At 41.4% G+C, this 1,153,433-nt stretch overlaps 12 protein-coding genes, 1 long non-coding RNA gene, 5 other non-coding genes and 5 pseudogenes across 91 annotated transcripts; 14 read left to right on the top strand and 9 right to left on the bottom strand.

Annotated features, from left to right (window-relative positions):
* Positions 1 to 52,475: 52,475 nt before the first annotated feature.
* Positions 52,476 to 84,618, bottom strand: BTF3L4 (basic transcription factor 3 like 4). Of its 5 annotated transcripts, XM_016952793.4 has the most exons (7): positions 84,488 to 84,593; positions 80,959 to 81,025; positions 75,914 to 76,027; positions 73,373 to 73,423; positions 57,326 to 57,527; positions 54,725 to 54,784; positions 52,476 to 54,184 (listed from the first exon to the last, which is right to left on the bottom strand). In XM_016952793.4, the coding sequence occupies exons 2-7, from the start codon at positions 81,010 to 81,012 to the stop codon at positions 54,138 to 54,140; spliced, it is 528 nt and encodes a 175-aa protein (XP_016808282.1). In that variant the 5' UTR covers positions 81,013 to 81,025; positions 84,488 to 84,593; the 3' UTR covers positions 52,476 to 54,137.
* A 47-nt stretch (positions 84,619 to 84,665) lies between these two features.
* On the top strand, positions 84,666 to 120,717 carry TXNDC12 (thioredoxin domain containing 12). Its single transcript, XM_009457745.3, has 7 exons — positions 84,666 to 85,868; positions 99,295 to 99,355; positions 112,253 to 112,305; positions 113,527 to 113,600; positions 116,290 to 116,359; positions 117,296 to 117,379; positions 119,839 to 120,717. The coding sequence occupies exons 1-7, from the start codon at positions 85,772 to 85,774 to the stop codon at positions 119,916 to 119,918; spliced, it is 519 nt and encodes a 172-aa protein (XP_009456020.1). The 5' UTR covers positions 84,666 to 85,771; the 3' UTR covers positions 119,919 to 120,717.
* Positions 106,960 to 108,787, top strand: KTI12 (KTI12 chromatin associated homolog). The gene has a single exon (XM_063780370.1). It carries the CDS (start codon positions 107,131 to 107,133, stop codon positions 108,193 to 108,195), a length of 1,065 nt encoding a protein of 354 aa, XP_063636440.1. The 5' UTR covers positions 106,960 to 107,130; the 3' UTR covers positions 108,196 to 108,787.
* Positions 120,718 to 149,086: 28,369 nt separating the features above from the next.
* RAB3B (RAB3B, member RAS oncogene family) lies at positions 149,087 to 223,225 on the top strand. The gene is made up of 5 exons (XM_016918204.4): positions 149,087 to 149,271; positions 162,666 to 162,893; positions 202,351 to 202,469; positions 206,330 to 206,454; positions 219,712 to 223,225. The coding sequence occupies exons 2-5, from the start codon at positions 162,666 to 162,668 to the stop codon at positions 219,897 to 219,899; spliced, it is 660 nt and encodes a 219-aa protein (XP_016773693.1). The 5' UTR covers positions 149,087 to 149,271; the 3' UTR covers positions 219,900 to 223,225.
* LOC107966685 (small ribosomal subunit protein eS26-like) lies at positions 158,970 to 159,317 on the bottom strand (annotated as a pseudogene).
* Positions 223,226 to 260,907: 37,682 nt separating the features above from the next.
* On the top strand, positions 260,908 to 351,611 carry NRDC (nardilysin convertase). Of its 6 annotated transcripts, XM_063780396.1 has the most exons (34): positions 261,077 to 261,579; positions 284,451 to 284,613; positions 299,583 to 299,868; positions 302,484 to 302,617; positions 303,660 to 303,729; positions 303,886 to 303,967; positions 305,912 to 306,065; positions 312,218 to 312,291; positions 314,706 to 314,801; positions 316,298 to 316,420; positions 318,530 to 318,587; positions 320,212 to 320,285; positions 321,942 to 322,011; positions 323,684 to 323,761; positions 325,255 to 325,375; positions 325,459 to 325,517; positions 325,980 to 326,034; positions 327,963 to 328,067; positions 329,656 to 329,779; positions 330,662 to 330,748; positions 333,145 to 333,264; positions 334,493 to 334,544; positions 336,868 to 337,018; positions 340,160 to 340,287; positions 342,421 to 342,583; positions 345,963 to 345,994; positions 346,207 to 346,345; positions 348,395 to 348,442; positions 348,721 to 348,773; positions 349,158 to 349,241; positions 349,844 to 349,934; positions 350,185 to 350,301; positions 351,176 to 351,265; positions 351,392 to 351,611. In XM_063780396.1, the coding sequence occupies exons 2-34, from the start codon at positions 284,603 to 284,605 to the stop codon at positions 351,587 to 351,589; spliced, it is 3,327 nt and encodes a 1,108-aa protein (XP_063636466.1). In that variant the 5' UTR covers positions 261,077 to 261,579; positions 284,451 to 284,602; the 3' UTR covers positions 351,590 to 351,611. The 6 variants fall into 6 exon arrangements, 5 of the variants coding, with proteins under 5 accessions (XP_054522816.1, XP_054522819.1, XP_001140946.2 ...); XM_054666841.2 differs by lacking the exon at positions 284,451 to 284,613 and having other exon boundaries at positions 260,908 to 261,579; XR_010146567.1 differs by lacking the exons at positions 284,451 to 284,613; positions 348,721 to 348,773 and having other exon boundaries at positions 260,908 to 261,579.
* Positions 303,688 to 303,757, top strand: MIR761 (microRNA mir-761). Its single transcript, NR_036040.1, has one exon. It is a non-coding gene; the product is annotated as a microRNA mir-761 (primary transcript).
* A 782-nt stretch (positions 351,612 to 352,393) lies between the features above and the next one.
* Positions 352,394 to 628,004, bottom strand: OSBPL9 (oxysterol binding protein like 9). Of its 30 annotated transcripts, XM_063795465.1 has the most exons (28): positions 627,758 to 628,004; positions 571,748 to 571,887; positions 525,322 to 525,436; positions 522,530 to 522,877; positions 487,682 to 487,732; positions 470,164 to 470,242; positions 426,960 to 427,036; positions 400,789 to 400,857; positions 395,369 to 395,464; positions 394,246 to 394,293; positions 392,607 to 392,636; positions 390,811 to 390,861; positions 384,659 to 384,697; positions 380,224 to 380,314; positions 379,030 to 379,134; positions 375,025 to 375,184; positions 368,604 to 368,716; positions 368,063 to 368,181; positions 363,863 to 363,948; positions 359,457 to 359,628; positions 358,159 to 358,243; positions 356,802 to 356,912; positions 356,500 to 356,563; positions 356,245 to 356,385; positions 354,942 to 355,020; positions 354,214 to 354,305; positions 353,341 to 353,476; positions 352,738 to 353,114 (listed from the first exon to the last, which is right to left on the bottom strand). In XM_063795465.1, the coding sequence occupies exons 4-28, from the start codon at positions 522,692 to 522,694 to the stop codon at positions 353,040 to 353,042; spliced, it is 2,334 nt and encodes a 777-aa protein (XP_063651535.1). In that variant the 5' UTR covers positions 522,695 to 522,877; positions 525,322 to 525,436; positions 571,748 to 571,887; positions 627,758 to 628,004; the 3' UTR covers positions 352,738 to 353,039.
* On the top strand, positions 416,125 to 416,246 carry LOC112207365 (small nucleolar RNA SNORA26). The gene has a single exon (XR_002941798.1). It is a non-coding gene; the product is annotated as a small nucleolar RNA SNORA26 (small nucleolar RNA).
* LOC107966677 (glyceraldehyde-3-phosphate dehydrogenase-like) lies at positions 431,382 to 432,529 on the top strand (annotated as a pseudogene).
* On the top strand, positions 576,218 to 579,694 carry LOC134807056 (calreticulin-like; annotated as a pseudogene).
* On the top strand, positions 607,526 to 607,632 carry LOC112207088 (U6 spliceosomal RNA). Its single transcript, XR_002941561.1, has one exon. It is a non-coding gene; the product is annotated as a U6 spliceosomal RNA (small nuclear RNA).
* On the top strand, positions 626,786 to 794,538 carry EPS15 (epidermal growth factor receptor pathway substrate 15). Of its 18 annotated transcripts, none has more exons than XM_009457667.5 (26): positions 626,800 to 627,021; positions 664,593 to 664,634; positions 677,161 to 677,250; positions 678,377 to 678,424; positions 681,542 to 681,637; positions 684,780 to 684,845; positions 686,549 to 686,674; positions 689,173 to 689,232; positions 702,221 to 702,421; positions 703,246 to 703,391; positions 705,302 to 705,458; positions 709,904 to 709,989; positions 727,814 to 727,886; positions 739,966 to 740,127; positions 741,334 to 741,531; positions 743,561 to 743,764; positions 746,143 to 746,256; positions 747,151 to 747,241; positions 748,750 to 748,785; positions 750,541 to 750,674; positions 755,251 to 755,317; positions 755,986 to 756,036; positions 783,726 to 783,802; positions 785,727 to 785,889; positions 788,398 to 788,582; positions 792,918 to 794,538. In XM_009457667.5, exons 1-26 carry the CDS (start codon positions 626,989 to 626,991, stop codon positions 793,062 to 793,064), a joined length of 2,853 nt encoding a protein of 950 aa, XP_009455942.1. In that variant the 5' UTR covers positions 626,800 to 626,988; the 3' UTR covers positions 793,065 to 794,538. The 18 variants fall into 18 exon arrangements, with proteins under 18 accessions (XP_009455961.1, XP_009455967.1, XP_009455942.1 ...); XM_009457679.5 differs by having other exon boundaries at positions 702,221 to 702,310; XM_063780479.1 differs by lacking the exon at positions 755,986 to 756,036 and adding an exon at positions 637,449 to 637,531 and having other exon boundaries at positions 626,910 to 627,021.
* LOC112207007 (U6 spliceosomal RNA) lies at positions 767,263 to 767,369 on the bottom strand. The gene has a single exon (XR_002941485.2). It is a non-coding gene; the product is annotated as a U6 spliceosomal RNA (small nuclear RNA).
* LOC129137131 (26S proteasome non-ATPase regulatory subunit 7-like) lies at positions 776,555 to 777,477 on the bottom strand (annotated as a pseudogene).
* Positions 794,539 to 804,644: 10,106 nt separating the features above from the next.
* On the top strand, positions 804,645 to 862,464 carry TTC39A (tetratricopeptide repeat domain 39A). 17 transcript variants are annotated; one of them, XM_063780520.1, is made up of 19 exons: positions 819,700 to 819,752; positions 827,941 to 828,045; positions 831,099 to 831,232; positions 836,818 to 836,949; positions 837,566 to 837,642; positions 838,440 to 838,507; positions 840,437 to 840,501; positions 843,688 to 843,787; positions 844,618 to 844,683; positions 846,572 to 846,680; positions 847,192 to 847,259; positions 847,349 to 847,408; positions 848,031 to 848,192; positions 853,592 to 853,683; positions 855,251 to 855,371; positions 859,154 to 859,265; positions 859,660 to 859,774; positions 860,824 to 860,940; positions 861,499 to 862,464. In XM_063780520.1, exons 3-19 carry the CDS (start codon positions 831,207 to 831,209, stop codon positions 861,620 to 861,622), a joined length of 1,614 nt encoding a protein of 537 aa, XP_063636590.1. In that variant the 5' UTR covers positions 819,700 to 819,752; positions 827,941 to 828,045; positions 831,099 to 831,206; the 3' UTR covers positions 861,623 to 862,464. The 17 variants fall into 17 exon arrangements, with proteins under 17 accessions (XP_063636574.1, XP_063636565.1, XP_016818529.1 ...); XM_063780514.1 differs by lacking the exon at positions 819,700 to 819,752 and adding an exon at positions 827,478 to 827,648; XM_063780510.1 differs by lacking the exon at positions 819,700 to 819,752 and adding an exon at positions 827,498 to 827,648 and having other exon boundaries at positions 840,332 to 840,501.
* A 13,995-nt stretch (positions 862,465 to 876,459) lies between these two features.
* RNF11 (ring finger protein 11) lies at positions 876,460 to 912,765 on the bottom strand. Of its 2 annotated transcripts, XM_063796184.1 has the most exons (5): positions 882,112 to 883,617; positions 880,655 to 880,684; positions 880,529 to 880,569; positions 879,591 to 879,760; positions 876,460 to 878,565 (listed from the first exon to the last, which is right to left on the bottom strand). In XM_063796184.1, exons 1-5 carry the CDS (start codon positions 882,158 to 882,160, stop codon positions 878,394 to 878,396), a joined length of 462 nt encoding a protein of 153 aa, XP_063652254.1. In that variant the 5' UTR covers positions 882,161 to 883,617; the 3' UTR covers positions 876,460 to 878,393.
* LOC107976959 (small ribosomal subunit protein uS5-like) lies at positions 897,516 to 899,020 on the top strand. Its single transcript, XM_054666910.2, has one exon. It carries the CDS (start codon positions 898,121 to 898,123, stop codon positions 899,000 to 899,002), a length of 882 nt encoding a protein of 293 aa, XP_054522885.1. The 5' UTR covers positions 897,516 to 898,120; the 3' UTR covers positions 899,003 to 899,020.
* A 5,355-nt stretch (positions 912,766 to 918,120) lies between the features above and the next one.
* LOC112207450 (small nucleolar RNA U13) lies at positions 918,121 to 918,224 on the top strand. Its single transcript, XR_002941888.1, has one exon. It is a non-coding gene; the product is annotated as a small nucleolar RNA U13 (small nucleolar RNA).
* Positions 918,225 to 954,095: 35,871 nt separating this feature from the next.
* Positions 954,096 to 954,343, bottom strand: LOC107973912 (mitochondrial import receptor subunit TOM5 homolog; annotated as a pseudogene).
* A 37,135-nt stretch (positions 954,344 to 991,478) lies between these two features.
* On the top strand, positions 991,479 to 994,276 carry LOC134807057 (cofilin-1-like). The gene has a single exon (XM_063780615.1). It carries the CDS (start codon positions 993,361 to 993,363, stop codon positions 993,694 to 993,696), a length of 336 nt encoding a protein of 111 aa, XP_063636685.1. The 5' UTR covers positions 991,479 to 993,360; the 3' UTR covers positions 993,697 to 994,276.
* A 9,710-nt stretch (positions 994,277 to 1,003,986) lies between these two features.
* On the bottom strand, positions 1,003,987 to 1,049,632 carry C1H1orf185 (chromosome 1 C1orf185 homolog). Of its 2 annotated transcripts, none has more exons than XM_513398.6 (5): positions 1,049,564 to 1,049,632; positions 1,039,252 to 1,039,357; positions 1,033,041 to 1,033,176; positions 1,006,073 to 1,006,109; positions 1,003,987 to 1,004,369 (listed from the first exon to the last, which is right to left on the bottom strand). In XM_513398.6, the coding sequence occupies exons 1-5, from the start codon at positions 1,049,622 to 1,049,624 to the stop codon at positions 1,004,065 to 1,004,067; spliced, it is 645 nt and encodes a 214-aa protein (XP_513398.3). In that variant the 5' UTR covers positions 1,049,625 to 1,049,632; the 3' UTR covers positions 1,003,987 to 1,004,064. The 2 variants fall into 2 exon arrangements, with proteins under 2 accessions (XP_513398.3, XP_063636649.1); XM_063780579.1 differs by having other exon boundaries at positions 1,049,431 to 1,049,571.
* A 40,407-nt stretch (positions 1,049,633 to 1,090,039) lies between these two features.
* On the bottom strand, positions 1,090,040 to 1,094,582 carry LOC134807058 (uncharacterized). The gene is made up of 3 exons (XR_010146608.1): positions 1,094,482 to 1,094,582; positions 1,090,775 to 1,092,974; positions 1,090,040 to 1,090,480 (listed from the first exon to the last, which is right to left on the bottom strand). It is a non-coding gene; the product is annotated as an uncharacterized LOC134807058 (long non-coding RNA).
* Between the last annotated feature and the right edge of the window lie 58,851 nt (positions 1,094,583 to 1,153,433).

Below are 1,153,433 nucleotides of genomic sequence, written 5' to 3' on the forward strand. Positions count from 1 at the left end.
CTACCAAATTGTAAGCCCCTGTTTGACAGGTTCAGTGTTTGATTCATATCTGTGTCCCTAGAACCAGTCTCAGCACAAAGTACACCCCAGAGGATGTTAAGCTGAACTGAACTTCCCTCATCAGACTGTAGGTAGCCTGCATCCCACATGCTCAGTGACTTTTTAGAACTTTTCCTTTAAATTTCAGGGCCCACAAAAAATAAGACTCCCGGCCGGGCACGGTGGCTCACACCTGTAATCCTAGCACTTTGGGAGGCCGAGGTGGGCAGCCCACGAGGTCAGGAGATCAAGACCATCCTGGCCAACATGGTGAAACCCTGTCTCTACTAAAAATACAAAAATTAGCCAGGCATGGTGGTGTGTGTCCGTGATCCCAGCTACTCAGGAGGCTGAGGCAGGAGAATCACTTGAACCCAGGAGGCGGAGGTTGCAGTGAGCTGAGACCGTGCCACTGCACTCCAGACTGGGCGACAGAGCGAAACTCCGTCTCAAAAAGAAAAAAAAAATTACCAGGCATGGTGGCAAGAGCCTGTAGTCCTGGCTACTTGGGAGGCTGAAGCAGGAGGATCGCTTGAGCCCAGGAATTTGAGGTTACAGTAATCTATGATTGCCCAACTGCACTCCAGCCTCAGAGACAGAGTGAGACCCTGCCTCTAAAAATAAAATAAAATTATTTTTAAAAAATTAGCAAAGCAGTTCTCATTCTAGGAGATGATATGTAACTAATCAAATATAAATATATGGACAAAGATAGATGCAAAAAGATGTTAATTGTAGGTTTTACTGTAAGTTTATAACATAATGTGAGGAAAACCCTAAATAAAATAAATTAAAATACCTCCACATGCCAGGCACTGTGGCCCAAGCCTGTAATCCCAGCACTTTGGGAGGCCGAAGCGAGTGGATCATCTGAGGTCAGGAGTTTGAGACCAGCCTGGCCAACATGGCAAAACCCCATCTCTACTAAAAATACAAAAATTGGCCGGGCATGGTGGTGCATGCCTGTAATCCCAGCTACTCAGGAGGCTGAGGCAGGAGAATTGCTTGAACCTGGGAGGCAGAGGTTGCAGTGAGCCGAGATCATGCCACTGCACTCCAGCCTAGGCAACAAGAAGGAAACTCTATCAAAAAAAAAACAAAAAAAAACCTCTACACAAAGAACTATTATGCATCCATTAACAATTGTTTTTAAATAATTTTAAATGACATTGAAAACTGCTTATGATTCAATACCAAGTTAATAAAAAACAGTGTTAAGTACAAAAGACTATTATCCCAATTATGTGCTTTATATACTTACAAAATATATAAATATGATACTTAGAAGGAAATAGTTCAAAATGTTATATGTTTGTGGAATTTTTCAATTTTTTTATTTTGGAATAATAGCAGATTTAAAGAAAAGTTGCAAAAATAGTACCCCAAAATCCCACATACTTTTCACCCATATCTAACCACATTTGCTTCATCATTCTCTGTCTCTCTTGCTCTATGTTTCTTCTATCTCTATAGAGAGATATAGATATTGTATTAGTCTGTTCTCATGCTGTTATGAAGAAATTTCTGAGACTGGGTAATTTATAATGAAGAGGTTTAATTGACTCACAGTTCTGCATGGCTGGGGAGGCCTCAGGAAACTTACAATCATGGCAGAAGGCACCTCTTCACAGGGCAGCAGGAGAGAGAATGAGTGCCAAGGAAAGGAGAAAGTCCCTTATAAAATCATCAGATCTCATGAGAACTCACTATCATGAGAACAGTATGGGGTCAACTGCCCCCATGATTCAATTATCTCCACCTGGTCCCACCCTTGACACGGGATTTTTTTTTTTTTTGAGACGGAGTCTCACTCTGTTGCCCAGGCTAGAGTGCAGTGGCACGATCTTGGCTCACTGCAACCTCCGCCTCCCGGGTTCAAGCGATTCTCCTGCCTCAGCCTTCCGAGTACCTGGGATTACAGGCGCCCGCCACCATGCCCGGCTAATTTTTGTATTTTTAGTAGAGACGGGGTTTCACCATCTTGGCCAGGCTTGTCTTGAACTCCTGACCTGGTGATCCACCCACCTCGACCTCCCAAAGTGCTGGGATTATAGGTGTGAGCCACCGTGCCTGGGCCCGACACAGGATTATTACAATTCAAGACAAGATTTCAGTGGGGACACAGCCAAACCATATCAGATGTATAAAGAGGCTACTGTAATTTTTTTTTTTTTGAGACGGAGTCTCAGCCGCCCAGGCTAGAGTGCAGTAGTGCGATCTCGGCTCACTGCAACCTCTGCCCCCTGGGTTCAAGTGATTCTGCCTCAGCCTCCCGAGTAGCTGGGACTACAGGCACACACCACCATGCCCAGCTAATTTTTGTATTTTTATTAGAGAAGGGGTTTCACCATGTTGGCCAGGATGGTCTTGATCTCTTGACCTCGTGATCTGCCTGCCTTGGCCTCCCAAAGTGCTGGGATTACAGGCATGAGCCACTGTGCCCAGCCTAATTATTATTATTATTATTTTTTTTTTTTGAGATGGAGTGTTGCTCTGTCGCCCAGGCTGGAGTGCAGTGGCCGATCTTGGCTCACTGCAAGCTCCACCTCCCGAGTTCATGCCATTCTCCTGCCTCAGCCTCCCAAGTAGCTGGGACTATAGGTGCCCACCACCACGCCCGGCTAATTTTTTGTATTTTTAGTAGAGACGGGGTTTCACCATGTTAGCTAGGATGGTCTCGATCTTCTGACCTGGTGGTCCACCCGCCTCAGCCTCCCAAAGTGCTGGGATTACAGGCGTGAGCCACCGTGCCCGGCCTATTATTATTATTTTTAAGAGACACTCTTGCTCTGTTGCCCAGGCTGGAGTGCAGTGGTGCAGTCACAACTCACTGCAGCCTTGAACTCCTGGGCTCAAAGAATCCTTTTGCCTCAGCCTCCTGAGTAGCTGGGACTGCAGGTGTGCACCACCATACCTGGCTAATTTATTTATTTTTTGGTAGAGGTGAGGTCTCACTGTGTTGCTTGGGCTAGTCCCAAACTCCTGGCCTCAAGCAATCCTCCTGCCTCAGCCTCCCAAAGTACTGAGATTATAGGCCTGAGCCACCGTGCCTGGCCCATCGTAATCTTCTAATCTATCCCTAAATATTTTTCTGTGTATTTAATCAAAACAAAGACAGAGTACATGTATCACATTATAATTATCAAAATTAAAAACTTAACATTGATACAGTACTGTGATCTAATCTGTGACCTTGGATGGGCATGATGGCTCACACCTGTAATCCCAGCACTTTGGGAGGCCAAGGTGGGAGGATCACTTTAGCTCACAAGTGTGAGACCAGCCTGGGCAATATAGCAAGACCCCTATCTCTACAAAAAAATTTTTTTTGGCCAGGCACAGTGGCTCACACCGGTAATCCCAGAACTTTAAGAGGCTGAGGCGGGTGGATCACCTGAGGTCAGGAGTTTGAGACCAGCCTGACCAACATGGTGAAACCCCATCTATACTAAAAATACAAAATTAGTCAGGTGTGGTGGCACATGCCTGTAATCCCAGCTACGTGGGAGGCTGAGGCAGGAGAATCACTTGAACCCGGGAAGCAGAGGTTACGGTGAGCCAAGGTTGTGCCATTGCACTCCAGTCTGGGCAACAAGAGCGAAACTCTGTCTCCAAAAAAAAAAAAAAAAAAATTCTCCTGCTTTTTTTTTTTTTTTGGCCAGGCACAGTGGCTCATGCCCATAATCTCAGCACTTTGAGAGGCCAAGGTGGGCAGATCACCTGAGGTCCGGAGTTCCAGACCAGCCTGGCCAACATGGTGAAACCCCATTTCTACTAAAAATACAAAAATTAGCTGGGCCTGGTGGCTCACACCTGTAGTCCCAGCTACTCGGGCGGCTGAGGCACAAGAATTGTTTGAACCTCAGAGGCAGAGATTGCAGTGAGCTGAGATCACACCACTGGACTCCAGCCAGGGCAACAGAGTGAGACTCCACCTCCTGCCTCGGCCTCCCAAGTAGCTGGGACTACAGGCATGTGCCACCACACCCGGCTAATTTTTGTATTTTTAGTAGAGACAGGTTTTCACCATGTTGGCCAGGCCAGTCTCGAACTCGTGACCTCAGGAGATCCACCCTCCTGGGCCTCCCAAAGTGCTGGAAATACAGGCGTGAGCCACCATGCCTCGCCTAATATTCTTTATAGAAAAAGAAAATAAGTTTTTGGTTCTGGTCCAGGATCCAGTGCAGGATCACACATTATAATTAATTTCAAGTTTCTTTTATTTTCTTTAATCTGGAACTGTTTCTCAGTATTTTTTCTTTTACAGTCTTTACATTTTTGAAGAATACAGGCCATTTATTTTGTAAAATATCCCTCAATTTGAGTTTTTCTGGTTTTTCTTCATTATTAAATTCAGGTTATGCATTTTGGGCAGTAATACTACACAAATGAAGTTGTGTCCCTCTCAGTGTGTCTTATCCAGAGTCATGTGATACTTGTATGTCTCATCACTGATGAGAGTGACTTTGTTCACTTAAGAAGGTATAGGCAGCTGGGCGCGGTGGCTCACGCCTGTAATCCTAGCACTTTGGGAGGCCGAGGTGGGCGGATCACAAGGTCAGGAAATCGAGACCATCCTGGCTAACATGGTGAAACCCCGTCTCTACTAAAAATACAAAAAAATTAGCCAGGCATGGTGGCGGACGCCTGTAGTCCCACCTACTCGGGAGGATGAGGCAGGAGAATGGCGTGAACCCGGGAGGTAGAAATTTCAGTGAGCTGAGATTGCACCACTGCACTCCAGCCTGGGTGACAGAGCGGGAATCTGTCTCAAAAAAAAAAAAAGGAAAAAAAAATTGTATCAGCCAGATTTCTCCACTGTAAAGTAACAATTTTTATCTTTGTAATTAATAAATATCTTGTGGGAGATAATTTGAGACTACCCACTTTTAACATTCATTGGTGATTCTTGCTTGAGACAATTATTACTATAATGGTTGCCGAATGATAATTTTCTAATTCCATCATTATCATTCCTTATATATTTTAAATTTGTCTTTCTGCTGTATGGGAGAGCTTTTTTATTCTCCTTCATTTATTCATTTATTACTTTGTTTATATCAGATAAACTCATTGATTTTTATTCTATGAATTATGTAATGATTATTATTACAAATAGATGCACAAATTGTTTCAGATTCAGCTGGTTTCTGTGTTCTTTTAACATTTCTTCATCATTTTTTAAGATTTCCCTTACTTTCTGCATTGTGTCCCAGGCACACCTTGTACTTTCCCAGCTCCATCCCTGGAATCACCCATTTCCCTAAAAGCCCAAGTTCCATTTAGTAGAGAATGGTCTTTAGAAATAAAGACCTATGTGCTAGTTGTGCTCATTGCTACTATAATGTCATTGCTTCTAGGTGCTTTCACTGAGCAGAGCTAGAAAATACACACACACACACACACACACACACACACACACACACCCCAGTTTTTATTTGAACATCATTTTTACCTTAAAGAACAACAGACAAGCTATGGTTATCCAGAGTTGGAAATTTGGCAGACATTTTCTAGAAAATGGACAAAGTAAGACTGTCACTTCCAGGAAAACAACTAACAGTGTTTGTTGCCAATGATAAAATTCAAGTTTTCAAATGAATATTAGCATTTTGAGGCCAGGTGCAGCGACACAAGCCTGTAATCCCAGCACTTTGGGAAGCCAAGGTGGGTGGATCAGCTGATGTCAGGAGTCCAAGACCAGCCTGACCAACATGGCAAAACCCCGTCTCTACTGAAAATACGAAAATTAGCTGGGAGTGGTGGTGGGCGCCCGTAGTCCCAGCTACTCTGGAGGCTGAGGCAAGAGAATCATTTGAATCCGGGAGGTGGAGGTTGCAGGGAGGCAGAGGTTGCAGTGAGCCGAGATTGCACCACTGCACTCCAGCCTGGGCAACAAAGTGAGACTCTATCTTAAAAATAAATAAATAAATAAATTGGAATTTTGAAAAATTCGTATTCACCGCTATGAACTTGAGAGCTTTCTAAACTTTTCTGAAGAGATGGGCGGAGATATTAACTGTTGGAACTGTTGTGGGGTGTTTTTTTTAAATATTGTATAATGAAATGTGTCAACATGTGGAAGATCTGCATAACTTAGTGAACCAGTATTTTTTCTTTTTTTTTTTTCTTGAGACGGAGTCTCACTCTGTCGCCCAGGCTGGAGTGCAGTGGCACAGATCTCAGCTCACCGCAACCTCTCCCTCCCAGGTTCAAGTGATTCTCCTGCCTCAGCCTCCCAAGTAGCTGGGATTACAGGCACATGCCACCACACCCGGCTAATTTTTGTATTTTTAGTAGAGGCAGGGTTTCACCATGTTGGCCAGGCTGGTCTTGAACTCCTGACCTCAGGTGATCCATCCGCCTGCCTTGGCTTCCCAAAGTGCTGGGATTACAGGCATGAGCCACCACACCCGGCAATGAACCAGTATTGTTTCAAATAATGAATGCATGATATTACAAAAGTACATATAGGCCAGGCCCAGTGGCTCACGCCTGTAATCCCAGCACTTTGGAGGCTGAAGTGGGTGGATCACCTGAGGTCAGAAGTTTGAGACTAGCCTGGCCAACATGGCGAAACCCCGTCTCTACAAAAAATATTAAAATTAGCTGGGCGTGGTGGTGGGCGCCTGTAATCCCAGCTACTTGGGAGGCTGAGGCAGGAGAATCGCTTGAACCCAGGAGGCAGAGGTTGTGGTGAGCCGAGATTGCACCACTGGACTCCAGCCTGGGCGACTGAGTGAGACTGTCTGAAAAAAAAGAAGAAAAAAAAAAGAAGTACATATAGATAAACTATCTATTTAAAATGTAATATAGACCAATGGATTTAATGTAACAGTATGAAAAGTTCACTGATTTGGTTGCAGAGTCCACATTGCAACTCACCTTTAATAAATTACCACCTGTGGCCAGACATAGTGGCTCACACCTGTAATCCCAGCACTATGGCAGGCTGAGGCAGGAGGATTGCTTGAGGCCAGGAGTTCATTAGAATGATTTAAATCCTATTACCCAGTAATGGGATTGCTGTGTCAAATGGTATTTCTGGTTCTAGATCCTTGAGGAATCACCACACTGTCTTCCACAATGGTTGAACTAATTTACACTCCCAGCAACAGTGTAAAAGTGTTCCTGTTTCTCCACATCCTCTCCAGCATCTGTTGTTTCCTGACTTTTTAATAATCACCATTCTAAGTGGCATGGGATGGTATCTCATTGTGGTTTTGATTTGCATCTCTTTAATGACTAGTGATGATGAGCTTTTTTTCATATGTTTGTTGTCCACATAAATGTCTTATTTTGAGAAGTGTCTGTTCATATCCTTCACCCACTTTTTGATGGGGTTGTTTGTAAATTTGTTCAAGTTCCTTGTATATTCTGGATATTAGCCCTTTGTCAGGTGGATAATTGCAAAAATTTTCTCCCATTCTGTAGATTTCCTGTTCACTCTGATGATAGTTTCTTTTGCTATGCAGAAGCTCTTTAGTTTAATTAGATCCCTTTTGTCAATTCTGGCTTTTGTTGCCATTCCTTTTGGTGTTTTAGTCATGAAGTCTTTGCCTATGCCTATGTCTTGAATGGTATTGGCTAGGTTTTCTTCTAGGATTTTTATGTTTTAGGTCTTACGTTTAAGCCTTTAATCCATCTTGAGTTAATTTTTATATAAGGTTTAAGGAAGGGGTCCAGTTTCAGTTTTCTGCATGTGGCTAGCGAGTTTTTCCAACACCATTTATTAAATAGGGAATCCTTTCCCCATTGCTTGTTTTTATCAGGTTTGTCAAAGATCAGATGGTTGTAGATGTGTGGCGTTATTTCTGAGGCCTCTGTTCTGTTCCGTTGGTCTATGTATCTGTTTTGGTACCAATACCTTGCAGTTTTAGTTACTGTAGCCTTGTAGTATAGTTTGACCTCAGGTAGCATGATGCCTCCAGCTTTGTTCTTTTTGCTTAGGATTGTCTTGGCTATACAGGCTCTTTTTTGGTTCCATATGAAATTTCAAGTAGTTTTTTTCTAATTCTGTGAAGAAAGTCAATGGTAGTTTGATGGGGATAGCACTGAATCTATAAATTACTTTGGGCAGTATGGCCATTTTCATGATATTGATTCTTCCTATCCATGAGCCTGGAATGCTTTTCCATTTGTTTGTGTCCTGTCTTATTTTCTTGAGCAGTGGTTTGTAGTTCTCCTTGAAGAGGTCCTTCACATTCCTTGTAAGTTGTATTCCTAGGTATTTTGTTCTCTTTGTAGCAATTGTGAATGGGAGTTCACTCATGATTTGGATCTCTGTCTGTTATTGGTGTATAGGAATGCTGTGATTTTCACATATTGATTTTGTATCCTGAGACTTTGCTGAAGTTGCTTGTCAGCTTAAGGAGATTTTGGGCTGAGACGATGGGGTTTTCTAAATATACAATCATGTCATCTGCAAACAGAGAGGATTTGACTTCATCTCTTCCTATTTGAATGCCCTTTATTTCTTTCTCTTGCCTGATTGCCCTGGGCAGAACTTCCAATACTATGTTGAATAGGAGTGGTGAGAGAGGGCATCCTTGTCTTGTGCCAGTTTTCAAAGGGAATGCTTCCAGCTTTTGCCCATTCAGTATGATGTTGGCTGTGGGTTTGTCATAAATAGCTCTTATTATTTTGAGATATGTTCCATCGATACTTTTTTTTTTTGAGACGAAGTCTGGCTCTGTCGCCCAGGCTGGAGTCCAGTGGTGCAATCTCGGCTCGCTGCAACCTCTGCTTCCTGGGTTCAAGAGATTATCCTGCCTCGGCTTCCCAAGTAGCTGGGAGTACAGATGCGTGCTACCACGCCCGGCTAATTTTTGTGATTTTACTAGAGATGGGGTTTCACTATTTTGGCCAGGCTGATGTTGAACTCCTGACCTCAAGTGATCCGCCCACCTCGGCCTCCCAAAGTGCTGGGATTAGGGGCATGAGCCACCATGCCCAGCCAACTATTGTTATTTTAAATAAATGTTTAAAATGTCTTAGTTTTAATTTCTAAAATGATACCTATCCATATATATAATCTATAGAAACGAAAGATCTTTTGGGTCCCTTATAATTTATGAGTGTATAGGGGACCTGAGACCAAAATGTTTGAGAACTGCTGCTGTAATTTATTCAACCATTCTCTTATAATTAGGCATTTAAATTGTTTCCAGTATTTTGCAATTGCAATGTTGCAGTCAATAATTTTGGGCATATGTGTTTTTCTGTTGTTGTAGTTGTATCTTTAGGGCAAATTCTTAGTTTTGCCTGATCAAATAATGCATATGTAGTTTTGTTAGATATTACCAAATTCCCTTTCCAAAAGGTTGTACCTCAGTGCTACCACTGTCCATCTCTCCTACCAACACCCATACTTTCTGTCAAACCTGATACAATAAGATATAATAACATTTTCAAGACTGTGTAATGGGAAAAGCTTTGGAACAGACAGACATGAGTTCAGTCCTGAGTAACTACTGGATATGAAGAGAAAGACTTGTTTTCCCATCAATAAAATGAGGTTAATGTCTGCTACATATACAAAGGAATTGGCACATAGTAGGTGTTCATTAAATGGTAGCTGATGTTATTTATTATCTGAATCACTCTGGGCAAGTGGAAGTAGTGGTCAAGGTTGACCAGCACTGATATCCTGGATTCCTTGGGGGTAAAGAGTGGACTATGCAAACTGGAACTGTAGATGATGCTGACCATAAGAAAGCATATAGAGTTGAGAATCTTGGAAGTTATCTAGGGTGCAAAAAGAGAATAGATCAATCTAACCAGAAAAGAGGCCAGAAGCAGATGCTGAAAGCTATGGTATAGAGCCAGAAGTTAGAAGATGCAGGCAATGAAATCACCAAATAGTTCATTAATTCAGCCAGTTAGTCAAATATTTATTGAATGCTACCATGTACCAAACACAGTGTTCTGTGGCAAGCAAGGTACTATTCCTTACAGATGTTAGACTCTACTGATGGAAGCAGATGAGGAAATAGGCAATTACAATCTTAAGGGGTAAGTGCAGTGTGTTCTAGGAACACAAATCAGGGGTATCTAACCTGAACTTAGGGATCAGGAAAAACTTCTTAGAGGAAGTGTCACCTAAGTTGAGACCCGAAAAATGTCCAGGACTTTGCTAGGTGAATTGGGTAGAGGGGAGGGAAGACAGTAGATAGGAAAAGAGTTTTTTTGGCAGCATAAATAGAATGTTCAACAACCTAGAAGCAGGAGAACACATAGTATGGTATGCCTGAAGAACTGAGAGGACAATTTTGGCTGAAGCAGAGAGTACAAAGTTGGGAAGCAATGACAGCCAAGACAGAGGCCAAATAAGAAAGGTCTTCTAATTCTTGTCAAGGACTTTGGATTCTATCAGCAGTGAGAAGCTGTTAGAGCTTTTAATCTGGTCAATGATGTTAACAGATTTGATTTTAGAAGAGATCACAATGGTGTTAACAGATTTGATTTCAGAAAAGATCACAATGGTGTTAACAGATTTGATTTTAGAAAAGATCACTAACTGCTATGTAGGAAATAGATTAGAGGACACAGACTTGGAGGCAGGGAAGCCACTTATAAGTGTTTATTGCAGTCATCCAGGCAAAAGTGATGGTGACCTGAATTAGGTAGAGGAGGGAAAATACAGATTTCAGGAAGTAAAATCATCAAACTCATGATTGGATTGGCATGTGAAAAAGAGGGAGAGGTCAAGGATGACACTTGGGTTTCTGGGTTGGGTAACTTAGTAGTCAGTGCTGTCAAGCAGGGCGACAGCAGAGAAGGAGAAGGCTTGAGGGAGAAGATGATGAATGCTATTTCAACACGTTGCCAGATTAGGAAACAGGTTCAGAGAGGTGAAGTTGCCTGTCCAAAGTGACTGTAAGTGGCAGAGCTAAGATTCCAACCCAGGTGTGACTACAGATTTTCTTACTGCTTGAGCATTGCCACACCTTCTCCCACGCTCAGGGTGGGAATATGCACCAAGCACCAGGGAGAGGCAAACCGCTGAGACCACTTCTAATGTGGGTGAAGTGCTTTCCTGTCAGTTAGATTTGACTGGAGAATAATGGAAGAGGGTATTCCCACAAGCATAATTATTGCTATTAACATTCTGTCCATGATGACCCACACTGCCATCTTCTGGTGCCAGTAAGGAAGCATTAGGATACACTTGACAGTGGGGAATGTTTATGTTTTTTCATAAGAATTCTGTATGAGGCAGTATGGCATGTATGGTACAACAGAAAGACCCTGGGCTACAGTGTGAAAACCTGGGTTCTAATGATGTAAACATGGACTGGACTGAGGAGGAAAGTTGTGTAGGCATTTGAATCTCTGGGCTTTTCCTCAGGGTATCCAGTTCAGTCAGAGCTCCTTTAGCCTACCAACCTATTTGAGACTGCCCACAAGTACAGAGATAGTGTAGTGGAAAGAGCTTGTGTTTTGCAGTAAGCAGATCTGAATTCGAATTACAGCTCCACTAATTTCAGGTTGACTGGAGAAAGTCACTTATTCTGAGCATTGTTTTTCTGATTTGTATGGTACATAGTTGTAAGGGCTAGCAAGAAAGTGCCAGGTGCATGGTAGGCACTCAATTAAAGTTAATTATCTTCCCTTGCCTTCTCTTATCTTTTAAACCTAAAACACTGTTTCCCATCACTATCTCTGGCAGCTCCAGAAAAGAGTTAACAACTACTTCATACCCTTTCCTGTTCTTTCCAATGTACATGTATTCTCTCATAATCAGAAAACCAAATAAAAAACATTTTGTTGTACAGAATAGACCAGCCAAATAGTGAGCATCCATTGTGGCCAACATTTATTTTATTTTATTTCAAATAAAATAAAATTTTTATTTTATTTTATTTGAATGTTGTGCTGCATCTCGGTTGTGCACATGAACAAATGATGTGGACTCGTGTGTGTTCTCGTGTGAATGTGAATTCACTTTAATTCTGCAAACACTGAGCTCTACCTATGATCCAGACACTATAGGAATAAAGAGTTGGGTGAAAATAGTGTTTTTGCTTGGTTTTGAATGTATGAGCATATGTGCTTTGGCTGAAGGAAGGGAGGATTCATAAAATTGAGGGATGTATGAGGTGAAAGCAGTGAAGGGCTGGCACTAGCTCCAGTTGGCTCATGAGAGGCAATTGTTAGATTTTCAAAACTTTGTGAGCCAATTGTTAAACATTGCCATAATAGTTAGAAGATTTGAAATGTTCCCAACTCAAAGAAATGATAAATCTGTAAGGTGATGGATACCATAAGTACCCTAATCTGATCAGTATATACTGTATGGAGGTATCTAAATATCATATATACCCACAAATATGTAAAATTATGTATCAATTAAAATGTTTAGTTAAAATTTAAATTATATAAACTTACAGTTAAATTATGTTGAAAACCAAAGTAATAAATACAGGCAGCCCTTGCTTTGCACTGTTCTGAAATGCATGAATTTTAGTTACCATAGTTAACAACACAATTCAAATTTCATTTATCACAATATAGTAACTATAAGTAATTGCACACATTACAAACTTTGCTGCTGGCTCTTCAGTCCATGCATCACTGTGTAAATAACAGATGCACATTATGATCAGTCATCAATCACACCGCTTCTTTCAAAGTCAATCAGTGATAGACTTTGGTCTATCACTGCATATTTGTTATTCAGTTCTTTAACAAACAGCAAAGGATATATTGTGTTGCCTCCTTTTCTACCAGTAATAAAACTCACATGACATTTTAGAAAAATGAATAATCAAAAAGGGGAATTAGAAAAAAAAGATCAAGTGAAGTAAAGAAATGAAAAGTGATAAGGCTGGAAGTGAAACTTGAAGTAGTTGAGCATGGAAATTTTGACGCTGTTCCCATTTGAAAGACTTTAGATATGTAACCAGAGGAACTTAGTGAAGGCAAACTTTTGAAAAAAATGAAGAAAATGGTTATAACCAAAAGGATGAAGATATCTTAGAGACAGTAAGACCAGCAAAAAACTTCACATTAAAGGAAGTCTTTGGCCAGGTGCAGTGGCTCACACCTGTGATCCCAACACTTTGGGAGGCTGAGGCGGGTGGATCATTTGAGGTCAGGAGTTCAAGACCAGCCTGGCCAACATGGCGAAACCCCATCTCTACAAAAAATACAAAAATTAGCTGGGCATGGTGGCAGACACCTGTAATCCCAGCTACTTGGGAGGCTGAGGCAGGAGAATCACTTGAATCGGGGAGGCAGAGGTTGAAGTGAGCCAAGATCATGCCACTGCACTCCAGCCTGGGCAACAGAGCGAGACTCCATCTCAAAATAATAATAATAATAATAAATAAGTAAATAAGAGAACTCTTAGAGATACTTCAAGACATTGAGAGTACCAAAAAATTTTTGTTTTAAACAGGTTTTTCAAAATATATATTGAAAGTACAAAGAATAAGATGTTCGGAGTGGACCAGGCACGGTGGCTTAGACTTGTAATTCCAGCACTTTGGGAAGCCGAGGCAAAAGGATTGCTTGAGGCCAGGAGTGTGCAAGACCAGCTTGGGCAATATGCAAGACCCTGTGTCTACAAAAATCATAAAATTTTTAATTAGTCGGGCATGGTGGCTCATGCTACATAGTCCCCACTACTCAGGAGGCTGAGGCGGGTGAGGACTGCTTGAGCTCAGGAGTTCAAGCCTGCACTGAGCTACAACAGGGTCACTGCACTCCAGCCTGGATGACAGAGCAAGACCCTGTCTCTAAAAAAGTAAAAATAAAATGTTGGAAGTGGATCCAAACTTAGAACTAGGACCATGTTCCAAGCATGGAAACGTTGGTCACTCATAAATTATACAAAAACAAAGCAAGCACTATTCAAATTACTATTGATACTTTTTTTTTACAAAGAAATACTTATTAATGTTTCAAATTTATTGTTTTTAATTAGCATACCATATCATTCAATGGGGAAAAAATAGTTTTCTCAACAAATGGTGCTGGGGGCCAGGCACGGTGGCTCACATCTATAATCCCAGCACTTTGGGAGACCAAAGTGGAAAGATCACTTGAGGCCAGAAGTTCAAGACCAGCCTGGGCAACACAGTGAGACCCCTGTCTCTAAAAAATATTTGAAAATTATCTGGGCATGGTGGTGCATACCTGTGAGTCCCATCTACTCAGGAAGCTGAGGTGAGAGGATTGCTTGAGCCCAGGAGTTTGAGGCTGCACTGACCTATGATTGCACCACTGCACTCAAGCCTGGGTGACAGAGCGAGACCTGTTTCTAAAAAAATAATGAAATGATATTATTGGCTGGGCACAGTGGCTCACACCTGTAATCCCAGCACTTTGGGGGGCCAAGGCAGGTGGATTACCTGAGATCAGGAGTTCAAGACCAGCCTGACCAACATGGTGAAACCCTGTCTCTACTAAAAATACAAAAAATTAGCCAGGCATGGTGGTAGGTGCCTGTAATCTCAGCCACTTGGGAGGCTGAGGCAGGAGAATTACTTGAACCTAGGAGGTGGAGGTTGCAGTGAGCTGAGATTGGGCCATTACACTTCCAGCCTGGGCAACAAAAGCAAAACTCCATCTCAAAAAAAAAAATTAAAAGAGGGCCGGGCGTGGTGGCTCACGCCTGTAATCTCAGCACTTTGGGAGGCCCAGGCGGGCAGATCACGAGGTCAAGAGATCGAGACCATCCTGGCCAATATGGTGAAACCCTGTCTCTACTAAAAATAAAAAAATTAGCTGGGTGTGGTGGCATGTGCCTGTAGTCTCAGCTACTCGAGAGGCTGAGGCAGGAGAATAACTTGAACCTGGGAGGCGGAGGTTGCATTGAGCCAGAGATCATGCCACTGCACCTCCAGCCGGGCAACAGAGCGAGACTCCATCTTAAAAAAAAAAAAGAAATTATTAGAAGAAAACATAGATGTAAATCTAACCAGGGATTATGCAGTGATTTATTTATTTATTTATTTATTTATTTCTCTCTCTCTCTTTCTCTCTTTCTTGACAGAGTCTTGTTCTATCACCCACCCAGGATGGAGTCCAATCTCGGCTCACTTATGCAGTGGTTGCTTAGATATGACACCAAAAGTATAAGCAACCAAAGAAAAAAATAAATTGGACTTCGTCAAAACTTAACACTTTTGTGAAGTTGGCTATGGTGGGAATATTTATACCAGAGAAATTGGCAAATGGTGTATATCAGGGCTTGTTTTGTTAAGTGTCTAGACTTAAGAAAGTGATAGAGCAACTGTGAATAATGCAAATGAAACTTAAAATTGTGTTGTGTCTGTAGCCGTTACACTGGGAAAAACATGAAAAAAATTAAGAGCTAATCTTTCAGTATTTGAAAACCATTACTTGATTCAGCAAAGAAATCACCGATATCATTCATAAATGAGTGAAGTTCCAATAGATGTCTTTGTTTCATTTTCGTCTTATTTGTTAAACCAACATTCATGTGAGAACTACACTTAGCCAGCAGTTAAAACATTCACCAGCACGCCACTGGCTAGAAAGGACAGCACAGATCCTAGAATCCAGCATCTCTTACCATTTTACATGTTGGGCACTGGAGCCCAGGACCTGTCCAGGGTCACAAGCAAGTGAATGAATGAATGGTCAACATTTGAATTGTGCTATTCTTTTACATTTTAACACCACCTCCCTGAGTATCCAGGAAAATGTGTTTTCCTTGACATGCCACAGTGAGGATGGGCAGTGAAGATGTATGAAACAGTTGTCATCAGTTTAGCTAATAAAAAGCCCTTCTCAGGATCACCTGAGCCCGGGGAGGTCAAGGCTGCAGTGAGCTGTGATAGCGCCACTGCACTCCACCCTGGGCGCCTGCGCGGCAGAGATGCTGTTTCAACAAAAAATAAAATAAAATTTAAAAAGCCTTCCCTCGCAGGTTCTAACAAGGACACATACCTGCCCTGAGGGTAGGAGGAGCCAAGAAAATTAGGACACAAGAAGAGATCTGCTAGGTCCCCCTCCCTGTCTGGGCAGACAGCAGTAGGGCAAGCAAACAAGCCATGTCTTATTTTGAACTTTTCCCTCATTTACACTCTCCCCACTGAGGCACTGAAGAGATACTCAGGCTTCTCTCCAATCAGGAACTAAACAATGGCCTGGCCCCGTGAGAGAGAGTCAGGCTTGAACTTGGCCTCCAGTCCAAAGCCCTCACCTTGGCCTTAATCACTTGGAATATTACTTCAACCTTATCTTATTTACCCAGAGTCTCCTTGGGAGGTGAGCCAGGAATTAATAACAATACACCTTTACTTTTACTTACAGCCCTTTACAATTTAGAGGACCTTTGTACATGCACTATCCTTTGTGAGCCCCATAATGGTCCCGTGTGGTGAACAGGAATGGGTTTAGTGAAACTATTTTATAGATGAAGAAAATGTGGCTTGAGGAGAGTACGCAAATTCATGGAGCCAATTTCAGGACTGGAACCCAGGTATGCTGATACAAAATTTAGTTGTCTTCCATGGCACAAAAGTACTGTAACACATACCTAGGGGTATTCAGAGAATTATTCTTAGTGATAGTTATTAATAACAAAAATAGCTATTATTTATAAGCACTTATGTGTCATACTGCAATAAGTGCTTCATATACCTCCTCATTTAATCTTCACAGCAATCTTTTGAGGTTGATGCTAAATTCTCCATTTAACAAGTAATAAACTAAAGCTCAAAAAGTTTAAGGAAATGATCTTGGGTCACACAGCAGAAGTGTCAGAGCAAGGATTTGAACCCAGATCTGTTTTCAAAGATTATACCCTTAGCTCTTAAGATAGATGAATGGCCCCCTAACACATGAAACAAAATTTTTGTTAGCAGCAAAGTATTTCATTAGGTGTATCTGGTAATAATATAAAAAGTGAAGAAAGGGCCTGGCACGGTGGCTTCACGCCTGTAATCCCAGCATTTTGGGAGGCCGAGGCAGGCAGATCACTTAAGTTCAGGAGTTCAAGACCAGCCTGGCCAACATGGCGAAACCCTGTCTCTACTAAAAATACAAAAATTAGCCAGGTGTGGTGGCGGGTGCCAGTAGTCCCAGCTACTTGGGAAGCTGAGGCAGGAGAATCGCTTGAACCTGCGAGGCGGAGGGCGGAGGTTGCAGTGAGCTGAGATGGCACCATTGCACTCCAACCTGGGTGACAGAGTGAAACTCTGTCTCAAAAAAAAAAAGAAGAAGAAGAAGAAAGGTCAGGCGTGGTGGCTTACGCCTGTAATCCTAGGACTTTGGGAGGCCGAGGCAGGCAAATCACTTGAGGTCAGGAATTCAAGACCAGCCTGGCCAACATGGCAAAGCCCTGTCTGTGCTAAAAATACAAAAGCTAGCTGGGCTTGGTGGTGGGCGCCTGTAATCCCAGCTACTCGGGAGGCTGAGGCAGGAGAATCACTTGAACCTGGGAGGCGGAGATTGCAGTGAGCTGTGATTGTACCACTGCACTCCAGCCTGGGTGAGTGAGTGAGACTCCATGTCAAAAAAAAAAAAAGTGAAGAAAGGAGAAAGAGAAGAAAGGAAACTAATTGAGCATCCACTCTTCATTCACTTAGTAAATATTCCCGAATAACTGCATCTTCAGGACTGTGCTAGGTACTAGGGATAGAGGGGGTATAAAAGCAGACTTGGTCCTTACATTTAAAGTGCTTATTTCTGGGAAGGTATATAAAGCATTAAGTAAACACAAATGAATATATAATTGTAAATGGTATAAGTCCTGTAATATTATGGATTACTGGGAGAGAGAATAATGGGGGCAGGGAAATCTTTGAGAGACAATAATTCAGGAGGGTCCAGGAAAGTCTTTTTGAGGAAGGGACCTGTCAATTGAGACCTAGAAGGCAAGTTGTAGTTAGTCAGTGGGGCAGCAGGTGCAGTGGCTTGGTGTGAGAAAGAACCTGAGCATGAGTGGCAAGAGATGAGGCCAGGTAGAGACAGGCAAAAGTCAGATGGAAGTCAGATCAAAGGATTTGTGGCCCAAGGTAAGGATTTGGGATTTTATCTCAAGGACAATGAGGTGTCTTGGAGGGTTTTCAATCAGAGAAAGGATACGATCTAATTTATGTTTAGAATATCATTCCAGCTACGGAAAGGTAATGGAATTGTAGAGGCAAAATTTGAAACAGGGTAACAGGAAGCTCTTTCAGAAATCCAGGCAAGGGCTGGGCACGGTGGCTCACACCTATAATCCCAGCACTTTGGGAGGCTGAGGCAGGTGGATTGCTTGAGGCCAGGAGGTCGAGATCAGCCTGGCCAACATGGCAAAACTCTGTCTCTACTAAAAATACAAAAATTAACCAGGCGTGGTGGCACATGCCTGTAATCCCAGCTGCTTGGGAGGCTGAGGTACAAGAAAGAATTCCTTGAACCCAGGAGACAGAGGTTGCAGTGAGCCGAAATTGTGCTACTGCACTCCAGCCTGGTGTCTCAGAAAAAAAAAAAAAATTCCAAGCAAGAGGGTGATTTGGATTAGGTCATAGTATTGACAGTGGAGAAGGACAACTATAAATGGATGAATTTGAAATTGGTGCCAGATATTATCCTAGATATTGTAAAATATACTTTCTTATTTCAGCCTCACAGCAACTCAATGATAAGGGTATTTTACCGATTTTACAGATGAGGAGGCTGAGGCTCAGAGAGGTTTAGCCTCGGACTGATACTTTCTCTGTACAGCAGTGATCTGCCAGATAAACTGATATTCACAACCCAGGGTAGGTGTCAGGGTGATCTGCATGATAAAGGCTTGTCTGAAATGCTTCAGTCTTCTCCAGATAAAAGAGGTCAATCTAGTTTGGGAACTTCTGGGGGGCGGGACGGGGAGGAGGGAGAAGATAATGTCAACTAGAGAACGATGTGTGACATAGAACATGGTCAGGTCATCAGGACCCCTGGATTCTAGTCTGCATGGCGCTTCCTATAGCTAGGCATCATGAAAAACTTAGCCTCTAGTGTAACAGGCCAATGGATTCGCTTTGCCTGCTGCCTATACAGAACTGATTTATTAAGACAGGGGAATTGCAATGGAGAAAGAGAATTCACACATAGCTGGCTGTGCAGGAGACCGGAGTTTTATTATTGCTCAAATCAGTCTCCCTGAGCATTTGGGGATTGGAGTTTTTAAAGATAATTTGGCGGGTAGGGGCTCCGGAAGTGGGGAATGCCGACTGGTTAGGTTGGAAATAGAATCATAGGGGGCGAAGTGAGGTTTTCTTGCTGTCTTCTGTTCCTGGGTGGGATCGCAGAACTGGTTGAGCCAGATTACTAATCTTGTCTGGGTGGTGTCAGCTGATCCATTTAGGGCATGGTCTGCAAAATATCTCAGGCACTGATCTTAGGTTTTACAATAGTAATATTATCCCCAGGAGCAATCTGGGGAGGCTCAGACACTTGCAGCCAGAGGCTGCATGACCTATGAACTGTAATTTCTAACCTTGTAGCTAATTTGTTAGTCCTGTAAAGGCAGACTGGTCCCTAGGCAAGAAGGGGGTCTTTTCAGGAAACAGCTATGATTAATTTTGTTTCAGAGTAAAACGTCAAACCATCAAGTGAATTCCTTCCCAAGGTTAGTTCGGCCTACGCCCAGGAATGAACTAGGACAGCTTAAAAGTTAGAAGCAAGATGGAGTTGGTTAGGTCTGGTTTCTTTTACTGTCATAATTTCCTCAGTTATAATTTTTGCAAAGGTGGTTTCACTAGAGAGATGTAACTGTAGATTGAGCTGGAAAAACTCCTTACAGATGGTTGGATATAAACACCCCACTTAACAGATGAGAAAACTAAAGTTCAGAGAAGGGGAAAGGCTTGCCAGAATCACCTAGAATGACAGTGGCAGACTTGGGGCTAGAACCAGGTCTTCTGACTTCCAGCCCACAGGTCCCACAGGACTGAGCTGTGCCATCTCTTAGATGGGCCCAAATATCCTTTCACACTGGAATATTCTGTATCAAACAAATTCTAGATCAGGAAACTGCTTTTGAGTAGAAGCAGAGAGGCAAATCTCATTTCTGCTCCTAGAAGACAGAAACATGAGTCTCTGTCTTCCCACATAAACATCTCTTAAATCCCCAAATGTAGCCTGTTCCTGAGAAAACTGGGTCATAAGTCTGGGTTATCCCCAGGATTCTAGACTTATATTCCTTCCTCTCTCCTTTGCGCAGCAGGTGCTCTCTTTCTCTTTTCTCTTTTTCTTTTTTTTTTTTTTCCTTTTTTGGAGACAGAGTCTCACTCTGTTGCCCAGCCTGGAGTGCAGTGGCTCCATCTTGGCTCACTGCAACCTCCGCCTCCCGGATTCAAGCAATTCTCCTGCCTCAGCCTCCTGAGTAGCTGGGATTACAGGCATCCGCCACCACACCCGATTAATTTTTGTATTTTTAATAGAGACAGGGTTTCACCATGTTGGCCAGGCTGCTCTTGAACTCCTGCCTCAGCCTCCCAAAGTGCTAGAAGTACAGGTGTGAGCCACTGTGCCCAGCTGCTCTCTTTTCTCTTAAAGCATGCTTTTGGGAAAGGATCTTCTGACAATCACTTTTACCATGGCATGAATTACAGAGAAGCAAATCCCAATAAGGCAGAGGCTCTAAATTCTGTCTCTCACTGCTGTGTGACCCTCACACAGAAGAGATCGCTGTTCTTCTGTGGGCCTGTTTCCTTGCCTTTACAATAAGAAAGCAATATAATTTCTGAGGGGTTTGCTATCTCTGACCTTATGGGTTTGGAATTTATTAGTTCCACAATTCCAGTTCCCTGGCACAGAGCAGGTTCACCAAAACTCTTGGCTACCTGATGAGGTAAGGCTCATCAGGTGGAATGTCATCAATTGCCGAGTTCCCCCTCCACCAACCTGTGCCCACCCTCCGGCTCCTAGTTCTACTGCTCCTCCAGAGTCTCAGCTAGTCAGAAGCTCCCAGATGCAGATTCTTTTCCTTCATTTCATTCAAAAGAGGAGCTTGGCCCCACCCTTCCCCTTTACACTTGTACTGTTTGAGTATAATTTGAGAGAGGCACCTTCCTGCCTTAAAATATCTCTTTCACCCACTGGGAGTAAATGAGATGTTGATGACAGAGCAAGAGCTTTGGAGTAAACAGGCTTGGGTTTGGATCTTGACCCTTTCACCTTACCAGCTTTTGTGACCTTGTGCATGTCGCCCCTACTACCAGATCCTGAGGCCCTCCGTTGTTAGGTGTAACGCCCACTGCATGCTATGAAGATTAGAGATGTCTGTAAAGTACCTGTGCAAAAAAAGTATATAAGCTTAAGAAAGCCATCCCTCTGGTTTTTTCCCTGAGGTTCTAAAAACCAAAATGCAATGCATTTTTTGCCTTCTACATGCTTAATACATGGTAAATGCTCAGTGCATTTTTTATCTTTTTTTTTTTCAGAGACAAAGTCTTGCTCTGTCCCCTAGGCTGGGGTACAGTGGTGCAATCATGGCTCACTGCAGCCTTGAATTCCTGGGCTCAAGGGATCCTCCCCCTTTGGCCTCCCAAAGCACTGGAATTATTTATTAGAGGAATGAGCCACTGTTGTAGTCCCTTATTATCATTATAATTACAATAGTGGCCGGGCGCGGTGGCTCACGCCTGTAATCCCAGCAATTTGGGAGGCCGAGGCAGGCGGATCACGAGGTCAGGAGATCAAGACCATCCTGGCTAACATGGTGAAACCCCGTCTCTACTAAAAAATATGAAAAATTAGCTGGGTGTGGTGGCAGGTGTCTGTAGTCCCAGCTACTTGGGAGGCTGAGGCAGGAGAATGGCATGAACCCGGGAAGCCGAGATTGCAGTGAGCTGAGATTGCACCACTGCACTCCAGCCTGGGCCACCGAGCAAGACTCCGTCTCAAATAAATAAATAAAAAATAATTACAATTGCTGATTGTAAGTTACTACTCAGAACATTCTAAATTCTCTCTAAAATAGAAATCTGATTCAAAATTCTTTCCTGTTTAAAAAATCTTTAGCGGCTTCCCATAGCCTACACAGTATAAAGCCCAAACTTTATACTGCCACTGAGTTCCTTCCTTCCTTCCTTCCCTCACTCCCTCCCTCTTTCCTTCCTTCCTCTCTCTTTTCTTTTCTCTCTCTTTTTTTTTTTTTTTGAGACGGAGTCTCACTCTGTCTCCCAGGCTGGAGCGCAGTGGCACGATCTTGGGTCACTGCAACCTCTGCCTCCCAGGTTCAAGTGATTCTCCTGCCTCAGCCTCCTGAGTAGCTACAATTACAGGCGCGCACCACCTTGCCCGGCTAATTTTTGTATTTTTAGTAGAGACAGGGCTTCGCCATGTTGGCCAGGCTGGTCTCGAACTCCTGACCTCAAGTGATCTGCCTGCCTTGGCCTTCCAATTTGCTGGGATCACAGGCATGAGCCACTGCATCTGGCCTCTCTTTCTCTCTTTCTTTCTTTCCTTTCTTTCTGACAGTGTCTTGCTCTATTGCCCTGCCTAGAGTGCAGTAGCTCAATCTCAGCCCCTGCAGCCCTGACCTCCTGGGTGCAAGGGATCCCTCCACCTCAGCCCCCTGAGTAGCCAGGACCACAGGCGTGCACCACCACAAATGGTGAATTTCTTGTATTTTTTGTACAGAGTTTCACCATGTTGCCCAGACTGATCTTGAACTCCTGGGCTCAAGCAATCCACCCACCTCGGCTCCCAAAAGTGCTGGAATTACAGGCATGAGCCACCGCACCTGGCCATGTTTTATTTTCTTTTCTGTCACCCAGACTGGAGTGTAGTGGCACTATCTTGGCTCACTACAACCTCCACCTCCCGGGTTCAAGTGATTCTCCCACCTCAGCTTCCCAAGTAGCTGGGACTATAGGCACCCGCCACCACACCTGGCTAATTTTTGTATTTCTAGTAGAGACAGGGTTTTGCCATGTTGGCCAGGCTGGTCTCCAACTCTTGACCTCAGGTGATCCACCCACCTTGGCCTCCTGAAGTGCTGGGATTAAATAGGCGTGAGCCACTGAGTCTGGTCGGCCATGTTTTCTTAATACTCTGGTTCCAACCTGCGTTTGCAGTCTTAAGTCTTTGGTGCAGTTTTTTGTTGTTGTTTGTTTTTTTGTGGTTTTTTTTTGAGACGGAGTTTTGCTCTCCTTGCCCCGGCTGGAGTGCAATGGCACAATCTCGGCTCACTGCAACCTCCACCTCCTGGGTTCAAGCGATTCTTCTGCCTCAGCCTCTTGAATAGCTGGGATTACAGGCGCCCGCCACCATGCCCAGCTAATTTTTGTATTTTTAGTAGAGACGGGGTTTCGCCATGTTGGCCAGGCTGGTCTCGAACTCCTGACCTCAGGTGATCCACCTGCCTCGGCCTCCCAAAGTGCTGGGATTACAGGCATGAGCCACTGCATCTGGCCTGGTGTAGTTTTAAAAAAGGATAGGATATGGTATCCCACGTTAGCCACTTAACCTGCTTCCTCCTCTGTAATACTGGAATAGTAATTTCGACCTCACAGATTAAATAATAGTAGCTTATGGTAGCTACTAATTATTGCAGTTATTAAGTGCTGGCTAGTGCATAAGAACTCGACAAACATTATCTCACTTAATCCTGACAAGAGCTCAATTTTTATTTTTGTATGAGAAAATTTAAACTTATACAAGTTAATTAACTATCAAATATAACAGTTTTCAAATATAGCACAGTTAAACACAGGGGTAGCTGCCATCACAGTATATGGTGTCAATCATTGTGCCTTAAAGCCTTCCTTGAAAGCACATGTGTGAAAGGACTTTGCATACAGTAAAAGGGCTGTGAAAATTGGCTATTAATCACCATCATCACCTTCTCCTTCCTTGAATCCAATGCTCTGATTACACAGAGCAATTCAGCATTTTTATAGCTCTGTGCCTTTGCCCATGTTGTTCTCTCTGCCTGAAGTGGTCTCGTTTCCCTCTCAAAATGATACTTAGGCCGGGCGCGGTGGCTCACACCTGTAATCCCAGCACTTTGGGAGGCCAAGGCTGGTGGATCACAAGGTCAGGAGATTGAGACCATCCTGGCTAACACGGTGAAACCCCCTCTCTACTAAAAATACAAAAAATTAGCTGGGCGTGGTGGTGGGCGCCTGTAATCCCAGCTACTCAGGAGGCTGAGGCAGGAGAATCACTTGAACCCAGGAGGCGGAGGTTGCAGTGAGCAGAGATCACGCCACTGCACTCCAGCCAGGGCAACAGAGCAAGACTCCATCTCAAATAAAATAAAATAAAATAAAAAATAAAATAAAATAAAAAATAAAATAAAATAAACAAAATGATACTTCTTTCACAAAAGCCAGATAGGAGGGCCGGGCGCGGTGGCTCACAACTGTAATCCCAGCACTTTGGGAGGCCGAGGCGGGCGGATCATGAGGTCAGGAGATCGAGACCATCCTGGCTAACATGGTGAAACCCCGCCTCTACTAAAAATACAAAAAAATTAGCCGGGTGTGGTGGCGGGCGCCTGTAGTCCCAGCTACTCGGGAGGCTGAGGCATGAGAATGGCATGAACCCGGGGGGCGGAGCTTGCAGTGAGCGGAGATTGCGCCACTGCACTCCCAGCCTGGGCGACAGAGTGAGACTCAGTCTCAAAAAATAAATAAATAAATAAATAAATAAATAAATAAATTGCACTTAAGTGTAAAAAAGTTTCAAATATATTCTTGAGAGTCACTTGACCTAAGTAGGCTGGATGGCCACAGGGAAAGTGCATAGTAGCACTGGGGACCTGAAAGAGAGCCACAAAGATGAGATGGTGAGTGGAGAAAGGAAAGGGGAACGGTAGGCAGTTTCATTAACATAACACATTTTCCATGGGCCAGCATGGTTCTCTGTCGCTGTAGCTATTGCCAAAGGACTCCATTCAAGGGATCTGTTATCACAGGAATTTGAGAGCACAATTCAGGACAGTTAATAATCAAGTAGTAATGCCTGGGAAATTCTCAAGAAATCCTTCTCAGCATCCTCTGGTCAGAAGCTAGAAATCAGAGAGTCACATCTCGGTTTATAAGAATGAAACCAGGCTGAGGCAGGTGGATAGAAACCAGGCTGGGGAGGGTGGATCACCTGAGGTCAGGAGTTCGAGACCAGCCTGGCCAATATGGCGAAATTCCATCTCTACTAAAAATACAAAAATTAGCCAGGCATGGTGGCGGGTGCCTGTAATCTCAGCTACTTGGGAGGCTGAGACAGGAGAATCGCTTGAACCTGGGAGGCAGAGGTTGCAGTGAGCTGAGATCACTCCCGCCTGGGTGACAGAGTGAGACTCTGTCTCAAAAAAAAAAAAAAAAAAAAAAAAGGAAAAAAGGAATGAAACCTGGAGTAAAATAGTAAAATCTGCAATTCCAAATTTGGCACCTGGAGTTCAGTATTAGAATCTCAGACTTTGACAGAACTTGGATGTCACAAATACAATCTGGAGGTTACAGATTAGAATTTTGTAGTCCAAATATATAATATTTGATTGCCATTATTGAAATTCCTTAAGTATTGTGGAATCTAACTGTAGGATTCAAGTTCAGAGAATAGATCCTATCCTTTCAATATTAGAATTCTAAGGTCCCAAGTAGCAGCTGAGTTCTAATGGTAAAATGCTTAGACTCAGAGAACAAAACCAGAAGTTGCAATAGTAGATTTCTGGACTTTAGTATTAGAATCTCAGACTCTGAATCTGGAAACTGGAGTTCTAATAGTAGGATCTTGTTATGAAAGTAAAATCTAGAGGTTCAACAGTGGAATTTCAGTTTCAGAGAAAGAACCTAGAGTTCCTCAACTAGAATCTTGATTTATAAGAATAGAACTGGGAATTATATTCTTAGAATCTTGCATTTTGATACTGAAACTTTAGTTCCAAGAATGCAATACAGGTATTGAAGTTTAAAATATGAGGTTCAGAGAGCACAATCTTGAGTTCCAAAGAGGTACCTTGAGTTTATATAGTAGAACCTTGAGGTACAATAGTAAATTATGAAATTCTAATATTGGATTCTAGCATATTAGATTAGATTCTAGCATATTAGCATATTAGATTAGGATTAGGATTAGCCTCCAACAGTAATAATGCAATGGCTAACATTTATTAAGTGCTTACTATGTGCCTGGCATTGTTGTAAGTGTTTTACATGTATTACTGTTGTTATTATTGCATTTAGTGCTCCAAAAAAAAAAAAAAAAAAAAAACTGGCAGGTGAATACTATTGTTACCATCCCTGTTTCACAGATGAGGAAACTGAGGCATGGAGAGGTTAACTTTCCAAAGGTCACACACCTGAGAAGTACAGAAATGGTATCTAACCATAAGTAGTCTTGCTCCAGAACTCATGTTTTTAACCTCTGTGATAAGTGCCTCTAGATTCTAGAGTCTAAGAGAACCTTGAATTCCACTACTATAACAACATTTGGGGTTTAATCAATAGAACCTAGAGTTACTATAATAGAACTATAATTCCAATAACAGCATCTTGGGTTTTGATCATGTAATTTGTATGTCCAATGGTAGAATATATGGCTCACACAATACAATCTGGAGTTTCCAACAAATTCAGTTCTAAAATTAGGGTTCCCATGGCCAGACACGGTGGCTTATGCCTGTAATCCTAGCACTTTGGGAGGCCGAGACAGGCAGATCACCGGAGGTCAGGCGTTCGAGACCAGCCTGGCCAACATGGTGAAACTCCATCTCCACTAAAAATACAACAATTAGTCAGGTGTGGTGGCACGCACCTGTAATATCCCAGCTACCCAGGAGGCTGAGGCAAGAGAATTGCTAGAACCCGGGAGGTGGAGGCTGCAGTGAGCCAAGATCTTGCCATTGTACTCCAGCCTGGGCAACAAGAGTGAAACTCTGTCTCAAATTAATTAATTAATTAATTAAAATTAGAGTTCCCAATGAAGAATTTCAATTTAATCCCAATAATTGAAGTCCAAGATTCTACTACCAAAACTTTTGTCTCAACTCTGAACCTTCAGGTCTAATTCCAATAACGGAATCTGTGTTTCTGAGAGTAAAGCCTAAGTTCTTATAGTAGAATTTTAGTTTCTAAGAGTAGAACCTTGAGTTTTAATAGTAGAATCTTCTGGGAAGACTAAGACACAGAAATAGTAGAATCTAGAATTATTAAAGTAGATCAAGTTCCAGGATTGGAAATTGAGTTTCCAATAATGGAATCTTAAGTTTCAGTAGAAGAATGTGAACTCCGATAATAGGATCAGAGAACGGGTTCAGAGAATACAATGTGATGTTCCAAAAGTGGGATATGTGATTCCAAGAACAGACCAGGAGTTCTAATGTTAGAATCTTAGGCCTTGATAGTAGAAACTGTGTTACTAGAATATTAGAATCTGGGGGTTAGGGAATAGAATCTGGAGTTGCCAAAATAGAAGCTATAGTTCTAAAAGCAGTGTCTTGGGCTTTAATAGCAGAATCTGATTGCCCAATAGGAGGATATGGGATTCACAGAATATAACCTGGAGTTCCAAACATAAATTACTGGATTTGTAAAGTTGAGTCTATAGCTTACTAGACCAATTTCAATAGAATGATAGTCAAATATGGACTAACACTGGTAGAATCAGGTTAGAATCTGGGGTTCACAGAATAGAACCTGGGAATTAATTCTAGGACTGAAAGTAGAACTTGGAGTTGTGATGATGGACTCTTGATCTAGTTGGTTTTCATCTCAGTTTTCAATCCTTATCCTGTGTTAGTACTGGATTTATTGTGCCTCCTTATTAAAAATCACTGTTTCATTGGCTGGGTGCAGTAGCTCACACCTGAAATACCAGCACTTTTGGAGGCCGAGGCAGGCGGATCACCAGAGGTCGGGAGTTCGAGACCAGCCTGACCAACATGGAGAAACCCCGTCTCTACTAAAAATACAAAAAATTAGCCAGGCGTGGTAGCACATGCCTGTAATCCCAGCTACTCAGGAGGCTGAGGCAGGAGAATCACTTAAACCTGGGAGGCGGAGGTTGCAGTGAGCCAAGATCGCGACATTACACTCCAGCCTGGGCAACAAGAGCAAAACTCCATCTCAAAAAAAAAAAAAAAAAAAAAAAATTACTGTTTTTTTTCTAGCCTGGGCAACATAACAAGACCCTGTATCTAAAAAAAAAAAAAAAAAAAAAATTAGCTAGGCATGGTGGCACTTGCCTGTAGCCTCAGGAGGCTGAGGCAGGAGATTCGCTTGAGCCCAGGAGTTCAAGATTACAGTGAGCTATGATCATGCCACTGTACTCCAGCCTGGATGAGAGAACAAGACACTGTCTCAAAAAAAAAAAAAAAAAATTACTGTTTTTTTGTTCAAAGAGGGAAGATTCTTAATCACAGGGTAAGAGTTAGACTGCCGCTCTTAGAAGTGTGTAGAACTGAAATGTAACTTTCTAATGTTACTGAAGGCTATTTGGCTCTGGATGAAAAGTCTTCCAATCAATGAGCTATGTGATTAGGCCTCTGCTATGCGCTCTGGAGCATTCCAAAGTGAAGACCTTGTCCTTGATCTGAAAAGCTAACCATGAATAAAGCAATACAAGTCCAACATAGGGAAGAATGTAATCCAGGGCTAAAGTGTGTAGGCTGGCATTATTCTGACACAGGAGAAAGAATGGTGTGGGTTGTAAGCCAGGCACGGTGGGCCCATGCCTGTAGTGCCAGCTACTCAGGAGGCTGAGGCAGGAGGATGCTTGAGCCCAGGAGTTCAAGTCCAGCCCAGGCAACATAGTAACACCCTGTCTAAAATTTTTAAAAAAAGAGAGAGTTGCAACTGAAGAGAGAGAGAGAGAGAAGTGTATATCGCCATAGCTAAGGAGGCTGTACAGAGGAGGCATTCCAAAGGATGGGTAGAATTTAAACAGAGAAGAGGCAGTGCATTTGTGCACTTCAGGTGGGAAAATTCTCAAATAAAAACATGGAAGTAGAATCTAGCGTGATGTACACTAGAAATTTTTTCAGCAAAGAAATATTTATGGAGTGCCTACTTATTCACCAGGCACAATGTAGGTCTGGGGGAAACACAAGAGAAAGCACAAGAGATTTCTGTCCCTGAGGATATCATGTAGAAAAACAATTACAGTGACTTTGGAGTTAGACAGAACTGGGTTTGAAAAGCAGGCACATTAACTTATTAGCTATGCAACTAGGTTAGCCTCTTTATATCTCTGAATTAGTCTGTCTATAAAGAGGATAATGATATCTTCCTTGAAGAGTGGTTGTGAGGATTCATGATTGTGTGTGTGTGTATAAAGAGGCATATGGGGGAGGCTAGGTATTATTATTATTATTATTAGTTGTTCAAACAGAGTTATATACAAAGTATAATGAGACTACAAAGGAGGTAACACTTGAACTGAATCCTGAATAATGGTAGGGTGCACTTGACAATCAGAAAAGAGGAAGGGCATTTCAGGCAGAGGAAACAGAAGTTCTAAAAGTACTGGGCATGAAAGGGAACAAATAGTGCAGAGGACCTGGTCAGAGGCTGGGGAGCTGGGTTGCAGCCAGACAGTAAAAGGCTTTAGTGCCAGAGTAATGGCCTTTAGGTGATGGCAACCATTGAAATATTGTTAATGGGGGACTCACTCAACAAAAATATATTGAACTGGTTCAGAGCCTCATTGAATAATAGACCACTATAGGAGAGATGGTCTTTCTTACATGTATACCTTACACAAATTTATCAAGAGAGATAGTACAGATACCCAAGATAAATAACAATATTGGCATAGACAGAAAAGAATGAGCTTTAGGCCTGGTGCAGTGGTTCACACCTATAATCCCAGTACTTTGGGAGGCCAAGGCAGGCAGATCACTTGAGCCTAAGAGTTCGAGACCAGCCTGGGCAACATAGTGAGACCTTGTCTCTATAAAAAATAAAATAATAATAATTTTAAAAAAAGGAATGAGCTTTAAAGTTAGAAATCCCTACCATGTTTCACCTATCAAATTTACCTTGTTTCTACCTTTATTTCACCCCACTTGTAATAATACATTTTGAGGGACTTAGATTAGCATTATGTTGAAGGAAACATTGGTATAATGAAAAGGCAAGGGCTCTGGACTAGGTACAACACAATGTGGTTTTTTGCAAGTGAATTCACCTCTCAGAGCTTCAGTTTCCAAAGCTATAAAATGAGGATACTCATCCCTACCTTTCAGTGAGAAGTCATCAACTGAGTTGCATGTGTTGTTTTAATCAAGCTTTTGGAGGTTTAGGAAACTCACTTTGATTATCATAAATAATAGGAGTTTCTTGTAAGGATCCATGTGGAAATGAAGAAACATGTCTGACAGGGACCTTACAGCCAAGCCCATGTAGAGCGGGAACTTCTGTGCAGTGCAGCGGCTTCAAGCATCCAGTAATGTAGTGTGGAAACAAGATGGATGCTGTGGTACACCTCTCAGATACCCAATTCAGCATTAAGGCAATCCTATCCCCAGCTACTGAGTCATTTTCTGGGAACTGCCATGGCAAAGGAACTGCCCATCCAAGTGTATGACCCCATCCAGGGTGCTGTCTGTATCTAATGAGGGGTTGATGGTGGGATAAGTGGGAGGCTTAAGGGTCTCACCCCTGTGCCTCATTTCCAGATGACTCTAGAAGGTCATTTTGGCTCCTGTGCTCTCTGAAGGGTCAGTGGAGTTTGTTTATAACTGCATCACAGCCCAACTTCTTCCTCCTCTGCCCAGTTACATGCCCTTCACTTCCTCTCAGGTGCTGATCTGAAGAGCATGCCCCAATAAGGCCTCTGCCCACTAATGTCTGATGCAGAGTGTTTGTGGGAGAACCTGACCTAAGACAGGGAACTAGGAGGCAGGTCGAGATCCAAGCAGGAGGCTGTCTCATTAACCCTTCAGCTGCAGGCATTCTTTCCACTGTGGTGGAAAGACTACCTATTGTCTACTTTTCCTGCTTTTGCAGCTATCAACAAACTTCTCTTTTAATTATCCCTTTCTTTGTTTCATGGCTTTTGTTTTCTGCCTCCTGTCTTTCAACTTTGCCCCCGAACCAAATGCTGATTCCTTCATTTAGTCAAGTTTTCACTGTTTGCCTGTTAGGGGCCCAGCAATGTCCTAGACACTAAGAAGGATGCCTAGTGAGGAGGGTGGCGAAGAGGATGGCCCTTCCCTGATAATGATAACTTTATAGGAAATAAATGAGATTAAGTGTGTAAAATCAGTTAGTAAATGGGAAGTCTCTATACAAACGTGAATTCTTTGTACCATAGGAATTCATATCAGGGAAAGGATAATTAGCTGTGGCAAACTGGGAAAGCCAGAGCAGATGAGATATTCCAGGGTCAGCCTGGCCAATATGGTGAAACCATGTTACCACTAAAAATACAAAAATTAGCCAGGTGGGGTGGTGTGCACCTGTTGTCCCAGCTACTCAGGTTGTGGTGGCGTGCACCTGTAGTCCCAGCTGCTCAGGAGGCTGAGGCAGAAGAATTGCTTGAACCAGGGAGGTAGAGGTTGCAGTGAGCTGAGATCATGCCACTGCACTGCAGCCTGGATGAAAGCGATACTCTATCTCAGAAACAAACAGGCTGGGTGTGTTGGCTCCTGTAATCCTAGCACTTTGGGAGGCCAAGGCAGGTGGATCACGAGGTCAGGAGTTCGAGACCAGCCTGGCCAACATGGTGAAACCCTGTCTCTACTAAAAATACAAAAATTAGCTGGGTGTGGTGGCGGGCACCTGTAATCCCAGCTACTTGGAAGGCTGAGGCAGGAGAATCACTTGAACCCGGGAGGCAAGGATTGCAGTGAGCCGAGACTGTGCCACTGCACTCCAGCCTGGGAGACAGAGTAAGACTCCATCTCAAAAACAAACAACAACAACAACAACAACAAAAAAAACAGATAAAATCAGCGTTGGCAAGGACAAAAAACCAAACACCGCATGTTCTCACTCATAGGTGGGAATTGAACAATGAGAACACATGGACAGGGGAACAGGAAGGGGAACATCACACACCGGGGACTGTTGTGGGGTGGGGGGAGGGGGAGGGATAGCATTAGGAGATATTCCTAATGCTAAATGACGAGTTAATGGGTGCAGCACACCAACATGGCACATGTATACATATATAACAAACCTGCACGTTGTGCACATGTACCCTAAAACTTAAAGTATAATAATAAAAAAAAAATCAGCGTTGGAAAGTTTTTCCATGGCCTGGATTCTGGCTAACTGGATTCACCCATGCTCAGCATAACCTGACACTGGTGGTCATTCATTCCACAAAGTATATACAAGATATAAATGGGCCGGGCGCGCTGGCTCACACCTGTAATTCCAGCACTTTGGGAGGCTGAGGCGGGTGGATCACCTGAGGTTAGGAGTTTGGGACCAGCCTAGCCAACATGCTGAAACCCCGTCTCTACTAAAAATACAAAAATTAGCCGGGCATGGCGGCAGGCGTCTGTAATCCCAGCTATCCAGGAGGCTGAGGTAGGAGAACAGCTTGAACCCGGGAGGTGGAGGTTGCAGTGAGACGAGACTGTGCCACTGCACTCCTGCCTGGGCAACAGAATGAGAAAAGATACAAATGTTCTCTGGGTCAGGCATGGTGGCTCACACCTGTAATCCCAGCACTTTGGGAGGCCAAGGTAGGTGGATCACTTGAGGTCAGGAGTTTGAGACCAGCCTGGCCAACATGGTGAAACCCCGTCACTATTAAAAATATGAAAATTAGTTAGGCATGGTCATGGGAGTCTGTAATCCCAGCTTCTTGGGAGGCTGAGGCAGGAGGATCACTTGAACCTGGGAGGCGGAGGTTGCAGTGAGCAGAGATTGCGGACTGCTCTCCAGCCTGGGTGACAGAGCGAGACATCGTCTCAGAAAAAAAAAAAAAAAGATATAAATGTTCTCAAGCTCAAGCTCATTTTTACTAAAGGAAAAAGTCACACTTTCACAATCATTTTTTAGTTATCTAGAGAAAAAAACCTTGATTTATTTTATTTCTTGGTTATATTTTGCAAAAATTGCCAGGTGTGATGGGTGTGCACCTGTGTCCCCATGTAGCCCCCATTACTCGGGAGGCTGAGGCAGGAGAATTGCTTGGGCCCAGCAGTTCTGGGCTGTAGTGTGCTATGGTAGCACCTGTGAATAGCCCCTGCACTCCAGCTTGGGCAGCACAGGGACATCTGTCTCTAAAAAAAAAAAAAAAAAAAAAAAAAGGAGGAGGGAGGAGGGAGAATGGGAAAGGGAAGGAGAAGGTGAGGTGAGGGGAAGGATGGAGAAGAAGACATATTAAATCTAATATAAGGTATTCAGTCTGGAGAAATAGGAGCCTGATATCTAGAGACCAACGTTCCTTCCAGCTCCACCACCATATCCTGCAGTGACATAATCTCATTATATTATTGAATGAATGATATGGCAAAAACTGGATTTGAATTTAGGTATAACTCTTTTTTTTTTTTGGAGACAGGGTCTTGCTCTGACACCCAGGCTGGAGTGCAGTGGTGTGATCTTGGTCACTGGTCACTGCAACTACTGCCTCCTGGGTTCAGGTGATCCTTCTACCTCAGCCTCCTGAGTAGCTGGGACTACAGGCATGTGCCACCAAGCATGGCTAATTTATTTATTTCAATAGTAGAGATAGAGTTTTACCATGTTGGCCAGGCTGGTCTCGACTCTTGGCCTCAGGTGATCCGCCCTCGTTGGCCTCCCAAAGTACTGGGATTACAGACATAAGCCACTGTGCCTGGCCTCAGCCCATTTCTTTTTCACTTGATCTTCATGTTCTCATAAGCATTCCTTTCCCAATCCCATGAAAATTACTTTCTGAGAGGAATAAATGCTAGTAAGTAAAATAGAAAGTTCTCATTTTTGTGCAAAGCTGAAGCACAGGTCCTCTGTAAATGTTAAATAACAATGGTGACAATCTATCAGTGGCAGTGTGCTTAGAATTTATAGAATCAGGCCTGGCGTGGTGGCTCACACCTGGAATCCCAGCACTTTGGGAGGCCAAGGCGGGCAGATCACCTGAGGTCAGGAGTTCGAGACCAGCCTCAACATAGGGAAATCCCACCTCTACTGAAAATATAAAATTAGCCAGCCGTGGTGGTGCATGCCTGTAATCCCAGCTACTCGGGAGGCTGAGGCAGGAGAATTGCTTGAACCTGGGAGGCAAAGTTTGCGGTAAGCCAAGATCACGCCATTGCACTCCAGCCTGGGCAATAAGAGCAAAACTCCATCTCAAAAAAAAAAAAACAAAGAATTTACAGAATCATACAGAATCCTAGGGGGTGGAAACCACCATTAAAGTCATGAGGTCCAGGGATTTTCAAACATGTTTAGGTAGTAGAGCTTCTAGAAGTCACAGTGCTCTTCCCAAAACATCACAGATTACTGACAGCGAGAATCGTTATATGAACTAGCAATGATTTCACCAGCAGACACAGCATGATGTAATGGGAAAGATCAGGTTTTGAAGTCTCACGGACCTGACTTTTCCATTCACTAACTTGACTACTTGAGTAAGTTAATTAACCTTTCTGTGCCTCTGATCCTTCATCTGAAAAATGGGGAAAGCAAATCCCTCTTGCAGGGTTGAGTTACTTTTGATACATGTATATGTACATATATGTAATATTTGAACCTTAAAAATGGTAGCAACAGGTCCATAATTCCTTATCCAAACTTTCTGGAGCCAGCTTTGTTTCAAAATTAGGAATCTTTTTTACTTAAAAAATGTAATATCGGACGTATGTCATCCAAATGATACCCCTAGCTGAGTTTGTGGCAGTATCCCATAATCTAACACTTTACATTTCTGTAGAGTTTGCACCAAATTTATGAAAAATATTCTTTGTTTTAAAATCATTTTGAATTTAGTTGGCATTTTTGATTTGCGGACAAAGGATTGTAAACATGTGTTATTATTTGAAGGTAATACAACTGCTATGTTTCAGGTCTACACAGCTTAAGAAAATACAAGCCAAATGCAGTGGCTCACACCTAGAATCCTAGCACTTTGGGAGGCAAAGGCAGGAGAATCACTTGAGGCCAGGAGTTTGAGAACTGCCTGGGCAACACAGCAAGGGCCCCAACTCTACGAAAAAAAAAACAATTTTTCTTTTTTTTGAGACGGAGTCTTGCTCTGTCGCCAGGCTGGAGTGCAGTGGCGCCATCTCGGCTCACTGCAATCTCTGCCTCCTGGGTTCAAGTGACTCTCCTGCCTCAGCCTCCTAAGTATCTGGGATTACAGGTGTGCACCACCACACTCAGCTAATTTTTTGTTTTTTTGAGATGGAGTCTCACTCTGTCACCAGGGCTGGAGTGCAATGGCGTGATCTCAGCTTACTGCAACCTCTGCCTCCCAGGTTCAAGCGATTCGCCTGCCTCAGCCTCCCAAATAGCTGGGATTACAGGTGCCCACCACCACACCTGGCTAATTTTTTGTATTTTTAGTACAGACGGGGTTTCACCTATGTTGGCCAGGCTGGTCTTGAACTCCTGACCTCATGATCCACCCCCACCTTCGGCCTCCCAAAGTGCTGGGATTACAGGCCTGAGCCACCGCGCTGGGCCATTTTTTTTTTGTATTTTTAGTAGAGATGGGGTTTCACATGCTGGCCAGGATGGAAAAAAATTTTTTAATTGGCTGGCTGTGGTCACACGCTTGTAGTCCCAGCTACTTGAGAGGATCGCTTGAGCCCAAAAGCTCAAGGCTGCAATGAGCTATTATCACACCACTGCACTCCAGCCTGAGCAACAGAGTGAGACCCTGTCTCAGCTGATACAACTCACAGCTGTCCCCTTCTTGGAGACTTGCCCTCAACCAAATGGGAGCTATCTCTCTTGGTGGTGAGGGAACCAGGGAGAAGACTTGTCAACGACTGTCTGACACAGTCCCTTGTTTCAAGGGACTAATTTTGGGGTACAGTTCTTGTTTCAGTTTCCCTGTGGGGTTAGACTGGAGCGGGAATTCACACTCTTCCTTACCTTTACTCCACTGCTTCAACAAGTTACTTCAATAAGTTACTTGAACCAGAATCCCTATCTCAGGCTCTGCTTCTGGGGAACTTAAGGTAAAACACTTGGTACCACGAATGGTCCTTGAAAGCAGACCTAAGGATGGGATTCTGGAGTTGGATCACACATGGACTGGATGGTAATGCGGTAGGTGGAATGAGTCTCTGGCATGCCATATATGTAACTGCAAGACTTTCACCTATAGTGAATTGGGGTGGAATATAGGTGGAAGGAAGGGGATATTCAGTCTAGCTGGTGCAATGTCTCAGGCATTTGAGAGATATATGGGAAATACCAATTATAAGGATAGTGGAAGTGGGAGTCGGTTGCTAAATGCCATTGATTGATTGATGAAAGAAAATGAGCCAGGTGTGGTGGCTCACGCCTATAATTCCAGCACTTGGGAGGCTGAGGCAGGAGGATCACTTGAGCCCATGGAGTTCAAAACCAGCCTGGGAAACATAGTGGGAACCTGTCTCTACAAAAAAAAATTTTTTTAAATTAGCTGGCTGCGGTGGCTCATGCCTGTAATCCCAGCTACTCAGGAGGCTAAGGTGGGAAGATTCCTTGAGCCCAGGAGTTCAAGGCTGCAGTGAGCCATGATCACACCACTGCACTCTGGCCTGGGCAACAGAGCAAGACTCTGTCTCTAAAGGAAAAAAGAAAAAAGAAGAATAGAAAAAGAAAGAAGTCCAGGCGCGGTGGCTCATGCCTGTAATCCCAGCACTTTGGGAGGCTGAGGCAGGCGGATCATGAGGTCAGGAGATCAAGACCATCCTGACTAATGCAGTGAAACTCCGTCTCTACTAAAAAATACAAAAAATTAGTTGGGCGTGGTGGTGGGCGCCTGTAGTTCCAACTACTCAGGAGGCTGAGGCAGGAGAATGGCGTGAACCCAGAAGGCGGAGCTTGCAGTGAGCTGAGATCACACCAATGCACTCCAGCCTAGGCCACAGAGCAAGATTCCTCTGCTCTGTGGAGTCTCAAAAAAATAATCTCAAATAAATAAATAAATAAATAAATAGAAAAGAAAAGAAAGAAAGGAAATGACAGGCTCAGATATATTAATCAACAATTTAAAGCAAAGGACCTCACTGGTAGCATTTAAAGAGACTTTCACCCCTTGCAGCCAGTAAGCAAAGGTAGTTAATTATCAGGCAGAATTGTGAGAGTGGGAGCTTCGATAAAAGGCTGAATTCTCAGCATAGGCAAGTCTCTTCACAAAAGTTGGGCCCTAATATGGAAGAAGTAGGACCCTGCGATTTGAAGTGAGGATATGTAGGTAGATACATTTGAGAAACTTGAATCTCAATATTCCTTTAAACTCCCAGGCCTATTGAAGTGACTCACTGTCTCAAGTAGGAAGATAAAGGCCTGTTCCCTACTCCCTTTGTAGGTAATTTATAAGACAATGCAGGACCTCCTTAGAATCTGTCCTGATCGTTTCTCCTGGCCACCAGTCCCATAAGTAAAATCAAATAGCACAACTAGGTAAATGCAGGGTATGCTAAGGGAAAAGGGAGATATATGCCAAAGTGGCTGTAGGATCTGGCTTACATGTGCTGGCGAGTACCAGAAGAATATGCCTGAGGGGTGGATAAATGGTGAAATTTAAAGTTGGATAGGAAGAGTTCATCAATATCAGGGCACTCTCCTGTGACACAGGATTTAAAACCCTACAAGGGCCCCAGGAGATGATTCTGTACACTGCTGGAATGGATCTTTGAAGCCTGAGAAAAGGGACAGCCTACATTCACATTAAAGTAGAGATGCCAGAACTGCCACAGCAAACTATGGTAAAGGGAATCAAAAGACTCAGAGAGGCCAGGCGCCATGGCTCACGCCTGTAATCCACCAGTTGATTTCCAAGGCCCACCCTTGGAAGGGCCTTGAGGACATGCCATTTACCAAGGAAATAAGGAATGCACTAGTTAGGGGAGGCACCAGCATCATGAAGATTACAGCAACTATCCTCTAAGTCAGGACTAACGGTGGGAGATGGGCTCCCAAGTAGCAATGGGGATAGATCTCAGAATAGCAGAGGTCAAGTGGCAGCACTTAACCATTGAAAAAAGGGTGGACTTAATGTCAGAATGGGTAGCCAGGAGGGCATGATCAAGAGAGATTTTGCAGATGACTTAAAAAACATGATGTTCTCAGGGACAAGACAGATGGATGCCCATTGTATAAGTAAAAGATTTCAAGAATGTATGAGAAGAAAAAAAGACAAATACTGTATGATTTCCCTTATTTGAGATATCTAAAGTGGTCAAATTCATAGAAACAGAAAGTAGAATGGTGGTTTCCAGGGCCTCGGGGAGGGGAAAATGGTGAGTTGTTTAATGGGTATAGAGTTTCAGTTTTGCAAAATGAAAAAGTTCTGGGGATCTGTTGCACAACAGTGTGAATATACTTAACACCATGAACTGTATGTACTCTTAAAGATGGTCGAGATTGTAAATTTTATGTTGTATGCTTATCACAATTAAATTTTTTTTTAAATTTTAATTATTGCAGGGGGTGGGCGTGATGGCTCACTCCTGTAATCCAGCACTTTGGGAAGGTGGGAGAATTGTTTGAGCACAGGACCTGGGCAATAAAAAGTCAGACTTCGTCTCTACAAAAAATAAAAAACGTAGCCAGGTTTGGTGGCACATGCCTGTGGTCTCAGCTACATAGAGGGCTGAGGCAGGAGGATCGCTTGAGCCCAGGAGGTTGAGGCTATGGTGAGCCGTGTTCATGCCATTGCACTCCAGCCTGGGCAACAGAGTGAACCCTGCCTCAAAAAAAAAAATTTGTGGGTACATAGTAGATGTATATACATTTGTGGGGTACATGAGATATTTTGATACAGGCTTACAATGTGTGATAATCACATCAGGGTAAGTGGGGTATCCATCACCTCAAGCATTTATCCTTTCATTGTGTTACAAACAATCCAATTATACTCTTTTAGTTTTTCTGTTTGTTTGAATGTTTGAGACACAGGCTCACTCTGTTGCCCAGGCACTGGAGTGCAGTGGCACGATCTCGGCTCACTGAAGCCTCCACCTCCCGGGTTCAAGTGATTCTCCTGCCTCAGTCTCCCAAGTAGCTGGGACTATGGGCGTGCACCACGATACCTGGCTAGTATGTTTTTGTATTTTTAGTGGAGAGGGGGTTTTGCCATGTTGGCCAGGCTGGTCTCGAACTCCTGACCTCAGGTGATCCATCCACCTCGGCCTCCCAAAGTGCTGGGACTACAGGCGTGAGCCAAGCCCAGCCTTCCTTTAGTTATTTTTAAATGTACAATAAATTATTGTTGACTGCAGCCACTTTATTGTGCTATCAAATACTATATAATATTCATTCTACCTAACTATATTTTTGTACTGATTAACCATCCTCACTTCCCCCTACCCTCCCAGCATCTGGTAACCATCATTCCACTCTCTGTCTCCATGAGTTTAATTTTTAGCTCCCACAAATAAGTGAGAATATGTGGTTTGTCTTTCAGTGCCTGGGGCTTATTTCATTTAACATAATGACCTCCAGTTCCATCCATGTCATTGCAAAACAGGACCTCATTCTTCTTCATGGTTGAATAGTGGTCCATTGAGTGTATGTGCCACATTTTCTTCATCTATTCATCTGTTGATGGAAACAGGTTTCTTCCAAATCTTGGCTCTTGTAAATAGTGCTGCAATAAACATGGGAGTACAGATATCTTTTAAACATACTGATACAATTTTAGAAATTACAATTTTTTTAAAAAAAAAGAATGAGGAGAAAGCTGAAATCAGCTGCACTGGAAAGTCAAAAATCTTTGCCTGTTTTCAGACCTAGAAGCCATCAACTGAAGGAGGGAAGAGGCCTCCATAAGGAGGGACCCTGCTAAACCACAGCAAGTATATATAGTAGTGATTCCTCCAGTTCTTCCCCAAAGGGACCTATGGTCATTTATTCAGATAACCTTACACTAAAGAGTTAGGAAAATATCCAGATCTTTCAAGGGTTGCTGGATACTAGATCTAAGTTAACACTGATATCTGGGGACCTAAAGCATCAGCATGGTCCACCTATTGGAATAAGAGTACCATGTGGGTGAGGAAATAGAGTCCTGACCCAAGTCTGTCGTACAATGGTTCCACTAGGTACATGGACCTACCCAGTTGTCTCTCCTGTTCATGAGTGTATACTTGAAATAGGCATACATAGAAATTGCAGAACCCTCACTGTAGATGAAGAACTACTGTAGTAATAAGAAAGGCCAAGTGGAAGCTCCTGAAACTGCTCCCTTATAATGGCCAATATAATAAATCAAAAACCTATGACATTCTAGTGAAATGACAGAGTTTAGTGCCTCCCTCAAACTTTAAAGAATGCAAGAATGGGCCAGGCGCGGTGGCTCATGCCTGTAATCCTAGCACTTTGGGAGGCCGAGGCAGGCGGATTGCCTGAGCTCAGGAAGTTTGAGACCAGCCTGGGCAACATGATAAAACTCCGTCTCTACTAAAAAATACAAAAAATTAGCCAGGTGTGGCAGCGTGTGCCTGTAGTCCCAGCTATTAGGGAGGCTGAGGCAGGAGAATGGCTTGAACCTGGGAGGCGGAAGCTGCAGTGAATCGCGGTCACACCATTACACTCTAGCCTGGGTAACAGAGAGAGACTCTGTCTCCAAAAAAAAAAAAAAAAAAGAATGCCAGAATGATGGTCCCTGTGATATTTCCATTTAACAGTTTTAATTTTTTTTCTTAATTTTTCTTAACCTCTGCCTCCTGAGTTTAAGTGATTCTCATGCCTCAGCCTCCAGAGTAGCTGGAATTATAGGCGCATGCCACCACGCCTGGCTAATTTTTGTATTTTTAGTAGAGACAGGGTTTCACCATGTTGGCCAGGCTGGTCTCAAACTCCTGCCATCAAGTGATCTGCCCACCTCGGCCTCCCAAAGTGCTGGGATTACAGGTGTGAGCCATCATGCCCGGCTTCAAATGCCCTTGCTCTAAGATCATTTGGTGGCAAGGAACAGTCTCTCAAGCTGGCTTAAACGGAATGATGGTGGCAGAGGGAGGTGTTTTTAAGAACACAAAAATCTCACTGACAAGTTAGCAACCCAGGGACAGAAAAAGGACAGCCAGGCATCATGGGACAGAAATTGTGAAATCATTTTCTGAGACTGTTCTCTTTTTAGGGTTGTCTATTATTTCGGCTTCATTCTTATAGCTTCCACTGCTTGTACCTGGCCCATTGTGAGTGTTCTAGCTCCATCCTACAGGATCGTTCAGTTCAAGGGTCCATTAGCATCTGATTCAGTCTTAGTACAGAATCCTTAGAAATAAATGGATTGGCTCAGCTGTTAGTCTATGGATTGGTTCTTGGGTCACTGTTTTGCCCTCGGTCTGAGCATCTATTACTGGTGTGGAGTCACGCTCCGTAAACATGGCTGTCTAGGCTTCTTAAGGATATGTGGATGTAAAACAGTATTAGAATGGGTGTGAGTTGGGCTAAATACACTGTGATAACAAGCTTGCTCTAGCAAACATAAAGATGGGATGAAGATCCTTTTCTTCTGTGACACTTAAAAAGGGTCTGTAGCACTGACCTGGTCCTTGGTATGACCTTTTATTTTTTGAGTGTATGCTATTTTCTAACAACTGTAATACTGTGGAGGTAGGGATTAGTGCCAACTCACCTCTGACTCCTCAGAGTACCAACTCAAAGTTTCTCAGCACTGTGGTCTTGGGAATGACTTATTGCTGAGGTAAACTGTATCCATAATGTTTTTGATCGGTTATACTTACCTACAGTTGGCTGAACTCTTCCACATGGGGTTCCTAGAGGCATTTCACAGGTTTTTTTTGTTGTTATAGTAAAATATTCATAAAGTTGACCCAGTATAGTGGCTCATGCCTATAATGCCAACACTTTGGGTGACCAAGGCAGGCAGATTTCTTGAGTCCAGGAGTTCAAGACCAACCTGGGCAACATGGCGAAACCCTGTCTCTACCAAAAAAAAAGTACAAAAATTAGCTGGGCATGGTGGTACACACCTGTAGTCCTAGCTACTTGGAAGGCTGTAGCAGGAGGATCGCTTGAGTTCAGGAAGCGGAGGTTGCAGCAAGCCAAGAACAAACCACTGCACTCCAGCCTGGGTGATAGAACAAGACCCTGTCTAGAAAACACACACACACACACACACACATACACATACACACACACACACGATATACATAGTTTGTCATTTTAACCAATTTTGAGTACACAATTCAGTAGCATTAAATACATTCATATTGTTGTGCAAACATCATGACTATCCATCTCCACAACTTTTTCATCCATTCCAAACTCAAACTCTGTACTCACTACACAATAACTCTCCATTCTGCACTCCCTTTCTATCCCATAGTAATTCTTTCTGTCTCTATGAATTTGATCATGCTAAGGCAGGAGTCGCCAACCCCCAGGCCATGACCCATATTGATCAGTGACCTGTTTGGAACCAGACTGCACAGGAGGAGGTGAATAGAGAGTGAGTGAACAAAGCTTCGTCGTTATTTACAGCTGCTCCCCATTGTTTGCATTACTGCCTGAGCTCCGCCTCCTGTCAGATCAGTAGCAGCATTAGATTCTCATAGAAGCGTGAACCCTGTTGCGAACTGCACATGCGAGGAATCTAGGTTGTGGGCTCCTTATGCAAATCGAATGCCTGATAACGTGTCACTGTCTCATATGACCCCCAGATGGGGCAGTCTAGTTGCAGGAAAACAAGCTCAGGGCTCCCACTGATTATACATCATGGTGAGTTGTGTAATTATTTCATTACATATTACAATGTAATAATAATAAAGTACACAATAAATGTAATGCACTTGAACCTTCCCAAAACCATCCCCCAGTATGCCCCCAACTGGTTTGTGGAAAAAACTGTCTTCCATGAAACCAGTTCCTGGTGCCAAAAACGTTGAGGACCACTATTCTAAGGTACCTCATATAAGTGGAATCATATAACATTTGTTCTTTTATGTCTCGCTTATTTCACTTAGCATAATGTTTTAAAGGTTCATCCCTGTTGTAGCATGTGTCAAAATTTCCTTCCTTTTAAAGGCTGAAAAATATTCTGTTGCATGTACATACCATATTTTGTTTATCCATCCATCCATCAATGGGCACTTGAGTTACTGTTGTGAATAATGCTGCTATGAACATTGGTGTACAAATATGTTTGAGTCCCTGCTTTCAATTCCTTTGGATATATACCTAGAGGAGAATTGTTGGATCATATGGTAATTCTACATTTAATTTTTTGAGGACCTTCCACATTGTCTTCCACAGTGGTTGTACCATTTTACATTCCCACCAGCAATGTACAAGGATCCCAATTTCTCCACATCCTGACACTTATTTTTTATAATAACCATCCTAATAGGTTCACACCTATTAGGTGTGCTAGCTCATTGTGGTTTTCATTTGCATTTCCCTAATGATTAGTGATGCTGAGTATCTTTTCATGTGCCTGCTATCTGTATATCTTTGGAGAAATGTCTATTTAAGTCTTTTGCCCACTTTTTTTTGTATTTTGTTTTTACTCCTTTTTTGAGACAGGGTTTTGCTCTGTTACCTAGGCTGCAGTACAGTGGTCTGACCATGGCTCACTGCAACCTCTGTCACCTGGTATCAAGCAATCCTCCCATCTCAACCCTCCAAGTAGCTGAGACCACAGGTGTGTGCCACCACACCTGGCTAATTTTTAATTTTTTTGTAGAGACGAGGTTTCACTATATTGCCCAGGCTGGTCTTGAACTCCTCAGCTCAAGGGATCCTCCTACTTCAGCCTCCCAAAGTTGCTGGGATAATAGGCCTGAGCCATGATGCCCTGCCTTTTTGACCACTTTTTAATTGGGTTCTTTTTATATTGAGTTGTAGACATTCTTTATATGTTCTGAATATTAATCCCTTATCAGATACTTGATTTGTAAATATGGGGTGCTTTTCTAATTTTTTTTTTTTTTTAGAGAGAGGGTCTTATTCTGCCACCCGGGCTGTAGTGCAGTGGCCTGATCATAGCTCACTGCAGCCTCAAATTCCTTGGCTCAAGAGATCTTCCCACCTCAGCCTTTGGAATAGCTGGGACCACAGGTACATATCACCATGCCTGCCTTTTCTTTTTTTCTTTTCTTTCTTTCTTTTTTTTTTTTTTTTTTTTTTTTTTTTTACTTTTTTTGTAGAGACAGGATCTCACTATGTTGCCCAGGCTGGTTTCCAACTCTTGGTCTCCTGCCTCAGCTTCCCAAAGTGGTGGGGTGATTACAAGTATGCGCCACCATGCCCAGCTGCTTTTCTTTCTAGTGTCCTTTGTACATTTTGAATTTTGATGTAATGCAATTTATCTTTTTTGATTTCATTGCCTGTGCCTTTTGCTGTCACATTGAGGCAATCATTGCCAAACTTAGTTTCATGAAACTTCCCTTTCTTCTGAAATTTTTGCTTTTGTTTTTGTTTTGAGATAGAGTTTCACTCTTGTCGCCCAGGCTGGAGTGTAATGGCGCGATCTTGGCTCACTGTAACCTCCACTTACCCGGTTCAAGAGATTCTCCTGCCTCACCCTCCCGAGTAGCTGGGATTGCAGGCATGTGCCACCACACCCAGGTAATTTTTTATATTTTTAGTAGAGACGGGGTTTCACCCTGTTGGCCGGGCTGGTCTTGAACTCCTGACCTCAGGTGATCGCCCACCTCAGCCCCCCAAAGTGCTAGGATTACAGGTGTGAGCCACTGCACCCGGCTTGTATTTTTTTCTAGACAGTCTTGCTCTGTCTCCCAGGGTAGAGTGCAGTGGCGCCATCTCTGCTCACTGCAACCTCCTCCTCCCAGGTTTAAGCCATTCTCCTGCCTCAGCCTCCTGAGTAGCTGGGATTACAGGCGCACGCCACCATGCCCGGCTAATTTTTGTATATATATTTTTTGAGACTTGAGTTTTGCTCTGTTGCCCAGGCTGGAGTGCAGCGGCGCGATCTCGACTCACTGCAACCCGGGTTCAAGTGATTCTCCAGCCTCAGCCTTCTGAGTAGCTGGGATTACAGGCACGTGCCACCACCCCCAGCTAATTTTTTGTACTTTTATTTATTTATTTATTTATTTATTTGACGGAGTCCCGCTCTGTCACCCAGGCTGGAGTGCAGTGGCACAGTCCCGGCTCACTGCAAGCTCCGCCTCCCGGGTTCACGCCATTCTCCTGCTTCAGCCTCCCGAGTAGCTGGGACTACAGGCGCCCGCCACTACGCCCGGCTAATTTTTTGTATTTTTAGTAGAGACGGGGTTTCATCGTGTTAGCCAGGATGGTCTCGATTTCCTGACCTCGTGATCCGCCCGCCTCGGCCTCCCAAAGTGCTGGGATTACAGGCGTGAGCCACCGTGCGCGGCCATTTTTTTGTACTTTTAGTACGGACGGGGATACATCATGTTAGCCAGGATTGTCTTAATCTCCTGACCTCGTGATCCGCCCGCCTCGGCCTCCCAAAGTGTTGGGATTACAGGTGTAAGCCAGTGGGTTCAGTTAGGAATTCTCTTTATCTATGCTGTAGGTAATGTGAACTGGCATATTCTTTCTGAAAAGGAACTTGACAAAATGCATGAAGAGTTCTAAAAATGTTCATGGCTGTTTCAGCCAGTAACTACACTTTCAAGAATCAATAGAGGACGTGTGGAGTGGCTCACACCTGTAATCCCTGCACTTTCGGAGGCTGAGGCGGGTGGATCACCTGAGGTCAGGAGTTCGAGGCCAGCCTGGCCAACATGGTGAACCCCCCCCGTCTCTACTAAAAATACAAAACATTAGCTGGGAGTGGTGGTGCACGCCTGTAATCCCAGCTACTCAGGAGGCTGAGGCAGGATAATCACTTGAACCCAGGAGGCGGAGGTTGCAGTGAGCCGAGATCGTGCCACTGCACTTCAGCCTGGGCAACAAGAGCAAAACTCCGTCTAAAAAAAAAAAGAAACTATTGAAGGAACTCAGAACTCAGATTATCTGTCTATGTATCTATCTATAGATCTCTCTCTCTCTATATATATATATGTTTTTGTTTTTGTTTTTGTTTTTGAGACATAGTCTCACCCTGTCGCCCAGCAGGCTGTAGTGTAGTGGCACAATCTCGGCTCACTGCAACCTCTGCTCTCGGGTTCAAGCGATTCTCCTGCCTCAGCCTCCTGAGTAGCTGGGACTACAGGTACACGCCACCATGCCCAGCTAATTTTTGTATTTTTGTAGAGATGGGGTTTCATCATGTTGGTCAGGCTGGTCATGACCTCCTGACCTTGAGATCCGCCCGCCTTGGCCTCCCAAATGCTGGGATTACAGGTGTGAGCCACCGCGCCTGGCCGTGCTGTTTGTGTTTCGAGACAGGGTCTCACTCTATTGCCCAGGCTGGAGTGCAGTGGCACAATCACAGCTCACTGCAGCCTTGACCTCCCCGGGCTCAGGTGATCCTCCCACCTCTGCCTCCTGAGTAGCTGAGACTCTGGGACTACAGGCAGCCGTCACCATGCTTAGCTATTTTTTGTAAAGATGAAGTTTTGCCATGTTGCCCAGGAGTCTTGAGCTCCTGGGCAATATATTACAGGCTCAAGGGATCTTCCTTCCTCAGCCTCCCAAAGTGCTCGGATTACAAGCGTCAGCCACCTTGCCCGGCCCTCTTTCAAGTTTTGTATCTTAGGTTTTTGTCTTTGATGATTTTGAGGTTTTTTGAGACGGAATCTCATTCTGTCGCCCAGGATGGAGTGCAGTGGCGCAATCTAGGCTCACTGCAACCTCCAACTCCAGGGTTCAAGTGATTCTCCTGCCTCAGCCTCCCAGGTAGCTGGGATTACGGGTGCCCACCACCACATCAGGGTAATTTTTGTATTTTTAGTAGAGATGGGGTTTCACCATGTTGGCCAGGCTGCTCTGGAACTCCTGACCTCAAGTGATCTGCCCAACTCAGCCTCCCAAAGTGCTGGGATTACAGGCATCAGCCACCACACCTGGCCGCATTTTGAGTTAACTTTTGTATATGGTGTAAAGGATCTGTCGTTCTTTTGCATGTGGATATCATTTTCCCAGTGCCATTTGTTGAAGATTTTTTTCCATGGAATGGTCTTGGCACCCTTCTTGAAAAATCACTTGGCCATACATGTGAGGACTCATTTCTGGACTCTATTTTATTCCATTGGTCTATATATGTCTTTATGCCCAGTACCACATTGTTTTGATTCCTGTAGCTTTTTTTTTTTTTTTTTTTTTTGGAGATGGAGTCTCACTCTGTTGCCAGGCTGGAGTACAGTGTTGCGATCTTCTCGGCTCACTGCAACCTCCGAATCCCTGGTTCAAGTGATTCCCCTGCCTCAGCCTCCCGAGTAGCCGGGTCTACAGGCACGCGCCACCATGCCCAGCTAATTTTTGTATTTTTAGTAGGCATGCGGTTTCACCATGTTGGCCAGGATAGTCTCGATCTCCCAACCTCATGATCCGCCCGCCTCAGCCTCCCAAAGTGACCTCGTGATCCACCCGCCTCAGCCTCCCAAAGTGCTGGGATTACAGGCGTGAGCCACCACGCCTGGCCCATATTGCTGTAGCTTTTAAGTAAATAAGCTTTCAAATCAGGAAGTGTTAGTCTTCCAACTTTGTTGTTCTTTTTTGAACTCTTTTGGCTATTTTGGGTCTCGAGATTCCGTATGAATTCCCAGATGAGTTTTTCTATTTCTTCAAAAAACATCATTGGGATTTTGACAGGGATTGCACTGAATTTGTAGATCACCTTTAGTATTGACAGCTTAAGAGCCTTCCAATGTATTAACACAGGATGTCTAATTTGTCTTAATTTATGTTAGTGATGTTTTGTAGCTTTCAGTGTACATACTGTCACTGTACATCACTGGTTAAGTTTATTTCTAAATATTTTATTCATATTGATGCTACTGTAAATGGAATTGTTTCCTTAATTTCCTTTTTTGGATTATTCCTTGTAAGTGTGTAGAAATGCAATTGAGGCTGGGTGTGGTGGCTCACACCTGTAATCCCAGCACTTTGGGAGGCCAGGGTGGGCAGATCATGAAGTTAGGAGTTCAAGACCAGCCTGGCCAACATGGTGAAACCTCTACTAAAAATACAAAAAAATTAGCTGGGTGTGGTGGTGCACGCCTATAATCCCAGCTACTCAAGAGGCTGAGGCAGGAGAACTGCCTGAACCCCGGATGCAGAGGTTGCAGTGGGCTGAGAATGCGCCACTGCACCCCAGCCTGGGGCAACAGAGTGAGATTGTCTCAGGAAAAAAATGATTTTTGTGTGTTGATTTTGCATCCTGCAACTTGGCTGAATTCGTTTACTAGCTTTTTTTTTTTTTTTTTTTTATTGAGACGGAGTCTTGCTCTGCCACCCAGGCTGGAGAGCAGTGGTGCGATCTCGGCTCACTGCAAGCTCCGCCTCTCAGGTTCCCGCCATTCTCCTGCCTCAGCCTCCTAAGTAGCTGGGAATACAGGTGCCCGCCACCACACCCATATAATTTTTTGTATATATATATTTTTTAGTAGAGATGGGGTTTCACCGTGTTAGCCAGGATGGTCTAGATCTCCTGACCTCGTGATCTGCCCGCATCGGCCTCCCAAAGTGCTGGGATTACAGGCATGAGCCACCACACCTGGCCTTTTTTTTTTTTTTTTCTTTCTGAGACAGAGTTTTGCTCTCGTTGCCCAGGCTGGAGTGCAATGGCGCGATCTTGACTCACTGCAACCTCCGCCTTCCGGGTTCAAGTGATTCTCCTGCCTCAGCCTCCTGAGTAGCTGGGATTACAGGGGCCTGCCACCACACCTGGCTAATTTTTTGTACTTTTGGTAGAGATGGGGTTTCACCATGTTGGCCAGGGTGGTCTCGAATTCCTGACCTCAGGTGATCCACCCACCTCAGCCTCCCAAAGTGCTGGGATTACAGGTGTGAGCCACCATGACTGGCTATTATTATTATTTTTTTCTGAGAAACAGCCTCACTCTGTCACCCAGGGTGGAGTGCAGTGGTGTGATCTCAGCTCACTGCAACCTCTGCACCCCAGGTTCAAGTGATTCTCATGCCTCAGCCTCCCAAGTAGCTGGGATTACAGGTGTGTGCTACCACATCTCGCTAATTTTTTGTATTTTTGGTAGAAATGAGGTTTCTCCATGTTGGCCTCAAACTCCTGACCTCCTCAAGTGATCTGCACGCCTCGGCCTCCCAAAGTGCTGGGATTACAGGTGTGAGCCATCACAACTAGCCTCCTTTATTAGTTCTAACAGGTTTTGTGTTGAATAGTTTGATTTTAAACACAGAAAAAATACGGCTGCAAGACAAATTCACTACCTTGTTCAAGTTTATAGAATTGTTTTTCTTTAACAAGGTATGCCTAAAAGGTGGCAAAATTTTAAGAAACACCAGTGTCAAGATCAACATACATAACCCAAGAATTTTTGCCTAAATGCTGCTATGAAACATCCTGAAGTATGCAAAATATTCAATTATTAACTTTATAAAAGTCAACTCCTGAATACATGCAAAAATTACAAATCCTACTTATTTAAAAAAGAAAATCCTTAGACCCTGAACAATCCTTATGACATGTTTGATTTTCAGGTTAATATTGAGTGATATTAATTGGTGAGAATATCTAACTGCAGAGGCTATGTAAACATAATTTGTAATTATGTAAACATAATTTTCACTTCAATAAATATTTGTTGAGTGGTATGCAGTGATGAGTTTAGACCCTGGGATTTGATAGCTTTTGATTAGAATCTTGGTTCCCCACCAATTAGTTGTTTGGCCTTTTACCAATTTCCCTAAACGATTTTTTGTTCTTCTTTAAGACAGGGTATAGACTGGGCACGGTGGCTCATGTCTGTAATCCCAGCACTTTGGGAGGCTGAGGTGGGCAGATCATTTTGAGGTCAGGAGCTCAAGACCAGCCTGGCCAACATGGTGAAACCCCGTGTCAATTAAAAATAAAAAAAAACAGCGAGGTGTGGTGGTGGGCACCTGTAATCCCAGCTACTTGGGAGGCTGAGGCAGGAGAATCGCTTCAAGAGGTTGCAGTGAGCCAAGATTGTGCCACTGCACTCCAGCCTGGGTGATAGAGACTCCGTCTCAAAAAAAAAAAAAAAAAAAAGAAAGATAGAGATTATAATATCTGCCGCATCAGACTGAGAATTAAATGAGATAACTTTGTATTCAACAGTAAGTAGTTGAAAAACATTACATATTATGATGTTGAGTAAACTACACATTGGGCACTACGAGAAAGTAAAAAGAAAATCAAATAATCTTAATGCTCTACTATGGCAAATGAATAGTATGCTGGAAGTAAATGTAAGGACATGCTCAGATAGGAAATTTAGGTAGCTGGCTCCTGTGTAATGGGCTGGAGAGAGTGGATCATAAACAAAACTATTAAGAAAGCTATAATAATTCAGGCAAACTCTATGTAGCATAGCAATACAGGCTGAACTGGAGTGTTGTTCAACACAGGTTGAAATGCAGTGTAGAATGGAGACTTTCTGTGCCTAGAACCATGAGCTTCGGAAAATCTAAGCCATAGCTTAGGAGATAACACACTTTAATCATCTTCTACCTTCACCTTAATAATTTAGGGGATTCTAAGAAATCATGACTCTTCTAGGTACCATTTTATAGATAAAACTGAGGCTCAGAGAGCAAGGCCATCATTGCATTATTAATGGAGGACACTATTCACACTGTAGTCTATGAAAATGACACCTTCTGGAACACAACAAAAATAAGTGATGGCTCCCGAAGTTGTGCACTGCAGCAGCCCTGTCAGAAAGGTTACAATATAAGGGTAGATAGCAGAATTGATCTCTATCTAAAAACTTGTGCTTTTCCCACTATAACATACTATCTCTTACCATGGTATCTTATTTATGGGTATGTAGCATACCTAGGGTTAAACACTGAATTAAAACAAAGAAACAAATCAAACACATCCCAGATATGGGTTTTTCATAAGAACTTCATAGGCTTATTAAAGTGAATTTAATGGAATCCTGTAAGCACTAGCTACTTAACAACAAATTAAGGTGCTTGATATATTCTTAAACCATTACTTAATGGGAAAAATAAGGGTAAAACAGATATAAGAGCCCAACCATTTACTTTGGACTTGTCCAAAACAGATAAGGCGCTTTACAAAAAAAAAAAAAAAAAAAAAAAAACCTCAAAGGACTAACACAAAAATTAAGATCATAAATCAATTTTATGCAGACATTTCTTGAATTATCCCAAAATTTTAAGGTCAATTTCCCCCCCAAAATGTTTTTATCATTGTTATCTTGGCAAAAAATACCTAATCTTAGTAAGAAGCACATATTTAACTAGTTATTTAAATATAAAAAAAGATTTAATTCATATTTATGCCAAGAACACTACAATTTACAAAAGTTTCATCCAAACTCTTACCCTGTGTCTACCCACACCAGAGGGAGGAACATGTCTTTGTGGAGAGGATTTCTTTGAGACTCTAAATATGCTTTGTTCAGGAAAGGGGAAGATACAAAAATATAGAACAAAAAAGAATATTGGCTCCTTGTACACAAGAGAGGCCAGCCATTAAGAATTGTTATCAATACAATAAAAGGGAATACTTGGCCAGAGATCCTCTAGATAAGTAGCTAAAATGTGATTAAAAGGAGAAAGAGGAAGAAGCAAATACACAAACATTTTATGGGTATTAATAAAAATAAAGACATCTCTGAACAAATGATAAAATCCCTTCCCTGAAAAATTTCAAATGAGATTCACAGAAATGCAGAAGCAGAAGAAACTTTAGATTTAGAAACATCTCATTTGGGCTGGGTGCAGTGGCTCACGCCTGTAATCCTAGCACTTTGGGAGGCCGAGGCAAATGAATCACCTGAGGACAGGAGTTCAAGACCGGCCTGGGCAACATGGTAAAACCCCATCTCTACTAAAAATACAAAAAAAAAAAAAAAATCCCAGCTACTGTGGAGGCTGAGACAGGAGAATCGCTTGAATCTGGGAGGTGGAGGTTGCAGTCAGCCGAGACCACAACATTGCAGTTCAGCCTGGACAACAAGAGCAAATCCCCATCTCAAACAAAACAGAATAAAATCTTATTTGACTGATGATAAATTTCAGAGTAGTTAGATGACCTGTCCAAGGTCACATAATGCCAGAATTTTGACTAGGACACAAGTCTCCTGGCTTCCAAGTGTGTGTTTTCTTTCATGTGCTATACTGCCTATTATTTATCTGTCCCTAACCACTTGAAGTGGTTCCCCCTAACTCTGCCTCCACAATGTCCCCCTTTGGGACAATTAGAGAAAGAATTCTGGACTGTGTAGACTGTGGAGCTACTGACCTAACACTGGATGAGGCATTATTTCAAACAATTACTGCACTAACATTCATTTACAGGTGGAGGGTAGAGGAATAATATAAAAGGAAATTCTGTACACAACATCAAGAAAAGCACAAGAGGAAATATTCTCCTCTTTTGCACTGTTATTTTATTTTGTTTAGTCCATATATTATATAAAACATAACAGGAAAAATGAACGAATTTATAAAATAAATTGAGGTGTTTGGATGAAAAAAAATACAAGAGCTTTGCCTTCATGTCTACAGATCTCTTAATATATTGTTGGTCTTGCACCTTAGATATCAAATAAAGATATCTAGCTTGACACAAAAGTTGGTAGCTGCAAGGTTAAGCTGTATTAGTTTGATGATGGGCCAGGAAATGATATATTTTCTAAATTTTGTCCTTAAATACTGGCTGTAACAAATGCTGATATAGCAAAAAGTAAGCTTCTATTAGACAGCAAGAGGGAAACTTGAGTGAATGAATGCAACTTACCTCCAAGTCCTCTTAAAGGAGGTAAAAAAATAAATACTGTGTTTTACCAGTGCTCCCCTCAAAGCATTATTCTAAGCATGCAGGAGGGTATAGTGAGCAGCTACAATAGTAAGATCCAACCCAGAGGTAGGTTCAAGGCCAAGAGTAGGAGAGTGGTTGAGGAAATCCTCCTAGGGCCAGTACCATTTCATAGAATGCCCATTTGTGCTGGGAGATGAGTCTATGGCCTATTTTCTTCTGATTCAAAAGGACATTCCCAATTTCAACCTTGCTGAAAAACAGGCATTTTTGTACCTGCTATTAAGAACAGCTAGGATACAGGATAAGGCTGGCATAAAATTATTTAGCAAGCACATGCTAGCTATTCCAGTTTGAAATCTACCAAACTGTAACATCAGGGAGAAATAAAAAGTTGAAGATGAAGTTGTTCCTCAAGCTGAGGGAACAAAATCTTACAAAAGGAGGGATTAGGCACTCGCTTAACTCTATATGGAGAACATCCTTCTCAAGCTAGGTGGAAGATGAGGAAGAATATTACCAAAAGCTGACCAGGCCATTTGGAGACCAAAAGGAGAGGAAAAAAAGGCATTTAGGAAGCAAGCTAGTAAAAGAGGTTCTTCTGGGTCTGACTAGGTAAGTTAATCTAAGGCAACCATACCAAAGATATGTTACCCATTACTCCAGCATGAAGCCAGTGGCAAAATACCTCAAGATATTTTAAATCCAGAGAAGTGTATGAAAAATATGATAGTTAACCAAGCAAATTAAAATCAAACCACTAATGGTAAAAATCTCTTCAGATTTGAAATCCAAGATACTCCCTTTCCATTAATTCTGTGTCTTACGGGGGGAAAAGAAAAGTAACAAATGTAAAGATTTTTTTTATTTCTACTGGGGAGGGAGGAGGATAAATAGAACTGTTTTCCAATTTGCTCTCCACTGTATACACACATACCCACACACATACATAAACATACATACACCAAAAATACCCCAAACAAAAAACAAAAAAACCAGGAATCAAAAACCAAAACACCCTCAAACTGCACCAATACTTCATATTTTGACCAAAAAAATATCCTGGGAGGAAGTGCAAAATGCAAAATCAAATGACCGAAAAATGCTGAACAAACAGCATTATTAATATACAAAATATTTATATTACTGAACTAGTAACAGGTGATGTTCTCCGTGTCTGTAAAACTTTGGAACCACATAGCTGATTTGTTAAATCTAGTCCATGCCAGCTTCCAAAAACCAAACTTTTAGTTAGCTTCATTCTTTGATGCCTCATCAAAATTTTCTACAAGATCTGAAAAAGAAAAACAAAGTATATGAATCAAAGAATACAAAAAAGGAAAAAGAGGTAAATGGAACTCCTAACTTCTAACCCCCCAAAAAATAAAATGAGTACAACCAGAATTAGCCTGAAAATATAAGGAGGCAGAAATGAACTGGTGGCATTTTACTAACAATGATTTAATTATTTGCTTAGGACAGTAATCCTAAGGAAATGTTCATCTTTTGTCTATGCAAATTACTGAGGTGAATAGCATTTTCATATGTCAATTATAATTCATACAGAAATGTTATAACGATAGCTATGCAAATTTATAATCACAGTGATTTCAATTTAATAAATCCAGGCAGCAGAGCTTTGTGTGACAATTTCTGATTCTAGGTTCTAAGGTGGGGGCTTACGTTGTTTTTCATTAGATCCTATCCACATTATTGTGAATCAATTTAAATTCATGAGCTTACAATCAACACAAACCTAAAAGTCATCTATGCAATGACTGAAAGGAGATAAACAGGATGCTTAAAATCTTAAGTCTAAGGAAATGTCACTTACCTGGAACATCATCATCTTCCTCATCAATGTCTTCTGGTTTTGGTGCTTTACTGTCCAAGACTACAAAAAGTTTATTTTAATATTAGTCATTGAGAACAAAGACCTTAAAGAAAACTTATAATGTTTATCCCTTTTTTCCTGTATAAATCACACAGAGTTGCTCAGAAATAGCTAAATATTGTCAATCTAAAATGCCATTCATATTTTTTTGCTTGAGTAACATTAAAAATAAAACTTTAATCAGTTAATACACTGATAACACAGCTGGCAATTTCCATGTGTGACAAAGATGAAATTTATTTTATTTATTTTTATTTATTCATTTTTTGAGACAGGGTCTCACTCTGTTGACCAGGCTGGAGTGTAGTGATGCGATCTTGGCTCACTACAGTCTCCACCTCCCAAGTTCAAGCAATTCTCCCTGCCTCCCAAGTAGCTGAGATTACAGGCAAACACCACCATACCCAGCTAATTTTTGTATTTTTAGTAGAGATGGGGTTTCACCATGTTGGCCAGGCTGGTCTCGAACTCCTGACCTCAAGGGATCCACCTGCCTTGGCCTCCCAAAGTGCTGGGATTACCAACATAAGCCACCACACACGGCCTACAAAGATAAAATTTATATGCAAAGTGGAATAACTGATCACTGAGTAAAAAGACTTTACAGTGGCCATATTCTCCAAATAAAAAATTAATATTAAGGTTTTTTTCAGCCAGGTATGGTGGCTCACACCTGTAATCCACCGCACTCCATCCTGGGCGACAGAGTCAGATTCTGTCTCAAAAAAAAAAAAAAAAAAAAACCAAGCAACAACAAGAACCAACAACAACAAAGCTGGGCACAGTGGCTCATGCTTGTAATCCCAGCACTTTGGGAGGCTGAGGCAGGTGGATCACGAGGTCAGGAGTTTAAGACCAGCCGGGCCAAGACGGTGAAACCCTGTCTCTACTAAAAATATAAAAATTAGCCAGGCGCGGTGGCAGACGCCTGTAATCCCAGCTAACTTGGGAGGCTGAGGCAGATAATTGCTTGAACCCGGGAGGTGGAGGTTGCAGTGAGCCAAGATCACGCCACTGCACTCCAACCTGGGCAACAGAGCAAGACTCTGTCTCAAAAAAACAAACAAACAAAAAAAAAGATTTTTTTCATTTCTTTTGGTGTAAGAAAATATCTAGCTAGGTAGTATGGGCACTACAATACTAGATATTTTCATTTTTAGGGGCAACATGACACATTTGAAACCAGGACTATCTTGGAAATTCAGAACTTACGGTTGCCACATTTATAGGGCAATCAATATTTAACAAAAACATAGATGTCTGACAACATTATTTTCTTTCTTCTTTTTTTTTTTTTAGAGACAGGGTCTCCCTCTGTCACCCAGGTTGAAGTACAGTGGCATTCCATAGCTCACTGCAGCCTTGAAGTCCTGGGCTCAAGTGATCCTCTGGCATCAGCCTCCTGAGTAGCTATGACTACAGGCACGCGCTATCACACCTGGCTAATTTTTGTATTTTTTGTACAGATAGGGTCTCACCATGTTGCCCAGGCTGGTCTTGAGCTCCTGGCCTCAAGAAATACTCCCTCCTCAGCATCACAAAGTGCTGGTATTACAGGAGTGAGCCACTGCGCCCAGCCATACAACAGTATTTTCTGATTGTCATTAATTAGCAGTGAATATCAAATTAACTATTTAAAATGATGGGCCAAGCATGGTAGCTCACGCCTGTAATCCTAGCACATTGGGAGGCGGTAGGTAGGTGGATCACTTGAGGCCAGGAGCTCAAGACCAGCCTGGCCACCATGGCGAAACCCTGTGTATACTAAAAATACAAAAATTAACTGGGTGCAGTGGTGCACACCACCTGTAGTCCCTGCTACTCGGGAGGCTGAGGCATGAAAATTGCTTGAATCCACAAGGTGGAGGTTGTTGTGACCTGAGATCACACCACTGCACTTCAGCCTGGGAGACAGAGCAAGACTTTATGTCTCAAAAATAAATAAAATGAAATAAAATAAAATAAAATTATGGCCTGAAGATCTGGGCACTACCCTTTTAGGTAATTACTTCTCAACTTACTATTATTACTACCAAAATGTTTCCGAATATTCTTTTTTTTTTTTTGAGACGGAGTTTCCCTCTTGTTGCCCAGGCTAGAGTGCAATGGCATGATCTCAGCTCACTGCAACCTCTGCCTCCCGGGTTCAAGCAATTCTCCTGCCTCAGCCTCCCGAGTAGCTGGGATTATAGGCGCCTGCTACCATGCCTGGCTAATTTTTGTATTTTTAGTACAGACGAGGTTTCACCATGTCGGTCAGGCTGGTCTCGAACTCCTGACCTCAGGCAATCCGCCTGTCTCGGCCTCCCAAAGTGCTGAGAATACAGGCATGAGCCACCACGCCCAGCCATGTTTCTGAATATTCTATGTGTCACACTACATAATCATTAAACTCAAAATTTTATGAAGCATAGAAATAACTTTATAGAAAGTAAAATAATTACATACAGGCAAATCCAAATTAAGATGGGACACCTTTTAAATGATTAGGTTCTTTAAGTAAGGTGGGGAGAGAAAGATTTACTAAATTGAAATACCTACCTTGCCGTGGGAACTGTTCAGCTAACTTCCTAAGGCTTGTTAAACTGTCAGCACCAAGCTGACTTAATATTCCAGGAAGCATTTCTGTGATTGGTTTGGCTTCTGCATGACCAGTAATTGCAAAGGTATTAGCAGAAAGGGAAGCTTGGACTTTGGGATTGTTGAAATGAATAACTGTCCCATCATCTTTAATCATGTTCACCTGTATGATCACAGAAGAAAAATGTACTTCACATGCTAGGTACACTAAAACAATATATTTTTTAAAAGCAATTCAGCCAATTATGGTTCTTTACTTGGTAGTTATGTAATCCCAAGGTAGTAACTGGCCAAGCAACGGACATTCGTGGAAAAAGATCATAGTAATAAAGTAAAATGGTGTAGATGGCACAAATTACTAGGATGGACAAGAAATATTCAATTCATTATAGAATCTAGATTTTAAATTCAAAGACTTCTAAGAGAAAGAAGTACATGACCATGTCTTTTTTAAAAATGGAAGTATCAGCCAAAAACCAGCTTCTTAATGAAATTACTCATTATCTTACTCAATTTATACTGTCAAACAAAATCAGTGCAATTTCCACTTGGTAGGGTAGCATCTTACTTAGGGGACTGGTTACAAAGGGGAAATAGTATATGGTAAAAACCACCACTGAAAATCCATAAAGAACACTCAGAAATGTAACCAGGTGTTTCATTCCTTCAAGCACTTAGTACATTTATAAAAATTTCAACTTGTTCTAATCATGCCATTCTTTGTAAGGGATTTTGCTAGTTCTTCTAATTTTTTTTTTTTTTTTTTTTTTTTTTTTGAGACAGAATCTCGCTGTGTCATCCAGGCTAGAGTGCAGTGGCATGACCTCGGTTCACTGCAGCCTCTGCCTCCCAGGTTCTAACCATTCTCCTCCCTCAGCCTCCCACCTGGTAGCTGAGATGAGAGGCACGTGCCACTATGCCCAGCTAATTTTTGTATTTTTAGTACAGATGGGGTTTCACCATGTTGGCCAGGCTGGTCTCGAACTCCTGACCTCAGGTGATCTGCCCACCTCAGCCTCCCATGGTGCTAGGATTACAGGCATGAGCCACCACACCCAGCCAGTTCCTCTAATTCTTAAGGGTAGCTTCTCAACAATCTTTAATAACCCCTGTAAAGGTCAAAGAAATTGTCCCACCCACTCGCCTAGTGACCTGAACATGCTTTATCAACTAGGAAACCTTTAAAAATCATCCTCACATTCTTTCCATAACTTTCACCAATATGAACTATTTCAGATTTGATTTCATCCATTGCCTGGGACTTACTGAAATGGAAGGTTTAACATGTGCTACTTAAGATTGTTATTTTTCTCTCTCACTCATGTACTTCATGTTTTTTTCAGTAGAGTTGAATTTGTGTAAGTTAAATGTGTGAATAACGTGATTCCACTATGTAGTTGATTCCTCTGGGTAAGTTACCTTGGGGGGTAACATGCTTACTATATAAAAAGGTTAGGAAGAGTTAACTCTTGGCTACTTTAGAAGCATTTCATGACTCATCCAAAATCTGCCCTGTCAAAATCAAGCATAGATGCTGAGTGTTCTCCATGGACAGTGGGAAGAGGGCTTTTCTTCCTCAGAGGTGATTACCACCATTGACAGCACCAGAAAGGAAGGGCAAGAAAGGGGCTTCTAAATTTCAGGCAAGACCTGGAACACAGAGAAAATAAAGGCAAATCCCTGGAAAATTGTAACTAAACCCACAAATAATTTCCCCAGGTTTTTCTGACAAAAATCACTATTTAAATTCTATACCCTTCCCTCTCTCACTATTACACTTAGGGTTCTATTAATTATGTCACACACAAGCATTCAACCCAGCTGTTCTAAAAACACAGCACTGTGAGTTATGTTAACTTTAGAAAAGATAAATTATATAGTTTTGAAGATAATTACAGTTTTGGTAAAAAGTTAAATGTTAAAGTGGGTGAAATCCGGGCTCGAGAAGGATGACAGTGGATGTGAAATGGGATGTTGCTCTGCATTTAGCCTAGAATCACATAATTTTAGAATGGGAAAAGAACAAAAGATATGGTAGGACTATATTTTTCAAATCAAGACCAAATCACGTGGTTTAAAAAAGGATTTCAGGCCAGGTGCGGTGGCTCACACTTGTAATCCTAGCACTTTGGGAGGCCAAGGTGGGCAGATCAAGAGTTCAGAATCAGCCTGGCCAACATGGTGAAACCCCATCTCTACTAAAAATACAAAAATAGCCAGGCATGGTGGTGGGTGCCTGTAATCCCAGCTGCTCAAAGGCTGAGGCAGAAGTGGCTTGAACCCAGGAGTTGGAGGTTGCAGTAAGGTGAGATCGCACCACTTCACTCCAGCCTGGGCGACAAGAGTGAAGCTCTTTCTCAAAAAAATAAAAGAATAGGGCAGGCACGGTGGCTCAGGCCTGTAATCCCAACACTTTGGGAGGCTGAGGCGGGTGGATCACGAGGTCAGGAAATAGAGACCATCCTGGCCAACATGGTGAAACCCTTTCTCTACTAAAAATACAAAAATTAGCTGGGTGTGGTGGCATGTGCCTGTAATCCCAGCTACTTGGGAGGCTGAGACAGGAGAATCACTTGAACCAGGGAGTCAGAGGTTGCAATGAGCTGAGATTGTGCCACTGCATTCCAGCCTGGCTACCGAGTGAGACTTTCTCAAAAAAAAAAAAAAAAAAAAAAAAAAAAAGGCCGAGCGCAGTGGCTCACGCCTGTAATCCCAGCACTCTGGGAGGCCGAGGCTGGTGGACTGCCTGAGATCAGGAGTTCGAGACCAGTCTGGCCAGCATGGTGAAACACTGTCTCTACTAAAAATACAAAAATTAGACAGACATGGTGGCAGGCACCTATAACTCCAGCTACTCAGGAGGCTGAGGCAGGAGAATTGCTTGAACCTGGGAGACATAGGTTGCAGTAAGCCGAAATCGCACCATTGCACTCTGGCCTGGACAACAGAGTCAGACTCCGTCTCAAAAAAAAAAAAAAAAAAAAAAAACCCAAAAAACCAAAGATTTCTAAAATGCTTCTGGGTGCAGAGTCTCAAATATTGGAATCTGAGACTTTTTTTTTATTTACATACATTAAAGTCACAAGAAATCTGAAATCAATATTGTTCAAAAAATTCAGGCTATATATTTGTTGAACTTAGAAGTCTTCCAGTTCAAATCCTTTATGTTAAAGAAATAAACACTGAAGACAAAAGCTCTTTGTTAGCAACATACCCAAGGACAAATAGCTTGTTAAGTGCAAACTGAGGACTTTAACCTGGGTTTCCCAACTTGTTCTTGTTTCCTTCCTACTAAATCATTCTCATACTTAAAACACTTATTTGCCTACAAAAATTCAGTTCAGCTGGGTGCTCATGCCTGTAATTCCAGCACTTTGGGAGGCTGAGGCGGGTGGATCACCTGAGATCAGGAGTTCACAACCAGTCTGGCTAACATAGTGAAACCCCATCTCTACTAAAAATACAAAAATCATCTGGGTGTGGTGGTGGGTGCCTGTAATCCCAGCTACTTGGGAGGCTGAGGCAGGAGAATCGCTTGAACCCGGGAGGAAGAGGTTGCAGTGAGCTCAGATCATGCCATTGCACTCTAGCCTGGGCAACAGAGCGAGACCCTGTCTCAAAAAAAAAAAAAAAAAGAAAAGAAAAAGAAAATTCCAGGGCCTCATGAGAGCTTGTCAGAGAATGATTTATTTCAGGATATAGGCCAAATTGAGAACACAAAAGAAAAACAACACAGGTATATAGATAAAATGTATCTTATTGGCTACAAAACAAGAGGCTAACATGGAGCCAAAAACAATAAACAAACTCATGGAGTTTTTCCTTATGTTCAAGTTTCTCTTCTGAAGGCTAAATGTTGTTATATTTTACACCCTGATATATAGGTCTTTCTAGTTTGAAATATGCTTGAGTTTAGTGTGAAAAGCAAGATGAATTCCACCTCAGATTGTGAAACATAAATAAATTTATTCATGGCTGTTTTAAATGGAGTGGTCTAAAAGATGCAGCTTCAGGAATAGAAAGGTCCAGAAAGGGATGGAGAGTTTAGTTAATTTTAGAATATAGAGAAATACTAGAAGGTAAAACAGCTAGAATATTTTCTTTCTTTCTTTCTTTCTTTTTTTTTTTTGAGATGGAGTCTCACTTTGTTGCCCAGGCTGGAGTGCAGTGATGTGACCTCTGCTCACTGCAACCTCCTCCTCTCGGATTCAAGCGATTCTCCTGCCTCAGCCTCCCAAGTAGCTGGGATTACAGGTGTGTGCCACCATGCCCGACTAATTCAAATTATTTTATTTCTATCTAACATTCCTTCCTTCTGAGCAAATGACATGGTTATATAAGGCTTCTGGGCACGAGCTATTATAAACTATCAAACGATGAATTGTTTGGCTGAACAAGACCAGTTAGACACCTCTCCTACCATTTTGGGTAAAAGAAGGGATAAGGAACTTGTTAAAGTCATAAAGCAAATTATATGCATTTAATATCGAGACTTCACTTCTTTCAGTGATTTTATACTGTGTGGTTTGAGTAAGCCATATAATATATGTACAATATAAGAACAAGGAGCAGCCAAATAAAAAGGACTATTAAATTAGCAACTATACCAGCACTGAGGTCTCTTTTTCAACCAAACATCACCTTTAGGTCAAAATTTGTTTTTTTTCCCTAAAGATAGCTGAAGGTAAAGGATGCCACTTGAGCTAAGGAGAAAGAGGCATTTTGAGACCCCAGTCCAAACCACAGAATGCCCTTGCTCTCACTTTTTGCTTTAATACTGATGTGTATAGTAGTTAGCAGTAAACTTTGTCCTCTCATTCCTAGTGTATTTATATATGCTGTTTTCACTGTTTAGAAGAACCATTTCCTACTTCTCCATCTTGCACATTCCCATTTATCCAAGATTGAGGTAAGATGCTTCTTTCTCTGTGAAAACTTAAGGTGGTTTATGCACTTACTGCTATTATACACAATTGTCTTGTAGTATAATTGCATTTGTAAATCATTGACCATACTAGAAGGTTAATTTCTTAAGATCAGAGACCATGCCTTATTCGACATAGTATTTCCCCCAATATCTAGTACATAATAATCACTCAAATCTGCTGAAGGAATGAATGGATACCTCCTATACAATTTATTCTAAAATCATGGCTGGGCATGGTGGCTCATGTCTGTAATCCCAGCACTTAGGGAAACTGAGGCAGGAGGCTCGCTTAAATCCAGGAGTTCAAGATGCCTGGACAACACAGCGAGAACCCCATCACTACCAAAAAAAAAAAAAAAGCAAAAGCAATCCAGGTGGCATGGTGGTACATGTCTATAGTCTTAGCTACTCAGGAGGCTGAGGTGGGAGGATTGCTGAGCCTAGGAGGTCGAGGCTGTGATCATACCACTGCATTCCAACCTGGGTGACAGAGCGAGACCCTGTCTCAAAAAAGGAAAAAAAAGGATATTGTCAGACCAACTCCCCAAATGCTAGATGATGGGTCACATTAAGGTTTAAATATAGCACCAGCAGTGCCTCCAATGAAGATGCCCAGAATCTCCTGGGCTGTATCTTTAGCCTGACTTTTCCTATAGTTTTGACCTTTCAGAATCAGCCCAACCTACCCTCCAGAATTAGGGGCATTTTAAGTCACTCTTTGGCAACTGCTGGGTGGCCCTTTTATGCTGCTATCAAACACCTTAACAATCCCTACCTTTGCTGGGCTCTGCATAGGGTATGTAAGTTAGTCATAGTAGCCTCCTACCTGGTAAATTTGATGCTCACTTTGTTCCTATACTGCAGTACATTTTTGTGGCTAGAAGAGGCTCACAAAGTTATATTTGACTCCATAGCTCTTGCTAATAACTGCCCTCTCAGTTCATGGAGGCTTGAATTCTTCTTTGTGACTTTTTTGAATCCAACTGAGAATGATAAAAGAGAATTAGCAGTTGTCTCTTTTTTTTCTTTTTGAGATGGAGTCTTGCTCTGTCACCCAAGTTAGAGTGCAATGGCGCAATCTTGGCTCACTTCAACCTCTGCTCACTGCAACATCTGCTTCCTGAGTTCAAGTGATTCCACTGCCTCATCCTCCCAAGTAGCTGGGATTACAGGCATGTGACACCACGCCCAGCTAATTTTTATATTTTTAGTACAGATGGGGTTTCGCCATGTTGGCCAGGCTGGTCTCAAACTCCTGACCTCAGGTGACCCACCCACCTCGGACTCCCAAAGTGTTGGGATTACAGGTAGGAGCTACCGCGCCCAGCCAGCAGTTGCCTACTCCATCCTACATGTAATGGCACTTAAATGTTTACCAGAAAATTCATCTTTTACTGACTTCTTCCTATATCTTTTAAGAGACAGGGTCTCATTCTGTCTCCCAGGCTGGAGTGCAGTGGCTTGATAATAGCAGCTCACTGCAGCCTCAAACTCCTAGGCTCAAAGGATCCTTCTGCCTCAGCCTCCTAGGTTGGTAGGACTACAGGCATGTGCCACCATGCCTGGCTAATTTTTTATTTTCTTTAGAGACACGGTGTCATTTTACTCAAGCTGGTCTTGAACTCTCGGCCCTAAGTGATCCTCCTGCCTTGGCTTCCCAAAGTGCTGGGATTACAAACACAAGTCACCACACCTAGCCTCTTCTTACAGCTTAATAGGGTGAAACAACAGACTTCTTAAGAATAAGGCACATAAGCGTCTGGGGTGTTGCGAGATTGAAGAATGTGAGATTTTGAGGATTATGGGCTTTGCACACGCTCTTATAAATCAGTCAGTATCCTTCACATTCAATTCTAGCTCAGCATCTGCTTATTTCTAATGGCTATTATTAAGCTAAAGCTTACGCTATCATTAGTCTGTAACATATGCTGGGATCACTTTGTCTTATTCTCTGGTGACAAGTCTGACAAGACAGGAATTTTTTTTTTTTTTTTTTGAGACAGAATCTCGCTCTGTCACCCAGGCTGGAGTGCAGTGGTGCGATCTCGGCTCACTGCAACCTCCGGCTCACTGCAACCTCCGCCTCACGGGTTCAAGCGATTCTCCTGCCTCAGCCTCCTGAGTATCTGGGATTAGAGTCACGTGCCACCACCACGCCCAGCTAATTTTTGTATTTTTAGTAGAGATGGGGTTTCACCATATTGGTCAGGCTAGTCTCGAACTCCTGACATCGTGATCTGCCCGCCTCAGCCTCCCAAAGTGCTCGGATTACAGGTGTGAGCCACTGCGCCCAGCCTTTTTCTTTCTTTTTTTTGAGACTGAGTCTCGCTCTGTCACCCAGGCTGGAATGCAGTGGTGCTATCTCTGCTCAATGCAACCTGCACCTCCTGGGTTCAAGCAATTCTCCCACCTCAGCCTCCCAAGTAGTTGGGATTACAGGCATACGCCACCACTAAAAGTACAAAAAAGAATTCCCGTGCCCAGCTAGGAATTCTCTTTATATATGCTGTAGGTAGTGTGAACTGGCATATTCTTTCTGAAAAGCAATTTGACAAAATGCATGAAGAGTTCTAAAAATGTTCATGGCTCTTTCAGCCAGTAACTACACTTTCAAGAATCTACAGAGGCTGAGCGCAGTGGCTCACTCCTGTAATCCCTACGCTTCGGGAGGCTGAGGCGGGTGGATCACCTGAGGTCAGGAGTTCAAGGCCAGCCTGGCCAACATGATAAAACCCCGTCTCTACTAAAAATACAAAAAATTAGCTGGGTGTGGTGGCGCCTGCCTGTAATCCCAGCTACTCAGGAGGCTGAGGCAGGATAATCACTTGAACCCAGGAGGTGGGGGTTGCAGTTAGCCAAGATCGCGCCACCGCACTTCAGCCTGGGCAACAAGAGAGTTGAAAGAACTCAGATTTATATATATATAAATATACATATATTTTATTATATACAAATATATAAAATATTTATTTACATATAATATATAATTACTATAATTTATATATAATATATATTTTAACATATATATTTTATTATTTTATATATATGGTTTTTTTTTTAGACGTAGTCTCACTCTGTTGCCCAGCAGGCTGTAGTGTAGTGGTGCGATCTCGGCTCACTGCAACCTCTGCCTCTTGGGTTCAAGCAATTCTCTTGCCTCAGCCTCCTGAGAGTAGCTGGGGCTACAGGAGCGTGCCACCACGCCCGGCTAATTTTTGTATTTTTGTAGAGGTGGGGTTTCACCATGTTGGCCAGGCTGGTCATGAACTCCTGACCTCGTGATCCTCCCAAAGTGCTGGGATTACAGGCGTGAGCCACCGCGCCCGGCCCAGAGAGATATATTTATATATAGAAAAGTTCATCACATGATTATTTTATTATCAAAACATTATAATGTATAATAAATAATAAAAAAGTGTTAAATTACAGTACAGTATATCCATATACTGGAATGTATGTAGATACCTACACATGATTAAAAGGAGTTTTTTTAATGACATAAAACAATTTTTATAATATAATGCTATTTTAAAAAATGATTATTGGCCGGGAGTGGTGGCTCATGCCCGTAATCCTAGCACCTTGGGAGGCAGAGGTGGGAGGACTGCTTGAGGCCAAGAGTTCAAGACCAGCCTGGGCAACATAGGGAGACCTCATCTCTACAAATAATTCTAAAAAGTAGCCAGGCATGGTGATGGAATCTCTCAGCCTGGGTGACAGAGGGAGACCCTGTTTCAAAATAAAAAATTAAAAAAGTAAAAATGATTCTTTTAAAACAAAAACAAGCCGGACGCAGTGGCTCATGCCTGTAATCTCAGCACTTTGGGAAGCTGAGGCAGGTGGATCACCTGAGGTCAGGAGTTCAAGACCAGCCTGGCCAAAACAGTGAAACCCCATCTCTACTAAAAATACAAAAATTAGCTGGGTGTGGGGCTGGGTGTGGTGGCTTACACCTGTAATCCCAGCACTTTGGGAGGCCGAGGCAGGTGGATCACCTGAGGTCAGGAGTTCAAGACCAGCCTGACCAACATGGAGAAACCCGTCTCTACTAAAAATACAAAATTAGCCGGGCATGGTGGTGCATGCCTGTAGTCCCAGCTACTCGGGAGGCTGAGGCAGGAGAATCGCTTGAACCTGGGAGGCCGAGGTTGTGTTGAGCCGAGATTGCCCCACTGCACTCCAGCCTAGGCAATAAGAGTGAAACTCCGCCTCAAAAAAAAAATTAGCTGGTTGTGGTGGCACACACCTGTAATCCCGGCTACTACTTGGGAGTTTGAGGCACGAGAATCGCTTGAACCTGGGAAGCAGAGGTTGCAGTGAGCCAAGACTGTGCCACTGCACTCCAGCCTGGGCATAGAGTGAGACTCTATCTCAAAAAACAAAAAACGAACAAAAAAAACCAAACCAAACAAAACAAACAAAAAAAACAAGGTCTTGCTCTGTCACCCAGGCTGGAAGTGCAGTGGTGAGATCACAGCTCACTGCAGCCTAGAACTCCTGGGCTCAAAGTATCCTCCTGCCTCACCCTCTGAGTAGCTGGGATCACAGGCATGCACCATCATGCCCAGCGAATTACATTTTTTTCTTTTTTTGAGATGGAGTCTTGCTTTGTTGCCCAGGCTGCAGTGCAGTGGCACGATCTCAGTTCACTGCAACCTCCGCCTCCCGGGTTCAAGCAATTCTCTGCCTCAGCCCCCTGAGTAGCTGGGATTACAGACGCCCACCACCACGCCCGGCTAATTTTTGTATTTTTAGTAGAGACGGGGTTTCACCATCTCGGCCAAGCTGGTCTTGAACTCCTGACCTCATGATCCACCTGCCTTGGCCTCGCAAAGTACTGGGATTACAGGCTTGAGCCACCCAGCCTGGCCTTTTTTTTTTTTTTTTTTTTTTGTAGAGACAGCATCTCACGATGTTACCTAGGCTGGTCTCAAACTCCTGGCCTCAAGCAATCCTTCCACCTCAGCCTCTCAAAGTGTTGGAATTACAGGCATGAGTCATTGCACCTGCCAAAAAAAAGAATTCTAAATTGTACATCTAGCTGTAATCATATGTGTGTGTGTGTGTGTGTGTGTATGTAGCATATATATAGTGCATATATATAGTGCATATATATAGTGTACATAAAGATGGGAAAGATTAAATACAAGACTAATAGTAGCTCTCTCTGGGTGGTAGGGATTATGGTTGGATATTGTCTTCTTGACATTTTCTCTATATTCCTGATTTCCTACAGTGGCAATATCTATTATCTATATAGATATACAGATACATATTTTTTTTTGAGATGGAGTTTCACTCTTGTTGCCGAGGTTGGAGTGCAATGGCATGGCCTCAGCTCACTGCAACCTCTGCCTCCCAGGTTCAGGCAATTCTCCTGCCTCAGCCTTCTGAGTAGCTAGGATTATAGGCGTGCACCACCACGCCCAGCCAATTCTCCTGCCTCAGCCTCCTGAGTAGCTGGGATTACAGGCGTGCACCACCACGCCCAGCCAATTTTTTTCTTTTTTTGAGACAGAGTCTTGCTCTGTTGCTCAGGCTGGAGTGCAATGGCACGATCTTGGCTCACTGCAACCTCCGCCTCCCAGGTTCAAATGATTCTTCCGCCTTAGCCTCCTGAGTAGCTGGGATTACAGGCGCACGCCACCACACGTGGCTAATTTTTGTATTTTTGCAGAGATGGGGTTTCACCATGTTGGCCAGGCTGGTTATGAACTCCTGACCTCGTGATGCGACCACCTCAGCCTCCCAAAGTGCTAGGATTACAAGTGTGAACCACTGCACTCATCCGGCAATATATTTTTATGTTGAGGGGAAGAAAGCTCTTTAAATACAAAACATGCCAATAAGGATGGATAAAATGTGGTATACGCATACAATGGATATTATTCAGCTATAAATCCGTGAAGTTCTGATACACTATGACCTAGATGAACCCTGAAAACACTAAGCTAAGTGAGTGTTTTCAGGCCTCCAGGCACAAAAGGACAAATACTGCATGATTCTATTCATATGAAACATCTAGAATAGGCAATCCATAAAAAAGAAAGTAGATTGGCGGTTACCAAGGGCTGGGGTAGAGGGGAATAAGGAGTTATTGTCTAATGGGTATCAAGTTTCAGTTGAGGGAAATGAAAAAAGTTCTAGAGATGAACAGTAGTGATGTTTGGCCAACATTGTGATGTATGCCAATGAATTGTATAGTTAAAAACAGCTGGCCAGGCGCGGTGGCTCATGCCTGTAATCCAGCACTTGGGAGGCCAAGGCAGGCGGATCACGAGGTCAGCAGATCAAGACCATCCTGGCTAACATGGTGAAACCCCATCTCTACTAAAAATACAAAAAATTAGCCAGGCGTGGTGGCAGGCGCCTGTAGTCCCAGCTACTTGGGAGGCTGAGGCAGGAGAATGGCGTGAACACAGGAGGCGGAGCTTGCAGTGAGCCGAGATCGCACCACTGCACTCCAGCCTGGGCAAAAGAGCGAGACTGCACCTCAAAACAACAACAAAAAACAAACAAAAAACCAAAAAAAAAAACCTGGCTAAAATGGCAAATTTTGTGATATATATATAGATATATCTACACACACACACACACACACACACATACACACACACAGAGTAAAAAACAAAACAAAAAGCCAAAAGAACAGGACCCTAAGAGAGAAAGAAGGATGCTATGGAATGGTAAAGTGAATAGGACATGGTGCTTCCCTTTCACTCTCGTGTACTCAGAGCTGTCTATCTATGGGCACCTGAGGCTCTAGCTGGAGGAAGAAGGAACTGCAGGAAGAGCCCGCCATTAACTTTAGATCCTCTTTCTGTACAACTGGTTCAGAAAAAACAAGAACCAGGAAGAGGAAAATGTAAAAAGTAAAACTTATGTGTCCAATTACAAAATTTATATTCCCAGCCTTAAGCTTTCTCTAAGCCCTAGCTCCCTATAGCTAACTTACTGCAGGACAATCCCACCTGGAATAATCAGTACCTCTTTAATTTAATAGGCTCTAAGCAAACTCATCACAGAGAATCAGCATGCTATAGACTAGAAACAACGAATAAACATGTTCCCAGCCGTCAAGACTCTTTATAAGCTACTGAAAACAGACTACTGGATTAATAAGTTACCATTATACACCATGATATGAGATAGCGAAACAGATATTATAGAAGAGCAACTTAGGCTAACAGCAGTAAAAGTACAGAGAAAGGGTTGACTATACCTGGAAAGACAGGAAGGGTTTCATGGAGGCTGAATTATACCCTAATTAAGACAGAAGCTGTCCTCTGAATATTATTATAAAACTCTATGAAGCAACTTGGAACAATTAGGGCATCTGAATCGGAAAGTGCTTTTTGGTTACACTTCTTACCAAATAAACTGGAAAAAATCTGTTGTTTCTGAGAAATAAAACAGATCCTTTTGTCAATGGATTCATGCAATTAGGGGAAGAAAAGGTGACAGCACAGTCACTACATTCAACTAGATTACCAAATAACAAGCACATTCAAATATTTTCAAATGTTACAGAACATAAAACATTTTCAGAAATTTGGTTCTGGATGATACTCTGTAAGTCTGCCTAAGAATTCCTTTCAAAAAGCTGGTTATTGGCCAGGCGCAGTGGCTCACACCTGTAATCCTCCCAGGACTTTGGGAGGCCAAGGCAGGTGGAACTTCTGAGGTCAGGAGTTTGAGACCAGCCTGGCCAATGTGGTGAAACCCCATCTCTATTAAAAATATAAAAATTAGCCAGATGTGGTGGTGTGCCTATAATCCCAGCCACTCAGGAGGCTGAGGCATGAGAATTGCTTGAACCCAGGAGGCAGTAGGTTGCAGTGAGCCAAGATTGTGCCACTGCACTCCAGCCTGAGTAACACAGTGAGACCATCCCCCCCCCAAAAAAAAGCTGGTTATTTATTTGACCTTTGTATGAAACTGTCTCTGAAACCCCTCATCCCTTAGTTTTTTTTTTTTTTTTTTTTTTTTGAGATGGAGTCTTGCTCTGTCACCAGGCTGGAGTGCAGTGGCATGATCTGGGCTCACTGAAACCTCTGCCTCCAGGGTTCAAGCGATTCCCCTGCCTCAGCCTCCTGAAGTCCTATCCTTTAGTTTCTGACAGCCTTGGATTTTTCTTTGTTTGGTAACATTAAAAACAAACAAACAAACCTATATATAATTTATTATACCAAATCAATGAACTATTATACCAAATGAACTATTATACCAATGAACTATTATACCAAATGAACTATTATACCAATGAACTATTATACCAAATCAATGAACCAAAGAAGGTCAGAGAAGCTTGTCTTATTCCAAATAGTCTTTTAGTTTTTTTTTTTTTTAGACAGAGTCTTGCTCTGTCGCCCAGGCTAGAGTGCAATGGCACGATTTCAGCTCACTGCAACCTCTGCTTCCCAGGTTCAAGTGATTCTCCTACCTCAGCCTCCTGAGTAGCTAGGATTACAGGCATGCACCACCACACTCAGCTAATTTCTGTATTTTTAGTAGAGACAGTGTTGTACCATGTTGGCCAGGCTGGTCTTGAACTCCTGACCTCAGGTGATCCACCTGCCTTGGCCTCCCAAAGTGCTACGATTACAGGAGTGAGCCACCGCACCCAACCTTAGTTTTTAAAGTTTCTGAAGAGGACACCAATTAAGCTCTGGAAGGGGGAAAAAAAATCACAAATACTGATAGCTTGGATAGTACTAATGTTAGTGACATTCAGTACTGACAGTAGAAAATTAGGGGTATGGAGAAACACTTTACTTGGCCTAAGTGCATTCAATGAATTTTGAGATCCACTACTGCTCTCCCTGTTCCTCACTCCCTAAACTGAGCACTTTCTACTTTTTCATGTTTTGAAGGTCTAATCACAGAAAGTACTACCATATTGTTTCACAATAATGGCAAAAAGTGTCTTTTCTTCTCAAAAGTTTTTATCTGCTTTAAACTGCCAAAACTCAAAAAGGCAGCATATTCCTGAGTTCACACTTCGTAACAAGTTTTAAACATCCCAAAGTAAAAATAACAAAATTTTAATTAATGTGTTCCCTACTCTAAGACATATATATATGTTCATATCTGAGTGTTTCTGAAAATCATATCTATATTTTCATGTATACATTTAATGCAATAGCTTCTTTTTTCCTTCTCAAGAAGCTGTTTTTAACCCAAGTGTATGAGCAAGCCAGGTTAAATATAGTATACTAGATGTTCCCAAAGAGGAATATTTCAGATTTGTTAAGGGTTATATAAAGTAACAAATATCTTGGTTCTCAAAAAATCAATTTTAGAAAGAGGGAAAGAAGAACAAAAAGTAAAACTCCTCTCCATCTTCGGTTCAAATATTCAGAAATTTTATGGTTGCCACCTTGTATTATTACTTTGTACGTTTTCCCTGTACAACTATCCTGTGAGGGTTAGAAGACACCACCAGGATGGGGGGAGGGCAGAGAAGCTGCTATAGTGTACACACATGCCACATATCTATTATGTGGCATTAATTCTCTGCGTGATGTTGTGAGGTGTATTAACTCCTCAAAAAAACTGCAGTGGCAATATTAACAAAAAAGAATTCACAATATAATTTAATAAGTGCTATAATAAAAAGCAGATACAGGGCATTGTGGAGGCATACACGAAAGGCACCTAACCCTTCTCTGCACAAATGCTGTACAGGTGCTACCAGGAAGGCTTCTGGGAGGAAATAATGCCTATATTAAGACCTGAAAAAGGAGAAACAGCAATGTCCTTGGAAATACTGATGGGGATTTCTTTTCTATAATGGTTTAAGGAATGAATTCTGCATGGTAGGTGCTCAGTACCTATATAAGGCAGGTAAATCTCTTACTTTCCCTTTTTTTTGGTGGGGGAGGAGGGACAGGAGGAAATTAAAAGGCCAAGAATGAGTATAATCAAGTATAAATGAAAACAGCAAAAGCAGGATAAATTAATGAATAGTATGAACTCTGGTTTTGACACACCTTAGTTCAAACCTGGAATTCTAGCACTTACTAGGCTACGTGATCTTAGGTAGGCACCTAACTCTCTAAGCCTCAGCTCTCTCATCTGTAACCAACAACAACCAACTCAAAGGGATATTGTGAAGCTGAAATGGTATGATATAATACATATTGATTTGCCTAGTTGTCTAATTAGTCTCCTCACCAGATCGTAAGCTACAAAAGACAGAGGCCATGCAAAATATCTTGTACCACTGTCCAGTAAGTCCTTGGCAAAATGCTTAGCACGCAGATGTTTAATAAACGTTGACTATCATTAAGTACTTTGTTATGATGATTTCAATTACAGCAACACCATGAGCTCGGCACAGTATTATAGGTTTGATTATACTCTGAAGAGATCAAAAATTACTAACTGGTTCCTTATTTCAATGTAAAACACTTATAAAATCAATGCTGCCCCTACACTAAAAGTTTTACTAATTACGAGAGGCATAAAGTCTTCCAAATCTGAACAAAAACTTTAGAAAAACATGTCCTTGGAGATATTACACAGTTAAATCTATACTGCAAGGAAGGTATAATTTTTTTTCCTCTCTAAAGAAGTGTTTCTCAACTAAGGGTGCCTGCCCTTTGCCTGCAAGGTACATATACATGGCAATCTCTAGAGATATTTTTGATTGCCACAACTAGGAGTATAGGTGTGTTACTAGCACCTAGTGGGTGAAGGCCAGGGATGCTGCTAAATATCCTCTAATGCACAGGACAGCTCTCACAGCAAAGAATTATCTAGTTCAAAATGTCAACAGTGCTGAGGTTGGGGGGCAGAGGAGTTGAAGGGTAGAAAAGTAGGCAAAGATATAAAATTGCATAAACATTTACAAGTAGGTTAGGTTTAATATTATCAGAATTCATGTGTATTATTGCAACTTATTCATTTTTACCAAGTTTTAGATTTTTAAAAAGAGGTTTGAAAGGACTTAGATTTGTTTTTTCTAATATGTATCTAAGATTGAGAACGGTCTCTAAAATATTTGAGGTCCATGAAAATACATAAAAGCTTTCAATAACTCAGAAAAAATAATGTCTAAATATAATTTCAGGTCTTACAAATGAAGCTCTAATCTGTATCTCAGCGTAACAAGGCACAGTCACATCAAGCTGAAAGGAAAAAGATGCATGTGGCTTACATTTTCTACTATTTTATCAGTACACTGATTTTCAATGTACAAAGCAGATCTAAATGATGTGTTAATTTTATTCATTTATATATGCAAGGTGGAAGGAACATGTGGCACTTTGCCATTCCACTACCTTTTCTTTGCCATTTAACTCTGCTATTTCTTTATTAATGATCTCTATCCACATTATTATTTTTTTTTTTAGACAGAGTCTCACATGATCTCTGCTCACTGCAAACCTCTGCCTCCTGGGTTCAAGCCATTCTCCTGCCTCAGCCTCCCAAATAGCTGGGATTACAGGCACGCACTACCATGCCTGGCTAATTTTTTGTATATTTAGTAGAGACGGGTCTCACCATGTTGGCCAGGCTGGTCTCAAACTCCTGACCTCAGAAGATCTGCCCGCCTTGGCCTCCCAAAGTGCTGGGATTACAAGTGTGAGCCACTGCGCCCAGCCCCTACCTCCACATTATTTCTGATTCTTGTTTTATAGCACATGTACACTAGTCACCTATTTAAAATTGTGAGGTGATACCAAACACAGTAATGATTAAATTTTTTTTTTGAGACTGAGTCTCGCTCTGTTGCCCAGACTGGAGTACAGTGGCGTGGTCTCGGCTCACTGCAAGCTCCCCATCCTGGGTTCACTCCATTCTCCTGCCTCAGCCTCCCGAGTAGCTGGGACTACAGGTGCCCGCCACCACGCCCGGCTAATTTTTTTTTTAATTTTTAGTAGAGACGGGGTTTCACCGTGTTAGCCAGGATGGTCTCGATCTCCTGACCTCGTGATCCACCCGCCTCGGCCTCCCAAAGTGCTGGGATTACAGGTGTGAGCCACCGCACCCGGCCGGTTAAATTTAACTTATGGCAGTGAAAGCGTAAACTTTGGTTACCATCACAGATGGAATTGGCTGGGTGCAGTGGCTCACGCCTGTAATCCCAGCACTTTGGGAGGCCAAGGTGGGCAGATTATTTGAGGTCAGGAGTTTGAAACCAGCCTGGCCAACATAGCAAAACACTGTCTCTACTAAAAATACAAAAAAAAAAAAAAATTATCCGGGTGTGGTGGTGGGCGCCTGTAATCCCAGCTACTCTGGAGACTGAGGCAGAAATTTCTTGAGCCCAGAAGGCAGAGGTTGCAGTGAGCAGAGATCACACCACTGCACTCTAGCCTGGGTGACAGAGTGAGATTCTGTCTTAAAAAACAAAAAAACAAATGGAATCATCAGGCAGAGGTGCATCTAGGTGGTAACATCACAAGTAGTTGTTGTTATTTATTAAGTATCTTCTGGAATAACATTAATCTTTGGTCTCATATTTGAGAAAAATAGTGTCATCAAAATACAATAAACTGACATACAATTTTTTTTTTTTGAGACGGATGCTCACTCTGTCAACCCAGGCTGGAGTGCAATGGCACAATCTTGGCTCACCGTAACCTCCGTCTCCTGGGTTCAAGTGATTCTTTTGCCTTAGCCTCCCGAGTAGCTGGGATTACAGGCATGTGCCACCACAGCTAGCTAATTTTTGTATTTTTAGTAGAGATAGGGTTTCACCATGTTGGCCAGGCTGCTCTTGAACTCCTGACCTCAGATGATCCGCCTGCCTAGGCCTCTCAAAGTGCTGAGATTACAGGCGTGAGCCACTGCACCCGGCTGACTAATACATTTTAAACAATTTTTGAACCAGTTTTAATAAGAAATCTAACCCATGTAAAGCTACTGCTAAAGCCTTTTGGCTGAGGTAGTAACTAATGAGGCTCTGTAAAATATACAGGTGCATTAGGGTAAAAAAGTCTACCTCTATTGAGCCATGAGTCCAAAATCTTAAATAATAAAAAAAAGTCTGGCCAGGCGCGGTGGTTCACACCTGTAATCCCAGCACTTTGGGAGGCCGAGGCAGGCGGATCACGAGGTCAGGAGTTTGGGACCAGCCTGGCCAGCATGGTGAAACCCCGTCTCTACTAAAAACACAAAAATCAGCTGGGCGTGGTGGCACGCACCTGTAGTCCCAGCTACTTGGGAGGCTGAGGCAGGAGAACCGTCTGAACCCGGGAGGCAGAGGTTGCAGTGAGCCAAAATCGTGCCATTGCATTCCAGTTAGGGTGACAGAGCGAGACTCCATCTCAAAAAAAAAAAAAAAGTCTATCTCATCTGAAGAAATGTTGGGGTTTATTTCTACATTATTAGAGACATATTTTATATTAATATTCAAGAACACTTACATAATTTTGTCATATACGCAAATATCTTGAGCTTGAAAAGTATGATGAAAATCCTTAACTGTCTACTAAAATTATTTTTTTGACCATCATTTAATTTCATACAAAAATCAAAGTGCCACAGTCCTTCAAAGACATCAGAGTGACAATATCAAAGATTTTTCTAAGCTGATATTTTACATCTGAAAGGTCCAGACAATTATTTGTGCATGTACCCACACAATTTAACAACTTGCAAAGTGATCATACCTCTTCAATACCAGCTATATTATTCACAGCCAGTTTTTTTAGAGAACTCTGAAGCTTTTTGTCATCAGCTGTGGCTGTTCTATGTACTACCTTCTTCTTTCTGCGAGCTGTACCCTGAAAAATAACCAAACAGAAGCAGAAGTGTTAGCATGCCTGGCATCTGGCAACTGCAATCACATCTTACGTATCACAATAATCTAAAACCCACATTAAAAAATGGACAAAATAATAATGATTAATGTTATAAGACTTCTCAGAGGTTGTGATTGTCAGCCTAACGCAGATTTTTAAAGGTTGGTTCTAGCCAGTTCCTTTTTTTTCCTTACCAGCTTTCTCAGGTTGAATTATTCTTATCTAATATCCAGCCTTTGTCATTTCAACACAAGATACTGTTTGCTAATAAAACATAATTTATAACTTCAAGACAATTTAAATACTTTATAACAATTTTAAAACATTATCTTTTCTTATAGTAACTATCACCCCCTGCCAGTAGTCTAAAGATATTCTGAAATTTGGGGAATTAGGACATAACTGAAAATTAATGTCTACATTACAGTAGGAGGAAAAAAATCAATAAATACATAAACAAATCAGATAATTTCAAATGGGATTAAGTACTATTAAGAAAAAAGCAAAACTAGAGCACAGCAAGAATGACTAAGTAGGGGCAAAGCACTACTTTATTAGAAGGTCCAGGAAAGCCCCCTCTGAAGAGGTAACATATGAGTTGAGACCCACAACTAGGGCAAGAATCATCAAAGCAGAATGAAACAAGGTTGAACTTGTCCTTTCTAGAAGAGAGAAAATGGGCCAGTATGGCTAGAGCAGAGTGAATAATGGGAACGGAAGAGGAATATGAAATCAGAAAGATAGGCAAGGACCAGATTATGTAGCCTAGAATGCCATGGGCAGGAGCTAGATTTTATTCTGATTGCAATGGGAAGCCATTGAAAGGTTTTAAGCATGGGAGTGACTTGATCTGATTACTTATGACTGAAGTTGCTATGTAGAAAATGGATTATAAAGAGACCAGTCAGGAGGCTCCTGTAGCCGTCCTGGCCAGAGATGAGGGATATGGCAGTGAAGATGGTGAGGGGTCAGATTCTCACAAGAGACCACATGACTTTGCTGATGGATTACACGTGGGATATGAGAAAAAGAGGACATTTGGATGACGCTTAGAATCTTGGCCTGAGCAAACAGGTTGAAAATTATACTAGTTACTGAGAAAGAAAAAGTTCATTTCTAAATTGATACTGTGAAACTCTAAATACATTTTTCCATTGAAATACTATTTAAAATAATGGATTCCTGGATCAGTTTATTAAGTCTTGAGGGTTAAATCTTTCTAAAACTGGTAGGAGTAAGGAGAAAGGAATAGTGGTTTCAATCTCTGGGTAGCTCCTATAGTAGTACTCAGGGAATCAGCCTTATAGAGGGAAGGTAGGGGCTTCAGTCTCAGCAATTCCGGTGGGAGTGGAGGAGAGATCTGACAGCAGAGGATGCCTTGAAATCTAGTTGCTGAAGGACTGACTATTTACATAGGCACTCACTTGTGAAGCATTCCTGACTCAGGGATAGCTCAACTGCTTGGTGCTTGTTCAACTCGAATGATCCTCAGGCACCTCAAATTCAGTATGTCTTAAAGCTTATCAGTCCACCAATCTATTCTTATTTCCTAACTTTTGTAGCTGGTGGTACCACCATATACTCAAGTCTCTAAAATCATGAATCTGAGGGTTATCCTAGATTCTTCTGCATGCCCTTTACCCCCCATATCCCATCAGTCACTAAATCGTGTCAATTCCAACTCCTAAATTTGTATCCCATATAATAGAGGTCCCCAACCCCCAGGCCACTGACCAGTACCAGTCTGTGACCTGTTAGGAACATGGCAGCACAGCAGAAGGTGGGGTAGGGGGCATGAGTGAGCATTACTGCTTGGGCTCCACAGCCAGTCACATCAGCGGCAGCATTAGATTCTCATAGGAGGGCGAACCCTGTTGTGAACTGCGTATGCAAGGAAACTAGGTTGCGCACTCCTTATGAGAATCTAACTAATGCCTGATGATCTAAGGTGGAACAGTTTTATCCCAAAACCATCATCCTCCCATCTGTGGAAAAACTGTCTTCCATGAAACCAGTCCCTGGTGCCAAAAAGATTGCGGACTGCTGCCTTAGACTATAGCAATAGCGTCTCAATTGTTCGCCTATAGGCCAAACTTCCATTTTGTTCCATTTTCCACAACGCCAGCAGCTACCTTTCTAAAATGGCAGTCATTTCCTTCTTAAAATCCTTTAATAGTTGCCCACTGCCTATAGGATAAAACTCCAAGCTCCTTAGTATGGCATATAAAAGTATAATGGAATCCCAAACTACCTGGTCATTTCATTTCCTGCCATTCTCTATCCATTACGTACACTAAAGAACAGCGGTACCGGCCGAGCGCGGTGGCTCACGCCTGTAATCCTAACACTTTGGGAGGCTGAGGCGGGCAGATCATGAGGTCAGGAGTTTGAGACCAGCCTGACAAACATGGTGAAACCAAGTCTCTACTAAAAATACAAAAATTAGCCAGGCGTGGTGGCGCGTGCCTGTAATCCCAGCTACTCAGGAGGCTGAGGCAGGAGAATCGCTTGAACCCAGGAGGTGGAGGTTGCAGTGAGCCGAGATCACGCCACTGCACTCCAGCCTGGGTGACAGAGTGAGACTCCGTCTCAAAAAAAAAAAAAAAAAAAAAAAAAAGGCCGAGGCAGGCGATCACGAGGTCAGGAGATCAAGCAAGATCATCCTGGCTAACATGGTGAAACTCTGTGTCTACTGAAAAAAATACAAAAAATTAGCCGGGCGTGCTGGTGGGTGCCTATAGTCCCAGATACTCGGGAGGCTGAGGCAGAATGACATGAACCTGGGAGGCGGAGCTTGCAGTGAGCTGAGATTGCGCCACTGCACTACAGCCTGGGCGACAGAGAGAGACTCCATCTCAAAAAAAAAAAAAAAGAGGCCGGGCACGGTGGCTCACGCCTGTAATCCCAGCACTTCGGGAGGCCGAGATGGGCAGATCACCTGAGGTCTGGAGTTCAAGAGCATCCTGACCAACATGAAGAAACTCCATCTCTACTAAAAATACAAAAATTCAGCTGGGCATGGTGGCATATGCCTGTAATCCCAGCTACTCAGGAGACTGAGGCAGGAGAATTGCCTGAATCCAGGAGGCGGAGGTTGCAGTGAGCTGAGATCGTGCCATTGAACTCCAGCCTGGGCAACAAGACCGAAACTCCGTCTCAAAAAAAAAAAAAAAAAAGAATAGCTGTACCAAATTAAAGCAAGCCATTCCATTAAGTACTGTGTTATCTTAGCACCATATGTGCCTTTGCAAGTATGGAAATGACAACCCTTTTTACTCTATCTCATGAACCCTCTTACCTATTTCTTTTTTTTTTTTTTTTTTTTTGAGACGGAGTCTTGCTCTGTTGCCCAGGCTGGAGTGCAGTGGTGCGATCTTGGCTCACCGCAACTTCCACCTCCCGGGTTCAAGTGATTCTCCTGCCTCAGCCTCCCAGGTAGCTGGGACTACAGGTATGCACCACCACACCAGGCTAATTTTTGTACTTTTAGTGGAGACAGGGTTTCACCATGTTGGCTAGGCTGGTCTTGAACTCCTGACCTCAACTGATCCACCCACCTCAGCCTCCCGAAGTGCTGGGATTACAGGCGTGAGCCACCACCCATTACCTTTCTGCCAGCCATTACCTTTTCGCCTAGTGATAAATTGTTTATCCTTTAAACAAGAGCTCAGTGATAACTTCCTTGTCTCCACTAGGCAAGAGCACCTTGTACTTCATTATAACACTCACTATTCTGCGTTATAATTGTGAGCATCTCTCTCCCAAGCAGAGCTGTGATCTTGTTTATCTTCTATGTGCTGGCACACAGTAGGTGCTCAATATACAACAGCTAAATAGAATGTACCAACCACAGTTTTAAAATACACAATGGCGATGTGGTACATCAAGCTCTTCTAGGTATATTCTATGGTTCTTGAATATCCCTAGTTTCTGCATTGGCACATCACATCACACTTGATGCTACAATGTGACTACTGTGGTTACATGAGTGTGTTAATCTAACTCCAGACTCATATAACTGTATCACTGTGGGAGAAGGAGAAAGTACTGGCTCTTCTTCCCTTCCCTTCCCTTGTGCTCATCCCCAGGAACTGTGGTTATCATCAGTGTAAATGACATAGTGGGACCCACTACAAAAAGTAGTGTCCTACCTACCACTTCAGGTCTGAGGTAAGTACTATTCTTTCTTTCGCTTTTGCAAAGATTGTGTTGGGCAGAGATATGGGTAGAATATTCTCCTTGAGCCTGGTGCCACAGCTAAAGAGAATCAAAGACTTCAGTTGCTCACAACTAGTTCTTCCTTAGGCTTTAAAAAGTACAGGGAATAAGAAAGCTGATATTCATATTCACCAACATGGAAGAACAGGTAAGAATTTGTGAGGAAAACCTGGCAATGAATAAAATATATAATCAACTCAAGCATCTCCAGCTAAACCTCTGTACAAGTAGGTAACATCCAGTCAAGACAAAGTAACCCTAACATCTGGTATGCCCTGCAAGTGAGTCTAACCATAATAATAGCTATCATTTATTAAGCATCTACTCTGTGCTAGACATCACATTAGGTGTTTTATAAATATTACCCTAATCTTTAAACACCTTATGTAGGATTATTTCTATTTTGCAGATAAGAAAGTGGAAGCTTAACAAGGTTGGATAACTTGTTCACATCATATAACTAGCAGATGGTAAGAGTTAGGATTCAAACAAATGTGGCTATTTCCATTGCATCATCAGAGAGAAAAGTGTTCTAGTTACCTATTTTAGATCTAGACAAGTTATTTTCAAATTGGAATGTGGTTTGATCTTGATTATTGAAAAGATTTTAGATTTTCAATGACCACAAATCCGAAATAATAACACTATCTGGTAATCATACATTCTCCTATCAATTTTTCTTATGCCACACTCACCTTGCCCCCTATCCGGACCTGAGCCTGAAGTTTGGCTAACTTTTCTTGATTCATGCTGTTGGTAAATCTAGGGGGGGAAAAATAGATTTGTTAAAGTCACTCTTTTGCCGAAATTAACAAACTGTTTATCCAACAGTACCTTCTGGTTCACTGAGCTTGTAGTATGCATCAACACCATGACCATATTAATACTGTCTATATTCTTAATAAACATTAATAACTTGTTCTAGCTTCATAAACCAGATATTTTTAAAAATCAAAATTAAATTACCATGAGGGAATCAAATATACAAACAGAAAATAGAATGGGATTCAAAGTCACCTATTCAAAGATCCCTCCTTAAAACATGATTCAATCCTTTGGCATTCAGTTAAGCCTAACCAATTATGAAATCTCTGTAGGCAAGCCAGCTTTTTTCCCCCAAAGATTTTTACAGCAGAGAGCTGTTACCAAATGTTATTAGCAAAATCTTCAAGTAGATTTTTTTCCTCCCAAATCACATTCTGTATTTCTTATAAACCATAAAGATGACAAAAGGAAAAAAAAGCTGAACAAAGAAGAAATTCAACAAAAGGCTGTCTAGCTGTCAAGATATCAAGTAGTCATGTCCTCTATTCAAGGTCAGATGGTATGTTAATAATGGGGAAAGAGAACCAGGTTTTCAGACATTTGGTGCTTCTGCAGCACTCTCCAGAGTTCATTCAATACCCTGCACTGATATAGTATGTTATACTTGTCAAGACATTCTTGCATACAGGGTAAAATGCTTCATTGCACAATTTAACAAAAACATATCTTTGCTACAGTAATAAATGTGGGGCGGGGGGGGGGGCGGAGAGGAGACTCCTAAAACAAGCTTTTTAAAGTTAATCTTGATTTTGAAGATTCTAAAATTATAGTCATGAATCTAGTCTGGTCAGTGATAATCCCACTAAGAAAAAAACATTCTTAAGTTTATAATGGGTCATCACATTCCACATTACATAAACAAAGAAAAGCCAAATTCAGGCCCGGCACGGTGGCTCACGCCTGTAATCCCAGCACTTTGGGAGGCCGAGGCGGGTGGATCACCTGAGGTCGGGAGTTCGAGGCCAGCCTGACCAACATGGAGAAACCTGTCTTTACTAAAAATACAAAATTAGCCGGGTGTGGTGGCACATGCCTGTAATCCCAGCTACTCAGAAGGCTGAGGCAGGAGAATCGCCCGAACCCGGGAGGCGGAGGTTGCAGTGAGCCGAGATCATGCCATTGCACTCCAGCCTGAGCAACAAGAGCGAAACTCAGTCTCAAAAAAAAAAAAAAAAGCCAAATTAAAAGTCTTGTTTTACTTGTTCTGCAGATCAACAAATCATTACTGAGATGTGAGGAAGGGAATAAGGGACTAGGTTGTTATCAAACCTTCTTTGGCCAATTCTCTAAACCCTGTATAGTCATCATTCACATGAAAAAAATACTGTTTGCTTCATTTGAGAGATTAAAAAAAGCAGCATCAAAGACTATATAATTACTAACCATTTTGTACTTTGACACTGTCCTTAGGCAATAACCTATATATCTATCTCTTCTTTAAGGCTAATGTCCAGATCCCAAATAATATTTAGAATTTATGATTCTTCACTCTGCTCAGCGCTGTATCACAATGCTGAAGCAGCTAAAAACACTTTTATAGGAGGAAGTGTGTTTAGAGTCCAAAACAAGAAGCCTTAAATGTGTGCCAATCTTAGCTCTGCCATAGACTTGAATTTGATGACTTAAATCCCAATTCCTATGCTCAAATATCCACAGAAAAGGACCAACATTCACTTTTCTCAAAGGAATGTGGCCATGAGAGTGTAGTGAACTAACAAAGAGCCAAAGGAATTTATTGCAAAAAAAAGGGGCTAAGGAAAAACATTAGACCTAGATACTTGGTAAACCCTTTGGGATTCTTCTGCATTTTGAAGTAACAATTCCCAAGAGAACAGACAGAGGTTGGGATGCCAAGACAAAGTCTTGACTTGTTTGAAATAAAAGCAAGAACAAAATTAACTCTTCAAATCAAGGTATAGATGAAAGAACAGATTCCATTCCAGGTGGTCAGGACAACAGAATTGAGAAATTTTGTTCCTAAGGAGTATCTCAGAGAAAAATGATTTTAGGGAGACTGAGAGCTGAACGCAGTAGGGGAGGAACAAGAGTAGTCTTTTGTTTCTTGGCAAGTTGTGGTGTGTGGAATTCAAGTAGGAAAGAGGACTGGACTCAGTCTATGCGATGTCAAGCTCAGAATCTGGAGTAGACCTCCAAGATCACCTGGTTTAATTCTCTATTCTCAATCAACCTCTACTTTATTGCACCCATCATTCCTATCTGTGATGTCATCTCAACATCTGCTAGCACCAGCAAAGTATAAATTACAAACGAAACAGTTCCCTCCCTCCCATCTTAATAGATTAGGAAATAAGGGCCCAGAAGGGAGAAGTCCCTTCCTAAGCCCAAAAGGGAGAAGTAACTTCCTAAAGCCACATGATTAATGAGTTCTTCCTTGGGGATCCCAGGATCTTTTAGCACTGTTCTCAAGGACTCAAGAAAGGGTGTAAACAGGTTTATATTTATTAAGTGCCTAAGTTAGAAGCATTGTGGTAGGCACTTTCACATACATCATGTTTACACAGAGATAAAAATAATTGCAACCTTGAGTCCTGACTTTTTATTATGTAGGGTTTCTCTAAGACAAGCACAGGCTTTGGAATCAGAAAGACCAAGGTTCTACCAGTTGGGAAAGGTATTTTTCTTCTCTGAACTTGTATTCCTCCTGCATTTGGAAAGGTATAACACCACGTACTTCACAGGGTTGTTTTGAGGGTTAAAACATTATCAACCACAGGGAATGGTTCACAGAAGATACACAGTTACTGGTAACTATTGTTACCACTCCCGAGGGGACAACTATGGTAAACTGCAAGAATGTGGGAACGGAAGTTGAAACCGCCATTCACTAGCTGTGCAACACTGAGCCTGTCGGTCAGCAGGCAGTGGGAGGGGGGTTATAAAGATGGGCAAGGGACGCCGACTTGTAAACAAACATTGCCATTACAAGGTGAAGAGCGCTGCAACTGAGTTCGGTTCCCTGGACTCAAGGGCGGGAAGTGGTAACCTCAGCTTCCTTATCTGTAGACTGGGAGCATCAAATGAGAGGACAACAGAGAGCCTGTATAAAGCTCAAAGCACACAACACTGCTGTTGTGAGCGAGGAGTAATGGAACAGAGGAGGGGCGTCCACCCGCCTCCTGGGACAGGGTCTGGGCGGCAACAGCGCGGGCCCGCTCGCTCCCACAGGGGGCGGTGGTGCTGGGGACCTTCCCACAGGTGCCGACCCCCAGCTGCGCCGCCGGTAACCGACAGGCCAAGCCAGCCGCCTCCGCCCCCGCTCGCCGCACCACGGCGGAAGTGGCAGCCTGAGCGGTTGGCGGGTGTCGGAAGGAGAGGGCGGGGGGAGACCGTGCGCAGCGGCCTATGGCCGTGAAGTGGCGGGACCGCCGGGGGTCTCACCTGAAGCAGGGAGGGTCCTCCAACACCAGCACGCGGCAAGAGAAAGATGGCTGCCTCAGCCGAGACAGAGAAAGACGACGGCGGCGGCGGCGGCGGCGGGAGCAGATCCACGTGATACAGCCGACCCCGCCTCTCCCTCTCCGGGGCAGCCTATCCCGGGAGCGAACATCTGAACTCCAACGCCCCGCCTGCTTTGCGCATCCCTCTTAGTGCTAGTGGCGGCAGGTGCAGGTGGCCGCGCGGCATCCTGGGGCTTGCAGTCTCCCGAGCGTTCTATTGTGTCCCTGCCTACAATTTTAGGGAACCTAATAAAAGGGTGGTCGGTATGTTTTTATTTGGGTGTGTACTTTTGTTAGGTCGCTTTTTCGCTATGCATTAAGTACGGACTTTAGGACTCAACTAGTACCAGGAAGAAAAAGACCGGACATTTTCACCTGTTTGTTATACAGAGAAGGGGAAAAATTGGGAAGAAATCCTCAAGCTACAAGAAAAATAACCAGAAGCTTTACACTTTAGCCTGCAGTGACTTATATCCTGGTGTCCTAAGTCCACCTAAGTCAGTTTTGCAATAAGAGGTCCCAAGTTTGGTTTTCTTGGAGCTTGCATCAGTTGGTTGCATCATCCCTGAGTAGAAGATTTGCGGTTGCAAGGAAAAATAAGGTACAGAGCTTCTCCAGCGGGAAAGTGCATGTCTGCACGGCACGAGCCCACGCACCGCAGAACAGGCTTGCCAGGTCTCCTCAGAGACCCTCGCAGGAACCTAACAATGAAATCCAGTTGTCCAGTCTTGATTTGTGGAGGGGTAAGGAGAATCCGAGGCCAGTGGGCAATCCGCCCACTGTTGGGAGCGACTGACCTCACGAATCAATAATTTGCTTTTGACTAGGAAGTGCAGCGGTTCTTAGGGGGAGGGGCTGGACTGGGTGGCGGACGCGAGGAGCAACGGTTCTCCCGAACCTCTCCGCCGCCCCTACTATCTTGGCCTACATTTTCCCGCTCCGTCCCGGGACCTGGACACCCAGAATCCACAGAAAGCAACTCGCGCTCGAGAACAGCTCTCGTACCCTTCTACGTGATCTGCACCTTTAAACTCACTCCATCCCAAACCGGACCCCGGAGGCACCACCCACATCCGTCTAACATCACTTCCTTCAGAGTTTGAAAAAAAAAAAATCTGGGAAGTAGAGGGGTTGTGCTGAGCGGCGCTCGGCGAACTGTGTGGACCGTCTGCTGGGACTCCGGCCCTGCGTCCGCTCAGCCCCGTGGCCCCGCGCACCTACTGCCATGGAGACGCGGCCTCGTCTCGGGGCCACCTGTTTGCTGGGCTTCAGTTTCCTGCTCCTCGTCATCTCTTCTGATGGACATAATGGGCTTGGAAAGGGTCAGACCGCGTTCTTATCTTCTCTTTACTGATCTTTACTATACTGATCCCAGTATAATCTCTTCTTGCCCTAGCACCGTTCCCCTCCCATTCTAACTCTTAGGCCACTCCAGATTTCTTTTTATCTTCCCCAACCGCTCCTGGAGTTTGAAGATTTCTTGGGGTAGAGAGTAGCGGGTCTGGGGAATGGAGAAGTTGTACCTGAGGCCTCTCTAAATTATTGGGTTGGAGGGAAGGAATGGCCCGTAAATTAAGGAAAGCATGTTAAGAGCCCAGCATAGTGCCTAGCACTTGGGAGGTCCTGAGGAACGGTCACCTTCCCACCTGGGAGAAATAGAGCCGTTGGGGACCTGCATATGCAGAGAACCCTGTTCTGGGTCTGAAGATTTCTCTCCTTACTTCTTCCGCGAAGAGCTAGGTTACTGCCACTTGCTTGCCTTTGGGAAACAGCACCTGCATCCCAGGTAGCTGTATCTAGTGCATAGGAAGAGCCAAGCGAAGGGTAGAAGGTCTGCTGTTTAAGGCTCCCCAACAATTGTCCTTGCTGTGGTTCAGCGAAGTTTTTTTGTAAGTGAGCGATCAGTGGTTATGAATGGAGGTTAGGAGGTGTGGCCCCCTACTCCATCCATTACCTACATCTCCATTCTAAGTTTTAACACCTCTCTCCTCATCAGCCCTTACTTAGTTGAAAGTTGGACTGACAGTCTGTGAACTCAGAGTTTATGCTTTTCTAAGTAGATGAATTGTAGCATGGATCCCAACCCCTCTTCCTTTTTTTTTTTTTTTCACTGACCTTACTGTATGGAATGATTCTGCTGCAATCCTTCTGTTTTTGTTTTCTCTTATCCTCTCTATTTTCACATCTATTGGTGAGTAATAAGATTGGGTGGGCATTCATTTTGCCTGAATGCAATCATTCCTTCATTCCGTAAATAATTTTTGATCACCTCCTATATTTCAGGCACTGTCCTAGGCACTAGGGGTATAGCTGTAAACAGGACAGACAAGGTTCCTACTCTGGTGGAGCTTATATTCATGTCAGAGAGACAGAGTAGACTCATGAACAAATTAATAGGACAGTTTCAACTAGGAACAAGTGCTGGGAAAACAACAAGACTGTGATGGAATAGGAAGTAGAAAGGCTGGGGAGGTTGGTGGAGCTGGCATCACTTGAATTATGAAGGTCAGGAGAAGCTTTTTGGAGAAGGTGATATGTGGGTTTCCATCTCAGTGATGAAACTGCATGACAAATCCTGTTAGGCCAGAATGTTTTAAATACTGACAATCCCATTTTAAAACAGACTACTGTTTTTTTTGTTGTTTTGTTTTGTTTTTTAGACAGAGTCTCGCACTGTTGCTCGGGCTGGAGTCCAGTGGCATGATCTTGGCTCACTGCAACCTCCGCCTCCTGGGTTCAAGCGATTCTCCTGCCTTAGCCTCCTGAGTAGCTGGGATTACAGGTGCCTGCCACCACGTCTGGCTAATTTTTTGTATTTTTAGTAGAGACGGGGTTTCACTATGTTGGCAAGGCTGGTCTCGAACTCCTGACCTCATGATCTGCCCACCTTGGCCTCCCAAAGTGCTGGGATTACAGGCATGAGCCACTGCGCCCAGCCAGCTACTGTATATTTAAAGTAAAGTTGTAAGTACTGAGAGTAACAGAAGAGTAGAGTGTTGGGTACGTGGGTTTAGATCTGAGTTTTTTCTTTGCTGTTTTTTCTGTTTGTTTGTTTGCTTTTGTTTTTGAGACGGAGTCTCACTCTGCCAGGCTGGAGTGGAGTGGTGCAATCTCGGCTCACTGCAACTTCTGCCTCCCGGGTTCAAATGATTCTCCTGCCTCAGCCTCCCGAGTAGCTGGGACTACAGGCATGTGCCACTATGCCCAGCTAATTTTTTTTTTTTTTTTTGTATTTTTTTGTATTTTTAGTAGAGATGGAGTTTCACCATGTTGGCCAGGCTGATCTCAAACTCCTGACCTCAGGTGATCCTCCCTCCTTGGCCTCCCAAAGTATTGGGATTATAGGCGCGAGCCACTGCGCCAGGCCTAGATCTGAGTTTTAATTTGTTCTGCCACTCACTAGCTGAGTAGCCTTGGGCAAGTTTCTTAACTCTCAAAGCCTCAGTTCCTCATCTGCAAAATGGGCATCATAACTACCTCAGACACTCAACAAATAATTTGCTCTGTTCAAGTTACTGTGTTAGGTGTAGGTAATACCTTGGAATCAGGTATTTTGTATTTTTATTCCTTGTTAGATATTAAGCTTTGTGTGGTTGTTCCAGTTACCGTTGTTGTGTAATAAATCACTCCAAAATTTAGTGGGCATGAAGAAATCATTTTATTATGCTCACAATTGTGTGAGTAAGGAATTCAAACAAGGCACACTGGGAAAGGCTTGTCCCTGTTCAACGATGACTGGGGCCTTGGCTAAGCTGGTTACCTCTCCATGTGATCTTTCTGCATGGGCTCCTATGGGTTTCCTCACAGTAGCTTTATGGGAGGCTGGATTCCAAGAGTGCGTGCCATAAGAGAACAAGGTGGAAATGCATGGCATTTTTGTCACCTAGCCTTACAAGGCACATAGCATCACTTCCACTGTACCCTGTAGGGGCAGACTCAAGGGAATGGAATATTAGGACCCCCACCCTCACCCCCAGTGGGAGGTATGTTGAGGTCACATTGTAAGAGGGGCGTATCTGCCACAGTGAACCAGGACTATTTCTGTCTTGTTCATGCTCAGGAATATTTGTTGAAAGAGGAAATGAATGATAAACATGATAATTGTGATTCCTGTCCTTTTTCAGCTTGCAGTCTGGTAAGATACCAAGACAAGTAAGCAGACAGTTACATGGCAGCATGATATGTGCTTTAAGCAGGGAAATACCAGGTAGCTGCAGGAGCACATAGAAGGGCAGCTTAGGGCAGTGGGGCTGGGTTGGGAGGATTCAATCCAAAAACAAAAGGCACTTAATATTGTGTTGGACACTTAGAAAATATTTAATAAATATTAACCAGTATTATTTCCTCCCATGGAAATAATAATAATAATCCCTAAAAGGAATTAATACTATTTCAAACTTTTGTTTTATGTATCTCTTGGGTATGGATTCTTGGGAAGTAGATTATACCCCACTTACCCTACCTTCCAAAAAAGTGCTACCTGAGGCAATGTTTGCTGAAAGTCTTAATGAGATGGATTTCTTCCCAGATGTTTAGCTCTAGCTCTTTCCGGACGATGGCCTGGTGGTTTGCAGAGAGGAAAGACTGAATGATCTCTACTGTTTTCATTAAGAAGAAGCAGCACAGTGATGTGGACCTAGCACTAAATAGAAATTAGAAGGCCCAGGCTGGGCACGGTGGCTCATGCCTGTTATCCCAGCACTTTGGGAGGCTGAGGCAGGTCAATCACCTGAGGTCAGGAGTTCAAGACCAGCCTGGCCAACATGGCGAAACCCCATCTCTACTAAAAAAAATACAAAAATTAGCCAGGCGTGGTGGCACACGCCTGTAATCCTAGCTACTCGGGAGGCTGAGGCAGGAGAATTGCTTGAACCTGGGAGGTGGAGGTTGCAGTGAGCCGAGATAGTGCCACTGCACTCCAGCCTGGGCAACAGAGTGATACTCTGTATCAAAAAAAAAATAAAGAAATTGGGAGGCCTGGATTGTAATTCTGATCAGGCCATTTAGTTCTGGTCCTACGTGACAACCAATTAATCAATGAGAGAGTTGGACTAGAAGTACTTCCTAAGATCTCTTCCAGCTCTAACGTTCTATAGAGTTCCAAAATAATTACATTGTTCTCCATGGACTAAAAATTTGGAATACATCACCCATGGGGAGAAGTAGTGACCAATATTTACTGTACATTTACTATCCTCCAGGTGCTGTTGTGTGCATTTTTCATGTATTGACTAAGCCTCATAATAACCCTATGAGATGGACAATGTTTTTATCATTATTCCCACTTCACAGATGAAAAAACCTCAAATGAGGCAAAGGAGTCCAGTGGACTAGCTGGAATACAAATCCCAGAGCCAGTGCCCTTAACCAGCATACCATTCCAGTCTCTCAGTGCAGAAACTCCTCTAAAGTTTAAAGGAGAAACTAGAAAGCTGTCATTGGGAGTGGTTCTTGTGCTCTTCTGCCTGAAACAAAAATGGATAACTTTGTCAAGTCTCTGGAATAAAAATTTGGCACTAACACATATGAAGTGTGTTTACCTCCCACACAGTGTTCTACTCACATTCACAACAGCCTATGGGATACATGTTTTTGTTAGCCATATTTTGCATTTATGAAAATGGTAAGTGGCTGAACAAGAATTCTAATGCAGGTCTGTTTGACTGAGACAATCAGTATTTAGCCACTATGTTCTATGTCTCAGGTACAGTGTTCCCTGTTTGAGAGGCTTGGCTGCCAGCTCTGATGCTTGACCTTTTGTTATTTAGGTTTCATCAGCTAGGAGGGGGTGGATAATACTTTTCAGATGTCTTTAGCTTACATTCATTAAAACAATTTTTGGATGAAGGGATTGAAAATTCTGATTGAATGCTGTGTTTAGAAATGGTTGCTTTTCTTTTTTAAAAAATTAATGTTATAGGGTAAGTTGCTGATGTGGGAGACTTGACTTTGCAGATAACTGGCATAAATTAAGTGGCTATACAGGTGACACTTTAGGAAATTGGACTGCCTTCAGATGTTCCATGTTGGCACAGGTGGGAGTGTTAGTGGTGCTGGGGAATGGATGTTTTTAGTAACAAGGTAAACATTGTACCTTTTAAACATCTTTTTGAGAGGGAAACAAAAGGCCCAAGTTTTCCAGATCTGAAGTTGGTGTTCCCATTCTGCTTTGGTGAAGCTGCATTCGTTTGTTCATTTAATATTTGCTAGAGAGACAGTAAAGTGTAGTGAATGGTTGTTAACTACAGACCCTGGAACCCAACCACCTAGATTCTAGTCCCAGCTCTGCCACTTACTGGCAACATAACCTTGGGCAAGCTGTTTCAGTTCAGCTTCCTTATTTATAAAGGGATAATTAGAGTTTCTACCTCATAAAGTTGTTGTGAAGATTAAATAAGTTAACACATATAAAAGCATTTAAGTACCTGGCACATAATAAATTTCATGTGTTATTCATTAATATTGTTACTATAATATAATTATTACATAAAATAAGCACTTAGGCTGGGTGCAGTGGCTCATGCCTATAATCCTAGCAGTTTGGGAGGCCAAGGCGGGCGGATTGCTTGAGGTCAGGAGTTCAAAACCAGCATGGGCAACATAGCAAGATCCTATCTCTACCAAAAAAAAAAAAAAATGCAATTGCTTAATAAGTGGTGGTGGTGATTATTACTATTATAAAAAATTCCAATGTAAATTTTAATATGAATTCTCAAGGAAATTTTGTACATGCAGTAGACTATTTTGTTGTTGTTGTTGAGACAGTCTTGCTCTGTTGCCTAGGCTGGAGTGCAGTGACGCAATCTCAGCTCACTGCAACCTTCCCCTCCTGGGTTCAAGCAATTCTCTTGCCTCAGCCTCCCAAGTAGTTGGGATTACAGGCACCTGCCACCATGCCTGGCTAATTTTTGTAGAGTAGAGACGGGGTTTCACTGTGTTGACCAGGCTGGTCTCAAACTCCTGACCTTGTGATCCACCCGCCTCAGCCTCCCAAAGGCTTGAGCCACCGCGCCCAGCCACAGTGGACTATTTTCACGTTACACCTCTAGACTTACTCTAGGGATATTGCAGCAGAACAGCTTGGGAAGTACTGGGGTATTAGAAAAGAATGCTAATTAGGAGTCAGGAGACTTAAATTTTGGTTGTGGTCTACCTTGGAGTGTTGGATAACTTCTTTTCTAGGCCTCAGTAAAATAAGAGGGTTAGACTAAATCTCTAGTGTTGTGACTCTTTAAATTTATTAAAGTTAAATAAAAGTAAAAGTTGAGCTCAGCTGGATTGTCTACATTTCCATTGTTCTGTAGCCACATGTGGCTAGTGACTACCATATTGAACAGCTCATTGCAGTAAGTTCTACTTTACAGTGCTGTTCTAGGTCTCTATTAGTAATAACCTTACGTGATTGTAAGGTTTGACACCTAGCTTCTGAGTGGCCTAGGTACATGGAGAATTTATTTTAATTAATTAATTAATTATTATTATTTTTTTGAGACACTGTCTCACTCTGTCACTCAGGCTGGAGTGCAGTGGCCCGATCTTGGCTCACTGCAACCCCTGCCTCCTGGGTTTAAGCGATTCTCCCACCTCAGCCTCCCAGATAGCTGGGATTATAGGTATGCGCCACCACACCCAGCTAATTTTTAAATTTTTGGTAGAGATGGGGTTGGCCAGGCTGGTCTTGAGCTCCTGAACTCAAGTGATCTGCCTGCCTCAGCCTCCCAAAGTAATGGGATTACAGGCATGAGCCACTGTGCCTGGCTGAGAAATTTTATTTAACCTTATATTAATCTAGCTTCCTTGACTCTATTTTGTTTGGCATTGGACTTCTGTAAGTCCTTCTGTTTTAGGCATGCTTTTTTTTTTTTTTTAAAGAAAAGAAACAGGGTCACCCTCTGTTGCCTGAGCTAGAGTGCAGTGGTGCCATCATAGCTCACTGTATCCTCGAACTCCTGGCCTCAAGCAATCCTCTGACATCAGCCTCCTGAGTAGCTGGGACTATAGGCTCATGCCACTGCATCCAGCTAATTTTTAAATTTTTTTGTAGAGGTGAGGTTTCTCTATGTTGCCCAGACTGGCCTCGAACTTCTAGCCTCAAGTGATCCTCCTGCCTTGGCCTCCCAAAATGCTGGGATTATAGGTGTGAGCCACCACAACTGGCTAGGTATGCTTTTATAAGCATCGTAGAGGTACTTTTTTCTTAAACCAAGTCTGACAATTTTTGTCTTTTCACTTTAATTGGCAAGTTTAGTCCACTTATATTTGTTGTGATTATTGACAGAACAGCTCTTGTTTCTGTTATCCAGTTTCTACTGTTTTTTTCTGTGCTTTTTTTTCTTTTTGCCCTTTCTTTGGGGGTTGAATATTTGCTTGTTCTTATTTTATCTCCTTTATTAGTTTGGAAGTTGGCATTCTAGTTCTTTTCTTTTAGTAGCAACTCTTGAAATTTTACTTGCATACTTAACAAAATCTAACACTATTATACCCCCAGTGGTAAGAGGGACTTTAGAACATTTAATTTCAATCACCCACTCTTCACTTATAAGGAGTTGTCTCATATTTAGTTCTAATTTTAATTTTTTTTTTGAAACTTAGTTATTTATTTTTTAGAGATAGAGTCTCATCCTGTTGCCCAGACTGGCCTCAAACTCCAGGGCTCAAGCAATCCTCCTGACTCAACCTCCAGAGTAGCTGGGACTACAGGTGCACATTGTGCCTGGCTTAGTTCTCTCTCTCTTTCTTTTTTAACTCTACAAATTGGGCATTATAAATTGCTATACAGACAATATTTACATATTTATCTACATGTTTGCTGGTTTATTTGCTCACTATTCTTTGTATCTAGGCCTTCCTCTGGGATCATTTCCTACCTGAAATATGTCCTTCAGCTATCCTTTTTATTTTCTCTGATTCTCTCCTAGGGGACTATTTCATACTTCTTCCTGTCTTTTCAAATCTCCAATACTTCTTCCACAGTCCTTGCTCTCAGTTAGTAATTATGGTCCCTCTTTACCAGAAGACAGAAGGAATCGGAAGAGGCCTTTCAAAAATTTTCACTACTGCATTTACCCACTAGTGTTCATACATGCTCCCTTTCCTGTTGTTACCTGATAAACCATCATTATTCCTAGCAAAGGCTAATCCCTCTACTTGAGTGCTAAATCCCGTCTCCTCTCACCAACTCACCAATATTTTACCAGTGACTCTCCCTTCTAATGTTGTATTACCCCTTTTTCCTATCTTTATTGTATCATTTCTATCAGCTTTCAGTTGTCCCTGGTACAACAAAATTCTTTTCTTTTAGAGACAGAGTCTCACTCTGTTACCCAGGCTGGAGTGCAGTGGCATGATCTTGGCTTACTGCAACCTTCGCCTCCCAAGTTCAAGCAATTCTCATGCTTCAGCTTCCTGAGTAGCTGGAATTACAGGTGCGTGCCACCATACCCGGCTAATATATATATATATATATATATATATTTTTTTTTTTTAGTAGAGATGGGGTTTCACCATGTTGGCCAGGATGGTCTTGATCTCTTGACCTCGTGATCCACCTGCCTTGGCCTCCCAAAGTGCTGGGATTACAGGCATGAGCCACCGCGCCCGGCCTAATTTTTGTATTTTTAGTAGAGATGGGGTTTTACCATGTTAGGTTAGACCAGGCTGGTCTCGAACTCCTGACCTCAAGTGATCTGCATGCCTTGGCCTCCAAAAGTGCTGGGATTACAGGTGTGAGCCACCACACCCAGTCAAAAATTTTTTGAAAGAGTTGTATGTATTTGATCTAATTTTTCTCCTTGGACTGTCTTGGTCATGCTCTAATCATGCTTTCATCCTCACTGTAAATGGCAGCTCCATCCTTCTACTTGTCCAGGCCAAAAACCTTAGAGTGATCCTTGACTTCTCTTTTTGCTCTCATATCCCATATCCATAGCAAAATCCTGCTAACTTTGCCTTTGAAATATATCCAGAACCTATTGGTATCTTACCCTTCTACCACCCCAGCTGGTCCAGTCCACTATCATCTCTTGCCTGGATTATTGTAGTAGCCCCTTTATTAGTCTCCTTGCTTTTGCCTTGCTCCCCTGTATTAGTTTGCTAAGGCTACAGTAAGAAAGTACCACAAACTGTGTCTTTTTTTTTTTTTTTTCGAGACAGAATCTTGCTCTGTCACCCAGGCTGGAGTGCAGTGGGGCAATCACAGCTCACTACAGGCTCAATCGATCCTCCTGCCCCTGCCTCCCAAGTAGCTAGGACTATAGGCATGCACCACCACACCTGGCTAATTTTTCTATTTTTTATAGAGATGGGGTCTCACTATGTTGCCCAGGCTAGTCTCAAACTCCTGGGCTCAAATGATCCTCTCACCTCGGCCTCCCAGAGTGCTGGGATTACAGGCATGAGCCACCATCCACAGCCCAAACTGTGTCTTAACAGAAATTTATTGTCTCACAGTTCTGGAGGCTAGGAGTCCAAAATCACAGTGTCAGCAGGATTGTTTTTTCTGAGGGCTGTGAGGGAAGGATGGAAAAATCACTCAGCTTATCTAAAAATGTCTATTTTGCTCTTACTTTTGAAAGATAGTTTGTTACAATTGACGAACCAATATTGATACATTATTATTAACCAAAGTCCCTAGTTTACATTCGGGTTCATTCTTGGTGTTGTACATTCTATGTGTTTTGACAAATGTATAATAACATACGTATTCGTTTGCTAGGACTGCCATAACAAATACACAGACTAACCGGCTTAAACAACAGAAGTTTATTTTCTTACAGTTCTGGAGGCTAGAAGTCCAATACGAAGGCCTTGGTAGGGTTGGTTTCTTCTTGTGGATGGCTGTCTTCTATGTCTTCACATGATCTTCCCTTTAAGTTTGTCTGTGTCCTAATCTCCTCTTCTCATAAGGATAAGGGCCCACCCCAATGACCTCATTTTACCTCAGCTACCTCTTTAAAGACTTTAAGATATGAACTTTGGAGTGGGGTGGGGGACACAATTGAGGCCATAACAGTATGTATCCACCATTACAGTTTCATATAGAATAGTTTCACTGTTACAAAAATATCCTGAGCTCCACTTATTCATCTCTCTCCCCCAGAATCCCTGTTAACCACTGATCTGTTACTATCTCCATAATTTTGCTTTTTCCAATGTCATGTAATTGGAATTATGTAGTATATAGCCTTTTCAAATTGCTCTTTCCACTTAGTATATGTTTAAGGTTCTTCAATGTCTTCTCGTGGCTTGATTACTCCTTTCCTTTTATCACTGCATATTCATTCACTTTGTATTTCAACAAAACTGTATTTTTAATTTCTAGAAGTTCTGTTTGATGACTTCACAGATTTGACTTTTTTTTTTTTTTTTTTTGAGACAGAGTCTTGCTCTGTCACCCAGGCTGGAGTGTGGTGGTGTGATCTCAACTCACTGTAAACTCTGCCTGCCAGGTTCAAGCAATTCTCCTACTTCAGCCTCCCAAGTAGCTGGGACTATTGGCTTGCACCATGGCACCTGGCTAACTTTTTTGTATTGTAGTAGAGACAGGGTTTCACCATGTTGCCCAGGATGGTCTCGAACTCCTGAGCTCGGGCAATCCATCCACGTCGGCCTCCCAAAGTGCTAGGATTACAGACATGAGCCACCACACCTGGCCAGATTTGACTATTTATTTTGCATGCTGCATGCCTGTTTTTGTGATTCCATGTGTTATTTCTTTAAACATTTCATGCATAGCTATTACTGTATTTTGTGGCTGATAATTCTAATATCTGAATTCCTCAGGGATCAAAATCTGTTTGTTGCTTGTGTTCTTGTGGCGACTTCTTTTCTCACATTTTTGGTGATCCATGATTGTGAGCTCATAATGGTTGTTCTTCTTCATTGGCTATCCTGGAAGCCTAAAGTGGAGAATCTTTTCCTCCAGAAAGTTTTGGCATTTGATTCATCTGAAAACCAGGGGGTACCACTCACGTGGAATCACTTTAGTCTCTTTTGAGGGTTGTGTTAATGTGGGAGTTTCAGATTCATCTCCATTTTGCCACATCATAATGGACGCTTGCATTCAGGGCAGCCTCACTTGCTTGTTGCTCATAGGTTTTAGCTTGCTTTGTGTTTATGGAGGGTTCTGTCATTACTGAGTCTAGTGAGCACATACTGAAAGTCCATTTTATCTAGGATTTCATTGTTTTGTAGGTGTATATCCCTTCAGACTGTCTAGTTGGGCATCTTGCCAAAGCAGGATTCAGTTGCCTGAGTTTAGATATTGACCAATAGAGTGATGGTAATCATGTTAGACACCTTCCAGTTCTCCTGGGCATCCTCTCAATTTCATTCTCAATCACTCACTCTTCAGAGTCAAATCTTGAGCCTTAGGCAAGTGACAGCATCCCATGCTGTTGGGAATGAAAAGTGAGGATGGTTAGTTTCGATACTGCCTGCATGTGCTCATCTGGATGACCTTTTGTTTCCCTGTGGTAGCACTGATGAAAATTAGATTTGAATTTATTTCTGAGAAAGAAAAATCTGAAAGATGAGTGTAGTAAACCAGAATGGCACACGATTGCAATTTAAATCTCAGCTTGGCCATTTAGCAGTTATGTGACCAGTACAGATGATGTAACTTCTCTGAGCCTCAGAAGTCTCAATCGTATAGAATAACAAAAGCTACTACTTACTGATCATTTATAATATGCTAAGCACTATGCTAAGTTTTTTGCATATATTTCTTATTTAATATTCAGTAACCTTATGAGATATAATTATTTTATGCCTCTTTTAAAGATGAGAAAACAAGCATACAGAGATTAAGTAAAACTGGGTTATTAATAAGGCCAAATTTAAATGAGATAACACATGTGGTATGTCAGGCACATATAAGGTGGTCAGTAAATAGCAGCTAGCATTATGATCACTAATAATTTTTGGATATAAAATTCTTTTTGTGATATGATCTAAATACGATTCATTTGCTCAACAAATATTTTATGGAGCACTTACTGTGGCCATGTGTACTGCTAAATGCTAAGGAAACAGAGAGGAATAAGAAAGATATGGTCCAGAGATGGACACAGAAACATTTACAAGTCAGCCTGGGGAGTGCTGTGATGGGGTAAGAATAGGGTGCTTTGGGAGTCAGGGAAGATATACCAGAAGAAATGCCCTCTAGGCTTATACCTGAACAATGAGTTGGAGGTGAGGGACGGAAGGAATTGCACAGGTAGTAGTGATTGTGAAAGCCTGGAGGGGAGAGAGTGTGTGTTACTCTCATTTAAAGAAGTGAAAGGGCCAGGTGCGGTGGCTCATGCCTGTAATCCCAGCACTTTGGAAGGCTGAGGAGGCTGGCAGATCACCTGAGCTCAGGAGTTCGAGACCAGCCTGGCCAACATGGCGAAACCCTGTCTCTACTAAAAATACAAAAATTACAGTCCGGGCACAGTGGCTCACGCCTGTAATCCCAGCAGCTTGGGAGGCTGAGGCGGGCAGATCACCTGAGGTCAGGAGTTCAAGACCAGCCTGACCAATATGGAGAAACCCTGTCTTTACAAAAAATACAGAATTAGCCAGGCTTGGTGGCACATGCCTGTAATCCCAGCTACTTGGGAGACTGAGGCAGGAGAATCGCTTGAACCCAGGAGGTGGAGGTTGCGGTGAGCCGAGATCATGCCATTGCACTCCAGCCTGGGCAACAAGAGCAAAACTCCATCTCCAAAAAAAAAAAATTAGCCAGTCATGGTGGCAGGCGCCTGTAATTCAAGCTACTCAGGAGGCTGAGGCACAAGAATCGCTTGAACCTGGGAGGTGGAGGTTGCAGTGAGCCGAGATCATACCACTGCATTCTAGCCTGGGTGACAGAGAGACTCTATCTCCAAAAAAAAAAAAAAAAAAAAGTGAAAGTATAGGGTGTATATATAAGATTTTAGGAAAAATGTGGAAAGTGAGGCTGGAGAGGTGGGCAGGTGCCATATTCTGAAAGGCTTTGTAAACCCTACTGCAAGAGTTGGACCTTTATCTTTAGGGCGTTGGAAAGCCTTTGAAAGTTTTTTTGTTTTTGTTTTTTGTTTTTTTCCTGGAGTAACATGATTTAGAAAGACCATTCTGTGCTATTCTACAAAACATGTTCAAGAGTTTCAAAAAATAAAATAGGAAGATTACTCTGGGTGAATTGTGGGAATAATAATAACAATAGCTTTAAATACTTACTTCATTTAATCCTTATACTAACACTTGGAGGTAGGTCTTATTGTCTTGCTTTTACAGATGAAGGAGGAAAATAAGAAAGAAATTGGGACTTGGAGAGCTTACTTCACTCACAAAACTTCACACACATAATAGGAAGTGGAGTCATGGACCTAGGTCTTTCTGAATCTAAAGCTGTATTGCTGAATCACCTTCAATTGGTTATGATTTGTTATGACCTGCTTTATGTTTACTCTGTGGGAAATTCTCATTCATTCTTACAGTATTATTAGCATATTCCGTGATAGTTTACAAAGCATTTAACATCATTTTTAAATTTAGCCTCCTTTGAAACTGTGAATTAGGTGGTGGTGTCTCTATTTTGCAGGTATGAAAACTGAGGCTTGAGGTATGGTCCCATACACCTAGAAGGTGGTGGAGCTGGGACTTGAACACCAAGCTCTTGACAGAAGAAAACCTTCTTAGTGGGTATCTTGTGAACATGCACGCTTCCTTCTTGGGACTGTGCCCTTTGTTCATTGTGTGAATGCTTATAAAGTTCTTTCCTTCTAGGTTTTGGAGATCATATTCATTGGAGGACACTGGAAGATGGGAAGAAAGAAGCAGCTGCCAGGTACAAGACATGGTTTTAGGTCATTTATGGTGGTAAAACACTTTTCAGCTATCAACTTAACGTTAATTTCAGGTGAAGGGCTATACCAAGGCAGAGCAAGAACTGAATAGTTGCCTAATTACAATAACAGCAATAATATTGGCTAACATTTATAGTTGAGCCTTGAACAACATGGGTTTTTTTTCTTTTTGAGATGGAGTCTCGCTCTCTCGCCCAGGCTGGAGTGCAGTGGCACGATCTCGGCTCACTGCAAGCTCCACCTCCTGGGTTCACGCCATTCTCCTGCCTCAGCCTCCCGAGTAGCTGGGACTACAGGCACCCGCCACCACGCCTGGCTAATTTTTTTGTATTTTTAGTAGAGACGGGGTTTCACCGTGTTAGCCAGGATGGTCTCGATCTCCTGATCTCATGATCCGCCCGCCTCGGCCTCCCAAAGTGCTGGGATTACAGGCGTGAGCCACCGCGCCCGGCCTTTTTTTTCTTTTTTGAGACAGAGTCTTGCTCTGTCACCCAGGCTGGAGTGCAGTGGTGCGATCTTCATTCACTGCAACCTCCACCTCCCAGGTTCAAGCAATTCTTGTCAAGCCTCAGCCTCCCACGTAGCTGAGATTACAGGCATATGCCACCATTGCCGGCTAATTTTTGTAGTTTTTAGTAGAGACTGGGTTTCACCATGTTGGCCAGGCTGGTCTTGAGCTCCCAACCTCAGGCGATCCGCCTGCCTTGGCCTCCCAAAGTGCTGGGATTACAGATGTGAGCCACCACGCCCGGCCAAACAACATGGGTTTGAACTGCACAGGTCCACTTATATGTGGATTTTTTTCAGTAATAAATGTATTGGAAACTGTTTTGGATATTTCAAGCAGTTTGAAAAAACTTGCAGATGAACAGCATAGCCTAGAAATATCAAAAAACTTAAAAAAATGGTATGTTACAAGTGTAAAAATATGTGTAGGTATTAGTCTATATTATCATTTACTACCATAAAACATATAGAAATCTACAAGTTAAAATTTATCAAAACTTCTGCACACTGGCTGGGTGCGGTGGCTCATGCCTGTAATCCCAGCACTTTGGTAGGTTGAGGCGGGCAGATCACTTGAGCCCAGGAGTTTGAGACCAATCTGGGCAACATGGTGAAACCCCTTCTCTACAAAAAATACCAGTTACTTGAGGGGGCTGAGGTGGGAGGATCAATTGAGCCTGGGAGTTTGAGGCTGCAGTGAGCTAAGACCATGCCACCGTACTGCAGCCCGGAAACAGAGTGAGACCCTGTCTAAAAAGCTTCTGGCCAGGCATGGTGGCTCACGCTTGTAATCTCAGCACTTTGGGAGGCTGAGGCGGGCGGATTACCTGAGGTCGGGAGTTCAAGACCACCCTGGCCAACATGGTAAAACCCCGTCTCTACTAAAAATACAAAAATTACCTGGGCATGGTGGTGCGCACCTGTAGTCTCAGCTACTAGGGGAGGCTGAGGCAAGAGAATCGCTTGAACCCGGGAGGTGGAGGTTGCAGTGAGCTAAGATTGCACCACTGTACTCCAGCCTGGGAGACAAAGCGAGACTCTGTCTTAAAAAACAAAAATTAAAAATAAAAATAAAAATAAAAATAAAAAAAAAAACTTCTGCACACAAACACCTATAGACCACACATGCTGCCATTTGCAGAAGGGAGAAATGTAAACAAATGTAAAGATGCCATATTAAATCATAACTGCATAAAAATTAACTGTAGTATATAACATGACTAATAATTTTGTGGCCACCTCCTGTTGCTATGGAGGTGAACTCAGGTATTGTGAGTATCCACTTAAAATGCCGTGCAACATTAATCATCTTCAGTGAGCAGTACGTCTCTCCAGTGTATTGCGTATCGCAGTATAACGTAGTTTCTCAGCTGGGCGCGGTGGCTCACACCTGTAATCCCAGCACTTTAGGAGGCCGAGGTGGGTGGATCACTTGAGGTCAGGAGTTCGAGACCAGCCTAGCCAACATAGTGAAACCCTGTCTCTACTAAAAATACAAAAAACTTAGCTGGGCATGGTGGGCGCATGCCTGTAATCCCAGCTACTTGGGAGGCTGAGGCAGGAGAAGCGCTTGAACCTGGGAGACGGAGTTGCAGTAAGCCAAGATCACGCCACTGCACTCCAGCCTGGGAGACAGAGCGAGACTTGGTCTCAAAAAAAAAAAAAATTAATCTCTTACAACTCTTGCATATTTTTCCTGGTATTTAGTGCAATATCATAAACCTAGAATAACACCATGAAACCCATACAAGGTGCCATTGGTGATGCTGGAAGTGTTCCCAAGAAGCAGAGAATGCTCATGACATTACAAGAAAAAATTGAATTGCTTGATATGTACTGTAGACTGAGGTCTATAGAGGTAGTTGCTTGTCGTTTCAAGATAAATGAACCCTTTTTTTTTTTTTTTTTTTTTTTTTTTTTTTTGAGACGGTGTCTTGCTCTGGCCTGGCCAGATGAATCCATTTTGAGAGTCTGAGGCAGGAGGACTGATTGAGCCCAGTAGATTGAGACCAGCCTGGGCAACAAAGTAAGACCCTGTCTCTACAAAAAAAATTTTTTTAAAAGATAAATCCAGCGTAAGGACCAATTGCGTAAAAAAAAAAAAAAGAAAAAGAAAAAGAAAAAAAAAGAAAATTCATGAAGTTGCCACTGTAGCTATGCCAACAGGTGCAAAAACCTTGCACTTTTTGCCAAATGCCTTTTTATGTGCATAATATGTAGCTCTTACGTGGGTACTATAAAAAGGCATACCTATTGACTCTAATATGATTTGAGAAAAAGCAAAGTCATTATATGGCAACTTAAAGCAAAAAGAAGGTGAAGGATCTAAAACTGGAGTATTTAATGACAACAAATGATGGTTTGCTGATTTTAGAAAGAGGTTTGGCTTAAAAAATGTCAAGATAGGCTGGGCGCAGTGTTGCCCGTAATCCCAGCACTTTGGCAGTCCAAGGCGGGTGGATCATTTGAGGTCAAGAGTTTATGACCAGCCTGGCCAACATGGTGAAACCCCGTCTCTACAAAAAATACAAAAACTAGCTAGGTGGTAGTGGCCCATGCCTATAATCCCAGCTACTTGGGAGGCTGAGGCAGGAGAATCACTTGAGCCTGGGAGGCGGAGGTTGCATGAGCCGAGATCCCCCCACTGCACTCCAGCCTGGGTGACAGAGTGAGACCCTGTCTCAGAAAAAAAAAAAAAACAAGATACAGGAGAAGCAGCTTATGCTGACCAAGAGGCAGCAGATGAATTCTCAGACACCGTTAAGAAAATCATTGAAGAGAAAGGATATCTACCTGAACAGGTGTTTAATGCAGATTAAGGTACCCTACTCTGGGAAAAAAAAGCCACAAAGGACATTAATAGTAAGGAAGACCAACCTGGGCAACATGGGAAACTCTGTCTCTACAAAAAATACAAAAATTAGCTGGGTGTGGTGGCACACACCTGTTGTTCCTGCTACTCAGGAGTCTGAGGTGGGAGGATTGCTTGAGCCTGGAAGATTGAGGCTGCAGTTAGCCATGACTCCACCACTGAACTGTAGCCTGGGCAACAGAATAAGACCCTATTTCAGTTTTTAAAAAGGAAAAAAAAAAAAATAGGAAGAGAAGCAAGTACCAACATTGAAGGCAAGAAGAGACAGGCTAACTCTACTGTTTTGTGCAGAAAAACCCAGCACTTTGGGAGGCAGAGGTGGGACGATTACCAGAGCCCAGGAGTTTGAGTCAGGTTTGTCATCAGAACTGCCCTTGTCTATAAAGCTGTTAACCTCCAGCCTCGAAGAGCAAAGATAAACACCAGCTGCCAGTGTTTAGGTTGTGCAATAAGAAGGCTTAGACAACAAGAACCCTTTTTCTGGATTGGTTCCATCAATGCTTTGTCCCTGAAGTCAGGAAGTACCTTGCCAGTAAGAGACTACGTTTTAAAGTTCTTTTCATGTTGGACAATACTCTGGCCACCCAGAGCCCCATGAGTTCAGCACCAAAGGCAAATAAAAAAGTCTATTTGCGGCTGGGCCCAGTGGCTCATGCCTGTAATCCCAGCACTTGGGAGGCCGAGGTGGGGGGATCACCTGAAGTTGGGAGTTCCAGACCAGCCTGACCAACACGGAGAAACCCCGCCTCTACTAAAAATACAAAATTCGCCGGGCGTGGTGGCGCATGCCTGTAATCCCAGCTAATCGGGAGGCTGAGGCAGGAGAATTGCTTGAACCTGGGAGGTGGAGGTTGCAGTGAGCTGAGATCGTGCCATTGCATTCCAGCCTGGGCAACAAGAGTGAAACTCTGTCTCAAAAAAAAAAAAAAAAAAAAAAAGGTGGTCTATTTGCCTCCAAACACAATATTTAAATCAGCTACTACATCGGGGGTGATAAGGACCTTTAAGGTTCATTACACACAGTACTCTCTAGAAAACAGATTGTCAAAGCTATGGAAGAGAACTGCAATAAAGAGAACATCATGAAAGTTTAGGAGGATTATACCGTTGAAGATGCCATTGTTGTTATAGAAATAGCTGTGAAGACCATCAAGCCTGAAACAATAAATTCCTGCTGGATAAAACTGTGTCCAGATGTACACAAGACTTCACAGGGTTTATGACAGATAATCAAAATCATGAAAGAGATTGTGGATATGGCAAAAAAAGGTGAGGGGTAAAGGGTTTTAAGATATGATCTTGGATAAATTCAAGAGCTAATAGACACCAAACCAGAGGAATGAACAGAAGATAACTTGATGGAGATGAGTGCCAGATGATGAGGAAAAACACGTAGAAGAGGCAGTGCCAGAAAACAGATCTGGCAGAAGGTTCTAATTATTTAGAGCTGCTTTTGACTTATTTTACAACATGGACCCTTCTAAGATATGTGCCCTGAAACTAAAGCAAAGAAAAAAGATTGGTATTGTATAGAAACATTTTTAGAGAAATGAAAAAGCAACAAAATCAGACAGAAATTATATTTCCATAAAGTTACACCAAGTGTGCCTGCCTGTTCTGCCTCCCCTTCCACCCTCTTCTGCCTCTGCCATCCTGAGACAGCAAGACCAACCTCTCCTCTTCCTCCTCCTCCTCCTCCTCAGCCTACTCAGTGTGAAGACAAGGATGAAGACCTTTATGAGTATCCATTTCCACTTAATGAATACTAAATATATATTTGCTTCTTTATGATTTTCTTTTTCTTCTTTTTTGCCCCCCTGCTTCCTGGAAAGATTTTCTTAATAACATTTTCTTTTCTCTAGTTTACTTTATTGTAAGAATACAATATATAATATTACATTCAAAATATGTGTTAACTGAATATATTATTAGTAAGGCTTCCAGTCAACAGTAGGCTATTAATAGTTAAGTTTTAGGAAGTCAAAAGTTATATGCTGATTTTTGATGGTGTCAGGGGTCAGTGCCCCTCATCCTGGGGTTGTTCAAGGGTCAGCTGTACTAAGTTCTACTGTGCATTAGGCATTAAATTATGCAAATCAACTCATTTAACTCTCACAACAACTTTTTGAGATTGGTGTTATTGTTATCTTAATTTTAGAGATGAAAAAAGTAAGGCACCGTTTTTTCTAAGTTTACTAAAATAACTTGCCCAAGAGCACACAGCTAGCAAGTGGCAGACCCAAGCACTCTGGCTTCAGAGCCTGCTCTTTAAACCTGTATACCATACTGCCTGCTAGAGTCAAGTTGAATAGTCTGTAAAGTCTCAAGTAGGTTTACTTTATGCACAGACAATTCAGTGCATAAGGAGGAGGAAAAGGCAGGGCAGGGGAGGGAAAGCTAAGCACTGGTCTGTGTTTACTTTTTTTTGTTTGAGACAGAGTTTCGCTCTTATTGCCCAGGCTGGAGTGCAGTGGTGCGATCTAGGCTCACTGCAACCTCCGCATCCCGGGTTCAAGCAATTCTCCTGCCTCAGCCTCCTCAGTAATGGGATTACAGGCACACGCCACCCCACCCGACTAATTTTTTTAAAAGTATTTTTAGTAGAGACAGGGTTTCACCATGTTGGCCAGGCTGGTCTCGAGCTCCTGACCTCAGGTGATCTACCCTCTGCCTCCCAAAGTGCTGGGATTACAGGCGCGAGCCACCATGCCGGGCCTGTGTTTACATTTATTTAACCCTCACAACAACCTACTAGATTGGTAAACCTGTGAAATAGCGGTTGTTATTTTATAGAAGGGGAAATTGAAGTACAGAAAAGTTACATAATTTGCCAGTAGTTACAACACTAGTAAGTGGAGGAGCCAAGACTTGAATGTTTTTTACTATACTGTACAAGAGAGATACAAAGACCCCAGTATATGTGCATCTACAATATACACACATGCACAGGCACACTCACATTTCTGCACCTACCATCCTATAGTGCTTGCTGTTTATACAAGAGATCCAACAGTTTCATGGCTCTGGGTCTCAAACCTGCAACAATAGAGTTGCCAGATTGAGCAAATAAAAATAAAGGATGGCCAGGCACGGTGGCTCATGCCTTTAACCCCAGCACTTTGGGAAGCCAAGGCCGGTGGATCACCTGGGGTCAGGAGTTTGAGACCAGCCTGGCCAACATAGTGAAACCCCGTCTCTACTAAAAATACAAAAATTAGCCAGATATGGTGGCACACACCCATAGTCCCAGCTACTTGGGAGGCTGAGACAGGAGAATCGCTTGAACCCAGGAGGTGGAGGTTGCAGGGAGCTGAGATCATACCACTGCGGTCCAGGCTGGGTGACAGAGCGAGACTCCATCTCAAAAAATAATAATAATAAAATAAAGGATGCAGGCCAGGCACCTTGGCTCACACACCTGTATTCCCAGTACTTTGGGAGGCAGAAGTGGCACAATTACTTGAGCCCAGGAGTTTGAGACCAGCCTTAGCAACATACACCTCATCTCTAAAAAAGAAAAAATAAATAATAATAAAAAATTAAGGATGCCCAGTTAAATTTGAAGTTTAGATAAGCACCAAATAATTTTAAATATATCTATGCAATATTTGGGACACACTTAAGCTTAAAAATGTTTTTGGTGTTTATCTGAAATTCAAATGTAACTGGGCATCCTGTATTTTATCTGGCAACCCTACTAAGGAGAAAAATTCCTATTTGTCTTTCAAGTTCTAAGTCAAATGACTATTTCTACATAAAGTCTTCAGTGATTTCTCTGGGTAGTTTGTTTTTCCCTTCTGTTCTTTTATAACCTCACCTGCATCTATCCATTGTAGTATTTATTACTCTGATTGTAGGCGCCTGATCCTTCCCATTCAGACCTTTTATCTTTTGTGGGGAAAGCGTTTTATGTTCATCTCTGAATTCCCAACCTTGGAGATGTTGAATGATTGAAATGGTAATTGAATAAACATTTACTGAGAGCCAGTAGGTTTAAGAGGAGGAATGAAGGAGAACCAGCATTTATTAATTGCCTTCTATATGCTAAATATAGTGCCGATTGCTTACAATATTTAATGCCCCTTAGGCCTTATTAATAAAATGGACGGGCAGTCTTTCGCCGCAGGAAGATCACATTCTCCTGAGGCCTATAATATTTGGCATAAATAACTGATGCCATTATAGTCTCTGTATCTCCTTTCTGAGAAAGCTGAACCTGGGCCTAGTTGGCGTAGAACTCCTGTTTCCATAGAAACAAGAAGGTCTGTAAAAGTCAAGGGACACAGGAAGAGCAGTTTGCACTTCCGGCTTACGTCGGAGACGCGTACAACCCGGAAGTTGGCGCAGCGCGGTTGCCTATGGTCGCTCCCAGAGAGGATGCCGCTCGTGGTGTTTTGCGGGCTGCCGTACAGCGGCAAGAGCCGGCGTGCTGAAGAGTTGCGCGTGGCGCTGGCTGCCGAGGGCCGCGCGGTGTACGTGGTGGACGACGCAGCTGTCCTGGGCGCAGAGGACCCAGCGGTGTACGGCGATTCTGCCCGTGAGAAGGCATTGCGTGGAGCTCTGCGAGCCTCCGTGGAACGGCGCCTGAGTCGCCACGACGTGGTCATCCTGGACTCGCTTAACTACATCAAAGGTTTCCGTTACGAGCTCTACTGCCTGGCACGGGCGGCACGCACCCCGCTCTGCCTGGTCTACTGCGTACGGCCCGGCGGCCCGATCGCGGGACCTCAGGTGGCGGGCGCGAACGAGAACCCTGGCCGGAACGTCAGTGTGAGTTGGCGGCCACGCGCTGAGGAGGACGGGAGAGCGCAGGCGGCGGGCAGCAGCGTTCTCAGGGAACTGCATACTGCGGACTCTGTAGTAAATGGAAGTTCCCAGGCCGACGTACCCAAGGAACTGGAGCGAGAAGAATCCGGGGCTGCAGAGTCTCCAGCTCTTGTGACTCCGGAATCAGAGAAATCTGCAAAGCATGGGTCCGGTGCCTTTTACTCTCCCGAACTCCTGGAGGCCCTAACGCTGCGCTTTGAGGCTCCCGATTCTCGGAATCGCTGGGACCGGCCTTTATTCACTTTGGTGGGCCTAGAGGAGCCGTTGCCCCTGGCGGAGATCCGCTCTGCCCTGTTTGAGAACCGGGCCCCACCACCCCATCAGTCTACGCAGTCCCAGCCCCTCGCCTCCGGCAGCTTTCTGCACCAGTTGGACCAGGTCACGAGTCAAGTACTGGCCGGATTGATGGAAGCGCAGAAGAGCGCTGTCCCGGGGGACTTGCTCACGCTTCCTGGTACCACAGAGCACTTGCGGTTTACCCGGCCCTTGACCATGGCAGAACTGAGTCGCCTTCGTCGCCAGTTTATTTCGTACACTAAAATGCATCCCAACAATGAGAACTTGCCGCAACTGGCCAACATGTTTCTTCAGTATTTGAGCCAGAGCCTGCACTAACCAGAGGAGGTAGGGGGGAAGCCATGGCTTCTGATCTCCACTCCACTTTATTTCTCTGGGAAAAATAGGCTGCAGGTCTCCAGAGCATATTGATGCAGTACTGTACTAGAGCTGTTGTGACTGATTCACTCAAACTTTCCTGCATACCCCTGTGCCAGGCCTTGGGTTTACAGCATAAGTTCAGACTAAAGAGAATGGAGAACTATTGTGGTGCAACCTGGCAAATCCCTTCAGAGGACAGAGCTAAGGTGGACAGGGATTACCTAGATTGGATCCTACTTGGGCTATCACAGAGCATTGACCATTGGCTTCCCTCATCTGAGGCGTGGGAGAGCAGACTGGATAGATGAGAATTGTTTTAAAACAATTGTGAACAGAAACTGAAGATGGCACAGTTCTACACTGCACCTGCCCTTTTTTCATACCACAAAAGTATTTTTTGAGTACTGTACTGACTTTTTGCTAGTTTCTATTCTGGGACCGAGTTCACAGATAAATCCATTGGTTTGTATCCTTGAGAAACTTTGTTCTTGTGGAAGTAAGAAAGTTATCTACTAGATTATTTCCTCTAATAAAATCTTTTAAAATAGTCTACTGGAATCTCTTTCACTTAATGTTCCCTGTGTAACTTAATGTAACATTTTAGGTATACTTGTCATTGTTCTGCCTTTAAGTGAAGTACTATTTTGATAGTTCTGAGAGAGTAGATGTTTTGAGCTACTCTACAGTAATTATATTATGACAATTTCCATAACTGTTTTGCTTCATTCTGCATTTCAAGGCAAATGTCATTGTAAGCTTGTCTTTCATTCTTCATTGATTTCATTGAACAAATGGTAGGTACCTACTTTAACAGTGGCTGTGATTTTCAAAGACCAATTAGATACAGTGTTTTTGCTCTTGAGATATGTGGTGAGAAGCCGGGTGTGGTGGCTCATACTTGTAATCCCAGCACTTTGGGAGTCCAAAATCGAGGTCAGGAGTTCGAGACCAGCCTGGCCAACGTGGCAAAACCTCGTCTCTATTAACAGTACAAAAATTAGTTGGGCGTGATGGTGTGCCTGTAATCCCAGCTACTCTGGAGGCTGAGGCACGAGAATCGCTTGAACCTGGGAGGTGGAGGTTGCAGTGAGCTGAGATCGCACCACTGCACTCCAGCCTGGGCAGCAGTGAAGCTGGGTCTTGAAAAACAAACAAAAAGAGATATGTGGTGAGAAATACAAGTAAAAGATAGACTTAGGCTGGGTGCAGTGGCTCATGCCTGTAACCCCAGCACTTCGGGAGCCCAAGGCGGGTGGATCACAAGGTCAGGTGTTCAAGACCAGCCTGACCAACATGGTGAAACCCCATCTCTACTAAAAATACAAAAATTAGCCGGGCGTGGTGGCACGTGCCTGTAATCCCAGCTACTCAGGAGGCTGAGGCAAGAGAATCGCTTGAACCTGGGAGGCGGAGGTTGCAGTGAGCCGAGATCGCGCCACTGCACTCCAGCCTAGGTGACAGAAGGAGACTCCGTCTCAAAAAAAAAAAAAAAAAAATAGGATGAAATGGGCTGGTGGTCAGAGGATGATGACAAAAGACAAAATGCTTTGGAAACCTGGTGAAGAGGACTAACTAGCTGTTGGGGGAGGTGGTTTTGGAAAGGTTTTATAGAGGAGTTAACATTTGAACCATCACTGTAGAATAGTCAGTAAAGGGCCAAATGGTAAATGTTTTAGGCTTTGTGGACCATCAAATGCTGTTGCTACTTATAGATGGTAAGTAAACAAATAAGCATGAATGTATTTTAATAAAACTACACTGAAATGTGAATTACAATTAATTTTAACATATCACAAAGGAGTCTTTAGATTTGCTTTGCAAACATTGAAAAATGTAAAAATATACAACAAAATATTTGCATATCATGGGCCCTACGGAAGCAGACGGTGGGCTGGATTTGGCCTGCAGACCCTAGTTTGCCAACCCCTGCTCTAGAAGGATAAACAGATGTTTGCCAGGGAGAAAAGAGAAAGCAAGACATTCTAAAACATGCATGCTCTGAAACTATGGAGCTGTTAAAAGATAGGGTAGATGGGCTGCCTTGGTTGATGGTATATTCCTTGCTCATCAGGTAATCTATACTACCTTTTGTTTCCGATAAACAGGATTCATGTGTGAAATGGAAGTTTGGATGAGGCAAATTCAAAAGGCTTTTTCCAACCTTCATTAAGTTGGTTATTGATTGAATTGGTTTTAACCATGGATTCTGGATTACCATTCTAAATTGAAGTAGACTGTAACCGTCAGAAAGAACATTGGTTTTGGAGTCGGACTTCTGAGTTAGCTAGTAAGTGGCAGAACCTAGGTTTTTGTTTTGGATTTTTATTTTTATTTATTTATTTTTGAGACAAGGTCTGGCTGTCTCCCAGGCTGGAGTGCAGTGCTGTGAGTAGTTGGGACTACAGGCATGCACCCCACGACCGGCTAAGTTTTGTATTTTTTTGTAGAGACAGGTTTTCACCATGTTGCCCTGGCTGGTCTTGGACTTGTGAGCTCAAGTGATCCTCCGGCCTCGGCCTCCCAAAGTGCTGAGATTACAGGTGTGAGCCACTGTGCCCGGCCTAGAACCTAGATTTTATGGGGCCAAATATTTACTCTATTGAGCATCTCAATTTTCTCATTTCTATTGTGAGACCATTAATAGTATCTACCCTAGGGTTATTTTGAGGATTTAAATGAGATAATGCATATACAGCACAATGTCATGTAATAAACGTTGAGCACATTTTGGCTATTATGGTTACCTATATCCTACTACCCACCTAAACTTGCCCTGCTCATTTGGTTTACAAGCTTTTACAAGTATTGCAGGCAGAAGTCCATCCAGATGTGAAGTAGGCCTAAGGTGAGGTGACTGAATGATTCGACACTTATTAAATGAGTTAATTTATGTATATTTACAGTAGTGCCTGGCACATGGCAAATGGTATATAAGTGTTTGCTATCAATAATATATGTGTCAGATGTAAAGGATATAGAGACAGCTAAGAGTTCCTTGTCTTAGGAATCTCCAAGTCCAATGGAGGGAGATGGGTAAATAATAGGTACAGATCAATATGTTAAGTGCATGGTAGCTATTATACAGTGTATGTTGTTATGGTGACATGGGGTTGTGTGATGGAGAAAGCTAATGGCTACCTACTTACATGGGGTCTTCCTACTGTCATTTGAGCCTTGAGAGCTTAAGAGCTTCCTCTAGCCAGTCTGGTTCGGGTGGATTGCATTGCTCATTGTGAACAGTTTCCTCCCTGATTATGAAAATTATATTGTAGAAAAATCATGAAATACAGATGTAGTGTAAGGAAAACATCCACAGTCCCATCATCCACAAAAAACTGCTATTATTATGTTTTGGTACATTTTCTTTTAGGCTCTTTTCTCTGTACATATTTTATAATTAAAACCAGACTATAGATACATTTGTATCCTAGTTTTTTATATAAGCTACCAATGAAAAATTATTTTCAATGATTATATAACAATAATCATTTAGAAATATTGTAACATTTTGTTTGCTTTGAGACAGAGTCTGTTCTGTCGGCCAGGCTGGAGTGTAGTGGTGCAGTCTCAGCTCACTGCAACCTCTGCCTCCCAGGCTTAAACAATTCTTATATTTCAGCCACCGCAGTAGCTGGGACTACAGGCACGTGCCACCACGCCCAGCTAATTTTTGTATTTTTAGTGGAGACAGGGTTTTGTTATGTTGGCCAGGCTGGTCTTGAATCCGTGGCCTCAAGTGATCTGCCCACTTCAGCCTCCCAAAGTGCTGGGATTACAGACATGAGCCACCGTGCCCAGCCCTCCCTAACTTTAAAGCCCAAGTTTGCAGAATTTACAGAAGTGTTAGAACTTAACAATAATTTTGTTACAGCAATTATCTATTATTATTGAACATTTGTCTAAAGATTTTCCCAATTGAAATAATACTACAGAAATGTCTTCACATATTAATCTTTATCATAAAATTTCAAGAAGTAGAATTACTAGATTATAATTTCTTTGTTTTGCTTTTAAGTGGACTGCCCCTGATGGTGATTATTCATAAATCCTGGTGTGGAGCTTGCAAAGGTAAGTGCAAATGCTCAATCTAAATTCAAAACTCAGATGTGTTGTTAAATATTAACATTTAACAAATAATTGGCACTGACTCTGGCCCAGCACTACTGACTGTTTAAGGAATACTAAAGAAATATATGACATAGATTTCCTGCCTTCATGAAATTTGCAATTATATTTGGAGGGGATTTTAGGGAAGTTAAGGTCATTAAGATACAGTTATGTCATGTATGGGATTAAGTGCTAAAATGTCAAATGAACAATACATGTTAGAGGAAGCTGAAATGTATGGACAGAGACATGAGAAGGAAGTAGGACCCAAATTAGAACCCAAGTTATCTGACTCTGTGGCATGTGTTCTTTCTGCTATACCACCTTGCCACTTCCCCAGACAGGCTTTTTCTTTTATTTAGTATGCTGCACTTAAAATCCTAGATGGAAAAGGAGTGTAAAAAATAGTGGAAAAGACCAGGCGCAGTGGCTCATGCCTGTAATCTCAGCACTCTGGGAGGCTGGACTGGGCAGATCACTTGAGGCCATGAGTTGACCAGCCTGCCCAACATAGTGAAACCCCGCCTCTACTAAAAATACAAAAAAAGTAGCTGGATTTGGTGGCATGCGCCTGTAATCCTAGCTACTCGGGAGGCTGAGAATCGCTTGAGCCCGAGAGGCGGAGGTTGCAGTGAGCTGAGATCGTACCATTGTACTCCAGCCTGGGTGACAGAGGGAGACTCTGTCTCAAAAATAATAATAATAATAGGAATGTATGTGTGTATATAACATATATACACATATATACATAACATATATAACATAATATGTACATATATATGTATATATAACATATATACACACATACATATATGTATACACACACATATACATGTGTGGCAGACTGTCACTCTCTTGTCTTTCACGTCAATGGTTTTTGAAATGTAACTATAAAAAGCAAATAATGCTTTTCCCCCCTATTCGTATGCCATTATCCTTATTTTATAAATGAGGTAACAGCTTCAGAGAAATGAAGTAAGTCACTCAAGGTCACATAGCTGTGCAGGTTCAGAATCCAGGTAGCCTAATTCTTGTTTTTTAGAGTGTAAAAAAAAGTTTGTTATATGAATCAACTAAACAAATGCCTAAACTACCAAAGAGAAATAGTGATGCTTATGTTTGTTAAGGTTTAGTTGTGACAATGATGTTTTTTCTTCTATTCCAAAATCTTTTTCCCCCCAGCTCTAAAGCCCAAATTTGCAGAATCTACGGAAATTTCAGAACTCTCCCATAATTTTGTTATGGTAAATCTTGAGGTAAGACTTTGAGAGTTTCTCCTTTCTGCTATGATTTTAAGACTTTTAAAGTTAGTATCATTCGTGCATATTCATTACAGCTTCATTAGTGGTATAAAGTCAAATTTATGTATGTGTTTTTCTCTTGACCTCTAATACTAAGGCTTGCATCAGATATGTTAGAAAGCCATCTAACATCTATTTCTGGGAGGAACTAGGAGAGGAGAGATTGAATAAGATGACTAAATTTTTTTTTTTTTTTGATATGGAGTCTGGCTCTGTTGCCCAGGCTGGAGTGCAGTGGTGCGATCCTGGCTCGCTGCAACCTCCTCCTCCCGGGTTAACTCAATTCTCCTGCCTCAGCCTCCCGAGTGGTTGGGACTACAGGCATGCACCACCACACCAGGCTAATTTTTATATTTTTAATAGAGATGGGTTTTTGCCATGTTGGCCAGGTTGGTCTCAAACTCCTGACCTCTGGTGATCTATCCACCTTAGCCTCGCAAAGTGCTAGGATTACAGACGTGAGCCACCGCGTTTGGCCAATTTTTGTATTTTTAGTAGATATGAGGGTCTCACAATGTTGGCCAGGCTAGTCTCAAACTCCTGACCTTAAGTGATCTGCCTGCCTCGGCCTCCCAAAGTGCTGGGATTACAGGCATGAGCCAGCATGCCCAGCCTTAAGATGACTAGATTTTAAGGTCCTTTTATCCTTAGTTTATGATTATGACATGTTTTATGTCTTTGTAAAGCTAGACTAAAGGTATACATGCAGACCACAACTTTCTGCAAAATGTGATTCAACTGAGCACCTAATCTGTGCTGGGCTTATATGTGCAACCTGCTTGTTTCCTTATGAAAATAGCTTTTACATACCTCATATAGGCTGCAGGTCTTGGAATCCTGAGTCATAGAATGTCAGATCTTAGAGTTGGAAGGGATTTTTAGGCTATTGGTACTATCCTCATTTTACAGAAAGAACCATCTTAGGCCTGAAGCAGGTATGTGATTTGGTCAAGGTCATAGAGGCTAATAAGTGATAAGAATAGGTACTCTCACCTAGCTGTGCTCTCTTTTAGGCCATACTTTTCACATGTGAGATACTCAGATGCTCTATGATGATACCGCTAGCCATACGTTTCTGTAAAAATAATGTTTACTTGGGCCAGACGTGGTGGCTCATGCCTGTAATCTCAGCACTTTGGGAGGCTGAGGTGGGTAGATCACGAGGTCAGGAGTTCAAGACCAGCCTGGCCAATATGGCGAAACCCTGTCTCTACTAAAAATACAAAAAAATTAGCTGGGTGTGGTGGTGCGTGCCTGTAGTCCCAGCTACTAGGCAGCCTGAGGCAGGAGAATCGCTTGACCCAGGAGGCGGAGGTTGCAGTGAGCTGAGATCGCGCCACTGCACTCCAGCCTGGGTGAGAGAGTGAAACTCCATCTCAAAAAAGAGAGAAAAAAAAAAAAGATAATGTTTACTTAAACATAGGTCTGGGACTCTTGTGAACACATTAACAGTTAACAGTGAGGCAGCTAAGGGATTGCTTATATAGCTAGTGGATAGCCTGAATGCTGATACACCTCACCATAGCGAAGTATTTAACCCCTGAAATGGGAACCACATCATAAATTGTGAAAGTATTGATTGCCTTTGCACATGAATTCCTCACCACTTTCTGTGGTGAATTAGGATTCCTACTCAAAGGAAATAGTAAAAACGTCTTCATAGAGGATTCTCCAACTTTGGAAATTTCTTAAAAAGAAAACTGATTAGGCCGGGCGTGGTGGTTCATGCCTGTGATCCCAGCACTTTGGGAGGCCAAGGCAGGTGGATCACAAGGTCAGGAGATTGAGACCATCCTGGCTAACATGGTGAAACCCCATCTCTACTAAAAATATAAAAAAATTAGCTGGGCATGGTGGCGGGCGCCTGTAGTCCCAGCTACTCAGGCGGCTGAGGCAGAAGAATGGCGTGAACCCAGGAGGCGGAGCTTGCAGTGGGCCGAGATCGCACCACTGCACTCCAGCCTGGGCAACAGAGCGAGACTCCGTCTCAAAAAAAAAAAAAAGAAAACTGATTGTGTAGGTTTTTAATCTCCTGGGAGGACTATGAGTCCACAACTTTGACTAAAATGCCAGTCTTATTGATTCATGCACTAAAGAAATACTACGTGCAAGTCAATGATGTAGGTACTAGGAATATAGCAGTGAACAAAACAGACAAAATTTCCTCGTTGAAATAACATTCTAGTGTGGGAAGACAGAAAATAAGTATTTTAGAATATGTCAGATGGTGGTAAATGCTAGGGCTAAAAAAGAAAGGTGGAAGGGATGACTGCGGTTTTAAATAGATGGTTTGAAAATAAAGAGATATTTGAGCAAAGGTCTGAAACAGAAAAGGGAGTCAACCATGTGGATAATAATGGGGAAAGTGTGTTCAGCAGAGAGTAAGAGCAAGTCCAAAAGCCTGTGTTAGGATTATCCCTGGCTTGTTTAATGACAGCAACAGCAAGAGGTCAGTGTAGCTGAAGAGGACTTAACAAGGGGTAGGACATTAAGTTAGAGAAGTGCCTAGGTGATAGATCATGTAGGGCCTTATAGGCCACTGCAAGGACTTGGGGTTTTGCCCTGACAAGTGGGGAAGCCACTGAATGGTTTTGAGGAGAGAGAGGACGTTATCTGACTTAAGGTTTACATTTAATCTTAATAGGATGAAGAGGAACCCAAAGATGAAGATTTCAGCCCTGATGGGGGTTATATTCCACGAATCCTTTTTCTGGGTAAGGCACATGATCTTAACCTGGGAATCCATGATGTGGATGGAGAGAGAAATGAATCAAGGCACTGACTTCACCTAGTGAAACTATACCAGGATGACCACAAACAAATAAAAACCAGTTTCAAGAGAGAGTGGGGGAGTTCTGAATGCTAGAACTACAAGTCTGAAGGAAAACTTTTCCCATTAACTAACTGCTTTTGTAAGCAATGACAAAAGTTTGGCCGGGCACAGTGGCTCATGCCTGTAGTCTCAGCACTTTGGGAGGCTGAGATGGGTGAATTGCTTGAGTCCAATTTGAGACCAGCATGGGCAACACGGTGAAAGCCCGTCTCTACAAAAAGTACAAAAATTAGCCGGGTGTGGTGGCACGCACCTGTAGTCCCAGCTATTTAGGAGGCTGAGGCGGGAGGATCAATTGAGCCTGGGAGGTCAAGGCTGCAGTGAGCCATAATCAAGCCACTGCCCTTGAGCCTGAATGACAGAAGGAAACTGAATGACCCTGTCTCAAAAAAAAAAAAAAAGAGTCTGATCATTTATTCACTTCAATAGCCATTTGCGCATCAGCCATATGTCAAGCACTGTATTAGACACTACAGAGACAGATATAAACCAGAATTCTCACCCTTGAACCTATAGTGCAGCTAAGGCAATGGAATAATATAACCAGATAAATGTCTTTCCACAAACAATTTTATAAGAGATATTTAATGACCACCTAATCTTTGTTCAGCATAAATTCTGCTAGGTTTTATGGGGGATAGAAGTCAAAATCATCAAGCAGAAAAGGAAGCAGAAATGTAGGAGGTATTATGGTGAGGTAATGGGCTGCAAATATGGGCAGATCTTATTTCCCAGAGGGCCTGATGTACCATGTAGTGTTTGAAGTACCTGTCTATTGTAATTACTGCAAAACCCTGTGTCATTTTGTCTATAACAGATCCCAGTGGCAAGGTGCATCCTGAAATCATCAATGAGAATGGAAACCCCAGCTACAAGTATTTTTATGTCAGTGCCGAGCAAGGTATAGTTATGCTGAAGGGAGGGAGGATTATTGCTAGATTGAACTAGGATGAACCACATGCAAGGTCTGTGATAGGAAAGTAAATTCAGCATGTTAGCTGAGCATCTCCTGCATGTCTATAGCTTTTGGGCAGATCCTGTGTAGGATATAGGAGGAAGATGAGACTGAGCCCCTTCCCTTGGAAGAGCTGACTGACCCACAGGCAGCTGTGAACTGAGGCACACAAGTGACTGAGGTAGTCACTTGCCCATAGTTTCATAGTTAATAAGTAGCAGAGCCAGAATTTGAGTCCAGAACTTAGTTTTTTTCCTACTGAGCTAATACTGTTTTTCCTATGAAAATTCAGTGGAAGAGGAATAGTGTTAGGTGAACAAGTCTAAGAGGTTTTATAGATATTAAACTTAAATAGGCCGAGCACAGTGGCTCATACCTGTAATCTCAGCACTTTGGGAGGCCGAGGCAGGCAGATCACTTGAGGTCAGGAGTTCAAGACCAGCCTGGCCAACATGGCAAAGCCCCATCTCTACTAAAAATACAAAAAATAGCTGAGCGGGCTGGGCGTGGTGGCTCACGCCTGTAATCCCAGCACTTTGGGAGGCCGAGGCGGGAGGATCATGAGGTCAGGAGATTGAGACCATCCTGGCTAACATGGTGAAACCCTGTCTCTACTAAAAATACAAAAAATTAGCTGGCGTGGTGGCAGGTGCCTGTAGTCCCAGCTACTCGGGAGGCTGAGGCAGGAGAATGGCGTGAACCCGAGAGGCAGAGGTTGCAGTGAGCCAAGATCGTGCGCCATTGCACTCTAGCCTGGGTGACAGAGCGAGACTCTGTCTCAAAAAAAAAAAAAAAAAAAAAACCAAAAAAACCCCAAAATGTAAATGGACCTAGAAGGATAAAAATTTCATCTCTGGACATTTCAAGCTATGGAAGTGAAGTGGCGGGGGAATGTAGCTCAACATAGAGTTTGTAAGGCTTGCTAGAAGAAATATTGACTGGATTAAGCCTTAGAGAATGAGACCTTGTCAGTAGCAGAATGGGAAAAGCATGTTCCAGGAGAGAGAAGAGCATCAGCACAAACAAGTGAAGGAAGTTTGCAATCGTCAGCCAGTCATGCTTTTTTGTTCTCTAATCTTTGAGCACAGTCATTCTGGAGGCAGGGGTTGGAATTCATGCCATGTATTGTTGCTGCTTTCCTTCCTTTTCCCCTCATCTATGAAAGGGAGTTGTGTGCTAAGTTGCCATGTGTCCCTATTTGCCATGCTGCCAGGCTGTTGATCACTTTATGATTTGAGTCCTTGATACTCTTATTCTCAGACTAGGGACGGAGAGGAGATCTGTAGAAGCTATTACCTTCTTCCCCTGAGTAAGGAGAATGTCATGTTCCTTAACCAAATGCAGATCACTGGAGATTGGTATCAAAGGGAAATTTTCCACGTGGAGAAGGGCAGCTGGGCTTTAGGTCTCCAATTCTTATATCTTGAGATTCACCTTCCCTTTAGAATTTCATCCAAGTTACCACTGCTGTCTCCACACTGACATAGTCCAGATGTGAACATGAGACCCTTCCCTGAATCCTCCATCTCTCAGCTGACATGAAACTGGAACATTCAAACCCAGCTTTACTAAAGGCATAGGCAAAACAAAACAGAAATAACAAACTATATTATCTGCCTCTTATGAGCTTATGGTTTGGCTTTGCAAGATTCATAGACTCTGGCTCAACCCAGCTTCTGGCCTGCCATTATATAGGGGTGCTTTGTAGAACCACCATTCAGGAGCCTATACTGAAATAGCTGTCCCCCTTGAGTCTAAATCCATAAGCAGGATGCCCCAAGACAGACAAGAAGTTTCATCTCGAGTCTACTTAAGGCCCTCCTTCCAGGTTTCTCTCTCTCTCTTTTTTTTTTTTTTTTTTGGCCTGAGAACTTGGCTTCATCCATGTATAGTTGATACTGGAAATGACGACCCCCTTCAGTAGAGACACCCCCGCCCCAGCACACACACCCCTCAGTGTAATCTGTAACTTCCACAGGAAGTAAAATAAGTGCAACATTCATCCAAAAGATACAATGGGGACGGTAGGAAGGTGTTTCCTCTTCCCTGGGGGTGAAGTGAACATCTACAGTCTAGGACAGGGGATCAGCTCTAATCCTAGAGGGTAAGCCAAAATAACTGCTAAGATTTTGGTATGACTTCATAGTTGATAAAGCACTTTTATTATCCATGCTCCCATTTAACTTTTATAATACTGTGTGAAGTGAGTTATATTATTTCATTTTATAAATGAGGAAACAAATTCAAAGAGATAAATGACTTGCCAGGGCCAAAATCCAGAGCTAGATCTTGAGACCAGACCTTGTACTCCTCTCATATTTCTTCTGAAACATTTAAAAGTGTACATTGGTTGTCAAATGTCAAATATTACTTCATACTTTTTTCCTCCAATCTTTATTTCACAGTTGTTCAGGGGATGAAGGAAGCTCAGGAAAGGCTGACGGGTGATGCCTTCAGAAAGAAACATCTTGAAGATGAATTGTAACATGAATGTGCCCCTTCTTTCATCAGAGTTAGTGTTCTGGAAGGAAAGCAGCAGGGAAGGGAATATTGAGGAATCATCCAGAACAATTAAGCCGACCAGGAAACCTCATTCCTACCTACACTGGAAGGAGCGCTCTCACTGTGGAAGAGTTCTGCTAACAGAAGCTGGTCTGCATGTTTGTGGATCCAGCGGAGAGTGGCAGACTTTCTTCTCCTTTTCCCTCTCACCTAAATGTCAATTTGTCATTGAATGTAAAGAATGAAACCTTCTGACACAAAACTTGAGCCACTTGGATGTTTACTCCTCGCACTTAAGTATTTGAGTCTTTTCCCATTTCCTCCCACTTTACTCACCTTAGTGGTGAAAGGAGACTAGTAGCATCTTTTCTACAATGTTAAAATTGCAGAAATAGCTTATCATTAAAAAACAACAACAACAATAACAATAAATCCTAAGTGTAAATTAGTAATTCTACCCCCTACCAAGGAGATCAGCCTGTTTTTTCCCTTTTTTCTCCTGGGAATAACTGTGGGCTTCTTCCCAAATTTCTACAGCCTCTTTCCTCTTCTCATGCTTGAGCTTCCCTGTTTGCACGCATGCGTGTGCAGGACTGGCTGTGTGCTTGGACTCGGCTCCAGGTGGAAGCATGCTTTCCCTTGTTACTGTTGGAGAAACTCAAACCTTCAAGCCCTAGGTGTAGCCATTTTGTCAAGTCATCAACTGTATTTTTGTACTGGCATTAACAAAAAAAGAGATAAAATATTGTACCATTAAACTTTAATAAAACTTTAAAAGGAAATGTGCTGTGATGGCCTTTTTGTTATTGGAAAAGGAGGAAGGGATGGAGATCACTTCAGGAAGAAAACTAACCTAGAGGACCTAATCTAGGAGTCCTAACCTAGGACTTCTGCTCCTTCACCTCCCACATTCAAATGAGCACAATGGCTCCTCTCTTTTACTTTTTAAATACCCGAATTTCCTCTGTCCACACTATCACTGTTTTAGCACAGGGCAGGCTTTTTCTCTCCTCGACTATTTATTGCTATAGCCCCTTAACTTGCCTATTGGCTCTAATATTCCCTCCTCCTGCAATCGATCCATATCACTCCCCTGTTTAAAACCTTTCCTGGATGGGCACAGTGGCTCACGCCTGTAATCCCAGCACTTTGGGAGGCCAAGGTGGGCGAATCACCTGAGGTAGGGAGTTTGAGACCAGCCTGGCCAACATGGTGAAACCCCGGCTCTACTAAAAATACAAAATTAGGCCGGGCGCGGTGACTCACGCCTGTAATCCCGGCATTTTGGGAGGCCGAGGCGGGCGGATCACGAGGTCAGAAGATCGAGACCACGGTGAAACCCCGTCTCTACTAAAAATAAAAAAAATAAAATAAATAAAAAAAAAATTAGCCAGGCGCGGTGGCGGGCGCCTGTAGTCCCAGCTACTCGGGAGGCTGAAGCAGGAGAATGGCGTGAACCCGGGAGGCGGAGCTTGCAGGGAACCGAGATCGCGCCACTGCACTCCAGCCTGGGCGACAGAGCGAGACTCCGTCTCAAAAAAACAAAACAAAACAAAAACAAAAAACAAAATTAGCCGGATGTGGTGGCACATGCCTGTAATCCCAGCTACTCAGGAGGCTGAGGCAGGAGAATCGCTTGAACCCGGGAGGCGGAGGTTGTGGTGAACTGAGATTGTGACATTGCACTCCAGCCTGGGCAACAAGAGTGAAACTCCATCTCAAAAAAACAAACAAACAAAAAAACCCTTTCCAGCCATCTTTAAGATAATAGTATTAATGGTAGGAGATATTTGAACCTCAGTCTGTGCCAAGTACTCTTCTAAGTGCTTTATATATGTTATCCCATTTAGTTTCACTTTAGTACTCCTAACAGCCCTGTGATAAAGGTACTACTGTACTCCCAGAGTACAGAGGAAGAATTTGAAACATGAGGAAGCCAAGACACAGGATAAAGTCAAGATCTTTACCATGGCCTTTAAGAAGCTGCCTACTTCTTCAACCTCATTTATTCCCATTTATGTCTTTGCATTATGTGTTCTTGTGACACCAAATTGCTTTGAGTTCTCCTGACAACATGCTGTTTTATGCTTTTCTATCTTCGTTCATCTTGTTTCCTCAGCCTAAAATATGTTCTTTCTGTTCTTCCTTCATACCCATTTTGAGCCACTTCTTCCAGAGAGTCTTCCCTGATCTTTCTCATGAGGATAAAATATCCTTTCCCCAATACATCTATCATAGCCCTGGACCACTTTACATTGAAGTAACCCAATTGCACATCTGGGGCTGTCATCAGGTGGCCATTCTCCTTGAGGGCAGAAGCTAGTCCTCTGTCCTGTGTATCTAAAACTTTCAGGTGACTTGCCAAGGTCTATGTTAGGTTCTTTTCATCCATTCTCTAAACACCATCAGTGGTCCTGTGGGATAGGTATTAGTAACCTCATTTTAGGGGGAACTTTAGAGAAGGCAAAGACTAGCCAGGTTCTGTTGTTGTTGTTGTTGTTGTTGTTGTTGTTGTTGTTTGAGACGGAGTTTCGCTCTTGTTGCCCAGGCTGGAGTGCAATGGCGAGGTCTTGGCTCACCGCAACATTGAACGCCTCCCGGGTTCAAGCGATTCTCCTGCCTCTGCCTCCCAAGCAGCAGGGATTACAGGCACCCATCACCATGCTCATCTAATTTGTTTTTTTTTTTTTTTTTTGGGGGGGGACGGAGTCTCGCTCTTGTCACCCAGGCTGGAGTCCAGTGGTGTGATCTCGGCTCACTGTAACCTCTGCCTCCTGGGTTCAAGCTATTCTCCTGCTTCAGCCTCCTGAGTAGCAGGGATTACAGGAGTCCCCCCACCACGCCCAGCTAATTTTTGTACTTTTAGTAGGGACAGGATTTCGCCATGTTGGCCAGACTGGTCTCGAACTCCTGACCTCAGGTGATCCACCCGCCTCGGCCTCCCAAAGTGCTGGGATTATAGGCATGAGCCATTGTGCCCAGCCTAATTTTTGTATTTTTAGTAAAGATGGGGTTTTAGTAAAGACCATGGTGGCCAGGCTGGTGTCAAACTCCTGACCTTTAGGTGATCCACCTCCATCAGCCTCCCAAAATGCTGGGATTATAGGTGTGAGCCACCAAGCTCATCAGACTTCAGGTTCTAAACTAAGTAAATACTGGATTCTAACCAGCATTGTCTGATTCCATATTCATGGTTTTCCAACCACATTACTTCCTTTATGTCCTGAGGTGTCTCATTGGAACGAGTTTTATTTTTTCTTTCTTTTTGAGATGAAGTCTCGCTCTTGTCCCCCAGTCTGGAGTGCAATGGTGCGATCTCGGCTCACTGCAACCTCCACCTCCCGGGTTCAAGCGATTCTCCTGCCTCAGCCTCCCGAGTACCTGGGATTACAGGTGCATACCACCACACCCAGCTAATTTTTTGTATTTTAAGTAGAGACGGGGTTTCACCATGTTGGCCAGGCTGGTCTCAAACTCCTGACCTCAGGTGATCCGCCTGTCTCGGCCTCCCAAAGTGCTGGGATTGCAGGCGTGAGCCACCGTGCCCAGCCTTGCTTTGCTTTGTTTTGCTTTTCCTTCCTTCCTTCCTTCCTTCCTTCCTTCCTTCCCTCTTTCCTTCCCTTCTTTCTTTTTCTTTCTTTCTGCTTTCTTTTTTTCTTTTTTTTTTTTGAGACAGAGTATCGCTCTGTCGCCCAGGATGGAGTGCGTGCAGTGGTGCGATCTCGCCTCGCTGCAACCTCCACCTCCTGGGTTCAAGCAATTCTTGTTCCTCAGCCTCCCCATTACCTGGGATTATAGGTGTGTGCCACCACACCCGGCTAATTTTTGTATTTTTTGTAGGGATGGGGTTTCACCATGTTGTCCAGGCTGATCTTGAACTCCTGACCTCAAGTGATCCACCCGCTTCGGCCTCCCGAAGTGCTGGGATTACAGGTGTGTGCCACTGCGCCTGGATTTTTTTATTTTTTATTTTTTTTAGATGGGATCTTGCCCTGTCACCCAGGCTGGAGGGCAGGGGTGCAATCTTGGCTTACTGCAACCTCCACCTCCCAAGCTCAAGCAATCCTCCCATCTCAGCCTCCTAAATAGCTAGGCCCACAGGTACCAGCCACCATGCCCAGCTAATTTTTTAATTTTTTGTAGAGATGGGGTTTCACCATGTTGCCCAGGCCGGGGTATAGGAGTTTTCTTTTTCTTTTTTCTTTTCTTTTTTTTTTTTTCAGACGAAGTCTTACACTGTCACCCAGGCTGGAGTGCACTGGTGTGATCTCAGCTCACTGCAACCTCCGCCTCCTGGGTTCAGGCAGTTCTCTTGCCTCAGCCTCCTGAGTAGCTGGGATTATAGGCATGTGCCACTACACCTGGATAATTTTTGTATTTTTAGTAGAGACAGGGTTTCACCATGTTGGCCAGGCTGGTCTTGCTCCTGACCTCAGGTGATCCACCCACCTTGGCCTCCTAAAGTGCTGGAATTACTGGTGTGAGCCACCGCACTCAGCCCAGGAGTTTTCAATCTGGGGTACATAAAGACTTCACATGGAATACATGGACATAGAAACTTTAGTGAATTTTTTTCTAGATCTTCATCTTCCTAAAAGTGATTTCCTAGGATTCCTCAAAAAATTAAAATTATCATGTGATTCAGCAATTCCCCCTCTAGGTATATACCCGGAAGAACTGAAAACAGAATCTTGAACAGATTATTTGTAAAACCTGTGTTCATAGCAGCATTATTCGCATCAGCCAAAAAGTGGAAGTAAACCAAGTGGCCACTGACAAATGAATTGGTAAACAAAAGGTGTTATGTACAGACTGGGCAAGGTGGCTCACGCCTGTAATCCCAGCGCTTTGGGAGGCTGAAGAGAGGATCGCTTGAGCCCAGGAGTTCCAGATCAGCCTGGGCAACATAGTGAAACCCCGTCTCAATAAAAAATCAATAAAAATAAAAATGTGGTTTGTACATGCAATGAAATATTATTAGCCTTAAAAAGAAAGGAAATTCTGACATGTGCTACAACATGGATGAACCTTAAAGATGTTCCAAGTGAAATAAGTCAAGCACAAAAGAACAAATATTATATGATTCCACTGACATGAGCTACCTAAAATAGTCAAATTCCTAGAGACAGAAAGTAGAATGGTGGTTGCTAGGGGTTGCTGGGAGGGTGAATGGGGAGTTAGTGTTTAATGGATACAGAGTTTCAGTTTTGGAAAATGAAAAATTTCTGGAAAGGGATGGTGGTGATGGTCGCCAAATAATGTGAATGTACTTAACACCACTGAACTGTACATTTAGAAATGGTTACAACAGTAAATTTTATGTATATTTCACCATAATAAAGGTGATTTCCCAGGAAATGTCAGCAAGATCAAGGGTCCCCAGACCCCGGGCTGCATGCTGGTACCTGTCCATGGCCTGTTAGGAACTGGGCCACACAGCAGGAGGTGAGTGGTGGGCAAGCAAGCATTACTGCCCAAGCTCTGCCTTCTGTCAGATCAGCGGCGGCATTAGATTCTCATAGGAAAGCGAATCCTACTGTCAACTGTGCCTGCAAGGGATCTAGGTTGTGTGCTCCTTATGAGAATCTAACTAATGCTTGATGATCTGAGGTGGAGCAGTTTCATCCCAAAACCAACCCCGCTGCCTCAGTCCATGGAAAAACTGTCTTTCACAAAACTGGTCCCTGGTGCCCAAAAGGTTGGGGATCACTGATCAAGATAGTTCATTCCCACCTTCTTTGTCACTATTCACCTTTCCCCATCCTATGGGGAAAAAAAGGCATACCTCTTACTCACCCTGAATTTTAATATGTTACATTGTCCTATTTTGTAAAAGCCAAACAAAGGAAACCTAAAATGGGACTAAGCGGCCCAGTGAGGTGGCTCATGCCTGTAATCCCAGCACTTTGGGAGGTCAAGGTGGGAGGAGCACCTGAGGTAAGGAATTAGAGACCAGCCTGGCCAACATGGTGAAACCCCACCTCTACTAAAAATTCAAAAATTAGCTAGGCATGGTGGCGTGTGCCTGTAATCCCAGCTACTTGGGAGGCTGACAGGAGAATCGCTTGAACCTGGGAAGCAGAGTTGCAGTGAGCCAAGATTGCGCCACTGCACTCCAGCCTGGACAACAGAGTGAGACCCTGTCTCAAAATAAAATAAAATAAAATAAAATAAAATGTGACTAAACTTTCTTGATTAGAGGCTTTTTGTCTTGTACATAGTTCTGTCCAAACATGGTTCTGTGAAGAGCAAAACCTGACATGAGCAATGGGACAGTTTGCACAGTTTGATGATATTTTGAATTTAGACATAATAAACTGGCAGTGATGAAATTTTGCTTCCTCCAATCCTCAAGTATTATTAAAGAAGGTACTTCTCCTGAGGAAGAGTTCTGAGGAGCATTGGTAAAGTTTTGAAGTCATCCAGGTGGGAAATTCATGACAAGCCTTCACCTCTTAGAACTGGAATTTGGAATATCTTGAATTAGAATTTGGAATATTTTAGGATTAAAATTTGGAACATTTTAGGATTAGAATTTGGAACTAAGATAGTTTTCATAGGGAGTTATGTTAACGTATTTATTTGCATTGGAAAATGAAGAATAGAGTTACAATGTTGCTTCTGGGCAAAGACTTGAACAGACATTTCCCAAAAGAAGACATATGAATGGCCAAAAAGCACATGAAAATGTGTGACACTATTAGGTATCAGAGAAATTCAGATTAAAACTATGATGAGATACCATTTCCCAACTGCCAGAATTGCTAAAATTAAGAAAAAAACTGATGATATTAAGTGTCAGAGAGGATGTGGGACAACTGGAACTCTTATATATTGCTACTAAGAGTGTAAAATGGTACTACTTTGGAAACAGTTTGCAATATTTAATAAAGCTAAATATACACTTACTATGTAACCCACAAATCCCAGAATTATATGACTATATGGATTATATGAAACATAGGAACACAACACACACACATACACACACCCACACACAAGCTTATCAAAAATATTCATGGGCAGGTGTGGTGGTTCATGCCTGTAATCTTAGCACTTTGGGAGGCCGAGGTGGGAGGATCACTTGAGGCCAGGAGTTGAAACCCTTTCCCTACAAAAAATTGCCAGGCATAGGGTCGTGCACTTACAGTCCCTGGTACTTGGGAGGTTGGGACAGGAGAATCACTTGAGCCCAGAAGTTTGAGGCTGTAATGAGCTGTGATCATGCCACTGCAGCCCAGCTTGGGTGACAGTGGGACCCATCTTAACAAATAAAATGTGAAAAAGTATGTTTATGGCAACTTTATTCATAATATCCAAAAAACTGGATTCATCCTCAATGCCTATCAACAAATAAATGGATAACATTTGGTATATTCATACAAAAGGGTACCACTCACAATGAAACAGAACAAACTGGCCAGGCATGGTGACTCACGCCTGTAATCCCAGCACTTTGGGAGCCCAAGGCGGGTGGATCACAAGGTCAGGACATCGAGACCATCCTGGCTAACACGGTGAAACCCCATCTCACTAAAAAATACAAAAAAAATTAGCCGGGCGTTGTGGGAGGCACCTGTAGTCCCAGGTACTCGGGAGGCTGAGGCAGGAGAATGGCATGAACCCAGGAGGCAGAGCTTGCAGTGAGCCAAGATCGCGCCACTGTGCTCCAGCCTGGGCGACACAGCGAGACTCCATCTCAAAAAAAATAAAAATAAAAATAACTGGGTGTGGTGGTGTGCACCTGTAGTCCCAGCTACTTGGGAGGTTGAGGCAGAAGAATCACTGGAACTCGAAGGTGGAGGGCAGACGTTGCAGTGAGCTGAGATTGCATCACTGCACTCCAGCCTGGGTGACAGAGCAAGACTCCATCTGGAAAAAAAAAAAGAAAAGAAAAGAAACAGAACACACTACTGATAACATGCAACAACATGGATGAATTTCAGAAACATACTGAGTGAAAAGACAGGCCAAAAAAATGGTATATTTATATAAAGTTTTGGAACAGGCAAAGCTTAACTATAGCAGGAGAAAGCAGATCAGTGGTTACATGGCATTGGGGATGGGGGTGAGAAGGGTTTGACTGCAAAGGCACCAGAAAGAACATTCTGTGGTGATGGAAATGTTGATTGTGGTGGTTACACAGTTGTTTATATTTGTCAAAATACATTGAATCATAAACTAGACATGTGAATTTTTTTTTTTTTTTGAGATTGAGTCTTGCTCTGTTGCCCAGGCTGGAGTGCAGTGGCACCATCTGGGCTCACTGCAACCTCTGCCTCCTGGGTTCAAGCTATCCTCCTGCCTCAGCCTCCTGAGTAGCTGGGATTACAGGCATGCGCCACCACGCCTGGCTAATTTTTGTAGTTTTAGTAGAGATGGGGTTTCGCCATGTTGGCCAGGCTTGTCTCGAACTCCTGACCTCAGGTGATCCACCTGCCTCTGCCTCCCAAAGTGCTGGAATTACAGGCGTGAACCACCGCGTCTGGCCGACATGTGAATATTTATTGTGTGTAATTTATACTCAATATATTTGATTTTTTTGTTTGTTTGTTTGTTTGATTTAAGACAGAGTCTCACTCTGTCGCCAGGCTGGAGGCATGATCTCAGCTCACTGCAATCTCTGCCTCCCGGGTTCAAGTGATTCCCCTGCCTCAGCCTCCCGAGTAGCTGGGACTATAGGCATGCACCACCATGCCTGGCTTATTTTTTTGTATTTTAGTAAAGACAGGGTTTCACCATGTTGGCCAGAATGGTCTCTATCTCCTGACCTTGTGATCTGCCTGCCTTGGCTTCCCAAAGTGCTGGGATTACAGGTGTGAACTACCGTGGCCGGCCTGGAGTAGGTGAATTTTTAAAATATTTAAGAGAAAAAATAAACAATAACTGATGATTAAGGAGAGAGGTTAGAAGAAGTCAAAGACAGGTCTCAGGTTTCTGGCATGTAAAACAGCAGAGGGTGGTGCTATTTACTTATTCGATAAGGAACACTGCAAGAGAAAGAGAAAGATCACTGTTAGGACTACCAGAATCTATTTCTTTTTTTTTTTTTTTTTTTTTTTTTTTTGGTCCTTTAGGGGTTCTAAAACAATGTACAAAAATACATTAGTTTGCCCAGCTGCCTATCAGGATATTTATTGGAACATGTACCCAATAGGTCTGGGGAGTCGAATCAAAGATTATCCATGCAACTATAAATTAGAAAGACAAATTTCAAAAACGATTTTATCAACCAAACTTCCCTCTCTCACTTCCAAATCCTATATCTCCTCCTATTAAGAGGATTTATCTAAGAGGAGCCATTTGGGTGGAATTGTGAAAGCAGAAGCTGGAGTGGAGCGGTAGAGGCTGAAAAAAGAATACGAGCATTCGAGACCAGCCTGGGCAACATGGCAAAACCCCGTCTCTACAAAACAGAGTGGGGTGTGGCGGAGCCACCTGTGGTCCCCTCTACTCAAGGGACTGAGGTGGGTGGATCACTTGAGCCCAGGAGCCGGAGGTTGCAGTGAGCTGAGATGGTGCCACCGCAGTCTAGCCTGGCTGACAGAGTGAGACCTGGTCTAACAATAATAATAAGAGTTCTCTAGCAAGCAGATTCAGAATAAATAAATAAATAGGAAGAATAAGAGGTGAGGAAAGGCTAACAGCATGGAGTCAGGCTGGAGAGACACATAAGGCCAATAAGTACAAGTACTCTCACCATGATGCCCGGGCTGGTCTCGAGCTCCTGGACTCAGGCAATCCTCCAGCCCCAGCCTCCTGAAGTGCTGGGATTACAAGCATAAACCACTATGCCCAGCTTTACATTTGATTTTAAAACACATATTCCAATTTTCTCCAAAATGAATTATTTCTGAAATAAAGTCTGATTTAGAAACTGATCCATTTGGCTGGGCAGGGTGGCTCACACCTGTAATCCCAGCACTTTGGGAGGCCAAGGTGGGTGGATCACTTCAGGACAGGAGTTCGAGACCAGCCTGACCAACATGGTGAAACCCCGTCTCTTATAAAAATACAAATATTAGCCAGGCGTGGTGGCACATGCCTGTTGTCCCAGCTACTCTGGAGGCTGAGAATCGCTTGAACCCAGAGGTGGAGGTTGTAGTGAGCCGAGATTGTGCCACTGCTCTACAGCCGGGAAGACAAAGTGAGGCCTTGTCTCAAAGTTTTTTTGATATTAGATTGCTGTGATTTTGGGGCATATAACTCAGAGTTCAAAGAATTTAATGCCATTGCAATGAAGAAACACCTTCTATTCCCATATAATTATTTTTAGATACAGAATCTCACTTTGTTGCCTAGGCTGAAGTACAGTTGATACAGGAGTTAAGAATAAATTACTTAGGCAGCTAGTAAGGGAATGGGAGTCCTCAGTAAGGCTTTTCTTTTCTTTTCTTTTTTTTTTTTTTTGAGACGGAGTCTCGCTCTGTCCCCCAGGCTGGAGTGCAGTGACGCAATCTCGGCTCACTGCAAGCTCCGCCTCATGGGTTCACGCCATTCTCCTGCCTCAGCCTCCCGTGTACCTGGGACTACAGGCGTCCACCACCACACCTGGCTAATTTTTTGTATTTTTAGTAGAGACGGGGTTTTACTGTGTTAGCCAGGATGGTCTCGATCTCCTGACCTTGTGATCTGCCTGCCTCAGCCTCCCAAAGTGTTGGGATTACAGGCGTGAGCCACCGCTCCCAGCCTCTTTTTTATTTTTTGGAGACAGAGTCTCACTCTGTCACCCAGGCTGGAGTGCAGTGGCACGACCTCAGCTCACTGCAACCTCCGCCTCCCAGGTTCAAGCAGTCAGGATTTTCTTTTTAATAAAAAGCAGCCCCAAATCATTTTCTAACAAAGAGCAGCCTGTAAAATCCAGCCGCAGACATAGACAAGCAAGCTGGGAGCTTGCACAGGGGAACGCTGGCAGGAACTAGGAACTAGACATGTTCAAGATGGCGGCTCCATCTCCCCTTTTCTGCCAGCCACAGTACAGTAAGAAGCAGACAAGATGGCGCGGATCAACTGGAAAGTCTATTTGCATAATAAGATTAGGGTTAGGCAACCAGCCTTCCCTGCCATCATACCTGATGGAACCAATCTGTGAGGCCTATGTAAATCGGACACCACTTCCTCAAATCGAACTATTACATTTGGGGCATCTGGCAGGGTTTGGTGGCTCACGCCTGAAATCCCAGCACTTTGGGAGGCCGAGGCAGGTGGATCATCTGAGGTCAGGAGTTCAAGACCAGCATTACCAATATGGTGAAACCCTGTCTCTACTAAAAATAAAAAAAATTAGCCGGATGTGATGGTGGGCACCTGTAGTCCCAGCTACTCGGGAGGCTGAGACAGGATAATTGCTTGAACCCAGTAGCTGGAGGTCGCAGTGGGTCGAGATGGAGCCACTGCACTCCAGCCTGGGCCACAGAGCGAGATTCCTCTCAAAAAAGAAAAAAAAAAAAAAAAAATTGGTGCATTCACCACCCCTGGGTCTTTGCCACTTGGAGACTCCTTCCTCTGTAGAGGAAGCTGTTTCTCTTTCTTTTCTTCCTTTTAAACCTCTGCTCTTAAACTCCTTGTGTCTGTGTCCTAAATTTTCCTGGCACACGACAATGAACCCCAGGGTATATACCCCAGACAAAACGTAGCCGATTCACAGTGACCTGATCATAGCTCACTGTAACGCTGAAATCCTGGTCTCAAGCAATCCTATCACCTCAACCTCCTGAGTAGCTAGGACTACAGGCATGTGCCACCATACCTGGCTACTTTTTTTTTTGATAGAGGCAGTGTCTCTATATTGCCCAGGCTGGTATTGAACACTTGGCCTCAAGCAATGCTCTTGCCTCCCAAAGTGCTGGGATTACAGGTGGGAGCCACTACGCCCAGCCTCTCAGGTACTTTTTATGTGAAGATTGTTTCTCAGCACTAATATCTCTAGAAGTAATTACTGTTAAGAAAAAGCATTCAAAACTTTGTTGTTGTTGTTTTGTTTTGTTTTGTTGAGACAGGGTCTCACTCTCTTGCCCAGGCTTGAATGCAGTGGCTTGATCACAGCTCACTGTAGCCTGTGATCGACCTCATGGGCTTATGCTATCCTCCCACCTCAGCCTCCCAAGTAGCTGGGACTGCAGGTGCATGCCACTAGCCCAGCTAATTTTTGTATTTTTTTTGTGGAGATGGGGTTTCACCATGTTGGCCAGGCTGGTCTTGAACTCCTGACCTCATGATCCACTCGCCTCGGCCTCCCAAAGTGCTGAGATTACAGGTGTGAGCCACCACGTCCTGCCTGTCATTTATTTCTTTAGTATTTCATCATGTTGCCCAGAACGGTCTTGAACTCCTGAGCTCAAGCAACCCACCAGCTTCGGCCTCCCAAAGTGCTGGGATTATAGGTGTGAACCACCTTGTATAGGAGTTCAAAACTTTTAATGTAATTGTAGAGCATTTTTGTAACAAGCCTGTCTAAAGTTACCTGACACCAAGAGGTTTTCTTTTTTTATTGTTAATTAGGATCCAGACATTTTACAACTTTATAGAGTTGAATTTTAATTTATAGGACACTAATTAGATGTGAATGATTTCTTTCCTAAGGGGAAGATAATCTCAAATGTTATGACTTTATTGACTGTAAGTCATTAACCAGTTTTATATCTGATATAGCAATCTTACTTTAGTATTCCTTTTTGTCACTGACAATATGTATGTATGCAAGTTTTTGTATCCTTTGAATTGGTTTGTCTTCTTGCTGGTCTTTGTTAATGAATTAATTAAAATGTTGGTGTGTGTTCAGAATCTGTTTGAGAGTTATGTTTTTAATTTTTTTTTTTTTTTTTTTTTTGAGACAGAGTTTCTGTCTTGTTACCCAGGCTGGAGTGCAATGGCATGATCTTGGCTCACTCCTGACCTCAGGTGATCCACCCGCCTTGGCTTCCCAAAGTACTGGGATTATATGTATGAGCCACGTGCCTGGCCAAGTTTTTAACATTTTTGAAACTGCCATTGCAGAATTGTAACTGAGACAGTGAAAGGAATCTGACCTAGCCAACTCCCTCTTGCCTCTAACTTCCAAGCTGTCCTTGTTCATTCCTGGGTGTATGCCCGAACTAACTTTGGAGGAACTTAGTTTATAGTTTAACTTTAAAACAAAGACGATTACAGCCCTTTTCCAAAACAAACCCCCTCTTCCCTGGGGACTAGACTGCCTTTGTAGGACTAACAAAGTAGTCAAAGGATTAGAAATTATGGTTTAGGTGGAGTCATGCAGCTGGAGGCTATAAGATTCTGACCCTCCCCAAATTGCCCCTGGGGATAACATCATTATTATAAAACCTCACATCAGTGCTTGAGATATTTTGCAGACCCTGCACTTGATGGATCAGCCGGCACTACCCAGATCGATAAAATGGCTAATCTGGTCTTGAGGTCCCCACCCAGGAACTGACTCAGCAAAAGAAGACAGCTTTGACCACCTATGATTTCATCTCCAACCAAGCCAATCAGCAGTCCCAACTCACTGGCCTCCCCCACCTTCCAAATTATCCTTAAAAATTCTGATCCCAGAATGCTTGGGGAGACTGATTTGAGTAATAATAAAACTCCAGTCTCCTGTACAGATGGCTGTACATGAATTATTCTTTCTCTGTTGCAATTCCCCTTTCTTGATGGCAGCGGGCAAGGTCAACCCATTGGGTGGTTACAAAGTGGGCACAGGAAGATTGTGGATTATGTGAGTTATCTGCACAGGAGGGCTATGTGTCCTGGACCATGAAGAAAGGCAGACTTAGAGTTTATCTGCCTTGTCTTTTTGCTTTTCCCTGCTCCGCCAGCCTAACGCCTTTTCCCTAATTAGGACTCCACAATTAGGTTAAGATTCTGTGGGTGTGTTGCGGTAAACTGAGGAACAGAGAGACTGATATGGGAAACCAGGAGGATATTTATTTTAAGGTACACACCAGCTCAGTGGATTCACATCCAAAAACCTGAGCCTTGAACAAAGACAGAGCAGGGTTTTTATAAGCAGGCTTACAAAAGCAAAACAAAGGCAGTTAATCATATAGTGCATAACTTGTGGCCTTGCATAGCTGGTGGCCTTGAAGCTGTGTCGAAAGAAAAACAAGAACTGGCTAAATACAGACATTTGTAAAACATAGTCATGCTTAAGAAGCCAGGGAAAGGAGTAACAGTAAAGGAATTTGTCTTCCTCTCTTTTTTTTCCGTCAACCTTGCTCTGGAGGGAGGGGGTGGTGTCTGGAGCCCATTCCTTTGGCCTTGGTTTTTCTGATAGTGTTATCTTATAACTGTCCTTGAAGTGAGCTGCTAAGCAGAGGAAAACTTGTTCTTCTTTTCTTTTTCTTTTTTTTGAGACAGAATCTTGCTCTGTCACCAGGCTGGAGTGCAATGGCATGATCTCGGCTCACTGCAACCTCTGACTCCTTGGTTCAAGGGATTCTCCCACCTCAGCCTCTGGAGTAGCTGGGATTACAGGCACGCACCACCACACCCAGCTAAGTTTTTGTATTTTTAGTAGAGACAGGGTTTCACCATGTTGGCCAGAATGGTCCTGATCTCCTGACCTCATGATCCACCCACCTTGGCCTTCCAAAGTGCTGGGATTACAGGGGTGAGCTACCTTGCCCTGCCTTCTTTTCTTTTTTAACCCTTGCCTTGCCACATTCTGGGCCTTAGCTTTTACTTTTCTTGGAGTGAATAATGCAGCACTTATTATTTTTTAATTTCTGGCTCAGGTGGAGTGAAAGAAATACAAGTTCAAAGGGAAACGAAATGATGTAAAATTTCCAGCTATTAACAAGGACTTGTGCATGTATTAGTTTTAAGTGGATAATCTGGGTATCAAATTTCTGTGGTATTTAAAGTGTAGTGTATACATATTGAAAAGCGAGGCCGGGCGCGGTGGCTCACGCCTGTAATCCCAGCACTTTGGGAGGCCGAGGTGGGCGGATCATGAGGTCAGGAGATCGAGACTATCCTGGCTAACACGGTGAAACCCCGTCTCTACTAAAAATACAAAAAATTAGCCGGGCGTGGTGGCGGGCGCCTGTAGTCCCAGCTACTCGGGAGGCTGAGGCAGCAGAATGGCGTGAACCTGGGAGGCGGAGCTTGCAGTGTGCCAAGATAGCGCCATTGCACTCTGGCCTAGGTGACAGAGCAAAATTCTGTCTCAAAAAAAAAAGAAAATCACTCCTTGTTATACATGAAGTGTCCATTCCCCATTCATATTTTATTATTATTATTTTTTGAGACAGAGTCTCGCTCTGTTGGCCAGGCTGGAGTGCAGTGGCACAATCTTGGCTCACTGCAACCTCCGCCTCCCGGGTTCAAGCAATTCTCATGCCTCAGCCTCCTGAGTAGCTGGGAGTACAGGTGCATGCCACCACGCCCAGCTAATTTTTGTATTTTTATTAGAAATGGGGTTTCACCATGTTGGCCAGGCTGGTCTTGAACTTCTGATCTCAGATGATCCACCCACCTCAGCCTCCCAAAATGCTAGGATTACAGGCATAGCCACCATGCCCAGCCACCCCATTCATATTTTAAAGTCCTAATCCAAGTACTTCAGAATGTGACTGCATTTGGAGATGAGGTCTTTAAAGAGGTAATGACGTTAAAATGAAGTCATATAGGTGGGCCCTAATGCAATAGCACCAGCATCCTTATTAGAAGAGGAGATTGGGACATAGTTGAACACGGAGGGAAGACCACTGGAAGACACAGGGAGAAGTAGGCCATCTACAAGCCAAGGAGAGAGGCCTCAGAAGAAACCAATCATGTTCTCAGACTTCTAGCCTCCAGACTTAGAAAATAAATTTTTGTTGTTTAAGCTACCCTGTCTGTGTTACTTAGTTATGGCAGCCCTAGCAAATGAATTCACTCCTCTTCACCCCCATCATTACCACCATGGTCTAAACCATCAGCATTTGTTGCCTAGACACTTTCAGTATAAGATCCACCATCAGGATGGGGCTTTTATCTGTCTTCTTGTTCACTGATATGCCTTCAAAACCTAGTATATTGAATGTCATGAAGATATTGTGAAAGAGGCCAGGCTCAGTGGTTCACACCTGTAATCCCAGCACTTTGGGAAGCTGAGGCGGGTCGATCACCTGAGGTCAGGAGTTCGATACCAGCCTGGCCAACATGGTGAAACCCCGTCTCTACTAAAAATACAAAAATTAGCTCGGCATGGCGGTGTGCACCTATAACCCCAGCTACTTGGGAGGCTGAGGCAGGAGAATCACTTGAACGCTGGAGGCAGAGGGGTTGCAGTGAGCCAAGTTTTTTTTTTTTTTTTTTTTTTTTTTTGAGACAGAGTCTTGTTCAGTCACCCAGGCTGGAGTGCAGTGGCGCGATCTCAGCTCACTGCAAGATCCACCTCCCAGGTTCACGCCATTCTCCTGCCTCAGCTTCCTGAGTAGCTGGGACTACAGGCACCCGCCACCACGCCTGGCTAACTTTTTTTGTATTTTTAGTAGAGATGGGGTTTCACCATGTTAGCCAGGATGGTCTGGATCTCCTGGCCGCATGATCCACCCGCCTCAGCCTCCCAAAGTGCTGGGATTACAGGCATGAGCCACCATGCCCGGCTGCCAAGGTCTTGCCACTGCGCTCCAGCCTGGGTGACAAAGCAAAACTCTGTCTTAAAAAAAAAAAAAGGATATTGTAAAAGAAAGAAAGAAAAAACAAAACCTAGTGTATAGGACCTGGTGTGTGTGTGTGTGTGTATTATATACATGTGGTGTATATATATATATATATATAGCCATCCCACAAGTATTTATTGAATATATATGTATATATATAATGTCTGAGGTCCAAAAGTAGTACAAAGGAAGGGGTGATTAAATTATCTCCAAGTAAGTTGGATGGGATGACAGGATGTGTAGGAAGGAATTTTCTAGATCAGGGAGGGGTATTGAGGAAGTCACCTAAGAAAGAGACAAAGGCTTGGGCAAAAATGCTGAGATTTAAAGCAATTTCTGAGAACTCTAAGTCATTCCGTGTGGCCAGAGCACAAGGACCAAGGGGGTTAGTTGGTTGAAAATAAAGTTGAAGATAAAAGAATTTAATCATATTTGCTAAGGAGGTTGGATTTTATCCTGTAGTACAATCAATATCACTGACTTTTTTCCAGTTTTTCCATTTAGATCTGTTTTGTACTTTATTATCCACGAATACCTGGAGAAGTCATTTAACCTTGCTGAGTTTCAGTTTTCTCTTCTGTTGAATGGTTGATGAGACATGAGATAATATATGGAAGTTACCTCAGAAGGTTCCCGGAATATAGCAGGTGCTTAACAAACACTAGTTCCCTGCCATTCAGCCCATATACCCAGGTTGATTTCAGCACCATGGCTACTGGTCAGTCCAGAGAGAGTACAGTTCCAATTTCGGACACAAGAGGGAGTATGAGACTTACCTTTGCCGAAGGTCACAGGCTTGCCTAATAGCCTCCCTTACTTAGCAAGCCCTCCAGGAAAGACAAATAGGAGACATTCTTCCAAAATTAGAAAGGCATCTGTCTTATTTTTGTTTTTCTGAGAAACAGAGTGTTTTTTGAGAAACAGAGGGTCTCACTCTGTCACCCAGGCTGGAGTGCAATGGTGCAATCACTCCTCAACCTCCCTGGGCTCAGGTGATCCTCCCACCTCAGCCTTCTAAACAGCTGGGACTACAGGTGCACCTGTAGGTCACCACACCCAGCTGACTTTTGTATTTTGTAGAGATGGGGTTTCGCTATGTTGCCCAGGATGGTCTCAAACTCCTGGGTTCAAGCAATCCCCCTGCCTTGGCCTCCCAAAGCACAGAGATTACAGGCATGAGCCACCGCACCCGGCCTACTCTGACTCGTTTTATAGATACTAAGCCATTGGTAACTGTTCTTCATTCCCTGGACACATATTTGAAGGTGGACTCATTGGCAAGCATAATGTACTTAGTTATCATGCTGAAAGTAGCTGATGTTATTCAATAGTCTAGTATGCACCACCTATTTTACATACATTATCATCTTTAATTTAACTCTCTCAATGAGCCAGTGAAATAATCCTTATCCTCATTTTACAGATAAGCAACCTATGGTCTAGAGAAATTCAATCACATAATTAGTGAATGGTAAGAGTTGGATTTGAACCCAGAACTGCCTGTTTCCAAAACTTAAATTTATTATATTATATTAATTAATTTATTTAATGTATTTATGTATTTCAGATAGGGTCTCACTCTGTTGCCCAGGCTGCAGTGAAGTGGCACAATCAGGGCTCACTGCAGGCTCGACCTCCTGGGCTCAAGTTAACCTCCCACCTCAGCCTCCCGAGTAGTTGGGACTCTAGGTACGTGCCACCAAGCCTGGCTAATTTTTTTCATTTTTAGTCGACATGGGGTTTTGTCATGTTGCCCAGACTGGTCTTGAACTCCTGGATTCAAGCAATCTGCCCACCTTGACCTCCCAAAGTGCTGGGATTACAGATACTTATTTTAATTCAATTCCCTCATTTAACAGAGGTCATCCAGAAAGGGGTCTGGTCAGTGGTGGATGATGTGAGACCAAGGAAGAACTTTGTGCCTAGGGTGAGCACAATTTTTTTTTTTTTTAGATGGAGTCTAGCTCTGTCACCCAGGCTGGAGTGCAGTGGCACAATCTAGGCTCACTGCAACCTCTGTCTCTTGGGTTCAAGTGATTCTCGTGCCTCAGCCTCCCACGTAGCTGGGACTACAGATGCACGCCACCATGCCAGGTTAATTTTTGTATTTTTAGTAGAGATGAGGTTTCACCATGTTGTTCTGGCTGGTCTCGAACTCGTGAGCTCAAGAGATCCTCCCACCTCGGCCTCCCAAAATGCTGGGATTACAGGCATGAGCCACTGTGCCCAGCCAAGGGGGGAAGGTTCTAGTTAGTTGTTTACCCGTTGTCTTGCCCCGGGAAAACCACTTGTTCTCTCTGCATCTTAATTTCCTAAATCATCTCTAAAATGGATTGATTCTTTTTCATCCATCAGGTCTCAACTAAAATGTCACTTCCTCAGAGAGGCTGTCCCTGTTTAATCATCCTAAGATAATCATCTCTTTGGCATATTTCCTTAAATATGGTTATCACCATCTGAAATTATCATAGATAATTTGTGTACTTATTGTTTGTCTCTTCTCTGCGGATTCCTAATTTCTGTCTGAGCAGAGGTTCTGCCTGTTTAGTTCACGTTTGTGTACTCTGTGCTTAGTACAATGCTTGGCACATACTAAGTGATCAACACATCTTTGTGCAATGAATGAACGAATAATATAATGATGAAGAACTAGGACCAGAGGGTGGAAGCTACAAACAGGCAGATTTTAGCAGAGGACTTTACTAACAATAAGGGTTATCCCAAGGCAAGGTGGTCTGCCCTAGAGAAGGTGGTCTCCCCATCCTTGGAAGTGAGCAGATTAGGGCTATAGAGGGGGCCCCATGTTGGTTTGGTGGGGGTTGATTTGAGGTTCATCTGGCTCCTCATTAAAACCTTGATTAAGTTTTAAACTAATACTCCGATAACAGGATGCTATCCAGTCATTGTGTTAAATTATGGAATGGGTATTCTCTCTGTTTAATAACTGGAATAAAAGAGGCCCAAAGGGCCAGGGAAGCAGACACAGGGGACGGATAGTGCTAGATTCTGCTTCTGGGCTCTGTGGGAGAGGCCTGACTGAGACAGTAATGGCCTCTATTAAATTTAAATACAATAAATAAAGTATAATAATTATTTCCAGAGCAGTTGCTGCTTTTACCACCATTCCCCTTCTTCTGGCCCCTCTGTCCCCATGACTGTCTCTTTTGTTCTCTTTCACACAGCAAATGACACTACCCAAGTTAGAAAGCTCTCCTGGTTGCCTCAATTTTCTTTTGCCTCATCTACATCCAATCAGTCACCAAATCTTGTTTCTTTCATGTCCCAGTGCATTTCCCAGCTCAGGTCTTATAATCTCTCTTTCTTTTGTTGTTGTCGAGGTGGGGTCTCGCTTTGTTGCCCAGGCTGGTCTCAAACTCATGGATTCAAGCTGTCCTCTGGCCTCAGCCTCCTAAATAGCTGCGACTGTAGGCACATGTCACTGCTCCTAGCTATTTTGTTTTGTTTTGTTTTTTGGAGGCAGAGTCTTGCTCTGTCGCCCAGGCTGAAGTGCATGATCCTGGCTCACTGCAACCTCTGCCTCCTGGATTCAAGTGATTCTCTTGCCTCAGCCTCCCAAGCAGCTGGGACTACAGGCTTGTGCTACTACGCCCGGCTAATTTTTTGTATTTTCAGTAGAGACGGGTTCTCACCATGTTGCCCAGGCTGGTCTTGAACTCCTGAGCTCAGGAAATCTGCCCACCTTGGCCTCCCAAAGTGCTGGGATCACAGACATGAGCCACTGCACCCAGCCAGCTGAGCTATTTTGAAGTCACTCCACCAGCATTTTCTCTGGTGTCCCTGCTCCCAGTATCTTGGAACCTCCAATCCAATCCCTATTGTGCAGGCTATAAGATCTTTTTAAAACACAACTTTTGCCAAGTCTTCCCCTCGGATAAAGGCCTGTAACAGCCCTGCACTGCCCTGATCATGGAATCCATTTTCCTTAGCATGGCCACTGAGGCCTTGCCTGACCTCTGGCTCCGACTTAGCTCTTCTGCCTCACTCACCATTTGCTGCTCTGCCCATTATGCCTATGCTTCTAGAGACTCCAAGTTCTCTGAAGACTTCACATTATTTCACACCCTTTGGGCCTTTGTTCATGCTGGCCCATCTGCCTAGGTGGCTTCTCCATGCATTTAACTCCTACTTTTCCTTGGGGCTCAGTTTAATTAATTCTTAAGTCTACATCCCAGGACCTAGCACGGGGCCAGGTCTAACATCTCAGGTTCCTCTCTGCTGATCTGTCCCACTGTGAGAAAATAGTCATGTCTCACCAAATCTCTTATTGTGGCTAATTTGAGTCCTGGTTTTCCTTGCTTTCAGTAGCTAAGAAACCATAGGCCAGTTACTACTTGCTCACATCTAAGATGGCATGAATCAGTCCCAACTTCACAGGTTCATTGTGAAAGTTAAATGAGATGGCAGATATGAGAAGAAATCCTTTGTTAATACTTATATACTTATTTATTCAGCATCAGTATAAGTATTTAATATTTATATACTTATCCCTGAGCTCTTCTAAGAATGGTTTAGGAGGCCCCGTGTTGGGTACTAGTATGGCCTTTCCTCTTGTGGAGTACAGATTAGTGGATCTTATAGTCTACTGTCCTGCACCAGACACTGAGTTCCTTGGGTCAGGGACCATATGTTATTCATCTCTGCACAGCAGGTGTTCAGGAGATATTTGCTAGTTGGGTGAGTGAACCAGCGATTTATTGAATAAATGACTGAATGGCATTCTAGGTAGAGAGAAAAAAACAGATGCAAATTCACAAAGATGTTATGGAGCAGGCCACATTCAAAGAACTGCAAGTAGTTTAATGTCGTGGGAGCTCAGGGTGTGAAGGGGGTGTGACCAGCAGTGAGGCTGGAGGGTAGATGAGACCAGATCACCAGGGGCCATTAGGCTTATTAAACAGATAAGCTTCTGAGTAGGGCAATGGGAGGTTTCAAGCTGGCTTTAGGAAGCATCCTATGTTGCAGTGTGGAGTGCGGACTAACGGCAGATTGGAGGCTATTGCAGGAGCAGGATAGTGAGGAGACTGTGGCTATGGAATGAAGAGTTCCTGGGAAGTAGAATGGGCTAGGCTTGGTGAAGCATTGGCAGGGTTGGGGTGGGGAGGGAGGGGTGGTGGGTGGTACCGGGGTTCTGACCATTCACATGTTGAATGTTTCCCATGTGTGTGTCTCAGATTCCACCCCTGCTGACAGTGTGTGCCCTGGCGATGGAGCAGTGTTCTTGTTGCAGATTTGAACCACTTTCACCTCGTAAACAGCAGCTGGTGAGAGGAATGGACTTGCACATTCATTCGTTTTACAAATGAAGAAACTGAAGCACAGAGAAGGAAGGAATGATTTGTGCAGGAGGTGGTATTTGAGATACTCATCATTTTCTCTCATTACCCACATTTGTTTCTACTCCTGTAGTAGTTTGGTTAAAGGCAATAGACTCCTTGTTCCTTATATTGTGCCTTTTTGTGATGTGACTTCGCTCTTCTTCCCAATCAAAAGTGGAATTTATTTCTTCCACCCCTTAAATCTGGACTGGGCTTGTGACTTGATTTGGTTAATATAATGCAGCATATGTGAGGTCGTGCGATTTCTAAGGCTTGGTCTTTAGAGATTGTGTCTTCTGCCTTTATACTCTTGGAATGCTGCCTTGAGACCACCATGTAAGCTGGTCTAGCCTACTAGTGGATGAGAGGTCACATGCAGAAAAACTGGGGTGCCAGTCCTCAGCTGTCACTGATTGCCAGACCTATGAATAAGGACATCTTAGACCTTCCAGGCCAGCAGCCCTTCCAACTGAATGCAGCTCCTGAATGATCTCAGGTGAAACCAGCAAAGGAGGCAGTTAGCCACTCACAGAATTATGAGAAATAGTGAATTATTGCTGTTTTAAGCCACTAAACTTTTGGGAGTGTTTTTTAAATGCAGCAATAGATAACAGAAACAACTTCTTTGCTTCCTGTTTCAGTAAATGGTTTTACTATCTACCTGGTTGTTTAGGCTGGTGCCCTTTTCTTTATATCTCACATTTAATCTGTCACCAAGTCCAGGGAACTTTACCTCCTAAATATATATCAAATCCCTCTGCTTTCTACCTTTCCCATTGCTATGACATTAGCTCAGGTCCTAGTCATCTCTTATCTAGATTATTACAGCAATCTCTATTGTTTTCTCTGTCTCCTATCTCTCTGCTCCCTATCCTTCCCATCCAATCTGTTGTATTCCCCTGCCACAGGCAGAGCTATCTTTCTCACAAGAATATGTAACCATGTTACTCCATTGCTTAAAACCTTTTTGTTTGCAAGGTAAGATCCCAAATCCCTAATATGATGTACAAGGCCTTGGACCATCTGGCCTCTTCTTCTCTTTCCTCCCCGATCTTCCATCACTCCTCTCATTGAATCCTACATTTCTAAGCTGTTTCACAGGTACCTGCTTCAGCTACCCTATTGCATGGAGCAATCTATTGAGTGGGTTGGATGGAAATGTCTGACCTGTCAACACATCTGAGTTCCTAAGCTGGCCATGAGGGACTCACACTAGGGTAAATATTCACCTTGTGAAAATTTGAACATTCCAAATGACATCCGCTTGTGCCATTTTCTAAGCCACTGATTATCATTCAATAAAAAGCTGACACCTGTGATCTTAGCTTCTTGGAAGGCTGAGGTGGGAGGATTGCTTGAGACCAGGAGTTCAAGACCAGACTGGGCAATATAGGAAGACCCCCCCCCCCAACCCTAATAACAACAACAAAAGAGCATCAATTCTATACTTCTTATAAAACTAGGAGTTGGAGAAGGCTGATTACTCTGGCAACTACAAAAGGAAATTTTGTTGTAGGACTCTATTATTTATTTATTTATTTTTGAGACAGGGTCTCTCTCTGTCACCCAGGCTGGTATGCAGTGGCATGCTCTTGGCTCACTGCAACCTCTGCCTCCCAGGTTCAAATGATTCTCTTGCTTCAGCCTCCCGAGTAGCTGGGACTACAGGCGTGCACCACCATGCCCAGCTAATTTTTTGTATTTTTAGTAGAGACGGGGTTTCACTATGTTGGCCAGGCTGGTCTCGAACTCCTGACCTCAGGTGATTTGCCCGCCTCGGCCTCCCAAAGTGCTGGGATTACAGGCATGAGCTACCTACCGTGCCTGGCCTATTTATTTATTTTTTAAATATAGAGACAGGGTCTCTCCATGTTGCCCCAGCTGGAGTACAGTGGTTATTCACAGGCATGATCCCACTACTGATCAGCACAGAAGTTCTGACCTGCTGTTTCTGACCTTGGCTGGTTCACTCCTCCTTGGGCAACCTGGTAGCCCCACACTCCTGGGAATTCACCATATTGATGCTGAACTTAGTGAGAACACCTGTTCTGCATAACACACATAACAGCCCAGAACTCCTGAGCTGAAATCATCCACCTGCCTCAGCCTCCCGAGTAGCTGGGACTACAGGCAGGTGCCATCTTGCCCTTGCAGGACTCTTAATCACAATGATGTTCACTGGGCAATCAAAATATAATTTTAGAGTCTAATAGAAAACGCCCTGTCCTTGGAGTCAGACAGACCTGCTGCTATCTGGCTCTGCCACTTACCAGTTGTATGACCTTGGGCAAGTCACTTAAACTTTCTCAATTCTCTTTCCTTGTCTATAAAAAAGGGATGATAATCTATAACTTGCATAATTATATTGAGGATTAAATGAGATAAAAGATGTGAATAATCTTAGTGTAATTTAAAGATTCAATGAATATAATTGTTAACTAATCTGAGCCAAGACAAAAGGTAGAATTTTGTCTTCATTCAGGGGCCAGGTTCAGTGGCTCATGCCTGTAATTCCAGCACTTTGGGAGGCTGAGGCGGGGCAGATCACCTGAGGTCAGGAGTTTGAGACCAGCCTGATCAACATGGAGAAACCCCGTCTCTACTAAAAATACAAAATTAGCTGGGCGTGGTGGTACATGCCTGTAATCCCAGCAACTCAGGAGGCTGAGGCAGCCGAATCATTTGAACCCGGGAGGCGCAGGTTGCAGTGAGCCAAGATCACGCCATTGCACTCCAGCCTGGGCAACAAAAGCAAAACTCCATCTCAAAAAAAAAAAAAAAAAGAATTTTGTTTTCCTTCCCATTCTTCCTTGGGCATTTGGATCTGGAAGTGAAGACAGTCCAGTATAATTTGATTTGTGTTGTTCTTCCCTCAGGTGGTTACCTTAGTCAATAAGAAGGTAGCTTATGAGGGCATAAATGATGCAACCCAAATGTCAGATGTGGCCTCTCTGCCTCCTTTTTTTTTTTTTTTTGAGATGGAGTCTCGCTCTGTCGCCGAGGCTGGAGTGCAGTGGCGTGATCTCAACTCACTGCAAGCTCCGCCTCCAGGGTTCACGCCATTCTCCTGCCTCAGCCTCCCGAGTACCTGGGACTAAAGGCGCCCACCACGACGCCTGGCTAATTTTTTTGTGTTTTTAGTAGAGACAGGGTTTCACTGCGTTAGCCAGGATGGTCTTGATCTCCTGACCTCGTGATCCGCCCGCCTCGGCCTCCCAAAGTGCTGGGATTACAGGCATGAGCCACCGCCCCTGGCTTTTTTTTTTTTTTTTTTTGAGACCAAGTCTGACTCTGTCACCCAGGCGAGAGTGCAGTGGTGCGATCTTGGTTCACTGCAACCTCCGCCTCCCGGGTTCAAGTGATTCTCCTGCCTCAGTCTCCCAAGTAGCTGGGATTACAGGCACCTGCCACCATGCCGGCTAATTTTTTTGTATTTTTAGTAGAGATGGGGTTTCACAATGTTGGCCAGGCTGGTCTTGAACTCCTCACCTCAGGTGATCTGCCGACCTTGGCCTCCCAAAGTGCCGGGATTACAGGTGTGAGCCACTGTCTGGCTGCCTCTTTGCCTCTTCAAGATCCAAATGCAATGGGCTTGAACCTCAATATTCACATTTCCCAACTCATGTAAGTGCAAAGTCCTACACAAGTTTTTGCAAGTTCCACAAGGGCTTGTGGTCTCACAGTTACCTCTGCTTCCAGTCTCCTTTTTCAACTGAGACCTAACAAAGCACATTGCTCAACTCCCTACTCATGTACTCTCACAATTCCCCTCTCTCAAAAAGCGTTCCTGGGTGTAATAGCCCTTCCTGAAGTCTTGAGAGTCACATAGGGTGATCACGTCCTAGTGTAACAAACAACTTATCCCATTTTAGGTATCCCACTGCTGAAACACTCTTGTCAACTACCATGGGAGAGTTTCTTCTGACTCTTTACCTATGTAGCACCTATCCTTACATTGATTTTCTTACTCATCTTTTTCCTTTTCCCCTCCGATCTCTATTAACTTGCCCTCCCATTTTGTCAAGTGAATTCCAAATTTGCCTTCCCCCAACCCTCCCACCCCCACCTTTTTTTTTTTTTTTTTTTTTTTTTGAGATGGAGTTTCACTCTTGTTGCCCAGGCTGGAGTGCAATGGCGCAATCTCGGCTCATCGCAACCTCTGCCTCCTGCTACCCCTAATTTTGTTTAGATGGAGTCTCACTCTGTTGCCCATGCTGGAGTGCAGTAGCACAATCTCGGCTCACTGCAACCTCCGCCTCCCAGGTTCAAGTGATTCTCCCGCCTCAGCCTCCCGAGTAGGTGGGAGTACAGGCACCCACCACCACGCCCGGCTAATTTTTGTATTTTTAGTGGAGACAGAGTTTTACCATGTTGGCCAGGCTGGTCTCGAACTCCTGGCCTCAGGTGGTCCCAAAGTGCTGGGATTGCAGACGTAGGCCATCATGCACCACCTACCCCTACTCCCTTTTTAAACATAGAGAGCAATTTCTTCTCCCAAAGTTACATATTCACTCTCATCAATTGAGGCCCCAAGCAGGGCAAAAGGACTTTCTGTGCATTGGGATCTGTCATTCCTGGAAGGCAGTTGTGGTTTAAAAATAGCACTTTTTTTTTTTTCTGTTATACGAAGCACAGTGTTTCCTATTTGTTGAATGCTTACTGTGTGTCTACCACTCTATGAAGTCCTCTCCAGTAGCTTGTGTTCTCATTTGATCTTCCCAACAACTCTGAGAAGCAGCTCTTATTATTGCTCTTTCTACAAATGAGGAAGGGGTGTGCGTGCGAGAGAAATGAGGTAATTGGCATAAGATCACACAGCAAGCAAGGACTGAAGACCAGGTCTGCCTGGCCCCAAGCCTGTGTGTGCCCTTTCTAATTTACTATACCGCCTTTCAGGGGAGGGAGAAGGAGAAAGCAACCAGAAGAACTGAGGCTACATAAAAGCAATACCATCTGTTCTCATATTGTCTCACAACTTTAAAAGGATGGCTCTATATGCTGTCTCATTATTCCTGGGAAGAAAGAATAATCATTATCATCTCGTCTATTTTGAAATGAGGAAAGTAGGGCCTTGTGAGAGAAAGAGAGTGAGGGAGCAGTTCAGCGTAGCATGTTTGATTTTGCTATTACAGAGGTACCAGCAGTGGGTGATCAAGAGCTCAAGAGTGACCATGGGAGCTGGTGGCCAAGGTGATGTGGAGGACAAGGACTGAGGGACCAGGAAATCCCATAGCTACTGAAGTCACCAGGAGGATGGCAGGACAGGGGCTAGTGAGGATGACCATGAGCCAGGGGCTGCAATCTTTAATGCATAAGGAGCAATTGGGGGGTCAGTGATGAGGAGGGGTTGAGGGGGGTATGGCTGGAGAGCACAGGAGAAAGAATTTTTGTACAAGGGTGGAAATGGCCATGCCATCCCCACATCCTGGTTTTATAGTATATGGGGAGTGAAAAAATGAGAAGCCTTCTAGCAGAGGGCAGCAAAGGAGGCAGTACCTGGAGGAGGCTCAGGCAAAGAAGTCACCTGAGTACTCTGAAGAAGCAGAGGGTATAGGAGAGTTTGTTGACGAAAGAACAGGATTCTAGAAGGCACAGAGGAAAGAGCTGCCAGTGTGGTGGGCAGTGTGAGTGAAAGGGCTGGGCAAGAAGCTCAGAAAAGTAAGCGTCTGAGGCAGAGGCCAGACAAGCAGAGGAGCTGTCAGCTTGGGTGGTTCCTAGGCTGGAGATGTACACTGTAGACAGGGTCATAATGGAACTTGGGGGGAAAATGGTTTTGGTATTTGACTCAGACCTCTAAGATCTGAGATGGGGGAGAAGTGTGGGGAAAGACAATGATTCTAGACCAAGCCTTCAGCTGGCTCCTGTGACCTCAGGAAGACTGGAAGTCCACATCAGGATTTGAGGGTGGGGTATTTATTGCCTCCTGTATCTGCCTCCTCTAGTGGAAGTTGGACTTCCTAGGGCCAGGCCAGGCAAGAACATTTTTCTACTCCTGTTGACAGCCTCCTGGTAATGGGAAACCATTGAGAGGTTTTTGTTTGTTTGTTTGTTTGGTTGGTTTTTGATGGAGTCTGGCTTTGTTGCCCAGGCTGGAGTGCACTGCTGGAGTGCAGTGATCTCGGCTCACTGCAATCTCTGCCTCCTGGGTGAAAGCAATTCTGCCTCAGCCTCCCAAGTAGCTGGGACTACAGGCATGCACCACCATGCCCGGCTAATTTTTGTATTTTTAGTAGAGACAGGGTTTCACCATGTTGGCCAGGTTGGTCTCGAACTCCTGACCTCAAGTGATCTGCCCACTTTGGCCTTCCAAAGTGCTGGGATTACAGGCGTCAGCCACTGTGCCTGGCCGAGAGTTTTCTTAAACAAGGTTGATGGTAACATGGTGACATTTTTTAAAGGGTTGCTCGGGCTTGTGTCAAAATGATTTTGGTATCTGACTCAGAATGAATGGGACCAGGAAGTCTCACAGCTACCGAAGTCACAAGGAGTATGGCAGAACAGGGGCTAGTGAGGAGGACCATGGGCCAGGGGCTGCAATCTTTAATGCATAAGGAGCAATTGGGTGTCAGTGATGAGGAGGGGTGGGGGGTGGTATGACTGGAGACCACCGGAGAAAGAATTTTTGTACAAGGGTGGAAATGGCCATGCTGACACCACGTCCTGGTTTTATAGGGTGAATTGGAGAGTGAAGGCAGGAATTAGGAAGCTGTTGCATTAGTCCAAGCAAGAAGTGATGATGCTGGAGTCAGAACAAGGGCAATGGAGACACAGAGGAAGGGCAGGGATATGTTAAGGCGGTGGGATGTGGGGTGTGAAGGAAACACAGATAGGGTAGAGGACAGCGTCCAGGTTTCTGGCTTGGTTTCCGCTTGTAGTCAGCCTCCCTCTCTGGGCTTTTGTGAAGATGGAGCCATAGAACGGACCAGAAAGCAGTTTGGAAATGGCAAAACTGCTACCCATCATCAGCTACATTATCATCAAAGCTCTCTAATTACCCTAGTAAGTTCAGTCAATGGAACGAGGCATGACAATTAAGATAAATCACGAGAGTCACCCAGACATGGGGGACCTGGAGGTCCTGAGTCACCTCGGATTCCTTACACCTGCTAGGAGTTGAGGGCCGGGGCGGGGCGAACACAGACTCCGCCCTTGGGCGGGGCCTGGATGCAGCCGGAGCGGAGCAGCGTTGGAGCTGGAGCCTCAGCCCTCAGGCGCCACTGTGAGGACCTGACCGGACTAGACCATCCCGCAGCGCCCCGCCCCGGCCCCCTCCGCGCCCTCCCGACGCCAGGTCCTGCCGTCCCGCCGACCGTCCGGGAGCGAACCCGTCGTCCCGCACTCGGAGTCCGCGGTAAGGGGCGCGGCCTCGGCAGCCCGCCCGCGGAGGATCAGGGACCGATCCCCGGCGCGGGGCGCTGGGCACCGAGAGCGGGAGCCGAGAAGGAGCGCGGGGCAGCGGAGGGAAGCCGGGGGAGGAGCGAGGGAGGGGGCTCCGCGGCGGCAGAGGTGGGGCTCACCTAGGGAGGGGGCGCCGAGGGGGTCTCCCGGACCTTGGGGGCAGCCGGGGGAGCTCCAAGGGCGGGAGGGGAGCAAGAAAGACGGCGCTGGGGCTGGGAGGGGAGATGGGGGGCAACTGGAGGGCAGTGAGGGATCGCTGGGGGAAACGGGGGCGTGGGGGGCGGGGGAGCTGCGAGGAGGGCGGAGTGGGGCTGTGCGGAAAGGTGGTACCGGGCAGCCGAGGGGCAGCGAAGGGGGCGGTGAAGGGAGCGGACTGAGGGGAGCTAGAGCGGGGGTGCGGGGGGAGTCATGGAGGTGAGGAGCTGAGGGGAGGGGACTGGCTGGGCGGGGGTCGTTTGGAGCTGGAGGGGACTGAGGTGCCGAGGGCAAGGGGCGCTGGGCAGCTGGGGAGTGTCTGGTTGGGAGAGGGTCAGGGGGTGGGGATGTGGGTATGGATAGCTGGGAAGGAGAAAGGCAGCAGGGCAGTGTCTGGTCGAAAGAGGGTCATTTATGGGGGATGTGGGTATGGATAGCTGGGGTCGGAGGTTAAGCCCGGCTGGGGACCGGCGTGGGGGTAACTGTAGATGGAAGGCGAGGGGTGGGGCTTGGGGGCGGGAAGCTTGGGAGAATGGAAGGGTGAGAGGCCAGGTTGGGTCTACCCTGCTGCAGAGGAAGGGGGCAGGGAGCCGGTGGAGACACAGGGAAGTGGCCTTGGAAATGGACACAGGGGCCTACATTCTGGTCAGGAGTGGAGAGGAGGCTCTGGAATAGAGTAGGGTCTGGCGGCTGCAAGTGGAGGAATCGTGAGAGAACTTGGAGTGTATAGATAGGGTGGTGGGGCGCTGGGTCAGCCTGGGGAGGAGGCCAGGTGTGGGTCGTGGTGTAAGGGTGGAAAGGTAATGGGGGCTGGAGTGGTGTCCACGCACTAGCGGTGTCTCGGCCACTCAGGAGTCCAAGGAGGGGACCCAGGCACTGGACCTTGTTACACGGGCACCGGGGATCACAGAAAATAAGAGAATCGTGGACAGAAAAAGTCATCCAACTCTGTTCTGTAGTCCAAGCATGGAAGCAACTTTGGGGAGGGCAGGGCAGCAGTCTTTGGAAGCTAAGAGAGATGTGGAGGAGGTGGGAGAAAGATGGGCCCTCAAAACACACACACACACACACACACACACACCAAGAGGGGCCCTCTTCCCCCGGCTTCCTGGAATCCAGATGGAAAGGGGTGGGAGACAGTAAAAGGAGAGGATGTGTGTGTGTGTGTGTGTGTGTGTGTGTGTGCACAGGTGGGTGTCCACCTGTTCTGTGCCTATAAACAGAGGAAGACAATGGAAGCCGTGAAAGGCCCTATCTATAGAAGTGGAAAGCCCTGGTGCCCTGTGGGAGCCAGAGAAGAAGCATTTTGGGGGAGGTGGGTGGGTTGGGGAAGCCTTCCTGGTCATGAAGGATTTAGCTAGCAGTGGAGGAAAGTGTGTTCCTATCAGAGGAAACCGTATGGGAAAAGGCAAAAATCTAAAAGCATCTCCAGTCCAAGAAATAGATCTTCAGTTTCTTAAAGATTATGACATGAAGGGAGGCATCAGTAACCTATACAAAATATTTAAATAGATTTCCCCTCTAAGCTTGAAGCTCCTAGGGTTTCTCTCCATCTCCCTAAAGTATAGCACAGGTCCTGGTGCATAGTAGGTGCTTGGTGAATGTTGATTGAATGAATAATTGGTGCTCCTGCCTCAATTTCTTCATCCATTCCCAAGAATTGTTGTGAGAATCAAATAGGATAATGTGGGTGAAAAGAACTTTGTAAACTGTAAAACAATGTACAAAGAGAGAGGCCACTGATGTTATTCTGCAGGTGTTCCTGTTTTGTCAGTGGACACACCCATGGCTATCTCTTTCCAATCTGGAAGAGGAAGGAAATGAATATCAAGCATCTGTTGGTGCAAGATGGAATGCTTTGAAAGCATCTTGTAGAATGCTAGACATTTAGTAGGTGCTCAATAAATGGTAGCTATTGTGATATTGTTTCTGTGGCTCTAGGAGACCTGGGAAAACAATGAGAAGGTGGTGATGGGTCAGCAGTGGGGAATGGTCTAAAGACAGATTGAATTAGAAAAGTAGAGTATGGCTTAAAGGAGGAGGATGAGGTCCACATTTGCCCAACTCCCTTCTTATTCTCACTGAAATGCTCCAAGTAGGAAGACAGGGAATTACATTTATTGAGCCCCTGCTATATTGCATATACAGTTGACCTTTGAACAGCATGGGTTTGAACTGTGTAGGTTCACTTATACCCGAATTTTTTTTTTCAACCAAACACTGATTAAAAAAAAATACCATGGTGGGTCAAGCGCAGTGGCTCAAACCTGGAATCCCAGCTATTTGGGAGGCTGAGGTAGGAGGATCGCTTGAGCCCAGGAACTTGAAGCTACAGTGAGTTATGATCAGGCCACTGTACTCCATCCTGGGAAACAGAGTGACACCCATCTCTTAAAAAAGAAGAAAAAGAGAAGAAAATACAGTAGTGAAGGGAGGTGAAGTCTGTATATTCAGAGGACCAACTTTTAGTCTAGGTGGGTTCCACTGGGCCAACTGTGGTTCTTGAGTAGGCGTGGATTTCGGTATATATGGGGGTCCTGGAGCCAATCCCTTGCCTATACCAAGAAATTACTGTACTATTCTAGACGTGTAACCCACATTACCTATAATTTTCCCAACAACACTTGTTTTATGAATGAGGAAACTGTCTTAATCATGTAAAATTTCTTGCCAAGGTCTCATAGGTAATAAATGACAGACCTGGAAACTGAATCTAGTTTGTTTGATTTGGAGCTCCAAACTATTTCCACTACTCAGGATGACTTGCTAGAAGAAACCATGAAGCACAGAGACAAACAAACAAACAAACAAAATAAGGGGTTAATAAAACACCCTCCCATATACAGGTTTTAATTCTTGCAACAGTTTTGCCAGGAAGCCATTTTATGAGCTCCTTTTATAGATAAGGAAACTGAGGCCAGGGGTATGATTTGCCTAAGTTTACAGGACCACTGAAAGACCAGGGCTTATCTTTCAAATGCCAGGTCTCTTGGACTCAGTCTCATGTTCTTTCCAACAAAAGGTAAGTTCCTTCATTCACTTCTTCACTCCATTTATTGAGCTGATCTCTTCTCGCTGGATTTTAGGGCTCTCTCCTCCTCTTCTCCGCTTTTTCCTGGCTGAAGTTGGCTTCTTCCTTAGGTGCTTATTTCTGCCGCCTATCAGACTGAAAGAGTTGTTTTTCACAGCCACCCTTTGAGGAGTCATTTCTTTCCCCCAGCCTGGGACAGGGACGACTTCCCAGATGGTCCCTGGGCCTTCATCTGTATTGCTTGTCACGGAGATAGCTCTATCATTTTATGTGACTGTCACAAAATAGAGGAAAGATTTGATTGATGCTTATCTTACAAATGCAATTCTGCACGCACCACTGTGCAGTGACCTGTCTGCTTAGATCTGCCTCAGGCAGCTGCCTGCTGGGATGCTTTTTGCCTGTCTTCCAAATGTCTGAGTAGCCCCTGGCCGCCCCCTCCTAAGAAGATCCCCTTGGGGGCTTCCATCTGAATGAGCCTTCCAACTGAACTCAGCTCTCTGCCTCTCCCCGTTCTCACACCACCTACTGGGAAAGCCATGCTGCGTGTGCATAAGCAGATGTTAACAGTGTGGTATGGCAAGTACAGTACGGTAGCAAGACACTCAGGATGTTGGGGATGCTTCTTTTTTTTAATTTTTATTTTTAGAGATAGGGTCTCACTCTGTCACCCAGGTTGGGATACAGTGGTGCAATCATAGCTCACTCTAACCTCGAACCTCTGGACTCAAGTGATTTTCCAGCCTCAGCCTCCCAAGTACCGAGGACTACAGGTGCACACCACCACATCCGACTAATTTAAACTTTTTTTGGCTGGGCGCGGTGGCTCACGCCTGTAATCCCAGCACTTTGGGAGGCCGAGGCAGGCGGATCACAAGGTCAGGAGATCGAGACCATCCTGGCTAACACGGTGAAACCCCGTCTCTAGTAAAAATACAAAAAATTAGCTGGGCGTGGTGGCGGGCATCTGTAGTCCCAGCTACTCGGGAGGCTGAGGCAGGAGAATGGCGTGAACCCGGGAGGCGGAGTTTGCAGTGAGCTGAGATCGCGCCACTGCACTCCAGCCTGGGCGACAGAGTGAGACTCTGTCTCAAAAAAAAAAAAAAAAAAAAAAAAAAAAAATTTCGTAGAAATGGAATCTCACTATGTTTCCCAGGCTGATTTTGAACTCCTGGCCTCAAGTGATTTTCCCATTTTGGCCTCCCAAAGTGTTGGGATTACAGGCATGAGCCACCATGCCCAGCCAGGATGCTTCTTTATTCACCCTAAAATTGTTGTGGTTTTCATTTTCCTTAATCCCGTCAAACCTGGAAGCCATTAGGTAACAGAAGTTCCATTCATGTCCCTCCAACTGACTTGCTGTGTGAGCTTGGACAAATCACTTGTCTTTGCAGAGCCTCAATTTTTTTTTTTTTTACCTGTAAGATAAACGGAGGTAGATCAGGAACTGAAACAATTTTTTACTCTTGCCATCACTTCCTAGTCTCATATCTGTGGCAGTCACCGCTAATAAAGGCAGGCAAATTTCTCACTGATTCTACACGAGGCTACATGTATTTTTCTCAGCACAGTGTATGAAACATACTTATATACGTTCTCTTATTTAAAATTCACAGTACCTTGTGAAGTAAGTATTATTGTCGGATGAGGACACTGAGGCATAGAATTTAAGTAACTAGGCCAAGTTTACACACTGAGTTACTGGGAAAGCTGGGCCCAGTAGCCAGGCTTTTTGTTACAATAAAAAGCTGCTACTCCAAAGTCCCCTCTAATTCTAGCAGTTTAAGAGTGTGAAGCTGGGCTACATCAGAAAAGTGAAGACCAGTAATCTGACATTTACACTGATAGTCTGGCGCTTGAAAAATGCTCTATATGTGTTTCTTGAAAGACATTACACCCTCTAAGGATTTACTGTAGGTCTAGCGTTGACCAGATGTAAGGATGGATAAAGCCCCCTTGAATCCAGAAGAGAGAGCAAACAGTTAATTGTAAAACAGGCCCAAATAATGGAGCCACAATCAGGGAGAGGGCAGTTGAACAAGATTTGCCTGCAGAAGTGAATTAAAGGGGCCAGTGAAATAATATGTATTCAGTACCTCCATGGGCCGAGAAACTGTGTCAGATTGTTTACATATAGTACTACTCTTTCTATTTGTACCAAGCTCTGTGGAGTAGGTGGTATTTTCTCTATTTTAAGGTAAAAGTGCTGTGGCTTAGAGAGGCAATATGACTTACCTAAGAATTCATCTGAGGGGTAGAGCATTGATTTTAAACTTTTTCATAACACTGCAGGGTACTAAGTCTAGTCTCGGCTGTTAGCTATGAGATTTGGGCAAATCCTTTTAATTTCTCATTTTCAGTTTCCTTCTTGATCAAATGGAAATAATAATCCCTGTCTTTCCAGCTTTATTTCCCAGGTTTATTTAGAGATAAAAGAAGCTAAAGGATATGAAATTGTGGTAAAGATCACATTTATGTTTTAGTAGTGACTCTTTGACCAGCAATTCCACTTCAAGGAATCTCTCTCAAGGAAGTAATTAGGAAAATGTACAAAAATTTATGTAAAGAAATGTTCACTGCAGTTTCATGTATAATAATTAAGAGTAGAAAAACAACTTAAAAACAACTTCCTAAAGAGAGTGACAACATTAAATAATTGATCTGGCTGGGCCAACATGGTGAAACCCCGTCTCTATTAAAAATACAAAAATTAGCCGGTGTGATGGTGAGCACCTGTAGTCCCAGCTACTTGGGAGGCTGAGGCAGGAGAATCGCTTGAACCCAGGAGTTGGAGGTTGCAGTGAGCCAAGATTGCGCCATTGCACTCCAGCCAGGGTGACAGAGCAAGACTCCGTCTCATAAAAAAAAAAAAAAAAAGAATTGGTCTTATCACACATCTATAGGATGGAATATAATGTAGTCAACTGAAATGATGTCTTTTTAGAGTTTTCAAAGTCTCATTCATGCTTTTTTTTTTTTTTTTTTTTTTTTAATTAGAGAGTCTCCACTGTTGCCTGGGCTGGAGTGCAGTGGCACAATCTCTGCTCACTGTAACCTCCGCCTGCCAGGTTCAAGTGATTCTCCTGCCTCAGGCTCCAGAGTAGCTGGGATTACAGGCGGCCACCACCACGCCCAGCGAATTTTTTGTATTTTTAGTAGAGATGGGGTTTCACCATGTTGGCCAGGCTGGTCTCGAACTCCTGACCTCGTGATTCACCCGCCTCAGCCTCCCAAAGTGCTGGGATTACAGGCATGAGCCACCGCGCCCAGCCCTTACTTTCTTTTCTTTTTTTTTTGAGACAGTGTCTTGCTCTGTCACCCAGACTGGAGTGTAGTTGTGCAATCTTGACTCACTGCAGCCTCCGCCTCCTGGGTTCAAGCAATTCTTGTGCTTCAGCCTCCTGACTAGCTGGAATTACAGGTGTGTGCCACCACACCTGGCTAATTTTTGTATTTTTAGTAGAGACTGGATTTCACCATGTTGGCCAGGCTGATCTTAAACTCCTGAGCTCAAATGATCCGCCTGCCTCGGCCTCACAAAGTCCTGGGATTATGGGCCTGAGCCACGGCACCTGGCCTCAAAATCTCATATTTTTGTAGTACTTTCGGAATTATTTAAGTACAGTCTTGCATTGCTAATGACAAGGATATGTTCTGAGGAATGTGTCATTAGCCGATTTCATAGTTGTATGAACATCATAGAGTATACTTACACAAACCTATATGGTATATGGTATAGCTTACTATACACATAGTCTATATGGAATAGATAGCCTATTGCTCCTAGGCTACAAACCTGTACAGCATGTTACTGTATTGAATATAGCAGGCAATTGTAACACTGTGGTAAGTATTTGTGTAGCTAAACACATCTAAACATAGAAAAGGTACAGTAAAAATATGATGGTTTTTTTTTTTTTTTTTGAGACCAAGTCTGGCTCTATCACCCAAGCTGGAGTGCAGTGGTGCAATCTCAGCTCACTGCAACCTCAGCCTCCCGAGTAGCTGGGATTACAGGTATCTGCCACCATGCCTGGCTAATTTTTTGTATTTTAATAGGGATGGAGTTTCATCATGTTGGCCAGGCTGGTCTCTATCTCCTGACCTCAAGTGATCCACCCACCTTGGCCTCCCAAAGTGCTGGGATTACAGGTGTGAGCCACTGCACCCAGGCATAATATGGTATAAGAGATTAAAAATGGTACACCTATATATGACACTTAACCATGAATGGAGCTTGCAGGGCCGGCAGTTGCTCTGGGGGAGTCAGTGAGTGAGTGGTGAGTGAATGTGAAGGCCTAGGACATTACCATACACTATAGGAGACTTTATAAACACTCTACACTTAGGCTACACTAAATTTATTTAAAAATATGTTTCTCCAATAATAAATTAACTTTGGCTTACTATAACTTTTAAACCTTATAAACTTAAAAAATTTTTTAAACTTCTTAGACTCTTTTATTTTTTATTTATTAATTTTTTTTTTTTTTTTTGAGATTGAGTCTTGCTCTGTCACCCAGGCTGGAGTGCAGTGGATCTCTGCTCACTGCAACCTCCACCTCCCGAGTTCAAGCAATTCTTGTGCCTCAGCCTCCTGAGTAGCTGGGATTACAGGTGCGCACCACCACGCCTGGCTAATTTTTGTATTTTTAGAAGAGATGAGGTTTCACCATGTTGGCTAGGCTGGTCTCGAACTCCTGACCTTAAGTGATCTGCCTGCCTCAGCCTCCCAAAGTCTGGGATTACAGGTCTGAGCCACCGTGCCCAGCCATAGACTCTTTTATAATAACACTTAGCTTAAAGCACAAATACACCGTATGGCCTTTTTTGAGATGAAGGCTCAGTGTTTCACCTGGATTGGAATGCAGTGGTGCAATCTTGGGTCACTGCAGCCTCAAACTCCTTGGCTTGAGCGATCCTCCCACCTTGGCCTCCCAAAGTGTTGGGATTATAGGTATGAGCCACCGAACCTGGCCTTTTCTTTCTTTCTTTTCTTCCTTAGTTTTTAAATTTATGTTTAAAATTATTTTGTTAAAAAGGAAGACACAAATACACACCTGAGCTTAGGCCTACACAGGGTCCAGAAGCATCAATATCACTGCCTTCCATTTCCACGTCTTGTCCCACTGGAAGGTCTTCAGGGGCAATAATAGGCATGGAGCTGTCATCTCTTATGGCAATATCTTCTTCTGGAATACCTCCTGAAGGACCTGCCTGAGGCTGTTTTACTGTTAACTTTTTAAAAAATATTAAATACAAATAGAAAAAGTACACTCTAAAATAACAATAAAAAGTGTAGTAAGTAAATACAGAAGCCAGTAACATAGTCATTTATTATCAATATCAAGTATTATGTATAGCACATAATCATATGTGCTATACTTTTATACAACTGGCAATGCAGTAGGTTTGTTTACACCAGCATCAACACAAATATGTGAGTAATGTGTTGTGCTACAATGTTACCATGGCTACTATGTCACTAGGCAATAGGAATTTTTCAGCTCCATTATAATCTTATGGGACCGCCATTGTACATGTGGTCTGTCATTGACTGAAATGTTGTTATGCAGTTCATGATCGTACTTTTAAAATTTAAGTGATTTGCTAAATGATAACATACCATATATTCTAGCCTATACCTTGTGCATATGATGTCAGCTATTACAATATGCATAGAAGGTATAGACTAGAATGCATGGTATGTTATTTATATAGAAATAAAAAGTATAAATAGGTCTCTTTGCTTATATATGCAAGGGCTATCTGTGAAGGATATATAAATTGATAACATGTATGCCTCTGGGGAGGGGAACTGGATCAGGAATCAGAGATGGAAGCAAGACTTACTTTTCAGTGTAAACCTTTAGGTTTCATATTACTTGTATTTTATGCTAGGAATTAAGAAAATAATGCAGCTGGGTGCGGTGGCTCTCGCCTGTAATTCTAGCACTTTGGGAGGCCACGGAGGGCAGATCACTTGATCCCGGTTTAAGACCAGCCTGGACAACATGGTGAAACCCCATCTCTACAAAAAGTACAAAAATTAGCTGGCATGGTGGCACATGCCTGTAGTCCCAGCTACTCGGGAGGCTGAGGTAAGAGGATTGCTTGAGCCCAGGAGATCAAGACTGTAGTGAGCCAAGATAGCGCCATTGCACTCCAGCCTGGGCGACAGAGTGAGACCCTATCTCAAAATAAAATAAAATAAAATAAAAATAATAATAATTGAGCTACAGCTGGTAAAAAAGGTAATACTTGCAAATAGGATATGCTTGAATTATTTTCCGTAAGTATGTATTACCTTTTAAATTAACAAATAAAACATAGTATTAAAATAGATGGCTTTTTTTTAAAGTACAATTTCCATTTTATTTTTCTTCAGAGAATAGTCTATCTTCAGTCTTTAAGGACTCAGCTCCTTACATGGGCTTTGGTGGGGGTCGTGGGGTAGCACCCACAGGTCTAAATCAGGGTGGGGGTGTTTGGTCCTTGCGGGCTTCATGAGATCGATTCCTGACTACTTTGCTGTGAATTGCACAACTCGCATAGTAATGTAGCTTCACATACTGCTTGGGAAGCACATAGGCATCGAAGATGCTCACTTCAGAAATGTCCCTGACTGCTGTGGCCTCCACTATGTTTCAAATGATGAATTTCTTAATGGCCTTGTCCTTGGGCACACATTGGGCACAGTTCATCCAGTGAATAGGCTGCACGTGGCTGCAGGCCTTTTTGGCACGACCATTGTTCCTTCTTTTCTTTGTCATCTTGGAGGCATGGACTGGAGAGAGGAGGTTTTTTTTTTTTTTTGGTAGAGACAGTCTTGCTCTATTGCCTAAGCTGGAGTGCAGTGGCACAATCATGGCTTACTGCAGCTTCAAATTTCTGGGCTCAAATAATACTCCTGCTTCAGCCTCCCAAGCAGCTGGGATTATAGATGTGTGCCACCACGCCTGGCTAATTTTTTACTTTTTGTAGAAATGGGGTCTCCCTATGTTGCCCAGGCTGGTCTTGAACTCCTGGTCTGAAGCCATCCTCCCACTTTGGCCTCCCAAAGTTCTGGGATTACAGGTGTGAGCCACTGCACCTGGCCTTAGGTGGCACTCTTTTGTATGAAAAAATATTGGAGGAAATACAGTAAAATGTTAACAGCCATAGTTTCTGAGTGGGTGGGATGTCAGTTAATTTTTTTTTTTTGGGGGGTGGAGTCTCTGTCGCGCAGGCTGAAGTGCAGTGGCCTGGATCTCAGCTCACTACAAGCTCTGCCTCCCTGGTTCATGCCATTTTCCTGCCTCAGCCTCCTGTAGCTGGGACTACAGGCACCCGCCACCATCCCTGGCCAATTTTTTGTATTTTTAGTAGAGATGGGGTTTCACTGTGTTAGCCAGGATGGTCTCGATCTCCTGACCTCGTGATCTGCCTGCCTCAGCCTCCCAAAGTGCTGGGATTACAGGCGTGAGCCACCGCGCCCAGCTGTCAGTTAATTTTAAATTCTCTTTTTTACACTTTTGCATAATATAATTTTCAAATTTTTTATAATGAATATATTCATAGTAGAAATTTTCTCTTGTGAATAAAGAAAGATGACTTGCAGGCAGCAGAGCGGAGGATGGTGTGAGGTTGTTGTGGTTGCTTCCCTTGTTTTAATGTAGAAAAAGCATAATGTGGCCAGGTGTGGTGGCTCACGCCTGTAATCCTAGCGCTTTGGGAGGCTGAAGCAGGTGGATCACCTGAGGTCAGGAGTTCGAGACCAGCCTGGCCAACATGGCAAAACCCCGTCTCTACTAAAAATACAGAAATTAACTAGGCATGGTGGCAGATGCCTGTAATCCCAGCTACTTGGGAGGCTAAGGCAGGAGAATCGCTTGAACTCAGGGGGCAGAGATTGCAGTGAGCCAAGGTTGTGCCACTGCACTACAGCCTGGGCGAAAGAGCAAGACTCCATCTCAAAAAAAAAAAAAAAAGCATAATGCCTTTACATGGCAAGTTCTTGCAACAGCCTTTGCACCTAGTACCATGAAAAGCTGAAAAGTTAAGGCTGTGAGACAGTTTAAGCAGCCAATGGCACCCTCCTTTCCAACCTCACTTTCTTCCTCCATGTAAGTGCTATGCCTCAGTCTCCAAGTGTCCTGGGCATGTTCCACACTTGCCTAGTGAGTCTTGTCATGGGACAGATTGATACAGGGATGGAACTTACAGTCTCAGATAAGGATTGAGAGCTGGGAACAAAGAGAAGGAAGAACAGAGACCACAGGAGTCCAGTGGTGACATATGCAAGGAACTTTTATTAAAAGGCTGCTAACAATCTTACATATTTGTCTAACTTTTCTTCAAGAGAGCTTTAAACCTACATTAATCAGCTCCTTATCCTTACAGCTCACCTGAGAGGCCCAAAGAGCCACACCCACCAGCCTCATGCCCTTTCTTTGCCCTTTGGGAAAAAAGCAGGAATTCCTAAAAAGAATGAAAACCCAGACACCATCACACTTAAATGCTGTCCTCCCACCCTCCTCTGACCACTCATCCAGCCATCTGGGTACCCTTGTGCTGAGAAGAAGGGGAGATTTCAGGTGGAGAAGCAGGGTACCTGAGGCTTCCAAGACATAGGAGAAGCAATTAAAGACTTAAATAAGACCATGTGACCAAGTGCTGAATTATGGAGTTCAGATTCGGGTGTTCTAGGAAAGCAGATGGTGACAGAACTGAGAAGGCTGGGGTCTCAGGAAAGGCCTGGCATGTATTAAATATTTGCTGAATGAATGAGTGAACAAATAAAGGACCTAGGCTTTGAAGGCTTTGGAATAATAAGGACATATGTTCACATCTGTGTGGAATTTACCAGTTGATAATGGTTTCATCCATTGTTATCTCATTTGAGTCCTGTGATAGCCCTGTGAGAAGAACAGGGTGGAAATTGTTCTCCCCATTTTCCAGATGAGGAGATTGAGCCCCAGAGTGATGAAGTGACTGTGATGAATTCAGCACACATTTCCTGAGTGCTTATTATGTGCTAGGATTCATGCTGGAAGCCAGACATGTAGGAATGAAGTCCATTAAGGCCCAGTTGCTCATTCCAACAGTGCTGAAGTGATACAAGGGCTGTTACAGTGTTCTGGGAGCACAGGGAAGCTGGCACTTGACCTGGATCTCCAAGGATGGGTAGGAGTCTTTTAGGAGGAAAAGAGAATTCTAGGCAGAAGGAATACATGTAAGGGACAAAGGCAAGGAATAATGTGGCTTATTTGGCATAAAGTGTGTAATTAGATCTAAGGGAAGCACAGGTTGGTGAAGAGAAGGGGTATGGGAAGATAAAGTTTAGAGAATTGGCTCTTTGGTTAGTTGGTTATTTGTCAAATTGAACAGTTTGGACTTGATCTTTAGAGCTGTGGAAAGCCATGAAAGTTTCTATGTTTTATTTATTTTATTTTTTAGAGATGAGGTCTTGCTCTGCTACCCAGGCTGGCATTCAGTGGCATGATCATGGCTCCCTGCAGCGTCAAGCTCCTGGGCTCAAGTGATCCTCCCACCTCAGCCTCCTGAGTCATAATAGTTTTTGAAGCAAGAGAATGATAGCCCTTTACTGAGTCTTTCCTTGGATGTGCATGTGTTTGCTGTTCTTGGCTTTTTTTTTCTTTCCCCAAAATAGCTCAGGAGCTGCTTCCTCCAGGAGCCTCTCCTTGATCACCGGGCCTCCAGGCTGAATAAGATGCTTCTCATGGACTTCCTCAGCCAGGACTCCTCTGTCTTATCACTTAACTACTGCTTTGTTACTCTGTGTTGACCCACCTTTTATTCTAGTTTTTGTCCACCTAGAGGTCAGGCACCATGTCTGACTCATGTTTGTAAGCCCCATGCCCAGCACAGGGCTTGCCCCAGATCAATGTGCTCAGTAAATATTTGCTGAAGGAATGAATGGGAGGAGCTGGGTTCCACCTCAGTGCTGAGACAACATTTAGGGCAGGTGTAGTGATGGGGTGATTCTGAGTAGTGTGCATTTCCTCAGTGGTGCTGGAGTAAGGAGTGAGTGTGTGAATGGTGGGGTGACCATTAGAAGGATGGTGACTCAGGGTGACACCGAAGGTCTGTTCCTGAGTGACTCTAGGTCTCTCTTGCAGATGGCTTCAGTGACAGATGGTAAAACTGGAGTCAAAGATGCCTCTGACCAGAATTTTGACTACATGTTTAAACTGCTTATCATTGGCAACAGCAGTGTTGGCAAGACCTCCTTCCTCTTCCGCTATGCTGATGACACGTTCACCCCAGCCTTCGTTAGCACCGTGGGCATCGACTTCAAGGTGAAGACAGTCTACCGTCACGAGAAGCGGGTGAAACTGCAGATCTGGGTGAGTCCCGGGAATCTTGGGCAGGATTTTCCTGAGAAGCGGCTGGCCTGCCAGTACAAGGGCTTAGAGGTGGGGCCAGCTTGGAACTTCTGGGCCTTACAGCATCAGGCCTTACAGCATCAGGTGGCCCCTGGGCTACCCTCTGCTAGTTTTATACAAGTTTGCTCTCCTCCAGGGGTTCAGTTGCTTCTGCTGTTTAACTATCCAGGAGGTTTTATGTTGTCTTGTCTAAATGAGTGACCAAGAAACTGGGGCTTGGAGTTAGAGACTTGAGTTCAAATTCTGCTTCTACCACTCACTAGTCATGGAACTTGACTGAATTGCTTAACTTCTCTGGGGCACCCTTTCTCCTTTGGGGATTGTAATAGCATCTACATCATAAGGCTGTTGGGTCCTTAGGTCCTTGGCTTAGTTCCTGGAACATAGTAAATGCACACTAAATGTTAGCTAAGGTATCAGTTATCTACTATCGTATAACAAATCACTTCATAAGTTCATAGTGCCAGACTGGGCAACATTGTGAGACCTCATCTCTACAAAAAAATAAAACAAATTAGCTGGGCATGGTGGTGGGTTCCTGTAGTCCCAGTTACTTGGGAGGCTGAGGTGGAAGGATTGCTTGAGCCCAGGAGGTCGAGGCTGCAGTGAGCCATGATCATGCCACTGCACTCCAGCCTGTGCAACGGAGCGAGACCCCATCTCAAATAAATAAATAAATAAATAAATAAATAAATAAATAAATTGGTAGTGTCAAACAACAATAATAATTCATTATCTCATAGTTTCTGTGGATCAAACATTTGGGAGTGGTTGGGGCCTCTCATGAGGTGTAGCCAGATGTTGGCTTGGGTTGCAGTCATCTGAAACATACACTGGAGCTGGAGGATCTTTTTTTTTTTTAAGACGGAGTCTTGCTCTGTTGCCCAGGTTGGAGTGCAGTGACATGATCTCAGTTCACTGCAACTTCCGCCTCCCGGGTTCAAGCGATTCTCCTGCCTCAGCCTCCCGAGTAGCTGGGACTACAGGTGCCCGCCACCATGCCCAGTTAATTTTTGTATTTTTAGTAGAGATGGTGTTTCACCATGTTGGCCAGGCTGGTCTCGAACTCCTGACCTTGTGATCCGCCCACCTCGGCCTCCCAAAGTGCTGGGATTACAGGTGTGAGCCACCGCGCTTAGCCTGGGGCTGGAGGATCTTAAGACTGCACACTCACATGTCTGGTGCTAGCTGTTGGCAGAAGGCCTTACCTCTTTCCCATTTGGCCTCTTAGAGTGTCTTCACAGAGCTGCTTAAGTGTCTTTATTTGCATAGCAGCTGGCTTTTCCCAGAGTGAGAGATGTAAAAGGCCAGAGGAAGTGGCAATGTCTCTTATGAGTTAGCCTTAGCCTTACAGCGTTCTGTTGGTCACTGATTCAGCATGGGAGGAAACTACACAAAAGTGTGGATATTGGGAGGAAAGCATCACTGGGGACCATCTTGGAAGCTGGCTGCCACAGCTACTATTATTATTAGTATCTGCCAATAGTACTAATAAATTATGCACATATTTTAGATGATATAGCAACATGTAGATCATATAGTTTTCAAAAATGAATTAGTACCTGGATTGGAAATTTTGAAAATTTGTGATTTAAAGTATTTAAAACATGTATTATTATTATTTTATTTTTTTTTTCGAGACAGAGTCTCACTCTGTCACCTGAGCTGGAGTGCAGTGGCACTATCTTGGCTCACTGCAATTTCCACCTCTTGGGTTCAATCGATTCTGTTGCTTCAGCCCCCCAAGTAGCTTCAATTATAGGCGTGTGCCACCACGCCTGGCTAATTTTTGTATTTTTAGTAAAGATGGGTTTTCACCATGTTCACCAGGCTGATCTTGAACTCCTGACCTCAGGTGATCCACCCGTGTTGGTCTCCCAAAGTGCTGGGATTACAGGCGTGAGCCACCACGCCCAGCCAAAACGTATGTTATTTATTATCTTTCTATTCTGCGTGTTAAATGTACATTAATACATTATGCATATATCTTATTGGGGCAGTCTGTATGTAGTACTTTTCTTTTTACAAATTATTTCCCATATATGATCTCACAATTAACACTATGAAGTAGGTACTACTTTAATACGCTCCTGTTTTGCAGGATAAGAAACTCAGAGATTAGTTAACTTGCCTTAGGTCAACGACACTGCTATAAAGTGGGATTTCAACAAGATCTTCTGATTCAAAAGTATGTGCTCTTTTCTCTACACTGTGCATCTGAGGTATTATAGAGTTCATATTTCACTTCATGATAATGTCAAATATTATATAGGGATAAAAGTTCATTTTGTTCATTTGCTCTCTATTAAAGGCATTGAGGAGTCAGAGATCATTAGAAATAGAAGAAGCTATACGGGTCGTCTAGTTCACTGATTCCCAGACCCATGGCATCAGCATCACCTTGGAATTTGTTAGAAATGCAAATTTTCAGGCCCACCTCAGAACTATTGAGTCAGAAACTCTGGTGGGTGAGTGACAACCATCTGTGCTATAACAAATTTTCCAGGTGGTTTTGTGGCTGGCTAACATTGTAGAACCACTTAGTTTAACTAGCTTGAGGTGAAAGTCAACATGCATTTACTAAAAGCACCTATTAGGTGCCAGGTGCTTTCACTTGTGTTATTTGATATCATCCTTGCAGTTCATGCACAGGGGGATGTGAGAGCACAGAATATTTGGGGCATGGTGAGCAATACAGTAAAACTGGATCAAGGTTGTGAAAGAGCAGAGAGTGGGTGCTGAGAGAAATTTGCTGGAGAGGCTATAGGTGGCAGATTGGGGGTCAAAGAGATCTTCCACAGCAAACAGAAAGTTCTTGTCATCGGTCAGAGGATTCATGCTTGATGATTCCTTAGGGAACTGAAGAAATTATTAGAGCTTACTTTTAATCTTTGAACATAAGATATTTTTTACTGATATTTACTATGTGGATTGACAGAAGTGTCTTTGTTTGACCCCCGTATCAGATGGTCAGATAGCCTACACTCAAAAAATCTTGAGATAGGAGGAGGCATTCTGCCCTTCTGAGGGGTTGACAGTGGACTGACTCACTTCTTTGTTTATGTTCAGCCAATTGTGAGCTTTTGTGGTTTTCTTGTGCCTGGTTAAGTGGATTTATTGATTACATGGTCTAGTTTTAACTAAATGAAACCTCATAATGGATATGTGGCTTTTAAAGAGTCCTATAAAGAAACCTCTGATTGAAGACTATGCTAGAAGATTATAGTGAATCCAAGTGAGCATAAAGAAAATGGCTGAACTGGTGTTTTTCCAACTCCCAACACAAGTTCATTGTCAGCCACGTTTCGAGGTAAAATCAATGATAATCTAATTAGATCTGATATAGTCAATCTCCCATCCAAGTACTAACCAGGCCCAACCCCTCTTAGCTTCGGAGATCAGATGAGATCGGGCGCGTTCAGGGTGGTATAGCCATAGATGACATGGTCAATCTCATTGCTTTTGCTGAAGGAAAATTAGCAAAGGGTTTTTTTATGTGTGTGTATGTGCTTTTATGCAGCAAAAATAAAGTTTTCTGGACTATTCATGAATACATTAGATTTTAAACATTTAAATATTGTTTATTTTAATTTTATATATTTTAATATCTTTTGTGTATAGAAGTAGACATATAGATATATAATCTAAAGAATACACATATACTGTGTGTGCTGTACCTACATTTTTCTTACTTAAAGGGATGTAAGTTGGAGACCACCACCATAGGCACTGGGGAGCCATAGAAGGGTTTAAACAAGTTAGATTTGCATTTTAGAAAAATTCCTGGCTTCAGTTTGAAGGGTGGATGGAAATGAGGCAAAGAAACCAGGGTTTTGGATCCAAACTCATCAAATTGTATACATTAAATAAGTGTATTTTTTTGTGTATCAATTATACCTCATAAAGGCTATCTAAAAATTAATAAACAAATATAGTAGTGACCAGTTATAAAAGAAAGGAAGTAAGCAAGCAAGCAAGGACTTGGGTAAATTATATGGGGCTGAACTAAGTGTATTATTCTGCTCTGGCTGCCATAACAAAATACAATTGAAATTAATTTTCTCACAGTCTGGAGACTGGAAGTCTAAGATCAAGGTGCCAGTAGGGTTGATGTCTGATGAGAGCTCTCCCCTCGGGCTGCCTTCCCACTCTGTGTTCTTGTGGCCTTTCCTTGGTGCATGGGCATGGGGGAGAGATAGTGCAAACTCTTTGGTGTCTCTTCTTATAATGATATGAATTCTGTTGGATCAGGAACTCACTCTTATGACATCATTTAACTTCGATTACTTCTTTTGAGGCCTCATCTCCAAATACAAGCACACTGAGGGATGAGCGACACTCCATCTCAAAAAAAGAAAAGAAAAAAGAAAAAGCATAGTGTATACTGTATAGGATTAGGTACTATCTAGGGCTTCAACATACACATTTTGGGAGGACATAGACATTCATTCCATAACGCTAAGAGTGACAAAATGACATAAGGGATGGAAATGAAGAGAAAGATTTGGAACTAGAATTTACAGAATTTGATGATCAATTGCTGTCCCCTCTTATCCTTGGTTTCACTTTCCAAGATTTCAGTTACCTGGGGTCCTCTACATCTGAACATACTAAACAGAAAATTCTAGAAATAAGCTAATAAATTTTCAATTGCACACTGCTTTTTTTTCTTGGAGATAGAGTCTCGCTCGGTTGCCCAGGCTGGAGTGCAATGGCATGAGCTCAGCTCACTGCAACCTCCACCTCCCTGGTTCAAGCAATTCTCCTGCTTCCGGAGCAGCTGAGATTACAGGCGTACACCACCACGCCTGGCTAATTTTTGTATTTTTAGTAGAGATGGGGTTTCACCATGTTGGCCAGGCTTGTCTTGAACTTCTGACCTCAAGTGATCCGCCTACCTCGGCCTCCCGAAGCTCTGGGATTACAGGCGTGACCCACCGTGCCTGGCCTAAATTGCACACTGTTTTGAGTAGCATGATGAAATATTGCACTGTCTTGCTCTGTCCTGCCCAGGGCGTGAATGATCCCTTTATCCAGCATATCCGTGCTGTATTTGCTAACTGCCCATTAGCCACTCAGTAGCCATCGTGGTTATGAAATTGAAAAAACGTAGTGTGGTCTGGGTGCAGTGGCCCACGCCTGTAATCCGAGCACTTTGGGAGGCTGAGGCGGGTGGATCATGAGGTCAGGAGTTCAAGACTAGCCTGGCCAACATAGTGAAACCCCACCTTTACTAAAAATACAAAAAATTAGCTGGGCGTGGTGGCAGGCGCCTGTAATCCCAGATACTCAGGAAGGTGATGCAGGAGAATTGCTTGAACCTGGGAGGCAGAGGTTTCAGTGAGCCAAGATTGCGCCATTGCACTCCAGCCTAGGCGACAGAGTGAGACTCCATCTCAAAAAAAAAAAAAAAAGAAAAGAAAAAAGAAAAAGCATAGTGTATACTGTATAGGATTAGGTACTATTTGAGGTTTCAGGCATCCACTGAGGGTCTTGGAACTTATCCCCCAAGGATAGGGGGAGACTGCTTTCATTGCAAAGGGAAAGGGGGAACATTTATGTGTGTTTATACATATCACTTCTGTACACAAAAGTTTTGTGATTTTTTTTTTTTTTGGTTTTTTGAGCTTTGATAAATCACTTCATTTTTATGACTAGTTAATGTCTTCAACTATAAAAGCCTCATAGGTTTGCTGGTGGTGAGGGGGCCTAAATGTGATAACATAATATTGTGTCTGGGGAATGCAATAAATATTAGGTTCCTTCCTTTCTCTACCTTTGGGTCCACATGGAAGGGGTCACTGGGTTGCTTTCTTTCTTTTTTTTTTTTGAGACGGAGTCTCGCTCTGTCACCCAGGCTGGAGTGCAGTGGCATGATCTCAGCTCACTGGAAGCTCTGCCTCCTGGGTTCACGCCATTCTCCTGCCTCAGTCTCCCAAGTAGCTGGGACTACAGGTCCCAGCCACCAAGCCCAGCTAATTTTTTTTTTTTTTTTTGTATTTTTAGTAGAGATGGGGTTTCACCGTGTTAGCCAGGGTGGTCTCATTCTCCTGACCTCATGATCTGCCCGCCTTGGCCTCCCAAAGTGCTGGGATTTTAGGTGTGAGCCACCGTGCCCGGCCACTGGGTTGCTTTCTGAAGTTTTCCATCTGTGGTTCCAGTGTAAGAACAGCATTTAGTGACTCACTAGCACAGTATGAAGTGTTCAGTTAAATTCCTCCAGCCCATTTGATCTCTCTTAGGGGATTCCAGACACAAGAAGAGGAGGTTATGAGCATTGCTGAGCAGGGCCACCCACAATAAGAATTTCTGTCATCTCTGGGGGATGAGGGTCTTGGGAGTGCCTTATTGCCTGGAGCCCCTCACCACAAAGGTGCCTGAGAGCTCCCTTTGTTTCCTGAGAAGTTAATGATTGTGGATCAGAGAAGAAAGTCTTACTGGGGAGATAGGGCTAGGAGAGAAACCTCATTATTAGGGAGCGAGAGCATGCACAGGTGTGAGAGGAGACTTGGTAACTCCACAGCAACGGATCCAACTAGAGGCCACTTATTGCTGGGTGCTGGTTGCCAAGCAACCCCTGGAGGCCTGTGGGAATAGAAGAGCGGAGGGGGCTTCCACCACCTCTATGTGGGGCCCATTGCAGAGGCTGTCCGGTGCTGATCAAGAGAGCAATCCAGAGGACTGAGCTCACCTAGGACTCTGGGTCCTGGATTCTAGTTTTTGTTTGTTTGTTTGTTTGTTTTTTGGTTTTTGGTTTTTGTTTTTTGAGATAGGGTCTAACTCTGTTTCCCAGGCTGGAGTACAGTGGTGCGATCCAGGTCACTGGAACCTCTGCCTCCTGGCTTCAGGTGATCCTCCCACCTCAGCCTCCCTAGTAGCTGGAACTACAGGTGTGCCTGGCTATGCCATGCCTGAATAAATTTTGTATTTCTTGTAGAGACTGAGTGCAACCAGCACCCAGCAGTAAGTGGCCTCTAGTTGGATCTGTTGCTGTGTTGGTGATGATTTAAAAGCTCTTAGTGTAACTAAAGACATACATAGATAATGTGCATAAAGCACTAACATAGTGCATGGCACAGAGTAAACACTCAACAAATCGTAGTTTTTATTAAGGTTCTAGGGAGATTGATAAATAGCATTCCTTTTCTTCCCCACCTAAACCCATTGAGAAATAGATGCAGGAGTCAGAGAGATGGGGAGTAATGGAAAAAAAAAAAGCCTTATTACTCATTAAAGCGAGGATGAAGCCATGGCTAAAGTCTTCCGGCAAGTGCAGCTTGCTAATACTTTACTCTGGAGTCAGAAAGACACACAAACCCAGTCATAGGCCAACGTGGGCCGCTGGCTATAATTAGCCCGTACACCGTTCACTCAAAGTCAAAGTCCATGTGGCCCAGATTTACTAATATTTAAGGCCTAAAGCATTCCACTCAGGTGTAGGAGAAGCTAATGTCTCCATGGACAGCCTTCCTCATAGACAGAGAAAGGAGGGTCCCTCCTCCAACAGCTCTTTTTTAATTATCATTTTATTCATGTATTTAATGTTGAGACAGGGTGGCCGAGGCTGGAGTGCAGTGGTATGCTCATGGCTTACTGCAGCCTCGACCTCCTGGGCTTAAGCAATCCTCCCACCTTAGCCTCACCAGTAGCTGGGACTATAGGTGTGTGCCACCATGCCTGACTAAGTTTTGTATTTTTTGTAGAGACAGGGTTTTGTCATGTTCCCCAGGCTGGTCTCAAACTCCTGAGCTCAAATGATCTGCCCGCCTAGGCCTTTCAAAAGTGCTGGGATTACAGGTGTGAGCCACTGCTCCTGCCCAATAGCTCTTACTATAATTAAAGACATAGATAAGAGTGACCATGGGTTCCAAAGGGGGGTTAGACAGAATGACAAACACTGGGACAAACAGGAGGAGTCTTAAGAGATTTCCTGGTAATCTGAATTCCACAGTGATGTGAGTAACTCCTCATATAAACAGGAACTGAGAACAAGGTCAAGGTGAGATGGGGTGCTGGGCAGTCAGCAAGGTTCACTTATCAGTCATCTGCCTTATGTCCACACAGCAGCCTCCATGAAATGTTAGGTCACAACATGGCTTTGGAGTCACTTATAAATATTAAAGCTAGTGAGTATTAAATCTGAGAATGTCAAGGATCCTATCTTAGGGCCAGTAATATAAGAATAGGTGAAATGTAAGGGAGTGTAGGAATGTGGGAAAGGTAATCATACCAGAAACTTGGAAGAAGGAGGATTGTGGCTCTTCAGCAGCCATTTAACAAATATTTACTGTGCCAGATTCTGGGGATAGAGATATTAATATAAATGTGACATTCCCTGCTCTCCAGGAATTAATGAGACTGAAATTATGAGCCCAATAAATGAATACCATAGCTCTCTTGTTCTGATTAGAGGAAGAAGAATAGGATATCAAGAGACTTTTCCCTAGAATTTAAGAATGTACAGTAATGGATTATTATATGAGATTGGGTAGCTGTCTAATGGGCTTCTCTATTAGTTTCCTGTTGCTGCACTAAAATTACTACAAACTTAGTGGCTTAAGACAACACAAACTTACTATCTCACAGTTCTGGAGGTTGGAAGTCTAAGGTGGGTCTCACTGGGTTAAAATCAATTTGTTGGCTGGTTTCAGTCTGTGTTCTCTCTGGAGGGCCTCATCTGGGGGGGCATCTTTAATTTGCCTTTTCCAGCTTCCAGAGGCTGCCTACATCCCTTTGCTTGGGGCCCCTTCTTCCATCCATCTTCAAAGCTGCAGTGGAACATCTTCCAACCTCTCTGAACCTCCTCCTTGTCTCTTATAAAAACACTTGTGATTATAATGGGCCCACCTAGGCATTCCAGGTCAATCCTGCATTTTCAAGATCCTTAATTTAATCCCATTTGCAAAAATCCCTTTTGCCATGTAAGGTAACATATTCACAGATTTTAGGGATTATATATTTGGGAGACTATTATTCTGACTACTACAGCATCTGTTAGTAACATATAAAAGACCTGGTTGGGCGTGGTGGCTCATGCCTATAATCCTAGCACTTTGGGAGGCCAAGGCAGGAGGATCACTTGAGCTCAGGAGTGAGACCAGCAACATACTGAGACCTTGTCTCTACAAAAAATTTAAAAATTAGCTGTGCATGTGGTGGCATGTGCCTGTAGTCCCAGCTACTCATGAGGCTGAGGCCAGAGGATCACTTGAGCCTGGGAGGTCAAGGCTGCCTTGAGCTATAACCACACCACTGCACTCCAGCCTGGGTGACAGAGCAAGATCCTATCTCAAAAAAAAAAAAAAAAAAAAAAGAAAAGGAAAGAAAAGAAAAAGGAAAATACCTGATATAAATTCCCTCATCCTTTAAGACTCTGAAGCAGGTAATGTCCATGTTTTAAGTTCACACAGCTGATTAAGATTTCCTGTTACCTTGTTAGGTGTCAACAAGCCTGTGAATTTAGAGCACATCACATCTCAGTCTCTCATTTTATTTAATTTAATTAATTTATTTATTTTTTGAGGTGGAGTTTTGCTCTTGTTGCCCAGGCTGGAGTGCCATGGCGCAGTCTTGGCTCACTGCAACCTCCACTTCCTGGGTTCAAGCGATTCTCCTGCCTCAGCCTCCCGAATAGCTGGGATTACAGGCATGTACCACCATGCCTGGCTGATTTTTCTACTTTTAGTAGAGACAGGTTTTCACCACGTTGGCCAGGCTGGTTTCAAACTCCTGACCTCAGTTGATCCTCCTGCCTCGGCCTCCCAAAGTGCTGGGATTACGGGCGTAAGCCACTGTGCCCAGCCTCAGTCTTTCATTTTAGACAGGAGGAGGCTGAGGCTCAGAGTGAGATAGGGACTTTACTGAGGGCTCATGGTGATGTCCCTTGACCCATTCCAGTGCTCTTCCTGCCACCTTCAGGAAGGTGCAATCTCGTCTTGAATGTAAGCTGGAGACCTGTGGAGAGATCAGCGGGCAGCACAGAAGAGTCTGGAGGCTGAACAGGGAAACTGGGGCTCTGACAAGTCTCTGTGGCTCCAGGAATGTGAAGACAGTTCCTGAGTACACCATCCTGTGCTCAGCTCTTATGATAATCAGAATTGATTTTTCTAGGCAGCAAGTTTCCTGGTGTGGCTGCAGAAACATGCTGACACTTTTATCTCCCCAAAGCCTGTAGGAACCAGCTGCTGAGGAGGTTTAATCTGATTTTAAAAATCACAACAAAGACCATGGGGAGTCAAATCAGGCTTAGTTGGCCTGTGCAATTTTCAAATGAATTAACAAGCCATCCTGATTGACTATTCAAGGGGTCTCCAAGACACACTATTTAGGGCCACAAGCCCCTTTCCTTCCATCCAAACTGGCATGGGAGAAAAAGAAATAATCTACAAGCCATTTGTGTATTCATTAGTCCATTCAATAAACATGTGTCATGTACATATTATATGCCAGGCACTGTCATGAGAGGGCAAAGAAACAGCTACAATGTGATATAAGCGATGTAGTAAAGGGATGAAGAAAGTGTTGTAAGAACAGCTACCTCTGCCTGGGAAAATCATTGCAGGCCTCATAAAGGAGGGGATATTTGAGCAGGGTCTTGACAAATGAGTCTGAGTTTTTTCAGGTTAATGTAGAGTAAGAGCTTTACAGGTGGAAGAAATGACATTTGCAAGAGCATAATTGCTTTCAAGGACCCTTTGTGTGCCTAGCTGTGCTAGGCTCTGCAGCGATTGGTGAGACAACATCCCTGCCTCTTAGGGGCACTCAGTGAAGCAGAGGAGAAGGGGGATATACAACAGGCACGCACACATTGAAATGCATTGCAGACATTGAGCAGTGGAATGACATGCTCTGTCTTACATTGTTTTAATAAATTTTTAAATCTTTGGGTAAGTTTAGGTTTATAGAAAAGTTGCAGTGATAGTGTAGAGTTCCCATGTGTCCTTTGCCCAGTTGCCCTAATGTTAACATTTTATATAACCATGATACATTTGTCAAAACTAAGAAATTGACATTGGTACAATACGATTAAACTACCGTCTTTATTTGAATTTCACTAGTTTTTTTCCCACAAATATTCTATTACCATTGCAGGATCCAATCCAAGATACCGTATTGCATTTAATAATATCTTTTCAATTGACGTATAACTTATATACCATAAAATTCACCTTTTTTTTTCTTTTGAGATGGAGCCTTGCTCTGTTGCCCAGGCTGGAGTGCAGTGGAACATTCTCGGCTCACTGCAACCTCCGCTTCCTGGGTTCAAGCGATTCTCCTGCCTCAGCCTCCCGAGTAGCTGGGATTACACGTGCCCCCCACTGCACCCGGCTAATTTTTGTACTTTTAGTAGAGACGGGGTTTTGCCATGTTGGCCAGGCTGGTCTCGAACTCCTGACCTCGTGATCCACCCACCTCAGCCTCCTAAAGTGCTTGGATTACAGGCGTAAGCCACCAGGCCAGCCAAAATTCACCCTTTTAAACAGTATAGTTCAGTGATTTTTAGTATATTTACAGACTTGTGCAACTATCATCACTAATTCCAGAACATTTTAACATTTTAATGACTTACATCTTTCTTTCTTTCTTTTTTTCGTTTCTTTTTTTTTTTTTGAGACAGAATTTCACTCTGTCACCCAGGTTGGAAGTGCAGTGGCGCAATCTCGGCTCACTGCAACCTCTGCCTCCCAGGTTCAAGTAATTCTCGTTCCTCAGCCACCTGAGTGGCTGGGATTACAAGTGTGTGCCACCATGCTAATTTTTGTATTTTTAGTAGAGACCATGTTGGCCAGGCTGGTCTTGAACTCCTGGTCTTAAGTAATCCACCCGCCTTGGCCTTCCAAAGTGTTGGGATTACAGGCGTGAGCCACTGCACCTGGCCAGGTGACTTACATCTTAACACTTAACAGGATTTCTCTGAGGCAGAGTTATGCCTGTTTCAAGAATAAATTATGAAGAGCAAAGTGCAGAAGCAGGGAGAACCAGTTAGGATTTGTAACAGTTGAGGCTGGGAATGATGGTGGCTTGAACTAGGGAGGTAGTAGCGGTAGTAGTGAGAGTAGTCAGATTTTGCATGTATGTTGAAAATACTGAATATTGAATTAGATGTGGAGAGAGAAAGAAGGAGAGAAGTCAAGGATGTTGCTGAGGGTTTGGGCTGAGCAACTAGAAGTTTGGAGATTCCTCTAACTGAGATGGGGAAGACTGCAGGAAGAACAGGGTTTAGAGAGAGAGAGTTGGGGATTCAGTTTGATTATGCTAAGTTGGAGATACCCGTTAGATAACCAAGTAGAGATATGGAATAAGCAGTTGGATAAATGAGTCTGCATGTATATGTTAGCAAGTAGTATTTTAAATGATGAGACCAAATAAGATTAACAAGCGAAAGAGTGAAGGCAGGAAGAAGAAAAGGTTCACAGACTGAGCCCGGAGACATTCCAACACCAAGGTGTTGGGAAGATGAGGGAGAATCGGGAAAGGAGACTGAAAAAGAGCAACTGAAATGAGAATGTATGGTGTCCTGGCAGCCAAGTGAAGATAGTTTTTCAGAGGAAGGAGAGATCAACTGTGTCAAATATGGCTGCTAGGTTATGAATATGGGAACTGAGGATTGACTGCTGTATTTAGCAACATAGAGTACATTGATAACCTTGATACAAGTTGTTTTGGTGGAGTAGGAGGGGTGAAAGCCTGGTAAAAATGGCAGAAGAGAAATTGGAGACACCAAGTATGACACAGCACTTTCAAGGATGTTTGCTCTAAAGAAAAGGAGACAATTGGGGTGGTAGCCGAAGGTGAATGGGGAAGTGAATCAGAAGAGGTTTTTGTTTTTTTAAGATTTGAGAAGTAGCAGCACGTTCGTATGCTGGTAGAACAATTGAATAGAGATCAACAAAGCAAGCCAACAAAGAAACAAAAATACAAAGCTGATGATTTGGAAACAAAGGAGAACTGCTGGGACAATATCCTTGAACTAGGGAGAGGGGATAGGATTACATGCAGAGGGTGAGTCCTTGGTAGGAGCACAGACTGTGCACCTACACAGGTGCAGCTTGGGGTTCCATGTGCTGGTTTGAGTTCTCTTAAGTACAATTTTCTGATGAAGCAAGGTCATCAGTGGAGAGTGAAGATGAGGGAGGAAGTTTGGAGAGTCGAAGAGAGAGGAGAATGTCATTTAGGAAGGTGGGAGAGTGAATAGACTGTGGAAATGTAATTTGATTGCTGATTAGCATTAAGACTTCATTTGAAATTAGTGATCATAAATTTAAATTCATCAGCTCATGAATTTGAAGCATGGTTGTGTGTTTTTCTCCAGCCATGTTTTGCTCTGAGGATAAAGGCATAGAATAGGCAAAGAGTTGACTTTAAGTAAAGTGTGGTTTTGCTGAGTATAACAAAGCAAGAGGGCCTGGGGAGTCAGGGGCATGTGAAGGGAGGCTGTTGTCATGATTGACCTTAGAATTCAAATTGGGCCAAGAGGGAGGTAACAACACAAGGGATGAAGGACAGTGAAAAGGTGGTAGGGAAAGAAGACTGTTGATGCTGGGAATCTACAAGGAGTGAGCTGGAAAGAGCATAGTGGTCTGAGTATGAGAGGCTTGAAGTTACTATTGGTAATGATAAGGTCCAGGATATGACTGTGATAGTGAGTTACTGAGGTGGGATCAGAGATCAATATCACTGGAGGAGAAGCATTCAAGGAAATGAGAGTCCAAGGTGATGGAAGCCTCATCTATGTGGATATTGAAATCACCAAGAATTATGGAGAGAGTAACAGTGAAGCAGAAGCTGTTCACTGGCCAGTAGAGGGATAAGTGGGTGGTATAATCTCATGATATTGAAAGCTGGAGGTGTTTTGTTTTGTTTTTTTGAAGGAGGGAAAGAGAGTGATATGAAAGCAGGGGTGAGAAGCAACAACATCTATCCCACCTCCAGCCCGCTGATTCAAGGGTGATGAGAGAGGAAGTGAGCAACAATTTAGACGCTTTAGGAGAAGCCATGTCCTCAGGGAGAGCCGGGTTTTGATTACAGCAAGGAGGTAAAAGAAACGTTCGGATGAGAGGCTGAGCAAAAATAGATTTTTCTGATGACTGACTGAATTTCAGAAGACTCAGAGAAAGGTTTCAGTGGGGAGGGGAGGAGACAGTGTTAGAAAAGATGATGATGTACTGAGCTATATGGCAATTAGAGTCCAGTGATCAGGGATGGCTTTGGAGACATGGGCTTCTTGCCATAATTGACATGAACAGAGGGATAAAGAGAATACAAAACAAATTATAAAGCAGACAGGTGGTCCCAGGACAGACAGTGGTTTTGTGGCATGTGTGGGAGGATCCCTGCTTCGTTTTGATCCCTGCATTTAGACGCCCAGAGTCTGGCAAAAGTGCCATTCTTATTCTGAATGCCTGGCATCCCTCTTGACTTCACACATCAATAATTGTGGCAATGAACAGCAGCTTTCATTTAGACCTTCACCTGTAAATGGGACTAATACTATCTCCCACAAAGCTGATGTGAGCTGACAGTGGCACGGGCTTTCATGCCAGCACTGTGCTCAGTGCTTTTATGAACTGATTTCATCCTGACACTAACCCTGTGAACTAGGTGCTGTTATTATCCCCATTTTACAGAGAAGTAAACTGAGGTCCAGAGGAGTTAGATGGCTGTCTCAAGTTCACACAAATAGTAAGTGGCAGAGTCCAGATTTGAATCAGGGTCTATCTGGCTTCAGTCTGGGTGCAGTGGTTCATGCCTGTAATCCCAGCACTTTGGGAGGCCAAGGCAAGTGGATCATTTGAGGTCAGGGGTTCGAGACCGGCCTTGCCAACATGGTGAAACCCTGTCTCTACTAAAAATACAAAAAAATTAGCGGGGCTTGGTGGCTGACACCTGTAGTCCCAGCCACTTGGGAGGCTGAGGCAGGAGAATCACTTAAGTTCAGGAGGCGGAGGTTGCAGTGAGCCGAGATCACCCCACTTCACTCCAGCCTGGGTGACAGAGTGAGACTGTCTCAAAAAAATAAAAAATAAAAATAAAGGTCTGTCTGTCTTCAAAACCCATGTATGGAGTTTTGAACCCCTTGTTATATCTTCACATAGGTAAAGCACTCTGTAAATGGTGAAATTGTTAATAATTACAATTTTTGGGCAGCAATTACATACTTTACAGGTGCTTTACTTGCAGTTTTTTCCTTATAATTATCACAGTGATGGTGCCCAGAACAGATGAGGAAACTGAGACTCAGAGAAGTTAAGGGACTTGACCAAATCTTACCAAGCCTGGAAAATAGCACATCTGGGACTCAAAATTAGGGATGTTTGCCACCAGAGTGTTCTTTTCACACCAAACTGCCTTCCCCAGTCTTTCCACTGCCCTGTGGTACCCCAGGGACCTCACAGGTGGTTGAGAGTCAACGTCACAGCTAAAAATCCGAACCTCCAAGCAAACACTCTCAGAAAGGGAGGTGTTATCTGTTGCAGACTATCACCTTTTAGTTACCAGCTCCCCTCCTTTTCTACCAGCCCACCTCTCTCTCTGTCCCACTACAACTTCACAGGGGAGTCTAATGGGCATCCAAGGTTGAGCAACACCAGTGTATAGGCATGTAATTAAGTGACTTGGCACTGAATGTAGTGGTCTCTGAAGAAGCTGCTGCATGTTCTGGGCATAGGGTGAAAGGAGTGGTTGGGGGCTTAATTACTTCAGCTGGTGTAGGTGGAATGAACACATGGTACCAGCAGAGTGATAAGTAATTCTCTGAACCTCTGTTTCCTCAGCTGTAAAATAGAAGAATATTAATGCCTACTTCTTAGTGTTGTAGTAAAGATTGAATGAGATCATATAGGGAAAGGATCTAGCATGGAGCCTGTAACATATTAGGTGCTAAATAAACTTACCCAAAGTCATACAGTGAAGGGGAGAGCCAGGATTAGCTCATGAGGTTTCTATTATGCTGTACTACTGTGACTGATCTTAGGGTTACCACCACTTTAAGATTGCGAGCCACAGGACTTACAAGGCGGAGTCATCAACAGAGAAATTAGTTGTGAGTTGTGGCCCTTTTACTCCCATTTTCAGTGGATGGAGAGAGCAGCAGTGCTCTGCCCCTGAAGACGTCCAGTTGCCATCTAAGGCTGGAGATTCTCCTAGCCTGCTTAGAACCTGCCTGATGTGTTGCTAAGGACAGGGGTGGGATGGGGGAGGCCATTCAACTGAGGATTTATAATCCCTTCCTTCTGCAGAATCCTCCTTCCCCCACACCGTTGCCCAACACCATTGCCCCACACCTTGGGTTGCCAGGCGACAGCTGGAAACTCTTATCCTGTCTGTGCTCCTGTGCTTCTCACCTTCCTCTGTGAAGTCTGTCAGCTCTGTGCTAATGACGCAGGGGCTCTGCGCTCAGGCCCAGATGGCTGGGAGGGCAGGTCCCAGGGGATACAGTGCCCCCTCTCTTGAGTGCCCCACTACTGCCCCCAGCTCAAAACTAAGGGTCATCCTTTACTCCTCTCTGCTCTTGTCGTATTCATCTGATTGTTCATGAGAAATATCCATTCTATTTCCCAAATTTCTCTTGAATGCATCCCCTGGTCAGTTCTGTTCCATAAACATTTATTGAGAGCAGACTGTGAGCCTGGCTCTCTCCTTTGCCCTTTCCTACCTTAGATTCCTGTTCTCCCCCTTGGACTGCAGCTGCCCGGGTGGCACTCCCTGCCCTCAGGCTTGCCCTCCATAATCGCTGTCACTCCAGTGCCTAAAATCCAGGGGGGCTCTCCTGCATCCCCCTCAACACATTCTTGGCCCTTTCTGCCTCCCCAACCCCATCTTCACCCTTCAGGCAGTCCATGCACCACCCACATGTACTCTAAACCCCCAACCCAACCACAGGATGCAGTTTTAAAAAAACAAAACCTTTATTTTTTAGAACAGTTTCAGATTTACAGAATTGCAAAGATAGTACAGAGAGTTCCCATTTACCCGACACCTGGTTTTCCCTGTTATTACCATCGTACATTAGTATGGTACATTTGTTATAATTAACCAATATCGATATACTATTATTAGCTAACATCCCTAGTTTATTCCACTTTCCTTAGATTTTACCTACTACTCCTTTTCTGTCCCAGGATCCCATCTAGAACACAACTGATCTGAATTGTCGTGTCTCCTTAGGCTCTTCTGGGCTGGGAGTCGGGATGCACTTTTTCACTGCTTGCCTTGCCCAGGTTGTTTCCTCCTCTCTAGAGATTCCCCCTCTACCCACATTTCCTTTTTGTTTCTCTTCCTTTTTTTTGGAATAGGGTCTTGCTTTGTCAGCCTGGCTGGAGTGCAGTGGTGTGAACATGGCTCACTGCAGCCTCGACCTCCTGGGCTCAAGCCGTCCTCGCACCACAGCCTCCAGAGTGGATGGGACCATAGGTATGTGCCACCACACCTGGCTAATTTTTTTATAGAGACGGGATCTCAGTTTTTTGCACAGGCTGTCTTGAACTCCTGGGCTCAAGTGATCCTCCTGCCGAGGCCTCCTAAAGTGCTGAGATTACAGGCATGAGCCACTGCACCTGGCCTCCTCCCCCATTTTCTATCAGCAAACTCCCATTTGACTTTAAAGATTCAGTTCAAGTATCATCTCTTCTGGGAAACCTTTGATGACCCACCTCCCCGCAACTCAGTGGCAGTTAAGGACCCTCCTTAACTTTCCATACTAACCAGCTGTATTGCATGTGTCTGGAACTCACCTGTCTTCCTCCCAGACTGCATGCTCCCTGAGGGCAGGGGCCGGGTCTGACTCATGTCTACAGCTCCAGCACCAGGCACAGGGCCTTGCCAATAGTAAGGGTTTAACAAAGACTGGCAAAATGAAAGTGAGTGCTCAAGCTAAGGCTGTATACCTCTCAAAGTTGAGGCTATCTCTTCTCTCTGCACTTGCAGTGCCTGATCTCTCTCTTGGCCTCAGATCAAGTTTTGTGCCACCCCCACCCCTATCAGTTCTGCCCCTCAGTGGCTGGGAGGTCTGAGGCTCCTCTTGGGTTAGCCTCTCTAGAATGAGTAGGCCACTTTCTTTTCTTTTTGAGACGGAGTTTTTGCTCTTGTCACCCAGGCTGGAGTGCAATGGCGCGATCTCGGCTCACTGCAACCTCCGCCTCCCGGGTTCAAGTGATTCTCCTGCCTCAGCCTCCCGAGTAACTGGGATTACAGGCATGCGCCTCCACGCCCGGCTAATTTTGTATTTTTAGTAGAGACAGGGTTTCTCCATGTTGGTCAGGCTGGTCTCGAACTCCTGACCTCAGGTGATCTGCCCACCTCGGCCTCCCAAAGTGCTAGGATTACAGGCATGAGCCACCGTGCCCGGCCGAGTATGCCACTTTCTTACTGGCTTTCCTCTCAGCACCACTGTGGACACCAGTCCAGTCTGATCATCTGATACATATGAGATCTCATTTGATCACAAGAGGAGGTCTTGTCATCCTCATTATACACTTGAGGAAACTGAGGCCCAGAGGGTAAAGGGTTGTACTTTATTAAAGTTGATAAAAGGGGTAAGTGGGCCCTGAATGCAGGCTTTTGGGACTCATTCCCTTGCCTGGGCTCTTCCTACTGGACCCTACTTCTGCATAGAAAAAGTGACACCTAACCTCAGTCAACAATTAAATGCTGTACTAGAGCCATCCCAGGACATCCCAGCCTCCTCTGTGCCTGGCTGAACCCTTCAGGTTCTTCAGCTAGAACATGGGGAGGAAGAGATAAGGAAGGTAAGAGAGAAGAGAAAGGGAAGATAGAGAAAATTGGTGGCAATTCTGAGGTTGGACCCTGTGTTCAGGCTGCCACGAGGTGCCATTTTGTGAGGAGAGAATAAGTCCTCTCAGGATACCGGCCTCCCCCACCGGTGTGTTGCCGTGTCAACTGATTGAGCCCAAAGGCTGGCTTGGAAATTTACCACCAACGGAGGCTTAATTAGCCCTTTAATTTCCTTCCAGCGGAAGTTTGCTCAGGTGGTTCCTAGCCCTGCTTTCTTGAGCTCCTCCCTCCTCTCACTTTCCTACAGCTCTAGCTCACCAGGAATCTGAGGCCCATTCTGGGTGTTGACACCAGGGGGAAGAGCAGCAGATTACTGAGGGCAAACAGTAAATTAAATGAACACGACTGTTTATACAGAACTTTACCAACACACTGTCACAACACTTATCTTACTTTATCCTCCCAACAATACCAAGAAAAGGATATTATTATGAAACCTGTTTTGCAGTTAACAGATCTGCAGCTCAGAAAGTCAAAGACAGCAACTGGTCCAAGGTCACATGCCAAGAAGTGGCAAAGCTAGAATTTGCTTGACCCCAAAATCCATACTCTTTCTGCTGCCCTTCACACTGTCTGTTCATTAAGTGCTTACAGTGTTTAATGAAATGACACATAAGTGCTGAAGGGACACTAAAATTAAGGGGAGGATGAGAATGAGGGTAATTTTAAGAGGCTTCTTGGAGGATGTGATAAGGACAGAAGTGGGTGCCAAGGTGCAGGGAATATTGTTAAAATATATTTTTGTCTTGTTCCCATAGGGATTTAAAGTGGCAGGAAAAGATCGACAGAGTGAGGGCCTGCACCATTTTTTTCTTCCTCCTGGTTTGGTCCTGACTCTAGCCTAAGTTTTCCACCAGTTGTGCTGCTACAGATTATCTCCCAGCAGTTCATTTGATCACTCAAAAACAAACAGACAAAACCATGAAAAGAGTTTATATAGACTTTACATAAAAACCACTAGAAGATTTTATAGTCTGGTGGAAAGACAAGCACCTTGGCAATTCATATACACAGTTTCACTGGAGAGAGGATAGAAGAGAAGTTAGGAAGGCTGTGAAGTTTGACTTTCTGGCTCGGGTCTTTTACCAGCTGTATGGCTTCAGGCAAGGTGTTTAATCTCTGAATCTCATTACTTTATCTGTAAAATAAGTATGAAAATGGGACCTCGCTCAGAAAGTTGTAAGAATTAGCACAGTGCCTGGCACAGCCCATCTAAACAAATGGCAGCCAGTCATTATTTCTGCCAGTGGGTATGGGAGGAAATGCGAGTCATACAGGAGGAAGCATTTGAGCTGAATTGGAATGGTAATTAGCGACTGCTTTGGCAGGGAAGGGGAAAAGGCTGATCCAGGCAGAGGGTGCAGCATGAGCAAAGCACCGAGACTTAGAGGAACACAATGTTTGGGGCCTATGGAGTTGTCCAGGTTGGTCAGAACCTGAGGAGAAAAGAATGGAGAGGGGTGGCAAGAGCTGAAGACAGTGAAATTGTTAGGTTAGAAAACCAGGGATAAGTTTAGCATCCTAGCAGGCAGTATAACATAGGCCTTAAACTCCCAGCTCTGACATTTGCTAACTTGGGCAAGTACTTAACCTCCCTGTGCCTCTCAGTTTATTTGTCTTACTCCAAAGAGCTGGTTATGAAGACTGATGAAGTAGTGCATGAAAAGTGCTTGTCACAGTGCTTGACACTTAGTAAGTACTCAATTCGTGTTAACAATTATTATTATTTGATTATAACAATTATTACTATTTATCCTGACTCCTTAGAGCTAGAAGGGGCCTTAAAAAAGTAATCTAGTCTAATATCCCTATTTAAAGAGGAGAATCCAAGGCCCAGGGTGCACAGTATTCATAAGCCCACAAAGCAAGTTAGTGGTAGGATTAAACCATACCCAGGCCTCCTGCCTCCCAGCCTCCCAGCTGTGTGGCTCCCTTGCCATTCATTGTCAGGCTGCCTCTGACAGGCTCTTCCTCGCTCCTCAGATGTTTGTCCCCTGTCCCTTGTAAATAAATTTCAAGGCATTTGCTTTGTGGAGATGAGTGTTGATCCTATTTTTAGAACACTCTGCCACCTGTATGCAAATGATCCTCAGGGGACTCGTCTGCTATGGTGACTTGGGCCAACTCCTGAAAGAAAGCAGCTATGAGACCAGAGGGAAAACAGCCCAGGGTAGGATGGGGATCCTGGACTCCTGATTTCTCTATCTAGTTAAGTCTCTGAACTCCTCGTGCCTGCTCTGTATATGTTAACTCCTTGTGTCTCCATTTGGAAATGAGTTCAGAAATAGGTCCCTGGGGCCAGGCGCAGTGGCTTACGCCTATAATTCTAGCACTTTGGGAGGCTGAGGCTGGCAGATCACTTGAGGTCGGGAGTTTGAGACCAGCTTGGCCAACATGGTAAAACCCTGTCTCTACTAAAAACATAAACATTAGCTGGGTAGCTGGGTAGCTGGGTGTGGTGACACATACCTGTAATCCCAGCTACTCAGGAGGCTCAGGCAGGAGAATCGCTTCAACCCGGGAGGCAGAGATTGCAGTGAGCCAAGATTGCGCCACTGCACTCCAGCCTGGGAGACAGAGGGAGACTCTGTCTAAAAAAAAAAAAAAAAAAAAAGAGTAAGTAAGAGTAAGTCCCTGGGCCAGGTGCCAAGCCGAGGTTTTGGCTTTGGAATGTCATGTCAGAGGGTGCTGTAGAACCCAGGGCTGTGGACATTCACATCAGCTATGGTGTTGGCTCAGCTTCTGGGGAAATATTTATTGCTTTCAGGAAAATAGAAGTAATTGGGGGATTAGAGGGAGAAAAATCACCTTAATATACCACCCAATGATTCTTCCCTGCAAAATGGGAGAGAACTGGAACTCATGAGATGACAAGAAGGAGAGGGAGGGCAAGGCCTCAAACTTCGCTCATAAAGGTCTACGCCCCCTGGCCTTTGGCAGAAGCAGCAGTGACCTGATCCTCAGTGGCCTTACTATTTAGCACACACTAACTGAATGTCTTCCAGGTGATAGGCCCTATGTTGGACACACTAAACCCTTCAGTGGCTTTCTGTTCTCATCAGGACGACATCCAAGCACCTTGACCTGGCATTCAAGACCTCCATGATCTAGCTACAGCCTCACTTCCTACTTCCTCTCCTGTCTACTATTTTAAGTACTATGTTTCCAGGAATCTAAGATGCTATCAATTCTAAGATACATCCTTTTTTAAAGATATTAAAATGTGAAAAAGTGGACATCTGAGAATCTATGAAATATGGTATTTTACAAACCATTGAAAATGGAACTGCTTGCTTTCTCCCCAGATGCTGTGCTGTTTCAGGCTTCTCTATTTTTTTAAGCTATTTTATTATGGAAAATTTCAAACACACACTCAAGTAGGGAGAATAAGTAGTACATGAACTCTGTCCTCCAGCTACAACAGTGATCCACTCATGGTTGGTTCACATGCTTTTCCTATACTTCCTTCTCCCTGGACTGGTAATAATAATAAGAATAGCAACTGCCAGTGCTTACTAAGGATTTAGTTTTTTTCTTAAATGTATAAGTTAATATATGCTTATTTAAAACATGTTTTGAAATCACAGTCAAGCATAAAGAAGAAAATGTTACTGACATTTGGGTTGGTGGTTGGTTCCTTTCCAGTTTCTTCTCTATGAATTTTTAACATAGTTGAGGTCAGATTATATATTCAATTTTATTAAACATAACATTATAACATAAGCTTAGCTAACATTGTTAGAAAATCTTTATATGTTTTTGATGAGTTCATTGTACTTTATACAAAAGACGAACCACATCCATTCATTCATTCATCCAGCAATATTTGTTGCACTTACCATGTGTCAGGCACTCTCAACAGTGGTAAAAGAGTGAGGCCCATTCTCTGGCCTCTCAAAGCTCAGTTTCCCCCCATTGTTTGACATTCAACTACTTTCCAATTTGGAGCTGTTATCAATAATGTTGCAGTGATTATCCCTGTGTGTAAAACTTTTCCTAGGTTTCAGATGATTTCCTTTAGACAGATTCTCGGTAGTGAAATTCCTATTTTACTTTACCTTTGTGAACACTGAATGTTATCTTAATTTTAGTTTAGCTAATTCAATAGGTTAAAAAAAGTATCTCATAATTTCAATTGCATTTCTTTGATTATTTATCGAATAAGTCATCTGTATATTTATTAACCATTAGGTATTTTTTAGTTTTTTGTTTTTAAGATGGAGTCTTGCTGTGTCATCCAGGCTGGAGTGCAGTGGCATGACCTTGGCTCACTGCAACCTCCACCTCCCAGCTTCAAGTGATTCTCCTACCTCAGCCTCCCAAGAAGCTGGGACTACAGGCGTGCGCCACTGCGCTCAGCTAATTTTTGTATTTTTAGTAGAGATGTGTTAGTATGTTGGTCAGGCTGGTCTTGAACTCCTGAACTCAGATGATCTGCCCGCCTTGGCCTCCCAAAGTGCTGGGATTACAGGAGCGAGCCACTGTGCCTGGCCTACCATTAGTTTTTGTGAATTGTCTTTTGACAAGAGTCTTACTTTTATCACCTGCAATTTCTCAGCACAAGGCCTGACTCTGTTCATTTCCTTTTGCTTGCTGTGATCTGGGGATGTATTAAGTATAATCATGTTTCATGCTTCTTTTTTTCCTCCTGGCTCTCTTCCACCTCACTTCTCTCCCTACATTTTCCTGTCTCGAAGGGGAGTTGGGTGAGTCACATAAAGGGTACAGCAGGTGGCATGTGAAGTAAATTCCCCAGAGAGACTTCTCAGAATGCTGTGAATGGTGCTGATGTCAATTTGGAGGCAAAAAGAGTGATGAGGAAATGGATTGGCAACTCTGATGCTAAATTTGTCCATGCCAAAGCACTGGGATATTATGAATGATGGTTCATTCTGCAGGCATCTTTAGAATACTGCTATATGCCCAGATGCGTGTGGGGTACTCATAAGGGCTTAATAGCTGGAGAAGACACAAATGAAATAGGTCATAATTAATAGTCAACCATGTACATGTTGGATGGTTTCAGGCTAAGTGGAGATGCCCAGCAGACAGTTGGAAATTTCCATCTGAAACTTGAAAGTGAGGGCCCAGGGGAGGATAAGGAGCCAGTGTAGGAGACACAGCAGGAACTGGCAGAACTGAAGGGAGAGAACAGGGGAAGAGAAACTTCACAGAAGCTGAGGAAAGAGGGAGTTTCCAGAAAAGGGGTGTGTTTGGGGGTGATGTCATGTTTTTAATTTAGGGCAACAAAGAGGTTATATTATCCATCCTTCTTTTATTTTCATTTTTCTTCATTTTTATCTTCTTTTTTCTTCATTTATTCATTCCTTTGTTCATTCCTTTATTCATTTATTCATTCCTTTGTTCATTCAGTATTTATGGAGTACCTTCCAGGTGCCAAGTATTGCATTAGACACTGAGGGTACAGAAACAACAAGGCACAGCCCCTCCTCCACAGTCTAAATGAGAGATATAGGTGAGAGTGGAAGCAAATTCCTGATATAGGTGCTATGATCTATTCATTAAAAAATATTTATTGAATACCTAAAATATGCCACATACATTGAGGAACAATGCAAGGAAGCCCTATGACCTTCAGCTAATCCACTTGAAGTAAAAAGTAGTGCCTTTATCTTGGTGGAAATCATGGAAATCAATAGCTATATCCATGAGTGTTTTTGAGTTTAGAGTATTTGAGGGCTTTGTGTGAGAGACCAATGCCGAAAATAAGAATACAGGGCATTCATCTCTCTGGGGTCCTGTTTCCCATCTGTGAAATGGGTATGTACACCTCTCATAGGATTCACATGTGTCTAACTTTCCCACTAGACTGTGAGTGTTCTGAGGATAGGGATCACACATGGCACAGGCTAAGATCAGTGAATATATGTGGGATTAATTACTCTCATAAGGGCTTTCTGTCTTTAATGGTCTGTGCTCTGCTGTCACTAAAATAAAGGTCCAAGTACATTCTGTGGAAGGCCAGAAGCAATGGTGATGAATTTAGACACGGTCCTGAAGGACTTCCCAAAAAAGGTGCACTTTGACCTGGACCTCAAAGGTTAGATAGGATTACAGAGGGCAGGGAGGCGCTTTAGAATCCTTAATCCTGGATTCCAGTGACTTCTTTTCTACCCTCTGCCCTCAAGGACCTAACCAGTTGCTACCTATGTGTTCTTGGACTCCAATTTACTTATTTATTTTTTTGAGACATTGTCTTGCTCTGTCACCCAGGCTGGAGTGCAGTGGCATGTCCATGGCTCACTGCAGCCCCCATCTCCTAGGCTCAAGTGATTCTTCCATCTCAGGCTCCTGAGTAGCTGAGGGACCACAGGTGTAGGCCACCATGCCCAGCTAATTTTTTGATTTTTTGTAGAAACACAGTCTCACTTTGTTGCCCAGGCTGGTCTCCAACTCCAGGGCTCAAGCAATTCTCCCACCTCAGCTGGGATTACAGGCATGAGTGACTGCACCTGGCTGACTCCATTTTTATTACCTGTAAATCAGTAGTGACAATGACACATGGTGGGCTAGAAAGAGCACTGGATGTAGAGTCAGAATATTTGAATTTGAGTCCTAGTTGAGCCTAAAAATAAGGAGCTATGTGGCCTTGGGAACGTCACTGAGTGTCTAAGTCTCAGTTTTTCTATCTGTAAAAGAAAGGAGTCAGACTGGATGAACTTTAAGATTGATTTCTTCTGGTTCTAAAATGTCTGCACTGGGGACAAGGGCTGCAAAACTGCCCATTGGGTACTATGCTCATTACCTGGGTAATGGGATCAGTCATACCCCAAACCTCAGCATCATGCAGTATACCCATGTAACAAACCTATACATTTACCTCCTGAACCTAAAACAAAAGTTGAAATTGTTAAAAAAAAAAAAAAAAAGTCTGCATCACAGAATCATTGTCAGGCTCCTGTAAGATGATGTAATAAAAGTACTTGTAAACTGTAGGGTGCTCTATAATGTGGTCTATATGGCTGAGGACAGATAGGTATAATATTAAGCTAGCTCCAAAGGACCATTTTTACCACTTTCAGTCCTCTGTGTCTCCCAAGCTCTATTGAACTGCTCTTTCCTTCCTAAAGAGCTCTCCCCTTCCAGTTTCCTTCCATTCCCATGGGACATAATGTCTCAGCTCTCAGCTGCTGCAGAAAAACAAAGCACTTGGAGCTGAGCAGCTGTGGGTCGGAGGGTAGCGCATGGGGGAAAGCTAGCTTGAAAGTTCTCATTACCTGCCTCCCTGGTGCTCATCATCCCCATCCACTAATGTTGCCTGGATTGAAGACGGGAAGAGAGAGGAGTCTGGCTGGAGGAATGCACAGGCAACAGGGCACGACCCAGGGATGAAGACCCCAGAGATAACCTCTCACTTTTTGTGTGACCTCTCAAGTTGTCACTGCTCTGGGCCTCCCTTTCTTTGTCTATGACATGGAAAGTGCCCAGAAAAAGGAGGTGATATGTATGAGCTCACAGACCCTATTCCAACCAATCCTGAAGTTCTAAATGAGCTTTCCCTTTTCAGCACAGTCAGCCCTTGAGTTTCTTTTGCTATCATTCTTTTAAGTTCCTAGTATGTGGCAGGTGCTATAGTTGAGGGCCTGACAGTTAGCTAAATATGACTTGATTTTACGGTGCTCATAGCCTGAAAGAGGAGACAGAAAAACAAACCGGTAACTATAACAAATGTGATGTGTACAGTGATATTGATAGCAGCAGGAGGCAGACAAATGCCTAGGCAGATAGGGACAGGTCCCTGATGAAACCCCACCTTCAAGCCAAAAACAGCCTGGACTGCTGCTGGTTCTGGATGAAACCCATGACCCAGAGTGAGAACTTCTGTTCCTGTTTGCCCACCCTTTCCTGGTTGGTTCTTTTTGAATAATGCTTTTTAACCAATTAAATATTGCCTTTTCCAGTAGTACCCATGGCCCACCCCTCACCTGTCCTGTGCCTAAAAATACTCCAGACTCAGCCACACTGGGAGAGATGACTTGACTTTGGGTGAGAGACCCCACATTCCTGATCCCTCTCTACTGAGAGCTGTTTCGTCGCTCAATAAAATTCTCCACCCTCATCACCCTACAGTTGTCAATGTGACCTCATTCTTCTTGGATGTGGGACAAGAGCTTAGGACCCACTGAATGCAAGTACCCAAAAGGCTGTGGCACTGTGGCCCTCTGCCCTCCACCGGTGGAAGGCAGCCACCCCATGTGACAGAAGCAGTGGTGGGGCCAAGCCAGTCCCAGAGCTGTGGGCTAGAGTGGAGCAAGGAGCTGACTGAGCTGTTAGCATGCCACTGTCTGTTGGGCTGCTGATGATGGGGCTGCAAGAGCTAATTAGCACACTGTAACACCCCTCTGGGGCTTTGGGGTTGCAGGCACCCCTGCCTGGGCACTGCCACCTTCCCCTTGGGGTGACATGCCTGGTCAAGCCACAAGCCCCTTACAAAGCCTGCTCTCATGTCAGCACTCGGAATGGCTGGCTGGACCCTGCACTTGCTCACTCACACATCCCCTCCCGCCAGGGGCCGAAGGTGCAGTTGCAGTGGCCACGGGATTTGTGCTGGAGGCTTGCCCTCAGTTGCAGCCCTGAGGGCCAGAGTTGATGGGGTGTCTCCTTCTGTGAGCCTGGCAAAGTGACTGAGAAAAATCCTGTGCCAGTGTAATGGCAAACATTTAAAGGGCAGGGGAGGAATTAGTGGGGAAAAAAAGTTAGGGAAAACTTCAGAGGATGTGACCTTTGAATATGTTTGTGAATTATAGAAGGCAAGGGCATTCCAGGCAAAGATCAGCATATGCAAAGGCCCAGGGGTGCGAAGGAGCTGCGTGTTTGGGAAACCACAAGTAGTTAAGGCAAAACTGGAGCTCACTGTTTCAGTTAAGGAATGATAGGAAAGGAACTAGCAGGGAAGCCTGAGCTAGATCCTGAAGGGTCTGTATCTACTGAGAAGTTTGGACTCCATCTTGCAGGCTTTGGGAGGCCAGCAGACGGAGATGGGAAGGTTTGGATTTTTCCAAAGGACCATCTGACATTCTGTGTGCTCTATCCAAATTGTTACAGACACCCCCATACATTTATCCTTTCAACAAATATTTATTGGAACACTCTGGCCCTGTGTTCCAGGTGCTGTGGCATGCACTGGAGATGCAATAGTAAGCAAAACCAGACATCCTGTTCTTGTGGCACTGGTAGTTTGGCAAGGGAGACAGACCTTAATCAAATAATTACACAAATAAATACAAAATTACAGTGGGAGTGAGTGGTACAAAGGAGAAGCTCATGGTGCCAGGAAAGCATATAATTGGAGCATGTGACTTTTCCAGGATGGTCAGCTTCTTTGCTGAGCTGAGCTCTGAAGAGAGAGCATTACCTCAGGGAAGGGCACTAGGAAGGCTCTCTGGGAATGGGCCTCTTCCGCTTCAGAACCCCCACCCAATACATGTTTACCTCCTATGGTAACAGACACTGTAGACTTTAAGCAAGTACCGGCTTGTATTCATCTGTTTGTCTTCAGGACCTAACCAATGCTTGGCACAGAATCAGTACCAAGTGAAGATTTGAAAGAAAGGAAAAGAGAAGTGCCTTTAGGCGCTTTAAATAGTTGAAGATAGCAGTGCTATCCCCTCAATGGCTAAACATCTTCCTTCCCCTGGTTTCAAGTTCCCTTCACTCTTCTCTGGCTGTTCTGCTAATAGTCAAGGCCCCTGTGACAAGAGATTTAAATCAGTGAAGTAGCCTTGTGAAAGAGGATGGTCTGTTGGGAGATAGAAGACCTGGTTTTATTTAAGCCCGTTTTCATGATTTCCTGTCATTCACCTCTTCAAGCCTAAGTTGCCGTTTTTATAGAATAGAGATATTGGTCCATCTCTCACAGGGTTTCTCAGGGAATAAACTGAGATAATAAGAAAAAAACATTGTAAACTCTTAAGAGTTAAGGAAGTGTAAGGATTTGAATATTTGGAGGGCTGCCACATGAGTAAAGAATTAGATTTATTCTTTGTGTCTCCAGAGAACAGTATTAAATCAGTGGGTAGAAATTACTGTATGTAGATTTCAGCTCAACGAAAGGAAGAAATGTTCTAATAATCAGAACTGTCCATCAGTGGAATGGCTGCTTTGTGAGGGGGTGGGTGTCCAAGTTGGAAGCACTCAATACAAGGATGTTGTGGAAGGAATTCCTATTTTAAGTGAGAGGATGGATTGAATGACTTCTAAGGTTTCCTTTTAACCCTAAAATCCAAAAATCTGATGGTCAAGACAAGCAGAGAAGCTGGGAGAGGGTGTATTGTGGCAGAGAGTAGCATGAACAGAGATATAGAGCAGAAATGAATGTGGCATGTGTGACGACCGTGTGGAAAACTTTACGAAGAAATGAAGAGTGTGTGTTGGATCACATGTGATTTCATTTAAGCTTTCTAGGTGATTTCCAATCTTATGCTCTGGTGGAGGGGAGAGTGTTGGTCCCTGGAAGCCTTAGACATGGTTAGAGGACTTCCTGTATTGGGAGGCTGCAGAGGATCTTGGGGGCTAAAGAGAATCAAGAATACAAATCAGGTTGGACTTTAGGCTGTGTTGAAAATGCACAGGCTTTGGTCAAGACAGAATTTGAATTTTTTTTTTTTTTTTTTTTTTTTTTTGAGGCAAGGTCCCACTCTGTCACCCAGGCTGATGTGCAGTGTGCAATCTCAGCTCACTGCAACCTCCACCTCCTGGGCTCAAGTGATCCTCCCACATTAGCCTCCCAACTAGCTGGGACTACAGGAGCATGCCACCATGCCCAGCTAATTTTTGTATTTTTTGAAGAGACAAGGTTTCACCATATTGCCCAGGCTGGTCTTGAATTCCTGAGCTCAAATGATCCGTCTGCCTCGGCCTCCCAAAGTGCTGGGATTACTGGCATGAGCCACCGTGCCTGGCCAGAATTTGGATTCTGTCTACCTCCTTATTGTTTGTGACCCTAGCAATTTACTTAACTTCCATGAGCCTCAGTTAATTCATATATCAACTGGGGACTCAAACTTGTCCTCCTTCAAGCTGATATAACAATTAAGAGAAATGACGTAAACGGCATCCTGGAAACAGCACAGGCTTTGGAATCAGACAGACCAGGTTTGAATCTCAGTCTGAAATGAACTGACTGCAAGATCTTAGGCAAGTTATTTAAAACTTTACCTCATCTGTAAATAGAGATAGTAGTATTTCAGAAGGGTTTTTTGAAAATAAAATAAAATAAGAAAGGTGCCTACTAACATGTGCCTGGCATGTAGTAATGCTCAACTAACAGTGTTATTTTGTTACCACAAATGGGTCTCATATATAAAGCACTTACCAAAGTGCTCAGAACATAGTGGGTGTTCAGTTAACATTAGTCCCCTTCTGTCTTGCCCACATGTCTGTCTGCCACACTGACCAGGCTATGGGAGACTAGAGAAGTGGTGCTCACTCTCGTGTCTGTTCTCTGGCATAATCCTCTGCCCATATGAAGAGCTCAATGAATGTCTGTTGTGTAGAAGTGAACTGATTTCTCTTGGTGACATGGTCTCCTTCCTCAGGTAGCCAGTGAGTCACTCCTGTTTCTTTCTCCTCCTTCCCATCTCCTCTGTGATTCTATTTCTGACTCTCATCAGTAGGAGGAGAATCAATGTTCCTCAGTGTGATTTTTAAAAATAAAAGGGAGAGATTCAGGAGTGATTCTCTGGGCTGCTTTCCATAGAGCACAGGATAGTGAGAGCTGGAGTGTTGTGTTTCCAACCTCGCTTTTCTTTAAGTGAAATGAAAATGTCAACAATATCAACAGTAATAGCAGCACTTACTATGAGCTTTATTGAGCACCTACCATGTGGCCAGTGCTCTGCTAGGCTCTACCCCTACATTATCTGTCATTCTCACACAGTCACTTCAAAGTATAATATTATTATCACCACCTCACAGTTGAGGAAACTAAGGCTCAATTACTTAAAAAAATTAATTTAAAAGTTAAATAATAAATACTTCTATATTTGGATACCTATTATAAGCCAGACACTTAAAAAATATCGTATTATGAAAACCCTACCAAGTAGGCATTTTTATTTCCATTCCAGATGTGAGGAAACTGAACCTCAGAGAGAAAAAATAACCAACTAGTCCAAAATCACATTGCTGATGAATGGCAGAGCTGGGAGTTAGGCCAAGGCCTGCTCAACTCTTAAGTTCGCCCATTCTCTTTCTAACAGGTCATGTTGCTACTCTTTAAGGGAAACATTATATTGACACTCTGGCTGGAGGCAGCCCTGGGCAGGTTTGAATGGAATGGGAAATGACACATATAGCATGAGACCCATCCACTCTAGCAGGGCAGACCCTGGGAAGCTGGCCCTGCTCCTGGAACTGCCTTTGGAAGTGCAAAAACAATAACTGATGCCTATGTGGTATTTACTACACAGCAGGAACTGTTCTAAGCATTTCGCATATAATAACATTATTAATCCTCACAAAACTCTGAGGTAGGTACAGGCATACCTCGGATATGTTGCAGGTTCAGTTCCAGATCACCATAATAAAGTAAATATTGCAATAAAGCAAGTAACATGATTTTTTTGGTTTCCCAGTGCATATAAAAGCCATGTTTATACTGTAGTAGTCTATTAAATGTGTAGTAATATTATGCCTAAAACAATTTACATACATTAATTAAAAAATACTTTAGGCCAGATATGGTGGCTCAGGCCTGTAATCCTAGCACTTTGGGAGGCTGAGGTGGGAGGATCACTGGAGCCTAGGAGGTTGAGGCTGCAGTGAGCTATGATCTCGCCACTGTACTCCAGCCTGGGCAACAGAGTGAGACCCTGTTTCAAACAAACCAATAAAATACTTTATTGCTAAAAAATGCTAACAATCATCTGAGCCTTCAGTGAGTGTTAATCTTTTTGCCAGTGGAGGGTCTTGCCTTGATGTTCATGGGTGCTGACTGATCAGGTTGGTGGTTGCTGAAGACTGGGGTGGCTGTGGCAATTTCTGAAAATAGGGCAACAGTGAAGTTTGCTGCATCGATTGATTCTTCTTTTCATGAAAGATTTCTCTGTTGCATGGTGATGCTGTTTGATAGCATTTTACCCATAGTAGAACTTCTTTAAAAATTTGAGTCAGTCCTCTCAAACCTTGCTACTGCTTTATCCAACTATGTTTATGTCATATTCTAAATCCTTTGTTGTCATTTCAAGGATGTTCACAGCATCTTCACCAGAGTAGACTCCATCTCAAGAAACCATTTTCTTCGCTCATCTGTAAGAAGCAACTGCATCCATTCAAGTTTTATCATGAGATTGCCACAATTCAGTCACATCTTCAGGTCTCACTTCTAATCCTAGTTCTCCTGCTATTTCCACAAGATCTTAGATCTGCAGTTACTTCATCCACTGACGTCTTGAACCCCATAAAGTCATCCATAATTCCAAAGTTTGGAATCAATTTATTTCAAACTGCTATTAATGTTCATATTTTTATCTCCTCCCATGAATCACGAATATTCTTAATGGTAGAATGGTGAATTCCTTCCAGAAAGTTTTCAATTTACTTTGCCCAGGTCCAAATAAGCCTTGAAAGTCAAAATTACTCCTTGATCCATGGGCTGCAGAATGGATGTTGTGTTAGCAGGCATGAAGACATTAATCTCCTTGTATATCTCCATCAGATATCTTGGGTGACCAGGCACATTGTCAATAAGCAGGAATATTATGAAAGGAATATTTTTTCCTGAGAGTAGGTTTCAACAATGGGCTTAAATTATTCAGCAAACCATATTGTAAACAGATGTGCTGTCATCCAGGCTTAGTTGTTTGATTTCTAGAGCACAGGCAGGGTAGATTTAGCATAATTTTGAAGGGCCCTTGGATTTTCAGAATGGTCAGTTAGCATTGACTTCAAATTAAAGTCACCAGCTGCATTAACCCCTAATGAGAAAGTCAGCCTGTTCTTTAAGCTTTGAAGTCAGGCATTGACTTCTCTCTAGCTATGAAAGTCCTAGATGGCATATTCTTCCAGTGCTGTTTTGTCTACATTGAAAATCACTTATTTAATGTAGTCACCCTGATCAATGATCTTAGCAGGTCTTCTGGATAACCTTGCTGCAGCTTCTACATCAGCATTTGCTGCTTCACCTTGCACTTTTAGGTTATGAAAATAGCTTATTTCCTTAAACTTCATGAACCAACCTCCGCTAGCTTCAGACTTTTCTTCTGCAGTTCCTTCACCTCTCTCAGCCTTCATAGAATTGAAGAGAGTTAAGGCCTTGCTCTGAATTAGGCTTTGGCTTAAGGAAAGATTGTGGCTAGTTTGATCTTCTATCCAGAAACCACTAAAACTTTCTACATATTGCCAATAAGGTTGTTTTGCTTTCTTATCACTTATGTGTTCGCAAGAGTAGCACTCTTAATTTCCTTCAATAAATTTACATTTGCATTTACAATTTGGCTAATGTTTGGTACAAGAGGCCTAGCTTTCGGCCTATCTCAGTTCTTGGCATGCCTTCCTCACTAAGCTTAATTATTTCTAGCTTTTGATTTAAAGCAAGAGATGTGTATCTCATCCTTTCACTTGAACACTTAGAGGCCATTGTGTTGTTGTTGTTGTTGTTGTTGTTGTTACTATTATTATTATTTTGAGATGGAGTCTTGCTCTGTCACCCAGGCTGGAGTGCAGTGGTGTGATCTTGACTCACTGCAGCCTCCGCCTCCTGGGTTCAAGTGATTCTCCTGCCTCAGCCTCCTGAGTAACTGGGATTATAGGCATCTGCCTCCATGCCTGGCTAATTTTTGTATTTTTAGTAGAGACAGGATTTCGCCATGTTGACCAGGCTGGTCTCAACCTCCTGACCTCAAGTGGTCCACCTGCCTCGGCCTCCCAAAGTGCTATGATTACAGGCATGAGCCACCATGCCGGGCCCATTGTAGGGTTATTAATTGGCCTAATTTTAATACTGTTGTGTCTTAAGGCATAGGGAGTCCTGAAGAGAGGGAGAGTTGGGGGAATGGCTGGTTGGTGGAGCATTCAGAACACACACAACATTAAGTTCACTGCCTTAATATGGGTGAGGTTCATGGCACCCCAAAGCAATTACAATGGTAACATCAAAGTTCACTGATCACAGATAAACTTGACAGATATAATAATAATGAAAAGACTTGAAATATTGTGAAAATACCAAAATGTGACACAGAGACATGAAGTGAGCACATACTATTCGAAAAATAGCTCTGATAGACCTGCTTGAGATAGGGTCGCCACAAACATTCAATCTGTAAAAAATGCAATATCTGCAAAGTGTAATAAGTTGAAGTGCAATAAAATGAAGTATTATTATTATTCCCACTTCATAGATAAAGAAACTAAGGCTCCAATAGGTAAGTTGCCCAAAGAGAGGATTACACAAAAGCATGAATATCAGGAGACATTTTAGAAGCCATTTTAGAGGCTGTGTACTATAGTCACTTGGTGAGTAAGTGGTAGAATAGGGATTCACACCCAGAAGCCTAACTCCAAAGATCACAGTCTTAACCTCAAGACTATATGGCCTTTTTGTTTAACAAACAGTGGTTAAATTGCTACTGTGTGCACAGCCCTGTGCTACATACTGGTAGTACTGAGATAAAACTGACTCCATGTCCAAACTCATTTATGGGGTATATACCAGAATTTCTAATTAGTTGGGATTCAGTTGGGTGACAAGACTCTTCTGTTGGAGAGCTTGGGCACAGGGCTAGGCTCCAGGCAGAGATGGAAGACTCGACACTCTCACAGAATAACAGGGCATAGTTTAGGGAGACTGAGGAGAGCTGAGGCCTGATGGCAGTGCAGGCGCTCAGAAATCCTGCCTGGGCTTCTAGACCAGGAAGAGTGGCTTAATTCCAAATCCTGCAGGACAGGATTTAGGGACTGAACCTACAGATCAGTGGGAGGTCTATTCTTTGGAGTTGGCTCTGAGGAGCTCAGGAAGCAGAGGCAAGGGCATAGGAGGAGTGGATCAAATACTGCTTCAATGTTTCTTAGTCACAAACACACAGAGCTTTGATGTGGATATGGCAGATTTCTCTCAATAATGTCTAAGATTTCCAGTGTTAAATGTTCAGAACCTCATTTATTCATTCACTCATTTATCCATTCATCTATTCATTTATCCTCCCACTCACTCATGAGCTGAAGAAAGTATCTTCCAGAACTCATAGGGAGAACTGCTGTATGTGGTCAGAAGGAATACTTTGATAAGCTGATTGAGGTGGAGAGTAAGATGCTCAAAGACCTTGCTCAATGAAAAGAAGATGGTGATTCATATGCTCTCCAAGCAGTGTGAGTATGTTAGATGCAGATTTTGTTTTATGGAGTAAGGTTATGCAAATCTGAGCCAGAGCTGAATTGCTGAGGACATGGAGAAGCCAAGCCCTGACAGAAACAACTGCTATCTTTGTTTTTCTTCTCTTCACATCTAATCTATCACCATTCCCTATAATTTTACCTCTTAAATACCTCAATGAATCTGTTCTTACTCTATGCCTGTTGTTACCACTCTAGCTCAGATTCTTATTTAGTCTGACCTGTACTACTGCAAAGATCTTCTAACCAGCCTTCCTGCCTCCTATCTCTTCTCCTTCCAGTCCATTCTCTACACCATTGTTAGAGTGATCTTTCTAAATCTCAGATCTAATTACATTAATCCCTTGGCTCAAAATCTTTGATCTTAAAAAATAAAGTCCATACCCCATAGCATAGTATTCAGAGCTCTTTCTAGCTTCATCACCTACCTATGTCCCATCCCCTACCGTTCCTGAAGTTCTTCAGGAGTACTCACTGTCAAAAACTCTCCCTTCTGCCAAAATACCACTCCTTTACTTTTCTGCTTGGAAAGGGAAAACTCTTCTTTAGAAAATTGTTCTCCTTATATTGCCAAATAAGCACACTTTCATGTGATGCTCCTGGGCTCGGTGCAGATTCCACCCATGGGAATCATTATGCCTTCTACCATATAGTCCCAGTTTTCCTCCTGAGTATATGATAGTATTGCACTTTCTTACCCCTTGAAAGTTGGGTGTGGGTTTGTGACTTGCTTTGGCCAGTGAAATGGGAAAAGTGGAAGTTTTAAGAGCCAATACGTGACTCACATACTTTTTCCCCCTCTGGTAGTTGCTCTGTCAGTCTTTATCCTGGAATAAAGATGACAAAAAGCAGAGCACCCAGCCAGTCCTTAATGGATATGTAATAATAATAAAAAATAAAACCTTGTTGTTTAAGCTACTGACATTTGGGATTGCTTGTTCCTGAAGAACCCAGCCTATCCTAAAGGATATATTATCTCCACTTTGACATCTTCCATAACTACCCCAAACCACCATGTTTCTACTTTACCTGAACTTGTGTGACTCTTTTTTTTTTTCCTTTTGAGACAGTCTCGCTCTTTCACCCAGGCTGGAATGCGATGATGCCATCTCAGCTCCCTGCGACCTCTGCCTCCTGGGTTCAAGTGATTCTAGTGCCTCAGCCTCCCAAGTAGCTGGGATTACAGGTGTACACCACTACACCTGGCTAACTTTTGTATTTTTAATACAGACAGGATTTCACCATATTGGCCAGGCTGGCCTCAAACTCCTGACTTCAAATGATCTACCTACCTCGGCCTCCCAGAGTGCTGGGATTACAGGCATGAGCCACCATGCCCAGCCAACTCATTTTTTTTTTATACCACTTATCTGGTGCTGATGACATATTACCTCATATTGCTAATTATCAATTTGCTGTTATATCTTAGCCACCTTCACAACTCTATTGAGGTTTCCTGAGGGCAGGGGTGGTGGTTGTTCTATGTTATTATCACACTAAGTATAGTTCATGGCTAAGGCAATATGCTGTAATGGGTGCAGGAGAGAGACAGATTAGTTCTGAATGAATCTTAGTTTCCTCACCTGTAAGATGAGAGTAACAACATATATTCTCCAGGGTTTTCTAGTATTTGTGGATAACAGGTGCAACCTATATAAAAATAGTGGCATACTGAAATTATTTTTCTCCTTATTTATTTTTATTATAACTATAGATGGTGTTCAGTAGATGCTTGTGAATAAATCAATCTTTCATTGATGGAGTTGTGGTGGTACCTGCATTAGACATGGAATCAGAAGTCCTGGATTTGGCTGGGCTTTACAGGCTCATGCCTGTAATCCCAGCACTTTGGGAGGCTGAGGCAGGAGGATCACTTGAGTTCAGGTGTTCCAGACCAGCCATGGCTACATAGTAAGACCTTGTCTCTACAAAAGTAAAAAAAATTAGCCAGGCATGGTGGCACATGCCTGTGGTCCCAGTTACTTGAGAGGCTGAGGTGGGAGGATCACTTGAGCCTGGGAATTTGAGGCTGCAGTGAGCTGTGATCATGCACTCAGGACTGGATGACAGCATGACATCCTGTCTCAAAACAAAAAAAGCTGGGTACACTGGCGAGCGCCTGTAGTCCTAGCTATTCGGCAGGCTGAGGTGGGAGGATCACTTGAGCCTAGGAGTTCAAGGCTGCAGTGAGCTATGATGATTGTGCCACTGCTCTCTAGCTTGAGTGACAGAGTGAGACCCTGTCTCTTTAAAAAAAAAAAAAAAGTCCCAGATTTAAGGCCTACCTTTTTGTCACCAGCTTTATGACCTTGACCTTGGGAAAGTCACTTGCCCTTTCTGCAATTTTTGCATTCTCAACTATAAAGTGTAAATAATAATGACACCTACCTCACTGGAATCTCATAGAATTTAAATGAGATAATATATGAGGACATGTTTTATACATGCTTAAGCATCACACATTCTGAGACTGTAATGATACAGAGAAGATTGGCTGGTCCCTCACACGAGGACTGTATGGAAAATTTGGAAGCATCCCAATGTGCCCCGATAACCCTTTGCTGTTGGTCTTGTCTTTGTTGCTTGCTTACGTGTTTGTCTTTCCAACTAGACTATGAGCTACTTGTGATTAAGAATTGTCTTAAAGTCATTTTTTGAAAAAATGTTTATTTCTCCTTACATAAGAGTAATATGTGTTCATTGTAGAGATAATAAAAATACATGAAGAAGTCTGGGCACAGTGGTTCACACCTGTAATCCTAGCACTTTGGGAGGCTAAGGTGGGTGGATTGCTTGAGCTCTGGAGTTTGAGACCAGCCTGGGCAACATGGTAAAACGTCATCTGTATTAAAAATACAAAAAATAGCCGGGTGTGGTGGTGTGCTACTCAGGAGGCTGAGGTGGGAGGATCACTTGAGCCCAGGGGGTGGAGATTGCAGTGAGCCAAGATTGCTCCACTGCACTCCAGCCTGGGCCACAGAGTGAGACCCTGTCTCAAAAAAAAAAAAAAAATTACATGAAGAAAATCAAAATCTCAGTAATTCTTGTCTCTTATTCAGAGAAAATCTCTATTAACCTTTTGATGTGTTTCTTCTATTTTTTTCTGTGCACATATAGTTATAAAACTAATAGATCACACATACAAGTATTGTCTCATATCGTTAAATATTCTTACATACATGAACTTACATAAAAATTCTTACATTTTAACCATTCTCCTATTGTTGAATATATAAGTTGATGATATGTTTTCACTGTCTAGATAAAGTTTTAACAAATGTGTTTTTGTACATACATATTTGTCTGATTTTCTATTTTTATAGGGAAAATTTTTCTAATTTTGTGGGAAAAATTCCCAGAAGGAATATTTCTGGGTCAAAGAGTATGAACATTTTTAATGCTCTTAAGACTTCCAAATTGATTCCCAGAAAGGCTAAACCAAGTTCCACTCCCACAAGCAAGATGTGAATTTGTATATTTCACTGCATGCTTATCAATCATGGGAATTATTATTAAAAATAAGGGGCTGGGCACAGTGGCACAAAACCTTAGTCCCAGCTACTCGGAGACTGAGGTGGGAGCATTGCTTCAGCCCAGAAATTCAAAATTGCAGTGAGCTATGATTGTGCCAGGGCTCTCAGCCTGGGCAACAGAGTAAGGCTTTGTCTTAAAAAAAAAAAAAAAAGAAAGAAACAAAAATAAGGTTAAAACTTTTTATGTAATAATTACCCACTCAACATTTCTTCTGTGCTTGTTCATGCCTCTTGTTCACTTTTCCTTTAGGATTTTAATTATTCTTATTAAATTCTATGAGATTTAAAAAATCATTTTAATCTAGTCAGCAAGCACAATACAAGACACATAATAGATGCTCCTTAAATATGCCTTGGGTTGGGCGCGGTGGCTCACTCCTGTAATCCCAGCACTTTGGGAGGCCGAGGCGGGTGGATCACCTGAGGTCAGGAGTTCGAGACCTGCCTGACCAACATGGAGAAACCCTGTCTCTACTAAAAATACAAAATTAGCTGGGCATGGTGGTGCATGCCGTAATCCCAGCCACTCGGGAGGCTGAGGCAGGAGAATCACTTGAACCTAGGAGGCAGAGGTTGCAGTGAGCTGAGATCGCGCCATGGCACTCCAGCCTGGGCAACAAGAGCAAAACTCCATCTCAAAAAAAAAAAAATGTCTTGGGTTATTAGTTAATTGTCCTGGGGACTTTTTAGGAACCAAAGCAGACTTTCTAAGAGATTGTTTCTTTTCTTTTCCTGCCCAGGACACAGCTGGGCAGGAGCGGTACCGGACCATCACAACAGCCTATTACCGTGGGGCCATGGGCTTCATTCTGATGTATGACATCACCAATGAAGAGTCCTTCAATGCTGTCCAAGACTGGTATGAGACTCATATTCATTCATTCATTTAGCAAACTGTTCATTAAAACCTAACATGTGCTAGGTCCTGTATTGTGTGCTAGGGAAGCCCAGATGAATCAGACATGGTTCCTGGCCTCAGGAGTTTACAGACGAGAGCAGAAGACAGATCCATAAGCAGGAATGAAAATATCATGTGATAGGCTGGGTGCAGTGGCTCACGCCTGTAATCCCAGCACTTTGGGAGGCCGAGGCAGCCAGATCACCCGAGGTCAGGAGTTCGAGACCAGCCTGGCCAACATGGTGAAACCCCGTCTCTACTAAAAATACAAAAATTAGCCAGGCGTGGTGGCACGTGCCTGTAATCCCAGCTACTCAGGAGGCTAAGGCAGGAGAATTGCTTGAACCTGGGAGGTGGAGGTTGCAGTGAGCTGAGATCACACTACTGCACTCCAGCCTGGGCAACAGAGTGAGACTCTATCTTAAAAAAAAAAAAAAGAAAAGAAAGAAAAGAAAAGAAAATGTGTGCTAGGTGCAGTGATGAAGCGAGGCATCAGGGCTGTGGGAACCCAGCAGAGGGCTCTCTGACCCAGTTTAGGGAGTCAGAGAAGGTGCCCTGGAGTTGCTGACACATATGCTGCATTTTGTAAAATGAACAGGAGTTAGCCCGAGGGACAAATGAATAAGGATGTTCCAGAAAATGAGTACAGATGTGCAAAGGTGAGAAGGTAGGTGTGAGTGTTGAAGGGCATAGGTCATGAAGGGTTTTGTGTGCTGCTATAAGGAGTTTGGATTCTGTCCCAAAGGTGATGACGTATGAATTAGAAACCAACAGGTTCACATTTGTGTTTCAGGAAGATTACTGTAGCTCCAGTGGAGAGTGAATCCACATAGCACTTAAAGTTTATCCCTGGGCTGAGCCAGGTGTCCAGGAGCACATACAGTCCAAGTTCATCAAGGCTCAATATGCAATGGAAATCAGTACAGCACCCTAGAGTTGCAACCTCTGAGCAACTTATAGCTTTCCTCCTGGGGCACGATTCCCAGGAGAAGGGAGCCTGAGGGAAAGGACACGTGAGAGGGAGGGCCAGGACCCAGTGTCCCTGCTCAGATGGGGATGGGGGAAGGTGGGACATCTGTGTGGTGGCTGTCCTTCAGAATCGGAGAGGCTGAGCAGACCAGGCACACAGCAGCAGTGCTGGCCAGTGCTGGGCTTGTCTCCTTCTCCCTTTTGCCTAATGGTGACCTTCGAGGACTTCGCTTCTCCCAGGGAGCAGTTGTCATAATTGTGTGAAGCTGTGTTGGCTTCACATACACAGCTTGAGCTGAGAGTGACCTTGTGGGCTGCCTGCTGCACTCCCCTGTTCTGACCAGCAGTTCAGGGTGTCATCAGCATGTCTGTCATTCTTGGAGGTCTGTGTTCTCCTTTTCTGCCTCCTGGTTATCCTCTTCTTCCTCCTTTCTGTCCCTTCCTTTTAAATAACTCTTTCTTCCCTCTACCTTGGGTCTTTCTCCTCTCCTTCCTCTGTTCTCTTCCCCTTCCCTTTACTCTCTCCACTCATCATTTTCCTCCCTTCCTCCCCTCTCCCTGCTCCTCCTCTTCTCTCTCATCACATCTCCCCTGAAGTGTCTCCACACTGCCCATTTCCCTGTTGGCCTTGACCCCCTTCCCTTCCTCCCTCAGTCTCTGTTCATTCTGCCTCAGGAACACAGTGACTTTAACACCTGGTGACGATTCCTCCAAGAATAACCTGAGTTTGTTGCTAACCTGGGAGCTGAGAGGAAATGGGGTGGGAGAAGGGAGGAAGATGAAAGAAAGAGTAGCATGGGAGATAAGGAGAGCTGGCCCCAGTTACCTGCCTTGAGTCTGAAGACTGAGGGTCTATCTCTCCCAAGCCCTGGCCTTTGAGTTTTGTCTGTGGGTAACTTGGTCTCAGTCTCACCCCTACCTGCCATCCAAGCCCCAGTGCCCAGAATGGGGCCTGGTTTCCTGTGGGCCCACAAGAAGTGGTGGTTGAGTGAATTCCATCCTTTGAGGGAATGGCTTCTCACCATAAATGAGAAGGTTGGTGGTAAGATCAGCTTTAAGAGCAGGGTCAGTAGTAGGTTCAGGTTGCAGTTAGGGTTGAGTTAGGTTGTCAGTGTCAGGGTAGAGTCAGATTCAAGATCTGCTTCAGGACTAACCATTCACTGGCTCGTTCATTTATCAGCATTCACTGACACCTTCTTTGCTGTGTGTTCTGTGCTGGGTATTGGCATCCCAAAGATGAATAAGCCTGTCCTTGCCCTCAGGGAGAGAGAGAAATTCAGCCAAGTGTAATAGGTGTCATGGTGAACGTGCAGGAGACAAAAAGAGGAAGTAATCATTTCTACCTGATGGGGTCTTTGGGGAATGTTAGGCCCATCTCCACAAAAAGATGTCTTCATAATATAAGAGAGTCCTTTCTTATTTCCTCTTAAAATTTTGTTTTTAATTATAGAAGTAATACATGCTCACTTTTAAAAATGTGAAAAGTACAGAAATTTGAAAAGGTTTTTTTTTTTTTTTTGATGGAATCTCTCTCTGTCACCCAGGCTGGAGTGTAGTGATGTGATCCTGGCTCACTGCAAGCTCCGCCTCCCGGGTTCATGCCATTCTCCTGCCTCAGCTTCCTGAGTAGCTGGGACTACAGACGCCTGCCACCACGCCCAGCTAATTTTTTTTTTTTTATTTTTAGTGGAGACGGGGTTTCACCATGTTAGTCAGGATAGTCTCAATCTCCTGACCTTGTGATCTGCCCACCTCGGCCTCACAAAGTGCTGGGATTACAGGCGTGGGCCAGCGCACCCGGCCGAAAAGTATTTTTTAAAAGTCTTATAATCATCTTATATGAAGGTAACCATTGCTGACATTTTGGTTCCTGCAAATAATCATAATCCGAGGCTTCAGGGAAGGTTTATTAATCACATAGGAGGAGGTGGAGGCTAAGTGGATCTAGGAGAAGCTTGAAGAGGCTCCCCTCAAGGTGTTGTGGGATCAGCACTGGGCCCTGGAGGATGAGTTAGTTGTGGGGAAGGACTTCCCAGTGTAGGCAAAAGCACAAGCCATGGAAGAGCTTTTGGGGAATGAGTAAAAAGGTTAGGGAGGCAGGAGAATGGGTAATGAGGCTGGAGAGACACAGCATGAGTGATCTTGAACTGAGGAATCTGGACTTGATCACATAGCTAGCTGGGGGCCAAAGAAGGCTTTTAAGAAAAGATTCATTGTGATCAAATACCTGCTTTAGAAAGACCTCTCTGCCCAGTGAGGAGAGGGATGGTCAGATATGGTAGAGGTGGACTTCAAAAAGATGGATGAGGTTTGCAGCTAGGGCTTAGGAGTCAGCATCTGTGACAGCCAGCAGGGACAGGTATCTGTCTGTCCTCAGCTGAATTAATTGGCAATAACTTGGATGTTGCTAGTCCTGTGGAAGAGAAGCCATTTCTTCACACTTCGCAGTTTTCTTTTTGTCATAGGGGAGGGTATGTGTCTTGGTCAGTTTGGGCTGCTATAACAAGAATACCATAGACTTGGTAGCTTAAATAATGGACATTTCTTTCTCACAGTTCTGGAGCTAGGAAGTCCAAGATCAAGGTGCCAGCAGCTCCAGTATCTGGAGACAGCCAGCTTCTTGTTGTATCCTCCCACGGCCAAGAGAGAAAGAGGGCTCTAGCCTCTTTCTCTTCTTATATGGACACATTTATTAGGACTCTAGCCTCATTGACATAATTACATCCCAAAGACTCCACCTCCAAATACCATTACATTGGGGATTAGGCTTCAACATGTAAATTTGGAGGTGGGGACACAGACATTCAGTCTATAGGAATATGATTAACATATCTCTTTCTATCTCATTTTAGGGCTACTCAGATCAAGACCTACTCCTGGGACAATGCACAAGTTATTCTGGTGGGGAACAAGTGTGACATGGAGGAAGAGAGGGTTGTTCCCACTGAGAAGGGCCGGCTCCTTGCAGAGCAGCTTGGTATGTACATGACACATGTATGTGCATGTGTGCATTTGTACACATGCTCATGAGAGTGGGGTAAACAGGGCATGAGTGTGTTTGTATTTATGACATTAGTGTTGTGATTGTGAATTATGTACCTATGTGATCTGTGTGTATTGTTTTATATTTGTATGATGTACATATGGGCTTTGTGCTGTGAGTTTTAGATAATTCATCATTTTTGATATGTATATATTTTGTTATATTGAATATGTAAATAAAATTTAAATTTATAAACTCTTTTTTTTACCAGTTCCTTCCACAAAGGACTTGAGATATCTTATAAAAATGGTCACAATACAACAATAAAAATAAATAAATAAGTGAGAAAATTGGAGCAAAGGGAAAGCAAGGGTGAGGGAAAAATAAGAGGAAGCTAGGGTAAGTATTAAGTTCTTGGACACCTGCAAGAGTTGGGGCCAAAATGTTGTCTTTGAGCTTCCTAGCAACCTTTGCCAAGAGGGAAACATAATCAGCTACATGGTTTAGAGTGTCCTAGTATAAAAACAAACCCATTATTCCAGAGAAGCACTACTCTTCATCATCAACTGTAGAGCAGACTCTGTATGCTGAATGTGACCATGTCTTGAATATCAAACATCCTTCCAGCACTGAGTATTTATATGCTGTTCTTACAGTTTATCTCAATGCAAATTCATGCTTCTCACCAAAACACAATTCACAACAAAAGTAATAGTATGAAGGAACAAAACTATGTGGTTTGAGTATGTAGCTCATCGATGTCCTGACTTTTTCCAAGCTTAACATATTTTGATCCTTGTGCTCCTTTGAGGCCTAGGTGCCCAGGCATGTCTCAGTGGCCCCAAAGCAGAACTCTACCTACCTTTGCTTAAAAGAAGAGCTTTTATTTTATGTATTGGGGTCCAGGGTAAGGTTGCCTTACAAAAAGAGTTCCATGCCTGTAGGTTTGAAAGTTTGAAATCTTCCTCTAGAATAGATGTACTGCTTAGCTTTTAGCCAGTCTCCCTAAGTATATCTCACATCCTTAGTGTTGTAAGTACTGAGGAGTGGAGAGTTTAAAGTCTCTGACAGTTTCTGAAGAACAGATATTTGGGCTTATAGGTGGGTAATCTGTATAAAATACAAGTGTGAATTGTGTGTTTTATATATTTGTATTATGAGTGTGTGGGTATGTGTGTGTTGTGTACTTTTTTCTCCCCAAGGTGGCCTGTAAACTGTAGCAAACTATAAGTGCTTAATAAACAGGGAGGTTGGGTCATCTTGGGCCTTGCTGTCTCTACACTATCACAGAGGTTCTCAGAGTCCAGAAAGTGCCTCCATGTGGTCCATTGACCAATAAGCAAGTGATGAAGCCCACACCTGGTGAACTTTAGACGGTCCCTTTAGGCTTTCAACCTGTAGTCTTCCTGGAGGCTCCCAGCACTCTCCCTGGACTGACTATATTTCATCTGCTTGGAATGCTCTCTTCTACTCCCCATCTTCTACCCTCATCCAGCTGGTGAGACCCCACTCAGCTTTCAAAACAGCTCACACTTCACATCTTCTATGAAACCTTTCCCAGCCCCCTGCCAGAGCTCTTTATTTGTTCTCTCAATGCACCCCACACGTAAAAGAGTCACAGTATCCATCGCAGTTGGATGCACTCATTTACTTGTCTGTCTCCCGAAAGTTCCCTGCAGACAGGAAATGAATCTTGTTTGTCTTTGTGCCTACGGTGCCTAGCATATGGCCGGGCACAGAGGATGCAAAAATATGTTTTGATTAATTTTATGATGTTAAGTATTTGGGTACTTCATTTTATTGTCCAGTGAAGACTTCCTGAGTGCCTACTCTGTTCTAGGCCCTGAGCTGTGAAATAGGTTACATTTCCTGGTCTGAATAAGCTCGATCCAGTGAGAGAGCCTACAGTAACAGTCATAGTCCAATTGGTCAGGGCTGTGACAGAGGGATGTTGGGGGAGCATAGAGGAGGAACGTGATTCTCCTGGGATCAGAGAACATGATGCCCAAGTGGAGTCTTGAAGATAAGTAGGACCAGTCAAGTAAAGAAGAGAGTTAGGGGCATTCCAGGCAGGGGCATAACCCTGGCAGAGGCAAGAAGCTGCCTTGTGGGTCAGGGAACCATAAATCACTGGATGGTGTGAGTCTGGAGTAGTGTTGCCCAAAGAGGGGACTCACGCCACTGGAATTGTGCAGGATGATTTTCTGTATTTATTTTCTAATACATATTTGGATATGTATTAGAAAAAAATATACCAGCATGCCAAGCTCTTCTCACTAAGATTTTTTTTTTTTTTTTTTTTTGAGATGGAGTTTCACTCTTGTCACCCAGGCTGGAGTGCAGTGGGGCGATCTTGGCTTACTGCAACCTCTGCCTCCCGGGTTCAAGTGATTCTCCCGCCTCAGCTTCCTGAGTAGCTGGGATTATAGGCACCCACCACCATGCCCGGCTAATTTTTTGTATTTTCAGTAGAGACGGGGTTTCATCGTGTTGGCCAGGCCGGTCTCGAACTCCTGACCTCAGGTGATCTGCCCACCTCAGCCTCCCAAAGTGCTGGGATTATAGGCATGAGCCACCTTGTATGGCCATTCTAAGATTTTTTAAAGGTGAATTGGTTAAACATTTATTAGGTGCTTACCATGTGTCAGGCACTATTTCTAAGTGTTTCAAAGTATTATGCATCTAATTTAATCCCTCTAAAACCCTCCAAGATATGTTCTTTCCTTATCTCCACATTTTGTGTGTGTGTGTGTGTTTTAACAGATGAGAAAAGTGAGGCACAGAGAAGTTGAGTAACTTGCCATAGTCACACAGCTAGTAAGAGGGTAGAACCAGTATTTCAACTCAGGTGGTAGTCTGGCTCCCAGAGCCTGAGCTCCTAACCACTTAACTTTACTACACAGCAAATGTGGTAATCATAGCTGATATATATTGAACAAGGCACTATGTGAAATGTTTAGCATTAATTATCTCATTTAAGTCTCTTTATAAACCTTCAAGCTAGGTACTGTAGAGCATGTCCAATACTCTCAAAAACGAGGTTCAGAGAGGTTAAATAACTTGCTCGAGGTATACCATTAGCAAGTGGTGGACTCAGTATAAACCTATCAAATTTATTTAGGAACACAGATAGAACACCTGAGATTAAATCTTAGTGCTATGTTTTTAGGAAGGCACTTGAAGAAGACCTTAATGAATTGGTTAGGTTTGGGCAGGTCAAGGTAACCCATCTCTGCCTAACTCGACTCCCTGAGCTTTCTGCTATTGATCACCAGAACTTGCCTATTTACATGTTTACCTCTCCTCCTAGGTTTCTACTGCATGGATTGTGTCTGATTTGTTTCATTATCCTAAGGACCCAGCATAGGGTAGATATTCATTAATACATTTTACTTATTCAGTGAAAAACATTTATTGAGCACGCTGAGCCAAGTTCTGCCCTGGCACTTAGGATATAATGAATGATGAACAAACAGCTGCAATCCTTACTGTCATGGAACTAATGGGGAAAGAGACATTAAATAAATACTTACACAAATATTAATTAAAAATTGTGCAAATAAATGGGTGAATTGTATGGTATGTGAATTATGGCTCAATACAGCTGTTAAAATTGCAATAAGTTCTACTTGAGTTAGGACTCTTGTTATTGCAAGTGATAAAATTGCAAATCAAACTAGCTTTAATAAAAAAAAATAGAATTGGCTGGGCGCAGTGGCTAACGCTTGTAATCCCAGCACTTTGGGAGGCTGAGGTGGGTGGATCACTTGAGGTCAGCCTGGTTTGATATCAACCTGGTCAACATGGTGAAACCTCATCTCTACTAAAAATACAAAAATTAGCCGAGCATGTAGTCCCAGCTACTCGGGAGGCTGAAGCAGGAGAATCCTTTGAATCCAAGAGGCAGAGGTTACAGTGAGCTGAGATTGCCCCACTGCACTCCAGCCTGGGTGACAGAGCAAGACTCCATCTCAAAAAAGAAAAAAAAAAAAAGAGAGAGAGAGAGAATGTATTAGCTCCTGTAACTGGGAAGTCCACAAGACCCAGGGCTCAATTGCACTCTCCATTTCTCAGCTTTACTTATCCCCTCAGCCTCTTTCTATAGCCAGACTCTCTGCATGGGGAGTTAGAGGGATGATGGCAGATTCATGGCTTCCCAATTCCTGCAAAAAGAGACCTTCTCTCTCCCAACCACTATGAATCAATCCCAGGGAATACTATGATTGGTCACCTGTGAGTCATGTGCCCATCCCAGTGGCTGGGGGAGGCAAGTATGGCAGCATAGTCCCAATATAACTGTTTAAAATGGTGGTTTCCTAAAGGAGGGAATGAAGGGGGCAGATAGAAGTTAACATAAGTCCACCACAAGTGCTATGAAGAAGTGCAAGAGAGAAACCTAATTTTAGGCTGGAGAGTTAAGGTTTTCTGAGAAAGTAACACTTAAGGTGAGAACAAAAGGATGAGAAAAGACTAGCCAGGCAAAGAGTAGAGTGTAGGGAGGGGCACGTTCCACATCCAGAATAGTCCCAATGTGGGTTAAAGCATGAAATATTCATGAAATTGAAAGAAGGCCATGGCACAGGGACTAAATAATCAAGGGAGAGTAGCATGAGATGAGGATGGACAGATGGGGAGAGATCAGATGATGCAGGATCTTGTAGACCACGTTAAGAATTTTGCAAGGATATGATCAGATCTGGGAACAGTGAAGGGGGATGTTCAGCCTTCCTCACCCTCACCCAGTGACTACCCCTCTGCTGTCTCAGGTATTAAGTCAGTTTCAGTGGTATCTTTGCCAGTGCAGTAATGCCATTCTCTGCTTTATGGGATCCCTCCTCAGGATTCCCTTTCTTGTAGCTTTTCTCAGCTCTCTCAGTCAAGACTATTGATATGGCCAACAATTCGTGTTTATTAAAGCTGTGAGGCTGGGCTTGGTGGCTCACGCCTGTAATCCCAGCACTTTGGGAGGCTGAGGCAGGTGGATCACCTGAGGTCGGGAGTTTGAGACCAGCCTGACCAACATGGAGAAACCTCATCTCTACTAAAAATACAAAAATTAGCCAGGCGTGGTGGTGCATGCCTGTAATCCCAGCTACTCGAGAGGCTGAGGCAGGAGAATCGCTTGAACCAGGGAGGCGGAGGTTGCGGTGAGCAGAGATTGCGCCGTTGCACTCCAGCCTGGGCAACAAGACCAAAACTCTGTCTAAAAAAAGAAAAAAAAAAGCTGTGTGTTGTGATTGGCCTTCCATATCCTCAAAGTTCCTGGGACTTGGTTGAGATCATATAGATGCTGAGGCAGGTGGGTGTTTGGAACAGTAGAGGAGTTTTAGGGACTTTTATTTCAGGAAGCGTGACCTTTTAGGGTTCTGCCTCCATGTGCTCCTCGGAAAGGGGCTTCTTGTCCCTTTCCTGGATCTGACTGGAGATCTGACCAGAACCCAGGGAGGCTAGTAAAAGGGAAATATGCTTCTGCCTACAAAGGAAGGAGAGACCATCCACAATGTAGTTTTTTGTTTTATTTTGTTTTGAGACAAGATCTTGCTCTGTCATCCAGGCTGGAGTGCAGTGACACAATCTTGGCTCACTGCAACCTTCACCTACTGGACTCAAGCAATCTTCCTGCCTCAGTCTCCTGATCCCAAATAGCTGGGATTACAGGCATGCACCACCATGCCCAGCTAACTTTTATGTTTTTTGTTTGTTTGCTTGCTTTTTTGGTAGAGACGGGGTTTCACTGTGTGGCCCAGGCTGGTCTCAAACTCCTGGGCTCAAGTGATCTGCCAGCTTTGGTCTCCCAAAGTTCTGGGATTACAGGCTTGAGCCACCATGCCCAGCCCAAAATGTAGTTTTGAAACACACACATACCAGCATAGTGTAGTGGGAAAAGCACGCCCAGACTAGGAATTAGGAGATTCAGAGTTTTATCCTGCTTCTGCTACTACTTTACTATGTGACTTTGAGCATTGCATTTGCTGTCTCTGGGTCTCTGCATTTACCTATCTGTAAAACATGCAGTTTGGATTAGTTGAGTAGGAAGATCTGTTTGGCCCTATCCCACTTTGATTCTGTGATTTCAATTTACCCAATTCCGCATTCATGACTCAGACCCCACAGACTCTCATGAACTGCCTTGCTTATTTTAGGTGCTCAATAAATCTGTGTGTGTGTGTGTGTGTGTGTGTGTGTTTTCTAGATTGAGATGAACCAAGGAACCTTGTGTCATTGAGTCTGGTTGCAGAGAAAGAAAGGCCTAGTTGGCATTGATAATAACTGACAGTGACTTAAAATTCACAATATGCTTTCACGAAAATCCTCTTGTGACCTTTGTTGCCACTTCTAGCACAGAAGGCTGCATTATCATCAGCTATTGTAATACAGTATCTGTATCGCTGTATAGTACATAGTATATTATCACCAGTACAGTAAACCAGTGATTTTCTTGATGAAGAAGCTGAGTCCAGACCACTTGCATTTTCTTGCACACAATGAGCTGTGCCACACTTCTGTGTCTTTATTTTCCCACTCTAAGATTATGTAACTTTTCTAAGCCATGTAAGTAGTAGATGGCAGGCCCCGTACTCAAACTCAGACTTTGACTCAAAATCCTAATGTTCTCATATCATCCAATGGTGTTTTCCCAAAAGCCTGTCATAGTTTCTCTTCACATTTCCACCCTCAGCCACAATGTTGGTGAGATTTCTTTAGATTATGCTGTGGTAACACACAACCTGAGTCAGGAGAATAAGGGTTTCTTTCTCACTCATTACATACCAGCTACAAGTCAGCTGCAACTCTGTTCCATGCATTTTCTTACTCTGGGGTCCATTTGGAATGGCTAAACCACACAAGGCCTCTTAAAGCTTCCTTGGGACTTGGATCACATCACTTCTGCCCACATCCATTGGCCAAAGCAAGTCACATAATCAAACTCGATGTCAATGGAGTGGGGAGACGTATTCTTCCCACAAGGAGGCACTGCAAGCTAGTGGTAATGTGGAGGTATAAAATCTCTTGCAGGCAGGGCAGTTCACAGTCACTGAACACATCATGGACTCTGGGGACGCAGAGGTGAATGGGTTCCCCTCCCTCAAGATGCACACTGACTAGGGAAACAAAATTGTAAACAGATAATTATAACCTTCTTTGGGTCGATGGCTATGCCAGTCCTCATCCTACTTGCTATTATTTTTCACCCTCTCCTGTTGTTTTTCCTGCAACCCCTTCTGAGGGTTTGACCTTTGCAGGCTATGTTTCCCAGCCTCCTGTGATAGTAGCTTCTGGCTGGGACTAGCCAAAGGAAGATATTGGCAGGTGACTGGAGATGCAGCAAAGGGAGAAATCCAGGTATTTTCCCCCTGCCTCAGCTGGCCCCCCAGCAGGGGCTGCTCCTCTACTGTGACTCCAGCTCTCATGGTTCCAGCTTCTTTTAGCTCTAATACTAGTATTTTTTGCTTTTGATAATCTCTGGGTTTCCTCAATATTCTGTTTAGCTTCTTAGTTCTTCCATCACCTATATAAGCAATTCCTTCTGGTTTAAAGAATAGTTCCCATTTTTCTGGTTGGAATCTGACTGAAACAATCACACAAAGTGCCATGAGAGTACAGGGGAGAGAGACATTATATGTTCTGAGTGGTAGAGGTGTTGTGGGGAAGAAAAAGTGAAGCTTCTCTGGGATCAGTAATTCCACAGATGAATAATGAAGATGATTAGGAGTAGTAGCTAGAGATTAATAACATGAGCAATGGCACAAAATGAGGAAGCACTGATGTTTCTGGAGCATAGTGCGAGCCAGGAAGATGAAGCTGGGGGAGTAGAGACCAGGCCATGCCAGGTCGTGGGTGTTCAGCCAGTGAGGCTGGATATTGAATTGATCAGACCTCTTTCAATTCCAGTGACACAAATCCAAGTCAAAATAGCTCAAGTTATAGGGACAGGTGAATAGCTGAAGCAAAATGGAAGAGAAGGTCCATCCAAGGTGCCGGATGGATTGTCCACATGACACTCAAAGTTCCAGAGAATGAAAACAAGCCTTGAGTAGAAAGGAAGACAGTGAGTCCTACTGAGCCCAAATCATCAGCGACCAGAGGATGTGAGTTGAAGGTTGATAAATGACAGAGATGAGGTGGTGTCAGAGCAGGATGGAGAAGGGATCTGAACCGTGGAGGACACATGTTCTGGAGCAGTGTTGGGATGAGGAGAGGTGAGTTTAGCTGGTTGCAAGTTTCTGAATAGAATTCTGAGGTCGTATTCAGAAGCAGGCAGTGTGGATGCAGTCTATGGGTCTGTGACAGCTGCCTTTGGACAGAGTAGATAAACGTGATCATTTTTGGGGGGTGGAGGAACATCTCAGATTCAGTTAAGAATTGAGCCCCATTAAAAACAGCAGAAATGTCATTGTTCTGAAGCCAATTAGGAGAAGAAAAGGACTGGGGGCTAGTCTGGTTAATTGGTTGTCATCTTCCTGGCCTCACTAGATTCTCAGCTCCTAAAAGTCCTGATTAATGAACCTGAAGAAAAGGTTACCATATGGACCTACTAATGAATAATATTTCAGCAATCTGACAGTAATTGGGTGGGGTGCATTTGGGGTTATTCTGCTAAGCAAAAGAGGCCCTTGAGCTGGCTAGACCCATGAGTTGGTAACTTGAGTCACAGTTCTCACATTCCGGGTACCTTTGAGATGACAGTAAAGACATCTCTTTGGCATGACACAAGAGCTCCCCCTGTTTGGCCCCCTGCTGACTCAACTCTCACCACTTAGGATTTTCTGCTCTAAGGATAACAAACTGCTATGGCCCTTTTGGCATAGACCAAGGCTGATTTTGCCCCCTTATCTGTGCTCTATTCATGCTGTCTCCCCTGCCTGTTGTGCTATGCTAGACATGCCTGTGCTCACACATACACTCACAGTGACATGCCTTTGTCTAGCTGATATCTGCTTAAGCATCAGCTTCTCCAAGAAACCTTCCCTGGTCTCCAGGCTTGGTTAGATGCTTTCTCTGTGCCCTGACAATCCCCTGGCTTCCCTCCGTTCCAACACTTATTGCCCTGTAATATTGTCAATATGTCTATCTTCCATAACACACTAGGGGCTCCTCAAAGGTAAGGGCTGTGTCTGATTCACCTTGCTGTCCCCAATGCCCAGCACAGGGTCTACCGTGCTCATTGAGCTGAGCTTTCATGACCCACACTATCTGTATCCCCTCAACCACACCCTCCTTGCTCATTCCGACCTCCTTAATTCAACTATTCATTCCACCAACATTCACTAAGCACCTACTCTTCCAGGTGGTGCTGGGGCTCAGAATGACATAGTTCCTGTTTGGGGAGCTCCCTGTCTATATGGACTTCTGCCATGCAGGGTAAAAAGTGCTATGGCAGGAGGAAGCACAGAGGAGAATGAAGATACCATATGTAAGCTGAGTCCTGAAGAATGAGAAGAAGTTAGGTGAAGAGTTTTGTTTAATTATTTTTAATGTAATTTATTTGTGTATTCATTTATTTATTTATGGTCTCGAACACCTGGCCTTAAGCAACCTTCCTGCCTTGGCACCCCAAAAGCACTGGGATTCCAGGCTTGAGCCACTGGCACCTAGCCAGTTTTGCTCAGTTCTGACTTTTTTTTTTTTTTTTTTTTTGAGACAGAGTCTCACTCTGTCGCCCACGCAGGAGTGCAGTGGCGCAATCTCAGCTCACTGCAACATCCGCCTCCCAGGTTCAAGCAATTCTTCTGCCTCAGCCTCCCAAGTAGCTGGGATTACAGGCAGTGCCACCACACCCGGTTAATTTTTGTATTTTTAGTAGAGACAGGGTTTCACCATGTTGGCCAGGCTGGTCTCTACTCCTGACCTCAGGTGATCCACCTACCTCGGCCTCCCAAACTGCAGGGATTACAGGCGTGAGCCACTGCACCCAGCCTGAGTTCTGACTTCAAAGGCTCACATCCTCACTAACTTCAAGAAGCTTCCTCCTCCTCTCCTTCCCTGCCAGCCTCTCCCTCTCCTGCATCCCTGCATGGCCTCTGGTTTCCTCTACCTGGGTTAGAATGTTACAGCTTGTTCTGTTGCTGTTCCAACTGAGAGTGAGACAAGGAGGCATAAGGGATAGACTCCTGGCCCATCTCTGAGTCTCAGTTTTCCTGTCTGCAAATTACAAGTGCTAACCCTTGCCTTGCCCCACCCCACTCACACGGTTGTTTTCGTATTTGTGAACTGTTAATGTGAACTGCAGATGGGAGAGACTGATGCCTTTATTAGCATGTCTTTTCTACAACTATAATTGATCTCCCTGTATCTGTATCTCTAACACTCAACACAAGACATGGCACAAGGTCAATGCTCAATAAAGACTTGGTTGGCCAGTCACTGTGGCTCATGCCTGTAATCCCAGCACTTTGGGAGACCGAGGCGGGCAGATCACCTGAGGTTGGGAGTTCCAGACTAGCCTGGCCAACATGGTGGAACCCTGTCTCTACTACAAATACAAAAATTAGCCGGGTGTGGTGGTGGGTACCTGTAATCCCAGCTACTCGGGAGGCTGAGGCAGGAAAATCGCTTGAACCTGGGAGGCAGAGGTTGCAGTGAGCCGAGATTGTGCCACTGCACTCCAGCCTGGGCGACAGAGCAAGACTCTGTCTCTCAAAAAATAAATAAATAAAAATGAAATTTAAAAAAAAAAAGACCTGGCTTATTGATTGACCCTAAGTGATGAAGACAAAGAGATTTCCCCAAAGAGATTTCCCCAAAGGCCCTGGAGACAGTAGAGGTGCAAGGAAGCTGGGAGTAAGGTGGGCCAGGAACATATAGGAAAGAGAATTGCCATGTATTCACATGCCAGTCACGTCATATACTTTCATGGATTTAATTTTCATTACTATCCTATGGGGTAGGTAGTATTCGCCTCATTCTATAGATGAGGAAACAGAGACTGGGAGCAATTAAGCAACTTGTCCAAGATCACACAGCTAGTAGCTGCCCTCTGTACAATGTGGCATGTCCTCCCCTCAGTGCCACTTCCTCACAAGGGATTTGTGCCCCTGGCCTTGAACTGTGTCCTCATCTTCATCTGAGCTGAAAACCTATTTATTTACTTACTGGTCTGCCTCTTTCCTAAATAAGCAATACACTCCCCGCGCCTCCCCAAACACTGCCACTTGTGATAAGGCAGTCAAAGACTGGGGAGTCCATTTTTGTGATGTTCATTAAGGAAAAACGATATGCTGGAGGGTCTCTGAAGCTGACTGGGTTTCTATGGCCTGAGGATAATGAGCCAGCAGCTGCCTCCTTCTTCATCACATGTCCACAATTAGCAGGCACTTCTGCTGCTTGTCTTTCTCAGGTCAGGAAATGGGCCACAGGAGAGGCTGTCAGCTGGAGGTGGGCTGGCAGGAATGGCATGTGCCTTCCAGCCAAAAGGCTAGGAAAAGAGAGGCCTTGTTTATACCTGGGGGGCTTCAGCCCTCTCTATGGACGGTGGAATAATAGGGAGAAAGAGGGAGGGGGGAAAGAGATCCCTCCTTTGTTAGAGAAGATGATAAAAGAGGGAGAAAGATGGAGAGGAGGTGGGAGGAACAAGTTGAAAGAACAGAAGGAAACTGTCTTTATAACAGGCCACTTTTTTACAGCAATGTATTCATCATCTCACACACTCCTCCCACCTGTTCTTGGTAGGAAGACACTGTTGTTTGTCTTATTTGACAACAGGGAGTCTGAGAATTGGAGAGGTTAAGTGAGCAGAGAGGTGAAGTGACTTGCCCAGACTCAGATACTGTTAGTCGGATTAAAGCAGAGGAGGCCAAAGAGACTTGTAAAGGAAGAAAAAGGTATGATCAGGAAAAAAAAAAAATGCAAAGTGAAAGAGAAAAGGGGGAAGAAATGAGAGGCAGAGCTGTGTGTGGACTTTGGAGACAGCCAAACTCAGGTCTAAACCCAGTTTCCGCTAATACAGCCACATGACTTTGTGTGAGTTATGCAGTCTCTCATATTCTCATTTATAAATTGGAGATGATGTTATTTACCCAACTGGTTATTGTGAGGATTAAAGAAGATGATATCAGTAAAGCTCCTAGCATAGTGTCTGGCATGTAGTAGTTGCCCCAAAGATATTGGGAATCCCAAGGAGAAAATGCAAGGGACACAGAGGAAAGGCTCCAAAAGAAGGGAAAGAGGAAGGCAGACAGACAAGAGAAGTGGGAGAGGGCTGGGGACTGATGGAGAGGGCCACTTTTGCTTCTAAGGGCTGCCACCAAGCTGACCAAGATTCCTTGGGTGGAAAGCAGCCTTTTGGAATCAGGAGGGCCTTTGCTGTGTCTCTTGGGACAACCAAGTTCTTTTCATCACAGAAAGTGACGCTAAGGGTCTCAAGATACAAAATAGACAAGAATGTTGCATACCTCAGATGTAGTTTTCCCTGGGCCTTTGTTGGGTTTGTGGAGGGAGGGTGAGATCTATTGGATCGTTTTAGTGGAATTCAGGGAGGAGGAACCCCACTGAGTGGAAATAAACCAGTGTGGCTATGGGTGGAAAGAGCAAAGAAGACTTATTCAGTGTGAATCTTGAGGTGCCTCCTAGAGCCCAGACTAGAGCTGGCCAGCCTAGGGGGAATGAGAGGCAGGGGAAAGAGGAGGAAAATCCCTGCGAAAAAGTCCAAAACCTGGGCTTCTCATACTGGTGCTTTTCCTTATCTTGGGCAAGCTAGCTTACTTCTGTAAGCCGGTGTTTGTATTAGTGAAGTGGAGAGGATCTGACTGAGACTCCTTCCTCAGGGGCAACATGAAGATCAAATAAAATAATCTATGTGATAAGTGCTTTGGAAACTGTAAAGTGCTGTGGACACACATTTATGCATTTGCTCTGTCAGCAAACACTAATGACCCCCTCTGTGTCAGGCACAGGGTTATACATTTCACATACATTGTCTTGCCTGATCCTTGAAATAACTCTATGAAGTAGGTAAAATTATCCCTTTTTACAAACCAGGAAATTGATTTGTAAAGAGAATAAATGACTCAGCCCAGAATTAAACAGCTGGGCGGTGGTAGAGCTAGGATCAGTCTGACTGAAAGACCAGTGCAGGAAACTCCTGCCCTGTACCGTCTCCTTGAAGCAGAATCCCATGTCCGTGGAATTTAGCCTCTTTGCTTCACTGCTGAGCACTGGACATATTAATCCAGAGTGCTTGGGCTGAGGGCACAGAAGGGTTCCAGCAGAAGGGATGGGAAAAGTCCTTATCTGTATTTCTCCTCTTTCCAGGGTTTGATTTCTTTGAAGCCAGTGCAAAGGAGAACATCAGTGTAAGGCAGGCCTTTGAGCGCCTGGTGGATGCCATTTGCGACAAGATGTCTGATTCGCTGGACACAGACCCGTCGATGCTGGGCTCCTCCAAGAACACGCGTCTCTCGGACACTCCACCGCTGCTGCAGCAGAACTGCTCATGCTAGGCAAGGCCCACCTTCCTGACCTCCCCTCATTGTGGCCCCACACCCAGTCTGCTTCTCCCTGTTACACACTGTCCACTCTCAGCCCACTCTCCCTGTTACACACTGCCCACACTCAGAGCAAGATGAGTTGCTGCTATTCTTTGCCTGCCCCTGGGGTTCTCTGCAGATGGTCCCAGTAATAGATACTCAGCACTAGACTAACAGAACAGGTCACTACACGGGTGCAGAATCACTTTACAAAAGAAGACTCTGTTTTACGAAGGGGATTCACTACAGGGACTTAGAAAACAGTCTCTTTTCTGCCTTTAAAATGAGAGTTCCTCCATTTACCAAAATTTGACACGCACACATTCTTCAGGGGCATGCCAATTGCGTAAAGTGAGGCTCGCCTGCATAGCTAATCCTATTAAAGACAACTTCTCAAAGCACAACGTGCTTGTTTCCTATCGGGCTCCCTGCGGGGCTTTCTCTCACTACAAGTCAAGCTTGGGCTCTCAAAGCCCTGCGCCTGTTACCACGGATGCCCACAGGGCCTGGGCAGTTGCTGTGGCGACAGGAAGAGCTAATCTTCAGAGAGCTCAGACTCTCTAATGATGCTGAAGGAGCAAAGGCTGAGTCAGAAACACACTTAAGAGAAAAGGATTATCCCCTACAAAATGTCAGAGGTTCCTGCTATATGAAAGAGCAAGTAGGTATGCTCAAGAAAGACAAACAGAAAAAGAGAAACAGGCAAGATCAAGAAACAGATCACGAGTTTCTGATTTTGCTGCTTTCCAGTTGGTTCTTAACTGTGGGAACTTAGTGAAATTGGTTATTGGTTCTTAGACTCCTAGAACCTGAGGATTTTAGATTTGACGGGATTCCCAAATTTACCTAGTCTGACTAGTCAGTTCTAACCTTCCTTTTTCTGACAAGTGACTGTCAAGCCTAACAATCAAATCTCTTTCTTTTAAAGCACACCTTCTAGGCAGGGAAGGAGCTCATTTTCCACACCATCTTTGTCAACTCTCATAGAAAGTTTTCCTTGCATCAAGCTCAAATCTGCCTCCTGGAAATTCTTCTTCTTCTTCCCTCCCTGTTGGTACCCGCTCTGCTGTCAGAGACTTCACAGTCTGTGCTCCCTCTGCCCTGTGACATCTTCAGACTATTTGAGAACAGGAATCATGACTCCTGGGACTTGCCTTTTCTCTAGGTCAAATACCTCTATAATTCCATCTGCTGTTCTTCATAGGGTCTTCTCCCTATCCTGCCCTTTTCCTCCAATCCATCTTTTAACTGCTCTTGAGCAGTCTAACTGAGAAGTATGATTCAAAGCAAAATAAATCTTAAGGTGGCATGACTCTGAAAAAATTGAGAAAATTGAACTCAGAGATCCTGATCCCAACCCCTTTCTCCTGGGAGTGAAACCTTAGTTTCTACCAGAGAGTGTGGGAAACCACTTCTGGTGGAAGCCCCTTAATTAAATACCTGAGGAAAAAAATAAAAGAAACTCAGAGACCAGAATAAATTAGCTCATTATTCTAGCTTGCTTGGCCACAGGGACATATTTGGTTTTGGCTGAAATAATGACATGGAACTGGCAATGATTCCAGAAAACCTTTCTTCTCTATCATGGCCTGAATCCTCAGCCACCTCAAAAGTCAGCGGGCAGGAGGAGTCTCTCCCCAGTTTTCTTTTCATTTCAAATGAGGCTCATTGTCCTAGAAAAGTACATTAACTAGCAACCAGTCCAATGACTAAATAAAAGGACCATCCAGCTGTGGCTCACACCTGTAATCCCAGCACTTTGGAAAGCCAAGGCAGGAGGAACACTTGAGGCCAGGAGTTTGAGACCGGCCTGGGCAATGTGGTCAAATTCTATCCCTACAAAAAAAAAATTAGCCAGATGTGATGGTGCATGCCTGTAGTCCCAGCTACTTGGGAGGCTGAGGCAGGAGGATTGCTTGAGCCCAGGAATTTGAGGTTGCAGTGAGCTGTAATTATGCCACTGCATTCCAGTCTGGGTGACAGAGTAAGACCCTGTCTCTCTCTCTCTCTTTCTCTCTCTCTCTTTTTTTTTTTTTTTAAAGAAGTCAGCTCTACAAGGATGTTCCTTTCTTTGATGCAATGCAGAGAGCAGAGCTTTGGACTTGGAATCAGGAGACCTGGACTCTGTCATTAAATCAACTGTGACTCTGGGCCAGTTACTTTCCATTTTTGAGTCTTGATTTCCTACTTATAAAATGAGGGAGCTTATTTGGATGATCTTTAAGGTCTCTTTTGGCACTAATAACTCGGTGTCTCTTTTTTTTCACCTTCACCATTTCAGTTGATCCACCAAACAAACCTGAGAGATCAGGATTGGCATCCAAGAGTTGTCTCGGCCAACTCTGATGTCATGCTTACTCTGTACTAGACATTGTTCCAAGCATTTTACGTGCATTAATTCATTTATCTTCCCAACATCTTGTGAGGGAGGCACTATAGTGAACCTCATTTGAAGATGAGGAAACAAAGGTACAAAGAGGTTCTAGCTGGACCTCTAAAGTCACATAATAAGTAAGTGATAGAGCTGGAGTTCACATCCAGGCAGTAGGCTCCAAGGTCTGTGCTTTTAACCACATTTTGGGCTGCATCTTTTATAGACAAACTATGATCCAGAGAGATTACGAGACTTGGATCACATACCAAGAGAGTGTTAAAGCCACATTAGAATTCAATTCCAGGGCCATCAGATTCCAAGTCCACTGGAGAAAAGATGTATATCTCTAATCTGTTAACAAATTGCTCAACTACTCAGACTAATCCCAGGTGATGGATGTCTAATGCTCAGGAAAGGCGAGTCAGTCTCTGAGGCAACAGATCCCATGGGCCTGGGTAGAAAATGCCCAGTGCTTCCCAGTCCCAAGTGCTGGCTTTCCCTGTATCTGCCTCTGCCAGGCAACACTTATCAGGCTCCCAATCAGCAGGAGCCTCCATGCTCCACTTTGAACAGCCTCTATGCTCCAGCAATGGGGCATTTGTGAAGAGTGACTTGATTAACTTTTCTTACCATGGGTATAATACAGTTGCTTCAGAGGGCAGTGGTTCTGGGTGTGATTTTTACACTGTAACGTTGTATACAGTGTCATGGATAATTACTATTTTTTTCTGGTCATTAACACTCACCTACTCTAGTACTAGGATTTCAGACCAAGGTCCTCATGACGCCTGGATATTTTAGTATCTATATCCAATAATCTTTTCTCGCCTACTGAATATCCAGGCAAAGATGAAATCATTTTCTTTAAAACTGTCAAATTCTGTAAAGCTCAGGAGCCAGTTCAAGGGAACAAGCATCTTCACAATAGATGGAATCAAGAGTTAAATGTTATAGTGGCAAGCTTGTCTACTGGGCAACAGACAACCAGACCTGCTTGTGAGATGGCAGCTCCCCAGCCCTGCTCTGTGACCTCATTTCTGTCAAATGAAAGGCAGCAGCTTCCAGCTGATTGCAGCATAGTGTTCATCAATCACAGTAATAGCACAATTAGCCACCAAGGTTCAAGCTGTGTAATACGTGTTAGTGGCAACTTGTCCTGGATTTAATCTTCCTCAACAATCCAAATAAAATATTTAAAAACTCTTGACTTCTGGCTGGGCGCAGCAGCTCATGCCTGTAATCCCAGCACTTTGGGAGGCCGAGGTGGGCGGATCACCTGAGGTCAGGAGTTCAAGACCAGCCTGGGCAACATGGTGAAACCCCATCTCTACTAAAGATATAAAAATTAGCCAGGTGTGGTGGTGGGCACCTGAAATCCCTACTCAGGAGGCTGAGGCAGAGAATCGCTTGAACCTGGGAGGCAGAGGTTGCAGTGAGCCGAGATCGTGCCACTGCACTTCAGCCTGGGTGACAGAGCGAGACTCTATCTCAAAACAAAACAAGCAAACAAACAACAACAACAAAAAAAACCTCTTGACTTCTAAAGAGGCAAAAGTGGCCAAAAGTGCGATACAGTATTGTGTTTATTTACATCTATTTTAAATGCATGTGTATCTGTAAATACAAAGTGATTCGTGACTCATTGTCTCCTCAGTCTATAGCATTATTAACTTCTAGGAGCAGCAGTGGAGTAGAGTGTACTGAATGGTCACAGACTCATCGATTATCAGATCTGGAAAGGAGCTTAGAGAAGATCTGTTCCAGGCTCCTATTTTATAGAAGGGAAGGTTGACATCCAAAGAATGGAAGGAAATCTCCTAATTATTCTGAGAGTATCGCAGTGATGGAGCCAGGACTAGGTCCTGGATCACCTCTAAGAAGACACTTAGCTATTTGACTATCGACTAGGGCCTAGCATTATTAAGCAGTAGATCAATACAGATGAAAAAAAAATGATCCCTGCCTGCAAGGTCCTATGATCTAATGGAGATGCTGTTTCTAAAATATTATTATCCCAATTTGGCAGTCAAGGAAACAGCCCTGGAAAAGTTAACACGCTCAAGTCACCCACTAGCATCATTTGAACCCTCCTCTGTCTGACTCATGCTCTTTCAAATTTTTTTCTTCAGATTGTCTTAGAAGAAGGGTAGATGGGATATACCCTCTGGTAGTACCAGGCTCCCAAGGATTCTTAGAGTTAAATAACCTCAGTTAATTAAATAACCACAATTGCTTGGTGACCGAAGCCTTATAACATCCACAGAATAAGACCATTCTCCAGACCTGACTCCCCAACTCATATCACCTGCTCCTGCCGGCCACTAAGCTCCTTGCTTGGATATTGAGTTTTCTGGAGTATCCTGAGGAATGTTTGTTTGACTTTGTTTGCCAACAGTTTGGGGGAAGGGGAAAGAACTACAATAATCAGTGTCCTGGGATTTCATTGATTTCAGATTCCCTGCCCCAAGCCTACACCCAATTACCTGCCATAGTTGGGGAATCAAGTAGCATCCTGTGGCTGGAAGTAAATGCAAAACACTAGTCCGTAAGATATAAATACTGTTAAATGATGGTTTTTTAAGGTCCTGATCCATTATATGAAGTAGACAAAATTCAAATTTATTTATTCATTTATTTTCTCAACAAATGAATATATATTATGTGCCAGGATACAAGTAGTGGCAAATTAGACACAGTTCTTGCTTTCATGAAACGTATAGCTTCATGATTTAGTCTAGACATTGTCAAATCATCACCCAAATATAATTACAAAGTACTCTAAAGGAAAGGCACATGATGCTGTGAGAACACTCAACTGGGAAACCGGAATCACCTTTGAGAAACTGTTTCCGGTGCTCTTGGAAGAGTCTACTGCTCCCAAATATCTCTGCTACCCACTGGCCATTGCTTTACATTCCTCAACTAAGCTTTCACCTTTTAGTACTAACCTTTGATGACTGATCAAATACAAATGCCCCAAGAAGAGTGAGGATAGGAGAAAGAATATCTCTACCTGTGAAACATTGTTAGACTGCCTGGCTAGGAGTTCATTGTTGTTTTCTGAAGGACGTAACCAACCACTCCAAAATTTACAGGCTTAAAACAACAAACATGTATCATTTCTTATGATTCTGTGGGTTGGCTGGGTGGTTCTTCTGGCTGAGGCAGGATGGTCTAGGATAGCTACATCCACATGTCTGGGGTCCCAGCTGAGATGACTGGGGCTGTTGAGGCCTTTCTCCCTGTGGTGTCATCCTCCAGAAGGCCGCCCAGATTTGTCCATATGGTAGCAGGAGTTTCCTCGAAGCAAGAGAGGGCAAGATCCAACACAGAAGCACTTTTCAAGCTCTGTGTCCATCACATTTGCCAATGTCTCACTGATGAACACAAGTTCCATGGCCAAGTCCAGTTTTAAGAAATGGAGAAATAGGGCTTGGCTCAGTGGCTCATGCCTGTAATCCCAGCACTTTGGGAGGCCAAGGCATGCGGATCATTTGAGGTCAGGAGTTCCAGACCAGCCTGGCCAACATGGTGAAAACCCATCTCTACTAAAAATACAAAAATTAGCTGGGTGTGGTGGCGGGCATCTGTAATCCCAGCTATTTGGGAGGCTGAAGCACAAGAATTGCTTGAACCCAGGAGGAGGAGGTTGCAATGAGCCTAAATCGCACCACTGCACTTCAGCCTGGGCGATAGAGCCAGACTCAGTCTCAAAAAAAAAAAAGGGAGGGGGAAATAGGTGGCATCTCTTTATGGGAGGAGCTTCAAAATATGGTGACCAATTTTTCAATCTACCACAGGAAGCACCCTCAGTCCTCTGAAACTAAGTCTGGTAGATGTCCTGGGGTCTTAAAACATGGCTCCAATGATATCACCAAAGACAAGTGGCAAAACTGTATAGGGCAGGGCAGTCTTATCATTTGTTTAATAGTGATCCAAAGGATTTACTTAGGAGGAATCAAGACACTCTAGATGAAGAAGTTTTGATGCTTGTTAAACAGTCCATTTGGATACCTCTTAGCTATCCCCGAGGGATGAATCTGACTTCTCATTTCACAGGATTCACTGTAGATAATGGTTGTAATTCCTACCTGAAGTTCCTGGCCAGAAGCCCAGCAGAAAGATTCAGTATATATAGAAAAGATGGCTCCAAGAACAGTTGGGCCTTCTGTTCTAACTGTACTTCCTTCTTTGATGTACTCGTCTAGTCCCGAGGCTTTAGATGCCAAGTCTTTGATAATAACATGTGTATCTAAGTGCCTACTGGACATTTTCATGTCTCAAACTTAACATGTCCAAATTGAAACTCTTGATTCTGCCCCCAAACTTGTTTGAACCCTAGTCTTCACAGAAAACTCATCCTTAATTATTTGATTTTTCTCTTTTTCTCAGCCTCCTTGTCTAATCTAGCAGCAGATCCTAGGGTTTTACTTCTAAATATATCTCAAATCTGATCATTTTTCTCCATTTTCATTGGCATGACCTTGGTCCAGGCCACCATTGTTTTCTGCCCTAGAGAGCTACCACAGAGTTCCTAACATTTCCCTACTTACATAATTACTCCACTCTAGTCCATTCTGTCTCACAGGAGTAACATTTTATATATATATATATATATATATATATATATATATATTTTTTTTTTTTTTTTTTAATAGAGACAGGGTCTTGCTATGTTGCCCAAGCTGGTTTCAAATTCTGGCCTCAAGCGATCCTCTTGCCTTGGCCTCCTGAGTCACTAGGATTGTACGTATGAGCCACCGCATCCAGCCTCAATGGCAATCTCTTAAAAATCTAAATAAATGAACGGCTCAGTAACACTGAGGTTTACTTCACACAAAAACGATCCAAACCTTGGCAAGACGGTGAAACCCTGTCTCTACAAAAAATACAAAAAATTAACTGGGCAAGGTAGCCTGCACCTATAGTCCCAGCTACTTGGGAGGCTGAGGTGGGAGGATCGATTGAGCCCTGGAGGTCAAGAATACAGTGAGCCATAGCCATGATTGTACACTGTGCCACTCCAGCCTGGGTGACAGAGCAAGACCCTGTCCCCCTCTCAAAAAAAAAAAGAAAGAAAAAAAAGAAGAAAAAGAAAGAAATGAAGAGAATTCATAGACTTCCATTATTATTAATACCTATTTTATTGATTCTGTTTCTAGCCCTGAGTCTGCTCCTAACTTGCTATAGGATCTCTGGTAAATCATTTCCTGTAATAAGCAGCTGTCACCTCTCTCCTTGTTTCTTCCAGAAATAGTAATCTCTTCTTTAGTAGTACTACTACTCCCTAACCCAAACCAGGTGATTCTAGTGAAGACTGTCAATAAACGGAGCATGTGATCAAGCAGGGCCCATCAGAATCCTTCCCTAAGATTTTTATAAAAAGCTGGACCTATTCTTTTTCCATTTGAGTGGCAAATATTTGAAGATATGAGGTCTAAAGCTGTGATGGCTTATTCTCCATCCCTGTGTAAATTCTGGTCTATAGTAAGCGAAAACAAGGCCATTAGGCAGAGGGCAGCAGAGACATAAGGTAAGAAAGAGTGTGGTCTCTGGTTTTCTAGACCCTGATTCTGGTTTGGAGGCTTGGCTGATCACCTCTTCCTTTGATTCTGATAGAAAGCTCAATGTATCTTTCTAAGAAAACCCCCCTTTGCTTTGCTTGTTGGAGTTAGGTTCTTATCCCTTGCAACCAAAAATATATTGTCTCTTCTTTTGTTCTCAGTTTTCTCATTTATATATCCTTCTAGCTCCAAAGCACAGAAATTCTAAAACAAACAAACAAACAAAAACAAACAAAAAAAAAACTGGGTCTTTCAGAAAATCCCACTGATATAGACTTTCTGATCCAGAATGTGTAATCTGGAAAAGAAGCCTACCCTCGTCTCCATCCTCTCTTCTTGTACCTGAAGGAACCAAGAAGAGGGATTTCTCAAGGTGAGAAGCAGTTCTCCGTGGACACTGATGACAGCACAGGCAAAGTTTCCTATGACTAGGGATCACTGTCCACACAGAGTCTGGCTTCCCAGGTATCCAGCAGGTAGACAAGACAGCTAACTCCACTGCCACTCCTTTCTCCACATCCGTTCCTATTTCTCAGCCATCTCAGTGACATCCGCCATCTTGAGAGTCAACTACTGACTGGACTGAGTTGTGTGGTATATGCTTCTGTTTACTTCTCTTCTGTCTTTTTTAAGTGGCCAAATAGCAAACGCTTAAATAGGAAATCTCTGGGAGACTTGAATAAAAGACTTTGCTTGGTAGAAAATCATGCCACAGAAAGGCTAATAGACAGCAAAGTAAATCAGCAAGTCCCTGAGCAGTAGGATTAGGATTCCTGTCTCCTTTCAGATTCAAATGCATCTCTTTCTGGGGTTAACAGTGGACTGTTAAGAGGCTGTGCAGCTTGGGTTAAGTCATTCTTAACTCTGGGCTTCAGGAGCTTAGACCAGATAGTTTCTACAGGCTCTCTTGGTGCTGATGCCTTGGGATTCTGTGGCTGTTTTCTGTAAGATCTGCAAGGGGGAAAGAGGATTTTGGCAGCAATCCTTTCATTACTAAAGCTTCCTTTCTTTTCGGGTACAGTGAAAAGAGCCAAGGCTGTGTGACCCCCTCATCACTTAGCCAGGCGTATGGTCCTGGTTTCTGAGGCTGCCAGAAAGCATCTTAGCAATTTGTGTTTGGATGGTCCATGCCTGACTATTCTAGGCTGGAGGTTCCTAAAGAGTAACAAGAGGAAGAGAAACAAGAATCTCTGACACTTGTTGAGAATAGAGCACAGTCCCATTTGTTTGAAAAGAGACACCAGGCAGCCATGTTTATGTGCCAGAAATGCATTCCACCTCAAGGAGGACTTAATTTATGGACCCGTGTGTGCCAGGCTGAGCTGGGCAAGATCTTTCTCAGGACAAACTCTGCCATGCAGCTAAAAGCCTGGAAACTAAAGGATTTCATGTAGTAAACTATCTTCCAACCCCTGTAAGCATCAGACCACAGGATGAGGTTTCAGAAGGTCATAAGGCAGAATAGTTAAGCCTACAGGGCTTACAGTCTGACAGACCTGGGTTCGATTCTTGGGTCTTCATCACTAACTAGTTTTGTGACTTTGGGAAGATGACTCCCGGAGCCTCAGTGAGCCTCAGTTACTTCATATGTAAATGAAGTAATACTATCTACTTCACGAGGCTGTTGAAAGGATTAAATGGAGAATGGGTGTAAAACCCTTAGTGCAGTGCCGTGCACACACCGTAGATGCCGAACGTGTGATGTTGGCACTACACAATGTGTAATCCCAATCAGGCAGAGCTAGGCAGGCAAATCTAATCCAGGATCTTTGTAAGGGGACTGAGAACCAGAGACTGGAGAAAGCCAGTGTAAACACCATGAGCAAAGGAGCAAGAGAAGGGGCATTGTGTAAGTAGGAGATGGAGCCTGGACTTACTAAGTGGATCAGGGTAGAAGAATCCAGTCAGGACCAAGGGAGGAGAGTCCAGGAAAATGCCATGAGCAGCTCTGTAGCATGACCTTGTTGGGCTGGGTTAAAGTAGGGTCTGCCACCAGTCATCTGACAGAAAGGTACCTCATGCACTTCCTCCTTCCCCCAGAAATCAGCCTCCAGGAGTGAGGAATGAGCCCAGAATGAGAGTTTAGAGTGCTCCAGAGCCTTTGTTAGAGGTGCCCTCCGACATTCAGAAAACCAGGATTCCAGAGACCTGGGTTTGAGTCCTGACTTTGCAGCATACTAACTGTGTGATCTTGAACCAACATATTTTCACCTAATGAGGCTGACAATCTTCCCTACTTCACAAAATAGTTATGAGAGTCAAATAAAAGTACATTTTAGAAAGTGAAATGCTGTGGACATTTAAGGTGGAGCCACTGTGAGAGTCTAGGGGGGTAGATGGTATTGGTCTCAGAATGAAACTGAATACACCCCTCTCAGAGCCCTTTCCAAGGATCCCCTCCTTCTTTCAGCTCCTTCCCTCCACCTCAATACACATTCCTGTCCCAGGAACCTAACCTCATCTAGAAATACCAGGGCCAGCATGCCTTACACCTAGAGGTTTGGTTGGCTTCAGAGAAACTTCTGGAGGCTAAAAGCAGCCAAGAAGAATCAGCCACTACATGCTGGGCCTGGATGAACAGAGCAGTGAGCTGTGATGGGGCTGGGGCTGGGGCCCAGGAGGAGCAGCAGGAGAGTTTGTATGCACCGTGATTCAAATATTATAACAAAAATCATCGATCATGTGTTAGGCACTTTACAGTTCCCAAAGCACTTTCCCATCCATGCCCTGATGATCTTTGACACAACACTGTGATGTGGGTTTTATTATTTCCAGTACAGATGAGGAAGACTGAGGCCTGCGTCAGTGAAGCAACCTATCCAAGACTACATAGAGAAGGCAGTAAATGGCAGGGTTAGTCTCAGAACAGGGGAGGGTCTGTACCCCCCGCAGTGGGCAGTCCTAATTCTGAACTTCACCTATCTGGGGGTGATAGAGGGGAACAAGAGGAAGCCTGCTGAAGAGAAAACCTAAACATCTGTCTTGTCTACGTATGACTTCCTCTGCTTGTGGGAGAGAAGGAAGGAAAGGAACACATTGTTGTCAGCCTCACAACCCCAACAGAATTAAACCCTGGAGCAGGTTGAACAGCAGAGGCTTCCCTCAGATAAGGAGCCAGGAGCAGATGATCTATCTCTGTGGCCACACAGAGAGATGTCACCTTATGCAATTTGCATATCATATTCAATTCCCCCAACTGCTCTTTCTAATTTATTCAACTGGGGACCAGGCTGGTCTCATGTCAGCCTAGGAGATGTACCATAGCAGTATGAGCAGAATTCCTCAGGAGGAACAATTAGCAAAAACTGGAGTTGCCTCTCGATAGGCCTGAGCAGAGAGAGGAACAATAGCTCTCACGTCTCTCCTCATCAGATTCTAACTAAGCAGATGTTCTCATGCTTTTTTCTTCTTCCTATGTTCTGTATACTGACACCTCTTCTCAGTGGCATGTGAAATATGAAATGTCATGTGTTGCGAGTTTGTATAAATATAAAGGAATATATATACACAGTAACAAAAGAGAAGATCTCATTTACAAATATCTATGGTGTTTCCTTGTTCTGTGTTGATCTGTTTTATTGATACAAACTGAATTTTCTTAATGTATCTTCTATCTCTATTATAGTGGCAATGATGGTATATGCATTAAAGTTCTTCTGAATTGTGTATCATTTGTAGAGTGACTCTTTCCTGAGTTTGTGCTAAGAACTTTGGGCAGAGGAGGCTGGGCACAGTGGCTCATGCCTGTAATCCCAGCACTTTGGGAGGCCAAGGCAAGTGGATCACTTGAAGTCAGTGATCCTGACTTCAAGTCAGGGCACCTGTAAATCCCAGCTACTGGGGAGGCAGAGGCAGGAGAATTGCTTGAACCCAGGAGGCAGAGGTTGCAGTGAGCCGAGATCGCTCCACTGCACTCCAGCCTGGGTGACAGAGTGATACTCTGTCTCAAAAAAAAAAAAAAAAGAACTTTGGATAGAGATTCTTGCATTCAGAAATCTTTAAGAGGAACTGGGAAACAGGTCCAGCACCAGTGCAACAAAAGACACAATATGATGCAATAGCTCATGATGGACTCAGGAAAGGGGGAGATCAGGATGGACTACAACAGTCAGGGAAGGCTTCATGGTGAAGGAAGGACTGACATTGCAAGAGGTCAGGGAATGCCTATTAGTGTGCACTTCTGGAGACCTGCTGGGCTGTGGCTCTGTGCTAGGTGGTGTAGAGGTTGCAGAGAATAACAAGGGGCAATGTGTGCCTCCCAGCAGCTTAGCTCAGTGTTAGCTCATAGCAGAGATTTAAGATACGCTGCTGGATGGCACGTGGGAACAAAGCTGCTGAGCTGGAAAGTAGAGAGCCCACAGGAAAATGAAACCAAATGTAGACAGAACTGGCGGCCCCAGGAAGGGGCAGAACCTGCTCCCTACCCCCACCTCTCCTCAAAAAGTTTAATAAGTCTAAGTAGGCGGGATATTCAGTCCAATTTTACACCTATCTCCACCATGATGTGCTAGGAAACCTTTCCCCTTTCTTAGCCTAGTTAACTCCTACTCATCTGCCAGGACTCAGGCATGGAGACCCTGGTGGGCCAGGGAGGACACAGAGCTTTGGAAGCACAGAGCAGAGATAATGGAGGTGTCAGAGATGCATTCAGAGATTGGAATTCCTTCCTTCCTTCCCTTCCCTCCTTCCTTCCTTCATCTTTCCTTCTTTCCCTTCCTTCCTTCCTCTTTCCTTCCTTCCTCCTTCCTCCTTCCTCCCTCCTTCTTTCCTTCCTTCCTTCCTCCCTCCCTTCCTTCCTTCCTCCCTCCCTTCCTTCCTTCCTCCTTCCTCCTTCCTCCCTCCTCCTTTCCTTCCTCCCTTCCTCCCTCCCTTCCTTCCTTCCTTCCTCCCTTCCTCCCTTCCTTCCTCCCTCCCTTCCTTCCTTCCTCCCTTCCTTCCTCCCTCCCTTCCTTCCTTCCCTTCCCTCCTTCCTCCCTTCCTTCCTTCCTCCCTCCCTTCCTTCCTCCCTTCCTCCCTTCCTTCCTTCCTCCTTCCTCTCTCCTTCCTCCTCCCCTTCCTTCCTTCCTTCCTCCCTCCCTCCTTCCTCCTTCCTCCCTCCTCCCTCCTCCCTCCTTCCTTCCTTCCCTTCCTTCCTTTCCTTCCCCTTCTTCCTTTTCTTTCCTTTCTTTCTTTTTTGGCATTTTAAAGAGTCCCTATATAGGATTCTTTCAGTTACAAGGGACATAGACCCACTTTTAGTAGTCACACAGTAAAAGAGGGGATCATGGTGGGAGGGAAATTTGTTAGCTCATGTTACTTATAAAGTCCAGGGCTATATCTAGCTTTAGGCTTAGATAGAAGCAGGTGACTAAATTATATTATCAGGATTCTCTCTCTTAGCATCAGTTTTCTCTGGGTCAGCTTTATTCTCAGGCCACTCCTGGCTTATCCTATTCATATAGCCATCTGGACAGAGAGAATGGCTCTCCTTCAGTAGTTTTGGCAAAAGTCCCGGTCATGTTTAGAATAGTCTAGGATTAATCATTATGCCAGGGGATGGGGTGTTCTGGTTGGCCAACACTAGATTTTATGCCAATCTCAAGTTGGAATGTGGGGTCAGTCCCACCCAAACCAGATGAACTGCAAGTGGGAGAGGGATGGTTGCCCCAAAGGAAAATTAGGGTGCTGTTTCCACAAGAGAAGAGAAGAGATGTTGTCCAGGCAAACATACCAGCTAGTCACAGGAGCTACAGAATCAGATCATTCCACAAAAGACATCCAAAAACTGGACTGAGAATGAGAATGGGTTATACCCTCAGGATATGGGGATGGAAGGAATAGGATGGGTAGGAATGTGGGGAGGGGCAGAGTGGAAGCAGCCAGCTGAGGGCAGAGTAGTCAAAGGTCAGTACATATGATTGAACAGGCTGTGTCCTGCTGAGTGGGCCAGAGGGAGGCTAAATCGGGGTTGAAATCAGCCTAGATTCCAAGTGCAAAGCCTTGGGTCCTGGTGTGGAGCTGCACTAGGAGAAAGGGCTCTTTGCTGTAATTCACACAAGGGTGCTGTCTCCTCACTAAGCCATGAGCACAGGGGCAGCATCCATCCAGAGCGGGCACAAATGTCTCCATTCTGTACAAAGATGCAGTCATGGGTTGAATTGTATCCTCCCAAAAGATATGTTGAAGCCCTAACCTCTGGTACCTGTGCGTGTGACCTTATTTGGAAATAGCATCTTGGCAGATGTAATCAAGTTAAGATGAGGCCATACTGCATTTGGGTAGACCCTAAATCCAACGACTGATGTCTTTAGAAAAGGGATGAGAGGGAGATTCAGACAGAGGGACAAAGGGAAGAAGGCTTTCCAGGGATGGAGTCAGGGATTGGAGCACTGCAGCCATGAGCTAAGGAATGCAAAGGATTGCTGGCAGCCACCACGGCAAAGAGATGGGCATGGAGCAGATGCTCCCTCAGAGCCTCCAGATGCATCCAGCCCTGTTGACACCTTGATTTTGGACTTCCAGCTCCAGAACTGTTAAGAGAATCTGTTTCTGTTTTTTGAAGCCACCTAGTTTTGTGGTACTTTGTGACAGCAGCCCTAGGAAAGGAATCCAGGTGCTATATGAGCTAGCAGCAGCCTGAGAGTAAAGCTGCCCCCCGCCCTGCCCCCTCAGTGTTCTGGTGGAAGATAGAAACACTTGAGGTACCCAAGAGATCCCAGCAGAAGTATGAGGGCCTCCTCATGGGCACTACTGCCTGCAATATCCTGGAAGTGCCTGTTTCCTCCACCTTCACACACAAAGTAAACAGTATTTTGAAACTATAGGGCTACCAGAAAAATGAGAGTCAAGCTTTCATTGGTTTGAGAAGATGACTAGGGCATACTTTATTTATTTATTTATTTATTGTTTATTTTTGGGGGCACACTGTAGATGAGAGCCTCTGCATATACTATTCTTTGTACTCCTCTGTCCACCAAGCTCAGTTAGGTACCTCCTCTGGGAAGACACAGCCCCTTTTCCTTTCCTTTGCCATAGAACTTCCTGTGCCATATTGTAATTTTCTGGTTATCTGTGGAGTAGATTGTCCAATGATGCAGAATACATTTTCCTGTGAAGTGAAACAAATAAGCAGTAGGCAAATAGCCATTAAGGGGTCTGGGGACCTCCTTAAACAAAGGAAATGAGACTCCAGTAGCTTCACCAAGATGCAGAATTATTGAAGTGTGTTGAGGTAAACCACAGTGGCTCTGAACACAGGCCAGTAGCAGGAAAGGGCAACAAGTCCCTGGAATGTCACTTCCTTAGAGAAGTGACCCTATCACATACCTTCATCTTTCTGTTTTGTTTCGTTTTTTGAGATGGAGTCTTGCTCTGTTGCCCAGGCTGGAGTGCAATGGCATGATCTCGGCTCACTGCAACCTCTGCCTCCCGTATTTAAGCGATTCTCCCACCTCAGCCTCCAGAGTAGCTGGGATTACAGGCATGTGCCACCATGCCTGGCTAATTTTTGTATTTTTAGTAGATACAGGATTTCGCCACGTTGGCCAGGTTGGTCTCGAACTTCTGACCTCAGGTGATCTGCCCGCCTCGGCCTCGCAAAGTGCTGGGATTGATTACAGGTGTAAGCCACCACGCCCGGCCTACCTTCATCTTATTTTGTTTTCTTCATTGCATTTATCATCATGAAATTATTTTATTTGTTTAATGAAATTTCCGTGATAACAGAGATCTTGCCTGTTTTGTTCACGCAGTACTGTCAGAGGCCTGGGCAAGTTACTTAGCCTCTGTTTTACTTAAAACCTCTGTTACAAAATCTCTCATTGATAAATGTACCAACCCCTTAGGGTGATTCTGAGGATGAAATGAGTTAATATTAGAACTTAGATCAATTCTAGCTAACATTTATATTGCTCTTACTAGGTTCCAAGCACTATTCTAAGCCCTTTATATATTCATCAATTTAATCCTCACAACAACCTTATTAGACAGGTTCTATTATTATCTTTATAGTAATATTATTATCCCCAATTTATGATGAAGAAACAAAGAGGACAGTTAATCAGCCTAAGGTGATACAGTTAGTAAACACACAGCTGGGATTGAACTCCCAGAGTTTCCACCCTTAACCTCTACATTGTACTTCTGCCTAGTATAAATCCTTCTTGAATGAATACAGTTACCAAGAAAATGGAAATAGATGGAAGCAATGAACTAACTTAGGAATCAGGACAGGTATTGAAGGGGAACAGTGGCTTGGGATGTGTCAGTGATACTGGAATTTGCATCTATTCTAACTAAGCAGGCTTGGGTCTGGGAAAATGGCTATGAGGGTCAATTTACAATGCAGTAAGGAGGAAGGAGCAAGGTAATTCTTGGCTGAGTGTAGCACTGGAGTAGGGTATTGTCTTCCTTCACATCCTGAAGAGCCTCTGAAACCTGGGCAGGGATTCACACTGATAGCAAGAATACGGACTGGTGCTGGAAACACAGCCCCCATCACATCTCATGGGACACATTCAAAGGAACCCACTCCAGCACTGGCAGTAAGAGAAGCAAAGAAGAGGGCCTCTCTCAACTATCCACGTTTCAACCTCCTCTGGCCTTGGCAGCTGCACCCAGTGTTTTATGGGATACTACTGGGAGATCCTTTAAGATACAGAGTGTTAGGTGACCCAGCTAGTTATGTGAGTCTTTGCCACCACTAGTAGTGAGCTTCTGGAGGTTGAGGAAGAACGTTTTGTTTCCTTTTCAATCCCTGGGTCCTACACAGGTTCTGGCACATTGAGGGTATCCAATACCCATTTTTTGAATGAAGAGAACCGAATGCTTATTCTGAACAGATGGGATGATACCTAGACAAGGAAGTTGCTGATAACTTAGATGTTTTAGCTGAAGGGTAGTGGTAATGATGGTGTTTTGGAAGGACATTGAAAGAATGGAGAAATCATAGTCTAGCTAGTTCTAGAGAGGTGTGTGAAGAAAACTGTTTAATCCATCACAAATTTAAAGTCCTTCTTGGCCCAAGGTCTTATTTAAATCCTTTCCTAAAATCTCTGCAGTCTGCTTAAGTTGGAGAATTCTTTTCCCTATTTTTATTCAAGAATGAGTTGGTAACAGTAAACAGAGTCCACTATTGCACACCTATTGGAACTGTTTTTCTTTTCTTTTTGGGGGTGAGGGGCAGTGTCAGGGTCTCACTGTGTCACCCAGGTTGGAATGCAGTGGTGCAATCATAGCTTACTGTAAACTTGAACTACTGGGCTTAAGCAATCCTCCCACCTCAGCCTCCCAAGTAGTTAGAACTCCGGCACATGCCACCGTGCCTGGCTAATTCAAAAACAATTTTTTTGAGAGATGGGATCTCGCTATGTTGCCCAGGCTGGTCCTGAACTCCTGGCCTCAAGTGATCCTTTCACGTCAATCTCTCAAATTACAGCCATGAGCCACAATCCCCAGCCAGGGAGCCGTTTTTCCAACTCCCAGCTTTTGCAAGAGCTGCCTGAATAAAAATTGTGCCTATAGAAAGGGAGGCCTCTAGCCTCTCCTTAATGGTGTGCTTCTGCTTTGCACAGTGGATATATAGGATGTCTTTGAATCAGCTATTAATTGTCTACATTAAATACTTGGGTTGTCTCTGTATGACTCAATAAACCAACTCTTTAAAAGAACAGTAGCTAAAAATAAGTAGCTATTTTCAACATAGGGGTGTGTGTGTGTGTGTGTACAGTATGCATATGTATATATATATTTTACCCATCACATGAGCAGATTTCTTTACATTATATTAAAAATATGATTCTAGAAATACTTCTGTTCCATAAGACTGCTCAACCTCAGCAAGTTAGATCTGCATAAATATCTCTTGACTACTAGGATCAGGGTCACCCCTTTCCCTTCCTTCACTTGTTCCCTCTTCCAAAGGACTCCACTTATCTTTGTTTGTGCTGCTATAACAAAATACTCAAGACTGGGAAATTTATAAATGGTACAAATTTATTTCCTCACCGTTCTGGAGGCTGGAAAGGCTCCATCACAACTGGTGTCTGGTGAGGGCTATTGTCTGCTTCCAAGATGACACCTTGTTGCCGCATCCTCTGGAGGGGAGGAATGCTGCATCCCCGCAAGGTGGAAAAAACAGAAGGGGCAAAAAGGGCAAACCCCCTCCAGGAAGCAAGCCCCCCCCTTTTTTTTGAGACGAAGTCTTGCTCTGTCGCCCAGGCTGGAGTGCAGTGGTACAATCTTGGCTCACTGCAACCTCTGCCTCCTGGGTTCAAGCAATTCTCTTGCCTCAGCCTCCCAAGTAGCTGGAACTACAGGCGCCCGCCACCACACCTGGCTAATTTTTGTGTTTTTGGTAGAGATGGGGTTTCACCATGTTGGCCAGGCTGGTCTCGAACTCCTGACCTCAGGTGATCCGCCCACCTTGGCCCCCAAAAGTGCTGGGATTACAGGCATGGGCCACTGCGCCCGGTCCCAGCAAGCCCCTTTTTTTTTTTTTTTTGAGATGGAATCTCACTCTGTTGCCAGGCTGGAGTGCAGTGGCAGTCAGGGAATAATTTCCTAGGAGTACTGAGTCATTCATTCATTCAACAAATATTATAGAGTACTTACTATGTGCTTCATATGATGAGAGTAACTAAGGATAAGAGTATGAATCAGGACTAGTGGAGCTTGGCGGGGAGAGACATATAAACCAATAAATGTGATATCAGAGTTAAAGACAGTCATAAAAACAACAAAAGTACTGTGGGCATCCAAAGGAAAGGAAGGGCTGGTTTGATCTCAGGGTTGTCCTCAGCCACAGAGGATGGCACTTTAGAGCTAATATTTCTAAATTCCAACAGGCGCCCCCCTGTTTCTCTGGAATGATTTATTAATAAAGATTTATTAAGAACCAAGTGTGGTGGCTCACGTCTATAATCCCAGCACTTTATTTGGGAGGCCGAGGCAGGTGGATCACCTGAGGTCAGGAGTTCGAGACCAGCTTGGCCAACATGGTGAAACCCTGTCTCTACTAAAAAAGAAAAAAAAAAAAAAAAAATTAGCCAGGCATGGTGGTGGGCGCCTGTAATCCCAGCTACTTGGGAGGCTGAGGCCTCATCCAGCCCGGGTGACAAGAGCAGGACTTCATCTCAAAAAAAAAAAACAAAAAAAAACCTGGCACGGTGGCTCATGCCTGCCATCCCAGCACTTTGGGAGGCCAAGGCAGGCGGATCACCTGATGTCAGGAGTTTGAGAACAGCCTGACCAACGTGGTGAAACCCCGTCTCTACTAAAAAAGTACAAAAGTAGCCGAGCATGGTGGCAAGTGCCTGTAATCTCAGCTACTGGGGAGGCTGAGGCAGGAGAATCACTTGAACCCAGGAGGCGGAGGTTGCAGTGAGCCAAGATCGTGCCATTGCACTCCAGCCTGGGCAACAGAGCAAGACTCAGTTTCAAAAAAAAAAAAATCTATATTCATAACCAATGCATCTCATTGCTTCTTGCCCTCAATTGATCCTCCTGGGATTAGCAACAATCTGTCTTAAATTTCTTCATTTTCCCCCATTCCATTGATATTGCTGCAATTTTTTTTTTTTTTTTTTTGAGACGGAGTCTCGCTCAGTCGCCCAGGCTGGAGTGCAGTGGCACAGCTCACTGCAAGCTCCGCCTCCCAGGTTCACACCATTCTCCTGCCTCAGCCTCCCGAGTAGCTGGGACTACAGGTGTCTGCTACCACGCATGGCTAATTTTTTGCATTTTTAGTAGAGACGGGGTTTCACCGTGTTAGCCAGGATGGTCTCCATCTTCTGAGCTTGTGATCCGCCTGCCTCGGCCTCCCAAAGTGCTGGGATTATAGGTATGAGCCACCGTGCCCGGCCTATTGCTGCAATTTACACCATCAACTTACCTCACCAGAAGAGCCTAGTAGTTAAGAACACAGGTTCTGGAAACAGACTATGTAGATTTGAATTCTGGCTCACTAGCTGTGCATTTTTGGGAAAATTACTTAATCGCCTTAATCTCTCTATATCTCAGATTCCACATCTGTAAAGGAGGGATACTTCTTAGGGTTGCTGTGAGAATTAAATGAGTTAATATATATAAACTGCTTAGAAGAATGCCTGGGAGGCAATAAATGCTAGCTACCATACTATTCCTGGTTTCTTTCTGTATCAGAGTCCTGCAGGAATCAGATGGCACACTCAAACTAGATAATTTGAGGAGTGCTTAATAAAGGAATCATTTACAAAATGAGTGCAGGGTTTAGGGAGACCAAAAAGGGATACAAAATTTCCCCAGTGCTAGCTAGCAACAGCTAGCTAATCATCACTACCCAAAGGTAGTAACAAGGGATGGGGTGGGAGTGATTTGATTACCAGAATCTGAAGAGGGCAGTTGTGTGGCAGATGCTGTCTGCTAAGAGTAGTGACCTTTGGTGGAGAGAAATGTCCTCACACAAAGACTCGCTAGGGAGGGAGGTGGGGGATAAATTCTTGGACCTGTCTTTCCCCATGACCTCTGATCTCCTACTGCTATCTCCCAATGCCGGACTCAACCAAAAGCCAGAGGGCAAAGGAGTCCAGCAGGAGCCCACATAGGTCAAACTTCTGGGATACGCAGCAGGTAAGTAGAGGGAGTACAGCAGGTCTTCGAATAATGTCATTATGTTCAACGACGTTTCATTATAACGTTGATGAAAAAAACAGATTCCTGGCAGAGGCCACCGTGTGTGAAGTCTGCACATTCTCCCCATGACTGCGTGGGTTTTCTCTGGGTACTCCAGTTTCCTCACACATCCCCAAAATGTGCACATTAGGTGAACTGGTGTGTCTAAATGGTCCCAGTCTGAGTGAGTGTGGCGTGTGGGAGAGTGTGCCCTGTGAGGGAATGTCGTCCTGTCCAGGACTGGTTCCCGCTTTGTGCTCTGCTTCTGGGATAGGCTCTGGCGACCTGTAACACTGACCTGGAATAATTGGGAAAATAATTATCTTATACATGTTTTTATTAATCTTTCTTAAATGTATGTATAGCTCACATTTATTATATTTCAAGGTTTAATATTAGAAGTGTTTTGGGTCTTTATTTAGATGTTTGATGATGTTTCGTGACCAGAAATATGCCATAGGAACTTAATTATTTATATCAATTAGCCTACAGCTAAATTGATTTCTTTATATATTGTTTCCCTTAGTCACGGTTTCCAAGAATCTATTGATGACATTGAGGACTTACTGTATCTGGAGATGCAAACAGAAAGTATCTAGCACACCTTCCCCCTAGCCTTGCCCTCCTCCATTCTTTGTCTTGCAGTCAGAATGATCTTTCTAAAGCAGGAAATGATATTGTTCTGCCTCATCTGATGCATGTTGGTAGCTCCCCCTCTCTCAGGATAAAGTCTATACTCCTTAACATAAAATGCAGGGCTTAATAATTATCTCCAGTTCACCCCTCCAGTTTTAACTCTCGCCATTTTCCTCTCAACCTTTCCGGTTGAGCCATATGCAATTACTTTCAAACCTACAAGAGCATTCCTTTCTTTGACCTTTCTCATGTCCTGGAACTCTGCCTGGAATCATCCTTCTCCCGTTTCATTCTTCTTCACTTAACTAATTCTTACTCATCCTTTATTTATACATAGAAGGGGTTTCTCTTACCCAGCTAGATTTTGGGGGAATCTAAGCTCTGTTTCTGTGGCAATGCTTTTTTTTTTTAGATGGATTCTCGCTCTTGTCACCAGGCTGGAGTGCAGTGGTGCAATCTCTGCTCATTGCAACCTCCGCCTCCCAGGTTCAAGTGATTCTCCTGCCTCAGCCTCCTGAGTAGCTGGGATTACAGGCATGAGCCATCGCACCTGGCCAGTAGCAATGATTTTCCAAGTTCTGAAAGTAGTGGCATGTTAAGGCTGATATTTGGTAGTATTTTCATCTTTTATGCGGATTTTTTTTTATTCTCATGAGGTTCTAATTATATATGATAGGTACTTAGCCTACAAGATGGTACTGAAAGTAATGAGTTGAGTTTTTAACGAGCTTATCAATATATAACTTCAAAGGGCTCATTTGAAAACCACTGAAACCTAATCTATATTCCTGGAATCTTGGGATGCTAAGATAGACTTCTAGGAGTCTTATTTACATTGAGAAATATGGGAGCTATTTTCCATATTTCCCAATGAGAAATATGGGAGCTATGATAAGTATTCCTTTTGGAAAGATGACTGGGCTCTGACAGACAGGAAATCAGTCACATGAGTGGAATGTAGACAAAACCTGCTTTTGGCCTGTGGGCTGAAGGATGAGAAGAAAATAAAATGTAATAAAGGTTTGTTTTTTCAAAACTATATAGTCATCTTCTATGTACCAGATAACATATTTTCTCCAAGTAGAAGTGAATTCACAATATTAAAGAACTTCTAGGCTGGGCGCAGTGGCTCATGCCTGTAATCCTAGCACTTTGAGAAGCCGAGGCGGGAAGATTGCTTGAGCCTGGCCAACATGGTGAAACCACCCACCTCCCCCAAACTCCGACCCCTACAGAACCTCCCCACTTCCCCCACTCCGTCTCTACAAAAAATATAAGAATTAGCTGGGCGTGGTAGCACATGCCTGTGGTCCTAGCTACTTGGGGGGCTTAGGCAGAAGGATGGCTTGAATCCCAGAGGTAGAGGCTGCAGTGAGCTGAGGTCGTGCCACTGCACTCCAGCATGGGCGACAAAGTGAGACCCTGTCTCAAAACAAAACAAAACCAAAACCAGAACAACATCTATTGAATGCTCCTTTGTCTGACTCTTTTTTTGACAACAAAACCCAAAACAAACAAACAAACAAAAAACCCCAAAGGCTCTCATAATGGAGGAACATGGGTGGTGGTTTAAAGGGAGATAGGATGTGTCCTGGTAAAATCAAGATGGAAAGTCTGCTTCTTCTTCCCCCTTAAGGCCAAACATTCTTGTTGAAGAGACACCCACTTCTGTGTCTCTAGCTCCACCTTGAGGTTTATCAAGAAATCACCTATTCCGGCCACAACGGGTGAATTAGGTTAAAAAGAGCCGAGATCTTTATGCTGTGCCAACAGCTCTTGAACGTGTACTTTGGGCCAGGCTCTGTAATAAGTGCTCTTTGAACATAATGACATTTAATCCTCACAATAATCTTATAACAAATGTATTTTATAATGAGGAAAATTAAGATTAAGAGAGTTTCAAGAATTCAGGACTGGTATAAGATCACACAAGTGGCAGAGTCAGGATTTGAACCCAGCATCTTCTAGGCCTTTGTTTTCGTTCACAAGTGTCTGTGTATACACTCATGTGCACATCTATCATACATGTTTTTCTTTTCCTTTACAACACACCTGTATATCAATCATTTTATTTAATTCTCACAACAACTCTATTAAGTGGGAATTAATATCCCTTTTTGGAAGAAGGTGAGGCTTAGAGAAATAACCTAATTTTCCCTAGGTCATATGGCTCTTAAGCAGTGAGTTTAACCCAGGGCTCCTTTCTCAACTATATGAATAACATGCAACTTCTCAAGCTGACTTGTGATGACTCCTCACAACTTCTTGTCAATAGCTCCTTGATATTACCAAAGAATTCATCTGAAGACTTGCAAAACCCCCTACTTTAGGAGTGACACTGTAGAACATAATGTCCAAACAAGACACATGTACAATGAGAAGAGTACAGTAAAGCAACATTAAGACGTGGATGAGGTGGGGCACAGTGGCGCACGCCTGTAATCCCAGCACCTTGGCAGGCTGAGGTGGGTGGATCACTTGAGCTCAGGAACTCAAGACCAGTCTGAGAAACATGTTGAAACCCCGACATTACAAAAAATACTAAAATTAGCCAAGCATGGTGGTACACATCTATAGTCCCAGCTACTCGGGAGGCTGATGTGGGAGGATTGCTTGAGCTGGGGAGGCAGAGGGACTTGAATGCTATAGGAGATTGACTAGGCTGATTTACTTTTCCCACATTTTCCCACAGACCAGCATCATGGTGCATGATCTAAACTGGCCCTGTAATGTTAAAAATTATTCCAGGTCAGGGACCACTGGGGTTCATCACTTTTGATTAATGGAAATGAATATTAATATTAAATCCATTAAATTCAAAATATATTTAGTGATGGTATGCTCCTACTGCTTGAATTTGCATTTTCTTTCTTTTTTTGTGTGATGTCCTCCTTTTGCCTGCAAACACTTTCTGTCCTTCTGCCAATGAAACAGAAAATTTGAGAGTTGTGAGATAAATGGTAACACCAAGTGCTGGAGGAAAGGAGACAGGTATCTGTCTGTACCTGGAGAGCAGGAGAAAGTTTAGAAACAGGGCTAAAGGACTAGGAAGTATTCTCTAGGTATAAATGTGTGGGTGTTAGGGATGGGAGAGAGTTGAGAGGACCTTCCAGGAAGAGGGAAAAGAAAGGGCGGATACAAGGAAGTCCGCACACAGAGTGGTGTGAGTAGGTTGTGTGGCTCCTGATGAAGTTTAAAATCAGAAGGGAGATTTGAATAGATGCTTACTTCTCAACAGGCTGCTCTGTTTTCTAAATATACCAGAGCAACAGTAAATAAGCATTTAATGCAAAACTTGCCCTCTTAAAACAGTGACTTTGGGATCATCAAAATTGCATTGTAACTGAAGACAACAGAAGCACAGGGGAGTGAATAGATGACCTCAGGACAGCTTATTCTGGGCTGAGATAGAATACAACATTCTCTCTCACTGCCTTTTTTTTTTTTTTTTTTAAGTTCTGGGATACATGTGCTGAACGTGCAGGTTTGTTACATAGGGATACATATGCCATGGTGGTTCGCTGCACTTATCTAACCATCATCTAGGTTTTAAGCCCCACATGCATTCGGTATTTGTCCTAATGCTGTCCCTCCCCTTGCTCCCCACCCCCTGACAGGCCCCAGTGTGTGGTGTTCCCCTCCCTGTGTCCATGTGTTCTCATTGTTCAACTCCCACAAACGAGTGAAAACATGCGGTATTTGGTTTTCTGTTCCTGTGTTAGTTTGCTGAGAATGATGGCTTCCAACTTCATGCATGTCCCTGCAAAGGACATGAACTCATCCTTTTTTATGGCTGCATAGTATTCTATGGTGTATATGTGCCAATTTTTTTTATCTAGTCTATCTTTGATGGGCATTTGGATTGGTTCCAAGTCTTTGCTATTGTAAATAGTGCTGCAATAAACATAAGTGTGCACATATCTTTATAGTAGAATGATTTATAATCCCTTGGGTACATACCCAGTAATGGGATTGCTGGGTCAAATGGTATTTCTGGTTCTAGATCCTTGAGGAATCACCACACGGTCTTCCACAATGGTTGGACTAATTTACACTCCCACCAACAGTGTAAAAGTGTTCCTGTTTCTCTACATCCTCTCCATCTGTTGTTTCCTGACTTTTTAATGAACGCCATTCTAATTGGCATGAGATGGTATCTCATTGTGGTTTTGATTTGCATTTCTCTAATGAACAGTGATGATGAGCTTATTTTCATACGTTTGTTGGCCACATAAATGTCTTCTTTTGCAAAGTGTCTGTTCATATCCTTTGCCCACTTTTTGATGGGGTTGTTTGTTTTTTTCTTGTAAATTTGTTTAAGTTCCTTATAGATTCTGGATATTAGACTTTTGTCAGATGGATAGATTGGCAAAATTTTCTCCCATTCTGTAGGCTGCCTGTTTAGCCTGATGATAGTTTCTTTTGCTGTGCAGAAGCTCTTTAGTTTAATTAGATCCCATTTGTCAATTTTGGCTTTTGTTGCAATTGCTTTTGGTGTTTTAGTCATGAAGTCTTTGCTATGCCTATGTCCTGAATGGTGTTGCCTAGGTTTTCTTCTAGAGTTTTTATGGTTTTAGGTTTTAAGTTTAAGTCTTTAATCCATCTTGAGTTAATTTTTGTATAAGGTGTAAGGAAGGGGCCCAGTTTCTGTTTTCTGCATATGGCTAGCCAGTTTTCCCAGTACCATTTATTAAATAGGGAATCCTTTCCCCATTGCTTGCTTTTGTCATGTTCGTTGAAGATCAGGTAGTTGTAGATGTGTGGCGTTATTTCTGAGGCCTCTGTTCTGTTCCATTGGTCTACATATCTGTTTTGGTACCAGTACCATGCTGTTTTGGTTACTGTAGCCTTGTAGTATAGTTTGAAATCAGGCAGCGTGATGCCTCCAGCTTTATTCTTTTTGCTTAGGATTGTCTTGGCTATACAGGCTTTTTTTTGGTTCTATATGAAATTTAAAGTAGTTTTTTTCTAGTTCTGTGAAGAAAGTCAATGGTGCTTGATGGAAATAGCATTGAATCTATAAATTACTTTGGGCAGTATGTTCATTTCCACGATATCAATTCTTCCTATCCATGAGGATAAAATGTTTTTCCGTTTGTGTCCTCTCTTATTTCCTTGAGCAGTGGTTTGTAGTTCTCCTTGAAAGGGGTCCTTCGCGTCCCTTGTAAGTTGTATTCCTAGGTATTTTATTCTCTTTATAGCAATTGTGAATGGGAGTTGACTCATGATTTGGCTCTCTGCTTGTCCATTATTGGTGTATAGGAATACTTGTGATTTTTGCACATTGATTTTGTATCCTGAGACTTTGCTGAAGTTGCTTATCAGCTTAAGGAGTTTTTGGGCTGAGACTACGGGGTTTTCTAAATATACCATCATGTTATCTGCAAACAGAGGCAATTTGACTTCCTCTCTTCCTTGAATTTGCATTTTCAAGGCAGTCCATAAAGAAGTGGATAATCCAAATGAATGAATTAACGTTTAAACCACAGGCATTTGATGTAGGCCCTAGGAGTAGCTATTATTGGTGACAAAAATTATTGGTGTAATGGAAAAGCTATGAGCTTTGTAGTAGGACCTAAGACTGAATTCCTGCTCTGCCACTTGCTAGCTCTGTGTCCTTGGGCAAGTTATTAATGTTTCTGGCCTCAATTTCCTTACTGTTGAATGAGGAGTCAGTGGACTCAGAGGATATTAACTTTTGTAAATCTGTCTTATTTTTCACAGAAAGTAATTGCTAAAGTTGGTATACCAGTAAACGAATTGTCCTGTTGGAATCTAATGACTGATTTTCAATAGATGGAAGAAGTGGTCACACCATGAGTTAAGGTGCAAAAGCACTCAGTAGACCTTTGGGAAGTGAAATTTTAAAGAACATATACACAATAGGCAGAATAATGGCCTCCCAAAGACGTCTACGTCCTAATTCCTGGAATCTGTGAATATGTTAAGATATATGGCAAAGGAGAATGAAAATTGCTGAAGAAATTAAGGTTACTAATGAGCTGAATAGGGAGATTATCTTGGATTATTGGAGTTGGCCCAACGTAATCTCAAGCATCCTTAAAAGTAAAATAGGCCAGGCATAGTGGCTCACGCCTGTAATCCTAGCACTTTGGGAGGCCGAGGTGGGCGGATCACGAGATCAGGAGATCGAGACCATCCTGACTAACACAGTGAGACCTGTCTCTACTAAAAATACAAAAAATTAGCGGGGCATGGTGGCGGGCGCCTGTAGTCCCAGCTACTCGGGAGGCCGGGGCAGGAGAATCGCTTGAACCCGGGAGATGGAGGTTGCAGTGAGCCGAGATCGTGCCACTGCACACCAGCCTGGGCAACAGAGCGAGACGCTGTCAAAAAAAAAAAAAAAAAGTAAAATAGAGAGTCAGAGGAAGATACACTATGGAAGAAAGACAGAGAGATGCAGTGTTGCTTTGAAGATGGAGGAAGAAGAACACACGCTAAAGAATGTGAGCAACATCTGGAAGCTGGAAATAGCAAGGAAACAGACAATCTTCTAGAGCCTTTAGAAAAGAATGCAACTCTGCCGACCCCTTAATTTTAGGCCAGTGAGAACTGTGTCGGACTTCTACAGAACTGTGAAATAATACATTTGTATTGTTTAAGCCACCACATTTGCGGTAATTTGTTACAGCAGTAATAGAAAACTAATACAACCCACATAAGTCCATCACTGTGTCCAGACTTGTTACCTGTTTCCTATAGTGGAGTGGAAAAACCACTGGTCTTGGAAGTTGTGGGGTTTTTTTGTTTTGTTTTTTGTTTTTGAGATGGAGTCTTGCTCTGTTGCCCAGGCTGGAGTGCAGTGGCACGATCTTGGCTCATTGTAACCTCCACCTCCCGGGTTCAAGCAATTCTCTGCCTCAGCCTCCCGAGTAGCTGGGATTACAGGTGCCCTCTGCCACGCCTGGCTAATTTTTATATTTCTAGTAGAGATAGGGTTTCACCATCTTGGCCAGGCTGGTCTTGAACTCCTGACCTCGTGATCCACCCACCTCTGCCTCCCAAAGTGCTGGGATTACAGGCATAAGCCCCTGCGCCCAGCCAATGCATCCTATGCATGTAGGAAATTATTATTTACAGTGCCTGATACATAGTTGGTATGCAAAAAGCATTTGCTAAGTGAGACTAATTATTACTTGACAGTCCTTGGGATGTGGAAATGTGATTGCAAAACATGTGTTAGGTACTTTGGGAAGGAAAAGAGATCATATATGGCATCTACTCCTAAATTAATTACAATATAATTAGGAAGACAATATTCATGAGAAGATTTAAACAGGAGTTCAAAATTTATATAAGACAATAGTACAAGAGAAGTCACAGGTTATATATGATTTACTGCCAAGGAAATTATACCAACAACATGTATCCCAAGTTCAGGTATGGAATGGATATGGGCTGTAATAGCCAAAGTTCAGGTATGGAATGAGTGTGGGCTGTAATAGTCAAAGAAGGCTTCTATGAGGAGGTAGGTCAACCAGACTGGAGCACAGTGTGGGTAGAGGAAGAATAATCACTACTGTTACCCCCACAAACACCATTTTTCTGCCCCCAATTTCAGGAATTTACATTGTTCATTTAAGACACTGATAGTTCCAGTGTTTCAAATGGTACCCTTTTTGTCTCCCTTCTGTAACATTTTTCCTTTTTATTTTGAAATAATCTCCAACTTACAGGAAAGTAACAAGAACAGTACAAAGAAGTCATTTTTTCCCCTCTGAACCTTTCGAGAGTAGGTTACCCCTATGATGTTCCATCATTCACAAATTCTCAAAATCAGGAAATCAACATTGATGTATTACTATCATCTAATCCACAGAACCCATTCAAGTTTAAGCAGTTATCCCAATAATGTCATTGAAAGTGATGCATTTAGTTATGTCTCATTAATCTTTAATCAGAACAATTCTTTAGTCTTTCTTCGACTTTCATGACCTTGCTACTTGTAAAGATTATAGGTGAGTTATTTTATAGAATATCCCTCAATTTGATTTGTCTGGTGTTTCTTCTTGATTAGATTCAAGTTACGCATTTTGGGCAGGAATAGCACAGAAGGCATGCTGGGTTTTTCCTTGTGACATACTGTCAGGCTATAGCAATTTCAATTTGTCTCCTTACTAATAATATTAGTTTACAGATTAAGTGGTGTTTGCCAGGTTTTTCCACTGTTAAGTTATTCTTTGTCCCTTCTTAATTAATAAGTATTTTGTGAAGAGGTACTTTGAGACTATGTAAATATTCCATTCCTCATCAGATGTGCACCAAGAAGTTTAGCATACATAGATGTTTCTTGGTTGATTTATTACTGTTATGGTTGCCAAATGGGGATTTTCTAATTCCATCATTGCTTGTACATTTATTGTTGGTATTATACTGTAACAAAAAGCTTTCTTCTTTCATTCATTCATTCATTCAGCAGTTTAGACACATTAATTCCCATTAATACTATTGTTATTTATTTTGAGGCTCAAATTGTCCACATTCTGGCCCTGGGAGTGAGAGTCCCTCCAAGCTGGACTCTGTGTCTTTTTGATATGTTCTCATTATTCTATGAATACTTCTTTACTTTGTGGCTTAGCAAGATGTTCCAGGTTCATCTTGTACCTTCTCTGCCCTAGCCTTGGAATCAGTCATTTCTCCAGGAAGCTTTGGTTCTTTTTATTGGAAAATGGCCTTTTAGTGCAAAATGCATTTGGAAACCAAAATGGAGGTGTTAGGTATGCTCATTGATGTTGGGGTGTCACTGCTCCTAGGTCCTCTTAGTGAACATAGCTAGAAAATATATGTATGTATACACATACTCACATACACATACACACACACATTTTATTATTATTTTTGAGACAGAGTCTTGCATTGTCACCCAGGCTGGAGTGCAGTGGTGCAATCTCAGCTCACTGCAACCTCCACCTCCTGGGTTCAAGCAATTCTCCTGCCTCAGCCTCCCAAGTAGCTGAGACTATAGGCGGGTGCCACCATGCCAGGCTAGTTTTTGTATTTTTAGTAGAGATGGAGTTTTGCCATGTTGGCCAGGCTGGTCTCAAACTCCTGACCTCAGGTTATCCACCCACCTTGGTCTCCCAAAGTGCTGGGATTACAGGCATGAGCCACTGCGCCTGGCCACACACACACATCTATGTTTTATTCTATGTCCACCTATTGCAAATCATGAGTTTACACAAATACCTACAATTCCAATCCAACACCACAGAGTTCATTCTAATTTTCTGCTTTTCCATATTTGTAACTCCTTACACCTACAGTGAGAAGCCTGGCTCCCATCTCCCATTATCCTCAATATATTTATTTATTTGGTAAATCACCCGTTTGTAACCAATCTCCCATTGTTACTGCGGCCCTCACCTCTCCCCTCCTCACTCTGCTTGGATTCGGACACTTTGCACTATCAGCCTACGTGGTCACCCTCTTTAACCGTGCATGCTCTAACAAATATCATCATGCTGTTACCACACATGCTGGACACAGGTGCCAGGCTTGCTTAGCTCTACCTAAGTAAATGATTTTTAGACACAATTATTTAGAAGGTAGGCAGGCTGTTGGAAAGCCAGATGCTTTCTTAATGAGAGTTATCAACTGTCATTTTCGTGTATATGTTATAACATTTGTTACTGTGCATATTACATTTAAAGCTTAGACTGGGGGGTTGGCTGGGCACAGTAGCTCACACTCTATAATCTCAGCACTTTGGGAGACCAAGGTGGGCAGATTGCTTGAGCCCAGGAGCGCAAGACCAGCCTGGGCAACATGTGAAAACCTGTCTCTATAAAATAAAATTAAATAAAATAAAGCTTAGACTTGGGGTTAACTACAGCAGGGAATATCAATGATCAAATTAACACATCATAAGTCTATTTATTCTAGGTATGTGACAGGCAACATGTAAGAGATGAAAAAATATAATCTTTGGAATCAGACACTCATGGTTTGCAATTTCAGTAGTCCAACTTTCCTATTGTTGATTTTGTGCAAGTTATCTAACTTCTCTCGACCTCAGTTTCTTCATCTATAAACTGGTGAATAACATATTTAGGTTGCTGTGAGGATTAAGTGAGTTAATGAAAGTAACAGTCTTAGAGGCCAGGTGTGGTGGCTCATGCCTGTAATCCCAGCACTTCGGGAGGCTGAGGCGGGCAGATCACCTGAGGTCAGGAGTTCGAGACCAGCCTGACCAACGTGGTGAAACCCCGTCTCTACTAAAAATGCAAAAATTAGCTGGGCATGGTGGCAGGTGCCTGTAATCCCAGCTATTCAGGAGGCTGAGGTAGGAGAACTGCTTGAACCCAGGAGACGTAGGTTGCAGTGAGCTGAGATTGCACCACTGCACTCCAGCCTGGGCAACCGAGCAAGACTTCTTCCCCTCAACCCCACATCCCCCCAAAAAAGAAAGTAACAGTCTTGGCACAAAGTATTACAGTTACTCAAGAAACAGAAACTACCAGCTGGGCTTGGCTTCAAGACATGTGAAATTTAAACAAGCAAAAAAAAAAAAAAAAAAAAAAAAGACAAATATCGCATTTACCAGTTCCCATGAAAGCAGAACATTCTATACTACTACCTATCCTTTCAGTCCCAACATTGACTTTCTATCATGTTTCAAAACAAAACAAAACAAAACAAAAAAGGAGGCTGGGGACTATTAGAAGGGAACTCTTTTAAATTCCTGCTGCTTCTTTCTGCTTCTTTCTTCCTAAAACTATTTAAAATTTTTGCTGCATTTGCACCTATCTGCGTGTCTTTCCTTCTGGGCCAAATGATAACGGTGTTCCTCTACAATTTAAGGCTAATCCCACTCTTCTGTCTCTCCAGGGATCTTGAAACTTCAATTTCCTGTATCATTCATTCATCAATTTGACAAGTATTTGTTGAATACCTACCACATGCCAGGCCCCATTTTTGACTCTAGGGATGTAGTGGGGAACAAGACAAATGAGGTACCAACTTTCTCATGGGCCTATAACATAGAGAGGGTATGTATAGACAGTAAGCTTTTTTTTTTTTTTTTTTGAGATGGAGTCTCGCTCTGTCACCCTGGCTAGAGTGCAGTGGCACGATCTCGGCTCACGGCAACCTCCGCCACCCAGGTTCAAGGAATTCTTCTGCCTCAGCCTCCCGAGTAGCTGGGACTACAAACGCCTGCCACCAGGCCTGGCTAATTTTTTATTTTTAGTAGAGACGGGGTTTCACCATCTTGGCCAGGCTGGTTTCGCACTCCTGACCTTGTGATCCACCCACCTCCGCCTCCCAAAGTGCTGGGATCACAGGCGTGAGTCACCGCGCCCGGCCTAAACAGTAAGCTAATAGACAAATAATATAATTTCAGATGATGAGTATTATTTTAATTAATTATTTTGAGACAGGGTATTGCTCTGTCATCCAGACTGGAGCACAGTGGCATGATCATGGCTCACTGCAGCCTCACCCTCCTGGGCTGAAGCAACCCTCCCACCTCAGCCTCCCAAGTATCTGGCATGTACCACCACACCTGGCTAATTTGTGTGTGTGTGTGTGTGTGTGTGTGTGTATTTTTTGTAGAGACAGGGTTTCACCATGTTGCCCAGGTTGTTCTCAAACTCCTGGCTTGAGCAACCCACCCGCCTCGGCCTCCCAAAGTGCTGGGATTATAGGTGTGAGCCACCATGCCTGACCATGAGTACTATTTTAGATAGAATAAGAAAAGGCCTCTCTTAAGAGTGACATGTTTTCTGACATATGACTGGTGTGAAGAACTCAGCTATGCAAAATTTAGAGTAAGAACACTCCAGGCAGAGAGGCAGAGGTAATGGCCCTAAAGCAGGAACTACTCTAGTGTGTTGAAGGACATTAAAAAGCCAGTGTGACTGGAGCAAAAAGCTGAATGGTAGATGAGATGGTAGACTTAGAGGAAGGACAGAAATAATTAATAAGCAAGCCATATAAGTGATAGCAAGAGGCTGGATTTTATTCAAAGAGCAAAGGAATGCCATGATGGGTTTCTTAAAAGCGAATAATATAATTAGATTTTTAAATATTATTTTGTGTCTTTACATTCTTCTTTCCAGGCAGAGTTTCAAAAAATATGTATCTTTAGTCCAGAGATGAGGAGCAACTTAGCTTGATTTGTGATAAAATAATATTTCATTTGTCACATTTTTTAGAGTCACTCCTAATTTATCAAGAAGTTTTGAACATCAAATTCTTCTAGAACTATGTTTATAGTATAGGAGAAAACATTTTTTTTTTTTTTTGAGACAGAGTCTCGCTCTGTTGCCCAGGCTGGAATGCAGTGGTGCAATCTCAGCTCACTGCAACTTTTGCTTCCTGCGTTAAAGTGATTTTTTTGCCGCAGCCTCCCAAGTAGCTGGCATTACAGGCATGAGCCACCATGCCCGGCTAATTTTGCTATTTTTAGTAGAGATGGGGTTTCACCATGTTGGCCAGGCTGGTCTCAAACTCCTGACCTCAGGTGATCCATCTGCCTTGTCTTCCCAAAGTGCTGGGATTACAGGCATGAGCCACCGTGCCTGGCTGAGAAAACTATTTCTATGGTCACACAAATTGCTTGGTATATTGTGCACACATTCAGTTTCGGGGGAGAAGACTCCATAAGAACATGCCTACTTCTTGACCTAGATACAAAGCTGCCAAATGTGGATAGCAATCAGTGGGTGGGACAATTAATAACCAGAGCTCCAAAGGTATAATTTCTTAGCGCGTGGGCCCTGGACAAAATGTTGAAGTGGGTAATATTTCTCTTGTTACCTACCTCTTCTTTCTGTGTCTTTCCCCCTAGATTTAGCAATCTCTTCACCTACCCCAGATTCATAGTGATCTGAAGTTGCCTAGAGTGTGCTTCGAACTAGAGGAAATAAAACATATCCATTCACAAAATGGGTTAGTTTTTCAATCCTTTCGAGGGTGTTATTGGCATTTAACAAGAGTTATAAAAAGGGACATAAATCACTAATGGAGGAATTTTAGACATTAAAGCAAGGGGGAGATAATTTGGGGTTTGAGACGTTAATGGGCTCATACTATTCCAATCTACTCAATGTAGAGTCAACATTCCACATTTCTGCCTTATCCTGACTTTCAATTATAAAGATGGATAATTAAGTTAAGAATAATTTATCTTTTAATTTTTAAAAGTAAGGCTGAGGCTGGGCACGGTGACTCACACCTGTAACCCTAGAACTTTGGGAGGCTGAGGCGGGTGGATAACCTGAGGTCAGCAGTTCGAGACCAGCCTGGCCAACATGGCAAAACCCCGTCTCTACTAAAAATACAAAAAATTAGCCAGGTGTGGTGGTGCATGTCTGTAATCCCAGCTACTTGGGAGGCTGAGGCAGGAGAATTGCTTGAACCTGGGAGGCACAGGTTGCAGTAAGCCGAGATCACGCCATTGCACTCCAGCCTGGGCAACAGAGTGAGACTCCATCTACAAAAAAAAAAAAAATTAAGGCTCAGATCTGTCCCTTTTGCATTGACTAAATTAACTTTCAGAGGCAGGGATCGAACACAGAAATGAGCTGTTTTTAATTTTCATGATTTCTAAACTTTCACCAGAATAATAGGGAGACAAGGCTCACCAAATCTGATGGGAGGGAAATCCTTGAGGTAAAAATGGAAAGGAGTTTAAGGTGGCTGAAGACGAAGTGGAAATGTAAAAAAGCCTTTAAATACTGTACTCTAAGAAAGTCTGTCAGGGTCTGAAACCGAAGAAATATTAAAAAATTTAAAAATAAACTTAAAGAAAAAGTCTGGGTTGAGCCCAGTGGTACACACCTGTAATCCCAGCACTTTGAGAAGCCAAGGTGGGAGGATTGCTTGAGGCCAGGAATTCAAGACCAGCCTGGGCAACATAGTGAGACCCCCATCTCTTAAAAATAAATTAGCCAGGCATGGTGGTGCATGCCTGTAGTCCCAATTACTTGGGAGGCTGAGGTGGGAAGATTGCTTGAGTCTAGGAGTTTGAGATTGCAGTGAGCTATGAATGCACCACTGCACTCTAGGCTGGGTGACACAGAAAGACCCTGTCTCAAAAAAGAAAAGAGAAGGTCTCGGAAAATGAGGTTAAAAATTACAGTCTTGTACTCTTTAACTTTATTGGGGATATCAAGTTCTTTTTAACTTCCTGATGCCTCAGTTTCCTTTTTTTTGGAGACAGAGTCTCACTCTGTTGCCCAGGCTGGAGTGAAGTAGCACAATCTCAGTTCATTGCAACCTCGGCCCTCAGTTTCCTATATAATAGTTATACTTTCGCTGGGCACAGTGGCTCATGCCTGTAATCCCAGGATTTTGGGAGGCCGAGGCGGGCAAATCTCTTGAGCCCTGGAGTTGAAGACCAGCCCGCACAACATGGAGAAACCCTGCCTCTACAAAAAGTACAAAAAATTAGCTGGGCATGGTGGTGCATGCCTGTGATTGTGGTTCCAGCTACTCGGGAGGCTGAGGCAGGAGAATCACTTGAGCCTGGGAGGCAGAGATTGTAGTCAGCCGAGATCATGCCACTGAATTCCAGCTTGGGTGAGAGAGCTAGACCCTGTTTCCAAAAAGGAAAACAACAACAACAACAACAACAACAAAGTAATAGCTTAATTTACCTGTTTCCTCTGAGGAATATTCTTTATAATACAAATGAAAGATGGTAACTTTCCAAATTATTTTAAATAGGAAAACAATACTTCTGGTTTGGAAGTCCTGGCTATGCCTATTGGTCATTTTTGAGTTTCACCTGAATAGGTATTTATCTTTATATCTGAAGACACCAGACTAAAATAATTCAGAGATCCCTTGCCAATTCTTATATTTTATATATCTAATCTGACACTTCTTTTTCTTTGAGACAGAGTTCAATTCTCCTGCCTCAGCCTCCCAAGTAGCTGGGATTACAGGCATGTGCCACCCAAGTAGCTGGGATTACAGGGGTGTACCACCACAGCTGGCTAATTTTTGTATTTTTAGTAGAGACAGGGTTTTGCCCTGTTGACCAGGCTGGTCTTGAACTCCTGGCCTCAACTGATCCTCCTGCCTTGGCCTCCCAAAGTGCTGGGATTACAGGCATAAGCCGCTGCACCGGGCCTCTGATCTGACACTTCTAACATGTGCTGTGGGTCAGAATTGTATTGGGCTCAGCATCAGAGGTATTTTTCCTGTGATCACACAGGTTTTCTTCTTAACACCCTGGTAGTTCCTTCTCAGTCTCTTTTGTGAGTTCTTCCTCTTCTGTGAGTTCCTCAAAGCTTTCTCCTTGGGCCCTTTTTTCACTTCACAATCTCAGTGTAGGTGATCTCATTCAATAAGCTTTGGTTACCACCTAGAAACCAATAAACCTCAAATTTTTATCTCCAATTTAGGTCTCTTTTCTGAGCTTCAGACCTGATCTTCATCTGTGTGTCTCACAAATAACTCAAACTTAACATGTCCAAAACTGAGCTAGTATACTCTTCTCCTACCAAAACTGCTCCTTTTTCAGAATTTCCTGTTTACTGAGTTACTGGCACCATCATCGATCCATCCAGAAAACCAGACAGCAGGGAGTTATACCTAACACTTCTCTCTTTATTCTCCCACATCAAATCAATCACTACCTAATACTGGGCAATTCTACTTCCTGAATACATATTATTTATCTACATCTTTCCATCGCCACTATCACTCCTCAAATCCAAGGTATCATCTTCTATTGCCTATATGACTTCAGCAGCCTTCTAACTGCTCTCTTTTCTTCCAGTCTTGCCTTTGCCCCCACCATCCAATGTTTTTCATACATGAGCCAGAGTGGTCTACTTGGAAAACACTTGTGATCATACTCTCTCTTTTCTTTTGTTCAACCATTATTTACTGAGTATCACAGTGTGCCAGAAACTATTCTAGAAGCTGGGGATCCAGTGATATATAAAATAGATAAGGCAATGACCTCTTACTCATAGGAAGGTTCTGTATGATCTCGACCACGGACTCCTTTCCCCTTTGCTTCCAGATTAGTACACTACAATTTAGCCATACTGACTTGCTTTCTCAGGGCTTTTGAACAAGTATGTATATTCCTACACCCAATTCCTATACATTTTTCAAATGTTAATTTACATTTCCCTTATTTACCTTTTTTTTTTTTTTTGAGTTGGAGTCTCGCTGTTACCCAGGCTGGAGTGCAGTGGCACGATCTTGGCTCACTACAACCTCCGCCACCCAGGTTTAAGTGATTCTCCTGCCTCAGTCTCCCGAGTAGCTGGGATTACAGATGCATGCCACCATGCTCAGCTAATTTTTTTTTTTTTTTTTTGTATTTTTAGCAGAGACGGGTTTTCGACATGTTGGCCAGGCTGGTCTCGAACTCCTGACCTCATGATCTGCCCGCCTCTGCCTCCCCAAGTGCTGGGATTACAGGGGTTAGCCACCATTCCTGGCCCATTTCCCTTCTTTAGAGAAACTCTCTGACCAGTCTAGGTCCCTTTGTATATATCTTTCCAGAACTACTCACAATTATAAATTTAAAATTTGTGTGTTTGTTTAATGTTTGTCTCTCCCACTAGTTCTCTTTTATGTTCCAAGAGAACAGGAAAATTTCTTGTTCATCACTGTATTCCCAGTTTCTGGCACATACCACGAGCTCAATTTGTTGGTTGAATGAAGAATGGACTGCCTCACATGTGCTACGGAGTTAGAACTGTATTGGGCTCAGCATCAGAGGTATTTTTCCTGTGCGTGTTACCATATTTCTACAGTCTGGTAACCTGTAAGATTCAGAGACTTTTATTTTTATTTATTTTGTGGGGACGGAGTCTCACTCTGTCGCCCAGCCTGGAGTGCAGTGGCACAATTTCGGCTCACTGCAACCTCCACCTCCTGGGTTCAAGCAATTCTCTGGCTCAGCCTCCTGAGTAGCTGGGATTACAGGTGTCTGCCACCACATAGAGACTTTTTTTTTTGAGACAGAGTCTCGCTCTGTCACCCAGGCTGGAGTGCCGTGGTGCAATCTTGGCTCACTGCAACCTCCGCCAGAGACCTCTTTTTAAAGCAGCTCACACTTCCGGATGCAATCTTTGTCTCTTTTTTTTTTTTTTTTTTTTTTTGGAGACAGGGTCTCACTCTATCACCCAGGCTGGAGTGCAGTGGCATGATCATGGCTTGCTGCAGCCTTGACCTCCTGGGCTCAGGTGATCCTCCCACCTCAGCCTTTCAAGTAGCTGGGACTACAAGCATGCACCACTACACCCAGCTAATTCTTTGTATTTTTTGTGGAGACAGGTTTTCTCTATATTCAGTTTGGTCTCAAACTCCTGGGCTCAAGTGATCCACCTTCCTCAGCCTCCCAAAGTGCTGGGACTACAGACACATGCCATTAGATCCAGCCCACCTTTGTATCTAGTTAGAAAAATTTAATTAAAAACCACTGCTGTGAGCTAGGTGCAGTAGTTTATGCCTATAGTAATCCCAGTGATTTGGGAGGCTGAGGTGGGAGGATGGCTTAAGGCCAGGAGTTTGAGACCAGCCTGGATAGACATAGTGAGAACTCATCTCTAAACAAACAAACAAATAAAACCAACAACAACCCACTGCTCTGAAGAAGAGAAGTCTAGTGGAGTTGCTTAAAGTGGTAAGTTCTTGAAAAGATGTATGGAAACAAACTGGGATATTTAAACAGTATTTTTCAATTTACCTCATCTACTGCTCCAGTTCAGGTTCCATCATTTTCTACCTGAATCATTGTACCCTTCCTCCCTAACTCCTTATCTTCCTATCCCATACAATTTGTCTTCATTGCATTTATTGTTTTTTGTATATGTGAGACAAAGTAGCAAACATAAGAAGCCATGTCTGCTCATTCTGTTTACCAGCAGAATTTCACAAACTCTCTTGCCAGCAGAATTTCACAGCCTCAGTGACTGCGCACAGCCCTCCAGAATACCCTGAAAATATGCAGGATAGAGCACAAGTTCCCATGTCTCTTGCCTGAATCACTGCATTTTTAGAAAAGATAAATCCAATGATGCTCGACCTTGCCTCTTCCTGTACATTTCTGACAGGATTAATGACTATGCCTCCATAATCTATAAACGTGTACTCTTCCACCTAAACCTTCATGAGATTTTGCTCTAGTGTAACTCCTGAGTACATTTTTTTCTTTTTTATTAGAGACAAGGTCTTGCTCTGTCACCAGGCTAGAGTGCAGAGGCACAATCATAGCTCACTGTAACCTCAAACTCAGGAGTTCCAGCAATCCTTTTAACTCTGCCTCTCCTGTAGCTAGGACTACAGGGATGTTCTACCACGCCTTGCTTTTTTATGTGTGTGTGGAGACAGAGTCTTGATATGTTACATAGGCTGGTTGTAAATGCCTGGCCTCAAGCAATCCTTCTGCCTCAGCCTCCTTAATCACTGGGATTACAGGCCCAGCCTTTCTGAGCACATTTGATTTAACTTCCAAGCACATGCAGAGCGGCCACCACCTGTGTAGAAGCTGCGGGCTGAAACACTGCTTTGGAGCAGTCTTAAAAAAAAAACTCTCTGACTCTCCCAGGTGGCAGTCCTCAATAAGACTTCTGAAGAAAGCTAACTTGAATTATTTAAAAGCCTGATTTACTTTAGTTTACATATTTTACAGTTCCTTCCCATTAGAATGCAAACTCCCCCAAGGCAAGGCTTTAAATTTTTGTTGTCGTTGTTTAGACAGGGTCTCACTGTGTCAACCAGGCTGGAGTGCAGTGTTGCAATCACGGCTCACTGCAGCCTCGACCTCCTGGACTCAAGCGTTCCACCTGCCTCAGCCTCCTGAGTAGCTGGGACCACATGCACGCATCACCAAGCCTGGCTAATTTTAAAATAGAATTTTGTACAGACGGGGGTCTCACCATGTTGCCCAGGCTGGTACCAAATTCCCGGGCTCAAGCAATCCTCCCGCTTCGGCCTCCCAAAGTACTAGGATTATAGGTGTGAGCTATCACTATCACGCCCAGCCTAAGGCAAGTTTTGTTTTGTTCATGGTTGTATTCCTTGCATTTGGAACTCAGAAGAGGCCTCGAAAACCTTGAAGATACAGTAACTATCAACACATCTCCCTGCTTCACGTCTTTCCCCGCTCATTCATATGTATGAGCTATGATCTCTTACCCCATGGTGTCAGTATAGTGCATCTTACTAATTTCAGCTGCTTTTTAGCTTTCATTTATGTTTGTATTTCCGTCACATTTTACATTGCTAACCAAAGACCATTGCTAGCGGGAAAAACTGGGAAAGGAGACTTGAAGGCAGCAGACGCTGCAGCTGCTCGATAAAAATTGGCCGAATTTAACAGGAGGCTGGAGGACCTAAAAAACGTTTTCACACAGAAGAGTTAGCACATCCAGACTGGTCTTTTTAGCACTTTCTTAGGGCTTGAGGATGAAACCCCACCACTGTCGGGCCGACTGTAGGGTAGAGAAGAGCCAATTAGTATTTGCGGCGCTCGGGAGCAGCGTCCATCCGGCGGGTGTAGGAAAATACTTCCGGCGTTCTGGTTTTTTATGTGCTGAGTCACAGCCGAAGGCCCGCCCCGGGTCTGAGGAGTAGGGTACCCAAACTATGACACGAATGGGAAAATTTAAAACTTTGGAATTAATTCTCTGCACTCGTTTCTCACTTTTCTCATTAGGGGAATATTTTTCTTTGACACGCGGAGCACTACTCAGTGGTTGCCACAAAACACACTCGTACGTCATAAACGCGCCGGGTGCCCTTCTCCCGTCGTCCTCCGCGCCACTCTCTCCGCCTCTTCTCCCTCGCCCCGCCCACTTTGGGTTTCGAAATGTTCGCTGGCTGTTCCGAGAATCAGTCCGGGTCACGTTGGTGCCTCTCCTTTCCTGTTCTGATTGGTTGCTTACGTGAGCGTGACTACTTTCTTGCCTCATGATTGGCTGAAATCAGTAGCGTCATCGGCGGCCGGGAGGGCGGAGGGACGAGGGAAGTCGGCGAGAGGGAGACTGGGTTGGGGGAGGGGTTCCGGCCTGTTCCCCGCGGCTGCGGCAGCACCAGCGCCGGCCGCCACCGCCTCTAGAACGCGGAGGAGGTGGGTCCTGGGAAGCGGGATGTCCATCGCTCCAGCTTGGTGGTGAATGCTGAGGAGAGTCACTGTTGCTGCAGTCTGTGCCACCCGGAGGAAGTTGTGTGAGGCCGGGCGGGAGCTCGCGGCGCTCTGGTGAATCGAAACGCGGGGTCGGTGCGAAGACTCTGCTGCTGCCAGACCCTTTCCTATTCTGGCCATGCCTGGAAGGAACAAGGCGAAGTCTACCTGCAGCTGCCCTGACCTGCAGCCCAATGGACAGGATCTGGGCGAGAACAGCCGAGTTGCCCGTCTAGGAGCGGATGAATCTGAGGAAGAGGGACGAAGGGGGTCTCTCAGTAATGCCGGGGACCCTGAGATCGTCAAGTCTCCCAGCGACCCCAAGCAATACCGGTGAGGGAGGAGGCTTGCAATGGGGAGGCGAACAGTGTGCCGGCTTCTCTGTCGGTGCCGCCGTCACTTGTTGTCTCCATGTCTCCCAATGGAGCAACAGGGCACACTTTCCACCCCAAATGCTTCCTTGGGTGGAGGTGGCAAGCGTGATTAGAGGCTTCCCTGTGGTGTCAGCTGGGCAAGTGGGAGATCTTGGGTTGTAAGATGTCAGAATGGGAGAAGCTTTTCGAATCATTTGAATACAGTCGCTAAAGCAAGAATGAAGGTTTCTTTGAGGAACGCAGCCTGAATGGTGAGGGAGTCTTGGTATTATGTTACCAGGAAAGGTTGACGGAGTTGGATACTTTAATTTTGGAGGACAGGATATTTAAGGGGCATATTATCACTATCCAAAATATTTGAGGGACACTTAAGTGATAGGTGAAACTAGTGGACGAAAGTTACCAGAGGATGGTGTGGCTTCAGTAAAGTAACTTTGCATCATATTTGGCCTAAGTTGAAGTGGCTTGTTTCCATGGGTAGTTCTCCATTACCAAAATGGTTGGGCGACCTCGTCCAGGAATATATTAGAGAGGGCTTAGGTCTCAGTGGGGTGAGTTGTAAGGTTTCTTCTAACCTTGAAATTCTCTACTTTTGGTTTGTACAGGAGTCCTCTAAACATTTCTAATAATTGGTGATTCAGTCCCCACCTGAGTATTTTCCTTCAGAGGTAGCTTATTTCATGGAGTATCATGACTATGATGTATCTTGCGTGTGTGTGTGCGTGTGTGTTTTAATAAGAGTCTGGGTCTTGCGATGTTGCCCAGGCTAATTTCAAACTCCTGGGCTTAGGGAATCCTCCTGTCTTGGCCTCCCAAAGTACTGGGATTACAGGCGTGAGCCACTGTGCCAGGCCTGGACTTTGATGTATTTTAAATAGAGTTCATATTGTCCAATAACTTCGTTGGACAGGTTGAGGAAATTGAGACCCAAAAAGTTTGCTTCTTGCTCTGAATCACACAGCTAAATAATAACAGAGCTGGTATGATGACCCCTACTATCTGACACCAAATTCAGTGTATCATTTGCTGATTTCCTTTTTTTTTTTTGAAACGGAGTCTTGCTGTGTCACCAGGCTGGAGTGCAGTGGCGCGATCTTGGCTCACTGCAACCTCCGCCTCCCGGGTTCAAGCGATTCTCCTGCCTCAGCCTCCCCAGTAGCTGGGACTACAGGTGCTCGCCACCACGCCCGGCTAATTTTTTGTATTTTTAGTGGAGACGGGGTTTCACCATATTGGCCAGGATGGTTTCGATCTCTTGACCTTGTGATCCGCCCGCCTCTTCTCCCAAAGTGCTGGGGTTACAGGCGTGAGCCACCGCGCCCAGCCCATTTGCCGATTTTTTACAAATTTCTTGCTTATGTGAATTGAAAGCTGAAGGATTCTAGTTCTAAATTTGTTATAAGCCCCTACAGCGTTAGCGCAAGAAAGAACCTTATAGATAATCTTTTCCACTTCCCACCACACCTCTTTGACAGATGACACTTAGCTCCAAGTTCAGGACCAGCCTAATTTCTCCTTTCACTTCAAGTCTAGATATATTTTCTCCAGGCTGCCAGAGTCAAGAGATCTTTATAAACGAGCTAAATTTTCTTTCTCATCAAAGATGTGATTGTACAGGTTGAGTATCCCTAATCCAAAAATCCAGAATGCTCGGAAATCCAAAACTTTATGAGCGCCAACATGACACCACAAGTGAAAAATTCCACACCTGGCACCTTTGCTTTTTGATGGTTGGTTCATGTACACAAACTTTGTTTCATGCACAAAATTATTAAAAATATTGTATAAAATTATCTTCAGGTTATGTGTATAAGGTATATATGAAACATAAATGAATTTTGTATTTATACTGCATCCCATCCCCAAGATACCTCATTATGTATACGCAAATATTCCAAAATCCAAAAAAATCCAAAATTTGAAATACTTTTGGTCCCGAGTGTTTCGGATAAAGGATACTCAACCTGTATTGGCAATGTATAAATGAGCAAGTTGAAAACTTGATAAAAGGTGCTTAGTTTTTGCCTTCCAGATCAAATGTTCAATAATGGTTTCAGGGTTTTTTCCAGCCTATATAAAGTTATATAATAACTAATATTTATGGAATCTACACTGTGTTTCAGCTACTGTTGTAACTGTTTTAGATGTGTTATTTCATTTACTGACCTCATTTTTGGTAAATTTGTTTGATAAATACCTGTTAAGTCCTACTGTGTGCTAGGCACCAAGCTAGATTAAATATTTTCTGAAACTTGGTCAAATATAATGTAATAAATAACATGTTAGTCTGGGTGAATATACAAAAATGATTGAGCCAGTACCTGCCTTTAGGGAGCTTACAATAGTAGAGAGGGACACAGACACATAAAAAAAAAAAATTAGAGACTGTTGTGGTGGCTCATGCCTGTAATCCCAGCACTTGGGGGGCCGTGTTGGGAGGATCACTTGAGCGCAGGATTTCGAGACCAGCCTGGGCAACATAGTGAGCCCCTGTCTCTACACACAAAAAATTAGCCGGGTGTGGTGGTGTGTGCCTGTAGTCCCAGCTACTTGGGAAGCTGAGGTAGGAAGATTCCTTAGCCTGAGAGGTTGAGGCTGCAGTGAGCCATGATCGTGCCACTGCACTCCAGCCTGGGTGGCAGTGAGACACTGTCTCAAAAAACAAATAAAACTAGGGCACTAAAGTTTTATAGAAGCCATAACGGAGGTATGTCCTAGATATATTGAGGAATGAAATACATTGATAAATTCCACGGGGGGAGAAAGGAAAGACTTCAAAGAGTAGATAATGCTTAAGAGTTGTTCTTTGAAAATTGTTGCGTTTTTGTCTTTATATGGCTTTTGCCAAGTCATTGTCCTTCTTAGTGTCTCAGCTTATTTTAAAAACGAAGGGGGTTGGTTAGAACAGCAGTGTTTTTCAATAACCCTCCCCTTTCAGAAGAGCAGTTCTTCCATATTACCTGTTTTATATACTGGAGTTTCAATTAGACTTTTGAAGAAAAGATGTTATTAGTTTAAAATAAAGGTGGAAAACCTCAGGACTAGGTGATCTTTAAAGACTTATCCAAATTCAATTCTATGAATTTTTGTAACCAGAAACACACTTAGACGCATCTGCAGCCCACAGAGCTGAATTATCCTTCCAGATTCTGCTGAGATATTCCCTCTGTGAAGTCTTTCTAGGCAGAACTAATTCCTCCTTCCATTGTATTTCAGTAGGATTTTGTACATGATCCATTACAGTACATAGCATCATATTATATATCTTTTGAATAAGTACCAGAGGAGGACCCATTTAGAGGAATATTGTGGTGAAATAATACCTTGAAAGATTTACCAGTCTGCATTTATTAATAGCCTGCGGAATTTTACTTCAGCATATGTGTAATTTGTATTCAGCTTTTTTGAAATGTTGGGCATATTTCCAGGACACCTATTATGCTTTTTTAGGAATCTGTATTAAATGCTTACCAAGTATTGATTCCCTTCCCTTCTGGAAGGGTTCAGGGACTTCAGGTTGGGAATTGATATTCAAATTTTTATTGGTGTTGAGTGGAAATTCTGGTTGGGCAGGATTAGTAGTGGTGTATTCTATTTATTTTTTATTTTTATTTTTATTTTTGAGACAGGGTCTCACTTTGTAACCCAGGCTGGAGTGCAGTGGCGCCATCACGGCTCACTGCAGCCTCGACCTCCCAGGCCTAGGTGATCCTTCCACCTCAGGCTCTCCAGTAGCTGGGACTATAGGCACGTGCCATCATGCCCAGCTAAGCTTTTGTAGAGATGAGGTTTCGCCATTTTGTCTAGGCTGGTCTCAAACTCCTGACCTCAGATGTTCTGCCCTCCTTGGCCTCCCATAGTGCTGGGATTACAGGCACAGGTGAGCCACTGCACCTGGCCTGGCTGTGGTGCATTCTGAATAGTAAATTTTAACAATGAAGAACACTTAACGTTAGGTATTTTGGATTGACTAAAACAAGTACAGAGCACTTTCCATGTTTAACCTGCTCGTAAAAAGACCTGTATTTCTATGGAGAAGGAAAGAACAAATGAAAAGGTATGCAAACTTCTTTTTTTTTTTTTTTTAATGATTAAAAAAAATTTTGAGACAGGATTTCAATTCATCGCCCAGGCTGGAGTACAGAGGCACCATCACAACCTGCCCCACCATGTCCGGCTAATTTTTTGTAGAAATGGAGGTGGTGGGGGGGGGTGTCTCACCAAGTTGCCCAGGCTGGTCTCGAACTCCTGACCTCAAGAGATCTGCCTGCCTCTGCCTCTCAAAGTGCTGGGATTACAGGTGTGAGCTACCACGCCCTGTCGAAAAGGCATATAAACTTCTGAAGGGCAAGTCTTTCTAATTTAAATTTTGGTCAGACTGTTACAAGTGAGGAGATGGTTATCTTAATAAATTTTCAGGCTGGGCGTGGGGGCTCACGCCTGTAATCCCAGCACTTTGGGAGGCGGAGGTGGGTGGATCATCTGAGGTCAGGAGTTCAAGACCAGCCTGGCCAACATGGTGAAACCCTGTCGCTACTAAAAATAAAAAAATTAGCCAGTTGTAGTGGCAGGTGCTTGTAATCCCAACTACTTGGGAGGCAGAGGCAGGGGAATCGCTTGAACTTGGGAGGCAGAGGTTGCAGTGAGCTGAAATTGTGCTACTGCATTCCAGCCTGGGCAACAGAGCAAGACTCTGTCTCAAACATAAATAAATAAATAAATAAATAAATAAATAAAATTTCCATATATTATAGAAAATAATGGGTGGGTGTGTGCTGAATAAGGTACAGGCTATTTCTGAATATTATGTTGTTTACTATTATATGCTGTTGAACAGGAGGAGGATCACAATTCCAGTGAGTGGAACAGTTGCATTGAGAACACTAACATTTGTTGGCTTCCTGAATAGTTTGCTAGTGAAGTGGCTCACTTCTGAGCAGAAGCCTTTTGCTCACTTTGGCAGCACGTATACTGAGCAGAAGCCTTATACAAATCTGAGGTATCAGAAGAAAACTATACACCAGAAAGCAAGAGAACTTTTTTTTTTGTATTGGATGGGAAGAACATAGGTTTATTTGTTGATATTTACAATGAAAACTCCTGGAACCATAATGCTTCATTCAATACATGAGCCAGTAATTTCATTTGTGTGTGTTTCATTTCACATACACACAGACACACAAATATTGCTAAAATGATCACAAAATCTCACAGCTACAAAAGAAATCATTATGACTTCCATGTGTGTAAATTCCATGAGATTGACAATTCCTTAGTCTGATAACAAATGAACAAATGAATCCAAATTTCTTTTTGTTTTGCACTCTCACTTGTCTTGTAAAGTAAAGGTAACCTAGGTATTACTTCACGAGATTCAAACTCATTTAACAAAGTAAGTGCTTGTAAGATTGAAATATGTTAAATCTTATGAATACTAGTATAACTTTAATAAACATATCTTTTGTCTCTTACTATTCCTTAGACTGATTTCCTTATTTTGTTTTGTTTTGTGTTTGAGACAGTCTGGCTCTGTCACCCAGGCTGGAGTGCAGTGGTGTGATCTCAACTCACTGCAGCCTCCACCTCCCAGGTTCAAGCCATCCTCCCCACCTTGGCCTCCTAAGTAGCTGGGACTACATACGCACACCATCATGCCCAGCTAATTTTTGTCCTTTTTTGTAGAGTTGGGTTTTGCTCTGTTGCCCAGGCTAGTCTCAAACTCCTGAGCTCAATCAGCCCACCTTGGCCTCCCAAAGTGCTGGGAGTACTGGCATGAGCCACTGCACCGGGCCTGACTGATTTCTTTAAAGTGGGCTGATGGGCTAGTAAGAATAGAAAGAGTGTATATTGTTTCTAACTGAAGTTGTGTGTGTGTGTGTGTGTGTGTGTATGTCTGTGTGTTTTAGGAAAATAAGATTTAGCATTAAAAAGCTCTCTGTTGGCCAGGTGCTGTAGCTCACACCTGTAATCCTAGCACTTTGGGCGGCCAAGGCAGGAAGATCACCTGCCTCTGTCTCAAAAAAACAAAAACAAAACAAAAAACTCTATGTTTTTCTGACTGGGCACCGTGGCTCACGCCTGTAATCCCAGCACTTTGGGAGGCTGAGGCTGGTGGATCACCTGAGGTCAGGAGTTGGAGACCTACTTGGCCAACATGGTGAAACCCTGTCTCTACTAAAATATAAAAATTAGCTGGGTGTGGTGGCGGATGCCTGTAATCCCAGATACTGGGGAGGCTGAGGCAGGAGAATCGCTTGAACCCGGGAGGCAGAGGTTGCAGTGAGTCAAGATCGCGCCCACTGCACTCTAGGCTGGGCAACAGAAGCAGACTCTGTCTCAAAAAGAAAACCAAAAAACAAACAAAAACGCCCTGTTTTTAAAGAACTGAATGATGGTAAAAGCTCTTTTGCTTTTAAGAAGCTTATGATCTGCTGTAGGAGAGTCAGGGAGCAGATACTGAAACTGAAATGCATTAAATATAATAGGTGCTAGAATAGGGATATGTAAAGTATGACTTTTTGTTTTGTCATTTGTGTTTCTAGCTTGCTGTCTACTGGTTATGTGACCTTTAGCAAGTTAACTAATGTCTCTAAGGCTAAGGATCTTCATAAGGACACAGAAGAAGAGCAACCTATAAACAATTGAAATTGAAAAGGAGCAGTTGGGAAGCAGGTGATAGTGGCTTTTTTTTTTTTTTTTTTAATGAACCAGTGGAGGAGAATTCTTGAAGCAAGGAGTGATGATAGATAAAACTGAGAGGTCAAGCAGTACTAGGACTGAATCCCTTTTGGAGACTCGAGAAATTATTACTGGTGAAAGCAGTTTCAAAGGAATGGTATGGAGGCAGAAACCAGGTTGTAGTGAGTTAAGGATGAATGGAGAGTGAGAAATTGATTGATTGAGATGGAGTCTTGCTCTGTCACCCAGGCTGGAGTGCAGTGGTGTGATCTCGGCTCACTGCAACTTCCACCTCCCGAGTTCAAGCAATTCTCGTGCCTCAGCCTCCCAAGCAGCTGGGGTTACAGGCATGTGCCGCCATGCCCAGCTAATTTTTGTATTTTTAGTAGAGAGGGGATTTCATCATCTTGGCCAGGCTGGTTTTGAACTCCTGACCTCAGGTGATCCACCTGTCTCAGCCTCCCAAAGTGCTGGGATTGCAGGCCTGAGGCATCACGCCCGGCCAAGAGTGAGAAATTTTGAATGATGAGGTACACATTGTTTGGTTTTAAAGGGGAAGGGATGAGAGGAGATTTTAGGATAAAAACAGTACATTGTAGCAAGAGAGAGTTTTTTTCAAGATGAATAAGAGGTGAGCATGTCTTGCTTGAGAAAAAAAGAATCAGAAGAGAAGTTGAAGATACAGACAGTAATAGATTACTGTCTGTATTAGTAATAATACTGTCAGTATTAGTAATTATTAATTAATTACTAATTAATTATTAATAATACTGTCTGTATTCATAATAATAATAGATTCTTAGATAGTTGTGAGGTGACGGGATTAATCTTAAGAACATATCCAGAGAGGCTCATTTTAGAGAGACGAGAAAATATCTTCACTTAAAGTGAAGGAAGTAACGAGTATGGATGCAGGCAGTGAAAACTTGAAAGGGTGACTTTCCCCTCTTATTGGTAAAGTAGTCATTGAAATGTACTTAGGTGGTCCTCTGGGGAACTCTAAGGGAAATAGTGGGATGCATAGGGGAAGCCTTGAGTGTGAAGGTTTGAAATAGCTAATGTAGAAAATGGGTGAAGTGTATACGTGGTAAATACTAAGAAAATTTGTGGGTTCTTGAGCATGAAAATGATAAAAGTAAAGCAGTATTTTAAGAATAAAGCAGTAGTTTAAATCTATAGGATGTGGAAGACTGGCTTAAGAGTCAGTTATAATTGTGTCAGTTGTGTTGACACAAATGGTACTAGTCTTTCTGTAGCTGATGTGTCCCCCTCTTCACTTTTCTTTTTGCTTTCCACTTAATTCACTTTAAATGTTTGCTAGGCTAAATGCCCATGAGTACGGAGATCATGTCTGTTTTATTCACTCAAGGTCCAGTACATCTTAGGTTCTCAAATAATATTTGTAGAATGTATGAATGTATGAGTGCTTACATGCCAGGCATTTTCACAGAACTCATGGGGATATTTTGCCAGAAATTTCTTAGATTAAAATTGTATTCTGAAGCTGGGCACAGTGGCACATACTTGTAATCCCAGCTACTTGGGAGGCTGAGATGGGAGGATGGCTTGAGCCCAGTAGTTCAAGACCAGCCTGGGCAACAAAATGAGATCCCTCCATCTCTTAAAAAAATTTTTTTAAGTGTATTTTGGCCAGTTTTAAAGCAATTGATTTTCAGAGAAAATGAATATGGACAGGTTACAGAAGTGCAAATAATACAAATACTACAAATGCGTATGCTGATATTGTATATTTTGTGTGGAAGCTTGTGCTTGGCATAGTAAGCACTCAAATGTTAGCTATTACTGTTTATATATTGGATAAGGCCATGAATAAAGCTTGCTTTGTAGCTTTTTTTGTAGTAGTAAAAAGTTGGTACAACTTTATTTTCCATTGGTTGAATAAAGATTAAATTATGTTACAGTTTTACAATGAAAATAATACATAGCTATAAAAAAGGATAGGTGATTTTATATATTGAAATAGATCTCCTCTGATTTATTGTTGAATGAAAACTAGTGGCAAAACAAAATGTATAATTCCATTTTTAAAATGAAAAAACATTACTGTTATATGTTTACTTAAATTATAGTTTTTAACGTATTCATGTATATGTACAGAAATGATTAGGGATGGTATTCAGCAAGCTCATTTCTCTGGGGAAAGGAAGGAGAGATTTGACTTTTGTTTTATTTATTTTTTAGTAATTACAAGAAGATAAGTGTTAACAATAAAGAAGTATTATGTGGTCATCATAGGGAAGGAACTTTAGATAAAAAGAAAATTTAAGAATTCCTGGCTGGGCGCGCTGGTTCATGCCTGTAATCCCAGCATCTTAAGTCAAGGCAGGAGGATTGTTTGAGATCATGAGTTTGAGGCCAGCCTGGGTAACAAAACAAGACCCTACCTCTACAAAAAATTAAAAAATTAGCTGGGCTTGGTGGTGTGCACCACCAAGCTGGTGTGGTCCCAGCTACTTGGAAGGCTGAGGTAGGAGGATGGCTTGAGCACAAGAGTTTGAGGTTGTAGTGAGCCATGATCACACCGGTACACTCCAGTGTGGGCAACAGAGTGAGACCCTATCTCAAAAAGAGAGAATTCTCCATAATTATTCTACCCTGCGTTAACCACTGGTAACATTTTAAATAATTTCTATGCCTTATTTTATTTTTTGAGGTGGTGGCTCACTCCGTCTCAGGATGCAGTGCAGTGGTGTGATCTCAGGTCACTGCAACCTCCACCTCCCAGGCTCAAGTGATCCTCCCACTTCAGCCTCCTGAGTAGCTGGGACGACAGGCACGCACTACCACACCTGGCTAATTTTTGTAGAGATGGGGTTTCCTCATGCTACCCAGCCTGGTCTCGAATTCCTGGATCCTAGAGTCAAGTGATCCTCCTGCCTTCATCTCCCAAAGTGCTGGAATTACGGGCATGAACCACTGTGCCCAGCCAGACAGTACTGTTACTACATGATAGATTTAAGTGCTATTCTATGAAAATACATTACTGAGGAGGTACTAAGCAGTAATTAGAGTATAAATGGATTGTATTCTCTCATTTTATTCCTTCTAACAAACTTCTCATAATGGCAGGTAATGTCCAAGGCCTTCTATTTTGTTCTTAACGTTCTATCTTCATCTTCATCTTCTGTTGTGCTATTTTGTGCTCCTTTTCTTGGCACGTGTTTTCTTTGGTCATATTTGCCTTTTGAATTCATGCATGAGTATCTCCTCTCTTTTCTGTTTTCTTTCAATCGTCCCTTCCCACATGTAGTTAGTGACTCTTGTGTGGCCCTCTAGCAATGTTTTTTTTCCAAGCGATTTCATATTTTTGTAGTTATTACTTGTCTTTCCACGCTATTATGTTGAAATTTTTGAAGGGAGAGAATTTGTTTCTTTGAGTCTTTGCATACCTTCTCTTCTGTTAGTAATAAATGAATAGTCTGTACTCCTAAGACCTTATCTCTACTCTCCAGTTGTGTACTGGATCCCATCTCCTTACACCTTTTATGTTCCACTAATTATTCCAGCAATTGTTCTCCTTCCATCCTGCATCATCAGTTTGTCTTTTACTGGATCATCCCCAGGAGCATACAAATATGCTGTAATTGTTTCCATCTTCAGGAGAGAAAATTTCTTTATTCTTTATCCCCTTGGAGCTATGTCCTTCTAGCTATTCAGTTTCTCTGGTAACTGTAGCAAAACTTGTTGAGTTATCTGTACTTGAAGTTTGTAATTCATCTGTTTCCATTATTCTGTAAGCTCACTCAGAGTAGACTTCTGCCACTATTGTTACACTGAAATAGCTAGTTCAAGGTCACCAATATCTTTACATTAGTCAATTCTCAAGTTATCTTACTCACCCTATCAGCATCATATTGCATAGTTCACCATTCTTTCCTTCTTGAAATGCTTTGATCAGTTGACTTTCAGGTCACCACTGTTCATAGTTCTCTTCCTGCTTATTCACAGATCTCTTCTTATTTCCCTGACTTCTAAATTTTGGATTATCTAGCGCTCAATTTTCAGACTTCTCATCTACCCTTACTCTGTATGTTGTCCGGTCTCATGACTTTAAATATCAGCCTGTATAAAATAAATTTTGTTTTCCTACCTCCATGTTTTTTCTTACTCTTTTTTTTTTATAGCACTTATTGTCATTTGACATAAATTTACTTGTGCATTGTCTTTCTCTTGCACTGGAATGTTTCATCACAAGGGCAAGGAATTAGTTTTGTTTACTGCTTATATCCCCAGTGCCTAGAATAGTGCCTGTTTTAAAGTCTTGCTTCCATTTCTGTCTTCTTCCTTTTCTCCTTTGGCTTGTTACATAAGGATATACTTTTCAGTCTTTTTTTTTGGTTACTTTATGTCTTGCTTTTTGTCTGGATCAAAACATAATGTTTAGGCTGGGCACAGTGGCTCATGATGCCTGTAATCCCAGTGCTTTGGTAGGCTGAGGCAGAAGTATTGCAGGAGCCCAGGAGTTTGAGGTTACAGTAAGCTATGATCGCATCATTGTGCTGCAGCCTGAGCGACAGACTGAGACTCTGTCTTTGAATATATATATGGCATATATGTATATATAAAACATACATATATATAGAAACAAAACCTTACAGATACAGCTGAAGCCCTGTTTATATTGCCTCTTCCCATTACCTTCTCTGCCTTCTTTTTTCAGTGTTAACCATTATCTAAATTTCATGTATATACCGTACTAGTTCTATCTATAGTTGTATACTTTTTATTAAACATACTTTTTAAACAGTATATATCATTGTTTTTGCATGTTTTAAAGCATTATAGAAATAGAAAGGTATCACATTAGATGTCTCATAATCTTTTTTTTTTTGGTTTAACATTGCTTTTGAGATTTATCCATGTCAATAAGTGTAATACTAGTTATTTGTGTTAACCAATGTTTAATATTTTGTTGATGAATACATCGTTATTATCTATTTTCCTATTGTCATTTGGTTACAGTTTTCTGTTATATTTTGTTTTATGACTATGCCACAATTTAGCTTTTTTCTTTTTGTTTTTCATTTAAGTTGTTTCTAGCATTTCAGAGGACTGTATATGGTTCCTTGTGCACACGTTTGAGAATTTATCTAGGGCACATACCTATGAGTGAAATGATACCTATAAGTGAAATGACTGGGCATACTCATTTTTAACCTCACTAGATATTGCCATTAGTACTCTTCTAATGGGTTGTGCTCTTTTACATTGACACCAATAGAACATGAGAGTTCCTGCTTCTTTACGTTCTTACATTTTTAGCAGTTATTGATACTGTTAGTTTTTTTCTTTTTTTTTTTTTTAAAGATAAGGTCTCACTCTGTTGCCCAGGCTGGAGTGCAGTGGTGAAATCATAGCTTACTGTAACCTAGAAGTCCTGGGCTCAAGGGGCCCTCCTGCCTCAGCCTCTGGAGTGTCTGGGACTGCCACCACGCCCAGCTAATTTTAAGAAATTTTTCTTTTTTTTTTTGAGACAGAGTCTTGCTCTGTCGTCCAGGCTGTGCAGTGGCAAAATCTTGGCTCACTGCAACCTCTGCCTCCTGGGTTCAAGTAATTCTTCTGCCTCAGCCTCCTGAGTAGCTGGAACTACAGGCGCCTGCCACCATGCCCAGCTAATTTTTTTGTTGTTGTTGTATATTTAGTAGAGATGGGGTTTCACCATGTTGGCCAGGATGGTCTCGTTCTCCTGACCTCCTGATCCGCCCTCTTGGCCTCCCAAAGTGCTGGGAATACAGGCGTGAGCTATCATGCTTGGTCGATATTGTTAGGTTTTAAAAAAATTACTATCTGTGGAAAATTGTATTTCTCATTTTTTTTTAAAGGCTAGTCAAGTGAAGCAGTGGGAGTGGAGAAGGCATCATTTAGTTGTGAATACCACTGAATTCAGATCAGCCTATATTTTTCTTTCTTAAAAAATCTTTTTAGGCTGGGTGCAGTGGCACATGCCTGTAATTCCAGCACTTTAGGAAGCCAAGGTGGGCGAATCACCTGAGGTCAGGAGTGCAAGACCAGCCTGGCCAACATGGTGAAACCCCATCTCTACAAAAATACTAAATTAGCCAGGCGTGATCATGGGTGCCTGTAATCCTGGCTACTCGGGAGGCTGAGGTGGGAGTATCGCTTGAACCCAGGGAGGCGGAGGTTGCATGAGCCATGATCATGCCATTGCACTCTAACCTGGGTGACAGAGCGAGACTCCGTCTCAAAAAAAAAAAAACCGAAAAACTTAAAAAATTTGTATTTCCCCTTATTACTAATAAGATCAGACATTATTTCATACTTTGTAGACATCAGGATTTCTCCTTTTATAAATTGCCTGCTTTTCTATTGGGTTGTTTTTTCTTTTTATAAATTTGACTTGTAAAAATTCATTTTATTTTGAATGCTAATTTTTTGTCGATTATATGAGTTGCAAATGTATTCTCTAAGTCCATAGCTTATGTTTGCTCCTTGTTTATAAAGTCAAACATTGAATCAGTTATTGATCTTTTATGGTTTGCACTTTTTGTATCTTATTCTAAAAGTTTTATTATAGTTTTTACATTAAGAAATCTAATTTTTTTTTTTTTTTTAAGACCAGGTCTCATTCCATCACCCAGGGTGGGGTGCAGTGGCATGATCTCAGCTCACTGCAACCTCTGCCTCCCGGGTTCAAGCGACTCCCACCTCAGCCTCCCGAGTAGCTGGAACTACAGGCATGCACCACCACGCCTGGCTAATTTTTGTATTTTTAATAGAGACAGGGTTTTACCATGTTGGCCAGGCTGTTCTCGAAGTCCTGGCCTCAAGTGATCTGCCCTCCTTGGCCTCCCAAAGTGCTGGGATTATAGGTGTGAGCCACCATGCCTGGCAAAAATCTAATTTTATTACCATTTAAAAAAAAATATGGATAACCAGTTGTCCAGTCATACTTTTAAAAAAGTATAAATCCCAGAGATCACCAAATATTTTCTGTAAAAGTTCTAGCTAATAAATACTTTGGGCTTTGTCAGTCAGGAGGCAAAATTGAGGATATTAAGTAAGTACTTGTATATCAAAAAAGAAAACAAATTTCTGCAAATTTTTGGTGAAAATTTTTATGAAGTTCAAAATATAGTATGTTTTTTGGTAATACAGTTCTACTAGTAAGAATGATGGAATTGTTTTTATTGGGATAACATTTTGCTTTATTGGGATCAAAATTAAGGGTTCATCAGTCAGTTGCCAATGTTCATCTGTTAAATCTGATTTGTAATGAGATTTTACATACCTTATCTTTGAAAATGTCTTTCCACATAGCTAGGTACTGCCAATATATTAATATTGAAATACTAATAGCAATCTATGAGTACAGATGGTCCCTAATTTATGTTGGTTCAACTTAGGGTTTTTCCACTTTCCGTGGTGCAAAAAAGTGATATGCATTCAGTAGAAACCGATCTTTGAGTACCCATAGGATCTTTCTGTTTTTCACTTCAGTGTTGTATCAGTAAATTACATGAGATATTCAACACTTCATTATAAAATAGACTTTGTGTTGGATGATTTTCCCCAACTGTAGGCTATGTAAGCATTCTGAGCATGTTTGAGGTAGGCTAGGTTAAGCTATTGATGTTCAGTAGGTTAGGTTAAATGCATTTTCGATTTACGGTATTTTCAACTTAAGATGGGTTTTTCAGGACCTAACCCTGTTGTAAGTCGAGGAGCATCTGTATATGACTTTAATTGAGCATATTCATTGCTTGGAAAACATTTATATAATTCTATTAGATTCTTCTCATATTTTTTCCTTTTAACATTATTATAGATTAAATAGATCAAACACTATAGATCAGTCACTTCCAATTAAATTAGGTGGGATCTCCTCAATTGCACAGTTAATTGGACTTTGAAATATGGAAGTTTCTTTGTGGTTGCAACAAGGTCTGGAAGGCACTTCTGAAACTATAGTTTGTGGGGGAATGGAGGTATTGCTTCTTGTTTTAACTTTTTATAGCACAGGAAGTATATGACGTAGCTTGCCATTACTTGTGATTCAAACATCATTCTTGATTGAAATGACTTAAATGCTGTTTTGTCTTGTAATTTTAGGTTGAGTTCATTAAAGAAACATTATTAAATCTGCACCAAAAGCTAATTTTTTTTTTTTCTTGAGACAGAGTCGTGCTCTGTCACCCAGGCTGGAGTACAGCAGTGCAATCTTGGCCCACTGCAGCCTCCGCCTCCCGGGTTCAAGTGATCCTTCTGCTTCAGTCTCCCAAGTAGTTGGGACTACAGACGTACGCCACCATGCCCAGCTAATTTTTGTATTTTTAGCAGAGACAAGGTTTTGCTGTGTTGTCTAGGCTGGTCTTGAACACCTGATCTCAAGTGATCCGCCTGCCTTGGCCTCCCAAAGTGCTAGGATTACAGGTGTGAGCCACCATGCCTGGCCTCATTTTGAACTTCTCTGAAGAAATTCTACAGTGATGTGATACTTTGTTTTAAATTTTCTACTTTTTCTGGTTATTGCTTGTTTTTTTTTTTTTCTCCACACAGAGTCTCACTCTGTCATCCAGGCTAGTGTGCAGTGGCCTGATTTCAGCTCGCTGCAAACTCTGCCTCCCAGGTTCAAGTGATTCTCCTGCCTCAGCCTCCCGAGTAGCTGGGATTATAGGCACGTGCCACCACACCTGGCTAATTTTTGTATATTTAGTAGAGACAGGGTTTTGTTGTCCAGCTGGTCTCAAACTCCTGGCCTCATGTGATCTGCTTGCCTTGGCCTCCCAAAGTGCTGGGATAACAGGCATGAGCCACTGCTCCTGGCCTTTTTTTTAAGACAGGGCCTCCTCAGTCTGTTCCCTAGGCTGGAGTGCAGTGTCATGATCATGGCTCACTGCAGCCTTAACCTCCTGGCTCAGGCGATCCTCCCACCTCAGCCTCCTGAGTAGCTGGCACCACAAGTGTGTGTTACCACCTCGGGCTAATTTTAAAAATTATTTGCAGAGATGAGGTCTCCCTTTGTTGCCCAAGCTGATCTTGAACTCCTGGGCTCAAGCAATCCTCCCACCTCAGCCTCCCAAAATTCTGGGATTACAAGCATGAGCCACCACACTCAGCCTCTTTTTTTTTTTTCTTTTTTAGAGAGATGATCTCACTATGTCACCCAGGCTGTACTGCAGTGGTGCCATCATAGCTCACTGCAGCATCGAACTCCTAGGCTCAAGTGATCCTCCTGCCTGTGCCGCCCAAAGTGTTGGAATTACAGGCATGAGCCACTGCTTCTAGATGGATGTTTTTCATTGGGGGGGGGAAAAGCCCTATATACGTATATATGTATTTTTTACTAATTCTAAAAGTGCTAACCCAAGCAGGACAAAATTTAATTGAATACCAAGAAAATAACCATGCCAGATTTTCATGCTAAATCAGCTAATACTAACATTGTTTAGATACGCAATTTGAATGAACTCCATGGTCCAAAGTCAAATTACCTATGATAACTCATTCTAATAAACAGTTCTATGCATCTAAATTGGAGAGACAAAATTGGCATTTAGGAGGATATTAAGTCCAGTGTTATCCATGGACTCATGGAGAGCTTGGACCCACCTGGCCCTTCCTGAGTCATCGAAGTTTCCATTACTAAAAGCTCTGCAGTCAGTGACTCATCATAGATGAGACTAAGTAATCCCAATTGAATATAAATGTGTGCGTGTGTCTGGCGAATGTTCTAAATGCGAAAATGGTTTATGACCAATGTTTGGTTTGTCAAACCCATAATCAATCCTGAGAAGATAATAAAAACTTCAGGTATATTTCTGCCCTGGTGGGCCATTTAAACATTTATAGAGGTATTTTCTTCACCTGTCATTTTCAGTGTATGTTTTCTGGTGGTACAGAATCTTTCTCATGTAGCCAGGCACAGTGGCTCACCACTTGTAATCCTAGCACTTTGGGAAGCCAAGGGGGGCGGATTGCCTGGGCTCAGGAGTTCAGGACCAGCCTGGGCAACATGGTGAAACCCCGTCTCTACTAAAATAATAAAAAAATAATAATAATAATAAAAAGCCAGGCCTCATGGCATGCACCTGTAGTCCCAGCTACTTGGGAAGCTGAGGCACAAGAATTGCTTGAACCTGGGGGGCAGAGGTTGCAGTGAGCCAAGATTGTGCCACTGCACTCCAGCCTGGGCAACAGAGCAAGACTTTGTCTCAAAGAAAAAAAAAAAGAAGAGATTTGATTATCTCTGTGGCAGAGTGAGACCCCGTCTCAAAAAAAAAAAAAATATATACCACTTGGGCAGCCGGGTGCAGTGGCTCACGCCTGTAATCCTCATACTTTGGAAGGCCAAGGTGGGTGGATCACCTGAGGTCAGGAGTTTGAGACCAGCCTGGCCAACGTGGTGAAACCCCATCTCTGCTAAAAATATAAAAATTAACTGGGCATGGTGATGCCCGCCTGTAATCCCAGCTACTCAGGAGGCTGAGGCAGGAGAATCACTTCAACATGGGAGGCGGAGGTTGCAGTGAGCCAAGCTCGTGCCACTGTATTCCAGCTTGGGCGACAGATCGAGACTCTCTCTCAAAAAAAAAAAAAAAAAGTAATACCACTTGGAACATCTTTGTGCATATAATTTTTCATACTCTGGACAACTTAATTGGGAAATATTAACAAAAGTAAAATAGGTCTAATTAATAAAGATGTTTTTAAGGCTGATAGTGTCCCACACTATCTCTCTTGTAATATTCTAGCTACTATATTATAAAGGTGGTGGTAAGAAGAGAAAGGAAGGTTCTTGTAGGTAGCACTTCTCTGTTCCTTATTATTCTAGACACGTAAGTTTATACTGTGAATAAACATATTTTTGGTTTTGATTTAAAGTCACCCCCAGAAAAGTAATAGTAATTGCAACAGGAAGACCAATTGGAAGAAAGCTTTTACTTTCTACTGGGGATGAAAAAGTAGATAGAAGTAAACTCTCCCGGTGACCAAGGTGTATGTGAAATGCCATTTTAAGCTAGCTGTAGTGGCCAGAAGGCACTGGGAGAGTCGAGTAAGAGAAAGAGGTGGCAGTCTCTATAATGAGCTAGCTGCGGCAGCAATGAACACAGAGGCAGCTATGAGTGTGAATGATAGACATAAGTCTGTATACAACTGTAGTTAAACTGTCTCCAGATAAGAAAGTTCTAGAGCAACTATCCTATATTTTTGAAGAAAAAACAATTCTATCTGGGGAAGTTTTATTCTTCAGAAAGAAAAACTTATGGAATGGGAAAATCAACCCTATCTAAATCAACCCTGACTAGTCAACCCAAGTCAACTCTGAGTATCTCTGAGGTGAAAGATGAAGCATGCTGATGGGTGTCAAATCCAATCTTGTATGAATAAGATAAGCATCGGGGAAGCATAGATGTCATCTTCTAAGGCAAACATTCTGAGGATCTGGCAGCATAAATCCATCAATTAATTTATAATATAATTGGACACCACTATGGCCAAAGTAAAAGACACGGCCAAATCTGGATCACCTTACACTTTTCAAGATGCTTTCAAGATCCCCCTTGTCCTGTTATGGCTGAGGGAAGCAGTGATGGGAGTAGGCACCATAGTCTGTAACCCCTCCCCTTCTGTCTCGGTACAGACAAAGCAGATGAGCTGGGGCTCTGGTAATCTCACACAGTTTACTTCATGCCAATTTTTATGCTCCATGAGATCCAGGTAAACTGAGAATGCTATGCATCTCCTACATCTAACTACATCATTTTTAAATACTTAGAAATATTTTAAGTTTTAATACTTAGAAGTATTTTAAGTTACCGTAAAGACTTTGAAACTGTGACACAGGTACCCTCCCCTCTGATGTTTTTCCTAGTCATCCTGGGTCTCAAGTAGCCACATGGCACCCAAGATGGGTATGAAGGGCAGGTCCTGTCTGAGTCCTGAATTTACGCACAGCTGTAGACCTCATGACAGAAGACAGAAATGGGAAGACAATGCCTGGAGGACGGAACCCTCCCAAAATAGCCAGGAGGCAAAGCTAGGGCAGGGGAAAAGGGGATATATTGGGCTTGATTCTGCCTTGCAGCTGGTGGCCTAGGCATTGAGAATGTGTCCTCATGCCTCACTGTGGGCATACATTCAGACCTCTGACTCCAGAGGCTCAAAACCAAAAACCATCAAATCAAGCAAGTATCAAATTATATTTAACTGATAATTTTGAAGCCATTTCTATTTTAGTAACAATTTACAACTACCTTTATTTACTAAATATTACATACACGTAACACATATAGACACAGACACAAAGACAGAAGCAGATATTATAGCTTACATAAAGGATTGTCATTTGCTGGCTTTTGAATAGTTTTTCTTTTCCCCATTCAGACTATCATTCTTCCATTACCTGTTTCATTGCCTTAAGCAGTTGTTAGCTAGGCAACCTTAAATTTGCATTTCTAATGGAACAACTCTTAGGTGAAATAAGGTAGAAAATTTATATCTCAAAAGCACAACCTAAGGCTTTAGGCGTACATATTGTACCCTCATTTGCTCAAACCAAGGAAAAAATGGTGTGAGTAAAATTTCAGTTAAGATGTCCAGAAAAGCACCTTAAACAAAGGTTTGACTTGTTACATAAATTTAAAACTATGGTAAAAGTTTCTAATATACACAGGCAGACACCCTTACAAATGGAGATTTCCTTTATAGATGTAAATTTCTTTTACAGAAGAGTTTCAGGATAGCCAGTTAAATGCCAGAAAGGTATATTTTAGTTGGGTAGGTGGTTTATTTGACTTAACTACTGTTTCTTAGCTAAAATTACTGAGTTCAGGGTAGATGGAGCCCATTGAGGAATAGGGCAAAGAAAACATTACTCTGTGCTTGGACTCAGACTGGATAGATCTAAAAAAGAAGCAAGTCTGCTTTACCCACTGGTTTACATTTTATAAACATTTTATCCAGGATATCTTTATTTTCACTCTTGAGGCAGGATAGTATTTATGCCAAAAGTTTAGCAGATTTAATTTTTCTTGTCAATTATTCACCTGAGCTTTTTATTTGCCTTTTTTTTTTTTTTTTTTAAAGACAGGGTTTCCCTCTGTGTAATCACAAAGGCACAATCACAGCTGATTTGCAGCCTTTACCTCCTGGGCTCAAGTGAATTTCCCACCTCAGCCTCCTGAGTAGCTGGAACTACAGGTGTACACCACCACATCCAGCTGATTTTTAATTTTTTGTAGAGAGGAGATCTCACTATGTTGCATAGGCTTGTCTTGAACTGCTGTGCTCAAGCGATCTTCCTGCTTTGATCTCCCAACGTGCTGGGATTACAGGCATGAGCCACCACACCTGGCCCTATTTGCCTTTTATGAAGAGTCTTTTAATAAAGCAATAAAAATATTGAAATGTTTTTAGAAGCTTCTGCACATCAATAGGCATCCTTGAAGACTAATTCAGGAGCCCTCATTTTTAAGTGCTGTGTTGTTCATTAGGAACAGTCCATTGTAATTTTAAGTTACAAAGATTTTGCCATTTCTGTAAGTAGTTACTTCTTCTGAGGCCTAATTTATACATTCTACCTTATAGCTAGAAGGTAGAATACGGTGTTCTTCAGATATTAAGGATCCAATATTTCCCTTGAATCCTGGATTTGGTCCTCAGATCCCCTTCATCAATTTAGTTAATGATTTTTCCCTACCTAAGGGTACAAGAAAAAGAATGTAGAACACAAAAATCTCTGCAAATTTCTGAAGTCTGCACCCACTGTAATATTACCATTTCTGCTAGTTTCTGCCTGATCCTGGACATCTGCAGCCTCTTAACTGAATCCAAGTCAGTTAATTATCAGATCCAATCCAATCATGGATCCAGTCCAGTTTCTGTTGTGACTTCCAAACCCAGTTTGGATCAGAAGTTTGCTCAAACTCAGTTCCAAACACAAATCTGTCGAGCTTCAGAATCTCAGCGAGAACTTACCACGATATCAGTTGCTTCCAGAAAGCAATGGACAACGTGAGTCTGAGGGGTACCTTGCTTGGTCACTCCATGCTCCTGGGCATGACATCTGTTGAAAACCTTAGATATATTAAATTTAACAGAGTTTAACTGAGCAAAGAATGATTCACAAATTGGGTAGCCCAGGAACCAGAATAGGTTCAGAGAAGCTCTGGTGCAGTCCCATGATTGAAGATTTATGGACACAAAAAGGAAAGTGATGTACAGAAAACAGAGATGAAGTACAGAAACAGCCAGATTTGTTACAGTTCGGGCATTTGGAGTATTTGAACATAGTTTGAACAGTTGGCTGCCTTTAATTGACTGAAACTCGGTAATTAGCACAAAAGTAGGTTACGATCTGTTTATACATCTAGTTAAGTTTCAGTTCACTGTGTACAGAGAAACCTTTAGGCCAAACTTAAAATATGTAAGGAGGTGGCTTTAGGTTAGACTTAATTTAACAAATGTTATATATATTGGTTTTCATCCACTGTTCCTGTCTTTTAACTCCCATAGCCCTTGTTAAAGTCTTTTTGTTACAATGTTGGGTGTGTCAGGTCTCATGTGTCTAGACTTAATTTAACAAATGTTATATATATTGGTTTTCATCCATTGTTCCTGGCTTGTAACTCCCATAGCCCTTGTTAAAGTCTTTTTGTTACAATGTTGGGTGTGTCAGGTCTCATGGGCAGGCCTCAGGAAACAGAATTTCTGAGACCTTCTCCTATCCATCTCTCATCTGCCCCAAGACAAGACCCTATAATCTTCCCTGCCTTTCTGATTGGGAGTTATAAGACCCTCCTCAGAGGGCGTCCCACCCTATCCTTGGAGGAAGGAATGCTGATATTTTGAAATTTCCATAAAAACCCAGGAGGACTAGGTTCCAGAAGCTTCAGGATGGCTCAACATGTGGAGGTTCTTGGAGGGTGGCCTGCACAGGAAGGGCATAGAAGCCCTGTGCCCCTTCCCCCATACCTCACTCTGTGCATCTCTTTATCTGTAATATCCTTTACAATAAACCAGTAAATGTAAGTGTTTCCCAAAGTTCTGTGAGCCCTCCAGCAAATTAATCAAACCCAAAGAGGGGGTTGTGGGAACCCCAACTTGAAAGCCGGTAAGTCAGAAGTTCCAGAGGTCTGGACTTGAAACTGGTATGTTTGTTTGTTGGCAGGGCAGTCTTGGGGACTGAGCCCTCATCCTGGGGGATCTGATGCTATTTCCAGGTAGTGTTGGAGCTGATTTGGAGGACACCCAGTTGGTGTCCACTGAAGAATTAATTGCACGGATTTGGTCACAGAAGACTTTGGTTGATGACCATTGTAGTAGTATGAGAGAAAAAGAAAAACCGTTTGAGAGTTTTTCCTAGAAATGAAATACCTAGAAATGAAATTACTGGATTAAAAGTATTCAGAGTTTACATTAAAAATAAAAATGGCTGTATTTCTCTACAAGAATGTGATACCATTTGAGATTCATCAGAAATGTGTGAGAATAATCTGTCCACTTATCAGCACTGGATAGCAATTGTTTTTATTTTTTGTTTAGTTAATTTGTTGGATGAAAAATATTTCATTGATTTAAGTTGATTATCTTTTATTTCTAGTGAGATTGTGCATCATTTTATTTGACATCTTGTGTTCTTGTAATGTGTGTAGTATATATTATTATTATCATTATTATTTTTTTTTTGACACAGTCTCCATCTGTCACCCATGCTGGAGTGCCATGGCGCAATCTTGGCTCACTGCAACCTCTTCCTCCCTGGCTCAAGTGATCCTCCAGCCTCAGACACCTGAGTAGCTGGGATTACAGGGGTGCGTCAGCATACCTAGCTACTTTTTTTTGTATTTTTTGTAGAGACAGGGTTTTGCCATGTTGGCCAGGCTGTATAGCGCATATTTTTAAGCTTATTTTTTAATAGGGTTTTTTTTCTCTTAATGATTTGAAGGAACTCTTACATGTTATTAGTTTTTCCTCCCAGTATGCAATTTGCTGTTTGATTTTGTTTATGATATTGTTTTATAAAAGCTTAAAATTAGTATACAGTGAAATATTTTCTTTTTTTTTTTCTTTATAAGGGCCTGGATTTTTTATCTTGTTTGGTACAATTTTTCTTCACCCAAATATTATACCAATTTTTTTTTCTTAAATAAAAACATTCTTTCCTTTTAGCTCTGTTATAGAACTGAACTTGGGTCTGCTCGCCTGGCACAATAAGGACATAACCACACTGAGGTTTTGCAGCAGTAGAAAGGAAGGCATTTATTTTCAGGATGCTACGCAAAGAGGACCAGGTAGCTAATGCTTAAATCCTGACCTCCCCGATGATTTGCAGGTAAGGGTTTTTAAAGGCAGGGGTAAATTTCTGGATAGCAGAAATTACAGACAAAATCAAACCATACGTGGAGGGTTACACATTGATTTTGGCCTAAAAGGTTGGGATATCTTGAAGCAGTGGTGTATAGGTCATAGGTACAGTAGAAGATTTTCTGATTTGCAGTTGGTTAAGGAGGCAAAGCTTTTTCTAAAAATTTGAGATCAGCAGAAAAGAATGTTAGCACTGGCTCATGGGTATAACCTTCTCCAGGCCCCTCAGAAAGAAATTTAGAACAAAGAAGGGGAGTCAGAGTTCAGTCCCCAGTTCCTCTATATATGAGGTTGCTGTGCTGGCAGATCCTTTTGGTGTGGGCACAGGTTTCTGAAAAACAACTGGAGACATGTTAAGGTATTATCTTTAGTTTTTATAGGGAAGTAAACATTCTTGTGACTCTTAACTTCCTTGGCTATTTTTGTTGTTGTTAGAGATGGGGTCTCGCTATGTTGCCCAGACTGGTCTTGAACTCCTGGCCTCAAGTGATCCTCCCACCTTGGCCTCCCAAAGAGTTGGGATTACAGGTGTCAGCCACCATGCTGGGCCAGCTTGGCTGTTGTTACTGTTACCTGCTTGTTTATCAAGTTGCACATTTATTTTTCAGGGCTAGCTAGGTGCCTGAAGTTTCCTTTGAAATAACTCAAGATTTTCCTTTTTTCTATGCTTGGGGTCCCTGCGTCATCTCAATTCCCCATCTTTTGTCACCCATCAGTCTTGTGGGGTACTGGGGTGCAGACTGCTCTGCCTACTTCCTGTTGAATTGGGGCAAAGATTGAGGGCTAGGATATGAGGATATTAAGTTTCTTTTCTTTATTTATTTTTTTGAGATGGCATCTTGCTCTGTCGCCCAGGCTGGAGTGCAGTGGCATGATCTCAGCTCACTGTAACCTCTGCCTCCTGGGTTCAAGCGATTCTTCTGCCTCAGCCTCCCGAGTAGCTGGGACTACAGGTGTGCGCCACTACGCCCAGCTATTTTTTGTATTTTTAGTAGAGACAGAGTTTCCTCGTATTGGCCAGACTGGTCTCAAACTCCTGACCTCGTGATCCACCCGCCTCAGCCTCCCAAAGTGCTGGGATTACAGGTGTGAGCCACCGCCCCCGGCCGAGGATAGTAAGTTTCTAGCACGGAATTCAAGGTATCCATGAGTCCCAGGCATGGCACCATGGTGCTGAACTGTCATTATTTGTATTAGTCACTGCTTTATTACATTTTAACACACATTTGGTTATGATATAAAGCACAAGAAAAATTAGCAAGATTGATATACATAACTTTAGCAATCCAGAAAACATGGTTTTTATTCCATGAGGAATCCAAGAAAAGAAAGAAGAAAACCAGTCCTTAGGGACAGTCAGGGAGATCTGTTGTAACCAAGTGACTTGTTCTCTAATTTATTTTAGATGAGTTTCTACCTCAGCAGATTCATTTATATAAGTATTGCATGTGGGATTTGCAACCATACACACTCCTCCCTGCTTGGCTAAGATGTAATCTAAGGCTATCCTATTATCTAAGACACCTGAGCCAATGAATTAATTCTTTGCTGCTAGACAGCTATTGCTGCTGAAGTTTCCTTAGCAAGAATTCCTAAAGAGAGAGATTTCTAATCATGTGCTCATAAGATGCCACTCCCCACCAAGGTAACAAAGTCCATCCAAAGAAATAACCCGCATCCATCTTTTTAGTACCTGGGCAAGAATAGATTTGTGGATCCCAAAGTGAGTATGTGGACTTGTTTACTTTTAATGAGTTAATTTACTTGCAGCTAAGATATGGGATTTCTGACATGTTTAGAGAGCAGACTTCTAAGGAGGGAGCAGGGCTCTTGCTCCTCTCAAGAGGCAAAATCAAGTAAGCCTTTTATATAGAGGCAGAGTCTCATTATTTCTGGCAAATTTGTTTGAGATAGCTTCAAGTGAAGGGACTTCCAAAATAAAGGAATTCTTTTATATAATATTCTTTTTTTTTTTTTTTTTTTCTGGAGACAGTCTCCCTCTGTCACCCAGGCTGGAGTGCCATGTCTTGGCTCACTGCAACCTCCGCCTCCCAGGTTCAAGTGATTCTCCTGCCTCAGCCTTCCGAGTAGCTGAGATTACAGGCACACGCCACCACATCTGGCTGATTTTTTTGTATTTTTAGTAGAGACAGGGTTTCATCATGTTGGTCAGGCTGGTCTCGAACTCCTGACACCATGATCTACCCGCCTCGGCCTCCCAAAGTGCTGGGATTATAGGCATGAGCCACCGCGCCTGGCCAGGGATTCTTTTATGTAATATTCTGAAAGGGGCCCTCAGATTATGACGATTGAAGGAACTTGAGTAGTATTGTTCTATTAGCTGGGTCAGATGATATATCTGTAGGTTACCTGTCTTTGTCAACGTCTCAGAAATTCTAATTATAAAATTGCCCTTTTAATTTGGGAGGATGAAAGTCCACAAGGAAGCATAACAAAAAGGCAATTATATTTATAGTTCAGTGTGATCACCTGAAGTAATTAAGACTCCAGGGCAGCACACAGAATTTGCTAAGCCAGTAGTAGACAGAGAAAATAAGAAAAGTGGCCGGGCATGGAGGCTCACATAAAAAACTATAAACTATATAAAACTATTAAAAAAACTATAAATATATAAAACTATTAAAAACTATATAGTTTAAACTATATATATAAAAAACTATATAAACTATATAGTTAAAACTACATAAACTATATAGTTTTAAACTATAGTTTATACAAACTATATATATAAACTATATAGTTTAAAACTATATATATAAACTATATAGTTTAAAACTAAACTATAGTTTAAAACTATATAAACTATATAGTTTTAAGGCCTCATATACATGTTATATATATAATGTATATATAGTAATAGTTATATAATTTTATATATATAGTTATATATACATACACAAATATGGCCTAAATATTAGTTTTAATTAGACTTTTGAGTATAGAGTTTTTAAAAAAAAATCCTTTCAAATCTCTTACTATCAGATTTTTAGCTGGGACAAACAGTTGATATTTCTGGCTTTTGAACTCTTTTCACCCCAAAGATATTCTCCCCCATGAAACTAAGAAGCGTTAGCCAGGGTTATGACTTCAACAAGGACACATGAGGTCTCGAAAGAGGTGGAAAGCAGTTTTCACAAGATTCAGAGCTGCCCCAAAGACAGCTTGAAGAAAGGAAAATTTCGTCAGCCATAAATGGAGTACAGACCACATTTCTGTTTGGCCATATTCTCTAGAGCCTCAGTTTCTCAGCTGACCATTCACACACAAAACCTGTACCAAAAAGCATACCAAAAAACCTGTAGGCTGCCCCCCGCACAGATGTAGGACAGGAAATCAAAAGCTGCCCATAGAAGGAAAAAGGAACGATAAATGGCAAAAGTCACACAAATATTAAACCAAAAAATGATGTGTTCCTTAGCTGGGAATTCAACCCAGGCAGCCTCAGTGCTTTACCACTGCTGTTCCTGGAGGGGATCTAAAGCAGGCAGTTTTGAGCTTGCAAAGGATTTTAACCTTGTTTTAGGTGAGATATTTGTTCTTTAATTTAGTCAAGTGAATTCTCAAGGCTAGTCACGACACTATTAAGTGTCCTTTGTAAAATTTGTTTAGAAAATAATTTTTTTTTTTTTGTAAAAGCAATTGTTTAGAGAGATGCCTGAGATTATTTTAAAATTTAGGGGTCCAGTTTAAAGGTTCCCCTTTTCAGGCTTTTTTCTGGAGTCTTAAAAAATACTGTGGCCAAGCACTACTGCAATAAAAAAAAAAATCTTTTTTTTTTTTCCCTTGGGCCCAAATCTAAAAATGGCCCAATTCTGCAGAATACACCCTAATGGGCTACAAAGGAAATAGAACTTGTGTTTCTCAAATGAAACAAAACTCTGGCCAAGGCATTAAAGGTTTGTCACAAAACCTAGGTGACAAACCTTTAATGCCTTGGCCAGGTGTTAAGTATTAAATAGATTTTCAAGCAAGCAAATCACAATCAAATTGTGATTTTTCAAGGTTTCAGTCTTCAGCTCTGGGATATCTCCCACCAAGTGCATTCTGATGAAGTAGAGCCCAATACCTTGCTGAAGCAAGGCTGGATTTCCTGCTGAAAGGAAAAATACTATGGGGCTATCACACATCAACCCCCCACTTACCAAAAGACATCTTCTCAGGTGATTTGTTTCTAATGCTGTTAAAGTAGAAGCACCACAGACCAACGGTGTCTGATTGCCTGCCAAATACACGGATCTGTCCCTGAATAAAATAATTCAGGCAGCTGCTGGATTGGGCCCAAGGGTGGCTGCGGCCAGGGACATATGTGGTACAGATGAGGCACTCACTCCAGACTTTTGTCCCATTTTGTTTGCCGGTGTTTAGAGAACCAAACCGGAGTCGGCTCACCCAGTCCAATAAGGCCGGATATCCACACCAAGATTTTGCAGTGGTAGAAAGGAAGGCATGGTGTTTATTTATAGGGTGTCAGGCAAGGAGGACCAGGTGACTAACCCTTAAATTCTGACCTCCCCTATGATTTGCAAGTAACAGTTTTTAAAGGCAGGGGTAAATTTCAGGATAGCAGACGAGTTCAGTCCCCAGTTCCTCCTTATCTGAGGTGTGTGTGCCCGCAGATCCTTTTGCTGGGAGTTCAGGTTTCTGAAAAACAACTGAAGTGACAGATGTTGAGATGTTATCTTTAGTTTCTGTAGGGAAGCAAACGTTATCATGACTCTAACTTCCTTGGCTATTTTAAAGTTACTATTACTTGCTTATTAAGTTGCATGTTTACTTTCCAAGGCTAGCTAGGTGCCAGAAATTTACCTTGAAAGAACTCAATATTTTCTTGTATTTCTATGCTTAGGGGCCCACAGGCCCTTAAGAGGTGTCCCTGTTCTGTTTCAGCTCTAAGTAATCTGGAATTTATATATGTTGAAGGTAAGGTAGACATGGCTATTTTTTCCTCACTAAATGAATAGCCTATTGTTTGAGCATCATTTGTTGAGTTGTGGTAGTAAACGGCATTGTAACAGTATTATATACACTGCTCTGTTTTTAGAACCTCTTCGCTTTCATTATCTGTTGGTGTTCCTGTTAGTACTTCAGCTTCATTTCAGTCACCTTAAAAGTCTGTATTTTTATTTATTTATTTATTTATTATTATTTTTTGAGATAGAGTCTCACTGTGTTGCCCAGGCTGGAGTGCAGTGGTGTAATCTCGGCTCACTGCAACCTCCGCCTCCTGGGTTCAAGTGGTTCTTGTGCCTCAGCCTCCAGAGTAGCTGGGACTACAGGCACGCACCACCAACCTGGCTAATTTTTGTATTTTTAGTAGCGAAGGGTTTCGCCATGTTGGGCAGGCTGATCATGAACTCCTGGGCTCAAGTGATCTGCCTGCCTCGGCCTCCCAAAGTGCTGGGATTAGAGGTGTGGGCCACTACACCCAGCCTAAAGTCTGTATTTTTATACCTGGTAAGGCAGTTCCTTCCCCTTGTTCTTCCTTTCCTTTTCTTTCTTTTTTTCTTTTTTTTTGAGACAGAGTCTCGCTCTGTCGTCCCGGCTGGAGTGCAATGGTGCGATCTCGGCTCACTGCAAGCTCCGCCTTCCTGGTTCACACCATTCTCCTGCCTCAGCCTCCCGAGTAGCTGGGACTACAGGCGCCAGCCACCACGCCCGGCTAATTTTTTGTATTTTTAGTAGAGACGGGGTTTCACCGTGTTAGCCAGGATGGTCTTGATTTCCTGACCTCGTGATCCATCCACCTCCACCTTCCAAAGTGCTGGGATTACAGGCGTGAGCCACCGTGCTCGGCCATCTTTTTCAAAATGTTCTTGGCATTTTTGTGTGTTTTGGTCCACATGAATTTTAGAATCAGTGTGTCAAGTTCCACAAAAAAATCTTGTTGGTTTTTTTTTGTTTTGTTTTGTTTTTTTGAGAAGGAGTCTTGCCCTGTCGCCCAAGTTGTAGTGCAGTGGCGGGATCTCGGCGCACTGCAAGCTCCGCCTCCTGAGTTCACGCCATTCTCCTGTCTCAGCCTCCCGCATAGCTGGGACTACAGGCGCTCACCACCATGCCTGGCTATATATATAATATATATATATTATATATATATAATATATATATATATATAATATATATATATAATATATATATATAATATATATATATTATATAATATATATATATATATTTTTTGTATTTTTAGTAGAGACGGGGTTTCACTGTGTTAGCCAGGATGGTCTGGATCTCCAGACCTTGTGATCCGCCCGTCTCGGCCTCCCAAAGTGCTGGGATTACAGGCGTGGGCCACTGCGTCCGGCCCTTGTTGGGGTTTTTTATGGGAATTGCCTTGAATTTATAGACTAATTTGGGGGAAGAATTGGTATCTTTATAATATTGGATGTTCCCACCCAGTAATATAGTATGACTGTTTAGTGAGGTCTTTTATTTCACCTGTAAAGTTTTCTAGTTTTCCTAATGTTGGCTGTTTAGTAGTATTGAAAAGAATGTGTTCTAGTGTCATGCTACTTAGAGTCAGTCCCTGCTAAGCCACAATAAGGTTGGGCAAATAACAGACCTTTTTTGTGCTTCAGTTTCCTCATCCATAAAATGGGAATAACTCATTAGGATTATTGTGAAGATTAACTGGGTTAAGACATGTAAGTCAATACATTAAAAATGTGAGCTATTGTTATTAGGTATATTTATGCATGTTATAGTTTATATTGCTTTGGCCAAAGGGATTTTTAAAAAATCTTACTTTGATGTATAGGAAAGCTACTGATTTTTGTTTATAGTTCTTTGATTTTGGCTACTTTGCTGAATTCTATTTATTAGTAATAGTTTTTGGGTTTTGTTTTTGGTAATTCTCTTGTTCTAGGTAATAATATGTTTTGCAGTGATTTGTTTTAGCTTTCAATATTTGTACCTTATTATTATTATTATTATTTTTTGAGACGGAGTCTCGCTCTGTCACTCAGGCTAGAGTGCGGTGGCGCTATCTCGGCTCACTGCAAGCTCCGCCTCCCGGGTTCACGCCATTCTCCTGCCCCAGCCTCCTGAGTAGCTGGGACTACAGGCGCCTGCCACCACGCCTGTCTAATTTTCTTTTTTTGTATTTTTAGTAGAGATGGGGTTTCACTGTGTTAGCCAGGATGGTCTTGATATTCTGACCTTGTGATCTGCCTGCCTTGGCCTCTCAAAGTGCTGGGATTACAGGCGTGGGCCACCGCGCCCCACCATAATTATTTTTTATTTATGTACATTTTGCATCTTTTTTCATTTATTAGGACCTCCAATATAATATTGAATAGTAGTGACGATAAAGGACATTTTGTTCATGACTGTCTTTAAAATGGATTTGATGTTGATTTATAGACGTGATCCTCCATAAAGCTAAGGGCTTTGTGTGTACTTAATTTGCTAAGGAGTGAGTTGTGTATTTTTACAAAATCATTTTTATTGTACAAATCATAAATGAATATTTTTTATTACAAAATGAGAGGTGACAGCGTGCTGGCAGCCCTCACAGCCCTCGCTTGCTCTTGGCGCCTCCTCGGCCTCGGCGCCCACTCTGGCTGTGCTTGAGGGGCCCTTCAGCCCGCCCCCGCACTGTGGGATCCTGTTCCTGGGATGGCGGAGGCCGGAGCCGGCTCCCTCAGCCTGCGGGGAGGTGTGGAGGGAGAGGCACGGGCGGGAACCGGGGTTGCGCGAGGGGCTTGCGAGCCAGCTAGAGTTCCGGGTGGGCGTGGGCTTGGTGGGCCCGCACTCAGAGCGGCCGGCGGCCCCTGGCAGTGAGGGGCCTAGCACTCAGGCCAGCAGCTGCGGAGGGTGCATCAGGTCCCCCAGCAGTGCTGGCCCACTGGCGCTGCGCTCGATTTCTCGCCGGGCCTTAGCTGACTCCCCGCGGGGCAGTGCTTGGGACCTGCAGCCCGCCGTGCCTGAGCCTCCCACTCCTCCGTGGTCTCCTGCACTCCCCGAGCCTCCCCAACGAGTGCCGCCCGCTGCTCCACGGTGCCCGGTCCCATCCACCGCCCAAGGGTTGAGGAGTGCAGGCGCAAGGCAGGGGAGTGGCAGGCAGCTCCACCTGCTGGCCTGGTGCTGGATCCACTGGGTGAAGCCAGCTGGGATCCTGAGTCTAGTGGGGACTTGGAGAACCTTTATGTCTAGCTGGGGGATTGTGGATACACCAGTCAGCACTCTGTACCTAGCTCGAGGTTAGTGAACACACCAATCAGCACCCTGTGTCTAGCTCAGGGTTTGTGAATGCACCAATCAGCACTCTGTGTCTAGCTCAAGGTTTGTAAATGCACCAATCTGTGCTCTGTGTCTAGCTGATCTGGGGGGGACTTGGAGAACCTTTATGTCTAGCTAAAGGATTGTGAATGCACCAATCGGCACTCTGTGTCTATCTCAAGGTTTGTGAATGCACCAATCAGCACTCTGTGTCTAGCTCAGGGTTTGTAAATGCACCAATCAGCACTCTGTATCTAGCTAATCTAGTGGGGAGGTGGAGAACTTTTGTGTCTAGCTCAGGGATTGTAAACACACCAATCAGCATCCTGTCAAAACGGACCAATCAGCTCTCTGTAGAACAGACCAATCGGCTCTCTGTAAAATGGACCAATCAGCAGGATATGGGTGGGGCCAGATAAGAATAAAAGCAGGCTGCCGGAGCCTGCAGTGATAACCCACTTGGGTACTTTTCCAGCGCTCTTGGCGGTAAATCTTGCTGGTGTTCACTTTTTGGGTCCTCACTGCCTTTATGAGCTATAACACTTATTCTGAAGGTCTGCAGCTTCACTCTTGAAGCTAGCGAGAGCACGAACCCACAAGCAGGAAGAAACTCTGAACACATCCGAACATCGGAAGGGACAAACTCCAGACAAGCCGCTTTTAAGAACTGTAACACTCACCGCGGGGCTCCGCGGCTTCATTCTTGAAGTCAGTGAGACCAAGAACCCACCAATTCCAGACACAAAAAGAGTGAAAAAGTTTTAAGAATTATAAAGTGTCGGCTGTGTACGGTGGCTCATGTCTGTAATTCCTGCACTTTGGGAGACCGAGGCGGGTGGATCACTTGAGGTCAGGAATTTGAGACCAGCCTGGCCAACATGGTGAAAACCCCGTCTCTATTAAAATTAAAAAAAATTAACCGGGTGTGGTGGTGCACGCCTGTGGTCCCAGCTACTCGGGAGCTTAAGGCAGGAGAATCACTTTGAACCTGGGAAGTGGAGGTTGCAGTGAGCCGAGACGGCACCACTGCACTCCAACCTGGGCGACAGAGTGAGGGTTGGTCTCAAAAAAAAAAAAAAAAAAAGAATTATGAAGTGTAAAATATCTTTGTACCTCTAGTTTTTCTCCTTTCCCCAGATATACGTTACCGTTACATTTGATTTGTGTACTTTTAGTTCTATTGTTGTAACTTTATATGCATTTAATGGATACATGTTGTACACATAGCTTTCATTTTTTTTTTAAATTAGGTGTTAGATTTTGTCTCATATCTTGTTTCATTAAGTAGATATTAAGTACCTACTATGTATCAGATCCCCTCCAGGCATTAACATTCTTTTGTTTATTCAACATCTGTTTCTTGAATGTTTGGTATATATATGCCTGGTGTTGTCCCAGGATATAGCTGTGAAGGAAAGAAAAGCTCTGTCCTCAGAGATAACATTCTAATAGTGCAGGCAGAAAATAAAATCAAATAATGATAAATGGTGCGAAGAAGGTTAAAGTAGGATAAAAGAGAATAGAAATGGGCGAAAGAGCTATTTTAGGTAGTGTGGTCAGAGAAGGCATTTCTGAAAACGGGACATTTCTTTTCTTTTTTTTGTGACGGAGTCTCGCTCTGTCGCCCAGGCTGGAGTGCAGTGGTGCAATCCTGGCTCACTGCAACCTCCGCCTCCCGGGTTCGAGTGATTCTCCTGCTTCAGCTTCCTGAGTAGCTGGGACTACAGGCGTGTGCCACCACACAAGCTAATATTTGTATTCTTAGTAGAGTCAGGTTTTCGCCATTGTTGGCCAGGCTGGTCTTTAACTCCTGACCTCAAGTGATCTGCCCGCCTTGGCCTTCCAAAGTGCTGGGATTACGGGTGTGAGCCACTGCGGCCGGGCCAAAAGGAGACATTCATGAAAGACTTGAAAGAGGTAGAGCAGTTGGGCAAATACTTTATCTGGGTCAAGGGCCGCTAAGGCCAACAGAACAGCAAGCACAAAGGCCCTGGACTGAGAGTCTGTTGGCAGTGTTTAGGAAACAACAATAAAGTCATTTGTTCAGAGCAAACAGAATGAAGGAAGAGTAGTGGGAAAGAAGGTTGGAGAGGTAAACGAGAACGAGATTATGTTGAGCATTGTATAGGCCATGGTAAGGATTTTGGATTTTAAGTATGATGGGAAGCCAATGATGAATTTTGAAAAGGGAAATGGCCTTGTATTAATTTGCTAAGGCTGCCATAACAAAATATCAGACAGAGTAGGTTAAATAACAGCTCTGGGGTCTAGAAGTTCAAGATCAAGCTGTCAGCCTATTTGGTTTCCTTCCTTCCTTCCTTCCTCCCTCCCTCCCTCCCTCCCTCCCCCCTCCTCCCTCCCCCCTCCTCCCTCCTCCCTCCTCCCCTTCCCCCCTCCCCCTCCCTCCATCCCTCCCTTCCTTCCTTTCTTCCTGAGTCTTGCTCTGTCACCTAGGCTGGAGTGCAGTGGCGCCATCTCGGCTCACTGCAGCCTTTGCCTCCCGGGTTCAAGCAATTCTCCTGCCTCAGCCTCCCGAGTAGCTGAGACTACAGGCACACGCCGCCATGCCTGGCTAATTTTTTTGTATTTTTAGTAGAGACGGGGTTTCACCATGTTGGCCAGGATGGTCTTGATATCCCGACCTCATGATCCGTCCGCTTCGGCCCTATTCGGTTTCTTCTGAGGCCTTTCTGGCTTGCGGTTGGCCTTCTCCTTGGTATCTCCTCACATGGTCTTTTCTCTGTGTGCACACATATCTGGTGTACCATTGTGTTTCCAAATTTCTTCATTTTATAAGGATACCATTCAGATTGGATTCAGACCTACTTTAGAGGCCTGATGTTTAGCTTAATTACCTCTTTAAAGGCCCTGTCTCTAAATACAATCACATCCTGAGGTAGTAGGGTTTAGGGATTCAACATAGGATTTTGGGGGGAACACATTTCAGCCCATAGCAGGGCTCATTTGCTTTACTTAGCCTGCTGAGAATTGACTTGAGGTGTGTTGGGGCGTCGGGGGATGGTGGTGGTGGAGGCAAGTATAGCCAGGGTATTGAGGTTAGAATGGAAACAGAGAGTTAGGAGGAGATTAGACACGATGACAGCATGCTCTAAGGAAATAGCTGTGGAGTTGATGAGAAGTTATCAGAATTGTGATTTATTTTGAAAGTAGAATGCATAGGATTATTTTGATAGTAGATTTTTAGATTTTTTCTGTTCTGTTTATGAAAAATTTAAGCTGGAAAAAAAAATGCACCTTACAAAGACCAAGTAAAGTTCCCCTTCCCTGGCTTTTTTTTTTTTTCCCCCCAACCTGAGTTGATATCTGATATAAATATTGGGACTACCTCAAACTGCTTCTCTATGATTCTGCATCTCTGAGATTCATCTTAGAATTTATTTCTGGACTGATTGTTCATATTCTTGGAAAATAGCTCTTGGATTTTAACTTGTCCTGCTGTTGGGTTGTGTAAGGGAGGAAAATAATTTTTTTCAACCCTCATAAGTTATTATTTGGAATGGTCTCCTGTAACAAAAGAAAAACAAATATAAGTTTGTTAACATATATAATTCATAAATACATGGGAGATACTCAGAGAATGAGTTGGCTTTTAATTCCAGCTTATATAGTATCTTCAACAAATGTTTAGCAAAGTGTCAAGACAAAGAAAAAGGACTTTGAGTCTGTAGGGGAAGCAACTTGTAGAAAGGCAAATAATGGCAGGCAAAGCATAATTAGTAAACTTGTTAATGTGGATTCCTTTGGTGTCGTATCCAGACCAATACAGGTGTAAAGTTGTATTTGGTGGTTAACTTGTGTTCTTCCACGGTAAACAGGGGTTGGGGTTTTTTTTTTTTTTTTTTTAACCTTTTTTGTCTTTGGAGTAAATTTATGTCCTGCTTTTAGGCAAGTGGAGAGCAGAGAGCTTTCCTGCATCTGCTTTTTAATTGCCTTCAGTTCAACAATCCTTATGCCAAGGAGGCATATTTAGAGGTGGCATATTGCTGTCTACTTCTGGTGGTCTTGAACATTTTAATCCCTCTGTATCCTTACATGTTGCCCTGCCCTCCCACCCCAACAAGTAGTTAGCTTTTTTTTTTTTTTTTTTTTTTTTTTGAGACAGGTTTTTGCTCTGTTGCCCAGGCTGGAGTGCAGTGGCATGAACGTGGCTCACGGCAACTTCCATCTCCCGGGCTTAAGCCATCCTCCCACCTCAGCCTCTGGAGTAGCTGGGACCATAGATACACCATGCCTAGCTAATTTTTGTATTTTTTTTTTGTAGAGATGGGGTTTTGCCATGTTACCCAGGCTGATCTTGAACTCCTGGACTCCAGCAATCTACCTGCCTCGGCTTCCCAAAGTGCGGGGATTATAGGCGCAAGCCACTGTGCCCTGCTCTGTTTTGCATTTTGTGTTTATCATTCTTTTGCTTAAAAAAAGTTGGATCACATATATATGTATTCCTAAATAATATACTGTTTACTTTTGCTTGTTTTTTGGCATTATATGAATGGTACTCATATAGTATTTTTTCGTGATTTGCTTTTTTCACTCATGTTTTTAAGATTAACCACTGTCGTAGTTTGTTGCTGAATTCTGTATTTCCCTGTGTTACAATATTCCACTGTGAAGAAAATTTTCATTATATGAATATACCACAGTTTTTTTATTCTGCTGTCAGTAGACTTGGATTGCTTCCAGTTTAAATAATTGAGCTTATTGCCCTGAGGCTCTCTTTGCTCTTAGTTATTGATCTGAAGCTTAGACTTTTTCTAGGGTTTCCTGGGAAGAACCAATATCTTACTACATGTTTATAGGTCTGTGGTTTTCTCTGCTGTTTTCTCCATTAATCTGATCAAATTTGCATGTCTTCTAATGATTTCTAAAAATTTGTAATCTGCTAACAGTGTCCTTTCCTGTTTTCTGTCATGATTTTATTTTCAAAAACCAAAAAAAAAAAAAAACAAAAAACATTCTTTCTATCACTTAAATGTGATTATTTTTTATTATTTATTTATTATTTTTTGAGACAGGGTCTCATTTTTCACCCAGACTGGAGTAAAGTGGCCCGATCTGGGCTCACTGCAGCCTGGACCTCCTGGGCTCAAATCATCCTCCCAACCTCAGCCTCCTAAGTAGATGGGACTACAGGCGCATGCCACCATGCCTGGCTAATTTTTTGTATTTTTTGTAGAAATGAGGTTTCGCTACGTTGCCTGCTGGTCTTGAACTCCTGAGCTCCAAATGTGATTATTTTATATGGAAAGTAGATAAATCCCAGTGTTCAGTCTTCCATCTTAGGCCAAAGGTTCTCTTCCTTGTCTTTCTTTGCATGTTATTCTTAGTTTTTGCTTGACTTTTTATCTTCAAGGGTTTACTTAAGTGTGCTTTGTCTTAGACGCCTTCCCTGACTGCTTGTTTCTTACATTCTGTATTTATCTCTGTCATTCTGTATTATACTGGCTCATCTCATTATTAGACAGTGAATGCCTGATGGTGAGGAATTCTGTTTTACCCTTTTTATCCTTAATGCAGCATGGTATCTGATATGTAAAGGGTGCTAAATAAATGTTTATTGAATAAATACATGAAAAAATTAGTATAAATGGGGCTGAATGCGATGGCTCATGCCTGTAGTCCCAGCACTTTGTGGGGCCAAGGTGGGTGGATTGCTTGAGCCCAGGAGTTCAAGACTAGCTTGGGTAACATGGCAAAACCCTGTCTCTAAAAAAATACAAAAATTAGCCAGGTATGGTGGCCTGTGCCTGTGATCCCAGCTACTCTGGAGACTGAGGTGGGAGGATTGCCTGAGCCCAGGTGGTCGAGGCTGCAGTGAGCTGAGATCGTGCCACTGCACTCTAGCCTACACAACAGAGTGAGACCTTGTCTCAAAGAAAAAGGAAAAAAAGAATTAGTGTAAATGGGAGTGGTCTGTAATAGATACCTAGTCATCAAACTGGCACAGTAGTTTTGCAGATAAGAATCAGGAGCTTGAGATGGTGTCACATGCCTGTAATCCCAGCCACTCAGGAGGCTGAGGTGAGCTGCTTGAGCCCAAGAGTTTAAAATCATCCTGGGCAGTAAAGCAAACTCTGTCTCAAAAAAAGCAGAATAATCTTCCTGCGGGGCTACCAGTCTCTGGGAGATTTCATTTTCATAGAGATGTAACCGCTTTTTAGTTCATAAGGGCAGCTTTGGAGACTGATATGTCAAACATTTTATAGAAAAGAAAATCAGCAGTTTAATTTTGTGTGATTTTGCTTTAATATTAAGCTGACATGACTGCTCTGTGTATTGAGGGATACAATTTATCTTAGCCTAAGTCTTCTGGTATGATAGAATGTTTAAATACTTACAAACTGAGAAATAGGGGAGGCCGAGTGGTGAGTTGCATATCTTTAACTACTAAAATGTGTTTTTTAAATAGGTAAATATATTTATGTAGTTCAAAATTTAAAAATACAAACAGCGTATATTATGAAGTGTTCTTACCTTCATTTCCCTCCAGCTGTTCAAAAACTGATTAGCTTTTGGGGTTCCCTCTCCAGAGCAACCAATTTTATTAGTTTACACATAGTTGTGTGTGTGTGTGTTTGTACTTTTACTTGGATTCTTTTTTTAAAATTCTGCTAAGCTGATTACTTGTATTGGTGTAAAGAACAGCTGAATCAAAATGTGTGATTTTTTTTCTCCCCCCAGATACATCAAATTACAGAATGGCTTGCAGGCACTTCTGATTTCAGACCTAAGTAATATGGAGGGTAAAACAGGAAATACAACAGATGATGAAGAAGAAGAGGAGGTGGAGGAAGAAGAAGAAGATGATGATGAAGATTCTGGAGCTGAAATAGAAGATGATGAAGAGGGTTTTGATGATGAAGATGAGTTTGATGATGAACATGATGATGATCTTGATACTGAGGATAATGAATTGGAAGAATTAGAAGAGAGGGCAGAAGCTAGAAAAAAAACTACTGAAAAACAGGTGCGAGTCATGTCTGTTTTCTTCTAATTTGGGAATTCTTTGGGTAACTTCTAAACTCAAGCTTTATTTTTTAATGGCAAAAAGGAAGTATATAGTTATCTTTTGGTCTTCAGTAAAGGTCTATTCTGTATCAGGATTACATTTTGAAAACATTTTCCTCCAATTATAAAAGTAGTAAATGCTCATTATATAAACTAATGGAATATAAAGAAAACAAAAATATAAAAATCACCCATAGCTATATCTCTCAGAGGTAATCAACACTCAGAGGTATTTGAATTTATGTGTATTTGTATACATTATATGTTTTAAAAACAAATACTGGTAGATGAGGAGCTGCAGAATTCTTAGCCTGGATTAGAGAAATAAGAGTATGTTATCCTTGTTGAGACTGGAAAAAGAAGAAGAAAAGAATGAGGCTAGTGTGAAATCTTTACATGGGCCTAGGGCTCTAAGAGTTATTGTATGTATGGGTGGCTTCTATATAGATAATTAGATAATTGAGTTTGATTTAGCTCTTTATATGGGAACGCAAAGGTCTGGACAAATAAGTACTTTGGAAGAGTTGAAATAGAAACTGGGCAGTTAAGCTTATTTAATATGTAACAACCATCAGTGGATAGATAAATAAGTCTTGATAGGGAGAATTTCTTAATATCTTTTGAAGAATACCTCCATTTTCATAGTAGGGAGTACCCAGAGGTTAATTTTCGGAGCCAGTACAGTGGAATTGACCAGCAAAAGTTAGTTAAAGCTAGTTTCTTGAATATTGATAATATATTCAACATGGTACAGTCTACATACAAAGAGGCCGAGATGGGCAGATCACTTGAGTCCAGGAGTTCTGAGACTAGCCTAGGTAATGTGGTGAAACCCTGTCTCTCTAAAACATTAAAAAAAATTAGCTGGGTGTGGTGGCACATGCCTGTGGTTCCAGCTACTTGACAGGCTGAAGATGGGAGGATCACCTGAGCCCAGGGAGGTTGAGGTTGCAGTGAGCTTTGATTACACCACTGCACTCCACCCTGGCCAACAGAGTGAGACTTTGTCTCAAACAAAAACAAAAAAAAAAAAAAGAAAAAGAAAAGAAGTGGTCACCCTTAAAGATGGGAAGAGTTGAGGTATAAGTAGTAGATATGATTTAATAGTTATTCTTCTTGGAAAAAATTATTTTTTTAAAAGAAAGATTATACCAGTTTTTTACTAAGTTGTTGGATTGAGTAATATTTTTAAGAAGCTTTTTCCTGTTTACTACTCAGATTATTAGTGATCCTGTTTTTGGGTAGCATGATAGACCAAGTATTAAATAGTTTTAACTTGGAAGGCTGTAGAGATGAACATCAAAACACTGGGGGAAAAAAAGGTATATATATGTCACTTGATAGTCTGTATGCTAAGGTCTCTATGAACAGATTGGAAATTAATAGATTCACTTTTAACTTAAAATAGATCTCATAATTCCAAATAGAGCATTAATAGGAAGAAATTATAAAAGTCACAAAAAAAAAAAACACTGACAGTCAGGAAACCTGGGTTCTACTTCTGGCTCTGTTCCTTTCTTTCTGCGTGATTTTAGGTGTTTTCATTTTCTTTCTTTTTTTTCTCAGTTTTAAAACAAGAATATAAAATTCTGAGGCCTATTTTAGCTCTAAGCCAGACCATGTTATAACTTAACTGAATACTTCTTATCTATACTTTTTTCTATATCTTTCCATCTATCTGTAAGTAGCTTTTCCCATGATCTGACTTGTTTATATTTCCTATTAACTGACAAAGCATTTAAAAACAGTTAAAAATTGTCTCGACAGGCATTTTAAATGTCAAGACATTATAAAATACTTTAGATTTATACAGCAATTGTGAACACCTTTGACAAATGAACATGTCTGTTCAGCCTTTTTGGTACCCCTTTTTATTTTGCTTAGGTAGATCAAATTCTAAGTTGATCTTTTCTAGCAGCAGGGTCAGAGTCTAGTGATCGTTTTTAAAATGGCTTAGATGCTACCTTTCTTTTCTGAGAACTCAGTGTGATATAATCCTTATAAGATATTGACAGCTAATTTTATGGATTATCCCACCGGGACAGTGGAACCTAAGTAGTTTGAAGACGAGATCAAATTGTTTTGATTCAGAAGCAATGGGTTCACTAGTGAAAGGAAAGATCCCACGATCGTAAGTGGTAAATGTTTATATTTGTTGAATAACTTTCTGAAAAAAGGAAATAAAGTAGATTAGCCTTGGTAAGAGGTGGCTTAAGAGTGGTTTTATGATCTAAGTTTTATTTGAAAAATGTGTGAAACTTGTTTAAGGTAAATGTGAGAATTAATAAAGGAATTGAGAAGAAAGATATTTGATCGTTTTTTGGATAACATTTACCTAATTAAGAAGTTAACTACTTTTCTGAGGCATCTTTTTTATCCCTCTCCGTTTTCCTCCTCCCAAAAGAAGTTGTTCTTGATTTTAAAAGTTTGATAAATTAACAAGGTTGAAATTTGAATATGATATACATTGAATTAAGATTTGTTCAGGGCTTTCTTAATTCAATTCTCAAGTATGAATTTCTCAGGTCTGAATTTTTTAGGTAGAAAATTCTCAAGTATGAATTTCTTTTCTAGCAATTGCAGAGCCTGTTTTTGCTGTGGTCAAAGCTGACTGATAGACTGTGGTTTAAGTCAACTTATTCAAAAATGTCTTCAACCCTGCTGGTCGAGACAAGAAATCTTTATGGGGTAGTTGGAGCTGAAAGCAGGTTAGGCACCTATTAAAACATCACAGAACAGGTTAGATTGTGGTTTGAAGAACTGGATGTTCCCCAGTGTTTTAACTGAGTTTATGTGCCTAAGTCTTCAAAATGGGGTTTATAGTATCAAGTGAGGCTGTTTGGTTCTTCTGAAAACACACTCATTTTCTGACACATGGCTAGACTTTATGCCAGGTACATGCTATTTTTGAAAAGCTCTTTTTTAAGAGGTAACTGTTTATTAAAACAATCTGTTTCACCAAATATGTTAGCCCTGTAAAATTGACATTTACAAAGTTTGAAGAAAACAAATTTGGGAAAGTTAATAATTCGCCTTTCTATCTTCAAGGATTCAAATTGACCGTTTTTTCTCCTTTTTTTGTCTTTTAACTTAATGTAATTATGCCCCAATAGTTCGGGTGCAGTGGCTCACGCCTATAATCCCAGCACTTTGAGAGGCTGAGGTGGGAGGATTGTTTGAGTCCAGGAGTTTGAGACCAGCCTGGGCCTCATAGCAAGACCCCTGTCTTAAAAAAAAAAAAAAAGTCCCAATCATTTTAAGTGCAGTTTGGTGTACCTCTTGGCCATCAATTTTTTTAAAAACTCTGATTTTCCCAAAGTATTGGGAGAATATATACTGATAAGTAATATATGCTGTATATCTTCAATTAGAAGTGAAGAACTAAAAAGCCTCTTTAAAATTTAGTTATACTTTTTAATAACTACCGATTTTATCTTTTTTTATCACTTACTATTTTTGTTAGATGTTTTCCTAAAATGTTATCTTATTCTATCTTAACAAAATTTTCTAAGTTACATGTTGACAGGTTTCACATCTAGTAACTGAGTCACTCAACACAAAGCTTTTAATTGCTTAGAGATCTTCAGAGATATCTATCTAGATATGTTACTTCCGCAGATTTCCAAAATCTAGTAATTCAGGGAAAAAACTTGGTTCAGAATTATGAAATGCTGACATGAAATGATATTTGGGTGGGCTGTCCAGTCCCTCTTCCCTTTTTTTCTGTCTGTTTCTGCTTTTTTTCCTTAGGTCTGCACCTGTTCAGCATTTGGCAGGATGGCAAGCGGAGGAGCAGCAGGGTGAAACTGACACAGTTCTGGTGAGTTTCACTTTGCTGCTCCTCCTGATTCTCAGGGAAAGAATTTTGTTACTCCTATTGGAAAACATCCATCTCCAAATGAATCCTTAAGATAAGATGCGAATATTATTCCTTTAGGGTTGACTCAACTATTTGTATGTGTTCTAATTACTCCAGTCTGCAGCGGCTCTTTGTGTTGGAGTTGGGAGTTTCGCTGATCCAGATGACCTGCCGGGGCTGGCACACTTTTTGGAGCACAGTAAGAATTTGTAAAATATCATTCCTGGTGTGTTTTTTTTCCCCCCTCCAAACTTATATGAATTGATATCAAAGATTAGCAATTGATTTGACAGAAGTATGATATATTTAGCAAGAGAAAAGGCTAAGAAAAAATCCTTGATTTATGAATATCGTGGGGGAAACAATCTGAGTGTACTTATATTGAGAGTTAGAATGAAACCACACAGAAAACTTTTAAACTGTAGATGTCACTATTGTTGAGTTATGTTAAGGCCAACGGATCAGGAGATGATTGCCATTTTCTAGGAAATGACCAATCCTGGGGAAGGCAGTCCCTTCCAGGGTTAGCAAGGCCCCCAGCCAAACATCAGAAATACAGGAATTCCCTGGGTGAGGTGGCTCACGCCTGTAATCCCAGCACTCTGGGAGGCTGAAGTGGGTGGATCACTTGAAGTCAGGAGTTCGAGACCAGCCTGGCCAACATGGTGAAACCCCATCTCTACTAAAAATACAAAAATTAGTTGGGCGTGGTGGCATACACCTGTAGTCCCAGCTACTTGGGAATCTGAGGCAAGAGAATCATTTGAACCTGGGAGGTAGAGGTTGCAGTGAGCTGAGGCTGTGCCACTGTACTCCAGCTTGGGTGATAGAGCGAGACTCTGTCTCAAAAAAAAAAAAAACAAGAAACAAAAAAAAAACTAGAAATTCAAAAGGCATGATTAATATAAAAACAAAACAATAGAAGCTTTTCATTTAATTTGGAATGTACCTAAATAAAACTTACGTGGGGCCGGGCGCGGTGGCTCACTCCTGTAATCCCAGCACTTTGGGAAGCCAAGGCAGGTGGATCACCTGAGGTCAGGAGTTCGAGACCAGCCTGGCCAACATGGTGAAACTCCATCTCTACAAAAACACAAAAATTAGCCGGGCATGATGGCGCACGCCTAGAGTTCCAGCTGCTCTGGAGGCTGAGGCAGGAGAATCACTTGAATCCGAGAGGCAGAGGTTGCAGTGAGCCGAGATCACGCCATTGCACTCCAACCTGGGTGACAGAGCGAGACTCCAGCTCAAAAACAAACAAACAAACAAACAAAAAAACTCTATGTGGATGTTATATAGTTAAAAATATTTATTTTTATTTTACAAATATTTATTTTAAATTACTCTTTTTTTAATGGTCTGGTTTTCTAAAGTATTTGAGGGTATACTTCTTACTTTGTGAATTTTTATAGTAGCCATTAATCTGCATATGTTTGTACTTAAATTTTAATCTCCTTAAATTTAATTGAAGAGATTAAGTTGTAAAAGCAGTAGCAGTTAATCTGCATATATGTTTGAATTTGTTTGAATTTTAATCTAATTAATAAAAGGTGAATTTTAATCTATTTAGACTTAAATATATTTTTGATCTCTTTATAAGTTATATGTTCGTCTTATCTTTCTTTAAAGATGAAATTTTTTTTTTTTAGTATAAAAGTAACATGAGCATAATAGAAAGTTACAAAAACAAATGTAATGAAGAAAGTATTATTTAGGGTCAGGTGTGGTGGCTCACGCCTGTAATCCCAGCACTTTGGGAGGCCGAGGTGGGCGGATCACTTGAGGTCAGGAGTTGGAGACCAGCCTGGGCAACCTGGTGAAACCCCATCTCTACTAAAAATACAAAAATTAGCCAGGCATGGTGGCACGTGCCTGTAATCCAGCTACTTGGGAGGCTGAGACACAAGAATCACTTGAACCCAGGAGGCAGAGTTTGCAGTGAGCCAAGATTGCACCACTGTGCTCCATCCTGGGCAACAGAGTGAGACTCTGTCTCAAAGAAAAAAAAAAAGAATTCAGACATAACCATTTGATGTGTTGGTCTATTTTCTTTCAGTTTTTCTATGCATATAAGAAAGTTCATATGTGATAAAAATATTTTCTATATCTTTGTGTTGTGTGACTTTGTGTTCTTTCCATTTAGTGGTATTCATGGGTAGTTTGAAATATCCAGATGAGAATGGATTTGATGCCTTCCTGAAGAAGCATGGGGGTAGTGATAATGCCTCAACTGATTGTGAACGCACTGTCTTTCAGTTTGATGTCCAGAGGAAGTACTTCAAGGAAGCCCTTGATAGGTAACTAACTCTAAATATACTTTAATTTTAATGATCTAATGGCACTTTGCAAATGTAAATAGAGTGTTCTTGTACAGTAGAATTGTCACAATACTTTACTTGGACCAGTCATGGTGACTCATGCCTGTAACTCAAGTACTTTGGGAGGCTGAGGTAGAAGGCTCGCTTAAAGCCAGGAGTTTGAGACCAGCTTGGGCAAAATAGTAAGAACCTGTCTCTACAAAAATAAGTAAATAAAAAATTAGCCAAGCATGATGGTGAGTGCCTGTAGTCCTTGGTACTCAGGAGGCTGAGGTGGAAGGATTGCTTGGGTCCAGGAATTCGAGGCTGTAGTGAGCTAGTCACACCACTGCACTCCAGCCTGGGTGACAGAGTTTGTTTGAGACCCTGTCTCAAACAAAACTTTATTTGGAGAAAAAAGCTGTTAAACTGTTAAATACACTTTGACTCTTGTTCTATTATATATAGTCTTTGTATTAAAGATTAAAATAAAAGTCAACACCTTTTGGGTTTTATTAATTTTATTAATAATGTATTCTCTGTTGACTCATTATGACTTTTTTTTTTTTTTTTTAAAGAGATATGGTCTTGCCATGGTGCCTAGGCTGGAGTGCTGTGGTGCAGTTGGCCATCAATTGCATGAATGCATGGCTCAGTGCAACCTCAGCCTCCCAGGCTGAATGTGCCACCGCTCCCAGCTAATTTTTAAATTTTTTTGTAGAATTGGGAGTCTCTCTGTATTGCCCAGGCTGGTTTCAAACTCCTGGCCTCAAGTGATCCTCCTGCCTCAGCCTCTCAAAGTGCTGGGATTATAGGTGTTAGCCACTTTGCCCAGCCACTTAAAAAACAGAATTTAGTAGAAAAGATGGAGAAACAGAGAAGCAAAAAAGGGATAAGATTGCCTCCAATTTTATAATCTAGAGATAACCACCATTAATGTTTTGGTATAGACCCATCTATATTTTTTAAAGTATACTGATCATATTGTTCATACCCTTTTATAATTGTTAATTTTAAGCAAGATATATCATTTTAACTTACATAATTTATAAAACATGATTTTTAGTGATTGTATGTTATTTACATTGTATAGAAGTACCATAAGGTGTTTAATCAGTTACATATGATTGGACAGTTGAGTTGTTTCCAGTTTTCTAATACTGTGATGATTATCCTGATCTCTGTGAATATCCTTAATTATTTCTATTAAGTTCTAAGAAGTGAAATTGCTGAGTATATTTGCAAATATATTTTTAAGACTTTTTTTTTCTTTAAGCTTTTGAAATTCATTGCAAAATTGTTTTCCAGAAAGTTTGTCAGTACAATAGTAGAAGTTTGAGATTACAGGGTTGCAGACCAAAGTCTACCCCGGAAGAAAGTAGAAAAGTAGAAAAAAGTTATACCTAATTCTAGATAATATGCAAGATTGAAATGTAAAAGAAAAAAGAAACCTCACATTTGTCTAGTATAATGTAAGCTCCTTCAGAGCAGGAATTTTTATCTATTTTTTGTTGATACATCTGCAAATCAATAATTTGGTAGATACTCAGATTTGTTAAGTGAATTAATGCAGTTCCTTTATAGCAAAAATTACCATAAAATCAAAAGATAAATGACCAAAAAAAATTTTTTTAAAACATGACAGAGATCTAATATTTTTTTTAAAAATTGGCCTGGTGTGGTGGCTCACACCTGTAATCCCAGCACTTTGGGGGGCCGAGGCGGGCGGATAACTTGAGGCCAGGAGTTCAAGACCAGCCTGGCCAACACGGTGAAACCCTGTCTCTACTAAAAACACAAAAATTAGCTGGGCTCGGTAGCATGTGCGTGTAATCTCAGCTACTTGGGAGGCTGAGACAGGAGAATTGCTTGAACCCAGGAGGCGGAGGTTGCAGTGAGCTGAGATCATGCCATAGCACTCCAGCCTGAGTGACAGAGTGAGACTCTGTCTCAAAAACAAAATAAAATAAAAAAGATAAAATAAAAAGAAATTATCTCTTTTCTTAAGAGATTAATTTGATCTGGAAAAATCCTTTGGACATATTCCTATAAATTGGAAGCATATGCCACTATTTATTTATTTTTTTTGGAGACAGTCTCACTCTGTTGCCCAGGCTGGCGTGCAGTGGTGTGATCTCGGCTGACTGCAGCCTCATGCCTATAATTCCAGCACTTTGGGAGGCCAAGGTGTGTGGATCACTTGAGCCCAGGAATTCGAGACCAGCCTGGCCAACATGGTGAAACCCCATCTCTACTAAAAATACAAAAATTAGCTGGGTGTGGTGGCGCAGGCCTGTAATCCCAGCTGCTTGGGAGGCTGAGGCACGAGAATTGCTTGAACCTGGGAGACGGAGGTTGCAGTGAGCTGAGATCGCACCACTGTACTCCAGCCTGGGTGATGGACCGAGACCCTGTCTCAAAAAAAAAAAAGAAAGATAAATCAATGAAGGCAATGCAAATGATGCCTGAGATGATCTTTCCTATAAATTTAGACAGGATCAGCAATACCTTCAGAGGAGACTTTAACCATACAACTTTGAAGAAAACTGCATCTTTACTCTTGTTACAGAGTTCTCAGCTCTTAAGTTTTACAAAATCCAAACAGGTCTTTGTATGTGTGAAGAAATCTTAAGCAGAAGACAAGTTGAATTTTTACAACTTTATATTTAGCTTTGTCCATATACAAAGAAGGAAAAATAACTGATTTTATTGGGAAAAAGGATAGGCAAATGGTATGTATGATATGAATACATTCTGGCCATCTCAGAGATGATGAAATTTGGTATAAAATGTAGTTAAGAAATTTGTTTTGTTTCCTTTTAAAGAGTTGTTCTAAATATGTTTTGTACAAGGACTGCTTCAGCATCTAAGAATATCACCTTACACATTTATTTTTATTTAAAAAGAAAGCCACCCAATAAGAAAGCCACTGCATTAATAGGATAAATTAATGAGAATATCAAATCATAAATTTATGCCATAAGTAGAGCATTATAGGATGCAAATACTATAATAAATGCTATAATATTATACTTCTACAATGTATAAGGAAAAGCCTTTATACATGTGTAATATGCTCTTATATAACATGGATTAAGTACCTGTTTTTAATAGGTTAGCAAAATCTGATTCCCTCACACAGGCCACATTGTTTATAAGTATCTTGGATCGTTTAAATAAACAGCTGAGGAAATGACTAAATTTTTACTCCAGTTAAGTAAGTGAGCATGGAAGCCGTCTTTACCATGGTGGCGTCTTCTATTTTCAGTAAATTTGAACTTTAGTTTATCAGTATTTCATGGTAAGAGTGACAAATATCAAAGCTTAGGATATCCACTTCTAACAGGAGACCCTCCCCATTATAAGCGGGAATACAAAATCTTCACTTTCAGGTTGTGAAAAAGGATGAGGCGTCCTGAGTAGTTATAGCCTAGATTCCAAGTGCCTGAGTATTCTGGGGAACCCCAAGTCTTGATTGTAGCTTCATGGGCAGAACTGGTAGTGTTCCCAGGAGCCTGGGAGAAGCAAACATAAGGCATCTCAAAAGGAAGATGCCTTCCTTCTAGGCCCTAAATTGTTACAAATATTTTTTCAAGTAAAATAACCAACATTCAGTCAAAAATAAGCAGGTACTCAGGAAAATAATACAACATGATTGAGAACAGATAACACAAACAGATTCTGAGACATCTCAAGTACTGGCATAGTTACACACAATTTCTAAAATAATTATACTTTCTATTTTTTAAGAAATAAAGGCCAGACGCAGTGGCTCATGCCTGTAATCTCAGCACTTTGGGAGGCCGAGGCGGGTGGATCACGAGGTCAGGAGTTTGAAACCAGCCTGGCTAATATGGTGAAACCCCATATCTACTAAAAATACAAAAATTAGCCGGGTCCGGTGGCGGGTGCCTGTAGCCCCAGCTACTTGGGAGGCTGAGGCAGGAGAATCGCTTGAACATGGGAGGCAGAGCTTGCAGTGAGCCGAGATAGTGCCACTGCACTCTAGCCTGGGTGACAGAGCGAGACTCTGTCACAAAAAAAAAAAAAAAGAAAGAAATAAAAGACAAATTTGAATATACTTGCAAGGAATAAGAAACTGTCAAATATGACCTAGGAAATTTGTAAAATGAAAAGATACATCTTGAACTGAACTATGATAAAAAAAAAATTGAAAACGTCATGGACAAGTTTAAGAGTAAATAGAGTTGAAGATAGAATTAGTAAGCCAGAAGATAAGACAGAAGGAATTAACCCAAGTATAGCATAAAGAACATATATAACCCAAATATAGCATATAGCACAAAATTAAAAATACAAAGAATATGAAGCATAGAGGATAGAATGAAAACATCCCATGTATTTTACTTGTAGTTGCAGAAGGAGGAGAGAGAAAATTGAAGTAGAGACAACAGTTGAAGGGTTGATCACTGGAAAATTTTCAGAACCTGTTGTAAGACATCAAATCAGAGGTTAAAGTCTAATAACTTCCAAAAGGATACATTAGAAGAAATATGGAAAATTTTTGCCAGATAAATGAGAAAATTTTCTTCAAAGGAAGATGAGTTACACTTACAGATGACTACTCAACTTCGTGCTCTGAAGGAAAATAACTACCAACTAATAACTAGAATCATAAATTGTACACTAAATAAAAATATCTTTTAAGAATGTTAGTAGGCTGGGCATGGTGACTCATGCCTATAATCCCAGCACTTTGGAAGGCCAAGGCAGGTGGATCACTTGAGCCCAGCAGCTGGAGACCAGCCTGGGTAACATGGTGAGGGAAAAAAATTAGCAGGGCATGATGGTACATGCCTGTAGCCTCAGCTACTTGGGATGCTGAGGTGGGAGGATCACCTGAGCCTGGGGAGTTCAAGGCTCCAGTGAGCCGTGATGTGCCACTACACACTCCAGTCTGGGTGACAGAATTAAATAAAATTAGTTTCATTATTTAAGTCAACAGAAATTATCCAACCCATCATTAATCATACCAAGTACTGAAAAGAAAAAAAATGCCCCAATATATCTAGCAGGTAGTTAAGTTAAAAGTTACCTTATTGCAAGCAAAAGTTAAAAGTTTTTTAAAGAAGCCTGAGCAATATAGGGAGACCCTGTCTCTATAAAAAATTTAAAGATTTAAAAAAAAATGGTAGTGCACATCTCTAGTCTCAGCTACTTCGGAGGTTGAGGCAGGAGGATTGCTTGAACCCGGCAGTTTGAGGCCGCAGTGAGCAGTGATTGTGCCACTGCATTCTAGCCTGAGTGATAGAGTGAGACACTATATCCAAAAAAAAAAAAAAGTTTACTAAACATTTTAGGAAATTAATTTTTTAAATCATTCTATTTTGCTGGAAAAACACCAATACACCAATCTTTGAATAATTTTTAACAATTTAATTGCATTGCTATTATGTATTTATATAAGTGGTAATTTGTATATGTAATTTGATACATGACAGTTTATATAATTAAAAATTAATTTAAAAAGCAGATAAAATTATAAGATTAACTTAAATACCAAGTCTTTAAAATTCTAATTTAACTTTTAACTGAAACGTTTTTAGTCATCTGTAACCTTGCATTGAACTAAAAAAGTAAGCTTTATATAGTCTATAAAAACATGGATATACATAACATTACATAAATAGACTATCTGTGATATTACAATTTTACAAAGGAATGAATAGGAGAACATTTCCGAAAAGGCTCCTAAGGGTTGATAATGGAAATAAAAAGGGTTGATAAACATTGGGTTAGAAATAGGTATATAGGTAATAAAACTATAAAGAAAAGGAGAGAAATTACTACTATACATTCAGGATATTTCTTGAGGTAAGGGTAGGAGCTGGGTGCTTCTAGAGTGTTGACTATGGTCTGTTTCTTCACCTGGGTGGGCCACTCAGGTGTAGTTTATATGTTCATGTTTTGTTAACTTTTCTGTATGATTGTTATTAAATATATTTCAAAATGAAAAAGTTAAAGTAACATGTAGATATTAGTTTAATATATAGAAATGCAGATTATTTAGATTTTATATACTTAGGATTGTGAATTAAATCTCCAACTTAGTAAGTTTCTTAATTAAAATAATAGATGTTGATTGATGAAAGTGAACAAAAATGGAAATGCCAGTTTTGTTTTTTGTTCAGATGGGCCCAGTTCTTCATCCACCCACTAATGATCAGAGATGCAATTGACCGTGAAGTTGAAGCTGTTGATAGTGGTAAGAGGAGTACTTTATGTGTAACTACAGTTTTTTCCTTCATGAAACCAGTTACTTATTACATTTATCCTTCTTTATCTCTAGACCATTTTATCTTTATATTTTAAAGGACTAAATTGAAATATGTGTTATGTTTGTTCCTGAAGTCATTAAACATCTAATTCAGTGTAGATTTGAAGTAAATGAAAAGGATGGTGGATTTTAGTTTTTTCATCCTTTGTTTTTCGAAGGTTTTACCATAGGGGCTAATCTTTTGAGATTCAAAGATTGAAGACTATAAAGGAAAAGAATGTGCTTATACAGGGTGAGGCTTCATTATAGCTCTGTGCTATAAATATTCCTTAATTACATAGTACCAATAAATATCACCATTGTATATTATCCCTGCTTGATTTATTTAAGTATTAGAAGCATTTAATACTAGACTTGAGGGGACTTCCAGTTCATATAGGTTAGGCTTGGCTTATAGCACTGCAAGTCTCTGTATTTGTTCCACTTTTTGTAGTATTTTCCTCCTTGGTTTGATGCAGTGTCTAGTTCTAATAATGATGTAAAGCGTTTACTAGGCTGAGTAAACTACAGATGGCTAGAGTGATCTATCTGGAAGTCAGCAGACCCCTGTTTAACTTACAGAAGTGTCTAGCTGTGGCATTCAGTTTATTTGTAAAAAAGGATGGAATGGTTAAGCTCCTCCTAGCTGTAGTAGCTCCTTGGAAATCAAGGATTTATTTTCTTTATTTTTTTACTTGCCTACCACAGTGTCTGTTTTACCTTAAACCCAGTTAAATACCTGTTGAATGGATGAAAAAACAAAACAACTAAGGATAACTGTAAAAGCACTTTCCATATTTTGAGACTCAAGAACTGTTATCTGTGTCTTAAATGCTTTCTAGTATGTTTTTCTTTATACAGTTTCTAGAGTGGGTTGACACCAGTGTTTAAACAAGCAGACCTTCAATTAGATTTTACAATTTTAAGCCAGAATATATTTTATTGTGCTTTGAAAAATTATGCTGAAAGAAATATATATGTATATACACACACAGTATGGAGTTTTGGTTTATGCTGAACTAAAGTAAAAATTCTGTTGTGCTTTTGTTCATGATCTGCCTGCCTCGGCCTCCCAGAGTGCTGGGATTACAGGTGTGAGCCACTGCGCCCGGCCGAGAAATTATTTTTAATAATTGACTTTTTATTTTAGTGATGGTTTATACTCACATAAACATATATAATTGCCTGCATAGTATGTCTTAGTGATTGAGATGAAAGGCATGTCCAATGCCTTTTTAAATCTTAATTATGTGTCAAAGTGCAGTCTCTATTTTTATTTACTTACTTCTTTATTTTTAATGTTTGTTTCCTTTCCAAATATGGTCTCTAAGTGTTCAGATATTTATACTCTATTTTTATCAGTTGCAAGGGGTCTTAAATCACTTTTCGTAGATATGTTTACATGTCTGCTATATTACCTGTTATTGCAGAAACATGGTGGCTTAAAATAAAACATTTATTTTCTTACAGTTTTGGAGGAATGGAATCAGGTACGTTAGATAACTTCCTCAAGGTTGTTGAGCTTAGTGTCAGAACTGCAGTTCTAGCGGTTTTTAGTCCATTTGGGCTGCCATAACAGAATCCCACAGACCGGGTGGCTTATAAACCACAGAATTGTTTCTTACATTTTTGGAGGCTGAGAAGTCCAAGATCAAAGAACTGGCAGATTTGGTGTCTGGTGACAGCCTGCTCTCTGGTTCATAGAAAACTGCCTTCACTCTTTGTCCTCATACAGCAGAAGGGGCAAGGGAGCACTCTGAGGTCTCTTTTACAAGGGACTAATCCATTCATGAGGGCTCTGCCCTCATTACCTAATCATTTCTCATTGGCGCCTACCTCCAAATACCATCACATTGGGGATTAAGTTTCAACATAGAAATTTTGGGTGGGGGGACACAAACATTCAGTCTTCAGCGGTAGCTAAAGGTATTTCTGACTTCAAAGTGGATTGTTCTTAGCCATCATACTTTATTACCAACATAGTTGGTTTTGGAAGAAATTTAAACAATATATATGACCAAATTCCCAGATAAAAGGATTAATATTTTATTAGCATTTTCATCAGTAAAATCTTGTACATAGCATCCTAGAGCTGAAACTTTCAGATTATTAACTACCTTGTGTTTCATTTGAAAAATAAGAGTAAGACTCTGGTAAGCTGAATTGATTTACCCAAAATTACAGGTCATATTAAGTCATAGAGCTAGGCCTGGATCATTGAGTTTCCCACTTCAGTCTTATAACACGTGATTCATGAAGTTAATTTTGTTAATTCCTTGCTTTCTGTTCTGTAAGTTTGAATTTCCATATAATAAAGGAGATACTGAATTTTGTTTTATTATGTGTTTATTTAAAATTGACAGAATATCAACTTGCAAGGCCTTCTGATGCAAACAGAAAGGAAATGTTGTTTGGAAGCCTTGCTAGACCTGGACATCCTATGGGAAAATTTTTTTGGGGTAAGATACTAAATACATCATCTTATTTCATATTTTCTAGTTAAGATTTGGAATAAGAAAAGTTGATAAAGAATTGAAAATTATAAAGCTAGAGTCCCTAGGTACCTTTTACCTTTTAGGATAGCTAGTTAGCCTTTCAAACACAAAGTTGTTAAATATGCCTCTATTTCGTTCTCTAACAGTGAATATAGCAAGAGTAACACCTAACATTTTGTGAATGCTTTTTAAGTGCCAGATACTGTGCTAACACTACATGAATTATTTCATTTGATCATTATCACAATGTTCAGAGATAGGTACCATTATCATCTCCATTTAAAGATAAACAGGTTTAGGCCAGGCGTGGTGGTTCACACCTGTAATCCCAATGCTTTGGGAGGCTGAGGTGGGAGAATCACTTGAGACCAGTTCAAAACCAGCCTTGGCAACATAGTGAGACCCCATCTCTATTTTAAATTTCAGTCAAGTTATCTCATTTGTTTAAATCACACAGATAGTAAGTGGTGGATGTGAGATTTGAACATCTATTTATCTGATTATAAAGTCTGTGCTCTACCTCAGCCTGACATTTCCATTTGTCAACAGAGTTAGCAATAGTTTCTGTAAGAGTTTTTGAACTGCGACTTAATTTTGTTCATCTAGTAAACTGTTTAACTGGTGTCTGTTTTTCATAATGACATTTTCTTAGTGGGAGGATTTAGTTACAGCCTCATATTAATACTATTGACTATAGAGTAAAATTTAGGATGAGATGATCTGAATTATTCTTTAAAGGGTGTTTTGTTTCCCTGTATATTTCTGTACAGTTATATACATTTTATAGGGCATTCTTGCTTCATGTGTTTTATTTTTAAGAATTAAATAGCTGGGCGCGATGGCTCACGCCTGTAATCCCAGCACTTTGGGAGGCCGAGGCGGATCATGAGGTCAGGAGTTCGAGACCAGCCTGGCCAAGATGGTGAAACCCCGTCTCTACTGAAAATACAAAAATTAGCTGGGTGTGGTGGCTCATGCCTGTAGTCCCAGCTACTTGGGATGCTGAGGCAGGAGAATTGCTTGAACCCAGGAGGTGGAGGTTGCTGTGAGCTAAGATCGTGCTATTGCACTCCAGCCTGGGCGACAAGAGCAAAACTCCGTCTTTAAAAAAAAAAAAAAAAAAAGAATTAGGCAAAAATATTATTAAAATAATTAGAAAGAACCTGGATTGAATACTGCTAGACTAATTATTAAGCAAGGAAGCTTAGGGAGTTATTGTCTGTTTTTTTAAGGTTTTCCCAGAGATTAATTCCTTGGATATTAAAATATACTTCAGAATTGTTTCTTATGCATTTTTGTCTTATTAATATTAATACATTATTGCACACTGGTTCAATATTCTTGAGTCCCTTGGGTTATTTCATTAATCATGTATGGTAGCAAAATATGCATTGATGATGTAGAAGACTTTTAACACAGTTAACTTAGTTATATCTATAATTTTTTTCATTCTTTTATAGGAAATGCTGAGACGCTCAAGCATGAGCCAAAAAAGAATAATATTGATACACATGCTAGATTGAGAGAATTCTGGATGCGTTACTACTCTTCTCATTACATGACTTTAGTGGTTCAATCCAAAGGTAACTATTTATTATGGCTCTTAGAGTTACCTTGAAGTAGTGCTTTCTTAGGATTTGTTTGCCTGTATCAGTGTTGTAGTGTACTATTAATTACTTCAGTGCTTGACCTTAATACAAAGTAAAGGAAATCAGAACTTGGAGATGTCATGTAGCTAGTGGCAAAGCTCAGGGAAACACAAGATGATGAGATTCTCAGGCAAATTTTTTTCTGTTACAGAAATAGGTCTTATCTGTAAGATAAGATATGTAGGCTGGTCTGTGAATGTACTAATATTCTAATAGGTCATGAATTGATCTTTTAAGCCACCTTCAGCTGCAATTGTATCTGTGGTTTTACATTTACTCTATATTGATTACAAACTCTTACAGGGCAAAGTGTTGGTTTGTTCATTCTTACATAAGGTCCTGTAAAAATGGCATGATTAATTGAGATTGACATGGTGACAATTTAAGAATTATCTTAAATATAAAATACTGATGAATACCTCTATGGCAGAACTATCTTAAATGTAAAGACTGATGAATATCTCTATTTTCCTTCTTTTATCATTGGCTTCAGTAACTCACATTCACTTTTTCTCATTAAGGAAATCATGGAAGCTTTCTTTTGTTTTCTTTACATTTCAACCTACTTGTTTTTCAAAGTTAGTAAATTGCTAAATTATTCCTTTTAACATACCTTATAGTTTGCACATTTCTATTTGAAATGCTAATCCTCTCACCCTAATGTGATTCCCCTTTTTATAAAGTTTTGCTTTTTACATTGTCAAAATTAAGATCAAATCTGACTTGGCTCTTAGATGTAAAACATTTTCGCATTTATGATCAAAATGAGTTCACTAAAGTTGACTTGAAGGTAAAGTTTCGTGGTATGGTAGATTCTTTTGTTTAAATTGCTTCTAGGTTCCTTTTACATTTGCTAAATTAGGCAATTCCATATTTGGTATTCCCCAAGTTAATTCAGAATTTTTGATTATTGTGTTTGCAAATAATTCCATGTGTTTTTCTTGAACTAGTTATTCTGTTTCTTTTGTATTCTCTTCCTCTGTGATGGCAGATATAAGAGCTTATTAATGCTTATTTCAAAATTTTAAAACAAGTCCTAGAGTTTTTGTTTTTTAGCAAGACAGGGTTTTGCTCTGTCATTCAGGCTACAGTGCAGTGGCACAATCATAGCTCATTGTAACCTCAAATGCCTGGGCTCAGGTGATCCTCCTGCCTCTGCCTCTGAGATAGCTGGGATTACAGGCCCCAGCCACTGTGCCTAGGCTAGAGTTTTGATGAAAACTATGTACAATGTAGATTTCATAGGATTTAGATTTTTAGCATTAATTATACCATTTAAGAGTCAAACATCTATATAAATAATATAAATTCAGAAATTGATTAGTCTGAATCCCATGTTTTATATAATGGGGTTCTCTATTGAGAATTAGTGAAATTCATGTGCCTGGTAGAACTAACAAATACTCTTCAATGATGGTCACTCAGATAAAGCAAAAAGTTTCCTTTTTCATTTAGATCTGTTTTTTACTATAAATTTCAAAAGAATTTCTTACTAAATATAAGAAGTGAATCAAAGGAAAACATAAATCATATATATGTATGATTTATATATATATAAAGCCTAAAAAGAAGACCTATGAGTTAAAACCTCAGCAAGTGTACATTAATGTAAAACAAGTGGAATATAAAAGTACTGATGAGATGGCAAAAAGGAGAGGTTAATGTAATATGGGTTAGTATGGAAAACCCTTCCAAGAGGATGTAAGTTTTAGAATGGGCGTAGGATGGTTGGCATAATCTTATCTCTTGGTCCTTCACACTAGCCTAATGCTAAAGATATATTTTTTTGTTAAACTTGTGTGCCTTTTCTGACTTTACCAGGGAGAAATAAAGGAGTCTCACAAAATTCTGTGTGTCGTAAGGTTTTCTTTTCTACTGTTATTTTTCCTGTTCATCCATTACTGGTTCAGGAGTGGCAAGTAATGGCCAAATTAAAATATCCCTTTGTTTTTTAGCTAAAGATCTCTGAGAAATCTAATTGCATTTCTACCTTGAATAATGTCATTGCATTTTCCTGTCTCTTCCCTGCCCTCCCCTCTCAAGAAACACTGGATACTTTGGAAAAGTGGGTGACTGAAATCTTCTCTCAGATACCAAACAAGTAAGATATTTATTTTCATACATCATACACCTTCAGAGTTAAAGAGACCATTATCTTGTATGAGTCCCAAAGGTTTTTTGCTTTTTTATTTTTACACAGGTGATAGAATTAAGACCTAAACAAACTTAATGACTGTCAAGATCACACAGCTTTTGAGTGGGTAAACTAAGATGACAAGCCAAGTTTCCATAGTTCAAAATTTACAGGCTTGTAAATGTATATAGTAAGCAATAATTCTGAAAAATTTATGCCTCCTTTTACATTTATTTAGAGCTTTTCTGTGATACGAAAGAAAATACTATATGAGAGGCAGAAGAATATGCACACTTACATCCCCCGTATTGGGACAAATTGTGTTCTGAAAATTTGTTTTTTTTAAGTCAGTTGTTTGGATATTGCACTGGTTTTCCCCATAAAAGAAGTAATCTTTTAGATGATGGCTGACTTTCCATACTGCCTGAAAAACTTACTTCATATAGTCAAACCAGATGTTCTTTTATAAGAAATTGTATGTAGAGTTTCAGTTCAGGATGATTTAAACATTTTTTCTCCACCTCAAATTCATCAAAATAGTACAAATATTTAAAAGATACATTACTGCTACCTTTTTGTTACAAAGTTTACAAAAAATTTAATTCTGAAGCAATGAAATCTTTCTTCCTGTACTTAGTAGTTTGCATTTTAACAAAATTAATGAAAACAGATATTTTTTCTTGCATCAGATGGGTAACCTGTGGATTTTCCCAATTAGTCTTCTAATACATAATTAGAAACCAGCATAAAATGTTAGAATAACTTATAATGACAACTGATTGGTTATTATTAATTTGGCTTTATATGAATTTCCATTGATAATTAGCAGTGCTTTTTGGTATGTAAAGGTAATCAAGAGCATGACAAATTTGTGGGGCTGTTTTTTCTGATTAGAAGTCTTGAGTGTGAACTATGGAAATGTCAAATGTGAAACTTTAATAAAATCAGAGGTGTGTTTAATAGAGGAATTCATTAGGTTCTGTCAATCCCTGATGAGCATTAAAAAAAATCTCATATATTATTCACTAATAACTTTGGTTCCTTAATTAGACAGGTTAAAAATTCTTTGAGGCATTTAATACTAATTTGCATCAACTGTGTTTTGGAAGAAATATTAAAGTTACAATATCTTCAACCAGAGTAGAAGCCCCTAGGAGGGACCAAGTCTTCTAAATACCACAGTGCCTAATATAGTGCTTTATACCTAATATTCACTTCATGTATAATCGTTGATTTTAAAAAAGTATTATCTCTAGTTTGTTTCTTTCTGGAATGGCTTTGTCTAGGAGGAGAACTGAAATTAAATGAGGCTGATAGAGTCAGTAAATATTGGGGTGAGAGGGGATCCTTTAAATTCATTCTCTATCTCTTGAGTTGTAAAGACTTTTGAGTTATTGGGCTGAGGCTAAGAACAGATTGTGTAACTGAAGATTTTGTGGCTGTGTTGCCATCTATTTGTTCATGCCTGGGATGCTTTCCAAGAAGGAGTATGTAGAATAGATTATAAATATCTCTCAGTTAGATATCCCTAAAGATATTGCTTATAAAGGCTTTTGCCAGTTAAATTTGTATGTATTTGTTTTATTTTCAGTGGGTTACCCAGACCAAACTTTGGCCATTTAACGGATCCATTTGACACACCAGCATTTAACAAACTTTATAGAGGTTTGTGAACCAAAAGTTTAAAACTGTTTGAAATAATGTTAGCACATTCTCTATAACCTAATTGAAGCTGCCAATTTTCATTGAAAATGAGAACACAACAGAAAATACAGCTGGGTTGGAAAGGAAGTAGATGGGCAATGGAGATCTAATTAATAATAGATAGCAGACCACTGACTAGCTGCAGATCGATTGATTCTGGTGCCCTGCTGCTACTTCAGTCTATTTCATGCTTTCTCCTTGTTTTACCTTTCTTCCCTTTTGTTCTCTGTTTTGTTAAATTTTCATTCATGTTCTCTGCTCTTTTGCCTTTAAATGAATAAAAATAGACGAGAGGGAAAACACTTTGGAAATCGTTTCCTTTTAAATTCATTGTGAAAGTAATATTTGCTAAATAAAAATATAAAATGTCAAGAAATGGGAGAGAAATCACCCTTAAATCTTACCATGAAGAGAAGTCGTTTGTATCGGATTTCTTTTTTTTTTTTTTTTGGAGACAGAGTCTCGCTCTGTTGCCCAGGCTGGAGTACAACGGCATGGTCTCAGCTCACTGCTTCGCCTCCCAGGTTCAAGCGATTCTCCTGCCTCAGCCTGCTGAGTGGCAGTGATTACAGGCACTCACCACTATGCCCAGCTAATTTTTGTATTTTTAGTAGAGACAGGGTTTCACCATGTTGGCCAGGCTGGTCTCGAACTCCTGGCCTCAAGTGATCCGCCTGCCTTCGCCTCCCACAGTGTTGGTATTACAGGCATGAGCCACCACGCCCAGCCTCCAGATTTCTTTCTGATTTTCTAATAGGTATATTTTCTTAACAAAGTCAAGATTATAAAGTATATATATAATTCTGTCTCCTGCTTTGTTTCATTTAATAGTATACCTGTAATAACTACATAATGAGTTGTGTGATTACATTATAATTTACTTAACAATTTGCCTACAGTGAATATTGCAGAAACATTCTTAATTCACCATCTCTCTTTATTCTATCACGGCAGATTTTTTTTTCTGTTTTTACTAATTGCCTTAGGTATTCCCTCCTTCTTCACCCCATTACCAGTCTCTTTCTTTTGCTTTCCCCTAATCAATGACTGTTTTGTTACACGCTTCTGCTGCTGGCTCCATTCTGTTAATATTAAGCCAACTCTTTCCAGAGACAACTTACTTTTTATTGTATTCTTTCTGGTTTTAGGTTTCCTGTTCATAGAATAATAGCATTGGGAAGAATCCTAGAGATACTTTAACCCAACTCACTCATTTTACTATGAGTAAACAGATTCAAAAAGATTTAAATGCAAGTGATTTTCTCAGGTCATGTAAGCACATATAGCAAGATAGTGGTAGGACTGAATTTCAGCCATGGGTCTCCTGACTCCTAGTTTTGTATCCTCTCTTGCAAGAAGAGATCCATACACAGCAGCATTTCATATCCTCATAGTTCTTTTATCCCTGCTTTCTCTACCTCTGAAACCAAATAAAAAAGAAATGTACAAAAATTGCATTATTCGAGTTGGAAAATTGGCAAGTTGAAACAATAACTGCATTGTACTTAACCTTCCCTTGTTTATTGGAGGATAAATATATTGAATTTTAAACATTCTTGTAGTAAAAGTCATAGAGAAACACTTACATCTGTTCTTCTGGAAAATATTTTTGTTTAGTTGTTCCAATCAGAAAAATTCATGCTCTGACCATCACATGGGCACTTCCTCCTCAACAGCAACATTACAGGTAAGAGTTTAAGGGAAAATTTACTTCATTAGAACCAAGTGAGAATAATTTTTAAAGCATGCTAAATGGTTTAAGTTTGGGGGTTCTGAATTTATAAACATAGCAATACAGTAACCTGGAACTTGATTACTCCGGGAGCTTTCAAGCCTTGCTATGTATTTTACTATTTTTTGGATATAAAAACTAGAGCTTTCTCAGTTATAGTGGCCTTTCTTAAGTCTTTGAAATTAAGTGTTTAGTGTGAATGCTAACTTTTGTAATTTGTTTCGATCTTGTCAAAAATAAAGTTAAATAATTTGGGCCTGGCAGACTGGCCAACATAGCAAAACCCTGTCTCGACTAAAAATATCAAAAAACTAGCCAAGGCGTGGTGGCACACACCTGTAATCCCAGCTACTCAGGTGGCTGAGGCACGAGAATTGTTTGAAGCTGAGAGGTGGAGGTTGCAGTGAGTTCATATTGCGCCACTGCACTCCAGCCTGGGCGACAAAGCAAGACTCTTGTCTCAAAATAATAATAATTTGGATTGGTAATGTGACTAGGGTACATAAATCCCAAGGATTTACTTCTCTGAATTAGGGCAGGTTTATGCAAATTGGGAAAGGAGTTCTACTTGTCTGTATAGTTATCTTATATGAGCAGTGTAGCATGGGCCAGAGAATTATTTAAGTTAAGGATCAGTCAATGCCTACAAATGCTTTTCCAATTAGAAATAAATGCTAATCAACTGATAAAAATTTAACTTTTTTGGGAGGGGGGGTGGGGCTCAAGCAGTCCACTCACCCTGGCCTCCCAAAGTGCTGTGATTACAGACATGAGCCACTGTGCCCAGCCAAATTCATATTTTAAACAAGGTTGTATGGGCTTTAAGGATTGCTTAACATAGTTGAAAATCATATCTTGACTTTCAAGAATTTACTGAATTTAACTGTGTAACCTAATTAAATTTTCTCATATATACAGAAATATACAGAAAACTCAATTTTTTTCTGTATGTCTTTGTGGTAGGAATACTTTAACAAAATTACAGTAGAGGCCAGGGGGAAAGACAATTTGAACAGCATGTGCACAATTACTCGGACTATTACATTATTAGTATGTGATAAAGCATTTTTATACTTGTTATTGCATTTTCATGAAAACTCAGTAAGTAGTTGGGCAAGTGAAGAGAAAAAGAAGAATACGGTTAAGTATCTTGCTCAAGGTCATGATTTACTTAAAGGAAAAACTAAAACTAGAATCAAGATTTTCTGACCCTCTGAACAACACATTTCACTTTACCACAGAACCCAATGTGGTACCAAAAGCTTTTACAGACAGTAATTCATACCTATATTAGGTTCTAGACTGATAAGGAATCTACATTTCATATTGGGTGAAGCAAAAAGATTTATCATGAGAGCAGATAAGTTTGGTGTCCAAGAGAAAAAGTAGTGCCCTTAAATTTTGGGATGATTGTACTCTTCAGTAATCTCAAATGAAAGAGTTAATTTTACTATATTTTCTGTTTTTATCTTCCTGCTACTAAATTAATTACAATTTCATGTTTAGTGGACATATGTGAGAATAAGTTTGTGATTATATTTTCAATTATTGTAGCTTTAGAGGTAATATTTTCTGGTGTATTTATACCTTTTATTTTTTTCTTCTGACCATTAAATTTTTTTAAAAGGGTGAAGCCACTTCATTATATATCCTGGCTGGTTGGACATGAAGGCAAAGGCAGCATTCTTTCTTTCCTTAGGAAAAAGCAAGTATTCAATTAATAAGTATTTTCAGTATAGCAATCTCTGAAAAATAATAGACAATAAGTATTATATAATGCATTCTTTTACTTTAGCTGCCAGGAAGCCTAGAATAAAATTTAATGCTTAATTATAGTCATTTTAATAACTTACATTATTTTAATGGCCATATTATATTTGTGTATTTCCTTGTAAGCCACCTTTTAGCCCATTGTTGGAAGTTATTTGTACACAAAATTTTAAAAAATCATAAATGAAATTAATAGATTCCAGAATTACATAAAAGAATTAGCTCTAATCAAGAATTTATATTTGACTGAATGGTAAAGAAATCAATTATTTAAATGCTATGGATCTCCAGGCTTTCCTAACCCCCAAGGCTAGACTTTAATGAAAACTTCATTGGGTAGGTAAATCATAATTAATAGGTGAGACTGCAAATGGTATATGCAGCCATGTTAGCAGAATGTTTCCTAAGCATTAAAGCACCTGTTTAAGTCACCTATAGCCAAATAATAGAAATACAATTTTAGAATCAAGACTAATATATTAAAGTAATTCCTTGTTTGATTTTTCTATAAATGAATAGTATGAGAATGGAAGGATAGATGAGACATTTAAATAAGTATTTTTAAGACACTTTCGTGTACTAGAACATTCAAAGAAAACTAAGAGGGGAGAGTTAACTATAAAATAATAAACTAATGATATTGGGTTCATATGTACCTTACACAATATATGTTATATGCTTTGAGCTGTGCACAACCTTTCTACCTTACTGAGCTTTATTAGAATTTCAGACTCTATTCTGGTGTCCTCTCTTTTTAATTTTTCAGAATTAATCTAGTCAGGGAAAGGTATAGTCTCATTATTTCTTTCTTAGACAACCTATGTAGGTTAGCTGACAGCCTCAAAGAACTCACTTGACATTCAGTTTAAGTATGTTTTAGAAGTGTCTTAAGGCTTCTCCTAGGAGACAGGTTCAAAAATGGTGAGGCCAGGCGCGGTGGCTCACACCTGTAATTCCAGCACTTGGGAGGCCGAGGTGGAGGATTGCTTGAGCCCAGGAGTTCGAGACCAGCCTGGGCAACATTGTAAGACCCTGTCTTTATTTAAAAAAAAAAAAAAGAAAAAAAAAGGTAAGCAAAATGCTTTCCAGCAGCCATCATTTGAATATTTTGTGCTGTTCTCTTCAAAAGGAATGGTTTTGGCTTAATAAAACTGTTAATGTTTTACTATGTTGCCATATCTGTCCGTATTTGCATTAAACAAAGACTGTTATTTCCTTCTGGTGATTCCTAAATGTACCACAATTCCTTGGGAGGCCTTGTGCTTTTAAAATTCGCACTTTTAGATTTACTGTTGGAAAGTATATGTTTACATCAAAGGCTCAGGTTTCCACATTTTATATAGAAAGCCTCTATATTTTGTTAATTTGAATGTCTGTAGACTGTCAATCCAGGAACATTGATTGGGTTAATTTTTTCCCCACCTGTAGATGCTGGGCTCTTGCACTGTTTGGTGGAAATGGTGAGACAGGATTTGAGCAAAATTCTACTTATTCAGTGTTCAGCATTTCTATTACATTGACTGATGAGGGTTATGAACATTTTTATGAGGTAAATAATTCAAATTCAGTTGTTTTTTCCTTTTACATAGATATCATTTTATGCAAAAGACTAATTGGATGTTTTGTTTTCAGGTTGCTTACGCTGTCTTTCAGTATTTAAAAATGCTGCAGAAGCTAGGCCCAGAAAAAAGGTAATAAACACTTCCTGGAATGAGGCCAGGAGCCAGTCCTGGTACATTTGAGGCTTCAGGCTGCCGGTAGACATGCTTTAGTCTTGCCTTGATGGTTTTTCAGGCATTTTCTGCTCTGTTTCCTTTATTGACTCCATATCCTTATCCCTCTACATGTGATTGTATACTAAGGCTTTACACATATGTGGGCAGTCCCTTTATTTTCACGCTTCTCTTTTATTGTTGATGCTTCTATTGAGGATTTTTTAAACTTTTATTCTAGGTTCAGGGGTATATGTGCAGGTTTGTTATGTAGGTAAACTTGTGTCACGGTGGTTTGTTGTACAGATTATTTTGTCACCCAGGTACTAAGCCTACTACCCAATAGTTAACCTTGTCTGATCATCTCCCTCCTCCCGCCCTTCTCCCTCAAGTAGGCAGAAATTTTAATGTATCTTCTAATTATAGTTTTCTCCTTCACAGAATTTTTGAAGAGATTCGGAAAATTGAGGATAATGAATTTCATTACCAAGAACAGGTACTGGAAGTCAAATTCTTTTTGCATGTTATCTGCGACTGAGTTGAAACTGGTGTCGACATTGTTCTTCTATTTGAAAGTGTCGGTGAAGTTTTAATTCTGTCATTCTGTGTCATGTGAGTCTCCAGGTGGCCTTGAAGCTATCTGAAAATTAACTATTGGGTTTTTGAGTATTTATATTGAGTAAGATAAGGCAGTGAGAGGATTAAGCAGATGACACAGATGATGTTGTGTGGTAATCATTTATCTACATAGTCATCCATCTATCCCTTCAATAAACATTCATGGAGACTTGTTATGGTATTTAATATTTTGGGAATTCAAATATTGTGAAGACATTCTATAAGGTAATTTATATTTACCATGTATAATGTTAGAAACACTGTGCTTTGGAATTCAGGGGAAGGAGAGCATTTTCCTTGATTGAAATAGGCTCACAGGCTGGGCACTGTGGCTCATGCCTGTAATCCAAGCATTTTGGGAGGTCGAGCAGGCAGGTTGCTTGAGCCCAGGCGTCTAGTAAAGGACTGGGCAGTGTGGTGTTTTGGGAAGCATATGGGATATGTTATGAGGTCAGAGTTCTGATGTCCGCTCTGCCTGTCATTTACTCACTGTGTGACCTTAGGCAAGCCATCTAGCCATCTAGTCAGGAAAAATCCGACTATGTTTCCTCATTGTAAAACACGGGACTGGAACCACTTGGTATCTGAAGGACCTGTCAGTTTTAAGAGTCTGTGTACCTGGGTGCTCGGTAAATACTTGAATTGACTACGTTCCTCTGGAAAAATATTTCCATTTCATGTATCAGTGAACCAGTGGTCATTCTTTCAGTTTTAAATTAAAATAATATTTTTATTAATATAACTTCTTATCGCAAGACTTTTATCTGACACTCACATTTTAATTTTTTTAAAATTTTAATTAGAGACAGGGTCTTGCTATGTTGCCCAGGCTTACCTCAAACTGGGCTCAAGTTATCCTCCCGCATTGGCCTCCCAAAGTTGTAGGATCACAGGCATGAGCCACCATGCCCAGTCAACACATTTTGATTTTTTTTTTTTTTTTTTGAGACAGAGTCTTGCTCTGTCATCTGGGCAGGAGTGCGGTGGCATGATCTTGGCTCACTGCAACCTCCGCCTCCCAGGTTCAAGCTATTCTCCTGCCTCAGCCTCCCAAATAGCTGGAACTACAGGCATGAGCCACTGTGCCCGGCCCAACACATTTTGATTTCTACATTGATTTGATTCATGCTTACAAATAGTTTTTAGACGATAGTGCTGTAGTGATAGGTTGCCTGTCTTTATTGCTCACATAATCATGTGGGGCACTTGACTGGTAAACAGGCATTCATAGTCCAGTGTGGTAATTGCTCTCATGAAGAGGCTGTGATATGACTAGAACCTAATGGGTTATAGGGCTCAGAGTGATGCATGAGGGGTATGAGTTTAAGCTCCCTAAGGGAGTAGCTATGGCTATATTTTCTTAGAATTTTTTTTTTGGAGATAGGGTCTTGCTTTGTTGCCCATGCTGGAGTATGGTGGCACGATCTCAGCTCACTGCAGCTTCAACCTCCTGGGCTCAAGCATCCCTCCCACCTCAGCTCCCCAAGGAGCCGACACTACAGGCGTGTACTGCCACACCTGGCTTATTTTTGCATTTTTTGTAAAGACAGGGTTTCGCCATGTTGCCCAGGCTGGTCTCAAGTAATCTAACCACCTCTGCCTCCCAAATGCTGGGATTACAGGCGTGAGCCACTATGTCCAGCCTACTGAGCATCAGATTCTTAAGCTGCAATTATATCTCGTTGTATCTGTTCAGAAGCTTTTGGTTTTATTGTTAATAAGGAAGGGAGAAAGTATTTGTATGTTGTGGTAAATCAAATATAATAATGGAGAAGTTCTGGTGTGAAATAATTTACCTCTTTACAGACAGATCCAGTTGAGTATGTGGAAAACATGTGTGAGAACATGCAGCTGTACCCATTGCAGGACATTCTCACTGGAGATCAGCTTCTTTTTGAATACAAGCCAGAAGTAAGGAGGTTTATACGTCTAAAACTTACTTTTAGGGGAAGAGGAGGGTGAGAAAGTACGAAGATGTATTTAAGAACCATGGGAACGAAGAAAACTTAGTTATATTTAGTCAGGATTTTTGTTTGTTTAAACAGAAGTATCAACAGTTTTGTGAATAATTTCTCATGGTTCTTTTACATAATTAAGTTTTAATATAAGGAGAAAATCAAAATCAGTACTTGTTAGGTCCTATTTTAATAATTTTCAAATGTTGAAACATCTACTGAAATAGATGAAGTGATTCCTAAGAATTATGTGGTTTCCCTGTGAAAAATACGTAGTTGTTTAGCTTACCTTTTAATTCAGTTGGAGAGTCAGGACAATTAAATTTTTAATCATTTTGAAAATATTTATTAAAAAAATGTAAGGTTCCCGAATTAGAAACATTTGACTTAGGGATAATGTTACATGCCAATACATTGTTGGTCAGGGTCATTCCTTCACTAGTGGAGAATAAGTCATTTTGTTTCATACAGGATAGCACGCGTCAACCAGAGGTGACTTTTGACTTCCAGGGGATATTTATCACTGTCTGGAGACATTTTGGTTGTCACAACTCAGGGTGGGGCGTGGGGTGCTCCTGGGATCCAGTGGGTAGAAGCCAGGGATGCTGCTAAATGTCCTATAATGCAGAAGACAGGATCCTACCATAGTTATTTGACACAAGATGTTAATAGTGCTGAGATTAAGAAATTATAGGGCATTCCTTGAGATATTTTAGCATAGACGTTCCTAAACTATTAATTTTAAAGAGGACAGGAAAGGTAAAGGAGGAAGGAACAACCACACATTCTTGCCATGTCACTAGGATGGTTGTGCCTGGTAGTGGCTGGTTGTGTTTTTTTCTGAACCACCATTTGTTGTTTTAGACTTAAATAAATGGTGTTTAAGTAGTAGTTAGGGCTCCAAACCAAGCCACAAAATTCTGTTTAGTCCTTATTGTAGCTGGAGGATTACTGAAGGAGGCCCTACCTTGGCAGTGTTTTACTGATTGCTGGATATGAAGTGATACAAAACATAGCTGTTAGGAGCATAGTCCTTGGTAGCATGTACAAATTTAGTTAGAACTCCACTTTTGCCACTTCTAGCTGTATTATTCTGTACAAGTTACATAATCTTTAACCTGAGCAAATTACTTAACCATCACCCAAAGCTGACTGTTATTTTGTGTAAATAAGTGTATCTTAGGATTGTTTTTAGGAATAAATGAAATAATGTATGTTAAATACTTCCTGGCTCACAGTAGAAGCTTAGTAGTAAAGGATAGCTATTTTTACTGCTAATGCAGTTAATATGTAGGATTTAAGATAAACACTGTTTAAAGCATTATCAAGAATATACTTGATATTTGTCAACTATACCTCAATAAAGTAGGAAAAAAGTTTTCGAAACACTGTTGAGACTTTGTAAATTAGGGTGTTCATGAACTGTAGGTATTTTTATGAGCATAGATCTTGGAGGTGCCTAACAATGTGATTTTTGCCTTTTTAACAGAGATGTATTAGGTTAAAATTGTGTGTATCTCTTTCCCCTCTTCCCACTTTACTAGGTCATTGGTGAAGCCTTGAATCAGCTAGTTCCTCAAAAAGCAAATCTTGTTTTACTGTCTGGTGCTAATGAGGGAAAATGTGACCTCAAGGAGAAATGGTTTGGAACTCAATATAGTATAGAAGGTAAAATATTTTAACAATTGTCTTACATTTAGGTATATTTAACTTACCTGGAAATGTTTATTCTTTAATAATTTAATGGTTCTAGAGGGGGAAAAAGTATAATTTTTTAAAAAGTTCACTTTGAAATGAAAATTACTTATAGTACTGCACAGGAAGTTATTTTCTGCTATGTTTATATTTACTAACTAGTGAAAAAATTCTGTTATCTTGGTATTTTGGGGGCAGAGTTTTGACTTAGTTTTAGAAGAATGCTTCTCAAATGTAGTGTGCATTTTTGTCACTTGGAGATCTTACTAAAATGCAGATTCTGAGTCAGAGGGTCTGGGTAGGGCCTGAGATTCTGCATTTCTCTTTTTTCTTTTCTTTTTTTTTTTTTTTGAGACGGAGTTTTGCTCTTGTTGCTCAGGCTGGAGTGCAGTGGTGCGATCTTGGCTCACTGCAACTTCTTTTGCCCCCTGGGTTCAAGCAATTCTCCTGTCCCTGCTTCCCAAGTAGCTGGGATTACAGGCATATGCCACCACGCCTGGCTAATTTTGTATTTTTAGTAGAAATCTGTCTGGGGTTTCACCATGTTGGTCAGTCTGGTCTTGAACTCCTGATCTTAGGTGATCCACCCACCTCAGCCTCCCAACGTGTTGAGCTTACAGGTGTGAGCCACCGTGCCCGGCCAGATTCTGCATTTCTGACGATCTCCCAGGTGATGCCAGTGCTGCTAGGACCACACTTTGAGTAGCACGATTCTAGAATGCTTGGATATGTGTCAGTCACAGTTTTCCTGAGAAAGGATAATTGATTTGTAGGCCAGTTGATAACTAGTTTATTATTAAGAGAATGTTGAACATTGCATTGTTTATTGGGTCAGTTTATTTTTATCCTTTACAGATATTGAAAACTCTTGGGCTGAACTGTGGAATAGTAATTTCGAATTAAATCCAGATCTTCATCTTCCAGCTGAAAACAAGTACATAGGTCAGTAAAATAGCAATTTTTATACATAATCCATCCATGTGCTAACAGGCACCTGTATAGCACATTGTATTTTATAAAGTATCATAGGAATTTATATTTGAGATTCCCAGTAACATTCTGAGGTTGGCATTAGTATTTTCTTACTTTTCCAAATGAGAAAACTGGGGGTCAAAAAAGCAAAGTGACTGGTACAAGACTATTCAGTTGGTGAATGAGAAACCAGGATTTAAACACAGATCTTGGGACTCTGAAGTTTATGCTTTATCTTGTATAGAGTAGCTGATCCTTTCATACCAGTCTCCTTAGGGATTGCCATTATCTTGCCAGATTTTTCTATTGCTTTTCAAACTGCAGGTGGCAGCCCATTAGAAGGTTGTGAAGTCAATGTAATAGATTGTAAGGTCAGTGTAATGAGCCATGAAAGCATTAAAAAATCAGTTAGAATAGAAAATAGCAAAGTGTTTCATTGCATGTAGAAAGAATGTTATTTTAAGAACTTTTGTTTCAGATATCTGCCTGTCTACTAGCTTGCAGTGGAAAACATATTTCTAAGTGAGTTGCAGAAAAAACTCATTGAAAGCTACCAATCCTAGGTCCAAGGTTTTAGAGTTGCTTATAACTGTAATTTACTCAGAACACTGTATTTCCAAGCCATTCATTACATGTCTAAGTATATACCCAAAATAATTGAAAACAGGTACTCAAACAAATACATGGACCTTCATGTTCACAGAGCACTGTTCACAATACTCAAAAGATGGAAACAGCCCAAATGTCCATCAGTGGATGAATGTATAAACAAATTGTGATGTATACATACTTTACAATATTACTCATAAAAAGTGTAGTACTGATACATACTATAATGGGGAAGAACCTTGCAAACATCATGCTAAGTGAAAGAAGCTAGACACAAAAGGTCACAGATAAGTCCATGTATACGAAATATTCAGAATAGATAAATCCAGAGACAGAACATAGATTGATGATTGCTAGGGGCTGAGGTGAGTGGGTAATGAGGAGCAGTCTCTTAAGGAGTAGGGGGTTTCCTTTTGGGTTGATGAAAACGATTTGGAACTAGCTAGAAGTGGTAGTTGCACAACATCGTGAATGTATTAATGCTTCTGAATTGTTCACTTTAAAATAGCTAAGTTTATGTTATGTGAATCTCCCTTTCATTAGGGAAAAAAAGCCTTTTAAAAAAGTATTGGCCAGGTGCCATGGCTCATACCTGTAATCCCAGCACTTTGGGAGGCCAAGGCAGGCACATCACCTGAGGTCAGGAGTTTGAGACCAGCCTGAGGAACATGGAGAAACCCCATCTCTCCAAAAAAATACAAAATTAGCCAGGCGTGGTGGCGCATGCCTGTAATCCCAGCTATTTGGGAGGCTAAGGCAGGAGAATCACTTGAACCCAGGAGGCCGAGGTTGCGGTGAGCTGAGATCGCACCATTGCACTCCAGCCTGGGCAACAAGAGTGAAACTCCATCACACACGCCAAAAAAAAAAAAAAGTATTAATTATCTATATTAGACACTTCAGTTTCATATCTTGAACTGTAAATAATCTAAACAACCCAGTTAGCTTATTATTTTGGTTTTCTGAGTTAGGGTTTTACTCTGTTGCCCAGGTTGGAGTGCAGTGGCATGATCATGGCTCACTGCAGCCTTGACCTGCTGAACTCAAGCAGTCCTCCTGTGTCAGCCTCTTGAGTAGCTGGGATTACAGGTGCGCACCACAATGCCCAGCTAATTTTTAATTTGTTTCTAGAGATGTGGTCTCTCTATGTTGCCCAGGCTGGTCTCAAACTCCTGGCTTCAAGTGATCCTCCTGCTTCAGCCTTCTAAAGTGTTGGGATTACAGGCATGAGCCACCATGCCTACCAAATCCAGCTCTTTTACCTAAATATAGCAAGTACTCAAATTTTAAAAATTAGCTATTTTTCATCTATGTGATAATGAAACTGTTGTTTTCATTAACCAAAAGGACAAGTTTGACTTTGAGCAGAACTATTTTGTAACTTTTCAAATGTATAGCATAAGGTTGGTAAAAGGCATTCTCATGAATTAATGGATTGTTTAATAAATTGGTTTATGAAACTATCCTGACTAAAGGCTCCTCTCTCAGTTAAAATTGTCTGTAAGAAAGGGAATGAAGCAGAATGTGTAGCAACCAGAATCAGTTCTTGGGAAATTCCAGATCTTTAGAATTTATTTACTTTAAGACCAACATAGTTTTCCCTTCGGTATTGGTCTACTAATTTAATGTATTCCAACATTTGAATTTGGCTTATTTTTGCCACAGAGAAAAGTTACTTAGACTTCTGAAGCCAATAACAGATTACTGGGGCTCCTGCTGAAATACTTGAGTGAATTATTATTATCTTCTTTTATTAGCCACGGACTTTACGTTGAAGGCTTTCGATTGCCCGGAAACAGAATACCCAGTTAAAATTGTGAATACTCCACAAGGTTGCCTGTGGTATAAGAAAGACAACAAATTCAAAATCCCCAAAGGTAAAATGTTGCCCTCCTGTTACTTCCCTGCTGAATTCCAGTGTTCTCTTTAGATGCTCTGTTTCACATGTGATTATCTACTTGCTATTTTGATCTTCCTTTGTGGAGGAGGCTGGGGCTGGGTGCCTCTGTCAGCCACCTTGATGCCCTCTCACCCTCCCTAAAAGGAGTAAAATAAGTAAAACAAATATTTCTTCACTTTGCTGTAACTTGCTTCCCCTGTGTATATCACCTACTTCTCTTTCCTTTTCCCCTTCCGTTTGAAGACTTTTTCTAGGCTTATCTACCAGATTTATACTGTCCTCCTATGCTGTCACAGAAATCCTTATGGACACTCCAGTGTCCGGGAAATGAAAATTTAAGGCTAGAATGAAATTGTTTTTAGATTTTTTTCTTTCAGTTAAATGAAAGCAGAGCCAGGTATTTGGCCATCTTAAGGAACTCGTGTTATTTGAACATTGTTGTTTTTAAAAAGAGATAAGAATACACAAAGGAATTATTCATAGACAGCCTAGTCCAGCATTACAAATGTGAAAGCCCCACTGCCTCCTTCTACCATTTTGTTTTCAGCATAAAGGAAGCATAGTATAGAGTTAAGTAGACTCTAAAGTCCTTATCTTTAATGTTGTGGCCCTAACTGTGCTGCTTTTTACCATTCTGTTCTTCAACATGGCATAAGGAACTTATTGAAGGCACATGGAATCATAGGCTGGGTGCTCTTCTATGTCATTTAACCCATATCCCCAACCTCAAAACACAACTATATTGTAGCTCTGTGGGATTATTGAGTTTATTGGGAAGTTATTTTCATAATTTTTTTTGAATAGCTTATGAGTTTCTAAAAATCTCCTCAAATTCAGTTTCCTTGGAAAGCCTCTGCTGTAAATTTGTGTGAATGCTGGGGTTGTTCTCTTAATGTTCTTAGCATCTGTCCTTTAAAAATTTTTCCTGACTGAAGCTATTAATAAATAAGAGTATTTATAGGCCTCTCTAAGTATCTGCCCTTATGTCTGGTCTTCCCATAGATTAAAGAGTGCCTTTTGGAACTCTTTATTTGGAATGGTAAATACTACTTTTTAAAGACCCTTAAGAATAAAGATGTAATGAGGATTTAAGGATTAGTAGTTTACTTCAGAATTAAAAAAATATATATATTAGGGGAAAATAACAGATGTATAAAATATCTGAGGCCCCTAACCTTTTTTATCTATGGTCTTTTTTCTTTTAGCATATATACGTTTCCATCTAATTTCACCCTTGATACAGAAATCTGCAGCAAAGTAAGCAATTGTCTTTTTTTCTGGAAAATACATTTTTTAGTTATTGAAAAACTTTTGTTTCATTCTAAATCATTCTGTCATTTTCTCTATCCATATTTGAGCTATGTTGCTGATTTATGTATTTTTTTCTGTACTCCAAACAAGTTATTTGTATTATTACCAAACATTAAAATGGAACTGTGGCTGCTCCATTACCAGCACCCATTGGTAAAACATGCTGATAGTGTAGACTAGAGCAATTAGTTCCCAGTTACTGGATGGGGAAAAGTCCTTAAAGATCAGTTTGGGTGAGTGCCCAGTCTATAATGAGACTGATGGATCTGTTGATTCTGTATTTATAGACTACCAAGGAATGTGATTGTTCCTGTTCTTAGCAAATCCCTTATATATTTATGTAGATAGCTTTCATTGTGGGTGGTCGGAGACCCTAAAGTGTATCTGAACATAGGAGATATTTGGGAAATGTGTCTGAATATAGGAGATACTTGGGAAATGTGTCTGAACGTAGTTGATACTTCGGAAATGTGTCTGAACCTAGGAGATACTTGGGAAATGTGTCTGAACATAGGAGATACTTGGGAAATGTGTCTGAACGTAGGAGATACTTGGGAAATGTGTCTGAACCTAGGAGATACTTGGGAAATGTGTCTGAACCTAGGAGATACTTGGGAAATGTGTCTGAACCTAGGAGATACTTGGGAAATGTGTCTGAATGTAGCAGATACTTGGGAAATGTATCTGAACTTAGGAGATACTTGGGAAATGTGTCTGAACCTAGGAGATACTTGGGAAATGTGTCTGAACGTAGGAGATACTTGGGAAATGTGTCTGAACGTAGGAGATACTTGGGAAATGTATCTGAACGTAGGAGATATTTGGGAAATGTATCTGAACATAGGAGATACTTGGGAAATGTGTCTGAACGTAGCAGATACTTGGGAAATGTGTCTGAACCTAGGAGATACTTGGGAAATGTGTCTGAACGTAGGAGATATTTGGGAAATGTGTCTGAACGTAAGAGATACTTGGGAAATGTGTCTGAACCTAGGAGATACTTGGGAAATGTATCTGAACGTAGGAGATACTTGGGAAATGTGTCTGAACCTAGGAGATACTTGGGAAATGTGTCTGAACGTAGGAGATATTTGGGAAATGTGTCTGAACGTAGGAGATACTTGGGAAATGTGTCTGAACCTAGGAGATACTTGGGAAATGTGTCTGAACGTAGGAGATACTTGGGAAATGTGTCTGAACGTAGGAGATACTTGGGAAGTGTGTCTGAATATAGGAGATACTTGGGAAATGTGTCTGAACGTAGCAGATACTTGGGAAATGTATCTGAACGTAGGAGATACTTGGGAAATGTGTCTGAACCTAGGAGATACTTGGGAAATGTGTCTGAATATAGGAGATACTTGGGAAATGTGTGTGAACGTAGGAGATACTTGGGAAATGTGTCTGAACCTAGGAGATACTTGGGAAATGTGTCTGAACGTAGGAGATACTTCGGAAATGTGTCTGAACATAGGAGATACTTGGGAAATGTGTCTGAACCTAGGAGATACTTGGGAAATGTGTCTGAACCTAGGAGATACTTGGGAAATGTGTCTGAACCTAGGAGATACTTGGGAAATGTGTCTGAACCTAGGAGATACTTGGGAAATGTGTCTGAACCTAGGAGATACTTGGGAAATGTATCTGAACGTAGGAGATACTTGGGAAATGTGTCTGAACGTAGCGGATACTTGGGAAATGTGTCTGAACCTAGGAGATACTTGGGAAATGTGTCTGAACGTAACAGATACTTGGGAAATGTGTCTGAACCTAGGAGATACTTGGGAAATGTGTCTGAACCTAGGAGATACTTGGGAAATGTTGGTGCGGTTCTTCTTTCTTTTCCTACTTAACTGTAAAATCCAAACTTAAAATGACAAGCAGCACTAGAATTTGTTAATATTCACTCTAAAAAATGCATTCCCAAACTCATATTTTTAATTAGTCAGAATGCCTAGACTTGGAGGGTAGACAGAGCCTTCAGGCCAGTGCTGCTGATGCCTATTCCATTTACCTCATTGTACAATATAAATATTATCATTTTGCATGTGTACATGACATGAAAAAGATTGGGAAACACTGCTGAAGGTAGGAATTCTGTAATACACCTCTGAAACTGAATCCTGAGTAAGCTGTATTACCTTTTACATTCTGGAGTAGAGAATTTATACTTTCTAAAAATGAAGCTGCTTACTCTAAATTGAAGCAAATCTATTTCATGTGTCTTTCTTACCAATTAAAGATGCCATTTGCATTTTGTACTTCTTAGTGTGGTCCTCTTTGATATCTTTGTCAATATCCTTACGCATAACCTTGCGGAACCAGCTTATGAAGCAGATGTGGCACAGCTGGAGTATAAACTGGTAGCTGGAGAACATGGTTTAATTATTCGAGTGAAAGGATTTAACCACAAACTACCTGTAAGTACAAGTACTCTGTTTTCCTTATAGAGAGCATTAAAATACCATATTTATTTAGAGGTTTGTGCATGGGATGCTGTATAGAGAAATAAATGTTTATTAATGTGGATTATCTTGAATATTCTTGGCTGATGACAGCTATTCTAACTGTGACTGACTATACATAAGAACAACATATGTTTCATTAATTACTGGCAGTGCATGGGATTATAGCCCATGCTTTAGGATTGATTTCATTTCCCTTTGCTGTCAGTTTCTCCACAACCAACACTGGCATTTAGGATTGGTTCTAGCTAAATTTTTTACCATACAGGAATAACCTTTTTTTTTTTTTTTTTTGAGACAGATACTCACTCCATCACCCAGACTGGAATGCAGTGGTGTGATCTTGGTTCACTGCAACCTCCGCCTCCCGGGTTCAATCAGTTCTCATGCCTCAGCCTGCTGAGTAGCTGGGACTACAGGCACGCACCACCACACCCAGCTAATTTTTGTATTTTTAGTAGAGATGGGGTTTCTCCATGTTGGCCAGGCTGATCTCGAACTCCTGACCTCAAGTGATCTGCCTGCCTCAGCCTCTGAAAGTGCTGGGATTATAGGCGTGAGCCACCATGCCGGCTGTGGAATAACAAATTTGACTGGTGTTTTGCCTGAAATAGAGTAGAACTCAAATGCTTGTGCCCTTACTTCCTCATCTTATGCTCCTCATTGTTTCAAGTATGTGTGTCTTGTTTCCCTTCTAAGTTTATGAACCTTTCCGAAACAGGGTCTGTATCATGTCAGTTATTAATCTCTTAGTGAGAAATATGTTCCAGTATTGCTTCATCAAAAACTTCATAAGAGGAGGAAAAAATAATGGGTTGTTAGCTAAGAGAGTTAGATTACTGAATACCAGGTAAAGCAATATAATATACTCAATAATAAATTTTATATCTAGGTTTCTTGGGTAGAATATATATTATATTAAGATTTAGAGAAATAGGGTTATACAAGAAAAATTTTAGAGGAAAGGACCTGCCAGAAAGACCTGTGCTAGGTGTTAATAGCCTTCATCTGGGCAAAAACCCAAGAGAAGAGTATAGCTCTCACCTTTTTATGCCTTTTCCCTTCTCCATCTCCCCACGGAACAAAGATTGGTCTCAGAAGGAGACGCCATCAGTAAAGAACTATCAGCAGACATTACATTAACTGATAAAATGATGAACACTGACATCAGCAACAAGCCAAGAATAATTTTACTTTGTCAGCCTCTGAGGCCTAAATATAATGTAGCTTAAGTTTCAAGCAGATTAAAGCCTAATTCAGTGGTTGTCATTTGGAAAATATGTTTTAGAATTACCTGGAGAGCTCATTAAAAATACAAACCATGGAAAAGTATTTGATATTCTTGAATTTGTGAGACTTAGTTAGCCTTAATATTAAAACCTAATATAGAACATATATATATGTATGTATGTATGTATGTATGTATGTATAGAAAACTAGAGATCAATTTTATCTGTAGAATATAGATGTAAACTTTCTAAAAATTAAATCCAGTTTAGCAAAAAGAATAATTCAAGTACCAGGAATGCTAGGGTTGTGGAATATTAGGAAATTGATGATCATAAGTCACCACAAGTCAAAGGAGAGCCACTGTATGAATATAGTGATAAATGCTGATAAATCATTTGATAAATTTGAGTTGGCATTCCTAATACATAGGAATGGAAGGAAATTAATTAAGTATAAAAACCTCAGCCTGGCATGGTGGCTCACGCCTGTAATCCCAGTGCTTTGAGAGGCTGAGGTGGGCGGATCACGAGGTCAGGAGATCGAGATCATCCTGGCTAACACAGTGAAACCCCGTCTCTACTAAAGATACAAAAAATTTGCCAGGCGTGGTGGCAGGCGCCTGTAGTCTCAGCTACTCGGGAGGCTGAGGCAGGAGAATGGTGTGACCCTGGGAGGCGGAGCTTGAAGTGAGCCGAGATCGCACCACTGCATTCCAGCCTGGGCAATAGAGCAAGACTCCATCTCAAAAAAAAAAAAATCAAAAAGCCTCAAGTAAAGAACTATCAGTGGACATTACATTAACTGATAAAACGATGAACACTGACATCAGCAACAAGCCAAGAATAATCCACAATCATCTCTATTATTCTGTTATTGTTTTAGAGGTTCTGGCTATTAGAGTAAGATGAAAAAATAAAAACTTTTTTGGAAAAAATATTTTTCCTTGCAGATGATATGATTGTATTCTTAGAAAACCTCATATACCACTAAAATTAAAAAAAAAATTAGGTGTGATATGGCTGGTCAAAAGACTAGTATATCAGAATCAATGGCTTTTTCTCCCCCATAGTACCAGTAACCACTTAGAAATGGAAGCCAGGCACAGTGGGATGTGCCGGTGGTCCCAACTCCTCTGGAGTTTGAGGCAGGAGAAATACTTGAGTTTGAGGATACTTAGCTATGATCGTGTCATTAGCCTGTGCGATATAGCAAGGCTCTGTCTCTTAAAAAAAGAAAGAAACAAATGGATGGAAACAATCTTACATTTATTTACAATATTGAGAAAAAAAGCCAATAAAATGGCTAAGAATAAACAGGAAAAGTATAGGATCTATCTAAAGACAAACTACAAATCTTATTGAGAACACCCATGAAATGATAAAAAAAGGAAGAATTGTTCCAAATTTGACAATTATTTAGAATTTTGGACCCTTAAGATTCTTTGAGGCTAGGAGGCTGAGGCAGGAGGATCACTTGAGGCCACGAGTTTGAGACCAGCCTGGCAACATAAGAAGACCTTGTCTGTACAAAAGCAAAAAATTAGCCAGGCATGGTGGCCCCTGTCTGTAGTCCCAGCTACTCAGGAGGCTGAGGCGGGAGTATGGCTAGAGCCCAGGCATTCGAGGTTACAATGAATTACGGTTGATAGTACCACACTCCAGCCTGGGTGACCAGAGTGATATCCTGTCTCCAGGTAACACCCAAACAAACAAACGAACAAATTGAGTTGTTAGTAATTTTCTTATGTCCCCCCACAATGCCTAGTTCCATGCTGGGTACCTGGTAAAAACCAAAGAGAAACATTTCCCTCCCTAATGCCTAGTGGATTTCCATGCTTCTTAAAGTGCTTCCTTCTTTTTCTTTTAGCTACTGTTTCAGCTCATTATTGACTACTTAGCTGAGTTCAATTCCACACCAGCTGTCTTTACAATGATAACTGAGCAGTTGAAGAAGACCTACTTTAACATCCTCATCAAGCCCGAGACTTTGGCCAAGTGGGTATAAATGAGATGAGCTTATATTTTGAGGACCTGAAAGTATTAGTCTCCCTAGTGGGTAGGTGTGGGGGTTAAGGCTGTAGTTTCAGTGCTAATTTTCATCCATGTTTGAATTGTGCTCTAGTTTAGGAGACCCGTCCATAGTGTTATGGTATTTCTAAACCCAGCTTATGTAGCTAGCTGTGAATGGGACTGAAAGCAGCTTACTGTAGAGACTAAAAGTAAAAAAGGGTGTTTTCACCAATCATTATACCTAAATGTTAAAGAAGTGCTAGTTTTGGGCCGGGCATGGTAGCTTATATCTGTAATCCCAGCACTTTGAGAAGCTGAGGTGGGAGGATCACAAGCCTAGAAGTTCAAGACTAGCCTGGGCAATATAGCAAGACTTCATCTCTACAAAAAATTAAAAAATTAGCTGGGTATGGTGGCACATGCCTGTAGTCCCAGCTACTTGGCAGACTGAGGTGGGAGGATTGCTTGAGCCCAGGAGGTTGAGGCTGCAGTGAACCATGATCATGCCACCACACACCAACCTGCATGACAGAGATAGACCCTGTCTCATAAAAAAACAAACAAAAAACAAACCAGAAGAAGTATTTACTGGTGATTTTAGTATGTTGGTGATTAGTAGCTGAGTTAAATTGCTAAACATGTCACTTATCTAGCAATCTTAACTATCCAGAATTCAGCCAAGCTTCCAGAAGAGAGCAGAAAGGCAGCTACACAGTCTGTATGCTAATACTTAAACCCTCTGCTCACAGGCAACCCCCTTGGGCCTGTTCTTACTACTTTAGTCCAGGGCTAATTGTAGCCTGTAGGATACTTTTGCGTGAATCAGAAAAAAGTATCCCTCTGGGGTACCCTCTATTAGCAGGTAGAGCCTTTGTGGGAGGGAGAGAAAAGTCCTCTGAACAGACCTACCCCTTTGTGCACATGACTGGCTAGCCCCTACTTGACAGTTTTGCCCTGGGCATCTATAAATAGTGAACAGCGTAAAGGTTCTGCTTTTGACACAGCTGTAATGAACCCATCAGTTTCCAGAATTAGAAAGAAGGGGTTAGGAGTCAGTCATGTAATAACTGATATTCTGATCACAGAAAGTTACAAAAACTATTAACTAGATATATGTTAGAAAGGACATGGACACAGGGAGGGAACATCACACACCAGGGCCTGTTGGGGGGTGGGGGGGCTGGGGGAGGGATAGTGTTAGGAGAAATACCTAATGTAAATGACGAGTTGATGGGTGCAGCAAAACTAACATGGTACATGTATACCTATGTAACAAACCTGCACATTGTGCACAGGTACCCTAGAATTTAAAGTATAATAATAAAAAAAGGAGAGTTATCTGCAACCATTAATACAGTGAATAGCCCTGCCAATAACTCATGAATACTACTTTATTTATTTATAAAAATACATTATTAAACACAACCTTCTATTTTATTAAAATTCAACTCCTGAAATTTACTTTATAAAATAATAATAATAAACCTGTTTGTTGAAGATTTTTGTGCTAGATCTAAGAACTTTTATATAAATTCATTAATTCAATTCTATCCAAAACGGTTACCTCTCACGAATACTTCCCCTATTTTACAAATGAAGAAATTGAATCATAGATGTTAGTAGATTTGTCAAATTCAAACAGCTTATTTGGGGTGGGGTTGTGGAAATGGGGGATGAAGTTAATCTGATTCTGGACCAGAGCCGTTACCTGTATTATATTGTCACTGCAGTAATAGATATCCCAAATGGTGGCTTCTAGTAATTAATGAAATATTAGTGAGATTTCAAACCAAAATAGTAATAATTTTAAATCAGTGTACAACTAAGTAAACTTGACTCATCTGGCAGCTTTACTTTTATGTGAAATATTTCACCCTGCAACTGAGACAGGTAAGTGCATTTTTGTACTGCTAAGTAAATTTGTTTAAAAGTTTGTGTATGTGATTTTCAGTACTTTTTTGGTTGATCTGATACTGTTTTCCCATCTTACATTGTGATAAAAATGGTCTCTCTTTAGAAACACATCCTTTATAGAACTTTGACCAAACATTTCTTTATTCTGAAGATTCATTTCTGATAACAAAACTTTGAGTGTTTTTTTTTCTGCCCTCTGTACAGAGATGTACGGCTTTTAATCCTGGAATATGCCCGTTGGTCTATGATTGACAAGTACCAGGCTTTGATGGACGGCCTTTCCCTTGAGTCTCTGCTGAGCTTCGTCAAAGAATTCAAATCCCAGCTCTTTGTGGAGGGCCTGGTACAAGGGAATGTCACAAGCACAGTGAGTGTGAGATGCTCTGTAGGCCAGGTCTGAATGCAGTTGTGAACTCTGGAATTGCAATAGTTCTTCCCTAAAGGGGAAGCTGTAGTTTTGGCAGGCCAGCATTATCATATTCTGTTTAGAAGGGAACCTGACCCCTCTGATGCTGGGCAGCTTTCTTCTTAAGATGAAGACTGCTGGGCTGGGAATGATGGCTCACGCCTGTAATTTCAGCATTTTGGGAGGCCAAGGCAGAAGCATTACTTAAGGTCAGGATTTCGAGACCAGTCCAGGCAACACAGTGAGAATTCATCCCTACAAAAAATAAAAAATTAGCCAGGCATGGTGGCACATGCCTATAGTCTCTGCTACTTGGGAGGCTGAGATGGAAGGATCATTTGAGCCCAGGAGTTTGGGGCTACAGCACGCTATGATTGCACCACAGTATTCCAGCCTGGGCAACAGAGTAAGACCCTGTCTCAAAAGAAAAGAAATAAAGAAAGAGAGAAAAATAGATTGCTGGTAATAGACTAGGATTTTGAGTGAAATGGGTTTGGCGTATCTATACTGTTAGTTACCTTTGTTGAAGATTGTATGTGGAAACCATGAACAGTTTAGTATAGAGGCTAAAATGGGAGAAAGGAAATGGTGAGGGATGTGTGTGCATACATACGGATACATACATAGATACATACATACATAGCCAGAACTAGTATGTCAAGCCTCTTTGTGAAGCTAAGGTGCTGGGCTTTATCCTGTAGAAATGGAGAACCATTAAAGGATTTAAGAAGATTTGTGGTTAAGAAATATCCAGAGAGACAAGTTGTGAAGCTGTTTTAAAGTATAGATATGATTTCACTCATAGGAGTTACCTAAAGTAGTCAAATTCATAGAAGCAGAAAATATAATGGTGGTTTCCAGTAGTTGGGGAGAAGAGGGAAGAGACAAGTTATTTTATGGGGACAGAATTTTGGTTTTGCAAGATGAAAAAGTTCTGAAAATCTAATCTACTGCACAACAGTGTGAATATAGTTAACATTATTGAACTGTACCCCTTTTTTTTCTGAGACAGAGTCTCGCTCTGTCACCCAGGCTGGAGTCCAGTGGCGTGATCTTGGCCCAACTGCAACCTCCGCCTCGCCAGTTCACGCCATTCTCCTGCCTCAGCCACCCAAGTAGCTGGGACTACAGGCACCTGCCACCTCACACAGCTAATTTTTTGTAGTTTTAGCAGAGACTGGATTTCACTGTGTTGGCCAGGATGGTCTCGATCTCCTGACCTCGTGATCTGCCCGCCTTGGCCTCCCAAAGTGCTGGGATTACAGGTGTGAGCCACCGTGCCTGGCCCTGAACTGCACACTTTTAAAAATGGTTGAGATTGGCCGGGCGTGGTGGCTCACGCCTGTAATCCCAGCACTTTGGGAGGCCGAGGTGGGCGGATCACAAGGTCAAGAGATCGAGACCAACCTGGCCAACATGGTGAAACCCCGTCTCTACTAAAAATACAAAAATTAGCCGGGCTTGGTGGCACGTGCCTGTAGTTCCAGCTACTTGGGAGGCTGAGGCAGGAGAATTGCTTGAATCCGGGAGGCGGAGGTTGCACTAAACTGAGATTGTGCCACTGCACTCCAGCCTGGGCGACAGAGTGAGATTCCTCGTCTAAAAAAAAAAAAAGTTGAGATTATAAACTTTATATTATCAAAATAAAAAGCTGGAGTGAAGGCTGTGCAAGGCGGCCCACGCCTGTAATCCCAGCACTTTGGGAGGCTGAGGCAGGCGGATTGCTTGAGGCCAGGGATTCAAGACCAGCCTGGCCAACATGGTGAAAACCTGTCTCTATTAAAAATGCAAAACTTAGCCAGGTGTGGTGGTGGGCGTCTGTAATCCCAGCTTCTTGGGAGGCTGAGGCAGAAGAATCACTTGAGCCTGGGAGGCAGAGGTTGCAGTGAGCCGAGATCACGCCACTGCACTCCAGCCTGGGTGACAGAGTGAGAGTCTGTCTCAAAAAAAAAAAAGAGTTGGGAGTGAAAAATATTGAAGCCTGATGTTAGGCCAAATAAATGAAAAATAATTGCTTAAGGCTGGACATGGTGGCTTATGCCTGTCATCCCAGTACTTTGGGAGGCTAAGGTGGCAGAATCGCTTCAGCTCAGTAGTTTGAGACCCGCTTGGGCAACATAGTGAGACACCACTTCCAAAAAAATTTAGAAAAATTAGCTGGGTGTAGCAATGCACACCTGTAATCTCAGCTACTTGGGGGCTGAGGTGGGAGGATTGCTTGACCCCAGGAAGTGGAGGCTGCAGTGAGCTGAGATCATGCCACTGCCCTCCAGCCTGGGCAATAAAGCAAGACCCTGGTTTTTTTTTTGTTTGTTTAAAGAAGTGCTTAAGAAATAGAAGATGATGGAAATTCACTCAGTGGGAGTGAGAGAGAAGGCAGTCTAGAATGATGCCCAGATTTCTTTCTTGAAGCAGTGGGTTGGTGGAACAGGAACAGTAGTAAGAGTGGGAGCATATGAGGAGTTTGTTCTGATACATATTGAGTTGGAAATGTCTGTGGGGCCTTGTACCTGACTAAGGCCTTTTCCTCAGTCAGATGCTTGTTCAAGATTCTCTCCCTGAACTGTTTTGTTATTAACCATCCTCCTCCATGCCTTCCCAGTTTCTCAGGGCTGGCCCTTTGATTGGAATATATAAATGGCCACTCTTGAAATTGTGGCTGCTATCCTCCCCTTTCTATCTTCATTCTGCAACCCCAAAACCAGCCTTAGTTTCTGTCTTGGCCAGCAAAAGAATTTTAAGTCTCAGTCCACAAAGGGAAGAGAAGAAATAGGCTGCCTGTTTTTCCGAGCACCGTTGAAGTACCAGGCAAGGGCTTTTGGTACAGAGTCCTTAGTACCATGAATTTCCTCCAGTAGAAATCACTTTAGAGAAGAGCTAATCCCTCCACTTATCCCTTATTTTATAGATAAGAAAACAGAATTCTTAAGAAGGGAAGAGGATGTATTCACTCAGTATTAAATGTTATTTTCTTTGCTTTATCCAGGTTCTATGTCAATGGGCCCAGGATTCTGAAACATAGTCCATGTTGTCATAAAGGCCACAGCCTAGTTGGGTAAACCAACACTGAACAATTAAGTTTGATCCAGTTGGGAAACTGTATTATGGGTAAACAGATTGCCAGGAGAGCCAGAACAGTTAAGAGCTGCTTAGTGTTCCACAAACACAATCAATCTTGAATCAGTCAATGAATAACTTGCCAGCATTTAGGTCACCAACTATATCTGCTTTCCTAAAGCTATGCAGGGCTCCCCAAGCAATTGGAACATTGATATTAGCTGATTCTGGGTGAAATGAATGTCTAGAGAGCTTAATGTAGTTATTCTCTTTTGCCTCTTAGGAATCTATGGATTTCCTGAAATATGTTGTTGAGTAAGTATTTGAATTTTCTCTTTGGGGTTATGTGTTCTTACCAGCGAGAGGGCATGGAGCCACAATTCAGTTAATTGTTACTAAAAACCCAATTGAAATACTACTTGTAGTAGATTTTTTTGAGGCTGGTGTACAAGGCAATTGAAAAGTTAGAAGGCCTAGCTTCTTATAGTTTTTGGGTGCCTCAGTGACCCATACTGATTCTCTTGCAGCAAACTAAACTTCAAGCCTCTAGAGCAGGAGATGCCTGTGCAGTTCCAGGTGGTAGAGCTGCCCAGTGGCCACCATCTATGCAAAGTGAAAGCTCTGAACAAGGGTGATGCCAACTCTGAAGTCACTGTGTACTACCAGGTCAGTTGGGTGTACTAAAGACTGGCGGAAGGCCCAGTGCCTGGGGATCAGGGACCCCGTGACCTTCAAGGCCCTTTTATAGTTACTTCTGTAGTTTCATGCTTGGGGCCATTTGTCCTCTTGAAGCAACTACATTTAAAAATTGCTCCTGTTGGTAAAATGGATCCTTTTTCAATCACAGTGAGGTATTGCTTCATTAATCACCTAAGTACTAATCTAGAGGGCCAGAAACCGAGGTGTGGGTGGAAATCCCTACATGTGCCCCTGATAGAACTCCCAAGTAGCAGAAGGACATTTGTTAAGGGGCAGTTTTGAAAAGAAGACAGAAGTAAACATAGCCAAACAATTAAGACACAGCAAAGAGAACGACTACTAGAGTCATAAATGTTTAAAGCACCTGAGAGGAAGGATTTATCACCTCTGTTTTAGGGTGACAACTCCATGATCCAGAGCCCCTTACTTCTTGAGGTCATACCAGCTGGGTCTCAAATTTATTCCTTTTGTCTTCAGATTCTGTGTTCTTTCCACACCATTCTACTGGGGTGTGTGGTGCTTAAAGTAAGGAAGCACTTGGCAGTAATCACAGTTAGCTCTAGCCTATAGCCTGCTTTAACCTGTGGTTGGTCCCACTCGCTTCTAGAACCATGGGGATCTTCCTTAAACCTTGCCTGTCTAGTCTGATTACTGACTCCCCAAATTCTGGGGCTCCTGTAGCCGCTGCTGTTATCTTGGGTTCCCTGCATCAGGAATTCACTTCTTTGTCAGGTCTTGTGAAGATCCCTGACTGGGCTTTGGGTGGGATGGACTGATTATCATTTCTTTGTCTTGTATCTCTGCCCCTGGGCCTCAGCCTTATTCTGACATTATCCTGGTCTGGCTGTCAGGAGCAAATTCACTTGCCCGATGTCACGGTCATCTCTTGTTAGTGAAGTTGTGTCTTGTCCTAGTCTTCTTAATGAGTACTTTGATTCAGGAGCAACAGCACTTTTGGAGCTAGGTTGATAATATTTTTGTCCTTCCGTAGAGGCCCTGCTTCTCTCTGGAGCCTCTGTGGCTGTAGCATTCCAACCTGCAGCCTCTTCTAGGTTATGACTACCAGGTCCCAAACTCCACAAATGGTACAGCCTAGCCTTTCTTAACCTAGTCTACATTTTCAGTGCCTCTTGACTGCTTACAACCCTGGTACAGGAGTACTCATTTTCGGCAGGATTTCACATTGTAAGACTATGTTTATAGAAATGCTTTCCATCAGTCACCTCTTAGCACTAGCTTCTAATACAAACTGTTCCCTTTTGGAAACCATATCCTTTCTCAGAGAGCATTGGTTTTGTTGTGGTCTGTTTAGAGGGAAACAGAAAATCTCAATGCTGACTAATCAGGTCTTGCAAGGGCACATAGGCATTAGCCTCTTCCTCTGGTGAGTGGGAAGCAAATGAGTCTGTGTGAGAGGAACCTGCAAGATCCTGACTCTGGGAGGCACTAGCAACATCCTTGTTTATTGGCCTCCTGTCCTTTCATTCTGAATGCATTATTTTGCCAGTCTTGGGCAGCTAGCATGTGGTCCCAAAGCGTGGCTTCTTTCTCTGAAGTATTTTTCTTATCAACTGGTTTTGGTCCTTGTATGTGGCGCCCGTTCTTGTTGTGTGGCACTATTCATTTTCTCTCCTCTTGAGGAATAGATCCAGATACATTTCAGGATCCCCAAACATTTCCTGCTGTCTTCCTTAGGGCTTTGAGTTGCAAGTACTTAATTTTAGAATGTGTCCTTTGACAGGATCTGGCAGGTCAGGGATTATTAATCTCACCTTTGTTTGCACCTGCAATTCTGTGCTAGTGCCGGGAGTACAAATGGTCAAGCATGACTCCTGTCCTCATAGACCTTCAGTCTGGTGGGAAGGCAGATATGTAAACAACATCAAAGTATGATTAACTCTCTTGGGGGAGAGGGATTGGTGGTGATACCTAAGTGGTTGCCTAGAATAGCTGGATTATTTAAAAGCCCTATAAACCACTGGATATTCAGTTGGCCTGACAACCTTCTCTTTTCAGTCAGGTACCAGGAGTCTAAGAGAATATACGCTTATGGAGCTGCTTGTGGTAAGTGCATAAAGGAGATGCTGAGGTTTTCAGCAGCCCCTGTCCCAATATGAGGCCCGGCCTTTTCTGCCTGGGTTAGGGACATGGGGTAGTCAGAGATCTGTGATTTGAAGGTGAGATGGTCATTTACTGTTCTCACCCAGTATAAGCCTGGGCCAATTAGGAAAAAGGCACTAAGGGAGGCTGGACTTGGGAGGTATGTGAAACACTCTGGGGAGAGAAATGGAGGTTTCTCTGCTGGGAGGAGTTGGGCTGATGGGCAGTATGTTGAATTACAGATGCACATGGAAGAACCTTGTTTTGACTTTCTTCGAACCAAGCAGACCCTTGGGTAAGTCTGCTGGCAGGGCCACTGAGCTCAAATAAGGGCCTAGGGCTTACTTTGCAGGCTGTTCATCAGATATCCTTACTGAGCAGCCTGTTAGAGCTTCCTTCCATCTCATAGGGTGATACTTACTCATCCAAACTTTTGGAATTTGTATCTTTGACTGTAATCAGGTTTTCAGTTTGGTCAAGTTTCAAGATAAGAAAAAAGGCTAGTTTGTGGTCCCCAATTCAGGAGAGGTATGGACACCTTAACATTTTTGGGTCCTGTTTCAGGACTTCCAGTTCCAATAAGGATGGGCAGAAACTTTTCCCACTCCTATCTAGTGCCTCCAAGGCCAGGGCCCAGATGATCACCTGAGCTCATATAACTTTTCTCTCTGGCTTGTAGGTACCATGTCTACCCTACCTGTAGGAACACATCCGGGATTCTAGGATTTTCTGTCACTGTGGGGACTCAGGCAACCAAATACAAGTGAGTGAGTGAGTGAGTGAGTGAGTGAGTGAATAGATGAGTGTAACCTATTATGGGCATGGAGAGTAGGGGCTCCATGTGTTTCCTTAAACCTTGGGCAGCGCTGACCAAGCAGGTTTGCTCTATTTAGTCAGTGGAAGCTGGGAAGATGGGGGTGGTTATAGATGGTCTGTTCCAGGACTGATCAATAGTTCCAGTGGCCCTTTCGGACTTGATTCAAGTCCTGTGGTCATTGTGTGGGGCTTGCCAGTGTTTCTTCTCTTCAGGCAGACCTGAGGACAAGAAGGGAAAGGATGCCTCATCTGACAGGCATGCTGAAACCTGTTAGTTTTCAGCTTTGGAATGGTCATACATGGTTGTGACTGCTTCATTATGAGGATACCAGGAAACTGGGCTGGAGGTGGGGTGAGGGGGAGGGTTCTTTCTCTTTCTGTCCTCAAAGTCAGGTGGAATACTGAGGCCTGGGAAAACACTTTAGCTTTTTTTCCTGGAAATATGTCTTAGTCTTAATTCCTTCTTTTACCTTCTGCCTGAGATCGGGTTTCTGATGACTTAATTGAAGATGTTTTGTTTTAGTTCTGATTGAAGATGTTTTGTTTCAGTTCTGAAGTTGTTGATAAGAAGATAGAAGAGTTTCTTTCTAGCTTTGAGGAGAAGATTGAGAACCTCACTGAAGAGGCATTCAACACCCAGGTGACTGTGACAGCCTGGTCTTTTGGCCTTTGGCCCACACAAGCCCCCAGATACAAATCTTAACAGGGCTTCGCCGGCCAGTTTTTGAGCTTTGCAGCCCCACCTTCCTCTTACAATAGTGTCTCCCTAGCTTCATCCGTGCCTCTTGTACTGGCATGTCCATCACAAGCCAGGCTGGACAGGGCCCAGTGTGTTCTGTGGGAAGTGGTATGTTGCCTCACCTAAGCGTCTTTCTTTTTGGTGGGAACAGGTCACAGCTCTCATCAAGCTGAAGGAGTGTGAGGATACCCACCTTGGGGAGGAGGTGGATAGGAACTGGAATGAAGTGGTGACACAGCAGTACCTCTTTGACCGCCTTGCCCACGAGGTAAAATGGTTTTCAGAGTAAGACAGCTCAAACTGGTCAAGGTTCCTGATTCTACAGGAATCACAGGTCTGTGCACACCAGCATTGTGTGGAAGAGAAACTCGAAACACTAGTCTTGGCCTGATTACTCGCTCACTTCCTGAGTTTTCAGACTGGCCTCTCTAGCACTTAGGTGGCCACGTGAGCTGGGTGCTAATCCTTACCACACCACCACCAATTTCAATCAGAGCAGCTCTATTTTTGTGCTATATATTGAGGTCTACAAGATTTTGTGGAGAAAAAGAGTTTTGCCATTTAAAGAAAATTGAGGACTCTTTGTCTTTATGGAGTTCATTATTCCAAGTGCATGTCTTTTGACAACTTCTATTCCAAAGTAGTAAAACCTATGAAAAAGATCTGGATCTTGTACTCCAGTGTGACTTTGGTTAATACATAGCCCCTATATGGTGAATTACCATAGGACATCATTGCTCTGTGATGTAAAGAGGTTATTTAGTAAGAGGCTTCATCTTAACACATTTTAGTTTTCTTAATAGAAGCAAGGTAGATTTCCTCAAGCCGTGGTATGCAGCTACCATGTAATTGGGAGGTGACACTAAGGAGATGTGGGTGTTGGGCTCAGTGTATGGTATTTAGCTCTAATTATAGCATCTGCTAACCTCTCTTGCCATTGTAGATGATTGGTATAAAATGTGAAGGCATGCCAGAGAGCTTCATCATCGTTTTGGTCTGGAAGGTTAGGGGTAACCTGAGAATAGGAAGAATAAAATGAGGTCTTCAGATGCTAAGCAGGTCCAGGGACATCTGCCTAGGGGTTAGGTTTAAGAGCTATCTTTCTTCTTGAATTTCTTTCCTATCTTCCCTTCCCTTGTAAGATTGAAGCACTGAAGTCATTCTCAAAATCAGACCTGGTCAACTGGTTCAAGGCCCATAGAGGGCCAGGAAGTAAAATGCTCAGCGTTCATGTGAGTATGTTTAACTCCATCCATTCTAGGGTTGTCATTTACTGAGTTTGGGTGGTTATCATCAGAACTCTTAAACCCCTAAATCTGGTCAGCATATTTTTCACTTTTGTCTTTGTCCTCTTTCAGGTTGTTGGATATGGGAAGTATGAACTGGAAGAGGATGGTACCCCTTCTAGTGAGGATTCAAATTCTTCTTGTGAAGTGATGCAGCTGACCTACCTGCCAACCTCTCCTCTGCTGGCAGATTGTATCATCCCCATTACTGATATCAGGGCTTTCACAACAACACTCAACCTTCTCCCCTACCATAAAATAGTCAAATAAACTGCAGTCGCGTTGGCCTGAAGCAATGTGTATTTTAAAATGTGTTTGTTTGTATTTTATGGAGTTATACTACTGCCTTAGGGCTTCCATTGAAGTTTTGCACTGGCATCATAGCATTTGATTTACTTCTTTTTATCCTTTGTTGAGACTAATAAACCCAGGGTTACTGTAGGAGCTGGCAAAGGAAAATTAGCAGAATGGGCCAAGCGAGACCAGAAAGCCTGCAGCAGCACTTTGAGAAGCCCTGGCCTGTGTCCTCTCAGACTGAGAATCTACTTCTTGAAAGGCCTTATGTAACCAGTATATTGAATAACTAAATGCTAGGTACTAATACCTGTTTTTTTTTTTTTTTAATGTATTTTTAAATAAAGATAGTTCTGTATTTCCCTTCAGAATGAGCCATCTGCTGCTGTGGCATTCATTTTATTCTATATCTATTTTTGTTCACTGTGGGGTGGGGATCTATAAATACATACTCTTCCCAAACCCTCTAAGGCAATAAAACATTTTTGGATAAAATGTTGGTAGGCAGCCCTACATGTGCAATATGAGTTAAGTGAAGATTCTGGGGAATTGCCTGGCAGGGGCTAAAGACAGAACATACAATCTGACAGAGGAAAAGAATGGATCCTCCATTATTTCAAGTGTCTTTTTGAAAAGCTAGCTCTTGTATTGAAGGTTGCCAAATAATTGGCTTCCAAGTTTAACCATAAAAGATAATAAAAGATGCACATTTTTTAAAAAAAGGTTGGAAAAATTACTTTATGAAGCCTTAAGCACTAAGGATAATTAATTAAACTGTACTCCAGGATTAGATACAATTTAATAATAGTTCAATTCCAAAATAAAAGTTATTGTAGGTAAGACCATGAAATTTCCTAACACTTGATTTTAATACATTGCGCTAATTTTCTAAAACAACTCAGAGGAACCCATATTTACAGTAGGCAGAATATTTATGAAAAAAATCTGGCATCAGGTATATTTATATATATGTATGTGTGTGTATATGTATGTGTGTATATGTATGTGTGTGTATATATGTGTGTGTGTGTGCGTATATGTGTGTGTGTGTGTGTGTGTATGTATCCCGAGATTATATGAACTAAGAAACAAGTTGTATATCTTAATAGCAGTACTAGAGCACAGAGTTTCAGACTTGGATTTATAAATGCTTTCAACGTGTGGTGTTTGGAAAAGGAGAAGACATCATCTGATTTTCAAAACCTGAAGTTTTTCTCAGGACTGAAGTCAAAATCGTAACTGCCACAGAGGGAAAAGGGAAGCTTTTCCCCTTAATTGTTGATCTGCGTCAGAAAGTCCAGTATCCCTGAGATAGGAACCACTGTAATTAGAAGGGAATGAACAGGTTTCTCCCAAAGGAAGATTGTTTGTTGCTGAATTATGCCTACTGCCCTGATCATCAGGTATAAACTTTGCATCTTCCAACCTAATGCTTGGCAGCACCAAGACGTTTCAGTAATGGTTCATCATAAACCCAGCATTCTCCATCTTCATGAAATAACTGTAAGACAAAGAGGAAGAATTTAGTTACATATTTGCTTTGTACTTCTGTAATATACTTACTATTTCATATCTGCTCCCCACCCTGCCATTAGACTGAAATGAGTTTCAAGTAGGGACCAGCGATCATCTTGTTTATAAACAGTGTTTGGCACATCACTTCTTCAACATTCACTGAAATAAATTAGGAGGAACAGCACTTAGGAGGGTGGGGCAGGCAAGCTTACCCTTGTCTCCCACTGAATTTCCTTCTCCTTCCTTTCTCGGGCTTCTGCTCTTTGTCTTTCTTCAAGCCTGTGCTTTGCTTCAGTTGCTGCATCAATGTCTCTGATTTTTAAGTTGAAAGTGACATCCTTCCAAAGGCTAAAACAAAGAGGTAAGAGGAGCTGCCAATGTTGAGAATGAAAGCCTGCAGCCATCCTGAATATAGTATAATACAAGTCAAATGGCTTTAAGTGCTGTAGGTCACAGACTAAATCTCCTTATGCTGGCACCAGGGCACTGGAGTAAGGAACAGAGATATGGGCTCAGAAGACTCCACTACTAGTTGTCAAAGAAGGAAATAAGGGCTGCCTGATAGTATGATAAGGTCAACAGAAGAAAAAGAATAGTGGAAACTGAGACCTGGGATTCTACTTCTGGCTCTATGTCTAACTTACTGTGCAACTCTGGGTCAATCAGTTTACCTCTGTAGGGCTTGAGTGTCCCTTAATATATACCTGTAAGTGTTAGAGGAACTGAGAAGTTCCATTTCAGAAAAACTCCCTTGGATTTAACAATATGATGGAGAAAATAGTATGAATGGAGAGAATAAGGGTCAAGAAGTAAATTACAGAGGCTTTAAAGTTAGTTAAGATGTGGCTTCCTCTCAAGGCCTTTATTCTCATTTCAGGAAAGAAGGTAAAGAGAAGTTAGCTGACTGAGCCATCCATGGTCACAAAGGTAGTAAAAGTGGTGGTTCTGACATACGAACCCAGGAATTCAAACTTGGTCTATACTATTATGCTCTGCCCTACTGTCTCTCAAACCCAGCCCTGTGCCTACGCCTAGGCAAGGTTTAAGCACTGCAGCAATAGTTCGACTTAACAATGTCGGCTTACCTGCGGGATTCATACTCGTTCTGATCTTCCAACTTCCTCACTTTCTTCTTGATTATAGGCAACTTCTTGGTATCTACAAAGACTGTATTTTCCTAGAAAACAATAGAGGTGGATGGGAACTAGACCCATAAACCCCTAACCTAATGTTAGATGCATTGTAGTGCTTTTGACGCTTCAAATTCTCTAGGTCCAAAATGCAGTTCACTGGCTCCTCCTGTTAATTTCATAACGTCTTTCCTCTGTTTAAGAACACTGAGTGGGCAGTAGTACAGAGTGCAAGTTCCTTGAAGGAAAGGTCTATCTTAACTCATTTTGGTATCTCTGGTGCCAGGCAGTCAGTAAATTTTATTATACAAAATCTTCAACTGTGTGTGTATGGAAACACACAGTTTAGTGCTTCATTTTATAAACATACCCCACATACCTAACATTTACTGGGTTCTTACTATGTGCCAGGCATTGTTTTACATATATTATTCTCAAGTGTTTTGAGAGCAGAGAGAAAAGTAAAAATGACTATAATTACCTATATTGCTGGGAGAAGGGGGAAGGAAAGAAAAAGCTTGCCCTGAAGAGATGACATACATTGGAGCTGTCCTAAAGTTCCAGCTCTAATATACTGTAGAAGGAAGTGCATTATGAAGGAAGTACTAATGAAGGAAGCCAGAAAAAGGGATAGAGTACAATCTAATGTAGCCTAAAACAAGTGGCAAAATAGAGGATCTTACCCCTGTTGCATATTTTGCATACATCACACCATTCCATTCCCCTTCAATTGAGCAAAAAGACTTCTTGTCATTTGGAGAACTGAACAGAAAAGGAAATACTTGTGTTAGTCTCAAGTTGAAAATTCTACCAAACAATCTGTTCAGTGTGGCCCAACTACAGAGCAGAGCACAGAAGAGCAACTGTGAAGTTTTTGATGAAAGCATCTTAACAGAACTGGACTCCCCAGGGCTAACTATAAGAACGAGGGCCTTCAACAGGACACTTACGAACTTGAGATCCCAAGAATGGTGGGTTTGGGCAAGAACGTCCTATTCTGGGTGCAAGGACCATAACAGAGTTGGCAAATTCCCTATCCTCAAGCTGTTCACAGCCTAGTGGAGAGAGACATAACCACCATTGAGATTCTAGGTGGTAAGTGCTGTGGTGAGCTTACATGGGCACTGGGGGTCAGGGAAGGCTTTGCTTAAGAATATAATGCAGGCTTTCATCCTCAGGTTGAAAGGGACCTCTGTGCCAGATGGTGTGAATACTTTCCCTGAGCAAGGATCCATTCTGCAAAAGCCGTAACAGACCTCTACTTGGACACATAACTATGGAATGTGAGAAGATAAGCAACACAGCAAAGGCCTGGTTAGGAAGGGCAAGGCATAAACAGGATTGAAAGAGGCCAGAAAAGGGAGAAATGACCAGGGCAGAGGGAGGAGAGCTGCTATCAACGCCTGAAACTTTCTTTCCCACTGTCCCCTTCCCCCCAGTTAAGGGTTCCAGAGGCAGAGAAAGTCATGGTGCCATCACTGTAGACTTTCCACTGACTGGCACAGTCATCTGCATGTGACCCAAGAGTGTCAAGTGGAAGCAAGCCAGATGCGTGCAAAATGTGATGGTTACTGTTTTTCCCCAGCAAAGGCACAGAAAAAGGGATAGCTGTGAGGACCAGGAGGCAGTGCTGCAGGGGTCACAAAGTCTGCTGTAAGGACCAGCTCATCATTCAATCTGGCAAGAATAAATTAGGGATCCGTAATCTGGTTTAGCTAGGCAACCTAGGAAGGCCTCTTTTAGTTCAACATTGCAAGTCAGGTTTTTAGGAAGGAAACCTATCAATGACCTCTGACTGCTCTGAATATATGTTTTAGGTCTTCTTCTGATATGGGACTTCAGCAAAAGACATGACACATAAAATGTGAAACACGCTTACAAAGACAGAACCATTCTTTCACACTCCTAATCCAGAAGCTGTAGTTCAAGACAAAAGGCAGTTATTTCAGAAAAGCATAAGAGCTCTAAGGCAGAAAAAATACCTACAAAATCTCGGCAGTAATTCTGTGCTTCTTGCCCCCATAAAAGGGTTTAGTGTGGAAGATGATATTTGCACTATAGCCTGTTTTGGAACAATTAATATTGCATTCTCCTCCTAATTCCACCCAGGGCACTGTGAGGATAGACCTGCAAAATCAAAAGTTTTTGGGTAAGGTTGACAGTTAAGAGGAAGAGGGGGAAGGGGCATGTCTCAAGGAACAGCAGAGTCTACTGCTGATCAGAGGAAATGGACACACTTGCCTTCCATAGCCATTGGGGAATGTGAGAATATAATGTTCATCATAGTCTAGACATGAGACACAGCCTGTGGAGAGAAGGGACAGAATCTCTGATGAGTAGTGCCAAGTGGCCACAAGGCTTTCTTGTCAAGCTGATGGTTACTCCAGGATACTCCATTCAATTTAGGGATAACCTATCTAGTTCCCCACCCTTTGCTCTCACCCCCAATACCAATGCTTAGTTGCTAACAATGACATCTAGTCTAGCCATTTTCATAAAATTCTCCTATAACATTGTAGTCCACCCAATGCCAACACACTTACCCTGCCCTATGTTGTGCACCCCAATTGACATCCCAAGGAATTTTGATTTGGTCCAGATATGAGCATTGAATTGTATCTTCTTGTTAAAACACTCAGCATAAAAGGCTGAAACTGAATAGAAATTTTCAATTAGTAGATTTTATATACCTACAGCCACCTCTCCAAAATCACATAACCTGGGGAAATAATTGGCTTCATGGGGAAATCCTTTACCCTTCAAACAGCCTCCAATTACGCCAGGAGGTACCTACCTGCCTTTTATACCCTTTTCCCCAATGCAAGCATTCATTCAGAGCCACGTGGGCAGGATCATCCCTGAAATGATGCTGTGGCCAACCCAGGAAGCTTAAAACCAAAAGGGCTATCTGTTCTGGTCTGCAAGTACACCTAGGCCCAGCCAGTGTTTCCAGTTTTAATACTGCACTAAACAAACAGGATGTTGAGGGTATGTACAGTTGACCCTCCATATCCATGGGTTTTGTACCCACAGATTCAGCCAACTGTGGATCTAAAATATACAGAGGCTGGGCTCAGTGGCTAACGCCTGCAATCCCAGTACTTTGGGAGGCCAAGACGGGAGGATCACTTGGGGCCAGGAATTTGAGACCAGCCTGGGCAACATAGTGATACACTGACTCTAAAAAAAAAAAATAAGAAAATGAGTTGGGTGTGGTGGCACATGTCCATAGTCCCAGCTAACTGGGAGGCTGAGGTGGGAGGATCATGTGAGCCCAGGAGGCTGCAGTGAGCTATGATTGTGCCACTGCACTCCACCTTGGGGGACAGAGCAAGACCCTGTCTCAAAAGAAAAAATTAAAAAATACAAAATAAAAATAATACAAATAAATAGTGAAACAACTATTTACATAGCATTTACATTGTATTAGGTATTATAAGTAATCTAGAGATGACTCAAGTATACAGGAGGGTGTGCATAGGTTATATGAATATAAAAGACACCATTTTATGTAAGAGACTTCAGCATCCTCGGTTTTGGTATCTGCAGTATGCCAGGAATATACTGTGTAGAAACTACGTATCACTTATATAAACTGTCTCACAGTTGCTGAGGTCTCTACAGCACAAATTACTATATATAAGATGACTCTGGAAGCATTAAAAGTTGGTTTCCTAAATCCCTTCTTTTTATACGCACTTAATTTGTGAAGCTAAGAGTCTGGAGCTTACAAAAGGAAAAGATATGAGGAACCAATCAACTTGAGTTTCCACTTCAGGGAATAAGAAACACACAGCTAGTCACACAACTGACAGTAACCTCAGCTATGGCGCTTTTAATGACCCTCTTTAGACAGGATAGTTTTGAGAGCAGAGGTTGCAGAGGAGCTCTGTAACTTACTGGGTGGATGATGGGAAACCTGCTCAGCCACAAATGTTACACTGTTTTTGGAAACCCAGGGAACTGGTCCTTCTGAAACTAGTTCCTGCAAGCAAATATAACATAATTTTCTTTTGATGAGAAAACACAAATGACATTTCAGAGAATCTGGTAATTGGGGTCTCTGCTCGCTCTACACACACCAAGCACCCTATATATATATTTCTATTGTAGAACTACAATATTTTAATTGCTTTGTGTCAGTCTCCCTGACTAGACTAAGACATTCTTAAAGGCAAGGATTGTGTGCCTCACTCAGGGCTGACAAGAGTAGGCACTTATCAATGTCTGCCAAATGAATAAGAACAGACACATACTTGTCTGTCTTCAGTATGGACTATACGTAATGCATCACTTGGAGAGGGAAATATATGGAGAATCATGTTTACTGACAGATTATTATGTGTCAGGTGCTGTGGGCTATGGTTTTGTTTTTTTCACTTCTTAAAGCCTTTTTACATGCATTTGAGTCTCCCCTGCTGGTCATTTTCTTCAACCACTAAATTTGTTGGCGCCTCAGAGCCAGTTCTGGGTTACCTACTCTTCTGTAGCTATGCTGTCTTCCTAAATAATTTTATCCAATCCTAGAGCTTTAAAATGTCATCTAAATACACTATAATCTTTGAAAGCCCCATCCCCATCTCAGACCTCTCCCTAAACTCCACACTCTTAAATTCCATCTCCCTACTTGACAGCTTCACAGACCTCTAAAACTTTATATTTTATATTAGCTTTTGATTTTTCCCTCCCCAAATCCAATCTTTTCCTTATCAGTAAATGACACTGCCACTGCTTACGTCCACATGCAAGGATTCATCTCTGATGTCTCCTTTCCCTTACCTCCCCCAATCCATCAATCAGTTCTACCTCCAAAATAAAGCTTGAATCACCATGTCTCTCTTGGAATAATGTCAAAACCTCCACAATGGTCTCCATGCTTCTATATTTGCCCCTTCTCAATTTATTTTTCACAAAATCATTCTATTGATCTTCTCAAAACAAAAATGAGATCCTGAAAAGCCATAAAATTATGGTCTACAAGACCTTGCAAGATCTGATTTCTACATCCCCATCCTCATCTCATCCTACTCTTTTTCCTCCTTCTCACTACATTCAAACTATGCTGCTCTAACAACAATTTCTTCTATGGGTGGTGACCATCTTTTGATCATTGCTTTCATCATTATTATTTGCCCCTAAATAAAATCTTGAATCAGTATACAATTAAGATAATTTTAAAATGTCAATGCAGAACTCACTGTGTTCTCTTCAGTATCATTTGGTAATGTCCAATGACACTGAAAAATCTCGCCCAAAATGGGATTGTATGGCTTTTTGGCAACTGATCCTTTCCTTCCCGCATGGAAGGCTGAGAGGTACCATTTCACAACCTGAACCATTCGATCCTTGGGATCCTTCTGGTCACTAATGCTGCAAGGGAGAAAGACAAAATTTAACGTCCTGCTTTCTGGTACAAGACAAGATGATGCAACAACCCCCAGCATGGTCCACCTAAGTCAGGCTGAGAGGACTGAGGACCTAGGACCAGGAGTTAGCTTACAGTTTCATTTTAAAATTGAGTATAATATATATAATTAAATGCATTGGTCTTAGTGGTTTTTTCTTTTTTTTAAATTTCAACAGGTTTTTGGGGAACAGGTGGTGTGTTTGGTTACATGGATAACTTCTTCAGTGGTGATTTCTGAGATTTTGGTGCACCCATCACCCAAGCAGTGTACACTATATCCAATGTGTAGTCTTTTATCCTTCACAGCCCTCCCACCCTTCCCCTTGAAGCCCCAAAGTCCACTGTATCATTCTTTTTTTTTGAGACGGAGTCTCGCTCTGTCACCCAGGCTGGAGTGCAGTGGCGTGATCTCGGCTCACTGTAACCTCACCTCCCAGGTTCAAGCAATTCTCTGCCTCAGCCTCCCGAGTAGCTGGGATTACAGGTGCTCGCCACCAGCTTGGTTTCTCATTCCTGAGTCTCTTCACTTAGAATAATGGTTTCCAACTCCATCTAGATTGCTGTGAATGCCATTATTTCGTTCCTTTTTATGGCTGAGTAGCATTCCACAGTATATATATGCCACATTTTCTTTATTTGCTTGTTGATTGATGGGCATTTGGGCTAGTTCCATTTTTGCAATTGCAAATTGTGCTGCTATAAACATGTGTGTGCATGTGTCTTTTTCATATAATGACTTCTTTTCCTCTGAGTAAATACCCAGGAGTGGGACTGCTGAATCAAATGGTGGATCTACTTTCAGTTCTTTAAGGCATCTCTATTCTGTTTTCCATAGTGGTTGTACTAGTTTACATTCCCACCAGCAGTGTAAAAGTATTCCCTTTTCACCATATCCACATCAACATCTATTTTTTTTTTTTGAATATGGCCATTCTTGCAGGAGTAAGGTGGTATTATTGCATTGTGGTTTTGATTTGCATTTCCCTGATAATTAGTGATGTTGAGCATTTTTTCATGTTTGTTGGCCTTTTTTTTTTTTTTTCTTTTTGAGATGGAGTCTCGCTCTGTTGCCCAGGCTGGAGTGCAGTGGCGCGATCTTGGCTCACTGCAAGCTCCACCTGCCGGGTTCACGCCATTCTCCTGCCTCAGCCTCCCCAGTAGCTGGGACTACAGGCACCTGCCACCACGCCCAGCTAATTTTTTTGTATTTTTAGTAGAGACGGGGTTTCACTGTGTTAGCCAGGATGGTCTCACTCTCCTGACCTCGTGATCCACCTGCCTTGGCCTCCCAAAGTGCTGGGATTACAGGTGTGAGCCACCGCGCCCGGCCAACCATTTATTTTATTATCATTATCTTCTTTTGATAATTGTCTATTCATGTCCTTAGCCCACTTTTTGATGGGATTATTTGTTTTTTGTTTTCTTCCTGATCTGTTTGAGTTCCTTGTAGATTCTGGATATTAGTCCTTTGCCAGATGCATAGTTTGCGAATATTTTCTCCTACTCTCTAGGTTGTCTGTTTACTCTGTTATTTCTTTTGCTGTGCAGAAACTTTTTAATTTGACTAAGTTCCATCTATTTATCTTTGTTGCATTCACTTTTGGATTATTGGTCATAAAGTCTTTGCCTAGGCCAATGTCCAGAAGTTTTTCCAATGTTATCTTCTAGAATTTTTATGGTTTTAGGTCTTAGATTTAAGTCTCCGATATATGTTGAGTTGATTTTTGTATAAGGTGAGTGATGTGGATCCAATTTCATTCTTCTACATGTGGCTTGTTAGTTATCCCAGCACCATTTGTTGAGAAGGGTGTCCTTTTCCCACTTTATGTTTTTGTTTGCTTTGTCAAAGATCAGTTGGCTGTATTTGGCTTTATTTCTGGGTTCTCTATTCTATTCCATTGGTCTATGTGCCTTGGTCTTAGTGTTTTGCTTGAGGATTTGACAAACGCATATATCTATTTAATTAATCATCACTTAATCAAAAAACAGAATATTTCCATTAATCCAGAAAGTTTTCATATCTCCCTTTCCAAACAATCGCCACATCTTACTTACTCTGAGGCAAACACTGCTTCTGGTTTCTAGTATCATAGATTAAGTCCATGTAAGTGCATTGCTTAATTGCCAAATAATTGGAGATTTTCTGTATGTTATCAATTACTAATTTAATTCATGGGTGTAGAATATACACCCTGTATGATTCCAATTATTTTAAATTTATTAAGACTTCCCTATATATGTTCTATCTTGATAAACATTTCACATGCACCTGGAAAAGACTCTGTGTTATACAATTGTTGGGTAGTGTTTAGAAAGGCCAATTGGGTCAAGTTGATTTGATAATGCTGTTTAAATCTTCTATAGCCTTCCTGATTTTTTGGGGGGGGCGGGGAGGTGGTGAAGGCAGAGGCTACTTGCTTCATGAGACCCTGACGGATGAATTTGTGGACTTGGCTATTTCTCTTTTTAGTCAATTTTTGTTGCTGCATGTATTTTGAAGCTGTGTTATTAGGTACATACATATTTAGGAGTATTATTTATTCTTGATAAATAGATGCTTTTATCATTACAAAATATTCCTATTTGTCTCTAATAATATTTCTTGTCTTAAAAGTCTCCTTTGATACTTATACAGATACACCAGTTTTTGCTATGCTTAGTGTTTTGCATAGTATATCATTTTCCATCCTTTTACTTTTAACCAGTGTCTTTAAAGTTTCTCTCTTGAAAATATCATATAGATAAATCCTGCTTTTTTAATCCAGTCTGACATTAAATGGAGTGGTAACTGTTGATATAGTTGGGATTAACTCTACCATCTTAATAGGTTTTCTATATGCCCCCTTTGTTCCTTGTTCATGCCATTATTTCTCCTTTTCTCCTTTCTTAGAATTAATGGAGTATTTGTATGATTCCGTTTAATCTTATCTACTGGCTTTTGAACTGTACTTTTTTTTTTTTAAGACAGGGTCTTGCTCTGTCACCCAAGCTGCAGTGGTGTGATTATAGCTCACAGTCCCAGCCTCAAATTGCTGGGACTGCATGACCCTCCTGCCTTAGCCTCCCAAGTAGCTGGAACTACAGGTGCACACCACCAAGCCTGGCTTATTATTTAAAAAATTTTTTTGTAGGGACAGGGTTGTGCTATGTTGCCCTGGCTGGTCTCAAACTCCTGGCTTCAAGCAATCCTTCTACTTTGGCCTCCCAAAGTGCTGGGATTACAGGCATGAGCCACTGTAACTGGCCTGTAAATAGTTCTGGGGGCCTCAAAGTTTAAATTCTCACACATAAAAACTACCCTTAAATCTCAAATCTATACCCAATGAACAACTGGTACGTTCCATTTTTGCTTACACGTTACTAATAAATGCTTAAATTTTACTTCTTAAATTATCTGTTAAACACTGCCATATTTATTTAAATTTCTGCCTTTGGGGAATTGGTTATTCTTTTAAATCTTCATCAAGAAAAAAATATATATATATACTTATCAATGTCAGCCAGTGTATTCACCCAGCAAGAAACTTCAGTGATATGTATCTAGCTTCAGTAAATCACAGTCTGAGACTAAGGAATGCAAAGAAGACAAACTAACAACATTCCCCATTACAAAAAAATTTCCTGCTACCAGCGAAAGGCAATGTGAACTCACCTCCTTGTAAATCAATTTCACCTTTACATTACTTCTATCTCATACATATACACATATATAATATTGCAAGCTTTATATTTAAAATTTATAAATCATCTATAATTTGGATACTATATTGTAAGCTCAAGGGCAGACATGACTTTTCCTTTCTCCAACTTGTAAGAAAGTGCCTAGCAAACAACAGGTGCTTTGGAAAGGTTTGCTGAACTCAGAAAATTAAGCTTCATTAGGATATAGTACAAATAATTTGACAGTGATTGCCAGTGCCTGGATTAAATAAACTTATACCATTGGCCTTGTGAATATTAGCTACCTATTAACGGGCTCTTGAGAATTTTTTAAAGTATTAAACTTGGTTGCCTAACATCACCACCATATAACTTTAAGCAAACAGGCAACCAGTGTAAACACATTATTCAATACCACAGAATACCCAGAAATGTTTGAAAGGTGACAAGGAATCCATCTATCCTGCAAAAAAAAAAGGCAGAAAGCTGCTGAGTAACATCTGTAAACGTTGGAAACTACCATGTTCAGTCAAATACCTCACAAACAGGTCCGGATGTGCAAAAAAGTCTGCATACATTTCTAAAAGAGATCTTCTTTCAAGAATAAACGTTGGAAGAACTACCTGAAAAACATACACATTTGACCCTTGAAGATCAAATTTCTCTTCAGATAAACAGACTAAAAAAAAAAAAGAAAACAAAACAAAACACCACCTCATTCAAATCATGGTAACATCCACCACATATTGCCCAGGCATGCTCCAAAAACCAATTCTCAACCTGTCAGATTCAGAAATGACCATTAACCTGCCTAGCAGATCAAAAACAGAGAAAGAGTTTTGAATGTTCAAATGTCACTTCCTCTGTGAAACTTCCTTTTTCTCCCTAAGTATAGTAACAACAACAAACTACTCAACAAACTCACTCAGAGGAATCCTTTGATGCCTCCTATCTGCTGGACATTACATATACATTATTTTATTATTTGTATATTACATACATATTATCTTACAATAGCCCTATGATGAAGAAATTATTACAGTGAAGAAATATGAAGCTCAGCGTCCCACTATTAATTGTCCCATTATTAATGTGGAATTCAAACTGGATCTGAGTTTGGGGCGTGTGTGCACTTTCCTCTCTACTGCTGTTGCTCTATCATCATTAGACAAGTGTATAGGAAATACATGATGAGCACCTACAATCCAAGAATTAAGTTTTATTCACACTCGCGCTCTCACTACTATTTACACAGTAAGAAACTTTTAAATGAGCAATTAAAGGAATAAACAAAAAGAAGAAAACAGACTGGGAACCAACAAACTGTAATACGGGAAGACATGAGAAAGATGATTAACCAATTTAAAAAAGAGAAGAATTTCATTAGAGAATGGGAATGGAAGAAGAGTTTTTGAAATGAGTATCAGATTATCAATTATTCATTACGAAGTAGAACACCCCAGAGTAAGCAAAAATTTCTTAACATTTAGTAATAACTACATATCCACTATATTCAAGGTCCTGTGTTAAAAGCTATGGTGGAGGCTGGGCAGACTGGCTTGTGCCTATAATCCCTGCACTTTGGGAGGCTGAGGTGGGTGGATCACCCGAGGTCAGGAGTTCGAGACCAGCCTGGCCAACACAGTGAAACCCCGTCTCTACTAAAAATACAAAAATTACCTGAGTGTGGTGGCGCACACCCGTAGTCCCAGCTACTCGAGAGGCTGAGGCAGGAGAATCACTTGAACCCAGGAGGCAGAGGTTGCCGTGAGCCAAGATTGCACCACTATACTCCAGCCTGGGTGACAGAGCAAGACCCCATCTCTAAATAAATAAATAAATAAATAAATGCAAGCAATGGTGGAGACAAAGGTAAGTATGAGAGAATAACAAGAGCATTTAAATTGTAGGTGGAATGTGACAAGCATCATACAAGAATGCTCTAAGCACCTTGGAAGTTCAGTTCAAGGAAAGATCATGCTCTGTTTGGGGGAACAGAATGAGGGCAGAGCTGGGAAACAATTTATTGAGGTGGCACTAGAGAAAAGCCTTAAAGAAGAGTAAGGCTGTGATAAAAGAACAAGACATGGAGACGGGAGAAAAAAAAAAGACAAGGAAAGGATAGGAAGAGGGGTGTGACAGGGATTAATCAGTGAACCAGTGTGGCTGGACATATAATGAAAATATAAAGTGGGCTGATGAACACAAGCTTGGAAAGGGACACTAAGACTGTAACACTTAGAATCTCTATTATCAGACTCTCAGCATTTAAATTTTAGGTAAACATTTTTCTTCCACAGAACATGTAAATTCATAATCCAAATAGGGTTAGATTAGCAGGGAAGCTTATATACTGCCTTGGTACAACTTCTTACCACTTTAGATAACGCAGAATTATAAACCACAGAGTAAAAATGCTGAAGAAGAAAACACGGATAAATACCTTTAATGTATAAACAGCTCTTACAACTCAAGATGAAGATCACTACTCCAGTAGATAAATGGACAAAGGAACTGAACAGTCAAAAAACATTTTTAAAAAGTTTAATTTCACACGTAATTAAAAAAATAAATATTTTTTTCTTCTACTTAGGATTTTTCTAAGAACTCTTATTTAACAGATTTTCTGCAACGTTTGTAGTGCTATACTGATACATGCTATTAAGTCAAACTGCTGTAACAGTGATGAAGAGAGCTGGGTTTAGCTGTCTTCAACCTGGGTTCAAGAGCTTGTTTAGCCTCTTCTTAGCTGTGAGGAGGCCCTGAAAAATTAACTCAATTTCTCTAAGTACCTGAAAAGGAAGATAATTACATGCCCTGCTTATATGTTAGGGTTGTTTTATTTTAAAGACTGAGTGAGGTTAAATGGGATGTGACTGTGTAGTATTTTTAAAAACTACAAAGTATTTGGAAAACAAACTCTTTTTGGAAAGTATCTGAAGTGAGAAAACATTCTTATAAAAGACACAAATTTAAGGCATTATTGTAACAATACTTTGGAATGCATAAAAGGAACCAAGATTTCAGAATCTGTTGGCAATCACAGCCATTTGTGCCAATAAAAATTTCAAAAATGACTTATTTTAAACACATTCAGTAAAAAATAATTATGATAATATCATTTATAATATAACAAGCTTTTAGCAGCTATGGACTCAAATATGGTTTATTTGGCAGAGAAAATTATGTGAGGCAAGAATTACAAACTTGATTGTGGCAAATACATCTGGTTGCCTCTCCCCATCCATGCTTCACCCCCAAGAACTCTGATTCAGTTCAGGTTCAGCTGTGGGCTGCCATGGCCTTCTCTTCCACGTCTCAAGGGGTGAATGTGGATTCATTTAAACCAATCATTTAGCCTCCCCCTTGCCAGTGGCAGGTTTAGGCACGAGCATATGCCTGATACTGGCCAATGAGATTCAACAGGAAGCCTAATGAGCCACTCCTGGAAAACAACGTCCTTCCTAACAACAACAACAACAACAACAACAACAACAACAACAACAACAACAACAAAGCCAGCAGCTGTACAATCTAATGATTACTGAAGCAATTCCGGGGACAAACTCCTGCAAATGTTCTCCTACCTAGAACATTCCTAGTAAGTGTGTTGGGCTCCACAAATAAAAGTTGTCCTTGTGTTTCTGTTCTCACTTAGATTAGGGGTAAAAGGTTTTATTACAGACACTTACTTGAAGGTATTATGAATTAGTCTTTTTCTTAATGGCCCTCTAAATCCAAAACAAAAAGGAGTTCACTACTGACAAAGACTATAACACTGGAATTGATTTTGCCCTAACAAAAGTGAGAACTCTAAATTTAATCAACTCCCCAAAGCTCGGCAGAACAATAATCAATATGAAAGTTAATACAGTTCAAGCCTTCAAGACAAAGGCAGTAGTGGAAAGATTACAGGTTTTAAAATCATGGAGCAGATTAGAATCTCAGTCTGCCACTTAATATGACTTAACACGACTCAGCCACATTACTTAACTTCTGAGTTTTAGTTTCCTGATGAAATGAAGTTAATAACACCTACTCTGTGGTACTGTGGTGAGAATTAAGTGAAAGGAGGGGGTTTCTAGCACAGTGGCAGGAATATACAAAGGCACCCATACACCAGTCTCCTAATTCAAGCATGCATTCTGTTGAGAGCTCCAAGTTTAAATTCAAATTCAAATCCAGACTATGGTAATTTTGCATGACTCAATATGTGTCATTTTGCGTGCCTGTAGTCCCAGCTACCAAGGAGGCTGAGGCAGGAGAATAGCTTGAACCTGGGAGACAGAGGTCACAAATATGTCACAATTTTACATTTACTACCTCTTCCAATCCATACAATAACCCTCTGAAACAGGTTACTATGTGTCCAATTTGCATAGAGAACCCTGAAGTCCACAGAGGAAGAAACAGAAGAAGAAACTCACTGAAGACCGTGCGTAGTTTGCTAATATTAGAGGTAGGACGAAAACACAGATCCTCTGACCCTAAGATTAGAACTCTACCAAATCTTAATCCATACAACTCATACACACTGTTCTCTATGAAATTATCCTAGCTTGACTTATTTCATCATTTATAAAATTTTGTTTACTTATCTACATCTATATTAAATCACAAGACGACACAGGTATAAAAAGAAATTATGTCATTTTACTACATTTGCAGGCACACTCACCACGCAATCACTGAGAATCCATACATACCCATACAGACTTACAGCAAATTTGGTCTTACCTTAGTAAGATCCATTCCAAGTCTAACCTGTGACAAGAGATGCATGATAACGCTCTTGTGCTCCTCTACAGACCCTGCCTCCGCATCATCATCTCTGTCATCATGTGAATCAAAAAGGTCTAAAATAAAGCAGATCTTATTAGAATGGTGCTAAATTGGGCCAATCTGTCCTGATACTAGAATTACAATTTTGTTTGTTTGTTTGTTTGAGATGGAGTCTCATTCTTTCGCCCAGGCTGGAGTGCAATGGCACGATCTTGGCTCACTGTAAACCTCCATCTCCCAGGTTCAAGCGATTCTGCTGACTCAGCCTCCTTGGCAGCTGGGATTACAGGCACGCACCACCATGCCCAGCTAATTTTTTGTATTTTTTTAGTAGAGATGGGGTTTCACCATGTTGGTCAGGCTGGTCTTGAACTCCGGACCTCAAGTGATCTGCCCACCTCGGTCTCCCAAAGTGCTGGGATTACGGCATGAGCCACCACATCTGGCCACAAATATTTTTAAAGAAAAAAAAGTTAAATTATCAAAGGTCACTTACCAGCATCACTTGTTCCATTGGACAAGGAAGAATTAAGTGATTCTGTGGTATCTGGGCGTTTTAGACTATTTCCCGAGCTGCTGTGTGTCAGGACTGAGGCAGATCCAGAAGAACTATAAAAACATTAATTACCTTATTTAAGCTAAAGAAAGCAATTTAGAATCATAGTAAGCTAGACTCGTACAGTTAGCTGGTTACATGCATGCATATATATGCTTTAGAATTCTCTTGATGACAAGGTCTCTTGTCTTATCCTTTATGCACAGGATGTGCTCAACAAAGCCATGTTGATAGTCAAGACCTAGAAGTCATCAAAAATTAGTGAGATCTTTGCCTCTGCATTTAAGTTTAAAACTAGAGTTCCTTTTATGATTTTGTTACTGGGTATAAATCTAAATATGTCACAATTCTTGGCAACAATTCCAGAAACGGCAAGTCTCAGAAACATGTCCTGTCTTTATGTTTGAGATCCTTTAATAAAAGCCCACATTGGTATTATCACTCTTCCTAATCATTAAAAAACTGTACTTGAAATTATAAAATAAAAAAACATCTTATTTATGCAAGTAAATTTATGCTAACTGGCTTTTATGAGCCAGTTAACAGGTCTAAAGAAAGATTATTCTATTATTAATAGATTATCATACCTGTGATCATAATTTACCCATGGAAGTGTGTGTGTGTGTGCACGCACACATGTATATTTATATTTTTCTTAAGAGACAAGGTCTCCTTATGTTGCCCAGCATGGACTCGAACTCCTGGCCTCAAGTGATCCTCCCACCTCAGCCACCCAAGTCACTGGGTTTACAGGTGTGAGCCACCACACCCAGTTGGTATTTGTATATAAATAAACGAAAAATAAAAAAGGCACACAATTTACTTATTAAATGTAAAAATTGAAATCAAATTTCTTACACTTTAGATATTTATAAAACAGTACACGAGTCTTATTACAACTCTACACTTGCGAAAACATATTATGTATTCTAATCTAATCATAATTTGCCCTTGTTACTTCTTTTAATTTTTTTAAATTAATAAACTTTATTTTTAGAGCAGTTTTAGGTTCATGGCAAAACTGAACAGAAAATATAGACAGCACGCATACATTCCCTGTCTCCACACCTGCAAACCTCCCTCATGATCAACATCCCATACCAGAGAGGTATATTTCTTACAACCAATGAGCCTACATTGACACATCATTATCACTCAAAGTCTACAGTTTATATTAGGGTTCACTCTTGGAGTTGCCTGTTCTATCGGTTTTGATAAATATATGACAACATGTATCCACCATTGTATCATACAGAATAGTTTCACTGCTGTAAAAATCCTCTGGGCTCTGCCTGTATTAGAACACTAGAATATTAGGATATTCTAAAATTAGAATATATTATGTTATTCTAGTTTGCCCTGGTTACTTACCTATTTTTCAAAATTTCTTGAGTAACTAAGTATTACTTCTTTGATTATTTAGTAGTATATATCACAAGGTATTATAACTAATGTCCACCTCACCAGTTTTGAGAGGCAATGGAAAATATGTCTAAAAGATACAGGTAAGAAAAACCAAATGATCATTAAATGACAGAACTGGGGCCAGGCATGATGGCTCACGCCTGTAATTCCAACACTTTGGGAGGCCAAGGCAAGAGGATCACTTGAGCCCAGGAGTTTGAGTCTAGCCTGGGTAACATGGTGAGACCCCATCTCTACAAAAAATAAAAAATTAGGCTGGGCATGGTGGCTCAGGCTTGTAATCCCAGCACTTTGTAAAGCCAAGGTGGGCAGATCACTTGAGGTGAGGAGTTCAAGACCAGCCTGGTTAACATGGTGAAGCCCCATCTCTACTAAAAATACAAAAAGTTAGCCGAGCGTGGTGGCATGCGCCTGTAGTCCCAGCTACTTTGGAGACTGAGACATGAGAATCGTTTGAACCTGGGAGGTGGAGGTTGCAATAAGCCGACATCGCACCTCTGCACTCCAGCTCCAGTTTGGGCGACAGAGTGAGATTCTGTCTCAAAAAAAAAAAAAAAAAAAATTAGCTGGGCATGGTGGTGTGTGTCTGTGGTTCCAGCTACCGGGGCGGCTGAGGTGGGAGGATCACTTGAGCCCATGAGGTTGAGGCTATAGTGAGCTGTGTTCGTGCCACTGCACTCTAGCCTGAGTGATAGAGTGAGACCCTCTGTCTCAAAAAAAAAGCATGAAAGTTACCTTTAAAATGCTTTGTGCCTCTGTGATGTATCTCAAAATAGAGTCAATCTTTTAAATCAATTGACCTAAAAACCCCAAATCCTATAACATATGAATCTTATTTTAGATGTAATTTCAAAGGTCCTATTTATGCTGTTTTTTCTCCTTACCCATGATTAGAAACCATGTCTGAGCCAAGTGAAATACTTAGTAAGACTGTAAATTGAAAAAAAATGGGATAAATTTTCAGCCATTTCATAATTTACCTTGTTCAGAACAAATGATATAAAGAAAACAGTTAAAAACAACACCTATGTATACAGGAAAGTTTTATCTGCAATGGGCTAAGTTGTCTAGAATTTAGGCATAAAATCATAAAGTATGCAAAAACAATTTAAAGCTATGAATTATAATAACAATTTATCGAGTACCTTGTATGCACCATACACGGTATGTCTACATCTACATTACAACCCTAAGGAAAACACAATGACGCTCATAATACACAGACGCTCGGAGGTTCAATGACTGGTCTGAAGTCATACAGCTGGTGAGTAGTGGAGCCATTTCAAATACGTCTGGCTCCAAAGTACAAGTTCTTTCCAACATGTACTTTTATCTAATTTATAAATGTGTGAACTACAGTGCTCAGTGCCATAGTTACACAGAAGCTATCATTAGTATAGGTCTTTAGAAAAACAACAGTGAAAGGACTTAAGCTTTCAAGTTCTCTTCCTTCAGAAAGAGAAAAACAAAAAATAGTAAAAAGAAATTTGACCTCAGAGTTAGAAAATCAGCAGTAGCAGCTGATGACCAGCAGGTGTCACAAGCTCAAATAGCTACAGATGCCAGGCAGAGAATATGTGGATAGGACCAAGACATAAGATATATATGGAACTGGGGAGTCAGCATACCCAACCTGAAAGAATCTAAAGCCTTGTTAAAACAAAACAAAAAACAAGTCAACAGAACACTGTGCTGCCCAAATAAAACATCTGCAGTCCTTACTGGTTTGGGCTTCTAGATTAGAATATACAAACAAGGAAGAGTGAAATTGAGGGAGAAAAGGAACACAGAGTGGGTTAGTTGGACATAAAAACTTAACTCTGGACCCTTTCAAAGAGATGTTCATGAACTGTGTGTTTATTATGGGACAGGGTACTGGGAGAGCATAGAAGGAACCTTAACAGCAGGAATAGAAGAAGCCCATGAGCCTGTGCATGACTTTGCAGACCTGCCTATTACAGGTACAACAGGTGTTTTAAATGTTTCGATTTCATAGAAATTTTGGGAGAATCCCTTAAACTGGAGCCAGAGAGTGTCTATCAGTGATGTTACCAAGAGCTAACCACATATTATCAAGCTTTTACTGAATACAGTCATATGCTTTTAAAGGATGGATACATGAGTGATTTACTAGCAAGTGACATTCAGTTGCACTTTTTTAGAACAACAGCTAATGTATTGTCTTTAGGCCAGGTGCAGTGGCTCATGCCTGTGATCCCAGCACTTTGGGAGGCCGAGGCAGGCGGACAGCCTGAGGTCAGGAGTTCGACACCAGCCTGGCCAACATGGCAAAACCCCTCCTCTACTAAAAGTACAAAAATTAGCTGGGCATGGTGGTGGGCACCTGTAATCCCAGCTATTCAGGAGGCTGAGGCAGGAGAATTGCTTGAACCCAGGAGGTCGAGATTGCGCCACTGCACTCCAGCCTGGGCAACAAGAGCAAAACTCCGTCTCAAAAAAGGCTGGGCGCGGTGGCTCATGCCTGTAATCCCAGCACTTTGGGAGGCCGAGGCGGGCTGATCATGAGGTCAGGAGATCGAGACCATCCTGGCTAACACGGTGAAACCCTGTCTCTACTAAAAATACAAAAAACTAGCCAGGCGTGGTGGCGGGCACCTGTAGTCCCAGCTACTCGGGAGGCTGAGGCAGGAAAATGGCGTGAACCCGGGAGGCGGAGCTTGCAGTGAGCCAACATGGCGCCACTGCACTCCAGCCTGGGCGACAAAGACTGTGTCTCAAAAAAAAAAAAAAAAAAAAAAAAAGATGGTCTTTAATTCTCTTTTAAATAAAATAATGATTGAACCCTTCAAAAATTAATAATAATCTTTCATTTTCGAATTTTCTTCCAAATGCTTATTTTCTTTTAACCCCATTATTATAAAAACTTTTTTTCCAAAATTAAATTTCTATTGGCAAACTGCTAACAATGGTTTCTCAATAGTTTATGTTTTAACATTCAAAATAAAAAAAAGAAACCAATATGCTAAACTAAGCCCTTTCTGCTACACTGGCCTTCTTTAGTTGTAGATTTAAACCTCCCTTCCACGTCTTAACTATATATATTCACCTAGACCATATATATTTCACTTTTTCCCACATTCAACAGCTGAATTCGTCGTAAGACAAAAAACTTGATGAAGCAATACAGTCATTTTCCATATACATGCTAACATTTTGAGCAGTTATGATACAGTCATAATACAAATGCTGTATTTCTCAATTCGTGTGCATACTTAAGAGAGCTAGAGTCTTAACGCAACATTTCTTATTTAAAGAAAACAGCATTCAAGGTCTAAGGACTGGCTGAAGGTAATTGGCTTGCAAATTTACATTTAATTATTTCCAAATTTGTACTGTCTTAAAAAGCAAAAACCCTAGCTATAGTAACAGTACAAACCCCTGAGAAAGCAGAATTAGAAGTAATTCCCAACAAAAACTAAGCTATTAATACATCTACAACAAACACAAGTAAAATGAAAGTAAATCAGTAATTCTACTTCTTTTTTTTTTTTTTTTTTAAGACAGAGTCTCACTCTTGTCACCCAGGCTGGAGTGCAGCAGCCCAATCTCGGCTCACTGCAACCTACACCTCCTGTGTTCAAGAGATTCTCCCATCTTAGCCTCCCGAGTAGCTAGGACGACAGGCGTGTGCCACCACACTCGGCTAATTTTTGTATTTTTTTAGAGACAGGGTTTTACCATGTTGCCCAAGCTGGTCTCAAACTCTTGGGCTCAACTGATCCTCCCGCCTCAGCCTCCCAGATTGCTGAGATTAGGGGCATAAGCCACCACACCTGGCTCCCTAAACTGTTTTTGTTGTTGTTGTTTGTTTGGAAACAGAGTCTTGCTCTGTTGCCCAGGCTAGAGTGCAGTGGTGTGATCTCAGCTCACTGCAACCTCCGCCTCCCAGGTTCAAGTGATTCTCCTGCCTCAGCCTCCTGAGTAGCTGGAATTTATAGGCATGCACCACCATGCCTGGCTAATTTTTTTTTTTTTTTTTTTTTTGTATTTTTAGTAGAGATGGTTTCACCATGTTGGTCAGGCTGGTCTCGAACTCCTGACCTCGTGATCTGCCAGCCTCGGCCTCCCAAAGTGCTGGGATTACAGGCGTGAGCCACCACACTTGGCCTCCCTAAACGTTTTTAAATAAAATTAGTGCCTTAAAGCCAGTGCAGACAGACAGATTTGAGGTGGACTTCCATTTCCCTGTAAGTAGACTTGCAATAAAAAGCTTTTCTTTCCTCAAAAACCTGGGACTTAGTAATGGCTTCTAGCACATTGGGCAGCAAGCCCCTTTTGCTCCGTAACACTGTAGGAAATAAATTTCTGTTGTTTATAAGCTACCTAGATTACTGTATTTTGTTATGGCAGCTTAAAGGGACTAAGATACCATACCACGTATTCCATTAGATTATAAATGTCTGCCTATTCCCCCAAAAATTCCCTGTGGGCAGGGCCTGGATCTTTGTAACCTTGATATCAACCTAGCACAGTGCCTGGCTGATAGGTGTTGAATATTTCCACTCTAATTAAAAAAAGAAAAAAGTAATAGAAACCTCTTATTTGTATAATGCTTCATAGCTTATTCACTCTCATTGGACCCTCTCCTAATGTTGGTACTGTAGAAACGGCCAGGGTTCAACTAATAACACTGGCACATTACTATAGGTGATGCTATTTATTCCATTTGGATTAACTTAGGACTAAAATCAAAACTCTCACAGAACTGGCTTTGCTCAATAAGCCAACCAAAAACAAGTTGTCCATACAACTATTATACATCAATAAAAAAAATTCTATTAAAAAGGTTGCCCTTTTAATTTTCCCAAATAATAACTGATGAGGCAAGTCTGTCATTAACACTAGTCTCAAAATCAAATTAGATTTTTAAAAATCAGGAGAATCATTTAAATACATATTCTGTTCATCTACTCACTCTATTAAGCGCTTTGGGGATGAGCCACTTTGATGGAATTCATCAGCATCATAAAATTCATCTTCACTGCTGGAGTAAGAGAACTCTGGGACTGTATTTGGAGACAAGTTCACGTGGCTTGGAGAAGTGAGACTGCTACTCGGTGGTGAATGGCCACTGCCTAGGAAGTTAAAAGGGTTTTAGAGAAAAATATTGGTGAAAGAGAAGAAATTAGGGAGATGGAGTCAAAGCAGACTTTTCTAAAATCAAAAAAGAGTTTGGTTAAGTTTGTAAAAGTCGCTACACTATTTATAAAGAAAATCAACATTTAAACTCCACACAGAAAATGGCAAATCATGATATAAAATGAGGACACAGCCTTTTAAATAAATGAAACAAAAAGCTATGTCCTCATTCTATAATTAAAGATTATCATTAATACTAGGAAGGGGGCCCTTTTGATTATATGAGTTGTGGAGTTGCAAGTCCAACAACAGATATGATTACCAATGGGATGCCGGGACTCTTATTTTACACTGCAGATCCAGATATCTAAAAATGCAGCAGTGAGCCACTGGGAATGCAAAATGGAAAGAATATTAAGACCACATAAACATTAAAATATTGCAGGATATCACATTCCTATCATTCAATATTTTTTGGCAATCACATGGAAAATACACACACCATCCAAATTCCTCTCCTCTTTTCCACCTAAGTCAGGGGCTCAGAGGTGGAGATAAAAATAGAGGACTACGATGAGAAGAATGCAGAAAATGAAAAGATTCAGAAGAACATTTTTCTATTCCTAAACAGTCTAACTAAAGAAATGGAAATTAATGAAGACCCAGAGAAAGAAGCCTGCCATCTAATCTCTGAGATGATCATCTGGTACCTTATCTAGTAGTAAAGCAAGAACAAAAAAGTATCAAACCAATAGACAAATGGAGTATTAAGATCAATTTAACTTACTGAGCATTTAAGGGCTGTCAGTCAGGCAATTTATACTAATCTACAGATGTCTGGTGAAGACTAAAGTTTATTAAGACACTGATGGCAATCTGAAAGCCAGGGCCACAGTTCTGGAAGAAATTGAAGACAGCAATAAAAGTGAATCCAGGCTAGGCACAATGGCTCATGCCTATAATTCCAGCACTTTGGGAGGACCAGTTGGGAGGACTGCTTGAGGCCAGGAGTTCAAGACCAGCCTGTGCAACAAAGTGAGAGCCCCATCTCTTAAAAAAATAGATAAATAAATTAGCTGGGCATGGTGGCATGTGCCTGTGGTCTCAGCTACACGACAGGCTGGGGCAGGATCACTTGATCTGAGGAGGTCGAGGCTGCAGTGAGTTGTGTTTGTGCCACTGCATTCCAGCCTGAGTAAACAGAGTGAGAACTTGTCTCAAAAAAAGAATCCAGAGTCACTTACGGATTTTTTGCCCATTCCTACATGTATGGTTCAATAGTTGTGAAAAAAAGCACATCAGTTTGCCACATTTAGTCATCATATTCACAAAGGTATTTTAAAAAGATAACACAAAAAGTTTAACCCCTAAAAGGTAATGCTTATTTTGGAAATTCCAAAGGTAGCTCACCTTATTAGTAAATAACTTCATATTCTTTTTATTACCCAACAGAAAAAGTAAGAGAGAAAAGCAGCTTTTTCTTACTGGAATCAAAAAAAATTGATCAAGAATTGCAAATGATTAAGTAGCATGCAAATATTCCAGGTGATCACACAAGTGAAACTGTATCTTGCAAACAAAAGATCTGAGATTTACTTAGGAGAGCAAACATTTTCTCTTATTCCTTTATTTCTTTTTTGTATTAACAAGAGAAGTAAGGGAAAGAAAAGTGGAGAAAATGAAGTTAGGATGAAAAATCAAATAAGATATAAATCACAGGAATTTAATTTTAAATTTTTCTTTAAATCTACTCTAAAGTGTTAGATTTTTGAAATACCTTCAACTGAAATAGTTTTCAGAAGATTATCTTCTGGAAGTAATTTTTACAAAAATTAATATACATAAGAAGAGCTTCTCACTTTCTCAAAGTCTGTTGCTAGTTTTACGTATTTCCAAACAGAAAAATTTTGGAATTTTGGTTGTTTCAAAATTCCAACATAAAAATACGAACAACAACAAACAGGTACTATTTTTTAAATGAAGAAGAGGTGACACAGCTCAGGAAATACAGAAGTCAGCCAAAATATTTCAATTTCATTATTCAAATTGCTTATCAGCCTTTTCCCAAGAGCTTCAAGTAAGAGAGCTATTTTTTTTCTTTCAAAATTCAAAGGCAACTGCCCATGCTGTTAAATAGTAAAGATCAAAGTACTAGCATCAGTACTTTTACTAATTCGAATTTTTTAAATCACAGGGTAATTATTCATCATTACACAGGAAAAATCCTACCCGGGAAAAAAATCTGAGGATGAACAAAAGGGGCTGATCTCCCACTTCTTCAAGAGTGGTTTTGGTTTTGGTTTCCAGGTTTAACAGTGTGAAAAGTGCTAGATGCTTCCTTGAGTTTGGTTCTACAAGTTATTCAACATATATTTAATTAATTTTAAAACAAGATAAATCTAGTATCTAACACTGATAGTATCCCTGTAAAACAGAGAAAAAATAAAGACCCTAAGCCTAAACGAATTAAGAAAATGCAGGCTGGGCGCGGTGGCTCACACCTGTAATCCCAGCACTTTGGGAGGTGGAGGTGGACAGATCACCTGAGGTCAGAAGCTCGAGACCAGCCTGGCCAACATAGTGAAATGCCGTCTCTACTAAAAATACAAAAATTAGTGGGGCGTGGTGGCGCACATCTTTAATCCCAGCTACTCAGGAGGCTGAGGCAGGAGAATCACCTCAACCCAGGAAGTGGAGGGTGCAGTGAGTCGAGACAGTGCCACTGGACTCCAGCCTGGGCAACAGAGTGAGACTCCATCTCAAAAACAAAAAACAAAACGTTTAAACAAACAAAAAGAAAATGCAAATTAAAATGAAGTATCTTTTTTCTAACTATAAAACTGGCAAAAAGGTGAAAGATTGATAAATGTTTTCTAAAAAAATATACATATGCCAAAGGTGCTGTACAAGGATATCACTGAAGTATTGCTTATAGCGGAAGAACACTGGAAAAAACTTAAATGTCCATCAGTGGAAAAAACAAGCAATACCTGCCCAGGCAGCTGTAAAAAGAATGCTGTCGACCTAATTTTACAAACATGGAAAGTGCTCTAAGTGTTCTCTGTTAAAGGAAAAACGCAAGTCACAGAAACACATAACCTAAGTTAGGTTTAAACAAAAACAATAAAAATACACGACATAAGTGTATATGCACATGTATGCAAATTACTGGGGGGAGAGTAAAGAGGACTTGTAGTTTTTATTCTGTGCACTTCTGTGTCAGCTTCATAATAAGAAAGTATGCAAGTCTAGCTGGAGTCAATTTTTCAAAAAGTCAACATAGATCACCAAATAAATGTTAAGGTAACAAACAAACAAAACTCTGTAATATTTTATTTTATTTAAATTATTCCAGGCATGGTGCCTCATGCCTGTATAATCCCAGCACACTGGGAGGCTGAGGCAGGAAGACTGCTTGAGCCCAAGAGTTTGAGACCAGCCTGAGCAACATAGGGAGACTCCTCTCTACAAAAATTAAAAATCAGCCAAGTGTGGTGTGTGTGCCTGTGGTCCCAGCTACCTGGGAGCCTGAGGCCTGGGAGGTCAAAACTACAGTGAGCCCTGATCGTACCACTGCACTCCAGCCTGAATGACAGAGTGAGACCCTGTCTCAAAAATAAAAATTTTAAAAATTTAAAAATAAATAATACTTACTAAAGCTTCTCTTTCAAACACAAAGCTAACCACTTCATGTATGGAACTATAATGTTAAAACTAACATATCTCCAACAGAAAATATACAACATATTTCTTCAACTTTCCCCCTCCTCATCAGAGGTCACAAACAAACCTCAAATGTTAATAGAGTTATGAGACATAAAGAAATTATGCAAATCTGTACCTGTACTATTTGGTGTAGGAGTCTGATGATGTCCCAAGGTAGCCAACACAGGTCCAACTGGTAGGGAAGATGGACGCTGCTCTGACTTACACAACTGAACAGGTTCTAGGAGATTTGAACGTATAAAATAAGGTACAGAAACAGCCAAACACACATTCTATTGACTGTAATTGTCTGGGATTCAAAATCCTAAAGGCCAGTAATTTTTGAAACTTTATTTCATTAAGTCTAGTTCCATGCTACTCCTTCCTTTTGACTTCCTAGCCTCTTAAACTCAATGATGATAGGCTACAGAGTACTAAGATACCAGGCAGGATATCAAAAAACCAGCCACAGTAGGCCAATACTGCAGTATAACTATGCTGTAAAACCAACAAATGCTTCTGATGATAATGTGTTTCTAAGCCTCAAACCACAAAAAATCTGAAGTGGAGTACAGTACCTGTTCCTCTTTAGCCCCAAGAGGTAGTTTAAGCTAATTCACTTAAGAAGTAAAAACTCACAAAAGGATTTCACATACTTACTAGTACTTTTAAAAAGAGTTTTCCCTTTTACAGTACAATTTCTGACTTCACTATGTCATCGAGAACATAGAAATGTTGGATATAACAAAAGGGCAAAAGGAATCAGGCAGTGTAGCTAGGTATTGGCCCTGAGCCCTTCTTTGCCAGTTTTTTAAAAATTGCATGTATTGCTTTTTACAAAAAAAAAAAAAAAAAAAAAAAACCCAGATGTCATGTGATCAGTAGGCATCATAAATTTCCCTCTTCACTTTCTCATTATCTTAAAATCTACCATGAACATACCATTTGTATTGTTCAGAGCTACACAGAATACCCCAAAACAGAACATCCCTGGATTATCCAGAATAAGGTATAGTAATTTTTCCTCGCTAGCCATGAATTCTGAGTCATAGAATCCTGTTCTACCAGTGAATCCAAATCGTAGTAACCAAGTTTGTTTCTATCTCACTTTGAATAACAAAACCACTTTCATCACACTTCAGTAAAGCCCCAATATCAAAACATTATCATCTTTTTTCAGTTCACTTTCGGCTGTATTATTTTTTGAGTCCTTTTATTTGTTAAAAACAAGGAAAACCAAAAATAAACAGTAATAGCTAAGACTGCTATGACAGCCACACAAATTATTTTTTTCTCATCAATGAATCTAAGAAACATTTTCCCAAATTACCTGGAGGTAACACAGTCTGGGAAGGCATTGTGCTGATCACAGGTTCCAAAGGACTAGGTTGATATATTGCATCTACGGGATTAATAGTACTCTAAAATAAAGAAACACAATATAGCTATTTTTAATTAAATGCTCTTCTCATGTTACCCTCCCAAATGCCCACATTTATGACTGCAAAATCCTGAGGGTAGCTATATAGATATGTTGATCAAAATGAAAAAAGGAAATGAAACACCTTTTCTATACAGAAGTGTAAGAGTTGCTTAAAACATAGTAAGGAAAGAAAATGAATGAATCTCTGTCACAGAGGAAGGTAAAGCTAAATGGAAAAACTGAGGAGTTATAAAATGGTGTGGGGAGATTTCAGGAAGTCAAAACCACCTCTCAATTCAATTCGGTGCTTCTCAATTTCTTAATTCACCACAAATATTGTTTCCCTGTTTTTTTCACTTTTGGTGAGTTACACCAAATGTCCAACTAATGTACCTGCACCACTAGGATCTCATCTTTCCATCCCATACTGCTGCTATCACACAGTACAGTCACTCCTCAGGTATCCAGGGGGACTGGTTCCAAGCACCCCCCGAGGATGCCAAAATCCACAGACACTCAAGTCCCTGATAAAATATCATGTAGTATTTGCATACAACCTACACATACGCTCCCATATAAGTTAAATCATCTCTAAATTACTTATGACACCTAATATTATGTAAACATTATATAAATCACCATTATACTGTATTGTTTAGGAAATCATGACAAGGAAAACAGTATATACATATTCAGTAAAGAGGTACTTTTTTTTTCCTCAAATATTTTTAATCCATGGTTGGTTGAATCCACAGATGCAGAAGGCTGACTGTGTGTCTAGTTTTATGGTCACTAAAGAGAAAGAGATGCATCTTCTAATTGGGGTGTGTAGAGAAGAGGGCTTGCTTTCTGAGGATTCAGAAGAGAGGGAGAAAAATTCAGACATGTAGTTAATTTTAGAGGGGAGAAAAGTCTAGGATTCTCTGATTCTAAGTCAAGAAATTATTCTGACAGCATAAAGGCATTTTAAAAAGAAAACTCCATAGGGCAGCAGGGGGGTGCGAGTGTGTACATGTTAAACCAAAGTCTTTGCCACAGCAAAGTTTACATTTACCATTTAGAAGACTAAACTGGGCAAACCCAAGAAATAAAAATGTAAGTTCTTTACCTTTAATTGATCTGGAAAACTGAACTTCACATATATATTAAGTAGTGCTTATAACAGAAGATACTAAAACAGAAATATAAGGGAAATACTTTGCCAATAAATAAGCCCAAAAAAGCAGTTGTAAAAACTTAAAATCACCTAATAATAGAAACTGAGGTAATGGTAAAGTTTTTGTAGCATTCTCACGTAATATCTAAGTTAAAAATTTTTTTCCAGGCCATGTGAAAAACAAACAAACATACACTGTGTTCAGGACTGTTAAAGAAAATTTAAAACCAAAAAAACCCAGCCCTCTTTCTGCATGAATATCTAAAACTCATTAAATAAGGTCTTTTCAATCAAGTGACTTGAACACAGGAATTCTGATTCTTGTCACTAAAATAGTTTATCTGCCATAAATACTTTAACTGAAAAATGAAGGACACTTAGAGAAAACACCCCCAAAACAATCAGTAATAATTAAAAAAAAAAAACAACTAAGAAACTGAAGTGGGGAATGTTTTGAAGCACTGAGAAAAGCAAAGAAACAGAGACTTGGAGTTTTTAATAGCTTAGAATCTTTAAGTCTCTTATCCTCTATGGGCCTCAGTTTCCTGGTCTGCAAAATAAAAAGTCTGTATTTACATGGGTGCTAAGGGTTTTCTGGTTATTACTTTGATTCTATTTTCAGATACTAGACCAAGCCATAATAACTAAACAAGTATCTCAACAAACATGGAGTTGTTCTTAAAATAAATTCCTTGTTTACACAGCGCTTTTCTCGAAAATAACTCCAAATGCTTTACAAAGACAAAATTCCACCATTAACGCTTTGATATATAGCAGTGAGAATATGTCACACCTCCTTACCCCTCCCACTGAAGGGAATAAGAAATAAAATAACTTTGGAACAAGGGACCAGAATTCTCTTTTGGATGTAATCTTTTATTTTCCAGATGAAACGTTCTTACAATTAGGCTGGTCAACCAAAGAAAACACTTAAAAACTTTGTGCACTGTTAAACAGAAATTATGAGAGGCCACTGTTTTGGATTGAGCTCTTGTACTAGGGCCCAACAGATTAGACCAAACCAAAATGGAGTCACTCTTGTTAAATGTCGTATCATTAAACTCTAAGGAAGCAAGTGGATCCCAAAATAGACCAGGTTTTTTTTTTTTTTCCTGAAAATAGGAGATTCCAGTCTACCCGAATCAGTGTAATACGGAAATGCTCGCTGTTTTAACCCTTAAAAGAAAAGTAATCTGATGTTAACCAATCAGCATTTTTTCCTGTTACAGTTCTCACCTTACAAAACCCACTGCTTTGCCACTGCCCAGTGAGACCTCTCATTCTATTTTGTAGAATGGAGGCTGATCCGATTCATGCATCTTGAATAAAAGCCAATTAGATCTATGATTAAATTTGTTGTAATTTTGTCTTTTGACAACATGTATATTAAAAGTACTCAATCTTTTTGTTATTGTTGTTGTTTTTGATAGAAAAAATAACTATGCTACACTTATCCACAGTCCTTGGTCAGCCAACTTCAGGCTAAAATATGTCACATTACATTCTACAACTTGCTTTAAAAATAAATGCGCAGAACTTGAGAAGCAAAAATACTACTACTCAGCCCTAATCTGTTTTGACATTAATGAAACCCACGTAATACAATGTATTGCACATACACATACATGTACATATAGCTAACATTTATTGAATACTATGTGCTTGTTCTGTACCTTACAACAAACTTCTAAGATAGAACATTTCAGCTTTCTTTACAGGAAAAGAAATTAAGACTCAGAAAGGTTAAGTAATTTGCCAAGGTCACAGGTAGTGAGTGGCAGGGCTATTTTATTTGAACCCAAGCAACCTGCCTCTAAGGCCTATTCCATGAATAGTTCCTCTATTTTTTCAAAATAAAAATTCTTAAGGAAAATATGCTCTAGTCCCTGGGCAAATGATTCAAAGATATTTTTCTATTAGGTTAAATTTTCTATGAGTATAAACTTTCTAGATGTTTTTCATTGCAAATGATCAAGTGTTTTTGGTATGTTTTATAAAATCCTGCCTGTTTTATTTAACATAATATAACTAATCTGGCTTTGAGGGAAAAGAGATAAAAATAACAGCCAACATGGTTTTCCTTTGGAGTCTTTGGAGACCATAAAATGCTAGACAATACATACAGTCCTTTCCTATGAGGCTAACAATCTTCGATAGTATCTCATGAAGAGATATTATTTCAGTTTGTATTACATTTATATCATACAATTGTATTATATCACCATGGATCATACTTTGAACTGACAAAAATTCTGATATATTTAATTCAAATTCCAAACATGCTTATTTTACTTCTTTCTTAAGAAATACGCAAACACAGATTTAACTTAAAAAAATTTTTTAAACCAAATATAAAGATAACATGCTCATCCTTTCAAGTACAATCAGGAGATGTTTTTGAAAATTTACAGAATGTTTTTCCAGATCTCAGACAAGCTGGCATTTGTAAAGTCTAGGACAAACAAAAAAGCTGCCTCCTGCTTCAGGAATACAGACTAAGGTCACTCAGTTACCATAAAACTAGGGTAAGCACAAACCACAAACCTTCAAACTCTTTTATTTCCATCTGGGAAATACTAACAATACAATTTTCTTCTTTCTTTTTGGAGGGGAAGTTGAATATAAAGGAAAGGTAAAAAGATAAGAGAGAGGAAAGAGTGAGAAGATGGTTATAAGAGAAAGAATTCATGTTGTAAATTGTTCCAACAAAAATGCAGTACATACCACATTAACAATGATGGTTAACACATACACAAAAACTAAAAATAAAAGATAAAATAATAGGAACCTATAAATATATTCAAATAGATTAAGGTGTGTTTCAATATTGTACTCCCCCACCCCCACTTTCATCTGAGAAAAATAGAAATTAGACAAGAAATGTGGCACTGAGTTATGCATTATTTAATTGTAAAAGCTGAGTATTCACACCATGATTAACCCTTCAAGTTAATACATGCAAAGTGATTCAATCTGAACTCACACTTGGAAAAATTTTAAGATTGTCACTTCCCCTGCAAATGATTGCTGAAAGAAGGGAGCTTAAAGGAAACTGCAAGAGTCAACAACAAAAAGCAGTGAATAGTTGGCATTGAAAAATGAGTAGTAATTCAGGCTTCTCCTGATATGACTGGTTATAATGCTCTGCAGAAGTAAAGGGAAACAAAAACATTACATTAAACTTACTATCATTCCATCTGCGTGCTTCTCCGCATTACTCTGGTCCTTAAGGAAAAATGTTAAAAATGTTAACTTCATTCTTACATGTAAGTAACTCCTTGTGTATTTCTCCTACAAGAAAGCTTATTTACTAGGTAAGTAATAATGTTAGAACATGATTTATCTGCCTCCACTAAGATTTTAATTCCATGTGTACATTCTTAGCCAAACACAATTCTAACTCTGGCTACACAACAATCAACACCAACAGCATGGCAATTATTTTTCTATATAGGGATTTAACTAAGTTCATCGTGGAAATATCCTGTAGAACTGTAGTCACGTTCAAAATTCCAGGCAAAAGTGATCTCTACATGGATGAACCTTTGAAAACATGATGTTAAGTGAAAGAAGCTAGTCACAAAAGACCACATATTGTAAGATTCAACTTACATGAAGAGTCAAGAATAGACAAATCTAGAGAGAGAAAGTAGATTAATAGTTGCCAAGGGCTGGATGGGGTGAAGGGTAGGAGGCTGTTGGAAGAGAAAGGGAGGCACTGACGCTCCTCAACTTACAATGGAGTTTACCTCCCAATAAACCCATCTTAAGTTGAAAATATTGTTAAGTCAAAGATGCATTTAATTCATCTAACCTACCAAACAGCATAGCTTATCCTAACCTACCTTAAACGTGTTGTAGAACACTTACATTAGCCTACAGTTGGGCAAAAACCATCTCGCAACACAGTACACAGTGCAGAGTTTCAGCTGGCTACCCTTGTGATCGCGTGGCAAACTGGCAGCTGTGGCTTGCTGCCACTGCCCAGTATAGTGAGAGAAGATCATATAGCATTACCAGTAGCCTGGGAAAAAACCAAAACTCAAAATTCAAAGTACAGTTTCTATTGAATGCATATTACTTTTCTGCCATCATGAAGTCAAAGAATCCTAAGTAAAACCATTGTTAAGTCAGGGACCATCTATATAGAAAATCTATATAGAAAATGTTTGCTTAATAGGTATAGGGTTTCTTTTTGCGGTGATAAAAGTATGCTAAAATTAGATTATGGTGATGGCTGTACAATTTTGTAAATATAACAAAAACCATTGAAATAAACCATTTGTTTATTTATCTCTTTATTGGCCGTCTACCCTAGAGTACAATCTTGGTGAGGACTTTGCTCATCTTAGCACTTGTATTAATCTGCTTGGGCTGCCATAACAAAATACCATAGACTAGGTGGCTTAAAGAACATCCATGACTTTGAAGACTTGGTGCAAAAAGAGAAAGAGTCATGCCTGTAATGCCAGCATTTTGGAAGGCCGAGGATGGAGAATCACTTGAAGCCAAGAGTTTGAGACCAGTCTGAGCAACAAAGCGAGACCCTGTCTCTACAAAAAATTTAAAAATTAGTCAGGCACAGTGGTGAGTACCTGTAGTCCCAGCTACTCAGGTGGCTGAGGCAGGAGGATTGCTTGAACCCAGGAGTTTGAGGTTGCAGTGAGTTATTTATGACTGTGACACTGCACTCCAGTCTGAGTGACAGAGCAAGACACTATCTCTTAAAAAATGAGAGAGAGAGTAAGAAAGAAGAGAGAGGGAGAATATGAACTATCTCATTAGTAAATTTTTATACTGATTACATGTTGAAATAATATTTTTGGTACACTGGGTTACTAACATACATTATTAAAATTAATCTCACTTGTTTCTTTTTACCTTTCGAAATGTTATAAGAAAATTTTAAAATACATTTATAGCTCTCATATTTTTATTGTATAGCACTGGTCTAGACTTAGGATAGTCAACAGGAACTGACAAAATTAAAGCCTCAAATTCCAAGTAATCAACAGTATTTATTTGCATCTATTTTATGCAAGACTATAAAAACTACATAAATCAAATTGATCTGTGTCTACCTTGAAAAATGTTAACAGTCTCTATCTTTGCCTGTAAGAATAACCATTTAAAGTGCCTGATTTTAATTGTATTGAAATACTGTTTTACCGCATGATTTAACTGGTGAAAATCAACCAGAGTTTAAGTTTGTAGCAACTATACCTCAAAACCAAAGCATGTCTAGCATAGCCTTTTTCCCAATTTCAGTGATAATTAAACAATGCAAAAATAGTGTTCTAGTAAATCACAGTCAACCCCCTGGCACATGCCATTCTGACAGGCATTCTGAGTTGTGGTATGTGGTCACATCACCTGACTGTGATACTGGTTAAGTCTCCACCTGCAGGGGCCTCCTAGCTTATCTTCACTCTGTCCTGCCCTAATCCCCTTCTCTCCCCTTACTCCCCAGCTCCACTGCAGTCTCCCAGGAGAAGAACATCAGCTGTCTCCACCAAGGGTAAGGGGAAGGATGTCTTCTGAGATAACAAAGCCCACTTGAAAATTCCACTAACCGGGTGGTCTCAAAACTTTGTTGCACATTAAAACCACCCAGGGGGTTTAAAATAATCCCAATACCCAGGTGATACCCCACACAACAGAATTATAACACAATGGCTAGGGATGGGAGCCAGGAATCAGAACTGATTTCCAAATGACTCCAATATGCAGTAAAGTTTAGGAACCAATACACTAATCATTTAGGCAGGAGAGAATCTACTGGGAATAGGAATTCAAATCAAAGAATCAAAACTGGAAGGAGCTTAAAATTAAAATTTTTACTTACAGCATGCCGCCTCTAAGAAGCTGATACTAATCAGCCCCAAACAAGAAAGGTATCAAATTAGCTATCTTCTCATATCACTGTGGGGTCTCAAATGGCATTATCTCCCTCAAAGTAGTTGATTCTGGTATTTTATTAACCTGCCAGTGAATAAGAGTCTGCCAAAGTGGATATAACAATTTATATTTCCATCAGTACTCAATGGAAGTTCTCCAACTTTTACCAGATGTGTTACTGTCACTTTAAAATTTGCATCTTTTTTTAAAATTTAATAAACACTTATTTAGAGCTTATTACATGCCAGCTACCAAGAGCATCACAAATAATCATTTAGTCTCACAGCATCAGTAAGAGACAGACATTACTATTATCCCTCTTGTATATGGAATATAAACCAAAGCACAGAAAGGATAAATAAACTTGCTCCAGTGGTGGGGCTTGGATTCAAACTCAGTCTGGGGGCCATAATCCATGCTCTTTAAGACTATGCAAAGTTGACTGTTATTATTTTAAAATCTTTTATCTTAATCATAGATTAACTGATTAAATTTACCTAAAGATTAGTTTATAGGGATGGTCATCACAGCACATCAGAGAGGTGGCTAAGTAAAAAAAATCATACATATAGTGAAAATACTAAACCATGCAACCATTAAAAGTAATGCATTAGAAAAATCACTCAGTAATTCAGTTATTTATCAGGCACCTCCTATATGGTAAGCAACTGTAGGCACTGAGGATACAATGGGGTTATGGACTGAATGTTTGTGTCCCTCCCCAAATTCCTGTGTTGAAGCCCTAACCCCAAAGTGGCTATATTTGGAGATGAGACCTCTACAGAAGTAACTAAGGTTAAATGGGATCATAAGGGTGGGGCCCTGATTCAATAAGATTAGTGTCCTTGTAAGAAGAGAAACCAAACAGCTTGCTATCTCACACGTGCACGCTCCCTCTCTCTGTGCATACTCACCAAGGAAAGACTATGTGAAGACATGGCTATCTACAGGCCAAGAGAAGGACCCTCATCAGAAACTGAACAGGCCAGAATGTTGATCTTGGACTTCTGGCTTCCAGAACAGTGAGAAAATAAACTTCTGTTCTTTAAGCCACCCAGTCTATGGTATTTTGTTATGGCAGCCCATGCAGACTAATACAAGTGGTAAGACGAGCAAATTCCTCACCAAGATTGTACTCTAGGGTAGACAGTCAATAAAGAGATAAACAAACAAATATATCGTGTAAACTTGACTAGTGATACAAGGCCACGAAGAAAAAGAAACCAGTGGGAGGTATAGGCTATTTTAGATACAGGAGTCAGGAAAAGTCTTTCCAAAGATGTTCCTTATGGCAGAAATATGAATAAAGTGAGAGAGTGAGCCTAGTGGAAATCTGTGGTAAATGCCCTCCACGTGGAGGGAACAGCAAGTAAAAATCCCTAAAGCCGGGGGCGGGGGTGGAGGGGGGAAGCTTGTCTTGCCTGAGAAAAAGAAATGAGCCAATGTTACTGGAATGGTGTGACCAAGCAAGGGTAGGAGACAGGTAAGAGGGCAGTGAACGTAAGTAATTTCTATTTCATTCCAAATGAGATGGAAAACATCAGGGGTATTTGAGCAGGCAAGTGACACGGTCTCATTTACATTTAAATTAAGTTTAAAGATACAGAGTCCATATACAGTACAAATATAATTGAGGATTGTATTTGTACATAAGAAGACTTAACAACAATAAAACTTCCTTCTGGAATAAATAAAAGGCCAAATTTCATTTACGTGATCCAAGTTATCCATTGCGAAGAACCCTAAAACGTAGTTTTATTAAGCTGGGCTAACACAGACAGGTAGCAAGTACAAATTACACTAAAAATGTTCTCGATGAGTGGCTAAACAGTGAGCTACTGAAATAGGCCAGGCTGACCTACTGTACAACTATCTAAAGTCCTGAATGATTTTCAGAGATCACCCAAACTGGCTTAAACACTGTATCAGCTCCTCTGCTTCCCTAATCTTCAATAGAAGGCAGTATGTATTCCCTAAAATACCTAGTCACTCAAACAGGGCATGGTGTAGTTTACTGGTTATCTGTAGGTAAGCTTTTGGATAACTATAGGTGCTTCTACTCACCTATGTAATTCCAGAGCCAAGAAAAACTAAAATAAAAACTTTATCTCTTTTGTGCCTCCAATCCTATCTTTCCTTCTGCTTGGCTTTGGAATATACTATGATCTACAACAGGAAATGAAAAATTTAGACACATACATAGGAAATCTAGATATCACTAACATCTAGAAACAGAACATAAGCCCTAAGTTCTGACACTTTAAGTATAATATATTGGGCTGGGTTTGGTAGCTCACGCCTGTAATCCCAGCACTTTGGGAGGCCAGGAGTTCAGACCAGCCTGGGTAACATGGTGAAACCCCCATCTCTACTAAAAATATAAGAATTAGCCAGGCGTGATGGTGCATGCCTGTAACCTCGCTATTTAGGAGGCTGAGGCACGAGAATCAGTTGCACCCAGGAGGCAGAGGTTGCAGTGAGCTGAGATTGTGCCACTGCACTCCAGCCTGGGCAACAGAGCGAGACTGTCTCAAAAAATAAAAAATATATTTTAAATTAGGCCTCAAAAGAAAATGACATTGCCCCATTTAATTTATAAGCTAAATATCCCTACTATCCAAATGCAAATGGATTGTCCTATGCTATTGTGTCATTAACAACAGTAGGTTAAAAGTCTCTATGATTTGGCAAACAAACATATGCAACTGAAGAAGTAAAAGAGATGAGTAATTATAAACTCATTCAAACAACATTTCTCAACTGGGCTGTGGAGCTGGTCACCCACCCCTTGCTAGCCACTTGCTGGAAATAAAGGGGTGTAGTGAGGTAGAAATAGTTTTAAAAATTCCTATTCTCAAACAATAATATTCTTATTTCAGAAACTCTCAGGCAATAAAATATATATTTAGGTTGAATACACCAAAATTTTTCAGAAAAAGAGACAACATATATGAAATTTTTAACCCACAATAATTCAAAATATATTTTGTTTCATGAATAAGGAAGAATAAAATCCACTAACGTAGTTCACTACCAGAAAAAAATCCGTAAAAATTTAAAAAATATATCTCCATTATATTCTTCATTATGGACAATAACTGTCAGAACTTACTTCTCTATTTTCTAAGAAAAACTTTTTTTGTGGAAGGTTTTGTAAAATATGTCCCTGTTCTAAGCAGTGATAATGGATAAAATGGAAGGAAGGGATGAGTCATTCAAACATGCTCCCCTCCTTCCCAGCTACCAGAAATGACATTACCAGAAACAGTAGCTAAGATAATATCCAAACACAACAGTTGTTCCATAGAATAAGCTCACAATACAGTTTAATGTAGAAAGGTACTATGTTTCAGATCTGAGTTTTTTTTGCTATTAAAGAAAAACGCATTATAATTTTTGAACTCCATACACAAAGGTAATTGAAAGTAAAATTTACTTACTTTGGCAATCTGCAGCAACACAATGCAGTGTTTAATTGATTCTACCATGCTCTATAAAAACAAAACACTGATTTTAGGATCTTGGCTCAAATAAATGGATATATAATGTTAAAGCTTAAAATATAAAAATCAGTTCAGATGTATAGAGTTTAAGTCTATACTACACAAGAAATATCCTCTTTGGATCTAGTGGGTTCTAGTATGCTGATAATGCCAAATGAAGTTATTCATTAGCAGTTCTATGAATTTTAATGAATGCCACAAATTGTTAATTTATACTAAATAATATCTATTTTTTTTCTTTTTTTTTTTTTTAAGAGACAAGGTCTCACTATGCTGATCACGCTGGATTGCAGTGGCTATTCACAGGCACAATTATAGCACACTGCAGCCTCAAACTCAGAGGCTCAAGCGATCCCCCTGTCTCAGCCTCCCGAGTAGCTGGCACTACATGCACATGCCATCGTGCCTGGCTCTAAATGGTTTTTCAACACTTCAAACAGAAAGACATACGAATCTGATTAACTTACGAATTCTTACATCAACAGCAAGCAACCCTAAGAAATCTACCTAAGACACTGATAGGCTGGGTATGGTGATTCACACCTGTAATCCCACTGCTTTGGTAGGCCAAGGAAGGAGGATCGCTTGAGGCTAGGAGACCAGCCTAGGCAACATAGCAGAATCCCATCTCGATAAAAAATTAAAATAAAAATTAGCTGTGTGTGGTAGCGTGTGCCTATAGCCCTAGCTACTCAAATGGCTGAAGCAGGAGGATTGTCTGAGCCCAGGAGTTCGAAGCTGCAGTGAGCTATGACTGCACCATTGTACTCCAGCCTGGATGACACAGCAAGACCCTGTTTCTTAAAAAAAAATAAAAAGACTTTGATGGAAGTATGGAGAATAAAGGATCCTGTCAAAACACTGGTGAATCAAATTATTATTTTACCTGTTTTAAAATTTTGAGCAAGGTACACATCTCATAAGTAGCCCATTATATAATGTCAGAAGTCCACTATATCAGAAAACTTGAATTATAATATATTTTAATAAGAAAGAAGCCAGCTGCAGTGGCTCATGCCTATAATCCCATCACTTTTTTTTTTTTTTGAGACACAGTTTCGCTCTTGTTGCCCAGGCTGGAGTGCAATGGTATGATCTCAACTCACTGCAACTTCTGCCTCCCCAGTTCAAGCGATTCTCCTGTCTCAGCCTCCAGAGTAGCTAGGATTACAGGCATAAGCCACCACGCCCAGATAATTTTGTATTTTTAGTAGAGATGGGGTTTCTCCATGTTGGTCAGTCTGGTCTGGAACTCCCAACCTCAGGTGATCCGCCCACCTCGGCCTCCCATAGTGCTGGGATTACAGGTGTGAGCCACCGCGCCCGGCCAATCCCACCACTTTTGAAGGCTGAGACAGGAGGATCGCTTGAGCCCAGGAGTTGAGACCTGGACAACATAGTAAGACCCTGCCTTAAGAATCAAAGAAATTAATTAATTTTTAAAAAATATGAAATAACATATCCACTGTGCGTGGAAGACACCTTTTATCAAGATTTCAGACGAGACCAGAAACAGGTAAATGGTACATGAAGTCAATTTCAATTAAGGGGCTTATTCTATTAGTATTATTTTAAATTCCTTTTAAAAAGATACAATGCTTAAGCACCCCTGTATAATATTCATAAAAACTAACATCTCAATTGCTGTCATCAATAGTGGCAGCTTAAAACAGAAATAACTTTTTAAAACATTTTCTAATGCAAAGTCAGAATGTATCAAACATATAACTTACATTTGTTGTCTCTTTGAGAGTTTCAATTTTCTGTGAAAAATAATAAGTTTAAACAGAAATAATCAGAAGCACAAAGAAGCATAGTTATTTTTTACTGGCTAGTCATTTAAAGAATTTTACCAAAATGTACTCATTCTAAGTGAGTACAAGCAAGTTGGGAAGGGAGTACTTTTTGTTGTATTTTGTTTTTTATCTAAATCAATTATTTGTATAAAAATTCCAGACTTTTATCAATTATATGCTCTCTTTAATAAAATTCACGTGATTCAATTTAAGGTTTGTAAGAATAATATAAAACATTCTTATTCCTGGCTGGGCACGGTGGCTTGAGCCAGTAATCCCAGCACTTTGGGAGGCCGAGGTGGGCGGATCATGAGGTCAGGAGATCGAGACCATCCTGGCTAACATGGTGAAACCCCACCTCTACTAAAAATACAAAAAATTAGCTGGGCGTGGTGGCAGGCACCTGTAGTCCCACCTACTTGGGAGGCTGAGGCAGGAGAATGGCGTGAACCTGGGAGGCAGAGCTTGCAGTGAGCCGAGATCACGCCACTGCACTCCAGCCTGGGCGACAGAGCAAGACTCCATCTCAAAACAAAACAAAAAACAACAACAAAAAATTCTTATTCCTTACCTGAAAGCAAGTTTTGGCTTTTCTACGAATTTCACTTATTTTAAAATCACATTTATCTTTCCTAAGTTGTTTTAAAACGACATGGGACTAAATCCCAAAACTAAAAATGAAAGGTGAGTTATAACATGAGTTACTATTAACAGGTATAAAAGAGCCAAACGCAAGGCTATACAGTCAACAGAAGAGCAAAAAAAAAAAAAAAAAAAAAAGCCAAGGAGAGGAAAAATGTTAATTAGAAAAAAGACAATATGCAAACTACAAAGTAGCTGTCAGAAATGCAAGTGGGGGACAATAGCAGAACCATAATTAAAGCAGTATTTGATTTGTTTCTTCATATATGGCTTTTTATTTATTCTGAACATTCTTGCTGGTTGGTTTATTGGTATCTGAAGTGACCATATGTAACCAACTTTCTACCTTCAACATATGACACATGAAAAGGAAATAACTTACTCCTAGGAATATGATACAGAAAAGGTATTATATTAAAACTCTGGGCTGGGTGTGGTGGCTCACACCTGTAATCCCAGCACTTTGGGAGGTCGAGGTGGGTGGATCACCTGAGGTCAGGAGTTCGAAACCAGCCTGGCCAACATGGTGAAACCCTGTCTCTACTAAAAATACAAAAATTGGCCAGGTGTGGCACATGCCTGTAATCCCAGCTACTTGGGAGGCTGAGACAGGAGAATCATTTTAACCCAGAGGGTGGAGGTTGCAGTGAGCTGAGATCGTGCCAATGCACTCCAGCCTGGGCAACAGAGCAAGACTATCTCAAAACAAAACAAAACCAAAAAAACTCCACAACTCTGTATATTATCCTTTTGTTTAATTATGAAACCATAACAGAAATTTATCAGAAAAGTACCCTTGAGGTCCATATGGCAGTAATATTATACTAGGTCAATAATATTATTATAGTAAGTAAAAACACACTAAGATACTTAGTGTTCTCCAAAAGGCTGAATTTAAAATTTTTAACGTCAAAAGCACGGTTATGGAAGTTACCTTTCTCTGTTCATCTTCTTTGCAGTTTTGAAGCTTGTCATCAAAAAGCTACAAGATTTTTAAAAATGGTTATAGTATCAAGCCACTTTACTATACGATGTACATTCACTAAACACAGAAAAACAAACATTTGTTCTTAAACACATTTTGTCCAGGGATGATTTATATGTTATTTTCAAGACAACATGTATTTTTTTTCGAGCACTCAATCAAAGTCAAATTCTATTGTATGAAATCATTTTAACTGGTCAAGATCAATCACTCTGGAAGAATTATAAGCAAAAGAAAACAGATGACTTTTAAAAAATTAAACTATGAATTCAAACTTGAAGTTTTTTTTCTGCTTTGTTTTCCAAGTTTATCAACAGTCCTTTTCCCAGCACCTCTGCTTTTAATTAATTTTAAGTAGGAACTGAAGGAGACAATTCATTTCAGTAATGATAAAAGAGGTAGAGAAATCACCTCCCCATATTCCATCTCCCTCAAATTAAAAAAGTGTTAGAAATTGAGCCACTAGGCAGGGCACGGTGACTCACACCTGTAATCCCAGCATTTTGGGAGGCCGAGACAGGCGGATCACAAGGTCAGGAGTTCGAGACCAGCCTGGCCAATATGGTGAAACCCCGTCTCTACTAAAAATACGGGCACCTCTGTAATCCCAGCTACTTAGGAGGCTGAGGCAGAAGAACAATTGCTTGAACCCGGGAGGCGGAGGTTGCAGTGAGCTGAGATCGTGCCACTGCACTCCAGCCTGGGTGACAGAGTGAGACTCTGTCTCAAAAAACAAACAAACAAAAAAAGAAATTGAGCCACTAAAACACAGTTTCCTGGAAATTTTAAACAGAATATGAACCAAATCTTGCCTTATTTTTTTCTAATTATGCCTACATATTTACCTTTTTCTTTATGACCAAAAAAGCATTATGTAAATATGCTATTTACCAATATAATTAGAGATAAAGACCTTTGAATAAGTCAGCTAGATCTTTTAAGTCTGCTTTAAAAACTGCTGAAGAACCACATGAGGGCTGTAAATTAACATCAAGTAACTGTTTTTACTCAAAAATCAAGCTCAGTAACATTTTCTATTTATATAAATTTAATATACAAACTAATGCCATACCTTTAATTGTTCAATCAAGATTTGTAGGTAAGCATCAGCTTCTGTAAGTTTCTTATCAAAATCTTGGACACTAGGAACAAATCCTGAATCCAAACCCTAGAGAAAGAGAATTTGCAATAAATCTACCAGAACCCAAGCAATGTTTAATAGTACAAAAAATACTTTTTCCTTCATACATGAAGACATTTCAATTTTTAAAATACAGTTCTATTTTGACACAAATAATAGGTCTATTTAACAGTTAGGTCTATTTAAACAGTGGTACATCAATCTTCCTCATTAACTTGGAGCACTGCTTCCCTTCTCAGCAGTTACACATGCTGCTGCTCAAATTGGATTTACTCTTCTCTCCAGAATCACTTTCTTATCTCCCCCAAACCCTGTAATTGGCTCCCAGTCACCACTAGAACAACAGTAATTTAACAAAGGAACATAAACAAAACCCACCTAGGTTACCTCTATTTTCCCCTTTTTCATTCAGTTCATTCCTCCCTTCCCTTAATGTTAACTTCATATTCTCACTGTTTAGTTCTCCCATTCCTCAACCCACCCCATGATCTCTGAAGTTTTCCTCCCTCCTCCCCTACTAAAGAAAGAACCTCTAAATTTTCTCCTCTTCTAAGAGGTGGCCCCTCTCTAAGTGAAAGTAACAACACCTGTCCTAATCAAGTTTCCTACTCACTTTCACCCTTGGCATGAACATTACACTTAGACGTGGTATAGATGTTTATTTATTTAGAAGGCCTACTTATTTCTCGGTCTAAAAGTGCAGCATTTGCATGTCCTACTTTTTGCATACGTAAAGAGTTTAAGCTCCAAGAGCATGGGATTCTTATGTTTTAACTTTAGCCAAAAGAAACTTTTGAGTTCTTAATCTTCTCTGACTGCCACATTTTCATGCCCAGTCATCATACTGTTAAGCAGGGGACTGAGGGTTAGGAACTGCTACTGTAAAAATCCCAACCCAACCACAAAATTCTGCACTAAATGGGTAAAATATACTTGATCAACATACCCATCTCACACTTGACTTTCACTTGTCATCTCCTCCCTGCCTTCGCCCAAAGCATGCTGATTATTTTCACATTCTCATTTTAGTAAACTGAAGCCAAAGTTTATTTTATATTACAGCAACACCTGATCTTTGTATACTTTATCATTAAAGCACTTTTACAACCATTATCTCAAAACATCAAATTAAGATGGTATGGTATTATGGAAACAGTAATGGGCTGGCAAATCTGGTTTCTAATTCTAGTGCATTCACTAACACAATATTGTGGCTGTCCAAATCTGGGTTTTCTTGCCAGCCAAATACGGGCATCCTCCACCTCCTATTATTAGTACAGCAGCTACTACCTCTACTAAAGACAACAACTAATGACACTATCAATTACTACTATTATAGTACTTTTGTTGCTCTTCCCAAACTAAAATTCAAAAATTTGGAACCAAAGAAAAAATAGAATTTTATTAAAAATCTAAGTCCTATTAAGACCATGGGAAAAATCAACTTATCTCATAATTTGTTTTCTTTTTCAAATTCAAAGGCGATAAATGTCTATTTTACATACATGTCAAGAAACTGTTTGACAATGAGTATTACAAAGCCCCTTCCCAATGAGATGACATGTACAAAAACAAAAGTTGAAAAAAAAAAATCTTAATAAACAATGTATACAAAATCCAGATATATTTATAAAACTGTGTTTAAACTTCTTCATTTTTAAAGATAACCCAAAGAAGTTCCTGTTAGAGACATTTAAAATATACAGTTTGGTGACAAAAGACATAGAAATGGATAAATACATCATATTTCATAGATACTGTACTATGAAAGAAATGAGCAACTTATTTCCATGTTACTGTGCCACAGAAAAATCAGGACTGTTTGGCTTGTTTTTTGGTTTTATTTTGTTTCACACAGCAATGTAACATGATTATCAATAATTAACTATCAAGACCCAGTTAAAATCAGCTAAATACATTGTTTTTAGTAAATATTTTAAAAGGTTAATGGCATATTCATAAATGAATAAAAAAAGCATCTAAATGAGAGGGGAAAAGTGATCTTTAAGTATTTTCACTCTTCTGAATCCATTTAGAATTAACATTGTAAAAATCTAACTAAAACATCCTTTTTAAACAAATTACTGATTAGATTAAAAATTGTTCAGTGACTGAATGGAAACAGATTTAAATTATTGCTATCTAAACCTTACCTAAATCAATTCTTCAGAAACAACTTTTTGATGTTTGTAGAATCATATAAACCTCACCTTGACTCTCTTCTTACATTTGCCTCTAGATAGTCTTCCATAACCTTCTTTTAACTCTAGAATAAACTTCACACTTCACAAGGTCCAAGCCAAAGATCTACTCATCAATCCATTTTTCTTTAGGTAATGTGTAACAGGAGGTTTATAATGACAGCCCCAGAACTGGCCCAATCACCCTTGCATAGTAATGCAAAAATTTTTCATGTACTTAAAAGGAAAATTTATGTATATAGTTGCCCCATCTGCAACCAATAAAATATCATGTAAAATTCATTGATAACATGAACAAGTAGTTAACAAGTGTTTTCTCAAATCTAGTAAAACTAATACTCTAGAAGAAAGCACAAGTATGACTTTATATTGTGACTTACAGCAGTCACCTAATTCAACCTCCCATTCACAGAAGTTCTTTTCATAACATCTTTGAAAGTCATCTAGTCTTTTCTTAAGTATCTCATGAGATGAGAAACCCACTACTTCCTAATGTAGAATATTTCATTAAAATTCTCCTGAAGTGTTAACTGTTTCTCTTTCCATTCGACATTTAGAACACTAAGCCACAACACTTATTCATATTAATCCTTTTTAATGGAGATTTACTTTTATTTATTTTTTGAGACAGGGTCTTGCTCTGTCACCCAGGCTGGAGTGCAGTGGTACAATCAGGGCTCACTGCAGCCTCAACCTCCTGAGCTCAGGGAATCCTCCCACCTCAGCCTCCCAAGTAGCTGGGACTATAGGCATGTGCCACCAAGCCCAGATAATTTTTTATTTTACTTTTTTTGCGGAGACAGGGTCTTGCTATGTTGCAAGACCCTGTCTCCGCAATAAAATAAAAACTCCTGAGCTCAAGCAATCCTCCCAACTCAGCGTCCCCAAAAGTGCTGAGATTACAAGGTGTGGGCCAATGCGCCCGGCCGAGTTTTAAACAGGACTAAGAATATAGTCCTTTACCATATTGAGGGCGGTCTGTCTTTGAAAAGAACTGAGAATAGGGCAAATTCTTTCAGACAGTGTGACTTCATACTTCTTACAGTAGCTTTTGAGAACAAGTAAGCTGGGAGTCAAGTAGATACACATTCTAGTATTCTGTACTTGCTCTATCTAACATTTATCACATTTTGTCATAATTGAATATTTGAGTGACTTCTCTGAAGGATTAAAACTCCGCAAGGGCAGGAACTATGCCATTCACTCATCACTACACCCATCAGGGCCAGCTCAGTGTTAAATGAACACACATGGCGCTGGCTACAGTGACTGGAAATTGTTGATGCCACAACATCGGTCTTCCCCCGACCTCCTCTCCCGAGATTTCTCTTACCTTTCTGTTCTCTTTCTCCTATTCTCTACTCCCTCAAGCCTTTTCTCCATGTTGTCTTTCTTTCTCTTTTGTCCACGTCCTTCAGTAGTAACTGAAGGGATTATGTCGCATTATTGGCACTCAGGACCAAAGAGGTTGCTGCTCTTTGGTTTATTACACTGATGTGAGCCACAGCTCTAATTAGATGATTCCTATATGAATTCATTTAAAGTTTAAATTATACACAACAATTATAGAGAAATAAAGACAAAATGGTCTGTGATGTAACAAGAAATTAAATTAGAAGAATCTCAATAGAAATTAAACTTCAATCTAACCATAAAATTTAGAAATCTATGTAAAGAAAAACCACTTCTGTGGTGAATATGCTAAAAAAAAAATAGTCTCTGTTTTTCAAAAACACTTTATTAATAAAGCTACTCTAGCCTGGGCACAGGGTAAGACCCTCAAAAAAAAAAAAAAGAAAGAGAGAGAAAGAGAGGTTGGGGGGAGGGAGTGGGGAGAGAGGGAAGGGAAGGGCAAGGGGAAGAGGAAGTAAAGAAAAAAGGGAAGGAAAGGAAAGGAGGAAGGAAGGAAAGAAGAAAGGGAGAGAGAGGGAGAAGGAAGGATGGAAGGAAGGGAGGGAGGGAAGGAGGGAAGGAGAGAGGGAAAGAGAGAAAGAAAAGAAGCAAAATCTAAAGTAGATACATAAAGTCAAGAAGAATAACACATACTTCTATATCATCCAGAATCTATGTATCCAGTTTAATAGAGAGAGAAAGAGAAACATATACATCTGGGCCAATTTAAGGGGAATTTCTAAAATAATATAACTAGACTTGTAGAAGAATATCAAACTGCCTCAAAACTGTATGTCGGTACTTCCTACTACCTATACTTAAGTTAAATAACACTACTTTTTTCAGAAGGAACTTAAAAGCTAACAAATGTCAGCAAAATCAATTCTTAATGATTTCAGTTGGGACATTAAACACTATTTATACTTTACACATACACATAACTGAATGTTTTACCCCCATTAAAAGGAGTACTGCAAGAGAAGTCCTTAAAACTGTCTGAAGTACATATAAATTATAGTTGCTTTGGAGAGACACTTCCTTAGTAAAACAATACAAGAGTCAATTCCTGAGGCAGAGTAGGAGCTTTTAAAGTAATTCCTGCTGACAGAGGAAGAGTAATGAACAGTGGAGATAAAGGTGAAGTTCTTGAGTCCAGAATCCGGAAATTAAGAAACCTAGGGGCGACCTGAGGAACCGAGAATAAGGTAGAACAGGAAGGCTGAGTAATAACATTGTAAAAAGAAATTCACAAATGAGTAATTGTTTTCATATCTAATTTTATTTCATAGTGAAAACTTAAAGGATTAAGTGTCCTATATGCAGTACTTTCTTATAGGGCAAAATCATATATAATAAAAATATGGTGTAAAAAGAGAAAAAGAAAATATATTAGAAGTAAGTTATTCTTTGTCTCATAGAAAAAATCAGAATAACAAGAAAAACAGGTAAGTTATCAGTAGTAGAACTGTAAATTAAACAACAGCTTAAAAACTTAACAAAGGAAAAACACACAACAAGGCTCCTAATGAAAAATAAATGGCATGAATCTGGACAAAAGTAGACATTTTTTTTTAAATTAGTAAAACACATACCCTATAATAAAACTAATGAAAACTTAGCAGGAATGTAATTTTGATTAAAATATGAGAATATTGGAAAGTTTATGTTCACAATTAGCAATTTGAGATGACATGCATCACAGATAAGCTTTCATCCAATGAAAGAAGTATAGAGCATACTTACAATTCAATCACTTACAATTATTTTTGAAAATTCAAGAACTGGAGAGATACCAGAAGACTGGAAAAAAGCAAGTGTGGTACTGATCTTCCATAAAAGTAAGGAAAAGAGAGAATAGAAAGTTACCATGCTGTGAGTCTAACATCAATAATCAAGTAAAGGAATAGTAAGAGAAAAATCTGTAACTACACAGAGGAAAAGTAGGTACATGAGCAGCAAGTGGCAAGTTAAAAAAAAAAAAAGATTATGCCAAACATAATGGCCTTTCTTAGAAATTTAAGTTAGCAAATTAAGTTTTTAGAGAAATGACATCTTGTCTCCCTACCAAAAGTGGTTTGACGATGAAAAAAACTATATTAAAGAGACCAGAAATATTAATTATACCATGATTTTATGTGAGGCACACTAATCTGTGATTTCCTTGGATTACTGAAACTTTGGAAACATTTACAATCCCTACTGTCCCCGTGGTTTATCCATTTCTGCTAAGGGAAGAACAGGACTTAGAAGAACAGGGAAGTTCTGGGGTTAAGATTTTCACCTATTTTAATCCTAAGGAATAGTCAACTATCAATTCATTTGGAGTGAAGATCATCAATTAAAAAATATCCATAAAATTGAGCCTAGTATTAAACCTTTCCTTTCACTATACCTTAGAGAAGTTATTTTCCATTTACCAATGTCTTGATAATCTAAGGCTTCAAATTAGGTTCTTTATTGTCAACATGGTAGCTGTAGTTACCTTACCAACTGCTAGGTACCCCAAGAATGCCCTGAAAAGTAAGGTCTTTTTCTGTAATGCTAAGTAAGCAGCTCTAACATCATGGATGCACAATGTATATTAAATTTTTTTCAGAGTATTAGGTACTCTACTAGACACTTTACAAGCTTTCTCATTTGAGCATTATAATACAGTAAGGTAGACAGATATTAAACCTGTTTTATAAGTGCTTACCCAAATCATCCAGCTGAATTTTTTTTCAATTGGGATATCAACCTAGTCCTTTGACCAAATCCATTATACTTTTCTATTAAATCACAATGATGTTTAAAAGGAATTAATGACAGAAGGGCACTAAAATGTAATCTAAAAACTGCCTGAAGGCCCTTGACAGTGGAAATGAGCACAGCTTTAAGGACTCATCTAGTTTTAAATCCTGAATCTGCAACTTTCTAATGAATTACCTGTGTGATCTAGCCAAATTACTTTTTTCACCTACATTTTCTCATCCATGAGTATAATAATAAACTACTCAAGGTTACTGGAGAGATTAAATGAGTAATACATGTAAAGTAACACAGTGGTAGGTGTTCTACTTCCCCTTCATAATTTGGAGCCTTAGATAACCAGGATTCACCACTTTATCTCCAGGCCCTTATGCATAGAAGGCACTCAATGAGTACGGATGGATAAAAACAAAACGAATCAAGAACTAGATAATACTATAACCACAGGCAATTTTCATACAGATCTACAATCAAGTAAAGGCTATAAGCATAAGTTAAATTGTATTTAACATCTGTTTTAAAAACAAGCTATAAGTTGATGAACTCCCAAGAAGATAATAGAGAATGGTAATAAAAAAGAAATGAATAACAGACAAAACAAGTGGTAAAACACAGTATGGAAAACAGAGCAGGAAAAATATTCCAATATGAGATGTTCAGGAAAGCACTGGGTATTATGACTGAACCACAAAAGGTAAACTGTACTTAATTATTACCTTGGTAACAAAGAATCAAACAATAAAAAGAAAGTTTTTTTCATAAAAGAATCTAATTTTTGAACATATGTTAGTGCTTTGAAAAACCAGAATTGCATTTATCTTTAAATTTACAAAGAAAGGTTTATGTGTAATGTTCAGTTTCTGCTAAAAAAATAAATCTGGTACAGCTAAAATCTGGTACAGGAATCGGGTACAGCTAAAATGCAAGAACTTCAATCATAACCCTTAGCACAATTCCTTACTCTTCATGATACCCTCATCTGATACTAATACACCCTTTGACTTATAGAACAAAACACAAATACTAACTCCATAAAGTGATTTGGTTACTTATACAACTAAACAATAAAGGTTTGGAATTCGTACCATTTTCCTCTATTTAAATCACTGACAGCTTGTCTTTCCCAGACACTCTCAATTTATTCAACAAACCCATATAAGAAGTTACTAAACTAACCAAAACAAACAAAAAACTTAAGTCTGTAAATAGGATGACTGTATATTTTAGTTTGCCTGGATGGTCAGTTTATGCCTGGTTGTCTCAGCAAAGTTATTATTAGCAGCCTCCTTCACTCTCAAGTATCCCAGTTTAGGCAATAAATTATATGGTCACCCTCTCTATATAGGATATAGCTAGGATTTTTAAGACACAAATGTTATGAAAGGCATATAAAATTGCCTCAGATGATTCAGAATCCAGCAAACTGCCTTTTTAAAAAACTACAAAACCTAAAATGAAATGAGTTTACAGGTTCTGAATGCAGAAAGCAAGCTACAGAAAAAAAAACACTGGAATTCAATGCAGTTAATATTAACTGAGTGCTTACCTTATGCTAGATAAGTACACGCATGAATAATATTCAAGTTGCAGTTTTATGTAATTTTACTTACGCACTAGAAGTTTCATTTTAAAAAATGTACACACACACACACACACACACACACACACACACACCTGAAATATAACACATGAAACAAAAGAAACAAAACACCTGCAGTTACCCCTAGGGAATGGGACTGAGGAATGGGGGCATTTGAGACAGTGACTCTGAGTTTTTATTTTACACATTCATGTTGTTTAATTTTTTAAAATAAATATACATTTATTTTATAATTTACATTCAAAAGCTTTAGGTAAAAATGTTCAGAAACTACAGGTTATGAACATTTTTAGAAAATTTTATAACCATTTTAGCATGCAAGGTCATAAGCATTATTCTTTTAAAATTATCTATAAAATTCTAAAATGTTTTCCAGGAGTAAATCTGGCAAATGCTAAAGCTGCTCAGATACACCTTTCCAAGCAAAAAAGTAGGATAGCAAATTTATAATATCATTGAAAGGTAAAGCACGCACTAGCAAAAAGCACTTAAAACTTCGTAATCACTATACTGGAATAAATAAAATAATGAAAAGTGGCCAATATAACCAAGCAAAATGTCAAAGTTTTTTTTTCCACATCCTTCCTGCCAACAACATGATCATGACTCAACATCCAAGAAAGCAATCTCTTAAAGAAGAAAACACCTACGACAGCACACCACCTAACAAAAGCACTGTTGGACTATGTAGTGCTGGCAATCAGCCAACACTTTTCTTCTGAGATACTTTAGTTGGTTAGGCTACTTGCAGTATCTTTCTTAAAAGTCATGGAGTAAATCATTCCAGGATCTAAATAAACTCTGAGAGGTTTACTAGTACAGGATGAAAGAAAAATATTCTTCCATTCCCCAACCTCAGATTAAGAGCATTTTGGAAAGCCTATCTGGAGTCTACTTTTAAGGATCCATCAAAAATGAGTAAATTTCCTGGAAATGTGTTCTACAAATAACTAGGAAAAATTAACATTAAATACGTGAATCCTTAAACTGAGTACTTTAGTAGTTAGTTCAGGTTCTGAAATAACTGCAAAATTCTTATAGCCTAATACTTCTTGAAAATTTGATTATGAAATGTTTTCAAAAACAAAACCTGATATATTAATCTAACAAGACTGAATCTCTACAGCAGAATATAACAAATTGACAAATTAACACTCAAGGTGACAGCTAGTCAGGACTAACAGATGATCAGTCACAGGCAAACAAAATAAAACAACGACCCTGACTTGAATAGACTCAACAATTGTTCTGACATTTATCTCTTAGAAATTATATATGCCAAAGCTGTCTTCATATATCTGATTTTAGCTGCCAATGAGTACCAGAAGAAAACAGATTCGGTTTTCGCTAAAGTTGTTAAAAAGTGCATACAAAATTACTGATTCAGTTTAATTGTCAGAATCTATCAAGATGATATAAAATACAAGCCAATGAAGACAGGACTTCGTTTTATTCTCTACTATCTCCACCGGGCTAGTGTTTGGTTTGTAGCAAGTCCTCAATAAAAATTTTGTAAATGAATTAAGGAATTCTGCAATGTGCCCACCTGTTAACATTTAAACACAAAAAGTAATCAAGGAACTAGTTCTTGCAGATTATAAATCAGAATATTCATGGAAAAATCATAAATAACTCATAGAGTTATTTTAAGGGATTTATTATATTAGTTGGTTGCTGTAATGTATGGCTGCTGAATTTTTCCAAGGCTAAACGTTTTTAAGAAGAAAGAGAAACTGACTAGGAGAAAAACACATTGAAATAAATGGTAGTAAAACAAGAAACAAGATGAGGCAATGACAATCTTCTTGTCTCTCTAAAAACTCATTCTCTCACACTAAATCTTATCCTGGGCACATTTTTACACATACTATGCTGGGCCTTAGAATTCAGTGTTACAATAATTACTTATTCACTGAGCATCTCTTATGACTATGGCCCTGTGCCGGATCCTTTGGGGATGCCAAGATGAAGCAGACACAGATCTAAAAGAGTTTCATTCTATTAGAGGGAATATATATCTGTCTACAAATAATTGATTCAAGCATGGTAAAATGTTATCAGAAAAGCACGAAGAAATTCAAAGGAGAAAGTTATAAGGACGAGAAAGCTTTCACAGAGGATGCAATTTAGAGTGTAGGATTTGGACAGAAATCGGAGGGGTAAAGCATTACTCCACCGGGCTAGTGGGCCCTGGCAGGAAACAGCATAATCAGATACAATGTTTGAACTTTTCTTTAATCAAGTGACTACAGTACCCATAGAAGTGAGAGTAGGGCTAAGAAAACTAACAAGAGATGCTGAGGTACTCAGGAATTAAGAGCTGCAAGTAGCCTGAAGGGGCAAGGAAACAAACAAGGTTCCCACCGGCCAGAGGAGGAGCTACTCAGTGGACATGGACGGCTGTAAAACAGTCACTGCCAGAATTGCCTCAAAGCACGGAAGGAGCAGAAGGAACAAATACTCCAAAGGCCTTTTTTCCCTTCGATTTTCTGTCACTGCTTCCCATTTGCTAAACCCCAACCAGAAGCCAAGGGATAAAGGATCCCAGATGCTGCAAGCTGTAAAAGTCAGCCTCCTAGAGCACGGAAGAGAGAAGGCCAGAGAACAAATCTGCAAGAAAATGGAGAATAACCAGAAAAGGCATATTCCCAAACTGAGGAGCTGAGAAGCACAAGGAGGCCAACTGAGGAACAATATTCTGTTACAGAAGAATGTATGTTTTTTGGATCTGGATGCTGAATCTCAAGGAAACCAAAATTAGTGGCTAAAAATGGGAATAAGTACTAGGGTTTGGGGGGGAAAGGCGACCAAGGGGTGGAGACTACCAGGGCAGCACCCTGAGTCTCTCTGGAGAAAATAAAAGAGCAAGAGTCATCTAGGCTCTGGCCCTAGTCATTTACTCTCTAGCTATGTGGCCATGGGCAAGTCGTTTAGCTGCTTTGAGACTGATTTCTCCACAATAATAAAAATTTTTAAAAAGGTAGAAATGGAATTAGAATTTGAAAATTCTCTCCAGCTCTAGGATTCTGTGATGCCAATACTTCCAGGTAAACAACTAGGTTCACCAGGAGGATAAATTCCTAACCATATTGGAAAACCTGGGGCCCGTGTATTCACCTTAATAAAAATTAATTTCATTTAAATAAACACAGTAAGAATTTACAGGTTCCAACTGCAGCCAAGTCCTCCACGGTATGACAAAATATGTCAAAACACAAGCAAACTCTGTCATTTAGTGTAACCTTGAAACTGAGTGAGAAAGACTAACACAACCAGATTTTAAAACATGCTCTGGAATGCAGAGAATGCAAAGAAACAACGGAGTAAGCAGAATAACTTAATTGAAGTGGCACATTTTGGAAAAAACGAGTTGTTCAGTCAATACAGCAAAGAAGCCAAGTTCCTAAAGGTGTCTCCAGAAATAAATGAACTCCAATATGGCAGGAACTACAGTTCTCTCTCTCCTGCGTGCGCACATGTATACACACACATACAGAGCAACCAAACCATTCATTCATGACACATATATTTATTTAATGTCTATTATGGCCAGGTACTATCATCATCTTCAAAGGATGTCTTTAAGGACAATAGAGATAATATTAATAGCAAATATAATTAAGCATTACCTAATCATCTGGAATGAGCTCAAATTTCACCTTTAAAGCAGTTTCCCTGACATTCTAGCTAGCCTACATGCTTTTTCCTATGATACTAACAATACTCCAGAACCAATTAGTACTCGTACTACTATTAGTATTATTTGAATCATGTTAGAGGTCCTATAGATTGGGTAGGGGAAGGTGGGGAGTCCTGGAAGTCTGCCCACTTTTTTTTTTTTTTTGAGACAGAGTCTCGCTCTGTCACCCAGGCTGGGGTGCAATGGTGTGACCTCGGCTCACTGCAACCTCCTCCTCCCAGGTTCAAGCAATTCTCCTGCCTCAGCCCCCCAAGTGGCTGGGCTTACAGATGCCCACCACCACGCCCAGCTAATTTTTGTACGTTTATTAGAGATGAGGTTTTACCATGTTGGCCAGGCTGCTCTCCAACTCCTGACCTCAGGTGATCTGCCAGCCTGGGCCTCCCAAAGTGCTGGGATTACAGCGTGAGCCACCGCACCCGGCCCTGCTCACCATTTTTAGCACTGTTTCTAAACATTTTTCCAATCCCCCGTTTCTCATGTCTGGTAGCAACCAGGGAGCTTGGTGACCTAGGAAGCATTTTTAACTCACAGGGAAAAACCTAACTCCAGTAAAACTGAGTCAAAGGTTTACACACTTAAGCTATTATCGTCACATATTTTGATCACTTAAGCACTTACTGAACACCTACTATGTGCCATGCACTAAACTAGGGACAAAGGCCCCGGGGATACAAAGATGAGTGAGAACCCCAGATCTCTAGGAAATCAGGGTTTAATGCAAGAATCACATATGTTTAAAAATTTACAATACAACTTAGTGAAGGCTGTGATATGGAGATATGAGCAAAGTGCTGTAGTAGCACACACAAGAGTAACAAACTCACCCTGCCTGAAGGAAGGCATCATAGAAAAGGTTAACACAGGAGCTGTATGCTAAGGAAGAACTGGAGGCTTACCACTTGAGATACAGTGGGGTAATCTAAGCAAGAAGGAAAGGCTGTGAAAAGACAAATAACTGTGAGAGGCTATGGCATGTTCTCAATGAGAAACAGTTCACAGCGGATGCCATGGGTAAAGCACCTGGAGCTGAGTCTGGACTCAGAGATAAATCAGGACCAGAATATGAAGAAGGGCCTCCAGGACATGCTGGGCAGCTGGACTCTGGCAAGGAGGAGCCAAAACACATTCTTAACTATAAGAGCGGCAACCCATTCCAAATTTGTTTTTGGATAAAAAGGATGGGTAAGGGGAGTCCAGTGACAGACTAGTCAGAAAGCCTTGCAAAAGTCTAGGTGAGAGACCATGAGGGCCTGAATTAAAGCATTATCATCTAGAAAAAAGTGACGAATCTGAAAAATATTACTAAGGCAAACATAACAGGACCTGGTGACTGGAGATGGAAAATAAGGGAGATGGAAAATAAGGAAGATGGAAAGTAGCTTTAAATGCCTGTGTGTGGTAGAACTTCATTAAAATATTCAAGGAGGAATACTTGACTTAATTACATTGTCAGTATAAGAACTATTCTTTCAAGCTTAACAATCTTTGTTTAAACCTTTACTGAAAAGCTTCCTAAATATAATTTTCTAAGTATACTACAGTAATCACAGTCTTTTTCTATATAAGAATCATCATAAATATCTGTTTTCACTCTACAGTATAAAGTTTAGCTACAGATAGAACTCAACATACCCCAGGGGACATCCTAGAATTTGCTTCTCTGAACAAAAGCCTGATTATCAGATTTTCTTGTCATCGTCCCCTTTCTTAATCAACAGCGTGCAAACCATGTGAGTGCCTGACTTTCCAATCAGCAGAACACGGTGCTATCAAAATAATGCTCTTTCCTGGCTGAACCAAACTTACAGTTAAATTCCCTACTAATCTTAATATCAACAGAGATTGAAGTGGGGATGGCTGAGCGTACAAAATATAATAATCTTTTCACATTAAAAAACATTTGAAAAATTTCACATTAAAAATATCATAGAACTTTAGAAATACCAAAATGAACGTGACCAGTAGACAGCCTTTGCATCCTCGTATTTACTGAAGGGCACTTCCAAATTCATCGTCATCTCTGTCAAAGCCAAACTCAGGGCACTTTGGAAACAGATGAAACTTGTCTGTTGTCTTTCTTGTTTCTCATTTAAGCTCTCAAATCAGACTACAAATCTGTTTTTTTCTTTAAGAGATTTTTTTTTTTTTTTTTTTTGGAGACAGACTCTTGCTCTGTCGCCAGGCTGGAGTGCAGTGGCACGATCTCGGCTCACTGTAAGCTCCCCCTCCCGGGTTTATGCGATTCTCCTGCTTCAGCCTCCCGAGTAGCTGGGACTACAGGCGCCCGCCACCACGCCCGGCTAATTTTTGTGTTTTTAGTAGAGACGGGGTTTCACCATGTTGGCCAGTCTGGTCTCGAACCCCTGACCTCAAGAGATCCGGCCGCCTCGGCCTCCCAAAGTGCTGGGATTATAGGCAGCACTGTAATTACAGGCGTGAGCTACTGCGCCCGCCTTTTTGTTTTGTTTTGTTTTGTTTTGCTTTGAGACAGAGTCTTGCTCTCTGTCATCCAGGCTAGAGTGCAGCGGTGCAATCATAGCTCACCGCAACCTCAAACTCCTGGGCTCAAGGGATCCTTCCGCCTCAGCTTCCCAAGCAGGTGGGACCACAGGTGCACATCACCACCATGCTCAGCTCATTTTTAAATTTTTATTGGGGCAGGGGCGGGGGGAAGGTTCTGGCTTTGTTGCCCAGGCTGGTCTCCAGCTCCTGGACTCAAACAATTCTCCCGCCTCAGCCTCCCAAAGTGTTGGGATTGCAGTCTGAGCCACCACGACTGGCCCAAATCTGACTTTTAATCATACACCTTCCCTGAACTAGAAAAGGTAATACGGTATTTTTATTTAGGTTGTCTCTTGTCGGGCTGCACCAAAAAAAAAAAGGTGGGGGGGAGTAAAGCAATATATTTAAAGTATAAATAAATGACAGGTGCTAACAGTATCCATTAAAGGGTTTCATCACCTACTTAGTTCAATACAGGCAGTGTTCAAGAGAGATTATTCATAATTAACTACGTGAGAATTTCCAGTTTTAAAGTTCACTGTAAAAACTTTTAAAACTACAACTACTATTCTAAGATGCTTCCAGCTTCTCCACTGAGAAACTAGGAATTACTTGATTTTAACTTCCTTAATACAGCTAAAAGTAAACAGTTTAATCAAAAAGCAAAACAAAGTATTACTTCAAATTAGCAAAACTGGTTTTCTTGTTCAATACATCTCTCAACCTTTCATAACAAATACTTATAATACAGTATGAATGTCAGCAAAAAGTGCATTACTCAAATATGCTTCCTAGTCCATTAATTATACTCAACTTTCCATAACTCGGCTGGGCTAAGAACCCCATAAAACTATACCAAAGTTTTCAGTATTTTTGCACAAGCTACCCAAAAAGCGTAAAATCACCTCCTTCCCGACACACATACTCAAAAACAATAGCATCCGTAATTACTTTATACACAAAAAATACAGGGCCAGGCACGAACACAGTGCCAAAAATAAACCACCACCAAAAAACACTTGGCCTGCAACTGGAGATTCTATTAATGGGCAACTGGTCAAAATCAAGCTTTCACATAAGAGAAAGCTTAACTTTTCTGCTTAAAATCATATTCTGAGACAGCTTTCAAAAGGAAAATAGAGTTCCACAAAAATGAATAGAAAAAAAGAGACCTCCTCCAAAGTCTCATTTGGGGGCGAATGCCCTCTCGGTGGAACTGGAGGCCCTGACCTCAGCCTCCACCCCATCTAGGCTGAGGAACTGAGAACTCCCAAGGAAGAGGGGCCCGGGCAGCCACGTCGTCCTACTCACCCCAGGGGGCGGCGGGAAGGAGGCAGGGTGAGCACGACATTCGCGCTCCGGCCTGGAGGCCGGGACCCCGGGGACTCAGGGGTAGGGGCCGGCCCCTCTCCCAGACCCTCGGGGTCTACTCACTCCGCAAGTGGCCAGCAAGAAAGCCATTCGCCAAGGCCCCCGCCCTCTGTGCCTCCAGGGGAGGTAGCCGGGGGCTGCTCCCGAGCACCCCTTTTTCTTCTCCCCTCGACCGGATCCCCGGACTGCGGCGCAGGCGGTCCTGACTGAGGTTCAGCCCGTCCCCCGGGACACCCCCTTCACCCCCCCTACCCCTTTCCCGTCCCCTCCCCGGCGGAGGGGCCGCCCCGATTGGCTGGCCCAGGCGGCTCCTGGCAAAGAGACCCCTGGCGATTGGCCATGGGTCACCTGCTGTAGGAGGTGAGAGGCCGACGATTGGCGGTTGGGCCAGTTTTGGGTGGAGAGGCCGAGGGAGCCGGCAGCTCGCGGGAGGGGTGCGCACCGGCGGGAGGGCGTCCGGAGCGCCCCGCCCAGACCCGCGACCCAGCCGCCTCCGCGGGGGGCGGGGGTTCACCTTGGGGGAGTGCGCCTGGGGACACGCGGCTTCTGCGGCGCCGGCGCTGCTGGGGGAAAGGGAGGTTGCGCTCTGGGACGCTCAGCCTGGTTTCGGGGCTTCAGCCCCGCGGATTCCCACTGGGTAGCGGCTGGAGAAGGGCCCGCGGGCGCCAGCGTGCCTCACCTACACCCACCGGCTTCTAACGTGCCATCTAGTTTATGGCAGCTGTGGAGCCTGGTCCCCGGAGTTTCATCTTGATAACGGATTTTGCTTACTTCCGGAAAGTTGTGTCGCGTGGGGGTTGATGGAGTGAGGGGAGGAGGAGATACTATATCGGTAAACAAAAGCGTGAGCGCCTATATTTTTATTAATCCGGTGAGACATCGTGGGCTTGCTGTTGTGCCACAGCTCCATAAGGAATGTAGGTGGCTTGTAAAGATGCTTCAGGAATCCAAATGGCGCAAACTGCAGATTATATCAAAAGTCTGGACTTAAGAGGACCTCGACAGAGAATCACCCAAAATGCAGGGAATCACAGACATAAGTAATTAACTTATTGATCTGGAGGACTAGCTCCTTTTCCGCTCTTGCTGGTTTTTCTTATGGTTAGGTATCTTCCTATCCCGCCCCCTTTCAGGACTCTACTAAACGTCCAATTATCTTTTGTACTTTTATGGCTCTACTGGTACCCACTGCAAGACCTAGCACAGGGCACACTGCACAAACAGCGCGATGCTGGCCAGGCGCGGTGGCTCACTCCTGAAATCCCAGCACTTTGGGAGGCGGAAGCTGGGAGAGGCGGGGGAAGGAGGGGGGATTCGAGGCCAGGAGTTGAAGACCCCAAAAACAACAAAAAAAGGTGCAATGCTTGCTGAATAAATATGCTAACCTGCTGGACTCAGTGTTAAAGATACCTTCAGTTTGTTGTATGTAAATCACTTCAAAATGCTCAACACCAGATGCACTCTCCCCTTCCCCCTACCCACTCTAAAAGCTGGGTACTCTGCCAGGGCTCCCTGTCTCAGTAAATGAAACTGCTATCATCCACCCTAATACGCAAACCATAAACCTAGTAGTCCTCCTAGACACCTTCCCCATTTCACATTCAGTGCATCACCAAGTTCTGTCATTTTTACCTCCTAAATACACTCTCCATTCTGTCCATCTCTCTCCATTGCCACCACCCTATAACAGGTCCTGGCCTGTTGGAATAATCTTACTAAAGTCTTCTTGAAGCTACTCTGGCTACTCCAATTCATTCTCAACACTAGAGCCAGAGCAGTATTTCTATAACCAATTTTATTACCCCTTCATTGCCTCCCCCAATTAAAGAACTTTAACTGCTTTCCACTGAGTTGTGCTTAGGATACAATTCAATATTTAACAATGGCTGACAAGGTTTAGCCTTACCTACCGCTTAGCTCCATCTTTTACCTTGTAGTACCTATTTTCTGCTTTGCACACAATGGCCTTTTTCAAACTCCTTTAATTTGCCAAGGACTTTCCAATTTTAGGGCCTTGGCGCATGCTGTTATTTCTTTTATACTGTCCCCTTGACATCAATCCCCACACTTCACTTATTTACTTCTCATCATCATTTCCTCCCTGCCAATGTCAGTTCTTGCTATCTTACATCGTCATAGCCCATGTAACTCTCCTTTGTGGAACTTACTACAGCTGTAATTTTACATTTATCTTAGTTATTTATTTAAATTTTTTTAGAGACAAAGTCTCACAGGTCTCATGTTGCCCATGCTGAACTCAAACTCCTGGGCTCAAGTGATCTTCCTGCCTCAGGAATAGCTGGGACTACAGGCGCACACACCACCTTACCTGAGTTATTCTTTTTAATTAACTTTATAGAGTCATAATTTACATGTGATAAAATGTATCCACTTTAAATGTACAATATATTTTCATAAACATATGCACACATGTAACCACCACGATTAAGAAATAAAGTATTTTCCATCACCTGGGAACTTCCCTCATGCTTCTCTACAGTCAATCCCATGAACCACTGCTCTGCTTTCTATTTGTGTTATTCTTTGATTAATGTTGATCTATACCACTAGACTGTAAGCTTAACGAAGTGAGGATCCTATCTAATTCTGTTCAGCATTATATCATTATTTAGTAGAATTCCTGGCACATACGAAGTCCTCAAACAGATTTCTTATGGTAATAGATTCTGAAAATAAACATTAATTCTCTGATAAATAACAATAAACTATAAACAATGGTGGAGGGGAAAAAAACATCAATTTTGCCAGATGTCCATGGTCAGTATTTAACCTTCACTAATACTCTTTTAAATTTTCCTTTAATAGCTGCTTTTCTAGCAGTTAATGTTGTGCCTGGGCAGCCCTAGGGACTTAATTCCATATTAGCTGATCAAACGGTTCTCTAAGCCAGTAAAAAAAAAAAAAAAAAAAAAGCCTACATCTCTAATTCTGCCCATGCACTGTACTGTTTGACCCTACAAGGGACAAAATACTTATTTACTCTATGTTACAATTACATATTAAGAGATCCCAGCTCCAATCCAAAGTCTACATTTTCACAATTTAATACTACAGATAGCTATTTGTTGCAGACATGCAATTCTCATTTTCCTAATCTTAGTGTAAAGTTAGTGTTCATAAAAGAGGTAGCATTTAAAATAAAAAGTAATTACACAACACAAAGCAAATTTACCCATCTTGTACCAAGAAGCTATAACCAAATTTGACAACTCATGCTGTTAAAAAAACAGAAACAAAACTAAAAGCTGTTAAAGCCTATTATGAGTTGAAAAAGGAAAAAACCCCAAAGCTGTTTCAAAACAAAGTGACCAGTGCCTAAAACTCATATGTGACAGGTGATTTCCAACCCATGAATCAGATTTTCAACTCTTCTTTCAACTATATAACTAAGGCTATTAGGTGATTAAATTACTATTTTAGACTGTTGAGCAAAAAAAAAAATAGGCCGTGCCTATTACCTATACCTATTAAGATGAAAAGAAAATTTTAATTATACAGAATTCATGTACTACTTTCAAAAATTTTTCTGCTAGGGAGCCCAATAATGTTTACCTAGAAATCACATTCTGCTCTAATGTCACCCCAGACACAGATGAAAAATGCTTTGGTAGCAATGGAAGAAAAAAAAGAAGAAAAAATATAAAAAGCCAAATTAGGTGAGACTTCAGGTTTCTGATCTAGCATGTTAAGAAACTTGGAAGTACCACTGTGTTCTAACAACATGTAAAACACTGAACAAACTGAAAAACCAACAACTCTTCTTAAATCTGTAAGAGAAGTGAGGTCACAGGGAAAACTGATGACTCCCAAATTAGGAGACCAACAGGCAAATATAGAGAATCACAACTTCCCTGAGCAAAAACTCACAAGGGGCAACCTCCATGGGAACCAGCACCCATGGGAACCACTTAATGAACAGTAAATATATTTTATCTTCCTTATGATTTTCTTAATAACATCTTCTTTTCTCTTTATGGTAAGAATACAATATATAATACAGAAAACATATAAAATATGTATTAATCAACTGTTTATGTTATTGGCAAGGCTTCCAGTCAATAGCAGGCTATGAGTAGTTAAGCTCTGGAGGAGTCAAAAGTTGTATGTGGGTTTTCAACTGCACGGGTGGTAGGGAAACCTGATCTGTATTTGACAAATTGGTGGAAGCTCAGTGCAGACAAGTCTGAAAGATATAAACTCCAGGGACATGTAGTAATATGGGCAGGGGGGAGAACCATAGTTTTGTGAGTTTTACCTCCAGGAGCTCAATAAGGGTCATCACAGTGAATACTGGGGGAAAAAAAATCCCCTAATGCGTCCCCTCTAGGCTTCTTTGTAGGAGAAAGTATTTAATATATACCCAACTTCAGTCCTCTCTAGCCCTACTCTCCCACTTACAGGATGGACTTGAGAAGCACATGTGAAGTTGACAAAAGTTCACTAACAGACTGAAAATGTTTCCCCTCCATGCACACCTTACCACCACATTACTAAAGGTCCACTCACAGCAGTTCCTGTTACCTAATGCATCATGTATGGCTATCAAGAAAAAATTATAAGACATATTAAATCGGAAAAAACACAGCTGGAAGAGACACAGTAAGCATCGAAACTAGACTTGGATGTTGCAGGGATGTTGGAATTGTTACACCAGAAATTTGAAATAATTATGATAAATATCCTAAGAACTCTAATGGACAAAGTAGAAACCATGCAAGAACAGACGGGCAATGTAAGCAGAAAGACAGAAATTTTAAGAAAGAATCAAAAAGAAATGCTACTGATCAAAAAGACTGTAACAGAAATGAAGACTGCCTTTAATGGGCTTATTAGTAAACTAGACAAAGCTGAGGAAAGAATATCTGCACTTGAGAGTATCTCAACAGACACCTACAAAACCGAGAAGCAAAGGGAAAAAAAGACTGGAAAAAAAAAAAGCCTGGAACAAAATATCCAATAACTGTACGACAACCACAAAAGCATAATGGGAACACCAGAAGAAGAAACAGAGAAAAGAACTGAAGAAAAATTTGAAACAATGACAGAGAATTTCTACAAATTAATGTGAGACATCAAACCGCAGATGAAGAAAGCTCAGAAAACACCAAGCAGGATAAATGGCATAAAAATGGCATAGACACCCTTTCCTGTGCCCTTTTAAGGTTGACGCAGTGCTTTAAGGGGCTAACACAGAAGGGTAAAGGAAGTCTCCATAAACCCCAGAGAAGAGATTGTAAAGCTCCTCTTTAGATCCTTTCTGGAGTCACACCTGAGAAAACAAAAACAAACAAGCAAAAAAACCCTGACAGCTAGGCATATAATTTTCAAACTACTGAAAATCAAAGATAAAGAAAAAAATCCTGAGAGAAGCTAGAGGGGGAAAAAACTTGCCTACAGAAGAGCAAAAACAAAAATTACATCTGACATCTCCTCAGAAACTATGTAAGCAAGAAGAGTGGGCCAGGCGCGGTAGCTCACACCTGTAATCCCAGCAATTTGGGAGGCCGAGATGTGCGAATCACGAGGTCAGGAGTTCGAGACCAGCCTGGCCAACATGGTGGAACCCCCGTCTCTACTAAAAATGCAAAAAATTAGCTGGGCATGGTGGTGGGCGCCTGTAATCTCAGCTATTCAGGAGGCTGAGGCAGGAGAATCACTTGAACCCAGGAGGCGGAGGTGGCAGTGAGCTGAGATCGCACCACTGCACTCCAGCCCAGGCGACAGAGTGAGACTCCATCTCAAAAAGAAGAAAAAAAAGAAAAGTGGAATGAAATATTTCTTTAAAGTACTGAGAGAGATCAGGCACGGTAGCTCAGGCCTGTAATCCCAGGATTTTGGGAGGTTGAGGTGGGTGAATCACTTAAGGTCAGGAGTTTGAGACCAGCCTGGGCAACATGGCAAAACCCTGTCTCTACTAAAAATACAAAAATTAGCAGGCGTGGTGGCGCACTCCTGTAATCCCAGCTACTTGGGAGGCCAAGGCACAAGAATCGCTTGAATCTGGGAGGTGGAGGTTTCAGTGAGCCCAGGTGGCACCACTGTATGGCAGCCTGGGCGACATAGCGAGACTGTCTCCAAATAAAATAAAGGACTGAGAGAGAAAAAAATACCAACCTAGAATTCTGTACAAAACTAAAGATATATTTACCATATGATCCAACAATGGCACTCCTTGGTATCTGCCCAAGGGAGATGACAACATACATCCACATAAAACTTGTATACAATGTTTATAGTAACTTCACTCATATTTGCCAAAACTTAGAAGCAACCAAGATATTCTTCAGTAGGTGAATGAATAGGCGGTACATCCAGATAATGAAATATTATTCAGCACTAAAATGACTGGAGCCTGTGATCCCAGCTACTCAGGAGGCTAAGGCAGGAGGATCACTTGAGCCCAGGAATTCGAGGCTGCAATGAGCTATGATTGGGCCACTGCACTCCAGCCTGGGCAACAGAGTGAGACACCTTGTCTCTTAAAAAAGGAAGAAGAAAGAGGAAACAGGAAAGAAGAGGAAGGAAGGAAGACAGGGAAGAAAAGAGGGAGGGAAAGAAATGAGCTATCAAGCCATGAAAAGATGAGGATGAAACTTAAATGCCTATTACTAACGGAAAGAAGCCCATTTGAAAAGGCTGCATACTGTGTGATTCCAATGATATGACATTCTGGAAAAGGCAAAACTATGGAGATGTTAAAAAGTTCCGTGGTTGCCAGGGATGAGGGAGGAGGGAAGGAGGAACAGGTGGAGCACACTGGATTTTTAGGGTAGCAAAATTACTATGTATGGCACTATAATGGTGGATAAATGTCATTATAAAATCGACCAAACCCATACACAACAGCAAGAGTGGACTCTAATGTAAACTACGGACCTTGAGTGATAATGATGTGTCAATGTAGGTTCATTAATTGTAACAAACCACTCTGGTGGGGGATGTTGATAGTAGGGGAGGCCGCACATGTGTAGGGGAAGGGGGTATAGGGAAAATCTCTGTACATTCTGCTCAATTTTGCTGTGAACCTCAAACTGCTCTAAAAAATAAAGTTGTTGTTGTTGCTGTTGTTGCTATAGTTAATCAAATCATATTTACCCTAGGCATTTGCCTAGCAAGTCAGGCCAAATGAATGAAGCAGATAACCTTAAAAGACAACTCTTGGAAACAGGATACACAGTTTCACTATTTTGCCTGACTGGTTCCCAGAAGTCTCAAAACTAAAGTCAGCCAATTTCCATGTAGAAACTTTAGCCAGATATCACAAATACACCACCAAGCATGTATACGGTAGAAGCAGTCCCTACTTTATGATCAAGGCCACCATTGCTCCAAAAGTTTGTAAACTGTTTGCAATTTTTAATGCATTATCCAACAGAAAGAAATATTTGGTTCAAGGTTAGGAATGAATACCCTCTATACAACCCCACAACGCCTTGTTCACCACTGTATCCTTAGCATCCCTTCAAACAAGGAATGGCATGTATTAGGTACTTAAGAAATGTCTGTTGAATAAATAAAATGTCAGGTACTATGCTATAAAATGGCAAAATAAACTACTAAAAAATGTTGAAAATGGTGAGTCTGGGGAGTAGGAAAGTACAATGACAGGAGGCCATATTTTTGCTATATGAGCCTTTCAGTACCACTTAATTTTCAAAATTATTTTAGATAGCAATTATTGCTCTGATTTTTACAGGTAACATTCTGTGTTGGTCACTTTATTCTGAAAAAACATGTAGATTTTGTTGAAAATGCTTGAGTTGCCAAATTTGATTAGAAATACATAACTCCTTGCCACAAGATGAGTGAAACTGCTTTGTGTTGTCTAACTACATCTATCTATCTATCTATCTATCTATCTATCTATCTATCTATCTATCTATCTATCTTAGAGATGGAGTCTCATTATGTTGACCAAGCTACTCTTAAACTTCTGGCCTCAAGCAATCCTGCCTTGGCCTCTCAAAGTGCTGGGATTAGTGGCGTGAGCCACCATGCCAGGCAATCTTAAATCTTTATACTAGACTAGTTCCATAAAGTCAAGGGCTACGTGTAGTTGTATTCAATTATATCCTCTACAACTAGTACAATGCATGAAACATAGTAAATGCTTAAAAAATATTTACCAAATAAATAACTTTCCTGTATGCTCTAAATGTTCCAAATTGAGCATGCACTATTTAACTGGCTACTTCTCCATTCCACTTTACCTGTGGAAGAGGTGACACATCTGTATTGCAACCATTTCCTTTGGGAGACAAAGGACTTCAAGGGAGAACGAATACACCTATTTTTCTACACGATATGAAAATATAATCTAACAAGGCCAGGGAAAACAATACAGTTGTGATAAACCGATCCTTATATACTGAGAAATTAAAATGGATGCTCAAAAAGCTAATCTTCAGTGAAGTAGTTCAAGAAAAATGCTCAAAAGATTTTTATTAATCTACTCAGACACATAATCCATTATAGCTATTGAGGGTAGAATCAAGACATCCCAATACTAAAGATTCATTTTTCAGCAACTCTCCTAAATTGTACCTTAAATACAATTAAGTTATGTTAATCTATAACGAAAGTTGGGCAGACATGTAATTATCATACCTGATACTTCTTTTGGGAAAAAAAAAGGTTTCACAATGTCTGTATTGATAATGACTTGTAATTTTATTAGGCTGGTGCAAAAGTAATTGGACCACCCTAAAACCACATCTCCTTTTCATATAATGATGTTTTACTCACAGACTCAATGGTATTTCTAATGAGGCTTGTACCAGCCCACCCTGTTCCCTTCAGCCCTCCCTTTCCCTTGTATACTCTTATACCCTTGTATACAAGGTATCATGGCCTTTCTCTCTAGGGGCTTTAGATAAAAGCTAGTGACAACAACAACAACAACAAAAATTAACATAAAATTACAGGCAGTACCAATGAAATTCCAATTTCAGCCAGGTGTGGTGGCTCATGCCTCTAATCCCAGCACTTTGGGAGGCTGAGGCAGGTGGATCACTTGAGGCCAGGAGTTCAAGACCAGCCTGGCCAACAGGGTAAAACCCCATCTCTACTAAAAACACAAAAAACTAGCCAGGTGTGGTGGTGCGTGCCTGTAGTCCCAGCTACTTAGAAGGCTGAGGTGAGAGGACTGCTTGAGCCTGGGAGGTCGAGGCTGCAGTGAGCTGAGATTGCACCACTGTACTCCAGCCTGGGAAAGAGAATGAGACTCCGTCTCAAAAAAAAAAAAAAAAAAAAAAAAAAAATTCCAATTTGATAACCACCAAAAATAAAATCTACATGAAGTAGCCACAAAAACCATACATATGAGGACAATTAATGCCCAATTTCTTAGCCCAAAGAATAATCATAGAAACCATTTAAATTTTTGAAATATCAACTGATGTATAGCATAACGTTAAGAAACATAAAGGTCAGTCAGGCGCGGTGGCTCACGCCTGTAATCACAGCACTTTGGGAGGCAGAGGTGGGTGGATCACAAGGTCAGGAGATTGAGACCATCTTGACAACATGGTGAAACCCCGCCTCTACTAAAATACAAAAAATTAGCTGGGCGTCGTGGTGCACATCTGTAATCCCAGCTACTTGGGAGGCTGAGGCAGGAGAATTGCTTGAACCTGGGAGGCGGAGGTTGCAGTAAGCCGAGATCACACCATTGCACTCCAGCTTGGGTGACAGAGCAAGACTCTGTCTCAAAAAAAAAAAAAAAAGAGAAAAAGAAAGAAACATAAAGGTCTATACAACTCAGTTAAACATCTGCATGAGCATCTTCAAACTTGAATCTAAAATACTTGAATCTACAACAATCTCCTGTGTTTTCATTCCTGATAGCCTATAAAAATTTGTATAGCCACACACTGTTACTCAGCTTAGTAACAACCTTAAAACCAAGTTACTTCATTGCCCATATTTGTACTTATAATCAAACTGGCACAACATACTACTTGTCATAGAAGTGACACTGACCAAGTAAATGGCATATCTATATGAAGTCAAAGCCAACTGACCCCATGGCATGTGCTATGCCAAGGAAGGCTTCCCAGTAGTTAGAACAGAGAACACATCATCACGTTCCACATGGTAGTGTATGTATGTCATAGTTTAAAAGAATCTATACCCTAACGATGAGTACCATTTGCACATTGTAAGTAGTGACCCACTTTTAGCAAGGCAGTATCATTCATCACATTAAATTAATGTTAATTTAGATTGTATTGCTTTGTATTATGTTTAACTTGAAATTTTCTTTTGGATGTATAGTTCTATAAGATTTTAAACCTAAGAAATTTACACCTGGCTTTATGTTTGCCCACATTAAATAACATTATACTTAATACTTTACTTATATATTGGCATTCACAGCCTGCAAGAGTTTTTTCTAAAATGGGCCCCAATTTACTCAAGTTTATAAAACTGATTTTTATACCTGTATGACATCCAGACAAGCTGCTATAACTCATATTTTTTACAATATAGGAAACTATAAAACCTACAGGATGTAACATCCTGAGTCTTCTTGTGATGATCAATCCCTTACTTGATAATCTCTCAGCATTTAGTTTGTACTAAAGCTTACTAGGGTTAAAAAAAAAAAAAAAAGAATCTGAAAAGTTCCCCTCTATTAATCAGTATCATCAGATATCTACTGAATGCCTCTTACTGGTTAAGAAAGAGGGGATTAAGAAGCACAGCACGCCCTCTGGTCTCCCCTTCAAGGAACTTCCTCTTTGGCTGAATGTAAAGACATGAAAAGATACCATAAGCTGACATACAACAAATTTAGAATGACTACTGGAATTCAGCTTCCATAAGAGCCGAAAGGATGAAGAAGATCTTAGTTATCTTCTGTCACCTTCAGTCTATCCTAATTACAATTTGCTTTGGGGAGGAAAGAGAAGACAAGCTTAGTCTTAGCCACGCTGAAGTGGAATTCCAGGGAGACATCTAACTGGCAAAATCCAAAAGGAAAAAAAGTGAGACTAAAGCTACATATCAAAAGAGATATAAAGATTAGGGGGAAAAAGAGTCATCTTACAGAAGGTTTAGCTGAATCCATGAAAACGGTGGGGGCTGCTGAAGGGTGATGGAATTAGGTCACAATCTGCAAGAAAACATCCTGTGGTCAAGGTAATGTATGTAGTGTTAACCTTGGGAAAGAGCAAGAATATGTTTTCTTCGAAATATTCAAAGCAGAGAAATAAAGTACAGGTGAAGTCACTAAGAACTGTTGAAGAAGAAAGCCTTCATTTATGAAGAAGGGAACAGGCTGTAATTCGATACTGATTACAATGAAAAAAGTCTACTGTGAGGATTCAATTGGAAACCAACAAGAAGTCAGTAAGATGACTACTAAATCGTAACAGATACCCAGTTAAAGTCAGACAAAAATTGTGATAGATACAACCATCTTGCTTTTGTGACCTCTAACAGTTCTAGAAGCAGAAAAATCAAACAACGGGGGCCCTGGGGAATGAAGACCAGAATGGTATACAGACGAACTATCCAATGACAAGAAATTCTAAAGGTGATAGCAAAAACAATATATAAATTTTTAAATTTTTGTGGGTACATAGTAGGTATATATATTTTTGGAGTATAAATATTTTGATATAGGCATGAAATAAGTAATAATCACATCAGGGTAAATAGGTATCCATCACCTCAAGCATTTATCTTTTGTGTTACAATCTAATTATACTCTTCTAGTTATTTTTAAATGTATAATTACTGTTGACTATAGTCACCCTGTTGTGTTATCAAGTAGATCTTATTCGTTCTATTTTTTTTGTACCCATTAACCATCCCCACTCCCCCTACACTTATACGCCCAACCACCCTTCCAGCCTCTGGTAACCATAATTCTATTCTCTAGCTCCATGAGTTCGATTGTTTTAATTTTTAGCTCCCACAAATAAGTGAGAACATGTGAAGTTTGTGCCTGTCTTATTTCACTTAACATCATGACCTCCAGTTCTATTCAAGACAGGATTGCAAATGACAGGATTTCATTCTTTTTCACAGCTGAATAGTACTCCATTGTGTTTATATACCATGTTTTCTTTATCCATTCATCTGTTGGACACCTGGGTTGCTTCCAAATCTTGGCTATTGTGAATAGTGCTGCAATAAACCTGGGTGTGCAGGTATCTCTTCCGTATATTGATTGCCTTTCTTTTGGATATATACCTAGCAGTGGGATTGCTGGATTATATGGTAGCTCTATTTTTAGTTTTTTGAGGAACCTTCAAACTGTTCTCCACAGTGGCTGTACTAATTTACATTCCTACTAATAGTGTATGTGGGTTCCCTTTACTCCACATCCTCACCAGTATTTTGTTATTGCCTGTCTTTTGGAAAAAAAAAAAAGCCATTTTAACTGGGGTGAAATGATATCTCATTGTAGTTTTGGTCTGCATTTCTCTGATGATCAATGATGTTAGGCACCTTTTCATATACCTCCTTGCCATTTGTATGTCTTCTAACAAAACCAATGATAAAGCAGCAGACCAGAAGGTCTCCACTGGGAAATGGGATGAGCAAAACAAGAAAGTACTAAATGGCCAGGAAAAACAGAGAAGTAGGGGTCAGATCAAAATGAGAGAATAAAAGTTCAGAAGTAAAGTGATAGAGGAAGATGAAGAAAAGAAAACTGTTGTCAAAGAAAACACTTTTTAACTTAATATTTTGCAGGTGGTTCAGCTCTTAGTAATAACAAGACCAATGGAGTGGAGTTTAATGGCTAAAGTAGATAAAGTTCAATGAAAAAGGAAAACATGGCTGGGAATGGTGGCTCATGCCTATAATCTCAGCACTCTCAGAGGCCAAGGTGGGCAGATGGCTTGAGCCCAGGAGTTCGAGACCAGCCTGGCCAACATGGCAAAACCCCATCTCTACAAAAAAATACAAAAATTAGCCAGGCATGGTGGTGCACGCCTGTAGTCCCAGCTACTCAGGAGGTTGAGGTGGGAGGATCACTTGAGCAGGGGAGGCAGAGGTTGCAGTGAGCTGTGATTGTGCCACTGCAATGAGTGAGACTCTGTTAAAAAAAAAAAAAAGGACATATAAATACAATGAGGTCAAGAATTAGACTGGGAAGCACTATTATGTAGTAGGAGCTTCCTCATCTATAAACTGAAGTGGGTGGGGGGAGTTTTGTGAGAATTTTTTTTTTAAAAAAAGCAAAAGAGGAGAACCTAACATGGCAGTAGATACTAGGATATGTTTTAAAGGTAGGTTGCTGAGATCACTGTGTCTCCTCTCCTATACCCCTTTGGAAGACAGCTCCGTGAGTGCCCATCCCACAGTGCCTAACAGACAGTATGTTATACATCTCAAAATATTCAATAAACAACAATGGAAAAGCAATCTCTACATCAACCATTTGTTCATTCATTCCTTCAGTTGTTTCTTCATTTAACTAACATTTACTGAGTGCTACTGAATACCAGGCACTGGCAGAGGGAATGGTAGGAACAGTAGTTGCATTGTAATGGCAACTAACATTTACCAAGTTTTTACTATAGCCAGGCATTATTTCAACCAGTTCTCATCCAATATTAGTTTATCAAGTTCTAGCAAGTTTACGTTAGTTTATTTAACCACTAAAACAACTCTATGAAGTAGGTACTCTTATCATCCTCATTTTATAGATGAGGCCACTGAAACTCAGAGACAGTAAGTTGAATGTTAATGGTTAAATGTAAGTGGTGGGCTCTGGGATACAAACACAGACATTCTGGCTCTAGAGCGAAGTTCTTTACCACACTTCACTACATCTGAGAAAATAATCTTTTGCCAGTCAAATGAACATTAATTCCATATTTCTAAATGTCCTATCTTCTCCATGCATTAAATGTAGGAAAAAAACCTCTTGTATTACATGTACTTTTAAATATCAAAGCTATTAGAAGTCTAAGACTTCTCAAAGTTATCTTTTTCTGCCCATTATTCCCAAAGACATACAAGCTCTCTTCTTAGCAAAAGCTGAAAAATTCCAATATTGGATCTAGTTAGGAACCTGAACTTATGATGTCAACATCAGCTGATAACAAATAAACAAGAAGAATATGATAAGGAGATAGTGAATTGTGCAAATACTATAGTATTCAAAGGAAAGAGATCATTTTGAACTTGGGGGACTGGGGAAGGAAAGGCCAGTTGGCAGAGGGTTCATAGAAGAGGTCAGTTCTAAACTAGGCTTTGAAAAAAAGGGTAGAAGACATTTCACAAAGAAAGGACATCACACACAAGAATGTGGAGGCCACAAATGAAAAAATGTATTTGAAGGAAAGCAAGTAAGCAATAGCACTCTAGGTTTACATAGGGGTATAGTGGCAGAAATGCCTACAAGGGCAGGTGGCTCTTGTTGAATGTTGAATGTCAGTCTAACCAACAATGGGGGGGGGGGGGGGGCGGGAAATCTCATCTGCCACATTCAGTCTAATATGATCACTAAAACACTTATCCTCCCCTCTTAGGCCAGGTGTGGTGGCTGAGGCAGGAGAATTGCTTGAACCCACGGGGTGGAGGTTGCAGTGAGCCGAGACAAACCACATCTAACTAGATTTACTTTCTGGGGTACAAAGTGAGACTCTGTCTCAAAAAAACAAAAAACAAACAAACAACACTTATCCTCCTCTTACAGGATCACAAATTTGCTAAAATGATGCTATAGTCATTTATAAAACTGCCTAAATTTAAAAGAAATCTACAGGAATTACAAATTGCTTTTAAAAGGCATAACTCACAGAGTAGCTTAAAGATTTCCTACTTCAATTTCATATTCATTTCTTAAAGTCCCCTAACAACCACATCCTTTAATAATGTTTTTTAAGCCTCTACTGAACACTTTCAAGTGATGGGGGGTTTACTATCTTGTAGGGCCTAAGATACCCTATGTCACCTTATCTAATCAAGTCAATTCCTGATATAGAACAAAGTACAGAGAAAGGGTTATAAAACATGTTTTCTACAATTAAATTTTCTAAATTAAAACAAAATCCCCTATGTACCACAAATATAAGCTCTTTCACTGGAGAATAAACATAGAAAAATATCTTCAGTGTAGTACGGCAGACATTAGTTGCATGTCACCCAACATCTGTTTTTCCCTATTCTGACTTTGGTGCAGGTCGGGTTGGGTAGGATGAACACACCTTCTACCCTATCAGCAATGTGTTTCTAGTGAGGCCAGTAACATCCCAGCTCCAGGGTAGAATCTATGACTGTGAAATTGTGACTGGTCAGGATTTGACACATGGCCAAAGCTAAGGTGATGAGCAATAATTGTGTTACTCCTATTAAGGTCTAGAAAGAATAGCCTCCTATGGACTCGGTTCCAAAAATGGGAGGCTGACATTGCTACAACCACCTTACCACCACCAAGGGAGAACCTAACCGAAAATGAAGCCAATGCAAAAGAAGTGGAACGTAGAAATAGAGATGGGAGATCTGAGTCCTCATGACATGAATTACCTAATTCAAACCACATCTAACCAGATTTACTTTCTTCTTCATGAATCAGTTTGGGTTGAGTTTTCTTTCACTACCATACAAAAGAGTACTAACTGACACATACGGTAATAGCCAAATCCTTTAACAAGAAAATGAGGTGAACTTCTCAGTATTTACCTATTATCATGCATAATTATGTAATTTGGTTGTATTGATAACTGACTACAGATATTAAATTTTTAAAATGAATCTGGCATATTTTAACATAGAATTTCACTTTCAACATTGTCTTGCACTGTCTTGTTTCTAGACAAAAATCAGTATTTTACTCTGCAGAAAGCAGGAGAAAATAAATGAGTATAACTTTACTATAACTGTAAAGGAAAAATAAGCAACTCAGAAATTATAAGTTCCTATTACATCATACCACAGTTATTTAAAAAAAAAAACAGAAAACAGACAAAAAAAGAAAGCAACAACTAATGAACTATCTGGAAACCATGTAAAGACCCTTACTTGAAGCTGGAGAGTATGTCGAAGAATTGTTTCTTCTAAGGCATGGATCCACTTCTCTCGCTCATCAGCATCACGGGCTGGAATAAAAGATTATACATTAAAATTAAAAGTTTAATTCTATAATATATCTCCATATTTGAAAATATCATTTTAAAACTATGATGGCTAACAGAAAAGGTTTTTAGTTGTACCATTTCCTTAATAGGTTCAGCTTGATCTATTAATATTTTTTACAGATATGCAATCTACTTGCAACAATTTATAAGAAAGGGAATAATTGTGTTCAATAATAGCAGGCTACATAGTTCAGACCAACCTTCCCACTGAGAACAACTAGAAAAGTTAGACTGATTTTTAAAAAACAACTGGTTGAAGGCATCACAAACCAACAAGGTAATAAAGAATTACCAAGCCAAGATCTGGGAGAAGACAAAAAATTTAGAAGATAAACCTTGTATTTAGGGACACTTCTCATGGAGGCACTGCAAATTCCAGGAGAGGAATTGCAGACTGGACAATGCACTTAAAAGCTTGTCAGTGTGTGGCGGAAGCTGGTATATGAGAACTCTACTTTCTGTTCAATTTTGCTGTGAACCTAAAACTTCTTTAATTTAAGAACAAAAAAAAACTGGCTGGGTGCAGTGGCTCATGACTGTAATCCCGGCATTTTGGGAGGCTGAGGCGGGTGGATCACCCTGAGGTCAAGAGTTCAAGACCAGCCTGGCCAACATGGTAAAACCCCATCTCTACTAAAAATACAAAAATTAGCCAGGCATGGTGGCGGGTCCCTGTAATCCCAGTAACTCAGGAGGCTGAGGCAGGAGAATCACTTGAACCCGGGAGGCGGAGGTTGCAGCGAGCCAAGATCGTGCCACTGCACTCCAGCCTGGGCAACAGAGGGCGACTCTGTCTCAAAATAAATAAATAAATAAAATAAAATAAAATAAAAAAACAACAAAAAAAAACAACCACACAAGCCTTTTCAGGCCAGAAGCTGGAAGCCAGGGCCCACCAACAATGGGAGCTCTGGTAAACAGTCCATGTTCTAGTTGGGACCCCAAACAGCTTCTCTGTGGGAGTAGTGATAAACTAGAATTAAAACAATTGCTTGGTCATATGGGTGGCCCAGAAAAATCTTGATGCCTGAAATTGATTTAAATGATCACAGATTTTTAGTGACGCCAGGCATCTACTAGCAAAAGCAAATGAAAATCTTTTCTGTAGGAAGATAACATCATCTTAGCTGCTAAATTAAATTTACATAAACAATTTTTAAAATACAATGTCTAGCACATAAGCAAAGATAACCAAGTACACATAAATGGAGACACTTTTGGAGACAAAACCACACATAAATGAGAACCAAAAGACAACAGAAACAGATCAACAGGAGCTCCAGATTATTGCATAAATGACACAATTTTTTCCTTTTTTATTTTTAGGGCTTTTTTCCACTTCGATTTATAAAATAATCAAATCAAATATAAATTCCAAAAGTGACAAATAATCAAAATTAAGAATTTAATAGATGAGTTCAACAGCAGATTAAGTACAACCAAAGAGACAATTACAGAACTGGGAGCAGTTAGAAGAAACCCATGAGAACAAAAGACAGTAAGTCAAAGAGATAGAAAATATAGAAGTAAGGGTAAGCAATACAGCGTATGAGAAAATGTAACACACATGTGATTGGAACCCCAGAAGAAGACAAAAGAGAGCATGGCACGGAAGCACTGTCCGGCTGAGAATTTTCCAAAACTGATTAAAGACATTCAGAAGTCCTAGGAATCCCAAGCAAGATAAATCAAAGAAATCCACAAGTTGGGCACATCTCAGTAAAAATACTGCAAACCAAAGATATAGGAAATATCTTTAAAACAGCCAGGGAGAAAAAAGGACAGGTTACTTTCAAAGAAACAACAATTAAATTCAGGTAGGCTCTCAAAAGAAACAATGAGAGCCAGGAGACAATAGAGTACGACATTTAATGGCTAAAAGAGAGTAACTGTCAATTTAGAATTCACTGAAATATATCCTTTATGAATTAAGATGAAATAAACTCATTTTCAGACTGACAAAACCAGAATCTGCTATCGGCAGATGCTCATTAAATAAAATTCTAAAAAGTATTCTTTTCTAGGCATAAACAATGGCTGATGGAAGGTGGTAGGAGCTGCACAGAATGAAGAGCAACAGAAATTATAAGTATGTGGCTAAAACTAAATATTCTCTACATACAATCATAATATTTAATAATATCTTGTGGGGTTTTTTTCTGGCTCTCAGTGTCCTGTTTTTATTGTTTTGCAGCAGCACACCTAACACAGAACATAATTACAAATACTCACTGTGCAAAAGAAGAGCTAGTGCTTAAGTACAAATGGGAAATACAATTCCTTTTATTTAAATAAATACTTAAACACAACTCAGGTCCTATAAGCATCTGGACTCTAGGTCTGAGCTGGAGTTGCCTCGCCTGTGTGCTCACAATGACGTCATGATTTTCCCACCCCCCAGTAATCAATACATGGAATCAGGTGCCAAAGGGGAATGTGATCACAATGAGCCCCTTTTCTAGAGCCTACCTCAGCCCTCTACAGACATGATCTCTGGCCAGGACAAAGATGACCAGAATTTCTTGAAGGTCCATAATCTACAATAGTTAAGTATTCTACATGATTCTCTGGGTTGCCATTTCTATGGAGGAGACATATGCACTTAGGTGACTTTCTTCAGCTCATAATACAGGACCAGACTTGGCCCCATGCCTGTGAAGATGTTGGACCATGCATCCTTGAAGGAGGCTTCTCCCCTTCATTTTAGGAGAGCTTCTGCCAACAATCAAGGGCACCTGTGTTCGTAATATCACCTCCTTTGCACCTGGACTGCATCACCATCCGCCCACACTGTGAGGAGTAGGTAGGAGGCCACATGGGCCACTGTCATGGCCTGGGCAATCATCCAGCTCACCATGTGGTGGGTGTTCTTGGGGTCAGGGAGCATGCCCTTGGCTGTATCATACACGCTGAGGTAGGTTGCCCAGTACATATGGATGCCCTGCACCGAGATGCTGAAGCCCTGGGACAGGCCTCGGATCCCATCAGCCTTGATCTTCTCCAGGCAGTCTGCCAGGCCTTTGAGCTCCCACTATATGCCCAATTTCCCAACGTTGGCTGCCAGGCGGGTTCTGGCAAATTCCAGGGAGTAGAAGAAGCACAGGGAGATGGCCCCAGCCGCCCCTCAGGAAGCCAGGTTGCCTGCAAAATATCTCCAGAACTGTGCATGCTTATGCACGCCTCCCAGAAAGACCTGCTTGTACTTAACCCTAAAGGCAAAGTTGAGGGCTTGCATGGGGAAGCAGTGGATGGTGCTGGCCAGGTGCCCCTCCAGAAGGACAAGTGCCCTGCTCCTTGGGGATGTGGACCTTGCAGCCCACCACACCACGCCTTTGTACAGTGTCGCCACAATCTGCTTACTGGCATGTTGCACCTGCAGCAGTGCCTTGACTGGCTCAACTCGGGTCGCTGCCCTCTTGGAAATAGCGAGGGCAATGCCTCCGGCCAGTAAGTCCTTGACAAAGGAGTGTGGCCTGTTCCATCCTGCTGGCCAGCGGGCAGCGGAGGGAGGGAGGGAGCTGCTTGCTCAGCTCTGCTGCTGCTGGGACCAAAAGGCTCTCATGGGATTTTAAATAAATATATGCAAAATTAAACTGCATATAGATTGGAAAAGGGAAAATGGAATAAAAAGTTTTAAGTTTCTTACATTGTTTGGGAAGAAGATAAAATTATCAATGATTTTGATAACTGAAGGATTCATGTTATAATATCTAAAATAATCACTAAAAGAAAAGCTTTTTAAGTGTTTAACTTCTAAAATTAAGAAATCCAATAAAGATAATCCAAAAATTGACAAGAAAGGAGAAAAAAGAAATCGAATATACGAGACTGAAAGAAAGCATACAGTAAGATGGCAAATGTTTAAGCCTAAAAAATCAATAATTAAATGTGAGTGAAGTAAACGTGCTAATTAAAATACAAAGGCTTTAAGATTTGTAAAAGTATATGATGCTTACAAGTGACACATTACATCACTCGCATTAATCAATAAAGCAAGCAGATGAAACATTAATAAGGACATAGAAGATTTAAACAGTCTGATGAATAAACTTGATTCAATGAACATATACAGAATGCTGAATACAACAAATGTAAAACAGATATTCTTTTTAAGCAGAACACAGAATATTTCTAAAAACTGACCAAATACTGGACCCTAAAACAAGTCTCAACAAGTATCAAAGGACTGAAATCATATATTCTCTAACCATAGTGGAAATTTAAGCTAGAAACCAGTAAAAAAAAAAAAAAAAAGAAAGAAAAAAAGGATAAATTAGAAAATACTAGGGTTTTTGATGCTCTCTGCTCCTCTCATTTGACAGACAGCCGCCCCTTCTCATGCACCACCAGCCGTGTCCCTGAGACACCATGGTGAAAATGAAGGCTGGAATAAACAGATTTGGCTGTATTGGGCACCTGGTCACCAGGGCTTCTTTTAACTCTGGCAAAGCAGGTATTGTTGTCATCAGTGACCCCTTCTTTGACCTCAACTACATGGTCTACATGTTCCAGTATGACTCCACCCATGGCAAGTTCCATGGCAGCATCAAGGCTGAGAATGGGAAGCTTGTCATCAAGGGAAATCCCATCACCATCTTCCAGGAGTGAGATCCCACCAAAATCAAATGGGGGTGACACTGGTGCTGACTATGTTGTTGGGTCCATCAACATCTTCACTACCATGGAGAAGGCTGGGACTCATTTACAGGGGAGAGCCAAAAGGGTCTTCATCTCTGTCCTTTCTGCTGACACCCCCATGTTTGTGATGGACATGAACCATGAGAAGTAAGAAAATAGCCTCGACATCCTCAGTAACGCCTCCTGCACCACCAATTGATTACCGCACCCCCATCCAAGGTCATCCATGACAACTCTGGCATTGTGGAGGGACTCATAACCACACTCCATGCCATCACTGCCACCCAGAAGATGTGGGTAGATGGTACCTCTGGGAAACTGTGGCATGACGACCATGAGGCTCTCAAGAACATCATCCCTGCATCTACCGGTGCTGCCAAGGTTGTAGGCAAGGTCATCCCCAAACTGAATGGGAAGATCACTGGCATGGTCTTCCAAGTCCCCACCACCTACGTGTCAGATCTGATCTGCCATCCAGAAAACCCTGCCAAATACGATGACATTAAGAAGGTATTGAAGCAGGCACCAGAGGGCCCCCTAAAGGGCATCCTGAGCTATACTGAACACCTGGGTGTCTCCTCCGACTTTAAGTGAGAACCACTCTTCCACCTTCCATGATGGGGCCAGCACTGCCCTCAATGACCACTTTGTCAGGCTCAATTCCTGGTATGACAATGAAAATGAATCTGGCTACATCAACAGGGTGGTGGACCTCATGGTCCACATGGCCTCCAAGGAGTAAGTGCCCAGGACCACCAGCTCCAGCAAGAGCACTAACTAAAGGACAAGAGAGGACCTCAGCTGCTGGGGAATACCTGCTGCACTCAAATCTAACAGAATAAACAGACATGCAAAAATCTCTTCTTGACACAGTTTCCATGCCAGACCCCCTGAAGAGGGAGGGGCCTGGAAGGCCCCACCTTGTCATGTACCATCAATAAAGTCCCCTGTATGCAGCCAAAAAGAGAATGAAAGAAAGAAAAATAAAACAAAATACTGAGATGTTTTGGAATTTTTAAAAATAAATACTTCTAAATAATCCATAGGTCCGGAAAAAATATCTGCACTAGAAATTAGAAAACATGTAGAACTGAATAAATGAAAATATGACATATGGATTCATTGGATACAGTTAAAGTAGTGCATAAAGGGAAATTTGTAGCCTTAAATGCATATATATATATAAATTCATATATATATTAAATGCATATATATATAAAAGCAAAAAGGCTGAAAACAACAAGAAGTTCAAAATGAGTAGAAAAGGAATTGATAAAGAACATAAATTAATGAGATAGAGGGCAAACATTCAATAGATAGGTCACTAAAGCCTAAGTTGGTTACCTAAAAATAACTAATGAAATTGATCAACCTCTAACAAAAATGACAGGAGGAGGAAGGGACGAAGACAACACAAACATGATGGCACAGATCATTAATGTCATGAATAAGAAAGAGGACATCACAACTGATGCACATACTCATAACTCCCTGACTATAAAACTGAAAATTTTAATTAAGTGGAAAATATTATTTAAGGAAATACAATTTACCAAAACTACCACAATAACAACTTTAAAAACCTAGATAGTGCTATAACTATTAGGTTGGGCCACAGGAAAGTACCCTTTTGGTAGGTCAAAAACATTCTAATATTAAAATAATTGAAAATCATCCCACAAAGAAAAATCCAAGCCTAGAAGCCTTCACCAGAGAATTCTTAAGGAAAAAAATAATGCCAATCTCTAATACAAAATCTTCCAGATAATGGAAAAAGAGTGAACACTCCACAACTCTTTTTTAAGGCCAGCATAACTTTGACACCAATCTAACAAGACTGTTATTAGAGAAAAATTATAGGCAAATCTAACAGAATAAACAGACATGCAAAAATCCTATATAAAAACAGTACAACAGAATAGCACAATCTATATACTGACGCATGACTCTTTCCTCTCCCAGTGGAATGTACTAAGAATAAAATGTGAAATGAATGAATGACCATGACCTTAAAAAATTAATAGATCATGTCCAAGTTGGGTTTATTCTAGAAATACAAAGTTGGTTGAATATGTGAAAAAAAATCGATCAACATCTAACAATACAAAAATATATATGGAACAAGGTTATTTACTATAGCATTTTTTGTAACTTTAAAATATTGGGGCCAGGCGTGGTGGCTCACGCCTGTAATCCCAGCACTTTGGGAGGCTGAGGCCAGCGGATCACCTGAGGTCGGGAGTTCCAGATGAGCCTGACCAACATGGAGAAACCCCAACTCTACTAAAAATACAAAATTAGCTGGGTGTGGTGGCATATGCCTGTAATCCCAGCTACTCTCGGGAGGCTGAGGCAGGAGAATCGCTTGAACCAGGGAGGCAGAGGTTGTGGTGAACTGAGATCACGCCATTGCACTCCAGCCTGGGCAACAAGAGCGAAACTCCGTCTCAAAAAATAAATAAATAAATATATATATATATATATATATATATATATATATATATATATGAAACACCCTAAATACTCATACAGAGGAGAATGGTTGAATAAATCAAGGAATACTATGCAGGTATCAAAAAGAATAAAAGCCAGTTGCAGCAGCACATGCCTGCAGCCCCAGGAGGTGGGAGGCTCACTTGAGCCCAAGAGTTCGAAACCAACCTGGACAATACAGTGAGACCCCATCTCTTAAAAAAACAGGAATGAGGAAGATTTCTTTAGTGATTTGGAGTAATTTTCAGATATACCATCAAATAAAAGATTTTTAAAAAGTGAAGTGTGTCTTTACTATAAGAAAAAAGGAATATCAGAAAACATACAAGTATTTTCTTATTTGTGCAAAAGAAATATAAAGCTTCTAAAGAAAACTAAATAAATTGGTTACCTTACAAGCCGCAGGTGAGAAAGGATGGGAAGCCAGGAAGAATAGGAACAAATTAGTAAGAATTAAGGAGGTAGCAACACTCTGAATATATCTTTTTGCATATATTCAGCCTCTCAGAACCATAATATTTCACATAATTGAACCTCAGTGCCATGGAGTGAATGTTTGTGTTGCCCCAAAATTCCTATGTTGAAATCCTAACCTTCAATGTCATAGTATTAGGAGGTGAGACCTGCGAGAGATAATTAGGTCATGGAGGTAGAACCCTCTTTAATGTGACGAGGCACCTCAGAGCTGTCTCACTCTCCTTCCAACACGTGAGGATATAAGGACAAGAAGTTGACTGTGCAACCTGGAAGAAAGCTTTCACCAGAACCTGACCATGCTGGCATCCTGATCTAAACTTCCAGCCTCCAGAACTGTGAGGAAATAAATGTTTGCTGTTTAAGCTACGTAATCTATGGTAATTTGTTATAGCAGCCCAAACTAACTAAAACATGAAGTAACTTTGAAAAATCACCACCGATCCCACAGAAATACAAACTACCATCAGAGAATACTATAAACACCTCTATGCAAATAAACTAGAAAATCTAGAAGAAATGGATAAATTCCTCGACACATATACCCTCCCAGGACTAAACCAGGAAGAAGTTGAATCTCTGAATAGACCAATAACAGGCTCTGAAATTGAGGCAATAATTAATAGCTTACCAACCAAAAAAAGCCCAGGATCAGATGGATTCACAGCCGAATTCTACCAGAGGTACAAGGAGGAGCTGGTACCATTCCTTCTGAAACTATTCCAATCAATAGAAAAAGAGGGAATCCTCCCTAACTCATTTTATGAGGCCAGCATCATCCTGATAGCAAAGCCTGGCAGAGACACAACAAAAAGAGAGAATTTTAGACCAATATCCCTGATGAACATCCATGCAAAAATCCTCAATAAAATACTGGCAAACTGAATCCAGCAGCACATCAGAAAGCTTATCTACCATGATCAAGTGGGCTTCATCCCTGGGATGCAAGGCTGGTTCAACATATGCAAATCAATAAACGTAATCCAGCATATAAACAGAACCAACGACAAAAACCACATGATTATCTCAATAGATGCAGAAAAGGCCTTTGACAAAATTCAACAACCCTTCATGCTAAAAACTCTCAATAAATTAGGTGTTGATGGGAAGTATCTCAAAATAGTAAGATCTATGACAAACCCACAGCCAATATCATACTGAATGGGCAAAAACTGGAAGCATTCCCTTTGAAAACTGGCACAAGACAGGGATGCCCTCTCTCACCACTCCTATTCAACATAGTGTTGGAAGTTCTGGCCAGGGCAATCAGGCAGGAGAAGGAAATAAAGGTCTTCAATTAGGAAGAGAAGAAGTCAAATTGTCCCTTGACTTGATACATGATTGTGTATCTAGAAGACCCCATCGTCTCAGCCCAAAATCTCCTTAAGCTCATAAGCAACTTCAGCAAAGTCTCAGGATACAAAATCAATGTGCAAAAATCACAAGCATTCTTATACACCAATAACAGACAAACAGAGAGCCAAATCATGTGTGAACTCCCATTCACAACTGCTTCAAAGAGAATAAAATACCTAGGAATCCAACTTACAAGGGACATGAAGGACCTCTTCAAGGAGAACTACAAACCACTGCTCAATGAAATGAAAGAGGATACAAAGAAATGGAAGAACATTCTATGCTCATGGGTAGGAAGAATCAATATCGTGAAAATGGCCATACTGCCCAAGGTAATTTATAGATTCAATGCCATCTCCATCAAGCTACCAATGACTTTCTTCATAGAATTGGAAAAAACTACTTTAAAGTTCAAAAAAGTACCAAAAAAGAGCCCACATTGCCAAGTCAATCCTAAGCAAAAAGAACAAACCTAGAGGCATCACGCTACCTGACTTCAAACTATACTACAAGGCTACAGTAACCAAAACAGCATGGTACTGGTACCAAAACAGAGATAGACCAATGGAACAGAACAGAGCCCTCAGAAATAATGCCACACATCTACAACTATCTGATCTTTGACAAAGCTGACAAAAACAAGAAATGGGGAAAGCATTCCCTATTTAATAAATGGTGCTGGGAAAACTAGCTAGCCATATGTAGAAAGCTGAAACTGGATCCCTTCCTTACACCTTATACAAAAATTAATTCAAGATGGATTAAAGACTTAAATGTTAGACCTAAAACCATAAAAACCCTAGAAGAAAACCTAGGCAATACCATTCAGGCCACAGGCATGGGCAAGGACTTCATGTCTAAAACACCAAAAGCAATGGCAACAAAAGCCAAAATTGACAAATGGGATCTAATTAAATTAAAGAGCTTCAGCACAGCAAAAGAAACTACCATCAGACTGAACAGGCAACCTACAGAATGGGAGAAAAATTTTGCAATCTACTCATCTGACAAAGGGCTAATACCCAGAATCTACAATGAACTCAAACAAATTTACAAGAAAAAAACAACCCCATCAACAAGTGGGCAAAGGATATGAACAGACACTTCTCAAAAGAAGACATTTATGCAGCCAAAAGACACGTGAAAAAATGCTCATCATCACTGGCCATCAGAGAAATGCAAATCAAAACCACAATGAGATACCATCTCACACCAGTTAGAATGGCGATCATTAAAAAGTCAGGAAACAACAGGTGCTGGAGAGGATGTGGAGAAATAGAAACACTTTTACACTGTTGGTGGGACTGTAAACTAGTTCAACCATTGTGGAAGTCAGTGTGGCGATTCCTCAGGGATCTAGAACTAGAAATACCATTTGACCCAGCCATCCCATTACTGGGTATATACCCTAAGGATTATAAATCATGCTGCTATAAAGACACATGCACATGTATGTTTACTGCGGCACTATTCACAATAGCAAAGACTTGGAACCAACCCAAATGTCCAACAACGATAGACTGGATTAAGAAAATGTGGCACATATACACCATGGAATACTATGCAGCCATAAAAAATGATGAGTTCATGTCCTTTGTAGGGACATGGATCAAGCTGGAAACCATCATTCTCAGCAAACTATCGCAAGGACAAAAAACGAAACACCGCATGTTCTCACTCATAGGTGGGAATTGAACAACGAGAACACATGGACACAGGAAGGGGAACATCACACACTGGGGCCTGTTGTGGGGTGGGCAGAGCGGGGAGGGATAGCATTAGGATATATACCTAATGTTAAATGATGAGTTAATGGGTGCAGTACACCAACATGGCACATGTATACATATGTAACAAACCTGCACGTTGTGCACATGTACCCTAAAACTTAAAAGTATAAAAACAAACAAACAAACAAAAAACAGTATTTTGACTATATAGTGAAAGGATAGGCCAAAAAAAAAAAAAAGAACCATATACAAATACAATACTCTAGTTAGTAAATTTGATTTTCATAGGAGTACATGTTAGCAATTCTGTAACTACAGACAAGTGAGTATGTTATAGATAATGAGAACCAGGTTTCTTACTATCAGAAAAAAATTAGAAATACAGAAAGGGAGAAGGTTAGAATAAACCTTGTGATGTTGAACTACAATTGGAGGTTTCAGTATGAACTCATGATTTTAGGTAAATAAACTCACAGAGTACTGGACCATAACCCATAGAATATAATAAATATCCACAAGTCCAATATTAATATAAAATAATTGAATAAGTAAATAAATAGGGGAGATGAGACATCTCTTCCTTTAGAAGAATTACAATGGGCCGGGCGCGGTGGCTCACGCCTGTAATCCCAGCACTTTAGGTGGCCGAGGCGGGTGGATCACCTGAGGTCAGGAGTTTGAGACCAGCCTGGCCAATATGGTGAAACCTCGTCTCTACTAAAAATACAAAAATTAGTCAGGCGTGGTGGTGGGTGCCTGTAATCTCAGCTACTTGGGAGGCTGAGGCAGAAGAATTGCTGGAACTGGGGAGGCAGAGGTTGCAGTGAGCCGAGATTGTGCCATTGCACTCCAGTCCAGGTGACAACAGGGAGACTCCATCTCAAAAAAAAAAAAAAATTACAATGAATAAGTGTAGAAGGACTGACAAAAGTTAAAAATCACCATTAGACCAACACCACAGCAATAATTACATCAGGCAAGATCCACTAATGGCTAAAATCAATGGGCAAAAGTGAGAAGAAACAGGAAATTGGCATAGATTCAAAGTATCTCCCACAAGAGAATAAAGTATCTCCCCCAAATGAATAAAGAATAATTTTACAATGGAAAAATCTGGTACACTATCTTAATCAAGTGATCAAGGTTAACATCACCAGTAATAAGATTAATTGACATCCTATACCTCCGAATACAATCCACTGAGACAAGGAAACAACAGCATCATGTTTGTGGTATTCTTGCCAAAAATACATAATTGCAATCGAATCATGAGAACATATCAGATAAATCCAAAATGAGAGACATTCTACAAAATAACTGACCAATACTCATAAAAAATGTCAAGGTCATGAAAGATAAAAAACAAATAAAGAACTATTACAACTAAAAGCAATGTGGCATCCTGGATTGAATCCTGGAACAGAAAAGGAGCATTAGAGGGAAAATTCAAATGAGCTCTGTAGTTTAGTTAAAAGTACTGTACCAAATGGGCGGGAGATCTGGCTCAGGACATTAGAGCCTGAGTAGGGTGAAGAGGGCATGCATCATGTAAAGGCACAACCTAGCATAGGGCATGAGAGCCCAAAGCAAGAGGAAGAGGGAAGCTATACAATGGGAAAGTCCAATATGAGGAGTCAGAACCCAAGAAAAAGAAGGAAGGTGTCCACATTGCAGTGAACAGGCTCCGCATGGCACAAGGTTTCCAAGGCTGAATGGAGTGATGGTGACATTTACAAAAGGACATGGATGATTGGAAAATAATTACATACAGAAGGATTGATCAAATAAGTAAATACAACAAAGATAAAGTTTTTCTCACTTTTGGAAAACGGAGTTAAATATGGTAAGGGAAAAAACAGAATTATTTCTGTTGTGATAGACTGTAACTGGAGGTATCAGCATGACCTCATCATGGTTTTCGATATACATGTAGATAAATACATATGGAAATAAATATGAACATGGATGTACACATGTGTACACACAAGCACACCCCTATGTATGTAACATTCATGTTTCTTAGCTCTATGTACATAACATTCATATGTTTCTTAGCTCTCTAGAGGGCCTGGGAGCCATAACACTTTATAAGCAGTAACTACACCTAGCACTGGGTGTTGATTTCTAAATATCATTTCCATTAGAAGAAATCAGCACTCCCTGGAAAAATGGCTGATTCCAGAACTAGGACAGAGAAGGTATAAAATGAGCCTGGAATGTCTTTTTGTGCCAGAAAGTAAGGAAATACTTAAAGAATGACAGGGGCATGTTAAAAGGACACAGAGGTCAGCTTAAATAGGATTCCTCTGGTCAAATTGAGGACAATTTGAGCATCAAAATAAATAAAGACATTTGTGTTTGTAAAGGCGAACTCAGGGAAAGCTTCTGAGGCAAGGAAATTAAAGCTGAGTTTTAAAACTGAGTAGAAATTAGAGGCAAAGGTATGTGAGTGTATACGTGTGTGTCTGGGTGAGAGGGAGAGAGAGAGAAAGAAAAAAGTGGGGGTATGTGGAGAAGGAGAGGGGCACTGACAGGGAAGACATTCCAGGTAAAAAAGACAGACTAAGCAAACGAGGGCAAATTAGTATACTATACAAAAAAAGAGGGAAAATTACTATACAGGAGCAGGAGCAGGACTAATGTATACATGTAGCTTTGCTACTTCTTTCTAGTGTTGACTTTAATAAGCCACTTGCATTGTCGAATATGTATTTTTGTGCTGTTTTATGATAGTCTCAAAAAAATGAATATTCATTTTGCACCTTAAAATTGGAAGTTGAACTGAATTCTCCCTTCCAGCTGAAAATTCAAGAGTCAATGTTATTCTGACCAATCTAATCCACCTTCTCCCATTCTCCTAGCATGTCAGTAAACAAACCTCTACTCTAATGGATCTAATAGAAAAAAGGGCGTTGTGTCTATGAAGCACCAGAGATGTCTGGATATTATTCAATCACAATAAATTGTTCATATGAGAAATAAAAATACAGTAATGATATACACAATTCAAAACCACCTGCAGAGCCAACTCTCTAGAAGTAAAATTAAAGCTATACTAATTCTGAGTGAATCCCTACCAAAAAGGGTCTAACTTAATGAGCTAGTTAAAACAACTTTGAGTACCACAGTATTTTATCAAATATATAAAGTTAACTCCTCTTCCCTTTTTTTAATAATGTTATTTGTACATTCAGCTTATCTCTAGACTTTCTTCTCTAGCAGCTACCACTGCTATTCATTATATTTTCCAGCTTGCTTTCCATCCTCTAAGCCAGTGGGCTCCAAATTTTGTTTGACTGTGACCCACAATAAGAAGTACATTTGATAACTTCAGCCAGTTCATACATACATATGCACACATATGTGTACATATGTGTACATACACATATACATATAAACTGGAACATTCGTTTCATAAAAGAGTGCTTGCTCTTATTATATGCCATACACATTGATATTTTTCTGTCTGTTGTAATTCATTTTTTTAAAATGCTGATTTGGGCCCACTAAATAGACCTTTATAATCCATTAATGGACTGCAATCCAGTTCGGAAAACACTACTCTAAGCCACCTCAATGACCCACAAAGCTGTTGCTTTTTAGTATCTCTTAAGCTGCACAGTGTAAAGGCCATGAGGGCTGACTCTTGGGTCCAAATCCTCGTCTGATACCTAGCTTTGACCTTATTCATTCTGACCTTGGGCAAGATACTTAAATTCTCTAAGCTTTACTTTTCTCATCTATAATCTAAGGATGATAATATTACCTATGGGGATGGTAACAGTACCTCGGCCTTATAAGGTTGTGAGATTTAAACGAGATAATCTGTACAATATTTACCACGATGCCTGACATATATGAAAATACCAATATGTTATTATTATCACATGTTCTATCAATCCAATAGAGAAAACTAGTTCTACTAATCCAGAGAACAATTTGCCAGAGAAAATTAGTAGAGAGGAGATTACTGGTAACTCCTAATTCCCAATAATGCCTGGTTTATATGGAAACAATATAAGGTGCACAGAGGAAAACAGTATTTATCTAGTATGTAGAATACATTTTCAGGATTTTATCATCTTTGCTCATTTATTACATATCTAATCACATTTTCTATATTATACACATTTGAATAAGAATATGAAGTTATTCAAAAGATTTCACTCTTCCAGTGTAACTCACACAACCTAAACTACAAGAAGTAGCTTTTAGGACAACTTTCTAAAACTCCTATACCTTACCATTCCTGATCCACTGCTTAGGAATCTGTCCTCCTAAAGTCATATCTTCTCCTTTAAGACACAAACAACTGTGAATATATTACTGCCTGTATACAAAATAAAGTGGTTATTTGCCTGTTCTGCAATTTAAGTAAAAAAAAAAAAAAAAAAAAAAAGGAACCCCTATAATCAGGAAGGCCTCCTTTTCTCTGAAAGTTATTGTGAAATAAAAACATTACACAAAAACCACATTTACAAGATTAACTGCTGAGACACTGCTCAGGTAGCTACTGAGCCCCAATATGCACGGGGTACTATGTTTGGGATATGAGCAAGGATAAAACAATTCATGATCTCAAGTAATTAAGTCTCCTGAAAAGTACAATAACTTGGGTGGGTAGTATATCGTTTAGTGAGGTATTATCTTCACGCTTTTTTTTCTTTTTTTCTTTTTTTTTTTTTGAGAAATACGGTCTCACTCTGTTGCCCAGGCTGGAGAGCAGTGGCATGATCATAGCTTATTACAACCTCAAATTCCTCAGCTCAAGCGATCCTCCTGCTTCAATCTCCCAAGCAGTTAGGACCACAGGCACAAGCCACTACGCCCAGCTAATTTTTTATTCTTTTAGAGATGGGTGTGGGGCTGGGTCTTGCTATGTTGCTCAGCTGGTCTTGAACTCCTGGCCTCAAGGGATCCTCCTGCCTAAGCCTCCCAAGCAGCTGGGATTATAGGCATGAGCCTATATCCCAACTATCTTCACCCATTCTATCAGCCTCTGTCAACTAAGCAAAAATGATTAAAATAAAAAAATAAAAAATAAAAAAAAAACGGGACAGGGGAGCTTTTAAAGAATTAAAGTTAGTTTTATTTAGAAGTCTTACTGAGGACTGTTACCTAGGAGAGTCTTTTAGAGAATTTTTGTTAGACTGTTTCAAAGTAGGGTTTTAGACACAGTTTATAAATTGGTGGTGGCAGTTTTGTATGTGCTTATAAGTTATAGTAGAGCAAAATCTCATTAAAGTTTGGGTGTAAGGGCATATCTGGTTATATATTACGGAGGCATAATCACTAATCTTGTTGGACATTATCTTATGTGCAGAAAGAGGCAATGACTAGAATCACTGAACTTGCCTTTTCTAAAAATGCAGTGATTTAAGCTGGAGATGTGGGAAACTGTGTTCTATCTTGTTTATTGTCTTTAGGGCTTTTTGTTGTTGTTGTTGTTGTTGTTGTTGTTGTTGTTGTTGTTTTTAGAGGACTGTGCTCAGTCACTGAGTCAGGGCCTTTGTGAAATTTTGTTGGCAAGGGATTTTGTGAAATTCTGGCAAGTAGAACGAGCAAACATCAAACATTCTCATTTTCTTAAATTTGCTGCTTTGTCTCATACCTCTAATATCTTTGCTTACTAGAATTCTATTCACTCTTCTGGGCTACGCTACAATGTCACTTTCTCCACCTATGTTGCTCATGGTGAGAGCACCTGCTCTCTCCTTCCTTAAATTTATTCAAATATTCCAATGCTCAGGCAATATATAAATACATACACCATGTACCAGTCATTGTCTTAGGCATTAGGGACACAAATTGGATCAACAGTTTAGAGCTCTAGTCCAGCAATAATCAGCGTCCAAATCCACCTTCCCGGTTTTACTTTCCCACATACTCTTCCATGAACCACTACGTTCTGTTAGATTGTATTTACTGTTCACATGACATGATTCTCTGCTTTTGCTCAAGTTGTTCCCTCAGCTGGAATGCCTGAGCCCCATCTCTAACTGTAAATAATAAAAGCTAAACCTATTGAGCATTTAATTTGTGTCAGCACGGTTCTAAGCATATAACATGTATTAACTAAATTTTCACAACAACTACATGAGATAGGTATTATTATTATCCTTATTTTCTAGAATAAGGAAACAGAAAAGTTTAGTATTTCACAACGACATAGCACCTAAAAAGCAGCAATGAGAATGGAATCTCTAGGCTTCAGACACCCCTAGTTCTGTTAAATAAACTCACCCCATCCCATTCTGTTTTCGCTGAACAAAGTTCTTCTTAAGGAATAACAATATAAACTTTTCCACAGTTTGGAGATATTGTAGCAAACAGAAAGAATGAACGACAGAAACTCTGGTCAGAAAACTTGGGTCCAAAAGGGGTTAATATCACCAATTACCTCATGCATGGTTCCACTGTGAAAATCAGGGGAAATAAGGTAAGTAATAACACTGGGAATCCAACGAGATTGGGGTCCTCAGTGCAAAACTATTTTCGTACTAATACTGAAACATAATCTGCGTTTGTCATGTTTGCAATGATGCTGTAAGAACAATGGTGGTAAAACTGCTGGCACACGAGCACAAATCAAGGCAATGGCACCAAACAGAACTGGTAGTCACTAAATTCTTTACCACTACATGCTTGCAGGGAAAAATAAAACATTACTATTTCTTTTAAGAATGCCCTTGAAGAAAAGCAGTAAACATCATCAAATTTTGACCCTCGAGTAAATATTTAATACATAGTCTCTGTGACAAATGGGAAGCACACATAAAGTACTTCTGCTACACACTAAAGCATAACGGTTATCTCAAGGAAAAGCATTTGTGCAAATGTCTGAGTTGGGAACTAATGGGCACTTTGTTAACAGAATATCATTTTTACTACAAAGAACAAATGACAAACTAAATTATTCACTCTCGGGTGTTTGGCAAACATTTCCCCGAAAATGAATGAAGTGAGTTTGTCATTTCAGGAAAAATTGACAGCATTTATTGCCAATTATAAAATTCAAGCTTGTAGGCAAACATTAGAATTTTGGAAAACATGTATTCACCAGCCACCACGACCTTGACAGATTCTGAAAACTTAAAGCCTTTTCTGATTAGTTTGGAGCAATATCAACAAATGTAATTTTTTTATGTCATAAAATGAAATGTGTCAATATTTGGAAGATCCATATAATTCAGTAAACCAATTTGATTTTCAAATAACCAACGCATGATGTTACAAACTCATACAAAGCATAAAAGATCTATTCAAAGTGCCACACAAACCAATGGATTTTAATGTAATAAAAATATTTTCATATAACGTCATTAATACAATTTCAGATTTCACATTGCAACTAAACTTTAAGTAACTATCACTTAAATTTTGGTGAAGTATCAAAGAATATTCGCAGTTATCTAAAAAGGCTATTAAAATATTCCTCCCTTTTCTAACCACGTATCTGTTGAGGCTACATTTTCATATACTTCAATCCGAACAACTCATCATAATAGATTGAATGCATAAGCAGATATGAGAATCCAGCTGTCTTCTATTAAGTCAGACGTTAAAGAGAATTGCAAAAATCTAACATGATGTCATTCTTCTCACTGTTTGGGAAAATTATTATTTTCTCATTAATGTTAGTATAATGGGCTTCTTGTGGCTATTTTTAAATAAATAAGTACATGTTTTCAAAATCCCTCAGTTTTAATTTCTAAACTGGCAAATTAATAAATATAACCCACATAAAGAAAAGCTGTTTAAAGTCCTTAAATAACATTAAAAAGTGTACAAGGATCCTCAGACCAAAAAGTCTGGGAACTGCTGGTATATAATACATGTGATATCTTACTTGATTGTTTCCTCCAACAGAATGTAAGCTCCTAGAAAGCAGAAGCTTGTCAGCCTTATTCATGGCTGTATCTCTGGCATTTTCCAAAATGCCTTGCACATTTTAGTGTCTTGCTCATTATGTATCTGTGGGTAGTTACACTACGAATAGCAGCATGGATGCTGAATACAAATATTCCACTTAGATAATTAGATGGTTCAAAATGCAACTGACTATAGTTTGGAACAAGTTGGGACATGCTGAGTAGTCAGATGGTATATATATTTTTTAGAATTAAAATCAGCTCACATTAATTCAACCTAAGATGGTATTTTTTTAAAAGGTAAAAAGAGGTGAGGAGAGAGAATGACCAATTCACATGACTGAGACTAAAGTAATCTAAGCCTATGCTTTGATATCCACGAAGTCTGAGTCATTATTTAAATAAACTGCTATCATATTAAGAACAGAGGTGAGATCACATTAGAAAGATCTGTGTGCCTTACTACGCCTCGTATATGCTTCTGTCAAAGCATCTACAACACTATAATGCTCTAATTTGTTTACATTTTTTTCCCTTCCCTCGCTCAGCTATCCCTGAGGTTTGGGATAAAATCTGATCTATATTTTCTTCTTTTCTTTTCTCTCTCTCTCTCTTTTTTTTTTTTTTAAAGACAGTCTTAAAAAAGATTCTGTTGCCCAGGCTGGAATGCAGTGATACTAACATGGCTCGCAGCAGCCTTGACCTCCTGGGCTCAAGCGACCCTCCTGCTTCAGCCTCCTAAGTGGCTGAGACCACAGCTAAGTGCCATGCCAGGCTAATTTTTTTTATTTTTTGTAGAAACAGGGTCTCGGTATGTTGCCCAGGCTGGTCTTGACATCCTGGGCTCAACCTATCCTCCTACCTCCCAAAGTGTTGGAATTACAGGGGTGAGCCATCACACTCAGGCTGATCCATATTTTCTTAATTTTCAGAGCCTGACATTTTCTTAGCAACTAATTGGTAGTCATAATTATAGGACAAGTGATAATTTGTCACCTTTTCAGATGCTATCTTCTCAATGAACTCTTCTAAACAGCATAGACTAAAACCTGGCCCCCTAACCGAGCATTCCCAATTCCCATTATCCTGCACTATCTTTTTCTTTTCTCTATTGTACTTATCCCTTCTAACATATACAGTCATGGACTGCAATAATGACATTTAGTCAAAGACAGACTGCAGGCGGGGTGCAGTGGCTCACTCCTGTAATCCCATCACTTTGGGAGGGTAAGGTAGGAGGATCGCTAAGCCCAGGAGATCAAGGCTGCAGTGAGCCATGATCATGCCACTGTACTCCAGCCTGAGTGACATAGCAAGAACCTGGAAAAAAAAAAAAAAAGAAGAAAGAAAGGAAGAAAGGAAGGAAGGAAGGGAGGGAGGGAGGGCAAGGAAGGAAGGAAGGAGAGAGAGAAAGGAAAAGGAAGAAAAGGAGGGAGGGAGGGATTGCATATATGACAGTGGTCCTGTAAGATTGTAATTCCTATCACCTAGTGACATAGCCACCCTGATGCTGTCCTAACTTTGCAGGGCAATGCACTATGTGTTTGTGGCAATGCTGGTGTAAACAAATCTACTGCTCTGCCAGTCATATAAAAGAATAGCATGTACAGACATGTATGGTTATAATGCTTGATAATGATAATAAATGACAATGTGACTGGTTTATGTATTTACTATACTATACTTTTTAACATTATTTTACTTTATACTTATTTATTTCAGACGAGGTCTTACTCTGTTGCCCAGGTTAGAATGCAGTGGCACACTCAGAGCTCACTGCAGCAGCCCTGACCTCCCAGGCTCAAGCGATTCTCTCACCTCAGCCTTCTTAGTAGCTGAGAATACAAGGTGCATGCTACCACGCCTGGCTAATATTTAAAAATTATTTGTAGACACAGGGTCTCGCTATGTTGCCCAGGCTGATCTCAAACTCGTGGACTCAAGCAATCCTTCTGCCTGGCCTCCCAAAGTGCTGGGATTGTAAGTGTGAGCCACTGCACTCAGCCTTTTTATCTTTATTTTAGAGTGTATGCCTTCTATTTATTTATTTTTTAAAGCTGTAAAACAGCCTCAGGCAGGTCCTTCAGGAGGTATTCCAGAAGAAGGTATTGTTATCATAGGAGATGATAGCTCTATGCCTGTTATTGCCCCTGAAAACCTTCCAGCGGGACAAGATGTGGAGGCAGAAGACAGTGATGTTAAAGTTCCTGACCCTGTGTAGGCCTAGGATCATGTGTGTGTTTGTATCTTCATTTAAAAAAAAAAAAACTTTAAAACATAAAAAAAAATCTTAAATAGAAAAAAGCTTAGAGAATAAGGATATAAAGAAAATATTTTTATAACTATACAATATGTTTGTGTTTTAAGTTAAGTATTATTACAAAAGAGACATGAAGTTAAAAAAATTAAAAAGCTTATCCAGTAAAAAAAGTTACAGCAAACTAATGGCTGGGTGCGGTGGCTCAAGCCTGTAATCCCAGCACTTTGGGAGGCCGAGGCAGGTGGATCACACGGTCAGGCATTCGAGACCAGCCTTAGGTGTACATTAGGCTAGTGAAACCCTGTGTCTACTAAAAATACAAAAACTAGCCGGGCATGGTGGCGCTTGCCTGTAATCCCAGTTACTCAAAAGGCTGAGGCAGGAGAATCGCTTGAACCCAGGAGTCAGAGGTTGCAGTGAGCCGAGATCATGCCACTACACTCCAGCCTGGGTGACAGAGTGAGACTCCATCTCAAAAAAAAAAAAAAAAAAAGTTACAGCAAGCTAAGGTTAGTTTATTATTGAAGAAAGAAAAAATTTTTAAATAAATCTAGTGTAACCTAAGTGTACAGTGTTTATAAAATCTACAGTGGTACACAGTAATGTCCAAGGCCTTTACATTCACTCACCACTCACTTACTGACTCACCCAGAGCAACTTCCAATCCTGCAAGCTCCGTTCATGGTAAGTGCCCTATACAGGCATACCATTTTTTATCTTTTATGCTATATTTTTACTGTATCTTTTCTATGTTTAAATACACAGATACTTATCATTGTGTTACAACTATCTACAGTATTTACTTCAGTAATACTCTACAGGCTTGTAGCCTAGGAACAATAGGCTATCTCATGTAGCTTAGGTGTACATTAGGCTATCCCATCTAGGTTTGTGTAAGTACAGACTGTGATGTTGGCACAGTGATGAAACTGTCTAATGACGCATTTCCCAGAACCGATCACCATCATTAAGCAACACATGATTGTATACTTATTCATGTTTATTTCTCCCTCCTGCTTCTGAAATATAAGCTCTACAAAGGCAGGGATCTTTATCTGTTTTATATATTGATGTATCCCAAGCCCCTAGAATAATGCCACGCATATAGGTGCTCAATAAACATTTGCTGAATGAGGAATGATGATCCACTAATTTATTATTCAGTGCAGGGTTCCATTATTATATTAAGAGACTAAAATTAGATTTCCTAAGAAATCTTTATTTTTGCTTAATGATCCTTTTAAAGCTGCCACAATTGGATCTTTCAACAATTTATGAATAGTTTTAGCTGAAGTCTCCAAAACTGTCAGATAAAAGGCAGGCAAATATTTACACAAGTGTTCCTCCCCCACAACTTCCACTTCGACAATATGAGGCAATGCTGTGAGTCTCTGGAACAAAGTCAGCACTGTAGTGGGCAACCAGATATCAGTGATTCACTCAAAGCAGACAATGAAAACCAAGTGTAGATTAATGGGTTCTTTTCAGTTCATTCTAAAATTACATGCTTCTTAGTTAAATTATTACTAGTCAATGGAAAGCCTCACCAAATTTATCTGTAAATATATCCTAAAAAATGTAGCTCCTACAGTAAATATTTCCTATTTTAACTCTAGGCTTCAGAGAAGGCCTAATCTTAGGTCATTATTTCTTAATTTTGAAATCTAGAAAAATCAGGATTTGAGTTTTTAATCTTTAAGATACATTAATATAATACCGAAAGGACTACAAAAATGTTAGAAATAGGATGGTTTTAGAGAATTCACTCAAATGTCAATAAGGAGGTTGCTTTGGCAGAAAAGAATCCAGAAAAAGGGAGAACAGGAAGCTTAAAAAGCTATAGAAAGAATGAACCTGGGTCATGTCATTGACAGGAGATAAAGAAAAGATGGAATCCAATGGACATGGTAACTCATCAGATACAGGGAGGAATGTAGGGAATGTAGACTTAGGGAAACAGAAGGCTTCAAATTTGGCTAATTGGGTAAATGAAGTGCTGTTTTATAACATAGAGAAAACAGGAAGAAAATCAGATTAGGAGGTGGTAGGTTACCAAAATTTTATTTGGGGCTGGAAGAGTCTCAGACTCAACTAATCCTGAAATTTGGTAAACTTGACCTCTGCAAGAATCTTATTAAAAGAGGTTTTATTGAATATTAACCTTCCTTCTCCAGGGAAAGCCAAAATGTAAAATATATCTTTAACATATTCTGGGGAAGACAAGAGAAAGAAGAATGAAAGGAGGTAATTAGAAGAAGCTAAAGCTAAATCTCAATTCATGAGGAAAAATATAGAACTTCAAAAATACCTGCCCATTGATTACCAAGGCTAAGAGTTTCAGAAAGGAAGAATATTACACATCATTCAACTTTTGAGTAAGTCAATGAAAGGAAAGAAAGAAAAAAAAAATGCCTGTTAGAAAATTCAGGAAAGAAACTAAAGCAAGGCCAAAAATATAAATCTATAGGAAAAAAGAATTTGCTACTGAATTCTTTTGTTGGCTTCCAAGGCAAGCAAAGCCAAAACAGATGTGGCCTAACAGAGTAACAGAACCACATTATAAGAAATTACCATGACTGATTTATGTTACTATAAATAAAATGTTTAGAGAATTTTCTGAAAACAGATGTTATTCCTTACACATTGCAGGTAAGGAAGCCCTTTAGACTTAAAAAGAATATGCAAATATTTCTTCAGGGTATAAGGTAGAGTGAAGGTATTTCTGCATTATAATCTTATAATATTCCTGGTAAACAACCTTCCTAAAGGCTTCACTCTTTGCCCTCAGTAGCTTTCCAAGGACTTCTGCTCAGGGCAAAGAACTAGCAGTAAGCTACTTCCTCCCTAAGCTGTTAATATAATATCTTCACCTTTCTTTCAGAGAGCATATAGTCCTAGACCAAGGCTGCAATATAAACTCAGACATAATCCAAGTACACTCCACAAGCTTTAACTCCATCTCATAAAACACAATCTATATATAGTAAAATGTCACTGATTCAGCCCTCCCTACATTTAGGACTTACAATGATTTATACCAAATCACTATGCTTAAATCAAATTCATTAAGTACAAAATGTAAAAACATTTTTTTAAATTCTTTCAAAAAATTTTTTTAGTTTATTTTTATTTTTTAGAGACAGGATCTTGCTCTGTTGCCCAGGCTGGTGTGCACTGACACAATCATAGCTCACAGCAGCCTCGAACTCCTAGATTCAAGTGATCCTCCCACCTCAGCCTCCCAAGTAGCTAGGATTATAGACGCATAACACCATGCCCTGGTAATTTCAAAAAGGATCTCGCTTCTTTGCTTAGGCTGGTCTTGAACTCCTGGGCTTGAGCAATCCTCCTGCCTCAAACTCCCATAGTATTGAGATTACAGGCATAAGCTACCATGCCTGGCCCAAGAAATTCTTGATGACATGCCAAAAAATATATATTAGACAACAATGTTAAACTTAGTTCTAGTTTCTATATATAAAGCTAGAAAAGGTATTTCTTTTCGGATAGGCTATGGCTCAGATTCACTTCTCTCTACCATGAACCAACCTGTCCACATTGCTAAAATTCAACTGCACGTTGCATTTATGGCATTACCCTGATTTATCTCAGTAGTTGAAAATGTAAATTCCTCAAAAGTTTTGTAAGCTACCTAAAAACTCCCACAGAGAGAACATGGTCAAGTGTCAATTTTTATACTTCGAATAGTCATATTCCATTCATAGTCTATCCATTGACAATCAGGATGTACCCTGTGTAAGTAAAAGCAACCACCGTTACTGCCTTGGTTCAAACCTTCACCATCTCTCACCAGAGCCTCTGCAGTAAGCTCCACACTAGGCTCCTTGTCTCCAATCTCACTTCTCTTCACTCTGGTTCCTAGTGTTCCCTCTGAGCCACAAATGTGATGAGGAGGCTTCCCTGACTAAAATTGCCTTTTCCTAATTTACAGAAAAGGTGTTTTAACCTATCATTCTGGTGTATGAGATCTTTGATGATCTATCTAGTTCCAGCTCAACTCAAGCCTCCTTCTCCTCACCTCCCGTGTATTCTAAAATATAGGACACTTCTTACATTTCTGAAACAGGTCATCCTTTTCCACACTTCCAAGCTTGTGCATACACGGTTCCCTTTGCTTAGAATGTGCTGCCCCTTTCTCTGCAGGTTGCTAAGTGATCCTTCTTTCCACTTCCAGCCTTGCCAATCTCCACCTCTATTTCATCCTTCAAAACCCACATCAAACATTATCTCTTCTGTGAAGCTTTTCCTTGCCTCTACTAGTTTTCTCTTCAACATTTCCATAGGTCTCTATGGCACTTATGTTGTACTGTAATTATTTGTTCCAAATTACATACTATGCATAAGTTATTTTGCATCCTGTGCTTAAGTTTCCTTATAGTTATCTTTTGGGTTGTTAAAAGAATTAAATGAGAAGATGTACTTAAGCCTTTGGTACAGTTCCTGCTGTACCAGCTGCTATGCTCATCAGTCACTCCTCCTATCAAACTGAGACCCCCTGAATAGCATTCCATCAGTTCTGTATCCCTTGTGCCATCCTCAGTGTGTGGGATTTTCAAGAACCTATTCTGGGTTATCACTAAGCCAAACCCTAGACTAGAAAAAGGAGAAATGGGGAATCCCAGAAACAGCAGCAGCATTATCACAAGTAAATTCATACAGAGTAACAGCAGCAGCTAAAGTGTTTCGAGCCCTGCTATTTGCCAGGCACCATGTTGAGTATTTATATGCATTTTTCTAATCTCACAACACTTATAGAGTCAGCATTGGCATCCTTATTTTACTGGTAACCTCATGCTCTACATTCAGTCTTCTTTGGAAAGCAGGACTTCTGCAAAGAAGGAGTAAATATGAAGAAACATATTGGTTTGTTTCCTTCAACAATCTGGGAATACTCCCTCGGTTGACATAGTAAGAGAACTGTGTGTTAGAACAGGATTAAAATTAAATTGGGTACAGGTTAATGTTTGACTCCCTGACCCTTAAATCCATACGGGGAACATCCATAGGCCTTTCTCTGGCCAGGTTTCCAAACCTCCCACACACCTGGTAACAGACTTGCTCATCTTATGCCTCATGCCATGACTCAAGCCCATCTTTTCCAACCAATGCCCCAGTTCCTTTGCCTCAGCTGGGTCCCTGCCCAGTGACAAGCATCAACATGGATATACACTAAGCACAGGAGAAACGTGACAACCAAAACCACCTGACAGCATGAAAACATTGCTAATACAGTCAGTGTAGGAAGGATGCTATGCTGTTTAGGAGAGAGAACAGCAGTGAAGCTAGAGCTGCAAAGAGGTTAAAGGCATGGTAAAAGAGACAGACATGAGTATAGCCAAGAGTAACAAGGAAGGTAAGGCATGAACAAGCAGCACCATGTGATGAAAAGAGCATGGGTTTGAATCCAGGCTCTGCCACTTCCTACATGTGTGACATGGAATAAAAACTTACACAAGCCTCAGTTTCCTTATCTATAAAATGAGAATAAAAATACCTACTTTTTAAGTATGTGTGAGGTACCTAGGAGAATTATACTCCCTGCACGTTAACTGAACCCGAAGTAAGCATTTGCATCCTCTGCACCCCATTTTTATGCACCAGAGGCTCACTTCTATATCATAATAATCTTCTCCAGAAAAAATTTACAATCATCCCCTCCAAGAAAAATTCCCACTGACACCCATCTCCACTTGATTTAAATCATCCATATTCAAGGACCAGTTCAATTTTCTTTTATTTGATCCCCTGATTCCTCCCACTGGGCAGTTACCTAAAGCAGATGTCCCCTGGCAAAGATAGAGACTTTCTTATATTTATTTGAACTCGATTTCTTTTTTCCTGGGTATTCAAACTGTCTTATGGTCCCAAATTTAATATTAAGAAAATCTAATGATAAAACTTAACTTTAATCCATACGCTGTATCAGTGTTACATGTGGAATACATTAATGAAAGCACCATGATCCTAAGAATGAATGCCTTGTAGAGGTCTTTTGTAAGAGGTTAATGGAGGAGGTTCAAAAGACAAAGATAATCATAGTAGGGGCCGGGTGCAGTGAATCACACCTGTAATCCCGGCACTTTGGGAGGCCAAGGCGGGCAGATAACTTGAGGTCAGGAGTTCGAGACCAGCCTGGCCAACATGGTGAAACCTCGTCTCTACAAAAAAATTAGACGGTGTGGTGGCGCGCCTATAATCCCAGCTACTTGGGAGGCTAAGGCAGGAGAATCGCTTGAACCCTAGAGGCGGAGGTTGCAGTGAGCCAAGATCATGCCACTATACTCCAGCCTGAGTGACAGAGTGAGATGCCATCTCAAAAAAAAAAAGATTATCATGGTAGAAGTAAGCATTTTCTTGGAGAATTTACCAGTTGGCAGTCTAAAAGTAAAAACAAGGGTGAGTGAGTGCAGTCTACGCATTACCAGAATTACTATAGCTTTAACTTAGAGATATTTAACCTGGGTCTGAGAACTGCCTGAAATTGTGTGCAACCAGGAAGCCTCTTCTAGGATGGTTTTCAAAATGCAAAAACCTTGGTATTAGGCATGTTGCTTTGCTCACCCTTTATACTCAGAAACTAACTTAGTGCCTGGGATACAATAAACACTCAAATATTTCTTTAGAAAAAAAATGAATGTATGAAAAGAAGGGAATAAATTGAGTACTGGTATTTTCTAGAAGTGAAGGACTGCCTAGGGAAGGGCTGTAGGGCTGAAGTAGGAGGATCACTTGAGCCAGGAGTTCAAGGCCACAGTGAGCTATGATCCTGCCACTGCATTCCAGCCTGGGTGACAGAGCTAGATTCTCTTGCAAAAAAAAAAAAAAAAGAAGAGCAGTGTTCAGGCAACTATTTGAATATATTTTGTATCCTATTCAAACATTCTTTTTAAAAACTGTTTTCTTGGCCAGGCGCAGTGGCTCATGCCTATAATCCCAACACTTTGGGAGGCCGAGGTGGGCAGATCATTTGAGGTCAGGAGTTCGAGACCAGCCTGGTCAACATGGTAAAACCCTGTCTCTACTAAAAATTAAATAAAAATTAGCCAGGTGTGCTGGTGAGCACCTGTAATCCAGCTACTGGGGAGGCTAAGGCAGGAGAATCACTTGAACCCGGAAGGCAGAGGTTGCAGTGAGCCAAGATCATGCCACGGCACTCCAGCCTGGGCGACAGAGCAAGACTCCACCTCAAAAACAAATAAATAAATAAACTTTTTTTCTTAATTGACAAATACAAATTTTATATATTTATCATGTATAACATGTTATCTTGAAATACGTACATTGTGGAATGGCTCCATCAAGCCAGTTAACACAAATATTACCTCACATACTTATTTTTTCATGATGAGAACACTTAAAATCTACTTTCTTAGCAATTTGCAAGAATATAGTACATTGTTATTAATTATTGTCACCATGTGGTATAATAGATCTCTTCATGGCTTGGACTTGTATTCCCAGCACTTTGGGAGGCCAAAGTAGGAGAATCACTTGAGGCCAGGAGTTCGAGACCAGCCTAGGCAACACAGTGAGACCCTGTCTCTACCAAATAAAAAATAAATAAATTAGTTGGGCATGGGAGTGAGTGCCTGCAGTCCTAGCTACTCAGGACTCTGAGGTGGAAAGATCACTTGAGGCCAGGTGTTCGGGGTTACAGTGAGGTATGATTGTGCCACTGCACTCTAGCCTCGGTGACACAGCAAGACCCTGTCTCAAAAAATAAATAAATAAATAAGACTTCTTGAACTGATTCCTCCTGTCTAACTGAAACTTTGTACCCTTTGACCAACATCTCCCCAACATTCACTGCCTCCAGCTCCTGGTAACCACCATTCTACTCTCTGCTACTATAAGTTCAATTTTTAAAGTTTATACATTTAAATGAATAATGTCCTTCAGGTTCATCCATTTTATCACAAATAACAAAATTTCCTTTTTTTTTTTGAGACAGAGTCTTGCTCTGTCGCCCAGGTTGGAGAGCAGGGGCACGATCTTGGCTCACTGCAACCTCCACCTCCCAGGTTCAAGGGATTCTCCTGCCTCAGCCTCCTGAGTAGCTGCGATTACAGGCATGTGTCACAATGCCTGGCTAAGTTTTGTATTTTTGGTAGAGACAGGGTTTTATCATGTTGGCCAGGCTGGTCTCGAACTGCTGGACTCAGGTGATCTGCCCACCTCAGCTTCCCAAGGTACTGGAATTACAGGCATGAGCCACCAAGCCCAGCGAAGATTTCCTTCTTTTTGAAAACTTGGTCTCGGCTGGGCACAGTGGCTCATGCCTGTAATGCCAGCACTTTGGGAGGCTGAGGTGGGTGGATCACCTAAGGTCAGCAGTTCGAGACCAGCCTGACCAACAAGGAGAAACCTTGTCTCTACCAAAAATACAAAGTTAGCTGGGCATAGTGGTGCATGTCTGTAATCGCAGCTACTCTGGAGGCTGAGGCAGGAGAATCGCTTGAACTCGGGAGATGGAGGTTGCGGTGAGCCGAGATCGCACCATTGCACTCCAGCCTGGGCAACAAGAGCGAAACTCCATCTCAAAAAAAAGAAAAATCTGGTCTCAACTGGGCATGGTGGTTCACGCCTGTAGTCCCAGCACTTTGGGAGGCAGAGGCGGGCGGATCATGAGGTCAGGAGTTCAAGACCAGCCTGGCCAACGTGGCAAAACCCCATCTCTACTAAAAATACAAAAATAAGCCAGGCATGGTGGCAGACGCCTGTAATCCTAGCTACTCGGGAGGCTAAGGCAGGAGAATTGCTTGAACCTGGGAGGCGGAGGTTGCAGTGAACCAAGATCATGCCATTGCACTCTAGCCTGGGCAACAGGAGCAAGACTCTGTCTCAAAAAAACAAACAAAAAACTGGTCTCAACACACTGCTCCTAGCCAAAAAAAAAAAAAAAAATTAGAAAGGAAAATAAAGTTGAAGAGTATTCCATTATGTATATATACACATTTTCTTTTCTTTTTCTTTTTTTGAGATGGAGTCTCGCTCTGTTGCCCAGGCTGGAGTGCAATGGTGTGATCTCGGCTCACTACAACTTCCCCCTCCTGGGTTCGAGCGATCTCCTGCCTCAGCCTCCTGAGTAGCTGGGATTATAGGCGCGCGCCACCAGGCCCGGCTAATTTTTGTATTTTTAGTAGAGATGGGGTTTCACCATGTTGGTCTGGCTGGTCTCAAACTCCTGACCTCGTGATCTGCCCGCCTCGGCCTCCCAAAGTGCTGGGATTACAGGTGTGAGACACCGCACCCGGCCACACATTTTCTTTATCTGTTCATCTATTGATGGACAATTAGGGTGACTCCATATCTTGGCAACTGTGAATAATGCTACAGTGAATGAGTGAATGTGGGGAGTGCGTTACATATCTCCTCAACATACTGATTTCATTCCCTTTGGATGTATGTTGGCCCTCTGTATCTGCAGGTTCTGCATCCGTGGATTCAACCAATTAAAGATTAAAAATATTTTTAAAAAGAAACAATTAAAAATAATAATACAACAGTAAAAATAATGTAATTTTTTGTTTTTTGAGACGGAGTCTTGCTCTGTCGCCCAGGCTGGAATGCAGTGGCGTGATCTTGGCTCACTGCAACCTCTGCCTCCCCGGTTCAAGCAATTCTGCTTCAGCCTCCCGAGTAGCTGGAATTACAGATGCTCACCACCATGCCTGGCTAATTTTTGTATTTTTGGTAGAGACAGGGTTTTGCCATGTTGGCCAGGCTGGTTTCGAACTCCTGACCTCAGGTGATCTGCCCACATCAGCCTCCCAAAGTGCTGGGATTACAGGCGTGAGTCACCACGCCCAGCCAAAATAATACAAATTTTAAAAGTATAGTATGATAACTATTTATATAGCATTTGTGCTCTATTAGGTACTGTAAGTAATCTAGAAATCTATTGATGGTTTAAAGTATATAGGAGAATAGGCACAGGTTTATGCAAATACTGTGCCATTTTATATAAGGGGTGTGGGCATCTGCGATTTTGGTACTGGGGGTGGGGAGTGGGGGTCCTGGAACCAATTCCCCACAGATACTGAGGGGCAACCTTATACTCAGTAGTGGAATTGCTGGATCATATGGCAGTTCAATTTTTAGTTTTTTGAGAAACCTGCATCCTGTTTTCCATAAATGGCTGTACTATCATTATTTTAATTAGTAGAAAAACAGAAAAATTAAAATGGCAATGGGAATAATAATAAACATAAGTTTAATAAACATAATACAACCGAGAAATCATTAAGAATGCTGAAAACAGTAAATATTTATCAATGGGACAATCCATAGAATTTGGCCCATCAGACTCTGGTCCGTTGCCTATATGTTCATTTTTGAAGGAAAGGAATAAAATGTGTAAATAAATCTTATGAATAAATATTTTCTCTAAAAGGCAAAATGTCATGAAGGACTTCATAGTATGTGGTAAGAATATACCCTCCTATACCATGCAAGTCTTTGTTCAACTCACACAGCCTACTTCCATGCATTTTTTTCAGGTACATTATATACAAAGGTAGGGAAATGCTTTTGTCTATATATCTTAATCTACTCCTCACACTAATACCTACCAAGCAATGTATTCCAAACTGAAAAAACATTATTAAATATATCAGCAATTTCTGAAATAATAAATAGCGTTAATGAATAAGCCTGTTTCCTTTTACTTTCAAAAAAGGAGGATATAAAAAAAGATGAACAACAACAAAAAAATGGTCAAAGGAGTAAACAAGTCACCCAACAAGAAATAAACAAACACATCAAAATATATTTTTGCAGTGACATTGAGTTGGCATGCCTTTAAAATTATAATACTAAGTGCTGATGAGGGTTGTGATGAAAACAGAGAAGAGTAAACGCAATTGGGCAAGACTGTTTCAGAAATATTAAAAATATTTATGCTTTTAGTTCTGACAAATTCTTTTATGAATCTAAGTATCCTTAGTTAACCAGAGATTTGGTTAAAGATTAACCAAATGGAGAAAATGGAGAAAAATGTGTACAATACAGATGAGTGGCTAAATATATTATTTATAAAATGAAATATTATGCAACTTTTACAAATCATGGTTTTTTGTTTGTTTGTTTGTTTTGAGACAGGGTCTCACTCTGTCACCCAGGCTGGAGTGCAGCAGTGCAATCTCAGCTCACTGCAACCTCCGCCCCCCGAGTTCAAGTGATTCTCCCACCTCAACCTCCCTAGTAGCTGGGACTACAGGCACGTACCACCACGTCAGCTAAATTTTTTTTTTCTTTTTTTTTAGTAGAGACAGGGTTTCACCATGTTGGCTAGGCTGGTCTCAAACTCCTGGGATCAAGTGATCTACCCTGCCTTGGCCTCACAAAGTGCTGGGATTACAGGCGTGAGTTATCACGCCTAGCCAAAAATCATGTTTTCTTAGAACATTCAGTGTCATGGGGAAAGGATCATGACATAATACTTAGAACTGAAAATCTGGATAACCTATTTATACAGAATGACTCAAAAAAAAATTTTTTTTAAGATGGTCTCTCACTCTGTTGCCCAGGCTGGAGTGCAGTGACAAGATCTTGGCTCACTGCAACCTCTGCCTCCCGGGTTCAAGTGGTTCTACCAGCCTCAGCCTCCCGAGGAGGTGGTACTACAGTCGCAAGCCACGACACATGGCTAATTTTTGTATTTTTAGTGGAGGGGGGGTTTCGCCATGTTGGCCAGGCTGGTAGAATGACTCAATTTTATAACACACACACATTCATACACATACAGAATAGTCCCCCTTTATCATAGGAAGACCCCCAGTGGATGCCTGAAACTGTGGATAGTATTGAACCCTATATATACTATATATTTTTTCCTATTACATACTTGCCTATAATAAAGTTTAACTTATAAATAAGGCACAGTAAGATTAACAACTAATAATAAAATAAACAATTATAACAATATGCCAGCATCACTACTCTAGAGCTCTGGCACCATTATTAAATAAAATAAGGGCTACTTGAACACAAACATTGCAGTACACTGCAACAGTAGATCTGATACCCAGAAGCCTACTTAGTAAGTGACTAATGGGCAGGTACCATCATCACCATAGATACATGGGACAAAAGGATGATTCACACCCAAGTGGGATGGAGCAGAAGAGTGTGCAATTTAAAACTTATCAATTGTTTATTTCTGGAGTTTTCTATTGAATATGTTCAGACCACAGCTGACCACAGGTAACTGAAACTGTGTAAAGTGAAACCTCAGGTAAGAGGGGATTACTGTAAACAACTGAAGGATCAGAAGGAAATACACAACCATGTTACTAACAATTATCTTCAAGTGGTAGGATTATGAATGATTATTAGTATCATCTTTATACTACTTTATACTTTCCCCAAATTTCTAAAGTGAGCAAGTATTAATTTTACTACTTAGAAATTATGGAAAACAGGATGTTGGAATAAAATTATTAACAAAAAATAAAACTATCCTCTCTAACCTTGCTAGCTATTAAGCCAAACAGTCCATAATTAGTTAAACCTGGAAAGATTATAATTTCAAATATTTAGGGAGGATCTTGTAGAGAAAGCAAATAAAGAAGAAGAAAAGTACATCAGTGAAGTCCGACCCTCCTCAATAATACAACAAACTCCCAATACATGAATTCAGTAGATTTCCCTACTAACACCTATTGAAATGATAAAATCTAATTAGAAAATTAGTTATAACTGATTTATTTCCCTTACATAAAGTGTGGAAATATCTTATTATTTGGTTTCGTTTTGGAGAATAATTATCACATGAAAATCAAAAATATGAAACAACAGAGGGAAATTTTTTAAAGTCAACAGTCCTACTGATAATGGCCTCTGTTTACTAGTGATAGTGTTGAGATAGCAGAAGACCTTTAAGCCTGCAACCATGGTTTAGTCTTATAATTTACTAAATGATTAATGATGCAGATATGCCTTGCTAAATTGATTGATGTTAATGCAGTAGCACTGATGTTGCCATAATATACTTGATCAATATAACTTCTCTGAATTAAACACTTTCCTTCACCATAACATCAACAACTGGTTTATTTGTAGTAATTCTGCATTTATTTATTTATTTATTTTTGGAGACAGAATCTTGCTCTGTCGCCCAGGCTGGAGTGCAGTGGCATGATCTTGGCTCACTGCAACCTCTGCCTCCCAGGTTCAAACGATTCTCCCGCCTCAGCCTACCGAGTAGCTGGGATTATAGGCATGCGTCACCATGCCCGGCCTATTTTTGCATTTTTAGTAGAGACGGGGTTTCCCCATGTTGGCCAGGCTGGTCTCAAACTCCTGACCTCAGATGATCCGCCCGCCTTGGCCTCCCAAAGTGCTGAAATTACAGGCGTGAGCCGGCCACTGCATTTTAATAAATAAGCAAGCTCTAATGAACTGAGGTGAAACCAACCATAGATAACTTCTACTAAGACTTACATTTTTTAATGCTTAAAAATTATGTCTTTTGTCTTAGGCAACTTGTATTGCTTTGAAAGTATATTCAAATAAATTTGTAAACCAATTTCATACTAAAAAGTATTTTTATTTTTTTGAGGCAGGGTCTCACTCTGTCACCCAGGCTGAAGTGCAGTGGTGTGATCCTAGCTCACTGCAGCCTTAAACTCCCAAACTCAAGGGACTCACCTGCCTCAGCTTTCAGAGTAGCTGGGACTACAGGCACACACGCCACCATGCTCAGGGGAGTTTTTTTATTTTTATTTTTTGTAGAGACAGGACCTCGCTATATTGCCTAGGCTGGTCTCTAAGTCTTGGCCTCAAGCCATCCTCCCACCTCAGCCTCCCAAAGAGCTGGGATTACGGGTGTGAGCCGCTGTGCCCAGCTGAAATTATTTTTGAGAACACACTGCTTAAAAAATGTTCTCTGTAGCCAGGCACAGTGGCTCACATCTGTAATCCCAGCACTTTGGGAGGCCCAGGCGGGTGGATCACAAGGTCCAGAGTTCAAGACCAGCCTGGACAATATGGTGAAACCCCGTCTCTACTAAAAATACAAAAATTAGCCGAGAGTGGTGGTGGATGCCTGTAATCCCAGCTACTTGGGAGGCTGAGGCAGGGAACTGCTTGAACCCGGTAGGCGGAGGTTACAGTGAGCTGTTGTTGTGCCACTGCACTCCCGCCTGGGCGACAAGCCTGGGCGAGACTCCGTCTCAAAAAAAAAAAAAAGTTTTCCGTAAAGTCCTTTGAAAATGAAGGATTATTTTATGGAAAACTAATCACATACACACCCTTAATTTTTATCTTTAAAATTTTATTTGATTTTTCACACATCAGATTTGCTTATGCCTAATATATAGGTTAGGACATACAGACAATCCAAAATCAAGGGCAAGTCACTTAACTCTGTGTCTCACTTCTCTTTATCTACAAATTGAGGACAATTCCTTCTTATGTGTAAATGGTTGTTATGAGAGTAAATTGGAATAACATGTTTAACCATTGGATCCAGACCCATGGTTCTCAAACTTAAGAGTGCATCAGAATCACTAGAGTGGGCCCATTCCCAAAGTTTCTGATTCAGCAAGTGAGGGGCAGAGCACAAGAATCTGCATTTCTAACAAGTTCCCAGGTGATGCTGACCCTCTGGTCGGGAACCACACTTTGAGAATCCCTGATGTAGACCAACATGTGCACGAATCTTGGCTCTGCCACTTAGCTTCTCTGAAACTCAGTTACTCTAACTCTAAAACTAGACATAAAGCTATCTCACAGGCTGTGGAATTTAGGAATTATGTAAGTAATGTACAGTGCCTGTTGTACAGTGCCTGTTATACCGTGCCTGGTTCATAACAGATATTTAGTAGTAGCAATAGTAGTTTTTACCACTACCACAAACACCAACACTGCCACTAATATTTCTACGAAGTAATGGAACATGTAGAACATTAACAATGCCAAATTGGGTTTTTTTTTGTCATTTTTTAAAATTGTATTTATCATGTACAACATATTTTGAAGTATACATACATTGTGGAATGGTTTGAACTAGCCAATTAACAAATGTGTCACTTTACATAATTATCATTTTTGCAGTCATTGTCAATTTTTTTTTTTTTTTTTTTTTAGATGGAGTCTTGCTCTGTCGGCCAGGCTGGAGTGCAGTGGCGTGATCTCGGCTCACTGAAATCTTTGCCTCCTGAGTTCAAGTCATCCTCCCACCTCAGCCTCCCAAGTAGCTGGGATTACAGGCACATCACCACCACTCCCGGCTAATTAGCGTCAAATTTTTTAATTGCATTAAACTGCACTGTAATTTAAAGTTCCTTATTTTATATTAATTCCGTTTTTTTTTGAGAAGGCATCTCACTGTGTTGTCCAGGCGGGGGTGCAATGGTGGGATCTCGGCTCACTACAACTTCCGACTCCCGAGTTCAAGCAATTCTCCAGCCTTAGCCTCCTGAGTAGCTGCGACTACAGAGCGCACCACCATCCCTGGCTAATTTTTTGTATTTGTAGTAGAGACGGGGTTTCACCATATTGGCCAGGCTGGTCTCAAACTCCTGGTCTGAAGTGATCCACCCACCACCTCGGTCTCCCAAAGTGCCCGGCCTCTTAATTCCTTTTCTGATAAATGTTAATTATAAACTAGTTGACAAATCTCTACAATATATTTTATAACAGTGAAGAGGAAAATGGCTCTAGGGTACAATTGTTTGTGTTCACATTTCAGTTCTGTCTTATATTAGCTATGTGTCTGTGGCTCCCAGTTTTCTAATCAATAAAATAAAAACACTAATAGTATAACAGTACCTACTTCATAAGGTTGTGAAAACTGCATGAGTTAAAATGTTTATTTTATGGTAGGCACTATTCAGTTAAAACTCATAAAATAAACATTCAATAAATGTTAACCATTATTATTATTACCCCAATATATTGTCAGTAACATTATGAATGATATATATTAAATCATTAAACAGATACAATTTTATTTGAAGGTAAAATTCAAATAATTAGTTTTTTTCGAATTATTAGTAAGAACTAGTCTTCTATTAGATTGAGCCATATGAACAGCTGATGTGCAACTACTTTTCACCTATAAAAAACAGTAATTTCATGTGGTTGAAGCTAACAGCTTTCATCCTAACCTCTCTGATCATTCCTCTGAGCCTGTTAGCAGTTCCACCCTAGTATGATCCAAGGTTTAATCATCAGCTCTCTTCTCACTCTGATCTTCCAGAAGGATAACACTCAAGACTACCATGGCTTTAATCAAAGACTAAAAATCCAAAGGTTTTATCTAGCCCATAGATGCATTTTATTCGGTCTACATAAAAAATTGTTCCTAAAACTGGAGAGTTCACACACACACACACACTCAACCCCATTCACAAAAAATAAATAAATAAATAAATAAATAAATAAATTTCTGGCTTCTCTTGAAAAAAAAAAGGATGATCTGACAACAATGGGCAAACATTCCAAGCCTACAACTGTCTGGAACTAAGTGGCAGCTATCCCTTTACACAGGGTGTGACCTCTCCAACTTGCTAGTCTTTACACAGCCATACTCTTCACTCATTTACAGTTATGCACTGCTTAATGACTGGAATCTGTTCTGAGAAATGTGTCCTGAGAAATGCATCATTAGGCAATTTCATCACTGTGCCAACATCAGTACATGAACCTAGATGGTAAAGCCTACTACACACCTAGGCTATAGGGTTTGGCTATCATTCCTAGGCTATAAACCTGCAAGCTTGTCCAATCTGCTGCCCACAGGCTGCATGTAGCACAGGATGGCTTTGAATGCAGCCCAATACAAATACATAAACTTTCTTAAAACATTATGAGGTTTTTTTGTAATTTTCTTTTTTAGCTCATCAGCTATCGTTAGTGTATTTTATGTGTGACCCAAGACAATTCTTCTTCCAATGTGGCCCAGGGAAGGCAAAAGATTTGATGCCCTGCTATAGAGTATGTTACTGGACTCAATACTGAGGGCAACTACAACACAATGGTAAGTATTTGTGTATCTAAACATAGAAAAAGTACAGTAAAAATATGGTATTATAATCTTATAGAACCACCATCATATATGTGGTCCATCGTTGACCTAAATGTCCTTATCAGCACTTGACTGTACTTATCTGCCTAGCCGTTAGGCATTCATATTTTCAACTTCCAGTTCTACCTACCAGCAGTATGCTGACGATCACAAATCTCCATTTCCAGCCCAGACTCAGATCCAATTACCATCATCTATGTGTCCCACAGACACCTTAAACATAAGAGGTCCCTCACCACTACCTCTGCTCTCCTATATTCTCTATTTCAGATGCTGACAGTGAGGCACAATGGCTAACACCTGAAATCCCAGTAATTTGGGAGGCTAAGGCAGGAGGATTGCTTGGGCCCAGGAATTCAAGACCAGCCCTGGCAACATAGTGAGTTATATATACCTCAATAAAGTTGATTAAACATACACACATATAAATTTTAACTCAAAAAATAACTATTACAATAAAAATTTTTAATTAATAAAAAAAATTAGTCAGCCATGGTGGTGCAGGCTAATTTTTTTAGTAGTTCCAGCTACCTGGGAGGCTAAGGTGGGAGGATCACTTGAGCCCAGCAAGTCGAGGCTGCAGTGAGCCATGATCATGCCACTACACTCCAGCCTGGGTGACAGAGCAAGGCCCTGAAAAAAAAAAAAAAGAAGAAGAAAACAAAGGAAAGAAAGAGAGAGGGAGAGGAAGGAAGGAAGGAAGGAAGGAAGGAAGGAAGGAAGGAAGGAGTTGACAACATCCAACAGTAAGCCAAGCCAAGAGCATCACCCTTAGTACCCAAATTCTCTCACCTCTCATTTCTGAGCAATTACCAGTTCCTACAGATTAAAAAAAAAAAAAAAAACTTTTTTAGAGACAGGGCATCACTATATTGCCCAGGCTGGAGTGCAGTGGCTATGCACAGGTGTGATCATAGAACACTACAGTCTTAAACTCCTGGGCTCAAGTGGTCCTCTGGCCTCAGCCTCCTGAATAGCTAGGACTACAGGTGCATACCACTGTGCCCCAGTTCCTATAGATTTTTTAAAATCTCAAATCTAGTCCATTTTCCTCCCTATTATCACTGCTTTAATCTATTTAAGGTCTCATCAACAACCACAGCTATGTTATAACACTATGAATAAACTGCCCATGCTCCAAGCCAAAGACACTGCTCCCACCTGTGTGTTAGATCCCATTCTCTCTTGCTTTCTCCAGGACACTGATCCAGCAACTATCTCCTTTCTCTCTTGCATCATCAATTCTTCCCTCTTTACTGAATCACTGCCAACAACATAGAAATGCTATCATTTCTCTTATCCTACAAAAACAAAACAAAAGCTCCCTTGCTCCCATTTCCCCTTCCGGTTACTGCTATATTTCTCATCTCTCCTTTACATCAAAACTTGAATGCACTGTCTCCACTCCTATCTGAAAATCACTCTTCTCAAGGTTACCAATAAACTTCTCAGTATTAAATCCTGTAATCATTTCTCAATCCTCATCTTATTTGATCTGTCAGTAGCATTTGACATAGTTGCTGATCCTTCTCTCCTCCTAGAAACACCTTTTCTTGTGGCTTCCAGAGTACCACATTCATTTGGTTTTCCTCCTCCTTTTTGGTTGCTTCTTCTCAATCTCTTTTGCTGGTTTTACCTCATCTTGCGCCCTCTCAATAAATGTTTGAGTGCCCCAGGGCTCTGTAGTTGGACCTCTTTTCTCTCAACATTTATTCCCAAATTCTTGTGGCTTTCAATACCATCTATGTGCCAATGACTCCCAACTCTATTTCTGCAGCCCAAACTTTTCCACTGAACTCCAACTGCCTACTTGACATCTCCATTTGCCTATTTGGTGGACATTTAAAACTTGTTTAGTAAACATGTCCAAAGCTAAGCTCTGATGCCCACATTTCCCTCACCCTCCCAAAACTAGTTCCTCCTGCAATCTTCCACTTCAGTTAATGGCAACTCCATTCTTGTTACTCGACCTAGACTTGTCTTTCTGTCATATGTTGCAGCTCAACCTTCAGAATAAATATACTGTCATACAATGAAGTATTACTTAGCAATATAAAAGGAACTATTAATATATACAACAACATAGATGAATCTTAAAAACATTATGCTGAGCTAAAATAAAGCCAGAGAAGAGAGTACATATGGTATGATTCCATTTATGTGAAATTCTCCTAACAAAACATCTATTCTACAATGATAGAAAGCAGAAAAGTAGTTGCCTGGGGCCGGGGGCTGGAGCTGGGGACTGGCTGACAGGAGCATAAAGGAATCTTTTGGAGTGATGGAATCTGTATCTTGATTGTGGTGGTAGTCATGAGTAAATAAACTGATTAAAACGCATAACTGTATATTGTGTACATTTTATTGTATGTTAATTACACCTCAATAAAGGTGATTAAACATGCACACAATTCGACCACTTCTCACTATCTCCCCATCTCTACTGCTACCATGTGGGAGCCACTACCACCTCTCTTCTGGTTTACAACAGCCTCTTACTGCAGAAATAGTTTCCCTACTTCTGTCCTTGCCCCTCTGAATTTTACTCCCAACACAGTGGCCAGAGTCATCCTGTTAAAACATAAATCACACCATGTCACTCCTCTGCTCAAAACCTTCTAATGGCCTTTTATCTCAGTCAAATTCAATGCCCTTATAAAGGCCTCATATGGTTGGACTTCCTGTGTCCTCTCAGATTTCATTCCCCATTACTCTCCCCCCATGGTTATCTGCACTCCAGCCAGAGCTGACCTCTAGCTGTTCTTCAAATATATGAGTATAAACTACAAAAAGAAAAACAAAACAAAGTATATGACTGTGTTGGGGAGGGAGGCAGGGTGGGTACGTAGAGAAATGACGTATTCACCCCACCTCCCCCACCAACATAGCCATATACTTTGTTCCCTGACTTTCTTCAGCTCTTCACTAAAAAGGCACCATCTCAGTGAGTCTTTCCCTAGCTACCCTATTTAAAATTTCAACACTTCCCCTCTCCCTGCAACCTCACCTCTATTTCATTTTCTCCTTTCCTATTTTATTTTTTTCTCCCCAGGACTTATCACTCTCATTTACTTATATTTTACTAACTTATCATGTTGATCGTGTTGATTACCTTTCTCCTTTCCTGGAATGGATGACTCAAAGGGCAAGGAATTTTATCTGTTTTGTATACCACTGTATCCCCAGAATAATGTCTAAAATAGATGTTGAATGAATAAATGAATGTATCTGAACAAACTCTAGCTTTCCCTTTAATAGTTGACAGTAGAATTTGTTTTATAATGCATCAACTGATATTTCATTTGCTTAAAAAAAACTGGTGTATTCAATAAAAACTTCAGCACATTTAAACATATGTTCACATATATAGCTAAAATTTGCTTTCAATTCTAATCAAGAATTTAAGATCTCTCAGACACTGATAACTTTTTATCAAATTTGCAGGGATTTTATGATCAAGGACCTATGAATGTGAAATAGCTCTCATTAACAAAAAAAAAAATACAGTCTTACCAAGTTCTTTGCAAAATCCAGATCTCATGCTAAAACTCCCATAACTACTACAATAGAAAATAAACTAATTATTCTGACAGTTTCAGAACTATGAATCCATTTTTAAAATGTGCATAACTCTTATCATTTAAATCCTTCCTGAGGAATATTTCTTGTTTTATAAGCCAAATAAGTATGAGAGTGCCAAAGGGGACATAAATAATTTAAAAGTAAATCAGAAGGTAGAGGTACAGCTTCTGAGGGTCCAAAGGAGGTGTCTCCTTCTTAGTAACTGCAGAGAAGAGAATTCCATACTGCAGCCTTACCTGCACCCAGCAGCTCTTTCTTGAAATGCATTAAAATATTCAACTTCATTCAAGTAAAGAGTTCCAGAGTGTAGGAATTATCTGCTTTGATTTATAGGCAGCATTACATATTTAACTTAAAAATAAAAACTCTGGGCTTTCATAATAGGATTTAAAATGTTTTATGAAGTTAAATATAGTAGAAAATTTCAGGACAGCATCGTTATTAAAGCAGCTCTGAATAAATTATATCATCAAACACAGTAAATATTTTAAGGATATGTGGAAGAAAGCATTAGAGATATCACTATTGAGTACACTGGTTTAGGTTTGTTGAATATAACCTGCATCTTTCATTACTATCTGTCAATTTCTGAAACAAGACAATGAAGAAAAATAACTGCAATTCACTATCCTAGCACAAAAAGACAACAGCTGCCTAAACACCTCATATAACATATCTGGCCTCTGTTAGACTTCATAACCAAAACATTTTTAAGCAATAAATGTATTTAATATTTATTTATCTTGGCTTACCTAGCATCTCTAACAGCGCACTGTTACTTGTAGTTGAGAGAAAGTGCTAACCTCTCCAAATCTTTTCATTTCTAAGTTTCCTGGACTGCTCTAAACATAAAAGAGAGATTACTCTGGAAAGGCAAAATAACAAAACCATTAATACTAAAACTAACAGTCACTCCTAATAGACAAGAGGTACTTTAGGACAAGATCATTAAAATTGACTTTTATTTGCTGGTTTAGAGTTTTCAAAGCAAGATGAAATGAGAATGATCATACAGTACCTTACCCTTTCTACCCGTGAACCACAGCATGCAATGCCGAAACATAGCAGTGGCAGATGGCATTTAACTATAAAAAGGATAATAGCAGAGAAATGATGGCTGGCAGACAAAACACAGAAATACAGATGAAATGAATGCAAACTTGTAGTTCTTGAAGCAGAGCAAAACCTTTAAGCCAAAGGTTGCCACTAAGCTTCAATTTAATTTATATTTTGAGTTTTACACAGACAAACACTGCAACCTTCACAATCAGTCTTTAGACTCTTCATGCAGAAGCAGAACCATACTCCTTGATAAAGAAGATCAGCAACCTTCTGTAAACACAAGCCAGCAGCAGCAGCAGCCCATTACTCTCTCCCTTCACTGATTTTTATCCTTTAAAATTTTCATCTCCAACTGCAGCCAGATCCACAGTCGTTTCAAATCGATCTACATCCATTGCAGATACAAATCCCTGCCTAACCTGCAGTACCACTTCATCCAGAATGTTCCTATGCACTCGTTCATGCAGGATCAGTTGCAAAACCATTCAAGTCATCCAGCAAACAACCCAAAAGAGAAGAAAAGAAGCAGATGGGACTATGAAGAGAAAGAATCTCTTCTTTCAGCTCACCCTGGAAATGGAAGGTTTTCTGATCAACAGTTATTGTGAAGGTGCTGTCGTCCTCATCGTCTATACCAATCACAGCTCCCTGTGAAACAAAGAGCAAAATCCCAATAAGGCAAACAATGACATCAGCAATATTCACTACTGCTATAGCCCTGGAATACTCAATGCACCAACGACACTGGAAGCAGGCTAGACACAGAAAAGAGGAATCTGAGACTCTAGCTTTGCTTAAGGAGAAAGAACTAAAGGAGAGGAGCTGGCAGGACACTCTAGTACCATGTACAGGTACATTCTATGCCTTCCTTAAGGGCATAGATGTGCTGGGAGGCGGAAGGGACAAACACAGAAGCTGAATCTAGGATCTGTGTTTTAAGAGCCAGCCACTGAGCCTTTCTGAACTTCAGAATGCTCTCTAAAATGGGAGTCAAAAACCTACACCTCACCAGGTTGTTGTAAGGCTGAAAGAAGGCAGGTGCTCTTCATCAGGCTGCTTCTGTGATAGTATATACTTGTTAGTGTAGAAATGCCAGGTGACATTTGCTTCAAAACACTGTCCCAACCCCCTCTTCCAAGTGCTCCCATAACCACTTGTACATTGCCCTCCAAGAGCACTTTTCACAGTATACTGTGATTATCTGTTCATATGTCAGCCTCTTCCTACAGAACCACTATGAAATCTTAGAAATCAAGGACTATTTTATTTGATACATGGCACTTAAGTACATACTTAGTATATGTTTCTAAATAAGAGCACAAACAACTCTCCAAACTGGGGGGTGGCAGGCACACACAATGGGGAACTGAATTTACAAGTTGTTTTGGGAAGGCGGACTGGGTAGGGTTCAACCCTTTTAAAAAATATTTTTTTATTACTATTTTTTGAGACAGAGCCTCACCCTGTTGCCTAGGCTGTCACCCAGGCTGGAGTGCAGTGGCACGATCTTGGCTCACTGCAACCTCCACCTCCCAGGTTCAAGCGATTCTCCTGCCTCAGCCTCCCAAGTAGCTGGGATTACAAGTCTGTGCCACCACACCCGGCTAACTTTTGTATTTTTAGTACAGACAGGGTTTCACCTTGGTGGCCAGGCTGGTCTCGAACTTCTGACCTCAAGTGATCTGCCTGCCTCAGTCTCCCAAAGTGCTGGGATTACAGGAGTGCGCCACCACACCTGGCCCCCTTTTCTTAATATTCAACTACATGCATTCTGTGAAGACAATAGGAATTAAGATAAGAGACAGGAAACTAAGCAAAATAGGGAATCTATTGTTCAATGTCCTTAAGAAAAAAGTATCTTAAGTATTCCAGAGAGAAAGACTACAGAACACAGAATAGGTCAAATGCCTCAGGTGATAAGAGAAGCCGTGTGCCCTTGATAAAACCAGAGACCTTGACAAGGGAGTTGAAATGACTCAAGGGGACAAAATACCTAATCCCATGAAAAAAGGCTACATAGGGGGACTACTCCTATACCAGGAATATTAGGGAATAGGATCAAACATTTATTCATTTCTTCCCCAGAGGCTATCTGGATGAACCCCAACTCTATCCAAATTCCACCTACTTGAATTACTTTACTTATTCCTCAGTGTCAGATGGGGTAGGAAATTTTATCTCCATTTTCAAATAGGGAAAGTGTCTCCAGAGAGTATAATGACTTGCCCAAGCTCACACAAAGAGTTAACAGCAGAACCAGTACCAGATCACCATTGGCATGGAACCTAGCTATTCCACGACAGCAAATACAGACACACTTCAGTGGGTAAGCACGTGCAGAAACAGCTCATTCTGGTTAATGTAATTTGTGATTAACTGAGTTAACCTTCTAACTTGTGATGTATCAAATATTTCCTGAGTCATAACTAAATACCAAAATATATGCTATATACAGCTCTGGAATATATGCCCTGCCTTCAAGGCACTTATATCCAGTACAGGAGATAAAACATGCAAAGAGGTGACTATAATACAGGGAGAAAAGTTATCTCTCTCTGGATGAACCTTGAAAACAGTATGCTAAGTGAAAGAAGCTAGTCACTAAGGATCACATGTTACATGATTCTACTTACAAAAAATGTCCAGAATAGGCAAATTCATAGACTGACAGTAGATCAGTGGTTGTCTAGTGCTGGGAGGGTTGAGGTGAAATGGGGAATGGCTGCTAATGGGTATACTAGATTTCTTTACAAGGTGATGAAAACATTCTAAAATTGACTATGATGATGGTTGAACAACTCTGTGAATATACTAAAAACATAAATTGGATACTCCAAGTTGATAAATTGCATAGTATATGTATTATATCTCAACAAAGCTATTGCAACTCACTCCACTCTCAAATGCCTGCTCTTTCTCTTGAGTTCCTTAATTAAGAACCCAAATGTAAGCTCAACAAGTCACCTAGTCAACTCTGGTAGAAACCTCCAGGTCTGTACAACTTCCCCTTGTTCCATTACCACAGGCTGTGCTCATTCTACCTCTCAACTATTAAGTTCACCAACTTGTCTCCATCCTCTCTGCTACTTCTGTAATTCAGGCTTTCATCATTTCTTGTTTGGTAACAATCTGCCTGCCTTCAGTCTGGACACTTTACAGTTAGTTCACAGTCCTTGCTATTGCCGGAGTAATATTTCTGAAGCACAGACTCTTATTAGAGACTCACATGTTTAAAACCTTCCTTGGCTCTCTATGAACTAACAGATAAAGTCAGCATTACTTCATAATGTCATTCAAGGCTGTTCAAAATCTGACCCAACCAACATTTCCACTATCGTCACCCAGCTTCCTTCTGCCCCACCTCACAGAGACCCCATATGAATTCAGCTTCCACATTTCTTCCACATACCTCACTCATGAAAATGAGTTCAGTGCAATAGCTGGCAGCATTAACCAGTCACTGTGGTTTAGTGCTCTGTGATGACAAGACTGACGGCAGTGTTATCCAACAGAACTTTCTGCAGTGATTAAAATGTTCTGTATTTGTGCTGTTCAGTTTAATAGTCACTAGCAACAAGTGGCTACTGAACATTTCAAATATGACTAGTATGACTGAGGATCTTATTTAAATTTTTAAAATAATTATTTTAATATTTTAAATTTTTAAAAACACCAAGCAATTTCACTTTTTAAGGTCATTCTTCAAGCTCTATTTCTCACCATTTGTTAAACAAAAGCAAAATCCTACATCTCCCTCTAGCTACCACATCTCCTCACATTGCTTTCAGAGAGGAGCTTTTTGAAAATTGGCTGTACCTTAACCTTCCATCCACTCTTGCAAGCTGGCTTCCTTCCTCTCACGGCACCAAACTTCTCTCTCACAGATCTCCAATGACCACATTACTATTCTAGTTTTGTTGTACAGAACTTCTCCGGAGGCCGGGTGCGGCGGCTCACACCTGTAATCCTAGCCCTTTGGGAGGCTGAGGCGGGCGGATCACCTGAGGTCAGGGGTTTGAGACCAGCCTGGTCAACATGTTGAAACCCTGTCTCTACTAAAAATACAAAAATTAGCCAGGCATGGTGGAGCATGCCTGTAATCCCAGCTACTCAGGAGGCCGAGGCAGGAGAATCACTTCAAGGCAGAGATTGCTGTGAGCCAAGATCGCACCACTGCACTCCAGCCTGGGTGACAGAGCGAGACTCTAAAAAAAATATATATATATATATATATACACAAAACATTTCTCTGGAGTACCTGTTGCTGCTGCAGAAACATTTCTCGCTGCATACTTTAGATAGTCTATATGGAAAAAAACATTACTTTCTGGACCTTTGCACTTTCCCCTCTCTAACCGAAGGCTTCTTTGAAGACTCGAACCTAGCTAACAGTCTCCTACTCCAATCAGGTCTTGTCATGATCCTGAGCATTCTTCAGTGTATATATGCACAATTGATCTGATGCTCTGGTCTCTCAGTGTCTTGATTTGTTGAATTACTCAAATGAACTTCATTGCTATTCTCCTTCAGTCATTTATTTCCTATGACAAAAACCCTACACCCACACTGTCCAATACAATAGCCATTAGCCACATATTGGGTATTTAAGTTCTAATTAAAGTTAAGTAAAAATTTAAAATAAGTCCCTCAGGCCGGGCGCGGTGGCTCATGCCTGTAATCCCACCACTTTGGGAGGCCAAGGCTGGCAGATCACCTGAGGTCGGGAGTTCAAGACCAGTCTGACCAACATGGAGAAACTCCGTCTCTACTAAAAATACAAAATTAGCCAGGCATGGTGGTGCAAGCCTGTAATCCCAGCTACTCGGGAGGCTGAGGCAGGAGAATCACTTGAACCCGGGAGCTGGAGGTTGCCGTGAACCAAGACTGCCCCATTGCACTCCAGCCTGGGAAACAAGAGCGAAACTCTGTCTCAAAAACTAAATAAATAAATAAAGTAAGTCCCTTAGTCACACTAGTCATATTTCAAATGTTCAACAGCCACTTGTGGCTAATGACTATGAAACTGAACAGCACAAATACAGAACATTTTAATCACTGCAGAAAGGTCTGTTGGATAACACTGCCGTGAATCTTATCATCACAGAGCACTAAACCACAGTAAATAGTTAATGCTGCCAGCTATTGAACTGAACTCATTTTCATGAGTGAGGCATTATGCTAAGCATTTTACATATACTATCTCATCTGAAAATAACACTACATTGAAATGTAACATATATACAAATCACAAGTGTACAGCTCAATGAACAGAAAAGCTCCCCTTGTAACACTCCTAATCATTAACCCAACCCTCCATTCCAAAGATAAATACTATCCTTAGTTCTAATATAACAATTAGTTTAGTCTGTCTTTGAACTTATTTATTTATTTATTTATTTATTTATTTATTTATTTATTTATTTTTGAAACAGAGTCTTACTCTGTTGCCAAGGTTGGACTGCAGTGGCGTGATCTCAGCTCACTGCAACCTCTGCCTCTGAGGCTCAAGTGATATTTGTGCCTCAGCCTCTTGAGTAACTGGGATTACAGGCATGCATCACCACACGCCCGGCTAATTTTTATATTTTTTGTAGAGACAGGGTTCACCATGTTGGCCAAGCTGGTCTCAAACTCCTGGCCTCAAGTGATCCACCCATCCCAGCCTCTCAAAGTGCTGGGATTACAGGCAGGAGTCATCATGCCTGGCCCTGTCTTTGAATTTTATACAAATGGACTCACACCACTTATTTTCCTTTGTGTCTGGCTTCTTTCATGCACCATGTTTGTAAGATTCATCCATATTGTTGCATGAAGCAGTAGTTTGTTCACTTTTATTGCTATATATATGTCATTCCTCTGTATAGACCCACAATTATCAATTCCATTGTGCATGGACATTTATGTTGTTTTCAGTTTTACGTTATTAGAATAAAGCTCCTATGAATATTCTTATTCATATCTTTTGTTATACATGTATTTATATTAAATACAAATCTAGGAAAGTAAATTTGCTAGGTCACAGGATACGCATATATCAGGTTTAGGAGATACTATCAAATCGTCCTCAAAAGTGGTTGTGTCAGCTATACTCCCATCAGTGGTATACGACAGTTTCAACTGTTCCAATAACTTCACTAACAGTTTTTCACCTTAGTTATTCTTGGCAGGTAAGTAGTGACATCTCATAATGGTTTTAACTTCCACTTCCCTAATAACTGACAAGGTTAAGTATGTTTTCATGGTTTTTGACCATTTGAAGATCCTCTTTTGTGAAATAGTTTAAGTTTCTTCTCCATTGACAAGACTGGACTATCTTTTTCTAATGACTTGTAGGAGTTCTTTCTATATCATGGGTATGAGCCCTTCAATGGTTATAAATTAAGCAAGTATCTACTTCTACTCTGTTGCCTGCTTTTGCACTCACATAATGATATCTTTTGATGAAGAATTCTTAACTTTAATGTAGGACAGTGTATTGACTTTACATTTTATAGTTCTGCTTTCTATGTCTCCTTTAAGAAGTCTTTCCCAGTCCCAAGGCCATGAAAATATTCTCCTACATTATCTTCTGGAAGGCTTTACATTTGGATATCAGGTGGAGTAAATCCTCCAATTTAAAAAAAGTTTTTTAATAAATAAACATCTTCAACATAGTCATAGCCAGCCATCCCCAAAGGGGCAGAGGAAAGCAAATCACCATTTCTACTGGGTTCTGTATGTTGGCTGAGAAGGCAGGAATCAGGAATGGATACTCTTGACTCTTCATAAATTTTTAGTCAGCTACACACGTTTTACACACACACACACACACACACTTGCCAGCATAATGACTCAAATGACTAGAAATAAACTGGGATTTGCCAGTCTAAATAAATAGACTGTCATTTATTTAGGTCTTTTTAAATTTCAATAATGTTTTATCATTTCCTGAGTAGAGGTCTCACTCATCTTTTGTTAATATTTATTCCTAAAAATTTGATGCTTTTTGATGCTATTATAAATGTTCTCCATTTTAAAAAATTCATATTCTGATTGCCAGTTGTTAGTATACAGAAATATCACTGATTGGCCGGGTGCGGTGGCTCACGTCTGTAATCCTAGTACTTTGGGAGGCCAAGGCGGGCAGATCATGAGGTCAGGTGATCAAGACCATCCTGGCTAACACGGTGAAACCCCATCTCTACTAAAAATACAAAAAATTAGCCAGGCCTGGTGGTGGGCGCCTGTAGTCCTAGTTACTCAGGAGGCTGAGGCAGGAGAATGGCGTGAACCTGGGAGGTGGAGCTTACAGTGAGCCGAGATCGCGCCACTGCACTCCACCCTGGGCGACAGAGCGAGACTCTGTCTCAAAAAAAAAAAAAAAAAAAAAAAAAATTTGTTGATTTTTATATAATGACTTTGTATCTGGTTATCTTGCTAGATTCAATTCTCAATTCTAATAGTTATATCTATAGATTCTTTTGGATTTTCCATATGCTCGATTAAGTTGCTGTGAATAATAGTCTTATTACTTCTACTCCAAGCCTTACACCTTATATGTCTTTTATTGCTTTATGCATTGGCTAGGACTCCCAACAACAAAAGCAGTCATCGGGTAGAAATTCTAAACCTTCCTGATATGCCCTCCCACCTGAAGACTCACTTGCATCTAAACCCAGCGTGCTTCCTTTCCACTTATCATAATGGAAAAGGTGTCCATTCTTCTATCGAAAACCCAGTCCTTCTACACTCATGCTCCATATCCCTGCCAATTTTCAATTTCTGTCTCTCTCTTCCTGGTCTCTATTTCTCTTCTCTGTCTCTCTCTCTCTTTTTCCCAACTGCATTTACACATACTCAAGACTCAAGTCTTTACACTCTTTAACAACAGCCCTTTTCAATTCCATGTCCTAACCAAGCAATTGGCCAGCCTCTCTCATTCCCTTTTAGTCAAGATTATTCAGCTGTCCAATCCTCTAGTTTATAATTTATTTTAACCTTCCATTCCTTGGAGGATATGTTACCACACCAATGGTTCTTCTTCACCTTCACACAAGGTGACCATACGACCTGGTTTGCCAGGAACAATCCTGGATTATTCCTGTTGTCCTGGCTCAATAATGAATAGATCCCCCTTTCATTCTCAAGCAGTTCTGGTTTAAGGGATGTGGTCACTCTCCGCCACAGCCTAGCCTACAAGGCCCTTAGTGATTTGCTCTATGCCTACCTCTCTATTCTACACTTAAATAGCTTAAGGTTTACCAATTGCCCCAATTTCTCTCCTACCACCATTTTTTGCACATGTTCCCTCTGCCTGAGACATCCTTCCTCTCCCTTTATCTGGGTTTAGAGTATTTTTTTGATTATATCTGGTAAAGCAAAACTCCCTTTGATAATCTATATATGAAATGGTGTTCTGTTAAGAAAAGTTATTTGTTATACTAACCCACAAAAATATCAATGTTTTTCTTTCAACTCCACTTTTATGACCCCCATTGTGCCAACATAATAAACATATACATCTTTCAGTGACCTCTCATGATTTTTTTCTGAAGGTTTCAGATGGTCAACTTCTTAAAGTTCTATCAGTACTTGAGGTCACCAAGGTGCCTGTTGCTCCAGGGTCACACTATCAAGGCACCAAAAAGAAACTAGAGCTACACAGTCTTGTCCCACTGGATGAATTTCCTGACTTTCTCTCTTTTCCTTTTTTTTCTATACACACAGACATACTTCAGACATGAATCATCATTCTGATGCCAAAGACAGAAAGATAGTTTTGCTCTCACGGCTTGGGGTAAAAAAAGAGAAAGAAACAAAATTCTGGCTATTTTGGGGCCAATCTCCCTTTGCGAAAAGTAGGCTGGTGAACTGGTTCCAAAGATAATAAAAAAGAATGATGACTCCTCTGAGACATAGATTGCTCACAGGCTCCTAAAAGGAATGTAGACAGTGCTAAGAATACACAGCATAGCTACTCCCATTATAACTCTACAACCACATACTTTTCATCACTGCTTAAATGACATTGGAAGTCTATTTACATTCACATAGTGCATTTAAATGTGGTCCCTGAGATTTAGGCAGAACAGGTCACTACTCTTCTTTAGAGATTCAGAAACTGAGACTCAGATTTAAAAAAAAATTTTTTTAAGTTTGCCAAAAGTCCAACAACTAAAAGGGAGAAGAATACTAGGTCTTGCAAACCCTGATCCAAAGCCTGTTCTTAACAGGACATGGTGACAGTAAACAATATTCACTAATTACTTCAACAAACTTATTAAATACCTATTCTGGGCCAAGAACAGTAACAGCCAGGGGATACAAAACATGTCTATGCCCTGGAGGAACATACAGTCTAGAGAGGAGTGACAGAATCAATAATATAGAAGGGAGCAGAATGGCTTGCGGTTCAACCTGCTCACTAAAGAAGACACTGCATGGAGGACCTACTTTAGCATCATTCATTCATTGATTCAACAAGTATTTATTGAATTTCTAGGCACTGGCCTAGATGCCAGTAAGAGAGTGGTAAACAATTTGCTTTGCTTTTGCATTCAATATTTTACCTTCTTATTCCCCCTTATATGAATTGAAAGTATGTAACTTTTCTACATTTTGAGAATTCTTTTGCCTTTTTTACTGATTTGTGTGCATTTCGGGGGATTTTCTTTTTGTCTTCTTTATTAATATGCAGGAGTTATTTACATATACACAGAATATTAATCCTTTGCCAATTGATGTATTTTAAGTATTTTCTCTTCTATCCATGAGTTGTCTTTTCCCTTTGACTGTGGTATCTTTTTTTGTTCAAAGGTTTTAAATTTTGAATGTTGTCAAATCCACAAATATTTGCCATTGTGGTTTATGCTTTCTGCTCTATCTTGACATCATAAAGATATCACCTATGCTTTTTTTCTAAGTTTAAAATTTCATTTTATACCTCTTATACATCTGAAATTTGTTTTTGTGTATCACATGGGGTAAAGAGTAATATTCTTTTTTTCATATGGACACCCAATTGATCCAGTTTCATTTACTAAGTGATAATGTCTGATTTGTAACGCTCTATCATATACCAAATTTCCAGCTTTTTCCAAGACCCAAATCCAAATGGTTCTGTTTTTCAGCTTTCTCTTCCATTCCGCTAATCTATTTCTGTCTCTTATAACACCACCATACCATTTTAATTACCATAGTTTCAGTTAAAAACTTAATATCTGGAGTGGCAAGTCCACCAACTCCTTATTCTTTAAAAATATCTCTCCCCTTTCCCAAATTTTAAATGACTTTTAGAATCACCTTGTCAAGTTCTTTGACAGCCTAATTTTGTTGATTTATGCTTTTTTGAGAAATTATCCATTTTCATATAAGCTTTCAAATTTATTGGCAAAATGTATTTGTAGTAGCTTCCTGCCAATTTTTCATCTCTACTATTACGTACTTTTCTTTTTTTCATTCTTAATATTATTTATTTGTGCCTTTGTTTTTTTCCTCCCAATCTAACCAGGGTTTATTTTATTACTTTTTTCACAGAATCACAGTTCAGTTGGTTTATGCTCTCTAGTGTTTATTTCCCATTTCATTAGTGTATTCTTTTTGTTATTTTCTTCTTTCTATTTCCTTTGCTATTTCTTTTCTTTCCCTAATTTTAAAATTTTAATGTTTAGATCATTAATTCTCAATCTGTCTTGTAATATATTCATTTAAGATTATAAATCAGACTTCCATAGATGCAGTTTTAACATGTGGTTTTCTCATTATCGTTCAGACTTAAATATTTCACAATTTCTATTATCATTTCTACTTTCACCAATGAATTATTCAGAAGTATGTGTGTGAGGTGGGTGGCTACTGTTTCATCAAGGGATTTCTAATTTTTTCCATTGTTGTCAAAGAATGTTATCTATGTGATACTGCGTCTTTGGTATTCTCTTTTTCCATAACAATTTAATTTCTTTTCTTAGTATTCTATGTCTGATATTAATTCTGTTTCCCAGCTTTCTTATGGTTAGCACTTGCCTGGAATATATTCTTCCATCACTTTCTTTTTCATTTAATTTTTAATTTGTAATTATGAAATAGTATAAACATTCATAAAATAGAGCACTAATGACATCTATGTACCAATCACAGAGATTAAATAGATGTTTACATCTTGCCCAAGGGAGGATATTTTCAATATTAAATTCATAGAGAAGAGAAAGAGCTTACAAAAAGGCTACTGAATTAACGAGAAAAGCCACAATGAATAGAGTGACTTTTCACTGTGAAATAACAAGACAATTGATAAAAGTTCTTACAGGATACAGATCCAAGGGAAAAAGGAAGACATTCTTACAGTTATACATTAACCTAAAAATAACACCTTATTGCATTGTGAAAAAAAAAAGTGATGGTATCAATGAAATAGGGCACTAACAGAAGTCATTACTGAAAATATTAATATTCTATCATGGTGCACCACCGACCTCTCTTGTGGTAGACTAAAAGAAAAGAGAATAGATAATGCATCTCTCAGGAAATCACATTCAATTCTGATACCTAGCACAACAGGTAAATGGAATACTTAGTTTCACTGGATGGAGTAAAAGAGGGTTACTCTAAATCACATGTGGATTAATAGTTTTCAAAGATGTATAATAAATTTACCATTAAAACTTTGTTTAATATAATTCATTTTTCTTTGGTGATTCCTAAGGCCCTTTAGAATTCTTCAGAATCTGAGATTCATCTGTATTAATAGAAATTATGAATTACAAAAAAAAACTACCATTCATTTAGATCCTATTAAGCTCCAAACACCGTGTTTGAGTACTTTTCAAAATGTATTAACTAATTTGGTACTCACAACACTATGAGTAAATGGCATGATGTCTATTCCAGAGATATGGGAAATAGGGCTCAGAGCTGAAAAGTTGCCTCAAGTCACAACGCCAGAATGTGGCAGAATCCAAGTCTGAATTTCATTACATACATGCCCTGTATTTGTTTTTGCCACTACACCCTACTTTTTTTTTTTTTTCCCTTTGAGACAGGGTCTTGCTCTGTTACCCAGGCTGGAGTGCAGTAGTATGATCTCAGCTCACTGCAGCCTCGACCTCCTGCACTCAAGTGATGCTCCCACCTCAGCCTCCCAAGTAGCTGGGATAGAGGTGTAAGCCACCACACCCAGCCAATTTTGTTCTTTTTTTTTTTTTTTTTTTTTTTGTAGAGAAGAGGTCTCATTATGTTGCCCAGGCTGGTCTCAAACTCCTGGACTCAAGTGATCCTCCTGAATCAGCCTCCCAAAGTGCTGGGATTACAGGCATGAGCCACCAAGCCCGGGCCACACTGCCTCTTTAATGTTGTCAATGTCTCCATTTTCCAGATATTATCTGAAAATGCCAATGTTTTGTTTTTGACTAGTATGAGAGAGGATCAGACCACAGGACTCAAGCAACATTTTACTTCTTCATCAAGGAAAGGGCACCATCTAGTGGCACACACTTCATAACCAACACAAAGAAGGTTTTTCACTTTTCTGCTTTCCTCCACTGGTTTTACACTACCTTATAATGACTTACAGTATCTGAATTCACTCTTCTAGTCCAGAGGAATGGGAGCCTAGTAACATTAAGAATTGAACAGGGCTTTGAAATAAGACCCAAGTCCAATCTCAGATTCACCATTTCTATATGACCTTGATAAGTTACTAAGAGTAGTTTGTGTCTCAGTCTCCTCATCTGCAAAATGAAATATGAGCATTTACCTGACAGGGTTATGATAGGAATGTGTATGAAAATCATCCAGCACAGCACCTGATCTGGGTTTCCTCTATGGTCCCTTTCTCCATTCTCCTTTTATGTACCCTATGTTCACGTGGGTGTTTTGCTTTGTTTTTTTAGAAAATACATCATACCACTGGCTCACATTATGTTTAAGATAAATAACTCCCACAGTTCTTTTGTATGCAAACCATAGTAAAGGCAAATTTCCCAACATTTACTGATTATTTTTATAAATACATAAAATTAACACTAAGCATTTTTGAGTATTTATTATGTGCCAGGCAACTGTGAAACTGAATAGGAACTTATTATCCAAGTGGAGACAACAGAAAAATTAACATGTAATACAATGTAACAAGTAATTTCATGGCTCTAAATTACAAATGTAAAAAAATAGGCCAGGCATGGTCGCTGGTGCCTGTAATTTCCAATGCTTTGGGAGACTGGGTTAGGAGGACTGCCTGAGGTCGGGAGTTAGGAGACTGAGTTAGCAAGACTGCCTGGGCAACACAGTGAGACCTCGTCTCTAAAAAAAAAAAATTTTAATTAGCTAGGTGTGGTGGTGCACACCTGTAGTCCTAGCTACTCAGCAGGTTGAGGCAGGAGGATTGCTTGAGGCCAGGAATTTGGGGATGTAGTGAGCTATAATCGCACCATTGCACTCCAGCCTGGGTGAAAGAGCAAGATCCTGTCAAAAGTTGGGGGGAGAGCGAGGAGGGGGAGGAGAAGCAGGAGTGGGGGAAGAAGGAAAAAAAAATGTAGAGGATGGGGAGAATTAAACCTGTTAGAAGTATGCGGATTAGAAAGGCTTCACATATGAGGTAACATTTGAAAAGTCTCTTAAGCGATGAGCTCATCAGATAGGGGGTGCAGAACTTCCATGATATAAGAAAAAGAAAAAGTCAGAAGCAATGAGGAATGAAGAAGCACAGTGAGGGAACAGGAAGAAACATAGTGTGATTCAAATATAGGATGGGATGGATGGGGCAAGGGCAAGATCAGTAGTGCAGTCAATGATAGCTCATTAAGCTCATTTGGAATCTAGATGCAGTATCACTACCATATTCATCATCGTCATCATCGTTGTCATCCATAGCAGTTACTGTTTCCTATACATACATAATTGCTAAGCCTCACAACAACCATACCAGTTATATCACAGTATCCTCATAAAAGTTAAGAAATGTGCCCAATGTCAGAGTCAGTAAGGGAAGAGCTGAGTAAAATTCAGCCCCAGGTCTCTCTGATTGTTTCTACACCAGTGGTCCCTCTTGGTTACACAACATAATTACCTGGATAATCTGTTTAAAAATAAAGGTTCCAGAACACTACACTAAAGCAGCCTATCTAGAAGGTGGACTTGGTAACTGTATTGTAAACAAACCCTCCAGATATTTCTTGACTAAAAGCCTCGGCAGTTTAATTTTTGGAAAATACTACAAAGCCTAGTAAAATGCACGTGTGTGCACACAGACGGACAAACACACACATACATGTTTCTAATTATTAAGTTCCATCTATGTGCCAGGACCTAATCGTCACAAAATTCTGCAAGAAGAGTATTATCTCCACCTTAAGAAGAGGAAACTAAAGCTCAGGAAGCTTATGATAGCTTCCCTTTTCCACTCAACAAAGGAATGGGTAAAAATGGGAATCAAACACAGGTATATTTGGTTCTTCTCTGTCATGCTGTGTAGTAGGCAGAATTTTAAGAATGACTCTCACAGACCCTTGCCCCTGTATAATCTCCTCCCCTTTGAGTATGGATGAAAACCATGAATATGATATCGCAGGAGTAATTATGTTACATTACATGGCAAAAGGGAGATTATTTGGTGGACCTAATCCGATGTCATCACATGAGGTCTTTTAAAAGCAGAGCATTTTCTGCAGCTGATAGCCAAATGGGAAGTCAGAAAGATTCAGAGCACCAGAAGGATTCAATGCACATCGCTGACATGAAAATGGAGGGGTCTAGGCCACGTGACCAAGAATACGTGCAGCCTCTAGAAGCTGAAAGCAGAACACAACTGACAGCCAACAACAACAAAAAACAAAAAACAAACAGGGCTTCAGTTCTACAATCACAAGGAATTGAATTCTGCAAATGCCCTGAATGAGCCTGGAAGAGGACTCTTCTTCAGAGCCTCCAGATAAGGGCCCAGTCCAGCCAATTCCTTGATTTCAGTCATACGAGACCTTAAGCACAAAACCCAACAGAGATGTCTGACCTATAAAACTGTGAAATATATGGGTGTTTTTGTGTGTATGGTAAAACATACTAACATGAAATTTATTATTTTAACCATTTCTAAGTGTATAGTTCAGTGGCATAAAGGACATTCACATTGTTCATGATGTGATGATCACCATCATCACCATCCATCTCCAGAGCTTTTTCATCTTTCCAAACTGAAAACTCCATACTCATTAAACACTAAGTCCCCATCTCCCGTACTCCCAACCCCTGGAAACCACCATTCTACTTTCTGTCTCTGATTTTGGCTACTCTAGGAATCCCACATAAGTGGAATCATACCCTTTTTGTCTTTTTGTAACTGGCTTATTTCACTTAGTCTAGTGTCCTCAAGGTTCATCTATGTTGCAGCATGTGTCAGAATCTCCTTCCTTTGTAAGACTGAATAATAATAATAATAATAATAGACTGTATTTATATACCACATTTTTTATCCATTCATCAGTGGATGGCCACTTGGATCCTTTCCACCTCTTGGCTACTGTGAATATTGCAAATAATGCTATGAATATTGCAAATAATGCTATATATCCATGTTATATATCCTATGAACATGGATATATAAGCATCTGTTTCAGTCCCTGTTTCCAATTCTTTTGGAAATATACATATAAACACATATATAAGTGGTTGTTTTTGAAGCCAATTCATTACCTTTAAAATTTGGTAAATAATAGGAAATAATCAAGCAGTCATCTTGCCTATTTTAACTGCACCACTGGGTAACCAAATAATAGATGAAATGTCTCCTTATAAAATTATTTCTGATAAAAATTAAAACAAAATGATAGCCTGTCATTATTTTGCAACCCTCAATGAGTTAATGGGTGTAGGTACTGAACATCAATAGCTGCTAATATCAACAAAGGGCAAAAACTAGACACTATGTTCTTGCTGCTAAAAGAACACACCACCACCTACAGTCTTGCCAAAGGGATCAAACCTAAGTCTGATCCAGTCTCTGGATCCAGCTGCCAATTTGCAGCAAAAACAATGGACAGAGGAATGTAGTGAACTGCACCACCGTGCAATCAGTAAAATCTATACTATGGAAAATTCTTATAGGTCAAAGGGTCTGGATTCCTTTTTTTTTTTTTTTCTTTTTTTTCAGACAGGGTCTCAGGGTCTCACTCTGTCACCCAGGCTGGAAGGCAGTGGCACAATTATGGCTCACTACAGCCTTGACTTCCTGGGCTCAAGTGATCCTCCTGCCTCAGTCTCTCAAGTAGCTGGGACTATAGGCATGTGTCACCACATCCAGCTAATTTTTTTAATTTTTTGTAGAGATGGGGATCTCACTATGTTTCCCAGGCTGGTCTCGAACTACTGGGCTCAAATGATCCTCTGCCTCGCTCAGTCTCCCAGTGTTGGGATTAAAGGTGTGAGCTCCAGCACCCAGCCAGTCCAGATTCTTCAACAGACAAATTGTAAACAAAAGACATCAAGTTAAACAAATAGGTAAGAAAACTATAGGACTTAGGGATGCACATTTGGGTAAAAAAGTTATAACCAAATGTAAGAAGTGATTACTTTAGGAGACATATAAGGGATGTAATTTATTTAATTGGGGCATGTGGAGAGGCTTCAGGTGCAGCTGACAAAATTCTATTTCTTAAGGTGGTAGTTAGAAGGGTTAATAATTAATTAAGCTACATTTAAAAGCAAAAACAAAAAAATAAAGACAGACAAAACCAGTGGATTAACTGTAACAATGAGACAGTGGCCTAAATCCAGATGGAATTCAACTGCAGTGCTCTATCAAGACAGTTCTGCTAAAGTCTCACTACTGAACTTATCTCAAGCCAAAAGAGCAGTTAATACCAGACTGACTGGTGACTGAGGTCAACAGCAAGTGCTTAGAAAAGTAATTACACCAAATAGACAAAAGAGAAACCAAAGGAAAATTTTAGGAAAAAAAAATCCAAAAACTAGAAGTTGAATTTTTAAAAATCTTTGTGCTATCACATATATACCATCTGCTTGAAACAGGCCTGTCTCATTTCCATCCTGCAAATCTCCCATACCTACTCCTATCTCAGTGCCAGGATTTTTCTATTATAATTTGGTGTCTTTCTCAGCGGTATTTCCCAGTTCTATCAAGGACTGTTAACAAGGGCAATAATATGTTTACCAAATATATTCACATCTTCAAAAGTAAGGATGCAGAAAAAAAGGTGGAAGAAAGAAGTCAACAGGGTCCTGAAGAAAAGGTTCCTAGAAGCTGATTAACCTAGTTATGATAGAGGCCACTTTTCTTCATATACAATGGGATACTAGAAACTGCATCCCTAGCCATGCATTCTTTCTTGCCTTTACCTATTTGAACAATGGTGGAAACTGAAAGCAGCATGAAGCTATAGGTCCGCACCATAAGGCAGCCACTAGTCACATGTGGCTATTGATCCCCTTCTCTGAAGTAAAGCTAGTCCTAATTGAGATGTACCCTTTGTGTAAAAAACACACTGGATTTTGAATAGTTAGTATGGAAAGAAAGATTGTAAAATATCTTAATTTTTTTTTATTAATCACATGTTAAAATAACAATATTTCAGATATACTGACCTAGATAAAATATTAATTTTGCCTGTTTCTTTTTATTTTTGAAATGTGGCTTACCAGAAAATCTTAAATTATAGATGTGGCTAACATTGTATTTCTACTGGATAGCACTGCTATATATACCATGATTAAATAGTGCTGAACAGGAAAAACAAAGCAGCGGCAGCTAACAGTTGGGATTTTTCCATTTTTTCTACTGTTGATATACCACCAACACTATAACTCACTTAATTTCCAGCCCTTGTCTCTTGTCTGTAAAGTAGAGGTTTAAGAAAATCAGAACATGCATTAAGTCATAAATACAACATTGAATCATGGGCCAAAATAACTGAGTTCTAGTCCTGGTTCTGATACTGACTAACAGTTACTTGGAGAAATCACATTTTCTCTCTGAGACTTAGATACCTGCCCCAACAATTATGTAAGGAAGCTAAACTAAATTTAGACTTCCATAATTCTATCAGAATACAATTTTCTTCTTTCTGTCAAAATTGATTTTCATAAAAATGAATAAATACTCACTCTGAGTCTAACACATCCTCTGCGAGAGCCTCTCATCATTTTGTCCTTGGACTAAAAGAAAAACAAAGCATTCAATGAATAAAACATTAACAGACTGGTAAATTGTTTTTAGAATCATCTGGGGATAAAAGGACAAGATTTACAGTAATACCCATCCCTTCTGCCAATTCCCCTTCCAAAAAGAAACTACTTATGGATAGGAAAATAAACAGATTTTAAATGAAAATGTCATACAGTCTATATAAATTAACCTAATCATAGAACTTTACACTTACCTTTAATGTAACATGTATTACATCATTATTTTCATTCCTTCTTCATTCCCTTAAGTACGAATGTTTCTCATACTTTAGAGAGTCAGAGAACCACCTAGAAGGCTAAGAATCACCTGGAGGTTTAAGAATCACTCCCAGATAATTATTTTGTTTTGTTTTGTTTTGAGATGGAGTCCCGCTTTGTCGCCCAGGCTGGAGTGCAATGTCTCAATCTTGGCTCACTGCAACCTCTGCCTCCTGGGTTCAAGCGATTCTCCTGCCTCAGCCTCCAGAGTAGCTGGGATTACAGGCACCCGCCACCATGCTCAGCTAATTTTTGTGTTTTTGATAGAGACGGGGTTTCACCATGTTGGCCAGGCTGGTCTCGAACTCCTGACCTCAGGTGATCCACCCACCTCGGCCTCCCAAAGTGCTGTGATTACAGGCGTGAGTCACCGCACCCGGCTGCCCCCAGATAATTATGACAAAGGCAAACAGAAGACCATACCTCAAGAAGTATTGCTTTAGCTTTACCTCTGCAATTCCCCAAATGGGTAACATTTTTTGCTTCTGTGACTTCTCATCCAATGTCCCTCAGTTTGGAATTTTCTTGACCCAAATGTTCTGCCTCGTTGTCATTCCAAGCACCTTAGCTCTGTCTGATTTAGATTTCCACCCTGGGCTCCCAGAGTCTTCTGTGTGTTCCCCTATTGTGGCATGCATCACCCTGTGTTATAATTGCTGGTTTACTTCACCCACAAGACTACACATACCTTAGGGGGTAGGAATTGTATCTGACTTATGCCTCAGAACAGTGTCTGGTACACATCAGGTGCTCAAAAAACATTTACTGATGAAATGTAACTTAGCCTTTCTGTGTCTCTTACTAAACTGAGCCAAGCAAAGCCTATGTTATGCAAAAGTGCTATGTTTACATTCAGTAAATATTCCTAAGAGTAAATTAGTCATGTGCAATACAACAAAGTAACATCTCAAATAATGGAAGTTGAACAAATACTTAATACTTGAACAACTGGTATTTTCCTGTACTCCACCTGTGTGAGAAAGCAGCAAAACAAGCCAATATTGAATGATTATGTTTTAAAGATGATTATCCCACATGAAACTATAGATGCCCTACATCCAAAGTCTTGAGCCGTAAGAATTCATGTTCAGAAGTGATTACCGAGATACTAAACAGAGTATTCTTTTTGTTCTAACTATAAATATCAGGACTCATATATTTTAGGAAAAAAATTTCTCAATACCAAGCAGAGTTGAAAAGAGTTCTTTACTAATAACACAGTGAAAGAAAACAGTTGATGAAAACATTCCTTAAGCATTTAGTCACCCTTTTACTGTACCCTATACTTATCTTCCCTTCAAAAGTGTAAAGGAAATACACAAAAATAATAATTAGATTTGAAAATCCCTGATGAGGTTAGAATGCAAAATTAACCCAAACAAGGTAAGAATATATTCATCCTTGATCCTCTTCTACTATAACACAATTTTTTAAATAAAATTACAGTAAACAGAAAAAAGGCAAGACAGGTCCCAGTGGTAATACAACTATTAGGGTTACAAATTAAACAACATTAAGAGGGCCAATTATAATCCTAGTCGTTTCCTAATTTCCTAATCCAGCACTTTGGGAGTCCAAGGCAAGAGGGTCACTTGGGCCCAGGAGTTCGAGGTCGGCCTGGGCAACATGGCGAAACTCTATCTCTACAAAAAATACAAAATATTAGCTAGGTGTGGTGGTACACACCTATAGTCCCAGCTCTCAGGAGGCTGAGAGGTGGGAGGACTGCTTGAGCCAAGGAGGTCAAGGCTGCAGTGAGCCATGACCACACCCCTGCACTCTAGCCTGGGTGACAGAGCAAAACCCTTTTCTCAACAACAACAAAAAAGAAAAAACTAAGAGAGATAACTGAAAATAATTAAAACGAATACAACTAGGAAATAATCACGCAAATCCAGAATGTGTGACATTCTACAAAACAACTGGCTTAGATTCTTGCAAAATGTAAAAAAAAAAAAAAAAAAAAAAAAAAAGACTAACACGTAAACAATCGTAATAGAGCAAAAATAAGTGCTGTGGACTCCAGAAGGCTCCTCCCAGTCAAGGAAAAAGATCAGGGAAGGAAGCAAAACTGAAATGATCAGGTTTCAAGTTTCAACCTGGGGCTTTAAAAAAGAAAGAAAAAAGAAATCTGATAAAAAGAAAAGGAAGGTAGTGGGGGAAAGGCCATTCCAAGACAAGGAAACAACATCAGCGAAGGCACAGATGTAGAAAACTTTACTTTCCTATTCATAGGAGAGTAGATGTACAGACAAGAGCACAGGGTGCAGACAGGAACTTACAGATAAGACTGAAGGCCAGGAACAGTGGCTCACGCTTGTAATCCCAACACTTTGGGAGACTGAGGTGGGCAGATCACTTGACTGAGGCCAGGAGTTCAAGGCCAGCCTGGCTAACGTGGTGAAACCCTATCTCTACTAAAAATACAAAAATTAGCTGGGCATGGTGGTGCACACCTGTAATCCCAGCTACTCGGGAGGCTGAAGTAGGAGAATCCCTTGAACCTGGGAGGCGGAGGTTGCAGTGAGCCGAGATGGCGCTGCTGCACTCCATCCTGGGAAACAGTGTGACTGTTTCAAAAAAATTAAAATTAAACATTTTTAAAAATGAGGCTGAAAAGAAGATTACAGGGACCAGATCCTGAAGGGTCTGAAAAAAAACATGGAGTAGTTAAGGAAATTTAACTTTATTCAATAGTTAATGGGGAGCTACTAAAGGTTTACAAAGAGGGCAATAGCATTCTTAAAGGTGTGTTTTAGCAAAATAACACCGTTAAATAAGAGGACTTGGAGAAAGGGATAATAGCAACATTAATAATAACAATAGCAGAAGCAGCAGATGCTCACTCATTGCTGCCCCTTATGTAACAGGCACTTTATATACAGTAAACCTTACAAGCCTTTGCATGGTAAGAATTATTCCTATATTAAAAATGAAAATGACACTAGGGATATCAAGTAAGTTACCCAGTGTTACATATGTAAAATGTGGCTGAGTTGCACAGTTGGAGATGCCTGTCCGGCAAATCATTCTCCCAGACCTTATCTGAGCTGTAATAGCATCAAATTATCCTCTTTCACAATAGCACAGGGCCCTCTCCCTCCCTCTCTCCACTCAGCTTTAATGCGGGGCTATAGGGAAGCTGGTGTGACTGCTTCCACCAGACATAGCCTTTTCTGATAAAGGAAGCTGACCAATCACAGGACCCACTACCCCACAGGGAAGGACAGAGTCATCTCCCAGGAAGTTTTTCAACCGGGGCAAAGGGAAGAGCTCCCTCCTATCTGCTCTTGAAGCTGTGAGGTACAGAGGCCACTGGTCCTGTGCCTTCTATGCGAAGAAAGCAAGCCTACACAGCAAGAGAAGCACAGAGATAAGGAGGAAAGTCCCAGCTGCCAGTGATCTTCAGCTACCTCCTGGTCTGAAGCAAATCTGTCTAAGCCAATGCCATTCACCAAATATTAGGTTATTTCTGATGAATCCTAGTAGCTTCCGGTAATGAAAGAAAGGTAGCTGACATAACGCCAGCAATCTTCCTACTGAGTGTTATCTTACCAATGTTCTGAAACCTGCTAACAAATGTCCTTTTTTAAGCAAATTGGCACAAATAGATATGTGGTCTACAGCCCAGTAACTGTCACTCTCTCTGCCTCCAGCTACAAGGCCCGGTACCTTAAAAAAGGACCACTCTGAAATGAATGCTACTGTCTTTTCGGCTGGATGACAAAACAGGATTACCCCCATGAAGTGGGAATATCGAACTGATATGTTCTACTCGGAAGGGGTTCTCGGGCTACTCCTGAGCTCAAGCAATCCACCTGCCTCGGCCTCCCAAGGTGCTGGGATTACAGGTGCAAGCCACTGTGCCTAGCCAAAAGTTGGTTCTTTAAAAAATCAACAAAATTGATAAATCATTAGCTAGACTGACCAAGGAAAAAAAAGGGGATTCAAAGTACTAAAATCAGGAACGAAAGAAAAAAAACATTATTACCAATCTTACAAAAACAAAAAAATTCTAAGGAAATACAATGAACAACAAATTAGATGAAACCAATAAATTCCAAGAAAGATATAAACTGCCAAAACGGACTAAAGAAAAAATAGAAAATCTGAATAGACGTAAAATAAGTATAAAGACTGAATTAGTAATCAAAAAACTTCTCACAAAGAAAAGCGCAGGCCCAGATGGTGAGTTCTATAAAATGTTTAAAGAATTAACGACATACCTTCACAAACTCTTCCAAAATATAGAAGAGCGAACACTTTCCAATTTTTCTATAAAGCTAGTATTATTCTAATACCAAAACCAGAAAAAAAATCGTACGTAAAAAACAGTATCTGTTTCTAATATAGATGGACAAATTCTCAACAAAATACTAGCAAACAAAATCCAGCAAGATATAAAAAGGATTATATACTATGACCAAGTGGGATTTATCCCAAGAATACAAGGTTGAGTCAACGTATAAGAAACAATCAATATAATATACCATATTAATAAAATAAAGAACAAAAATCACATGATCATCTCAAAAGACACAGAAAAGGTACTTTTAAAAAAATCTAACACCATTTCATGATAAAAACCACTCAACAAACTACAAACAGAAGGGAACTTCTTTGACTTAATAAGGGGCATCTATGAAAAGCCCAAGGTAACCGCATATGTAATGATGAAAGATTAAAAGCTTTATACCTAAGAACAAGACAAAAATGTCTTATCTTGCTACTCCTGCTCAACACTGTACTGGAGGTACTAGCCAGAGAAATCAGGCAAGAAAAGGAAATAAAGGCATCTAGATTAGAAAGGAAGAGTTTAAAGTATTTCTGTTTGAAGAAGACATAACCTTACATATAGAAAATCCTAGGGGGCTGGGTGCAATGGATCACACCTGTAATCCCAGCACTTTGGGAGGCTGCGACAGGTGGATCACTTGAGGTCAGAAGTTCAAGACCAGCCTGGCCAACATGGTGAAACCCCATGTCTACTAAAAATACAAAAATTAGCTGGGAGTGGTGGGCGCCTGTAGTCCCAGCTACTCAGGAGGCTGAGGCTAGAGAATCGCTTGAACCCAGGAGGTTGTAGTGAGCCGAGATTGTGCCACTGCACTCCAGCCTGGGCAATAGAGCAAAACTCCGTCTCAAAAACAAAAAACAACAACAACAAAGAAAATCCTAAGGAATCCACACCAAAAACAAACTATTAGAGCTAATAAATGAGCTCACCAAAGTTTCAAACAGAAATTCAATAACAAAAATTAATTGTATTTTTATACTTTTAGATTTAAAAAATTTGGAGATATAACTAAGAAAACAATTCCATTTATAATAGCATCAAAAGGTAAAATACTTAGTAGTAAATTTAATAAAAGAAGCATAAGACTTGTACACTGAAAACTACAAAACAACACAAGGAAATTAAAGAAGACCTAAATAAATAGAAAGATACCTCATGCTCTTAGATTGAAAGACTTAATGTTGTTAAGATGGCAGTACTCCCTAAATTGATTTACAGATTCAATATAATACCTATCAAAATCCTAACTCCCCTTTTCTGTTGTAGAAATTGATAAGGTGATGCTAAAATTCAGTGGTTTTGCAAGGGACCCAGAATAGCCAGAACAAACTTCAAAAAAAGAACATTGGAGGACTCACACTTCTCAATTCCAAAATGCAACACAAAACCACAGTAATAATAGACAGTGTGGTACTGACATTAGGATATGCATAGGATCAATGGAATAGAATTGCAAGTATAGAAATAAACCCATACATACATAATCAAGTGATTTTTTTTTACAAGAGTGCCAAGACTATCCAATAGGGAATAGTCTTTCCAACAAATGATGATTAAACCATATGTAAAAGAATGAAGCTGGATACCTACCCTATGCCATAAAAAAAAGTTAACTCAAAATGGATCCAAGACCTAAATTTAAAGGGTAAAACTAATAAGTTCTTAGATAAAAATGTAGGTATAAATCTTTGTGACCTTGGAATCAGCAATGGTTACATGATACCAAAAGCACAAGCAATAAAAGAAATATTAATAAACTGGGCATCATCAAAATTAAAAACATTTGTCCTTAAAGAACACTATCACACTAAGGAAGGAGGATCCCTTGAGCCCAGGAGTTTGAGGTTATGATGAGCTATAATCATGCCACTGCACCATAGCCTGGGCAACAGAATGAGACCATGTCTTTAAAAAAAAACCAACCAAACAAACAAAAAACACTACCAAGAAAGTGAAAAGACAAACCAAAGAATGAGAGAAAATATTTGCAAATCATATATATCTGGGTAGGGGTATAGTATCGAGAATATATACAGAACTCGTACAACTCAACAATAAAAAGACAACCCAATTTAAAAATGGGCAAAGGATGTGAGTAGATATTTTGCCTAAGAAAATCAAGTTAAGAAGATAGTTTCAGCTGGTGATAAGTGTTAAGAAAATAAAGGAAGGTGATTGTCTTAGTGCATCTTGTGCTACTATAACAGAATACCAGAGACTGCATAATTTATAACAGAAATTTATTTTCTCAAGTTTTAAGGGGCTGGGAATTCCAAGATCCAAGCACCAGCATCTGGTGAGAGCCCTCTTATTTATCGCAGAGCAGAGGGTGGAAAGGCAAAGAGTACAAGTGAGCGAGCCCTTTTTGTGATGGCGTTGATCTGTTTACAAGGGGACTGCCTAAACACTTTCCATTAGCCCCCACTTCCCAACACTGTTGCAGTGTTGCAGTTAAGTTTCCAACACATGAATGCTGGGGGACACATTTAAATTAGAGCAGTGATGATCAGAAAGTTATTGTTGGGAAAGGAGGTTCTATTTTAACTTAAGTAGCTTGAAAAAGCTCTTCAAGGAGTTGATACAAGAACTGAGATTTGAATTAGAGGACCGAGTAAAGTGAAGAATCTGCGGGCAAAGTCCCAGGCAGAGGGAAGAGCAGGAAATGATTCATCAGTAGACTTGCTCTCCCATTCTCGGCAAGGGCTATTTCACATTTTCTCCACTCTCTCCCTCAGCACATCTCCACCTGGCTTTCTCAAAGGCATTTAAAACTCAACATGGGCTGGGCGCGGTGGCTCACGTCTATAATCCCAGCACTTTGGGAGGCCGAGGCGGACGGATCACATGAGGTCAAGACCAGCCTGGCCAACATGGTGAAACCCTGTCTCTACTAAAAGTACAAAAATTAGCCGGATGTGGTGGCACACGCCTGTAATCCCAGCTACTAGGGAGGCTGAGGCAGCTAGAATTGCTTGAACCTGGGAGACAGAGGTTGCAGTGAGCCGAGATTGCGCCACTACACTCCAGCCTGGGCAACAGCGCAAGACTCCGTCTCAAAAACAAAACAAAACAAAACTCAACATGTATAAAACTAACTCGTGATCCTGTCTCTCTTCCATCCAATCAATCAAAGTCCCCTCATTTCTGTCTCATAAAAGCTCTCAAATCTTCTTTCATGAGGTCATAAGGGAAAAAGAAAAACAAACTCTCAAAACCTTTCATTTAACCTCATCTCTACCATCAACCACCCCAATCCAGCCCTCTACAATACATCCCAATATTGTATCACCTGCTTTTTTTTTTTTTTTTAGACAAGGTCTCACTCTGTTGCCCAGGCTGGAGTACAGTGGCACAATTTTGGCTCACTGTAACCTCTGCCTCCTAGGCTCAAGTGATCCTCCCACCTCAGCCTCCAGAGTAGCTGGGACTACAGGCACGTGCCACCACACCCAGCTAATTTTTTTTTTCCTTGTAGAGAAGGGGTTTTGCCTTGTTGCCCAAGCTGCCTCAAACGCCTGGGCTCAAGCGATCTACCCACCTCAGCCTCCCAAAGTGCTGAGACTACAGGAGTGAGCCACCGTACCCAGCCTGTATCACCTTCTAATTCTTCTCTATCTCTTCTTCCTCTCCTCCAATCCTTTCTCCACACAGGAGCCAGGAGTCTTTTCAAAACATGAATCTGATCAGGTTACTTCATCGATTAAAAAACAAAACAAGCAAGCAAGCAAAAAAAAGTACTTCATGGCTCTACATTGCACTTAAAATATAATGCACATTTATCAATTTGCTCTCTCTAGAGACCCTGCTTGGCCTGGCTCCAGCCTACCTCAAAATACCCCATCATCCCTGGGCCCCACCCACACTCATCTTTCAGTTCCCTGAACCAGCCAATCACTTTCTTGCCTAAGGACTTTTACATGGATTGTTCTCATTGCCTGAAGTGCCTTTACTCATCTACCCTCACTCTTTTTACTGGCTAATTCCTACTTACCCTCAGTTCCCTGAGGAGGGAAGCTTTACCTGAACCTCTAGAGCAGATAGCCAACCCTTCACTTCTAACAAGGATATAATAAAACCCTTTTTTTCCCATAATACTGTGGGAAAATAAAATCCTATGGGCTTGAGTGTATCCCCCAAAAGTTCATGTGTTAGAAACCTAATCCCTCCATCCTCATGAATAGATTAATGAGGACTCTGTCCTCCTTGATGGATTAATGTCACTATTACAGGAGTGTGCTCTTTATTGATGGAGTGACTTTGTCGTAAAAGCAATTTCCCTCACCTCTCTTGCTCTACCTCTCTCACCATGTGATGCCCTCCACCATGTTATGAAGCAGCAAGAAGACACTATGCTCTTCCAGTTGCTAAAACCATGAGCCAAAATAAACTTTTTTCCTTTATAAATTATCTAGTCTGTGGTATTCTGTTATAGCAACAGAAAACAGACTAAGACATAAAATGTCCATGGATTTCTCAATGTTCTTCTAAAAAGCTCTAGGGTCCTAGCAACATTTCTGCAAGCCATAAGGATTAGATCTTTTGTTTTCAACTGGTCTGGAAGGATAATAAAACCCTCTCTCATTTCCCAGAGAAGTTTAAAAGGTTACAGCCTGGAGCAGTTCCCTAGGCCAAGCTTCCAAGGTGCTAAGAAAAGGGGTACAGCTATCTCCCTAGATATTTGTATGTAAAAAGAGATAAAACTCCAGATATGCCAAAGGGTTGGAGTTAGGATTTAGGCTTATTACCTTTCCTAAGTGACCGTTTCATGAGGGGAGGGGGACAGTTGCCTATTTCCCCTTCATAGGAGAGAAAAATAATTTTTCCTTGTCCCCCACCTACAGAGTGTCTGGCTACTCACGCAGGACAATTGACCTGGCTTTTATAGCATCATCCTAGGGGTAAGGACTAGGGCAAAAGCAGGCCAATACATTTATTATTATGAAATGTCTCTGATCCAGAATACCTTGTGTGCATTCATGATAAAATTAACAAAGATAAATAATTAAGAGCCTGCCAAGTACTTTATAAATCTGTAATTAAACAATTCTGAAATTACTTAATTTCATCATCCCTATTAGCCTTAAATTCTAGGAGAATATTGACCTATTACACAGAGGAAACTCAAAAAATATTGAATAAATGATAGGACGGAGACACATAAGTACAGCTAGCCATTTAAATTTTCATTAACGTAACCCTCAATTTTATGTACTATGCCTCAACAGCCAGTAATTTGAAGCTTCTATTATTATTCTGATTATGTTGGTCAGAAAATTAAAATCGGCTGCCCAAAGACAAATTAAACTTCACAGATTTTAGTGTGTTACTAAGTCTGTTAAACCTGCCTCAAATGAAAAAAAAACATTTGGCCTTTACGCTAGCTACCATCTTTATAACCACTTGACACTTACCTTTTTTAAAAGTCAGTACTTTTTCTGTAAAGAAACATCTAAGGAATGCTGATTCCAAACATTCTAATCAATACTGTGTGCCTAGCTCTAGGCAGCAAACACCTTAGGATATCTAGATTCTCTTCGATATACTGTCAGTGTGAAAATCAATTTATTCTGTAGATCTAAACAGATATTTATCTCGGCATTGACCCGGTGCTCCCAGGAAGCTGAGAAACAGATCCTAACCTCCAACTGTTACATTATCAAAATAGTTGGTGATATAATCAACACATTTGTAAGGCCCTGCTAGAAGTAATCTAGGATGGGGTTAAGCAACCAAAAGCAGCTTTTTGCTGGCTATAAATAAAGAACCTTCTGGAAATCAGTAAATTAATAAAATCAGAAACAATTTTTATTTTCCCAGGGTAAGAAATTTCTGAAAGAGTCACATAAGTCTATCAGAAAGTAGAACTTATCTTGCCAAAATTAATTTCACAAACTATTCTAGAAAATATCCTTCTATGGCTTACTTAATGTGAGAAACATGTATTTATAGGAATACATACTGTAGTGGACTGAATGTTTACATCCCCCCAAAGTTCATATGTTGAAATCCCAACCCCTAAGGTGATGGTATTAGGAGGTGCGCCTTTGGGAAGTGATTAGGTCACAAGGGCAGAGCCCTCATGAATGGGATTAATTCCCTTATAAAAGAGGCCCCAGTCAGAGCAAGGTAATGACCAACAATGAGATGACCTGCATTCTCAAGAGAATAGCTCATAATAATCTCAAATCACACAGCGGTCTGCCTGCTTGGTCCATTTCTTAAATCCTTAGGAAAAAGTAATTGTAAGAACATACTAAGAACTATTTAGCTAAATGTCAGTCTTAAATCTGCTTTAATATGGCAACGCACAGTGGCTCACACCTGTAATTTCAGCATTTTGGAGGCTGAGGCAGGGGGATCACTTCAGGCCAGGAGTTGGAGACCAGCCTGGGCAACATAGTGAGAACCCATCTCTAAAAAAAAAAAAAATTTTTTTAATTAGCCAGGTGTGGTGGCACACACCTGTAATCCTAGGTACTCAGGGGGCTGCAGTGGAAGGATCCTGTTAGCCCAGGAGTTAGAGGTTACAATGCACTGCACTCCAGTCTGGGCATCAGAGTGAGAGCCTGTTTCAAAAAAAAAAAAAATTATCTTTACATTACTATTATTCCCACCCTATCTTTCAGAACCTAATTAATGCCTGGGACCTGGAAGGTATTATTAATAGATAAATGTCTGCTCAATGAATGGTCCCAGACCACTTTCCCAGTTATCTTACTCATCCAACAAACATAATTCACTCAAAATATGCCCATTCAGTCCCAATTCAAGCTATTCAACACTCCCAAGTAACACAGGGGAAACCTTTTCCCCGGTTCTGTTAACTTTCAGTCCTCTTCAATCAAATTTTTACAACTGTATTTTAAATTATTACAATAAAACAATTAGAGATTAATAATATCTAATAAAAAGCACTAAATCAAAAGCACAAAAGTAACTACTTGATTATATCTTGATTGTAACTACTTAATTATATCTCCAACAGGACTGCAAGCTTTTAGAAGATTAATTCAGTTTATTCCTAGCACATACTGAGTACTAAAAACATCTTATTAAGTTTAAAAGTTAACTCATAAAATCTAGCTTGGTGCCAGTATATACTGCAATCAATAAAAACCTGTTTAATTGGAAATATAAATATGAATTTACAAAGTAAATGTGTCTGAAAAAGTTTTGTGCAAACATATTTAAAATTCAGTAAGGAAGATTTCCTTGCCATTTACATTAATTCTACAATCCTTTTATAAAGCAAAGAATGGCCGAGTATGGTGGCTCATGCCATAATCCCAGCACTTTGGGAGGCTGAAGTGGGAGGATTGCTTGAGCTCAGGAATTTGAGACCAGCCTGGGCAACATAGTGAGACTTCCTCTTTACTAAAATTTTAAAAAAATAAAAATTAGCCAGACATGGTGGTGTGTGCCTATAGTCCCAGCTACTGGAGGGCTGAGGCAGGAGGATTGCCTGAGCCCAGGAGGTCAAGGCTGCAATGACCCCTGACTGCGCCACTGCACTCCAGCCTGGACCACAGAGCGAGACCCTATCTCAAAAAAAAAAAAAAAAAAAAAAAAAAAAAAAAAAAAAACTAGGAATGCCTCCCCGAATCTGTTACATGAGGACACTTAAATTTATTTGAATGTTAATTTTACTTTGCTTAAAGTACACTGTGTTGAAGATCAAGCAATAAACTCACTGACTTGCTATGAATCTCTCACAGCTAAAAGTGAGGTCTCCTTCTGAACTTATTAATACACAGCATGCCATATTACTTTTCTTAAGGCACTTATTATTTCTGTCTTACATGATAATAACGTATGTGCATGTCTCATCACTTCTCCCAAAGGTAGTTTCTGACTCATCCTTGTCCCCACCGCCCCAACTCAATATGCTACCCTTGCTACACTGTACTTTGCAAAGAACATTTAATATGTTGATGGTAGAAGACCTGGGGACAATGAATGTGGACAAATGTCACAACAGTTCCTCTCCTTTACGCATAAATGTAAACACTGTTTCCACATTGAGAGACATGTTAGTTCATTTCCAAGTGCATATGAGGTTGCACACATAGCCAGTGTTGTACCTTGGACCATCTACTACTGGCACACAGGAGGAAAACTTGACAGGCAAACTAACCCATGAAGACAGGAATCACAAGATGCTGGTTCTAGGGCATGGGACAGACAGGAAAGGGACAGGAGGGAATTTTGCAGGAAGATAACAATGCTTCATATTTTGATTGGGATATTAGTGACAAGGCTGTAAATAAATGCAAAGACTCATCTAATTATACGCTTAAAATATGTGTTTTTTACTGGAAGAAAATTATACGTCAATAAAAGTAAATTAATAAATAGTACTTGACAAAATTCTACAAAGATACACTAATTACAACAATTACAAAATAGGAAATGATAGCAGCAACTCTCACTCACTCCTGTAGTTTTTTTTTTTTAAGGCATTCTTGCTATGTTGGCCAGTCTGGTCTTGAACTCCTGACCTCAAGCAATCCTCTGGACTTGGCCTCCCAAAGTGCTAAGATTACAGGTGTGAGCCACTGCATCTGTTCAGATTTTTATTTTTATTTTTATGAGACAGGGTCTTACTCTGTCACCTAGGCTGGAGTGCAGTGGTGCAATCATAGCTCACTACAGGAGCACATCACCACACCCAGCTAATATTTTTGTATTTTTTGTAGTGACAGGGTTTCATCATGTTGCCCAGGCTGGTCTCTAACTCCTGAACTCAAGGGATCTGCCTGCCTCAGCCTCTCAAAGTGATAGGATTACAGGTATGAGCCACCGTGCCCTGCCTTTCTTTTCTTTAAAAAAAATTTTTTTTATACAGGCAGGGTCTCGCTATGTTGTTCAGGCTGGTCTCAAATTCCTGGCCTCGAGCAGTACTGGGATTACAGGTGTGAGCCACCACACCCAGAATGTAGTCTCCTTTCTATTTAAGAGAGCACGGACTCCTAAAGCCATCCTGATAGCATTTAATGTACTAGAGACCCTTCCCCAGTTACTGCCTTGGGACAGTCAATAGCCCCAAATGTCATTATGCTTCCAGAAAGCTACACCAACAAAAACTCTTGAGTAGTCACAGACTCACAATAATGGAGAAATTTTCCCCATCACTCATCCTTCAAGTTATCATAGATAACTATCTCATCCTTCCCTCCTTTCCCTGTCAGTTACAGATGGTCTCATTTTGAGCATCAGATTTAATGTCTATTGATTCAATATACAAAAATATATCAGTAAACAAGGTAACGGTGATTTTGGGGGTCTCTCCAAGATCCTGGGAACAAGGCTGCCTTCCCTTAAAGAAAAGAGACATATATCAAAACAGAGATATATACAAGATCATCTTTAAGAGATGGAACAGCCTGGAGATCATTATACTAAGTATTTTAGAACTAGAGAAAGAAGGCCAGAACTAATATCAGAAGGCAAGGATAGAAGTTTTTTTGACCCAAAGATTAAACCTGTTACATTCTGGTAATAGGTATGTCTCTAACATGGAGATACTGCATCTTGATGTCAATATCTAATGCCACTAAATACCTATAACATATAACTTTGGTCTGATGCTGCTTATAATTTGGCATCCCAAAGAGTTTGCATTCAGAGAATAAATGTATCAGTTAGATAGCCTAAATGTAGAGTCTTCTTAAGTTATATTTCTTGTTGTGAATTAATAAATTGGAATACTGATTCATATAATGGTGACCACTGTGTACATTTAGTGAATATTACTATGTCAAACACCTCCATAAACTTTAGCTTTTTGTTATCATTTACTGAGCACTTATGTGCCAGACACTGTGCTAGTGCTTTAAATACTATTTTATTTAATTCTCACAATGATCTTACGATATTGGTTCTTTTATCATACCCATTTTATTTATTTTTATTTATTTATTTTTTTGAGACAGAGTTTCACTCTTGTTGCCCAGGCTGGAGTGCAGTGGTGTGATCTCGGCTCACTGTAGCCTCTGATTCTCCTGCCTCAGCCTCCTGAGTAGCTGGGATTAAAGGCATGCACCACCAAGCCCGGCTAATTTTGTATTTTTAGTAGAGACGGTGATTCACCATGTTAGTCAGGCTGTTCTTGAACTCCTGACCTCATGTGATCCACCCACCTCAGCCTCCCAAAGTGGTGGATTATAGGCGTGAGCCAACATGCCTGGCATGTTATGCTCATTTTATAACTGAGGAATCAGTGACAGAAAGGTTGGAGTAACTTGTCCACAGACTCACAGATAGCAAGTGAGAGAAACAGGATTTGAACCTAGGTATGGATCCAAAGGTACATTTGTACCACAGTCACTATAAACCTGGTTAATTTAAGTCTTCCTTAAAGGTTTTTCTCAACCACAAAGGCTGGGTGTAAAATCAGTGATCTTTCTGAATTCAGAGGAGTATGTCACCCTGTAAAGCCTCTCAGCAGTGCCTCAGAGGGCGGTAATGCTGACTTCTGAACCATCTCTAGCATGTAAATTCCTAGGTCACTAGATTACAAATACATGTCCACATCCCTTATCCCAAGACCTTTGGATCAGATGTGTTTTGGAAATGACAATTTTATTTATTTATTTATTTATTTTTAAAGTAGAGATAGAGTGTTACTCTGTTGCCCAGGCTGGCCTTGAACTCCTGGCCTCAAGTGATCCTCTCACCTTGGCCTCCCAAAATGCTAAGATGACAGGCATGAGCCACTGTGCCCAGCCTTCACAATTTTAGAAAGGTAAGACAATTTGGGCTGGGTGTGGTGGGTCATACCTGCAATCCCAGCATTTTGGGAGGCCGAGCCAGGAGGATTACTTGGGCTCACAAGTTCAAGACCAACCTGGACAACATGGTGAAACCCCATCTCTACAAAAAATACAAAAATGAGCCTGGTGTGGCAGTGTGCACCTGTAGTCCCAGCTACTTGGGAGGCTGAGGTGGGAGGATGGTTTCAGCCTAGGAGGCAGAGGATGCAGTGAGCTGAATCATGCCATTGCACTCCAGCCTGGGTGATAGGGCCAGACTTTGTCTCAAAGGGGAAAAAAAAAAAAAAAAAAAAAGAATGAAGTGGCATCCAGGAGAGGTGGCAAATGCCTATATTCCTAGTTACTGGGGAGGCTGAGGTGGAAGGATTACTTGAGCCTAGGAGTTTGAGGCTACAGTGAACTATGATCATGCCACTAAACTCCAGCCTGGATAACGAAGCAAGACCCTGTCTCAAAAAAAAAAAAACAAGAGAGAGAGAGGAAGGAAGGAAGGAAGAAAGGAAGGAAGGATTGATTTTAGAAAGGATACACACACACACACACACACACACACACACATATACATACATACAGTACATAAATTGTGTCACCTGCAGTGAGGTCTAGGGTAGCCAAGGATATTAATTCCACAACCAAGCATATTAATATATCTATAGTACAACAAACAAATATTTACACTAAGCATGATAAAGATTATAAATAGCCACACATCAGTTCAAGATAGGCTTTACTTCCAAATGAGCGTATCATAAATTTAGGGGGAAAAATCTTTTTAATTCAGGGCTGTAGAGATTTCAAAATTGCAGGCAGAGGATTGTGGACATATGGACTTTGATCTAGTGGCCTATAACATTGTCAGGTCTCAGGTTTTTCACTGTTTTTAAAAAAGGATAATTTTATCTTCAAGTCAGAATTTCAGGACAACAGGTGAGTGGAGAGAACCACTTTCACGGAGCTCAATTAAGCACAGCCATGATGACTTAGGGTTTTTGCATCCCTTATAAAGTTAAATATTAAAAACTAAATAGTAGCCCAAGTTCTGCAAACTACTGATAGCATGTTAGTAATATATGCTGCACCTTGAAGGAAATCAAAATATACCACCGCAAAATATACTTCTTTGGCATATTTTGAGATAGCTATTCTCAGAGGGGCTGCAGACACGAGAATAACTCTGAAAAGCTGTACTTTGGTAGGGGAGACTTGTATCTGCAGAGGTAATCTACATTAGTGGAGTAACAGCGAGGTGCAAACACCTTTTTCTGAGACCTCCTTATCTGCCTTATCTAATCTAGGAAGATTACCTCACAGGAAAAGGAGACCAAAGTTCTGACATTTTTTTTTTTAATAGAGATGGGGTCTATCTATGTTGCCCAGGCTGAACTCAAACTTCCGGGCTCAAGGGATCTTCCTAACTCAGCCTCTCCAGTGGCTGGGACTATAGGTATGACCCATCACACTCTGCTCTTGACACACTTTTCGAAGTCTGACAGAGAAACTTTTCCCACAGGTAAAATGATCTACTGAGAGATTTCTCCTGCATAACAAGACGGCCCAGCCCTTGCTGGCCATGGGATATGTTTGCCTGTGTCTCCACCCAAATCTCATCTTGAATTGTAGCTCCCGTAATTCCCACATGTTGTAGGAGGGACCTGGTGAGAGATAATTGAATCATAGGGCCAGTTTCCCCCATACTGTTTCTTGTGGTAGTGAAAAAGTCTCATGAGATCTGATGGTTTTCAGCGGTTTCCCTCTTCCCTTGGTTCTTATTCTCTCTTTGCCTGCCCCAGTGTAAGACATGCTTTTCGCCTTCTACCACGATTGTGAGGCCACCCCAGCCACGTGGAACTGAGAGTCCATTAAACCTCTTTTTCTTTATAGATTACCCAGTCTCAGGTATGGCTCTGTCAGCAGCGTGAGAACAGACTAATACACCATGTTTCCTCCTCTCACTCTCTCATACACTGCAGCAACCCCTTCCCCACAACCCCAGGATACCCTTAACCCTCTATTCCTTTCTGTATGGTATAAAACTTCAGTTGGCCTTTCTTTGAGTATCATATTTTGTATGGCTCCCATGCTTATGCACGTGAATAAATTTGTATACCTTTTCTCCTGTTAATCTGGTGACTGTCAACTCACTTCAGCCGACTTGGATTCAAACCTTCAGAGGGAAAGTTTCAACTTCCCTACAACCTCGACACAGATTTTCTATTTTTGTTTTGTTTTTCACATACCACCCAAAATACTAAATATTGACTTGTGTTTATTCACAGAGTTGATTAAAGGAAATAATGAGGGAGTGTTAAACTCTGTTTTATGCTCCTCCACCATCAGTACTTCTCCCACCAAACTGTGAAATGACAATCCAGTATTAACATTCAAGTTCACTCCTCTACCAAAAATTGCCCAAGGACCTTTTTCCCTATTTAGCAAAGACTAATAGAGGGCCCAGAATAACAAGATTATAAAAAGGGAACAAGAAGAACACTACAAAAATGTATAGAAGATAGAAAAATTTGTGCAACACACAAAAATGTGGTTAGCAAGAACAACAGCTAGACCCATGAAATTTCAGATGCTTAGTCCTAATTCCAAGTCTCATCCTATAGACTCCAATTTAGAATGGGGCTATGCTCCAAAAGCTCCTTGTTCAAATCTGGAGCTTGGGGCTCAGGAAAAATGTTTGCAATGAAAAACTGTTAATAATTATTTCCAAGCCAGGTAAGGCGGCTTACACCTGTAATCCCAGCACTTTGGGAGGCTGAGGTGGAAAGATCACTTGAGCCCTGAAGTTTGAGACCAACCTGGGCAACATAGTGAGGCCCCATTTCTACAAAATGTTTTTTTTAAAATTAGCTGGTGTGGTGGTTCACACCTGTGGTCCCAGGTACTCTGAAGGCTTAAGTAAGAAGACTGCTTGAGCCCAGGAGGTTGTGGCTGCAGTGAACCATGATGATGCCCCTGCACTCTAGCCCCCGTGACAGAGTGCAAGACCCTGTTTTCCTTTTATTTTATTTTATTTTATTTACTTTATTTTTTGAGACAGGGTCTTGCTCTGTTGCCCGGGCTGGAGTGGACTGGCAGGAACACAGCTCACTGCAGCCTCTACCTCCCAGGCTCATTGATCCTTCTACCTCGCACCCATTCCCCCATCCCCACCCAGTAGCTGGAACCACAGGCATACATCACCACACCTGGATAATTTTTATTTTTTATTTTTTTGTAGAGACAGGGGTCTCCCTACATTGCCCAGGCTGGTCTTGAACACCTGGGCTCAAGCAATCCTCCCGTCTTGGCCTCCAAAGTGCTAGGGTTACAGGTGTTAGCTACCTCACCTGGCCTTATTTTCCTTTTATAATAAAGATAAAAGTGGCCAGGTGAGATGGCTGACACCTGTAATCCCAGCACTTTGGGAGGCCAAGGCGGGTGGATCACCTGAGGTCAGGAGTTCAAGACCAGCCTGGCCAACATGGCGAAACCACGTCTCTACTAAAAATATAAAAAAATTAGCCAGGCATGGTGGCGAACACCTGTAATTCCAGCTACTTGGGAGGCTGAGGCAGGAGAATCGCTTGAACCCAGGAGGCAGAGGTTGCAGTGAGCCAAGATCCAGCCTGGAGGACAGAGTAAGACTCGGTCTCAAAAAAAAGAGAAAAGTATTTTTTAAAAGGCAATTTAAAAACTCTCATTTTTTTTTTAATCAAGTCTAACTTTACTTCAAAATACATGGGTTTCCAAAAAGAAACGAAGGCAGAAGAGTTAAAATGACTTTCATTTTAACTAGTCACAGAGGATGTTGCCTGTCAGAAATTTAAACTTACTCCTCTTTCAGGTGATAAAATTCCAAGGTAGACCCTATCTTCTTTGATAATTTGCCACTGCCTTTCTATACTTATGCCATGTAAACATAAAAAACCCATCACTCACAAATTCTGAGACTTTAGTATCTGGTCCCCGCCACTTCTCCCCCCATGGCAGGCTTTCCATTGAGATAAGAGGAAGAGTCTTTGCTTAACCTAGCATTACAATAGATCACTGTAATTTACAAAGGCCTCTGCAGAAAGTTTATTTAATTGTGATAATGATGTAAATTATTTATCATCTGACAGCAAACTAGTGATAACAGGTTTATCATCATTCTAATCACTACTAATCTAGTGTATCCCAGAAAGAACATTCTATTTGAAGTTAGACCTTGATCACCCACATAGAAACTACTATGGGATCCTCTTAAATTTCAATGTCTTCATTGTCCAAAGGAAATAATACCAATTACTTCACAGAACTGTTTGTAAGATTATAATGGAGCTGAAAATTTCTTATTGCCTAATGATGCTGTACTCATGTTTGTGGCAATGCTGTTATAAACAAACCTGCTGTGCTGCCAGACGTATAAAATATAGCACGTACAATTATGTACAGTACATAATACTTGATAATAAGTACATTACCTTATATATTTACTATACTGTATTTTATTGTTATTTTAGAGTGTATGCCTTCTATTTATATATACGTTTATATATAGATATATTTAAAAGTTAACTGTAAAACAGCCTCAGGTAGGTCCTTCAGTAGGGATTCCAGAAGAAAGCATTGTTATCATAGGAGATGACAGCTCCATGTGAGTTATTGCCCTAAAGACCTTCCAGTGGGACAAGATGTACAGGTGGAAGACAGTGATACTGATGATACTGAGCCTATGTAGACCTCTACTAATGTCTTTGTATCTTACTTTTTGAAGCCACCTTTGCAAAAATTCTATCAGTGAGAAAATTATGGCAGTTGGGGAGACCTGATCTAGCCAATGCCCCCTTGCCTTTAGCTTTCAAGCTGCAATTATTTCTAGGCTTAAGCCAAGCTAACTTTGGGAGACATTTATAGTTTAAATGATAATAATCCTTCCCCAAAACTCAACTGCCTTTGTAAATCTAATGAGAGAGACCACCAGGCTAGGAGATTAGAGGAGCCTGAATCCTGCTAAGGCATAGACATAAATGATTGTCAGCCATTATTCTGGAGGTCACAATTACTTCTGCAGATAACATCACTATTGAAGAACCTAAGGTTGGTCTTTTTTTTTGCTTTTTGAGACAGGGTCTTGCTCTGTTGCCTAAGCTGGAATGCAGTGGCATGATCATAGCTCACTGTACCCTCGACCTGTTGGGCTCAAGCGATCTTCCTGCCTCAGCCTCCAAGTAGCTGGGGCCACAGGTACACTCCACCATGCTTGGCTAATTTTTTTAGTTTTTTGTAGAGATGGGGTCTCACTATGTTGCCCAGGATGGTCTCAAACTCCTGGGCTCAATGATCCTCCTGCTGCTACTTCCCAAAGCGCTGAGATTATAGGCATGCACCACCGTGCCCAGCCAGATTGGCCTTTTTGAGATATCTTTTCAAGTTTTTTGCATGTCTGACAACTGATGGCTCCCACATGGACATGCCAGCTGCTCCTGTGGCCTCACCTAGAAGCAACTCAGCACACGAGGACAGCTCCAACCCAACCAATCAGCACTCCCCATACCGTAGGCCCCAGCACACCAAACTATCTTTGAAAAATCCCTAACCTCAGAGTGAGGCCAGCCTCGTGTCAAACTTTCTTTACTGTAATGCCATGGTCTCCACAAACTGATTTTGTTTGCGCAGTGGGCAGAAAGAACCCATTGGGCAGTTGTATTTTTAACAAGAAAAAGCTTAAAATAAAAAACATAAAATAAGAAAACTTATAAATAGAAAAGAGCTTATAGAATAAGCATATAAAGAAAGAAAATACTTTTGTACAGCTGTACAATGTGCTTGTGTTTTAAACCCAAGTGTCAATACAAAGGAGTCAAAAAGTTAAAACAATAATTAAAGGTGTTTTAAAAAAATTAAAAGTTTATCAAGTAAAGCACTACAGTAAGCTAAGGTTAATTTATTGAAGAAAGAAATTTTTTTGTAAGTTTAGCATTACCTAAATGTACAGTGTTTATAAAGTCTATGGTAGTGTATGGTAATGTCCCCGGCCTTCACATTCACTCACCACTCACTCTTCGACTCATCAGAACAACTTCCAGTCCTGCAAGCTTCATTCATGGTAAGTGCCCTATACAGGTGTACCATTTTTTATCTTTTATACCTATTTTTATTGTATCTTTTCTATGCTTAGATACATTTAGATACACAAATATTTACCATTATATTACAATTGCCTACAGCATTCAGTACAGTAATGTTGTAGTGCAGAAAACAACTAACCCAGAAAATATGGCACTTGGGCATGGTGCTTTTGAAAATTGAAAGGCCTTAGAAATAAACCTTAGGATCAAGGTCCCTCTAACCTTGTCTTGTTTCTCCCTGACCCAGCGCTGGGAGAGACTCTCTGGCATTTCCTTATCTGACCAAAAAAGCATCTTACCAAAAAAACCACAATTGTCTTCTATCCCCTTTCTGAAATCCCATTATCTATCACAGAAAAGAAGACTGAGAAATGCAACTACACCTGGATGGACTTTTCTGTCTCCTTGATTCATTCATTCCCCCCAGTAATCATTTAGTACCCTTTAAAAGAATTGTCTACACTCCCCATCTCCTCCGTCCCCTGTGAAAAAGGGTATATAAATTACTGTACTCCATTAGGGGGTTGGGGTAATCACTCCATAACTTCCCCTCCCCCATGCACATTAATAAGTTTTTTTTTTTGAGACGGAATATGGCTCTGTCACCCAGGCTGGAGTGCAGTGGCACAGTCTTGACTCACTGCAATCTCCAACTCCCAATTTCAAGCAATTCTCCTGCCTCAGCCACCCAAGTAGCTGGGACTACAGGCGCACACCACCACACCCAGCTAATTTTTGTATTTTTAGTAGAGACAGGGTTTCACCACGTTGGCCAGGCTGGTCTCAAACTCCTGATCTCAGGTGATCCACCCACCTCAGCCTCTCAAAGCACTGGGATTACAGGCATGAGCCACTGCACCGAGCCACATTAGTGAATTTGTATGCCTTTTCTCCTATGAATCTGCCTTTTGTCAGTTGCATTTCAGCGAACCTCCAAAGGCCAATAAGTTTTCCCTTTGGCCTGCCCATACAGTTTCACACTGTACAGGGTGGCAGCCTACCACATGGACTAGGTATGTAGTAAACTATATGATCTAAGTTTGTGTAAGCCCACTTTATGACATCCACACAATGATAAAATCACCTAACAAATTTCTCAGAAGATATCTCCCCACACTCCTGCCCCATTGTTAAGCGACCCATGACTATATTTACTGAAAAGCCACTAAGTGCCAGGCACTGCTCTAGATGCTGGAGATAAAATGATGAAGATAAATAAAGTCTCTGTTCTAATGGAACTTACATTCTATTCATACAAGACAGAAACAGACAATAAGCAAGAGAAACAAAATAAAGCAATAACAATATATGCCATGAAAAATCAAACGAGATGATTATGATAGCAACTGAGGGTGAGAGGCCTACTTTAGAGGGTTTGTTATAGAAAGGCTTCTCTGAGCAGTGACATATGAATGAAAACCTGTATAAGAAGTAATCAACCATGCTAGACCTGTCCAAGACAGAAAACATTCAGAGGCCCTGAGGCAAGAACAAGTTTGAAGAACTTCAAAGGAACAGAAGAAAAGCTCAAGTGGATAGAGAGTGTTAAGCTAAGGCCAGGCATGGTAGCTCACGCCTGTAATCCCAGCACTTTGGGAGGCCGAGGAGGGTGGATCACCTGAGGTCAGGAGACCAGCCTGGCCAACATGGTGAAACCACGTCTGTACTAAAAATACAAAAATTAGCTGGACATGGTGGCACGCACCTGTAATCCCAGCTACCCAGGAGCCTGAGGCAGGAGAACTGCTGGAACCCAGGAGGCGGAGGCTGCAGTGGGCCGAGATCACGCCACTGCACTCCAGTCTGGGCAACAGAGCAAGGCTCCATCTCAAAAAAAAAAAAAAAAGAAAAAAAGAAAGATAAATTGAAGCAGATCACAAAGTCATAGTAAAGTCATAATAAAAAATTTAGATATTTTTCTTTTTCTCTTCTTTTTTTTTTTTTTTTTTGAGATGGAGTCTTGCTCTGTCGCCCAGGCTGGGGTGCAGTGGTGCAATCTCAGCTCCCTGCAACCTTCACCTCCCAGGTTCAAGCAATTCTCCCACCTCAGCCTCCCCAACGTATTGAAATTACACGCACGAGCCACTGCACCAGGCCAGCTTAGGAATTTTAACTTCCCAAAGCCAGATGACTGAGATCTTATTAAATAAAGATGAAGAAAAAATGTTATCTTTTGTTCATTTGCCTCTTGAAGAAATACAATACAAAATAGTACAATAACTTACACAGAAAAATCTTAAAATGCTTTTAGGTTGTAGAATATCATGTATAAAATGATTCCATTTATATAAAGTACACAGATATGTATTTGTGCATAAAGAGTTGTTAGGAAAGCTATTCTCCAAAACACAGATAAGTAGGATTTCAGGTGTGACTTTTCTTCCTTCTACTGTATAGACCTTTCACTATAGTTTGACTCTTCTTTTAAAAATTTAGAGTAATACTGCAATAGTCCTTTCCTAAAAAAAAAAAAAATTGAGAGTAGGCCTTCATTAGTACAGTGGTAGAAAAATAATTAAGAGTACAATGTCATCTCTTCAAGAACAGTAAAACAATTTTTAAAGCTGTAAAAGAGTAACCAGTGTCATCAAATGCTATGGAGACAGTGCTAAGATTGAGCGAAAAAAGCACCCATTGGGTTTAGCAACAAAGCTATCACTGGGGACCTCTGCTGGAATTTTCAGTGAAATGTGGAGGTAAAAAAGAGTGCTGTCGAGTAAATGCAAGATGGACTAACAGAGACAGGGATTTCAATACACAAATGTATATTGAGGAAGACAGGTTAGGATGATATTTTCAAAAAAAAAAAACAGAATTAGGAGAGACATTTTTCAAAGTAGGAGAGATGAACATGTTAATACATTAATGAAAAAGTCAGTCCATCCTAAAATTCACATGTAAATTCAAAGGATCCAGAATAGCCAAAACTATCTTGAAAAAGAACAAAGAAAGTTAGAAGATTTACATTTCCCAATTTCAGAACTTACTACAAAGCTACAGTAATTGAGACAGTATAGTACTGGCGTAAGTACAGACAAATAAGTCAATGGAATAGAACTGACAGTCCAAATACAAATCTTCACATTTATGGTTAGTTAACTGCCAACAAGAATGCCAAAACAATTCAATGGAGAAAGAAGTCTTTCCAACAGATGATGCTCGGATAACTGGATATCCACATGCAAAAGAATAAAGGTGGACCCTTACCTCATTCCATATTTAAAAAAAAAACTAGCCAGGTGCAGTGGCTCACACATATAATCCCAGTACTTTGGGAGGCTGAGACAGAAGGATCATTTCAGCCCAGGAGCTGGAGAACAGTGTGAGCAACATGGCAAGACCCCATCCTCTACAAATAAAAAAAGTAGCCCACATGGTGGCACAAGCCTGTAGTCCCAGCTACTCAGGAGGCTGAGGTGGTAGGATCACTTGGCCTGGGAGTTTGAGGCTGCTATAAGCTATGATTGTGCCACTGCACTCCAGGATGGACAACAGAGAAAGACCTTGTCTCAAAATAAACAAACAAAAAAACCATGACCAACAACAAAAATGGATCAGACCTACCCATTATAGCTAAAATAAACAACTCTTAGAAGTAAACATAGATATGAAACTTTGTGACTTTAGATTAAGCAATGATTTCTCAGATACGACACCAAAAGCATAAGCAGCAAGCAGAAGAACAAATAAACTGGACATCATCAAAATTAAAGATGGCCAGGTGTCATGGCTCACACTTGTAATCCCAGCACTTTGGAAGGCCAAAGCGGGAGTATCACTTGAGTCCAGGAGTTCAAGACTAGCCTGGGCAACACAGTGGGACCCTAACTCTACCAAAAAAAAAAAAAAAAAAAAAATTAGCTCGTGTGGTGGCACATGCCTGCAATCCCAACTACTCAGAAGACTGAGGCAGGAGGATTGCTTAAGCCTGGGAGGTTGAGGCTGCAGTGAGCTGTGATAGCACACTGTACTCCAGCCTGGGTGACAGAGTGAGATCTGGTTGTAGGGGGGAGAAAAAAGAATAAAAAGCAACAGGCTATCTAAAAATGTCTGTATAAAATGATTACAACTGTTTGTTATACTGCATAATAATAATAATATTCTTAAATAAGAAAAATCTGTAGTGAGGAAGAAGTTAAATAGAGAGAGGAGAGAAAGCAGATAGAGGAGAAAATCTATAGACTGAGATCCCCGAAAAGTTTGTGAGCAAATTGAATCCAGAACACAGGATTACCTCTTCTATGATAGGGAAAGGTAAAAGCAAGTATAAAGAGGAAAATAGATATATTAAAATAGGTGGGAGAACAAGGAGTTGAGAGTGTTCCCACCAAATGGACCATTGTCTCTGGTAAGCATGGCATCTCCTATGAGTGATGGAGGAAAGAAGAGGATTGAGAGACAAAAGATAGCTGCCAGAACGACAGATCACATTTTTATCCAGTGTATTTTCACCCAGCTGTGCCATAACAATACTAAGATAAAATACAAGAAATAAGTAGACAATCTTATCATGGGGCCTCAATGGAACAAAACTCCAAGAAATAGACAATCAACTTTTATAATAATTTTAACATTGTCATGTGAATAGAAAAAAATTAATTATGAATACCTGGAAATACTTTCCTTGAATATAATTCCATTCATATGATCCCATGTAACATGTAAACTTAACTTCTGCAAGTAAATTCCGTTTTTAAAATAATCCTGGGCTGAATGCAGTGGCTCACAGTTATAATCACAGCACTTTGGGAGGCCGAGGAGGGTGGATTGCTTAAGCTCAGGAGTTTGAGACCAGCCTGGCCAACATGGTGAAACCCCATCTCTACCAAAAATACAAAAAGTTAGCCAGTGTGGTGGCGCATGCCTATGGTCCCAGCTACTCAGGAGGCTGAGGTGAGGTGGGAGGATTTTGAGTCTTGGAGCTGGATGTTGCAGTGAGCCAAAATCATGCCACTGCACTCCAGCCTGGATGACAGAGCAGTACCCCATTAAAAAAAAAAAAAAGAAGAAGAAGATAATCCTTTACAATTAAATAAATGAGAAGGAAACAATTGATTGGGGTGGCCATTTCTTTGTCTGTATTTCTCTATAAACAGTAAAAGAAATTCAATCCTTAATGTAAATCACTTGTACACTGTTCTAGTTTTGATCGGGATTACCTATTTGAAAATCTAATCATTCCAACTGGCATGGTCTAGATTAGTTTAAAATAAATTAAATTACATTTTAAAAAAAGAAAATCTAATCATACAATTGCCACTTTTGGAGTGGCATATTTAAGAACAACTCTACATCTTTCTACAAATTATCACCATCAAGAAAACTGCTTGCAACGGAAGCAAGAATTGACTGCTTGTCTGCTACAACACAGGAAGCAAAGATGGCACACAGTTCCACAGGCTCTGGATGACTAAACAAAAAACCTCTGTTGTTAATATAAACCCAATCAGGTTTTACATAAACTGTGGAAACATACATATTTGCTATTAGTATATTCTGTAAAACTTACAAGGCTGTGTAAACAAGAATTCCAAACAGCCTTCTGCCTCACTCACCTATAATTCGAATTAGAAGGGCCATTCATATTCTATTCACAAGGAGAATAATATGCCTCATTGTCAGGCTTGAAGATTATTATAATGTTCAGTACTGCCATCAAGGAGTTTACAAGCTTGCTGTACAGATAAAGAATGTACTAGAGATACATTTAGTTAATTGTAGCAGATGTAAAATGATTAATGCCCAAAAGAAGTATATGAGCTAGGCTCAGGAGTTTTAGAAAAGGGAAAAATCAAGACTGTCTAAAGTATTCAAGGAAAGTAAAAGATAAAAAATTTCCAAATAATTCTTCCCACTGATACTACTCACTATCTTAGAGAGTTTCTTTATGTCTTTTCAGGGTGTTTGGATTTATTTTTATTTTTATTTATTTATTTATTTATTTTTTGAGACAAAGTCTCACTCTGTCACCCAGGCTAGAGTGCAGTGGCGTGATCTCAGCTCACGGGTTCTGCCTTCCGGGTTCAAGCGATTCTCCTGCCTCAGCCTCCCAAGTAGCTGGGATTACAGAGGTGCACCACCATGCCCGGCTAATTTTTGTATTTTTAGTACAGACGGGGTTTCACCATGTTGGTCAGGCTTGTCTTGAACTCCTGACCTCAAGTGACCCACCTGCCTCGACCTCCCAAAGTGCTGGGGGATTACAGGCATGAGCCACTGCACCCAGCCCATTTAGATTTAGATACAATTTTTCTTTTGTTCCTTTTATAATTCTAAAGCTACTCTATTAGATTTGGACTACTAAAATGTACCATATAGCCAGGCAAGGTGGCTCACACCTGTAATCTCAGCACTTTGGGAGGCTGAGGCAGGTGGATGATCTGAGGTCAGGAGTTCAAGATCAGCCTGGTCAACATGGTGAAACCTCATCTCTACTAAAAATACAAAAATTAGCCAGGCCTGGTGGTGGGTGCCTTAATCCCAGCTACTCGGGTGGCTGAGACAGGAGAATTGCTTCTACCCAGGAGGTGGAGGTGGTAGTGAGTGGAGATCGTGCCACTGCACTCCAACCTGGGTGACAGAGCGAGACTCTGACAAAAAAAAAAAAAAAAGTACCATATATAAGCTCAATAAAAATCATATTTGATATATTCAAGAATGGTTTACTTAGAAAAGAATAAATTTGCTTTTAAATGTTTGATGGGAGTGGTGCTGACACCTTTCCAGGAGAATCTGAGACTACTTTTACATGTTTGCAAGAGAAATATATACATTTAAGCTATTCAAAAATCTAAAATCCAATAATTAGATGGTAGATTTTTTTTATCATCTACTAAACATTGCTAAAGACTGCCAAATAACACTTAAATGTGTTTTGACTAGCAGTGGTTTTAAAATGCAAAGTCATTACAAGTCTCTTCCAGACAGTGTGTAACAGCAAAGAACATATGATTTCTCTAACGACTCCTTTTACAAGGAATATCTTGAGTAGCCCAGGTAACTTACTAATTCAGTTTCTAACCCTCTCTCCAAAAGCAATACAAATCAAGAAAGAGGGTTAAACATTTGTGGGTAATGACTAAACAAATCATATTTAGCTATTCCTTAGCTATTCCTTTTTCCAGTTCCCATTGTCATTGTCCTAAATCTTTACTATACTCCTTGCGTCCTGACTGTATCCTCATTTTTAACATCGACCTTGCTTCCCATCCCTACACCATTTAAGCATATTCCTATTTTAGAAACTGTTCCCCTCCATTCCACATTCCATGTCCTCTTTGCCCTTTCTACAATGAAACATCTTGAATAACCTCCATTCGCTTCATATATTTCCTGCCTCCTCTTTACTCTTCAAGCCACTCCAACCTGCATTCCATACCTACCACTCCATGGAAACTGCTCTGCCTAGGAACATCAATGATGTTCATCAATCCAATGGATATGCTTTAGATCTCATCTATTTAATCCTTTCAGCAGTATTCAAGCCAATTTACTACTTCCACCTTGCCATCCATGACTGCCACATTCTTCTAGTTTTTCTCTTACATCTCTGGCATCCCTTTTCACTCTCCTGTGCAAGCTTTTTTCCTCTGCCAATCCCTTAAATTGTGATTGTGGTGGTTTAAAATTTGTCCACAAATTCTTTTCAAAAGATAAAGCCTAATTTTCCTCCTCATGTCTGAAATTCCCATCCCCAGGAGCATGAGTGGAATTTAATGGCTTGTCTCTAATGAACAGAATAAGGCAGAAGTGGTGGTCTCTGACTAGGTCATAAAAGGGATTGAGGCTTCCTCTTTGCTCTCACTTGGATCACAGCCAGCTGCTCTGTCATGATGACACTTAAGCAGCTCAATGGAGAGGCTACCTGGTGAGGAATGAGGCCACCTTCCAACAGCCAGCAAGGAACTGCCGCTTTCTGACAACAGCCATGTGAGTCATCGTGGAAGCTGATCTTCCTGCTCCAGTCAAGCCTTTCAGATGACTGCAGCACTGGCTAATATATTGACTACAACTTCATAAGAGACCCTGACCCAGAACTCAAAGTTCTGACCCACGGAAACTATGAGGTAACAAACTGTTGTTTTAAATTGCTACGTTTTGGAGTAATCTGTGATAACGCAATAGATAACTAAATCCAGCGGTATTTTCCAGAGTCCTATCCAAAGATCTCTATTCTACTCACTCTCTCAACTCTCCATATATGAAAAACTAATATTTATCTGCAGCCCAGATTTATTTTATGTTTTACTGACTGATAAGAGGATATGCAGCCCAGATTTTTGTCCCAAGCTCCAGACTGTAACACATCTTTATGTCAATTTCAACATGCCCCAAAGCAACCACTTCTCTCCCCCAACCTGTTCTTCCTATCTTCCTTTTTATCATTCAACCAGCTCAAGCTGAAAACCTGGATGTCTTCAGACTCTTCCCCTTTCACTCACATCCAATCACTAAATCCCATCAAAAGCAACCTCCTGATTACTTCTCTGCAACCATATTCTTTAAAATTAAAAAAAAAAACACATTTCACCTGAACCTACTGATCAATTTTAACATCATAGAGAGACAAGCTAACATCATATGCCTCTTGATTTGATCGGTTCCACCTATATTCTTGCCCAAAAGAAAAAAAATAAATTTGATTAAGCTTTCAGCTCAAATTATCAATTTATATAGGAAATACAGAGGACGAAGGAACCTGTTTAAACATACCAAAATGATGCTTCCAACAAAATCCAAAATGCAGAAAATTCTACAGAGTAAATGACCTGGTGTCTTAGACAAATAAATGGCCAAGAAAAAGAGAGGGAGAACTAGAGATTAAAAGAGACTCTATAATTTTATATGCAGATCTTGTTTGGAATTCTGACTCAAACCAACTGGTAAGGAAGAAATGTTTGCGACATTCTAGGAAATTGAACAGACTGGATATTTGATATTAATAAATACTACTATTTAGCTGTAATAAAAGTGTTTTGATAACATTCTTTTGAAAACAGAGGGACCTTAACTTTCTTTTTTTTTTTTTTTTTTTTTGAGACGGAGTCTTGCTTTGTCGCCCAGGCTGCAGTGCAGTGGGACCATCTCGGCTCACTGCAAACTCCACTTCCTGGTTCAAGTGATTCTCCTTGAAGGGAGAGGCTGAATTCTTGGCCTCCCAAGTAGCTGGGATTACTGGCGCTGGCCACTGCCCCCGGCAAATTTTTGTATTTTTAGCAGAGATAGTGTTGGCCAGGCTAGTCTTGAATTCCTGACCTCAGGTGATCTCCCCGCCTCGGCCTCCCAAGGTGCTGGGATTACAGGCGTGAGCCACCATGCCTGGCCACATACTGAAATATTCACAAGAAATAATAATCTGGGATCTGCTCTAAAAATAATTCAATAGAGGAGGAAGGAGTTAATGGGAGTACTAATAAAACAAGACTGGCCATATGTTGATACTTGTATAAGCTGGATGAAATGAATTCATTTTACCGTCCTCTTTAGTTTTTATGAATGTTAAAAATTTTCTATAATAGGCTGGGCACAGGGGCTCACGCCTGTAATCCCAACATTCTGGGAGGCCGAGGCAAGTGAATGCTTGAGCCCTGAAGTTCGAGGCCAGCCTCAGCAACATGGTGAAACCCCATCTCTACCAAAAATACAAAATTAACCAGTCTTATCAAAATAAATGAATAAATAAAATAGATTTATTTTTTAAAATTTCTATAATAAAAGATTTTTCAATAATAATAAAAAGTGCTTACAACACTGAAATAGCTCTCCACTGCCCTGGGGATAAAGTTCAAATTCCTTAACATGGTTTGCCAAGAAAGCCTTTCATTATCTGTCCTCTTGCTTAGCTCCCCAGTTCATCTCTCACTACTACCTACCTCACAGCCCAACCTCCAGAACTGACAAGCTGCTTACTCTTCTCTCCTCCAAAAAACTTTTATTCCCTTTGTCTCAAGCACTTTTCCCTCTCTGCTCATACGGCTAATCTCTCCTCATCATTCAAGTCAAAACAAACCTGCTTCTCCAAGGAAACCTTTCCTAACCCTTCAAGACTGAGTCAAGTAGCCCACCTATGTATCCCCCTGTGCTTCCTCTATCACGGCTCTTATCTGGTATGTCCCCCAACATATTCTAGGTACCATGAGAGGATGAACAATCTCCATCTTAGTTGCCACTTTAACCCCACTTCCTAACAAAGTGCCAGGCACACAATAGGTACTCAGTAACCTTTCATAAATTAACAAAAGGCACAAACTCCTCTTTCTAAACTTCCAATTCCTCATAGATCTATACCTCCCCCAATTTCCTTCCTTCCATATCTTCTTTTGTGATCATAAGCCACATAAACAATTGGTTGCTCACATAGTGTTCCTAAATTTATATCCTTAGTTCTCCCTGGCCATTTCATCTAATAAAAATTCAACTAAGGTGAGGCTTGTGTAAATCTATTCAGTTCACAACTATCGCAATGATCCTAACCCAATCCTGAGATTACCTCAAGAACAATTCTCAGTAAAGCCAACTCTAAAGCAAGGTCACTCTAGTTTAGTTCAGGGTTTTCAGAACCACCCTAGAATATATTAACAACCACAGAGACAGACTACAGGCCAAGTGATTTTGGAAACAAGAAATAAAGTTATGCTATTCACTGCCTTGCTTGGAAGGCTGCACAACTAATTCAGATATTCTTCCTGGAAGATGTAGCTCCAAGTTATTAGCCACATGCAAATCATTAATATGTACCTTCAAATCCTTCAGAATCCGAATGGACTGAAATAATGTCATGTGTGTAGAATTCATTGCCAATATCCAATGTGTCTCCTACCTTCCCTTGTAAGTAAATATCTATCCTTTTCCCCTCTTCACTAGACCTCCTCTAATTTGAGATTGGGTATCATTTTATTTTCACAAGATGGTACAACAATTGTCTGTTGTTTCTCTGTAAGCAAATACTTTAATATCAAGGAACTAGAAAAGAAAAAAAAAGCTTCTAAACAGCTGTTAGTGAGAAATACGATACTTCCTTCCTCTGGCAAGGATAATATTTTAGGGAATCTAGTCTCAAAAAGAAGGATAAGCATTGAGGGGGAAAAAAGTATTTTTTTAAACCCTATATTTAGCCAGCAAGAAAAGAGATATTTGTCCAAGTATTCAAAAACCGAAAGGGCAACAAAGCAGAAAAAGGATACATGAAAGGAAGAAAAAGAGGAAAAAGGAAGATTCTTTCTGGGCTAGGCATTCCCAAGAACCTCAGCTGGGGGCCTCTCCAGTATGGTCCTAGATTCAGATCCACACAAATCTGGGATTTGTAAAGTAACTTAACTGCATAGTGTCACTCACTGAAATCACTCTATCTTGAATAGAGTTTACGGGATTTTCTGATTATCACATCTACTTAAACCCAATATTACTTTTCCTTTATCTAAGCCATGGCTTTCATAATTCCAGAGTTTTCAGGACATAATATTCAGTTGCCTCTCTTTCATGCCCACCTAAAGACAGTCTTGAACAATGTGTTTAAGACTCATTAAGGTTTAGTCTTTTTCCCTTTAAAAACTATGTAGAGAAAGAAAGCTGATAGTTGAAGGATGATGAAAGTAATACTTTTACTCTTGCAAGCTTGCCTTTAGTAACTCACAACTTACACTTTTCTCCTTCCTGTAGTGAAAGCGAAGTTTAGTAGAAAAAGTCAATAATTTGGCATCCTGATTCCATCACTTAGTGCTATGTGATGTTGAGCAAATTGCTTTAAAAGCCTGGAGCCTCAGATTTCAAAACTGTAACTGGGGATATTAAATGGAGATAATGAATAACTACCTTGCAGAGTTATTAGGAGTGAAATGAATTAAAGGACTCACCAAGCTAGTACATAAGCTCCAGAGAAGAGGAACAGTGAATGTCTTTTTTACTGTCTATTCTTGCTGGCATGAAAACACACATAGCAGCTCAATGATATTTTTTAAATGAACAAATAAATTCAGTGTCCCCTTTCTCTCATCAACCTTAATCCTTCTTCCATAATCATGTTTTTCTTTCTGTCTTCTATTATTTTCTAAAGCTTTCTGGGCATTCTATTTTGTCCTCTTATGTATTTTCTTCCCTCATATCGGCTATCGTCAACAATACACCATTCAGAAAAAGTACCTTTCTAAGTAAATTATCTCCCTAATACCACCTACTCTCCATATCGAATGCGATGAGGGTGGAGGGGATAGTCAAAACATAAGATTCAAGGCCGGACGCGGTGGCTCACGTCTGTAATCCCAGTACTTTGGGAGGCCGAGGCGGGTGGATCACCTGAGGTCAGGAGTTCAAGACCAGCCTGGCCAACATGGTGAAACCCCGTCTCTACTAAAAATACAAGAATTAGCAGGGTGTGGTGGCGCATGCCTGTGATCCCAGCTACTAGGGAGGCCAGAGGCAGGAGAATCGCTTGAACCCGAGAGGCGGAAGTTGCAGTGAGCCGAGATGATGCCACTGCACGCCAGCCTGGACGACAGGGCGAGACTCCGTCTCAAAAAAAAAACCACACACACACACACCACACACACACACACACACACACACACAACCACGTAAGATTCACAGCAATTCATCTACTTTTCCACAGCCACCAACTCATGTTAACAACAGTGAAGCCCTGAACCCAGAATATAACTGTAAGGGGACACTGCACTATCACTTGTCTCTCTTCGCTGACAAGAGTCTCGCGTGTAGGAAATCCTTGGCTCTCAAAAGTTAAGGCGTCGTTTGAGCTCGCCTCCCGCTAAATAGAGGGGTGCGTCCCTTGAATGAGACACACAACCTGAACCGACTGGAGGGATTTCGGACCCCCTGGTGTTGCCCGAGGGCTGGTCACTTTTGGACCTGTCCCGGCTCCTCTGGCCACTCCTCCGAGGAAGCAGAGCTCTTCAATCCCTGGAGGGAAGCTAAGGGGTGCGGCCGGCTACAGGGCCTTGGTGGGACAGTGTAAAGTCCATGACAACATATGAAGACAGCATGAACCGCAAGACTAGACCTTTTAAGCCATGACTACGATCACCCTTACCCGCTCACAACCATGCTGGACCCCACTACCGCTTAACAGCGGACCCTAAGAAAGAAACTTGGCTCACCCCCAACCCATAAATCAGACAGCTAGTTTCTACTTATTGGCTGCGCCCCTCTCTCCCTCACCCTCATTGGCTATCCGAGACGTAAAACCCTCCCCAACAAGGGAACCCTCGCGTACGGCGGCACCCCCAGACTAGCAACCTCAACTCAGCCACCTAAAACCCCGGTCCCCCACCTCCACCCAGGAAACGCGGCCCCGAGGCGCCTGGAGCTGTGCCCTCCAAAGACTCACCGTGTAGTAGGAGAGCAGTCCTGCATTGTAGTCCAGCACGAACCAACGGTACTGCCAGCCCTTCATCACGTTAGTCCATTTGCTCAGCGGCCCTTCCATGATGGACGCCATCTTGGGAGCCGCCAATGACAACAAACGGCCTGACGTCACTCGCCTATATGGCATTCAGCATGCGGGGGGCGGGGCCGCAGGGGGCGGGGCGGGTCCTGGGCGGGTCCTGGGCGGTGCCGGCAGATGCTCCGGCGATCAAGTCAAACACGCTTTCTTAGGGCGCCTATTGTGTGTAGGACTCCATGCCAGGGATGCGAGAATGCAAACGTGAATACTGCTATTAAGATTATTTATAATCTGTCATGGGATTAGAGTAAAGAAAAAAGATTATGAACATATTAATAAATAATTTTACTGGCCATGATACCTTCCACTTCCAAAAGATTTCATATCTGATATTCATTTATGCATTCATTCCACAAATCCATTCATTTAATAAATATTCGCTGTTTTGTGCTAGGCATTCTTCTAGGCATTGGGGATACAACAGAGCCTTCATGACAGGTGAGGGGAATGGTAAAATAAATAGTAAATTATATCGTACATTAAAAAATCATAAATGCTATGGAGAAAAACATAAGCAAGGAAGGAGAGAGCGCTGGGACTGCTATTTTAAATTCCCAAACAGGGAAGGCCTGAGTGAAAAGGTAACTTTTAAGCAAAGACCTGAAGAAAGTGAAGGAGGGAGCCTGGTGGAAGAGCCTTCCAAGACGAAGGAATAGCAAATGCAAAGACCAAATGTTAGGAGTGAGCGTGGCATCTTGAGGGATCAACAAGGAGGTCAGTGTGCGTGGAGCAGTGAGCCAGGGAGAAAATGGTGGGAGATAAGGTCAAAGAAGTAGAGATAGATCACTAACAGCCTACAGGGGCAATTTAAGCATTTATTGGCTGGGCGCGGTGGCTCGCACCTGTTATCCCAGCACTTTGGGTGGCCGAGGCAGGCAGATCACTTGAGGTCAGGCGTTTGAGACCAGCCTGGCCAACATGGTAAAACCCCATCTCTACTAAACATACAAAAATTATCCGGGCGTGGTGGCGCACCCTGTAGTCCTAGCTGAGGCACAAGAATCACTTGAACCTCGGAGCCGAGATTGCATCACTGCACTCCAGCCTGGGTGACAGAGCCAAATTCTCTCTCTCTCACACACACACACACACACACACACACACAAAAGGATTTATTGACCACCTACTATATCTAGGCACTGTTGGAGGTCCTGGGAATACAGCAGTGAATAAGCTCTCTCAGAGCTTAAATTCTGTGGTGAAAGCAAACACTAAACAAGTAAACAAGAAAAATATCCAATACTGATTAACACTGCAAATAATTTAATAAATTATTTTAATAGGAAGTCAGTGGGTAGCTAATTTATACTGGGTGGTTAGGGCAGGCCTCTTAGGAAGTGGCTTAAAACTTAGATATGGAGGATAAGAAAAGGCCAGCCGTGCAAATATCAAGAGAAAGAGCTAAAAAGGAAACTAAAAGATGAGGCACTAGCTGGAAACGGAGGTGTGGTCAAGGGAAGGGCTTTCTTTGTCCTTTTTTAAAATTATTATTTAGATCGAAGACACTAGAGAATATTATTTTGCTGATTTTCAAGAGAGGGAAAAACTGGGGACATCCTAGAGAAAAGAAAGAATAGCAGCAGTGAAGCCCTTCATAAGATTGAGACCTCTTTTTGTGTTGGCAAAACACTGGAATAAAATACAAAAAAAGAAAGAAAGGAAAAGACTGAGACCCCAAGCCCAAGTGCAAAGGTTGACTTTTGATACTAGCAGAGATACTTTATCCAAAGTAACAAGAAAGAAGAGCAGAGAGTATGGGTTCAGATGCCAGTGGATCAGTAGTTAGATGGTATAGAAATGAATGAGTTTGTTTTTTTTGTTTGTTTGTTTTGTTTTGTTTTGTTTTGTTTTTTTGAGACGGAGTTTCACTCTTATCGCCCAGGCTGGAGAGCAGTGGCACGATCTCGGCTCACTGCAACCTCCACCTCCCAAGTTCAAGTGATTCTCTTGCCTCAGCCTCCCAAGTAGCTGGGATTACAGGCACTCACCTGGCTAACTTTTGTATTTTTAGTAGAGACGAGGTTTCACCATGTTGGCCAGGCTGGTCTCAAACTCCTGACCTCAGGTGATCCACCCACTTCGGCCTCCCAAAGTGTTGGGATTACAGGTGTGAGCCATTGCGCTGGGCGGAGTTTCTACTTCTAGTTGAGGAGAGGCTCAAAGCTTAGTAGTTAAGAATGTGGATCCTGGTGCCATAGTACCAGGGTTTTAATATCCAGATTCATCACTTAGTAGCTATATGGCCTTAGGCAAGTTTGCTAACTTCTCTGTGCCTCGGTGTCCCCTTCTTTAAAATGTGAGTAACAATAGTAGCTGTCTACAAAGGTTGTTTCAAGGATTAAGTGAGCTCCTATGGGTAAAGAGCTTAGAACAGAGCCTGGTAGATAGTAAGCACTCAATTAATATTAGCTCTTATTCTGCAATTATACAGGCAACAGGAGAAATAAATAAATATTAGTTCTTAGAATTTTCCCAAAGAAATGTGGTGTGGGCCGGGCTTGGTGGCTGACACCTGTAATCCCAGTGTTTTGGGAAGTTGAGGTGGGAGAATCGCTTCAGGCCAGGAGTTTGGGACCAGCCTGGGCAACATAGCGGGACCCCATCTCTACAAAAAAAATAAAATTTAAAATTAAAAAAAATTTGTTGGTTATGGTGGCACACATCTGTAGTCCTACCTACTCAGGAAGCTGAGGCAGGAGGATTGCTTGAGCCCAGGAGGTCAAGACTGCAGTGAGCCAAGATCATGTCACTGCACTCCAGCCTGAGTTGGATGCCAGACTGAGACACCGTCTGTAAAAGAAATTTGAAAAAGAAGTAAATAAGAATATATCTCTACGAGAAATTTGAAAAAGAAGTAAATAGGAATATATCTGAAAGGGATAGCAGCCAAAAAAAATGAGCATCCTGTTTCTCCTTTCCTTTCTTTTCCTTGGGATCGCCTCTTTTCTATAGATTACAATTTAATAAAGGTTTCTGGGAATAAGGTAGACGTTTGGCATCTTCAAGAAAGCCAGGCCAGGCTCAGTGGCTCATGCCTGTAATCCCAGCACTTTGGGAATCCAAGGTGGGAGGACAGCTCGAGCCCAGGAGTTACAGACCAGCCTGGGCAACAAAGTGAAACTCCTGAGCAACAAAGAACAGCCTGGACAACAAAGTGAGAGCCTGTCTCTACAAAAAATTTAAAAATTAGCGAGGTTGTGGTGGCTCATGCCTGTAGTACTAGCTACTTAGGGGGCTGAGGCAGGGGGATTGCTTGAGCCCAGGAGGTCAAGGATACAGTAAGCAGAGATCGTGCCACTGCACTCCAGCCTAGGCAAGGCAACAGATCAAGACCCTGTCTCAAAAAAAAAAAAAAAAGAAAAGAAAGAAAAGGCAAGGCTTGGTTTAAGAGACATGGTTCCTATTCAGGAGCTAACCAGGACATGAAACATGCATGCAACTGAGTGTGGTACAAAGCCATTTCTCTTTCTTTTTGGATATATTTTTTTCTTATTAATTCCACCATTTATTATCTACCCTATGCCAGGGATTGTGCCAGGAATGTTATATACCTTATCACTTTTAACCATCACAATAACTCTGTGAGTATTTTAATCTCCACATTTTACAAATAAGGAAACTGAGATTCAAAGAAATGAACAAACTTACCCAGGTACCTGAGAGTATTAATTAGTGAATTAACGAGTATCTGAGTCCATATAAACACATACCTGTCTTTTCATCATGCTACATGGCCTCCTCAAAACACACTATACACTTCCTATAGAAACTTGATGTTCCAGACTAATCAGCAGAATAGCTCATGTTGCGGATGTCTTTTGGGATAAGCAAACTGTGGGGATCTTGAAACATCATGACTCAGATTGAGTTAAAAAATTTACATAGTGTTCATTAGTATCCCTCCATTAGTTTCTTAACAGCAGGAACCAGGCCTTATCTTTGTAGCCCTAGAAACTAGCCCAGTTCTTGGCACACAGAAGGTGCTTAATAATTATTGTTTGATCTGTTCCATTGAAACTGACCAAAAAGTTTCAAGGATTGTGCTAAACTCCATCAGTTACATTGTTTCCTTTATTCCCCTCAACAATCCTTCAAGATTTGTACTATCACACCCGTTTTAAATATGAGGACACTAGAACACACAGTTATTTAGTGGCTTGCCAAAAGTCACACAACTAGTAAACAGCAGAACCAGAATTAGAATCTAGGTCTTTGCATGCCAGATCCATTTCACCCCAGCAGCAAGCTATATCTGCATTGTTTATGTATAAATGTCTTGATCACTTCTCAGTTATTTGGCTAAGATTAAGTGTAGTAAATAAATGTCTTGGACATGACACAGGCAACATCATCAACTTCTAAATCAGTTTTAACTTTCATCAGGGTCACCAGGCATCAGCAGGCTCTACTTAGCTTCAAATGTCAAAACACAGGTCATCAGGGAAAGCCAGGATCAAGTGCAGTTCTTGACTCATAAAACCATGTCCATTTCCACAGCACTTTTTCTACATTCTACACAAAGTGTCAAACTACATTCTTTAAATAATTAGCTAAAGTTACACATGGTGGAGACACATCGGCTGTAGTTCCTACATTCCTCAGTGACTGGCATCTTGTGGAACTGATGCGGCAGCTGATGCATAGCAGAAAAAAAGGACTAGACTCAGAACTGAAAGGTAGAGTCAATGTTAACCGTAAAACATCAAAAACTCGTCAAGGACAGGAGCTGGGACAGATTCATCCTGCCATTCAGAATATCAATAAATATAAAAGACATGATTTTTGAAAGACCATTCTGGCAGCAAAACTGAGGACAAAATGGAGAGGAGCAAGATGAGATAAGAAGACAGAGTTTTAAAAAGCTAATCAAGCAATAGAGAGTTTCAGTTTGGACAATGACAGCATGGATGAAGAATAGGAAAGATACTATTCTGTATATTTATTGAGAAACATTTTGGAGATAAGATTTTAAAACTCACTAAGCAATGGAATTAAATGAGGAGGGAGTAAGGAGAATCAGAGATAATACCAAGGTTTCTAACTTTTGTAACTGAATAATCATTTAGCCAAGTTTTGTTTTGTATGTATGTATTTATTCATTTATTTATTTAGAGACAGAGTCTCACTCTGTCACCCAGGCTAGAGTGCAGTAGTGCCATCTCAGCTCACTGCAACCTCCTGCTCACAGGTCTAAGCGATTCTCCTGCCTCAGCCTCCTGAGTAGCTGGGACTACAGGCGCCCGCCACCACGCCCGGCTAATTTTTGTATTTTTAGTAGAGACAGGGTTTCACCATGTTGGCCAGGCTGGTCTCAAACTCCTACCTCAGGTGATCCACCCCCCACCCCTTGACCTTCCAGAGTGTGGGATTACAGGCGTAAGCTACTGTGCCTGGCCTGTTTTGTTTTTAAAAAGGAAGAACAAGAATGGCTTGTGTTTCTCAATAGGAAGTTTCCTTCCTTTACACAGCTGTTTAGACCATTAATTTTTTCCCTTACTTTCTAGCAAAAATTATTTCCAACTTTTCACAGCCAAGAGTGTAGGTACAAATTACTTCATAATGCATTCTGTTGTTGTTGGTTTGCTGTCTTCTCTTCCTAAACTTCACACCAACTGCTTTTTGTTATTGCTGTTATTGTTGTCATGTTTCTTAATTGGTATTTGTCGAGCATCAAATAAAACAACATTCCTAGAGTGTTGTTTTATTAAGGAAAAACACAGAAACCTACAAGACATTGACTGTCCTTTGCTGGGTGTAGAGGAAACAAGATCATGCTCATATTTGGTAGAAGCAAAATAAGGCATAGCCTGTTTTGTTCACAGTCCTGGTTTTTTTTTTCACCCTTTCCACTAGCTACAGAGCAAGAAAGTGAAACATCAAGTTTAGGAAAAGCTATGATTTTCAGGCAAAAGAGAGTTGAGAAAGGGAGAGAAAATATTTTAGGAGATTTAGGTTCTGTAAGTGTTCTAAGGAAAGAAAAGAGGAATGAACTGATCTTTTGTCTTCTCCTTCCAGTGTCCCCTTGGAGACCCACATCTCAGCTACCTCGGGCTTTAAACATTTTACAAACACCCTCCTTCACAGATGGAAGTGACCTTTCGTTCTTTACAGCCCCATCTACACCCTGAACAAACATGTAACAGTGTCTGGGACAACCTATTGCATCTACTCATTGAGTGCCTGGTTCTCCTATCTCTTGGGTTCTTTGAGGACTCAGTCATATGTGCATCCACAAGCTTAGCACAGTGCCTCACGTAGACAACATGGAACAGAAAGCTGCAGGCAATCTGCTTAGCAGCAGCAGGCAATCTGAATAAAAGGGTCAGGGAAGGCTAGGGAAGCTGGATTGCCAGAAACCGTTTTTACTTACGCTTTGTACTTATTTGGGTTGGCTGAGAGGAGCTCATAGAGATTAGGGAGCTAATTCTCCCAAGCCACTTTCTTGAATAAATGATAGTCAAGGAAAAAGTAGCTTCTCCACCTAAAATCTCATTGAGGTCAGTGACTTATTCACCTCTCTATCTCCAATATAACAATACTGCCTGGGGCATAGCAGCCCATGTTGAATGTTTGTGAAGATGATCTGAATTAAGGTTAGGAGTTCAAAACCAGCCTGGCCAACAAGGTGAAACCCCATCTCTACCAAAAATACAAAATTAGCTGGGCATGGTGGTGCACGCCTATAATCCCAGCTACTCAGGAGGCTGAGGCAGGAGAATTGTTGAACCTGGGAGGCGGAGGTTGCAGTGAGCAGAGATTGCGCCACCGCAGTCCAGCCGGGGCAACAGAGCAAGACTCCATCTCAAAAACAACAACAACAACAAATATCAGTTCCTTTTTGAGAGTTTCTTTGGACACCCACACCTGTGCCCACCCCCAGATAGAGCTAATCTTACCTTTACTATGTTCCACAGTGAATTACACATTCTAATTCAGGTAGCAATTATCTCACAGCGTCCTTAATGAGTTCATCCACAGTGTATTGTGACAAGAATATTCTACATTGTAAGATATATGTGTGTGGCCGGGAGTGGTGACTCACGCCTGTAATCCCAGCACTTTGGGAGGCCGAGACGGGCAGATCACGAGGTCAGGAGTTCAAGACCAGCCTGGCCAACATGGTGAAACCCCATCTCTACTAAAGACACAAAAAATTAGCCGGGCGTGGTGGCACATGCCTGTAATCCCAGCTACTCAGGAGACTGAGGCAGGAGAATCGCTTGAACCCAGGAGGTGGAGGTCGTGGTGAGCCGAGATCACGCCACTGCACTCCAGCCTGGGCAACAAGAGCAAAACTCCGTCTCAAAAAAAAAAAAAAAAAATAGACATTCAGCCGGCAAGTGGATATCCTAATTTGGAGCTCAAGAAATAAACCAGTGCTGGAATTACACATTTGAGTTTTAATCCATAGGCGGTAGCTGGCCAGGAGTGGTGGTTCATGCCTATAATTCCAGCACTTTGGGAGGCTGAGGCATGAGGCAGGAGGATCACTTCAAGCCAGGAGTTTGAGACCAGCCTGGGCAACATAGCCAGACCCTGTCTCTACCAAAAAAAAAAAAAAAAAAAAAGCCAGGCATGGTGGCACATACCTGTAGTTCCAACTACTCAGGAAGCTGAAATTGGAGGAGCTCTTGAGCCCAGGTGGTTGAGGCTGCAGTGAGCCTTGATGGTGCCACTGCACTCCAACCTGGCGACAGAGTGACACCCTATCTCTAAAAAAAAAAAAAAAAAAAAGGAGAGAGAAGGTAGCTGAAGGCATAGGAAGCATTGAGATCAGGGAATGTGGATAGAGTGTATGGTTCAGGATGGAACCCTAGAGGACAGCAAAATTTAAAGAAGAGGAAAAAGAAGAGAAAGCAGGAAAAAAGATTAAGAATCAATAATTAGAATGGGGAAAAATGAGAGAGGCTTGAGAAAGCTAAGGCCTAGGGAAAATACTTCAAGATCAAATGCAGGAAATTAAGAGGCATTCTCCTTGGTGAACTCTATTTCTATATGAATTAGGTCATTAACAGATAGGAAGGGGGAAGGGGAGGTCACAGAATTAGATAGTGAACTTTAAGAAGGTGATGAAGTGTAAAAGGCAAGAGGGAAGGGCTCTGTGAAGTGAAAAAAAAAAGGGATGGAAGTAGCAATAAGGGTCCCTCTGAGTTTAAACATACAAACTATTGGTAGCACTGGCTTATCTTGTTTTGAATGGTTGAGGGATTTTTTTCCCCCCAGCAATTCTCAGCAGCCTGTGTCTAGGAACACAGGAGGTACATCACTGGAATTACCCAAGGTGAGAGAGATTTATAAGGTAGGTGGAGGAAGGAAGGAGTTGAGAGTAACTGGTTAGCCTATATGTTAGAGTAGGTAGTTAGGCGGACAAGAGCAGGGCAGGAAAGCCCCCCTCAACCCAGGAATGTCAGGTGACCATCAGGTGATGGTCAGGAGATTGTTAAACTATCTCTCTAAGATAATCATTGAAGGCCAGGTGTGGTGGCTCATGCCTGTAATCCTAGCACTTTGGGAGGCTGAGGTGGGTGGATCACTCCTTGAGGTCAGGAGTTTCAAACCAGCCAGGCCAACATGGTGAAACCCTTTCTCTACTAAAAATACAAAAAAAAAAAAAAAAAAAAAAAATTAGCTGGGCATGGTGGCACATTCCTGTAATCCCAGCTACTGGGGAGGCTGAGGCAAGAGAATCACTTGAACCCAGGAGTCAGAGCTTGCAGTGAGCTGAGATTGCACCACTGCACTCTAGTCTGGGTGACAGAGTGAGACTCCGTCTCAAAAAATAATTAATTAAATAAAATAATAATTGGTCACAGCTGGTGCCAGGGAAAGGCAGTCTCCCAACAGACAGAAGACACTTGAAGCTGATGATCAGCAGCTTCCTGAGAAGATCTCAGGAGTTGGATGAGTGGGCTCAAGCATGCGCACTAAGAGGCAAAATGGTGGAGTTTAACTTGTATATGACCTTCCTCTAGGAACACTAGACTGGTAAGGGAAAAACGCCTTAAATGAGCATATGCACAACTTCAGTAAATACAGTGTATGCGGCCCGCCCAAGTGCTGGCAGGCCAGTGTGCATGAGGACAGCCTGCCCCAAGGAAAATCAAGAGAGGAGAGATGCAAGTCCTGGAACCATGCCAATGTATAAAACCCCAAGTCAGGGGTCAGATGGGGCACTTGGATTTCTCAAGTCATCCACTTGGCCCTCTTCCAAGTGTACTTCCTTTCGTTCCTCCTCTAAAATTTTTTAATAAACTTTCATTCCTGCTCTAAAACTTCAGTCAGTCTCTCACTGTGCCATATGCCCCTTGGCCAAATTCTTTCCTCCAAGGAGGTGAGAATTGAGCTTGCTGCAAACCCATATGGATTCACTGCTGCTAACAGATAGACATAGCTGATGAGAGCTAGGCTGATTATGGCAGGAAAGGAGAATAGATTAGGAGGAAGAAGCCAAGAGATTGAATTGGATCTCCTTTGAGGTTAAAGAGAGACTTAGTGGGAATAAGAGAGCTGGGAGGATGGAAAGTTGTGTGCATATATACACACACAGTATGATTCCAATTTTATAAAAAATATACCTATCTACCCAGAAGATTACATAGATATACTACAGAAAAACATCTGTAGGCCAAGTGTGGTGGCGCACGCCTGTAATCCTAGCTCTTTGGGAGGCTGAGCCGGGCAGATCACTTGAGGTCAGACGTTTGAGACCAGCCTGGCCAACATGGTGAAACCCCATCTCTACTAAAAGTACAAAAATTAGCTGGGTGTGGTGGTGCACACCTGTAATCCCAGCTACTCAGGAGGATGAGGCAGGAGAATCACTTGAATCCAGGAGAGGGAGGTTGCAGTGCTGAGATCGTGCCACTGCACTCCAGCCTCACTGACAGAGCATGACTCTGTCTCAAAAAAAAAAGAAAAGAAAAGAAAAGAAAAACATCTGTAGTCAGTTTGTGGGATTATGGTTGGTTTTATGTTTTTTCTTTATACTTTTGTGTTTTCCAAATTTTCTTTTCTTTTTTTTTTTTCTTTTTTTTTTTTTGAGATGGAGTCTCACTCTGTCGCCCAGGCTGGAGTGCAGTGGCGCGATCTCGGCTCACTGCAAGCTCCGCCTCCCGGGTTCACGCCGTTCTCCTGCCTCAGCCTCCCGAGTAGCTGGGACTACAGGTGCCCGCCACCATGCCCGGCTAATTTTTTTTTGTATTTTTAGGAGAGACCGGGTTTCACCATGTTGGCCAGGATGGTCTTGATCTCCTGACCTTGTGATCTGCCCGCCTCGCCTCCCAAAGTGCTGAGATTACAGGCGTGAGCCACCGCGCCCGGCATGTTTTCCAAATTTTCTACAAGTAACAGACATTGTACTTGTAACTACTTAAAAAGCCATTTTGTAAAGGATAAAAAATATATTTTAAAAAAGTACCACCAGGTAATTATGTCAGCTCTGAATTTGCCAGGCATTTGCCATTTATAATCATATGCCTGCCTCCTTAAGGAGCTGAAATAAGCAGCATTATTGTTCAAACAGGGACATCCTGTCAGATTGCAACAGCCTTCTGTGCCAACCAGAAGTCTTGCAGAATTCTCATGCCCTCTTCCTCATTCTATATCCACCTAGGTCCCCATAACTTAAAGACAAATCATCACAGCCATAAATTTGCAGTATATTAATTCACTACATTTTTCCAAGCAAGTAGCCTTCAGTGAACAGCAATTCTATGCTGAATCCTGAAGTGCTAAAGATAGTGCTGAAGATACAGAGATCAGTCTTACATAGTTCCTGTCCTCAAGGATCTCAGAGTCTGTGTTGCCACACAGGGCAACACATGCCAAGCCAGGGGTAAACATGCTCTGGGCAAAGAGGGGCGCCTAAACCAGCCTGCACTGGAATCACACAGCCTTTCCTTTCCATGTCCACTGCTACTAACTGGTCTCAAACCTGCACCATTTAATGCTTGGATTGCTACAGTAGCTTGGCGTTATCCACTCCACTATTGCTACCTTAAACCTAGCCTCCACACTGACTGTGAGAGCCGGTCATATTTCTTTCTTTCTTTCTTTCTTTTCTTTCTTTCCTTCCTTTTCTTTCTTTCTCTCTCTCTCTCGCTCTCTTTCTTTCTTTGTTTCTTTCTTTTGAGACGGAGTCTAGCTCTGTACAGTGGCGTGATCTTGGCTCACTGCAACCTCCACCTCCCAGGTTCAAGCAATTCTCCTGTCTACCCTCCCGAGTAGCTGGGATTACAGGCGCCTGCCACCACGCCCAGCTAATTTTTGTATTTTTAGTGGAGACAGCGTTTCACTATGTTGGCCAGGCTGGTCTCGAACTCCTGACCTTGTGATCCGTCCACCTCAGCCTCCCAAAGTGCTGGGATTACAAGCGTGAGTCACTGTGCCCGGCTGAGAGCCAGTCATATTTCTAAGGAAAAGATAAAATTTAATTCCTTACTTCCAGACTTATTTTTTGTGTCATTTATCTTCCCACCTCCAAATATGATACCAGTTCCCTAAATTCATGCCATTATTGATCCTTGGGACACTTCTGCTATTTCTGTCTTCTCTGTGTTGAATGTCTTTACTCCTCTATGTCTGGAAAATACCTACTCATCTTTCAGGACTCTATTAAAGTGTCTGTCATCTATTCTATGAAGATTTTCTTTTTTATCTTCTTGTTTTTTGGAATGGGGTCTCACTATGTTGCCCAGGCTGGTCTCAAATTCCTGGACTCAAGCTATCCTCCTGCCTCTGCCTCCCTAAGTGCTGGGATTGCAGGTGTGAGCCACTGCTCCTGGCTGATTTTCTTGATTTATCTCTTCAGCTAGTTAGAAATCCCAGTTCCCTTATTTAAATGGCTCTTGTAGCACTTGTAATAATTTCCTGCCTTTATTGGCTTGCACATTTGTCTTGTTCATTAGATTGTAAACGCTTTAAGGACAGGGGAATAATCTTATTCATCTCAGTATCCCAAATACCTAACTCAGGGGTTGGCAAACATTTTCTATAAAATGTCAGATAGTAAAATATTTTAGGCTTTGAGGGCCAGATGTTCTTTATCAGAAACACCCAACTCTGCCATGTAGTAGGGCAAAAGCATAAGTGAATGGGCATGGCTGTGTTCCAATAAAACTTTATTTACAAAAACATGAAGCTAGGCCAGGTGCGGTGGCTCACACCTGTAATCCCAGCACTTTGGGAGGCTGAGGCGGGTGGATCACCTGAGGTCAGGAGTTCAAGATTAGCCTGACCAACATGTGAAACCCCGTGTCTACTAAAAACAAAAAATCAGCCAGGTGTGGTGGCAGGCGCCTGTAATCCCAGCTACTTGGGAGGCTGAGGCAGGAGAATCACTTGAACCCAGGAGGCCGAGGTTGCAGTGAGCCAAGATCGCACCATTGTACTCCTGCCTGGGAGACAGAGCGAGACTCCATCTCAAAAACAAACAAAGAAACCATGAAGCTAGCCATATTTGGTCTTCAAAACCAGTTTGCTAATCCCTTTAGTGTATGATGGACTTACAATAAATACCTAATGAATTTTTTTTTTTCTTTGAGACAGAGTCTCTGTCACCCAGGCGGGAGTATAATGGTGGGATCTTGGCTTCCTGCAACCTCTGCCTCCCGGGTTCAAGTGATTCTCCTGCCTCAGCCTCCCGAGCAGCTGGGATTACAGGTGCCCACCACCACGCCTGGCTATTTTTTGTATTTTTAGTAGAGACGGGGTTTCATCATGTTGGTCAGGCTGGCCTTGCACTCCTGACCTCAGGTGATCCACCCACCTCAGTCTCCCAAAGTGCTGGGATTACAGGTGTGAGCCACCGCACCCAGCCCTAATGAATTTTTTTAAATGTAAAATGAAGTGGTAGAGGCAGTATTTGCATCCCATTACATTCTGTAGCAGATGCTATTGGTTTCCTGTCCATATTTTCCTGGCATTCACTTCTAGACACTGAAGGCTATTATAGGGAACACACACAGCTCACTGCCTGAAGATTTTGGTTTTCTTTCTTTCTTTCTGACCAGGGAACATGCTTGGCCTGTGCACAGAGCAAGCTGGGAGTTTCGGAGACTTAATGTTATCAGAACCAATGATGTATAGGGAGTTGAATAATACCCCAATTTTCTCACCCCTCCATTGGGATACCTTGAATGTGCCCTGCACTGTCTCCCAGAGTTCCGCAGCATAACTGAGGTCCAATTGCCCACTATGGTAACTAGCTTAATAATGTATACATTATAGACAATCTTCACTTCTGTCTTACTACCCAACTCCTACCCAGGTTTACTGATATCATATCCTAAATAATTTGCCTGCACTCCAACCCAAACCAAGACACATACTTTTTCTACTACATACACCACAGGGCTTAGCCAGAAGACCCCGGCTGAAATGTTTTTATTGCCTATAAAGAGAAATATATTAACTACTAGTATCTCCTAAAATATTGGTGCAGAATAATACAACTACAATAAAAAAAGAAGAGGACTCTTAGAGACTAGAACATAGAATAGGCTCTGCCATAACCCAGCTGTGTGACTTAGGGCAAATCACTTAAACCTATCTAAGATTTTGTCCACTTTCTAGGAAAGAGAGGCAGTATCATGAACCTCACTGGGTTTTTGTGAGGATGAAATAACATAAGGTACTTAAAATGTCCCATCCAGTTCCCTAAATAGAGCTGTAAGATCGTTTTCTCTCCAAATCTAAAAATCTTGTTCTCAGTTCTCATTCTCTTTGGCCTCAGTAAATTTACTTTATCTGTATACAATACTGTTATTCCTGATACTGTTTTGTGCATTTTTGTTTCACCAGAACATAACTTGTTTTCTTGATTATATTGCTAGTTAACAAAAGCAGGAACTTTATCTTATGCTTATTCATACTTAAGTGAAATCATATATTTGAAAATGGTTTGCAAACTGCAAAGTGTTTTTTTGTTTTTGTTTTGAGACAGGGTCTCACTGTGTTGCCCAGGCTGGAGTACAGTGGCACGATCATGGCTCACTGCAGCCTCAACCTCCTGAGCTTAAGTGATTCTCCCACTTCAACCTCCCTGTAACTGGGACTACAGGTGCATGCCATCATGCCCGGCTAATTTTTGTATTTTTTGCCAAGAAAGAGTTTCACCATGTTTCTCAGGCTGACATTGAACTCCTAAGCTCAAGTGATCCTCCTGCCTTGGCCTCCCAAAGTGCTGGGATTGCAGGTGTGAGCCACCACCCCAGGCCTAGTGTTTTGTTATTATTTACCTTATTCCATCAACATATTTTGAGCACCCACTGCATGCTAGTCCTTGTGCCAGGCATTAAGGATACAGAAAGAAGTAAGATTTGCTCTCTGATTCAAGAGTTTAGTTGGCTGGGTACAGTAGCTCATGCCTGTAATCCCACCAGTTTGGGAGGCAAAGGCGGGAGAATCCCTTGAGCCCAGGAGTTTGAGACCAACTAGGGCAACATAGTGAGACATCTCCCCGCCCCCCTCCTCGTCTCTACAAAAAAAAATTTTTTTTTAATCAGCTGGGTGTGGTGACTTGTGTCTGTAGTCTCAGCTACAAGGGAGGCTGAGGTGGGAGGATCCCTTGAGCCCAGGAGGTCAGGGTTCCAAAGGGCTGTGATCGTGCCACAGCACTCCAGCCTGGGCAACAAAGTAAGACCCAGTCTCAAAAAAAAAAAAAAAAATTAAAAAAAAAGTTTCATGAACGAGACAGATTATGAAAGTATACGAATAAATTACCATACAGTGAGACATGTGTTAGGGTAGAGGCAGGATGGAAGAATTTTAAGAGCCCCGGCTGGGCGCGGTGGCTCACGCCTGTAATCCCAGCACTTTGGGAGGCCGAGGCGGGCGGATCACGAGGTCAGGAGATCGAGACCACGGTGAAACCCCATCTCTACTAAAAATACAAAACATTAGCTGGGCGCAGTGGCGGGCGCCTATAGTCCCAGCTACTCGGGAGGCTGAGGCAGGAGAATGGCGTGAACCCAGAAGGCGGAGCTTGCAGTGAGCCGAGATCGCACCACTGCAGTCCTACCTGGGTGAAAGAGTCAGACTCCGTCTCAAAAAAAAAAAAAAAAAAAAAGAACCCCAAGAATGGAACAATTGACTGGCCTGAGGGAGACAGCCAGGCAGACGGGATTCCATTTCCACCTCTGCTGTTGACTAGCAGAGAGATTTTGGCCAAGTTACTTAACCATTTAGACAGCAAGTTCTTGACCTAGGTACTAAGGATAAGAATACCTTCTGCACAAAATTGCCCTGAGAATTAAACAAGATGATAAATGCAAAGGACCCAGCAAAGTGCTTGTACTTAATTGGTGTCCAATACAGGTGCATTTCTTTTCTTTTCTTCTTCCTAGGAAGGTAGGAAGGGCTTTCACAAGGAAAGGTATTTGAGCTGAGCTTACTGACATGAAACCTTTGCCTTCTTACTCAGGGAGAAGAAACTAATGCTTGTAGAGTAGCTACTAGAAACAGGCACTCTCTTTGGGGTTTCCCAGAATGAAGAGGGGAAGAATATTCCATCAAAGAGAACAGTATAGGTAAAGGCAAAAGGCTTGATAATATTTATTGTGCATCTTCCAGATGTGATGGGACAAGTGAACCCATGGGGGAGATGAAGCTGAAGAGGAAGACCTGAGCAGGATTGGATAACTGCAAAGCTCTTTGCCTCCCAATAGCTAGTGTTTGGAGTTTAAATGTCCAGCTAGCCCTGCAGAACCACAGACAAACTGTCCTTAGACCAAAGTTCTCACTGATCTGCAGGGTTTCAACCCTTAAGCGGAAGTATATCAATTACAAAGATCTAACCTCCTATCTAATTCCCAGGACTACACAGTAATTTCCCAAACATGGGCCTTAGTGCATAATTTATGCACTCACTTTGTAGCTTTGTAATTAAATCTGTAGAGGATTTGGAGCTACAGGGCAATGCTGTACAACTCCCTGCATATGTAAATATACCAGGTTGGAGTATAGAATTGATGGTTTTGAACACATCCTTTTCCTACCTACACTGCTAATGACAGTGTTACGGCTGCAGTTAAGTGGGATGGATGCACTGAACAAATAAAAAATTAAAAGGCACGCTAACCAACCGATCCACACAATCCTTCCTGATCTGAATTCCTGTGACATTCAGGGTCTGTACCATCCACAACAGCTTCCTGATATCTATTATGTATGTCCTGAACTGTTTCCTGGGAGGTCTGGTGAATTAAATCTGATATTTATCAAGTGTTTACTATACCCTGACACTATGTTAGTAATTTCACATTCATCTTATTGAGTGCTTATTCTGTGCCAAGTGCTCTAGTTACACTGTGGAAAACAAATCGGACTTGGTTTCTGATCTTATGCAACTTCTAAGTACCTCAAGTAATCCTTATAATAACCCTTCAAGACCAAAATTTTACAGAGAGGGAAATGAGAACTAGATGAGGTTAATACTTGGCCCCAAAGCCGACTTACCCATTAGGCACAGTAGGCACAGTGCTTAGGGCGCATAATACTTACAGGAGCCTAAGAAAACATGTTTTAATTTTAATTTCTTTTAAAACCAGAAGAAAAAAAGAACATAATAATAATGAATATATAATAATGAATCCAGCCTGTTTTGTGTTTGTCTTTATGCTGATGCAGTCATAAATATATCTTTAAATGCTTTTTTATGGAAGAAGGGGTCCATAAGGGCAAAAGTGCCTAGAGCCCAGCAAAATCATGATATGGCCTCAATGAACTCAGGATCATGCAGTTGGTAAGAGACAGAACAAGGAGGCATACCCTCTAAGCCTGACATCTCTTTCATTAGACATATCTAGAGGATAACTACTGTGCTTTTATATCTCTCCTAGTGCTAGGTTCATAGGGGTAGCTCCATAGTTATTGAATTAAATCACATTGAGTTAACCCAAAGTGCTTTATATAGTGGTGCTATGGTTTGAATGCATGTGTCCCTCCAAAATTCACATGTTGGAACTTAAACCCCAAGGTGATGGTTTTGAGATGAAATGGGGCCTTTGGGAGGTGATTAAGCCATAAGGGCCCTGCTCTAATAGGCAGGAATAATGCCCTTATAAAAGAAGCTTCAGAGAGCAGCCTGGTCCTTCCATCTATTCTGCCATGTGAAGACACAATGTTCATCCCTTTTTGCCTCCTTCTTCCAGGTGAGGACACAGCAAGAGGCACCACCTTGGAAGCAGACAGCTTTCAGAGAGCAGCTGACACCTTGATCTTGGACGTCCCAGCCTCCAGAACTGTGAGAAATAAATTTCTGTTCTTTATAAATTTCCCAGTCTTAGGTACTTTGTTATAGTAGCACAAATGGACTAAGACAAGTGAATAATTAATAATATATTCTTACAGATTGAATAAAACCCTGTGGATGCTGCAAATATCACATGGATTTTTTTCATCTGAAAAATAAAACTGAAAATAAAGTCTACACATTTTATCAGCTTGTAGAATTTTTGGATCAAAAGATTAAAAGATTGTTGCTTACAAATAAAGATGCTTATTTTTTACTACATATTAGACTTATGACAAATCTCTGATCTAAGCATGATATTCTAAAAAGTAATATAAATATGTATATAATAATTTTTTTTAAATTCATCTATTCATTTAACATTCACTGTGCTAGGAACTTAGAATATAAAAACAAAGAAGCCACTGTGCTCACTGCCCTTGAGGAGCACATGGTAAACTCAATCTATCCTTTCACAGAAAATGAACAGACTCCATGGGAATGTAACCAAAGTAGTACAAGTGATTCCAGCTTACCAGAATTGAAACATAATACAATTTCTCACAAGGGCTAACACATTATGAACATAACAGTGCTTGTTATAACAGAAGTCATTGGTGTTTTGTTTTTTGTTTTAGAGATGAGGTCTCAGTCTGTCACTGAGCCTGGAGTGCAGTGGTGTAATCATAGCTCACTGCAGCCTCGACCTCCTGGGCTGAAGTGATCTTCCAACCTCATCCTCTTGAGCAGCTAGGACTACAGTCATGCAGCACCATGCTGAGCTAAGTTGCTAGTATTAAAAGAGCATTCCTAATGTTCTAATGTTCATCATGTCACACTTCTTTTTTTTTTTTTTTTTTTTTTCGAGACAGAGTCTCACCTGTTGCCCAGGCTGGAGTGCAATGGCACGATCTTGGCTCACTGCAACCTCTGTCTCCCGGGTTCAAGTGATTCTCCTGCCTCAGCCTCCTGAGTAACTGGGATTACAGGGGTGCACCACTATGCCCGGCTAATTTTTGTATTCTTAATAGAGACTGGGTTTCGCCATGTTGGCCAGGCTGGTCTCGAACTCCTGACCTCAGGTGATCTGCCCGCCTCAGCCTCCCAAAGTGCTAGGATTACAGGCGTGAGCCACCGTGCCCAGCCCATGTCACACTCCTTTTAAAACTGCACCCAACTAGTGCCTAGAGCAGCCATTCCCAACTAGTGGTCGAATTAGCATATGTGTGTGCGCGGGCACACACACACACACACCAGGAGAGATTTGGTAATGTCTGGAGACATTTTTAGTTGTCACAACTGTCAGGGGTTGGGGAGTGCTACTTACATCTAATGAGTCAAAGCCAGAGACACTATTAAGCATCCTACAATACAGCGGACAGCCCTCTACCCCCACCCCACTACCACCACACACAGAATTATCTGGCCCCAAATGTCAATAGTGCTGATATTCAAAAACTCTGGCCCAGAGGAACTAAATCCAAACTCCTCCAGTTGGCATTCAAGGCCTGGGCCAATTCGGCCCTGTTCCCCCTTTTCTCTTTATCTCCTTCTGCCTTGTTCTCTGGATGCTCCATCTTCCCAGGAACCTTATGTTCCAGCTCTATCAGACCATCACAAAATGAAAGAGTGATTAAGCACTTGGTCTCTGAAGTCAGACAGACCTGGCTGTGTATCTTGACTTTACTACTTGTCAGTTGTATATCCTCCATCTTAGAGACTCAGTTCCTTCTTCTGTAAAATGAGGAAAACAATAGTTGTTTATATTGAGAGAACTATATGAGGTGATACAAGTAAAGTCATTTCACAATATCTGGTACATTCTCTCTGCCTCTGTGCTTTTGCTGTTCTTGCATTTATTAGGGCACCAAAACCAGGCTTCCTTGATCCTAAATTAGTTGCCTAAAGGTCCATGTCCCTAACTGGCCTGAGAATTCCTGGAGAGCAAGGATTGGGTCCTATCTGTTTTTGTTTCCCCAGAACTTGGCATAGCACCCTGCACATAGTAGCTGATTAGTAAATATTAGTTGAATTGCAATTTTGACACTCCCTGTAAGAGAAGACCACCCTGCCAAAGGGCAAACAACCTAGAATTCTAAAGGAGGCTCTTATTTTTAGAGCCAGTCATTGTTTTCCTTGCTGCTTCCATTTTCTCTGCCCAACTCTCAGGGCTCGGGTTCTCTTCATCAGTTCTGGGTACTTGGCATGGTTCTTGGCCAATTGCTCCTCTCTCGTAAAGATCTCATCTAGCTATGTGGCTTAAAATACCACTTACATACCTCCAAATTTATATTTGTAGCCAAGACCTCTTCTGTGGGATTATATGTGTGTGTGTATATATATGTGTGTGTGTGTGTGTGTATATACATATACAATCTATCCTTTGTGTGTGTGTGTATATATACATATATACATATCCTTTGTATTATATACATATACAAAGGATAGATTGTATATGTATATAATATGTATGTGTATATATATACACACACACATACACACACACACACACACACATATATATATACATATATTCCATAGGACTCTGATTGATGCAGGTTAATATATTTTAACTATGTACTTGACATCCCGATTGATTATACACCGACATCCCAACTTAGCACACAGCAGCTAAAGTGACCTTTTAAAAATATAATTCTGATTATGTCACTCCCTTTAAAGGCTTCCCACTACACCAGTTATAAATCCTTCCCATGGCTTATATCATGAGAAGTCTTGACTCCATCCTTTCTCCAGCCTCACCTCCTTCCTCACTGTGCTTAAGCCACATTGGCTTTCTTTCTGATGCTCAAATGTGACAAACTCATCCTCCTTCTCAGAGCCTTTGCACTTGTTGCCTCTTCTTGGAACACTTGCCCCAGATGAATACATGGCAACCAAAGTGTCACCTCAAGGAGGACTTCCCTGACCCCCTTTCCTCTCCCAGCATGAAAGCTTTCTCCATCTCTCTCTAAGTCATTGCCTTGTTTTATTGCTTCCTTTATGAGACTCTGTGTCCCCTACTGGAAAGGTAGCTCCATGGGAGCAGGAGACTTGCCAGTCTTGTTCTCCACTGTATCTTCAGTCCTAGCCCAGTGCCTGGCATATAGGAGGACCTTAATAAATAGATATTGGATTTTTTTTTCTTTTTTGAGATGGAGTCTCGCTCTGTCACCCAGGATGGAGTGCAGTGGCACGATCTTAGCTCACTGCAACCTCCGCCTCCCGGGTTCAAGCAATTCTCCTGCCTCAGCCTCCTGAATAGCTGGGATTACAGGCACATGCCACCATGCCCGGCTAATTTTTGCATTTTTAGTAGGGATGGGGTTTCACCATGTTGGTCAGGCTGGTCTTTTTTTTTTTTTTTTTTTTTGCGACAGAGTTTCACTCTTCTCGCCTAGGCTGGAGTGCAGTGGCGTGATCTCGGCTCGCTGCAACCTCCACCTCCTGGGTTCAAGTGATTCTCCTGCCTCAGCCTCTCAAGTAGCTAGTATTACAGGTGTGAGCCACCACACCTGGCTTATTTTGTATTTTTAGTAGAGACAGGGTTTCACCATGTTGGTCAGGCTGGTGTTGTACTCTTCAGGTGGTGATCCATTCACCTCAGCTTCCCAAAGTGCTGGGATTACAGGCATGAGCCACCGTGCCTGGCCTTTTTTTTTTTTTTTTTGAGACAGCCTCTCACTCTGTCACCCAGACTGGAGTGCAGTGGCAGAATCTTGGCTTACTGCAACATTTACCTCCCAGGCTCAAGAAATTCTCCTGCTTCAGCCTCCCCAAGTAGCTGGGATTATAGTCGCCCGCCACCATGCCCGGCTAATTTTTGTATTTCTTAGTAGAGATGGGGTTTCACCATGTTGGCCAGGCTGATCTCAAACTCCTGGCCTCAGGTGATCCACCCACTTCGGCCTCCCAAAGTGCTGGAGTTACAGGCGTGAGGCACCATGCCTGGCCTGATAAATAGATATTGAATAGATGAATGAAGTTAAACGAAAGTGTAGTGAAGGCACTGGAATGAGAAGTCCTGGTTTCTAGCCCCTATTCCATCTCTGTGTGATCTTGGGAAGCTACTTTGTCTCTTAGAATCTCAGTTTGTTCATCTGTAAGGCAAGCATGATAACACCCTCCTCACACTAGTGTGAGGATTAAATGATATGCCTCTTAAGAGCCTGGTGCAGTGCTTAGCACATAATACAATAATCAACAAATGCTGGTGCTTTTTTCCCTCTTTGAGCCTCATTTTCCTCACAATAGGGTAAATAACATTGATTGTACAGTATGGAGTTGTTGTAGAAATGATATGAATTTACAAGTCTTTCCCTTCTCTGGCCTTTGCCCATGGTCTTCTCTTTGCTCCTCCTCCTCCCTCCCCCATTTCTTCCTCCCTGGTTCACCTCAGTTGTCACTTTCTTCAGGAAGCCTTCCCTGAGACCCCATGCTGGATCAAAGCCTCTTCTGGGCCCCCTCAGGCCCTGCATTTCTGTTAAAATAAACAGATATCATCGTGGTTTCTTCATAGGCCCAGTGGATGGATGGATGAATGGAAGGATGGATGGATGGAAGGATAGAAGGATAGAGGGAAGGAAGGATGGAAGGACAGAGAGATGACGAACGGAATCAAGTGAGAGCGACTTCAACCAGCTTCACAAAGTCGAGCACCCCAGAGGCAAGCCTCAGCTGCCCATTCCACTCCCTAACTCCTATAGACCCTCCCCTGCCGCTCCCTTAACACCTGGTTGGCCCCCATTAGCTCCTTGGTCCTCCAGCGCTCTCAGCGGTGGTGCCCCGGGATTTGTCCTCATTATTCTCACTACCCCCAGGCCTCGAATGGAGGGCAGCCAGGTGTGAGGATGCAGGTGATCTCAGCTCCCGCCCCTGGGTCAAGGTAGAAGTGGCAGCAGTGGGGCCGAACTCCTGGCGAGGGTAGCAATGTTCCAAGGCTGGGACTCGAGGTTCCGCAGGATGAAGGGGCTGCAGCTGCTGCCACTGCTGCTGGTGACCTGCACCCTGGGAACGTGCGCCCAGCGCTGGGTCTACCTGCGCGAGGAGTTCAAAGACGGGGGTAAGCGGTTCGGTGCCTGGCAGGCAGCGACTATAGAACAGACTCCACGCCCTTGCCTGTCACCTGTCCCAGCAGTCAGGCAGGCCGACTTTCCCGGTTTGGAGCCCGTTTAGAGAGAGAAAGACTACAGCTGAAATCCCTACTCGCTACCTCCTAGCTGTGTGACACTGGGCAGGTAGCTTACTAAGTCTGCATTTCAATTTCTTTCTCTATTAAATGACGACAATACGGATCTTGCAAGATTGTTCAGAGTGTTAAATTAGGTAAGGTGAGTAAAGCATTGTCCCTAGCATATAGTTGGAGCACACAGTTGGCATGCAGTAAACGTTTGTTCCTTCTCCTTCATCTCAAAAACACAAATGGGTGAACCCTGGAGGAAAAAGGGTCATTGATTGTGATTGTGAAATTTTTTTTTTAATTAATTAATTAATTAATTTATTTATTTATTTTTCTTTCTTTTTTTTTAATTATACTTTAAGTTTTAGGGTACATGTGCACATTGTGCAGGTTAGTTACATATGTATACATGTGCCATGCTGGTGCGCTGCACCCACTAACTCGTCATCTAGCATTAGGTATATCTCCCAATGCTATCCCTCCCCCCTCCCCCCTCCCCACCACAGTCCCCAGAGTGTGATATTCCCCTTCCTGTGTCCATGTGATCTCATTGTTCAATTCCCACCTATGAGTGAGAATATGCGGTGTTTGGTTTTTTGTTCTTGCGATAGTTTACTGAGAATGATGGTTTCCAATTTCACCCATGTCCCTACAAAGGATATGAACTCATCATTTTTTATGGCTGCATAGTATTCCATGGTGTATATGTGCCACATTTTCTTAATCCAGTCTATCATTGTTGGACATTTGGGTTGGTTCCAAGTCTTTGCTATTGTGAATAATGCCGCAATAAACATACGTGTGCATGTGTCTTTATAGCAGCATGATTTATAGTCATTTGGGTATATACCCAGTAATGGGATGGCTGGGTCAAATGGTATTTCTAGTTCTAGATCCCTGAGGAATCGCCACACTGACTTCCACAATGGTTGAACTAGTTTACAGTCCCACCAACAGTGTAAAAGTGTTCCTATTTCTCCACATCCTCTCCAGCACCTGTTGTTTCCTGACTTTTTAATGATTGCCATTCTAACTGGTGTGAGATGATATCTCATAGTGGTTTTGATTTGCATTTCTCTGATGGCCAGTGATGATGAGCATTTTTTCATGTGTTTTTTGGCTGCATAAATGTCTTCTTTTGAGAAGTGTCTGTTCATGTCCTTCGCCCACTTTTTGATGGGGTTGTTTGTTTTTTTCTTGTAAATTTGTTTGAGTTCACTGTAGATTCTGGATATTAGTCCTTTGTCAGATGAGTAGGTTGCGAAAATTTTCTCCCATGTTGTAGGTTGCCTATTCACTCTGATGGTAGTTTCTTTTGCTGTGCAGAAGCTCTTTAGTTTAATTAGATCCCATTTGTCAATTTTGGCTTTTGTTGCCATTGCTTTTGGTGTTTTGGACATGAAGTCCTTGCCCACGCCTATGTCCTGAATGGTAATGCCTAGGTTTTCTTCTAGGGTTTTTATGGTTTTAAGTCTAACGTTTAAATCTTTAATCCGTCTTGAATTGATTTTTGTATAAGGTGTAAGGAAGGGATCCAGTTTCAGCTTTCTACATATGGCTAGCCAGTTTTCCCAGCACCATTTATTAAATAGGGAATCCTTTCCCCATTGCTTGTTTTTCTCAGGTTTGTCAAAGATCAGATAGTTGTAGGTAAACGGCGTTATTTCTGAGGGCTCTGTTCTGTTCCATTGATCTATATTTCTGCTTTGGTACCAGTACCATGCTGTTTTGGTTACTGTAGCCTTGTAGTATAGTTTGAAGTCAGGTAGTGTGATGCCTCCAGCTTTGTTCTTTTGGCTTAGGATTGACTTGGCGATGCAGGCTCTCTTTTGGTTCCATATGAACTTTAAAGTAGTTTTTTCCAATTCTGTGAAGAAAGTCATTGGTAGCTTGATGGGGATGGCATTGAATCTGTAAATTACCTTGGGCAGTATGGCCATTTTCACGATATTGATTCTTCCTACCCATGAGCATGGAATGTTCTTCCATTTGTTTGTATCCTCTTTTATTTCCTTGAGCAGTGGTTTGTAGTTCTCCTTGAAGAGGTGCTTCACATCCCTTGTAAGTTGGATTCCTAGGTATTTTATTCTCTTTGAAGCAATTGTGAATGGGAGTTCACTCATGATTTGGCTCTCTGTTTGTCTGTTGTTGGTGTATAAGAATGCTTGTGATTTTTGTACATTGATTTTGTATCCTGAGACTTTGCTGAAGTTGCTTATCAGCTTAAGGAGATTTTGGGCTGAGATGATGGGGTTTTCTAGATAAACAATCATGTCGTCTGCAAACAGGGACAATTTGACTTCCTCTTTTCCTAATTGAATACCCTTTATTTCCTTCTCCTGCCTGATTGCCCTGGCCAGAACTTCCAACACTATGTTGAATAGGAGCGGTGAGAGAGGGCATCCCTGTCTTGTGCCAGTTTTCAAAGGGAATGCTTCCAGTTTTTGCCCATTCAGTATGATATTGGCTGTGGGTTTGTCATAGATAGCTCTTATTATTTTGAAATATGTCCCATCAATACCTAATTTATTGAGAGTTTTTAGCATGAAGGGTTGTTGAATTTTTTCAAAGTCTTTTTCTGCATCTATTGAGATAATCATGTGGTTTTTGTCTTTGGCTCTGTTTATATGCTGGATTACATTTATTGATTTGCATATATTGAACCAGCCTTGCATCCCAGGGATGAAGCCCATTTGATCATGGTGGATAAGCTTTTTGATGTGCTGCTGGATTCGGTTTGCCAGTATTTTATTGAGGATTTTTGCATCAATGTTCATCAAGGATATTGGTCTAAAATTCTCTTTTTTGGTTGTGTCTCTGCCAGGCTTTGGTATCAGAATGATGCTGGCCTCATAAAATGAGTTAGGGAGGATTCCCTCTTTTTCTATTGATTGGAATAGTTTCAGAAGGAATGGTACCAGTTCCTCCTTGTACCTCTGGTAGAATTCGGCTGTGAATCCATCTGGTCCTGGACTCTTTTTGGTTGGTAAACTATTGATTATTGCCACAATTTCAGCTCCTGTTATTGGTCTATTCAGAGATTCAACTTCTTCCTGGTTTAGTCTTGGGAGAGTGTATGTGTCGAGGAATTTATCCATTTCTTCTAGATTTTCTAGTTTATTTGCGTAGAGGTGTTTGTAGTATTCTCTGATGGTAGTTTGTATTTCTGTGGGATCGGTGGTGATATCCCCTTTATCATTTTTTATTGCGTCTATTTGATTCTTCTCTCTTTTTTTCTTTATTAGTCTTGCTAGCGGTCTATCAATTTTGTTGATCCTTTCAAAAAAACAGCTCCTGGATTCATTGATTTTTTGAAGGGTTTTTTGTGTCTCTATTTCCTTCAGTTCTGCTCTGATTTTAGTTATTTCTTGCCTTCTGCTAGCTTTTGAATGTGTTTGCTCTTGCTTTTCTAGTTCTTTTAATTGTGATGTTAGGGTGTCAATTTTGGATCTTTCCTGCTTTCTCTTGTGGGTATTTAGTGCTATAAATTTCCCTCTACACACTGCTTTGAATGTGTCCCAGAGATTCTGGTATGTTGTGTCTTTGTTCTCGTTGGTTTCAAAGAAGATCTTTATTTCTGCCTTCATTTCGTTATGTACCCAGTAGTCATTCAGGAGCAGGTTGTTCAGTTTCCATGTAGTTGAGCGGCTTTGAGTGAGATTCTTAATCCTGAGTTCTAGTTTGATTGCACTGTGGTCTGAGAGATAGTTTGTTATAATTTCTGTTCTTTTACATTTGCTGAGGAGAGCTTTACTTCCCAGTATGTGGTCAATTTTGGAATAGGTGTGGTGTGGTGCTGAAAAAAATGTATATTCTGTTGATTTGGGGTGGAGAGTTCTGTAGATGTCTATTAGGTCCGCTTGGTGCAGAGCTGAGTTCAATTCCTGGGTATACTTGTTGACTTTCTGTCTCGTTGATCTGTCTAATGTTGACAGTGGGGTGTTAAAGTCTCCCATTATTAATGTGTGGGAGTCTAAGTCTCTTTGTAGGTCACTCAGGACTTGCTTTATGAATCTGGGTGCTCCTGTATTGGGTGCATAAATATTTAGGATAGTTAGCTCCTCTTGTTGAATTGATCCCTTTACCATTATGTAATGGCCTTCTTTGTCTCTTTTGATCTTTGTTGGTTTAAAGTCTGTTTTATCAGAGACTAGGATTGCAACCCCTGCCTTTTTTTGTTTTCCATTTGCTTGGTAGATCTTCCTCCATCCTTTTATTTTGAGCCTATGTGTGTCTCTGCACGTGAGATGGGTTTCCTGAATACAGCACACTGATGGGTCTTGACTCTTTATCCAACTTGCCAGTCTGTGTCTTTTAATTGGAGAATTTAGTCCATTTACATTTAAAGTTAATATTGTTATGTGTGAATTTGATCCTGTCATTATTATGTTAGCTGGTGATTTTGCTCGTTAGTTGATGCAGTTTCTTCCTAGTCTTGATGGTCTTTACATTTTGGCATGATTTTGCAGCGGCTGGTACCGGTTGTTCCTTTCCATGTTTAGCGCTTCCTTCAGGAGCTCTTTTAGGGCAGGCCAGGTGGTGACAAAATCGGTCAGCATTTGCTTGTCTGTAAAGTATTTTATTTCTCCTTCACTTATGAAGCTTAGTTTGGCTGGATATGAAATTCTGGGTTGAAAATTCTTTTCTTTAAGAATGTTGAATATTGGCCCCCACTCTCTTCTGGCTTGTAGGGTTTCTGCCGAGAGATCTGCTGTTAGTCTGATGGGCTTCCCTTTGAGGGTAACCCGACCTTTCTGTCTGGCTGCCCTTAACATTTTTTCCTTCATTTCAACTTTGGTGAATCTGACAATTATGTGTCTTGGAGTTGCTCTTCTCAAGGAGTATCTTTGTGGCGTTCTCTGTTTTTCCTGAATCTGAACGTTGGCCTGCCTTGCTAGATTGGGGAAGTTCTCCTGGATAATATCCTGCAGAGTGTTTTCCAACTTGGTTTCATTCTCCGCATCACTTTCAGGTACACCAATCAGACGTAGATTTGGTCTTTTCACATAGTCCCATATTTCTTGGAGGCTTTGCTCATTTCTTTTTATTCTTTTTTCTCTAGACTTCCCTTCTCGCTTCATTTCATTCATTTCATCTTCCATTGCTGATACCCTTTCTTCCAGTTGATCGCATCGGCTCCTGAGGCTTCTGCATTCTTCACGTAGTTCTCGAGCCTTGGTTTTCAGCTCCATCAGCTCCTTTAAGCACTTCTCTGTATTGGTTATTCTAGTTATACATTCTTCTAAATTTTTTTCAAAGTTTTCAACTTCTTTGCCTTTGGTTTGAATGTCCTCCCGTAGCTCAGAGTAATTTGATCGTCTGAAGCCTTCTTCTCTCAGCTCGTCAAAATCATTCTCCATCCAGCTTTGTTCCGTTGCTGGTGAGGAACTGCGTTCCTTTGGAGGAGGAGAGGCGCTCTGCATTTTAGAGTTTCCTGTTTTTCTGTTCTGTTTTTTCCCCATCTTTGTGGTTTTATCTACTTGTGGTCTTTGATGATGGTGATGTACAGATGGGTTTTCGGTGTGGATGTCCTTTCTGTTTGTTAGTTTTCCTTCTAACAGACAGGACCCTCAGCTGCAGGTCTGTTGGAATACCCTGCCGTGTGAGGTGTCAGTGTGCCCCTGCTGGGGGGTGCCTCCCAGTTAGGCTGCTCGGGGGTCAGGGGTCAGGGACCCACTTGAGGAGGCAGTCTGCCCGTTCTCAGATCTCCAGCTGCGTGCTGGGAGAACCACTGCTCTCTTCAAAGCTGTCAGACAGGGACATTTAAGTCTGCAGAGGTTACTGCTGTCTTTTTGTTTGTCTGTGCCCTGCCCCCAGAGGTGGAGCCTACAGAGGCAGGCAGGCCTCCTTGAGCTGTGGTGGGCTCCACCCAGTTCGAGCTTCCCGGCTGCTTTGTTTACCTAAGCAAGCCTGGGCAATGGCAGGCGCCCCTCCCCCAGCCTCGCTGCCGCCTTGCAGTTTGATCTCAGACTGCTGTGCTAGCAATCAGCGAGATTCCGTGGGCGTAGGACCCTCCGAGCCAGGTGTGGGTTATAGTCTCGTGGTGCGCCGTTTTTTAAGCCGGTCTGAAAAGCGCAATATTCGGGTGGGAGTGACCCGATTTTCCAGGTGCGTCCGTCACCCGTTTCTTTGACTCGGAAAGGGAACTCCCTGACCCCTTGCACTTCCCAGGTGAGGCAATGCCTCGCCCTGCTTCGGCTCGCGCACGGTGCGCGCACCCACTGGCCTGCGCCCACTGTCTGGCACTCCCTAGTGAGATGAACCCGGTACCTCAGATGGAAATGCAGAAATCACCGTCTTCTGCGTCGCTCACGCTGGGAGCTGTAGACCGGAGCTGTTCCTATTCGGCCATCTTGGCTCCTCCCCGATTGTGAAATTTTCTGTGTTTCTTTTTTTTCTTTTTTCTTTTCTTTCTGTTTCTTTTTTTTTTTTTTTTTTTTTTTTTTGAGATGGAGTCTCACTCCGTCACCTAGGCTGGAGTGCAATGGCATGATCTCGGCTCACTGCAACCTCTGCCTCCCAGGTTCAAGTGATTATCCTGCCTCAGCCTCTTGAGTAGCTGGTGCCCGCCACGACGCCCGGCTATTTATTTATTTATTTATTTATTTTTTATTTTTAGTAGAGACAGGGTTTCACCATGTTGGTCAGGTTTGTCTCGAACTCCTGACCTCAGGTGATCCACACACCTCGGCCTTCCAAAGTGCTGGGGTTACAGGCGTGAGCCACTGCGCCCAGCCAAATTTTCTGTGTTTCATAAAATATCAGAGTTCAGAGGATCTTGGGGGTCATCTTGTCCGGTCTCCTCCCTAGAATGCCTCATGAACTTCAGAGAATTATGGAAGGGCTTACTTACCTAAGGACAAATGTTCAATAGTACTGTTTCAGCCCACAAACAAATGATGCTCTTCGTGTGTGTGTGTGTGTGTGTGTGTGTGTGAAATCTGATTAATTATTTGAGGGTGCAGTAGATAGGGCACTTGCTGGGGAACTGGGATGTTTTGGATTTGAGTCCACATTCCACCATGGATCCCTGGATAAGCCTTTTCCCATTTCTGAGACTCAAATTCCCAATCTTACTTACCTAAAGACAAATGTTCAATGGTACAGATACTGGTGATACAAGTAATACTGTTTTGAGGGTAGCAAGGTATAGAGGTGCTACAGAGGAAGGTGGGAATAAGCCCAGGCAAAAGGCCTGGACAGGAAAGCTTCAGGGAGAAGGCGAAACTTAAGCAATGTTTCGAAGGATAAGTCAGTTTATCAGATGGGCAGAGAAGGGGAGAAGGGTATTCCAGGTAAGAAGAACAGCATGTACAATGATACAGCCAGCAGTGGCATCTTCAGGCAACAGGAAAGTGTGAAGGGGAGGGGAGTTAGGGTGAGGCTGGAGAGCAGGTGGGGCATATACCAAGGGGGTTAGGGAGCCTGACCTTTTGCTGAAGGCAGTGGGAAGCTAGTGAAGGTGATAAGTGGGGAGAAATAAGATCTGACCTGGGTATTAGAAAGAGTGCTTCAGAAAGTAAGTGGACCTGGATTGTGAGGCTGACTGAAGTTGAGTTTGGAGACAGAAAAACCATCCAGGAGGCTATTGTAATCTTTTTTCCCCACTATTTATTTATTTCCATTTATTTCTCTCTCCCTCTCTCTCTCATTTTCCCCCTCTTCATGGTGAAAAGTAGAGAGGCTGTACCAGAGTGGTAGTGATAGGAATACAGGGGAGGGGGCAGACAGGAAAAATGTTCAGGAGTTGGCTGAAAAGTGGGATGCAAAAAGCCCCTCAGCTTCACTGTAACAAAGCACAATCCTTTTCCAAGGATAGGTTCAAGGTCCCCTACTTCCTGATGGATTTCAGCCATCCTTTGTAATGAGCCCTTTGAGGCTAATCTTGTGACTGCTAGCTTGAGGGCCCATTTCCCTGCCCCAGCTGGCTTTTACTCACACCATAATCCCTCCTGGTAGAAGGCAGGGAGAACATGCACAGACCTGCCATCACTCCCTCAAGGACTGAACTCCACTTGTCCAATGGGGGAGTAAATGCTCAAATGCCCAAGGGTATTATCAATAAATATTTATGAAATGCTCTGGAATCAGGAAAAGAGAGGCTTCAAGCCCCAGGCAGTTGATGAAGCCAAAATCATGAACACAATCCAGCACTATGTCCAGGAAGGTTTGGTCTGCACGACCTCACCTCTTCCAGGAAGACTTGCCTAGGCTTCCCCTAGTTCTCTTAGCCCCTGTGCTTCTTGTGTGTCAGCCCTGCTCACACTATGACTGTCTATTTACCTTATTTTCTTTTGTTTCCAGCCCAGTAAACAATTATTGGATGACTGAATTATTGGACTGAATCTTGACACATACACCAAAAAGTAACACCCCAAGAAGAGAATTGTTATTACAAGAAATCTTCCTACATTAAGACTTAGCAACGGCCGGGCACAGTGGCTCACGCCTGTAATCCCAGCACTTTGGGAGGCCGAGATGGGCAGATCACGAGGTCAGGAGATCAAGACCATCCTGGCTAACACGGTGAAACCCTGTCTCTACTAAAAAATACAAAAAATTAGCCGGGCGTGGTGGCGGGCGCCTGTAGTCCCAGCTACTCGGGACGCTGGGGCAGGAGAATCGCTTGAACCTGTGAGGCGGAGCTTGCAGTGAGCCGAGATCGCACCACTGCACTCCAGCCTGGGCGACAGAGCGAGACTCCGTCTCAAAAAAAAAAAAAAAAAAAAAAGCCTTAGCAACATGTAATCGTTGAGGTCAGGTGCCTACTTTGAAGAAATCAACCCAAAATGCAATTATTATGTTGAGTGAAGAAAGGTCAGAGAGATGTGCTGAAGGGCTGATTCTGCTCACTGATTGAGGAGGGTTGGCTACGGGGGTCCAGGGTTCTGAGGCTTATCCTCAGCTTAGAGGACCGAGAAGTCCAGTGTTAGGGTACTCAGAACTGGGAAGGTTTAGGCACTGACTTGTTCTATCCAAACTCATAAGAGGCATACATATTAGTGAGATACCAATATTTCTCTTTTTTCTCTCTCTCTCTCTCTGTCTCTTTCTTTCTTTCAGTCTTGCTCTGTTGCCCAGGCTGGAGTGCAGTGGCATGATCTCAGCTCACTGCAACCTCCACCTCCAGGATTCAAGCAATTCTTCTGCCTCAGCTCCCGAGTAGCTGGGATTACAGGTGTGCACCACCTCACTTAATTTGGTAGAGATGGGGTTTCACCATGTTGGCCACGCTGCTTTTGAACTCCTGATCTCAAGTGATCTGCCCGCCTTGGCTTCCCAAAGAGTTGGGATTACAGGCGTGAGCCACTGTGCCCAGCAAGATACCAATATTTATCAAGCATCTTAGACTTAACATGTCTAAGACAAAACTTTTATGTGCTCCTCCAGACTTATTCTATTTCCCCCGGTGTTCTCTGTCTTAGTAAATGGCTTAACCATTCATCTGGTTGTTTAGGTCAAAAATTAAAGAGTGGGCAGGGGTGGTGGCTCACGCCTGTAATCCTAGTGTTTTGGGAGGCTGAAGTGGCAGGATTGCCTGAAGCCAGGGGTTCGAGACCAGCCTGAGCAACATAGTGAGACCTCGTCTCTATTAAAAATTAATTAATTAAAAAATTAGCCAGGCATGGGCCCGGCACGGTGGCTCACGCCTGTAATCCCAGCACTTTGGGAGGCCGAGGCGGGCGGATCACGAGGTCAGGAGATTGAGATCATCCTGGCTAACATGGTGAAACCCCATCTCTACTAAAAATACAAAAAATTAGCTGGGCTTGGTGGCAGGCGCCTGTATTCCCAGCTACTCGGGAGGCTGAGGCAGGAGAATGGCGTGAACCTGGGAGGCAGAACTTGCACTGAGCCGAGATCGCGCCACTGCACTCCAGCCTGGGCGACAGAGCGAGACTCCGTCTCAAAAAAAAAAAAAAAAAAAAAATTAGCCAGGCATGGTGGCATGTGCCTGTGGTCCCAGCTACCTGGGAGGCTGAGACGAGAGGATTGTGTGAACCCAGAAGTTTGAGGTTATAGTGACCTATGATCGTGCCACTGCACTTCAGCCTGGGCAACACAGAGAGACCCTGTCTCGGAAAAAAAAAAATTAAGAATCATCTTTGATTCTTTTATTTCCCTCATCTTCTTTATTTAATCCATCAGCAAGTTTAATTGAGTGTACCTTCAAAACATAATCCTAAACGTGATTTTTTTTTCTTTTTTTTCTTTTTTTTTTTTTTGAGATGGAGTCTCGCTCTGTCGCCCAGGCTGGAGTGCAATGGCGCGATCTCGGCTCAATGCAAGCTCCGCCCCCTGGGTTCACGCCATTCTCCTGCCTCAGCCTCCCGAGTAGCTGGGAATACAGGTGCCCGCCACTACGCCCGGCTAATTTTTTGTATATTTAGTAGAGACGGGGTTTCACCGTGTTAGCCAGGATGGTCTCGATCTCCTGACCTCGTGATCCACCCGCCTTGGCCTCCCAAAGTGCTGGGATTACAGGCTTGAGCCACCGTGCCCGGCCACGTGATTTTTTTTTTTTTACCTCCTGTATTGCTACCGACCTAGCCCAAGCCACTATCATCTCTCAGGTGGACTACTGCAGTAATTTGAATGGCCTCTGCTTCTGTTTCTGCTTTCCCTTTGTCTTTTCTCATATAAATTTCAGAATGACTTTTTTGAAATGTAAATCAGATTGTATCATTCTGGAACTTTAAAAACCTCCACTGCCTATTAGATTTAAAATAAAACCCAATCTTCTTACCATGACCCACAAGAGCTTCCATGATCTAGTCCCTGCCTACCTCTCTCTCTTTTTTTTTTTTTTTTTTTTGAGACGGAGTCTCACACTGTTCCCTGGGCTGGAGTGCAGGGGCGCAACCTCAGCTCACTGCAACCTCCGCCTCCCAGGTTCAAGCAATTCTCCCGCCTCAGCCTCCCAAGTAGGTGGGATTACAGGCACCTGCCACCACGCCCAGCTAATTATTTTTATTTTTATTTTTAGTAGAGATGGGGTTTCACTATGTTGGCCAGGCTGGTCTTGAATGCCTGACCTCGCGATCCACCTGCCTCGGCCTCCCAAAGTGCTGGGATTACAGGCATAAGCCACCATGCCCGGCCCCTGCCTACCTCTCTTATCTCCTGCTTGTTCATTATGTTCCAGCCACATTGGCTTTCTTGTAGTTTCTCAGACTTCAACCCCATCTCAGGGCCTTTGCACTTGCTGTGATTTCTGCCTGGAATATTCTTCTCTTAGATATTCATATGGTTTGCTCCTTCTCATCATTCAGGTTTCTGCTTAAATGTTTTCTTCTTAAAGGGGATTTTCTTGTTTGCCCTATCAAATATTATTCCCCTGCATACGGTTATACTCTATCCCTCTATGTAACTTAATTTTAAAAAATGAACTTTTTAAGATATAATGTACATGTAACAAAATGCACTCAATTAATGTTCATTATTCATTGAATTTTGAAAAATGTAGGCTAGGCGTGGTGGCTCACGCCTGTAATCCCAGCATTTTGGGAAACTGAGGCAGGCAGATCGCCTGATCTCAGCAGTTCAAGATCAGCCTGGGCAACATGGCAAAACCCTGCTTCTACAAAAAATACAAAAATTAGCTGGGCATGGTGGCGTGCACCTGTGGTCCCAGCTACTTGGGAGGCTGAAGTGAGAGAATCACTTGAGCCCGGGAGTTCAAGGCTGCAGTGAGTTGAGATCGTGCCACTGCACTCCAGCCTGGGTGACAGAGGGAGACCCTGTCTTAAAAAAAAAAGAAAAGAAAAAAAGAAAAATGTATACACCTGTGTGACCACTGCCACAATCAATATATAGAACACTTCCATCACCCCAGAAAGTTCCCATGTAAGCCTTTGCATGCTTACTATCTCTCTCTGTCTCTCCATTTTTCTCTCTCCTCACTGTTAGATTCACTTCCTGAGAGCACGGTGCTTCTCTGCTGTCTTCACTGCTATAGATTCAGAAACTAGAAAAGTGCCTGGATCAGGCACATAGTAGGTGCTCAATAATTTTTTGTTGACAAAGAATGAATTGCCCTGGGAAATTATCCTTTTCAGAGATCCAAATGCTCATATGAGCCAAGGCAAACCCTTCCTGGTTATCAGAGACCCAGGAAACCAAGTTCAATGAGTCTGAATTTTATCTTATTGAATGCTTATGGTGTACCAGTGAGTCTTTTTCTTTTTTCTTTTGTTTTTGAGACAGGATTTCACTCTGTCACCCAGGCTGGAGTGCAGTGGTGCTGTCATGGCTCACTGCAGCCTCTACCTCCTGAGCTCAAGTGACCATCCCACTTCAGCCCCTGAGTAGTTAAAATCACAGGTGCACACCCAGCTAATTTTTTAATTTTTAGTAGAGACAGGGGTCTTGCTATGTGGCCCAGACTGGTCTTGAACTCCTGGGCTCAAGCAATTCTCCTGCTTTGGCTTCCCAATGTGCTGAGATTGTTGTTATTATTATTTTTTTGAGACAGAGTTTTGCTCTTGTTGCCCAGGCTGGAGTGCAATGGCATGATCTCCGCTCACTGCAACTTCAGCCTCCGAGGTTCAAGCAATTCTCCTGCCTCAGCCTCCCGAGTAGCTGGGATTACAGGCATGCGCCGCCATGCCTGGCTAATTTTGTATTTTTAGTAGAGATGGGGTTTCTCCATGTTGGTCAGGCTGGTCTCGAACTCCTGACCTCAGGTGACCTGCCCACCTCGGCCTCCCAAAGTGCTGGGATTACAGGCATGAGCCACCGTGCTTGGCCGAATTTTTTTCTGTATACATAATTTTACTGAATTTCTCACCAGTTCTATAAGGAAGATCCTATTATTCACTCTTTCAGTGATGAGGAAACAGGTTCAGAGAGGTTGAGTGATTTTCCCAAGGTTGTACAGCTAATGTCAAACGCAGTTGGGAAGCCAAGGAGGGGAACATCTGGAAAGCATTCATTGCATTTGACAGTTAGGAAGACCATTTGACAACTCAGTGGAGTGATGAGGCGGAAGCCTCACTACCTTAGGTTGAAGGGTAGAGGGGAGCTGAGGAAATGAATACAGCAGGGTTGGGTTACATTTTGGAGAATTCTGGCTGAGAGGGAAGTAGAGAAGAGCGCAAGTAAGTAATTTGGAATACAAAGTGCACATGCAAGGTTTGGATAACACAAGGTGGGGGTTTTGCAGAAAGGCAAACGGGCAAGGGGGTTGAGAAGAGCGAGCAAGTTGATGGATCTCCACCTCTTTTCACTTTACAACCCCTGTACCTGGTAAAGTACCTGGCACACAGGAAGTGTTACAAGTTTGAAGGAAGAAGGAAGGAAGGACTGTGAGAGTTAGGCAGAAAGAAGCCAAGTGACTAAAAAGAAATGGGATGGGAAGTGTCAAAGAACAGATGCAGTTCAAGTAACACAGTGTGAGAATTGGAGGATAGGAGGCCATGGTCATGGAGGTGGGTGGAAATGGGTGTTCGAGTTTCAGATTTCTTCTTCTTCTTTTTATTTTGAGACGGAGTCTGGCTCTGTCACCCAGGCTGGAGTGCAGTGGCACGATCTCAGCTCACTGTAACCTCCGCCTTCTGTGTTCAAACAATTCTCCCACCTCAGCCTCCTGAGGAGCTGGAACCACAGGCACATGCCACCACGCCTAGCTAATTTTTCTATTTTTAGTAGAGATGGGGTTTCTCATGTTGGCCAGGCCAGTCTCGAACTCCTGACCTCAAGTGATCTGTCCGCCTCGGCCTCCCAAAATGCTGGGATTACAGGCGTGAGGCACTTTGGAGTTTGAAATTTCAAAGCAGTTTCTGCTGATGACAAGGCCTAGGGTGTGAATGTAGTGACAAATGGCTAACCTGGAGTAGAAGTAGAGATGAGGAAACTGAGAGGCTAGGATGGGCTGTCCTATAGACATCACCTGGATGATGATGGACCTGAGTAGAGAGGAAAACTGTGACCAGGGTGCCAGTTTGCAGTAAGTGATGGGAGGGACTTGGAGTGGTGACTGATCAGGGCAAGAAAGCAATAACATGAGTGACAGCATGGAAGATTCCACCAGTAGTCCCTTACCTGCAATCTGTAAGAGCTTCCCACCACAGCCCTGGGACCAGCCACCCCAAGGGGCCTCAGCCTCGTGGACTGGGGCAAAACATTAGCCTCTGCTGCTTCCATTGTGACCCAGCACCTGGGGCCTGGCTGGTAGGATTGTGAGTATAGCCTTTCTAAGCCACAGTATGCAATTCTGGCCAAAGCCTTAAAATTGTACATATCCTTTTCCTAGGTAATTCCCTTCCTAGGATTTCTTTTTCCTCTCAAGAAATAATCAGAAATGTGAGCAATACTTTATGCATATGTAACATATAAATCATGTGAGCATTATTTGTAATTGGAAACATTTGGAGACAAACCTAAATGCCCAACAGTAAGGGCTCAATTTAGTAAAGTATGATATATCCATAGAATGTTTGGGAAGTTTTTAATGTCATGGGGAAATGTTTATGACCTAATGTCTTGAAAAATTTACAAAATTATATATATAGTCACTGTAAAATATATTTGTGCATAAAAAAAGAATAGAAGAAAATGTACCAAAATGGTAAATAATGGAATTTCAGATTAGTTTAATTATTTCATTATTTTCTACAATGAACTTGTGTTACCCTTTTAATTTATTATTATTATTATTAATTTATTTTTTTGAGACACAGTCTCACTCTGTTGCCCAGGCTGGAGTGCAGTGGCACGATCTCGGCTCACTGCAACCTCTGCCTCCTGGGTTTAAGTGATTCTCATGCCTCAGCCTCCTGAGTAGCTGTGATTACAGGTGTGTGCCACCTATGCCCGGCTAATTTTTGTATCATTAGTAGACACTGGGTTTTGCTACGTTGGCCAGGCTGGCCTTAAATTCCTGACCTCAAGTGATTCACCTGCCTCAGCCTCCCAAAGTGCTGGGATTACAAGTGCGAGTCACCGCTCCTGGCCATTACCCTTTTAATTAAAAAAAAAAAAAACTATTAAAAATTAAGAGAACTGTTCGCTCTTTCCAGTTCTTGGAGTTAAATTTTCTGCTTTTGAACTTTATTTATTTATTTTTTTTTTGAGATGGAGTCTCGCTCTGTTGCCTAGGCTGGAGCGCAGTGGCACAATCTCAGCTCACTGCAACCTCCACTTCCCAGGTTCAAGCAATTCTCCTGCCTCAGCCTCCTGAGTAGCTGGGATTACAGGTGCGCGCCACCATGCAGGGCCAATTTTTGTATTTTTAGTAGAGACAGGGTTTCACCATGTTGGTCAGGCAGGTCTCGAACTCCTGACCTTGTGATCTGCCCGCCTTGGCCTCCCAAAATGCTGAGATTACATGCATGAGCCACTGCGCCTGGCTGAACTTTATTTTTGATATCTAACCTGTACCTGATGCCTTAAGTAACCTTTATTAAGCATAGTCTTAGCCACTAAGCATGATGCTTTACACACTCCAATCCTCATCTCAGCTCTGCAAAGTAATTATTATTTTCCTAATCTACAGATGGTAAAACTGAAGCCCAGAGAAGTCAACTAATTTGAGGTCACATAGCTGCTGAGTGGTAAAGCCAGGGTTTGAATCAGGTCTGAATTTTTTTTTCTTGCATTATTCCTGCTACCCACCCCACTGCCTTCCACAAGTCCAATAAGTTGAGGGCCTTCTGACTCTTTTTTTTTTTTTTTTAAGAGATGGGGCCTCACTCTGTCACCCAGGCTTGGAGTGCAGTGGCATGATGATAGCTTATGGCAGCCTCGAACTCCTGGGCTGAAGTGATCCTCCCACCTCAGCCTCTTGAGTAGCTGAGACTATTAGGTGTGCACCACTGCACATGGCTAGCTCACATTATAAGTAGTGCTTAGCACCCTCCAGAAAGGTAAATCTTAGATTCTTCGAATGGCAGAACTGAAAGGCTCCTGAGAGCTCATCTAACCCCAAATGCCACCTTTTCCCCATTTACAGGTGAGAAATCTGAGATCCAGAAGGGAACATGACATGCTAGGGGCATTTAAGGGATTTGTAACAGAGATTGATTCAGGGCCCTTTCTTTCTGCTGTTTTCCCAGACTACAGAGCAACACAGCAACCAGAGGATGTGCAAGGGCTTTATTTTTTAATTTTAATTTAATTTTATTTTATTTTATTTTGAGACGGAGTCTTGCTCTTATCGCCCAGGCTGGAGTGCAATGGCGCGATCTCGGCTCACTGCAACCTCTGCCTCACAGGTTCAAGCGGTTCTCCTGCTTCAGCCTCCTGAGTAGCTGGGATTACAGGCACCCACCACAACGCCTGGCTAATTTTTTGTATTTTTAGTAGAGATGGTGTTTCACCATGTTGGTCAATGCTGGTCTCAAACTCCTGACCTCAGGCGATCCATCTGCCTCAGCCTTGGCCTCCCAAAGTGTTGGGATTACAGCGTGAGCCACCACACCCGGCCATGCAAGGCCTTTAGAATCCAACCTTTTCATTGTACAGATGGGGAAAATGAGACCCAGAGAGAAAAGATGGTTTTCCTAAAGTCACATGGTGAGTCTGTGCAGAAATTTTGTTGAATCCAGGTCTCATCCTTCATAAAAGATTCTCTAGCCACTGCTACAAGCTGCCAAGTGTCAGGTGGCCAGCAGATGATAATATCAGCGGCCTCAAGGACAACATGACGTTTTGGAATCCCAGACCTTGCATAGGGACTGGCATATTAAAATATGCAGAAACCGGGCACAGTGGCTTGCACCTGTAATCCCATCTACTTGCGGGGCTAAGGTGGGAGGATCACTGAAGTCTAGGAGTTCAAGACCAGCCTGAGTGATACAGCAAGACCCTGTCTCTAAAAAAAGTAAATAAATAAATAAATGTTGGTAGATTGAATTGTGGGATCATCAGTTCAGGTATGGGGGAGGGCTAATGGTGACAGCAGTGACTGTTGAAAAAGTCCAAAATCAGGCAGAAACTGGAATTCAAACGAGGGACTGAATGATATAGGAGTCACAAGGGGTGTGTGTGCTTGTGTGTGTGTGTGTGAATGTTAATTCTGTCAACACTCAGACTTGAATATGAAAACCTGGCCAAAGAGACGTTCTGAGACAAAGGGCCTCTGTTCGCAGCTGGCTCAGACCCACCGAGGACAGCTCAGCAGGGCTGAGGAACACTCTGCTGCTCAGGCCCCCGACTGATAAGTGATTGAGACTGTCTGTGAATCATGGATACTTGGACATGCTGAGCCTGGGGAAGAATCACCCTGGACTGATGCCCGAACCGAATAGGCCTGATCCAGCTGGCCTTTCCAGGTCTCAAGTACAAACCGATGGCACGGATCTCTCTGGACACCACAGGGATGTGGAGGCGAGAGTGAAGTCTTGGAGCACACAGATGATACTTCAAGTCCTGATTCTGCCACTTGCTCAGTGGGTGACCTTGGGTAATTTACTAACTTATCCAAGTTTCCATAAAATGGAAGTGATTATTCTAACTTCGTTGTTGAGCACTGTGAGGACTGAATAAGGTGAAGTATGGAAGCCATTTTGCACAGTGTCTGGTACATAGTAAGGACTCAGTAAGCACTAGCTCCCTTTCCTACACCCTTCTCCATGGCATTCTACCTGTGTAGCTCACCTGGGATGTGGCTGACTCCCTGTCCTTGTCAATCTCTATTCAAATCTTATCTCGGCATAGAGGCTAGCCACCATATGTTAAATAATACCCTACTACTTTTAATTTTCCCCACATAATTATTATTGCCTGATGTTATATTATATATTTATATATTTTTTTCTTTTTTTGAAACAGAGTCTCACTTTGTCACCCAGGCTGGAGTGCAGTGGCGCGATCTCAGCTCACTGCAGCCTCAACCTCCTGGGCTCAAACGATCCTCCCACCCCAGTCCCCAAAGTAGCTGGGACTACAGCACCTGCCACCACACCTGGCTACTACTTTTGTATTTCTTGTAGAGATGGAATTTCACCATGTTGCCCGGGCTTGTCTCGAACTCCTGAGCTCAAGTGATCTGCCTGCCCGCCTCAGCCTCCCAAAGTGCTAGGATTACAGGTATGAGCCACTGCACCCAGCCCTTTGATATGTTATTTTCTTTAAAGTTTGTCATCTTACCTGCCAATTGGGATATAAATTCCATGCAGGAAGGGATTGATTTTGTTCACTGCCTGACACATAATAAACCCTTAATAAACAAGTGAGTATATAGAAGGAGAGAGGCAGGAAGGAAATCTATTGAAAAGACTGTTGGCCAGGTGTGGTTGCTCACACCTGTAATCCTAGCACTTTGGGAGGCCGAAGTGAGTGGATCACTTGAGGTCAGGAGTTTGAAACCAGCCTGGCCAACATGGTGAAACCCCGTCTCTACTAAAAATACAAAAAAATTAGCCATGCATGGTGGTGCGTGCCTGTAATCCCAGCTAATCGGGAGGCTGAGGCAGGAGAATTGCTTGAACCCAGGAGGTGGAGGTTGCAGTTAGCCAGGATCGCACCACTGCACTCCAGCCTGGGTAACAGAGCAAGACTTTGTCTCAAAAGAAAAGAAAAGAAAAGAAAAGAAAAGAAAAGACTGTTGAAGCTGCTCCTTCTTCTCTTGTCAGATGTGACCACTTCGTTTTGGTAATTTTGTTTTGAAGGTATGGAAGGGGATGCATGAGTTGGATGCAGTGAGACTTTGGAATTAATACATCAGTTAACAATTATAATTCCAGGTACCTGGAAAATTTGCCTTAAATTTCTCTTCTTAAAATTTCGTTAAACTATACACTTATGGTTTGAATAAATGTTATCTGAATAAATCTGAATAAATGTTACACCCCAATTAAAACATTTACTTTTAAAAAGTAAATGACACCAGAGCCCATATCATGGTTTATAATACCATTGTCCAATAAAAGGAACTAGGTCTCCTTAGAGACCTAGGGCTGAAGAGAATATACAAGATGAGCCTTGAGCGTCGTATAGTTCTAGAAAGTAAGGAAGTGTTCAAAAATCACAATGATGGGGGTGTGTCAAAGGGACATAGGAGACAACTGAAAGAGCTCCCAATGGCTAACGACATTTGAGCAACAAAGAGCCAGTTGTGGTGGCACATGCCCAGCTACTCAGGAAGCTGAGGTGGGAGGATCCCTTGAACCTAGGAGTTCAAGGCTATACTGAACTATGATTGTGCCACTGCACTCCAGCCTGGGTGACAGGGTGAGACCCTATCTCTAAAAAAAAAAAAAAATAAGGTATAAAATAAATATCCATGAGTCCATATGGGTATAAAGAAATGACTGAGTAAATAAACAGGGACAAATAGACAAATCTCCTGTACAGAAGAATTCCAAATAATTTATGTAAATACTCTGCCCTCAAAGAGGTGGAGCATATCTCCCCACTGCTTAAGTGTGGACTGTACATATTGACTTTCTTTTAAAGAGTGCAGAATGGAAAGAAGGGGGAAAAAAGAGTAACTTTGTAATGGAGAAACCTGATACATACCGCCTCAGTCAGGTGATTGGTGTTAACACCATCAGTGATAAGTCATGTTAATAGCATGCACCATTAATATGATGGGATGAGAATGGCCGTTTACCTCTGTGGTCTTCTTCCCCAAAACCTATAACCTCTATCTAACCAAGAGAAAAACATCAGACCAATTCCAGTAGAAAGACATTCTGGCCAGGAGCAGTGGCTCACCTTGTAATCCCAGCACTTTGGGAGGCCAAGGCAGGCAGATTGCTCAAGCCCAGGAGTTTGAGGCCAACCTGGGCAACATGGTGAAACCCCATCTCTACAAAAAAAAAAAAAAATACAAAAATTAGCCAGTATGGTGGCGCTTGCCTGAGGTGGGAAGATCACCTGAACCTGACAGACAAGGTTGCAGTGAGTAAAGGTCATGCCACTGCACTCCAGCCTGTGCAACAGAGCAAGACTCTGTCTCAAAAAAGTATATACATATATATAATGGCTAGAAGGAAATACAGTATATCAAAATGTTAACAATGGCCATCTCTGAGCGGTAGGTATCATGGATGTTTTTACTGCCTATTTGCTTCTTTTAGACTTTCTAGATTTTCTACAATAAATTATTTTACATTGAAAAATGAAGAAATATAAAATAAGAAAAGCAGATAATTTATTTGCCTGCCTCTCCCATTAGATTGTGAATTCCTTGAGGACTTAAGGGCTTGAGGAATTGTCTTGCTCACTTTAGCACCCTGGCATCTAGCACTCAGACTGGCATAGGTTCTCTGTAAATATTTAAGTGAAAAGCCTATATTCTTTTCTGCTTTGAGCATAGAGGCTCTTATTTAATGCACACTTTTTTTTAGCAAATTTGGCCTGCTTTCTAGGGTATAGTTGATTAGAAATGACAGCCTCCAAGATAAATAGAGGACCTGCTAAAGGCTCTCATTCAATGACAGCAGCAATAGTTATATTATTGTCTTAATTAATTTGGCCCTCATGCCAATCTGTTATTCCACAAACATTTATTGAGCACCTACTATCTGCACAGGATTCCTTTCTTTAAAGAGTTTAAATATAATCCTTATTTATAAATGAGGACACAGATTCAGAAAAGTGATTCACTCAGGTTATATACAGAAATCAGTGGAAAGGCTGAGATTCTTATCTCATGCTGTTCACCACCCCACAAGGCTTTTTAACAGTTGATAAATATTTGAATTATTATGGTCTGTGTGGCAGACATACAGGTAGACTGGCAGGCAGAAAGAAAGAAAAGGCAGTAGGCAGGTAAATTGGCAGTCAGGTAAGCAGGGATGTAGGTCTACTGGTCTCATGAGAATCAGTTGGATTGCTAGAGGCAAACATGGATCTCAGAGAGAAGTGAGTGCTCACAGCAGAACAAGGACGGTGGAGACAGAAACACTACAAACCAGACCCAAACCTCTGCTGTACATTACAGCCTAAAACAGGCCTTGAGTCTTCAAGAACGTTTAAATTATTATTATTATTATTATTATTATTATTATTATTTTGAGACAGAGTCTCACTCTGTCGCCCAGGCTGGAGTGCAGTGGCACAATCATGGCTCACTGCAGCCTTGACCTCTCTGGGCTCAGGTGACCCTCCCACCTCAAGGTAGCTGGGACTGCAGGCATGCACCACCATGCCTGGCTAATTTTTCTATTTTTTGTAGAGACGAGGTTTTGCCATATTGCCCAGGCTGGTCTCAAACTTCTGGGAAAGTACAAATTTTGTTTAGGATTCTATATATTAGAGGTCAGGGTCTTTTATTATGTCTAGAAAAATTTCTCATTGAAAATGTAGACAACATGTTGGCACCTGAAGAGATAAGCTTTAACGTATCTAGCAAATTCTCTTTTGCAGAATACAATCTGATTATGTGGAATAAAGGCAGCAAATACATATTTTTATCTAAATAAGCATTTCTAATGGATCTAATCTGTCTGAGGCTAAGGACTAGGTGCCCAGAAAGCACAACTTTTACCTTCAAATCTAAAAATATTTACATCTCTTTACCTATGTATATCTTTGTATGCATATACACATATGCACAGATTACATATGCACACAAATACTCAAGTAGTATTTATTGATCACTTCTAGTGTGCCTAACATGGTGTTGCATGCAGTTTCACTTAATTCTCCCAGAAGAAACTCTGTACCTTAGGTCCCCATTTCTACAGATGAAAAAACTGAATCTCAGAGAGGGTCAAGATTCTGCTGAAGAGGCTGCAGTGAGCTGAAATTGGACCACTGCACTCCAGCCTGGGCAACAGAGTGAGAATCCATCTTAAAAAAAAAAAAAAAAAAAAAAAAAAAAAATTCTGCTGAAGGTGGTGGCAGAAACGAGTCCCTAGCCAGGTCTTTTGATTTGAGCTACATCACAAGCCAGACACTCTGGGAAGTACAGATACAGAGATAAGTTCATGTGACATTCAGGCATGCCTTCTCTGAAGTCTGCCTTGACCCTGAGGAGCAGTCAGTGTTTTTCTGAATTTTATTGCCCTGTGCTTTCTATCACTACCCTTACCACACTGTTGTTTGACTTGTCTGTTTACTTGTTTACTGTTTGTTTACTTATCCGTCTCTTTCACCAGATTATGAACTCCCTAAAGCTCACAGGTCCCTGAAAGGACTTTGTCAGATTCTCATTTCTGTGCACCTGATACCTGGCACAGAGTGAATGCTCAATAAGCATTTCTTGAAGAAAGGAATTAATGAGCCCAAAACGAGGGTGCAGAAGAACTGGGTTCTAGTCTCAGATCTGTAACTGACAAGTCTGTGTGCATGGGCAAGTCACTTCCTTCTCTGGGTTTCAGTTTCCCTACCTCTAATATGAGGAAGTCAGATTAAATGACCACTAAAGGGTCATTCTGGCTTGAGCCTTTCATGATGTTATGATGTTAAGAGAAAAAATGTGAAAAGTTAAAGGGACTTCATTAATCATATGATATTATTCTCCTAACAAAAAGAGAGCCTCCTTGTTTTGAGACACCCTAAATTGTGTCAGGTTTGATTTGTATTGATACTGTTCACCCAGAAAAATAATTAGCACTGAGAAGTTTTGAGTTCTATTCTAACCTCTTCTACCATAAAGTTCAAGGCCAAAGTTATACAACTATTTCTACAAGCTTTTTAGAATCAATTAACATTTGTCAAATGGAGAATAAAAGAGTCAATCCATTAGTAAGGCTAAGAATCTTACGGCTTAGGCAAAAGACATGATCATGCATCCATTCAGTTATTCACAAATATTTTTGGTTATTACTCTGTGCTAAATACTGGCACACAACGGTCAGCAGAATAGTTATAGATTTTACTAGTCTGGTAGGGAAGACAGACATTACTCAAATTATACACAAACTATTAATTACAGACCGTGAAGTGCTATGATTGACTCTTACATTTGTGGCACACTTTTCGGGTTATAAAGGGCTTTTCTCACACGTGATTTCATGGGAAGTCATATAAAGAAGTTAAAAGTACAGATTTTGGTGTTACCTAGAACCGGGTCTGAGCCTGGCTTACCCACTTACTTACAACTGGGCTTTTGGGCAAGATTCTGAGCTTCTGTTTCTCTATCTTTTGAATGAGGAAAAAATAGGACATTCATTACAGGGCTGTTAAGAGAATGCAATGAGATGATGCATTAAAGTACTCAGCACAATGCCTGACATACAGTTCTAAACAGTAGCTATGGTTATTACACACATTTTTTCTACATAGCACTTTTTCTTTCTTCTTTCAGAGAAAAGACAATGTATTACGCCATTCTTGCATTGCTATAAAGAAATGCCTGAGACTAGGGCCGGGAGTGGTGGCTCACGCCTGTAATCCCAGCACTTTGGGAGGCCTAGGTGGGTGGATCACGAGGTCAGGAGACGGAGACCATCCTGGCTAACACGATGAAACCCTGTCTCTACTAAAAATACAAAGAATTAGCCGGGCGTGGTGGCACGCTTGAACCAGAGGCGTTGGTTGCAGTGAGCCGAGATCATGCCACTGCATTCCAGCCTGGGCCAGAGCAAGACTTCGTCAAAAAAAAAAAAAAAAAGAAAAGAAAAAGAGAAATGCCTGAGACTGGGTAATTTATAAAGAAACGAGGCTTAATTGGCTCACGATTCTGCAGGATTTACAGGAAGCACGGTTCTGCCATCTGCTCAGCTTCTAGGGAGGCCTCAGAAAGCTTATAATCATGGCGGAAAGTGAAGGGGGAGCAGGTACGTCACATGGTGAAAACAGGAAGGAGACAGAGAGAGTAGGAAGGGGAGGTGCCACACACTTTTAAACCACCAAATCTCAGAGCAAACTCAGAGCAAGAGCTCACTGATCACCAAGAGGATACCCCAAGCTATTCATGAAGGATTCTCCCCATGATCCAAACACCTCCCACCATGCCCCACCTCCAACATTGGAAATTACAATTCAACATGAGGTTTGGTGGGGACATACATTCAAACTATATCAGACAGTTTTGAAATCAGATTTGGGTTCAAATCTCAGGTCTACCACTTACAAGATGCAAAATGGAATTTAAAAATGCCTATCTAACCAGGCCTGGTGGCTTATGCCTGTAATCCCAGTACTTTGGGAGGCCAAGGAAGTAGGATCGCTTGAGCCCAGGAGTTTGAGACCAGCCTGGCTAACATAGTGAGATCCTAATTTCAACAAAGAATCAAAAAATTAGCCAGGTGTAGTGGCATGCTTGTGGTCCCAGCTGCTTAGGAGGCTGAGTTGGGAGGATTGCTTGAGCCCAGGAGATTGAGGCTGCAGTGAGCCATGATCATGCCACTGCACTGCAACCTGGGCGACAGAGCAAGACCCTGTCCCAAAACAAACAAACAAAAAAACCCAAAAAAACCCTAAAAACAAAAAGCAAAAACAACCAACAAAAAACCTATCTCACAGCATTGTCCATGAGCATGAATAAGGTGAAGTTTTTAGGGAGCCCCATGAGGGCCTAATACATAACACATCTTTTTGCCTTGGCATCTACCCTTATCCTTCACTGGGTCGATGATGGTCAGAGAAGCAGGATCCACTTCATTCAAGCCACAGCAAGTTAAGGCACAAAGAAGCTCTGAGGCCCCTCCCTCAGGAGGGAGTGACAGAGGTGGTCACCAAGACCTGTCTAATTACCATGACCTTGAAAGAGACAGGGGGAGACCACAGAAAGTGTTGAGGAGGTAAAACCTCTTCCCTTTTAGAATTTTTTCAGCTGGGCCTGAAAATTAAATTGACATCAGACAGATTAACAGGAGAAAAGCATAGAAATGTATTTAATGTAAGTTTTATGTGACATGGGAGCCCTCCTAAGGAAATGAAGACCTATAGAAGCAGTTAGAGTCAATTACTTATGTGGTGAATGGGCAAAGAATAGTAAGTTGTGAAATGTGGTAAGGGAAAGGGGCTTGGGCCGGGATAATTAGGTAGAGAAGTGATGAGGGAGATAAGGGTTAGTTTAACAAAGTTTGTTTATATAGATTTCCTTTGGCTTCAACTTCCTGTCTTTGATAATAAAAATGTTACTTTCCTTTTGGTATAGGGAAGACATCTTTCATGTGGGGATTTTATCCCCTGCTTTTCAGAAACAGAATGAAGGTCAGAGTGATCTTCTTGCACTTGCTGTTTTATAAGTGCCTTTAATTCAAAATAGTCGATATGAAAGAGCAGCATATTTTGGAGTGCCATGTTCTTAACTCTTTCAAAAGCAAGCTCAGTCCCCTGGGTCTCATAAGGGGAAACAGTTGAGTCATCAGACGTGAGTAATAGGAGCTGACAGAGCCAGCTCAGGGTGGTCTTACTGGATGTGTGTTGATGTGGGATATTCATAGGTAGAGATAAGGTAATAAACCTAGATATTGGGGGCTGGGCACGGTGGCTCACGCCTGTAATCCTAGCACTTTGGGAGGCCGAGGCAGGCGGATCACTTGAGGTCAGGAATTCGAAACCAGACCGGCCAACATGGTGAAACCGCATCTCTACTAAAAATACAAAAAAAAAAATTAGCCGGGTGAGGTGGCGGGCACCTGTAATCCCAGCTACTCAGGAGTCTAAGGCAGGAGAATCCCTTGAACCTGGGAGGCTGAGGTTGCAGTGAGTTGAGATCAGGCCACTGCACTCCAGCCTGGGAGACAGAGCAAGACTCCGTCTCAAAAAAATGAAACAAACAAACAAAACCTAGATATTGGGGAGTGGGAGTAGAGAACTATCCATTGAACTACAAGGAGAAGATCTTATAAAGTTTACCCTGAAGGCCTCTTCCAGCTCAAGCTGCCAAATTGCCCTGTGACTCTGGGACCCATAGTGGGCCCAGGAAATGGGAGTCAGCAACTCTGAAGCATAAAATCAGAAAGGCACTGAACATTTGGTTGGAGTGCCAAGACCCAAGAAGAATGCCTCTTTGTCTATATGCCATCCATGCCAAAGCAAAACAGATTTATCGGCATCTCCTTGAAACTACAAGAAAGAGATTAAAAAGTTTAAGAAACAGAACAGGGTAAATGGAAATTGATTGCTCATTGTCATCATTACTAATTCAAGAAGGTATAAAATGTTGTTGCTAATCTCTTCACTTGGTGAGCTGATTTTATTATTTTACTAAACATAAATATGTATAAGGGATGAGTCCCTCTAAGCACATTTTTCCATCTACTTTTATGAGAATAAATGTTTCATGCCTTTCTTTTGTTTTTGTTTTTGTCTATGATCACCCAACCACCAAATTCATTTCCTTTATTATTATTTTTTTTTTGATACAGAGTCTCGCTCTGTTGCACAGGCTGGAGTGCAATGGTGCATTCTCGGCTCACTGCAACCTCCGCCTCCCGGGTTCAAGCGATTCTTCTGCCTCAGCCTCCTGAGTAGCTGGGACTACAGGCATCCACCACCGCGCCTGGCTAATTTTTTATATTTTTAGTAGAGACAGGGTTTCACCATATTGGCCAGGCTGGTCTCGAACACCTGACCTTGTGATCTGCCCACCTTGGCCTCCTAAAGTGTTGGGATTACAGGCATGAGCCACCGCGCCCGGCCTGTTTCATGCCTTTCAACCATACATTCCCATGGTGATTTTCAGCTCTTAATTGTCATGGAGGAGGGTGAAGTAGGATATTAAAGTAGAAGTGCCTCAACTACTTGGTATTCAAGCCACTCCACATGATAATACACAAATAGTGGGATTCAGACAATTGGACAATGAAAGGAATTTCAGGACTATCGGAGTCATCCCTTGACATACCTTTACCGTTCCTGTAAGCCTTGGTCAGTATTAGCTGCATTTTGTCTTTACGTTCTTTTTTTCTCCTTTACTCATAGATGAATGGAAAAAACGATGGGTGCAGTCTAAACATCAGCCAGATTATGGTAAATTTCAGCTCGCTGCAGGAAAATTTTATGGAGACAAAGAAAAAGATAAAGATAAATACTGGAACTCAGTATTAGCACATATAATTATTGTATATTAATATACTAATTGATTGGGAAAATTCTGACTTTTATACAACTGTTTTTGTCTGTGATATCACCCAATCACCAAATTCATTTCCTTTTTTTTTTTTTTTTTTGAGATGGAGTCTCGCTCTGTTGCTCAGACTGGAGTGCAATGGTGCAATCTCGGCTCACTGCAACCTCCGCCTCCCGGGTTCAAGCGATTCTCCTGCCTCAGCCTCCTGAGGAGTTGGGACTAAAGGCTCATGCCACCCTGCTCAGCTAATGTTTATATTTTTAGTAGAGACGGGGTCTCACCATGTTGGCCAGGATGGTCTCCATCTCTTGACCTTGTGATCTGCCCGCCTTAGCCTCCCAAAGTGCTGGGATTACAGGTGTGAACCACCGTGCCTGGCCTTTTTTTTTTTTTTTTTTTTGAGATGGAGTTTCATGCTTGTTTCCCAGGCTGAAGTGCAATGGTACAATCTCGGCTCACCACAACCTTGGCCTCCCAGGTTCAAGTGATTCTCCTGCCTTAGCCTCCCAAGTAGCTGGGATTACAGGCATGCACTACCATGCCCGGCTAATTTTGTATTTTTAGTAGAGACAGGGTTTCACTGTGTTGGTCAGGCTCATCTCAAATTCCCAACCTCAGGTGATCTGTCCGCCTCTGCCTCCCAAAATGTTGGGATTATAGGTGTGAGCCACTGCACCCGACCTTTTTTTTTTTTTTTGGAGATGGAGTCTCACTCTGTCACCCAGGCTGTAGTGTAGTGGCACGATCTTGGCTCACTGCAACCTCTGCCTCCCTGGTTCAAGCGATTCTCTGGCCTCAGCCTCCCAAGTAGCTGGGACTACAGGCATGTGCCATCACACCCAGCTAATTTTTGTATTTTTAGTAGAGACAGGATTTCACCATGTTAGTCAGACTGGTCTCAAACTCCTCATCTCAGGTGATCCGCTCACCTCGGCCTCCCACATTGCTGGGATTACAGGCGTGAGTGCCACTGTGCCTGGCCCACCCAATTCATTTCTCTTTCCTAAAATAAAAAATTAGTAGATGGAGTGCTCACTTTGGCAGCACATATACTAAAAAAATTAGCAGATGGAAAAGAATGAACTCTCCACAAATATAATATGTCCATTCATTGAATAACAGGAGTTCAAAACTAAGCCCTTCCACAAATCCCCGTTAGTCTTCCTAACAACTTTAATATGTGATTACTATTATTTTCCCAGTTTTTCAGAGGAGCCTCAGAGAGGTTATTTGCCCAAGGCTATATACACAGCTGGCAAGAGGTAGAATCTGATTCTGGATCTGACTGTAGGGACTATATTCATTACTGCTGGACTATGCTGCTGTCCCCAACCCCCTAGGATTTTAAAAATAGCACGCTGCACTTGAAACAGGGGAAGGCACTGTATAACATCCAAATGTTCTTCTTCCCTAGAGGAGCTTAGTGTGACGGAGAGAGGAGCAGACAGACCTAGGGCTAACTCCCATGACTTACTAGCCGCATAATTTCGGCAATTCTTATTTCTCTGAGCTTCAATACTAGATGGAGATAATAACCATTGCCTGCCATGCTCATTAGACAGGGCTTTTGTTAAGAGCCAAATAACATTGTGGAGGAAGGGTGAGCTCTGAGCACAAGTTCTGCAGGATTGGGTTTTTTGTCTGAGAAAGCTTTTGTCCTCTAAGTAGAATGCATTGATCTTTCCCTGAAGTGATTTCCTATCTTCTTCCTCCTGGCTACTGTTATGAATCTCATTCTCATATTGATTAAAGGAGAGAATTATGAACTGGCTTGAGAATCTTAAATTTTAAATCCACTCTGGAAAACTGTTCCCAGAGTATTAAACGGTATTAAAGGGAAAACCATTTCCAGAGTAGAGAGAAATTGGAGACGGCGTGACCCACGGGAAGCTGTGCCTTGGTGATGCCAGTGAGGGTAGTCTGCTCAGCCACTCATCTCCTCTCAGTGTGGTTTCTTGGTTGTTGTCCCTCACATTGTATCCCACTCAGGTTCATTGGATTCCTCCTAGTTCTTTAGAAGAGTCCTGGGTTACAAAAGAGGCTCAGAGAGAAGGCAGGTGGAATTGAGCTACAAAGTAGGGTTTGGCAGAATAGAGACTCAAAACTTGGTCTGGCCTGCAGGTTCGGTGCTCTTTGTCTTATGCACACGCCCTCCTCCGTGAAGTCTTCCCTGGTTACTCTAGCTGTTCTTGGGGTCTTTGGGGAAGTAAGCATACTTTGTTCAATTTTGTTTTGTTTTGATTAAGACAGGGTCTTGCTCTGTCACCCAGGCTGGAGTGCAATGGTGTGATCGAAGCTCACTGCAGCCTCAAACTCCTGGGCCCAAATGCTTCTCCCACCTCAGCCTCTGGAGTAGCTGGGACTACAGGCATGTACCACCATCCCCAACTAATTTTTAATTTTTTTTGCAAAGACAAGGTCTCATTATGTTGCCCATGCTGGTCTTAAACTCCTGGCCTCAAGCAGTCCTCCTGTCCTGACATACTAAAGTACTGGAATTAGAGGCATGAACCACCATGCCAGGCCAAGCATATTATTTAAAATGTAGGCAACTCCTAACATAATGTCAGACATGAAAGTGTTTACCACAGAGCCTGGTGTACAATAAGTGCTCTTGAGATGTCTGAATCAGGACCTGTGATTCTTCTGTGTAATTTAACACATACTTATTGAGTCTTTCTTCTATGTCAGGTCCTGTTCCGGATTCAGGGAATATAAAGATGCCCCTGTTCTTCAGAAGCTAAAAATTATTCAAAGAGACTGAAATAAACCTAGTTTCAACATAGTGTGACCCAGGAAAGTACAGAGAGCTGTGGGATCATAAGGAAGGACCCAGCCGGGTGTGGTGACTCACGCCTGTCAGGAGTTCGAGACCAGCCTGGCCAACATGGTGAAACCCCATCTCTACTAAAAATACAAAATTAGCCGGGCGTGGTGGCGGGCACCTATAATCCCAGCCACTTGGGAGGCTGAGGCAGGAGAATCATTTGAACCTGGGAGGTGGAGGTTGCAGTGAGCCGAGATTATGCCACTGCACTCCAGCCTGGCGACAGAGCAAGACTCTGTCTCCAAAAAAAAAGGAACCTCACCAAGTACGAATAATGATAGCCCCTTACATTTTATGTTGACAGTTTACAAAGTACTTCTCAGATCTCTTACTCACTTGACCTTCACCCGGAATCCTATGAGATAGGAATAATTCTCCACGTTTTGCTGATATGGAACTGAGACTCAGAGAGTTAACAGAGCCCTAACCAGTAAGCTGGGCAGCAGCATGGAATAATAGAAAGACCACTAGCCTGGAGGCCAGGAGACTTGGCTTGTATGGCATGATTTCATTTGTGACTCTGTCATCTTGAGTAAGTAACCTTTCCTCCCTGGGGCTTGGTCTGCTCATCTATAAAGTAATGTGGTTAGACTAGAAAGGCTCTGAGATCTATTATTACCCTGATACTCTCTGGAGGAAGAAGTAAAGTCTTATAGTTGAAGATGGGGGCTCTAGAATTAAATGAACTGGTTGAGTGATCCTGCACAAGTGAAATAGCCTCAATGGCTTCATGATAAAGCAGAGAAATTAGGAGAACCCACTTCATGGGGTTATTATGAAGATTAAGTACAGTAGTAATATATGTGAATGAAACACATTGGTAACGAGTAATTGTTCAGTGAATGTTAGCAGTGATTACTATTTGATCTACGAGGCTATGGTAGAAAGATGTCCGGAAAGTGCAGGGGCTCTTTCTACCACAGCATTTTTGTATGGTAGAATCTCATTCTGGTCACCCAGGGGAGCCTCGGAAAAACAGGCCTTTGTTTTGTAAAGTTGTAGAACAGTCTTCAAGTATCTCTTGAAAATCAGAGGTAGCGTGGTATGCAGAAAGAATCAGACAAACATGGCTTAAAATTCCAGCTTGGCTCCTTACTAGCTATGTGGCCCTAGGCAGGTGACTCACCTCCTTATGACTCAGCCTCCTGATCGTAAAGTGGAGATAATACTCATTTTGCAGGGTTGCTCTGAGGCTTGAATAAAAGTATGTGTGCAAAGCTTTCAGCACAGGTATGGAAGAAAATACCAGAGATTGGTGAGGTCAAGTGCTGGATTTCTCTGGCTGCTTTTTGGGTATTTAAGCCTGAAGACTCTGTGCTTTCTGCTTCTAGGTCTCCAAACCAGTGAACATGCCAAGTTTTATGCCTTCTCAACCAGGTTGAAGCATTCAGCAATGAGAATGAGACCTTGGTGTTTCAGTTTTCAGTAAAACACAAGCAAAGGAAGTATTGTGGTGGCGGATATGTAAAACTCTTTCCTGCCACCCTGAACCAGGAGGATATGCACTCAGGACCCAAGTATTACATCATGTTTGGTAAGCTCTCTGATAGCAGTCACTGTCAGCTCCATTAGGTCCTAATGACAGCCACTGTCGTTGTTGAAAACGCTCAGATTCACTTGGAACAGAAAATGTCTAATATGATAACTCCACCCCTGCCTCCATGTGGTAGGACTCTTCAAAGACCTGAAAAAAGCAACTCTAAACCTGAATGTTAATATAAGTAAACCACAGAGGTGGGGAGGCACATGGTACCATATTAAGAAATCTATAGCACAGGGAGACATTTTCCAGTTCTCAGAAGAGGAGAAGGAGGTCATCAGCTACGTAGACCCTCTCACAGGTACACTACAATAAGGCATTTACTCTGCCTCAGTGAGAGAAAGGCACAGGAGGTCAAGGAAGTGACCTTTTTTTAGCATCTGAAATGTGTCCAGAGTGTTGTATCTGTAACCTAAATATGTAACTAGGCCTCCTTGGGGCAGTCCAGATCTTACTTAAGCACGTGTGTGTTTTGGATAGTCAGAGAGTGGTAACATGGGAGGTAAGGTTGAAAATTAAGTTAAGGCTGGGTGCAGTGGCACACACCTGTAATTCCAGCACTGTGGGTGGCGGGGGGCTGAGGCGGGTAGATCACTTGAGGTCAGGAGTTCGAGAGCATCCTGGCCAACATGGTGAAACCCCATCTCTACTGAAAATACAAACATTAGCCGGGCATGGTGACTAGCACCTGTAATACCAGGCAGGATAATTGCTTGAACCTGGGAGATGGAGGTTGTAGTGAGCCGAGATTGCACCACTGCACTCTAGCCTGGCTGATAGAGCAAGACTCCGTCTCGAGAAAAAGAAAAATTAGCCAGGTGTGGTGGCGGGAGCCTGTAATTCCAGCTACTCAGGAGGCTGAGGCAGCAGAATTGCTTGAACCTGGGAAGCAGAGGTTGCAGTGAGCTGAGGTTGCACCACCACACTCCAGCCTGGGCGACAGCCTGGGTGACAGAGTGAGACTCTGAGACTCCGTCTCAAAAAAAAGAAAAGAAAAGAAAATTATGTTAAATCTATTCCCAACTGTTGGCAGATAAGGCTTTCTGGGCTCAGAGACACTGATGATCTCTAGAGTTCCTTCTAGAGTTTTTACAAAGCATAAAGGGCCCCAGGCTCTGTTTCTAGGTAGCCTTGGGTTTGAATACCAACAATGCTACTTACTAGCTGTTTGTCTTTGAGCTACCTGCTTAACTGTTCTGAGCCACAATTTTCCCAGCTAAAAGTGGGGGATAGTAACACCTACTTGTTGTAAGAATTAAATGACATGGTATAAAATGCCTGACACAGAAGGGGTTTCTGGTTGGGTTTGGTCAATGGGAGCCCTGGGAGATCAGAGATGGAAAAGAGAGTTGTGTTCCTCAACTGAAAGTCAGCTTCTCTCTTGCCTGTCTTTTCCACAGGATTCTTTCTTCCAGGCTCTGGCAAGCACTCCTTCTAGCCCCTTTAGGCCTAGGGGTAGAACCCCATTGTTGCTAGCCCTGAGCATAGCACTATACTTTATGTTTTCACAATGTCCTGCCCCAACCTTTGTAAATAGTCCTTTTATTAAATCCTTCTCAAATAATCCCAAATTTGATTGTGCCATCTATATCCTGCTGGGACTCTGATTAATACACATGCTGTGTTTGTCTTGGGTCTTGGCCTTAGACCAGGCAAACTGCCTTAAAGCTATGTGAAATTATGCTTTGGGGTTTAATTTCCAGGCCCTGACGTTTGTGGCTTTGGCAACAACAAAGTACAGGTCATCCCTCATTACCGAGAGAAATACCATGAGAACAAGACCATCAAGTGCAGGGTGAGTGTGTGCTGGTCCTCAGCCAAGGGGGAAGGAGATGCATTTTATATGTGTTATCTCATTTAATTCTTACAAAATCCTATAAATTAAATACTGTCATCTCCATTTTACAGGTTAAAAAGTAGATCTAGAGAAATGCTGTAAATTGCAGGATTTCATAAAGGAGCAGTTGATCCAAAAGCCTAAGAAGTTATATGAGGTCCTCCTGTGGAACAATGCTTGGCATAGCCCAGTTCCCCACTGCTAGACATGGGAGAGGATGGGGGAGGGAGGGAGTGTTGGACTTAGAAATGGGGATGGGGAGTCAGTTTATCATAGTAACATCAAGTTAGAGACACCTAGGTTGGCTAGAGGATAGTAGGTGGATTTCATCAGCAACTCAACAGGGATTCAAATACTAACTCTGTGTTGGGCCTTAGGCTGGGGACAGAGTGGGCCAGACATGGCCTTTGACTTCACAGAACTCACAGTCAATGAAGGTAAGAGTCAAGCAAAGTGACTACCTAGTATGCTGGGCATCTGTGGGAGCACAGAAGAGGACCCCTACCCAACCTGGAGGCTAAGGAAATACTTCTTAGATAAGAGTTCTCCTGAGCTGCACTTCAGAAGATGAACATGACTTGATCTTGTGAAGTGATAAGACAATTTTAGGGAGAATTGAATTCTTAGAAAAGATAATCACAGGAGGAAAGTCACAGCGACTTGAGAAAGAGTAGCACTGCAAGTGGAAGCATGGAGAGAGGCAGGAACCGAGCCTAGAAAAGCCCACAGGAGTCATTGGCAAATGAGTGTTTCACACCCAAGGCCTTCTTTAGCAAGACTGTATAAAGGCTGTACCATGCAGGAGCTCTCTGAGATCCTCCTCTGGGGCAGACCTCATGCTGGAAGCTGCAGACACAACAGACAAATCATATATGACACCTGCTCACAGTCTAGTGGGACAGGCAGAAAGACAGGTAAGATCAGAGAATGATGGGAGCTGCAGTGCAGGGAAGGATGAAGGCTAGGGAGACCAGAGGAGTGTGTACTAGGAGAAGAGGCCCACAATCCATATAGGGTTAACCAGAAAAATGGGTTAAAGAGTGTGGTAAGGTTTGTTTGTGACTATGTGGGTGGTGGCATTCAGGGAACTGAGGGTCTGGTGCATTTAATGCTTGGGATCTAAAGATGTTCAAAATGGAACTGAAATATTCCCCCATTCCCTTTATAGATCAATAAAGACCCTCACCTGTACACTCTGATTATTCGCCCCAATGCTACTTATGAGGTTAAAATTGACAACCAGCAGGTGGCAGCTGGGGCTCTGGAGGAGGACTGGGACTTCTTGCCTCCCAGGAAAATAAAAGACCCTATGCCCAGAAACCAAAGAAATGGGATGAACGCCTGCACATAGAGGATCTGGAAGACAAGAAACCTGAGATCAGAGGGCATTTGGCTGGGAAGCAGGTGGGATCTCAGCTGTGGAGATAGGAGAAGGAGGCTGGGAATGATGGAGCAGAGACTGGGGACATCAATCCCTCAAGGTGGTGTTCAGCTAGATATTGTTTTCCAAAGAGGCATGGAGGGAAGAGGGCAGCCATTCACCTTTGTTGGGGATCCAGCAGCCTCTGTGAACAATGTGTTATGATCCCTCTTTTGTGGATAAGGAAACTGATGCTTAGAAAATGAAGTAACTTGCCCAAGCAAATATGTGTTAGAACCAAGATTTGAACCTACATCTTTTTGACTCTTAAGTTATCAATATGGGGAATGTGTGGAGTATACTCATTGGCTCATTATTATACTCATTGGCTCATTATTATTATTCTGGGAAGCTGTACTGGATATAGCTATGAATAGAACAACCCTTGCCCTCTAGGGATTCTGAATATAGTAAGGGAGGCAGATAAGAAAACAAAGATCAAAATATGTGATCAGTGCTGAGAGCCAGGGAGGCAAGCCAGTGAGAGCCCAAAAGCGGATCCCAGCCCAGCCTGAGTTGAGGTGTAGGCAGTGGTCTGAGAAAGAGAAGGAAATGCTTGAGTGAGTGAGTTACCCTAAGAGTTGGAAACATAAACTCTGGGGTCAGGCTGATATGGGTTTGAGCACCACCTTTTTCTAACTATGGGACCCCATCCTACTAGCAGTTAACTCTGCACAAGGAATATAACTGCTGTGAAAGTCAACTTCACAAACAGGGATTATTTTAATACTTACCTGTGAAGGTTACTGTGAAGATTAAATGAGCTAATAAAAAATACATAATGTAGTGTCTGGTATATAGGAAGTCCTTAATGTATGGCCTTTATATGTTAATAATATGCTGAATTTCAAATAATAGATTTATTAGAGAAAAGTAAGAGGGAAACTGGGGTGGAGGGAAGACATTCCAGACCCAGGGAACAGCAGGAGCAAAGGCACAGTGGTTAGTTAGGAAATAACATGGTGTGTAAAAAACTGAAAGCAGTAGTTCAGCATTTGGGGAACATAAGGTTCAAGGTGGGGCATGGTAGGAGATAAGGTTGGAAAGGTCTGTTGGAGCCAGGCCAGGAAGGGCCTCACCCACCACATTGCTACTCTGCAGGTCAGAGCAGAGTCAGTGTCATGCAGAAGAGATGCTTGAGGTCAGGCAGGGGTCAGCATGGGACCAGGTAACTGGAGTCCAGCCCCTAAAGAGAGGCCTGCAGAGAGATGGGCAGTTGCCTAGCCATGTGTAGGGAGATTTAGCAAAGGGCCCCAATCCTTGGTGGAGGGAGGTGTAGTAAGGGAATTAAGGCAGATGATCAGGCAAAGTGTCTGGGCCTTCAGCACCATGGAAAAATAAGGGGCTGGGTTGCTGCCATGCCCAGAAGGCAGGCTTAGGGTAGGAAGACTAAACATGGACCCTCCCCTCCTGGTGAGGACCATGCACCTGATGTAGTCAGGGTTGGCTTGGCTCAAAGACTTGCGGAGAGTAGAGAGGCTGCAGGCCTCTATGCTCCCTGTTGAGTGGAACAAGGGAAGATGGAAACTGATTAAATCAACAGGGCACTGTCACAACTATAGCCCCCAGGATAGGATGCTGTCTGTCTTAGGAATCATAAAACAGCTGGAACAGGCTAGGAACCAGAGAACTTTCCCAATCACAATTGTGTTGAATGACTGTGAGTTTGGTGGGCTGGCATAGAAGCCTTCAGTCATTCTGGACAAATGGTCACAACCAAAGCAAACTGCCAGGCAGGCAGAGCAAAGCCTTGGAGGCTCCACAGCATAGAAATATAAAAGTTGGGGTAGGCTGTTTTTGATCTTGTAGATCTCTGTCTTAGGAAATCAGAGGGTCCTGGGGTACAAGGAAGGACTGACACAGGCCTGGGAGCACACTGGGATACAAAGCAGGTCACCAAGAGGCCTTCAAGAAGAGGGACCTAGGCTAAAATACCTATTATAACAATAAGGGCCCATGATTGTGGGGGAGGGTGTGGCCAGAGACAAGGGAAATTCCCATCTTACTTAAGCTTAAAGAACTCAAGGTCAAAATGATAGTGAACCCAGAGGAGGGATTGGAAGTGCTTAAAGCCTCTTTCTTTTCTGCCCTGCATTTGTTTACAGGTCCTGAGCTGGACCTTCATATAGATGATGATGGGAGGGGGCAGAGGGAAGGAGCCAGGTCCAGCCTGACAGCACTCTGGACCCCCGTTTTCTTTTCTTTTCTTTTCTTTTCCTTTCTTTTTTCTTTCTTTCTTTCTTTCTTTTTTTTTTTTTTGAGATGATTTCGCTCTGTCACCCAGGCTAGAGTGCAATGGCATGATCATGGCTCACTGTGACCTCTGCCTCCTGGGCTCAGATCCTCCCACCAGGTGCATGCCACCTAATTTTTAAAGTTCTTTGGGGTAGGGATGGGGTCTCACTATATTGCCCAGGCTGGTCTTGAACTCCTGGGCTCAAGCAGTCCTCCCACGTTGGCCTCCAAAGTGCTGGGATTACAGATGTGAGCCACCACGCCCAGCCTGGACCCCAGTTTTTTCTCAGCCTACGCATCTATCTTCATGAAGGAACATTTCATTTTAGGACTGGGAAGACTTTGAATACATCCTGGATCCAGAAGCCAAGAAGCCAGATAACTGGAATGAGGCTATGGATGGGGAGTGGGAAAGGCCTCTGATACCAAATCCGAAGTATAAGGTGAGGGGGGTCTCTCTTTACAATGGGTGTGAGAAATGAGACAAAAGACATGTAAACGCTAATTGATGAAACAGAAATTCTGAGATCCTGTGGTCATCTTCCCTTCCCCTAAACCCCGCAAATAAGACTGTACCCTCATCTGAGCCCTGCTCACAGGGCTATGCCTACGTAGGACAGGGTGGGCTGGTAAAGGCCAACTTTGACAGGTATAGGGCCAGGCAGCCCTGGGCCTGGAGTTTGTCCAGAGTGGTGGAAAGCAGCCAGTCACAGGAATGTGGTCAAAATAGGACATGGGTTTGGGGTCAGGAACTGGAAGTCTTAGAAATAGGCCAGAAGGAGAAAGGGTGTACATGAATGAGCCAAAAATGCAAGGGGTAGGGACACTTTTTATTTTATTTATTTATTCATTTATTTTGAGACAGAGCGTTGCTCTGTCACCCAGGCTGCAGTGCAGTGACGTGATCTCGGCTTACTGCAACCTCCACCTCCTGGGCTCAAGAGATTCTCATGCCTCAGCCTCCCGAGTAGCTGGGACTACAGGCACTTGCCACCACGCCTGGCTAATTTTTTGTATTTGCAGTAGAGACGTGGTTTCACTCTATTGGCCAGGCTGGTTTTGAATTCCTGACCTCAAGCGATCTGCCTGCCTTTGCCTCCCAAAGTGCTAGGATTACAGGAGTGAACCACTGCACCCAGCCAAGGGACACTTATTTTTAAGAGCTAACTCCTGACCTCATGTTAGAAGCAAGAAGAACGAAAGGAATCAGTGTCAAATTGTCCAGAGGTAAAACTGACTGAAGCAAGCATGATTTTATTTGGCCACAGTTTCCTACACTACACACCAGGAAGAGAATGGCCTCAACTGCCAGGATACTCAGATGATATTCTCTGAGAAGCTACATTTTCTTTATTTCATGAATGAGCTGGTGCAGACATGGGGCCAAGCTCAGAATGGGTCCCTGCCACCTCGCTTGGCTTCCTCTGAGTAGCAAGGGGAATTTGAAAGAATCTTGTGCATTAACTCAAAGAAAGGGAAAGAAGCTCCTGGAATCCTTCTCTGAATCCTTATGTCTAATACACAACTGCCTTATAAATCAATTGGTGTATTAGTCCATTCTTGCATTGCTATAAAGAAATACCTGAGACTGGGTAATTTATAAAGAAAAGAGGCTTAATTGGCTCATGGGTCTGCAGGCTATAGCTATACAGAAAGCATGGCAGCATCAGCTTCTGGGGAGGCCTCAGGTGTCCACTGTGATGGCGGAAAGTGATGGCAGGGTGTCTCACACAGTGGGAGCAGGAGCAAGAGAGAAAGGGGGGAGGTGCTACACAATTTAAAAGTAACCAGATCTCATGATAACTCACTCACTATGCAGTACCAAGGGGGGATCGTGCTAAACCATTTATGAGAACTCTGCCCCCATGATCCAATCACCTCCCACCAGGCCTCACCTCCAACACTGGGGATTACAATTTAACATGAGATTTGGGTGGGGACACGGATCCAAACCATATCAATTGGCCTTTCTGATTGCATGAGATCAGAAGAATGACAAAATACTAGTGCCTTGTTCACTGTTTGGTTCTTTGCTTAGGGAGAACGGAAACCTTGGATCATTGAAAATCCCAATTACCAGGGGGAGTAGATTCATCCCAAAATAGACAACCCTAAATATAAGCCTGACGCCACCATTTGTCACTATTATAACATTAGTGTTCTCAGCCTGGACCTTTGGCAGGTAAAGCCCTCTGGGCTCAGAGCCACTGAGCCACAGTCTCTCAGTTTTCACAAAGTAGAAAGAGCCTCAGGCTGGAAATCACAAGACTTGAATAAGTCTTGGTCTTTATAAGCCTCAGACTGCTGATCTTTTAAATGAGGGCAGTCATATTCTTCCTAATAATTATAAGTTACTAAAATTTACTGAGTCCCTCTCATGTACCAAATGCTGTATTAAAGACTTTGCATATGCCATTTAATTTTCACTAGCAAGTCTCCTACTTGTTTTTTTTATTTTGGAAAAATTTAATATATTCTCTATTGTTAAGTACACCAGATGCTGGACTTCTGAAACAACAATTGTACTTCAGCATAATTGCATTTTCTACATTTTTTCTGTTCATGTTGCTTGTTCCTCTGATTTACCTAGAATCAGTGAATCTGAAAAACAAAAAGATTCTTTAAGCACCTGGTAAATTTCAGGTCCCACATTAGAAAATGAGCAAGCATCAATAATATTGATGGGGGTGAAAATATGACACTGTGAAAGTCTCCTACTTCTAAATGTGAAAAGGAGACTCAGAAAAGTTAAATAATTTGCCTGAAGACATACATCTGTTAAGGTAAGTAGAAAAGCTAGAATTTAAGCACAGTTCTTTTTGTGTTTGTTTGAGACAGAGTCTCACTTACTCTGTCACCCATGCTGGAGTGCAGTGATGCAATTTCAGCTCACTGCAACCTTTGCCTCCTGGGTTCAAGTGATTCTCCTGGCTCAGCCTCCCGAGTAGCTGGGACTACAGGCATGCACCACTACGCCTGCCTAATTTTTCTATTTTTAGTAGAGACAGGGTTTCACCATGTTGGCTAGGCTGGTCTCCAACTCCTGACCTCAAGTGATCCACTGCCTCGGCCTGGGATTACAATCGTGAGCCACCGTGCCCGGCTGAGTGCAGGTCTTTCTGATGTCAGATTCAAAGTTCAAATACTTTACGCTGCTTCTGCTGGTCCTACGTGATCCTTGGAGGTGCTTCTAGGGATAAAGGGAAATCAGAGATGTGGTAAAACTCTGAAACATTAAAATTCCCGGACAGATGTTAGGGGTGATTGCCCCAGCCATGATGATAAGTCCTGACCCAGCTTCCCTCTCTCTGCCAGTCTTCTTTCCTTTAATTGGAAGGTAAAGAGGAGGGGACCAATACTCCAGCCTTTAAAAAGTTGTTGTCCTCTCCATCTCTTTCTTCTCTGAGACTTATTACGAAAGATGGGGAGGACTCCTCCCCAAATCAGGAGAAAAGAGAGTGCCTCAAGGCCCCAGAGTAAAGGCCTTGGCCATGATTCCTCCCAGGAGTCTGTTAGAAACTATAATCTACAAAGTCCTGGATGAAGAATTCCCCTGGAGAGGAAGGGAACTCACTTTTGTTAAACACTGGCCTGGGGTGAGTGCTTTACCTACATTACCTCCTCAAATTCTCACAACTCTATAAGGTAAGTACTATTATCTCTTATTATTTCCTCATTTTATGTTTGAGAGAATTGAGACTCAGAAACACCAAGCGACATGTCCAAGAGCACACAGCTAACACATGGTAGAGACACGATTCAAATATAGGTCTGTCAGCCTCTAAAGCCTTTGCTGTAATGATTACACCCACTGTACAACAGAGCCTCTGGAAGCCACAGCCACCTGTCCTTGGGTATATCCTGCAAAGTCCCATGGCAACGTGTCTCGGTGTCTCTGATCAGTGATTTCTACAGTTCAGAGCCACCGAAGGTTTCTGACAGACGCCCTCTATTTGAAGCTTTCTTGGTGTGTTTATTTATTTTCTACTTTATTTATTTATACTTTCTTGCTTCTCTGGCTTATGAAGACCAACATAGGAGTACAAGGAGGTCATGTATGTAAATAACCAGGAGCATGTGCTGGGGAGTGGGGAAGGGTTCAGAAGAAAAGGAAGGAAGGGAGAAAGGGACACATTGTATCTTTCTTTTCTTTTCTTCCTATCTAATTTGAAGAATGTGGATACGCTTTGCATTGTTATTATTTTTTTTACAGTTGTCTCTTTTTAATACATAAGGAGAACTTTCTACATCTTGTAAACATATGTGATCATATTAATATGCCTAATCTGATTATTTCATTAAAATGCTTATCCCCCCACTGAAAACATTAAGGTACACATTTTAAACTGTATCTTTGTTCATATACAAAATTAAAAGTATTTGACACTAATTGCTCTGGGTTCTATCAACCTCTGTAAGCAGGCAAACCTTAGTATTTGAAGAATTTAAACCATGCCAGAGGAGTGCTTCTCAAACTTTAACATGCATATGAATAAAATGGGGGGTCTTATTAAAATACAGATACTGATCCAGTAGGTCTGCAGTGAAGCCCAAGAGACTACATTTCTAAAACTCCAGCATTGTCTCTTAATTTTGCGAGGAGTGTGTGTGTGTGTGTGTGTGTGTGTATGTGTGTGTGTGTCTGTATTTTAAAGAGACAGAGAGAGAGAGAATTCTGCACAATGCTGACATTACCCTTGCGAGCATGTTTTCTTCTAACTTCTAATCGGGTCTGACACTCACAGGTCCTACTCCACCATCCCCCCGCAACCCCCGCCCCCACACTCAGCCAGCCCAGAACATCCAGGTTACCACGGGGTCCCTGCCCTTTATTGGAAATCCAAGTGACTCTCAGTATGGAGATGGGTGGGAATTCCCTCACCTTCCCCTGCCCCAATTTCCAGCCTTCAGATGCTCTGGCAGCCCAGATCCCCTCCCCATCCCTCCTTGGTCCCAGCCTAGTAAGATGGTCAACTTTCCTGCCTAATCCCTGACCCCTCCTGTTCCCTGTTCTGACACCTCCAAACACAACCCCTTTACCTTTTTTTCTTTGGTGGAAGTGACTGCATTGTTTTTAGTTGTTGTTGTTTGTTTTGTTTTTTAAATCAGCACAGAGGCTGGGAGGAGATGGTAGAGAACGAAGAAAATTTTCCTCTTACCATTGGAACTCCTTATGATCTTTGAAGGAATGAGTATAGTCTAGCCACAATGAGTATAACCTAGTCATAATGTCATCACCCAATGGGTTCATCTAACCCACTGCCCAGAAAAGCCGGGGCACTGAGAACAGCAAGTTTTCACAACAGAGAGTTTAATAAATGCAGAGCTCACTAAGCGGAAGGATAGGAATTTATTATTACTCATATTAGCCTCTCTGAAAATTTGGAGGCTAGGATTTTTTTAAGGATAGCTTGGCAGGCGGGGGGCTAGGGAATGGGGAATGCCAATTGGTTGGGTGGAGGGTGAAATCAGAGAGTCAAAGCTGTCCCCTTGAGCTGAGTCAGTTCCTGGGTGGGGGTCACAAGACCAGATGAGCCAGTTTATCAATTTGGGTAGTGCCAGCTGCACTCTGCATCAGAATGCAGAGTCGGAAAAATACCTCAAATACCAATCTTAGGTTTTACAATAGTGATGTTATCTATAGGAGAATTGGGGAGATGGCCTCTGGCTGCATGACTCCTGAGTCATAATTTCTATTTTGTTAGTTTACAAAGGCAGTGTGGTCCCCAAGCAAGGAAGGAGGGGGTTTGTTTCGGGAAGGGGCTGTTATTGTCTTTTTTTTTTTTTTTTTTTTGAGACGGAGTCTGGCTCTGTCACCCAGGCTGGAGTGCAGTGGCACAATCTCGGCTCACTGCAAGCTCCGCCTCCCGGGTTCACACCATTCTCCTGCCTCAGCCTCCCAAGTAGTTGGGACTACAGGCGCCCTCCACTACGCCTGGCTAATTTTTTGTATTTTTAGTAGAGAGGGGGTTTCACCATGTTAGCCAGGATGGTCTTGATCTCCTGACCTCGTGATCTGCCCGCCTTGGCCTCCCAAAGTGCTAGGATTACAGGAGTGATTTTTTTTTTAAATTAGATTATAAACTAAATTTCTCCTGTAGTTAGTTTGGCCTATGGCCAGGAATGAACAAGGGCAGTTTGGAGGTTAGAAGCAAGATAGAGTTGGTTAGGTCAGATTTCTTTCACTGTCACAATTTTCCTATGTCAGATTTTTCTCACTGTCATAATTTTTGCAAAGGTGGTTTCAATAATACAAAGCACATTGATATCCCTTACATCATATGGTCTGTGCCATAGCCCTGTGAGGCCAAGAGGGTAGGACTTACCGTTGCCATTTTACTAATGAGAACACTGAGGACTCAGAGAGGAGACTTGATGTGTCAGGGCCCATCTCTAACAAGTGCCCAAACCTATACTCTTTACATGTTATTACTCAAGTGGGATAGCACAGGTAACTTTCAATGAATTCCTTAGGGCCTTAGGCTTTAGTCGAACACAGTTCACAGTTCTTTTACAGAGAAGATACAAGTAGACCATGATTACCAGTTAGGATGCAGAACTGGCACTCTCATAGCCCATGAGTTTAATGTAAGGGCAATGGGGGCAAAGGGGCACTAAAAAGACCAGAGAGATTAGGAGTAGTTCTCGTGAAAGTAGGGAAAATGGAAAAGTCAACAAATAGGCAGTTCTCCTAGCAAGACTGCTGACAACTCAAAAAAATCCCAAAGGTAAGAAAATATCTTAAAGATGCAGAAGGAATTTTAAAAACCAATTGTTAAAAAATGGCTCCTAGCAAAATAGTTACCTCTATTCAAAGTGGCTATTTTATCACTTGTCTTTCTCTTGGAGGCAAGGTTGGTTGGGTAACGTAAGCCAAATAAAAGCCTTTCTTATTAAAAACAAGAAAACTTTTTTGGCCATGAAACAGTAAGGCAGGGTTTTTTGTTTTTGTTTTCAATTTTTAGTTTTTGTGGGTACACAGTAGGTATATATACTTATGGGGTACATGAGATATTTTGATACAGGCATGCAACTTGTAATAATCACATCAGGGTAAATGGGGTATCCATCACCTCAAGCATTTACCCTGTCTTTGTGTTACAAACAGTCCCATTACACTCTTTTAGTTGTTTTTAAATGTATAATAAATTACTGTTGTCTATAGCCATCTTTTGTGCTATCAAATACTAGATCTTATTCATTCTTAGTTTGAGATATATATATACATATATGTATATATACACATATATGTGTATATACACACACATATGTGTGTATATACATACATACACACATATGTGTATATACATACATACACATATATGTATACATATACACGCATGTATACATATATACACACATATGTATACATACATACACACATATGTATACATACGTACACACATATATGTATATATACACATATATACACATATATGTATATATACACATATATACACATATATGTATATATACACATATATACATATATATGTATATATACACATATATACACATATATGTATATATATACACATATATGCATATATATACACATATATGTATGTGTATATATATACTTTTTTTTTTTCTTTGAGACAGAGTCTCACTCTGTCATCCAAACTGGAGTGCAGTGGTGAGATCTCTGCTCACTGCAACCTCTGCCTCCCAGGTTCAAGCATTTCTCCTGCCTCAGCCTCCCAAGTAGCTGGGATTACAGGCATCTGCCACCATGCCCAGCTAATTTTTTGTATTTTTAGCAGAGACAGGGTTTCACCAGGTTGGCCAAGCTGGTCTCAAAGTCCTGACCTCGGCCTCCCAAAGTTCTGAAATTACCTAATTATGTTTTTGTACCCATTAACCATCTCCACTACTCATAGCACCCTACCCCCAGCTCCACTCTCACCCTTCCCAGTCTCTGGTAACTATCATTCTGCTCTCTATCTCCATGAGTTCAAGGCAGGGGTTTTTTCAAAGCCTAGGGAGGGACATGGGATTACTCATGCTACAGACTTTCCAGTTGGTTATACAAATACTCCCATGAAATTGACTTCATGATTTATTTAACTTACTGCAAAAGTAAAAAATTATAAAATGACCATCATTTTGCCCTTTTTGAAACATACTCAGGTACTGAAAAGTTATGATAATAACCACTAGTGTCTATTGGGTGACAATTAACTGCTAGACCGTGTGCTTTACATATATTATCGCTAATTCTCATGAAACTACTGTCAGGGAGTTATTATTTTCCCTACTTTACTTATAGGGACTAGGCTTACAGGGTTGAGCAAACTTGCCCGAGATCACACAGCTAGTATGTGGTTGAGCTGGTCTGACTCCATGACTTGTGTTCTTTGTATTCTGTTCCTTTCTCATTCAATAAACAAACATGGAAAATATTACATATGATGGATTTCATTAATCTTTTCCTTCCATTGTAAATATTAAAAATGTTATTTTAAAAAAATAGAGAACTATAGTACATGATCTACATCGTGTAGAATCTGGCTGGGCACAGTGGCTTACACCTGTAATCCCAGCACTTTGGGAGGCCAAGGCGGGCGGATCATTTGAGGTCAGGAGTTCAAAACCAGCCTGACCAACATGGTGAAACCCTGTCTCTACTAAAATACAAAAAAAAATTAGCTGGGCATGGTGGCACATGCCTGTAATCTCAGATACTCAGGAGGCTGAGGCAGGAGAATCACTTGAACCAAGGAGGTGGAGGTTGCAGTGAGCCAAGATCATGCCACCGCACTCCAGCCTGGGCGACAGAGCAAGACTCCCTCTCAAAAAATAAAAATAAAATAAAAAAAGAATCTTAAATTCTGCTTGCATTTCTTGTTGAACCTTTTCCTTTTACTATGGTCTTTTAGTTTTTCTGATTAAGGAGAGAACCTTTTTTTTTGCCCAGGCTGGAGTGCAATGGCGCTATCTCAGCTCACTGCAACCTCCAACTCCCTAGTTCAAGGGATTTTCCTGCCTCAGCCTCCCGAGTAGCTGGGATTACAGGCACGTGCCACCATGCCCAGCTAATTTTTGTATTTTTAGTAGAGACAGGGTTTCGCCATGTTGGTCAGGCTGGTCTCGAACTCCTGACCTCATGATCCGCCCGCCTCGGCCTCCCAAAGTTCTGGGATTACAGGGGTGAGCCAATGCGCCCAGCCACCTTTTTAAAGGCATCTATATGTAAGTATCATCAGAAGTAGGCACTATCAATCTGAGCTGGGGCAAGAGCCCGTGGGCACCAATTTGGAGGCTAGCAGAGTGATAAAAGTTACTTCACAACCTTCTAAAATAGTGTTCAGAGACATAAGGAGCATAGATTCTTGGGAAACTAAATTAACTTTGTTCTAGAGCAGATCAGCTAGGGCAGTACAGGATTTTGGACCCTCTGTGTTATTAATAACCCTTGTATTTCCTTGTCTAACCCAAATTATTGATTACAACCTCTGGGCCAGTAGCCTGGGAATATGCATTTAGCAAGGGTCTCCAGGTGCTTTTTAAGCCCTTCGACATTTAGGCACCTAGTTTTAATAATCCTGTTGTTTTCACTTCAACAGGTAAAATCTGGCAGCATCTTTGACAATTTCCTTCTTACAAATGATGAAGAGTTTGCTCAAAAAGTTAGAAATAAGACCTGGGGAATGTCTGACTCCTCAGTTGTTCACTATTCTTTGCATTTCAAAAATCAGCCGCATAGTCTTTGTCTCGTTTTTGGTCACTCGGCCCTGAGAGGTGGGAGAAAGAACTCATGTTCACTAGACATCTATAATTGTGTACTTGTGACTCTGTCAGCACTTTCCAAACGCTATCCCACTTAGTCCTAAAACAACCCAGCAAGACAGACATTATTACTTCCATTTTTCAGGTGTAGAAACTGAAATTCAGAGTATAAAGTACCCAAAGTCATCCGCAGCCTTTGACTTGTTGAAGTTTTGCCTTCCATTTTGAGTCACAAACTATGAGTCTCTTATATTTTTCTTTATAGTTTTACTCTTCATGTTTATTAAATTTTTAACCATCTAGAGTCTACTCTTGTATAGGATGTAGAATTGTTGAAATATGTTAATTATACTATCCAAGCCTTGCTGTCTCAGTTTCTGAGAGGAGGATGTTCAAGTCTTCAGCTACAGTTATGCATCTGTTTTTCCCTGCAGTTTCTCTCTCTCTCTCCCTCTGTGTGTGTATGTATATGTATTTATATTTATACCTGTATCTGTAAGAGACAGAGTCTTCCTGTGTCTGCACAGAGTGCAGTGGTGTGATTGTGACTCACTGCTGCTTCGAACTCCTGGGCTCAAGCAATCCTCCCACGTTAGCCTCTCGAGTAGCTAGGACTACAGAAGTGCAGAAGTGTGCCACCACATCCAGCTAACTTAAAAACAAATTTTTTTTGGCCAGGTGCGGTGGCTTACGCCTGTAATCCCAACAGTTTGGGAGGCTGAGGCGGGTGGATCACCTGAGGTCAGGAGTTTGAGACCAGCCTGAACAACATGGAGAAACCCCTGTCTCTATTAAAAACACAAAATTAGCCAGGTGTGGTGGTGGATGTCTGTAATCCCAGGTACTCGGGAGGCTGAGGCAGGAGAATCGCTTGAACACGGGAGGCGGAGGTTGCAGTGAGCCGAGATGCGCCATTGCACTCCAGCCTGGCAACAAGAGTGAAACTCTGTCTCAAAAAAAAAAAATTTTTTTTTAGAGATGGGATCTTGCTATGTTGCCCAGGCTGGTTTCAAACTCCTGGCCTCTCATGCTCCTTTTGTGTGTCAGACTATCTGCTCTAGTGCATTGATCTAGAAGGGAGCTACTGAGCTCATTTTCTTTTTTTTTGTTTGTTTTGGTTTGGTTTTTGTTGTCGTTGAGACAGGGTCTTGCTTCTTGGCCCAGGCTGGGGTGTGGTGGTGAGAATACAGCTCACTACAGACTCACCTCCCCAGGCTCAAGTGATTCTCCTGCCTCAGCCTCCCAAGTAGCTGAGACTACAAATGCATGCCACCATGCCAGGTTAATTTTTTTTAACGTTTTTGTAGAGATGGGGTCTTGCCGTGTTGTCCAGGCTGGTCTGTAACTCCTGGGTTCAAGCAATCCACCTGCCTCAGCCTCCCAAAGTGTTGGGATTACAGAAAATAGGCTCAGGCTCAGGATGGCTACGAGAAAGAAGGAAGGTAATGAGTGCTGTTTGTTTACCAGCTTCCCCGGCCTCCTAGAACTATTTTGTGGGTGGAGTGATACTTGGGGCAATGGCCTCATGACCCTGACAAGCTCTATCCAGATGTTCTGGTTCTGCAGGAAGGTCCATTCAAAAGCAGGTTTGTGGCCAATACTTGATTACCCAATAGGCAGATTAAGCTTATGCTTAAAGCACCTGCAAAAACACAGGCACAAAAAAAAGTTTGTTTGTTTTTTTAAAGAACTTTGATACTTAGTATTTCCTTTAAAAAAAAAATGGAAAGACCAGGTATGGTGGCCCACGACTATAATCCCAGCACTTTGGGAGGCTGAGGCGGGTGGATCACTAGGTCAGGAGTTCAAGACAAGCCTGGCCAAGATGGTGAAACCCCACCTCTACTAAAAATAAAAAAATTAGCCGGGCATGGTGGTGGGTGCCTGTAATCCCAGCTACTAGGGAGGCTGAGACAGGAGAATCACTTGAACCTGGGAGGCGGAGGTTGCAGTGAGCTGAGATTGGACCACTGCACTCCAATCTGGGCAACAGCATGAGCCACCGTCTAAAAAAAAAATTGAAGTAGTCATTCTGGGAAAAATTATTAGACCTTGTAATACTTTTTAGTCTGGTTTTGTCTTGTTTTACTTTGGGATTATATCTAAAATTGTTTTGTGAAGGTACTTTTTCATATTGGTTAAGAGTTTGAATTTTGGAGCTAGACTGCTTGAGTTCAAATCCAGGCTCCATTATGTATTAGCTGTATGAACTTAGGCAAGTTATTTAACTGCTCTTCATCTATAAGTGGAGAATAATGATAGCCTCTATCTTATAAGTTCCTGGTATATAGTAAGCGCTCAATACATGGTAGCTATTATTATTAAACCATACATTCACTTGACAAGTACTTGAGTACCTGTTCAAAGCACTGTTGTAAGTGCTGGGGTTATAGTAGTGAAATAAAACAGAGAAGTTTCTACCTTCATGGGGCTTACCTTCAGTTTGAGGAGACCAACAAGAAAAGTATAAGGAAGTCTGAACCTCAGATCGCTCATCTAGAAAGTAGAACAAGTAACAAACCTCATAATTTGCTGTGAGGAATATACATAACGTGTGTAGATTGCCTATTATAGCACTGTGGTTAGCAATGCAGTAGGCATTCAACAAATATTTGCTAAATTGGAACCAATTTTATTTACGAACAAACTACACACACACACACACACACACACACATATTTCTATTCACCCTACACATGCTGAAACTTTGTATGTAAATAAACACTATCCTGGAAATCTGAAGACTGTTGGAAGGCTGGACACGGTGTCTCACACCTGTAATCCCAGCACTCTGGAAGGCTGAGGTAGGTGGATCTCCTGAGCTTAGGAGTTCAAGACCAGCCTAAGCAACATAGTGAACCCCCATCCCTATGAAAAATACAAAAAAAAAAAAATTAGCCCGGTGTAGTGGCATGTGCCTGTAGTCCCAGCTACTCAGGAGGCTGAGGTGGGAGGACCCCTTGAGCCCAGGAGGCGGAGGTTGCATTGAGCCAAGATGACACCATTGCACTCCAGCTTGGATGACAGAGTAAGACCCTGTCTCAAAAAATAAATAAGTAAGTAAATAAATAAATAAATAAATAAATAAATAAATAAATGACTGTTGGAAGATGCCAGATATTTCTAAAGTTGGTTAACTTTGTTTATACTATCTGTAAATTATTTTGAAATTCTACATTCTAAACGGGACCTAAGAGAAGCAATGGAGAGAACTTTATGAAGAAATTGAAAAAAGAAAGCAGGCAGAAGAGGCCAAGAAGTAAAAGGAAACGGATGAAGAAAAGGAAGGTGGCATTTGGGGAATTGAAGAAGAGGGAAATGAATTGGATCCCACTACAGAGCCAGGAAATGACAGGCAGATGCAGGAACATGATGCTGACAGAGCGTTTCTGGGTAAAAATGAGGAAGTCCTTGTTGACCAGAAGGGTGAACTGTAACTGGGATTGTGGAGGCAAATGTTAGAAGGAGAAATATTCATGAGGTTGGTACAATTTGGGGAGCAAAATAACTTACTTTTTTGAAATAAACTTTGGATTTGTATTTCCATCCCGCTCCCTTTGCTCTGTGTGACCTGGGGAAAGTCACACTGCCTCTTGGGGCTTCTGTTTCCTTATTAATGGAAAGGGAGTGATCATTTCTCTTTTATGAGGTTGTAGGGATTAAATGAACTAATGTATGTAAAGTGCCTGATACAAATAGGTGGTCAAAAAATGGTTGCTATCACTACTATCATTATTATGGTGTTTATGAAATTAGTTATCAGTAAATAAACTTCTGTATAAACTTAATCCTCACTTTCAATTTATCCCAGGACACCCAAGGATTTTATTTTGTTTAAATGTATGGGGCCAGGCACAGTGGCTCATGCCTGTAAGCCCAGCACTTTGGGAGGCTAAGGTGGGTCGATCACCTGAGGTCAGGAGTTTAAGACCAGCCTGGCTAATGTGGTGAAACCCTGTCTCTACTAAAAATACAAAAAATTAGCTGGGCTTGGTGGCGGGCACCTGTAATTCCAGCTACTTGGGAGGCTGAGGCAGGAGCACTGCTTGAACCTGGGAGGTGAATGTTGCAGTGAGCCGAGATCGCACAACTGCACTCCAACCTGGGCAACAGAGCGAGACTCCGTCTCAAAAAATAAATAAAATAAAATAAAATAAAAACGTATGTATTGGTATTTACTAAGCAGTGCTGATGGTTATACTTGTGGACAGATGATGTTTTCCTCTTGCAGATGTATCAAGCACTTAACAACTAGATTTCCCCCTAACATAAGAAAAAATACTTTGTGAAAATCTATTTGCTTTTCTGCCGTTTTGTGCCCTAACTTTTAAATAATTGTCACTTGTTTGCAAGTTTGCTAGTCTCATATTTATTTTTTTCTGTACTACCTGCTCACGTGTCATCATGCACATTCTTGTAGCTCTTTATAGATTAGAAAGCACTTTGCCATAAATTTGTGGAGCTTCTACAATGTGCTCATCTAATCCTCATAGCAGCCATTGTAGAGGATACCATTCTCATCTTCATTTTACAGATGGGGAAACTGCTCAGAGTGGGTAAGTCACTTGCTCAAGGTTAAACAGCTAGTAAGGGACAGGACCAGTGTCTTGAGCTTGTCTGGTTTTGAAGTTTATACTTCCATAAAACAATAACTCTATAAATAACTCTAACAAAGCACTATAAAAGAAAACAGTTTATCCTTCCACTGCACCAGGCTGTGGAATGAGTGAGTGAATATCTATTACTATTGAATACATAAAGTAGGCAACCAACATTCCACATGGAAAAAAATGCCTTTTTAAGTGCTTTTTGTTTTGTTTTGTTTTGAGACAGTCTTGCTCTGTTGCCCAGGCTGGAGTGCAGTGGCACAATCTCAGCTTACTGTAACCTCCACCTCCAGGGTTTAAGCCATCCTCCTGCCTCAGCCTCCCGAGTAGCTTGGGAGTACAGGCATATGCCACCATATCTGGCTAATTTTTGTATTTTTAGTAGAGACAGTGTTTTGTCATGTTGGCCAGGCTGGTCCCTAACTCCTGACCTCAAGTGATCTGCCCATCTCAGCCTCCCAAACTGCTGGGATTACAGGCTTAGGCCAGTGTACCTGGCCTTCAAATGTATTTTTAAATGACTATATCCAACAGCCACGGAGTCAGACCCACAGACATGGCTGTCATACAGTTCAGTAAATGATAAGCCAGGGCTCTGGAACATAGCAGGTGCAGGATCTGGAACATAGTAGGTGCTCAGTAAAAATTAGTTGAATAAATGAACAATTTTCTGCCTGGTAGTTTTGGTGGTTTGAGAAAAGACTTCATGAAGGAAGTGAGTTTTGAGGCGGCTCTTAAAGAATGCATGAGTGTGCATCTTTGGGGGAAGGTTAAAAACAAAAAAGAATGCACGAGTCTGCCCAAAGGAGAAGGGGATGTGTGGACCAGATTTCAGAGTCAAAGAGCAGAGCACCAGATGACAGGAAGTAGGGTGGTGAGGTCAGGGAGCAGCAGTAAGAACTTCTTCCTTCCTCCCTGTAAACTGGTGCCTGATGTGGTTTCTAGACCTTACAATCTTTGGAATATTCTGGTTTGGAAAACTTGACTTTATACCTATTTCTACAGCCTGAGAGTCTTCCTGTTGTGAAAAAGAGCTAAGCTTCAGGGGCTGAGGCTAAATATTTTGTTTTGGGGCTGGAGGACTGGTGTGGATGGTGATTTATATTTTAGGGATGCCAGTCTGATATGAGCATTGTTTACTATAAATGTCTGCTCTGATTGCTCAGATGTATGCTCTACCAATTGTTACATATTTTCAGTATCACCAGATGAAGATATTTTCAGGCAGGATTTTGTAATCCTTGTTTACAGTAAGGATTCATTTGAATATTTTTTAAAGCTGCTGCTCTCACCTTTGATAAATTTTCTTTTGCCTTTTATTTTGATTGACTGTGCATACACTGTTTCAGAAATTATGGTATGCCAGGCATGGTGGCCCACACCTGTAATCCCAGGACTGAGGGAGATCGAGGCAGGAGGATCACTTGAGCCCAGGAGTTCTAGACCAGCCTGGGCAACATAGTGGAACTCCATCTCCACGAAAAAATTAAAAATCAGCTGGGCATCGTGGAGCATGTTTGTAGTCCCAGCTACCCTGAGGTTAGAGGATCGCTTGAGCCCAGGAGATAGAGGCTTCAGTGAGCTGAGATGATGCCACTGCATTCCAGCCTATGCAACAGAGCAAGACCTTGTCTCAAAAAAAAATAAAATAAAATAAAAACCAGGCTGGGTGTGGTGGCTCACACATGTAATCTCAGCACTTAGGAGGCCAAGGCAGGAGGATCACTTGAGCCCAGGAGTTCAAGACCAACCGGGGCAACACAGCAAGACTCTGTCTCTATAAAAAATCAAAATAAAAAAACCCAAAACAAACAAAAAGAAATTGTAATTTTAACAAGAAAAAAATGCATGCATAATTCTACCCATTCTGCACATAGATCGAAATTTTTTGTGTTTCTTTCCAGGACACATCTTTTGAACACCACCATACTGCGACTGAACCATACTCCTCCAGATGATTTTTTTTAATTATGATTGTAAATTTAATTTTGAAAATTAATAGGTATTCAGTGTAGAAATCTGGAGTCAACATATGTATTAGGAAGAAAGTTAGTATTATTATTGTATAATATACAATATTATTGTATTTCCTTCCAGTTTTGAGGATTTAATTAATCATATTACTTAGTACATGGTACTTTATCATCTTTGGTTAGTGACAATGTCACTTCTAAATTTTATTTTATTTTATATATATATATATATATATATATATATATATATATATATATATATATATTTGAGATAGGATCTCACTCTGTCATCCAGGCTGGAGTGTAGTAGTGCAATCTTGGCTCCCTGCAGCTTCGACCTCCTGGGTTCAAGGCAATCCTCCTACCTCAGCCTCCCAAGTAGCTGGGACTATAGCTACAGCTGCACACCACCATGCCCAGCTAATTTTTGTATTTTTAGTAGAGATGGGGTTTCGCCATGTTGCTCAGGCTGGTTTCAAACTCCTCGGCTCAAGTGATCCACCTGCCTTGGCCTCCCAAAGTGCTGGGATTCACAGGTGAACCACCGTGCCCTACCTATTTGTCCATTTTTTTTCTCTTTTATTCCTTTTCTGTTTCCCACTTAGATAATTAAGTTTTATTTAAAGCGTCTGTTATTTTTATTTGTCTCTGTTCTTATAAAAAGTGAATTTTTGTTTTATATTAATACATTTTTAATTTCTGCAAATAGCATAATGTTTTAATCGCATTTTTTCTTCATATTTTTCACTGAGCACTGTTTTAAAATGCCTTCATCTTGCTGTGTATGCATCTAATCCATTGCTTTTGATTGTTGCATAATATTTTACAATACAACATCTACCACATTTTAGCTATCTCCTCTCCATATGATAACTAGGTTGCCTTTGAATCCCTATGACCGTAAATAGCACACAATAAATATTTTAATGCAGAACCCCTATGTGCCTGCATAAGAATTTCTTTGGGATATATCCCAGGAGTCTAACTGCAAGCTCATAGAGTGTATGAGTTCTGAATTTGCATACTTCATGTCAGATTGTGATCCACAATGGCTGTACCAGTCCATACGCCCACCAGAGTTCCAGCATCCCCACAACTCCACCAGCTGGCATTATCAAGCATTCTAATTTCTGTAGCTAGTAGAGGTAAAAGGATAGTACGTTGCTGATTTAATTAGCATTTCTGTGGTACTTTGGGCATCTCTTCATATGCCTTTTGATTTTTGGAATTCCTCTCTGTTTATATCTTTTTCTCTCTTTTTTTGGTGATAATGTTCATGCCAACTATTTGTATGTTTTGCTTTTATTTTTTCCTAAGGGTTGCTGCCCTCTTATTTATTTACCAGTTTTGTGTGTTGCATATTTTGAACATATTCTCCCATTCTCTTATCTAGTTATGTTGTGTTTTTTTTTTTTTTTTTTTTTTTGAGACAGAGTCTGGCTCTGTCGCCCAGGCTGGAGTGCAGTGGCACGATCTTGGCTCACTGCAAGCTCTGCCTCCCGGGTTCATGCCATTCTCCTGCCTCAGCTTCCTGAGTAGCTGGGACTATAGGTGCCCTTCACCACGCCTAGCTAATTTTTTGTATTTTTAGTAGAGACAGGGTTTCACCGTGTTAGCCAGGATGGTCTCGATCTCCTGACCTCGTGATCCACCCGCCTCGGCATCCCAAAGTGCTGGGATTACAGGCGTGAGCCACCGCACCCAGCCATGTTGTCTTTTATCTAGTTATTTTGTTCAACAATCTTCTTTGTTGAACAGAAATTCTTAATTTTAATGTCATTATATTCATCAATATTTTTGTCTTATAGTCCTGGTGTGGTGGCTCACACCTGTAATCCTAGCACTTTGGGAGGCCAAGGCAGGCAGATCACTTGCGCTCAGGAATTCGAGACCAGCCTGGGCAACATGGTGAAACCCCATCTCTACAATAAACACAACAAATTAGCCAAGCATGGTGGCTGATACCTGTAGTCCCAGCTACTTGGGGGCTGAGGTGAGACGATCGCTTGAGCCCAGGAGGTTGAGGCTGCAGTGAGCTGAGATTGCGCCACTGCACTCCAGTCTGGGTGACAAAGTGAGACCCTGTCTCAAAAAAAATTGTCTTACAGTTTGTGCATTTGAAGTTCTGCCTTTCCTTTTCAGTCACAAACTATAATTATCTCATATTTTTCTTTGTTAGCTTTTCACATTTATTATGTTTTTAACCCTCCTAGAGTCTACTCTTATACGATGTAGAATTGTTGACATATGGTAATTATACTATTCAAGCCTTGATACATCAGTTTCTGAGAGAGGGATGTTAAAGTCTTCAGCTATAATTAAGCATCTCTTGATTTTTCTCTGCAGTTGTTTTGTGTGTGTGTTTGTTTGTGTGTAGCTGGAATACAGTGGCATGATCATGGCTCACTCTGGCCTCAAACTCCTGTGCTCAGGCGATCCTCTCACCTCAGCCTCCTGAGTAGCTGGGACTACAGAATTGTTCCACCATGCTGGTAAATTTTTATTTTATTTTTTATAGAGATGTGGTCTTGCTATGGTGCTTGTCTTGAACTCCTGGCCTTAAGTTATCCTCTCACCTCAGCCTCCCAAAGCACTGGGATTATAGGTGTGAGCCACTGCACCTGGCTCAGTTATGTTTATTTTTTGAAACAGGTGGGACTGTAGCTGGGACTACAGGTGTATGCCACCACGCCTGGATAATTTTTTTATTTTTTATTTTTAGTAGTGACAGAGTTTTGCCATGTTTGTCCAGGTTGAGTTCTGTATATTTTAAGACTGTATGATTAGGTGCATCTGTGTGTTTTGCCTGTTGTATCTATGTATTTGTCTATTGTTCCTTTTAAGAAAAAATAATGACTTTCCATCTCATCTTCTGAAACTAAAATTCCTCTTTGACAGATAATAAGATCGCAACCCAGTTCACATTTGCCTGGTTTATCTTTCTTTTTATTTTTAATCTATCTCTTTAAGTATGTCTCTGGGTCGGATGTGGTGGCTCACGCCTGTAATCCCAGCACATTGGGAGGCCAAGGCAGGCAGATCACTTGAGGTCAAGAGTTTGAGACAAGCCTGGCCAACATGGTGAAACCCTGTCTCTACTAAAAATACAAAAATTAGCCAGGAGTGGTGGTGGGCACCTGTAATCCCAGCTACTTGGGAGGCTGAGGCAGGAGAATTGCTTGAGTCTGGGAGGTGGATGTTGCAGTGAGCCGAGATCAAGCCACTGCACTCCAGCCTGGGTGACAGAGTGAAACTCCATCTCAAAAAAAAAAAAAAAAAAGCATGTCTCTTAAAGTTAGTTTACTGTTGGATGTAATTTTTAAAAATCCAATTGGTGAGATTCACTTTTTTACATTTAATGTTATTATTATATATTAAGATTTAGTTCTATCCTCCATTTACTCTACATTCTTTTTTTATTTTTAATCTCCATTTCTGCTTTCCATTGAATAGGCTGAATTATCTTCTGCTGGTTTAAAATTTATACATATTTTTTTTTCCTTATGGTGGTAGTCCTTAACTTCAGACTCACACCCATGGGCTTAAGAGAGCTTCTCCCTCTCAACAGTTTGAACAAAAGCCTACACAAAAGTTCCAAGCTTGATTCTCAAAAAGTCAAGTGTTATGTGTTCACGCTGATCAAATCAATGTTGCTGAAGCAAGGGGTATTTGATCTTCAAAGGAAACACAGAGTACCAGTCCCAAAAGAAGGGGAAATGGAGGCTAAGAGATCGTAAAATGGTATATGTCCACATCTTTCTTTTTTTTTCCTTCAGAGATTCAGTCTTACTATGTTGCCCAGGCTGGACTCAAACTTTTGAACTGTCAAGCTCCTGGTTCAAGTAATCCTTCTGCCTCAACCTCCCAAGTAGCTGGGGTTACAGGTGTGTGCCACCACAGCTAGCTTCACATCTTCTCTCATATGAAATAAACTCCTTTGAGCCTCAGTTTCTTCATCTGTGAAATGGCAATGATAATACCTATCTCCAAGAGGTGATATGAACAGCAAATTGGGTAACAGATATGAATGTTCCTTGTGAATCATCAAGTGCTACGCAAAGTTTAGTCATTATTGTCACTCTTGCATTCATCACATGGTATTATTGACATTTGTTTAGGTGTTGGTATTTATCTATAATGCTGCAAGGGAAGTATTGTCCTAGCCAGCATTCTCCCTAAAGTGTGCTGATGGACGTAGAATTGATTTTCATTTCTTGAGAATAATGAGTGGGCATGATGTCAGCACTATGTTTGACCTAGGAGTCAGTTTCCATCCAAAGAGGTCTTCAGTGCTGAGGCAGCTAACTTACTAGCAGACTGGCCAGACTGCACACAGCTGAAAGCTTGGCTCCAGTTTCTTCTCTGCTTTGAGTTAGATGTGTGACTTTTGCCAGGTCACTGAAACTCTCTGAGCCTCAAAGTTGAGGCGGGGCGCAGTGGCTCACGCTTGTAATCCCAGCACTTTAGGAGGCTGAGGCGGGTGGATCACGAGGTCAGGAGATCAAGACCACCCTGGCTAACACGGTGAAATCCCGTCTCTACTAAAAATACAAAAAATTAGCCAGGCATGGTGGCACGTGCCTGTAGTCCCAGCTACCCAGGAGGCTGAGGCAGGAGAATCGATTGAACCCAGGAGGTGAAGGTTGCAGTGAGCTGAGATCGCGCCACTGCACTCCAGTCCGGGGGCCAGAGTGAGACTCCGTCTCAAAAAAACCAAAAAAACCTCTCTGAGTCTCAAAGTACTTGCCTGAAAAATGGAGGTTGTAAGAAGACCTGCCTCTTAGAGTTGTGGTAGGATTAAGAAGATTATATGCAAAAGGCCTTGGCCTAGGAGAAGATCTCAAGTTTATCAGACACAAATTCAAATCTCTTTATTGGGCATTTACTAATTTCCATCCTGATGCATTAAGACTAGTTTAAGTGCACGTTCTTTCTCATCTCTGAGATACAATAAATTGATCTGTTTCCTTGGAGAAACGGTTATTTCTCTCCAGGCCTTATGTTTTCAGAATTTGGACCAGGAATCCTTGCCCCAGGATTACAGTCTCACAAGAAAAATCCTGTTTCTTACAGGCACCTGGAGTTGATAATTCTGCTTCTTTTCACACATGAAGGATTTAGTTTCAGACTGTACTGAAAGATAGTGTATATCTGCTCTGTTTACTGAAATAGGTTTGCCCTCTATGTGATTGTTCATAAACCTACAATAATCCCATGAATTAGGCCCTGATATCCCCATTTTACCAATAAGGAAGTGGAAGTTCACATAAATCAAGTGACAAAATCAAGCTGATCATGAAAAGGGAGGTGGGCTTTGGAGTCAGACAGACCTGAGTTAGGATTCCAGCACTGCATTTACTAGATTTTGAACTTTGGTCCAGTGACCTAGTTTCTTAAGTTTCAGTGTCCTCATCTGTAAAGTTGGGATTATAATAACATATACCTTACATGCATGTTGTGAGGTTGAATTGAGAGAGTATGTATAAAGTAGAGTGCCTGGCACATGGTAATTATTCCATAAATTCTTAGACACTTGATAATTATACTGGGAGCCCAGAGCCCATAGAACCTACCTATCGAGTGCTGACTTATAGGAAACTTCAATTATCATCAAGCTGTTTTAGAACTTTTCACTGGCCATTCAAATGGTTGCCCTTAAAAATCCCTTGAGCTGTGATTCAAGATTAAAGTCCCAGGTAGGAAATGAGGGCAACAAGATATGTATAGTGAAAGGAGACCTTGCGTGGGAGTCTAGAGATCTGGGATGTAATGATGACTCTTACTCAGTGTGTGTGGGACCTTAGGCATAGCACTCTATCTTCCCAGCCTCAGTTTTATTATTTGTTAAATGGAAACTACTCTTTACCTCACTGGAGGTATAAATGCAGATGGATAAAAATGCTCTTTTTGCAATTTTAGAAAGGCTGTATATGCCAGGTGCAGTGGTTTAAGCCTGCAATCCCAGCACTTTGGGAGGCCAAGGTGGATGGACTGCTTTGAGCTCAGCAGTTTGAGACCAGCCTGGGCAACGTGGTGAAACCCCATCTCTACTAAAAATTCAAAAACTAGCTGGGCATGGTGACACACGCCTGTAGTCCTAGATACACAAGAGGCTGAGGTGGGAGGATGGCTTGAGCCTGGGAGGTGGAGGTTGCAGTGACCTAAGATCGTGCCACTGCACTTCAGCCTGGGTGACAGAGCCAGACCCTGTCTCAAAAAATAAAAAAAAAAAAGGCTGGGTAAATGTGAGTGCTTTCAATTTGTGTTTACTATTCTCCCCAGAGGGAGAGTAAACTGGACTCGACCATAACCTGAGACCTTCCTCCCAGAGAGCAACTACTGGGAAGCCCAGCCCTTAAGTGAGGCCTGGTTAACTATTTGTTGCTTCTGCTGCAACAACTTTTGCTCAAATATCAGTCACCAAGCCTGCTACATCCTCATCCTTGCAGAAAGGCAGCATTATGCTGACCATCCCCACCCACAGCCTTCTCTAACACAGCTTCTGGACTAAGACTGGGAATATGACCCAAAGGCAAGCAACCCATGGGCTTGCCAATGACCTACAAATGTGTCTTGGCTCCTAAAATATGAGTTGGACAAATCAATATTTCTCTGTCAGGAATTTGAATCAGGCAGCATGAGGTGATTGAGGCAATTAGCAGCAATAAAAACTATGACTAACAGGATGTAAAGAGAGAGGCCATGAGTTTGAGTAGGGGTATGTGTGGGAGGAGATGGAGTGTAGATGATGACAAACCAAAGTAATAAAGAAGCAGAAATTATGAATGAACAGATCTATGAAGTAGAAAAGATAATATATGGATAGACAACAGATATTTCTAGAGTTCCTTCTATGAGCTGGAAACTGTGTTTGGCTCTGAACATAATGAAAGTGACTAAGACTCAGCCTCTGCCTTCACAACACTTAATTTTAGTGGGGAAGAGAGACAAACAAGCAAACAAACAAATAAATAATTACAATTTTTTTTGAGACAGAGTCTCACTCTGTTGCCTAGGCTGGAGTGCAATAGCATGATCTTGGCTCACTGCAACCTCTGCCTCTCAGGTTCAAGCGATTCTCCTGCCTCAGCCTCCTGAATAGCTGGGATTGCAGGTGCACGCCACCATGCCTGGGTAATTTTTTTTTGTTTTTTTTTTGAGATGGAGTCTCATTCTGTTGCCTAGGCTGGAGTGCAGTGGCGCTATCTTGGCTGACTGCAGCCTCTACCTCCCAGGTTCAAGCAATTCTCCTGCCTCAGCCTCCCAAGTAGCTGGGATTACAGACGCCCACCACCCCACCTGGCTAATTTTTGTATTTTTAGTAGAGACGGGGTTTCACCATGTTGGCCAGGCTGGTCTGGAATTCCTGACCTCAAGTGATTTGCCCACCTTGACCTCCCAAAGTGCTGGATTACAGGTGTGAGCCACCACACCTGGCCAAAAAAAAAATTTTTTTTTTTTGAGACACAGTCTTGCTCTGCGGCCAGGCTGGAGTGCAGTGGTGCTATCTTGGCCCACTGCAACCTCCACCTCCCAGGTTCAAGTGATTCTCCTGCCTCAGCCTCCTGAGTAGCTGGGACTGTAGGCGTGCGCCACCACGCCCAGCTAATTTTTTTTTTTTTAGTAGAGACGGGGTTTCACAATGTTGGCCAGGATGGTCTTGCTCTCTTGACCTCGTGATCTGCCCACCTCGGCCTCCTAAAGTGCTGGGATTACAGGCATGAGCCACCGCGCCCGGCTAACAAATTGTTTTAAAGGCTAAGAAGAAAACAAATATGGGGCCAAGATGGAACATATCAGGGAGGGTCACTGATGATCTTGGCAGGAGTAGGGAGGGACCTACTTAAGAAATAGCATGATTCTAATTAATGGTGTCCAGCTTTAAAAAAAAATTTTAAAATAATAATTTTAAAAAGCAATGGGAGGGAGAGTCTCTCTGGACAGAAAATTAAAATGAGACCTGAAGAATGAGAAGGATCCAGCTGTGTGAAGATCAGAGAAAACAATATTTGACATTTCTCAGAATAGGGGATTTAAAAGAAAAAAAGAAGAATACTTGAGATAGAGGATGTTTAAGGCCGGCTGGCAGGAAAGAGCTTATCATGTTCAAGGAAGATGATGGGGGTTGTGGTGTGAAAGCCATGTGGATGGAGCAAAGGAAAAGAAAAGGAAGCATGAGATGAGTTTGGAGATACAGGCAGACGACAGATCACACAGGCCTCTCTAGGCCTTGGTAAGGAGTTGGGAATTTAGTTCCAGTGTAGTGAGAAGCCATCAAATATTTGATGCTAGGTAGTGACATGATCTAGCATAGTGTGGCAGATAAGCTTGAAGGCTAAGAAGTCAACCTGGGTTCAAACCTAAGTTCTACCATTTACTGGCTGTGTGCCCAAGACTGTGTGACCTTGGGCAAATTTCTCAATCTCTCTCTGCCCTAGTTTCCTTATCTGTAAAATTGAGGTAGATTTGGGTTTTACTTCATGGAGTTGTTGTATAGATTAGATACATGTAAAACAGTTCCTGGCACATAATAGACACTAATAAATGTAAGTTCGTATTATTATTTTGTTTTTAGAAAGGTCATTGTAGCTGGTGTATGGAGAATGAATGTGGGGGCATAAAAGGAAGAGGGTAAAGAATAGGTGAGGGGAGGCCAGTTATGAGGCTTATGAGTAGCCTGGGTAAGAGATGACGAGTGAAGTGATGGTGGTAGACACAGAGAAAATGGACTAATTTGACATAATTTTGGAGGCAAAATTTTCATATTTTGCAGATGGACTGGACATGGGGGTTGAGGAAAATGGAAGAATCAAGAATAACTTCTAAGTTTCTGGCTAGAGTAACCAGGGGGATGGAAGTGACATTTACAGAGATTAGGACTCGCGGCGAAGTAGGTTTGGCAGGGAAATTAGGAGTTCTATTTTAGATATGTTAAACCTGAGATGTCTTAAGATATCCAAGTGGATGTCTATTAGACAGTTGGTTACACATTTTGGAGACCAGAAGAGAGGTCTGGGATAAAGATGTAAATTTGGAAGTCATTAGCATGATCAGCATTTGAAGACAAAGAAATAGTTGAGATCATCTAGGAAGAGAGTCTGCAGAGAGAAGTGAAGAGAGCCAAGAAGAGTCCAGAGGATTTTAGGGTGGTGGAATAGACAAAGAGAGTGAGGACAGACCTGCGAAGAGAGAGTAAATCAGAAGAACGTGGTATCACAAAAACTAAGAGACGAGAGGGTTTCAAGAAAATTGGAGAGGTCAGCTGAGTGGAAAGGTCAAATAAGACTAAGGAAAATATTGGTCACTGATGATCTTGGCAGGAGTAGGGTCAGTGAAGTGGGTGGTCTAAGTAAGAATTAAATAAGTTGAAGAATGAATTAGAGTTGTGCTTGCTTTGACAGCATATTTACAAAAAAAAAAAGGAACAATACAGAGAAAATTGGCTTGACTCCTACACAAGGATGACACATCTGTGAAGCATTCCATATGCCTTTTGTATAGATTTTAATTTTGTGACAATGTTTACCTTTACATATTTAAAAACGGAATTAAATAAACAAGAATGGAAGGGATCCTAAAACTGAATATAAACAGAAACAAGTGAACCAAACTATATTTAAATAAGTAATATAATCACTCTGAAGGAAAAAAAATGAATCTAAATACTTTTGCACATAGTACTTGAATATACAGCTTTTGTCTAAAAACAAAACAAAACCGCAAACAAATCTTGAACCCTGTTTAGTAGATTGTTTTTGTTAGCAGAATGGATGTAACGATTCTATTTTGTATCTATCTTGTTTATTTATTTATTTATTTATTTATTTATTTTTGAGATGGAGTCGTGCTCTGTTGCCCAGGCTGGAGTGCAGTGGCGTGATCTTGGCTCACTGCAACCTCTGCCTTCAAGGTTCAAGCGATTCTCCTGCCTCAGTCTCCCTAGTAGCTGGGATTACAGGCATGCACCACCATGCCCGGCTAAATTTTGTATTTTTTAGTAGAGATGGGGTTTCGCCATGTTGGCCAGGCTGGCCTCGAACTCCTGACCTCAAGTGATTTGCCTGTCTTGGCCTCCCAAAGTGCTGAGATTACAGGCATGAGCCACCATGCCCAGCCTATATCATAATTTTAAACAAATGAATAAAGACATTGATGTTGTTGAGAACCAGAGTTCTTACTGTGGGAAAAGGGAGATGCAAATAAGGAATAGGAGAAAGAACCCTGTGGTGTTAAATTGGAATTAAAGTATCAGTAACGAATTCTTAATTTAAAATGGTTGACCAGAGCTGGGTGCAGTGGCTCATGCTTGTAATCCCAGCACTTTGGGAGGCCAAAATAGGAGGTTCACTTGAGGCCAGGAGATTGAGACCAGCCTGGGCAACATAGTGAGACCCCATCTCTATAAAGAATTTAAAAATATTAGCTGAGTGTAGTGGCGTGTAGTCCTAGCCTATTCCAGGGGCTGAGGTGATCTCAGGAGTTCATATCTGCAGTGAGCTATGATAGCATCACTGCACTCCAGTCTGGGCAACAGAGTGAGACCCTGTCTCTGTTAAAAATAATTATTATAATAATTAAACAAAATTAGGTTACTATTTTTCCCCTTTGGCTCTGTTTACTAAAATGGCCTAGAAGCAATTACACTCCAATAGGAATGAGCACATCTGATGCCCAAATCTTGGTTTCTAAATACCATTCCCCACTAAAGAGTAGCTCTTTGGAGAAATGGCTGATTTTCAGGACTAGGCAGTGAAAGTACAAGATAAGCCTGGAACATCTTATTATGCCAGAAAGCAAGGAGGTGTTAAAAAAAAGTGATGAAGACATGTCAAAAGGACACAGGAGCTAGTTTGAAGAGGCTCTCATTGGCCAAACCTGGGACAAGTTGAACATTTAAAAAATAATAAGGGTAATGGTTTATAACTCATTAAATAAATTAAGAATACATTAGTTTATACTCATCATAATAATTAGAGAGAAGGAAACCTTCTTGCTTATAGTAGAATGCCAACTAAAAAATGTAGATGGAATGATAGAAGTAGAAAATCACCAGTTTGCAACTATCACAGTAATTGATTCAGACAAGAATTATCAATGAGTGTTGAAACCATTGGGCAAAAGTTTGAAGAGGAACAGGATATTTACATAGTTTCAAAGTCCCTCTCTACAGATTACCATTACTTACACAGGAAAAAATACTCTACAGTGAAGAAATCTGGTAGATACCACCTTAATCCACTGATCAAAGTGAACACCATCAATAATGGGACCAAGTGACACCATGTTTCTCCCCATATGATGCACTGAGAAGGACACAACATCATATAACTAGTATTTCTGCCTGGAAAAATATGTAAATCCCTTCATGAGAAAACATGAGACAAAGCCAAACAGGGGGAGACACTACAGAACACCTGGCCAGTACTCTTTAAAAATGTGAATATCGTGAATAATAGTGAAAGACTGGGGAACTATTCTAGATTAAAGGACACTAAAGAGTTATAACAGGCTAGGTGTGGTGGCTCACACCTGAAATTCCAGCACTTTGGGAAGCAGAGACAGGAAGATCACTTTGAGGCTAGGAATTACAGGCCAGTCTGGGCAACATAACGAGACCCCACCTCTACAAAAATAATTTTTAAAAAAATTAGCCAGGCATAGTGGTGCGTGCCTGCGGTACTAGCTAGCTAGTCTGGAAGCAGGGGTGGGAGGATCGCTTGAGCCCAGGAATTCAAGGTTGTAAGTGAGCTGTAATTGAACCACTGCCCTCCAGCCTGGGTGACAGAGCGCGATCCTCTTTCTAAAAAATAATAATTGAAAGAAAAAAAACCTTTTAAAAAGTCATGACAGTTAAGTATAATGCATTACCTGGATCAGGCACTGGATCAGAACCTGATGGGGGAAAATACTGCTATATAGGACATTATCAGGCCAATTAGTGAAATTTGAGTATGGACTGTATATAAGCACTATGTCAATTTAAAATTTCTGGATTTGATTGTCATACTGAGTGGGTATGTAGGTATATAAGAGAATGTCCTTTTCTCAGAAAATACACACTGAAATATTTAAGGTATTAGGGGTAACTACTGCAATTCAAATGGCTCAGGAAAAAATATACATATCCATGTATACGCATGTAGGCATATGCCCACACATGAGAACTTCTGGGGCATCTGGGAATTCTTCGTAATATTTCTGCAGCTCTTCTGCAAGTTTGAGATTATTTCAAAGTAAAAAGTTAAAAAATAAAGTGTAAGGGTGGGCACGGTGGTTCATGCCTGTAATCCCAGCACTTTGGTAGACAAGGGCGGCGGGGCGGGGGGTTAACATTTGAGGTCAAGAGTTCGAGACCAGCCTGGCCAACATGGTGAAACTCTGTCTCTACTAAAAATATAAAAATTAGCCAGGTGTGGTGGCATCCTCCTATAGTCCCAGCTACTTGGGAGGCTGAGGCAGGAGAATCACTTGAACCCATAGGCAGAGGCTGAAATGAGCCAACATCAGCCCAATGCACTCCAGCCTGGGCGACAGAGTGAGATTATTATTTTGTTTTTTTAAAAAAATAAAAAGTAATAATAATAATAAAGCATAGATGAAGAAATAGAAACAGTATGGAGATAACTCTTTAGAAAATTTCACTGTGAATGGGAGCAGAGAAATGGAGCCAGAAATAGAGTCAGGGTCATAAAATAGCTCTTTAAAGATAGAAGAAACTAGGTTTGTTCACTGATCAGAGAACCAAGGTGGACTTCAGTCTCTCCCTTTCAAGACGAGGGGCTTAGATCAGACATCCTGTAAGGGCCTTTCCACCTCAGGCCCTTTGTGACTCTATGACTCTCCTACCCTCTCCTAGATGCCTAGAGCTCTTCTGAAAACATGTTTTATTCCTTAAACTGCAACCAGGAAAAGACATTTGGGCCACCACCACTTGAGGGCAGTAGAAAATGATGCTGCACGCAATTTGGTGGTTTTATTGTTTTGGCTGCTGGAAGAAAACAAAGACCTTCACATGATTTACCCTCAAATGTCTTAGGGCAAATAAAGGTCCCGTGAACACACCACTTTTTCCAAATGTTTTAAACAAGAACAGCCCAAGATAAGTTATAACAGGGGGTTGAGGAGAGGAGTAAGAGGGTGAGAGGGTCTCACATCTTGAAAAAAGCTGGCACATACTGTAAGTTTAATAAAGAATAACTGATAACAGAAAAACTAGAGCCTGTCAGAATTGAAAGGGATCCTAGAGGAGGATGAATAGAGCCCCTTCGTTTTATAGGCAGGACCCTGGGTCCAGAGGAGAGAAGGGGCTTGCCCAAAGACACAGTGACATGGTAGAGAAATTAATGGTTTCAATACTCATCTGGCTAGCCTGTGAAGAGAGAGATTCTGATATTTTCAAATGACATAATAAACGTCACTTGCAAAAAGCGTGGCCTCATCACTGGTATTGGTACTGAGTTCTGAAAACACTGTGACAACACAGTTGTGAGGCTGTGTCTCTTGTAGCTTCCTCTCCCTGGGAGGATCTGACTGTTCACCTTTAATTCTTATCCACTTCAACGGGTCTGAATGCCCTGGACAGCATAGTTCTGATCCTATCCAACCCACTCCTCGCCCCTTTCTGAGAGGAGCTTCAGACTGCTGAGGGATCTTAGACTTTCCTACCAACATCAGGGGATGAAGTTGAAGGCCATTTGGAAAAAAAAAGTGAATGAGCATGTGACAGAACATTATTTGGAAAGAAACAACATTATCATTGCCATAGAGGGGAGATGATCTTAAAAAGACAATCAGAAAATCCAAAGCATAAAACTTCCCTAATATGACTTAAGGACATGATGGAGAATAAAATTACTAGACTGTTCAAAACAAAAAAACCAGTATGACTTCATAACATGATAAACAGCCGGGAGCATTTTTTTTTTTTGAGATGTAGTCTCACTCTATCGCCCAGGCTGGAGTGCAGTGGCACGATCTCAGCTCACTGCAAACTCCTCCTCCCGGGTTCAAGTGATTCTTGTGCCTCAGCCTCCTGAGTAGCTGGGACTACAGCATGTGCCACCACTCCCCGCTAGTTTTTATATTTTTAGTAGAGATGGGGTTTCACCATGTTGGTCAGGCTAGTCTCGAACTCCTGACCTCATGATCCACCTGCCTCGGCCTCCCAAAGTGCTGGGATTACACGTGTGAGCCACTGCGCCCAGTCAGCATCAATTATTTAGAATAATAACCTCTAACCCCTAACCTCAGTATTATCAATTCCTCTGCAAAAAAAAAAAAAAAAAAAAAAGAAAGAAAGAAAAAAGAAAAAACAAAAGAAAAAAAAATGCCCAGGCATTAGCCTGGCATTCAAAAATCCCTTGCCTGTTCCAGATAATTTTCTAGTCTCATGTCCTGCCATAGCTCCCACCCTGCACTCCAACCTCTGTTTTCTGAGCACTCATTGCAATGGTGTAACTGTGAACATTTATTCAGGCCATGTGCTGCATTCGCTCCATTTTGAGGCTCGATTCAAATGCCACCTGCTTTGGAGGCTTTCCTTGATCTGACCCTTACGTTTACTCGCAGATTCCTTTTGACTCCCACAGCCATTTCATCTACTTCCCTCTTTTTTTTTTCTTTTCTTTTTCTTTCTTTTTTTTTTTTTTTTGAGACAGAGTCTTGCTCTGTTGCCCAGGCTGGAGTGCAGTGGTGCAATTTCCACTCACCAAAACCTCCGCCTCCTGGATTCAAGTGATTCTCCTGCCTCAGCCTCCAGAGTAGCTGGGACTACAGGCATGCACCACCACGACCAGCTAATTTTTTGTATTTTTTTTAGTAGAGATGGGGTTTCACCATGTTGCCCAGGCTGGTCTCGAACTCCTGAGCTCAGCCAATCCACCCACCTCAGCCTTCCAAAGTACAAGGATTACAGGCGTGAGCCACTACACCCAGCAGCATGTACTTCTCTTTAATATTTATTTCATCCTGTCTTGTCTTTCCCATCACAGAGTGAGCACTTAGAGGGCATGAACTGGGTCTTAATACTATGATTTTTTTAGAGGTTGCTTCCAGTTATTAATAAATATCTACCATTTATTAATTACCAATTAATAATTACCAATTATTACCAATTACCAATTAATTACCAATTACCATTTAATAATTACCAATTATTAATAATAATCTAACAATAATTTTACTTATCTTTCTAAATCTCCTGTTTCTCAGCTCACTCCTTCCAACACCCTGACTCCAACACTTCTCTGATCCCTTCCTGGGCCTTATAATCCAGTGATCCTAATATCTCTTCACCATTCCTCAACTATCTTGTGTCCTCACTTCCCTTTTTACCCACCTAAATTCCAAGGTCCAGTGTTAAAATCACTCCCTTGATAGGTCCTCTTCTCTCTTGCCTCCTCTTGCATTCTCATTTTGCTTCACAAGATCCCTACCCTGCACAATCTAACTCTACCTACTCTCTGCCTTTGGGAAAGTGGATGAAGAAAAACCCACAACTGTGTCAACTGGACTCTTAAAATTCATCGCCACTGACCTCAAGTGGGCTTTTAGTGCTACCTGGGAATCATACTACATTTTCAAGTCCATCCACTTTTCCTAAATGCTTATTTCGTAACTTTTTTCAAACTTTTCATATCCTCTCCTTTTTCCTCCCTCTCAGCCGATAACCCATCCACCTGCATCCATGCCCACATACTCAGCCCTCTTCGGTATTCTCGAAGCCAATTCTTTCCCCTGCACTCCAGCAATTCCCTCTCTTGCTTGTATCATCAGTGATTCCTCTTCTACCAGATCATTCCGTTCACTTTCTAAAAAATGCTGCATTATTGCTCACCTTAAGAAAAGAAACCTCTCTTGACTCTGTATCCCTTACTAGGTATCACACCATTTCTCTGCTCTTCATTTCAGCTAGACATTTCTAGAGAATTATCTGTTTTTCTTGACTCCAAGTCCTCTCTTTTCATTCTCTCTCGAGCCTCCTCTAATTATACTTTTCTTTCACCTTCCCCTGAAACGATTACCAAGGTCACCAAAGACTTCCACATTGCTAACTCTGGATATTAATTGCAATCCTCATCTAACTAGCTCTTTGATAAGATTTGACATGCTTTCTCACTCCTTCCTTCCTTGCTCCTTCCTGAAACACGTTGCTCATTTGGCTCAAGGACAGACATCATACTCTCCTGGTTTTCCTCTAAGCTCAGCTGCTCTTTCTTTGGTCTCCTTTACTAGTTCCTCTTAATTTCCCTGAGTCCTAACATTGGAGTGGCCCAGGGCTTGGTAGTTGGACTTCTTGGGTTTTATTATAGACACTTGGACAGTCTCACCCAATCTCATGGCTTTAAATGCCTCCATATGCTAATGACACCCAAATTTATATCACCAACCCAGGCCTCTCCCCTGAACTCCAGACTCTTATTCCAACCGCATCCTTGACATTTCAACTTGGATATCTAAAAGTGTATCAAATTTAGTCAAAGGCCAAATTCCCGATATTCTCTTTAAATTGGCTTCTTCCATAGTCTTACTCATCTCAGTAAAAAACAATTTCATCAATCCAGTTGCTCAGGCAAAATCCCTGGCATCATCCGTGATCCTTTTCTTCCTCTCATACCTCATCCTTAATCCTTTAGCAAATCTGGTGTGCTCTACCTTCAATATGTACAGAATCTGACCACTTCTTACCACCTCTCACCACCAAGCCATCATCATATCTGGATTATTGCAATAATCTTATATTTGTTTTACCAGTTTCTGCCCTTGTTGATCTACAGTTTATTTCCCCATAATAGTCCAAATAATATTTTTCTTTAAATGTTTTTATTTATTTATTTATTTTTAGACAGAGTCTTGCTCAGTCACCAGGCTGGAGTGCAGTGGCACGATCTTGGCTCACTGCAACCTCTGCCTCGCAGGTTCCAGTGATTCTCCTGCCTCAGCCTCCCGAGTAGCTGGGATTACAGGCACATGCACCACCACACTCAGCTAGTTATTTTGTATTTATAGTAGAGGCAGGTTTTCATCATGTTGGCCAGGCTGGTCTCTAACTCCTGACCTCAGGTGATCTGCCTGTCTCGGCCTCCCAAAGTGCTGGGATTACAGGCATGAGCCACCGCACCTGGCCCTATTTTTTTCTTTTTTTGCAACAAAGTCTCGCTCTGTCACCCAGGCTGGAGTACGGTGGCCTGATCTCGGCTCACTGCAGCCTCGGCCTCCCGGGTTCAAGCGATTCTCCTGCCTCAGCCTCCCGAGTAGCTGGGATTCCAGGCATTTTGATATTTTTAGTAGAGGCAGGGTTTCACCCTTTAGTAGAGGCTGGTCTCAAACTGACCTCAAGTGATCTGCCTGCCTCGGCCTCCCAAAGTACTGGGACTACAGGTGTGAGCCACTGTGCCAGGCCATAATTTTAATTTTTTTTACAGACAGGGTCTCAGTCTGTCACCCAGGCTGGAGTGCAGTGACACAATCATAGCTCACTACAGCCTCAAACTCTTGGGCTCACTATGCCTGGCTAATTTTTTTTTGTTTAAGAGACGGTCTTGATATGTTGTCCAGGCTGGTCTTGAACTCCTTGGCTTCAAGGTATTCTCCAGCCTCAGCCTCCCGAAGTGCTGGGATTACAGGTGTGAGCCACCATGCCTGGTTTATTTGTCTTTTTCTTGTTGAGTTGTAAGGGTTCTTTATATATTCTGGTTAGAATTCACTTGTCAGATATATGATTTGCAAATATTTTCTCCCATTCCTTGGATTGTCTTTTCACTTTCTGGATGGTGTCCTTCGAAGTACAGAAGTTTTGATGACATCCAGTTTATCTAATTTTTCTTTTGTTGCTCTGCTTTGGTGTTATATCTAAGAAATCATCGCCTCATCTAATAAAGATGGTTTGCATCTATGTTTTCTTCTTAGAGGTTTTTTGTTTTGTTTTTTTTTTTTGAGACAGAGTCTCACTCTGTCACCCAGGCTGGAGTGCAGTGGCACGATCTCAGCTCACTGCAAGCTCCGCCTCCCAGGTTCATGCCATTCTCCTGCCTCAGCCTCCCAAGTAGCTGGGACTACAGGCACCCGCCACCACACCTGGCTAATTTTTCTGTATTTTTAGTAGACACGGGTTTCACCATGTTAGCCAGGATGGTCTCGATCTCCTGACCTAGGGATTCACCCACCTCCACCTCCCAAAGTGCTGGGTTTACAGGCGTGAGCCACCGCACCCAGCCTCTTCTCAGAGTTTTATACTTAAGCAACTCTTAGATTCTTCTAAGAATTTTATAGTTTTACATTTAGGTCAAGGATCCATTCTGAGCTAGTTTTGGCATCTGGTATGACGTAGGGTTCAACTTCATCCTTTTGCATGTGAATATGTAGTTGCGTGTGAATATGGTAGTTCAACAGTACCATCTGTTGAAAAGACTATTCTTTCTGCCATTGAATTATCTTCATACCCTTGCTGAAAATCAATTGACTATTAATGTATAGAGTTAGTTTGAACTCTCAATTACATTCCATTGGTTTATATGTCTCTCTTTATACTAGTACCATGCTATCTTGACTACTATACCTTTGTAGTAAGTTTAAAATCAGGAGCCTGTAATCCCAGCACTTCGGGAGGCCAAGGCAGGTGGATCATGAGGTCAGGAGATCAAGACCATCCTGGCTAACACGGTGAAACCCTGTCTCTACTAAAAATACAAAAACAAAAAATTAGCCAGCCATGGTGGCGGGCATCTGTAGTCCCAGCTACTCGGGAGGCTGAGGCAGGAGAATGGCAAACCTGGGAGGCAGAGCTTGCAGTGAACCGAGATCGCGCCATTGCACTCCAGCCTGGGCAACAGAGCAAGACTCTTGTCTCAAAAAAAAAAAAAAATCAGGAAGCATGAGTCTTCCAACTTTGTTCTTCATTTTTAAGATTATTTGGCTATTCTGAGTTACTGGAAATTCCATATGAATTTTAGAATCAGCTTGTCAATTTATACAAAGAAGCTAACTGGTATTCTAATAAGGATTGCACTGAATCAGTAGATCAATTTGGGGAGTATTACCATATTAACAATCTTAAGTCTTCCAATTCATGAACATAAGAAGTCTTTCCATTTGTTTAGGTCTTCTTTACTTTCTTTCAATGATATTTTGTAGTTTTTATTTGCAAATCTTGTACTTCTATTAAATTTATTCTTAACTATTTTTTCTTTTTGATGTTATTGTAAATGGAATTGATATTTTTTATTCTTTATTTTTGAGACAGTCTCGTTCTGTCACCCAGGCTGGAGTGCAGTGGCGGAATCTGGGGTCACTGTAACCTCTGCCCTGGAGGGCTGAAGTGATTTCCCCACGTTAGCCCCCTGAGGAGCTGGGACTATGGGTGTACTCCACCATGCCTGGCTAATTTTTGCATTTTTTTGCAGAGACAGGGTTTCACCATGTTGCCCAGGCTGGTCTCAAACTCCTGACCTCAAGCGATCAACCCAACTTGACCTCCCAAAGTGCTAGGGTTACAGAGGTGAGCCACTGCGCTGGGCTGGAATTGATTTTTTAATTTCATTTTCAGTTTTTTTTTTTTTCCCCGAGACAGAGTCTCACTCTGTCACCCAGGCTGAAGTGCAGTGGCAGGATCTTGGCTCACTGCAACCAACGCCTCCTGGGCTCAAGCAATTCTCCTGCCTCAGCCTCCCAGGCAGCTGGGACTTACAGGCATGAGCCACCATACCTGGCTATCATTTTCAGATTATTCATTGCTACTGTATAGAAATACAATTGATTTTTGTATATTAATGTTGTATCTTGCAACTTTGCTGAACTCATTTATTCCAATAGATTTTTGTTTGTTTCTTTAGGATTTTCTATATATACAAGATCATCTCATCTGCAAATATAGTTTTACTTCTTTTTCAATATGGATGTTTTTTATTTTTTTCTTGCCTAATTGCTCTGGCTGGAAACTCCAGTATAATGCTGAATAGAGTTACCTTTCTTGGTTTTTTTTGGGACAGAGTCTTGCTCTGTCACCCCCAGGCTAGAGTTCAGTGGTGTGATCTTGGCTTACTGCAGCCTCTGCCTCCTAGGTTCAAGAGATTCTTGTGCCTCAGCCTCCCAAGTAGCTGGGCCTACAGGTGTGTGCCACAGCCCTTGGCTAATTTTTTTTTTTTTTTTGTATTTTTAGTAGAGATGGGGTTTTGCCATGTTGGCCAGGCTGGTCTCGAACTCCTGACCTCAAGTGCTCTGCTTGCCTCGGCCTCCCAAAGTGCTGGGACTACAGGCATGAGCCACGGTGCCCGGCTGAGTTACCTTTCTATAACACGATTTTGGATTTTTATTTTCCTTCCTGGGAACCTTTCAATGACTCCACATTGCCCTCAGAATAGACTTCACTTTTTATTAGCTTACAAGGCCAATTTAAATCTCACCCCAGGCAGGCACCCAGCCACAGTGACTCACATCTGTAATCCCAGCACTTTGGGAGGCTGAGACAGGAGGATTGCTTGAGTCCAGGAGTTCAAGACCAGCCTGGGCAACATAGTGAGACGCAGTCTCTATAAAAAATAAAAACATTATCTAGGTATGGGGACATGTGTCTGTAGTCCCAGCTGCTCAGGAGGCTGAGGTGGGTAACTGCCTGAGCCCAGTAGTTTGAGTCTACAGTGAGCTATGATTGCACCACTGCACTCCATCCTGGGCGACAGGGTGAGTCCCTGTATCTAAAAAAATTTTTTTAAAAAGATAACCCAATTCTTAATAATCATCATCATCATCATCATCATCATCATCATCACCACCATCATCATCGGATAGTCCCCATTTGCTGAGCACTTACTCCCCATGTCTCAGATACTATGCAAAGTGCTTTATAATCATTGTCTATTTAATTCTTTTACTCATTCTGTATGGTAGTCTGCATGAAACTGAGGGTCAAAGAGTTTTAATAATTTGACCATGGTGTTGTAGCTTATAAGTGGAGGACCTTGATTCAATGTCAAATTTGATTCCAAAGTCCATCATCTTAACCATTGTCCTGATGTTAGGGGTCCTAGTGTATAATTCTTACTTTTAAAAGGGTAAATAGGCCAGGCGCGATGGCTCATGCCTGTAATCCCAGCACTTTAGGAGGCCTAGGTGGGCAGATCACGAGGTCAGGAGATTAGGAGTATCCTAGCCAACTTGGTGAAACCCCGTCTCTACTAAAATTACAAAAAATTAGCCAGGTGTGGTGGCGCTTGCCTCTAATCCCAGCTACTCAGGAGGCTGAGGCATGAGAATCGCTTGAACCTGGGAGGCAGAGGTTGCAGTGAGCCGAGATTGCGCCACTGCACTCCAGCCTGGTGACAGAGCGAGACTCCATCTCAAAAAATAAAAATAAAAGTTAAAAAAAAAAAAGGTAAAATAGATTCCTGATTGGGCGCTTAAAAATTCCAGGCCACTAGATTTAAAAATGCCATCAATGGAAAACAGTAAGAATCTCCTTTGCTTCCAGTGGTGATTGTGAATCTCTTGAGCTAGTTTTGGGACTCTTTTGAGCTACTTTCCCCAATGACATAAACGAACATTACCACCACCTGCTAAGTGACAGATACTGAACTAGGCTCTCTCACACCAGTTGCATCATTTAACTTTCCCCGAAATCCTCAGAAGTAAGAATATCCTCATTTTACAAAAAAGAGAATCTCCAGAGAGAAACATTTCTCTCAGCCTCTTGTAGTCCAGCCATGAGTCCTTCTGGGTATTTTCTAACACCCCTTCCACCCTTCTCTGCTAGTTTCTTTCTCTGTCATCTCGCTCCATGCTCCATTTAACCAGACATCTCGCTCTTCTGGGCTTTGCTGACACATACTTTACCCACGGTAGGCCATATTCAGGTGCTTGATGAGAAGTCCCTGTAGGGTTTTAACCAGGAAAACAATAAGATCTGGTTTATGTTTTAAAAAGAACATTCAGGCAGAGTGCAGTCGTTCAGCCCTGTAATCCCAGCGTTTTGGGAGGCCAAGGCAGGTGGATTGCTTAAGCCCAAGAGTTTAAGACCAACCTGGGCAATGTGGCAAAACCCTGTCTCTACAAAAAATACAAAAATTAGCTGGGTGTGGTGGTGTGAACCTGTAGTCCCAGTTTCTCTGGAGGCTGAGGTAGGAGGATCAACTGAGCCTGGGAGATGGAGGCTGCTGTGAGCTGAAATTGGACCACTGCACTCCGGTCTAGGTGACAGAGCGAGATGCTGTCTCAAAAAGAACAAAAAAAAATCATTCAGGCTGAGGCAAGAGGATCGCTTAAGCCCAGGAGTTCAAAGCTACAGTGAGCCATGATCGTGCCACTGCACTGCAGCTGGGTGATGTAAATAAATAAAAATAGATCATTCAGTTTATGATATGGAGAATGAACCTAGGCAAAATCATGGAAGTGGGGATGTTGGTTAAGAAACTTTAGCAGTGGTCCAAGAGAAAGGCCATGGTAGTGGAGGTGGTGAAAAGTGGTCAGACCTGGAAATTAGGATCTTGGATATATATTGGAGATTGAGCCGACAGAACTTTCTGGTAGATTGGACTTGGGCTATGAGAGAAAGCACAGAATCAAGGAAGAAAAGTGATGAAGGCCTGAACAAGGCATCCTCTATTTGTGCTATAATGTGAGATGTCATGGGTTTAAACTGACACAACTGTGATTATGGCTTTGAAAATCTTTGACTGAAAGAGTTGTCTATTTGTTATTTTGTGTTTGTGGGGGAGATATATTAACTTTTCCCAATGACATAAACCAACATTATCAGCACCTGCTAAGTGACAGATACTGAACCAGGCTCTCTCACACTAGTTACATAATTTAACTTTCCCCCAAACCTTTAGAAGTAAGAATATCCTCATTTTACAAAAAGGGAAACTAGACTTAGTTTATGATTTGATGAAGGTCAGGCAGCCAGTCAAATGGGGCTGAGCTGGGATTTGAAATCAAATTTGACTCTGAAGCCCATGCTCTTGTTATTGCGCTGATTCGGAATCAGGATTCCTCAAACTTTTTTCCTCATCACTTGAAGTCTTCTGTTGACACTCATGTGCCCTACTTTAGAGCCCAAGTCTGGCAAACAGGACAGCTTTGTTCTGTCTGCAGCCCATCCTCTGACTTGCCTTGTGATTTAGGGCAAGCTTCTTAATTTGATGGTGTCTCAGCATTCACACATGGTAAGTAGGGCTAGTAATTACCTATGGAGAAAATGCTTTGAAACCTGCAGATGAAAGAACCTGCAGCCAGGAGTGCAAGGTTTCTTTCCTATGGTGTTCCTTTTGGTTTCTTATGGCTTCCAGCACTCTTCATAAAGGACAGAGAGGAAAGGAAGGAAATAGGGCAAGGGCAAAACAGTGTTTGCTTTCTCACTAGAAGCCAATGGCCTTTGGGGACATAAATATAATAATCTCTCTTACTGTATAGTACTCAATAAATATTACTAATGGATTAAATACATTTTATGTAAAAAACAATTAAGTGGGCTTTGGAAGGCCACTGAAAACCTTTAAAAATATTTTCTATTTTTGTGTTCTGGTTACTTAAACCCTACCTGTTCTCCAGTAGGAAGAAAAAGGAGCTAATGCTTATCTAGTTTCTGCTGTGTCCCAGGTTTTCACATAAACCTTCATTTAATCATTGTAATAGCATGAGCAGGTAGGTATTATTATTACTTTTAGTTTACAGGAGAGGAAACTGTGGCTTGGTATAGTTCCTCACTTCTGCAAAGTCACCAAAGAACCTGCAGGACCAAAACTGGACCAACCTGGGCCTTCCCAGTCCTAAACTCAACTTCTTCTCAGGGTATCCCACTGCCCTGAAAAGTTAGCGATGATGACAATTTTGAACTGTTCTATCACACCCTGCGTGTGTATGGCATTTACAAATCTCTTACTGCTTGTTCTTTTCATAGCTCAATCCCTGGCACAGGGATGGTTATTTGCATAGCACAATTGTTGTTATTGTGCTGCCTCACATATTCTTTCTGCCCTGGGCAAACGCGAACAATGATGGACTATATTTATGAAACCAGCAGCTTAGAAGCATGAGCTTCAGATTACCATGAGAGTTGTAGTAAGATTTTAAAATACAGTTTAGCACCATCTATATGGAAAGCCCATCTCTCAATGTCTCATGCAAATAAACTGGCCCTTTGTGTATTCAGAGAGTTCCTCAGTATTTTTTTTTCATAGTTTCAATCACCTCACATTTCTCAACTTTCTAGATGCTGACATCACAGACACGCAGTGTTCATGAAACGTTGATATGACAACTGCCTCTAAAAGCTAGAAAATAAGAAAATAAAAGTAGTTTTGATTTCCTTTAAGGATGGGTTGGGGAGGGGGGTTGGAGTTAGAGTAGGATAGAAAGATGATTGGTGACAAAGCTGTTTATGATTTAAGGTCTTCTCTTTAGGCTCATCCTGGGTTTAGGGCTATCGTAAATCCAGAGCCTCATCTTCAGCTTCCCATGTTCAAGGGCAAAATTTTAACAAGTCTTCTTGGGTGGTGATTAATGTCTGCAGGACACCAGCAACACACCCCAGGAAAAAGCGCATTTGAGTCAGAAGACCCGTGTATAATTGTGTATAATTCCCAGCTTTGTCATTATGAATTTGGACAAATTCCTCTTCTGTTAAAAAAAAAAAGATTAAAAATAACCCTTGTAGAGCTGTTTTGAGGAATAAATGAAATAATGCACATTAAAGCAGCAATTTGCCTGGGTGCGGTGGCTCACACCTATAATCCCAGCACTTTGGGAGGCTGAGGCAGGAGGATGACTTGAGCCCAGGAGTTGAAGACCAGCCTAGGCAACATAGCAAGACACTGTCTCAAATAAAATAAATAAATAAATAAAACAAAAAAAAGAAAACAGCAATTGTTGGTTAGTATTCAGATTTAAGTCATTAGATACAACTTTGTTTACCTAGGGAACATCTACTTTTTCAATGACAGGGATATGTCAGTTGTTCAAAGCACCCTTATTCTTATTTATTTATTTATTTTTATTTGATTGATTTTAAAAAAATAGAGACGAGGTCTCACTATGTTGCCCAGGCTGGTCTTGAACTCCTGGGCTCATGCAATCCTCCTGCCTCGGCCTTCCAGAGTGCTAAAATTACAAATGTGAGCCACCTGGTCTGGTCTGGCAGCCCCATTCATGTAACTAATATATCTGTCAAACCAACTTAGTTGTTGGAGGGTTGCCTGAAGGGTAGAGAGTTAAATGGTGATCTTGAAGAATGGTATCTTATAGCTACTACTTATTGAACATCTATTCCAGGCCAGTCTCTCTGATAGGCCATTATACATGAGCTCTAATCCTTAAACCATCCATACAAAGTAGATATTATTATCTTCAATGTAATCATGAGGAAAATGAGGCTTAGTGACCCAGAGACATTAAGTTGTCCTAGAAAAAACAGATAAATTCTTCTTGTCTGCTCCATGCAGCTCATTCTTGTTATAATGAATTAGATTATAACATATATTTGATTGGCTACATTTTTCCTCTCCGAAAATAGATTTGGGATATGACCCAGTGCTCTGACAAGATCTGGGCCACACATTTGCAAATTGTCATTGGTTTGTCATTAAAACAAACAAACAAAAAACACCTCTCTCAGAAGTTCTAGGCCTCTTTTGGGAATTTGGCCCATTATTCTCTTCCCTATAGACATGCTCCCATCTCCCATTACATGTCATTAATTTAAACCAGAACCTACGAATGAAGAAAGAAGCCACTACAAATTACTAGTGGTCTGGAAGGGGACGTGGGGCAATTCCCATATAAAGATTTTAAGCAAGTCTTCCCTTGCTAGGGCATCTGATTCTTTTTATTTTTTGTTAACCAAGACCCAAGCCTGCTGTCAATGGCTCTTACTTATAGAAGCTATTTATAAAATAAATTTATAAAATATTTGTTCCTTGATTTTCTTATGGGGATAAAGTGAAGATCCAAATAACAATTATATATGAGATTGTATTCAGTTCAATTCAACAAACTTTTATAATGTACTTACTGAACATTAGAAGTTGTGCTTCTAAACATTTGGCCGGGCACGGTGGCTCACGCCTGTAATCCCAGCACTTTGGGAAGCTGAGGCAGGCAGATCACTTGAGGTCAGGAGTTTGAGACCAGCCTGGCCAACACGGTGAAACCCTGTCTCTACTAGAAAAAAAAAAAAATTAGCTGGTGTGGTGGCGGGTGCCTGTAATCCTAGCTACTCAGGAGGCTGAGGCACAAGAATCGCTTGAACCCAGGAGGCGGAGGTTGCAGTGAGCCGAGATTGCACCGTTGCACTCCAGCCTGGGTGACAGAGTGAGACCTTGTCTCAAAAAAATAAAAATAAAATAAAAACATTTATAAACGGTGAAAAGCAATACTGTATACATACAAGGTGTTATTTATTTATTAGAGATGGGGTCTCTCTATGTTGCTCAGGCTGAATTCGTGCTCTGTGCAACTGCCTCAGTCTCCTGTGTAGCTGGGACTATAGGCATGTGCCACCACGCCTGGCTAAGGTGTGCTTTTGACTTAATATAAATCATATAAAAGTTAAAACAGTAATAATTCCTTAGTTTTCCTATATGAGAAACTGAAGCTCAGAGAGGTTAAATGGTTTGCCTGCGGTCACACTCTGATTCTTAATATTCTCTTTGCTACTCTGCACTGCCTTTCCGGAAACTACATGGCAGGGTTTCCACCTTATTCATCTGAGAGGAATATCTTACATCTCATATGGTTTGGAGGAGTCCCCTTGAATAGCAAGTGAAATTATACTCCCCAAAGCGATTTGCTCCATGATTTTCAGATTTCATAATTTGTGTAGCTACAAGTTTAGGCACTTTTGTATATGTCATCTCATTCATCCTCACAACAACCCTAAGGGCATACAACTAGTGAATGGGAGAGCCAGGAATGGAACCTGGATATTCCTAATGTCCGAGTCCTATTTATTTCACTATACTATGCTGCTTTGTCTATCAGTTGTATAACCCTGGGCAAATCACTTAGCCTCTGTGACCCTGCATTACCTCATTTGTAAAGTGAGTATGACAATTACTTCCTTTTAGAGTTGTGAAGCTCAAATGTGCTAATATAAAGTAGAAAACACCGGTAGAAACACCGGTTGTGGTTATGGCTGATAAGTGTACCAAAGTGAAGTAATGTAAAACAGTATCTCTTATTCTCTCTTCAGTTAAAGAGATTAGCAGCAAAAAAGAAGCCAAGGAAGATGCTCTTGAATAAGTGGTTACTCACCAGACCTATATGGCTTGCTCTTGTTAGCTGGCCTTTGCCAGAAGGAGTCTGAGTAGAATTAGGAGTTCCTTGGGAAATTTCTGGAATGGTTTGCTTGTGGAGGCAATAGTCTAAAAACTTAGGTGGGGCTAACTCCATCCTGGGTCTTGTTCAGTTGTCCCTCCTACCACGGGGACTGCTATGATAATGGTAATGGGTGTAGGCCTGATAGAGTTGTGGTTTGTTGTAATGGGAAGCCATCGTGACTAAGAAATTAAGACCAATTCGGGCAAATACATTTATTGAGGCCTCTGTGGTAGGCTAAACTATGAGGGAGATAAAGCAGTGAGTCAGCCCCTTGTCCTCAAGGATTTTACATTGCAGTGAGGTGGAGACAAACCCTCAACTAACGCTTACAGATAAGGCAGAGTATAAAAACGGTCACATCAGAACAACTTAGAGGTGGGGTGTGGAGTTCCTAGAAGGCTTCTTGAAGTAGGTGGTATATACTCTGAGACTTTGAAGATGAATTTCAAGTAACTGGGTATTCCAACTGAAGGTTGGCAGCATCAGAAGGTGTAGGATGTGTTATGTTTAATATAGGCAGGAACGAAGGCCTTAACTGAGCATGCACTGTAATGCTAGGGTCTGACGATATAGAAATATATTGAAAACAGTTCTTGCCATTGAGGAGCTCTTAATCTAGAGGGATGGATAGGTGTAAACTGTCATTAGGGTGATGACTTCACAAGGTAGAGAAGAAAGGTTATAAAGGAGAGTGTGTAACTCTGACATGAGGAGGAGAAAAAGATACTTTGCAAAGGAGGTGAAACTTGAATTATGTCCTGAGAAAGAAGGAGGAGTTTGCTAAGTGGATGATGGGAGAAGCTAGGAGTGCTACAGGCACCAGCGTTCCCTTGTTAAACAATCTAAGTGTGACAGGCACCAGGCAAATACATTTTTGCTTCCCCTTTCCAAATGGATTTTGGCTGTGGGAGGGAATGACTTAATGTCTTTTCCAATATACTAGCAGATGGTTAAATAAAGTTTTTACAGTTAGACTTGGATTCTAATTCAGCTATATAATTAGCTGTATGACCTTAGTAAGACACTTATTTGTGTTTCAGTTCCTTCATTCATACAATTCAAAAAATAAGAGTCTAGTACAGAGCCTGGCATATATAAAGTGCCATTATTATTTTCTATCATTATCTCATTTAGTCTTTGTAAGTAACTGGGCCTCTAGTTACAATTTCCCCCATTTTTCAGAAGCAGGAGCTCAGCGTAGGTAGGTGGCCTGTCTGAAGTTCACAGGTCAATCTGCAGTCGCCTCCGCAGCCCGTCCGCTTTAATTTTATGTCCGCGCCGGGTTTTCCAAGGCGGCCCCGGGGGCAGGCTCTGGTCCGGTGGCCGAGACTCCGGCGCCAGGGTTTGGGCGGCGCCGCGGCCGGCTCCGGCGGGCGGGGCCAGGCGGGGCGGGGCGGGCGTGAAGAGGGAAGTTGTGGAAGTTAGGGGAGACGCCCGCCCGCCCGCCCCGGCCTCGCCTGCGGCCGCTCCCTCCGCCTCCTCCCCGCCCCGAGCCCCAGTCAGCCCGTCCTTCCTTCCCCTCCCTTGCATGATGGAAACACCATGGCTGCGGCGGCCCAGCTCTCTCTGACACAGGTAACGCCACACGCCCGTCCGCCGGGCTTGGCCGGCCGGTGCCCCCTCCCCCACCGCCCTCAGCTTCGCCGACCCAGGCAGCTTCTTGGCTTGTGGGCCGGGCGGCCGGTGTGTGTGAGGGAAAGCGGGTGCGACTGCGGGAGGGCGCCCTCCGGAGCCGGAGCCCCCCTGCGGCCGCCGCGACCTCGCCCAGGGTCGTCGGGCGCCTCCTGCCCCGCCCCGCGCCGCGCGGCCCCCGCCGCCCTCCGCGCCGCTGCCGAGTGGACTGTGACCCGGCCGCGCTCTGCCGGTGCCGGGCCGGCTCGCGCGGGGCAGCTTTCACCTACCCAGGAAGTTTCCTCCAACAGGGCCGCACGCATCCCAGGTGAGCTCCTGTTGAGCTCGCGCGGGCCGGCCGCACCCCCGGGCCGCACGAGGCTCGCCCGCTAGGCTGGCTGCGCGCCGCCCCCAGTAGGAGTTGCCTTCCAGAGCCGGACGCGCAGGCCCCCCAAGCCAGTCTTTCCTCTCCAGACCTGCCTTTCTCCCAGGGTCCGACGGAAGCCCTCCCTTCCCAGGGTTTAATGTAGTTAGCCTCGCCTCCAAAGAAGTCTCATCCTACTCAACTACCCACTCTGCCGGCCCCTTCCTCCGTTCAGCCTCTCCCCCTCCTGATAGGTTTCCTTCTGGGTCAGACCCCCAATGCAGCCTTTTCCCACCCACGTCTGCTTCCACTTCAACTTCCCCTCGGGGGGCTCACGCCTGATCGCTGTCCAGGTGGATCCTTTTAACGGGTGTGGTGGCTCCGCCAGTCTTGCTGCCAGGAACGGCCTCCCGGGGAGCACTTTTCTTGGGGGGAATCCTCAGCAAAACCTGTTCTCGAGCTTCCCTCTTGCCTCGTTGCTTCCTGTCAAAGTCCAGTCCTTGTGCTTCTCAGAAAACCTCTAAACATCACTCACACTGGGAACCTGGTCCCTCCCTCTCTGTAAAGAAGCCAATTACAATGTAAACATGGTGTCCGGGATGATAAGGTGACAGACACCTGCCAGTTCCTTCCTGCTCCTGTGACCCAAACTCTCCCCCGCGTCTCCTCAGACGGTTCTCTCCAGAGCTGGTGGCGCGTGCTTCCCGATTGGGGCCCATCCCGTCTTCCTTGCCTGCATTGTGGTATCTCACTGCCATCTTGTACTCCTTGGCCTAGATTCGTCGGTGCTTCTAAGGCTTTAGCGCTGGGATAGGGCAAACATTTCGGCAGTGGAGTTTTCTGTGTTTAAAATCAAGAGGCTTTGGGGTGCTTTGCCTAGCACTGTAGGATAGAGAGAAAAAAATGTTTTCTCAGAAACCAGGAGTCACGTACATGCTTCGTGTAAAATAACTAACCCGTGTTTGCAGGAATTCTAAGTGTCATAAGGGGAGTCTATTTCCCAGTTTTTTTTGATGGTGGTGGTGGTTGTCCTGTTCTGACAAGCAGATAACAGTGGGGAAGAACCCTTTAACATGGAATGTGGTGGTTTAGTCTTGGTTATGTATGTTTGGAAGGGTCCTCCCAAAACTCAAATTTGAACAACGACAGCACTGACTTTTAGGTATTCACTTTCTGTGAGTCTAGTTAGTGACTTGCATTAAACAAGATCCCTGTTGGCAGGCTGTTGTTTTCTGGCTCTGTTGGCCGATTCTGGCAGGAGTTTTCCCTTGAAGATTTTGTGCTCTTAAAGACTTCCGTAAAATTGCTTCTCAGTTGTGTGCATACTTTATTCTCTCCCTGGGTAATACCATGTTTTTAGCTTCTATTTACATCATTCATCTCTGGAGAATTGCTTCAAGCTCTGTCAGTTTTATAGCCATTTAAAAAATTTACATATGTTCTTGGGTTATATATTTAGGTATTAATGTGTACACAGTAAGTACGGAATCAGTAGTAGCTATTATCCTTCAGTGCCTCACATATGAGAGAATATACATTGGTGGTTAATTTTTATTGATAATTCAAGTAAGTAAATTCAGAATATTCTGATTTTAAAACATGAAGAGGCAATAAGAGGGATTACGAAGGCACAGGAAAAAATAACATTTCCAGTTGCTAGTATACCCTAATGTGCCTCCTTGTTACTTCAAAACTTTGCAGATTTGTGGTTTTTAAATTTAATTTAATTTTTTTATAACTGCCTGAGCCCAATACACTAAGATAACAATGCAGCCTGGTTTCACATTCATTACTGACCCGTTTGTCATCCTCTGTTCCCCCCACCCTGCCCACTCTCCCAGCACACACATTTAGACATAGGCATACTCAAGTGAGAGCTCATTCAGGGCAGGGACATCTTTTAATCCATCTTTCTCCCATGGTACCTATCTGGAAGAAAGTAATTAATAACTGTTGTAGGACTGACTGAAAGCTCTAAAGGGTTCTATAACAGTTATGGAGATTAAACATGCTCAAGTTAATTTCTGCTTCTGTTCATATCTTGATGATTTTCATTCAGCAAATATTTTTATAGTACCTATTATGTACTAGACATTGTACTGGGATTATCGTGTTTATAATTTCTTGCCTTTACCAATTAAGCAAAACTGAGTTTGGGGAAAAAATGTGAAAAATGTTTTAGCTTATGCCTTCCTTCCTTTTTCCAAGCTTGCCAACCAACCCTTCAACTCCCCAGCCACCAAAATAAATTATCTAAATTATTATAGTCTAGCTTCTAGAGATGATAGAATGCTAGAGTACCAAAATGTTAGTTCCAGTTCTGCTTTGGCCACAGCTAACTGTATGGGTTTGGGTTAAATATCCAGGCCTCAGTTTTCTTAACTTTAAAAGAGACTCAACAAATATTTGCTGAGCATTCAGTATGTGCTAGGAATTACTCTAGGTACTGAGGATATATATACTCATGAACAAAAATAGTTAACAATTCTTTGACCTTGGAGACAAAACCTGGAACTTATTTCTGCTAGAGGAGTTTGAATTAGCTGATCTAAGGACCTTTCCAACTTTTAAGATCCTGTTTTATAGACAGTGTTCTATAATTTATAGACCTAGTGGACTTTCTCTGGGTTCTTTAGTGCTTTACAGCCTTAAATGTTTTCTAATTCAGTTGTCTTTACTAGGTGTTCTGTTTACTTCTTGTCAATGAGAAGTAAAACCTGAGGGAGAAAGATCTTGATTTTTGCTTCTGTTGGTAGATTAGAAAAAAAGCATGTAATACTTAAAAAAAAAAAAAAAGTTTCCAATAGTCAGTTTTACTCCCTAACGCCCATATCCCTAATAATAATAATACTGTTAACTTCCCTTTGGGAATTACTATATGCCAGGAATTTTACTACACTTAGAATCTAACGATATGTTTTACAAATTAGAGAAGCTAGTAAGTAAGCTAGTAAGTGGTGAATCTACGATTTGAACCAAGGTCTGTAGGACGTCAAAAGCTATTTTACTGTTCTTCTCTATGTACTAGTTGCTTGGCATATCCAACGCTCCCTTACATTTTTTGTTCTTTTTTTTCGGCATATGCCATTGTCTTAAGTAGTAAGCCTCTTGATGATATAAGCCATGGTTTTTGCCTCTGAATCTCTAGTGCCTTTGATAATATCTTGGATGATACAATTGTGTGTTCAAAGGTAGTGCTATTGATGATAAAGGTTTTATTTTACTGAGATAGGATTTGAATATTTAAAGTAGTCTTTTAGCAATTCAGCTTTATACTGGTTTTCTTGCTTTAGTTTAGCAAGAATTTTTTTTTTTTTTTTTTTTTTTGAGACAGGATCACACTCTGTCACCCATGTTGGAGTACAGTGGCATGATCAGGCTCACTGCATCCTCAACCTTGTGGGCTCAAGGGATCCTCCCATTTCAGCCTCCTGAGTAGCTGGGACTACAAGCGTGCATCGCCATGCCCAGCTAATTTTTAAAATTTTTTTGTAGAGACAGGGACTCACTCACTATGTTGTCAGATTCTTTTTTTTTTTTTTGAAAGTAATAAAAAAGCCCTTAAGTAGGGACTTAATTTTAAAAATCCTAGTATATAAATGGTATAACAACAGTTCTAATGCTTTTTTTGTTAAATTACAAGAGTGATATAACTGTATTACAGAAAACTTGGAAATTAGAGGAAAACATCTCCCATAATTTCACAGTTTGTAGTGTTTATTTTCAGTTTCATTTTTTAAACAAGTACGCAGTACAAGTGCTAATAAACATATCATCTTAGTAGTCTGGTTTAACAATTATGACAGTAAATACAGGTTAGTATTTACATTCTGACAACATGTTCTCAGAAGCAGAAAAGTGATATTGTTCTCAACATGACAGATATTTGAGTTCCTACAATGGGAAAGGCACATTAATGATGTTTTTCTTTATTGCCTATAATTATGGTTCGATATACTCAGGAAATCTCTTGGGAGAGATATCTAACCCTTCTCAAAGATGGCTTGAAATGTTCAGCACTTGGGAGAGGTTGTCATAGTTAAAATTAATTAGGAACAAGTTCATCCAATAGCAAGTCTCTCAGGAATAATCCAATGCATTCCTTTGTTTTCACTCTATTTGGAGACAGAATGCTAGTAACAGACTAACGTGTAATAGAAAAAGATTGAGTATCATTAGCAACGAATCATAGTTCAGAATCTCTGCAATCTCTGATAGTGTGATTTTAAAGGCCCAATCTAAGGTATTTTACTTGTTCTTTAGGGAATTACAAAAAGCACTTTATATACTTGTTTGTGAGTTTGGGGCTTAATAAAATTGGGAGCAGAAAAGATAACTATTGGGTACTGGGCTTAATACCTATGACACAAGTCCACTGATGTAATAAACCTTCACATGTACCCTTGAACCTAAAATAAAAGTTAAAAAAAAAAATCAGTATTCTGGAAACCAAAACCAAGTAAAACCTGAGAGAGATCTGGTTAGTTGGAGAACTGGTAGAAATAATAAACGAAAAGTTACTCCAGGCAGAGTTCATTAGGCAAACTCATATGCTGGAGTTTCATTTTTAAAGCAGTTGAATCAACAAGGTATGCCTTCATTAAAAATTATATTAGGTGTTTTTAATAATCTGAGGAATCTTGTAAATTGAATGCTGTATTACAGTAAAGTGAACTTTTTTTATTTAGACAAATGATCTAACCCAGTTAAGCATGCGTAGAAGAAAGCCTGGAAGAAAAAAAACACTAAAATTTTATAATAGCATGGTTGTAGTTTTTATCTACCTTGTTTTCAACAGTGAGAATGTATTCCTTCTGTAATCAACTGATTTAGCTTTTCTCTACGGCATTTTAGAAAATTTATTCATTTAAATTGAATACACAATAACTACGTGTAAAGTAAAGCTTTGTGTTCTAAGATTGTGTCTACACTTAGTTTTCATCCTAAACATTTAGAGAAATTGATTAGAGGAATGATAATAATTATATTAATTGATTTGGACAATTCAGTTAGAGGACTAATTTATAATTTTTTGTGCTGCTTTATAACTTAACAAAGCGTAACCTATGAACTAAGCTATTATTATCATCATTTCAAATTGGAGGATACTGAGGCTCAGAATTTGGGACTTAGGTTTTATAGTTAGTAAATTAAAAAGCCAATATAAATTCATGTTTAAAAAAATTCATACAATGCTAGTGAAGTCTTCTTTCTGCTTTAGGCCCTCATTTGCTTTCCCAGAGGCAGCCATTCTTGCCAGTTTCTTGTGTGAATTTCCAGTAATAGTCTGTGTATATGCGAATAAATATATGTATACTGTATATGTATATTCTTTTGTGTAAGCTGTTTATTGTTTCACAGTTTGTTGTTATATTATTTTTAGCTTAACTGATTTAGGAGATTGCTCTATATCATCACATATAGATCTCCCTTATTGTTTTCAAAACCTCAGGGTATTTCTATATGTGAACTTACTGTTATTTATTTTAATGGCCACCTAATGCTGGACATTTATTTTGTTTTCAATCTTTTGTTACAACTAGGCTGCAGTGGATACTCTTTTACATGTTTTTGTGCACATGTGTGAGCATATGGATTAATTTCTAGTAGGTGTAATTTTTGGGCCAGAGGATACTTTTAATCTGCATAGATACTGCTAATTTGGGGTAGGCATAGTGGCTCAGGCCTATAATTCCAGTGCTTTGGGAGGCTGAGGCGGAAGGATTGATTGAAGCCAAGAGTTCAAGGCCTGGGTAACATAGTGAAATCCATCTGGGACAAAAAAAAATTTTTTTTTTAATTAGCTGGGCATGGTGGTGTGCGCCCGTAGTCCTAGCAGGCTACAGGTGAGCTATGATTAGCAGGTTACAGTGAGCTATAATTGCACCACTGCACTCCAGCCTAGGTGACAGAGCTAAGACCCTGTCTCCAAAAAAAAAAAAAAAAAAAAAAAAAAAAAAATTGCTCATTTACATTCAGAAACACTGTAGCAGCACACATGTTTGAGAGTGTCATTTCCTCCACAGCTTGATGAACATGTATATTATTGTCAGTCCAGTAATCAGAAAGATTTCAAACAATTTCATTGTTTTAGTTTGTTATTTCTTTATGGGTAAGGCTGAACTTATTTTTTTTTTCTTTGAAACCATTTGTATTTCTTTTTTTATAAACTGCTTTAGTCTTTTACCTGTTCTCTTGATGGGCTGTTTGTCTTCTTTCTCACTGATTTGTAAGAACTCTTCTTATATTTAGGAAATTTGCCCTTCTTTGCAAAATTCTTTGCAAAATTTTTTTCTCTGAATTTTTTTTTTTTTGGCATTTTTTGATTATGTAGAAATATTTGTTTTATATGTTTAATTTGTCAGTCTTTTCTCTTAGAGCTTCTGCAAAATCTAGATTTTTAAACTTCAGGAGCAGAGGCAGACTAATATAACTGCAAGAGCACACCTGTTCTGCCCCTGAGTAGTTCTGTGATCTTGGGCAAATTACTTAACCTCTTAAGTGCACTCATTTGCATATTAGAAATAAACTACTGAGACTTCTTGGGTATTATTGAGACCTCTTAAGCATGTTGTGATTACAAAATGAACTGGTGACTTATTTTCTTTAGCTACTCCTGTAGTTTCCCAATTTGTTAAAAGCTGGCCTTGTACCCTGCCTCATATACTCTGCTTTCCTATCACATAAATGTGAACTTCTGAATATTTTGTGCAAAAGTAGGATAGAAATGAGGTAGAAGAAACTCATTTTTGTGATATAAATAAGGCTTTCAAATGAATCAGAAGTGCAATTAAAAAATAAAAGTTGGGCTCTTTTTAAAACTTGTTTTTATGTGGTAAAAATATACAAAGAAAAGTAAGCCTCACTTCCTCCCTCCTTTAAACTGGGGATTATTACAATGGGAATATAACAGTACCAGGAGTTTTTCATCTGAAATAATCAAACTGCTTATTCCTTACTAAATCTGCAATAAGAATACAAATTTGACCAAGAATGCTAGGATAAGAACATATTTTTTGGAGGAAGACGTTTATATTACAGTACTTTATAGTTTTTTAGATCATGGTTTCTCAGCCTTGGCACTTTGAGATTTTGGGCTGGAGAATTTCTTGTTGTGGGAGGCTGTTCTGTGCATTGTAGGGTGTTTTGCAGCATCCTTATCCATTAGACATAACACCTTCACCAGTTGCAGCAATCAGAAATATCTCCAGACACTGACAAATATTTCCTAGAGGATTAAATTGCCTCTGGTTTAGAATCACTGGTTTATTTATTTATTTTTATTTTAAAGTTTTAGTACTTTTGAGAGAGAGTCTCGCTCTGTCGTCCAGGCTGGAGTGCAGTGGTGTGATCTTGGCTCACTGCAACCTCCACCCCTGGGTTCAAGCAATTCTTGTGCCTCAGCCTCCCGAGTAGCTGGGATTACAGGCGTGCATCACCACGCCTGGCTAATATTTTTTGTATTTTTAGTACAGATGGATTTCACCATGTTTTCCAGGCTGGTCTCTATCTCCCGACCTCAAGTGATCCTCCTGCCTTGGCCTCCCAAAGTATTGAGATTATAGCGTGAGCCACTGCGCCCGGCCAAATCACTGGTTTAGATATATACTTATTTATTTATTATTATTTTTTGAGGCGGAGGTCTGGCTCTGTCGCTCAGGCTGGAGTGCAGTGGTGTGATCTCGGCTCACTGTAACCTCTGCCTCCCGAGTTCAAATGATTCTCCTGCCTCAGCCTCCCAAGTAGCTGGGATTATAGGCGCCCACCGCCACACCTGGCTAATTTTTGTGTTTTTAGTAGAGACGGGGTTTCACCATGTTGGCCAGGCTGGTCTCGAACTCCTGACCTCAGGTGATCCTCCCTCCTCAGCCTCCCAAATTGCTTGGGATTACAGGCGTGAGCCATCGTGCCTGGCCTAGATACATACTTTCTGTGGTCCATTAGGACATATAAGATATACTTTCTAGGGGTGAGGACAGAGGAAAGAGTTTATCTTCATATTTTTATTCTTAAGCCTGCCATGAGCCATGATTGACTCCTTGTGCATAAATATTGAGCTTAAAAAACTTAAATGAGAAGGCAACCTGAAATTGTGAACTTAATTTTATGTGTGATTTCTCTGCCTTTTTTAGTGTGATCTCCTCCCTCTCCCGGCTCCACTGTAGTTTGGAAACTTAGTGTGGTCTTCTTTTAGTTGTGGAACAGTTCTATCTAGTGGGCTAAGTATCAATACAGAGATCCTGGAAGGAAAACATTCTTATGCCACTGTTGAGAAGGAAGAGGACTGATGCTTCTAGAACACCTAATAAATACTAAATACTTTTAGATGATCTACATACATTATTTCACTTAATCTTCATAGCCTTTCTACAAGTAGGCATTAATCTTCTGTATTACTTGCTCACGGTTGTATTTTAAGTGGGAGAGTTGAGACTTGAACCCAGGCACATCTGTTCTCCAAGTACATTTGCTATGCTGCTTCCTATAGTCATTGATGATATTTCAGTCAAATTTTGGGATAAAAATGAACATTCATGTGATCTTACATTCCTCTATTGTTATGTAAAAGAAATTATCCAGTGGTGTGTGTGTGCGTGTGTTTGTGTGTATTGGGGGGGAGGTAAATAGTGGGATAATAACAATAATACTTACTGAGCACACTTACGTGTCATGTGCTATTTTCAATAATCTTTACAACCTGATGAACCTTTCAGTATTCTTTACAACTTGGTAATCCTTATATCCCTGTTTTACAAAAACAAAACAAAACAAAAAACTGGGACACAGAGGTGAAGTAATTTGTTCAAGGTCAAACTGCTGCTAAGTGGTAGAGCCAGAATTGTAACCCAGTAGTCTAAGCAACTCGGATATTGATTGAATGAGTCTGCATGTTTAAGGGCAAAATGGCTCTGACAGAGCTTATTGTGGTACCATTCGTTGGTTATAGCTGAACATATGTTGTAGGCTACTACATCTTCCTATGTGAAAATCAACTTATCATTGCATACACCACATCTCTAGAAAGTGATTGTTGCACGAAGTTATAGTGGAGAGTTTTTGTAGACATAGTAGAAGGTAGTTTTTCATTTTGCAACCTCCAGATTTATTGCTCATGAAAATCTAAGCTTGTCTAGGTTAGTGTACATCATACCAATATTTACTTTTAAGCTAATATTCTCTCAGACATGGTTATTTGGACTTGGAGTTTCTACAGTATTGTATTGCTAAAGATAAAATGTATCAGATACTCCCTATAAAACAGACTTTTATTGAATAAAACCTGGAACCATTAGCTGTAATGATTTCTGATCCTCAGACGAACATTTTTGAGAACTAGCATAAAATAATGAGAGAGATCTTGGGCTCTGAAGTTAGAATGTCTTAGGTAAATTGATAGATTTTAGTTATATGAGCCATTAATTTTTATGAAATGTTGCACTTAGTTAGAATTTTGATGGATCATTTATACTAAGGATTATTGATAACTTCATTCCATCTTTTGTTCTGTAGGTACAACATAGATATAGCATTATGCATATATAAAAAATATGAAATTATATGCATTAAAGGTGCTTCCAGTATTGATGGTTGATCCTCTGTTTCAGAAAACATTTACTAGATGCCTCCTGTGTGTCACTACTCTAGTAAGCCTTGGACATACAGAATAAGACCATGACATTTGCTCTGAAGTAGCTTTTGGTTTTTTAGGGAGATAAACACTGACTTTCTTGTGTGACAAGTACTGTGATAAAGGATGATAGAAGTAAGGCAAGGGGGTGCCATGAGAGAATACTGTGATTATGATGAAACTTTTGGTGGTAATGTAGTTTTTAATTATTTAATGGTTTTATAGGATCCAGGGTTGTTACTGTAGAGGATATTTAAACTGTACTTGAAAGGATAACATAAATCTATAGGAACATTTGATTCAAGTTAAATTGTATTTTGGTGCATAGAGTCCATATTGTGGGATATAACATCAGTTTTCTTATGAGATTCCTTGTTTTATCTTTTCTTTGTAATAAAGGAAGAATTTTTAACTTTGACCATAGAGCATAGGAAGGGGACTCAAGGATAGACTTCAAAAGATCTGTGATCTACTCCAAAACAGTAGGTAAAATATTTTGTATATATATTTTAATAGAGTGTCAAGATTCTCATCCCAGGGACACTGAGAGAAGTTTTACGTAGTGGGAAGAACACTGGTTATAGTACAAGACAAACCTGGATTGAATTGTAGCTCTGCCATTTGTGACATCTCTGAGTGATCATGGCAAATTACTTAAACTCTTTCATTTGCTTATGTATGATGTATACACATTGTTGAGATATAGGAGACATTTGATAAATAGAATTGCTTGTATTATTATTAATACTTACCTGCAGAATTTATATGTATTTGTTTAAATGTTCTTTCTTTCTTTCTTTCTTTCTTTCTTTTTGTGACAGAGTCTTGCTCTGTTGCCAGGCTGGAGTGCAATGGTGCGATCTCAGCTCACTGCAACCTCCACCTCTCGGGTTCAAGCGATTCTCCTGCCTCAGCCTCCTGAGTAGCTGGGACTACAGGTGTGCACCACCATGCCCAGCCAATTTTTGTATTTTGTATTTTTAGTAGAGAGGGGTTTCACCATGTTGGCCAGGATGGTCTCGATCTTCTGACCTCGTGATCCGCCTGCCTTGGCCTCCCAAAGTGCTGGAAATACAGGCGTGAGCCACCGCGTCGGGCCTAAATGTTTTTTCATTTCCAGTATTCTTCACTCACTAAAGAAAACTTGGAACACGCATGTCGAAAAGTAGAAGATAGATCACCATCCACACCATTCTTTAAATTTTAGTCTTTTACATTGTTTCTTTTTTTTCCAAATGTAGTTATTATCTCTCTTTCATACACACACACACATATATATGTGTGTATATATATGTATGTAACATTTTTTATTCTGTTCTCCTTTTTTTTTTTTCTGAGATGGAGTCTTCCTCTGTCACCCAGACTGGAGTACAGTGACGTGATCTCAGCCCACTGCAACTTCCATCTCCCAGGTTCAAGCAGTTCTCCTGCCTCAGTATCCCAAGTAGCTGGGATTACAGGCATGTGCCACCATACCTGCCCAATTTTTGTATTTTTGGTAGAGATGGGATTTCACCATGTTGGCCAGGCTAGTCTTGAACTCCTGACCTTGTGAGCTACCCACCTCAGCCTCTCAAAGTGCTGGGATTACAGGTGTGAGCCACTGCACCTGGCCTATTCTGTTTTCTTTAAGTGTTTTCCTATGTGGTCTGCTTAGCATCTTTTTAATGTCTTTGGAGCATATTAATTGATTGTGTGCTTTATAGTTTAAGCCCTAATATGTACAGATATTTTATATATGTCCACTATAATTTATGCTGTTGCAAATAACCTTTGCTCTACCATTTGATAAATTTTTTTCTGTAGAGTTATATGTGGTACTTATTATATTATTGAATTATTTTTCTATGTATACATTTGAGTTTTGAAATCAAATGAGTGAATTTTTAGTTTATATTTTAAGATCTTGAATGGTAAAGCAGACGGCAGCAAGGGTTAACTCAAGCAATAATCTGAAAAATGCTATTCTGAAGGGATTAAACCGAGCATATTTAATTTGGTTGCAAGGGCCATTTATAGTTTGTCAGAGTTCACTTAGCATAGGAAATTGGCATTAAAAGTTGTGAGCTTGAAGAAGATTGAAATATTTCAGTTTGTATGTACAGTTTTCACCCTTCTCTGCAGTCTGTATTGCTTTCATTCTTAGTTTGTTCTCTACATTCTTAGTTTGTTCTCTACATTCTGTTCTGTTCTGTTTTTTTTTTTTTTTTTTTTCTGGCACACTTTTATGCGGCACCTTGTAAGATCTGGGGGTGGATTCTGGACCATCTGGCACTTCAGAATAGCTCAAAACCTTAACTCTCTTGACTCTACTTTGAGCCATACTTGCTTGAAATGTCCTGGTTTGTCTCTCTGCTTGGCACGTTTTCTGCTTTATACCCTCAGAGCTTTTTATGACTAATTTCTTCCTTAGGACAGGAATTTTAAGAGTACCAGTATTCATAAGTTAAAGTGGACAAGACTTATTTCACTGTAAAATTCACCAAAAAAACCCTCATAAACTTTGCAATCTGTTTTTAAATGTATAATTGACATGAGCACTTATGTCTCTTTGATAAATATTTAAAATATTCAAAAATGGAATTTTTTAAGGTACTGCTTATAGTTTTTCTTGGATTATGAGGCCAGTTAGAGAGGAAAGTGTAATTCTGCAAATTGTAAATCTACTGAGTTGATTTCTAGTCCTAGCTTTAAAATACTTCGTATGTCCAAATTAATAATAAGTTAAAAAGATATACCTGCATTTAAAAATATGAGCCATCTACCAATTCCAAAAAGCTGTGGAGGTAGTTAATGTATAAAATATTTAAACATTGTTGGCTGGGCACGGTGGCTGACGCCTGTAATCCCAGCACTTTCGGAGGCTGAGGTGGGAGGATCACCTGAGGTCAGGAGTTTGAGACCAGCCTGGCCAAAGTGGTGAAACTCCGCCTCTGCTAAAAATACAAAAATCAGCCGGGTGTGGTGGCAGGCACCTGTAATTCTAGCTACTCGGGAGGCCAAGGCAGGAGAATTGCTTGAACCTAGGAGGCAGAGGTTGTAGTGAGCCAAGATTGCGCCATTGTAATCCAGCCTGGGTGACAGAGCAAGACTCCATCTCAAAACAAGCCAACAAATAAATAAATAAATAAATAAATTGTAGTGAGCCAAGATTGCACCATTGCACTCCAGCCTGGATGACAGAGTGAGACTCCATCTCAAAAAATAAATAAATAAATAAATAAAAATAAAATATTTAAACATTGTTTACTTTTATTAAGAGACTTTTTTTGTAGCTTTATGCTCCATTGTTCTTTTCTAAAATTTTTATTTTTTACTTTTTTAACAGTTTGAGATGTAATTCACATACCATACAACTTACCCTATAAAGTGTACAATTCAGTGGTTTTTAGTCTCTTTACAGATACGTGCAAACATCAATTTTAGAACAATTTTATCACCTCAGAAAGAAACTTGTACCCCTCAGCTATCACCCTCCCATATTGCATGCTTCCCCCAGCCTAAGCAACTATTAATCTACTTTCTGTCTCTATAGAGTTTGTTATTCTGGACTTTGTATGAATGGAATAATATAATACATATACTCATATGACTGCCTTCTCTCACTTTTTGTGGTTTATCTATGTTGCAGCAAGTATCAGTAATTCATTCCTTTTTTTGGTTGAAAAATATTCCATCGTATGGTTATACCACATTTTGTTTTTCCATTTGTTCATTGGTGGATATTTGGGTGGTTTCCACCTTTTGGCTGTTATGAATAATGCTTTTATAAGCATTCATATACAAGGTTTTGTGTAAATATATGTTTTCACTTCTCCTGGGCACATATCTGGTCATGTGGAAATTCTGTGTTTAATCATTTGAAGAGCTGCAGATTTTTTTTTTTTTTTTTTTTTTTTTTTGAGACACAGTCTCACTCTTTCACCCAGGCTGGAGTGCAGTGGCGCAATCATGGCTCACTGCAACCTCTGCCTCCTCGGTTAAGCGATTCTCCTGCCTCACCCTCCCGAGTAGCTGGGACTACAGGTATATACCACCACACCCGGCTAATTTTTGTATTTTTAGTAGAGACAGGGTTTTACCATGTTGTCTGGGCTGGTCTCAAACTCTTGGCCTCAAGTGATCCACCCGCTTCGGCCGCCCAAAGCCCTGGGATTATAGGTGTGAGCCACCACGCCCGGCTGCTGACTGTTTTAGAGCAGCTGCACCATTTATATTTGTACCAGCAGTGTACCGGGTTGAGGATTTCTCCACATCCTCTCCAGTAATTGTTATTAGCTGATTCTTTGATTTTGGCTTACTTTTTTTAGTATCTCATTGTGTTTTCGATTTTCATTTCTCTGATGATTAATGATGTCAAGCATCTTTTTATGTGCTTATTAGCCATTTGTATATCTTCTTTAGAGAAATGTCTATTTATATTCTTTGCCTGTTTTAAAATTGAGTTGTCTTTTTATTATTGAGTTGTAAGAATTCTTTATGTATTCTAGATAGAAGTCCTTATTAGATACGTGGTTTGCATATATTTTCTCCCATTTCATGGATTATTTTCTTGATGGTGTTCTTTGAAGTACTTTGAAGTTTTTAATTTAATTTTAATTTATTTTGTTTTCAGACAGGGTCTTGCTCTGTTGCCCAGGCTGGAGTGCAGTGGTACAATCACAGTTCATTGCAACCTCGACCTCCAGGGCTCAAGTGATCCTCCCACCTCAGCCTCCCCAGTAGCTGGGACTACAAGTGCACGCCACCTTGCCCAGCTAATTGTTTTTATATTTTTTGTAGAGATGGGGTTTCACCATGTTGCCCAGGCTGGTCTTGAACTCCTGGGCAACATGCTCGCTTTCGCCTCCCAGAGTGCTGGGATTACAGGCTGACATAAGCCACCTTGCCTGGCCTGAAGTTTATAATTTTGATAAAGTCTAATTTATATATATTTTTCTTTTGTTGCTTGTGCTTTTGGTGACATAGCTGAGTCTTTTGGCAAATCTAAGGTCATGAAGATTTATCCCTGTGTTTTCTTTTAAGAGTTTTATAGTTTTAGCTATTATATCTAGGTCCTTGATCTATTTCAAGTTGATTTTTATATATGGTGTGAGGTAAAGGTCCAACTTCATTTTTTTGCTAGTGGATATCTTTTGCTTGTGACATGGTATTCCAGCATCATTTGTTGAAAAGACTATTCTTTCCACATTGAATGATCTTGGCACTCTTGTCAATAATCAGTTAACCATAGATGTATGATTTAGTTCTGACTTAATTCTGTTCCATTGATCTATATGTCCTGTGCAGTACAGCACTGTCTTGAGTATTGTTGTTTTGTAATACATTTTGAAATTGGGATGTGTTAGTCCTCTAACTTTGCTTTTTTATTTTTTATTTTTTGTTGTTGAGACAGAGTTTCACTTCTGTTGCTCAGGCTGGAGTGCTGTGGTGCAAACTCGGCTCATTGCAACCTCTGCCTCCTGGGTTCAAGCGATTCTCCTGCCTCAGCCTCCTGAGTAACTGGGATTACAGGCGCATGCCACCATGCCTGGTTAATTTTTGTATTTTTAGTAGAGATGTTTAGTAGAGTAGACCATGTTGGCTAGGCTGGTCTCAAACTCCCGACCTTAGGTAATCCACCCGCCTCAGCCTCCCAAAGTGCTGGGATTACAGGCATGAGCCACCGCGCCCAGCCTACTTTGCTTTTTTCTTTCAAGATTGTTTCGGCTATTCCAGATTCCTTGCAATTCTATCTGAATTTCAGAATCAGCTTGCCAGTTTCTACAAAACAGTCAGTTGGAATTCTGATATAAATTGCATTGAATCTATAGATTAGTTTGGGGAGTATTATCTTAACAAGGTCTTCTGATCTATGAACGTGGGATGTTTTTCCATTTTATTTTTAACTTCTTTAATTTTGTTCAGTGTCTTGTAGTTTTTAGAGTATAGTAAGTCTTGTACTTTTGTTAAAGCTATAACAAATAAATTGATAAGAAAACTATTTGATGCTATTGTGAATGGAATTCTTTTTTTTTTTTTTTTTTTTTTTTTTGAGACAGAGTCTCACTCTGTCGCCCAGACTGGAGTTCAGTGGCACGGATCTTGGCTCACTGCAACCTCCACCTCCCAGATTCAAGTGATTCTGCTGCATCAGCCTCCCGAGTAGTTGGAATTATAGGCAAGCCCCCACCACGCCCAGCTCCCACCACGCCCAGCTAATTTTTGTATTTTTAGTAGAGATGCGGTTTCACCATGTTGGCCAGGATGCTTTCGGACTCCTGACCTCAGGTGATCCACCCAACTTAGCCTCCCAAAGTGCTGTGATTACAGGCGTGAGCCACCGTGCCCAGCCTGGAATTGATTTCTTAATTTCATTTACAGATTCTTTGTTGGAAGTGTATAAAAACAAAAATTTTTTTATACTGATCTTGTATCCTGTAACCATCTGAACATATTTATTACCTTTAGTAGTTTTTAGTGGATACCTTAGGATTTTCTATATATAAGTTCATGTCCTCCGCAAATACAGATTTACTTCCTCCCCCAATCTAGATGCTATTTCTTATTCTTGTCTGATTTCCCTGGTTAGAACCTCCAGTATAATAATGATTAGAAGTGGCAAGAGTGGACATCCTTTTCTTGTACCTGAAGCATACGTATGTATAATCAATACCTCAAAAGTGCCTAGTTCAGCTATGAAATAAAACTTAGTGTTATTTGAAAGAGTTTTTTTTTTAAGTATTTATTTATTTTTATTTGCCACTATACTAATGAGGAAGAAGGGGTTTCTAAATTTTGTCATTTATTTATTTGTTTGAGACAAGGTCTTTATTGCTCAGGCTGGAGTGCAGTGGTGAGATCGTGGCTTACTGCAGCCTTGACCTCCTGGGCTGAAGTAATTCTGCCTCAGCCTCCCAAGTAACTGGGGCAACAGGCATGCACCACCACATCTGGCTAATTTGTTTGCTTTTTGTAAAGATGGAGTCTCACTATGTTGCCCAGGGTGGTCTCAAACTCCTAAGGTGCAAGTGATTCTCACATCCTTCGCCTCCCAAAGTGTTGGGAGTATAGGCATGAGCCACCTCACTTGGCCAGAGGGTTGTTTTAAATTCACATTTTAATTATGTTGCTTCAGAGGGGTTCTTGAGGGTGGTCCTTATACTATCAGCACCTGAAAACTTGTTTGAGATGTAGGTTATTATTAGACTCTCCCCTGCAACTCTGAAAAGAACCAGGGGGTGGGAAGTTCACTTAGCCTTTTGCATGGTAAATGTAGTTTATCTTAAAATTAATAATGTGGCAGGGTGCAGCCGCTCTCACCTGTAATCCCAGCACTTTGGGAGGCCCAGGAGGGTGGATCACCTGAGATCAGGAGTTTGAGAGCAGCCTGGCAAACGAGGCGAAACCCCATCTCTACTAAAAACACAAAAATTAGCTGCGCGTGGTGGCGGACACCTGTAATCCCAGCTACTCACGAGGCTGAGGCAGGAGAATCGCTTGAACCCAGGAGGCGAGGTTGCAGTGAGCTTAGATTGCACCACTGCACTCCAGCCTGGGCGACAGAGCAAGACTCGTCTCAAGAAAACCACAAAAAACCCACAAAAAACCCCCAAAAAACTAATAATACTACCAATGAGTAACACATACAGCGTTTTTGTTTTTTTTTAAGACAGAGTTGGAGTTTCGCTTTTGTTACCCAGGCTGACAATGGTGCCATCTCGGCTCACTGCAACCTCCACCTCCCAGGTTCAAGCAATTCTCCTTCCTCAGCCTCCTGGGTAGCTGGGATTACAGGGGCCTGCCACCATGCCTGGCTAATTTTTTGTATTTTTAGTGGAGACGGGTTTCCCCATGTTGGCCAGGCTGGTCTCCCACTCCTGACCTCAGGTGATCTGCCCGCCTCGGGCTCTCAAAGTGCTGGGATTACAGGCGTGAGCCACCACACCCAGCCAATACAAGGTTTTACATTTATGGAACATGTAATTTTCACAAAGACTATTTATAGTACGTTTTTTCTTTCTTTTGTGTTTTTTAATATATGAGGAAACAACCCAGAGAGATTGTCAATTTTCTTTATTTTTTATTTTTTGAGATGGAGTTTTACTCTTGTTGCCCAGGCTGGAGTGCAGTGGCTCGATCTTGGCTCACTTCAGCCTCCACCTCCCGGGTTCAAGTGATTCTCCTCCCTCAGCCTCCCGAGTAGCTGGGATTACAGGTGTGTGCCACCATGCCCTGCTAATATTTGTGTTTTTAGTAGAGATGGGGTTTCACCATGTTGGCCAGGCTGGTTCTGAAACTCCTGACCTCGTGATCCTCCCACCTCAGCCTCCCAAAGTGCTGGGATTACAGGCGTGAGCCACTGCACCCGACCTACAGATTTTCTTTTAAAAATTAGCTGGGTGTGATGGTGCACACCTTTAGGTGCAGCTACTTGGGAGGCTGAGGCAGGAGGATTGCTTGAGCTTGGGAGGTCGAGGCTGCAGTGAGCTGTGATTATGCCACTGCTCTCTAGAGTTGAGAAAGGCAAGACCCTTTCTCAAAAAACAAAACAAACAAAAACCACAATGAAATACCACTTCATACCCATTAGGATGGCTATGATAAAAAAACCAGTAACTAGCAAATATTGATGAAGACGTGGAGAAATGTACTACTGATGAGATTATAAAATTGTGCAGCCACTGTGGAAAACAGTATGGCAGTTCCTCAAAATATTAAACATTGAATTACTGCATAATCACCATATAATCCAGCAATTTCATGTCTGAGTATATATCCAAAAGAATTGAAAGCATTGACTTGAACACATTTGTATACCAGTGTTTATAGCAGCATTATCCACAGTGGCCAAAAGGTAGAAATAACCCAAGTATCCATTGACAGATGAATGAGTAAACAAAATGTGGTATCTACATGCAACGGAGTATTTTTGACTCTTAAGAAGGGATGAAATTCTGATATATGCTACAAGAAGGAAAAATCTTAAAGACGTTATGCTAAATGAAATAAGCCAAATGCAGAAAGACAAATATTGTACGATTGCATGTATATGTGGTACCTAGCATAGTCAAATTCATAGAGACAGAAAGTAGAGTAATTGGTAACAAGGGGTTGAAGGGGAGTTAAGTGTTTAACATGTACAGATTTCCAGTTTGGGATGATGAAAAAGTTGTGGAAATGGATAGTGGAAATAGTTGCACAACAATGTGAATATACTTAGTGCCACTGAATTCTGTACTTGAAAATGTACAATTTTATGTTGTGTATTTTACCATAATAAAAAAGTAGAACAAAAATGAGAAAAGGACTTGAATAGAGATTTCTCTAAAGAAGATATGCAAATTGCCAGTAAGTTCAGAAGAAAATTTTCAACATCATTAGTCATTAGGGAAATGCAAATTATAATCACAATGAGAAGCCATTTCATACCCATTAGGGTGGCTTTTATCAAAGAAAAAGAAGGAATTTGGAGATACTGGAACCCTTGTGCATGGCTCATGGGAATGTAAAATGAGCTGATGGAAAACAGCATGGCAGTTCCTGAAAAAAATTCAAAATAAATGGTTCAGCAATTCCACTCCCAGCTGTCTACTCAGAAGAATTGAAAGCAAGGATCCAAACACATACTTGTACAGTAATGTTTATAGCAGCATTATTCACAAGAATTAAAAGGTAGAAATAACCCAAGTGTCCGTGAAGAGCTAAATGAATTTAAAAAAAATGTGGTGCATGCATAAAAGAAAAGGATTAAAATTATCGTACATGCTACAACATGAAGAAACCTTGAAGACTTGAAATGAAATAAGCCAAACACAAAGGGACAAATATTATGTTTCTTTTTATATGTGTCTTAGTCTGATTTTGCTGCTATAACAAAATATCAAAAACTGGGCAATTTAGAAAGAACAGAAATTTATTTCTTCCAGTTCTGGAGGCCAGGAAGTCTAGGATCAAGGTGCTAGCAGATTCAGTGTCTGATGTGGACTGCTTTCTCCTTCCAAGATAATGCTTCTTGCTGCATCCTCATATGGTAGAAGGGCGTAAAAGGGATGAATGCTGTGCCTCACATGGCAGAAGAGAAGGAAGGGCAAAAAAAGGCAAGTGCTGTGAGGACTCTTTGATACGTACCTAAATTGCATTCACAAGGGAGGAGCCCTTATGACTTTATCACCCCTTAATGGCCCCACCTCTTAATACTATTGCATTGGAGATTAAGTTTCAACATGAATATTTTGGGGACACAAACATTCAAACCGTGGCAATAAGGTATTCAAAACAGGCAAATTCATAAAGACAGAAATAGAAATGTATTTACCAGGTGACTGGGGGAGAGAGGAGTGAGAAGCTTTTGTATAATGAGTACAAAGATGAAAAAAATCTGGAAATAAATACAGATGCTTCTCAACTTACAATAGGGTTGCATCCTGATAAACCCATAGTAAGTGGAAAATATCATATGTCAGAAATGCATTCAACATGCCTAACTTACCAAACATCATAGCTTAGTCTAGCCTACCCTAAACGTGCTTAGAACACTTACATTAGCCTACAATTGGGCAAAATCATCTAATACAAAGCATGTTTTATGATAAAATTTTGAACATCTCATATAATTTATTGAATACTGAAAGTGAAAAACAATGGTTGTATGGGTACTTGAAGTATGGTTTCTACTGAATGCTTACTGCTTTTGTACTGTTGTAAAGTTAAAAAATTGTTAAGTTGAACCATTGTAAATTGGGGACCAACTGGTGATGGTTACACAACATTGATACCACTGAGCACTGTACCTAAGATCATATCATCAATGAAAATTTATGAACCATTTGAAATATATGGGTATGTGGGTGTTTCTTTAGGTCTCTTTGTTCCATTGTTTTATGAGTTGGATAAGTGAATTTATCAATGGTCAGGCAGAATTTTTTGAGGATAAAAGCATAAAATCCAAATATAGAGAAGTGACATTGTTATTGACTAGTTGGAAAAGGGGGGTTTAAGTTTTTTTTCCTAATTATGAATCTGTATGTCATTATTTGAATCTCTATCACCTTTATACTTCACAATACACACTAGTTTGTTTTTTTTTTTTGAGACGGGGTCTTGCTCTCTCGCCAGGCTGGAGTGCAGTGGCACAATCTCGCCTCACTGCAACCTCTGCCTCCTGCGTTCAAGCGATTCTCCTGTCTCAGCCTCCCAAGTAGCTGGGACTACAGGCGCGCACCACCATGCCCAGCGAATTTTTGTATTTTTAGTAGAGATGGTGTTTCACCATGTTGGCCAGGATGGTCTCCATCTGTTGACCTCGTGATCCGCCCGCCTTGACCTCCCAAAGTGCTGGAATTACAGGCATGAGCCACGGTACCTCACACTAAAATTTTAAGTGGCTGATTTAAGTGATATTTTTCGCTGCTGCCAGAGGACTGTTGCAAAGATATGTGTGATTTAACGAATATTTGTATGTCATGATACTTCTAAGATGCGTGAATTGGGTGTGGGCCTATTCAAGCTGCCTTGCTTGGCTGATTAATGAGTATTTCTCACCCTTTGTTGTATGCTTATAAATAAAATGTGCATCATAGTCACCATATCCATGTATCATTTCGAGGGCATTAGGTCATATTGAGCTTTTTCTTTGCATTTGGCATGATTAACTTTTTTGTGACTTTGGACAAGTTATCTTTTTCCTTGTAAGTTTATCTCATCTGAAAAGGGGATTTTCCCCTCAATTTTAGTATAACCCTGTTTTATTTTTCTGCTTCTTAAAATGGATGAGAATGACAAAAGAAATTTGCTAGCTGACTGGTTAGAGGAGTTAGTTGTGATGGCAGTCATCATTGCTCTGTATGTATGTACTTGGTAGTACATAGAAATATTCATCAAATGATTACTTCAGTTGAGTTGCATTTGTAGAACTACATGAAGTTGAATTTTAACTTAAATTTGAACTCTTAAGTGTCTTCTAAAAAATATTCTATATGTAACATTGAATAGCTTTCTGTATGCAGAATGCAGAAGATTTCTTGTTATTCAGTTACTCATTTCATTCTTTCATTTTTGTTCACTTATAAAATATTTATTATCTTCTATGTGTCAAGCACCATTCAGGGTACAGGGCACTGAAAAAAATTCTAGAACTCAGAATCGAAGTGTCCACTGTCATATGTCACATAGTAGACATTAGATAGTAGTAATTGTTAAACTCTTGGAGAACATTATAGAATTTTAAAAGCTAAATGAGAAGTTGATATGTTATCCAGTGACTGTTACTCAAGTTCTGACTATAATGGAGTGAATTTTAAAAATTAACAGTTTAAAAAAATAGAAAAAAGGAAATGTAACAGAAAACTGCAGTATTTTAAAATATTTCTTTATACTGAAGAGATCAGTGTTAGAAGTGAGGCCTAAATTATATGAAGCAGCAAGTCTCTCTGATTCTGGGCATAATTGCCGAAAGCAACTCAGAGGAATCTTCAGATTTTGAATGTGAAGAAAGCTTTGACTTAATGTTTGTTTATGATACTAGGGGAAAATGATGAATAAATGTATGCAATTGTAGGTGAATAAAAAGTATGCTTTTAAATTATCTATTCATTTTGGTAATGCTTTTCTTAAATGGAAGGTGGCACTTACAACTAAAGGTTTCTTAGAATTGGGGGAATATGGTATACTTCTCTGAGTGTTATCAAGTTCAAATGTTACAATTCATATGAAAGAGCTTAGTACGATAATGGGGAAAATAATAGTAACATTGATTATAAAGGCAACAAACTTAATGATTAAGAGTGAAAGTCCTGGAATCAGACTTCTTGGATTTTAATCCTGTTACCAACACTTAACTAGGTGTGTAACTTTGAGTCAGTTACTCAGTTAATGTCTTATTTTCCTCATTTGTTAAATGGGTATAATAGTATGTGCCTCAGGTTAAATGGGCTTAATGTGTAAGTGCCTAGACTAGTACTTGGAGTATAGGAAATGCTTAATGAGATTCAATGTATGTTATTTGTTATGAAGCTGTGAAACACTGTGTATATGATTTTAAAATGTGCTATTTAAATTCATACTTTACAGTTTAACTTGCCATTTTAAAAAGCAACATTTGATTACTGATTGAAAAAATTTTTTGGTCTCATTTGTGCAGAGCTTATATTTTTCTCCTTGCCTAAGCTGTTCTTCATTTGTTTGTATAAATATTGGCATGTTTATTTACCTTTGACTAGTCCATGTCACCTTTTACTAATCAAAGCTGTTATTTCTGGGTTAATCATCCCACCCAATTGGGTGGCAGCAGTAAACCCTGAGGGCTTGCCATCTCTCCCACTTTATAAGTTATTACTGTCATTATTGTTTAAATAATTAAGGAGAGTTTTTTTTTTTGCCAAATTCTTTGCTGTTTGGAAATAAGGAATGGAACAAGTAATAAATATGCTGAAAATATATGTTTTCTTAGTTCACTTTAAGAAATTGATTTATTTAGGAAATGGTGTTTGTTTTAAATTACACTTGATTTTTTTGAAAAATTTGTATGGGCATATTTCTTAAAATGTTAGGTCTATAGTATAAAAAGAATTAAAATACCAAAGATTTCTATTGATTTATATTCTTTGGTTATTCTTTTATATTTCTTGACTGGTATTCTGTATGGTTCCCAAAACCAGTCAAGAACTGTAAAACTCTTACTCTACATACTTGCCAGCAAAAAAATAAAAATAAAAATAAAAAAATAAAACTCACTTTGTCAGTTTTATCCATTCTCATATCAGAACCTTTTTGTTTGCATGTGACAGGAAACATCAATTCTAACAGTCTTAAGCAGAAAACATTAGTTTATATAAATGGTAGGTCCATTAGTAGACCTGGCTTCTGGTGTGTCAGGGTCACAGTGATGTCACTACTTAGTTTTTCTTTTTTTGTACCTTGGCTCCATTCTAAGGCAAATTATTCTGTTGTAGAACTAAGATGATTATAAAGCTTCAGGCTTGCATACTTTATAATTACAAGTCCAGTGGACCCCTTTCTAATAGGTCCCACTAAGGTTACATTTCTGCCCTGACATAGTTGCTGTGGAGAATGAGTTTAAAAGTAGGTTTGCCAGAAAGAATTGAGGTTACTGATTGTTATGAGTTGAATTGTGTCCCTTCAAAATTTGCCAGTACTGGAGAATGTGACCTTACTTGGATATAACATTGATGCAGATATAATTAGCTAAGGTTATATGAAGTAGAGTGGGGCACAGATCCAGTATGACTGGCATCCTTATAAAAAGGGAAATTTGAACGCAGACATACAGGGAGAATGGCATGGGAAGATTGGAGGTAGGCTGCCACAAGCCAAAGAACTACCAAGAGTAGGAGAGAGGCCTGGAACAGATCCTTCCCTAATGCCTTCTGGCTTCCAGATTGTGAGACAGTAAGTTTCTGTTCTGAGCCATCTAGTTTATGGTACTTTGTTATGGCCCTTGTGAACTGATACAGTGATCATGAATTTATAATAGTGGTCTACCTTGTTGAGTGACTTTCTCAGCTGCAGCATCAAAGAAAAGTTTTTAGATGGTTTCATTCAGGTTTGGGATTTTGCTATATTGGTGTCATAAGACAAGAGGAGCAAGGGAATTTAGGTTATTGGCAGGAGAATTATTGAAATGATGAATTGTAGAATCTAAACTAAATAAGGTGGAAGGGAAAGTAAAATAGAGAGGGCCTGAGGGATCAAAGTCTATTGGGCCCATGGATAAGAGGTTTTATAGAGGTCAAAGGATTATAATCTGGAAGAAGAGGTTGTGGTTGGAGGACAAGGTGCTTGAAATAGTGATTAAGGAGGTGGAGCACTTTTGGTTGAAGATAGAAGGGCAAGGAAGGATTTTACTATGGGACAAGGAGGGTGACTGGGACATAATATATGTGTTCACTGTTGATCCTGTGTTTTGGAGAGGTTCTTGAAGTTAAAGAGATCAAGGAAGTAAGAAGCCAGGCTGTGGATGGGTTGTGCAAATTGATAATTGAAATTACTAAATTTGATGTAGGGTTGGGGTAGAGAAGATGACAGTGAGCCATCGAAGCCTTAGATAAATGAGGTAGAGACCAGGAGCTTGAAAGTTAACATGAAAAGGAAGAGGAGAGAGTAATTTAGTTGAAAGTTAAGAGCCTCAGCTGGGCACCGTGGCTCATGCCTGTAATCCCAGCACTTTGGGAGGCCGAGGCTGGTGGATCACCTGAGGTCAGGAGTTCATGACCAGCCTGGCCAACATAGTAAAACCCCGCCTCTACTAAAAAAAATACAAAAATTAGCCAGGCGTGACGCCTGTAATCCCAGCTACTCGGGAGGCTGAGGCAGGAGAATCGCTTGAACCCAGAAGGCGGAGGTTGCAGTGAGCCAAGATCGTGTCATTGCACTCCAGCCTGGGCGACAGAGGGAGACTCTGTCCCCCCATCCACCCCCCAAAAAAAAGAAAGTTAAGAGCCTCAAAAGAATAGAGCTTTATTTATATTTATTTATTTATTTATTTAATTTGAGACTGAGTCTTGCTCTGTCGCCCAGGCTGGAGTGCAGTGGTGCGATCTCGGCTCACTGAAAGCTCCGCCTCCTGAGTTCATGCCATTCTCCTGCCTCAGCCTCCAGAGTAGCTGGGACTACAGGCGCCCACCACCACGCCTGGCTAATTTTTTGTATTTTTAGTAGAGATGGGGTTTCACCATGTTAGCCAGAATGGTTTCAATCTCCTGACCTCATGATTCGCCCGCCTCGGCCTCCCAAAGTGCTGGGATTACAGGCGTGAGCCACTGTGCCCGGCCTTTTTTTTGTATTTTTAGTAGAGACGGGGTTTCACTGTGTTAGGCAGGATGGTCTCGAACTCCTGATCTTGTGATCCGCCTGCCTTGGCCTCCCAAAGTGCTGGGATTACAGGCGTGAGCCACCGCGCCCGGCTGTTGTTTTTGTTTTTTAAAACAAGAAGTTAAATAGTGTAATGTGGACAAGCTGCTGTTGAGCAAAGAGGAGTTTATTCACATTTCTAAAACCTGAGATAGGCAGGTCGTTAAAACCTGACAGCTGCCATTTGAGGGGGCTACAAAGGAGGTGAGAGGATTTTTATAAATTCGTATATTAGTCATTCATGCTTAAAGATCATGCTTCTTCCACCGATCTTTTTGTTTGTTTGTTTGTTCGTTTGTTTTTTTGGCCTACCTAGAATGATGTATATAGGGCTCAGTAAGTCTTCTGATGAAAGACCCAAGTTATACTTTGTTTTCATTCTGTCTCTATGTCACCTAGATTTTTGATCAAATTGAGTTCTATTCAATTAAAAACTGGCCCATTACTGGTTTGAGTTGGTGATATGGTCTTTACATCCATCATTTTTCAGTAGTATTTTCTGTACTATCTCTTTGAAATTCTTTTGTCTATTCTAAAGTCCCTTTCTTCTTTCATTTTTGAAAGAAATGAATCTCCAGAGCAAATATATTTTTTATCTGGATTTTGAAAACTTTCTTTAGAATACTGTATTTACAGTATTCCTAGGTCTTTGCCTGCTAAGTCAATTTGTAATGTTTTGTTATGGAACAAACAGGAGATGTTAGCATGTTTGCAGAAGGTAGCATTACAATTTTTACTAGAATTTAAGCCCTTGAAGGCAGGAGCCCTATCTGATTATTTTAACTCCAGACACCTTAACCTATTGTCTTGTACCTAGAAAGCATCCAGTTTATGTTTATTAAATTATTAAATGAGGGCCAGGCACAGCGGCTCATGCCTATAATCTCAGCACTTTGGGAGGCCGAGGCAGGTGGATCACTTAAATCCAGGAGTTTGAGACCAGCCTAGGCAACATGGTGAAAACCCATCTCTACAAAAAATACAAAAATTAGCTGGGTGTGGTCCCATCTGCTTAGGAGGCTGAGGGAAGAATCACTTGAGCCCCGGAGGTGGAGGCTGCGGTGAGTGGAGATTGTGCCACTGCACTCCAGCCTGGGCAACAGACTGGGCAACACTCTGTCTCAAAAAAAAAAAAAAAAAAAAAAAAAAATTAAATGAGTTGGGAATTACAGAGCTGAGGAATATGTGCACTGTGCATTCTGTAAGGGAACTGCTCAAGTGGCTGCTTGTGTTTCCTTGACTCCCCACCCTCTCCAGTTCTAAAGGTGAGGACTGCCCAGGTGATTTGCCTTTCTCTGCCCCACCATGCCCTCCACCCTAGCTTTAGAGTTGTTCTCCTTTCTCAAATTTCTCTTATTACTGGCTTCTGTAATAAGCAGACAGCTTCCCGTTTCTATTTTCCTTGTCACTTTGGATTACTGTTAATCACTATTGCTCCTTACTATTTTTCATTCTTCTGTTTACTCTTAGTTTTCATCCTGTTTTCTTTTACATTGTAAAATATACAAGCCTTTTCTAGATATGGATAGCCTATCAAAAGCTTCTAAATGTTCTGTCTTGCAAACTATAAACTTATGTGTATAAAAACATAGACTCTTCTTGGTGTATTCATTTAGTACTTTGGCCTTAGGAGTTGCTATTCTATCTTTAAAGGGTGGTGGTGGTGGTTGAGGTGGGAGTTGAAAGGCTGTGGTGGCTAGTCCCCATTCTGATTTCTCAGCCCTCTTGAAAATGGAGTAATAGAAGGTGGAATTCTAAGTAGTTGAATTTTTATGTGTTAATATGTCAGAAATAATTTTATGGCAAATTACAGAAAATTGTGTGCATTAAGAGACTAAAAAAATTTTTAAAGAGCAAAACTAAAAAGAGTGGTTTATTTGAAGGGATAAAATCTATTCCATTGTCTTCCTTTTACTACCTGGCCCTGATTTGCCATCGCACAGTGTTCTTACTGCCTGATTTGCCACCTTCTCTCTACTTCACATTGGTCTTCAATACTGCCTTTTCATGGGAAGTTGCAAAAAGTAGTACCGAGAGGCTCTATGCACCCTTCATCCAATTTTCCCTAATTGTAACATCTTACATAACTATAGCAATAGCAAAAACAGGAAATTGACATTGGTATAACCCACAGACCTTATTTAAATTTTGCCGGTTTTATAGATACTCATTAGTGTGTTTGCATATATAGTTCTATCCATATGCAGTTTTATTATGTGTGGATTCATGTAACTGTAAGCGTAATCAAAATAAAGACTTGCTCTGTCACAAAGATCCTTTGTGTTACCCTCTATAATCATACCCACTCCCCTCTCCATTTTATTAATTTATTTACTGACGACTCCCTAGTATCTGACCTTGTGATTAACTGAGAAAAGATTGGCATTATGTTTTAGAGGTTGTCTCTTTATTTTACTTTCACTTCTGTTTTTTTTTTTTTTTTTTTTTGAGATGGAGTCTCGCACTGTTGCCCAGGCGGGAGTGCAATGGCATGATCTCGGCTCACTGCAACCTCTGCCTCCCGGGTTCAAGCGATTCTCCTGCCTCAGCCTCCCGAGTAGCTGGGATTACAGGCACCCGCCACCACGCCCAGCTAATTTTTTGTATTTTTAGTAGAGACGGGGTTTCACCATGTTGGTCAGGCTGGTCTTGAACTCCTGACCTCGTGATTTGCCCGCTTTGGCCTCCCAGAGTGCTGGGATTATAGGTGTGAGCCACCATGCCTGGCCTTCCACATTGTACTGTAACCATTTATAATAAGACTAAATCATTTAAAATTTCAGTTTATTTTGTGTGTTAGAGAATCTTGTACTCTCAAAGTCATGTACTCTAATATCTCCTCCCACATAACCCTCCCCTAAAAATGACACCAGAAATTCCATATGAGGCAATTCTTGACATTTAATTATTAACCTATAAATTTCCTTAGTAACTGGGATCTTTTTTATTACTACTTGATACACTTTGGTGTTGATTTACTTATGTGTTAACATTTGCTAGATTATGCTGCACTAAGAAACAAGCCAAAATATGAGTAGCTTACAATAAGAAGGGTTTATTTGTTTTTCACGTTATAGGTTTCCTAGGAATCAGCTATGGTTCTGCTCTGTGATTCTTTCTCATTTGAGGATCCGGGCTGGAGGAGCAGTCCCTATTTGTGACATATTGTTCTCTTGGTAGAGAGAAAACAGTAAGACCTGTCAGAAACACACAATAGCTGTTGAAGCTTCTACTTGAAACTGGAACTTTCTCCCAGATTCAGTGGCCAAAACAAGTTATATGGCCAAACCCACCCTTGGAACACCCACGGAGAGACACCACAAGTCACATGGCAACAGGCAGGGATATTAATACTACTCTTAAAGAGAGAGAGGCTATATACTCTGTGTATACAAGAGGGAAACAGATGACTGGGAATTATAATACCACCTAAACACCTTAAGATGCTGTACTAGTCACCTGAGGCCAGGAGTTTGAGACCAGCATGCAAAACATGGTGAAACCCTGTCTCTACTAAAAATAAAATAGCCTGGCGTGGTGGTGTGCACCTGTAGTCCCAGCTACTTGGGAGGCTAAGGCTGGAGAATTGCTGGAACCTGGGAGGCGGAGATTGCAGTGAGCCGAGATCACGCGATTGCACTCTAACCTGGGTGACGGAGGGAGACGCCATCTCAAAAAAAAAAAAAAAAACATACATATATATATATATATATGGTATACTAGGCTATACTTTGTAAAAATTTTTTTCTTAGTAAAGTTTATTATATTTACATTTCTATAGCTATATATGTAATTATAATAACACATTTTTTCCTTAACAAAAATAGCAATTCCTCCTTTTGTTTTGTTTTTTTTTTACATTAGTTAGGATATTGGTTTAAACCAAAATCACAAATCTCAAGTAACAAGTAACAATCCAAGTGGGGTAAGTGGTGTAGAGTGCTGTAGGAGCTTTATGATGGTGTCAGGGACTCAGGCTTTTTTTCTCGTGTTGCTGTATTTTTCTCAACCATGTTTTCCGTCGCAATCCAAGATAGCTTCTCTAGATTCTGTCACTATATCTGTATTCTAGCCAGCTATGAGAAGGGTTAGGAGTCAGAAGGCATTTCCTTTCTCTTTAGATGCACATCCTCGGAGTTGGACACATTTCTTTTATCATTCCATTGATGAATAACTGAAATTGCAAGAGAGGTTGGGAAATGTAGGTTTTAGCTAGGTGTGTGTATGTAAAGCTTAGGGGTACTATTACTAAAGAAAGGAGGAGAGGCTGGGTGTAGTGGCTCATGCCTGTAATTCCAGCTACTTGGGAAGATTGTTTAAGCTCAGAGGTTTGAGGCAGCAGTGTGATTGTATCACTGCACTTCAGCCAGGACTGAGTGGGATCCTGTCTCAAAACCAACCAGATCAGGAAACAGGCTTTTCAAGGAGGTAAAATAAGCTACTAAAGATCATAACTAAGAAGTAGTAGAATGGGCTTTGAATATACACCTTTCTGATACCAAAGTCTGAGTTTTTTTTTTTTTTTTTTTTTTTTACAAAACTTTATTGGCTTTCTAGCATCTCTTGTTTACAGGTACTTTACATTTTTCAGACTAGTAAGAAATAGCAATGGACTCTTTCAAAAGAATTCTGACATTTATGAATATTTAACTTTGTGACAGCTGGTAAGAATTTATGATATAGGTAATGAATATATAATTGCTTTCAAATTGTAATAACAGAATTGTAAAAGGTCAGATTTTGATTTTGACAGTTGGAGTTAAAGTTTTCCTTTAGAAATTAATTTGATTGTTAAAAATTCACATGCAGTTTTGTATACTGATCACATTTGGGGATTTTTATATTTTTCTCTAGATTGAAAATAGCCTTATTGTTTCATTCTTATTATATAATTAGGATGTGTTTATTCTCAGAGTTTCCAGAGACTGCAGAGTAGTATGAAGAAGAATGTAAAAATCATTTATGATCTTGCTATCCAGAGATAATCATTGTTACCATTTAATAAGCTATGCCTTTCGATTTTTTTCCTCTGTTGATTCATTATATGTGATTTTTTTTTCCCCGCCTAAAAAGTGATCATGTTCATAGTCCGACAATAACAACAAAAGCCAATTTTACTGAGACACACCAGAAACACTCTTTAATCATCTTGCTTGATGAGTGACTTGGCACTTTGGATGGCTTTTTCCATTCTCACTTAGCTGTATCACATTAGTGTAGTTATCAGCACAGGGTGTACTTTAGAACACTTTGGTGAGTTAATATCTTCTCCTATGTGTTTAGGTAGTAACCAATGAACCTGTAATGTGAGGATTATTAAGGCACAGGTTGGAGATCAAGATTTCTTACTGTGTATGAGGTTTTTTTCCTTGTATTCAAAAAATCCAATTAAAATTAACTTTTTATTATTGAGGGAACATATTTAATTTGCTGTCTTTGGCAAAGTATTTATACTGTTGTCATAACTAAGTAGATGACTATATAATTTTTCATTCAAACTGGTACATTTTTGAGAATGAAAGGGGGTACTACAAATATTTAAAATATTTAAAATTCTATATATTTTTGGAATATTTACTTTTTTCAACCATTAAAATAGTTTTTATTGCATTAGTAGATCAATAGAATAGCTCCATTTAAAGTCTGTTTTCAAAAACAATTTCTAAAACATTTTGTTGTACATTATAACAAAGTTTTTAACATGGACTTCAGTTGAATATTTAAAAACAAACTATTTTTGGTAATAACTATTTTTATCAGTTTCTCGGTCAAATCTGTCACTAATACTGTGTCACTGATACTTTTCTGAATATGATTTTCCATCTGGTTTTACTAGTTTTAATTTTTTCATAAAATTGCAGTATTTTGCAGAGTTACATTTTATACTTGTGGTTGTTAACTTCTACAGTTGATGCTTCACTATAACCAATAATGTTTTTAGTTGCTAACATACTTTATATGTGCTGCTGTCCCCAGTTAGCTCAGGAAAAATTTTGCTAGATGGAGAATATTCTTAATTCTAATTTTTTTCTTATTGAAAATTATAGGCTGGGCGCAGTGGCTTATGCCTGTAATCCCAGCATTTTCGGAGGCCGAGGCAGATGGATCACCTGAGGTCAGGAGTTCAAGACTAGCCTGGCCAACGTGATGAAGCCCCCGTCTCTACTAAAAATACAAAAAAAAAAAAAAAAAAATTAGCCAGGTGTGGTGGCGGGAGGCTGAGGGAGGAGAATCACTTGACCCCGGGAGGCAGAGGTTGCAGTGAGTGGAGATCATGCCACTGTACTCCAGCCTGGGTAACAAGAGCAAAACTCTGTCTCAAAAAAGAAAAAAAAGAAAATTATAAATATATCAGTCTCAGTATTTTCACAGGCAGTGTCCTTTTGCCTGTATTAAAGGTAATCTCTGTTTTTACTTTTCATTTTTTATAGAGACAGGATCTCCCTATATTGTCCAATCTAGTCACAAGGTACTGTCTTTGATACAAATAAGTTGTCCCTATTTGTGATTATTTTACATGTTCCACCAGATTTAAGTGTTGCAAAATTGTAGGCCTTCTCTAATTTTTTTTTTTTTTTTTTTTTTGAGATGCAGTCTCGCTCTTGTAGCCCAGGCTGGAGTGCAATGGCACAGTCTCAGCTCACTGCAACCTCTGCCTCCTGGCTTAAAGCAATTCTGCTGCCTCAGCCTCCCTAGTAGCTGGGATTACAGGTGCCTGCCACCATGTCCAGCTATTTTTTTTTTTTTTGTATTTTTAGTAGAGACGAGGTGTTGCCATATTGGCCAGGCTGGTCTCGAACTCCTGACCTCAGGTGATCCACCCGCCTTGGCCTCCCAAAGTGTTGAGATTACAGTCATGAGCCACTGTGCCTGGCCTGTAATTTTCTTTCATCTACTTAAAAATAGAAAGACTCGACTGCGCATGGTGGCTCACACCTGTAATCCCAGCACTTTGGGAGGCTGAGGTGGGTGGATCACCTGAGGTCAGTAGTTCAAGACCAACCTGGCCAACATGGCGACACCCCATCTCTACTAAAAATACAAAAATTAGCTGGATGTGGTGGCGGGCACCTGTAATCCCAGCTACTTGGGAGGCTGAGGCATGAGAATCGCTTGAACCTGGGAGGCAAAGGTTGCAGTGGGCCAAGATAGTGCCATTGCACTCCAGCCTGGGCGACAAGAGCGAACTCCATCTCAAAAAAAAGACCCTCGATGGAACTTCTAAAATTCATTCCAAAATATAATGATAAAATTTCAAAATGAAATCTTGTGTACTATTTGAACTCTCATTTAATTTGTTCGGTTCTTCCTTGCTTTTGAAGGATATATTTCAATGTCTTGGCAAACTTTGTTGATAATAATTGGTATTTGCTAAAAGCTTCAAAAGCTGAAGGTTTTCTGGAGCTTTATTCATTAAACTTGTTTTTGTTTGTTTGTTTGTTTTTTTAAGGAGATGATGTCTCACTGTGTTGCCCAGGTTGGTCATGAATTCCTGGGCTCAAGTGATCCTCCCATCCCAGCCTCCCAAATAGCTGGGACTACAGGTGTGCGCCATCATGCCCAGCTCACTAAACTTTACTTTTGATTAAAGGTTTCCGACTGATTTTGAACAGTATGCAACCAATTTCTAGAGGACTTATTTTTAAAAAGACTCACTATTGAGACATTGATTGGATTTATAAAGTAGTTTTTTGAAAGTACTAGCCTCGGAAGTCCGATGACAGGTTGCAAGGAGAATACACATATTGCTCTGTTGCACTATTTTGTTGTATTCAGTATCAGTCTTATCCTTAAAAATTTAACAGTGGGAATATGAAAACATTTATAAATGTTGACGTTTGAAGCTGACTCATTAGTAGTGATGTCACTAGAGCTCCATGATAAATAGAAACTGCCTCAGTGGTTCTCTGCAAATTGTCTGCCCATCTATTTTCTGGAGAAATGAAAATTTAGAGCTTAGTTTTTATTGGATACAGTGATGTCTTTATAGCTCATTGCTCCTGAAAAGGCTTATGAAATAATAAAATGGTTACCAAACAACAAAATAAATAAACAGTTGTAGACTTGTACAATACAATAAATGACAAAACCATCTAAGAGTTTTCAGACTATTGACTTTGCACATACTTCATTTGCACCCAACCTGCAATTTCCCACTGACGTAGCCAGCTGGTGGCCTAGTGTGTCTTGTGGTCACTGTACATGCCACTGCACTGCCTGGCATACCAGGTAACCAACAGGAGCACCAGTGTCAAATATTTCTCCTAATATTTTGCAAGACCATACAGAGTTAATTGCCCATGGTTGCTTAAGTCTGAGGATACTTTTCAGTAAGTCTATGCACTCCCCTTGCAAAGAAGTTGTTTTGTTGAATCTGTAAAGAATCAGAACAAGAAAGATGGAATTATCACTAGTTCTCTTTCAGATTTCATCACTTGTCTATGTGGTGAAAGCACTTATAGACTACTAGTTGATAACTTGGCCAGAAACTAGATATACACAGTAGAGATACAAAATCCATTCTGGTTTTAGTGTATTTTGATATAATGATTGATAATAGTTTTTTTAAAATTTAAAATTTAATTTAATTTTTTATTTAAAAAGTTTTTTAAAATGGAGACAAGATCTCACTGTGTTGCCTAGATTGGTCTCAAACTCCTGGTTTCAAGCAATCCTCCTGCCTCGGCCTCCCAAAGTGCTGAGATTACAGGCGCGAGCGACTACACCTGGCCCAATAATAGTTTCTTTTTAAAAATGGGAAGTCGGAGACACATGTTAAGCTGAATGGGATGCTGGGACAATGATGGTGAATCAAGATTTTCCTGGGCATACCAGGGCATATGGGAAGCAACACAGAGCTGGGAGCAGGACACCTAAGTCCTGACTCTGACTTATTTTAAGAGACAGGGTCTCACTCTGTTGCCCAGGCTAGAGTGCAGTGGCACAATCACAGGTCACTGTAGCTTTGACCTCCGTGGCTCAACCAATCCTCCTGCCTCAGCCTCCTGAGTAGCTGACACTATAGATGCATGCCACCATGCCTGGCTAATTTTTGCATTTTTGGTGGAGATGGTGTTTCTCTACATTGCCCAGGCTGATCTCAAACTCTTAGATTGAAGCAATCCTCCCCCAATAGCTTCCCAAATCCCCTCCTGGGATTACAGGCATGAACCACCACATCCGTCTGACTCTGCCTTTTTTTTTTTTAGATGGAGTCTTGCTCTTTTGCTAGGCTGGAGTGCAGTGGCGTGATTTCAGCTCACTGCAACCTCCACCTCCCGGGTTCAAGCAATTCCCCTGCCTCAGCCTTCCACGTAGCTGGGATTATAGGCATGCACCACCCTGTCCAGCTAATTTTTTGTATTTTTGTAGAGACGGGCTTTCACCATGTTGGCCAAGATGGTCTTGATCTCCTGACCTCGTGATCCACCCGCCTTGGCCTCCCAAAGTGCTGGGATTACAGGCACGTGCCACCGTGCCTGGCTGACTCTGCCTTTTAAAGGCCTGGACAGGTAACCTCTCTGAGACTGGATGTATTAGGGTTCTCCAGAAAAACTGAACCAGTATGAGACACACACACACACACACACACACACACACACTCTTGCATTCTTGAGTTCGAATATATATATATATATCTGTGTGTATGTCATACCTGTGATAAAGTTTAATTTATAAATTAGGCACAGTAAGATTAACAACAAAACTAATAGTGAAATAGTACAATTATAACAATATGCTGTAATAAAATTTATGTGAATGTGGTTTCTCTCTCTCAACATATCTTATTGTACTATACTCATCCTTTTTGTGATCTGTCAGCCTGCTAACTGAGTCGGCTACTAAGTGACTAATGGGCAGGTACCATATACAGAGTAGATGCCCTGGCCAAAGGGATTCACGTCCTGGGTGGGATGGCATGAGATTTCATCATGCTACTTGGAATGGTTTACAATTTAAAAGTTGTGAAATGTTTATTTCTGGAATTTTTCATTTAATACTTTCTGACGGTGAGCAACTGAGGGTAACTAAAACTGTGGAAAGTGAAACTGTGGATAAGGGGAAACTACTGTGTGTGTGTGTACACATTTTATGTATTTTTAAAATTATGCTTTCCTTCCCCCTCACGCACTTAATAAGTCCTGTCAAATCTATGTTACAAACTTTTTTTCAAGCCATACCCTTCTCTTCTGCCATTGTCAATGTTCAGCTCCTCAACCAGACCATTAAAATTACTTCCTAAGGCCGGGTGTGGTGGCTCATGCTTGTAATCCCAGCACTTTGGGAAGCCACAACGGGTGGATCACTTGAGATCAGGAGTTCGAGACCAGCCTAGACAACATGGCGAAACCCCATCTCTACTAAAAATACAAAAATTAGCCAGGCGTGGTGGTGCACGCCTGTAATGCTGCTACTTGGGAGGCTGAGGCAGGAGAATCACTTGAACCTGGGAGGCGGAGGTTGCAGTGAGCCTAGATCGTGCCACGCCACTGTACTCCAGCCTGGGCGACTTCATTTTTTTTTACTCTACAATGGCAGATGAAACCCTTCATAAGTTGTCTTCTACAAAACTTTATAATCTTATCTCCCTATCCCTCTTATCGTTCAGAACTTCTTGCTGTTCTTTTTAGACATAACTGAGTTTTCTGTTGATCGCATCCCTTTGTGCATACTGCTATCTCTGTGTAGAATCACCCTCTCCCCATCTTCTCCATACCTCAAGTTCCTGCTCTGATGTCACCCCATGAAGCCTTCCTGGATTCCCATCCTGATCCCAGAACACTCTTACACATTCATATGGAGGCAAACTTGATCCTTCAAACCTTTTTTTTCTTTTTTGAGACAGGGTCTCAGTCTGTTAACCAGACTCGAGTACAGTCACATAGTCACAGCTCACCGCAGCCTCAACTGCCTGGGCTGAGGCAGTTCTCCCACCTCAGCCTCCCAAGTAGCTGGGACTACAGGCATGTGCCACCACACCTGGCCAATTTTTAAATTATTTGTAAAGACGAGGTCTCACTGTGATGCCCAGGCTGGTCTCAAACTCTTGGGTTCAAGCAGTCCTCCTGCCTCAGCCTCCCAAAGTGCTGAGATTACTGGTGTGAGCCACTGCACCCAGTCGATCCTTCAAACATTGAATTTCAGATGAGTTTGTTCATAAGCTGACCAAGGAACTCTTTGAACTGTAGTGTGAATTTAATGGAACTGCCTTTCTGCAAGCAGTTTATATCTGATGACATCACTATCTTTCTGTACGTCAGTTTGTATATTCATTTAATTGTTTTATTGAAGTGGTTTTTGAAATGTATTCATAGGTACTTTGGGTACTTGGGTAGAGGATGAATTCTTGGGGATTTGGGCCTCTCAACTGGCTTTAGAGAAAGCATTTCATTCTCAATTTGTTACATATTGGGTTTCTGGGTAAAATATTAGATGAAGAGGAGTTTTGATGTCAAAAACAAAATTTAAGATTCTTGTTTCATTTCTTGTCTACCTGATTCTTAGTAACCCATGTGACTATCTTTATCTATTCTCTGTCTCACGCTCCCCAAGAAGAAACAAAACCTAACCCCTGAAATCAAGGATATTTTATCTTATTCATCTTTGTTTCTCAAATATCTGTTGAATGAATGCCAAATATGTTAATAGAAGTTAATGAATAGCATCTAATTTTTATTAATTTGTTTATTTCAGTTATCAAGTGGGAATTCTGTATATGAAAAATACTATAGACAGGTAAGATTTTTGTTTCATTGTTTGCCTGGATTGAACATCAAATGTACTGTCAACTCTTGATTGTATGCCTGTAGATTACCAGCTAGCTCGATAAATTTGATGTGTCTTGTTTTCAACATCTTGTTTACAGCCTCCTACTTTGAGTACTTAATGCATTTGACAATCCCAGAGAAATGAAGGAAAGATAATGAAGTCCAAATACTTAGTTGTCTTAAATATCTATGTTGAAAATGTATACATTTGATAGATTTATCAAGATATAAATATTCCAAATTCTTAAGACAAATACAAATAACTTCTATGTTGTTTTTAAGACTTATTAAAGTATAATTTTCACAAAGTGAAAAACATGACTTTTATACAAATACATAATGAGCATGTATCAGATTTTATTCAACTCATTAATTACTGGTTAATTAGTACAGATATACAGCCTCTGGTCAGATATAAAAATGGGAATATGGCCGGGTGTGGTGGCTCACACCTGTAATCCCAGCCCTTTGGGAGGCTGAGGCAGGCGGATTACCTGAGGTCAGGAGTTCAAGACCAGGCTGGCCAACATGGTGAAACCCTGTCTCTACTAAAATACAAAATTAGCTGGGTTTGGTGGTGCATGCCTCTAATCCCACCTACTCGGGAGGCTAAGGCAGGAGAATCACTTGAACCTGGGAGGCGAGGTTACAGTGAGCCAAGATCGTGCCATTGCACTCCAGCTTGTGCAAAAAGAGTGAAACTCCATCTCAAAAACAAACAAACAAACAACAACAAAAAAATGGGAATATGAGTTACAGAGATTTACATACTTCACCAGACAATATTCATTTGTATTGGTATGGACAGGAGTCACTTGCATCGCTATCAGTTTCTATTAACCTCTACCTCTACGAGTATAAAGTAGTCTAGACAGAAGAAAGTCATCAAGGGTGCATACCATAGATCAGACGATAATTTCTTGAAGGTGTAGACAATCTTATTTGCCCATTTTCAAGTGTCAGATTATTTTTTCTAACAGTCTAACTACCTTATGATTATGATCACAGAAAAGGCTGGTTTCATTATTTTTGGCCTGGCTGTTTACATAGTTGCAGCAAGTATTAAACATTATAGGCCTCTTTGGTTTTGACTTGCAAATCAGGAGCTATAAACTATATAGCAACTTCTAAGGTCAGAGAATAATTTCTGCCTGAAAAATATCAAGAATCTCAGACTGTACTTTTTAATTCCCCTGTTACATTTGTTCTTCTGTCTTAAGGCTGTGCTCCAAACCTTAGAAATTCTCTCCACCATATTTCACCTTCACTACATGTAAATATGAGTGAATTTATCTCATCTTGAGGTTTCCCAGATTTGCTAAGTTTCCTAGCCTGCTGGTAAGTGACCTTACTTTACTACCCGTGAGGCTGGGATCTTGTAAACCAGGTAGCAGCCCAGTTTTCTTGGGAGATCTTTGTGATGTTGGTGCCACATAAAGTCAGTGCTTGTTCTTTAATCTTTGTTTTGTTTGAATAAAAGAAGTCATTCTCAAATAATGGCCTTGTTTTACACAATTGGCTTATCCAGTTACATCCTAAGAAGAAAAACAAATTGCTATTGAACCCATGTAATAACTATATTGCTATACAGAGTAAAAACATTCCATACAAGTATTTGTTTTTGAATTCTGAGGAGTCAGTGAGAATCAGATACTATTGATGGGGAGAAACCAGAGCAGAAAAGCTGAAAATTCTAAAAATCAGAGCACCTCTTCTCCTCCAAAGGAACAGAGCTCCTCGCCAGCAATGGAACAAAGCTGGATGGAGAATGACTTTGACAAGCTGACAGAAGTAGGCTTCAGACGATCAGTAATAACAAACTTCTCTGAGCTAAAGGAGGATGTTCGAACCCATTGCAAAGAAGCTAAAATCCTTGAAAAAAGATTAGACGAATGGCTAATTAGAATAAACAGCATAGAGAAGACCTTACATGACCTGATGGAGCTGAAAACCATGGCACGAGAACTACGTGACACATGCACAAGCTTCAGTAGCCAATTCGATCAAGTGGAAGAAAGGGTATCAGTGGTTGAAGCTCAAATGAATGAAATGAAGTGAGAAGAGAAGTTTAGAGAAAAAAGAGTAAAAGGAAACGAACAAAGCCTCCAAGAAATATGGGACTATGTAAAAAGACCAAATCTACGTCTGATTGGTGTACCTGAAAGTAATGGGGAGAACGGAACCAAGGTGGAAAACACTCTTCAGGATATTATCCAGGAGAACTTACCCAACCTAGCAAGGTAGGCCAACATTCAAATTCAGGAAATATAGAGAACACCACAAAGATACTCCTTGAGAAGAGCAACTCCAAGACACATAATTGTCAGATTCACCAAAGTTGAAATGAAGGAAAAAATGTTAAGAGCAGCCAGAGAGAAAGGTGGCATTACCCACAAAGGGAAGCCCATCAGACTAACAGCGGATCTCTTGGCAGAAACTCTACCAGCCAGAAGAGAGTGGGGGCCAATGTTCAACATTCTTAAAGAAAAGAATTTTCTTTTTTTTTTTTTTTTTCAATGATATGGCTAATCCTTTTATTTAATTTTAATAGACACATAATGATTGTACATGTTTATGGTATACAGAGTGATATTTTGATGCATGTATACAGTGTGTAATGATCAAGTTAGAATAATTAGCATACTTCTCACCTCAAACATTTATTATTTCTTTGAGTTTCTCCTTCTTTTTTTTTTTTTTTTTTTCGAATTCTGTAAAATATTTGAAGATATTTATTCTGAGCCAAATATGAGTGACAATGAGGTCCTGAGAACATGTGCCCAAGGTGGTCGGGCACAGCTTGGTTTTATACATTTTAAGGAGGCTTGAGACATTAATCAAATACATTTAAGAAATACACTGGTTTTAAGGGAGGAGACCACCCCTCATATTGTCTTATGCCCAATTTCTGCCTCCAAAGAAAGAAGAAGTAAAAACTAAAAGGCAGAAATGAAATCCACCGGCACACAGCCTGGTGCCGGACCTGGTTAAAGATCGACCCCGACCTAACTGGTTATGTTATCTATAGATTCCAGACATTGTATGGAAAAGCATTTTGAAAATCCCTGTCCTGTTCTGTTCCGTTCTGATTACCAGTGCATTCAGCCCCCAGTCAGGTACCCCCTGCTTGCTCAGTTGATCACAACCCTCTCACGCGGACCCCCTTAAGAGTTGTAAACCCCTAAAGGGGGCAGGAATTGCTCACTCTGGGAGCTCAGTTTTTGGCGATGTGAGTCTTGCTGAAGCTCCAGGCCGAAAAAAGCCCTTCCTTCTTTAACTAGGTGTCTGAGGGGTTTTGTCCGCGGCTTGTCCTGCTACAGTTTGATCCGGAAAGATGGGACAACTCAAAGTGGGGCAGGGGGTTGGGTTACCAAACACTTTCTGGTTGATAATTGGTTGAGTTTGTCTAACTGGGATTCATCCGCTTAGATCGCACCACTGCACTCCACCCTGGGCGACAGAGCAAGACTCCATCTCAAAACACAAAAAACAGAAAGGGAATGTTCAGTTTAAGATAAAAATTGTGGCTGGACGCAGTGGCGCACGCCTGTAATCCCAGCACTTTGGGAGGCTGAGGTGGGCGGATCACCAGGTCAGGAGTTCGAGACCAGCCTGGCCAGCATGTTGAAACCCCATCTCTACTAAAAATACAAAAATCAGCCAGCCGGGCATGGTGGTGTATGCCTGTAATCCCAGCTACTCAGGAAGCTGAAGCAGGATATTCGCTTGAACCCAGGAGGCGGAGGTTGCAGTGAGCCGAGATCGTGCCACTGCATTCCAGCCTGGGCGACAGAGCAAGACCCCGTCTCAAAAGAAAAAGAAAAAGAAAAAAAAGATAAAGATTGTGGAGGTCAAAGTTCTTTTTTTTTTTTTCTTTTTTATTGATCATTCTTGGGTGTTTCTCGCAGAGGGGGATTTGGCAGGGTCACAGGACAATAGTGGAGGAAAGGTCAGCAGATAAACAAGTGAACAAAGTTCTCTGGTTTTCCTAGGCAGAGGACCCTGCGGCCTTCCGCAGTGTTTGTGTCCCTGGGTACTTGAGATTAAGGAGTGGTGATGACTCTTAACGAACATGCTGCCTTCAAGCATCTGTTTAACAAAGCACATCTTGCACCGCCCTTAATCCATTCAACCCTGAGTGGATACAGCACATGTTTCAGAGAGCACAGGGTTGGGGGTAAGGTCACAGATCAACAGGATCCCAAGGCAGAAGAATTTTTCTTAGTACAGAACAAAATGAAAAGTCTCCCATGTCTACCTCTTTCTACACAGACACAGCAACCATCAGATTTCTCAATCTTTTCCCCACCTTTCCCCCCTTTCTATTCCACAAAACCGCCATTGACTTCATGGCCCGTTCTCAATGAGCTGTTGAGTACACCTCCCAGATGGGGTGGTGGCCGGGCAGAGGAGCTCCTCACTTCCCAGTAGGGGCGGCCGGGCAGAGGCGCCCCTCACCTCCCGGACGGGGTGGCTGGCCGGGCAGGGGGCTGACCCCCCCCACCTCCCTCCCGGACGGGGCGGCTGGCCGGGCGGGGGGCTGAACCCCCACCTCCCTCCCGGACAGGGCGGCTGGCCGGGCAGAGGGGCTCCTCACTTCCCAGTAGGGGCGGCCGGGCAGAGGCGCCCCTCACTTCCCCGACGGGGCGGCTGGCCCGGCGGGGGGCTGACCCCCCCCCACCTCCCTCCCGGAGGGGGCGGCTGGCCGGGCAGAGGGGCTCCTCACTTCCCGGTAGGGGCGGCCGGGCAGGGGCGCCCCTCACCTCCCGGACAGGGCGGCTGGCCGGGCGGGGGGCTGATCCCCCCACCTCCCTCCCGGACGGGGCGGCTGGCCGGGCGGGGGGCTGACCCCCCACCTCCCTCCCGGATGGGGCGGCTGGCCGGGCGGGGGGCTGACCCCCCCACCTCCCTCCCGGACGGGGCGGCTGGCCGGGCGGGGGGCTGACCCCCCCACCTCCCTCCCGGACGGGGCGGCTGGCCGGGCGGGGGGCTGACACCCCACCTCCCTCCCGGACGGGGCGGCTGGCCGGGCGGGGGGCTGACCCCCCACCTCCCTCCCGGACGGGGCGGCTGGCCGGGCGGGGGGCTGACCCCCCCACCTCCCTCCCGGACGGGGCGGCTGGCCGGGCGGGGGGCTGACCCCCCCACCTCCCTCCCGGATGGGGCGGCTGGCCGGGCAGAGGGGCTCCTCACTTCCCAGAAGGGGCGGCCGGGCAGAGGCGCCCCTCACCTCCCGGATGGGGCGGCTGGCCAGGCGGGGGGCTAACCCCCCCACCTCCCTCCCGGACGGGGCGGCTGGCCGGGCCGGGGGCTGACCCCCCCACCTCCCTCCCAGACAGAGCGGCTGGCCGGGCAGAGGGGCTCCTCACTTCCCAGTAGGGGCGGCCGGGCAGAGGCGCCCCCCCCACCTCCTGGACAGGGCGGCTGGCCGGGCAGGGGGCTGATCCCCCCACCTCCCTCCCGGATGGGGCGGCTGGCCAGGCGGGGGGCTGATCCCCCCACCTCCCTCCCAGACGGGGCGGCTGGCCGGGCGGGGGGCTGACCCCCCCCACCTCCCTCCCGGATGGGGCGGCTGGCCGGGAGGGGGGCTGACCCCCCCACCTCCCTCCCGGACGGGGCGGCTGGCCGGGCAGAGGGGCTCCTCACTTCCCAGTAGGGGCGGCCAGGCAGAGGCACCCCTCGCCTCCCGGACGGGGCGGCTGGCCAGGCGGGGGGCTGACCCCCCCACCTCCCTCCCGGACGAGGCGGCTGGCCGGGCAGAGGGGCTCCTCACTTCCCGGTAGGGGCGGCCGGGCAGAGGTGCCCCTCACCTCCCGGACGGGGCGGCTGGCCGGGCGGGGGGCTGACCCCCCCACCTCCCTCCCAGACGAGGAGGGAGGACGCTCCTCACTTCTCAGACGGGGTGGCTGCCGGGCGGAGGGGCTCCTCACTTCTCAGACGGGGCGGTTGCCAGGCAGAGGGTCTCCTCACTTCTCAGACAGGGCGGCTGGGCAGAGACACTCCTCACATCCCAGACGGGGCGGCAGGGCAGAGGTGCTCCCCACATCTCAGACGATGGGCGGCCGGGCAGAGACGCTCCTCACTTCCCAGATGTGATGGCGGCCGGGAAGAGGCGCTCCTCACTTCCTAGATGGGATGGTGGCCGGGCAGAGACGCTCCTCACTTTCCAGACTGGGCAGCCAGGCAGAGGGGCTCCTCACATCCCAGACGATGGGCAGTCAGGCGGAGACACTCCTCACTTCCCAGACGGGGTGGCTGCCAGGCAGAGGCTGCAATCTCGGCACTTAGGGAGGCCAAGGCAGGCGGCTGGGAGGTGGTTGTAGCGAGCCAAGATCACGCCACTGCACTCCAGCCTGGGCGCCATTGAGCACTGAGTTAACGAGACTCCGTCTGCAATCCCGGCACCTCGGGAGGCCGAGGCTGGCGGATCACTCGCGGTTAGGAGCTGGAGACCAGCCCAGCCGACACATCGAAACCCCGTCTCCACCAAAAAAATACGAAAACCAGTCAGGCGTGGCGGCGCACGCCTGCAATCGCAGGCACTCGGCAGGCTGAGGCAGGAGAATCGGGCAGGGAGGTTGCAGTGAGCTGAGATGGCAGCAGTACCGTCCAGCTTCGGCTCGGCATCAGAGGGAGACCGTGGAAAGAGGGGAGAGGGGAGAGGGGGGAGGGGGGAGGGGAGAGGGGAGAGGGGAGAGGGAGCTCTATCTACCACACCAAGAAAAGAATTTTCAACCCAGAATTTCATATCCAGCCAAACTAAGCTTCATAAGTGAAGGAGAAATAAAATACTTTACAGACAAGCAAATGCTGAGAGATTTTGTCACCACCAGGCCTGCCTTACAAGAGCTCCTGAAGGAAGCACTAAACATGGAAAGGAGCAGCCAGTACCAGCCACTGCAAAAACATGCCAAATTGTAAAGACCATCGATGCTAGGAAGAAACTGCATCAACTAACAAGCAAAATAACCAGCAAACATCATAATGACAGGATCAAATTCACATATAACAATATTAACCTTATATGTAAAGGCTAAATGCTCCAATTAAAAGACACAGACTGGCAAATTGGATAAAGAGTCAAGACCCATCAGTGTGCTGTATTCAGGAAACCCATCTCACGTGCAGAGACACACATAGGCTTAAAATAAAGGGATGGAGGAAGATCTACCAAGCAAATGGAAAACAAAAAAAGGCAGGGGTTGCAGTCCTAGTCTCTGATAAAACAGACTTTAAACCAACAAAGATCAAAAGAGACAAAGAAGGCCATTACATAATGGTAAAAGGATCAATTCAACAAGAAGAGCTAACTAACCTAAGTATATATGCACCCAATACAGGAGCACCCAGATTCATAAAGCAAGTCCTTAGAGACCTACAAAGAGACTTAGACTCCCACACAATAATAATGGGAGACTTTAACACCCCACTGTTAACATTAGACAGATCAACGAGACAGAAAGTTAACAAGGATATCCAGGAATTGAACTCAGCTCTGCACCAAGCAGACCTAATAGACATCTACAGAACTCTCCACCCCAAATCAACAGAATATACATTATTTTCAGCACCACACCACACCTATTCCAAAATTGACCACATAGTTAGAAGTAAAGCTCTCCTCAGCAAATGTAAAAGAACAGAAATTATAACAAACTGTCTCTCAGACCACGGTGCAATCAAACTAGAATTCAGGATTAAGAAACTCACTCAAAACCACTCAACTACATGGAAACTGAACAACCTGCTCCTGAATGACTGCTGGGTACATAATGAAATGAAGGCAGAAATAAAGATCTTCTTTGAAACCAACGAGAACAAAGACACAACATACCAGAACCTCTGGGACACATTGAAAGCAGTGTGTAGAGGGAAGTTTATAGCACTAAATGCCCACAAGAGAAAGCAGGAAAGATCTAAAATTGACAACCTAACATCACAATTAAAAGAACTAGAGAAGCAAGAGCAAACACATTCAAAAGCTAGCAGAAGGCAAGAAATAACTAAGATGAGAGCAGAACTGAAGGAAATAGAGACACAAAAAACCCTTCAAAAAATCAGGGAATCCAGAAGCTGGTTTTTTGAAAAGATCAACAAAATTGATAGACCACTAGCAAAACTAATAAGCAAAGAGAGAAGAATCAAATAGACACAATAAAAAATGATAAAAGGGATACCACCACCGATCCCACAGAAATACAAACTACCATCAGAGACTACTATAAACACCTCTATGCAAATAAACTAGAAAATCTAGAAGAAATGGATAAATTCCTGGACACTACACCCTCCCAAGACTAAACCAGGAAGAAGTTGAATCTCTGAATAGACCAATAACAGGCTCTGAAATTGAGGCAATAATTAGTAGCTTACCCACCAAAAAAAGTCCAGGACCAGATGGATTCACAACCGAATTCTACCAGAGGTACAAAGAGGAGCTGGTACCATTCTTTCTGAAACTATTCCAATCAATAGAAAAAGAGGGAATCCTCCCTAACTCATTTTATGAGACCAGCATCATCCTGATACCAAAGCCTGGCAGAGACACAACAAAAAAAGAGAATTTTAGACCAGTATCCCTGATGAACATCCATGCAAAAATCCTCAATAAAATACTGGCAAACTGAATCCAGCAGCACATCATAAAGCTTATCCACCATGATCAAATGGGCTTCATCCCTGGGATGCAAGGCTGGTTCAACATATGCAATCAATAAACATAATCCAGCATATAAACGGAACCAATGAGAAATAACTAAGATCAGAGCAGAACTGAAGAAAATAGAGACACAAAAAACCCTTCAAAAAATCAATGAATCCAGGAGCTGGTTTTTTGAAAAGATCAACAAAATTGATAGACCACTAGCAAGACTAATAAAGAAGAAAAGAGAGAAGGATCAAATAGACGCAATAAAAAATGATAAAGGGGATATCACCACCGATCCCACAGAAATACAAAATACCATCAGAGACTACTATGAACACCTCTATGCAAATAAACTAGAAAATCTAGAAGAAATGGATAAATTCCTCAACACATACACCCTCCCAAGAGGGTGAAGGACCTCTTCAAGGAGAAGTATAAGCCACTGCTCAGCAAAATAAAAGAGGACACAAACAAATGGAAGAACATTCCATACTCATGGATAGGAAGAATCAATATCATGAAAATGGCCATACTGCCCAACGTAATTTAGATTCAGTGCCATCCCCATCAAGCTACCAATGACTTTCTTCACAGAATTGGAAAAAAACTACTTTAAAGTTCATATGGAACCAAAAATGAGCCCACATTGCCAAGACAATCCTAAGCAAAAAGAACAAAGCTGGAGGCATTACGCTACCTGACCTCAAACTATACTACAAGGCTGCAGTAACCAAAACAGCATGGGACTGGTACCAAAACAGAGATATAGACCAATGGAACAGAGCAGAGCCCTCAGAAATAATACCACACATCTACAATCATCTGATCTTTGACAAACCTGACAAAAACATGAAATGGGGAAAGGATTCCCTATTTAATAAATGGTGCTGGGAAAACTGGCTAGCCATATGTAGAAAGCTGAAACTGGATCCGTTCCTTACACCTTCTACAAAAATTATTTCAAGATGGATTAAAGACTTAAATGTTAGACCTAAAACCCGTAAAAACCCTAGAAGAAAACCTAGGCAATACCATTCAGGCCATAGGCATGGGCAAGAACTTCATGACTAAAACACCAACAGCAATGGCAACAAAAGTCAAAATTGACAAATGGTATCTAATTAAACTAGAGAGCTTCCGCACAGCAAAAGAAACTACAATCAGAGTGAACAGGCAACCTACAGAATGGGAGAAAATTTTTACAATCTACCCATCTGACAAAGGGCTAATATCCAGAATCTACAAAGAACTTAGACCTAATTTACCAGAAAAAATCAAACAACCCCATCAAAAAGTAGGTGAAGGATATGAACAGACACTTCTCAAAAGAAGATATTTATGCAGCCAACAGGCACGTGAAAAAATGCTTGTCATCACTGGTCATCAGAGAAATGCAAATAAAACCCACAATGAGATACCATCTCACACCAGTTAGAATGGCGATCATTAAAAAGTCAGGAAACAGATGTTAGAGAGGATGTGGAGAAATAGGAACACTTTTACACTGTTGATGGGAGTGTAAACTAATTCAACCATTGTGGAAGACAGTGTGGCGATTCCTCAAGGATCTAGAACTAGAAATACCATTTGACCCAGCCATCCCATTACTGAGTATATACCCAGAGGATTATAAATCATGCTGCTATAAAGACACATGCACACGTATGTTTATTGCGGCACTATTCACAGTAGCAAAGACTTGGAACCAACCCAAATGTCCATCAATGATAGACTGGATTAAGAAAATGTGGCACTTATACAACATGGAATACTATGCAGCCATAAAGAAGGATGAGTTCATGTCCTTTGTAGGGATGTGGATGAAGCTGGAAACCATCATTCTGAGCAAACTATCGCAAGGACAAAAAACCAAACACCACATGTTCTCACTCATAGGTGGGAATTGAACAATGAGAACACTTACACACAGGGTGGGGAACATCACACACTGTGGCCTTTCATGGGTTGGGGGGAGGGGGGAGGGATAGCATTAGGAGATATACCTAATGTAAATGACAAGTTAATGGGTGCAGCACACCAGCATGGCACATGTATACATATGTAACAAACCTGCATGTTGTGCACATGTACCCTAGAACTTAAAGTATAATAATAATAAAAAAAAGAAAACTATTTCATTTGGTTTACAAAAGCAGAGGCTACTAAGTTGAGGGTCTCAGAAAGGGCTTATGCACATAGCTATTAGAAAATAGAACATTAAAATAATACCAACAGTATTCCAAGTAAATAACTATAATTAAATTTTCCTCAACAGTTCATTCAGTCCTGTGTAATTCTTGTTCAGCTGAATCTCGGATTAGAAGTCTGCTTTTATGAAGTATATCTTCTTTCAGACTGAAAAGAGTCCTGGAAATCCTGACTTCATCTACCAATATGGTTTGAAAGTAGTGTGATGTCAGCTGAGTAGTCTTTATCCAAAAATCCACTTTTTGAAATGTTAATAATTCAGACTATGTATGTCTTATAGATACAGACTATATCAAAAGTATAGTCATTTTCATGAGGCTCTAAGACTCTTTGTTGAAGATATATCAGCTTCTGGCCTATAGCTTCTGGCCTTGCCTATGGCAGAGCCTTTAGGCAAGCAGCAGAATACCTCAGAAACTGCCTGTAGATGACAAAGACTAAATGTTTATATTATTAGGGTAACCAAAAGAATGGAAGATAGTAAAATTCTTAATTGGGATACAATACATAATGATTTCATAAGAGTTTGATCAATGTTTCCCCTGAATGCTTCTATATTTAGTAGGCTATGTTGGTATGGATATTTGTTTTCTATGCTGATCAGGAAGTAGGCAAAGAAAAGGAGTTCTGAAGAATTCTACAGGCAGGTTTCCCAATCCTTATACTTCCTCTTATTCCAAATTTGAAGGATTAGGCCATGTTTTTCTTTTTTGCTGAGTGCATGATTTTTCCCATGTTGTACCACTTGAAAGAAAGGTTTTCCCTTTTGCTTCTTTGCTAGGATTGGACTGTCTAGAATGCTTTGTACAGTATATGTTTACAGTAAACTTAATCTTTTAACTAAACTGGAAAAACAGATATCTCACAAATATACTATTATCCTGTTACCTTTCCCATGACTTTTTAAAATGTACTTTTCATTTTTACAAATGGAACTTTAGGAAATCTTTACAAAAATGAGTCTTTTTTTTTCCTGTTTTTGTTGTTGTTGTTTGTTTGTTTGTTTGTTTCTGTTCTTGTGACCTCATTCTGTCTTAAAGGAAAGTCCCTGGTCAGTTAAAATGATATGTTCCCTAATATGTTTTAGGAACTTAACAGCTTTAAAAAGGTTTCTTCAAGTTTATTTTGGAATCACTGCTGGTTTTAGAGCTGCTATTGCTTTGATTTGTTTTAAAGTGCTGCAGTTCCTAAGAGTAGGTATAAAAGTGAAAGTTGATGATTGAAAGATGTTTGAAGAGGCACATAACATGTGCAACTATTCCCATTTGTCAGAAGACCTCTGTAGGAAATGCTGCTCCTTTCTTCCTAGTGCCATTTAATTGGAATTTAAATGACAGCCATAGAAGATATGTGTTGATGTTACAACCCCACGAATTTGCTTTGACAATCCTCTGAGCTTCACTTTTCTCATTTGTATGGTAGGGCATGATAAAACAAAAACCACTTTGTAAATTGCCAGTGCTGTCTAGATAGTACTACTCATATGTCTGTCCACATATTCTTTGGCCCATGGTAGTCAAAGGATTCTCATTCCTTTCTTGCAAAAGCCAGGTCCCAAATCACAGGGATGGAAGGCAGGTAAATGGTGATAATTTTCCTTTGTATTTTGTTGTCAACTTATGGATTTGTATCTTTTCAGGTTGATACAGGCAATACTGGAAGGGTGTTGGCTTCTGATGCTGCTGCTTTCCTGAAAAAATCAGGGCTTCCAGACTTGATACTTGGAAAGGTAGTATTCGTTCATTATAACTAGATTATAAGTTTGTAAGGAATGTGTACTATAGATGAACTGGATGCAAATTTAGAAAGATGCCATCAAGAAATTTAGAAGTTAGAACCGAGTCATAGAAGCCATTTTAATAGTAGGATGAAGGGAATTTGTAGCGTAGTGATTTACCCTCTTGAAAAGTAAGGTGTTTTTCAGATTTTTAGAAACAAACTACTTTTTAATAGGATAAAATGAGGAAGTAATAAGTACATTTGGTGGGGAGAAACAGTGAAGACTGGGAATCTTGCCACACACTCAAAGACTTGGCTCTCTCCCTACTTCCTCTGTTATAACTGTCTCTGTTTAATGTGTGGTGAATAGACTGGGGGATGAGAGGCTTTTTAAAAAGAGCACAAAGAGGTGGAAAGCCCCTCCCCTGTCTACTCCTTATACGTGATATTGATATATATTCAAAATCCTGAAAAATCACTATTAATAATTTAATTATTCACAAATAAACATTAATCATCTCAACTTGCATATAGAAAAGAATATCTTAAGGATCCAAAATCAAGAATAGTATGTACGTTCTAGTAGAAAGAGCATTGGTCTCAGAGTTAGAACTTGGATTAATGAAAAAGGCATGTGACTGGAAGTTAGAACTTAGGCTTCACTTCTTTCCCTGGTGCCTTGAATGTTCTTGAGCTAAGTCACTTACCCTCATTGGGCCTTAGTATCTTTGTGAAGGGTTGCACTAAATCAGGGGTGCCCAATCTTTTGGCTTCCGTGGGCCACATTGAAAGAAGAAGAATTGTCTTGGGCCACACATAAAATACATTAACACTAATGATAGCTGATGATTAAAAAAAAAAAAAATCATAAAAGAACCCTCATAATTTCTTAAAGAAAGTTTATGGATTTGTGTTGGGCCACGTGCAAAGCTGTCCTGGGCTGCATGTGGCCTGTGGGCTGCAAGTTGGACAAGTTTGCACTAAATGATCTTTAAGGGTTCTTTCCACTCTTAATTCTATGATTCTTAGATCCGATTACCAGAGAGCCTGAGGTTGTAAATAGCAGAGATTTAATTTATCATTCAGATGACTTTTGTTTAAAATATACATTGATATTTTTTCCCCCTAAATTTCAGATTTGGGATTTAGCTGACACAGATGGCAAAGGTATCCTGAACAAACAAGTAAGTTTCAGATATTCATATGAATTTTTTTTTTGAGTGATTCAAAATAAAAAATAGCCAGCAGGGTTTTCTTGTATTTTGAAGCCAAGAATTGGTTTTTACCAACATTAGAGTTTTGCCTAGGGCAAGTGTGTAACAATGAAAGTATTTCCAATCACTAGATGTTAATATAAGTCTTAACAGTTAGTGTGAGTTGGGTGATATTGTTCTCCTGGAGTTTATTTTTCTGTCTTTCAGAGAGACTTTGCTCTTTAATTAATTTTCCTAGTTACATAGGGTTATAAGTAAAAGTGAATGTTATTAAGTAAGTGTTAAGATGGTATTGTCTAGTAGATTTGAAGATTTGAAAGGAAACTCTTGGTTAATCACATGTGAGATGTGAGTATTCTGGTCTAGATCTTACTCCTGATATCTAAACCAAAAAATGATTTATAAACCAGAAGTAAATTCTTGACCAGAATACATAAAAGTGGTTATGGCCAAGGGTGTTGAACACCATTAGTGTACTCTGAAGTTCTGATTGTTGGGGATGGATTTCAGAGTTGTATAAGGATTGAATTCCAAGTTTGCTGAGTGCCACTACTCAAAGTTAGGCTTCCTCCCCACCCCCGGCATAGCTGAAGCAGGATCAAAGCCAGATATTGGAGAAATTTGATGAGAGGGTCAGAATATCCAGTCTTTTAATTAAGATTTCGGGGCTAGATTGTAGTCCCTGTTCAAGTCTCTGGGTAGAAGGGCTACTTTGGTGTATTGGAGGCATAGGAAAACAAAATTCATATGGGCCCACCTAGGTGCCATGTAGTCAGTCAGCAAATATTTGTTGAGTACCTATGATGAGCCAGGCTTTAGAAATACAGAGGTTAACATGATAGATGTGGTCACTGTCTTAAGGTTTTACAGTATAATAAATTTTTTACTTATAATTGTTTGATTTTGGATATTGAGTTTGAGTTGCCTTAGTACTTCCAGGTGGCTGGATTTATGAGTCTGCAGTTAAACTTTGAAGTTCCTTTGGAAGCATAGATTTTTTTTTTTTTTTTGAGACAGAGCCCTGATCTGTTACCCAGGCTGGAGTACAGTGGCGTGATCTTGGCTCACTGCAACCTCTGCCTCCGGGATTCAAGCAATTCTCCCATCTCAGCCTCTGGAGTAGCTGGGGTTACAGGCGTATGCCTCCGCACCTGGCTAGTTTTTTTGTATTTTTAGTAGAGATGGGGTTTCACTATATTGGCCAGGCTGGTCTTGAACTCCTAACCTCGAGTGATCCACCCACCTTGGCCTCCCAAAGTGCTGGGATTACAGGCGTGAGCCACCGTGCCTGGCCCAGATTTTTAAGTTAGCATATGAATGAAAGAAAAGAAACCAATACTTAATGAATTTCCATGTGACAAAAATGACAGTAGGCACTTTCCTCCTGCAGCATGGTTTTTATTTTGTTGCTCATAATACATTGCAAGGTAGGTATTAGCCCCCCTATTATGGAAGGGTTTTAACTTGCCCTTGGCCTCACAACTATAAGTAGCAGAACTAGAATTTAATGCAGAATTATTTCACTTCATAGCCCATCCATACTGTGGTAATAGACTTGATTACCTAAGAGTAATTGAATCTCAAATAGAGTGAGAAAAGAAAGAGGGTCATGTTAGAATACTTAGAATACTAGCAGTTAGGGAAGACATTGACTCCAACAGAAGAGACCTAAAAGGTCAGAAGAGAACTAGGAGGGTTTTGTGAAGCTGTTTGGTGGAGGAGAGCTTCCAGGAAGATACTTTCCCAGGCTGCAAAAAGAATAAGCAGTATGAGGCTTTTTTTTTTTAAGGCTATTCTATTTGGTAGCTAGGAGATTATCTGTGACATAGGCGGTAGTTTTTCTAGCTAATCATGGGAGTTGAAGTCACATTGCACAGAAGGTTGTGGAATGAATGAGAAGAAAATGGGATATCTTGAAATAGCATTTTTTCAAGAAATGAGTGAAGGCAAGGGATTGTATAAAGCAGACAGTCTGCAAGGTGATAAGAATGGGTTATGAATTGGGTATGAAGGGTATGGGGGAGAGTACGGGATTTCAGAGAAGTAGTGAAGGGTTGATTACATCAGCGACTATACTAGGGTATTGACAGGTTGGACAAATTGTAGCTGGAGTAAAGGGTTTTGTTATCATGTCTATGACACTAACTCAAAACAGCTGAAAACCAGTTGCTTCAGCTTCTTTGCATTTATTTATTAAGTTTTGGACTAAGACTTCAACTGCTAAAAATCCAAGGACTTTTGGGAGAGATTTATAATTATTTTGAAGTTAAACCGTTACATAATTTTTTTTGATGTTGCACAGTTATTTTCTGTAGTTTTTCTGGAATCGCAGTCATTAAGTCATTTGAATTACTGTTCCAGTTTCAAAATTTATAATCTCACAATCCAGAGATGACTTTTCATAACATTTTAGGTATTATTTTCTTTTGGGATTTTTCTCTAATTCTTTTTTTCTCATTTAAATGATAAAATACATCTCTTAATATCATTAAATATTATTTGTTTTTTTTTGGTTTGTCTGTTTTTTTGAGACAGTCTCGCTCTGTCACCCAGGCTGGAGCACAGTAGCGCGATCTCGGCTCACTGCAACCTCTGCCTTCCATGTTCAAGTGATTCTGCTGCCTCAGCCTCCTGAGTAGCTGGGACTACAGGTGCATGCCACCACACCTGGCTAATTTTTGTGTTTTTAGTAGAGAGACGGGGTTTCTCCGTGTTGGCCAGGCTGGTCTCATACTCCTGACCTCAAGTGATCTGCCTGTCTCGGCCTCCCAAAATGTTGAGCTTACAGGTGTGAGCCACTGTGCCTGGCGCTAAGTATTATTTTAAACATGAGTATTCTGTATGATTTCCACTATCTGTATGTATTTTCCCATTTATGTTATTATTAGCGATTCATAAATACTAGGAACATCTTTCTACATAGGATTTTTCTGCAAGATATTTTTGAAGCAAATATGCTACTTGTTGCTACATAAGACCTCTGTAGTAATTATGAATTGTTTTATATTTTTAGATTGTAAGTATTTGTGCAGGTAGGTAAGTTGGTAGAGGGAGAATGCTCTTAACATTCATACTTTTCTTTCTTAGGAATTCTTTGTTGCTTTGCGTCTTGTGGCATGTGCCCAGAATGGATTGGAAGTTTCACTAAGTAGTTTGAACCTGGCTGTTCCTCCACCAAGATTTGTAAGAAATGCTTTTAGATTTAAATTGTATTTAATTTTTAAAAAGTGACACCACGTTATTTGAAAATTAAAAGTAATATATTAAAAGGAATTCTCCCTTTGGCCCTTTCACTCAGCTACTTGGCTTTTTTCCCCCTACTGGCTCCTGCTGTTTTTAGTTAATTTCTTGTGTATCCTTCCAGAGTGATTATATATGTATATGTAAGAAACTATAGGCTGGGTGAGGTGGCTCACGCCTGTAATCCCAACACTTTGGGAGGCAGAAGTGGGAGGATCACTTGAACCCAGGAGTTCAAGACTGGCTGGGAAACAAAGCGAGACCCCCATCTCTACAAAAAAATCTAAAATTTAGCCGAGTGTGTTGGTGTGCATGTCTGGTCCCAGCTACTTGGGAGGCTGAGATGGGAGGATCATTTGAGCCTGGGAGCTCAAGGCTGCAATGAGCCGTGATCACACCGTTGCTCTCCAGCTTGGTTGATGGTTTAAGACCCTGTCTTAAAAATATATATATATATATAAATACTTATTTTCTTATTTTACTTTAATTGTAGCATGCTATATATTAATGGTCCCCAACCTTTTTGGCACCAGGGACCGGTTTCATGGAAGACACTTTTTCCATGGACCTGGGAGGGATGGATGGTTTCAGAACGAAACTGTTCCACATCATCAGGCATTAGATTCTTATAAGTAGCATGCAGCCTAGATCCCTCACATGCGCAGTTCATGATAGGGTTCGTGCTCCCATGAGAATCTAATGCCGCCGCTGATCTGGCAAAAGTTGGAGCTCAGGCCATAATGCTTGCCTGCCAGCTGCTCACCTCCTGCTATACAGCTCAGTTCCTAACAGGCCATGGACGGGTACCAGTTTGTGGCCCGGGGATTGGGGACTCCTGCTATACACATAATTCTATACCTTTTATAAGTAGCTTATTAAGTTTTAGAGGTATTTATATATCATTACATAGAAGCTTCCACTTTGTTTTTTATAGCTGTGTAGTATTTCTTTGCTTATGTTTATGATAATTAACTTTCTATTGATAGGCTTTTAGTTTGTTTTGAATCTTTCATTATAAAAAAATGCTGCAATGAATAATAAACTTGGACATATGTTATTTTGCATGTGCAGGAATGTATTTATATGTGTTAATTTCCAAAAGTAGAAATGCTGTTCAAAAGTTTTTGCCTTTGTAATTTCTATGTATTTTGTCAACTTGCTTTCCATAGTGGTTGTACTAGTTCACCCTCCCTCCAGCAATTGTTTGAGTGCCTGTTTCTGTACACTTTGGCTAGCATACTTTGGTTAAACTTTTAGATCTTTGCGGTTTGATAGGTGACAGTATGTAATTTTAAATTTATCCTTTTGGCTTTATGGAGTGAGGTTGAATAGCTTTTCTTGTGCTAATAAGAATAGCTTTCTTATAAGCTTTGCTTATGTTTACATTACCTTTATGTGAATGTCTGTTTATAGCTTTTGCCCATTTTTCTTGGTTGTTGCTCTTTTACTTATTGAATTTTAGGGCCTCTTTAATTATTAGGACATTAACTCTTTGTATGAGTTGCAAGTCTTTTTTTCCTATTTTGTCATTTGTCTTATTGTTTTTGAAGAGACAGAATCTTGCTATGTTGCCAAGGCTAGCCTTGAATTCCTGGGCACAAGTGATACTTCTGCCTTAGCCTCCCAAATAGCTGGGACAATTGGCATGTACTACTGAGCCTGGCTTATTATTGTCTTTTGTGTAAATAAATTGTCAGGTTAAATTTTTTTTTTATTTTTTACATTTAAGTTAGTATTGATCTAGGATGTGAGTACAGATTTTATTTTTATTTATTTATTTATTTTTTTGAGAGGGAGTTTCGCTCTTGTCAACCAGGCTGGAGTGTAGTGGTGCAATCTCAGCTCTCTGCAACCTCCACCCCCTAGGTTCAAGCGATTCTCCTGCCTTAGCCTCCTGAGTAGCTGGGATTACAGGCACCCACCACCACATCCGGCTAAATTTTTTTTTTGGGGGTAGAGATGGTTTTTCACCATGTTGGCCAGGCTGGTCTTGAACTCCTGACCTCAGGTAATCTGCCCACCTTGACCTCCCAAAGTTCTGGGATTACAGACGTGAGCCACCACACCTAGCCTAGATTCAACTTTATATTTTTTCAAGATGGCTACCCTACAGAAAGTATAGTCAATACAGTTTATTAAATAATCCATCCTTCACTTCCTGTCTCTTCATTCCCTTTGAAATGCCATCTCAGTTGTGTGCTAAATTCTCATATGTATTTTGATTGCTTACTCGATTTTTTTTGTTCTTACCTATTGATCTATTTATCCATACCATATGCTGATGTTACATTGTTTTAATTATCATATTTGGTGACATGTTTTTTAAATCTAGTATGCTAGTCCTCCCCACCTCACTCCTTTTTTCCCCCAGATATTTTATGGCTCCTCTTGTTTTTTGTTTTTTTAAATTTTAAGAGATGGCCTCATTCTGTTGCCCAGGCTGGAATACAGTGCTGCGATCATAGCTCACTGTCACCTTGAACTGGGCTCAAGTGATCCTCCCCAGTAACTAGTTGCTTGTTTTTAAACTCAACATTTTAGAAGTTTTTGGTCTGCATACTAATAATTTAATTTCTTAAGTTTAGAGAATTTCTGCACTTTTATGTTTAGGCATGTAGTCAGAAGGTTAATTTAGGGATTTGTTGCCTACGTGCATTACAGTCATGCATTGCTTAACATGGTGAAATCCCATCTCAACTAAAAATACAAAAATTAGCTGGGTGTCGTGGTGCATTCCTGTAATCCCAGCTACTCGGAGGCTGAGGCAGGAGAATTGCTTGAACCCAGGAGATGGAGGTTGCAGTGAGCCGAAATCATGCCACTGCACTCCAGCCTGGGCGACAGAGCAAGACTCCATCTCAAAAACAAAACAAAACAAAAACCAGAAAAGGTACAGTAAAAATATGGTATTATAATCACTTTGTTTCATTGTTATTTAGATGGTCTAGTAAATGTAAAATAGTGTCCTGTGTGCATTGAGATCCAGCATTTTGTATGAATATATTTAAATCCAAAAACCATTTTTTCTTCATTGCTTCTTGATGTGAGAATTTCAACTCTTGTTGTGCTTTACTTTCTTCTATAGCATGATACCAGTAGTCCTTTGCTAATCAGTGGAACCTCTGCAGCTGAGCTCCCATGGGCTGTAAAAGTAAGTAAACTTTGTAACTATTCTCTCACCCCTTCATTGCTTCCTATCTACTCTCTCTCTACCTCTGAAATATATTGCTATCTTCATTAGACTTTCATACATGTTTAGGGAAAGGTAGGGGAGAAGCTGTTACTGGTGTTTCTGAGGGATCTTTCGGCTCTGTCAGTTGTTTTGTGACAGTATTGGTCTACTTGTATATCTGTTATAATGTAAAGAAAAATGGTGATGTTATAATCTTGTATTAACTAAAATATTTGATTAAAAGATAGTTTACCCCACTGGTATTATCTCTTACTTGAAAATTCTGGTTAACTATGTATTTTCTAGATGACTCTAAAACAATTCTTTATGAAATCTTTTTAGAAATAGGTATTTTGCATTATAGTTTTTCAGAGCCACATCATATTGTACTATAAAACTTGTAATTTAAAAATGCTTAGACTATAGCAGATCAAATGAGCTTTGATAAATGTGTACAGTTTTTTTGAAAACCATTTTTATTTGTATGTCTTTGCATGCTGTGGACTGGGCACTAAGTTTTAAAAGTGTGGGAATATGGCCTTGACTGGGCAAATAATGAACAATAGTTTTTCATGTTACACTAATAACTTTTAAAAATTTAGGAGATATCTTGTTATTGACAAGAAAAAGAAATATTGCTTTGGGAAAAATGGAGAAATCTTGATGTTTATTCCTGTAGTAATTATTTTATTTTTAAAAATTTATTTGTGGCTCATGCCTGTAATCCCAGCACTTTGGGAGGGTGAGGCGGGCAGATCATGAGGTCAGGAGTTCGAGACCAGCCTGGCCAACATAGTGAAACCCCGTGTCTACTAAAAGTACAAGAAAATTAGCTGGGTGTGGTGGCAGGCGCCTGTAATCCCAGCTACTCGGGAGGCTGAGGCAGGAGAATCGCTTGAACCCGGGAGGTGGAGGCTACAGTGAGCTGAGATTGTGCCACTGCACTCCAGCCTGGGCGACAGTGCAAGACTCCGTCTCAAAAAAAAAAAAAAATTATTTATTTGAACTGCACCTCATACCATCTTTAGAGAGTCATGGAATGTCACTAATTAGCTGTGTGTTCTTATAAAAGTTACTTTTTTGCTCTGGGTCTATTTAAGTGAGAGGGTTGGACTAGATGTTCTTCAAAGCCCTTCTACCTCTGAAATATTTTGATTCTAACCCAATAGTTGGAAAATAAAGATGGTGTTCCAGCTACAAAAAGAATGGGCAACACCAGACTCTTGGGTAAAGTCACTTTGAAATTATTATTTCCTATGTATTTTTTTCTTGCGTATCTTTACAATGAATATTATATTTTGATGAAAGTGAAAAATGTTTTTTAAATGATAGTTTAAAAATATATGTAGTCTATTCTTTTTTTTTTTTTTTTTTTTTTTTTTTTTTTTTTTTTTTTTGAGACGGAGTCTCGCTCTGTCGCCCAGGCTGGAGTGCAGTGGCTCGATCTCGGCTCACTGCAAGCTCCGCCTCCCGGGTTCACGCCATTCTCCTGCCTCAGCCTCCCGAGTAGCTGGGACTACAGGCGCCCGCTACCACGCCCGGCTAATTTTTTATATTTTTAGTAGAGACGGGGTTTCACCATGTTAGCCAGGATGAGTCTATTCTTTAAGGACTTGATTTTTATAACTGCAGTTAAATCCTTTTCTCTATTATTTAACTTGTGATTTTGTTTTTTATTGTAGCCTGAAGATAAGGCCAAATATGATGCAATATTTGATAGTTTAAGCCCAGTGAATGGATTTCTGTCTGGTGATAAAGTGAAACCAGTGTTGCTCAACTCTAAGTTACCTGTGGATATCCTTGGAAGAGTAAGATATTATTTACTCCGAAATGTAATTTTTATGTATTTTAATTTTATATCTATTATACCAGGAGCATGTATAACTCTTTGTTAAAAATATACAAATCTTATTTTAAAGTTGTATCATTATAGGATTTTTTTTCTGACTTAATGTATAAAATTATTGCCAGCATATTTCTGTATTTGGTTATTCCCTGTAAAAATGAGTGGTTGAAATGAATTACATATGTAAGCCCCTTAAGTAGGTCCTTTTTTAGTTTGTGCTGTACACTCTTGACCTCCTATTTGCTTGAGTTAATTTCTAGAGACCATCAGTATTTTATGTCTGCCACTTACTCTGTGGCTGTATCATGGTGTCTTGTTGTAAGGAATAGTTTTATCTCTGAAATAATAAATTCTGCTCTCTAACTTGTACTTCCTGTCTTTATAGAGCTCTTTTCCAGAAACTAGCAAGACTAATTCTTTGACTGGTTTTACTAAGACCTTTAAATCTGACTTCTTGGCTGGGCATGGTGGCTCACGCCTATAATCCCAGCACTTTCGGAGGCTGAGGCGGGTGGATCACGAGGTCAGGAGTTCGAGACCAGTCTGGCCAGTATGGTGAAACCCCATCTCTACTAAAAATACAAAAATTAGCCGGGTGTGGTGGTGTGCAGTCTGTGGTCCCAGCTACTCAGGAGGCTGAGGCAGAAGAATCGCGTGAACGCAGGAGGCAGTGGTTGCAGTGAGCCGAGATCGCACCACTACACTCCAGCCTGGGCGACAAGCAAGACTGTCTCAAAAAAAAAAAAATCTGACTTTTTTACTTTTCCTCTTTTTTTCAATTTTTTTACTGTGATAAATATACATATCATGAAATTTAACATCTTAACCAATGTTAAGTGTACAATTCAGTGGTATTAACTACATTTACATTATTATGCAACTATCCCCAATATCCATCGCCATGAATTCTTTTCCTCCTGTAAAAGTAAAACTTTATTCCCTGTCTTTTGGTCTACAGCTTCATATCTATCCTTAGCCGCCTTTGCCATGTTATTTTTCTATCTCTCCTGCCTGATGGAAAAAACATGAAGTAAATTATCTGCCTTCTCTGTGGTGCATGTGGACTACTGAGCAGGTGTAGTAAGATTGCTGTCACTGTAAATTTATCATCACCAGCTTCAGCTGGGCTTCTCCGTACTGCCAGTCACTCTTGTGCTGTTTCCATAGTGATTTCTCCATAATCCTCTTCATATTTCAAATCTTATCTACTCTCTTTAAACCTCTTGCCCTTTCTTTATTTTTATTTTTTTATTTTTTTGAGATGGATTTTAGCATTTGTTACCCAGGCTGGAGTGCAATGGCGCAATCTTGGCTCACCACAACCTCCGCCTCCCGGGTTCAAGCAATTCTCCTGCCTCAGTCTCCTGAGTGGCTGGGATTACAGGCGTGTGCCACCACGCCCAGCTGATTTTTATATTTTTAGTAGAGATGGGGTTTCTCCATGTTGTTGAGGCTGGTCTTGAACTCCTGACCTCAGGTGATCCACCCGCTTCAGCCTCCCAAAGTGTTGAGATTACAGTGTGAGCCACCAGCACCCGGCTGCCCTTTCTTTAATTACCTGCTTCAGCAGATTACATAGGGTCAAATCCTGGCTGCACCACTTCTTAGCTGTGTGACCTTGGGCAAGTCATTAGAAAGCCATGTCTCAGTTTTCTAATCTTTAAAGGGGACATAATTCCCAGCTTATAGAATTGTAGTGATTGAATGTGATAATGAATGTTAAGTCCTGCCTATTACCATGATTGCTACATACTCTTTGAATGCTAGCTGCTATGATGATGACAACCACCATACCACCATATTATTACTACTACTGGATCAATGTTATATAGATTTTAGATGCTCAATAAATATTTATTTAAATGCCATTTTTTAGTATTGTTTCCCACTAATTATTTCTCCCCTGTGTGATCAGTGTGAAATTTCTAAACTATAAATACACTGTTGTTATTTTATTACTTAAACCTAACTTTTTAGTAGCTTTCCATTGCACTTAGAATAAAGCCCAAACTCCTTTCAAGGCAATTATAACCAGACACTTGCTTATCTCCATTTTTAACTCTCAACAGTACACTTTTTTTTTTTTTTTAAGAAACAATGTCTAGCTCCGTTGCCCAGGCTGGAGTGCAGTGGCATATCATAGTGCACTGCAGCCTTGATCTCCTGGGCTTAAGGGATCCTCCTACCTCAGCCTCCTGAGTAGCTTGGCCTACAGGTGCATGCCACCATGCCCAGCTAATTTTTTATTTTTATCTTTTGTAGAGATGGGATCTCGTTATGTTTCCTAGGCTGTCTCAAACTCCTGGGCTCAAGTGATCCTCCTGCCTTGGCCTCTCAAAGTGCTGGGAGGCCATATGGGCATGAGCCACCATTCCTAGCTCATAAACTTTCTTTTCTTGCCCTCGAGTAGAACGTGAACTGAAAGAACATTAATCTTTTTTCAATTATTCTCTTTTTAAGGTTTGGGAGTTGAGTGATATTGACCATGATGGAATGCTTGACAGAGATGAGTTTGCAGTTGTAAGTAATCTAATGCTCTTAACATCTTCATTATCTTAATGATTTTCTCATGTGCAAATTTCCTCTTTTAGTTTATCCTTAGAGGAAAACTATATTCTCATCAGATTATTGGGTGAACTTTTTTTTTTTTCTTTTTGAGACAGAGTCTCACTCTGTCACCCAGGCTGGAGTGCAGTGGCACGATCTTGGCTCACCACAACCTCTACCTCCCAGGTTCAAGTAATTCTCACGCCTCAGCCTCCCAAGTATCTGGGATTGCAGGCACATGCCACCACGCCCAGCTAATTTTGGTATCTTTTGAAGAGATGGGGTTTTGCCATGTTGGCCAGGCTGGTCTTGAACTCCTGACCTCAAGTGATCTGCCCACCTCAGCCTCCCAAAGTGCTGGGATTACAGGCATGAACCACTGTGCCCGGCTGGTTGAACATTCTTATATAGAATTTATATTTATTTTCTAAACAAATGGATAACAGAAAATGTGTGTTCTGCCATCTTCATTTTATTTGGCTTTAAGGTACATAGGAATGTATACTTTGTATAATTACTGTAAAGATAGTATCTTTTGTATCACAACCTGACCAGGTATCTTAGTACCTGCTTCTAATATGGAATAATTTTGCTTCAAATGTATCTCCCAAATTTCACATTTCCTTTTATTTCATTTAAAGGAAACATGAATAACACTTGAGTTTCACTTCATTTATGAAGGCAGAAAAGTTTTGACATTTTATCTGAAGACATGCCATCTTAGTAATTGAATAGTTAATTCCAAATATGGTTGTATTCACCTCTTCCTTAAAGGTTTGATAAAACTTTGCTGTGAATTCATCAGTGGTAAATTTCTAATTTTCCTTTTACTCTCAGATTTTCTCTTTTTATTTTGGTAAGGAATTACTAATTTCTTTTACTTTCAAACTTGTTGCTACAAATTTGTGATACTCTCTTTCGTGGTTGTTCTCTTTACTCACTCCAAGTCTTGGGAGTACTCCCACTTGTATTTTTACTTAATCTGATTTTGTCTAGTTTATTGATCTGATAGAAGAACCATCTTTTGAATTTACTTATCCTTTCTATTATATTTTGACTTTTAATTTAATGATGTTTAACATTTAATTCCCTGTTATATTTTCTTATTCTTTTTATTTTAAATTTCTCGGAGATGAGTATTGTTTCTTCAGTTCTCTTTATCTTTAATATTGAAATCATTTAAAGGATATATTCACCCTTGAATACAGGTTTAGTGGGATTCCATAGATATTGGTTCAAAGTTTTCTCCTTTATACAGCTTTTTAGATAATTTTTAGTTTTATTATCTGGTTAGGAATATGTTTCCTAATTTTAAAGTGGTTAAGTTTGGTTGGTTTTTGTTACTTTGATGTATACTTTCAACTTGATTGGATTATAACTAGAAAAATATAGTCTATAAAATGTCTAATTAAAAAAATTAGTTAAGGCTTTCTTTGTTGCCAAGTTTATGACCTGCTTTTACATATATTCCATGGATATGGCAGTATTTCTGTTTGGAGGATATTAGAGTTTTATAAATTCATTATATCAAATTTATTTTATTTTATTTTATTATTTTTATTTTTGAGACAGAGTCTTGCTCTGTCGCCCAGTATGGAGTGCAGTGGCGCAATCTTGGCTCACTGCAACCACCGCCTCCCAAGTTCGACGATTCTCCCGCCTCAGCCTCCCAAGTAGCTGGGATTACAGAAGTGCACCACCACATCTGGCTAATTTTTGTATTTTTAGTAGAGACAGGGTTTCACCATGTTGGCCAGGCTGCTCTTGAACTCCTGACCTCAGGTGATCCTCCCGCCTCAGCCTCCCAAAGTGCTGGGATTACAGGCGTGAGCCACTGCACCCAGCCTCAAATGTATTGATTATTTAGTTTCTCTTTGTCCTTATTTTTCTTTTGTTTTTGGCCCTTCCTTAAATTTTCCTCATTTTCCACAAGAGCCAAATGAAATAGGCAGAATACATATTACCACATTTTAAAAATGCAGAAAGAGAAACTTAAAGTGACTTGAATTCTTGTTCACAGGTACCTAATCTTTTTAATTTTAATTTGAATAATAGTTGGGAAATGGTAAAGGATACTCCCTCGCGGTGGTGACAAAAGTTATCTCAGTCGCATTTCAGGGGTTGAGCCATTGTTTGTGGGATGCTTTTGGGAATGGGGCCGTACTGAAGAGATTTCGGTGATGATATACTTTGAAACATCGTCAAACCCTACACATAAACTTCTCATAAATGGTTTTTGTGGTAAGAACATTGGTGCAAAATCTTTGCCTGGTACGATGTAATGAGGGATTTTTTTTCTCATAAAGACAAATTTTTTTTTTTTTTAGACGGAGTCTCACTCTGTCACTCAGGCTGGAGTGCAGTGGCGGGATCTCGGCTCACTGCAGCCTCGGCCTCCTGGATTCAAGTGATTCTTCCACCTCAGCCTCCTGAGGAGCTGGGATTACAGGCATGCACCACCACCCCCGGCTAATTTTTATATTTTTAGTAGAGACAGGGTTTCGCCATGTTTGCCAGACTGGTCTCGAGCTCCTGATAATAGGTGATCCACTCGCCTCGGCCTCCCAAAGTGCTGGGATTACAGGCATGAGCCACCTCTTCAGGCCCAAGACAAAAATATAGTTAGAGTAGATGGGGAATAGTAGTGTCATCATTTGATAAACGGTAGTGTATGCTAAGGTAAATGAATAAACACAATTTATCTTATATGCCTGGAGCCTATTCCCAGGTAACTGGCCTTTTTTTTTTTTTTAATAAAAAGCTTTATTAAAAGAATAATTTTTGAATAATAAATACATTTGTAGGAAATTACTACCTTGAATTTTGTTTTAAATAGTAGACACCCCTTTATCTTCTCCTAGATTTACTTGTTAACCATTTTGTCACATTTGCTTTCTCCCTGTATCCATATTCTTCAGAATTTTTTCCTAGTTTTAAACTCTAGCTTGTGTGATTTTAATACTGCTTCTCCTGTTCCCTCTTTTTTTGAATTACCTGATATTTCTTATGTTTGTTGTGTATGTCTCTTGAAAATGGCAGATTTCTGTATTTTAATGCTTTACCTAATTGGATAGTTTTTAAGATAATAGCACTTACATTGATTTGATTTTCCCTTCTTTACCTATTTATTTTACATTTTTATTTTCTCTGTTTCTTACTGTTGCTTATTATCAACTTGTGATTCATTCCCTTATCCCACCTCCCAGTTAATGTGGAAATTTTGTTATAATGTCTTGTTTCATTAATATAGTTAATACAGGTTGAGCATCCCTAATCTGAAAATCCAAAATTTGAAATGCTTCAAAATCTGAAACTTTTGAGTACTGACATGACCCACAAAGTGGAAAATTCCACTCCTGGTCTCATGTGATAAGTTGCAGTCAAAACTTTTGTTTCATGCACAAAATTATTAAAAAGATTGTATAAAATTATCTTAGATTATGTGTATAAAGTTTATATGAAACATAAATGAATTTCATGTTTAGACTTGGGTCCCATCCCCAAGATAGGATAATATTCCAAAATCTGAAAAAAAAAAAAAAAAAAAAGATAATATTCCAAAATCCGAAAAAATCCAAAACACTTCTGGTCCCAAGCATTTTGGGTAGGGGATTCGCACCCTGTGCCCCTTTTCCTGTACTAGTACTTATTTCTCCTATGTTGAAAACAAGATTTTCAACCATTACTCTAGCAAAATGAGTCCTTTAGATTATTTTTACTTATTTTCTTCCCCATCATGTTCTTTTTTTTAGTTTTAATTTTTTTTTTTTTTTTGAGATGGAGTCTCACTTTGTCGCCCAGGCTGGAGTGCAGTGGCGCGATCTCAGCTCACTGCAAGCTCCGCCTCCCAGGTTCACGCCATTCTCCTGCCTCAGCCTCCTGAGTAGCTGGGACTACAGGCGCCCGCCACCACGCCTGGCTAATTTTTTTTGTATTTTTAGTAGAGACGGGGTTTCACCGTGTTTGCCAGGATGGTCTTGATCTCCTGACCTCGTGATCTGCCCGCCTCGGCCTCCAAAAGTGCTGGGATTACAGGCTTGAGCCACTGTGCCTGGCCCCCCCTCATGTTCTAATTCCAGAAGACCTTAGAACATTTTTTGTGACTCAAATTCTAGATTTTGCTCAGTTAATTTATTTCTTTTGGTTTTGGTATTTTTCTTCCAGTTTTGTTCAATATTAATAACTAGTATTCTTTTGGTTAGAATTTGTCTGATAAATCTTTCTTTATCCTTTTACTTTAATAAATAGAGCAACATAATCTGTACTCTTTTTAAAAATTATAATTACTGCAAGATAGCCTGTGTAACTACAACTGCAAGTCATTGATTTGTTTTTATTTATTTACAAGCATCAATATTTTACAAAACTGAATTTTGAGAGCTGATATCATTCTTCCTTGAAAATTGAAGTAATTTAAAAAATACTTTTGCAGTAGTGACGTAGCTAAGATCTGAACATTTTAAATTATCCTCCTAAGTAATAAAATATAATGTTCTTATTTATATGATCAGTCCTTTTGGCCTATGGCAGTTTATACTCTGCCAGGATTTTGGTTTGTTGAAGTATAATACAAGTTTAGGTCTTATTTTACTAGATAATCAAAACTGACTTGAACATAGGAATCTTTTTGTTCAAGACTTACCTTTAAAATTCTTGCCCATTTCCCCTTGGGTTAAATGCTTTTTGTTTGTTTGTTTTAAAGACCCCGTGTCTGCTTTGTGTTTATTTTTTTGAATGGGAAAAAATGAAAATGAAGTTAAAGAGAGGACTCTAACTTGGTGTGTTGAATTTCAGTATAGATTTTTTAAAAGAGTAACTTATTTCAGTAATTAACCAAAACTTGATTGAACTTGAGTCTTTATGTTTAGACTTACTTTTAAAATTCTTAACCCGTTTCTTTTATTTTATAGCATAAATGAGATTTTTGGTTGGTTTATCTTTTTAGTTAGAATAAATGAAGTTAAAGATTCTAACTTGTATAACTTCTGTTGCCATGTGAAGCTTTGATGAATGGCCCTTGTTTCTTTTCAAATGTAAATGCTTGTTCATATTCTCAGAAGCCCAGTAGTTTAATTAAAAATCCAGAATCTAGAATATCTTTTAGTTTTTTGGTTTTTTTTTTAAAAAGTAAATTTGTAAAAGTTAGGCCTTGGCATGACCATGGGTATTCTGGCCACAACTAAAATGACTTCAGAGAGTTTTGTGTACGTGGAATGTATAATGTATATATGTATGTACATACACAAAAATAGATTTAAAAAATCGTATCTACCCCCTCAAATCTGGATTTTTAAAATATCTATGATTGTGTATCAGTATTCTGTTTACTCATTGATGAATTATCTGACTAGATTGTAAGGATATTGGAAATATATTTCCGAGTTTAACTTCTGGCCCATTTGGCTTTGTAGAAAGTCTCTGATGGAGCATTAAGGCGACATTTTGTAAAAGGAGCAAATTTTTCTTTTTCTTTCTTTTCTTTTTTTTTTGAGAGTCTGTCACCCAGGCTGGAGTATGGTAGTGTGATTTCGGCTCACTGCAACCTCCACCTCCCAGGTTCAATCTGTTCTTGTGCCTCAGCCTCCTGAGTAGCTGGGATTACAGGTGCCCGCCACCACGCCTGGCTAATTTTTGTATTTTTTGTAGAGATGGGGTTTCGCCGTGTTGGCCAGGCTGGTCTCAAACTCCTGATCTCAGGTAATCCACCTGCCTTAGCCTCCCAAAGTGCTGGGATTACAGGTGTGAGCCACCGTGCCCAGTCAAAGGGCCAAATTTTTCTGTTATGATTTGAAAACTAGAAATGTATCTAAAATTATGCTACTGCCAGTGAACCAAGGGAAGTGACTGATAATTATGTTAAAGTTTATTCTCTTTGTGGGGTAAGTTCTGCAAGTGTATAGTCCTATTCTGTGAAATAGTTCTTTGTTTTATTAGGGCTGAAACTACTGCTTTTTATTTTAAAGAAAAGGCCTGTAAATCTAGGAATCTAGTATTTGGTGAATGAGCCTATGCTCATGATTTTTGTAGATTTAGAGTTTGACAAGATCCTGTAATTTAGCTTCTTTAAGCACAGCAGTTCCTGGCTTACAACCCAGGCTAACCTGAGCCTTCTAGAGTCATGCTCTTTTTTTTTTTTTTCCTAATGAACTTTAAATTTTAGAGTGATTTTAGATTTATAGAAAAGTTGCAGAGAGCACAGTTTTCCATTCCCCTTCGCTATTTTCCCTTTTTAACATATTACATTACCATGGTACATCTGTCAAAACTAAAAAACCAACATTGGTGCATTATTAACTCCAGACTTTATTTGGGTTTCACCAGTTTTTCCTTTCTGTCACCGGATCCAATCTAGGGTATCACGTTGCATTTAGTTGTCATGTTTTCAGTCTCTCTGGTATATGAGTTTGTCAGTCTTGCCTTGCTTTTTATGACCTTGACATTTTTGAAGAATACTGGCTAGATATCCCGCAGAATGTCTCCCAACTTAGGTTTGTCTGATGCTATTCTCGTGACTAGACTGGACAAATGAGTTTTTGCAAAGAATAACACGGAGGCGTAATGCTTTTGTCATCACATTATATTGGGGGTACATGATATCCATGTGACATCACTATTGATGTTAACCTTCACTTATTTAAGATAAGTGTTTGCCAGATTTCACCACTGTAAAGTTACTTTTTCCCTTTTCCTACTCTATTCTCTGGAAGTATAGACTCATGCCCTTTTTACTTTGCTGTTTGTCTGCATATCTATCTATTGGTTTTTACATTCTTACTAAGCCTTAAATTTTTCTATCAGTTAAGTTCTTAGACTGAAAGTGGCTTAAGCTTTTGTCAGTAATATTTGTTTGGGTCTTCATTATGTGAAGAGTTTTTGGCACTTAGAGATGTATAGAGGAGCTATTTTTGTGTGTATTAGTGTGTATCACATTGTATTAAAATTAACTGTTTACATATTTCCTCCTCCTATTGGGTCGTAAAACTGAGCACGATCTTTTCCCTTTTTTTTTTTTTTTTTTTTTTGAAACAAAGTCTCACTCTGTCGCCCAGACTGGAGTGCAGTAGTGAGATCTTGACTCACTGCAGCCTCCACCTGCTAGGTTCAAACAATTCTCCTGCCTCAGCCTCCAGAGTAGCTGGGTTTATAGGCACCTGCCACCACGCCTAGCTAATTTTTGTATTTTTAGTAGAGACAGGGTTTCACCAAAGTCTTGGGCTTTGCCCAAGAATTAAAAACCCTCCAGGTGATTCTCATGGTGACTAAAATTTGAGAAATACTGCCTAAAAGCATGGAAAATGAAAAAATATCAGAGAAAGTGGGCAGCTGTTAGTAACTGATTGCAACAGTAAAATTAAATCCCCTCTTTCCCTCCTGTCTCAGGAATTTGATACTTTTATTATTCTTATTAATAAAATTTTTTATACTTTTACTTTGAAATAAAAAGACATTCTAAATGCTTCTTCCTTAAGTGTCTCTTTCTATGTAAATGCACTTGCTAGTATGTTTCAGTTTGACAACTAGTTACTAGCCAGATTTTTTTTGGTGTGTGTGTGAATGTGGTGCATTTGATTTAATTGCTTTTGTTTCAGTGGCATACTTTTAATAGGAATAAATACAATATAATAAGAAAACAAAATCACAACCCAGCAGTATTAAAAGTATTCTGTTCACTTTTGCTCTTTTATTTGGAGGTATAACTTTTGGCTTTAGTTTTGCCAGGGAAACTATTTTCAAGGCAACATGAAATTAATAATATATATTTTTAACTTTCATAAAAATGTGTTGTCTATTGGCAGCAGATGGCTAACGTTGCTTTTTCGCTTCTAGTGTCCACTTTTCCAGGAAATGACTCCCATCTGCAGCAAGAGAAGTGCTGACTGTTAATGTGTACACTAGGCACTTCTCTTAGCTCAGTGCCATTCTGACAATTTCACAGTACATGTATTGTGAATTTGGTTGGAAGTGTATGTTAGTCAGATTGTTTTCTTTCTGGAGTTTCAGGCTTTTGGAAATAGAAAGTTTGTGTGTTTCTAAAACTGAAATTGAATTCTTCCAGGTTGGCTAGTGAAAAAGGAGAGGAGAATTCTTGGTTAAGTGTGGTTCCTGGACAAACAGTATCAGCATCATTCGGGAACTTGTTAAAAATGCAAATTCTCAGGCCCAACCTTGCTGGTTAGAAAATTCTGAGTGCAGGGGCCAGAAATCTGTGCTTTATCATGCTGTCCAAGTAATTCTGATGCCTGCTAAAATTTGGGTACCAATGGGTTAAGGTTTAGTTTTATCGCTTGTAAAGGACAGCGTGGTATTGTAAGATTACATATGTGCTGCTAATAAAGCTGATCAAATTTGGAAAAAACGAGCTTTGTAGCCAGAAGATCTTGGTTTGAACCCCACTGTATCACTTCTTAAAAATATTATATTGGGCAAGTTACTTAGCATCTTAGCTTCAGTGTGTTCATTTGTAAAATGAGATTAGTAATCCTGGAAATCAGTGATGAATGTTGTTGCATTGAGTGCTCAATAAATACTGATTTGAGGGGTTGGGTGTGGTGGCTTACTTGATCCCAGAAGTTTGATACCAACCTGAGCAACATAGTGAGACCCCCATCTCTGCAAAACATAAAAAAATTAGCCAGGCATGGTGACGTACGCATGTAGTCACAGCTACTTGGGAAGCTGAGGTGAGAGACTCACTTGAGCCTGGGAGGTTGAGGCTGCAGCAAGCTGTGTTCTCGCCACTGCATTCCAGCCTGGGCAACAGAGTGAGCCTTTGTCAATAAATTATTAAATAAAATAAACAAATTAAATAAATATATAAATAGGTGTGAAAGCCCCACAAAACTTAATATATGATTATATGCAAATTTTCTCTGGAAGAAATATTTAACAAGAGACTGGGCTCAGTGGCTCACACCTGTAATCCCAGCATTTTGGGAGGCTGGGGTGGGTGGATCGCTTGAGCTCAGAAGTTGGAGACCAACCAGCCTGGGCAACATGGCTAATCCTCATCTCTTTAAAAAACAAAAAAATTAGCTGGGTTTGGTGGCGTTTACCTGTAGACCCAGCTACTTGGGAGACTGAGGTGGGAGGAAGGCTTGAGCCCAGGAGACGGAGGTTGTAGTGAGCCAAGATTGCGTCACTGTGCTGGGCAAAAAACAAACCAACCAAAAAAAAAAAAAAAAAGAAAGAAAAATTTAAGAAACATGCAAGCTTTCTTTTCGTGGTTGCTGGACTCTTTCTAGAGGTTCCAAGTTAGTTTGAGTGATTTCATATGCTAAAAGATAGTTATGGAAAACTTTCATGCTCTGAAAGTGTTGAAGGTACCTTGAATGCTTTAAAATGAAGAGAATATATTCTGGGACAGTCTGTATGCAAATTTTTCCCATTTTGTGCAGGTGCTTTATGTATTAAAAATACTTGTCATGGTTCAAGAATCAATATAAGAAGATATACAGTGAAAAAAATCTCATTTCCACCCCTGCTCTCAATTGCTCCATTTATCCCTATTCTTTGACTAATTTTCTTAATTTCTTATTTATCTTAGAATTTCTTTTTCTTTCTTTCTTTCTTTCTTTTTTTTTTTTTTTTTTTGAGATGGAGTCTCTCTCTGTTTCCCAGGCTGGAGTGCAGTGGCACAATCTCAGGTCACTGCAGTCTCCACCTCCCAAGGTCAAGCAATTCTCCTGCCCCAGCCTCCCAAGTAGCTGGGATTACAGGCATGCGCCACCATGCCTGGCTAATTTTTTTGTATTTTTAGTAGAGATGGAGTTTTACCATGTTGGCCAGGCTGGTTTCGAACTCCTGACCTCAGGTGATCCACCCACCTCAGCCTCCCAAAGTGCTAGGATTACAGGCGTGAGCCACCACGCCCAGCCTATCTTAGAATTTCTTAATGCAAATATAAACAAATATAACTAATTATTTCCTCCTTACCACAAAAGATAACCCACTAAACACACTGTTCAACACTATACTTTTTCATAGTTAACAGTTTATCTTGGATACCTTTTCACTATGAGAGCTCCATGATTCTTTTTTTCTTGGTTAGCATTATTCAAGGCTATCCACAACAAACTGCATCCAATTTAAGTATATAATTTGATGAGTTTTGGCAATTATATGCCTGAAGGCACCACCACAGTTAAGACACACAATGTTCTTTGTGATTTTTTTAATGCTTTATAGTATTTCATTATATGGATATACCATTTTTAAAAATAATTTTTTTACCTTAACTTCCCAGTGTAGAGTATACCATAATTTTTTAAACCAGGTTTTGTAGATGGGCATTTGGGTGCTGATACAAACGGTGCTGCAATTAATAATCTTTTTCATACAGCATTTCATATGGATAGATTCCCAGATGTGGGATTGCAGAGCCGAAGGGGAAATACATTTGCAATTTGGTAGATGTTGCCAGTTTGCCCTTCATAGGGGTGGTACCAATTTGAGCATGTTAGGGGAAGAAAAATAATTTTTCCTATACCCTTTTAACTTCTTGGCTGAGAACCCTGTAACAAAAGATAAGAGAAAAACAGAAGTTTATTAACATGTATATTTCATATATACATGGAAGAAACTCAGGAAAGGAGTAACTGTCAAATAGGTGGCTTACAACTCAGGTTTGCTCTTGCTCCTGCTCTTGCCATGTGACACGTCTGCACCCCCTTTGCCTTCTGCCATGATTGGATGCTCCCTGAGGCCTCACGAGAGGCAGATGCTGGAGCCATCTTGGTACACCCTGCAGAACTGTGAGCCAGTTAAGCCTGTTTTCTTTATAAATTACCCAGCCTTAGGTATTTATTTATAGCAATACAAAAACGGACTAAAATACAGCCCCCCCCAGTGTGGCCTTTCCATCCTAGGAGCTGCCCAGGAGTGCCCTGGCTCCTGCAGGGCAGCAGTTGGGAGCCTTATGTCCCACGTTGTGCCCATCCTTCACCACAGCTAGCTGAAGCCCAAAAATACCAGAACACATCCTCTCCAAATTCTGAGCTATTAGGAATACCTCCTTGGCCATCTCTTGAGTGATCCAGTGAGAAAGAGAAGAAGAGCAGCGTCTGACATCCAGCCATGGGCCAGGCACTCACAGCGAGGCCATGTAATTTTCCTACTGAATCTTCAGTGGAGCCTCCCTTATGCCTTTTCGACACCCTGGAATCAAGACAAGCTGCCCTGCACTTGGAGTTTTTTGCAACCATGGCTTCCTCCTGGACTTGTTCCTGTGGTCCCACCCAGAAGCCATTCAATGCACAGGAGGACAATTTTCCGTACCCCAAGATTGCACCCTCAGCCAGTCAGCAGCAAGCACCCATTGCCTAGCCACCCCCACCCCTTCCCCAAACTGTCTGAAAAACCCTAGCCCCCAAATTCTTGGGGAGATTGATTTGAGTAATAACTCTATCTTCTGTGTGGTGTGGCCAGTTTTGCATCAATTAAACTCTTTCTTTACTGCAAAAGAAAAGAACTTAGCCTAATATAGCATCTTTAACAAAGAACAATGAATTTTTTTAACTCTTATTTTAGGTTCAGGGGTACATGTACAGGTTTGTTATATAGGTAAATTGCATGTCACGGGGTTTGGTGTGCAGATTATTTTGTCATTCATTTAATAAATGATGGGTAGTTTTTTGAACCTGTTCTTCCCTCCACCCTCACATTGGCCCCATGTCTGTTGTTTCTTTCTTTGTGACCACATTTACTCCATGTTTAGCTCCCACTTAGAAGCAAGAACATACGGTATTTGTTTTTCTGTTCCTGTGTTAGTTTGCTTAGGATAATGGCCTCCAGCTGTATCCATTTTGCTGCAAAGGACATGATCTTGTTGTTTTTTGTGGCTGTGTAGTATTCCATGGTGTATATGTACCACATTTTTTTAATCCAGTCTACCATTGATGGGCATTTAGGTTGATTCCATGTCTTTGCTATTGTGAATAGTGCTGTGATGAACATATGTGTGCATATGTCTTTATGATAAACAATTTATATTCCTTTGGGTATATACCCAGTAATAGGATTGCTGAGTCATTGATAATTCTGCTTTGAGTTCTTTGAGAAATCACCAGACTTTTCTACAATGGCTGAACTACTTTACATTCCCACCAGCAGCATTAAGTTTGTTATGTAATTCTTCTGGCGACACCTCTAGGCTGATAAGGGTCTGAATTCATTTTGGGCAGGAACTGTTATCCTTCCTTGTAGAGAGGGCAAAAGGGATACCTTTGTAAATTTATATCCTGCTTTTAGGCATATAGTAGAAGGAGGGCAGAGAGCTTTTATTTATTTATTTATTTTTTTTGATGCTACTACTTCTCAGTTGCTTTCAGTTCAAAGTAATCCTTATGCCAAAGTGGAATGTTTTGGGGTAGCATGCTACCGCTCAGCTCCCACCAGCAGTGTAAGAATTTCCCCACAGTTTAGCTAACAAAGTATATTATGAAACTTTGAGTTTTTGCCAATTAGGTAGAAAATGGTATTTCAGTATAGTTTTAACTTACAGTTTTCATCTGAGATTGGGCATTTTTTTTATGTTAAAGAATGGACCATTTAAGGGATTTGCTTGTCTGTAAAAGATCTCTTCAAACTCTTTTTCCATTTTTCTGTTGGACTTTTTTTTCTGTTAATTTTTAGGAGCTCTATATATTAGGGAGAGTACTTCTTTCTTTGCAGATGTTGTCTTCTCAAATTGTTGTTTGCCTTTGACATTGCAAGAACTTTAGTTGAAGGGTACGTCTCTAAATTGTTACTAAGGATATCTTCCTAAAAATTTCTTAGCTTTTATTTCTTTCTTTTTCTCCCTCCTTTCATCCCTCCCTCATTTTCCTCTTCTTTCCCTCCCAGCCCAATTTCTTAAAAAAGGATTTGAGAGCCTGACGATGATTTATCATTGAACAATAATCAATTCAGTGGGTGGATGTTAAGTGCTTTTAATATATATGACCCTGGTTCATTTATTTTGAAGGCCATGTTTTTGGTATACTGTGCACTGGAGAAAGAACCTGTGCCAATGTCCTTGCCTCCAGCCTTGGTGCCACCATCTAAGAGAAAAACGGTCAGTATATCAGGCTCTGTGCGGTTGATCCCCTCTTCAGCATCAGCCAAGGAATCTTACCACTCCTTACCATCTGTAGGCATTTTACCTACCAAAGCACCATTAAGACAGGTATAGATTTATCAGTGTTAAAGGATTTTTTTTTAACAAAGTGCATGGCATTTAACAGTTTACTATTTGACAAAGATAGAGCAATTAAAAGGATAAAAATTTTAGAGCACCATCTGGTTGAACCTGCATAATGTGATACTCCAGAGAAGACAGATATTCCTTCTACATTAGGCCTTGGGTCATATGGATGTTTTATTGGCTTTATTTTGATCTCCCTGGAATTAAAGTTAGAAATGGAAGATGCTCCATGCTAACATGGCATGTTTGCCCTGGCATAATTAATAGTTGTTTTTATTTTTGTTTAATACCTAGTTAACTCTTGATTCTTTGGGATCAAATTATTGAATTCTGGGTTGTCCAAGGCTTTTTTTTTTCTGCCCCCAGCCTGCCTCTTGTCAGATTGAGTAAAGGAAGATAATGACAGGATATGCAAATCAGCCAGTTTGGCTATGGTTAACACTGCTGGGTCAAACTATAAAAAATATTGAGAATTATCTGAGTATTTTGTTTATACAGACTTTCAGTTACCTATATTAATGTGGGCATTAGTCAAGAGTTAACTATGTTTGAATTTACTCATTTCTTAAAAAAAAGTAAAAATGTGCACCTATGGATAAGTCCTAACTGACCTGTATTTTCTTCTGTTATTTTCTCTTCACCACAGCATTTTGATTGAGATGTCATATGGAAGTGATACATTGTTGCTCTGAGTTAGTAGGGTAGAATTGTTCAGAATTTGTGATGGATATTGTAATGGATTGAAAGAGTGACACTTCAAAGTTTGTTTCATTTTGGCAGAAATACTGTTTTTTTCCCCCCTGTAGTGGGTTGTATCCCCTGCAGAAAAAGCTAAATATGATGAAATCTTCCTGAAAACTGATAAAGATATGGACGGATTTGTGTCTGGATTGGAGGTCCGTGAAATATTCTTGAAAACAGGTTTACCTTCTACCTTACTAGCCCATATATGGTAAGACTTTATTTGAATTGATTTTTTAAAAATATGGTTTTGTATCAATTCCAGTTTCTGCATTTTGATTTTTAGTCATTTGTAAATAGGACAGTTTTTGTTTCAGAATTTTTTATAGAGAAAATCAGAATCTGAAGAATTCTTCTGGCTAATGGACAAAAGCTTGAGAATGGGTTACCTGAAGCTTTATAAGATTGACAGCATCCGCTGGGCATGGTGGCTCACGCCTGTAATCCCAGCACTTTGGGAGGCCGAGGTGGGTGGATCACCTGAGGTCGGGAGTTTGAGACCAGCTTGGCCAACATGGTGAAAAGCTGTCTCTACTAAAAATACAAAAAATTAGCCAGACATGGTGGTGTGCGCCTGTAGTTCCAGCTACTCGGGAAGGTGAGGCAGGAGAATTGCTTGAACCTGGGAGGTGGAGGTTGCAGTGAGCTGACATCACGCCATTGCACTCCAGCCTGGGCAACAAGAGTGAAACTCCATCTCAAAAAAAAAAGAATGACAGTGTCAGTTAATTGTTATTAGAATGTTAAAAATCCAGCTTCTGTTTATATCAATTAAACTTAAAATTTTCAGAGAGAATCCAGATATCTGAAATTTAAACAATGTAAAAAACAGTATCTTCAAGGCATACCTGCATAATTTTATAGTGTATATGTATACTTTCATACCTTCACATAGGAATAACATACTTGGTCCTTGAAAAGGCAAACCCTAGTGTCTTTAATGAATTTCACAGAAAATGAGATAATGTATATGAAAATGCTTTATAGTTTGTCTGCCGCCAATCCACCTAACGATACCAGAGGTTATCTTCAGGTTTTCAAAAGGCAGAAACCTCACAAGTGGGACCACATGGTTGTAAAGAGAAACTTAGAAAAGAAGGGAGGCAGACAGTAAGTAGATCTGCCTTAAAAGAAACAAGAACCCAAGACTGGGAAAGATTAAATATGCATAACTAGTAGTAGCTGCCACTATTGAGTGCCTAGGGTAGGCACTATACTCAATAAATGGCAGTTGTCACGGGCTTAATGTTATGCCTAAACTTTTTATATATCCTGTCTTTAATTCTCATAGTAATTTCGCAAGATGGGTGTTATCATCTCCACTTTATAGATGAGGAAACTAAGGTTTGGAGAGGTTAAAAAACTTAGCCAAGGTTATAAGAAGAAATAAGTAGAAAAGCTGGAATTTAAGATCTATGTGACATGTAGTCTTTTTACTTATGTAGTCTTTTCATCAGGCCCTACTGGCCTTCAGTGCATTAAACAGATCAGGATTTCAGAAAGCTGAGCTTTCTTTTTTTTTTAAATTACAGAAAAAGAAAGTAGAGTAAAACCTTTGCAGTTTCTCTTCAAGTGATTGTGTAAAGCTTTCCAGATTGCTGCCTTTTCCTCACATGTGATTTCCATTTGCAACTGTTCATTCTGCTTTGGCTTGGTGATCCTTGTATCCTCCTACTCCAAGAGTTGCAGGAGGCATAGCAATATCAAAATTGTGCTTGTTTTAGAATCCTTCTAATGCCACCAGTGAATCAAATTTGTTGAGACTTAGGTTTTATCTTTAATATCTTTTAATGTTAAAAATGTTGGGTGTAAGGAATGTTAGGATTCTTTGGCCCACCACAACTTTTACTGTATAGTGGTTCTGAAAATTGGTAAGAAAACACAAAGTGTAAACCCAGATTAGAGGCTCCTGCTCAGCACCAGGGTGAACATTCTCTTTTTACCATCTTAGCTGATCTACCTCTTCGAACAGTTGAGTGAGTTTTTAATAACCTGCAAGTTGGTGTGACTGTCTTTTTAAATTCACCTCATTATTTTAAAAAAGCTGCATAGTGGTACTTTTTCTCTGGACTTTTTGCAGTTGTGGCACTTATATACCATTCATTTTGTTTATTTGTGCAGGTCATTATGCGACACCAAGGACTGTGGGAAGCTTTCAAAAGATCAGTTTGCCTTGGCTTTTCACTTAATCAGTCAGAAGTTAATCAAGGGCATTGATCCTCCTCACGTTCTTACTCCTGAAATGATTCCACCATCAGACAGGGCCAGTTTACAAAAGGTAAGAAAGCTTAAAAGGAAACCTGAATGTATTAATTTCAAAGGAACAATACTATGTCGAATTACAGATTCAATTTGGATGAAATAGAAGAGAAAATATATCTGGCTAAGAGCAGAACAGTATACTGTTTGTGGTTTAGTTTGTGCCTATAAATACGCTGGAGTGCCTTGTATAACATCCTTGGCCAGTAGCTTGTTTACCCCATTCATTAAACATGACAACTATATTTCCAGTCTTAAAATTGGAAAATGTGGGCTTATTTTTCCTTTCCTGGATTTGTGAATTAAGTTTTATGAATAGATTATAAAAGGAAAGCTATAAAAATTAAATTATTGTGTTTCATTTGATGATTCACTCTTACATAAAATGATACAGATTTGAAAACAGAATCTTGCATATGATGGTTGCTTGCTGTCAATTTTACATCAAAAAAGCCTCCAAGGAAAACATTATGTTGAGGATGTATCTGTGCGGTTTTTGCCGTAGGTGACCTTTTGTTCCTGAGTATACCACTGAACTTCATATTTGAACAGCTAGAAGTGGGTTTTACCTAGTTTTGGTTTCTGGACAGCAGTGAGAATTTTCAAAACTTCATTGTTTTAGTCATGCCTTGATTTTTCTCTCCTCATGTAGAAACCCTTCCTAGTATGATGCATTTGCAATATCTTGGCCTTTAATAGACCTTTGAAAGGACTTGCATACCATAGTGGCTATTTGCCTTTAAAAATAAATACTTTGTATTTTTAAATCTCTTATGGCCTATAAAGTATAACCATGGCTGTGGCGATTTTTCAGGGTTGTTATACAGTAATAAGAGTTGTCAAATGTGTGGTATGAGGAGAGCTCTTTAAAATATCATGGAATATTTTGGGTTTTGCATTAATTTTGTCACATGGTTCTTAAAAATCCCATTTTAAAAAGCTTAATAAAAATCAAATTGGGACCAAGCACAGTGGCTCACACCTGTAAACCCAGTATTTTGTGAGTCTGAGGTGGGAGGATCACTTGAGGCCAGGAGTTCCTGGGCAACATAGCAAGACCCTGTCTCTACAAAACAAAAACAAAAAAATTAGCCAGGTGCGTTGGCGTGTACCTGTAGTTCTAGCTACTCGGGAGGCTGAGGCAGGAGGATCACTTGAACCCAGGAGTTTGAGGTTGCAGTGAGCTAAGTAAGATCCAACTGCTACACTCCAGCCTGGGCAACAGAGCAAGACCCTGTCTCTTAAAAAAAGAAAGAAAGAAAGAAAGAAAATTGGATTTTTTTGGTAAGCTAAATGGAATTTATAGCTACCAGGTATGGAGAGTTACTTATAGAAGTTTTTGTCCTTATTTGTAATAAAATAAATATTTTATTATCTGCTTTGTGAGTTATGGGGGGGGCCTTTTTGTGAATTTTTTGATTCCTTATGATGTATGACATGAGTCCCTTAAGTTGTGGAAAAGGCTGAAAGTGATGCCACCCAGAAGGATAAAGGTTACTGAATATGCATTTTTGCTCTTTGCTATATAACTGTACCTCAGTTATGGAATACTGTGTTGTTTCATGCTTTCTTTCACCTATGCAGACTGCTTTTTTTTTTCTGCCTTCTTCATTTTATAACCTATTCAATTGCCTACCAACACAAATTTTAGATATGACAGAAATTTCTGAAGCAAATTAAAAGTTTGAAGTCTATGTTAGTAGATGCTTGAAGTTGCATGAGGTATAGTTTTTAATTTAGTAGATTTGTCTGAAGTTCATTCACTAGATCATAGATACGTTTGTCTATTTATGTCAGATACCAGTATTATTCATTGAAATGGGAATTTATCACTGCTGTCTTATCTATTAACCCAAAATTTTAACTTTAAAAATGAAAACTTGCATTGTTTTATCTTTCAAATAACCTCTTTTCTCTTTAATCTGGTTTTTTTAGTACTGCATTTTTTGCAGCTTTGACTAATCCTTTTTTGAATGTTGCTTTCCTTTCTGTGTTTTTTCTAGTTTGGACTATTTTTTCCATTCTGCAGCACTCTGCTTTTCGCCTTTCTTGTACTGTCAGTTTCTTAACTCTACTCTCTCTCAAGGTTAGAGCTTTACTTTATGCCTTTTTTAGCTTTGTGGTTTTTGGTTTACAAGATACATTTTGAAATGAGAGGTTTTTTATTCAGCAAAAAAGAGAAAATTCCTAAACAGCATGCTTTTGTCACATGTCACTTGGTCCTTGTGTGCATTTTAGTCTGCCTTCCCTAGGCTCTCTGATCCACTTAACATCACCAAAGTAGAATTTTTGTGTAATGCACAAGATAGGGTAAGAGAAAACATTTTGAAAGAAGGGGACATGCTACATATTTTTTCTCATATACCCTTCAAATGCTACATAAAATATTAACTAAACTTTTTTCAGTATCTGGGGTGTCACTTTCTAACTTGTTTGAGGTTAAACTAATTTGTCTCACTTTGTCTTCTTATTTGATGATATTTTTACAGGCAAGACTATAAAATGTGAGTCACCTTTTTTTGAGTTAGAGTAACAGAGGAGATGTGGTAGTCACAAGTTCTTTGGTACATTTGCACCTCTGATAGCAAATTTCTGATAGCATTTAAGTGAAGTAATTTACTCTTGCTGATAAAAGTGAGACCAAGTGCTAATGTTTCATTTTGTTTAGCTGTCTGGCCAGGCCTAGCTCATAGGTCAAGTTTAGATAGAGTTAAAATACTAGTGAATAATTGTCACATTCAGAAATCCACTTTAAAATATCTAATTTAACACTGATAAGTTTTTGTGTATCAGTGGAACACAGAAAATAGGAGGTATATTTCATACAAAGCTGTAATTAATATAAAATTGAGATTAGTATTAAACCTTTGTAGATGAGTTTTGGTACTGATAGTCAAAACAGCTCAGTACTAAAAGTGCAGTGTGGCATAAAGAAATACAGAAGGAATTACTTGCCAAATTTTATTGATGTACCTGTTTTATCAAATTTACTTTTAGAGTAATAATTTCATTTACCTAAATGATCTTGATATGCAAGTGCCACTGGGGGTATTGCGTGAAATAGCACTTAAATCGGAAGACTCTTGATTAAACTACGTATTGGCTGGGTTCAACTTTGAGCAAGTTATTTAATCTGTTTCTTCAGTTCTAAGATGGGGTTAATAACAATATCTGCCCTACCTACTACCCACTTTTCAGATTAGTTTTGAGAATTAACTAGTGGAATTTAAAGTGCTTAGTGAATTGTAAATGAGTATATAAATATGAGGAGATGGGATATTGTGTGCTTTTAGGTTTCTTCTGTTGTGCAAGTTGTTGACGTAAATTAACTATACAACAACATAAGTATTAACACAAAGTCTTATGTTCTGTTATATAAAGTCAGCAGTATATCTTAGTTTTTAAATGTTCAGGCCTCAGTTTTAACATTTCCAGATGGTAATTATCCTGTTATTTGTTAATCTGGTTGTAGCATTGGGTGTAGATGAAATGTTTGAGGAAGCATTTATCTTTTCGCTCTGACTTCAGCCAGCTATCTGGGGCATCAGTGATAGTTTACAGAGGACATTGAGCCAAGGTAGAAACAACTCAATGGGAGGCAACATCTTTTAAGAGCATATTCTGTTGAAGAGTTAATTATAACAATAGCTTACATTTATAAAATATCACAGTTTGTAGACTGATGTCACATCACATTATTTCATTTAACTTGTAAAGTGGGCAAGGCAGAGATTATTTCCCTATTTTACAGGTGATGATAATGCAGTTAGTAAAATAGCAGGACCCAGAATAAACCCAGCTAGATTTTCTGAATACAAGGACCATTCAGAGACCAATTTTGTAACCTTCATTGTTGAAAGAAAACTGTATGTACAGGATGTCATATATGAAGACAGTTTCATATATGATGGTATTAATATTTATTATGGAACATGCTTGAGCAGTTGGTTTTACTTTAAATAAAATAGACACAGTATGTAACAAAAGTAAAAATTCCTTGAATTAAATAAAATCAACCACTACTGTAGTTCTGAGATTCAACAAAAATTTGTGTGTTTACTCTCAGCCAGTTTATACAAATACAAATAAATCACCATCAGTTTCTCTGAGAAATTTACACTTCAGTGGAGGAATTAGTTTATGAATCTGGCATCTCTTTTACTGCAAGGTTCTGAACAGGCTAGGATCAAGTGACAAAGACATTCGGATCGGAGGTGGGGATGGGGTACATAGTATAGAATAACAGTTTTCAGAGAATTTAAGGGAAATGTAAATGTCTTACTATATAATTAAGTATAAAATTATATATAATTGTACTAGATATGATTTTCTTAATTAAAAATGTCAGTAATACAGTAAAATATGCAATACCTTATATCTGCGTAGAGCTTTAATATTTTTAGTGTTTTGTCATATATTACCTAATTTTATAGTAATGTATAATTGTGAACTTTTTGTTTTTAGAACATCATAGGATCAAGTCCTGTTGCAGATTTCTCTGCTATTAAGGAACTAGATACTCTTAACAATGAAATAGTTGACCTACAGAGGTATGTAAAGCAAAATTACAGCCTACTCACATACACACACACACACACACACACACACAGTACATGTATATAGGTATACAACTTCCTCCCCACACACACCTTTCTGTTTCTAATGTATATTTTGATAAATGCTACCTAATATTTGGTTAAGTACCACAGTTCTGTTTAAACGGAGTCAGTGTACTTCATCATATATGAGGCAACCTTTAATTGCAGGATACACTGTTTACTTATGTACCACTGAAAAGTCACTGCCAAATAAACAATGACGTGCCATTAACTATAAGGTACTGTTTGATTTCATTTAGAGAAAAATGCGAAAAAACGTATATCCTAGAATGACTGAAAAATAGTTTTTCTCCAACCTTAGATATTTGAATAACATATTAGAAAAACATTATCATTTAATACATTTAATAGATGGAATGTTAAATTCAGACACCATGCCAAGAGCTTTCATAATTGTTATTTGACCCTCACATAAACCTTGTAATTTGAGATAGGTGGTGGTGTTTCTATTTTACAGGTAAGAAACTTAAGATGCTTAGATATTTTGCCCAAAATGATACAAGCTTGTCAGCTGCAGAGCTGATACCTGATCCCAGGACTACTTTATTCTAAGTTGAATCTTCTTTCTTATACATAGGTACTATGTAGAACAGACTCAAATACAATTTGATTTGAATCTGAGTATAGCAGATATTATTGATACTTCCTTAATTTCCGTGTTCCCTGGAAACTTTATAGTAATACTGATTGTAAAAATGACTATAAAATTACTTTTTAAAAGTGAGATAATTTTTCTGTCTACAGGGCACTGTATCTAAATATTCACACCAGTCTTTTTCTTTTTTTAACCCTCACAGCACTTTGAAGCAGATAATGGCTGATATACTTTATTTTACTGACAGTATTGAGATATAAGGAGATTAAATGAGTTAACTGCCTTATATGGCAAGAATTTGGCAATGATCTTAACCTTATCTGTGAGACTATGTTGAGATTTCTGTAGAAAAACTGGTTGTTAGAATTTTTCAGTTGTAAGAAAGAACTAAACCCAAACTAAGAGTGAAATTTATATTGACTTGTGAAGCAAACCTTTCAGAGGTAGGGCTGGCTTAAAGCATTCCTTGATATTGAGGCTCAGATGATATAATCAGTTCTCTTGCTCTCCATTTCTTGTTTCCATTTCCACTGGGTTGATTCCATTCTCAGATAGACTTTCTCCTTATTTTGGCAAGAGGGCTATAGTACATCTAGCTACATGTACTTATAATTTCAAATTTGGTGAAGAGTGCCTCTCTTCTGGCATTTCCTGGAGAAGACCTGAAATTCAGTCTGATTGGATTGGCTTATTGGCCTTTTCCTATGACATAAAACTTCTAATATTGAAATCTGACCAGGGCAAAAAACACTTCGTGGTGATTGTATAGTTTAATTTTGTCCTTACTCACGGAAAAAAAAAAAAATCAAATCCAAAGTCACACATCACGTTAAGAGACAGTATTGGTATCAAAACCAGGTTGTATAAGTTCAGCATTCTTTCTGTTGTACAATTCTGCCACTCATTAGGATTTTTAAATTTTTGACTTTGTTGCAAAATAGAAGTAGTAAACAATTACTGAACCTATAATGGTGTTTATACTGTTCATTTTCATGTGGTCCATAAATGGTCCATAAACATTTTTGCTTTCCTTATATATGTAATATACATGTTATAGTAGGTAGATTTGAAAATACTTATCATATGGGCCTCTTAAGCCTATGGAAATGGATACATACACCAATGTTCTAGGACTTGCTTGATTTGACTTCAAGTGTACTTGTTTAATGTATAAAATATTTCTATAATGAATTTTAATGGGAATTAGAGCATCATAGATAAAATGCTCTTACTGTTGAAAACATTATTTGTTACATTTTGGTCAACTAATCTTTCAATAACTTTTAGTAACTATAATGTTAAGTTGTACCAGTGGCAGTCTTATATAGTAAATGACAGCTGACAGCATGAAAATAACATATCTAATATTTTGTGACTATCTTATTAGGAAAATCAGAGAATTTCAAAACCTTGTTAGTTTTTAGGGTATAGTCACATTTTATAAATGTGTGGTATATTTATACATGATTTGACGTTTGTGAAAATATTTTCCCTGGACTTTTATTTTAGGTGAGATCTACAGTGTAGGCAAACTTATATAATCTGTCAACTCCATTAGTGTCATAGTCAGACTCATCGCCCTGCTAAAATTATAGTTGTTAAAATACGCTTTTGTAAATAGTTGTGTTAGGTCATTATCACCAAGTCTTCAAGGTATTACATTATAAAAACCTTGGTTTTTATTCTTGTGATAACCGTTTTTTCTGTGCAAAGTTAAAATTCTTCACCCTTTAATTTTTTTATTAATATATAAGGATGTGATGAATATGACTACAAAACAGGAAAAAATAAACAGATTTCGTTTGTGGCTTTTGCTAAATTGTTACCTGACAAAATCTTAGCCAGTTCTTCATTTTCGTTTTGAGATGAAGATACTTAGTTTTAGTCCAGGGGCTGGGCGCGATAGCTGATGCCTGTAATCCCAGTACTTTGCGGGGCCGAGGCAGGTGGATCACTTAAGGTCAGGAGTTTGAGACCAGCCTGCCCAACATGGTGAAACCTTGTCTCTACTAAAAATACAAAAATTAGACAGGCGTGGTGGCACACATCTGTAATTCCAGCTACTCAGGAGGCTAACACAGGAAAATTCCTTGAACCTAGGAGGCAGAGGTTGCAGTGAGCCATTGCACTCCAGCCTGGGCAACACAGTGAGACTCTTGTCTCAAAAAAAAAAGAAAAATTTTTTTTTTTAGTCCAGGGATCAAACCTCTAAGTAAGCAGCATGTATGATGTGAAATTATAATTACTGTATAATGAATGTAGTACTTTATAATACTTTTTTCTTAATGATAGTTATAATACATATTCATTGTAAAATTCAGGAAATAGATAAATGCATAATGAAAAAAGGAATATATTTCTTAGAATCATATTTTGTTTTGAGCATTGCAAACCAATGGAAATATTGAAAGCTATATATAAACTTGAGTTAGTTGGGTGAAGAATGTTCTTTGTTATTGGTCAGAAAATGAGATTTCATTGTCTTTGTTTTCATCTTTAGTTCACCAAATTGTTTCTAGTAGAAAATATAAGACATTGGGAGCTTGAAGTGCGAGATACCTTTAGGTATATTTTAAAATTTTTTTCTGTGATTTCTTCAACATTTGCTATTAATTAAATGATTTAATTATGCCAATTAGATTAAATTAGTATGATATTTTTAACTTAAGGAAAAGCAATACAGGTAGTTGTAATATAACACTCATCGAATATCTGAATCTCTTACTTGAGCTCAAGACCTGTATTTTTCATTGCCTACTAGTGTTTTCATCTGAATGTCTAGTAGGATATGAATTCCCTAATTGTCCCCTCACCTCTGTTTTGTATCTCCCTTCTCAGTGACATCACCATTCACCTAGTCACTCAAGCTAGAAACCTGAGATTTTTCTTCTTCTCATCTTTAGTCTTCTACCTTTGAAATGTCTGTTGAATTGATTCCTACCTTCCCATCTCTTTTGTCTAATCAACTTCTCACTCTTCAAATCTCATCTTAGACATCATTTCCTCTGGGAGAGGAAGCCTTCCTTGATTTACCTCCCAACCTCCATACTCTCTTCAAGTCTTATTTAAGAGCCTATTTTATGTAGTCTTTATATTTACAACTGTTATAACACTTATCATTCTTTGTTATAATTCTGTGTTTTTTAATCTCCCACTAGATTATGTGCTTCTTAAACACAGGGGCTGCTTGTATCCCTTAGTGTTTAGCTCATAATAGATGAGAAAATAATTTTTTCAATATTGTTGAAATCTGTCTTCTCTGTTCTATGTTTCCTTCTTAGTTTTAGCCTTTGTCTTTTATCTGGATCATGGCTGTAACCTCCTCATTGGCTCTCTGCTTTGAGCCTTTTCCTCCTTTGGACCATCCTACTTCCAACTGATATATAAAATACAACTCAGATCCCTCAGTGACTTCCCATCTCCAGCTGAATCCAGTTCACTTCTTTGAACATGGTGTAAAGGCTCTTCCTTCATGGTGTTCTCTTGGCATTCTGACCGTTCTGTCTTAGCCACCTCTCACAGTATGCTGCCCTGTGGTACTAAAAAGCTATTTGAGAACAGATACAGTGTGTTTGCTCTTTGTACTCTGAGTGTTCAGTACAGTACTCGAATCTACTATTTCAGCTTTATCCCCTTTCTCCAGTCGTATGATAGATGGGTTTATTACCTCTTACTTCAACATACCACCACTTTTATTCTTCTATGCCTCTGATCCTACTGTTCGCCTTTGCCTGGAGCATACCTTTTACCTTATAAAGTTTTGTTCATGTTCAAGATCCGTCTTAAATATTGTCTCTTCTGTCAAGCCTTCCATGAAATCTTCAGATTACTTTTCTTTCCTCTTCTTCCAGAGGCTTTATTCGTTTATTGTAGTATTTCTACTGTTTAACTATAGTAATTTATATTGCTTTTTTGGTAAATTTTTAATTCCTAAGGGCAAGAGCTATGTCTTGTTCATTTTGATAGGCCTAGAAATTAACACACACATTACTTAACACCGAGGAATAGGCTAGTTGGTTGAATGAATGACGCAAAGTATGTTATAAATATTAGAATATTTCCAAGACTTACTTCCTGCAAAATTTATGGCAGAATAGAAGCCATGTGTTAAATGTTGAACTAAGGCAAAGACCTTCTGAATAATAGCTTATTTTGAAGACTATAGGAAAGGATTTTAGGCCGGACACAGTGGCTCACACCTGTAATCCCAGCACTTTGGGAGGCTGCGGCGTGTGGATCACCTGAGGTCAGGAGTTTGAGACCAGCTTGGCCAACATGGCGAAACCTCATCTGTACTAAAAATACAAAAATTAGCTAGGCGTGGTGGCGCATGCCTATAATCCCAGCTACTCAGGAGGCTGAGACACGAGAATCGCTTGAACCTGGGTGGCAGAAGTTGCAGTGAGCCGAGATCACTCACAGCCGAGATCACTCCAGCTTAGGCAACACAGTGAGACTCAGTCTCAAAAAAATAAAAAAGAAAAAAGAAAAAGAAAAGGATTTTATATATAAAAGGTTTTTGAATCCTCACAGGAACATTAAGGTTAGTGGGCTGATTTTTTTTTTTTTAATATTCTGCAGACTTAGTTTTTCTTTTTTTTCACACGTTTAAAAATTGTGATAAAATACACATAACATAGTAATTTATCATCTTAACCATTTTTAAACATACAATTCAGTGGTATGAAATATATTCACATGGCCAGGCACAGTGGCTCATTCCTGTAATCCCAGCACTTTGGGAGGCTGAGATGGGCGAATCACCTCAGGTCAGGAGTTCGAGACCAGCCTGCCCAACATGATGAAACTTCGTCTCTACTAAAAATACAAAAATTAGCTGGGCATGGTGGCAGGTGCCTGGAATCCCAGTTACTCAGGAGGCTGAGGCAGCAGAATCGCTTGAACCCGGGAGGTGGAGGTTACGGTGAGCCGAGATTACGCCACTGCACTCCAGCCTGGGAGACAAGTGCGAGACTCCGTCTCAAAAAAAGAAAAAGAAATATATTCACAGTGTTGTGCAACCATCATCACCATTCATTTCCAAGACTTTTCATCTTACAAAACTGAAACCCCATACCCATTAAACAATAACTCCCCATACTCTACTCCCTCCCATTTTCCCCGCCCTTCCTCATAGCAGCCACCATTCTATTATACTTTCTATCTCTATGATTTTGACTACTGTAACTATCTCATATAAGCAGAATCATGAGATATTTGTCTTTTTATGACTATCTTATTTCACTCAGCATAATATCCTCAGGGTTCATATGTGTTGTGGCATATGTCAGAATTTCCTTCCTTTTTCAGGCTGAATAATAATTCCATTGTACTTACATACCACATTTTGTTTACCTGTTCATCTATTGATGGACATTTGGGTTGTTTCCACATTTTAGCTATTATGAATAACGCTGCTATGAACATGAACGTACAAATACCATTTCAAGACCCTGCTGTCAGTTCTTTGGAGTATATTTGCAAAAGTGGAATTGCTGAATCATGGTAATTGCAGACCTGTTTTTGTGTCAAGGATTTCCTTTGAAAATCTGATGAAGACTGTTATACCCTGCCCACAGAAAAAAAGAACATGTATATCTGTGATACTATTTTGTATTTATTTCAGGAGTTCCCAGACACTTAAAAACTATCTGTGGACCCATTCTTGAGAGCTGTTGCTGTGACAGTAAAATGCCTCAGTTAGAGAAGTTCTTGGCAGTGGAAAAGATGAAACTACTAAGAGAGTGCTTCAGTCACTTGGATAATGTGGTAGTGGTAAATTATGCTGAGGCAGGAGTTAATATTTTGTCATCTACTAGCTTCCATTTCCTTCCTGTCTCTGTCCTTTTAGCAAGAACATCAGGAAGTTAAAGCCACATCCTGTCAGGCCTGTTTGTTATCCTGGTCTTGGGCCAGTAAACAGGATAGATAATTAGAATAATAGTTATCAGGCATTGTACTGTGCCTTCTTTATGTAAGTTCACTTGCTGAGCTCTTGTAACATCCCTGAAGGGTAATAACTTTATTTCAGTTTTTCAGATGAAGAAATAAACTAGTCTTCACTTCCACGAAGCTTTCCCTGATTATCTACCTCAGCTCAGAGAGCACTCAATTTCCTTCTCTCCCAGTAGATTCTCGACTCTGTGTGATGGCACAGGCCAACTCTTACTTCTAATGAGGCAATATAGTGTAGTATTTCAGAGCATGGGCTTTTTAACCAGATTTCCAGATTGCCTGACATGACCTGGATATACTTAACTATCTGTACCTCAGTTTATTTATCTGTAAAATGGAAATATGAATAACCATGTACAATGCTTAACGCAATGCTTGGAACATAGTAAGTTCTCAATACATGTTAGTATTTATCATCATCATCCCCAACACCGAGTTCAGCACTTAGAGTACAGGATTTACTCAATAGCTGTTCACTAAATATTGGTTGGAGTAGCTGAATGAACTTTCTTTCTCTAGTTGAAGAGTGAATGGAACTATGTAGCCAGGTAGCCAGATTCTGTGTTCCTAAATATATAGACCTCTACTTCAGTCATATTCAAGAACCGATTTTTTAAAATTTCTAAATCCTAGCATGTGGTTCGAATTTTTAAAAATTCTATGTTTTTGTTTTACTTCAGTTCAAATATCATTAGAAACCATTGTCTGGAGAGTTCATTGCTTATATTATCAAATCTGGAGCTCTTTTGCTTATGATCCAACTTGATGTGTTTGTGACCCTCTAAAGATCTGTGACGCTGACACTAAAAGGTCTCTTTTGTGACTCTGCCTTAAGAATGGTATTACTGGTTAAATAATTGAAGCTCTAGGTTGCGGTGTGCATTTCTTTGATAGTAAGGAGGCAGCCTAATTCATTTTCACATAAAGTGTATAGATCATCATTAAAACCTCTGTTTTGGGAGACTCTCCTTACTTGAAAACCTCCTTGCTAAAGTCTGAACCTGTGCTGTCCAGTATAGTAGCCACTAGCTGTGTGGTGATTGAGCACTTGAAATATGGCTAGTCCAATTTAAGATGTGTTGTTAGTATAAAATATACTGGATTTCAAAGATTTAGAATGAAAAAAATGTAAAATATCTTAATATTTTTCATCTTTATTACATTTTGAAATATTACATTAAAATAAATTTCATTTCTTTTTATTTTTTAATGTGTGCCTGTTAGATCATTTAAAAATTACTTAGGCTGGGCATAGTGGCTCACATCTGTAATCCCAGGACTTTGGGAGGCCAAGGCAAGAGAATTGCTGAGGCCAGGAGTTGAGATCACCCTGGGCAACAAAGCAAGTCTCTATTAAATATATACATACATACATACATACATACATACATACATACATACATACATACTCTATGTGGCTTCTTTGTACCTGTTCTGAGTTAGAATTATTATACATTTCATTTGCTTGTACTGTTTTGTGGCTCTGGTAGCTTACTAAGGGGCACTTACCTCTTTTAATACAGCAGTAATTATTGAGATGTATTATAGTCTGTCTTTGGAAAGCAAAAGCATCTACCAAGAAATTTCAACTCCTGGAGGATTTAAGAGTCACAGTCTCTGCCGACATACTGGAGGCCTGATTGCCATCACTCCAGGTGATTTATTACAGCTTTCAAAAAGCCAGTAAATGTATTTTTATACTAGTAAACAATGTAATGGTAATAATAATAATAGCTGAAATTTATTTAGCACTTACTACATGCCAGGCATTGCTCTGGAGTCTTTCTAGATGTAACATAAATTAATCCTGCCCATCAACTTTATTATCCCTATTTTGTAATTCAGAAAGTTAAGGTTTCGTTTTATATTTCTTTTCTGTTTCTTTTAATTTCATTTTGTCCTGCTAGATAAGTAGAATAAATTATTATGGATTTGCAAAATAAATTTATATTTCTGGCCAGGCACGGTAACTCACGCCTGTAATCCCAGCACTTTGGGAGGCTGAGGTGGGAGGATCACCTGAGGGTCAGGAGTTTGAAACCAGCCTGGCCAATAAGGTGAAACACCGTCTCTAGTAAAAATACAAAAATTAGCCGGGCGTGGTGGTGCACACCTGTAATCCCAGCTTCTCCGAAGGCCGAGACAGGAGAACTGCTTGAACCCGGGAGGCAGAGGTTGTAGTGAGCCAAGATTGCCCCACTGCATTCTCGCCTGGGTGACAGAGTGAGACTCTGTCTCCAAAAAAAAAAAGAAAAGAAATTATTTCACCTTTGAAAAATGAACCATCTGATTTTGGGACCTGCCACTAAGGGGGTGTGCTTTGTCATATAAGCCACACCCCAAAGTTTGTATTTTTTCTGATTCTAGTTAGGCTCTCTTTTCAGTTACTTACACCCATAAATATATTCTCTTATTTTTAAAAATAAAACCCATTAAAAACAGCCAGTCTCTCAGAACTAAGTAAGAACATTAGTTATTCCCATAGTACCATCATACTTTCACAGAATTTATCTTTAATTTTTATAATTAATGGCCATTAATTTTCCCCAGCAAACTATAGAGGCCCAACTACAATCTTGTTTGGAATATAGTAGACATTTAATAAATATTTGTTGAAAGAATGAAATTGTATCACATAAAGATTATACAATTAAGGCAAGTTTTATGTGTGTGTGTGTGTGTGTGTGTGTGTGTGTGTGTGTGTGTATGTATGTAAGTAATGTATTTTTCAGATAGGGTCAGGCTCTGCTGCCCAGGCTGGAGAGCAGTGGCGCGATCATGGGTCACTTTAGCCTTGACCTCCCAGGCTTAAGCAGTCCTCCCACCTTAGCCTCCTGAGTAGCTGGGACTACAGGCATGTGCCATCATGCCCAGCTAATTAAAAAAATTTTTTTTATAGAGATGTGGGTGTCACTATGTTGCCCAGCATGGTCTCAAACTCTTGGCTCAAGTGGTCCTCCCACTTCAGCCTCCCAAAGTGTTCAGATTACAGTTGTGAACCACTGTGCCTGGCAAAGGAACTTTTAGAGTAATTTAAAACTTATGGTAAGAATAAATGTCTTTGTTCTCAAACTTTAACCTAAGCTTTTATGAACTACGAATTCTTGTTTTTTTTTTTTTTTTTTTTTTTTTTTTGAGACGAAGTCTTGCTCTGTCACCCAGGCAGGAGTGCAGTGACACGATCTTGGCTCACTGAAGCCTCCATCTTTCAGGTTCAAGTGATTCTCCTGCCTCAGCCTCTCAGGTAGCTGGGATTACAGGCATGCGCCACCGCACCCGGCTAATTTTTGGCAGGAGAATCACTTGAACGCGGGAGGCAGAGGTTGCAGTGAGCCAAGATCGCGCCACTGCACTCCAACCTGGGCTTCAAAGTGAGACTTCATCTAAAAAAAAAAAAAAAAAAAAAAAAAAAACCAACAACAACAACAGTAAAAGGCTGTCTTTACCTAGTACAGAAGTTCTTTATAATCTTTTTCTGATTTACCATTTCAGCTTTATTTAACCACACATGAACCTTCCATTCTAGGTAAGTTAGTCTGTCTAGAATTTTCTCATCTCTCTACTTTTTTTTCATTAATTTTTTATTATCATAAAATATACATAACATAAAATTTACTACTTTAAATTTTTAACTACTTAAAGTGTACAATTCAGTGTCATTAATTGTACACTTAAAGTGGTTAAAATTTTAAAGTGGTAATTTTTTTTTTTTGAGACAGAGTTTCACTCTTTTGTTGTCATTTTTAAATGTACTTAAATGTCATTAAATACATTCACAGTAATTGTGTAGTTATCACCACTATGAATCTCCAGAACTTTATCATCCCAGACTGAATAATCTAATTGGAATTGATATCAACTTACTTCAGTCCCATACAAAACTGTGCTCCTGGCCAGGCGTGGTGGCTCACGCCTGTAATGCCAGGAATATGGAAGCCAAGATGGGAGGATTGCTTGAGGTCAGGGCAACATAGTGAGACCTTGTCTCTACAGAAAATAAAATTAGTTGGCTGTGGTGGTGCATACCTGTAGTCCTAGCTACTCGAGAGGCTGAGGCGGGAGGACTGCCTGAGGCCAGGAGTTCGAGGCTGCAGTGAGCTATGATCACACCAATGCACTCCAGCCTGGGAAACAGAGAGACTCTGTCTTTAAAGACACAAATAAAATTCTGGTCCTATACAGCTCCATTCTCTCCTCTGCCTTACCCCCACTTTTTTTTTTTTTTTTTTTTTTGTTTGAGATGGAGTCTTGCTCTGTCATCTAAGCTGGAGTGCAGCAGTGCAATCTCGGCTCACTGCAACCTCTGCCTCCTGGGTTCAAGTGATTCTCCTGCCTCAGCCTCCCAAGTAGCTGGGATTATAGGCGCCTGCCACCGCACCCAGCTAATTTTTGTATTTTTAGTAGAGACAGGGTTTCACTGTGTTGGCCAGGCTGGTCTCGAACTCCTGACCTCAGGTGATCCATCCGCCTCAGCTTCCCAAAGTGCTGGGATTACAGGAGTGAGCCACTGCACCTGGCCCATTCTCACCCTGTTATGTTATTGATGTCACAAACTGTATCAGAACTCCCCCTGTTATGTTATTGATGTCACAAACTATATCTTTATACATTGTGTATCTACTAACAGATTCATAAATTCTTTTTTATGCATTTGTCTCTTAAATTCTATAGAAAGTATAAAGTGGAGTTGTCAACAAAAATTACAGTAATACTGGTTTTTACATTTGTCCATGTATTTACCTTTACTGGAGATCTTTTTATCTTCATGTGGCTTTCAGTTACTGTCTAGCATCCTTTCATTTTAACCTGAAGGACTCCCTTTAGCATTTATTGTAGGGTAGATCTAGAAGTAATGAACTCCCTCAGCCTTTGTTTGTCTGGGAATATTTTAATTTCTCCCTCATGTTTTTGAAGCACAGTTTTGTCAGGTATAGAATTCTCAGTTGACAGGTTTTTTTTTTCTTCCAGCACTTTAAATATATCATTTCATTGCCTTCTGACCTTCAAGTTTCTGCTGAGAAATCCATTGATAATCTTATTAAGGATTGATTATATGTCACAAATTGACAAGTTGCTTTTCTTCTTGCTTGCTATTTTAAAGATTATTTCAACAGTTTGATTATAATGTGTCTCAGTGTGAGTCTTTTTGTGTTTATCCTACTTGGAGTTCATTGAGCTTTTTAGATCTTTAGATGCAGATATTTTATCAAATTTGAGTTTTCTTCTTAGTCTGCTTCTTACTGCTGTTTTGCCAACATCTTCTGTGCTTTCTTACATAAGCTCTCTCTAGTAGAAATACCATTTTCTTACCTGACATTTACTCTTTCCTTCAAGGCTTAGCTGAAGTCTCTCACCTCCATCACACAGTATTCTCAGACTGGAGTAATTTATATTGTAAATATGACATTATTATCTGCCCAGCTCACTTTGCAATTAATCATCCTGCCTTCAGTGATACCAAGGAGGCCTTTTCTGACCTCCTTCAGGGAGAGTCAAGTTCCCATTCTCTGTGTTCCAATAGCACCTTACCTGTCCCACAGTGCTTACCTGTTGTAGCACCTAGTACACTGCATTGTAATTATCTCTTTATATTCTTATCCCCAACCCCTCACACCAGGTGTGTGTTCACATACACTGAATTAAGAGCTTCTTAATGACAGGTGCCTATCTCACTGGTTTTATGTACCTCCTAAGTATAGCATAGTGACAAGTATGTAATAGGATTCAGTATGTGTTATTGAGTAAGTAGATAAGTTGCATAGTGGTATATTAGGTTTTATTGTGTATTTTCTCTATCGCTCTTCATAGCAATCCCATATATGGTTTGTAAAGTAGATATTCATTTTATAGCTGCAGAAACTAGAGCTTATAAAGAGTTTGTTGGTGTTTAACTTTTTATTTAGCATCTACTATGTAAACTGGGTATGCTGGCATAAATTATGTAATCCTGTATGCAGTTGTGAGATACAGGTTTTATTATCCCTCTTTGAAGAGAAGAAAACGGAGGCTTAAAAAAGATGAAATGACCTACCTAACTGGAGCTGGTTTAGGCAAAAAGAATTTGATGACCCCTATATAATTGGAAGAGTAAAGGTATAGGTGGGCGGGAAGGAGGGTTAGAAAGAGAACAAATAGGATGTGTATATATATGTATGTATATATGTATATATGTGTGTGTGTGTATATGTGTGTATATATATGTATGTATATACATATATATAGAGAGAGACAGAGAGATTTATTTTAAGAAATTTTTAAGATTGTGGGAGCTGGCAAGTCCGACATCTCTAGGACAGGCTGGCAGGCTGGAGACCCAGTGAAGAGTTTATGTTGCATCTCAAGTTTAAAGGCAATCTGAGGTAGAATTCCTTATTCCTTGGGGGACCTCATCTTTTCTTAATGCCATCAAGTGATTGGATGTGGTCTACCTACATTATTGAGGGTAATCTGCTTTACTCAAGCCTACCGATTTAAATGTTAATCTCACCTAAAAAATACCTTCACAGTAACATCTAGGGTCGTGTTTGTCCAAATATCTGGGTACTGTGGCCTAGCCAAATCAGCCCATAAAATTAAGTATGACAGGAGGTGACAGGAGCCAGGGCTTGCTACCTAGAATGCTAGCTTTTTATCAGTTCCAAATAAAGGCATCCTAGATGAAGATTCTGACTGCTTTGGCATTGGTCACAGGCTCATTCTTGAATTAATCTCTGTGATTGTGTGGTGGGGTACTTTGACTGGCTAAGCTTCGACCAGGAGCCAATTTCTGGCCAGTCATTGCCCAGAGAGATGGCATCTTCTGTTTGAACTATATGAGTAGAAGGACATTAGAAGAGGCAGAAAGAGAAGCAATCTCCTAAAAGGACTGCTGAACCCTAGAAGGAGAGAGAGTCGGTCAGAACAAAATAGCTTACATCACCACTACAGTGATGTAAGGTGACTTGTGACAGAGTTTGTATTTAGTATTTAGTAACCTATTTTTCTCCAAATCTGATGGTTTCAAAACCATATAATGAGTTTCTAAAAGTAGAGAGTAGATAGGTTATTTTGAATGATATTGAGATAAGATTTTGGGGGCAGAAATTTTAGTGTTTACATTATTTATTCTGTAACTATATTAGATCAGTGTTTTCTAACCTTTTTTATAACCCATAATTCCTTTTAACAAATTTAAAAACTACTTCACTATTGTTTAAAATTCTAAGTAATGTTAATATTTAGGCTCAATATTAATTACTTGACATCTTACATATTTTGCCTTGCAAATCCTAAGATGATAGAGATATTAACATCCACATATGAAAAATAAGACTAGGGTTCTGAAAGGTTAAGTGACCTGATCAGAGTGAGAAAAACTATTTCTCAGAAGAGCTAGATTTTTCTCTGTTTGCTTGTGAGAGAGATTGACAGTTAAGCTACTTGATGATACCATTTTTATGGTGAAATGTACTCCAAGAGAATTTTTATAAATAAGTTTCAGGATTGGAAAATACAGCTTTGTGAGTTTTCACAACTTTGTAGTTTCTAATAGTTTCTAGTTTTTAATGTTTTCTGGTTACGAAATAGTGGATGCTGCTGTTTAGGAAAAAAGACATAAAACTGTGTTTCTGGGAAGGACTTTGAAGATGATTTTATCTTGTCTTTGATAATATTGGAATTGCATCAAAAACTGAGACAGATGGCTTACAACCTACTCCCTGTACATAGAGTCTAGGAAAATGGAAGTGGATTGCATAGACTCAAGGTCCCTCAGCCTAACTGTCCTTGTGAATAACTTGACCATTTCATATTAGATTTATGTATTTATGAACCTTAGGCTTCTGAAAGCCTAGCTTGGGATTTGCTTTCCTTGATGGTTCAAATTCACCGCTCCATGGAATCAGAACTGTGAGCCTTTGGAATACCAGGGAGGTTTATTCTTGGCTTGTTCTTTATAGCTTTGGTACTTGTGGATTCCTCAGGATGTGTAAGCATCTTAAAAATGAAAAGAACCTGAAAGATAGTCTAAAATAGGGGATGAGTAGGATCATTTCATTTCCCTTTTCTGGAGATTACTAAGGTGAAGGTAATAGCTTTTCCTGTCATGACATCCAAGATGAGTTGTGGTTCGAGCAAAATGCTCACACACCTTATTTTATTTTATTTTATTTTTTTTTTTGAGACAGAATCTGACTCTGTTGCCCAGGCTGGAGTGCAGTGGCCTGATAGCTGCTCACTGCAGCTTCCGCCTTCTGAGTTCAAGTGATCCTCCTGCCTCAGCCTCCTCAGTAGCTGGGACTACAGGTGTGCGAGACCACACCCAGCTAATTTTTGTATTTTTAGTAGAGACAGGGTTTACCACATTGGCCAGGCTGGTCTCGAACTCCTGACCTCAAGTGATCCATCCACCTCGGCCTCCCAAAGTGCTGGAATTACAGGTGTGAGCCACCACACCCAGCCTCACACACCTATTTTTGAAATAATGTCTTATATCTGTCTTATCTACCTATATTGGTGGGCTCCTTGAGAAGTTGCGTATAAATATTACTTCTTATTGTGGCACAGATCCTTAAAGAGAATTGTTTTTAAATTACTAGTGTTAAAAATAATGCTTGTATTGATTATGTGTCCATCAACTGTAGAAAAATATACACGTTCAAAATTAGGGAGAATATAAGAAATATGGTCAAGTATCCTAAGTGCACACAAAGATATGTTTAGATATTTTTATTTGCCTGAAATGAGAAGAATAGTTATAAAGGTTAAGAATCATTGCAAGACAACAGAATAACATTTGAGCATCTCTGAAACTGTAAACTAGGTCAAGAAAATTACTTGATTTTCAGTCTGATATACAGGACAGGTTTTCAGTCATAATTTTTTTAATAGAAAGTGATATAATTGAACATTTAATTCTTTTTAAGTTTTCTGTTTAGCAATATATGTTATACTACTTGGTTGTGCTAATAAAAGGAATATTGTAAGACCAGAATTTTATTAGATAAACATGAATCAAAAGTTAAATTTAATTGATCTTCTTACTAAGAGGAATTAATGCCTAAAGATCTCCATATTTTTTTTTTAGTTGGGAATGGTCTTCAGGATATGTTTAGAGATAACACCATCCTTTCCTCCCCTTCCTCTTCCTCCCCCATAGACCCCAAATTATGAAGAGAAATTTGTAGTCCTCAAGCTTCCTCCATTTTACCCAAACATAGACTGTGTTTGCTGTTTATAGCTGAGTCCTTTGTAATCTGTTTTGGATTTTCACCAAGTGAGCTTCCTTCCTTTGCTCTCCCATCCTTCTGCCTTGGCTACTTTGAGTCAGCTCACTGGCTTCTTATAGCCCTGTTTTCCTGCATGCACACTTGATCTGAGCAGACACTGTCAGTGACAGCAGTTAGCAGCAGAGCAGAAAGAATTCAGTACAAATGTGTGCACTGCTGATCTGTGACACTGTAGTGTTTTCTATTTTTGTTATTATCTACTTTCAGAAACCAGGAGCTGAGTTGATACTGACCTTGTGTGGAATGCCTCTGAGGATTTGGGATGGGGGGAGGGTGCTAGATTTTCATGTGACTTATCTCTAACATGCTGCAGCAAGACTGAAAACATTCATTTGCTCACATAAGGAGGAAAGAAAATTTCCAAGATTGAGCTTGCAGAATTTGTTGGGTATTTTCAGAAATTTTTCCCCCTGTGTTTTTGTATTTCTTGAATTTGCTTAATTTATATAAGGGTTGGAGGTGGGGGATGGTCTTTGCATGATAAATAGGTTGAGGTATGGAAGGATCGGGCTGCAACAATGATTCTCATGGTAAGGGACTGTTTAAAATCACGACATTGCGACCCACATTGCGACCCATCTGACAAACGGTTAGTGAGCTCCTTGGCCATCTCAAATGTTTAAAAGTAACAGTGTACAAATAGCTTTATTTGTATGCTTTCTTCCATAGACATCTTAAGAACATTGTGCCTACGTATCCAAAACAGTTGATTTTTGTCTACATTTAAAATCTCACCTCAAGAAGGTGAGAAATATAAATGAAGCATGCAGTTGTCCCTTAAGTATCTGCTTTGGTATAATTTTCTCACTTTCCTTTATGCTGGAGCTAAATGGAGCCTGAGCTTACATTCTGGGTTATGTCTGAGATGGAAACTGAAATGTAGTCTTGAAGCTCGAAGGAGAAACTTGGCTATACTAATCTGGAGGACTTGTTAAATGCTGTCTTCCCTTCTCCATGTTGCCGCCTTTTACCTTTCCCTGCAACCCCAGAAATGTACTGCTGCAGAATTCTTTGAGCTTTTTCTCTCATTTTGTAGAAAAGGAAGTGAAGGGAGGTGTGTGTGTTTGTGTGTGCGTGTGCACGCATGATTTCAGTACAACTACAAATGGGCAGTTAAATTGTTACATCAAAAGTAACAGCTTTATTTTGCAATTCTGAATCTAAGATTGCTTGGGATTCGTTCATAGCCACTCAGGCCTGATTAAAGCATATAAGAATTTAGGTAACGATGTTTCAAAGTAAAAGCGGAGCCCAGCATGTTTGATTTGAAGAGTAGAAGAGATAAATGCTGCTGTGGTTCTTTTTTTACTTTATATATACTGTTTGTATATTTGATCAATTGGATTTGATATATGGTCCTAAAATAGCTTTTTTTGAGATGTAATTTTTGATAGAGCAAATTGCCTGTGTATTAATAATCTTTCCCATTTTCTCTGTTGTTTCATTCTAAAATTGATGCACACCAGTGATTTAAGGGGAAATTAACACTTCAGTAAATGTCTTTTTCCTTAGTATTGTTGACTGTTTTTATTAGCCATTTTCATTTAATTTGACAGTGGTACCTAAGGGTTAACCTTACAGAGCTGATGCAACCCCTCCTTTTCTTTACCAGCAATTTTCATTGGACACTATTTCCATAGCAACAGTGACATCAGTGAAACCTGAGTGTTTCATTGATTATTTTTCTCCTCTTCCTTTTTTAATCTATCCTCTTTTCACCACATTTTAGTGAGAAAGCAATTTTTTTTTTTACAAACGGAGCTTATATTGATTTTTATTTCATAAATAATTGAAAGAGGGTAGAAAAATCTGCCCTTCATTTAAAAATTGAATGTTTCACTATGTATTTAAAAAGCGATTCAGGATTAGGAGGATGGATAACCATACCAGCTGTAGCTGATGTTCTAAAATATTCTTGCATTGTTTGCTGGTCTTCTAGGGAAAAGAATAATGTGGAACAGGACCTTAAGGAGAAGGAAGATACTATTAAACAGAGGACAAGTGAGGTTCAGGTAAGTGACCATAAAATTTAGTGTTCCACTGCTGATTTAGGACTATTCATTTTAAATTTATATGGTTATTTACTATTTGCTGGATGTAGTATTAGGTCAAGAGAATGCCTAATGTTTATATTATATAAATGTTTATCTTTTCCAAGATGATTGTTCTTGCTTGGAATTCTGGCCTGCAAAGATTATACTGCAATGAGAAAGCAGTATTTTTCAGCATAGATTTCTAGTTTTGAAAGTATTTTTTAAATGGTACTTACCTGCATATTATATCATTAAAGGTATAAGTTTGCATGACTTACAATGTTAATATTTTTGCACCAGTAAAATTAGAGTGAGACCATCATATCATCATCATCATCATCAAAAACCAGAATGCTTTTTCATGCATGTGAGGTTTTTGTTAGCTAGGAGACCTAGTATGTTAAAGGACTGTTTCTCATAATACTTGTAGGGTGGGAGATGATACAGAACAATTTAAAGTAGCATTTTATGAGTAGCTTAGTAACCAGCATATCTTAAACTTTGGCATAAAGAGCTTTAATTCATTTTCATTAGGTGTTGTGTTAAATTGTTTCATTTTACAAAGAGAAAGGATGACAAAAACCTCAGTTTTTGTTTGGGAAATGATAAAAATAAGGGAGTAGCAGTGTTTCTAACGTTAGAAATAGAGAAAACTGGGCAGTGCCTCACTTAGAGCAGTAAGCAATGCATGTGGCCATGTTATTGGGGTACTGTTTCCTTAGTGCTGCACCGGCACATAGAGGAGATTGGATATAGAAGCACTGGTAGCAGTTGCTAGTAAGAACTCTTGGATGGGCATTTCTTAATGTGTTGCTTGTATGTTGGATTTTCCTGCTTTTCCTAATAGTTTTAAGTAGGGAAAAACTCTAAATTGTGTTAGGCCCATTGTTTTGTTTTGATGCAGGACATTCATTAGAGATTGTCTGTCTGGTGGACTGTGCTAGGGTGGGGAGAATGATTTACTGAAGAATTGAGGAAGAAGCCAGAGAGACTTCTTGCTGGAAGTTGATTCTCTGATTGGGTGACTACATTTATTATATTTACTTGAATTTTCCTGAAGGAAGTGCAAGTTAAGAGATCATCATCAATATAATTCTCTCTCTGGCAGTGAGGTTAGGTGGGCATAAGAGGGTAAGTTATCTGAATTACATTATTTTGTGCAGTTTTTGAGTTTCTTAGGAAATGCAAAAGAGCCACACATTCTAAGCAGTTATTACTAAAAATAGTTTAAAATGGAAGATAAAATAATCTACACAAGTTTTCATAATTTGAAGAAATAGATGTAGCTACTGATACAATTTTGGACAGCTTCTAAATTTAGCCAGTTACTGCTTTAAAGTACATAGGTTCTTGTGATAGACAGTATTTTGTTGAGTATATCTACCTGTTGGTTTTTCCCTGGTGCATTTTTTGAGGATGTGAATTTAAATACCCAGTTTAGAAGAGTGCTGAAATTTACATTGTTTCCTTCAGTTTAAATAGGCTATCCCTGAACATTTGGTGTCTTATAATTATAGAAGTTTTGTTGTCCATCAGAATTTCTCCGTGATTTGCTTGCCCTTCTTACTTAGTGGCAATGGTAAGGTGTATGTCTAACCTTAAGCTTTGCAAAATCCAAAATGTGTGATTGGCACAGGAAGTCGAAATGGTTCAATTTTTCCACATAGAGTGCTCTAAGTATAAGTAAGGCATCTTGGGCCATGGTAAGTAAAGACCAAGTAATAATCAATGAAAAAAATAGTGGATTAATTAAAGATTTGGGTTAGTAGATTCATTATTTATTCATTATACACTACAGTTATCTATGTTATGCATGGTAATGAGGTACTAGACTAAGAATGATGTGGATAATTGACATCTACCAGTAATTAAAACTCTTATATTAGTGATCATTTTCAATTTTCTGAAGCAAAACTTACCATAAGTGGTAATAAGTATATTTCATTACCTATTTTGAGGTAACTCTGATTTACCCATTGGTACTGAGATGTAGACTGGAAATAATATGGATAATTAAAGTCTGTAAATAACTCCAACTCTCAATACTTACTTTCTAATTTCCCTGGCAAAAGGCAACTCACTGGAGCTATTAATAAATGGCAGAATCAAAGAGAGTGTATTTCACTGCTTCTTTCTGATCTACTTTCTAATGGCAGTGCTAATGAGAAATGTCAAAATGAAGACATTGGGGAGGAGAAGTAAGGGAATTTTGACCTATCAGTACCTGCCGCACTTGGCTTTTTGAGTGTTCTTGCTTTTCTCCATATTAATAAAGTCACAGTGATAATATGAGCTCATATCTCAAACACAGAAATCAAACTTTTAAAGCCAAAAGCTTTAATTTTTTTTGTTTTGTGTTTATGTAGTCTGTCTAATTCAGTTAGAGTAGAAAGTCTGCTATGTAATTAATTTCTGAATTTTTGTTTCCTGTCTGTATTTCTGTTAATTACTGCCTTGAAAACTTTCTGTTTAGGATTTTTTCTTGAAGATGACTTCACATTTTATTTCATGAGATGATCACTGTTAGCTTGTATGAGATATATACCAGTGGATCAAGTTCTGTGGACAAATTAGGCCCAAAGTGATCCAATTCCAAGGGGGAAACGTTGTGAAAAGCCATTTTATCTAAAATGTCTAAGGTTTGGGTGTGTATTTTTTGTTTTGTTTTTCATAAGGGGAGAAAGTAGACTCACATTCTTCCTACCTTAAAGAATTGCCTATGTATGATCTTATTAAAAATTTTTTTCTTCTGAGTAGTCAACAGATATTTTAGAAATTCACTCTCATATGCCTGGTTTCTTCAGTTTTGAGTAGAACTTTATAGCAACAATTTGATGTCAAACAAACTTTGAATTCAGTTCCTAGCTCTGCCACTTCCTAGGTTTGTGATCTTAAGTAATTTAACCATTCTATACTTTAGTTTCCTCTTCTGTAACATGGGATAATAAAAATAACAAACACTTAAGAGCTGATGTAAGAATAAAGTGAGATAATGCAGTAAAGTGCCTCACAGAGTGATTGGCACTTGGTAAGTGTTCAGTAAATGTTCTTACTAGCTGTATTATTCCGCACCCTACAATCATCTCTTTATTATCTTCTCTTCACCTTTAAGCTCTTTCTTCTCTGATATCCATCTTCACATAGGCCTCTTGGACATAGGACTCTTCAATTTGAAAATAGCCCTTCCTTGGCTATTGCTGCCACTTTAACTACCAACTTATTTTGCTCTACTTTCATTGCTTTGTGTGGCCATTTCCCCCCCCTTCCTATCTTTGTAGCAACCCTGTTCAGTCTGCTGCTTGCCCATACCACACTGTGCATTTTCTCCCCAGGGCCAAGAATAATCTTAAGGCCAAATCTGTTCGTCCTTCTTGTATTAGGTACTCCTTTCTTGGGTTGTATTCTCCTGGATATCTTCCTACCTCTCTGAACCTTTGCTTCCATTGACTTTGCCAGGGACAGATGGACAGACAGATTGTGTGTGTGTTTATGTGTGTCCTTTCTTTCCTTCTCCATAACCCCTGTCATCCATATGCTGATAACACCCAAATGTTTATCAAGCTCTCAACTCTCCTGAGTGCCAGTCCCACATCTCCAGTTAGCCATTTTGGTGTTTATCATTTGAAAATCCGTGTGTCTAAAATGAATCTTATTGAAAAAACTTGGCTTCTGGTTTGAACTTTCCTATTTTTCTTTCTCACTACTGCCACCTGTATCGCCTAATATCTAAAATCTTAAAGTCATATCAGAAGTGCTCACTCCATTCGCTCTTGCCTTTCCTCCTAAACCAATTTAGTATCATGACTCTCAGTTGTGGGAATCTTTACTGTTGCTCACTGCCACCATTAATGATGGGAGGGTGTCATACCTCAGGTTATTGGAGACAGAGAAAAAGATGAAATACAAACCCTCCTCTTTTTTGACTGTCTGACTCTGTACTCTGTGCCATATATATTCTCCTTCTTATTCCCACTTTTATACCTCTTGTTGTTATAGTCCAGAATGTTCTCTACTTTCCTGCTTATGTGAATTCCACTCATGCCTTAAAGCCTAGCTCATATCCCACCGCTTGTCTTAAACTTTCCCTTCTCTGTCTCTTGGTCCACACCAGTCTTTCCTGTGTTGGAACTCCCAGAGGAAGGAATACGTATCCACTTATATATGACATGAACCATATGTTACCTGGTAGTGTTAGCTTGGTGTGATGTGTATAGCTTCCAATATCTTCCTTCCTATATATTGTGAGCTCCTTGGGCTTAGAAATTGTGCCTTGGATCATATTTTTCATTATATTTGGCAATATATTGTTAGATGGAGGTAAATTTAAGGAAGCTGTTCATAACAGCAGTGAATAAACTTTGGTTTTGTGTATACAATTTAAAATAAGACAATATAACTGGAACCCATAGGTAGAAAAGATTGAGAGCATAGTAGTTATCATGAAAAGTCAGACTTCTTCATATTGTTCATATTAACCTCATGTAAAAGAAGCTCCCTATTATTTATGTTTCATCATAAGATTCAGTAATTCAGAGTACTTGTCCATGTTTTTTATTTTAATTCACTTAGTTTTTTTCTTAGATGAAGAGGGATGACTTATCTTAGATAGAAATAAAATTAGATACATGAGCTCAGCATTCTTTTTCTGGCCATAATGCTCTTTAGAACATACTGGGAAGCATAAGATTGAGAAATAAAGGCAGTCTGTTAATGGGGTTTTCTAACACCCACCCTAGTTTATTAGGCTTCCTTTCTGTTCATTGACTTAAACATCTTGTTCTATAGTTGATACATTTTTAATGTTAAGAATAGTCCTAAAACTTCCATCAGATAAAACAGTGTATCTGATTATTTCTAATTGTAGGTTAGTTTATAGAGGTTTTCTTTTAAAAATAAATAATTATATAATTATGTATAATATATAAAATATATTACTGATATTGATATGAACTATTAACATGATATGTTTGCATCTGTTTCATATAAAATACAGAGTTAAAAGGTTTAACTTTTCAGATAACTTTTAAAGTAACTTCATCAGTTGTACATCTGACTTGAGTTGCTAAAATGAAAGTTTTATTTTTTCATATGTCTAAAATTCTTAGGTATTTGTTTAAATTTTATTTCCACTACCCCATAGCACTTCATGGGGGATAGAGGGATAGCAGATAATTTGCCATTTTCAGTAACTTCAGTGATTTCTAGAAAACAGGACGTTTTCCTTGAAATTTCTTTTTAAATAAAGCCAAGATTGCCAGCTCAAATATCCCTTAATTTCTAGATGAGTAACCTCGGATATGGCTTGCTTTGATATTTTTCTAAAATAAACCTTGGCACTATATTGCTCTAGTTTTGTTCACTTCATCCTTGCCATGCTTCAGCTGCTGCTATCTTCCTTTCTTTTGCTGTTGATGGCACTAGTAGGCAAGTAGACCATGATCAGGGGAATAAAGCAGAACTAGGAAAGCATCTGCAAATGTCTTCTGTCATTCACTGGAGGGAATGGCATTTGATAGTGCTGAGTCTGTGCACAGACCCAGGAAAGGATGTTCCCAAGGGCCACATTTAGGAAAGAGAAAATTACCCAAGTTCAGCAGAAGACACTGTTTGTTAGGAGAACCTTCCACTGCTCTAGTTAAGGGCATGGCGGGGGAGGAGAGAGCAGGAAGAGAGAGAGAGAGAGGTACATCTGTTGCCTTAATTTAGTCTCAGGATAAGCAATCTGTACCAAAATAAAGTTGCTAAGTATATCTAGATGCTGATATTGATATTGAAATTGCATTGTGATGGTGGTAGCCTTACAAATAATTTTCCAGTGAAATTTGTTATTAGCATGTATATTTGCATGAGTTCATTTTGATTTTGTGCAGTTTAATAATTTTAATTCTGTATACTGGAAAGGAAGGCCTTTTTGTATGTAGTTTAGTGTTGGAATTTTTTTTTTTTTTTGAGACGGAGTTTTGCTCTTGTTGCCCAGGCTGGAGTGCAATGGCACGATCTCAACTCACTGCAACCTCTGCCTCCCAAGTTTAAGTGATTCTCCTGCCTCAGCCTCCCAAGTAGCTGGGATTACAAGCATCCGCCACCACGCCTGGCTAATTTTTTATTTTTAGTAGAGACGGGGTTTTTCCATGTTGGCCAGGCTGGTCTCGAACTTCTGACCTCAGGTGATCTTCCAGCCTCAGCCTCCCAAAGTGCTGAGATTACAGGCGTGAGCCACCACGCCTGGCCCAGAATTTTTATAGACCTTTTTTCATATTTAGAAATAGACATAGAGAGACATTAATTATAATGAATTTTAATATGGACATCGTTCCAGCTTGAAGTTTCTCATTAATGTTAGGTATTTCCTCAGTAACCTTTCCTTTAAGTCCTGTAGTTTTGTATTACTATGTGGATTTTTACTGAAGCTAAGAAATGGAAAAGGGCAGTGAGTCTGGGAAATTTGAATGAATGTGTTTGCTCTTTGGGAGAGAAAGGGCAGAAAGAAGTAAATATTATATTGGTTTGTTTATTTGCCTTCCTCTTACATAAGCCTGTCTTTTGAGGTTGTGTTTAAGTGGCTCACTAAAAATATTATTTATGAAAAATAGTTCAGTTTATTAAAGGAAACCAGCATTGATTCTATTATTGGTAGTTCTTACATAAAAATTTAGTCACATCAGAATATTTTTGTATTGGCATTTTTATATTTTATATTGGTAGCAATGTGATACTTAAAAAAACAGCAAACTTGACATTTTCTGATTATAAAAGTAACATGGGTTCATGGTAAATTTGTAAAATGAAGAAAAGTATGAAAAAGATGTAAAAAGCCTTTCTAGAGAGAGCTATTGTTAACATTTTGCTGTATTTTCTACAAATATGTATAAATTTCTTTATATTAATTTGTGATCATACTGTATATGCCTCTGTATTCAGCTTTTAAAACTTAGTGTCATGTCCTAGACATTTTCTTATATTGTGTGACCCTTTTAAGGTAAATTGTGTTTTTTGTCCCTGGATTTACCATAAAAGACATCAAAATTACATCTGGCTTTAAAGATATTATTAGAGACATGAAGTAGATAAAGAATATTTTTCTTTGGGGTATGAGGGAGGGTGGGGAATATGACTAGAGTATTTACTAATGGGGATAGATAACATATATTTTTCCTATTCCCACTCTTGAACATTTTTAGTTAAAGGGAAAGAGAAAAAACTTTTTTCCCTCTAGTATTTAAAACATGCTTTTGGGACCAGCATATTGTTATATAAACCTATATAATAATTTTATGAACAAAGTAAGGAATTCAAAATAGATTATATTTTCTTTTTTCTTTTCTTTTTTTTTTTTTTTGAGATGGAGTTTCACTCTTGTTGCCCAGGCTGGAGTGCAGTGGTGCCATCTTGGCTCACTGCTGCAACTTCTGCCTCCTGGGTTCAAGTGATTCTCCTGCCTCAGTCTCCCTAGTAGCGGGAATTAACAGGCGGCCACTACCACGCCCAGCTGATTTTTTGTATTTTTAGTAGAGATGGGGTTTTACTATGTTGGCCAGGCTGGTCTGGAACTCCTGACCTCAGGTCATCCACCCGTCTCAGCCTCCCAAAGTGCTGGGATTACAGGCATGAGCCATTTTGCCGGCTCAATAGATTGTATTTTCAAACTAACAAAATTACTTTAGATCTGCAGATAACATTCTTTTAAAATATTTTATAGCTGAACTAGACCAAGCACTGTGGCTCATGTTTGTAATCCCAGCATTTTGGGAGGCCGAGGCGGGCAGATCATTTGAGCCTAGGAGTTTGAGACCACCCTGGGCAACATGGTAAAACCCCATCTCTACAAAAAAATTTAAAAATTAGCCAGGCGTGGTGGCACATGCCTGTAGCCTCAGCTACTTGGGAGGCTGAGGTGGGAAGATTACTTGAGCCCAGGAGGTTGAAGCTACAGTGAGCCGTGATTATACCACTGCATTCTAGCCTGGGTGACAGAGCAAGATCCTGTCTTAAAAAAATAAAGGTATATGCCACAGTGACATGTTAAAGCAGTAATGATTATTTCCAAATAATGAAAGTTTTAAATGTCAGATCAGCCTTGGTCTATAGATTATAAAAATACTGAATCAGTTTAGAAATGTAGGTATTATTTTAAAAAGTTTAAAAAGCATTTGTCATAGGTCAGTTTGGGGTATTAATAAATAGCTGTAGTTTAAATACATAGTGAAGTGTTTCACATTATGTAAAAAGAATGTAAGTCTTTTCTTTCTGTCAGTCTCATGCGTGTTTCCCATTAGTTTCTCCCACATACTAAAATCCTATGATAGTTACAGTAATTGCTTAATTAAGCCCCTGGAATGTGCTAGGCATTGTACAAGATTTTGGATAATCAAAGAAAGATGAAGCTGGACACTGTCCTTTAGAAGTTTGTAATTTAGAGTTTAGCTATGATTACAGTGTATTAAGTATGACAGTAGAGGTTAGGAACAAACAGTAGAGTTTGAGCATAGGTGAAGGAAGCCCAAGATGAGTCAGACGAGATTAAATTTGGCTGGATTCTGAAGAATCAATAGTGGGTTTCCAGGTACATATGGTGTGGAAGGACATTGAAGACAGAGGTTATGGCTTGTGGAAAGGCATAGGGTCATTGAAATATGTTGTCTATTGGAGAAGGAATAGGGTCTTCTGAGGCTGGGTCACAGGTGAAAATGAGAGGAAAAGAAGGTAGAACCCAGAACTGAAGGTTTTAATGTGTCTTGCAGCAAGTTTTACTTAATCCTCTAGATAAGAGGGAACAACACATATTTTAAAAATAACAGTGACTAGAGAAATATCCTTTGCAGTGAGTTATTTTTTAAGCAAGTTGGACATTTGGAATAGGAAGAAACAAAGGGAGAAAACCCAGTTGTATGTCAAGGAAGGAACGATGAAAGCTAAAATAATTTGGTAAACAGCTTAAAGAGAGATTTTAAGGTAGAATCTATAGGACATGTATGAATGGAGAAAATCAAAGATGAATCTGAAGTTACTAGACTGGGTGATACAGAAATTGAAGTCATTTTTCTCTTTTGGCATGGGTTTATTCAGAGCCAATGCCATGTGCATATCTAAAGTCATATCTCTATATGGTATGGATTAGTTAACAGTGTAGGCAAGGTTAAAAATTTAGACATGAAAAAAATTAGGCATGCTGGTAAATTAATGATAAAGTACTAAAGGAGTTCACCAGTTTGAAACTGTGATCACACAGACTCACGGAATGTTAGCACTGGAAAGTCTTTCATGATCATCTATTGTGTTGGCATTTTTAAAGGAATTTTTAAAATAAATTATAGTAAATAATTGATAAACATTTTTGTCAAAGGAATCAGAAAGAGAACATCTAATTCTTTTTTATTATTATTATACTTTAAGTTCTGGGATACATGTGTGGAACGTACAGGTTTGTTACATAGGTATACACGTGCCATGGTGGTTGGCTGCACCCATCAACCCATCATCTAGGTTTTAAGCTCTGCATGTATTAGGTATTTGTCCTAATGCTCTGCCTCCCCTTGTCCCCCACCTCCTAACAGGCCCCGGTGTGTGATGTTCCCCTCCCTTGTGTCCATGCGTTCTCATTGTTCAGCTCCCACTTATGAGTGAGAACATGTGGTGTTTGGTTTTCTGTTCCTGTGGTAGTTTGCTGAGAATGATGGTTTCCAGCTTCATCCATGTCCCTGCAAAGGACATGAGCTCATTCTTTTTTATGGCTGCATAGTATTCCATGGGATGTATGTGCCACATTTTCTTTATCTAGTCTATCGTTGGTGGGCATTTGGATTGGTTCCAAGTCTTTGCTATTGTGAATAGTGCTGCAATAAGCATACGTGTGCATGTGTCTTTATAGTGGAATAATTTATAATCCTTTGGGTATATACCCAGTAATGGGATTGCTGGGTCAAATGGTATTTCTGGTTCTAGATCCTTGAGGAATCGCCAGACTGTCTTCCACAATGGTTGAACTAATTTACACTCCCACTAACAGTGTAAAAGTGTTCCTGTTTCCCCACATCCTCTCTAGCTTCTGTTGTTTCCTGACGGGTTAATGAGAAAACATCTGATTCTTAAGAAACCTAGGCAAATCAAAACTCTATATAATACAATAAAGAAAAATTCAATTTAGAAGGGGCATAAGCATATTTAACTGAGATTTAAAATGTACTTATTTCCTCATTTAAAATTTCTTCTCCTTCAATATTATAATTTCAAGTCTCTTAAAATAAGAACTGAATTAAAATACAGAAATTGTTTTTCTTCCAGAAATCAAGTGTCCCTGTATCTTAAATTCTCTGTACAGTTCCATTTATCAGTCCTTTGTGCAAGAGTTAGCAATTCATGGCACAAGGGTCACTTTTTGCCTTTCTTTGCAGAGTTGATGATACTCATCAAACATTGTCCGAATTCCTCAAGTATCATTGAGGAATTCAAAGGCTACTGCCTTTGAGTTTCCCTTTTTGTCTGCCTGCTCTGCCTGGGCTTTAAAGGAATTTTTTAAAGAAAGCAACATGATATTTTTAGACTAACCAGTTGGTTAAGAAAATATAAGATAAAAAGCAATTATTGAGAGCATTGTTCAGTGTTCTATTTAATCACAGAAACATCTGCATATATTTGAAAAATAGTGACACATGTGAGACATTTAGTCTGCAGATAGTATATCACATGGTGGTTAAGAGCTCAGGCTGTGGAGTCAGAACCCACTTTGAATCCATAGCTTACTATTTTTAACTTTGGACACATTACCTACACATCAGTACTTCAGTTTTCTCATCTGTAAAATATGAAATGATATCAGTACCTAACTCGTAGATCTGTCATATAGACTATAAATAAGTTAGTATATTTAAAGAGCCTAGAGCACAACCTAGCACATTTTAAGTAGCATTTAAAGTGTTGGCTATTATCATGATGGTGCTATCTTGTGTAACCTATGCAGTAATTCAGAGACCTTTTACTTGTAAGTTTCTCTTCTGTTCTTAGATTCTTATTCTGGTGAATGACTGTTGGTACCTTTGAATAGATATTATTTTTAGAAATTTGTGTTCAGTTTTACCTCACCCTCTTTGAAATCTTTGCCTACCTCCTGCTGACAGATACTTTGGAGTTATTAATCCCTGAGCCACTGCGCCTGGCTTTTTAAAAATTTCTGTAGTTCTTGTTATTAAGCATGAGGTCTGGTATGTACATGGATGAATAACATTTTCAAAATGGTTCTTTTTTCTTTTAAGAAATCTTTTCCTACACTGAGATCTGCATTTCTTCTACACATTTTAAAGTTAGCCTTTTACATTCAGGTCCATTATTTACCTGGAATTAATTTTTCCTTTTTTTTTTTTGGAGACAGTGTCTCACTCTGTTGCCCAGTCTGGGCATGCTATGGCATGATCACAGCTCACTGCAGCCTTGACCTCCTGGGCTCAAGAGATCCTCCCATCTCAGCCTCCCAAGTAACTGGGACCACAGGCACGTACTACCACGTCCAGCTAATTTTTTTTTTTTTTTTTTTTTTTGAGATGGAGTTTCACTCTTGTTGCCCAGGCTGGAGTGCAATGCATGATCTCGGCTCGCCGCAACCTCCGCCTCCTGGGTTCAAGCGATTCTCCTGCCTTAGCCTCCCGAGTAGCTGGGATTACAGGCATGCGCCACCACGCCCAGCTAAATTTTTTTTTTTTTCCATTTTTGTTAGAGACAGGGTTTCTCCATGTGGGGTTTTTTTTGACCAGAGAATCTGAGAGGGGAAAGATTGAGCTTAAAACAGATTTGTGGGGAAATTCCAGGAGTTCTATTTTCAACATGTTAGCAAAGCCCATCACATGTCCAAGGACAGATTTGAGTTAGCAAATTGAATATCTAAATATGGATTCTAGGAAAGATGTCCTCAAGTAAAGATTGTATTTAAAGCTGTTAAGTACCCTAGTCTCATCAACACAGTATACTCAGTAAGACTTTATTCTTTCTTAAGGTAGATTTAAAATTACTAACTTAACCCTCCCCTGCCCGCAAAGAAAATAAATATATTAATTTTCTTGGATTTTAGGATCTTCAAGATGAAGTTCAAAGGGAGAATACTAATCTGCAAAAACTACAGGCCCAGAAACAGCAGGTACAGGAACTCCTTGATGAACTGGATGAGCAGAAAGCCCAGCTGGAGGAGCAACTCAAGGAAGTCAGAAAGAAATGTGCTGAGGAGGCCCAACTGGTAATGTCTGGCTGTTTCCTGCTGCCTGCACCTATACATTAGTTGCTTTTCCTGGCTTAAGATGAAAACATTCTCTACTTTTTGTTATTGATGGTGGTGGTTGGCAATCCAGTCAGCATTTGGGTTCATGGGGGCGATGGAGCAAGGTTCATCCAGAAATTACAGGCCTTCTTTAGAGGAAATAGAAGGGCAGTTAATGAACTGTTTTTCCAAATTTTTGTTGGAAATATGGTGCCTATACCTTCAATTCTCCTCTGTCCCTCCCCCAGTTACCCTTCTTTACGAAAACCATACATCAAAAAACATCATAATTGGCTGGGCACAGTGGCTCACACCTGTAATCCCAACACTTTGGGAGTCTGAGGCGGGGGGAATTGCTGGAGCCCAGGAGTTGGAGACCAGCCTGGGAAACATGGAGAAATCCCATCTCTACAAAAAATATGAAAGCTGGTTGGGTGCAGTGGCTCACGCCTTTAATCCCAGCACTTTGGGAGGCCGAGGCAGGCGGATCACGAAGTCAGGAGATCGAGACCACGGTGAAACCCCGTCTCTACTAAAAATATAAAAAGTTAGCCAGGGCGGTGGCGGGTGCCTGTAGTCCCAGCTACTCGGCAGGCTGAGCCAGGAGAATGGTGTGAACCCAGGAGGCGGAGCTTGCAGTGAGCCGAGATCACGCCACTGCACTCCAGCCTGGGCAACAGAGCGAGACTCTGTCTCAAAAAAAAAAAAAAAAAAAAATTGAAAGCCAGGCGTGGTGGCCCACATCTGTAATCCCACCTACTCGAGAGGCTGAGGTGAGAGGATCACCTGAGCCTGGGAAAGTTGAGCCTGAAGTCTGAAGTGAGCTGTGATCGTGCCATTGCACTCCAGCCTGGGTGACAGAGTGAGACTGTCTCAAAGAAATAAAACATCAACAACAACAACATCAAAAACTCCATAATAGGGCTAGGTATGGCTGGGCATGTTCCTATAGTCCCAGCAACTCAGGAGGATCACTTGAGCCCAGGAGTTTGAATCCAGCCTGGGCAACATAGCAAGACTCTCTCTCTCAAAAATTAAATTAAATAAATTATTTGCTATTGCTGTCAAAAAAAAAAAAAACACCAAAATAGTAAACTAAACAAATAAATGTATTGCATTTTGGAACATTTTAATGACATCTCTTCTTTTAATCCCCATTTCTTCTCATTCACTTTCACATTATAGATCTCTTCTCTGAAAGCTGAATTAACTAGTCAGGAATCGCAGATCTCCACTTATGAAGAAGAATTGGCAAAAGCTAGAGAAGAGCTGAGCCGTCTACAGCAAGAAACAGCAGAATTGGAGGAGAGTGTAGAGTCGGGGAAGGCTCAGTTGGAACCTCTTCAGCAGCACCTACAAGATTCACAACAGGAAATTAGTTCAGTAAGTCTTTGTAAAGCAAGAAATATATTCAAATGGATCCTCTGTGTCCTTTAGTCAGTTATACTTTCCAACTTCTGCTCCTTCAACCTCTTGCCTAGTTTACTGTTCATTTTTCAGTCATTTTATACAATAGGTTTTTTTGTCACCTGTTACATATTGAAACTATCATACATCTTGTATATCTATCTGACGATTATCATTGGAGTAGTGATTAAGAGTGTGGGCTTTGTGGCTAGATGGTCTAGGTTTAAGTACTGGTGTGCCACTTACTAGCTAAATCACCTTAGTATCAGATTCTTCATCTTCAAAATTGGAGGATTAATAAATACCCTACCCCTTAGGGCCACTGTGAGGATTAATGAGGCAAAACCTGTAAGACATTTTAGCATGGTGCTTGGTACATAAATGCTCAATAAGTGTTGCTTATTTTATAAACAATAACCTAGTTTCTTCTGTTTTGTGATTCTAATTTTGAATTCACATTTGCTAATTTGGAAACTTTTTTCTTAAGGAAATTGTTCCTTCTGTAGATAAATTTGCAGTGTTATAGTTGGTCTTATGTATAGATCCTTTGCTTTATTTCCAGGTTTCCCTACATGAAGACTAATGTTTTAATGAATGATGAGATAGTTAGGGCTTGGCATGGTGGTGGCCCATGCCTGTAATCCCAGCACTTTGGGAGGCTGAGGCAATGGATCACTTGAGGCCGGGAGTTCGAGACCAGCCTTGCCAACATGGCCAAACTCTGTTTCTACTAAAAGGTACAAAAATTAGCTGGGCATGGTGGTACCTGCCTGTAATTCCAGCTACTTGGGAGGCTGAGGCACGAGAATCACTTGAGCCTGGGAGGCAGAGGTTGCAGTGAGCTCAGATCACACCACTGCACTCCACCCTGGGCAACAGAGTGAGAATCTGTCTCAAAAAATAAAAACTAAAAAAAAAAAAAGGATAGAAACACAGAGATCATGGAGTTGATTTCTTTCATTATGAATTTGAACAAACTAAAGCCAAGGAAGTTCAAGTAACTTTCTCAAGGTTACATATCCTTGAAAAGAGCTACATCTGAAATCCAGTTCTTCTAAAACCCAGTCCAGCGTGCTCAGTTATTACATATAATGAAGTCCTTCACTTTTGCGCTTCCTTACCCCCTGTTATCTGGCAGCTGAGTACCTACCTACTCATTCATCATGCAAGATATACCTTAAATTCTTATTTCTTTATGGTATTTTCTGCATCCTGCTTTTGTTGGACTTTGTATTTATGTTACAGCAATAATAAGATTTTTCCCTGCATATTTGCTTATATGTCTATCTCCCCTAGCAGAGTCATGGTTTTGGTCTGGGAACTTACACATTTTTAAAAATCCGTATCATTTAGCACGGTTCTTGTCCCAGTGTAGGTACTCAATAAACAGGTAACCTGAAAGAGTTGTTGTAGTGAGAATGCTACCAGATGAATGGGTATTCTTTAAAGTATTTTCTTTTTTTGAATCTCTTTAAGAAAAAAATCCATGTATACTAAAATTTCAAGAGAGAAATACTTATTGTCAGAAATTACTGAATCTTTTCTCTAAGTCATGTAGCATTCCCAGAGGATTCTTCTTAAAGGAAGCAAATGTATCCTAGACCAAGTCTACAGGTATAGCCATTTTTATTTTATTTATTTTTTTGAGACAGGGTCTCATTCTGTCACTCGAGTGCAGTGGTGTGATCATGGCTCACTGCAGCCTTGACCTCTGGGCTCAAGTGATCCTCCCATCTCAGCCTTCTGAGTAGCCGGGACTACAGGTGCACTCCATCATGCCCAGCTAATTTTTATATTTCTTGTAGAAATGAGGTTTCACCATGTTGCTCAGGCTGGTCTTGAACTCCTGGGCTGAAGCAGTCCTCCTGCCTCAGTTTCCCAAAGTGTTGAGATTATAGGCATGAGCTACCACACCTAGCCCGTCAGGAAGTGGAGGAGGGCGTTTTTATGTTACATGTCTTTCTAGTAATAAATTCTGTTCTATATTTCTTCTTTGTGTTGGCAGATGCAAATGAAACTGATGGAAATGAAAGATTTGGAAAATCATAATAGTCAGTTAAATTGGTGCAGTAGCCCACACAGCATTCTTGTAAACGGAGCTACAGATTATTGCAGCCTCAGCACCAGCAGCAGTGAAACAGCCAACCTTAATGAACATGTTGAAGGCCAGAGCAACCTAGAGTCTGAGCCCATACACCAGGAGTCTCCAGTGAGTCTAATACTTTCATAACCTTCGTAATCAACCTCCTTGTGCAGATCCAAGTTTCACTGACATTATATCTAATATAAATACATGGCCTTGCCTCATCTGAGGACAATTGAGATATCCTTTTTAGAAGCAGAGAGTGAGTCCTAATCCAAACAATTGTACGTTTTAACTAGTATAAAAAGATAACTTTAGCTAATTTTTTTTTTTTTGGAGATGGAGTTTTGCTCTTGTTGCCCAGGCTGGAGTGCAGTGGCGCGATCTTGGCTTACTGCAACCTCCGTCTCCCGGGTTCAAGCAATTCTCCTGCCTCAGCCTCCTGAGTAGCTGGGATTATAGTCGCGTGCCACCACACTCAGCTAATTTTTTGTATTTTTAGTAGAGATGGGGTTTCATCATGTTGGCCAGGCTGGTTTCGAACTCCTGACCTCAAGTGACCCACCTGCCTCGGCCTCCCAAAGTGCAGGGATTGCAGGCGTGAGCCACCATGCCCAGCCAGCTAATTTATTTTTTGTAGAGCCTGTTTTTAAAACGGTGGTTCTATAGAGTAAAACTTTTTTTTTAAGTACCCTCACCGAAAGCTAAAATTATTTTTATTACATAGTGTTAAGGACATTCATTTACCAATTATTTGACGAGTACCAACTATGTGCAAGAGTGCTGTATTACATAATATAAGAGCTACAGAGACAAGAGACCTCAGTCTTTCCTTCAAGCAGCCTACAGTGTAGTAGTGTAACACTGTGTTAAAGGGCTGTGCTAAAGGAAGTGCAGAATTTTCAGTTAGGACAGTTTGGAGGGGGTTCATAAAGATTTTGTTGGGGAAAGCTTTGCGAGTTTAGACAAGTGAGAAGGGGTTAAGCAAAGAAGAGGAGGATACATTCCTGCCAGAGAAAACAGTATTAGTATAGGTACAAGGTGGAAGAATACATGCAGCACAGAATCTTGAGAAGTTCTGAAGGATATCTTGTGATGGTGGAGAGGGTATTGGTAAGAGATGAGGCGCTTCTAGTAGGCATCTGCATTACCTCTGGTGATTATCAAAGTATAAGTGTGTATCCCTTTCCCCAAACTTGCTGAACTAGTTTCTGGGATAGAGCCAGATATGTATATTTTAAAAACACATTCTATGGGTGATTGTCATGTGCACCTGGATAAAAATGACCAATTTTAGGTCAGAAAGTGCCAGAAGATGAGAAATTTAGATTCATCTTAAAGCATTGGGGGATTTATCCTACTGCAATGAACAGCCATTGAAGAATTTTAAGGAAGAAGTGACGTGATTAACTTTTAGAAATGTGGAAAACGGATTAGAGAGTGAGACTGTACCCGTAGAAGGGATAATGAGAAGAATAGAAGTTTGAGAGGTATTAAAAGTGAAAAGTTAACAGACTCGATTTTATTTACACAGTGCAGTCATGTATGCATTATAAAATATTCTTTCAAGCGCAAAAGGCAGATTACTAGGTTATCCTGCAAATAGATAAGGGTGGTATAAAATAGCTATTGCCCTGCTACTTTTTTTTTTTTTTTTTTGAGACGGAGTCTCGCTCTGTTGCCCAGGCTGGAGTGCAGTGGCGCAATCTCAGCTCACTGCAACCTCTGCCTCCTGGGTTCAAGCTATTCTCCTGCCTCAGCCTCCCGGGTTCAAGCTATTCTCCTGCCTCAGCCTCCCAAGTAGCTGGGACTACAGGCGCGTGCCACCACACCTGGCTAATTTTTTGCATTTTTAGTAGAGACGGGGTTTCACCGTGTTAGCCAGGAAGGTCTCAATCTCCTGACCTTGTGATCTGCCTGCCTCGGCCTCCCAAAGTGCTGGGATTACAGGTGTGAGCCACTGCATCCGGCCTGCCCCTACTACTTCTTAAGTCTTTCACCCACTCGTCTAAATGAAGAAGACAATGGGAAGCCATTGAAGGACTTTTAACCAGAAGGGTCACGATCACATCCACATTTTAGAGCTGTTAGTTTGGCTACAATAAGGAGAAGAGATTGGAAATACATGTATTGGAGGCAGGAAAGCAGTTGGAAGGAAGACTGCTATAGTAATTGGAACCAAAGATGATAATACTATAAGTGATTGATAGTGACAGTGAGGATGGAGAAGAAGGCAAGGATTTGAAAAAGAGGTAAGCGGTAGACTGAGCAAGACTTGGAGTCATATTCTGAGGATTAAAGATGACCTGAAGGTTTCTGACATGAGTGACTTTGATGCTTGATGACACCATTTCCCCAAAAAAGATTATAGAAGGAGAAGTTATTTGATGAATACATTCTGCTTGTCTTTTTTTATTTTTAAATAATTTTTGGTTATCTTTAGTCAGTTTTCTCTGCCATGTCAAAAAGTATATTGTTAATCTACTTGCATTAATATTTTGTAGGCAAGAAGTAGTCCTGAACTACTGCCTTCTGGTGTGACTGATGAAAATGAGGTGACTACAGCTGTTACTGAAAAAGTTTGTTCTGAACTCGACAATAATAGACATTCAAAAGAGGTAAAAAATGATTTTATATTTACATTGGGGACTTGTAAGGGTGGAAGGACAGGAGGAGGTGAATTATCAGACATTACTTAATGGGTACAATATACATTATTCAGATGATAGATACATCAAAAGCCCCGACTTCACCTTTAGGCAATATAGCCATGTAACAAAATTCCACTTGTGCCCCTTGAATTTATACATATAAAATAAATAAATGTTCTTAATAGCTGGATGTGGTGGCAAGTGCCTGTAGTCCCAGCTACTCAGGAGGCTGAAGTAGGTGGATTGCTTGAGCCTGAGTTGGAGGCACTAGGCAACATAGAGGGACCTTATCTCTAAAAATTAAATGATATTTTTAAAAAGTGTCCTTATCACTGTTTTCCTCAGATGAATTATACACTATTTTAGGTGAAGGAAAGAGAAAAATATGTTAAAGTGAAGGAAAGAGAAAAATGTGTTAAAGGTGCTTTATGACTAGAGAGATATTTGTTACATTACCATCAGTTGATTTTCCTTTTGTTTTCAAGACCAAGTCTCACTCTGTCACCCAGGCTTGAGTGCAGTGGTGTGATCTTGGCTCACTGCAACCTCCACCTCCCAGGTTCAAGCAATTCTCCTGCCTCAGCCTCCCGAGTAGCTGCACATGCCCAGCTAATTTTTGTGTTTTTGGTAGAGACGGGGTTTCACCATTTTGGCTAGGATGGTCTCTATCTCTTGACCTTGTGATCTGCCCACGTCAGCCTCCCAAAGTGCTGGGATTACAGGTGTGAGCCACCGTGCCTGGCCCATCAGTTGATTTTTCAAAGCATGTGTATGACCGGAATGTGTGTTATTTTATTTTAAAATGTTACCTTTTAAAACTTTGGTTTCTAAAAAATAATTTTAATTTAAAATTATTTTTAGGAAGATCCATTTAATGTAGACTCAAGTTCGCTGACAGGTCCAGTTGCAGATACAAACTTGGATTTTTTCCAGTCTGATCCTTTTGTTGGCAGTAAGTACTCTTTTTTTTATATTATAGATTTACCCAAAAAAAAGACTTTTTAATATATAAACTAAGGATTCAAGGCTTCAGTTTCAATAGCCTACCAACTCAGTCTGTCGCCCAGGCTGGAGTGCAGTGGCATGATCTCGGCTCACTGCAACCTCCGCCTCCTGGGTTCAAGCGATTCTCCTGTCTCAGCCTCTTGAGTAGCTGAGACTACAGGCGCCCACCACCACACTCAGCTAATTTTATGTATGTATGTATGTATGTATGTGTGTATGTATGTGTGTATTTATTTATTTATGTAATTAATTTATTTAGAAATGGAGTCTCGCTCTGTCACCAGGCTGGAGTGCAGTGGCACAATCTCGGCTCACTGCAACCTCTGCCTCCCGGATTCAAGCTAATCTCCTGCCTCAGCCTCCTGAGTAGTTGGGATTGCAGGTGCCTGCCACCACACCCAGCTAACTTTTGTGTTTTTAGTAGAGGCGGGGTTTCACCATGTTGGCCAGGATGGTCTCCATCTCTTGACCTCGTGATCCGCCCACGTTGGCCTCCCAGAGTGCTGGGATTACAGGCATGAGCCACTGCATCCTGCCTAATTTTTGTATTTTTAGTAGAGACTGGGTTTCACCATTTTGACCAGGCTGGTCTTGAACTCCTGATGTAAGGTGATCCGCCTGCCTCGGCCTTCTAAAGTGCTGGGATTACAGGTGTGAGCCACTGCGCCTGGCCTGCTTTGTATTTTCCTACTGACTAATGTTGAACATCTTTCTAGATGCTTATTAGCCATTTGTGTATCTTCTTTGGAAAAGTGTTTATTCAATTTTGGTGAAGTCCAGTTATCTATTTTTTCTTCTGTCACTTGTGCTTTTGGTGTCATCTAAGAAACTATTACCTAAGTCGCAAAGATTTAATGCTCTCTTTGTCTAAGAGTTTTATAGTTTTGCTGTTACAGTTAGATCTTTGATCCATTTTGAGTTTATTTTTGTATATGATGTGAGATAGAGGTCGAGCTTCATTCTTTTGCAAGTGGATATCCAGTTGTCCTAACACCATTTGTTGAAAAGACTGTCCTTTCTCCATTTTGTGTTCTTGATACTCTTGTCAAAAATCAAATGACCATAAAGGTAAGGATTTATTTCTGGACTCTTCAATCCTGTAAGAATTTTTGTTTTGGTTTTTTTTTTTTTTTTGCTTCGGTAAAGCTCAGTATCTTTATTTCTGAACTGGTGATGATAATACCCTCCCAGTACTCTTGTGGAGAGTAGAGATTTTGTTAGTAAAATTTTTGCTGTAATGTCTTCCCCTCCATCCGTAACCTCAACTTGTGATCAAGGTAAGTATAGTTGGCTGTACATTTCATAAGGTCAATGACATTCCTTATTTTATCTACTGTGAAGTGAAGTTATTGAAATAAACTTTGCTTTGCTTTTGTTTGAAAGTTACTCTTTAAGTAGTGGTGTCACCACAGTAAATATTGTTATTTGGATTTCTTTGTGTTTATTTTATCACAGGTGATCCTTTCAAGGATGATCCTTTTGGGAAAATCGGTCAGTATCTTATTGAGTTTCATCTTAGCTTTCACTCATTTCTGCTTAATAATAAGCTTTATGTTATTTAGGTCTGAAACTGAAGCCCCAGTAAGATGCTCTGTGTGCCTGGCATTTTCAGAAAGAGAGTAGTAAATTCTTTTGATTTTGCTTAATGAATTGTTGCTTTACTTTTACTTCTCCTTTTTTTTTTTTTTTTTTTTTTGGTGTTTTTTGTTTTTGAGACAGGGTCTTATTCTGTCACCCAGGCTGGAATGCAGTGGTGTGATCATGGCTCACTGCAGCCTTGACTTCCTGGGCTCAAGCAATCCTCCTGCCTCAGCCTCCTGAGTACCTAGGTCTACAGGCTCATGCCAGCATACTTGACTGATTTTTTTTTATTTTTTGTAGAGACAGGGTCTCACTGTGTTGCCCAGGTTGGTCTCGAACTCCTGGGCTCAAGCAGTCCTCCTGCCTCAGCCTCCCAAAGTGCTGCGATTACAGACAGGTGTGAGCCACTGTGCCCGGTAGCTTTACTTTTTTAAAAATGACATTAGTGTTTAGACTTTGGTGCTTTAAATATTTATTCTGATTCCTCCTTACTAACTAAAGGTTTGGTGAGCATAATGATCTATACTACTTCAGGGTTTAGAATGTAATTTTGTTTTCCTAAGATTATAGCCCACACGTGTGATTAGAGGCAGAGAATCTTGAAGAATTACTAAAACATCAGGCTTTTTGAGATATTCTTTTTCTGGGAATTTTCATTAGAATAATGCAAATCTTGTTTACCATTTAGTTTTGCATCCCAAACCTGTTCTAAACTATTGGCTGTTAGCTTTGAGCTCAGAGAGAAAAATACATTTAGAAGTTTTTATTGTGTTTTCTTTAGTTATGGTAGCGTAGAATAAGGGGACTTAAAATTGGATCCCTTGAAATTATATGTTAATTTTAAAAATAAGTTTATTAGGTGGAAGGTTCTGTATCTTTTATCAAAATTGCAAAGGAGTCTGTGAAATAAAAAGTACTCAGTTTAGATTCTACAGGATTTCAAACTGTCTTTTTGGGTTTTTTTTTTTTGAGACAGTCTTGCTCTGTTGCCCAGGCTAGAGTACAAGTAGTGCGATCTTGACTCACTGCAACCTCCGCCTCCCATGCTCAAGCTATTATTCTCATGCCTCAGTCTCCCGAATAGCCAGGATTATGGGCGCGCACCACCACGCCTGGCTAATTTTTGTATTTTTAGTAGAGACAGGGTTTCACCGTGTTAGCCAGGCCGGTCTTAAACTCCTGAGCTCAAGTCATCCGTCTACCTCAACCTCCCAAAGTGCTGGAATTACAGGTGTGAGCCACTGCACCTGGCCCAAACTGTCTTTTTGTTTGTTTGTTTTTGAGACAGGGTCTCACTGTCACCCAGGCTGGAGTGCAATGGCAGATCTTTGCTCACTGCAGCCTCTGCCTCACAGGTTCAAGTGAGTCTCCCACCTCAGCCTCCCGAGTAGCTGGGACTATAGGTGCGCACCACCATGCCTGGCTAATTTTTGTGTTTTTTAGTAGAGAGGAGGTTTTGACATGTTGGGCAGGCTGGTCTTGAACTCCTGACCTCAAGTGATCTGCCTGTCTCAGCCTCCCAAAGTGGTGGGAATGCAGGCGTGAGCCACTGCACCTGGCCCCAAACTGTCTTTTAATTAAGGCACTGATCATACCTTCAAGTGATGGGAAATTTAGTGCAATAATTTTTTTTTTGTCTCTTATATTCGTGCCTTATTTTTTTAGATCCATTTGGTGGTGATCCTTTCAAAGGTTCAGATCCATTTGCATCAGACTGTTTCTTCAGGCAATCTACTGATCCTTTTGCCACTTCAAGCACTGACCCTTTCAGTGCAGCCAACAATAGCAGTATTACATCGGTAAGTGGGAGAATTAAAAACTGTTAAGTTAAATGGATAATAAGTGTCCTAAGCAAGTTTCTTGAAATACATAGTGATGAAAGAACCCTCATTTAGATTACTTCTAATGGACCATATAAGAATTTCAGTCTCATCCCAATTCATTTAGTTTTTGGTTCAGACTGGTATTTCATAGTTTGATTACCCACTGGAATTAACTGGAATGACTAAACGGGGTCCAAAAGTGATGTTCATCTTTCAAGAGACTAAATCTTATCCTATTGAGGATACTAAAAATGATTGGAAATTTATAAGCCAATCTTACATAAAACTTTTCTGAAATGTTCGGTATATTATTGAAATAATGAAAATTAAAAGAATTTTAGAAAAAATCGTTTATGTTATTTCATAGACACATCTGGAATATTAATTCTGCAAAGTACAAATTCTCACTAAATGTCAAGCTCTCTTGAGAACGTACATACCTACAGCAATCACTGTTTAATAACCACATGCCTGATCCAGGTACTGGTGTGTGCTTTACATTCATTGTTTCTAATCTTCACATCAATTTTGCAAAGTAGGTGTTGATATCCCTATTTTAAAAATAAGGACACTGGGACTTAGAAAAATTAACATGTTTAAGGTCCTATAGCTAGTTGCTGTTTTATCTGGAGGCTTTAAAAAAATCTTCATGGCCGGGCGCGGTGGCTCACGCCTGTAATCCCAGCACTTTGGGAGGCTGAGGTGGGTGGATCACGAGGTCAGGAGATCGAGACCATCCTGGCTAACACGGTGAAAACTCGTCTCTACTAAAAATACAAAAAATTAGCCAGGCGCGGTGGTGGGTGCCTATAGTCCCAGCTACTCAGGAGGCTGAGGCAGGAGAATGGCGTGAACCCAGGAGGCGGAGCTTGCAGTGAGCCGAGATCGCGCCACTGCACTCAAGCCTGGGTGACAGAGCGAGACTCCGTCTCAAAAAAAAAAAAAAAATCTTCATCTTGTGGATATTTAGAAATACTCAAAAGAGAATAATGTAATGAAATATTTTAACAAGCTTCCATGCATCCATTACCCAATTTCAATAGTTAGGAATGGTTTTGCAGGTTTTTGGTTTTGCTTTTTAATTTGTATTTTGAGACTTCGTTTTTGAGACCGCAGTTTCATGTCTGTAGGTAAACTGAACCTATAAAGGACCAGTTAACTGAGAAGCATTTGAAGCAAAAAATTTGTCTTCTAGTACTATTAGATTAAGAATATTTCCTTTAAAATGTAATTGATTATTTTAAAGATCATAGGTTTTCTATTATTGAAAGTTGCTTCTTTTTTGTATTCAGTAAAGAGCTGCTTGGCTAAGAACTGGTGTTTCCATTGAATAAAAACTGGACAGATACCTTCGTGACTGAATATTTTTCGTTTCCCTGGGCCGCTGGATACTCTGTTTTCCTATAGCACTTAGTTTGCAATGTGGACCCATTTGCCAAATTCTTCTAAAATTGCTGCTACTGGAATTCTTCTCCTCTCACCTTCTTATTCTAGCCTCTCATTCTCCTATCATCTAAAGAGCAAGAAAGCTAAATTAGCTCTTCTAATTTAAAAATGAATACATTCCTCTTGTCCTGTCCCCCATGAGATTTTTCTACCATTTGTTTTACTGACTTTTATTCCCAGTTTTCTAAAGGAATATTGTCCTTGCTTTACAGCTTGTAATTTCACCATTCAAAACAAAAAACCAGATTGGCAATATAATAATAGCTGCAGTTTATCTAATTTCCTCTGTGTGCCAGGGATGGTGCCAAGCTCTTTATATGCATTGTCTCATTTACTTTTCACAGTAATCCTATGAGGTTTATGTAGGTTAAGTTGAGGCCAGGTGTGGTGGCTCCCACCTTTAATTCCAGCACTTCAGGAGGCCAAGGCAGGAGGATCACTTGAGGCAAGTAGTTCACAACCAGCCTGGGCAACAAAGTGAGACACTGTCTCTACAAAAAAATTAAAATATTAGTCAGGTGTAATAGCATGCACCTGTAATCCCAGCTACTCGAGAGACTGAGGTGGGAGGATTGCGTGAGCTCAGGAAGTCAAGGCAGCAGTGAGCCATGATTGTACCACAGCACTCCAGCTTGGGTGACAGAGTGAGATCTTGTCTCAATTAAAAAAAAAAAAAAGATAGATTAAGTTGGTAGTAAGTTAGTAACTGGTAGAACTAGACTCAAGCCAAAATCTAAGATTTTCACCAATACAATCTGGAAATTTTTTTAAAATTGCCCTGCTAAACTCCCCAATTATCAAACTGACATAGAGTTTTGTGGCCCCTTACTCCTTCATGGGCTGCACAATCTATCCTGTTCCCCCTGCTATCCTGATGGCCTTTTAGGGTGGTTGCACAGTATATGATGAAGGACTAGAAACTAAACCTGACACACATGTGGTTATACCCTTTCCCTTTCTCCTTGTGATGGCAAATCAAATCTGCAAGCTGTTGTTTAAAACACAGCCTGTTAGTTTTTTCTTCTCTCAAAGAGAAGAAGTAATAATACAGGTTGAGCACCCCAAATCCGAAATGTGCCAGTGAGCATTTCCTGAGTATCATGTCAGCACTCAAAAGGTTTCAGACTTTGGAGCATTTCACGTTTTCAGATTATGGATGTTCACTTGGTAAGTATAACACAAATATTCCAAAATCTGAAAAAAAACCCAACATCCAAAATACTTTTTGTCCCAAGCATTTCAGATAAGGATGCTCAACCTGTACTTGGTGACTTGTTATGTCAGTGACCTTCTCTTACACTGGTGTTATGACTATCATATTAGGAAACATGGAAAGTTATCTCGCTATATAGACCAGTTTAAGTTTTTCTTTAATTGCTGTTTATTCTGCAGATATCTAAGTTAGTGTGCTAGTTGTATAATAGTATAATTGGCCTCAGTTAATACTATCATTACTTTTTATCATTCATAGTTTTCATCTCTAAAAACTTCATTAGTATTAATTCTTTCCGCTAGTAGTTTTAATGGATTTTCTTTTATAAAGAGAGAAGGTTAGTCCCAGTTAACATTACCTTTCTCTACAATTAATTTTTTTAACTTGGAGATTTATACATTAGCTCTGGCAGTATTATTTGACATTTATTTGTAATATCCAACTTCTTGATAATTGGAAATAGAGTCTGTAATACAAATGACATTGATAATCATGCATCAGAGTTGCATATAAATGTTCAGAAACTCTTTTCACACTGTTTTTACCTGTTTGCCAAGTCTTTCATCTAGCCCCTTAAAAAGAGCCTGGTGCCAGAAAGAGGAAACTCAAGTTATCTTCCTAGATATACAATTTGTTTGACTATGATTAAAAACTAAAGTATAAAGTAGGAAGACAGTTAAAAGCCAGAATCGCTGGCATCTGGTAACATCCTCATCTTTAGCAAGATCAGTTGCTCTTGATCGCAGACTTTTACATAGCTTATTGTTGAAAGCAGGATCTTAGCAAAAAGCTATCTTTGTGTATATGTGTGTGTGTGTGTGTGTATGTGTGTATATGTGTTTTCTCTCTGAGGGTCAGAATGCAGAATTATTTTTAGATAACAATTAGAAAATAGAAATGTAACGTTTTATGATATTAAGTACTAGGATATTTGAGAATTAAAATAGTGTGTGCATTCTAAACGTAAAATGATATTCTGGAATCGAAAAAGGACATTAATGGAAAAACTGGTGAAATCTAATAAAATCTATGGTTTATAGTTTTGTACCAGTGTTCTTAGTTTTAATAGATGTACTATAATTATGTGAGATATTAACATTAGGGGAAACTGGGTGAAAAGTGTATGGGAACTCTGTACTATCTTTACAACTCTTATGTAAATGTAAATTATTCCAAGATAAAAGGTTAGTGGTGGCTGTCACCTAAAATCCCAGTGCTTTCGGAGGCCAAGGTGGGAGGATTTCTTGAGGCCAGGAGTTTGAGGGAAACATAGCAAGACCCTATCTATACAAATAATAACAAAAATTACCCAGGTATGGTGGCATACACCTGTAGTCCCAGCTATTCAGGAGGCTAAGGCAGGAGAGAGGCAGGAGGATCACTTGAGCCCAGGAGTTTGAGGTTACAGTAAGCTGTGATCACACCACTGCATTCCAGCTAGGGTGACAGAGCAAGACCCTGTCTCTAAAAAAGAAGTAAAAAGTTAAAACAGTGTACATCTATACAACTAGCAAGATTATGAAGAAAAAAATAAACGAATATCACCAAAGTCAGGATTGTGATTATAGAGGGGCACATGAAGACTTCTGAGGTATTGGCAGTTTCCTGGGAGATGACTACACAAGTGTTCACTTGATACTTACTTGTTAAACCATAGATCTGTTTCATGTACTTTCCTGAATAGATGTTATATTTCACAGTTAAGATTAGAAAATAATATGTATTATTTCCAGTTAGTAAGATTGCAGATCACTATGGGGAAACATTTGTTCCTAATGTCTATATTCCTTAATTAATTAAGAATTTGTAAAGAATATATTCTTTGGAGTGGTGATGAGATTTCAGCTGTGAAGTGTTGCCTCTCTCATTCATGGTTTTGTATGCTTTGTTTAGGTAGAAACGTTGAAGCACAATGATCCTTTTGCTCCTGGTGGAACAGTTGTTGCAGCAAGTGATTCAGGTAAATAAATAATTTATCAACTTCATTGAACATTAAACATTTTTTTTTAAGATTCTTTTTTCTTTGTCTCTAAATATATTTGTCCTGTTATTTATAGCTTTAAAATTATTGCATAATTATATCCAATTGTAATTTACCAATAATAAGCATTTGTATATCGCTTTCTACTTATCTTTCATTCTTTCATTTATTGTTCATGTTGAATATTACACTAGAATATGAACTCTACCCAGTATCAGTAAACCAATAAAAATGTTTTGCTTTATAAAATGCTGTGTTGCTTGGCAGCTTCAAAGTCAGCATTGACTGTTACGGATCTTGGTCTAAGTTAAAAGATTAGTGGCTTCCAGTAGAAAATGAAAATTGCTTTACAAATACAAATGGGTTCTGTTAATAATACAGAGAAAAGCTAAATGTTATTTTAGCATCCAGTCTTCATACTTCATTTATGGTATCAAATTTTTTATTTATTCTTTTAATAACTTTTTAAATAGTAATCTCATTTTAAACATAAACTGAGGACCAGAATATTAAGCAGTGTTCATCAAGATCGTACAGTTTAATAGATTTGAACCAGGTAAAGCCAAGATTCAATATTAGGTCTGACAAAAAGCTTTTTCAACAAAGTAACTCTGCTTCTTTTCTACTGTTCATTTAAAACAAAACAGATAAACAGACCAGCTATCATTTGGGATGGGAGAGCAGAAAATTTGAGGAAGGTAAACTCAAATGTGTAAATACTCTTAATATTATGCTGAAAATAGATCACTTTATTTTTCTAGGTGAATACAGAGTGAGTTGTTCAGTATACAAATGTATTAATTGTGACTAATTAAGGATTATGAACATAGAAAAAGAATAGTAGAAATGCCTTTACAGGAGCCTGGGCCCGGTGGCTCACGCCTGTAATCCCAGCATTTTGGGAAACCAAGGCAGGTAGATCACTTGAGGTCGAGACCAGCCTGGCCAACATGCTGAAACCCCGTCTCCACTAAAAATGCAAAAATTAGCCAGGTATGGTGGTGGGTGCCTATAATCCCAGCTACTTGGGAGGCTGAGGCAGGAGAATTGCCAGAAGGTGGAGGTTGCAGTGAGCCGAGATTGTGCCATTGCACGCCAGCCTGGGCAACAGAGTGAGACTCTGTCTCCAAAAAAAAGGCTGCCTCTAAAAAACAGATTGGGTTTCTTATAATGAACAAATTGTAACAAGATGAGATTTAGCAGACTGCATTGTTTTCGGGTTGGAAATTAACTCCCAACATGAGTAGCAAGAGTGAGGAATACAAAAAGGAGATATGTAGAAAATAAGATTTAATGTAGGCTGGATATTGATTTAAACAGAAACTTAGAATGAGAGCAAATGAGACTTCTAAAAGGCTTATTGTATTAACAGTGGTTAAATTACATATTTTTTAAGTACATGTGCTCTTTTTATACCCTCATTATTAAGCTGATTATATTGCTAGGGGTACTATAGAATTAAAAAGGATAACCTAAGAGAATAAAATGAAAGGTTAATACGTTTATGATTGCCCACACCAAGGAAATGGTAAGTGCCATAAGAGTTAATTAAACCAGCAGAGATTAAAGGAAGGGGAGATCACATTAAGGATAAATCATTAATGATATCAAAGTGGAATGTAGCTTTTGTGGTATGCCTTGAAAGCGTGGGCTAGTATTTTAGCAGGTAAATATGGAAAGAGATTATGTGGAGCAAAAAGAACAATGTGAACAAGGAATGGAGGCAGAACATATAGGGCATATTCAAGGAAAAACTAACACATTTTTGCAAGAGCTACTTCTCTTTTTTTTGCAAGATAGAGGAATAGTCAAGGCTGAAGTGGTAGGTTACAGTGTTGCATTAAAGATTTCTAATACCTCTGTTGATCTTCTGCTTAAATTCCAGTTCCTAATTCATTTCCTGTAAAGTGGTAGAATAAATGATGATAATAGCCTAGGAGGGGGCAAAGATTTATCATTAACTATAATAATAATGGCTACTATTTATTGAACACTTGCAGAGTTCCAGCAGTCAACATGCTAATCATTTTTCTCTTCTTGGTCCCATTTAATTCTCACAACAACTACGTTAGATTATTTGTATTATGTTTATTATACAGACAAGGAAAATCCAGGCGTGGAGAGATGAAACAGTTTTCAGAAGGTTAAAGTAGTAGTATTAGATGTATCCAATTCAAATGAGGTCTCTGGTTTTCCACCTGCCTCTTTGGTCATTCTTTCTTAATCTCCTTTGTTGGTATTTCCTCTTTTTCTCAACCTCTTAATATTGTGTTGTCCCAAGTCTTAGTCCTTGGACCTCTTTTCTTTTTTATCTGTACTCCCTTGGGGGAACTCATCTGTGGCTTCAAATACTGCTGATACACTGATCTATATCTCTAGTCACATCTCTTTCCTGAACCCCAGGCTCATTTTTCCAGCTATTTATTTGGCATCTCCACTTGAATGTCTGATAGATATATCTAATGCATAAGTCTAACACAAAGCAGCTATTTTTCCTTCCTAAACCTGCTTTTCTTGGCACCTTCCACATCTTCATGGTTCATCTTTAATGTTGTCCAGGCCTAAAATCTTAGAATCATCCTTGGTTCTTCTTTTGCTCTTCCTCTGTCTCTAATCTGTCAGGAAATCTTACTGACTCTACCTTCAAATTATATCCAGTAAAAGCCTTACAGTGGCCTGCACTTTTCTAACAATATCTCATCATTATTCCCATTACTCACTGTGCTCCAGCCACACTGGTCTTCTTGCTGCTGCTCAAACAACAGACCCATGTTCTTTGGCCCTTTGCACTAGCTGTTCCCTCTTCCTGGGATGATCCTTCTCCGTATGTTCACATGATAATCTCTACTACCTCTGACAAATCTTTTATTTTATTTTATTTTATTATTATTTAAGTTTTAGGGTACATGTGCACAATGTACAGGTTAGTTACGTATGTATACATGTGCCATGCTGGTGTGCTGCACCCATTAACTCGTCATTTAGCATTAGGTATATCTCCTAATGCTATCCCTCGCCCCTCCCCCCAACCCACGAAAGGCCATGGTGTGTGATGTTCCCCTTCCTGTGTCCATGTGTTCTCATTGTTCAATTCCCACCTATGAGTGAGAACATGCGGTGTTTGGTTTTTTGTCCTTGCGATAGTTTACTGAGAATGATGACTTCCAGTTTCATCCATGTCCCTACAAAGGACATGAACTCATCATTTTTTATGGCTCCATAGTATTCCATGGTGTATATGTGCCACATTTTCTTAATCCAGTCTATCATTGATGGACATTTGGGTTGGTTCCAAGTCTTTGCTATTGTGAATAGTGCTGCAATAAACATACGTGTGCATGTGTCTTTATAGCAGCATGATTTATAGTCCTTTGGGTATATACCCAATAATGGGATGGCTGGGTCAAATGGTATTTCTAGTTCTAGATCCCTGAGGAATCGCCACACTGAATTCCACATGGTTGAACTAGTTGACAGTCCCACCAACAGTGTAAAAATGTTCCTGTTTCTCCATATCCTCTCCAGCACCTGTTGTTTCCTGACTTTTTGATGATTGCCATTCTAACTGGTGTGAGATGGTATCCCATTGTGGTTTTGATTTGCTTTTCTCTGATGGCCAGTGATGATGAGCATTTTTTCATGTGTCTGTTGGCTGCATAAATGTCTTCTTTTGAGAAGTGTCTGTTCATATCCTTCACCCACTTTTTGATGGGGTTGTTTTTTTCTTGTAAATTTGTTTGAGTTCATTGTAGATTCTGGATATTAGCCCTTTGTCAGATGAGTAGGTTGCAAAAATTTTCTCCCATTTTGTAGGTTGCCTGTTCACTCTGATGGTAATTTCTTTTGCTGTGCAGAAGCTCTTTAGTTTAATGAGATCCCATTTGTCAATTTTGGCTTCTGTTGTCATTGCTTTTGGTGTTTTAGACATGAAGTCCTTGCCCATGCCTATGTCCTGAATGGTGATGCCTAGGTTTTCTTCTAGGGTTTTTATGGTTTTAGGTCTAACGTTTAAGTCTTTAATCCGTCTTGAATTAATTTTTGTATAAGGTGTAAGGAAGGGATCCAGTTTCAGCTTTCTACATATGGCTAGCCAGTTTTCCCAGCACCATTTATTAAATAGGGAATCCTTTCTTCATTGCTTGTTTTTCTCAGGTTTGTCAAAGATCAGATAGTTGCAGATATGCGGCGTTATTTCTGAGGGCTCTGTTCTGTTCCATTGATCTATATCTCTGTTTTGGTACCAGTACCATGCTGTTTTGGTTACTGTAGCCTTGTACTATAGTTTGAAGTCAGGTATTTGATGCCGCCAGCTTTGTTCTTTTGGCTTAGGATTGACTTGGCGATGCGGGCTCTTTTTTGGTTCCATATGAACTTTAAAGTAGTTTTTTCCAATTCTGTGAAGAAAGTCATTGGTAGCTTGATGGAGATGTCATTGAATCTATAAATTACCTTGGGCAGTATGGCCATTTTCACGATACTGATTCTTCCTACCCATGAACATGGAATGTTCTTCCATTTGTTTGTATCCTCTTTTATTTCATTGAGCAGTGGTTTGTAGTTCTCCTTGAAGAGGTCCCTCACGTCCCTTGTAAGTTGGATTCCTAGGTATTTTATTCTCTTTGAAGCAATTGTGAATGGGAGTTCACTCATGATTTGGCTCTCTGTTTGTCTGTTATTGGTGTATAAGAATGCTTGTGATTTTTATACATTGATTTTGTATCCTGAGACTTTGCTGAAGTTGCTTATCAGCTTAAGGAGATTTTGGGCTGAGACAATGGGGTTTTCTAGATATACAATCATGTCATCTGCAAACAGGGACAATTTGATTTCCTCTTTTCCTAATTGAATACCCTTTATTTCCTTCTCCTGCCTAATGGCCCTGGCCAGAACTTCCAACACTGTGTTGAATAGGAGTGGTGAGAGAGGGCATCCCTGTCTTGTGCCAGTTTTCAAGGGGAATGCTTCCAGTTTTTGCCCATTCAGTATGATATTGGCTGTGGGTTTGTCATAGATAGCTCTTATTATTTTGAGATACGTCCCATCAATACCTAATTTATTGAGAGTTTTTAGCATGAAGGGTTGTTGAATTTTGTCAAAGGCCTTTTCTGCATCTATTGAGATAATCATGTGGTTTTTGTCTTTGGTTCTGTTTATATGCTGGATTACATTTATTGATTTGCATATATTGAACCAGCCTTGCATCCCAGGGATGAAGCCCACTTGATCATGGTGGATAAGCTTTTTGATGTGCTGCTGGATTCCGTTTGCCAGTATTTTATTGAGGATTTTTGCATCAGTGTTCATCAAGGATATTGGTCTAAAATTCTCTTTTTTGGTTGCATCTCTGCCTGGCTTTGGTATCAGGATGATGCTGGCCTCATAAAATGAGTTAGGGAGGATTCCCTCTTTTTCTGTTGATTGGAATAGTTTCAGAAGGAATGGTACCAGTTCCTCCTTGTACCTCTGGTGGAATTCGGCTGTGAATCCATCTGGTCCTGGACTCTTTTTGGTTGGTAAGCTATTGATTATTGCCACAATTTCAGAGTCTGTTGTTGGTCTATTCAGAGAGTCAACTTCTTCCTGGTTTAGTCTTGGGAGGGTGTATGTATCGAGGAATTTATCCATTTCTTCTAGATTTTCTAGTTTATTTGCATAGAGGTGTTTGTAGTATTCTCTGATCGTAGTTTGTATTTCTGTGGGATCGTGGTGATATCCCCTTTATCAGTTTTTATTGCGTCTATTTGATTCTTCTCTCTTTTTTTCTTTATTAGTCTTGCTAGCGGTCTATCAATTTCGTTGATCCTTTCAAAAAACCAGCTCCTGGATTCATTAATTTTTTGAAGGGCTTTTCTGTCTGTTTCCTTCAGTTCTACTCTGATTTTAGTTATTTCTTGCCTTCTGCTAGCTTTTGAATGTGTTTGCTCTTGCTTTTCTAGTTCTTTTAATTGTGATGTTAGGGTGTCAATTTTAGATCTTTCCTGCTTTCTCTTGTGGGCATTTAGTGCTATAAATTTCCCTCTACACACTGCTTTGAATGTGTCCCAGAGATTCTGGTATGTTGTGTCTTTGTTCTCGTTGGTTTCAAAGAAGATCTTTATTTCTGCCTTCATTTCGTTATGTACTCAGTAGTCATTCAGGAACAGGTTGTTCAGTTTCCATGTAGTTGAGTGGTTTTGAGTGAGTTTCTTAATCCTGAATTCTAGTTTGATTGCACTGTGGTCTGAGAGACAGTTTGTTATAATTTCTGTTCTTTTACATTTGCTGAGGAGAGCTTTACTTCTAACTATGTGGTCAATTTTGGAATAGGTGTGGTGTGGTGCTGAAAATAATGTATATTCTGTTGATTTGGGGTGGAGAGTTCTGTAGATGTCTATTAGGTCTGCTTGGTGCAGAGCTGAGTTCAATTCCTGGATATCCTTGTTAACTTTCTGTCTCGTTGATCTGTCTAATGTTAACAGTGGGGTGTTAAAGTCTCTTATTATTGTGTGGGAGTCTAAGTCTCTTTGTAGGTCTCTAAGGACTTGCTTTATGAATCTGGGTGCTCCTGTATTGGGTGCATATATACTTAGGATAGTTAGCTCTTCTTGTTGAATTGATCCCTTTACCATTATGTAATGGCCTTCTTTGTCTCTTTTGATCTTTGTTGGTTTAAAGTCTGTTTTATCAGAGACTAAGATTGCAACCCCTGCCTTTTTTTGTTTTCCATTTGCTTGGTAGATCTTCCTCCATCCTTTTATTTTGAGCCTATATGTGTCTCTGCACGTGAGATGGGTTTCCTGAATACAGCACACTGATGGGTCTTGACTCTTTATCCAATTTGCCAGTCTGTGTCTTTTAATTGGAGCATTTAGTCCATTTACATTTAAAGTTAATATTGTTATGTGTGAATTTGATCCTGTCATGATGATGTTAGCTGGTTATTTTGCTCGTTAGTTGATGCAGTTTCTTCCTAGTCTCGATGGTCTTTACAATTTGGCATGATTTTGCAGTGGCTGGTACTGGCTGTTCCTTTCCATGTTTAGTGCTTCCTTCAGGAGCTCTTGTAAGGCAGGCCTGGTGGTGACAAAATCTCTCAGCATTTGCTTGTCTGTAAAGTATTTTATTTCTCCTTCACTTATGAAGCTTAGTTTGGCTGGATATGAAATTCTGGGTTGAAAATTCTTTTCTTTAAGAATGTTGAACATTGGCCCCCACTCTCTTCTGGCTTGTGGAGTTTCTGCTGAGAGATCCGCTGTTAGTCTGATGGGCTTCCCTTTGTGGGTAACGCGACCTTTCTCTCTGGCTGCCCTTAACCTTTTTTCCTTCATTTCAACTTTGGTGAATCTGATAATTATGTGTCTTGGAGTTGCTCTTCTCGAGGAGTATCTTTGTGTCGTTCTCTGTATTTCCTGAATCTGAATGTTGGCCTGCCTTGCTAGATTGGGGAAGTTCTCCTGGATAATATCCTGCAGTGTTTTCCAACTTGGTTCCATTCTCCCTGTCACTTTCAGGTACACCAGTCAGATGTAGATTTGGTCTTTTCACATAGTCCCATATTTCTTGGAGGCTTTGTTCGTTTCTTTTTATTCTTTTTTCTCTAAACTTCCCTTCTTGCTTCATTTCATTCATTTCATCTTCCATCACTGTTACCCTTTCTTCCAGTTGATCGCATTGGCTGCTGAGGCTTCTGCATTCTTCACGTAGTTCTCGACTTTTGGTCTTTGATGATGGTGATGTACAGATGGGTTTTTGGTGTGGATGTCCTTTCTGTTTGTTAGTTTTCCTTCTAACAGACAGGACCTTCAGCTGCAGGTCTGTTGGAGTTTGCTAGAGGTCCACTCCAGACCCTGTTTGCCTGGGTATCAGCAGCAGTGGCTGCAGAACAGCGGATTTTCTTGAACCGTGAATGCTGCTGACCGCTGACAAATCTTAATTCAGATATCACCTTCTCAGTGAAGCTTATTCAGGCCACTCTGTCTGACATTTACAAGTACCACTACCCAGCTCAGTGCTCCCACATTACTATTCTCTACTTTTCTTCTTTCATTGTAACTTACTTTCCATCTTATTATATAAATTACTTTACTTTTATCTGTTTCCTTTTCATCCTATTAGAAATTAAGCTCCAGAAGGAATTGCGATCTTTGTTTTCACTGATATAACCCAAGAACCTGAAAATATGCCTGGGCGTATGTTATTGAATGAAAAAGTGAGCCAGCTCCTCTTCTCAGAGAACATGTAATGGGAGTCTAGTGGGTAGACATTATTTATTTTGTTATGATAAGTAGTTTTTTTAAATTGTGGTAAAATATACATAACAAAGTTTGGCATTTTAACCTTTTTTAAATGTACAGTTCACGAGCATTAAGTACATTCACATTGTTGTGCAATCATCACCACCATCCATCTCAAGAACTTTTTTCATATTCCAGAACTGAAATTCTGTATCCATTAAATAATAACTCCCTATCCTCCCTCTCACCAAACCCTAACAACCATCATTACTACTCTGCATACTTCATATAAGTGGAATCATAAAAAAAATTTGTATTTTGGTGATTGACTTATTTCATTTACCATAATGTCCTCAAGGTTCATCCATATGGTAGAATGTATCTGAATTTTTTACCTTTTTCAGACTTGATAATATTCTATTATATGTATATACTGCATTTTGTTTATTTGTTCATTCATTAATGGACACTTAGTTGCCATCACATTTTGTTTGTGTGCATAATGCTACTGTGAATGTGAGGATACAGATATCTGAGTCCCTGCTTTCAGTTCTTTTGGGTATAATTCTAAGAGTAGAATTGCTGGATCATATGGTAATGCTGTTTTTAGTTTTTTGAGAAATGATCATACTATTCTCCACAGCAGCCATACCATTTTATACACCAGCCAACAGTTCACAGTGGTTCCAATATTTCCACATCTTTGCCAACCCTTACTACTTTCTGTTTTATAGGCATCCTAGTGGGTGTGAAGTGGTATCTTATTGCTTTGATTTGTATTTCCCTAATGATTAGTATGTAGTGCCTTTTTTTATATGCTTATTGGCTATTTGTATATCTTCTATGGAGAAATACCTATTCAAGTCCTCTGCCCATTTCTAAATCAGGTTGTTTTTGTTGAATTTTTAATATATCCTAGATATTAACCCCTTATCAGATAAATGATTTGCAAATATTTTCTCCCATCCTGTGGGTTACCTTTTCATTCTGTTAATACTGTTCGTTGGTGAACAAAAGTTTTTAATTTTGATGTAGCTCATTTTATCTATTGTGTTGTTGTTGCCTTTGCTTTTAGTGTTATAACCAAGAAAGCGTTGCTAAATCCAATATCAGGAAGCATTTCCCCGATAAGTTTTATAGTTTTAGCTCTTACATTTAGGTATTTAATCCATTTTGAGTTAATTTTTGTATATTGTGTGAGGTAAGAGTCCAACTTCATTCATTTGCATATGGATATTCAGTTTTCCCATCATCTTTTCTTGTAAAGACCGTCCTTTTTCCATTGTTTGTTCTTGGCACGTTTCTTGAAAATCATTTGACCATATATGTGAGGGTTTATTTCTGGATTCTGTATTCTGTTCCATTGATCTATATGGTTTGTATTTATGCAGTTCCTCACTGTTTTAATTACTATAGCTTTGAAATAAGATTTGAAATCAGGAAGTTTGACTACCAACTTTGTTGTTCCTTTTTAAGACTGCTTTGGGCTGGGCACAGTGGCTCATGCATGTAATCCCAGCACTTTGGGAGGTCAAGGTGGGTGGATCGCCTGAGCTCAGGAGTTCAAGACCAGCCTGGCCAATGACTGAGTTCAGGAGTTCAAGACCAGCCTGGGCAACATAGTGAGACTCCGTCTCTACAAAAAAATGCAAAAATTAGCCAGGCATAGTGGCATGCACCTGTACTTGCAGCTACTTGGGAAGCTGAGGTGGGAGGATCACTTGAGCCGAGGAGGCAGAGATTACAGTGAGCCAAGATCATGCCACTGCACTCTAGCCTGGGTGACAGAACCCGACCCTGTCTCAAAAAAAAAAAAAAAAGAAAGAAAGAAAGAAAAAGAAAAAGACTGCTTTGGCTATTCAGGTTCCTTGAGATTCCATATGAATTTTAGGATGAATTTTTCTATTTCTGCCAAAAGAAAAAGTCATTAGGATTTTTGATAGGGATTGCATTGAATCTGTAGATATCTTTGGGTAATATTACCAACTTAAAAATATTAAGTCTTCTAATCTGTGAACATGGGATGTCTTTCCATTTGTTTGTGTCTTTAATTTCTTTCAGAATGTATTGTATTGTCAGTATACAAGTCCTCCTTGGTTAATTCCTAAGTATTTCATTCTTTTTGATGCTGTTGTAAATGGAATTGTTTTCTTAATTTCCTTTCCAGATTGTTCATTGTTGGTATATAGAAATATGACTGATTTTCATATGTTGATTTTTGTATCCTGCTACTGTGCCAAATTCAACTATTAGTTCTAATTGTTTTTTGGTGGAATCTTTAGGGTTTTCTACATATAAGAGCATGTTATTTGCAAACGGATTTTATTTCTTTGTTTTGAATCTGGATGCCTTTTATTTCTTTTTCTTGCCTAAGTGCTTTGGCTAGGACTTCCACTACTATATTGCAGGGATCCCCAAACCCTGGGCCACGGACCAGTACCAGTCTGTGGCCTGTTAGGAACCAGGCTGCACAGGAGGAGGTGAGTGATGGGCAAGTGAGCAGTACCTAATGCCTGAGCTCCGCTTCCTGTCAGGTCAGCAGCAGCATTAGATTCTCATAGGAGCTTGAACCTTATTGTGAACTGCACATGTGAGGGATCTAGGTTGTGCACTCCTTATGAGAATCTAACGCCTGATGATCTGAGGTGGAACAGTTTCATCCTGAAATCATTCCCCTCATCCCACCCCCAAGTCCTAAAAAAATTGTCTTCCACAAAACCAGTCCCTGGTGCCAGAAAGGTTGAGAACTGCTGCTGTATTGAATAGAAGTGGTAGAAATGGTAAGAGCACGCATCCTTGTCTTGTTCCTTATTGTAGAGAAATGGTTTCAGCCTCTCAAGATTGAGTGTGATATTCACTGTTGGCTTTTCATATATGGCCTTTATTAAGTTGAGGTAGTTTTCCTTCTATTCTTAGCTTGTTGAGTGTTTTTATCATGAAAGGGTTTTGAATTCTGTCAAATACTTTTTTTGCATCCATTGAAATGATTGGTGTTGTATTTTTCCCCTCATTCTGTTAATGTGGTGTATTACATTGAATGATTTTTGTATGTTGAACCATTCTTATATTCCAGGAATAAATCCCACTTGGACATGGTGTATAATCCCTTTAATGTGCTGTTGAATTCTGTTGAGGATTTTTACAAAAATATTCATAAAGGATATTGATCTATAGTTTTCTTTTCTCATCTATATGTCTTCATCTGGCTTTGATAGCAGAGTAATACTGGCTTCACAGAATGAGTATGGAATTGTTCCTGCCTCTTCAATTTTTTGGAAGAGTTTGAGGGAGATTGGTTTTGATTATACTTTAAATGTTTGATAGAATTCACCCGTGAAGTCATGTAATCGTGAGCTTTTCTTTGTTGGGAAGTGTTTTGTTTTGTTAATTTTAAAAATAATGGTGGCCGGGCACAGTGGCTCACGCCTGTAATCCCAGCACTTTGGGAGGCTGAGGCGGGTGGATCACTTGAGGTCAGGAGTTCAAAACCAGCCTGGCCAACATGGTGAAACCCCATCTCTACTAAAAATACAAAAATGAGCCAGGCGTGGTGGTGGGCGCCTGTCATCCCAGCTACTCAGGAGACTGAGGTAGGAGAATCTCTTGAACCCGGGATGTGGAGGTTGCAGTGAGCCGAGATTACGCCACTGCACTCCAGCCTGGGCCACAAAGTGAGACTCCGTCTCAAAAAAAAAAAAAAAAAAAAAAATTAAAAATATGGAATGCCACAAGAATTTGCATGTTATCCTTGCACAGGGGCCATGCTAACCTTCCCTGTATCTTTCTAGTTTTAGTATATGTGCTGCCGAAGTGAGCACTGTTGGAAGGTTTTTGATTACAGATTCAATCTCTTTATTAGTTATGAGTCAATTCAGATTTTGTTTTTGTGATTCAGTTTCCATGACTTGTGTTTCTCAGAATTTGTTCTTCTCATTTATATTATTCAGTTTGTTGATGTATAATTGTTCATAGCACTGTGTTAACAATCCTTTTTATTTCTGTGAAATTACTAGTAATGTCTCCTCTTTCATTTCTGATTTTAGTTATTGAGTCTTGTTTTCTTAGCCCATCTAGGAATGTCAATTTTGTTGATCTTTTCAAAGAACAAACTCTTGGTTCTATTGATTTTCTCTATTTTTCTATTCTCTGTGTTGTCTCTGCTCCAATTTTTATTATTCATTTCTTTCTGCTAGCTTTGAGTTTAGCTTGCTTTTCTTTTTTTAGGTCCTTTACAGTGTAAAGTTAGGTTGTTGATTTGAGCTCTTCTTTTTTAAGTATTTATAGTTAGAAGTTTATCTCAGCACAGCTTTTGCTGCTATATCCCGTTAGTTTTGGTAATGCTGTGTTTCCATTTTCATTTGTTTCAAGATATTTTCTAATTTTCTTTGTGATTTTTCTTTGACCAATTGGTTGAGCGTGATATTTAATTTCCACCTATTTGTAGGTCGTCTAGTTTTGCTTCTGCTGTTAATTTTTAGTTTTATTCTGTTTTAATTGGAAGAGATACATTTATTTATTATTTTTATTTTGAGATAGAGTCTCGTTCTGCCACCCAGGCTGGGGTGCAATGGCGCGATCTCGGCTCACTGCAACCTCTGCCTCCCGGGTTCAAGCAATTCTCCTGCCTCAGCATCACAAGTAGCTGGGACTATAGGCGCCCACCACCACGCCCGTGTCATTTTTGTATTTTTAGTAGAGACGGGGTTTCACCATGTTGGCCAGGCTGGTCTCGAACTCCTGATCTCAAGGGACCTGCCCATCTCGGCCTCCCAAAGTGTTGGGATTACAGGCATGAGCCACCGCACCTGGCCGGAAGAGATATTTTTATGATTTCAATTTTTAAAAATTCATTAAGAGTTGTTCTATGGCCTAAAGTATGTTCTGTCTTGGAGAACATTAGATATGTACTTGAGAAAATGTGTATTCTGCTATTGTTGGGTGGAGTGTTCTGTATGTATCTGTTAGGTCCAGTTGATCTAAAGTGTTGTTCAAGTCCTCTCTCTCCTTATTGATCTTCTGTTTTATTCACATTGAAAGTGAGATATTGAAGTCTCCAACTGTTACTATAGAGCTGTCTGTTTCTCCCTTCAGTTCTGTCAGTGTTTAATGTATATATTGAAGAAGCATGTTTGGTGCATGTATGTTTATAAATGTTACATCATATTGGTAAATTGACCCTTTATTTATTGTATAATGTCCATCTTTGTCTCTTGTAACGGTTGTAGAGTTAAAGTCTATTTTTTCTGATATTAAGATATCTCTGCTCTCTTGATATTCTATTTGCATGAAATATCTTTTTTTCATCTTTTCCCTTTCAAACTATGTGTGTCCTTAGATCTAAAGTGAATCTCTCTTATACAGCATGTAGTTGTATTTTGCATTTTTTTTCTACCAGTTTGTGTCTTCTCATTAGAGAGTTTAATCCATTCACATTTAAAGTAATTACTGATAGGGAAGGACTTATTATTGTCATTTTGCTGTTTGTTTCTGTATGTCCTATAGTTTTATGTCCCTTATTTCCTCTATTACGGTCTTCATTTATGTTTAGTTGATTTTTTGTAGTGACATTTTTTATTCCCTCCTCATTTCCTTTTACTCTTTTCTCTGTGTTTCATGGAGATTACACAAAACATCCTACAATTATAACAGTCTATTTTAAACTGATAAGACTTAATTTCAATTGGATTCAAAACCACTCCTTTACAGCTCCACTCCCCACTTTATGTGGTTGAAAGTCACAATTTACTTCTAAAGTTCAGTTGTGAGCCAGTATTATAGTAATACTATTTTTTATATTTGTCCATATGTTGATATTTACCTTTATCGGAGAGAACTTTATATTTTCATTTGGTGTCCAACATCCTTTCATTTCAACTTGAATGACTTCCTTTAGCATTTCTTTTTTTTCCTTTTTTTTTTTTTTGAGGCAGAGTTTTGCTCTTGTTGCCCAGGCTGGAGTGCAGTGACGCAGTCTCGGCTCACTGCAACGTCTGCCTCCTGGGTTCAGGCGATTCTCCTGCTTCAGCCTCGCTAGTTGCTGGGATTACAGGCATCTACCACCATGCCCGACTAATTTTTTTTTTTTTTTTTTTTTTTTCCTGGAAGCAGAGTCTCACTCCAGGCTGGAATGCAGTGGCAAGATCTTGGCTCACTGCATCCTCCCCCTGTCACTTCAAGTTGTTCTCCTGCCTCGGCCTTCCAAGTAGCTGGGACTACAGGCACGCACCACCATGCCCCACTAATTTTTGTATCTTTAGCAGAGATGGAGTCTCACCGTGTTTGCCAGGCTGGTCTCGAACTCCTGACCTCAAGTGATCCGTCCACCTTGGCCTCCCAAAGTGCTGGGATTACAGGCATGAGCCACCACACCCAGCCATGCCTCACTAATTTTTGTATTTTTAGTAGAGATGGGGTTTCACCATGTTGGCCAGGCTGGTCTCAAACTCCTGACCTTACGTGATCCACCCACCTTGGCCTCCGAAAGTGCTGGGATTACAGGCATGAGCCACCGCTCCCAGCCCCTTTAGCATTTCTTATAGAGTAGGTCTAGTGGTAATGAACCATTCAGTTTTTGTTTATCTGGGAATATCTTAATTTCTCTCTTGTTTGTGAAGGACAGTTTACCAGATACAGAATTCTCAGTTGACAGTGTTTTTTTCGAACCCTTCAATATATTCCCCTACTCCGTTCAAGGTTTCTGCTGAGAAATTCACTGATGATTTTATTGAGGATCCTGGCCAGGCACTGTGGCTCATACCTGTAATCCCAACACTGTGGGAGGCCGAGGTGGGAGAATCAGTTGAGGTCAGGAGTTTGAGACTAGCCTGGCCAACATGATGAAACTCCATCTCTACTAAAAATACAAAAATTATCCGGGTGTGGTGGCTTGCGCCTGTAGTCCTAGCTACTCCAGAAGCTGAGGCGGGAGAATCACTTGAACCCGGGAGGCAGAGGTTGCAGTAAGCCGAGATGGCAGCATTGCACTCCAGACTGGGTGACAGAACGAGACTCCATCCAAAAAGAAAAAAAAAATTATTGAGGATCCCTTGTGCATGATGAGTCAGTTTTCTCTCACTGCTTTCACAATGCTCTCTTTGTTTCTGTCTTTCAGCAGTTTGATTATAATGTAACTCAGTATAGGACTCTTTTGAGTTTATCCTACGTGGAGTTTGTTGACCTTTTTATATATCCATGTCTTCCCTCAAAGTTGGGGAGTTTTGGCCATTATTTCTTCAAATAAGCTCTCTGCCTCTTTCTTTCCGGTATAAAGATTAGTGTGGGGGTGTCTCCATTGTTCTTTTTTTTCCCCTCAAACTTAGAGCTGGAAGAAACCTTAGACATCCTGTGGGCCAGAATTTCATATTACCTTCCACAAAACTAACTTCCAGAGAGGTCTTCAGGAAGTTGGCAAATTTTAGTTACGTATTTTTAAAGTGTCTTTGAACTTTTAAGAACTACATCTCGTTAAGTATATGTATTCGTATATATTATTATCCAAATTTTAACAAATTAGAGTGCATTGGTGCTTTAAAGTGCTGTCAACTACTCTGAGAATGCAAAATTCTTGTTCTAAAATGTGTATCTTACAACTCCTTCCTTGGATGAATTAGATTTTTTTAGATGGAGAAACCAAAATCAAGTACAGCCATATCTTGGAGACATTATGGTTTGGTTTTGTTTTAGGAACCCAGGCTGGTCTCGAATTCCTGGGCTCAAGCAGTCCTCCCACCTCAGTCTCCTAAAGTGCTAGGATTACAGGTGTGAGCCACTGCACCTGGCCCAGCATGGGTTCTTTTCCATACCACCACAATAAAGCAAATATTGCAATAAAAGAAGTCACATATAAAAGTTATGTTTTCACTATACTCTGGTCTATTAAGTGTGCAGTAACATGTCTAAAAAATGCACGTGTCTTAATTAGAAAATGCTTCATTGCTAAAAAAAAAAAAAAAAAAAAAAAAGCTAATGATCGGGCACGGTGGCTCACACCTGTAATCCCAGCACTTTGGGAGGCGGGGGTGGGTGAATCACCTGAGGTCAGGAGTTCACGACCAGCCTGCGCAACATGGTGAAACCACGTCTCTACTAAAAATACAAAAAATTAGCCAGGCGTGGTGGCGGGTGCCTGTAATCCCAGCTACTTGGGAGGCTGAGGCAGGAGAATTGCTTGAACCCAGGAGGCTGAGGTTGCAGTGAGCTGAGATAGTGCCATTACACTCCAGCCTGGGCAACAAGAGTGAAACTCCATCTCAAAAAAAAAAAAAAAAAAAAAAAGCTAATGATTATTTGAGCCTTCAACAAATTGTAATCTTCTTGGTGGTGGAGGATCTTGCCTCGATATTGGTGGCTGCCGACTGATCAAGGTGTTAGCTGCTGAAGGTTGGGGTGCCTGTGGCGATTTCTTAAAATAACACTAAAGTTTGTCACATCAATTGACTCTTCCTTTCCTGTGCGATTTCTTTTAGCATGTGACACTGTTCGATAGCCTTTTACCCACACAAGATAGTCTTTGAAAATTGGTATCAGTCCTTTTAGATCCTGCCACTGCTTCACGAACTAAATTTATGTAATATTCTAAATCCATTGTTCTCATTTTAACAATGTTCACAGCATCTTCACCAGGAGTACATTCTATCTCAAGAAATCACTTTCTTATCTGTAGAGGCAACTCCTCTTTGGTTCCAGTTTTATCATGAGATTTCAGCAATTCAGTCACATCTTCAGGCTCTACTTCTAATTGAAGTTCCCTTACTAATTTGTACCACGTCTGCAGTTACTTCCTCCACTGAAGTCTTGAATCCATCAGTAATCCATGATGGTTGGATGTAACTTCTTTCAAAGTCCTCTTACTATTGCTATTTTCACCTCCTTCCATGAGTCACACTGTTTTTGTTTTGTTTTGTTTGAGACGGAGTTTCACTCTTGTTGCCCAGGCTGGAGTGCAATGGAGCTGTCTCGGCTCATTGCAACTTCCGCCTCTTGGGTTCAAATGATTTTCCTGCCTCAGCCTTCCAAGTAGCTGGGATTACGCCCGCCACCACGCTCAGCTAATTTTTTGTATTTTTAGTAGAGACAGGGTTTCACTATGTTGGCCAGGCTGGTCTCGAACTGCTGACCTCAGGTGATCCACCCCACCTCAGCCTCCCAAAGTGCTGGGATTACAAGCGTGAGCCACTACACCTGGCCTGAGTCACACTGTTCTTAATAGCATCTAGAATGGTGAATCCTTCCCAGGAGGTTTTCAGTGTACTTTGCCCAAATCCATCAGAGGAATGGCTGTCTATGGCAGCTATAGCCTTATAAAGTGTATTTCTTAAATAATAAAACTAGAAAGTCAAAATTACTCCTTGATTTGCAAGAATTACTGCCTGGCTGCAAGAATGGATGTTGTGTTAGCAGGCATGAAAACAACATTCATCTCCTTATACATCGTCATCAGAGCTCTGGGTGACTTAGGTGCATTGTCAGTGAGCAGATTTTTGGGTTTTTTTGTTTGTTTGTTTGTTTTGAGACAGTCTCCCTCTGTTGCCCAGGCTGGAACACAGTGGTGCAATCTCAGCTCACCACAACCTTTGCCTCCCAGGTTCAAGCAATTCTCCTGCCTCAGCCTCCCAAGTAGCTGGGACTACAGGCACATGCCACCACACACAGCTGATTTTTGTATTTTTAGTAGAGACAGGATTTCACCATGTTGGCCAGGCTGGTCTCGAACTCCTGACCTCAAGTGATCTGCCCGCCTTGGCCTCCAAAAGTACTGGGATTACAGACGTGAGCCACAGTGCCCAGCCTAGCAGGAGTATTTTGAAAGAAATCTCTTATCTGAGCAGTGGATCCCAACAATGGGCTTAAAATATTCAGTAAAACATGCCATAAACAGCTGTGCTGTCATCCAGGCTTTGTTATTTTATTTCTACTGTCAATTTATCTTAATTCATAGGGCCTTAGGATTTTCAGAATGGTCAATGAGTATTGGCTTCAACTTAAAAGTCGCCACAGCTGCATTAGCCCCATAGGAGACTCAACCTGTCCTTTGATGCTTCAAAGCCAGACATTGACTTCTCTTTAGCTATGACAGTTGTAGATGGCATTTTCTTCCAGTAGAAGACTGCTTTGTCTACATTGAAAATCTGTTGTTAAGTGTAGCCACCTTTATAGATCAATTATCTAAGCTAGACTTCTGGATAACTTGCTGCAACTTCTGTATCAGTACTTGCTAAGTTTGTTTTCCTTCTTTTTAAAATCCTTTTGTTTGTGAAATGAAGAATGGACTGTTTTTTTCAGTTCCTATGGTTAAGTTGGCAAACCTGTTCTTGCCCTATTTATGTATTTATGTTGGTTTGTTTGTTTTGTTTTGTTTTTAGTTACAACGTAAGTCTTTTCCTACATTGTCTTCTTAAATGTAATTCCACTTGACATGAAAACTTTTAATTATGAGAATATGGAGAAGGAGAATTAGTTATTATTATATAGGTCATTCAGGTCAGTGGTTCCTAAATACCTTTTAAACTTTATATGGGGAAAAAGAGATATGTATATAGGTTTTTAATGTATTTATTTAATTAGTTTACTTGTTCATAAAATCCCAACTTCTGGAAACTACTGAGATTCTGAGAGGTGATGTTACATACCCAAGTCACAAACACAAGACATTTACCCACCTTACTGGTACCCTTCTACCCTTATTATTTTATTCCACTAGGTAGAATTCCACCAGGCAAAAAGATTGATCCTACGGAACAGGGGAATTGTTAAGCTTTCAAAATAAATAAAAACATGCCAGTAAATTTTTGTTCTTAAATGTTATATGATATATAACTCTACTCCAACCTCTAAAATATACTTGTTATCATAGGGATAGAAGCATATTAAATATCGTTGGGCGCGGTGGCTCACGCCTGTAATCCCAGCAGTTTGGGAGGCCAAGGCAGGTGGATCACAAGGTCAGGAGATTGAGACCATCCTAGCTAACATGGTGAAACCCCGTCTCTACTAAAAATACAAAAAATTAGCCAGGCGTGGTGGCGGGCACCTGTAGTCCCAGCTACTTGGGAGGCTGAGGCAGGAGAATGGCGTGAACCCAGGAGGCGGAGCTTGCAGTGAGCCGAGATCGCACCACTGCACTCCAGCCTGGGTGACAGAGCAAGACTCCATCTCAAAAAAAAAAAAAAAAAAAGAAGTATATTAAATATTTTATGGCTGGGCGAGGTGGCTTACACCTGTAATTCCAGCACTTTGGGAGGCCAAGGCAGACAGGAGTTTGAGACCAGCCTGGCCAACATGGTGAAACCCCATCTCTACTAAAAATTCAAAAATTAGCTGGGCATGGTGGCATGCACCTGTAATTCCAGCTACTTGGGAGGCTGAGGCAGGAGAATCTCTTGAACCTGGGAGATGTTGCTCACCTGAGCAACAGAGCGAGACTCCATCTCAAAAAAGGTATGTTAAATATTTTGCCTCACATTGAGATCTTGTTAGCATTTGCTTCTGGTGAATAGACACATTGCAGACTGTGAAAGAAAACTAAGGAAAGCAAATTTAGAATTCTTACTGGTTTTTTTTTGTTTGTTTGTTTGTTTTGTTTTGGAGACAGAGTTTTGCTCTTGTTGCCTGAGCTGGAGTGCAATGGTGCAATCTCAGCTCACTGCAACCTCCGCCTCCCAGGTTCAAGCGATTCTCCTGCCTCACCCTCCCGAGTAGCTGAGATTACAGGCACCCGCCACCACGCCCGGCTAATTTTTGTATTTTTAGTAAAGACGTTGGCCAGGCTGGTCTCGAAGCCCTGACCTCAGGTGATCCACCCTCCTTAGCCTCCCAAAGTGCTGGGATTACAGGCGTGAGCAACCGTACCCGGCAGGATACTTACTTTCTACATGTACTTTATAAAAATTATTTTTCCATTTTATTGTGAGATTAGTTTAAGTGCCAGAAATTTTTTTGTGTGGAATATTTTACTGACTCCTGACAGAAAATGCAGAACTTCCCAACTGTTAATTAAATCTTTATAACATCCTGAGGATATAGAAGGGAGCTCATGATCTCCCTAGAGCATCTTTGACTCCAGCAGGAGTAAAATACCCAGTAGGTTTTCCTTTTTACAGGCAATGACTCAGGCTAAACGTATATGTGTTCATGTATTTACTTAGCCTCTGCTTTCTTTCATATTTCTTCTCTTAATTTTCATCATTTCCAGAAACCACAAGCTGTGACTGTCCTTCAAGTTCACTTAATTTTTTTTGGAGACGGAGTCTTGCTCTATTCACCCAGGCTGGAGTGCAGTGGTGCAATCTCGGCTCACTGCGACCTCCATCTCCTGGGTTCAAGTGATTCTCCTGCCTCAGCCTCCCAAGTAGCTGAGATTACAGGCGTGCACCACCACACCTGGCTAATTTTTGTATTTTTAGTAGAGACAGGGTTTCACCATGTTGGCCAGGCTGGTCTCGAACTCCTGACCTCAAGCCATTTAATTGTGTCTTTGAAGGTAAATAATATATGGAACTGGATCCCAAATCCTGAGAATGCCAGAACTACAGGTCCAAAACATGATGCACTATTCTCAGCAGAGTTCAGAAGGGTCAGAACTCAAGGTGTTATATGAGGCAGAGAACACATGAAATTCGTGCATTCCATTTAGCAGCCCCCATGAGACCAGAAATACACCCCAGGAGTCTTTGAAGATGGGGATAATTCAACTCCTGGTTTTATAAATAAAAGAATGAGGAGTACCAAAAATGTTATGTTGAATTCTCTTCATTTTTCTCATACAATCTGAAGCCTGAGCTATCTTATCCTCAACTCATAGCAGCTGATGCTGCAGTTTAGGTTTGAGATCAGTCCCTCTATCCATTCAAGAGTGACCCGAGGCATAGAGCTCTAATCAGGACAGCTTTTTAACAAGAACCTTCTAGTGACATACTGGTTTAGTTTATAAGATTTTAATTTACAAATTTAAAAAGCTGCATCTTTAACTTTTTCTCCTTTTTCTTTTCTTTCTTCACATCACTCTTTTCCTTATCTATATCTTACTCTTTGTCATCTTTTCTATCCTTTTTGCTCCCTTCTGTTTCCTGCCCTTCTTTCTTCTCTACATCCTGATTGGCAATCTTGTTGTTGATGAAGTTGTGTAGGGCAACTATGGAATGTGTCAGGGAGGCAGAGTACCCCACTGCCATTTGGTCGTTGATCTTCAGGTACAAGGCCTTGACAGACTGCTGCAGGCTGATGTCTGGCAGCAGATTGAAGACTTCCTGCAGCTAATGATCTGGTGGTTGATTGGCAGCTTGCCTGTGGCTGTTTTTTCCAGGTAGCTCCTGATATCCAGAAGCTTGGAGTTCAGCCTCCTCAAACCATGGACCTCTTTGTGATCAGCTGGGAAAGACTGTCCACTGTAGCATCTTTGATGTCTTGTAACAAGTGTTCAGCTCCAGCTGCCTCAGCTTCCTCTGCTCCAGTTTCATTAGCCACATGCTCAAATGTTTTTGAGGTTGGAGCGCCATCATCATGGACTTCTCTCACTGAAATATATGCTTCTGTGGGCAGCCCCAGATCCTTTAGTTTCAGTCAGTAATAGCAATACTGAGTTAGGTTAGTGTCTTTTCTTGAGTTCATTGATGGCAATGTTATTCTTGTGTAGTTTAGGGCCTGTGTGGTACCACCCAACTATTCTTTGGCATTAATTTTCTTAAACATTCCATACGTGTTTTCCAAATAATCATGGTCTAAAAACCAGACAGAATGATTTTTGTCATCTTCATCAAAAGGGACTCCAGAACTGTTGGATACATCAAGTACTTTTGTCTGCCGTGACCCCAAAAGCACACCAACAATGCACTGCTGGTTTCCAACCTTGCTGATTCGGTTGAAGTGATCCACCACACTGAGCAGCACCGGAAGGTGGACCACTGCCTTCCGCACTGCCAGCTCTGACATCTTGACACACACCGCCCACTAGGCCTAGCTCCCTGCAACCCACAAACTCCAGCAGTAGCAGCAACTCCTGTGAAGACTACTTAATTTTTTAATGAAAAAAATGTGTGTGCATGGGCAGGTATGAATTTATGTATAGTCATGCACTGCTTAATGATGGGAAAATGTGAGAAATGTGTGGTTAGGGGAACATCAGAAAGTATACTGACACAACCTGGATGGTGTAGCTTACTACACACCTAGGCTATTCGTCATATAGCCTATTGCTCCTAGGCTTCAAACTTGTACAGCCTTGAATACTATACTGAATACTGTAGGCAGTTGTAACGCAATGGTAAGTATTTATGTATCTAAACATATCTAAACATAGAGTAAAAATTCAGTATAGAAAATAGAAATGGTACATCTGTATAGGACACTTAACCATGAACGGAGCTTGCGGGGCTGGAAGTTGCTCTGGGTGAGTCAGTGAGTCAAGTAATCAGTGAATGTGAAGGCCTAAGACATCACTGTACATTGTTGTAAACTTTATAAACACTGTACACTTGCACTACACTAAATTTATAAAAAACATTTTTCTTCAATAATACATTAACCTTATCTTACTGTAACTTTTTAACTTTCTAAAACTTTAAAAATTTTTTGAACTTTTTGACTCTTGTAATAAACCCTTAGTTTAAAACACTATACAGCTGTACAAAAATATTTTCTTTCTGTATATCTAAACTTTGCCTACTTTTAAATTTTTTTTTTTCTTTCTTTTTTTTTTAACTTTTAAACTTTTTTCTTAAATGTAAGATGCAAAAGAGAAAAAAGGAAAAAAAATTAACACACAAACAAACATGAGCCTAGGCCTGCACGGGGTCAGGACCATCAATATCACTGTCTTCCACCTCCACATCTTGTCCCCCTGGAAGGTCTTTGGGGGCAGTCAAACACATGAAGCTGTCATCTTACGATAACAATGCCTTCTTCTGGTATATCTCCTGAAGGACCTGCCTGAGGCTCTTTTTCAATTAACTTATTTGTTGTATAAGTAGAAGGTGAACACTAAAATAACGATTGGCCGGGCACAGTGGCTCACACCTGTAATCCCAGCACTTTGAGAGGCCACGGTGGGTGGATCACCTGAGGTTGGGAGTTCGAGACCAGCCTGGCCAACATGGTGAAACTCAATCTCTACTAAAAAATACAAAAAAAATTAGCTGGGTGTGGTGGCATATACCTGTAATGCCAGCTACTCGGAGGCTGAGGCACAAGAATCGCTTTAACCCGGGAGGTGGAAGTTGCAGTGAGACGAGATCGCACGACCGCACTCCAGCCTGGGCAACAGAGCAAGATTCCATCTCAAAAAAACCAAAATAGGGTGGGCATGGTGGCTTATGCCTGTAATCCCAGCACTTTGGAAGGCTGAGGTGGGTGGATCACCTGAGGTCAGGAGTTCGAGACCAGCCTGGCCAACAGTGAAACCCTGTCTCTACTAAAAGTGCAAAAATTAGCCAGGCATGGTGGTACGTGCCTATAATCTTAGCTACTCAGGAGGCTGAGGCAGGAGAATTGCTTGAACCCAGGAGGCGGAGGTTTCAGTGAGCCGAGGTTATGCCACTGCACTCCAGCCTGGGCTACAGAGTGAGACTCTGTCTTTAAAAAAAAAAAAAACAGCCTAACAAACAAAATAATAATAAAATAACGATTAAAAACTATAGTATAGTAAATATGTAAACCAGTAACATAGTTGTTTATTATTATTATCAAATACGGGTTGAGCATCCAACATCTGAAAAATCTAAAATTTGAAAATCTAAACCTTTTTGAGCACTGATACGATGCTCCAAGGAAATGCTTATTGGAGCATTTTTGGTTTCAGGATTTTTGGATTTGGAGTACTCAACTTATAAGCATATACAGTGCAAATATTCCAAAATCTGCAAAAATCTGAAATCCAAAACACTCCTTCTCCCAAGCATTTCAGATAGGGATACTCAGCCTGCATTGTGTACTCCACATAATCGTGTGTGCTATACTTTGATACGACTGGCAACACAGTAGGTTTGTTTACACCAACATCACCACAAACACATGAGTAATGCATTGGACTATGGATATTATGATGGCTATGAAGTCATTAGGTGATAGGAATTTTTTAGCCCAATTATAATCTTACTGGGCCACCATCATATATGTAGCCTGTTGTTGACCAAACATTGTTATGTGGCATATGTCAAGATTTCTGGTAGATAGCTGTTTTTCAGGGAATTATTTGTGAGCCTTAAAATTGGTTTCCCTTATTCCTTGTTATTCAGCTGGTTATGCTAAGAAATGTTATATTTGTTTGGAGGATTCTTAATAGACAGTTTCTGTCCCTTTTTTCTTTGCATATTTTCAACAAATATGAGCATCTCCTAGTTTCCAGACCTTGTGCTAGGCCTTGAGGATACAGCTGTGAACAAAACAAAGTTCCTGTCTTCATAGAGTTTGTATAAGAAAGATAGGCAATGAACAAATATATGTCAAATACTGATGAGTACTGTGATTAAATCAGGGTAAGGGATAAAAAGTGATATACCTAAAATGTAGCTTTTTCATGTACACCTTCACAAAAAACCGTATCAGCATAGCATGATCTCAAATATGTAAGAAAAAAATACCAGGAATAAAGGCTGTTAAAGAAGTATGCTGAAATATTCATAAGGGTTATTTCTGATAGTGAGATTTAGGGATGATTTTTAAATTATACTTTTATATATTTTTCCAAAGCATTCATTACCTTTATTCTTTGGGAAAAGGCGGTACTAATGAGGTCATATGTGCACTAAAGCCCAGTTCTGCTGGCTCATAGCCCCTGTGTACACCAAGAGGAAGAAAGTCACCTGCATGGTTTCTCTAAAAGTGTTTCTGGAACTCCCCCCAGCAGGTATCTTACGCGTGATCTGAACAAGTTGAACTCATTGAGTCCTGCTTTCTGAACGGGCCTCTGCCTCAAATCAACCATGATCAGTATCTGAGAAAGTTATTTGTCATTCATCTAAGATTTGTCTTTCCGCGGTGTTTAGACTAGTGCTAAATAGGTCATTTATGAGGAAAGTGTAGAAAAACTCTTTAGTAAGGTACTATATTTTCTTCATATAGAAGTGTCCTTTTTAAAATTAATTTTGTTCACAATATATGCTTCACAATATTCCAGTCAAATCTGACCTAACTGAGGCTATTGCACACATGTTGTGACTTGTAAAGGCTGTGGGACAGGACAGAGAAAAGGCATGAAGCAAATTTTCAGTCCCACAAGTGAAATGAGCCCAACTCTTTTTCCCTTGTCAGCAGTCAGGGAGAGCATCTTCACCCCACTCAGGCTGTGCCTTAGCTACCTCAGCATCAGAAATAACAGGAGCCGGGCACGTGGCCTATAATCCCAGCACTTTGGGAGGCTTAGGCCGGCAGATTGCTTGAGGTCAGAGGTTTGAGACCAGCCTGGCCAACATAGTGAAACCCCATCTCTACTAAAAATACAAAGAAAGAATTAGCCAGGTGTGGTGGCACACACCTGTATTCCCAGCTACTTGGGAGGCTGAGGCACGAGAATCACTTGAATCTGGGAGGCAGAGGTTGCAGTGAGCCGAGATCGTGCCACTGCACTCCAGCCTGGGTGACACAGGCGAGACTCCATCTCCAAAAAAAAAAAAAAAGAAACAAAAAAGAAAAATAACAGGAAAAGGACAGAAAGAAGGGAAACCCTGAAACTACCTATGATGAGGCTGGGCCCTAGGCTGAGGATTCAGCAGATATGTATCAATGAAAAGGCCATCTTTTATAGCTAGAATTATAGGATTTCCTATAACCCTGAACTTCCCAACATCCTCTTCAGGATCAGAGTTGCTGGTCTATCCCTAAAGGCCTGATTTCTCTATGCTTCCACTCACTCCTTTTTCCCACTTGGGCTACCCTTTGCCTACAGCTGTCTTGGTGACGAAATGTTTGGTGACAAAGCAAACAAAAATAGTGTATCTTCTTTGCTCCTCTTTTTATGTCCAAGATATACTCATTTTTAGAGATACGGGCACACTTTACACATCCAAATGGGCGGATAGGCACACTTTTGTTCTAAGAATAGTTTGAGGATAACTTTTCTTTTTTTATTTTATTTTATTTTTTTTGAGACGGAGTCTTGCTGTGTCGCCCAGGCTGGAGTGCAGTGGCGCAATCTCAGCTTACTGCAGCCTCCACCTTCCAGGTTCAAGTGATTCTCCTGCCTCAGCCTCCTGAGTAGCTGAGATTACAGGCGTGTGCCACCATGCCCGTCTAATTTTTGTATTTTTAGTAGAGACGGGGTTTCACCGTGTTGGCCAGGCTGGTCTCAAACTCCTGACCTCAGGTGATCTGCCCGCCTCGGCCTCCCAAAGTGCTGGGATTACAGGCGTGAGCCACTGTGCCCGGCCTGAGGAGAACTTTTCTGTGCCTCTTTGTCTTGCCTTCTCTTTTGCAGTTCTTTCCTTGCCTTCCTTTCCAACTGTTTGCTTTGTTTCTTTCCATCTTCCTGTATCAGGCAGCAATTCCTATAAACATTCTTTGACGTTATTGGTAGCCCTTACACCTGAATGGGTGAAGCCTATCTCAGAGTAGATCATTCATTCCAGCTGAAAATGTTAGTCTGCTTGGTAAGTGCAATGTGATGGAAGAAACAACTTCTCAGGCCTGTGAAACATTGATTAAATATACTTTGTTTGTTTGTTTGTTGGAGACAGACACGCTCTGTCACCCAGGCTAGAGTGCAGTGTCATGATCTCAGCTCACTGCAACCTCCGCCTCCTGGGTTCAAGCGATTCTCCTGCCTCAGCCTCCCAAGCAGCTGATATTACAGGCACGCACCACCACGCCCAGCTAATTTTTTGTATTTTTAGTAGAGACAGGGTTTCGCCATGTTGGCCAGGCTGGTCTCGAAATCCTGGCCTCAAGTGATCTGCCCACCTGTGTTTCCCAAAGTGCTGGGATTACAGGCGTGAGCCACTGCACCTGGCCTGTTAAATATACTTTTGTAGTTACTGCTCCTTCTGCCTGGTAGCCTGGTTTCTCTTCCCCGTGTTTATCTATTTGGTAAACTCCATTTCTTACTCAAAAGATTTTATTTAAAAGCTGAATGTAATGGCTTCTTTGCTCCTTTTCCAGATTCACCCAGGCAGTTAGTGACTCCCACTACAGGTTTTTCATACCTCTTTCATAACCCATATAAGACTGTTTTATTATTATTTGTTTACATATCTTTTACTAGACTGAACTTTTTCAAGGGTAGGAATTTGTATCATTTTATTTTCTCAGACTTGGTATATGGTCAACAAATGTTTGTTGACTGTCCATTCTTTCGATAGGACTTATTGCCTGTTTTCAAGGACCTTACCATCTAATAAGGGTGATCAATTACAGGTAACCATGGTACAAACTAGAATGCCATTAGTGCCGCAGAGAAGGAAAAAATTACTTCTTGCTGTGGGAAGTAGTGACACCTAAGTTACTCCAGGGTTTGTTGATGAGGTAGCATTTGAAATATGCCTTAAAGGATGAGTGTGAAATGTGGCATTAATGGTATTATATTAGCTTTTTGTACTTCTTGATGTCTTTATTAGCAGTGATTTAAGTTCATAGGAGCTATATTATTTGAAATGTGTTCCAAAGCCTTACCTATAAATCATCTAGTTGTTCCTTTACCTGTACTTTACCTATAAATCATTACTTTATTTGCTATTACTTTACCTATAAATCATTCATCAGTTGATTTATACAAAGGAATACATCTTGTGGGGTTATCAGTATACAGTCTGTCTTTGTGGGTGTCAGTCATAAATTCAGGAATTAATATTTGAGATTGTATGTTTTCAACTGTCTGAATGTGATTAACCAAAAGAAAACATGAAATTTGATGCCTTGGCTGGGTTTGGTGGCTCATGCCTATAATTCCAGCACTCTGGGAGGCTGAGGCAGGAGGATCACTTGAACCCAGGAGTTTGGGATCAGCCTGGACAACATGGCAAAACCCCATATCTACAAAAAATACAAAAATTAGTCAGGCATGGTGGTGCATACCCGTAGTCCCAGCTACTCAGGAGGCTGAGGTGGGAGGATCACTTGAGCCTGGGAGATTGAGGCTGCAGTGAGCCATGATCGTACCACTGCTCTTGAGGCTGGGTGGACAGAGTGAGACTCTGTCTCAAAAAAAAAATGTCTTACTGTCCTGTTTCATTTATTTTCTTTATTCATTTTAGCCACAGACCCCTTTGCTTCTGTTTTTGGGAATGAATCATTTGGAGGTGGATTTGCTGACTTCAGCACATTGTCAAAGGTAATCTACAGTAATTAATGGGAAGGGAAAACATACTGTGTTTCCACCAAAAGAGCAATCCTCCTTTCAATTATATAGTCCTCTCACAAAGTTGCAACTTGATTTCAGTAAATCACAGCAAATGTTGATTTCAGATAGAAATGAAAGATAACATAAAGTAGACATATTTCTTTATATAACTAGATGGTATTGATGGTAGAGGTAATTATAATTTTCTATTGGCATGTTTGCTTAGCAACTTCATATTTAGTCTTCTGTCTTTTTAAACATGTTTCTCCCAATTGAACCACATTTTCCCCCTGTTGACTGTCTGGGTCAATAGATGTAAAATCTGGGTTTTTATTTCGTCCTCTCTGTATTGGTTACTTGATTTTATGTTCTGAGGTTGTTAGGGCCAGTATTAAGGTAATTAATACACAAAGTCCAGTACTAAATGTCCACTATTTACTTTCCACTGTGGCTGTGATATTGATTCGGGCTAAGAGAAAAGGAGGATTAGATTGTTGGTTCCTTGGTTCTCAACTGAGGGTTATTTTGCCACCAGAGGAACATTTGGCAATGTCTAGAGACCTTTTTGGTTTTCACAATTGAGTAGGAGATGCTACTCATATCTAGTGGATAGAGATGAGGGATGCTATTTAATACAGTCCACTCTCTAGCCCCCCACAATATGCAATTATGTCCAGCCTGAAATGTCACTGTTGAGCATTGCCTAAATAAATGTAAAATTGTGAAGTCTGATTCATTATAGAAAAGTTAATCTTTTGTTACATATTTGAAAGGCAGGGTCTTCAGACACACATTAAGATTTATCATTCCAGCCAGGCGCGGTGGCTCATGCCTGTTATCCCAGCACTTTGAGAGGCCAAGGCAGGTGGATTGTCTGAGCTCAGGAGTTCAAGACCAGCCTGGGCAACGTGGTGAAACCTCGTCTCGACCAAAAAACACAAAAAATTGGTCAGGCATGCCGGCACGCACCTGTAATCCCAGCTGCTCGGGAGGCTGAGGCGGGAGGATCACATGAGCCCAAGAGGCAGAGGTTGCAGTGAGCCTAGATCACGCCACTGTACTCCAACCTTAGAGTGAGACCTTGTCTCAAAAAAAAAAAATTATCCTTTTATGGGATCAGTTTGCTTCAAAAAATTGACTTTCAGGCTGGGTGCAGTAACTCAAGCCTGTAATCCCAGCATCTTGGGAGGCTGAGATGGGAGGATTGCTTGAGCCCAGGAGTTCGAGACCAGCCTGGGCAACATAACGAAACTCCATCTCTACAAAATAAAAATTAAAAAAATAACTAGGCGTGGTGGTACACACCTGTAGTCCTAGCTATTCGAGAGGCTGAGGCAGGAGGATCCCTAGAGCCCAGGGGTTCAAGGCTGCAGTGAGCTATGATTGTGCCACTGCTCTCCAGCTTGGGAGACTCCTGCCTTTTAAATTAAAAAAAAAAAAAAATTGACTTTCAAGTTGTCCTTATAGTTTGTCAAGATGCCATTTTCCTTGCATTAGTATTAAATCTTATATTTAAGTTCATTAGGAAGTATGGAATCCATTTTTTTTCCTTTGATTACCATTTAGATCAGATATTCGTTTGCGGAAAGGCATACAGTCCCTTTAAAATGGGCCTCAGGTGGTTTTTGCATTGAATATTTCCTGAAGCTTGACAAACCTTTAATCTAGATTGAGCTGTTTTTGGTTTGATCTGTTAATCTTAATAAGTAATGATGTTAGAATCACTCCTCATATAGAATAACTTTTTTTTCAGAAATTTCTCCCTTTGGACCCTGAATGCAAAGGTCAAAATTTCAGTGTTCTCAGAATTAAAATAAATAAAACTGTATAATACTTAAATCATTATTCTGAATGCTACATGACTACCACAATTTGCTTGGTATAGCCATGTATAACCATTTCTTTTTAAACAAAGGTCAACAATGAAGAACCTTTTCGTTCAGCCACATCGAGCTCTGTCAGCAACGTAGTGATTACAAAAAATGTATTTGAGGAAACATCGGTCAAAAGTGAAGATGAACCCCCAGCACTGCCACCAAAGATCGGAACTCCAACAAGACCCTGCCCTCCACCACCTGGTATGAGAGTTGGTACTTTTCTTCAGTCAACTACATGGCTTTTCTCTTTCTGAAAAGTATTGTGCGGAACTTACTTATATAAATGGCTTTAAGTGAAACAAGTCAAACATATGTCAGAAGCCTGCTGCTGTCATTCATTCTGACCTAACTGCCGAATTACAGACATGCACCTAAGAAGTCAGCATGTATAAATTTCATGAGCTGTCTTTCTGCTAAGACCTTTTTTCTTTTCTTTTTTTTTTTTTTAACTTAATCATTTCAGAGAGGCAATCAATGGAAAAGGGAAAGTGTCAAGAAAATCTTTTTGCCTTTTGGAAACTCATTGATTATCCATTTGAATAGCAGTTTCCTGTACTTTGGTGTTTTAATTATAATTTATTTAAGAGAAGATTGCTTCACAGTCCTTTTCCTGTAAAGTATAAAGTCTTCCTTAAATCCTTTAATGTGAGAATATATGGCCTCTTTAGTATCCAGAATTCAGCAATACAGTGATTTGAAACAAAGTATTGGTTTTCTTGAAGGAAAATGGTATTTTAGCTAACTTAAAATATTCCTCTTTTTTTTTTTTTTGAGATGGAATCTCTCTCTGTTGCCCAGGCTGGAGTACAGTGGCACGATCTCAGCTCACTGTAACCTCAGCCTCCCGGATTCAAGGGATTCTCCTGCCTCAGCCTCCCGAGTAGCTGGGATTACAGGCATGATCCACCATGCCTGGCTAATTTTTGTATTTTTAGCAGAGATGGGGTTTCACCATGTTGGCCACGCTGGTCTCTATCTCCTGACCTCAAGTGATCTGTCCACCTCGGCCTCCCAAAGTGCTGGGATTACAGGTGTGAGCCACTGCACCTGGCCAAGACTCTTTTCTAATAGTGATTTGTTTCTTATTTTTGTTTGTTTCTATGTATAATTAGTATGTGTGTGTATGTATATGTTTAGCACTATACAAAGGAAAGTTTGTTTTGTTTTTAGGTCATAATAAGTGGCTAAAAGGATAATTCCTTGAGTAGTTGTAGTGCTGTTGGGGTATTATGTGAGAAGACACATCTTAGTATATATTTTTTTAAATCATACCTCATTCCTTGGGAAATTTTCAGTCTCAGTAGTTACAGATTAATATTACCTTTTCATCATAACCTTTCCATGGTCTTGAGCAGATAGGTTTTTTTTCTTTGACTGAAAGAACTGCATGTACAATTGTAAATATCTGATAATCTGTTGAAAAATCAGGTAAATGAGTTAAGTGATTCCTTCTAAGGAAAGGTAGCTTATGTCATATATTTCTAGAAGTGAGGTTATCAGAATATATTTTAAAATAAATAATGGTTAATTTGCACATTTAAGTTTTTACAACTTACATGATGCCAATAGTGAGGTTGTTTTTTTAAATCTTAAGTAAAATAATATGCTAGTGCTTTTGCTCAATCTAAGAATCTTCATCCAAGTAATTGTGTATCATTGTAAAAAGATTAAGGAAAAGACTGGTTTGTTGGAAAGAGCACTAAACTGGGAGTCTAAAAATCTGGGTTCTGTTTCTGGATGTTCCCTGACTATGATCTTAAGTGTATAATTTCATATATCTGACCCTTGGCTATTAAATGTTGGCAGTAATTCTAATTTTGCCTACTTTCACAGGATTATTGGAAGAATCCATTGAGATATGAGCATCTTTTCTAAGCAGCTACAGTGATGGAATCTGTTGTTATGATTGCTATTACCAGCTTATGCATTTTAGGAAAAAAATATATTTGGAGATATTTTGACCCCTATTTTTATTATCTTTTCTTCAAGAAGTACTAAGTTTAAGTAAGACTTAGAGAACTTGTTTGAAAATGGTAATGAATTAGTGAGTGACTAATAGGACAGAATACTATTGTTTGGTCAGGGATTATTTGATCAGCAACCGCAAAGATTTAGGCCCTGGGCTTCAAAACATTTTTTCTTCATTTTGAAATACAGTAAATAACAAAAAATTGGCAGCATTTTACTACGGTAATTTAAAAATTTTATGCTCTTAGGTATTGTATGTAGAACTAGAGAAAAATCAGAAGAATTTTCCCAGTTTTCAGAGGTCATTTGCTCTTACTGCCACTAGTGGATAACTGTTATCAGGCTGAGGGCTATAACAGCAGAGGCAGGCCATTTCTGTCTTTATTCTTTATTATTCTCCTTCTGTTTAATCCATTCGTCTCTCCTTTTGGGAACATGCTGCTTGGGTGTGGCTAGGGGATGGTGGGATTCAGTCTTTGGACAAAAATATGATTCCTGGCCCATCCTTACTTTGCTATTTGTTTCATTAGCTGCACATAGCTGGAATCTATTTGAGAGATCGTGTGTGAAGAATTTGAGGACAAATTGTTGGTGTAGCTATTTAAGACAATATTCAGAATGTGTTTTAGGTACTCAATCATCCTCTACCCACAGTACTTTAATGCTATCTGTGTACATGTTCTTGTGTGCTTGTATTTGCTGTATTTACTGGTTGAATTAATTGTAATGATTTTGATCCAGGGAAAAGATCCATCAACAAATTGGATTCTCCTGATCCCTTTAAACTGAATGATCCATTTCAGCCTTTCCCAGGCAACGATAGCCCCAAAGAAAAAGATCCTGAAATGTTTTGTGATCCATTCACTTCTGCTACTACCACTACCAATAAAGAGGCTGATCCAAGCAATTTTGCCAACTTCAGTGCTGTAAGTACTGTGAATGAGCTGTTTGGGGGAAAAATCTTTAAAGATTTTTCAGAGATTATTTTGGAGTCTGCCAAGTTTGCATCATTTTAACTAAATTTACCAAGATACTAAAAATGATCTTTCATTCTTCCCCCAAGCAAAACCTCTGTTTGATCCTGTTTTGACAGTTGTATGGTTGTTCCATCGCACAGATGATTTTAGTAGTCCCAGTTCTTGTCATATACACAAGTTGTTTTGTAAATCTTTCTCTTAGTCTTGGTAATGTAAGTAAAATCCTAACAGTTATTATTTTGTGGATGGTTATGGGTGATGGTGATTTAATGAACAATTACAGAGTCATTGCTCTCTGCCCACTAGATGAATAATGCCAGTAATAAGTTTGTGTATTTGCAGCTGTGTATGTGTGTTTGTGTATAAAGTTTTAATGATTTCTGGAGACCAGTCAGCAAATATTATATGAGAGGATAGGGCCAGAGATTCTTTGAATAGAAAGTAAAACTATTAAACTTACATAGTAGCTTTTTAAAAATGTAAATGCCAGTTTTATGAAATAAATAAATAAATGGTTGTCAGGATTTAAACAGTCTTTATTTGGAGGGCTCTAATTCACTAACTTCTCATGTTTACTCTGCGTTCTTTCAGAGACGTCTAAAATAGGAAGATCGTTAGAAACAGTGGAAGGGTGCCATGATAACAGCCTAAGCAGGGCCTATAAAATGACAGAAATGGGGCAACCAGCCATGGAGGTATCAGTCTAGAGAGACATAAAGCAATGTCATATATTCCATCATTATTCAGTAAAAAAAAGTTATTTTTTAATAAAATTCTTAGACTGGGTAACAAATTTTCAGTTTCACAGTTTTTTCAGGCAAAATAACCTTCGTTATCATTGCCTGTTCTATAAAACAGAAATTTTCTTCTATTTATCACCTTATGCCCTTGAGATGATTTTGGAAATAGATCTAGTGGCCAGGTAACTCTGCCTAATATTTCCCTCCTCAGTGTAGCATTGGGCCATTCAACCAATTGCTTTATTCCTGCAGCTGTTTCTAGTTAGAAGGGAGGTAGTCAAGAATCTGCATGCATGCCGGGCGTGGTGGCTCACGCCTGTAATCCCAGCATTTTAAGAGGCCAAAGTGCTTTAAGCACCTGTAGTCCCAGCTACTTGGGCGGCTGAGGTGGTGGAGGTTGCAGTGAGCCGTGATCATGCCACTGTACTCCAGCCTGGGTGACAGAGCCAGACCCTGTCTCCAAAAAAAAAAAAGAATCTGCATGCAACTAAGACAACTGAGCTCCCAGCTTTTGAATCTGTACTCTAAGTTCTGGTGGCTTCTCTTGACTATGAAGGAGCAAAATAGGAATCAATATTTTGAATATTGTAAAAATGAAGTGCCAGAATTATACTGATTTTTTTTTTTTTTTTTTTTTTTTTTTTTTTTTGAGATGAGTTTTGCTCTTATTGCCCAGGCTGGAGGCGCGATCTTGGCTCACCACAACCTTCACCTCCCAGGTTCAAGCAATTCTCCTGCCTCAGCCTCCCGAGTAGCTGGGATTGCAGGCATACACCACCACACCTGGCTAATTTTGTATTTTTAGTAGAGATGGGGTTTCTCCATGTTGGTCAGGCTGGTCTTGTACTCCTGATCTCAGGCGATCCACCGGCCCCAGCCTCTCAAAGTGTTGGGATTACAGGTGTGAGCCATCGCGCCCAGCCTTACTTAACTTTCCTTTTTTTTTTTTTTTTTTTTTTAAAGACAGAGTCTTGCTCTGTCGCCAGGCTGGAGTGCAGTGGCGTAATCTCAGCTCACTGCAACCTCCACCTCCCAGGTTCAAGCAATTCTCCTGCCTCAGCCTCCCAAGTAGCTGGGACTACAGGCACGCACCACCACACCTAGCCAATTTTTGTGTTTTTAGTAGAGACGGGGTTTCACCATGTTGGCCGGGATGGTCTCGATCCCTTGATCTTGCAATGTGCCTGCTTTGGCCTCCCAAAGTGATGGGATTACAGGGGTGAGCCACTGCATCCAGCCCGACTTAACTTTCATTAGATGGAATTTGATTTGTTTCAAGCAGAGAATCAAAAATTGGCCTTTTTAGAAGGTTATAATTCTCTTAGTGTAAAATAACCCTCTGGTAGTTTGTGGCATTTAATATCTTACGTATGGTTTTAGCAAGTCAAACTCTTGTTGGGGCCAGACGGGGTGGCTCACACCTGTAATCCCAGCACTTTGGAAGGCCGAAGCGGGCGGATCACTTGAGGTCAGGAGTGTGAGACCAGCCTGGCCAACATGGTGAAACCCCGTCTCTACTAAAAATACAAAAATTAGCCAGGCATGGTGGTGCATGCCTGTAATCCCAGCTAGGGAGGCTGAGGTGGGAGGATCACTTAAGCCCCAGAGGCAGAGGTTGCAGGAGCTGAGATAGTGCCACTGTCCTCAAGCTGAGTTACAGAGCGAGACTCTGCCTCAAAAAAAAAAAAAAACAAAAAAAACACAAATCTGGTTGGAAGGAGTCTTGAACAACAGCTGAGGCATTTTGCTCCAAAATCTCAATATAGTATAATAAAAAACAGCTTATAATAAGAACATCTTCTTTTTTCATTGTGAAAGATGTGGTTAAGCATTACACGTTTCAAAGTTTTGCTTAATTCCCTAGGGGAAAAAACTACCATTTCAAAAGCCTGACAGTGTATTTTATTTCATCCTTTCATGAAGGATTTTCTATGTAACAAGACTTGAAACCAATTAGAATTTTTAATTTAGTATTTGCCAAGGTTGCTGTTTAGGGTAGATAAAAATATTTCCCCAACATAATAATTATGAGTGTTAAGATTTTATTTAGACTGGTCTAAAAGTTCCCAAAGCCTGGAGAAATCTTCATAATGCTTTTTGTTTTATTTTTATTTTTTTGGCTCACTCCTCGATCTGGCTGGAGAGCGGTGGTATGATCACAGCTCACTGCAGCCTCAACTTCCCAGGCTCAGGTGATGCTCCCAGGTAGCTGGGCCTATAGATGTGCACCACCACACCTGGCTAATTTTTTTTGTAAAAACAGTTTTGCCATGTTGCCAAGATGAACTTCTTGAACTTCTGAGCTCAAGCAATTGGCCCACACCCACAGTACTAGGATTACGGATGTCAGCCACCATGCCTGGCTCAAAATGCTTTTTATAAAATATGATTAGGTTCTTGGGAGGCCGAGATGGGCGGATCACTTGAGGTCAGGAGTTCGAGATCAGCCTAACCAACATGAAGAAACCCTATCTCTACTAAAAATACAGGATTAGCCGGGCGTGGTGGTGCATGCTTGTAATCCCAGCTACTCAGGAGGCTGAGGCAAGAGAATCGCTTGAACCCGGGAGGCGGAGGTTGTGGTGAGCCAAGATTGTGCCATAGCACCCAGCCTGGGCAACAAGAGCGAAACTCTGTCTCAAAAAAAAAAAAAAAAGATTAGGTTTACATCACATCTTGCTTAGTATACCCAATACTTTAATATGATGTATAGCAAAATCAGCTTTTTTTTTTTTTTTCTTGCTTCTTAGCTTTTTTACACATTAAGGGTTAGGAAACTACCAGTGGGATTAAGTTAAAAATGATTTGTTGTGTGAGGGTCTCAGTAAAGTTGAAGTGGTAAATGTTTTACATTACATTAGGTCAAAAAGGCTAGCCCTGTCCTGTTTTTAAATCTTCTAATCTACTATAAGCATTTCTACTTTTTTTTAGTGAGATATATATATATATATATCACATTTAAAAAAAAAAAAAATATATATATATATATATATATATATATTTTTTTTTTTTTTTTCAGATGGAATCTCACTTTGTCACCCAGGCTGGAGTGCAGGGGTGCATTTTCGGCTCACTGCAACCTCTGCCTCCTGGGTTCAAGTGATTCATGTGCCTCAGCCTCCCAAGTAGCTGGGATTACAGGCACCACCACCATGCCCAGCTAATTTTTGTATTTTTAGTTGAGAGTGAGTTTGCCATGTTGGCCAAGCTGGTCTTGAACTCCTGACCTCAGGTGATCCACCTGCCTCGGCCTCCAAAGTGCTGGGATTACAGGCATGAGCCACCACATCTAGCCTAGTGACATTTTTAACATTTAGTTTTATAGACTTTCTATCTATAGATTGAATTAATTTTTTAAATTAAACTATAGCTTAATAACTGATTAATATTAAACATGTTTTCAGGGGAAAAAAAAAAGAATTAACAAGTAACCAGACTATTTCCAGAGTCCTTCAGGTGTCCTTTTGTAAAAACTATTTTTCCTTCTTTTTACTTGCTTTACTCATTTATTTATTCGTTTGTTCATCGATCTTTTAAATGGCAGTATCCCTCTGAAGAAGATATGATCGAATGGGCCAAGAGGGAAAGTGAGAGAGAGGAAGAGCAGAGGCTTGCCCGACTAAATCAGCAAGAACAAGAAGACTTAGAACTGGCTATTGCACTCAGCAAATCTGAGATATCAGAAGCATGAAGAATTCTCTTGTTCTTTGGCAACAATATAGTACTCTTCTTCCTGAATACTGAAACTATTTACAATGTGTATCAAAACTACCTGTGAGCATGGGAATACAAAAGGTTTGACATTCCTGTAAATGTGACAAAATTTTAGGATTTTTTTTTTCTTCATTACAGATTCGTCTTTTTTTTTTTTTTTTCTTATAAAAGCCGTAACCCAGTCAGACAAATTCACCTTCACTTAGGCCCCTGTTCTGGTATACATTTACTGTGAGCTTTTGCCTGCCTGTGCTATTTTACTTGTAAAGCTAGAGCACCCAAGCTTCTGCCTTCTGGAATATAGAGAAATAGTTTCACCCTGCACTACCCTGTTCTGTAGTTATTCTGATGATAGCCAGTGAGGTTCTTAAAGTTTGCAGTATTCTCCCCTGATTGGAATGGTTGAGTGAGGGTAAGGGAAAGAATATCTTATTTCTTTTATGATTGGTGCAAATTGGCTAAAGTGCATTTTTAAATTTCCTCTACTTAATTTGTTTTTTAGAGATAAGGAAAAATATTTTGCACAGATTTACTCCACTATGGAAAAGGGATGCTTTAGGTTGAACCATTATAGTCTCAGATTCGATCTTTTCCTAACTAAAAATATTAAAGCCTCATGTGTGAAATAAATTTTTAAAAAGATTTATCTGGATTTAGAGAATTTTAGATCAACAGATACCTCTCAGTGTGTTTGCTAATTAATAAAAATCAGTTTCTTACAAATAAAGTTTGTAAGAAAATGTTCATTTTAAGTGATAGATAGTGGAGAAAATTTATCACCTAAAATATACCCATCAGTATAAGGCAAGCAAAAGTCTTAACATGGCAGCCATTCTGCCTTTGCCGTGGCCCTGTCCTGTTTGGTTCTTAGTGGGTTAATTTTTGTACTTTTGCAGAAGAAACTTCAGCAAGCTAGAACTGGAAGGTACTTTAATTTTTCATATATATTTGTTTTTTTTTTAATGAAGGCTCATTTACTTGAAATGTAAAAACTTTCACTGAATACAAATAGAAAAAGTGATGTGTTTTATATCATATTGCTTTTTGTCCATCTTTGTGGTTTAGTTTATTTACTCACTTCATGTTTTTCACCTATAAAATTGTCAAGCTAGCAAAAAAACTCTTGTTTTTTTAATTGGGAGAGAAGAGACCTACCAGATTATCAAACCTCTTCATGTTAAAAGACCATCTCCTGTAAAACTGACCTAGTGGACAAGCTGAATTTGAAATAGACTGTGAAGTAAGCTGTAACTTGTCATTTTAATTTTGTTTAACACGGTTACTGACTTAGATGATGTATTGAATACCAAGATAAAGAAAAATGCACCTAAAATCTAATTAGAATTCTCTGGGTCACCAAGTCAAGGTGGTATTGATCTGTGTTAATCTGAGTAACTTATTGCCTAGCCTATAAATAAATTCCAAAATATCCAATTCATTTCTTCTTGAAATGGTGCTTGTTTTGTTTTCTTTCCATTACACAATTAGACTCCTACAGTTTAAAACAAACTTTAAACCACTATCTTGCACTGCTAACTTTTTTCTACCTTTGTAAATAGAAACATTTCTGCATAAAAGTCATACATATGAAGCAAGGGCTGAATCATAATCACAAGGCTTAATTTTGATAAACGAATCCAGTGACCTAAGGATTTTCTGCAAAATTTGACTGGGAGTTGTGATAGGTGGTATTTTTGTTTGTTTTCTTCCTCTTACTCCTTAGGATAAAGGTAAGTTGACTTGAACAACTTTCTTTTGCACTGGGAAAATAAGCAAATGTTTAAATGCTTCAAAAAAATTTTTAATTAAACTCAAATATTAAGTATCTATAACTTATAAGCACCAACTTTCAATGTAATAAATGTATCCTAATCTTATGTATGTTTAACTGGATTACATAGATTTTTATCTTTTGTTAAAATGTGTATACCCCGTGGACCAACATAATATTAAAGTATGTATATATTATATAAATATATATGTATATGTGCTCGCTTGTGTAGGATGAATGTCTTAGAGTCGTTTGTGGTATTTTATGTTGTTGACTCTGGCTCCAGGGCCTGTGCTTGAAAAGGACAGATAAGTATTGCCCAGAGCTAAGTGGCACTACTTACAAAGTTTTAAATGTCTTCTACATACTGATTCATGTTTATTTGAGCTCTCTTTATAGAATTTTCTCTTAAAGTTTCAAACCTCTAAGTTGTAGCCTGTAATTATGAGAACAGTAAACTTTAAGTAATAATAAAGAATCCCATCCATATATCCAATTTGCAATTGAGTTTTGCATGGTTCTCTGATTATGTCCATGCTGTGTCCAAGGAGGAGTAGGTACATACAATCAGCACAGATTAATATATGTAAAGGGTTTGGGACAGCACCTGGTATAGAATAAATAATAAATGTAAACTATTATTTTTGGTTATCATGTCGTGCTTTTATGAAAGAAATGAAATGTATATGCGTAAAGACAGTGCCTAAAACATAAGAATTTGTAGGCAGGACACAGTGGCTCGCGCCTGTAATCCCAGCACTTTGGGAGGCCAAGGTGGGCAGATCACCTGAGGTCAGGAGTTCGAGAACAACCTGGTGAACATCGTGAAACCCCGTCTCTACTAAAAATACGAAAAAATTAGCAGGCATAGTGGCTCGCTCCTGTAGTCCCAGCTACTCGGGAGGCTGAAACAGGAGAATTGCTTGAACCCAGGAGGCAGAGGTTGCAGTGAGCCGAGATCACACTACTGGACTCCAGCCTGGGTGACAGAGTGAGACTCCGTCTCAAAAAGAAAAAAGAATTTGTCACTGGGCACAGTGGCTCATGCCTGTAATCCCAGCACTTTGGGAGGCTGAGGTGGGAGGATCCCTTGAGCCCAGGAGTTTGAGACCAGCCTGGGGCAACATGGTGAGACCCCGTCTCTACAAAAAAAATACAAAAATTAGCCAGGTGCGGTGGTGCGTGTCTGTAGTCCCAGCTACTGGGGGCTGAGGTGGGAGGATCGGTTGAGCCCAGTGAGGCTGCAAGAAGCTGGGATTGCGCCACTGTACTAGAACCTAGGCAACAGAGCAAGACCCTGTCTCAAAAAAAAAAACATTGTGCTTGTAATCCCAGCACTTTGGGAGTTCAAGGTGGGTGGATCTCCTGAGGTCAGGAGTTCAAGACCAACCTGGCCAACATGATGAAACCCCTGTCTAATAAAAAATACAAAAATTAGCCGGGCATGGTGGCGGGTGCCTGTATTCCCAGCTACTTGGGAGGCTGAGGCAGGAGAATTGCTTGAGCTTGGGAGGTGGAGGTTGCAGTGAGCCAAGACTGTGCCACTGCACCCCAGCCTGGGCAACAGAGTAAGACTCTGTATCAAAAAAAAAAAAAAAAAAATTGTGACATGGACTTTTGGAAGGCACTGTGTTCTGAAAAACTCATACAGTACTGGGACTGAATCTCTTTCTGCCATTTTTGAGGATGTAACGTAAAGATGATTTTGAGAAAGTTATTTCGCCTCCCTGAACCTCATTTTCCTCATCTAATGTACATCACAGTACTTAACTCACAGGATTGTTGTAAAGGATTTAGCTTTGATAACTTTTTATTATTTATTTTAAATAAGCAAATTCAACCACAACAGTGAAAAGAGCTGTTGGTTGTTGAATGTACATTACATATGAAGCACTCTACTAGGCATTTTATGTGTGTCTTCTTGTTTCTTGTTTAATCTTCACAATACCTCTAAGTAGTAGATATTGTTATTAGCCCCTGTTTTAGAAATGGAGAAACTGAGTCTCAAAAACCTTAAAATAATGTGCTTCAAATCATCCAGCTGATGAGAAGATGAGCCAGGAATTGAACCCTGGTCTGTCTAGTCCTAAGCGTGATACTCTCAGTTTACCATGCTTTGTTTTATTTTGTGTGAAAAAAAAATTTACTTATAGGAAATGGTAGGAACAGGACATCATAAATAATAATAAATAACATTTATTAAGCTCCAGGCATGATCCTAAATGCTTTACTATTAATTTTATTTAATCCTCACAATAGTAACCATGAAAGGTACAGGTACTATTATCTTCTCCATTTTACAGAAGAGGAACCCAAACTAGGCCACAGTTATGCAGCTAGTAAGTGGTAGAGCTGGAATTTGAACCTAGGAGATGGGCTCCAGAGTTTTAACCACTACTCTGTATTCCTGTTAATGATGAGTAGTCAGAGGAGCAGTGTCACAAAAGAAATAATCCATGTAATCACTGTTCTTGAGGATTAATGGAATAAACCTATATTATACATGGCATCTTATAAAACATTTTCCCATTCATTCTTGTATTTAACTCGTATGAGGGTTTAGAACAGTTTCTGACACATGAAAGCACTTACGATTATTAGTGTTATCATAAGTGATAAGTATATGGGGGGGAGTAGCCAGCCTTGCTTTTAGTTTTTCTTTTTTTGTAGAGACAGAGTCACATTCTGTTGCCCAGGCTAGAGTGCAGTGGCACAGTCATAGCTCACTGTAACTGTGAACTCCTGAGCTCAAGGGATCCTCCCGCCTCAGCCACCCAAGTAGCTAGGACTATAAGTGCATGCCACTGGACCTAGTTAGTTATTTAGTAGAAATAGAGGTCTCACTGTGTTGCCCAGGCTGGCCTTGAACTCAAGTGATACTCCCTCCTCAACCACCCAAAGTGCTGGGATTATGGCTCAGCCCAACTTTGTTTTAAATACAAGATTTAAAACCAAAAGGCTAGAAAAAATGAAAACTAATTTATCAGTACTGACAAGGCTCTGGCAAGAGTACATAAAAAGGGAGGCAAAGTAAGTTGTGAAGAGTTTGAAGTAGCTCAGTGTGACTAGAGTGTAGGTTTGTGGGCAAAAGACTGAGGTGTTTGTGTTTATAAGAAATATTTCATTGGTGGTGATTTGGGGAATTGCCTTAGAAGAAAATCAGGTAAGGCAGGGAGAGCAGGTGGAAGATTGTTGCAGTCATGCAGGTGAGATGGTAAGAACTAAAAATGTGGTTGTGGCTGGGACTGAGAGAAGGGGACCAATTTGAGAAAGATTTAGGAGAATTAACAGGCCTTGAGGTCTGATTAGATGTAGGTGGTAAGGGGAAAGGAGTACACAAAATGTAGCAAGCAATAGGATCACCTGGAGGGCGTGTCAAACGGTTACAGATTGCTGTACTCTAGCCCCAGAATTTCTGATTCAGTAGGTTGTAGAGTTGGACCCCCAAATTTACATTTCTAACAGGTTCCCAGGTGATGGTGATGTTGACTCAGGGGCCTCACTTTGAGAACCACTAGAGTAGATGATAACTAAGTCTCTTTTGTTAGCAAGTTTTATTAAGTCCATTCATTTACTCTGCAGTGCTGTTGCAGAGTACCTTGTCATTCTATACTTGACCTGTGGATTCTGCTTCTTGGTAACATCTAATCTTTCTTATGGATAGACACTTTTTGAAAATAATAATTGCAGGCTGGGCATGGTGGCTCATGCTTGTAATCCCAGGACTTTGGGAGGCCGAGGTGGGCAGATCACTTGAGGCCAGGAGTTTGAGACCAGCCTGGCCAACGTGGTGAAACCCCGGCTCTACTAAAAATACAAAAATTAGCTGGGCATGTTGGTGCATGCCTGTAGTCCCAGCTACACTCGGGAGGCTAAGGCAGGAGAATCACTTGAACCCTGGAGATGGAGGCTGCAGTGAGCCAAGACCACGCCACTGCACTCCAAACCTGGGTGACAGTGAGACTCTCTCTCCAAAAATAAAAATAATAATTGCAAGTTAGCACTTATATAGTACTTAGTGCCCAGTACTGTTTAAAGTACTTTATATATACTGATTCATTTAACCTCCATAACATGCTTTTAAGTTAGGTACTGTTATTCCCAGTTTACAGATGAGAAGGCTGAGAAGTACAAGAGGTTAAATAACTTGTCCAAGATCACTGAGCTAAAAAGCACCAGAGCTAGGATTCAAACCCAGGTCCAGGCAGTCGGCTGAGCATGGTGGCTCACGCCTGTAATTCTAGCACTTTGGGAGGCCAAGGCGGGTGGATCACCTGAGGTCAGGAGTTCCAGACCAGCCTGGCCAATGTGGCGAAACTCCGTCTCTACTAAAAATACAAAAAAAATTAACTGGGCATGGTGGTGAGCGCCTGTAATCCCAGCTACTTGGGAGGCTGAGGCAGGAGAATCGCTTGAACCAGGTGTGGGGGGTGGGTGGGGTGGAGGTTGCAGTGAGCCAAGATCACACCACTTCACTCCAGCCTGGGCGAAAGAGCGAAACTCCGTCTCAAAAACCCCAAAAAACCCAGGCATTCTGACTTGAAAATCCGTGTTCAATTACTCTGTTCTGCTGGAAAAAAAAAATACATTAAGATACTTTTTTTCTTGTATGCATGGATCTATGATGTACCTTTTACTTCCAGAAAGGTCTCTATTGTCTTAGTTTTGAAAATGCACAGTGAGAAAGTCATTATTCTATTGACCTTTGCTAAGATCTGTTGCGTGGGCCAGGGACAGAGAAGACTTATATGAGGGCCTTGCCATTAGTGGTATAGTAGGAAAGATAGGCATCTACTTACATAATTTCACAGCATTGCGTACTGAGGATACTGTAGGAGTGCTGGGATGCCCAGAGCAGGGAGAGAATAATTCTAGCTGAGAGGACTGGGGAAGTCTTCCCAGAGGAGGTGTCCCCAGAAGATAGTATTCTGTTCCTTACTAGCATTACTAAAAAACATACATGGTGACAGTTGGAATTTTTTGTTAAAAGCACAGCTCTCACAAGGCCGCATCATTTGATGTTAGGGCTGTGTTCACTGGAAAAGGCCAGCAGTCTCCTAGGAGGCCTCATTTAAGTAGCATTCATTACTTGAGTGAATTAAGCCTGGTCCAACATCTGACCTTCAAGTTTAGAAACCTGATTTTCATCAATAAAACAGAGACAGATCTCTATTAAGAAATTTCACAGGGACTGATAGACCAGAATGTCACTTTCCAGTAAAAATAAAGTTGTCACAGGGCTTGGAGTGCCCACAATTGGTTGAACATGACTCCTCCCTTGCTGGTGGTTGGATACCTCCTCTCTCTGAGGCGCCGCTTGATCTTTGCAGCCAGGGATGCCTGGGCCCCTCTCATGGACACATTTTTCAGATTAATATCTTTAATCAGTTTAGAGTCTGGTTTGGCTGGTCGGGTAACTATAATGCCTCTTTGGGGTGACTTTGCATATCTTTGCTTTGATCCATTATATGTAAATTTTTTAGTATGTTAATGAGCATCATTTTTAAAATCATTAAATAGAATTCGTTATTGAATATGTACTGGGTCACAAAATAAAATGTTTGAAAGCCATTTATTTTTTAAAATCTCTCCAGAGGAATGTAAGTCCTAATGTTATGTATCCAGGTGAATGATATAAAAGATTATCTCATGGGAGGGGGGGAATCTACAGAAAGACCCCACCCATTTTTCCTTCCCCACTGCACTAAGTGTATAGAATGTGTGCAGCTGCCTGAGACCTAAGGGCTTAGTTACAGCCTCTCCTTTCTGTTTCCTCTGGAGTCAGAACTTGAAAGGATTGAGTTAGTTTGTGGGAAGGAAAATAAATGGTTTTGCTGACACTTACTGGGGACCTTCTCTGAGCCTGGCACTAAGGTCCTTAATATATGTATAATTTATTCTTCATGACTCTTAAATAGAAAATATGAGGTATAGAGAGATGGAAGCGATTTGGCCAAGAAACCCCAACCTAGGAAAGGTTCACAGCTGGACAAGCCAGGTTCCAGCCCAGGTGCCTCAGCTGTGAGACTTACTCTTCTACCACACTAGACTGCCTTTTGCTCTCTACGGCTACTTATGCTCTAAGGACTGCCCTTAAGAGCAGGTGTGCAAGACTCAGCAACCTAGGCCCTCATCGAGCACAGTGGAGACCCCACACCCCTCCAAGGCTCTATAAGACACACAGGAGAGACTGAACTGAACTACTTGCTCAGCCTATGGGCCTTTTAATGATGATTGGACTTGTCAGGACTGAGACAACCCTGATTTGTTCTCCTCCAGATTGTGGGCCTCTACATGAGTTAAAGATCCTTCTAGGCACTGTGACATATAGAGACCTGGATGGGGTAGAGGCTGTACTTAATCGAATCAAAACTCTGGACCTAGAATACGTAGAAGCAGGTTAGGAGCCCTCCACCCTTGCTCCCTTGTAGCATGCTGCCTTAACCATACACAAGCAAAAGAAAACCCTGATGCATCTCAGCTTCCTGAGCAGGTTCCTGGCCTTGTAGAGGGAATCCAGACCTTGGAGTTTTATAAACATGGGCCTAACTTCTGGTCTTACCATTTCCTAGCTGTGTGTTTTTGGGTAAATCTGTTAACCTCTCTGGTCCTCAGCGATAACAGTTCCCTTGCAGGGTTGTTGTCAGGATTAAAAATGATAGATACAGGTTGGGTGTGGTGGCTCATGCCTATAATCCCAGAATTTTGGGAGGCCCAGGCAGGAGGATTGCTTGATTCCAGGAGTTCCAGACCAGTCTCGACAACATAGCAACACTTTGTCTCTACCAAAAAAAAATTAAAAATTAAAAATTAGCCAGGCATGGTGGCATGCACCTGAAGTCCTAGCTCCTCAGGAGACTGAGGTGGGAGGATCACTTGAAGCCAGGAGTTCGAGGCTGCAGTGAGCTGTGATCACACCACTGCACTCCAGACTGGGCAACAGAGCGAGACACTCTGAAAAAAAAAGATGATGGATACAAAGTCATGGTTTCTGTTACATGGCAGATAAACATTAAAAGCTGCCATGCCCATGTTTAAAAAGACAGAAGAGGTAACAATACATTTTCGGAAAATGTGAATCTGAATAAAGGGGATAAACTTCAGTTGTCTTGAAAGTTCATTTATATAGAACACTTCATTGCCCTCTGATTCTGGATAAAACTATCACTATACGAGGTGCAGGTAACACACACTATGTGTCCAGCACTGTTCTGTTTTGCTTGCATTAAATCCTTACAACAACCCTTGTAATAGGTGCTGTTATCCTCATTTTACTGATAAGAAAATGACACAAAGAGGTTGAGTAACTTGCCTGGTTGTGCAGATACCTAGTGGTGGGGCCAAGATTTTAACCTAAGCAGTGTGGCTCCAGTGGAAGGGAGGATGGGAAGAATAAAACTGATTCTACCTTGGGTTTATTACATGATTCAAAATAAGCTTGAAAAAGTGGCTTGTAAATGCTTTGTGCATCTAATAGCTTGCGTGGCAGGAAAACTAGGGCTGGGGTTAAGATATACATTCTCAAGTCGGGTTGTGTGTGTTGAGTCCTAGCTCTGCCACTTAACTAGTTTGTGTGATCTTGAGCAAATTAATTCCTACCTGCCTCACTTTTTCAACTGTAAAATTGGGATTGTAAAAGAACATACATGTTAGGATTATTTTGAGGACTAAATGAGTTGGCACATATGAAGAGTTTAAAATAGTGCCCAAGTAACATAATTCTAAACAGATGAGGAAGAAGAATAAGAAACAAGCCTTGAAATTTAAGAACCCCGGGATTGAATCCCAGCTCCTGATTTGATCTTAGGAACATTTCTAAACTTCTGACCCAAATATTCTTAAAACAGTTGTCTAGATTAGAGGTAGATACGTAAAGGCTCTCTGCATAGTGCCTGCCATTGGGTAGAAGCTTGATAGGTATTAGCTCCTTCTTTATTTACTCACCATTGAGTACCTACTATGTATAGCAATAGTGCTGAGCTCTGTAGAAGACACATGAGATACTATCTGTACCTTCAGAGAGAAATCTGAAATACCATTGTAAATAACTTATACAAGGATTTTAAAATATGTAATGCTAAATGCTGTGAGAGAGACAAATTAAAATGTATCCTCTGAAAACGGAGAGACCGCTCTGATGGGGAGATCCTGGATGGCTTCCTGGAGGAAGTGGTGCTGGCTGTGGGCTGACAGGCTCGGTGAGATTAATCCTCTTAGTAAACTGGGCTCTGGGCCCATAGAAGGTCAGGCTTCTGAGGTCCTGTGGCTCTTCTTGCCTGCGAACCCAGGAGAAAGTTGGCTAAGTGCTCAGTGCTGGCCAAGCTGGACAAGGCTCTGGACTAAGGGGTTTGGGTCCCTGGGCATACTGTAACTGGATTTTCCAGATTTAGAAGCTCTAGCTTTGTGATCAGATAAGAGTATTCCCCGGCCCTTGTTGATCTGCAAAGACTATGATATGAGTGAAAGGTCATATGTTCTCTGCTGCCTACCAGGGAAGAGTGAGAGAAATTGCCCAGATGGTCCTTAGAGCCTCTGCCCTCTGGGCAGCTTTGCCCAGGGCCTCCCACTCCGTGCTCAGCCCACCCATGGTCCATAGGCAGGGTCGGAGGAAAGCACCAGATTGGGCAGAGAAGCCTGGGTTTAAGACCTGACTTCACAACTTGGTTTCAGGAAAGGTCGTTCACCCCTCTGAACCTGTTTCATCAACTGTAAAATGGGTATGAGTGAATATGTAACAAGATGCAGATAAATAAGAATTGGTGTAAACTGCCTGGCTCAGGGCTTGACACATGAGAGAACACCTGACATGTGAAAACCAGTCACCACTTATTGGACACGAAATTTGTATTGCACAAGTACCTAGGATACAGACCCAGCCCAAAAGGAAACAAAAATGGGCCTTAGCCACCCTGCCCCTGCCCTGTGTTCAACCCCCACCTTCTCTGATGAGCTAAGTCTCCAGGGGTCCCTGAATCCATTCTTCACACTGGAGCTGGAGCAGGCCTTCTCAAATGCCTCCTCACGGTGCTCCCCTGCTCCTTGTCCTTAGTTGGGCCTCCCATAAAAGCCCCTGGACTGCACGCCAGGGGATCCCCTTGCTCCAGAGCTGATTCTGCTTGGTGGTGCAGAATAAAAACCAAAAATGTACGCGGCCTAAGATGAAATGTGGGGCTTCAAAGAAAGTTTACACTGGAGATGGGGCCGTGGCTCATTCTCCTCTGTCCCCCGACCTGCCACGGGGTACTGGACTCAGAAGTCGGTGAAGTGGGTCACTCCAGGGCCTGGCCTGGCCTGCAGCCTCCACCCTCAGGCCCAGACAGCTGCTCTCCACTTCCCTGCCCATCAGCCCCCTGCTGCTGGTGCTCTGTGCCCAGCATTTGACTCGGTCCCGAGCTTCTGACCCCATTCCGGCGAGGCCCTAGCAAAGCTGGCTCTGTATGTAGGGAGGAGGGAACAGGGTTGGTGGTGCTGCTATGTCCCGCAGGGACCCTGGTAAGGCCATCGTGTGGCCCGTCAGTTTGGAGGCTGGGCTCTGGACCGAGTGGGACCGGCCGCTGGCCCCCTTGTGACCTTGGACAAAGCCTGGAGCTCCGTTTCTCCCGGTGCCCAATGAGGGGTTTCAGAGTGTTTGGGGTCCTTTCTGGTTCTGGGTGGGAGTGGGCTTGCCCAGGGACCTCAGGCCCGCTCTAGGGACACTTAAGCCCTTCCACTTTGGGGCAGGGAGGCGCAGGTCCAGGGCGGGGAGGAGCCACGGGTCCCGCCCTGCCCCCCCCGTCCAGGTGCTGCCACTGTAGCCTCCACGGCCGCCGCCGCCGCCGCGAGGGGCCGCCCGCAGCCCCGTCCGAGCCCGGCCCGCGCCCATGGCCTTTCTGACCACCTGGAAGGAGGCGGCCTCCCGGAAAAGCGACCGCAGGTACCGGGCAGGGGTGGGGACTCGGCGGAAGGCGCGGACAGGACCAAGGGGCCGCCAGAGGACCCAGCCGACGTCGGGGAAACAGCTAAGAGACACAGCTGGGGAAAGGGTGTGTGGCTGCTGGGCGTGGGGGTCGGCCGGAGGCCCGAGAGGGGCAGCGCCGCGCGCCCCCTGCTCTCTGTCCTCGCCCCCAGCAGGGCGGGAACTGGGGAGGGTAGACGCGGTCCCACCTGAGCGCCGCTCAGTGTCGCAAGACGCGGGCCATCTGCGAAGGCAGCTCGGTGAGAAGGACCTCAGGTGGGGCTGGCGGTCAGGTTTGGACAGCGGCGTCTGCGCTCAACCCTCCATCCTCTCACCTGGTTCTCCTCAGGTCTGCATGAGCCAAGTGTGGGCACGCTGTGTGCCCGGACAGATGAAGCCAGGGCGCTGTGTGCCTGAGGGGTTGTCCACATCCGAGGAGCAGGTTGGGGAAGTCCTAGGTTCCAGTTCCAGTCCCAGTCCAGGGTGAATTATGTGCACCCCAGCTCCTCCAAGGCGAGCCCTCCAGGATGTGTCAGCCACCTCCCTAGCTGACCCTACCTCCGGGATAAGTTAGTGCGCCCCAGTTGTGTTCCTGTGAGAGGGGACCACAGCCCTGACCTCTCTTCTGAGGTTCAGCCCTCCCCGCATATTTACATCTTCTGAGGTTCAGCCCTTCCCTTCATATTTACATCTTTAAAGTTCACCTTGCTGTGCCAGGGAAAGGGCAATCCAACTGTCCTCCATCTGACTGTCCTATGAACACCTCAAACTTGGCAAGCCCCAAACTTGTTCCTCCTCCGGTGTCCCCGTGTCAGTGAATGGTCATCCACCCACTTGCCCAAGCCCGAAACCTGGGAGTCATCCCTGCCACCTCCCTACCTTTCTCCCACCCCCGTCTACAAGTCCTGTTGATTTTACCTCCCAACTTCTCTCAAAGCTGTTTATTCTCATTGGACTATTGCATCAGGCCCCCTTCCCCAGCTCCTCCTGTCTCTCCCTTTCCACACATCCTTTCTAAAGCACAAACCAGACCAAGCCATTTTCTACTTTAAAACCCTTCCATAGGCTAGGCGTGGTGGCTCATGCCTGTAATCCCAGCGGGAGGATCGCTTGAGCCCAGGAGTTTGAGAGCAGTCTGGGCCGCATAGCAAGACCCTATCTCTATATAAATAAAGGAAAAAACATTAAAGAAAATAAAACCCTTCCATGGCTCTCCACCACCCTTTGGTGACTCTCATTCAGCCTTTCAGCACACATTGTTGAGCACTTGTGTGCTGGGCCAGCACTGTACTAGGCACTGCAGGTATGGTGTTACTTCAGATATACAGGTCCTGCTCTTGGCGACCAGGTTCTAGTAAGAGACACATAAACAAGTAGACAAACAAGTAAACATCAGAAATAGATGCTGGGCGAGGCATACAATAAGGCAATGTTATGCCCAGTAAAATTGGCAGTGCTGAAGCATTGCAGGCAGGATAGCTCACATCAAACCCTGAGCTGTGTCTGAGAAGAAAGGAGGGAGAGTGATGGAAGATCACTGAGACCCAGGAAGCAGGCTGGCCAGAACAAACAGGACCAGGAATTTAGGTTTCACTGTGTGGTGGAAGCCACTGGAGGGCTTTAGCAGGGCATTTACTTATTTAAAGCTGACCACGCTGTCCTACGGAGAAAGGATTTTTGTGGACAGACGATTTCCATGCTGGATCACTGTCACCTCCTCCTTTTCTGTTTCTCCACTACTTATGGAAAGGAGACAGGGCTCATTTGTCCCCATGTTCCCAGAGCACAGCACATAATGGGGCTCAGAGTGCATTTCAGTTTTGATGAGGACATGGGATGATTTCTGAGGAGCACGAGATCCCTTGGCCACATGGCTTTCTTGCCTTCCAGGACCTGCCCTGCCTGGGAGAATCCAGTTGTGCATCGTCCTGTGGGCACCAGGGAGCCTTCGGGGTCTCCCGTGTATGTATGTTACACACCTCTCAGTGTGCAGGGAGAGCAGAGGGGAGGCTGGCGTGGTGGTCCAGGAGAGAGATGCTGGGGTATGGGTTAGGAGAATGGAGGGAATGGGAGATAGACGCTAAGAAGGAAGAAATGAGAAGCAGTGAATGGACAGGCTGAGGAGAAGGTGTAGGGGTGGCCTCTGGTCAAGCAGAGGCCTCTGCATCTCCCAATGGGCCTGTGTGAGGAAGTGCATTGTGAGCCTGCACACATGCGCCTTTGTGCTTCAGCTGGAACTTGCTGGGCACAAATACCCAGAGAATTCTTTACTCCCAGTTGACCATACAAGGTCTCACACCCAAGGCTCAAACCTGGGTCTCCATTCTCCCAGCTCAGGCCCTGTGACCGCTCCACCCTCACCCCTCGCCCACCACACCACCCTGTGTCCCACAGCATAGCCAAGGGCAAAGAGTTTGGCAGGGGGGATGGGGATGTGGAGGGGTGCTCAACCCCTGCTCTGCCGCTTACTTACTGGCTCTTTGACATTGATTCATTGTTTGATCTGTGTGAGCCTCAGTTTCCTCAGCTGTAAAATAATAGCTACTCTCTGAGCTGTGGAAAGATCTATTGAAGTCATTTGTAAAGGACCTAACAGTCACTGGGGCATATTCGGTGTTCACTTCTTTCTCGGTACTGTTATGAGGTAATCTTCCTTCCAGGGTATTTGCATTGAGCAGAGGGGATTCTGAAAGGCTTGAGAGTCAATGGTGGGATTCCAGGCACCAGGATTGGGTAGCTGGGAACTGCTGGGAAAAGGAAAGGGGACTGTTCCTAACGCCCACGCATCTTACAATGGGGACCGCCCCCTACTCAGCCTACAAATCAGGCCCTTCTTAGCCATACCATAGCCCCCACTTGTGGTAGGAGACAGCACCAAAAATAAAAGGGGATGTGCAGACGGGCAGATTGCTTTAGAGAGAGTAATTGAGTGGCAGATCTGCTGTGGGAGGGAGGGGCCTCCTCAAGAATGGAGAGGCCCAGCCAAGGAGGCTGGAGGCCTGCTAGGACTGCTGTAGTCAGAATTCCTGCTCTTGGTTTCAGCCTGAGCTGGAGGAGCTCTCAGATGCTTCTAGGTTGGGAGTTTCTAATTTGGTGGCAGGAATCCTTGGGTGGCTTTGAGGTCTCTTCCTTGGGAATGAATGGACTTGAGGCCAGTGCTGAGTTTTGACCTCTGTGATTCTCAGATCCTGCAAGTTGAAGCATTTGTGATTCCCAGACTTGTGATTTAAAATTTCAAGGTTTTTTTTTTTGTGTGTGTGTGTTGAAGCTTTTAATCCCAGGACTTTACTCTGCCCCCTGTTGCTGAGGGTGATTGTAAGGGGTAGGAGAGGGCTCTAGTGTGAGAGGCACATTGTGGTCCCTCAGATCCTCAATCCCTGGTGACAAGAACTTGAAAGACATTCAAGCAACCTTTGTCCCACTATCAGTTATGGAGGGGTTCAAACTTGGAACATTTAGGTCCTTTTGGGGGTCATTGAGAAATAGATTTGGGTTGCAACTTCAGTTCTGCCAGCACACCACATTTCCTGTAACATCTTCAAATCTGTGATCTGAGGTTGAGTTGCTTTGTCCTTTCCTGAACATTTCTGCCTCTCAAAGCAGTTTCTGTCTGTGGCCAGCTCCATTCTCTCCTAACGCTCACCTGCTTCTCCACTCAGTACAAGGCATGGCTGTCAGCAGCTTCCAAGCTCAAGTCCTGGGATGGTAAATCAAAGCAGTGAGAAGTACTCTGGGGCCACATAAGCTGGTTTTGTTTTTTTGGTGTGTGTGTGGGCGGGGGTTGGGGGGGAGGTTTATTTTTTGTGAGACAGAGTTTCACTCTTGTCGCCCAGGCTGGAATGCAATGGTGCGATCTCGGCTCACTGCAACCTCCACCTTCCAGGTTCTCCTGCCTCAGCCTCCCGAGTAGCTGGGATTACAGTCATGCGCCACCACGCCCAGCTAATTTTGTATTTTTAGTAGAGAGGGGGTTTCACCATGTTGGCCAGGCTGGTCTCAAACTCCTGACCTCAAGTGATCCACCAGCCTCGGCCTCCCAAAGTGTTGGGATTATAGGCAAGAGCGACCGCACCTGGCCTTAGGCTGGTTTTGAAGCCTGACTCTGAGACTTTCTAGCAGTATGACTTTGGACAGGCTGTTTAGCTTCTTGTGCCTCAGTTTCCTCATCTGTAAAATGGGGGTAATGTTAGGACTCACCTCCCAGGATTGTTGTGAGGATCGGATGAGTTAGTTTATGTAAAGCACTGCACGACACGCTGCTATACCAGCGCGAGTGATGATTATAAGAGGAAGGGCTTCACCAGCTTTAGTCTGAAAAAGCTCAGGAGACTACTCTGACTGGTGCTTCCTTCAACCAATCACTGTTCCCTGAGAGGTGGGGTCAAGTAAGAAGAGGCTCCTCACTCAGCCAATGGGCTGGAGAGGAGGGGAGGAGAAAGGGGGCGGTGATGAGGGAGGAGGGCAGCATTTAGCAAATGTGACCACTGAGCAGGCCTTAAAGCTGTAGTTTCATGACATACCCAAATTACGATATATTTGGAGCACCCTGCCCATTCCTCTGAGTCCCCCTGCTGTTTTTCATGCTCTGAGATCTGAAAACTGAAAGGTCCCTCACGGCCCCTCTTGGGGCCTGTGCCACCCACCACTCTCCTGAGTTGTGGCCTTGCCAAACACAGCCCTTCTCTCCCTGACTGCCACCACCACCCTGGCCTGGTGGGGGAATGGTCGCTGAGGCACTTTGCTAGATCACCTTTCTTAATTCATTCCCATTCAGGTTGCTATAATGAAATAGCATAAACTGGGTAGCTTATAAACAACAGAAATGTATTTCTCACAGTTCGGGAGGATGGGAAGTCCAAGATCAAGGCAGATTGAGTATCTGATGAGGACCGGCTTTCTGGCTTATAGATGGTGCCTTCTTGCTGTGTCTTCACATGGAGGAAGGGGCGAGGAGTCTCTCTTGAACTTCTTTTATAAGGGCACCAATCCCGCTCTGCACCCATGGCCTAATCACCTCCCAAAGGGCCCACCTCCTAATACCATCACCTTAGACATAAGGATTTCCACATATGAATGTTGGGGGATGCAAACTGTCACTCTATAGCAATCACCCCATGCCATGGGTGGGACAGCCCCTTCCCTTAATTCCCCAGCAGCTCGACTGAGGCCAGGCTATAACATCTCTATTTATTTATTAATTTATTTTGGTAGAGATGGGGTTTCACCATGTTGCCCAGTCTGGTCTTGAACTCCTGGCCTCAAGTGATCGTCCCACCTCAGCCTCCCAAAGTGCTGGGATTATAGGCATGAGCCACCATGCCTGGCCAGGCTATAACTTTTAAAAACACCTTAGGAAGAAGGGAGTGAGGGACGGATGATTTTATGATGTTATGGCCCTCTCCCCTCAGCCATCCTGGAAGGAGCCTTCCTATAGAACATCCACTTCTGGGAGGGCCCAATGTGTCTTCCAACATCTTCTTTCCCAGGAAAAAAGAGGAATTTTTCTCTTAGCCCAAGATTCCCAAGGCTTCCTTTCTTATGCTAAGATCGGCTATAAAATAATAGATCAGTCTTTCCCAGGTGATCAGCAGTGCGGAAATCTACCACTTTCAAGTAAAATCCTTCCCCTGCCCTATAAATGGCTGGTCCTTTGCCCCATGACACCCTGCCAAAAGGACAATTATATTAGGACTAGGTGGGACATCAGAGACCCCATCCACATGGAACTGGGCTAAGACACCCCGTTCCTTTTGGCTCCTTTTCTTCCCATGGGAGTGAAATTTGTTTTGCCTCCTGCAGCCTCAGGTGTTACTCCTTAGCTTCCCTCTTACAGGGTCTGCTCTGACCAGCCCCCACACCCTGCAAGAAGAAGCACTGCAGCCGCTCAATTCATTTCAAGCTAAGAAACATCCTTCCTCAGATACATACAGTAGCTAAATCTCAGGTTGAAAGAAACTGCTAAGTAAATGAGTATGTGGGCAATTGCTTTACATCTGGGTGATTGAAAGGTGTACCAAAGGGCTCACCCTGAGCACAGGACAGGCCACTCAAAGGAGGATAAATCAGGCTGGGTGCAGTGGCTCACACCTGTAATCCCAGCAGTTTGGGAGGCCAAGGCGGGTGGATCACTTGAGGTCAGGAGTTCAAGACCAGCCTGGACAACATGGTGAAACCTTGTCTCTACTAAAAATACAAAAATTAGCCGGGCTTGGTGGTGCGTGCCTGTAATCCCAGCTACTTGGGAGGCTGAGGTAGGAAAATCACTTGAAACTGGGAGGTGGAGGTTGCAGTGAGCCAAGATCGTACCACTACACTCAGCTTGGACAACAGAGTAAGACTCTGTCTCAAAAAAAAAAAAAAAAAAAAAAAAAAAAAAGATAAATCTCCACTCGACAGCGCTGCACTCGGGTTGTCACCCTTCTCTCCTCCTTTGCTTGCCACTGCTCCCTCCAAGCCCCAGGTCCTCTCCCCTGAACACCTTCTGAACTTGCCTGCTGCCTCTAGAATGTTCTCTTTCCCTTTTTCTGTGATCTGTAATGCAAGATACCTGCCTTTGACTGTGCCCCAACAGCCAGCATGTGACATGCAGCATCATCTGTAATCCACACAACTCTGACCAGGGAAGCCTTGCTTTCTCCACTTTAATAGAGGAGGAAACTTAGGCGCAAAGAGGTGAAGAGTGTTGCCCTGGATTATAGTGAAGAAGCCAAAATTCAGAGTCAAATATCCTATTCCCAGCAGTATATTGTACTGCCTCCCCCAGAAATGGCTTCAGTATCTCTTCATGCTTCCTAAGATGCATAGATGTCAGGGTTTTCTTTTTAATATTCGGTGGATAATTTTGTGTTCTGCTTTTTTCATATTTTTCCATATTCAAGCAAATTCGTTTAGGCAGCAAGGCTTTTTATTGAGCCAGGCACTGTTCTAGGCACATTAGAGAACAAAACAGTAATGCAAAAACAAATTCCTGAAGCTGGGCACAGCCACATGTCCCTAGAGTCTCAGCTACTCAGGAGGATCACTTGAGCCCAGGAGTTCAAGACCAGCCTGGGCGATATAGTGAGACCCCACTCAAAACAAACAAAAGCCCTACCTGTGGAACTTAGTTTAATAGGGAGAGGGAGAATAAATGAATAAGCAAAATAAAAAGATGTCACATGACAACAAGCACTGTGGAAAAATAATGCAGGGCAGAAGAACTGGGAGGATGGGGGCAGGGGTTCAATTTTAAATAGAAAGGGGCTGGGCACGGTGGCTCACACCTGTAATCTCAGCACTTGGGGAGGCTGAGGCGGGCAGATCATCTGAGGTCAGGAGTTCAAGACCAGCCTGGCCAACATGGTGAAATCCAGTCTCTACTAAAAATACAAAAATTAGCTGGGCATGGTGGCGGGCACCTGTAGTCTCAGCTACTTGGGAGGCTGAGGCAGAAGAACCACTTGAACCCGGGAGGCAGAGGTTGCAGTGGGCCGAGACTGTGCCACTCATTCCAGCCTGGGTGACAGAGTGAGACTCCATCTCAAAAAAAAAAAAAAAAAAAAAAAAAAAAAAATTAAACAGAATGGTCAGGGAAGGCCTCACAGAGAAGGTGATATTTGAGCTGAGACCCGAAGAAGGTGAAGTAGTGAATCATGTGAGAAGAGCATTCCAGGCAGACGGAATAGCAAGTCCAAAGGGCCTGAGGTGGGAATGTGCCTGGCATATTTGGAGGTGAGCAAGGAGGCTGGTGTGGCTGAAATAAGAGAGGGAATAAAGGGAAATGATGTCGGGAGATGATGGGAGCATACAGGTTGTGCAGGGCCTCATGAGCCATAGACAGACTAGTTTTTGCACTGAGGAACATGCGGAGCCTTTGCAGGGCTTTGAGCAGAGTTGTGATGTGATCTGGCCTAAGTGTCAAATGGGCCTGGTGCTGTGTGGATAATAGACAGTAGCAGACTACGGTTGTGTGCCACCATGCCCAGCTAAGTTTTTATTTTTTGTAGAGACGGGGGTTTCACTATGTTGCTGAAGCTAGTCTCCAACTTCTGGCCTCAAGCAATTCTCCCGCCTTGGCCTCTCAAAGTGCTGGGATTACAGGCAGATGGAGCCAATTTCTATTGTCACCAGCAGTGTGTCAGGTAGCTCATCTGCCCTGAAGATATGTAGCTCATTTAATCCTTGCAACAACCTAATGAGGTTGGTGCCATCATCATCCCCGTTTCAGAAATGAAGTTGCTGGCCCAGGGTGTCAGGTGCAAGCCCTGGCTTTCAAACCTGCTCTCTGAACTATTCTCTAATCGGATGAATTGCTTGGGACTGCCCAGCTAGGACATAGTGGGGCCAGGAGTCCATCCAGATCTTCCTGGCTTTGCATCCCAAGTTCTGACCCCTGAAAGGATGCCATCAATGCTGGAAACCCCTCATTAGAGCTCTGACCCCTTTTTTCAGTTAGAGCTGTTCTTGGTCCCTTGTGCTAACCCAGGCTCCTTCTTTAGACCTACCTTCAGCAGCTCCTAGAGACCAGACTTGGGTAGAAGAGCCCAGATCCTAGAACAGAGACCCTCAGAGCAGGGAGGGCCCATGAGTTCTTGGCCCAAATTTCTCTCCCCTTTATATCTGGTGGGAAGAGGAAACTGCCCCACAGTGGGGCAGTGACTTGCCAAAGGTCACAGAGCTAGCGGGGGGCAGAGTCCATGCCTGCCCAAGGAGCAGGAATAGATCCTTCCTTAGGGGCCCTTGCCAGAGAATATTTAAGATCTGTCACTGTCACAGCCCTCCAAAGGCCCTTTGTTGACAGGCCTGTTCACTTGTGAATTATTAATGAGCCCAAACCTGTAACCTGCTAGGGTGGGGCTCACTCGCTTTAAGGAAACCTGCTTTACAGTCACCAGTTCAGTGAGAGAGGAAGGGTTCTAGACTCTGAAGAAGGGGGATCTGGGCTGGCAGAGACTGCAGGTGTTGGGGAGGGGGCGCTTCATGCCAGGGAAAGGCCTGGGGGAAGGGGCTGGGAGGGGTGCTGAGAAGGGGGAAGGAGTCACCCAAATAATGCTCAGTAATCTGCACAGCATCCCTGAGAGTTTGGGATTATTATCCCAGGTTTATAGATGGGAAAACTGAGGTTCTGAGAGGTAGAGGCAGAACTGACTTCACAGCTTAAGCTCTTTCTACAACAATGGCATCATGTGTCACTGCTTGCATCCCCCATTTCTATGACCTCTCCCACTTAAAACACCCCTCCTTTCTTCTCTTCTTCCCCCTTTCCCTAGAGAATAAGGAATCAAGACCTGGGTTCGAGCTACGGCTAGATGTTGGTCCAAGCCTCTATTTTCTCATCTGTAGGATGGGAGGTAATGCTATTACAAACTTTCTAGGGCATTCTAAGGGCTCACTTAATAGGTATTTATTAAGGGCTCTTTTTTTTTTTTTTTTTTTTGTGAGACAAGAGTTTCTCTCTGTCGCCCAGGCTGGAGTGCAATGGTGTGATCTCGGCTCACTGCAAGCTCCACCTCCCGGGTTCAAGTGATTCTCCTGCCTCAGCCTCCTGAGTAGCTGGGATTACAGGTGTCCACCATCACCTCCAGCTATTTTTTTTTTTTTTTGTATTTTTAGTAGAGGTGGGGTTTCACCACGTTGGCCAGGCTGTTCTTGAACTCTTGATCTCAAGTGATCTGCCCGCCTCAGCCTCCCAAAGTGCTGGGATTACAGGCATGAGCCACCGCGCCCGGCCATATTAAGGGCCTTCTTAAGTTGACAATGGCACAGGTGAAAGCAGTCCATGAAGTTCTCAGGGCCATTGAGAGGTGTGGTGACACTGGTGATTTGTTCTTGCACGCTGGGGAGGAAATGAGGGAGGAAAGCAGGCCTGGCATCTCCCAGGTGTAATGCACCAGGAAACAGGTCTCCTGACAGGAGGAAGGCACCCAGGACTCAGGATGCTCTCCCATTGCCAGGGCTCAGCTGTCACCTCAAGGTGGGGACACACAGGTGATCCAAGTAAGGTCACTTGAGTTGGGGAGGCAGAAATGATGATGGTGATTCACAGACTCCCCTGTGCTGGGGCTGGGCCAGAGCTCCTGGGGGCCAGGAACGGCCTGGGTGGGGCCCTCCTGAGGGGTGGGCCACTCTGATGCACTGACTCACCAGGTGACTGGCTCTAGCATCACTGTTCACTGTGATGGTGTGGGGAGAGTTCCAGCTCTAAAGGCAGCTCTTCTGCTTCCCTTACTGAGCTCATTTTTCATCTGTGAAATGGGGAGGAAAGTAGTGTCTAGTGGTCCACCACAACCATCACTAGGTCATTTATATAGCACTCTGCTATTTTCTTTTTTTTTTTTTTTTTTTTTTGAGACAGGGTCTCACTCTGTTACCCAGGCTGGAGTGCGGTGGCACCATCATGGCCCACTGCAGCCTCAACCTCCTGGGCTCCATTGATCCTCCTGCCTCAGACTCTGGAGTAGCTGGGACTACGTACCCCATGCCGGGCTTTTTTTTGTTTTAGATGGAGTTTCACTCTTGTTGCCCAGGCTGGAGTGCAATAGTGCGATCTTGGTTCACCGCAACCTCCGCCTCCCGGGTTCAAGCGATTCTTCTGCCTTAGCCTCCCATGTAGCTGGAATTATAGGCATGCACCACCACGCCTGGCTAATTTTGTATTTTTAGTGGAGACAGGGTTTCTCTGTGTTGGTCAGGCTGGTCTTGAACTCCTGACCTCAGGTGATCTGCCCACCTCAGCCTCCCAAAGTGCTGGGATTACAGGCATGAGCCACCACAACTGGCCTGGCTTTTTTTTTTTTTTTTTTTTTTTTTTGTAGAGACAGGGTCTCACCATGTTGCCCAGGCTGGTCTCAAACTCCTGGGCTCATGCAATCCACCTGCTTTGGCCTCCTAAAGTGCTGGGATTACAGGTGTAAGCCACCATGCTCAGCTTATATATGAATTCTTAATACTCAGAGCAACCTTGGAAGTCGGCAATATTATTTCCATTTTACTGATGAGGAAACTGAGGCTCAGAGAGGTGGTAAAGTGAAAATTAAATAAGATAATCCATGTTATACACTGAACATCATGTGTAGCATGTAAAAAGCCTGTGATGTGTGTCAGCCATTGTTATAATAATAACCTCAGAGGGAAATTGTAAAGTGCTAGGCCCCGCATTAGTGCCTGGTGACTAGTCAGGTACCTGATGTCAGGCCCTGAGACACAGAGATGAACTCGACCAGGCCCTAGCCTCCAGAAGCAGACAGTCACATACAAACCTCACTCTCTGCTCCCCACCACCCCAAACACACATACCACACACAGACAGTGACAGCTCAGGGTGATTAAGGTAGGTCAGAGTGGGTTAGGGCAGTGGGTGCAAAGGGAGCCCCTGGCCCATCTATGGAGGGAGGGCTTCCTGGAAGAGGTGACATCTGAACTGAAACCTGCAGGGTTAGGAGGAGTTTTGGCATATGGCAAAATGTCAACAAATGTTGGTCAAATACAGTAAAGGTTTACTCTGGAGCTAATACAGCTTATAGCTTCAGGATTCTTCATTTACCTGGCCCCTGCCAAGGCTCTGGGAGAACCCTGGCAATTTTATACAGGCTGACTATCCCTAACCCAAAATGCTCTGGACCAGAAGTGTTTCAATTTTTGGATTTTCATGGATTTTGGAATATTTGCATATACATAATGAATTATCTTGGGGATGGGGTCCAAGCCTAAACATGAAATTCATTTGTGTTTCATATACAACTTATACACATAGCCTAATGGTCATTTTTTTTTTTTTTTTTTTTTTTTTTTTTTTTTTTTGTGGGGGCGATGGAGTTTTGCTCTTGTTAGCCCAGGCTGGAGTGCAATGATGTGATCTCAGCTCACTGCAACCTTCGCCTTCCGGGTTCAAGCGATTCTCCTGCCTCAGCCTCCCGAGTAGCTGAGATTACAGGCATGCGCCACCATGCCTATCTAATTTTGTATTTTTAGTAGAGATGGGGTTTCTCCATGTTGGTCAGGCTGGTCTCCAACTCTTGACCTCAGGTGATCTGCCTGTCTCAGCCTCCCAAAGTGCTGGGATTACAGGCATAAGCCACCATGCCCAGCCACCTAAAGGTAATTTTATACAATATTTTTAATAATTTTGTGCATGAAACAAAGTTTGTGTACACTGAACCATCAGAAAGAAGTGTCACTCTCTCAGCCACCCATGTGGACAATCTGTGATTATTTGGCATCATCATCATTTTTGACTCTGAATTTATGTGCTCCCAATAAGCATTTTTTTACCCTTATTCACACATAAGTACTTAACAATAAAAATATAACATACCATTAATGCAGTGAAAAAATAAAGTGTTCAGGGTAACTCAGCAGCACGTGAGCATCAGTAGAATGCCTGTGTCCGCTGTAACAACAGCACAGCAAACATGGCAGGCCTGCAGTCTCCAACTACAGTGCTCAAAAAGCTTCAAGTTTCAGGCCGGGCGCGGTGGCTTACGCCTGTAATCCCACTGTGGGAGGCCAAGGTAGGTGGATCACTTGAGGTCCAGAGTTTGAGACCAGCCCGGCCAACATGGCAAAACCCTGTCTCTACTAAAAATACAAAAATCAGCTGGGCATGGTGGCACATCCCTGTAATCTCAGCTACTCGGGAGGCTGTGGGATGAGAATCACTTGAACCCGGGAGACGGAGGTTGTGGTGAGCCAAGATCACGAGATTGTGCCACTGCACTCCAGCCTGGGTAACAGAGTGAGACTTTGTCTCAAAAAAAAAGAGAAAATAAAAAAAGCTTCAAATTTTGTAGCATTCTGGATTTCGGATTTTCAAATTAGGAATGCTCAACCTGTATTGGTAAATTTGTATTCTTTTTTTGAACAGTGGCCTCCCCATTGTAAGCTTCTGGATCCACCCCCGGTTACATGAATGACTAACAAGTGACAAGGGAGGAAGGTGTGTTCCACACAGAGGGAACAGCATGTTTAAATGCCTAGAGATTTGAAAGTGCATGGCATGTGATAGGGGCCCCAGCCTCATCATCCTCTTTACACGTACTGCTTGTGGTCTCACCAGCCTCACCCTTTCCCACTTCCATGCCTTCATCCATGCTGCTCCCCGATCTGGTACACCCTCTCCATGACTTCAGTTTGTTTAAATAATATAAACTTCAAGGCTCAGTTCTGTCACCACCTCTTCCAGGAAGCTCCCCAGTCTCTCCCCTTGTCTTGATTCTTTATAGTTGCTGGTGGATGTCATCATAGCTTACTTCTAGTAGTTAATTATCTTTTTCGTGCCTGTATATGAGACTCCTAGAGATGGGATGATTCTTGCAAGTGAGCATCTGCCCCTGCTCACAAATGGGCAGGATGGGACTTCACTGCCTTTCCAGGCAGCCTGCTTAGATTTTAAGCAGCTACCACCAAGCCCAAACTGCCTGGCTCCCCTGGGATCTGGTACAAGTCCTGTTCCCACCGTGGTTGCTTCTGCAGGCTGTCCCCTTCTGCTTCCTCTTCTGACGTCCTGGAGGTCATAGTTGCTCCAGGGGAGCTACAGTCCTTCCTTCCTTCTGTCCCTTCCTTTGTGAAGGGACAGCTCTAATGGCAGCCACATGCTCTGATGAGTCATGGTTAAGAGCAGCATCTGGGGCCAGGAGATGGTGACTGGTTAACTCTTCATGGGCCAGTGGCTTTCTGTGCCAGAAGATCAGGTCAGGTGGAGACACCGCCTCAGGGCTCGGTGCACAGTGGACATTTGGGGAGCGTTGTGGGTGACCCCCACACAGGCACTGGGAATGCAGGGGAGAGGGGGCCAAGGGGGAAAGGGGCCAGAGTGTTGGCTTTGGATTCAGGAGGGATGGATTCCAGTCCTAGCTTGCCACTTATTAGGTGAGTGACCATGCGTGAATCAAATGAACCCCATGCCTCAGTTTCCCCATCTGTAAAATAGCAATTATGGGGATCATTTGAGAAGGCAGTGTGAACTGCCAGCTAGCAGTGAGTGCTAAACCGCGTTTTCCCCGCCTTCTGGTCTCCTGCAGTCACTCAGTGGGCGAGATGGTGGGATTAAAATCCCGGCCTGACTCTGGGGGCTGTCTTTGTCTGCACGAATGCCCCCATTAATGCGGGAGGATGGTGACGGCTCAGGTGGGGGCCGCTTCGGGGCGGAAGCTGTGGGGAGGAGAATTGACGGTAAAGTGGACCTCAGGTCCCGGAGAAGAACTTCTAGCGCCAAATAGGTGGGGACGTGTGAGGAGGGAGCGAGCTCCCGGCCCGGGCGGTGTCTGCGAAGAGGGCGCCGGGCTCTCACCTGTCGGAGCGGGGGTGGGGGCCACCCAGAACCCCCGGCGGTGCGGGAGCGCGGGTCGCCGCGGGCGGCCATGGCCCTACGGTGCGGGTGGGGAGACCGAGTCTCGGCCCGGCCCCGCCGCCTTCCCCGCCCCCGGCGCGCCCCTCCCCGGCCGCCGCGTCCGCGACCGCACAGCGCCCGGCTTGGGGTTGCGGCGGCAGCACCTGGGCCGCGATTGGCGTCCGGCTGGGGCAGCGCCGCCCGCGCCCCTCGGCGATGACCTCGGCTGGCGGCGCCCCAGGAGCCCTGCCCGCGGGGTAAGTGCGCGGCTGGGAGGCCCGGGGGCGCGGGCGGCGCGGGCTGGGGCCCGGGCAGGTGGCGGGCGCCGCGCCAGGCCTCCCCCCGCGCACCGGCCTGGGGCCGCACTGCGGCTTCCAGCCCCCACCCCGCCCGGCCCCTGGCAGCCGCCGCCGCTGCCAGGAGTGGGGGCAGGGGGCTGTGAGGAGGCGGAGGCGCGGGGACCCCGGGTCGGTCACTCACCTTCTGGGTCCCAACTTTCTCACGGAGCTGTAGTCACAGACACGTTCAGAGCAGCCTTCCCCACCTGCCTCGTGGCGTTCACTCCTGTGGGGTGGGCCCTGTTACTCTCATCCCCATTACAGATGAGGAAACTGAGACACAGCACTTAAGTGACTTGTCATCGGTCACCCAGGAGGTAAGAATTGGGGGTGGGATTTGAACTCAGTTCTGTCTGTTGTCAGATCCCCCCACCCCATCATCTTCAGGGACATTAGGGGAACTTAAACGGCTAAGGTATGGGCCAGCCGGGCCGATTGGGTGCAGCAGGAACCTGGGTAGTAAAAAGTGGGTGTTGTCACCTTCAACGTGGCTCTCCTGCCCAACCCTACCCACATCCCACTGAGAAACCCCTATAGGACCCCTACCTAGATCACCCCCCGTAGCAGTGACAGCCGCTACTGCCGGGAGACCTTCAGCAACTCTCTGCTTTTCCTGGGCCCCAGTGGGCAGGGCAGGGGGCAGCTGCTAGGAGCCCTGACTGCTGGGAGGTTGCTGGGCAGAGAGCCGGCCCAGGTGAGCTGGGAGGAGGGCTCACCCTGCCTGGAGCCTCACCACCAGTGACAATATTTGCTAAGGGCCCGAGGCTTGACACATGAACAGGGAGGTGACGAGGCTGGTGCCAGCTGGCAGCTGGAAGTCTCTACAGGGCTTGCGTGTGTGTGGCTCTATCAGGGCTTGGAAGCTGGGTTGCTGGGGGACATCCTGGCCTGGGAGAGGGTTGCCTGGTGAGTTTCAGCTTCATCATTTTTGTTGTGTGACTTTGGCCAAGTCCTTTACCCTTCCTAGACTTCTGGTCCCTCCTTTGGAAAACACAGAAGTGGGGCTGGCTGTTCCTTTCCTGTTCTGAGCTCAAGGATTTGTAAAGCTGGAGGTTGGGTAGGTTCCTTCTGCACAGCCCTGACTGAGCACCACCACCGTGCTGGGTCCAGAAAAGTGGTTTCCAGGAGAGAAGGCGGGCATGGAGCAAGGTATCTATCAAAGAAGTCTAGACTCCCTGGCTGAAAACCACATTCATCCCACTTCGTTATATGCTTACATCCCTGCCTAAGTGCCCTCTACAACCCCGGGCTCCTCTGGCCCTGCTGCAGGCCTCAGGACAGCAAGCTTGCTCTTCTCACGCTGGTGGGTCTTCCTTATGCAGAACCGTACCTGCCTCTCTGCATGCCTGCCCACTCTTCTTTGAAGCCACCTGTCCATCTGTCCCCACCCCTGGTTAGGGTCATCCTGGTGGGGTCTGAGCATAGGAGGGCTGCATGCAGCAGGACCATTCTCACCTTCGCTACAGAGACACTCACTCAACAGACACTCAGCAAGGCCTGCTCTGGGCCCAGATGGTCATTGGTGAACAAATCAAGCCTTAAATCTCTACCTTTTTAAAAATTATGAAATATTTTAAGCCTTCAGAAAAATATAGCAAATAGTAAAATGAACTCACAAACCCTTGCCACCCAACTTTGTCAGATATTAACATTGTGCCCCATTTATTTTATATTCTTTTTAAGAAATAAACCATAGTAGAGACCCTTGAAAGTCTTGTGGAAACCTCTTCCCTCCTTCCCTCTCCAGAATTAATTGCCATCCTGAATTTAGGTTTTATCATTTCTCTGTTTTTATTCTTTTACTCAGTGTGTGTAAGTCTTAAAAATATGTAGTTTGTTCTTACTTCAAAGTTTTCTGTGAATGGAGTCCTATAGCATGTGTCATGCTGCAGCTCGCGTTTTCACACTCAACTTCAGGTCTCAGATTTAGCCTTGATCCTGCAGCTCTTGTCCCACTTGCCCTGATGTGTGATATACCACCCTATGTAGACACCTCCGTTTGTTTATTTATCCTTCTTGATGGATGTCGAGGTGTTCCCAGTGTCTTGCTATTCAGACAGTGAATATTCTTGTATGATGGTGTTTGCACATGTGTTTCACAAGGGTGCCCCCTTAGTAGTGGAATTGCTGGGTTGTTGGATGTGCGCACTCGATCTAAAATAAAATAAAATAAAATAAAATAATAAAATAAAATAAAATAAAATAAACAAGAGACAGGATCTCACTTTGTTGCCCAGGCTGGTCTCAAACTACTGGGTTCAAGCGATCCTCCTTCCTTGGCCTCCCGAAGTGCTGGGATTACAGGAGTGAGCCACTGTGCCTGGCCCACTCAATCTTTTAAAGTTATTTAGTTTCATTATAAAGTCAGTGCTACTTGATCAAGAAATGATGGTAAAGCCGCATGCAGTTGCTCACGCCTATAGTCCCAGCACTTTGGGAGGCCCAGGCAGGCGGATGACTTGAGATCAGGAGTTTGAGATCAGCCTGGCCAACATGGTGAAACCCTGTCTCTACTAAAAATACAAAAATTAGCCTGGCATGGTGGTGCACACCTGTAATCCCAGCTACTCGGGAGGCTGAGGCAGGAGAATCTCTTGAACCCGGGAGGCGGAGGTTGCAGTGAACCCAGGTAGTGCCATTGCACTCCAGCCTGGGCGACAGAGAGAGCCTCTCTCAAAAAAAAAAAAATGGCAATACATACTTTTAGAAAAAATAATAATTACTCACATTTTCTGAGTACTCTTGTGCTTTCCATAGTCTTAGTCATTCTTCACAAAAACCGTGGGAGGTAAGTACTGTCATTCCCATCTCCTTGATGAGGAAACGGAGGCTCATAGAGGGTATGGAACATTCCCAAGGTTATCCAGCAAGTAATAGCTGCAGCTTGAGTCTAGGTTTGTCTGCTTTCAGAACTCTTGCAGGCCACACATCACTCCGTGACACATTTATGTGCAGCTAAGGGGGACTCTTTGGAAGGAGAGTCACAATCATTTTTGCAATTTAGAAAGATCACTTCTGAAGCAACAGATCCCCATGGGCAGATTATTTTACTCGTTGAGCCAAAGTTCCCCTCAGTGGTGGAGCAGGGATTAAAATCCAGCTCTGACTGCAGTTGGCTTCCTGAGCGACCGCTCCGCCGCCTCACCCACCCCACACCCACCTCATCCTGACTGGGATGGAGGTAGGAGGATTTTCTGTTCTCAGTGGGAACTGAGGGTCTCCCAGCTCTACCCAGATCTGCCCATGAGGCACAGAAGCAGCAGTCCAAGCCAACTCTAGTAGAGAAGTGGGAGGGAAGGGGAGAGTAGGGGCGGCTCCGGGCTACCTGACACCCCCTCCCACCCTCTAGCTCCCTTCTCCTTTGGGCCTCAAGTGTGGGTGGGATCTGAATGAGAGAGCCGCCACCACTGTGCCAGAGCTCCTAGCATTGGTCACCAGCTCTGCTCCATCCAGCCCAGCACCTCTTCTCCGCGTCCCTCTCCTTGGTTCCCCAACACACAGTGGAGAGGCCACCATCACCGCAGGAATAGATGTCACCTGGGCCAGGCAAGGTGTCCTGGGAAAAGAAAGGTCTTGGAGACGCAGGGGCAGCCTGTGGAGAAATGGGGGCCTCAGTCTCAGCCAGGTGAGGGGAAAGGTTTGGCGCTGTTGCTTCCACAGAATGCATTTTTGTCTTCTCCCAGGCTCCTGAGAGGAGCCTGACTGCGTTCCTGTCTTCACTGCCTGTCCCTGCCATATCTATCAAAGACAGATAAGGGTGCCTGCTGGCAGGACTGAGTGAAATAATGCAGTCATCAATTTAGATAAGTTGAAGTGGTAATCTCTTTATGACGATGGGTGGTTGGTTGTTAATGCTATTATTAAGTCAAATGGGGCGGATGTCTCCAGCCTTCCTGAGCTCTCTAGCCACCGCAGCCTCACCCCTCCATTTAGCTGGCCTTGCAGAGCCTCTGTCTTCCAAGCCCTTCCAGAAGGCTTGTACCTCCTAACTGTGGTGTCATGCCTCCAGCCCTGTGTGTGTGCTGTTTCCCCTTCTTAGACTTCTTTCTCCATCTTGTTCTCAGTTTGATGGCATTTTCCTTGATGCCATCCTCCTTCCATGATGCCATCCTCCTTCCGCCCAGCCTCCTCAGTGCCCCAGGCTGAGTTAGAGGTGTCTTCTGGGCCCCTTTGGCCCCCAGTGATTCCCATGATCACAGCCCTGAGCACTGTGGCGGTCACTGCCCTGTCTGCATCTGTCACCTGTAGGCTGTGAGCTCTTGAAGAGGCAGGCCTAGGTCTGTGTCCACTCTGTGTCCCCAGAGCCCAGTCCCACGCATAGCCTAGAGCACGAGATTCGCGGGTGCTTGTGGGAGGGAAGGAGGGAGGAAATCAGCCCAGGGCTCAGCTCGCCCCCAGTCTGGGGGAGGTTACCGCAGACAGCCTCATCCCAGTTAAGCAGAAGAGGTGCCGGGGCTGCTGAGGGAAGGACTGTGCCCCTCTGCACTGACTGTCCATCCGGCCTGGATCTTTCTCTCCAGGTAGACCAAGTAGACAGGACCTTTTCCTCGGTGGGGGATGGAGGTGGTGAGGGGTGTGTGCAGAAATGGGAGGCAGGCTCTTGGCTCAGAAATTGTTTAGAGGTTGGCATAAACCACAACAATGGGCTTGACTTTCTGGGGCTGAGCTGATGGGTACTGGCTCAGGCAGAAACTTGGGTTAGGATGCATGCTTGGATGTGTGACCTTAGCCAAGTTACCCGTCCTCTGTGCCTCAGTTTCCCCATCTGCAATAGGTGTGGGGGGGTAATAATCCCATTTCACAGGGCATTTTGAGAGCAGTTAGAGAGAATGCCAGTTAAACACCCAGGCAGTAGATGCTCACTGCTGCCTCATTGATTCATCCAACAGAGATGAATGGCTTGAACACCAGTCACTAGGCTATGCCCTGGGCAGAGACAGACACCATCCCCGCCTCTGAAGAGAGGGGCAGGGACCACATCAGGTGGAGCCTTTTAGGCCATGGAAAGGAACTTGGCCTTTACCCTAAGAGCAATGGGAAGCCAGGGAAAGATTTTAAGTCCAGAAGTGACATTTGTGGTTTTTTTTTTTTTTTTGAGATGGAATTTTGCTCTTGTTGCCCAAGCTGGAATGTAATGGTGCGATCTCTGCTCACCACAACCTCTGCCTCCCATGTTCAAGCGATTCTCTTGCCTCATCCTCCGTAGTAGTTGGGATTACAGGCATATGCCACCACGCCCAGTTAATATTGTATTTTTAGTAGAGGCGGGGTTTCTCCATGTTGGTCAGGCTGGTCTCGAACTCCTGACCTCAGGTGATCCGCCCGCCTCGGCCTCCAAAAGTGCTGGGATTACAGTCATGAGCCACCATGCCCAGACAGATGTGGGTTTTAAAGATGTATCTTTGGCAATTATGGGAGAGACAGGTTAGGGGAAATAATGCTTCCAACATTCTCTCTCAAAGAAACTACCTAGAGGCGGGGATGAGTTACAACAAACATCCTTTAAAGTACATTCCTGGCCAGGTGCAGTGGCTCACGCCTGTGATCCCAGCACTTTGGGAGGCTGAGGCGGGTGGATCACCTGAGGTCAAACACCTGAGGAGTTTGATACCAGCCTAGCCAACATGGTGAAACCTCATCTCTACTGAAAATACAAAAAAATTAGTCGGGCATGGTGGTGGGCACCTGTCATCCCAGCTGCTTGGGAGGCTGAGGCAGGAGAATAGCTTGAACCTGGGAGGAGGAGGTTGCTGTGAGCTGAGATCGCACTACTGGTCTCCAGCCCGGGCAACAGAGAGACACCCTCTCCTCAATAAATAAATAAATAAAATAATTAAGTACATTCCTGAACTCCCACAGAAGTAACAGAAACCCCCTCCAGCCAAGCGTGAAGAGAGAACTGAAGTCAGGCTGGCAAACAAGATGAAGCCACAGCAACCTTAGGCTATTTACACATTTCAGAAATCTAAAGCCAGGAGTTTCAACGGCCACTCAACAGATGGGAAAGAAGGTCTTGGGCCTACACAGTTACAGTTTGAGGAGTTGGAACTTAGCATTCCCCAACTCAACACTTAAATCTGGGACCCTCCAAGGGCTACAGCCTCAGTGAATAGGAAGATTGGCTAGAAAAAAGGTCCGCCCCCACCAGCAAAGCTAGACAGCATTTCTGGTGGGAAAAAAATACTCCCTAAAAAATGATAAATACTGGTCTGCCATCACACAAACTTTGGGTTTGATGGCACACCACTACCTTTGTGGTCCTGGAAACCATAAACTTAAAAAAGTAACTTAAATGGTCTCAGGGTGGTAGTTCCCCTGGGAACCTGGCCAGAGTAAATGAAAAATCCTTCCTGGAGCAATGTATCCTGTCCCACAGTCCCTTTGGATCTGTCAAACATGAATTTGTAATGTAATTGCAAAACACACAAGGAAATAAGCCACTGTGAGCAGCAGGCACCAGAAACAAGAAAGAGCAGAATTAGTTTCCCTGAGAGTCTAAAATGCTAGAATTATGAGATATAGAATAGAAATAATTATGTTTAAAATGTATAAAGGAATTGAAGATGGACTTGAGGCAGGGAACATAATACTACCCCAAATAACTAAGATTTGAAAAAGAACCAAGTGGAATTTCACAAAATGAAAAATATAATCATTGAAATGAAAAATTCAGTAGGTAGGATAAGTAGCAGGTCAGACACACCTAATGAAAGAGCTGGTGAAATGAAAGCAATTACTCCGGGTCTAACAGAGAGCCCAAGAGATAGTATAGAAGTTAGTTAAGAGACATGAAATATGGAATAAAAAGGTCTAACAGAGAAGAGAGAAGAAGGTGGAAAGAGTGGAATGGAGAGTGTTCCAACAGACCTGGGTAAAGATGGTGCTGGCCTGGACCAGAAGGTATTGGGCATAGAAGGGATTGATTGAGAGATGTTAGGAAGTAGGCTGTGGCTTATACCTATAATCCCAGCACTTTGGGAGGATGAGGTGGGAGGATCACTTGAGCCCAGGAGTTCAAGACCAGCCTGGGCAACATATGAGACCCTATCTCTGTAAAAATTCTTTTAAAAAAAGGAAGTAGAAATGATGGGATTTAGTGGAGTTTAGTGATGGAGGGGATGACAGAGGCCAGAGAAGGGATGTGGCAAAGATGATTATCAGATTTTTGGCTTGGGGAATTGGGTAGAGGAGTGTTGCTTATTGGGTAGAGGAGTGGACAAGCATGGTGTCTCACGCCTATAATCCCAACACGTTGGGATGCTGAGGCAAGAGGATCACTTGAGCCCAGGAGTTTGTTGAGACCAGCCTGGGCAACATGGCGAGACCCCATATCCACCAAAAAAAAAGAAAGGCAAAGACTGGGGGAGAACAGATTGGGAGAATGAACACGAGTTCAGTTTTGAAAAAGACATGTTTCAATTTGCCTGGGAAGATCTACTGATGCATCTCAGAGTGGGAGACTTTAGAGCTGGGCCCTAAGCTATATGTAGGAGTTTACCTGGTGGAGAGGGAATTTCTTTTAACTAACTTCTGGGAAATAGGATTTCCCTTCAGGGAGAGCATCAAGCCTCTTTCTGGAACATTCTTTCACTCAAAGGAGGCCCCTTGAGAAGAGGCATTATCAAAACATCAAATAGGCAGGGCTTCTGGGATCTCTTAGTTTCATCTCTAATTTTTATATGGGAAAGCTGAGACCCAGAAAAGTCAGGGGTTTGCTTTCCTAGCCTTAGACTCTTCATTCATTCATTCATTCATTTACCTAACAGATATTTATTAAAAGCCTACTTTGTACTGGATACTAGTTGCTGGGGATACAGCAGTTAAAGATTCTTGCTTCCTGGAAGCTTATAGTTTAGTGGAGGGAGACAGACAATAAACACAAAAATAAGTAAAATATATCATGTCAGAGGGTGGTAAAAGCTATAGAGAAACGTAAGGACTGGAAAGGGCTCAGGTATTCTGGAGGAGCCATTGGCAAAGTGAATTTGAAAGGCCCTGGGCCTCTCGTTTGGGGCTGCTGACCCATAGTGTGACAGCCCATTGTGACAACGTCAGGGATTCTAGAGTCCAGGCCTGGGGGAGGGAGGAGGCCTTGGAGAAGGAGGAGGGAAAAAGGGGCTGTGGGATTTAGTGGGTGGGCTGCACCCCCTGGGGGGGCAGCAGAGCCCAATGGGCCAGAAGGGCCACAAAGACTCCCTTTACCCTTGTGGAGGGTAAGATCATTTATTCCTGAGGCCTCTTTGCACCTTGCCCTTGGCCCCTCCCCCACCTCCAACAGATCTCTGATGACATTCCCTTCTCCTCCCCCTCCCACCCTTGGGAACACCAAGAGGTGGGTCCAAATTGTCCCTGCGTCTCAGTACAGAGTGGCAGCCTGGAGGAGCTCGTGACAGGCACCCAAGGCTGGCCAGGGAGGCTGAGTAGACCCTGTGAGGCTCTGTTCCAGCCAGGAGAGGCTGGAGGGTTGGAGGGCCCCTGTGTCATGCCCCGCATCTCTTCCCCCAGGACTCCTGAGAGCAGCCTCCATGAGGCCCTGGACCAGTGCATGACCGCCCTGGACCTCTTCCTCACCAACCAGTTCTCAGAAGCACTCAGCTACCTCAAGCCCAGGTGAGGCTCAAGCCCCGGTTGGGGTAGGGGGTGTGCGTGACGGTCAGGGAGAACCAGAGGTCTTGCATGAGAGGAACCCTGTGTAACTAAATGCCTTTGGCTTTCTGGGTCACCAGGACCTCTGAGAAGTCCCATAAAAATGGCTCAAGCTCCATTCCACGGCCTGTGTGCAGCCAGGCCCTCTCCAAGGTCACTGTGACTTGCTTCTTCTTAGGCTCTTGAGGGTTCTTCACACTTCGTTACTTGTTCCCGCAGAATCCACTTGGAGTTTCATCCTCGCCAGCTCTCACATGACTCCTTTGTTTATTTTTCCCCAAAGCACTAAAGACTTAGGTTGCCTGCTTTCCTGGGTGTTTTAGGGCAATCAAGAGGGCTGCTCACTTGACCATTTCCTTGAGTACTCACTGCCATGTTTCTGTAAATACAAATCAATAATGGGCGTATACTCCTTTTTCTTATCACTTTTTCTCAGTTTTAAAAATTGAGATATAATTCAGATACCATAAAACTCACCCTTTCTTATCACTTTAAAACATTTATTGGGCTGGTCATGGTGGCTCACGCTTGTAATCCCAGCACTTTGGGAGGCCAAGGCGGGTGGATCACTTGAGGTCAGAAGTTCAAGACCAGCCTGGCCAACATGGTGAAACCCCATCTCTACCAAAAATATAAAAAATTAGCTGGGTGTGGTGGTGTGTGCCTGTAATCCCAGCTACTCAGGAGGCTGAGGAAGGGGAATCACTTGAACCCTGGAGGTGGAGGTTGCAGTGAGCCAAGATCATGCCACTGCACTCCAGTTTGGGTGACAGAGCAACACTCTGTCTCAAAAAAAAAAAAAAAAACAAAAAAAAAACCCAGAAAACATCTACTGATAGATGAGAATTTAGCTTTCTTACACCCCTGCCCCACCTCCCTTCCCTCATCTTTCTCGTCATTATATCACAATATTGGGGTAAATCAATAATCAGTGTTTAACTAGGCGCGGTGGCTCATGACTATAATCCCAGCACTTTGGGAGGTCGAGGCAGGTAGATCGCTTGAGCCCAGGAGTCTGAGACCAGCCTGGACATGGTGAAACCCCATATCTACAAAAAAAAATACAAAAAATTAGCTGGGTGTGGTGGTGTGCGCCTATAGTCTCAGCTATAGTATATAGTAGCTATAGTCTCAGCTACTTGGGAGGCTGAAGTGGGAGGATTATCTGAGCCCAGGAGGTTGAAGCTGCAGTGAGCTGTGATCTTGTGCACCACTGCACTCCAGCATGGGGCAACAGAGCAAAACCCTGTCTCAAAAAAAAAAAAAAAAAAAAGAAAAAGAAAAGAAAAGAAAGAAAGAATCAGTGTTTACCTTACTATACCTTTGTGATTAATGCTTATTGCAAAGAAAATCATGTGCGAGACTATTTCCTTCTAGAGTTAATAATTTTATTGCTTTTCCCATTGGCCTAATTTGCTAAACATTTATCCGTAAGTCTTTATAACCACTCCATCAGATCATCCTATCATTGAGTTTTTCCCAAAATGCTGAAACCTATCAAGTAAGCACTCAGTACCCCCCTCATTTTCCTGGAAACCTATCCTTGGGAGGACAGACATGTCTTCTGGCTCCTCCCGGCTGTTTCCTGGAGCTCCTTTGCTTTTCTCCTGTTTCTTTGATTCCAGGTCTTGTCTCTTGTGTCCCCCTCATTTGCCAGGGAATGTCCTATAGAAATTTCCTAAGAAAGTCTGGGCGCAGTGGCTCATGCCTGTAATCCCAGCACTTTGGGAGGCTGAGGTGGGTGGATCATTTGAGGTCAGGAGTTCAAGACCAGCCTGGCCAACATGGTGAAACCTCGTCGCTACTAAAAATACAAAAATTAGCCGGGCATGGTGGCGAGTGCCTGTAATGCCAGCTACTCGGGAGGCTGAGGTGGGAGGATTGCTTGAACCCAGGAGGTGGAGGTTGCAGTGAGCAGAGATTGCTCCATTGCACTCTAGCCTATGTGACAGAGTGAGACTCTGTCTGGAAAAAAAAAAAAAGAAAAAGAAAAAAAAGGAATTTTATAAGAAAGACTTGCATAAATATATTTTTTTCCCTAAGAATTTTGAATACCTTGCTTCAGTGTTCTAGCATTTACTGTAGCTGTGAGAACCCTAATTCTTCTTACTCCTTCTCCAGAAAGGTTTAGGATTGGCTCTTGTATTTCTGAAAATCTGGAATTTTACCATGATGTGTGGCAATGAAGTCTTTTTTATCCTGGATTGTTATGCGGGTTCTCAGTTCTGGGAAGTGCTCTTGTACGATGGTTCCGTCTTGTTTCCCTTTCCTGGGCTTTCTTTAACTCACCTTTTGGACCTCCTAGGTCAGTCCTCTTCTGAGCCTCTTCCCTCTCCCTCTCCTTTTTCCCATTGCTTTATCTTTTTATTCCATCTGATTTTTGGAAGATTTCCTCACCTTTCTCATTAATTCCTTCTGTTGACGTCTTTATCTCTGTAACCATATGATTAATTTCCTGGTATTCTTTATTCTCTGAATGTTCTTTTTTCCCTATAACATCTTCTTCTTGGTTTATGGTGCACCAACTTCTTTATATCTATATTTGGAATATGAGGCCCTTAGGACAGTGCCTGGCATGTATTAAGTATCTAATAAAGTATTTATTGTTATTATTGTCACAATATTATTTCTCTTTAAAATGTTTCATTCTTTTCCTGCATAACTAGGCTTTCTCCATGTTCCTGGAGTCTGTTTAATGGGGAATCCTCTTCTCATGGGGTGCTTTCTTCAAAAACCCAACCATCCCCGGCTGTCTGTCTAGTCCTGTTTAAGAATGAGTTCATGTGAAGGCCAGCTGGGAGGTCTGTGCCAAGCTGCCTTGTAGTTGGTGGGGTTGGCTTTGGATGACCTAGAGAGCTGGCCCCCAGATGTCAGCACCCGGGATGGCTTAACTTCTCCAGAGAGGAGTCCTCCATTTCTCAGCCTGGACAGAGAGCCCTGGCGGCCTGAATTGGGAGACTAGGGGCTGGGGTCTAATCATCTCTGCCACCTACTCTCCGTAGTCCCCTTCTTTTCAGCTCCAGCTTGTCTCCTGCACCCAAGCTCCAAGGAAAAGTGAATGCTGAGGCCAGGGGACTGGTTTCCACAAGTCCCCAGGCCTGACCTCTTCAATTTCTGTAGACATCATGGACCCATCTTTCTCCCGTCTAGGGTCAGTGGCCCAGCTTCTGGGGTGGGGTGGGTGTTCCAGGGCGTGTGGCAGTCTCCACACCACACTCCCACTGTCTGAGGGGACCTGGCTTGAGGGGGTCAGGCTGGGTGGGTCAGGGCCTGCAGCAAGAGCATGGCCATGGCCTGAGGCAGGCCCAGCTGCAGCCTGCTCTGTCTTGGAATGTCCAGGTTCCCCTCTCAGTTTTCTTGGAAGGCTCTCCAGCTCCTGCTTCTCCCCTAGTCATTTCCTGTCACTCACTCGAGCCTGGACCCCAGACCATAGCCACCCTCCTGCACTGGAATCCAGCTGCCCAGGACACAGCTGCTCAGCTGGTCCCACACCCCAAGCACAGACACATCAGGCACCTTTCTCCTCACCCACTGAAGCCCCAATAAGGCCATGCCTCAGCCTACCCTAAACTGTCCTGCAGACTTGGGGCCAACAGAAGGGAGTCGAAACACAGGAGAAAATATTAAAACCAAAGGCTGTGGCTGTGCCTGGGTCCTCGAGCTGTCCCTGCCACATGGTCCCTGAAAGGGCTTTTCCCTCTGTGGCCCCCTCACCTCAGGAGGGCATTCTAACAGGAGTCCTGTAGCACTCAGGATCGCCAAAGGAAACCCTCGTCCTAACAGAGACACCCCAGGAATCCAGTCTTCCCATGGGGCCACCTGTTATCTCACGTGGGAAGTAGTGCAGCTTCTGTTTCTTAGCCCCTGCCTTATTCCAGAAAAGGATCCTTTCCTTCTTTTTTCTTTTTGTTTGTTTGTTTGTTTGTTTTTGAGACAGAGTGTTGCTCTGTCGCTCAGGCTGGAGTGCAATGGTGTGATCTCGGCTCACTGCAACCTCCACCTCCTGGGTTCAAGCGATTCTCCTGCCTCAGCCTCCTGAGTAGCTGGGATTGCAGGTGCGCGCCACCAGGCCCGGCTAATTTTTTATATTTTTAGTAGAGACAGGGTTTCACGATTTTGGCCAGGCTGGCCTCCAACTCCTGACCTCAGGCGATCCACCCGCCTTGGCCTCCCACAGTGCTGGGATTACAGGCGTGAGCCACCGCACCAGGCCCTTTCTTTCTTTTTAACAGTTTTCCTCCAAATAGTAGTGTCAGTAGCACACCACCCCCATACCACCTGTGACAACCCAAAATGTCTGCAGAAATTGCCACATGTCCTCACATTGGGAGTGGGGATACCCTGGCACTTCCATTGAGAACCACGGGTCTAGAGAAAATAATTCTTGCTGGAAAACAGCCTCCCTTCCTCACTGATGGCCACCAAAGCTTCAGAAGATGTTGGGCCCAGTGTCATTCGCTGTTCTTCGCTGCACACATTGTCTCGTTTAATTGTCCTGGTCCCATGCAGTGGGGGATGATGCTCCTCTTTCTCTCTGCATGGGGCATCTGGGCTTTCCTAGCTCCCTTCCCCGCCTTGCCTCTGCTTTCCATAACTCATGCCTTTGAGTAGCGTTGTCTCTGCTTCTAGCATATTTCACTTAGCACTGAGTCTGACCTGACGCACTGTCTCTGGGACATGGAGGCTACTGCTTTTGGCTTTCTTGAATTACATGATCGTGGTTAATAAACGGCAGAGTGGGATTTGGATCCAGGTCCTCCAGCTGCACAAACCACACACTGACTGCTGTGTGTGTGGTTTGCCCTCCCCCTTGGGTTGGCGGCATTTACCTTGGGCAGGGCCTCACATCTGCCTCCCCCAAACCATGAGGAGTGAAGGAGGTGGAAAGGGTGCACTGGGGGCATGTGTGGGGGTGCAGCAAGTTCAGGGTATGCCCTTGAGTGTTCTGTAGTTTTCTGAGGGAAGAGGCAAGGTCACCTGCCAAGAGCGAGGGGCCAGGTGGTGTTGCAGGGATAATAAGGAGAGGGGAAAAGGTGTTTCTGGGCAGGATGCCAGGCCTGGCCGAGGCTGAGGCCCCAGTCCAGCCTGTGTCTGTCTGTGTAGGGGGCAGCTTTCTCCAGCATTGCTCAGTGGCAGTGTGGAGAAAGTGGGCAGTTGCATGGCTCCTGAGCTGGGCTCCTAGCTGGGTTCAGCAGAAGGTTGGCAGGCTTGGCATTGAGTATGTTGAAAGAGAGAGACTGGTATGAGGACACTAGGCTAAGCAGTCAGGAAGAGGGGACAGGCTGGAGGAGGGAGGATGGGCAGCGGGAGTGATAAGCCAGTATGGGCAGGTCAGGAGGCTTATAGCTGGGAAGGCGGCGGCATCCTTTAAGACTCCAGAAGCAGAGCCATTCTGTGTGATGAAGACAAGGTCACGCTATGACTCAAAGGATGGAGGTGGTTGGGCACCTGTCACTGGTTCATTCAGCAACAGCCTTTGAGCGCCCTCCTGGGCCCGGCAGTGTGCTGGGTGCTGGGGCTCCATTACTGAGCAAGACGTGGGCTGTTCTCAGGGTCCAGCAGGGAAATGGTGAAACAAGCAATAAGGGGTGCCGAGAACGACCCAGGGACCCCATTTCCTATGGGAAAGGGGCTGGTCAGGAGGGCTGCCTCATTCCCTGGGGCTCATTGCCAAATAGAAATTCAGGGTCATTTGTTCAAATATTATTAAAATTTAAAAACAGTGACAGCAGAGAATTAAACCAAACATGGGCCCTTTTTAGGCACAGGCCCTGTGCAACAGCATAGACCACACACCCATGAAGCTGCCCTGGAAGGCTTACTGGAAAAAGTGAATTTTACACTGAGATGGACTGGATGAGAAGGAGTCGGCCAGATGGAGGGCGTTTCTAGGCAGAGGGAACAGCCTGTGTAAAGGCTCAGTAATGAATGAGGGTCTAGAGTATCTGAGAGATGGAGACACTCACCTTGGCTGGAGTGGGAGGAGCTGAGGCAGGTCCCAGAAGGAAGAGGGCAGGGTGATGGACAGCGGACTGGGGATGGGGAGTCCATAGAAGCAACTTGGGCTGGAGAGGAAGACAATGAAGTGGGGTCTGAAAGGACCAGAAAGTGGAGTAGGGGGAGCTTCAGTGAGCACGAAGGGGAAGAGACTTGGAGAGGCCAAGGGGCTGCCTCTGCCTTCCAGTGCCCTCCCTATCCTGACAGCCGGTCTGGGCCCAAGAAGGTGGGACCCCAGTAGACATGTCCCAGAGTGAGAGGACAGCTCAGGGATGAGGGGACTAGCGGCCTAGATGATATATATGCAAATACAAACTTGGGTACAAGCTAAACTTGGAGTGCCTGAGGTTTGAGGGTTGTCATACCTCTGTACTTCATTTCCCAGTTCAGACTAGAGTTGGGGGCTTCCAGGAGGTAGGCTGGGGAGGGGCTAGTATTCTTAGCCACAGGTGCCTGTTGGGGCCTTGGGCCTCAGACTAGAAATTCCACATTTCTGCCAGCTGCCCGGGTGGGGCTGTCCCTCTTTCTGGGCCCAGCACCAGACAAGTTTCCACAGGTGGGGCTGGGCAGGTGGTGCTGAGTCCCGGGCCTCAGACCTGCAGTGGGAGAGGAAGAGAGAGACAAGGACTTGAGAGATGGAGAGGCCTGGGGGCTGGGGGTGTTATCTGGGGGATGGGTCTGTGTGCTGCCAGGGAAGCCCCTCCTCGAGGAGAAGGACTTTATGCAGGGAAGTGACGCAGGACACGGAGGGACTCATATTTACCGAGCTTTGGTGCAATGGCCCCTGGCCTGGGTATTCTATTTAAGCCATGCAAAAACCCATTGGGGAGAAGAGTTAAGGTTTTCCTTCTGCAGGGAAAAACTTGAGGCTCAGAGAGGCTATGAGACATGAGACATGCCAGGTCACACAGCTGGTAGCTGGCAAAGCTGACTCCAACCTGTGTCTGAGGGACTCTGAAACCTGGTTCTGGCCCCCACTCTGGGCAGCCTGCTCCTCTCTACAAGCCACTGCCTGCAGATTAAGCAGTCCTAGCAAAGGCCTGGGAGCATCCAGAGAGTGCCCCTGGCTGGCGAGTGGTGGAGCAGCCTTGGTTTCCTTCCTTTGACCCTCAAGGATCACAGGAGTGTCACCCAGAAGTAACTTAATTTATGAGTGTTTTATGAACAGGAAAAGCAGGAAAAGGGGTAAAGTCACATGATTTCACAACCAAACAGCCTGTAAACCTTAGTCATCTCTCTTTCCTCTGAAGTTCCCAGCATAAACCTGGCACTGAGGAGATTCATAAATAATTCACAAGGAGACCTGGGGAAGGGAGTAAAGGCGCTCTCAGTCAGTCCCACAGTCTCGCAGGGACCCGGGCAGGCTGGCATTATCGTCCCCATTTTGCAGAAGCAGAAATCTAGGCCCAGACATGTTAAGTGACTCCCTCCACATACAGAGAGGACCTGGCATTGTTCCCGTCCCTCCCTGCCTGTTGCCTTCTCCATGTGATGGACTAAATGCCACCCCCTGCCCCCAACACACCCTTCAGTTGAGGAGCCTGGGGCGGTGAAGGAGCAGGGAGCCCAGAGGCTCCTGAGGCCACCTTGGCTCAGCCCTGACATTGGTGCTGAGGACAGAGATGAGTCACACACAAGCTCTGTCCTCAAGGTGCCCACAGTATGGGGAGAGCTGAGCCTATGCTGATGTCAGTTCAGCGTGGCCCGTGCCTCAGTTACAGATGGAGTCCCTGAGGAGGAGGCCTGGATTCCCAGTGGTCTGGGAGGCATTTGAGGCCTTGACAGATATGTCAGGAGATGTAGAGGAAGAGCATTTCTTTCTTTTTTAAAAAAATTATTATTACTTTTTAGAGACAGTGTCTCACTATGTTTCTCAGGCTGGTCTCAAACTCCTGGGCTCAAACAATCCTCCAGCCTTGCCCTCCCAGAGTGCTGGGATTACAGGCATGTGCCACCACACCTGGCCGAAGAAGGGCATTGCAATCCGAGGGAACAGCCTGGGCAAAGGCCCAGAGGAGGGAAATGTGGGATTTTCTCATGGAAGGTCTGTGTGGTTCAGTGTGGCTGGGGGTGCAATCTTGAATGTGACCAGATGGGGGTGGGTGAGGAGCAGAAACATCAAGAGGGCTGGAGAGGTGGGCAGAGCTGGCGTCTCATGGAGCTTTAGCCCCGGCAGGATCTCCTAGGATGTGGGAGCCATGGGAAGGTGTAACCACTGGGCACCATGATCAGATGAGGGGAGGGAGTGGGAAGAGGCAGCAGGTGACTAGTGAGGAGGTCCAGGGAAGTGAGGTTGAGGGCGGCCCAGGGGTGGGGTTTGGGCTAAACAGGATCTCACAGACAAGACTTGGGCTCAGCCTGCAGGAGGTGGGGGCAGAAGGCAAGAGGGTGGCACTGGGTGCAGGGAAGGGCAGCCTCTGGCCGACATGCACTAAACCCTTTCTCAGTGCTCATGGCAGCTATGCTGCTGCCACCCCTACCGAGCTGATGAGGAACTGAGGCTCAAATCTGGTAGATCACTTAGGGCCACTCAGCAGGAAGAAGGCAAGCTGGAAACAGAATCCGAGGTCTTTTGAGTAGCAGTGAGCAGATTAGACCTGGCCAAGGCCCTCCCCGTGCCTGGACCTCTGGTCCCCTCACCTCACTGCAGAATGGAGGAGGGTGGAGATGAGCTGCCCAGGACCAGCTGCCTCTGGGGCTCTATAAAGTGGTGCTCTCAACGTCTCTTCTCTTTGGCAGAACCAAGGAAAGCATGTACCACTCACTGACGTATGCCACCATCCTGGAGATGCAGGCCATGATGACCTTTGACCCTCAGGACATCCTGCTCGCCGGCAACATGATGAAGGAGGCACAGATGCTGTGTCAGAGGTTGGGGGCATTGGGGACAGGGATCAGAGGTTGGGAGGCCCACCCTCCTGTCACCCTGGCCCATTCCAGGGCCTAACATGCCACTATTCGCACTGCTGCTTTTGGCTAAGAGGTTGTGTCTGCATGTGCTAAGAGCTGTCCCTGTTGGCCCTGCCTCAGGAGCTATGTTGTCTGAGCCAGTCACTGGGCAGCTTTTAGGGACCAGGGTGACAGAGTAGAGGAGGAGGCAGCAAGACCTGGGTGGGCAGGAGGGTAGGCCAGGCTGGACACGAAGAGACATTAAGGAGAGGAGCCGAAACGTCGGACAGGTTGGGAGCTGCCAGGAGCAGCATCACCTGGCCAGGAGGCGGATTGGCCAGGAGCTGCTGTATAGCCTCAGCCCCAGGACTGATCAGGTGGTAACTGTCCCCATTTGACCAGTGAAGGCACTGAGCCTCAGAGAAGTTAAGTGACGTTTTTGCCAGACTATCAAACCTCTTCTGTTTGACCCCTAAGCCTGTGTTCTTTCTTGTTAGCTCTGTCTCTTTAGGAATGTTCTAGGGTGTAGCAGAGAGGGGCAGAGACAAGTGTGGCCTCTCTCTAATCCTCACCTGAGGCCCCTCTTTTTCCTCTTCAGGCACCGGAGGAAGTCTTCTGTAACAGATTCCTTCAGCAGCCTGGTGAACCGCCCCACGCTGGGCCAATTCACTGAAGGTGTGGCATCCAGGACATCCTTTCAACCATGCTAAGCCCAGGCGGCCAGCTCCAGGCCCAGGAAGGGGCAGTTTTCTTCCCTCTCATCGCCTAGGGGGCCAGGCCCTGGTGTCCATGCCAGGACACACATGGGTCAGAGCTGGGGCCTTTTGAGGCATGGCTCTCTAGTGAGGGTGTGGGGGGCAGGTGAGACCCACTTATGCGATAGCACTACTGGCTGAGAACCTGCAAGTCAAGGAAAGGGAAAGCTGTCACAAGGCCAGGGCTCTGCTCCTCAGGCCAACGGGTGTTTAGAGTTGTATGTGCAGTTAAGTTTACTGATTTAATTATCCTAGTGATCGTATGGGCCCCAGAGGGGAATATGGTTTCAGCAGCCGAGTCACTGGGACAACATGAGAAGAAGTGGTCTGGGGTGTCATGGTCCATCTAGGTCTTTGTGCCGTGACCACACGCAGCTGTCCTGGAGGCAGCAGTGGCTGACCGCAAGCAGTGAGGGGCTCTGCAGCATAGGGGAAAGTGGCCTTACCCTCCTCAAGAGCCCTGGAAGGTTCTAACGCCCCACAGTGCATCTGATGTTGCTGGGTACACAGCACCTACAGTGGTGCTTGGAGGAGGGTATGAGCTAGCTTCTAGGGACAGTAACGAATGCTCTGAAGCACTGGGTGACGAGGTAGGGGACAGGAGAGGTGCTGACATAGGTTCCCTTTGCTTTGGGGGAAGTTGGGGTGTGAGGATTTGTCCCAGGCCTCCTGACTAGAGTCCCAGGAGGCCACGGGGCTTTGGTTTTCTCCCCACAGAGGAAATCCACGCTGAGGTCTGCTATGCAGAGTGCCTGCTGCAGCGAGCAGCCCTGACCTTCCTGCAGGTAGGGACCCCCACTTGTACAAAAAGGCTGGGATTTCAGAAGATCAGTTTCCACGTCCAACCATGACCCATCATCCCCTAGAGCAACTGTGACCCATCCCCCATAGCAACCACGACCCATCCCCTGCAGCAATCGTGACCCATCCTTCACACTCCTGCCCCTGGCGGGGCTCAAAGGGAAGTGATGGGCATCACCTCCTCACATCCTGAGCACACACGCTCCCACCATTACCGGGATGCTGTTTCCACTGTGCGACTGCTGCATTTCCTGTTAAGGGTCATATGGGGGTGATAGGCATTGTCTCAAAGCCTGCTTTCCATTTGATTCGTTCAACAAGCATTGTAGCACCTATGATGTACCAGACTTTTTGCACACGGTATAGGTATGTAGTTTTTACATACCTTACACACATTACAGTTTGTTTTTGCTAACATTTACATTTGTTATTTAATCTTCACCTCAGAGGCCTGTGAAGGGGAGACTTAGAGGAGAGGGGTCACTTTCCCAAGGTCACATGATTAGAAAATGATGAGCAGGGATTTGAACCTAGGTCTGATGAAGTTGGAGCCCAGGTCTCCTCACCACACGGTGGGAATGATGAGAACGATCACTGCATGCTTTTGCCTGAAAGCCTGGGTTATAATGAGAACATATTATCATCATTATATATGTGTATTTAGCAGGAGAGGGACATATGCATTTTAGTGTTGGGGTGCTGGTTAATTTCACAGCTTTTTTTCTATCTTTTTGACCTGGAGAGATGAGAATTGGATTAATCCTAGTCCTTGCTTTAGGATTCACTGTAATGATTGCACCATAAATGAAATTTTGTTTTATTTATTACATTTTTACAAATAATGAACACCCACCAACACCACACCTGACTGGAGGACAGAACACTGGCAATAACTCTCCTCACCCTGGGGCTCCTCCTCACCCTGTCCATGCACCCAACAGGGGAATCACTACCTAGAGTATTATGTTTATTGTCCCCTACCCTTTTTTGTTGTTGTTGTTGTTGAGACGGAGTCTTGCTCTGTCGCCCAGGCCGGAGTGCAATGGTGTGATCTTGGCTCACTGCAACCTCCGCCTCCTGGGTTCAAGCGATTTTCCTGCCTCAGCCTCCAGCTAATTTTTGTATTTTTGTATTTTTAGTAGAGATGGGGGTTTTACCACGTTGGCCAGGCTGGTCTCAAACTCCTGACCTCAAGTGATGCGCCCACCTTGGCCCTACTCTATTTTTTTTTAAATAGCTTTCTCAGCTTTGTACTCATGTCTGAACAGCATATTGTGATATTTCCGTTGGTTTTGAGCTTCCTAAGTGGTGTGGGTCTTGCTTTCTTCACCCAGCCTTATGTGACTATGTTGCTTGCTTTCTTCACCCGGCCTGTGTGTTATTCCCTTGCATGAACACACCGCAGTTTGTTTATCTGTCCTTCTGCTGGTGGCCATTTGGGCTGTTTCTGTTTCTTGGCTATCATGAACTTCCACAACCCTTGTCCATCCGTTTCCATTGTTGTACACAGTGAATAGAGCTGCTGGCTGGCTGTAGGCAACAGAGATTTACATTTATAAATGTGATAAATACCTGCTTGTTGTAAAAACCACAAATAATCCAAAAACAAGCATCCCCCCTCCTTTCTCGCAGTCTCTCCACCTAGAGGGAGATACTGTTAATCACTGGGCGTGGCCCCTCCAGGCCTCTCTCCAAGCACAGAGTATGTGTACCTGGGAGGCTGGTCCAACCCTGGGCATTTTAGAGGTTTTGTTGGGCCAAAGAGCAGGGAGGCCTGGTTTGGCTGACCTCCGACCTCATCCCCCCAGGGTTCCTCACACGGAGGGGCAGTCAGGCCCAGAGCCTTGCATGATCCCTCTCACGCCTACAGCTGCCCACCTGGGCCAGGCCGTCAGCATCTTTTCCTCCTGCAGGACGAGAACATGGTGAGCTTCATCAAAGGCGGCATCAAAGTTCGAAACAGCTACCAGACCTACAAGTGAGTGGGGCTGGCCATCTGCTTGTGGGGAGACCCTGGGCCACAGCATCTGCTAGGCTGTCCCCCTCAGGCGGCTTTGTGGGAGAAGAAGAGTACTAACCGAGGCCAGAACCTAGTAGACTGCTGTTGCCGGCTGATTTCCATGCCCTCAGGACCTTGGTCTCCTGGAATCATATTCCTCTGGCTTTCTGGCTGTGTCTCTTCCCTTTGGTCCCTTGAGTGCCTACTCCATGCCTGACCCCTGCTGGGGAAAATAAGACACAGATTCTGCACAGGGTGTTCTGGTGGGGGCAGGGAGACAGCCACAGGAACAGCTTTTGGGAACAGCAGCAGAACTCCTACACATCTGTTAAGGCCCAGTCCAAATGCCACTTTCCCCATGAAGCCCTCTTTAACCCCTCTAGTATACAGGAAAGGTATACATACACACACATGCACACGCACACATGCACGCACACACACACACACACACACGTGCATGCACGTGCTCTCTGCAGGCCAAAATCATTTCCATGCTATCTCTGGATCCTTGACATTCAAAATGGCCCAGGCACAGGCCGTGTTTATGAATGAAGATTCCGTTTGGAACATTTTTTACCCAACATGGCTCCATAATCCCTTATGTATGGTTCCCACAGCAACAAAAGCTCTGAAAATCCAGTCCCCCACTCACCAAGTTTTGCATTAAAACTTATTTCCATTAAAAGTTGATTTGAGGCTGGGCACTGTGGCTCAAGCCTGTAATCCCAGCAGCACTTTGGGAGGCCGAGGCAGGTGGATCACCTGAGGCCAGGAGTTCGAGACCAGCCTGACCAACCTGGTGAAACCCTGTCTCTACTAAAAATACAAAAATTAGCGGGGCGTGGTGGCAGGCACCTGTAATCCCAGCTACTTGGGAGGCTCAGGCAGGAGAATCGCTTGAACCAGGGAGGCGGAGGTTGCAGTGAGCTGATATCGTGCCACTGCACTCCAGCCTGGGTGACACAGCGAGATGTCATCTCAAAAAAAAAAAAAGGGGGTGGCGGCAAGAGGTTTATAGAGAGTAGATAAGGTTTGAAATATGAAGAGGATTATGGAGAAATCACTATGGAAACAGCACAAGAGTGACTGGCAGTACGGAGAAGCCCAGCTGAAGCTGGTGATGATAAATTTACAGTGACAGCAATCTTACTACACCTGCTCAGTAGTCCACATGCACCACAGAGAAGGCAGATAATTTACTTCATGCTTTTTCCATCAGGCAGGAGAGATAGAGGAATAACATGGCAAAGGGGGCTAAGGATAGATATGAAGCTGTAGACCAAAAGACAGAGAATAAAGTTTTACTTTTACAGGAGGAAAAGAATTCATGGCGATGGATATTGGGGATAGTTGCATAATAATGTAAATGTAGTTAATACCACTGAATTGTACACTTAAAATTGGTTAAGATGTTAAATTTCATGATATGTATATTTATCACAGTAAAAACAAAATGAAAAAAAGAGGAAAACTAAAAAAGTCTTTTTTTTTTTTTTTTTTTTTTTTGAGACAGAGTCTTGCTCTGTCGCCCAGGCTGGAGTGCAGTGGCATAGTCTCAGCTCATTGCAACCTCTGCCTCCCAGATTCAAGCGATTCTTCTGCCTCAGCCTCCCGAGTGGCTGGGACCACAGACATATGCCACACCACCTGGCTAATTTTTTGTATTTTTAGTAGAGATGGCCAATTTCACCACATTGGCCAGGCTGGTCTCGAACTCCTGACCTCAGGTGATCTGCCTGCCTCGGCCTCTCAAAGTGCTGGGATTACAGGCGTGAGCCACCACGCCTGGCCTATTTATCATCTTTATCTCCCCATTTAATGTGGCTGCTTCCCTGCAGGGATATTGTGAGCTTGTTACAAGGTATTGCTAGGGTGTAATGTACCATATAGCATGTGGACATCATGTTACCTTGGAGGCCTATGCTAGAATTTTTCTAGAAAAACCAGACAAGTGCTCTGGCCCCGTCAGCCTCCCTACCAGCTGCCAGAACGAGGTCACCAAAGCACACACCCTGTCAGGCCACCCCTTGCCAACTCCCAAGGCTCCTCTTGCTCTTAAAAGAAGTCCTGGGTTATTGCCAAGTTCTTCCTGGGAGGTCACCCCGGCCCTTCTTGTCACATCTCCCACTTCACTCTGCCTTAGGTCATTGGGCCTTCCCCCAGTTCTTCAAATATGCCAAGCTGGTTCCGACCTCAGGGCCTTTGGACGTGCTGTTCTCTCTGTTAGAAACACTTTCTGCACTGGGCTTTCTGTACCAGATTTCAGATCAAATGTCACCTCCTCAGGGAAGCCTTTCCTATCCCCAGACTACGTCAGGCCCAGGGATTCTTCTCCTTGGAGCCTGTCATCACCCTCATAGTGACTCAATCAGGGGGCGGGGGGGGGGGTCTGTCCCTTAAAGTGAGAATGCTGTGGGGGCAATGGCTTGGTGGTTTTGGTCCCTGCTGTCTTCCAGTGCCTGGCACAGAGAAGCTTCAAGCTTGCTAATTGAAAGCCTTCAAAATGCTGTCAGCCCAGGAAGGAGGCAGACACATCATTAAAAGCCTCTGTCCTGCCCCAGGTGGCTGGGCTAGGGGCTCTGTGCAGTTGGTAACCAGGAGAAATAGAGTTGAATTCCAACCAGGAGACTCCAGGAAGACTTCCTGAAGGAGGAGATGTTTTGGTTAGCCCAGTGGTTTTCAGCTAGGGGTGACTTCCCCCTGTGAGACTTTTGGCAGTGTCTGGAGACATTCTGGATGTCCAGCTAGGGAGACGATGCTACTGGCATCTGGTGCTCAGGGGCCATGGATGCTGCTAAACATCCTACAATGCACAGAACAGCTCCCCTGCCACCCCCACCAACAAAGAATTATCCAGCCCAAAATGTCAGTAGCGCGGAGGCTGAGAAAACCTCTTTTAGATAGGATGTGGAATATGAACAAATGTCCAGAAGCTGCCCATGGCTGAGTGTGCCAGGGCCCATACGGCTGAAATTCAGGGGGTGAGGAGTGTGTTATCATGGTGGGAGATGGGGTTCGAAATTCCTCAAATACCAGCTCTCAGGATTACCAGAACTGTAGGAATCCACCACCAGGGAGTTTACCTGAGGCCCAGCTGGAAGGGGTCCCAGCCCCTACCCCCCACCCCCAGCAGTGGCTGAAACAGGACTTGGCATCTCTCTGCAGGGAGCTGGACAGCCTTGTTCAGTCCTCACAATACTGCAAGGGTGAGAACCACCCGCACTTTGAAGGAGGAGTGAAGCTTGGTGTAGGGGCCTTCAACCTGGTGAGTGCTCCTCCTTCATTTCCACAGCACCTGGCTTGAGCTCAGTCTCCCCTTCTGTCCCTGACTCATGTGTGGTCACTGCCAAGTGCCCCTGCACCTGGCTGTGTGCTGGGCACCAGGATCCAGAGGTGACCAGACATGTGGCCAGCCTTCAGGGGCTCACAGCTGGGGTGGGGGTGGTGTGGGCGCTGGAGCCAGCTCCAGAGTCCATCGGTGCATTTCTTCCCAAGTCAGGCCAGTAGCTTGAAATTCACCATGGTGGAGCCTTCACAGCACTCGACCTTGGCACACATAATAAATCAGGGCTTTCTCTGCCCTGGAGAGCTGCTGGTTAAACATTTACCAGTGTCAGGGAAGGAGACAGTCCTGAAACCAGCTGATGACTCAGAGGGGACAGAGAACTAAGTCTTCTTCCTGCATGGAGTGGGGGAAGGTTTCCTACGGGAGGGGGTGAGCATCTGTGCTGGCTCCTGAAGGATCCCTAGGAGTTTCCCAGCTGGGGAGGGGCTTCCAGGCAGAGGGAGCAGGAAGGCTGGGAAAACTGCCTGATCAAGGGAGGAGGAGCTTCCCAGGGAAGATTTAGCCTCAGGAACCTAGGTGGCCAGGGGTTTCCTGGCTAGGCTTCCTGGCACCTGCCCATGGACCCCTGAAATCTTAGCTGCCATCTACTGCCTGAGCTTTGGAAAACATTGGCTAGAGGCTTTCAAAGTTAGAGGGGTGGCCCTCTCACCTCCAGGTAAAGCCTGTTAAAGAGCTAGACTTGGGACAGTGGGGGTGGCCCCTGCCCACTCTGGGTACCTTCACAGGCTTGATTGCCTCCTTTCTTGCAGACACTGTCCATGCTTCCTACTAGGATCCTGAGGCTGTTGGAGTTTGTGGGGTTTTCAGGAAACAAGGTAACCACCTGCCTCCTAGCACCCCTGACCTGCTCAGCCCCAGAACTGGGGCTGGGCTGCACAGGGTGGGGCTGACAGGCTGCAGGGCCTAGGTGCCCATCCTGGCTCAGCCCCTCTCATTGTATGGCCCTGGACAATGCCCAGACCTCCCTGGGCCTCAGTCTTCTCTCTGGACAAATGGGGCTAGTGATCCCTGCCTGGCCCTCCCAGGGTGCAGAGGCTCTGGGTGGGGGTGGGTGTGAAGGGCAGCTCCATCAGTGGCCCAAGATCACACATTCTCTGAGCCTCACAGGTGTCAGGGGCTGATCCCTCTCTCCCTAGATACTGCCTCACTTTAAGACTTTGAGTAAGTCCTTCCCCCAAGGACCATTTTCTGGTGCTACCACTTCATCCAGCAGATGCCTGAGGGAAGCCCTACTGGGCATCAGACCTTGAGGAGGAACCAGAGAACTCAAGCACCCAAAGACTTTACTGAGGGCAAGAACCTGAGTACCAACCCCAGGTTGAAGGCAGCAGATCAGGGAGGGCTTTCTGGTGGAGGAGGCCTAGTGTGGTAGAAGGAGCACTGGCCTGGAAGTTAGGAGCTCTGGGTCAGTCCAGCCTCATCCCCTTTTCTCTGTGACTCTGAGCAAGTCCCTCTCTTCTTTGAGCCTCTTTTTAGTAAAATAAGGGCCTTGTTAATGGACCAGATAAGTGTTTCTCAAACGTGCACTGGCCCTTACTGATATTTGCCACACCCACGGACCTCTCTATTATAATTTATATATTACTTTTCTCAAAAGTGACTCATGACTTTTACTGAAATTGATTTAAAGGAAACATCTCTACACAAACCTCCATATTATTTGGCATGATAAGAACATAATCATAAAAATAAATACCACGAGGGCCCAGCCATCTTTTGGAAAGCCCAGCTAGACTGTGTAGCCCAGGCTCAGCCAGGCTTCCTCTTTCTGAGAAAGCGGGCTTAGGGTGAGAGAGTTCAAACCCCACGAGCAAAGGACTGGGGATTTCTCCTGGGCACCACCAAAGGATAGAAAGATAACAGAAGGGAAAACCCTCACCGTGACTCAGTGTTTCCTGGCATCTGCCCATGGACCCCTGAAATCTTAGCTGCTATCTGCTGCCCGAGCTTTGGAAAACATTGGCTAGAGGCTGTGAAGGTCTCTTTCAGTTTTGTTTCCTTAAGAAAGCGCATGGGTCATGAGTAGGATTTCAGGATGAAGGGAGGACCCAGAGGTGAGGCAGTGTGGCCTGGCCAGGAGGGTTGCGGGACCTACTGTGCCAGCCTGGGCTTCCTCTTTATCTCGAAGGCAGGGGAGCCATGGAGGGTTTGAGGCAGGAGTGAGGCAGGTCAGATTTGTGTTTTAGAAAGAACAAGAATGCTCTGGAGGACAGACAGAGGGGCAGAGACTGCAGGCAGGGAAACAAGGTGGGGGGTCTGCCCCCAGCCCCTCCCCAGCCAGGCTCTGGAGGCTTCTCCCCCAGGAAGCCTTCCCAGGCCCCACCTATGCCCTGAGCCCATGGCTGGGATCATCCACCTCCGTGTCTCTCCTGCTCCCAACCAGACCTTGGGCCCTCAATACCCATCGCAGGGCGGCCAAGCCCGTGTCTACAGGGAGACTGGGGAAGGGGCTGTGGAGAAGGTGGGGGACACCTCAGACCCGCCAAGCCTTTGTCCTGGCCTTGGCAGCCGTGTCCCCTTCTCCCAGGAATGCGCTGGGGCACTGAGGGGCAGCCACTTGCTCAGGGCCACACAGCTGACCTGGCCCCCAGGGTTCCAGTGCTCTTCCGCCCCTGTGCCGGCAGCACTGCCCACACAGCTGTCCAGCTGCCTCCCAGGCCCCTGCCCTCTCTGGGAGCCTCACCCACCCTCCCATCCCCTCAGGACTATGGGCTGCTGCAGCTGGAGGAGGGCGCGTCAGGGCACAGCTTCCGCTCTGTGCTCTGTGTCATGCTCCTGCTGTGCTACCACACCTTCCTCACCTTCGTGCTCGGTAGGTGTACAGGGGGACCTGGGGCCCTGGGGTTTGGTCGTCTCCAAGGAGGAAGGAGAATGAGGGGCTACAGACCCTGCTCATGCCCCTGTGGCTAGGGATAGGGGTACTGAAACGAGAAACAGAGCCACATCCACTGTCCTGGGGACTGGCCTGCTGACGCCCACTGCCTCACAGTGTGACTGGGTTCCAGCCTCAGTTTTCTCATCTGTGAAATGGGGGTGGTTGTGCCCACCCTGTGGAGGGTGTGAAGACACTGTGTACAGCACCTTATGGTTCTGGGCACAGCCTTGGTGGATGCAGGCTCCTGGTTATCGAGCCCTGTGAAGTGCTGGGGGCGATATCTGCCCTGCCTTATTTAATCCTCATGTCACCCTAGGGACAGGGAGAATTATCTCGATTTCACAGAGGGGGAGGGGGAGACCCTGGGAAGCCCCTGCTGGGTTGCTGGCAGGATCACAGGAGCCAGGGGTGGTGACATGTTCTGTGTCTCCCCCACCATCTCCTCCAGGTACTGGGAACGTCAACATCGAGGAGGCCGAGAAGCTCTTGAAGCCCTACCTGAACCGGTACCCTAAGGTGAGCCCCATGTGCTGCCCGGTACCCCCAGCCCACAAACACCCACAGACCCCACGGACCCACACGGACTTACATGTGTGTCATTGCAGGGTGCCATCTTCCTGTTCTTTGCAGGGCGGATTGAAGTCATTAAAGGCAACATTGATGCAGTGAGTGATGGGGGTCCGGGCCGGGGCTGGGGATCCCTTGGGGTCTCCCAGACCAGCAGGAAGTCAGGCACATGTGACATACTCAGGGACAGGATAGACTGGGGGTGGGGGGGGGCCAAGAGAGAACCAACCAGAGAGCAGGGGTGGGAGAGGCCCTTCTGGCAGAGCAGCCTGGGAAGACAAGGGAGGAGGAGGCATTTGTGGTGCCTGGGATTTTGACTGGGAGATATAGGACTGCAACATTGCAGTGGAGGGAGGTGGAGGGAGGTGCTTGAGGGAGGCAGAGGTTAGGAAAGCCCATCTGTTTAGGGCATGACGATTAGGCTGGAGTCTGGTACCTCCCCTCCATTATAGCTCTCTCCTGCTCTTTCATTTTGTTACTAAAAACCAGAGTCCTAGGCGGGGGCTGTATTTGAGCCCAACGTCATGTAAGACTTAGGAGGTAAAACCAGGACTGGAGGCCAGATCTCCTGGCTCCTGGGGCCCCACCTGAGCCTCGCACAGGGCTGGACCACTATGCCCTGGAGGAGTCCCGGTCTGCTGTGGTGTTGGGAGGTTCGGAGGATGCAGAGGGGTTGGGGCTGGGTGGGCACCCGTCAGGCTGACCAGAAGGTGCCTGCAGGCCATCCGGCGTTTCGAGGAGTGCTGTGAGGCCCAGCAGCACTGGAAGCAGTTCCACCACATGTGCTACTGGGAGCTGATGTGGTGCTTCACCTACAAGGGCCAGTGGAAGATGTCCTACTTCTACGCCGACCTGCTCAGCAAGGAGAACTGCTGGTCCAAGGTGGGCTGATGCCACGTGTTAGGGGCATTGGGTGACCAGGGCTGACTGTGTGCCTCCAGACCACGGGCCAAATCCCTAACTGAACACAGATGTCTCAGCTGGAATCTAAACATAACCTTAAATTCTAATAGGACTCAGGCTTGGAAGGAACTAAAGACCACAAGAGAAACTTCTGAACCACAATGTGTTACAAAGAGATTTCTAGTCACAAAGGACAGAATCATGGCTCCCTCTGTCCAGTAGAACTGTTTCTGTGGTAGAAATGTTCTACTTATGCACTGCCCAAATATGGTAGTCACCAGCCACATGTGCACAATGAGCACATGAAATGTGCCTAGTGCCACTGGGAAACTGATTGTTTTCAGTTTTATTTAATTTTAATTAACTAAATGTTAAATTTAAATAGCCATGTAGGGCTTGTGGCCACTATATTGGACTATGCAGGTCCAAAACACGAAAGGCTCATATAACTGAACATTCTTGGCACATCCGACTTCAGGTAGGGCTGGATCCAGGAATTCAAATGATGTCGTCTGGCTTGGTCTTTCCATTTGTGGCTGTGCTCTCTCCTATGACATCTTTGTTTCTGCTGCATCTTTGCAGGAAGGTTCTCTCCATGTGACAGGCAAGGTGGCCACGGGCTGCTTCTACTCATATCCTCCCCTTGGTTTCAACCAGAGTCCCACAGTTTGAGCCTCACTGGTCTGACTTGTCACCTGCCAATGCCTGGAACAGAGGGGTGGGAAGATTCCTCATGGGCTGAGAGTAGGAGAGGGGTGGTTCCACAGAAGAAAATCATGCACCCAGAAATAGTGGAGGGATTAACAAGATGCCATACAGGCAAAACAAAGCCAAACAGATGCCCGCCTACTAAAGATGAAATTTATCATGGTAAGTATTGAAATAAGTGTTAGCTTGTACCATCATAGTAATGATAGTGCAGAAATTGGAACCAAGAGTCTTAGAACCACCTAGCTCAGCAAACGTCTAATCTGTTCTTTGTAAATACACAGGACATGTGTCTTCATGGCTTCATCCCCTGCCCATAGCAGACATTGCTAATCAATCCTCTGCCATGAGCCTAGCTGTGACCTTAGATACCTTCCCTGCAAAGCTCCAGGCAGCCGTTAGAACTGACCCACATTGGCACCTGTTAGGAGACCTGTCATCTGCATCTGGTCCCTCCCCCTCCTCTGCATGGAGGTCTCTTTTCCGTAGCCCTGCCTGGGGACCAAGCTGAAGGGGAATTCTCTGGGTCTGGGGCAGGTGGGGCTGGGGAAGGGAGCAGGCTTCTACTGAGCTCTCAACATGTCTGGCACCTGTCACGTCCTCCACACCACACCCAGTGAGGAGAAGTTATTATCTCCATTGGGCACATGAGGGCCACTGATGCTAAGCGAGGACTGTGACTTTCCCACCCACATGGCTGTTGGTGACAGACACCGGATTTGAGGACAGTCCTGTGTGACTCAGAGGCCTCTGCTTCTCTCTTGCTCCTAGAGTCCTCCTGAGGAGTCGGGGCTTGCCCTGAGCCCACCCTGCTGTTGAAGGTGCTTCCTCAGGCCCAGCTCCCATGGCCCCCACACCCCCTCCTCATCACCTCCTACTCCCAACAAGGACAAAGCCTCAGGGAACCTTTTTTCTTTTTTTAGAGACAGGGTCTTGCTATGTTGGTCAGGCTAGTCTTGAACTCCTGGGCCCAAGCAATCTTCCCACCTCTGCCTCCTAAAGTGCTGGGATTCTGGGCCTTAGGGAACCTTTTTGAACTGAAAGTGACTCTCGAAGCCTTCCTGTAGAGTGAGGTGGGTGGCTAACCATATGGGGAAGGAGAGACCTGGTGGGGGCACACAGCTGCTATATAGAGGAACAGAAGGTGGGCCAAGCCTCCCAGCTGTCAGGAAATCTGGCTCAGTCCCCAGACCGCTGTGTGGCTTTGGGGTGGCCAGTCCCTCTCTTTCTGCAACACTCTCCTCATGAGGACTTCTGTGAAAAATGGGGGTTGTAACCCTCTGAGTTCTGGGGCCCCACCCATTTCTAATCTCCAGAACTTGGCCACCACAGACTCCACCAACTTCTAGTCCTGGGGCCTGGGCGCCTCTGGCCATTGCCATAGGCACCACCCGCTCTGTGCAGGCAGCGCCCCCCTCTGCCAGGATCCTCCGAGGTCAGCTGCTGGGTCTGACCCGCAGACCCTGGCTGAGAGACGGATGAACGGAGTATGCAGACACAGGCTTGCCTGTCAGCAGGTAGGGGACCCCTGCCAGAGTCAGCAGCGGCCCCCATAAGCCTGCCACGCTTGCATTTATTTAGTACAGATGTAATGACAAAAGCCTAAAGCAAACTCCATTTGTGGGTAATTAACATTGTCGTCCCCCCAGAGAGAGCAGTCCTCCGCATGATGATTAAAGGCCAGGTTCCGAGGCCTAAGTAAACCAACTTATCTAGATCAATTCCCTTACTTCTTGTTATCTACTCTGAGAGAATTCAGCTGCCTTCAGCCAAATCCTTTCCCGAAGCTTTTGCAAAACCTCCCAGCCTTCCAAGAAGGTTTGCTTCTTTCTGTAATTTTTCTCACCACCCTGACCTATCTCCTGCAGTCAGCCCTGTGGAGGCCTTTGTGTTTCCCCCAGTGCTAGCAGCCTAGAGGCTGAGATGGCCAGAAACAAGGTGGTGACAGTGGCGTGCTCAGGGCTTGGGAAACCCAAGGAGCTAAAGGCATGCCCAGGCAACCAAAGAGGACAGGAAGGCTTCTGAGGAGAGACCTCTGAGGTGGGTCTTGGAGAGGAAGGACTTAGGGAGGCAGAGTGGAGGAAGTGAGAGGACACCCCAAGCCAAGAGGGCGGCAGGACCAAAGGCTCAGAAGCCAGGGTGCTGCAGAAGGGCTGTGTGCCACAGGGTGAAGAGTTTGTGTGGCAGAAGGGCAGGGGGCTTGCATCAGGGGTGACAGCTGCTCTTTTGTCCCAGCATAGCCCCTGTACATCCCTGGAGAGCTGGGGCGTCCACAACTCTAAGTCACAGCCCCCATCCTAACCCTGGTGGTGCGGTGAGGGTGAGCTGTCTGTGGGCAGGAGGGAAGACTCTTGGAGATGAGCCTGGTGGAGAAGGGATAATGGCATCCCGGGCCGAGGAGCAGCACAGGCAGAGGCCTGGGGAGAGTTTAAGGAGTGTAGGGGAGGAAATGGCAGAAGATGAGCCAGAAGAAGAAAGGTTAGGGCAGGTCCTGGAGGACAGGAGTGGCTGTTTGGGCTTTATCCAGCAGTGGGGGAGCCTTGGCAGGCTTGTGGCTTAGATAGGTGCTTTAGAAAGCCCACCAGCAGTTGCTGGGCCACCCCCACTGGCTGGGTCCTGTTCTAAGGCAGGAAATACAAGAATGAGCAGGAAAAGACCCCCCTCAAGGCTCACGTCCTAGTGGGGAGACAAGAAACACAGATGGGCAATATAACACGATGTCTGGTTCCAGTAAGTGCAGTGAAGAACAAGCGAGGCTGGATGCCGGGAGTGATGGGAGGGGCTTTGTAAGGGGAGGTCGGGGGAGGCCTGTCTCAGAGGACACCAGAATGGAGCGCAGGAGCAGCACGTGGCAGTCACATGGCAGGCCGTTAGGGCAGAGGGAGCTGGGCAGGGCACAGCAGGGCAGGAGTGTGTTTGATGTGTCCTGGGAACAGTCCTGAGGCCGTCGTGTGGCTGGAGTGCTGCAGGTGTCAAGGAAATTGTAGGAGATGTCTCCTGAGTGTGATGGAATATAACCAGATTTCCAGAAGGAACTGACATGATCTGACTTAAAAAGGTCAGTGTGCGAAATGGCTTGCAGGGGACAGGAGTGGGAGCAGGGAGATAGGAGACAATGTGTACCAGGACAGCAGAAAGACATCCCGGGTAGCCTGGAACAGGGAGACGGTGTGGAGATGGTGGCAGTCCGATAATGAGAGCCGTAGGGCAAGGCCAGCAGGATCCTAGAGTGAGACGGGAGGTAAAGTCACCGGGACTTGGTGCCTCCACGTCAGGGGCAGGGGAAAGGGAGAGGACAAGGGCGACCCGGGAGGTTAAAGATGGGACCGGGGCCAGGCGCAGTGGCTCATGCCTGTAATCCCAGCACTTTGGGAGGCTGAGGCGGGCGGATAGCTTGAGGTCAGGAGTTTGAAACCAGCCTGGCCAACATGGTGAAACCCCGTCTCTACTAAAATATACAAAAATTAGCCTGGCGTGGTGGTGCATGCCTGCAGTCCCAGCTATTCAGGAGGCTGAGGCAACAAGAATCGCTTGAACCCGGGAGGCGGAGGTTGCAGTGAGCCGAGATCGCGCCATAGCACTCCAGCCTTAGCCTGGGCGACAGAGCGAGACCACATCAAAAAAAAAAAGATGGGACCGGGAACAGATTTCAGGGAGGGAGACTCTTCCCGCCGTGGCCCACGAAGACCAGCTTTCCCTCATGTTGTGAAGGGCGGGCTGAGGCCCCGGCATGGGTGGGGCTGCCAGGTGGAGGCCGCTTTCTGCCTGCTCTAGGCAGGACTCCCGGATGTCCGGCGCCTTTTCCTTTCCACCCTTTCTTAGCCAGGAGGCAGGAGCTGTGGTTCGGGGCTTGGCCACTTGAGGGCAGCACAGAGCCAGGCTCCTGTCTCAGGACTTCTGAGGAAGGGGCGTGGCGTGCAGGGAGGACTGGGTGGGGTAGGGGGTCTCCCGCAGGGCCACGGTTTCCCTGTCAGGGCTGGCTGTGCATTTAGTGGGCAAGGTGCTGGGGTTGACTCCCGGCTCTGCCCCAGTAGCTCTGGGGTCCCAGGAAGCAGAGGTGGGGTACGGACTCCTTTCTGGCATTGGCTTTGGGATCAAGCGAGGTGCTGGATGTGGTGTGCCTGGCACACACAGCAAGGCAGTTAGTTCTACCAGGGTGGCCCGAGCTGACCCGACCCAGGCCCTGCTCACGTTTCTGGCTCAAGCCTCTTCTTTTTACAGTCCGTGCTTCATCCTCCTATTGGTAGTCCACACACATCCTGCCACCTCCTGGCTTTGCTCAGCCTCTTCCTCCTGGCTGGAAGGCCTGTCTGGGGCCTCAGGGAATTTCCCCATTGCCTTTCAGGGGCCCACTGTGAAGCTGTTGCTTCCCGGAAGCCCCCAGTGCGCCCCTGTCCTTGTGTCTCTGCCGCAGTCTGTCCTGCCCATTACTAGTTGCATGGGTTCTTCTTGCCACTGCTTCAAGTGGAGAAGAAGGTGGCTGCTTTGACATGGGTTGTCCTGGATTCAGGTCTTCAAGTTGCTTCAGCTTCTTACCTTCATTTCTCCCCTGGCGCTTGGAGACAACGGGAGCTCCTGTGCTGGGCCACGTGAGGTCCGTCTGCAGATTCCAGCCCGGCTGGGGCTGGAGGAGGGCTGCTCACACCTGGCTGTTGCTCTGTCTCGCACAGGCCACCTACATTTACATGAAGGCCGCCTACCTCAGCATGTTTGGGAAGGAGGACCACAAGCCGTTCGGGGACGACGAAGTGGAATTATTTAGGTGGGTCCCACATCGTGCTCCCACTGTGTAGGCCGCTCCCACCGTGTAGCCAGCTATGGACAGACCAGCCAGGCCACCCTGAGCTGTGGGCACTGGGGAGGGAGGAGTAGGGTGGCTCCCTGCCCCCACCCCAGGACTGCCCCCCCTGCGTGTCCTCCCCTCCCATCACCACCCCATGCTGTTGCTGCTGGTGGTTGGAGCCCTTTGACTTTCTTCAGAGGCTTTCTTTCACAGAAATGGTTTTGCTAATATCGTCTTCCTCCGAGTCTCTTTCATGTGGACAGTAGGACAGATGTGGCTCCAAGGTCCAGGGAGGGAAGGTCTTTCACTCTGCTGAGTTAACCTGAGACACTCAGAGAAGCACAGTAGAGAGCTGACAGTCGGAATCAAACAAACAAGAGTAAACCCAGCCTCTGCTTGTTCTTAGCTGTGTCACCTTGGACAACTTCAGCATCTGTAAAATGGGAACAACAACCTCCACCTCGCAGCACTGTTTTGCAAATCAACTAGATAATAAATGTTAAGAGCCTGGCGCATAGAACTAGGAGCCTAGAAGCTGCCCACTAAGTGGTGGCTGTTTTCATTCTTACCTGTACCACCGTGTTTGCTTCCTATGAAGTGTCTTTAGAGCAGAGCTCAGCCTTGGCAGGTGGAGGATGGAGCTTAGAGCCTTCCTCCAGTCTTGATGAGGTTGAGCCCAATTTGCAGACCCAGAAATGGGTATAATATGAGCCTCCTAGGCTACTGTTGTCACAATAATAGGGCATTTATCACTTACAGAGTGTCTGCTACTACAGCAGACTCCATGTCCCCCTCTCAGATGACTCTTCCAGAAAGCCTAGGAGGGCAGGTGTCATTACCTCCATTTTAGAGATGAGGAAATTAAGGCCAACAGAGGTTCTACAGTGAATGAGCAAAGGAAGAGTTTGGGGGGACCTCACACCCACATCCAGCTGTTTCCTGAGCCTAAATGGCTCAGGCCTGAGGTCACAGCCACACCCAGTGACTGTGGCAGAAATAGGAGGAGGGTGGGATGGAGCTGGTGGGTGAGGCCCCAGATGTGGGGGCGTGCCTGGCGGCATACCGCATTTTGCTCTGCCCTTGGAAACAGCTGAGAAGGCCAGAACTCGCGAGGCAAGAGTTAATTAAGGGTTTGAGCTGTTTGGTCTTGGGTAGGTCCCACCCTTTCTCTGAGTGTTGGTCTCTCCTGTGAAATTGGGGTTAAACTTCTCTTGGGTCCTCCCCAGAAATGGAGCCTGGGAGTGGAGGCGATAACTAGGAGGCAGGGCCGGCCCAGGGGTGTTTGGCACACTCTCATCTCTGCCAGCTGGCGGGGAGGAACCCCTTGCCCAGCCATAGGAAGTGGCCAGGTCTTGGGGCAGGGTCTCTAAAATTATAGCCGCAGGCTATTTCAGACCTAGAAGGCTCTTTAGAGTCTAACACTGTCATTGTGCAGATGGGGAAACTGAGGCCCAGAGGGGCGCCAAGCATAGCTGGGTAGGCTGGGGACCCTCTGCCCTCTCCTGCTCTTTTTCATCCTCTCCCACCCTCCCCATCTCTTTCACAGAGCTGTGCCAGGCCTGAAGCTCAAGATTGCTGGGAAATCTCTACCCACAGAGAAGTTTGCCATCCGGAAGTCCCGGCGCTACTTCTCCTCCAACCCTATCTCGCTGCCAGTGCCTGCTCTGGTGGGTAGGAGGTCTGGACTGGCGCTGCCCTCCGGGTATAGGATTGTGGGGATTCACTGAGAGCCACAGCCAGGGGGAAGTGGATGAGGAGAAAGACCTTCATGCCTCAGGGGCCTGGGGAGGGTTTCACAATTCACCTGGGAGTCTGGCCCAGCCCCTGCCCCTTAGAGAGGGTCCATTGGGGCTGAGAGTGGAGAGACAGGCAGGCTGCAGATAAAAGGCAGAGAGGGACACCCTCCTGGACAGAGAGCCCCATGTCCATGTGCCCAGGCAGCGGCATCACCCGGCTGCCAGTGATCCCAGCCTGTCTGTTCCAGTCTTGTCACAATGATTATAATTGTTTTCACGGTCCCCCTCATTCGGCCAACCTTTTCATGTTATATTCAACTCTGAACTCACATAATAGCCAACATCGTTATCGAGCACTTGCTATATTCAAGGCTGCCCATACCCATTGCCTATTGCCTGATTTGAGACTCACATCAACCCTCTGAGTAGGCGCTGCTGGTGTCTCCATTTTACAGATGGGGGTAATAAGGCCTAATAGATCAGTAGAAAGATCAAATAACTTGCCCAGGTCACACAGCTGGTGAGTTGGAGTCAGAATTTGAACTCAGCAGTCTGGGCCCACAGCCCATATTCTGAGCCATGGTTGTGATGCTAATTCTATGCACGATTTGAGTAGGCGTCAGATAAAGTTCCAGCTTGCTAAGAGTCCTTGTTATTCAAGTAGTAAGGGAGCCAGAAAAGTAGAAGGAAGCCTGCTTGAGAGACCTTTTTCTGGTTCTGGCTGTACTGTTCATTAACTGAGTAGCTTTAGGTCGGTTCCCTCTTCCCCTTATGTAAAATGGGTATAATAATAGATTCCTTTCCCATTTTACAGAGCAGTTATGAGCATCAACGAGGAAAATGTGTTAAACACTTTATAAATTGAAACGGTCAATATTTATATAGTTTGATTTAGCACTTACAACCTGAATATTTCTAAAGTTTTAAAATATTTTATGGTTTAAAATATACAATAGGCCGGGCATGGTGGCTCACGCCTGTAATCCTAGCACTTTGGGAGGCTAAGGCAGGCAGATCACCTGAGGTCAGGAGTTCGAGACTGGCCTGATCAACATGGAGAAACCCCACCTCTACTAAAAATACAAAATTAGCCGGGCGTGGTGGTGCATGCCTGTAATCCCAGTTACTCGGGAGGCTGAGGCAGGAGAATCTCTTGAATCTGAAAGGTGGAGGTTGCAGTGAGCTGAGATTGTGCCATTGCACTCCAGCCTGGGCAACAAGAGTGAAACTCCATCTCAAAAAAACAAAACAAAACAAAACAAAAAAAGAACAGTAAAGCTATTACTATCAAGTGGAGCAGGAGGATATTGTAGGAAGGGCAAGGGCAGCAACTATACCAAAAACTTAGGGGAGAATTTCCCAAACTGTAATCTGCAAAATACTGTTTATGCATTAAATGATTTATGTGATTAAATACATTTGGGAAAGACTGGCCTAAACACAGTTTATATACTATAGGCTTTCTTGGAGTCTTTATATATTAATCTAAGAAGAAGTTTAAAGATATGTTTTTTCTCTAACTTATTTGGCCACAGAATCATTTTTAATTTTTATTTATTTCGGGGGAAGGGGAGAATCCTTTTTTAAAAAATGAAACATTTGCTGGCAGGGTGTGGTGGTTCATGCCTGTAATCCCAGAACTTTGGGAGGCCAGGGTAGGTGGATCGTTTGAGACCAGGAGTTCAAGACCAGCCTGGCCAACATGGTGAAACCCCATCTTTACAAAAAATTCAAAATTTAGTGGGGCATGGTGTCCTGCATCTGTAGTCCCAGTTTCTTGGGAGGCTGAGGTGGGAGGATCGCGTGAGCCCAGGAGGTCAAGGCTACAGTGAGCTGTGACAGTGCCACTGCACTCCAGCCCGGGTGACAGAGTGAGACCCTGTCTCTAAAATAAAATAAAATAGAATGAAACATTTGCTAACTTGGGACCACAGAACAGTTGAGAAATACTGGTCTAAACTGAAATTCCCTTCCTAGAACATAACAAGAACCACAACAATAATGTCTTTCTAGAACTTTATGGCTACAAAGTGTTTTCACATCCATTACCTTCTTTGATAGTTTAGGAAATGCTCATTTAAGCAAACACAGTTACTATGAATGAAAGTTTAGTACTATTATTTTATTTTATTTATTTTTAAATATTTATTTTAGAGGTGGGGTCTCACTCTGTCATGCAGGCTGGAGTGTAGTGGTGATATCAGCTCACCACAGCCTCAAACTCCTGGGCTCAAAGGATCCTCTCACTTCAGCCTCCTGACTACAGGTGTGCACCGCCATGCTCAGCTACTATTTTTATTTTTTTGTAGAGATGATATCTCACTGTGTTGCCCAAGCTGGTGTTGAACTCCAGGGCTCAAGAGATCCTCTAACCTCAGCCTCCCAAAGTGCTGGAATTACAGGCGTAAGCCACTGCATTCAGCCTAATTTAGTATTCTGAGCTTCCTGGCAGTCGAGACAACAACAAACAAACAAAAGGAACCAATAGCCTGACAAAGACACGGTGAAAAGAAATTTTTTTTTTTTTTTTTTTTTTTTTTTGAGATAGAATCTCACTCTGTCACCCAGGCTGGAATGCAGTGGGGTGATCATAGCTCACTGCAGCCTAGATTTCTTGGGCTCCAGCGATCCTCCCACCTAAGCCTCCCAAGTAGCTGGGACCCCAGGCTTGCACCACCATGCCTGGCTAATTTTTTTTTTTTTTCTTTTTTTTGGTGGAGATGGGGTTTCGCCATGTTGCCCAGGCTGGTCTTGAACTCCTGAGCTCAAGTGATTATGATCCACCTGCCTAAGCCTTCCAAAGTGCTGGGATTACAGGTGTGAGCCACCATACCTGGCCCCAAGACTTTTTTTTTGAGACGGAGTCTCTGTCACCCAGGCTGGAGTGCAGTGGTGCCATCTCGGCTCACTGCAACTTCCGCTTCCTGGATTCAAGCGATTCTCCTGTCTCAGCCTCCCGAGTAGCTGGAATTATAGGTGTGTGCCACCACACCCGGCTAATTTTTGTATTTTTAGTAGAGATGGGGTTTCACCATGTTGGCCAGGCTAGTCTCGAACTCCTGACCTCAGGTGATCCACTCACCTCGGCCTCCCAAAGTGCTGGGATTACAGGCATGAGCCGCTGTGCCTGGCCCCCCCAAATTTTTTTAATTAAAAAAAAAAGAATCTAAGAAAAAGAATAAAAGGAATCAGATGTGTTTTAAGAGTCTCGATGGTAACTTCATTCTAAAGGAAATGGAATATGAATGTCATTATTTAGCCCATTGCTTTGGGAGACTAGGAGTAGAAGAGAAGGTGACATAGCCTTAAATTCTGTTGTCCTGAAATGTGTGTATGGAGCATGGCCTGGTCCTCAAAGGACAGAAAGTGTTTGGCCCCAGAGAGGTTGGGAGAAAGGACATAATAGCACTCAGGGAGGGCATGAGCAGGAAAATAGCTGGAAAACTTGGGCAGCTATGAGCAGCACATTACGGACATTGGTCCATCTTACATCTTCACTGGGGTAAGGTGAGATCTCAGGAAGAAATCAATGATAAGGCTCCCATAACCCCCTCAGGCCCACAGCTTCACAGGCTGACTGAGACCTGTCATGGATGATTAGAGCTAGAAGGTCCTTTAGTGAACCTCTGATCTGAACTGCCCATTTTGTAGATGGGAAAACTGAGGCCCCATTAGGGAAGAAACCTAGGACTGACTTGCCCCCCTGCCTTCAGGAAATGATGTACATCTGGAACGGCTATGCCGTGATTGGGAAGCAGCCGAAACTCACGGATGGGATACTTGAGATTATCACTAAGGCTGAAGAGATGCTGGAGAAAGGCCCAGGTGACTTCCCTCAGGCCCTTGGGCCTGCCATGCTAGGTCAGGTCTTTACAGCTGAAGCTTCCCTCTGCCAAAAATGTCCTTCCTCCTTTCCCTACCCTGGCAACTCTCCTTTATCTCTCTAGACTGAGCTCCTCCAAGCAGCTGTTCCTTGTCCCCCTGGTAGGGTCAAAGCCTCTGGGCTCCTGCAGCCTTGGGGCTTCCTTCAGTGCTGACCTCACTGTATTGTCATTGTCTCAGTATTTGCCTTTCCTTCTTAGATGTGACCCCTGCTGAGGACAGGGACTGTGTCTGATTTACCTGTGTCCCTTTGACCTAGCACAAAGTAGGGGGCTCCATAAGTAACTGCCGCAGAAATGAACAAGTCTGTCTTTTTCCCTCACATCCCTATTTTCAGAGAACGAGTACTCAGTGGATGACGAGTGCTTGGTGAAATTGTTGAAAGGCCTGTGTCTGAAATACCTGGGCCGTGTCCAGGAGGCCGAGGAGAATTTTAGGAGCATCTCTGCCAAGTAAGTGCCTCTGCAGCTGCTCCTTCTGGGTCTGAGTCTCCTGGGTAGAATATTCAGGGCTTCTCCATCCTCATGCCCACTGCAGTGGCTGACCCTAGCCAACCCCCACTCACCACACAGGTACTAAACCAGTGTCCACTCTGTGCCAGGACTTGTGCCGGGAGCTGTACAGATAATTCAGACCTAGCCTCCCAGTGCCACCAAATTGCCTGACTACAGGAGTCCATCCACGTTGTTTTGAGTGAACAGTGTCCCCTGGAGTTTGTAATTCGGTGACTCTATCCTTGCCCTCAGGGAGGGCAATGTGACAGATGGCAAGCTGTAGGCAACCCAACCAAGGCTCGTCAGGGCCATGCTAAAGGAAAGCGGAGAGGACAGCAGGTGCCCCAAGAAGGGACCTAAACTTAATGGGAGATACCAGGAAAGGCTTTCCAAGGCTGATGTTGAAAGTGGGAAGTTCATCAGGCAGAGAAAGCAAGGGAGGACAGGTTTGAAGTGGAGTAAGTACAGCATGCACCAGTGCATGGACACAGGAAAGACATCTGAGGCTGGGGTGACGGTGCTGGGGTCTTTACCTGCCTGGGTGAAGTCATAGAGAGAAAAGATTGAAGATGAAAAAGGAGGGATAGAATGAGAAGGGCCTGGATGTTTTGTTCACAAGGCTAAATTGTATCCCAAAGAAGACAGCCAGAAAGGGTACCGGGCAAGGAGGACTTGGAGTTTAAAAGGATATCTCCAGGGCAGCATGGAGGTCGGGTCAGAGAGGGTAGATCAGAGACAGGAGACTTTACAGTTTAATAAACCATTCAACCTGGAGAAAGGGAGGTCGGGACTTAGGTGGCGTTGGACTAAGGACATGACAGGAGCCATAGGTTGTCAGGGAGCTGGAGCCCAAGGTACAGGATGGGAAGGCTTTGCTATGGATCCCAGCCTTTCTAGGGCTGGGTAGTGGGAACCTCCCAAAATTGGAGTTCGGGTTAGGAAATCCTCACATGCAGTTTGGGAAAGGCTCAGGAGGAGGAACCTGAGCCATGTCCTCTGTTCTGCAGTGAAAAGAAGATTAAATATGACCACTACTTGATCCCAAATGCCCTGCTGGAGCTGGCCCTGCTGCTTATGGAGCAAGACAGAAACGAAGAGGCCGTCAAACTTTTGGAATCTGCCAAGTAAGGCTTGGGTAACCTCAGTCTGTCCTTTGCTCCCTCTGAACTCAGCTCAGGAGCTGGCTGGGGACAGAGTTGCCCAGACAGCAGTGAGTGGAGTTGCTAGCAAGGCCAGTCTGGCAGTCCAGAGGGTGGACCTGTGTCCCTCGGAATCCAGCGCTCACCTGTCATAGGAAGACTTCTTTCTTAATGTATAAATGCGCAGTTAGACTCCCAGAGGCAGGAAGTAAGTTCCCAAGGTCACATCAGAAGCCAGCTGCATGGCTGTGTGAGGACCCATGCCTCCTGCCTTCCAGGGTAGGGGTCTATTCCCTAAAACCACCCCTTCAAGCTTAGGAACCCAGGAGGACCAGGAGTGGTTCCAGTGGCCATGATACCAGGGATGAGGGGCCACAAACCCTTCTGGTTAACTCTCCCATTGGGTAGGGCTCAACTCTCTCTGGACACATTAATTTCTCTACAATCCTTCCTTGGCTCGTGGGGCTCATACAGCTCAAACAGGAGGAAAAGCATCTCTGGGAGCAGGCAGCCTCATGTGTCTGATTCGCTGCTCAATTCCAGGCAAAACTACAAGAATTACTCCATGGAGTCAAGGACACACTTTCGAATCCAGGCAGCCACACTCCAAGCCAAGTCTTCCCTAGAGAACAGCAGCAGATCCATGGTCTCATCAGTGTCCTTGTAGCTTTGTGCAGCAGTTCCGGGCTGGAAGACAGAGACAGCTGGACAGAGCTCCTGAAAACATTTCAAAATATCCCCTCCCCCTGCCCTGCCCTGCCTTTGGGGTCCACCGGCGCTCCAGTTGGATGGCACAACATAGTGTATCCGTGCAGAAGCCGAGCTGGCATTTTCACCAGTGTAGCCAAGGGCCTTTGCCAAGGGCAGAGCAGGTGGAGCCCTCTGCCTGCCCTATCACACATACGGGTACTTGCTTTTCACTGTGATGTTTAAGAGAATATATGAACAGTTTACATTTTCCTTAGAAATACATTGATGGGATCACAGTTGGCTTTAAAAACCAACAACAATCAACCACCTGTAAGTCTTTGTCTTCACCTATTATCATCTGGAGGTAAATCTCTTTATATGATGATGCCAAAGGGCAAATTGCTTTTCAAATTCAGCAAGTTCTCAGCTTATGTGACGGAAGGGCCTTCAGAGGACCTGAGGAATGCCTGGGAGAGGCTAAGCCTCAGGCTTCAATGCTTCTGGGGTTGGGCACGAGGATGTACACAGACACCCACTACCTTACTACTCACACTTCATTTCACTCCTTTTGTAAATTTCCAATTTAAAAATCAAGCACGTCTTTTTAGTGAGATAAAATCTGAGCTCTTCTGTAGAAAAATCAATCTCTACCAGTAGGAAATGCCAGGGCTTGATGGAAGAGCTGTGTAGCCCTTTCTATGCCAAAGCCAGGAAATTTGGGGGGCAGGAGGTTCTCAGAATCCAGTCTGTATCTTTGCTGTATGCCAAACTGAAACCACTGGGAATAATTTATGAAACATAAAAATCTTCTGTACTTCACTCCAAGGTACATTTACTTACTGACAGCATTTTTCTTAGAACTGTTATTCTTGACCTGTTGTGTATGTGTTAGATTCTCAGTTAAGAGAAAAGAGATATTTAAGTGATAAAATTTATGCCCTTAAGGGATCGTGCATCATGTATTTCAATAAAATATGTGTTGCATGAATCCTAGGCCGGGCAGAAAGTCTTGATCAGAAGCCACACGGCCTATGTATGTTTTATTTAGACCACACAATGTTTTAAACTTTTTGAATAAGTTACCAGCATTCACAAATGGGGAGATTTTACAGATGAATCTGGTTCCTGGCCTGTAATTTAAAAACAAACAAACAAAAATGGCAACATTGAGCCTCATTGTTGAGCAACATTGTTGCCATGAGGCAACAATCAGCTAGAGCTAAGTCCAGGCTACTTTAAACACTTCTGTTACCTTTCTGGCCCCTAAAAGCATCTGAATTTGCAACCTCTAGGATTGTTAAAGTGAGAAATCAGGTTCAATGACCAACACCAGGTTTTACCCTTCACTTTCTGATGTCAGCACACTTCAACCTAACCATTTCCCCGTAGGGAAAATCATGCACACCGTAAAAATATTCATCTGTGAAAACGTTACTCCCCAAATGCATGAATGCAGTTTCTACGAGAGAAGAACCAGTTAAACTTTCCAATCTTCTAGGATTGCTGTATTTAACAAACATGAGTATCTGCCAAGGGTCTGGATTAATATATAAAGATCCAGTCGGTCGGGCGCGATGGCTCACGCCTGTAATCCCAGCACTTTGGGAGGTCGAGGTGGGTGGATCATGAGGTCAGGAGATCGAGATCATCCTGACCAATATGGTGAAACCTCGTCTCTACTAAACATTAAAAAATTAGCTGGGCGTGGTGGCGCATGCCTGTAGTCCCAGCTACTTGGGCAGGAGAATCGCTTGAACCCAGTAGGCAGAGGTTGCAGTGAGCTGAGATCGTGTCATTGTACTCCAGCCTGGCGACAGAGGGAGACTCCATCTCAAAAAAAAAAAAAAAAAACCCTCATCCAAGATTATCTTTTCCAATGAGTATTGTCAGAGTAGAAATGCTATGAAAAAAAAATCTCTCATATTATTAGAATGAAACAAAAGAATGTCCTCCATAGAGAGTAATCCCTTTGCAAGCTATCTCTTCTCCAAAGCCTGGATGCTGGGAGACCAACCTGTTTCTAGGATCCTGGACAGGACAGGGTGAGCGGGTAGAGACAGGCTGCAGGAGGACAGGCCTCCATGGCTTCCCCACATGTTGGAATGTTGCCTGCTGCTGTATCAAAGCAGCACTACTCACAGGACACCAAACACATACTTTGGAAAATTGCAGTTTACAAAAAACTCATTTCGGGTGCTTTTTTTTTTTTGAGACAGTCTCGCTATGTCACCAGGCTGGAGTGCAGTGGCGCGATCTCAGCTCACTGCAACCTCTGCCTCCCGGGTTCAAGCAATTCTCCTGCCTCAGCCTCCTGAGTAGCTGGGATTACAGGCATGCGCCACCATTCCCAGCTAATTTTTGTATTTTTAGTAGAGATGGGGTTTCACCATGTTGGCCAGGATGGTCTCGATCTCCTGACCTTGTGATCCACCTGCCTTGGCCTTCCAAAGTGCTGGGATTACAGGCATGAGCCACCACGCCCGGCCACGGGTGCTTTCATTTTAAAATTTGGTCAAGATGATTTCCTCGTCAACATTTGCTGTTTATTTCCTCCTGGGCTTTGTTAATTAATCCTATGTTACTTTTACCTCTGCTGCCCTGATAAGATAAATCAGTGGGTTTTGCCTCCTGTACCCCACCTGCAAATTCTGAGATAATCTATCAAATATATACATATACATACATATGTGAAGGACAATGAAAACACTGGGTTTCTAACATCACCACATCCTTCTTATGCAAGGGCATTTTCAAGAAAGTGAAAATTCTGTCATAGGCTCTCAATGTCTTATTTGAGTCATCTGTGGTCACTGCTTCTCTAATAGTGCAGACCTTCCCAGCACATCTGCCATGGAGAGGCCACAGATCAGGTGGAAGGTTTGAGCCTGGAAATAAGGAGACCTGAATTCCAGTCCTGACTTTGCTACTGATTTTCAAAGTAACCTTGGGAAAGTCACAGATCCTCTAAAAATGAGCAATTTGGACAAGATTAAGGCTCTTTCCTGCCTTCTACAGTTTGTTGATGGGTTTTCATCTGCAAAATGAGGCAACAGATACACTTCCCTACCTTTCTGCCAAAGCCTTGTGTCCCTAAGCAATTCAACCAGAAATAATAGACTTCTTAGGGGCTCTACAGTAGCCAGAACACCCAGAGAGCAAGTAATCCTCATTTAGAGAAAGTCTAAATCCTGTGCCCCAAGATGAATTCCGTTGTTAGGGAAGTAGCAACGATGTAACATGATCTGAACAGGACCTTGGCAACAGAAAGTCTACCTCAGCCTCTCACTGATCACAGGCGCTCAGAATGGCAGAGTGGCTTCTAGCAGTGTGCTGGGCCCTCAGCTCTCCCATGGGTTGGCAGGTTGCCCTATTCCTTATCTCTTGAGCCAGAATGGGAGTGTTTCCAAGACAGTTATCATCATTCACAGCAGAAAGCCACAACCTGACATCAAAGCCAGGATCCTAAAAGGCCAACACCAACTCAAGATTTGGCTGAGGTCCAGGTGGGAGATTCCCAAGTGAAGAATGGCACCAAGAGGTTTTAAGAAAGCCCCAGTGTGCTGAGTACTAGAACCATTCAAGGAATCAAATCCAGACCCTTTCCTCTGGAGTTACTCCCAAGATCATTTCTTCTAAGATGATGGGAGTCAACAGTCTTTTCTTTGTTTACTTCAAATTTAAAGCCTGACAGTGCCTTCTCAACATCCTCAGCATCATCACACTAATTCAGTAATAAATGAGAGGTGTCTGGATTCTGCAATCCAAGCAGCAAATGGGAACTTCTCACGCCCACCCTCAGATGCAGTCTTCCAAGGTCGGAAAGTGCCTTCTGCTCGGGTTAGCACGGCTCCTTTGAATTCCAGTGCAAAGTTCATTACTGATTAATAGGCTAGGTCCACAAACAAGAAACCTCATTTGGGGACTCGAAAACTCCATCTCTAGATGAGTAATCTATGACTGCTTCCACTGTATAAAGTCAACTGTTAAGTGACAAAATAAGAATAGAGCCCTTTGGGAAGACATAGAATTAACTATTGAAGGTCTCTATGGATTGTTAAAAGTTCATGTTTGGCTGGGCGTGGTGGTTCACGCCTGTAATCCCAGCACTTTGGGACGCCGAGGCAGGTGGATCACAAGGTCAGGAGATTGAGACCATCCTGGCCAACATGGTGAAACTCGATCTCTACTAAAAATACAAAAAATAAGTGGGCGTGGTGGCGGGCACCTGTAGTCCCTGCTACTCAGGAGGCTGAGGCAGAATTGCTTGAACCCGGTTGGTGGAGCTTGCAGTGAGCCGAGATCGCGCCTCTGCACTCCAGCCTGGGTGACAGAGCGAGACTCTGTCTAAAAAAAAAAAAAAAAAAAAAAAAAGTGGATGTTTAATCAGAGACATCACAGCTAATGTCTCACAAATGACTAGATCAGGTTTGTTTTTCTTCCTCCACATTAACAAACACTCCGGAACATCAGACACCAATATGCTCTGGGGAAAAGAATAAAAGCTAGTATTTATTAAATACTCATTATGTGCCAGTTGCTATTCTAAGTACTTTACATTTATTTAATCCTCATAATATTTACATAATCCTATGAAGTGGGGCCATTGTCATTTTGCAGATGGCAAAACTGAGGTACAGGTAAATAAGTTGCCTAAGATCACACAACGATTATGCAGCAGAAAGATTTGAAGACAGGCTGCTGAACTCTAAAGCCTGTACTTTGCTACACTGTTGGTCAAGCTGTAAAATCCTGTGTAAAGTTAGACCCAGCTTATACTGACTCTTGGGCCACTGTGAAAATGGAAGAAGTACTGACTAATAGCTCAACCGCTGGAGATGCTTGGCTGCAAACACATGGAGCATGTCTTTGTGGCATGGTTCCCTTTGGCACTTGGCATCATGAAGTAGGGAGAGGGCCTAACTTGGAAAAAGCCAAAAGAAAAGCAATCCTTAAACAACAGTATTTGCTCAGAAAATCTTCGAGGGATGATGGAGGAAAAGGCATGATCCAATCCCCACTCAGGTAGAGTTCCAGTCAACTACTCCAGAGATGGGAAGTGAAGCCTGCACTGAGGCTTGATGCATAGCAGGTCATGTGCTAGAAGGGGCTTGGTATAAGACAATAAGAAAGAGGATCACTGGCAAACTGGGAAGCATATGATGCCAAAGGCACTAAAAACTGTTTTATAGTTTAAGCACTTATGAGTGCTTGGCTAAGCACATCACATTTGTGGGTCAAAGTGGCCCACGGGCCACAGCTTTGTCCTCCTGGTACTGAGATGACTTCCTACAGTTCTCTGGAAAAGAGGTTGTGAGCAAATTCACAGTATGAGAAAGCCTGGTTTACTAAAAATATCCAGCCTTTGTTTTTTTGTGTTTTTTTTGAGACTGAGTTTCGCTCTTGTTGCCCAGGCTGGAGTGCAATGCCGTGATCTCGGCTCACCGCAACCTCTCTGCCTCCAGGGTTCAGGTGATTTTCCTGCCTCAGCCTCCCGAGTAGCTGGGATTATAGGCATGTGCCACCACCCCCGGCTACTTTTGTATTTTTAGCAGAGACGGGGTTTCTCCATGTTGGTCAGGCTGATCTCAAACTCCCAACCTCAGGTGATCTTCCCACCTCGGCCTCTCAGAGTGCTGGGATTACAGGCCTGAGCCACCACGCCCGGCCTACTCAACTTTTAAGTTCAATTAATTACATGGGGTAGTGGATAAAAGCACAGTATATTCAACTTAATCAAACTACTTCACCCTATTTAGAGAATCAGTTTACTCTTAGGCACAATGGGGTTTAATGCCAACTGCTTTACAAGGGTTGTTGAGGATAAAGAGCAAGCATGTAAATAAATAGCCTAGCATGGCCCCGAGTATACCATATTCAGGTAAATTTATTGGCTTACTTCTACTGTGCGAAGGCAGTGGTGGATTTGGCCTGACAGATGACTGAATCGGGGCGCTAGTGCCACAATTAAGCTTTCTTTATCTCTTGGCTTTTGCCCCTGTGTTAGATTCTTTTGATCTGGCTTCTCTGCATGGCAGGAGTACATGGCACTTTAGGTCTCATGTCCTTATGGCATATGGCCAGGGAAGCCAAGGGCTGCTTTTCCTAATTCCAGTATGAACAATACCAGATAAGGACAATTAGTCTGGCTTGGCTCAAATGTCCATCCCTTAGGCAAGTGCTCCTCAAAGTGTGGTCCCCGATCAGCATTAGCATCCCCTGGGAACTTGTTAGACATACAAATTCTATCCCACCTTGACCTAAAAACTGTAGGCTTGAGGCCCTGAAATCTGAGGTGTTTTTTGTTTTTTGTTTTTTTGAGACACAGTCTCCCTCTCTCATCCAGGCTGGAGTGCAGTGGTGTTATCTTGGCTCACTGCAACCTCTGCCTCCCAGGTTCAAGCAATTCTCCTGTCTCAGCTTCCCAAGTATCTGAGATTACAGGCACGTGCCACCACGCCTGGCTAATTTAGTAGAGATGTGGTTTCACCATGTTGGTCAGGCTGGTCTTGATCTCCTGACCTCAGGTAATCCTGAGGTGACATGAGCCACCATGCCCGGCCACAGTCTGAGTTTTAAAAGACCTGTAGATGGCCGGGTGCAGTGGCTCATGCCTGTAATCCCAGCACTTTGGGAGGCCGAGGCGGCTGGATCACTTGAGGTCAGGAGTTCGATACTAGCCTAGCCAACATGGTGAAACCCATTTCTACTAAAAATACAAAAATTAGCCGAATGTGGTGGTGCATCCCTGTAATCCCAGCTACTTGGGAGGCTGAGGCATGAGAATTGCTTGAGCCTGAGAGGGTGGAGGTTGCAGTGAGCCGAGATCGCGCCACTGCACTCCAGCCTGGACAACAGAGGGAGACTGTGTCTCAAAAAAAAAAAAAGACCTGCCGATGAATCTGATGCACACTGAAGTTCGAGACCCACTGCCCTAGAATGGCAGTGAGGTACCACAATTGGCCTACCTTCAGACATATGCTCAGTGGGGGTATTACTAAAAGGGAAGGCGGTGTATTGGACAAACAAAAACACCATAAATCCACTATTATGTCCTTTCTTTCAAAAGTTGATGTACAGGAAGAATGACTTACCCCATTCCCAAGAACAGGGGAGGATGAGAACAGTGGGTGTACTGGTTAGAGACAAGGCTTATCAGAAAGCTGCATGTTCAGGCCAGGTGCAGTGGCTCACGCCTGTAATCCTAGCATTTTGGGAAGCTGAAACTGGTGGATAGCTTGAGCCCAGTTTGAGACCAGCCTGGGCAACATGGCAAAACTCCATCTCTACCAAAACACACACACACATACAAAATCAGCCAGGTGTGGTAGCATGTGCCTGTGGTCCCAGCTACTTGGCAGGCTGAGGTAGGATTGCATGAGCCTGGGAGGTAGAGGTTGCAGTGAGCCAAGATTGCACCACTGCACTCCAACCTGGATGACACAGTGAGTCTCTGTCTCAAATATGAGAGAGAGAGAGAATTAAAGAGAAAGAAGAAAATAAAGAAGAGAAAGAAAAAGAAAAGAAAGAAACAGAGAAGAAAGAAAGAAAGAAAGAAAGAGAAAGAAGAGAAAGAAAGAGAAAGGAAGAAAGAAGCAAGCTGCACCTTCAAGGAGAGCTTTCCCTTTGTTGCCCTTCTCCTGGCCACCCTCCAAACTCTTCTTTATAAGATCCCTATTTTGCAACGGGAAACTCCTTGAGATGTTAGCTAGCTCGGATTTCTAAGGACCTCTTTTTCCCCATTTTCTCCTTCCCTTCATTTAATACATATCTGTTGAACACCTACTGTCCTGCTCTCATGGAGCTTGTTCTGAAAGTGAAGTCATAGGAGTTAACAAAGAATTAGAGCCATGGAGTAAATACACTCATCTGCCACATAACGATATTTCAGTCAATCACAGACCATATATATGACGGTGGGTTCATAAGATTATGATGGAGTTGAAAAATTCCTGCCAGGTGCAGTGGCTCACGCCTGTAAACCCAGCACTTTGGGAGGCCAAGGTGGGCGGATCACCTGAGGTCGGGAGTTCGAGACCAGCCTGACCAACATGGAGAAACCCCATCTCTACTAAAAATACAATATTAGCTGGATGTGGTGGCACATGCCTGTAATCCCAGCTACTTGGGAGGCTGAGGCAGGAGAATCCCTTGAACCCAGAGGCAGAGGTTGCGGTGAGCCGAGATTGCACCATTGCACTCCAGCCTGGACAAGAGCGAAAGTCTGTCTCAAAAAAAAAAAGAAAAGAAAAATTCCTATGCCCTAGTGATATAGCCAAGGTAAGTTTGTAGGGCAACACATTACTCACGTTTGTGGTGATGTTGGTGTAAACACACCTACTGCACTGCCAATCATCAAAAAAAAATTTTTTTTGAGACGGACTTCCGCTCTTGTCATCCAGGCTGGAGTGCAGTGGCATGATCTCGGCACTCCAGATCATTGCAACCTCCACCTCCTGGGTTCAAGCGATTCTCCCGCCTCTGCTTCCCGAGTAGCTATTACAGGCATGAGCCACCATGCCCAGCTAATTTTTGCATTTTTAGTAGAGACAGGGTTTCACCATGTTGGCTATGCTGGTCTTGAACTCCCAACCTCAGGTGATCTGCCTGCCTTGGCCACCCAAAGTGCTGGGATTACAGGCGTGAGCCACCACGCCCGGCCCAGTCGTATACAATTATAGCACATACAATTATATATGGTACATATTACAAAAGTTTAAAAGTTAAAAAATTTAGAAAGTTTATAAAAGTACAGTAAGCTGTTAATTATTGAAAAAAGAATATTTTAAATCATACACAATGTGGCCCAAGTGTGGCGTTTATAAAGTCTACAGTAGTGTACAGTAATGTCTTAAGGGCTTCACATTTGTGCACCACTCACTCACTGATTCACCCAGAGCAACCTCCAGCCCTGCAAGCTCCCTTCATGGTAACGACAGGTATACTGTTTTATCTTTTACAGTTTTCTATGTTGAGATGCACAGATACAAGCACTGTGTTACAGTTGCCCAGGATATTCAGCACAGTAACATGCTGGCCAGGTCTGTAGCCTAGGAGCAACAATACCATCTAGGTTTGTGCAAGTACATTCTATGATGTTCCATGAGGACAAAATTCCTAATTCATGCTTGTAAGTGGGATGTATCTGGTCTAGAGGATAAGAAGTCAGCTATCTGAACAATGTGGAGAAGAGAGCTGCAGGGCAGAATAGCACAAAAAGACTTGAGACAGGAAAGAACTTGCCATTTTGGAAGGCACACAGACGGCCCATGGGGCTAAATGGTTGATTCAAATGAAAAGGCGGAAAACCAACTCATCCCTGTTAAGGAGTTTGAGTTTTATGCTCCGCATTACAGGAAGCTATTAAAGTTTTTTTTTTTTTTTTTGAGATGGAGTCCCGCTCTGTCACCAGGCTGGAGTGTAGTGGCACAATCCCGGCTCACTGCAACCTCTGCCTCCCGGGTTCAAGCGATTCTCCTGCCTCAGCCTCCCAAGTAGCTGGGATTACAGGCGTGCGCCACTACGCCCAGCTAATTTTTGTACTTTTAATAGAGACGGGGTTTCATCATGTTGGCCAGGATGGTCTTGATCTCCTGACCTTGTGATCCGCCCGCCTCGGCCTCCCAAAGTGCTGGGATTACAGGCGTGAGCCACCACGCCCGGCCTATTAAAGTTTTAAGTAGGGAAATGACATCAATTTATTTATTCACCTTAATTTAACTGCTGTGTGAAGAATGGATTATATAGGGTTAAACATGGAAGTTAGTCTCCAGCACCAATTGCTTCTGGTTTGTCTAAACCATAAAAATGCTGCATCTTGGCCGGGCGCAGTGGCTCACACCTGTAATCCTAGCACTTTGGGAGGCTGAGGCGGGCAGATTGCCTGAGCTCAGGAGTTCGAAATCACCCTGGGCAGCACGGTGAAACTCCATCTCTACTAAAAATACAAAATTTAACTGAGCATGGTGATGTGCCCCTGTAGTCCCAGCTACTCAGAAGGCTGAGGCATGAGAATCACTTGAACCCAGGAGGCAGAGGTTACAGTGAGCCAAGATTGCACCGCTGCACTCCAGCCTGGGCAACAGAGCAAGGCTATGTCCAAAAAAAAAAAAAAAGCTGTCAATATGCTAAGTTATAATTAGGTGCTAAGACTCAATATGAGTAGGTATTTCATGTTCTTTGCTCTTCAGAAAAAATCAGAAATCCAGTTTATTAAAATCCATGCCCAGGACCAGGATTTCTTACTTCAAGTATATCTTCAAAGCCATTAACTCAAAGTTTAAGGAAGAGCCCTGAGAGCAGGACTTGCAAAAACAGCCCATCATCTGAAAATGCCTTACTAGAACAGCACCTGTCTCACAACCAGAAATAAGAATGCCGGCCGGGCACGGTGGCTCACGCCTGTAATCCTAGCACTTTGGGAGGCCGAGGCAGGCGGATCACCTGGAGGTCAGGAGTTCGAGACCAGCCTCAACATGGAGAAACCCCGTCTCTACTAAAATAGAAAATTAGCCAGGCATGGTGGTGCATGCCTGTAATCCCAGCTACTCGGGAGGCTGAGGCAGGAGAATTGCTTGAACCTGGGAGGCGGAGGTTGCGGTGAGCCGAGATCATGCCATTGCACTCCAGCCTGGGCAACAAGAGCTAAACTCTGTCTCAAAAAAAATGCCTATGAATTATTCTTCCTCGTGTCAGGGTAACACTACAGATAGTGATGAGTGTAAGCAAGCGGCACGAAGACCAAACCTCTTCTCTTCCCACACTTTGCACACTGTGAAGTTGTAGCTGTTAACTTATAATGTGTTTACCCAGTTCAGCTAAGCTTTTGCATAGAGGATCATCATCATTCTGCATTGTTTCAAAGCTGAAGGCCTGGCTCTAATTCTGGGGTTGGCAGAATGTAGCCTATTCCTGCACCTCATTTGGATAATGCTGGAAGCCAATCTCAGTGTCTTTCTGATAGTATAGTCCAGGCTTCTCAATTCACACACAATGCTTAAAACTTGCTTTTGGGTACTAACTGACCAGATTAGCTACTGTGGTGGCCTCCAGTGAGAAGCTGAACTTTTTTTTGCATAGCCAACCAAATCTTCTCACAGGCATTCAGAGTACGCACTGCCATGACAAGACACTTAGGGAGACCCCTTAGTTATCTTCCTCAACTTCTTTTTCTCAGTGCTAAGAGATGTGGAGCCCACAAGCACAAATATTAGAGGAGGGGTTCAAAGCAAATAGGCGCTGCTCCTTTCATCACCATCAGTTTTAGATGCCTAAAACATGTGCCTATTGCTAACACTCCTTCATTCAAAGAGAAAAACAAACTTTCTATGGGAAGCACCTGAAGATGACTAAATGTGCCAGTGAACAGTAATTTTTCTCAAGAAACAGAAATGTAATGAAAAGGTAATCTCGACCATACTTTTATTAAAAAACTGTATGTGAAGAAACAATAAATGGCTTCAGTCAGTTAATAACATTAATCAGATGCATCCAGCTATTGTCCTAAGGCAGTGCCAGGCTGGGAGCAGTGACTCAGGCCTATAATCCCAGCACTTTGGGAGGCTGAGGCAGGAGAATCTCTTGAGGCCAGGAGTTTCAGGCCAGCCTGGGCAACATAGTGAGACTCAGTCTCTACAAAAAAACAAAACATTAGCTGGACGTGGTTGAGCGCACCTGCAGTCAATCCCAGCTACTCGAGAGGCTGAGGTGGGAAAAATCACTTGAGCGCAGGAGTCTGAACTTACGGTGAGCCGTGATCAAACCACTGCACTACAGCTTGGGGGACACAGTGAGACCCTGTCTCCAAAGCAAAAGCTTGTGCCTAACTGCTCAGTGTGATAAAGCAAACAATGTGGACAATTAAAATGTGCAAATAAATCTCAAACCCTTTTTATAATTCACTGGTGCCTCTGATGGAAGAAGCTTGTAAAATCAGGAAATAGGTTGTAAAGGGACTTATCTGGATGCTCTGTATCTATGCTAAAGAGCAAGGAAATAGCAAAAGGACAAATGAAGAGCAGAAAGTCTAGATAATTATGCCTGGACAATCAATCTCTGAATAACCAACAAGTGCCCAATACTGCTGCTAATTTCTCAGGAAACAGAAAATGAACCAAACCTGTACTTCACAAGTTTGGGAAGGGATCATCTACCAATGGTTCCAAAACCTACTAGTGCATTAGAATCACTTGGAGAACCTGTTACAAATGATAGATGGCCAGGTATAGTGACCCATACCTGTAACCCCAGTACTTTGGGAGGCTGAGGTGGGAGGATCACTGGAGCCCAGGAGTTCGAGACCAGCCTGGGCAACATGCCAAAAACTCATCTCTACAAAAAAATACAAAAATTAGCCAGGTGTGGTGGCATGTACCTGTAGTCTCAGCTCCTTGGGAAGATCGCTTGAGCCTGGGAGGTGGAAGCAGTTGTGCCACCGCCCTCCAGCCTGGGAGATAGAGTGAGACTCTGTCTCAAAAAGTTCTGTTTCTCCTCTCTCACTCTGATATGATAGGGGTCTCCATTACTAATAAACATCCAGAGCCCTAGGTAATTGTGGTGTGGTTGTCCTGGCCTCAGAGAACTACTGATCTACCAACACTCCCATGGTGAGGAAAATGTGGCTTAAAGAGACAAAACGAGTGAGCCGAGTGAGCCATGATCACACCACTGCACTACAGCCTGGGAGATAGAGAAAGGCCGTCTCAAAAAAAAAAAAGTACAGAAGGACGGGTCAAATCGTCTTCTCTCTCTTCCCGCCCAGTAAAAGAGCAGATGATATTTAAAAGAAAAAATATTTTAAAAAAAAGAAATAAAAATTAAAAAACATAGAAGAGTGTTTATTTAAATTCAGATAGGTAAATTTAACATTACTTGAAGAGATATTAACCTAAAATCCAACTTTTCTTGTGTCCACAAATTTTAAAATTAAGGCTTAAAAAATTAGGTGAGGTTATTACACTAAGATGCATTTACACGCAAGTTTCATCAGTTGACTCCATGACTGCTACCCACTGCTTTTGTAAGCACAGATAGCCACCAACTATTTTTGTGACTTATGCTGAAGAAACATACTTTCTCTCGTTTACCACTTCTCCAGTCTCAAGACCTTAGGTAGCTCTCCTTTTGACTACAGTATCACCCACTCGATCCATGGGGTATACTCTCCAAGAACCCCACTGCATATCTCAAACTGTGGATAGTACAACATACGTACCTACACATACATACCTATGCTAAAGTTTAATTTGTAAATCAGGCACAGTAAGAGATTAGGAACAACACTGGTAAAACAGTAAGTTTTTGTCTTTTTCTTTTCTTTTTTTTTTTGAGACAGAAGAGTCTCACTCTGTTATCCAGGCTGGAGTGGGTGGTGCGATCTCGGCTCACTGCAACCTCCGCCTTGCAGGTTCAAGTGACTCTCCTGCCTCAGGCTCCCAAGTAGTTGGGATTACAAGTGTGCACCACCATGCCTGGCTAATTTTGTATTTTTAGTAGAGACGGGGTTCACCATGTTGGCCAGACTGGTCTCAAACTCCTGACCTCAAGTGATCCAACTGCCTTGGCCTCCCGAAGTGCTGGGATTACAGGTGTGAGCCACCAGGCCCGGCCAAGATTAAGTGTTTTTTAAAAACTGTATTTACAAAAGTTGTTATAGATTGTAATAAAAGTCACGTGAGGCCGGGCGCAGTGGCCCACGCCTATAATCCCAGCACTTTGGGAGGCCGAGACAGGTGGATCACATGAGGTCAGGAGTTCAAGACCAGCCTGACCAACACGGAGAAACCCCGTCTCTACTAAAAATACAAAATTAGCCGGGCATGGTGGCACACGCCTGTAATCCCAGCTACTCGGGAGGCTGAGGCGGGATAATTGCTTGAACCCAGGAGACAGAGGTTGCAGTGAGCCGAGACTGCGCCATTGCACTCCAGCCTGGACAACAAGAGCGAAACTCCATCTCAAAAAAAAAAAATTATGTGACTGTGGTATCTCACTCTCAAAATACCTTTTTGCACCATAGTGTGTGGGTATGTGAAATGGCAGAAACCGTGGATAAGGGGGATTACTGTACTTTATTAAGTGTTGCTCCTTTTTAAAAATGAATGCTTCTTTATGAAGATTTGTATGCAGGGGATCTGTTACCTCAATGCTTACTACTGCATGAAATCATACTGTTTTATATCACATGATAAACACCAATAGTAGGGGGCGAGTCTTCTAGTACCGACTGAGGAGATTCCCTATCAAGAAACTCACAGAATTTTTTAAGTTTGTGTTAGTTAAACTACAAATATCTGAAAGTATTTCAACTTGTTAGGTTTTACATTCAAAAGGATAAGATTCTTTTGTTTCTTCCTGGTTATAGGCTTTTCAGAAATTTCAAATCCCACAGCCAAGCTTGGACATATCTTGCCCATATCTAAATCAAGAGATTATAGCTATTGTTTGGTTTTAGAAACTTTGGTGCTATCAAGCCTAAGTATATGATTAAATGATATTAAATGCCAAACAATAAAAAATACTTCCCACAGGTATATATAGAGAGAGAGATTTTAAAATAATCATACACAACTTTTTAAAAGATTATATGGGGAATACTTACTTATGTAATCAACTCTAACTTTAGCCCTTCACAGCTGTATTATAACTTTATTTAACAACTTAGTAAAAGTCAAAATTGATGGTTCTTAACATTGTATGTTGAGAATATAAAGTGCCTAAAAAAGACACATTCTGCCCAATGCTAGTTCTTTCAATATTACCACCAAACTTCTGTGAAAGACTTGTAATGAAAAGAAAGACTAACTGCAACATGGAAGATGATTTTTTAAAAAGTTCATTTGCCAATTTTAACAATCTAGAAAAAAAGAAAAGTCTGACTATAATACTTGATGACACAGACATTATGTTTAAGTAGAAAACACAAGAATAAAAAAAGCAATTATCAGAAAATATTGCACAACTTCAGTTGTTTCCTCCAAATTTGCTTTATGTACTTGGGTGGATATAAATTAATAAACAGAAATTTAAGCAAGATACATGTAACAATTTAACAGAACCTGATAATCTAATTTCTTTCAATTTTTCTCAAATTCATCTTTAAGTCTTTCCATCATGGGGCTCATAAGGAAATTTAAGCAACATATGGATACTACAGTTGAATGTCAAATCTTTACAAAGTACTTATGACATACTACATTCCTCTATAATGCAATTATGAATAACCTTCATGACACTGTGTTTTGTATGTAGAAAAGTGTTAGAGTTCAATATTCAACTCAATATAAAATAATAATAAGAAACACTTCTGATGTTAGGTTGAGACCACTTTTCCTTTTGCTAATGAATGATTTTTTTAGCTGTAATATCACTGAGGTGAACCAATAAGTCACCTTTGAGTACATATGAAAAAATAAACACATGCTAAATGGATAAAACATTACTACTACATCTTTACTAGACCATCTCTACCTCTAACACTTCAGAAGCCTAGAGATTTAAAGTATTCTTACATCAACTGCAAGAAACAAAGGAGAAATTCCTTCTTTTTTGAGATCACAACTATGAAGTCATACGGTTATACAAATTCTGCGTTTGTGTGCAAAACATAAAATACAATTATCTTTATTCTCCCTGCTTAGTTTTGTCAGTCAGCTAGCAGGATGTAATAGATACCTTTCCAAGAAACAGAGACTGAGATGTGTTTTATATAACTTCAATAACCTCAGCACTACAGTAATGAGAGATGCAGTATCCTTTTGCTATGGTTCAAGACAAGAGGCAAGGAGGTCAGAAGAAAGAGAATAAATCAAAATTTTTACAACTGAGTAACTATTTCTCATTAGGTCTCACCACGGTGCCACCTTCATTTTTACATAAACGTGGTGGCATAATTCAATCTCAATAAATCAGAATTCTTAATATTTAAAATTTAACTTGACTTTCCATTATCACCATATTAACAACCAAAATAATTAGATAAAACACATAGGAAAGGGTAATATTAAACCCCACCTTAATAGAGTTGGTTTCTTGACACATTAACTTATTTTTTATAGAAAAGGGATAGTGCATCTCAGTTTGCTTACAAGCTAGGAGATCACTTTGAATTCTGCATTTCCTAACTGCAAACAGAATATAGCACTTATAACAGGTTATAAATAAACTGGTTTTCAAGCATAGAGCCAGCCCCAACGATAATAATACACTATTTAAAAAGACCTAAGGCAATGAATTCCATTTCCAATGGAAAAAAAGAACTGTGCAAACAAGCTTAAAACTACTTTTTTGTGTGTGCCAGTGTTATAAAATGTAGCTTTTAATAAAACCTTGACCCAAATGCCAGCAACTTCAGAAAAGAATTCGGGTGGGGAGGGGAAGAGAAGAAAGTTATTTCATTTAGGAAAAATAACTACTATCTTTTTCCTAATCTTCAATACACACAATTTAAACAAATACAGCTGCTGTTTAACACTTTACACAATTCCTATGTACTGGAGCAATAACAAGATCTAAATACAATTATATTTTTAAACATTGGGTCAAGGCTTTACATAAAAATACCATCCTACTTTTCCCACTAAGTTTCTAAAATATCACGTACTTTTCCCCCCAACATCTGCAGCCATCCAGGAATTTTAAGGAAACTTTTGTGCACGATCTTAATTCCTAATCCCTGGCTCTTTGGGCTCAGTGACAAAAGATCAAAACCACCAAAATGGTGGTTCACTTGAAGTCAGATAAGAGACCCTGGCTCAATTAGTCTCATAGGATGAAAGCAGTGCTGCATCAACTGGCTCCATGCAGGAGGGGCACGTGAAGGATCTCATCAACCAGTCATCTATACAGTCCAGGTGATAGATGTGCATGCACGGCAGAAATCGAATTGGGTCCCCATAAACAAAGTCCATCATACAGATCACACACCTGTTGGGAGCAATGGAGAGAAATCAGAAGGCATTTTCAGAAGTGTCCTATTCAGAAAACTCTTTAAATCCCATTAAAGACAGTGTTAATCTGAGTAACACATCAGAATGCTTTGCCTGTCATCTTATTGCCAAAGCATGCAAACTGAATTTTTTCCTAATGTTGATCTGTCCACAGTCTCTTATTTCAATCCCCTGAGAATTTGCAGGACTTAGGAGCAATCAACAGAGCAAAGAGAAATGGATTACATATGCATCAAGTCTACTGCTGTGCTTGTAAACAGCTACATATTATAGCAGATACCTGAAGGAGAATGGGATTATTTTAGGTAGAAAAGCATCAGTTAGATCAACTTTGTTTTCTTGCACTATTCAGTGTAATCCTGGACTAAGACAATTTTCATTTTAATAACTGTAAAACAGAAACACTAACTTCGGCCAACTTTGTTTCCTTGTGCTATTTAGAGTAATCCTAGAGTAAGATAATTTTCATTTTAATAACTGTAAAAACACAAACACTAACTTCAGCCTACTTACTGGGTTGCTGTAAGTTAAAGCTCTCTTCATTAACATTAACTTTCTCTTATTTTATTTTATTTTACTTTTTGAGACAGAGTTTCAAGTGATTCTCCCACCTCAGCCTCCCAAGTGGTTGGGATTACAGGCGTGTGCCACCATGCCTGGCTAATTTTCGTATTTTCAGTAGAGATGAGGTTTCACCATGTTGGCCAGGTTGGTCTCGAACTCCTGGCCTCAAGTGATCCCCCCACCTCAGCCTCCCAAAGTGCTGGGATTACAGGCATGAGCCACTGTGCTCGGCCTGTGAAAATTCTTAATTGCTACATAACATTCTCTTGTTAGTAGCCAGTAATAGAGCTATGAAAAAAAATTAAACATTCTCTTGCATTAAGTGAAGTGTTTCAATATATTACATGTCTGACTTTCTAAAGTGCAGGAGAAAAGGCAAATTTTTCAAAAGCAATCTGAAAATAAAACTTTGAAATGTACAAATTAATTAAAACTTACTCCCGGATCTTTTTTTCTGATCCATCTCTTCCAGGGTCATAAACTCCTTTAGGCAGATGTTGTATAAGACCTATTCTTTGAGCTATCCTAATTTGTTCCTCTTCAGTCAGCTGAGTTGCTAGCCGAGTCTGGCTAGGTGTTGGGTGGTAGACTGGAACTGGAACTTGTTCCTAAAATATTAAAATATAGAGGAAAAAGATTATTTTTTAAAAACCTTTCGAGGGCTTATTTTTTGGTCAGAGATAGAAGGGAAAGGGAGCCCTGGGAGGGGTAGGAAGCTGGGCTAGTGTTTGGCTGTATGACTGTGTTTCACCCTGCCTTAACTTCAGCTACTAGAATAAAACATACACACACCAAAACATTCTCATTCTGCCTAAAGGATATAAACACAGACTTCACTGAACTGGCATGGAATGTTAAATGAACTATTTCCACATGATAAGAGACCAGCCTGGACAACATAGCAAGACCTCATCTCTAAAAATAATTTTTAAAACTTTTTAAATGGACTGGACTATGGCAAAAATAAATCTAAAAGTTATCTAAGACTAACTTTCCCATTTCACAGGACCAAGCTTGCCTACAGTCACTAATTGACAATACTGAAATTAGAATTCTGCTGCTCCTAATCCAACTGATTTTTTACACAACAAAACAATTCATTCAAAGGAATCGTGTGTATAACCCCCACCTTTTTTTGAGATAGGTTCTCCCTCTGTTGCCCAGGCTTAAGTGCAGTGGCACAAACACAACTTACTGTAAACTCAACCCCCTGGGCTCAAGCAATCCTCCAACCTCAGCCTCCTGAGTAGTGGGGCCACAGGGTTGAGCCATGGTGCCTGGCCTATAATAATATTTAAAACTGAGCAACTCATGGAATGAAGCTGGGATGGAGTGTGGCCTAGAAGGGATGAGGCTCCCCATCCCCAAGCCCTCACCTTGGTTACCTTTGCAGAATCCTCAGAATCAACAGAGCAGTCTGAAAAACACTACTATCTCAGAAGATGAGATTTTCAGTCTGAAGAATTAAATTATAAGATTTCAGTCTCAGCTCGGCTACTTACTGTGATTGCTTGGACCAAGTCTCTTAATGTCTTTGAATAAAGCAGATAACAGCACCCACTTTAGAGAGTTGATATAATCATGAGATAACTAAGAGCTTTGTAAATGCCAATATTTGTAAATTATTCTAACATCTCCCCAACGTCATGTTTCTCCCCATCATGATTCTCTGCTTTGCAGACTTTAAGCTAAGTGCTACTGTCCTTGGCTTTGGTCCTGGCTTTCTGGCTTCTCTTTGAATACTACAAACTCTTGGCCTCTGTTGTGATCTCTGCCAGCTCTGAGTTCTTCAACCCCTGAATTACCATTTCCAGTCTAGATTACCTTCCTGAATCTTAGCCTCAGTCCTAGTTGACCAGTTTTGATGAGCTGTCATCCACACGCAAACTGGGAACAAATTGGTTTAAGACTAAGATAATATAAAGGGTCTCTTAAATCCTTGAACCTAACAAACAAAAATAACTAAACTGTTTTAGAGAAAATAAACTCCAACTATGGGTTTTTCAGAGGCTAGATTTCTTCAGTCTTGTGGTTCACATACGTGTAGAGAACACAGAAAGCAGAACAGAAAAGGAAAGTTCTACTTTACGGGGAAACATTAATAAACATTAAAGAAGAAAATAAAAACTATATTTTAATTCACGTTATGAGTGTATTTTCTCCTTTGGTATTTTTTTGTTAAAACAAAGGAACCCTCTATATATCTTTTAGATATTTAAAATGATTGAACAATCTAATTTCAGTTTACATGGTTCAGAAAACCATAGAGGAAAGGAAATGACTAAGACCTCCTGATATTTTAAAGATGAATGTGGCCTCACCCTTCTTACCACACATGCCTAATTTTAAATTTTAATTCCCATGATACTTGTTTTAAAATGGCTTGATATCTGAGTTATCAATTGTTTCATAACTAGACAGCCACTGATTTTCTAGGCAGCAAAATGGAATCCTGATTCAATTGTTGGCTAACAGACACTGAGTGAGTAGAAGATTAGACAGGGGTATAAAAACAACAATTTTAAAAGATGTGATGGCTGGGCATGGTAGCTCATGTGTGTAATCCCAGAACTTGAAAGGCCGAGGCAGGCGTATCACCTGAGGTCAGGAGTTCGAGACCAGCCTGGCCAACATGGTAAAACACCATCTCTACTAAAAATACTAAAGTTAGCTGGGCGTGGTGGTGCACGCCTGTAATCCCAGCTACTCAGTAAGCTGAGGCAAGAGAATTGCTTTAACCCGGGAGGCAGAGGTTGCAGTGAGCCAAGATCTTGCCACTGTACTCTAGCCTGGGCAACAGAGAGAGACTCCATCTTAACAACAAAAAAAGATATGGATTTGGGGGTGGTTCCCACCATTCCCTATCTGCGAACACTATATGGTTTATGTTCAACACCTGCTTCCCCTCTGAAAATCAGGAATTTTGTCATATGCTAGGCAGTGGGTGCCTAATCAGTACCTGGGGCACTGAGTCTCCAAATGAGCTTCTCTGGCAGAAAACCTTTCATATATGTTGAAGGAATTAAGCATGTCCTGTGTGACTCCACTAGGAGATAACTCTTGGAAGCTTGTGCTTAGTTCCCTTTAGACCAAAGCACCTTTCCCCTTAGCTGATTTTGCTTTGATTCTTTGCTGTAACAAATCATAGATGTGAGTAAGATTATATACTAAGTCCTAAGAGCCCTCCTATTGAATCACCAAACCTGGGGACTGTTTTGAGGACCTCCAATGCCAGTGCTAGGTTGTGCTCCCACTTTATATCTGCAAAGCTACTGTGTTTCGTCCCCAGCTGAAAACAAATGAAAAAAAAAATAAATAAATATTTTGATTAGCCTATTTCAGGGCCTAAATATGGACCTAATGACAAAAGGTATACAAACACATCTCACTGCAACCTCCAACTTCTAGGCTCAAGTAATCCTCCCACTGCAGCCTCCCCAATAGCTGGGATTACAGGTACACAACACCATGCCCAGCAATTTTTTTGTTTTGGTAGAAACAGTGTCTCGCTGACCAGGCTGACCAAACTCCTGGCCTCAAGCGATCCTCTAGCCTTGGCCTCCCAAAGTGCTGAGATTACAGGTGAGAGCCACTGTGTCCGGGCTATGTGGGTAGTCTGATAAGGGCAGGGGCTATGTCTGTTTTGCTTACCAATGTTTACTACCTACTCAGCACGGTATCTGGCACACAGTTGGGACTCAACATAATTATATAACTGAATAACCTAAATCAAAGCACTTATGTTCTTGTAATATACATTATATACATATTAGAACTTTGTAGATATGCTATGAAAAATTGCTAATGTGCCTGGCACAGTGGCTCACGCCTGTAATCCTTGCAGTTTGGAAGGCCAAGACAGGCGGATAGCTTGAGCTCAGGAGTTTGAGACCAGCCTGGGCAACATGGTGAAACCCCGTCTCTATAAAAGATACAAAAATTAGCCAGAAGTGGTGATGTACACCTGTAGTCCCAGCTACCTCGGGGACTGAGGCAGCAGGATCGCTTGAGCCCAGGAGGTTGAGCTACAGTGAGACGAGATCACACCACTACACTCCAGACTGGGTGACAAAGTGAAAGAAAAAGAAAAAAGAAAAACTGCTAATGATTTGGATTAAATAACAATAAAACCAAAAAGGAAAACTTGATATAAATTACACCCAACATTCTCCCAAGTGAAAATACCTGGGTTGTTGTCTCTTTCAAAACTCCACCTACCCATCCTACAGGAACTTCAATAGGTCCAAAACCAAACCAAATATACTTCCTTCCACATGCCTCTCAAACTCAGAATTTCTATGCCCCCTACCTAGGTTAATGAACAAAAATACATAATGGAAAGAGTACAGGCATTCCCTGGAATTTCTGCTCTGGTATTTAATTATGTATGTGGCCTTACGCAAGCTTCTTAACATCTCTGAGCATTAACGTTCCTCATCAGCATAACAGACAAAATACCTATCTTAATAAAGGGTTGGAAGCCAGGTGCAGTCATTTAGCTCTGTAATCCCAGCTACTCTGGAGGCTGCGACATGAGAATTGCTTGAACCTGGGAGGCAGAAGTTGCAGTGAGCTGAGATCACGCCACTGCACTCCAGCCTGGCCCACAGAGCTAGACTCTGTTAAAAAAAAAAAAAAGTATTGTAAGGAATAAGCAGATAAGTAAAGCACTTACCAAGATAAGGGCTTACTTAATATATGGGCTCTTCTCTAATGACACCACTAGTCACTGGAGATAGACATCCTTCCTGATTCCTCCGACTTCCTCTCTTCCCTTTTCCACTATCATCTACTTAAATGTCTTATACAGTCTTACCTAACTACCATTTCCTCGTTGTTGATTAGGAGACACATGGGCTTGCCCTGTGAGTTTAAATTTCAAGATGGAATTCACAGAGAAGCAAATTTCAAATAAATTTAAACAATCTTTTCCTTCATACTTTCTTTAGTTCTCCATATGTCTGCATGCAAAAGAGAGAAAGAGCGAGAATCCAAAGGAAATCATCTGCCTTTAAGAAAAGGAGAAAAGGAATAATTTAAAATTAAAATATGCATTGTGGAAAAATGCAGCAGCATGGAAGGGGGTAGAATAGAAATGGAAGACAGGGTTATAAAATATGCTGAAGCAGGACAGAAGATAGTCTTTTTTTTTCTTTTGGAGACAGGGTCTCACTCTGTCACCCAGGCTGGAATGCAGTGGCGCGATCTTGGCTCACTACAACCTCCACCTCCCAGGTTCAAGCAATTCTCCCACCTCAACCTCGAGTAGCTGGGAGTACAGGCACGCGCCACCACGCCCAGCTAATTTTTTTATTTTTAGTAGAGACAGGGTTTCACCATGTTGGCCAGGCTGGTCTCGAATCCTGGCCTCAAGTGATCCACCTGCCTTGGCCTCCCAAAGTGTTGGGATTACAGGTGTGATACAGGTGTGAGCCACCGCACCCGGCCAGAAGATAGGGTCAAACACCAAAAACAGCAAGGTCTGATCTGATGCGAAAAATCTCTGAAGCATTCCGGTTGTTTGTTAATATATAAATGAAGCACCTATAAAATGATGGATGTTGTCAAGAATGTATCGGGCCCTAATCTTAGGTGGTTTAAGCCAAGAAAGACACAAAACAGGTGAATGTAAAACGTGTCTGTCTGAAGGGCACTACATTAAAAGTTGGATTCAATTTAGGGAATGTGATACAATTTCAGAAACGAAAACAATGCAGTGGGGAAGTGCCTAAATAATGTGCTGAGGCTGGAAATAGCACAAGTCTGGTTTGTGGTGAAGGAAAAATAAAGTCACTGCTAAAGCATGCAGCTTGTCACCAAAAGCGGTATCTTTTCCTCCAGTAGGAAATAAGAGCCAGCTCTTCTGATCCTTCTCTTTATATCCTTACAAGCTGCTGCTGGCACCACCTTCTTCCCAGCTGCAGTCTCCTACTGGGAAATGTTTTCTCTGAATTTTGCCAGACTGACATTTAAGACCATAAAATGGAGGATTTAGAATAGTTGGTCTCAATGTATGTTCTACTTCTGATGTTCCATGAAATCTTGACCAAAACAAAAACCCCCAGATTAGCACTGATGCAGTTCCTGAACAATTACACACAGAGATGTAAAAGCTAGCATCACATCTATCTTCCTGATAAATGTGTGTGTGTGTGTGTGTGTGTATATATATATATATATATATATTTTTTTTTTTTTGAGATAGGGTCTCATTCTGTTACCTAGGCTAGAGTGCAGTGGCACAATCTTGGCTCACTGCAGCCTTGATGACCCCCCGGGCTCAAGTGATCCTCCCACTTCAGTCTCCTGAGTAGCTGGGACTACAGGCCCATGCTACTATGCCCCGCTAATTAAAAATATACATTTTGTAGAGACAGGTTTTCACTATGTTGCCCAGGCTGGTCTAGAATTCCTGGGCTCAAGCAATCCTCCTGCCTTGGCCTCCCAAAGTGCTGGGATCCCAGGAGTGAGCAGCCAAGCCCAGCCTTAAAAAGCACATCTCAGCACTGAGGAAATACAGTATCACGATAAGGTGAAAGGCTTCCATTAACTGTAACACCTTAGAGATATAATTCACATTCTATTTCCCTATTTAAAATACACACTTCAATGGTTTCCAGTGTGTTCAGAGCTATGCAACCATCACTTATCAATTTTAGAACATTTTCATTACCCCTAAAAGAAAGTGTACTCATTAACAGTCACTCCCCCAAACTCCCCGGCCCTAGGCTACTACTAACTAATTTGCTTTTTGTCTCTATAGATTTGCCTATTCTGGGCATTTCATAGATAAGCATTATTCAGATGTGTGGGTTTCGTTCCAGACCACCCTAATAAAACTGATCACAGATCACCGTAAAAGATATAATGAAAGAGTTTGAAAGCACAAGAATTACCAAATGTAGCAGAGAAATGAAATGAGCTGCTGGGAAAATGGTGCCAAATGAATTGTTTCATGCAGAGCTGCCACAAACCTTCAAGTTGTGTAAACACACACACACACACAACCCTGTGAAGTGCAATAAAACAAGGTATGCCTGTGTATGGAATCATACTAATATGTGGTCTTTTGTGGCTTGACTTTCACTTAGCATGTTTTCAAAGTTCACCCATGATGCAGCATTTATCAGAATTGCATTCCTTTTTATCGCTGAATAGTCCACCACCATTTTGTTTAGTCACTGATGGACATGGGTTGTTTCTACTTGTTAGCTACTGTGAATAACAGTGTTATGAAAATTCATGTATAAGTTTTTGTACATGTTTTCATTTTATTGGGTATATAAACCAATGAATGGAACTCTGCAAAACCTTTTGTAGAACTGCCAAACTTTTCCAAAGCACCTGCACCATCTTACAATCCCATCGAGAGCTGTATTGGTAAGTGATGGTTGTGTAACTCTGAACACACTGGAAATCAATGAAGTGTGCATTTTAAAAAGGGAAATAGAATGTTCCAGTTTCTCTACAGCATTGCTTAAACTTAATCTTTTTATTATAACCATTCAAGTGGATAAGATGTGATATCTCATTGTGATTTTGATTTGCCCTCTCTGATAGCAAATTATCTTTTTGTTATCTCCTGGACACAAGTCCCTTAGCAGACCAATGATTTACAAGTATTTTCTTCGAGAGGCTGAGGCAAGCAGATCACCTGAGGTCAGGAGTTCAAGACCAGCCTGGCCAACATGGTCAAACCTTGTCTCTACTAAAAATACAAAAAAAAAAAAAAGATTAGCAGGCGGTGGTAGCGCACACCTGTAATCCCAACTACTTGGGAGGCTGACGCACAAGAACTGCTTGAACCTGGGAGGTGGCGTTGCAATAAGCCAAGATTGTGCTGCTGCACTCCAGTCTAGATGACAGAGGGAGACTCTGTCTCAAACAAACAAAAAAAAGCCCAAATATTTTCTTGCATCCTATGGGTTATCTTTTCACTTTCTTTACGTTATTTGAAGAACAAATTTTAAATTTTAATGAAATTCAACTTTGGTTACTTTTACTTTCAGTATCCTAAGAAGTTTGTCAAACCCAAGGTCATGAGCACTTGCTCCTATATTTTCTAAGAGGTTTATAAAGTTTTAGCTCTTACATTTAGGTGTATGAACCATTCTGAGTTAATTTTTGCATATAGTAAGAAAGGGGCCCAACTTCACTTAACTATGTGGTTATATGTAGGTGTCCCAGCATCATCCATTAAAAATTGTTTTGGGGCCAAGTGCAGTGGCTCACACCCGCAATCCCAGCCTGGGCAACATGGCGAAACCCCATCCCTACAAAAATTAGCCAGGAGTGGTGGTACATGCCTGTAGCCTCAGCTACTCGGGAGGCCAAGGCGGGTGGATCACCTGAGACCAGGAGTTCGAGACCAGCCTGGCCAACATAGTGAAACTCCATCTCTACTAAAATAGAAAAAATTAGCTGGGGGTGGTGGTATGTGCCTGTAATCCCAGCTACTCGGGAGTCTGAGGCAGGAGAATCGCTTGAACCAGAGAGACGGAGGTTGCAGTGAGCCGAGACTACTGGGATTACAGGCATGAGCCATAGCAACAAGCCGTGAAATTTTTATTTAAAAATCTTATCACAGGCTGAGCGTGGTGGCAGGTGCCTGTAGTCCCAGCTACTCCGGAGGCTGAGGCAGGAGAATGGTGTGAACCCGGGAGGAGGAGCTTGCAGTAAGCTGAGATCGTGCCACTGCACTCCAGCCTGGGCAACAGAGCAAGACTCCATCTCAAGAAAAAAAAAAAAAACATCTTATCACAGACAGGGCGTGGTGGGAGGCTGAGGCAGGAGAATCACTTGAACCTGGGAGGTGGAGGTTGCAGTGAGCTGAGATTGTGCCACTGCACTCCATCCTGGGCAACAGAGCAAGACTCCATATATATTTGGGCCCATTTCGTGCCGCAAATCTTAATTACGTCTGACAATTTACCTAAATATTCCAACAGCAAAATTCAACTGAATTACAATACCACATACCTATCAGAACTCTGTGACTCAGAGTTCAGAACTCTCAAAAGGCTTTGTGGTTTCTGGCAGCAATGACAGGAGCTCACTCTGGGATTGCCTCTCACGGATTCTTAAAACTTTTTTTTTTTTGCCATGGAAACCTTATGCAGTCCAATGAAAGCTATTTCAGATAACGTTTTTGAATAAAACACATAAGATTACTAAGGAAATCAATCACACTGAAAGCAGTTCTATCCCTGACCTTAAAGGGTCTGTGGATCTCAATTTTAGTACTCCTCAATCTAAAGATTACTTTGAGATTAAGAACTTAGATCTTACAGAGTTCATTAAAACATGTTTTAAGGGAGAAACATTTTTAAGAAACAAAATCTAGGGATGAGAAAAAAGTCCAGATAATTAAACACAGAGGAGGTGGTGAGGTATATGTGAAAAAGGAATGATAAGCTTACATCAACATTAAAGGTTCTTTCTTTCGATTCTCATGTGCATGTGAATTTCCCGCTAAAACTGACTTTATTAAGCAAATTTGTTCCAAACTTTAAAAAATTTTTAACTTAAAAAAATATAAAGTACCTATGTATCTAAACCCCAGAATAGTTTATTCACAAGTGAAAATGCAACTTAACTGCCACTGCCTCTGGGAACTCTCTATTGGGAGTTGCTAGAAAATACTGTGATGAGCTTGAGTATCTGGTTTTCCAACATGCCAAATTATTAGAAGTAGGAAGAGGTACTTTAAGGGCAGACACACTAACAGCAGATGAAGAACTGACAATGAGGAAAAAAAAAATCAATAAAAAGTAGGTGCAAGAATCCAAAAGCCTAACAGCTTTCACCCACTAACACAATTGTCCTACATAATTAAAGACTCTGGATGCACTATTCTATTACCTCCAGGGTATAATAACATATCTAATAATAATTTTGAATCAGTAAGATAAAATGACAATGTGCTCAGAAGTCATTTCAGTGATTTCTGGGGAAGGGAGTGAAGTTGAAAAGGGAGAAGGTGTGAAAGTTTGAAAGAGGGCCAGGTTGAGAATCAGTCTGAGAATGAAAACACCCAAAACTGAATATTAACGCTTTACAAAAACACACCCTAAAAAATTTTAATTAAAGAGAGACAAACAGACATGAGCCTATTTAGAAAATCCCAAGGACTCTAACCAAAACCTCCTAAAATGAATTCAGCAAGGTTGCAGGTTAAAAGAACACACATAAATCAATTGTATTTGTAAATACCAGCAATGAACTGGAAGCCAAAATAAAAAGTTTGAACACCATTTACGATACCAAAAAACTGAAATGTTTAAAGGTATAAATTTATCTTGTGCAGGATCCGTATGTTAAAAACTAATTCACAAAAAAATTAACACATCAACAATGGGCCTCAGCCAATTAACTAAACTTACAAACTCCTAATTCATAGGACCTAACACCACCTTGCAAACAGGGGTACATCATAAAAATCTAAACAATCCACAAATCTTTCATGTATGGTTTACTAGTTCTTGACAGTAATATCATTTCTGCTTTTAGGGGCTTTTAAGACTACAACTATTGGTGGCCTTGAATTGCTACATAAAATTAAAAGCACAAAGAGAATGGGATAAGTTTAGTGTTTCTGAAATCTTTCTAACGTCTTCTCCTACATATGCTATTTGATCATGAACTTATTAACTCTTTGACAACAGGAAATATTCAATTACTGATTGACTTAAACTTTGACCTACACTCCTCACCAATCTTTAATTCAGTGAAGTGCTTTAGAAAAGAACAGGAAAAGGTTTCTGTTACTTAAAAAGATTTGTTCCAGTGGTGGTATAATCATTGCTTTCATGACCAAAAATCAAAACATATTTAAGAGGTAGTCTAGGAAATTTCAGAAGCTTAAATACAGGAATTTCTATAACATGTAAGAGATTTACAGTGATAATGGCTCAAAACATTTAACATGAGAATTTTTGCAGGAAAATCAGGATGGATGAGAAGCTGCATTATACAACATTTTTTTAAAACCCTAATTTATTCTTTCAGCAGAGTGCCACTGTGTGTCAGATACTGTGCTAAATATTTCCACGCCTTAAATTCATTTATCTTTGCAACCATTTGAAAAAGTTGCAATAACCTCCACTTTTCAGTTGAAGAAACAAACTTAATTAAGGACCTAACTGAGGTTAGAGAGGAAAAGGGGCTTGCTTAGTGAAGGGCTTCTCAACCTGGGCAATACTGACATTTTAGTAAGACAATTCTTTGTCCTAGGGGCTGTCCTGTACATCACAGGGTGTTTGGCAGTTCTCTCCATCCACTAGATGCCAGTGGCACCCTCTTCCCTGCCACATTGTGACAACCAAAAATGTCTCTAGACTTTGCTAAACGTTTCCTGGAGAGCAAATTCATCCTGGTTGAGAACCACTGGCTTAGGATCTTACAGTAAACAGGACAAAACAAGGCTGGATAGTTTCTGGTGTTACAAGAAAGCCATAAAGGACGGGATACATGTCCTTTTTCTGGTAGTTTTTTGAACAAGGCCTCCAGTTGTCACATGAAAATGGGGTGGGGAGTGGTGCAAATGCTAAATATACAAAGGCCCAGTGGACATAATACTAAATAAAACACATCCACATTACACTGAAATGAGCCTTAATTGATAGGAATTGGTGCCTTAGTAATAACTACACTATAAATTCAAGAGAGAAAGGTTAGACAGAGAGCACAGATTGCCTATCAGGGAGATTGGCAAAAGAAAGGAAATCACCAACTGCGAATAGAAAAGAAGACACGGGGACACTAAAAACATTTTATTAACTTGAGAAATTTGCTGAGGCAGGGCTGTTTACTTCCAAATGAAAAAAGAGATGTTATACATATGGGTATTTCTGATAATTTATGTGCCATATGTTGTGCCTACCTTTAGGATTTATGAAACATTTTTAGAAGACCCATTTCATTTTAAAGAAGTCTCATTACTTCAAGTATCACTGTATAACCTACTTAATTCCAGTATCTCATTCCTCTCCTGGACTCTACTGGAAATGAACTCCTAGAGGCTCCTGTGACTGCCTTTGAGCCAAATCTAGTGTATTATATAACATTTTCTGCCTCACTGTGCAGTTATCCCTATTGTTTAAGTGCATTTCTCCTAGTTGCCCTGCTCTACTGCCCAACCTATTTCTGCATCTTTAAAATGAAGAGGATCTCCAGCAGTCCCCACTTATTGCAAGGTTTCAGTTAACTGTGGTCAACCATGGTCTGAAAATACTATATGGAAAATTCCAGAAATAAACAACTAATGTTGTAAATTGCGTGCCATTCCGATTATCACTGATCACTAGAGAAATGCAAATTGGCTGGGTGCAGTGGCTCACACCCGTAATCCCAGCACTTTAGGAGGCCAAGGCAGGCGGATCACCTGAGGTCAGGAGTTCGAGGCCAGCCTGGGCAACATGGTGAAACTCCATCTCTACTACAAATGCAAAAATTAGTTGGGCATGGTGGTGGGTGCCTATAATCCCAGCTACTTGGGAGGCTGAGGCAGGAGAACTGCTTGACCCTGGGAGGCGGAGGTTTCAGTGAGCCAAGATTGCACCACTGTACTCCAGCCTGAGTGTCAGAAACCGACTTTGTCTCAAAAAAAACAAAAAAAAAAAGAAGAAGAAAAGAAAAGAAATAAGAAAAGAAATGCAAATCAAAACCACAATGAGATACCATCTCATCAGTCAGAATGGCTATTATTAAAAAGTCAAGGCTGGGTACAGTAGCTCACGCCTGTAATCCCAGCACTTTGGGAGGCTGAGGCAGGCGGATCACTTGAGGCTAGGATCTTGAGACCAGCCTGGGCAATGTGGCGAAACCCCATCTCTACAAAAAATACAAAAATTAGTCGGGCATGGTGGTGTACATCTGTAATCCCAGCTGCTCGAGAGGGGCTGAGGCACAAGAATAGCTTGAATAGGAGGGGGCAGAGGTTGCAGTGAGCTGAGATTGTGCCATTGTATTCCATTCTGGGCCGCAGAGCAAGACTATCTCCAAAACAAAAAAACAAACAAAAAATGTAAATAAAAAATAAAGAAAATTAAAATAAAAACTCCGAGTGGACCCAATCATATGGGGCCCCCACACTTTTGTGAATTTTACCTCCAAAACCTCTACCAGGTCCTCACATGAGTGCTTCCAGGAGGCGGAGAGGAAAATAAACCATTTTAAATATGCCAGAGCATTCTGCTCCTAATAAGTCTTATCCTCATGCGAAACTTTTAATTTAATATAAAGTTCTGGGAGAAACTTTTACCAGAGCTTAACCTACCTGGGGAAAGAGAACTACCCAACTCCAGCCCCTCCAGCCATCCTGTCCCAGATAAGGTGGGTGGGAGGTACTGAGAAGCACTGAGAACTGCAAATTAAAACAAAAAATACCACACACACCTATCAGAATGGTGAAAATCCAAAACACTGACATTAAGTCCTGGCAAGGATGTGTGGTAACAGAAACTCTCATTTACTGCTGGTGGGAATGCAAAATGGTATGCTTTGCGACCAGGCACGGTGGCTCACGCCAGTAATCCCAGTACTTTGGAAAGCCAAGGCGGGAGGATCACCTGAGGTCAGGAGTTTGAAACCAGCCTGGCCAACATGGTGAAACCCCGTCTCTACTAAAAATGCAAACATTAGCTGGGCATGGTGGCGCGTGCCTGTAATTCAAGCTACTCGGGAGGCTAAGGCACGAGAATCGCTTGAGCCAGGGAGGTGGAGGTTGTGGTGAGCTGAGATCACGCCATACTGTACTCCAGCCTGGGTGACAGCGAGACTCCATCTCAAAAAACAATAACAACAACAACAAAAATGGTATGCTTTGGGTGACAGTTTGATAATTCTCACACAACTAAACATATTATTACCATTTGATCCAGCAATTGCACCCTTTGGTATTTACCCAAAGGAGTTGAAAAATACATCCAACCAAAACCCAGAAACAAATGTTTACAGGAGCTTTATTCATGACTATCGAAATGTGGAAGTAACTATGGTGTCCTTCGGTAGGTAAATAGATAAACTACAGTATATCAATGCAAATGGAATGTTATTCAGCACTAAAAAATAAATGAGCTATCAAGCCATGAAAAACATGGAGGAACTTTAAATACATATTACTACATGAAAGAAGCCAATCTGAAAAGGCTACATACTGTATGATTCCAAATATGCAACATTCTGCAAATGGCAAAACTATGGAGACAATAGAACCATCAGTGGTTGTCAGGTGTTGGGGGGAGGGATGAACAGATGGAACACGGAAAATTTTTAGAGCAGTAAAACTACACGTATGATACTATAATGGTGGATGCATGTCATTATACATGGCAAATCCATGTACAACACCAAGAATGAACTCTAAGATAAACAGTGGGTTTGGGGTGATAATGTTTGGGCAATCGTTGAATATTTCAATGTGGGTTCATTAAAAAAAATTAAATGTAGCTCTATCAAAATTCTAGCTGGCTCATTTGCAGAAATTGACAGTTGATCCTAAAATTCACATGGAAATACAAGGGACTAAGAATAGCCATAACAATCCTGAAAAGGGAGAACAACAACAAAAAAAAGACTCACACTTTCTGATTTCAAACCTTACTTATAAAGCTACAGTACAGTACTAGCCTAAGGACAGACATATAGACCAATGGAACAGAAGAGTCCAGAAATGTACTCTCATATTTATAGACAACTGATCTTTGGCAAGAATACCAAGATAATTCAATGAGAAAAGAAAACTATTTTCAACAAATGGTGCTGGAACATCAGGCTAGTCACATGCAGAAGAATCAAGTTTGACCCCCTCCTTGAAAATACCAAAAGCTCCCCAAAGAAAAAAATAGACAACCTGGTTTGTATCAGGATTAATCACTTTTGTGCTTCCAAAAACACCAGCAAGAAAGTGAAACACAGCTGGGTGCAGTCGCCCACGCCTGTAATCCCAACACTTTGGGAAGCCAAGGTAGAATTGCTTAAGCCCAGGAATTCAAAGCCAGCCTGGGAAAAACAGCGAGACCTTGTCTCTGCCAAAAAGACAAAAATTAGCCAGGTGTGGTGGCATGCACCTCTAGTCCCAGCTACTCAGGAGGCTGAGGCAGGTGGATCGCTTGAGCCCAGAATTTGAGGCTGCAACGAGCTATGATTGTGCCACTGCACTCAAGCATAGGCAACAGTGTGAGACCCTGTCACTAAAAAGAAAAATAAAAAATTAAATGTAACAAACTTATCCAGAGTACAAACTGCTGAGCCTCTATGTCAGCTATAATGTACATATTGCATGATATGTAAGTAGTAGAAACATATATATACATATTATATAGCATATTAATAGTATTAAAAATAATATAGTTCCTCTTTACAGATACTATGTGATAATTAAATAAAATAATGTATGTTATGCATTAAACAGTATGTTGGGGGCAATGTAAACACTCCCCTCACCAATGTATAAGCTATTGTTATTCTATGCAAGTATTCTATTCAAGAAAGAGCCTATAATGAAAAGAAAATTGGAGCTATGTTTTTTTCTCCCAGAGTAAAGTTAGTAAGAGCCAACATATACTTATGTGCTATTCATTTGAAAAAGGAACTAGGCTGGGTGCTCATGCCTGTAATCCCAGCACTTTAAGGGGCCAGGGCAACCTGAAGTCCAGACCAGCCTGGCCAATGTGGTGAAACTCTGCCTTTACAAAAATACAAAAAAATGGCTGGGTGCAGTGGCTCATACCTGTAATCCCAGCATTTTGGGAGGACGAGGTGGGCCGATCACTTGAGTCTGGGAGTTCGAGACCTGCCTGGCCAACATAGTGAAATCCCCTCTCTACTAAAAATACAAAAATTAGCCAGGAGTGGTGGCACACGCCTGTAATCCTAGCTACTTGGGAGGTGGCTGAGACAGGAGAACCGTTTGAACCCAGGGGATGGAGTTTGCAGTGAGCCGAGATCCTGCCACTGCACTCCAACCTGGGTGACAGAGCGAGACTCCATCTCAAAAAAAAATTAAAAATGCAAAAAAATTAGCCAAGCATGGTGGCATACACCTGTAGTCCCAGCTACTCGGGAGGCTGAGGCACAACTGCTTGAACCTGGGAGGCAGAGGTTGCAGTAAGTGGAGATTGTGCCAATGTACTACAGGCCTGGGTAACACAGCAAGACTCCATCTCAAAAACAGAAAAAGAAAAAGGAATTCATTCAAGGAAGCAAGGGATATCTAACTCTAATCAAGGAGACCATGTTTTATTCTTTGATTAAAAAAAAAAACTATAACCTAGTCAACAGAATTATCTCATGAATGTGCCAACACAAAGGGGGTTAAAGTTTTAGGGGGAACCCCCCAATATTCATCAATGCCACATTTTGGTCACCAAAGAGGTATGCTTTGTTGTGGAACATATTTTTCCACTGTTTCGATAAATTATTTAGGATGATCCGATTGATCGTGTAGAGCTTTAAAATCCTCACATCCTTTGATTTAGCAATTCCTTCCCCCCCTTTTTTTTTAGAGATGGGACCTCACTATGTTGTCCAGGCTAGTCTCCAATTTCTAGGCTCAAGCAATCCTCCCGCCTCCACATCCCAAAGTGCTAGGATTACAGGCATGAGTCATTGTGCCTGGCAAGATCCAGCAATTCCTAAAAAAATTTATACAAATAAAATATTCTAAAACAAGAAGTGTTTTATCGATTAAACATTCATAGTATTATTTAAAATATCAAGAAGGCAAAAATAATGAAGTGTTGAGCAAATTATAGCACCCTAAACATTCTTCTTCATAAAATTTATGGCAGTGTATTTTATATCCATTTACCTACATCCCTCTCTAGAATGCGGGTACAGAGAACATGGAGATCATTTTATTTATCTTCACATTCTAGGATCTAACACAATCTCTACTTTCCTTCTATTCTTTATTTCCTTCCCCCCCCCCTTTTTTTTTTTTTTAAGAGACAGGATCTTGAGGTTGCCCAGGCTGGAGTGTAGTGGTGTGATCATATCTCACTGTTACCTCGGCTCCTGGGCTCAAGTGATCCTCCTGCCTCAATCTTCCAAGTAGCTGGGACTACAGGTGCATGCCACCACACCTAACTTTTTTATATTATTTGTAGAGATGGGGTCTCACTATTCTGCCCAGGCTGGTCTCAACCTCCTTCCCTTAAGGGATCCTCTCACCTTGGCATCCCAAAGCACTGAAATTACAGGCTTGAACCCCTGTGCCCGGCCTTATTTTCTAAATATTATGCAGAGAACAATTACCATTCTTTTTTATTAGTAAAATATACTTTAAACTCCTACAAATCAAGTTTTTAACAGACAGACAACCCAATTAAAAACTGGACAACGTCGGGCGTGGTGGATCGCATCTGTAAACCCAGCACGTTGGGAGGCAGAGGCGGGTGGATCACGAGGTCAGGAGTTTGAGACGAGCCTGGCTGACATGGTGAAACCCCATCTCTACTAAAACTACAAAAAAATTAGCCGGGCGTGGTGGGCGCCTGTAATCCCAGCTACTTGGGAGGCAGAGGTTGCAGTGAGCCAAGATCGCGCCACTGCACTCCAGCCTGGGCAACAGAGCAAGACTCTCTGTCCCCCCCAAACACACACACACACACACACACACACACACACACACACACACAAACTGGACAAAAGACTTCACAAAAGAAAGGCCCGAAAGGCCAACAAGCACTTGAAAAGGTTAACTCTACTACTCACTGGGAAAATGCAAATTAAAACCACAATGAAATACAGCTGACCCTTGAACATGGGGGTTAGGGGTCTCAACCCCCAGTGCAGTCGCAAACCTTCATATAATTTTTCTTTTTTTTGAGACAGGGTTTCACTCCCGTTACCCAGGCTGGAGTGCAATGACGCAATCTTGGCATACTGCAACCTCCGCCTCCCAGGCTCAAGCAATTTTCCTGCTTCAGCCTCTCAGGTAGCTGGGACTATAGGTGCCCGCCACCACATCCAGCTAATTTTTTATTTTTTATAGAAACAGAGTTTTGCTGTGTTGCCCAGGCTGGTCTCGAATTCCTGAGCTCAAATGATCTGCTGTCTTGGCTTCTGTCTTGGCCTCCCAACACATATACCTAGGATTACGGGTATATGCCCCATGCCTGGCCTAAACTTTGACTTCCCAAAAACTTAACTACTAATAAGCTACTGTTGACCAAAGAAACCTTATGGATAACACAAACTTGATTAACCCGTATTTTGTATGTTACATGTATAACATATTGCATTCTTACGAAACAAGCCAGAGAAAAGAATATTAGGAAAATCATAAGGAAGAGAAAATACATTTACAGTGTTTACTGTATTTTCTTTTTGTTTCTTTTTTTTTTTTTTTTTTTTGCTTTGAGATGGAGTCTTGCTCTGTCACCCTGGCTGGAGTGCAGTGGCATGATCTTGGCTCACTGCGACCTCTGTCTCCCGGATTCAAGCAATTCTCTTGCCTCAGCCTCCTGAGTAGCTGAGATTACAGGCATGCACTACCACACCCAGCTAATTTTTATATTTTTAGTAGAGACAGGGTTTCACCATGTTGGCCAGGCTCGTCTCAAACTCCTGACCTCAAGTGATCCACCCACCTTGGCCTCCCAAAGTGCTGAGATTACAGGCGTGAGCCACCTCGCCTGGCTCCAGCTAATTCTTTTGATTTTTTGTAAAGATGAGGTCTTGCTCTCCTGCCCAGGCTGTCTCAAAATCCTGAGTTCAAGTGATCTTCCTGCCTCGGCCTCCCAAAGGTGTGGGATGACAGGTATTAGCCACCATGCCCAGCCCAAATTTTAATTTTTTATAATAGATGTGAATGCTTTATGGTAGTAAATGATAAAATGGACTAGTATTTACATATTTTATGCATCCATCATGACATACCTTAATTTTTTGATATTTCAAAAAATGAGAATCACCTAAGTTTATTCAAATTGTCACAAATCCTTTCTTCTCCGAGAAAACACCAAATGGTGGATGACACCAGTGCAGCGGGGGGGCCCGGAGGCCCTGGCGGCCCTGGGATGGGGAACTGCGGTGGCTTCCGCGGAGGTTTCGGCAGTGGCATCCGGGGCCGGGGTCGCGGCCGTGGACGGGGCCGGGGCCGAGGCTGCGGAGCTCGCGGAGGCAAGGCCGAGGATAAGGAGTGGATGCCCGTCACCAAGCTGGGCTGCTTGGTCAAGGACATGAAGATCAAGTCCCTGGAGGAGATCTGTCTCTTCTCTCTGCCCATTAAGGAATCAGAGATCATTGACTTTTTCCTGGGGATCTCTCTCAAGGAGGAGGTTTTGAAGATTATGCCAGTGCAGACGCAGACCTGTGCTGGCCAGCGCACCAGGTTCAAGGAGTTTGTTGCTATCGGGGACTACAATGGCCACGTCGGTCTGGGTGTTAAGTGCTCCAAGGAGGTGGCCACCGCCATCCATGGGGCCATCATCCTGGCCAAGCTCTCCATTGTCCCCGTGCGCAGAGGCTACTGGGGGAACAAGATCAGCAAGCCCCACACCGTCCCTTGCAAGGTGACAGGCTGCTGCGGCTCTGCGCTGGTGCACCTCATCCCTGTACCCAGGGGCACTGGCATTGTCTCCGCACCTGTGCCCAAGAAGCTGCTCATGATGGCTGGTATCGATGACTGCTACACCTCAGCCTGGGGCTGCACTGACACCCTGGGCAACTTTGCCAAGGCCACCTTTGATGCCATTTCTAAGACCTACAGCTACCTGACCCCCGACCTCTGGAAGGAGACTGTATTCACCAAGTCTCCCGATCAGGAATTCACTGACCACCTCATCAAGACCCACACCAGAGTCTCTGTGCAGCAGACCCAGGCTCCAGCTGTGGCTACAACATAGGGTTTTTAGACAAGGAAAATAAAGCGAATTAAGCGTAAAAAAAAAAAAAATTGTCACAAATCTCAAACAAAAATTCCAACATACTTGTGTAAACAAATTAGCACTGTAAGTGGACCCACGCTATTCAACTCTATGTTGTTCAAAGGTCAACTGCATTTCTATACTTCTACACACTTATTAAAATGTCTAAAATAAAACAGATCTACAATTCCAGAGATCTGTTGTATAACATAGTGACTACAGCTTAGCATAATGTATTGTGTATACTTGAAAACTGCTATGAAAATACATCTTAAATATTCTCACAATAGCAAATCATAACTGTGAGGTGAAGGATCTGTAAATTAGCTTGTCTGTGGTAATCATTTCATGATGTATACATATATTAAAACACCATGGTGTACATCATAAGTATATATAATTATATCAATTATACTTCAAAGCTAAAAAAAGTTTCAAAAATAAAGATTGACAATACCAGATACTGGTGAAGACGTGGCACAAATGAAACTCTCATATTGTCAGTACAAGCAGAAAATTAGTGCAACCACTTGGAAAACTATTTGGCAACTTATTTTTGAAACACATCAACAGGATAGATTGACAGAAGAATGATGAATAGGTATGTGTGAAAGCAAATACAGCAAAACGTTTACTGCAGAATCTAGGTGGTAGGAATGAATATGGGTATTCAAACAATTCTGTCAACTCTTCTTTAGTTTTGAAAATTTCTGTAATAAAATGCTGCAGGAAAAACTAAATATACATGTGGCTCCATTATCCAGTAACTCTATCCCTGGATATATACTCAAAATAGGTGCTCAGGTATAATGTTCACAGCATCTTTATTTATACAGCCAAAAATTGATACTACCCAAATACACATAATGGAATGAATAAGTAAAATGTGGTATATTTACACAATTTTGAATACTGCATAGCAATGAAAAAGAATGTGAACTACTGCCATTACGTAAGAACACAAATTTCACAAAGAATGCTAGAATGTTAATCAGTTTGAAATTCATGACCACACAAAACAAATATGGGTGATAGGAGGTCATAACGACCAACAGTTACCTTTGGAAAAAAGGTACTAACTGTTGGAGGGGGCAGGAGGGAGCCTTTTGGGGGCTTGGAAACAGACTATATTATAGTTGTGGCTATATTTTGCAAGTGCACCAGCCTACGTAATTAAGAAACCTGCTGGGTGCAGTGGCTCACACCTGTAATCCCAGAGCTTTGGGAGGCTGAGGCAGGAAGATCACTTGAGCCCAATGCTATCCTGGGTAACACAGCGAGAGCCCTATCTCAATCAATCGACCAATCAATCAGTCAATCAAAAGAAACTCAAGATATTCTGTTAAAGATACACTAGTTTCTGTATAATACATTTTAATTAAAATTTACACACACATACTTTTACTGTACAAAATTACACAACTCAATGACCTCTAAATTCATGTCCACCATCTAATAATTAGTCTGACCTGACTGACTCCAAAATCCTTGAACACCAAAATCCTCAGATGCCCAAGTCCCTTATATAAAATGGCATATTTGCACATAACCTGTACACCCTCCCATATACTTTAAATCATCGCTAGATTACTTATAATACCTAATACAATGGTATGTAATAGTTACACTATATATTTTTTTAATTTGGATGGATCAGAGGATGTGGAACCTGTGAATACAGAAGGCTATCTTTTTGCCTCCAAGCTCCACCACTCAATTTAATCAGGGCAACTCTGTTGTTTTTATTCATTTTTTATACTCAAGTTCCAAGTAAGATTATCCGAAGGATACAGAAGCTAAAAAGTACATTTGTGATTCACTGCCCTATCACAAACTGATCACACAACTTCAAAACTATATACAAAACAATTTAATACTTGATTATGTACTATTTCATGCTGACCTCATAATTGCTTCATGTCTTGTCCCTTAACTGTAGGCTCCTAGGGGTAAGAGACTCATCATTTCTCCTTTCCCCGTTGAGCTTAAAACATACTTGCTAACTGATAGAAGAAACTAGAGGCCGGGCGCCGTGGCTGACGCCAGTAATCCCAGCACTTTGTGAGGCCGAGGCGAGCGGATCACCTGAGGTCGGGAGTTCGACACCAGCCTGACATGGAGAAACCCTGTCTCTACTAAAAATACAAAATTAGCCAGGCATGGTGGCGCCGCCTATAATCTCAGCTACCCGGGAGGCTGAGGCAGGAGAATCGCTTCAACCCAGGAGGCAGAGGTTGCAATGAGCCAAGATCGTGCCACTGCACTCCAGCCAGGGTGACAGAGCAAGACTCCATCTCAAAGCCAAAAAAAAAAAAAAAAGAAAAAGAAAATACAGTATAGCACTGTAAATGTATTTTCTCGTGACACTGCACTCCAACCTGAGCAACAAGAGCGAAGCTCCATCTCAAAAAAAAAAAAAAGAAGAAGAAACTAGGTATCAAGCATGCTATTTCTTACCCTTAAGGCCTCGCTACTCAATTATGGTAAACTGCTTCTTTTTCTTCCACAAAAATAAGGTTTAAACTGTTATACAAAATTACATGTAACTTTAACTAACTGGGTCAATTATAAAGTCTCACTCTTCTTAAAGCCATTCAACTTTATGAGTGTTCAGAAAATTTTAAGAGTTTTAGAAGCAAATATATTTGGAGGGTTGCTTTCTTCATTCCCACACTTTCAGATCCTTTAGTTACCTTACAGTATGCTTTCTAGATTAAGTAACAAGATAATTACTCATTTGGCCCCTGGGAGTACACTCTAGGCTGGCAATTTAATTAAAAGATAGGGACACACGCATTCATTGTCAAAATAAGGAACTCATGTAAGAGTTCAAAAGGCCAATTTGAATGTAAAAATCAATAGGTCAAGCAAATTCTCCAAGAGGATAAAATACATTTACTTCTCCCTTATCACTTTACTTTTCAACTTTGGCCAGGCCTAGCGGCTCATGCCTGTTATTCCAGCACTTCACTTTAGGAGGCTGAGGCAGGAGGATCGCTTGGGGCCAGGAGTTCAAGACCAGCCTGGCCAACATAATGAGACACTGTCTTTACAAAAAAAACCCAAAAAAACGAAAAACCACATACTTCCATTTAACCTGAGGAACCTAATTGAAAACCAAAAAACCCAGACACTTTGACTGGATGTGGTGGCATAAGCCTGTGGTCCCAGCTACTTGGGAGGCTGAACCAGGAGGTTGGCTTGAGCTCAAGAGTTTGAGGCTGTAGTGTGCTATGATCATACCTGTGAATAGCCACTGCACTCCAGCCTAGGCAACAAGGTGAAACCCCATCTCTAAAAAAAAAAAAAAACTACACACTGTGGCTATCTAAGCCAGCTCTTTCTCAATCTTTCACTCACATTTCCACTGACTTCTCTCACCACCTCACTCTCACTTTCATTTAGATCACAGCTGAAAAAAGCCTGAACTCTGAGCATGTTAAAAATACCATAAATATTTGTTAATTCAATATTAAAAAGTTACTGGTAAGGAATCAACTGTTTACAGCCTATTTTTTCCTTTTTTTTTTTTTTTTAACAGATAAGGTCTCACTCTGCTGCCTAGGCTGGAATGCAGTGGCTCAATTATAACTCACTGCAGCCTCGAACTCCTGGGCTCAGGTAACCCTCCTGCCTCAGCTTCCTGATTAACTGGGACCACAGGCACAAGCCCAGCTCCAATTTTTCAGTGTATAGTTCAGTGGTATTACATATATTCATAAAGTTATGTAGCCATTAAACTATCCATCTACATAACTTTTCATCTTATAAAACAGAAAACTCTACCCACTAAACAATAACTCTCCACTTACAGCCTAAATTTTTTCTTGTAGAAATGGGAGTCTCACTGTGTTGCCTAGACTGGTCTCAAACTCCTGGATGCAAGCAATCCTCCCGCCTCAGCCTACCAAAGCGCTGAGATTACAGGTGTGAGCCACCACACCTGGCCTTCCCCATGCCCCCATTCACTCTGTTGCCCAGGCTGGAGTGCAATGGTGCCATCACAGCTCATTATACCTTCCAACTCCTGAGCTCAAGCATTCCTTCTGCCTCAGCCTATAGCTGGGACTACAGGTATGTGCCAACACACCTGACTAATTTTTTATTTTTTTGTAGAGACGAGATCTCGCTATTTTGCCCAGGCTGGTTTCGAACTCCTGGGCTCAAGCAATCCTTCCCACTTGGCCTTCCAAAGTGCTGGTGTACAGGTATGAGCCACTGCACACAGCCTGTCGTCTTCTTTTTTGTTGTTGTTGTTGAGATGGAGTTTCACTCTTGTTGCCCAGGCTAGAGTGCAACAGCGCAACCTAGCCTCAACACAACCTCCACTTCCTGGGTTCAAGAGATTCTCCTGCCTCAGCCTCCCAAGTAGCTGGGATTACAGGCATGTGCCACCACGCTCGGCTATTTTTGCATTTTTAGTAGAGACGGGGTTTCTCTATGTTGGTCAGGCTGGTCTCAAACTCCTAACCTCAGGTGACCCGCCCACCTCGGCCTCCCAAAGTACTGAGATTACAGGTGTGAGCCACTGTGCCTGGCCACCTGTCTTCTTTCTTGACTGTGTCTCAGCCAAGGTAAATTCTGCACATGAAGAGGGAAGTGATAAGAGGTTGATTGCAGATACAATCAGAATTAGAGATGTGTTGTATTTCTTTTCTTGCCTCAAGTCGTTTGCAAATATGTCTTTTATGTATTACCTTACTTCAGGTACAGAGTTAGGGATATATTTCTGTCCTGTACTCATATGGGTTATTAAAAATAGGCTGTTGGTGTCCAGCCCAGTAGCTCACGCCCGTAATCTCAGCACTTTGGGAGGCCTAGGTGGGTGGATCACGAGGTCAGGAGTTAAGACCAGTCTGGCCAACATGGTGAAACCCCATCTCTACTAAAAATACAAAAAATTAGCCAGGTGTGGTGGTGCTTGCCTCTAATCCCAGCTACTCAGGAGGCTGAGGCATGAGAATCGCTTGAACCCAGGTGGCAGAAGTTGCAGTGGGCTGAGACTGCACCACTGCACTCCAGCCTGGGCGACGGAGTAAGACTCCATCTCCAAAAAAAAAGGCTGTTGGGTGGGCATGGTGGCTCACACTTGTAATCTCAGCACTTTGGGAGGCCGAGGTGGGTGGATTGCTTGAGTTCAGGAGTTTGAGACCAGCCTGGGCAATATAGTGAGACCCCGTCTCTACTTAAAATACAAAAAATAGCTGGGTGTGGTGGTATGCACCTGTGGTCCCAGCTATTCAGGAGACTGAGATGGGAGGACTGCTTGACCCGTCTCTACAAAAAATAAAAATTAGCCAGGCAAAGTGGTGCACGCCTATAGTCCCAGCTACTCAGGAAGCTGAGGTGGGAGGATGGCTTGGGCCCGTGAGGTTGAGGCTTCAGTGAGCCGTGACCATACCACTACATTCAGCCTAGGCAACAGAGTAAGATTATGTCTCAAGGAAAGAAAAAGAATCCCAATCTACGTAAGTATTTCTATTAAAACTTTTAAAGATCAAAATTCTGCAACAAAGGTTTCTACTAAGTATTACCTAAAAAATATTTTAAGAAAATCAAGTGCTCAGATCTTATGTACCAAGTAACTCACCATCCCATCTCCATCTTCTCAAGTTACCCTATAATTAGCTCTAGAATTAAACTCTGAACAGACTATCTTACTCTTAATGATGCATACAATCTTAATGCCAAAAAATCAGCCTTTATTAAAGCACATTCAGAATGAGAGGTCAGGCAGAAACAAAGAAAAATCCTGCAACCATGGGGTCACACAAATAACAGATAACTGGTTACTTATTTATAAAAGTCACCTAGGCAAGCTGAACTTCATGGAACACAAAACCAAGTTCAGGCTGGGCGCGGTGGCTCACGCTTGTAATCCCAGCACTTTGGGAGGCCGAGGCAGGAGGATCACAAGGTCAGGAGATCAAGACCACGGTGAAACCCCGTCTCTACTAAAAATACAAAAAATTAGCCAGGCGTGGTGGCGGGCACCTGTAGTCCCAGCTACTCGGGACAGGCTGAGGCAGGAGAATGGCGTGAACCCGGGAGGCGGAGCTTGCAGTGAGCTGAGATCGCGCCACTGCACTCCAGCCTGGGTGACACAGCGAGACTTCGTCTCAAATAAACAAACAAACAAAAACCAAATTCAAAAAATATATAATGAAATTAACTTTCCCAAAGCTCAACGTACTTTATAAATTATAAGTGATAGGCCAAACACTAAAGCACAGGATTCTGGGAATGTTTAATAGACACTAACAACCATACAATTGCACACTCTTACAGCAAAATGCTGATCATTACATTCACTAAAGTATAAGTGCGTGCTTTGTGAAAATTGTAGTTCTAGCAATGCAAAAATGAACCAGACTTGAATTCTAAAAGAGCAGATGTGACACTGTCACAAATAATTAAAATTAAAAGGGTAAAGTGTCCTAAGAATGGTGCATGAATAAAGGAGTTCAGATTAAGAAAAGTGTATGTAGGAGAAATCAGAATTTGTGGATTCCTGGCATTTGAACTGGGCCCTGGATATTAGAAATGAGACTGGGAAGGATTAAGGAAGAACATTCTGGGCAATGGATACAGAATGGGCAAAGACAGGAAAGCAGAAGACATACATGGAATACAGCAAACTGCTCAGTATGACTGGAGTATACAGGTTGTATAAAAGAAAGCACAAGGCTATGAAGAGCTGAAAAAGTATACGTAGAGCCAAATCATGACTTTGAATGCTAAGTCAGATATCTTCAGTGGTTAGTCCTAATAAAGAATCATTAAGGGCCGGGCGTGGTGGCTCACGCCTGTAATCCCAGCTCTTACGGAGGCCAAGGTGAGTGGATTACCTGAGGTTAGGAGTTGCACACCAGCCTGAGCAATATGGTGAAACCCCATCTCTATTAAAAATACAAAAATTAGCTGGGTGTGGTGGCGCATGCCTGTAATCCCAGCTACTCGGGAGGCTGAGGCAGGAGAATTGCTTGGACCCGGGAGGCGGAGGCTGCAGTGAGCTGAGGTGGCACCACTGCACTCCAGCCTGGGCAACAGAGTGAAGACTCTGTTTCAAAAAATAATAATAATAATAATAACAATCATTAAGGATTATGAGGCAAGTGATCTGATCAGGGATGAAATTTATCTGGCAACATGGTATGAAACGAATGAGGAGGAGACATCAATTATGTTGCTGTAAGAACTGATGAGGACCTCAATTATGATGGTGACCTTACAAGGTAAGAAGTCACAGTTCTAATTTAGTCTATCATCAAATATTCACTGGGTGTCTATAATATGGAAGGTAACATTCTACTCCACTAAGATATCTTACAAGTTTAATGTATCATTCTCATTCTTGAGGAAACTGTGATGTGGAGAAACAACTGTTAAAGCAACAAAAGCTAATAAGGCAATATATGATTTCCAAATAAATGTTACAAACACAAAAAAACTGTACATGACAAATCAGCAGAGACAGGAAAAAAATGGCCAGTGGAGGCTTTATTAACAAAGGTGGAGTTAGTTGATCTGCCCCTCAATAAGAAGGTTGAACTTCTTGAACATAAAGAAGGGGAGGGATAAAACTTCAAAAAGGTAAATTGTTAAAAGCTGAATAATTGTATAATAAGGCCAAGATACGTGAAATAAATTTGGAGATATTTTCCACCCAAATGGTAAACAAAATGCTAATAAAAAAACACAACCCTTTAATTATCTAAATTTAACTTCGTAAGTTATCAGGAAAATGAGGCATTAATATACCATTACAGGCAGGGCACAGTGACTCACATCCGTAATCCCAACACTGGGAGACATGGTGGGAGGATCACTTGAGCCCAGGAGTTCGAAACTAGCCTGGGCAAAGTGAGACTCCATCTCTAAAAAAATAAGCCCATCCCCCACAAAACATTATAGCATTGCATGCTTAAAAATAAGCAGTACATTCTAGATTTTTTATAAGGAAGGGGGTTATTTTTAGTGCATTCTACAGGATAAACCAATCCTTTTAACAAAAAAAGAGGGTTTTTGGTTTCGTTTGTTTTTTGTTTTTGTTTGGTATTTTAATAGAGATGGGGGTCTCACTTTGTTGCCCAGGCTGGTCTCGAATTCCTGGGGTCAAGTGATCCTCCTGCCTCTGCCACCTAAGTGCTGGGATGACAGATGTGAGCCACTGTACCCAGCCAAAAAAAAAAAAAAGGTATCTTGAAGAAAGCTTTATGCAGACACAATTTGAAATATCCAAAATGTTACATTTTCTTATTTGTCAAAAAAGCTCCCCAAAACAATCTGATAAATTCTTTCCTTTTTCATATTTTACATGTAAGCGGCAGAGCCAGAATTTGAACACAGGACAATCTGACTCTAAAAGCAGAGCTATACTTGCATTCAATGCTATACAAACTTATTTTCTCAGGATTTTAAAATTTCAAATGTATTAATCAAAAAGTATAGGTCGGGGAAGAAGACTGGCAAATCTCAAACTATATAACTACTGCAAAATTGAGAGACACCTATCCTTATTTTTATATATTCAGATTAGAAAATGTAACATGGTTTGTTGTTCAATGAATATTACACTCTTTTAACAAAGTGCCTCCCTCAATTTAGCACATAACAAAGCTCTTGACAGTGACACGGGGTACCTCAAGCTGTTTTACATATGCCTTTCAGGGATGGGCTGCCTACCTGGCCTCCCCCTCTCATGGACCTCCCTTCTTCAGCCTTTCCTGGCTTATCCTCCCACTCACTGTCCTTCCAAGATTGCCTTCGCTGGGCAGATTTCCTCTGTATTATTTTTAAACATTTAGGAATAAGGGAGTTGGGTAGAGTGTGCGACAAATTTGTTTCTACTTTCTAATTTGACAAACACCCTAAATCTCTTTGCATCCAATACTTCAAGAATAGGGATTCAAGTACTTTCTTTTTCTCCCCCAAGTACTTTCCCATTACATAAATATCTTGCGGTGATATATATACACGGTAAAAACCCCTAAATCACTTAACATGTTAGTTTAAACCAATTGCTGTATTTAATATTACTGGAATTTGACTTTTTAGGATTCCTTAAAACTGATCTACAACAGCTAGACACGGTGGTGTACCCCTGTAGTCCCAGCTACTCAGGAGGCTGAAGCCACAAGATCCTTTGAGACCAGGAGGTGGAGGCTGCAATGCACTATAATTGCACCTGTGAATAGCTACTGCCCTCCAGCCTGGGCAACACAGCAAGACCTCATCTCTAAAGGAAATAAATTTTTTTAAAACCTGAGCCAGGCAGAGTAGAAGTGCACCTGTAACCCTAGCTACTCAAGAGGCTGAGGCAGGAGTATCCCTTGAGCCCAGGAGTTTGAGACTAGCAACATAATGAGACCCTGTCTCTATTTTTTAAATTTAAAAAATATAAAGGGCAGGCTCGGGGGCTTACGCCTGTAATCCCAGCACTCTGGAAGGCCAAGGTGGGCAGATCACCTGAAGTCAGGAGTTTGAGACCAGCCTGGTCAACATGGCAAAACTCCATCTCTACCAAAAGTACAAAAATTAGTTGGCCTTGGTGGCGCATGCCTGTAGTACCAACTACTCCAGAGGCTGAGGCAGGAGAATCGCTTGAACCCAGGAGGCAGAGCCAAGATGACACCACTGCACTCTAGCTGGGCAACAAGGCGAGACTTGGTCTCAAAAAAGAGAAAACAAAAAAACCCAAACATATATATACAGAGAGAGACCAGCCTGGGTAACACAGGGAGGCCCAGTCACAAAACAAAAAAACAAACAAAAAAAAAACCTGATCTACAATATAGAAGCAAAAATGGCACTAGGAATATGCAGAGTTCTTGTAAGCAGTGCAACTGTACCTGCCTCAAATACATTAGTTCATTTAAAAGAAATCTATTCACTCGTTCAACCAAATTACTGAATGCCTAACATGTGCCAGGCACTGTTATAAGTACTTAGGAAACACCAATTAAAAAAAAAATCCCCTTTCCTCCTTTCTACCTAGTGGGAGAAGACAGGTAATAGACAACGCAACTTTCTAACACGTGTTGGAATGTAATAAATGGTATGGGGGGGGGGGAACAACAGGGTGAGAGGGACTTCCAGGGTATTAGGGCAGGTTGCACTTTCAAACAGGGTGGTCAGAGAAGGTTTAAGGTGGCAGTGAGAAAAGACTTGAAGGAGGTAAGGGAGTCAGTCAGCCATGAAATCTGGGGAAGAGTATTCCAGAATAAGGAGGACAAAGGTCCTAGAATAGCAATGAGGACAGGGAAGCTGGAGGGAAGCCAACAAAGGGGTTAGCTGTAGGTGTCAAGGGACATGCGTGGAAACAAGGGGTACAGATTATGTAGGGTTTATGCGACACTGTAAGGAATCTGATTTTTACTTTGAATGAAACAAGGATCCACACAGAGGGTTGGGGAGACTGTCATGCTCAGTTTTACCAAAATAACTGTGGCTGTTGTATTGAGGACAGGCCTTAGCGAGGACAAGGGTGAAAGCAGGGAGAACTGTTAGGAGGCTACAAAAGAAACCATAGAAAGAAATATGCACTTCCTACAAACTTGGATCATAATGGTGCAGGGATTTACTTTAAGGCAAAAATAAATAAAAACAAATTTGTCAGATGTTAATAGGAAATAACTGTAACTGGCTCTTGTCATTATATGTACATTGTACATATAAAGCAGCAAACAATGACATCTTTTAACTACTCACCTCAAGAGAACATGTTCCTTTACAATCAGCTATTCACTGTTAATTACATATAATTTGTTGAAAAAGTTACTTTTATCAACTGAGAATACTATAAATCTGCTGTGTGAGCTAGCTAACGCCTGTAATCCCAGTCTTTGGGAGGCTGAGGGAGGAGGATCACCTGAAGCCAGGAGTTTGAGGCTGCCAAGTGAGCAATCCACTCTAACCTGGATGACAGAGGGAGATTCTCAACTCAAATAAATGAATAAATAACCTTGGATTGCTGTTTCTCACATGATCTAAAATAACCATTCCTAAGACAGATCTTATTTCTTTGGGGGTGGGGGACAATACTTTTTCTCCAAAAGTTTCTTTTTATGCTCCCATGTTTTAAAGTAATTTTCTTCCAATTGATACTGAATTTGTACATTAGTCTGCGTCATTCACTTCAGGAAACTGCAACCATAAAAAACTCCCACTGTCAAAAATATAACATTTCCAAAAAAAGTTCCTTCATGACACCAAAAACCCCTCATCCCTCATCATCATCTAGTTCTTCTGGAAAAGGCAAACACAGTTTCCATAAATTCTAGTACCTTTAATAGTACAATTATCATAAGGATAGGAGAAAGAGAACAAGTCAAAGATATTCAATTAAGAAAGGGGATAGGAGGCAGGAGAATTTGCTTGAGGCCAGGAGTTCAAGACCAGCCTAGGCAACATAGGAGTCCCTGTCTCTATTTTTTTAAAAATAGAAGGGGGTGAGGGTAGGGAGCATAAGAGATTTTAAAATAAAAACTTCAGGCCAGATGCGGTGGCTCACGCCTGTAATCCTAGCACTTTGGGAGACTGAGGTGGGTGGACTGCTTGAGGTCAGGAGTTCAAGACCAGCCTGACCAACATGGTGAAACCCCGTCTTTACTAAAAATACAAAAATTAGCTAGGTGTGGTGGCACGCGCCCGTAATCCCAGCTACTCAGGAGGCTGAGGCAGGAGAATCGCTAGAACCCGGGAGGTGGAGGTTGCAGTGAGCAGTGAGATTGTGCCACTGCACTCCAGCCGGGGTGACAGAGCGAGACTCCGTCTCATAAAAAAAAAAAAAAAAAAGTTAAATAAGCACTTTTGTTGTATAGTAAATATAGGAGGGAAAGACAGTGAAGGATAAACATAGCTTGCTTGCTTCACTCAAAGGTACTTGTAAAGACACCCAGATTCAGCTTTGATCTTTAAGAGACTACCCTGTGACAACTTACTTTGGAAAAAATATTTGTGTAAATACAGAAAATACTAAATTCAACTTCATTAATTAATTCAGCATTTAGGTGCTTATGTGCCAGAAACTGAGCGAGGGTAGAGTCCCTGTTCTCAAGGGCTTTTACTCGTAATTTATCTCCCAGTTACTGAGTCCCTACTGAGGCAGATGCGAGGGATACAACAGCAAACCGGAAACACAGATTCTCTACCTTCACGCAGCTTGCACTGAAGGAGGCGATTACAAGGATGAGACACACATCTAACAAAGATACAACACTAAAGTGTTATAGATATTGCTTATGGAAGTGTAGAGGTTTCAGTGGGGACACAAGGGATTCGGGCTGGGAAGGAAGGGAATGCTGGGACTTCAGACATGAAAGCTGAGTTCTCAAAGAGGATTAGATGTCCACCTGGCTGACCCGGGCGAAGGGCTCCAAGCAGAGAGGAACTGGAGCAAAACAAAGCTGTGAACAGCCTGGTGTATTTGGTAGGCCTGGAATATAGAACGTAAGAAAGAGAAGTCATGGAGGCTTCTGTATACCACAATCAAGACTGGACCTTACTGGTATATATGAAATGCCCCAGAAGAATTTTATTCAGAAAACGAGCATATATATGATCAGGTTTTTCTGGTGTGATGAGACATTGGTTTACACAGGAATGAGAAAAGAAAACACTAGATAATGATGTCATCACATGAAACAACAAAGGAGCCTACCCAGTCAGAAAACTAAACTCTTCAGGAAGAAATTAAGCACTACTACTATTGAAGCCCTCTGGAAAAGGGTATATTCAATATCATCTAAAATGGAAAAAGTACAGGAAAGGTTTTCACACATCTATTGTGGATTATAACATCCACATACCTATTTTGAGTTTAAGAGGTCTTCACTCGAATTCTGCAACACATCTGGGACTACTGATTATTGTACAAAAAGCAGTACAACATATTTAGGAGAGTCTTTGATACAAAGGGAGAACACGAGTAACCGAAGGAATTTCCCAAGCCAGGTTTAAAGGTTTCCAAAGTTCAAGCTAATCAAGTTTTCTTAAGTCAGCACGTTTAAAAGGTGTGTCATATGGGTGGAGCAAAAGGAGGAGGGATTAAAATTTATATATATATGTATATATATATACACACACAAGTAACTCGATGTCGCTAGGGTTAAAATCACCACTTGGAGATCCGTCTCCCAAGCAGAGGGAAAACCTGCCAGATCCAATTAACAAAAAGACGAGGGAGGTGGGTAAGAGAACGACCACACATGAAAACATAAATGGGGCGGGGGGGGGTGGTGCTTGGCAACCACCTATCCAGAACCCATAATCCAGTTGGCGGTGCGATGAGGAAATCATACGATTCAGACATAAAGACAGGAAAATGTCACTCCCAAACTCCACAAGCGAACCACCAGACACTGGCCAAGGGGATGTGATCACATACTCTGATCCCAGAACTCAAGGGCAGAGGGTATCATCCCCACACGGTGCCCGAGGGCAGGCGAAGAATCAACCTTACTCTGAGATCAGAGTGCAAATGCCCTCAGATCCAGCCCTAAGGGGTCAATGCCGCCCAGGCCAGGCCTTGCCGAAGCCAGGGGCAGAGACGGCGCCGGAGCCCCCTCAGTCTCCGCCAGAGCTGCCTCTACTCGCTCCCAACACACACCCTCCCCTACCTGATATGGCGGCGGCGGCTCCTGATCCGGCTCCGTCCCCTCGCCAAAGCTAGCCCGGTCGGACTGAGACTCGTGAAGCAGGGAGATGTCATCCGAGGTGGGGGATTTGAGGCAGTTCCCCATCTTCCGGAGCTGGGGTGCGTGATCTGGGGGAGGAGAAAGCAGCAGTGGGGTCGTTCGCACACTCCGCGGTCCGCCTCGGTTGGCGAGGTGGGGTCGGGCGGCAGGCCGGGGATCAGGCGGAGGCGACTCCACCGCCCCACGGTGCCGCCGAGGGGCCGCTCATGCCAGCCCCCGGGGTTGGGGGATCAAGGCTGGGCCGCGGGCTCCGCTGGGGTCGCGGCGTTCGCCTCCTGCGAGGCAGCGATGGGGGGGGGGGGGGCGGGGAGACGAAGCACTTCCCCACCCCGCCCCCCCGCGGGGCGGCGGCGGCCACGGAGCTGCTGGGCCTAATCCAGGTCAGCTGGGGGGGGCGCGGCCGTCGCGGCTGCCTCAGCTGCTGCCTCAGCTGCTGCTGCCCCCGCCGACGCCGGAGCCACGGCCGCGGGCCTCATCCTACTCCGCCTCAGCGAGACGGCGGCAGCCAGAACGAGGCCGGCTCGGGCACTGCGTCATCGCGCCTGCGTGCTCTGGTCCCGCCCCCGGCGCCAGGAGGCGAGGGCGGCTCCGGCGGCGCCCATCCCCCTCTCCACTAGCAGCTGTTCCCGGTGCTGTGTCAATTTTTGCTTCTCTCTGACTGCTTGGCTCCGTACCTGGCTCCGAAACCAATCTCCCGTCTCCCGCGCCTCCCCACATTCATTGCTCCTGCCCCGTCTAGGGCTCAGTTCTTACCTGTGCACTGCCTGACAGTCTTCTCACCACCCTCCGCCAAGCGGTCTATTTATATAAACCCATATCGGAATGGATCAGTCCCATGATTAAAATGTTAAAAGGCTTCCCCTTTATCCCTTCACAATAAAGTCCTAGCTCGTTACTGAACCATCCCTGCCTGTCCAATCACGTCCTTATCCTTCCACATCACAGCCAGAGAGATTATTCTTCCAGTTGTATATCAGATTGTTCATTTCTTTCCAGTCCCAGCACCAAAGTCCAAGCCACCATCATCTCTCACCTTGGCTTCTGCAATAGACTCAGCTGTTCCTGAGTTCATCATTGCCCACATCCAATTCACTGTTGGCACAGTTGACAGAGTTATCTTTTTAAAATTTAAATCGGATCATGTCATTCTCCTGTTAAAACCTTCAATGTCTCCTCAAGGCTGTCCTTAAGACAATCCTTAAATGGTTTACAAATCTGACTCCTTTCAATCTCATTAGCAGCATTGTCACCTCCTTCACAAATTCTAAACTAGACTCTCTAAAATGCTTTTCGTTATCTGGAATACTATTGCCTCTGCCTGGGGCCTTTTTCCATATTGTTTCTCTCACAGAAACCCACTTCCCTCCACTCCCAACCTTTCTGCTTCTTATCAGGCTAATCATTATTCTCAGGAATCCTTCTGGATGCAACTTCATTTCCCCTGGGGAGACTCTCCTGACCCTCCAGTCTGGGTTAGTCGCTTCATGTGTGCTCTCAGACCCTGAGCTTTTCTCTGTCACAGCCTGATCAAGCTGAATCATCTGTCCCTCTGTGCAAGGCTGGCACACTGCCCAAGGTAGAGTATGCTCTCTCCTTGGTTGAATGAGCAGCTCAAACAACATATGCAAAAGAAGGAAGCAAGAAGGATGACAGTGCTCCTGATAGACGTTCATTCAACAGGTGGATCTTGACTGCCCTTCGTTTCATTCACCATTTACTGAAGTTGTGTGTGCGTGTGTATACCAGACCCCATGCTAAGGACTGGGGAAAAGGATGATCATACCTGGCTTGTTCCTGATAGAGCCCAGAGACCACCTGGGAAGACAAGTAATCAGATGAGTCCTAAGCCCACACTCTGCCACGGACCCCAAGGTTTTTAGAGGAACTGGAAGACAGCAATTAGTTCATTTGAGTGAGGAACAGAAAGGATTCTTAGAGGTAGGGCTATATTAAACTCGAATGGGTCTGAACACTCTTACTCTGCAGTCCCTATTCTACGAAGTCACTATCTTATTTAAATGCACTCAAATTCCACATTAAATATCACCTTTTTGATATAAAATTTTTGAAAAGACTCATAATTTTGGGCCAGGCGTGGTGGCTTACGTCTGTAATCCCAGCAATTTGGGAGGTCGAGGTGGGTGGATCACTTGAGGTCAGGGATTCGAGAGCAGCCTGGCCAACATGGTGAAACCCCATCTCTACTAAAAATACAAAAACTAGCCAGGTGTGCTGGTGCACGCCTGTAGTCCCAGCTACTCGGGAGGGTGAGGCAGGAAAACCGCTTGAACCTGGGAGGTGGAAGTTGCAGCGCAGTGAGCCCAGATTGTGCCACTGCACTCTAGCCTGGGCGAGGGAGTGAGTAAGACTCAGTCTCAAAAAAAAAAGGAAGGAGAAAGAGAGAGAGAGAGAGAGAAGGGAGGCAGGAAAGAAGGAAAGAAGGAAGGGAGAGAAAGAGAAAGAGAAAAGAGAAAGAAAGAAAGAAAGAAGGAAAGGAAAGAAAGAACAAACTGACTCACAATTTTGGTTTTGGAATTGTTGAGCTTCCAAGAACTCATTTAATTTATGATTGGCTAAATTTACCAGAAATCAGAGGTACCCTGGAATTTTTACAAAGTGAGAAAATTTACCCCACAAATTATTGTCAAACCTAAAGAAATTTTTATTAATAATAATTTATAAAATTATTTGACATAATATTTACACAGTGCTAGAATTTGTAGACATTGTTTGTTTGTTTTGGAGACAGGGTCTCACTCTGTCACCCAGGCTGGCTTGATCGAGGCTCACTGCAGCTTCAACCTCCTGGGCTCAGGTGATCCTCCTGCTTCAGGCCTCTCCAGTAACTAGAACTACAGGTGCACACCACCATGCCTTGCATTTGTTTTTGTTTTTGGTAGAGACGAAGTCTTGCCATGTTGCCCAAGCTGGTCTCGAACTCCTGGGCGCAAGCGATCCTCCCGCCTCAGCCTCCCAAAGTGCTGGAATTACAGGTGTGAGCCACTGTATGCCTGGCCAGACATAGATTTATTTAGTCAGTTTTAATTTTTTTTAATTTTTATTTTTTGAGACAGAGTTTCGCTTGTGTTGCCCAGGCTAGAGTGCAATGGTGCGATCTTGGCTTACCGCAACCTCTACTTCCCCGGTTCAAGCAATTCTCCTGCCTCAGCCTCCTGAATAGCTGGGATTACAGGCGCACACCACCACGCCCAACTAATTTTTTGTATTTTTAGTAAAGACGGGGTTTCACTATGTTGGCCAGGCTGGTCTCGAACTCCTGACCTCAGGTGATCCACCCACCTTGGCCTCACAAAGTGCTGGGATTACAGGCGTGAGCCAGCTCGCCAGGCCAGATTTATTTTTTTAAGTTTTGTTTTTCATACTTTTTTTCCACAGGTGGATAACACTGACACAAGCCCTTGAAAAGTTCTATAGTGCCTTGTGAAAATAAGTTATATTGTTAAGTTTAAAACTAGCTTGGGCTGGGTGCAGTGGCTTACGCCTGTAATCTCAGCACTTTGGGAGGCCAAGGCGGGTGGATCACGAGGTCAGGAGTTCAAAACCAGCCTGGCCAATGTGGCGAAACCCCATCTCTACTAAAAATACAAAAATTAGCCCGGCATGGTGGCATGCACCTGTAATCCCAGCTCCTCGGGAGGCTGAGGCAGGAGAATCGCTTGAACCTGAGAGGCAGAGGTTGCAGTGAGCTGAGATCACGCCATTGCACTCCAGCCTGGATAACAGAGTGAGACTCCGTCTCAATAAACAAACAAACAAACAAGGCTAGTTGTTCGCCAGAAGATGGGAGGAGCATTTGAAGCCCATTAATGGCTTGGACATGGTCCCTGCCTTCAAATAGCTCAAACTCAAGTAGATGAGACAAGTGGGTGAACAGTTAGCAGGGCTACATTCAGACCTTTATATTTGTTCTACTTTTATTTTTAACTTTTGCTTCCATGAGCATATATATATCACTACCTCACAAAGGTACAGCTTTAGACCTCTGTGTCTGGTGAGAGAATAACTGTTGCATATTCCCCTGAGCTCAGAGGAAATGATATTTTAGAAAAGATGAATGGTTATTGACCATTATTTTCTTGTGGATGAGTAAAATATCAGCTACAATTTTAACATAGTTTAAAAAAAGATAGAATTTTGTTTTGTTTTGTTTTTGGTTTTTTTGAAACGGAGTCTCACTCTATCACACAGGCTGCAGTGCAGTGGCACAATTGGCTCACTGCAACCTCCACCTCCTGGGTTCAAGTGATTCTCGTGCCTCAGCCTCCTGAGTAGCTGGAATTATAGCCGGGGGCCACCATGCCCAGTTAACTTTTTGTATTTTTAATCAAGATGGTGTTTCACCATGTTGGTCAGGCTGGTCTCGAACTCCTGACCTCAAATGATCCACCTGCCTTGGCCTCCCAAAGTTCAGGGATTTCAGGCATGAGCCACCATGCCCGGCCATGTGGTCTTGATAATAATGAATAAAACTACCAGAATAAAATTGTATCTATCACTTATGTAGTGCTTCCTATGTGTCAGGCACTGTCCCAAATGCTTTACTTCTGTTCATTTAATGCTAATTAAATGATCTGCAGAGTGACTAGGGCCTAACACAGCATGGCTCTTTTGGATACTCACAAGCTAATCAGATGTGAAAATAACATTGTCTTTGGCCCAAGTTGAATAATAGCCATCATAGCAAACTCTTATAAAACACTCTCTGTTAGACAGCATGTGTTTTATTTGCCCTCTCTGGTAATTCATTCAACCCTCAAAACTCTATGAAATGGACACTACTGATATCCCCATATTACAAATGATGTAAGATATAAACAGATGTGCTAGAGTTGGTTCATACTAGCTCATATGAGTCAATTGTTAAAATTTCAGGAATTGTGTGACCTTGTTGTTAAACATAGTCATTATTAAAAATTAAATTATATAAACTTACAGTTAAAAGGTATATTAAAAACAAACATAATAAATACCCAAAACGAGTGGCTTTCTAACTACTTTACTGTATTTCACTATTATCTGCGTTATTGATGTTATTTCCTTCTAGTGTATCTCTGTGGTAGAAATACTTTATAATGACAAGCCGCTGAACATCTCTCCCTAATTCTGTGTTTAATGATGCCAGATTGGTAGCTTGAAATTGCCCATGGTGAGAGTATTTATACCTTGGAAATCAGCAAATGTTACAGGACTTGATTAATTGTTTCGTTGACTGTCTACACTTAACCAAGTGACTCCAATTCCAACCTGGCATCCTACATTCCAGCCACATCACAGTGCTTTCCATAGTCTTGACTTTCAGTATGCCTTTCCACCTCTATCCTCTAACTTTTGCCATGCTGTTCCCTTCTGTTGAAATCAAGCATCTTTTAAGATTCTCAGATTCTTTTGTAATTCATAAGCATGATGACTCGGTATTCACGTGCATGTGTGAGATGTGCCACCCTGGAACCTTGTTGCAACGTCAGCACATTATGGGTCTGACATGAAAAAAAAATTATCCTGAAATACCACTTTCTTCATGAGGCTGTCTCTGATCTCATTCAGTTGGAATATAGGCAATGATAAAAAAAAAAAGGCATCTATTATTGTATTATATTATGTATGCCTACTGCTAATCGTATATGAATATTTTAACACATTTTTTCTTATTTACTTATTTATTTATTTTTAGAATCAGGGTCTCCCTCCATCACCCAGGCTGGAGTGCAGTGGAAAGATCATAGCTCACTGCAACATCGAACTCCTGGGCTCAAGCTATCCTCCCGCATCTGCCTCCCACGTGGCTGGGACCACAGGCATGCACCACCACACCTGGCTAATTTTTAAAATTTGTGTAGAGCCAGGCATGGTGACTCACACCTGCAATCCCAGCCTCCCAAAGTGCTGGGATTACAGGCGTGAGCTACCTCACCCAGCCACAGTTGTTAGTGTGTATAATCATAACTGCCATTTATTAGACAGAACTGGACAAATAAAGAGACCTGGAAGGTATAGTGACAGTCATCTTTTACAGAAATACAAATATGGCTTTAAAGAGATTAAGTAACTTGCCTGATGTCACACAGCTATTCACAGATAAAGGGAAGGGGAGAAGGCTTATCTTGAATGCCTTTGGCATAAATGTATATTCACATGTAAGGAAGTAGCTATTCAGTGATCTTCTTCCTAACCTGGTTTTGGAAAGGAGCCCTTGGGAAGTGTCCTTAGACCAAAGAGTGTGACTTAATTATAAAATATAATTTATTTATTATTATTATTATTTTTGTAGTTGCAAGATTTAACAGAGTGAAAACAGAGCTCCCGTATAATGGGAGGGGACTCAAAGGGGGTTGCCACTCCCTGCTTGAATGCCTGGGTTTATATCCGGATCATTGTCCCTCCCTCTGTGCTCTCAGGCAATATATGATTTGACTATTTCTTTACCTCCTGCTTTAGCCTAATTTTTATTTTAGTGAGCCCTCTTTACTACCTGATTAGTTGGGTGTGAGCTGAGTTACTAGCCCCATGTTTAAAGGTAAGTGCAGTCACCTTTCCCAGCTGGGCTTAGGAATTATTAATTGGCCTAGGAAATCCAGCTAGTCCTGTCTTTCAGTTCCCCCTCTCAACAGGAAAACCCAAGTGCTGTTGCGGAGGTTGGCCGACGATCACTCTAACTGCTTCCTGCTGAATTGGGGCGAAGTAGGGGTTGTGCAGTTGAGATTTCCTCTGGAGGGTTGCCTTCGATGTCATCAACATCGGAGCATGGGCTAGCAGGCCAGTCCAGGGGACCCCAGTAGATCTTAGTCATGGACTGCATCTGGGGCTCCATTTGAAGAACCATTTGTAGTTTACAGCTTCGATTCTGGAAGAGACAAACCTAACAAGGAGGTTAAAGATACAGGGATTGAAATGTATGGCCTGAAGTGTAGGGGATTATTTCTTTGGCACACTTCACAGGCCCTGACTATCTGCTTGATAGTTTTGAAAAGGCCTGGTCCAGTAAATAATAATTTGGCCATCTGATGGGTGCTACCAATGCCAGAGTGAAAGGTTTGGTGAAGGATTTTAAATAATTTCCATTGGTTAGCTGCAGGCAAACGTATTTTTCCTTCTTTGGTGGCTAGCCATCCTGAGGGGAGAAAACTATGTCCTCGTGAGTTTCCCCATTCTATTTCTTCTGCTGAGTACTGGGGCTTGGTTTCCTGGAGGGGGTTACCCCACACTAGGGGTCCTTCTATAAGCATTTCTAATGGAGGGTCCCGCCTTGTGGCTCTTTTGGCTTCAATATCCATTTGGCGGTTCCCTTCTATTTCCCTTTCCTTTCCTTTCCTTTCCTTTCTGATGACCCCAGCAGTGTAAGACTGCCACCTCCTTAGGTTTCTGTACAGCCAATAATAACCTCCTAATGGCTTCCGGATATTTGATAGGTGCTCCCTCGGAAGTTAGGAATTCCTTTTCTGTCCATATTGCTGCGTGGGCATGGAGGACTAGGTAAGCATACTTAGAGTCTGTATATATATTTACCCTTTTTCCTTCGCCTAATTCTAGTGTATGATAGCCCCTGCTTTTGCTAGGATGTCTCTCCCTATCAAAGGAGTGGGGCTTTCAGGCATAATTAGAAAGGCATATGAAAAGAGTAAAATTCCCCAGTCACGACTTAGTGGCTGGGAGAAGTATCTAGTGACTGGCTGTCCTAGGACCCCTCAGATAGTGACAGATCTGGAGGACAGTTGTCTGGGACAGGAGAGTAAGACTGAGAAGGCCGCCAGTGTCCAGGAGACAGTTAACCTCCTGACCCTCAATGGTCAAGCATACCCAGGGCTCTGTGAGGGTGATGGCATGGGCTGGCACTTGCCCTGGGCACCCTCAGTCCTGCTGCTGGATCATCTGGTTAGTGGCTTCTGACTCAGAGGACCTTCGTCCCCTGGGGCAGTGGGCCTTCCAGTGATTCCCTTGACATAACGGGCATGGACGAGGGGGCGGCTTATTTCTACCTGGACAATCTTTTTTGAAGTGTCCTCGTAGACCACACTGGAAGCAAGCCCTATTAGGCATTCGATTTGCCCAGCTTTTCCCATTTCCAGAGCCTCCAAAGTCTGCTTGCCTGAGGGCCATGACTAAAGCGGTGGCCTTTTTTTAATCCCGTTTGTCCCGTTCCACCTGCTCCTCCTGATCTCTATTATAAAAAACCGAGGTTGCCCAGTTCAATAGGGTTTCTAAGTTTTGCTCCGGGCCTAAGGCAGACTTTTGAAGTTTTTTTTTTCTAATATCTGCAGTTGACTGAGGGATAAACTTATCCTTTAAGATTAGTTGGCCTTCGCCCCGTCCGGGAGGGAGGTGGGAGGGTCAGCCCCCCGCCCGGCCAGCCGCCCCGTCCGGGAGGTGAGGGGCGCTTCTGCCCGGCCGCCCCTACTGGGAAGTGAGGAGCTCCTCTGCCCGGCCACCACCCCATCTGGGAGGTGTACTCAACAGCTCATTGAGAACGGGCCATGAAGACAATGGCGGTTTTGTGGAATAGAAAGGGGGGAAAGGTGGGGAAAAGATTGAGAAATCGGATGGTTGCTGTGTCTGTGTAGAAAGAGGTAGACATGGGAGACTTTTCATTTTGTTCTGTACTAAGAAAAATTCTTCTGCCTTGGGATCCTGTTGATCTGTGACCTTACCCCCAACCCTGTGCTCTCTGAAACATGTGCTGTATCCACTCAGGGTTGAATGGATTAAGGGCGGTGCAAGATGTGCTTTGTTAAACAGATGCTTGAAGGCAGCATGTTCGTTAAGAGTCATCACCACTCCTTAATCTCAAGTACCCAGGGACACAAACACTGCGGAAGGCCGCAGGGTCCTCTGCCTAGGAAAACCAGAGAACTTTGTTCACTTGTTTATCTGCTGACCTTCCCTCCACTATTGTCCTGTGACCCTGCCAAATCCCCCTCTGCGAGAAACACCCAAGAATGATCAATAAAAAAGAAAAGAAAAAAAAGATTAGTTGGCCTTCAATAGAGTCAGGTGACAGAGAGGTATGTTTCCTCAACGCCTCCCTTAGTCTCTCCAGAAAGGCAGTAGGATTTTCTTCCTTTCCCTGTGTTATAGTGGACATCATTGAATAATTTATAGGCTTCTTCCTAGTTTTCCTTAGTCCTTTTAGCACACAAGTTAGCAAATGTCTGCGGCACCAATCTCTGTGTTCTGATTCTGTGTCTCAATGAGTGTCTACACTGGGAACTGCCTGCTGGGCTGTGGGGAATTGTTCTTTTTCCTCCGTTGTCATCCTATCATTGACCTGACTGAGACACCAGAGATCGCCAAACTCTCAGGCTGCAGTTATGGCGGCACTTCTCCCATTTGGGGTTAGTGTCTGATCTAGCAGTGACATTATATCTCTCCATGTCAGATCAAAGGATTGTCCTAACTTAATTCTCAAGGTTATCTGAGAATTTACCTAAGTCTATTTTAATTTGCTTTAAGTCTGAGAGAGAAAAAGGTGCACGCACTCTGACTGGGCTGAACTCTCCAGAATACATCTTAGGGGCGTTTTTGCCTTGGGGGGAATGTTTCCCATCTGAAAAAAGAACATAGGGATGCCAGCACCCCTAGTCATTTTCTGATGAGCATTAGTCCTAGAGCGTCCTCTATGGTCCTAATGCTTATTCCTTTCCAGGATGCATAACAACCCATGGACCTCTGCTTATTGGATTAGTTACGCTTACCGATGTAGAAGTCTTGCGCCTGTTTTCCCGCCTTTCTTGACCACAAAGAAAGGTCCAGGCTGCTGGATTCTAGTGATCCTTTACCAGCGTGCCCAACATTGCCTTTGTGCTCAGGGGTGAGTCCTAGAGCTGGGCTGGGTTCCTGAGTATTTCATAACAACCCAGCTGCCCCATCAAGATGCATTCCCATAAACAACAGTTCTTATGCAAATTCATTTCAGAGACGTTGTAGGTAACCTTTTGAGTCAGGATTGAGATAGAGATTTTTGATTCTGTAAGTACTTTAAGGCTTGGCTGAGTGCAAACATCTCCGCACGTTTGAGCAGACCAATTATTAGGCAATTTTTCTAACTCTGCTTCTACGAGAGTTTCCCTATCAATTACTGAATACCCATTGTGTTTTTTTCTCCTCAATCACTTGGGAGGAGCCATCAGTCCGTCCTGTACTGAAGGGAGTTACTCTTAGGTGTGGTCGGACCTTTGTATGGTAATTAAGATTTAAATCCCCTGTTAGGAAATCTGCTGGGTTAAGGGAATTTTCAGTGGTTAGTGTTAAATCACCTTTTTCTAACAGAATAGCCCCATACTTTAAGATTTTTGAGTTAGTAAGCTCCCTTTTCGCTTTTTGACTTAGTTGCTTTTTCCTCTGTTGTCATCCTATCATTGACCTGACTGAGATACTGGAGGTCGCCAAACTCTCAGGCTGCAGTTATGGTGGCACTTCTCTCATTTGGGGTTAGTGTCTGATCTAGCAGTAGCATTATATCTTTCCACATCAGATCAACTTCCCTTGGATTCCTTGTATTTTTAGTAGAGACGGGGTTTCATCATGTTGGCCAGGCTGGTCTCAAACTCCTGACCTCAAGTGATCTGCCCACCTCAGCCTCCCAAAGTGCTGGGATTACAGGTGTGAGCTACCACACCCGGCCTATTATTACATATTTTTTGCTGGCATATTTCTCCAAGAAAATGAACCAGATATTAAAGTGATATTGCAGAAATGTAGAACTTTTTTTGTTTTGGAAAATATAGCTATTTTTCATAAACATGTTATTTATCTTAACATTTATTGGGCTTAATTTATTACTTTTAAACAAATTAAATAAATATTCTTTATATTTCTCAGTTTGATTTCTGATAAATATTGATAGATTTTATTTAATTGTTTTACAGGCAGGGGCTTGAGCTGGCTCTGTCACCCAGGCTGGAGTATAGTGGCATGATCACAGCTCACTGCAGCCTTGACCTCCTAGCTCAAGCTATCCTCCTGCCTCAGCCTCCTGAGTAGCTGAGACTACAGGCACACGCCACCATGCCCAGCTATTTTTTCTGTAGAGACAATGTCTCACTATATTGCCCAGGCTGGTCTTGAACTCCTAGGCTCAAGTGATCCTCCTGCCTCAGCCTTCCAAAGTGCTGGGATTACAGGCGTGAGCTACCAAGCCTGGCCTCTCAATATTTTTCTTTTTTGTCTCTCTCTGAAAACATTTTCTTATTCTTTTCTTTTGCATATGGGAAAAGAAGGAACTCAATACTTTTTAATCCAAAAATGGAAAGTTTGAGAGTTGCCGTTCTAAGGCCTTCTTACTCAAAGGATGCTCTGTTGATCAGCACTAATTTGAATATCCTGTGAGCTTGTTAGAACTGCAAACTCTCAGGTCCCACCTGAGACTGACTAAATGAGAATATACATTTTACCATGATCCTCAGGTGATTTGTATGCACATTAAGGTTTCAGAGGCTAAGCATGGTGGTTCATGCCTATAATCTCAACACATTGGGAGTTGAGCTTAAGTCCAGGAGGTTGAGGCTGCAGTGAACTATGATGGGGCCACTGCACTCCAGCCTGACAGAATGAGATCCTGTCTTAAAAAAAAAAAAAAAAGAATGGCCGGGAATGGTGGCTCATGCCTGTAATCCCAGCACTTTAGGAGGCTGAGGCAGGAGGATCAGTTGAGGCCAGGAGTTTGAGACCAGCCTGGCCAACATGGTGAAATATTGTCTCTACCAAAAATACAAAAATTAGCTGGGTATGGTGGGGCTTGCCTGTGGTCTCAGCTACTTGGGAGGCTGAGGCATGAGAATCACTTGAACCCAGGAGATGGAGGTTGCAGTAAGCCAAGATCATGCCACTGCACTCCAGCCTGGGCTACAGAGCGAGATTCTGTGTCAGAAAAAAAAAAAAAGTGCCAGGTGCTGTGGCTCATGCCTGTAATTCCAGCACTTTGGAAGGCCGAGGAGGGTGGATCACTTGACCAGCCTGGCCAACATGGTGAAACCCCATCTCTACTAAAATACAAAAATCAGCCAGGCATGGTGGCATGGGCATGTAATCCCAGCTACTTGGGAGGCTGAGGCAGGAGAATCGCTTGAACCCAGGAGGCAGAGGTTGTAGTGAGCCAAGATCACACCACTGCACTCCAGCCTGGGCGAGACCCCGTCTCAAAAAAAAAAAAGGTTTGAGAAACATTGGTCTACAGGAGTTAAAAAGTCTTCTTGGAGGAGATGACACTCAAGTTTTGTATGAGAAGGAGGAGGAAGAGCAGCTGGGTGGGGTGGGACTGACTGTAGACGGATGACTTAAGGAGAGAGAAGAGCTTGGGTGAAGGTATAGTAGACAGAAATGTCATGATACACTGGAAAACTACACATAGAACATATCTAAATTCTTGGTAACATTTAGACACCTAAAATATTAATTATGGTGATTACAGTATTCTGCAGTAAAAATCAGGAGCTAAAACTGCCTGTGGTCCTTTCCCTGGGGGAAAATTTTAATTATTTTTCATCTTCAGCTTCCCACATGGGATAAAATTTTAAAATTTTAAAATAAAAATAAAACAAGGAAAAATATGTATAATTATATATATAGATGTTCACTGAAGACAATCTCAAAAATAATAATCTATTCAATCATAGAGAAGTGATTAAGTACAGTAATCATATATTCACTCCATGAGGTTATTTTCTGAAATGGTCATACTTCACAATGTCAGTCTCTATTCTCTATTCTCTTACCTTGCTTTGTTTTTCTTGATAACACCTGACATTTTACTATTATGAATGGTTCATTGCATGTCTCTTCCACTGGAATTAAGCTTACAGGGCAAGGGCCTTCTCTTACTCACTACTAGAAATCCTCAGCATCTAAAATAGTCTAAGCTGGGCACAGCAGCTCACACCTGTAATCCCAGCTACTCAGGAGACTGAAGTAGGAGAATCGCCTAAGCCCAGGAGTTCAAGGCTGCAGTGAGCTATGATCTTGCACTCCAGCCTGGGCAACAGAGTGAGATCCTATCAAAAAACAAAAACAAAAAAGGCCGGGCACAGTGACTCACGCCTATAATCTCAGCACTTTAGGAGGCCAAGCCAGAAGGATAGCTTGAGTCCAGGAATTGGAGACCAGCCTGGGCAACACAGGGAGACCCTGTCTCTACAAATAATAATAATAAAAAAAACTAGCGGAGCGTGGTGGCACGTGCTTGTGGTCCCAGCCATGCTGGAGGCTGAAACAGGTGGATTGTTTGAGCCCTAGAGTTTGAACCTGAGCGATTGAGGCTACAGTGAGCCGTGATCATGCCACTGCACTCCAGCCTGGGCAACAGAGAGAGACCCTGTCCCTTTATTTTATTTTTTCTGTTAATGATGAGCTTCTATAGACCCTGTCTCAAAAAAAAAAAAAAAAAAGTTTAGCACATTGTAGGAACTGTATAGTTGTTGGCTATATGCATGAATGAAACATAAAACTTTATTGGGATATAATATTTAGTTAAAAATACAGAAAATACGATGAAATGTGTTCTCTCATTAAAACGATGAAAAAATGACATGTTGACAGAGACTAGAATTTTAGAACTTGGAGACAATGGTCACCAAGGTAATATAGAAAAATCAAAATGGTTCAATAGGAGAGGATTGTCAACAATATTCTCTTTCTCGTTAATATTATTGTTTCAAAACAGTTTGTGCAATGAAAAAAATTAGAAAAATGAGGGCAAAATTATGGATAGAATATTGTTTGTCAAGCTTATTTTTGACAAATGGGGCCCTGTATTCCAAGATGGGAAGGGACAGTCCTTGGAGCTTTCAGGGAAAGAAAAGTACAGAGAAGCAGAATGATTTGCTTAGTGTTTGAACAATAGGTAACAGAACACTGGGCAACTTCTGTATTTTTTGTAGAGACAGGGTTTCGCCATGTTAGCCAGGCTGGTCTCAAACTCCTGAGCTCAAGTGATCTGGCTGCCTCAGCCTCCCAAAGTGCTGGGATTACAGGCATTAGCCACCACACCCAGTGTTCTTCATCTTTTAAAACTCAACACTATAGTCATTTCTCTGGGAAGCCCACCCTGATTCTCCCTTTTCCCCACTATAGATATTTCCTAGTCCTGTGTTCTGCCAGCATTTGGTACACCTCTCTATTAGCATCTAGCATTATCTTTCAAGATATCTACTCACCTTATTAGACTGTGGGCTATCCCAGCTAGTTATCTTTTCCCCTTGAATCTGAGCAGACTCTGTAACTGCTTTGATGAATAAAATATGGTAGAAATGATGCTGTTTCAGTTTCCAAGCCCAGACCTTAAAAGACTAAAAGCTTCCACGTCCTATTTCCCGGAACACTGCTTCTTGGGGTCCTTAGGTGTCATGTAAGATATCTGACATTTCTTCTGGAGAGACCTCATGGATAGGCATTGAGACTAGAAGGACCTGCCTGAGCCTAGCCTTCATGAGAGGGTGAAGGGCCCTGCTGAGTCAGCCTTTCAATTGTCCTTGCCAATATGTCAATCATGGAAGCAGAGCAGTCTTGGAACCTCCGGACTGTCCCAACTGCTAGCTGAATATCATCAACTGACCCCAGTTAATTCCCGGTGGTGCAGAAGAATTGGCAATCCAAGCCTCACCCCTAATATTGGCCCACAGAATTGAGAGAAATAATACATTTTTTAAAATAAAGCAACTAAGTTTGGGGATAGTTTATTATACAACAACTGATATCTGGAACAGAATTTGATACCTGGAAATGGGGTGCTTCTGTAACTGTAACCACCCAATGGGTTCACCTTGCCCGCTGCCTAGACAGAGCCAATTTATCAAGACAGAGGAATTGCAATAGAGAAAGAATAATTCACACAGAGTCGGCTGTGCGAAAGACTGGAGTTTTATTATTACTCAAATCAGTCTCCCCAGGCATTCAGGGATCAGTTTTTAAGAACAACTTGGTGGGTGGGGGGAAGCCAGTGAGCCGGGAGTGCTGATTGGTCTGGTCAGAGATGAAATCATAAGGAGTGAAGCTGTCTTCTTGAGCTGAGTCAGTTCCTGGTTGGGGGCCACAAGATCATATGAGCCATTTTATCAATCCGGGTGGTATCAGCTGATCCATCAAGTGCAGGGTCTGCAAAATATCTCAAGCACTGATTTTAGGAACAGTTTAGGGAGGGTCAGAATCTTGTAGCCTCCAGCTGCAGTACTCCTAAACCATAATTTGTAATCTTGCGGTTAATCTGTTAGTCCTACAAAGGCAGTCTAGTCCCCAGACAAGAAGGAAGTTTGCTTTGGCAAAGGTCTGTTATCATCTTTGTTTTAAACTATAAACTATGGCCAGACGCAGTGGTTTATGCCTGTAATCCCAGCACTTTGGGAGGCTGAGGTGGGTGGATCACTTGAGGTCAGGAGTTTGAGACCAGCCTGGCCAACATGGTGAAACTTCGCCTCTACTAAAAATACAAAAATTAGCCAGGCGTGGTGGCAGGCAGCTGTAATCCCAGCTACTTGGGAGGCTGAGGCAGGGAGAATAGCTTGAAACTTGGAGGCAGAGGTTGCAGTGAGATGAGATTGTGCCACTGCACTCTAGCCTGGGTGACAGAGCGAGACTCTGTCTCAAACAAAACAAAACTATAAACTAAGTTCCTCCCAAAATTAGTTCAGCCTATGCCCAGGAATGAATAACTTGGAGATCTGACCTAACTAACTCCATCTTGCTTGAAGGTTAGAAGCAAGATGGAGTTGGTTAGGTCAGATCTCTTTCACCGTCTCAGTTACAATTTTGCAATGGTGGTTTCATAACAACCCAAAATATATGGCATTAGCTTTGGGACTGAGCAATGGGTGGAGATTTGAAGGGTCTTGAGGAGTCTATTACTGCATGCTGGAAAGGCCTAGAGGAGATTGTTGGTGAGTACTTGTTATTGGAAGCTGGAGGAAAGTTTGGCAACGCTGTCCCTTGAGGTAACATGGAAAATAGAAAGGTACCTAATGAACTTATGGATCTGGCTGGGGAGATTCCAGGCAGAAAGTACAGTGTCATCTGTCTTTTCCTAGTTGGCTATGATGAGATATGAGAAGGGCCCAGGGTAATATTTCTAGTTCGAATAAGAATCTCAAAGGAGCCAGGCGCAGTGGCTCACACCTGTAATCCTAGCACTTTGGGAGGCTGAGGCGGGTGGCTCACTTGAGGCCAGGAGTTTAAGACCAACCTGGGCAACCTGGTGAAACCATGTCTCTACTAAAATACAAAAAATTAGCCGAGTGTGGTGGCGTGAGCCTGTAGTCCCAGCGACCTGGGAGGCTGAGGCATGAGAATTGTTTGAACCCTAGTGTTGGAGATTGCAGTGAGCTGAGATTGCACTACTGCACTCCAGCCTGGGTGACAGGTTGAGACGCTCTGGCTTCCAAAAAAAAAAAAAAAAAAAAAGGAAGAAATGGCCTTAGGGTAACAATTAAGACCATGGTGTTGCCAGTAAAATGATATCACAGGGCAAAGACAAGTCAAGCACGCAATGTAAAACCTTTTGTTAAGAGATCAGAAAGATTTAAGGCAGTGTCTCATAGATACTTTCAAAATCATTTCTAAGGAAAAAATTATAAGGAACTTAATTTTGTGCCTTATAGACCTTCTGTGCTAAACAATTGAGTTTCTCAGTCTTACTGCTGTGGTGCCGCAGCAGCTTTACAGGAGGCCCAAGGTAGAGAAAGGCTATTTGAAAGACATTTGTGGGTGTGGTGCTTTGCTAATGGAGTGAAGTGTAACTTGACATATGGGAAACTCCCCAAATTTTAGAAAGATTACATTAGCTTGGCCTGAAACCTACTGAGATAGTACAAAATGAAGAGGTCTTTAGATCCCCCCTTTCTCCCCCTCCGGCCTAGTAGGGCAGAAAGCAGACTAAGAAAACTGCTCAGCTACAAAAATGGGCTATTTCTTATGGAAAAGGAAGGATGACTCAGAGGGCAGAATCAAAATTCACAGAGAATCATCTGTAGGGAGCAGAACTGGCAAAATATGCCTAGCTAGATTTCAGAATTTCTATGCACCAGTGACTGCTATGTGCTTTTGTTCCCCCCCACCACCTCTTTTGTTTATTGTTTTTGTTTTTTGAGACAGGGTCTTGCTCTGTCACCTAGGCTGGGGCACAGTGGCACAGTCACGACCCACTACAGCCTTCACTTCCTGGACTTAAGCGATCCTCCTGATGTACGCCCCACCTCTGCCCCAAGTAGCTGCGACCACAGATACGTGCCACTATGCCCAGCTAATTTTTTTCTTTTTTTTTTTTGAGATGGAGTTTTGCTCTATCACCCAGGCTGGAGTGCAGTGGCGCAATCTTGGCTCACTGCAACCTCCACCTTCTGGGTTCAAGTGATTCTCCTGCCTCAGCCTCCTGAGTTGCTGGGACTACAGGCGCATGCCACCACACCCAGCTAATTTTTTGTATTTTTAGTAGAGATGGGGTTTCACTGTGTTAGCCAGGATGGTCTCCATCTCCTGACCTCGTGATCTGCCTGCCTCGGCCTCCCAAAGTGCTAGGATTACAGGCGTGAGCCACTGCACCTGGCCTAATATTTTTTTCTTTTTTTGTTTTGGTAGAGATGGAGTCTCCCCATGTTATCCAGGCTGGTCTCGAACTGCTAGGCTCAAGGGATCCTCCCTCCTCAGCCTCCAAAGTGTTGGGATTACAGGCTGGGTGCGGTGGCTCACACCTGTAATCCTAGCACTTTGGGAGGCTGAGGTGGGTAGATCACCTGAGGTCAGGAGTTCCAGACCAGCCTGGCCAACATGGCAAAACCCCGTCTCTAACAAAAATACAAAAAATTAGCGGGGCACGGTGACAGGCGCTTGTAATCCCAGCTACTTGGGAGGCTGAGGCAGGAGAATCGCTTGAACCCAGGAGGTGAAGGTTGCAGTGAGCCAAGATCTCACCACTGTACTCCAACCTAGGTGACAGAGCAAGACTCCATCTCAAAAAAAAAAAAAAAAAAAAGTCTTGGGATTACAGGCATGAGCCACCATGCCAGGCTACCACCTCTTTTGAACAGAAGTGTCTATTGCAGTTCTTATGCCTCTATCACCATTATAGCTGGTTATATAAGGAGCAGATAGCAGATAACTTATCTCTTTAGTTCACAAGTCTTCAGGTTGAAAAGAAGCTACACCCTAGGAACTACATCTGAGGAGCCCACCTCCACATCTGGAACTTATTCAGATGATGAGATCATGGACCTTGATCCTAAGTCTGACGCCGTAATGTGCTGAATTTTGCTGGGTAGGTCCTTTGAAGATCTGAATATATTTTGCATGTGCGAGGAATGTAAATAATTTGTGGCCCGAGGGCCGACTGTTACAGATTAAAGATGGTTGTAAATTCTTAATTACTCTTACCATTGACAGGTGGGTAAGAGTATCAAGGAGTGCCTCCTCTTGAGTCTGGGTGGCCTCTGCGATTGCTTTGACCAATAGAATACTGCAGAAGTGACACTGTGCTACTTTCCAAGCCCAGGAAATTCAGACTGGTAACTACTATTTCCTGCCTCTTGGGAACACTGTCCCTTGGAGCCCACCACGTATTTGGCTGGAGAGATCATATTAAAACTACACAGAGAGATAGAGGGGCCTAAATGAAGCCAGCTTTCCAGCCACTCCTGCCAAGGCTTAAGGAATATGAGTGAAGGCTCAAGGCATGTGAGTGAATACCATGCAGTGACCCCAACTGACTTCATGTGGAACAGCAGAAGTGACCTGCCTAGCCCTGACTGAATACCTGACCCACACAATTATGAGAAATAATAAAATGGTTGTTGGGTTAAGCCACTAAGCTTTGGGGTAGTTTGTTACATAGCAGTGGGTGACTGAAATACTCCATGACTTTGGGTCAGTGTCTCCTCTCTAGAACTATTTCCCCAACTTCAGCAGTGTTAGGCTAGGTTAGGTGAACTCTAAAGGCCTTTATAGCTCTGATTTTCAGTTCCGATGAAGACTAGTTGAAGTAGGTTGGGCTGCTTCTGATGGCATGTAGACATTTGTTGGATTACCAGAGGAACATAGAATTTATATAATTAGGTACGCAGGCTGGGCGTGGTGGCGCATTCCTGTAATCCCAGCACTTTGGGAGGCTGAGGCAGGTGGACCAGGAGTTTGAGACCAGCCTGGGCAAGATGGCGAAACCCCATCTCTACAAAATATACAAAAGCTAGCTGGGCGTGGTAGTGCACATCTGTAGCCCCAGCTGCTTAGAAGGCTAAGGTGGGAGGATTGCTTGAGACTGGGAGGCAGAGGTTGCAGTGAGCCGAGATCAAGCCACTGCACTCCAGCCTGAGCAAAAGAATGAGACCCTGTTTCAAAAAAAAAAAGGAAAAAAAAAGCAATAAATATTTTATTTTATTTATTTAATATAAATAAATATTATAATAATATAAATAATATACATAAATATAAATAAATGGTGAAATCCCATCTCTACTAAAAAAATTCAAAAAAATTAGCCGGGCATAGTGGCGGGCGCCTGTAGTCCCAGCTACTCAGGAGGCTGAGGCAGGAGAATGGCGTGAACCTGGGAGGTGGAGTTTGCAGTGAGCCAAGATCGCGCCACTGCACTCCAGCCTGGGTGACAGAGCGAGACTCCGTCTCAAAACAAAAACAAAAACAAAAACAAAAAAACTTGGCCAGAGGCCGGGCTCACCCTGTATCCCAGCACTTTGGGAGGCCAAGGTGGGTGGATCACTTGAGGTCAAGAGTTTGTGACCAGCCTGGCCAACATGGTGAAACCCTGTCTCTACTAACAATACAAAAATTAGCCAGGCATGGTGGCAGGTGCCTGTAATCCCAGCTACTCAGGAGGCTAAGGCAGAAGGATCGCTTCGACCTGGGAGTCAGAGGTTGCAGTGAGCTGAGATTGTGCCTCTGCACTCCAGCCTGGGGGATGACAGAGCGAGACTCCCTCTCAAAAAAAAAAAAAAAAAAACTTGGCCAGGCATGGTGGCTCATGCTTATAATTTCAACACTTTGGGAGGCCAAGATGGGAGGATCACTTGGGGCCTGAAGATTGAGACCAGCCTGGTCAACATAGTGAGACTCTGTCTCTAGAAAAAAAAAAAAAAATCCAGTGTGGTGCATACACCTGCCTAGCAGCTCGGGAGGCTAGGGTAGGAGGATTGCTGGAGCCTAGGAGCTTGAGGCTACTGTGAGCTATGATCATGTCACTGCATTCCAGCCTGGCTGACACAGTGAGACCTTATCTCTAAAGAAAGAAAAAAAAAACAACCTTGAATAGTAAATATGACCTCATTTTAAACAAATAATTTTTTAACACATTCTATCTTCCAGAAATTGTATGAAGAGATGTGAAAATAAATGTTATAAGCAGTATAAACTATGAATGTATTGTGATAGAAATGATTACATTTCTTTGGATAAATAAGAAAATCTTCTCAGGAAATAGGACATTTATGTATTATTTCTTTATTCATTATTAATTTATCATTATTTTAAATCAGAGCTAACATTCATTGAGCTCTAATCAGATGCCCGGCATTGTTCTAAATGTTTTACATGTATTATTTGGTTTATGACCTACAACTCTAAGAAGTAGTTACTATTATTTCCCACATTATATAAATGAGGAAGCTAAAGGAAAGAGAGTTTAGGTAACTTGCTCAAGGTCACCCATTAAGTAATCCTGGATTGGACCCAGGTCGAACAGACATCATGATTTTAACCATCAGGAGCAACATTTAAACTGGATCTTTTTCTTTTTTCTCACTCTGAAACTGCAGTAAAATAAACCGAGTCTTTTTTTTTTTTTTTTTTTGAGACAGGTCTCACTCTGTCGCCCAGACTGAAGTGCAGTGGTGCGATCTCCACTCACTGCAACCTCCACCTCCCAGGTTCAAGCTATCCCCCTGCCTCAATCTCCGGAGTAGCTGGGACTGCAGGCGCGGGCCACCACGCCTGGCTAATTTTTATATTAGTGCCCAGCCTAAACTGGGTCTTAAAAAGAGAAGACTTGGGCCAGGCGCAGTGGCTCACGCCTGTAATCCCAGCACTTTGAGAGGCTGAGGCTGGCGGATCACTTGAGGGCAAGAGTTCAACACCAGACTGGCCAACATGGCGAAACCCTGACTCTGCTAAAAAAAAATACAAAAATTAGCCAGGCATGGTGGTGTGTACCTGTACTCTCAGCTACTTGGGAGGCTGAGGTGGGAGAATTGCTTGAATCTGGGAGGCGGAGGTTCCAGGGAGCCGAGATGGCACCACTGCACTCCATAGTGGGTGACAGAGTGAGACCTGTCTCAAAAAAAAAAAAAAAAGAGAGAGAGAGAGAGAAGACTGGTAGGCCAAAGGGCATTTTAGAGAGAAAAACACATACAAATATTTGATGACATGAAAGTTCACTGTGTTCTAAGAATAACATTCAGGGAAGCTGAAATTTAGAGAAAGAACGTGTGTGTGTGTGTGTGTGTGTGTGTGTGTGTATGTGTGTGTGTGTTGGGAGGTAGTTTGGGGCCAGTTAATGGAGGACCTTGAATACTAGACAAAGGAGTTTGTACTTGATCCAGTAGGCTGTGAGAGCCACTGAAGTTGTTTTTCTGTTTTTCTTAATCAAGAGAGTCATATGATTAGCTCTGTGTTTTAGAAACAGCAATCTGGTGGCAAGGGGAAATGGACTAATGGAAGAGACTGGAGGCAGAGAAAAGGTAGTTAGGACTCAGTTGCAATGGTCTAATATTGGGGCCTGAACTAGGATGGTGGCCGTGGGAACCAAGGGATGCATGGCCTAGTGCTTATTTTTATAGCGAATGTATATTTTCTATAGGACATTCTATTTTGAAAGATTATTCAATGATGGCTGTTTTTTCTGCTTGGAGAGGCTTGGATTAGAAAGCTCGTTTTTGTAATTTGGAGGGTCAGGAACTCTGCCTACAACTCAGTGGTCCTTCTCACAGAGTAAATCAGATACACTGAGGCTTTACGGGTCAAGGGAAACCTCCCCTCTGCCCTCCAAAGGTTCACTGAACAATCAGCTCACAAAAGGTAGATTAATTGGAGAAAAGGCATACACATTTATTTAATGTGCATACATGGGGAGAATCTTGGGGTGATTGCCCATCCTACAGTGTGATTCAGAAGCTTGTAAGCTATTCTGGCAAAACAGGTTGTGAGAGGGGGAAGAGGAATTCTGTTGAGGGCATTGCTAGGGAGAATAAATGAATCAGGGAACAGAGATTAACTTGTACATTATCTTGTGAAGGGGTTGCTTCAGGTGTGGTTACAGTCTTGGTCTTATAGGGAAGGGAAGAAAAAATAATTGTTCCTTTTGGAGAGTCTGGATGTTAGGCAGATAGGGACTTTGGGTGAGACAGTATATGTGCATGTTGGGGGAAGGTCAGAAAGACCTTGAGGCTTCTTCAGTTCAGCATGTCAAAACGCCATATTTTGTGGTATTGGTTTCCTGGCCCCAACATTACCCTGTCAGAAACTTCCCTAGAAGTTTCACACACTAAAAGCTGCCCATATCAGAAGATGGCATCGCAGATGGGCTTTCAAACAGAAGAAAAACAAAGGTTAATGTTTGGTACAATCTATAAACCGGCTTCCTTAGAGTCTGGAGGGCAGTTGGGTGAGTTGTCTGGATGTAAGACTTGAAGCATCTTCAGTTAACGTGGAAGTAGATGCTGGCAATCTGACAGGTTTTTCTTGCCTGCAGTTTGTATGTCACAACATATGAGCTTCAGCCTGGAGGGCCTCAGGAAAAAGACGGTAGCAATTGTATTGCGTCCAAGTCAGAAAAGTGGAAGACAAATTTGGAAACGTTAGTATAGGGACTTGTAACCAGGAAAGAATTTATGATTTCATCCTTACTGTAGGCAAATAACAAAAACTCACAAACAATGAACAGGGCTAGAATCAAATAGTGGGTGGACTATAGATTTCTTCTAAAACATAATTTTTCTTCTAAAACATAATTCTTCTCTCTCTAGTTTCCCATTTTCAGCAAGGATAAATCATAGCAGGACCAATTAATTTGCAAAATAAGTTTTAGTCATAATATACTTGGCCTGATTATTTGCATAAAGTGCAGCAAGAATAGTGATTGGCCATATAGGTTCGTTTAAATTGGCTTTGCTAGAACTTTTTTTTTTGTGAAAGTCTTGCCTGTCACCAGGCTGGAGTGCAGTGGAATGATCTTGGCTCACTGCAACCTCTGCCTACTGGGTTCAAGCGATTCTCCTGCCTCAGCCTCCCAAGTAGCTGGGATTACAGGCATGCACAACCACACTCCTAAGTTCTGTATTTTTAGTGACAGGGTTTCACCATGTTGGCCAGGCTGATCTCAAACTCCTGGGCTCACCCACCCTGGCCTCCCAAAGTGCTGGGATTACAGGCGCTAACCACTGTGCTTAGCCAGAAAGTGACATTCTTTTCTTGCTGCAAGAACAGAAAACTTGTAAAGGAGCTGCACGGACAAGGTACCATGTCAGTCTTTCCAGATGTTTTATTAGCTCTATAAAGTCAACTTCTATTCCTTTAAAATATTTTAAAAATTATTTAAAAAGTTATTTGTCTTTTCTTTTCTCTTTTCTTTTCTTTCCTTTTCTTTTCTTTTTGAGATGCAGTCTTGCTCTGTAGCCCAGGCTGGAGTGCAGTGGTGCGATTTCGGCTCGCTGCAGCCTCTACCTCCAGGGTTTAAGCGATTCTCCTGCCTCAGCCTCTGAGTAGCTGGGATTACAGGCACCTGCTACCACACCTGGCTAATTTTTGTATTTTTAATAGAGACAAGGTTTCACCATGTTGCCCATACTGGTCTCGCACTGCTGACCTCAAGTGATCTGCCTGCCTTGGCCTCCCAAACTGCTGGGATTACAGGTGTGAGCCACTGCGCCCAGACTTATTTTTCTTTTTGAGACAGGGTCTCACTCTGTCACCCAGGCTGGAGTGCAGTAGCATGATCTTGGTTCACTGCAGCCTCAAACTCCCAGGCTCAAGCGATCCTCCCACCTCCACCTCCTGAGTAGCTGGGACCATAGGCATGCACCACCGTGCTTGGCTATTTTTTACATTTTTTTGTAGAGATGAGATCTCACTTTGTTGCCCAGGCTGGTCTCAAACTCCTGGACTCCCGTGGTAATCCTGCTTGGCCTCCCAAAGTGCTGGGATTACAAGTATGAGCCACCATGCCCATCCTAAATTATTTTTTGAGTAGACATGGGGTCTCACTATGTTGCTAGGCTGGTCTTGAACTCCTGATTTCAAGTGATTGTCCTGCCTCAGGCTCCCAAGGGGATTACAGGCATGGGCCCATGCCTGGCCTTAACTTCTATTCCTTAAAGCAGCCTAGGCATATCTAAAAATATGATATTCCTATCAAAGCCTTGGTAAATCCAGTGTCTCCAATTGTGTCCTATTCCAAAATAAAACAGATTCTATTGAGTTTATGCAAATAGCTATATTGCAATAAATTAAGAATAATCACGGCCAGGTGTGGTGGCTCACGCCTATTATCCCAGTACTTTGGGAGGCCGAGGCAGGCAGATCACCTGAGGTTAGGAGTTCGAGACCAGCCTGGCCAACATGGCAAAACCCCGTCTCTACTAAAAATACAAAAATTAGCCAGGCGTGCTGGTGCGTGCCTGTAATCCCAGCTACTGAGGAGGCTGAAGCAGAAGAATCACTTTGAACCTGGGAGGTGGAGGTTGCAGTGAGCCGAGATTGTGCCACTGCACTCCAGCTTGGGCAACAGAGCGAGACTCTGTCTCAAAAAAAAAAAAAAAAAAAAAAAAAAAAAGAAATTTTGTTATTTCTGTGGCATATAACAATTTAACATAATAATCACAATTATTACTGATTTAAGACATACCAGAATTTTAGGAATCTTACGGAATTTTGGAACACATATTAATAACGCATTTATACAAATATAACCTGAAGAAAGTTTTTTTTGGGGGGGGCGGTGGTGGTCTCACCCTCCCCACCAGGCTGGAGTGCAATGGTCCGATCTCAGTTCACTGCAACCTCCGCCTCCCAGGTTCAAATGATTCTCCTGCCTCTGCCTCCCAAGTAGCTGGCATTACAGGTGCTCACGACCATGCCCAGCTAATTTTTGTACTTTTAGCAGAGATGGGGTTTCACCACGTTGGCCAGGCTGGTCTCGAACTCCTGACCTTGTGATCTGCCCGCCTCGGCCTCTCAAAGTGTTGGGATAACAGGCGTGAGCCATCACGCCCAACCCTGTTTTTTTTTTGTTTGTTTTTGAGATGTAATCTTGCTCTGTCACCCAGGCTGGAGTGCAATGGCATGATCTCGGCTCACTGCAATTTCTGCCTCCCTGCTTCAAGCAATTCTCCTGCCTCAGCCTCCCGAGTAGCTGGGATTACAGGCACCCGCCATCATGCCCAGCTAATTTTTGTATTTTTAGTAGAGATGGGGTTTTACCATGTTGGCCAGGCTGGTCTTGAACTCCTGACCTCAGGTGATCCACCCACCTTGGCCTCCCAAAGTGCTAGAATAACAGGTGTGAGCCACCGTGCCCGGCCAACCTGAAGAAAGTTAAACATCATTTCATATTTGACAATGCTTCCTGTATGATTTTTATATACCAAATAAGCCTGATATGGATTTCCAGGGCCCTAATATCCCCCAAAATTAGCCTGAGGTCAAAAGTATGAATTTTGAAATTTTGATTTTAAAAAGTTTGTCAAATAGCAAAGGTTTCAGACATTTGCTCAAAATAGGATCATAAGTTACTGTAAAATAATAGTGATTCATTTAACCAAGGTGATAGTTCAAAGTTTTTTTTTCTTTTTTTTTTTGAGACAGTGTCTCACTCTGTTGCCCAGGCTGGGATGCAGTGGCACAATCTCGGCTTACTGCAACCTTCGCCTACCAGGTTCAAGCGAGTCTCCCACCTCAGCCTCCTGAATAGCTGGGATTACAGGTGCACACCACCATGCCCAGCTAATATCTTTGTAGTTTTGTAGAGACAGAGTTTTGCCTTGTTGGCCAGGCTGGTCTCGAACTCCTGACCTCAGGTGATCTGCCCGCCTCGGCCTCCCAAAGTGCTGGGTCAAAGATTTTAAAAAGCGAAAATCTTTACTCTTGGCCATTAGAGGACACACATATCAAAATAATTGGAATACTTCAGTGTTTTCCTGGCCTTCACATTTGTGACACTGCACCATCTACATTTGTTTGCGTTATTTCCACCTCAAAGCCAGGACCCCAGCTGCATTTTAAGAACAGACACATCTCTGAGATTTTAAAATGTCCACGTGTGGCATTATGATATATATTGGTTTTCGTCCATGGTCCTGGCTCATAATTCCCATAGCCCTTGTTATAGTCTTTTCTATAATATAATGTTGGGTGTTTCAGGAAACAGAATCTTTCTTTCTCCTGCCCTCCTTTCACCTGCCCCTAGACAGGACTCTAATATTCCCCTACTTTTCTGATTGTGGGTCTTAAGACCCTCATTTCAGAGACAGTCATGTCCCATACTCTGGAGGAAGGAATACTGAACAGAGAGGCCAAGAAGAATCTGAACAGATAGGCCTTGCTGGGTTTAGATCACATCCTTTTTGTCCAATCACATTTTGACATGCTTCGGTCATGGACAACCAATGAAGTCCCCATAAAAGGCCCAAAGGACAAGGTTCAGGGAGCTTCCAGGACAAGCTTCAGGGAGCTTCCAGAGAGCTGAACATATGGAGGCTGACAGGAAGATGCAGAAGAATTTATCCATGTGCCAGGAGGGTGATCAACACCAACTCCATGGGGTCAAAAGCTCCCGTGCTCAGGACCCTTCCAGACCTCACTCTGTGTATGTCTTCATCTGGCTGTTTATTTGTATCCTTTAAAATATCCTTCCTAATAAACCGGTAAATGTGTTTCCCTGAGTTCTGTGAACCACTCTAGCAAATTAATCAAACCCAAAGTGGGGGTTGTGGGAACCCCAACTTGAAGCTGGTCAGTCAGAAGTTTCAGAGATCTGGACGTACAACTAGGGGGAAGGAGAGGACAGTTTTGTGGGACTGAGCCCTCAATCTGTGGGATCTGACACTGTATCTGGGTAGACAGTATTGCAGGATACCCAGCTGGCGTCTGCTGCTTGGTGTGTGGGGAAACCCCCCACACCTTTTTGGTCACAGAAATCTTCTATGTTGATAATTATTGTGGTGGTGTGAGAGCACAGGAAAAACGTAGTTTGGGATCATTTTTCCTACATAGCACAGAAGGCCACAAAACTTGGCTGAACTCAAATAAAACTGAACAAAGGATGAGATAAATCCCACATAAATCCTGCCTTTTGGCCTTCACAAACTTGGCAAAGGAAACTTGCTGACCCCTCCAAGCCTTTTCACATCAAGTCCATTTGCCTAGGAAGCTCTCTCTAAGAGCTTAGAGAGCTAAGCTAAGCTTGTCCTCCTCTAAGATGTAGCTCAGATCCACCTATCCCAGGATAAAGCCAGATAGGTCTTCCCTTCTGCTCCTATAGTGCCCTACATATTTCTCTATTACAGCGCTTGTCATCTGTTGAATAATTATTTGATTACTTACTCTCTCCCACCTGTACTGTGAATTATTTAAGGGTAAAGATTTACTTTTGCTCATTTAATTATCTCCCATGCTGGGCAAAACAACTAATAGATATATAAATGTTTGTTAAGTAATTTACAGTCAGTATGTAAACACATGGTAAAAATCTTCAGTTAAGCAAATTCAGATGAAAATGATATAACATTTAAAAGTTATTTTTAAAGTTTAAAAGTTGCTGGACACAGTGGCTCATGCCTGTTATCCTAGCACTTTGGGAGGCCGAGGCGGGTGGATCACCTGAGGTCAGGAGTTCAAGACCAGCCTGGCCAAACTGGTGAAACCCCATCTCTACTAAAAATACAAAAATTAGCTGGGCGTGGTGGTGGGCACCTGTAATCCCAGCTACTCGGGAGGCTGAGGCAGGAGAATTGCTTGAACCCGGGAGGCAGAGCTTGCAGTGAGTGGAGATTGCACCACTGCACTCCAGCCTGGGTGACAGAGTGAGACTCCGTCTCAAAAAAATAAAAAATAAAAAAAGAATAAAGTTTAAAAATCAATCAAAGTAATATACTCACATTGTTTAAAAAGTCAGATAATACCATAAGGCTTATGATTAAAAAATGTGATTCCCTATCCTTGCTCATCTTTAACCTCAAACCCCCTCCCCAAACATTTTTAGCCATTCTGGCGTTTACTTCCATTAAATAGACAATTTGCTTGTATACTTACTTTTTTTGACCTATCAATTTTAGACATTATCTTTTGAATTTCTGCTATGAAAGATGAGGATTTAGCCCTCTTTCATCACTCTAGATCTCTATTTTTCCCCTAATCTAGTTAAAATATATTTTTTCACTAAATCAAAATTTACTGAATTATTATGAATGTTGTTTACTGCTAAGCTAAATGATATACCATAATTACATTTCCTCATATACATTTTTCTTGCTGGAGATATTAATTTTTTTTATTTGCTAAATTTTCTCTCTCTTTTTTTTTTTTTTTTTGACAGAGTCTCACTCTTGCCCAGGCTGGAATGCAGTGGCACAATCTCGGCCCACTGCCACCTCCACCTCCTGGGTTCAAGCAATTCTCCTGCCTCAGCCTCCCAAGTAGCTGGGATTACAGGCACACACCACCATTCCTGGCTAATTTTGTCTTTTTAGTAGAAATGGGGTTTCACCACGTTAGCCAGGCTGGCCTCGAACTCCTGACCTCAGGCAATCCACTGCCTTGGACTCCCAAAGTGCTGGGATTACAGGTGTGAGCCACCACACTCTGCCAATTTGCTCAATTCTCTATGTCACTATTTTCTACATGATTAAATATATCAGATAATTTATCTATTCCATTTATTTTCCTGAACATATAGCTCCCAAAGCCCTCTACTCTCCTAGTCCAATCTTGATGCATGCTGAACAGCTGTCATTCTAGGATTATCCTTTATCACCATCGTGAGGATTCTCTTTGACTCTGTTGTGTATTTCCTCTTTTTATCTTTTTATTATTATTTTTTCTTTTTTCTAGTTTATATCTCCATGAAAAATATATTTCCTCTTTTAAGAATCTTAGATCTTTCTCTTTTTTGGGTTTACTCTCTGTTTTTCTTTTTCCTTTTTTTTTTGACACAGGGTCTCGCTCTGTTGCCCAGGCTGGAGTGCAGTGGTACAATCATAGGTCACTGACACCTCCAACTCTTGGACTGAAGGGATCCTCCTGCCTCAGCCTCCTGAATAACTGGAACTACTGGCACATGCCACCATAACCAGCTAATTTTTTTTTTTTTTTTGTAGCGATGGGGGTCTCCGTATGTTGCTCGGGCTGGTCTCGAACTCCTGGGTTCAAGTGATCCTCCTGCTTTGGATTCCCAAAGTGCTGGGATTACATGTGTGAGCCACTGGGCCTGGCCTGGGTTTACTCTCTCATTTTGGTGGCACACATCCTATAGTAGCTTCCCAAAACAAAATTACACAAAGTAATTTTTTGGAGACTTTGGAAGTCTCAGTATGTCTTAATTTTCTTTTTTTCTTTTTTTCTTTTTTTTTTTTTTAAATTGATCATTCTTGGGTGTTTCTCGCAGAGGGGGATTTGGCAGGGTCACAGGACAATAGTGGAGGGAAGGTCAGCAGATAAACAAGTGAACAAAGGTCTCTGGTTTTCCTAGGCAGAGGACCCTGCGGCCTTCTGCAGTGTTTGTGTCCCTGGGTACTTGAGATTAGGGAGTGGTGATGACTCTTAACGAGCATGCTGCCTCCAAGCATCTGTTTAACAAAGCACATCTTGCACCGCCCTTAATCCATTCAACCCTGAGTGGATACAGCACATGTTTCAGAGAGCACAGGGTTGGGGGTAAGGTCACAGATCAACAGGATCCCAAGGCAGAAGAACTTATCTTAGTACAGAACAAAATGAAAAGTCTCCCATGTCTACCTCTTTCTACACAGACACGGCAACCATCCGATTTCTCAATCTTTTCCCCACCTTTCCCCCCTTTCTATTCCACAAAACCGCCATTGTCATCATGGCCCGTTCTCAATGAGCTGTTGGGTACACCTTGCAGACGGGGTGGTGGCCGGGCAGAGGGGCTCCTCACTTCCCAGTAGGGGCGGCCGGGCAGAGGCGCCCCTAACCTCCCGGACCGGGCGGCTGGCCGGGCGGGGGGGGCTGAACCCCCCACCTCCCTCCCGGACGGGGCGGCTGGCCGGGCGGGGGGCTGACCCCCCCACCTCCCTCCCGGACGGGGCGGCTGGCCGGGCAGGGGGCTGACCCCCCCACCTCCCTCCCGGATGAGGTGGCTGCTGGGCAGAGACGCTCCTCACTTCCCAGACGGGGTGGCTGCTGGGCGGAGGGGCTCCTCACTTCTCAGACGGGGCGGCTGCCGGGGGGAGGGGCTCCTCACTTCTCGGACAGGGCGGTTGCCAGGCAGAGGGTCTCCTCACTTCTCAGACGGGGCGGCCGGGCAGAGACACTCCTCACATCCCGGACGGGGCAGCAGGGCAGAGGTGCTCCCCACATCTCAGACAATGGGGGGCCGGGCAGAGACGCTCCTCACTTCCCAGATGTGATGGCGGCCGGGAAGAGGCGTTCCTCACTTCCTAGATGGGATGGCGGCAGGGCAGAGACGCTCCTCACTTTCCAGACTGGGCAGCCAGGCAGAGGGGCTCCTCACATCCCAGACGATGGGCGGCCAGGCGGAGACGCTCCTCACTTCCCAGACGGGGTGGCAGCCGGGCAGAGGCTGCAATCTCGGCACTTTGGGAGGCCAAGGCAGGCTGCTGGGAGGTGGAGGTTGTAGCCAGCCGAGATCACGCCACTGCACTCCAGCCTGGGCACCATTCAGCACTGAGTGAACCAGACTCCGTCTGCAATCCCGGCACCTCGGGAGGCCGAGGCTGGCAGATCACTCGCGGTTAGGAGCTGGAGACCAGCCCGGCCAACACAGCGAAACCCCGTCTCCACCAAAAAAATACGAAAACCAGTCAGGCATGGCGGCGCGCGCCTGCAATTGCAGGCACTAGGCAGGCTGAGGCAGGAGAATCAGGCAGGGAGGTTGAGCCGAGATGGCAGCAGTACCGTCCAGCTTCGGCTCAGCATCAGAGGGAGACCGTGGAAAGAGAGGGAGAGGGAGACCGTGGGGAGAGGGAGAGGGAGACGGAGAGGGAGAGCTATGTCTTAATTTTCATTTCCCACTTGATTGGTGGTTTTCCAGATATAGAATTCTAAGTTGAAAAAAAGTTTTACACAGGATGTTTAAGGCATTGCTACTTTATATTCCTAGTGTTTGTTGTTAAGACATTTAATATCATTCAAATTATCTCTCTATCCCTTGTATGATACTATTATTTTTCCCCTAAAGCTGGAGCATACTTTATCTCCTAGTGTTCTTTTTTCTTTCCTTTTCTTTTCTTTCTTTCTTTTTTTTTTTTTTTTTTTTGAGACAGGATCTTGCTCTGTTGCCCAGGCTGGAGTGCAGTGGTGCCATCTTAACTCACTACAACCTCCACCTCCCGGGTTCAAGCCATTCTCCTGCCTCAGCCTCCTGAATAGCTGGGATTACAGGCTCCTGCCACCACATTGGGGTAATTTTTGTTATTTTTTTTTTTTAGTAGAGATGGGGTTTCACTCTGTTGGCCAGGCTGATCTTGAACTCCTGACCTCAAATGATCCTCCCACCTCGGCCTCTGAAAGGGCTGGGATTACAGGCGCGAGCCACCATGCCCAACCAGTTTCTGTCTCTTTAAATGGGGTCTTGCTATGTTGCTCAGCCTGGTCTCGAACTCCTGGCCTTGAGTGAGGCTCCTGCTTCAGCCTCCCAAAGTGCTGGGATTACAGTTGTGAGCCACCATGCCCAGCTGAGTTTATACCTTTAAAACAATCATTTGTTCTCACTGGGGCCGGGTGTGGTGGCCTGTAATCCTAGGACTTTGGGAGGCTGAGGTAGGTGGATCACTTGAGGTCAGGAGTTCGAGACCAGCCTGCCAACATGGAAAAACCCTGTCTCTACCAAAAAATACCAAAAAAAAAAAAAAAAAAAAAAAAAAAATTAGCCAGGCATGGTGGTACATGCCTGTAGTCCCAGCTACTCAGGAGGCTAAGGTGGGAGAATCACTTGAACCCAGGAGATGGAGGTTGCAGTGAGCTGAGATCATGCCACTGCACTCCAGTGCAGGCAACAGAGTGCGACCCTGTCTAAAAAAAAACAAAAACAAAACAAAACAAAAAAACCCCCAATCATTTGTTCTCCTTGTATTGATGTTTTGGGAGAGGAGAAGGGATAAGTATATGGTTACATGTATTATGTTAGAACTGGCCCAATTGACCAGAAATTAAAACATTGAAATGATAACATCAATGGTGATAAGATTGTGGTGAAATCTTATGTGGGAAATCTGTTGTGGGAACTCATATGTTGTTGATATCAGTCTAAAGTAGTATAATCCCTTTGCAATATGGAAATCTGTTCCTATGTTTTTTTGTTCTTTTTTTTTTTTTTTTTGAGACAGAGTCTCACTCTGTCACCCAGGGCTGGAGTGCAATGGTGTGATCTTGGCTCACTGCAACCTCCGCCTCCTGAGTTCAAGCGGTTCTCCTGCCTCAGCCTCCCAAATAGCTGGGATTACAGGCGCCCGCCACCACACCGGGCTAATTTTTATATTTGTAATAGAGACGGGGTTTCACCATGTTGGCCAGGCTAGTCTCGAACTCCTGACCTCAGGTGATCCACCCGCCTCAGCCTCCCAAAGTGCTGGGATTACAGGCATGAGCCACTGTGCCCAGCCTATTGCTATGGTGTTAATATGTCTCCCCAAAAGCATGTTTTGGAAACTTAATCCCCAATGCAAGTGTTGGGAGGTGGTGTCTAATGGGAGGCATTTAGGTCATGAGGGCTCCAACCTCATGAGTGGATTAATGCCAATTATAACAGGGTTTGAGGTTGCAAGTTTGCTGTCTTGCTCTCTCTCATCCTCTCTTGCCCTTCCACCTCTGCCAAAAGATAATGCAACACAAAGGCCCTCTTCAGATGCTGAACCCTCGGTCTTGGACTTCCTAGCCTCTAGAATTATAAGAAATAAATCTCTGTACTTTATAAATTGCCCATTCTCAGGTATTCTGCCGTAGCAGCACAAAATGAACTAAGACATCTGTATTGAGTCATAAAAATGCTGTGACTTTTATTTTATTATTATCATTATTATTTTTTGAGACAGAGTTTTGCTCTTGTCACCCAGGCTGGAGTGCAATGGCACGACCTCTGCTCACTGCAACCTTGGCCTCCCAGATTTAGGTGATTCTCCTGCCTCAGCCTCTGGAGTAGTGGGGATTACAGGTGCGCACCACCATGCCCAGATAAATTTTTTGTATTTTTAGTAGAGACGGGGTTTCACAATGTCACCCAGGCTGGTCTTGAACTCCTGACCTCATGTGATCTACCTGCCTTGGCCTCCCAAAGCGCTGGGATTACAGGTGTGAGCCACCATGTCCAGCCAATGCTTTGACTTTTAACTGGATATCCTTAGAATTATTTATTTATTTATTTATTTATTTATTTATTTATTTATTTATTTTGAGATGGAGTTTCTCTCTTGTTGCCCAGGCTGGAGTGCAATGGCATGATCTCAGCTCACCGCAACCTCTGCCTCCCAGGTTCAAGCAATTCTCCTGCCTCAGCCTCCCGAGTAGCTGGGATTACTGGCATGCGCCACCACACCAGGCTAATTTTGTATTTTTAGTAGAGACGGGGTTTCTCCATGTTGGTCAGGCTGGTCTTGAACTCCTGACCTCAGGTGATCCACCTGCCTCAGCCTCCCAAAGTGCTGGGATTACAGGTGTTAGCCACTGCGCCCCACCTCTATGAAATTATTATAAACAAACACGGTTGTTTGTATGTATGTATGTATTTATTTATGTGAGACTAGTCTCACCCTGTCACCCAGGCTGGAGAGCAATGGTGTGATCTCGGCTTACTGCAACCTCTGCCTCCTGGTTCAAATGATTCTCCTGCCTCAGCCTCCCGAGTAGCAGGGATTACAGGCGCCCACCACCGCGCCCAGCTAATTTTTGTATTTCTAGTAGAGATGGGGTTTCACCATGTTGGCCAGGCTGGTCTCGAACTCCTGACCTCGTGATCTGCCCGCCTTGGCCTCCCAAAGTGCTGGGATTACAGGTGTGAGCCACTTTGCCCAACTGGTTGTTTATCTTAATGAAAAATTAGAGGCACAAAAAATTTTTTTTTTGAGACGGAGTCTCGCTCTGTTGCCCAGGCTGGAGTGCAGTGGTGCGATCTCGGCTCACTGCAAGCTCTGCCTCCTGGGTTCATGCCATTCTCCTGCTCCAGCCTCCTGAGTAGCTGGGACTACAGGTGCCCACCACCACACCTGGCTAATTTTTTTGTATTTTTAGTAGAGACAGGGTTTCACTGTGTTAGCCAGGATGGTCTCGATCTCCTGACCTCATGATCTACCCACCTTGGCCTCGCAAAGTGCTGGGATTACAGGCGTGAGCCACCGTGCCCGGCCAAGAGGCACAAAAATTTACATCAACCCCAGAATGTTCAAATTCAGTAGATTCTAGCATATCCAGTTGATAATATTATATAGTAATTATTTAAAAATATGAGGCCAGGTGCTTTGCTTCATGCCTGTAATCGTAGCACTTTGGGAGGCCAAGGCAGGAGGATGGCTTGAGCCCAGGAGTTTTAGACCAGACAGGGCAACATAGTAAGACCTTATCTCTATAAAAAATATACAAAAAATATGAATTACATTTAAATCAAACATAACAATAAGTGCAATGAAAAGGGCACAAACATATGTTCCCGTGGATAAGCAATGTAAACTTTATATATCTATTAAGGGAACATGCAAAAATAAAACCAGTTGTTTTAACAAGGTAGAATTAGGGAGGTTTTATTTTTCCTTGTTTCTTTCTTTCTTTTTTTTTTTAGAAACAGGGTCTTGCTCTGTCATCCAGGCTAGAATGCAGTGGCGCGATCATAGCTCACTGTAACTTCAAACTCCTAGGCTCAAGGGATTCTTTTGCCTCAGCCTCCTGCGTAGCTGAGACTACGGGTGCGTGCCACCATGCCCAGCCAATTTTTTTATTTTTAGTAAAGACAGGGCCTCTCTATGTTGTCCAGGCTGGGCTTGAACTCCTGTCCTCAAGCGATCCTCCCACCCTAACCCCCACCTCCACTGTTTCTTTTTTAAAAAAAAATCATTTTATGTTGTTATAGAAATGTTTCCATAATTAAAAGATTTAAAAAAACCCCTCAAGCCCAAAGCTGACAAAAATCATAGTGATTGTGCCTACCAGGCCTCTAAGATGAAGATGGAAACTAAACCATTCAGTCAAACATCTGAAAGTTTCAGAACTGCCAGGTCTTTGATGTTGGGTAGACTAAACAACCAGATGTTTGACTGAAGTTTTCATTTTCATCTGAAAGGCTGACATCATGCAACTATAGCCTGAGTTCATAACTGATGTCAGTTACCATAAGGTTCAATTAATTGCTAACATGGCCCCAGGCAGCTCTCCTGGCTTTCCTCATTTGGTACTCAAAAATATCGTCTTTGACTTGCTCTTAGCTTTAGGTGTTACCATAACTCTTTCATTAGTCTTCATTATCTAAAGAATAAAGGCTAAACTGCTTAACTCTTCATAATGTGGCTCCAACTGACTTCACCAGCCCCGTCTCTAATCATTTCCTTCCCTGACAAAGTCTATATTCTCCGGATGCTAGAGATACAGTCCTTGACCCTCAAAATACTCATAGTTTTATTGTCGTTGGCTAGTGGATACCACTATTATCATTCATGTAGCTATTATGTGCTAGAGTGCTAGGGCTTTGTATACACTATTGAGTTTAATCTTCACTGTAACCTCTTGTGGCATTATTATTTTCATTTTACCAATGAAGAAAGAGAGGCTCAGAGAAGTAAAATATCTTGCTCAAAGTCATAATCATTAAGTAACAGAGCCAAGATTAAGCCTATTGGATTCCAAAGCCTGTGCTCTTAATTACAACACCACAGAGACATGTATACTAATACATTTACTAAGGTATTTGGGTGGCTACAGTAGACTTATGGAGAGAATGAGAACTATGAAATGACAGGAAACAGGTGGAAACAGGCAAAGGTTTAGTCCAAGAACCATTTATAGAGTGCTTGATATGTGCTGGGCCCTATGGCTAGTCCTAGGGACACAGAGAAGTCAAATATCATTTCTACCCTGAAGGAGAAACCAGACACCTAAAATTAGGTAGAAAGCATAGGTGTTCTAGAAATGGAGCCAGCAGGAGGAATGGTGACATACATGTCCAGGGCATAGCTGGGATACACGGTCTCAGTCCAAAAGTATGGGAAAAGGGGAGAGATTCAGTGAGATCCCAGGTGTCAAGTGACTTAGAGAGAGTGCCCCAGGAAGATCTCTATCTCTCCACAGGAGTATTTGGGAGGTGAGGAAAGAGTAAAAATTGTTACCCCATGAGAATCAAGAAAGCACTGAAGGATAAAACAGGCATAACTCCTTAAAACAACAATAACAATTCATTTATTCTACTAGTTCCTATCCTGTGCCAGCTGTCAGGTGGGCACTAGGGATTCACAGAAGAGTCAGACACAGTCCTTCCCTGTAGCGGTCATTGAGGCTGACGCATTCTTTCTATAAATACGTATGGAAAACTTACTATGTGTGAGGCATTGTTCTAGGCACTGCGGATACATCAGTGAATAGAACCGACGTGCCTTCATGGAGCTTAGCTTCTGTTAGGAAGAAACAGGCAGATAACACATAAAGAAAGAACATATATATTATATCAGATGGTGAGAAGGGCCAGAAAAAAAATAAAGCAAGAAAGGAGGATAGGAAGTATCAATGAGATAGAGAAGTCCAGGAAGGCCCCTCTGAAAGTTTATATTTAAGCAAAGACCTTGTATTTTCACAAAGAGGAAAGCATTCCAGTTATAGGGAAGAACGAGTGCAAAGACCCTGCGGCTGGAGTATGCTTGGTGTAATTTGGAAACAGCAAGGAGGCTAGATTAACTGAAGCAGAGTAAATATTATAATAATTTTGAGGCCGGGCGCGGTGGCTCATGTCTGTAATCCCAGCACTTTGGGAGGCCTAGGTGGGTGGATCACTAGAGGTCAAGTGTTCGAGACTAGCCTGGCCAACATGGTGAAACCCCGTCCCTAATAAAAATACAAAAATTACCTGGGTGTGGTAGTTTGCACCTGTAATCCTAGCTACTCGGGAGGCTGAAGGAGGAGAATTGCCTGAGCCTGGGAGGTAGAGGTTGCAGTGAGCTGAGATTGCACCATTGCACTCCAGCCTGGGTGGCACAGTGAGACTCCTTCTCAAAAAAAAAAAAAAAAAAAAAAAATGGAATTTTGACTTTTCTTCTGAAAGAGATGGGTAGCCGTTGGAAGGTTTTGAACCAAGAAGTCTTATGGTCTACTTTATGATATCACATTTTCATTGTGTTTTTTGTGTTGATAATAGACTGAAGGAGGAAAAAAGTAGAAGGAAGTAGGGAGATCAGTTAGGAAGCTATTGCAATTGTTCAGAACAGAGATGATGGCAGCTGGGTTCAGGGTGATATCAGTAAAGGTAGTAAGTGGTCTGATTACAGATACAAACATACCTTGTTTTTTGTTTTTTTGTTTTTGTTTTTGTTTTTGTGAGACAGAGTCTCACTCTGTTGCCCAGGCCGCAGTGCAGTGGTGCGATCTAGGTGCACCACAACCTCCGCCTCCCGGGTTCAAGCAATTCTCCTGCCTCAACCCCCCAAGTAGCTGGGATGACTGGCGTGTACCACCATGCCTGGCTAATTTTTGTATTTTTAGTAGAGACGGGGTTTCACCATGTTGGCCAGGCTGGTCTTGAACTCCTGACCTCGTGATCCACCTGCCTTGGCCTCCCAAAGTGCTGGGATTACAGGCATGAGCCATCACGCCCAGCTGCATACCTTGTTTTTATTGTGCTTCACTTTATTGTGCTTTGTAGATATTGTGTGTTTTTTTTCCCCCACAAATTGAAGGTTTGTGGTAACCCTTCATCCAGCAAATCTATTGGTGCCATTTTTCCAGTAGCATGTGCTGACTTCATGTCTTTGTGTCACATTTTAGTAATTCTCACAATATTTAAAACTTTGCCTTAGCTGGTTGTGGTGGCATGCACCTGTAGTCCCAGTCGCTCAGAGGCTGAAGCTGGAGGATTGCTTGAGTCCAGGAGTTTGAGGCTGCAGTAACGCTATGATTATGCCACTGCACCCCTGCCTGGGTGACACAGCGAGACTCTTGTCTCTAAAAAAACCCAAACATAGCTGAGTGCGGTGGCTCATGCCTATAGTCCCAGCACTTTGGTAGGCCAAGGCAGGCGGATTACCTGAGCTCAGGAGTTTGAAACCAGCCTGTGCAACATAGTAAGACCTCCACATCAATTTATTAAAAAAAAGAAAAGAAAACCAAACATACAAAAAAACGAATACAACTTTGTCCTTATTATTATCCGTTATGGTGATCTGTGATCAGTGATCTTTGATGCTACTATTGAAATTGTTTTGGGAGTGCTACAAGCTGTGCCCATATAAAATGGTGAACATAATCAGTAAATGTTGTATGTGTTCTGACTGCTCCACCAACCAGCATTCCCCTGTGTCTCTCTCTCTCCTCAGGCCTACCTATTCCCTGAGACATGACAATATTGAAATTAGGCCAATTAATAACCCTACAATGGTGTCTAAGTAAGTGTTCAAGTGGAAAGAAGAGTCGCATATTTCTCACTTTGTTTTTATTACTTATTTTTAAATGTTTGATATTTATTTATTCATTTATTTATTTATTTTTGAGACAGAGCCTTGCTCTCTCACACAGGCTGAAGTGCAATGGCACAATCTTGGCTCACTGCAACCTCCACCTCCTGGGTTCAAGCAATTCTCTTGCCTCAGCCTCCCAAGTAGCTGGGATTACAGGCACCTGCCATCGCACCCGGCTAGTTTTTTGTATCTTTAGTAAAGACGGGGTTTCACCATGTTGGTCGGGTTGGTCTCGGAACTCCTGATCTCAGGTGATCCACCCGCCTCAGCCTCCCAAAGTGCTGGGATTACAGGCATGAGCCACCACTCCCGGCCATATTTACTTTTTTTTTTTTGGAGATGAGGTCTCACTGTATTGCCCAGGCTGGTCTTGAACTCCTGAGCTCAACCGATCCTCCTGCTTCGGCCTCTCCAAGTGCTGGGACCACAAGCATGAGCCACTGTGCCCAGACTATTTAATGTTTTGTAGAGATGGGGGGTCTTGCTATTTTGCCCAAGCTGGTCTTGAACTTCTTGCCTTAAGTGATCCTCTTGCCTTGTCTCCCAAAGCACTGGGATTACAGGAGTGAGCCACTGTGCCTGGCCATTTCTCACTATAAATCGAAAGCTAGAAATTATTGTTTAGTGAGGAAGGCATGTCAAAAGCAGAGATAGGCTGAAAACTAGGCCTCTTGTGACAGTTTGCAAAGTTGTGAATGCAAAGGAAAAGTTATTGAAGGAAATTAAAAGTGTTGGCCAGGTGCAGTGGCTCACGCCTGTAATCCCAGCACTGTGGGAGGCTGAGGCAGGTGGATCACCTGAGCTTAGGAGTTTGAGACCAGCCTGGCCAACATAGTGAAACCCCATCTCTACTAAAAATATAAAAAATTAGCTGGGTGTGGTGGCAGGTGCCTGTAATCCCAGCTACTAGGGAGGCTGAGGCAGGAGAATCGCTTGAACCTAGGAGGCAGAGGTTGCAGTGAGCCGAGATCGTGCCATTGCACTCCAGCCTAGACAACAAGAATGAAACTCCATCTTAAAAAAAAAAAAAAAGATGTTGATGGGCATGATGCACATGTGTAATCCCAGCTACTTGGGAGACAGGCCAGAGGGTCACTTGAGCCCAGGATTTTGAGACCAGCCTGGGCAACATTTATTGTTATTTATTTGAGACTGTCTCAAATAAATAAATAAATAAATAAATAAAATGCTACTCCAGTGAACATATGAATAATAAGAAAGCAAAACTGCCTTATTGCTGATATGGAGAAAGTAAGAGTGATCTGGATAGAAGATCAAACCAGCTACAATATGCCTTTAAGCTGAAGCCTAATCCAGAGCAATTCTATGAAGGCGAAGGGAGATGAGGAAGCTTCAGGAGACAAGTTTTAAGCTAGAAGAGGTTGGTCCATGAGGTTTAAGAAAAGAAACCATATCCATGACATAAAAGTGCAAGGTGAAGCAGCAAGTGCTGATGTAGAAGCAGCAGCAAGTTATCCAGAAGATCTGGCTGAGATAGTTGATGAAGGTGAGTACACTAAACAACAGATTTTTTCTTTTCTTTTCTTTTTTTTGACATCACTGATCTGAAGGCAAAACAACAGATTTTCAATGTAGATGAAACAACTTTCCATTGGAACAAGATGCCATCTAGAACTTTTATAGCTAGACAAAAGTCAATGCCTGGCTTCACAGCTTCAAGGGAGTGGCTGACTCTCTTGCTAGGTGCTAATGCAGCTGGTGACTTTAAGTTGAAGCCAGTTCCTCATCGATCATTCTGAAAATCCTAAGGCCTTTGAGAATTATGCTAACTCTACTCTGCTTATGCTCTAGAAATGAAACAACAAACTCTGGATGACAGCACACCTCTTTTTTACAGTATGGTTTCATATATATATATATTTTTATATATATATATATATTTTTTTTTTTTTTTTGAGGCAGAGCTTTGCTCTGTTGCCCAGGCTGGGGTACAGTGGTACGATCTCGGCTCCTGGGTTCAAGCAATTCTCCTGTCTCAGCCTCCTGAGTAGCTGGGATTACAAGCGTGTGCCACCATGCCTGGCTAATTTTTGCATTTTTAGTAGAGACGGGGTTTCGCCATGTTGGCCAGGCTGGTCTTGAACTCCTGATCTCAAGTGATCCCCCCACCTAGGCCTCCCAAAGTGCTGGGATTACAGGCGTGAGCCACCATGTGCAGCCTGTATATATTTTTTGAGACGGTCTTGCTCTGTGATTCAGGCTGGAGTGTAGTTGCACAATTACAGCCCACTGCAGCCTTGATCTCTTGGGCCAAGTGATCCTTCCACCTCAGTCTCCTGAGTAGCTGGGACCACAGGTATGTGCCACCACACCCAGCTAATTATTTTATTTTTTATACTTCCTTATAGTTTTATATTTTAGCTACGAAGGTCAGTTACCAGAGCCAAAGTTGTTCTTAACAAGCAGAATTTGTTGAATATGTCCATTCAAAGGGTCTCTTACACCTTTCTGGGCCTTTTCACTTGCAGAGAGGAGTAGAAACTGTAGCCAGATTCTTCGTATTATGCATTCACACATGATGCCCAATCTTCATATGCTGTCCAATTTCTTTAAGATAAAAGGAGTGACTTGCAGTAGGGCCACGTAGCTGAGGAAGTTCCGTATGGAGGAGATCACATCTTTGCATGTCTTCTGTTCTGTTTCATCTCCTCCAGGTCCAGCTTCGGTGTGAGGCCCTCAATCCAGAACATCATGGCTCTGACTCACCAGCCTTCAGCTGCTGCACTCTGCTCTCCTCAGTGGCTGCCTTGCACCTGGAACTCAATTTTTTTTTTTTTTTTTTTTTTGAGATGGAGTCTTGCTCCGTAACCCAGGCTGGAGTGCAATGGCGCAATCTCGGCTCACTGCAACTTCCACCTCCCGGGTTCAAGTGCTTCTCCTGCCTCAGCCTCCTGAGCTTGGATTACAGTTGTCCACCACCATGCCCAGCTAATTTTTGTTTTTTTTTTGTTTTTTTTTTTTTTAGTAGAGACAGGGTTTCACCATGTTGGCCAGACTGGTCTTGAACTCCTGACCTCAGGTGATCCACCTGCCTTGGCCTCCCAAAGTGCTGGGATTACAGGCATGAGCCACCACACCCAGCCAATTTTTAAATTTTTTAAATTTTTTGTAGAGACAGGGTCTTGCTATGTTGCCCAGGCTGATCCTCAAACTCCTGGCATCAAGAGACACTCCTGACTCCACCTCCTAAATGCTGGGATTAGAGATGTGAGCCATTGTTCCTGGCCCCTATTGAATTTTTTAGTCCACTGTTGAGACCTATTGATCAGAAAAAAGGTTGCTTTCAAAAGGTTATTACAAAAAAAAAAAAAAAAGAAGAAGAAGAAGAAGAGAGAAAAAAGATTACAAAGATTACTGCTCATACTCATTCACAATGCATTTAGTCACCCAAGAGCTCTAATGGAGATGTACAAGGAGATGAATGTTGTTTTCATGCCTGCTAATACACATCCTTTCTGCAGCCCATGGATCAAGGAGTAATTTAAACCTGCAAGTCTTATTATTTAAAATTACATTTCATAAGGCTATAGCTGCCATAGATAAGTGATTCTGCTGATGGATTTGGGCAAAGTACATTGAAAACCTTCTGGAAAGGATTCACCATTCTAGATGCCATTAAGAATATTTGTGGTTCCAGGGAGGAAGCCAAAAACCAACATTTACAGGAGTTTGGAAGAAAGTGACTCTATAACTCATGGATGACTTTCAGAGGGGCTCAAGACTTCACTAGAGGAAGTAACTGCAGATATGATAGAAGTAGCAAGGGAACTAGAATTAGAAATGGAACCTGAAGATGTGACTGAATTGCTGCAATCTCATGATAAAATTTAAATGGATGCAGAGTTGCTTCTTATGGATGAGCAAATAAGTGATTTCTTCTTCTTTTCTTTTTTTTTTTTTTTGAGGTGGAGTCTCGCTCTGTCACCCAGGCTTGAGTGCAGTGATGTGATCTCTGCTCACTGCAACCTTAACCTCTCAAGCTCAAGCGATTCTCCTGCCTCAGCCTCCCAAGTAGCTGGGATTACAGGTGTCCACCACCATGACTGGCTAATTTTTGTATTTTTAGTGGAGACGGGGTTTCACCATGCTGACCAGGCTGTTCTCGGACTCCTGACCTCAAGTGATCCTCCTGGCTTGACCTCCCAAAGTGCTGGGATTACAGGTGTGAGCCACCATGCCCAGCCTCTTTTTTTTTTTTTTTAAATAGAGACAGAGTCTCACTGTGTTGCCCAGGCTGGCAATCATGGCTCACTGCAAACTTGACCTCCTAGACTCAAGCCATCCTCCTGGTTCAACCTTCCAAGTAACTAGTACTACATGTGTGCACCACCCTGCTCAGCTAATTAAAAATAATTTTTGTGAGGAGATGGGGGTCTCACTATGTTGCCAAGGCTGGTTTAGAATGCCCAAGCTCAAGTGATTCTCTCACTCTGGACTCCCAAAGTTCTGGGATTACAGGTGTGTGCCATCGTGCCTAGCCAGAAAGTGGTTTCTTGAGATGGAATCTACTCCTGATGAAGATACTGTGAAATGTAGAATGGTAGAAATGACAACAAAGGATTTAGAATATGACATAAACTTAGTTGATAAAGCAGCAGCAGGGTTTGAGAGGACTGAGTCCAATTTTGGAAGATATTCTACTATGAGTAAAATGCTATCAAATAGTACTGCATACTAGAGATAAATCTTTCATGAAAGGAAGTGTCAATTCATGTGGCAAATGCTACATTGTCTTATTTTAAGAAATTGTCACAGCTGGCATGGTGGCACACACCTGTAATCCCAGCTACTTGGGAGGCTAAGGCAGGAGAATTGCTTGAACCCAGGAGGCAGAGGTTGCAGTGAGCCAAGATCGTACCACTGCACTCCAGCCTGGGTGACAGAGCAGGACTCTGTCACCAAAAAAAAAAAAAAAAAAAAAAAGCCCGGGCACAGTGGCTCATGCCTGTAATCCTAGCACTTTGGGAGGCCGAGGCAGGTGGATTACTTAAGGTCAGGAGTTCAAGACCAGCCTGGCCAACATGTTGAAACCCCATCTCTACTAAAAATACAAAAATTAGCTGGGCATGGTGGGGCATGCCTGTAATCTCAGCTACTCGGGAAGCTGAGGCAGGAGAATCGCTTGAACCCAGGAGGCGGAGGTTGCAGTGAGACGAGATCGTGTCATTGTACTCCAGCCTGGGCAACAAGAGGGAGACTCGGTCTCAGAAAAAAAAAAAAAAAAGAAAAGAAAAGAAATTGTCACAGCCACCCCACCCTTTAGCAAATACCACCACCCTGATCAGTCAGCAGCCATCAACATGGAGCCTCCACCAGCATAAAGATTATGACTTGCTGAAGGCTCAGATGATTGTTAGCATTTTTTTTTTAGGAATAAAGTATTTTGGGGCCAGATGCAGTGGCTCACACCTGTAAGCACTTTGAGAGGCTGAGGTGGGCAGATCGCTTGAGCTCAGGACTTTGAGACCAGCCTGGGCAACATGGCAAAACCCCATCTCAGGCTGGGAGCGGTGGCTCACGCCTGTAATCCCAGCACTTTGGGAGGCTGAGGCGGGCGGATCACTTGAGGTCAGGAATTTAAGACCAGCCTGGCCAACATGGCAAAACACTGTCTCTACTAAAAATGCAAACATTAGCCAGATGTGGTGGCACGTGCCTGTAATCCCAGCTACTCAGGAGGCTGAGGCAGGAGAATCACTTGAACCTGGGAGGTGGAGGTTGCAGTGAGCTGAGATTATGCCACTGCACTTCAGCCTGGGCAACAGAGTGAGACTCCATCTCAAAAAAAAAAAAAAAAGACCTCTACAAAAAATACAAAAATTAGCCTGGTGTGGTGGTGCACACCTGTGATCCCAGCTACTTGGGAGGCTGAGTTGGGAGGATCACTTGAATCCAGAAGGTGGAGGCTGCAGTGAGCCAAGATCACACCACTGCACCCCAGTCTGGGTGACAGAGCTAGACCCTGTCTCAACAACAACAACAACAACAACAACAAAAAGTATTTTAAAATTAAGATAAGTACATTTTTTTTCTTTTCTTTTCGAGATGGAGTTTTGCTTTTGTTGCCCAGGCTGGAGTGCAGTGGCGTGATCTTGGCTCACTGCAACCACTGCCTCCCGGGTTCAAACGATTCCCCTGCCTCAGCCTCCCAAGTAGTGGGGATTACAGGCGCCTGCCCCGCACCTGGCTCATTTTTATATTTTTAGTATAGACGAGGTTTCACCATGTTGTCCAGGCTGGTCTCGAACTCCTGACCTCAAGTGATCCACCTGCCTCACCCTCCCAAAGTGCTGGGATTACAGGTGTGAGCCACTGTGCCTGGCCAATAAGTACATTTTTAAAGACAGAATGCTATTGTGCACTTAATAAACTATAGTAGAAACATAAGTTTTCTATGTACTGGGAAACCAAAAAATTTCTGTGACTCACTTTATTGCTATATTCACTTTATTGTGATGGTCTGGAACTGAACCCACAATATCTTTGAGGTATGCCTCTGTACTATATTTTAAAGGTAGAGCTTAGTAAGATTTTGCTGACAGGTCAAATTCAGGTGTGAAAGAGTAAAGTCAAAGGTTATACCAAGGTTTAACCATAAGGAAATGAAAGACTGGAATTGTTTACTTTGAAGAATGAGACTGAGGAAGAAGCAGGATTTAAGGGAAAGATCTGAAGCTCAGTTTGGACATGCTAAGCTTTATATGCATTTTAAATATTCAGGTGGAGCTGCTAAGTAGGCAGTTTGACACATGAGTTGTAGTTCAGGGGAGAGATCCAGGCTAGAGATAAAAATGTGGGATTTATCAGTACGTAGATGATATTTGAAGTCACAGGACTGAATGAGGCTGCCCAGGGAGCAAGTACATACAAGAGAAAAGTGCAAGGAATGAGCTTCAGGAACTCCAACATTTAGAGGTCAGTATATGGGCAACCAGAAAGGGAGACTGAGGGGGAATTATTCAAATTAGATTAAGTGAAAAAAGCCAGGCACAGAAAGACAAATATTGCATGTTCTCACTCATATGTGAGAGCTGTAAAATGTTGATCTCATAGAGGTGGAGAGTGGAATGATAGTTACCAGAGGCTGGGTGGGGGTAGGAGGATGCAGAGAGATTTGTTAACGGGTACAAACATATGGTTAGATAGAAGGAATAAGTTCTAGAGTTTGGCAGCACAATAGGGTGAATATAGTTAACACCAATGTACTGTATATTTCCAAATAGCTAGAATAGAAGATTTGAAATGTTCTGGACAAAAATAAATGATAAATATTTGAGGTGATGCATATCCTAAATACCCTGATTTGATCATTACACATTGTATGCATGTATCAAAGTATGACATGTACCACACAAATATGTACAATTATCATGTATTAATAAAAAAGTAAAAAAAGTAATTAGCATGAACCTAAAAAAAAGAATAGAAAGAAAACAAGGAGAGGGTAGATTCTAGCAGTCAAATGAAGGAGGCACTTCTAGGTAAAGGGAGTAATCAATTCAATCATGTGCTGCTGAGAATTGACCCTGGGACTTAACAACATGGAGGCCATTTGTGGTCTTGACAAAAGCAATTCCAATGGGATATTGGGTCACAGCCAGATTGGGAAAGTCTAAGTGAGACTTAGAGGAAAGGAAATGGACACAGTGAGATTAGATAAGACTTTTGAGGACTTTTCAGTAAACGGGAGCAGGAAATAGGATTGAAATTGGAAGGGTATGTGGAGTCACGGGAGGGTGATTTTTAAAATGGGAGAAATAATAGCACTTGTGTGTGTGTGTTTATGTGCTTATAGGAATGGCCTAGTACAGGGTTTCTCAATTTGGGACTGACATTTTAGGCAGAATAATTCTTTGTTACGAAGGGCCATCCTCTGCATTGTAAGATGTTTAGAAAGATTCTTAGCATTCTGTCCACTAGAGGCCAGTAGTGCGCCCTGCTTCTTTCCTGGGTTGTGATAACCCCAAGAGTCTCCAGAAATTGCCAAATGTCTCTTGTGGAAGGGGGATGGCAAAATTATTCCTGATCTAGTAATAAATAAATAAATAAATAAAATAAAAAATATTGGTGATGCAGAATATAGAATGGAAGAATTGCTGGGGGAAATTTCTTTGAGTTGATGGGAAGGGATGGAATCTACTGCATAATAAGAAGAATGGGTCTGCTAGATCACAGACTGCATCCACATTAACAGAGAAAGCAGAGGTGTGAGCACTGATGTAGCTAGGAGTTAGATGGGGGTGGTGGGAACATATGGAAATTCCCCTCTAGTTGCCTTTGTTTTCTCGGTAAAATAAGCAAAGTAAGCAGCTGGAAAACAAGCACTGAAAAGAAGGTAAGTCACCATAGCATTTGCAGGAAAAAACAAAAAAATCAAAAGGAGGTATTGAAAGTTTTAGGAGACAGGAGATCTCATGGAGGTCATCTCAGAGAATGAAACCTAAAATGGACTGGAGAAATACGTTGTAATTGCTAAGCAGCTTTACTATTCAGCAGTAAAGACATTAAGCGTAGAGTAAGACTAATTAACATTGGTATGTATTTTTCTCCAGTCCTACTCCAGGTCTTGGTCCAGGTACTGAGTAAGAAGAGAGTTGGATAAAAGCAGAACTGCAGATTTGCCAAGAGAGTACCATGAAGTGAAGGGAGCAAGTGAGTCCAGGGGATATGCAAGAGAGTGATTATAATGATTGACCATGATATTTAAGCTGGATATAGAAGAACTTGTGTAGGGGATGGAAGATTGTGAAAAGGAATGTGGTAAGATCATCAGTGGCATATAGGTCCCTGTGGGATTGAAAGATTGTTGGAGTTGATATTTAAAAAGTGAGCTGGAAATATAGAAAGTCAGAGGGTGGGATCCTTGAAACTGAAATTGTGGAGAGACACATTTATTGGTAGGGACAAGGTCTAGGGTATGAACATGGTAGTGAGTTTCAGGGCAGGGTCACAAAAGCAGATACACAGAGACATAAGGTATCCAATTCTGGGGGCTGAGGAGTTACAGCAAGACCTTACTGCAGTAACTAACATAAAAGGTCACCAACTTCCACTCTACCTTAGATAATCAGCCAAACTATTTATGGGAACATCATCCCCCTTGCTAGTGACTGATTTAGGGATGGCCAAGTGGACAAGGGAAAGTATTGTGGGGAGCTTCTGGAAAATATTTCCTTATTCTACAGAAAGAGGAAGTTCCTCTTCTTCCTCTGGATTTTGTGATGCTTGAAACCTCTGTAGCCATCCTGTTACCAGCCTGAAGATGAAGCTAATGGTGAAAAAGGCAGATAAAGGGAAAATACGTGGGCTCTTTTTTTCTTTTCTTTTCTTTTTGTTTTTTTGAGACCAGGTTGTCCAGGCCGGAGTGCTGTGGCTCCATCACAACTCACTGTAGCCTCAAACTCCCGGGCTCAAGCTATTCTTCCACCTCAGCCGCCTGAGTAGCTGGGACTAGAGGTGTGTGCCACCACACTCTGTTAATAATAATAATAAAAATATATAGAGACATGGTCTTGCTATGTTGCCCACGTTGGTGACCTCCTGGCCCCAAGTGATTCTCCTCCCTCGGCCTCCCAAAGTGCTGGGATTATAGGCATGAGCCACCATGCCTGGCAGACAGGGACAGTATTTCATCCTGAAGAAATTAGAGAGCCAAGGGAAGGGTTTTGGCAGGCTAAACAAACAAAAGGTTTGTTTAGGTTTTGAGGATAAGCATTTTCAAAAGGGAAATTCTTTTTCTCTGCCTTTTCCTGTAAGTAAAATTCCTATTGATTTCAAAAATCTACTCATTCATTCAGTAACTATTTACTAAGCACTTACCATGTGCCAATGAAAGTTACAGGAACTTAGGATACAGTGATGAACAAAACAAACATTCCTGACACCATGGATCTTTTGTCCTGTTCAAGCCAGATAGTACCTTCTCCAAGATGTCTGCCTGAAGTCTCTCAATCATACTTGCTATTTCCTTCTGCTTTTATGGCGCATTGTACTATGTTAATGACATTTATCGTAGTCTGCTTCAAGTTGGAGCCATGCTTCAAATGTTAAATATCTTCCACACTACACCAGGGGGTTCTTGAGTTTAGTGTCTACGTTATTAAACTGTCTCCCAAGAACAGAATTGGTTTGGAGCAAGTAGCAGTGGATCTTGGTTGAATGAGCAAATTATTCTGTCTACAGCCTGAAGGGGTTAGTCCTACATGGTGGAGCTTTTATTGCAGCCGCTGCCAGGCATTCATTTGGAGGAATTGGGAGCCAATCTGTCATGGGCTTAGGCGATCTGGGAGCTGTATAGAAATGACATTCTCAATGAGTGATTATTACTGATAAGTGATAACAAAGTTCATTTGTATGACTATGGGCATAATAGGAAATGAAGGTCTGGATAATTCTATTATGAAATTCAAATAGCTGTCCAGTTTAATGAATGTAAATGGCTCTTTGATGAAGACATGGAATGATGCCAGTGAAAATGGTGACTGCAAGTATGAAAATTTTTCTTTGGTTTAAACTTCAAAGACTGAATAACTGGGTCTTATATTTGTTTGCATATTTCACAAATTATTGAAATTTAGAGGAAAGATCTCTGATTTTCTTTAAAAAAGGATTACTGTAAAAACCTAAAGCAATTGTTTCTGCTGGATGTCAAATGGTTGCTGTTTTGTTGCTACACAACCAACAGAGGGAGCCCTTGCCATAGAACCTAATAACTTCCTTACAGAGTTTGTACATTGGTAGAAAGCCAATGGAAGAACAGAAGAAATAAAAAGAATAGAGGAGTTAAGATGTTAAACAATTTGGTTTTAAACTGTATTGTGAATCTGGAATCTCTTTTATGAAACTGGGTTTGGGGGATTACAGATATTTCAAAAGAGTGTGTACGTGTATTGGATTTTTTAAAAGCTCTTTACATACTGCCATAGTGATCATTTATCTTTAAAGCACACAATTATATTACTCTTCTGCTTAAAACTCTCCAATGGTGTCTTCATCACTCATATGACAAATCCAACCTTATGGGGTTGTAAAGATTAAAGCAGATAATATATAGCATAATGCCTAGCGCATAGCTAAATTATCAGTAAATTCTTAGCTATTATTTTTTACTACTGTGTCTTTTACTGTACTGATCGTTCAGACTCGATGCTTTCCAAATGGCCCCATTCCTACTCTGACTTTAATCTGCTTAACTCCCTTCTTGTCCTAGAGGTTTCAGGACCTCAGAAATCTTGCCTCACTTACAGTGCGGGAGCTCTTTTGGTACATATCATATTGTAATGATTTGCTCACATGTCTCTCCGACTTGAGAGCAGAAGTCATATCTCATAAGTTGTTCTGTCTCCAGGGCCTAGTAATAGAGCAACCAACTGTCCAGGTTTGCTTGGGATTATTCCAGTTTTGTTTTGTTTTTTTGAGATGGGGTCTTGCTATGTTGCCCAGGGCTGGGCTCAAGCAGTCCTTCTGCCTCACCCTCCCGAGTAGCTGGGATTATGGGCACACACCACCAGACCCCAGGCTATTTTTTGTTTTTTAGTTTTGTTTTTTGGAAAAAAGGCAAACACATTTATTCATTTTTTTTTTTTTTTGTAGAGACGAGGTTTTGCTATGTTGCTCAGGCTTGTCTCGAACTCAGCTCAAGTGATCCACCTGCCTTGACCTCCCAAAGTGCTGGGATTACAGGCATAAGCCACTGTGCCCAGCTCATACAAATTTATTAACATGTACACAGGGAGAACCATAGAGTGATTACCCTGACTGTTCCAGTTTTAGCATTGAAAATCTCATGTCCCTGGAACTCCTCAGTTCCAGGCAAACCAGGACAACTGGTCACCCTACCACAGATTCTGATACATAATAATAGTTCAATCAATAAATTTGTTTACCTAAGCAAATTATCTTCGATGAGTCAGTTTTGCTTCCTGGGCTTAAGTCTGTCCAACTATAACCAAAAATTTTAAACAAGATAATGTCTAAGGCTTATTTCAACTCTGGTATTTTATTTTATTTATTAATTATTATTATTATTATTTCTTAGGGAGATATTCTCACTCTGTCACCTAGGCTGGAGTGCAGAGCTGTGATTATAGCTCACTGCAACTTCAGTCTCCTGGGCTCAAGTGATCCTCCCCCTTCAGCCTCCTGAGTAGCTAGGACTATAGATGCAGTAACACCACGTTTGGCTAATTTTTTTAAAAAATTATTTTTTATATTTTGAGATAAAGTCTTGCTCTGTCACCCAGGTTGGGGTGCAGTGGCATGATCTCGGCTCACTGCAACCCCTGCCTCCTGGGTTCAAGCGATTCTCCTGCCTCAGCCCCCTGAGTAGCTAGGATTACAGGCACCTACCACCACACTGCCTGGCTCATTTTTGTATTTTTGGTAGAGATGAGGTTTCACCATGTTGGCCAGGCTAGTCTCAAACTCCTGACTGCAAGCATGAGCCACTGCACCCAGTCCCCTTTCTTTTTAAAGACAAGATCTCACTCTGTCACCCAACTGGAGTTCAGTGGGAGGATCATAGCTCACTTCAGCCTTGAACTCCTGGCCTCAAGCGATCCTCCTGCCTTGGCCTCCCAAAGTGCTGGGATTACAGGCATGAACCACCGCACCTGGCCTTTTAATTATTTTTACAGATGGAGTCTTGCTCCATTGCCTAGGCTGGTCTTGAACTCCTGGGCTCAAGCAATCTTCCTGCCCTGGCCTCCCAAAGTGCTAGGATTACAGGTCTGAGCCACCACATCCAGCCTAACTCTGATGTTTTATAACTGGATGTCACATTTATGCCTGCCTTCACTCATCATTTTACTTTATATTCAGGAAATCTTAAATAGTCACCATTCTAATTTTTTTAAAAAGCACTGCTGAAAATAATCATGATACATAAGTAAAAAGTAAGATATAAATCTTATATATGGCATAATCCCAATTTTGTAAATATGTATATTTTTATGTTTAAGAGAAGAAAAGTGAATGCAATTGTGAACTTTTAAGTTATGGATAGTTTTTCCCACTTTCTGCATTTTCAAAACTCTCTACAATGATTGCATGATTTTATAGGCAGCCAGCAAGAGATACAAAACACTAATCTTTATGCTGATGTGGCAGTGGGTATACTTCATTTATTTATTTATTTTTTGAGACAGAGTCTCGCTTTGTCATGCAGGCTGGAGTACAGTGGTGGGATCTTGGCTCACTGCAACCTCTGCCTCCCAAGTTCAAGTGATTCTTGTGCCTCAGCCTCCCAAGTAGCTGGGATTACAGGCACACACCACCATGCCTGGCTAATTTTTGTATTTGTATTTTAATTAATTAATTAATTTATTTATTTATTTTGAGACAGAGTCTCACTCTGTTGCCTAGGCTGGAGTGCAGTGGCACGATCTTGGCTCACTGAAACCTCCACCTCCCGGGTTCAAGCGATTATCCTGCCTCAGCCTCCCGAATATCTGGGATTACAGGCATGCACCACCACACCCGGCTAATGTTTTTATATTTTTGGTACAGATGAGGTTTCACCATGTTGGCTAGGCTGGTCTCGAGCTCCAGACCTGAAGTGATCCACCCGCCTCTGCCTCCCAAAGTGCTGGGATTACGGGCGTTAACCACCACACCCGGCCTTATTTTATTTTATTTTTTTGAGATAAAGTCTTGCTCTGTCACCCAGGCTGGAGTGCAGTGGTGTGATCTCAGTTCACTGCAACCTCCACCTCCTGGGTTCAAGCGATTCTCCTGCCTCAGCCTCTTGAGTAGACTACAGGCATGCTCCACCATGCCCGGCTGATTTTTGTATTTTTAGTAGAGAGCGGTTTTTGCCATGTTGGCCAGGCTGGTCTTGAACTCCTGACCTCAAGTAAGCTGTCCACCTCAGCCTCCCAAAGTGCTGGGATTACAGGTGTGAGCCACCATGCCCGGCCAGCAGTGGGTAAATTTTAAATAATTATTATTCAGAAAATTATTATCTTTGCATGAAGTTGTTAACAAAAGTTAAGTCACTTGGCTGGGTGCTGTGGCTCACGCCTGTAATCTCAATGCTTTGGGAGGCCGAAGCAGGAGGACTGCTTGAGCCCAGGAGTTTGAGACCAGCTTGGGCAAAATGGTGAGACCCTGTCTCAAAAAGAGAAAAAAAGAAAGAAAGAAAGAAAGAAAGAAAATGAAAACATAAGTAACTGACTGTATGTTTCCTTCAGTACAATGGTATTCAAACTTTTTTTTTTTTTTTGAGATGGATTCTCGCTCTGTCACCCAGGCTGGAGTGCAGTGGCACAATCTCGGCTCACTGCAAGCTCCGCCTCCCGGGTTCACGCCATTCCCTTGCCTCAGCCTCCTGAGCAGCTGCGACTACAGGTGCCCGCCACCATGCCTGGCTAATGTTTTGTATTTTCAGTAGATACGGGGTTTCACCGTATTAGCCAGAATGGTCTCGATCTCCTAACTTCGTGATCCACCCACTTCAGCCTCCCAAAGTGCTAGGATTACAGGCGTGAGCCACCGCGCCGGCCTCAAACTTTAATGTAGGTCTGGAGGGGCCTGAAATTCTGCATTTCCAACAAACTTCCAGATGATATTGGTGCTTCTGGTCTGAGGAACACATTTTGAGTAGGAGGCTTTAGGGTATATTAATTCTAATCCACATTTGACTATTAATGGCAAAAATGTTTTAAACTCTACACTCTATACAGTGTTAATTACAAAAATTTTAACCATCTCCTTCCTTTGGCAGTGCTTCCCAAACTAACACACCGGGTAAATATAGGCAGCTTCTCTTAACTTTCTGAGAGCTGGTGGAGGACATATGGGAAACTTTGTAAAATCCTTGAGGCATAGTGGTTGGGAATTCCTGCCTTACAGTTAGGTAAATTATAGTTGTCTTTTGTAAGCAGGATGTCAAATACATCAAAACCTCTCAGACCAACCAAAATATCAGGATGCTAATGTAGCATTGATAGATGCTATGTTACTCAAAATATTTATTTACAAAAATATTGCCCATGACCAACCACATTCATTTCACAACTGACTAATGGGTCACTGCCTTTAAAAACATGGTCTAGACAATGTTGCTCAAAGTCAAATTATCATTAAAGTCAAGATATCGTTAATTCTAAGTCAAATCAAACAGACTTCTTTTTCTTTCTTTCTTTTTTTTTTTTTTTGAGACTGAGTTTCTCTCTTGTTGCCCAGGCTGGAGTGCAATGGTGCCATCTTGGCTCACTGCAACCTCTGCCTCCTGGGTTCAAGAGATTCTCCTGCCTCAGCCTCCCGAGTAGCTGGGGTCACAGGCATGTGCCACCACACCTGGCTAATTTTTGGTATTTTTAGTAGAGACGAGATTTCGCCATGTTGGCCAGGCTGGTCTCAAACTCCTGACCTCAGGTGATCTGCCCACCTCGGCTTCCCAAACTGCTGGGATTATAGACGTGGGCTGCTGTGCCTGGCCTCAAACAGATGTTTACACTTGCAGAATTTTTGAAGTGGAAACTTGTGGATAAATTTTCTAGCAATAAGGTATTGATTAAAATTTTTTTGTATTTTTATTAAAAAAAATAGAGACAGGGTTTCACTATGTTAGCCAGGTTGGTCTTGAACTTCTGGCCTCAAGCAATCCTCCCACCTCAGCCTCCTGAAGTGCTAGGATTGCAGGCATGAGCCACCCATGCCTGGCCATGGTGTTGATATTTATTGAATATCTATTATATTTCAGTAATTATGATAACTATCTTACATCATTTATCTTACTTAATACTCATACCGAAGCTGCAAGGCAAGCACTCTTAACTGCATTTTTCTTATTTGGAAATTTAACCTTGGGGAAGATTAAGTAATGTGCCCAATGTTACAGGTTGAGTAAGTGGCAGAGGTGGAATTCAAACTCCAAATGCCTGGCCTTAAGTGGTGCTGACCCTTCCCTACCTTCACCATCATCACATATACGTTCTGTAAAAGCTTAGCAACCCTCGTATTTGGAATTCATTCAGACAACTTCTGGTTTTCCCAGTTAAATCCTATCATCTCTAAATATCAATTCCAATTTTTTTCTTTTATTATTATTTTTTCTTCTTTTTTCTCAGCCTTAGAAGCAGAAGATTAAAATTCCAAATTTAGCCCAGGCACAGTGGCATACACCTGTTATCCCAGCACTTTCAGAGGCCAAGGCAGGGGTACTGCTTGAGCCCACAAGTCTGAGACCAGCCTGGGCAATATGGCGAAACCTCATCTCTACAGAAAAAAAAAAAAAAAAAATTAGCTGAGTGTGGTGACACACACCTGTAGTCCCAGCTTCTTGGGGCTGAGGCAGGAGGATCACTTGAGCCTGGGAGTTGGGCTGCAGTGAGCCAAGATTGCACCACTACACTCCAGCCTGGATGATAGACCAAGACTCTATCTCAAAAAAAAAAAAAAAAAAAAAAAATCCAAATTTGTAAGAGAAAAATAATTTAACTCAATTTGGAGCAGGTGTAAACCCCCATCCAGTCTGCTATAGTCAAAATGATGTCATCTCCTAGCACAGTTATGGCCACCAAGCCCCTACTGTATGGGTTGTTGCTGGGGGGTGATTTCAAAGAAGGAGGCTAGGACAGGGCAGTCACACAAACATATTTACTATACCCGTATTGCTCCTCAGTTGAGAAGGGGGATTTTCTGTCTCCCGCTCCAGAAAAGTTCTCACTGTAGCAACATACTAGGAGAAACTAGATGAGAGTAACCTGCTTTGTCTCCCAATCCCCTGACAAACTCCTCCCTTCCCCTTCCCCAAATACAGAAAGGATAGTCCTGGAAGTTCTCACTGGAGGCAGTGGAGAGTGCCAAAATGAAAGGAGCGTATGTTTTAGTTTTTGTGACTGAGGACAGTGACAGACTCTTTGGGTCAATAAAGATCTTAGAAGATCCAACAGTAGCCGATCCCTCTCTGTATTTGAGGAATACTGTTGTCCCTTCTTCCCTAGGTCCCAGCAGCTGGCTTTTGCTTCAGGCTCTGAAAACCTGGCATTGTTTATTACATAATTCAAACTTTCCATCCAAGTTGCTATTTTAAACCTTTGAAAAATAAAACAAAATGCAAAATTTCTTTCTAAAAGTTGTCGAATAAAGAAAAAAGCCTCATTTGCCTTCTTAAAAATTATTCAAAATAGAAAATTGGTGTGGTAGTTCTTTAACACATCTTCCTTTATCCTATTAATGTAGGCATATACCTCTGATCAGGAGCCACAATGAAAGTTTCAATTATGCCAAAAACTTAAAACTAAATGAATCAAAAGGCTGTAAAAGCATATGGAAATTAAAAATGCTTAAATCCTTTTCAGATAAATCAAAGAGTACTTTCATCTAATTCCTCTGTTTTTTTCCCACCCCTGAGGAAGATTGACCTGGTCTTTGATTAAAAGAACACTTTGATTGAAGTGCCTTTTAAAAGAATATTTTAATATTTTGCTTTCTGTTATTTGCAATATTATTAAAAGTTTAAAAATACTGTTCCTCATTAACATGAAAAAAGATTGAATTTTTTTAAAAAGTAGAGACTGGGTCTTGCTATGTTGCCCAGGCTAGTCTCAAACTTCTGGGCTCAAGTGATCCTCCTACTTCAGCCTCCTGAGTACCTGGGACTACAGGTGTGAGTTACGGCACCTGGCCATTTCATTCTTTTCTTTTTTTTTTTTGCAACAGAGTCTTGCTCTGTTGCCCAGGCTGAAGTGCAGTGGCACAATCTTGGCTCACTGCAGCCTCTGCTTCCTAAGTTCAAGCGATTCTCCCATCTTAGCCTCCTGAGTAGCTAGGACTACAGTCATGTGCCATCACACCTGGCTAATTTTTGTATTTTTAGTAGATATGAGGTTTTGCCATGTTGGCCAGGCTGGTCTTGAACTCCTGACCTCAGGTGATCCGCTCACTTCGGCCTCCCAAAGTGCTGGGATTACAGGTGTGAGCCACCGCGCCTGGCCATATTTCATTATTTTGTATGAATGAATAGTATTCCATTATGTATATATACCACATTTTCTTTATCCATTTATTCATGACTTTTTTTTTTTTTTTGAGAGAATCTCGCTCTGTCGCCCAGGCTGGAGTACAGTGGTGCGATCTCGGCTCACTTCAACTTCCGCCTCCCAGATTCAAGCCATTCTCCTGCCTCAGCCTCCCCAGTAGCTGTGATTACAGGCGCCTGCCACCATGCCCAGCTAATTTTTTTTTTTTTAGCATTTTTAGTAGAGACAGGGTTTCACCATGTTGGCCAGGCTGGTCTCAAACTCCTGACCTCAGGTGATCCACCCACCTCAGCCTCCCAAAGTGCTGGTGTTACAGGGGTATGCCACTGCACCCAGCCCATCATGGATATATTTAGATTGGACATTCCATGTCTTAACTATTGTGAATAGTGCTGGAATAAACATATGGGTACGGGTATCTCTGTAACGTACTGATTTGCTTTCCTTTGGTTAAATACCCAGTAGTGGGATTGCTGGGTCATATGGTAGTTCTATTTCTGTTTTCTGAGAAATCTCCATAATTTTTTTCCAAAATGGCTATACTAATTTACTTTCCCACCAACAGTGTATACGAATTTTCATTTCTCAGTATCCTTACCAGCATCTGTTATTTTTTGTCTTTTTGATAATAGTCATTCTAACTAGGGTAAGATAATATGTCATTGTGATTTTGATTTGAGTTTCTCTGATGATCAGTGATGTTGAGCATTTTTTCATATGCCTGTTTGCCATTTATATGTCCTCCTTTGAGAAATGTCTATTCAGATCCTTTGCCTACTTTTTAATGGAATTATTTATGGGGTGGGTTGGTTTGTTTATTTTTTACTGTTGAGTTGTTTGGGTTCCTTGTGTATTCTGGATATGAATAGTTTTGAAAATGTTTTCCCCTATTCAACAGTTTATCTGTTCACTCTGTTGATTGTTTCCTTTGCTATGCAGAATGTTTCTAGTTTAATATTGTCCCATTTGTCAAATTTTTTTTTGTTACTTGTGCTTTTGGGGTCTTAGCCATAAAATCTTTGCCTAGAGCAATGTCCTGCAGTGGAAGCAAACATTTAAGGGCATCAATAAACTGAAAGCTGGCTCTATGAAAAAATATAGTGAAATAAATCCTGGTAAGATCATTTTAGGGAAAAGAAGCAAAGGTACAAATAAATAAGAATAAAAAATGAGCAACAACTACCTGTATAGTAGAGATGAAAAATCCTTTTTTTTTTTTTTTGAGATGGAGTCTCACTTTTGTTGCCCAGGCTGCTGGAGTGCAGTGGTGTGATCTTGGTTCCCTGCAACCTCTGCCTGCCTCTCGGGTTCAAGCGATTCTCCTGCCTCAGCCCCCCAAGTAGCTGGGATTACAGGCACCCACCACCACGCCCTGCTAATTTTTGTATTTTTAGTAGAGATGGGGTTTCACGATGTTGGCCAGGCTGGTCTCGAACTCCTGACCTCAGGTGATCTGCCCACCTTTGCCTCCCAAAATGCTGGGATTACAGGCATGAGCCACCATGCCCAGCTGAGATGAAAACTCATAAGTGAGTAACTATAACTTTATGCCAGTAAATTTGAAAGCTTACATGAAAATGGGTAATTACTTAGAAAAGTGTTAAGTCAACAGGATTAACTCAAGAAGAGATTGGAAACCTGGCTAATACCATAATGATAACAAATTGAATTGAGCTGAGTTCAGGGGCTCACGCCTATAATCCCAGCCCTTTGGGAGGCTGAGACCAGCTTGGTCAACACAGCAAGACCCTATCTTTATTAAAAAAAAAATTAGTCAGGTATGGTGGTGTGAACCTCTAGTCCCAGTACTCAGGAGGCTGAGGTGAGAGGATCACTTGAGTGCAGGAGGTCAAGGCTGCAGTGAGCCATGATCACCTCACTGTGCTCCATCCTGGATGAAAGAGTGAGATCCTGTCAAAAAAAAAAAAAAAAAAAAAAAAAAAAGAATCAAGCTAGGTGCTGTGGCTCAAATCTATAATCCCAGCTACTTGGGAAACTGAGGTGAGAGGATTGCTTGAGCCCAGGTGTTTGAAACCGGCCTGAGCAACATAAGCAAGACCACTTCTCAAACAAAACAAAACAAAACAAACAAACAAAAAGCATCAGTAATTTTAAAAGTCTACTCACAAAAATGTACCAAGTGAGTTTTAGCACATTTTCTAAGGTACAGATAACCTTGCTGTTTCTGAGATTAGAAAATAGAGAGGACTCCTTAACTAATTTTATGCAGCTAGTATATGCTGGTTATTTATTTCTCAGAACATTAAAGTGGTTGAAAAATACTGAAAAGTAGTTGTTTTAAAACTCACATTATTTCAGGTTTAAATATTTTGTATATACACAGACCAGAATTTAGTATAACTTTATGTGTTCGGGTTTCTGTTTTGTTTTTTTTGTTTTTGTTTTTTTGAGATGGAGTCTCACTCTATTGCCCAGGCCAGAGTGCAGTGGTGCGATCTCAGCTCACTGCAACCTCTGCCTCCTGCCTTCAAGCAATTCTCCTACCTCAGTCTCCTGAGTAACTGGGATTACTGGCGCCTGCCACCACACCCGGCTAATTTTTGTATTTTCAGTAGAGATGGGGTTTCGCCACATTGGCCAGGCTGGTCTTTTCCTGATCTCAGGTGATCCACCCACCTTGGTCTCCCAAAGTGCTGGGATTACGGGCGTGAGCCACTGCCCCGGCCTGTGTTTTTGTTTTTTTGAGACACGGTCTTGCTCTTTGCCCAGACTGGAGTGCAGTGGCATGATAATGGCTCACTGCAGCCTCGACCTCCCGGGCTCAGGCTATCCTTCCACTTTGGCTTCCTGAGTAGCTGGGACTAAAGGTGTGTACCACCATGCCCAGCTAATTTTTTTCTATTTTTTTGTAGAGACATGGTCTCACTATGCCGCCCAGGCAGATTTCAATCTCCTGGGCTCAAGCGATCCTCCTGCCTCAGCCTCCCAAAGTGCTGGGATTACAGGTGTAAGCTATCATGCCTGGCCTACTTTTCTGGTTTTAATAGAAACAAATTCATTAGTATTTTAAAAATCTGTTAATTTTTAAAAATACTCATGATTTACTTATGAAAAAATTAACCACTAAAAATACATGAAAACATGTATATTTTCCCCTTTATCTTAGATTTCAATATGGCTCATCACGGCATTGCTAATGCCTAACTCTATAGCTTAAATAACTGGGCTGTAGCTTTGGCTGAGATGAATACTTTTTACATATTCAGCCTATTTTCCACCTTTTCTTTTCTGTGACTCTTTTCAGAGTCAGTAACATCTCAGGATATAGTACACAAGTAACTTAGTTTGCTATCTTGTGTTGGTAAACAACTTACATTAAAACTTAGTCTCAACCTTAATGTTCATCAGCTGATGAACGGATAAGCAGAATTTGGTATGTTTGTACAATGGAATATTCATTCACCAATAAAAAGAATGAAGTCCTGATACATGCTGTAACATGGAGGAAACTTGAAAACAACCTAAGTGAAGAAAGCTAGCCCCAGAAGACCACATATGTGTAATTCCATATATTTGAGATATCCAGGATACGTAAATCTAGAGAGACAGAAAGTACATTAGTGGTTGTCTGGGCCTGGTGGTTGCAAAGACTGGGGGAGAAACGGGGAGTGATTGCTAATGGGTATGAGATTTCTTTTTGTGGTGATGAAAATGTTCTAAAATTGTTCACAGTGATGGTTGCTATTGTGTCCGGAATTGGTGGGTTCTTGGTCTCACTGACTTCAAGAATGAAGCCACGGACCCTCACGGTGAGTATTACAATTCTTAAAGATGGCATGTCCTGAGTTTGTTCCTTCTGATGTTCGGACGTGTGCAGAGTCTCTTCCTTCTGGTGGGTTCGTGGTCTCACTGACTTCAGGAGCGGAGCTGCAGACCTTCCTGGTGAGTGTTACAGCTCTTAAAAGTGGCCTGGACCCAAAGAGTGAGCAGCAGCAAGATTTATTGTGAAGAGCAAAAGAACAAAGCTTCCACAATATAAAAAGGGTTCTGAGAGATTGCCTGCTGGCTCCGGTGGCCTGCTTTTAGTCCCTTAACTGGCCGCACCCAGATCCTGCTGATTGGTCCATTTTACAGAGAGCTGATTGGTCCGTTTTACAGAGAGCTGATTGGTCTGTTTTGACAGAGTGCTGATTGGTGCATTTACAAACCTTCAGTTAGACACAGAGTGCTGACTGGTGCGTTTACAATCCTTTAGCTAGACACAAAAGTTCTCCAAGTCCCCACCTGATTAGCTAGACACAGAGCGCTGATTGGTGCATTTACAAACCTTTAGCTAGACACAGAGTGCTGATTGGTGCATTTACAATCCTTTAGCTAGACAGAAAAGGTCTCCTAGCCCCCACCTGACCCAGAAGCCCAGCCGGCTTCACCTCTCACTATCAGTATGGACCCACGGATTTTCTTTTTTTTTTTGAGTCAGGGTCTCACTCTGTCACCCAGGCTGGAGCACAGTGGCTCACTCATAGCTCACTACAGCCTCGAACTCCTGGGCTCAAGTGATCCTCCTGCCTCAGCCTCCCAAAGTGTTGGGATTACATGCATGAGCCACCACACCTGGCTGGATTATTTTTTATTCAATATATTATAATCTGTTACATAAATGTAGTCATCATTCATTTTAATTTCAAATATTTCCTAATTTGACCAGGGAAGCCCCTTCAAGCTGGCTTAGATGTCCTCTTGGCATGGTGTCATCAATTTATAAGCACTGCTTTACTTTAGGCACAAGAAAATGTTCCAGAATCACTTCATATTTTCTTTGACCTGGCCCTGAAATCAGCCATTTTTCCAAGGAGTGTTGTTCCTTTGAGTGGGAAATAGTTTTTAGACACCAAGATCTGGGTATTAACTGTGTTCACTGCCACTGGGATGAGTTGTCAATATGAATATACATAGTATGAATATATGATGTTAGAGGTATCAGTGTAAATTAACACACACTATGCATATACATACATACATACATAATTATACCTCTAATTCCAATTCTATACCACACCACAGGGTTCTTTTTCCCCTTCTGGGGTTCTACTCTACATGTAGGCCCATTAAGGCCCTTCTAAGGAAGTGATATTAGAGATGAAATCTGAATAATATTTAAGAGTCAGCCATGCCCAAATTTGGAAATAGACCCTTACAGTCAGAAGGAAGAAATACAAAGACTTAAGGCAGAATTAAGTGTGGTATGTTTAAGAAACCTAACAGCTGGCTGGGTGCGGTGGCTCATGCCTGTAATCCCAGCACTTTGAGAGGCTGAGGTGGGAGGATCACCTGAGGTCAGGAGTTTGAGGCCAGCCTGACCAATATGGAGAAAACACTGTCTCTACTAAAAATACAAAATTAGCCAGGAGTGGTGGTGCATGCCTGTAATCCCAGCTACTCGGGAGGCTGAGGCAGGAGAATTGCTTGAACACGGGAGGCAGAGGTTGTGGTGAGCTGAGATTGTGCCATTGCACTCCAGCCTGGGCAACAAGAGCGAAATTCCATCTCAAAAACAAACAAATAAACAAAAAACCATAACGTGTGGCTGGAATGTATCGAGTTACAGGGGAGAAGGGTTTGAAATGAAATTAATGAGGCAGGAAAGACTTGCTGCATACAAAACTGTACAGGATATAATGAAGGATTTGAAATTTATTTACTTATTTTATTTTTACAGACAGGGTCTTGATCTGTCTCCCAGGCTGGAGTGCAGTGGCACAATCATAGCTTATTGCAGCCTTGACCCCTTAGGCTCAAGTGATCTCCTGCCTCAGCCTCCTGAGTAGCTGGGACTATAGGTGCAGGCAACCATACCCAACTAATTTTTTTATTTTTTGTATTGATGGGGTTTCACTATGTGGCTCAGGATGAGCTTGAACTCCTGGCCTCAAGCAATCCCCCACCTCGGCCTCCCAGAGTTTTGGGGTTACAGGCGTGAGCCATGGCTCCCAGACTGGAATTTTAGTACAATAGGGAGGCATTGGAAGGTTTTGAGGAGATTGCGGTAATCTGATTTATGTTTAAAAAGATTACTTTGGCCGTTGCATAGAGAATGAATTGTTGAAGAAAAAGCAGGGAGATACTTATAAGACTTACAGTAATCTAGGCAAGATAAAATAATGACTTGAATTAGGGTAACAGAGATGAGATAGAAGAGAACAAATCTGGGATCTATTTTGGAGGTAGAGATGGTTGGACTAATTCTGAATTCTCAAATGAATTCTGAAAATTCAAATGAATTTTGAATTCATATATCTACTATGTAATATGCATCATGCTAAATCCTGGGGATAGAAACATTGAAAAGATACAAGCCTTACTTTTAAGGAGCTCATAAAACAGTAGAGGGGATAGATATACAAATAATTATAATACTCTATGATGAACACAGAATTAAGCATGAGGTAAAACACAGGTCCAAAAGAGGAAGAAATTTACTGCCCAAATGCAGGGAGTAGTTACATAAATCTTCACAAAGGAGCAGAGAGCTGTCTTTTACAGGATAAAAAGGTAGAAAGTAAAATAGGTGTAGGTGCATGAAACAGCTTGGTGAATTCCAAAAACCCTTTAGGATGAATGAAACCTAGAATTTAAGAATGGGTTTAGTCTCAGGTGGAAGCAATTGAGGAGGTTTAAGTGAGAAATGATAATATTAGATTTGCATTTATGAAATATCACTCTGACCTTATAAGGAAAATGATAGATTTGAGGAATAATGCAAAACCAGAGGTAGGAGGAACTTCCACTTCCAGCCATCATGTAATAACAGGGACTGTTCTACTTAATTAGAAACCCAGAAAAAATTATGAAGCAATGTTTCTGGACATTGGGTAACAGGCATTGCAGGACTATCAACCCTAAGATACAGGAAGTAAATGAAGTGAACCCTTGAGTTCCCGACTTACTGCCTGGAGGAAGTTTCCACACGGCAGATAAGGAAAGAGGAATTTAAAGAGTCTGGCGGTCTTGTTGAGTTGAGGAGACAATCACTGGAGTTTGGGGAGGCTAAGACAGCTAGGACTGGTGAGGCAGACTGTCAAAGAGGAGGGAACTGCAAAAAGAAAGAGCTTTGGAGAACTGCAGAGGATTCTCCCTGAATCTTTGGCTGAGGACTGATCTGTGCACATGTATGAGGAAATTATCTGAAGCTAAATATTGGAAAGCAGCAGGCCAAACAATTCCCATAGCTTACCCAGGGCTGGGAATATTTTGTGGGCAAAGCCGGTGTGGGAAGACAAAATAATATATAGTGGATCGGATAGAGTCCTCAGAAGGGGAACACCTTAGTAGTGGAGCTAAATTTTGCTTAGATTAAAGGCTGATCTGGACCCAATCTAACAATTTTTTTTTCTCTGTTGCCCAGGCTGGAGAGCAGTGGCACTGTCTTGGCTCACTGCAACCTCCGCCTCTGGGGTTCAAGCAATTCTCCTGCCTCAGCCTCCCGAGTAGCTGGGATTACAGGTGCGCGCTATCACACCTGGCTAATTTTTGTATATTTAGTAGAGATGGGGTTTTACCATGTTGGTCAGGCTGGTCTTGAACTCCTGACATCAAGTGATACTTCTACCTTGGCCTCCCAAAGTGCTGGGATTACATGCGTGAGCTACCGCGACCAGCCCCAATCTAACAAATCTTAAAAGCAAGACTCAAAAGGATCACACTGATTCTATGTCCTTTAAATGTTGACAAAGTCCAACATTATTTAAATAATTTTTAAAAATCAGCCAATGATGGATTTTTGTTGTTGTTGTAAGCAAATACACTCAACAATGTAAAAACCACATTGTCAGCCAGGCGCAGTGGCTCATGCCTGTAATCCAGCACTTTGGGAAGCTGAGGCAGGTGGACCGCTTGAGGCCAGGAGTTCAAGACCAGCCTGGCCAACATGGCAAAACCCCATCTCTACTAAAAATACAAACATTAGCTGGGGGTGGTGGCCCACACCTGTAATCCCAGCTACTTGGGTGGCTGAGGCACAAGAATCACTTCAACCTGGGAGGCAGAGGTTGTAGTGAACCAAGATGGCACCACTGTACTCCAGCCTGGGTGACAGAGTGAGACCCTGTCTCAAGAAAACCAAAAAACCAAAATATTCCACAATGTCTAGTATCAGATAAGAAATTACCAGGCAAATGGAGAAGCAGAAAAATATGACCTTTAACCAGGAAAAAAATCAATCAAAAGAAACACAGAAATGACAGAGATGATGGTATTAGCAGACACAGATTTTAGAACAGCTACTGCAAATACACTTCATAATTCCGAGTAAGGTTGCTCTCAGAAAAAAGTATATTTATATAAAAGTATATCTATCTATCTATCTATCTATCTATCTATCTATCTATCTATCTATCTGTCTGTCTTAAAACGTAGGCCACAGGAACTGGCATTTTACTTGGTATAGGAATTTAATGAGAACCAAATCACAAAAATATCAGATCTCCTTTCGAGGCTGTGGATAATCAGGCTGTTCAGACAATCACCACTTCCAGTGCCTGTTATGTGTTAAATTTAGATAACTACCATTTAGATGCTAAAGCAAGAAGAGGAGATTCAAGTTTCTTAATGATGCTGTTGGTCTTTTTCTTATATTATTGTTTTGGTTTTGTGATTTTGGTGAATAATTTAAGTTCAAAGTCACCTGTGGCTTCTAAGGAAAAAAATAATATCCTGAAAGGCAGAAATTATTTGAACATATTCTCACATGCCCCCTTTAGTTTTGTTTCTAGCAACATGTCTGTAGACCTAAGCTAACTTGACATTGCAATAATCCATTAGGCTTTAAGGATTTTTAGTGAGTTTTTTATATTTAAGTCTTTCTATAGAATGCTTTATAAAACTTTACCTAATTCTTGTTTTTGCTTCCTCAGAAACTCAGTTTTTATTACACCTACCATCCTTTACTGGATTTTTCTTTTGATTTGTTGTTGACGTTCTAGCAATGAGCATCATACTTTTATCTCCGCCTTAAGAGAACGATGCAGAACGTAAAGCAGAAGCAGTGAACATGAAAGTGGCCATGGGATTCAGAGACGAAATCCATGTGTCTTTTTCTCTATAGAATTGAAGGATTGACATTTCTCAGTAACTACCTGGCAAAATACGTGTTTTCATAATGTTGAATTTGCGTCTTAGGGAAAAATATTTCATAAAACACTTGAAAGATACTTATTTTGAAATTAATTATAAAACATTCATGTTTTTATCTTAGGACTGAATTCAAAGGGAAATACTTCTTTGCCTTTCAAAAACTTGTTTGACTTTCAGCTTTCTGTAGTTACGATTAAAGCAGAAGTGATGGGTGCTATTTCCTGGTTCTGCAATGCTTTACTTTGCCTACTAAGTGATTTACTTTCAAACCTCATTACAGATAATCTTACTAAAAGAGTTAACACACACTCTGCTAAAAGGTGCTTTACTGTTTTCCATGAACAGCATTGTATGAACAATGTTTTATGACATGCTGTCTTTTTGTCCTGTAGATTGCCATATCTGTTATGTAGTTATCATATTGCCAAGTGTTTTGTTTTTTTCCTGTAAAAAATCCTCAGACTGGCCAGGTGCGATGGTTTACGCCTGTAATCCCAGCACTTTGGGAGGCCGAGGCAGGCAGATCACAAGGTCAGGAGATGGAGACCATCCTGGCTAACATGGTGAAACTCCGTCTCTACTAAAAATACAAAAAATTAGCCGGGCGTGGTGGCACACACCTGTAGTTCCAGCTACTCGGGAGGCTGAGGCAGGAGAATCACTTGAACCTGGGAGGTGGAGGTTGCAGTGAGCCAAGGTTGTGCCACTGCACTCCAGCCTGGGCAACAGAGCAAGACTCCATCTCAAAAAAAAAAATCCTCAGACTCTGTGTCAATCTTCCATATTCTGAATATTATAATACTTTGGCTGTTTCTGTAGAAAGAGTACTTGCAAGTGTGTGTCTTGAAATACCCTCTTGTGTTTGTGTGATGTTAGGTTGTTAACTTGAGATCTTTCTAGCTTTCTGATGTGGCCATTTAGAGCTATAAATTTTCCTTGTAACACTGCTCTAGCTACATCCCAGAGGCTCTGGTACATTGTATCTTTGTTCTCATTAGTTTCAAAGAACTTTTTGATTTCTGCCTTAATTTCATTATTTACCCCAAAAGTCATTCAGGATTCTTTTTTTTTTTTTCAGAGACGGAGTTTCACTCTTGTCATTCAGGTGTGATCTTGGCTCACTGCAACCTCTGCTTCCCATATTCAAGTGATTCTCCTGCCTCAGGCTTCAGAGTAGCTGGGATTACAGGTGTGTGGCACCATGCCCCACTAATTTTTGTATTATTAGTAGAGATGGTGTTTCACCATGTTGGCCAGGCTGGTCTTGAACTCCTGACCTCAGGTGATCCACCTGCCTCTGCCTCCCAAAGTGTTGGGATTACAGGTGTGAGCCACCGCACCCAGCCAATTGAGTGAATTTCTTAATCTTAAGTTCTAATTTGATTGCACTGTGGTCCAAGAGACTGTTTCTTATGATTTCAGTTTGTGTTTGTGTGCTTATGTGAGTTCTGTCTAAGAAGTCAGATAAGCTCTGGAAGCTTCGTTGTATGTATCTGCATATGACTGTGTATCTGGGTTATACTGGCAGGCAAAATCCTGCTCTTAGATGGGGTGGCTGAAAGATAAAGTTTCCTGAACTCTACTTGCTGTGTATGTACCCCATTCGTACTTCAGAGAGGTGGAATCATCTACAACACTGCATTTCTTGTAATTGTGCTGTTGCTGGTATAAAGTCAAGTGCCTTCAATGCTTAAGGCTCAGATATTTTCCTGAAACTGATTTCAGGTCCTGTGAAAGTGTTTTCTACAACTTGTATAACCAGTACTTTGTGAAACTTGTTTATACTTCAATAGTACCTGTGATTAAAAAAATTTTTTTCTTATTTTTGTTATTGCCTTTTCCCACAAGTTCTAATACATAGTGATTTTTAAAGAAATATATACTATTTTGGCCAGGCGCAGTGGCTCATGCCTGTAATCCCAGCACTTTGGGAGGCCGAGGCAGGCAGATCATGAGGTCAGGAGATTGAGACCATCCTGGCTAACATGGCGAAACTCCGTCTCTACTAAAAATACAAAAAATTAGCCGGGCGTGGTGGCGAGTGCCTGTAGTCCCAGCTACTCGGGAGGCTGAAGCAGGAGAATGGCATGAACCCGGGAGGCAGAGCTTGCAGTGAGTGGAGATCACGCCACTGCACTCCAGCCTGGGTGACAGAGCCAGACTCCGTCTCAAAAAAAAAAAAAAAGAAATATATACTATTTTAACTTAGGTATCTTCAAACTTGAATTTGTCTGTGCAAAGCATTGTAAGCTGATACATTTCTCGCTCGCTCTCTCTCTCTTTTTTTTTTTTTACAGGTGTGCACCACCACGGCCAGCTATTTATTTTTTTATTTTTTTTATTTTTAGTAGAGACAGGATTTCACTATGTTGGCCAGGCTGGTCTTGAACTCCTGGCCTCAAGTGATCTGCCTGCCTCGGCCTCCTGAAGTGCTGGGATTACAGGCATGAGCCACCGCGCCCAGCCCTCGCTTTTATTCTTGTAAAAAATAATTTACTATTTCAAGTAAAAATAATAATGATGTAGTGTGGTGTTTAAACAAAAGTAACAGTAAAATGCATGACAACAAAGCACAAAGAATGGTGGGGGGAAATGGCATATACTCTTGTAAGATACTTACACAATGTACTATATGCACTAGATACAGTCATGCATTGCTTAACAACAGGGATATGGTTTGAGAAATGTGTCATTAGGTGATTTCATCATTGTGCAAACATCTTGGAATGTACTTACACAAACCTAGATGGTATAACCTACTACATACCTAGGCTATACAGCATATAGCCTATAGCTTCTAAGCTACAAAACTGTATAGCATGTTAATGTACTGCATACTGTACAAAATTGTAACACAATGGTAAATATTGGTGTATCTAAATGTATTTAAACATAGAAAAGGTAATATGTTGTGCTATTATGTTATAATGGGTACAACATCACTAGGCAACAGGAATTTTTCAGCTCCACTGTAATCTTATGGGACCGTGGTCATATATGTGGTCCATTGTTGACTGAAAAATTATATGGTGCATTACTGTATACAAAATGTATACAAATATACTCTAACAGCATTTTAAGGTAAACTACTATAACTTAAAGACATATCATACAATTATGGTGATATGTCATTCTTTTCAATTCTCTTTCTTAGTTTCCACATCTGCTGTGAGGCCAATCAATATTGAAATAAGAACAGGGCATCATAGATTTTCTTTTGCCTGAAATTCAGCCATTAGATAAATTTACCACCCCTTCTTGCTTGCTAGGACCTAGAAGGGTAAAATTTTTAGATATTGGCTTGATCAATTGTTGGAGGCCTTTAGAGACTATAAAACTGGAACACTGCTTTCAAGATAGTAGGCTGATCAGGCGTGGTGGCCCATGCCTGTAATCCCAGCTACTTGGGTGGCTGAGGCAGGAGAATCATTTGAACCCAGGAGGAGAAGGTTGTGGTGAGCCGAGATCGTGCCACTGCACTCCAGCCTGGGCAACAAGAGCAAAACTCCGTCTCAAAAAAAAAAAGATAGTAGACTGATTACATATGACAGTTGCCCTCAATAATATGCTTGAGAAATAATTGAAAAACTACTGAAAAAAAGTAGAAAGTTCTGGTAATGACATAATTGCTTATACTGAATAAATTCTCCTGCAGATAACGATTATAAACTGAAGGGCCACTAAAACAGAGCAGAAGCTGGAGATTTGGCATTTGAAAGAAGGAAACAATAATACATTAGTTAAGATATATGTTTAATAGGCTTTCCGACTTAGGATATTCCCGACTTTCTGTAATACCTGGAGGCTAGATCTGAAAGCAGAAAGCTAGAGTCTTATTGACCTGAGGAATTTGAAAAGGAATTTCAAACTGCGAGAGCGCCTGGAAATTAAGGAAGGGAGAAAATCCTAGAAAGGAGGGAGATGTGGATGTCAGAGCCCCAAATTTGTATATAAATGCCCCTCAAATCCTTGGCTCACTTTTGAACTGTACATGCATGGGTGAAAATCCAAGGGATCTGGAGAAAACAACAGCTGGGAACTGAAAGAGCCAAGCAGACGCTTCAGCTGTTGTCAACCACAGTGGAGACAGACTTTAATCTTTAAAGACTTACTTGACTTGAATAAGAGGAAAAGCTCTAGCTCTGATAAATATGTCTGACTTGAGCTACCACAGTATAGAATTGTGGCTCCTCAACCACTTCGCAGATTTGAGCCGGTTCACAGACCCAGATCCCTTTGGATAAAGAATGGGTTTTGAAGAAAGACCCTGCCTCTCTGTTTGAAATTTACACTGTAAATCTTTCTCCTAGGCTCTCCACAAAAGCTTTGCAGCCATTTACCAGAGTGACAGTTTATTAGGCTAAGGGAAATAAAAGCTAGATTTTTCTTATGGATTACTAGATAATGGCTGTGGACTGACATAATTCCTGGAGACCTAAAATGTCACAGTGGTCTTCTAGTCAAAACAGAGGCTTATGGAGGTCAGGTTATTAATGGAGTTTTGGTTTGGGTTCATCTCAGTGGGCCCATGGTTATTACTCCAGTTCCAGAATGTGTATTTGAAATAAACGTACTTAGCAAATGGCAAAATCTCCACACAGGTTCCCTGACCCGTGGAATGAGGGTTATTGTGGTAGCAAATGCCAAATGGAAGCCACTAGAATGGTTTTCCCTTTCACAATAGTAAACCAAGAGCAATACCACATAGATTGTAGTGATTAGTGTTGCTTAAGGGATGCAGAGGTGGTGATTTCTGCCACATCTTCTTTCAACTTGCCTATTTGGTCTGTGGAGAAAATAGATCTTAGAAAATGAAAGTAGATTGTTGCAAATGTAATCATGTGGTTCTTCCAACTACAGCCACTGTTTCAGGCATTGATTCATTGCTGGAGCAAAGAAACACATTCTTTTGAATCTGTTATCCAGCTACTCCACTGGCAAATGCTTTTCTCTCTCTTCCTGTTATTATAGACTACAAGTAGTAGTTTTATTTCACCTGGAAGGATCAGCACTGCACCTTCACTGTTCTACCTCAGGGCTGTATTACCTCTCTAACCCTCCGTTATGTTATAATCTGGTCCAAATGGGTCTTGATCCATAGGATATTTTTGAGATCATCCTGACTGGAACTGGTGAGCAAGAATTACTAGCTACTCTAAACAATAATATAATGTGTGCCAAAGGGTGGAAATAAATACCAAAAAATTCAAGGGAGTGTTGCCTCAGTAAAATTACTAGGCATCGAGTGGTCTGGAGCATGTTCAGATATCCCTTCCAAGGTGAAAGACTAGTTTCTGCATCTGACTCCACCAACCACCAAGAGGCACAATGCTCAGTGGGCTGCTTTGGATATTAGAGGCAACATACACTTAGGCACCAAGAGGCGCAACGTCTAGTGGGCTTCTTTGGATATGGGAGGTAACATATACTTCTTTAACTGTGCTACTCTGACTCATTTGCTGAGTAACCCGAAAGAGTTCTTCTAGTTGTGAGTGGGGCCCAGAAGAATAGAACACTCTGCAACAGGTCCAGGCTGCCATGTCAGTAGTTCTGCCACGTGGGCCATATGACCCAGCATATCCATGCTTCTTGAAATGTCTATAGCAGATAGGGATGCTATAATGGAGACTTTTGCAGACCACTATTGGTAAATCAGAGCCTATAGAATTTGAAGCAAAGCTATGTTCTCCTCTGCCAATAATTGTTATCCTTATGGCTTGCTATTAAACTACTAGAAACTTAACATATGACCATGGTCACCAAGTTACTACATGAGTTGAGCTGTTTACCATGAAGTGAATGTTGTCTGATCCATCAAGACATAAAGTTAGGCATGCAGATATGCACTCAGTCAATTAGTGGAATTGGGACATAATTGGCTTTGAGCATATTCTGAAGGCATAAACAAATTGCACAAGGAAATGGTTAAGAGATCCATGGCTCTTGGTCCTATTACATGACCTTCTCTTTCTCAACATATATCAATGTCATCAAGTAGAGTTTCTTGTCACCAGTTGACTGACGAAGAATATACTTGAGCTTGGTTTACAGATAGTTCTGTATGATATGCCAGCATCTTCTGAAAGTTCACAGCTGGAACACCACAGTCCTGCTAAGGTATGGCCCTGATGGGCATTGGTGAAAGAAAATCTTCTAAGTAGGTATAACTTTGAGCAGTGCACTTGGTATAGCCTGAAAGCATAAATATTCAGAGATACAGATCTCTACTGATTCATCGGCAATAGCTATTGGTTTGGCTGGAGGGTTGGAAACTTGTAAAAAGTACAATTAGAAAACCAGTGACAGCCGGGCGCAGTGGCTCACACCTATAATCCCAGCACTTTGGGAGGCCAAGGCAGGAAGATCACCTGAGGTCAGGAGTTCGAGACCAGCCTGGCCAATGTGGCCAGCCTGGCCCTGTCTCTACTAAAATACAAGAAATTAGTGGGGTGTGGTGGCAGGCACCTGTAATCCCAGCTACTTGGGAGGCTGAGGCAGGAGAATTGCTTGAACCTGGGAGGCGGAGGTTGCAGTGAGCTGAGATTGTGCCATTGCACTCCAGCCTGGGCGACGGAGTGAGACTCTGTCTCAAAAAAATAAAATAAAATAAAATAAAATAAAATAAAAATAAATAAAACATAAGTAAATAAAATAAAATAAAAAAAGAAAATCAGTGACAAGGAATCTGAGGAAGATGTATGTAGATAAATTTCTCTGAGTGGGTACAGAGTGTGAAGATAAATTTGAGCCCCATTTAGAAGCTCCTCAATGAGGAACATCAGAAGATGTTAATAGTCAGGTAGATAAGATGATCCAGTCCATGAAGTCAGTTACCTTCTTTCAACAGTCACCCTTGTCCTTGCTCAATAGACTCCTGAACAATGTGGCCATGGTGGAAGGGATGGCGATTACTCATGGGTTAGCAATATGAACCTCCACTCTCTAAAGCTGATATGACTATAGCCACTTCTGAGTGCCCAACCTGCCAACAGTGGATACCAACACTAGTTCTCCATTTCCTGAGGGTGTGGAGGGGGTGGGGGAGTTGAGTCAGCCACCTGCAGCCAGGTTGATTATATTGGACTGCTTCCACCATGCAAAGGCATCTTTATTCTTACTGGAATATACCCTTACTTTGGAAATGGATTTGCCTTCCAAGACCACATTCCGTGGACTTCAGAGCACTTCATTTACCATCATGGTATTTTGAAAGGATTGCTTCTGACCAGAAAATAATTTTACTTTACATCAAATGAGGTGTGTCAGTGGGTTAATGCTCACAGAATTCACTTGTCTTACCATGTTTCCTATTACCCTGAAGCAATAGCCTAATACAATAGTAAAAGGAGTTTTGAAGACTCAGTTATAGTGCTGGCTGGCTGGCAATACTTTGCAGGGCCCAGGAAATGTCCTCCAGGATGTGGTACATGCTCAGCTACCAAGATATGGTGCTGCCTGTCTCATGGCCAGGATTCTCAGGCCCAAGACACAAGGGTGACTCCTCTCACTATTACTCCTAATAATCCAGTAGTGAATATTTTGCTTTCTGTCTCAGCTATGTGACCAGTTACAGAAATAATGATGGTAGCAATTATAGCTATTTCAGTCTTACTTTGAAGTGTATTTGTATATATTTTAACCAATTCTTTTTCTTTTCTTCTCCTATGTCATTTCCTTACTATCTAACATCTGTTAATAGTGGTTAACCAAGCATCTCATTACTTAGGTTAACAGAATGCAAATAGAGATCTGTGACTCACTAGATGAGAAACAAATGTCACCCAAAGACAGATAAGGGGACTTTGTAGCCTCTTTTAGCAAGAGAGTTGATACTTTTTTGTTGTTATAAAAGAGGTTCTGAGGCAAGGCATGGTGGCTCACACCTGTAATTCCAGTACTTTGGGAGGGCACGGTGGGCAGATCACCTGAGGTCAGGAGTTTGAGACCAGTCTGGCCAATGTGGTGAAACCTCATCTCTACTAAAAATACAAAAAATAGCCAGGCATCGTGGTGCATGCCTGTAATCCCAGCTACTCAGGAGGCTGAGGCAGGAGAATTTCTTGAACCTGGGAGTAAGAGGTTGCAGTGAGCTGAGATCGTGCCACTGCACTCCAGCCTGGGCGACAGAGTGAGACCCCCACTCAAAAAAAAAAAAAAGGTACTGTATCATGTCTGATGAAAGCATGATTTTGCTATTTTTTATTGTATATATTTAGAATGTATAACATGATGTTTTGCTGTACTTATCTTGATCTACATATACATAGTGAAGGGACTACCACAGTCAAGGAAATTAATATACCCATTATCTCGTACATTTACCTTTTCTCCTTTTTTTTCTTGTTATGGTAAGAGTACTTAAAACCTACTCTTTTGGCAAATTATCAGTATACAATATTATTAACTATAGTCCTCATGTTGTACATTAGATCTGAGACTTATTCATCACACATAACTGCAACTTTGTACCCTTTGATATACATCTTCCCATGACCCACCCCTGCCACTGGTAACCATCATTCTACTCTTTATTCGTATGTATTTGTTTGTTTAATATTCCATATATAAGTGAGATCATGTAGTATTTTCCTTTCTGTAACTGCCTTATTTCACTTGGCATAATGTCCTCCAAATCCATCCATGTTGTGGTAAATGGTAGGATCTCCTTCTTTTTTAAAGCTGAATAATATTCCTGTATATAATATACATAATAATCCTATATAATATACATATTATATACTTATGTATTCAGTTTCATTCTTCTACATGTGGCTTGCCAGTATTCCCAGCACCATTTATTGAATAGGGTGTCCTTTCCCCACTTTATGTTTTTGTATGCTTTGTCAAAGATAATAAGTTGGCTGTACATATTTGGCTTTATTTCTGGGTTCTCAATTCTGTTCCCTGGTCTACATGCCTATTTTTATACCAGTACCATGCTGTTTTGGTAACTATAGCCTTGTAGTATAATTTGAAGCTGGGTAACGTAATGAATGCTCCCAGATTTGTTCTATTTGCTTAGTTTTGCTTTGGCTATGTGGGCTTTTTTTTGTTTCCAAGTGAATTTTTTTTCTTTCTTTTTTCTTTTTTTTTTTTTTTTGAGACAGAGTCCTGCTCTGTCACCTGTCTTGTGTCTCAATCTTGGCTCACTGCAACCTCTGCCTCCCGGATTCAAGCGACTCTCCCACCTGATCCTCCCAAGTAGTTGGGACTACAGGCTCACACCACCACACCTGGCTAATTTTTGTATTTTTAGTAGAGACAGGATTTCACCATGTTGGACAGGCTGGTCTCAAAACTCCTGACCTCAAGAGATCTGCCCACCTTAGCTTCACAAAGTGCTAGGATTACAGGCATGAGCCACTGTGCCCAGCCTGGTTCCATATGAATTTTAGGGTTGTTTTTTCTAGTTCTGTGAAGAATGATGATGGTATTCTGATGGAAATTGCATTGAATCTGTAGACTGCTTTGGGCCATGTGGTCATTTTCACGATATTGATTCTATCCATCCATGAGCATGGGATGTGTTTCCATTTTTTTGTGTCATCTGTGATTTCTTTCAGCAGTGTTTTGTAGTTTTCTTTGTAGAGATCTTTCACCTCCTTGGTTAAGTATATTCCTAAGTATTTTAATTTTTTTTGCAGCTGTTTTAAAAGGGATTGAGTTCTTGATTTGATTCTCAGCTTGGTTACTGTTTGTGTATAGCAGTGTTACTGATTTGTGTACATTGATTTTTTTTTTTTTGAGACAGGGTCTCACCCTGTTGCTCACTGCAACCTCTGCCTCCTGGGTTCAAGTAATTCTCTTGCCTCAGTCTCCCAAGTAGCTGGGATTACAAGTGTCTGCCACCACATCTGGCTACTTTTGTTGTATTTTTAGTAGAGATGGGGTTTTACCATGTTGGCCCGCTGGTCTCAAACTCCTGACTGCAAGTGATCCGCCTGCCTCGGCCTCCCAAAGTGCTAGGATTACAGGCATGAGTCACTGCACCTGGCTTGTATGTTGATTTTGTATCCTGAGACTTTACTGACTTCATTTCTCGGGTCTAGGAGCTTTTTGGATGAGTCTTCAGGGTTGTTTTGTTTTGTTTGTTTTTGTTTTTGGAGATGGAGTCTTACTTTGTTGCCCAGGCTGGAATGATCTTGGCTCACTGCAACCTCTGCCTCCCAGGTTCCAGCTATCCCCCTGCCTCAGTCTCCCAAGTAGCTGGGACTACAGGTACATGCCACAACGCCTGGCTAATTTTTTGTACTTTTAGTAGAGATGGGGTTTCACCATGTAGGCCAGGCTGGTCTCGACCTCCTGACCTCAGGTGATCCACCTGCCTCAGCCTCTAAAGTGCTGGGATTACGGGCATGAGCCACAGTGCCCGGCCCGCGTTATCTAGGTATACAATCATATCATTGGCAGATAGCAACAGTTTGACTTCCTCTTTTCCAATTTGGATGCCCTTTATTTCTTCCTGTTGTCTGATTGCTCTGGCTAGGACTTCCTAGCCAGAATAGAAGTGGTGAAAGTGGGCATCCTTGCTGTGTTCCAGTTCTCAGGGGAATACTTTTAACTTTTCCCCATTCAGTATGATGTTGACTGTGGGTTTGTCATAGATGGCTTTTATTACTTTGAGGTATGTCCCTTCTATGCCAAATTTTTTTTTTTGACAGAGTCTCGCTCTGTCACCAGGCTGGAGTGCAGTGGCGTGATCTCGGCTCACTGCAGCCTCTGCCTCCCGGGTTCAAGTAATCCTCCTGCCACAGCCTCCCGAGTGGCTGGGACTACAGGCACACACCACCACGCCCAGCTAATTTTTTGTATTTTTAGTAGAGATGGGGGTTTCACCATGTTGGCCAGGATGGTCTCGATCTCTTGACCTCGTGATCTGCCTGCCTCAGCCTCCCAAAGTGCTGGGATTACAGGCGTGAGGCACTGCGCCCGGTCCTATGCCAATTTTTTGAGGGTTTTTAATCATAAAAGGATGTTGGATTTTATCAAATGTTTTTTCTGCATCTATTGAGATGATCATATGATTTTTGTTTTTAATTATGTTTATGTGATATATCACATTTATTAATTTGCATATAGTGAACCACCCCTGCATCACTGGTGTAAACCCCACTTGATCATGAAGTATTATCTTTTTGATATGCTGTTGGATTCTGTTACCTAGTATTTTGTTGATGATTTTCTGCATCTATGTTCATCAGTGATATTGGTCTGTAGTTTTCTTATTTTGTTATGTCCTTTCCTGGTTTTGGTATTAGGGTGATACTGGCTTCATAGGATGATTTAGGGAGGATTTCCTTTTTATCTTTTGGAATAGTTTCTGTAGGACTGGTATCAATTCTTCTTTGAATGTCTGATAGAATTCAGCTGTGAATCCATTTGGTCCTGATCATTTTTTGTTGTTGTTGGCAATTTTTTTTTTTTTTGAGACAGAGTCTCACACTGTCACCTGGGCTGGAGTGCAGTGGCGTGATGTCAGCTCACTGCAACCTCTGCCTCCTGGGTTCAAGTGATTCTCCTGCCTCAGCCTCCCAAGTAGCTGGGATTACAGACATCCGCCACTATGCCTGGCTTATTTTTTTTGTATTTTTAGTAGAGACAGGGTTTCACTATGTTGGCTGGGCTGATCTCGAACTCCTGACCTTGTGATCCGCCTGCCTCGGCCTCCCAAAGTGCTGGGATTACAGGCATGAGGCACCGTGGCTGGCCAGCAATATTTTTAAAAAACTACTGATTCAATCTTGCTGCTTGTTATTGGTCTGTTCAGGGTTTCTATTTCTTCCTCATTTAATCTGGGAGGGTTGTATATTTCAAGGAATGCATCCGTCTTCTCTAGATTTTCTAGTTTGTGTACATAAAGGTGTTCATAGTAGCCTTGAATGATCTTTTGCATTTCTGTGGTAGCAGTTGTAATATGTCCAGTTTCATTTTTTTACTCTTTCATTTGTCAATGGGCACTTTGGTTGTTTCCATATGATGGTTATCATAAATAATGTTTGTAATGAACATGGGGGTGTAGATATCTTTACTAGGGGTTATTTCATTTCCTTTGGGTATATATCCAGAAGAGGCATTGCTGGATCATATAATAGTTCTATTTTCAGTTTTTAAAGGAATCTCCATACTGTTTTTCACACTGGCTGCAACAATCTGCATTCCCACTAACAGCATACAAGGGTTCCCTTTTCTCTGTACCTCAGCAGACACTTACTTTTTCTCTTTTTGATAAAAGTCTTCCTAATAAGCAAACGATGATATTTCATTTCATTGTTGTTTTAATTTGCATTTCCTTGATGATTAGTGACGTTGAGCACCTTTTCTGTTCCATTTGTTTATGTGTCTGTTTTTATGCCAGTACCATATTTTTTTGATTACTATAGTTTTATGGTAGATTTTGAGGTAACGTAAGGTAATGCATCCAGCTTTGTGCATTTTGCTAAAGATTGCCTTGACTGGCCAGGCGCAGTGGTACACACCTGTAATCCCAGCACTTTGGGAGGCCAAGGTGGGTGGATCACTTCGGTTCAGGAGTTTGAGACCAGCCTGGGTAACATGGAGAAACCCCATCTCTACTAAAAATACAAAAATTAGCCAGTCTGCTGGTACATGCCTGTGGTCCCAGCTTCTCTGTAGATTGGAGGCAGGAGGGTCATTTGAGCCAGGGAGGTGAAGGTTGCAGTGTGCCGGGATTGTGCCACTGCACTCCAGCCTGGGTGACAGAGCGAGAACCTGTTTCAAAAAGAAAAAAAAAGAAAAGAAAAAAGATTGCCTTGGTTATTAGGGGGCTTTCGTGATTCCGTATTAATTTTATGTTTTTTTTTCTATTTTTGTGAAAAGTGATATGGAGATTTTGATAGAGATTGCATTGACCGGTACTGGTCCATGGCCTGGGGGTTGGGGACTCTTGGATTAAAGGCTTAAATGTAAGATCTAAAACTATGAAACTAATAGACAAAAACATTGGAGAAACACTCTAGGACCTTGGTCTAAGCGAAGATTTTTTTTGGGTAAGACCTCAAAAGCACAGGCAACAAAAGCACAAATAGGCAAATGGGATTGCATCAAGCCAAAAAGCTTCTGTTGCAGTAAATGAAACAATCAATAAAGTGAAGAGACAACCTACAAAATGGGAAAAAATATTTGTAAGCTATCAATCCAACAAGGGATTAATAACCAGAATATGTAAGAAACTCAAACAACTCAACAGTAAAAGAAAAAAATGATTAAAAAATGAGCTAAAGACCTGAATAGACATTTCTCAAAACATACAAATGGCCAACAGGTATATTTAAAAATACTCAGTATTACTCATCATCAGGAAAATGCTAATCACAACCACAATGAGATATTATCTCACCATAGTTAGAATGGCTATTATAAAAAGGACAAAAAATAACACATGCTGGTGAAAATGCAGAGAAAGGAGAACTATTGTAGACTGTAGTAGGAATGTAAAGTAGTACAACCACTGTGAAAAACAGCATGGTGTTTCCTCCAAAACTTAAAGACAGAACTGCCATATGATCCAGCAATTCCACTGCTAGGGATAGATCCAAAAGATGGGAAATCTGTATACTGAAGACTACCTGCACTCCTGTGTTTATTGCAGCACTAGCACTATTCACAATAGCCAAGAGATGGAATCAACCTAGGTGTCCATCGAAGGATGAATAAATAAGAAAATGTGGTATATATACACAATGGAATATTATTCAGCCATAAAAAAATAAAATCCTGTCATTGCAGCAACATGGATGGAACTAGAAATCATTATGTTAAGTGAAATAAGCCAGGCACAGAGAGACATTTTATGTTCTCACTCATTCGTGAGAGCTTAAAAAGTGGATCTAACGGAGGTAGAGAGTGGAAGGGTGGTTACCAGAGGCTGGGAAAGGAATGGTGGAGAGGTGGGTGAAGAGAAGTTGGTTAATGGCTACTAACATGCAGTTAGATAGAAGCCATAAGTTAAAATGTTTGCTAGTAGAGTAGGGTGACTATAGTTAACAACGATGTATTATGTATTTCAAAACAGCTAAGAAGTATAATGTTCCCAGCACAAAGAAAAGATAAATGTTTGAGGTGAGGGATGTCTCAATAATGTTAATTTGATCATTACACATTGTATACATGTATCAAAATACTAAAATACCCCAAATACATATAATAATTGTGTATTAATAAATATAATACAAAAATTCTAAGTTTTAGTTTTGTTCATCTTTTCTATTGTTTTTCTAGTATTGATTTATTTCTTCTCTGATCTTTATTTCATTTCTTCTACTAACTTTGGGCTTAGCTTGTTCTTCTTTTTCTAGTTCCTTGAGGTATAACTTCAGCTTATTTATTTGAGATCTTTCTTCCATTTTAATGTAGGTGTTTATTGCTATAATCTTCCCTCTTAGAACTGCTTTTGTTGAATCCCATAATTTTGGGGATATTTTGTTTCTATTTAGCTCATCTCAAGATATGTTTGTATTTCCATTTTGATTTCTTCTTTGATGCATTGGTTGTTCAGGAGCACATTGTTTAATTTACACAGTTGTGAATTTTCCAAATTTACTCCTGTTTGTTGATTTCTAGTTTCATGCCATTTTGTCCACAAAATATACTTGATTTGATTCAAATCTTCTTAAAGATGTTAAGACTTGGTTCAGGTGGGTCCTAGCAGCAGTGTCTTCTGAGGCTCTCCGTGCCTTCTTCTTTTCACTTCCAGAAACATGGCCTCAGGGGTGGCCGTCTCTGATGGTGTCATCAAGGTGTTCAAGGACATGAAGATGCGTAAGTCTTCAATGCCGGAGGAGGCGAAGAAGCGCAAGAAGGTGGTGTTCTTCTGCCTGAGTGAGGACAAGAAGAACATTATCCTGGAGGAGGGCAAGGAGATCCTGGTGGGCGATGTGGGCCAGACTGTCAACAACCTCTACGCCACCTTTGTCAAGATGCTGCCATATAAGGACCACCGCTACGCCCTCTATGACACAACCTACGAGACCAAGGAAAGCAAGGAGGAGGACCTGGTGTTTATCTTCTGGGCCCCTGAGTCTGCACCCCTTTAGAGCAAAATAATCTCTGCCAGCTCCAAGGACGCCATCAAGAAGAAGCTGACAGGGATCAAGCACGCATTACAAGCAAAGTGCTACAAGGAGGTCAAGGACCACTGTACCCTGGCAGAGATGCTGGGGGGCAGTGCCATCATCTCCCTGGAGGGCAAGCCTTTGTGAGCCCCTTCTGGCGCACTGCCTGGAGCATCTGGAAGCCCCGCACCTGCCCTCGGGGGTTGCAGGCTGCCCCCTTCCTGCCAGACCAGAGGGACTTGGGGGATCCCAGCAGAGGGAGGGCAATCCCTTCACCCCAGTTGCCAAACAGAACCCGCACCCCCTGGATTTTCCTCCTCCCTCCATCCCTGACGGTTCTGGCCTTCCCAAACTGCTTTTGATCTTCTGATTCCTCTTTGGTTGAGGCAGACCAAGTTCCCCCCAGGAACTCCAGTTGTGGAGTGGCCTGTATTTTTTTTTTAACAACACCCCTACTCCCCACCTGTTCCTCCCCCTTTCCATGCTGCCAACTTCTAACCGCAATAGTGACTCTGTGATTGTCTGTTTAGTTCTATGCATAAATGGAATGTTGTGGAGATGACCCCTCCCTGTGCCAGCTGTTTCCTCTCCCTTTTCCCCTGATCATTGCTACTCATGGAAGCAGGGCCAGTAAGGGATCTTCGATTAAAAAAAAAAAAAAAAAAAGACAATAATAAAAAGACAAAAAAAAAAAAAAGATGTTAAGACTTGTTTTGTGGCCAAACGTGATCTTTCTGGAAAATGTTCCATGTGCTGATGAAAAGAATGTGTATTTTGCAGCAGTTGGGTGAAATGGTCTGTAACTGTCAGGTCTATTTGGTCTAGTGTATAGTTTAACTTTGTTGATTTTCTGTCTGGATGGTCTGTTCACTACTGAGAGTGGGGTACTAAAGTCACCTACTATTACTGTACTGAAGTCTATGTCTTCCTTTAATTCTATTAATGTTTGCTTTATATACTTGGGTGCTCCACTATTGGGTGCATAGATACTTATAATTGTTATATTCTCTCACTGAATTGACCTCTTTTAATCATTATATAATATCTTTCTTTGTCTCTTTTTACAGTTTTTTTGACTTAGAGTCTATTTTGTCAGATTTTAGTATAGCTACCCGTTCTCTTTAGTTTCCATTTTCATAGAAAATGTTTTTCCATCTCTTCACTTTCACTTTCCATCTCTTCACTTTCACTGTGTCCTTAAAGCCAAAGTGATTCTCTTGTATGTAGCATATAGTTGAATCTTGTGTTTCTTTTAAATTGATTCAGCCACTCCATAGAATTTAATCCATTTACATTCAAGGTAATTATTCATAGATAAGGACCTGCTACTGCTATTTTATTAATTGTTTTCTTGTTACTTTGGTTTTCTTTTTTTTTCTTTTTTGAGACAGGGTCTTGCTCTGTTGCCCAGGCTGGAGAAGGGTGGCATGACCTTGGCTCACTGAAGCCTTGACCTCCTGGGCTCAAGTGATCCTCCTGCCTCAGCCCCCAAGTATCTGGGACTACAGGTGTGTGCCACCGTGCCTGGCTAATTTTTAAATATTTTGTAGAGATAAGGTTTGCCATGTTGCCCAGGCCGGTCTCAAACTCCTGAGCTCAAGCAATCCACCCACGTTTACCTCCCAAAGTGCCGGGATTACATTTGTGAGCCACCATGCCTGGTGTTTACGATTACTTCATTGATCTTTTGCTCTCTTCTTTTTCTTTTGCTGTTTTCCTTTGTCACTTGATGATTTTCAATAATCGTATGCTTTGATTCCTTTCTCTTCATCTTTTGTGTATTTGTATAGGTGTTTTCTTTGTGGGTACTGTGAGGCTTACATACATCTTATAGTTAAAACAAGTTATTTTGAGCAAAAAACAACTCAACTTTTATCACATCTTAAAAACTGTACACTTTTACTCCTTCCCCTCAAATTTTGTTTCTGATATCTGTGGAGCAACTCCATCTTGGATACTAATCTGCCATGCTGACTTCTGATTAACCCTTGTTAATCAGAGAAAGCCTCTAAGACCTCTACCTTAACTACTGTCAATCCTGGCCTTAAGTCAAAACAACCGTGATCATAAATTTTGCCCTTATACATATTCACATAACATTTTTGCCTTTCCCTGAGGGGTTGACTTCAATTGTCCTACACATTCCTCCCTGTGGTATATAAGCCTTGGGTCTGGAGAGTAATGGTGTGGAGAGCCACCATCTCATCTTGTGGCTGCTGGGACATGGCTTCTGCTTGTAAGACTCTATTAAATGTTTCTTTCTGAGAAACTGGATATGCCAGTCTCTTTCTTCAGCCTTTCAGCTTCTTTGGAATTTGGGGGTAGGTCTGCATATGCCTGCCCACTGCAGAACAATGTCACAATTTATATCTTTTTTTGTTTTGTTTTATTGTTTCAAAAAAAATTTTTTTTGTAGAGATAGGGTCTCATTATGTTGCCCAGGCTAGTCTCAAATCCTGGCCTCAAGTGATCCTCCTACCTTGGCCTCCAAAAGTGCTAGGATTACACATGTGAGCCACCATACCCAGACTACATCTTTTAAAATTGTGTTTTTGGTAACAAATTATTTTAGCTATAGTTATTTTAATACTTTTGTCTCTTAACTTTTATAGTATAGATAAAAATGATTTGCATACCACTGTTATAGTATTAGAGTATTCTGAACTTGACTATATATTTATTACTGAGTTTTTTTCTTTCATATGTTTTCTTTTCTTTTCTTTTTTTTTTTAGATGGAATTTGACTCTGTCACTCACCCAGGCTGGAATGCAGTGGTATGATCTTGGCTCACTGCAACCTCCGCCTCCCAGGTTCAAATGATTTTCCTGCCCCAGACTCCCAAGTAGCTGGGATTACAGGCATGCACCACCACGCCCAGCTAATTTTTGTATTTTTAGTACAGGTGGGGTTTCACCGTGTTGGCCAGACTGGTCTCGAACTCCTGACCTCAGGTGATCCACCCACCTCGGCCTCCCAAAGTGCTGGGATTACAGGCATGAGTGCCCAGCCCATATGTTTTCATTTTGTTAATGAGCATCCTTTATTTTAACCCAAAGAACTCCATTTAGCAATTCTTCAAAGGCTGGTCTAGTGGTGATAAATTCCCTCAGCTTTTGTTTGTCTAGGAAAGTTTTATCTTTCCTTTATTTCTGAAGGATAGCTTTGCTGGTTATAGTATTCATGGCTGAAAGTTGTTTCTTTCAACACCTTGAATGTATCAATCCACTCCCTCCTGGCTTGCAAGTCTATGTTGAGAAGTCTGTTAGCCTTATGGAGTTTCCCTTGTATGAGTTTATTTTCTTTCTCTAGTTTCAAAATTCTCTGTAATTTTTGACAATTTGACTGTACTATTCCTCAGCGTATTCTTCTTTGGGTTTATCTTTCTTGGGATTCTTTGAGCTTCATGAATCTAGATGTTCATCTCCTTCCCAAGACTTGGGGAGTTTCAGACAGGGTTCTTTCTCCTTGAATTCTCATAATTTGTGCATTCATACACTTGAGGGAGTCCCCTAGGTTCCCTATGCTTTCTTCATTCCTTTTGTTGTTGTTGTTCCTCTAATTGGTTAATATTGAATGACCTGTCTTTGAGTTTTCTAATTGTTTATTCTGCGTGATTGAGTCTGCTGTTGAAGCTCTCTATTACACTTTTCTTGGCTGTATCCTTCAGCTTCTGGATTTCTGTTAGGTTCTTTTTTCGTGGTTACTATTTCTTTATTAAAGTCTCATTTTGTTCATGCAGTGTTTTCCCAATTTTATTTAGTTGTATATCTGTATTTTCTTGCATCTCATTATGCTTACTTAAGATAATTATTTTGAATTCTCTTTCAGGCAATTTGTAGATCTTCATTTATTTAGATTCAGTTGCTGGAGCTTTATTAGTTTCCTTTGGTGGTATGATGTGTGCCTGATTCTTCATTATCCATGTAGATTGGCTTTGGTGTCTGCATTTGAAGGCACAAGCACCACTTCTAGTCTTTATAGATTGGTATCAGTAGGTTAAGAACTTCTATTAGGCTCTCAAGTTAATAAGATTGCCTCTGGGACCATGGTTGGAGCTGGGTCACATGGTTGCTTCTGTGTCTGCAGTGGGGTCTGCAGATGGCAGGCCTGTTACCAGGAGCTCTAGTGGGTATGGATCCTTTCTGGTCCCTAAGGAGATTAGAATGTTTCTAGGACCTTGTTCCAGGGCTGGTGCTTGGATGAAGATCCACTTGAAGGTCTGCAGACAGTGGGCCTGATACTAGGTATGCAGCCATGTATGGCTTCCTCTGTGTCCTGGGATGCTTCCTATTGGGTCACTTACTGGGTCTCTTGGCAGGCAGTACTATCCTGGTCCATGGCTGAGAGAGAACACAATGAAGTCACAGGGTTATTTCAGTGTCCACAGCCAGACAGAGGTCAGCAAGCCTTTTCCACAGACTCAGACAGGCACATCTCTCTCTGGATGCCTGTGTCATAAGCAGTACTAATCTCTGACCATTATTGGGAGGCGCTGGAGCCAAGTGTCACAACTATTTCAGAGTCTGCTGTGGAACTAAAGTTGGCAAAATGGCCCTGGGGACTCAGGTGGGTATGTCTCCTTCTGGGACCCTATGCCACCAGCAGGACTTCTGATTTCTGACCACTGCTGAGAGGGGCTACAGTCAAGTTTCAGAGCCATTTCTGAGTACACTGTGGGGACTGAGGTCAGCAGGTCTGTCACCTTGAAGCATAAATGGGTGTGACTCCTCACAGGTCCCTGGGCTAATGGTTCTAGTAGCAGGACTAGGGCCAAACAGGACTCAGAGCTGAGTCAATAGGGAAAATGGGTCATTTGCAGATGGGCCAGCAAGGGCAGTTCTGCCCTCTCAAAAGGCCCTCTTTAGGCCAGGTGCAGTGGCTCATACCTGTAATCTCAGCACTTTGGGAGGCTTGCTCGAGCCCAGGAATTCAAGACCAGCCTGGAAACATAGGAAGACCCTGTCTCTAGAAAAAAATAAAAAAAATTAGCTGGGCATGGCGGAACACACCTGTAGGCCTAGCTACTTAAGAGGCTGAGATGGGAGGATTGCTTGAACCCAGGAGTTTAAGGCTACAGTGAGCTGTGATCATGCCACTGCACTCCAGCCTGGGTGGCAGGGTGAGACTCTGTCTCAAAGAAAAAAAATAAAAGGCCGTCTTTGGTCTTGGGCTGCACCAGGTTTTCACAAACTCCTACCTGGATCCCAAAGCTTAACAAAGGCACTTTTGTCTGTGGATGCCTGTTAAATTACTATTGCTGTAGAGGGATGTCTTGTCAACATCACTCTGCTATTGTTTTTATTTGGAGGTTTCAAGTATGGTTAAAGTGTAAATAAGGCTGGGTACAATAGCTCACATTTGTAATCCCAGCACTTTGGGAGGCCAAGGCCAGTGGATCACCTGAAGTCAAGAGTTCAAGACCAGCCTGGCCAACATAGTGAAACCCTATCTCTACTAAAACTATAAAAATTAGCCAGGCGTGGTGGCCTGTGCTTGTAACCCCAGCTACTTGGGAGTCTAAGGCAGGAGACACACTTGAACCTGGGAGGTGGAGATTGCAATGAGCCGAGATCGTGCCACTGCACTCTAGCCTGGGGAAGAGAGTAAGACTCTGTTTCAAAAAAAAAAAAAAGTGTAAACGAATGCTAAATTGATAATGGGTAGACTGTGGTTTGTACTGTATTAACTTAGTTAAGCTGGAATTATGTTTCTCAGAATCTTTTTCTATGTATAGTTCTTGGCTAAAGCTGGCCTAAAGAGGCATTTGTGCAATATTTGGAAAGCAGAATCTAAGCAGAGGCCATTATTCTGTGAAGGTAATCTGCGTACATGTGGAAACAGACTATAGAGAGGCCAGTGGATTCTGGTTTGTCCTTACTCCTCCACCCTATGTCCAGTTCTTTTCAGTGTCCAGTTCTTCCTCCCAACTGCTGATCCTGTTGGCAAACAATGGCCCTGGGTCTGCCACAAGATGCTTGGCAGCACAGTGTCAAAGGCAGTTGCGAGCTGGGTGCAGTGACGTGCTCCTGTAGTCCCAGCTACTTGGGAGGCTGAGGCAGATTGCTTGACCCAGTTCAGTTGTAACCTGAGCAGAATAGTGAGACTGTCTCAATAAAATAAAATAAAAATAAAATAGGCTGAGCGTGGTGGCTCACACCTGTAATCCCAGCACTTTGGGAGGCTGAGGTGTTTGGATCATGAGGTCAGGAGTTTGAAACCAGCCTGGCCAAGATGGTGAAACTCCGTCTCTACTAAAAATACAAAAAAATTATCCAGGTGTGGTGGCGGGCGCCTGTAATCCCAGCTATGTGGAAGGCTGAGGCAGAGAACTGCTTGAACCCAGGTGGCGGAGGTTGCAGTGAGCCAAGACCATTGCCACTGCACTCCAGCCTGGGTGACAGAGCGAGACTCTGTCTCAAAAAATAAAAATAAAATAAATAAATAAAAATAAAATAAATTTTTAAATGTTATCCCATATTTCCAGGCTAGGAATCACAGAACTAGGTTGTACACCCAAAGGCAGTCGCTGCTGAGGCACAGCTTCCTGTAAACATTCCCACAAGCCTTCCCTCTACAGTCTTACTGTGGCAGTTGGACACTGGTTTCTCTAGTTATTCACTTTAAAAAAAAGTTTTACTTTTTATTCTTATTTATTTATTTATTTTTCAAAAGATCTCTTGGTCAGAGTTTCAGATTATCTTGCTGGTGACTCCTTCTCTGATTCTCCAATTTCTCTCCTTAAACTTCACTTCCTTTGTTCCTCTTACAATTGTGTAAGATATAATAATTCCAATAATAAATCTCTTACCCCAATCCTAAAAGTAGTTCTTCCCTCACTGAACCTTGACTGGTAGAAATAGGGAAAGTCCTGATGGAATTTGAACCTGTTACACCTGTTCCTGAGACCAGGTTACAACCTTGTACTTCCTACATTTAGTTGTTCAAACATTATTTGGATTCTGTTTAAGAAACAAAATTTTTCTCCTCAAGCTAACTTGAGTTGCTTTTCAGGTATATGTAATCAAAAGATCTGTAATTAATACCCTATGTCAATGTCAATTGTGAGTCTCTTACATTTCTGCATGTCTGTGAGCAGAAACAGATTGCCTATGTTCCAAACTATCTTTTCAAGGATGTTCATATAGTGAACAACCCTGGAAGACAGAGACAGTGGCTCCCTCTGGTACAAACGGCAGGTATGCATTACCGTCCATTTGAAAATATTTGGTTCCCTAAACTCCTTCCTGTAATGCAACCCACTGTTGGTGCAGGCATTATCTTGACCCTTTTTCACACCAGCCTGCAGGAACAGCAGGCCCAGGAAATAATGCAAAAGGATGTCAAAAATGATGATACTCTGACTACTGTTATTGCTATGAACAATAAACTGCCTCTTGTTTCTAACCCAAAAGACACGAAACTATTGCAGGATACCTTGTCAGCTTGCATAAAAAGTGAAATCTCAGATCCTTTATAGTTCTTGAAAATGAGATTACTCTAGACTGGCATAATTTCGTAAGTATTGTTCACAAGACTTTTCAAATAGAACAGTGTATATACCTATGATATGGAGTAAGATTTTAATAAACAAGTAAATGTGTTAAGTTTTTAAGAAATACATTCCATTTATGGCCAGTCCTGGTGGCTCATGCCTGTAATCCCAGCACTTTGGGAGGCCTAGGTGGGTGGATCACTTGAGGTCAGGAGTTCAAGACCAGCCTGGCCAACATGGTGAAACCCCGTCTCTACTAAAAATACAAAAATTAGCTGGACGTGTTGGCACATGTCTATAGTCCCAGCTACTCAGGAGGCGGAGGCAGGAGATATCGCTTGAACCTGGGAAGCGGAGGTTGCAATGAGCTGAGATCACACCATTGCACTCCAGCCTGGGTGACAGAGTGAGACTCTGTCTCAAAAAAAAAAAAAAGAAAGACATTCAATTTATTATATTATTATAGGATAACAATTACTTTATATGCATAAATCTATTTATAATTTGTAATATAAACAAGAATTTGGTCAGGCAGGATGCTTTGATTGTAGGAATCGAAACAAAGGTCTTTCTAGTTTATACCAAAACGGGGATTTCTTATAAAATTACAAGGGTACCTTAACAAAGCCAAGAACAACAGTTGAAGCTAGGCCTTCGGGACTGTGGCCAGTAATACAAATCAAATCTTGCTAGTTTAAGCAAAAAGGGGATTTTATAATTAGGATACAAGAATACCTTAACAAGCCAAGAGTAGGCTTTATAGCCATACTTCATGAAGGCTGGGACAAGGGAAGAGAGCACTGTTAGAAAGCCAGAAATCACACTCTTCTAATCTCTCATCTCCAGTTTTCATTTTGCAAATGTTTCATTGCTCCCTCACTGCAGATTTGGTGTTTTTGGTTTTTTTTTCCTTCCTAAGCCACATGGTAGGAATGGCAACCCATAGTTCCCCAGTTTGTATTTCCTCTATTCCAGACAAGAGTCAGATGAAAGCCAGAATCTCTTATCTCCAATCCCAAATTCCTAGGGAAGTTTTAGGACATCACCAAAATTAGAAATAATTTCCTTCTCTGGGATCGGGAGTAAAACAGGTTTCAGGGCGCCAAGAGACAGAGACCAATTAAAATTTTTGTTTTTACTGCTCCTTAAAGAGCTTGAGCTTACTTAGATTTAGGTGAGGATAGCAATAGATGTGCTAGAACCCATAGCACGCTGTGTAAAAATGACCAGGTGCTTCAAAAGAGAGAGTGGTTCTAACTCCTTTTACATTTGCCCTTGGGATAGGAATGATAGGCCTGGGTAATGCTATTATCTTATTTGAGGGAAAGTTCATTGCATTTATTGTAGGAGGTATGATTTGTCTCTCAGGAAGGTATGAATAGGTCTTAGTATGGGTAATTTAAGCACAAAAACTAATATACTTGTTAATGAGTCGTTTTTTCCCAAGGGGATTAATTTCATGGAGAATGTTTAGGAAAAAAAAGAAAAAAGAAAAGATTACATAGCGAGTGTCAGACATCCCTCAGAACTATAAATAGAAATTTGACCAAGGGTCTCATAGACTGGAGAGAAACTCTAAATCATCCAGTGTGAGTCAGGTGCCTGCAAGCATTTTTATCATAGTAGAGTGAGGGTGAGGAACATTCTGAGAAATAGAGATAGGAAAGGAAAATGAAAATTATTTTCTAAATTCTTTTTTTTGAGACAGGGTCTCACTTTGTTGCCCAGGCTGCTGGAGCACAGTGGCATATTCTCAACTCATTGCAGCCTCAACCTTCAGGGCTCAAATGATCCTCCCACCTCAGCCTCCCAAGTAGCTGGGACTACAGGCGTGTGCCACCACACCAGGCTAATTTTTGCATTTTCTGTAGAGACTGGGTCTCACTATGTTGTCCAGGCTGGTCTCAAACTCCTGGGCTCAAGCAATCTGCCCACCTCAGCCTCCTAAACTGCTGGGACTACAGGCATGAGCCACTGTGCCTGGCCTCTTTTCTGGATTCAGCATTTCAAGCTATCTTGCAGGAGCAAAATTATACTGCTTACTAAAAGCATAACATGGTAATATTTGAATGTAAGTAATTTATGTGTTTTAAATTCAGAAAAACTGATATTCCTCCCAGCCCTACCCACACTGAAATAAAATTGAAAACATCAAAAGTATAAGGAAATGCTGTGGATATTTTATTCAAAAATATATATTTTTTCTGGCCAGGCGCAGTGGCTCATGCCTGTAATCCCAGCACTTTGGGAGGCCAAGGCGGGTGAATCACTTGAGGTCAGGAGTTCGAGACTAGCCTGGCCAACATGGTGAAACCTCATCTCTACTAAAAATACAAAAATTAGCTGGCATGGTGGTAGGCGCCTGTGATCCCAGCTACTTAGGAGGCTGAAGCAGAAGAATCGCTTGAACCCTGGAGGTGAAGGTTGCAGTGAACTGAGATCACACCACTGCACTCTAGCCTGGGCAATACAGCGAGACTCAGTCTCAAAGAAAATATATATATTATTTTTGTGCTGAAGATTTTTAAATGTTTTTCTCCCGTTTGTTGACATACACTCATTTTACTTAATATGTCTTTGGATGAGATACAATAAGTTAAGCTTAATGTTTATGACATCACTCTAGTTCTTCCTAATTTTGTTTCTAGAAATAAGAACCAGCAAGGGAAGTAGAGCCGCTCTATGGTAAAGAACAAAAAAAGCAATATTAGCACGGACATGTTAAGAGACTCAGAAGCTGATTGTATACAAGGTTTCAAAAGAAAAAAGTCATTCAGTATTATGTTGAAGGTTTTATATTTCAACCTCTGTGTTTCTTCATGAACATTTTCCCTTAATGTAGTCATCTTTTTGATGATCACAAAGTGTCATTCAGTACACTTTCAGTACCCTCTTCTAATGAAATGGTTGACAGGTATGAAAATACTTTTTCCATTAGAGGTTCCCCGAGAGAAGGCACTGGAGAGTTCCTTTTCACTAGAGAATCATCAGAAAACCAGTGATCAGCTGCTTCTATACTTTGGCTGTAATAAGAATCAGATGGTAATGTTGATAAGCTTAATGTAACACTGCTGCGATTTGTTGTGGAGCTGGTCTCTGAGGGATCACAAATGATATTTTTTGTTGCAAGTTGGGGTTCATCTTTAGAATGATCTTTAATTGCTGTAAAAACAGATGTACTATGAATACTATATATTCACAAGCCAACTCTTAATTATAGGGACAATGTCAAATGGGCAGGATAATGCTATAAAGAAATTCTGAGTTGCTATCATCCACACAGTGTTATATGTAATTAGGAATTAGCAATATTTTCATGATAATCAAGGATAGAAAAGACTATTCTAAATGAAATCAACCTGCTTAAACAGAAAAAGACTAATTAGGCTAGAAATGTTTCAAAATCTTCCTTAAAATCAGAAAAGACTGATTGCCTTATTTTAAAAATAAATTTTAACAATACTGGTATAATTAATAAACTATCATTTTTCACTTATTCAGTTTGTGTAAATATTGCATTACAAATTCAACTTTCTGAGAAATAATTATTTATGATATTAGAAATAACTATTACAGTAATCTTTAAAACTCAAAACCAAGCAAAAAACATTTGTAATATACATAGTTTCTACTTGGAGCAAAGGATTTTATAACTAATTTGTTTCACTTTAAAATAAGGACAACTAAACATCAAAAAAGAAAAGTACATGCCTCCTTAAGCATGTATTAGAAAATACTTGGTCTGCATTGGGAAGGGTGTATGAATTGGCTTTATACCAATAATAGTAACAAATTTTCCTGTAGAGACTTTCAATTTACAAAGCATTTTGATATACTTCTATATATTATTTATACTCTTAATAATTCTTCAAGATAGTTACTATTAGCACCAGTTCACGAAAATAATAAACAGACTTAGATAAATGACCCATTACAGATCAGATACAAAATAGATTTTAGCCACCTAGATTTTCATTAGTTTGTCTCATGCTTTTCCCATTATAGTATTTAGGCTGCACATTTGCCATTAAAATATGCTGTTTTAGAAAATATAATATCTATACAATATTCTATAATACCTTTATAACATTTTACATATTAACTTTTCTTTTTAAAAAATTTATGTATAAGGCCATTCTTGCAAACATACTAACTTTTTTTTTTTTTTTGAGACAGTCTTGCTCTGTCACCCAGGCTGGAGTGTATTGGCGCAGTCTCGACTCACTGCAACCTCCGCCTCCTGGGTTCAAGAGATTCTCTTGCCCCAGCCTCCCAAGTAGCTGGGATTACAGGCCTGCGCCACCACATCCAGCTAATTTTTATATTTTTAGTAGAGACGGGGTTTCACCATATTGGCCAGGCTGGTCTTGAACTCCTGGCCTCAAGTAATCTGCCCACCTCGACCTCCCAAAGTGCTGGGATTATAGGCATGAGACACCACACCTGGTCTAAACATATTAACTCTTATATTTTCTACATTTTTAAAGCTCTGCAAAATATCTTGTTATATTTTATATTCAGCATCTCTAAAATTATGTAAGAGGTAATGTTTTGAGGTACTAAGATGTAATATGCAACATCTTTTTATCCTCAAGCATTACTATATGACATTGACTATGATACCTTTGAGTACAAATAAGAGATAAAAATTAAAACTTCACATTTTAGTTTAAGATACGATATTGCAAGTTTTGTTTTTTCTAAAAAATTTATGCCCTTTTACATACTAATAAATTAATGTTTCCCTTACATTTTCATACCATTAAGATACTTAGATGACATTTAGGATAGCCTCTTGATTTCTCAAGATGTGAATTGCTAAAGTTCATTAAGATTTCTTCTAATAAATTATTGAGAAAAAATACCTTTTATATGTGCTGCTTCCTTTTTTCTTTGCTCCTCCTACATTAAAAAAAGTTGTGTTTTAAAATCAGAATAATTTTTTATATAACTTCTTTCATATATTTTATATGAGAGTAATACAGTTTAACATTATAATTTTTTAATGGAAAATGTTTCCACAGTATGAATTTCTTTCACCAAAATATATTGACAGAAAAGAAAAAGTTGAAGTATCATCTGAAATGAATTTGGATTGGTCCAAAAAGGCAGTCTCCAGAATAAGGAATAACAGTTCAAATAGGATTCATTCTCTCCATCCTCAGCAACTTGGTCAGAACTAGAGAATGCTAAAAAATAATTAGAATTCCTAGACTTGTTTAATGAACTAACAGCAAAAATAACAAAAAAGTGAATTCTGGTTGAAGGTCTTTATAAAAATGGGAATATTATTATTATTATTTTTTAGAGACAGGGTCTTGCTCTGTCACCCAGTCTGGAGTGCAGTGGCATGATCATAGCTCACTGCAGCCTTGAACTCCTGGGCTCAAGCGATCTTCCTGTCTCAGCCTCCTGAGTAGCTGGACTACAGGTGTGCGCCACCATACCTGGCTTGGGAATATTTTTTATAGCAAATAAAGCATTGCTTAAACAATACATTCCAGATATGTTCTGGGAAGTGTAGTGTTGTAGTAGTTCTCAAACTTTAGGGGATTAGAATTACCGGATGTGCATGTTAAAATTCTGATTCTTGATTATAATATCAGACCCTACTGAAACAGATTCTCTAGAAGTGGGCTTGGGAGTATACATTGTAACACATTCTGCAAGTGATTCTAATTCAGGTTTTTCTTAGATGACTAGATAAACAATAGGCGAAAGCATAGAGCGTTTGGGATGGAGTGAGTGAAGATGAAGCTGGAGAGATAATAGTATCATGTCTTATGTTCTGGGAGAAAATGTGTCAGTGCTCTGTGCTGATTTGCATTTGCCTGTCTCCCAAAAAAGCTTATTTAGGATACTTTTATTCATTTTGTTAGAATAACTCCCTTTTTTTTTGAGACAGGGTCTCATTCTGTCACCCAGGATGGGGTGCAGTGGCATGATCACAGCTCACTGCAGCCTCAACTTCTGGGGCCCAAGTGATCCTCCTGCCTCAGCCTCCTGAGTAGCTGGAACAACAGGTGCATGCCACCATGCCTGGTTAATTTTTTAAATGTTTTGTACAGATGGGGTCTCACTTTGTTCCCAAGGCTGGTCTCAAACTCCTGGGCTCAAGTGATCCTCCCACCGTAGCCTCCCAAAGTGCTGGGATTACAGGCACCCAACCAGCACTTTTTACAAAGCCAACTTTAATTCTTTGTCACTTTCACCTTTTATTAACAAATGCCAGTATGGGCTTCCTGGCCTTACCTTGGCTAGATTTAAGACCAATTCATTCTGTGACTCCTGTATAAATTACTTTAGAATATTGCTTCTCAGACTTTGATGTGCTGACAGATTACCCTGGGAGCTTGTTAAAATGCAGATTCTGACTCGGAAGGTCTGGAATGGGGTATAAGAGTCTGCATTTCTAATAGGCTCGCCTAGGTAATGTTGATATTGCTGGTCTGGGAACCAAAGATTAAGGCCCTAGACTGATTAAAATTCTACCCAAAATAAGGGAATGCCGAATGGGCATTCTTATATACTGCTACATGTACACAGGTAGAATTTTTTCTAGTGAAACTTAATAAACCCACTTCTAGAAATTTATTATGCCAAGTAAATAATTTCGGTTTTGTATAAACATTCAGCTACCAGGATATTCACCCAACATTGTTTTTTAAAACCCACAATTTGAAACTCCAAGCTTATGGCTGGGTGCAGTGGCTCACGCCCAGGAGTTAGAGACCAGCCTGGGCAACATAATAAAACCCCATCTCTACAAAAAATACAAAAATTAGCTGGGCATGATGGCGCATGCCTGTAGAGCCAGCTACTCTGGGGGTTGAGGCGCAAGGTTATCCTGAGCCCAGAAAGTCATGCCTGCAGTGAGCCGTGATCACGCCACTGCATTCCAGACTGGGTGACAAAGCAAGACCTTGTCTCAAAATAATTAATTAATCAATTAATTTTTATAAAATCCCAAGAGTAAGGAAATAGTTAAATGCATTATGATACATAGATATTAATACAATGCATATTCTTTCAATGGTTAAAAATGATGCTACATATCAGCAATTATGGAATAATTCAACAAATGATGGGAACATATCAAAAAGATAGAAGAACAATCTTGAAGCAGTACCTACTAACTAAATTTGGGAAAATTTGGGCATCTAAATAATGGTAGTAATGGATTATAATCTGCTGAATGAAATAGAAATCCACGAATCCGTAGTGGTAATAAAATAACAGAGAAGGGACAGCTGCTTCCTTACATTCATAGAAAGCTAAATGACAATTGTGGATGGGAATGGCAGAGTTGGAAAATCACCATTTTGTTACAGTTTAGTTAAGATTTACTCAGGTGCAAGTAATTTGTATAGCTAGAGAGTAAAGTTTGATAAAGAGAAGGATATTCGTATGGTTTCAAAGTGTCTTCACACAGGTCGTTTATTAATCGCAAGGGTAAAAAATAGAAATAATACAGTGTGGCAAAAACAAAAAACAAACATCTTGATTGTGTAATCAATCTAAAATCTCTAATTAATAATACTCAGGAGTGAGGCTGGGCACGGTGGCTCACATCTCTAATCCTAGTACTTTGGGAGGCCGAGGCAGGTGGATCCCCTGAGGCCAGGAGTTTGAGAACAGCCTGGCCAACATGGTGAAGCCCCATCTCTACTAAAAATACAAAAATTAGCCAGGCATGATGGTGCATGCCTGTAATCCCAGCTACTTGGGAGGCTGAGGCATGAGAATCTGGGAGGTGGAGGTTGCAGTGAGCCAAGATTGCACCATGCCACTCTAGCCTGGGCCACAGAGTGACTCTGCCTATAAATAAAAATCAAAAAACAAAAACAAAAAATAATAGCAGGAGTGAACAAGAGAATATCACTACAGATACCAGATACATTAAATAAATAATAAAGGAATATCATGAACAACTTTATACTAATAAATTAGACAACTTAGTTGATGTGGAAAATCCCTTGAAAGGCACAAATTACCAAAACTCATTCAAGGAGAGATAGTAACATGAATAGCCCTATGTCTACCAGAGAAATTGAATTCATAGCTAAAAACTTCTCCACATTGGAAACTCTAGATGACTTCACTAGTGAATTATACCAACCATTTGGTGAATAATTTACACCAATTCTATATGCAATTGAAAAAGGCAAAAATCCACAGATAAACACTGTATGCCTTCAGATGTGATAAATTAAATGTGATCATGAGGAAAAGCCAAATTGAGGAGCCACCTATTATGTATAAAATAACTGTCGTGGACTGTTCAAAAATGCCAATGTCATGAAAGATGAAGAAAAGCTGAGGAATTGTCCCTAAATACGGAAGACTGAAGAGACATGACAACTAAATGCAAATGTGATTCTGGGCTGGATCCTGTACTAAAGGGAAACAATTCTGTAAAGGACATGATTGGGATAATAGACAAAAATGGAATATGGATTTTAGATTATATGAAAACATTGAATCAATATTAAATTTCCCCAATTTGAAAACTAAGCTCTAAAAATATAAGCGAGTATTTGGGCTGGGTGCTGTGGCTCACACCTGTAATCCCAGCACTTGCACTTTGGGAGGCTGAGACAGGCAGATCACTTGAGGTCTGGAGTTTGAGACCAGACTGGCCAACATGGTGAAACCCTGTCTCTACTAAAAATACAAAAATTAGCTGGGCATGGTTGCGGAGGTTGCAGTGAACCAAGATGGTGCCACTGCACTCCAGCCTGGGCAACAGAGCGATACTCCATCTCAAAAGAAAAAAAAAATTATATATATATGAGAGTATTTGAATCAATATTAAATTTCCCTAATTTGAAAACTAAGCTATAATAATATGAGAGAGTATCTTCATTCTTAGTATGTACACTGAAGTATTAAGGAGTGAAGGAAAAGAATATGCATTCTACTTTTAAGTGGTTCAGAAAAAATAAAAATACACACACATACACACATTTGACACAGTTCATAACTCCCACCTCTTAAACACCTTCTTCACTAGGCTTTTGGGACACCTCTTGGCTCTCTTTCTACCACACTGACTAGTGCTAAACCTCTAAAGTTTGGAGTACCTCAGGGCTAATTATAAGTACTTGATTTTTTTCTTTTTTTTAAGATGGGGTTTCACCCTCTCATCCAGGCTGGAATGCAGTGGTGCAATCACGGGCTCATGGCAGCCTCAACCTCCTGGGCTTAAGCTGATCCTCCCACCTCAGCCTCTCAAGTGGCTGGAACCAGAGGCATGTGCCTCCACACTCAGCTAATTTTTTTTTGGAGGTGTAGAGACAGGGTCTCTCTGTGTTGCCAAGGCTAGTCTTTAACTCTTGGGCTCAAGTGATCCTGCTGTCTTGGCCTCCCAAAGTACGAGGGTTATAGACATGAGCCACCATCCCTGGCCTTATCTCTTCTTAATATCACTGTACACACCTGTTCAACATAGCAAAACTTCAGTAGAGTTCTCGTTTCTCTAGTTTCCTAGAGGAAAATTTATTTCCTTGAAATATTTTTGTTCTCTTCTCCACTTCTCCTTACTGAGATACAATAATTTACTTTGGGTGAGTCTGATCACTGATTCCTTTGAATTGGGTGGAGCTAACCTATCAAAAGTCTGAGCTCAGAAATAATGCAACTAGAGCAGAAATCAATAAAATAGAAAACAACAAAGAAAGTCAATAAAACAAGTATACAGTTCTTTGAAAATATTAATAAAATTGATAAAACTCTAGCCAGAACAATTAGGGGGAAAAAGGAAGAGAAAACAAATAAATATCAGAAGTGAGCAAGAGAATATCACTATAGATATCAGATACATTAAATAAGTAATAAGGGAATATCATGAACAACTTTATGCCAATAAATTAGACAACTTAGATGAAGTGGAAAATCCCTTGAAAGGCACAAATAACTGAAACTCATTCTAGGAGAAATAGGTAACATGAATAGCCCTATGTCTACCAAAGAATTTGCATTCATAGCTAAAAACTTTTCCACAAAGGACACTCTAGATGACTACTGAATTATACCAACCATGTGGGGAATAAACGATACCAATTCTACACAAATGAAAAAGGCAAAAATCCACAGATTCATAGAGCCAAACAAATCACAACCAACATTAAACATAAACAAAGCAATCTAAACCTAAGATACACATTAGAAAAACTGAACAAAAACGAACTATGATTAGACGGCTAGTATTATTTCAGTGGCAACTATGAAAACCAGAAGGCATATTTTCCCTCTACTAAAAGAAAAGAAGTGTCAACCCAGAATCCATTGAAAGAAAGAGAATAAAAAATGTCATTTTCAGATGACCAAAACCTAAGTGAGTTTAGAACCAAAAGATACCCATTAAAATAAATTCTGAAGGATGTAATTTGCACAAACAGAAAAGTCATCCCAGAATAACAGTTTGATGTTCGAGGCGTGAAAGACAACGAAAGTGATCAGTTTGTTGGTAAATCTAAGTCAACACTGACTGTATGGTACCTGTATGTAGTAGAGCGCATTACTGTTCCTAATTATTTGCCATTCTCAGTGAGCTAATTATACTTTTTTTGTATCACTGACATCAAGCTTGACTAAGAAATTTGCTTTGGCCAATAAAATATGAGCAGAAGTGACCACTTCTAGATAGAAGCTTTAAGGGCCAACACTGTGGTTCCACATCTCTCTTCTGTCACAAGGATAGGATGTTCTATAGAGACTTTCCCTTCAGCTTGGATACCAGAATGAAAAGAACATGCCAAGTAGAGCCAATGCTGATGCACAGATGATATGTAATGTGAGAAATAAACCTTTGTTGTTATAAAGCACTAAGATTTTGAGTTTGTGTGTTACTGAAGTGTTACTGAGAAAAATACAAAAACGATGATAATGGTTCGTACAAGTTTTAAAAAATGAAAGAATGAAAATCTAAGACAATAGCAACTCTAGGGGGCACCATTTATATTGTATTTCATATAAATAATTATCCTTGTCACACAACACTGTGAAGTAATAGATTTAATTGTTAAATATTTTCCTACAAAGGCAGTTTAAATCCAAGACTATTTGAGCCTAACAGACATTCAAAAAACAAATAGTTTTACTCTTTTACAAACTATTCAGAGTACAGAAAAAGAAGAAACCCTCCCCAATCATTTTCATTTTATGAACCTAGCATAACCTTGATACAAAGGTCTGACAGCACAGTATAGGAAAGAAAATTTGGACAGGTGCAGTAACTCATGTCTGTAATTCCAGTGCTTTGGGGAGGCCAAGATGGGAGGGTCATCTGAGGTCAGGAGTTTGAGACCAGCTTGGCCAACATGGTGAAAGCCCATCTCTACTAAAAATACAAAAATTAGCCGGGTGTGGTGGCGAGCACCTGTAATCCCAGCTATTCGGGAGGCTGAGGTGGGAGTATTGCTTGAGCCCAGGAGTTTGAGGTTATAGTGAGCTATAATCACACCATTCCACTGTAACCTGGTTGGCAAGAGTGAGACTCTGTCTCTGGGAAAAAAAGAAAAAGAAAAAAAAAAGAAAGGAAATTTGAGGCTGATTTCATTCATTTACAGACATGTAAAAAATGTAAGTAAAATATTAGCAAATCAAATCATCCATATGTAAAAGAAAAGACATCATGGCCTGGGCGCAGTGGATCATGCCTGTAATCCCAGCATTTTGGGAGGTTGAAACAGGCGGACCACTTGAGGTCAGGAGTTCAAGATCAGCCTGGTCAACATGGTGAAACCCCACCTCTGCTAAAAATACAAAAATTAGCTGGGCATAGGAGGGCACACCTGTAATCCCAGCTGGTTGGGAGGCTGGGGCAGGAGACTTGTTTGAACCTGGGAGGCAGAGGTTGCAGTGAGCTGAGATTGCACCACTGCACTACAGCCTGGGCGATAGAGCAAGACTCTGTCTTAAAAAAAAAATTCTGGGCCAGCACGGTGGCTCACGCCTGTAATACCAGCACTTTGGGAGGTGAAGGCAGGTGGATCACGAAGTCAGGAGATTGAGACCATCCTAGTTAACACGGTGAAAGCCCGTCTCTGCTAACAATACAAAAAATTAGCTGGGCATGGTGACGGGCGCCTGTAGTCCCAGCTACTCGGGAGGCTGAGGCAGGAGAATGGCGTGAACCTGGGAGGCAGAGCTTGCAGTGAGCCGAGATTGCGCCACCGCACTCCAGCCTGGGTAACAGAGCAAGACTCTGTCTCAAAACAAACAAACAAATTCTGAAGATGAATGGTGGTGATGGTTGCACAACGTGAATACACTTAATGCTATTGAATTGTACACTTCAAAATGGTTAAAATAGTAAATTTTGTTATATGTATTTTATAACAATTTTAAAAATAAAAATAAGTAATGTGCAAACATAAATAAGATTTCTTTTTAATTTAAATATATATATATATTTTTAACTTGTAGGTTCAGGAGTACATGTGCAGGTTTGTTACACAGGTAAACCTGTGTCTTGGGGGTTTGTTGTACAGATTATTTCATCACCCAGGTATTAAGCCTAGTACCCATTAGTTATTTTGTCCTGATTCTCTTCCTTCTCCCACCCTCCACCTTCTTATAGGCCCCAGTGTGTGTTGTTCCCCTCTATGTGTCCATGTGTTTTCAACATTTGGCTCTCCCATATAAATGAGAACATGCAGTATTTGGTTTTCTGTTCCTGTGTTAGTTTGCTAAAGATAATGGCCTTGAGTTCCATCCACGTTCCTGCAATGGGTATGATCTCATTTTTTTATGGCTGCATAGTATTCCATAATGTATATGTACCATATCTTCTTTATCCAGTCTACCACTGATGGGCATTTAGGTCGATTCCATGTCTTTGCCATTGTGAATAATGCTGCAGTGAACATACACATGCATGTGTCTTTATAATCTAACAATTTATATTCCTTTGGTTAATATCCAGTAATGGGATTGTGGGGTCAAATGATATTTCTGTTTTTAAGCCTTTGAGGAATTGCCACACTGTCTTCCACAATGATTCAACTAATTTACACTCCCATAACAGTGTGTAAGAGTTCCTTTTTCTCTGCAGCCTCACCAGCATGTTATTTTTTATTTTTTATTTTTTTTTTGAGACAGAGTCTCTGTCACCCAGGCTGGAGTGCAGTGGCATGATCTCAGCTCACTGCAACCACTGCCTCTTGGGTTCAAGTGATTCTCCTGCCTCAGCCTCCCAAGTAGCTGGAATTACAGGTGTGCACCACCACACCCAGCTAATTTTTGTATTTTTTAGTGGAGATGGGGTTTTGTCATGTTGGCCAGACTGGTCTCTAACTCCTGATCTCAAGTGATCCACCTGCCTCAGCCTCCCAAAGTGCTGGGATTACAGGTATGAGCCACCATGTCTAGCTTTGACTTTTTAGTAACAGCCATTCTGACTGGTGAGATGGTATCTCATTGTGGTTTTGATTTGCATTTCTCTCATGATCAGTGATATTGAACTTTTTTTCATATGATTCTTGGCCACATGCATGTCTTCTTTTGAAAAGTGTCTGTTCATGTCCTTTCCTCACTTTTTAATGGGGCTGCTTGTTTTTTTCTTGTAAATTTGTTGAAGTTCCTGACAGATGCTGGATATTAGACCTTTGTCAGATGCATGGTTTGCAAAAATTTTCTCCCATTTGTAGGTTTTTTGTTTACTCTGTTGATAATTTCTTTTGCTGTGCAGAAGCTCTTTAGTTAAATTAGATCCCATTTGTCAATTTTTGCTTTTGTTGCAATTGCTATTGGTGTCTTCATCATGAAATCTTTGCCCATTTCTATGTCCAGAATGGTATTGCCTAGGTGGTTTTCCAGGGTTTTTATACATTTGGGTTTTACTTACATTTAAGTCTTTAATCCGTCTTGAGTTAATTTTTGTACACGATATAAGGAAGGGGTCCAGTTTCAGTCTTCTGCATATGGTTAGCCAGTTATCCCAACACCATTTACTGAATAGGGAATTCTTCCCCCATTGCTTGTTTTTGTCAGGTTTGTCAAAGATCAGATCATTGTAGGTGTGTGGCCTTATTTCTGGGTTCTGTATTCTGTTCTGTTGATCTATGCATCTGTTTTTGTACCAGTACAAAACAGTAGCTGTTTTGGCTACTGTAACTCTATAGCATAGTTTGAAGTGCAGCAGCGTGATGCCGCCAGCTTTGTTCTTTTTGCTTAGGATTTCCTTGGCTACTCAGGCTCTTTTTTGTTTCAGTGAGCTGAGATCACACCACTGCACTCCAGCCTGGGTGACAGAGCAAGACTCCATCTCAAAAAAAAAAAAAAAAAATCAAGATCAAAATAGAAATAATAAAATAAAATGATTTTTTTTCTAGTTCTATGAAGAATGTCAATCATAGTTTAATAGGAATAGCATTGAATCTATAAATTGTTTTGGGCAGTATGGCCATTTAAACAATATTGATTCTTCCTATCCATGAGCATGGAAGGTTTTTCCATTTGCTTGTGTCATCTCTGATTTCTTTGAGCAGTGTTTTGTAGTTCTTCTTATAGAGTTATTTCAACTCCCTGATTAGCTGTATTCCTAGGTATTTTATATTTTTTGTGGCAATTGTGAATGGGATTGCATTCATGATTTGGTTCTCAACTTGACTGTTGTTGGTGTATAGGAACGTTAGTAATTTTTGCACATTGATTTTGTATCCTGAGACTTTGCCAAAGTTGTTTATCAGCTTAAGGAGCTTTTGGGCTGAGACAATGGGGTTTTCTGGATAGTGGAGCACGTCATCTGCAAACAGGGATAGTTTGACTTCCTCTCTTCCTATTTGGATGCTCTTTATTTCTTTTTCTTGCCTGATTGCCCTAGCCAGGACTTCCTGTACTATGTTGAATAGGAGTGGTGAGAGAGGGCATTCTTGTCTTGTGCTTGTTTTCAAGGGAATGCTTCCAGCTTCTGCCCATTCAGTATGATGTTGGGTATGGGTTTGTCATAGATGGCTCTTATTATTTTGAAGTATGTTCCTTCAATACCTAGTTTATTAAGAATTCTTAACATGAAGTTGTGTTAAATTTTATTGAAAGGCTTTTCGGCATCTATTGAGATAATCATGTTCTGTTTTGTTTTGTTTTTGACAGAGTTTCACTCTTGTTGCCCAGGCTGGAGTGCAATGGTGTGATCTCGGCTCACTGCAACCTCCGCCTTCCGGGTTCAAGTGATTCTCCTGCCTCAGCCTCCCGAGTAGCTGGGACTACAGGCATGTGCCACCACGCCCGGCTAATTATGTATTTTTAGTAGAGATGGGGTTTCTCCACGTTGGTCAGGCTGGTCTTGAACTCCCAACCTCAGGTGATCTGCCCGCCTTGGCCTCCCAAAGTGTTGAGATTACAGGCATGAGCCACTGTGCCCAGTCCAATCATGTGGTTTTTGTCTTTAGTTCTGTTTATATGATGAATCACATTTATTGATTTGTGTATGTTGAACCAACCTTGCATCCCAGGAATAAAGCCTACTTGATCATGGTGAATAAGCTTTCTCATGTGCTGCTGGATTTGGTTTGCCAGTATTTTGTTGAGGATTGTTGCATCAATGTTCTTCAAAGATATAGGCCTGAAGTTTTCTTTTTGTTTTGTGTCTCTGTCAGGTTTTGGTATCAGGATGATGCTGGCCTCATAGAATGAGTCAGGGTGGAGTCCCTCCTCCTTAATTTTTTTGAATAGTTTCAGCAGGAATGGTACTAGCTCTTCTTTGCACATCTGGTAGAGTTCAGCTATGAGTCCATCTGGTCCTGGGATTTTTCTGGTTGATAGGCTATTTACCACTGACTGAATTTCACAACTTATTATTGGTCTGTTCAGTGACTAAATTTCTTCCTGGTTCAGTGTTAGGATGTATGTGTCCAGGAATTTATCCATTTCTTTTAGATTTTCTAGTTTATGTGCACAGAGGTGTCCATAATATTCTCTGACGGTTATTTGTATTTCTATGGGTCACTGGTAATATCCCCCTTGTCATTTCTGATTGTGTTTATTTGAACAGTCTCTTTTCCTCTAAGTTAGTCTAGCTAGTGGTCTATTTTATTTTATTGTATTTTATTTTTTCAGAAAACCAGCTCCTGGATTCATTGATCTTTTGAATGTTTTTTGTGTGTGTGTCTCATTCTCCTTCAGTTCAGCTCTGATTTTGGTTCTTTCTTGTCTTCTGCTAGCTTTGGGATTTGTTTGCTCTTGGTTCTCTAGTTCTTTTAGTTTGATGTTAGGTTGTTAACTTGAGATCTTTCTAACTTGTTGATGTGGGCATTTAGTGCTATATGTTTCTCTTTTAATACTGCCTTAGCTATGTCTCAGAAATTCTGGTATTTTGCACCTTTGTTCTCATTAGTTTCAAAGAACTTCTTGATTTCTGCCTTAATTTCATTGTTTACCCAAAAGACATTCAGGAGCAGTTTATTTAATTTCCATGTAATTATATGGTTTTGAGTGAATTTCTTAGTCTTTGTTTCTAATTTGATTGTGTTTTGGTCTGAGAGATAGATTGTTATGATTTCTGTTCTTTTGCATTTGCTGAGGAGTGTTCTACTTTTTTTTTTTTTTGACAGAGTCTTGCCCTGTCATCCAGAGTGGAGTGCAGTGGTGCCATGTCAGCTCACCGCAACCTCTGCCTCCCAGGTTCAAGTGATTCTCCTGCCTCAGCCTCCTGAGTAGCTGGGATTACAGGCACATGCCACCATGCCTGGCTAATTTTTGTATTTTTAGTAGAGACAGGGTTTCACCCTGTTGGCCAGGCTGGTCTCAAACTGTCTGCTTTGGCCTCCCAAAGTGCTAGGATTACAGGCATGAGCAACTGTGCCCAGCCAGAGTGTTTTACTTCTGATTATGTAATCGATTTTAGAGTATGTGCCACGTGGCAATGAGAAGAATGTATATTCTGTTCTTTTTGGGTGAAGAGTTCTGCAGATGTCTATCAGGCCCATTTGATTCAGTGCTGAGTTCAGGTCCTGAATATCTTTGTTAATTTTCTGTCCCATTGATCTGTCTAATATTGTCAGTGGGGTGTAAAACTCTCCCACTACTATTGTGTAGGAGTCTAAGTCTCTTTGAAGGTCTCTAAGAACTTGCTTTATGAATGTGGGTGCTCCTGTGTTGGGTGCATAGATATTTAGAATAGTTAGATCTTCTTCTTAAATTGAACTCTTTACTATTATGTAATGCCTTTCTTTGTCTTTTTAAAATCTTTGCTGATTTGAAGTCTGTTTTGTCTGAAACTAGGATTACAACCCCTGCTTTTTCTATTTTCCATTTGCTTGGTAGATTTTTCATCATTCCTTTATTTTGAGCCTGTGTATTGTTGCATGTGAGATAGGTCTCTTGAAGACAGCATATCAATGGGTCTTGCTTCTTTTTTCCAGCTTGCTACTGTGTCTTCTAATTAAGGCATTTAGCCCAGTTGCATTCAAGGTTAATATTGATATGTGTGGATTTGATCCTGTCATCATTATGTTAGCTGGTTATTTTGCAGACTTGCTTACGTGGTTGCTTTATAGTGTCACTGGTCCATATACTTCAGTGTTCTTGTAGTGGCTGGTAAGGGTCTTTCCTTTCCATATTTAGTGCTTCCTCCAGGAGCTCTTGTAAGGCAGATCTGGTGGTAATGAATTCTCTCAGAATTTGCTTGTCTGAAAAGGATCTTATTTCTCCTTTGTTTATGAAGGTTAATTTGGCCAGATATGAAATTCTGGGTTGGAATTTCTTATCTTTAAGAACATTGAATATTGGCCCTCAATCTCTTCTGGCTTGTAGGGTTTCTTTTGAGAGGTCTGCAGTTAGTCTGATGGGCTTCCCTTTGTAGGTGGCCTGACTTTTCTCTCTAGCTGGCTTTAACATTTTTTCTTTCATTTTGACCTTGGAGAATCCAATGATTATGTGTGTCTCAGGGATAATATTCTTGTGAAGTATCTTACTGGAGTTCTCTGTAGTCCCCTGAAAGAGATGGATGGTATCCTGAAATATGTTTTCCACATTGGTTCCATTATCCCCATCTCTTTCAGGGATACCAATGAGTCGTAAATTGGGTCTCTTTACATTATCCCATATTTCTCAGAAGTTTTATTCATTCTTTTTCATTCTTTTTTCTCTATTCTTGTTTGACTATCTAATTTCAGAAAGCCCATCTTCAAGCTCTGAGTTTCTTTCCTCTGCTTAGTCTATTCTGCTATTAATACTTGTGATTGCATTATGAAATTCACGTAGTGTGTTTTTCAGCTCTATCAGGTTTGTGAGGTTCTTTTCTATACTGACTATTTTGTCTGTCAGCTCCTGCATCGTTTTATCATGATTTTTAGCTTCCTTGCACTCGGTTTCAATGCACTTCTGGAGCTCAATAATCTTCATTACTATTCATATTCTGAATTCTATTTCTGTCATTTCAGCCATCTCAGTCTGGTTCAGAACCTTTGCTGGAGATCGGATGTGGTCATTTGGAGGAAAGAAGGCTCTCTGGCTTTTTGAATTGTCAGGGTTTTTGCACTGTGGGTTTATCTACCATCAATCTCTGAGGTTGCTGACCTTTGGATGTTTTCTTTTTCCTTTTCACCTATTTGATGACCTTGAGGGTTTTATTTTGGTATAAGGTGGATTCAGCCAACTGGCTTCATATCTAGAATATTTTAGGGGGCCAATCCTCAGCTCCCAATTCCTAGACTGTGTGCTCTAACTCTAAGGGACTTGCACTGGGCCCTGACTTTGTTCTCTGGCTCAAGGTTGGGAATTCACTTTGCTGGGGGCGCCGAGGTGCTCTTGGACCACTGGTCACTACACTCCAATGGGTGGTGTCAGCCAAAGCATTTAGTAGTGTGGCAGCAGTGGGATCATTTCTATGTACTAGCCAGAAAACGACTATTTCTACTGGCCAGCAATCCATGGCCAATCATTGCTTATTTTAGGTTTAAATGTAGAAAGTTGTAAAAGATCATTGCTCTTACTCTAATGACACAAGCAATATGGATAAGCTTAACTATCTTTTTAAATTTTTTTTCTTCCTTTCTCTCTCTCTCTCTCTTTCTTTTTGCTAGAGACGATGTCTTGCTTTGTTGCCCAGGCTGGTCTCAAACTCCTGGGCTCAAATGATCTTCCCACCTCAGCTTCTCACACTGCTAGGATTATAGGTGTGAGCCACCAAGCCCAGCCAATAATCATCTTTTAAAAATAAAACAAAAAACGAAACTCCAGAAAGTGACAAACTCTTAATAAGAGAGAAGACATCTACAGTAGCTGTTACCACTGACTAAAATGGAGAAAGGAGGAGGAAGAGGAACTGCCATAGACAGGAGAAGAATTGCAAAAGCAATTCACAGATGCAAAGCAAAGCAATTCATTGTGTTTACTTTTTCAACAAATAATACTGGAACAATTAGACATGTGTACTGCCACAAATGAACCTTGACCTAAACCTCACACCTTATACAAAACAATTAACGGCTGGGCACAGTGGCTCACACCTGTAATCCCAGCACTTTGGGAGGCCAAGGTGGGCAGATCACCTGAGGTCAGGAGTTTGAGACCAGCCTGACCAACATGGAGAAACCTCCATCTCTACTAAAAATACAAAATTAGCCAGGCATGGTGGTGCATGCCTGTAATCCCAGCTACTTGGGAGGCTGAGGCAGGAGAATTGCTTGAACCTGGGAGGTGGAGGTTGCTGTGAGCCAAGATAGCGCCACTGCACTCCAGCCTGGGCAACAAGAGTGAAACTCCATCTCAAAAAAGAAAAAGAAAAATTAACTAAAAATGGACCAAACATAGAAATGTAAGATGTAAAACTATGATAGTCAAAATAATCTTGAAAAAGAACAAAACTGGAAGGCTCATACTTCCTGATATTAAAATTTACTACAAAGCTACAATAATCAAGACAGCATGGTGTTGGTATGAGACATATACATCAATGAAATAGAACTCAGAGTCCAGAAATAAATGCTCACACTTACAGCCAACTGATTTTTGATAAGTGTGCTGAGACAATGGAATGGGAAAAAAAGACTTTTCTACAAATGATGTTGGGACAATGAGATATCCATTGCATATGAATGAAATTGGACACATATATCATATATGAAAACACATAGTTTTAAATGGCTAAAATAAACAATATAGATAGTATCAAATGCCGGCAAGGATGCTTAGAAACTGCATTTCTTGGAGTGTAGTGGCACATGTCTGTAGTCTCAGCTACTCAGGGGACTGAGGTGGGAGGATCACTTGAGCCCAGGAGTTAAGAGTCCAGCCTGGGCAATATAGCAAGGCCCTTGTCTCTTAAAAAAAAAAAAAGAAATTAAGAAACTGGATCTCTCATACATTACTGTTGGAAATGTAAAATGGTACAGTTACTCTGGAATGAAGTCTGACAGTTTCTTAAAAGTTAAATATACTCTTACCAGAAACTGCATTCCTGGGCATTAAATATATGACCCAGAAACTGCATTCCTGGGCATTTATTCTAGAGAAATGAAAACTTATCTCTACAGAAAAACCTGTACATGAATGTTTGTGGCCCTTTATGTGCAAGCTGCAAACTGGAAACATCTCAAATATCCCTCAATGCATAAATGATTAAACTCTGTGATTTAATCATTAGTATAACACACAATGTTATACTACTCAGCCATGAAAAAGAACAAACTATTGATGCAGCAACTTGGAGGGATCGTATGGATATTATTACCGACTGAATGTATGTGTCAGCTCAAAATTCATACACTGAAATCTTAACCCTCAATGTGATGATATTAGGAGGTGGAGCCTTTGGGAAGTAATTAAGACATGAGGACTTGGACTCTCATGAATGGAATTAGTGCCTTTATAAGAAGAGATGTGAAAGTGCGCTCTTGCGCTCTCTGCTCCCTGCCATCTGAAAACACAGCAAGAAAAAGGCCATCTCCAAACCAGGAAGAGGGCCTTCACCAGAACCGGATCTTACAGCATCTTGATCTTGGACTTCTCAGCCTTCAAAACTGTGAGAAATAAAAGTTGTTTAAGCCACCCAATCTATGTTATTTTTGTCATAGCAGCCTGAAATGAATAAGACAGGTATTAAACTGGGTCTCCTGGGGTGTGGTGGCAATTGTCTGTAGTCCTAGCTACTCAGGAGGCTGAGGTGGGAGGATCCCTTGAGTCCATGAGTTCAAGGTTACAGTGACCTATGATTGTGCCACTGCACAATCTCAAAAGAAAAGCCAATGTCAAAAGACCACATGTTACATGACTCCATTTATATAACATTCTGGAAATGATAAAATTATAGAGATGGGCAACAGATCACTGGTTGCCAGGAGCTAGGGAAAGGGAGGGAGGGAGTGATTATAAAGGGTAGCATGGGCTGGGTGCAGTGGCTCACACTCATAATCCCAGTGCTCTGAGAGGCCGAGGAGGGAGGATGACTTGAGGCCAGGAGTTTGAGACCCCATCTCTACAAAAAATTTAAAAATTTAGCTGCATGGCCGGGCACGGTGTCTCACGCCTGTAATCCCAGCACTTTGGGAGGCCGAGGCAGGTGGATCGCCTGAGGTCAGGAGTTTGAGACCAGCCTGGCCAACATGGTGAAACCCCGTCTCTACTAAAAATACAAAAATTAGCCAGGCATGGTGGTACATGCCTGTAATCCCAGCTACTCAGGAGGCTGAGGCAGGAGAATCACTTGAACCAGGAAGGCAGATGTTGCAGTGAGCCAAGATTGTGCCACTGCACTCAAGCTTGGGTGACCTCGCCAGACTCCATCTCAAAACAAAACAAAACAAAAGCAAAAAAAGCAAACAAAGTCAAACCAACTTTCCAGTTTAAAAAGTGGGTAAAAGACTGAAACAAGCAGGTCACACACACAAATATATACAGCTAGCCAACAAGCTCACCGTCTTTAGTCATCAGGGAAATATAAATTAAAAGCTATTTTATTTTATTTTATTTTATTTTTTGGAGACAAAGTCTTGCTCTGTCACCCAGGCTGGAGCGCAGTGGCACAATCTCTGCTCACTGCAACCTTTGCCTCCCAATTTCAAGCGATTCTCCTGCCTCAGCCTCCTGAGAAGCTGGGATTACAGGCAAGCACCACCACACCTGGCTAATTTTTTTTATTTTCAGTAGAGATGGGATTTCGCCATACTGGCCAGGCTGGTCTTGAATTCCTGATCTCAGGTGATCTGCCCACCTTGGCCTCCCAAAGTGCAGGGATTACAGGAGTGAGCCACTGTGCCTGGCCTAAAAGCACATTTAAATGCCGTTTTACACCCACTAAAATAGCTAAAATTAAAAATACTAATAATACCACCATATGTTGGCAAGTCCATGGAAAATTGAAACTCTCACTTATTGCTGGTGGGAGTGAAATAAGTTACAATCACTTTGGAAATCTGCTCAGCAGTTTCTTATAAATTTACATATATGTCTCCCCCAGCCTTGACAATTCCAGGTTCAGGTACTTTCCCATGAAAAATGAAAATACAGGCTGGGCGCGGTGGCTCACGCCTGTAATCCCAGTGCTTCGGGAGGCCAAGGTGGGTAGATCACTGGAGGTCAAAAGTTCTAATCCAGCCTGGCCAACATGGTGAAACCTGATCTCTACTAAAAATACAAAAAGTTAGCTGGGCGTGGTGGCACGCGCCTATAGTCCCAACTACTCGGGAGGCTGAGGCAGGAGAATCGCTTGAACCCAGGAGGTGGAGGTTGCAGTGAGCTGAGATCACGCAATTGCATTCCAGCCTGGGTGACAGAGCGAGACTCTATCTCAAAAAAAAAAAAAAAAAAAAAAAGAAAAGAAAAATGAGAATATATGTTCACTAAAAGTATGTGGTTGTTTAGAGTAGCCTTATTCATAGTAGTCAAAAACTAAAAACAACCCAATATCCATCAACAAGAGAATGCATAAAATGTTCCTATAATGGACTACCACTTATCAATAGAAAGAACAAAGTTCTAACACACACAATAACATGGGTGAGCCCCAAAACTCTTATTAAGTGAGAGTAATCAGACATAAAAGATATAATTTAATTTATACATAATTTAGGAACAGATAAAAACTAAACCTTGTCAGAAATCAGAAAGCTGCTGGGCGCAGTGGCTCACACCTGTAACCCCAGCACTTTGGAAGGCCAAGGCAGGTGGATCACCTGAGGTCAGGAGCTCTAGACTAGCCTGGCCAACATGGTGAAACCCTGTCCTACTAAAAATACAAAATTAGCTGGGCTTGGTGGCATGCGTCTGTAGTCCCAGCTATTCCGGGGCTGAGGCAGGAGAATCGCTTGAACCCAGGAGGCAGAGGTTGCAGTGAGCTGAGATCGCATCATTGCATTCCAGCTTGGGCGACAAGAGCGAAACTCCATCTCAAAAAAAAAAAACGACAAAAAATCAGAAAGCTGATACCTGGGATGGGTAGAGGAATTGACTAGAAAGCAGACATGAGAGAATTTTCTTAGGTGATAAAAATGTTCTGTAGTTTGTTTTAGGTGTTGGTTGAATGTATATACAGCTGTCAATGTTTATTAAGTGGAATATCTAAATTCTTTGCATTCTATTGTAGGTAATTAATCTCAAAATATTTTAAAAATTGTATCAATAAAATATTTTTTAAATCACATTAATTTCACTTCAGTGGTATTCTTCCCCAGAATACATAACCCAAGTTATAAATAATGAAAAAAAAATAAACAAACCCCAATTGAGGGACATTTTACAAACATGACCAGCACTCCTCAAAACTGTAAAGGTTAGGTTAAACAAGAAAGATGGAGATACAGTCACAGAGCAGAGGAAATTAAAGAAACAAATGCAATGTAGGATCCTGGATTAGGTCCTGAAATAGCAAAAGTACATTCACGTAAAAACTGGCGAAATCTAAATAACATCTGGAGTTTAGTTAATAATAATGTACCAGTGTTGGTTTCTTAGTTTTGACAAATGTACCATGGTAACTTAAGATTTTAGCACTGGAGGAAAACTGGGTGAAGGGTGTATGAAAATTTTATATTATCTTCATGACTGTTCTATAAATCATAGATTATTCTAAAATTAAAAGGTTACTTAAAATCATTTCACAAAAGCACAAACATATACATTTTTCAGTAATACGAGTTGGGTGCAGTGGCTGATACCTGTAATAAGCACATTGGGAGGCTGAGGCAGGAGGCTCACTTGAGCCCAGGAGTTCGAGATTAGCCTCGGCAACACAGCAAGACTCTATCTCTACAATTTTTTTTTAAAAGTGGACATGGTGGTATGTACCTGTAGTTCCAGCTACTCAGGAGGCTGAGGTAGGAGGATGCTTTGAGTCCAGGAGTTCAAGGTTACAGTGACCTATGATTTTGCCACTGCACTCCAGCCTGGGCAATGGAGCAAGACCCTGTCTCAAAAAAATTCCAGTAATAAAAACTAACAATGTAATTATAGAACCAGTTCACTCTGGTTATACTTTGTCAGCAGCAATTGTAACAAAATACTGAGTTTCTCAGTTGCAGTGGGCCCCCAGGTTGCAAGTCACACTTGAGCATGTCCAGATGAACCAATCATGCCTGATATGTGACCCAGAGCTGACCAGAATGGAAAAGTTAACCACGTGCAGAACCTAAGTAACTTGAGTTGAGGAACAGGGACCCAATTAAGAAGTGAGGGGGTTCCCTGTTTTTGTTTTTTGTTTTTAGAGCTGGGGTCTCGCTATGCTGCCCAGGCTGGTCTTGAACTCCTGAGCTCAAGCAATCCACCCACCTCAGCAACCCAAAGTGCTGGGATTACAAGTATGAGCCACCGCACCTAGCTCCTGTTTTGCTGAAGTACAAATTTAAAACCCAATGACCTGGCACCTCCTCTTTGGGACCCAATCAGATCATGCCTAGTTACATTTTTCTATCTCTTTCATAGTTACTCTCTGTCTTTCAAATCTGCTCCCAGACTCCAGCTCAGGGTGACATATTTGAGCATTGCCTTCTAACTCCTTGCCCAGTTGACCTTGCAATGAAGCTTTTTCTTTCCTAAAAAGCTGGTGCCATACTATTGGTTTCTATGCATGTCAGACAGAATGCCCATTGCTTGGTAACAAAATAAGATGTGCAAGGCTTCTATAAAGTTAATTACAGCTGGGCATGGTGACTCATTCCTACAGTCCAGCACTATGCCCCCTTTATAATTTAGGATAGGTTTACAAGGCCCTTCAAGAATATAGAAATAAAGTATTGCCTCCTCCTGGAAGACTTAGTGTTACTAAAAACTTAAAACTAAAAACCCTACTGCTATTAAACTTCAAGGGAATCACTAGCTGGATATATGTCCAGGATTAAGCCTGTTTCTTATAAGTCCTCGCAAGCCTAAGAGTAGGATACCAGACTTACGTTTATAACCCCCTAAAAGACTGAAAGCTATTATTTCACAAATGCATAAATAGATAATGTGATGCTGTGGGTGGGCATAGGAGCATTAATTTTTCTCTTCCTTCTAATTCTTTTTCTTGTTTAACCTTCTAGTAAAGTTTATACTTTCTAGATTACACATGAAGATGATGCTGGCACAAGGCTTCCAACTGCATCCCATCTTTTGAGCCTGAAAACAAAAACACCTTCCCGTTGGGCCCTTTGGGTAAGGTATCCAGAGATTTTTACTCCTCCAATGCTAGGCAGGGCCTATACCCATAAAATGAGCAAGAAGCAGTTACAGAAGATGGGCCTCTGCCCTTCCACCGACCCTTTAAGATTAAGGAAGAGTAATCTCTGAGGTGGGGAATGAGGTTAGGAAGCCAGCAGGACTTGTTTTCTGGTCACAACCCTGCTGACCAAAACAGGATCTTGTCCAGACAGAATAAAGTGAAGAAACCCATAGGAACCAGCAGATGGTGACAAAAGTGATCCCTAGCTGCCTTCATTGCTCATTAATATAAGACACTATCACCAGTGTCATGGCAGTGACCCAGAAGTTATGACCACTTTCCATGGCAATGACTCAGATATTACTGCCCCTTTCCTAGAAAGTTCTAAGTAATCCATTCCTCCATTTGCATTGATCCACTCCTTAATTTGCATGTAATTGAATGTGGGTTTACTGAGTATAATCACAGTTGATAAGAGCCCATAGGTTGCTGTCTCTGGATGTGCTGCCTATGAATTAGCCCTGATCTGCAAAGAGCAGTAATGTTCAACAAAAGATTGCTGTCCAACACCACCAGCTTGCCCTTGAATTCTTTCCTGGCTTTCTCCTAGGCTAAACCCCAGTTTTGAGGCGGCTGCCCTGCAACAAAAACACACCTTAAAAATAGTGCAAAGAGGCCAGGTACAGTGGCTCACGCCTATAATCCCAGCACTTTGGAAGGCCAAGGTGGGCGGATCACTTGAGGCCAGGAGTTCAAGACTAGGCTGGCCTACCTGGCGAAACCCTGTCTCCACTAAAAATACAAAAATTAGCCGGGTATGGTGGCGGGCGCCTGTAGTCCCAGCAACTTGGGAGGCTGAGGCAGGAGAATGGCGTGAACCCAGGAGGCGAAGCTTGCAGTAAGCCGAGATCGCGCCACTGCACTCCAGCCTGGGCAACAGTGCGAGACTCTGTCTCAAAAAAAAAAAAAAAAAAAAAAAAAAAAACTACAGTGAAATACCGAGAGATACAAGCCATGGGCTGGGAAAAAATGTTTGCAAAGTACATATCTGATAAAAGATTATTGCTCTCTCTCTCTCTCTCTCTATATATATATATAATGTGTGTGTGTGTGTATATATGTGTGTGTGTGTATAAAATATATATTTTAAACTTGTTATATATAAGTTCTTTAAAACTTATGTTCTTTAAAACTCAGCAATAAGAAAATCAATAACCTAATTAAAAATGAATGAAAGATCGAACAGACATCTCATCGAAGAAGACAGATAGCAAATAAGCACATGAAAAGGTGTTCAACATCACATGTTATAGGGAATTGCAAATTAAAATGAGATACCACTACACATTTGTTAGAATGGTGAAACTCCAAAACACTGACAACAACAAATGCTGTTGAGAATGGGGAGCAACAGGAACTCTCATGCATTGCGGGTGGAAATGCAGAGTGATATACGTTGGAAGAAAAATTGGCATTTTCTTATTAAACTACACACACTCATACCATAAGATCCCATAATTGTGTTCCCTGGTATTTATGCAAATAAGTTGAAAATTTATGTTTATACGAAAACCTCCACACATATGCTTATAGCAACTTTATTCATAATTGCCAAAACTTGGAAAAAACCAAAATGTCCTTCCATAGGTGAATGGATAAATAAACTATGGTATACAATGGAACATTATTCTGTGCTAAAAAGAAATAGGCTAGGCTATAGTTTCAATATTTGTCCCTCCAAAACTCATGTTGAAACTTAATCCACACTTAATCCACAATGTGGCAGTATTCAGAAGGTGGGGCCTTTAAGAAGTGATTGGGTCATAAATAGATTAATCCATTAATGGCTTAATGGATTAATAGATTAATGGGTTATCACAGGAGTGGGACTAGTGGCTTTCTAAGAAGACAAGAGACTTGAACTAGCACACTCAGCCCCTTCACCATGTGATGCCCTATGCCATCTCAGGACTTTGCAGAAATCCTACCAGAAAGAAGGCTTTCACCAGATGTGCCCCTCCTTGACCTTAGACTTCCGAACTCCAGACTGTAAGAAATACATTTCGTTTTTTATAAATTACCCAGTTTCAGGTATTCTGGTATAAGCAACAGAAAACAGACTAAGACAGGCCATCGAGCCATGAAAATACATGGAGAAAGCTTAAATGCACATTGCTAAGTGAAAGAAGCCAATCTGAAAAGACTACATATTGTGTGATTCCAACTATATGACAAATGTGCCTATTCTGGAAAAGGCGAAAACTTTGGAAACAGTAAAAGGATCAGGGGTTGCCAGGGGTTAGAGCAGAGGGAGGGATAAATCAGAGAAGCACAGAGGACTTTTAGGATAATGAAACCATTCTGTATGATACTGTAATGACATGATTGTACATTTGTCAAAACCCATAGACTACATAATACCAAAAGTGAACATTATTGTAAACTATGAATTTTGGATTATTATGTGTCAATGTGGGTTCATCAATGGTAGAATATGCACCTCTCTGGTGTAGGATGTGGATAGTTGGGGAGGCTGTGCCTGTGTGGGGGAAAGAATATAGTGCGACTCTGTACTTTTTGCTCAGTTTTGCTATGAATCTACAATGGCTTGAAGAAAATTAGGTATGAAGACTATAGATACTATTACACATCCATTAGGTTGTCAGAAATATAGAAGCCTGAAAATGCCAAGATTGTTGAAGATATGAAGTAATCTGTGCACTTATATATGTGTTGGGGGAACATATATTGACATAGCTACTTTGGAAAACAATTTGGAATTATCTAATAAGGTTGAATATGCACTTACCCCATAATGCAGCAATTCTACTCTTAGGTATAGCCTCTATAAAGATTTCAGAGAAACAACTGAAAACCACCCCAAACTTAATGTAAACCACAGAAAATTTGATATTTTCACACAATGGAATACCAAATAACAGTAAAAGCAATGAACTATGGCTACATACATCAACTGGAGGAATTTCAGAAATGCAATACTGCACAAAAAAGGAAAGATTAGATATAGAGTCTAAAACACATGAAATTTAATAATATATTATTCTATAACATTTATGGCAAAACTATAAGGAAAAGTAAGGAAATGATTAGCTGTAATTACAGGATAGTGGTTCCTTTAGTGGAGGGTGGGAGTTGGAGGTGTGACAGATTATAAGACTCAGAATATCTCAAAGGTACTGGTAACATTCTATTTTTATTCTGGGCAGTGAGTATAAAAAATCCATTTATTATTTAAATTTCATGTGTATGTGTATATGTATTCTTCTGTATGTATGTCATATTTCACAATAAAAGTTTTTGTTAGAAATCAATCTCTAGTTTTTTATCATATTAAACCTATTTTTATTATCATTTTATCCTCCTGCCCCATAGAGGTCTGCCTGTAGTAGAAGAGGAAGAAGCCAATACAGAGGCAGAAATTGAGATAAGAAAAACAGGGACAATACAAAAGAGTTCTTTTGTACTGAAATTGACTGGCTGAGGTTAGCACTACCTTAAACTTTTCATACTATTTTTTTTCTTATTCTAGTTTGAATGAGGTTCCTGTCACTGAATATCAATGATCCTGAATAACAGCCTTAAAAAAGAAGGAAACTTTGTCATTTGTGACAACCAGGGTGAACCTGGAGGACATTATATTAAGTGAAAGAAACCAGGCACAGAAAGACAAATACCCATGATTTCACTCAAATGTGGAATCTAAAAAAGTTGAACTCGTAGAAGCAGACAGTAGAAGGTGGGCTGGGATGGCAGGATACCAGGGGCTGGGGGTGGCAGGGTGACAGAGGAGATGTTGGTCAAAGGACACAAAATTTCAGTTAGATAAGAGGAATAGATTCAAGGAATCTATTGTACAACACGGTGATTATAGTCAATAACAATGTATTGTATTGTTGAAAATCACTAAGAGAGTAGATTTTAAGCGTTCTCACCACAAAAAATGACAAGTATGTGAGGTAACACACGTGTTAACTAACATTATTTAGCCATTCCACAAAGCACACATATTTCAAAACATCATGTTGTACATGATAAATATATACAATTTTTGTCAATTAAAAAATAAATAAAAGAATCCTGAATTATCTTTTGTGTTCACTTGTGCATTATTTCTCTCTCCCACTACACTAAAAATTTCATAAAAGCAGGGGCTATTATCTCCCTTGGTCATCTCCAAATTCCCAGTGACCTAATACAATGCCTGGCATATAAGCACTTCTTACATATTTGTTGAATGAATAATAAACAATCTAATTAAAATTGCACTCATGACACTTTTGTAATTGTCTATTAGTGTCTATACATCATTAAGTATGATGGTATTATTATATCATTAGTACCTAGCAAAATGCCTAGTACGTGATGGGTACTGAATAAATTAATATTAAATGCATACATAGAAACAATTTTTCTCTGTAATGCAATCTCTATTTCAAACTGTCCTTCATTCGAAAGTCAGAGGAAATAATCTTTAGAATTAATTTGATGTTTACATCCACATGCTTAAAATCTTCCAGTAAAAATAATAGTAGAATTTTACGGTGCTCACTACAGGATCAGGCACTATTCGGAGTGCTTTTTCACATAATTCCTTTAATCCCACAACAACTCTATGGAGGTGAAATTATCCTTATTTTGCAGATGAGGAAACTGAGACACAGAGAAGTTAAGTAACTTGCCTAACATTATACAGCTATTGGTGGTACAGTCAGAATTGAAATCTGTAATCTGGCTCTACAGACAATGCTCTTGACCATATTACTACAATCCTTCAGTGGTTCTGTGCAGCCTAAGGGGTAAACTTCAAAATCCTTAGGGTGCAAATGAGGCTCATCACAATCTCATCCCCAGCGTCTTTTTCCACCACTGTCTTCTGAATCCTAGGCTCCAAACATTATAACATTTTTACTGAATATATTGCTTCCTTTCATAGCCACAAGCCTTTGGACATGAGATGTCCTTTGTTCTCTTTCTTCCCGACAAACTTCTCTTCATTTCTTAAAACCCAGTTCAAAATGTCTTCTCTGTGAAGCCCTCCTCATTTCAGCCTTTTTTGTCTGCACTTCTTCAACTTTGTGAGCTCTTATCATATGATGTTGTACTTATTTAGTTTATGTATTTTTCTTCTCTACTGATTTTGAGCTCATCTAGGGCTGGGCTCATATCTTATTTGTTTATATAGCCTCAGTGGCAAAACTAGTGCTGATGTATATAAAGTACTCAACAAATGTGTTTGTTTTTGAGACAGGGTCTTGCTGTCACCTAGGCTGGAGTGCAGTAGCACAGTCATAGCTCACTGCAACTTCAAACTCCTGTACTTAAAGGATCCTCCTGCCTCAGCCTCCTGAACAACTAGGACTACAGGAGCCACTACATCCAACTACTTTTTTATTTTTAAAATTTTTATAGAGATGGGGTTTCGCTGTGTTGCCTGGGCTGGTTTCCAGTTCCTGGGCTCAAGCAGTCCTCCCGCCCTTGGCTTCCCAAAGTGCTGGGATTGCAGGCATGAGCTGCCATGGCCAGCCAGCAAATGTTTGTTAAATCAATGAACACTGAGTACAACTTGAGTTGAATACTCAAGATACATAGTGAAACTCTGACAACCTATCAATTTGTCACTATTTATCTATCTACAAAACAAACACTGTTTTGCTTAGCTATTGTAGTTTTAGTCTCTGCCTTTTTTTCCTTTGTTCATTTAGCATTGTGTTGACGCTTACCATATTACACAAATTTAATTAGGTGTCTGCCTTTCTCACTTGTACTACACATATACCTTGAAGGTAGGTGCCATATCTTACTATCTTCAATAAAGGGGCCCAGAGGAGCTTGGAATATAGTAAAGGCTTAGTACATCATTGTCAAAGTGAATTTAATTTCAATTGCTATGGTTAGGCTATCTGGAGTATCTCTTATCTCCAGATCTTTTTCCTTTGACAAGCCTGGTAATTTTGCTTTCAGTTTTTCTTATGCCATTTATCTTTATCCCTATAGCAATCCCAATATGTGGAATGCAGGTTGTTGGGCTAGAGATATGAAGAAACAACTGTAGAAGGTGATATATTTTCATTTAGCTTTTCAGTTTTCCTATAGTATAAACTCTAACTAGTTTGTCCCTCAAATTAAAAAATAACAGTGGATTCTCTGTCCTTCAGATTTTAAGACAGCAATGCTAATAACATGGTATCAAAAGAAATTATTTGAAAAGATTACTATAAAATATTACATCCTACCTGTAATTGGAATCTCCCAGTATGAAAATTTCGAGAAATAAAAACACACTGAGAATGAGATTTAATCTTCGCCATTGATGGTCTTTGCCTGCATCTCTCATCAATTGCTGTAAATTTGGAATTTTGAAATATTTCTCTGAAAAATATTTTATAAAGAATATTATTAAACCTGAGTTAGATTATAAAACAATTAAAATCATTATTTCCAATATTTATACATAAAGCTTTAAAGTCAGAATAAATACATTATAGCATATTTATTTTTAAAAGCACAAGTCAATTTATATACTCCCTACTCATATGTTAGATTTCATTACATCTATTTTATTCATAGAATATAAATTAAGCCACTTATTTTATTCATGAAATGTAAATTAAGTTATGTATGCAGGGCTATTATTTTCAGTTTGAATATTAGCCAGGAGTCTTTGATATACTTCTTTCTGGTTGTGAGAAAATTAGTTGGCTTTAATGTTAATTAGCCTTTTCATAAAATTATCCTTAATGGTGAAGGAAATTAAATAAAATGCAACTCATTGGTCAATTTTGGTATTTAATCATATTTCTGGCGAAAAGTAAGAGGGGCTGGTGCGGTGGCTTACGCCTGTAATCCCAGCACTTTGGGAGGTCAAGGCGGGCGGATCACTTGAGGTCAGGAGTTCAAGACCAGCTTGGCCAACATGGTGAAACCCTGTCTCTACTAAAAACACACACAAAAAAATTAGCTGGGCATGGTAGCACATGCCTGTAATCCCAGCTACTAGGGTGGCTGAGGCAGGAGAGTTGCTTGAACTCAGGAGGTAGAGGTTGCAGTGAGCCTAGATTGTATCACTACACTCCAGCCTGGGTGACAGAGTGAGACCCTGCCTCAAAAATAAATAAATAAGAGGAAGAAAACCGAATTGACTCACAATGGAAGAGTACCGTAATCTTTTCTTATCCATGCAACCACAAGTAAGTGAGAGAGAGTTAAAGAAAAGAAAGCCGCAAGTAAAATCTCAGATGATCAAAGACAGTTAAGTATGAGGGAATGTAGTTTCAAACAGTCATTCTCAACTTAAGGATTTAAAGAACAATGGAATATTTTTCAGTATTGAAAAGAAAGAAATGAGCTATTAAGGCATGAAAAGACATGGAGGAAACTTACATGTGTATTACTAAAGTAAAAGAGGTCAATCTTAAAAGCTACATACTATATGATTCCAACTATATGACATTCTGGAAAAGGCAAAACTATGGAGACAGTAAAAGGATCACTGGTTGCCAGGAGTTAGGGGGAGGGAGGGATGAATAGATGGACCATAAAGGACTTTTAGGGCAGTGAAAATACTCTGTGTGATACTATAATGGTGGATTTTACACATTCATCGAAACCCACAGAATATACAACACCAAGAGTGAACCCTAATGTAAACTATAAAATATGGGTGATAGTGATGTGTTAATGTACATTTATCAATTGTAAACTCCTCCCAAATAATAATAATAATGCTCATTGCCATTTCTTCTTTCAGAGGTACTAGAATATTTCCAAATTAATTCAAGAGATCATATTATGTTAATGAGGCATTAACAATTAGGATTCACTTATTCATTGAATTCAGTTCTCAACAAATATTTATTGAGTATTTACTAAGTGCCAGGCTTTATGCTGGGTGTTGTATATATAGTGGTAGGAGGAAAAAGAACAGCCCCCTGCCCTCATGGAACTCTCATTGCTTCCATCGAGCTTAAATACTAGAAAAGAAGACAGACATTAATAACGTAATCACAAGAAAATGAAAAATTACAAGAGTGGAAATTGCTGTCAAGGAAAGCTACCTGGTATTGTGGATGTAACTAAGGGAATTAACCTGGTTAGAGAGGTCAGGGAAGCCTTTATTATTAAGGAAGGGATGATTTAACTGGGCATCTGAAGAAACAGCAGTAGTTATTAGGTAGAATGTGGTGGAAGAGGGGACATGTGAAAGTAAGTATATTCTAGACAGAGAGAATATCATATACAAAGACCTACTGGCCAGATTAGGACAATGTAACAGAAACACAGAAAGCAGGAGGGAAAGTGGGAGATGAGATTGGGGAATATGCGCGGGGGTAGACCATGTAAGCCCTTAAAAGTTTTATCTTTAATCCAAAGGCAATGAAAAGTCCTTTAAAATATAGTGAGTGTGGGGTAGAAGGGTAGTTTGGGCTGGGCGCAGTGGTTCACGCTTGTAATCCCAGCACTTTGGGAGGCCGAGGAGGGCGGATCACCTAAGGTCAGGAGTTCGAGATCAACCTGGCCAACATAGCAAAACCCTGTCTCTACTAAAAATACAAAAATTAGCTGGATGTGGTGGCATGCACCTGTAGTCCCAGCTACTCAGGAGGCTGTGGCAGGAGAATTGCTTGAACCTGGGAGGCGGAGGTTGCAGCGAGCCAAGATCATACCACTGCACTCCAGCCTGGTGACAGATCAAGACTCCTTTTCAAAAAAAAAAAAAAAAAAGGGTAGGGTGACTTGATCAGATTTGCCCTTGGAGAACATCTGGTAGAAGTGTGGAGAAAAGATTAAATGAGTACGATACTGAAGGTGGAGTCAATTTTAACTTCTTTTGCAGTAGTCTCTGTGGGGGATAATGAGAACTTGGATAGGATGGTGGCAGTGGTAAAGGAGATAATTGAGTAGATATGAGCAATATATGAAGTAAGGTAAATAGAATTTAGTGATAGTTTGAGTTTAGTGGGAGTGGGGAGATTCAAGGATGTCTTTCATTTTTATCACCAGCCCCCTAAATTGCTCCTCCCTTTCATCATCTCCTTGTCTCAGTAAATGGCTGAGCTTAACTGAGCTGAGTAAAGTATAAACTACGTATCTGCTTACGGCAAAAAGTTATGCGTCAGCATTAACTCTGCCATTTTCATCCAATCTGTCAACAAGATCTGCTGACTCTACCTGCAAAACCTATCCCAGATCCAACTCCATCTTTTCATCTCCTCTACTTCCATATTAGTGCAAGACACCGTAAACTCTCACCCTGACTCTGCAATAGTCTCCTGACTTGTCTCTCTGCTTTCACTCTTGCTCCATTAAAATTCAGGCTTCATAGAGACATAAAGATATTTTAAAAATATCTTTAAAAGTGTAAATCAGAACTCTCATACATTGCTAGTGAGAGTGTATATACACTTCTGAAAAGTGTTTGGCCGTTTCTAATAAAGCTAATCATATGATCCAACAATTCTAGTTTTAGGTATTTACCTAAGAAAAGTGAAAGTACTTGTACTTTATATGTACAAGATTTATACAAGAATGTTTATGGCAGCCATTTTCCTAAGAGCTAAAAACAAAATGACCCCAATGTCCATTAACAAAAGAATAGATAAACCAAGGTATATTCATAAAATGGAATATTACTCAATAAAACAATGAACTATGGATGGATAAATGCAATATAAATGAATCTAAAAATATTATTATCATTTTGAGACGGAGTCTTGCTCTGTTGCCCAGGCTCGAGTGCAGTGGCACAATCTCGGCTCACTGCAACCTCTGCCATCTGGGTTCAAGTGATTCTCCTGCCTCAGCCTCCCGAGTAGCTGGGATTACAGGCATGAACGACCATGCCCGATTAATTTTTGTACTTTTAGTAGAGACAGGGTTTCACTGTTCACTGGTCTCCAACTCCTGACCTCAAGAGATCTGCCAGCCTCAGCCTCCCAAGGTGTTGGGATTACAGACGTCAGCCACTGCACCCGGCCTCAAAAATATTATGTTGAGTGAAAAAAACAGACATAAAAAGTCCATTATGATACAAGAACGGGCAAAATTAATCTGTGGTGATAGAAACCTGAATAATTCTTTCCTCTGAGGTAGGAGGTCAGGAGTGATGCCTGGAAAGGAGCATGAGGGAACTTTCTAGGGCAGTGAAAAGCTCTATATCTTGATAGAGTGGTGGTTACATAGGTGTATATTTGTTGAAACTGATAGCTGTACATTTCAAATCTATGCAGTTTCTTGTATGTAAACTATACCTCAATTTTAAACAGTTATTAAAATGTAAATCAGCTATAGGATAGTCTTTATTTACTTATTTATTTTTGAGACAGAGTCTCGCTTGTCACCCAGGCTGGAGTGCAGTGGTGGGATCTTGGCTCACTGCAATCTCTGCCTTCAGGGTTCAAGCAATTCTCATGTCTCAGCCTCCCAGGTAGCTGGGGTTACAGGCGTGCGCCAGCATTCCCGGCTAATTTTTGTGTTTTTAATAGAGACAAAGTTTTGCCATGATGGCCAGGCTGGTCTCGAACTCTTAGCCTCAAGTGATCCACCTGCCTTGGCCTCCCAAAGTGCTGGGATTACAGACGTGAGTCACCGCACCAGGCCTAGGATAGTCTTTAAAATGGAGATAATATTACTTTTACCTCATGGGGCTAAGTCTGAATGAGATAACATATGAAGCATTTATAACAGTGCCTATTTAGAAAGCAGTCAGTGTTAGCTATTACGATGACGGTGCTATTCCCCTTGTTTAGAAACTGCCAATGGCACAAATAAAATCCAACTCCATGTGCTAGCCTACAAATTCTTAAGTGATCTGGCTCTTACATGTCTCTTCAATTTCATGATTGTTTCCCTTTCTCACTGCAGATTATTCACATTGGCCTTCTTTCTGTTTGTTAAACATGTCAAGACCATTCCTTAGGGTCTTGGTATTTGCTCTGCTTTCAGTTTAGACAGCTCTTGCACAAAGTCTTCATATGTCTGGTTCCTTCTAACTCAGATCTTAGATTAAATACAACCTACCTTAGTACACACATATCCTGACTACTTTATTTGTTCATTATCTGTCCCCTGCTAGTGGCATTGCAAATCTATGAAACAGAAACTTTTTAAACTTGTTCACAGTTGTAACCTCAATACCTAGAACAATGGCAAGCACCTAATAAATATTTGTTGGAAGAATGAAGAAGTGAATAATTTCTAGGTTTCTGACTTCTGAATGTAGATGGATAGTGTGTATTCATTTGCAACAAGGAACACTGGAAGACTGTGTGGGAAGATTATGTTACAATTTATATATTTTAAACATTAGACAAGGCAAACACTGAATTTATGTATGTATGTATGTATTTTTGAGATGGAGTTTCACTCTTTTCACCCAGGCTGTAGTGCAATGGCACAATCTCGGCTCACTGCAACCTCCGCATCCTGGGTTCAAGCAATTCTCCTGTCTTAGCCTCCCGAGCAGCTGGGACTACAGGTGTGTGCCACTACATCTGGCTAACTTTGTTTATCGTTAGTAGAGAGAGAGTTTCACCATTTTGGCCAGGCTAGTCTCAAACTCCTGACCCCAGGTGATCCGTCCGCTTTGGCCTCCCAAAGTGCTGGGATTACAGGTGTGAGCCACGGCACCCGGCCTGAAATGATTTAATAATTAGAAACAGCAAATTTTACAGTTGAAAGGAATTAAGGTGTCAAATGATCTTTTTCTGTTTCTGGCAAAAGACTACTTTCAGACCATACCAGGGCATTCTGTCAGCTTTTTTCTTAAATATCTCCTAAAGAAAAAGTTTCTTTCCTTTTCTATAATGTTTTCAATCTCTAAAACTCGGGGTCAATTTTTAAAAACGTTTTCACCTACCATTACAATCAAACCTATGTCTTCTAGAAAATAAAGGCTGGGTGTGGTGGCTCATGCCTGTAATCCCAGCACTTTGGCAGGCCGAGGCGGGCGGATCGTCTGAGGTCAGGAGTTCGAGACCAGCCTGGCCAACATGGTGAAACCCCGTCTCTACTAAAAATACAAAAACAGGCGGGCGTCGTGGTGCGAACCCGTAATCCCAGCTACCCGGGAGGCTGAGGCAGGAGAATCACTTGAACCCAGGAGGTGGAGTTTGCAGTGAGCCAAGATCGCGCCACTGCACTCCAGCCTGGGCGACAGAGCAAGACTCTGTCTCAAGAAAAGCAAAAAAAAAAAAAAAAAAGAAAAGAAAGTAGGTCTTGTTATCCTTCAAAATTTTAATGCATGAACATTCCTATCACCAGTACTTCTTTTTTCAGGCTACTTAAAAAATGTAAAGCCTTCTGTCCCCAACCAAAGGGTCTATAACCAAATCCCAAACTACACAATCAATACTATCATAGTTATTTAAGTTTACTTCCATTTGAAAAAGTCCTTTATTGAATTTTTAAAAGAAAAAAAGGTTAAAGAAATATTTGAATAATCCTTACCTTCGTTTGCAAATCAGGAACCACAAAGCTGATGCCAAAGCAAAGAAACCAATTCCCAAAGTGACAGCACCAGCAGCCAGAAAATAGGTCAAGTAATTAAAAAAACCTATACAAACAAATTACAAAAGATTATTTCATGCATGTATTTTTATTCTCTAGGTAAAACTGAATGATAAACTTCAAATGATATAGCATGTTGTAGTGTTAAGACATTAACCAGGAGATTGGGAGATGGGAATTCTAGTCCCATGCAATTCTAATAAACTCCAAGACCCTGGATTAGAGAATTACACAGGGCCTCCTGATGATTATGGCCCAGGGCACATTTCTTTGATGATGCCAATATTTGAAACCTAGGTTTCGTTTGTGTTTGTACAGCTGCCACCACCTTGTTATCTGTTTTTCTTCCTTCTCAGTCTAGCTTTTTTTTTTTTTTCCCTCCCGTATCATTCCTGGCAGGCCTCCAACATAAGACTTTTTAAGATTTTCATTTTAAGATTTGTGTTATCAATCTCTATAAGGAGGCAGATAAGAGTAATAAAGTAACAAATATGAGGAATTTTTAAGATCTTAGAAATCTTTACAAGTTTTATCTAAAAGGTAAAATGAGGATGGGCGTGGCGGCTCATGCCTGTAATCCCAACACTTTGGGAGACTGAGGCGGAAGGATCTTGAAGCCAGGAGTTGGATACCAGCCCAGCCATAGAGTGAAATACCATCTCTACAAAAAGTTAAAAAACAATTAACCAGGGGCAGGGCGCCGTGGCTCATGCCTGTAATCCCAGCACTTTGGGAGGCTGAGACGGGCAGAGCACCTGAGGTCAGGAGTTCGAGACCAGCCTGGCCAACATGGTGAAACCCTGTCTCTACTAAAAATACAGAAATTAGCCGGGCATGGTGGTACATGCCTGTAGTCCCAGCTACTCGGGAGGCTGAGGCAGGAGAATCACTGGAACCTGGGAGGTGGAAGTTGTAGTAAACTGAGATAGCACCACTGCACTCGAGCCTGAGACTCCGTCTCAAAAAAAAATTAACCAGGTGTGATGGCATTTGCCTGTTAGTCCCAGCTACTCAGGAGGCTGAGGCGGGAGGATTGCTTGAGCCCAGGAATTTGAGATTACAGTGAACTAAAATTGCTCCACTGCACTCTAGCCTGGGCAACAAAGCAAAACCTGTCTCTCAAAAAAAAAAAAAAAAAAAAAAAAAGAAAGAAAGCTAAATGAAAGCAATATAAAGTAAAAGTATATCAACAATTTTATAATTGGAAAAACCTATAGGAATTATATGATATTACCCTTTATTTTACAGATGGTAAAATTGAGGTCCACGAAAGAAAAGTAATAAACTAAGGTTATGCAGCAAATTAAAGCCAGACCTCTGGGGTTTTTTTCCCTATTATCTTATCCCTGCTACAAATTATCATAATTCTAGTATGTATTAAAAATAATTAGGAATGAAGAAGGCTTGGGGTAATTATAGGTTGGTCAAGTCTTCCTTAAGATTCTGAAAGCTGCATAAAGTAAACCGTAGAAAGCTTTCAAAAAACAAAAGAAGGAAAGAAAGCTTTCTGTTTTTTTGTTTTGTTTTGTTTTTGTTTTGAGTGAGACGCTCTGTCACCCAGGCTGGAGTACAGTGGGGAGATCTCGGCTCACTGCAACCTCCGACTCCTGGGTTCAAGCGATTCTCCTGCCTCACCCTCCCAAGTAGCTGGGACTACAGGTGCACACCACCACGCTGGGCTAATTTTTGTATTTTTAGTAGACACGGGGTTTTACCATGTTGGCCAGGCTGGTTTCTAACTCCTGACCTCAAGTGATTCACCCACCTCAGCCTCCCGCAGTGCTGGGATTACAGGCGTAAGCCATCACGCTCAGCCGAGAAAGAAAGCTTTCATAGGAGGCTTTATAGAACTTGAACCTTAAGACAACTGAGGAGTATATTATTTTGGGAAAAGATTGAGTATAAAACTAATTGAAGATCTTTGTGTGAATATATTATCAAGTTCCACTAAGAATATGACATGATAAAGATTTTTGTCGTTTCCATATTTTTATTGTTTTCTAAGTAATTTCCAGCTTCAAGATAGTGCCTGTCAAATCTTAGTTTTCTTTGAGATCAGAAATGTCTACATTCAGGAATTAATTAGTGGTACAAAAAGGTTATATAAGGTTATTTCTCAAAGTGATACTTTTAATATAAAAACTCCAAGTGCCCCAAATTAGGAAATCAATTAAATAAGTTATAATGATGCTATATATGAAAAATATATCTAACATTTATACTGCAAATACTATATGCCAGGCACTATTCAAAGTGCTTTATAAACATTAACTTATTTACTTCTCCAAATTCTATAAGTTAAATACTATGATTTCTGCACTTTACATATGAGAAAACAGATGAGTCAAATTGAGGCTAAATAGCTTTCTCAAAAGAACAGAACTGGTAAGTGGGGGAATAGTAGTAATTTAAATGTTGCTAAGGGACTTTATCATCTAGATTGGGTAAGGAATAGAGGCAGTGAATATCTTTAGATTTTTATTTTTAGAAAAACAGTTAAGTATAGATGTTAAAAATTTAAGGGTAACCAAAGCAATCTACAGATTCAATACAATCCCTATCAAAATAACAATGAAATTCTTCACAGAAATAGGAAAAAATTCTAAAATGTGTATGAAACCACAAAACACCCTGAATAGCTAAAGCAATCCTGAGGGGGAAAAAAAGTTGGAGGTATCACACTATCTGACTTCAAAATGTACTACAATGCTATAATAAGCAAAACAGCATAGCATTGGCATAAAAAACAGAAACATAGGCCAATGGAACAGGATGGAGAACCCAGAAATAAATCTACATGTCTACAGCCAACTGATTTTTGCCAAAGTGCCAGGAACACTCACCGGAGAAAGAACAACCTCTTATGGGGAAAACTGGCTATCCACCTGCAGAAGACCCTTATCTTTCACCATATACAAAAATCAACTCAAAATGGATTAAAGACTTAAATGTAAGAGCCCAAACTATAAAACAACTAGAAAAAAAAAATAGGGGAAATGCTTCAGGACATTGGTTTGAGAAAAGATTTTATGAATAAGACCTCAAAAGCACAAATAACAAAAGCAAAAATAGATAAATGAGATTATATCAAACTAAAAAGCTTCTGCACAGCAAAGGAAACAATCAACAAAGTGAAGAGACAACTTCTAGAATGGCAGGAAATATTTGCAAACCATTCGTCTGACAAGGGATTAATATTTAAAATATACAAGGAACTCAACTCAGCATCAAAGAAACATAATCTGATTAAAAATGGGAAGATGATCTGAATAGACATTTCTCAAAGGACGTACAAATGACCAACAGGTATATGAAAAAATGTTCAGCATCACTATCATCAGGGAAACGCGAATCAAAACCACAATGAGATATTATCTTACCCTAGTTAGAATGGCTATTATCAAAAAGACAAAAAATAACAAATGCTGGCAAGGATGCAGAGAAAGGGGAACCCTTATAGACTGTTGGTGAGAATGCAAAATAGTACAGCCATTATGAAAAACAATACGGAGTTTTCTCAAAAACCTAAAAATAAAACTACCACGTGATTCAGCAATTCCACTTCTGCGTATATATTTAAAGGAAAGGAAAGGAAATCAGTAAAGTGACATCTGTACCCCTGTATTTGTTGCAGCATTATTCACGATAGCCAAGATATGGAATCAATCTAGGTGTCCATCAATAAATGACTGAATAAAGAAAATGTGGTATATATACACAATGGAGTATTATTCAGTCCTAATAACAAATGAAACATTTGCAGCAACATGGATGGGACTGGAAGTCATAAGTGAAATAAGCCAGGAACAGAAAGACAAAAATTGTACGTTCTCATTCATATGTGGGAGCTTAAAAAGGGGATCTCAGGAAGAAGAGAGTAAAATGGTGGTTACCAGAGACTGGGAAGGGAGTGGGGGAAGGGAGGATGATGAGAAGTTGGTTAATGGGTACAAACATACAGTTAGAAGGAATATGTTCTCTAATGTTTGATGGCAGAGCAGGGTGACAACAATTAACAATAATGTATTATATATTTCAAAATAGCTAGAAGATAAGAATTGTAATGTTCTAAATACAAAGATAAATGCGTGAGGTGAGGGATAGCCCAATAACCCTGGTTTGAGTATTACACATTGTACACATGTATCAAAATATCACACTGTACCCCATAAATGTGCACAATTACATCAATTAAAAAAAAACCAAAATTTTAAGAGTATCATAAAAGAGAATCTAAATGGCGAATAAACATGTAAAAATGTTATTAATCATTAAGGAAGTGAAAATTAAACCACAATGAGATACTATGACCACTATATACAGTGCCTAAAATGAAAAAGAAAATATGAAGTACTGGCAAGGAGGCAGAGTAGCCTGAACTCTCATTCACTGGTGGTGAGAATGTAATTTGGTAAAATACTTTAAAAAACTGTTTAGCATTATTATGAAAGCTGAACACATGCATACTTACGATCCAGCAATTCAAGTCTTAGACAAATACCCAACTGAGGAGCATACGTGTGTTCACAAAAACATGTACTAAAATATTTATAGGAGCACTACTTGACATAGCCCACAAATTGGAAACTGTCCAAATGCCAATCAATAGTTGAATGGATAAATTTAAAAGTTGAATTAATTAAAGAAAACAAAATATTTACAGCAATGAGAAAGAATAAACTACAACTATGCACAACATGATAAATTTTATAAACGTAATGCTGAGCAAAAGAAGGCAGACATAAAGTTCAAACACCGACATCAGGGGGAGTTCTGGGATGTTGGTAATGTTCTGTTTCTTGATCTGGATGTTGCTTCTATAGGTCTGTTGACTGAAACTTCATCAAACTTACCACTTATGACTTATCAATAAACTAGATCTATATGTGTCAGTATGAATAAAACTGAAAAAATAATATAAAAAAGCAAGTTCTATAAATGTATATTCAATGATTCCAATTATGTACTGATTTCACTTATGCACATTTAAAGAAAACATAAAATAATACTATTTTTAACAATTAAATATTTAAAAAGTATTAAAGTACACCAAATTTTAGTATTAGTTGTCTTTTGGTGGGGAAAGCGGTGGATGGCACTGTGGATAGAACACAAACTTAGACTTTATCTATAATATTTCATTGGTTTTTCTTTTCTTAAACACTTTTTTAGACTAGCCAAGTGCAGTAGTGATGAGAGAAGAAAGAACTGAACAAGGAGTTCGATCTGCAACTGACTGTGCACAATCAATTAAGACTCACTGCCTTCGGAGCAGCCTTTTATGGAGTGGTGGGTAAGTGGAGGGTCTCTCTATATTGCCCAGGCTGGTCTTGAACTCCTGGCCTCAAGTGATCCTTCCATCTCAGCTTCCTGAGTAGCTGAGATTACAGGCATGAGCCACCATGCCCAATATTTCATTTCTTTAAAAAAATTACAGATCTGGGCCAGGCGGGGTGGCTCATGCCTGTAATCCCAGCATTTTGGGAGGCTGAGGTGGGCGGATCACAAGGTCAGGAGATCAAAACCATCCTGGCCAACACGGTGAAACCCTGTCTCTACTAAAAATACAAAAAATTAGCTGAGCATGGTGGCGTGTGCCTGTAATCCCAGCTACTCGGGAGGCTGAGGCAGGGGAGTCGCTTGAACCAGGGAGTTGGAGGTTGCAGTGAGCTGAGATTGCACCACTGCACTCCAGCCTGGTGACAGAGCAAGACCCTGTCTCAAAAAAAAAAAAAAAAAAAAAAAAAAAATTACAGATCTGAAGCTTAGATGAACAAAAAAATGTTCATTTATGAGGAGATTACATGGGTGTTTACTATTCTTTTTCCTTTTCCTTTTTCTGCTTTTTTCCAATATGTATTGGAGACAAGGCCTGACTCTGTTGCCCAGGCTGGAATGCAGTGGCACAATCATAGCTCACTATAGCCTTGAGCTCCTGGGGCTCAAGCAATCCTCTGATCCTCCCGCCTTGGCCTCCCAAGTAACTAGGACTACAGGCACATGCCACCATTCCTGGCTAATCTTTTTAATTTTTTTAGAGACAGAGTCTCACTTTTTTGCCAAGGCCGATTTCCTTTTCTCAAATATTTAAAAAATATAGACATAATATAATCTCAATTTTGTTTTAAAAAAAAAGAGAGATAGGGAGAGAGAGAGCAAAAACTATTTGTATAAAGAAAACAATCAACTTTGGTTATTCCTGGGGTAAGGGCTTATAGGTACAATTTTCACTCTAGACCTTTCTATATATCAAATTTTCTACCATGAATATCTTAGAAAAATCAGAAAATTTTTTTTTTAATTTTCATATATAATTCCTGACTCATCTATTTAGATATTACAAGTCTCCTTGTAGCACCTTCTATATTTTTATCACTGTGTTTATAGCCCACTTAGCTTTCACCTCTGAGAATCTCTGCCCTCCTACCTTTCCTCTCCTTAAAAATTCTCTATTAGGACAGAAAATAGGTGTGATTAGTACACCATTCCAGCCCCCGGTTTAAATGAATCATTTACCTCTCAGGGGAATTGCAATGAGATATAAAGAACATGAAAGTTTCCAAAACATTTTACCACAGGAAGGAAAAATTACATATTTGCTAATACCTTCAATGAGTGTCACTTTCTGTCTAAATCAATTTGTAAAATGAGAAGGCTTGACTGTGTGATCACTAAGTTCTGCTCCTATTCTAAAGGTTTAGTCAATATATATCATAAAGTTGTATTATATACAAAGATAGTATTTTTACTTTTTTGACTCCACTCTTAAGTATCCTATCTAAAGTAACTCCCCACTTTCAATAGTCACTCTTTGTACCACTCTATTTCTTTGTCTTTAATAATAATAATCATTAATAATATTCTTTATTTATTGGTTTATTGTCTGTTGTCTGTCTTCTTAGAACCACTATAGTATTCTCAGAGTTTAGAATAATGACTGGTTACTCAATAAATGATTAAATATTCAATGGATAATGATAGATGCTAGTATTAAAACATGGATAATATAAGGTTCTTTCCCTCAAGAAGTATGCTGCTTAGTAGGAAGGACATACATATTTTTTAAGTTCAATTTAAAAGTATTATGGGTGTTATAATGGAAGAATAATACAAAATAAAGACATAGGAAGATCTATAGAAAGATAGGAGAAAGTTTTTTTTTAAGGCTGCATAGTTAAACATTGCCTGATAATTTTCTATTGCCAATTACTAGTCAAGAATTGGTGATTCAAAGATAAGTAACAGGTGGGGAGCGTTGGCTCACACCAATAATCCCAGCACTTTGGGAGGCCGAGGCAGGCAGATCATCTGAGGTGAGGAGTTCGAGACCAGCCTGGCCAACATGGTGAAACCCCATCTCTACTAAAAACAAAACAAAACAAAAAACTAGCCAGACGTCGTGGCACATATCTGTAATCCCAGCTACTTGGGAGGCTGAGACAGGAGAATAGCTTGAACCCAAGAGGCGGAGGTTGCAGTGAGCCGAGATTGCACCTCCAGCCTGGGTGACAGAGCAAGACTCCATCTCAAAAAAAAAAAATGGAGAAGAAAAAGAAAAGTAACACACGATTATGGAGCATACAATCTAGAAGGGGGCAAGTCATTTAAACATATATGTTCCTTAAAATGTCCTGAGTGCTATGAGAATAACCTGTTTACAGTGGTATAACAACAGAGGCAGTTTGGCCCAATGCAAAAACAGTTTTCTAGAAATGACACTTAAGCCAAATCTTAAGACTTAGACTGTAAGAAATAGTGTAGTTAAAGGGATTAAGTCTTAAACCTGATTATGACTTTTCCATATGAAAATAAATAAAACTCTCTGTCTCACTACAGCACCCTCCAGCTTACAATTGGCCCTTTTCTTACCATTTATAGCCAAACTTCTTAAAATAAAAATTTCTACTTCCATACAACTTCTATTTCCACAGTGATTAATAACTTCGTTAACACAAAATCCAAAGGTCACTACTGATTTTTCTCCCTCTCTTGCCTTAATGTCTGTAACTTAAATTCACTTGGTTTTCCTCCCAACTCTATGTCTATAATTGCATTTGTAGGTCCTTCTTCCTCAGCCTGTCTATATTCACATATTTATATATTTATGTGTTATATATTTATATGTTATAGACCTATATATTAAATCAGAAGTACCAAGTATTTGTACCAGGAGTATTTTCAGATTATTTTTTGCAATGTTTCCTGAACTATAAGTCCTGCTTTTATTTTTGAGTATTCACAAACTACCTGTTTATTTTGCTCTTCTTGAGTTTTGCCAGATTTCATTCTTAGGTTTATGCTGTATATAAGTGGTTTAGTCCAATCAACAAATATCTGTTGAACAGCAAATACGTGTGAAACATTGCATGGGGGACTTAAGGGGGATAAAAATCTGTTTAAAATAAGAATAATCCTTACTCTGAGGTTTAAAAATCTATAATGAAATATATGCAGGGCTGATATGCAGCCAGTATGTAAAGTGGACCATATTGATTATTTATAGTTGGTGTCTGCTTTGATCTGATATAAGCCTAACTGGATCTGTGAACTTTGAAAAGCTACTTATTATATTGGGTGGATCTTAATGTTCTCACTTGAAAAATGAGAATCATACTATCTCACAGAATTACAGCAAGCAATAAATAAGATAATATTATAAGAAATTAATAACATAATGGCTGGGTGCAGTGGCTCATGCCTGTAATCCCAGCAGTTTGGGAGGCCAAGGCAGGCAGATCACCTGAGGTCAGGAATTCAAGACCAGCATGGCCAACATGGTGAAACCCTGTCTCTACTAAAAACACACAAGATTAACCAGTCGTGATGGTGGGCACCTGTGGTCCCAGTTAGCGGGGCAGCTGAGGCAGGAGAATTGCTTGAACCCAGGAGGCAGAGGTTGCAGTGAGCCGAGATTGCGCCACTGCACTCCAGCCTGGGTGACTGAGTGAAACTTAGTCTCAAAAAAAAAAAAAAAAAAGGAAAGACATCTGAAATTTAACATGCATATAATAATATCAGGCCATAAAGCAAGACTCAACAAGTTTTTGTTTGTTTCGTGGTTTTTTTTGTGTGTGTGTGTGTGTGTGTGTGTTTTTCGAGACAAGATCTCACTCTGTTGCCCAGGCTGGAGTGCAGTGGCATGATCATAGCTCATTGTAGTCTCAAAGTCCTGGGCCCAACTGATCCTCCCACCTCAGCCTCCTAAGTATCTAGGACTACACATGTGTGCCACCATCCCTGTCTAATTTTTAAATTTTTTGTAGAGATGGAATCTCTCTATGTTGCCCAGGTTCGTCTTGAGCTCGTGGCCTCAAGGGATCCTCCCACCTCGGCCTCTCAAAGTGCTGAGATTTCAAGTGAGAGCCACTGTACCTGGCCAAGACTCAACAAGTTTTATAAAATCATTATTATATATACCATGTTCTCTGACAATAATGCAATTAATCTCTACATTAATAACTTAAAATATACCCTAAGAAAAGCTCCTGTGCTTGGGGAAATTTAAAATCACATTGTAAATAACTCATTAATTAAAGAAGAAATCAGTGAAACCTAGAAAATACACAGGACTAGATAATAATGAAAATACTATGCATAAATACTCATAGGAACACAGCTGGAGCCAAATTTAAGGAAAATATATGGCCCTAAATGCATATATTAGAAAAGAAGTTTGAAAACTAATGAGCTTAGCATACAAATTACAAGTTGAAAAAGACCAGCAAAATAAACCCAAAGAAAGTAGAGGAAGAAAATAATAAAGAACAGAAATTAATGAAATAAAATTTATGATTCTTGGTAAAGACTAATAAAATGGACAAATCTCTAGTAAGATTAACCAAATGAAAAAAATAGAAGGCATAAATAAATAATATTAAAAATGAAGAAAGAACATAATCACAGATAGAGCAGAGGTTAAAATAAATACTTTCAATGAATTTATGCTAATATATTTGAAAACTTATACAAAATAATATATACCTAAAAAGTAACTTACAAAAAGTGACTCAAGAAGTAATAGAAAACATATATGAACAGTACCCGTTAAATTGAATCAGTAGTTACAAAATTTCCCCCAAAGAAAATAGCCCCAATAACTTTACAATTTCTACTGTATACCCATGATTCAAGTATTTCTTATCTTATACAAGCTCTTCCAGAGAATAGAAATAGATTTCTGGTTGTTCGTCTAAATATATTTTCCTCTTCTTCCCAGGCAAAAAGCTAGACTACATGACCCAGCTTCTCATACCTTTAGGTGAAGCCATATGACTGAGTTCTAACCAATAGAATTTGAGTGGAAGTGATGTCATAAAAACATTCCAGGCAATTTTCTTCATGATCTTTCTCCCTTTGGGCTGATGGGGGTGGAGATGATCCCTAGGGAAACCTTGGAAGCCACATATTGATGTTACTACCATCAATCAACTGGATCTAATTGACATTTATAGAACATTCAACCCAACGAGAGCAAAATGCATATCCTTTCCAAGTACACATGATACATTATCTAATACAGAGAAATCATTGAAAACTACCATAACTTCTAAATAACACATTTCTAAATAATCATTACTCTAAAGAGGAAGTCTCAAAGGAAAATAAAAAGATATTTTCAACAAATAAAATGAAAGCACAGTATATCAGGATTTACAGCATGCCACTAAAGCAGTACTTATAGGGTATAATCTACCATTTTTTTCAGAAAAGGGCAACCTTTTAGCGTTCTGAAATTATAGATCCATTACTATACTATATATTTCATCACAAATTTATTTGACTTTTTATTCTCGATGAACTGTAAATGTACATTCTGTAATCTAATCGCTTACGTGAGTAGTCAGGTAGGCTATGGAACATTTTTTTGTTAATTCTGCTTTGCTTTTTTTTTTTTTTTTTGAGTGAAGTCTTGCTCTTGTCGCCCAGGCTGGAGTGCAGTGGCATGATCTTGGCTCACTGCAACCTCCGCCTCCCGGGTTCCACTGATTCTCCTGCCTCAGCCTCCCAAGTAGCTGGGATTACAGGCACCCACCACCATACCCAGCTAATTTTTGTATTTTTAGTAGAGATGGGGTTTCACCATGTTGGCCAGACTGGTCTCGAACTCCTTACCTTGGGTGATCTGCCCACCTTGGCCTCCCAAACGCTGGGATTACAGATGTGAACCACCATGCCCAGCTTGCTTATTTTTAAAGTAAATTAAATCCAATGAATTATATATATCTTTGTTATCAAGCAAAAGAGGCTCACTGCCCAATGTGATTGCAGCAAATACTATGACATTGGGTTTTTGAGAAAAGAAAAAAGAAATGCTTTTTTTTTTTTTTTTCTAGATAAGGTCTTGCTCTGTTGCCCAGCCTGGAGTGCAGCGGCTTGATCATGGATCACTTCCACCTCAATCTCCCAGGCTCAAACGATCCTCCCGCCTCAGTCTTCCAAGTAGCTGGGACTTCAGGCATTTGCCATCATACCCAGCTAATTTAAATTAATTTTTTTTTTCGTAGAGATGGGATTTCACTACATTGTCCAGCTTGGTCTCAAACTCCTGAGCACAAGTGATCCTCCCACCTCAGACTCCAAAACTGCTAGGATTAGAAGCATGAGCCACCACACCCAGCCAAGAAGCTTTTTATTGCAAGTCAACCAACAAAGAGACAGGAGTCCAACTCAAATCTGCCACCCTATGCTGGCTTCAAGGCAGTATTTTTATTAGAAAAGTTCAGGGGGTGCATTCTGAAATTAGTAGGTGATTGGTGGAAGGAAAGGGAGGTCTGGAAAGTCCTCAGGCATGTGTACTTATCTCTTCATGCTTTCTCATGGGTCCCATGTGCAAATTCAGGGGGAGTTAATAAAAAACATATGGTGGAAATTCAGGCTGTAATGTCAGCAAATTCATTCTGCACAAACTCTAATTGGCCATATTGGTTTCAACTGATTTTAGTCAGTTTTGTTTTCTTACTATTAATAGCAAAGGAAGTTTCAGCTTTTCAGCAAGTTGTTTCTTATGTGTCATCCTGCAAACTCAAGAATATCTGTTGTTAGTTTCTTTAACTCTTTGGAGTAGGGTTTCATCTTCAGTCAGCTTATTTGACATTTTATTCTCGATGATCTATAAATGTACTGCGGTTATTCTAAACCTCTGCTTTTTGCTCAAGCTTTCAATTCCATCTACCACTATCCTTAATTTCAGATGACCTCTCACACCTTATGCTATCAAAGCGTTTCTTCCCACATTTAAAAGTGCTATAAACCTTACAGTTACAGTGATTGCAGAAAATTTCAATGTTATATAAAGCAAGGTGATATTTCAACCTTCCTTCTTAAATTTCTTCTTAAATTAGTTGGATCAGCTTTTGCATAAACTGACTAGAAACATTACTATATTTGCTATAAGATTTTTATTGAGGATGGCTTTTGCCACATCCCTAAATAATGTTCGTTATTCCCAAATAGTCCCTAAATAAGATGCTATGAGAAACTATTTTTTTTCTTTCTATCAAGGATAACAATGTAGCTGATCTATGTCCTTTCATATTTACTTTATATTTTTACTGATTCACAATAGATGTGTATTTACAGGGTACATGTGATAATTTGATATAATAGAATCAAATCAGGGTAATTGGAATATCGATCACCTTAAATATATATCTTATTTTTTATTTTATTTTTTTTGAGGCAGAGTCTTGCTCTGTCACCCAGGCTGGAGTGCAGTGGTGCGATCATAGCTCACTGCAGCCTTGACCTCCTAGGCTCACGTGATCCTCCCACCTCAGCCTCCTGAGTAGCTGGGACTGCAGGTGTGCACCACCACACCCAGCTAATTAAAATTTTTTTTTTTTTTTTTTTTTTTTTTTTTTTTTTTGTAGAGACAGGGTTTCACTATGTTGCCCAAGCTGGTCTCGAACTCTTGGGTTTAAGTGATCCTCCTGCCTCTGCTTCCCAAAATGTTGGGATTACAGATGTGAGCCACTGCACCTGGCTATATCTTTTTTTTTTTTTTTTTTTTTGATACGGAGTCTCGCTCTGTTGCCTAGGCTGGAGTGCAGTGGCGCGATCTCGGCTCACTGCAAGCTCCGCCTCCCACGTTCACGCCATTCTCCTGCCTCAGCTTCCGGAGTAGCTGGGACTACAGGTGCCCACCACCTCGCCTGGCTAATTTTTTGTATATTTAGTAGAGACAGGGTTTCACCGTATTAGCCAGGATGGTCTCAAACTCCTGACCTCGTGATCCGCCCGCCTCGGCCTCCCAAAGTACTAGGATTACAGGCGTGAGCCACCGCGCCCGGCTGGCTATATCTTTTCTATATGCTAGTAACATTCAGATTGTTCTCTTCTAGTTATTTTGAAATGCATAATAGATTAATATTAACTACAGTCACCCTGCTGATCTATCAAATACCAGGTTTTATTTTTCCTATCTAACTGTATGTTTGTATCCATTAATCAACTCCCTCCCCACATTCTTTCTGGCCTTTGGTAACCACCAATCTACTATCTTCACGAGATCCCCCTTTTTATTTATAATTTGATGGATACATAATTGTTGTACATATTTATGGAGTACATGTGATATTTTGGTACAAGCACACAATGTATAATGATAAAACCAGGATAATTGGAATAAACATCCCCTCAAACATTTATTATTTCTCTATGTTAGGAGAGATCCATTTTTTAGGCTCCCACATATAAGTGAGAACATGAGGTATTTGTATTTTTGTGTTGGGCTTATTTCATGTAACAATGACCCCCAGTTTCATCATGTTCCTGCAAATGACAGAATTTCATTCTTTTCTATGACTTAATAATATAATAATATTCCTTTGTGTATATATATCACATTTTTTTCTTTTTCTCTCTCTCTCTCTTTTTTTTTTTTTGAGATGGAATCTTGCTCTGTCACCCAGACTGTAGTGTGGTGGTATGATCTTGGCTCCCTGCAACCTCCGCCTTCCAGGTTCAAGCGATTCTCCTGCCTCAGCCTCTGGAGTAGCTGGACTACAGGCACGTCCCATCACACCTGGCTAATTTTTTGTATTTTTAGTAGACATGGGGTTTCACCATGTTGGCCAGGCTGGTCTCAAACTCATGACCTCGGGTGATCTGCCCACCTTGGCCTCCCAAAGTGCCGGTATTACAGATGTGAGCCACCACACCTGGCCACCACATTTTTCTTTTAAGTTGACAAATAATTGTACATATTCACAGCGTACATAGTGATATTTCATACATATATAGTGACTAGATCAGGGTAGTTAGCATACATATATAGTGACCAGATCAGGGTAATTACCATCATCTCACAAATTTATCACTTATTTGTGTTGTGAACATTCAGTATCCACCTTCTAGCTATTTCAAACTATAATTCTCCTACAGTGGTACAGAACACTAGAATTTATTCCTCCTATGTAGCTGTTATTTTGTATCCTTTAATAAATCTGTCCTTATCCTCCTTTCCCCTTAAACTTCCCAGTCTCTAGTATCCTTAATTCTACTTTTTACTTCTATGAGATCAACTTTACTTTAACTTCCGTATATGAGTGAGAACATACAATTTTTGTCTTTCTGTGCCTGGTTTATTTCACTTAACATAATGTCCTCCATTTCCATCCATGTTGTTGTGAATGACAGAATTTCATTACTTTTGTGGCTGAATAATATTCCATTCTGTATCTATGCCAAATTTCCTTTTTTTTTTTTTTGAGTCAGAGTCTCTGTCTCCCAGGCTGGAGTGCAACGGCACAATCTCAGTTCACTGTAACCTCCACCTCCTGGGTTTAAGCAATTCTCCTGCCTCAGACTCCCGAGTAGTGGGGATTACAAGTGCCCGCCACCACACCTGGCTAATTTTTGTATTTTTAGCAGAGACAGGGTTTCAACATTTTGGCCAGGCTGGTCTCGAACTCCTGACCTCAAGTGACCCTCCCACCTTGGCCTCCCAAAGTTCTCGGATTATAGGCATGAGCCACCATGCCCGGCCACCACATTTTCTTTATCCATTTATCTATTGCTGCACACCTTGGTTGATTCCATATCTTGGCTATTGTGAATAGTACTACGATAAACATAGGGATGCAGATGTCACTCTGATATACTGATTTCTTTTCTTTTGGATAAATGCCCAGTAGTGGGATTGCTGCATCATGTGGTAGTTCTACTTGTAGTTTTTTGAGGAACCTCCATTCTGTTCTCCATAGTGGTTGTACTAGTTTATATTCTAATGAACAGTATATAAGAGTTCCCTTTTCTCTGCATCCTCATCAGCCTTTGCTATTTTTGTCTTTTTTATAATAACTATCTTAACTGGGATGAAATGATAGTTCATTGGGATTTTTCCTTGCAGATAGCTTGTGATAAGTAATGTTGAGCATTTGAAAATATATTTATTGACTATTTGGATGTCTTCTTTTGAGAAATATCTGTTCAGATCATTTGCCCTTTTTTAATCAAAATTTTTTTCTCATTTTACTGTCTATGTCTCAAAAAGTTGATGTAGTTACTATTTTTGATCAGTTCATGTTTCAGTCTTTCTACTCAAGGTATTATGAACAGTTTACACACCACAGTCACAGTGTGATAATAGTCTGTGTTTTTCTGTGTACTTACTATTACCAGTGAGTTTTGTACCTTCAGATGATTTCTTATTGCTTATCAACATTCTTTTCTTTCAGATTGAAGAACTCCTTTTAGCATTTCTTATATTACAGGTCTGGTGTTGATGAAATCCCTCAACTTTTGTCTATCTAGGAAAGTCTTTTTATCCTTCATGTCTGAAGGATATTTTTGCTGGATATACTATTATAGAATAAACTTTTTTTCTCCTTCACCTCTTTAAATATGTCACACATTCTCTCTTGCCCTGTAAGGTTTCCACTGAAAAGTCTCCTGCCAGACCTATTGGAACTCCATTGCATGTTATTTCTTTCTTTTCCATTGCTGCTTTTAGGATCCTTTCTTTATCCTTGACCTTTGGGAGTTTGATTATTAAATGCCTTGAGGCAGTCTTCTTTGGGTTAAATCTGCTTGGCATTCTATAACCTTCTTGTATTTGAATATTGATATCTTTCTCTAGATTTGGGACGTTCTCTGTTATTATCTGTTTCAATAAACTTTCTACCCCTATCTGTCTCCTCTTTAAGACTAAAAACTCTTAGATTTGCCCTTTGGAGGATATTTTCTAGAACTGTGGGTGTGCTTCTTTCTTTTTTATTCTTTTTTCTTTTGTCTCCTCTGTTTTCAAATAGCCTATCTTCAAGCTCACTAATTGTTTCCTCCGCTTGATCAATTCTGCTGGTAAAAGACTCTGATGCATTCTTCAGTATGTCAATTGCATTTTCAACTCCAGAATTTCTTCTTGATTCTTTTTTATTCTTTCAGTCTCTTTGTTAAATTTATCTGATAGGATTCTGAATTCCTTCTCTGTATTATCTTGAATTTCATTGAGTTTCCTCAAACAGCTATTTTGAATTCTCTGTCTAAAAGGTCACATCTCTCTCTCTCTCTCCAGGAATGGTCCCTGGTGCCTTAGTTTGTTTGGTGAAGTCACATTTTCCTGGATGGTCTTGATGCCTGTGGATGTTTGTTGGTGTCTGAGCATTGAAGAGTTAAGTATTTTTTGTAGTCTCTGCAGTCTGGGCTTGTTTGTACCTGTTCTTTTTAGTAAGGCTTCTCAAATATTTGAAGGGACTTGGGTGTTGTGATCTAAGTTTTTGGTCATGGGAGCCATATTTGTATTAGGGGGCACCCCAAGCTGAGTAATGCTATGGCTCTTACAGACTCCTAGAGGTACCGCCTTGATGGTCTTGGATAAGACCAGGAAGAACTCTTTAGATTACAAGGTAGAGACTCTTGTTCCCTTCCTTTACTTTCTGTCAAACAAATGGAATATTGCTCTGTGTGCTGAGATGCCTACAGCTGGGAGAGCCACTGGGAGTGTGCTAGTTCAAACCTGAAGTTAGCATGGTACTGGGTCTCGCCCAAAGCCTGTGGTAATCACTACCTGGCTACCACCTATGTTCACTCAAGGCCTTAGGGCTCTACAATCAGCAGGTGGCAAAGCCAGCCAGGCTTGCAACCTTTCCTTCAGGGCAGCCAGTTACCCCTGACCCCAGGTGGGCCCAGAGATGTCATCTGAGAGCCTGAAGTCAGAAACCTTAGGAAGCTACCTGGTGCTCTATTTTACTGCAGTTGAGCTGGCACCCTGGCCACAAGACAAAGTCTTCCCCACTCTTCCCTCCCCTTTCCACAAGCGAAGTCTCTCCCCATGACCATCACTACCCTAGACCCATGGTAAGTACTGCCTGGCTACCTCTGATATTCACTCAAGACCCAAGGGCTCTCCAGTCAACTTGTGGTGAATATTGCCAGGCCTGGGACTCTCCCTTCAGGGCAATGGGCTCCCCTGTGGCACAGGGCAGGTCCAGAAATGCTGTCCAAGAGCCAAGACCTGAAATCAGGGCCCAAGAGCCTGCTTGGTGCTCTACCCCACTGTGGCCAAGCTGGTACCTAAGCTGCAAGACCAAGTCCCCTTTACTCTTCCCTCTCCTTTTCTCAAGCAGAAGAAGGCTCTCCCCATAGCCACCACAGGTGGGAATGTGCTGGGTTACACCTAAAGCGAGCATGTCTCTGAGTCTCACCCAAGGCCCATGGCAAGTACTGCCTGGGTATTGCTGCTGGTTATTCAGGGCCCAAGCACTCTTGGGTCAGCAGGTGATGAATTCTGCCAGGACTGGGTCCTTCCCTTCCAGGAAGTGGGTTCCCTTCTAGCTCAGGGTGTGTCTAGAAACGTCATCCAGGAGCTAGGGCCTGGAATGGGAGCCTCAAGACTCTGCCTGGTGCAATATCCTACGTGGCTGATCTGGTATCCAAGTTGCAAGACAAACTCTATTTTACTTTTCCCTCTCCTCTTCTCAAGCAGAGGGAAGGAGTCTTTTTTGTAGCTGCGAGCTGTGCTGCCCGGGGATGGAAGAGGGGTGTGCAAACATTCCCTTGGCTGCCTTGGTTGGTGTCTCACTAGGTTACTTGCCCCCAAGTCCACTGGTTCCAAGCTCAGCACAGCAGCAGGACTTGCCAAGAAATGGCAGTCCTTGTGGCCTAGACTGCCTTTCAAGTTTAGTTAGGGCTCTGGAACATTTTAGCCCACGGTGGCAAGGCTTGCTGGAACTTAAGTTCTGACAATGGTTCTATTAGGGTGGGCAATTCTGCTCTGGCTATGGCTGGTCTAAATGCTCCCTCCACGGGCTCTGTCTGAGTTCTGCCTGGTATTGCTTTCTGCTGTGACAGGGAGCACTGAGTTCCAGTGCAAAGTCCCAAAATCACTACACTTTTCCTCTTCCAAGCACACAGATTCTCTCTCTGCACCACATAGCTGCTGTAGGGGATGAGGAAGGGGTGGCACTGGCAATTCAAAATGCTTTCCTACCCTCTTCAGTGCCTCTTTCAGTGATATGAACTTAAAACCATGTACTACGATTGTTCATCTGATTATTGGTTCTTATAACGGTGCTTTTTTGTGTGGATAGTCATTCAATTGTGGATTGAACCATTGTTCAATTGTTGTGGATAGTTGCTGGGAGGACAATCAATTAAGTCTTCTATTTGTCCATCTTGCTCTGCCTCCACCCTCAAAGTGTTTTAATTTCCTTCTTAATTTCCTCAGTGGCCCATTTATCATTTGGTAGCATGTTGTTTAATTTCCATGTGTTGTGTAATTTCTCGGGTTCCTCTTGTTACTGACTTCTAGTTTCATTCCATTGTGGTCAAAAAAGATACTTGACATTATTTCTACTTTTTTCAATTTGTTGAGGCTTGTTTTATGACCTAATATATGGTCTGTTCTGTAGAATGTTCCATGTGCTGATGGAAAAAAAGTGTATTCTGCAGTACTTGGGTGAAATGGACTGTAAATGTTAGTTCTATTTTGTCTAGTGTACAGTTTAACCTCAATGTTTCTTTGTTGATTTTCTGTGGGGTGATGATCTGTCCATTACTAGAGAGTGGGCTGTTGAAATCACCTACTATTACTGTATTACAATCGATCTCTTCCTTTCAGTCTATTAAAGTTTGCTTTATATACGTGGGTGCTCCAGTGGTGGTGCATAAATATTTATAATTGTTATATCCTCTTGCTGAATTGACCCCTTTATCATTATACAGTGACCGTCTTAATCTCTTTTTATAGTCTTGATGTGCAGTCCCTTTTATCTGATATAAGTTTAGCTACTCCTGCTCTGTTTTGCTTTCCACTTACATGGAATAACATTGTTCACCTCTTCACTTTCAGTCTATGTGTGTTTTTGTAGGTGAGGTGGGTTTCTTGCAGGCAGTACACAACTGGGTCTTGTTTCTTTATACATTCATGTACTTTGTGACTTTCAATTAAAGAATAGAGTCATTTACATTCAGTGTTATTATTGATGAGTAAGGACTTACTCCTGCCATTTTGTTGATGGTTTCCTGGTTGTTTTGTAACTCTTCTCTTCCTTTCTTCCCATCTTCCTTTGTGCTTAAGTGGTTTTTACTAGTAGTATGTTTTAACTCATGGCATCTTATTTTTATTGTATCTATTATAGGCTTTTTGCATAATGGTTATCATGAGGGTTACAAAAAATCTTATAAATATAACTAGTTATTTTAAAGAGATGACAACTTAGATCACAAAAAAATAGAAACAAAGGATAAACTAAAAAAACTCTCTATCTTAACTCTACCCCCACATACATTTTGTTGCCTCAATTTACATATTTTTATATGGTCTGTCTATTAACAGGTTGCTACAGCTATTGTTATTTTTGATATATTTGTCTTTTAGGCTTCATACTAGAGGTATGCATGGATTGCACACCATAATTAAGCTATTGAAATATCCTGTGGTTGTCCTTATAATTAATTTTACTGGTGGGTTTTATACTTCCAAATGTTTTCTTTTTGCACGTTAGTGTTTCATTCTTCCGGATTGAAAAACTCTATGATTTCTTGTAAGACAGGACTGGTGGTGGTAAATTCTCTTAGTTTTTGTTTGTCTTGGAAAGACTATCTTTCCTTGCTGAATACAGTATTCTTGGATGGCAGTTATTTTCTTTCAGCTCTTTGAACTCCTGGTCTCAAGCAATCCTCTTACCTCATACTCCCAAGGCACTGGAATTACGAGTGTGAGCCCTCATGCCCAGCTTTATTTCAGCATCTTTTAAAAATTGTCCTTTTGTTTTATTAATATGGGGTATTACATTGTTTTTAACAACTTTATTGAAGGATAATTAGTATACCCCACACACGTGTTTAGCGTATACTATTTGAGTCTGGATTTATGCATATACTTGTGATACTCCCATCATAATCAGGATAACAAACATATCCATGTTAAGTGTTTTTACCACAAGTAACACACACACACACACACACACGAAGAAACTCCAGGAGTGATGGACATGGACAGAAAAGCTAACAGTTTATTACATGTTAGACAAACTATGTATTTGTTCATACTATCACACTTAGTAATAGTGTGTAATCCTTTTTATATGTTTGTATTCAGTTTGCTAGTATTATCTTGAATATTTCTTTGTGGACATTTAAGAGAGATATGTTCTGTAGTTTTCTTTTCTTGTACTGCTTTTGTGTGGTTGTTAGATTATAGTAATCCTGGCCTAGTAGAATTAATGAGAAAGCATTCCCTCCTCTTCTGTCTTTTGTAAAAGTATTTGTGAATTACTGTTTTTAATTCTTCATTAAAAATTGGCAGGGTACATTTGTGATACCACTTGGATCTGGGATATTCTTTGTAAAAGTTTTAAAAATCAATTTAATATCTTTACTTTTTATAGATTTATTGATGTCTTCTATTCCTTCTTGAGTTTTTTTCAATCATTTTTATCTTTATATAAGTTTGCTTATAATTTGTAGTGTTCCAAGTTTCTCTCATTGTCATGGTAGTTGATATACAAAAATAATGTGGGAAAATGAGTCAATCCATAAATACCCTATGTCTAAAGATCCTCTGATATAGGAGAGAGAAAATGACTGTAACTGCTGTAGCTCCCTACCCCTCAGACTTACTGTATGAGACAAATGAGATATTGAATCTAAAGTAAATTAAGAAATTATGCCATTTGATTTTGAGTTTTATCAAAACAGTAGACTGAGCCTACATCTCCTTTTGTGCCAAAATTTAGTAACATAAAAAATGCAGCTTGTAATTAGAAAAAATACAAAATAATATTATAAGTGAGGAATTTTATCAACGGTCAATAATTTCATGAACCATAGTGGTTAATATTTGTACAGCACATAGAATACACATTTATTGTGTTCATATATTTATTATATACCAAAACAGGTGGTTTTGTGATAATGTCACCTAAGATAATATCAAATGTGCCAATTAATCCTTCTTTTCAATTAATCTTTGTATGATATATTTAAAACTATAATGTATTAGGCATACATATTTAAGTGGTTTGGGGAAATGCATAATACATTCTTTTGGCATCTTGAAAATGTAGTCCCACTCCCTACTGTCCTGCATAGTTTCCACTAAGAAGTCTCCTGCCAGACAACTTAGAGTTTTTTTATGTTATTTGCTTCTTTTCTCTTGCTACTTTTAGGATCCTCTCTTTGTCCTTGAACTTTGAAAGTTTGATTATTATATGCCTTGGGTTAGTCTTATTTGGGTTAAGTCTCTCTGGTGTTCTCTGAACTTCCTGTATATCTTTTATATCTTTCTCAAGTTTTGGAAAATATTCTGTTATTATTTCTTTGAGTAAGCTTTCTACTCCTTGCTCTTGCTCAACTCCCTCTTGAACACCAATAACTCTTAGATTTTGTCTTTTGAGGTAACTTTCTATACATCTTCTAGGCAGTCCTCACTCCTTTTCATTCTTTTTCATCCTCTGATTGTATAATTTCAAATACCCTGTCTTCTTGCCTTTTTTTTTTTGCAACAGAGTTTCACTCTTCTTGCCCAGGCTGAAGTGCAATGGCACGATCTTGGCTCACTGCAACCTCCATCTCCTGAATTCAAGAGATTCTCCTGCCTCAGCCTCCTGAGTAGCCGGGATTACAGACACCTACAGGCACCAACCACCATGCCTGGCTAGTTTTATATTTTCAGTAGAGATGGAATTTCACCATGTTGGCCAGGCTGGTCTCGAATCCCGGCCTCAGGTGATCCACCTGCCTCAGCCTCCCAAAGTGCTGGGATTACAGGCATGAGCCACAACACCTGGCCATGTCTTCCCGATTTTTTTTTTTTTTTTTTTTGAGACAGAGTCTTGCTCTGTCACCCAGGCTGGAATACAATGGCATGATCATGGCTCACTGCAACCTCCGCCTCCTAGGTTCAAGTAATTCTCCTGCCTCAGCCTCCCAAGTAGCTAGGATTACAGGTGTATGCCACCATATCCGGCAAATTTTTGTATTTTTAGTACAGACATAGTTTCACCATGTTGGTCAGGCTGGTCTTGAACTCATGACCTCAAGTGATCCATCTGCCTTGGCCTCCCAAAGTGCTGGGATTACAGGCATGAGCAACCATGCCTGGCCTCCTCCTGCTTTTTGATTCTTCCCTCTGCTTGATCCATTCTGCTGCTGAGAGGCTCTAATGAATTTTTCACTTCTGCCAATGTATTTCTTAATTCCAAGATTTGCTTGATTTTTAGAAAATTATTTCAATATCTTTGTTAAATTTCTTTTATAAATTTCTGAATTGTTTTTCAGTGTCATCTTGGAGATCACTGAGTTTCCTTAAAACCGCTGCTTTGAATAATTGGTCAGAGACCTCATATTTTGTCATCTTGTTAGGATCAGTCACTGGTTCTTTGCTTTGTTCATTTGGGGAGATCTCTGTTTGCAGATTTCTCTTATGGATGTATGTCTGTCTTTGCACTGAAAGATTATTTATTCCAGTAATCTGTATCTCACTTGTTTTGATTTTTATTGGGTATGTTTGCTTAGAGATTCTTAGTAATTTACCTGTTGAATTCCTTACTTTTTAAAATGTCAGGTCTTGAAGAAATCATCTAATAACTAAGTGGAAGTTGCAAAGGATGCCTCAAGATAATATATATTTTTATCTTATCATCAATAGAAATATCTGAATTGTCAATATGAAAGACACACTATATACATGTGTCACCAATTGATATGATTTGAGTATATGTCCCCACCAAATCTCATGCTGAATTGTAATCCGCAAGGTTGGAGATGGGGCCTGTGGGAGGTGTTTAGATGATGGGGGCAGATCGCTTATGGCTTGGTGCTGTCTTCATGATATTGAGTTCTTGTTTTGTTGTAATGTGTGCCCCCCGACTCTCTCTTGCTCTTGCTTTCACCATGTGATATGCCTATTCCCCCTTCACCTTCCGCCATGAGTAAAAGCTCTCTCCCTAGAAGCTGAGCAGATGCCAGCACCATGCTTGTATAGCCTGAAGAACTATGAGCCAGTTAAACCTCTTTTCTTTAAAAATTGCCCAGTCTCAGATATTTCTTTATGGCAATGCAAGAACAGCTAATATACCAATTCAATCACTAAGGGCATTTTTTAAATGGTGTTAGGGAGTACTATTTAAAGATGCCAAAATAGATGTTGAATTATATAAGTACATTTTGATGCCACTAGAGAATGAGAGAAGTCTGCTGACCTTCACACCAAGGTAGTCATCCAATTTTGTCCCTCAAGTTTCCTCTGAATTTTCCTAGGTTCTTTTCACTGTAACTCTTCTTCCAAAAGTTCAATAGGTCATAAGCCAGAAGACAAACGTGCATCACTGTCTAGGATAAGTATGTATTAGTTTCCCTGACTTGAATTAGGAAGATGTGATGTCACTAAGGACATTGTCTGCTTTTCTTCCTGCAGTTGCAGCATCCTCTGCTGGGCATTATACTTTATAGTTTTTAAGAAAGGCTTTTATAGCTTTTGAGGAATAGCTTTTATAGCTTTTGGTATAGTAATAAAATATATAGTGCTTCATTATTTTCATTAAGGTATTAACATCCCAAAGCATCATTTAGTGCTTATTGTAAGATTTAAATATATATAAGAGAAATGCAATTATATAAGTACAAATAATATTAATACTACCACTAATAAGTGGTAATATGCTATTATGAAAACTCTTCAACTTAAAAAAGTTTTCAGAGCTGGGGTCTGACTCTGTTGCCCAGGCTACAGTGCAGTGGCATAAGCGTAACTCACTGCAGCTTTGAACCCCTGGGCTCAAGTGATCCTCCTTCCTCAGCCTCCCTAAGTAGCTGGGACTACAGATGCATATCTTCACGCTCAGTTAATTTTTAATTTTTTTTGTTTCTTATTTTTTAGAGGTGGGATCACACTATTTGTCCGGACTGGCCTAGAACTCTTGTCCTCAAGTGATCTTCCAACCTCAGCCTCCCAAGTCAGTGGGATTACAGGCATAAGCCACCATGCATAGGTTCAATTAAAATTTTAAGAGGAGGACATCAGCTAGGTTGTTGACTAGAAGCTCCTGTGCTTGTCTCCCACACAAAGACAGCCAAAGAAATGAATAAACAACTATATTTTGATGAAAATAACTGAAGGAGAAAACAGAAATATATCAAAGGAGTAGTATAGGCTGGTGCAGTGGCTCACGCCTGTAATCCCAGCGCTTTGGGAAGCCAAGGCAGCGGATCACTTGAGGTCAGGAGTTCGCGACCAGACTGGCCAACATGGTGAAATCCTATCTCTACTAAAAATACAAAAATCAGCTGGGCATGGTGGTGCACACCCGTAAACCCAGCTATTCGGGTGGCTGAGGCACAAGAATTGCTCAAACCTGGGAGACGGAGGTTGCAGTGAGGCGAGATCACACCACAGCACTCCAGCCTGGGTGACAGAGTGAATGAGACTCCGTCTCAAAAAGAAAAAAAAAGTAGTAGTATAAACTCTGTAGAGCATAGAAACCCAGGATAGTTACATAAAGAAAAGAAGGAAGCAGCTCACATCCTACCCCGTCCATACTCCAGTCAGGACCAGCTCAGAACCGGGATAAACTTTTCAGTGAAGGGAAAAGGTAAGCAAGAGGAACCCAGCAGCCCTTATCACCACTGAGATTACTACAGTCCTCACCACTGGGAAATCCTGTATTTCTCAAAGGTGCTAAGCCCAGCAGAGGGAACTGCCTGGTGTCCATATGGCTGCACTTCTTCCAGAGAAGGAGTCAATGCTGTGCTCTGCCCTTCATGGGCTGCTACTCTGCTGTGCCATCTTAGATCCAGAACCATGGCTGGAGGAAGTCCTGCTCGGGAGGTGAGGGGCTATTGCACCTCTCCATTCCTGAGGGTTTGTTACACCTGTACCACCACTGTCTGGTGGTTCACCATCCCTAAATCAAGCTGCTGCTACACGCTATCCCATGGATTCAAGCTGCTCTGCCCTACCCCTCCCAGTGATTGCTGTGTCCTGCCCCCCTAGTGCAGGAGCTGCAGCAGCAGTATCCTACCTTCCAGGGATATGGTGCCTTGGCCACCCAGATCAGTAATGCCCCTAGCACTGGAGGTGAAGCAGTGCCTACTGGGAAACTGGTGGTTTGGCTACCCAGAGCAGTCATGTCCCCCTGTACTGGACCTGAGGTAGTGCCTTCTAGGGAACTGGTGCTGTGGGCCACCCAGAGCAGTCACCCCCCCGGTGTTGGAGCTGAAGAGTCACTCCACTTCACAAGATTATGGGTCCCTTAGCTGAGCCAAGCAGCTGCAGTTCCCAGGGCTGAGCCAATGTGGTGCTGCACATCCCAGGAAAACAGAGGATTGGGTGAACTGAAACAACCTACTCTCCAGGCTGAACAACTGCAGAACCCTGCTTCCATGAAACCAGACTATCCCCTAGCAGAGGATGCACCCTGCCTTACCAGGGAGTGGAGTCATCACTGTGCTGCTCCCTGTACCCCAGGGCCCAAGCCACAGCTATGCCCTGCCATTCCTGGGACATTAGTGCCACTGCACTTGACTTCACAGAGCCTGCAATGCTGCTGTGTCCTACCATCCCATAGTCCAGGGTCCCCACTACACAGGTTCTCATCCCCGTCCAGGGCCTGAATGGCTGCTGTGCTCTATAAGCCTCTGGTTCCCAAATTGCAGCTGTGCCCTGCTTCCCAAAGCCTGAACCTCCAGCACACCCCTGCTTTTTTTTTTTTTTCTTGAGACGGAGTTTTGCTCTTATCGCCCAGGCTGGAGTGCAATGGCACAATCTCAGCTCCCTGCAACCTCCTTCTCCCGGGTTCAGGCAATTATCCTGCCTCAGCCTCCTGAGTAGCTGGGATTACAGGCGCCCGCCACCATGCCTGGCTAATTTTTGTATTTTTAGTAAAGACGGGATTTCACTATGTTCGCCAGGCTGGTCTTGAACTCCTGAACTTAGGTGATCCACCTGCCTCGGCCTCCCAAAGTGCTGGGATTACAGGCGTGAGCCACTATCCCCAGCCCAGAGCACCCCTTCTTTACCAGAGCTGGGCCAGTGCTGCCCCTGAGGAGCAGGGGCAGAGTCACAGCAACAACCCAGCCCCCTAGGCCTGAGCAGCTGAGGTATGCACCAGAGTCACAGACCTTAGCTTTATGGCAGTCAGCACCTACCTATGCCTCAGAGAGTGAACATGTGTCCAAATTCCCAGGTGCCACAGTAGAGTGGTGAGGTCCTGAGCACAGGACCCTGGCTCCACAGCTGCTCTGAACATCTCCTCCCTGAAACCCAGTGCCACTGCAGTTGCTTGTGGTTCATGTCAGACTTGATACCAAGAAGGATCCCCTCAGTAAAGACTCCCCATTTTGGGGAAAACAAACACAGGAGGACCCTAAAAGCCCTTGCCATGGAGGACACTAATGGCATATGCTGCTGATGCCACTGCAACAAACTTCTGCAGCCTAAGTCACTAAGGCACCCATGTCATCACTGACGTTAATTGCAGCTGAAGATTCTGCATGGCAGCTATACTATTACATCTACTTGTAACCAAAGCCACCATACCCTTCCCAGCTGGCACCCTAAGACCCATCTGCAAGGGAAAGCCTTTTCTTATGAAAGTCATTCTGTAAGGTTTGGAAGCACTGACAATTCCACCAGACGTGCAGACACCAATGCACAGACAGAGAAACATGAAAAAGAAAACATGACATCACCAAAGGAACAAAATAATCCTCGAATAATTGACCCTAAAGAAATGTAAATTTATAAATTTCCTGAAAAGGAATTCAAAATAATGATCTTAAGGAAGCTCAGCAAGATATATGAGAATACAAATGGATAATTCAAGATCAGAAAAACAACAAAAATGTAAATTAGGAAGGAAGAGTAAAAGTCCACAGTATTTATATGTGACCAAATTTAAGATGTTACCATCTTAAAATAGTCTATTGTAACTATAAGAAGTTTTATGTAAGCCCCATGGTAACAACAAAGCAAAAGACTATAGCAGATACACAAAGAGAAAGATAAAGGAATTAAAGCTTAGCTACTAGAAAAAATTACCAAATCACAAAGGTGGACTATAGAGAGAAAGCAATGAAAAAATGACCTACAAAACAACTAGAAGACAACAGTAAAAAAACAGTTCCAAGAGGGGAGTAATAGCAATAAATGTCTGTGTTTAAAAAGGAGGAAGATCTCAAATAAATAGCCTAACATTAAACCTCAAAGAGCTAGAAAAAGAACAAACTAAACCTAACGTTAGCAGAAGGAAGATCAGGACAGAAATACATTAAATAGAGAACAGTAAAACCATAGGAAAAAAATTAACAAAATCCGGAGTTTGTTCTTTGAAAAAATAACCAAAATCAACACACCCCTAGCTAAGTACTAAGTATGAAAAAAAGAGAGAAGACTCAATAAAATCAGAAATGAAAGTGGAGACATTATAACAGACACCTTAGGACAAAAAAAGTGTCATAAGGGACTATTATGAACATTATATGCCAACAAGTTGGATAACCTGAAAGAAATTATAACCTAATAAGACTCAATCAGAAAGAATAGGTAGCTTGAACAGACTAATGACAAGTAAAAAGACCGAAGAAGCAATCTAATGATGCACCTTAAGGAACTAGAAAAGCAAGAACAAACCAAACCCAAAATTAGTAGAAGGAAAAAAATAATAAAAATCAGAGAAGAAATAAACAAAATTGAAACTAAAAGAATTGCGAAAGATCAATGAAACAAAATGTTGGTATTTGAAAAAGATAAACAAAATTAACAAACTATTAGCTAAACATTAGCTAAACTAACTCCCGTTAAAATTTTTTTTAATTTTTAACTAACCTCCTAGAGCCATAACACTCCCCCTTTTTTCAGAAACAAAGAGAGAAGACTCAAATAAAGTCAGAAATGAAAAAGGAGGCATCACAATAGATACCACAAATATACAAATGATTAGTAGAGACTATTATCAACAACTATACACCAAAACAATACAAAAACTAGAAGAAATTGATAAATTCCTGGACACATATAACCTACCAAAATTTTACCAAGAAGGAATGAAAAAACTGAACAGACCAATAACAAGTAAGAGATTGAATCAGTAATAAAAAGTCTCCCAACAAAGAAAAGTCCAGGATCAAATGAGTTTACCACTGAATTCCACCAGACTTTTAGAGAAAAACTAACAAATTCTTCTCAAACTATTCAAAAAATTTGAAGAGAAGGGGACTATTCTAAATTCATTCTACGAGACCAGCACTACCCTGATACAAAACCAGACAAGGACACAATAGCAATAACAAAATTACAGGGCAATATCATTCATGAACATAGACACAAATGTTCTCAATAAGATGCTAGCAAACTGAATCCAACAACATATCAAAAAGATATGATCATGACACCATGATCAAGTGGGTCTTATCCTGGGGATGGCTCAGTATATCCAAATCAATAAACATGATATACCACAACAACAGAATGAAGGACAAAAACCATATGACCATCTCAATAGAGGCAGAAGAAGCATTTGATAACATTCAACATCCCTTCATGATACAAACTCTTCAACAAATTAGGCATAGAAGGAACATATCTCAATACAATAAAGTCCATATATTACAAAACCCACAGCTAACATCATATTGAATGGGGAAAAAGCTGAAAGCCTTTCCTATAAGAAATGCAATAAGACAAGGATGCTCACTTTCATCACTCTTATTCGGCGTAGTACTGGAAGTCCTAGCCACAACAATCAGGCAAGAGAAAGAAATAAAGAGCATCCAAATTGGAAAGAGAAATTCAAACTGTCCCTCTTTGCAGATGACATGATCTTATATATAGAAAATCCTAAAAACTGAACCAAAAACTCTTAGAAGTGACAAACAAATTCAGTAAAGTTGCAGGATACAAAATCAACATACAAAAATCAGTAATGTTTCTATAGACCAATAACAAGCTAGTTGAAAAAGAAATACAGAAAGCAATCCCATTTCTAATAGCTACAAAAAATAAAATACCTAGGAATAAATTTAACCAAGGAGGTAAAAGATCTCTACAATGAGTACTATAAAACACTGATGAAAGAAATTGAAGAAGGCAAACAAATGGACACATCCCATGCCCATGGATCTAAAGAATTAATATTGTTGGCTGGGCACGGTGGCTCACACCTGTAATCCCAGCACTTTGGGAGGCAGAGGCAGGTGGATCAACTGAGGTCAGGAGTTCGAGATCAGCCTGACCAACATGGTGAAATCCCATCTCTACTAAAAATACAAAATTAGCCAGGCATGGTGGCGCATGCCTGTAATCCCAGCTACTTGGAGGCTGAGGCAGGAGAATCGCTTGAACATGGGAGGTGGAGGTTGCAGGGAGCTGAGATTGTGCCACTGCACTCCAGCCTGGGCAACAAGAGTGAAACTCCGTTAAAAAAAAAAAAAAAGAATTAATATTATTAAAATGACCATAATATCCAAAGCAATCTTTAGATTTAATGCAATCCCTATCAAAATACCAACGACGTTCTTCACAAATCCACAGTTGATTGGATTCATGGATGTGGAACCTGTGCATATAGAAAACTGACATATACCCTAAGGAAATGAAATCAGTATATCAAAGAGATGTTTACACTTCCATGTTCATTCCAGCATTATTCACAATTGTCACAATATGGGAACAACCTAACTGTCTATAAACAGATGAATGGATAAAGAAAATGTGGTATAATACACAATGAAATACTATTCAGCCTTTAAAAAGAAGGAAATCCTGTTATTTGTGACAACATAAATGAACCTGGTAGATACTATGTTAAGTGAAATAAGCCAGGCATAGAAAGACAAATACCACATGATCTTACTTATATAGAATCTTAAAAAGTTGAGCCGGTGCGGTGGCTCATGCTTGTAATCCCAGCACTTTGGGAGACTGAGGCAGGCAGATCACTTGAGGTCAGGAGTTCAAGACCAGCCTGGCCAACATGGTGAAACCTGGTCTCAACTAAAAATACAAAATTAGCTGGGCGTGGTGGTGCCTGCCTGTAATCCCGGCTACTTGGAGGCTGAGGTAGGAGAATAACTTGAACGCTGGAGGCAGAGGTTGCAGTGAGCCAACATTGCACCACTGCACTCCAGCCTGGAAGACAGGGTGAGACTCTGTCTCAAAAAAAAGAAAAAAGTTGAAGTAATTGAAGTAGAGAGTAGAATGGTGGTGGAGGGCGAAGTGGTGGTGGAGAAATTTTTTCTCTTTTTCTCTTCTGTAGTGTAGAATGGTAGAATGGGGGTAGTGGTGTAAAAAAAAAAAAAGAAAAAAAGAGGAAAAATAATTTAGATTTACTTCAGAGTATATCACCCTTAAATTGCCCACCAACTTAGGTCACTTTTTTAAGCTTTAGGTAATGAAGAGCTGAGGTAGACATCAGTTTATAACTGCTTAAAGAGGAGAAAATTACAGATATGCAAGATAGGAAGCATTTTTACACATGGAGGGGAAAAAAGCAAACTTGTTAAATTTATATCATTAAGAGATCTGTGAAGTGACTGAGGTATGTTATGCTAGCAATAAAAAAATAAAAACTCCTGCTCAAATAGTTTCAATAGTTCCCTAAAGTTCAAATTTCTATCATAGGATTCTAGATCTTTTTATGAATAAAGAAAGCATACAAACAGAGTGCAAAGGCATTACTAATTCTTTATTGCTAGCCGGCCACATGGTTTAAGGAATGAATGTAGGATCTGGAGATAGGATTTGAATTCAAGTCCTTGCTCCAATACTTAGCAGCATTGCTACTCTAGTTACTAAATTAGATTTTGCCTCAACTTGTCTTTCGAACTCTATCTCCCAATGCGTTTGCTTGCCATACATATACATATTTTTTTTCTTTTCACACCAGAATACTCATCACTTCCTAAATATGCACCAGGTTTTCCATCTTTAGTCATCGTTTACCTAGTTCCATACTTCTGGAATGCTTTTCACTCAACTTTTTTACTTGTTGGAAGCTTACCTACTTTTTAAAAGTTTAGTATAAATGCCACCTTGTCTCTGAAGCCATCTCAGATTTCACCAGATGGAATTAATTCTCCTCCCTCCCCCCCCTTTTTATTTTTGAGATGGAGTCTCGCTCTGTTGCCCAGGCTGGAGTGCAGTGGTGCCATCTCGGCTCACCGCAGCCTCCGCCTCCTGGCGGAGATTCAAGCAATTCTCTGCCTCAACCTCCTGAGTAGCTGGGATTACAGGCACCCACCACCACACCCAGCTAATTTTTTGTATTTTGAGTAAGACAGGATCTCACTATCTTGACCAGGTTGGTCTTGACCCCTGACCTTGTGATCCACCCACCTCAGGCCCCCAAAGTACTGGGATTACAGGCGTGAGCCACCACGCCTGGCCTCTCCTTCACCTTTCTTACCTCTGTTTGCAGTTTATCTATAGCACCATCAGCCTATTTCACGAATATATCTGCCTTACAAAATCACATGAAGTCAGAAACGGAACCTGAAAGAGACTGACAGCCCAAGGGGCAGTTTGGTCACTTTAGTTCTCCCTTAATTTCAATACGTCTCTACTCAAGCCATCCCAAATACAGTTTAAAGATTGTGTGCTTGCTATTGTCAATTTCAAGACAAATCTCCTAACTCTCACTTCCAATGAGAATGCACATTCCTTAAGCTCCTTTTTAAGGAAATGCAGGACCTCTTACAGCTAAGAGGTTGTCTTTCCCACTAGATAGTAAACTCTTTTCGGAGCTATGTTTTCATATTTCTCAGAGTGCCCTGACTACATTCCCTATTTGCTGCATTGAAGGAAAAACAAAAATCCCTCAAGAATCAGGAGAAACATAGCAAGACCCCATCTCTACAAAAATAAAAGTCAGGTGTGGTGGCGTACACCTGCAGTCCTAGCTACTTGGGAGACTGAAGTGGGAAGATTGCTTGAGCCCAGGAGTTTGAGGATACAGTGAGCTATGCACTCTAGCCTGGGTGACAGAGTGAGAACTTGTCTCAAAAGAAAGAAAGAGAGAAAGAGAGAGAAAGAGAGAGACAGAGAGAGAGAGAAAAGGAAGGAAGGAAGGAAGGGAGAGAGAGAGAAGGAAAGGAAAGGGGAAGGGAGGGGAGGCAAAGGGAAGGGATGGGACGGGACGAGACAAGACAAGACAAGTCAGGAGGAGGCAACTGAGCATGCATGCACTAAGGCTAATTTAACAAAGGGTCAGTAGAAACAGATGCTTTTTTAGCATTAAAAGATCTAAAACTTAGCCTAGTAAGAAGAATATGAATGTAGTGCACATGTCAGATGAGAGCTATTGATACAAGATGAATTTTCACAGTGAGAGATGTCTAGATGTCTGATTTTTTTTTATATCCAGAGTAACCAAAAACAAACAAAAGAGAAAATGGGAAGAAAAAGCTTGGAGTTACTCCTCTCCATCCAGCAGAGAAAATAGGCAAAAGAAATGATAATGATGAAGTGCCACCGCATGACTAAGGCATGATTTTCTAGGCATACCTGTTAGAGGAAAGGCTACAACCTGAAATAGAGGGGAAGAGGGCAGATTGCGGGTGTTTTGGAGTATGGAAGAAGTGACAAAAGAGTTCAAATGTGCCAGGCACAGGGAAAAGAGAGAAGAAGGTATTCTAAGGAAGAGAAAGTTCTCTGTAGGATATTTTTCAACAGTAGAGGAAATGCCCAAGAAAAGCGATGTGGTCCTAAACACATGATTTGTGCACAACGAGCTGGATTGGGGATACCATGGCCAACTTTTCTTTTCCTTTCTGTTTTTTTGTTTCTTTGCTTTTGTTGTTGTTGTTGTTGTTGTCGTTGTTTGAGACAGGGTCTCACTCTATTGCTGAGGCTGAAGTACAGTAGCACAATCATAGCTCACTGTGCAGCCTTGAAGCTGAGACTACAGGCACACACCGCCACACCTGCATGCCCAACTTTTCATCTCTCCTGAAAGTTCTGCATGATTTAAATTTTACCATCGTAAAACTGGAGTACAGAATTAATTGAACTTTATTTGAGTTTCCTTGTTTGTTCAATCAGAAGAGAGGGGAACATTTTTACTCCCTTTTCTGATTAGTGTAAGGCATCTGAGATACATTTGGAGTAGGTGACAGGGAAAAAAATAGAAAATCTCTCTTGGAACTTATCTCACTGTTAAACATATTTTATTTCTTTGAGTCTTCTTTTTTTCTTCCCAAAAGGCATTGAAGCCTTAGATAAAGAGCCTAGTACTATGATTACATAGTCATCATTCAAAACTAAAGATAGAACATATTTCATTTTTCTTAAACTGATTATCTAGAACAGACTCTAAATATAAACGAGAGTACAGATACTGAGGCATTACCACTTACCTATTATATAGAGACAGGACAGTCTGTATAAACATGAGATCTGGAGTAATAAGAGACTTGATTTCAATTTCTGCTATGGTCTGGGGGATTTTGGATGAGGCATTCACTTCTCTGAATTTTGATTAAAGTGAAAAAGATTTCTGGCCGGGCGCGGTGGCTCACGCCTGTAATCCCAGCACTTTGGGAGGCCGAGGCAGGCTGATCATGAGGTCAGGAGATCCAGGCCATCCTGACTAACACGGTGAAACCCCGTCTCTACTAAAACACACACACACAAAAATAGCCAAGCATGATGGCGGGCGCCTGTAGTCCCAGCTACTCGCGAGGCTGAGGCAGGAGAATGGCGTGAACCCGGGAGGCGGAGCTTGCAGTGACTGAGTTTGTGCCACTGCACTCCAGCCTGGGCGACAGAGCGAGACTCGGTCTCACAAAAAAAAGAAAAGAAAAGAAAAGAAAAGAAAGATTTCTGTGAGAAAGTTAAATGAGACAATTTATGCAAAACTAGCAAAAACATCGTATTATATAAATATATAACATTTCAGGCCAGGCATGGTTGCTCACGCCTGTAATCTCAGTGCTTTGGGAGGCTGAGGTGAGAGAATCACTTGAGCCCAGGAGTTTGAGACCAGCCTGGGCAACATAGCGAGACCCTTTCTCTACAGAAATAATAATAATAATAAAAACTTACCTAAGCATGGTAGTGTGCGCCTGGTAGTCCTAGCTACTCGGGAGGCTGAGGCAGAATTGCTTGAGCCCAGGAGTTTGATGCTGAAGTGAGGTATGATCACACCACTGCACCCCAGCCTAGGTTACAGAGTCTCTAAAAAAAAAAAAAAAAAAAAAAAATACACACACACACGCAGGGTAAGTAGGATGAAGTCTAATCTAACACATATTAGACTTCATCCTACTTAACCTGAAAAAATAATCCATTTAATCATACTTACATGGTTAAAGAGGAAATTGTTAGTACCCTTGTGGTGGGAACTACATTAATGTTGTGAAAGAGAAATAATTATAAATATTCCACAATTAATTTCAAGTGTTTTCAACAAAGAAATAATCTGTTGCTAGAAAGAGGACTTGTTAAAACCTCACTATGCGATTCCCTTTCACTCTGCTTACATAAACTGTTATTTCAAGGAGCCCCTGTTAAGTACAATACGTCACACGTATAACTGATAGAAGTTTTGAGAAGAGGGGAAAAGTACTTGGATCCTTAATTTCTTGTTCAAGATATGTATAAAAGTCACAGGTGTCCATATTCCTTTTGACAGTTCTTTTATGTTAGAAATAGGGAAATAATGTCTTCAGAAGCATTTCTCTAGTAACCTAGGATATATTTCAATGCAATGACATTAGCCTAAATAATGAAAATTGAAGAACCGGTTAACCGTCAAAAGTATAATCTATGAAATTCTTGGACAACTATATAGCCTATAGACTGCTTTTTCAAATCTCAGAAATAACATTTAAAAATACTAATAATGTGTACTCATACAGAGGAAAAGCATTGTGATCTCAAGTTTACCTACAGTTATTGTGACAGTTTGATCATCTATGGTGCACGTCTTTCTTTTATTTAAGGTACTTGAAGCAGCAGGCTTATGAAAGTTCAATTTTAATGATGAGTAATCCATCTCACTAAGGAATATATAAAATTAACTATTAGTTTTCCTATTTGTCTTGTTTATCTGGCATAAGACTTCCTGGCCTTCAAGTTTTAAATCCATGAGAAGAAAATTATACTTTACATTTGTGAAAAATGTTCCTGTGTTTTCCCCTGATGCTACTATTCTGTAGTTAAAATATACACACACATATATATGTATTTATTTATTTACAGTAAGACAAGTTTTTTGGTTTTAAATACATTTGAAGTTGTTAGGAGACTGTCATGAATTTTTAAATAAATGTAATGGTTCTTTTTTGTGTTTTTCCCTGATGCTACTATTCTGCAGTTTAAAAATATATATATACGTATATTTACAATAAGACAGTTTTTTAAGTTTTTAGTAATATATTCAACTTGTTAAGAGACTGCCATGAATTTCTAAATAAATCTAATAGCTTTTTGATACATTTGCATTATTTGAATGTGATTTAATAACTCAAATGTGACATTGACTAATACCTTGAATATTCTTGTTGTATTACAATCAAATCTATATTTTCTGTAACTTGACTCTTTTGAACTTTGGTTGTTTTTTGTCAACAGAAGTTAGGAAGACTAGGGACTTTGACTTCCTTTTTTGGGTGAATTTTGGTTGGTAAATGATATTTCTGTAAACACTTGCCAAGTGTCTCTACCATTTATTAAACCATGTAAAGACCATAAACCTCCATGACATGCTTTAAATAAAACATTGCAGGACTTTTGTCCCTATATTTTCCTATTTAACACATAGAATAGTTTTGAAGGCAGTTGTTTAAACAGGTCATATGATTTTCATGTTCTGAAACTCTAATTATCTTTGAGTTAAGAAATGTTAACAATCTACTAGAGATATAATATCTATTTTTTGTTTTTAGTTTGAAGTGATTGTTTTTGTCATTCCGAAGAGAGTTAGTTAAATTTAATACTAAGATGCTTACTAAACCTTTTTTTATTTCCATGAGCATTTCTCAATGCATTTACCAACCATGTGTCAGATCGTACTGTTAATATTTATTAAAGTATGTTGGATTAGGTATTCTTTTCAACTGTTTTCTCTTTTTTTTGGTTAATTTAAAATTTTCTTTTAATACATAATTTGATATCTCTATGTTTCTTCAAGTTTATAATTCCCAGCAATATCACTTTTTCTGTTAAGGTAGAATTAAGTGTTTTTTTCTTGTTGATTTTTTATAGATATTTTTATCTTGCTGACATTTTCTTCTGTTTGCTTTATAAAATGATTTTTAAATGTTTCCAAATAAAAGGTTTTTTTTTTGCCAGTTCTTACCTTTATTTTGTGTTCAAACTCTTAGTTTGAATATCCATAAAATCATTTTCCTCCCATAAATTAAATTCTTTGAAGTATAGCCTGCTCTGAATTTTAAAATGGTAGCTGTCCAAAATAAGTAGTTTAGTTTAGCACTCACATTGATTCTCTTTTATTTGATCTGAAAAGCATAATAAAATACAACCATAATATAACAAAACAAGTGTTTTAAGTCACGTTATTTAATATTAAATTATTAATATTTGTGATTATAATTATTTTGTAAAACTCTAAGAAATGATTTAAAAAATAACATTGGAAAAAATCTGCTGAATAATACAGTAATAAAATTGACTATGAAATGAAGCTGCCTTATGAAAATTTGATTCTATTAGCTTAATTTGGGAAAGTAATCAAAACCATATCATCTATTAAATGAAAGTAACGATAGTATTTACCTTACTATGGATTGTGAGGATTAAGTAAGATAATGCACACAAAGTGCTCAGTATAGTACCCAGTACTCTAAAAACTTAATAAATGCTAACTGTGATCACTCTCCCCCTATTTTCCATGCTGTCCTCCACCCTCCCCCACCTCAGTCCCAAACTGCTTTGCCTCTGAAATTTCAACTTTTATATTCCATTCTTTGATGATAATACGCTTCTCTCTGATCATTATTTCAGTTTTTACTACCTTAATTCCACTATAATTTTAGTGCATTGAGATTCCCATACACTTGACTTTTCCCTTCCCACACCCCCAATTTATAACCACTCTTTGGCTTTACTTCCAGCCCTACCTCTTTCCCTATGCAGCACAAAACCCCATGGTCCCCAAATTTAATAGCACTCCCTTGGGTTTTGTTAATCCTAATGGTGTATCTATCACTCGTCGGATCTGAAGCCAGAAAAACCCTGGGTTCAAATTATGGTTCTATTATTTACCAGCTGTGAGAACTGAGCAAGATGTTTAGCCTCTCTTGGTATATGTATAATGATGATTGTTAGAGTTAAAATGCAATAATGTATACAGAGCATTTACCACAGGGGCTGGCATATATTAGACCTTCAAGCTAATGTTCTTTTTTAAACTACACAAACAACTGATGATTACATATTCTTAGTAAAACATTCACACAACACAAAAATACACGCAGTTAAAAGGTAAGTATTCCTTCATCTTGATCTCCCCTCTCGAAACTACACACACACACACACACATACACACTCACACTTCTCTCTCCACAGATAACCACTGTTAACAGTCTGATCTGTATTCTTCTGGACTAAATTCTACTTATTCATTGACCCTACGCTTAGGTACCATCTCTTAGGTACCATCTCCTCCTGAAGTTTTCTCTGATTCTCATAGACAGGATCAGTTAACTCCTCCTATTTGCTTCTTACCTTTGTCAGAGTACCATAATGTATTTATGTTTAATTTTTGCTTTATATCGAGCCTGAATTGTGAATACCCTGAGAGTGAGGGCTTTTTTTTTTTTTTTCTTTTGAGACAGGGTTTCACCATGTTTCCCAGCCTGGTCTCCTGATCTCAAACAATCTGCCTGCCTTATCCCAAAGTGCTGGGATTACAGGCAGGAAACACTGTGACTGGCTGTGACTGGCAGGGGACTTTCTTTTTAATCTTTGTATTCCTTGGTTTGTTGAAGTGTTTCATACATTTTTGTTGAAGGATAAATTACACTGTCTTCATTCTTTTCATGGTCTAGTGGGGATGCATAAATAATTCTAGGGGGAAAAAGCAGGGTGTTAAGGAATCAGGTTAGAAACATATTCCAGGTAAAGTAATAGTTAAGAATCCTAATGGGTGTGAATAGAAGTAGACTGCAGAAAACAGGAATGTGTGCCACAAATAGAGTGGCACCACAATCAAATATTAATGTATGCCAAAAAATTTAAAAAGAAGTGCCTATTATATACACATTATATTAACACATTTAAATAATTTTTTAGTATTTTTATGGGCCAGAGACTTAACATCATTCTATGAGATGGGTAATTATTATCTCCAGTTTACACAGAAACAAAGTGAATGAATACGGACATAATCAATACCCTGCCCACATCCTCTTGCCCACCATTAAGGCCACCTGCAGCTTCAATGGGAGTTCCCATGCATCTCATGCCAATGGCTTCAAATCTCAACTACTTATCTTTCTGGCAGCAAGAGCATGCTGCTCAAGGGAAGGCTGCCAAGGGAAGTACCAGAGAATTACATTCCCAGGAGTAACCCTCAACCACTGAGAGAAGGGAATTGGTATATCTCAGTTTTCTTGCCCCTCAGTGGAATAATTCTGAGTTCTGTTTTATATAGTCTTTCAGAGGGTCTCCAGTAGAATTGAGTTCCAGTTGCCCTCAGTAGAAACCTTATTTTTTGACACAATTTTTATTGGCTTTCGTCTCTTACCAGTCTCACTTCCTTACCATGCTTCCCAAATAAAGTTCTCTGTATCCTAATTCTTGTCTTAGGGCCATAGTTGTGCCGGAGCCCAATTTAAGACAAATAAATTGCTTAAAGTGATACACAGCAAATAAATAGCTTAGATTCATGTGTCCACACAGCCTACACTCCATTATATTTATACTACCTTTTAACTTGTTTTGAACATTCTTTTTCCAATTCATTAGGCATGTTACATTGGCTGGCAATTATATTCATATGTTGCATAAACTCAGAGGGTGGGACTATAGAAATTCAAAAGTGAAATACTAACTTTGAACACACATCACTTTTGACAGTGAATAAGATGGATCCCATTTTGAAAAACATTTGATGGATTATACTAACAGAAAATATATTCAAGCTGAATTGGTTGCTTTTATCATGTTCTGTGCTTATGTTGCATATGTTAAGTTTCAGCAAATCTTAATTTTGGAATAAGTTAGCCTTGATATTACTTTTTACCCCTAGTACATTTCATTACCATTACCCTGCAAAAATGAGGTCATCCCTAAAGGACAGGCTCCTGACTTCTACCTTAATTAGCATGTGGTGGGAAATAAGTTTCTTTCCAGAAAGTGTTCAGATATAAGGAAGTGGGGAATGAGGATTATGTCATTATTCCAAAGACCATTTTGGAAGGGCGAGAATAAGGCAACTTTTCTTAGTTTTAGACTTAACACTTTCTCCTTTTAAAAAGATTTGAGCCTTTCCCTTACAATCAGTACAAGGGATCCTTTATTGCAAGCCGCAGGCGTCAACTACAGCACAGACTCTTCAAGTGACTCTAGATCAGAGAGAGGAATGCCATTGACTCCAAATCCCCAAAGCCCAGTGGATGCCAAGGAATGGGAGCAAGAGAAAACGAGTGAAAATTGGTGCCATGTTGCTAACTCAGACCTGCAAATAGGAGACTCCACGTAGGCCACCAACCCCCATAGGAGCAAAAAGAGCGGGGGCCATTTTTCCCCCCAGTACTTTCGAAGCTTGCTGGGTGGCAGTAATGGAGAGTGAGGACTGAGGACGAGTGAGGAGTGGGAAGACCAACCAGGCCAACTCATGAGCCTAGAGGTGACGGGCGTGCCCAGAGCTTTCGCAACTGGGCGGTGCCTCTGCTACTGGCTGGAAGCCAGAGCCTCGCGCCCGAAGCCAGGCCAGGCCTGGAAGCCAGAGTCTCTGGAAAGCCGGGACTTGAAGGCAGGAAGCCTGGGGCTCGGGGGTCAGAAGCTGTCGCCTCTTTTGGAATGGTTAGCTGAAGTTGGCGCCAGGCTCTGGTTGGATGTAACTTGACGGAAGGGGGACCAAGCCCTCCACTGTGCTCCCAGCGGTCTCCTTCACGTCAATTGCCACAGTCACAGATCCAGACTCAGGTTTTTTTTTGAGGTAACCTGTTTCCGCAGCTCGCCAAACCCGGTGGTGTGTCAAGTCTTCGTCTTGGAGAATTTCGCCTTTGCCCTTCCTTCTAGGCAGTGGCTACAGTGAAGAGCTTTAGGCTGAGTTTCCCCAGGACACACTGTAGTTGAGTCACTTACTACTAGCATTTAATTAAGCAGCATGTAGTAGATTTATATGTGCATCCAAGTCGTGAAACAAAGGTCAAACAGTTTGACTTTGCATATTAACTTTGGCATAGTAATTTAATTTTTTTCAACCAACATGTGATACTAAGAGTCTTTGTGCCAAATCCCAAGGAAATGAAACATAGTTCTTGGTCTCAGGGAGCACCCAAATTAGGTAAGAATGCTCAATTCAAGCACAGGAATACTTCTTCATAGGTGTTAAATTCAATGAGCATTTATTAAGCATCCATGAGTATTAAGCTCTGTGGTAGTTATTGGACATAGGAAGTTGAATCATTCTTCGTCCTAGTGCTCTGCACTCACAGTCTTGGTGGGGGAAAGGGAAAGAGCAGAAAACGATTACCTTTAAAGGTACAAGACAAACACTGATAAATGCCACTACCCAGATTTAAACAATCGAAAGTACGGGAGACAGAGAACTGAGTTATATGTGTAGAGGGAATTGGAAAGGCTTTGTAGAGGAGGTAACATGAGTGAGCTGGCCGTGGAAGGAGAGGTTATGTTTATAAGTAGAGTTCTGGCTTAAGTACTTTCTAACAGACCTTACTTGAGGGCTTTGCTCCATTTTTATCTTTTATTTTCTCTGGCTGTCTAGTCTACTTTGCCATCCACCAACCCAGCCCTTTATCTGTTTTCTTGGAACTAGCCTAGGCTAAGTTATCACATTTACAAAGGATAATTACCTTTTATTTAAAAAACTTATTTCTGCAGGGACAGTATTTGTGAAGAAAGAATTTTCATTTTTTAGAATTTGTTTTAGCCAAGTCAACAAAGCAAGGTTCCTGTAGCCCATCTGTTAGAACACAAAAATAGCCTCACTGTGTAGAAACAGATGTTTAAAATGGTATTCATTAAAATGGATTCCACCTGTAATAGAAAACAGACAGTGTATGCAAAAGGAATGTTGTAAGCTGACAGTACTCGCTATCACTTTCCATTCTGTTAGGAATGTATATTTCTGGGTAAAATCTTCCTAATAGGAATACGCTTCTGGTTTTAGTGTCTAGTGATAGGGTTATTAGTCATATTGAAACACAATTACCCTAGACTCCTTAGGAGGATAGAAGTCATGGGAAAAAATACCTCTAGAGTGAGTGTCTTCTTACCAATGAACAAAGTTATCTTTGATAGAAAAGTCATGACTACCCTATATTAGTGACAGAAATTAACATTTACCAATTACCTTCTGTGTCAGGTGCTTTGTTGTTCACTTTTAGAAGAATCCCATAATGGAGATATTATCCTTATTCTACAGGTGAGGAATTTGAGAATGTGCAATAAATTAAATAACTTGCCCAAAGTCACAGCTAGATTAGAATCCAAGACTCACATTCCTAAGCCAATGTGCTCTTTCCACTATTTTGTTGCCAAATGCCAGGAGTTCGGCCTAGGTCTTATTGCTCTCCATATAGAAAGCCAATCACTGAGAAAAGGAATATTGCCCAGGAAGGAAAGCTTTATTGCAGATGGCATCAACCTAATAATTAAATCTGTCTCTCCTTAACTGGCTAAAATTATGGGCTTATATAACAGGGAAGGAAAACAGGAGGGACAAGGAAGAGGAGTTGGTCAACAAGGAGCAGGTGCCTCTCATTGTTCAGGTGTGGTGATCTGGAAAGCCTCAGCTCCCTGCTACCATCTGGGAGGCCTGATGGTGGTTTCCTGAGAAAGAAACTCAGATAAGACAAATGTAAATTTCTCAAGCTTAGTTTTATGGGAAAATTGGGCTGGTTTTAATTTCACATTGATTTTGCAACAGTGGAGGCACAAAGAGTCACCTACACTTTCAGGTGGAGTATTTGGGATGCAAATCCAGGTCTATCTGATTCCAAAGCTCAAACCTGTGCCCCTCTTCTGTATATTTTTGGTCTTTGCCTCTAGTTCATTTAGCCCCATTTATGTCATAGAGGAAAAGCAGACACCATCTAGTGGAACAGAGTTCTAAATTATAATTAGCAAGCCCAGGCTAGCATTTATAACTGTAAGCAGCTCAGAAAAACATTATGCAAACTGGTGATAATACATGAGCCATTTTTAATGGATATCAAGAGGAGATTACTTCTTATTACTTCTTAAATCGTAGTCTTTCATTCATTGATCCAACAAATAATTGTTGATTTCTTACTTTGTGTCAGGCATAGGAGTAATCAGACAAAAGTTCCTTCTTCATGGAGTTTGCACCCTGATTGGAGATGCAGGCAATAAGATAAATATAAATAATTTGTTTATTTTTCCTTGCAAAAGATAAATATAAATCAGAAAAATATCTTGCACATTAGTTGGTGTTGAATAGAAAAATAATAGGGGCTGGGTGCGGTGGCTTACACCTGTAATCCCAGCACTTTGGGAGGCTGAGGCTGGCGGATAATGAGGTCGGGAGATCGAGACCATCCTGGCCAACATGGTGAAACCCCGTCTCTACTAAAAATACAAAAATTAGCTGGGTGTGGTGGCGTGTGCCTGTAGTCCCAGCTACTTGGGAGGCTGAGGCAGGAGAATCACTTGAACCCGGGAGGCAGAGTTTGCAGTGGGCTGAGATCATGCCACAGCACTCTAGCCTGGCGACACAGCAAGACTCCATCTAAAAAAAAAAAAAAAAAAAAGAAACAGAAAAAGAAAGTAGGGACCAGGCATGGGGGCTCATGCCTGTAATCCCAGCACTTTGGGAGGCCGAGGTGGGTGGATCACTTGAGGTCAGGAGTTTGAAACCAGCCTGGCCAACATGGAGAAACCCTGTCTTTACTAAAAATACAAAAAATTAGCCAGGCATTACGCGCCTGTAATCTCAGCTACTCGGAAGGCTGAGGCAGGAGAATCGCTTGAACCCAGGAGGCAGAGGTTGCAATGAGGTGAGATTGTGCCACCGCACTCCAGCCTGGGCAACAGAGTGAAATTCCATCTCAAAAGAAAAAAAAGAAAGAAAGAAAAAGAAAAAAAGAAAGAAAAGAAAGTAGGGAATGGGGGTAGGCAGGCTATGGTGGGGACTGTTGCAATCTTCCCTGTGGCCAGGGAGGACAGTATCTAAGAAGCCAAGCAGAGATTTGTAGGAAATGTATTCCAATGGATGAAATATCAAGTGCAGACTTGACATAGGTGTGGCAGGAACCGAATATGGGAGGCATAGATATTAAGGTAAGGTTGGAATGATAATGAAAGGAGATTCAGCTCATGAAGGGTCTTGTGGGTTGTCATAAGGACTTTGACTTTTACTCTGAGTGAGATGGAAACTATTGAAGAATATTGAAATAATGAGTGACCTCATCTGCCTTCTATTTTAACACGATAAGTTTGGCTGCTGTGTTGGGAATACAACGGTGGAAGAAGCATAGACACCAATTAGGAGGGTATTGCAGTGAGTAATCCAAGTGAAGGATCCCCAACAAGACCTTGGAGAAAGGGATAAAGCTGAGGTCAGGGTAATTATTCCCCTGGATTTCTTCTTACAAGGTCACCTGGTTGTATCTCTTGACAAAAGGCTATTCCTCTCAAGATAGCTAAATTTACAAAATTATTCCTTTTCAAATTATAACCTCCCTTTCCTTGTCTCTTTGGGCCTAGGGGTGGTGGCATCTTGGCTACTACAGGTATTGAGCTTGGCATGATTGAACTATCCCTAGAGGTTTGCCTACACCTGTATCTTGTAGGTAGCTCCCATAATTCCCACATGTTGTGGGAGGGACCCCGGTGGGAGATGACTGAATTTTGGGGGTGGGTCTTTCCTGCACTGCTCTTGTGATAGTGAATGAGTCTCACTAGATCTGATGGTTTTAAAAATGGGAATTTTCCTGCACAAGCTCTCTTTGCCTGCTGCCATCCACATGAGACGGGACTTGCCTCTTCTTGCCTTCCACCATGACTGTGAGGCTCCCCCAGCCACGTGGGACTGTAAGTCCAATTAAACCTCTTTATTTTGTAAATTGATCAGTCTTGGGTATGTCTTTATCAGCAGTATGAAAACTGACTAATACAGTAAATTGGTACCGAGAGAGGGGTATGGCTGAAAAGATACCTGAAAATGTGGAAGCGACTTTGGAACTGGGTAACTGGCAGAGATTGGAACAGTTTGGAGGGCTCAGAAGAAGACAGGAAAATGTGGGAAAGTTTGGAACTTTTTGAATGGCTTTGCCCCAAATGTGGATAGTGATATGGACAATAAGGTCCAGGCTGAGGTGGTCTCAGATAGAGATGAGGAACTTGTTGGGAAATGGAGCAAAGGTGACTCTTGTTATGTTTTAGCAAAGAGACTGGTGGCATTTTGCCCATGTCCTAGAGACTTGTGGAACTTTGAACTTGAGAGAGATGATTTAGGATATCTGGTGGAAGAAATTTCTAAGCAGCAAAGCATTCAAAAGGTGGCTTGGGTGCTGTTAAAAGCATTCAGTTTTAAAAGGGAAACAGCATAAATGTCTGAAAAATTTGCAGCCTGACAATGTCATAGAAAAGAAAATCCCATTTTCTGAGGAGAAATTTAAGCCAGCTACAGAAATTTGCATAAGTAGTGAGGAGACAAATGTTAATCCCCAAAACAATGGGGAAAATGTATGCAGGGCATGTCAGAGGTCTTCATGGCAGCCCCTCCCATGGTAGGCCTGGACGCTTAGAAGGAAAAAGTGGTTTCGTGGACCAGGCCCAGGGTCCCCGAGCTGTGTGCACCCTAGGGACTTGGTGCCCTGTGTCCCAGCCACTCCAGCTATGGCTGAAAGTGGCCAATGTAGGGCTTGGGTTGTGGCTTCAGATGGTGCAAGTCCCAAGCCTTGGCAGCTTCCACATGGTGTTGAGCCTGCAGGTACACAGAAGTCAAGAATTGAAGTTTGGCAACCTCCACCTAGATTTCAGCAGCTATATGGAAACGCCTGGATGCCCAGGCAGAAGTTTGCTGCAGGGGTGGGGCTCTCATGGAGATCTTCTGCTAGGGCAGTGTGATAGGAAGCTGTGGGGTCAGAGCCCCCACACAAAGTCCCTACTGGGGTACTGCCTAGTGGAGCTGTGAGAAGAGGGCCACCATCCTCTAGACCCCAGAATGGTAGATCCACTGACAGCTTGCACCATGTGCCTGGAAAAGCTGCAGACACTCAATGCCAGCCCATGAAAGCTGGGCTGGGTGAGGCTGTACCCTGCAAAGCCACAGGGGCGGAGCTGCCTAAAACCATGGGAACCCACCTCTTGCATCAGCTTGACCTGGATGTGAGACATGGAGTCAAAGGAGATCATTTTAGAGCCTTAAGATTTGACTGCCCCGCTGGATTTCAGACTTGCATGGGCCCCGTAGCCCCTTTGTTTTGGCCAATTTCTCCCATTTGGAACGGCTGTATTTACCCAATGCCTCTACTCCCATTGTATCTAGGAAGTAACTAACTTGCTTTTGATTTTGCAGGCTCATAGGCAGAAGAAACTTGCCTTGTCTCACATGAGACTTTGGACTGTGGACTTTTGAATTAATGCTGAAATGAGTTGAGACTTTGGGGGACTGTTGGAAAGGCATGATTGGTTTTGAAATGCGAAGATATGAGATTTGGGAGGGGCCGGGGCAGAAGGATACGGTTTGGCTCTGTGTCCCCACTCAAATTTCATTTTGTAGCTCCCATAATTCCCATGCGTGTGGGAGGGACCCAGTGGGATATGATTGAATTATGGGGGTGGGTCTTTCCCACACTGTTCTTTTGATGATGAATGAGTCTCACTAGACCTGATAGTTTTAAAAGTGGGAATTTCCCTCCACAAGCTCTGTTTGCCTGCTGCCATCCACATAAGACAGGACTTGATCCTCCTTGCTTTCCACCACGATTGTGAGGCTTCCCCAGCCATGTGGAACTGTAAGTCCAATTAAACCTCTTTATTTTGTAAATTGACCAGTCTCAGGTATGTCTTTATCAGCAGCATGAAAACAGATTAATACACTAGGATTAAATCAAAAGGACACAGACCCAAACTTGAAGTGGTTCCCACTCCAGATATGAGATAAATTTAGCCTCAATAAGGATCATAATCACAATAGAGTGAAACTCATCAAATCCATGAGTTCATAATGATAGAAAAATTGCTCACAATTAGAAAATAATAGGAAACAAATGTGTTACCTTGAAAACCAATAAAGGGAAAGATCAAAAATTTATCCTGCCTTTCCCAAGCTGGGCACAGTGGCTCATGAATGTAATCCCAGCACTTTGGGAGGCCAAGGCAGCTGGATCACCTGAGGTCAGGAGTTCAAGACCAGCCTGGCCAACATGGTGAAACCACGTCACTATTAAAAATACAAAAATTAGCTGGGTGTGATGGCACGCACCTATAATCCTAGCAACTCAGGAGGCTGAGGCAGGAGAATCACTTGAACCTGGGAGGTGGAGGTTGCAGTGAGCTGAGACTATGCCACTACACTCCAGCCTGGGCGACAGAGCGAGACTCCATCACACACACACAAAAATTATCCTGCCTTTACTACATGAACTATACCATTGGATAACCAAATAATAGGTGAAGAGAAGCATCACTTTATTGAAGTATTTCAATAACGAAATAGAAATGTTAGCATTAGAAGGCTGGGTGCAGTGGCTCACGCCTGTAATCTCAGCACTTTGGGAGGCCAAGGTGAGTGGATCAGTTGAGATCAGGAGTTCGAGACCAGCCTGACCAACCTGGTGAAACCCTGTCTCTACTAAAAATACAAAAACATTAGCTGGATGTGGTGGCACAGGCCTGTAGTCTCAGCTACTCGGGAGGCTGAGGCAGGAGAACTGCTTGAACCTGGGAGGCAGAGGTTGCAATGAACCAAGATCACACCACTGCATCTCAGCCTGGGTGACAGAGTGAGACTCTGTCTCAAAAAAAAGAAAAAAAGAAAGAAAAAGAAATGTTAGAATTAGGATACCACCACTTTGAAAGTCCCAGTAAATTAATGGCTATAAGTATTCAACAGCAATAATTGTTCACATCACAACCAGACATGATGTGCCTCTTAATGAAAGACCACAACACTATATTGTTTGGCCAAAGTGAATGACCCTGAGTCTGCTCAAACCTCTGGGTTTAGCTGTCAACTTGCAAGAAATAGAGGATTCAGAGAAACACAATGAATTGCATGTTCCTCTGACATAGTTTTAAGGGTGTCATTTTCTAATAATTCATTAAGCTACACATTTATATGTTACTCTTTATCTGTGTTTTATTTTACAGTAAAAAACAATAAACAAAATTTCCCACCATGCTTGGTAGGATTGCCTTTTCCTCCTTGGAAAGTCTCTCAGTTTTTGTTCTGTGTGTGTGTGTGTGTGTGTGTGTGTGTCTGTGTCCATGTATCTATCTATATACAGTTGACCCTTGAACACTATGGGGATTAGGGACACTGACCCCATGCAGTTGAAATCCACATATAACTTTTTTTTTAAGAGACGGGGTCTCGCTCTGTCGCTGAGGAAACTAGAGTGCAGTGCATGATCACGGCTCACTGCAGCCTTGACCTCCCAGGCTCAAGTGATCCTCCTACGTCAGCCTCCCGAGTAGCTGGGATCACAGACGTATACCATCACACCTGGCTAATTTTTGTATTTTTTGTACAGATAGGGTCCAGCCATGTTGCCCAGGCTGGTCTTGAACTTCTGGACTCAAGCAATCTGCCCACCTCAGCCTCCCAAAGTGCTGGGATAATAGGCATGAGCCACTGTGCCTGGCCACATATAAGTTTTGACACTCTAAAAACTTAACCACTAGTAGCTTTTGACCTGATATGACACTCTAAAAACCACTAATAGCTTTTGACCTGAAGCCTTATCGATGACATAGTCAATTAACACATATTTTGTGTTACATGTATTATATACTGTATAGTAATTAAGCAAGCTAGAGAAAAGAAAATGTTATTAAGAAAATAATAAGGAAGATAAAAAGTATTCACTATTCATTAGGTGGAAGTGTATCGTTAGAAAGGTCTCTATCCTACTCACATTGGGTATGCTAAAGAGGTGGGGTTGGTCTTGTTGCAGGGATGGCAGAGGTGGAAGAAGATCTGTGTATAAGTGGATCTGCACAGCTCAAACCCATGTTGTTCAAGGCTTACATGCACACACACACACACACACACACATATATACACACACATGTATGTATGTATGTATGAATATTGGGCTGCCTATGGTGGTAATAACATTTGGGACAAACAAGAATGTGACTGAAGAACTTGAAATCTGGGGAATGAGATGTCCATATGGAGGCTTTGAAAAGCTTTGACATTTACCTGGAAATTCTGAAGGCTACTCACATACATAGGACTGTGGACATGCCTGAGCTATGGGCATGGTCAGAAAAGACTTGAGAAGGCCCTAAGCTCTTACCTCTGACTGACCTTGAGTATGCACAAGGAGGAATTTACAGCTAAAGCAGAGATGTGAACTACCTGCCTGAGTGTTAAAGGTTTGCCACAATGTGCCCACAGGAACTCTTAGCAAAGCCTGGGAGACTTATGGAGACTTATTTGTTCTAGACATTTGAGGAAATTTCTGCAATTCTTAGCTGATGACTAAGCGAACTGAGCAGATACTTCAGTCACCACACTTGAAAAAGGATAGAGACTTTATAGAATTAGTCCAGGAAAGTTACTAAGAAACAGCAACAACAACAAACAAAACAAATAAACAACCAGCAATATTAATAAACCCTGGGACGGGAGAGAGTCTGATTTCCATAGTTGTTACATTATATTATGTAAAATGACTATTTTCAACAGGAAATTATGAGACTCAAAGTAGGGCCCATATATTGGAAAAAAAAAAGCAGTTAATAGAAACTGTCCCTCAGAAAGCCTTGATGCTAAACTTACAAGGCCAAGTTGTTAAATCAGTGATATTAAATGTTTGAAGAACTAAAGGAAACCATGTATAAAGAACCAAAGGAAAGTATGAAAATGATATAAAACTTAAGAGAGAATATCAATAAAGAGATAGACATTTAAATAATTTCTTTTTAAATAAAACAACCAAATAGAAATTCTAGAGTCAAAAAGTACTGAAACAAAAAAATTCACTAGAGGGTTTCAAGAGCATATTTGAAAAAGAATCAGTGAACCTGAAGATAAACCAATTGAGAAAATCTGGTCTGAGAAAGAGAAAGAAAAAAAGATTAACAAAGATGAAGAGAACCTTGCAGATCTATAGGATACCATCAAGCATGCCAATCTATGCATAATGGTAGTCTCAGAAGAGAGAAAAAGGAGCAAAAAATATGCTTGACAAAATAATGGCCAAAAACTGCCAGCGTTTGATGAAAAACATTAATCTATACATCAAAGAAACTCAACAGACTCCAAGTATAGTTGACCCTTGAACAACATGGGTTTGAGCTGTTCAGGTCCACTTATATGGAACTTTTACTCACCTCTGCCATCCCTGAGATGGCAAGACCAACCCCTCTTTTTCCTTCTCCTCTTTAGCCTACTCAATGTGAAAACAGAGGGGATGAATTCCTTTCTGATTACCCACTTAATGAATAGTAAATATATTTTCCTTATTATTTTCTTTTCTCTGGCTGGCTTAATGGTAAAAATACAGTATATGATACTTATAACATTAAAAAAAGTGTTAATCAGCTGTTTATGTTGTCAGTAACATTCTGGCCAATAGTAGACTATTGGTAGTTAAGTTTTTGGGAAGTCAAAAGTTGTATGTGGATTTTTTTTCTACCCTCTTCTCACAGGTATGTACATGTGGAAGTTTGACTAGTGGGGTCGGCACCCCAGCCCCTCATGTTGTTCAAGGTTATACTGTAGTATAAATGCAAAGAGATGCACACCTATACACAACATAACCAACTGGAAAACCAAGGGCACAGAGAGTATATTGAAAGCAGAAAGACAGAAGCAGCTCATCATCTCTGAGGTATTCTTGATAAGATTAACAGCCAAATTCTTTCCAGTAACTTTATGAATATAAACTATTATTATGAATATAGACTATCAGAATGATTCCAGCTCCATATAAAAATATTTACGGACCATGACAAAGTGGAATTTATTCCAGGAATACAGGCTCAGCATACATTATCATATATCATATTAATAGAATAATGGACAAAAGCCAAACAGTCATGTCATAGATATGAAAAAGCACTTGAGAAAATTCAACACACTTTAATGATTAAAAAAACAAACAAGAAACCTGGAATAGAAGGAAACTTCCTCAGCCTGATAAAGGGCATCTATGAAAACACACTGCTAATGTCACTTTGTGGTGAAAGGCTTGAAAAAATTATCCCATCTTAGTCTGTGTTACTATTAATATAAAAGAATACCTGAGGCTGGGTAATTCATGAAGAAAAGAGGTTCATTTGTCTCACGGTTCTGCAGGCTGCACAAGAATCATGGCATTGGCATCTGCTTCTAGTGAAGGCTCCAGGCTGATTCCACTTATGGCAGAAAGTGAAGAGGAGCTGGTATATGCATATCATATGGTGAGAGAGGAAACAAGAGAGAGACTAGAGGAGGTACCAGGCTTTTTTCAACAACCAGTTCTTGTGGGAACTAAAAGTAAGAACTCACTCTCGTGAGAATGGTACAGAGCTATTCATGAAGGATCCACCCCCACAACCCAAACACTCCTACCAGGCCCCATCTTTAACACTGGGGATCAGATTTCAACATGAGACTTGGCAGGGCCAAACAAATCATATTCAAACCATAGTACCACCTAAGATCAGGAATAAGACAAGGACGTTCACTCTTACCATTTATATTCAGTGTTGTACCAAGGGCTGCATACCCATCAGTCAGAATCCTTGTGTCATGGCATCCTCCAGGTGTCACTTTTCCAGTTGGAAACCTCTGTGGCCAGTGGTGCCTTTGCCAGAGTTTTGCTCAAGCCTGCTGGGCTTGTTCCACCCACTCGGCATGGCAGGCTGCACTCAGCTCATGCTACTGGCCTGGCTCCCACACCTTCAAAGAATGATCCAGGCATGGAGAGGAGAGGGGTGCACAAGTAAGCAAGCATGGGGTCTGGCTGCTGCACATAGCCAAGCATTGGCTGCTGTGGTGGGGTGGGCAGTTCCAGGTGCCACCACAGGTGCTGGCTCTGTTCAAGCCTGTGGCTGGATCAGATGCACTATAAGTGGCTTCTGCTGTGGGCACTCACATCTGGACAAGGGGAACATGGTGGCACTTGGAAGCTCCAAGACACTAGAAACCACAGAGCCCCAAAGAGGGTGTCACAGCCCTGGCTGGGGGAGCCTGTGCATCTGGGCTCCCTGAAGGGCTGCAGCTCTTCTCTCCTTCTCATTGCCTGCAGTGTGACGAGTGGGGTGGAGGCAGGTGTTTTAGCTCTGTTTGTGTTATAGCTCTTTCAGTTCCACCATTCAACAGGTCCTGAATTTTTGTCCTGTATCCAGGAAGAATGAGGTATGCAGAAAACTGGAGGGTGAGCAAGGCAGAAAGGAACTTTCTTGAGCAAAAGAGTGACAGAACAGCTCTTGGGAGACCTGGAGTTGGTAGCTCCTTTCCACAGGCAGGTCATCCCAACTAGTTCAGCCCTCAGTGGAGAGGAGCCCCAGATTGGGTAGCTCCATTTCACAGGCAGGTCATCCTGACAAGTGTCCAGCTCTCTGGGGAGAGGAGACCTGGAGTGGGTAGCTCCTTTCCACAGGCAGTTAGTCCTGATGAGTGCATCCCTCAGCAGAGAGGAGACCAGAGTGGGCAGCTCCTACCTGCAGGCAGGTCATCCCAACAAGTGTCCAGCTCTCAGAAGAAAGGACACCTGGAGTGGATAGCTCCTTTCTGCAGGCAGGTAGTCCTGACAAGTGCAGCCCTCAGCAGAGAAGAGACCCAGAGAAGGTAGCTCCTAGCTGCAGGCAGGTTGTCCAGATGAGTGTCCAGCTCTCAGGGGAGAGGAAACCCAGAGTAGGTAGCTCCTTTCCACAGACAGGTTGTCCCAACAAGTGTTCAACTCTCAGCAGGAAGGAGACCCAGAGTGAGTAGCTCTTTTCCACAGGCAGGTCATACTGACAAGTAGAGGAGACCTGAAGTGGGTAGCTCCTTCCTGCAGCTGGTAGTCCTGACATCTGTATGAGTCTAGCTAGGTAACATAGTTTTTATGGGCTCAGAAAGGAGGAAGTGTGTTCTGATTGGCCCATGGGTGGCCATGGGCAGGCCTGGAAAAAGCACCATAAGTTCTCACTCCAGGCCGCAGACTCCACCTGGAGCTGACAGCCCAGCCCCCAGGCTTCATGCCATCCATAGCTTGAAGGTTGCGTTTCACTGGGAACCTGCCCCTTTCTGCCCAGGAGCCTGTCTGCCTCCTGTCACCATCAACATGTTGTCCACACCGCCCAGGCTGTTCATGCTGAGGTTTGCCTACAGGCCCACACTGAGCCACCCTCAGCACCCCCTTGGTCTCCCTCTTGTGCTCTTCAGTTCCCAAAGTCTGGATGGCCTGAGACAGCAGGGGGCTGGCATGTCAGCACTGCCCTGAGTGCGTGGGTACCCAGCTGGGTAACAACAGTGCCTGGGCTCTGCCACAACTTTGCTCTGCCCCAGAGTAGGGGCCAGGAGCAGGGAGAGGCCAGGCAGTGGGAGCAGGCACTTTCAAGCCTATGGGAACAAAGGGCTTCCGGGGCCCCTGAGACCTCAGGGATGCCTGGGTCCGTGGCTACAGCTGAGAAGCTGCAGCTGTGCCTGGGAGCATGTGGCTCCTGCTCCACTGACTTGTTAGGGGGTGGGGCTCCCACCTGTTCCCGGCCCCCGTGGGCTCAGCAGAGTGTGCAGCCCCAGTTGTGCTTCCCCTGCTGAAGCTGGCATCTTCACAGTGGCTACTCCAGACAGGCCACTGCTGCCATCACTTGCACCAACCTGTAGGTGACAGTCTTCCTCCATGAAGCCAGTTCATATACTCTAGAATTTACTCCTCCATGAAATATGCAAAGAAACAGCCCAAGGCTACAAGAAATACACACACACGAAATCAAAGAAACAGGACACCACCAAAGGAACACAATAATTTTCCAATAACCAACCCCAAAGAAATGGATATCTACAAATTGCCTTCCAAACAATTAGAAATAATTGTTTTTAAAGAAGTTCAGCATGCAATAGGAGAACACAGTTGGACAACTCAGTGAAAACAGAAAAAGAGTCTACGGCCATACCACCTCGAACATGTCTGATTTCATCTGAAAACAGAGAAAGAATACATGAACAATACAAGAAGTTCAACAGGAAGATAGAACTTATAAAAAAGAACCAGGCTGGGAGTGGTGGCTCACACCTGTAATCCTAGCACTTTGGGAGGCCAAGGTGGGCGGATTGCCTGAGCTCAGGAGTTTGAGACCAGCCTGGGCAACACAGTGAAACCCCATATCTACTAAAATACAAAAAATTAGCTGGGCATGGTGGTGTGCACCTGTAATCCCAGCTACTCAGGAGACTGAGACAGGAGAATCACTTGAACCTGGGAGGCGGAGGTTGCAGTGAGCTGAGGTCTTGCCACTGCACTCCAGCCTGGGTGACAGAATGAGACTCCAACTCAAAAAAAGAAAAAAAAAAAAGAAAAAGAAAAAGAAAGAAATTCTGGAACCAAAAAACCTAATGACTGATATTAAAAACACAATAGAGAACTTCAAAAATAGACTTTATTGAGCAGAAGAAAGAATTTGTGCCCTTGAAGACAGGTTATTTGAAATTATCCAGTCAGAGGAGAAAAAAGAATGAAAAAGAGTGAAGAAAATTTATAGGACTTATGGGACACCATCAAGCAAACCAATATGTGCATAATGAGAGTACTAGAAGAAGAAAAGCAAGAGAAAGAGGTAAAAAGCTTTTTTAAAGAAATGATGGGTTAGGTGCAGTGGCTCATGCCTATAATCCCAGCACTTTGGGAGGTCGAGGCAGGTGGATCACCTGAGGTCAGGAGTTAAAGACCAGCTTGGCCAACATGGTGAAACCTTGTCTCTACTTAAACTACAAAAATTAGCCAGGTGTGGTGGCAGGTGCCTGTAATTCCAGCTACTCGGGAGGCTGAGGCAGGAGAATGACTTGAACTTGGGAGGCAGACGTTGCAATGAACTGAGATTGTGCCACTGTACTCCAGCCTGGGTGACAGAGCAAGACTCCTTCTCAAAAAATTATAATAATAATAATGATAATAAAATAAAATAAAGAAGTAATGGCTGAAAACTTCTCAAATTTTGAGAGGGAAATGGATATCCAGATTCATGAAGCTTACAGGTTTTCAAAGAGGATCAATTCAAGACTATACCAAGGTACATTTTAATCAAATTGTCTAAAATAAAGGACACTGAAAGAATTTTAAAGCTGCAAGAGAAAAGTAATGCATCACATATAGGGAATCACCATAAGACTATCAGTGGCTTTCTCATCAGAAACCTTGCATGCCAGAAGAGAATAGGATGATATATTGAAAGAACTGGAAAAAAAAACTACTTACCGTGAATCTACATCTGGCAAGATTATCCTTTAAAAATGAAGGGGAGATGAATTCTTCCTTGGACAAACAAAAACAAAGGGAGTCTGTCACTACTAGCCCAGCTGTAAAAGAAATGTTTAAAAGAGTTATTTCTTCAAATTGAAATGAAAACACACTAAATAGTATAATGAAAACATATAAAAGCATAAATAGTATGAGTAAAGGAAAATATATGGACAAATATAGATTAATGTAAAACTATAATGGTGGGGCCTAACTTACTTTTAACCCTAATATAAAAATTAAAAGATAAAAATTTGTCAAAGGATACACAATATAAAAGGCAACAAACTCTGACTACAAGAACACAAAGTGTAGGGGTGGGGAGTAAAAATGTAAAACGGTTTTTGGTTTTGGTTTTTTTTAGAGACAAGGTCTTACTACATTGCACAGGCTGGTCTCAAACACCTCACTTCAAGCAATCCTCCTGTCTCAGCCTCCCAAAGCACTGGGATTACAGGTGTGAGCCACCATGCCTGGCCAAAAGTATAAAGGTTTTGGATGTGATTGAAATAGTTATAAACTTAAAAATAGATGGTTAGAAATACAAGATATTTTTCATAAGCCTCAAGTTAACCACAAAGAATAAAATCTGTAACAGATACAGAAAACATAAAGAGATGAGAATCAAAGCAACCACTATAAAACATCAAATAACAAACGAATATAATAAGAGAGGAAGAGAGGGGCAATATAACTGCAAAAGACACAAACCAGTTAACAGAATGGCAATAGTAGTCCTCAGCTATCACTAATTACTTTAAATGTAAATGGATTAAACTCACCAATTAAAAGGCATAGAGTGGCTGTGTAATTTGAAAGAACAGGATCCAATGGTATGTTGCTTATAAGAGACTGATTTTAGAGTTAAAGACACATATAGACTAAAAGTGAAGAGATGAGAAAAGATTTCTCAAGCAAATGGTAACCAAGAATACGCAGGGTAACTATACTTATGTTAGACATAACAGATTTTAGTTTAAAGCTGCCTGCAGAGACAAAGTCTTGATATAATTATAAAAAGATCATTTCAACATGATTATGTAACAATTATAAATATGTATATACTGAACAAAGAGCATCTAAATATATAAAGCAGATGTTGACAGATCTGAAGGCAGAATTTGACAGTAACATGATAATAGTAGAGGATTTCAATACTCCACTTATAATAATGTACAGAATATCAAAAAAGAAACAGAAAACACTATAAAACAAATGATCCTAACAGATATATAAAGAAATTTGCACCCAACAACAGAAGATTATCCACTTTTCTCAAGCATACATGGAACATTCTCTAGGATAGATCATATGTTAGATTACAAAACAAGTGACCTAATTTAAGAATATTGGAATTATTCCAAGTATCTTTCTGGACCACAAGGGATGAAAGTAGAAATCAATAATCTTAAGAAAATAGGAAAAATCACAAACACATAGAAACTCAACAACAAACTCTTGAACAACTCTTGGGTCAAAGAGGAAATCAACGGGTAATTTTAAGAGTATCTTGAGGCTAGAAATGGTGGCTCACATCTATAATCCCACTGCTTTGGGAGACCAAGATGGGAAAATTGCTTGAGACCAAGAGTTTGAGGCTAGCCTGGGCAAAGAAAAAAAAAAAAAGAAAGAAAAGAAAGAAAGAAAAGAAAGAGAGAAAGAAAGGGAAAAAAAAGAGAAAAACAGTAGAACATACCAAAATTTATAGGGTGCAGCAAAAGCAATACTAAAAGGGAAGTATATAGTGATAAATGCCTACATTAAAAGAAGAAAGAAGGCCGGGCACAGTGGCTCATGCCTGTAATCCCAGCACTTTGGGAGGCCGAGGTGGGAGGATCACTTGAGGTCAGGAGTTTGAGACCAGCCTGGCCAACATGGCAAAATCTCATCTCTACTAAAAATACAAAAAATTAGCCAAGCATGGTGGTGCGTGCCTGTAATCCCAGCTACGTGGGAGGCTGAGGCAGGAGATCACTTGAACCTGGGAGGTAGAGGTTGCAGTGAGCCAAGATCATGCCACTGCACTCCAGCCTGGGTGACAGAGCATGACTCAGTCTCAAAAAGAAAGAAAAAGAAAGAAAGAGAAAGAAAAAGAAAGAAAGAAAAGAAAGAAAGAAAGAAAGGAAGGAAGGAAGGAAGAGAAAGAAAGAAGGGAGGGAGGGAGGGAGGGGAGAGAGGGAGGGAGGAAGGGAGGAAGGAGAAAGATCTCAAATAAGATATTACACCTCAAAGAACTAGAAAAAGAGCAAACTAAGCCCCAAATTAGTGGAATAAAGGAATTAATAAAGATCAAAGAAGAAATAGAGAATATATTTATTTATTTGTTTATTTTTTTGAGACAGAGTCTCACTGTGTCACCCAGGCTGGAGTGCAGTGGCATGATCCCAGGTTCAAGTGATTCTCGTGCCTGAGCCTCCTGAGTAGCTGGGATTACAGGTGCCCACCAGCATGCCCGGTTAATTTTTGTATTCTTAGTAAGAGACGGGGTTTCACTGTGTTGGTCAGGCTGGTCTCGAACTCCTGACCTCAGGAATTGATTCCTGCTGGGATTACAGGCATGAGCCACTAGGCCTGGCCTCAAATAGAGAATTTTATAAGCAAGAGAAAAAATTCCATAAGACTAAGAGTTGGTTTTTTGAAAACAAAAAATCAACAAAAAATCTCAGTCTTTGCTAGACTGAGAAAAAAGAAGAAAAACTCAAATAAACCAGAAATAAGAGAGGACGCATTGCAAAGAGTGCCTCAGAAATAAAAAGAATCGGCCAAGCATAGTGGCTTATGCCTATAATCCCAGCACTTCGGGAGGCCAGGGAGGGTGGATCACTTGAGGTCAGGAGTTCGAGACCAGCCTGGCCAACATGGTGAAACCCCATCTCTACTAAAAATACACAAATTAGCCGAGTGTGATGGCACATGCCTGTAATCCCAGCTACTTGGGAGGCTGAGGCATGAGAATTGCTTGAACCCAGGAGGTGGAGGCTGCAGTGAGCTGAGATCATGCCACTGCATTCCAACCTTGGTGATGGAGTGGGACTGTCTCAAAAAAAAAAAAATGAATCATAAGGGACTATTATGAACAATTTAATTATATGCCAATAAACTATAACTTAGAAGATTAGAACCATATACCCTGAATTAAGAAAATATAGAAAGCCTGAAGAAACCAATAACAAGTAAGAACATTGAATCAATAATCAAAGCCTTCCAGCAAAGAAAAGCCCAGAATCAGATGGCCTCCTGGGTGAATTGTACGAAACATTTGTAAAATAATTAATACCCTTTCTCCTTAAACTCTTCCCAAAAAGATAAGGAATACTTCCAAATTCATTCTATGAGGCCAGCATCATCCTGACACCAAAACCAGACAAAAACACTATACAAAAAAAAAAGAAAGAAAGAAAGAAAGAAAACTAAAGAGCAATAGTCCCAATGAATATACGTGCAAAAGTCCTCAATGAAATGCTAGCAAACTGAATTCAGTTGCTCATTAAAGGGATCATACACTATGACCAACTTGAGTTTATCCTTGGGAGTTAAGGATGGTTCACTATATGCAAATCAACCAATGAGATACAGCACATTAACAAAATGAAAGAAAAAACCACATGATCTTCTCAATAGATGCAGAAAAAAAATTTGACAAAATTTGCCATCCATTCATGATTAAAGCTACAACAAAATAAATATAGCAGGAACTTACCTCAAAACAACAAAGATCATATATGAAAAGCCCAAACCTAACACCACAATCAAACCTTGGGGGACAGGTCGAAAGCTTCCCCCAAGATCCAATACAAGGCAAGGATGTTCATGCTTGACACTTCTGTTCAACATATTACTGGAAGTTCTTGCCAGAATAATTAGACCAAAATAACATCCAAATTGTAAAAGAATAAGTAAAATTATCTCTGTTTGCAGATGACACAATCAAATATGTACAGAACCCTAAAGGAAAAAAATCTGTTGGAACTAACTAACCAATTTAGTAAAGTTACAGGATAACCAACATACTAAAACACACAAACAGCAAAACTACCTGAAAAGGAAATTTAAAAAACAATCCCATTTACAATAGCTAAAACTTAACCAAAACAGAAACACTTGCATGCTGAAAATTATGAAACATTGATGAAGGAAACTGAAGAAGACACAGATGAATGGAAATACATCCTATGTTCATGGATTGGAAAATTCAATATTTTTAAAATGTCAACATTAGGCCAGGCACAGAGGCTCATGCCTGTAATCCCAGCACTTTGGGAGGCTGAGGTGGGTGGATCACCTGAGATGGGGAGTTCGAGACTAGCCTGACCAACTTGGAGAAACCCCGTGTCTACTAAAAATACAAAATTAGCCAGGCATGGTGGTGCATGCCTGTAATCCCAGCTACTCGAGAGGCTGAGGCAGGAGAATCCCTTGAACCCTGCAGCTGGAGGTTACAGTGAGCTGAGATCACGCCATTGCACTCCAGCCTGGGCAACAAGAGCGAAACTCTGTCTCAAAAAAAAAAAAGAAAAAAAAAGCCACATTATTCAAAGTGATCTACAGATTCAGTACAATCTCTATCACAATCCCACTGGCATTCTTTATAGAAATAGAAAAACTTATGCTAAAATTTATATGGAACCACAATAGACCCCACATAGCCAAGTCAATCTTGAGCAAGAAAAATGAAGCTAGAGGCATCACACTTCCTGACTTCAAAATATATTACAAAGTGACATTAATCAAAGCAGCATGTTGCTGACATAAAAACAGACATATAGACGAATGGAACAAAATAGAGAACCCAGTCAACTGATCTTTGACAGAGGTGCCAAGAACACACAATGGGGAAAGGATAGCCCCTTACATAAGTGATGTGGGGAAAACTGATACGAGCATACTTAATTTTACTGTAGTTTGCTTTTTTGTGCTTCACAGATCCTGCATTTTTTATTAATTGAAGGTTTGTGGCAACCCTGCACTGACCAAGTCTATCGGTGTCACTTTTCCAAGAGCATGTGCTCACTTTTGGGTCTTTGTCACATTTTGGTTATTCTTTTAATATTTAAAATTTTTTGTTATTATTATATCTATTATGGCGATCTGTGGTCAGTGATCTTTCATGTTATTATTGCAATTGTTTTGGGGCACCACAAACTGCACCCATATGAGATAGTGAACTTAATTGATAAGTATTGGGTGTGTTTTTGCTGCCCCACCAACCGACATTCCCCCCATCTCTCTCCCCCTGCTTGGGTCTATTCCCCAAGACACAAGAATATTGAAATTAGGCCAACTAATGATGCTAAAATGGCCTCTAATTGTTCAAGTGAAAGGAAGAGTTGCACATTTATCACCTTAAATCAAAAGCTGAAAGCAATTAAGCTTAATGAGGAAGGCATGTCAAAGGCTGAGATATGCTGAAACCTAGGACTCTTGCACCAAACAGCAAAGTTGTGAATGCAAAGGAAAAATCCTTGAAGGATATTAAAAGTGCTACTCCAGTGAACATATGAATAATAAGAAAGCAAAACAGACTTATTGTTGACAGAGAGAAAGTTTAGTGGCCTGGATAGAAGATCAAACCAGCCACAATATTGTATTAAGCCAAAGCCTAATTCAGAGCCAGGCCTTAACTCTCTTCAATTCTGTGAAGGCTGAGAGAGGTGAGGAAGCTGGAGAAGAAAAGTCTGAAGCTAGCAGAAATTAATTCATGAGGTTTAAGGGAAGAAGCCAACTCCATAGCATAAAAGTTAAAGATGAAACAGCAAGTGCTGATGTAGAAGTTACAGCAACCTTTATCCAGAAGATCTAGCTAAGATAATTGATAAAGGTGGCTACTCTAAAGAACAGATTTTTCAATGTACACAAAATAGCCTTCTATTGGGAGAAGATGCCATCTAGGACTTTGATAGCTAAAGAGAAGTCAATGCCTGGCTCCAAAGTTTCAAAGGGCAGTCTGACTCTCTCCTTAGGGGCTAATGTAGAATGTGACTTTCAGTTGAAGCCAATGCTCATTGAGAATTCTGAAAATCCTAGGGCTCTTCAAAATTATGCCAAATCAATTCTGCCTATGCTTTCTAAATGAACAACAAAGCCTGGATGAGAGCCCATCTCTTTACAGCATGGTTTACTAAATATTTTAAGTTCATTCTTGAGACCTACTCCTGAGGAAAATGATTCCTTTCAAACTATTGCTGGTTATTGACAATGCACCCAATCATCCAAGAGTTCTGATGGAGATGTACAAGGAGATGAATGTTGTTTTTATGCCTGGTAACACATCATCCATTCTGCAGTCCGTGGGTCAAGGAGTAATTTTGAGTATCAAGTCTTATTCTTTAAGAAATATATTTTGTAAGGCTATAGCTGCCATAGATTATGATTCCTCTTACAGATCTGGGAAAAGTACATTGAAAACCTTCTGGAAAAGAGTCACCATTCTAGATGCCATTAAGAAAATTCATGATTCATGGGAGGTCAAAATATCAGCATTAGCAGGAGTTTGAAAGAAGTTGATTTCAGCCCTCATGAATGACTTTGAGTGGTTCAGGACTTCTGGGAAAGGAGTCACTGAAGATTGGTGGAAATAGCAAGAGAACTGGAATTAGAAATGAAGCCTGAAGATATGACTGAATTGCTGCAATCTCATGATAAAACTTGAATGGAAGAGGAGTTGCTTCTTATGGATGAGCAAACAGTGGTTTCTTATGATGGAATCTATTCCAGATGAAGATGTGAACATTGTTGAAATGACAACAAAGGATTTAGAATATGACATAACCTTAGTTGATAAGGCAGCAGTAGAGCTTAAGAGGATTGAGTCCAATTTTGGAAGAAGTTATCTTGTGGGCAAAATGCTATCAAACAGCATCACATGCTAGAGAAAAATCTTTCATGAAAGAGTCAACTGATGTGGCAAACTTCACTGTTGTCTTATTTTTAAGAAATTGTGGGCCAGGCGCAGTGGCTAGTGCCTGTAATCCTAGCATTTTGGGAGGCTAAGGCAGGAGGATCACTTGAGCTCAGGAGTTCAAGACCAATCTGGGCAACATAGTGAGACCCCCTCTCTGCAAAACAGTGTTAAAAATTAGCTAGGCATTGTGGCACGTGCCTATAGTTACAGCTACTCCAGAGGCTGAGGTGGGAGGATTGCTTGACCTCAGGAATTCAAGGCTGCAGTGAGCCATGATTGTGCCACTGCACATCAGCCTGGGTGACAGAGTAAGACCTTGTCTCAAAAAAAAAAGGAAGAAAAAAGAAAGAAAGGAAGGACGGAAGGAAGAAAGGAAGGAAGGAAGGGAAATTGCCACAGCCACCCCAACCTTCAACAACCACCACACTGATCAGTCAGCAGCTTCAACCTTGAGGCAAGAACTTCCATCAGCAATAAGATTATGACTCACTAAAGGATCAAATGAATATTACCATTTTTTTTTAGCAATAAAGTATTTTAAAATTAAGGGTATGTACATTTTTTAGACATACTGCTGTTCCACACTAATATACTGTAGAATAGTGTAAATATAACTTTTATATGCACTGGGAAATAAAAAAGTCATGTGACTCATTTTATTGCAATATTAACTTTACTATGGTGGTCTATAACTGAATCTGCAATATCTTCAAAGTATGCCTGTACATTTGTAATTTTGATAGATTTTGCCAAATTGCTCTCATGGAAGTCTACTACATGCTAATATCAACAATGTAGCGGAATTACTACTTCTCCACCTCCTCACCAACATGGTAGTATATTCAACTCTTTTTCCTTTGCCAATTTAGTGGGGAAAATGATATCACAATGTAATTCTAATTTATTTTTCTTATTAGGAGGAAAATTATTTTTTAATGTGTTTGAGGTACTTGTATGTTCTTTCTGTGAGCTGTCTGTTGCTCAAGACTTTTTAAGGGAGAAAATGAGTTTCAAAACCTTTTTTTGAATAATACTGTAGACCAGAAAACACTTCTGTCATTGAGTTTTAGATTATTTTTTAAAAGTATGCCTGAAAAGAGTTAGGGAAGTTTGCAAGGACCAAAGATTCTCGTTACATATGATAACTGCACTGATGTAGCTATATACGTAACAGAAAAAAATTGAACAATTTATTTCAAGCCTCTAGTTCATTTCACTTTATAATAGATGAATTTCAGAAAATATGTATCTTAAACACTTTCTGTAAAGAGTTTTAAGGTACAGTTTTTTAACAAAATAATGATTAAAAGGATATTAACTGTCAACCTAAATAACAAACAACAAGGGAGACTCTCTAAAATATTTATTCAGGAATAGACATTGCAATGGGAATTACATGCCATAGTAAATTATGTGTGTATTCAGGGAGGTAAAGGGAGACAAACGTTTTTGAAGGAAAAATGAAGAGGATTACATCATAGTTTTTGAGATAATTATCCTTGACTATAAGTATCATTCACAAGGGTGGCTCCTGTCCAAGGTTGGAGAGGCAGTTGCTGGGCATGTTGGGCAGATATTCTCATAGAAGTTTTTTGGTTTTTGTAAGGTTCTGATGGCATTTGTGCAAGGTTGTGGTTTCTACAGTCTTTTATGATAGCTCTTATTACCAGGCATTCATATGACAACTCTCCCTTCATGACCTTCCCCAGTTCTAGTTGTCAGAGTTTTTAACACAAACGACATTTTGATTCTGACAGCTTTCACATAATCATTAACGCAATTTACCTCCCATTTATTTTCTATTCTTGTTTATAGTTATCTAGAATGTTGTCATAATATAATCAGCTTTCCCATAGTTTTATTATGTTGCATTATTAGAAGAATTTTGGATTGACTAAAGATTTAAATGACAGACCTCTAACCAGAAAAATCCTAGAAGAAAACCTAGGAAATATCCTTCTTGACATTGGCTTTGGCAAATAATTTTTGGCTAAGTCCCCAAAAGCAATTGCAACCGAAGTAAAAATTGACAAGTGAGACCTAATTAAACTAAAGTGCTTCACAGCAAAAAAAAAAAACTATCAGCAGTCAACAGACAACCTACAGAATGGGAGAAAGTATTCGGAAACTATCCCTATGACAAAGGTCTAATATCCAGAATCTATAAGGAACTTAACAAGGAAAAACAAAGAACCCCATTTAAAAATGGGCAAAGGACATGAACAGACACCTCTCAAAATAAGACAAATAAGCAGCCAATAAACATATGAAAAAATGCCCATCATCACTAATCATCAGAGAAATGAAAATTAAAACCACAATGAGATAACATGTCATACCAGTCAGAATGGCTATTTTAAAAGGTCAAAAAACAACAGATGCTGGCAAGGCTTCAGAGAAAAGGGAATTCTTATACACTGTTGTGAGAATGTAAATTAGTTCCACCACAGAAATCCCATTACTGGGTATATACCCAAAGAAAAAAAAATCATTGTACTGAAAAGATACATGCATTTCCAGGTTCATCACCACACTATTCACAATAGCAATGACATGGAATCAACCTAGGTGCCCATCAATTGTGGATAGGATGAAGAAAATGTGGTACTTATGAGAAAGAAAATCATGGAATAATACACAGCCATGAAATATAATGAAATCATGTCATTATCAGCAACATGGATGGAGCTGGACATTATAATCCTAAAACAATTAATGTAAGAACAGGAAACCAAATACTGCATGGTTTCACTTATAAATGGGAGCTAAACATTGAGCATACATGGACATAAAAATGGAAAAATAGACACTGCGGACTACTAGAGTGGGCCTCGGGGTGTGCCATGGGTTGAAAACTGACTTTTTGGATACTGTGCTCACTACCTGGGTGTAATATACCCATGTAACAAACCTGCATATGTACTCCCTGTATCTAAAATAAAAGTTGAATTTTTTTTTTAAGACAGAGTTTTGCTCTTGTTGCCCAGGCTGGAGTGCAATGGCGCGATCTCGGCTCACTGCAACCTCCGCCTCCCGGGTTCAAGCTATTCTCCTGCCTCAGTCTCACAAGTAGCTGGGATGACAGGCACGTGCCACCACGCCAGGCTAATTTTTGTATTTTTAGTAGAGACGGGGTTTCATCGTTTTGGCCAGGCTGGTCTTGAGCTCCTGACCTCAAGTGATCCACCTGCCTCAGCCTCCCAAAGTGCTGGGATTACAGGTGTGAGCCACCACCGTGCCTGGCCAAAGTTGAAATTTTTAAAAAAGAATTTTGTCTCAGAATACAATGAGAATAAGTGTAGTACACTTAACATTTTGCATACAAAAATTAAACAATCTTAATTTGAAATGTCTGTAGGATTTTGGGTACATAGATCTTTAAATTAAATTTCCATATTAAAATCTCTTATATAGTCTGAAATTCCAAGAACCAGGATTGTGTTGTGACACGAATTTGGGCTTTGTAGAGTTGGGTTAAAATCATGGCTTCTTAATAGCTGTGTGAGATTGATTAAGTTATGTAACTACCAAGAGTCTCAATTTTACTCATCTGCAAAGTAGAAATAAAAATACCAACTCAAGGCTGGGTGCAGTGGTTCATGCCTGTAATCCCAGCACGCTGGGAGGCCGAGGCGGGCAAATCACTTGAGGTCAGGAGCTCAGGACCAGCCTGGCCAATATGGTGAAACCCCGTCTCTACTAAAAATACAAAAATTAGCCAGGCATGGTGGCAGGTGTCTGTAATCCCAGCTACTCAGGAGGCTGAGGCATGAGAATCTCTTGAACCCAGGAGATGGGGGTTGCAGTGAGCCGAGATCACACCACTGCACTCCAGCCTGGGCGACAGAGCAAGACTCCGTCTCAAAAAAAAAACCCTCAAAAGATTGTTGGAAGGAATTATATTAGATAATGTATCTAAATGCCTAGCTTATACTAGGGTCTACAATAAAGGCTATTTCTCCTTTCTCCTTTGTGTAAATATAGTAATGAAAAGTTTTTTCCTTTTTAAAAAATTTTAAAAATATATTTTATTTATTTTATTTTATTTTATTTTGTATTATAATTTGACAGACTCTTGCTCTATTGCCCAGGCTGGAATGCAGTGGCACAGTCATAACTCACTGCAGCCTCAAACTCCTGGACTAAAGCAATCTTCCCGCCTCAGCCTGCTGAGTAGCTGGGACTGCAGGTGCATGCTACCTCACCCAGTTAATTAAAAAAAAAAGTTATAGAGCTAGAGTTTCAATTTGTTGCTCAGACTGGCCTCAAACTCCTGGCTTCATGTATTCTTCCTCCCTCAGCCTCACAAAGTGCCAGGATAACAAGTATGAGCCCAACTGAAAAGTTTTAAATGTAATTGTAAACTCTAAATACCGAAGCCTTTTAATGAAAGTGTTACAAAAAAAAGTATTCTATAATCTTCTTGAAAAATTATATTAATTGCACCCATGATTTGATTTTAAAAAAGTGGTTCATAACCAGTTGTTGATTAAACTGAGATTTAAAGTTTCTTTTTTCCATTAAAAAAAAACTACTTTGTATATGCCCATTTTTTACAGATCCTAAAGTTAAATCAAAATAAAAGCCCAGGCCCAATGACTTATGCCTGTAATCTTAGCAGTTTGGGAGGCTGAGGCGGGCGGATCACCTGATGTCAGGAGTTTGAGACCAGCCTGGCCAACATGGTGAAACCCTGTCTCTATTAAAAATACAAAAATTACCCGGGCGTGGTGGTACATGCCTGTAATCCCAACCACCCAGGAGGCTGAGGCAGGAGAATCACTGGAACCTGGGAGACAGAGGCTGCGGTGAGCCAAGATCCCGCCACTGCACTCCCGCCTGGGTGACAGAGCAAGACTCTGTCTCAAAAAATAAAATAAAATAAAATAAAATAAAATAAAATAAAATAAAATAAAAACAGTAGCATACAAATACACATTTGCATTTATATATGTAAACACACATATACATACACTATACACACGAAAATATATCAAACTAAAATATCCACTTGATGTGTTAAGCACCACTGGCCAGTTTTAATTTTTTTTTTTTTTTTTTTCCTGAGACAGGGTTTTGCTCTGTTGCCCAGGCTGGAGTGCAGTGGCATGATCATGGCTCACTGTAGCCTCGAACTCCTGGGCTCAAGCAATCCTCCAGCCTTGGTCTCCCAAAGCACTGGGATTACAGGCGTGAGCCATGGGACACAGCCTGAAATTTCATATAAACAATTTAACCATGCTAGAACTATTTCAATCGTTTATTTATATAGTTGAAGCACTTTGAAAGTGAGGATAATTACTTACAAGCATTTCATTTTATTAACTTAAACATTCTTTAATGTTCTTTTTTTTGTAAATAACTTTCATTTACAACATTTCCAAATAAATGTTTGTATAGCCCGACTATTTAATAAATATCCACAAGATGGTGCCATGGTTAACATGTTAACATGGGAATTTAAGAATTAAAACGTAGAAGTGTTTGACGCATCATTGTATATGACAAAATTACCATCAATTTTTATGCTCTTATTATAATAATACTCACTTATGCATTTCAGATGTTCAAATTACTACATTTCATTACCAAAATTTTTTATTATTTGTAAACATATATTTCCTCATATGGAATATTAAGTAATAAAATGATATGCAAGTTGCAAACACAAACATAAATTGGACCTTTTATACTTCATAGATTAATAGGTATGTTTTTAATGATCTCCTCAATTTTTAATGCCAAGATTTAAAATAATATTCAAATGGCATCCCATTAATTAGTTTATGTTAAACCTAGTTATTGGCAAGGTCTTTGCTAGCTACAGACTGAACTGAATCCCTCCTAGATTCATTTGTTGAAGTCCTAACCCTCGATGTGATATTTGGAGATGAGACTTTTGGGAGGTAAATTTAATCAGTTCTTGAGAGTGGAGTTCTCATGATGGAATTAGTGCCTTTATAGGAAGAGACACCAGAGAGCTTGCTTTCTCTCTCTCCACCATGGAGAACATAGCCAGAAGATAGCCATCTGCTTGCCAGGAGGAGATCCCTTACCAGAAACTGACTGTGCTGGCACACTGATGTCAGACTCTCAGCCTTCAGAACTGTGAGAAGATAAGTGTCTGGGCCAGGTGCAGTGGCTCATGCCTGTAATCCTAGAACTTTGGGAGGCTGAGGCAGGAGGATCACATGAGGCCAGGAGTTCGAGACCAGCCTAGGCAACATAGTGAGACCCCCGTCTCTACAAAAAAAAATTTTTTTAATTAGCCTAGCATGGTAGCTCACACCTGTAGTCCCAGCTCTTTGAAGGCTGAGGCAGGAAGATCGCTTAAGCCCTAGAGTTCAAGGCTGTCATGATTGCCACTGCATTCCAGCCTGGACAACAAAGTGAGACCCTTTCTCTAAACCAAAACAACAAAACAAAACAAAAAATAACAAGAATGCTACAAAGTCTTGTGTACCCCTCAGTCAAATTCCCTACTTGTAAATGTTCTGCTACTTAAAAAAAATCATCTTTCTCCCTTTCACTTTCTCTCTCTCCCTACATGCACACACATACATACATATTTAGGATATATAAGTATATTTGTGCATGTATGGATAGAATTTCCTGAGTCACTTGAGATTGAGAGTTATAATGTTCCAAAATACTTCTGTGTATATTTCCTAAGAATAAGAAAACTCATGCTTCTATATTCACAATACAATCAACAAATTTAGGAGATTTAACATCAATACATTAGTATTATCTAATATACAGTCCATGTTCAATTTTTGCCAATTTTCTAGTCATGTTCCTTATGGCATTTTTTTCCTTGATTCACAATTTAATCTAGGCTTACACCTTGCATTTTGTTGCTACAGCTCTTTCATCTCCTTTTAATCTGGAATGATTTTCATCCTTTCCTTGTCTTTCATGATACTGATATTTTTAAAGCATACAGCCCAGTTGTCTTGCAAAATATCCCTCAATTTTGATTTGTCTGATGTTTCCTCATGATTAGATTCATGTTATACATTTTTGGCCAAATACTACATGATATGTTTTGGCTCTGTGTCCCTACCCAAATCTCATGTCAAATTGTAATTTCCAATGTTGAGGGGGTGGACCTGGAAAGAAGGTGATTGGATCATGGGGGTGGATTTCCCCCTTGCTGTTCTTGTGATAGTGAATGAGTTCTCATGAGATCTGGTTGTTTAAAAATGTGTAGCACTTCCTGCTTCACTAGCTCTCTCCTGCCGCCACGTGAAGATGGGCTTGCTTCCCTTCCATCATGATTGTAAGTTTCCTGAGACTTCCAGAGCCATGCTTTTTGTACAGCCTGTGGAACTACGAGTCAATTAAACCCTTTTCTTTGTAAATTACCCAGTCTCAGATAGTTCTTTATAACAGTGTGAGAATGAACTAATACAATACATAAGTGATCATGTCAGTTTGCCCCATAATCTGTAAGTAATTTGTAAGGACATAGTTGGAGACTATGTAAATATATTGTTTCTCTTCAATCTTCCTTCCTTCCTTCTTTCCTTCCTTGCTTCCTTCCTTTCTTTCTTTCTTTTTCTTTTTGTTTTTTGAGACAGGGTCTTGCTCCATCACTCAGGCTGGAGTGCAGTGGCACAATCTCAGCTCACTGCACCCTCTATTTCCTGGGTTCTAGTGATCCTCCTGCCTCAGCCTCCTGAGTAGCTGAGACTACAGGCATGCACTGCCATGCCTGGCTAATTTTTGTATTTTTTGTAGAGATGGGGTCTCACTATGTTGCCCAGGCTGGTCTCAAACTCCTGGGCTCAAGTGATCCACCCACCTTGGCCTCTCAAAGTGCTGGGATTACAGGCGTGAGCCACCATGCCTGGCCCAAACTTTCATTGAATAGTTTTAGCATCCATGGATGATTCTTGCCTGAACCAGTTATTACTATAATTCTTGCAAAAAAGTGATTTTTCTTTCTTTTTTTGAGACAGGATTTCCCTCTCATCACTCAGGCTGGAGGGCAGTGGCATGCTGTCAGCTCACTACAGCCTCTGCCTCCTGGGCTCAAGTGATCCTCCTGCCTCAGCCTCCCAAGTAGCTAGACTATAGATGTGCCACCATGCCTAGCTCATTTTTGTATTTTTAGTAGAGACAGGGTTACATCATGTTGGCCAGGCTGGTGATATGCTGACCTCAAGTGATCTGCCTGTCTCGGCCTCCCAAAGTGCTGGGATTACAGACATGAGCCACCATGCCCAGCCAAAAGTGATTTTCCTAACACTCTTATTTCTCCTATATTTATTACTTATCATTCTCCTGTAGGGAAGGGCTTTCCCTTCTCTCTTATTTGTTATCATAAAATAATAGGCCAGGCATGGTGGCTCATGCCTGTAATCCCAGCACTTTGGGAGGCCAAGGCGGGCAGATCACAAGGTCAAGAGATCAAGACCATCTGGCCAACATGGTGAAACCCCGTCTCCACTAAAAATACAAAAATTAGCTGGGTGTGGTGGTGAACACCTGTAGTCTCAGCTACTTGGGAGGCTGAGGCAGGAGAATCGCTTGAACCCAGGAGGCGGAGGTTGCAGTGAGCCGAGACCACACCACTGCACTCCAGCTTAGCGAGAGTGTAAGACTCTGTCTCAAAAATAATAATAATAGTAATTTATTATTTATTAATAATGAGAACATTTGTATTAATTATTTTTATATTTACTTTTTCCTATAGGTTATAATCCATTGTTATCCTTATTCATTTTGATGTTCAAATTGTCTCTGATTTGGCCTGTGGGAGCCCCTTCAATTTGGCTTTGTGTTTTTTTTTTTGGCACATACGCATCCTTTTTTTTAGCACTTTCTTACTCTGACATATCAAGATGCTCCATACTCGGCTTTTACTTTCCAGCCTCAGCCCTGGGCTCTACCATTTTTATTGCTACTGGAGTATCACTGCTTTTAGGCCCTTGTAGGAACAGAGCTGAAGGAAATGGTAATTTCATATTGTTCAACCAAGTATATACACATATATGTTCCCACAATCAGAACCCTGACTACCCACAGCATCATAGCATCAATGTATTTACTCATTTACTCAATCCAGCAATACACATAAAATAGTTAAGAATTATTATACCCATAACAGTAGAAAAATAACCCAACAAACCTGCCAAAAGATATTAAATTTTTTTGAGAGTTCTCTTTGTTTTTAGACTGCAGTCATATAGTCAAAGAACTGGGTTCAAAAGTTACCTAGATTATTTTTTTCTCTTTAGAGTGGTTATGTTATCCATTTGGAATATTGTTCGCTTGGTTTTTTTTGCTTGCATTCAATTCTGGGGGTTTATTCCTATTTTTCTTGATTTTATTTTATCTCTTGAAGTATAAAATATTAACACGATTCCAAAAGTCAAAAATGTATTAAAAGGTATACTCAAAGAAGTGTTATTTCCTTATCTATTGCTGTCCAAAACTGACTGGGTTAAAACAATAATCATTCACTGTCTCTCACACTTTCAGTGGACCAAGAATTTGGGAGCAGCTTGTTGTGGCTTGAGATTTCTTATGAAGTTGTAGTCAGATATTGGTTAGGGTTGCAGCCATCTTAAGACTTGACTGGGGATGGAAGATCTGCTTGTAAAGTATCTTATTCACTCACATGGCAGCTTGGTGCTCGTTGGTTTCTCTCTACGTAGGCCTTTCCCTGGGGCTGCTTGAGTGTTTTCACAACATAGTGGCTGGCTTCCCCAAGAGAAAAAGACCAAAGTAAATCTGAGACCAAAAGAGAAGCTGCAATGCCTTGTATCACCTAGCCTTGGAAATTACACATATTGTTAGCTCCATCATATTCTAGTGGTGGAACATACCAGCCCTGATTCAGAGTGAGAGAAGACTGCAAAAGAGCATGAATACCAGGAGGTGGACATCACTGGGGGCCATCATGAAGGCTGTCTACCATACCCTACCTAACCCTTTCACCTTATTTTCTCCCACCAATCCTAGGTAGTCAATTATGTCAGTTATTTGTTTGTTTGTCATATGCTTCTCTTTTTTGTAAAAATAAGGAGATATGAGTATATTCTCTTATTTATACTTCTTTCTTACACAAAAGGTAACATATTTACTCTTCTTACAGTTTATTTTTTTCCACATTACACTATATCCTGGAAACCCCTCCATTTTGGTTCATACAGATCTTTATTCACTTTTACAACTACATACTCTGTTGCGTGGATGTACCACAATTTATTCAACTAATCTCCTATGTATGAGTATGTAGGTTTGTTTCAGTATTCTGTAATTATAAATAAGGGAGCAACATATAACCTTGTACATATGTATTTTTGTATTGTTGGAGATGTGTCATTAGGGCAAATTCTTAGACATGGGATTGCTACTCAAAGGATAAATGTATTCTTAACTTGTTAGATATTGCCATATTATCCTCTATAGGGAAGATAGTATTTTTTTTTTTAGATGGAGTCTCACATTGTTCCCCAGGCTGTAATGCAGTGGTGCGATCTCAGCTCACTGCAACGTCCGCCTCCCAGGTTCAAGCGATTTTCCTGCCTTAGCCTCCCAAGTAGCTGGGACTACAGGCATGTGCTATCATGCCCAGCTAAGTTTTTGTATTTTTAGTAGAAACAGGGCTTCTCCATGTTGCCCAGGCTGGTCTCGAACTCCTGACCTCAAGTTATCTGCCCACCTCTGCCTCCCAAAGTGCTAGGATTACAGACGTCACCCATCACACCCGGCTGGGAAGATACCATTTTGCCTTCCCATCAACAAAATATGAGAGCACTTGTTTCCTGATAGCCTCTCTAACACATTGTGTTGAAAAGCTTGTGATGTTTGGTCGATTAGACAGGTGAGAAATGGTATCAGAGTGTAGTTTTTGACCTCAAAGATTCCCCTAAATATTTCTTGTAGTGCAGGTCTGCTAGCCATGAATTTTCTCAATTTTTGTTTATTTGGGAATGACAAGTTCTCCTTCAGTTTTGAAAGATGGTTTTGCTGGATATAGAATTCTTGTCAGACAGTCTTTTTATTTTAGCACTTTAAATATGTCACCCCATGTCTTCTCACTTCCATGGTTTCTTATAAGGAATCAGCAATTAATTTTATTGAGGATACCTTTTACATGATAAGTTGCATCTCCTTGGCTGTTTTCAGTATTCTCTATTTGTCTTTCAATAGTTTGATTATGATGTGTCTAGGCGTGGATCTCTTTGAATTTATTCTACTTGGAGTCCATATAGCTACTTCAATATGTAGATATGTTTTTAATGTTTTTTAATAACATTTGGAAAGTTTTCAGCTATTATTTCTTCAAATATTTTTTCTTCCCTGGAAAGAATACTTGAATATTTTATTTCACTTCATCTAGAATTGCCATTATGCATATGTTGATCTTCTTGATGGTGTTCCACAGGTCTCTGAAACTCTATTTATTTTTGTTCATTCTTCTTTCTTTCTGTTCCTCAAACCAGATAATCTCAATTGTGCATTCTCATATTCACAATGATATGTATACATAATGCATAATGGCAGTCCCAGAAGGGAAGAAGAAAGAGAAAGGAGCAGAAAAAATTCTTGAAGAAATAATGGCCCAAAATTTCTGAAATTTGACTCCAAAACATTAGTTTACACATTAAAGAAGCTTAATGGACTCTAAGTAGGGTTAACTCAAAGAAATCCACACCTAGACACAATCATAGGCTTCTGTAAGCCAGGTTTATGTTTCCTTTGGCAACACAACTTCCCAAAATACTTTAGGAAATATTTAGCAGATTTCCGACTTGCTTCCAAAAAGCTCTATGTGCTAATAATCACACTGCAAAATTGTTTTCTCAAGACTAATTTATTTGCATATTTGTCTGTACAAGACCTATCCTCTCCTAATTTAATGGCAGCTATCTTGAGTCCATTTAAATTAATAACAGGCTTGGGTGGGAAGGCACCATCTTTAATCTAATCTTTGCAGATATACTAGCTGCAATTTTTCTGGAAGAGAAATCTAAATGGAAGAAGCTTGAGAAAATGCTGGGGCCTTATACTCTCTTGTCTAGGGGAACATGAGCACTTGAGTTTTTTTAACTTTCTTGGGCATGAGTAGTTTAGATTTTAGTCCACTGGCAGAAAGACTCCTTTAACAGAACTGAATTTTCTTTCATATCTGTTTGAAAATTGGCCAATTCTTGCCTGAATTCATTGCTTTCTTATATCTTGCTACAAACAGCAATGAAGAGCCAATACACATTACATTCTGATATTTTCTAACTCGTTCATCTAGAAATTCAGGGTCTGTTAGCACACAGTTGTACTTCCATGATATCAGAGGCAACAATTTTATGAAGTATTTTGCCACAGTATACAAAGATAATCAGCTTTCCAGCATGCAATTGTTTCCTTTCCATGAACTGCTAGACTATTAAGCAGACACTGCTTATTTGAGTAATTTTGCCATAGCATCAGCCATTTTTAATATTAAATACTCTGTCAGTCAGGGTTTGGTCCAGTTAACAGAAGTGACACTAGACATTTTAAGCAGGAAGTGATTTAATGTAGGGAGTTAGGTGCTTACAAAATCTTTGGAGAGTTGAGGGAGCAGCTGCTTAACACCTAGAATATCTACCAAAATAAGTCTGACATGCTACACTGGGAGACAACTACCACTGAGACCACCATTGCATCTGTGCTTTAAAAAACTGCTGCCACAGCTGTCTCTTAGCCAAAGAAGGTAAAGAATGAGTATTAACACAGCAAACTAGAGATTACAAAGTATGAGTTCAGGTAGAGAAACCTTGCCATGACTACTGCTTCTTTACTCACAGGGTCAAAGACACTGGAATGCTATTACAGAAAGCTGTACATTTACAAATCTTACTTTTTAGCGGCAATAGACCAGACCTATAGCTAATGGCAACTATAATACTTCCACCTTCCAACTCTCATTTGGGTGTATTTGATTGATGGAACCTCATCCATATCTAGAACTCTAGCTGCAAAAGGAATCTGGGAGAAGTATTTTTGAAAGCTTTCCAACCTCTCCAAATACACAGTTTGAGAAAACTAGTCTAAAAGAGTTACCATAGTCCATTAACATGGCTAATTTCAATAACAAATTTATTTACATTGCTAAGCTAAGTCCATTTAATCATGTTGCAGTTTTTTAATACATGTTGGATTTAGTTATTTAGGATTTTTACATCTATTTTCTTAAATGAAATTGGTTTGTAAATTTTTCAATACTATCCTTACATGTATGCTGTGTCAAAGTTATTCTTATCTCAAAAAGAATTAGCTTTCCCTCTATTTCTACGTTCTATTCTTGGAAAGTTTGATAGAACTCTACTGTTTGACACTAGCATTGGGAACGAGAAAATGGGGAAGAAGGGGAGCTGATTTCTATTTCATCATCTTTATATGTTATTTGTTTATGAAAGTTCTGCTGCATGTTGTACTATTTTTTCCAGTTAAAAAATCATTCCAGGAATTTATTTATCTAAATTTTCAAATATTTTGGCAAATAGGTCTCACTCTGTCACCCAGGCTGGAGTGTAGTGGTGCAATCTGGGCTCACTGCAACCTCCACCTCCAGGGCTCAAGTAATCCTGATCTCCCTACTTGGGACAACTACAGTGAGCACTACCATACCTGGCTAATTTTTGCTTTTTTTTTTTTTTTGTAGAGACATGGTTTTGCCATGTTGCCTAAGTTGGTCTCAAACTTCTGAGCTCAAGTGGTTGCCTACCTTGGCCTCCCAAAGTGCTGGGATTACAGGTGTGAGTCACCACATCTGGCTTCATCATTTCTTATACAAGTTTAAAATCTTGGTTTTATCTGTGGTTGTTTTTTCTTTTTCTTTTTTTAGGTTACAAAGAGACATATTTACTTCCTAGAACCTGTTGATTTCTCCAATGTGGATAGATGGGAGTTTAAAAAAAAGTTATTGGGCCAGGCATGGTTGCTTGAGCTCAGGAGTTCAAGAGCAGCCTGGGCAACACGGTAAAACCCCCATCTCTACAAAAAATACAAAATTAGCAGGGCATTGTGGCACGTGCCTATAGTAACCCCTACTCAGGACGCTGAGGTGGGAGAATGGCTTGAGCCTGGCGGGGGCAGAGGTTGCAGTGAGCAGAGATTGTGCCACTGCAACCCAGCCTGGGTGACAGAGCCAGATCCTGTCTCAAAAAAAAAAAATTAATTAATGACTGTGCTTCTAAAGGTGCAGGGTTACATTCCACCTTCTAGAAAGCAAGGCAATGTTCACATAGCTTCGAGTTATCTTGTTTATATCCTAGAAACCAGAACAAATTCTATGGGACCACCCTGCCCCCCAGCCCCAACCAGCAGAACCGGCAGGAGAAGTCCGCAGCCATCTTTGGATAGGGCACGTGTGTGTGTGCGTGCATGTGTGCATGTGCTGGAGAGACTCAGGCATAAAGACTCAAGTGAGATGGGGAAAGTGAGTCTCTTGGCTGCTCCAGTCCCTTCTTTTCAGGCACAAAGAAGTTGAACTTGTTAGTCACATAGGTCTCCTTCATCTCACAACAGCTTTCAGTAAGTGTGTGTGTGTGTGCATGTATGGGTGTGTGTGACAGAGTCTTTAAGTCCCTGTGCATTCCTAAATTTCAATAATTTAGGTTTGCAGTTTCAACAGAAATCTGTTAAAGACATTTAAAAACAAATTTGCTAGTTAGATCTGCAACTTTACATTGCTTGATATCCTATGTCATATAAAAATGTGCCCCTGGGTACAGGCAAAATTATGTCTTACAACCACCGGAACTTGTCTTTATCAGCTATATGAAAAAAACTCACAGGTTGTTTATTTTATCTCTTCATTTTAAGGTAGCAACATATTAAGCATTAGGTTATTACATCTGTAACATCCCACAAGGATTTTATGACTACCCTGTGTTATTTAATTAATTTTCCCAGACTCTGGTATGATGTATTCAATTTGCATTAGACTGCTTCCTTTCCCTCTTAGGCATTTGGTCCCCAAAGTTAGGTAGCTAAAAGTATCATTTAAAAAAAATATAAGAGACTTCACCTCTTTGCCCAGGCTTGTCTTGAACTCCTGGGCTCAAATGATCCACCTGCCTCAGCCTCCAAAGTCATGGGATTACAGATGTGAGCCACCACAACTGGCCAAATGTATCATTTTTAAGGACTTTACCTGTTGGAGAATTTCCCGGTTGGTTCTCCTGGAGAGCACGCACCAGGCCTGGAGCAGTTTGATGTTATAATACCAATCAGTGGGGAGAGAAGAGATGTATACCCCAAAGCCAAGGTGTGTCCAGGTGTAAGACAGCAGTATCTTCTAGGGGGCCCAAGGGGAAAGTTCTGACTGGACCCTGAGAAGGGACACTGGAGCTCCATTTAGATGACCTGTGTCCTTCCAATGCCAGTTATCCCCAAGAGGACCCCAAACCTGAGCCTGCCCTGAGAAACACAGATGTCCTACTGCCTAGAGGAGCTAACACTGAGGTCTGGGATGAGCTAACACTGAATTCACCGCATAGCTCTCAGAACCCAAATTTTGTACAAGTACACACAGGAAGTAAACAGTTCTTGGTGAGCCCAAAGAGGCCCACCCTTAAATAAACAAGAAGCCACATGCCCCCTCACTGTTTTTCAAAGAAACATATCTGCTCCCTCCAACCAGCAACCATGTATGGAGAGGGAATAGGGGCAGTGGAAGGACACAGCTCAAATGAAGACATTGCAAGTGAGTTTCTACAGCTATCTACATTCATATCATCATCATCCAGTGTTCTTGTCTACAGAGAGTGAGCATAACATTCTACCCATGCTCCTGGCGGACGGGCAAAGCTGAACATAAGCCTTCCAGGGCACAACAGCAGAAAGAAAATCTTGCACTTTGTTGCAAAGGACTTCACACTATTCCATCCCCTCTACTGTTATCCGAGGGGCATCTTGACTCTTCCAAAATCAGATGTAAAAGACAGGGTCAGTAAAATTGGTCTCTATGGGGGCTGGGCACGGTGGCTCACGCCTGTAATCCCAGCACTTTGGGAGGCTGAGGCGGATGGATCACCTGAGATCAGAAGTTCAAGACCAGCTTGGTCAATATGGTGAAACCCCATCTCTACTAAATATACAAAAATTAGCTGGGCGTGGTGGCTATCGCCTGTAATCCCAGCTACTCGGGAGGCTGAGGCAGGAGAATTGCTTGAACCCGGGAGAATTGCTTGAACCCGGTTGCAGTGAGCCGAGATCGCGCCATTGTGCTCCAGCCTGGGCAACAAAAGCGAAACTTCATCTCAAAATAAATAAATAAATAAATTGATCTCTATGCCATCTGAAACTATGATTAGCCATCGTGCCTGAACATGGCACTTTTTAAAATATTTTTTTTTCTAAGTAAAATGGCCCCCAAAGAACACAATAATTTTTTTAAAGGAGGGTTATTTTTAATTTTAAAAAACCAGATAAAAATGAAAGATGTGAAGTATGGAAAGCAGAACAAGAGAGCTGTGATTGTTTTCTGATTTTAATTCTATATTCTCTCCCTTTCTCTCTTTTTTTCTCTTTTTACTGATTTCTTTTGATCGGTTCTGCTTTAGTGTGCCATTTCATTTGTATTCTCAATGTACTAAAGCAATAGGGAATCACCAGCCAGTAAAAACCCAGTCTCCCCAATGTGGATCACACTTTCATTGGTGTTGGACTTGCATAAAGCAACACGGAAGAGAAAGGAGTGCAATTAGAAATCTCTCTTTTATCTTGTCCCTTGTCTGTGGTCCCTAGTCCCCTTTGACTACAGGACATTCTTTCTCCTACACTTTGTAGGAGAAATCTCTCTGAAGTTTCTTTATAGCTCTTGAGTTAGTTGATGAGAATGGATCTGAGATCTATCAAGTCCCCTTTCCTGTGGCCTTTCTAGTACAGCATTTAATGGAGACAGCCAGTGGATCAATTAGAGTCTATCAGAGACAATGCTTATACTGGTTATTTATATATAAAGACTTATTTATTTATTTATTTTATTTTATTTTTCTGAGATGGAGTCTCACTCTGTTACCCAGGCTGGAGTGCAGTGGTGCAATCTCGGCTCACTGCAACCTCCACCTCCTGGGTTCAAGCAATTGTCCCCCATCAGCCTCCCAAGTAGCTGGGATTACAGGCACCCGCCATCACGCTGGGGTAATTTTTGTATTTTTGTAGAGATGAGGTTTCACCATGTTGGCCAGGCTGGTCTTGAACTCCTGACCTCAGGTGATCTGCCGGCTTTGGCCTCGCAAAGTTCTGGAATTACAGGATGAGCCACCATGCCTGGTCAGGTTATTTATACATAAAGAATTTAATATAAAGATTTTTATCTAGGTAACCGAAAGGGCAACAGAGAACTGTAAGGTATGCCGGAAGTAGCAACTGCAGGAAGCAGCTGTCACTCCTAGGGCTGAAAGAACACAGGGAAGAGATGAGAATTACTAAAATGTGGAAACTTGAAGAATGAGTGCCACAAAGATAGACTCAGACACCTAAGGAGGCAGTATTGCTTGACTGCTACTGGTAACTCTGAGTTTGAATAGGGGCCTCACAGGCCTGGGACCCAAACCTCTGAAAAGGGGCATCCACAGGCTGAAGCTAGTACCTTTGGGGAGAAAAAAGAACAATGAAGCTGGGTTTGCAAGTGTTGGAATAACTGCATCCTGGATTTAGTTGAGGTGATGGGAAGGAACTCCTGTCGTGGGTGAAGAATTACTGGGATGCCACTCGTGGGAAATGTAGGCAGACAGAGGCTCACAGAAGCCGAAACAGAACAAATAGAAAAGAGCAAGTTTCTTCTTTCTCCTGCATCTTTGTAGCCCTCCTCAGTCACCAGCTATGGTAGAAGCACTTTTAATCTCCTGAAAGTTTTCTCACAGTTCTTATGTTAGTTGTTGAGAATTGTCCTGAAATCTACCAGCTACCTAGTTAAGGTTTGCAGAATCACAGAAATAGCCTCACAAAGCATAGTGTAGATTCTACACTGTAGAAGAATAGATTTGGAGCTTAGGGATAGTAAGGTAATAACTGAGACAGCCAGCAACTACAACTAGTTCACCATCCTTTATGACAGGGGTCCCCAACCCCTGGGCCATGGACCAGTACTTGGTGGCCTGTTAGGAACAGGGCCATGCAGCAGGAGACAAGTGGCAGGCAAGCGAGCATTACTGCCTGAGTTCTGCCTCCTGTCAGATCAGCCACAGCATTAGATTCTTACAGGAGCGTGAACCCTATTGTGAACTGTGCGTGTGAGGGATCTAGGTTGTGCGCTCCTTAGAGGAGCCCCCACCCCCCGCCCTGCGGAAAAATTGTCTTCCACGAAACTAGGTCCTTGGTGTCAAAAAGTTTGGGGACCGCTGCTCTATGAAATCACAAATTCAGAGTCTGAATGTAATGGTTAATGCCACAGCTAAGATTCTATAGAAAGAATGATAATGCTACAAGAGTGAGACTATTTCACTTCCTTTGGCTATAACTCTTTGTATCAGTCTGTCTTGTAGGCATGGCTTTGCAAACATGATTGAAATAAACAAAGGAGTTGGCCACCTACCATACCCTTGGACATTACTTAGACAGGTATTGCTACTATTTGCTTTTTTTCTATGCTCTTGGATGACATATCCTGTTTCTAATATTCTTTTTTTAGATTTGTTAATACATTTAATAAATAAGGCCTAACTGGTCTAACAGCCTTTGTTGTATAGCATTGGCTCTGCCTGCTGAACAGAAACTTCAATATCTGTAGAAGTCGTTCCAGAATCTCAATATATGAAAGGATCAGACGGTAATTTAGTTCAGAGCAATGCTTTGCAAATTCTGTACGGTGAAAAATTGGTTTTATTTCTTATTGATCATATACCAATACTTTTTTTTTTTAAATTCGAGACAGAGTCTTGCTCTGTTGTCCTGGCTGGAGTTCAGTGGTGCCATCTCGTCTCACTGCAACTTCCACTTCCCAGGTTCAAGTGATTATCAGCCTCCTCCTGAGTAGCTGAGATTACAGGTGTGCACCACCACACCTGGCTAATTTTTTTTTTTTTTTTTAGACAGAGTCTCACTCTGTTACCCAGGCTGGAGTGCAATGGTGCGATCTTGGCTCACTGCAACCTCCACCTCCCGGGTTCAAACAATTCTTCCTGCCTCAGCCTCCCAAGTAACTGGGATTACAGGTGCCTGCCACCACGCCCAGCTAATTTTTTGTATTTTTAAGTAGAGACAGGGTTTTGCCATGTTGTCCAGGCTGGTCTCGAACTCCTGACCTCAAGCGATCTGCCTGCCTCAGCCTCCCAAAGTCCTGGGATTACAGATGTGAGCCAATATGCCTGGCCACCTGACTAATTTTTTATGTTTTTAGTAGAGACAGGGTTTTGCCATGTTGGCCAGGCTGGTCTAGAACTCCTGGACTCAAGTGATCCACCTGCCTCGGCCTTCCAAAGTGCTGGGATTAAAGGTGCTTATCTGTCATATACCAATACTTTTGAAAACTAAATAAATACGCATTAGCTAAAAAAAATGGTAAAAGAGATATACAAAAAGCAAGCTAATTTTTATTATTATATTTGTCAGACATAAAATTATATTAATATTTCAATAAATATAACCAGTACAAACATCAAATATGAATAAGAGAAAATTTTTAATATCTTTTTCTTTCCATATTACACTGGCTATAATTTCCACTAAAATATTGACTAGTAGTGGTAAGAGATGGCTTCCTTGAATAGAATACAGACCCAGAAATGAAGCCACATACCTGCAGCCATTTTATCTCTGACAAGACTGACAAAAACGAGCAATGAGAAGAGGACAGGGTATGCAATAAATGGTGCTGGAATAACTGGCTAGCTGTATACAGAAGAAAGAAACGAGACCCTTACCTTTCACCATATACAAAAATTAACTCAATGTGGATTAAAGATTTAAATGAAAGACCACAAACTAGAAAAATCCTTCAAGAAAACCTAGGAAATATCCTTCTTGTCATTGGTCTTGGCAAATAATTTTTGGCTACGTCCCCAAAACCAATTGCAACCAAAACAAAAACTAACAAGTGGGACCTAATTAAACTAAAGGGCTTCTGTACAGAAAAAAAACTATCAACAGAGTAAACAGACAACCTACAGAATGGGAGGAAATATTTGCAAACTATGCATCTGACAAAGGTCTAATGTCCATAATCTATAAGGAATTTGACAATTGAACAAGCAAAAAGCAAATAACCCCATAAAAAATGGGCAAAGGGCAAGGTGCGGTGGCTCACACCTGTAATCCCAGCACTTTGGGAGGCTGAGGTGAGCAGATAACCTGAGGTCAAGAGTTCAAGACCAGCCTGGCCAAGATGGCAAAACCCCATCTCTACGAAAAATACAAAAATTAGCTGGGCATGGTGGCACACACCTATAGTCCCAGCTACTTGGGAGGCTGAGGCATGAGAATCACTTGAACCTGGGAAGCAGAGGTTGCAGTGAGCTGAGACTGTACCACTGCACTCCAGCCTGGGTGATAAGAGTGAGACTCTGTCTCAAAAAAAAAAAAAAAGGCAAAGGACATGAACAGGCACTCTCAAAAGAAGACATACAATTGGCCAGTAAACATGAAAAAATGGTCCACATCACTAATCATCAGAGAAATGTAGCAAATCGAAACTGCAATGAGATACCATCTCACACCAGTCAGAATGGTTATTATTAAAAAGCAAAGGTCAGGCACAGTGGCTCATGCCTGTAATCCCATACTTTGGGAGGCTGAGGCAGGAGGATCACTTGAGTCCACGGGTTCGCCACCAGTCTGAGTAACATAGTGAGACCCCATCTCTACCAAATAAAAATAAAAATAAATTAGCTGGGTGCAGCAGTGCACCCCTATAATCCCAGCTACCAGGGAGGCTGAGGTGGGAAGATCACTTGAGCCCTGAAGATTAAGGCTGAAGTGACCCATGATCATGCCACTGCACTCCAGCCTGGGCAACAGATCAAGAACCCTGTCTTAGGAAAAAAAAAATAAATCAGATGTCGGCCAGGCTCTGAAGAAAAGAGAATGTAACTGTTGCTGGGAATGTAAATTTGTTCAGCTACTGTGGAAAGCAATTTGGAAATTTCTCAAAGAACTGAAAACAGAACTACTATTTGACGCGGCAATCCCATTACTGGGTATACATCCAAAAAGAAATAAATTATTCTATCAAAAAGAAACATGCACTCACATGTTCATTACAACACTATTCACAAAAGCAAACACATGTAATCAATCTAGGTGCCCATCACTGGTGGTTTAAGAAAACATAGTACATATACACTGTGGCATACAATGCAGCCATTAAAAAAGAACAAAATCATGTCCTTTGCAGCAGCATGAATGCAGCTGGAGGTCATTATCCTAAGTGAATTAATGTAGGAACAGAAAAGCAAATGTATGTTCTCACTTATAAGTGGTAGTTAAACACTGGACACTCACAGACATTAAGATGGCAACAATAGAAACATGACACTACTAGAGGGGGCAGGGAGGGAGGGAGGCAAGGATTGAAAAGCTATTGAGTACCGTGTTCAGTACTTAGGTGACAGGATCCATCATACCCCAAACTTCAGCATCACACAATATACTCAGGTAACAAATCTGCACATGTACCCCTGAATCTAAAATAAAACTATTTGCAAATACATTGTTAAGCATTTTGCATTTGTGTTCATGAAGACTATTGGTCTATAGATTCCTTGTGATGTCTTTTTCTGGTTTTGGTATCAGAGTAATATTGTCTTCATGAGTTAGAAGTGTTCCTTCTTCTATTTTCTGAAAGAGTTTATATGTAATTGGCATTATTTCTTCTTTAACTGTTTTATAGAATTTATCAGTGATTCTATCTGAACCTGTGTGTATACATATATATACAATTATATGTGTGCGTGTAATTGTTTTATTACTGATTTATTTCCTTGTTATATGTCTATTCAGATTTTCTGTTACTTCTCAGGTTAGTTTTGATAATTTGTGCTTTTCTAGGAATTTGTCTATATCATCTAAATTGTCTAATTTGGCATAAAGTTGTTTTTCTTTATTTTTTTTTCTTTTGAGACAGAGTCTCACTCTGTCGCCCAGGCTGGAGTGTGATGGCACCATCTTGGCTCACTTCAACCTCTGTCTCCCAGGTTCAAGCGATTCTCCTCCTGAGTAGTTGAGATTACAGGCATGTGCTACCATGCCCAGTTAATTTTTGTATTTTTAGTACAGATGGGGTTTCTACATGTTGGCCAGGCTGGTCTTGAACTCCTGGGCTCAAGTTATCCACCCACCTTGGCCTCCCAAAGTGCTGGGATTATAGGTGTGAGCCACCACACCCAACCAGTTCACAATAATCCCTTTAACCCTGATTTTTTTTTTTTTTTTTTTTTTTTTTGTAGGATTGCCAGTTGGTGGCATATCCCTTCCTTCATTCCTTATTTTGGTAATTTGGGTCTTTTTTCTCTGTCAATCTAGCTAAAGATTTAATAATTTTGTTGATCATCTTAAAGAATCAAATTTTGTTTTCACTGATTTTTAAAGTTGTTTTTTATGTTCTGTTTCATTGATTCTCTCTGCTCTTTATTATTTTCTTCCTTTTGCTTTCTTTGGGTTTAATTCATTTTGTTTGTTTTGTAGGTTGTATCTTAGATATTGTCTTGAAACCTTTACTTTTTTCTAATATATGTGTTTAAAGCTACATTTTCATCTTGGCCCTGTTTTATCTAAAAATTTTAGTGTGTTATGTTTTCATTTTCATTACCTTCAAAATGTTTTCTAATTTCTCTTGTGATTTCTTCATTGACCCATGAGTTATTTAAAATTATTTTGTTTAATTTCAAATGTTTGGGGATTTCCCACATTTCTTTCTGTTGTTGGTTTCTAATTTAATTCTATGGATTGGCAAGCATGTGTTTAATGATTACAATCCTTTTGAATTTGGGAACTTGTTTTATATGACCATATGATCTAGCATATGGTCAGTACTGAAAAATAGTCTATGTGTGCTTGAAAAGAAGGTGTATTTTTTTTTTTTTTTGAGACAGAGACTGTTCTGTTGCCTAGGCTGGAGTACAGTGGTATAATCACAGCTCACTGCAGCTTCGACTTCCCAGGCTCAAGTGATCCTATGGCCTCAGCCTCCTGAGTAGCTGGGACTACAGGTGTGAGCCACCATGCCCGGCTCAGTTTTTAAAGTTTTAGTAGAGATGAGGTCTCACTATGTTGCCCAGGCTGGTCTTGAACTCCTGTCCTCAAGCAATTCTCCTACCTCAGCCTCCCAAAGTGCTGGCATTACAGGCATGAGCCAACATGACCAGTCAAAAAGGTGTATTCTGCTGTTGTTGGGTGGACTATTCTAAAAATGCCTCCTAGGACAAGGTGGTTGATAGTGTTTTCACTTTTCTTGTTGATTTTCTGCCTAGTTGTTCTGTCAGTTATGAGAATGATATATTGAAATTTGTACCCCAAGCTGTTGAACTGTCAGTTTCTCCCTTTAATTGTTATTTTTTGCATCATGTATCTCATGCCTCTGTTTTAGGTGTACACATATTTTAAATTGCTATATATTCCTGGTATATTGAACCTTTTAACATTATGAAATACGCTTTGTCACCGGGTGTGGTGGCTCACGCCTGTACTCCCAGCACTTTGGGAGGGTGAGGCAGACAGATCACCTGAAGTCAGGAGTTCGAGACCAGCCTGACCAACATAGAGAAACCCCGTCTCTACCAAATATACAAAATTAGCCAGGCATGATGGCACATGCCTGTAACCCTACCTACTCGGGAGGCTGAGGCAGGAGAATTGCTTGAATGCGGGAGGCAGAGGTTGCAGTGAGCCAAGGTCGCGCCATTGCACTCTAGCCTGGGCAACAAAAGTGAAACTCCATCTCAAAAAAAAAAAAAAAAAAGTCTGTCTTAAAATATATTTTGTGTGATGTCAGTATAGTTACTCTAACTTTCTTATGGTTACTGTTCCTGTGATATATATTTTTCTGTCATTTTAATTCTACTTTTCTATCATTTTACTTTTTACTATTTGTGTCTTTGAATCTAAAGTGTGTCTCTTATAAGCGGTGTATAGTTCTTCAATCTTGGCTTTTAGAAAGAAGCCTGAAATCCTCTGCCTTTTGGTTGGGGTGTTTAGTCTATTTGATTTAATTCATTGTGATGTGGTTGGATATACATCTGCTGTTTTGGTAATGTCTAATGTCTATTTCATTCCTCTATTTTTTCTTTACTGCATTCTTGTGTTTCATATAATTTAATGTATAATTTCAATTCCTTTGTTGATTTTTTAATCTGAATATTTTGTAATTATTTTCGTATTTGTTCTAGAGATCACAATATGCTTCTTAATAAGACCATCTACTTCAGGTTAATACTGATTCAACTACAGTAAAATATAGCAACTTCCTTGTGTTAATATTGTTATATGTATTTATATATGCCATTAATTCAACAACACAGAGTTATGATTACTGCTTCATATAATCTTGTCTTTTAAAGAAATTAAGAAAATAGAAAAATAGATATTTATATAGACTTTTATATTTACCTACATTTTTGCCATTTCTGATGCTCTTCATTTCTTCCTATGGATTCAAGTTACTGTCTTAGGTCATTTCCTTTCAGCCTAAAGGACTTCCTTAGTATTTATTATAAGGTAGGACTGCTAGCAATGAATTCACTCAGTCTTTGTTTAATCTGGGAATATATTTATTTTTTCCTTATTATAATTATAGAATGGTGGCAGTTCCCTGACCCCGCCCCCAGCACTTTGAACATTATCCCACTGCCTTTTGCCCTCCATTGATCCTGATGAGAAGTCAGCTGTTAATCATATTGTTGCTTCCCTGTCTTTAAATCCTTTTTTCTCTTGATCCTTTTGATTTTTTTCTTTCTACCTGTGGTTTGTTGAGCTTCTGGAGTATTTAATGTTTTCTTATTTTAATCGAATTTGGGAAAATTTCAACCGTTATTCTTCAGTTAACTGTTCTATCCCTTTCTCCCTCTCCTTTCCTTCTGAGACTTCCACTACATATATGTTGGTACACCACACACATGTTGGTACATTTCATTCTTGAAATATAATTTTGCTATACAGTTTTAGGGGGAAAGTTATTTTTTCTCAGCACTTCAAAGGTATTATTTCATTTCTTCTGGCTTCAGTGATAGCTGCTGGGAAGTCTTCTCCCAGGCCTTAAGTACTGTGAGCTGTCCTTTTTCTCTAGAAAGGTGACCTGTACATTTTATCTGGCTATTTTTAAGGTCTGTCCTTTTTCATCTATATATATGTTTTTAAGTTTCTCAGCAATATATCTAGTAGTAGATTTCATTTCCTTTTTCTTTTTCTTCTGCTTATCCTGACTAATATATGCTATGGTTTTTCATATCTGTATATCCATGTTTTTCTTCAATTCTGGAACATTTTAAGCTAGAATCTCTTCAAGTATTACATTTCTTCCATTCTTTCCTGGAATCTACTTAGACATATGTTACAGCTTCTAACAGCTCTTAAACTCTCTTTAATGTTTTCTTTCTTGCTTTTTGTATTAGTCCATTCTCACCCTGCTATAAAGAAATACCTGAAACTGGGTAATTTATAAATAAAAAAGATTTAAACAAGGGATGTGAAGGACCTCTTCAAGGAGAACTACAAACCACTGTTCAACGAAATAAAAGAGGACACGAACAAATGGAAGAACATTCCATGCTCATGGATAGGAAGAATCAATATTGTGAAAATGGCCATACTGCCCAAGGTAATTTATAGATTCAATGCCATCCCCATCAAGCTACCAATGACTTTCTTCACAAAATTGGAAAAAACTACTTTAAAGTTCATAAGGAACCAAAAAAGAGCCTGCATTGCCAAGACAATCCTAAGCAAAAAGAACAAAGCTCGAAGCATCACGCTACCTGACTTCAAACTATACTACAAGGTTACAGTAACCAAAACAGCATGGTACTGGTACCAAAACAGAGATATAGACCAATGGAACAGAACAGAGCCCTCAGAAATAACACCACACATCTACAACCATCTGATCTTTGACGAACCTGACAAAAACAAGGAATGGGAAAAGGATTCCCTATTTAACAAATGGCGCTGGGAAAACTGGCTAGCCATGTGTAGAAAGCTGAAACTGGATCCCTTCCTTACACCTTATACAAAAATTAATTCAATATGGATTAAAGACTTAAATGTTAGACTTAAAACCACAAAATCCCTAGAAGAAAATGTAGGCAATACCATTCAGGACATAGGCATGGGCAAGGACTTCATGACTAAAACACCAAAAGCAATGGCAACAAAAGCCAAAATTGACAAATAGGATCTAATTAAACTAAAGAGCTTCTGCACAGCAAAAGAAACTACCATCAGAGTGAACAGGCAATCTACAGAATGGGAGAAAAATTTTGCAATCTCACAAAGGGCTAATATCCAGAATCAACAAATAACTTGAACAAATTTACAAGAAAAAATCAAACAACCACATCAAAAAGTGGGCAAAAGATATGAACAGACACTTTTCAAAAGAAGACATTTATGCAGCCAACAGACACATGAAAAAATGCTCAGCATCACTGGCCATCAGAGAAATGCAAATCAAAACCACAATGAGATACCATCTCACACCAGTTAGAATGGCGATCATTAAAAAGTCAGGAAACAACAGGTGCTAGAGAGGATGTGGAGACATAGGAATACTTTTACACCATTGGTGGGAGTGTAAACTAGTTCAACCATTGTGGAAGACAGTGTGGCGATTCCTCAAGGATCTAGAACTAGAAATACCATTTGACCCAGCCATCCCATTACTGGGTATATCCCCAAAGGATTATAAATCATGCTGCTATAAAGACAAACACACATGTATGTTTATTGTGGCACTATTCACAATAGCAAAGACTTGGAACCAACCCAAATGTCCATCAATGATAGACTGGATTAAGAAAATGTGGCACATATACACCATGGGATACTATGCAGCCATAAAAAAGGATGAGTTCATGTCCTTTGTAGGAATATGGATGAAGGTGGAAACCATCATTCTGAGCAAACTATTGCAAGGACAGAAAACCAAACACTGTATGTTCTCATTCATAGGTGGGAATTGAATAATGAGAACACCTGGACACGGGGCAGGGAACATCACACACCAGGGCCTGTCGTGGGGTGGGGGGATGGGGGAGGGATAGCATTAGGAGAAATATCTAATGTAAATGACTAGTTAATGGGTGCAGCAAACCAACATGGCACATGTATACATATGTAACAAACCTGCATGTTGTGCACATGTACCCTAGAACTTAAAGTAAAATTAAAAAAAAAAAAGAGAGAGGGACTTAATTGGGTCATGGTTCCACTGGCTGTACAGGAAGCGTGGCTGGGGCGGCCTCAGGAAACTTACGATCATGGCAAAAAATGATGGGAAGGCAAGCATGTATTACATGGCTCACAATCTAATAAGTATCTACCCAGCGTGAAGAAGGATAATTACAAAATGCTTGCCACATATTGTTCTTCATTTATGCATGATAGTATTTTTTTTGCATTTTTAACAGGTTTACAGAATTAGAATTACTTTCAGGTTGTGATACCTTGTTCTTCAAATCTTTTTTTTTTTTTCATTTCTTTCTTTTTTTGAGATGGGGGTATGGATGGCGTTGCTCTGATGCCCAGGCTGGAGAGCAGTGGAGCAATCATTGGTCACTGCAGCCTTGATCTCCTGGGCTCAAGCAATCCTCCCATCTCAGCCTTCTGAGTAGCTGGGTCTACAAGCACTCGCCTCCAAGCCTGGCTGATTTTATTTCCCTTTTTTGTAGTACAGACAAGGTGGTGTTATGTTGTCCAGGCTGGTCTTGAGCTCCTAGGCTCAAGCAATCCTTCTGCGTTGGCCTCCCAAAGTGTTGGGATTACAGGCATGAGCCACTGCACATGGCCTAAATCTTTTTCAGTCATGCTTGCCCATAACCTGTGTTCCATAAGAAACCATATAAAATAATCCCGTTCTTTTCTTTTGAGTAGTGTCATTAGAAATTATTAATAGGGGCCAAGCATGGTGGCTCATGCCCGTAACCCAGCACTTTGGGAGGCTGAGGCTAGAGGATCACTTGAGCTCAGGAGTTTGAGACCAACCTGGGCAACATAATGAGATCCCATCTCTTTAAAAATAAATAAATAAATAATTTTAAAAGAAGAAATTATTAATAGACTTTTATTAGAAGAAGAAAACCATTATATATCATGTCTGGATTTCAGTTAACTCTCTCTGGACCTAATCTACTTTGACAACAGATGGTGTATAACACAGGGCATGTTTACTTGATAAGTAATAAAAAAGATGAGTATTTAATTATATTAAAAACAATACTCTAGGCTGGGAGTGGTGTCTCATGCCTGTAATCCCAGCACTTTGGGAGGCCGAGGCCAGTGGATCACGTGAGGTTGGAGGTCAACACCAGCTTGACCAACATGGTGAAACCTTGTCTCTACTAAAAATACAAAAATTAGCTGGGCTTGGTGGCCTGTGCCTGTAGTCCCAGCTACTAGGGAGGCTGAGGCAGGAGAATTGTTTGAACCAGGGAGGCGGAGGTTGCAGTGAGCCAAGATCGCACCATTGCACTACACCCTGGGCAACAGAGTGAGACTCCATCTCAAAAAAAAAAAAAAAAAAAAAGGCTATCATAAATATTGATAGTTTCCCAATGATTTGGTTGAGAAAAGCTAGAAGGGATAGCTAACTTGCTAAGTAAGATCATCAAGGTTTTAAAGGATCTCAATAGGCTGGAATAATGGACTGACTGATTTCTAATAAGATACTGATTTATAATAATTTCATAAGGGTAAATAATTTTGAATTTATTTTCAAAAATCAAGTTGATTAGCTCCAATATATGTGGAAAATATCATAGCGGCATTATTTTGTAGTAAACTTGATATGAACCTATATGTTTTTGCTGTCTAAAAAGTCAATATTCATCTACATGAATACCATTTAGAATGAATGGTTGATTGGGGTTCCTGAAGATTAGGAAAAAATAAATATAAAAAAGTAAAAATAGAATGACTGATAATGGTGCTAATCTACTGTGGTCAAAATACTTCTTGAATATGGAATTCAGTTTGGGAATGGTGCACTTTAAGAGATAGAAGAAAAATTGGAGCATGTCCAGAAACAAAAAAGTAGAAATGTGAGGAAATTCCACTGTGTACATGAAGAAATTTTGAAGGAAATAGAATATTTAACCAAGGGTGGGGGGGGTGGAGAATTAGAACATAATTGGTTTCGTCACATATTTTAAGGCAGCAGTGTAAAAGAGAAGGGAGATTAATTTTGTTTGACTTTAGAAGATAGGATAGAAACAGGGTAAGACATTCCCACTTGGGCAACAGAGCGAGACCCTACTTCTAAAAGAAATATGGTAGTTTACAGGAGGCCGATTTCAAGAAATAAAATTGTCTACCTTAATATAGTTCCCTGTCACTGGAGGTATTGAAGTAAAGTCTATATGATCTTTTTTTGAAGATCTTCATGAAGAGTTCAAGTATTTATGAGGAGTTTTAGTTGAATATAGTGTATCTCCTTAGCCTTTAGATTCTTTGACATTTCATTCAATTAAAAATTTTCAAATATTACTATTTTCTGATACTAGTTAACTTTCTGAAGGCTTGATATTAGATTTTGGGAAGGCAGCAGAACATATATTTGATAAGATCATAGACTTTGGAGTGATTGTCTGTGTTTAGGTGTGGCTCTGCCACTTACTATTAAAGCTTTGTGATCTTGGTCAATTAACTTCCATATCTTTGAGGCTTTATCTAGACAAAAGCAATGTGTTTCCTCATTTGTAAAATGAGGATAATGGTTCCTACCTGATGAGGTTATTACAAAGATTTAATGACTTAATATTTGTAAAACGCTTAGAGCAGTAACAGGTATGTTGTAAGCACTATAAAAGTGTTATTAAAAAATAATGAGGATTTTTAGTAAAGGTTTTAAGGGACTCTAGGTTTAAGATTGAATTCTATTTTATACTGTACATTTAAATGTTGAAATACATAGTTTTTATTTTCATTTTGATCTTTTGGTGCTGTTTTATTTTTAAATAACAGGGAGTTTTTTCATGCCATAATTTAAAAATAATAAATCTAATAAGGTCAGTGAATTAATGATCCTGTGCTATGTAAATGTTTAATGTTTACACATTAAAAACTTAATTATTTTGTTGTTTTCCCCTACATGTACTGTATATGAAGTTTAAATTCCAAAGTGTTTCACCCCTAACTTATTTTAAGACCTGGCTTTCATCACTTTCTTTTTGCTTACCCCAAATGCAACAATTCCCTTGCTTAACCAACTTAACTTATGCATCTGGAATTGCAACACAAAGGTCCCAAAACAGCACTTAAGAAACTATGATTTATACTTAATGTGTTACAGGTGGCTTCTTAGGAAAAATGCTTATTTCTAATGTCATTAAAATGATAAATTTCTAAATTCTCAAGTTCTATTTCTGTTAAAAGTTTACTGTGGTTCATTTTCTTCCAAATTTGGTTTTGCATACACATTCCCAAATATTTTTGACCTTATGTTTACAAAAGCAAAATTACTATTAAAATTCTAGTAGAAGTAGATGGATATTAACAAATTCAGCAATAGAATTTCCTGCTATTAAAACATCATAAGTTGTTTAGACTAATCTATGCCAGACTTTATAACATATTCTAGAGATCATCTGGCTAAAAAATTTACATTAGATCGCTATCAAAATCAAGAGGAATGTAATGGATAAGGCAATCTCAAATATAAATTACAACAAAATAAGCAACTACAATAGATTTTAACATTGAATTCTGAGAGATTAACTAGCAGCCAATTTATGTCCTTTGAGAATTTTAGCTCAGTTTGTAGTTTTTAAAAAGTGGTTTACAATGAAATAAATGTGATAATCATGTCTTAAAAACACGTTTGACTATACCTTTGCTAAGTTAATGTTTTCCATTTAAAAGTTACTTTAAAAATGTAGATAGAGACCAAACATGATTTCTAGTAGCTTTGGTGTGTTACTGAGAACATCTATTGATTTAAAGGAAAAAAGTGTATTGACCTATAGTAACACAACTAGGCTGAATTTTAGGTATATATTTATTTACCAATTAAATATCCATCATTTCAGCATAAAAGATAATCCTGTATAACTGTTGTGATATTTTAGGAGAATTTATTTTTGATGATTATTAAATGAAGATGGGTCTTTTCAAAATTTTAACTATGATAAATGAGCTTTAAAAGTGCTATGAAGACAGCCATTTCTGTGTTTTCTAATGTTTAATGCCATTGTGTTCCTGATGAATGAGCATATGAACAAGCTGTGTTAGCCTAATTTGCCCCAGTTTTCCTTGTTCTCATGGCTACTCTTAAGGAAAGAGAGTAGATCTACTGATTGTTGGGCCTGCCGTGGACAGAATTTTCTATCCAGTATTTAGGTCACTTGGCTGATAAAATGGTTTCTGGGATTACGAACAATTTTCTGTGTTTGAATGTCTCCCTGTAACTAAAGAAAGTAAATTTAGTACCATCTTTGCAATATTCAAGTCCGTAATAATGGGGTTGTGTCTTCCGAGCCTGTGGACCATAGAAAACCCCCAATCTACTACTGAACATGCAGGAGAAACTCAATATAGAAGCAACTAGGATTTTCCCTAATTGTTTTCTTGTTCCGACACTTACAAAAACTCTTATTGTGCCTACTTTATGTCAGACCCTATGCTATATACTAATAATATTTTTAAAACAAAACAAAAATGCCCATTTTCAAGGACTTTATAATCTAGTGAGAGTCAGAAAAATAAGAAAAGCTTTTAATACAGTTTGAAAATGCTATCATAGGGTGCTAAAAGAACATAGCAAAGATGTGCCTAATTATACCTGAGATGGCTTGGGAAGGTTATCTGGATAAGGTAATGACTGAATTAAGATGCAAATTTTGTGGAAATTACTAGGGAACATTTAGGGTAAAATAAGAGGATGGTAAGTATATCCCAAGCAAAGAACAGCATTTGCAAAGGCAAAGAGGTTAAAGAGTGTGTGGTATATTGTTAAAAAACACTAAATATTTTGGTATAGCCAGTAAACAGGAGCTTATTGTTAGAGTGCAGAAATATTTCTGGAAAGGCAAAGTCCAGGTCAAGAAGTGTTTTCAAGAAAATCCCATGATTTAAAATTTTATTCTGAATATGACACATTGTTAGACGGTTTTGTAGTAGCCATACTACCATTTTTTGAGGTTGTATGAGATATACATACAGCAAAGTGCGTTAAGTCTAAAACTCTATGAATGGAAATATGTAAACATCTCTGTAACTACCACTCAGATTAAAATATTGAACACTTCTAGCACTCCAGATTCTCTCATGCCTCTTTCTTATCTATAACTATCCTTCATCCAGACAACAATTATTCTAACTTATATTACCATGGATTAATTTTGCCTTCTCTCATACTCTTTCTAAACTTAAAAAAATTATTCTTTCACTCAACATAATATTTGTGAGATTCATCCATGTTAATACATCGCAGTACTAGGTGTTTTTTTCTTACTGCTGGGTAGTCTCTAGTTGTATGATTTTGTCAGTTTGTACATTCTACTATTCACTAACATTTGCATTGTTTTCATTTGTTTGCTACAATAAAATAAAAGTACTATAAATGTTCTTTGCATATGTTGATATGTTGTTTGAATTCATATATGCATTCAGTTCTTTTGAGTGGGTTCTTTTGCAGTGAATTGGATTTCTGGGCTTAGTAGATACTGCCAAAAAGTTTTCTAAAATGGTTGTACCAATTTATACTTTCACCATCAATGTATGAGTTCTAATTGATCTACATTTTCTTTGATTCTTAATTTTTTCATTACTAGTTATTCTGGTGGGGTGTGATATCTCATTGTAGTTGTAAATTGCATTTCCCGGATGATAATGATGTGGCTACTTATTGGTCACTTGAATATCTTCTGTTAGGAGGACCTGTTCAATTCTTTTGTCCATTTTAATGTTTAAAAAATGTTTTCTTTTATCTTATTTGTAGGAATTCTGTATAAACTCAGGATACAAACAAAGGTTATATGTATGTATTTTGAATCTCTTCTCTGCGTTGTTGCCTTCCTTTTCACTCTCTTACTGCTGGTTTTTTGTTTGTTTGTTTGTTTAAGGCGAAGTTTCACTCTTATTGCCCAGGGTGGAGTGTGGTGGCACGATCTTGGCTCACTGCAACCTGTGCCTCCTGGGTTCAAGCAATTCTCTGCCTCAGCCTCCCGAGTAGCTGGGATAACAGGTGTCCGCCACCACGCCCAGCTAATTTTTTGTATTTTTAGTAGAGACGGGGTTTCACCATGTTGGCCAGGCTGGTCTTGAACTCCTGATCTCAGGTGATCTACCCCCCTCAGCCTTCTTACTGGTGTTTTTGATGAATTAAAGCTCTTAATGAAGCTCAATTTATTAATTTTTATTTTACAGTTAGTGTTTATTTGTATCCTGATTAATCTTTGTCTACAACAAAGTCATAAAGATATTCTTCTATGTTTTTCCTCCATAAACTTTATTTTGTCTTCATATTTAGATTCGTGATTCATCTCAACTATTCTTATGGATGGTATGAGTTAGAGGTTAAGTTTTGTTGTTTCTCATACAGGTATTCAATTGTCTAGCAACATTTGTTTAAAAAATTTTTTTCTACTTAATTACAGTTACAATTTCATTGTAAATCAGGTGACTGTACATGTGTGAATCTATTTCTGAAGTCCCTATTCTGCACCATTATTGTGCCAATACCACAATAATCACTCTAACTTTATAGTAAGTCTTAAAATCTTGTTCTTTGTCAAGATTATCTTGGCTATCCTAGGTCCTTTACATTTGCATATAAATTTTAGAATCAGCTTGTCAATTTCCACAAAGTTCAAACCTGGAATTTTGATTCGGATTGCATTTAATATATAGATAAAGTTGTGGGAAATTGGCATCTTATTATTATTAAGGTTTTTTCCTCCATTAACATAAATTATCTTTTTATGAAGATCTTCTTCAGTTTCTCCTAGCAATGTCTAGGAGTTTTCACTGTAAAGTTCTTTCACATCTTTTGGTAGATTTATTCCTAGGTATTGGCTTTTTAAGCACTATTGTCAATGGTGTTGCTTTATAAATTTCACTTTCCACTATTTGTAGCTAGTATATAGAAATATAATTAATTTTTATATATTAACCTTGTATCCACCTACCTTGCTAAATACACTTTTTTTTTTTTTTTTTTTTGAGACAGGAGTTTCGCTCTTGTTGCCCAGGCTGGAGTGCAATGGCGCGATCTCGGCTCACTGCAACCTCCGCCCCACCCCAGGTTCAAGCAATTCTCCTGCCTCAGCCTCCTGAGTAGCTGAGATTCCAGGCGTGCGCCTCCATGCCCAGCTAATTTTGTGTTTTTAGTAGAGATGGGGTTTCTCCATGTTGGTCAGGCTGGTCTCAAACTCACCATCTCAGGTGATCTACCCACCTTGGCCTCCCAAAGTGCTGGGGTTACAGGCGTGAGCCACTGCACCCGGCCCAATACACTTTTTTTTTTGTAGAATTTCTATTATATACAATATGTTATCTGCAATAATGTATTTTTTACTTTCTTTCCAATCTTTATACCTTGAACTTTTTTTATTGCACTGGTTAGGACTTCTAGTATAATACTAAATAGATAGTAGTGAACATTGTTGTCATGTTTCCAAATTCGGGGGGAAAGTGTTACTCCTATATCCTAGTGGTAGGCTTTGTGCAGTTGCTTTTTATCAGTCTTTAAAAGTTTTTTTTCTTAGTTTGCTGAAAGTTTTTATCAGGAATAGGTGTTAAACTTTATCAAATGCTTTTGTTGCAGCTATTGAGATTATCATATTGTTTTTCTTCTTATTGTGTTAATGTGGTAATTAAATTAATTGATTTTTCAAATGTTAAACCCACTTTACTTCCAATCTAACTTGGTCATCATATGTTATCCTTTCCACATATCACAAGGTCTAATTTGTTAATACCTTCTTCAGGATTTTGGCATCTAAATTCATAGGAGATATTGGCCTGCAATTTTCCTTTTTTATATTGTCTTTGTCAAGTGTTAGAGTTAGGCTGGCTACATAAAATGAGTTGAGAAGCGTTCATTCTTTCACTATAGTTTTAAAGAGTTGTTCATATTGGTGTTATTTCTTTTCTTAAATGTTTGGAATAATTCTCCAGTGAAACCATCTAGGCATGAAATTTTCTTTGTGGAAAGGGTTTTAATTATGAATACTGTCTTTTTTTTTTTTAACAGATCATTCAGATTTTTTATTTCCTTCCTTCCTTCTTTCCTTCCTTCCTTCCTCCCTCCCTCTTCCTCCCTCCCCCCTTGCTTCCTTCTCTTCCTTCCTTCCTTCCCTTCCTTCCTTCCTTCCCTTCCTTCCTTCCCTTCCTTCCTTCCCTTCCTTCCTTCCCTTTTTCCTTCCTTCTTTATATATTGTGAAACTATGTTATTATGTGCATACAAATTTAGGATTGTTTTATGTTGCTTTTGAATTGAAATGTTATTGATTATGTCTTTCTTTATATCTAGCAATACATCTGCCTTAAAGTTTACTTTTTCCCACATGAACAAAACCATAATAGTTTTCTTTTGGTTAGGGTTTCTTTTCTTCTCTTTTTTGAGACAGAGTTTCACTCTTGTCGCCAGGCTAGAGTACAATAGTAAAATCTCGGCTCACTGCAACCTCCACCTCCTGAGTTCAAGTGATTCTCCTGCCTTAGCCTCCCAAGTAGCTGAGACTATAGGCGTACACCACTACATCGGGCTAATTTTTTTGTATTTTTAATAGAGACAGGGTTTCACCATTTTGGCCAGGCTAGCCTCGAACTCCTGACCTCAGGTGATCTGCCCACTTTGACCTCCCAAAGTGCTGGGATTACAGGCTTGAGCTACTGCACCAGCCAGTTAGGGGTTTATTTTCAACCTTTCTCTGTTCTTTTTTTTTTTTTTTTGAGATGGAGTTTGCTCTTTTCACTCTTGCTGCCCAGGCTGGAGTGCAATGGCACGATCTTGGGTCACTGCAACCTCTGCCTCCTGGGTTCAAACAATTCTCCTGCCTCAGCCTCCTGGGTTCAAGCAATTCTCCTGCCTCAGCCTCCCAAGTAGCTAGGATTACAGGCACATGCCACCATGCCCAGCTAATTTTTGTATTTTTAGTAGAGACTATGTTGGCCAGGCTAGTCTTGAACTCCTGACCTCAGGTGATCCACCCGCCTCTGCCGGCCAAAGTGCTGGGATTACAGGTGTGAGCCACCACGCCTGGCCTGTTCTTATATTTATAGCATGTTCTCTGTAAAAAGCACACAATTGGATCTTGTTTTTCGTCATTTTGACAATATTTTTCTTTTATTTGGAATGTCCATGTACATCTAATATAAGTACTCATATATTTAGAGTTAAACTTAACCATCTTGCCTTTTGTTTTCTGTCTCATTTATCTTTGTTTCTTTACTTCTCCTTTCCTATTGTCACCTTCCTCCTCCTCATCCTCTTGTTCTTGACTAGTTGAGAATTTTTAGTTATACATTTTTTGGTATTAGTCTCTTAAAGATCACCTTAGAGCAAGGTTTCTTCATCTCACCACTATTGACATTTTGGAGCTGATATTTTTTGTTGTGGGAGGCTGTCCTGTGCCTTGTAGGATATTTAGCAGCATCTCTGGCCTCTACCCAGTAGCAGCATTACCCCTTCTCCATTGTGACATCCAAAAATATCTCCAGACATTGGCAAATGTCCCCTGGGGTGGCAAAAATCAACCCTGGTTGAAAATTACCACTCCAGAGCAGTGCTGTGCAATAGATATATAAAAGCAAGCCATATACGTAATTTTAAATTTTGTCATAGTCACATTAAAAAAGCAAAAAGAGAGGTTACATTGATTTGAATAATGTTTTTATTTAACCAAATGTACCCAACATACTATCATTTCAAGACATATTTAATATAAAAAATTGTTATGAGATATTTTACATTCTTTCATACTACAGCTTCCAAATATGGTGGATGTTTTATTCTTACATTGCATCTCAATTTGAGCTAGTCACATCAGGTGCTCCATAGTGACATGTGGCTACTAGCTATCAGATTACACAATACTCTCGAGACCTCTTTATATTTGACTCATTATACTCACTAATCAATAAGGCAGTAAATACGGTAAAAATAAATCAGTACTTCTACAACAATAGAGAAATCTTACAACAGTTTAATTCCTTTTATCCCCCTTCAACCTTTTGTAGTGTTGTCATATATTTTATTTCTATATATGGAATAAACCTCACAAGACACCATAGATGCTCCTCAACTTATGATGGGGTTATGTTCAGATAAATCCATTCTAAATTGAAGATATCATAAGTCAAAAATACATTTAGGGCTGAACCCAGTGGCTCACGCCTATAATCCCAGTATTTTGGAAGGCTGAGGCGGGAGGATCGCCTGAGTCCAGGAGTTAAAACCCAGCCTGGGAAATCTGGGGAGACTCCGCCTCTACAAAAATTAAAAAAAAAAAATTAGCCAGATGTGGTAGCATGCACGTGTGGTCCCAGTTACTCAGGAGGCTGAGGCGGGAGGATTACTTGAGCCTAGGAAGTTGAGGCTCAGTGAGTCCTGTTCTTGCCACTGCACTCCAGCCTGGGCAACAGAGCAAGACCCTGTCTCAATTTTTTATTTTTTTTTAAAAAAAAAGCATTTAATCGGCCGGGCGCGGTGGCTCACGCCTGTAATCCCAGCACCTTGGGAGGCCGAGGCAGGTGGATCACGAGGTCGGGAGATCAAGACCATCCTGGCTAACATGGTGAAACCCCGTCTCTACTAAAAATACAAAAAATTAGCTGGGCGCAGTGGCGGGCGCCTGTAGTCCCAGCTACTTGGGAGGCTGAGGCAGGAGAATGGCGTGAACCCGAGAGGCGGAGCTTGCAGTGAGCCGAGATCGTGCCATTGCACTCCAGCCTGGGCGACAGAGCGAGACTCCGTCTCAAAAAAAAAAAAAAAAAAAGCATTTAATAACCTAATCTACCTGGCATCATAGCTTAGAGTAGCCTACCTTCAGTATGCTCGGGACACTTACCTCAGCCTACATGGGCAAAATTAACACAAAGCCTACTTTATAACAAAGTGTTGAATATCTCATGTAACTTACCAAATATGATACTGAAAATGAAAAACAGAATGGTTGTATGGGTACTCAAAGTATGATTTCTACTGAATGTTATTGCTTTTGCACCATTGTAGAGTTGAAAACTCTTAAGTCGGACCATTGCAAGTTGGGAACCATCTGTATTATTGTCGCTTTTTAAAAAATCTGGTTACTTTTATACTGACTCACATATTTACCACTCTGTTATTTTTCATTTCTCCCGCAGCTCTGTACTTCATCTGGGATCATTTTCCTTCAGCCTAAAGAACTTCTTCTAGAATTTATTATTGTGTGGATTTTCTAGAAATAAATTCACTTAGTTTTTGTTTTCTGGGTTTTGTTTTTTCCTTTGGTCCAAAGTTGTTTTTTTTTTTTTTATGATACACAGTCTGACTGTGTCGCCCAGGCTGGAGTGTAGTGGTGCTATCTCAGCTCACTGCAACCTCTGCCCCCCAGATTCAAGCGATTCTCCTGCCTTGGCCTCCCAAGTAGCTGGGAGTAATTACAGGCATGCACCACCATGCTCAGCTAATTTTTGTATTTTTAGTGAAGACAGGGTTGCACCATGTTGGCCAGGCTGGTCTTGAACTCTTGGCCTCAAGTGATCTGCCCGCCTCGGCCTCCCAAAGTGCTGGGATTACAGGCATGAGCCACCGTGCCCAACCTATCTCACATTATTTTGAAAAAAACTTTTTCTTGGTATAGAATTCTAGGTTGGGAATTTTTTTCTTTTAGCAAGTGAATGATGTCATTCCATATTCTTTGTTGCTTCTGCTGAAAAGTCAGTTGGAAATCTTATTGTTGCTCTTTTAAAGATAATGCTTCATTTTTTTCTAGCTGATTTTAATATTTTAGTTTTTTATCTCTGATTTCAGAAGTTTTACCAAATTGTATCTGGGCATGGTAACCTTTGCATTTATCCTGAACCTCTTGAATATGTATTTTATTTAATATACATGTATTTTTTGAGACAGGGTCTCACTCTGTTGTCCAAGCTGGGTTCAGTGGTGCAATTATGGTTCACTGCAGCCTTAACTTCCTGGGCTCAGATAATCCTCCCACCTCAGCCTTGCGAGTATCTGGGACCAGAGGTGCACACCACCACGTCCAGCTAATTTTTTTTGGTATTTTTTAGTAGAAATGGGGTTTCACCATGTTGCCAAGACTGGTCTCAAACTCCAGAGTTCAAGCAATCCACCTGCACTGGCTTCCAAAAGTTCTGGGATTGTATGCGTGAGCCACTGCACCTGGCCTGATACATTTTTTAAATCAATTTAAGAAAATCCTTGGCCATTATTTCTTTAAATATTGCTTCAGCCCCATTCTCTTTCTCTTCTCCATTCAAAATTCCAATTATATATATGTTAGGCGATTTGAATCTGTCCTGCATGTCTTTTATTACTGTTGTTTTTCTTATTCTTTCTTTCTATGTTCAGTTTGAATATTTTTATTGGACCTGTTTTTGTGTTCACTAGTCTTTCTAATATGTCCTTAAACCCATTTGATTAGTTTATTATTTCATTTCTGGATTGTTCATTTGATTCTTTTAAATAAATTTTAATTGACTAGACATTTTCACTCTACTTTTTCACCTACTTTTATATCTCTTCTTCAATTATTTTTTTAAAATTTGTAATAGTGATTTTTAATTTTTTGGGGCCAGGAATGGTGGCTCACTCCTGTAAATCCCAACACTTTGGGAGGCCAAGGCAGGCTGGTCACTTGGGGCCAGGAGTTTGAGACCAGCTTGGCCAACATGGCAAAACCCCATCTCTAAAAAAAAAAAAAATTAAATTAAATTAAAATATTTGTCTGCTAATTCCACCATATAGATCATGGGTGGATTTGGCTCTGTTTGTTTTTTATCTTGATTATTGATATCCTTTTTCTTCCTCCTATATGCGTTATAATTTTAACTATATGCATATATTGTGTATAGTAGAAAGTACAGGTGATACTATTTTCCCCCAGAGATGGTGCAAACTTTTCCTTGTAAACTAGATGTGGTAAGGTTAAAATCACCACATCCAATCTGGAATTGAGCTAGGTTGGAGCTGAGGTATAGTTTTAATGAAACTTAGTTCACCTCTGATTTATACCTGTTCCTTAGAGGTGACCCTTCTGAGCTTTTTGTTGAAAGACTGGTAGGTCCAAAGTACTTGCCTACTGTAGGGAAAGCCTGAAATACCAATGGAGAGTCATCTGTCCTTCAGAGATTTGAACACCATGAAATCACAAGACATTTTACTTTGCCTTTCCAGCCAGCAACATGCTCAAGTGTGACCATTTCAGGCTTCTGATTGAAAGCCTCATGAGTCCCTGTCTCCTCAGCATTTTTCTGTGCTTTGGAGTTTTAAACTTAATCCTTTCGTGCTTCTCTCCCCATGCAGTTTTACAATCTGGCGGATTTCTTAAGAAGGGAGACCTGTTGTGTATTTGTTGCAGGACCATTCACTTAATTTTAGCAAGGCTCTTTGTCTTCTAAGCGTCATGAAATTTCACTCTGCCTTCCTGGCCTAGGCCCACCAGCTTCCTGCTTCACTCTGTGAGAAAATGTCCCATGTGATAAACTGGTGGCACATTTGTAGCACCTTTAAATTCCAATCCATTATGCCAGCCCATGTAGTTGTCAAATGCTCTTCTGTTTCTTTCCCCCAGGGGAATCATTCTTATTAGGCCAAGCGCAATTCCTCAGTCTGTGCCTAGAATAAGATAGTATGAGAAAGGAAAAGTCATTGCCAGCTTATCTAGCAAAAAAACTCTTCCTGCTGAAATTTTAATTCATCTAAATGAACACTGATGTATTGAAAAATGATTTTTGTGATCTTTCTTTCTTTTTCTTTTCTTTTTTTTCCCTTTGAGACAGAGTCTCACTCTATCTCTCAGGCTGAAGTGCAGTGGCACAATCTCAGCTCACTGCAACCTCCACCTCCTGGGTTCAAGCGATTCTCCTGCCTCAGCCTCCCAAGTAGCTGGGATTACAGGGGCATGCCACTGTGCCTGGCTAATTTTTGTATTTTTAGTAGAGACAGAGTTTCACCATGTTGACCAGAGTGGTCTTGAACTCCTGGCCTCAAGTGATCCACCTGCCTTGGCCTCCCAGAGTGCTGGGATTACAGGCGTGAGCCACTGTGCCCGGCTTTATCTTTTTTTCTAGTTGTTGCAGCAGAATATTCATCTATCTTTCCTTCTCTATCCTATCTACAAGATGAATTATTGTGACTTAAAGTGAATTTTCCATACTACTAATTAAGTAGAGCTGTTGTCATATATTTATTGGGCATTTGCATTTCTCTTTTTATGAAATATATGTTAAGTTTTTGCCTCTTTTTTCTACTAGGTTGTTTACTATTTATTGATTTGAAGGAGCTTTTTACATATTCTTCTAGAATGGGTCTTTTCTAAGTTTTATGTATTACAAATATCTCCTCCCCCTCTGTGAATTTTTTGTTACTTTTCTGTCAGTATGTAATACATCATAATAAAAAAGGTTAAAAATATTTTGGGAGATGTTGAGATTGAGACACCTGTGGCCTATCCAAGTGCTAATATCTGGACCACAGATGTAGATTTCGGAGTATACCTGGACACTTTATGAATTGCTTCAGATTCTTCACTAGTCTTCCTGACCATCAGCTGCTTGCTTTGCCCCAGTGGCTGCATCAATGGCCAGTGTGTCTATTTGATTCTTCTCTCTTTTCTTTTTTATTAGTCTGGCTAGTGATCTGGCTATTTTGTTAATCTTTTCAAAAAACCAGCTCCTGGATTCACTGATTTTTTGAAGGGTTTTTCGTGTCTCTATCTCCTTCAGTTCTGCTCTGATCTTAGTTATTTCTTGTCTTCTGCTAGCTTTTGAATTTGTTTGTTCTTGCTTCTCTAGTTCTTTTAATTATGATATTAGGGTCTCGATTTTAGATCTTTCCCGCTTCCTCCTGTGGGCATTTAGTGCTATACATTTCCCTCTAGACACTGCTTTAGCTGTGTCCCAGAGATTCTGGTACGTTGTGTCTTTGTTCTCATTTGTTTCAAAGAACTTATTTATTTCTGCCTTAATTTCATTATTTATCCAGTAGTCTTGAATAAACTCAGGAGCAGGTTTATTCAGTTTCCATGTAGTTGTGTAGTTTTCAGTGGGTTTCTTAATCCTGAGTTCTAATTTGATTGCACTTGGTCTGAGAGACTGTTTGTTATGATTTCTGTTCTTTTGCATTTGCTGAGGAGTGTTTTACTTACAATTATGTGGTCAATTTTAGAATAAGTGCCATGTGGTGCTGAGAAGAATGTATATTCTGTTGATTTGGGGTGGAGAGATCTGTAGATGTCTATTAGGTCCACCTGGTCCAGAGCTGAGTTGAAGTCCTGAATATCCTTGTTAATTTTCTCTCTTGTTGATCTGTCTAATATTGACAGTGGGGTGTTAAAGTCTCCCACTGTTATTGTGTGGGAGTCTAAGTCTCTTTGTAGGTCTCTAAGAACTTGCTTTATGAATCTGGGTGCTCCTGTATTGGGTGCATATATATTTAGGATAGTTAGCTCTTCTTGTTGCATTGATCCCTTCACCATTATGTAATGCCCTTCTTTGTCTTTTTTGATTTTTGTTGGTTTAAAGTCTGTTTTATCAGAGACTAGGATTGCAACCCCTGCTTTTTTTTTTTTGTTTTTGCTTTCCATTTGCTTTGTAAATATTCCTCCATCCCTTTATTTTGAGCCTATGTGTGTCTTTGCACGTGAGATGGGTCTCCTGAATACAGCACACTGATAGGTCTTGACTCTTTATCCAACTTGCCAGTCTGTATCTTTTAATTGGGGCATTTAGCCTGTTTACATTTAAGGTTAATATTTTTATGTGTGAATCTGATCCTGTCATTATGATGCTAGCTGGTATTTTGGCCATTAGTTGATGCAGTTTCTTCATACTGTCAATGGTCTTTACAATTTGGTATGTTTTTGCAGTGGTTGGTACCCATTTTTCCTTTCTATATTTAGTGCTTCCTTCAGGAGCTCTTGTAAGGCAGGCCTGGTGGTGATAAAATCTCTCAGCATTTGCTTGTCTGTAAAGGATTTTATTTCTCCTTTGCTTATGAAGCTTAATTTGGCTGGATATGAAATTCTGGGTTGAAAATTCTTTTCTTTAAGAATGTTGAATATTGCCCCCCACTATCTCTGGGTTGTAGGGTTTCTGCAGAGAGATCCACTGTTAGTCTGATGGGCTTCCCTTTGTGGGTAACCCGAGCTTTTTCTCTGGCTGCCCTTAACATTTTTTCCTTCATTTCAACCTTGGTGAACCTGATGATTATATGTCTTGGGGTTGCTCTTCTCAAGGAGTATCTTTGTGGTGTTCTATTTCCTGAATTTGAATGTTGGCCTGTCTTGCTAGGCTAGGGAAGTTCTCCCGGATAATATCCTGAAGAGTGTTTTCCAACTTGATTCCATTCTTCCCGTCACTTTCAGGTACACCAATCAAACGTAGGTTTGGTCTTTCCACATAGTCCCATATTTATTGGAGGTTTGTTCATTCCTTTTCCTTCTTTTTCCTCTAATCTTGTCCTCAGGCTTTATTTCATTAAGTTGATCTTCAATCTCTGATATCCTTTCTTCCGCTTGATTGATTCGGCTATTGATACTTGTGTATGCTTCACAAAATTCTTGTGCTGTGTTTTTCAGCTCCATCAAGTCATTTATGTTCTTCTCTAAACTGGTTATTCTAGTTAGCAATTCCTCTAACTTTTTTCAAGGTTCTTAGCTTCCTTGCATTGGATTAGAACATGCTCCTTTAGCTCGGAGGAGTTTGTTATTTCCCACCTTCTGAAGCCTACTTCTGTCAATTTGTCAAACTCATTCTCTGTCCAGTTTTGTTCCCTTGCTGGCGAGGAGTTGTGATCCTTTGGAGGAGAAGACGCATTCTGGTTTTTGGAATTTTCAGCCTTCTTGTGCTGGCTTTTCCTCAATTTTCGTGGATTTATCTACCTTTGGTCTTTGATGTTGGTTACCTTCAGATGGGGTTTTTGTGTGGACGTCATTTTTGTTGATGTTGATGCTATTCCTTTCTGTTTGTTAGTTTTCCTTCTAACAGTCAGGCCCCTCTGCTGCAGGTCTGCTGCAGTTTGCTGGAGGTCCACTCCAGACACTGTTTCCCTGGGTATCACCAGCAGAGCCTCCAGAACAGCAAAGATTGCTGCCTGTTCCTTCCTCTGGAAGCTTCGTCAGAGGGGCACCCGCCAGATGCCAGTCGGAACTCTCCTGTATGAGGTGTCTGTCGACTCCCACTATGTGGTGTCTCCCAGTCGGGAGGCACGGGGGTCAGGGACCCACTTGAGGAGGCAGTCTGTCCCTTGGCAAAGCTTGAGTGCTGTGCTGGGAGATCCTCTGCTCTCTTCAGAGCCAGCAGGCAGGAATGTTTAAGTCTGCTGAAGCTGCGCCCACAGCCACCCCTTCCCCCAGGTGCTCTGTTCCAGGGAGATAGGAGTTTTATCTATAAGCCCCTGACTGGGACTGCTGCCTTTCTTTCAGAGAGGCCCTGCCCAGAGAGCAGGAATCTAGAGAGGCAGTCTGGCTACAGTGGCTTTACTGAGCTGCAGTGGGCTCTGCCCAGTTCAAACTTCCAAGTGGCTTTGTTTACACTGTGAGGGGAAAATCACCTACTCAATCCTCAGTAATGGTGGGCATCCCTCCCCCCACCAAGCTCGAGCATCCCAGGTCAACTTCAGACCACTGTGCTGGCAGCAAGAATTTCAAGCCAGTGGATCTTAGCTTGCAGGGCTCTGTGGGGGTGGGATCCACTGAACTAGATCACTTGGCTCCCTGGCTTCAGCCCCCTTTCCAGGGGAGTAAATGGTTCTGTCTCGCTGGGGTTCCAGGCACCACTGCAGTATGGAAAAAAATTCCTGCAGCTAGCTCAGTGTCTGCCCAAATGGCTGCCCAGTTTTGTGCTTGAAACCCAGGGCCCTGGTAGTGTAGGCACCTGAGGGAATCTTCTGATCTGCGGGCTGTGAAGACCGTGAAAAAATCGTAGTATCTGGGCCAAAGTGCCCAATCCCTCACGGCTTCCCTTGGCTAGGGGAGGGAGCTCCCCGACCCCTGGTGCTTTCCAGGTGAGACGACGCCCCACCGTGCTTTGGCTTACCCTCTGTGGGCTGCACCCACTGTCTAACCAGTCCCAGTGAGATGAGCCAGGTACCTCAGTTGGAAATGCAGAAATCACACTCCTTCTGTGTTGATCTCGCTGGGAGCTGCAGACCAGAGCTGTTCCTATTTGGCCATCTTACCAGCCACCTCCACATGGTGTTTCTTTATAACCTGCCCAAAGATGTCCTGCATGGGTAAGTTTCTGGTTATGTAACTTTGAGAAGTAATGGCCAGTTTAGTAATGAACCACATTAAATTTGCTCCCAATTTTTTCCTGTCTCAATTCCCTTTTTCCCTCACTCTTACATAAACAATTCAGCTTTGCCTCAGGATTTGTTTTCTAGGAAACCCAAACCTACAAATCTTGTAAGTTAGTGGTCTTTCCTTCTCTCCTTTAAATTCTATCCACTCTCCCAATCCATTTCCCTCCTCTGAAGTAAACAATGTTATTTTCAGGTCCTGCTCAAATAGTGCTTTTTCCAGTTTACTTCTTAGATTCTGTTTTTCATTCAATTCTGCTAGAACTTTTCCTCTTCTTTTCCTGTGACACTTACCATTTTTCTCCTTATAATTGTAACCTTTTCATTGAACAAGCTGGACCTGGTACAGTACTAGCACCAAGTAATTTTGTTCTTTCTCACTGATTTCTTCAAGCCTACTCTCTCAACTTTTTTATCTCCATTCCTGGATGACATCTCAGGCAAGCTTCACAGCTTTGTTGGTCACTTTTAGTAATTAAAAAACAAAAAAACAAAAACAAAAAACCTACCAGTTAATCAAATGAAGTCTCTTTTTTAAAATAAAAAAAGTCCAGTCCAAACTCTCCTACTTCAAACTCTCATACAATTTAAACTTATCCTGTACACAGTTTGGCCTGCTTTAGATGTAACAGCCTTAGTTGGGGAGAGTGACATAATTGACTTCTTTTTTACTTCACCACTTTGTGCTTCCACTCCTACTCCCCCATTCACAAGACTGTATTTTGGATTAGAACAAGGGAGAGGGAGGAGGTAAGGGGCAGAAAAATCTCACTTGACTGATGCAGTTATAATCTGCCTCCAGGGTGCTCTTTGTGGCAGTTGCACAATCAGTGGCTCTAACTTTAATAGAGCACTTTTGTGGGCTTTTTTGTAGACCCCCTCTTTTAAGTTCCCTGGGTATTTCTCTGTTCTCAATGCCTATTCCAGCATATTAATTACAACTCCACCCAACATTATTTAAAAAAAAAATCTTCCTTAGTTAAAAAATAAAAAATAAAAATCCAGCCTTAGTTTCTGGCAGTCCACCCATCTGCCTTGTCCCTCTCAAGAAGACCCAATCTGGCTCTCCGGCACCTTTCTAGGACAGGGATAGAAACTGAAGCCAGACCTCAATAAGTTGACAACAAGATTTTCTTATACTTATTCTGAGTATAGCACCTTAGCATTCAATAAATGCTAAGTTTTGTTATACCTCAGTGCCTCCACTAGAAGTCAAGGTGTGGCCCAAAACTCTCAGCTTAGCAAGACTTTCTCTTGCACTAATTACTACTTTACTATCAAAATCTTCTTTGGGACCTTCAGGAGTAATCTTGTCTTGCCATTTATCTCTGTTATATCAATCACTACAAAAAGTCAGTTCACAGGTCACCCCTCTTACCCCAGATATAACCTCCATTAGACTATGCATATTTCATTACCTGACCCCTTTTCCCACCTACCTTTGCTACTCACTACCATATTAACAGCCTAGATCTTGTCTTACCTATAAACTATAACCTTTCTCTAATTTCCCTAATCAATTTCATGCATGTCAGTCTCTAACCATCATCTCCTGTCTTTCCACTCACTCCCTTTAAGCTCCTGACTTTAATAATTCTCAAAGTCACCTGAGACTTAGACCCTATTGCTCCTATGACCTTTTACTTGTCCTTCATTCCACTTATGACCTCACACCATTCTTACCTACTTTAAACTCTATGGTTAATGATTATAATTGTGCGGAGGGCCACACAACCTGCCTTGCATTCCTCTCACTTTGGCAAGACTAGTTAAATTACACTCTCTACCATTATTCTCACATAGCTAAATGTGACTGGAGAGGAACATAACAATATGGCCACTCTCACTTTAAATTTATCACCACTAGTCTTAAGTGGGCCATTAATGCTTTTCAGAAATTGTACTATATTACTCTACCACTCTCATAGAGAACTATTCATACCGTCTGTCACCTCAAATCTATAACTTTTCTCCCTCCCCTCTCTTCCCCTCACTCTGGACTGTGCTTGCCGAATGGGCTGAGCATGCTTCCATGATGTCTGGAGAGGGCCCTAAGGCAGAATGCAGGCTCACTGGAGGAGGAAATGGCAATGTGAGGTGAACTGGAATGGACTAACACAGATGTGGCTGAAATCAAGAGATGGCCTGTGAATATGTAACATGAGTGCCAGAGACATCTGCTACAGAGGGAGACATGTCATTGTTATAATAATTATTCTCAATTAGGAATGAAGTTGCCTAGGCCATGAGTGGTGACTCATGCCTGTAATCTCAGCACCCTGGGAGGCCGAGGCGGGAGGATCACTTGAGGCCGGAGTTCAAGACGATGGTGAAACCCCGTCACTACCAAAAATACAAAAATTAGCCAGGCGTGGTTGTGCATGCCTGTAGTCCCAGCTATTTATGAGGCTGAGGGAGGAGAATCGCTTGAGCCAGGGGGACAGAGCTTGCAGTGAGCCAAGATCATGCCACCGCACTCCAGCCTGGGAGACAGGGCAAAACACTGTCTCAAAAAAAAAAAAAAAAAAAAGGAATGAAGTTGCCTTAGTACAAGAGCAGCTAAATTTGGAATCGATATATTTCAGCGGTTAGCCTTTTTCTTTCTCAAAATCAAATTTAGTTTTTGGTTAAGATGCAGTGGGAATATTTATTACATTTTTATTTATTGATTTTCTATTACATGAACTGACCTTGAGGAATTTACAATCTATTTGAGAGAGAAAAGATAATTCTTATTTGTAAGATACAAAAATTGGTGAATGATTCAGAATGAAATATAAAAAATAAGTCCCATGAATTCAGATATAGATTGTTCAGGAAATAAGAACACTTTAAATGTCATTGTAAAAATATTAAATTGTTATTACTATAAGTAGTGGTATACGTAGTGTGTTTGACACCAGGATTGGATAATTTTGTTAACACATTTCTCCTCTAGATGACAAGATTATCTAAAATAAAAATCAGAAAATGAAATGAATAATCATAATGGCCAGAAAATAAACAGAAACAGTGAAAATCTTCTTTTGTTCAAAAGAGAAAAATAAATATTAAAGTACGAAATAATGAAAAAATAACAAATTAATACTTTTTAATTAATTTAGTTTTTAAATGGGAAAGAAAGGCTGGGTGCGGTGGCTCACGCCTGTAATCTGAGCACTTTGGAAGGCTGAGGCAGGCGGATCCCGTGAGCCCGGAAGTTGGAGACCATCCTTGGGAACCCTGCCTCTACAAAAAATACAAAAATTAGCCAGGCATAATGGCACACACCTGTAGTCCCAGTTACTCCGGAGGGTGAAGTGGGAGAATTCCTTGAGCCTGGGAGGTCAAGGTTGCAGTTAGCCAAAATCATGCCACTTGCACTCCAGCACCTGCAACAGAGTGAGACCCTGTGTCAAAAAAAAAAAAAAAAAGTAAGTGGGAAAGAAACTTATATTTACATAACTTACATATTGGTCTGTTGCAGTAACAAATGACTTTTTTTTGAGCCTTAATGTCTATATATTTGTCAATGACTTCATCAAAGTTAATCTTCACATACTCATATTCAATAGACAGTATAGCCAGATTTGTCAATCTGTCTTCACTTACTGTTGATTGAAGAACCTTTTATTAATTTTAATTTTGAAAAGTTTTCTTCAATTGAAGTATCCTATCTACAAATAGGACGTATTAAACAAAAAGAAAGTTTGTGGCAGAGATTCATAGCAATCCCCTCTCACAATGAAGTTTAAAAATTATATGTCTGTTTCTTCAGGATTGAGTGGCTTTCAAATGTTTCTGTGTTTTAAATTTTAGCTGTTAAACACAGATAACTCCACGTAGTCATGTAAAATAACAGAATTAAAGTAACTCATGTTGTTTCTTCATCTTTACAATCTAGTATCATTATTTATACCAAGTTTACTGTTTAAATGCAGGGGTTAGAGACAAGAACAGCATCTGCAGTGAGCTCAAGCAATTCTGAACCATTATGAACTTACTCAAAACAAATGTGCAGCTGAGTATGATTGTGTCACAGGCTGACTCTGAATAAACTTCCATGTAGAATACGTTGTTTAAGTAATTAAAAATGTGCTAATTGGAAACATGTATATATTGTTAAAACTCATAGTGTAACTGCACAATTGTCTAGAACTTAGACCAACAAAACATTTTGAGGAGAGGGTATTTTATCACTGACATAGTTTAAAATTGCTGGTGCATGGTGATAGTAAAAAGTAGATCTATCTTCAGTCAGTTTTATTACTACTTTCAAATTCTCTACACTTAGCTTACCTCCTTAATGCATTCATTCAGAGCAGACTACTCCCACCACCCAATCCTTGGCACACCACTGACTCTAGGTAGGTTTCTAGTTTTAGTCTAAGCTATATCCCTATTTCTGGTATTTAGACTTAAAAGACCAGTGTATTAGGCCAACTAGGAATTTGCATGAATTGATTTGCATGAAGTTTGGAGAGGAGGAAGAGGTCATAAAAATAGCAGGGTGACACCAGGTGCTGTGGTTGCTTGCCTGTAACCCCAGCTACTTGGGAGGCTGAGGCAGGATGATCTCTTGCGCCAGGAGTTTGAGTCTAGCATGGGCAACATAGCAATACCCTGTTTTAAAAAATTGTTTTTAAGTGACTGTAACAATTGGGAAGGTAGCATGGGAGTCCTAAAGAATGGGCCCCCCCTAATGAACTTAAGTTTGAGCCCCTTAGGGACCAGTACTCCAATCTAGAAACCGAATAGGCTATTTTTATTTTTTAACTTTTAATTTTTAATTTTTATGGGTACATAGTAGCTGTGTATATTTACAAAGTACATGAGATGTTTTGATACAGGCATGCAATGCATAATAATCATATCATAGAAGATGGGTTATCCATTTCCTCAAGCATTTATCCTTTGTGTTACAAGCAATCCAATTATATTATTTTAGTTATTTTTAAATGTACAATAAAATTATTATTGACTATAGTCACCCTGTTGTGCTATCAAATACTAGGTCTTATTTATTCTTTCTATTTTTTTTGTACCCATTAACCATCCCCACTTCCCTCCAACCCCCGCTACCCTTCCCAGCCTCTGGTAACCATGCTTCTACTCTCTGTCTCCATGAGTTCAATTGTTTTGATTTTTAGATCCTACCTGTAAGTGAGAACATGTGATGTTTATCTTTCTGTGCCTGGCTTATTTCACTTAACATAATGACCTTCGGTTCCATCCATGTTGTTGTTGCAAATGACAGGATCTCATTCTTTTTTATGGCTGAATAGTACTCCATTATGTATAAGTACCACATTTTCTTTATCCATTCATCTGTTGATGGACACTTAGATTGCTTCCAAATCTGGATCATGTGATAGTTCTATTTTTAGCTTTTTGAGGACCCTCCAAACTGTTCTCTATTTTCGTTTCACTAATTTACATTCTCACCAACAATGTACAAGGATTCCCTTTTCTCCACATCATCACCAGCATTTGTTATTGCCTGTCTTTTAGATATAAGCCATTTTAATTGAGGTGAGATGATATCTCGTTACAGTTTTGATTTGCATTTCGCTGACGATCAGGGATGTTGAGCATCTATGCCTGTTTGTACGTCTTTTTTGTTTTTTTTTAAGACGGAGTCTCGCTCTGTCACCCAGGCTGGAGTGCAATGGCATGATCTCAGCTCATTGCAACCTCTGCCTCCCAGGTTCAAGGGAGTCTCCTGCCTCAGCCTCCAGAGTAGCTGGGATTACAGGTGCGCGACACCACGCCTGGCTAATTTTTTTTTTTTTTTTTTTTTTTTTGGTAGAGATGGGGTTTCGCCATTTTGGCCAGGCTGGTCTCAAACTCCTGACATCAGGTGATCCACCCGCCTCGGCCTCCCAAAGTGCTGGGGTTACAGGCATGAGCCTGGGGTTACATGCCTGGCCTGTATGTCTTCTCTTGAGAAATGTCTATTCAACTTTTTTTTTTTTTTTTTTGAGATGGAGTTTCACTCTGTCGCCCAGGCTAGAGTGCAGTGGCGCAATCTCGGCTCACTGCATCCTCCCCTCCCGGGTTTAAGCAATTCTCTGCCTCAGCCTCCTGAGTAGCTGGGATTACAGGCACCCACCACTATGCCTGGCTAAATTTTTTTGTATTTTTAGTAGAGACAGGGTTTCACCATCTTGGCCAGGCTGATCTTGAACTCCTGACCTCATGATCCACCCGCCTCGGCCTCCCAAGTGCTGGGATTACAGTCGTGAGCCACCACGCACCTGGCTATTCAACTATTTTGTCCATTTTTAATTGGATTATTAAATTTTTTTCCTATAGAGTTGTTTGAGCTCCTTATATATTCCAGTTATTAATCCCCTTGTCAGATGGATGGTTTGCAAATATTTTCTCCCATTCTTTGGGTTGTCTCTTCACTTTGTT

The sequence above is a fragment of the Pan troglodytes genome, chromosome 1, assembly GCF_028858775.2.
Source record: "Pan troglodytes isolate AG18354 chromosome 1, NHGRI_mPanTro3-v2.0_pri, whole genome shotgun sequence".
NCBI classification, from domain to species: domain Eukaryota; kingdom Metazoa; phylum Chordata; class Mammalia; order Primates; family Hominidae; genus Pan; species Pan troglodytes.

What these genes read in the sequence shown, in the direction of transcription:
- EPS15 (XM_009457667.5), top strand. Translation starts at nt 626,989, where the DNA reads ATGGCTGCGGCGGCCCAGCTCTCTCTGACACAG. An exon ending in GTGCTGAGGAGGCCCAACTG is followed by an intron (nt 740,128 to 741,333) that starts GTAATGTCTGGC and finishes TTCACATTATAG; the next exon opens with ATCTCTTCTCTGAAAGCTGA. An exon ending in ATTTTGCCAACTTCAGTGCT is followed by an intron (nt 788,583 to 792,917) that starts GTAAGTACTGTG and finishes TTTAAATGGCAG; the next exon opens with TATCCCTCTGAAGAAGATAT.
- LOC107976959 (XM_054666910.2), top strand. Translation starts at nt 898,121, where the DNA reads ATGGTGGATGACACCAGTGCAGCGGGGGGGCCCGGAGGCCCTGGCGGC.
- C1H1orf185 (XM_513398.6), bottom strand. Translation starts at nt 1,049,624, where the DNA reads ATGACATCACTTCCACTCAAATTCTATTGGTTAGAACTCAGTCATATG. An exon ending in TTCCTGATTTGCAAACGAAG is followed by an intron (nt 1,033,177 to 1,039,251) that starts GTAAGGATTATT and finishes AATATTTTTCAG; the next exon opens with AGAAATATTTCAAAATTCCA. An exon ending in CTGGGAGATTCCAATTACAG is followed by an intron (nt 1,006,110 to 1,033,040) that starts GTAGGATGTAAT and finishes TTTTTAATGTAG; the next exon opens with GAGGAGCAAAGAAAAAAGGA.
- LOC134807057 (XM_063780615.1), top strand. Translation starts at nt 993,361, where the DNA reads ATGGCCTCAGGGGTGGCCGTCTCTGATGGTGTCATCAAGGTGTTCAAG.
- RNF11 (XM_063796184.1), bottom strand. Translation starts at nt 882,160, where the DNA reads ATGAAAGGTTTTCTGCCAGAGAAGCTCATTTGGAGACTCAGTGCCCCA. An exon ending in ACTTGGTCCAAGCAATCACA is followed by an intron (nt 880,570 to 880,654) that starts GTAAGTAGCCGA and finishes AGTGTTTTTCAG; the next exon opens with ACTGCTCTGTTGATTCTGAG. An exon ending in TCAGAAAAAAAGATCCGGGA is followed by an intron (nt 878,566 to 879,590) that starts GTAAGTTTTAAT and finishes TGCTCCCAACAG; the next exon opens with GTGTGTGATCTGTATGATGG.
- TXNDC12 (XM_009457745.3), top strand. Translation starts at nt 85,772, where the DNA reads ATGGAGACGCGGCCTCGTCTCGGGGCCACCTGTTTGCTGGGCTTCAGT. An exon ending in TCCACGAATCCTTTTTCTGG is followed by an intron (nt 116,360 to 117,295) that starts GTAAGGCACATG and finishes TGTCTATAACAG; the next exon opens with ATCCCAGTGGCAAGGTGCAT. An exon ending in TTATGTCAGTGCCGAGCAAG is followed by an intron (nt 117,380 to 119,838) that starts GTATAGTTATGC and finishes TTTATTTCACAG; the next exon opens with TTGTTCAGGGGATGAAGGAA.
- BTF3L4 (XM_016952793.4), bottom strand. Translation starts at nt 81,012, where the DNA reads ATGAATCAAGAAAAGTTAGCCAAACTTCAGGCTCAGGTCCGGATAGGG. An exon ending in AGGTCCGGATAGGGGGCAAG is followed by an intron (nt 76,028 to 80,958) that starts GTGAGTGTGGCA and finishes GTTATTTTTCAG; the next exon opens with GGTACAGCTCGCAGAAAGAA. An exon ending in ATATAGCTGGTATTGAAGAG is followed by an intron (nt 73,424 to 75,913) that starts GTATGATCACTT and finishes TTTTCCTTTCAG; the next exon opens with CTTGATGTGACTGTGCCTTG.
- OSBPL9 (XM_054664395.2), bottom strand. Translation starts at nt 522,694, where the DNA reads ATGCCATATAGGCGAGTGACGTCAGGCCGTTTGTTGTCATTGGCGGCT. An exon ending in TCTTGATTGAACAATTAAAG is followed by an intron (nt 394,294 to 395,368) that starts GTATGGCATTAG and finishes AAAATCTTGTAG; the next exon opens with CTTTTTGATGACAAGCTTCA. An exon ending in CTCTCAAAGAGACAACAAAT is followed by an intron (nt 390,862 to 392,606) that starts GTAAGTTATATG and finishes TTGTTTTTATAG; the next exon opens with AGCATGGTAGAATCAATTAA.
- TTC39A (XM_063780495.1), top strand. Translation starts at nt 804,719, where the DNA reads ATGGCCTTTCTGACCACCTGGAAGGAGGCGGCCTCCCGGAAAAGCGAC. An exon ending in CAGCCCTGACCTTCCTGCAG is followed by an intron (nt 838,508 to 840,331) that starts GTAGGGACCCCC and finishes TCATCCCCCCAG; the next exon opens with GGTTCCTCACACGGAGGGGC. An exon ending in AGGAGAACTGCTGGTCCAAG is followed by an intron (nt 848,193 to 853,591) that starts GTGGGCTGATGC and finishes TGTCTCGCACAG; the next exon opens with GCCACCTACATTTACATGAA.
- RAB3B (XM_016918204.4), top strand. Translation starts at nt 162,666, where the DNA reads ATGGCTTCAGTGACAGATGGTAAAACTGGAGTCAAAGATGCCTCTGAC. An exon ending in GGGTGAAACTGCAGATCTGG is followed by an intron (nt 162,894 to 202,350) that starts GTGAGTCCCGGG and finishes TTTCCTGCCCAG; the next exon opens with GACACAGCTGGGCAGGAGCG. An exon ending in GCTCCTTGCAGAGCAGCTTG is followed by an intron (nt 206,455 to 219,711) that starts GTATGTACATGA and finishes TCCTCTTTCCAG; the next exon opens with GGTTTGATTTCTTTGAAGCC.
- NRDC (XM_054666841.2), top strand. Translation starts at nt 261,386, where the DNA reads ATGCCTGGAAGGAACAAGGCGAAGTCTACCTGCAGCTGCCCTGACCTG. An exon ending in AAAAAACTACTGAAAAACAG is followed by an intron (nt 299,869 to 302,483) that starts GTGCGAGTCATG and finishes TTTCTTTTCTAG; the next exon opens with CAATTGCAGAGCCTGTTTTT. An exon ending in AAGAGGCATTCAACACCCAG is followed by an intron (nt 349,935 to 350,184) that starts GTGACTGTGACA and finishes TGGTGGGAACAG; the next exon opens with GTCACAGCTCTCATCAAGCT.
- KTI12 (XM_063780370.1), top strand. Translation starts at nt 107,131, where the DNA reads ATGCCGCTCGTGGTGTTTTGCGGGCTGCCGTACAGCGGCAAGAGCCGG.